The following is a 927,460-nucleotide window of genomic DNA, read 5'->3' as shown; positions in this document are numbered from 1 at the left end:
TGGTAGGTGAGGACAAGGGGAACCCTATCCCGAGAGGGGTGGCAGGCGGATGGGGTGAGGGCAGATGTGCGGGAAATGGGAGGGGTGCATTTGAGAGCAGAGTTGATGGTGGAAGAAGGGAAGCCCCTTTGTTTAAAAAAGGAAGACATCTCCTTTGTCCTGGAATGAAAAGCCTCATCCTGAGAGCAGATGCGGCGGAGACGGAGGAATTGTGAGAAGGGGATAGCATTTTTGCAAGAGACAAGGTGGGAAGAGGAATAGTTCAGGTAGCTGTGAGAGTCTGTAGGCTTATAGTAGATATCAGTAGATAAGCCGTCTCCAGAGATGGAGACAGAAAGATCAAGAAAGGGTAGGGAGGTGTCAGAAATGGACCAGGTAAATTTGAGGGCAGGGTGAAAGTTGGAGGCAAAGTTAATGAAGTCAACGAGCTCAGCATGCGTGCAAGAGGCAGCGCCAATGCAGTTGTCGATGTAGCGAAGGAAAAGAGAGGGACGGACACCTGTTATCATTTCGCATTTCCTCCTCCCCCACTACTTTCAAATCTCTTACTATCTTTCCTTTCAGTTAGTCCTGACGAAGGGTCTCGGCCCGAAACGTCGACAGTGCTTCTCCCTATAGATGCTGCCTGGTCTGCTGTGTTCCACCAGCATTTTGTGTGTATTGTTTGAATTTCCAGCATCTGCGGATTTCCTCATGTTTTCTCTTTAAATTAGTGAGAGAATTGACTTTTGTCATCTCACAAAGCAATCCCAATGAACTGAATGATTCTGACCAGAGTCCAGGAGTAATATGGCCTAACTGATCCAGCTGACAAATTGCCTACATAAGGTAGCCTGCATTTGTGTCATACCTTTTTAAACTTTTCCTATCCATGTACTTCTCCAAATGTCTTTTAAACATCATTATTTAATTAGGCACTTTAACATGGTCATCCCACTGCACCAGTTCTAAAGAAGAATCGCTGAAGTAGTGGTTCCCGGCCTGGGGTCCACAGACTCCTCGGTTAATGGTGAGGGTCCATGGCATTAAAAAGGTTGGGAACCCCTGAAGTAAAGAAAGGTGACAAGCCCTGCCATCAGTTGCTTAGAGTGCTGGTTAAACTCTGCATCTAGGCACATTAGCTGTACCAATGATCGTTTGAATCAGGAATTTAAAAGAAAATCTTGCCAATCCTGGAAATTTTATTTTTTTAGAGATTCCATGCAGAAACATGTCTAACAATCCCATGCTGCCCAAATGCACCCAAGTGACCAATTAACCTACTAACCTGTATGTCTTTTGAAAGAGGGAGGAAACCGGAGCACCTGGAGAAAATCCTGACAGTCATAGAGCCCCTTAAACACGGCGGTGGGAAATGAACACAGGTCACTGGGAAAATCCTGACAGTCATAGAGCCCCTTAAACACGGCGGTGGGAAATGAACACAGGTCACTGGGAAAATCCTGACAGTCATAGAGCCCCTTAAACACGGCGGTGGGAAATGAACACAGGTCACTGGGAAAATCCTGACAGTCATAGAGCCCCTTAAACACGGCGGTGGGAAATGAACACAGGTCACTGGGAAAATCCTGACAGTCATAGAGCCCCTGAAACACGGTGGCGGGAAATGAACACAGGTCACTGGCACAAAATCTGAAACAGAAACAAAAAATGCTGGAAAAAATATATCAGCACAGCAAGATGTACTTAAGGAAAAATAAACAGTCAACATTTTTCTGTCCGAGATCCTTCATATCTAACCTTCACAATTAAGTGAAAGAAATTATTCTATATTAGCTCTTTTCCATGTAGAAATGAATTGGCCCACTTCACTTGGCCAGGTTCACCAGTTATTTCTACCTTCACATGGTAATCATGAACTTCCAGCGGATCACAAGATCAGAAGATTGAAGCCATCGATCTCTCACGCACACAAACACATACACACACACACATACGCACACACACATACACACACACACATACATACATACACACACACACATACACACATACATACACACACATACACGCACACACACGTGCACACACACACACACACACATACATACATACACATGCACACACGCACAGACACACACATTCGCGCACACACACACACACACACACATGCGCACACACATACACACACACGCGCGCGCACGCACACACACACATGCACACAGACACACACGCGCGCACACACACACACACACACACGCACACACACACACACACATACATACACACGCACACACGCACAGACACACACATTCGCGCACACACACACACACACACACATGCGCACACACATACACACACACGCGCGCGCACGCACACACACACACACACACACACACACACACACACACACATACACACACACACACACACACACACACACACACACACACACGCACAAATCCTGCTGCAACAATTTAGGACCAACACCAATAAATATTTTCAAAGTACAAAGTTAATTTTCAGGAGAGAGATACCAGATTTACATAATATCAATTAAGGTGTTATACAACTCACTTGAACAAAGAGATCATAGTCAGTAATCTATGGTATTTAATTCAGTTTTGTATTACTTTTCCATTTTCCATTTCTACAATTTACATAAATAAGACAGTTACTATAATGCAGTAGGCAAACTAAAATTTCCATCTTCTCGATGACTCAGCTACTTTTGTTATAACTTAGCTTCAAAGTCCAGTGAGTCTGAATCAGTTTATCATGCAATTTTGCTGCTGCTGTCTTTTTTCACCAGAAAGGTGTTTTTTTTAATCTGCTTTGACCTATAGTTTGAGTAGCTTGAGCAAAGAGAGAGGGAATGTTCCATCAAGAGACTGAACGTTTTACTGAGAAATAGATGGAAAAGGTTGACCTAGAGTTATCCTGGCAGTTAGAACCAACAAAACCAGTGAGGAAAGTGACTTTAGAGCTGACTTTCAAACACCAAAGACAAGAAGACTATTAAACCATAAGCCATAAGCGCTGAGTTAAGCCGTTCAGCCCATCGAGTCTGCTCCACCACGCCATCATGGCTGAAAATGGATTTAAAAATGTTACCAGGTTAGGAGAAGAAAACTCTCAGATAGTACTTAAATACAAAGCAAATTTCTAAATGAAGTGCACTTTGTAATTCAACAAAAACTAGACTGAATACAGGAAAGATGTCAATAAGATTGAAAGAGCACAGAGAGCATTTATAAGGACGTTGCCAGGATTTGAGATCATGAGTAATAAGGAAAAGTTGATGGAGCTATACAAACTTATGAGGGGTATAAATAGGGTAAATGCAAGCAGGCTTTTTTTCACTGATGTTGGGTGAGACTAGAACTAAAAGTCATAGGTTAAGGGTGAAAGATAAAATATTTAAGGGAAACATAAGGGCAAATTCATCCACACTCAGAGAACGGTGAGAGTGAAACAAGCTGGCAGTTGAAGTGGTGGATGGGGGTTCAATTTCAGCAGTTAAGAGAGATTTGACAATAGACAATAGGTGCAGAAGTAGACCATTCGGCCCTTCGAGCCTGCACCGCCATTCTGAGATCATGGCTGATCATCTACTATCAATACCCGGTTCCTGCCTTGTCCCCATATCCCTTGATTCCCCTATCCATAAGATACCTATCTAGCTCCTTCTTGAAAGCATCCAGAGAATTGGCCTCCACTACCTTCCGAGGCAGTGCATTCCAGACCCCCACAACTCTCTGGGAGAAGAAGTTTTTCCTTAACTCTGTCCTAAATGACCTACCCCTTATTCTCAAACCATGCCCTCTGGTACTGGACTCTCCCAGCGTCTGGAACATATTTCCTGCCTCTATCTTGTCCAATCCCTTAATAATCTTATATGTTTCAGTCAGATCCCCTCTCAATCTCCTTAATTCCAGCATGTACAAGCCCAGTCTCTCTAACCTCTCTGCGTAAGACAGTCCAGACATCCCAGGAATTAACCTCGTGAATCTACACTGCACTTCCTCTACAACCAGGATGTCCTTCCTTAACCCTGGAGACCAAAACTGTACACAATACTCCAGGTGTGGTCTCACCAGGGCTCTGTACAAATGCAAGAGGATTTCCTTGCTCTTGTACTCAATTCCCTTTGTGATAAAGGCCAACATTCCATTAGCCTTCTTCACTGCCTGCTGCACTTGCTCATTCACCTTCAGTGACTGATGAACAAGGACTCCTAGATCTCTTTGTATTTCTCCCTTACCTAACTCTACACCGATCAGATAATAATCTGCCTTCCTGTTCTTACTCCCAAAGTGGATAACCTCACACTTATTCACATTAAACGTCATCTGCCAAGTATCTGCCCACTCACCCAGCCTATCCAAGTCACCCTGAATTCTCCTAACATCCTCATCACATGTCACACTGCCACCCAGCTTAGTATCATCAGCAAACTTGCTGATGTTATTCTCAATGCCGTCATCTAAATCGTTGACGTAAATTGTAAACAGCTGTGGTCCCAATACCGAGCCCTGTGGCACCCCACTAGTCACCACCTGCCATTCCGAGAAACACCCATTCACCGCTACCCTTTGGATAGGTACATGGATGGGAGGGGATGGAGGTCAATGGGACTAGGAAGAATAATAGATCAGCACAGACTAGATGGGCCAAAGGGGCTGTTGCTGTGCTGTTGTGTTGTATGAATCTATGATGCGTAAGCACAGTTAGGTGCAATGTAATGTGTGGGTAGTGAAGAATCAGGGCTGCAGTGGAGTAGTTTTGAATGGAGGGGGCAAAGATGCAAAATATGGTGCACCTGCAACAAGACTGAGGCAGGTTATGTTGAGGCAATAGAAGGAAGCAGGTTCGACAGATAAACGGGATATAAATCAGGAGCCTATGTTAAAGTCAGAGGATGGTGAGTTGCCAGCAGCCCAGATCAAAGAACAGCCCCTGGATACATCCAAGTCAAGTTACAAATAGGAATGCAAAAGAAACAAGAGGAAAGAAATAATGCTAAAATATTCATTGAATTCTTACTTTAACTTGGAGCAAAACTCAAATTCTCCTGACATTCTTTTTGATGTCTGTAACATCAGTTACAAATGCCCAATGCCAAGGCCAACAAGAACTGTTTAGAAGCTCACACTAATTGGATACTGATCAAGCAATAAGCCTCACTGAGATATACTTTCAACTTGCACTCAGTCACAAAAATGCAGTTCAGCTCTATAATAAATATTTCTCCAGTAAGCATTGATAAAACAATCCCAAGTAAGCATTGATAAAACATTAAAGTACGTCCCTCTTAAATTTCTCTCCAGCTATCCAGCAAAAAGGAAGTAACATTTGAATATTAGATTTGTTTTCGATCATTCAAGTGTGCTCATTTGCTTTCCACAGTTGTCATTTTTATAGTGTCATGGGAGAATTTGACCATCTCTGTCCAGCACCCTTAATAAATTCTTTAGTTTAACTAAATACTAAGCGAGCTTAAAATGGAATTAACCTTTTTTTAATTGGAATACATTCCATATCCTTTTAACTGCACACTTTTTTATGTTGAAGGGAAAAATCTTGATGACAGAGCTTGACAAAAATAATTGGAGGAACTGCCAAGTTAAAAGAGAGGGATTTGGCTTAATAACCATGGAGCATCGTTTTACAATGGCCAAGTCCCTCCAAATGTCAACTGTCTTGCATTTTCCACTTTCTGAAACAATGTCAGGAATTCGCAGCAATTATTTTTTCTCGAATCAGTCGTTAACAGAAATACTGTGCTAATGAGATCAATAACTGCAGCAGCAAAATATGGAAATACCGAGAGATTAAGCATCAGGAACAGCAAATTGCGAAGTGTCTGATCATTGCCTAAGACAATATCTCATGGCCTCTCACAGATCAGTGTAATTCATGATTCCAGGTTAAAAATATAGAAACAGAGGAGTCAAAATGCAAATATAATTAACTCTGCAGTGGCTCAATTAGTTTTTAGATTATGTTAATCTAAGTTCATTTTTGTATAAAGAACTCTTCACCAATAATTTCTAAGTTCATTCAAGTCGTCACCATAACTTTAGCACATTTATATTAAAATTGTCAAGCACCAATTAGGACGAGCCAGGATGAGGCAGAAGCTGTGGGCTAGCAAAGGCACTACTGGTTGACCCACTTGAATTAGGCCCAATACCTGTTACACAAGTGTGTGATCAAAACTGGAGCACGCAGTACTGGATTACCAAGGCATGCTCAGATGCATATGAGAACCTTAGGTGGGGTCAGGTGTGAGGAAGGTAGAGGTCGGGAAGATCTGTGGGAGTAGTGGGCACCAGAGGCTATGGTGTGTGTGGAGAGGATGGCAGTGGAAGAATGTGCATGTAAAACAAACAACCAGGCAAGTCCTATAATGATTCATGAAGATCAGGAGGACTTCCTCAACTCATTGGGGTGTCGGGTGGAAAAAGCACCTCTGTCTTTATGCGGAGTGGGGGGGGGGCTTAAGGATGGACTGCTGGAAGGTGAATGGCATCATCTCCTGCACCTTGGAAGGAGAAAATCTCACAGGAGTTTCAAGGATGTCCCTGGTCAAATTTATAGTGTGGCCTCAAAATGGTCACAAACACATTTAATTTTGGGGAGAAACAAAAACAATTTTCATTCAACATGTGGAAAAGGAGTCATCTGCAAGCAGTAATCAATAGAATTCCTAAAGAAACACATGACCAGGGCTGAGCAGTCGAATGACAAGATGTGAAGAAATGCCTTTTCGGGCTGAGCAGTGCTGCTTGAAGAAGAGCATAACTTTTAAACAGCGGAGGGAAGTCATTGAGATGAGCCGGCAAGTAGCAAAGGGAAAAATAGCAGCAAAGTGTGATGATATAATTTGAAGTTGCAGCAGGCAGAAGATTTGAGAATTCCAAAGCCCGACAGAGATCAGAGCTAAGCAGAAAAGTTGAGATTTGCGAATTGGGATAATACTTTCGGTCAATTACTACATGTCTGCTAGCCAAAGTATTTCAGTATTTTAACTGCTGTACTCCTCATTTCTCTGTACACGCTGGAAACAGTAACTTCCCTTGAAATTCTGCAAAAAACAGCTCTTTCCTCTTGCCCACTGCCTCCTTCATGATCTTCAGCAGAGCTTCTAAATGTTATCCAAAGCTTCCTCCACCACTTTTGCCATCCACGTTGCTGCTCAGTTTTAATTGCAAGTTATCTGAGTGCATCTCCTTCAAGAGGTAAGAAGCACTGCCTATTAATTACATCAGTGGTGGTGATATTTCTATCTCCCACAATAAGAAAGCATGAATAGTGCTGCCTTGAGTACCCATGAGTAATATTCTTAACTCACACATGCGAGTTTCACATGTATATGAAACTCTGAAGTTCAGTCCAGTCCTGTGAAATATTCCTCTACCAGGAAGGAGGTACAGAAGCCATGAGGCACATACCCAATGATTCAGACACATCCTCTCCCCCTCTGTCATCAGATCTCTGAATGGACATTGAACCCACGAACAATACCTCACTACCTTTTTTTTGCATTACTTACTTAATTTAACTACTATATATGATCAACAGACAAAGACCTTGACACAAAAAAGTCTTTTTCTGTTGATCAGTGTCAAAATAGCCCAACTAAATCCACTGTGATTCAATGTTGTAAAACAATCAAACATGAAAACTCCAAGGGTGGTGAATACTTTTTGTAGGCACTGGAAGTTTACTTACTGTAATTCACAGTTTTTATTGTTATGTGTTGTATTGTACTGCTGCCATATAACAACAAATTTCACGACTTATGCTGATGATATTAAACCTGGTTCTGATTCTGAATTTACTCCAGTGCTCCAATTAGCACATCCAAAGTAGTTATAGTTTCCACTTTAAATAGCCAGTATGCAATGTTGGCATTCATTTCTAGAAGTATAGAATATATAGTATAGAAGTAAAGGCAGGGATGTGATGTTGAGGCTCTATAAGATACTTGTGAGACCACACTTGGAGTATTGTGTGTAGTTTTGGGCTCCTTATTTTAGAAAGGATATTCTGACATTGGAGAGGCTTCAGAGAAGATTCATGAGAATGATTTCAGGAATGAAAGGGTTACCGTATGAAGAATGTCTGGCAGCTCTTGGACTGTATTCCCTGGAGTTCAGGAGAATGAGGGGTGATCTTATCGAAACATTCCAAATGTTAAAAGGCCTGAACAAGTTAGATATGGCAAAGTTATTTTCCATGGTAGGGGATTCTAGGACAAGAGGGCATGACTTCAGGATTGAAGGACGTCCATTTAGGACAGAGATGCAGAGAAATTACTTTAGTCAGAGGGTGGTAAATCTGTGGAATTTGTTGCCACAAGTGGCTGTGGAGGCCAAGTCATTGGGGGCATTTAAGGCAGAGATAGCCAAGGCATCAGAGGGTATGGGGAGAAGGCAGGGGAGTGTGGATGATTGGAAGAAATAGATCAGCCCGTGATTATTGAATGGCGGAGCAGACTCAATGGACTGAATGGCCTACTTCTGCTCCTATATCTTATGGTCTTATTTTTGTGGTTTGGTGCAAACACAATGCTATAAGAAAGGCTATTAGCACAGTTTCTGGACAAGTTGCAAAATCATAGATTATATTGAGAACTAGTGTGCGCACACATGTGCGCCCACACACACACACACACACACACACACACACACACACACACACACACACACACACACACACACACACACACACACACACACACACACACACACACACACACACACACACACACTATACACTATGAATAGTACACATAAACTTTATTCTCCTTGGCATAATTTACAATGGGAATCAGGGAATCAGTCCAGGACCAGGAGTTATTGAAACAGCAAAAGCAAAGCAGGACTGTTCTTGTTCCTATCATAACTCCTGCAGAAACTTCAGTGTTTCCTTAAATTCCAAATATATTGGTAGAAACTAAACAGTTCAGTAGCAATTTATCCACTGAATTTCTCTCTATATTTTTAGCGTGATCTGTCATTTTCTCCATCCATATCAAAATTGATTTCTAATACTTGAAAATTTTAGGAAAATTGTTTTTAAGTACATTTAAAAATGTATAGCATTTTTAACTGAAATGGAAGGTAAAGAACATAAGCTAGAGAAAGCAACAAGTACTGAATCATAGTTTAGAGTTGGGCAAGTGATAAATCAGCAAATGATGCTGAAAATCATTTGAGAATTCTGAATGTCAACAGTCAGTGTCAGAAGTATCAGTTTGATATATCCATCAACTTGATACCTTGAAAATGTCCGGAATATGAGGCTTGTGTTTCACCTCTAACTTTTTAAATTAAAGATCTGGTAAGATGGCGGCATGCTCCGAGGCAGCAGCCTCAATGGGGGCAACCAAAGGTGTTGCTGTCTTTTTAAAACATCTTTTTTTATGATCGCAAGACATTATCAGTGCTGCCCTCCAGTTTTCACTCAGTTGAAGAAAAGCTAGATTGCATTTGCCTACAGACTGCTGCAGGCTTGCTTTTGTCGATATCATCCATGGACTCAGAGACATGAGCTGTATTATATTTTTCTTGTGTGACTGTATGTTTAACTGCTATTTTATATGTGGTACATGTGCTGTGTGTGAATGTCGGTATTGCGTTTTGCACCTTGGCCCCGGAGGAACACTGTTTCGTTTGGCTGCATTCATGGGTATTCATGTATTGTTGACTAACAATTAAACTTTAACTTGAACTTGGACATTGGTGCACCAACTTGCCCTGATCTTTGGTTTTGTGATGTCCCGTTAAGATCATAGAGTCATACAGTTCAGAAACAGGCCCTTCAGCCCATCATATCTATGCAAGCACAAAGCACTTATCTATGCTATTTGCCGACAATTGATCCATAGTCTTCTATGCCTTGGTGATTAAATACTCATCCAAATACTTCTTAAATGTAATGAGAATACTTACCTCGATCACCTCCTCAGATAGCATTCCAAATTTCAACAAATCTCTTGGTGTTGTTTTTTCCCTCAGATCTTCTGTGATCTTTATAGTATTGTACACTTCTATCAGGTCTTCAGCAAGGGAAGTAAACCCAGTGTATCTACTTTTTCCCTATAACTGAAACACTCCATCTTGGGCAACATCCTGGTGAATCTTCTCTGCACTCTATCCAGTGAAAATGCAGAGCTTTATATCTGTAATAATAATGCCCTCAAGCTAATTAGAAATTAGGAGTGCCACTGCCCATACATCTCTACAGCTCACCCATAAAGACATTTCTATATCTCCAAAGTTCGTGCTTTTGATCTGCCACTTCATTGACTTCTGCGTTTGACCTTAATTCCAAATAACTTTTTGAGATTGCTAACAAATTTTACAAAAACAATCTTGCCTGTTTAAAGGATAGAATTGCCTCACTTGGCTAAGTAGCAAATCATTTTAAAATAGACACATCTTGATAGATTTTACCGTATATAATCTACTTCTCCATTGTAAGCTCCCATTCTACTATCAAGAAAAGAAATTATTTATTTTGTTGTATTTTACTTTGCATGAATGACAACATCTTCTCCACTGAAATCATGTTATTAGCTGTTTATGAACTACTTCTTAAATTATCTCTAACAAAGGTACACATGGCAAACATTGATAGATAGCCAGATGGATGAAAGAGGACGTATCAAAGATGGAATGTGTTCTTGGTTAGAAAATTGAAGTGTCTCCCACAAACAATGGAATACAGATATAATTTTTAGTTGAGTTACTTTACATGGTTCAAAGTTCAAAGTAAACTTATTGTCAAAGTATGTATGTGTTATCATATACCATTCTAAGATTCATTTTCTTGTGGGCATTCACAGTAGAACAAAGAAACACTATAGAATCAATGAAAATCCACACACAAAGACGGACAAACAACCAATGTGCAAAGGAAGACAAACTGTGCAAATACAAAAAAACTAATAATAATTGTAATGATTACTAAGTAAATAATACTGAGAGCATGAGTTGCTGAGTCCTTAAAAGTGAGTCCATAGTTTGTGGAGTCAGTTCAGTGTTGAGGTGAATGAAGTTATCCACACTGGTTCAAGAGCTTAATGGCCATCCTGAACTTGGTGGTGTAGGGCCTAAGGCTTCTGTATCTCCTTCCTGAAGGCAGCAGCAAGAAGAGAGCCTGAATGGTGGTGGACCCTAATAATGGATGCTGCTTTCTAGTGGCAGCGTTCCATCGGCGCTCTATAAATGAGAAATTTAAGTAGGTCAGCTACTTAAATACTGTGGCTAGACAAAATCATCTGAGATTGGGTTTCCCATGGAGAGTGACTCACTTCCTGATCCCCCAAAGTATTTCCAACAGCTACAAGGCATGTCAGGAATGTGACAGAACCAATTGCCTGAATGAATGCAGCTCCAGAAGCCTGACCCTTATGCAGAAGAGATTGCAGCAACATTGCCAAACATGAGGCACCTGGAATCTCCACCTCCAAACATCATTGAATACTATGTAGCAATTAGATTGCCCTTCCTTCGTTGTTCCTGAATTAAAATCCCAGCAGTCCTTGCCTGGAGGCACAGTGAGAGTACCGACATCACAGCAACTACAGCAATTCAAGCAGATGGATGACCTTCTCAAGGGTAACTGAATTGTGCATTGAACTAGCCTTGTGCATCACTGCATAGAAGGATAGAGTTCAATGGGCTCTTCTTATTCTGTTTTTACTTGCATAATCACAAATGCAATTCTTTTATTAGGAATTGGAAAATTCAAAATGCATGCTAAGAAGAATTATTTTTAAAAATATATCATATGATCAAGGCAAAAACAGAAATGAGATGAAAATAGCTAAACATAAAAATCAGATTCTTGTGTAAGGTTTAATTTCAAAATCCACCAAATATTCTTATTTGCAGAACTTTTGATCAGACTCCAAGTTCTTGCATAGGAGTAGTTAGAATAACAAAAATGACAGTGATGCGGTAAATCGCACCATAGCCCCATTACTTTTCAAGTTTATTTTAGCCACAAATGGTAAAGTACACACTATTCACACTGAGCAGGCATAGTGGGTTTAATTGTATTTAGAAATCAATGCTATGACTATGTCTCATGACTTAAGGACTTACAATCACAGACATTTTTTTTAACCAATGACTACTTCCTTGAAAAAAAACTTACCCAGTTAATTTAGACTGCAAAATCTGTCTAATTCTTCACAGTCAAGGTTTCAAAATAATTATTTGCAAATGCCGAAGAAGACTGGAATTTAGTATATTATATTACAATATAAAGCAGACAGAATATAAAATGCATCTCTGATAGTATGCATTTCTGTATGGATACATGGTCCATTACCAAAATATTCTGGAAATACAAGGAAGCAGTCAGTGATTTCAGTTTCTTATGTTGAGGTAATGTACACAAGTGCTTCACTTATGATACAAGTTGTATACTCTATTTAGAATAATTGGTCAACTCCTACATATTTTTCTCAGCAGTAGAGCTGGTTGAGATGTCCCACTGTCATATAGTCTTTGCGAAGGGCTTTGCAATCAGAGCAGACAAGTGATAAATTGGAGAGCCTCTGAAAATGGACAGAGGGATTACTACGTTTGATTAACCCTCATCCATTGTTTTTGACACAGACTCCCAGAAGGCAACCCCACCAAGTTCTCCTTGGGCAATGGGTGCAGATGATCAGGGCAATTAATGCAAGAACCAAGAAGATAATGGTGTAATTGTTGGTAGAATTATGTATATTGACAAGGTGGTCTAAACACAACTTTGTTCTCAACATCAGCGGGACCAAGGAACTGACTGTGGATTTGAGGAAGGGGAAGTGAGACAAACAATGCACCAGCATTCATTCAAGAATCTGCCTTGGACCGGTGAGCAGGTTGAAGTTTCTGTGTGTCAGCGTCTTGGAAGAACTGTCTTTGGCCCAGAACATAGATGCATCCATGAAGAAGGCAAGCCAATGTCTTTAGTTTCTTAAAAATTTAAGTTGATATGGCATTTCATGAAACACTTTGACAACCTTCTACAGATATACACCATAGAGCTTTCTGCCAGGCTCTATCATGACCTAGTATGTAGGAGGCCACAGGGCTGGTTGATTCAGCCAGTTCGATCATGGGTATAGCCCTGCCACCATCTCAGGATAACTCAGGAAGTTGGGAACCATGTAGCTTGTACAATTTACGTCTTACCCTCTTTTATACTGCCATCAGGCAGGAGGTACAGGAGCCTAAAGACACACAACTCAATGTTCAACAATAGCTGCAATCAGGTTCTTCAATCAAGCTGAAAATTCTTAAAACAAACTTGGATTATATTGTATTGTTTAGTTTCTCTGAATCTTTCAAATTATGTAAACTAGCCATGGAAAAAACCGTTTGCAAAGATGACGGCAGAGTAGCAATGGCTGGAATTTCTGAAAGCAATTCGGAAGGCACAGGATATATACATCCCAAAGTGGAAGAAGAAGTGGAAGAAGTATTCTAAAGGGAAAATGACACAACCATGGAAAGAGCCAACATAAAAACCAAAGAGAGGGCATATAATAGAGCAAATATTAAAGGGAAGTTAGAGGATTGTGAAGCTTTCAAATACCAAAAGAAGACAAATTTTAAAAAGTCATTAAGAAGGTAAAGATGGAATATAATAGTAAGTGGGCCAATAATATTAAAGAGGATACCAGAAGTTTCTTCAGATACATAAAGTGTAAAAGAGAGGCAAGAGTGGATATTGGACTGCTGGAAAACGATGCTAGAGAGGTAGTAATGGGGGACAAGGAAATGGTGGATGAACTGAATAAGTATTTTGCATCAGTCTCCACTGTGGAAGACATTAGCAGTATGGTGGAGGTTCCAGGTGTCACTGGCCATCAAGTATGTGAAGTTATCATAACTAGGGAGAAGGTTCTTGGGAAATTGAAATGTCTGAAGGTAGCTAAATCACCTGTACCAGATAGTGTACACCCAGGTTTCTGAACGAAGTGGCTGAAGAGATTGTGGAGGCATTAGTAATGGTCTTTCAAGAATCACTAGATTCTGGAATGGTTCCAGAAGACTGGAAAATTGCCACTCCACTCTTCAAGAAGGAAGACGGGCAGAAGATAGGAAATTATAGGCCCGTTGGTCTGACTCCAGTGGTTGGAATCAATTGTTAGGGATGAGGTTTTGGGGTACTTGGAGGCACATGATAAAATAAGCAACAATCAGCATGGTTTCCTCAAGGGAAAATCTTGCCTGACAAATCTGTTGGAATTCTTGAAGAAATAGCAAGTAGGATAGACAAAGGAGAATCGATTGATGTTGTGAACTTGGATTTTCAGAAGGCCTTTGACAAGGTGCCACACTTGAGGCTGATGAACAAGCTATGAGCCCATAATAGTACAGAAAAGGTCCTGGCATGGATAAAGCGGTGGCTGATTGGCAGGATGCACAGAGTGGGAATGAAAGGAGCCTTTTCTGGTTGGCTGCTGGTGACTAGGGGGTCTGTGTTCGGTCCAATTATATGTCAAAGATTTGGATGCTGGAATTGATGGGTTTGTTGCAAAGTTTGTAGATGATACAAAGATAAGTGGAGGGGCAGGTAGTTTTGAGGAAATAGAGAGGCTACAGAAGGTCTTAGATTAGGAGAATGGATAAGGAAACAGCAAGTGGAATACAGTGTCAGAAAATGTATGGTCATGCACTTTGGTAGAAGAAATGAAAGAGTTGACGATACAAAAATCTGAAATGCAAAAGAACTTGGGAGGCCTTATGCAGGATTCCCTAAAGGTTAATTTGCAGCTTGAGTCTGTGGTGAGAAAGGCAAATGCAATGTTAACATTTCATTTCAAGAATATAAAAGCAAGGATATAATGTTGATGTTTTATAAAGCACTGGTGAGGCCTCACATGGAGTATTGTGAGCAGTTTGGGGCCCCTTATCTCTGAAAAGATATGCTGAAACTGGAGAGATTTCAAAGAAGGTTGATGAAAATGATTCCAGGATTGAATGGCTTGTCATATGAAGCATTTGATGGCTCTGGGCCTGTATGCACTAGAATTTAGAAGAATGAGGGGTGACCTCATTGATCCTATCGAAAAGGCCTTGATAGAATGGATGTGGAGAGAATGTTTCATATAGTGGGAGAATCTATGAACAGAGGACACAACCTCAGAATAGACAAGCGTCCTTTAAGGACAGAGATGAGGAGGAATTTCTTTAGCCAGAGAGTGGTGAATCTGTGGAATTCACTGCTACAGGCAACAGCTTAAGGCAGATGTTGATAGATTCTTGATTGATCAGGGCATGAAGAGATATGGGGTGGGTGGGGAAAGGCAGGAGATGGGGGCTGAGAGGAAAAATGATCAGCCGTGATGAAATAGTGGTGCAAACTTGATGGGCCAAATGGCCTAATTCTGCTCCTATATCTCATGGTCTTATTTATGATAAATATTTGGATCTTCTCATAATTTGCCATGTTGCTGCTGCGAATTTTTCATGGCATTTATATGACATAAATAAACTTGAACTTGAACTGGTTCCACAAAAGATTCCATGACCTCACCTGATTGGTCAAGGTCAGTGAACATTGATGTTCAAAACCCAAATATCACCAGCTATACCAGCGCGCTCAGACTGCTCTATGGACTAGACTAATTTCATTCACCTTCCAATACTTTCTATTCATCAGAACTCCTACGATAAAGTCACAGGGTCAACTTATGCTCACGTACTCAGCACTGCCACTTGCCCCATGCATGTTATAGCCTATAATGTGCACATTGTTGGCTATTCATCACTCATTGTTCCCCCTCCCACTTTGTTAAACAAGGTGGCATCTAAGAGGAGATGGCAGCAGTTATCCTGTAAAACTCTGAAGCAGGTTATTCACATGCGGAAGATGATACTGACCACCTCTGGAATGCCATTACTCAGGCAGAGGTCAGTAGCGAGGAGGAAGTGTTGGAAGATAATGGTAAGCATGTTTCTCGTCCTCCTTGCCAGAAGAGCAAGAGGTCAGCAACTCAGTGATAAATTATTTGACATAGAAGGTGGAGAATCTTATGCAAATCAGTGAACTGAAGCTGATGCAGGGTTTCAGGGTTTTGATGCAAAAAACTTGATAATTAACCCCCTCTCCTCCCCCCCCCCCCCCCCCAAGATGCTGTTCCACCCACTGAGTTCCAGCAGCTTGTTTGTTGCCGTCCAAGCTTGCCTGTCACCTGGCTTTGGAGCATACATTAGCTTGCGATATGCTCCTGAGCAGGCTATTTGTGACGCCTTTCAGTTGTTGTGATGGGTGGTCCTGGACTTGAAGCATTAACTCTTTCATTTAGTCCATCAGGCCCTTGCCAGCCCCAACAGAGCAATCCCTTCAACCCCTTTCCCTCTTTCTCTACTTCCCTATGCCCCTGTAACTCACATACCCATTATTTACATTAGTTAGTTAATCTACCAGCATCCTTTGAAGTGTGAGAGGAAACCAGAAAATCTAGCAGAAACCCATGTGGTCACAGGGGAATTCCAGACAGATATCACGTGAGCTGTGGAACAAACCTGTAGCAGTGGGTTACACCACTACCAATGTATATTTCTTCCTCTCCCCCATCAAAATTTGCATCTTCCAAAGAAGATGTAACCTCTAAACTGATTGCCTTGCAGTTATCTATGTTTAACTTCTTTTGCCAATTATTTCCTCATTCTGTAAGTTTAATAAGTGTCCTGTGATTTGTTCATTCCTCCCCAGTATTAACCAGTTTCCCAGTTTGGTGTCTTCTACAAATTTAGTTACTGTGTTTTTGATTTTAGATTCCAAAGACTTAATTTGTAAACAGCAGTGGTCCTAGCTAATAGCTACTCTTTGTTGTGCTTTGTCCTGAGGCCATCTAGCAATCTCTTTTCCCTTGACTCTGCATTCACTGACCTTTCTCATTAGTGTACCATTGGGCACATTATTGAATGCCTTTAGATACATTACATCTGCTGAAACAAAGTTGTATTTTTACCATCTCCCTATCATTGATTACTTCCTCTCTTACCTCCTCCAAAAATATTGATTAAATTTAGTCAAGCAAGGCTTTTCCTTTAAAAACCACGCTGAATCACTTTTATACTTCCCTATTCTGGATGTTCCATTATCTTGGTTGGCAGGGGTTCCATTAACTTTCCTACCACCAGAGCTAAACTAATGTATTCTATTCCCTTTGTTAAATATAGATTATGTTAGCTAACTGTCAGTCCTCGGGCATCTAACCTTTTCTTAATAAATTACAATGTGCAATAATGCTTTTGCTTTTTCTCCTTCGGATTATTTCAAATGGATGGATAGAATCCCTTGGGATGGTGTTTTATCCTCTGAGCTTCATTAAATTAGTTTATATATCCATTCTTCTTTTTATTACTATCTAGACCTATAATGTCAGGTCCACCTGTTCTCTCTCCCTGTTAGCACAGAGGCATAATAACATTGCTGATTTCTCCCTATTCTTGTCTGTATTATGTTCATCTGTGCCTTCACACCTACCCCTTAATGACTCAGACCTCATCCTCATTTTTGCTGATTGCTGTGCCTATATAACATATTTTGCCAAATAACTCGCTCCTTGTTTGCTTTCCTAATTTTGACATTATTTTCCTAATCCCTTTGCACTCCCTCTTGTTACGATCTTGTCTGCAATTTGCATATTATATTCCCCTTTCCTTACTGTCACTTGTGCCATTATGTCTTCATTTATGAATGGAGTTCCACGAGTCCTCTTTCTTTAACAGAATATATTTTCCCCTGCATTGCTACATATCGATTTACATGTTTCTCTTTGTTTTATATATCTGCCTATATTTTTATTGTTCATTTTATCTTCTGAAATTCTATTCTCAGATTCTCAATAATCAGCTTTTCTGAATTCAATTAGTCTCGCTGTTGTCATACATATGTCTTCTATTATCAACTTAAAGCATATTACATTATCATAATTACTGCCCTGATGTTCTCCTTTTTTAACTTTTATCATCTGTTCTAGCTCACTCCCTGTTTCAAGATCCAGTAGCAAATCCTGCTACAGCATTTTTCAGATATCGGATTAAAATGAGTACTGTTGCAATACAGGAAATTCATTCCCTTGTTCCCCGTATTTATTGTGTCAAATTAGAATAAGTAGCTGAAATCTCCATTATTACTAATCTATGTTTTATTTCACTAATTTGGCCCTATTTTCCCTCCTCTTCGTCTGGGTACTAACTAGGTACTGTACACACTATGTAAATAATCTTTTTTTATCTCCATTCAAATGGATTCCAGTTTTGTTGTTATTATAGAAGTATTTCACTTTCTTCTATCTCTAATATGTATCATCCATCAACACTCTCCCTTCCCAACTCCACCCCCACAAACCCCGCTTTCCTCATCTTTCCCTGTCTCTTTCTATTCTAAACATGTTATATCCTGCAATGGATCATTCTCATAGATGCTGCCTGACTAGCTGAGTTCTGCCCACATTTTGTGTGTGATGCTCAAAATATTCAGCATCTGCAGAATCTCTTGTATCAATGGATAATTCCTGGTTCCTCTGTAGTCATCGTTCAGTAATCCCTATGTCTGCTTTCTTGGATTACAAAATTGCATCTAGTTCTCTTGTGTTACTATGAGCACTGTGCAGGTTTTAATTCTTTTCTGATTGGTTTGCGTTTTATTTTAGGGATTTTTTATTTAATTTAGAGATACAGTATAGAACAATAAGCCACACTGCCCAGAACCCCAAATATTTAACCTCAGTTTAATAATGGGACGATTTACAATGACTAATTAAACTACTAATCTTTGGAATGTGGGAGGAGACCTGCACATTCATGGGGAGGAACGTACAAACTCCTTGCAGATGGTGTTAGAAATAAGCTCTGATGACTCAAGCTGCAACAGTGTCGAGCTAACCACATCCCTGTGAACCATTTAAATAACTACAGAGAATGATCACCAGCTCATAAAATCCCTTTACAACCTTCCCTTCCCATACTCCAAACTTCCATCTATTGCCAACTCTTTAATCTCTTCCAATTTTGGGCATTTTTCCACAGTTAATGGCTTCTCCTGTTTTCAGATACTGAAATTCACTGACCAGTTATCTACCCTAATGTTTTTCCTGTGCCTCAATGCCAAATATCATCTTGGGGCTCCTACAGAGCACCTTGGAAGATATTTTGTTGCTTTAAAAGATATTAGAAAATCTGGGTTGCTTCTCTTCAATAAAAATTCTCCAATACCATTCTTTTGATTGGATAATTACAAATACGATCTTGTTAACCTTGGCTGTATATAAAAATTCTTCTTTTCTTGTTCTATTGAAAGTAAAATTATGTAAGTTCATTTGTTCTGAGAAAATCAGCATTATCCACCCCCAAACAAATTCCTTTATAAGAGGCAGGAAGGTTAGAATCCTTTCCTGCCCGTGACCACATGTACGATGTGCTTTTATCAGCTTAGTCCAGATGATAAGTGAAGCAACATTCTGAGCTGTGCTGAGTTCTGTCTGTAGATCAAGCAGGCCAATAAATCATTTAGAAACTAGCAATGAAGTCAGGAATCATGTGGCATCTGTGATCATTCACTCTTCTGGCATGTAAGAATAAAAGAAGATAGGGAATGAGAGAATATTTAAATAGAAGAGAGGTATATTGTTCAATATTGGCCGCTATAACACAAGGTTGCCTAATCCAAATTATTGCTTATTCTTCAGTTACAGTATCTTTAAGATAACAATGATGAGAAGTATCAACCCATTTGACCCTTTAACACTTCTGTACTACATAGCCTTTAAATTGTATGTTCCTATTTTTCTTCATAAAAAATCTTGTGAGTGGATGATTACAAAAACAATTACTATGAATTTGCTCCTGAAAACCGTCTAGAAAATCAGTCAGATGTTTATGACGCATTTCACTTGTCTTTTTCTAGTAGTTGTAAGGATGAATTCCATCTGAATTATTTCCAATCTTTATTCTATGAATGATGATACTTACACATCTTTGTACCAAGGAACCAAAGCTTGGCTGAGCAGAAGTCAAATTCTCTGGTAACATTAAGCTTTCAACAAAAGTAAAAGTATATTTAAAATGTTCAGTTTTTGCTTCTTATTTCTCCCATTCTCTCTGCCATTCACAGCTAAGGCTTGGACTGTTTGTCTAAATGAAGCCGTAGTTATATTATAACTGAGTACTTAAATTTTAAACACTGAAAAGCACATTATTCATATATGATCTTTACAAGCACTTTTTTATGCAATTAGGAAGAAAAATGTAAGGCCTGAAAAATCATGAATTCGTTTGTATTCTTATAGTAAGAAAATTATTATTTTTAACCTTGGGACCCATCACAAACAGTATTTTCTAATTATGAAATATAAGCAGAATAGCAATATACAATGATAAATGTTGTAAGACTGAAAGATTTGACCTTTAAAAATAATTTAATTAGGAGAACATTGAAAGTATCTTTCGTAAACGTTTTGGTGCACAAACTGAATACTTCTAATTATTAATTATAAAGAGTAATAGAGTCATAGAGAAATACAACACAGAAACAGGCCCTTCGGCTGATCTAGTCCATGCCGAACTAGTTAAACTGCCCTGTCTTATTGACCTGACCTGAACCATAACCCTTCATACTCCTCCCATCCATGTACTTAACAAATTTCTCTTAAATGTTGAAATCAAAATTACATCCACCACTTGCGCTGGCCGCTCATTCCAACTCTCATCACCCTCTGAATGAAGAAGTTTCCTCTCATGTTACCCTTAAACATTTCACCTTTCACCCTTAACCCATGACCTCTAGTTGTAGTCTTGCCCACCCTCAATGGAAGGGCTCGCATTTGCCCTTTCTATACCCCTCATAATTTTATATACCTAAATCAGATCTCCCCTTAATCTTCTACATTCTAGGGAATAAGATTCTAACCTATTCAATCTTTCCATATAACTCAGGTCTTCCAGCCTTGGCAACATCCTTGTAAATTTTCTCTGTACTCTTTCAGTCTTATTTATATCTTTCCTGTAGGTTGGTGACAAAAACTGAACACATCTTCTTCAGCCATTCAGCCCTCCTAGGGCAAAGGCCACCAACAGAAGCTCCCCAGAGTCCTCTCTCTTGGGCCAGGATGTACCCTATTTTTTCATGACTTTTAATTCCCATACAGTTTCAGACTGCCTCCGCTCCTCATTTCAGACGGTCAAAATGGTGTGTAATATTCTATCTGTAACAAAAATAAAAAGGTCAGAATAATTTGCTTTAACTTGCAATTAAGTGACTTGAGATGCACCCCAATGTAGTAAACTCATATGTCTGCCATGTGATTATTTGGAAGTCCCAATGGTTTGGTGTGTGGCTGTCTAAGTAATGGTTGCTTTCTTTCAACCCACTGGGTTCCCATGCACCCATTAATCTTTACCCCAATTCCTTTGCTCACTTTAATCATACCAGGGTCACTGGAATCTTTTTTATGTTACTGTGCAACACGTAAAACATGGAATTAATAGTGTTTTGGGGGATTAATAGGAATAATATACTGCAGTCTGGAAAATCTGTTGCAACACATCCTGGAGGAACTGTGTGGGTCAGTCAGCATCTATGGAGGGAAATCGATGGTCAGTGTTCCATCTGGACTCTGCACTCTGGAGGGTAAGCCGAAGTTTTACTAAATGGAGGAGGGCATTGGGGAGAGGGTGAAGAAACCGATTTACTTAGTTTTCTAGAAAGAAATGGAGAGCCTCGATGCTTCCCTGATGGGGTATAGAAGTGTACAGGGACCAGGCATCTATGGAGAAAATAATGTAAACACGAGGACATCTGCAGATGCTGGAAATTCAAGCAACACACACAAAATGCTGGTGGAACGCAGCAGGCCAGGCAGCATCTATAGGAGGAAGCTCTGTCGATGTATTGGGCCGAGACCCTTCATCAGGACTAACTAAAGGAAAGATCTTTCCTTTTAGTTAGTCCTGATGAAGGTTCTCGGCCCAAAACATCGACAGAGCTTCCTCCTATAGATGCTGCCTGGCCTGCTGCGTTCCACCAGCATTTTGTGAGAAAATAATGTGTTTTCTGCCAGGGAGCTGATAGTTATTGAAATGGTGGAGAGCATGTAGATGTAACGGATGTAATTGGAAGGGACTGGACCATTGGTCAAGATGGATTCAAGAAATGAAGAGAGGAGTTTGGCAGGGCAGGACCAGGCACAAACAATGGACCACCAGGGCTGTTCGGTTTCTGAATATTTGGCTAGAATTGGAAACTGACAATGTAGGTTTGGGAAACAGTAAGTTTGGAGGGGGATCTCCAGAGATGATGAGGTCTCTGATGGAAAATATGCCAGTGCAGCACCACCACAGTCCCAACCATCCTGGATTACCAGATATTTACTGCCCATGGTTAGTTGAGTTATTAATAGTGATGGGATATCTTGAGTAAATGATTGACAATCACTTGAGATCTTTCTTCTCTTACATCTTTGCTAAAGCAACTAGTCACTAGTCTGTTCCAATTTCTATTTCCTTGCATTCATGTACAATCTACAATTATGTTGTAGGTAATCACACCTATCATTTCTAAATCAATCTATTTAATTTGTTCAATATTCTTTGCATGTTACAAATGCCCATCAAGTGATACCTAGTCCGTCAAGTGATGTTGTGTCACTGTATTACAAGCTATACTTTCCTTAGAGATGGGAGTTGTAAGTATAAGTCTGTAAATCTCCACCAGCCACATCTTTCTATTGCAAAGGTTTAAAGATTCATTTTATCATCAAAGTATGTACACAGAATACAACTCTGAGGTTCTTCTCCAGATCAGCATGAAATACAGAAAAACCATGGAAGTTATTGAAAAAGGAAGACTTCAACCCCTCTTCTCCACCCCCCGCACAAGAAAGAAAAAGAAACCAGTCTTGTAAACCACAAACCACCCTCCCAACCCCTCCCTCACACAAAAAAATAACAGATTACCCACCTGGAAAACAGCAGCTAGAATGCTAAACCCCCAGCCCCCTCTCATGTGAAAAAAAAGCAACAAAATCATCAAAATCTTATTTCCTGCTCATTCTTGTCGGTTGAATCTATAATCTAGTCAATTAAATTTACCTTTGATTTTAAGACTTTAATTTTCCTCAAGTACAACTATTTTAAGCAAATTATACAAAATGGATAGTCATTAACTGTTTTTTTCTAAATCTATAATGGCTGTTCTGAAAAGCTTTCAAGCATTTAGATACATTCCTCACTCCTCACCAGTGTTTGCTTAACTGGTCCATAATTTCCACTGATACTTTCTTGAACATTTACCTTCCATTTCCTAGACCCCTAGCTGATGAAAGTTAATGATAAAATTTCTGAATATATCAAGGCCTTGCCACTTTCAACACAGGTATTTATCAACTATCATCTGCGTTATCTTCAAATAACACAGCTGACTGAGTCCTACAATCATCTTTGAGCCAAAATGAATGGATGCAGAAAACACACACAGCCAGTTCATGATCCTCTGTAATAGTTCTATCACTTTGAACATACACTCAGACCTTATATTTTTCATTGTCTTCTATTTTAAAATATATCTTTGTTTGACCTTGAAATTATCTTTAACATTTGTATTCAACACCCTAATCTTACTTACAGGTCAATTTATCCAAACTGAAAGAGAGATCTCTGCTAGGATAACTAGTCAGTTATAACTTTTAATTTATTTTTCAGTTTTAGAGCAGTTTATCATCTCTCCATTGATCTATCCATCCATTCTAAATTACCTGCAAAATCTGAAACTCTGAAAAGAGGATTATTAAATTTCAATTGAGAGAACCAATGGAATACAAATGTAGCTGTATGATTACCAGAGTGTGTAATATATTTAATACAAAAGTGCTGTGTGCTGGAAAGGACAATGGTAGATGTTAAAGGGAAATCATGCAAAAAATGATACATAAAGGCTTGAAAAGGGCAGTGAAGTTAAAATAATCCAACTAAACTGTGGTAGAAACCACATTTTTTAGATCACCTGCAACCACAGATAGCTAATAAAAAAGACAGATCAAAACTAAATTAAAAGATTCCTCAAAGTGAAGGAGAATTCTCTCCCAAAAGGTAATTGATCTCGTTAAAAGTGATTACAGTTTTTGAAGGTAGTGACACCACGTCTGGTTCTAATCCCATATGATGCAATGGTTCAGTATACAACATGTGATCAGTAAAAAAGATGGTGCCTGGATTTTACTCAAAGTGAAATTTATAACTTTAATTTAAAATTTCAAATGGAGCATGGTATATTTTGTTTATATAATCATTAATGCAATCCCATAATTATATATTTAAGTGAGCTTAAAGATGGATTTTTTTCAATACATGTTGAAATCATATTTCTGAAATAATTAAAAATATGTTTTCAGTTATGAAGATCTGAACATCACAATATATTAGCACACTGTCTGTCCACCTCTGGAAATGGAGTTGTAATCCATTCCAAACTGAAAATAAAAAGCTCTTCTCTTTGCCTTGGATTCAAAGATAAAATAGATTTAAAATTCCCACCTTTTTAGATGGTTAAATCCTACATGTAATTTCACATGATATTTTCTTTGAGGGTGTCACTTATAGGCAAAATTAATGGTGCGGTGATTAAATACTTGACTTTAGGAAGGGGAATCATGTCTAATATGGGATCGCTCAGGTCACTGCTTTGCACTGCTTGCATATTATCATTTTCCTCTTCTTCTACACTCCAAGTTGTGAAATCAACAACAAAATAGAGGCATATCTTAGCGTGGCTAGCTTCTCGTATCCTTCTGTCTTTAATTCCAATCTCCATTCATCATCATTACTTGCACATGCGTCCTATTATCTTTGCTCATGAAATGTGCTCACTGAGGTTTTGTCTCTGAAGCCTTTAATTCATTTTACGTCTCTATTGATTAATGCTTTTCTGTGTCTGATGCTGAATGTTTGAAGCCCCTATTCTGTTGTTAACTGTCATTATCCTGCAAAAAAGAACTTTCAGGTTTTGTTCAGTGGCAGAACAAAGACATTACTTGAGCTTTCTTTTTTCCCCTCCAAATCAATAAATTTGAAATAGAGCACCGAGCAATGGGAATGATATAGACTCTATTTTTAATGAAACCATATAGAGTACTCAGCAGTTTAGATCTATATTTATGACTGTAGCAGCAACAGAAATCATTTTAAACAAGGTGCCCTCAATGACCTTTGAATGCAGCAGGAATGGTAGAGACCAGAAGAGGACAGATATGAGTCAGTCAGACAGGTCATAGAATGGCGGCTGGTAGAAGCAAATTCAACTGAAAATTAATAAAAAGTAATACTTTTACATATTTTGTTTCAAATATTTACGTTAAAGTGGCAGAATTTTCAGAGCATAAAACAAGGACAATTCTCTCCATGTGCAATAGGATTTTAATCCAAAATATTTCTAATTGATAATTCCCTTAATCACTATACCATATCTGGGCTAAGTCCACTAGACCTGAAAACATCTAACGTATGTCATAAGCGAGATTTCTTAAAATTGACACTATTGCTTGGCAATTTAAAAAGAATATTATAAAACTTCTGTATCAAAAAGATCAGAAAACTAACTTCTATTTTCAGATTTCTGTCCACACTCAGCCAACATCCCCCTAGTGCACTCCAATCTTTCAATCTTTCTACACATCCTCTAACTATCAGCTTCCACCTCCCCACTCTTTTCTCCCAGCTCCACCCACCTGACAGCTGATATTAAACTCCTATCCTTGTCTCTATGTGGTCAGGTCCCAGTGACCCTCTTAACAAGGTATATTATCTTCTCACTTTGCGGAAAAAAAGTAAACATCCTTCACAATTCTGACCAGTTGAGGAGTTCAGATCTATTCGATATTCTTTAACCAAAACATGGATTGCTTGGCTGAATATAACTTTATGGAAATTACGCTACTGCTCTACACAATTAAAGATAGTTCCTGTGTCTCATTCACACACTGCACAAGAAAGCAAACAATGAGGTCTCTACATTGTTGTGGAGAAAACTAATTACTGTGGTTTTGGAGTTGGGAGGAATTTGCAGATTCTTCCCACTCCAGATATAAATTATTATTCAATGGAGATATTTATCTTTAACCTTTTGCTGATGTCTAAAGGCTACTGAAGAATCTTCAGCAGGCAAACCTGAAATCCATCAAGCTCAGAGGTAACTAATTCTGTAAAATGACACCAGTCCGCTGAAGGAGCTTACAATTTGTTTTATAGAGCCATACATCATGAGCCTCAATTTTTTCAGTGCTCTTCTCAACTGTCCCCAATCCTTCATCTTCAGCCACCTTAAGTTCTTCAAAAACAGCTGTCTGCATCTAATTTTGCATCTGTTACTTTTGTTCATCATGACTCACATTCAATTCTAATTTCACTTAACTTCATTCCAAGCAAAACACACTAATTTCTACAAAGCATAATGTCCTAGAGCACTTCTTAATGGCAAGTACATCTAGGATGATGAAAACTGTATCAATAACTTGCTAAATGGATTCTCCTCGAGCATGGGAGTATGCCCCCATACTGGAGTCCAATTTAAAAAATTTTCATCCTAAATTATTAACTGTTTGGCTTATTTTAATAAGAGTTTTGCTGGTGCAAGCAGTTTCTTAAGTGAGCCAAGGTTGAAATTACTTTAATATCTAATGACCTACGAGGCATTTTTTTGCTCCAGATTCCAGCATTTGCAGTCTCCAAATGTCAATAATTCCTTTCCCCTTACAGATGCAGTTTGAACTACAGAGTTCCTCCAGCAAAATGCTTGGTGTACCTTTTGTTTTGGACAGTTATCAGGATGCCAAAGCATTGGGGGTGGGGGTCATACTTTTAGCCTACTGGGCACAAGCTGTTTTACTGATAAAATATTAAACTTGATCCTACTTTAAAGAATATAGAAAATATAGGGCAATATATATGTAGTGTATATTATAATGGTTGTGAGCAGTAATTGTTGATTGATAGCCGTTAACCATTTATGCAGAGTATTACAGTCTCTGAGCTGCAGTGATGTATATTGAATGTTCCAGAGGCAATCTGCGAAGATAACTTGTATACGCCAGACAGCCTTTTTTTTTAAAGTTCTTGTGTTTCAAGTGCATTAAGTTGTACTCTCTGTCATGGACATCCTGAAGGTTAAAAATTCACTGAGTATATATACTGTACAGTCAACCAATTTCTACCTACTCTTCAAGGTCCCATACAGTATATTAATAAAATGCTCTTAACTAAAGGATCTTTTATCCTTTGACAGGGAGTGATGTTTTAGAAGACCTAATAAATATTTTAATCTCGAACTCAGGCTGGCTGTCTAAAGCACTCCTGTAAATCCAATGAAGAATAATGGATTAAACTTAATGCAGAGAACATCTTGTCAATGAACTACCGATCAAGCCAACCATGGTTCTGAATTTAATAGCATCACTTTTCTTTATTTTGGAGTTCCAAAGTATCTGAACAAACCTGAAATCATGTCACAGGCTGCAGTGAGCATTCAGGGCAGAGTTTTCCCTGGACAAATAGAAAGAAGAAATGTGACTTAGAGACAATTATAAAATATTTAAAATGGATCTGAGGAGATGAAACACTACCGTTATTCTTCTGATGCAGAGTTCACTGTGTCAAGATGTTGATTTTGCCTCAATTATGGCAGAGAAGGAATTTCCTAATAGCAAAAGAAGCATTGTTTCCACTGATATGAATGTTAACAGATTTCAGAGGGAGAGGAAATTACTCAACAGTGGACCGATTGATCTGGACAATGAGAAAGATGGTTTATGTCTGTCTACTTTAGGAGCTTACCATCTGGCATTCCACGGTAAAATTTGATTGCAATGCATTAGAACTTTACAAACTGCGAAATCCAACCTAGCAGCTCTAGGAGGAACTAGAACTTATTAACTGACCAATGACAAGATACTGTTTGTTGCAATAATGGAATGACTGTAAGGTCATTTGATGGTAAAGACAAAGTTAACTTTAAGTTCTCGGAGAGTACTGGAACACATTTATATTTCCTCTATATAACCAAAGTATTAACGCCATGAAACATTAAAGCATGTAAAATATCATGTAGAGATTATGAGAAAGGACTTGTTGCAAAGTAAATCAAAATTTTCTGATAGAAATTGGACAGTTTTATTAAACCACTTTGCTTACATACTTTGAAGCTTTGAATCCCTGAACTATCCGTGCTGTCAACATCCTCCCAGCTGTTTGTGTCATCTCTAGGCAAGATATGACAAGTTTGATTAGTATGGCAGTATTTCCATCCCTATAAACAAACAGCTATGGCCATACAGGGTCCTCTTCCCTACAGGCTGAGTGGTGACTTACAAAATCATGAGAGACATTGTTAAGGAGGATGGACACGGTTTTTATTCTGAAGCTAAAGAGTCTAAAAATTAACAATTTGAGTTGAAGGTTAGAGGTTGGTAGGCATATGGAACCTGCTGGCAGAAAAAATGGTAGAGGCGTGTACAATCACAATATTTAAAGGACATTTAGACAAGTACATGATTAGGGAAGTTTAGAGGGATGTGATAGGGTGATACATGCAGGCAAATGATACTAGCTCAGGGAGGGTGCTTGTTCAGCACTTTCAAGTTGGGCCAAAGAGCCTGTTTCCATGCTGTATAAATTCTACCACTCCATGACACTAACATTAGAAGCCAGTGTTATTGTAGTTTTATAGAGGCAAGAAATAGGAGAGATCTTAATCCTAGGCACATGGTGGTGAAGTGATGCCTCTAGTTCTGCTTCCTCCAAGCTCCAGTGGCCTGGGTTTGATCTTGATAGCTGTCTGTGTAGGGTTTCTGCATTTTTCACAGGATTGTCTGGGTTCACTCAGATCATCATTTCCCAAATATGTGGGTTGTCAGATGTTGGCTACTGTATATTTCCCCCGTTATAGGTGGACACTAGAATTTAAGGGGCTTGAAGGAAATGGGTTACAGGGAAGGTTGATAGAGGATGTGATTGCTTCATGAATTGGTATAGACCATATATATCAAAATAATCTCCTTTTATCTTGGATAGAAATAGACTGAAAAGACAGCTATGTAGTTTGTAGAATCTTGCTGTGTTCAATTTTTTTGAGGTTCCTGAACAATTGATTAAGTTCTTCTCAAAGGCCGCGTGGTGACTCTAATTGAAAATGCTAATCAGATCCAAATACATCTTGTGTGCAATTACAACTTCAACTAGAAAAGAGAAATCATTGTGGTTTCCGGCCCAGGTAAAGAGGATTAGGAAGCTGAGTATGTCTTTGAAGTAGGTTTTGTTTCACTTTCTTTAAAGAACTCAAGTAAAGGAATGTCGTTCCTTGACACCAAAGCTCAAGTTTCTCCTACCCCAGAATTCCTACTCACTAACCATCCCAGAATGCCTTGCACATGAAGATGAACATGACAATTATCAAGAGGTTGTCAGCTGCTTGCCATCCATTCCATTAAAATTACAGCTGAACGGGAAACTATCTGAACCAAAAGTAATTAAAATCCTCCCAATGGATTTGGATAAGAATATACATTAATGTCCTTTCAGATGATGTTAAATATGATGCTCTCAAGCAAGATGTTTCACTTTTCAAGAGTAGCAAAAACAAATGCTTCAAGCATGAAGAGAAGAAAGTTCATCTTTTGGCTGATCAGCTAAAACAGCTGGTAAATGCAGAAAACTGCTTACAGAGATTGGAACAGCTGATAGGTCCTCGGGTATTAAAATTATTTCAACCTTGGCTCATTTAAGAAACAGCCTGCACCAGCAAAACTCATATTGGAAATAAGCCAGACAGTTATATACTCAAGGATCAAATATCAGTAGATTGGATTCTAACTTGGGGGCATATTCCCAACCTTGAAGATTATCTTCTTCTCAAGGTGTTTATACAATTCTCATCATCTTAGCACTACTTGTCGATATGTAAGTTCTCGCAGACGTTATGCTTTACAGAACTCGATGTATTCTGGTCGGTACAAAATGAAATGAGTAGTAAATGTAAGTCATGCAAACAGGGGAACAGATAAAGGATTAGGCTCAGTGCACCTAATAAAATGGCCACTGAGTTTATGTTCATGGTCTTCTGCTGCTGTAGCCCAACCACTTCAAGGTTCATCATGTGGTGTGGCTCAGTGAAGCTTTTTCACACACCACTGTTGTAATGTGTGGTTGTTTGATTTATTTCCCCCTTCCTGTCAGCTTGAAGCAGCCTGGCTATTCCCCTCTGACCTTTCTCATTACCAAGGAGTTTTTAATGGATGTTCTTTGGTTTTCGCACCATTCACTATAAACTCTAGAGCCTGCTGTGCATGGAGATCTGCACTTTCTGTGTTACTCAAACCACCCCGTCTGGCGCCAACAATCATTCCACTTTGGATCATATTTCTTCCCCATTCTGATGTTTGGCTCAACAACTGAATCTCTTAAACGTGTCTGCATGCTTTAATGCATTATGTTGCTGCCACCTGATTGGCTAATTAGGTATTTGCATTAATGAGCAGGTGTACCTAACAAAGTAGCTATTGATTATGTATGCCAGTAGATGCTTTTGAAGAGTTTAACTTTGCAGAAGGTGACAGATTTGGGACAGGTGAGAAGAGCACTGGAAATACTGAAGCTGTATGATTCAAGTGTACAGCAAGAGATGACCTGGATTCAGGTAGGGTTGAATGAACATATATGAACTTGAAATGGGCAGCAGTTGAAACAGAATGGATATGGACCATAAGACCAGAAGACATAGGAACCGATCAGGCCATTTGCCGATTGAGTCTGCTCTGCCATTCCATCAAGGCTGATTTATTATCCTTCTCATCGCCATACTCCCCATAACCTTTGACACACTTACCAATCAAGAACCTATCAATCTGCACTTTAAATACACCTAATGACTTGACTCCATGGCCACCTGTGGCATTAAATTCCACAGATTCAACACCCTCTGGCCAAAGAAATTAAGCCTTATCTCTGTTAGAAAGGGATGTTCCTGTATTCTGAGGCTGTGCCTCTGGTCCTAGACTCTCCCACTATAGGAAACATCCTCTCCACATCTAACTTATCTAGGCCTTCCAATATTCCATAGGTTTCAATGAGATTCCCCACCCCCCCCCCCCCTCTATTCTTATAAAATCCAGCGAGTACACTGCCTTCCCTTACTTTAAGCTCCCTAATCAAACTTGGTTCATTATACAACACCCAATCTAGAATTGTGGAATCAACCAAAAGCGGCTCTAAAAAGACATCTCATAGGCAATCTAAAAATATGCACTCTAAGGATCTAGCACCAACCTGACTTTCCCAAACTACCTACATATTGAGATACCCCATGACTATGATAACATTGCCTTTTTTGTATGCTTTTTCCAACTTGTAACTTGTATCTCTCATCCTGGCTACCATTTGCAGCCTGTATATAACGCCAGTCAGGGTCTTTTTACCCTTGCAGTTTCTTAACACTACCCACACAAATCCTACATCTTTGAATCTTATGTTACCCCTTTCTATTGATTTGATTTTACTTTTTACCAACAGAGCCACCCCTCCCCATCTGCCTACTTGCCTGTTGTTTAGATACAATATGTATCTTGGATGTTAAGCTACCAACTATGAACTTCTTTCAGGAATGACTCAGTAATGCCCACAACATCACACCTGCCAATATCTAACTATGCTGCATACAAGATCAACTTATTTCATATACTGCATGTATTTAAATATAACATCTTCAGTCCTATTTTCATCACCCTTTTCAATTTCGACCCTGTGTTACACTTCAACTCATCCCACTGACTGCAATTTTGCCCTATCATCTGCCTCTCCTCGCTCACAGCCTCTCTGCAAACTATATCTATTTGTAGACCAATTTGCCCATCCTCAGCCCTATATTCCGGTTCCCATCCCCTTGCCAAATTAGTTTAAACCCTCACTAACAGTTCAAGCAAACCTGCCATAAGGATATTTGTCCTCCTCGCGTTCAAGTGTAACTCATCCTTTTTGTACAGTCATCCCTTGCCCAGAGGAGGTTGCAATCTGAAATCCTGCAATCTGCACCAGTTCCTCAGCCATGCATTCATCTGCCAAATCATCCCATTCTTGCCCTCATTGGTGCACGGAAAAGGCAGTGTTATTCGATAGCCAATTCTGATCTGAATGTTTCGAGATTGCAAGCTGTTTGGTTCAGCTGAGACAGTTGCTGAGGGGATGGATGGAACTGGTGATCAGGGCTCAGAGAAAGTATTGGGGACAAAGACAAAGGCCTGTCTTTTTGCACTCTTTGACTGGACAAAATTGTATTTCTTTCAGTCACTCAGTCTGAAACTAAAGATGTGGCAGAGGAAACTTAGAACATAGAACAGTACAGTACAATGAATGCCCTTTAACACACAACATTGTGCTGACCGACAGTATATAAATCAACCTCAGGATCAATCTAATCCTTTCTTCCTACAAACAGTTCAAGCAAACCTGCCGTAAGGATATTGGTCCTCATCGGGTTCAGGTGTAGCCCTTCATTTTTCTTACATTCATGGTCTACTTAAGAGTCTCTTCAATGTTCCGATTGTATCAGCCTCTACCATCACTCCCCATAGTGCCTTCCAAGCACTCACCACTTTCTGCAGAAGAAATCTCCCTCTGATATCTCCCCTCAACTTTCCTCCACTCACTTTAAATGGATGTCTTCTGATATCGGACATCGCCACCCTGGGCTGTCCACTCTATCTATGCCTCACATAATCTATCATGTAGCTCCCACTTCTATCAAGTTGCCTCTCATCCTCATTTGCTTCAACGAGAAAACCTCTAGCTTGCTTAACCTTTCCTCATAAGACATGCTATCTCATCCAAGCAGCATTCTGGTAAATCTCTCTGCACCCTCTCTAAAGCTTCCATTTTCTTCCTACAATGAGGTAAGCAGAACTGAACACAATATTCCAGTGTGCTCTAATGAAAGATTTAGAGCTGATATATCAGACACTAGAGAAAGAATCAGGAGATCATGAGTCAGTCCTCTTCAGGGGGTTGGAGCTGGAGGCTTAAAATTCCTCGATGTTATCATACCAGAACATCTGTCCTGGGAGCTGAATGTAAGAAGGCATGACAGCGCCTGGATATTGTGCATTCCATCACAGGCAAAGGCCCTCCCCATGACTGAGCATATCTACAAGAAGCATTGTCACAAGAAAGCACCATTCATCAAAAAGGGCCCTCACCATCCAGGCTATCCCTTCTTCTCACTGCTGCCATCTGTAAGGATACAACTGGTACTACCTTAGGTCCCACATCACCAGGTTCAGGACCAGTTATTACCCTCCAATGATCAGGCTCCTCAACAGGTGGCTTACTTTACTCACTTCAACTCTGAACTTGTTCCACAACCTATGGATTCACTTTCAATGAGTCTACAACTCATGTTCTCAGTTCTTTTTATTTTTATTTATCTATCCGTCTCTCTCTCTCTCTGGGGTTTTGCTCAGATTGTCTTCTTTTGCACATTGAATGTTTGTCAGTCATTGTTTGTGCATAGCTTTTCATTGATTTAGATCTATTATGTTTAGTTGTTCTTCCGTGAATGCTAGAAAATGAATCTCAGAGTAGTGTACGGTGACATATCTGTGCAGTGCTTTGATAATAAATTTACATTGAACTTTGAATTTATAGAACTCCTACATTACGTTGCAGCTCTTGAACTCAATCCCCTGACTAATGAAGATCAACACACCACACACTTCCATCACCTTGTGTAGCAACTTTGATGTATCTCTGGACTTGGAATCCAAGATCCCTCTGTTCCTCCACACTGCTAAAAATCCTGCCATCGACCTTGTGCTCTGCCTTCGTTCAATTTTCCAGAGTGTATGAATTCATAATTTTCCTGAATGAACACCATCTGACACATCTCTGTCCAGCTCTGCATCCTGAAGGTTGTTATAGGTTCCATTGTAACCCATGATACCTTCCACACTATTGAAAACATCACCAATTTTTGTGTCATCTGCAAACTTACTGACTCATCCTTCCACTTCCTCATTGATGTCATATATAAAAATCAGAAAGAACAGGAGTCCAAGAACAGATCCTTGCGGAAACCACTAGTCACCGACTTCCAAATGGAATACACTCTACTTACCATTACGCTCTGCCTTGGTGTGGGCAAGCCAGTTTGAATCCACACAGCCAGGTTTCCATGGATCCCATGCTCCATGACTTTCTGGATGAGCTTACCACAGAGAATCCTGTCAGACGCCTGAGTAAAGTCCATATACACCACATCCACTGCTTTATCTTCATTAATTTGTTTCATCACCTCCTCGAAAAACTCAATCAGGATCATGAGGCACAAAGCCATAATAAAACTATGCTTCTTCAAACACTCATAAATTCTGTCTGTAAGAATCTTGTCCACTAGTTTTCCCACCACACATTGGTCTATAATTTCCACAGTATCCCGGTTACCTTTCCTGAACTATGGAACAACATTTGCCATCTTCCAAACTTCTGGTATTATTCCCATGGCCAGAGAGGGCACAAAGATCATCTCTTAGTTTGCTTTCCACAGTAATCTGGGGTACGTTCATCTGGCTCCAAGGACTTCTGTTTTTCAAAAGAAGGTTCAGTCACTTTGTATTTATGATAAGGTAGTAAATTGGTTTCAACATCAGCTTAAGTGGAATAAGCCAGAGAGTGGTAGTAGATGGATCCCTCACTGACTGGAGGCTTGTGACTAGTGGAGTGCCACAGAGATTAATGCTGGTTCTGTTGTTATTTTTCATCTATTTTATAATTTGGATGATAATGAGGTAAACAGGATCGAAAAACTTTTGTATGACATTCAGATTGGGGGTGTAGTGACCAGCGAGGAAAGCTGCACAGGTTGACTCTGTGGTTAAGAAGGCATATGGCACATTAGCCTTCATCAATCGTGGGATTGAGTTTAGGAGCCGAGAGCTAATGTTACAGATATAAAGGACCCTGGTCAGACCCCACTTGGAGTACTGTGCTCAGTTCTGGTCGCCTCACTTTGGGAAGGATGTGGAAACCATAGAAAGGGTGCAGAGGAAATTTACAAGGATGTTGCCTAGATTGGGGAGTATGCCTTATGAGAATAGGTTGAGTGAACTCAGCCTTTTCTCCTTGGAGCGAAGGAGAATGAGAGGTGACCTGATAGAGGTGTATAAAATGATGAGAGGCATTGATTGTGTGGATAGTCAGAGGCTTTCTCCCAGGGCTGGAATGGCTAACATGAGTGGGCACAGTTTTAAGGTGCTTGGAAGTAGGTACAGAGGAGACGTCAGGGGTACTTTTTTACGTGGAGAGTGGTGAGTGCGTGGAATGGGCTGCCAGCAATGGTGGTGGAGGTGGTTACAATAGGGTCTTTTAGGAGACTCCTGGATGGGTACATGGAGCTCAGAAAAATAGAGGGCTATGGGTAACCCTAGGTAATTTCTAAGGTAAAGACAAGTTCAACACAGCTCTGTGGGCCTCAGGACCTGCATTGTGTTGTAGGCTTTCTATGTTTCTATGTTTCAATCAAAGCTTGCAGCATGATCTGGACCAGCTGAAAAATAGCAAATGGAATTTAATGGAGACAATAGTGATGTGTTGCACTCTGTGAGGACAAAGATAGGACATGTACAGTGAACGGTAAGGCACTAGGATTGCAGTAGATCAGAGGGATCTGGGAATACAGATCCATAACTCCTTGAAAGTAGTGTTAAAGGTAGATAGGGCTGAAAAGAGAGCTTTACTCAGCGGATGCAATGAGTGTGGAACAATCTGCCAGCAGAATGGGGGTTCAAGTTTTAATTGCAACATTTGAGAGAAGTTTGGTGCACTGGCGTGATGGCTATGTTTCAGTCCTCCTTATCTAGCAGTCAATTGTCATCCATTTTATCTCCAAGGAAGCATTCCACCATCTTCTTGGGAGTAGTGGACATTACACCGCTTAATGCTTTTATAGTTGGGGATGCTAATGGGGATAAGCTCTCACTACTTATTAAATGCTCCCAATGACGTGCACCTCAAATAGCCTCTGACAACCAAGTCCATCTCCTGGTCTTCACAAATGGCTTAGCACATATGGCTTAGCTACTAAGCCTGGTGGAACCATTTCTATTGACAGGAGAAGGGGCAAAGGTAGGTTACTGGTGCCTTAAACCCAGTCGCTTTGGGTAGACAGGACTTGTTAGCCGTGGTTGGCAGCTCATCTAGGAGAAGGAAAACTGATTTCAACCTCTGCTGCCTTGTGGCTATCCCCACTCATTGGAAGGCTTTGGGAGTAAACCCATATGAAAAAGTCCAGAGCTGGAGTCCCTAAGATGTATTCAATGGTGATCCTGTGATGCTGTTGGTGCCAAACTGTATCAGTCTCTGCTGTTCCTTTGGACTTATCAGACATGTGAAGGTGGGGAGCTTGCTACATGGACAACAGCTTGTTCTCCATATTGTACTGCCCACGTTTAAAAATCAACACAGCTAGGACACAATACCCATGGTCAACTCTGACTGACGGTGGCCTCTGTAGCACATTCCACCTCTGGTCAATGTCAAGCAGGCACTGGAGGAGCTCAGCATTGTGATCAGCAATCATGAAAGAGTGCACCTTGATGTCTTCCCTGTTATTGCAGGGGATTTCAACCAGGCCAGCTTGCAGAAGTTTTTGAACAACTATGAAATGAAATGAAATGAAATATCTTTATTGTCATTGCATAGTACAACTTTCATGCACCAATACAGCAAAAAGGAGTTTGCAACTCTCATACTCAATGCTATAAAACAACAAATAAGATAAATAAACAATAAATAAAATCATGTAACCAGCCAGTACAAGCAACATCCAGCAGTACAAAAGCGCAACTCAGATGCATGACAGCCATAAAACCAGTATTAAAAGTAGCAATATAACAAATTTATGGATGATGCTTGATCAACTTATTAGCTGTGGATCCAGAGGAGTCAACACGCTTGACCACTTTATAACACTCTAAAGAACGTTTACCATGCTATTCCACGTCTGCACTTTGGAAAGTTCGATCACCTGGCTGCACTTTTACTCTCAGCACATAGACTGAGACTAAACACTGCAGCACCAGTGGTGAGGACCAAGAAGGAATGGTCAAGGGAGGTAGAAGAGTGCTTACAGGACTGCTTTGAGTTGGTGGACAGGAAAAGCTTCAGGAATTCATCTTCAGTTCTGAATGATTACACAACAATTGTCACCAACTTCATCAAAATCTGTGGATAAATGTGTAACTTCAAGAACATACTGGACATACCAAAACCAAAAGCCGTGGATGAACCAGGAAATTTATGGTCTGCTCAGGGCTAGATCTGTTGCATTCAAAACTAGTGATCTAGAGCTATACAAGAAGTCTATGTGCAACCTACAGAAGGATATTTTAAGAACAAAAAATAATTCTGATTGAATGAAGTTGGAGATAGAACCAGTTGCACATAATCTCTGGCAGAGTTTTTATGCCACTACTTCCTGCAAGGCAAAATCTAACATCATGAATGGCTGTGATTCTTCACTCCTAGATGAGCTAAATGCATGATTTATGCACAATTTCAAAAGGAGAATAAAACTAACTCAAACAAATCCTGCAGCATCTGGTGGCCCAATAATCTCTGTCTTGGAGGCCGACGTCAGAACACCTTTCATGAGATGAACCCTTGCAAGGCATCAGGCCCTGATGATGTACCTGGTAGGGCACTGAAAACCTGCATCAGTGAACTGGTAGGAGTCTTTCACTCCAGCAGTTGGAGGTTCCCACCTATTTCAATAAGGCAATTATCATACCACATTCCAGTATGGAGGGACCACTGCACAGGATCATAAAAAGCTGCATAAAATTGCAAACTTAGCTAGCTCCATTATGGGTACTAGCTTCCCATCATCGATTGCATCTTCAAAAGGCAATGCACCAAAAAGACGGCTTCCGTCATTAAAGACCCTCATCACCAAGGACGTGCCCTCTACTTATTGCTACCATCAAGAAGGAGGTGAAGACACACACTCAGTGTTTTAGTAACAGCTTCTTCTCTGCCACCATCAGATTTTTGAATGGACAATAAATCCATGTACACTATCTCAATACTGTTTTTTCTTTTTCTTGCTCTCTTTTTGCACTACTACCGTACTTAATTTAATTTAATGTTTTATATATATTTCTTTTTGCCATTTATAATTTTTATTATGCATAACAATATACTGCTTCACAAAAGAACATATTTCATAACAATAATACTTCATATATCTTTACCTTCCCCCCCAACTCCACTTTCTGTAGGGATTGCTCCCTTCGTGATTCCCTTGTCCATTCATCCCTCCCCACTAACCTCCCTCCAGGCACTTATCTTAGCAAGTGGCCAAAATGCTACAGCTGCCCATTCACCTCTTCCTTCATCTCCATTCAGGGCCCCAAGCAGTCCTTCCAGGTGAGGCAACACTTTACCTGTGAATCTGCTGGGGATGTCTATTATGTCCAGTGCTCCCAATGTGGCTTCCTCTACACTGGTGAGACCCGTCGTAAATTGGGGGACCACTTCATCGAGCACTTCTGCTCCATTCGCCAAAAACAGAAATTCCCGGTGGCCAAACATTTTGATTCCAATTCCCATTCCTGTTCCAACATGTTGGTCCATGGAGTCCTCATGTGCCAAGATAAGGCGACCCTCAGAGTGGAGGAGGAACACCTTATACCTGTCTGGGTAGCCTCCAGCCGCATGGCATGAATATCTATGTCTCCTTCTAGTAAAAAAGAAATCCCTTGCCCTTCCCTCTTCTTCTATTCCCCAATTTGGCCCCTTACCTCCTCTCACCTACCTATAACCTCCCCCTAGGTCCCCTCCTCCTTCCCTTTCTCCTATGGTCACTGTCCTTTCCTGTCAGATTCCTTCCTCTCCAGCCCTTTACCTTTCCGACCCACCCAGCTTTACCTACCACCTTCTAGCTATCCTCTTTCCCCTCCCCCCTCCCCCCACCTTTTTATTCTGGTGTCTTCCCCCTTTCCTTTCCAGTCCTGGAAAGGGTCTTGGCCCAAACGTTGACTGTTTATTCCTTTCCTTAGATGCTACCCGAACTGCTGAGTTTCTCCAGCATTTTGTTGCTTTGGATTTCCAGCTTCAGCAGAATTTCTCATGTTCATCATTGTAATTCTATCTCAGTTTTATTCTTGCCTTTGATTTTGCCAGATCTGCTGGGCGTTTCCTTGCATTTTTCTGTTTTACATGTCATTTTTTAAATTTTCTCTCTTGCACTCTCTAAATGCCCTCATAAATGACTTCAGATGGCTTATCACCATGGGAATCCTGGTCACACCCATCAGAGATATCCATTTATCCTATTCATCTCTCTCTCTCTTTGCAGTTTAACAAATTCTCCTTTTCTTGTTTTTAATGAGGAGTCTTTGACCTGAAACGTTCACTCTGTTTTACTTCACATTGCTAGTAGTGAATGAAGAAACTGCAAATGGAGGGCAATATCATTAAGAGTTTTCATCCTTCTCATATCACAATTCTATTGGGGAAAAGATAAGAAGAGTTGGACCTAAGAGAAGCTGCAAATCCATATGAAGGGCTGGAGAGTACTAGAACTGATACAATGCACATTGCTAGATAAGCTCATGAAATGGAGAAGAGTCCAAAGTGTCTGTCCAATGCCAAGGACTGACTTGACCTGACTAAAGGGCAGTTACGAGTATGATGCCAAAGGGATCACTATTAGGCCTCAGATATTTATAGTTTATGTTCATATTTTAGGTGAAAACAAATATTCGAGTCTGCATATAATCTAATGACAGATGCAAATGAGGCCTTGTTGGGAGAACAAAGAGCCTTGTAAGGAATATAGAGAGGTTGAGCAAAGGGATAAGATGGCAGATGGAGGATGATGTGGAAAATGTGAAGTTAATCACTTTGGTAAGAAAAATAGAAGACAGAATATTCATGGAACAATGACAAACTGGAATATGGGGTCTGGGACTCAATATTCTGTTTCATGAAATGCTCAAAATAAATACGCAAGTACAGGAAGAAATTAAGAGGTGAATGATTGGTGGCCATCATTATAATGAGATTTAAGTAAACAATACCTCACTGAAGAATACTTGAAGTATATGAATACTCCCTACCACCACCCAGGTTAAATTATGTAGCAGCACCAGTAACATTATAGTGTTTATTTTTATGTACTTTATGTTACAGTTTATGCACCTTATTATTTATTAATTTATTTGTGGTAATATTATTTTATGTGTTATGTGTGTAAGTTGTATGCACTGTGTTGTGCACCTTGCTGCGGAAGAATATTGTTTCATTTGGCTGTATACATGTGCACGTTGAATGATAATAATCTGAACTTGAACTTGAAAATAAGGAGATCTTTTGCAAATAAACAAAACTCTGGTGAGACCACATTTGGACTATGGTGTACGTGTTTGGTTTCAGCAGTTAAGGAAGGGTGTATTTGTCTTAGAGGCAGTACACAGTAGTTTCACTAGAGTGATTTATAGATGAGGGATTGACATGTAGATTGACAGTAAGGTTGACTAATAGAAATCAGAAGAAAGAGAGGTAATCTCATTGAGACATAAAAGATTCCAAGAGGGTCGAGGAATAGATGCTAACAAGATATTTTTACACCCACAGGAGAATTTTGAAATAGGGCATACTCTAATTATTGGACAGATATGAGGAGGAATGTCCTTTCTCAGTGTGTAGTGCATTTTAGAATATTCTTTTCTCCATGGATTGATCAAACTGAATGGGGAATGCAGACTCAAAAGTATTTCACAGCACAAAAGGCTCCATAACCTATCTTATCAAATCTCCTTTACATATTCACACACTCCTCCCATTTCTTACTTTATGTTCTTAAGTTATGTTACTGTTTTTGTTCAAAAATACAAGATTTGATGAGAGTGTCCTAGGATATAGATCAAAGACAGGTTAATGGAATTGATTGAATTCAATGCAGAACGGGCTGGTAGAGCTGAATAGAAACTTCTACTTTTAATAGACAATAGACAGTAGGTGCAGGAGTAGGCCCTTCGGCTCTTCTAGCCAGCACCGCCATTCACTGTGATCATGGCTGATCATACACACTCAGTACCCCGTTCCTGCTCTCTCCCCATATCCCTTGACCCCACTATCTATAAGAGCTCTATCTAACTCTCTCTTGAATGCATCCAGAGACTTGGACTCCACTGCCTTCTGGGGCAGAGCATTCCACATATCCACCACTCTCTGGGTGAAAAAGTTTTTCCGCATCTCTGTTCTAAACGGCCTACCCCTTATTCCTAAACTGTGGCCTCTAGTTCTGGACTCACCCATCAGCGGGAACATGCTTCCTGCCTCCAGTGTGTCCAATCCCTTAATAATCTTATATGTTTCAATCAGATCCCCTCTCATCCTTCTAAATTCCAGTGTATACAAGCCCAGTTGCTCCAATCTTTCAACATATGACAGTCCCGCCATTCCGGGAATTAACCTTGTGAGCCTACGCTGCACTCCCTCAATAGCAAGAATGTCCTTCCTCAAATTTGGAGACCAAAACTGCACACAATACTCCAGATGGGGTCTCACCAGGGCCCTGTGCAGCTGCAGAAGGACCTCTTTACTCCTATACTCAATTCCTCTTGTTATAAAGGCCAGCATGCCATTAGCTTTCTTCACTGCCTGCTGTACCTGCGTGCTTGCTTTCATTGACTGATGTACAAGAACACCTAGATCTCGTTGTACTTCCCCTTTTCCTAACTTGACTCAATTTAGATAGTAATCTGCCTTCCTGTTCTTGCCACCAAAGTGGATAACCTCACATTTATCCACATTAAACTGCATCTGCCATACATTTGCCCACTCACCCAACCTGTCCAAGTCACCCTGCATTCTCATAACATCTTCCTGACATTTCACACTGCCACCCAGCTTTGTGTCATCAGCAAATTTGCTAATGTTACTTTTAATCCCTTCATCTAAATCATTAATGTACGTTTGTAAACAGCTGCGGTCCCAGCACCGAACCTAGCGGTACCCCACTGGTCACAGCCTGCCATTCCGAAAGGGACCTGTTAATCGCTACTCTTTGTTTCCTGTCAGCCAGCCAATTTTCAATCCATGTCAGTACTCTGCCCCCAATACCATGTGCCCTAATTTTGCCCACTAATCTCCTATGTGGGACTTTATCAAAAGCTTTCTGGAAGTCCAGGTACATTACATCCACTGGCTCTCCCCTGTCCATTTTCATAGTTACATCCTCAAAAAACTCCAGAAGGTTATTCAAGCATGATTTTCCCTTCATAAATCCATGCTGACTCGGACTGATCCTTCTACTGCTGTCCAAATGTGTTGTAATTTCCTCTTTTATAATTGACTCCAGCATCTTTCCCACCACTGACGTCAGGCTAACCGGTCTATAATTCTCTGTTTTCTCTCTCCCTCCTTTCTTGAAAAGTGGGACAACATTAGCCACACTCCAATCAGCAGGAACTGTTCCTGAATCTATAGAACATTGGAAAATGATTACCAATGCGTCCACGATTTCTAGAGCCACCTCTTTAAGTACCCTGGGATGCAGACCATCAGAGGTTCAGAAATGTAGTCAATATTTCTATTGCTGCTGCCTTCTTGGAAAGTTTTGAAGCATGCAATTCAAAATTATACAAATTCTGAAATAAAATATATGACTCAAATTAATTCCAAATATTCAGAACAGTATTTCAACTTTAATGTAATAAGATGTGCAAAATTCACTTTAAGGAAAAAGAAGACCATATTTAAAATTACACTTTCTTCTATTCTTTTCCCCAATTGTACATTAATGAAAATATACAAAACATGTATGTTTAATTGAGAGAAAACTTCAAAAATAATGAGAGCCTAATTAAGACTTTCCAAAAGTGTAAAAATAACAGTGACATCCAACTGTGATACGCTTTAGGCAATCAACAATCTAATCAACATACACCTCTTAAAATAGTTGCCATTAATCTGATCTATTCTCATTTATGTTGCTCCTTTAATCAGAACAATTACCTATAAATCATTGAGACAGCTCTAACCTCATTTTAAAAAAGAAATTTAATCTTTGTATGGTATTGACTAATTAACCCACCAATATGCAAAGATAACTTCCTTCTTTAAGATTCATAAAACTCATTCCAATGATTTCACAAAGAAAATGCTTTTTTGATTCAATATGAACCAGATTAATTAATCCTTTAAAAGTAAAGTTTTCCTGGATTGCAACTTTTAAATAAGATTTTCACTGATGTCTATGATGGCAATATCATCCAATGACTAAATTTCCTGCAAAGTTTAATTTTTTTCTACTTTAACATAAATACCAAATTAAAGTTAGAAGTATCACAGCTTCCAACAGAGAAATTGATTGCACTGTATTTTCATCAAACAGTAGCTCATTGTGAGCCTCTGATTCACTGTATGACTGTGTAGGATGGTTCCCTGCCCTTTGAGAAGGTCATTCCAGCTAGAGGACATAGTCCTTCTGTTCACAAAGGTGGTGGCATTGGGTGAAGGGGCTGGTTAAGTTGGTGGAAAACATAGATTTAAAAATATTTCAGGTACACTTGTTCTCAAAATGTTTTGGTTTTGATTTGTTCAGTCTTCATAATGATTTTTTTTTAATCAGAAGGAAAATCAGCATGAAAATGTAACGTATAGTCAAGCCAATATCAGGTAAGTTAAGGACAAGTTTTATTTAAATATTAATGGTAGATTGATCACAGGAATTCATGAAATTGCTTTTCAGGGGGAAGAGTTGTGAAGGCTTCTAATTGACTTAACCTTAAAAACGGCTCAAAATTCTTCAATCAGTTACATTGTGAGCTTTCAGTGAACATCCAACATTAGTCAACTATAGGCAATGCTGTTAGAACCATAGAACACTACAGCACAGAAAACAGGCCATTTGGCCCTTCTGGTCTGTGCCGAAACTTTATTCCACTAGTCCCATTGGCCTGCACCCAGTCCATAACCCTCCAGACCTCTCCCATCCAAGTATCTATCCAATTTATTCCTAAAAATTAAGAGTGAGCCCGCATTTACCATGTCAGATGGCTGCTCATTCCACACTCCCACCAGTCTCTAAGTGAAGAAGTTCCCCCTAATGTTCCCCCTAAATCTTTCCCCTTTCAGCCTAAGGCCATGTCTTCTCCTATTCATCTCTCCTACTCTAAGTGAAAAGAGTCTACTCGCATTTACTCTGTCTGTACCCCTCATAATTTTGTAAACCTCTATCAAATCTCCCCTCATTCTTTTACGCTCCAAGGAATAAATTCCTAACCTGTTCAATCTTTCCCTGTAACTCAACTCCTGAAGACCTGGCAACATCCTAATAAATCTTCTCTGCACTCTTTCAATTTTACTGATATCCTTCCTATGGTTAGGTGACCAGAACTGCACACAACTTTCCAAGTTTGGCCTCACCAAGTCTTATACAACTTCACCATAACATCCCAACTCCTATACACAATACTTTGATTTATGAATACCAGGATGCCAAAAGCCTTCTTTACAACCCTGTCTACCTGTGACACCACTTTCAGGGAATTATGTTATCTGAACTCCCAGATCCCTTTGTTCCTCCGCACTCCTCAGTGTCCTACCATTTACTGTGTATGTCCTACCTTGACTTGTCCTTCCAAAATGCAACAAGGTGCAAGATGGATATATTTCAAAACAAAGAAATACTCCAATGGCAAAATAGTACAACCGTGGCTGATAACGGAAGTCAAAGCTAATGTAAGAGCAAAAGGAAGGGCACACAACAAAGCAAAAATTAGTGGGAAGAGAGAGGATTGGGAAGCTTTTAAAAACCTACAGAGAGCAACTAAAGGAATCATTAAGAGGGAAAAAATGAAATATGAAAGCAAGCTACCAAAAAGTATCAAGATGGAAGTAAAAGGCTTTTACAAGTATTTAAAAAATAAGAGAAAGATGAGAGTGGATATAGGACTGATAGAAAATGAGGCTGGAGAAATAATAACGAGGGCAAGGAGATGGAAGATGAAATAAATGAGTATTTCGCATCAGTCTTCATCGTGGAAGACACTAGCAGAGTGCCAGGTGTTGAAGTGAGTGCAATTACTATTACAAGGGAGAAGATGCTCAAACAGTTGAAAGACCTAAAGGTAGATATGTCACCCGGACCAGATGAACTGCACTCCAGGGTTCTGAAAGAGTGCAGGCATTAATAATGATCTTTCAAGAATCATTGGACTCTGGCATGGCCCTGGAGGATTGGAAAATTGCAAATGTCACTCTAATATTTAAGAAAATGAGGAGGCAGCAGAATGGAAATTATAGACCATGTAGCCTGACCTCAATGATTGGGAAGATGGTGGAGGCAATTAAGGATGAGGTTATGGAGTACTTGGTGACACAGGGCAAGATAGGACAAAGTCAGCATGGTTTCCTTGGGGGAAAATCTTGCCTGACAATCCTGTTGGAATTCTTTGAGGAGATTACAGGTAGGATAAAAAGGATGCAGTGGATTTTGTATATTTGGATTTTCAGAAGGCCTTTGAAGGTTCCACACATGAGGCTGCTTACCAAATTAAGACGCCATGGTATTGCAGGAAAGTTACTGGCATGGCCAGAGCATTGGCTGATTGGTAAAAGGCAGTGAGTGGGAATAAAAGGGTCCTTTTCTGGTTGGCTGCCAGCGACTACTGGTGTTCCACAGGGGGTGGCATTGGGATTACTTTTTATGCTGTATATCAATGATTTAGATGATGGAATTGATGGCTTTGTTGCCAAGTTTGCAGATGATATGAAGGTAGGTGGAGGGGCAGGTAGTATTGAGGAAACAAGAAGGCTGCAGGAAGACTTGGACAGATTAGGAGAATGGGCAAGAAAGTAGCAAATGAAATACAATGTTGGAAAATACATGGTCATACACTTTGGTAGTAGAAATAAATGTGCAGACTATTTTCTAAACAGGGAGGAAATCCAAATATCTGAGATATAAAAGGACTTGGGAGCCCTTGTGCAGAACAGCCTAAAGGTAAACTTGGAGGTTGCGTCAGTGGTGAGGAAGGCAAATGCAATTGTAACCCTCAGATTCGGCTGGCGGTGTCAGTCTATTGAAGATAGTCTCTGGCCCCACCCATCGTGTGAAATCTGAGGTGCGAAACATTTTGTTTGTGTGGATGCTGTGTGATGTGTTACCTGCTACAGATCAGTACCATTAAGTAACAGACAGTACACCACATGCAATTAAACAATTTAGCTTTATAATTCTTAATTTGACTAGAGGGTTAGTAAAGAAAAACAAAAAGAAAAGTGTCCACTTTAATGAAACATTCCTAATTTGCACATTTCCCTTGCAGTGGTCTCCCATCAATTTTCCCCGGACTTTGTCAACTCCTGACCCCACTCCAAGTCCACTCCTTTCAGGGATCTTCTCTCTTCATCTTCCACTGAACAAAAGCCCCAGATCACTTCATTCTCAGGCACACAACAAGAAAATCACTCCCTTCATTGGACGGTGCACATTCCAAAGCCCCTGTTATCTCCAGTCATAACGCAAACACCGCGGCTACAGAAAACCCATTATATTAGCAGTGCTTCTTTCCCAGGGATTTACACTCTCCCCCCACCAAATTTAGTCATGTCCTCATGACGTTGAGATAATTCACCAACCTTCCTTGCAAAGCACAAAGTGCATACCAGGTGTAAAAGGCAGTGGCATAGCTCCCCAAAGCGGTAGGGGCCACATTGTGATCCCCCGGTGCTACGTAGACCAGCCTATCCGGTGGCCTACTGATTCTTTGAGACCTCTGTACCCCCTCATCTGCTTCTTCATGTTCCGACTCTAGTGGGGGTACTTCGGATCTACCTAGCGAGGTCTCACTCAGTCTATCACTTGTGTCCTCCTGTAACTCGGACCCTCTGTCCCTTGGCTGAGCGCCACTTCATCCCATGCAGGGTCCTGCTGAAACCCAGGCTGTCCACAGCATCCCACCCCAATTTCACCTGACTCAACCTGAGAAGGGTTAGGAAACTCTTCCTCAATCAGTGGGGAGTTAGCAAAAGGGAGCACATAGCACCCCCCATTTCTTCATCCTCCGAATCAGTATCTAATTTGGGGCGGAGGCCGGTCTAATCTCTCCTGTTGTTGGTTCTTCAGTCACTCCGTGTCACTGCAGAGTCCTCTTACTAGGTGTAGGCTCCAGGTTGGGCTCTGGGTCAACCCACACCTCTTGTCCCAGAGGAGAAGGTGGTTCTGATGGAGAATCTTAACAGGCCCATTCCCATCCTCTGGTTTCACCCGGAAAACTGGTATGTTCAGCATCTGACTCTGCACTACACAGGGCGTAGCTGCCCAGCGGTCAGCCAACTCATGCTTCCCGGGTAGCCCCAAATTCCTTACGAGGACTTGGTCTCCCAGCATGAGTTGGGAGAACTTAACATTTTGATCACCTGGTACCTGGTAGCTTCATTTTAGGTACAGTTGTAGCAGTGGACAAGATGTCCAAGATGTTGACTCCACCTGCTCTTCTTGCTGATCTCTAAGGTTCTGAGCATGTCTAGCAAGGTCTGATTAAACCTCTCGAACTGGGGATCGCTTTGCGGGTGATAAGGAGTAGTCCTTGACTTCTCGAATCTGAGCATGCTCAGTAACTCATGTATGAGCCTACTCTCGAAATCCCGTCCCTGATCACTATGTATCTGCCTGGGGAGGCATAGTAAATGAAATGCTTCTCCCATAACATTATGGCCACCATAGATGCCCTTTGATCCTTGGAAACGCTTGCGGATATCCGGTGTAGTGATCCGTGATGACTAAGACATTCGCCATGTTTCTGGTATCTGGCTCTATTGACAGGAAATCCATGCACACCAGGTCCAGAGAACCCCGCACTCTCAAAGTGGGACAACAGAGCTGCCCACGTAGGTAGCATCTTCCTCCATATGCATTGAGAGCATGACTTGCAGTATTAGAATAGAAACATAGAAAACCTACAGCACAATACAAGCCCTTCAGCCCACAAAGCTGTGCCAAACATGTCCTTACCTTAGAAATTACCTAGTGTTACTCATAGCACTCTATTTTTCTAAGTTCCATGTACCTATCCAGGAGTCTCTTAAAAGACCCTATCGTATCTGCCTCCACCACCATCGCTGGAAGCCCATTCCACACATTCACCACTCTCTGCGTAAAAAACTTACCCCGACATCTCTTCTGTACCTACTTCCAAGCGCCTCAAAACTGTGCCCTCTCATGCTAGCCATTTCAGCGCTGGGAAAAAGCCTCTGAATACCCACATGATCAATGCCTCTCATCATCTTATACACCTCTGTCAGGTTACCTCTCATCCTCCATCGCTCCAAGGAGAAAAGGCCAAGTTCACTCAACCTATCCTCATAAGGCATATTCTGCAATCCAGGCAAGATCCATGTAAATCTCCTCTGCACCCTTTCTATGGATTCCACATCCTTCCTGTAGTGAGGCGACCAGAACTGAGCACAGTACTCCAACTGGGGTCTGACCAGGGTACCATATATCTGCAACATTACCTCTCGGCTCCTAAACTCAATCCCACGATTGATGAAGGCCAATGTACCATATGCCTTCTTAACCACTGAGTCAACCTGTGCAGCAGCTTTGAATGTCCTATGGACTCGGACCCCAAGATCCTTCTTATCCTCCACACTGCCAAGAGTCTTACCATTAATACTATATTCTGACATCATATTTGACGTACCAGAATTAACCACCTCACACTTATCTGGGTTAAACTCCATCTGCCACTTCTCAGCCCAGTTTTGCATCCTATCAATGTCCCACTGTAACCTCTGACAGCCCTCCACACTATCCACAACACCCCCAACCTTTGTGTCATCAGCAAATTTACTAACCCATCCCTCCACTTCCTCATCCAGGTCATTTATAAAAATCATGAAGAGTAGGGGACCCAGAACAGATCCCTGAGGCACTCCACTGGTTATGAACCTCCATGCAGAATATGACCCGTCTACAACCACTCTTTGCCTTCTGTGGGCAAGCCAGTTCTGGATCCACAAAGCCATGTCCCCTTGGATCCTATGCCTCCTTACTTTCTCAATAAGCCTTGCATGGGGTACCTTATCAAATGCCTTGCTGAAATCCATATACACTACTTCCACCGCTCTTCCTTCATCAATGTGTTTAGTCACATGCTCAAAAAATTCAATCAGGTTCATAAGGCACAACCTGCCCTTGACAAAGCCATGCTGGCTATTCCTAATCATTATGCTTCTCCAAATGTTCATAGATCCTGCCTCCTAGGATCTTTTCCATCAATTTATCAACCACTGAAGTAAGACTCACTGGTCTATAATTTCCTGGGCTATCTCTACTCCCTTTCTTGAATAAGGAAACAACATCTGCAACCCTCCAATCCTCTGGAACCTCTACCATCCCCATTGATGATGCAAAGATCATCACCAAAGACTCAGCAATCTCCACCCTCCCCACCCATAGTAGCCTGGGGTACATCTCATCTGGTCCTGGTGACTTATCCAACTTGATGCTTTCCAAAAGCTCCAGCACATCCTCTTTCTTAATATCTACATGCTCAAGCTTTTCAGTCCGCTGTAAGTTTTCCCTACAATTGGCAAGAAAACTGAAGCAAAGTATTCATTAAGTACCTCTGCTATCTCCTCTGGTTCCATACACACTTTTCCACTGTCACCCTTGATTGGTCCTAATCTCTCCCTCTTCTTCTTGCTCTTCACATACTTGTAGAATGCCTTGCAGTTTTCCTTAAACCTGTCCGCCAAGGCCTTGTCATGGCCACTTCTGGCTCTCCTAATTTCATTCTTAAGCTCCTTCCTGCTAGCCTTTTAATCTTCTAGCCACTGGGGTACTCTCTAGCATCTGACTCTTGCCCTTCCCTCTCCTGACTGTTACCCACTTATCTGTCTCCCAAGGCCACGGTGTGACTACCTGTCTGTAATTCCTATTTGCCACCTCCTCGCTCTCCCTGACCAGGTCCCTAAGGAGCTGTAGCTCGATGCACCTGGCACAGATGTGGTTGTCCGGGAGGCTGGAGTCTCTTGGACTTCCCACATTTGACACCAAGCACAGAACACTGGCCTCACACACATACCTCCTGTCTGTATTCTACATAAGTAACCTACCTCATCTCGACCCGTTATCACTTAAGCCCCATTGAGCCAAAGCCCTCCTACTCTGTCTCCCACTCCTCCAGCACGTGCTCTATGAACCTGTCTCCTTTTAAACTCTTCTCGCTGTTCTAACTGGCTGACGTCCACGCGCTTGTGCAGTCGTGCCTCGATCAAACCACTGAAGAAATAACCATTTCCTTTTAAACTCTTCTCGCTGTTTTAACTATTCTTTGACCTCTGGTTTCATTTCGGACCAATAAAAACGATCTCTGAGCAGTCCACAAGTCTTTTCGACCCCCAAATGTCCAGAATCATCATGCAGTGACTTCAACACAACCTTCCAATAATTCTCAGGCAGAACCAGCTGGGAATGTCGAGGTTGGTCCAGAAGTGACATGACCTGGTGTAGGATCTGGTTCCTCAACTCCAATCTGGGCCATTCTCTCGGTAATGGAGGCACCACAGCCTGTTTCATCTTCTCTGCTTGAGCCATGTCTCCCTTTTAGCATGACACCAGCTGCTAGCAGCCCTCCACATTGTCTGTCCCCTTAGAGGATCTGCCTCATATGGGGGCGTCACACCCACTGATAACAACCAATTCTCAACTCTGCCACAATCTGCTCCCCGGGACCACTCCCCAGGACAGACTATCCGTGGTCACTTCCAGTGTGGCGCATGGCCAAGTGGATAAGGCATCAGTCTAGTGAACTGAAGGTCGCTAGTTCGAGCCTCAGCTGAGGCAACGTGTTGTGTCCTTGAGCAAGGCACTTAACCACACATTGCTCTGCGACGATACCAGGTGCCAAGCCTTATGAGTCCTAATGCCCTTCCCTTGGTGGTGTGGAGAGGAGAGACTTGCAGCTTGGGCAACTGCAGGTTTTCTATACAACCTTGCCCAGGCCTCAGTCATCATCGAAAATCGATGGACAGCCAAAGAAGGTCACTTCCATGCAGCGGACCACTACTGACGACTGTACCCTGTTGATGGAGGCCTCCCGTGCCTCTCATACTTCTCTGATAAGCTCAACAAACAAGGGAGGGGGCGTGTCTTTCAGGACATTCAGAGACCCCAAGTGATTGGTCCTGGGACTGGGTGCTCTTTGCTATCTGGTTCATTCCAGCCACCCGAATGGCCCCTCTGCGCTGCGAGCAATTTAGCTGCCTCTCTAGCCAAGAGATGTAGGCAGAAAGCTTCTCCCCCTTCTCCTGATGCATGTTCTGAAACCGGTCTTGAGCCACATTGGGCTTCCTGTCACGCCAAATGCATTTTCCAGTGTCCCATGTAAACAGCAGCAGCAGCAGTGACAAGAGGGTACTGGGACTTTACAGCTCTCACAGCCCACCCCCTCAAACTCTCAACCAATTGGTGTTGTTTTACGTCATTGGAGCACTGCCACTCATCTAACAACTGAGAAGTATGCTCCACCCAAGTCTCATACTCCTCTTCCCCTTTAGGGGTGGGCTTTTATCCTGAGTATAGGCGGAGCGTTCCATAGCTGGGAATTCGGACCTGGCCATTTTTCCATTTATTCGCCAGAGAAGTAAGGGTGGATACTGTCAGAATTCTCACACTTCACTGGGGGATGGGGACTCATTAGGCATTCCAAATCAGACCACTCATTCCCCTCCGTAAGCAGAAATGAGAGAATCCTATCTTTGCAGTCTCTGACTCCAACTACGGGAGACTTGACTTGCAATTTGGCCCACTCTGTTACACACTTCTCCTCCTGGAAAGTATGGACAATCCACAGCACCCCCCTCCACGTCTCCTGGGGCCCCAGTAGTACCAGGCAATTCCACTGCCATTATGTCAGCGCTATCCTGAACTAAAACAAAGTCTGTGCCCGCCATTTTATCAAATCTCTGTCCCACAATTGTAACTTTGCCTACACCTTTAACAGTACATAAAAGTCAAATTAACAATACATCGGGAGTATGAATATCTAACCCACTCAACATGCATGCATTCGTTTCCGGTAACCCTGTGGATGCATACCACCACTCAACCCCGGCAGTATCTATACTCACGTATCATAATCGCTTTACTGGACAATAGTTTAGCAGAGACTTAAGCGCACAACCCACTGGTTCAATGCTCAGAGCAATCACACAACATTCAACATAATCCCAGACGAGCCCCCACAATTGTAACCCTCAGGTTCGGCTGGTGGCATTAGTCTAGGGAAGACAGTCTCTGGCCCCACCAAACGTGTGAAATCTGAGATGCAAAACCTCTTGTTTGTGTGGATGCTGTGTGATGTACCACGAAATAACAGACTGTACACCATATGCAATTAAACAATTTAGCTTTTTAATTCTTAATTTGACTAGAGGATTAGTAAAGAAAAACAAAAAGAAAAGGGTCCATTTTAATGAAACAGTCTAATGTACATTGTGGAGCTCATGATTTTCCTTCTAGTGGTCCTCTATTGATTCCCATTCCCCCTCCCCCTCCACCCGGGTTTCATCAACTCCCAGCCCCACTCCAAGTCCACTCCTTTCAGGGATCTTCTCTCTTCATCTTCCACTGAACAAAAGACCCAGATCAATTCATTCTCAGGCACTCCCTTCATTGGATGGCACACATTCCAAAGCCCCCATTATCTCCAGTCATAACCCAAACACTGTGGCTGCAGAAAACCCATTATATTAGCAATGCTTCTACAGAGAAAAAAAAACTTTCCCAGGGCATTGCACAATGTTAGCATTAATTTCAAGAGATCTAAAATATAAGAGCAGGGATGTGATGCTAAGGCTTTATAATGACTGGGGGCGGTCTCACCTTGAGTATTGTGAACAGATTTGGGCTCCTTATCTAAGAAGAGATGTGCTGCCATTGGAGAGTATTCAGAGGAGGTTCATCAGGATGAATCTGGGAACAAAAGGGTTATCATATGAGGAATGTTTGATGGCTCCAGGTCTGTACTTGCTGGAATTTAGAAGGATGGGGTGATCTCATTGAAACCTTTCAAATGTTGGAAGGCCTAGACAGAGTAGATGTGGAAAGGATGTTTCCCATGGTAGGAGAGTCTATGACAAGAGGGCACAGCCTCAGGATAGAGGGGTGCCCATTTAAAACGGAGATGTGAAAAAATTTTCTTTAGCCAGAGGACGGTTTATTTGTGGAATTTGTTACCAGAGGCAGCTGCAGGTCAGGTTGCAGGTGTATTTAAGGTGGAAATTGATGGGTTCTTGATTGGCCACAACATCAAATGTTATGAGGAGAAGGGTGGGGAGTGGGGCTGAGGAGGGGGAGAAAAGGATCAGCCAGGATTGAATGGCAGAGCAGATTCAATGGGCCAAATGGCCTAATTCCGCTCCTATGTTTTATGGTCTTATGAAATACAACTGGATCTAAGATTAGATTTTTGCTATAAGCTAGAGAATGTACAATTCAAACTGCTTTGCATAGTTTTGAGAATCATAACCTGTTGAAGATTTTAAGAAAGTAGTGATACAGTGGTCTGTCTTATTATATGCTGCTTTACCTATCTAATTTTTGTCTTGTACCTTAAGCCATGAAGCTGGAGGAAAATGGATGTGGTTGAGAGTAGAGAGGATCAATGGAATTTTCTGTGTATCAGTGGATGGGGAACGATAGTGAGGAGGTGGGGGAATAGGAAGAGATTTGTACAAGCAGGAAGGAAGCTCCTGGGTGTCTGAGAAATGGGGAATTAGAATATCAGTTAGGGCAGAATCCCAAGCAGATATCACTGCAGCCTGCAGGGATGTTTCTGTGCTGAATACATATGCTACAAGTTGCTTTATTAGGTATTAAATATATTGCATTATTAGGTATTAGATATAAAGATGTTTTTGCTCTATCTTCATTCATCTCCCTTTACTTATTCCCCTCTAGACAGATCAATAATGAATAACTAGACAGCATGAAGCAATTATGTCACCTGGGCAACCCCGATCTTCACCCCATTGCAGGATTTCGTTTTGTTGTCCCCTTTTCTCGCCTGCTCCATAACCTCACACAAGCTTGTTTTCTCTCTTGTGCTGTCTTGTTGAATGCCAAGGGCCAGATCTACTGCATATTGTGAGCTTATTTCTAATTCACAGCCCCTGGCTTCTGTTTTTCAGAAGAAACATCTTCATCTTCAGAACACAGAGAGGGAAGAGTGGATGAAAAATGGATCAAGGCAAGTGGTAAAGTTCATCAGACGAGTAGCAGAAGTATTTCCAAAAGAAAATGGAAGACAGATCAGAGTAGACACTATAGGACTTGCTTTCATCAAATCTGAAGTCTTGATTTATTACAGAAAAACAGAAGTGTAAATTACAAGAGACAGAAAGAAAGAGCAAAATGCGAGTACTTACAAACATAAAAATTGAACATTGTACTTAATGTAAAAAGAACTATATGACTAAATGACACCACAGTTTTTGAGCTGATTATGGGTCTTTCTTTATAAGTAATACAAGCTACTGCAGTAATAAGATTCCAAATTGGTTAATAAATTTGCTATTTTCATTCTGTGAATAAAGAACAGCATGAAAGTTAGTTTAAGACAATGAGTTGCATCTTGTTGGGTGTGGCTGCAGTTCCTAAAGGAGCCACTAGAGTTCAGTCATTCCCATAGCAGCATGCTCTGCAGGCAGAAAATCCCCATTCAAACAAATGGAGTCTGTTGTATGCCAAGTATGAAATTAAAATGCAAAGTGCCAGAAACACTCAGTAGGTCACGCAGTGCCTGGAAACAAGACTGAGTGAACACTACAGCTCAAATCTCCTTCACCAGAAGTAGGAAAAGGGAAAATCAAATTAGTTTTAAATTGCAGAGACTAGGAAAGAGAATTGAACAAAAGGCTTGTTTAAGTCTTCAACTCTAACTTGTTTTCTCTTTTTCCACCTGTGATGAATGTTCTTTGATCTAATAATTTATACAAGCCATTTCATTTTAATACTAACTACCAGGAACAGTGAAGTGCAGTAATGGCAAAATGCAGGACTGGATGCGCCAGGACTGCTGTATCTGGTGGAAAGGAAGATCAAGCAGGTGCACTGCAGCTGCCAGATGCTAATACATATTTATGCATTAATGAAGGAAAATATTCCATTCTATATATCATTCAAAATGTTGAGGAAAATTACCCATTTCTGCATATTAAAGAAAAAAATTCTATTTCCAGCAGTTGCTTAACTTAATTTTTCTGATGAAAGGTAAAATGCCATAACACACATAACACATGTAAATAACGTAAGTGTTATACAGTCTGTCACACATGGAGTCATAGAGCAATACAGCACTGATACAGGCTCTTTGCCCAATGAGTCAGAGGCTGACCACAGTGCCCACCCAACTAGTCCCAATTTCCTGCATTTAGCTCATCCCCCTCTAAGTCCCACCTCTCCTAACCTAGTGCTTCTTGAATTATACCATTGTACCTACTTCAATCAGGCAGCTCATTCCATATACTTACTGTTATATTTTATAAATCCAAAACATAAAAGTAATTGAACGTGTATGTTTTATTTTTACTTTTAACGAGGCACACACACACACACACACACACACACACACACACACACACACACACACACACACACACACACACACACACACACACACACACACACACACACACACACACACTGTGGTGGTGTGATGATGATGTATGCCATTTACTTACTTTTACATAAAACCCATGCTTAATTATATAAACAAAGAATGCTTGATCAAACAATATATTTACAATATTACTCAAATATTACTGAAATATTAAATGCATAACATTCCTCCCTGTTTAGCTATTTACCCATAAAATACATTCACTATATATTATTATATGGGTAAATAGCCCCACTGCCTTGTGGGAAGCCTCGAGAGTGACAAAGGATACGGGACTAAACCCAGACAGCAAATCCGGAGTGGAGCCCCTAAGGCAGCTGGACATCACTGGACATCCTTCCGACAGCTCCTGCAGCCAAGCTGGTGCCAAACATATTGTTTCTTAAGCTTTCCTTTGGATTACACTGGTGAGGCCGAGAGGGGGATCTTGACAACTGGGCATCTCACCCAGGCTTCTGATGATGATCATCATCACCCATTGTCCTTCAAGACAGACAGATGCCAACCAGCCCACCATCCACAGATGTCCCATTAAGACCTAAAGTTTGATCGCTGTGGAGGGTTTCTTAGTCTGGTGAGAAAATGTCTTTCCTGACCCGGTGGGGGGGGGGGGGGGGGTCACTCTGCTTGGCAGGCGAGACTTGTGGCTGTGAAGCAGTCTCAGGTTTTGGAGCCTCCTCTGTGCTGGTTGTAGGACTTGACTCTGGGACTGCAGGAAATGGTTCCGATCGTTCCGGACACCTTTCTTTTCTAACAATTGACTCTGTTCCCCTCAGCTTATTGACATGTTGTCTCCAGGTGACATCAGATGCAATCTCCACTGTGTAGGAGAGTGGTCCAGTTCTCTCCTTAATCTTTCCCAGTCCACACTTTTGATCACCTCTGTAATCCCTCACCAGGACTGCTTGTCCAGGTGTGAAACATTGAACCTCCATGTTTGAGGAGACCTCAATTTGTTTCAGCTGTTTGTCATAGAAACATAGAAACATAGAAAACCTACAGCACAATACAGGCCCTTCGGCCCACAAAGCAGTGCCGAACATGTCCTTACCTTAGAAATTACCTACTTAGATAACCCATAACTAGGGTTATCCATAGCCCTCTATTTTTCTGAGCTCCATGTACCTGTCCAGGAGTCTCTTAAAAGACCCTACCGTATCCGCCTCCACAACCGTTGCTGGCAGCCCATTCCATGCACTCATCATTCTCTGTGTAGAAAACTTACTCCTGATTTCTCCTCTGTACCTACTTCCAAGCACCTTAAAACTGTGCCCTTTCGTGCTAACCATATCAGCCCTGGGAAAAAGCCTTTGACTATCCACACAATCAATGCCTCTCATCATCTTATACACCTCTATCAGGTCATCTCTCATCCTCCATCACTCCAAGGAAACAAGGCTGAGTTCACTCAACCTATTCTCATAAGGCATGCTCCCCAATCCAGGCAACATCATTATAAATCTCCTCTGCCATCTTTCTATGGTTCCCACATCCTTCCTGTAGTGAGGCGACCAGAACTGAGCATAATACTCCAAGTGGGGTCTGACCAGGGTCCTATATAGCTGCAACATTACCTCTTGGCTCCTAAACTCAATCCCATGATTGATGAAGGCCAATAAACTGTATGCTTTCTTAACCACACAGTCAACCCACGCAGCAGCTTTGAGTGTCCTATGGACTCAGATCCCAAGTACCTTCTGATCCTCCACACTGCCAAGAGTCTTACCATTAATACTATATTCTGACATCATATTTGACCTACCAAAATGAAACACCTCACGCTTATCTGTGTTGAACTCCATCTGCCACTTCTCTGTCCAGTTTTGCATTCTATCAATGTCCCACTGTAACCTCTGACAGCCCTCCACACTATCCACAACATCTCCAACCTTTGTGTCATTAGCAAATTTACTATCCCATCCCTCCACTTCCTCATCCAGGTCATTTATAAAAATCACGAAGAGTAGGGGTCCCAGAACAGATCCCTGAGACACACCACTGGACACCAAACTCCATGCAGAATATGACCCATCTACAACCACTCTTTGCCTTCTGTGGACAAGCCAGTTCTGGATCCACAAAGCAATGTCCCCTTGGATCCCATGCCTCCTTACTTTCTCAATAACCCTTGCAGGGGTACATTGTCAAATGCCTTGCCTAAATCCATATACACTACATCTACTGCTCTATGTTCATCAATGTGTTTAGTCACATCCTCAAAACATTCAATCAGGCTCGTAAGGCATGACTTGCCTTTTACAAAGCCATGCTGACTATTCCTAATCATATTATGCCTCTCCAAATGTTCATAAATCCTGCCTGCCAGGATCTTCTCCATCAACTTAACAACCACTGAAGTAAGACGCACTGGCCTATAGTTTCCTGGGCTATCTCTGCTTCCTTTCTTGAATAATAGAAAAACATCTGCAACCCTCCAGTCCTCTGGAACCTCTCCCATCCCCATTGATGATGCAAAGATCATCGCCAGAGGCTCAGCAATCTACTCCCTCGCCTCCCACAGTAGCCTGGGGTACATCTCAACTTGATGCTTTCCAAAAATTCCAGCACATCCTCTTTCTTAATATTTACATGCTCAAGCTTTTCAGCCCACTGTCTTTCCTACAATCGCCAAGAATACTGAAGCAAAGTATTCATTCAGTACCTCTGCTATCTCCTCCGGTTCCATACACACTTTTCCACTGTCACACTTGATTGGTCCTATTCTCTCACGGCTATCCTCTTGCACTTCACATACTTGTAGAATACCTTGGGGCTTTCCTTAATACTGTCCACCAAGGCCTGCTCATGCCCTCTTCTGGCTCTCCTAATTTCTTTCTTAAGTTCCTTCCTGCTAGCTTTATAATCTTCTAGATCTCTATCATTGCCTAGTTTTTTGAACCTTTCGTAAGCTCTTCTTTTCTTTTTGACTAGATTTACAATTGCCTTTGTACACCACCATTCCTGTACCCTACTGTCCTTTCCCTATCTCATTGGAATGTGCACATGCAGAACTCCATGCAAATATCCCCTGAACATTTGCCACATTTCTTCCATACGTTTCCCTGTGAACATCTGTTTGAAATTTATGCTTCCAAGTTCTTGCCTGATAGCCTCATACTTCCCCTTACTCCAATTAAATGATTTCCTAACTTGTCTGTTCTTATCCCTCTCCAAACTCCTGTTTGTCCTGCCAACTCCTTCTGAGATTGGGTTTGAGAAGATGGAAGCGTGAACGCAGAGGACAAGCCAGGAACAGCATAGCTGGTGAGTTGTTGTGAAGTGTGTTGCATTGTGATTTGCAAGAAGTAAATTAGCGAGCTTCTGATTCATTGTTGGTGTCGTGTATTCTGCTGACATTATTCACAGTCTGCTCTTTAGCCTCTGGACGAACCTTTCTGCCAAGTCATTTGTAGGTAGGCTGTATGGTGCAAATGTAATATGTCTTATTCCATTCATTTTCAGTAATGACTGAAACCATTCCACAACAAACTGTGGTCCATTGTTGCTTACTAAATGTTCTGGAACACCAGTCCTTGAGAAGAGGCTTCTCAACACATCAGCAGTATACGAGGCTGTAGTGGGGGCTATTGGGAACACTTCTGGCCACTTTGTAGCTGTATCCACTATTCCCAAGAAATTTATGCCCATGAGTGGTCCATCAAACTCCACTTGATTCCTCTGCCAGGGCAATGCAGACCATTCCTAGGGATGAGAGACTCTGCTCTTGGCATCTTCTGGATGTGTTGACATCCCAAACAGTGCATGGCAAACTGTTTGATCTGCTGATCTTTCTCAGGCCACCAAACAAAGCTTCAGGCAACTTTTCATTTTGATCGTGGTTAGACGATTGGCATGTAGATCTTCCAACAGTTTAGCTTTCTGCGACTCTCAATCTCCACGTAAGGCAACCCTCATCAAGGGCAAGTTCATCCCGGTGCTGGTAAAACTGGGGTAACTGGAACCTCTGCTGCACATTCCAGCCATTTTGTGTGGCCGTGTAGACCTGAGGCACCATGGGGTCTTTTCTGGTAAAAGGAGACAGTTGATTTGTGTTAGGGAGAATACGTCAAGAGAAGAGTCCTCCTTTGTTAAGCGGGAAAATCCATCAGCATTTCCATGATTAGTTGTTCTCCTGAATTTGATCTTCTAATTGTGTCCTACGAGAAACAGAGCCCTTCTCTGTATTTGTGCTGCTGTTCTTAGTGGAACGCCCTTCCATGTTTGGAAATTGACACTAGTGGTTGACGATCAGAAATGAGGGTAAACCCTTTCCAATGCAAGTACCGATTGAAATGCTTTACACCCCAAACCTGACTCAAGGCCTCTCTGTCAATCTGTGTGTAATATTTGTCTGCAGTAGTGATGCAAAGGCAATGGAGTGTTTACTTTCATTACTCATAACTTGTGACATGACTCTACCTATACCATAAGGCGAGGCAAACTTCACTTGACGATGTGAATCATAATGTGAGAGTACAGTGTCACCATTTCCTTTGTCTTGGCAAGTAACCTCACACTTCTTTACCAATGCCATTTCTTCCCGATCTGTAGTAATGAGTTCAAGGGGAGGAGCACAGTAACCAGGTTTGGCAGGAACCTGTTATATACTGGATGAAAAGGGCCGCAACTGTGACGTGCCCTTTGGCCTTGGGGCATCCACCACTGCTTGAATTTTCTCATCACACTTAATTGATGCTTGGTTTAAATAATTCATACATGTTTCATCATGCCCTCTGCATGAAATCTTCTAATCTTTTTAACATCTCTTGACATTTTGGAGATGCTCCTAGTTATCCTTACCAGTAAAAATGATGCCATCCAAGTAACACTGAGCGCCTGGCCCATAGCTTTCTGGCAGAGTGCAGGTGCAAAGGCTACTCCAAAAATAAGCCTAATATAGCAATAAACCAATTTGTGAGTGTTTATGGTGAGAAACACTTTGGACTCTTCTTTCATCTCCATCTGTAGGTATGCCTTAGCCAAGTCCACCTTTTCTCCAGAAAGATTTGCAAAGTTATCTTCTATCCTGGGCAGAGGGTATTGAACTACTTTCACTCCTAAGCTGATGGGGACCTTAAAATCACCACAGTTCCTGTCAGACCCATTCTTCTTCACTACTGGGACCACTAGCATTGACCATGGGCTCCACTCAACCTTGGAAAGGATTCCTTCAGCTTCAGTACAATCTAGCTCACTGGCTACTTTATTATGGATGGTATAAGGAACTGAACAGGCTTTGTAAAACTTGGGTGTGGCATTTTATTTAACACTTTTTTATCCTTGAGCACTGCTGCGGCATCATCCAAAACCTTTCTTAATTCACTTTCAGTTGACTCTATAGCAGGGGATGTGGCATGCAAATGGTGGATGGATTTCCAATAAAATTGCAGTTGTCTCAGCCACTCATGCCCCCACAATTCTGGCCCTTCTGTTTTCACCGTGTACAAGCTCAATATGGATTGTTGTTAGTTCTATTTCACTGTTATGAATGCCAGTCCCACCAGAGTTACCTTTCTCCAGTGTAAGTTGTTAGTTGGATATTGCAGGCTTCAGTTCAGTATCTTTGAAATGCCGTTCAAGCTCATTTTGTGGAATGACTGAAACAGCCGAGTCAGTGGCTAATTCCATTTTAATTAATTTGCTCGTCACTTCTGGTGTAAGCCATATTGCTTGTCTTAGTTTTCACTTTATAAATCTTACTGCTGCTCAGTCCTATGTCACTCTGATCATTATGATATTTTTCATAATCATCATACGGATTAATGCTTTCTTTGGAACTACAACCTGACTTTATTATCTTCTTCTCCTCCCTGTACAGTCTCTTTGTATGTGTCTTATTTTGTTACATTTTGTTACAAGTTTCACTTTTAAACTTGCATTGGTCTGGTGTATGAGAGCCCCTGCTACAATGGTAACATAATTTGTTTGGCCAGGCTGGTTTCTGTTTAGACTTGCAATTTTGTCCACCCTCACTTTCATTCCTGACTGCAACTCAATTGCGTCTCCGTCACTGTTTCCATTGATGTAGTGTTTTCAATTGTTCTTTTAAATGTGAGTTTAGGTAGGTGCCATTTTTGAATGCTTTCTTGTAAGATTCCACAAACTAAATGACCTCACAGTGCATTATTGAGCCCAACACTGAACTGACAATGCTCAGGCAATCTCTTCAATTCATGTAAGCTGAAATGGACTCCCCTTCCTCTTGATTCCACTTATGAAACTTTAAGCACTCTGCAACCAACAATGGTTTCAGTTCTAAGTGTTCCTACATTACTTTCATAATATCAGAAAAACTCCTTTTGGCTGGTTTGGTTGGAGCTCTGAAACTTCAAAGGAAACCACATGCTCTTCCACCAATGGCACTCAGCAAAACCGGCATTTGTTTCTCATTGGCTATTTAATTTGCTTGAAAATCCTGCTCAATTTGCTCTCTATACATATTCAATCAATGTGCAATCAAACATGTCAATCTTTCTGATGTAGCCAAATATTTCTTCTCTTTTTTATTTACAATTATTATCACCCAGTTTATGAACCCATGAGTTTGTCCATTTTCTGCCTTTTTTGAAATTGGAAGTCTTGCTGCATTTTTTTAAAAACTCAAACGTCTTGGGTTAGGTAGTCATCATCATCGCTACTGTCATATTTTGTAACTCCAAAGCATAAAACTAATTGAAAGAAAATGACAGGAGCCTGGGAGAATGTGTACATTTCAATTTTACTTTTAGTGAGGTGCGCAAATTACATGATGGTGTGATAAGACCATAAGGTATAGGAGTAGAATTAGGCCATCTGGCCCATCGTGTCTGCTCTACCATTTCATCATGGCTAACCTGATTTTCCTTTCAGCCCCAATCTTCTACCTTCCCCCCATATCCCTTCATGCTCTGACCAATCCAGAATTAATCAACCTCTGCCTTAAATATACATAAAGACTTGGCCTATATAGCTGCCTGTGGCAAAGAATTCCAGGGATTCATTATTCTCTGGCTAAAGAAGTTTCTCCTCATCTCTGTTCTAAAAGGAAACACATCTATTCTAAGACTGTGTCCTCTGGTCTTAGATTCTTCCACCATAAGAAACATTATCTCCGCATCCACTCTATCAAGGCAGTTCACCATTCAATAGGTTTCAATGAGGGTCACCCCTCATTCTTATGAATTCCAGTAAATACAGGCTCAAAGCCATCAAATGGTCTTCATTTAATCCTGGAATCAATTTCATGAACCTCCTTTGAACACTCTCCAGTTTCAGCTCACCCTTTCCAAGATAAGGGGTCCAAAACTGCTTACAATACTCCAAGTGAGGCTCAACCAATGGTTTATAAAGTCTCAACATTACACGCTTGCTTTTATATTCTACTCCTCTTGAAATGAATGCCAACATCACATTTGCCAATGTATGCCATTCACATACTTTTACGTACAACCTGTAATGAATTATTTAAACAAACTAAGAAAGCTTAATCAAACAATTTAGTTACAATATTGCTCAAATGCTACGGCAATATTAAATATACAATACTTACCACATGGAACCACATGAGCATTATGCCAATCCGCCAGCACCATCCCCCTTTCTAATGACATTTGAAATATTTCTGTCAGAGCCCCTGCTATTTCTGCACTAACTTCCCTCAAGGTCCTAGGGAATATCCTGTCAGGACCCAGAGACTTATCCATTTTTCTATTCTTTAAAAACGCCAGTACTTCCTCTTCTTTAATTATCATAGTTTCTATAACTACCCTATTTGTTTCCCTTACCTTACACAATTCAATATCCTTCTCCTTAGTGAATACTGAAGAAAAGAAATTGTTCAAAATCTCCCCCATCTCTTTTGGCTCCACACATAGCTGTCCACTCTGATTCTCTAAGGGACCAATTTTATCCCTCACTATCCTTTTGCTATTAACATAACTGTAGAAACCCTTTGGATTTATTTTCACCTTACTTGCCAAAGCAACTTCACTTCTTCTTTTAGCTTTTCTATTTTCTTAAGATTCTTTTTACATTCTTTATATTCCTTGAGCACCTCATTTACTCTATGCTGCTTATATTTATTGTAGATCTCTCTCTTTTTCCGAACCAAGTTTCCAATATCCATTGAAAACCATGGCTCTCTCAAACTTTTAACCTTTCCTTTCAACCTAACAGGAACATAACGATTCTGTACCCTCAAAATTTCACCTTTAAATGACCTCCATTTCTCTATTACATCCTTCCCATAAAACAAATTGTCCCAATCTACTCCTTCTAAATCCTTTCACATCTGTTCAAAGTTAGCCTTTCTCCAATCAAAAATCTCAACCCTGGGTCCAGTCCTATCCTTCTTCCATAATTATATTGAAACTAATGGCATTGTGATCACTGGACCTGAAGTGCTCCTGAACACATACCTCCATCACCTGACCTATCTCATTCCCTAACAGGAGATCTAACACTGCCCCTTCTCTAGTTGGTACCTCTATGTATTGCTGCAAAAAAACTATCCTGCATACATTTTATAAACTTCAAGCCAACCAGCCCTTTTACAGAATGGGCTTCCCAATCTATGTGTGGAAAAAGTAAAATCTCCCACAATCACAACAAATATCTGCTATCTCCTTACAAATTTGTTCCTCCAATTCTCTCTCCCCATTAGGTGGTCTATAATACACCCCTATAAGTGTTACTACACCTTTCCCATTCTTCAATTCCACCCAAATATTCTCCCTAGACGAGCCGTCTAACCTATTCTGCCAAAGCACTGCTGTAATATTTTCTCTGACAAGCAATGCAACACCTCCCCCTCTTGCTCCTCCGATTCTATCACACCTGAAGCAACGAAATCCAGGAATAATTAGTTGCCAATCACATCCCTCCTGCAACCATGTTTTACTAATAACAGCATCATATTTCCAGGTATCAATCCATGCTCTAAGCTCATCCACCTTTCTTACAATGCTCCTAGCATTAAAATAAATGCATTTAAGAAATTCTCCACCTCATACTCTTCATTTATTCCTAACGGTGCAAAGAAATTTACTATCTTCTTTTTCTTCCTTCTCCTCTACATCTTTGGTCTGAGCGCTCCCCTTCTCTATCACCTGCCTATCCTCCCTCACACACTGTCTACAAGCTTTCTCTATTTGTGAACTAACCTCCTCTCTCCTAGTCTCTTCAATTTGATTCCCACCCACCAACCATTCTAGTTTAAAGTCTCCCCCAGTAGCCTTAGCAAATCTCCCTGCCAGGATATTGGTCCCCCTAGGATTCACATGTCACACCTGAACCAAATGAGGTCTCAATGATCCAGAAACTTGAATCCCTGCTCCTTGCTCCAATCTCTCAGCCATGCATTTATCCTCCCCCTCATTCCATTCCTACTCTCACTGTCGCACGGCACAGGCAGTAATCCTGAGATACTACCTTTGCGGTCCTTCTTCTCAACTCCCTTCCTAATTCCCTATATTCTCCTTTCAGGACCTCTTCCCTTTTCCTGCCTATGTCATTGGTACCTATATGTACCATGACCTCTGGGTCCTCATCCTCCCACTTCAGGATATCTTGGATGTGATCAGAAACATCACGGACCCTGGTACCAGGGAGGCAAACTACCATCCGGGTCTCCTGACTGTGTCCACAGAATCACCTATCTGACCCCCTAACTATCGAGTCCCCTATTACTACTGCCTTCCTCTTCCTTTCCCTACCCTTCTGAGCTACAGGGCCGGACTCTGTACCGGAGACACGGCCACTGCTGCTTCCCCCAGGTTGGCTGTCCCCCCCCCCCCCCCAACAATACTCAAACAGGAGTACTTATTATCTTTCTCACCGGGACAAATTTATCCCTAATATCCTGCAAGAGATCCCTAAACAACAACCACATGTCCATAGTACATTTCCCTGCAAAAACATCATCCCAATTCACACCTGAATTCTAAGGAAGGTAGAGGGATATGAACATGGTGTAAGTAGGAGGGATTAATGTGTGAGTGTTTTTGATTTGTTTTTTTAGCTGGTTTGGCACAACATTATGGGTTGAACAGCCTGTTCCAGTGCTTACTCTTCTATGTTCTATGCTTCTCATTCTCATATGCTACCAGGTATATCTAGTCTGGCTCCCTAATCCTCTCAGCATTCTTGCATATTTTCTCTGCACTCTTTCTAGTTTAACCATGCCTTTCTTATAAGAGGGTGACGAAAACAGTACACCGTACTCCAAGTCCCCACCAATGGCTTATAGAGGAAGACCCTTCTGAAGAGTCTTCGACCCAAATGTTTATTCATTTCCATAGATGCTGCCAGACCTACTGAGTTACTTCAGCATTTTGTATGGCATACTCTATGCCATATTCAACAAATTCTTAGTGAGATCAGTATAAATTTATATTTGCAATTCTCATAAGACTACAAAGAGGCTCTGCTTCATCTTGGAACCATGTCTGATTTTTTAAAAAGCTTATTACCACAATTTTATATAGCTATCAGATGGTAGTAATGTATTAAATATAAAAGAGTGTTAAGTGTTGTTGAATACAGAAAATTCCCATAAATCTGAGTGTCAAATTTAAACTACTTTAACATAAAGTATTGTGTGATCAGTATAAAATTTCAGCACACGTCTAATCCAATGTCTGCAAGATACTTCAGCTGGTGAACCACTGGCACCTTAGGAGGTCAAACGTAAGGGGAAAGTACTTAGTTAATGGCAGGACCCTTGAAATACAGAAGGATTTTGTGGTACAGGTCCACAACTTCCTAAAAGTAGCAACACAGGTAGATAGAGCGGTAAAGAAAGTATATGGGATGCTTGTCTTAATCTCTAGGGAAATGGAGTATAAGAGTCAAGAAGTCATATTGCAGTTGTATAAAGTTTTGGTTAAAGCTGCACTTGGAGTATTGCTGCTAGTTCTGGCCACCCCATTACAGGAAGGATATGGAGGCTTTGGAGAGGGTTCAGATGAGTTTTATCTGGATTAGAAGCTATTAGCTGTAAGAAGACAATGGACAAACTTGGATTGTTTTCTCTGGACTGGTAGAGGCTGAATGGAGTGCGTGGTGAGGTGGAACTTAAAGAGGAAATGCAAGTATGTTTTTTATACATAGAGTGGTGAACACTTGAAATCCATCACAAGGCTGGGTAGTGGAAGCAGTTATGATATAATGGTATTCAAGATGTTTTTATATATTCATAAGAATATGCAAGGAATGGGGGAATATGGATCATTTGCATGCAACAGGGTTTTATTTGATTGGCATCATGCTTGGCACAGACAACATGGACCGAATTGTGAAGTACTGTTCTGTGTTCTATTCATATTTAAGAGGCATTTAGATATGTTCTCAAATGTACAAAGCATGGAAGAAGACAGAACTAATGCAAACAAATGGGATTAATGTAGATGGACAGTGGTAAGTTGTAGGTCTTGTTTCTGTGTTGTATGACTCTGTTTGCCAGGCATATGTTTCTCGCAACAATCCTACACTTCCTACCCCACATATGATCTCATTGTAGATCAATGAGTTACACAGGTTTGCGATGTTACCATATATAGTCTGCAATTTCAGTTCAGTCAAGCTTATAGTTAACTACTCCTCAGTTAACTAACAGCTCTCTCAAAACCTTAACCTATTGTCTTATTGAAAACTATTGCTGTCTTCTGTACATGGAGAAGTTCTCCAACATCTCCTTGGTTGACTTGATTGTTTAGTACAGTTCAGCAAGATATGAGACTTCTAAAATTTTTTTCTTTTCATTTATTATTGATAACCGACAGCAGAGTGAAAATTCCTCCCTCTGATGCTTCCACATATCTGGCAAGCTGCCCAGCGAAGGTCAGTATTGTACGAAGTCTGGCACTTATGGTAACTTTGCCAAAGGCTGTCTGGTACCTGATCACTTGGCCATTAGCACATTGTTCAAACAATTGAATTTAAAATCTGAATCTGTTAAGCCACGTTTAAAGTTGATATAACATTTTGTTTTTAGCTTTTAGATACTGTAAAGAGCTGATGATTGACTTCATGAAGAGAGAACCAGAGGAGGAGCCAGTCCTCCTCAGGGATCAGAGGTGGAGAAGGTCAGCAACTTTAAATTCCTTGGTGTTATCATTTCAGAGGACTTGTCCTGGACCCAACAAGTAAGTGCAATTATGAAGAAAGCATGGCATGCCTCAAATTCCTTAGAAGTTGGCAAAGATTTGGCATGACATCTAAAACTTTGGCAAATCTCTATGTTGAAGAATATATTGACTGGTTGCATCACAGCCTAGTATGGAAACACCAATGCATTTGAATAGAAAATGCTACAAAAAGGTAGTGAATATGGTCCAGTCCATCATGGGAGAACCCCTCCCCACCATTGAGCATATCTATACAGAGCATTGTCACAGAAAAGCAGCATCCATCATGAGCGTTCCCCACCACCCAGGTATGACACTGGTGTCATCAGAGAGAAGGTGCAGGAGCCTCAGGACTCACAGCAACAGGTTCAGGAACAGTTATTACCTCTCAACCATCAGGTTCTTGAACCAGTGGGGATAACTTCACTTGCCCCATCACTCTACTGTTCCCACAAGCTACGGACTTACCTTCATGGCCTCTTTATGTAATGTTCTTGATATTTATTGCTTGCTTATTTATTTGCTTGTTTGTTTATTTATTATTTTTATAATTATTTATTTTTCTTTTGTATCTGCACAGTTTGTTGTCTTTTGCACATTGGTTGTTTGTCTGCCCTGTTGGGTGCGGTCTTTCATTGATTCTATTGTGTTTCTTCTATTTACTGTGTTGCTCACAAGAAAATGAATCTCAGGGTGGGAAAAGGTGGCATATATGTACGTACTTTAATAATAAATTTATTTTGAACTTTGAACGGTATTAAACTTTCTTGTCTTAGGAGTTGTTCTTTCTTTCAACAAAATATGGCTTGCCACTTTCTATGAGTTCTTGGTAATTTATCTCAGGGATATCTCTGAGCTACTCATAGGTATGCAATGTGATTGTTCTGTATCTTGGCAGCATCCATAATCTGGATCTTCTTGGAGTCATTATTGCTGCATTTCTGTTGGATGCTGTAACATTATTTACAGAACTGCCAAGTGGGAAAATATTTATTTTAAGCTGAAAATCTAAGAGTTGTGGATTGGAACTGATTGCAACTAAAATAGATCCAATAAAAAGGAATGAAGCAATTATTCTTGGAACAAGAGCAGGTAACTCTGTGTGTTTACATCAAGTAAAGACTTTAAAAGGACCATGTTTCTTATTTTTCTCCAGCATCTTGCATAATGAAACATTCTGTTTTTAGGTCACAAGAAAACTGTAGAAATTTCAAGAAATATGATAGTTTTATATAGATTCAAATGCTCTGTTTATCAGTGAAACTAAAATCGATTTTAGTAGGTTGTTACAATTAAAAGAAGAAAAAGAAAGTAAGTAGCAAGAATTCCATTTGAATTAGGGATTTTTCAATTCGAAAAAGTGAACAAGTAACTTCATTAATTAGAGAAATATTTTCAATTAAGTAAAAGCATATTTTCATTTTTGTTACATTTGACAATATTCACAGATGCTCCACTGGATACTATCTTGAGAAAGAATGAACAAAATAAATTAGGGCTTTGCATATTTTATTTTCTTCAATTTTAATTTCCAATTGACACACATCTGGCATATCTTACATCTTTGCCATAAAACAGCGTTACAATAGCTCAAGGATTTCTTATATCCAAAATATTTCACTGTGATTTCCAGATGAAATGAAATTGGTTTCCAGATGCTTGCTTCCCTCCCCCAATTCTAGACTAAAAACTCATAATATTGCTCACACGAGATGTACAACTTAATAGTTACGCAGTCAGACTTTTTCCATAGTTTTAATTGTTTAAATACAAACAGCAAGTAAAGAGTTCAGTGCTAAAATTTACTATTACAGTGTGGATGATAAATCAATAATCACAGCAATAAATAATGATGTTTCTGGTGCAAAGTGCTAATACAAAGAATCCAATTTCTTTCTTAAATAAACTGCATGACTGCAATTTCCAAGAAAACTACATTCCTGTTACATGCCTCTTAGCCCTACCAACATAGTATGTACATCTATGACTTCTGACGAAACAGTCACCAATTATACAAAAGAAAAGAAAAGATGAGGTGATTTTTAATCCCCGTGTGTATGTATTTAATTAGAATTATATGCCAGAAATATCTTTACTAGAGTAAAATTTTTGCTCTGGAAACAATTGTGGATTTCCAATTGTGGAAACATGGTACATTTATTCTCGTGCTTACTAGGAAAGCTGGAAATGTAATTTTAAGCTAGAGAGCCAAGATCTCACAATATTTATCTCAATGAAATAAATGTTAACAGGGTACAGAAATCAAACTGTGTTTGTAAATTGTCAGCACAGTACAGAATGTGGATCTCATTGCCACACTGTAAAATTATTAGCCAAGTTAATTTTGTTCATGGTGCTAATAAATATCCAGTACTTTCTATCAAGATTGATTAGTTTTAGCTTATGTCTAAAATGATGGATCAACAGATTGAGTGCAATGGCTCAGAAACATATGCCTTGGGTATTTTATTTCCATCAAAGATATTAAAGTAATACTTATTAAAAGTATTCTTTCATAGCTGGATACAACCTGAAAAGACAAATGTAGTTTTTCTTTTTAAATGGCCTTCTCTTAGCATGAATTATTTGAACAACTGCACATGTTCTGTAACTTGTCCTTGACACATTTTTGTAAATAAAATTAGATAGTAACATTAATTATTCAACATATTGTTAATCATCTGTCTTTCATCAATGATTTATAAATTAATATGGTATTTCTTTGATAAAGCTGGTGATCAGTGAAGAAAGAAAACAAAATTACTGTGATTGCTTTCACATGAAAATAATACAATGCACAACTATTGCTGGATGTAATGCAATGTATAATGGAGGGCAAAACAGAGGGTATTACATTCCAACACCTATACCTGGGCTGTTGACTGTAGCACTTGTGCTCTCAGCTGGAACTGCCAATCACTCTTCACCCTCCCTTAGCATGTGATTAGTATCTGTTCTGATGTTCATAGTGCCACCGGTTGAAATCTATGTTAAAAGCTACGATACTGCCTGAAGCCATGCCTGTTATCAGTGTCCTGAAACAGAAATACAAAAATTTCATCATCAGAATTAGATATTTGTGTACCACTTTGTTCATATACAAACTTGCTCAAATTCTTTCAAATAGAACATGGTATTTACAATGTGAAATTGAAATACTTTAAATCAAATTTCAAAATTCATTTGTTTTATTTCAGTAAGTTACCTATAAATGTAATAATTTTATTGTATGGCTCAAGTTCTTCTGATAACTCAGTGAATATTTGGTACTAGATACAGCTAAACCTCTTCTTATCCCCCAACCCCGCTATACATATGCACAAAAAGACATACTTATACACAATTCTGGAGCTGAACAAGGTGCCAAACACTCAAAAATTAAAAATTGTATATTAATGAAGAAGAATAAAAACATACATAGCTTCAGGATAATGATGATTGCAAAAGGCTTATATAAATTAATAAATGTTAAAATGGTATATCTGCAATATTTTTAGACTTATGAAAATGTTTTGCTGCATTTTTTAAGTACTCGGGAAAATAATTTTGCTTATTCGGGTATATCATTGAGTGTGTCATGCACCCGGGTTATTTTGTATACAGTGTAAAGACAGTTGTCTTTCAATATGGATGAATACAATCATAATATGTAGCCAAGAGTCAGCCATCTGATTCTACTCTTAGCAAGGTTTATATGGGACAAGCTGAGATAAGCAACTTGTTCAGCATGGACTAGTTGGGCCAAAGCCCTGTTTCCATCCTGTATAACTCAATGACTCTGAAAATCTAAATGCACTACATGCACTGGTTCTCTCACATCTTTTCTGCCAGTCACATTTTCAGCAAATTCAAGTGGGTTAGTCAAACATGATTTCGCTTTTAAAACTTTAATCCTATTATTCTTTACTAGTTGTTGGGCTTCTTTGCATAATATCTTCTATTTTGGAAACTGCAATCATTACAGATAAACTCTGATTTGAATTTCTCAGCTGACAGTATTTAGCCACACAGCTGATTCCAAATGAGCTGGCTCTTAAAGACGTAGGCATGTAACATCAACAACTCTCTTTCAGCTGCTGAAGAGCGCTGTCAACTTGCACCACTGATTCCTGGGAGGTATATCCTCTAATGAAGAATTACCTACAGTGACTCGGACAGGGGATAGTTAGGATACCGTTATAAGAAGCAAGTTTGCAGGTATTGACGACCACTGTCATAAAAACTAAGTGCCTTAAGTTGAGTCCTTGGAGCTTAATTTATTTCTAGTTTACATTCACAATCTTTGCACGTTAATAATTAAGGACTCACTGAAAGAAAAACTCGTTTATTTTGTTAACTCTTACAATGACTGCATCATAGATATATGGCCACAGATTGAAATCTTGCACATACTCAAAATGTTTGATATCCTCAGCTAATTCCAGCCTATCCTGAAAATACTTGGGTTTTGTAAACATGTTTACAAATGTTTACATGTCAACCAACCCCAACTCATTGGCTTCAGCGTGAAATCATCTCTCTGATACAGCACAAATTGTACTTTCAAATATATCCAGAAATCAAAAATAAAACATAATGCAGGAAATATCTAGCAGTTCAGTCACTATTTGTGGAAAAAGAGAGTCAATCTGTCAGGTTGATGATCTATCAGAACTCTCACATCACTGTTCATATAAAAGACCATCAATGTGAAACATTAATTCTGCTTCTCTCTGCCTTGCCTGTTGAGTATATCTGGCATACATTTGTTTTATTTCAGGTTCCATTATCAGCAGCTTTTAGTTTTTCAGCATTCAGAAACTAATATTTGTAACGAAGATGAAATACAGTGAGAGCAGGCTCACTGCAGCTGAAGCATGCTGGGTAATGCTTGATATAATCTACAATATTTTCAGGACAACAATCATGCACTTTTATATATACTTTTCAGGATTTTTCCAGAGCTATAAACCATAGGCACAACCATGGAGCCAGTGCAAAACTAGAAGAACATTTCTAGCTTGGAAATAGTTTGCTCATCATGCCTTCCAGGTAATGGCAATGCAGAATGAACACGGAAACTGAAGGAGCAGGTTTCTGCCTCAATTAAGACAAATCTTCAATCAGTCTTCCAGAAACTCTAAACCCTGAGCTATCAGCAGGCAGACTCCCAGGTACAGCAGCAAACTGTTCTGAAAAAGATTGATGCTTCTATCAGTTAACAGACAACTTTCCTCTAAGGACCAATTGCTGACTTTGGCAGGCTTCATGAGACTATGTTATTGGTTGTGTACTCCGGATAACACTTGTCCATGTATGCATGAGAGTCCTATGTATAAGAGCTGAGACCCTTTCCTCCCTAATGTAGCACATACTCTTAAGTACTGCTCTCACCAGCAGAACCAATCCTGTATGTCCAGACTGCAAGCACACCAGTAGGTACCTTGCAGTATGAAACCAGCTAATCAAGGGCAGGAAAGTACAATACTAGAGGGCATGGGTTTAAAGTGAGAGGGGGTAGATTTAGAAAGGACATGAGGGGGATTTTTTTCACACAATGAATAGTAGGCATGTGGAACAAGCTGTCAGAAAAACTGCAGTGGTTGGTGTTAGGGGATATTCTGGAGTTAGGGCACATAGTAAATATTAACTTCAGCAACCAATCTTTAGACCTGAATGTGGATTAAATTTAAAATGTAGCTCCAGACAATAGTTCCCTGAAGTTTCTAGTTAATTGAAAACCAGACAATGCTGATTAACATTCATTGTGGGTGTCTGGAGTATTGATGCCAAGAATGAAGTGTGAAAAGTATATGTAACTCAAACGAAGCACTGTAGATACATTGTAACTATAGAAATGTCCTTTGATCTTTAGCATATGTCATGTAATATTGTGTCAGATAGGCCTCTTCCTCCAAGAGTGTCTCATTGTGTTGAATAAAACACTTCTGTATCCACTAGCTTCAGTGTCTCTTCAGTGATTTTGTTCACAACAGTAGGCACAAGACCTCAGAGGAAAATGCAACAAATGCAGGCAAATGGGACTAGCTCAAGTAGAGAACTTATCAGCATGGATAAGATGGGCCAAAGGGCCTGTTTACATACTGTATAAATCTATGAGAAAAACCCTGAATAACATTTGCTGTCAAATTACTCAACATAAGCTGTATATGTGAATCCAACCTAGATTAGCTGAATATATCAAACATACGTAGCTATCATTTCAATGCATAAGATCAATGCCAATATTAGTGAATGAATTGACTCCTTGGATAACAATCATTGATCACTAAGAGAACAGCAATGTTACAAGGCTTTGTGAAGTAACTGGGTTAAAGGTTTGCACCAGAGAGATGAAAGACTCTTAACCCAGTTACTAATAATTTAAAGATCAACAATGCCTGCAACAAAATAAGATAATATTAGCAATACCAGCAGCTTTCTGCAAAATGTTTTGAATGCTTGTATTATTCCAGTCTAAAACATATATTGGTGTATGTAACAATCAATTTTCTCCAATGGGCTGTTGATAAACACTTGTAAGACTTATAAATGTGAAGGTATTCAGCCTCAAGATTAATTCAAGATGCAGTAGATGTTACGCCAAAAAGAGCAGCGCCTGTACAATAAAGATCAACAGGTTTTGCAAGGAAAGGAAAATTCTGCCTGACTAATCCTACTGCAATTTTTTGAGGAATTTACAAGTAGGATTTACAAAGGAGATGCAGTAGATGTGGTGTATTTGAATTTTCAGAAAGCCTTTGACAAGGTGCTACACATGAGGCTGTTTAGCAAGATAAGATCCCATGGAATTACAGGAAAGTTACTAGCAAGGGTGGAGCATTGGTTGATCAGCAGAAAACAGAGTGGGAATAAAGGGATCCTATTCTGGCTGGCTGCCGGTTACCAGTGGAGTTCCAGAGGGGTCAGTATTGGGTCCGCTGCTTTTTATGATGTATGTCAATGATTTGGACTATGGGATTAATGGATTTGTGGCTAAATTTGTGGATGATACAAAGATAGGTAGAAGAGTGGATAGTGTTGAGGAAACAGAGAGACTGAGATCGTTTAGGGGAGTGGGCAAAGAATTGCCAAATAAAATACAATGTTGGAAAGTGTATGGTCATGGGTCATGTACTGTGGCAGAAGAAATAAACAGGCAGACTATTATACAGATGGAGAGAAAATTCAAAATGCAGAGATGCAAAGGAAATTGGGAGTCCTTGTGCAGGATACCCTAAAGGTTAATCTCCAGGTTTAGTCGGTGGTAAATAAGGTGAAGGTAATGTTGGCATTCATTTCTAAAGGTATAGAATATAAGAACAGGGATGTGATGTTGAGGCTCTATAAGGCACTCATGAGACCACACTTGGAGTGTTGTGTGCAGTTTTGGGCTCCTTATTTTAGAAAGGATATATTGACTTTGGAGAGGGTTCAGAGAAGATTCATGAGAATGATTCTGGGAATGAAAGGGTTACCGTATGAGGAACATCTGGTAGCTCTTGGGCTGTATTCCTTGGAGTTCAGGAAATAGATAGATTCTTGATTAACCAGGGCATCAAAGGGCATGGGGAGAAGGCAGGGCAGTGGGAATGACTGGAAAATTGGATCAGCTCATGACTGAATGGCGAAGCAGACTCGATGGCCGAACAGCCTATATTTTTTGCTCTTATGGTTGTAAATATGCAAATCTGACATCACTAAATCCTAAATGTGCTGGATTATCAGAGCTTTACTATAATTTCTAATCTAGTCTCTATTAGTTAGATAAAGTAATCAAGGAGATAACATTGAGATACCTCCTCATTGTCAAGTTCAATTGTATAAATTACAGAAATAATATTGGCTTTATTGACAGAATTAAAACACATTAAAACCCAATGCCATTAGGCTTTACAATTCTACCGCCAGGACTTAAGAACTTTTTAAAAGCTATTATTAATGCTTTTTGAGATAGTGATTTAGATGCATATCATATTTTTTACTGAGTTAAGTATTGTATGTAATTAGTTTTGCTACAACAAGTGTATGGGACATTGGAAAAAAGTTGAATTTCCCCATGGGGATGAATAAAGTATCTATCTATCTATCTATCTATCATTCAATTCTAAACTGACATTTGGATTTTCTCTCATGCTTGGAATAATTTTGATCTTAGATCACATCTGGCAAGGGGTATTTGGTACTATCTTATTTTATAATGTAACATAGGTAACTATTTCAATTTTAGCAAAAGGTTATAAACAGCTCTGTTCATACATGACCTTGGTTACTTAATTCAAGAACTAAAAAATTCTGTCTTAATCCAGTGTTCAAGTGAGGAACCAAGCTTTAAGAGAGCTTTTTAATAACTTAAGCTACTTAAATATTTTAAATGGGGACTAGTGCAAATTAGATTATGTGTTTTAGAACTTTTTTCCTCCCCTCTTTTTTCAAAATTGTATTTCCTTTGTGACTATCTGGTCTTCTAACCCCAATAAGTACTGCCATTCAGGTCACAGTAGGAGATGTAACACCTGTCTTTTTATCTGTTCCCTGCCCGTCATCCAGGAACCAAACCATTCCTTCGTGGTGATGTGACAATTCATTTGCACTTTGCTCAGTTTAATGTATTATAGTTGGTGTTCATAATGTGATCTTTTCTATATTGGAGAAACTAAATGCCATGATTGCTTCAGAGATAATTTCCATTCTATTTGCAAGACCAACTCTGAGCTTTCAATTTCTTGACACACTAATTCTCCATCCCACTCCTGTTCTGAGTTCAATGACACCATACTTCACACCAACTAGAACAAACGTTAATTTGAAAAACAGCAGCTCATCTTTTATCTATATATATTGAACCATCAGGATTTAAGAATTAATGTCAGATCATCCCCTTGCTCCTTCTTTCAACCACATAGGTGGCTGCACATTTTTTTTTCAATTTGTTTATTTTCTCCCCCCTTAACAAAATGCTGATTTTTAAAGCAATGATACCTTGACAAATTTGGTCTGCATCCTATCACAACCATTCCTTCTATTTCTTCCATACTCCTTCCAGCAAATTGAAACATAATTGTCTTTTTACTTTTCCAATTCTGATGAAGGGCCCTTCATCCCTTTCTCTTTCATGGGAGATTACTTAACTTGAAGCCTGTTTTAAGCATTTTCTGTTTGTGTCGTAGGTGTTGCTCATTTATTCTTTTAATGTCCAATGACGATACAGAGCACTTGAATAGAGTTGATAAACTACCAGACTTTTGGAAAGATCCAACAACAATTTTGGAAAGAAAATCTGTCAGCCTAGTCCAGATATGAGCCTACACCCACTCAATGTGGCTGACTCTTAACTGCCTCCTCAGTTCAGGAATAATTAGGAACAGTAAATGAAAGCCAGCATTCCCAGTAATATATACATTCCATTAAAGAAAAACAAAAGCCTAGCAAAAAAGTAATATATTTATTTAATACTATTAATTAAAAATGGTTTGTGATACAAAGAAGAATGAATGCAAAACAACTTGTAAATGAACCCATTCAAATGAATGAGGGCACACTGCATACTGCAGCAATTTTCAGCAATAGAGCTGAAGGTGTTGATATGATGTATTCAGCACCTCAACTCAGTTCACAGACAAGAGAAAATCTGCAGATATTGGAGATCCAAGCAGCACGCACAAAATGCTCGAGGAACTTAGCAGGCCAGGCAGCATTTATGGAAAACAGCACTGTCGTAATTTTGGGGTGAGATCCTTCGGCAGGACTGGAGTAAAAAGCTGACGTGTAGATTTAAAAGGAGGGATAGGGGAGACAGAAACACAAAGTGATATGTGGAACCTGAAGGGGGAGGGATGAAGAGCTGGGAAGCTGACTGATGAATGAAATACAGGGCTCAGAAGGGGGTGTCTGATAGAAGAGGACAGAAGGCTATGGGAGAAAGTAAAGGGGGGGGGGGGAGAAGCACCAGAGAGAGGCGATGGGCAGGCAAGGAGATAAGGTAAATGAGGGAAAAGGGGATGGGGAATGGTGGGGGGGGGGCATTACCAGAAGTTTGAGAAATTGATGTTCATGACATCAGTTTGGAGGTGACCCAGATGGAATATAAGGTGTTGTTCCTCCAACCAAAGTGTGGCCTCATCATGACAGTGGAGGCCATGGATAGACATGTCAGAATGGGAATGGAAAGTGGAATTAAAATAGGTGGCCACTGGGCAATCCTGATTTTTCTTAGGTGTTCGGTGAAGCAGTCTCCCAATCTACGTCGGGTCTCACCAGTATACAGGAGCTACACTGGAGCTCCGGACACAGTATATGACCCGTACAGACTCACAAGTGAAGTGGCGCCTCACCTGGAAGGATTGTTTGGGGCCTCGAATGCTGGTGAGGGAGGAGGTGTAGGAGCAGGTGTAGCAATTGTTCTGCTTGCAAGGACATGTGTCAGAAAGGAGATCAGAGGGGAGGGATGAATGGACAAAGGTGCCATGTGTGAAGCGATCCCTGCGGAAAGCAGAAATTGGGGGGGATGAAAAGATGTGCTTGGTGATGAGATCCCGATGGGAGTTGGCAGATGCTGCAAAGAATTATGTGCTGGATGCAGAGGCTGGTGAGGTGGTAGGTGAAGACAAGAGGAACTCTATCCCTGGTAGGGTTACAGCAGGATGGGGTGAGAGCAGACGTACGTGAAATGGAGACGTGGTTGAGGGCAGTGTTGATGGTGGAGGAAGGGAAGCCACTTCCTTTGAAGGAGGAGGACATCTCCTTCATTCTGGAATGAAAAGCCTCATCCAGAGAGCAGATGTGGCTAAGACAGAGGAATTGAGAGAATGGCGTTTTTACAAATAATAAAATGGGAGGAGGTATCGTCCAGGTAGCTGTGAGAGACTGGGTTTTTTTTTTTTACAGACATCAGTAGATAAGCTGTCTCCAGAGATAGGGACAGAGAGTTCGAGGAAGGGGTGGGAGGTGTCGTAAATGGACCTGGTAAATTTGAGGACAGGGTGGAAGTTGGAGGCAAAGTGGATGAAGTTGATGAGTTCCGCATGGGTGCAGGAAGCAGCATCAATGCAATTGTCGATGTAGCGTAGGAAGATGGTCACCAGTATAGGCTTGGAACACATACTGTTCCACGTAGCCATCAAACAGACAGGCATAGCTAGGACCCCAGCTCAGCTGTTCAGTGAGGAGTCCAGAGGTCAGATGGAAGTACAATTTGCAGGTGTGGAAGTTGCCACAATCACTACAGCTGAGGAGGATAAAGTCCCGAGAAATCTGTGCCCTTTTCCATAGATTATTGTCTAGCAGTGAGAATGCTTCACCACAATGTTTCTGAACTACTCAGTATTCAAAATGTATTTAAACATATTCAGACTATTAAAACCATAAAATCAAAACTTGAAAAATAAGCATTGCGATTCAATTTACAAAAAAAAACCCTTAAAAACAATTATAATACTTAAATAGACTAAACTAACTCAAACTGTGAATTAATTACAAATTATGTTTGTCCCTCACAAATGTCTCTCCACAATGGATGGGGGACCCAGTATAGTAAAAATAAAATAAAAAATGCTGGTTGAATAGTCTATTTCAACAAACAAGCTTCCACCTCCCTCTCTCTGATAGAACCAATGCCTTTTCTGTTACTTAATCTTCCTTAGTCCCCATCCTATTACAGATATTCAATTTTTGTGGAGATCTCTAGCCCTAATGCCAGCATTGAGAAGCGCTGATGCCTGTTGTTTAAACAAACTTGCTTGTGAGTTTATTAAGTACTGTATACATAATTGACATGAATCAACATTTAGTTGAAAAAGGTAACAGCTACTATTCATTACATAATGTAATAATAACAGTCAAGGTTTATGATCAGGATGAAAATCACATAAGGAAAGGTTGCTGAGAAAATTTATTTTACATTGCCTATAAGAAGTATTCACCCCCTTAAAAGTTGTCACATGCTTTGTTGTTTTACAACTGTGGATTTAATTTGTTTTCTGATCAACAGAAAAAGACTCCTTCATGTCAAAATGAAAACAGATCTCTACAAAGTGATCTAAATTAATTACAAACATAAAACATAAAATAATTGACTGTAGAAGTATTCACCCCCTTTAATATGACACACTAAATTATCATTGGTACAGCCAATTGGATTTAGAAGTAACATAATTAGTTAAATGAAAATCTGTTCTTGGATACCTCAGTGCAGTCAAGGTGTTTCAATTGATTGTAGTGGTAAAAATACACAGGTCCAACTGCAGGTAAGTCAGTATCCTGGCAAAAACTACACCATGAAGACAAAAGAACATTCCAAGTAACTCCGTGAAAAGGTTTTTGAAAAGCGTAAGTTAGGAGATGGATACAAGAAAATTTCCAAGTCACTGGATATCCCTTGGAGTACAGTTAAGCCAATTATCAAGAAATGGAAAGAATACGTCACAGCTGTAAATCTGCCTAGAGCAGGTCGTCCTCAAAAACTGAGTGACTGTGCAAGAAGGGGACTAGGGAGGGAGGCCACCAAGAGACCTAAAATGACTCTGGAGGAGTTAGAAGCTTCAGTGGCTGAGATGGCAGAGACTGTGCATACAACAGTTGCCCAGGTGCTTCACCAGTTGAAACTTCATGGGAGAGTGGCAAAGAGAAAGCCACTGTTGAAAACAACTCAAATATCTCAGCTAGAGTTTGCCAGAAGGCATGAGGGAGACTCTGGAGTCAGCTGGAAGAATATTCTAGGTCTGATGAAACCAAATTTGAGCTTTTTGGCCATCAGACTGAACGCTATGTTTGGCATAAGCCAAACACTGCACATCATCAAAAACACAACATCTCTACTGTGAAGCATGGTGGTGGCTGCATCATGTTGTGGGGATGCTTCACTGCAGTAGGCCCTGGAAGACTTGTGGAGGTAGAGGGTAAAATGACTGCAGTAAAATTCAGGGAAACCCTGGAGGAAAACCTGATGAAGTCTGCAAGAGGACTTGGAAGAAGAGTCCAGACCTCAATCCAAATAAGAATTTGTGGCTGGACTTGGAAAAGGGTTGTTCAACCACAATCTCCATGCAATCTGACAGCTTGAACAGTTTTTTTAGAGAAGCATGGGGGAAAATTGTAGTTTCAAGATGTACACAGCTGATAAAGTCCGATCCACACAGGCTCAAGGCTGTAATTGCTGCCAAAGGTGCATCTACTAAATACTGACTTAAAGGGGGTGAATATTTATGCAATTAATTATTTTGTTGAATAACTGCAATGAATTTAGACCAACTTGTAGAAATCCTTTTTCACTTTCACACGAAAGTCTTTTCTGTTGATCAGTATCAAAAAAGCCAAATTAAACCCATTGTGATTCAATGTTGTAAAACAATAAAACATAACCATTTCCAAGAGGGGGTGAATACTTCTTATAGGCACTGTAACTTGAAAGCTTCAAGCAACACACACAAAATGTTAGTGGAACGTAGCAGGCCAGGCAGCATGTATCAGTCCTGACGAAGGGTCTCGGCCCGAAACGTCGACAGCGCTTCTCCCTATAGATGCTGCCTGGCCTGCTGTGTTCCACCAGCATTTTGTGTGTGTTGCTTGAATTTCCAGCATCTGCAGATTTCCTCGTGTTTGACTTGAAAGCTTCAATGATTTTTTTTCTGCAGACCAAAAGCAAGAACTTGTGTTCAAAGTACATTTTTCTGTGGAGACTATGCAGATTAGGAAGCATATAAAGACTGTTCAAAATACCTGCAGATAGGTAAGGCATTCAAGTTAATATAAATTTCATGGGGATGAAGAATACTCACAACTAAATTGGTTAATCAATGACTGGGACACTTATTCATTTGTTCTCAGTTCATTAATAACCTGAGTTAATTGAGATAATGGTGGGCAGGGTGCATTTGCCAATTTTTTGATTTTTACCTTAACCCAGGCAAGCAATGTCTGCAAGCTGTTTAAGGTAGACTGTACTAGTCTTGGTTTAGCTCCCTGATATGCTTAAGAAAGTTCAACAACAGTGAAAAAAAGGCAGCTCCTATTCATGCCTTATGTTAATATCTTCCAGTTCATTGTGAGGAAATCTGTAATGATTATATGTCTGTTTTTATTATTACTTTGTAGTTATTACAGTTACTTACAATTTCTTAATGAACTAATAAAATCAATCTATTCCTTGACCTATTGGGTAACCTGCAATTTTTTTTTGTAAATATAAACTATATATAAGAAGTGACAACTTTACTGCATACTTTGGAAGATCATCACTTTATAAGTTATGGTAATGATTACCTAAATTTTGTCTTGGGGCGTGAAAACATCTTTGGTATCTAAAACTGTGGCATAACAAAGTGTTTTATATCAAGGTTGTATTGTAATCTTTTTTCTCTTGTTCTATTAGCCTAATTCCTTGAAAATCTTTGTAGAACTATAAGTCTTTTTCATTGGTAAGATACCACTGAATCAATACAGCATGTTATCCATTGCTGTCATATCTTGCCTCTTATAGCATACCTGAAACTGTCCACAGTACTTACAACTGCTTTTGGAGACGTTTTTATTTAAGAATTATGTGATATGAATAAAAAATGTTAGAAATATTATTCTGCATTCTTATTTCATGGCTTCCATTACCTTTGATCATGAGAGAGGTCCATAGCCCTAATGCCAGCATCGCAACCTGGGTAAATATATAATTGTTTGAAGTCACAGGCTTGCCAGACTTCTACAACACCATTGTCACCGCCAGTTACCAGGTTCTGTCCATCGCTGCTGAGAAGTAAGGCCTATAGAAAAGAAAGCAAGCTTTGAGGAAATACATTGAGACAGTATAAGATTACTGAATGTCCTGTCCAGAATTCCTCAAGTTCACTGCTAAGTGACTGAAAAAATTAACAATAGTGATTCAAAGACATTTAGTTTATTTTGTTCTACAAACTGAGCACTTTATTACAATATCCTGCATTTTGCTGCCTGCCCTGAATGCTCAAGCTCCAGATCCATATGGCCAAGATCACCCTGGAGCCAAACAGTAAAAGAACTATGTGAGGCATTTGTCACAAATGGTGCAATTGAGACTTGTAAGCAGGCCAGAAGCCTTGTCCACAATACTCCTCTGCAAATCCTTAACAGAAGGGAAATCCATCCACGGATTCATTATCCCTGATTACTATCCATGTGTTTAATGATTTTGTTTGCTTCTGACTTTAAACAATAATATAATTTAAAAATAAAATAATTAAAATTATTAAAATGTTTCTGAACAAGTCTATAAACATGCTTGAAAATAGTTTTGTTTAAGTCATTAAAGCAAGCATATTATAATGATAACAAATGTAATTTACTTCCCTTCTTTGCATTTCTACATTGCCAATCAAATGACATGGCTCACGAATCCCGCACTGGATCCAGAAGGGCCCAGGACCAGAAAGCTGAATGCCCAATGTAAAATGCTGGGGAATTCTAACAAGCTCCTTTTCCATAGTACTCCATGCATTGTGAAGCAGAGAATGAAAGAGCTCAGCAAGCAAAATAAGGACCCCTGAATTCACTCAAGACTTACTTGGGTAAAATTTAGCCATTAGTATTTTCTTGGTGATTCTAAATTGCTTATTTACTCAGTATGTTATTAATTTTCTTGTAAGTACAAAACCAGACAAATAATCTGAGGTGACTGTAAGATCTGTACTCCATGTGGGTATGTTAATAATAAAAGCAGAATTGACAGAAGTTCAAACTTATACCAAACTCCTGTACCACACAGTATACACTGGTAATAACTAGCACCCCCAAAGTTCCCAGATTCACAACTGAAAAGGAAACTTGATCGTGTTAATAATTAAACACATTTACAAGAAATGTCTTGTAAAATAAAAACAATGGGATGCATGAAGAATCTACAGAGAAGTAATCTGAAAAAGATGGAAATGCAATATTTTGCTGCTTCCAATGCCACTTACTCTTGTTGAGTCATTGGTCTCCATCTGCCCTAACAGTTTGCCATTGATGCTAAAATTACAGAACCTTCCTCTTTCATAGTAGATGATGCAGTGGCCTTCACTGGATACAGAAATAAGTCGTGGGTAGACACAGTTTTCTGGGCCCTCCAAAGCCCTTAGAAGATCTCCTGTAATTGTATGCACCAGGCATGGGCCTTCTGGAAAAGAGCATGGACAAATTCAGAAAAAACCTCAAACTCCTGCTGGATAGGGCTGGATAGTCATTTCTACAGGTGAGTGGCACCTTATAATTCAACTATACTCAGAGGAAAATAGAGACTCACAAAAATAACAAAAAGTAGTATTATTTTTATTGTGGCGTGCCTGCTCACCTTTGGCTCCACTGATGACAAGTCCCAGTTCAGCACACACAGATACAGAAACTACTTCATGGTCATGACCAGTCAGTACAGCTCTGGGAGCAGGGTAATCACCTGAAAGTAAAAGTTAAATATAATGTACAACAAGAATATACTGCACTATATTGATTTAAAATAACTGTATTAAAATTGTTCAAATCTAATTTTAATTGTGAATACAATCAATTTACATAAGCAGAGTACAACTACAGCTATGGGGCACATTTAGCTCAAGTGACCAAGAATGAAATTCCACCTCTTAGGTACAGAACCAATTGGTTTCAAAAGGAATATCAATTAATTTTCTATTCCACTGATCGAAACATTGAGGTAACACACAACTGAAAGGGTTAAAATCTGTAACAAATGAACAACTAATACAGTATTCAAGAGAAAGAGTGATTACAATTCCACAACCAGCAAATCAGATCATGGGCTCCAGTTCTTCCAGATGTAGTTATGAGCAGCTAATGACAACAAAAGGCTCAAAGGACATTCTCATCCATAATGGGGCCAACAAGTTGCCTGGAAGTACTATATGGATGATCCAACATTGTTTCTTCACAAATTGCCATGGAAGTCAGTTGAAGGTCAATTTGATTCACTGCACGTGGAATCAAGAAAGGGCTTGGAGTAGTGGCTACAGCAAAGGAAATGGGAAAAGCCATCATGACAACTGAATAATTGTGCCTCAGAACCAGCGGCATTTCAAGCTGACTCTATTACAGTACAGTTACAACACCAGAATCTATTCTACAAAATGGAAAATTGCCCAGTATATCCCATCCACTAAAAGCAGGACAAATAAAATGTGGCTAATTACTATCCAATCACTCTTCTCTTGGGCATCAACAAGGTGCTGGAAGATGTCATTCATTGACTTTGCTAACAAATAACAATTCCTCATCAGTAATGTGCCCACTGATGCCCATACCTGGGGGCAAGGAAGGGTTAGAAGGGATAAGCTCCCACTACCTACTAAATGCTCCCAATGGCATTCATCTCAAATAGCCTGACAACAAAGACCAGCTCATGATGTTCATGTGTGGCTTAACTATTAGGCCCAGCGGAAACCATTTGTACTGACAGAAGAAGGGGCAAAGGCAGGTTACTGATGCCTTAAAACTAGTCACTTTAGGTGGATGGAGCTTGTCAGCTGTGATTGGCAGCTCATCTAAGAGAAGGAAACTCGGATCTCCACTTCCGCTGCGTTGCATCTATACCACTTATGGGGAAGGCTTCGGGAGCAAACGCCAAAGGAAAAGAATGGAGCTGGGGTTCCAAGGCAGACCTACATTGAGTTCAACACTGACTGGCAACTCCTGCAACATTGCGGGTGCCAAACTGCTGTTCCTTTGGATTTATCAGCTGCATGGAGTTGGGAGCCTGTTGCACGTGCAACAGTTTGCTCTCCACCGCCCAAGCTTGCATTTCATATGGACAGATAGGGCAAAACATCCATAGTCAACCTCGATCAACAGAGAGCCCCACAGATGCCCAATTTCGTTTCCAGACCTCATCACAATTTTGGTCCAAATGTAGAACAAAGAAAGTACTAGTGATGAGATGAGATTTACAGCCTCTAATATCAAGGCAGCATGTGGCAGAGTTTGATATCAAGGAGCCCAATTAAAATTAAAGTCAATAGGCATCAAAGGGAAATTAGCTCAGTGTTTAGAGTTATACATATACAAGGGTTGTGGTTGATGGAGGTCAATAATTCCACATTGAACATCAATGCAAGAGTTAAAAGCCAGCTTCAGCTTTAGTCAGTCAGCTTCAGCTTCTTCATCAATGAACTTCTTTCCATCATTTGGTCAGAAGTAAGGATGTCCACTGATTATTTCACAAAATACAGTTCTGTTTACAATTCCTCAGAAAGAGAAATTAAAACAGAAAAATTCTCTGCAGATCAGACGACAACTAAGTTGTTTTTGCTATTCAGCCTGCACTTGGTTCCATGATGCAGTGAAAAAAGTTGAAAAAAGACAGGCAGTCAGCAAAGATAAACCTCAGGCTTTGCCAGCAATTAAAGGAGCTGAATGCGTCTCAACGTCCTTAACCTTTGGCAATGTCCAAAAGCAATTTGAAATGTTTAAATATTGAAAATATTGGATGAATAAATGTAACACTTATAGCAATGAAAAATACTAAGGCAGGTTTAATTCATCTAAAGCTGCAAATTGTCTACCCATATACACTTGCTCCTTGTAGTCATTCCCTCCAATCAAATGAAAAAGCTCATTATTCCTGCAGCTGGTTTACCCTGATGCAGGCTCATCAGGGCTTTCCTCACTGCAACTACTCAGGACTGGAGGAAGTTTGCAGTCTCTCAGGATTTGGAGTACAGCCAGGAAGATATCAGCTAAGGTCAGCCAACAAATTTGGTGCTTCCTCACTCACATCAGGGTCCCAAATTACAATATCTGACATTTAAAAAGGAGGTTATTATGTAAATGGCAGCATTTCAGCAACAAACTACTGACATTTCACAGTTAGTAGGGACCCTTTAAAATTGATCACAAGTGATGCAGACTTATGATCATATTTCCATCTTTTGATATTAAGAGCCTTTTCTGGTGTGTTTTTTCATATATATTTACAGGTTTTTAAATCATTGGGAAAACTGGAATCATGAAAATCAAGACAAATTTGAGGCAGAGGTAAATTAATTATGTGTGCTGAAATATGAACTTCAACAGTAAGCAGAGATGAGAAACAACTGATTCTCTTGTGATCCTAAAACAACATGGGAAAACATAAGGAAACTACATAGAACATCAGCAAAGAAATGAACTTATTTCAATCAATCAGATATCAATAAGTGTGCAAGTTGAAGCAGGAAATATAGTGCCTATAAAAAGTATTCATTGCCTTTGGAAGTTTTCATGTTTTATTGTTTTACAACATTGAATCATGGTGGATTTAGTTTGACTTTTTTGACACTGATCAACAGAAAAAGACTCTTTCGTGTCAAAATGAAAACATCTCTACAAAGTAATCTTAATTACTTGCAAATATAAAACAAAAAACAACTGGTATTCCGCCCTTTCAAGTTGGTATTTACTAGATGCACCTTTGGCAACAAATATAGCCTTGAGTCTGTGTGGATAGGTCTCGATCAGCTTTGAACATCTGAACACTGCAATCTTTCCCCATTCTTCTTTACAAAACCTCTCAAGCTTTGTCAGGTTACATGGGGATCATGAGTGAATAGCTCTTTTCAAGTCCGGCCACAAATTCTCAACCAGATTGAGGTCTGGTCTCTGACTTGGCCACTCCAGGACATTAACTTTGTTGTTTTAAGCTATTCCTTTGGCTTTATGCTTGGAATCATTGTCTCTCCCAGGTTGCAGTTCTCTTGCAGACTGCATCAGGTTTTCCTCCAGGATTTCCCTGTATTTTGCTGCATTCATTTTACCCTCTACCTTCACAAGCCTGCTAGAGCCTGCTGCAGCGAAACATCCCCACAGCACGATGCAGCCACCACCATACTTCACGGTAGGGATGGTGTGTTTTTGATGATGTGCAGTGTTTGGCTTATGCCAAGGTGGTCTCCCTCACTAATTTCCTTTTTGCACAGTCACTCAACTTCTGAGGATGGCCTGTTCTAGGCAGATATACAGCTGTGCCATAATCTTTCCATTACTTGATGATGGACTAAACTGTACGCCAAGGAACAATCAGTGACTTGGAAATTTTCTTGTATCTATCTCCTGACTTATGCTTTTCAATAACCTTTTCATGGAGTTGCCTGGAGTGTTCTTTTGTCTTTATGGTGTAGTTTTTGCCAGGATACTGACTCACCAGCAGCTGGACCTTCCAGATACAGGTATATTTTTACTACAATCAATTGAAACACCTTGACTGTACATAGGTCTCCAAAAACAGATCTCCATTTAACTAATTATGTGAATTCTAAAACCAACTGGCTGCACCAGATTTAGTGTGCCATACTAAAGGGGGGGGGGGGAATACTTGAGCAATCAAGTATTTTGTTTTATATTTGTAAGCAATTTAGATTACTTTGCAGAGACCTGCTTTCACTTTGACACAAAAGTCTTTTTCTGTTGATTAGTGCCAAAAAAGTCAGATTAAATCCACTGTGATTCAATGCTGTAATACAATAAAACATGAAAACTTTCGGGTTGGTGCATGAATATATTTTATAGGCACTGTATTTGCAACATCTTGCAGTAGCAGCTCATCTAATATTACAAGTATTACTTTCTGATGTTCTCTATTCAATGAGAAGTGACTAAGTCTCATTGTCTCTTCCAGACACCATCAAGCAGAGTGAAACCATAGTTTTGCTTGATGCACTTGTAAATCTGTTTTAAAAAACTTGTGTCGTACCAAGGGAAAGCAGCACTGATTGCACACAGCTTTGTGAAGTAATTGGTGCATTTTTTGTCCAGCATGGAAGAGGAGGCAGTCCCACTAGCCTTCCACTGTTGTACACCCAAGGGTGTTGCAGCTCTAGAGAAGTAATGCCTCTGCTTCCATTTCATCCCAAGTTGAGCTTGCTAAAGCATTGCTTCATCAGCTGAGGAATGTCAAACAGAGTCCTCAGAAGCAAGTTTATTTGCTTATGTTTTCCCTGAATATAAGCATGAAGAGGTCAGGAGCTGGAACTTCTGCTGCTCTGCCATTCAATAAAATCATGGGTTATCTTCACCTCAGTGCCATTTTCCTGAACAGCATGGCTAACTCCTCTGCTGTTTTATGTTGTTACATTTTAGGAGACAACAGAATTAACTTGACTATTGTTATTAATGACTATTCTTTTTTCTTGTACTGCTGATTAATAGTTGTATTTACATCTAGTGCTGAGCTGTGAACTCACATATCTGAATAATCAGTCCAGGTCTCTGGGTTGTAGTCTGGAAACTCCTTCACTATAATGCTACTGTACCCTATTCAATGAAAGGGTAGGAACTAAAAACTGAAAGTGGGATAAAAAGGAAAGAAAACAACAGACTTTTAAAAAAGAATGCCGAAAATGAGTTAATAAATACTATATGAACTATATTTATCACTAGCTGCACAATGGAGTATACAACTTTATTCCGGATCACGACCTTCTCATCCACTCCCACCTCCCCTACTGTCCTACCGTGCAATGAAAACAAAAATGTACGAATGCATGCTCTTTGGAGGTGTCTAATGAGAAACGTCAGATGAAATCTCTCTAATCAATGGATCTTCAGGCTCTTGGGACAAAGTGTGAATTGAATTGATCCCTTCAAGAGAACAGCAGTCAAAGGCTGAATGTAATATATTGCAAAGAAATGCTCTGGAGGATTCTTGGCCAAGTGCAACACACCTGCCTGACAATAAAAGATTCAATCAGCTCCTTTTCTAACATAACATGTCAGAGTCTTGCAGCTCTTCAGTAGCGGCCAACAACTTCAATTAGAGAGTGTAAATTAATATTTATCACTTTTAAATTAGTTTTTTTTGTTGTGAATTATTCTGCATCAGATTAATGCATCTGTCTTCTATCTTCCCACAGTTCTATCACAGTTTCACCTTGAAAATTTATAGATGTTACACTCATTGACTATATCCTGCAGAATTTAAATATTAAATTTGTCAAGATGTGAAAATAACACAAGTTTTAGCTGAATTGTGAACTACTTGTTCATTGTGCACAGACATCTATATATATGTGTGTAGGTGTGTATATATATACATACACACGCACATATATCAAACATATTATTTCATCATTTTATTTTAAATTTTTCAATTTGTACTAATGTTTGTTTTGAGACTAGTTCAGTAACAATTATGTAAACATACTTTATAATAACCAGTGGAAAGCAATATCTGCATTTGCAACCAGATTACATTTTAACTCCAGATAACAAATATCCTTGCTAGGTCTCTTCTTCCAAACAGCTTTGACCAAGGAGTAAAAAAAATCTTGGTTCTTGTCACATAAAATGGGTAGATTTTGTCTCAGTTACATAATTGAAGCTTGATGTGTAATATACTATATATTCAAAATGAAGCTTCATCTCCTTTTGTCAATCAAACTAGGGAGGTAAAATGTGAAGAAGACCCTCTCTACATAATAACAACCTCCTTTGGTTATCTACCAGGTTGGGAAGTTAATACACATCCCTTTGAGTAAACCAGAAAGATTTACTGGCTCAGTTACTGTCATGAGATCTGCATTCATTTTTACAGGGAAATTGGTTTTATTTAAAAGTGAGGTTATTAAACTGAATGTCACACTGCTGAATAAATATACAGGTACTAAATAAATAAGGTTAGGCTTTATAGAATTGAATTACAATATTCAATTCTGCCAACACACATCAGCTTGTGTGATAACTCCGTAGGAATGCTCAGTTTCAAAGTAGCTCTAGATATATTATTAGTTTTATAACAGAAATGAAAGCTATCAACCTTCTTCATCTGCTTGCAAATGTTAACATGTACATGTGATGACAATGTGTTTGCTATCAACTTTTCTGACATTTTGCTTGCTGATCTCAAAACTGTTGGAAATCATATTAATAAACACGAGCTTATCTGATTGTTTAACACTTAAAGTGCATACTTAACACCTTTATTTGGGGGAAAAAAGAGCCAGTTATCTAGTTATGCTCCGAAAAAACCCTTTACATCATTGTGAACTACTGGTTCATTGTGCACAGACATCTAAGTTGTAGCATGCTATTACTTCTTCAATTGCTGAGAGGATTGCCTTCTTTTTTAAATACATTAAGGTATCATTTCAGCAAACTAAAATATAGATAAATTTCAGAAAAACTAAAATATCATATAAAGCAGTTCTTCTTATTCCTAAATACTATAGTATTATAAAGAAAAGCAAATCATTATAATTAAAGATCTCTAATAAATCACTGAAATTTTACAAGATGTTAGGCAATGTAGTTAACCTATAAACTGTTAATGAGGTAAATCAATTTTAAAAATAAAACAAATCTTTCCCACTGATTTTAGTTTGCCTTTATAGCCAGGTGTTGCACTAAATAAGATGCATTACTCCCATTATCCCAATTACGATCTTCAAAAAATCTCATTTCACAGATTGGAGGACTCAGTAAAACTGCAAATCTTAATTAATGCTCCAACACAACTGAAAATACATTACTTCAGTTCTAATGACTGAAACAGCTAATTATTGGTGTTGACATTTTAATTCCTAAACCATGTAGTTATTATTTTGGTTATAGAAGGCTTGACAAATAAGCACTGGATGTCTGCCACACTCAACTTTTTACACATCAAGGTATCAGGTGATACCTTCCACAGGCTACTTACTATTGTTAGGGTTGTCTCCAATGATGTGATGTCGGCCACTCCAGTACCATAACAGAAGTGTGGCATCACGAGAACCTGATACAATGTAACAATCACCACCAATATATGATTCAGATCTGGCCAAGCATGTAACCACATCCCAGTGTCCAAACACGATTTGTGTTAATTTTCCTAAAAATAATTACATTGTTTTAATGAAAGAGTTATGAAAGAATATTATATATATATACACACAAATTGACAATTCTTCTGTCTTTAACATTTTTCAGATATGTTACATGTTTTAAATTTTCTAATGATAAAAAGAAATTCTTCCAATAGGAGTTGTTCAGTAAAACCTTGAAGAAGTAAAACTAGTTGATACAGTGCAATAAATATATTAAAAAGAACAATGAGGGATGTTTTCTTTGTTATCCATGAATTGCATATAAACACTCAATCTCAATGAGACAAGACACCTATGTATCAACAAGCAGCATCCTTGTGACGAGAGGTGCAGCAATAATTTTATATTTCATTGAATGTTTTGATTTTAGTTGCAAGGCTGTGGGGAGGCATCAAATGCAGATGAGAGAGGAAAATTAAATATAGCATTAAAAGGGATCTGGTTATTTATTATATTCCAACCAGGAGGATCATTGACTTTTCTGTTGGGTCTCTTCATACATATAATTAAATAGTTTTCCTTTTAGGTGCTAATCTTTTGAGTTTTCTACATGTGGTGCAAGTTCATTCACACCTCCTTTTACGGTGCTTTAAAAATATATTAACTGATAAATAACTGAGTAAATCTTAATTCAAAAGTAATTACTTTGAGAATACCATCAATGCTGGTATCAATATCTAAATTTTAGATTTGAGTAACATGCTTACTGAAGAGCATAATGGTTAGACATATTTTATATTCTTTCCAACATGAGTGCATCACTGTAAGCCCCTATTTATTATATGTCCATAATAATTCTTGAAGATGTTCAGGCAAGCTGCCTCCTACAAGTGCTGCAGTAATTTTGTAGTGGTCTTTGATGCATTTCTAAGGCCAATTTAAAACCAACTACTTGTCAGTTTGGCCTGGAGACTCCATTCTGCAAAAAAAAATCTGCTGCTATTTTATCAATAAACTATCAACTGAGCAATTTTCATTTAGCTAATAGTCTAAAATAATAACCAGAGATGTCTCCTGAGTGAATTCCCATAGCTTAAAGAGACATAAATAAAAAGAGAAAAAGAATACACAGTACAATGTAAAGATTCAAAGACTCAATATTCAAATCCTGCACTTAAAGCACAACTTCTTTGTTATTAATATATGTTTAATATTACTAGTTGCTCTGAATTCAAACTATCATCCTTAACTTTAGTAATGGTTTTCTGTGGCTATGTAACATGTACCTGTTTCTGTTGAGTACACTCGAAAACTTTTGTCCCAGAATCCACAAACAAGTATGTAACGATTATCTGCTGTCACAACAAAGCAGTGGGCATTAATCTGAATGCTCTGATCTACAAGGTCTGTGATTTGCCTTTTGTTCACACCAGCATTATTGGCTGCAGGGAGACAAAGAGAAAAAAATGTTTGTGAAAGTAACAAAGCTTTATTTACTTTATTTAGAGATAAAGCACGGAATAGGCCCTTTCGGCCCACTGAGCTGTGCCACCAGCAACCCATTGATTTAACCCTAATCTGGTCACATGACAATTTACAATGATCAATTGACCTACTAACTGGTACTTTTTTGGATTATGGGAAGAAACTCATGCATCCCGCAGGGAGGATGTACAAACTCCTTACAGAGGATACTGGTATTGAACTCTGAACTCAGATGCCCCGATCTGTAATAACGTCGTACTAACTGCTATGCTACCATAATTTATTTGCTGGTCAAACAAACAATTTTCACCTCTTGCTATCTACTTAACCTGGACAATGGAGCTCTAACTATGAATTAGAAAGGTTAAGAAAGGCATTTTATCTGTATTCACAAACGGATGCACTGCTCAGTAAATGGAGTTCAGCTGCCTTCTATTTTGCACTTGTACCCCACTGAGGTTTTTCTTACATTCCTCAAAGAGATTTTAAAATCAACAAAGTCAGACACTCATGGTAGAAGAACAAAACAATTTGACATACAAGGCCAAACTCCTCAGCTTCTCTAATGAAAAATAGTCATTCCCCACATCTATAAGGCAATTTGATTTAGTAACCTCTCTACAGAACAATCACTTTGAGATCTAATGTAAACATGTCTTCTCCAAAGAAGAGCCTTGGGAGAGACAAATACGAAGTTAAAACCCAGTCACAGTATGTCATGACTGAATAATGGGTAACATTAGGAACCCTACTGAGGATGATCAAAGCTATTACATCATACTTAAGTTCCAAGACTTAACTTTCACTTTTCATTATGCTAGATCATGATTATTGGAAAAATATCAGAGCACATTTTGATCAAGTGTTACAGCCCCTTTTTGTTCACGCATGGGTCATGATTAGTTAGTGGCTCAGAACGGAGCTCCTGCTATTTAATTCATGCATTAATTGACATCAGGATGCGAGAACCATTTGACAAGTATCTCTATGTGGAAATAGATCCAATAGAGGCTCTGCAGTAGAGCAAACTTTTCTTCAGTTTTACTGTGTTGGGGATCAGAATGCCAGAGCTGACAGGAAATAGCAGTTGGAAACAGCAGCAGAGATCATTTCCTGCAGTGACACCACCAGGCATCAGTTCAGATGCTGGCATTGTAAAAACTGAAAGTCAAGATTGGACAAAGATGCTTAATGTGTTTCATGTTTCACGTGTAAACACTATACATACATGCACATGAAGTATGTATGCATGCCTAGATTACTTAACATTAACAGGTTGCAGTTAACCTAAAGTGCTTAGATTACCTAAAAAGGTGCAATCTGGAGAACTAGAATGAAGATTGCAATTGAAGTACATATATGGGAAGCTGGTGCGAATGCACATGGAAATATTTGTCGTATTACCTAGCCTACCTGTCAAAGTGTAAGAAATGCCAAGAAACATGGGAGTGTCCATGCCCAGCTCCTGACAGGAAGCCAGTATGGAAATGGTGTGAACTGCAGTGCCAAGTGGCATTGACTGTCATTCGACATAGCATTTGAAGGAAGTTTTTTTTGCATCGATTTCGGAAGAGACAACAGTCATCCAAAATCTTTGTGCTTTAGTGTCAACTCAGGAAGCACCAATCATAACTCTACTGCTGTCATCCAGGGTACAGACTTGTGTTTTGCAAGAGAAGCGAGGTGCCACTGGGGAACAGACTGCTGCCATCCAGTAGCAGATGTATGTGCTGGAACAACAGAGAGCTGACAACTAGGAGCTCAGAGCTGCCTTCAGGGAGCAGACAGCTGTCATGATAATCTGGATTGGTGCAGCTATGGAGACTTTGATGACAGCCACATGATCTAGATTTTAGTTGATACGCAGATTGTTGTATGTCAGAAATGGGAGAGTGCCACTGGTATTATAGAGTTAGAAGGTCCTGTCCTCTCTCAGTATGTCAGCATCTCTCTTCCCACCACTAGTTCTCATGTAATCCACTCACATGGTCCCCATAACTATCTGCTTCAGTCTACAACTCCTCGGACTGAGAGATTGCAGTCACCAGTCGACCATTCATGACCCTGAGCTGCTTATAAACATCCATCACAGCCAAGTGCAGACCACCCAAATAGAAGAGTGGAACCTTTCACAAGCCTGGCTGCAGCTACAATTGCACACTACAGAGAGGTATTCAGATGAGCAAACTCCAGTTGAACATTTTTCTATAAAGGGTAAACAAAGAATTTATTATAGAAAAGAACAGTACAGGCCCTACAGCCTATGGTGTTTTGCCAACCTCAAACTATTCCAAGGTCAATCTGTCCTTTCCCTCTCACATAGCCCTCCATGTTTCTTTCATCCATGAGCCTATGTAAGAGGCTCTTAAAAGGCCCTAATGCATCTGCCTCTATGACCATTCCTGGCAGTGCATTCAATGCACTTACCATTTCCTGTATAAAAAAAACCTAACTCTAATATCTCCCCTAGACTTTCCTCTAATCATCTCAAATTACGCCCTCTCATATTAGCCATTACCCATTTCAGACTTGGGAAAAATGCGCTGGCTGTCCAGTCTATCTATGCCCCTTATCTTATACAACTACATTAAGTCTCCTCTCTTTCTCCTTTGCTCCAAAGAGAAATGAACTAACTCACTCAAACTTTTCTCATAAGACATCTTCTCTAATCCAGACAACATCCTGGTAAATCTTTGAACTCTCTCTAAAGCTTTTACGTTGTGAAAGAGGGCTGTCACTGCCCTTGGGCAGCACTGCAATAATTTTACAACTTTGTAGTAACACACACAAACACATACAGGGAATAACAGCTAAGTTTATGAATACATAAATGTTTATTTGTTTTACATTTGCTGTTTGTTAAGTGCTCTATTGGTCTGTTTGTCTGTTCATTTGTTTGTGGTTTGGCAGTTCTGGGTACGTCTCAGTGAAAGCAAGGCACTGCTTTAAGGCAAGCATTATTTGTGAGTTTGCAGCAGGGACATTCTATGAGCTACTGGGGAGGAGGGCTAAAGGTACAAAATGGGCCTCGGTGTATTCTCCAGTGTGACTGGAGATAGACCCTAAATTGTGGTAGGTGCTTGTGAACTAAGTTGAGGAAGGAGGTGAATATTGATTGATCTGTGTAAATATTTATCTTGTATATCTGTGTAGGTTTATATTATATTGTTCCTTCCTGTACATATATTTTATGTGGACTTTGTGTGGGAAATTGGGAGCACTTAATAAAATGCCTGCTTTTATGGCAGATCAAGTTTTATTCAAGAGACCTAGAGCCTATGGAATGCCTTTACATTACACACATTCTTCCAATAATGAGGCAACCAGAACTGAACACAATAATTATATTTAGAGTTACAGTGCAGAACAGGTCCTTCTGGTCCAAAGAGCTGCACCACCCAGCAACCCACCTATTTAACCCTAGCCTAATCAGGGGACAATTTGCAATGACCAATTAACCTACTAACTGGTAGGACTTTAGACTGTGGGAGAAAACCGGAGCACCTGGAAGTCACAGGAAGGACATGAACTTTTTACAGAGGATGCTAGAATTGAACTCTGTATTCCGATACCTCAAGCTGTAATAGAATTGTGCTAACTGCTACGCTAGTGTGGCGCTCCACTGTAGTAGGATTATATGATCTGGCCTTAAGAAAGCACAGAATAGTTGAAGTAATTGCACACAATTTTGCCTGCTGAGCATACTGCCTGTGAGGAGTGGAGCATGAAACTACTCAGCATCAAGATGTGAGGTTCAAGACTGCAACCTGGCCAATGCAATGAATACAGATGATCACTGGCAACTGGCAGCATTTTTCCATATTTTGATAGACTGTTGGATCCTATGGTCTTACATCAATCTTGAGCCAGGCATTTTGGGGTGAGGTACTAAATGAATACTCCTTATCTGTATTCAGCTGATAAGAGTTTAAGGAGGGGGATATGGATAATATGGTGGAGAGGGTCAGTATTAAGGAGTTGGTGGTGTTAGGTGTCATGGGACACATAAGGATTGATAAATCCTTATGATTAGATGAGATCTATCCCACATTGCCATGGGAACCAAGGAAGGAGATTACAGAGAATTTTGCATCTTCATTAGCCAGAAGACTGCAAGGAAGTCATAGTTTTTTCCTTCATTTAAGCAGGGCAGCAAGAATAAGCCAGGTTACAGATGTTACAGGTCTTATATTGCTGGTGGGGAAATTATTAGAGAAAGTCCTAAGGGATATAATTTAGGGTCATTTAGAATAGCAGGGGCTAATCAGAAACATCAGCATGGCTTTTTGTGGGAGAAATCCTGCTTCTCTAATTAGTTTTTGAGATGGTAGCTAAGAAGACTGATGAAAGCAAGGCAGTAGACATTTTTCCTCATGATAGGCTAGTCCAGAAGGCTGAATCACAAAGGATCCAAGACAACCTGGCTACTTGGATCCAAAATTGCCTCAGTGACAGGAAGCAGAATGCAATGGTGAAAGGTTGTTTTCTTCGATCAAAAGTCTGTGACCAGTAAAGCTGAACAGGGATTGACGCTGGGACCCAGTAGATGTACATAAAATTAGAAGGGACATATATCAGGTAGATGGTCAGAAGTATATAATCATAGTAAGGGTATCAAAAACACGAGGCCCCAGGTTTTAGGTGAGAGCAAGGAGTTTTAAAGGAGATTTAAGACAATTTTTTTAACAGAGAGTGGTTGATGTCTAGAACTTGCTGCCAGAGTCAGATAAAATCACCAAGTTTAAAAGATATTTAGACAGGCACTTAATTAAACATGGCATGGAATAATACAGACCATATACAACAAACGGGATTAGTGTAAATGGGCAAAAAGGTTGGCATGGATGTGATAGACCAAAAGGCCTACTTCTGTGCTGTACAGATCTATGATTCAATGTTGGTGGTGATATAAGATGTCTCTCTCTTCCTTTATCTGTTTGTTTCCATGGAAATACCACTGGGGGGAAAACAGTATGCAATCTTATAAAGGGAGAGAGAGATGGAAGGCCCTGCCTGTGAAGATAGCAGTCTTCACAGATAGTTCCTCAACACTGTGTCATTCTTACAAGAGTACCAAGGGATGGTAGGAATTTGTACCAGATTTATAGCACAGCAGCACTATGTAATAATGATCGCTATTAGCATGAATTCCATTAGCTTTTTCATTCCTGAGAATGCATTTTGTGTGATATGTGAGATATTAATGTGTTATGCACTCTATTGCCAATCCATATCTCAAAGTGTCACTGGAGGGGGGAGGAGGAATTCTCATCCAGACACATCTTGCAAGGGTGCAATACTTAGTCATAAAGGACAACATGGTGTACTTCCACAATAGGTACAAAAATTCTTTCTCAGATCCTCTCCAGAATTGTCACTCCTTATCCTAAGTCTACGTAGTTTCAGATGTCACTGCTAAGGAGAAAATTTCTTACTATCTTTTCTATCTATACCCTAAAGAATTTTGTGCTTCTTTATCAGGTACACCCCCCCCCCCCCCACCAACCTCTTTATTCCAAATGGTGGCAACCAGAAATTCCCATTCCAATATGTCTATCCATGGCCTCCACCACTGTCGTGATGAGACCACACTTAGGTTGGAGGAGAAACACATTATATTCCGTTTGGGTAGCCTCTAACATGATGGTACGAACATCAATTTCTTGAATTTCCGGTAATGCTCCCATTACCCTCTCCATCATTTCCCATCCTCTTTTCCCTCTCTCACCTTATCTCCTTGTCCACCCATCGCCTCCCTCTGATGCTCCTCCCCCCTTTTCTTCCTTCCATGGTCTTTTATCTCTTTTACCAATTTACTTCCCAGCTCTTTACTTCATCACCTTCCACTTCAGGTTTCATCTATCACCTTGTGTTTCTCTCTCCCCTCCCTCCACCTTTTAAATTTACTCCTTAGCTTTTTTTCTACAGTCCTGCCAAAGAGTTTCAACCCAAAATATTGACTGTACTTGTTTCCTAAATGCTACCTGGCCTGCTGAGTTCTTCCAGCATTTTGTGTGTGTTGCAGTGAAATGCATCACTTCTATCTGCCATTGCTCTGTCTATCTTTGTCAACTGTTTGATATCATCCTATAGCCTAAGACCAATCTTCTCATTTGCAGTAACACCATCAATTTTTGTGTCTCCTGGGAACAATTCACAGCTCCAAGTTATTTGCAAATTGTTAGTGCAGGTAACAAACAATAAGGGTTCTAGAACCAACTCCTCATGGGCCTCAGGGCATCAAAACAACCCAGCACCATCATCCCTTGCCTTCTGTTATCAAGCCAGTTTTCGCTATAACTTGCAAACTTGTCTTGCATCCCATTAACACTAACCATTTGGACCAGTTTCACTTATGGGTCCTTGTCAAAGTTCTTACAGAAGCCTATGTAAACTACATCAACTACATTATCTCTTGTGTTAATGATCAACTAGACGGCCCTCATCAAAAAATTATAATTGATCAGATTAAATCTCTTACCAGCAAAGCATTGATGACTATCTCTGATTACCAAAGACCTCTGTAGCATACAGTTACAAATTTTCGGAACCCTCCCTAAACAGTCTGCAAATGTTATTGAAGTAGATGAGACTGAACTGTACCTTTATTCAAGAAGGATACAACGGATAATTACAGGCCTGTGAGTCTTAAGATCAGTGGTACAGAAATTATTGGAAAAGATTCTGATGAGGTATGATTAATCAACACTTGGAAAGGTAGGAGTTGTTAAAGTTAGCAAGATAAGAAGCTGAAGGTGAGATAGTACTGGGTTGTTTCAGTGACTAGAAGCTTTTGGCACAGAGATTCATGTACAATTCGAGTGCATAGATTTGTTTGAATTGCTAAAAAAAGACAGTCCTTTTAAAGAACCGCTGGTCACAAAGAGCATAATTTAATATCTGAAATTAAACTACAAAGATAAGGAATACTAAGATGAGTAATTTTATTGTTAAAACTCTGAATTAAAATTGTATGCTGAAATACTTTTGCTAAGCTTATCAAAAATATTGACAAAACTCTTTTCATTTTCTAGTCAATTTATTAAATTTTGCTGTTATGTCTTTAAGTTACTGCCTTTGCAAAAATTAAGAGAACAATCATAAAGTTACTGCCTTTGCAAAAGTTACTGCCTTTGCAAAAATTAAGAGAACAATCATAAAGATCTAATCTTAAATTGAAACACCATAATTAGCTACAATGGATTTACCAATCAATGGATCCATTTCAATTGGCAAATGATGGGCCTGTTCCAGAGAGTATCCTGGAGCTCCCCTAAGACCTGTAGAGAAATAATCAGAAGTGTCTTACAATGACTGAACTGACTTTATTAAGTTCTAAAATACAGTTGCCATTGCATTAGTAATATTATTAAAAGTAATTAACACAAAAATTGCATCTGGATGCAGATTTTAGAACTCGTGTTCTCAACTATTTCACCTTCTACTTCCAAGAGCATTCTTAAAGCATTTCTTTAGCCAAGCTCTCAGTCACATCACCTAATTAATATCTAATTCTTTGGCTACCTACATTTGTTTTCTTTTAAACCGCATCAAGCAATTCAGATTTTTTTCCTCTACATTACTATATAAGTGCCCATTGTATTTAAGGGTTTATTTAATTGACCAATGCAAATTTTGTTTCAGTGGGCTGAAGCACTCTCTAATATAACTTGTTTGTAACTGTGAACATGATGACATCCAGTTGTTTCGTTGACTGTCAGCACATTTTGGTGAAAAGGACCTCACAGAGCCCATAAATATGGAAACTATTTCACATGCAGACAAAACAACTTTTTTAAATATATCAAAGCACTAATTGGGAATTTCTCAGAACAAGGAGTAGATGGTTATCTTCATCACCTGTTGGTAATCTGACAATCATATGGAACGTTCTTTATTAAACTTGTCTGCTTTCCATTCACTGGAATCGATAGAATTACAATCTGACTCTCAGGATGCCTGCCAGGCAATAAAGATCAAATTTATTTCATAGTCCTTTACCCTTATTTACAGAATTTGGCCACTAGAATAATTGTGGCATTGAAATTAGTTTCACTTTTCTCGGGTCAGTGAACAGAATATTGAACTAAAAAGTATCTCCAGATCCCCCAGGATGAGAGCCTAAATGGGAATTAGAAAAAAATGGCAGAGAAACCACTCTCTTTTTTGTAACTTTTAAAAAGTTTTTCGCCTCAAATAATATAATTCACTTATAATTACATATACACTACTTCTCTATTTACTGATAATAAAAATAGCAAAGGATCTGGCTGATAAGAAAAACCAGGCAAAATTAGTTACAGCTTTGTATTTAAAGCCAATATATTACTAATAGTCCTTCTGAAATACCAACAGGTTTCAGACACATGTAATTAATAATTCACTGTTCATCAACTATTCAGGCTTTCAAGTTAATGCAGTATTTTATGAATTTGACATTATTTGGATCTTTGATAAATGTAAGTTTTACTTGCAGTATATTATTAGATTTCTTATTAAATATTTCTATTTAGCAAATGGCTTTGAAAATTAGCCTTAAAACTGTTAAGTGCTTAAAAAAATGCTGCAGCACCACAGGCAAATTTCACAAATAGGATAAAAAGTTTAACATTAATGAAATTGCATACCAGCTGTCACTTAGAAACTATATGTACTTTATAAGTTTACATACTCTACATGTTGCTACCTGAGTAGACTAAAATGATCAATATCTACTTATGATGAAAACTAAGTTCTGGAATGTACGGTGGCAAAAAGGAACAGTACATTTTTTTTAAACTATTGAAATAATTCAGTGAATTTATTGCTACTTAATCAAGTCATCTTCTAACTTAAAAGGGTAAAAGACATGAATTACTATTTGCAGGAACTATTAATAACAATTATAGCCTTCAGACATATTTGTGTGAAGCCTGGACAGGACAGTGTTGCTACTTTAAATGCTGTTTTAATGATAGTTTGAATATTAAAAAGGATGTATCACAGATTATCAAATAAATTAGTAACATTTTATTAAAATAAAACCAAGCCTACTGTAAAATTATACAAAAACAGCACACAGAACATATCATGTATTTTGTAATTGTCAATCCAAAGGTATAAATCAACAATACTGGAACAATGGCTTGCAGTCCATAACAACCCATACAAATGGTGGAAGACAGTAATAATCTCCTATCTCATCACGTATCTATTTTGCTACCCATTTAATAATTTATTCCACCCTGTGAAAACAGAAAATAATCAGGAAGTAATTGAGGAAGCTATACTCACTGCTATTTAAGAAAACATGAAAAATATATTTATCACATATATACTTACAAAATAAAGTTATTTCATATGTCAAATTCTAATAAAATGATAATTTGGAAAGTTCTGAATTCAGTGCTGATCAGAAATTTGTATCATACCAGTCTGGGGAACAAGATGTAGACACTCAACCACTGCGCAACCATAAAATCACTGTCATTTTTTTGTTATCCTTTGCACTGAATGTCAGGAATACTGAAAACAGCAGTGATAAAAACAAAATTTCACACCATGAATATTAAAAATATTCAAAGATAGTGTTTTCACTTACCTACTGTGTTATGCCACCTATTCACTGCGAACAGCCTGCTACAGGTCACAGTGACCACAGCAGGGGTGCTTAGGTGAGGCAGCGTGTTGGCTGCCACATGGGTAACAGGGGAGTTGGATGGAAATTTTAGCACCATTATGACATCTTGCTGCATCTGATCCTTAAACATGAGTGGGCTCTGTGGAAGGAAACACTGTTGAATAGAAACAAAGAGGAGAAAACAGAAGAGGCAAAAGGGAAACACAATTAATGTGAAGGTCTGGTAAAACAGGGAAAAAACAGTAGGTAAAGTATTTACATGCATCAGGATAACGTACTGCATTTTTGGTAAAACATCACCTAGATCTAAGTGGTTTAGAACAATAGGATAGGTATTAAGGGTCCATGTTGGGAATGGTTTTATGAGGTGGTGCAGAAGGAGTTTTAGGTAAAAGAAACATTCAATACAACCTTTTAAGTTAATTCTATTAACAAATAATAAAACAAAAGATAGATTTAAAATAAGATTTTGCATTTGACCAATACAGTTAAACGTCAAAAAATGGAAACTTGAAATAGAAAACAGAAGAAAATGTTAGAAACAATCAGCAGGTCAAGGAACCTCAATAAAAAATGAAATAGAGTTAATGTTTTAGGTGGAAGAGCCTTTGTCAGAAGAGGCCCTGTTCTGATGTACGGTCTTCAATTGGAAACTCTGTTTAACTCTGTTTCTCTTTTCACAGATGCTGCTATATCTGCTGAGTGTTTTTATCACTTTCTGTTCAATTTAGAGTTAAATGAATATTGTTTCAGTAAACCAGCTATGAAGATCATAATTATTTGATACGTAACAGTATTAAAATATATAATGCAATATAACTGTTTTCATGATAGTGAAGTTGCTATCACCTATACAAAGCCTGCAAATAGACATGTACTGCCAATTATTGTGAAACACGATGCTGCAAAATATCTACTTTCTTCCAAGTGCACTCTCAGCACAATTCTACTCTTAGGATGCTGGAGGAGCTCCAAATCAAGCAGTAAACTTTATACGTCTGGTCCTGGAAGCCAGAGATTGTGGAATTCCCTGTTGGGATGGGTGAAAGTTCCATTGAAGGTAACAGGCATGTGAGAAACCCTGGAGTTTGTGCTTCCTTTCATTTTCAGCAAGGTCAATGGCAAAATTCATATATGTATGCTCAATCAGGACATGCCATCAAATTTTATGGGCTTATAATGCTAACTCTTCAAAGTATATAATATAAAACTAAAGGCTCTCCAGAACTAAAGCCTTTTCCCAGATATACATCAGCCCTGCCATTGCCTCTCTCTCTTTCAACTTTGGCAAGACAATTTGGATCTTGTTGAAATTATTGCAGAAAAATAGCAGCTTCAGTTTGAGTTTTTTGAAATAATACTTTCATTACAATGATTGAAAAATGTAATATAATATCATCATGAGCATAGAGTATAGGCCCAAAATGATTTCAAAGGCAATTCTCCTCTACAGCAATCTACTCATTTATTATGCAGTAAAACTCTATTAATCTAACATGCTCAAGACTTTGGTGCTGGACTCACAGATTTTCCAAGCTATTGAATGTTATTTCAATTAATACTGTACACAACTATAATTTGCCTTATTTTTAAGATGTTAGTGCAATAATACATTCTCCAATAAACGTAATAAATTTAGAGGGAGGATTCTGATATGTTGAAGAGGGCACAGGAATCAGGCCCAGTGTGCCAGATGCTGAATCACCAGGATTTCAAATAATCAGCTGCTGGTTGTTTAAATCAGATGACCAGCAAGGACAAATGGTTTATCTGTATAGCTATATCCTCAAAAGGTATCAGTTGACATTTATGGCCACAAAGCAATAGGCACGCCTGGAAAGTGTAAACTCAATGTTCCCTTTAGGCACAGAAAGAGTCCTGATCTTCCTTGTCCAAAAGAATTAAAAAATTATTACCACTTATCTTTGAATTCTCTTCAGTCTATTTAAAACAAGCAAAACATAACTAAAGATCCCCAGCAAAGACCTTTTATTTTTAGCTGTGGTTCAATCTCTCATTAAAGAATGAGATTCTAGCTCCATTTATTTGAGATATGATTTTATATTTTAGTTGGTCAGATTTGGGTCCTAAACTATTGGGACCCATTTCTATCTTACATGCAAAAGAAGTTCCTATTCTAGTTTGTGTGCTAGTGAGGATAATCACAATTGTGTGTAACACACACAAAATGCTGGTGGAACGCAGCAGGCCAAGCAGCATCTATAGGAAGAAGCACTGTCGACGTTTCGGCCCGAGACCCTTAGTCAGGACTAACTGAAAGAAGAGATAGTAAGAGATTTGAAAGTGGGAGGGGGAGGGGTAAGTCCGAAATGATAGGAGAAGACGGGATGGGGAGGGATGAAGCTAAGAGCTGGAAAGTTGATTGGCAAAAGGGATACAGAGCTAGAGAAGGGAGAGAATCATCGGATGGGAGGCCTAGGGAGAAAGAAAGGGGGAGGGGAGCACCAGAGGGAGATGGAGAGCAGGCAAGGAGTGATTGTGAGAGGGACAGAGAGAGGAAAAAGAGAGAAAAAGAAAAAAAGGGGAAAAATAACTAACAAACAACCAGCCAAATACATAAATAAATAAGGGATGGGGTAGGGAGGAGGGGCATTAACAGAAGTTAGAGAAATCGATGTTCATGCCATCAGGTTGGCGGCTACCCAGCCGGTATGTAAGGTATTGTTCCTCCAACCTGAATGTGGTTTCATCTTGACAGTAGAGGAGGCCATGGATAGACATATCAGAATGGGAATGGGATGTGGAATTAAAATGTGTGCCCACTGGGAGATCCTGCTTCTTCTGGCGGACAGAGAATCGGTCCCATTCCCATTCCATCTGGACGATTTGTGGATGAGATCATGATTGGAGGTGTAGTGGACAGTGAGGAAGACTAACAGAGCTTGAAGAGGGATCTGGACCAGTTGGAAAAATGAGCTGAAAATGGCAGAAGAATTTAATGCAGAGAGTGGGAAGTGTTGCACTTCAGTAGGGTCATTCAGGGTAGATCTTACACAGTGAACGGTAGGGCACTAAAGAGTGCAGAAGAACAAAGGGATCTGGAAATATAGGTCCATAATTCATTGAAACTGTCGGCACAGGTATGTAGGGTTGTAAAGAAAGGCTTTGGCATATTAGCCTTCATAAATCAACGTATTGAGTACAGGAGATAGAATGTTATGTTGAAGCTGTATAAGATGTTGTTGAGGCCTATTTTGGAGTATTGTGAGCAGTTTTATTCACCTACCTACAGGAAAGATATAAATAAGATTAAAGGAGCACAGAGAAAATTTAAAAGTATGTTTCCAGAACTGGAGGACCTGAGTTATAAGCAAAGATTGAAGAGGTTAGGACTGTATTCCTTAGAACATAGGTGACTGAGAGGAGATTGAATAGAGGTATACAAAATTATGAGGGATATAGATAGGGTAAATGCAAGCAGACTTTTTTCACCGAGGTTGGATGGGACTATAATCGGAGGTCATGGGTTAAGATGGGTGAAAGATGAAAAGTTTAAGGGGAACAAGAGGGGAAACTTCTTCACTTGGAAGGTCATGAGTGTGTGGAACAAGCTGCCAGTGCATGTGGTGCATGCAAGCTTGGTTTCAATATTTGGATAGGTACATGGATGGTGGGGATATGGAGGGCTATGGTCTGGGTGCAGGTTGATAGGAGTAGGCAGTTTCAACTGTTCGGTACGGACTAGATGGGCTGAAGGACTTGTTTCTGTGCTGTATTTTTCTATGTCTCTTTGACTCTATTATGCTCACTGCCCTCTAAGGGTTCCTTTATCTTAACTCCCTCGCATAAATTCCAATTCATTGCACTACAACCAAATCCAGAATAGCTGATCCTAAGGGCTCAACCATGAGCTACTCTGAAAATCCATCACATAGGCATCCTACAAAGTTCTTCTCTTGAGATCCAGCAGCAACCTAATTTTCCCAATCTCTCTGCATATTGAAATCCCCCATGACTATCGTAACATTGACTTTTCGACATATTATCTATCTCCTGTTGTAATTTGCAGACCACATCTTTACTACTGTTCAGAGATCTGTATATAACTTCCATCAGGGGCTTTTTACCCTTGCATTTTCTTAGCTCTACCCATTATGATTCTACACCTTCCAATCCTATGTCACCTCTTTCTAATTATTTGATTTCATTTCTATCTATAGATCCTTAAAACAAATCTGAGAAACAGACATTTGCACTGTCACTTGAAATGAATGACATTTTTTGAATTCTTTCAGTATCGTCTTTTGTTTATTTTACATTTATTATTATCTTCATATTTTGTGCCATAATTTGATTGTACTGCTTGCATTACAGCAGTTAGGAGACCTTATTTAGTTCTTAAATTGTTTTTTTAAAAATTTATTATGCCTAGGCATAATCTGTTTTTTCAGATCTCTGAATTTTTAAAAATATCGATAATCCCAATTTTAGTTACTGTGCATTTGCCTATGCTTTCACTTTTGTCTATTTATTCTTTTTAATATCACCTCTATTATTGTGAGTCTTAAAGTACAGGTATTTATTTCTGTTACTTCAGGCTGTCAGTGACTGTTTAGCAGACACAGAAACTATATATTTTTCATCTTTTTGTACATAGTCCATCTCCAGTAATTCTCCTTTCCACTGCATCTCATTGTCTCTCAAGCCTATGATCAGAAGTTGCTTCCATCTACAGGTTATTATTTCCCTTACAAAATGTATTTGCCACCTCCATTTCCCAGTCACCCGTTTCAGTTTTACACAATCCGGCACTGCTCTGAACCAGGCTTGTGTAGTAGCCTTCATTGAATATTGCAGGGGAGAGATGGAGGTAAGGGTATGAGGAAGCTTCAAAGGGGGAAGAAAATGACAGTGTATATTTAGTAAGAGAAGTGTAGGTCTGAGAATACCTAGGTGAAATGAATGGAAAGGAAATCATATTAAATAAAACTTTGACACTACATACAAACTTATCTGCCCTAGTATCTTATGAGAAATTCAAATCTATAGTATGCTTTTATCAACTAAACTTATTGTTCTCTTAATGAATGAATTTATGACAACCGGATATGATTTTCAAGCGACTTTTTTCATTTTGTGCAAGTGTGCCATTCTCATCTACTGCAACCCAGCATTTTATTTTTGAATCAAGGTAGGTAGATTCGAAACACATAGTTTCTCACCAAGTGCATGGCAGAGCTTCGGGGTGGATGTGGCTCAATAAGCAACTGAGATGGCATTTGTCCAAGGTTCTGTATGTGTACCTCCATGGCCTGAGGGAAAAAAGAATGACTGTCATGATCAATATGCATCAAAGAGATGGGTCAATGCTCTTTTGACAATGCAAGCACATACTAGATTGGCTACGATTTCTGGAAGTTTATACAAATGTGCTCCTTTTGCAATCTGTAAAATTATGCTACTTGTTAGTTGTGGTCAATACACTTTTCCTGCAACATGCTGAGATTAATTCTTTCTTTACATTCGCATTAGGATTAATAGTTAAAATGTTAAATGGTGATGACATGCAGTAAAATTTCAAACTATTTAAATAGTAATGCTTTCGACCAAAATACCTTTACAAATTCTGATGTAAGGAGAAAGGTATAAGGATCTTTAATGAAATAAGATTCAGAGATCTTAAAAAAAAAGACAAAATAGTCACAAGCCAAGAGCAATAATCTTCTTGCAAAAATGCAATTCATGGTCAAGAAATCATTTAAATCCTCATTAAAAATAATTCTGACATCCAAAACAAAGTAGCTAACACCTCTATAGAGAAAAATATACATTCATTTATTTTTGATAACCAAAATGGCAAAGTTGCTCGTGTCACATTCTACATTAACACCTTATTTAAATAGATGTAGCACTCTAATTCTCACATGAAATAAACTGGTGATAAAAAAGAAAAGAATCTTGTGTAATTAATTATTACATAAACTACCAATTATCCCCTACTGTGGAAAATTGAGAAATAGCTGGTTTCACAGTGGAGACAAGTCAGTCAGCAGAGCACGGATGAAATGCCATGGACTGTCAAGTAAGAAGAAAATTCCTTCCAGCTATTTTTATTACCAAGAGGAGAGGTAGTCAGTAATTTGTTCATTTTGAATGGAAAGTCTGATCAGAGCAAATGGGATTAAAAAGCATTATAACCATAGAAACTCTGCAGGCTTTGACAAAACAGCACAACTAATACCAACAGCACAGTTCAATTTTAAATAAAGTTAAGTATTAAAAAGGAAACTGTAATTTCATCACGTCAATTATTTCTCTCAATTTGTTGAGGCTGTAATTAGTCCATCAAAGAGCTGAGAGTGCTGGGTCGATGGGGAAGAAGAGATATAAATTGTAATAACAAAGAACTAGACATGGATTCAATATAGATCCCATTACTGCAGGAATTACTGGATTCTCTTGAGAACAAAAGATTCTATACATTGCCACGAGTTAGCAGTATTCCTATACTAAAGACTTTGAATATCGTATCATTTGAGAATCCTCAAAACAAATCTGTAAATTGCAAAAATCTAGTTTCTGTTCAGCCAATGAGAAAATATCAATCATTTAGCCTGCTGCCAGAACCTGGTGTCCAGCATTTTAATACTTACTGAGGAGTGAAAATAAATATTGTGTGCACCATATGGTGAATACACTCTGTGGGAAACATGTTTTTGTTTCCTCTTTTATATCCAAACATAATGATTCAGTCTGGAAAGTGAAATATTGTTTTTTCAATTTGCCTCACCCTGTGGCAAGCCTGGCTTAGACAATGTGCAGATACATGTTTATAGAGAAAAATAACAATCATCCCAGCCTTTCCACTTACACATACTGAATAAGAGATGGTAGAAGCCAGGAGCAAAATCAAGCTGCGCAGGTCAATCAAGGGTGCTACAGAGAAATTTGAGTATCATTTGCAGATACTAATCTGAACCACTAGACAGACCTACGGTCTTCAATTGCACCCAGATTAGTATTTGTTGTGCAATATTTTTGATTTATTTCATGTAAGCATTTGCTAACCAGTATGTTCGGCCAAATCAAATTCTTGTGGGATAACATTACTGAGAATGTATTATAGTAATTTTGATGCATACATACATCACATGAATGCTGGGAAAACAAAGGGGCTACATCTTGCTGGATTATGTTATTGTTTCCAAATGGAACTGCTGTGTTTAGCTGTTCAACAGCAGTATATTCTGGACTTATACACATGTCCTGTCAAACATGAAAATAATTTATAGGACCAAATCTGTCAGTGTGCTTCAGCACTGGATTCTACATGGGATCAAGTGACAGAGCCCAGCCTTGCTAGTGTTTCCCACCAATACTTTGGGGAAATCACCTTTTCGATCCAGTGCCAGTTTACTCTCCATTGATTTCAAGAGGGATTGCAGAACTTTACATTAAGAGGAAAAGGGAAGGAGAGACAACTCTTTAAAAATAATTTTACAATAATTTATTGTATTTAATATGTTTGTCAACTAATTTTTTTTGTAAAAGTTTCAGAAAAGTTCTTCTTAATTATTTGATTCAAATTCAATTGTTCTAAGAAACTTCACAGTACATTTCTGAAATATTTAAACTATTAAAGTTCCTCATAGTTGTTAGGTTGCTGGATATTGAGATGCTTCAAGCCAAATAGGTTCAGAGATGGAGGACTACTGATAATATTTCTGGGCAGGCAGGCTGAGAATGTTATTTATGCATATACATCTATATCAGTATATCCTTTATATGGTATTTGTTTCAGTGGGTGAAATCCTCAATTATTAATTAATATATAATTTTAACTAGAAATTAGATTGTATATGGGTGTATTTTTCAGCATTAAGCAAGTGCAACATGAACAAAGTCCAATAAACAACCTTTTTCTGATTTTGACATCAGTTGGAAATTTCCACTGGAGTTATCAGTGACTGGCAAAATTTGGCAAGTAAGTACGGTATAATGCTGGAATTTATAAAACTAATCCCTTTGGCAGGAAAAATAAATAAAATTATCCTATCTGAATGAGAGAGAATTCAGGACTCAGAGCTTCAAAAGAAACTGACTCTCTTGTGCAGTAGTCATCAAAACTAGTATGTAGGTGCTGCAAGATACAAAAGTAGAAAATTATGCTTCAATTATATAGGGTTTGGTGAAAACACTTTTGAGTACTGTTACAGTATTGGTTTCCTTATTTATGAAAAGCAGTTCAGAGAAGGTTTACGAGACTGATATCTGGAGTGGTTTGAGTTGTATTAAGAGGAGAGGCTGGACAAGCTAGGCTTGTATTTACTGTAATACACTGCATTGGAAGGCTGAGAGATAACTTCACTGCAGTATTTAATTTATTTATCAATACAAGGAGCAGCAGGCCCTTCTATTTGTGTCGCCTCAGCAACCACCGTCAACCTCAGTTTAATCCTAACCTAATCATCGGACAATTAACAATGATCAATTAACCTACCCATTATATATTTGGAGCGTGGGAGGAAACTGGGGAACCTGGGAAAAACCCACGCATTCCACGGGGAGGGCGTACAGGCTCCTTACAGATGATGCTGGAATTGAATTCCGAACTCCAACACCCCAAAAGTAGGTAAGATCCTGAGGGGTTTGACAGGTTGGATGTTTCTTCTTGTGGAATAATCTAGAACAAGGAGTCACAGTCTAAGGATAAGGGGTCACCTATTTATGGCAGAAATTAGGTGAAAATTATTCTTTCAAAGGGTAAAAAGTCTTTCAAACTGCCTTCCTTAGAAGGTGCTGGATACAGAATCATTGCCTATTTATTACAAAAGTAGATAGATACTTACTAACAAAATACATAACATAGTACAGCACAGGGACCGTCTACTCAGCTCAATGCCGTCTGTGTTGAGCATTATGCTGAACCAAAATAATCCCATTTGGCCGCAGACAGTCCATAGACCTCTACTTCCTGCCTGTGCCCACTAGTATTTAACATTTTTACCCTGGGAAAAAAAAGACAATCTACCCTATCTCTATCTCTCATAATTGTATTTACTTCAATTAGGTTATCATCAGCCCCTGACATTCCAGAAAAAAACCCCAATTCATATAAATCAACTTTGTCCTCTAGCTAAGATTCTTTTAATCCAGGCAACATCCTGGTGAACTTCTTCTGCACCCTTTCTGCAAAGTAGCAACCAGAAATGCACACAATGCTCCAAATAGATAGATAGATAGATAGATACTTTATTCATCCCCATGGGGAAATTCAACTTTTTTTTTTCCAATGTCCCATACACTTGTTGTAGCAAAACTAATTACATACAATACTTAACTCAGTAAATGGCTAACCAAACTTTTATATAGCTGAAACATAACTTCTCAACTTCTATACTCAAAACCATGAAGGCCATAAACCTTCTTCATCACCTTAACTACTTGTGTTGCAATTTTCAGGGGGCCATACCTTTTCACCCCAAAATTACCTTGGGGTATGAGGAGAATGGGGCTGAGATGGAAAATAGATCAGCCACGATGAAATGGCAGAACAGACTCAATGGACCAAATCACCTCATTCTGCTCCTATCTCTTATGGTCTTATGATCTTATTCATAACTCTGACATCTGTAAACTTATAAATCAGATTATCCACATTTTTGTCCAAATCACAAACAACAGAAGGATTTAAACAACTCCCAGATGTCAAATATGAACCTACCTGGTAACAGCAGCTTCAAATCTACACTTTGCAGCTCCTGCCTAATACTGCTTAATTAAGTCTTTCCCAAATGTAGTACTTTGCCCTGAGGTCCAGTCCTATTCTTATTCGCAACCAACTTAAGATTTATAGTCTTATGATCATTGTTCCCAAAGTGCTCTTTCACTGAAACTCCAATCACCTGGCCAGGATAATTTCCCTATAAAATGTCTAGTGTGGCCCCTTTGCTGCTGGATTATCTATTTATTGTGTCAAGGGTTCCCTGGATGCTCCTAACAAATTCTGGCCCATCTAAGTCTCTGGTGCCAAGGTGGTCTCAGTTAATTTAGAGTCACCCACTTCAAATACCCTGTCAGTTTAACATCTTTCCATAGTCTGCATATGTGTCTGTTCCTCTTTCTCCCACTGGCTACTGGGAGGCCTATTGTGTAGCCCCAATGATGGAACCTTTCGGAGCTCTACCCATATTAACTCACTGGATGAACTGTCCAGATTATTGCATGTGTGTAATCAGTTGTCCAACTCCTTTTGACCAGATTCATTCAGCTCCACTGTCACAAGGATTGCTACAGAAAATCACTCCTACCAAATGCAAAAGCATATACAACAGTTCATCTCTGTGTGACAAGTGAACACACATCATAATACAATAGTCTCTGTTTTATTATATTGTATATTATTATTGCACATTGGTAAATTATTACTGTGTATATTATTCTTCTTCACTTTATTATTAGTTAAGTCTGCACACCGTTAAGTGTGTTTTTAAATATTGCTGCTGTAACAAAAGAATTTTGTACTTGGGATCAATTAAGTATTCGTTATTATTATTATTTTACATTCCTCTCCATCTCATATGTAGTATCTGAACCCTGAAACATTAGGCTGTCAGTCTTGTCCTTCTCCCTTTGCTTTGAAATTAATATACTTCATCCTGTTGCTCCAACATGTTCATTAACTTGGATTGCCTGAGCTTCCTTCCAGCCTTACACAACCTAACATTTACCATCCCTTCAATCCGTCCAATTGCTGACCTACCACTCTGTTTCTGATCCTCCTACCAGATTGGTTTAAACACTCCAGAATAGCACTAGGAAACCTGCCTGAGAGGATATTGATGCCCACCCAGAATAGGTTCAATCCATACTTCTTTGCATAGCTCCCAGATGCCGTGGAAAAGAGGCCAGTGATCCATTTACACAAAGTCCTCCCTCCTGTACCAGCAAGAGATTGAAAGGTTATCAATGCAATCAAATCAGCCATGATCTTATTAATTAGTAGATAAAGCTCATGAAATTGAGTGGACTATTCTGACTCCAAGTTCATAATTTTATTGTTTTCTGAATATTAGACAATATAAATGAAGGAAAATGGAAAATACAAAATAATGGATAATTGATCAAACTGTAGTATCACAATTTTTCATAGCATACTTTAGCAAAGTTTAAAACTTTTGGCAAAACAGCCCCTTTAAAATAGTTTACGCCAAAATTCAGCAGTGTTTCTAATAGGAATTCTGAAACACATATCGATTTCCTGGTGATCTTTTGTAAGTATTGGTATAGGTGCTGCATCAGCCACCAATGCTGTAAAGTGCCAGGAAACAATGTTTATTTACATAAAGCAACACCAATAATGATAATGACCCAAATATAAAAATAAAGACAAAGATTCTGATGAAGTGGGTGAAATCTGATAATAATAAAAAGTCCTTTGAAATCCATGCTTGAAATTGCCTGACAATTGAAAAACAGATTAGAAAATAGTAATTTAGATTTTATATGAAATTTCAATTTCAATAATTTTGTTGATTATATCAGTGCAATTTGCATGCAAAGCAAATTTTAAGTAATTGGTTAGGGAAAGAAAAAGAGTAATTTCCTTTAAAAAAATTATAGGTGATTCTAAAAGTAAGTTTGAGAGAGACTGGAAGTTTAGCTTTGTCTTGTAAGTGTCAATAATGGACCGCTGTGGTAAATTGACTACACATGTTTTACGTGGCACTTTGTTCTCATGAAGTAAAATCGTATTTTCACTGTACATAACAATAACTGAATAACTAAGCATAAATTGTGAATATGCATCTCAGTTCATCAACTTGCTATATACTACTATTCCTTATTTAAAATAAAATTTTAAAATGTTAGATACACACAACAGGTCAAGCAGCCTCTTGAACTTTGGCACAAAATAATATATTGGCACGTATTTCAGGATTAGAATATAAGTGTGAAGCCATCTGAATAATTTTTGTTCATTCTTTAGGTAATACAGTTTATTTACTATTTTAACTGAATTATATTCCATTCTCTCTATATTCGCACAATCACTTAACCTGCCTTTCTTCCTTGGAAGCCTCTCTGTATTCCCCTTACAACTCACACTGCCATTCAGCTTTGTATCATCAGCAAACATATTTAATCACTACACGTCTTTTTTAGTTTACTGGGTTTATTGGTTTATTATTGTCACATGTACTGTGATAGTGAAAAGTTTTTTTCACATGTCATGACACTATTATAGCTTGGAGTGTTCCAAAGTTCAAGTTTAATTCTGGTGCAGTTCTGTGAGGAGTCTCTGTATGTCCACAAGACCATAAAATATTAGAAAAGAATTAGGCCATTTGGCCCATCAGCCTGCTCTGCCATTTCATTAAGGCTAATCCAATTTTCCTCTCAGACCCAATCTCATGCCTTCTCCTGTCTTCCCCATGGAATGTGTGAGTTTTCCCTGGGTGCTCCAATTTCTTCCCACAATCCAAAGGTGTGCCAGGTAGGTTAACTGATCATTGCAAATTGTCCCGTGATTAGGTTGGGGCTAATTGGTGCTGTAAGGTTGCTGAGGTGGCGTAGCTCGAAGGGCCAGGAGGATGTACTCTGCGCCGCATCACTAAATAAAATAAAATAAAATGTCATCCAGCTTGATCGTGTCATACATAATTATATTGAGGCAGCGAAAAGAAAACACAATGCAGAATGCATTGTTGCAGTGAAAGATATAGTGTAGGGCAAGTAGCCAAATAAAGTGCAAGGACAACAACAAAATAGATTGGGAGATCAAGAGTTCATCTTTTTCTGTATGAAAGGTCCAAACAAATGCCTGATAACAGTGGGATAGAAGCTGTCCTTGAGTCTGATGGTTCGTGCTCTCAAATATTTGTATCTTCTGCCCAATGGGAGAGTGCAGAGGAGAGAAGACTGGGGTGGGAGTGGTCCTTGATGATATTAGTTGCTTTACTCTTATGTGTGCCTTGTGATCCCAGCAAGTGGGAGGAACTGTGTAGCACTCTCCTCCAATTTGTCTGCCCATAGAACTTCATCTTCATACCGATGTATGAAACTGGAGGAGATAGCAGAGGAACTTAATGAGTACTTTGCTTCAGTATTCACTATGGAAAAGGATCTTGGCGATTGTAGGGATGACTTACAGTGGACTGAAAAGCTTGAACATGTAGATATTAAGAAAGAGGATGCGCAGGAGCTTTTGGAAAGCATCAAGTTGGATAAGTCACCGGGACCGGATGAGATGTACCCCAGGCTACTGTGGGAGGCGAGGAAGGAGATCGCTGAGCCTCTGGAGATGATCATTGCATCATCAATGGGGTTGGGAGAGATTCCGGAGGATTGTAGGGTTGCGGATGTTGTTCTATTATTCAAGAAAGGGAGTAGAGACAGTCCAGGAAATTAAAGACCAGAGAGGCTTAGCTCAGTGGTTGGTAAGTTGATGGAGAAGATCCTGAGAGGCAGGATTTATGAACATTTGGAGAGACATAATATGATTAGGAGTAGTCAGCATGGCTTTGTGAGAGGCAGGTCGTGCCTTACGAGCCTGATTTAATTTTTTGAGGATGTGACTAAACACATTGATGAAGGAAGAGCAGTAGATGTAGTGTATATGGATTTCAGCAAGGCACTTGACAAGATACCACATGCAAGGCTTATTGAGAAAGTAAGGAGGCATGGGATCCAAGGGGACATTGCTTTGTGGATCCTGAACTGGCTTGCCCACAGAGGGCAAAGGGTGGTTGTAGATGGGTCATATTCTGCATGGAGGTCGGTGACCAGTGGAGTGCCTCAGGGATCTGTTCTGGGACCCCTGCTCTTCGTGATTTTTATAAATGACCTGGATGAGGAAGTGGAGGGATGGTAAGTTTGCCAATGACACAAAGGTTAGGGGTGTTGTGGATAGTGTGGAGGGCTATCAGAGGTTGCAGTGGGACATTGATAGGATGCAAAACTGGACTGAGAAGTAGCAGATGGAGTTCAATCCAGATAAGTGTGAGGTGGTTCATTCTGGTAGGTCAAATATGATGGTAGAATATAGTATTAATGGTAAGACTCTTGGCAGTGTGGAGGATCAGAGGGATCTTGGGGACTGAGTTCACAGGACACTCAAAGCTGCTGCGCAGGTTGACTCTGTGGTTAAGAAGGCATATGGTGCATTGGCCCCCATTTATCGTGGGATTGAGTTTAGGAGCCGAGAGGTAATGTTGCAGCTATATAGGACCCTGGTCAGACCCCACTTGGAGTACTGTGCTCAGTTCTGGTTGCCTCACTATAGGAAGGATGTGGTAACCATAGAAAGGGTGCAGAGGAGATTTACAAGGATGTTGCCTGGATTGGGGAGCATGCCTTATGAGAATAGGTTGAATGGGTTTGGCCTTTTCTCCTTGGAGCGATGGAGGATGAGAGGTGATCTGATAGAGGTGTATAAGATGATGAGAGGCATTGATTGTGTGGATAATCAGAGGCTTTTTCCCAGGGCTGGAATGGCTAGCATGAGAGGGCACAGTTTTAAGTTGTTAGGAAGTAGGTACAGAGGAGATGTCAGGGGTAAGTTTTTTACGCAGAGAGTGGTGAGTGCATGGAATGGGCTGCCAGCGATGGTGGTGGAGGTGGATATGATAGGGTCTTTTAAGAGATTCCTGGATAGGTACATGGCGCTCAGAAGAACAGAGGGCTATGGGTAACCCTAGCTAATTTTTAAGGTAAAGCTTTTTGGGCCGAAGGGCCTGTACTGTGCTGTAGGTTTTCTATGTTTCCATGCTTCAATGCATTTAATGTTGCCTTTTGATAGGTTGAGAAGATCAAGATCTCTGACAGCACAAAACTGTCTACCTGGTAAACTCTATGAGGCAGAATGCAGGAGTGTCCATATCAGGAGCCTTTCTCATGTGAACAATTCTGAGAGCTATCTAGCCTGCCCAATGTAGCCAGTTGAGTGTATCTTGTATATTGGGTATCCTCTATATGCACCTGGTACCAGGATTACTACTGCAAGCACCTCAAAGTACTGGGAAAATGTCACAGATGCTGCCTCTGCATCATGCTTCTTCTTTGGAAGAATAAATGCCCTCCTACAGCCACCAACATCACCCAAAGTCTCTGCATAAGATAACTCCTTATGGAATTAGGAATGATATATTTGCTGCATAAAGAACTAGTTTACAGACAGGAAAGAGAATAGGAATATATAGAGCATTTTCAGCAAGATGGGTTATTACTGGTGTGGTAATATGAGAATCATTGCTAGGTCCTCAACTAAATCCAATCCTCATTAATAATTTTGATGAAGGGATGGTGTCCAACAAATTAAATTGCTGAAGATGCAAATATTAATGGGTGGCAAAACACTGGCACTGTCAATAAAAGTCAAGACCACGTGGTGAAACTGTCATTTTTACTCTATGCTTTGTACCAGACAATGTATAGGTAAGGACTAATAAGCAAGCATGGGCTGTTGCTTATCTAAGGAGCTGTGAATGCAAAATAAACATGGTACAAACATCTTTACTTCTGACTTTAGGATGAAAGGAAAGTCACTAATGAAGCAACAAATGATTGGGCCTAGCAAACTACCCTGAAGAATTTTGGCATCAATGTCAAGGGGTTGATATTCAGTGGAATGACTGCTAAAGGGTCTTGACCTGAAATGTCAGCTGTATTCTTTTCCATAGATGCTGCCTGGCCTGCTCAGTTTCTCCAACATTTTGTGCGTATTGCTTGGATTTCCAGCATCTGTAGATTTTCTTTTGTTTCAACCCAATGCTAATATCTTTCCTGTAACGCCATGGGCTCTTATCTTGTTAAATAGCCTCATGTGTGGCACCTTGTCAAAGGCCTTTTGAAAATCCAAACAAACAACAACTGCTGACTCTCCTTTGTCTATCCCTGCCTGTATTTCCTTAAAGAATTCCAACAGATTTGTCAGGCAAGGTTTCCCTTTAATGAAACCATGCTGACTTTGGCCTATGTTATCATGTGTCTCCAAGTACCCCAAATCTCATTCTTAATAATAGACTCCAACATCTTTCCAACCACTGAAGTTGGGCTAATAGGCCTATAAGCTCCTTTCTTCTGCCTCCCTCCCTTCTTAAAGGGTGGAGTGACATTTGTAAGTTTCCAGTCCTACGGTACCATGCCAGAATCTAATGATTCTTGAAAGCTCATTACTAATGCCTTTATAATCTTTTCAACTATCTCTTTCAGAAATGTGGTGCATAGTCCATCAGGTCCAGGTAACTTATCTATCTTCAGACTTTTCAGTTCACAAGCACTTTCTCCTTTATATTAGTAACAACACTCCTGTCCCGACACTTACGCATTTCTGACATTCTGTAAGTGTCTTCCACAGTGGAGACTGACACAACATACTTATGAAGTTTGTCCACCATTTCTTTGCCCTCCATTACTGCCTCTCAGTGTCATTTTCCAGTGGTCCAATATCCACTATAATTTCTCTTTTACTCTTTATAAGTATATCTGAAAAAACCTTTTGTGTCCTCTTTTTTATTATTGGTGAGCTTACCTTCCTATTTAATCTTTTCTCTGTTCATGGCTTTTTTAATTGCCATCTGTTGATTCTTAAAAGCTTCCCAATCTTCTACCCTCCCACTAATTTTTGTAATATTAAGTACCCTCTTTTGCTTTTCTGTCTTTTCGACTTCCATTGTCAGCGACAGTTGCTTTCTTTGGGATGTATAATATCATTCTTGCACCTTCTGAATTTCCTCCAGAAACACCAGCCATTACTGTTCTTCCATCATCACTGCTACTGTCCCCTTCCAATCAACTTTGGCCACCTCTTCTCTCTCACCTCTGTAATTCCCTTTACTCCAGTGTTATACTGATACATCAAATTTTAGCTTCTCCTCATATGGCAGAGTGAATTCTCTCAAAATATGATCACTGACTTCTAAGGGTTCCTTTACCTTAAATCCCATAATCAAATCAGGGTCATTACATAACACCCAATACAGAACTGCCATTCCCCTTATGGATTCAAACACAAGCTGATCTAAAATGCTAACTCATAGACATTCTACAAATTCCCTCTCTTAGGTTCCAGCACCAACCTAATTTTCCCAATCTATCTTCATATTGAAATCCTCCATGATTATCACAACGTTGCCCTTTTTACATGCCTTTTCTATCTCTCTTTGTAATTTGTATCCCACATCCTAGCTAATGTTTGGAGGCCTATATATAATTTCCATCAGGGTCTTTCTACTCTTGCAGTTTCTTAACTCTACCCGCAAGCATTCTACAGCTTCTGATCCTAAGTCACGTCCTTCTAAGGATTAGATTTCATTTTTTACCAACATAGCCACCTCACCCCCCACCCCACCACCTACCTGCCTGTCCTTTCGAAACAATGTGTATCCTTGGATTATGATTTTTTTCCAGCCATGACTCAGAGGTGCCCACATCATATCTGAGAATCTCTAACTGCACTAGAGGATAATCTGCCTTATTCCAAATTCTGCATGCATTCAAATATAACACCTTCAATTCTGTATTCATCACCCTCTTTGATTTAGGCTCCCTGTTACACATTAACACATCTCATTGACTGCAATTTTGCCAGATCATCTGCCTGCCTTTCCTCAGAGTCTCACCACACACTACATTTTGTTGTATATCAACTGCCCCAACCTCAGTCCCATCACTCTGGTTCCCGTCCTCCTGCCAGATTTGTCTAAATCCTCCCCCACAGCTCTAGCAAACCTACCCGCAAGAATACGTTAAGGTGTACTCCTCCTTTTTGTCCAGGTCATACTTTCCTCAGAAGAGATCCCAATGATCCAGAAATCTGAAACCCTGCCCTCTGCAGTAATTCTTCAGCCAGTATTTCATTTGCCAAATCATCCTATTTACCCTCACTGGCACGTGGCTCAGGCAGCAACCCTGGAGATCCTGCTTTTTAGCTTTCTGCCTAACTCCTTATTTTCTCTCTTTTCCTACTTATGTTGTTGGTACCAACATGTAACACAACTTCCTGCCATTCTTCCTCTCTCGTTAGAATGATAGATAGATAGATAGATAGATAGATACTTTATTCATCCCCATGGGGAAATTCAACTTTTTTCCAATGTCCCATACACTTGTTGTAGCAAAACTAATTACATACAATACTTAACTCAGAAAAAAAATATGATATGCCATCTAAATCACCATCTCAAAAAGCATTAATAATAGCTTTAAAAAGTTCTTAAGTCCTGGCGGTAGAATTGTAAAGCCTAATGGCATTGGGGAGTATTGACCTCTTCATCCTGTCTGAGGAGCATTGCATCGATAGTAACCTGTCGCTGAAACTGCTTCTCTGTCTCTGGATGGTGCTATGTAGAGGATGTTCAGAGTTATCCATAATTGACCGTAGCCTACTCAGCGCCCTTCGCTCAGCTACCGATGTTAAACTCTCCAGTACTTTGCCCACGACAGAGCCCGCCTTCCTTACCAGCTTATTAAGACGTGAGGCGTCCCTCTTCTTAATGCTTCCTCCCCAACACGCCACCACAAAGAAGAGGGCGCTCTCCACAACTGACCTATAGAACATCTTCAGCATCTCACTACAGACATTGAATGACGCCAACCTTCTTAGGAAGTACAGTCGACTCTGTGCCTTCCTGCACAAGGCATCTGTGTTGGCAGTCCAGTCTAGCTTCTCGTCTAACTGTACTCCCAGATACTTGTAGGTCTTAACCTGCTCCACACATTCTCCATTAATGATCACTGGCTCCATATGAGGCCTAGATCTCCTAAAGTCCACCACCATCTCCTTGGTCTTGGTGATATTGAGACGCAGGTAGTTTGAGTTGCACCATATCACAAAGTCCTGTATCAGTTTCCTATACTCCTCCTCCTGTCCATTCCTGACACACCCCACTATGGCCGTGTCATCAGCGAACTTCTGCACATGGCAGGACTCTGAGTTATATTGGAAGTCTGATGTGTACAGGGTGAACAGGACCGGAGAGAGTACGGTTCCCTGCGGCGCCCCTGTGCTGCTGACCACCGTGTCAGACCTACAGTCTCCCAACCGCACATACTGAGGTCTATCTGTCAAGTAGTCCACTATCCAATCCACCATGTGAGAGTCTACTCCCATCTCCGTTAGTTTGTGCCTTAAGATCTTGGGCTGGATGGTGTTAAAGGCACTAGAGAAGTCAAGGAATGTAATCCTCACAGCACAACTGACCCCCTCTAGGTGAGAGAGTGATTTGTGCAGCAAATACGTGATAGCATCCTCCACTCCCACCTTCTCCTTATACGCAAACTGAAGAGGATCCTGGGCGTGCCTGGTTTGTGGCCTCAGATTCTGTATTATCAGCCGCTCCATGGTCTTCATCACGTGCGACGTCAAGGCAACAAGTCTGAAGTCATTCAACTCCTTTGGTTGTGGTTTCTTCGGTACCGGGACAATACAGGATGTTTTCCACTGTCTGGGTACTCTTCTCTGCTCCAGGCTCATGTTGAAGATGCGCTGTAGTGGTTCTCCCAGCTCAGTCGCACAGGCCCTCAGTAATCGTGGGGAAACTCCATCCGGTCCAGCCGCCTTGCTGGTACAGATCTTCCTCAGTTGACCTTCCACCTGTGCAGCCGTAATCCTGGGCGTGGGCAAGGTCTCCTGTGAGTGGCTATTCTCCTGTGAGGGAAGTAAGCCTGGTGTGGATTTCTGCAGTGAGGATGAGATTGAGCTGTCGAACCTGTTGAAGAAGTTGTTCAGCTGGTTCGCTTTCTCCACATCTCCACTTATGTTCGCCCTCCGCTTTGCACCGCATCCGGTGATGATCTTCATCCCATCCCACACCTCCTTCATGCTTTTTTTCTGCAGCTTTTGTTCTAGCTTCCTCCTATACTGCTCCTTTGCCCCCCTAAGAGTACAGATAAGAGTTCCTTCTGAACTCTTTTAAGCTCCAACCGATCACCATCTTTAAAGGCCCTCTTCTTCTGGTTTAGGAGGCCTTTGATGTGACTAGTGATCCAGGGCTTATTATTGGGATAGCAGCGAACAGTTCTAACAGGGACAACTGCATCCACACAAAAGTTAATATAGTCCGTTGTGCATTCAGTGACCTCCTCAACGCCCCCACAGAGCCCCCCTTGCAGTACATCCCAGTTAGTAGTACCGAAGCAGTCTCTCAGGGCCTGTTCAGCTTCAGGAGTCCACTTCCTAAAAGAGCGTGTGGTAGTGGGATGCCTCATCACAATTGATTTATATCTGGGCTGTAACAAAACCAGGTTGTGATCAGCTTTCCCCAATGAAGGCAGTGGGGATGCACTATATGCCTCCTCTACGTTTGCATACAGTAGGTCAATAGTCCTATTACCCCTGGTGTAGCAATCCACGTACTGGGAGAAAGCAGGTAGTGTCTTGTCCAAGGTCACATGGTTGAAGTCCCCTGTAATTATCACCAGTGCCTCAGGGTGCTGTGTCTGAAGCCTAGCAACAGCGGAGCTGATGACGTCACATGCTACCGTTGCGTCGGCACGCGGCGGGACGTACACATTCACCACAATGACGCTTGCGAATTCCTGAGGCAGGTAATATGGCCTCATACTCACGGCGATCAGCTCAATATCTCTTTCACAAACGGAGCCATGAATCTGCTCTGAGACATCCTGACCTCGGCAGCTGGGAAGGAACATACTTCCTTTCAAATGTCTCTTTCATGTTCCCAGAATCTTCTTTCTGCTCCTCTAACAAGGGAATCCCCTATTTCTACTGCACTCCTCTTCTCTCTCTCTTTCCCTTCTAAGCTACAGAGTCAGACTCAGTGCCAGAGACGTAGTCGCTGCAGTTCCCCCGTCGGTCGTCCCCCAACAGTACAGGAAAGTGGTATACTTAGTAGTGAGGGGAATGGCCACAGGGGTACTCTGTACTGGCTGCTAATTCCCTTTCCCTCTCCTGACAGTCACCCGGCTACCTGCCTCCTGCAACTTAGGTGTGACTACCTCCCTGCAGCTCTGATCCATCACCTCCTCATTTATCTGTAGGAGCCAAAGATCATCCAGCTGCAATGCTAGTTCCTTAACATGGTCTCTAAGGAGCTGCAGCTTGGTGTATTTCTTGCAGATGTAGGTTATCAGAGAAACTGGAGGTCTCCGAGAGTTCCTACATCTCACACAAAGAACATACCGCTACCTCCAAACCCATTCTTAGTGTACTAGCTATGTACTAACAGAAAAAAAATTACATGAAACTTAATTACTCAGAACCGCTGCTTGTTCTTGTCTAAGAACATAGAACATAGAACAGTACAGCACATTACTGGCCCTTTGGCCCACAATATTGTGCCGACCCTCAAACCCCGCCTCCCATATAACCCTCCCCCCCTTAAATTCCTCCATATACCTGTCTAGTAGTCTCTTAAACTTCACTAGTGTATCTCCCTCCACCACTGACTCAGGCAGTGTATTCCACATACCAACCACTCTCTGAGTGAAAAACCTTCCACTAATATCCCCCTTGAACTTCCCTCCCCTAACCTTAAAGCCACGTCCTCTTGTACTGAGCTGTGGTGCCCTGGGGAAGAGGCGCTGGCTGTCCACTCTGTCTATTCCTCTTAATATCTCATACACCTCTATCATGTCTCCTCTCATCCTCCTTCTCTCCAAAGAGTAAAGTCCTAGCTCCCTTAATCTCTGATCATAATGCATACTCTCTAAACCAGGCAGCATCCTGGTAAATCTCCTCTGTACCCTTTCCAATGCTTCCACATCCTTCCTATACTGAGGCGACCAGAACTGGACACAGTACTCCAAGTGTGGCCTAACCAGAATTTTATAGAGCTGCATCATTACATCACGTCTCTTAAACTCTATCCCTCGACTTATGAAAGCTAACACCCCATAAGCTTTCTTAACTACCCTATCTACCTGTGAGGCAACTTTCAGGGATCTGTGGACATGTACCCCTAGATCCCTCTGCTCCTCCACACTACCAAGTATCCTGCCATTTACTTTGTACTCTGCCTTGGAGTTTGTTCTTCCAAAGAGTACCACCTCACACTTCTCCAGGTTAAACATAGAAAATAGGTGCAGGAGTAGGCCATTCGGCCCTTCAAGCCTGCACCGCCATTCAGTATGATCATGGCTGATCATCCAACTCAGAACCCTGTACCTACTTTCTCTCCATACCCCGTGATCCCTTTAGCCACAAGGGCCATATCTAACTTCCTCTTAAATATAGCCAATGAACTGGCCTCAACTGTTTCCTGTGGCAGAGAATTCCACAGATTCACCACTCTCTGTGTGAAGAAGTTTTTCCTCATCTCGGTCCTAAAAGGCTTCCCCTTTATCCTTAAACTGTGACCCCTCGTTCTGGACTTCCCCAACATCGGAAACAATCTTTCTGCATCTAGCCTGTCCAATCCCTTTAGAATTTTATACGTTTCAACAAGATCCCCCCTCAATCTTCTAAATTCCAGTGAGTATAAGCCTAGTCGATCCAGTCTTTCTTCATATGAAAGTCCTGCCATCCCAGGAATCAATCTGGTAAACCTTCTTTGTACTCCTTCTATGGCAAGAATGTCTTTCCTCAGATTAGGGGGCCAAAACTGCACACAATACTCTAGGTGTGGTCTCACCAAGGCCTTGTACAACTGCAGTAGAACCTCCCTGCTCCTGTACTCAAATCCTTTTGCTATGAATGCCAACATACCATTTGCCTTTTTCACCGCCTGCTGTACCTGCATGCCCACCTTCAATGACTGGTGTACAATGACACCAAGGTCTCGTTGCACCTCCCCTTTTCCTAATCGGCCACCATTCAGATAATAATCTGTTTTCCTGTTCTTGCAACCAAAGTGGATAACCTCACATTTATCCACATTAAATTGCATCTGTCATGAATTTGCCCACTCACCTAACCTATCCAAGTCACCCTGCACCCTCTTAGCATCCACCTTACAGCTAACACCGCCGCCCAGCTTTGTGTCAACCGCAAACTTGGAGATGCTGCATTTAATTCCCTCGTCTAAATCATTAATATATATTGTAAACAACTGGGGTCCCAGCACTGAGCCTTGCGGTACCCCACTAGTCACTGCCTGCCATTCTGAAAAGGTCCCGTTTACTCCCACTCTTTGCTTCCTGTCTGCCAACCAATTCTCTATCCACATCAATACCATACCCCCAATACCATGTGCTTTAAGTTTGCATGCTAATCTACACTAATCACACTAATGGGTTGAAATCCATCTGCCACTTCTCAGCCCACTTCTGCATCCTATCAATGTCTCTCTGCAATCTTCGACAATCCTCTACACTATCTACAACACCACCAACCTTTGTGTCGTCTGCAAACTTGCCAACTCACCCTTCTACCCCCCACATCCAGGTCGTTAATAAAAATCATGAAAAGTAGGGGTCCCAGAACAGAACCTTGTGGGACACCACTAGTCACAACCCTCCAATCTGAATGTTCTCCCTCCACCACGACCCTCTGCCTTCTGCAGGCAAGCCAATTCTGAATCCACCTGGCCAAACTTCCCTGGATCCCATGCCTTCTGACTTTCTGAATAAGCCTACCGTGTGGAACCTTGTCAAATGCCTTACTAAAATCCATGTTGATCACATCCACTGCACTACCCTCAACTATATGCCTGGTCACCTCCTCAAAGAACTCTATCAGGCTTGTTAGGCACGATCTGCCCTTCACAAAACCATGCTGACTGTCCCTGATCAGACTATGATTCTCTAAATGCCCATAGATCCTATCTCTAAGAATCTTTTCCAACAGCTTTCCCACCACAGACATAAGGCTCACTGGTTTATAATTACCTGGACTATCCTTACTATCTTTTTTGAACAAGGGGACAACATTCGCCTCCCTCCAATTCTCTGGTACCATTCCCGTGGACAACGAGGACATAAAGATCCTAGCCAGAGGCTCAGCAATCTCTTCCCTTGCCTCGTGGAGCAGCCTGGGGAATATTCCGTCAGGCTCCAGGGACTTATCTGTCCTAATGTATTTTAACAACTCCAACATCTCCTCTCCCTTAATATCAACATGCTCCAGAACATCAACCTCACTCATATCGTCCTCACCGTCCGTCATCAAGTTCTCTCTCATTGGTGAATACCGCAGAGAAGTATTCATTGAGGACCTCGTTCAATTCCACAGCCTCCAGGAGCATCTTCCCAGTTTTATCTCTAAATGGTCCTACCTTCACTCCTGTCATCCTTTTGTTCTTCACATAATTGAAGAATGCCTTGGGGTTTTCCTTTATCCTACTCACCAAGGCCTTCTCGTGCCCCTTTCTTGCTCTTCTCAGCCCCTTCTTAAGCTCCTTTCTTGCTCCCCTATATTCCTCAATAGACCCATCTGATCCTTGCTTCCTAAACCTCATGTATGCTTCCTTCTTCCACCTGACTAGATTTTCCACCTCACTTGTCACCCATGGTTCCTTTACCCTACCATTCTTTATCTTCCTCACCGGGACAAATTTATCCCTAACATCCTGCAAGAGATCCTTAAACATCGACCACATGTCCATAGTACATTTCCCTGCAAAAAAATCATCCCAATTCACACCTGCAAGTTCTAGCCTTATAGCCTGATCATTTTAAAATGGCCCTCTCCAACAATGGCGCTTGCGGTGCTCCCCACCACAAGAAACTGAAAACACTGGAGTTCTTTTTAAATTCAACCTCTGTCACCAAAGAATGACCTCTGGTGCTGATTGTAGTCTGCTGAAAAGAGCCGTTATCACTAGAGCTCTTTTCAAACCTTGTGCTGCATCACCAATAAGCGACCTCTGTATTTTCTTTTAAGTATAAAAATAATATGTGATAGGAAAATGGAAATTGAAGACAAAACAGACATTTTGGTCATAATTTTATGCTTCAAAGTGGAACTTCAATGGAGTGACAGTTTCTTTTTCCCTGTTAGCTATAGTCTCCACCCATTTGTCTGGCTAGATAACTGTAGAAAGATGTATTGCAAACTCCTAGAAGAATGCCCATGAAGCCTATGTTCATCAGTGAGGAACCTCCAATAGTGCTGCTTCAAGATCTTAGGTTGTGATGAATATTCACTTTCCAGGGTCCAAGAAGCTTATAACTAACCTAACCTTTCTACAACAGCAGCATGACCTTTCCAAAGGGTCAGATTTGTTTGTGCCAAAGTCAAGTGTGTAACAAATGTTCCTTGCTCAACTTCTTGTTGGAAAGAAGAACCAGTCTTCATTTCTTCATGTACATTGCAAACAGTAGTCTGTTTGAAGTTAAAAGGACACCTAGGCTGGCTACTAAGAGATGTGTTTGCAAAGTGAAGTGACCATGAGTCTTCTTGTCTGCATTAGCCAAACAGAAGACAATGGGGCTATGTTAATTGGCCTACATAAAACCAGGCAAATACAGCTAAATTATATGCACTGTTTTCTCAGAATTCTTTAGACCATCTTTGCAAATTACTTTGTACCAGCAAAGGTTTCAGGAAAACATCACATGCAGATGATGTTATTTGGTAGAAAACAGTGTAAGTATTGGGAAGCATTGGCAATTGTTCGGGATGACAAGGAGAATAACAGAATGACAGGGTGACAGAAAGAATTAGAATTCATTCCTTAGCCTTTAGTTTCTGCGCTAGATAATTCATTTGTCTATAACTCATATTGATATTGGACTCATTATCCATTTCTCTTTGTAATTTATAATTTTGTTTATTATGTATTGCACTGTATTACTGCTGCAAAACAACAACTTTCATGGCATACTAGTCTTTGAAGAATAGGTAGATACAGTATAACCTCCCTATAGTGAGGCTACCCAGAGATACCTATATCGGATAGGGCTTAAAATCTCCTTTTGAGTTTAGGACATTGCGGACAGGGAACCCAATACCATCACAAGGGGTAAGTGTAGGCAAATGAGAAAAAAGTGGGCATGGTCACAATAGGCTAAAGGAAACATTTTCTGCTGTACAATTCTGACTCTAAGTTCATTAGAAGAAAAGCAGATGACTGATAGCTTCTTGAAGATGAGAGCAAAGCTAGAAAGTGGCTGCGATCCTTTTGTATGGAAAATTATTTACTGCCTACAACCACTTTCTACATAGAGGACTTCCAGTCAAGATGGTGCCAACGAACAATGATTCATCAGGCAACAGCTTTCAGACAGCAAATCTCTTCAATTATTCACTTCATCTACATCTTCTGCTTGTTCATTTTGTCTTGATTGTGTTACGGGAACTGTTGGAGCCCGCGATGTGCAGTTTGGAATTTGATCAAATGAACTAGTGTCTAGAAAGCTGCCTCGTGGAGAAGATCAGAGATGGGGTCCTGAAGAGGACCGAGAACATAAGTTGCCTTGTTGGGGTCATGAATGACTCCATCTCGAAGTAGCAAGGAAGACTGAAGCATCGAGATGAATATGGAGGAGGTCAGATATCGCTCTCAACAGAAGCCAGGGTGTCAGTAGTTGGGTTGGTGGCATTTGTGTTCAGAACCGGCATGGTGGATGCTCTTCATGGAAGGATGGAGTTTGTGCAGCAGCTCTTCTCAAAGGCAGATGGAAGGATGTTTTCGATATTCCAAGATTTATGTGTTTATTGGACTGTACCTATTGGTCTCCTTTGGTTTTCAGTGTTTTCTTTCTTGTTGCTGATTGGTGGTGGGTGATATGGTACTTTTTATGTGAGAGAGAAGTGGGGATTTGGGGTCTGATGTTAGTGTTTGTTAATGGTTTTCTATGTGGGCAAATTTGTTAGGTTTTGTGTGTGAAGAGAGGGGTTGGGGATTTTTATACTATTGTTGCTGTTTTTTTCTGCGAGGGAGGTGGCTGGGGATTTGATGTTAATAGACGCTTTTTTTTGCAAGGGGTCTTTGGGAGTGTGAGTTTTTTTGTGCAAGGGGGTTGGGGGTTTGTGAGCTTATGTTTCTTTTCCTTTCTCGTGTTAGCAGGGTGGGGAGTGGTGGCTTTCCTTTTCAACAATTCCTATGGTTTTTCATGGCTATCTGGAAAAGACTGAGTAGTTCTGTACATGCATACTTACAATAAAATGAACCTTTAAACCTTTGAGCAGCCCCAGGAGGTAGTAGTAAAGAAGAAATTCCCACACATTTACAGATAGCAAGAGGGAGTGTGATAGACATTAAAAGAGTTGACAACATGAAAGTAGAGCTTCTCCTATGTTTTCATTTATGAAGAACTAATAAACTATCTAATACACTAATACACTATCTAATGTTCCTTTACTACCATGTGACAGCACAGAGGGAGATTGCAGTTATTTTGTTGTTCAAACACTTGTCTTGGGAATATATTTCTGGCAATATATTCCCTACTATTTCAATTATACAAAGCATACATTACGTACATGTACTTGCATGTGTTGAAGCATTTTTGTGCATAAAGAAAGGATTCTAGTACCTTTCTTATGGTTTTAATGTTCTAAAATACTTCACAAACAATGAAATACAGCAGGCATTTTGAGCATAGTAGGCACCTGCAATGATGATCAAATAAATAATATTTTGGAAAAAGTTGATCATGGGATAAGTTTGTCAGAACACTGGGCATAGTTTCACTGCTCTACTACAAATTCATCCATTTTACCTTCATCTAAGAAGCTGTTACATTCTTGGTTTTGTGCCTCAACCAAACAGTGGCACTTCCAATTGTGTAACACTTCTCAAGACGTACAATGGAGAATTGGATCAGAACCCAGTAAGAAGGAGCCAGGCAATTAGATCAGAATTTTCCAGGATACTGTGTCACTTGAGATCCTTAGCTTATTTTTCATTTCCATTTTTAGGAAAATTCTAAACCCAAACCAAAACAAAATAGTCTCAGATTTGTTTTCACTTATAAAAATTATAATGAAAATCTCATTCTCTTTGTAACATACTCACGCTACAGAACACTGGCAGATCAAGACCTAGAACTGTTAATCATGGGATTCATGGTAGTAGTTCAAACATCTATTTCTTCAGGAGAAGGAAATTAAGTATAAGAAAGTTAATAGCATGTGATCAAATAAAAGAAGCTGGACAACCAAGGATTTATGTTCACTGTCTATGCAGCTGTCCATAGATTTCATTGCCCTACCCTCCCATCCAACAAAAATAATAGGGGCAGCTCAAGACTTTATTTTGCGGACATTAGAAAAAAATCTTTACAAATTAAGAAAAACTACATTACATGTGTAAAACAAAATAGCACTTATAGGACATAAATTTTAAATTTCAGTTTCTGATATTTCTAAAACCTGATAAGGTGGTTCAGTCCAGGTTTTATACATCTCCTTAACCTTTGCTATGTTATTATGTCACTTTAACCTGTCAATAAAAGACAAAACATAATGGTTTCAACAATGTTTTGCTTCAAAGGGTGGTTCCATTAACTTCCTAACAAAGAACAATCAAAAATTATCCTAACTACAAGGAGCAGATTTGAATAGTAACCAGTCTGGGGTGTGTAATTAGGACTCTTCAGTTAACTGCAGTAATAAAAACTTAATTTTCAACAAACTATGTTCTGACTAAATATTGAAATTATGTTTGTTATGGGAATGCTTAAACAAAAGTTATTAATGCTCATGTTGCATACAAAATGAAGACCAAAAGAAATTAGTTAGATAATGTAATTTATTCTTCTCTGCAGACTTTTGACTTGACCTCTGAGTCGTTTTTATTAATAATTCTCCATTGTATAGCATTGTATTTTTAGTTATTTTGTAACAGATGGTAAATATCTAGGGATGTCTCTAGCACAGTACCACAGCTCTACTGGTGCACTGTAGTTTCAAAGCATATTTCTCTTAAGCTTTGCATACCAGCTGGCGCATATTCATAATGTTCTGAATAAGTGTTAAAAACCCCTTAGTGGTTCTTTTGTTCATGGGGGAAAAAAACTGGCACAAGTAAATTGACAAAACTATTTTGAAGGCATATCACAAAATTATGGAAACAATGTGCATTGATTTAAAGAAACTCCAGGCATAATTTATTAGCCCCGTTAATTGACCTGTCAATTGGATATATTTATCTGTGGAAATCTTGCACGTGATATCACTCAGTACAAGTTTACTCAACAGCCCAAGTGTTTGAAAGGGTTTTTCTGGTGTCATATTACAGAGTTTGATGTAGTGAAATATTATACCATGACATTAGTGCAAATGATGAGTTTTGTCCTTCAGTGGCAGATTTGTTGCATATGTACATAGCTTTAAATGGTGCAAAATTACCAGTAAAGGATTTCACTGGGCCCATTAAAATCATGTTGTTTTGACCTTCAAATAGTTTTCTAAAAAGGAAATAAAATAAGAAAATAGGAGACTGTCATTTGAGGCTGCTCTTGTTTTACATGGGCATGTTTATGATTTTAAAATTATTTGCTATTGCTTTGTAGCTATTTTTTTCATCTTGCCCGTTTTCAACCACTTAAAGACAAGAAAAGATTTATGTACTTTGGCTTCAAGGGAAAAGAAGTTTGGAGAGAAATTCACTTAAAACAATTTAATAGAATTGCTCTTTTATAGCAACTAGTTATGCCAAAACAAATTCTTCAAACTGTATTAGATTTTATATGTTAAATATAATAAATACTCCACATTCATTCATGTTCCTAGTGTTTAGTAACTTGTTCCTAGTTGTCAAAATAAAAGCAAGAAGTTAATTGGCATACAGTGGAAAGTTCAATAGATTGATGAGTTTTTTTTCCCTACACATTACTTATATATACATATATATTTAAAGAATCATGCAATCAATCACCCTTCGATTTCTGATAAATTTACTGAGGTTTGAATACATATCCCTGTCCAAAAAGAACAATGTGTGTTACAGGTTGAAAATAAAATCAATGATCAGAAGAACTTTGAATATTCCATGAGAAATTGTGTTGAATTGAATATATACTTGAAAAACATTTTCTTGATTTCTATAAGGAAAGCAAATGAGCTAGGTCTAGTACAGAATTTTTTCTGAGAGTTTGTTTAGACATTCACATGTGATTGAATTATGTGCTGTTATATTTTATAATATTAATAAAAGATAAAAATATAACATCACAAATATAATCAATACAACTTACACCTCATAACTGTGATTTCATCTCAGCTGGTTAAACATATACCCTTCTGTATTCAATTCTAACAACTGCTTTTGAACATACTGTACATATTAACAGAGCTCTGTAGCCTAGTATTAATGGTAGCATTTCTATAAAGATTTCAAGATTGATATTTGGATCTGTTGTGGTTGTTAGGACTTACCTCTCTGAGACTTGAATCTGTGATACTATCTAGATTCACAGACCCCTCATATGTCAGGTAGTGGAAAACATTGAGAGCACGCACTGCCTCTGGGCCTCGCTGTTTGTATCCAAAAATAAGGTCAATCCACTGATGCAGTTGGCAAGAAACAAATTCACTTTCAAGGGCCTGCACAAAAACATTTGAAAATAATAAATCTACAGAGCCACATGCATGGTAAAAAATATATTAACTCTCCATTCTATAACGTTTGCTGTTTCTTTTGCTTCTTTCTGCTTCACATCACACTAAAAGAGGTATTTAATGTAGAATCAGAAATTTTATACTGAAATTCACCAAGCACTGTGTAATTTTTGATAAATTTGGTTGATGAAACCAAAAAACTGCATATTTAATAGAAAATGAATGCTAATGGTTTTCAAGTAAAAAATAAAAGCATATCATGGCATTTCTTCTAAGATATCCAAGCTCGTGTAAATGTTAAATATTATTGTAAGCAATATTTTGTATTTCTAAAAATGATATATTAACAATATTTAAATTATGTTAAAAATTTGTACCGCTATTTGAGCAATTTTTCAATATATATGGACAATAAGGGAATATTATTCCTTTCAGAAAATGAATGATAGATGTGTCTGAGCAGTCTGACCTCATACATTTTCATTTTCTCTACCTACCAAATAATTTAAGAATTAGAAAATACAAATCATCATAATGCACTCATCCTCAAGGTCAAGTCAGCATAGTTCACTGAATTATGCTGACATTTTTAGCTGCCATCATCATATTTAAGCGGCTCTCTCAAACTTACAACAATACATGGAGATGCACAGGATGAATATTATTAAACAAAGACAGCTAGCTGTCTGGTCATTGTTTTAAATCAAATTGAGGTATTCCAACCCAAATCAATGCTGTGTTGAATTCAGTGGATCAGTAAAAGGTAATGTTTTAAGAATACAGCCACATTCCTAAACACAAATCTAAGTATTTTTTTACAAAATATAAATAAGGCTTGAGGTATAATATCATCATTAAAATACTAGTCAAATAACAATTCAAGTGTTTGTTTTAATAGAAAATAGATATGGTATGTCAAATGGCAAATTTAAAAATTCAATAACATTTTCAACTGTTTTAAAAATAGTGTACAGATAGCATAGTTTAAGGACAAAATACATAATTTGGCAGTTTACAAACTATGCCGTAATCACTATTACAAATTACAAAGGAACAAAGGTTGAAGTGTCCTGTTTGCATGGTATAGGTGGAAACAGATCTCCATTTGGATTACCTGAACAGGAGGAAAAGAGAAATAGGAATGAAAAAAATGTTTTTATATATTGCCTTTCAGAAGCTCAGTGTAACACAGAGTGCAATTACTTTTGAGACCACTTATGTGTTATGGTAAGCAAATACTACAACTATATTTGCATATAGCAAAGAACAGTAAAATTTCAACCAACACACACAAAATGCTGGAGCAATTCAGCAGGTCAGGCAGCATCTATGGAAAAGAGTAAACAGTTGATGTTTTGGGCCGAGACCCTTCATCAGGACTGGAAAAAAGATGAGAAGTTAGAACAAGAAAGTGGTGGGAGTGGAAGAAATGTGAGGTGGTGGTTAAAAGTGAAACTGGGAGAGGGGGAGGAGTAAAGTAAAGAGCTGGGAAGCTGATAGGTGAAAGAGATAAAGAGATGTGATGGGCGAATCTGATAGGAGGGATAGAAGACCATGGGATAAAGGGATGGGCAAGAAGCAGCAGATTGATGTGATGTGCGGGATCGGAGACAAGATGAGAGAGAGAGAAATGGGAGTGGTGAAGGGGAGGGGGGCAATTACCAGAAGTTCGAGAAATCGATGTTCATGCCATCAGGATGGCGTAAGATTTTTTCCTGTTTTCATATTTCAGTTGAAGAAGAATTTTGGCCTAAAACTTACAGAGAGAACTGATAGAATCATTAGGAGAGAAAAGATGAAATATGAAAGCAAGCCAGCAAACAATATCAAAGCGGATAGTGAAAGCTTTTTCAAGTATGTAAAAAATAAAACAGAGATGAGAGACACAGTTAGAAAATGAAGCCAGAGACATAATAATGGGGGACAAGGAGATGGCAAATGAAAAAAAAAGAGTATTTTGTATCAGTCTTCACTGTAGAAGACACTAGCAGTGTACCAGATGTTGAAGGCTGTGAAGAAAGAGAAATGGGTGCAGTTACTATTACAAGAGAAAAGGTGCTCAAAAAGCTGAAAGACCTAAGGGTACATAAATCACCCAGAACCAGATGAACTGCACCCTAGGGTTCTGAGAGAGATAGCAGTAGAGATTGTGGAGGCAATAGTAATGATCTTTCAAAAATCATTGGACGTTGGCATGGTGCCAGAGAACTGGAAAATTGCAAATGTTACTCCACTCTTTAAGAAAGGAGGAAGACAGCCGAAAGGAAATCATAGATCAGCTGGCCTGATGTCAGTGGTTGGGAGATGTTGGAGTCAATTGTTAAGGATGAGGTTATGGAGTACTTGGTGACACAGGACAAGATAGGACAAAGTCAGCATGGTTTATTAAGGGGAAATCTTGCTTGGTGATCCTGTTGGAATTCTTTGAGGAGGTTACAAGTAGGACAGATAAAAGCGATGCAGTGGATGTTGTATACTTGGACTTTCAGAAGGCCTTTGACAAGGTGCCACACATGAGGCTGCTTACCAAATTAACTGCCCATGGTATTACAATAAATTTGCTGGCATGGTTAGAGCATTAGCTGATTGGTAGGAGGCAGTGAGTGGAAATAAAAAGATCCTTTTCTGGTTGGCTGTCAGTGACTAGTGGTGCTTTACAGGGGTTGGAATTGGGACCGCTTCTTTTTATGCTGTATTTCAATGATTTAAATGATGAAATAGATGCTTTGTTGCCAAGTTTGCAGATGATACGAAGATTGGTTGAGGGGTAGGTAGTGTTGAGGAAACAGGTAGGCTGCAGAAGGACTTGAGACAGATTAGGAGAATGGGCAAGAAAGTGGCAAATGAAATACAATGTTGGTCATGCACTTTGGTAGTAGAAACAAATGTGCAGATTATTTCTAAATGGGGAAACAATTCAAAAATCTGAGATGCAAAGGGACTTGGGAGCCTTTGTGCAAAACACCCTAAAGATTAACTTGCAGTTATGGTGGTGATGAAGGCAAATGCCATGTTAGCATTCATTTCAAGAAGTCTAGAAGAGCAGGGATATGACAATGAGGCTTTATAAGGCACTGGTGAGGCCTCACCTTGAGTATTGTGAACAGCTTTGGGCTCCTTATCTGAGAAAAGATGTGCTCACATTGGAGAGGGTTCAGAGGAGGTTCACAAGGATGATTCTGGGAATGAAAGGGTTATCATATAAGAAACATATGATGGCTCTGGGTCTGTACTCACTGGAATTTAGCAGGATAAGGGGGGGATCACATTGAAACATTTCGAATGTTGAAAGGCCTAGACAGAATAGATGTGGAAAGGATGTTTCCCATGGTGGGGGAGTCTAGGACAAGAGGGCACAGCCTCAGGATAGATGGGCATCTATTTAAAAACAGAGATATGGAGAAATTTCTTCAGCCAGAGGGTGATGAATTTATGGAATTTGTTATCACAGTCACTGGGTGCATTTAAGGCAGAGCTTGATAGACGCTTGATTGGATATGGCATCAAAGGTTATGGGGAGAAGGCTGGAGTGTGGGGCTGAGGAGGGAGAGAAAAGGATCAGCCATGATTGAATGGATGAGCAGACTTGATGGGCCAAATGGCCTAATTTTGCTCCTATGTCTTATGGTCTTATGGATAGAGGAAAAATTTCTCATCTCATTGATTTCACAATTAACTATAACCTCTAAAACAGTTTACATTTGTCTTGGAATGCATAAAGGTGGAAATTATTTCTATCAGGATGCTTCAGTTTGATATGGATGGGATTTTTAAAAATAAATAATGTAAATTGAAGTATATGTATCAACCTGCACACCAGGCATAACACCCTTGTGCTCTAATATTTCTTACACCTGCTTCAACAGCAATCTGAATTTCAGATTAACATCTCCTCTCCAGAAGGTAATCTTCCCTTAAAAGTTCAGTTGACAGCACTTTTGCTGTTGAGTTAGGAGGTTATGGCTGATCTCTTATTCTATCACCACTTTTCTGTCCTAAGCTTATATCCCACAATATTAAAAAAGTTCCAATGATATCTTGCTTGAACATGACCAGTAATTGAGCTTCCACAGTCCTTGTGCATACAGAATTCCACACACTCACACCATACAGGTGAAGAAATGTCTTCTCATCTACGTCCTGAATGGCTGACCTCTTATTTTGAAACTCTGATCCCTGATTTTAATCTCCTAGCCAGGGGAAACATCAGAACTACATCTGCCTTTTCAAGCCCCTCAAGCATTCTGTCTGGTTCAATGAGATAATTCTCATTTCTCAAGAGAGTCTAGGCTCACACTGCTTAATTTCTCCTCATTCTGCTCTATTTCTCATTTTCTTATTATCTTACCTCCAGCAAGTTTCCCACTGCATTGGAAGTAATCTACAGGACAAAAGGCAAACCATTTAAACTACTTTGTTTTCATTCCAAAACCAAAGCAAACCCAATTTCTGTCATTAAATTGTGGTATTCAATCAACATTTGCAACTGTACATATTCAATGACTGAATTCCACATCATGGTCAATTCATGCACTGTATGGGCTATACACTAAATGCTTACAATATAAAAATTCCCTCTATGAACTTGCCTCTGATATACTACTCTGACAATAAAGGTTCATAAATAGACCCTAGAAACTCTTCCACTATTTCTTAGGAGTCACCTCTGCACCAAAGCAGACAATAAATATGAAATTCACCATCATCTTCAATCCATCACCACAGCATTTGACTGCCTGAGGAAAATAGTGCATAAAGATCAACATCTCAAACTATTTACAAGCTGATAGCCTAGTAATCATCAGTGAACCATGACTTTCTCTGCAGTTTATTCACAGTAGGTACTTGAAAAGAGAGTAATCTGATACCAATGTTGTCTTCACAAAGTCAACCATATCCACTGGTAGGATAAAAAGAAACGTCAGCATCCTCTTCCAGGCCAACATCCCCAATATTAATAACCTAGTTACTCGGATTGTTCTGATGGGCTGGTATTGTCATTCTTCTGCATCACAGCTGACTGCTTCACTCTATTCTGATACAGAAAGAGATTACCAGTTGAATAGCAAAACAAATGTCCCCAAAGGCTCTTTATAAAACATGGGCTCCTGGGAATCATTGGTCGAATACCATTCAAATGGGAAAAAAAACTTTGTGAGATAGCATTGAGATTCCTGAATGCATTTGCCAGGAGCACAAAGAAGCATAGTGTAAAAGTGTACACCACCTCCCAAACTACCTATCAATCTGCCCCATAAAGTACCACCTGTTCTACATCAGACAGAGGCTAGAATACCACAGCACTTCAGAACCCATAGTGGTACCAAGGTAGCCTCAACCCTAATAACTGGCTAAGAAGAGCAATACCAATTTGTTTTAATGATATTAGTTGTGCATTTCCTACACTGCATTAGCTTTTTCACTTCAGAAGCTCTTCAATGTGTGTGAAGGGTTTCGGAATATGGAAAGATGATATTTGCCAAATTAATGCTATTTCTGCAATAAGTTATGTTTTTTTTTGTTGTGAAATAAAATTATCCTAATCTTGGTACTTCTGTAAAATACAAACATATTAGTATATCATTAATTACACAATTTATTCAGCATGCAGGGTGTTATAGTCTGTTGGAACCTTGGCACTTGGGTTGGAACATGCATCTCCCTTGCCTTGGTAACAGTGAAGACACCAAACCTGGGCACTATATACTTGTTAATTGGAAGTCTTTAGTGGAGACTGCTGTATTGTAATAAGTAACAGAAACATATTTTTAACTGCTTAATAACTACTTCATCTAGTTTGACAGTTCGAAGCACAGGTCAAATGTACTTTGACCTCACACTGGATGCAGCTGACCTAGCATCAAATCATGCAAAGAGGTTTATTATTTTACAATAGGCACTGATGTAATTCAGATAGGAATCTGAAGTGTGTGACTGGAACTCTTTGACCAAAATCAAAAGAAACAGCATTTTGTTTAAAAATACAAACGTACAATCAGTATATTAAATAAATAGTCGAATGCTGTATCACAAAATTATTATTTTTAATGATAAGTTAGAATGAATATGATTTGAAGAATAAACTCAAAAATTCCAGAATTCATTTTCTGTAGCTAACCTAAAATATACGTGTTGAATTTGTACTATTGAGCCTGCTAGGACTAAATGGTTGAGTGGTACAGCAGATGCACATCTGTGCAAGGCTTTTTAAAAGTGGTAAATTATGATTGATGAGCCCAACAATCAAGTAACATTATCAGGGATACTCGCTGCTTCAGTCCTTTGGTGACATCATCGGGGTCAGACAAAAATTATGTTAGCATTGAACACTTAGTTCTAATAAGGTTACATGAATAAAGCTCTGGGAAATGTCTAGAGCCCAATGCAGCCTGGTACAATGGTTACTTGCAGTTTATTCTATGACAAAGTCAATTTAGAAGAGCAGATTTCTCTCTTACCATTCTGTTAATACGAACAAAATCCTCTGGCTTCTTTGCCCATGGTGGAAGTTCAACATCAGAAACAACTGTTCCATCCTCTCGGATGCCAAGATTGTAATTATTACTGTTCACAAACATTTCAGGTAAATAGTAGAATTCTGGAATTAGCTCCTGGTTAAGAAAGAGACAAAAGAGAAATTGTTGAATAACAGATTTCACAATTTCTTCATGAGCATAAACCATTTCAAATATCACAATTATGTTTAGATACAAATGATCAGAGCATTAGGAGAACCTGACCATATTGAATAATATGTTAACAAATATACAGACCAAAAGAAATTGCCCAATCTGATGAACTGATTTGTACAACAAAATGTATTAAAGTGTCCAGCATTAAGAAAACGCCTCCACTTTCTGTAGCTCATCAATGTTTGAAGGAGCTTTTGGACTTCCCTCCTTTTGTTCTACTCCTCACTCCCCTCTTCTAATATTTATATAATATAGACTCAAATACTGGTGTATAAATATACCACTCTTATAGACTGGTACACTTTTTGACAATATCTACTCAATCATTCTTTTTATCTTTTTCTTACTTCTCCTCCAGTATTACCCTACTTGAATACTGCAGTTTGTGTTGACTCCTTCGATTGTAATGCCATGAGAAATTGATTAATATACTGTGCTATTCATAGTAATGATAATTAAATCTGGGTATGATTTCAGCATGCTGGTGGAAACTCAGGGTATTGGAGTTTTTAAGAGTTCAATTTTGGCATCCTCTATTAAAAAGTCTGTATGTTCTTCCTGTGTGCACATGGATTTCCCCTGGGTGGTTTCCTCCCACAGTCTTCCCATGTAGTAGGTTAATTGGTCACTGCAAATTGTCCTGTGATTAGCCTAGGATTAAATAGGTGGGTTGCTAGATGGTGTGACTCGTTGGGCTGGAAAGGCCTGTCCTGCACTGTATTCCTAAATAAATACATTAAAAATACCAATGTTTGACATGTAAGCAGGCCTCCTGTTCTAAAGTAAACCTCTTATTATGGATATCCTCTCTGTGCAGAAAACTCATCACATGCCAACAGGCATATATTCTCAAAATCTAAAAGGAGATTAAATTTAATTGTAAATTAGCAATATATTTTTACATTAAAACATTAAAAGGAAACTTGAAATTAGTATTTTGCATCACCAGTTTTGTGAATCAAAAGTTGTTATAAAAGCTCCCATACAATTACCAAAGAAATATTTACTGCAAAACTATTTGATCATTTAAATTTCTACTTCTAGCAGCACAGTAAACACACTATGCAATTCTTGAACTTATGAGCATTCAAAATACCATGAATTTAAAATAAATCATTCATTGTTCATAATCTACAAGACAATTGATATCAAATTTTCTGGTAAGTACAAAATTACTTTAAAATAAATGAGTTAGCATTGACTTTTGCCCATCAAATGTAAAGTTAACATTACCAGTATCACTGGTAGAGGATATAATAATTGTAATGTTGAGGTATATCACTTTACAGACTATAACGTGTACCACATTGTGTAGATCATGAAATGAAGATAACATGGTGTTTCAGAAGATAAAACAAAGAAGAGAATTAGAGAAAGGCCCCGTATCTAGATGCATAAGCCAACAACCTCATTGATGACAGAGTCCAGACCATGAGTGTGAAATAATCCGTAATTACCTTTATGCTGATGTGTTGAACAGATAATTCCTTTTGATCCCGCTATCACAGATGACAGCCATTATGATTCACTTCATATATCATGAAATTACTAAATGCACTGAATATAAGGGAAGCTATAAACTAATAAATAACAACCAACATTCACATAAGAACATAAGAACTGGGAGCAGGAACAGGTGGACTCATCTGAGTCCACAGGTCCATTCTTCCACTCAATAAGATTATGCCTAAACTTTCACCTCAACACCATTTGCCATCCTATTTTCCTATCCCTCAAGCAATCTATTCATCTGCTTTCATAGCCCTGCATGGGACACAAGTGCAAAGATTTATCACCCTTTGGGTGAAGAAATTTTGCTTCATCTCAATTCCAAATGGTCTACCCTTATTTTGAGCCACAACACTTAGCTCTAGATTCTTTAGGCATGGGAAATATCTTCCCATGGGCCTGTTAAAATATGAATGATATTACACGAGTTCTAAGAATGAACAATTCTTAAGAGTTATTAACGAATCAGTTTCTCTTGATAGGCAATAGCCATCACATGAGCATCAACATCATGAGGGGGAGAGAACGATGTGAGGTGGTTGGGTGTGGACGCATAACTATTAACCAAGAACTTAACTGAAATGTGTACAAGAGAAGTCCAGAGACCTGTCTCTCAACTCTTCAAACTCTTAATATTTTTCTATGATTTACAAGGTGCAGAAAAAACTGCAGACTTAATCTGCCATTCAATCTTAGCTGATTATTTTCCCTCTCAAGCGCATTCTCCTTCCTTTTCCCCATAATCTTTGGCAACCTTGCTAACAAAGAACAGATCAATTTCTGCTTTAAATATATCCAGTGACTCGGCCTCCTCAGCTGTCTGTGGCAATGAATTCCACAGATTCACTATTTTCTGGCTAAAAAAATTTCTCCTCATCTCTGTTCTAAAGAATATCCTTCTATTCCAATGCTGTGCCCTCTGGTCCTAGACTCTCCTACTATTGGTAACAACCTCTCCAAATTCATTCTTGGTAGGCCTTTCAATATATGGTAGGTTTCAATGAGATTCTACCCTCCTCCTCATTCTTTTAAACTCCTGTGAGTATAGGCCAGAGCCAGGAAACACTCATCATACATTAACCCCATCATTCCTAGGATCATTCTCGTAAACCTCTTTTCAGGCCCTCTCCAATGCCAGTAAATGCTTTTTTAGATATGGGACCCAAAACTTCTCTCAATACTTCAAATGTGGTCTCTTTCAGATCCCTGTGTGTAGTCCATCTAGTCCAGGTGACTATCTACCTTCAGTCCATTCAGCTTCCAAAGAACTTTCTCCTCAGTAGTAGTGACTACACTCACTTCTGCCTCAATCACTCACTCCTGACACTTTTGAATTTTTGGTATGTTGCTGGTGCATTCCACTGTGAATCCTGACACAAAATACTCTTTCAGTTGAACTGTTATTTCTGTGACTCTCATTACTACTTCTCCAGTGGCTTTATACAGTGGTCTGATGTCCACTCTTACTTCTCTTTTACTATTTACATATCTGAAAAATAACTTTTGTTATCCACTTTTATTAGCTAGCTTGACTTCATATTTCATCTTTTCCCTCCTTATTGCCTATTTTTAGTTAGATTCTGTCTGTTTTTAAAGGCTTCCCAATCCTCCAGCTTCTCACTAACTTTTGCTATATTGTATGCATTCTCTTTTAGCTCTTTCACAGCGCCCAGATGTGATCTTCTTCCAGCTACAAACCTGTGATGACCACGTTTTATCTGCCAATTTCTTACTGTGCTACAAAATCATCTATCTTATTGTGTGCATTCCAATATAACAGCTTCAGTCCTGGATTCACTACCCTTCTTCTGAATCTTATTTCCATGTTGCATGAAATTAAGTCTTATCACTTTCTAAATTATTTGACTTATTGTTCATTCTGGAGACTTCAGTAACCTCTCCTGCACTCTCCTTCACCTTTTACTTTATCCATAGTTTTCAAAGCTGCTGAACCCACCCCATGTTATTTAGTTAAAGTCCTATCAACAGCCTCAGTTATGCGATTTGCCAGCATGGTTCAAATGGAGCCTGTCATATCAGAACAGCTCCCTCCTTCTCCAATACTAGTACTAACGCCCACAAATCCAAAGACGTACCAGATAGGTTAACTGGTCATTATAAATTGTCCCACGATGAGGTTAGGGTTATGTTGGGATTCTCTGTGATTGCTGGGTGGTGTAGTTCAAAGGGCCAGAAGGGCCTATTCCACTCTGTATCTCTAAATAAATAAGATTCAAACCCATTTCTCCCCCATCAATCTTTAAGCCACACATTTCTCTGATCTTATTTTGTTCCGCATTTTAACTTAGTTCCTAGCTTCTCAAATTCCCTCAACAGAATGTCTTTCTTTGTTCTTCCTATGTTGTTGGTACCATATGGACCACAGCAACTGGGTCCTTCCCTTCCCACTCCAAATTGCTCTGCAGGTCAGACGAGGTGTCCCAAACCTGTGTACCAGGCAGGCAACACAGCCTCTGGGACTCTTGATCCTTGTAACAGACTATTATGTCTATTACTCTGATTATACTATTCCCAAAGTAACTGCATTTTTCTTTTTCTCCCCCACCCCTCAAATGGCTCCATGAACCATGGTGCTATGGTTTGATTGCTCATTCTTCCTATGGCCCCAACTCTCATCCTCACAAGGAGCATCAATCTCAGCCTTGTTGGGCAAGCTCAAGGGCTGAGTCTCTTCCAGCACTAACTTCTGGATCCCCAAACATGTCTCGCTCGCAATCACACCCTCTTATCCCCGGCCACAAACTGAATTTTAAGTAATTAATTTAATGGGACCCAGCGTCTAAGTAATTTTCACCCTCCCTGAAGTATCAGAGCTCAGATTCTAGGCCATCAACTTTGAAACTTATTTCCTTGAGCAAACAACACTATTGCAGATGTGGCCATCTGGAACCACCGTGGGGTCCACCAGCTTTCACATCATGCAGATACAACTCATCACCTGATCCTGCATCCCTATTTTATTTAATTTACTGCAATTTGGCATCTTTTTTAGTTAACTAACCTGTGCTTCTTTGCCAAAACCTCTCAGGTCAAAGCCTCTGACCACAAACTCCTATACTGGCCCACTCACAGAATGGCCACTCTAAAATGGCCTCCTGAACTTGGCTTCTGCCTCTTCTTGCTGAAGCCTCTTGAGTAAAAGCCATAATTCCCCATTCTATCACAATCCACTCCAACAATGGCCACTTTGCTTTACCTAACTTTTTATTGGTCCTTGCTAAGTAATAACCCAATTGAACACAAACTCAGCAGAAAGTCTGGACAAATCCCGCTTGCCTTTTAAATCTGGGGCTACTCATGACAAGTGGAAGAGGACTTAAAGATTCACAGACTAATACATAATACACAGACTTCAGCTGGACTGATCTTGATATGAGCCCCAGCCGTCTAGGCTAACTGGCTGAGAGGCATCAGAAGGCACACAGTGGACTGATGAGGTTGAGAATGCTAATATTTGGAAAGAGAACAGTAGCAAATAATTCTTCCTGTTCATGAGGGTTATACTTTCCAATCCTACTAACTAGAGGGCTATGTGGTAGGGAAATTCTAGGCAGTTTCTAGAGTAGGTTACATGGTTGGTACAACATTGTAGGCCAAAGGGCCTGTAATGTGTTGTAGATTTCTATGTTTCTGTGTTTAACTTCTTCGAAAACAGATCAATCAAATGACATTGCACTCTTAAAGTTATTTTGGTTTCCAGGACTACAGTCTGAACTTGCAGGTCTGAGCTTCCACATAACAACCATATGTTGGGTACCTTCTGCCTGTGTTATGGTGGTAACTGATATCTCAGCTATCAGACACTGGTGGATTAAACCTGTATATCTTAAAACAAAGCCAGCTGCCTTTATTATCAAGGAATGGATAAGTACTTGGCTCACTGAAAAGTCTTGTACAACACAGAGGCTGGACAGGTCTATGCCCTTTGACATTTCACACAGACCTTCAATCAAACCTGCCATTCATCCAGTATGCTTGGCTGTCAGACTTCATCCATGGGTTGGCCCTGTGAAGATGATGTCTGTGAGCTGCAGAAAACCACCAGAATATGCTGGCTTCAGTCTGCATTATCTTGATGTGAAGCAGCAGCTAAATGCATCTAAATCACTCACTAAATTATGTGAGTGGTTAAAAAAGTGATCTTTTTTGAGATGTATCTATCCTGTGCCTTCTGAATTGCTTCCAGAAATTCCAGCCATTGCTGCTCTGATGTCATCCCTGCTGGTGTTCCCTTCCTGATGCTTTTCTCTGATGCCTCTGTAATTCCCTTTCCTCCATTGTAATACTGATACATCTGACTTTAGTTTCTCTTTCTCAAATTGCAGGATGAACTCTATCATATTATGATCACTGGCCCCTAAGACTTCCTTTACCCTAAACTCTCTAATCAATTCCAGTTCATTGCACAACACCCAATCCAGATTAGCTGATCCCCTAGTGGGCTCAACCACAAACTGCTCTAAAAAGCCATCTTGTAGGCATTCTACAAATTCCCTCTCTTGGGATCAACACCACAAATTACCCCTCTTGGGATCCAGCACCAACCTGATTTTCCAAATCTATTTGCACATTGAAATCTCCCGTGACTATCGTAACATTGCCCTTTTCACATGCATTATCTATCTGCTGTTGTAATTTGTAGCCCACATCTTTGCCACTGTTCAGAGGTTTGTTATAACTCCGATCAGGGTCTTTTTACCCTTGTGCTTTCTTATCTCTACGCACAATTATTCTGCACCTTCCAATCTAATGTAACCTCTTTCTAAGGATTTGATTTCATTTTTTACCAACAGAGCCACACCATTGCCACTGCCTACCTGTCTGTCCTTTCAATACAATGCATTTAGCTTCCAGCCACAATCTTCTTTCACCAACAATTCAGAGATGTTCACATCATCATACATGCCAATCTGTAACTACGCTACTAGTTCATCTACCTTATTCCATTTACAGCATGCATTCAAATATAACACCTAATGCAACATTGTCCTTTTCATATGCCTTTTCTATCTCCCGTTGTAATTTGTAGCCCACATCCTGGCTACTGTTCAGAAACCTGTATGTAACTCTCAACAGGGTCTTTTTACCCTTGTAGTTTCTAACGTCTACCCACAAGGATTCTACATTTTCCTATCCTATGTCACCTCTTTCTAAGGATTTGGTTTAATTTCTTTATCAAAAGGACTGCCCCACCCACTCTGCCTATCTGCTTCGATACAATGTGTATCTTTGGATGTTCAGCTCCTAACTATGATCCTCTTATAGGAACAACTCAGTGATGCCCACAGCATCATAGCTGCCAATCTCTAACTGCGATTTTGTCCACCTGTTACACTGCAACTCCTCCTGCTGACAACAATTTTGCCCTATCATCTGCCTGACACTGTGGATCCAATCCAAGTCATTCCTGACCCTGGCACTTGGAAAGCAACTTGTCATCTGGGTGTCTCTCTCAGGTCCACAGAATGTCTGTTCCTCTGACACTAATGCACTCCTCTTCTTCCCCCCCTCCCCCCCACGCACCTTTCTCTTCTAAGCCTCAGAAACACACTTGTGCTAGAGATTAGATTGCTGCGGCTTCCGCCTGGCTGGTCAGTTCCCCCAACAGTATCCAAAGCGTTATAATTATTATTGAAGGGAACAACCCACAGGGGTATGCTGCACTGGCTATCATATCCCTTTCCCTCTCCTGACAGTCACTCAAGTACCTGCCTCCTACAATTAGGGATGACTACCTCTCTGTAGCTCCTGTCTATCACCTCCTCATTTTCCCGTATGAGTCAAGGGTGATTGCACTGCAGTTCCAGTTCCTTAACACAGTAGAACCTCTCATGTGCCTTAGAAGATGTCTCAAAGTGTTTTAGAGTGAATCAAGGATTTTTATAATCACTATAATGTGGGGGAGCTCCCATAAACAACAATATGGTAAAAGCCATTTGGACTATATTTTTATAATGCTAAGTGAAGCATAAAAAGCAACCAGTGCACTGGAGATAACTCACTTTCTCTTCTTTGGCACCATGACATGGAAACATTTAATTTATCTTAGAGCAGAAGAATTCCAAGCTCAGTGTTTCTTCTGAAAGGTGGAACCTTTGATAGCACAGCACTACTTCAGCATTGCAATGGATTGCCAGCAAGATTTTCAATATTCAAGTTTATTTATTAAGTGTATATTGAAACATACAGTGAAATGCGTCATTTGAGTTAACAACCAAAGCCCTCATGTAGCTGCACAATGCTTGGTAGAATGACATGGAACACAACAAAACAAGCCCCACTCCTCTCTCTCACCCATGCACATTTACTGTACCCTCTTCTAGCCCCTCTTCTTTGGCGTTCTGTGGCTCAGATTCGTACTTGGATTTGGACTCAGACACTGAGACATTGCAGAGATTCGCAGATCCAGGATTCTGGCCAACAGGCCTCAAATTTCAGAGTTCTGATTCAACCCCTGGGCTTTGATCTTTGGCATTGACCCAAGTATCCACCGATCATTAAACACCAGGTCTTGAACTACAAACCTGCCAATGAAGGACCCCAAACACTTGGCCTCGAACTCTGATCTCAATGTTTTGTGAACCCAGGAGTTCTTCCTGCCTACATAGAACTTGGACTCCAGAATCCATTACAACTCACTCACCCAGGGTGGGGGGTGCCGGGGGTACACCAGCATCCATCTACGCTGGTCTGATGGTCCAATATCTGACTGATCTGACTGGACATTCTGGCTTGGCCCGTGGTAGTCCCATGTCAATGTTGCTGGTCTTCAAACATGGTGCAAAAGTTTAAGACTCCAGCCTGTGCTCTAATTTCACATTTCCCCTGTCCCTAAACTCTAATGTGACCTGTAACATCCCTCTCTGTCCTCTAAACTATCCCTACAAACCCAAAATCCACTGAAAAGAAACACTAAAACTGAGCCATGACTTCAAAAGAGGTCACAGATCTGCGCCATCTTGAACAGATTTCATCTTCAAGTCTCAGAACTCTATGGCAAGGGTGTATGTAACTGGAGCATAGCTGAAAGCTTCAGGGTGTTAAAAGCCACTTTGATGTACATTGAAAAGTTGTAAAACTAGAAATTAGAGTTTACTTATTAACTGCAGCAACACAGAGAACTAAAACCTACAACAGTAATATGCTTTTTAACAAATCACATCATAATCCATTAATATACCATTTTGTTTATGCTCTTATTTGTCATAATTTAATTTGCTTGACTTTATACCATCTTCAGAAAAGTGCAGTAATCACCACTAAAACGATCATCCTGATTTCAATTAAACACATCTAAAATATAAACATACTGCAGTTTTCCTATACTAATATGCTAACAAGATCCAGCTTTAAAAAAATACAGCCCGAAGCCTCCAATTTCACAAATCCTAGCAACAGATTAAATTCACCAGATTACATCGTTACAAGCATTAAGGCACCAAAATGCGTAACATGATCAAAATGGATGACACTCTTCTTGAAATCTGATTCTACGTCGGCTGTTCTCGGGGCACGGGGATACAAAAACGTTTTAAAAAAGTCACTACAGTCACTAAAGTAACCAATTAAATTTGATACTTCAGTCCTCTAATGTGCCAGGAATATGATGTAAGAAAGGCTTTCTTAATTATTAGAAACAAAATAGCTTCCTCTAGCTTTCCTATAAAGAATCTATCACAATGAAAATATAGTTAGCTTAAATTAATCACATACGCTTTTTTTATTACCATTTAATGCACATTTTTCCTTCATATAACATTAGGTGATATTCAATAACATGTGAAATAAGCCAAAGCTTCAGGTCAGGCATACATTATGAATATTCTACTAACATAAGATTTTGTCTAACTAGGCTTAAGAACAGGGATGGTCAGGGAAAGGAATAGGACATATAATTACATTAAACAAATTAAATTTATGAGAAGTGTCAACAAAGAATATTTAGCTACACAAGTGACTTTAACTAATATTTAATATTATATTCTACTTTACCATAACACATTGCTATTATGGCTGTACAATGAAACAAAATCCTAAACATATGTTTCCACTTCTCTAATTTACTGCAAACTTTAAAAAATGCCATATTTTTCTAGCTTCTCTTCTCTTACAACCCATTAACTCTGGAAAATACCATTATGGACTGGCAAATCATTCAGAAACCCTCTCCATCAACTGTGTTAATTTCCACAGATTTAATGCATTTTGTGAAACTGGCAAAGCCAACAGAGGTTTTGACAACATAGCAGTTACCTTGAAAAGCTTTTTTTAAACTATAAAAGAAATGATGCCTGCATTGTGTTCCCTTGCTAGTTATTACATTTTTAAAAAATCAGTATGAAGCCAACTGGTCCAGCTAAGGTCTTTTCTGGGTGAATTGTTTCCTGAAAGGTCATCTTACTAACAGCCACTCTTTTCCCAGCTTGCACTCATTACCACAGGAGGAGACCAGGATTAATAAAGAAAGACTGTAAAACATAGACTCTTGCCCAATTTTGGGATCTGGAAGATCGTATTTCAAATAATTCTTTTGATCAGATTCCAGAATTACCTGTAATTTCAATCAATATAATCATAAAAACGTGTACACATATGTGCACTAAAATATTTATGTGCAATTGTTATTTTCACAATCCTTCCGAAATACACAAATAGGACAAACACATAAAGAACCATATTTAAGATGGATGCAGTGATATACAACATCACTGGACACAGGCAGCAAATGACAAGAAAAAGGCTTAAGGAACAAGCTGCATTTAAAATAAACTTGTCATTAATGGTTAATTAACTGCCTGAGGCAAGTTACCATTGGACTGAACTACAACAATATGACACATTGAGGACAAATGCCATTCCAGCTGTGTTTTGTTGCAATGGGAAAAAAATTAAATCAACACCAGCAGGACCATAATAATTTTATACTTTTCTTGTATGTAGTCCATATTTTAATGACATTTATATGGGGGCAGATTTTCCACTTAAAAGCTGTCAAATCTGCTCTGGCTTTAAAGTACTCAACTGTGGAAGCTTGGCACTCCAAAGCACAGACTTAAATGGAGTCTTCTGCTTCAGCTAAGTGGCAGCCCCTCTGCTACATGGGTGGGCTTCTCATTGAGTCCATTGGGGTGTACAGAGTTCCTTGGTTCCCAACTTACAGACTGGGAAATTTGCCTGCCAAAACTGTATTACTGAAACTGCATTTGCAGCAATTATGAAATGGCAAGTAGAATGTTTGATTAGGTTCAGATAATTTGCAGTTAAGTGTATTTAATTGCTCTCAAGCACATGGAATGATGGTTAGTACTTCCATTATTTACAGTTTAAACTAATTATTGAATGTTTGTCAGTCTTAGAGACATTCACTAATATTCAATGCCAGTTTTCACAATTACTGAACTTGGGATAATCGTCACCAACCATAACGCCTGGTGCAACGTTGGACCTTTAGCCTCCCCATGCAAGCCCGTGCCATGGAGCTCTCTGAAGTAAGTAACATAATTCAAGCGTAGGTGGCTGGTAGCACACCAGTCAGTAGAAGAGCAGGCTCATTTGTGATGACTTTGTTTTTACCTCAGGCTATACTAAAACTTTGGCATCCATAGCTAAGTAACTCTATTCAAAAGAAACAAATTTCAGCATGAGAGTACTATCACCTACATGTTGTCCTTCAAGGCACACATCACCCTAAGTTGAAAATATATTGTTGTTCCTTGTGCCATTGAGAGGCCAAATTACATTAGGTCTAACTAAGCTCCCCAGCAGATGATATTTCCAAGGTGAGATATCACAGTCTTTTTGATGCACTCGGATAAATAACAGATAAATAAATGGATAAAACGGATAAATAAAATTATAAGGTCATTTGGTGCTAATGACCTGTTGTGCAGAGTACAAAAGGATTGCTACATGGTGCATCAATTTGCTTTGGTCGTGGATAAGCTGCAACAATCTTCAGTAAAGCCCAGAGCCTGAGTCAACAGGTACTTCTGAATCCCAGGGCATGCCTTCCATAGTGACTCTGGAGCACAGAAAGGAAATATGGCACATTTGTGACTAGGACCTTTACCAGGGCTAATGTTTCAACTTTATGGGGTTACATAAAGTTGAAATGTTACTGCAGAGACTGAATTTCTAACCCACTAGCAATGTATTGCAGTTTTTAAAAGCAAAGAAGGGGAAAAGATCTACTAAAAATATCCAAATTAAGCTATTAAATACACTTCAGAACAATCAACATTAATTCAAAGCACATTTTGCAAAAGTGTATATTGCAATTCAAATAAAGCCTACTGAAGAAGTGAAGCTAATCTACAATGGTTTTGTATTTAAATAGAATCAGTAAAGACAATGTCTCTAGACTTCTACTTTCCTATTTTAGCAGCAAATCAGTCTGTTTAAGTTTGTGACCACTGCTAAGTTACAGTATAAAGGAAACAATAACACACTAAAGGATGTTGGCAGATTGCGTTTTCTTAGAGCATGCAGAATGTAAAAGGCATTTTAAGAGGCATTTAGACAAGCATGTGACCAGGCAAAGTATTCAAGTCCAGGTACGATTTCCAGAAAGCCATCTCATGGGCAAAGTGGCAATTCCTGAATAAACTTGAATCACTGAAAGATGCTCAACAAATATGGCAGGGCTTGAATGCTATTGTCTCTTACAAAGAGAAACCAAGCGAAGCAGGTGACAACAAGGCTTTACTTTCCAATGAGTTCAATGCCTCCTACACTCGCTTTGACCATCAAAACATGGAGGAACCTTCACAAGCACCCACAGCCTTCGATGACCCTGTGATTTCAGTCTAGAGGCCAATATGATAGCATACTTCAGAACGGTGGAATCACAAAAAGCATCCGGCCCAGATGGGGTACCTGGCCAAGTACTAAAGACGTGCTGATCAACTGGATGGAGTGTTCACCGATATCTTTAACCTCTCACTTCAGCAATCTGGGCTACCCATGTGCTTCAAACAGCCTTTAATTATACTGGTGCCTAAGAAGAATGTGGTAATCTGCCTCAATGACCATCATCCAGTAGCACTTACATCCAATATGATGAAGTGCTTTAGTGGTTATTGATGAAACATATCAAATCCTGCCTGAGAAACAACTTTGATCTGCTCCAATTTGCCTACTGGCACTACAGGTCTGAAACAGATGCCATTTCACTGACTCCTTACTCAACTATGGAACATCTGGACAGTAAAGATGCATACATCAGGATGTTCGTTATCAATTACAACTTGGTATTCAATACTAACATCCCCTCAAAACTAATCAGTAAGCTTTAAGACCTAGGCCTCAATAACTCATTTTGCAATTGGATCCTCAATTTCCTAGTCACCAACCCGTCAGATCAGAATGGCAACAACATGTACTCCACAATCTCCATCAGAATAGGTGATTCACAAGGATGTATGCTTAGCCCCCTGCTCTACTTGCTTGATACTTATGACTGTGAGGCTAAGCACAGCTCCAATGCCATATTTAAGTTTGCTGACAACACCACTGTCGTAGGCTGGATCAAAGGAGGTGATGAATCAGTATATAGAAGGGAGATTGAAAACCAGACTCAGTGATGCTACAAAAACCTCTCATTCAATGTCAACAAGACCAAGGTGCTGATTATTGACTTCGGGAGGGAGAAACCAGAGGTCCATGAGCCAGTTCTCATTGGGGAATTAGAGGCGGAGAAGGTCAGCAACTTTAAATTCCTCGGTGTTATCATTTCAGGGGACCTGTCCTGGGCCTAGCATGTAAGTACAATTATGCAGAAAGCATGGCTGCACCTCTGCTCCCTTTGAAGTTTTCAAAGATTTGGCATGGCATCTAAAACTTTGACAAACTTCTATAGATGTATAATGGAGAGTATATTGACTGGTTGCATCACAGCCTTGTTTGGAAACACCAAGGCCCATGAACAGGAAATCCTGGAAAAAATAGTGAATATGGCCCAGTCCATCACAGGTAAAGCCATTCCCATGACTGGGCACATCTACAAGGAGTTATGTTGCAGGAACGCAGTATCCATCATCAAGCAACCCCCCACCACCCAAGCCATGCTCTCTTCTCACTGCTGCCATCAGAACGAGGGCACAGTAGCCTCAAGACCCACAGCACCAGGTTTAGGACCAGTTATCTGTTATCAGTTATCATAATAGCCTCAACCATCAAACTCTTGAACCGGTGGGGATATCTTCACTCACTCTATCAGTGAACTTCACGCAGTAAATGAATTTTAGAGTTGTATATCATGACATGTACGTACTTTGGTAATAAATTTACTTTGCAACCGTCAGCACTGCAGGCCATACAGCCTGATCATTTGCTGTACAATTCTACAATCTAAAATGAGGAGCCATAACCTCATAAGAAATAGCAGTAGAAGAACATATTCAGACCATTAAACCTATTCCACCATTTCCTAAGACCCTGGTTAATCATCTACCTCATATTATTTTCCTGTCATCTCCTCATAAACCTTAGTTGCTATAATTTCCAAGAAAACAATCAATGAGTGAACCATCATAACCCTCCAGAGTGCCATAGACACACCACTTTGAGAGAATTGTTTGTCATTTCATTTCCAAATGGTTTATTTTACTACTTTGACCCCTTACTTTAGAAATCACTCAAGAGAAACATTCACTTCTTATCTACCTTTCCAGATCCAGAAATCTGCTGGTTCCATTAAGATCATCTCTCATTCTGTCAAACTTTCAAGTTTACCTCCTTGTATAACAGTCCCAAGAACTACTGTGATAAATCAAATCTTCACAATATTCCCTCTCTAGTTAGGACATTTTTTTTTAGGTACAGAAATCAAAACAGTACATAACAATCCAGGTGTGGCTTCATCTTAGCCCTACATAATTGCACTGAGTTTTTTACACTTGCACTCAGATCCACCATCTCAGTCTCTTAATTCCTCAGCCTTTTGAGCATCAGTGTTTCAGAATATCTCACTACTTAACAGATACTCAGCAATTCTGTCTATTTACTTATCATCTTTCCACACTCTACTTTATCAGAGTTGCTATTGCCTACTTAATTAGCTTGTGCATATCCCCTTGCAGCCTCATTGCATTATCGTAAGAACTCACTTTTCCACTTAGCTTTGTGTCAGCAGTAAAATGGGAAATACCATATTTGGTTCGCTAAACAAATCATTGATATGGATTGTGTACGGTTTGGGCTCAAATATTGATTACTGCAGCTCTCCATTCATCACAAACTGTTAATTTTCTTTTTAAAAATCTTTTTATTCTCTGCTTCCATTCTATGTTGGTATATTACTCTAGCCTCATGTATCCTAACCTAATTCACAAGCTTCCTGTGGGATGTTATCTTGATTCTTCTAAAAATTCTAACACAGCACATCCCTCATCTGCTGGACAGGATACCACCTCAAAAATCTCCAATAGATCAGTCAAGCCCGATTTCCATAAATCCATTGGAACTTTGCAGAAAGGTATTATTTTCTAAGGAAGTCATGAAACTTCCTGGAGTTAGTGGTTGTACATGGAGTATTATTTTTATTCAATGCTACACATTACCAAGTAACACAAAACCAAATTTCAAATGTGCTCTGGCAGTCCATTCTTAAGCACTATGTCCAATATTAGGGGTAAACAATATTAATATTTTCACTTACAACAAATACTAAAATGCAATAGGCATTAATGTATAAGCTCAAGTGTCATTAGGCAGAATGTGATGAAAATAATCTACTTGTTGTGTTTGCATCTATCTACACAAATGAACAAGAACATGTAACATAATAGCCTTAATATACTTAAAACATTCAGCATTTTACATACCTTCACATCTGAAGTGTCTCTTTGACAGTTCCTCCATGATTTTGCTACAGAAGAAAATGTTCGCTCTGGATAATCAAATTTTCCTTCATTTGCATTAAGGAAAAATGTGGTAAATGGCTCCTGAAAAAAGTTATATTTGTGTGAATTTAACTGGTACAGAACTGCTATATAAAGTCTGATCAATAAAATATTACTTCTGAGGCTGGAAGGAAGTCTTTGACATAGAAATAAATATAAATTACAGAATGACCATGATCATCTTTAATCATTTTCAAATATACTGGATATTCTATTTCCCTCATTACGTTATTTATATGCAATATCAAACAACTTTAATGATGACATGGTGCATAATAATATCAGCATATAACAACAAAAGACATGTATTTCATGGCTCAAATAGACAGAAAGAAGAATTCTGCGTAAAAGATCTCTCATCCATACATGCAAACAAATACAGAAGGTAGACATTCTTGAGTGAACCCTGCTCGAAATGTTCACACTTTTCACAAATTTATCCTTTTTGTATCCAGAAGGCTATTTTTGTTGGCCCAGAGAATCCAGAGCCAAAGGTAAATGGCAGCATGAGAGACAGACTACTACAATCTCTGTCTACAAAGTCTGGAAACTTCTCAGCTGAGCCATTTCTCAATATAATTCTGCCCTCAGCTGTGCCATTTGTCAAAACAGTCAGTTTCTCAATATTTCTTAAAATTTCTTGGTGTCTGCAGGGTACCCAAAGACCCAGGCAGGAGTAAAACTACAAATCTGATAATTACTGGCTATGAAAATTTTCACAAACTTAATAAAATCAGAAGGTTACATGTGTGCTTTTAAGTTTGATGTAAGAAAATGGGATATTTTCAAATCATGAGACATTGGCATTTATACTGGAAGTGATCTGCTGGGATAGCTTCATGAGTTGAGTTAGCGTCGGAGCCATGAAGAATTTAATAACTAGATTTGTAGATAACGTAAATTTAGGTAAGATATCAGACACATTTAAGGAACATTTTCATAGATTTCTACAAAGACAAATTCCAATGACAAATGTAAACTTCACAATAAGGATATAAAATTGACTTTCAGGCCGAGACACTTCATTAAGATTCATAAGGTCTCACTCAAAACTATGACTGTTTATTTCCCTTCACTGATGGTGCCTGACCTGTTGAGTTCCTACAGCATTCTGTGTGTATTGCTCAGGATTTCCAGAATTTGCAGAACCTCTTGTGTCCACAAGAAGAATAATTAATTAATTAAGGAAGTTAAATATAACATTGAATTGGTATATAATGTATCTCTAAATAAATAAATGAGTGGCTAACCAGAAGATCAGCAAATTTTCATAATCTGACAAGAATGATAAAGAAGGGAGTAAAGAGGAAGAAATGCTCATTGTGAGAGTAAAAAGCAAGAAATTTGAATACAAGCAAATGAAATGGAAGCGAGTAGCTGCGGTAAGCATTAATCTTGAGGATGAGAATGAGAAAATAATAATGGAAAATAAGGACAAAAAGAATTGACAATACATTTGAATAAATATATTATATCTGTCCATGTTCAATTAACTGGTTGCGTCCCAAAAACAGTAAAAACTTCAGAAACAAAGGATGTGAGGGAAATTGTTATCATTTCGAAAAAAATACTGGACAAATTAATGGACTAAAGCTCACAAGTCCCACAGTTTTAAGATACTAAGATCTTTTTAAAAAATGGTTGCAGGGAGAGTTGATGGCATGATTGTGATCTTTCAAAGTTCTCCTGGTTCTAGAATGGTCCTGGCAGAGTGGAAAATCACATACATGAGACTTTTTTTTCTGAAGGAAACAGGAACCTTATTGGTGAGTTAGTGCAGAAACCATTGCTATGAAAGTAGTAGCAAGTCAGTTAGCAAATCACAATGCAATTAGATAGGTTTTGTGAAAATAAAATAATATTTGACTATCTTGTTCGAGTTTTTGGGTAGGAGTATAGTTGGATTTCCTAAAAGCATTCTATGAGAACCATATACAGGACTACCACATAAGGTAAGAGTTCATGATTTTGGCAGCAGCATATTCAAACATGGATTAACTAACTACATCCAAACTATACCTTAATTCACATCCAAATGCAGTAAGACCTGGATAATATCAAGGTCTGGACTAATAGGTAGCAGTTTACATTCACACCACATAAGTGCTAGGCAATGATGATATCCAGCAAAAGAAAATATAGGTATCACCCCCTAACATCCAATGACAGCTTATCACCAAATCTCCCACTATCAATAACCATTGACCGGCAACTGAATTGGAGTAGCCATACACACAATATGGCTACGAGAGAAGGTCAATTCAGTAAGACAATTCAGAACTGTTTTGCTTACCGCAATTTCAAGAATTCAGGTTTGGCGATACCAGAAACAACTGGGAGTAAAAATTCAATGATTTCACTACGTCAACAAATTAGGACCTATGAAGAACTTGAAGGTATCAACAATCATATTGAACGTTATAATGAAAATGAAGATTTGGTGGATGAAATCATCAAAAGCATTGTGTGAAGGCCGTGCATTACAAGCCCTAGGTGTCTCTGCTGATTTTGTTCATTTACAGTCAATCAAAAAAACACAGCGGTGTACTCAGGATGAATTCTTCTGTTGATAACTATTAAGAACTAACACATTTTTATAGTACTGTAGAGCTATTAGCAGTGCTCTAATATGTTCTGTATTTCATTTAAATGCATAAATTGTTATTCAGTTAAATGGTAATTTGTCTTTTCTATGCTTTTTAAAAAACTACTTCAATGAAACTTCGGCTAATTGGGGCAGCCGCTTAAAAAGGCTAAAATGTACTGCTCCCGATGTGTCCCAATGAACCAGAATCTACTGTTTTCCGTCATTCAAAATCCTTGAACTCGCATCCTAGCAGTATTGTGGTATACCTAGACATCAAGAACTGCAGCGGTTCAAGAAGGCGGCTCTGGAAGATGAGGCATAAGATCTACAAACTTTGAAGTGACAGTGCACGAGCTGGAATGATCAATACAGATTTGTGCATAGAGGTCATGTCTGACAAATCTCTTGAGTTCTTTGAGGAGGTAACCAAGAGAATGGATGAGGGCAGGGCAGTGGATGTTGTCTATATGATAAGGTCCATTATGATAGGCTATCCTGGGAGGTTAGATAGCATGGGATCCAAGGGAAGATAGCAGATTGGATTCATAATTGGCTCAGTGGTAGGAAGCAGAGGATGATGGTCAAAAGTAATTTCTGAAACTGGACTGCTGTGTCTAGTGGTGTGCCACAGGGTTTGGTGCTGGGACCTTTGCAGTTTGTAATTTATTTAAAAGGTTTAGATGTGAAGTGTGCAAGGCATGATTAGTAAGCTCGTAGATGACACTAGAACAGGCAGTGCTATAGATAGTGTAAATGATTATTAAAAATTACTGGGGGATCTTGATCAGCTAGGTATGCCAGCTGAGAATTGGTAACTGACTTTCAATCCAGATAATTGTGAGGTATTTCAATCCAGGGTAGGACTTATACAATAAATGGTAGGAACAGAGAGATCCAGGAGTGCGTGTGCATTGTTCCATTGAAAGTGCCATCACAGGTATAGGGTAGTGACAAAGATATTTGGTACTACGCTGATGTTATTAGTCAGGGCACTGTGTATAAGAATAGGGAAGCTACATTGCAATTATATAAGACATTAGTGAAGTTGCATTTGGGAACATTGTGTACAGTTTTGATCACCCAGTTACAGGAAAAATATTATTAAATGAGAAAGAATGCATAAAAAGATATACCAGGATATAGGCTGGACTTGGGGGCCTGAGTTACAAGGAGGGATTGCATAAGCCATCTAATGGCATGCTGGCTTTTATAACAAGAGAAGTTGAGTATAGGAGTAAAGAGGTCCTTCTGCAGCTGTACAGGGCCCTAGTGAGACCACACCTGGAGTATTGTGTGCAGGTTTGGTCTCCAAATTTGAGGAAGGACATTCTTGCTATTGAGGGAGTGCAGCGTAGGTTCACAAGGTTAATTCCTGGAATGGCGGGACTGACATATGTTGAAAGATTGGAGCGACTGGGCTTGTATACACTGGAATTTAGAAGGATGAGAGGGGATCTGATTGAAACATATAAGATTATTAAGGGATTGGACACACTGGAGGCAGGAAGCATGTTCCCGCTGATGGGTGAGTTCAGAACTAGAGGCCGCAGTTTAAGAATAAGGGTTAGGCCATTTAGAACAGAGATGTGGAAAAACTTTTTCACCCAGAGAGTGGTGGATATGTGGAATGCTCTGCCCCAGAAGGCAGTGGAGGCCAAGTCTCTGGATGCATTCAAGAGAGAGTTATATAGAGCTCTTATAGATAGTGGGGTCAAGGGATATGGGGAGAGGGCAGGAACGGGGTAGTGATTGTGTATGATCAGCCATGATCACAGTGAATGGGGGTGCTGGCTATAAGGGCCGAATGGCCTACTCCTGCACCTACTGTCTGTTGTCTATTGCCTATTCCCTGGAATATAGGAGTTTGAGGAGTGATGTGATGGTGAAGTACACGAGATCACAAAGGACAGAGACAGTGAGTGCACGTAGACTTTTTTCACAAGGGATTGATGCTTGAACAAGAAGATATAGGTTTAAGATAAGAGGTGAGGGATTCAAAAGGGACTCATGCACTTCTTCTTGCAAAGTATGGGTGTGTATTTGGAATGCCTGCCAGAAATAATGGTTGAGATGAGCACATTAGCAACATTTAAAAGACATCTAGTTAAGGATGTAGATAGAAGATGTTTAAGGGCTATGGGGCAAACATAGGCAGATGGGACTTGCTTGCTGGGCCGCACAGTTGACATGGACGAGTTGTGCCAAAGGGCCTTTTTCCATGCTGTATGACTCTTATGATTTTATGACTTGGATGAATGGACTGAGTGCATTCTTTTTAAATTTGCTGATACAAAAAAAGTTGTGAGGAGAACAAGAAGAGTCTGCTTAAATGAGTGTGCATTACTGCAGTAGGTGGCGTATAACTGGGGAAATGTGATGTTATTCCCCTTAGCAGTAAGATAATAAAAGCAGAATGGTAAAATATAACTTAACAAAAGGATCTAGAAGCCCTTGCAGGAAAAAGAAAAGTTAAACAGTTAAAGCAAGTAATTAGGAAGGTCTTTTAGGAAGAGGGATGGAGTACAAAAATGGGTAACTGATGCTACAAATGTTCAGGATGTTGCAGAGGTTGTATGGTGAATAATACACATAATTTGATGATTGATAGGAGCATAGGGTGACAGTGGAAGATTGATTTTGGACTGGAGGCCTGTGACTAATGGTGTTCCCAAGGAATGGCGCCAGGCACATTTCTATTTGTTATCGATATGAATGGTTTGGATGAGAATGGATAAGGCATGGTTTGTAAGCATGCAGAGTCAGTGGTGTCGTAGACAGTGAAGATGGTTGTCAGGGACTCCAGAAAAATCTTGATCAGCTGCAAAAGTGGGACAGAGAACAGAAAATGAAGCTTAATATAGAACATAGTACAGCACAGTACAAGCCCTTCCGCTTATGATGTTGTACTGACCTTTTAACCTACTCTAAGATCAATCTAACCCTTCCCTCCCTCATAGCCCTCCACGAACCTACTGTGCTTTATTAAAAAAAAAGTTAACTATGACATTACCCTATATTTTCCTCCAATCACCAATGCCATTTTGCATTAGCCATTTCCAGCCTGGGGTGGGGGGGGAAGGTCTCTAGCTGTTGATCATAAGAGATGACGCCTCTTATCATCTTGTACACCTCTACTAAGTCACCTCTCACCCTCTTTCACTACACAGAGAAAAGCCCTTGCTCACTCAACCTACCTTCATAAGACATGCTCTCTAATCCTTAGGCAACACGAGTGAATCTGCAGATGCTGGAAATAAATAAAAAACACAAAATGCTGGCAGAACTCAACAGGCCAGACAGCATCTATGGGAGGAGGCAGTGACAACGTTTCGGGCCGAAACCTCCTGATGCAGTGTTTTGGCCCGAAACGTCGTCACTACCTCCTCCCATAGATGCTGTCTGGCCTGCTGAGTTCTGCCAGCATTTTGTGTTTTTTATTCTCTCTAATCCATGCAGCATCCTGGAAAAACTCTTCTGCACCCTCTCTAAAACTTACACACTCTTCTTATAATGAGGCAAACATAAGTAAACACAATGTTCCAACTGTGGTCTGACCGGAGTTTTATAGAGCTCACGGCTCTTGAACTTAATCCCCTAATAATGAAGGACAACACACTCCATTAACTTGCATGACAATTTTTAGGAATTTAAGAAATGGACTCAAGATCCCTCTTTTACTCCACACTGTTAAGAATCCTGCCATTAGTCTTATACTCTGTCTTCAAGTTTGATCTTCCAAAGTGTTATCACTTCAAATTTTTCAGCACAGCTCTACATTCTATCAATGTCCTGCTGTAACCTACACTGTCCACAACACCACCATAACTTCATGTCATCTACAAATTTACTTTCGTAACTTTCCACTTCCTCATCCAGTTCAGATGGGAATCTTGTTTGAGATGGATCAGTTGAGGTGAAGGGTTTGTTTCTGCTCTGCATGACTTTATGACTCCATAACATATGGTTTTAGTTGACTTATTTATTTACCTTCATCAGAGGCAAATTAGAAAACTTTCACAAGGTTGATTTTTGAAGTAGTTAGATGGGCTGGATGTGTTGTAACTGGAATGTTGGGTGGTAGTATTGAAACAAATAAGTTTCTGAGGGTCCTTATTGATTTATTTTGATTTATTTAGTGTTACAACACAGTGTGGACCTTTCGTGCCTTTGAGCCACACTGCCCCAGCAACCCCTGGCAAACCCGATTAACCCTAACCAGATCATGGGACAATTTAGAATGACCATTTTTTTAGCATGTCACACCAGACAGTCAGCCATTCTTGTCTGGCGCATGGTGTCAGGATTGGTCTCCTTTCGGATTAATCGGGTCACGATATGAACGTTCCTGACTCGACCCTAATGACCAAGTAATCTCCCCAGTATGTCTTTGGACTGTGGGAGGAAACTGGAACACTCGGAGAAAACAAACACATTTCACAGGGAGGACATACAGAGGCTCCTTACAGACGGTGTCAGAATTGAACTCCAAACTCTGATGCCTTGAGCTGTAATAGTGTTGTGCTAACTGCTACATTTCTGCAGTGACAGTGTTAGTTCTGGTGGGTGGGGATGTGGAGTAAAATTACCCATGTAACATAGATAATAGGAGGAAGGTCTTGGAAGGTAGTTAATCTTAGCAAATCCCTGACTGTGTGTTCACTGAATATATTCAAGGATGAGATAGGTAGATATTTGAACTATTGTGGGGGGTGGGGGTAGGGATGGTGATCAAGGATTTTGGGAAACAGACAGTAAAGTGCTGAGGTCAGCATCAAACCAGCCATGATCCTTTATAGTGGCAGAGGCAGCCCAAAGTGTCTACTTCTGCTTCAACTACTTGCATTGTTATGACATTCAGAAACATTTACAAAGATTTAATAAACAAAATTAAGCGTTAACATTTTAAAAGTGTTGAAATAAAGATTGTCAAAGCAAGCAAGTGGGCAATATCATCTCCTAGGAGTGGTGGGAGTTTTTAAGAGGGTAATAAGGGTAAAGGGAGAGGTGAGGGGACTCAGTAGCGAGTAGCTGAGGGAGTACTGGCTTAATTTTTAAAAATTAATTTTATCCAAAGTTCCCTGATTACAATCATCATGTAATCTCCTCGTCTCTTGCTAACCCACCATTCTCTTAGATTTTGATTGAGGTGCGCTGTATTTGTTGAAAAGCAATGTGATGCTTCTGTATTTGTAATATCATGAGAAATCTGGACTGAAGAAGTTCTGTTATTTCCAGGTCCAGCCCACACATTATTGCTGTTCACTCCTGTAGTACAGTGTCAGCCAGTATGATTCTATACTCTATTTGTGCAATGACGTGATTTCTGTGAATTAAGGTCTGGTGTTCAATGGAGTAAAGTTCAGAATCTGCTCTTTGAATGGTCTTGACCACATTTTTCGAGTCCATGACCCTAATGAGATACTGCTGCCCTACTTTATGTTCCTTTAGGCAGAGAGTCAGGTTTTGCCTGAGTATGATGATGACGTAACTTGCCCTTTGATCGCAGCACTTGCGGTTGGACTTAAAGCAATAGGCGATTGACCGTGGCCATTAATCCATGACAAAAATGGCAGAAGCAGACCAAATGAGAAAAGAGTATAGACAGCATAGTGTGAAGTATTTGAACGATCGTTATATAATAGCACCAAACAACCAACAGCTGCCAATGTGCCTGTTGTGTGAAATAGTTTTGTTTAAATGAGGTAATGAAACTATCCAGGCTCCTTGAACAATTGAAGAGAATACACTCTGATAAAGTAAACAAGAACTTGACATATTTCCAGTTATTTCATGAAAACTTTCAAAAATGGAAAACACTTCAAAACATGTTTGTCAGCTTTTCACAATAAAACAGTGATGGGTTATATGCTTCATACAACATATCATTGTTCATTGCTAAATCTGGAAAGCTCCATAATTGGAGAAGAATTGCACCTTTAATTATTTGGGCTGGTGACTTTTGCAAAACCATACTCAGAACCTCCCTTATTGTTCTAGTTCAAGGGAACTAGAAACAGATATGAAGGGGGACTCAACATTTTGGATTGTTGAGCAATTTTTCAAAAAGAAGAAGATTCCACTCAACGTTCTTGCTGTGCAATAGGTGAGGCACCATCAATGACAGAATGCCATTGTGGGGTTATTACTTTCTTGAAAAAAGCTGAAACTAACATATTTACCATTCACTGTGTAATTCACAGACAACATTTTGTTGCAAAGAACCTAAGTGATCGGCTGCACAAATCATTAAATGCTGTTATCATAGAGGTAAATAAAATCAAGTCCTATGCTCTCAATTCTTGACTATTTCAAGAGCTTTGTATTGAGAATGATGAACAATCTGAACACATGCTGTTGCACACGGAAGTCAGATGGCTCTCAAAAGGAAACTGCCTGAGATGCTTTTATGCTCTTTTTGAAATCATAATAAAGTTGTTTGAAGACTCAAATGCTTCATTCAGCAATCAACTCAAGAATATTAGGCAGAACATTACTTATTTGTTAGAATTATTCACAAAGTTTAATGAAGTAAGTCTTCAATTGCAAGGAAATGATGTGAATCTTGTCAGTTAAATCAAGTCATCTCCACATTTCTGTTCAAGTTAAATCTATTTATGTGCAACATTGGCCATTGCAACCTCTTCCAATTTCCGAGCCCCTCTGAGTTGGAAGAAAAAGAAAGAATACCAGATGATGATCTTCAAGTACACTGTGCCCATCTGAGTGAGCTGCAGAAAGACATGACTGAGAGATTTCAGGATCTTCTCTTGATCCAAATTCCAGATTGTGTAACATATCCATTCATGCATTTGTAATAAGGAATTAACAGGAAGGATGGAAGAAGAACTGATATTGCTATAAAATGATTTTTGAGCTGAAGTTATGATTCAAAATTTATCTCGACTTTCAGTTTGAGAAAGAAATCTCTGAACACTATCCTCCACTGTTGAAAAAGGTCAAAATGTTATTTATTGCCTTTCCAACAGCATATTTAGTGGAGTGCAGTTTCAGTGCAGTTTCCCAACTTCTTTCAAAGCAAAACTTTCAGGCTTCAAATTACTGAACATGGGGATCTGAGGCTCCTTCTGAGTGACAGCCTGATGTTGAGAAGCTGATATCACTGCACCAAATCTGTCCATCTCATTGAAAGGTGAAAAAGGTGAAGGAATAAATAGTTGGACTAGTAATGTATGCTCTAAAATTGTTGTTAAAAATTGTTTTTACTGTAATTACCTAAAGAAATTATTTTATTTGCAACTTGCTTTGTACTTGCTGTCCCTATTTTCTTTCACAGTGCATCGTAAATTAAAAATGTTTTATAGTTTTTATGCAATGTCTAAAAAAGGAGAGTGGGTGCTGGGGATGTGATCTGGGAGCCAAGGGTGCAGTAACCTGAAAATATTTAGGAACTACCGCTTTAAAGCAACAAATTAAAATTCTGGTCTTGATGCATCCTGATGTACTGCACTTTAAATATTGAGGAACCTCACCAACCTTCAGTTCTGCCAGTGATTTTTTTTTAATAAGAAGTACACTGCAGAGAAGAGCTGAAAAATCTCTAGTAAAATTCAGTCATTAACCTCTGGGCTTCCATATTCAAGCACGTCCTGAAATTTGCTGGCACTCATATTGAGAAATGTTGGTGAAAATCCAGCAAAATCTAGGTCAAGATGTTAAAATTGCATATAGAATTATAATTGTGAGTTTGCCATTGATAAGGTAAAGGTTAGACTAACTTCTTTTCACTTATCCAAGAAGTGAAATCCTGTAGTTAATTACTCTTGTTGATGGCCATTTCACATTGACATAAAATTTTCAGTGAATTATCTGAAGCAGATTCAGGCAATTTTCTTCTCCATATTTTAATAGTAGATACTCTTTGCATACTTTTGTTACTTCTTGTTCCCAAAGGAGCAGAGGAGGCTCAAAATTATAGAGTACTGGGATTTCCACAGTGAACAGAGATTAACTTATTACAACACCATAAATTTTATGCTATTATGAATGATCTTAGATTTGTCTACTACAAAATTTATGTTAGCCCAGCTGCTTAATTAGGCCTAAAGTTTATCAATGTACCATCTGGAGACATATATCTGGCATTTATCAGGCAATTAAAATAAAATTTTACACAAAGCAGTCTCCAACTCATCATCAGCCAAGATGAAGGAAGTTTACTGGTAATATATTAAAAGATCTGCAGTATATTTTCTCGGTGAAGGTTACAATTGATATAACTAATCCTCCAAGCCATTACTATTGCATTTTCAATAATTCATCCAACATAAAACAACAATAAGTAGCAACAGAAGAGGTTGAGAATGCACAAATGAAAGCTAAGGAATTCAACTTCAAAAACAACCACACAAATACACGAGGACTTACAATAAATCAAATGGGAGGGTAAACTAAGTGAAAATGGTTTTCACTTTTTGGACAGGTAAGGATACTTTTTAATATATGTATCCTAAATAAATCTGATATATAGATATTCCCAGAATGCATCAGTAGATTACATTTTCTTGAAGGAGAAAAGTCTATTACTTTATCCCATTGAGGTGTGTGTGTGTGTGCGCGCGCGCGCGTGTGTGAATGAATCCACGCACACGAGCTGCAGCATATTTTCCTAAAGAACCAAAAGGTGACTTAGTTGTCAAAAACTTCATCTGGGGCAAATTTCATATTTCAATGAATTTTATTACACACTACTCTAATTACAGCATGAACATTTTGCTTCATTACTGACTATGATTAAGAGAACCTGCAATTAGCATCAGCTGTAGTTCGGTCTTGATTTTGTTAAGTGGGGCTTACTACTGCATGCTGCTTAAGTATTTTTATATTATGTTATTATTTAGACCACAGCTGGAAATTTGGCTATATTGGTAAAGATTGTCCTAAATGGTAGCAAGGCTCAGGATGACACTAGGACCTGCTGTGACATTAATTTAGATAAGAGAGCAGGCTAAAACAAGCTTCACCCATAAAATTCTTAAAAACTCAAGAGTGACAGCTTTTGCCCCTCTTAAAGCTGGCAAAACTTTCTAATACTTCTGCATGTTGCTGTCATCCAGAAATAGGCTATTATAAATTAAATAACAATCGAAAAGTAACAGATTTAAAACCAGAAAACAGAGATTTCAGTAGACACAAGAGACTGTAGATGCTGAAATCTGGAACAACAATATAGGTAAAGGAATTTTGCAGGTCAAAATATTATCTATGGAAGGAAAGGAATTGTCCTCATGCAGTGTTTTGACCTGAAATGTCAACAATTCTTTTCCTCACAGAGAGGCTGCTTAGCTCACTAAGTTCCTCCAGGACATTGTCTGTTACCAAAGCCTTCAATGTGTTGGTGTTCAAGTGCTTGACTCTATCATTCTTAATATCTGCCTCCATCGCCCATTCAGGTAGTGTATTCCAAATTCCAACAATTGGCTGAGTGAAAAGGTTACTCTTCAAAACCCTTATCCCTTACCTAAACTAATGCCCACCATTTTAGATAGTCCTTCCATATGGAAATGTTTCATACAGTGTACCCTATCTATGCCCTTCAGTTTTGTATACCTCTATCAGATTCGCATCACCCCTCCCACCTACAGCACTTAAGACTCCTATGCTTCATGTAAATCAAGTCGGGTCTATCCAGCTTCTCCTCATAACTGAAACATTCTATCCCAGAAAACATCCTGGACAAACTCCTTTGCAATGTTCCAGTGTGATGAACCACACTGTGTGATGAACAAGGTTAACCACTGTTTTATGAAGTTGTACTTCAACTTCCCTGCTCTTGTATTCTATCCCCTGATGTCCTGGTCCAAGAAGACAAGTATCTTATATTAGTCCTCCCAAAGTGTATCCTGCACTTCTTACTAACTGATCAATATCACTGATCAACTGTCTGATTATCAGGTTATCAATGGCAGTGATTAAATATGGGGTTTCACTTCTTGGATAAATAAAAAGAAGTTAGTCTAACCTTTACTACATCAATGGCAAACTCACAATTATATTTCTCTGTTTTAACACCTTGACCTGGATGTTGCTGAATTTTTATGATTTAAAAATAAAGTAATGATAATAATCTGTAAAATCCTTCTGCAAAAATAATATTACCCTTCCAAATAAGGATGTTTAGGACAGGCTTTGTCAGTTAGATTATTTTTTCCTACAATAATCCTCTTATGTGGATGATTTTGCAGATAATGACTCTGATTTCATGGTTATAAGTCAGCAACAATTTACAACTTAGGAGGTAAGGAAGAGAGAGATATATATATATATATATCTAATGGACATACCAATTAGAACAAATTACAAACTCCCTTGGTCTACATTTTACCTTTTGCAGTTGCATCAGTTTTTAACTATTGCTGCAGGCACTCTGTAAATGAAGATACCCAGAACAAAATTAAACACATAACAACAATGATAAAACATGCCAAGGTATCAGCAAAGAAAAAGACCAGAGGTAATGGCGAGGAAAATTTAGGTGAGATAGAATGACTTAGTGTTGTGCAGAGAGGAAGTCAGAATATCAAGGACCGGTTTAGTGGAATAAAAACAAAACATTAGGGAGGAGAATGGAGTTCAGCAGATATTAGAGTGCACAAGAACTCCTGTGGCAAGAAAATGAAAGGCAAGAAATTTTCCTTTATTAGGAACAGATTTTTGTAAATTAAGGAAATCAAGGAAAATGGAATTAGTAAAAGAGTTCTGAGATAAAAGAATGCCCAAGATCATGCTGAATGTTAGCACATGCATGAAAAGCTGAATAGTCTACTCCTGTTGTATTTCTTACATTTGTAAGTTCAAACCAGGCAGGAAACACTAAATACACTAATATCATCTTTTGTATTCTTCAGTGAAGTCAATGGAGTGAATTTCAATGGAAGAGACCAATAATAAAATAACACAATTTGCTGTAGACCTAAGAATGAGCTCTGTGAACTAAGTGGTTGAGTGTCACAAGAGAGTTGGACCCATCCGACATATTTATCAAAAATGCTGCATAAGCAATGTCTTTAGTATTGTCAATGATTCTGCCCATCTGTCTAACAATCTCTTTGACCCCCTACCATCAGGCAGAAGATACAATAGATATTAGAGTTCACAAGAACTGTTAAGATGAGAAACAGCTTCTTCCATCAGGCCATGAGAATCCCTGCCACCACCCAAGTCTCATCACATAGGAAGTGTCAGTCATTTTGTCCTGTTTACTTTTTAACTTGTGTTGTAAATGCACCTTATTATTTGTTAATTTATTTGTGGTAATATTATATGTGTTGCATATGAGTTATACATACTGTTCTGTGCATGTTGGTCCGGTGGAACGTTGTTTTGTTTGGAGGTATACATGTATATGGTTGAATGACAATAAACTTGAACTTGATGTGTAAACTGTCATGAGAAGGAATTGGAGGGGGGAAGTGTCTTCATGAAGAGGAAAAGATGATTCAATTGTCTTAGAAAATAATGATGTAAGGAATTGGAGCTGAAGTAAGACAGTTGGTCCCTTGAGCTTGCTCCACCATTCAACAAGATCATGACTAACTTCAACTCCAATTTTCCTTCCTATCCCTATATCCCCAAAATTGATTAACTTCTATTTTTAATACAGCAGTTTGTAGCTGAAGAGATTTGTCATCCTAAATGGTCAATCTCTAACCTTGAGACTGTATTCCCTTGTTCTAGATTCCTTATCTAGGGCAAAAACTTCCCTCAATTCATTCTGTCAAGTCCTCTTAGCCTTTTTATATCTCAATGAGGTCATATTTCATTCTTCTAAACTTGCGGTCTAGCCTATACAATTACTTCTGGTATGGCAAACCTATGATTCCAGGTACCAGTCTGATGAACCTCTGCTTCAATCCCCCTAAGGCTGGATACATCAGTTTTTTATGAAAGAAAATCAAAATGTTATGTCACACTAATGATGTGGTTTCACCAAATCCCACATTATTGCAGAAATACAACTTTACTCTTGTACTTAAATCCTCTCATAATAAAGGCCAACCTACAATTTGCCTTTCAAATTCCTGCTGCATCAGTGGGTTAATTCTCAGGACACTCACATCTCTTTAAACTTCTACATCTCTCATGGTTTAAAAGTACTCAGCATTTCTGTTTCTACAAAAGTGGATAATCCCATATTTTCCACATTTTACTTCCTCTCCCATATTTTTGCCCACACTAAGGTTGTATATATTCACTGAAGCTTTTGCATTCTCATTCTCATCAATAAACTAAGAAATGTTACATTTGATTCCCTCAGCCAAGTCATTGATATTGATTGGGAATATTTGGAGCCCAAGTACAGATCAATAAAGCACAGCCTGCCAACCTGAGAAGAACGTAATTATTTTTATTCTTTGTATTTTATTTACTAAACAACTTTTAATATACAAGCATATTACGATCAAGTTCATGTCCCCTGACATTCGTTGAAATCCTACAAAAATCCTTATCAAAATCCTTCCACAAATTCAAGTACATCACCATCCCCACTGTTCCCCCTCATCTATTCTATTAGTTATTTTAGTAGAAGTTATGTTCATTAAAGTAAACAAATTTATCAACAGAAACATAAATGTTCTGCTTCTGTGTTTTACTTCATATTGGAAATTGCACACTCATAGCTCAATATTTTCCAACCATTAATTTGATCAATTTTGCTTAAATATTTTATGATTTAAGATCATAAAGAAGATAGGTAACAGGTTCTTGAAACTCATTATGCACTGAGATTCTTAAGAACTCCCAGAAAAAGACTGCTGGTTGCAGAATTTATACTCCTCACTGATGTGACAGTGGCATTCTAATGTTCGTAAGTCTTGATCTTATAAAACCACCAATACATTGTGAGTAATTCAATGAAAAAGCTAATAGCATTAGTGTTGGATTTGTTTTTATCTAGCTTGGGACAAAACAACATCAAGGTCTTACAAACAGTTTAATTTTTTAAAAAGTTTTTAAAAATATGTATGATTCATGAACTTCAAACCACTTAATTAAAATTCTTCAGTGAGACAATCTAATGAGATTTCAAAAATAAATAAATCTTCCAATCAATTGGGTATACTTATACATGTTTTAGAAATGTCAATGTAGGTAAAGCTTCAACGTTTATTTTATTTCTGACTCTTACCAATCTGCATTTTGTCATATAAAACTAATATTTGAGAAAGATAAATATGGACTGAAAGTAGGTTTTATTTTTATGTTAATCAGGTATTACTCTTTATTCACAAATTTCAGTTTTTTACTAAAGGGAAGAATTAATGAGAAATTGCAAGATAATCCAAGAATGTTCTGTAAAAATCATAAAATATCTATGTAGCAGTGCAACCTGAAGGTTATGTCATTGCTTAATCTGATTTTGTAATTTCATGTCAAACTGTGCAACCTAATCAGTTTTATTAGATATGGCTGACTGCCTGTCCAGACCTTTAATACAGTTACACTCAGTGTATCAATCTCATTTCTATCTTAATGGTATTAACTACAAATATCTGTTTAAAAATAAACTCTCATAGATTTTATCACAAAAGAGTTTTTGTAATGCTTCTGTGTATTGAAATTTAGGACTACTTTAACAATGTTTTAAAACATCAAAGGAATAAAATTGATATTGTGGATGTTGCTAATCCACTAGCTCATATTTCCCTTAAAGTTCAATGTAAGCTCTAAGGATTTCACGTACCAAGCAGGCATGTCTGTAAGTACTAAACACTGTAATAGTTACAAAAAGGATTGAGTGACAAGTTGCTGTGAATGTCAAATTATTGAAAAATGAATTTCTTCTCCATGAAGATGAAAATAATTAATATAAATGTCATGTTATTGAACTTAATTTATAATGGATTACTTCAATTGTTTGATCCTGTATGATGCCATCACAAACAATTAAAACCAAAAAAAGGAAATAACAACTTTTATAATAACCACTCAAATGAACAATGTTATAGATTAAATATTTGTAACAAAATTACAAGCAGTTTCATACATATTATATACCCCAGTTTGTACTTTGATAATATTTATAATCTGCAACACAATAAATTGTTTCTATAGTAGTGATAATATTTGGTCTTATACATTAATTCTTAGATTTAACAATAAAATGTGTTATTTGCTATTTTTGTCTAATTAATACATCTGCACAGAATATTCAAATTATCCATTCCAAATAATCAAAAGGTCATCAATATATGATTAAAACTATTAACAAGTGGTAAAATTAATAAACTAGTAACAAGTTAATAAGTGAAATTGGTAGGACTAACAAAACAAATTATGATTTAGAGACTTTTCTAGATTTTTCAGCATATCTGAATAAGGCATTTCCAAATACACATTGAGTTCCAGAAGAAATTAGCTGAGTGTATTGAGTTAGAGAAGTTAGACTGAATGGACTGCTTCCTCTATTGATTCAGATGATTTAAAATAAAATAAAATATGCAAAAAAGATACTTACAATTCTGACAAGCCAAGCTAATGTGGAAGTAGCTGTGGAATAATGGGTATTGTAATGATATGGTGGAACTTGATCATCCTCCCATGTCTCATAGCGTTCAGCATAGAAGACAGCACGCTTTGGGTTCAAAGATCCAATAGGCTGTCAGAGGAAAAATTACAGACAAGAAAAAGATAATGTTAGCTTTAAATATTATCTGGAAAAATAATACGCAGATTCTCTTAAACTGTCTGTTCTTCAATTATAGAAATAGATCCCAACAGTATTTTCTTTCAAATCACTAAAGTAGATTGGTAGTGTAGCAGTTAGCATAATGCTTTACAGCTTTAGTGATCTCGTTTCAATTCCACCATTGTCTGAAAGGAGTTTGTACATTACCCTTGTGAGTGCATGGGTTTCCTCCAGTGCTCTACTTTCCTCCCACATTACAAAGGTTTCAAGACTAGGAGCTTGTGGGCATGCTATGTTATCATGGAAACTTGGTGAGACTTGTGGGCTGCCCCCCTGCACATCCTTGGACTGTGCTGGCCATTGATGCAAATGATGCATTTCACTGTATGTTTGAAGCATATGTGACAAAAAAGCTAATTTTTAAGATCTTTATATATTTAAAGCATGGACTACCATAATTTCTACAGTCTTGATTGAAAAGCTACAGAACCTAGGGCTCTATACCTCCCTCTTCAACTGGATCCTCAGCTTCCTAATTGGAAGACTACAATCTGTGCAATTGGAAATAACATCTCCACCTCACTGGACCTTAACAATGGAACTCTACAGGAACGCATGCTTAGCCCACTGCTCTACCCTCTCTACACCCATGACTGTGTGGCGAAGCGTAGCTAAATGCCATCTATAAATTTGCTGATGATACAACCATTTTTGGCAGAATTTCAGCTGGTGATGAAAGGGTGTATAGAGTGAGATATACCAGTTACCTGAGTGGTGTTGCAGCAACAACCTTGCACTCAACATCAGTAGGACCAAAGAGCTGATTATGGACCTTAGGAAGGGTAAGATGAGGGAATACAAACCAATCCTCACAGAGGGATCAGAAGTGGAGAGAGTTCCTAGGCATCAATATCTGAGGACCTAACCTGGACACAACATATTGATGCAGCTACAAAGAAGACAAGACTGCAGCTATATTTCATTCGGAGTAGGAGGAGATTTGGTTTGTCAACTAAAACACTCGAAAACTTCTGCAGATGTACCACAGAGAGCATGCTGACTGGCTGCATCACCATCTGGAATGGGGGGGGGGGGGGGTTGTTAATGCAGAAAATTGAAATAAGTTTCAGAAACTTGTAAAATTAGTCAGTTCCATCATAGGTACTACCCTCCATAGTATCCAAGACATCTTCAGTGAGCGATGACTTAGGAAGATGGTGTCCATCACTAAGGATCCCCACTACCCAGGACATGCCCTCTTCATACTGTTACCATTGGGAAGGAGCTACAGAAGCTTGAAGGCACACATGCAGCGATTTAGGAACAGCTTTTTCCCCTCTGCCAACCGATTTCTACCTCACTACTTCTTTGTTTATGCTTTTTTGTACTACTTATTATAACTAAACTATTTAATAGGTATATATATATGTATGTGTATATATATATATATATATATATATATATATATATATATATATACATACACACATAAAAACAGTTAACATGACATATATATATATATATATGTCATGTTAACTGTTTTTTCCCTATATTTATCATGCATTTCATTGTGCTGCTGCTGTAAAGTTTACAAATTTCATGACATATGACAGTGATATTAAATCTGCTTCTGATCATCTTTGTTACTGCAAATCCATTAAGGATTCATTTTAGCCAAACTTCAAGAATAGTTTTGCAAGGTTATTGTTTCTTAATTGAAGAGATAAATAATGGCAGCATCTACATTGTGAAATGTTTTTGCTGTGATGGGCTCACTACTGACAAAGGCATTGAGAACAAATTAACAACTTCTCTGAATGAGCTAGAATGCAATTTACCAAATTTGATTCAACATGAATTGTTTTACGGTATATATATATATTTATATTTACATACTATTCTTTACATTTTCTCGAAAGCCATAAAAGTTCCAGAATGTTGTACGGCATATACTATTTTAACCACAAAGCTTGTAGAGAAAACTGTGTTCAAATATATAGAAGTAGATAGATTAATAATTAAATAATAATAGCTTGCTGCAAGACACAACCCTGGAAAATTCAGTTTTCCATACTTTCTTTAAACAAATAAATGTGAAATTTTGCCTCAACAACTAGTACTTGACATATTCAACATGCCGTTTTATCTGTATGGCCTGGGTTATATCCAGTACTTGACAACTAAATCCTGCAATGTAGAATTGTTAAACATGTCTGTTTTTCAGTGATGTCTCACGAATGAGAAACAACCCATCAAATACTGTGGATTTTAAGATAAAAATATCCTAAAGAAAGAAATATAAGGTGCTACATGACATACAGCAGTGTTGAATGGTTTTGTTAAAATTATATATTAAATACATTTAAGGACTCACATGTAATGAATCACTAAATATAATTAAAATGCTGTATCCTTCCACAAAATAGTTGATAAATGTAAGATTTGTATGTAGCATACTCTTCTAAAATGTGCTTAAAACTACTTCTTTATTTGATGCAACATTATTTTCAATGACATTTCATCCTTTTTAATGTTTTTCATTTTTGCTGAATTGATTTTTGCAGGTCCTAGTATTGTTTTTAAATAATACAAATGCAGAGTCCATTAAGTAAACAAGCTACCTTTAGTTATACTTTCAACCACAAACTAAATAAGTATATTTACATATTGAGGATATGTAGATTTAAAAGAAAACCAGAAATGGATCATTTATCAACAATCTTCCCAGCACACTGGTTGGTGTTTGATACTTTTCCCTAAATACTATTCAATTTGAAAATAACTCAAAGGAATTCGATTTTATTCAGTCTTAGAATGTGGTTCCATTGACAATATTAGCATTTAATATTGATTGCTAGTTTCTGTGAAAGTTGACGCTGTGGTTTTTGAAGCTGCATTTTATTCAGTTAAATGTGGAACTGTGGTAATTGGACATTAATGAGTAAGATGTAAGCATAGAATGAAAGGTGATCTCATTGACATATAGGCTCTGAAAGAGCTTGTTAGGGTACATGCTAAAAGGTTGTTCCCTTGGCTGGAGAGCTTACAGTTAGGGAATATGCTTGCAGGATAAGGGTTCTGATATTTAAGTGTGTCTACGCTGTATCTTCACTTACTGGGCTGCAAATCTATGGAAATCTTTACCCCAAATGCTCTGGCATTGGCATATTCAAGGCTAAGACTGACAGACTTTGGAGAATCAAGAGATGCAGTATGTGAATTAAACAGAGAAGTGGAGTTGAGGTAGTTGAACATTGTCAATGACAGAGAGGTCTTGTGGTTAAATCTCATTCTTGTTTCTCATATTCATCTTAGTTGCCAGTTTAAGCATTAAGTAGAATAACAATAGACTAGACCACTAGACTAACTGAATCTTTTGGCTCTCAGCAGAGAAATCCCTTCAGTCCCATTTCCACTCTTAGTTCCTGTAACCTAGTATCTTATACAGCTAAGCCTATGACTTTGATATGGCACTCAAGTCACATATACAACAAACCTAGCGAGGACAACTGATTGCCTATCCTATAGAACTGGTTGAGCGATCCCAAAAAAGACAGAATAACTTCAAGATTAATAGTTTTCTTTATTGATAGTTAATAACTGAAAGGAAGGATGTAAACACTTTATAGAGAGTGCAGAGGAGGTTTACCAGGATGCTGCCTGGATTAGAGAACAAGTCTTATGAGGATAGGTTGTGTGAGCTAGGACTTTTCTCATTGGAGCAAAGAAGGCTGACTGGATATTTGACAGAGTTGCATAATATTATAAGAGGCATTGATAGCATGAACAGCAGCACCCTATCCCAGGGCAGCAATGGTTAACCATTTAAAGTGAGTGGAGAAACGTTTAGGGGAGATGTCAGAGGTAGTTCTTTTTACACAAGGAGCGGAAGGTGCTTGGAATGCATTGGTAGGGGTCGTGGTGGAGCAGATACAAGAAGGATATTTAAGATTCTTTTAGATAGACACATGGAAAGGAAAAATGGAGAGTTATAGACTGATCATGGAGGGGGTTATACGGAGTTGGCAAACATCATGAGTTGAAGTACCCATACTGTTCTAGAAATCTAGAAATTCTCAAACTGAGATTCTGTAGATTGTTAGTTCATATCTTCTATCTGATTCCTAGATCCATAAATACAAATAATATTTTATGACAATCAGTGCTGTTACACTGAAGAAAAAACTCTTGTAAATGTTTGATCTTAGATTATAGTGTTTCCTGGTATGTATATGGTCAGACCAAGAAGTTAATTCTGCTATTAATCCTTTGAGTGCTTCACTGGTAATTCTATCAGAAATGAACATCAACTCTACAATTTCCATATATGTCAGCAGCAAATTTCTAATATTGAAAGTCCAAGAATTTCAAAAACACATCAGTTCAAATTGCCTAGAAATTTCGCAATAAGCAAACATGCAGATCTGTCACTGATATGAGAAATGGTCTTAACATTAACCATGAAAATAACCCAAAACAGCTAATTTACAACTACAGAAAATTATAAATGAAAAAATAGAATTATAGAACCATAGAAATATTATATAGAAAGGAAGCTTCTCAGTTCCTTGCTTCCATACCAGACAAAATAAGAGCTACTTAGGCTAATATTGCTTTCGGTTCTTCAGATTTACAAGTAATGACAATGGCTCAATAAAAAATCCTTTAAATGTAAATGTAATGAGTTCCATTAACTCATTAAAATATTTTCTCAACTCTTCTTTGATATTTCAATCAATGAACCAACATCTTGTGTCAGTCGATGATTTCACCCTGCTAAGACCTGCTCTAGATACATACACATCAGTTAAATTACCTTCCCCCTTGTAACAACATACTAAGCCTCGCCAGTCTTTCCTCTTAAAAAAATTACCTAGAACTTTGTGAATCTTGCCAGCATCCTTTCATGTGCAATAATATCATTTTTTCTAGTTTTGGTAATTGGAACTGAACATATTATTTCAGCTGAGAAATGACTAGTTTCTTGCACAGTTCAAGCATGACAATGTCCACTTGGCAGTCAGAGTATATATCCTATATCGCTTCTCAGGCATCGTACCTTTCTGTCCTGCAGCATTCAGTAGACTCCCAGATTTTCTTTGTTCCTCTGCAGTTTTTACTATTTATCATTTAATGAGTACTCCCTCCCCAACACAATGTCTGACCATTCTATAAACTGAATTCCATTTGCCACTAAATTAGTCCATCAACATCTTTCTGCAATTGACGACTTCCTCCCTCGCTATGAAGTACAGTGCCAAATTTGGTATCATCTGACAAATTCCATATTACATCCCCTATATTTTCCCAAACCACAGATAAAAAACAGGGAAAAAAGAGTAACACTGAACATCATTGAAGACCAAAATATTCAGCCTTCAGTCATTAAAATTTCCATCCATTTTCACCTACTGAGCCAATGCAAATTCAACTTGTCATTTTACCTTAGATCTCTTGGGATTTTACATCCCTGCTCAGTCTGTAGATTTCAAACTAAAGCTTTATCATAAACCTTCCTTAGAAACAGGAGGTAACTATTGCTTCTAATGAAATTTGAAAACCAGTAATAAAATATGTTTACAAAGCAATAAGGAAGTCCAGTCATAAGGGTTAAATGATTTAACACAGGTGTACAAAATTGCCAGAGCTAGCATTTTTAAGATGGTAATTAGCTTTGTCTTTGCTATCATTTTTTTGATTTATTAGTCTTTACTATAGAGACTTTTTGCATGCAAAAAAAGGCAGTGATTTAAAAAAAGGCAGTCCTTATAATTTTAATTAAGTAATGTGCAGTGACTATCTGTTGAGAGCTTGTCCTAATTATACAATAGATTTAATTCCTTGGAACTTTGTGAAAGAATTTTTTCTTCAAGGAGCCTAACTGGTTCTAATTTGCCAGTTATGTAGTATTTCCTTGTGCTCTTTGTAACTAAAGATGACTTGAAATTACATGTTTGAGTCAACAAATGACTGTGGGTTAATTTATAGGTGAATGATTATGCTAGCATCCGGGTTTACTGACATTCTGCCAGAAGAATATTCATCCTGAGGGTTTTGGTTGACTTTTCTTCCTTGACTTTTTAAAAAATCAGGTCATGGTTCATTGAAGACATTGCGCAAATTGTCCTGCAAAGTGCTACAGTGCAGGTATTTCCTCTAGGATCATTCATGGCAACCAACATATAAAAGGCAGCAACAGACAAAGGCTAAACAAAACTTGCTTTATATTATTTATGTTGCAGGTAAAAACTTGATATCTAATGAAAAGCTAGATGGGGCAAATAAAAAACAAGAACAAGTTGTTGGAACTTAAAACATTTACCTATGATGTTAATTTTAGCCTGGCTAGAGAAATAGCTGGCAATGGTGGGGTGTGGTAAACCATGTATATCTGTCTGGACATGCCCCTCTGCTGACTGCTCCTGTGGCTCCTCCCACAGACCCCTGGATAAGGGTGATTGTGTCTCTGCTCCTCCGACAGTCATCTGGCATGGACGTGCTCCATTTTACTGCTAATTAAAGCCTTTCAGTATTTACTCTACTTCCAGTCTTTTGGAGTTATTGATAGTGCATCATGGGGCAATTGTGTTTGAGAAAGAGGCCAGGGTCTTCTTGAGGACTGTTTGGTAGGAGAGGGAACTTTTAATGGTAGTGATAAGGGAAGCCATGAAAATATCTAAATAGAAGAGAGATACAATTTCCAAATTTGTCTTCCCTAAACAAGGCGCCACAATGAACGACAATACTTCTCCATAACAGCACAAGCAGCTGCACTATATGCTGAACATCATGTTTTAAAGATTTTTATTATTTAATTTTGTCTTATGAAATCATTGTTGAATATGATGCTTTTTGTTATGTTTGTACTGACCGAAAAATAAAATTTCATTCATTCACTCATTCATTCATTCATTCACTCATTCATTCATTCATATCCACTTACAGCACATCAACCACTCCTTGCCTTCCTTCTCCAACAGACATTTATCTTCTTCTTCAGAGTTTATCTTCTGATTTGCTGGCTCATTGTCTGAGCCAGAAACATTTTGGAATGTTGGATCAGCATGTTTACTTGCTACTTGGGACCCTCATGACCAGCTTAACTGTTAGCATATTTGAAGTCAACATTTGATTGGACATAGACTTGGAGGTAGGGAACAGTGCATGACACCCAGCAAAGTTGATGTTACTCAGAAAACATTGTGAACACTGCAATACTACAGTTTAATGGTGTTAAGACAGTGTTATTTGTTACCTTTGTGATATTTATTAAGGTTCCATAAACATTGTATACTTCAGTTGTGAGGTTTCCAGAACAGAACTGTAAAGATTACCCTCTGCAATGCTACATTTTGTCAGTTTCAACATGCAGTATTCGAACGATCTAAAAAACAAGATTTTGCAGCTGCTGATGCTCAGCCTTGTAGATGTGACCTAAGCAGATAGCTTCTGAGTCCTCAGTCCCAAGACCTCAGAGACTCCATCTTCCTCCCATCCTACCTTCCCTAGACACCCCAATCCTCCCCCACCTCTGACACCACCAACTCTCTTACTCCTTCTGATCCCAGCTCTAATCACTGCCATGTTCTTGCTATTCCCTCTAACCTTCCCCTCTTTGCGGCAGAGTAGTCTGTCTTCAGCAAGGACACTTTCATTGTCCTCTTTTGCTGACCTCAGTGAGATACAGATCCAGCACAATGCCAAGCTCTTCTTCTGTTGTCTTTGTTTCTCAGCTTACTTCTTTGGCAAGAATTTATCACTCTGCACTGATAACTCCTTTTTCCACCTCCAACCCTCCTGTTCTTCTTGGACTCTCTGCTCTGGTTTTCTGCCTGCTCTGTGTCTTTTCATTTCTAATTCTCAGCGAGACATCAAATAGCTTGACTTCAGCAGTCCTCTCCCCTCCTTGAACCTTATCTCCTCTGAACACACTGCCCTCCACTCTCATTGCACCAACCCCAACCTTATCATTAAGTCTGAAGACAGAGGAGGTGCAGTTGTAGTGTGGCGAACTGACCTCTGCCTTGCTGAGACCAGGTGTCAGCTCCCAGACACCTCCTCATACTTACCCTTTGAAAAGAACCCCACTCCAGACCATCAGGCCATTGTCTCCCACACCATCAGAAACCTCATCAACTCTGGAGATCTCCTATCCACTGCCACCAAACTCATGATTTGCTTAGCCTGCACTGTCATTTCTATCCCCTACCCAAGATCCACACAACTGACTGTCCGGTTAGGCCCATTGGCTCTGCCTCCTCCTGCCTTACTGAACTCATGTCCGCATAACTCAACTCTATTCAATCTCCCTTGGTTCAGTCCTTTCCCACCTATATCCTTGACACTTCTCATGCTCTCAATCTCCTCAACAGTTTCAACTCCCTGGACTTGACCACTGCATTTTCACTATAGATATCCAGTCCCCATCAAGAAGGCCTTAGAGCTCTCTGCTTCATTCTCGACAAAAGACTCAACCAATTTCCTCCACAATCACACTCCTTCTGGCAGAACTGGTCATCACCCTCAGCGATTTCTTCTTTGGCTCCTTCTGCTTTCTCCAACTCAAGGGGTAGCCATAGGTACCAGCACAGGCCCCTGCTATGCCTGCTTTTCATTGTCTATGTGGAATAGTTCATGTTCCAAACTCTCCCTGGTAATGCTCCCCAACTCTTTCTGTGCTACACTGATGACTGCATAGGTGCTGTTTCATGAACCCATATGAAGCTTGTCAATTTCATTAACCTCGCCTCTAACTTCCACCTTGCCTTTAAATTCTCTTGGACCATTTCTGACCCCTTTCTTGACCTTTCTGTCTCCATCTCTGGAGAAAAACTATCCACTAATATCTTTTATAAACTTAACGATTCCCATGGCTATCTTGACTATACTTCTTCACACCCTGTCTCCTGTAAGAATGCTACAGTATTCCCTTTTCTCAGCTCCTTCGTCTCCGCTGGATCCGTTCCTAGGATGAGGCTTTCCTTTCCAGAACATGTCCTCCTTTTTCACAGAACGGGGTTTTCCTTTCTCCACCATTGATGCTGCCCCCACTCCAATTTTCTCCATTTCCCGGACATCAGTGCTTACCCCATCTTCCCACTGCATTAACAGAGGTAGAGGTCCTCTTGTCCTCATCTACCACCCCAAGAGCATCCAACACATCATACTCTGTGCCTTCTGCCATGTTCAACAGGAACCTAACACCAAACCCATCCTTATTTCCCCTAAACTCTCTGCTTTCCACAGGGATCACTCCCTCTATGATTTCCTTGTCTATTCATCCCTCCTCACTAATCTCTCTTCTGGCACATATCCCTGCAGTGACAGAGATACCGCAACTGTGCATTCACCTCTGCCCTCACCTCCATTCAGGGCCTCAAACGTTTCTCCCAGGTGTGACAACACTTCACCTGCAAATCTGCTGGGATTGTCTATTGTATCTGGTGCTCCTGATGCAGTCTCTTCTACACTAGTGAAACTTTACGTAAATTGGGGGACTGCTTTGTCGAGCACCTCTTCTCCATCTGCCAAAAGTGGAATGTCCTGGTGGCCAACCATTTTAATTCCTATCCCAGTTCCCCTTCTGATGTGCGGTCCCTGGCCTCCTCTTCTGATACAATGAGGCCACTCACAGGGTGGAGGAGCAATACCTCATATTCCATCTAGGTAGCCTTAAAATTGATAGCATGAACATTGATTTCTCCTTCAGGTAATTTCTTTTCTTCTTTTTTTCTTTTACCCTCCCTTTCCCTCCTTCTATTCTCCACTCTGGCCTCTTACCTCTTCTCCTCACCTGCCTATCACCTCTCTCTAGTGCCCCTCCTTCATCCCTTTCTCCCATGGTCCAATCTCCTATCAGATTCCTTCTTCTCTAGCCCTTTATCTTTTCTACCCACCTGGCTTCACCTATCACCTTGTCCCCCTTCCCATCCCACCATCTTTTTATTCTGGCATCTTGCTCATCCCTTTCCAGTCCTGAAGAAGGGCCTTGACCCAAAACACTGATTGTTTATTCATTTCCATAGATGTTGCCTGATCTGTTGAGGTCCTCCAGTATTTTTTGTGTGTTGTTCTGAGCGCCAAGCTGTTTAAAAAAAAGGGGATCATCATCATGTGCAATGTCATGATTTTTATTGGCAAATTCTACAGAAGTAGTTTGCCAATGTCTTCTTCTGGGCGATGTCTTTAGAAGACGGGTGACCCTAGCCATTATTAATATTCTTCAGAGGTTCACACACAAAATGCTGGAGGAATTCAGCAGGCCAAGCAGCATCTATGGAAGAAAAGTACTGTCAATGTTTCACACCAAAACCTTTCTCTTGTTTACGATTGGACCCTTCCGAGATTGTTGGCCTGGTGTCAGTGGTCGCATATCCAGGACTTAGGCAATGCACCAGCTGCTTATACAACCATCCACCACCTGCTCCTGTGGCTTGATGTGACCCTGATTGAGGCTGGGGGGGGGGCTAACAAGGTGCTACACCTTGCCCAAGGGTGAACCTCAGGTTAACGGAGGGAAGGAGTACCTTACACCCTGTCACCCATAAAAAAGGGATATAGTTATTATTTTGTGAAAAAATAAGAATACCACTTTCCAAAATTATGGGATGAGATCATTGAATGTTAGGTGTGGCATACTATTGATGTCAATTGTGATGGTTTTATGCTGATGCCAGGAAATGAGAGCAATATTGCTCAACTCCATATTTTCAAATGCAGAATATTATTTTTTGTCCCTCCAGAGATGTGAGGGAATTTCTGAGACTCTTTCCTATATAAGGAGTAGATGAAACCAAAGCAACCATCTTTTCCCAGTATAAGCAAGATAAACATTTCAGAATAATAATTTGAATGAAAGAAGGCTACATAAAATTATACACGTATATTAAATTAATCTCAATGACTTGCAATGTGGGTTCCATGTCAAGCCTAATTAACATGGAAACTACCCAAAGAACTCTATTTAGGCTGGCTAAAACTATATGACTTTGCAACTTTAGGTTTATAATATGTGTGAAAATTAAGTAAAATTCATTTTCCAGTTCCTCATATATGAAACAAAATTATTACATTGTTGTTTTTGATTACTTGAAAAATGTGCTAATTTATACTGAACTGAGGGAGAGAGAGAAACATGTTTTAGAGAGAAAGAACATCAAACTGTATGCTGTCTGAATTACTTTTACATTAACTTAAAACATAGACTTTGGAGGAACCTAATGATATCATCAAAAGATTTCTATGGCCCAAATATCATGGATGGTAATCATTTTCAGGTTCAAAATGTGTGAAGATACTGAACAAGTATGCACTCCTTTTGCACCAGAAAAGCACTATCTGCCATACCAGCAGAGCCAGAAAAAGAGCTTTCCCTCCCCATGTCCGAATGAATCACAAGGTTCCTTTGCAAATGTGGAAAGCTAATGGTTGCTTGAAATTCACTTTGCTTAATTACTCTGCCTTGAAAGCAGCTGGGCAAATTGTTCTTTAAGTTACAATGTTTAAATCGTGCAGAAATAGACAAAACATCTGATAAAGTTTTCTATTACTGTAGGATCAAATGTTATTAAATTTTCTACATGAAAGTCAAATAGAACAGAACTGCTACTTCCCAGGTTTCTGTGTTACACAGCTTCAATTTTGCAGACTATATAGAGTAGGGCCTAAAACATAATATGAGACTACAATTGTACATCAAATTAAAACCACTTAATGTATACAATTAGTGAACAATCTTGAACTGGGTTAATAATACTATTTAGATCACCACATGTTGCTTTAAAAGGCAGCATTAAATTGATAAAAGCTTTAAGAGTTAAACAACATTCAGAAACAGTTTGATGACAGAGCACCTTTATTCAGTAATACAGTTGCTGTTTAGTGCACAATTTTCAGCACAAGCACACATACAGTATTTGGTGAGACTTGTGTGATTTACCCAATGAAACTGTGTAGTCCTCTGTGCACTGCACATGTTCACTAGAAGTAATACATTGCATAGTGCTAATTTAGTGGCAGCACTATGAAATAGCCATGTACTAAGCAAGTTAATCCGCGGTGTGAATCATACTCTACACCAGGAAAACAGCAACCCCTTTTCCATATGGATCTCACCACCACTTGTGTTATTCAAAGGAATCCTTTGCATGTTTGCTGGGAATGGAATAGATTTATAGCAAGTGTATAACCCCTATCACACAGAAGTAAGTGTTGAAAAGGATTTGGTATCACTACTATGCTAGGAAGAATAAGCCCAGGATCTGTATGCATTCTTATGCAAGTTACCAGTTGGATTTCCCAAAATTATTAACAATTCATGAAAGTAATGCTACTAATGGCTCAAGCACTTGTGGTCTTTATCTGCCTCTTCAAACTCCTCAGATGGTGTAGAACTTGTGTGAGGTAACCCTCTGTTGGGGTGACACCTGTGTTATCCTTAACTCCAGTCTCTCATTCCCAACGATTACCAAATATAGATTCCTTTACCGATTCCCATCAGCAAGTATGTAGAGTTCTAAAATCTGTGCAGGAATGCCAACGTGTCACTTTCTTTACTCTCTTACAACTAGGGTCTGGCCATGTGGAAGTTATTGGCCCTCTGTAAGAATTTAAAGGGCAATTTGGTGGTAAGTCAAGATGGGGAGAAGGAGGAGGAGGAAAAGTGACATATTAATAACCTATTTCACATGAAGAAAATTTTCAGAAGAAATAGTGAGACGTGGAAGAAGTGGATGGTAAATATTAACATGAGGAGGCACAGTAGCAAAGTAGTTAGCACAATGCTTTACAATACAAGCAACCTGGGTTCAATTCCTGCCGCTATCTGTAAGGAATTTCTATGTTTTCCCTCTGACCACGTGGGTTTCCTCTGGCTGCTCTGGTTTCCTCCCAAAGTCCAAAGACGTCCAAAGTCCAATTGGTCATTGTAAGTGGTCTGGTGATTAGGCTAGGATTAAATTGGGGGATTGCAGGGTGGCGTGGATAGAAGGGTTAGAAAGGCCTATTCCTTGTGTGTCTCAATAAATAAATATAAACAATGATCTTATTAATTGTAAACATTAACATAAATTATGATCCCTGAATATTGCAGTCCATGGACTCTGTGGAGGCCATGATGATCAATATTTCTCTGTTAGTGTGCTGGGAAAAGGGTTAAGTATTATTTGTCATCTCTTGCTATTCATGGAAAGTACGTGACACCTTGTTCTGTAAGCGAGCGGGGAGTGTGTTAATAAGTGCACTGCAACCTGCCTTAGCCAAACGTCTTCTGTGATTTAATAGTTGGAAGTATATATGAACTCTTAGATCTGTCTTAGAGCAGTATAAAGGATGTGCTAGGGCAAATGAATGTTGGAAGTTAGAAACAATGTATATTGTGAATGCTGGGGTACATAGGACAGAGCAGTGAGTCTAGTGGTGCAGATATTGAAACCTGAAATTTGAAGTTCTGAAACTTCTCCCAGCAACAAATTTAGGTCCTGTTCACTTCTTGCCATGGACATTTAATTCACATGGACTGCTGATGGGCATGGTGGACGACTCTTCTAGTTGTTGACTAATGTGTCCAAAATTGTGTCAGGAAATCTTTCTCTAAGCTCTAAAAAAGTTTCCAGTAACTTTTATGACTTCTTGTAACAGTTCCAGACAACAGGTTGCTGATTGCTTTAATCAGTACTAACTCAGCTGTGAAACAAACTTTTAAAATTAACTCTTATTGTAATGTGCAATGTACTTAAAAACAAATGATATTATTTGATATTACTTATTATTGTGTATGAAGACTATAATAATGAGTTGGAGCACAAATTTTAGATGCAATGTGTACTGATAAAACTGGCACAGGTGTCCTCATGCAATTTTTTCCCACTACCACACAATTTTGCCCTGTATTTTGCTCTTATGGTCTATACCCCTTGATTGAATTATAAACTTCTAACTCACTCCCCAAAATGTATTAGTCTACATTTAAACTGTGTTAAAAACACACACACACACACACAAACAAAGCTCTGCATTCAGTCATAGATAAACTGACTGGTTTTCTTAGTGTGTGAAATATTCACAGTAATCCCTAGGGCTTAACCTTACCAGACTTTTAGTATACTGTAAGGTCCTGATATACATTCTTTAAAGTGCAACATGATTTAACCCAAAAGGCTTTCTAATACTTTCTCAACTACTGTAAAATGATAAACATTCGTATTTCCAAGCTCTTTAGAGTCATGGGAAAAGGATGTTAGTACTAATGTACTGTTTCTTTAAAGACCCTCAGCTTATATTTACATATGATCTTGTTTTTTCAGATTTTGTGAACAAATAATATATTACAACTTTTAATAGTACCAACACCGCAAAGGAATTCCCACACTGTCATATTTTTCAAATAAAACTTGGAAATATTAAAAATATTTTATACTGGCTACACAAATGTCTGAGATTTAATAATACATAAAATACCATGTCAAGATTATGAATGTTTTCCACTTTGTCATTCAACAAAGACTATCATGGATTATTCTCTTTTACAGTAGGATGAGGATATAGACCCAAAAGATTCAAAACTCTAAACTAAAAAAAATTGTTAAATAAATATAGGATGGAGTTAAAAGATACTAGCTCAACAGGTCAAATCACCTGAATCATCTCAATTATTTCACTTTCTACTCAGATTATTGTCTGCCTACAAAGCCAGCTATTAACTGAAAATGTTGTTATACAACAAGTCATAACACATAGTATATACCTGATTACTAATGAATAGATTATTTGGCTACCTGAATCATCACTAGATCATCTTGTGACCTTAACCACAGCCTTCTGAGCTATGGGGAAAGTGAACTGAACTAAAACTTGTAATATGGATCAAATGAACCCAATGACCTTCTCACCTGCTATTTATTTATTTTTTGAGATACAGCACGGAACAGGCCCTTCCAGCCCTTTGAGCCATGCTGCCCCGTAACCCTCAATTTAACCCTAGCCTAATCACAGCACAATTTATAATGACCCATTAAACTACCAACTGATGTGTCTTTGGACTGTGGGAAGGAACCAAAGCACTCAGAGGAAACCCAAGGAGTCATGGGGAGAACGTATAAACTCTTTACAGATAACAGCAGGAATTGAACCCAGGTTGGTAGTACTGTAAAGAACTGTGCTGACCACTACTCTACCATGTCACCATGGTATGACTGCTTCTGGAAGTGACTATTTCCAAGTGAGCCCTCTACTCATTATCTCCTGTTTTGATTTGTTTATTTGATTAGCTAAAATGACATTCATTCACGGATTGTTAATTTGCTGTCAAACTAATTAAAGTATTCAATGTCAGGAAGTACTGGTTAATGACGGCCAAAGATTTAGGTATAAAATTGAAGAATGTAAGGAATCTAAAGGACTTTTGTTAAAGTTCAATAAAAGACAATCCATTAGTTCACAAGTTTCTGCACAAACCAATTAACTAAAGGTTTTTTTTGTAGATGCAGAAATAGTTCTGAAATTAAACGGTTAAATGATGTTACTCTCTCAGACTTTAAATGAGCTACATCTCCTTTCTAGAATGTGAACTGAAACTGGTGATTTGAAATAATGACAACAGATAAAAGCATTCCTGGCCTTCAGTCTCACAAAACAGAATTGCCAGTAAAACAGAGGGAATGAGACAGAAACAATGGTGCTGCTAAGCTCAGGGTGTTGTAAGAAATACAAAAAATTGCTCTTAATGCTGAATTCTATCTATTAAAAGAAAAGTTTACACTTTATGTTAATTGATATCAATGGGAAATAAGCTTTCCTAATTGCATTATTATTTATCATGACAAAGTTCTACACGTGTCATACGTGACATGCAAATTATATATTATTAATTAAAATAATAATAAAATTGAACTGAATAAATCAAATTAAAGCCACTAAATTTACAATTAATTAGCAACATTTCCCATTCAAAAGTAAAGCTACAAAACAGCAAACTTTCCATGCACTAGATTATAGTAAAGAGGAATTTTGTTTGGCGGAGCAATGTATTCAACAGAGTTTATAAACTATTAATAATTCTGCATCAAAATTCTTCAGAACCAATCATACAGGATACCTCTCAGGATTATAGAACCCTCACTAATGGAAATATGAATTTATGCAAATTCCATCATGAATTTAATTTTTTTTAAATGATAGGAATGTCAGTTACAAGAATACAAGCATCTTCAGGAGTTATGGAATAGGGGTAGAAACTGGTTAATTCAAAAGACAGTTAAACTTTAAAAAACTGTTAACAAGGAACCCCAGTAATCACAGACTATTGTCTGTTAAGAGCTTAAAGTGCCAGCGTTACATCAGGAGGCCATTTAAGAGATCAGCTTTGGAAACTTACACGGCAATCTCTTCTATTGACACTTGTAAAATAGCTTATCTAAAATGTAACATTCTCTGATACTCTAAAGTCATTGAAATTAGGCAATAAATCTGAGACATTCTGATTTTTTACCATTGTAATTATACATAGGGAATACAATCTTAGGGCATTGTGGAAACATGTAAAAACTGCGGAGCCTTGTTGGAGATTTTTGTATCATTGTTAACTATTGGAATCCAATGTACTGGAAGACTGGATGGTGACTTGAAGGAGGATCTAGGAAACTACAGGATGATGAGCCTAAGGTCAATGTTGGAAAAGTTACAGCAGGGGATTTCAGACACAGGATCTATATGCATATAAAGGCAAGGACTGATAGGGACAGTTGGCATGGCACTCTGTGTGGGAAATCATGTCTCATGACTTTGACAGTGTATTGAAGAGGTGAACAAGAGGATTGATGAGGGTAGAGCAGGAGACATTGTCTACATGTACTTCAGCAAGGTCTTAGACAAACTCCCACATGGTCAGCTGAACAGAAGATTAGATAACATGGGATCCAAAGTGAGTAAGCCAAATGGATGCAAAATTAGCTTGGTGGTAGGAGTCACAAGATCAAAGGGTGGAGAATTGCTTTTACACCACACGCTGCACCTGCAAAGCTAACAGTATTGTGAAGGACCCCATGCCCCCCTCACACAAACTCTTTTCCCTCCTGCCATCTGGCAAAAGGCACCAAAGCATTCGGGCACTCACGACCAGACCGTGCAACAGTTTCTTCCTCCAAGCCATCTGTCTCCTCAATACTCAAAGTCCAGACTGACATCGACATCATTTATTATTATATTGTAATTTGTCCTCTACTATGCCTATTGTCTTGTTTATATAATTATTGTACTGCCCTGCACTGTGCAGGTCCATAGGCTAGTGCAGTTTTTTATGTTGTTTTATGTAGTCTAGTGTAGCCTTGTGCTGTCTAGTGTAGTTTTGAGTTTCATGTAGTACCAGGGTCCTGGAGGAACATCGTTTCATTTTTACTGCGTACTATATGAGCAGTTTATGGTTGAAATGACAATAAGCTTGACTTGACTTAAGATTGGAGGCCTGTGACCAGCAGTGTGCCACAGGGATTGCTTCTAATTCCACTGCTGTTTGTCATCTACATTAGCATTTTGGATGAGAATGTAGCTGGCTTGGTTAGTAGGTGTAGAAAAGTATTAAGTATTGCTTTCTGGGAAGTTAACCCCAGGGCAGGACTTAGGCAGTAAATAGTTGTGGCTATATAGTGTTGTAGAACAGACAGACCTAAGAGTACAAGCACTATTGGCAATGCAAGTAGACAAGGTGGTAAAGAAGGCTTCAAATATCCTTGATTTTGTTGGTCAGAGCATGGAGTACAAGGGTTGGGACCTCAGTTAAAACTGTACAGTATGTTGGTAAGATAACACGAAGTATGGTGGTGCCTAGCAGTAGGAAGGATGTTATTAAGCTGGGTAAGCTACAGAATAAAACCACAAGGATGTTGACAGGGTTGGAGAGCTTGAGTTAGAAGGAGAGAATGGAAAGGCTGAGGATTCCCTCCTGCTTCCCAATTTTACTGTCTCCTTTTCCCTCTTCTGCTCCCCCCCTTCCTCTTTTTCTCCTCCTCATCTTCCATTTCTCTCTTCTTCTAGACATTGCCAACATAAGGACATACACGATGGCTGAAGTCATGGGTGGAAAGAAAGTACCCTTAATTGCAGCCTAGCCAATTGCTTTTAAGTGTTAACATAAATGTTCCTAAAATTGTGAATTTAATGTTTCAATTTAACAATCATTGGTTCATGATTTTTAAAGATCACTTTCAATATTTTTCAAAGATGAAAGTCAAATGACAACATGCCAGAAGTTCTTCACAATGTCTACTTTGCAATGTTCAGAGGTTGTGAAAGATATAAATTTAGGTTTGTTCTACCCAGAGATTATACAGGTCCTTCCAAAATTACAACACAGTTCCATTCATGTGCACTGTTTGTAACCCAAACAGTTCACAAATTGGAAAGAAGCCCACAAACTGAGTTCCCACACAGCTGAAGAGGTTGGCATTATAATCAGAGCAGATGCTGTTGCACTTTCCAAGAGTAAAGAAAGTTTTGGATACTATGAAGAGTAGTGCAACAAAGGAGAGAGTAGGTTCCAAAATTCGAAGTTCATCAGCACTGGAAAAAAATAAAACCTATATTGTATATGCAAAGGACTAGGAAGACCTCTAGATACATAGGCAGTCATTGATGGGAACAGATTATCATCTAGACCCAGATATAGTACCCAAAAAAGTTCAATGACTTTCAACAAATATTTCCCTTTCATGATTGATTACATTAAAAGTAGTCTACTTAGTTCTGCATAAAAATTCACTTCATCATCAGGAGTTATTGAGTTATATGATTCATTGCCCATGCAAGCTTAAAGCTGAGGTAGTGTCATCTAATAATGGATCACTGATGGATGATTTGACAATCTGATGCATGTACGGTACATGATAACAGTGCTGAGCACCTTGAGGAAGCCTATATATCTGCAAAAGCTGTGCTTCCTATGATCTGGAGCAAGAGAATAAGGTGGACAAACTGATGGCACAATTAGAGATTGGTCAGTATGACATTGTGTGGGTCAGTGTGGGCATCACTGAGTCGTGCCTGAAAGAAGGCCATAGTTGGGAGATAAAGGATACACTTTGTATTGAAAGGACAGGCAGGGAGACATAGGTGGTGGTGTGGCTCTGTTGGTAAGAGGTGGAATTACATCTTTAGAAAGAGGTGACATAGGGTCAGAGAATATTGAATCTTTGTGGATGGAGTTAAGAAATTGCAAGTGTAAAAAAAAACTGCAAGGGAATCATATATAGGCCTCCAAATAGTAGCCCAGATGTGGGGTTGAGATTGCAAAGGGAGCTGGAAAAGGTATATAATAAGGATAATGACCCAATTATAATGGGGGACTTCAATATGCAAGGAGATTGGGAAAAGCAGGTTGGTGTTGGATTGCAAGAGAGGGAATATGTTGAATACCTATAAGATGGCTTTCTAGAGTAGCTTAACTTGAGCCTACTCGAGGAAAGGCTATCTTAGACTGGATGTTGTGTAATAGCCCAGATTTATTAAGGAGCTTAACATAAAGAAACCCTTAGGGGATGGTGATCATAATATGATTAAATTCCTACTGGAATTTCAGACGATGCACAACTCACATGTATCAATATCACAATGGAATAAAGGGAATTACAGAGGCATGAGAGGGGAGCTTGCCTAGGTGGATTGGAGGAGGATAGTGGCAGAGATGACTGCAGACCAGAGATGGATGAAGTTTCTCGGAATAATTCGCAAGGCGCAAGATAGATATGTCTTACATAGGAAGAAGTTCTCAAATGGCAGGGGTAGGCAACCATGGCAGACAAGTGAAGTTAAGGTCTGCATAAAAGCCAAGGAAAGGGATTTAAGGTAGCAAAAGTGAGTGGGAAGTTGGATGATTGGAAAGCTTTTAAAATCCAACAAAAGAGAATTTAAAAAGCTATAAGAAGGGAAAAGATGAAATATGAGGGCAGATAAGCCAATAATATAAAGCAGGATACCAAAAGTTTTTTCAGTTATGTAAAGAGAAAAGGGGAGGTGAAAGTTGATATTAAACCACCTGAAAATGATACTGTGAGGTAGTAATGGGGGACAAAGAAATGGCAGATGAATTTAATAAGTACTTGGCATCAATCTTCACTGTGGAAGACATTAGCATTGTGCCAAAAGTCCATGAGTGTCAGGGAGCAGGAGCGAATGCCATTGCTACTACAAAGGAAAAAGTGCTCGGCAAACCCAAAGGTCTTAACCCTGGCCCAGATGGACTGCATCCCAGAGTCCTGAGAGAGGTTGCTGAAGAGATTACGGATGCATTGGTCATGATCTTTCAAGAATCGCATGATCCTGGCATGGTCCTGGAGGACTGGAAGATTCCAAATGTCACTCCATTCTTTAAGAAGGAAAGAAGGAAGGCTAAAAGAAGGAAATTATAGGCTTGTTAGCCTAACCTCAGTGGTTGGGAAAGTGTTGGGGTCTATTAATAAGGATAAGATTTCGAGGTATTTGGAGACTAATGATAAAATAAGTTAAAGTCAGTGTGGTTTCTGTAAAGGGAAATCTTGCCTGACAAATCTTCAAGGAACTAACAAGCAGGGTGGACAAAGGAGAGGCAATGGATGTCATTGTTTGATAAGGTGCCGCACATGAGGCTGCTTAACAAAATAAAATCCTGTGGTGTTACAGGAAAGATACTGGCATGGATAGTGGAATGGCTGACTGGCACGAGGCAGCGAGTGGGAATAAAAGGGTCCATTTCTGGTTGCCTGCCAGTGACTAGTGGTGTTCCTCAGGAGTCAGTATTGGAACCGCTACTTTTCACATTGTTTGTCAGTGATTTAGGTAATGGAATTATGGCAAAGTTTGCAGATGCTACGAAGTTCTGAGCAGCAACGCAATTGCAGGTAGGACTTATACAAATTGGAAGAATGGGCAAAAAAGTGGCAGATGAAATACAGTGTAGGGAAACATATGATAATGCATTTTGGTAAAAGTAATAATAGCGCAGACTATTATCTACGGAGAAGGTTCGAACATCAGAGGTGCAGAGGGACTTAGGAGTCCTCGTGCAAGAGTCCCAGAGGTTAATTTTCAGGTCGAGTCTGTGGTAAAGAAGGCAAACAGAATGTTGGCATTTATTTCAAGGGGAATAGAATATAAAAACAAGAAGAAAATGCTGAACCTTTATAAGACACGAGTCGGGCCACATTTAGAGTACTGTAGGCAGTTTTGGGCCCATATCACAGACAGGGTGTGTTGTCTTTGGAGAGAGTCCAGAGGAGGTTCACGAGGATGATTCTGAGAATAAAGGGGTTAACATATGAGGAGCATTTGGCATCTTTGGGCCTCTATCCACTGGAATTTAGAAGAATTCGTGGGGATCCCATTTAAACCTACTGAATGTTGAAAGGGTGGATGTGGAGGGAATGTTTCCTGTGGTGTGGGTGTTCAAAGCTAAAGGGCACAACCTGAAAATTGAGGGATGACCCTATAGAATAGAGGTAAGAAGACATTTTTTTAGTCACAGAGTAGTGAATCCATGAGATACTCTGCCACAGACTGCAGTGGAGGCCAAGTCTGTAGGTACAGTATATTTAAGGCAGATGTTGATCATTTCTTGATCAATCAGGGCATCAAAGGAGAAGGCAGGTTTATGGGGCTGAGTGGGATCTGGGATCAGCCATGATGGAATGGTGGCGCAGATTCGATGAGCTGAATGGCCTAATTCTGCCCCTATGTCTTCAGGCCACAGTTTAAGAATAAGTGGTAGGCCATTTAGAACAGAGTTGAGGAAAAACTTTTTCACCCAAAGAGTTGTGGATCTATGGAATGCTCTGCCTCAGAAAGCAGTGGAGGCCAATTCTCTGGATGCTTTCAAGAAAGAGTTAGATAGAGCTCTCAAAGATACCAGAGTAAAGGGATATGGGGAGAAGGCATGAACGGGGTACTGATTGTGGATGATCAGCCATTATCATATTGAATGGCGGTGCTGGCTCGAAGGGCCAAACGGCCTACTCCTGCACCTGTTGTTTATTGTCTTACAGTCTAAGAGAGTGAAAAGCACTTGGGTCTCAGTATAGATAATAACAGGTATTTTCATTACATCTCAATAGACAACATGTAGGAATTGTTGCATGTAGCTCCTATCCCAGTGTGTAATATGGTAGATGAAACTAACATTCCTTTTCATCTTCACAAACAAGAGAAAATCTGCACATGCTGGAAATCCAAGCAACACATACAAAATGCTAGAGGAACTCGACAGGGCAGGCAGCTTCTATGGGAAAGAGTACCGTTGACGTTTCAGGTTGAGACCCTTCAGCAGGATTGGGAAAAAAAAGATGAGCAGTTGAGTTAAAAGGTGGGGGGAGGGGAGGGAAAGAGATGAAACCAGGAGGAGGAGGGGTGAAGTAAAAAGCTGGGAAGTTGATTGGTAAAAGAGATACAGGGCTGGAGAAGGGGTGTCTGATAGGAGAGGCCGTGGAAGAAAGAAAAGATGGGGGAGGAGCACCAGAGAGAGGCGAGGGCAGGCAAGGAGATAAGGTGAGAGAGGGAAAGGGGGATGGGGAATGGTGAAGTGGGGGGGCCATTACCGCAAGTTCGAGAAATTGATGTTCATGCCTTCAGGTTGGAGGCTACCCAGATAAAATATAAGGTGGTGTTCCTCCAACCTGAGTGTGGCCTCCTCTATCCATGGAGGAGGCCATGGATAAACATATCGGAATGGGAATGAGAAGTGGAATTAAAATGGAAGATCCTGCTTTTTCTGGTGGAAGGAACATAGGTGCTTGGTGAAGCGGTCTCCCAATCTTCGTTGGGTCTCACCAACATACAGGAGGCCGCACCAGGAGCACTGGACACAGTATATGACCCCCCACAGACTCACAGGTGAAGTGTCGCCTCACTTAGAAGGACTGTTTAGGGCCCTGAATGGTAGTGAGGAAGGAGGTGTAGGGAAGGTATAGCATTTGTTCTGCTTGCAACGTTAAGTGCCAGGAGGGAGCTAGTGACCATACAGTCTGTGAAGCTGCTGCTATTTTATTAAAGTGACACATTTCATGCAATGTTGTACACTTCAGTTCAGGTGGTAGAACTGTCCTCTGTACACTCAAAGTGGGGAAGGTATCCTGCTGAGAACACTTTGTGTAGAAATTTGTGTTGCTCTGAACTTTCAATTTAGTTCCCAAGTGTGCTGCCTCTACTTTCTCAGAAGGCTAAAAAAATATGGAATATCCCTGTCAACATTTTCCAATTATTTTTATTGGGGCACCAGAGAAAGTATTCTATTAGGATGCATCATGGCTTGCTATGACAAGTACTCTGTCTGTGACTGCTGTTATGATCCCAGCCCCCTCCTTATTGAGAATCGCAAGATCGCTATTAATTCGGGTCTTGGACCCAGGAAATGAGAGAGAATCCTCAAGGTTTTGGAATGTGTCCTGGCCCCTCAGCAAGACAAAGCAATGGATTTGGCCATTGTTTCTTGGAGACACCTTTGTGGATTGCGATCCTATACTACGTGCCAGCTCTCAGGGCAACGTGGGCTGGGCTACGGGGAGAGATTGCATCATCCCAACCTGATTGACATCTGAGACCCCGTGAGTCCAGATGAAAAGAGGGGCTGTAGAGACAGCCCCTCAGACACACCAGAAGAGACGCTAGCGATCCCGTATAGCGGGCAGCCATTTGAAGGAAGCCACGTGTGTTCGGTTCCCAGGCCTGGGAGCTGGTGGCTGATACCACAGAAACGAGTTTCTGTAACTAACAACGGGGAACCAACTCCCCCGACACATTGGATTGGCCTCATCAAAAGACCCGGGCAAGTTTCTCTTATCACAAATCTCTCTCTCTCTCTCTCTCCAACAAGTGAAAACCCAGCGGTCCCCAAAGGCTAAAGCCTGCATGAACTTGAGAGACCTTTATATTTCCATCGGACAATATTTTTACCCCTAGACAAAATGATAGAGCTATTTCTTATGATGATTATTACTATACCAGCGCTTTAGATTGAGTATTGACGACGTATATTATCTGAATGTTTGTATTAACCTTATTTTTGTGCCCCTTTATAAATAAAAACTTTTAAAAATAGTACCATCAGACTTCAATGGACCTCTCTATCTTTGCTGGTAAGTGACCCAGTTACGGGGTTCGTAACACTGCACAAAACTGTGGAGAGTTGAGAACATGCAAGGGTAAGCACATTCCCCTCAAAGGACCCTGTCTATGCTTCTTGCTGCCTCAGTAAAGCAGACAGCTCAGCCTGTACATTCTCTCTTTTCCCCTCACCCTCAGGTAGTAGATAAAAAGCATGAAAGCATGTACCAGCAGATTGTACCTCTCTATTATGAGATAGTTAAGTAGATCACTAGTACAATAAGATGGACTCTTTACCTCACCATCTATAGTAAGTCATCATGATCTTGCACCTTATTATTACCGGCACTGCATTTTCTCTGCAGCTGTTACACTTTATTCTGCATTCTATTGTTGTTTTACTGCCTCAATGCACCGTGTAATAATTTGACCTCTATGAACAGTATGCAAGACAAGCTTTTCACTGTTCCTCGGTATATGTGGCAATAATTAACTAAATCCAATTCCAAGTGGAATGCTTACCGATCCCATGTGTATGATCAATTTACTTCTCCTGAAATTCATCTAATGAAAACTATAAAATCATAGTTATAGAGCCATTCAATACAGAAACTTCAGCCCACTGCATCCGTGCCACCCTTTTTTGCCAGCATTAGGAACATATCCTCTATGCCTTGCCTTTTTAAATACTTCTTCAACTCAGTGATTATATTTGAATCAATATCCTGCTCTGACATCATATTTCAGATAACAACCACTCCCGTATAAAAACCTTACCACCCAGATCTTCTCTAAAACTCCTTTCTCTCACCTTAAACCTATGTGCTCGTTTTTGAAACCAGTACCGAAGAGAAAATGATTCTTTTATTTGTTCTACCTATTCCTCTCATAATCTAATATACTCTTATCGGATCATCCCTCAGCCTCCATTGCGCCAGAGAAAACATGCCCAGCCTCTCCGATCTCTCCCCATAACTAAAGTCCTCCTCCCAAAAAAACTCAAATCATATTAGTAAGACAAGACTCCCTCTATAAAAAAAAACATGTTGACTATCCCTAATCTGTCCCTGCCTTTCCAAATGTACATAAATCCTAACTCAAGAATTTTCTTCAGTGATTTCTCTGTGGCTGATATAAGGCTGATGAGAGTGATAGGTGCCTCTGATACAGTGCTAGCGGGAGTGGTGGAAACAGATACAATAGTGGCACTTAAGAGACCCTTAGGCACGTGAATATGCAGAAAATTAGAGATCATGGATCATATACAGATTGAAGAGATTTAGTTTAATTTAGCAACTATCATGGGCTGAAAAGCCTTTGCTGTTCTATATTCTATGTAAGGTTTAGGAAACTGTGAAAAAGTAGGTGAAAACTTAAACAGGGAATCAGAAGAGATAAAATAGGCTATGAAGTGTCCCTGGTGAGTAGGATGGAGAAGAATCTCAAGGTATTGTACACAATCATTACAAACAAGAGGGTAAATAGGAAGAGGATAGGACAATTTAAGGATAAAGATATGAATTTATGCCTGGAGCCAGAGGAAATGGTTGAGGTACTAAACAAGTGCTTCACATTGATGCACACCAATCAGAAACACAAAGAGGAGACTGAGATCAAGGAGGACTATGTTGATATTCTAAGGCAAATTGATATAAAGAATGAGGAGGTGCTTGACCTCTTGAAAAACATTAAGGTGAATGGAATCTGAAAAACATTAAGGGCTTGATGGAATCTGTCCCATTATTGACAGATTGACAGAGGCAAGAGGGGAGAATGCTGGGCCTTGATAGGGATCTCCGTCTCCCCACAGGTGAGGCCCAGAGGACGAGAGAACAGCCAATTTAGTTCTGCTGTTTAAAAACAATAATAGTGATAAACCTGGACCCTGGACATTAAAGGGTAGTGAGCCTTACATTGATAGTAGGGAAATTATTAAAAAAGATTCTTACCAAGTACATGACTTTGTGTGGCAAAGATCATGTCTTACAAAATTCTTTGAACTTTTTGTGATGACAAAGGTGACTGACAAGGGGAAGGCAGTGGATGCTGTATACATGGGTTTTAGTAAAGCTTCAAACAAAGTCCCTCATGGTAGACTGGTCCAGAGGATTAAGGCCATGGAGATTTAGCAGACTGTTTTCAAAATTCGGTTAGCCATGGAAAACAAAGGGTAATGCTGGAGGTGTGTTCTTCTGTTTAGAGGTTTATGACCAGTGATATTCTTTATGAATTAATACTGGGACTTCTGTTTTAGATGAAGATATTGGTGTTGATGAGTAAGTTTGCTAAACATGGTGGATTCTGAATAGTAAGAAAGGTTATCAATGACTTAGCAGGATATTGACCAAATGGAAACGTGGTCAAGAAATGGCAGATAAAATTTACCCAGGATAAGTGTGAGGTGCACTTTGGGGGGCCAAATGTAGGAAGAATATATAGAGTAAATGTCAGGATACATTGGAACATTAACGTACAGAGGCACCTTGGAGTGCAAATCTATAGCCTCCTGAAAATGGCAACACAAGTAGACAGTGTGACAAAGAAGGAATATGGTATATTAGTCTTCAATGATTGTGGCATTGAAATGTCAGGAAGTTACATTGCAGATGTCTAAAACTTTGGTAAAGCCAGATTTGGCATACTGTGTATAGCTCTGATCACTGTGCTACAGGAAGCACATGCAGGTTTTTACATGGGTGCAGAACAAGTTCATCAGGATGTTGCCTGGGTTAGAGGATATTAGTTATATAGAAAGGTTGGACAAACTTAGATTATTTTCTCTGGAGTGTCAGAGGCTAAGAGTTGACCTGATAGAAGTATACAAAATTATGAGAGGCATAGACAGAATAGACAATCTAAGTAATTTTTTCCAGGATGGAAATATCATATTCTCAGGTGTAAAACTTTAAGGTGATAGGGGAAAGTTTAAATAATATTTACAAAGGCTTGTTTTTTCTTTCACATGGTAAGTTGTAGGTGTCTGAAACACGCTGCCAGTGAAATGGTGGAGGCTCATGTGATAGCAATGTTTACAAGGCATTTAGAAAGGCACATGTATAATCTTAATCTACATTAAGATATATGGACAAGCAGATAAGATTAGTCAAAATTAATTGGCACTGTCCCTATGGGTTGAAAGATCTGTTCCTGCGTTGTACTGTTCTACCTTCTATGGCAAAAGTCAGTTGAAATCAACTAGCAATTACCATGTAATTAGTTGATCACAATAGTTTAGGATTAGTGATTGAGGTGGACAGTTATGGTGGTAATCCTTCCTGGTCCTTAACCTGTGTTCAGCCAATTTCTTATGAGAAGTTGTAAGTGATCAAAAATCACTATGCTGGTAAAAGATAAGAATGGTAGGCTAAGGTTTCAATTGCACGTGCGTGATACCCCACTGAGTATTTGCCCACCATGCACATCATGGTTTGTATAATCTAGATACCATAGGTAGACATTTGCTACACATGTGCTATCACGATCACCAAGATGGTGTCTTTTGTATTCCACATTACAAACCTCTGCAAATGATGTGCAGAAAAATATGGAGCTATAACACTCTACAAATAGGTAATATTGATTCCATTCCACCACATATGCTATTGATTTTTGCCAATCAATGCCTTTATGCCTGGACATGAAAATTATACAGTTGCTGATTCACTTATGTTAAGCAAATTTCATATTGATACAGCCACCATCTATCATTATTAATTTTATTAGTCAAATGCTGAAAGCCCAATGTTCAGGAAGTGGATTAGAAAAATCTATTTGTGCCTGTTTTCAGGCTTTAACAGCACAAAATTGGATGGGAAATTGGATCAGGAAATTGAATGGGAAACTTCATGACACAACTCATTCTAATGCCAGTGTCATTTTCCTATCTAATTTTGATCATATGGTGATATCATCAAAACATGCTACATCTTTTGCATGCAAATGGCAGAAATTGGATCAAAAAGCTGAGATTATAGCATGTAACTAGTTTGCAACTAGTTCAGGAATTACATCATGGTGTGATTTAAAGTGACATTATCTATATATTTAATACAGCAATCCGCTGAGTTTTATTCAACTTAAAATGCCAGCTACCTGATGAGCAGAGCTTAATCACAGCTTCCTGCTGATCCCTGTTCTGATCATGTCACTTAGTCCCGGGCTCAGCTATTACACTATGCACTCTCTATCCCTTTTTGACTGCTTCAGGGATCAAGCCATGCACCACTGAAATCTTGCCTACTTCCCACCTGCATCAATGGTTTCCCTATATACAGTACCTCTCCATTTCTGCTAGTCTCTCATTATGTTGTCAACCCTCCTTAATAAACTCAACTACAGTGCATGGAGAGAATTTCTCCACATTGGTCAGCTCACCAAAGTAATTTCTGCTGCTAGCCTACAGAGTAACATGTGCAAATTGGGTTACTGACATCTCTTGAAGCATGCAGTTTATTCATCTTAAGTAAGGGTGCCCCAATTGAGCAAAAATTTTGATGGCTTCAGATTTTATAATAGTGCAAAATCAAGACACATTTAACATAGTTCTATTCATAAGCTGCCATGCTTATTTAGAAAAGGCCTCTAAAAGTTGGCTTTTGAATTAATACAAACAAAGGATATAATATTTCTGGCACAAATGTGCTCAATGGTATCAGCAAAATTAAAATAACCAGAGTAAGTTTCCCTCATCCAGTCAAAATGGACTGATTGCTTATGTTTTATTTAAAGCAATTCTACCCATATTTGCCAGTGTTATTTTGAAATTAGTCATGAAAAACATTCACAAGAGCTTTAGAGTTTAGGATCAACTTAATGAAATCCTTATGCCTTGGGTAATTTGAGGCAGAAATATAGAATCCCTTTCTACCCTACGGAGAAATGCTAAAGAAGCCTAGTTTCAGGACAAGCACTGTTGAAAGATACCTTTGAAAGGTCCCGGAAGTTGCCTGGTAGGGTCAAGTCCAGCTCTTCAGACTCATAGTTCGTAATAACCCAAGGAAACACTGGGTACTGGTTTAAATCATTGTATGTCCGTCCTAGCAAGGAAGAGAAAAAACCTTAGAAAACTGTAAAGAATGGTTGCTCACCAAAATCAAACATTTTAAAACATTATTTTTGTTGAACACTTTTTAAAAACTGTGTCATAAAATCAGTAGCAACACATACTTGCTCAGTGAACCAAAAGTTGCTTGAAATCTATCAGAAGGGGGAGAAAAATCATAAACTACTGTACAAGTACCTGTATTTAGTGAATGTATTCTCTTCAGAGCATTTCCTTGAATAGTTTGCTATAGGTCTACTACAGATTGAAGCACAGCTACAAACCACATGGGCCTGTTGGTTTTGCTGAGCATTCTTTGTGAACAAATAGCACTCATACTGTGTTGAGCTGAAAACTGAGAAATGACTGATCTATAGAGCTCTACCAATACCTTCATGCAACCTTCAGCAGACTTATATGATTATGGAAAATATTTCCTTACCTTTACAACAGTTACCATTTAGAATATAAGGTGATTGGTATATAACTGTATACTGACAGAAACCGAAGAGAAGTACAAATTTTTACAGATTTTTTTCTGTTTCAGCTGGTTTCTGGATCAAAAATCCAGTGCATGGGTGTTCTGAAATGCATGTCTGTGCAATGAGTTTGCAACAAAAGTACAAAAAATGAGACTGGCAACAAATTTTGCAATAATGTTATTGAACAGCTTTTGTATAATAGGTTTAGATGACCTTTATACATTTAGAACACTAAAAAGAAATTGCTGGTATGACAAAAATTAGAGCTGACATTGCCATCTATTACTTTTCTGCTATTTATTGATCTGCTAGTCAGAGGCTATTCTAAGGCTTGGTTTTTCTGAAATGTAACTTGTTGCCGACTGCATATAAAATAATATCCACAAAGAACTAATAGCTTCTGTGTTGTCAAGCATCAATTCAGAAGTGTCTAGCTATCATAAGGAGGTGTTATCACATTAAATCTCACATGGCAAACATGGAAAGTAAAAGCACCTTTGTTTCCTAATATTGTAAACATTTTACAGATTAACTAAAATGAGAACATATAAAAAAGGATAAATTATCAGAAGTATTTTAAAAAGATAATAAATTACATATTTAAAATCCATCATCCTTTGAAATATTTATGCAAGGGTGTTGAAGTTTGGATACAAAAAAGTATGTATATTTAGGGATAGAGACTTTGCCAGGGACCATATTTAGTGCACCATTAGAAAAGCATTTAGACTTGATGGTTCTGCATTTACGAATTAGACTATTGCATTTATAGATTGTGGACATTTTCAGACTTAAGATTTTTATATTCTGTGCTTGTCAATAGCCTGTTCCTTTTCTGTTTTGTTGTGCAAAAGGGTGGGGAGTGTTTGAGGGTTGATGCTCTGTTATGTTCTGTTAGTTTTTTGTCTGGGTACGGATTGTGTTTTGGGGAGGGTCAATGTTCCTATTCCATTTTGTGTGGTGGGAGGGAGGGTTTAGGGGTTGATGATCAGGACACTGTTCTTTTTTGTGCGGGGGGAGCAATGTTTCTCTCTGAACAACTTTCATGTCCTTTCTTTGTTTCATGGCTATCTGGAGAAGACAAATTTCAGAACTGTATATGGACACATGCTTTGATAATAAGTGAATCTTTGAACCTCTGAACTTCATACAATAAAGCACAACATGTTCAGAGTTTATTTCAGTAATATTAGTTCAATAGTAGTTAGGGATTTAGTTAATTACTTTTCCCCTTATTTGCTGCAAAAAGATACAGCATTCTCAGTGAAAGAATGCTGAATCACCAACAGTATCTTCAGGATTTGCATCATTAAATCAGGGTATGTGCTTAAAGCTTAACTTTCACAGAGCAATGACCACAAATGCTGTCCATAATTGTTTTCTCACCGTTAACAGAATAACATTGGAGTTTTAGGAGTATAAGTATACATGCAAAACTTCTATATTCATATAGATTAAAACTGATCCTATCATTCAATTAAGTTTAAATTTGTTTACCTTCTTGGATTTCAAGAAATATTTTTAATTCTACTTCTGCAATAAGACAAACAACTTGTAGACTAGAAGACATTGATGAAACACTGTGAATCAAACATATATTTAATGTACTTCAGCATAACATGTTTATAGTTGTTATTCCTCTGCTTGTCTGCTTCCCAATACTTAACAGACATTCTGTCATCTCCAGTTCATTAGGAAAGAATTTTTATGATTTTTTCCATGTAAGCAGATCAGGTTACATCTAATTAGATAGCAATAATAAGCACAGCACATGCTGCAACCAAACCTATACATAATTATTCAGTGTAAACTTCAATCACAAACATATCAAAAAATAAAATAGTGGAAAATGCATGCATTGTATGGAAACTCACAACATGTTCTGCCTTTGGTTTACCTTCTGATACAAAACAAATTCTCCTATTTTCATGTATATTTATGTTGCCTTCTATTAATCTGCCACAGCTCAAGATGTTATACTGAACAGAATGTTGTGCCATTCTTGAACTACTGTCTAGCTACTGCTGCCTTGAGTGACAAAGCACTAAAATTTCATTTTCTTGTTATTATTTCCAGACATACTCTGAAAATGGCTTGTAGACTCTAATAAAGCTTCAGTTTTAGACAAAGCTGTCAACAAAGAAATGGCAGAGTGAGGCCACAGAATAACCTTAGTAACAGTAACTGAATCTATAGTCACAATGCTAGGCTCTGTGCCTCCTGTTAAAAATTAATGGGATTGTTTCAGTATCCATCATGGCTCTATAGCAGACCCTGAGTGGATAAATGTAAACTATCAAGCCAAACCTTGATTAATAAACATGTAAAGAGGAGTCAATATCTGCAATGTACCTGCTACGGTGTTAAGGAACATCAAGTATTCAAAGTTTGAAATTTCCCGCCTTTGCCAGCGTTGTGTCATGTTGGATGATTTAAAAAGCTGACGAGGGCTGGCCAATGATATTCTCCTGTTAATTCCAAAAAATGAAAGGTTGTAATTGACTATACATATTTGATTTTATCCACAGTTATAATACCAATATGTACAAAAATGTTTTCATGTCATCTTATCTTTCGTACCAAAAAGACATCTGATAATTGCTCAGATTTGACATTACTTTTTATCATTTCCCTTTCATTCCTTTTACATACTAGCAACAGTGCCTTATTGAGAGACTAAAATTAGTCTTTCCTTCTCTTCACACATTTGTATCTGGACGTCCTTAAGCTTTTTAGAGAAAAGCATTAATATTTGCCATATATTTACTTCTTAAATCAATACAGGGCTGTTACAGCAAAGCTAACATCTAAACTGAGAAGTTGAAGTACACCCATTATATTCAAATATTTGAATTTGTCGTGGAAAATGAGATTATAAAGAAGTGTCACTGAACTCAATGAAAAAATCATGAAATGTATTGAAAGTTGCTAATCTGTTCAGTGTACTAATTCATAAGCCTTAAAGAGGATATTTGACAATTAATTTTAGAATTCTTTATTAATTTTTGAATAGTAATATTATGTAGGATTGAAATTACATTATCTGATAAATAGTTGATTTCTTCAGGTTAGTTGTGCCTTAAGAGATTCAAGAGAATTCACAAGATTTATTATTTAAAGGAAAATTGCCTGGCATCAGAGGCTCAGATCTTGATTGAATTTCATTCTCATGAGCTTTATGCTAGATTATTTCATAGAAATCATCCTAAAAGCCAATGTGATATAGCACGTTATCTAGCACTGTAAAAGAATTCTATTTTCAAAATGAATTAACATAATGACATAGCATCACAATTGATATAATATTATCATCATTAATTTCTGGGATGACTCATTTGAATCTAGATTATTAAATAGGTTTAGTGATAATAATTGGAAATAACTTGGTGATTCACAAAGTTTTAAAAATCAATATTGGTTTTGTTAACAAGTACAAAATGTCAGGACCCTATTGATTCATAACTACCACATCCATATCAGTTAAGATGCTGTGGGAATGTTTTCCCTGGAGAGGACATTGTGAAAAAGAAGACACAGTTTCAGATTAATGGGTTGTCCATTTAAAATGGGGAACGTTTCTCCCCTCAGTGATGAATCTTCGGAGTTCTCCATCCCAGGGAAATGTACTGACTGAGTCATTGAATATGTTCAAGGCTGAGATGGTTAAATTTTTTGGATTATAGAGGATTAAAAAGTTACAGGAATAAGGATTGGAATGGGGTGGGGATGGGAATTGAAGTTGAAGTCAATATCATATTAACCATGATCTTATTGAGAGTCAAAGCAGCCTGGAGGAAGTACATGGTCTCCTCTTGCTCTTATTTTTAATGTTTTTATATTTATTAAACCTGCAGGCTCTTTCTGACACCTAACTGGAAAGACTAGTTTTGGAATGAAAGTCCTAGATCATGCCAATTAAATAGTATTTTTTCTGCTGCATGCACAAGCACACTGAAGTAATTATTAAGATACCAGAACTATTTGACAATTTAATCAATAGTAAGTCCATCATTATAATTTGGTTAATTATTAGACCTGAAATATGTTCTGAAACCAATAAAAAACAACAGAAGGTCTTGCAGTTACTTAGTCTTGAAATAATGCATTTTATCTTAAAATTCTAACCCAGTTTATGTAAGGAAACACACTTGAAGAAATTATTTAAAGTTTAATCCAAATTTATTCCAACTATTTGCAAAGGTGCATTGACATCTTATGGGAGATAGAGTGAATCACAATTACTTTGATCAGCTTGTTAATCATAATAGCTATTAGGTTATAGCCATGTGAATACTTAAGCATGGTGCATTTGGTAAACAAACTTTGCTTACACTTCAATTAAACCAATCAACTGCTAAAATGTCCTAGCACAAGGTTAAATACTAAAATCATTGCTGGCAGTAAACAAAAGAAAATTTAAAACATGAGTTCCGCATATATTTGAAGAATTCCATTTCTTAATACTTTGAATTTTTGAGTAAAAGGGTAATAGTTAGAGAATATTAATTGAATATTCATCAGAATAGCCATTCTAAATATGGGCAGTTCATTCAGATCGGCATTTTTTTTGTTTTGAACTGGGCATCCATGTTGAATTATTGAAGCAACAACTTGCAGACAATAGTCAGCTTTTAAAGACAAAAAAAACAAGTTAAAGGCATATTAAAATTATGAATTTTCATCCAAGTAAAAACAAGATGAAAACATTTATCTTGCATAATGAATAATATTCCCAATTGTCCTTAGTTGATAATGATAAGAAGAACCAGCATTTTGTAATAGTGGACAACATATGCAAAATTACTTAAAAATCAACAAAACATGTTATGTCTTGCAGCTAAACCACTGATGGGCATGCATCTCAAAGGATGCTTAAAACACATAATAAATACACATATAACATCTAATGCCTGCATACTAGTAATAAATATACATCCATGTTCAAAACAAATTTGTTTCTAAATATAAATTTTGAAAAGAAATCTTCAATTTTATGGTCAAATATCTGCTTTTGATGATAACATCGCAAATATACCACTACTTTTGTGCATTTTAAATCTAATTCATGATTCAGGGCTATGGCATGGCTGGCAAGGTAAGAATATGTTTCCCACACCTCATTGCCTCTGAACAAAGTGGTTTGCTTAGCTATTTCAGTGGACCTTTAAGACTCATCTTCGCTGCTACAGGTCTGAAGTCACATGTAGGTGAGATTATTGATGAAGGGCAAATTTTCTCCCCTCGAGGACATCAGTGAACCACATGAAAATTTATGACAAAATTTATACTTTTGTGGTTAGAAATAGTAGTTGTTTTGCTTTAAATCCAGACTTTTTACTGAATTTAAATATCATAGCATTCTTTGGTGTGATGTGAACTCTGGGTTCCTAGTCCAGTAGCTTTAATTGCTGCCACCACACCTCATTCAACCCATACTATTATCTTATGTAAAATAGTGTAAAGAAGAGAGAATTTAATATTATATAAACTGTATAGGTACTGATTATAGATTTTGAAGACTGCTACCTAAATAAGAGATCAATGTAAAGAACCAGTGTAAATCAAAGATTTGCTTTAATGAGTACTAAAACTTTTTGCTTGATCCCAATGGTGATATAGCATATGGGGTTTCACCTTGGTTGTTTGTCCTAAATACACAAATATATTAACTGCTGCACATTGAATTCTACCTCAGAAATTCCACTGCCCTGACCTCAATTGAACAGCATTTCAAACATGGAGTTGAGCATATATATGCAAATATATATGAAAAGATGAATTTCTATTTGGTAATGTCTACCATTGCTTTCATGGAAGTGATATATAGAATTATGAAGCTCAGGCTATCATTTTTGTTAAAATATACAAAATTATTCCTTTCAAGTAAATACAGCAGGATATGAATCATAGTAGATGTGTCTTATTCTTTTCAAGTTCTAATAATGTTGTAAGATTATATTAAAGAATAATTTTAGAAATATAAATAGACTAGTTAATGTCTTGCAAATAATTATTGGCATAAACTCAAAGATTTATTATATGATGTATTATCAACTCCTGAGCTAAAATATCCATTTAGGGATACTACATTTGAGATGAAAAATTGAGAAGTGATGTAATATTTATTACCTGGCCTGTGGTAAACCATAACTGGTGCCAACTCCAACACGAGGTAAACTATATACAGCCTTCTTCACTGTAGCTTGGTCTGGGAAGTTAAACATAACAGATGCTGCAGAAGGGAAAAAGGAAATGTAAGTCTTAAAAGGGTTGATACAACAAAGAAATTACCTATTTCTCAAAAGCCAGGCAATTTTAAAACAGCACTATAAGATTGTATTTATATTAGTTTTCATCAGAAAACTAAATTTCTAATGGTACATACTTCTGTTGGCCATGAAGACTTCCAAAGCTGTGTTCTGGAGGAGATGGCGCCGTGAAAAAACAGCTCGTATTTCGCTGAACATCCATTTTCCATGTAAACCTTCTGTGTAAGCAAGGACCTAAAATTTGAAAGTACTTCCATTTTATTTAATTCAAGCTATCTACAGAATTCAAGATGCAAATATGAGAACGTTTTGTAAGTTTAAGTTCACATTTGTTCAATAAATAACATATTTCAGATGGGGAACAATATCAAACAGGTATTTTTCTATAATTTTTGAAATAACTTGAATATATTAAGACTTAAAGAGTTTCAAATAAATAAATAAATATAATCTTTACAATTAAGATCAATGTTTTCTCTTTAAAAATGAATTGTTACTTTTTTGCAATGGCTTGTGTATGCAGGAAGGTGCACTGTTATTTTTGATGGAAAGCTCCAATTCACAAGGAGAGTAATACTATTATGCCCATATTCACTGTTAAAATATTTTAATTAATGCTGATTACAAACAGACTGGTATTAAATATGTAGACTACTTGGTCAATCACATTTTTTCTTAAAATGTTTGCAGAAATGATTCAGAAATAATACCAAAATTCTCAAAGGGTTAATGAGGGGACATATTAGAATTTCGTCTCCGTTTTTTCCTGTTAAGAAAAATGTTCTAAGAATACCACAGAGGATTTAGTGATGTATTGAAAAAGATGAAAGAAGCCTATTCCTTTTTACAAAAGACCAATCAGAATTAAAAAGACACACTTTGCCATTTAAACAGATTGTTGCTCCCTTTCAGTTCTAAACGTAAGACCTTTTTAAAAGAGAAAACAAATGGCTATGGCTTTTAATGTTATTTGGTTACCAAATAAGCCTTAATTGTTACAATGATATAGGTTAAAAGCAGTTTGCCTTTGAAGAAAAAAAATTCAAGTGGACTCTAACTGACAAGTGAAAATAATCCTTTTCCATTCTCTACTTTCCCACCCTAACTTGCAAAGAAGGACCCAATTGACAGTTTTCTATGCATCTCAGGTCAGCTTCATGCTTTTCAAACTTAATCAAGGAGGTGTTAAAAAAAGATGAAAGTCCCCAAAGCTTCGCATATGGTAGAAGGCAGAGAAATGCTGGAAGTGAAGTGAGATGTTCCATAGGGGAAGGTTAAGGCTGATGCTAATGCTCATTTAAAATGGTGACAGTCAGTAGTACTGAAGCCTAGCTAGGCTGGTTTAATTTCTCTCTGGAATAGCTCTTTCCTGACCTTATGCAACACATCAAAGTCTCCTGAGCTCAATTAAAATTGGATTATGTTGAAATGCTCTATCTATGGGACTTTATGCTCACTAACACTTTTCTCTCCGTAATACCCTAGATGACAGTTACTCATCCCAATTTAAACAGTTGTCATAGAGACCATGAACTAAAGAAATGGCAGCCAACAATAAGGTGAAAGGTAAACTCCACAATCTCATGAATGAATAAAATACTCGATACCCCATCACAATAGACTCAACCACAGCAGCAGCTTGAATTTAGAATCAATGTCAATGCAGTGTATAAGGCGTGAGCTTCAGGGGAATATATGGAAAACATGTCAATAGATTTTAAAGTATTGCAAAGCCAAAATTGTTAAAACAACATGGCTTTGGTTAAAACCAACAAGGGGCCTTGCAGAGTTAGTTCGTAGTTACCATGATGAAGTGCAGCCCTTATTTTAGCCCAGCTGTAGAAAATGCCATCTAATGAATCTGTCTGGGACGGCTCTCCTTGTCCTGTCAGGCATGTCAGGAAATGACAAGCACTGGGGACAGGGCGCCTCCAGTCATAGACAGGCCTGCCAGCTGGAGACTTCAGCCTCAATCTAATCGCAACACCAGAAAATAACATTCACGTTTCAGCTTGTCAAGATGGTTTGGGAAGATGGCTGAAAAGCTTTTTGTTTCAATTACAGATGAAATTTGCACACAGTAATTAAAAGATACTACTAGCAGATGAGTTTCATGCTGTTTAATATAACCAAAAACACATGGCGTTAATGTAAATCAAAAAAAGACAACTAGCAATAAGGCCAAGACCATTCTTTCGTAGCCTATTTAAAAACACAGCTAACAGATTTGAAAATCATTTAAAAGTAGTGTATATATTGAAGTAACATTACAGTCATTATGAAAGGTAACACTGCCTGGATTACAACATTTTAAAGACAATGAATACAACTTTATCATTAAATTATAATCTACTCACTTCGTTGTAGCTTGTTCTTTGATTCATTTCATTCATCTAGGTGCAAGGCGAGTTTTGGCCTCCTGACCTCAATTTTTACTCAGAGAAACAAATTTCTTTTTTGCAAACTAACTCAATTTTTCACACGTCAACCTTTAGCCTAGCTTTAAAAAAAATTAACACACACAAAATACTGTAGGAACTCAGCAGGTCAGGCAGCATCTATGGAAATGAATAAACAAGTGACATTTCGGGCCGAGAGACCGGAATGTCAACTGTGTATTAATTTCTATTGATGCTGCCTGATCTGTTGAGTTCCTCCAGCATTTTGTGTGTGTTGTTTTGGATTTCCAGCATCTTGTGTTTAAAAAAAATCTCATTTTCATTCCATTACACACAAATATTTGCTACAGTTAGTTACTTAAGCTATTTGAGCTCATACAATCTATACCATGAACATTGTATCTTCAGCTCTGAAACTACATAACCATTAACACTACAGGCAGTACAGGTTACGAACAAGTTCCGTTCCTGAGTCCGTCTTTAAGTCAGATTTGCACGCAAGTCAGAACAGGTAGATCTGGTATTATTTAGCATCAGTTAGTCAAACGTTTGTCTTAGTATACAGTATATATTTTACCTTTCTATGCATATAAAACAGTTAAGAAATGTATGTATTTCAATAATTAAATCAGTGCATTGCTAGTAATAATTGTAGCTTTCATCGGGCAGGGCCTTTCACATGCTCCATTATTCTCACTTTATCCTTTATCCTTTAAAATTGTTCCAGTCGTAGACCGACTGTAGCTTAACGCTTTTCCAATGACTGATGGCGTTTCACTTCTTTCCGATCGCTTTATTATTTCCACTTTATTTTCAATCATGATCATTTTCCGTCAACAGAACAGAAACACTGCGGATTCAGCAGCAGCCACGGGCGCGAGTCCTGACCTGAGCTCCCCTGGGTCCTAAAGTCCACCTGCACTGAGACAGGTTAAATGGGACACCTGGGGGCAGTGCTGACTGGAAAAGGGGGGGGGGGGGGAGTTCAGGATGAACCTTGCTAAGAAAAATTTAAGCCAAATACAAAGTTACACACTCAACACAGTGTTAACGGCAACAACTTAAAATGGCGGACAGCGTCATGATCCAACTTAAAACGGCGGACGGTGTTCTCCTTCCTCCGTTTGTAAGTACAAGTTGTTCGTAAGTCGGACGTTCGTAACTCGGGGACTGTCTGTATTTGTTTTTGCTCCAGACAGATGTGATGTACTTTGTTTTATTTTAGAAATTAATCTGAAGTTTTGCATTCCTTTTAGTTCTACACTAAAATACTTAGATAAAATGCAGCTTTTATACTGTACCAATAGTCATTCAACAGTTAAGATGGTGTTTGTAATTCTACATGATTCTTAGTATTGAAAATGAACAGCAATCCAGCTTGGCAAATTAAACATAACCAGAAGTTTGCCTTTGGAAGACTTTCAGAGTATCATACTGCTCAGGGGTGTAGCTTTAAAGCAAAACTTTTGAAGTATTAGATTACATTTTTAATTCATATCTTCAGTGTGTCACAATATTCTATAGATAGACGGCAAGCAAAGTTGGCAATTCTGTGCTATTTCTACTATAACTGCTTTTACTAGATTATGTGAGTACATATGTATTAGTTACATTTTTTGTTATGAAAGTAAATTGAATTTTAATTGATATTTCTAAAACATCTATCTGGTCATTTTCCTCATTGCAATTTGTGTGATCTTGCTACATAAAAATTTTACCCAACTGTAACAGTTACTGCGCTCAAAAGAAAAATCAGTGGGTCTAATATAAAGGAATGAAAGATGGTATTTAATCCTAAATTCTTTTCTTTACATGGTCATTTAATTTAGGAACAGATAGGAAGGCAAACTTCATTCTGAAGCATCACAGTAATTATTTATCTACTGCAAGAAAAATTCACACTTCTTCATTGTTACCTCCCTGAACAAGAACAGTACTAGTTCAGAAGCTTAAAGAAAGCAAATCAGAGGGCAAGGATCACATATGGGCAGGGGGAAATATCAGGGGCAAGATGCAAAGTTAGATACAAAGCAAAGTGTTTAATTGGCTCAAAAGCCTACATTAAAAGGAAGATGTGGTTGGAAGGAAATAGCTGTAATACTGAAACCTTTGTGATTCTAGCTTATAAAGTTTTGAGCTTGCTTGAATTGGGATGGGAATAGTGCCACTGAATATATGATTTGTTTAAGAGCTGTTTTTGCAACTTGTAGCAGCAAGGCTAAAAAAAAACCTGAATATGAAGACAACAACAGAAGCAGGCACTGTACCAGGTAGTGGGTGCAAGGCAGCTCCTAAGGTAACTGCAGATGATGGAATTTTAATCTGGAGTATTCCAGAGCCAGAGACGCAGGCAGTTGATGGGACTGAACAGATATTGGACAAAGATGGTAAAAGATTAAAGTGGAAAAACTGAAGTAGGGAAACATAATGGCTGTTATAAGTAGGTTGAATCTTTTCTTTAATGATTGGTTGTTTGTGCTAAACTCAGACCAAACTAATTCTTCAATGTGGTTCAACTACCAATGCTTGAGGAAATGTACAGTATTAGATTACCACAATATTACATTATACAACCCATACTAATCGATTAGGCACAGATATTTTAAAAAATAGATTCTTGATTTCCCTGAAGAATTTCCAAAATTATTTTATAAATCAATACTGATATATGATATAAAACTACAGGTCTATTCAAATTGCACTTAAGTAATTCAAATGTCCCGCATGATCATAACACAGATGTCCAGCATATTTAGTGAACTGAAAATCAGTCCTAGGAGGACTTATCACAATGACTATATTTAACAAAGTTTTATGTTTAAGATGAACCTGACAGCAAATACTCCACTTTCATAATATCTTCCTTTAAAATAGTTTAAATTAGATGACACAATAGCTAGCAATTAAGTACAAATATTGCATGAAAGAAGATAGGTGATTTTTAAAAAATCATTAAATTCCATAATAAAAATAATTTCTAAATATATTTAGCAAGCTCATCAGCTTCTGCATGAAGATAAAACAGACTGAGATAATTCTGGGTAGGGATTCTCAGAATTCAATTTATATATGACCTATTTTCCATGTGCGGTTAAAATAAGTCAAATATTTACAACAGCAGCTTTTGAGTTGGATTGTTTTGCTTTATTATGTGAATTTTTTTAGAAAAATATGATGAAGAATTTTACTTCTGGCTCCAGTATTTTGTAGCATTCACATAAGCACAAGAGTAGGAGGAGGCTGTTAGACTGTTCCACTAATCAATATGCTCTGACCTTTGGCATTAACTGCATTTTCCTGTCCAATCTCCATAACCTTGATTCCCCTCTAATCCAAAAATCTATCTTTCTCACAATTAAATATGCTTACTGACACAACCTCCACAGCTTTCTGCTATAGAAAACTCAAAAGAATTAAAACAAATGGGGAGGCAAAATTGCTCCTCATCTCTGCCAGAAATGATGAACCCTCTATCCCAATAATGCCTCATAGTTCTGGAGCCACTGACTCACTATGAAGCCTTTACAGAATGTTACAATGAAATCAGCTTTCATTCTTCTAAACTCATAAATTCATATATTCTGTAGGGGTTGAGAGAGGCTTATCGAAAATCTTGTAAAACAACAGCTGCTGTGAAGAAATCTTGCTAGTTGCCTTCACATTTTGTTCTTTAGTATACAAAGGATGTGATAGGCATGCTTAGGGACTTAGTGGATTTGAGCTGAGAGGCAACTGAAACACGCCGTGTCAGTTTTCAACTCATTCTGCCAAGTGTGTTAAATGTGGCTCTGAGCATTTAAAGGACTGGAATTTCAGGAAAGCTCCAGTTTGCTGCACAAAGGGCTCATGAGCAATGAATGCTGCACCATCCCCCAATTAATCTTGTCTCTCTACCTTTGCTTTGCTTTCCCACTACGTGAAGGTAATAATGACACCCTCATCCATTATCCTTTTATCCTGTTATTCACGTGAAATTGCTTAATAACATGTTACAGATTTGTCTTCAGTCATATAATTCTTCCTGTCATTGGCAGTATATCATCCGCAAAACATATAGCCCTGTTTCCCAGTGTACACTTTGAAGATTATTGTCAGTGACACCTTCAGGATGCATTCACAATTTGGAGCATCATTTCCACCATAATATGGAATTACACTGACTTATCTGTCATTGCCAAAAGCACAACAAGCAATTCTGTGCTAATGCAAACGTAATACACATTTTCTCCATGCTGTTGGAACAAGGGCTCTTGTAAATTTATGCTAATGATGCCCTTTTGTATGGAAGCAGGTCCCATGAAGGACACTTTGGCAGCTGATAATCTGTATTTGAGTCTATTAGATAATTTGTATTTTATCCTCTTCTAATTATATAGTTTAAATCTTTTTATTGTTATTAATCCTAAATCATGAGCAAACCCTAGTTTTGTTGGAAATAGCACGGAAAACAGTAAATGAATAGTTTTTGGATTTCTGTTTTGAGAAATCCTAATTGCTCAATCATTTTTTAACTGTTCATGCTTTAACTGTTTAAAAATTTAGATAGTTTTTATCCTTCTTCAGATTACCATTGTTAAAACCAAAAGGCTTCCCTACCCAGTGGCATTCCAAGGGGACCTAGACACCCCAGTGTGCACACCAATCTGACAACACATGACAAGCTGGTCGGCGTGCAGTAATTTGACTAATTATACAGGATTAAAGCATATTAATGCAAGCTGTTTTCTCTAGGGTTAATGACCTACTGGCTGGGTTCATATGCCTGCAAGTCTGCAAGAAACTAAAAACACAAACCCAATTTCTGATTCTCGTCTTTTCGTATCAGCAAATGAGTACATCAAACTACCGAGCAGCAAAATGCTTGTGACATTGTGCCTCCTATTACCCTTGAAGGCTTTTCTAACTTTCTACTCTAGGGATCATGGGAAAGAAAATTAAAAGTTCTCTTTTTTCTGACTGCAGCAGACATTCAAAAACAATTCTACGTCAGCACAAAGATAACATGTTCGCTCCTAGTCAGTTTTTTTACCAACCAGCAACTGAATCAAATTCTCAGATTAAACCCACTTAAAAAGATAAGTGAGATTTTAAGGACTGGTAAATTAATGGATATATTTAACTAAGTTTGATTTAAGAAATGTCACTTAGTTATTTAATCAATTATTCAAACATATTTGTTTTTTCCGTGCTACAGCGAATAACATTTAAAATATGTAGGAAAAAAGAAGGAAAGTTCTTAACGTAAAATTTTAGTGAACCATCTTGATGAGAAGATAGGCTGGTTGAGTGATGTTGTGGAAAGGGAGAACAGCTTCAAGTTCCTGTGTGTCAATATCTCAGAAGATCTATCCTCGGTGCAACACATTGATGCATCATGAAGAAGGCATATTAGTGGTTCTACTTGATTTGGAGATTGAGAAAATTCGGTATGTCAGCAAAGACCTGCAAATTTCTAAAGATGTATAGTGGCATTTGACTAGTTGTAACACCACCTGGTATGAAGGCTCCAATTTGGAGAATTGTAAGAGACTGCAGAGAGTTGTAGACTCAACCAGCTCCATCATGGGCACAAATCTCCCTAACATTGAGGACATCTTCAAAAGGCGAAGCCTCAAGAAGATGACATTCAACATTAAAGACTCTCAATATCTGGGACTTGCCACCTTCTCATTACTACCAGCCTGAAAACCTACACTTAACACTTTAGGAACAGCTTCTTCTCCACCCTTAGATTTCTGAACAGTCCATAAACACTTCATCATAATTTCTCTGTTGTACTATTTCTCTATCTATCTATCTGTTTGTCTACCTACTTAATCTACCTACCCATCTATCTATTTAAATTTACAGTAATTTAATATTTTGCACTGTAATGTTGCGACAATATAACAAACTTCACACCATGTCAATGATAATAAACCTGACTGTGATATTTCAAGTCACCCTCAATTATTTCATAGAAGGATACATAAGGATGGATCTTACACTCAACATCCACAAAATAAAAATCCTCTATTAAATCTGCTTCTGTTGTACAACACCTACTCTCAAAAACAGAGATCTATGATGAGACCTTTGATAATACAGATCACTTCCCATATCTTGAAATGATACTTTCAGCAGAAGTGGATATCAATAATGAGATTAAACACCAACATTAATGCACTAGCATAGCTTTTGGCCCTTCAAGGAAAAGACATTAACCCTAAACTCAAGGATTACTAAATAGCAATGATTATTGTTCTCCTATGTACTTCTGAAACTGGACAAGGTACATTGGATGCTTTAAGGAACAGGAGACATATCATCTACAAACCCAACTCCCTGAGCAAGATCAGTGAACCAATGCCAGTGTCCTCTCCCATGCTATTATTTTCAACGTTGAGGCCTTAATTGAAATGAATTGGCTCCTACAAATTATTCACATGCTTGACACCAGGTTCCCAAAACAGGTATTCTGTTCCAAACTCAATCAAAGGAAGAAATTACCAAGTCAGCAGAGGAAAAAAATACAAGAAATTTTCAAAACCTTTAGAAAATTGCAACCTCCCCATTGACTCCTGGGAATCTTTAGAGAAGAAGAAACATTCAGGATGGTCCTAAGGGTTAATACTGATGACAATTGCTAGTGTGCATTCCCAGTAACTGTTACTTTTATTACTGGATGTATAACAGGTGACACTTACTTGATAAATTGTAGTAGAACTTACTCAATGCCTCAAGTCTATGAAAAAGTTTTTTTCCCCTCAATGTTGTCTTTGTTTTTGTTTTTATCCAAAAAATTAGATTGTATGATTTGCTATCATCTCTTTCTTGTGGCAAGACAAATTGTGCATTCTACTTACTTGCATCATCTACTAGAAGATGGCTTCAGCAAATTGATCTGCTTTTTCTCACTGGATGTTTCTCTGATAAGAAGGATTTCCAGCTGCAAGGAACACCCTCCACTAGAGGGCCTCAGCTGTATTATTTGTCCATAAATTGTAATCTGGATATTGGATAGAATAATGGAAACTTTCTAAAGTAGGTCTTTGAGCAGCCAACTCTATAATTTGTTTTAATTGCTGAATATGCAGAAACTGCACTGTGCCTGCTCTTAATGATTGTTAAGTATATTCCTTCAAAAAGCTTGTAATGCCCCAGTGATTTAATCTTGGAACACCATGGAATTTGATCTCATCAAAGCATACATCAAGAAAAATAGTTATTTCCACTTCTATAAACCTGTCCATTTCTCTCCTATCTCAGTGCCGTTAAAACCTTTATCCATGACTTGGTCCACCTACCCCACAATCAACATTCTAAAGCCTTATTAGACTTCAGATCTATGACTATATACTTGGTGTTGAAATCTCTGACTTTCTAAACACCATCTCAAGCTTCAAGATCCCACACACTCCTCAGTTCTCCATTTCTCTGAAGCAAAAATAGAAAATGTTGGAAATATTCTGCAGATCTGGCAGCATGAGAGGAGAGTTAATGTTTTATTCAAACATGACCATTGGACAATGATACCCTCAGCCTGCATTGAACACTGCTCTAACCACTGCTACTCCTTCCCCCTTCAAACTTTCCTTCCACCTTAATTAAGAATCAAGGATGCTTTATTAGATCTTAGTACAATATGTATGTTAATTTAATATTTTTCTAACTATGGCTTCTTGTACAATCCCAGTGATTCCAATGATCTTATTGTATCATTGGTAGCCTGATATTCAGTCACCTGGATTACATACTGTACATTTGAATTCACTCTAGAACACATTTTGCTGCTTTAGCTCATCTTTCTTATTTAAGCTTCCCCATAAAAAAATTCAATTTAACCATGCTTTCTACTACTAATCTCTCCTCTTGGACAAGTAGGATTTACAGCATTTAAACAAGCCATTTAGCCTGACAATCCACATCAACATTTATGCCCCACTTGGGCCTCCTTTTCAAAGTCTATCAATATAATCATCTTTCCCCTCCTCTCTCATAAGCGTGTCCAGCTTCCTCTTAGAGGCATCTACATTAGTCGCTTCAACCTACTCCTATGATAGCAAATTTTATATTCTTGCTATTCCTCACGTAAATAACTTTTTCCTGGATTCTCTTTATTACCTTTTGGTGACTTTCTTATAATTAGTGCATCTACAAATGTGAACATTCTCTGCATCTACCGTATAATCATTTTAGAAACTCGTATTAAGAGATAAGAGGAATAGAATAGTTTCTTTTGCCTCTGTGAAATCCTGCAGAATACTCTTTTTGAATAAATATAGAAATAAAACAAAGCACTTGATCTCTGTTACATCGCCATCAAGAATGCTTGCATATCATCCCCTATTTACACTTTAGCAAGTCCAGTCACCTGATTGTACTTCAACTCAAAGCATATAGAACTGCAGTATCAGTTTACAAGATATATATGGTCAAGGGAGACTGAAGAGCACTTACAGGACTGCTTTGAGTTGGTGGACTGGACCATATTCAGGGATTCATCTTCAGATCTGAATGAACATGTCACAGTCATCATGGACTTCATTAAATCCTGTGTGGATGGGTGTGTGTCTTTAAGAACATACCAATCATCCCCAATCAGATGCCCTTGATGAACCAGTGGATTCGCTATCAGTTGAGGGCCTTCAAGACCGGGATCCAGAAACCTACAAGGTATCTAGGTATGATCAATGGAAAGCCATCATGAGAGCAAAAAGGCAATTCAATGTGAAATTAGAAACGATCAGGTGGATGGCAGTTGCAACAGGATTTGCGTACTGTTATTTTCTATAAGGTGAAACTTAACAGCATAAATGTCAGAAATGTATTACTCAATACATTTTATGTATACCTTGAAAGGCACAATAAAATTACATCTGTGCAAATTCCCGATGTGATATCTTTCTCAGAGGCTGATTTCAGAACATCTTTCAAATGGGTGAATTTTTGCAAAGTGGTCAGGCTCTATCTGGCAGGGTACTGAAAATCTGGCTGTTTAAGCTTCAGAGAATGAAGATACTCAAGGACATCTTCAATCTCTCACTGCTGTCGTTGGAAGTTCCCACCTTTTTTAAAGGGCATCTATCATACTGGTGCACAAGAAGAACATGGTAAACTGCCTCATCTCAAATGTTATTGAGGAAACATTCAGGAGTGAGATAGTGTTGCAACAAGAACTTGTACTCAACAACAGCAAGAGCAGGGAGTCAGAGCACCACAACAAAGCTCATTGCGGGGTCAGTGTTGGAAAGCATAAGCAGCTTCAAATTCCTGGGTATCAACATCTCAGAGGAACTATCTTGGGCCAAGTGATATAATCATGAAGAAGATACGCCAGCAGCTATACTTCATGAGGCATTTGAGGATATTTGATCTGCAACCAACACTAGCAAATTTCTACAATCCACAGTGGAGGACATTCTAATTGGTTGAATCAAGTCAAGTCAAATCAAGTCACTTTTTACTGTCATTTCGACCATAACTGCTGGTACAGTACACAGTAAAAACGAGACAACGTTTCTCAGGACCATGGTGCTACATGAGACAGTACAAAAACTACACTGAACTACGTAAAAACAACACAGAAAAAAAAAACTACACTAGACTACAGACCTACCCAGGACTGCATAAAGTGCACAAAACAGTGCAAGCATTACAATAAATAATAGACAAGACAATAGGCACAGTAGAGGGCAGTAAGTTGGTGTCAGTCCAGTCTTCATATCACCACCTGATATGAAGGCTCCAACGTGCAGGACTGAAAGAGGCTGGAGAGGATTGAAGACTCAGCCAGCTCCATCACAGACAGACCACTTGCCACCATCAAGGATATCTTCAATAGGCAGTGCCTCAAGAAGGTGACATCCATCATTAAGGACTTCTACCATTTGGGACATGCTCTCTTCTCATTACTAACACCTGGGAAGAGGTACAGGCACCTGAAGATCTACACTTAATGTTTTAGGAAAACTTCTTCCTCTCCTCCTTCACATTTCTGCATGGTCTATCAACACTGCCTCACTATTCCTCTTTTGCACTAATTATTTTTGTTAAACATTTTGACAAACATTATATAGAATAAAATGTAATTGAATATACCAAATTATATAAATGTAATCATCATCAACAGGCATTTAGTAATCCTATAAGTAGGGCAAATTTTAAATGAGCTTTTAGAGGTATTCTGAAACATTCTATAGCACTAAACAGGCATATCTCAGTTGGTAGAATATTGCAGATTTTTGATGTGTAAAAGCAAAAGGCCGTATCACCAGTTCTTACCTGCTTGGCTCTAGGAACACTAAGCAAACCAGTATTTCAAGTCAAGTCAAGTCAACTTTTATTGTCATTTCGACCATAACTGCTGGTACAGTGCATAGTAAAAATGAGAGAACGTTTTTCAGGACCATGGTGTTACATGACACAGTACAAAAAACTAGACTGAACTACGTAATAAAAAAAACACAGATAAAGCTACACCAGACTACAGACCTACACTGGACTGCATAAAGTGCACAAAAACAGTGCAGGCATTACAATGGATAATGAACAGGACAGTAGGGGAAGGTGTCAGTCCAGGCTTCGGGTATTGAGGAGTCTGATAGCTTGGGGGAAAAAACTGTTACGTAGTCTGGTCGTGAGAGCCCGAATGTTTCGCAGCCTTTTCCCAGACGGCAGGAGGGAGAAGACATTGTATGAGGGGTGCATGGGGTCCTTCATAATGGGGTCCTTTGCCGATGCAGCGTGTAGTGTAAGTGTCCGTGATGGCAGGAAGAGAGACCCCGATGATCTTCTCAGCTGACCTCACTATCTGCTGCGGGGTCTTGCGATCCGAGATGGTACAATTTCTGAACCAGGTAGTGATGCAGTTGCTCAGGATGCTCTCAATACAACCCCTGTAGAATGTGATGAGGATGGGGGTGGGAGATGGACTTTCCTCAGCCTTCGCAAAAAGTAGAGACACTGCTGGGCTTTCTTTGCTATGGAGCTGGTGTTGAGGGACCAGGTGAAATTCTCCGTCAGGTGAACACCAAGAAATTTGGTGCTGTTTACGATCTCTACCGAGGAGCCGTCGATGTTCAGCGGGGAGTGGTCGCTCTGTGCCCTCCTGAAGTCAACAACCATCTCTTTTGTTTTGTTCACATTAAGAGACAGGTTGTTGGCTCTGCACCAGTCCATTAGCCGCTGCACCTCCTCTCTGTAAGCTGACTCGTCGTTCTTGCTGATGAGACCCACCACGGTCGCGTCATTGGTGAACTTGATGTTATGGTTCGAGCTGTGTGTTGCAGCACAATCGTGGATCAGCAGAGTGAACAGCAGTGGACTGAGCACGCAACCCTGGGGAGACCCTCGTGCTCAGTGTGATGGTGTTGGAGATACTGCTCCTGATCCAGACTGACTGAGGTCTTCCAGTCAGGAAGTCTAGGATCCAGTTGCAGAGGGAGGTGTTCAGGCCCAGTAGGCTCAGTTTTACAATCAGTTTCTGAGGGATGATTGTGTTGAATGCTGAACTGAAGTCTATGAACAGCATCCGAACGTATGTGTCTTTTTTGTCCAGGTGGGTTAGGGCCAGGTGGAGGGTGATGGCAATGGCGTCATCTGTTGAGCGGTTGAGATGGTATCCAAACTGCAGGGGGTCCAGTGAGGGGGCAGCAGAGTCTTGATATGCCTCATGATGAGCCTCTCGAAACACTTCATGATGATGGATATAAGTGCAACGGGACGGCAGTCATTTAGGCAGGACACTGAAGACTTCTTCGGCATGGGGACAATGGTGGCGGCCTTGAAGCACATTGGAATGGTGGCGCTGCTTAGGGAGATGTTGAAGTTGTCAGTGAGAACATCTGCTAGCTGGTCTGCACATCCACTGAGCACTCTACCAGGGATGTTGTCTGGTCCAGCAGCCTTCCGTGGGTTGACCCTGCACAGGGTTCTTCTCACGTCGGCCATGGAGAGACACAGTACCTGGTCATTTGTAGGAGGGGTGGACTTCCTCGCTGCCACATCATTTTCCACCTCAAACCAGGCATTGAAGTTATTCAGCGCATTTGGGAGGGAGGCATCACCTGCACAGTCAGGTGATGTTGTCTTGTAATTGGTGATGTCCTGGATGCCCTTCCACATGTGCCACGTGTCGCCGCTGTCCTGGAAGTGACTGTGGATTAGCTGGGCATGTGCACGCTTTGCCCCTCTGATGGCTCGGGACAGTTTAGCCCTTGCTGTTGTTAAAGCTGCCTTGTTTATAGATTTATATAAATAAATAATTTATATAAATTTATAGATTTGTTTATAGATTTGCAGATCGAAGATCATTATTCGTGATGTAAAAATAGCTATTTTGCATGCCATCAGCATGGAAAGCTCCCTTGGGTACCAGAATTACAAAAATAAAATTATCATATCCTTGGCCAGTCTGAAAGTGAATAGCTCCAGAATAGTACTTATCCAGAAGTTACCCAACGGATGCAATAGTCCATGTTTTTTGCAGACTGGGATGAGTACTACCAGTGTGCTACTCACCTTTGAAATAAATTCAAACTTCCTTGACTGCAATCCACCCAGTGGGAACTTCTGCCAATTATGAGGAAGAATCCTCCATGGCAAGGCAGAAGTCTCACCTTCAGTGATTTCTACTCATAAAAACATTGAGAACTGATAAAGCCTTGCCGATGAAATGTGTCTTTGTTGACTGTCAAATATTGATACTCAGCTGGTGCTTCTGTTGCAGGAGGAGGAGGAGAAGGGAGTTAGCAGAAGGGGAAGGAGTAACAATTAGGGAAATTTTCATTGTGGTACTGATAGAGTGCAACATTGTTCAAGCATCCAAACTTTGAATAAAATGCTAAACTGAGGGCATTTTGGGATTGATAAACAATGATGGAGTTACAACTAATTAATAACTCTAAAGTGAGATTAGAAATTACTTTCCCACGCAGTAACAGATTAATAGAAAAACTGTCAGAAATATGTTCCAGATTAACCTCTTCTGAGGGTTAAATATTTGCCAAGAATAGTTCTGAAATATAATCTTTACAAGTACATGGTTCCTGATTTGCTGAGAATTATACAAAAAATAGAAAATAAATATATTCCTTCTTAATTAAAAACATTATTTACACTTACAAAATGAATTATAATATTTTCATAAGGGTACTTTAGAGGAAGCTGTTGGAAACTTAATTGAATCTCAATTTGTATTTCATGTACATGGTTGTAATAAATATAGAGTGTACAGGTATACTGAGTAAGCAAACAATAATTAGCTTAAGTATATTTGTTCAGCATTCAGTAAGTAAACAATTTCAATTTTAAATATGAAGCAAATCAAAAGTACAATTTTAAATAAGTTCTGGTCAAAATTAAACAAATCCCTTCAATGCAGAGAACTAACAGAAGGCAATCTGATTAGAATTTTTGTATCCAAGATAATGAATGCTCAGGAGGGTTCTGACTGATTTGTGTAAAAGCAACATGCCACAAGAAAAGAATGGTTGTACAACTGGGCTTTTGCTTCTGATGTAACCCCAGGTTGCACCTGTAACCTCCCCACCCACTATTCTCCCCACAGTCCACACCCCCCCCCGCCATTTTACAAACAACTATATACCAGCTGATCTACAGCACTATAGCCCCATAATACAAGAAATATTTTTGCTAGCCTGCTGTGTCTCCCTCAGTTCAGTACTGCACCACATGGTAGATGACAGCTTTGAGTCTATCCCTTCCCATTATCCTCCCCCACACACAAAATATTCTAAAGCTAATGATGCAAACATGAAGCGTAAAGTCTCTTTAATTTGACCCTTGTTCAACTCCTAATTGGATTGCGGCTGAGCTGAAATATAAAACAGGCCTCGTTTATTCAACTGGGTTTTATAGACTGAGGAGCTAGACTATAAAAGGCTCTTGCTCTGGATATAGGCAACTTAAAGATCAAGCGATGAATTGCATCTGTCACTTAACTAAAATTTAATGAATTGCTTCCTTAAACAGGTAACTTTTCAAACAGTTTTCTCGTTGTGATAATCTTTAGAGTATGCTTGACCTAAATTTAATAAGATGCTATTACAGTGTAAGTACAGCTGTTGAAAAAAAGACTATTGAATGTTACTGTGTATTCAAGATGTTAATGATCCAAAAATGACTACTGCCACTGTTTCATTCTAGCTAAACAAAAGCTCAGGGCAGTGCTCCTTAGCACACTGTTTGAAGACAAACTGTCTGAAGCTGTAGCACTTACTTGCCTTTGTAAAATGCAAAAGGTCAAGGAGTTCTGTAAGAAATCTTTATTATTTTGATATAACTTTTATTTGGATGGGAAGAGTGGTTTCTGTTTCCATAAAATAGCTCCAATGCAGAAACAAGACTGTCTATATCATACAGACAGGTGTAAAACATGCAATAATTACAGAAGATGGAATTAGTTCATTGCCTGGAGGCAATAGAGAATGGTGAATTGACAAAAGAGAATGGCAAATAGGGAATGCAGACAAAAAAATGTTTGGATGTGTAAATTAGCAAGAAAAATGAGACAGAAAAGCAGCTTTTGCCCACCATTATTCATCACATGAGAACAGAGCAGCTGAACATGATCAAGAAGGCTTTGGTGCAGTGAAACAGGCATCAACACCGAAATGAAGCCAAGAATGGCAGCTCCGCACTCCCGAGTCAATCACTCATTATGTGGTGAAGTGCTCTTGAGAAGAGCCTCTTATACTTGACCTATCATATTACTTCTTCTGTAAACGCATAATCCCTGCTTATTAGGTGGTGTCAACACCAGCATTCATCCAATGTGGTCGTTCTTTTGTGTTTAGACACCTAAAATGCAGTGTCACTGTTGAAAAGCTAGCACCACTCAGGACATTGTTAAACATTCTGATTTTACCAGCATCAAATATATATCATTTTCAGCCTATGCACTCAAACAGTAACTATTCTACTAACTTACAATTATCTGTTGTGGATCTTTTATTTAGAACATAATTACACATAAATTAAACATAAATATAATGGCCTGAATTTTGTTGAGAAATTATGGGTGGAATTGCCTGGAGAAGAGAACAAAATTTAGGATATCTGCTGAACACAGATTTACTAGCCATTCTTTGCTGTGGATTCCTGACTACACAATGTAATTCACCAGACAGAGTTCAGCAGTGGAGCCCTAAGTTGTAGCAATACACCAACTACTCCATTCATTCGAATGTAAAGCAACAGATGCAAAGATGCGAAAAGATTTTTTTGAATGAAGTTTTAAATTATACTGATGTCCTTTGGTGTTTAGTGTTTTACCTTTCTTTAAAAACAGTTGTTAGAGACACTATTTTTTAAAAAAAACAAAAGGTTTGATGGGGATATAATTTAGCCACCTATTTGGTTTTGCGGGTGAGGGGAGGATTTGCAAAGTTCTGATTCTGAGGAACGCCCCACCATTAAGGATCAAGCGAGCACTTTGCAGTAAATTACATCAAAAGATTCACAAAGGTCAAATCTGAACATTTCTGTGGGACAGCTCTCACAACATTTCATTAGCATCAGCAAATTCTAATCCATTATAAAATCACAGAATTAGTCTGGTACAGAAGAATTTAAATCAGTTCAAATCCATAGCAACTATCTGTATTGAATTTTGTCAGTCTTCTTTCCCGTAGTCCTGCAAATTTATCTACTCTCACATGCCTACTCAATTCCTTTCTGAAAGTCCTCACTAATTCCAGTTTTCACCACCAGTTAAATTCAGTTTAGACAGTTAAAAACAAACTTCTTCACATTTCCACTGTGTTTTGCTCATCATACTGAACATGTCCCCAATGCTTGACCATCTGCTTACAGGAAAAACTTCTCTCAATTTACCTTAACCCATCATTACCTTATAGACTACTTCCAAGTAGTACTTCTACATTCTTTGCTCCAAGAAAAACAAACTAAGTTTCTTCAGCTTTTAGTTGATACCTATCATTCCTGAAAAGTTTTAATATTTTCTGCATTATTTCTAGTAACTTCAAGTGCAGTAACCAGAACTGAACATGACGCAGCAACTGTGGCAAGACCACTGTTTTATAAAATCTGAACATCATCTTTCTGTTATCTCTATTTATGAAGCTCAGATTCCCATAAACTTTACTAACAAGTTATTTAATATATCCTGTCATCTGCAAAGATTTATGTATTCATAAACCTAAACCTCTCTATTCTTCCAACTCTTTAGAACCTTGCTTTTTGCTGTACGTTGGACATGGAAGTGTTGATGTCTGCTTGTCCATGCAGAATCCGTAGCTACCTGCAGCACACAGAAGAACATTCCAGATTTCCATGCCTGCACACTGAAGCATGGAAATTTGCAACATGTTGGAGAACATCTTACTTTTCACCCTGTTCCCAGACTCACCCCCTTGAATCTGAAGGAAATTTGAAAGTTTCTGAGCGGAGTGCCCAGATATGCCATGTATCTCTTCTCTCATATTACACTAGCCTTATCTGTGCATCTAGCACAAGCCTATTTACCTAGAAGATATACTTTTATATCTTCTGGCTGGCAGGTTGTTACAAGGCATTAAGCAACAAGAGTTCATTATGGTCACAGTACTAGCACAGAGAGCAACTGCCAGCCAGGCACAGTCCTGGATTAACTGACCTAGTGTCTTTCTTTATTCTCTTTGCCGAAGTATACCACTTTAATTTTCTCTAAATTACATTTAATCTGTCATGTCTGATATGTTATTGATTTTAGAAAATAATATTAACATGGATTCAGCTAAAGCAAAATTGTAACATCTTAATGTTCTTATTTAGTTTTGCTAAGCACTCACATACAATGTAATTTGATGTTTGGCTTTTGCAACTGTAAGGAAAAGTTTTAAAAAAATGAGACAGCATAAATGACTAACATACTCTATACTCTTTTTTGTGCTATCATTCACTTCTGAAATGTGTTGGGTAGAACTAAATGATTTACTGTAGCTGTGACCAGACCAATGTTTTATAAGGTTCTAACATAACCACTCTATATTTTAGGCTCCATTTGTCATGGGAAGATCTTTGGCATTGGCTGCACCTTCCATGAAGAATATATTAAATACCTTGAGAGAGCCATATTGGATGGAGTGCCAACAAGTTTGTATATAATGATGGTTAGCCTTAAGATATTTTTAAATTTTTTTCAAATTTTATTTCCATTGCTGTTAAAATTTAATCCAAATTGTTTTATTGCTTTTGGGATGTGTGAAGTGAGATAGGTTCATGCCAGTAACTACTACTAAAATTATAATTATACCAAGAATATACTCAAACATATTCTTGGCATACTTTAAACTATATTAAATAAATGCCTAGAAACTGGATTGTTCCTAAATTGGAGTTATAAACGTGTGCTGCAATTAACTTGTGACTATTTGTACCAGTGCAGGTCGGATGTGGTATTCAAATGTTCTTAAAAAGTCTATTTGACAATGTTTCCATTCCTCCAGAAACACGTGGTTCACAACTACTGACTCAATACTGTAAACCTGCTGCCTCATTCAAGCACAAATTGATAAATTATCTCAATCACCCTAGTACTGGAACAGGATTACTTTGGTACTGTTAAAATTGGAGCAAGCTGGGGATTACAGAGAAGATAGAGGAGGAAATATTATTATCAATCTGCACAGATTGTGGTCTTCTGGTTAGGAAGTCGAGGATCCAATTGCAGAGGGAGGTACAGTTGCCCAGATCCTTGTAACTTAGATCTTAACTTTGATTTTATAAATGACGTTGAGAGAAATTGTCTCTTTCTCTGCAGAATTAAGGCTCAGAACAGATATGACTATATAAGAAATGGAAATAGAACTAATACTGGGGGACAGGGAGGGAAGGAATTCCATGAACTCATTAGATCTCATTTGAATTCTCACTCACACACCGACAAACAACACCCTTATCAGCAATCCATAAACATAGTTTTTTTTCAACTTGTACTCTAATACTCCATATGAGCTCAACCCTGTTCATAACAAATGAACAATAATAATTATGTCAATGAAGCAGTTCAATACAGAATCTGGTATGAAAACCATGCCAATCTGTAGGAAGGGGGCCTTTTGCTGATGGTCATTGGAGTCAGATTCAGAATAAGAACCAGGTTTATTATCACTGGCATGTGTCATGAAATTTGTTAATTTAGCAGCAGTAGTTCAATGCAATACAAAATACAGAAAAAGAATAAATAAATAATAATATATGTATAATGAATAGATAAAAAAATTGTGCAAAAACAGAAATAATATAAACTAAAAAGGTGAGGCAGTGTTCATGGGATCAATGTCCATTTAGGTATCAGATAGCAGAGGGGAAGAAGCAGTTCCTGAATCGCTGAGTCTGTGCCTTTGGGCATCTGTACCTCCTACCTGATGGTAACAGTGAGAAAAGGGCATGTCCTGGGTGTTGAGGGTCTTTAATAATGGAATCTGCCTTTCTGAGTCACTGCTCCTTGAAGATATCCTGGGTACTTTGTAGGCTGGTATCCAAGATGGAGCTGACTAAATTTACAACCCTCTGCAGCTTCTTTCGGTCCTGTGCAGTAGCCCCTCCATACCAGACAGTGATGCAGCCTGTCAGAATACTCTCCATGGTACATCTATAAAAGTTTTTGAGTGCTTTTGTTGACATACCAAATCTCTTCAAAGGCCTAATGAGACACAGATGCTGTCTTGCCTTCTTTGTAGTTGCATCGATATGTTGGGACCAGGTTAGGTCCTCAGAGATCTTGGCACCCAGGAACCTGAAACTGCACTCTCTCCACTTCTGATCCCTCTAGGAGGATTGGTATGTATTCCATCATCTTATCCTTCCTGAAGTCCACGATCAGCTCTTTCAAAAAGAGCTTACTGATGTTACGAACCCTGTAACTGGGTCACTTACCAGCAAAGATAGAGAGCTCCGTTGAAGTCTGATGGTACTATTTTAAAAAGTTTTTATTTATAAAGGGGAACAAAAGTAAGGTTAATACAAACATTCAGATAATATACGTCGTCAATACTCAATCTAAAGCGCGGGTATAGTAATAATCATCAATAAGAAGTAGCTCTATCATTTTGTCTAGGGGTAAAAATATTGTCCGATGGAAATATAAAAGTCTCTCAAGTTCATGCAGGCTTTAGCCTTTGGGGACCGCTGGGTTTTCACTTGTTGGAGAGAGAGAGAGATTTATGATAAGAGAAACTTGCCCGGGTCTGTTGATGAGGCCGATCCGATGTGTTGGGGGAGTTGGTTCCCCGTTGTTAGTTCAAGAAAGTCGTTTCTGTGGTATCAGCCACCGGCTCCCAGGCAACGGGAACCGCATGCACGTGGTTTTCTTCAAATGGCTACCCGCTATTACGGGATCGCTAGCGTCTCTTCTGGTGCGTCTGAGGGGCCGTCTCTACAGCCCCTCTTTTTATCTGGACTCATGGGGTCTCAGATGTCAATCAGGTTGGGATGATGCAATCTCTCTCCGTAGCCCAGCCCACGTTGCCCTGAGAGCTGGCACGTAGTATAGGATCGCAATCCACAAAGGTGTCTCCGAGAAACAATGGCCAAATCCGTTGCTTTGTCTTGCTGAGGGGCTAGGACACATTCCAAAACCTTGAGGATTCTCTCTCACTTCCTGGGTCCAAGACCCGAATTAATAGCAATCTTGCGATTCTCAAGAAGGAGGGGGCTGGGATCATAACACTGACAAAAGGTTGTTGCTGCAACACCATTCCACTAGTTGGCATATCTCGCTCCTGTTCGCCCTCTCATCTCCATCTGATATTCTACCAACAATGGTTGTATCATCAGCAAATTTATAGATGGTATTTATAGCCACACAATCATGGGTTTCGAGAGAGTAGAGCAGTGGGCTAAGCAAAAACCCCTGAGGTGCACCAGTGTTGATCATCAGAGAGGAGGAGATATTATCACCAATCTGAACAGATTGTGGTCTTCCGGTTAGGAAGTCAAGGATCCAATTGCAGAGGGAAGTACAGAGGCCCAGGTTCTGTAACTTCTCAATCAGGATTGTGGGAACGATGGTGTTAAATGTTGAGCTATAGTCGATGAACAACATCCTGGCAAAGGTGTTTGTCTTGTCCAGGTGGTCTAAGGCAGTGTGCAGAGCCATTGAGATTGTGTCTGCCGTTGACCTATAGGCAAATTGCAGTGGGTCCAGCTCCTTCCTGAGGCAGGAGTTCAGTTTAGTCATGGCCAACCTCTCAAAGCATTTCATCACTGTAGATGTGAATGCTACTGGGTGACACTTACCAGCTCACATTATTCTTCTCACATTGGACATCACCAATGCTAGACCTGAGAATGCCATGTATACCGAAAAATGCCAGTCCGCATGATCTTTAAAATCCTTCCTCTCCTCACAGTGATGAAATTTATATGGATATATTTTTAACTGCTAGGTGTGCCTCATGACAGCCATTTTATTTTCCTTTATCATTGCACAGTCTCAGGAGAAGCCACATATTCATCACTCTATCCTATCCTGTGGAAGGAATAACATTCTATAAGAGCTAAATATCATTAAATACCAGTTTTTGATACTGGCATAAGGGGATAAGCAGATTTTATCATGGTAGATACTTCATGTAGAGAGATACTTGACACAAGTGGCTGCAGTTATCCAAGATGGACTGAGAAACATGTGTGCCAGACTCCTGGAGGAGAAATGTACATCAGTCCTATCCTAGAGGGCTTAGGTCAGACCACAATAGGAGGGCATACATGGGTATGCAGATATATAAGATGATACATGTCTCACAACATGCAAATGATCTTGATGAGTGTGAGGATGTCCTTCTCCAACCTTGAGTTTATGTGAGCCCAGGTAATCCTTTCTGTATGGAAGTGATATGTACCTCATTGTCAGCTGGCATTAATAGTTCCATTGTTCAGGGCTTACAGAGCAGTTTTCAACCTCATTTGAGATGCAGATAGAAACTGTGCCAATCAGGGCTCTGATTGTTGTTGCACAACAGGAGGCTGCTAATTTTCAAGAAAAATGACAAATTGAACAGTGAGCAGTCTGACATCATATACAAGTTATTTATGTGCCATAGTATGGGTGCAGGGATATCAATGGTTGTGGAGAGTGTCTGCAGCAATGGGGAGCTAGAAAATGCAATTATTTGATGGTGTCAGCCTTTCTTCTCCCACGACTGGTTGTTTAGCAGTAGCTTCAGGTCCACCCTGTAGCTAGCTACCAAAGACTGCAGGTAGTCAGCAGGTGAATTCTCCATGACCAGCCATCTTCATGGTATCCATATGACTGCCTTCAGTCATTATCAATAAAAAGGAGTGGTTTTCAGCCAGCCTGACTATAACAGGGGGATCAGGAGTTTTGCAGAATAGAGGAATCAAATGAAGTTGAAAGGCTATCACCAGAAATAAACACAAGGATTTTAGAGAAAAACATTGTGAAGTAAGTAAGCTTTCTTTGATGGTAATTATCTGGTATTTATGTTCATTGAAATCCTTAAGTCATCCTACCCACACCACTTCAAGGTAATTGGCAGATAGAAAGACGGCGGAAGCTTTAATGAGATGAAACAATGAATGTTCTGATGGTTTTTCTGAGTAATCTTTATCTTTCACTTCCATATTGACCAATCAGTCCTTGGCCTTCTTCATTGCTACAGAAAAGCCTAATGAATATTGGAGAAGAACATTTCATATTCTGCTTGGTTAGCTTACAATCCAATGTAATGAACATTGAACTTCAAATTTCAGATAATACACATTCTGGTGTTTTCTCTCACAGGGTCTCACAGGTTGACTTTAGGTCTCTTTTCCCTCTGTTCACCTTTCCCATCATCCTGTTCCCTTCTAGTTCCATTGGACTGTTCCCGCTAAGTCGCGAGGATGGCAGCTATGTAGTATCTGAAATGCTCCCTTGCACATAGCCATCGTTGCCGCATGGCTGAAATTTTCTTTTATATAACTTTTTATTAAAGTGCCATGCACTTTTCAGGGTGCATAAAAATTTTCTGCTCAGAGCACACTACCTTCCCCCCCCCCCCCCCCCCACAACTTAGTATATCTTTTGCCTCCATAGGTGTTGTTTGACCCAATGAGTTCTTCTAGCAGAGTTTTTTTTTTGTTCCATGTTCTCTTCTGTCTTCTAAAAGGACTAGATATAGTAGACATGGAGAGGATGTCTTATAGCGAGGGAGTCTGGGACCAGAGGGCATAGCCTCTGAATAGAAGGTTGTCCCTTTAGAACAGAGATGAGGAGGAATTTCTTTAGCTAGAAGGTGGTGAATCTGTGAAATTTATTGCCACAGATGGTTGTGGAGACCAAGTCATTGGGTATATTTATAGCAGAGGTTTATACATTCTTACATTAGTAAAGGTGTCAAAGGTTATGGGGAGAAGGCAGGAGAATGGGGCTGAGAGGTATAATAATCAGACATGATGGAATGGTGGAGCAGACTCTATTGGATGACTGGCCATTTCTGTTCCTATGTCCTATGGTCTTCATACTAGTAGAAAGTTGATGGGATTGGATAGGCTGCCATGAGAATCCACTTTCATTATGCAAAACATACATATTTTCACCATCTTCCCAGTTAACAGATCACTTTGATTATGTACTATACGTTAATCATTGTAACCATTTCCTGGGAGTTTTTGTGGAATAATTATCCTTCTTCATTTTGTTTGCCGTGATGTGAATGAATGTAGACAAATGTCTTTTAAAAGTACACTGTAAAAATGCTGGGGGAGGTGAGTGGTTTAGTTTTCATTAATGTCATTCCTTGTAATGATGAAGGTAATTTTTTTTGCACTTACTTTATATAGCACATTTTTCACGCTATTTGATGTGGCAATGCTGATTTTTCAATGCCCAGGTTTAGGACATGATCTGATACTTCACTGCTCCACCCAAGAAAAGATCTCTCTGGAGTTAATACTGCACTCAAAAGATTTGTCAAGTTTCCCCTGTTGAGAATTAGCTGCAAGAGTCAAGATAGTCAAAGTTGATGACCGGAGTCATACATCAGATACTGAGATTTTTGAAGAAAAAAATCTTTGATAAGAATTCTGAATGAAACCAGTTGACTGAAATGACTGATTCCTCTGATTATGCAGTGGAATCCTCATGAACACAGTTGCTGATGATAAACTATCTCTATGGTGCCTTTCATAAAGTTACTAACATCAGAAATTTACTGTAAGTAAGTAATATTTCCTCTGTGGGGTTATCACTGTTTAAAGTCAAAGTTAAGTTTATTGTCACATGCAGAAGTACATTTAGGTACAGGTGTAATAAAAAACTTGCAGCAGAATCACAAGGAAAACATAAGTTAAACATAAATGATACATATATTTTACAAGGAAGCACAATTAGAATAAAAGATCCATTTCAGTGCTAAGTTGTCAAAGTGTTCATAGAGTTGCTAAGCAGTAGTGATTAGAGTTTTGACAACTGGCTCGAGAAAAGAAAGTAGTTAATCTTGAACATACTTCTGAAAAGCTCTTCAAAGACTTAACTATCATTTAATGGCAGATAATCCCCTACTATAGTTAGTTTTGTGGCTTTGTGCTAGGTTGTTACAGTTGTAACTACTGTATAAATAATGAAAAAGTAATGATAATTTAAAGAACCTCTGCTGTAGTTGAGGTGTCAAGTCCAAGGAATCACTTGTCCAGAAATCTTGGCTTTTGAACATCAAAACTAGTTTGTGTGAATAGTCTATCAATTACCCAGTTACTATCACTTTACACAGGCAGAACTCATGGAGCAAATGTCAAAGAGAAACTTCAGATGACAAGAATGGTTCTAAAAGAATATCTTGAAAGGCATTTCCTTCTCTGACTCAATCAATATGACAAATGACAGGCTGAATTTTACAAACTGAAATTTGTGTAGAATAACCAAATTTTCTCAATTTTTACCTGAAAACATCAAAATTCAATTGAACACTGTAAAAGAACAGTTGCTACAAAATCCCATTTCTATGCAAAAATATGGTTAAAAGAATGACATAAATGTGTGCTGTTAAAGAATGTCACTTCAATCTCGTTTTCCTAATTTTCTGGATAAACTTAGTTATTATTGGATATTTCTCATATTTGGCAAGTTTCCTGACAATTTATCAGTCCATTGGCTTTCCACTCTAAGTTAACCTTCACTACACTCATAATGAGCCCCATTCCCATTTATCTCTCTGTAACCTATTCTCAATCAACCACACACCCATATAGCTAACTTACAATAGCCAATTAATCTACCAACCAGCACAACTTAGTGATGTGGAATGAGACTGCAGAAATAGAGGGAAACTCATGTGGTGACTGTGAGTGTGCAAACTCTGCACAGACAGTACCCTGGGTCAGGATCTAACCTGGATCACCAGAACATTCCTGCTCAGTGCCATTGCTGTACCACTTCATTATCCCACTGTGCCATAACATCAAATTTGAACAACACAAACAACACTAAATCTATAAGACAATGTACACTTCTATCAATTTGGTAAACAATAATCCAAATTAACAGGGGACTTCTGTTGGTCAAGGTTGACCATGGACGATGCATCCCAGCTGTCTACGTGATAAGCAAGCCAGATAAATATGATATGGAGAGCAAGCTGTTGCCCATGTAGCAGGCTCCCACTCTCCACACAGCTGATGAATCCAAAGAAATGGTAGAAACCAATACAATTTGGCCCCAGCAGCATTGCAGGAGTTGCCATGAGCATTGAACTCAAATGACTGCCTTAGGACTCCAGCTCCAGATATTTCCTTGGGGTTTAATCCCAAAGCCTTCCCCATGAATGGGTATAGCTGCAAGGCAGTGGAGGTTTGAGACCAGAGTTTTTCTTCTCCTGGATGAGCTGCCAACCACAGCTGAGCAGCCCCATCTGCCAGATCAAAATTAAAAATAAGGAAACCTTGCAAATATTTAATGTTAATTCAACATAAAGGAAGATAATGCTACAAAGTTGAAGCATTAATCCAAACTTTCCATGTATAAAAATAATTGAGTTTTTGAGGAATTAATTTTTGAAAATATACTTAAAATCATATCTGTACAAAAATTAAATAAGGCTCACAGTGGATAACCTCTTGACATGCATATGTAAACTTCATTCAAATATCGAATTGGTATACAATATTCATTTGGCAATGGGTTTCATACAGTGAAAATATGAATCCAGGGCAATTTTGATTGGTATTATTTCTTCCAGGCTGAAAAAGTGAAAGTGCTAATTCAAAGAAAAACTGCACTTAGGAGGAGCTCGTATGGACCATCAGTTGTGTGCTGATCAAAATGAGTTACACAGACAAATTCCATGTTGCAACAATAGGTCCTAGACCCTGTTGGTCATGGTTATTTAGCTCTGCAAAAATTTTTTTTGAAATATGTTAATGGGTTTACATCATATTATTTTCTTTCCTGAATATCTATCTGGATGCATTCTGATACCGTAGTTTACTAAACTGCGAATGTTACCAACTGTAGATTTTGGCTAAACAACAACTATTCTCAACTATACTGATGTTGTTGTCCTTTGCAGTATAAACATGATTATTTCCAACTTAATATAATATTGTACTGAGGTTGAGGTATGCAAGATAACTATATTCAAAGAAACAGAACACTCTGCTCTGCACTACTGGTTCCAAAAAGGAAACAAGGAAGTATACATTAGGTGTATAGGTGAATAGTAGCTGAAGCTGGTCAGAAACTGCATAAATAAATCATTCCATTGAGAAACAATCACAGCGTCATTAGTCAGAATTACATAATAATATGCTCAACAGAATACACATGCACCAACTGGGAATGCTGCACAAAAGATCTGACAACTTATGAACTCCACCAAGCTCCAGAAGCAGTTCATAAAGCAACTGTCTAGTACATTCGGATTCATATTGTGACACTTAGTACAGAAGAATGACCAGATGACACAGATGGGACAAACTCAAGCAAAGAAAAGCCTCCTTTGTGTAAGTCCTGGACCTTATTCAAAACCCATTCAAGCAACAAATTGGGGAAATCTGTGCAAGTAACACTACATTTTGCTCTTTTGTTTGGAATCCCACGCCACCATTTGGCAAAGTACAAACACACACATTTTGCTTTGCTCATGAGATGCAGTTAAGCAACAAGAATATTTATGTCTATTTGGACTTTAAGATCCTAAATAGCCTTTTTTTTAAAACAAAATCTACATCCTTTGTTGCCTTCTAACCTCATCGCACATATGTTATGGGAATTAGAAAAATGTGGTTGCCCAATTGATATTAACTGTAATCTAGCAAACACTGGGTTATTTAATTCAGCAATGAAATAGTATATGAAATCTCTTTTCATCAGCAATGTGGATAATTCACTTTTAAAGAGCCCTTTTATGTCACTTAATGAACAAATCTGAAGTTTCGCCAGCTTGCTTGTTTTAAGGGTTAAGTCAGGAAAACAGCTAAAGTAATCACTGCAGTCACGCAACACCACAATCTGCATAGACTAAGGCATTTGTCATCATTAGCTTCAGTACTGACAGTTGGCACCCAGGGTGTCCCAGTGCTGTAGGAGTGGCAATAACAGATCTCTCATCAGAGTCCATCAGGGTTAGGCCTCATCATTATTTAATTTTATTATCTTTTTGGCAATGACACTTGATTGTAAGGTATCTAATCTTAATACTAATGGTAATTTTTTTTAAATCACCAAAAATGCCTTTTATAATATTTGTTAACATTGTGCTATTCCCAACAGACAATTCCAAAAAAGGATATAATCTCTACTACAAAGCATATATTATTATATACTTTTCTGGTATTCTAATCACATTCTTATTGTGCTCACAGAGTTCTAAGTATTTAATACCGCAATAAAAATCTAATAGCCTAAACTGTGCCATTTTAAATCTTGGTAGAATAATTATATGAAAGACACAAAGAAATTTATCAATGTCTGCTGAAAGCAATCTCCTGCCACTGAAAAACTAAACTATTTTAGTAATTTTCTGCATTATTATGTAAACTAGTTTTCTCAAATAAAATAAAATTGTGTTAATGTAAAATCTATGCAAATTCATGCAGTCATTTATCAGAAAAGCTGACAACCATTCCATATTGGTGGGGAAAAATCAAACAGCCTCAAGAATGGAGGCAATTAATTATTTTGTATTTTCTGTTCTTCTGTCCTGAGGCACAAAAGTTATCCATCCAGTTAAAAATGCGAGTAAAATAAAGAGATTTTTTTTCTTTTAAACACATATGGCTTTTGCTTGCAATAGTGATCACCACAAGGTCTACAGATGCCCATGGCTAAATTGTACACTGGCCGATGCACACAAGGGAAAACTCCATTAACAGAGTGTGGACAGAAAAAAAAACAAATGAAAGAATCAAATTTATATAAAAAGCAGCAGCTTTTTCTTCAAGGTATAGCTTGCACATAGTGTCCTGATATAGGGAATAAGACACTATTTTCAATTTCCATCTTCTCAGCTTGCTCACTCAACAAAAAGGGCACCAAATATTTAGAGCTCCAATTCTAGTCACAAGACTCAAAGAAGAAAAATAAATTTAAAGCAAACTTAAATACAGGTGTTCTCCAGATACTAGTAATTTAATATTGAGTTTTAAACAGCAATTTCTTAGAAAACATCTTATATCTAAGACCAAGAAATGTCAGTTAAGTTCAGAGAGGCATTCATTCAGCAGGAATATAGAACAGGCAGACACATCATATCAGCAAGCCTGGGTTTATTTTAAATGGATTATTTAAAAGCCTTTAGGGATGGGCTTAGATACAACCTCCTATATTGTGCTTATATTGTTACTTATCATTTATACAAAACCTTTCACAACCTTGGATATCCCAAACTGCTTCACAACCAATTAAATACTTTTGAAATGTAATCACTGATATAATACAGTGAGACAAAGTCATCAATTTATGCACAGCAAGGCATCATAAACAACAATTATAGAAAGCTAGATAATGAAGTTTTGGCTATGTTAATTGAGAAATAAATCTTGGTCAGAAATGCAGTTGAACATCTCTGTTCCAAAGTTTCCATTGGAAAGTTTACCTCTAAATTAAATATCATTTGAGATGGTATCTCCAATAGTGCAGCATTTGAGTACTTTAAGTCAAAATATTCAACTATACCTCAAATAGCATTATGATTTTGCTACACAATGAATATTTTCCCTTAGCAAAAGCAGAAACAAACATGATAATTATTGTTCGGCAAACTGAAACAAGCTCTGAAATATATTAATTTGCAAATTTTAATTTGGACCAAAAATGTGCTTTATAAGCCACTCAGTTGCTGGTTAAATGGGAACATAAATTATACTGCAAACCTATATAAAGCTACCTGTGAATTGTAATGACTGATGATATAATACACAGGGGTGCTAATATGCATATTACTGTGACAGGTGTAATTCACCACAAATATGAAAGTCTAACCTCATTCACAGTAGAATATGAGCACACCTTCCTGACATTAAGGAAAATTCCAGGAACGTAATCTTTTGGTCATATAAATAGGGAGAAATAGGAAAAGATAAATAATGTGCATTAAATAATATTTGTGGTTAACATGAACCAAATTCAGCTGTATTGCTGGAAAACCTGAAACTCACCAATGCAACACACACAAAATGCTGGAGGTCAGGCTGCATCTATGGAAAAAAGAACATTTGACATTTTGGGCCGAAATCCTGCTGAAAGGTTTCAGCAAGAAATGTCAACTGTACTTTTTTCCATAGATGCTGTCTGGCTTGCAGAGTTCCTCCAGCATTTTGTGTGTGTTGCTCGGATTTCCAGCATTTGCAGATTTTCCCTTAGTTGTGTTTTGACAAACCAATGCATATTAATTACATCCTTTTTATTCAACCTAGTAAGAAAACTGATCTGATATTGAGTGTTTTTGTTAAATAAGCATAGTATTACTCCTGTCTTCATAACAATATTTCAGTATTGCACTGTTACTTAATTTCAGTCAGCTAACAGAAAATGCTGATGAGCCAGAGCTGTGGTTTCACTATCACTGCTTCAGCTGTAATTCTCACTAACTGCTGGTCCCACTACTTTACTTCTTGAAAGTAAAGCTATTATAACCCTTTTTTTAAAAGGCTTTTTTCTCCACAGGTATTGTCCATCTCTGCTTTAAATCTGCTGAGATTCTGAATGTGTGGTCAGATTCTGCTCTAGCTCCAACTACAAGTCTGTAGATGACATCACCGTAGCGAGCTTTCTCTCAAATAATGATGAGCTAGAGTACAGGAAGAGATAGAGAGCCTAGTGACATGGTGTTATGAAAAACAATCTTTTTCTCAGTGTTTGCAATACAGAAGGACTGGGTATTGACTTCAGGGAGTGGGGGTGGAGCACATGCTTCCATTTACATCAATAGTGCAAGAGGACTGAGAGTTTCAACCCTAGGAATGAACATCATTCCTAAATCTGCGCTGGTTCAACCATTTTGATGCTATGGCCAAAAGAACACAGTAGTGCCTCTACTTCCTTGGGATGGTAAAGAAATTTGGCATGTTCTCTTCATCCTCACCAATTTTCTTCGATGAACCATAGAAAGCATTCTATCCATATGCATCAAGATGTGGTATGGCAACTGCTCTGTTTACAATCCAAGAAACTGCTTAGACTGTGGACACAGCTCAGCACGTCATGGAAATCAGTATCCCCTCTATGGACTCTGTCTACACTTCTCTGCCTCAGTAAATCATCGAGCACAATCAAAGATCCTACTCCCCCTGTATATTCTCAACTTCTCCCATCAGCAGAAAATACAAAGGCTGAAAATATGTACCACCACGTTCAAGGACAGCTTCTATAGTGCTGTTAATTATTTATTTTATTTTATTTTATTTAGTGATACAGTATAGAGTAGACCCTCCAGGCCTTTCAAGCCACACCACCCCAGCAACCGCTGATAAGCCTATTTAACCTGAACTTAATCACAGGACAATTTACAATGACCAATTCACCTACACGGTATGCCTTTGGATTGTGGAGGAAACCAGAGCACCTGAGGAAAACCCATGCATTCCATGGGGAGGGCATACAGATCCCATGCAGATGGTGCCGGAATTGAAATCCCAACTCTGGGACACCTGGAGCTGTAACTGTGTTGCACTAACCTCTATGATACCATGGTGCCCATTCTGCTATTAGTTTTAAGGCTAATGAATGGGTCCTTAGTATAATAAGATTGTCTCCTAATCTCACAGTCTACTTGGTTGTAACCTTGCATTTTACTGTCTACTTGCAGTGCACTTACTCTGTACTGTAATGCTTTATTATGCACTTTGCTATTGATTTACATTGTACTGCCTTAATACACTGTTGTAATGAATTAATCTGTAAGGATGGTACAAGTTTTCACTGTGCCTCAGTACATGTGACAACAATAAACCGCTTTACCACTTACCCATGTCAAAAGGCAACTGATAACTCCTTTCTATCCTCACCATTTCCAAATATTCCCTTTCATTTCCAAAGTCCCTCAAGATGTTTTGTCTTCTCCTAATTTTCTGGCTATTTTTCTAGAAAATCTTATGCACATACAAACCTACAATTAGTTTTCACCCATCTCAATATCTAAAATGCTCTTCTTATGGTCACTAATATACAAGATTTGGGTGTTACAGTAATCATCACTCAGGGTGACGGACAGCATCAGGCATACAGAGGACATCATACCTAAAAGTAAAAGTGGGGAAAAGCGAGAAGAGGCCCAGAAAGTACACTAATTCCACCAAGTAACTTTCATGAGATATTTCCCTTTATCCACCTCAGTGAGGAACAGTGCCAAGGTACTTGTGAGTCTGTGAGGTACCTTGAATCTTTTACCTATGTGCAACTATGACCAAAAATTACAGTAGAACTGCTTCTCTAGTGGACATTCTCTCCTCTTTAGAAGATCCTTCGGGACCCAAGATATTTTGCTTCCACTCTGTTTCTGTGAGTTCTAAGGTGGCTGATGAGGCTGTAGATCCCACACACGTCCCACATGGATGGAACAGGAGACACATGATGGTAGGTGGTGGCCAGTTTGTGAGTCAGTGTACTCCTTCTGCCATTTACATAGGATTTTGTGTGAAGTACAGACTTGAGGCTACGTGCCATCCTTAATACCACTCCTTCACTATGAGATACCTTAGATTCAGTCTTCCAATTCAGTACGGATGAAGCATTTTTAAGGGCATTCTTGAACCTTGTTTTACAATAATGGTGTATATCAAGCATTATGCATCTAGTTTACTCCAGGATGAGCTGGAAATGGCTGCAATCTATCCTAGTCCTTGTGTACTGATGGGAAAGAAAGGCCAGAGAAAGTCTCTGTTCCAAGACAACCACCAATATGTCCCATTCTCTCTTAAAGAAATGCAGCAAGTAGACTGAACATGCAGATTCCCAATTATGCCACTAGTCAATGATTCACTTAAATGTCATGTTGATGTGTGATTATGAACGTAGATGCAAGCATCAGTCAGAATCCATCCCTTTAGTCAGTGCTTACAGTGTCCTTAATATTTGAGTCCTGAAATAAAGCCACTGGGGCTAATGGGTGGCACAAACTGCTCACTAACCACTCGGCAACTCTGCACACAAGGGCAAGCAGTACATTTAATGAACGTTTTACTGCTCTCCACAATCTGATGGAACAAGTCATTGGCATCATCAGGCAATGGCTCTAATGCCTCAGTGGATCTGAAAGTGCCCCACATTACTCGACAGAATGGCTCCCAAGCTCCATCAGTCTGCAGGGAAGTATCTTAAAATCATGTTCACTTAGTTGCAAACATTTTCAAAAAGAATTCATCCACCTGTTCCATTTATAATGTACCTCTCCTTTAAGAAGGACAGGCAGGCTTTAAGCAATACAGGTCTGCACAAAATAGTGTTAGGTACTCAGGAAACTGGATGCCCTGCTGGGAGCCCTTGGGCAAACATAACATAGTTAATGTTGGCTGAATGCTGATGTTATGTTAATGGACAAGCAATACAAATTTGGCACACTGCCTGGACTGGGTTGAAATGGCATAGGCTAGTTGACCTCCAGCATTTTAAACATGGCTATCCAATTTAATCTCCTGATTGCCAATGATGCACTTAATGTAATTTCCTCCCTAAATATGAGTTCTTTTAAGATTCACCTTCCAACCTACTACTTCAACCAAATTCTAAATCATCTATCTAATTTTTCTTGATGTGTCTCATTGCATGTTTTATACTGTTCAGAAGAAGAGCTGTGAATGAATGTTTACAAGCAATATTTTCAAGCATTATTATTAAACTCATCAGAAGTTACTTATTTCAGTATAAGAACATGACAAGGCTTGATTATTGTCAAACAACACTGGCAATGAAAACTAACTTTTACAAATGAGTACTATTGTTCTTTTTGATAACTATTGTGGGAATTTTTAAAAAAGCAAATAAAATTTATTCTGTGGCTCTTTTTAGCTCTTTCCCTAAACTAAATCTTTCCTTCTCGCTATTTTCATTTCCAGGCCAGATTTGACATTAAACTTATCTGATATTTCAATACTAATCAGTAACAGTTTTGCAATATTATTGGCTAGGGCAATAGATAGTTACTTATCCTGTTAACTCAATTTCCAGATAAGAGGGTATTGTGCCTTTTCAATAGTGGACAGATAGTAAATTCTCATGTAACTGCATGGACAATGACAGTTGCCTTTACTCATCATCTATCAAAAACTCAGCTACTACACTTAACTTCTTAAATCTCTTCTTAAAATTAAGGGCTGTAAACACATGTCTCTGAATGCTTAGCTGAACCCATTTCCTGTACATTAAACTTCTCTAAATGTAACCTTAGGAATATAAAAATATTAAACCTCCTGAGCCTATTCCACTATTCGATGAGGTCATGGCTAATCTGTGAGCTAACTCAATAATCTTGACTTTGGCCCGCATCCCCCAAGGCCTTTGCTTAACAAAATGCTATCAATCTTCAATTTAAAATGTTGACCTGGCATTAAGTGCTCTTTGCAATAGAATGTTCCAAATGAATCCTACTATTTGTGTGTAGAAGTGCTTCCAAACTTAGCTCTTAAAAGGCCTGGATTTAATTTTCAATCTGTTCTTTAGTCCTAGATTTCCCAAGTACTGGTTTATTCCATCCTCACAGATCCTTTTAATGGACTACACCTTGATTGTGCATAGATTTTAAACAGCAGTAATTACCATACGTCTATGCAGAAACTGCCATATATACATGTGTGAAGTAAATATATTGGTTTGCTCTACCACTGAAGTCTAGTTCAACTCCAGCAGGAGAACCTGTTATTCTGAGCTCAGGGCAATATACCAGGGAAAATGCTCTCAGATCTTGTGTCAGCTAGGATGACTGAAAATCAAAGCCCCCATTGATTTAAATGGAGGCTAAAGGGCAAAAGATTAAAAGAAAAATGGGAAATTAGGTGCCATGTAGGAAAGAGATAGTATTAATATAATAACTAAATTTCTGTACTTTATTTCTGATTGGTGAATTACTTTAAGACAGCTTTCATCCATAGTATGCACATCCTGATCCATGTGTAAACTCCAGAATACTCCCCGTGTTCTGGATAATCATAGATACAGGAAATGCCAACAGATGAAAGAGCTCAAGATCGAGGTTTTGGAGGTTTGGCAACAGCTGTTGTTGATTATTTTACCTAGTAGCTTAAAAGAATGGAGGCACAGAAGGACTGAGTACAACCAGAGAAGGCAGGTAGTTCAGGAGATCTGTAAGGGCATCTTGCTGCTCCAGTAGTATTTATGCAAGAAGCATCAGGAACAAAGGTGATGAACTGAGAGCTTAGATACATACATGGAATTATGATGTAGTGGCCATTATGGAGACTTGGCTGGCACCAGGGCAGGAATGGATTCTCAATATTCCTGGATTTCAGTGATTTTAAAGGGATAGAGAGGGGGGGAAAGGGGAGGAGGGGTGGCATTACTAGTCAGGGATACTATTACAGCTGCAGAAAGGGTGGGTAACATAGCAGGATCCTCTTTTGAGTCAGTATGGCTGGAAGTCAGGAACAGGAAGGGAGCAGTTACTCTACTGGGGGTATTCTATAGGCCCCCTGGTAGCAGCAGAGATACCGAGGAGCAGATTGGGAGGCAGATTTTGGAAAGGTGCAAAAATAACAGGATTGTTATCATGGGTGACTTTAATTTCCCCAATATTGATTGGCACTTGATTAGTTCCAAGGGTTTAGATGGGGCAGAGTTTGTTAAGTGTGTCCAGGATGGATTCCTGTCACAGTATGTTGACAGGCTGACTGGGGGAATGCCATACTAGATCTAGTATTAGGTAATGAACTGGGTCGGGTCACAGATCTGCCAGTGGGTGAGCATCTGGGGGACAGTGATCACCGCTCCCTGGCCTTTAGCATTATTGTGGAAAAAGATAGAATCAGAGAGGACAGGAAAATTTTTAATTGGGGAAGGGCAAATTATGGGGCTATAAGGCTAGAACTGGCGGGTGTGAATTGTGATGATGTTTTTGCAGGGAAATGTACTATGGACATGTGGTCGATATTTAAGGATCTTTTGCAGGATGTTAGGGATAAATTTGTCCTGGTGAGGAAGATAAAGAATGGTAGGGTGAAGGAACCATAGGTGACAAGTGAAGTGGAAAATCTAGTCAGGTGGAAGAAGGCAGCATACATGAGGTTTAGGAAGCAAGGATCAGATGGGTCTATTGAGGAATATAGGGTAGCAAGAAAGGAGCTTAAGAAGGGGCTGAGAAGAGCAAGAAGGGGGCATGAGAAGGCCTTGGTGAGTAGGGTAAAGGAAAACCCCAAGGCCAACCTCAACCTCAATTATGTGAAGAACAAAAGGATGACAGGACTGAAGGTAGGACCAATTAGATATAAACGTGGGAAGATGTGCCTGGAGGCTGTGGAAGTGAGCGAGGTCCTCAATGAATACTTCTCTTCGGTATTCACCAATGAGAGGGAACTTGATGACGGTGAGGACAATATGAGTGAGGTTGATGTTCTGGAGCATGTTGATATTAAGGGAGAGGAGGTGTTGGAGTTGTTAAAATACATTAGGACAGATAAGTCCCCGAGGCGTGATGGAATATTCCCCCAGGCTGCTCCACTGAGGCAAGGAAAGAGATTGATGAGCCTCTGGCTAGGATCATTATGTTCTCGTTGTCCACAGGAATGGTACCGGAGGATTGGAGGGAGGCGAATGTCCCTTGTTCGAAAAAGGTAGTAGGGATAGTCCAGGTAATTATAGACCAGTGAGCCTTATGTCTGTGTAAGCTGTTGGAAAAGATTCTTAGGGATAGGATCTATGGGCATTTAGAGAATCATGGTCTGATCAGGGACAGTCAGCATGGCTTTGTGAAGGGCAGATCATGCCTAACAAGCCTGATAGAGTTCTTTGAGGAGGTGACCAGGCATACAGATGAGGGTAGTGCAGTGGTTGTGATCTACATGGATTTTAGTAAGGCATTTGACAAGGTTCCACACGGTAGGCTTATTCAGAAAGTCCGAAGGCATGGGATCCAGGGAAGTTTGGCCAAGTGGATTCAGAATTGGCTTGCCTGCAGAAGGCAGAGGGTTATGGTGGAGGGAGTACATTCAGATTGGAGGGTTGTGACTAGTGGTGTCCCGCAAGGATCTGTTCTGGGACGTCTACTTTTCGTGATTTTTATTAACAACCTGGATGTGGGGGTAGAAGGGTGGGTTGGCAAATTTGCAGACGACACAAAGGTTGGTGGTGTTGTAGATAGTGTAGAGGATTGTCAAAGATTGCAGAGAAACATTGATAGGATGCAGAAGTGGGCTGAGAAGTGGCAGATGGAGTTCAACCCGGAGAAGTGTGAGGTGGTACACTTTGGCAGGACAAACTCCAAGGCAGAGTACAAAGTAAATGGCAGGATACTTGGTAGTGTGGAGGAGCAGAGGGATCTGGGGGTACATGTCCACAGATCCCTGAAAGTTGCCTCACAGGTAGATAGGGTAGTTAAGAAAGCTTATGGGGTGTTAGCTTTCATAAGTCGAAGGATAGAGTTTAAGAGATGCGATGTAATGATGCAGCTCTACAAAACTCTAGTTAGGCCACACTTGGAGTACTGTGTCCAATTCTGGTCCCCTCAGTATAGGAAGGATGTGGAAGCATTGGAAAGGTTACAGAGGAGATTTACCAGGCTGCTGCCTGGTTTAGAGAGTATGGATTATGATCAGAGATTAAGGGAGCTAGGGCTTTACTCTTTGGAGAGAAGGAGGATGAGAAGAGACATGATAGAGGTGTAGAAGATATTAAGAGGAATAGACAGAGTGGACAGCCAGCGTCTCTTCCCCAGGGCACCACAGCTCAGTACAAGAGGACATGGCTTTAAGGTAAGGGGAGGGAAGTTCAAGGGGGATATTAGAGGAAGCTTTTTCACTCAGAGAGTGGTTGGTGTGTGGAATGCACTGCCTGAGTCAGTGGTGGAGGCAGACACACTTGCTGAGTAATGTCAGAGTTTAGCACCACTGGGAGGAAAGAAGAAAGGTCAAGAGAGCAAAACTGATATGATATTCTGTCATTAGAGAAACATGCAGATGCAATCATGTGGTGGCAGATACAATCTCTGGTTGTTATGTTCATTCCTTTGTTCCAGGGTTCATAATATCATCTCATAGTTGAAGAAAAATTTGGAAGGCAAGGGGAACAGACATAAGACTAGTTTTGTACAAGTTGGAAAATGGATGAGATCCTGTAAGAAAGAATAAGAAAACAGGTAATAAATTAAGAAGAGTAATCTAGATTCTTCTTGATTGAGTAAACAAGGGAGCATATTGAACATGACTGAATGTGTGGATAGATGGCGGAGGAGGGTTTTTGATTTCTGGGGCATAGGGAGTGATTTTGAGGAAGATGGGACCTTGACAGGCTAAATGATGTGCATGTCAATGGGGTCAGGACAGATAACGCATGGGCAGAGTTGTTAGTGTTAGATCTTGGCATATTTTTGGAAAGCTGTGTAAAGATATTTTAGACATCATTTGTTTAATAAGGAGCAGCACTCTTAGTCATTGAGATTTCAATGAAGATGGAAAAAAATGAACATAAATAGGAGAACACTGGAAATTTTTGTTAAAGAAATAATCACAGCTCTGAAAAATATTTTAGAAGAAATCATGACATAAGAGGGGTAACCACATTGTGCTACATGTAATATAAATTTACAAACAGTCCCAGGGAATTAGAAAAGCAAAAGCAACAGGGCAATCATGGTGGAGGATTTCAATTACCCTGATATTAACTGGGATGCATTCACTGTAACAGATATGCAGGGCAGAAAATCACTAAATTGCATTCTGCACAATTATTCTAACCAGCATTCAACAAACCCAACAAAAGGAAAGTGGTTACTATGAGGGAGACAGAGGAGAATACTTTACTGAAAGGTGAATAATTCAATGTTCATGTAGTCAGGTTACAGACTATCTAGGTGGAATATGAAGTGTTGTACCTCTAGTTTGCATTTAGCCTCACCGTGGCAGTACAGGAGGCTGGGGAGTGGAACTGGAAAGAGATTTAAAATAGCTAATCAAATGGGATCTTCAGAGGGACGGCAAATGGAGTGCAGATGTTTGATGGAATGATTGCCTAGTTTGTGCCTGGTCTGCTACATGAAGGTACTTCCATATTGTAATTAAGTAAGGAATTCCAGAATTTTGTAAATTCGGATTGTTGGAAAGCCAGATATTTCCTATGACTTGACAAGGAATGTGTAAGAAGTGGTGCTCTGATCTATGCATTTTATCATCTTGTACACCTCTATCAAATCACCTCTCATACTCCTTCATCCCAGCGAAAAGCTCTGCCTCACTCAACCTATCCTCATTATACATGCTCTCTCTAATCCAGAAGGCTTCCTGGTAAATCTCCTTTGCACCTTCTCTAAAGCTTCCACATCCTTCCTACAATGTGATCCTGAAGTTGCAACCTTGCTACTGATGATATTTCTTCCTCTCATTGTCACATTTAACTAGTAAATCATGGTTCATTACATGAGAATATTTAAGTTCAGTGTTCATAAGTTTGTAAGGAATACTTACAATTGAATATTATCATTAAAAATGTGCTCATGTTCCTCATTTTTGAGTATGTCAATAGAAATTATCAAGATCAAAGGAAGTTTTCTTGCAGTACATCAATCCTGAAAATACTGACCGCAGCCTACTGTACAACTTGAATGTAACTTAACACTCTACTCATTATTTGGAGGCGAGCCTTGCTTGTGAAGAGACATTGAATATTGTGCCCTACAGACAAATGAAGAAGTTTTCTGTGTCACTATGCAATCTGACAATGTCATAAAAATTCTGCTGCAGAAGACCTAGACAAAGTCTTCAATAGACCAAGCAACAGCCAAAGGTTAATTCACCAAAATGCTTTTTACCTTAAAAACTACCAGTTCATTAAAGCTCAAGAAAAATAGGGGAATCAGAAATCAACTGGCATAAGCCTTTTTGTAAAGCTTGTAAATTACCCTTCCAGACAAGAAATTTTCAAGCATTATGGCTCCAGATACTAATATCAATGCTTAAATATTCTGTGGTTTAGAAAATGACCAGAGCTACTAAGGCAGCACCCTGGGGAATGGTGGTATCTCAGTAAAGCATAATTCCATTTCCTTCCCCGGGTTGTCAATATTTATCCACCCATCTTAACACTATCAATGAGCTTGCCATTACCTTTCAATCACTCAGATCAGGCTTTTGCTATCCCCAACAACTTGGTACAGTCTGAAAGTCGGTCTTCTAGGCCCACACTTTCTTGAGGCATTGCTGACTGCAGGAAGACCCCAAAAGACTTCTAGCAGACATGCTCCAGTCACTGGGACAGTAAAGTATAATAGTCAAGGATAAGTAAAGCAAAAGAATGCATAAGAGTGATTTGGATGACTGCTGTACAAAATATAGTATATTGTATTGTGTATGAAACAAACACGAGGAAATCTGCAGATGTTGGAAATTCAAACAACACGCAAAATGCTGGTGGAACACAGCAGGCCAGGCAGCATCTATAGGAGAAACACTCCTCCCCTTACCCCATCCCTGACATATTTAGTTGTTTTTTTCTCTCTCTCTCCCCCCCATCACCCTGCCTGTTCTCCATCTCCCTCTGGTGCTCCCCTTTCCCCCTTTCTTTCTCCCGAGGCCTCCCGATTCATGATCCTTACCCTTCTCCAGCTCTGTATCACTTTCGCCAATCACCTTTCCAGCTCTCAGCTTCATCCCACCCCCTCCGGTCTTCTCCTATCATTTCGCATTTCCCCCTCCCCCCACTACTTTCAAATCTCTTAGTATCTCTCCTTTCAGTTAGTCCTGACGAAGGGTCTCGGCCCGAAACGTCAACAGTGCTTCTCCTATAGATGCTGCCTGGCCTGCTGTGTTCCACCAGCATTTTGTGTGTGTTGTTTATAATTTATGAAATTGTATTTAAGCTTTTTTATGTTTTTACGTTGTATTTTAGTCCTGTCTTCTGGCCGAATGACACTTCAGCATGTAGAATTATGTGGAAGCTTTCTATGCATGTGTTTATGGGCTGCAAACTGGAGTCATGAGTCATAATAGCAGAGAAAACCATTGATGGTCAGTATGCAGCACCCATTGACTAATGTGGTTAATATACATATGCATCAATAGACCACTGCAGAATAAGGCTACGTCCACACTACACGGGATAAATCTATAACCAAAGCTTTTTCTCTTTGTTTTTACCCTCTGTCCACACTGAAACAGCGTTTTCGTCCCCCGAAACTGGAGCTTTTCAGAACCGCTCTCCGAAGTATGTAATTTTGAAAACGCCGCTCGGGCAGATCAGTATGAACAGGGTAACTGGAGAAATCTGAAAATGCTGTCAGACGGCAGCGCGCCGTTTCATTGTTTTCTGGAACGCAACCCAACAATTTCAGAACAGACGGCAACGAAACTGAAGCCAGGAGAGTTAGAAATGTACTCACCAAATACTTTGACCCATAACTTACTGAATAAATAAGTATACTGTACTCACCTTGCCCTGATTTCTGTCCTTGCTTGTATGAAGGTGGTTTACCTATTTATGCAAGTACTTCTCTGACAGTAGATGTGTAACAGCCTAGTGTAGCATTGTATGGAAATACAAGATAATACTGATGCAGACATGTTTTATACATTTAACAAGGTGCTTTATTAATGCAACAGAGTTAGTCAGTTTTTCAATGTTCGTCATCAGCCGGTTCACACTGTCCGTGAACTCCATTCGCTCCAGTATTTGTTTCTTTTAGTTTTAAGTCCTCTGAGAGCCAGCAGCTGCCCATTGTTCAAATTTTTCTAGTCTGTAACTGCACAAACATGCACTTTCACGGAGAGATTCAACACCAAACATGTTGCTTGTTTTCGGTAGATGTGTCCTGTGCATGCGCAGTAGGAGGAGATTCGCTGAAATCTCCGTTTCAATGTGGATGGAGATATTTTTTAAAATGCCTATCGTTTTTACGCAAAACCAGCGTTTTCAAAATTATCCGGTCTAGTGTGGATGTAGCCTAAGACACCAAGTATTACCAGAATGCTGGGCACTGACCTCAAAGTCACAACACCTGTGGTCAGACGCTAAACTGATAGTAAGCATAATTAAATCCCTTTCAATTCCACTGCATAGAGAAATTGACATCCAGTGTCAGCAAAGCAATGTGCATTTACTCAACAGCTCCTTGAACTGTGAAGAAGCCAACAATCTTTGCAAACCCTATAAACCTAATAAGGAAATGCAATCAGCTCTTTATATGAAATATATATACATTCATAGGCACAGCACCTTCACAATTGCCAGTGTACTTATCCTACTCTGAAGGTGCAGTTGTGGCTATTGAAGTTGGCAGATTTCAGTAAGAATCTCAGGTAAGAGAACTGAGTAGATATTGCCTCCTCTCCAGAGACCTAAATTCACCAAACCTTTATTTTCCAGCAACTTGTCCAGCTTGCAAAGACTCTGCTCATAATCCCATTCATTTAGATTGCCCAAGGTTTGCTGGTGCACCCAAAACTGAAAACTACAGAATTATGCAGATCAGCAGAAATCCTCAGCTACTCACGTGTTTCATGGTGTTTAATTTTTGCCTACATTATGTGGTTAATAACGCATCTCAACAACCATCACAGCATTTCCTGCAGATTTGAAAATTTTAAACAAAATAACTAAAATACTAAAATGTAATAGCAGGAAGAAATTAAACACCATAAAACCTGTAAGTAGTTGAGGATCTCTGCTGGTGCTGGGGAAGAGGAGACAAGAGATGGAGGAGGAAGACAGGAAGCTTTACCATTGCTCAATACATGTGTACAAATTTAGCAGAGGGTGTTGTCTGGTACGATAATTTGCAAAAAAAAACCCTACTCTGATTACAAATTGATATAAACCCTGTATACTAGTGATGCCTTTACCAAATTATCTGGTGCACTTTATGTCACAAGTACAGCTTAAGCCACAGAACCAAATAAGAACCCCTAAGGGCAGTAATAGTGCATAAACAAGCTGCTCTGTCTAATTTCTAACTCAATTGGGTCATATTTTTAAAAGCTACATGAAAGATAATGGTTGGTTGATACATGATGTTTAAGAACGTCTTGACTGTCAATTCTACTTCAAGGAAAATGGAAATAGATAAATCCCCCGGGCCTGACATGATATTTCCTCAGACCTTGAGAGAGACTAGTGTAGAAATTGCAGGGGCCCTGGCAAAAATATTTAAAATGAACAGCCACAGGTGCAGTGCCAGAGAATTGGAGGATAGCTCATGTTGTTCTGTTGTTCAAGAAAGGCTTCAAGAGTAAACCAGGTAATTACAGGCTGGTGAGCCTAATATCAGTAGTCAGTAAATTATTGGAAGGCGTTCTGAGAGATCGGATATACAAGTATTTGGACAGCCAAGGGCTGATTAAGGATAGTCAGCATGGCTTTGTGCATGTCAGATCGTGTTTAATGAATCTTGTAGAGTTTTTTTGAGGAGGTTACCAAGAAAATAGATGAAGGAAAGGCTGTGGATGTTGTATACATAGACTTTAGTAAGGCATTTGACAAGGTCCCACATGGGAGGTTAGTTCAGAAGGTTCAGACATTAGGTATCCATGGAGAGGTTGCAAACTGGATTTGAAATTGGCTTTGTGGGAGAAGACAGAGAGTGGTAGTGGATCATTGCTTCATAGACTGGAGGCCTGTGACTAGTGGTGTGCCTCAGGGATCTGTGCTGGGACCATTGTTGTTTGTTGTCTATATCAATGATCTAGATGATGATGTAGTAAATTGGATCACGAAGTTTGCTGATGACACTAAGATTGGAGGCGTTGTGGACAGTGAGGAAGGCTTTCAAAGCTTGCAGAGGGATCTGGACCAACTGGAAAAATGGGCCAGAAAATGGCAGATGGAATTTAATGCAGATTAGTGTGAGGTGTTGCATTTTGAAAGGACAAATCAAGGTGGGACAAACACAGTAAATGGTAGGGCACTGAGGAGTGTGGAGGAACAAAGGGATCTGGGAGTTCAGATACATAATTCCCTGAAAGTGGTGTCACAGGTAGACAGGGTTGTAAAGAAGGCTTTTGGCATCCTGGCATTCATAAATCAAAGTACTGAGTATAGAAGTTGGGATGTTATGGTGAGGTTGTATAAGACATTGGTGAGGTCAAATTTGGAGTATTGTGCACAGTTCTGGTCACCTAACTATAGGATGGATATCAGTAAGATTGAAAGAGTGCAGAGAAGGTTTACTAGGATGTTGCCAGGTCTTCAGGAGTTGAGTTACAGGGAAAGATTGAACAGGTTAGGACTTCATTCCTTGGAGCATAGAAGAATGAGAGGGGATTTGATAGAGGTTTACAAAATTAAGGGGGAATAGACAGAGTAAATGCGAGTAGGCTCTTTCGACTTAGAATAGGAGAGATAAATACGAGAGGACATGGCTTTAGGGGGAACTTCTTCACTCAGAGAATGGTGTGAGTGTGAAATGAGCTGCCATCTGACGCGGTATATGTGGGCTCATTCTTAAGTTTTAAGAATAAATTGGATAGATACATGGATGGGAGAGGTCTGGAGGGTTACAGACTGGGTGCAGGTCAATGGGACTAGCAGAATAAAGTTTTGGCATAGACTAGAAGGGCCGAATGGTCTGTTTTCTGTGCTGTCGTGTTCTATGGTTCTAAGGTTCTAAACATTGTGCCAATTTGACAATCAAGATCAAGATTCAAGATTATTATTAACATGTACATTGAAACATGAAACCGACCAATGGGCTGTCAATCTGGTATGCTGGTTTTATATCGTGGTGCCAATAAAAATAAGGTATGCCACTGAACCAAAAAGAAAAAATGAAATTTTCAAGAAACTTGAAGTGGAAGATTGGTTCAGTTACAACATTGACATCTACTTTACAAATTTAAGTTATTAATACTTACAATACTTGTTAAAATGTATATATTTTATTATTGCATAAAACTCCTCTTATTAAACTTATGTAATGGATTAGAGATAATGATCTTTTTATTTAGCATAAGGCAGAAAGGTAGCGGCTAAGATAGTGAAGCATCATTTTGACTGTGGAATAAGGCAACAAGGGAATTCCTTGGAGGACCTCATTGCTTGAAATTAGAAAATGCATGGATTATGAAAGAATTACAAACTATTTAGAAATTCTTGACAAATAATAGACTGAAATATTATTCATAAAAAAGTTTGAGAAAGTAGGGATACTCAATGGACTTGAAACTTCCCGGTTAGGAAAGAAGATGACAATGAGTGCTGAAACTTGATCGTAACTTCAAGTTAACACATTTGCAATGTCCAAAATGTCAACTGTCATTTATTAATTGTGATTATGAATCCTCAACTGATGACAAAGCACAGTACCATGTTTTTAAGCCATCCTTATTTTTTATGAATATGCTGATTGCCATTGAGGAAAGACCCAGTATCTAAAACAGATGATCCTGAAACGGCACACAGTAATATAAGGCAGTCATAGGCCTGGATACAATAAACATTACGGGACCAAACAAAATTCTAGCTCTAGTACTGAAGGCCTGTGCTCCAGACCAGCTACATCTATGGCCAAACTGCTTCCAGAACTCACATCTACTGTACAATGTGCCCAGGTACTGTTCACAAAAAGAAGAACAAATCCAGCTAATCTAGCAAATTGACGAGAAAATCTGCAGAAGCCCATTTCATGCACTTCTGCCCTCACCCCATCCTCTCGCCACCCCACCAGGGATAGGGTTCTTCTTGTCCTCACCTGCCACCCCAGCAGCCACTGCAGCCATCACATAATTCTCCATAATTTCTGCCATCTCCAACAGGATCCCACCAAACACATTTTTCCCTCCACCTCACTTTCTGCTTTCCACTGGGATCGCTCATCCTGGGTGTCCATTCATTCCTCCCCATGAATCTCCCTCCTGGTACTTACCCTTGCAAGGTGAACAACTGCCATACCTGCCCCTACACCTCCTCCCTCACAACCATTCAGGGCCCCAAACAGTCCTTCCATGTGAGGCAACACTTCACCTCTGAGTCTGTTGGTGTCATCTACTGTATCTGATGCTCACTGTATGGTCTCCTGTACCTAACCCTAACCCTAATGGCTGCCCTTCAATCATGGCAGCATTTGACCAAGCTTAGCCTCAAAAGTTCTCTAAAGCTATTATCTATGGCATCAGAAGGAAAGGCTGTTGGAAACTCAACTTGCACAAAATTGTTGCACTTTTTTGACATCAAAAACACTGGTTCTATGGTAGCTTTGTAAGAGTACTTCAGAGCTGTGTTCCAAACCCAACCATCTTCAGCTGCAATAACTTTCCTCTCTTCAAAAAGTTGGGGGCAAGGAAGTATTTGCTGATGTCCAAATTCCGTCTCCTCAGCAAATGGAACAGCTCATCCTTGCATGCAGCAGGATTTTGACAACATTCAAGCATTGGCTGATATATGGCAAAAGTGTCAGACACTAACCATTTCCAACACGAGAGAGACTAACCACCTACCTTCACATGGCATTACTTTTGCTGAGTCCCCAACCACAACATCCTCGGGATCACCAGTGGCCAAAAACTCAGCTGAAACAGCCACAGGAATCTCATGGCTAGATGAACAAGTCAGAGCTGAGTATCTTGTGAAGAGTAACTCACATCCTGATGCTCCAAAGCCTTCCCATCAGGATATGGTGAAATATTCTTCAGATCAGTTAGGATGTAACGAATCTCAAGAAACTTGCTAGCAATCTGGACAAAGCAGCCTACTTGATTTACACCCCATCCATCGTCCCAAACATTTGTTCTTTTCAGCACTGATATATGCTGTCTGAAAAATGTACTGTGATTACTTCCCAATACCAATCATAGGAACACTACCACCTGCTGGATCTGAGTCACACTACCTTGACCAAGAAATATACTACAAACTCCTCATTGCTTAAGGGTCTAAATCCTGAAACTTCCTGCTTGATAGCACCATGAAATCCCTTCACCAAATGCAGTCATTTAAGAAGCTGCTCACCTTCACCTTCTCAAGGGAAATCAGAAAGAAGCAAGAGACACTTGCTATGCCAGAGATGCCCAGGCCCCCAAAAAAGTTAACCAATGCAGTAAATTGTATCTTGTTTAATCAAATCCAGTGTAAAATTCCAGACTTTCAAAGGACTTCATGGAATAGTATTTTAACCATTAAAAAGCACATGCTAAAGCTTTATTTTCTGCACGAATGTTAAAACTTGCAGATTCTAAAATCTTATCCAGATTTAAATGGATGGATATCTATCATACCAAGTCTATTTCAGTATTGTGATTCTTAAATATGCTCAATATGAAGATGAATATTAATATCAACCGAAGAGAAAATGGCATTCCACGCTGCTTCAAGGTACACGGATAATAAATGAATCTGATCATCTGCAGGCACAGATTCATTACTGGAGGTCAGTTCTATGATGTGACCACAAATGCTCAGTAATGCAGTATTTAACTTTAACAAATTCACTATGGCACTGAACCTTTATCACCTAGTACAGGTGTGGCAAATTAAGAGGTGCAAAACTCTAAAGTAATCACAGTCATTTTATGATATGGGAAGAAATGAACTGGATTGGTGAAAATGCTTAAAGAATTATCTACGGTAATATGGTCTGAGGAAAGACAATAAAAGTTAAAGAATGTCTGAACATATGCCTTGGTTTCAGTAGAAGGTAGTCAATAAATCTCTTTGTGTACTCGATTTCACTGTTATACTTATAGTCTTTCTTGTGTATACTGCCCATTTCCCTTTTTTTGATCTAGTGAAAAGAGTGTGAAATAAACAAGAGAATATCAAACCTTACTGCAAAAAATAGTATTTTACGTTATACTATGAAAATTCAAGCAAACAAGACATTTATAATGGTGTTCAATTCCTGCAAAGAGCAATTATTTACTCTGGATGTCAAGATGACAGAGATAACATACTATCAATGCACTGGAAAAAACTTAAACCCAGAAATTAAAGTAGTATTCATGTTCTCTGCAGCAGAACAGATAAGTAAGATTTGTTCATTATCCTATTTTTCCACTAGTAAATTGTGCAGATATCTTAAAAATGAAACATAAAAGTGAAATATCTTTCATGTAAACAATGTGAGCAAATGATCTGATAGAATTTCTTTTTACTGAGTGGAAAATTCCAGTTTATCGATTTCTTGTGATAAATGTCTGATAATCAAACGTCAAAGTAAATTTATTATTAAAGTGCATAAATGTTACCATATGCTACCGTGAGATTTATTTTCTTGCAGGCATTCATAATTGGACAACAAAGAAATATGACAGAATCAATAAAAACTACACATAAACAAAGACTGGCAAATAATCAATGTGCAAAAGAAGACAAACTGTACAAATACAAAAATAAATAAATAAATAATACTGAGAGCAAGAGTTATAGAGTCCTTGAAAGTGAGTGTTGAAACCAATTGAAAACCAATTGAAAGTGGTTTTGGAATTAGTTCAGTGTTGAGAAAAGTTATCTATGCCGGTTCAGGAGCCTGTTAGTTGAAGGTTATAATTGTTCCTAATCCTAGTGGTATGGGATCTAAAGCTTCTGTATCTCCTTCCCAATGGCAGCAGCAAGAAAACAGCATGCTCTGGGTGGTGAGGGGTCCTTGATTTTGTGTTTGATAGGCTCCCAAAAAATTTGACCAATTAAATAGTTTTGTGACTCTATAAGAAACATTTTGCCCTGGAACTATGTTGGTAATAATTGGCAGTCCTAAAAAAACAGCCAACGTTTACCAGTTTGCATGGAAGTTTAGGATTTGTGTATGTGCATGTACTGTATTGTGAAATGCAGAAGTCAAAAATTTCCAGACAATTTCAGAATGCCTATTCTGTCAGTTCAGTCTTACACTATACCTCTCAAGCAGACAGCTGTTCAGGTTACTGCATGCACAGAAGTCCCAGACTCGCTTCCACTTAAACCAGTAAATGGTTATTCAACATTTGCCAACAAAATGGATTCCTTTGCATTTATAATGGAGAATAAGTTCTTGAATTCCGTACCTGATTGGACTAAATTAAAGCCAATGGAAAGGGAAGTTGCATTCTTCCAAGAGCATTAAACTAACCAAAATATCTTGAAGTATTTACAAGTATTGTTAAATGTATTTAGCTAAGTTTTTTTTTAAATTATGATACTTAACTTTTAAAAATATATTGAAATCTTAACAGTTTTTAAATGTGTTTGAGCAAGAGAGGCAATCATTTATATTTTAACACATCCAGCTTTTTAAATACAAGTATATTGAATGCATTGACAGTTTCCACAACACTCCAGGTGGGTAGTTCCAAAGATTCACCACCCTCTGTATGAAGAAGTCAGCCTCAACAGCCTAATCCAAATATCCAAAATTGTGCTTAATACCCCAGGTTTACTCTCACCAAGACTTCCTCAAGAGACCTTCAGCATTACAAAAGTCAGTCTTCAGCCAATTTGATTCATTCCACATATTACTGAGAGCACTGGGTCGAGACAATGTTCCAGCTATAGGACTGAAGACCACACTCCAGAACCAGCCACATATCTTGCTAAGCTAATGCAATACGATTACAACTCTGACATCTACCCGGCAATGTGGAAAATTGCCCATGAATGCTCTGTTCACAAAAAGCAGGACAAATCCAAACTGCCAAACCAGTCTACTATCAATCATCAGCAAACTGATGGAAGCTGTCATCAACAATACTATCAGCAGTACTTGCTCACCAATAAACTATGCACCAATAAACTAGTTCAGTTTTGCCAGAATCACTCACTTCCTGGCTTGGTCCAAACAAGGACCAAAGAGCTGAATTCTTGAAGTAAAGCCAATATGATAGCACTTGATGTCGAGGCAGCATTTACTGTGGCATAAAGGTGACCAGGCAAAACTGAAATAATACAGAACCTGTGGCTGGAATTATATCTTGCACAAAGTAAGTTGGTCGAGATTGTCAAAGATCAATCATCACTAGCTTATGGCATCATTGCAGAGTTCTGCAAGGCAATACCTACCCATCAGCCATCATTACATGATTCATCCATGGCTTCCCTTCCTTAATAAGGTCAGAAATGTGAATATTTGCTGACAATTGCACAATGTTCAATTCCATTTCAAACTATTCACAACCCATGCTCGCATGAGTCAAAACTGAGGCAACATTCTGGCATACAATGATAAGTGGCAAATAAGAGTTTAAACTAGAATTGTTGGGGGTGGGAACTGAACTGAAGAGACTGGGGAAGAGGAGGTTAGCTCACAAATAGAGAAAACTTATAGACAGTGTGAGAGGGGGGACAGGCATAGAGAACTTTCTCTATGACAGGTGTTCCACCAGCATTTTGTGTGTGTTGCTTGAAACCCCAAGGTATTCTACAAGTATGTGAAAAACAAGAGGGTAAGATGTGAAATAATAGGACCCATCAAGTGTGACAGTGGGAAAGTGTGTATGGAACTGGAGGAAATAGCAGAAGCACTTTACTTCAGTATTCATTATGGAAAAGGATTTTAGTGATTGTAGTGATGACTTGCAGCAGATTGAAAAGCTTGAACATGTAGATATTAAGAAAGAGGATGTGCTGGAGCTTTTGGAAAGCATTAAGTTAGTTAAGTCACCGAGACTGGATGAAATGTACCCCAGGCTACTGTGGGAGGCGAGGGAGAAGATTGCTGAGCCTCTGGTGAAAAGGTGAAAGGTGCCGGAGAATTGGAGGGTTGCGGATGTTGTTCCTTTATTCATGAAAGGGAGTAGAGATAGCCCAGGAAATTATAGACCAGTGAGTCTTACCTCAGTGGTTGATAAGTTGATGGAGAAGATCCTGAGAGGTAGGATTTATGTACATTTAGAGAGGTATAATATGATTAGGAGTAGTCAGCATGGCTTTGTCAAGGGCAGGTCGTGCCTTACGAGCCTGATTGTATTTTTTGAGGATGTGACTAAACACATTGATGAAGGAAGAGCAGTAGATGTAGTGTATATGGATTTCAGCAAGGCATTTGATAAGGTACCCCATGCAAGGCTTATTGAAAAAGTAAGGAGGCATTAGCTCCAAGGAGACATTGCTTTGTGGATCCAGAACTGGCTTGCCCACAGAAGGCAAAGAGTGGTTGTCGAAGGGTCATATTCTGCATGGAGATCAGTGACCAGTGGTGTGCCTCAGGGATCTGTTCTGGGACCCCTACTCTTCATGATTTTTATAAATGACCTGGATGAGGAAGTGGAGGGATGGTTGAGTAATTTTGCTGATGACATAAAGGTTGGAGGTGTTGTGGATAGTGTGGAGGGCTGTCAGAGGTTACAGTGGGACATTGATTGGATGCAAAACTGGGCTAAGAAGTGGCAGATGGAGTTCAACCCAGATAAGTGTGAAGTGGTACATTTTGGTAGGTCAAATATGATGGCAAAATATAGTATTAATGGTAAGACTCTTTGGCAGTGTGGAGGATCAGAGGGATCTTGGGGTCCAAGTCCATAGGACGCTCAAAGCAGCTGCGCACATTGACTCTGTGGTTAAGAAGGCATATGGTATATTGGCCTTCATCAATCGTGGAATTGAATTTAGGAGCCGAGAGGTGATGTTGCAGCTATATAGGACCCTGGTCAGACCCCACTTGGAGTACTGTGCTCAGTTCTGGTCGCCTCACTGCAGGAAGGATGTGGAAGCCATAGAAAGGGTGCAGAGGAGATTTACAAGGACGTTGCCTGGATTGGGGAGCATGCCTTATGAGAATAGGTTGAGTGAATTTGGCCTTTTCTGCTTGGAGCGAAGGAGGATGAGAGGTGACCTGATAGAGGTGTATAAGATGATGAGAGGCATTGATCATGTGGATAGTCAGAGGCTTTTTTCCAGTGCTAAAATGGCTGCCACAAGAAGACACAGGTTTAAGATGCTGGAGAGTAGGTACAGAGATGTCAGCGGCAAGTTTTTTACTCAGCAAGTGGTGACTGCGTGAAATGGGCTGCCGGCAATGGTGGTGGAGGTGGATATGATAGGATCTTTTAAGAGACTTTTAGATAGGTACATGGAGCTTGGTAAAATAGAGGGCTATAGGTAAGCCTAGTAATTTCTAAGTTAGGGACATGTTCAGCAGAACTTTGTGGGCCAAAAGGCTTGAATTGTGCTGTAGATTTTCTATGTTTCTATGATATTTACTTCACAAAATGACCAAGTCCAGCTTGAAATGGTCTAACCACACATTCTGACATTCAGTTATATTAATACAGCCGAGTCCCCCACTTTTAACAACCCGTGGTCATGCCTGACCAAAATTTGAACTAGACCAGTCTCTTAAGTCTTGTGGCTACATAAACAGGTCAAAAGCTGAGAATCTTGCAGCGAAACTAAAGCCTTTCCATGATCTACAAGATATAATTAGAAGCTTGGATGAGTACAGCTCTTGCAAATCTCAAGAAGCTGGACATCCTTCAGAATAATGCAGTCTACTTGTTAGGCATCCTATCCACCCAGCTAAAGATTTATTTTTGACAACAGCCATGCAAAGTGGCTGTGGTATGTACCATCTTTAATTGCCTAGGCTTTTTCAAAACCAATCTCAGACCTCTCTAACACCAGGAGAACAAGCACAGCAAGTGCACGGGAACAATGCTGCTTCTAAGTTCAATATAATTTTGACTTGGAAATATATTGCTTTAAGTTCTGCAAATTCATCCCAAACAGCATTGAGGTAGTACGTTCACCAGAAGCACTGCAGTAGTTCAAGGTAGCAGCTCATCACCACCTTCTTTCTTGTATTAAAATCTTCTAGCAATAAAGACTAACATACCACTTGCCTTCCCAACTTTCTGCTGCACCACATGTTAGGTTTCAGTGACGAACCAATATACTAATGGAATCAATTATTCACACCTCAGTTTATTTACTAGCATTCTCATAATTTGGGTATTCTACCTTGCAGGAGTTAAAAATAAAACTTGAGTTAGTATGTATGAACAGTCTCTTTTTAAGAATTCACTGACTAATGTACCTCATGAAAATGGATTTGTCTCCTATGTTAAAATCAGATGCAAAGTAATATCTTATTCAGAAGTTTTGAATACAACCCCACAACCTACAAATGTCTTCACTACAACCTACCATGGATGTTCAAATTTGGTCCCTAATTCTTGTAATAAGCTTAAATATACATTCGTGTTCTTGGACCACAGAAGTACATAATATTGAATTATATTGTTTCATTTAAACAATAGTATGAAAGAATACTGTGGAAAATTTTCTGTCCAAATCTATTTTATGAAAACAAACGTATACAGTTGACATGCTATAAACGTTTAGACAATTAACACAGAACATAATCATGAATGTAAATTACCTCAAAACTATTACGAGATTGTTACAAGAACCTATCTCATTCTCTGATTTCCTTAAGGACAAGTTGTTATATGTGACTTTAGATCAATTTGTTAGCTGATCAGTTTAAGGATAGTTAGGGAGGGATATAGAATGCTTGCTTCCCACAATGACCAGATATCTGAAAATAATTAATTTAAATAAATCAACAGTAAGACATAATGCTATGTGCATTTAATATGATTTCGGTGAAAACATTCAATCTTAATTGTATCATTGAATCTAACAAGATATTGCAGGTTCAATTAATTGTTCTCCTGCAAATTGTAGGAATTCTTTAAAAATTCAATGGCAATTTATTTGTGACAGTTTCTGAAAATGTACTTGTATTGGAAGTGAATTGATTATTCCAGAAATCCAAATGTCAATCTTCCTTCTAAGTTGAAGAAAATTTACGCTGCCAAGATGTCATGTGCACATGATGACATGACATTACATACACATGAAGGGGGTTCTTCTTTCCAGAGCAGAAACTAAAAACAAATTATAAAAAATCTGTTTCTATTTCTTTCAATTGTCTTGCTCTGATTTGCCCCAGTAAATGAATCACGCAGTGCACACTGGCAATACAATTTGGAGCTTAAACTACTGACTCCTGGATTTGGACATATAGGTCAATATGTTCTTAAGTTTACCATGTTCACTTGGTACATTGAACTATTAGGAAAACTTGAAAATTAATCTGTTGTGAAGCTGAAGGTGGCTCGTAAAGGTCCCAAAGAATATAATGCCAAAGTTGTTACTGAACAACCATTAATAGTATCTCCTCTGCTGAAGTTTTTGAATCACAATATTTATTGTAAAAATGTAGATATTTTGGGGACTGCATTTTAAATTGCTATATTGTTCTTTTAAAAAAAGTCTCTAATAATATGGAGTTTTTTGTGTGGAAATATATTTTAAATGTGAGGATGCTAGAAATTACTCCAAATTAAGAAAGTGATCACATAAGGACTGAAAAAATGTACTATATGATAAAAATGCAAGGTTTCAAAGCTACAAATAAATAGTTCTCCCATCAACATCCCTCCAGACCCCCACCTACCACTGCTCACAAACATATGCTTGGGTTCTTCAGTTATTATTAAGTTGATGGGCATTTAGAACATAAAAGATAAATGAATTATATTTTCACATTTTCAGAAGGATTGAGTTGGTAAACCATTATTCAAATTAAACAACTTATTTGCTTAATTTTCATTTCATTAACCAAGGAATCCCTGATTAAATGCACAATACTAAAATTTGAACTGAAACTTTAAAAAAAACTTATATTGCTAAAAAATACTCTGTGGACTCATTTCTATATGAACCAGTACAAATTGAACAGATCTTCTGATGAACATAACTGGTAGCCAATTATACAACACTAGTGGAACAGTGCACTGATGGTCAGTGAACTACAAGGATTTGCAACCAATTGTTCATCATTATTTTTAATAATAGAGCATAAGAGTTAGTATACTGTTGTTCTTTTAAATTTAACCACCTTCCTTGGTGATTTACTGAAATTCAGGTTGTGACAGATTTAATCTGAAATTAATCCAAATATAATTCTGTAACTGGTGCCTGAAACAGTATTAATAATGCACCCTGCAAAATCCATACTTGGGCTGATAAAGTGAAATGAATCAAGAACTACTATTTTCAGACAATCACAAACCAGTTTTTTTTTCTCATGGCATCCCACAGCCAAAGAAAAGAATAAAATTTTGAAAAGTAAAAAGATGTACAATAAATTACCCAACCTAAAATATGAACTAAAGAGGGAAAGAGACTGAAAAAAGAAAATGGGGAGCAGGGAAAAGATAGAAATAAGTGAAAGGGAATGTGGAGAAGAAAATTTATTTTGTTCTGAATAGTTTTGTTACATCTTTTTGAACATAACATTGTGTATATTGAAAGTTTAAGGAATTACATTAGAGATTTAAATTTTTCTAAATCTGACAGCAATTATTACTAAACATGATAATAAATAGAGCATAGGCTAAAAGTTACTTTTTAAATGTAACTGAAGTTTTTTCTTAACCATTTGATTTATTTCCTTTGAACATTAACAGATAAGCTATATTTCTAGAAACAGAATGATGCACATTTTGATTTTGTGTGTGTGTATGTGTACAGGGGGAGGGGGTTGGCATGGGTAGGTAAAAGACTAGGACTACATAATCCAGTTACACAGGAAGCTGGTATACAGAATTTAAAATATATTGACTTTTAACCATCTAGTGCACCAGAACATCATGCTTTGTACTGGTTTTATATCATAACATTTTTTGCTTATGTCATGTTCAATGCAATTGTAGAATACCTGTCATGATGTCAGAATTTACAGTCATTTTACAAAAATGATACACATTATGTAAAAAGTTCCACTAGAAAGTCTAAAATTAACTGAAATATATTCTTAGTAGCTAATTCTTCTTTATTATTATTTAATAAGCTATTTGATTAAATTAGTAACAAACAACCAGGAGGCGTCATAAAATGACATTAATGTAGTTACCTCAATCGCAGGCATAGCTCCATATAACTTTATTTTCAAATATAACAGCTAAACCGAACATCCTCATTATCACCAGATTCCGAAAAACAGCCATTATTACCAATCAAGCACTAACATTCAACTTGAAATCAAAATGTAATTTTACTTTTAACCAGTCAACACTCGCACACATCCGAATTTATGTAAGAATTACTACGCGATTATATATATTTTAAATACCAACGGTAACTCCTATTCAAACGGTTGTTTACTAATCCAACAGACTGATAAAAAAAATGATTTTGATGAATATGAATACGATATACACCAATACTATGTAGTGTACAAGGCTGATGGAAAATAGTAAAAATGTTTTACAAATTGACCTTTGACCAGATCAAATGTTCCTGTTAACCAAGTTAATAAATCGAACTATGTTTATTCCTTCATTTAAACAGCTTCAACATCGACAACATTTTGCCAACAGCTCCGCCACTGGATTTCTTGAATTGATCTACAATTCATAAACCCAGCTCATTCTGCGATTCAATCTACAACAATCATAATGAATTATCAATATCTATCCATTTGCAATACTTCTCCCTACAAAACAGGTTGTTATCTTTGGTTTACAAACTGTGACATATCCAGTAATGCAACCCACTTTGTGGTGCATAATTATCTCCTTTTTATCACACCGCCAGCAGCCCCAGATTGAGAGCAATGACAGGCACGGTTTCGACGCACTAAACAGCAACTCTCCAATTGCAAGAGCTCCAGAAAATGGCATCGCTACGAACTAACCCGCCCCAAAAGCATCTGTAAATCCGAAAGCTATTATAATTTTACGAAAGCAAGTTTGGATAAATAATATGAATCAATCATTCAAAATAACCCATAAAATACAACCGATAGGCTTTAAAGTTAATTTTGTTATAAAGCGAGTTTTCGTACAGCGTTATCATTTATGCATTTTTAAGAATGTGCAATTTTCAGACCTTCAAAAACGGACTACAAAGTGAATATTTCGAAAACCCAATTTTGCTTGTTAAAATGTAATTTTTTTATTATTCTTTTAATGCAGTAGAATATTTCTGACTGTGAGGCCACTTCAAAAACAGCTATACTATACAGTTTAAACCCTTCTAAAACTGGATTTGAGCTGTTAATCTGACAATCAAATGAAGAGCCCCGATGAAACCACTCTTACTTCTATGAAAGTGACGAGAACCTACTGCCACAACAACCCATTAGCACCTGCCTATACAAACACAACACTTTCATAACTGTAAACACTGCCCTACCTAACAGAATGAGAGGGATAATAGATAAACTAACTATCAACAGCCGCATCTATTTATATATTACCAAATAGCTTCTTGCCTAATAATATCCACAACACAGACACAAAAATTCGAATATTCCTTTGACAATCCGATTGCGCTTTTTGAACACCCTCTTTGGGGCTCAGACACCCACTTTGAGTTCTTTATAAATGCTAGGATTAATTAGCTCTATTTAGTGGCAGGCAATGACGAGCCCAAGAGCGATTGGATACCGACGCCCGGCCCTGCCTTATATTTTACACTCCACAGAGCATCTATGCTCCTCCAAACTGATCAGCAGCTTTAGAAGCGCAGACTGGACTACAGTTGATCTGTTTCTTGACAAAAGAGAGAGATCGAGGAGAGAGAAAACAAACAAGTTTGGCTAGTGCTGCTACTGCGGTGACAGATTTGTACGCTATTGCTGCTGAACAAATTTCATGAGCCTGGTCGTTGGAGATTACGATTTGAAGCTTTTTTTTTGCGACGCCTTCTTTTACAGTTTTTTAAAAATTTCTATTTCTGAAGTTGGCGCCTGTTAAACCGGCCGCATTGGATCCGTCAGGGTACTGCGAGACTCCGGTGTACAACCCGGATCTCTGCCCAAATATGATTGCTGCACAAGCCAAACTAGTCTACCACCTGAACAAATACTATAATGAGAAGTGTCAAGCTCGAAAAGCTGCAATAGCCAAAACCATCAGGGAAGTGTGTAAAGTAGTGTCAGACGTACTCAAGGAAGTGGAAGTGCAGGAGCCACGGTTTATCAGCTCGCTGAACGAAATCGACAGTCGCTTTGAAGGATTGGAGGTAATTTCCCCTACCGAATTCGAGGTAGTCCTCTACTTGAACCAGATGGGTGTTTTCAACTTCGTGGATGATGGCTCCTTACCTGGCTGCGCCGTGCTGAAGCTAAGTGACGGTCGTAAAAGGAGCATGTCTCTGTGGGTGGAATTCATTACGGCTTCGGGATATCTCTCTGCACGTAAGATCCGCTCCAGGTTTCAGACACTGGTGGCTCAGGCCGTGGACAAATGTAGTTACCGGGACGTTGTGAAGATGGTGGCCGACACCAGCGAGGTGAAACTTCGGATCAGGGACCGCTACATAGTGCAGATCACCCCCGCTTTCAAATGCACTGGGATTTGGCCGAGGAGCGCGGCGCACTGGCCGCTGCCTCATATCCCATGGCCTGGGCCGAACAGGGTAGCGGAGGTCAAGGCCGAGGGGTTCAATTTACTCTCCAAAGAGTGTTACTCCCTTTCTGGCAAACAGAGCTCAGCCGAGAGCGATGCCTGGGTGTTACAGTTCGCCGAGGCCGAGAATAGGCTTCTATTAGGGGGCTGTCGGAAGAAATGCCTGTCTGTTCTCAAAACTTTGCGCGATCGACACCTTGAACTCCCCGGACAGCCTCTCAATAATTATCACATGAAAACACTCGTTTCCTATGAATGTGAGAAACATCCCAGAGAATCGGACTGGGACGAGTCGTGTTTGGGAGATCGCCTAAACGGGATTCTACTGCAGCTCATCTCCTGCCTTCAGTGCCGCAGATGTCCACATTATTTCTTACCCAATCTAGATTTATTTCAGGGCAAACCACATACCGCTTTGGAAAACGCAGCAAAACAAACCTGGCGTCTGGCGAGAGAGATACTTACTAATCCCAAAAGCTTGGAAAAACTTTGAAACTGAACATTTATATCCTTTAAACCGTGATTTCCATTTTATGACATTTAAATATCCGCGCATTTGTCGTTCAGTTGTGGCTATTGATGTTTTGTGTACCAGGAATTCCTAGGCGAACAAGCTGACTGATCCCATATTTTTGGATACGCTGGACTTTCTTTTTGCTAAAAGAAGATACTGCCATCAAGGTATTTGTAGATGATATTATTGAAGTTTATTGCTATCTGATGTGTCTAATGGAAAAGTTTACACCTTGGCGACAGTGATCGTTACAGATTTTGCTTGTTCATATCGTTATTACTCATTCCGTAATGACTTGAATTGTTATTTAAACTATATCCAGACGGATATATAAACGTCGCTTATACATAATGCTTGATTGTGGAAAACTGGAGAAAATATTGAAAAATATGCACTTGGAAAACACTGGATTAGAAAACTATGTGACTAAGAACATTTTGAAATTTCTGTTGCTGAAATATTTAATTTGAAATTAATAAATGAAACGATTAAAATCCTTACTGCCTGCAGTTTGCAATGAATTATTTAAATCACTTATTTCATAATTGCAGGAAAAGAATAAACATTTTGTTAACCCAAAATCTTTAGAAGTGTACGGATACAAAATTCAACATACTCCAAAATTACGGCATGCAGAAACCTACTATATTGTTCTGACTGAATTAATCTTTTTTGAAGTCGTTATTATAAAACAATTTAGTTTTAAAAGACACAAAGACATACGTAAACCAGACTGCGAATTCAAGTCTGCAATGTAAAAAAGAGAATACAGGAAATAATAAGTAGAATTTAGACTACAGCTTAACGTTTTCGGCTACGTATGTGCAAAGAATGTGAAATCCAGTTATGCATTAAGCTAATGTTTGCTGCAGCATAAAGTGTATGTTGCTAATTCCCTATATCAGTAACAGTAGCCAGTTTAATTGATTGTTTTAAAAATATACCCGGCTGATGGTAGATTATAATAAAAATACTTAGTACATTAAATATAGTACTCGTTGAGTAATTCAAAATAAGGCTTGGAAAACGTGAACGTGAAGGTAACTAAGAATGGTCAAATCCACCGATATTGTCGATAAATGTTAGAAAGCGAACTTAAAAGTTTTGGTTTAGTATAACTATACAATAAATTGCTACGGCAAAATTACTAGGAAATTGTTTAACGTCTTGAATATATTGTACATCTGCATTCAACGTATGAATTGCATTGTTTATCGTAATAACATATAATGTAAAGCGCACATGCAAGATAACTTGTTTCCTTTTTGATGTATTTTAATAAGGTCACTGGTAGATAAACTGTTACGAGTGTACGACAAGTAAAATAATGTTAATTTATCCTGATCACAATGCCTATACCTGCATATAAACACATCGGACATATAAAGAGAAAATGAATAACGGAATTGCTTTGACGCGCTTAGGAAAACATCAATGATTTAACATAACCAAAACAAAGCAACCTATCTTATACCTGCACCAGGACTTACTCCACTGCACTAAAACTTGTGTTTATAAAAGATTTCTGGAACTTGAACATCTGAATATATAATTTTAAAAATCAAAATTATGTATATTCCTCAGTTTTGTTTTGTTAATGCGATTATTAGTCGCTTGTGGAACCATAGAGGACATTAATCCTTCTCTTTCATTTTCTGGTATTAACCTAGGGAGTCACGTCCATATAACCAACTTTCTGAGCAAAATCCTATATTCTAACATAACTTTTGGTGCAGAAATATAACTTCGTGATATCAATACCTTAACTAAGGTAAATTAATTACGTTCTTAGCGGAAACCTCAACAAATCAACACAAAACATGATCTAATATTAAGGTTTTGCTTAATGTATCTGTTATAAAGAAATGAAAAAGAATAAGTAAACTCGTTGATAGATGTTAAAAGCTTCCAGGTTGTAGAGACTCAAACTTCCCTGTTTTATGTTACTACGTAAAATGTGTACGATGAATGTAATTCCTTGCAGACAAGCTTGGTTCTTTAATGTTTAGATTTTGATAAAATAGAAACACAGGTTATAAATATTTGAATGTGAAGGAATTTTACCAAATGTATGTGTCATAGACATAATCAAGGGATCGAACTGCATTAATGTAAACTTAAAAGGAAAAAAATAAAACCGAGATGAAAATAAAATGAAAAGAAACAGGTGTGTTAAAGTTCAGCATTAAGAACAAAATACATTATAGTTAACGTTTAATTATATTCTACCAATGTAAAACAGCAGAATTTGACAATTCGTTGAGAACATTACATCAAAATGTAAATCCGTAGCAAAATTCGAAAAGAACTACCCCTTTAAAAACATGTAGAACAGAATATTTGGCGAATATTGCAAAATTGTACAAGTTTGACCTGTAAGCACTGGAAGAGACTACTGGAAGCAATGAAATCTGGACCAAGGCCTAACCAACGTGATTTTATAAAGCTATTAACTCTTTTGTAAACCCGGATAGACTTGGGTTAAAGATCAAATCCCGTCTTTAGTTCTGCCAGTCTTATTCACTTAAGACTCATCAAAATGTATCGGCTACTTTAAATAAACGAGTCTCAAGAGATGTACAAATCAAATATTTTCTGACGTCTGTTTCGAGTACCCATGCAAAACTTCTAGAATATTTCACACAACGTTTAAACAGACGATAAACTGTGTTTATATCTAGTGAGGAAAGCTACACCTAACATGGCGCAATTTGTTGCCACTGATCCCAACAATTATAATAATTACATTCAAAAGCACCAACAGGATTGTTCCAACTGTAATTGTGCCTCCCTAAGAAAAGTTAGCTTAATCTAAAAGGTTAGTTTTAAGTAAGTGAACAATATGGTTGCAAGATGCTTATCAAATTAATTGCAGGAAAAACTTCCACTGGTTGGCTTGGGCCAATATATACCACACTGAAGGGATGGGAGTAAAATTGGGAAAGAGTTTTCACGCATCATACATTAAAATAATTTTGAGGACAGTACATAACGACTTCTTCAAATATGCAGGCTGTTTTCCTTCTTCGCTCCATCATTCAGTGTCGTAATTTTAATATTGCAAGTAATTAGGCAAGCACCTAATTTATTTTAAGCAAGTTATGAAAATATGTGTAAATGAAAGTCATTTACAGATTTTTTTCTGAATTCACTGAAAATAAATGACATTATGAATATCGGTAACCACGTGCTTAGTATTAAACGAACATGCGATTTCTCGGTGAGTTATATTACTGTCACATAAATGTTTAATAGCATATTCAAAATCGAGATGATAATTTTCCCGAAAAACGTCAGTATTTTAATTTTCTTGAAAAGCCCGTCTTTTCCATGTGACAACTATGTAACTTAAGTATTTACGTCCAGTGTTAGTTAAAATGATGAGGAAAACGAACAATAAATATGGCTTAACACAAGGCAAAATATATCAAATATTAAATAGTTTACCTTTGGGTCGATTTTTTTAAAGCCATGATCATCTTCGTCGACTTCGAAATAAATTTCTGTGGTAGTGATGGACAAGGTTCCTTTAGCAACTACGACTGGTGCTATTAACTGAGCAGGAGTACTTAAGACAACAGGGCCTGCAAGTAGAGATGTAAATCTTTTACTCTTATTATACCTTTTAGAGGGAATATGATTTCACATTGACCATTTAAAATGGGATAATTTAATATATTCTGTTTAAAACGATCAATTATAAACCTTCGCCATTATAAATCACAGGTCAATGCTCACACACGCAAGGGCTTTTGACATGCATGGTAATACCAATGGAAGTACAAAGATTTCAGAAATAATTTTGCTTTTGATAATTTTTGTGATCTTACTACGCGAAAGATTGCTATCTTTTTAGGCGATTCAGAGGAGCTATCCGAGCAAGATCCTGTAAATATAATCACTCCCATTCTGTGACGGCGTCGAATATTTAGTTTATTGTTCTGAGAAACCCGCGTGGAATACATTTACAGTGAAGTCGAGATATCAGGATTCAAAGAATTTTATGCGTCTCAAAATAATCAAAAAAACCACCACAGTTTTGTAAAGGCTTAATAGATGTTTTTATTGTTCAGAACGTGCTTAGTTGTGTATTCCGTAGTAGCTTTAAAATAGGATTTTTAACGCAATTATTTTGATTACTGTCAGCGGAACGGGAATATACATCGGGACTTTTTGCCCCACAATCAGTTTTAAACATTCGGCACATTTCTGATCTGAGTCAGCTGACCACAATCACGTGAAATGTCATCATCTCGATCTTGAGTTCTCACTTGTATCCATCACGTATACCCGAAACTAGCCAAACTAAAATCTTTAGGATTGGTATTTTCTATCGATCGCTACAGTGAACTGGTACTTCAATCTCTCATCAATCTTAATCTGCGTTGCTCCACCAGTTCTGTTCGATATTGTTTCAAGATTGCAAGTCGATTTGGTTTGTATTCCCAAGACTCATCTTTTCTGCTCAGAGAAAGCTTTGCGTGCGACTGTAGGCTTTATATCGTTTAGATATTTACTAATTTGGATCAGATAGTTAGAATTTGTCATTTTTTTTTAGGGAAGATGCTTTCCAAATCTCTGATTATACAGTAACCGCAGTCACTGAACACTTAAAGTGGACACAATCATTGTACTGTAGCCTGGAGGGAATCAGAAAAAAGAATGGGACAATACGAGGTTAATCCAGAACAGCCGAAAGAAAAGGATTACGTTTTAATCTCCCAAGGGATTGTGACTCCATAATTAGAATCCAATATTAAAATGTTTGCATAAAATGATAATCCAGTGTGCATATATTAAGAGGTCTCAATATTATCCATACTATTGGAGTTCCCGTTTAACAACTATCTATAAACATAAACGTAGTACTAAGTGTACTTTATTAGAATTCAGATGTAAATACTGGATAATGGCACCGACTCTGACCTTATTTTCCGGAAGGCTGAATCCTTCAAACGTGTATGGCAACTGCCTGAATGCAGCTGAGGCGACCTCGCAAACGTTTCTGCCTTTTCACACTGATAAAATTTACATTCCTTTTTTTGTTGTTGCATTTGAATTGTTTCAACATCGCATGTCTCAGATGGACACGTTGTTACTTGTACCATAATGAGGCGTTAAAAAACAGGCAGCTAACCCACCCTCATCATACGTATGAGAGCCTAATTGTTCCATGCAAGTTCGAAGGGACGAAAATTGATATACAGTTGTTATTGATATGTTAATCAATCACTTCAAACTGTCGTTCATATTAAAATTAATATTCGAATTTATATACACCTTGTAGTGTTTTTCCTTAATATGAAGGCGGTTGCAACGGAATAGGCAACAGCAGGGCTCCTAGGTTTGACGCTTGGCTGCTATCACGATTCACCATTTGCCAGCTGTTTAACTGGACCGAACTGGCAGATTTGAGGTGGACGGCATACAGATATAAGATAAAAGAGTAAATCTGGAGGGAAAGGTGGAAATCCTGAATTGGAGTTGATTTACCAAATTTAGTACCGGGGCGAGGTAAGGTAGAGAGCGCAAGAAAATATAGCTGTCTTGGAGAGATGAAGGGTTACGGAAAAGAGGGGCTTTGGCAGGATGAATAAAAAACACGGACTAACATCAAAACCTGGAGATCACTCAGGGTTCACATTAAATGGTTCAGGTCTACAGATGCAAAGGTATCCGAGAATTACAACATTCAATCGAATCCACCAGGTGTTTCACTGCACTCGTGATTTTTTCTAATTTTTATTTACAATGAGGAAAAGATCTGGACTACGTCTTTACCCAGAACCACAACCCAAAGGCAATGAGTGAAAAGGACAGAGTGGATAAGTGCAGTGACCTGATTCCGATTTCGTCAAAGCAACAGAATTATAATAAACAGTGATAGAGAGTCGGGTCTGGTTCAGACAGTAATAAATGCACAATAAGAGACAGTACAGCATAATAAGCATAAAATTATGAGCAAGTGGAGATCATTGAAAGGAAAGTTTCATTATGGAGTTGTTAATCCACTTCTAGAGTCAACAACCACGTCGCATCTCAGAGAGTGTTTTCGATTGTTGATCCTGTAAAATCAAAGGCACTGTGCCAATCAGTGGGAGGATCTATGAGTTCGGTAGATGGACAAGCGAAGTTTGGTACCGCAAGACCTCCACGCACACAAAAATACACTACATTTACCAAATTTACACTATAGACTATGTTCATGCGTTCTTTTGACTACACATTTCACAGAATGCAGTGCTCATTTTATATAAGTGAGGGGTTAGTCATATTTCTCAGCTGAAGTTTAATGCCATTTACATTTACAATGACTTCATCAAATAAACCAGTTCAACATTGAAGAAAATCTACATCATCGAACGATTATAAATACAACCCGGAAGACGTTAAATGATGTCAACCACCAACGTCCAAAAATTGCTAAAAGAATTTTTAACCATACTATATATTACATTATATTCTTTAACCACTGCCGGATGGTTGCTTTCAGAATTTCGGTGTAAAAAAAAACTCCTTAGAGGTTATTGATCACAAACTTGTGACATGCCTCTGGAAATAACGACAATCCTACAAAAAGGCGCTAGGGTAAAAGTGTGATCTGGGGAAAAATATAACTGCAACTTATGATCAAACCATAGTGGAAGCACAGACGATCTTTCTCACCCAAGGGAAAACAGAAGCTACAAAGTATCCATCCTGCCGTACGCGGAAGATGTATCTAAATATAAATGGGAACTTTTACACAAATACATTATTGCCTCAGTTTACTTAATCAATAAAGTGCATGTATTATTTTAGAAAATAACAAATAATTCTCAATCTAGTCAGTATAAATACTTATGTTCAATTTTATATCTTTAACGATGTAAATGCAGTGTGTTTGCTTCATAACTTGAATAGCTAGAAATATCACTTAATATCAGTTTTATAAACTAAAATGATTATCTAGATGCACGTGACAGATCTTGCTCCTCAAGTTCTGGGTTATGGATCCGAATGGTTTCGATAACGAGGAGGCAAAGTGGTAGCCAGATTCGCTGTGTTGAACTCTCCCTAAACTATGGACCTCCTGCACCATATATACAGTTTCGTTCCAGAGTGATTTTAAAGACAATATGCAATAAAGTTATGCGTCACTGCGCCCATCTTCATACTACAAAGGCAAATCCCTAGAAAAAGTGTTTGCCCTTCATATACTGGGAATTACCTGCTAAATTGTCGATCTCTTTCTCCTGCAGTAGGCTGACCGTATCGTCATCTCCTTCTAACATTAACTCGGTCTCCGTATTTTGATTTACAACTGTCTGGGCCCGGAAAGTTTTCTTCGACTTTATAATGTCCTCATCTGCAACTACAACAGAAATAAGGCAATGAAAAATTATTCAATTGCTTCCGGAAATACTGTATGTTAAGTTCCGCATTTAATAGCGATATTCCATAGAAGCAAACTTCTTTCTTCTTTTGGACAATGGTGCAGAGACAGGATGCTATACGCTCTTTTTCTGCGGAATGCGAACTCTACTATTGACACAAATATTTTGTTTCTGAATACAGGTTGCATATTAGAGCTTCAAACAGCAGGACATTTTTTCTATCCACAAAAAAATAGTTTAAGACGAAAATTTAGTTTCATGTATCCTGTGTTATAGTGCACTATGTGCGTCACATGTAGACTTACTTCACCCAGTTCACTCATTAAAGATAGTGGTAAAGATATGCTAATATTCCCAAACAAAATACGTATAAAATGCCTAGCAAAACGAAAGCATAGGTGACACCCATGTATTATTACATATTTTGCGCTCTTTTCTGGTATATTAAATAATTTTAGTATTATATAGAACTAAACCATTTTAAATATCACTTGGCGAGTTGGCTATCAATCACTGATCAAACATCTTTCTTTTTTATGAACATGTCATATCAAGTATAAACATAACCCAGACGAGGATATAGTAGTTAATGCCAGGGTCACAGATATCCATCGAGACCGCTCAAATATAAATTAAGCTTCAACGTGTCAATCACAATCCAAAGTAGAAGGCGATGAAAAGGGGGCTCCTGTTCTGAGGTCATGGTTAATATTTCAATATGATTGAATGCTCAGGAATTCCAAAAATAAAATGATGTGAATAATTAGTCTTGTCATTATGGCGAATGTTTCATGTTTTCACTGTCCTGCCCTGCTTACAATCCAACATTATTTTTACAATTATAGCACACCGCTACACCAAATTATTTTTGAGCTCCACCTTGTGGATAGAAATGTCTGGACTCCACAGCATAACTTATACTCGTTTTTACAGAAATAAGATATTTTATTTAATCTTTTCTCCATTTACTACTTTATAACAAATGAGAAAAGAAAATGCGTAGTTACGTGAAAGAAAAAAAGATTTATCACTATAGATGGAGATATGAACAAAACATAATTAGCTTTTTTGTTTTATTCTTATAGAGCTGCTTTGAAGCACGTGGATAATCGCTGAAAAATATCGTACATGATATTTTGTCTGCCAAAGATGAAACTGACCAGGCAACGTGGAAGCTAACGAAATGAAAGCCAATAATTCCGGGTTGTAGAACTTCACGTCATACACAAAACCCCCTCGAAGAATCCACTATTTCTTTCACATTTTCCTAGCAATGTTCAAAATGTTGCTGATAATGGTTTACAGCTATTTACTAAATATATCCATTATTGCCTTAGCAATTCCCGTTGATCAGAATGCAGCAAATAAAGGCATACAAAGATTTTATTTCTATCGGCAATGTTCTGGTTAAGTATGCGCAGTCCTTTCCCGTTTAAAACCTGGTTAGCGATATTAAACATTCTTCGTCATAAACGAAAGATGATCAATAAAGTAGATCTTTTTTACAGTTCATTTCAATACAATTTTTCCCAACAAATAATTAAAGGAATGGGATACAATTGCATCCAGAAGCGAGAATCCTCAACAGTTCTTTGCGTCTCTTGCTTCTCAATAACCGCTATATATTTTCCCGTCACTGGCTACTCCTTCCCTATTGTTATTTCCCCTTCAAATCCCCACTTTCTCTGGATCTGTATGCTTAGCGAGAAATTGTTATATCTTTACCCATTCCCGAAAATGCTGAAAAATAATTTATCTGGTTCTCCCACGCTACTGATGCTGGCCGAGCATCTGAGCAATTTCATGATTTTCTGTTACACTCGTGTCTGCAGTACTCGAGTTTGCTGTATTATATATTTTACACCGCACAATAATATTAAAATATTGATTATAGTCAAATAAAGTGCAATGATTTTTATACAATAATAACCTTCCGGATCCCCCGAGAGCAAACAGTCGTGCATATTGCAAGAAGGACTGTCATCAAAGGAGATCAAAAGGGCGAGAAAACAGAGGGCTATACTGAGCTAAAGTCCAGACAATGAAACCGAATCACAACTTTCAAAAAGGCGAAGTCCGGGCGATTTATCCAGTCTATGCTCTATTTGTCCATCCTCCCCCATCCGCTTTCTCACGCTTCCGCTTTTATTCCCCTCCCTCCTCCACACTTCTACTCTGGTACTCTTGCCGCCCAGTAGGATGCATGAATCCAGGGTCCTATGGCCGGAATCAGTGGGTCTGGTCAAAACGAGAACAGGGAGACAGGGAGGGATCCGATATGCAAAATAGCTTTGGGTTGTACGCTACCCATGTATGGCTTACTATTTGGGGGGGGGGGGAACCTGCAATTCCCCCTTTTTCAGCACCATTAATACATTAAAGAAGTATTGTTAATGTGTAACTGTTAATTTTGCATGTTAACAGCAATCCATTGACGTGTCTGCTACAAAAATCTCAAGGAACAATTCATTACCTGGAGTTAAGATTCCTTACACATCTTCATTGATTCCTTTTATGGGTCTCCAAGGTTGTGTTATGTCAATACATAACTTAAATAAATACCATAGTATTCCATAACATAAATACCAGTCCTAAAAGACTGTAGCGGGAATAATGCGTAATTATGTCGTAAATCCAACAATTACAAAATTGCCATTAAAATCAATGGGGAGCCTCACAGTGAAAGCGAACTTTGATCGATTTTAGTGTAGTTATGGATGGAAGTATACAAATCAATGTGAAAATCGGAATATATAGTTTACCTCCCGTTCTGCAAACCTAATTTTTAGAAATTAATGATGACAAGTAATAATGGTATAGGAATCTTACAGCGTACCTAGACAATGAGCTAAAATCATGTGGAATTCAGAGTATTTAAGTTCGCTTGCCTATATTTGCGATGCATTTTTAAAAACGAGTTTAAAAATTACTGAAATTAAAAGGACAATAATAGGACTTCGAACAATTATAATTTTTCATCCACGTGTTACATTCTAAATCTACTTCCCGCTTTGTTGCAGGAAAACTATTTTGAATGGTCTTATTAAAAATACTTTAATGATATTCTCAATCCAAATGAAGAACTATCATAACTATGCTTTCAGTAATTCCTTGTTATATCTTATTCAAAGAATTTCTAATCACTAAAAAACTAAACATTTCATGCTATTATATTTCCAGTGCCAGAATAGATCAGTTACTCATTTAACATCTATTTCTCTGCAATGGATAATGGGTAAATAGATAACTGATCTGCAATTGGAAATACGGAGTCATAATCATTTAAGGAAGTTTGCTTATAAAATGGCAGTTGCCTGTGAATTCCGTTAGACTCTTCTTGAGAGAGCCTCCATTAGCAAGGTTCACTGATGTCTAGGAAAGAAAAACTTACTTACTAATTATTACAGCTTCTGAGTTCTACAGTTTTCATGCAATCAGAAGTACACGTGTGACCCTCAGAGTAAGGTGTGCTGGACTTCAACACACATTGCAACCACATATAACAAAGTGATCCACCATGAAACAAGCCCATTACAAAAATGCATTGGTCTTTTTAAAGCTGCATTCTGTACTTTCTACATCATGTACTACTTTCTAAAAATTGCACCCTGAACTATTCAGATATTAAAATCAGATGATTTACCAAGTTACCAATTTGAAGTGCATAAAGCCAAATTTACTTTATCTGATTCCTCATGAAAGGTTATTTCACCTTCTCACATCACTCATAAGGCTATAGATCAAAACACCTCATGGGTTTTGCATAGTTTCTTTGACTTTTACTCTATTTACAAACCTAAGGATCGCAAATGTATTTTAAAAGATTTCTCCACTTGACATGCCATGCATATAGATCTCCACTCCTGCAGTTGTTATATGCTTTATTTACTTTGTATTGCCTTTTCATATTACCTCTATCAAAATAAATCATTTCCTACTTCCCATAGTCAAGTTTCCTTGCCAAATGTCTAGCCATTTTACCAGTTATGTCTTTGAGCCCTTTATAATCCAACCCCAAGTATACCATTTACAAAATTTTAAATTATGGCCTATTAATATAGATAACACATACAGATAACAGTAGCACTAACACAGAGGACTCAATTACTTATTTCTTGTCTGTCTCAAAAGCAATTGTTCCCTACTACCTTCTGCTTTCTTTTCCTTAGGCAAGTAGCCAGTTGCTTTAAATCTCAAATGGTTCAATTTTGCTAACACATCTATATGTGGTACTTTATCAAGCACCTTTTGAGAATCTCTGGTGCCTTTCCACCACTGCCCAGCTATGCAGGGCCAGTTTTGCCTTGTTGTATCTATATCTATTCAATGATAGATTACCATCAATGGTTTATTTTCCTAACTACCTCTGGTGCAATATCCTTAGTCACATTCTGTTTTCATCTATATACTTTTACTGTATACAGTTATTTGACAAGATAATTCCAAAACACAGTATCACTTCCCACACTTTATCTTTCTCTGAATAATTATTGAGAACTACCAATGGTCTCAATCATAAACTGAAATTCCTCTCATGTGTTCATACTTACTAGCATATAAATTAACATTATTGTTATCATGGTCATGGATACCAGTGATCAAAGGTATTTCCTGGGCCTATATTAGTTCAAGAAAATGTTCTCAAATGATTACTAGAATTGCTTAGGCTTTGCTCTGAAGAGTGGGAGCAGCTCTCTGGATCACAAAACAACTTACCTGGTTGTAAATAAAAACACAAAATGCTGGCAGAACTCAGCAGGTCAGACAGCATCTATGGGAGGAGGTAGTGATGACTTTTCGGGCCGAAACCCTTCATCAGGAGTCATCAGAAACGTCGTCACTACCTCCTCCCATAGATGCTGTCTGGCCTGCTGAGTTCTGCCAGCATTTTGTGTTTTTATTTATTTCCAGCATCTGTAGATTCACTCATGTTACCTGGTTGTAACAGTCTTTAACAATAATTCCATAATTGTCATTGTGGCACATTAAGAATCTATCAGTTAGTACAAATAAGGTTTACTAGAAGCAGAATATAGGATTACAGTGAATTTAAAGAGAATTAAGAAAAAGAGCATTGTACTTTAGTATTGAAGAAGAGTGAATAATTCACTAACTATAATGAGACTAATTAGCATTCTATGTACAAACTAATTCATGAATTAAATCATAGTAAACAAAGCTAATGTTAAAACTAGTGTTGTTAAAAATAACATCATTTAAAGTTTGAACTTAGATTTCACAAAATACACATCTAAAAGTACATATTTTTCTTTGTAATTATTCTATTATGTTATGTACCAAGCAGAATAAATGGCTATAAAGTCAAACAGCACAGAAACAGGTCCTTCAGCTTGCGTTGTTAATGTCGTCTATTAAGAACCCATCTAAATTAACTTGCAGGTTGAGTCAGTGGTGAGGAAGGCAAATACCATGTTAGCATTCATTTCAAGAGGTCTAGAATACAAGAGTAAGGATGTGATGCTGAGGCACTGGTGAGGCCTCACCTTGAGTACTGCGAACAGTTTTGGGCCCCTCATCTTAGAAAAGATGTGCTAGCATTGTAGAGGGTCCACAGGAGGTTCATAAGGATGATTCCAGGAATGAAAGGGTTATGACATGAGGAATGTTTGATGGCTCTGGGACTGTACTCGTTGGAATTCAGAAGGATGGCGGGGGGGGGGGGGGGGGGATCTCATTGAAACCTTTCGAATGTTGAAAGGCCTGGACAGAGTAGATGTGGAAAGGATGTTTCCCATGGTGGGAGAATCTAGGACAAGAGGATACAGCCTCAGGATAGAGGTGTGCCCCTTCAAAACAGAGACATGGAGAAATTTCTTTAGCCAAAGGGTGGTGAATTTGTGGAATACGTTGTCACATGCAGCTGTGGGGGCCAAGTCTCTGGGTGTATTTAAGGCAGAGATTGATAGGTTCTTGATTGGACATGGTATCAAAGGTTATGGGGAGAGGGCCAGGAACTGGGGTTGAGGAGGCAATAAAAAAAAGATCAGCCATGATTGAATGGTGCAGCAGCATCAATGGGCCAGATGGCCTAATTCTGCTTCTATGTCTTATGGTCTTAATTGATCACATTTGCCAGCACATGGTCCATTGTCTTTTATGCTGTATGCTCAAATAGATAGGTCTTCAAGATTGTGAGAATAACTCTCTCTACTACCTTCTCAGAGAGTGTTTCAAGATTGCAATCACTTTACTGTTTCAATCTCTTGTGCTCACCTTTCCTTACTCATAGCCTGCTGGGGAAGAACAAATAACATAAGAAACCAGTAATTCAACCATAGGAAAAACAGAAAAGCCTGGTAAAATTGCTCTACCCTTCCCCCCAAAGGAAAGAACCTACAACCATTTGATATAATCAAAACCTCAATTTCCATTCGTAATAATGTTGATTTATCTAAAAGTGCATCTTATTACTTTGTGAAGGACAGTAAAAAGACAGAATATGTTACTAACTCTGGAATGCTGAATCACACGCTGGGAAATATAACTTGCCTCACTTTCTTGTTACCTTGATCAACTATTCAAAGAAATTCTTAGAGATCATTTCTACAGTTCGATGGATTTGATCCGATGATCAGCCCTATTGTCTTTTCAAGAATCAGATATAAGCTGGCGCACAAAAAAAACTATTTCTGATATGATCTCTGTTTACATGGCCTAATTCATTATGTTATTTGAGAAATGATAAATAAACCAGCTCATTCTTTTAATTGAATGATTAGAAAATACTGAGGGATTGATATTTTTATGGATACTTAAAAGTAGCATCTTGTAAATTAAACTATGCAGCAATCAAAATGATGGTGCACACTTGTTTTGTCTCACAGTTCAATTGATGGAGCACAAAGTGAGTCATAGAAACAGTAGAATGGCATATATGATGTTAATGCTCCTTCAACATTTTACCATCACTAAATCATAATAGCTCTTCAAAGGTTAATATGAAGAGAGCAATATGTCCAACTAGTAAGAATTCCATACATGCATGCATCCACAAACTGACATTGCATTAATGATCAGCAATGGTTTCTCAAGAATATATCATCACCATGCAATGAACAGGTAATCTATTACATAGACTTCATAAATATACACATCCATGCATTGTTCTTAAGAATCATTTTACAATCAAAATTTAGAGACCACCAGTTCTCTAAATAAGAAGAATATTCATCACATCCAGCCAAACACTTGAGATAAGTATCAACTAAAGAAGGAATTTGATGAATGCCTTAATGTACTTTACTTAAGTAATTTATAATTAAGATCATAAGACCATAATTTATAGGAGCAGAATTGGGCCATTTGGCCCATCAAATCTGCTCCACCTTTTCAGCATGGCTGATCCAATTTTCGTCTCAGCCCTAATCTCCTACCTTCTCCTTGTATCCCTTCACATATGGACCAATTAAGAATCTATCAACCTCTGTCTTAAATATACATAAAGACTTGGCCTCTACAGCTGTCTGTGACAAGAAATTCCAGATTCACCACTCTCTGGCTAAAGAAATTCCTCCTCTTCTCCCTTCTAAAAGGACACCCTTTTATTCCGAGGCTGTGTCCTCTGGTCTTATACTCTCCCACCATAGGAAACATCCTCTCCCTATCCACTCTATCAAGGCCTTACAAAATTCGATAGGTTTCACTGAGGCCACCTCTCATTCTTTTGAATTCCAGTGAATACAGGCCCAGGGCCATCAAACACTCTCCACATGACAAACTAATCAATCCTGGAATCATTTTTGTGAACTTTCTTTGAACCCTCTCCAATTGGTGCAGGCTCGAAGGGCCGAATGGTCTACTTCTGCACCTATTGTCTATTGTCTATTGTTTCATCACATCCTTTCTAAGATAAGGCGCCCAAAACTACTCACAATACTCCAAGTGAAACCTCACCAGCACTTTATAAAGTCTCAACATTACATCCTTGCTTTTATATTCTAGTCCTCTTGAAATGAATGCCAACAATACATTTGCATTCCTCACCACCCACTCAACTTACAAATTAACCTTCAGGCATTCTTGCACAAGGACTCCCAACTCCCTTTACACCTCAGTTTTTTTGTATTTTCTCTCCATTTAGAAAATAGTCAACTCTTTTATGTCTTCTACCGAAGTTCATGACCACGCATTTCCTGACACTCTATTCCATCTGCCATTACTCTGCCCAGTCTCCTAATCTGTCTAAGTCCTTCGGTAGACTCTCTACTTCCTCAAAACTACTTGCCCCTCCACCTATCGCATACTGTCTGCAAACTTTGCAACAAAACTATCAATTCCATCATCCAAATCATTGACATATGACGTCTAAAGAATTGGTCCCCACACTGACCCCGTGGAATACCCTAGTTACCGGTAGCCATCCAGAAAAGGCTCGTTCCCACTCTTTGCCTCCTGGCAATCAACCACTGCTTTATTCATGCTAGAATATTTCCTCTAATGACATGGACTTGTAGCTTGTTAAGCATCCTCATGTGTGGCACCTTGTAAAGGGCTTTCTGAAAATCCAAGTACACAACATCAACTGATTCTCCTTTGTCTATCTTGCTTGTTATTTCTTCAAAGAATTCTAACAGATTTCTCAGGCAAGATTTTCCCTTGAAGAAACCATGCTGACTATGGCCTATTTGATCATGTGCCTCTAAGTACCCTGAGACCTCATCCTTAACAATTGACTCCAACATCTTCCCAACCATTGAAGTCAAACTAACTGGCCTATAGCTTCCTTTCTTCTGCCTATCTTTCCATTGAATAGTGGAGTGATATTTCCCAGTCTTCTGGAACCATTCCAGAATCTAGTGATTCTTTAAAGATCAGTACTATTGCCTCCACGATCTCTTTAGCAACCTCTTTCAGAACACTGGGTGAACATACCATTTGGTCCAACTGACTGATCTACCTTCAGACCTTTTAGTTTCCTAAGAACCTTCTCTCTAGTTATGGTAACTTCACACACTTCATGACTCCTGACATCTGGAACTTCGACCATACCGCTAGTGTCTTCCATTAGTGAAAACTGACACAAAATACTTATTCAATTCATTCGCCATTTCGTTTTCCCCTATTACTACCTCTCCAGCATCGTTTTATTGCCTCTCTTTTACACTTTATGTATATGAAGAAACTTTTGGTATCCTCTTTAATATTATTAGTTAGCTTACTTTTGCATTCCATCTTTATCTTCTTAATGACTTTCTTAGTTCCCTTCTTTTGTTTTTTAAAAGCTTCCCAATCCTAGTTTCCCTCTAATTTTTGCTCAATTATATGGCCCCTCTTTGGCTTTTATGTTGGCTTTGACTTCTCTTGTTAGCCACGGCCATATCATCTTTCTTTTGGAATACCTCTTCCTCTTTGGGATGATCTATCCTGTGCCTTCTGAATTGCTTCCCTGCTGTCATCCCTGCCAGTGTTCTTTTCCACTCAATTCTGGCCAATTCCTCTCTCATGCCTCTGTAATTCCCTTTACTCCACTGGCTTTAGCTTCTCCTTCTCAAATTTCAGGGTGAATTCAATCATATTATGATCACTTTCTCCAAAGGGTTCATTTACCTTAAGCTCTCTAAAATCAATTTTGGTTCATTGCATGATTTCCCAATCCCAAATAGCTGATCCCCTAATGGGCTCAACGGCAAGCCAGTCTAAAAAGCCACCAAAAAGGCATTCTAGAAATCCCCCCTCCTGGAATCCAGTACCAGCGTGATTTTCTCAATCTACCTGCATATTGAAGTCCCCCATGACTATTTTAAGATTGCCCTTTTGGTATGCATTTTCTATCTCCTTTTGTAATTTGTAGGCCACATCCTTACTACAGTTTGGGGCTCTGATAGAACTCCCATCAGAGCTATTTTACCCTTGCAGTTCCTTAACTCTACCAACAATGATTCAACATCTTCTGACCCTATGTCACCACTTTCTATTGACTTGATTTCATTGTTTACCAACAGAGTCACATCACCCTCCGAGTGGCCACAGGAGTACTCAGCACTGGCTCTTTAACCCCTTTTCCCTTCCTGACTGTCATCAAAAAATTACTTTTGTTTTATCTGCAAGAAAATCATCAATCTTTTTATCCTAGCAAAGAGAGAAAAAAGGTAAATCACACTAATCAAGCCTCTGATGAAAATAGATGATGTTTTCACACATCATTAGAATTTATAAACTCTTATTTACACTTAACATTTCTTTTTAAATAGCAGACCTTAAGTATTGTAACAACTGTTCTCGTTAAGCTGCACAGGTGTGCGGCCACTCAGTAATTAAATGCTCCTATGCGCATAGTCTTTGTCGCCTGTCAGCTGCAATTAGAGCAGCCAGAAAAAGTTCACAAAATGTGAAAGATTTTCTTTGTTGTACTGTACTTCATTATACCCTTCAATAAGTAAATAAATTCAAAAGTATGTGATTTTTCAATTTTCATTCTAAATATTCATAGAATACATATTACAAAAATATTCAGAAGTATCGTGCAGTTTTCAGGCTTTGTAAAAATATCCTGCTCGGAGCAATGGTTGGTCAGTGCAACTATATAAAAAAATAAGAGAGAACGTTGCTTGTAACATATCTATTTGGCAGTCTCATGCTGCATAAAATGCTTTGCCTTTTGTTCGTGTAATTTCCTCTCCACATCCCCAAGACAGTTTATAATGTTTCTGATTGCAGTCATTGCACTATCAATTTCTTCAAGTAGAGTTTAGGTTTCCATACAAATGATTTTCTTTATTCTTCATCTCAAGTTAAATAATTATTCAGAATTGCCTCAGAATAGCTCATGAACAGTGCTGCCAATCCATAATCTTTTCCAAATGTTTTAAGACAAGAAAATGACGTTTAAATCTATCATTAACATTTAAACTTGCTTCCACCACCTAAATTTTCTCATGGATAACATTCATGCTCTGATAGCTTGTTCAAGATTTTATGCTTAAGGTTTTTTTTTGCTATTTGGAAGAAGAGAAATACCACTGCAATGTTCACAGGAAGTTACCAACAACCTTAACAATTTTATGGAGCACAGATTATGCAATGTGCTCAAAGCCCTTTTGAGCATAAACCACAGTCAATATAACAGGAGTATGAATTTGACAGAAGTCAGAACTTTCATTGGAGCTCTCTATTTCTACTACAATTGAGGCTGAGGCCCTGGCCATCATACAATGGAAGGTGATTGTATGGGCAAGTATTAAAATGGAACTGGATGTAACTTTCATCACAATAAAAAGGATATACTTCAAGCTTTACTCAAATTTGGTACAAACTACCAGCTAGACACTCCCATGCCATTTGGCACTTCAGTGAACCTGATGAAGCATCAAGATTCTTACTGTGCATGTCCATCAATCTTTTCAGTAGGCGCCACCACAGTATTCTGAAATAAAACTCATGTGTTATCTTACCCTCTGATGTTACTCCTCCCTTGGCAGCAGGCAATTGTGCCCACTGACTCACCACGTGCAAAATTTTGCATTTAAACTATTTCTACAGTATCTGAGCCAGTAGTTGCTGGTGTCTGATTGAAATCCAACTTGATTTCTTTGTGTTACGGAAATTGGGTACTCCATACCACCTGTTCCATCAGTTTACTGGCTACACAGTTAAGGTGAAAACTAACTTATGCTTTTAAAGAATTAATCCACTAAAAAGAATGTTATGCTTCAATTTCCCTCATATGAACATAGTTAACCAGAGGCAGAGAGTACTCAGTCCCTCAAGCCATCCTTCAGCATTTAATAACATTCCTATCCATTTGCTATAATCTTTCATTTATTTGCTTATAAAGAATCCAGTTAATTCTGCCTGGCTGAATATTTTTTAAATATTCAGAAGATGTTACTTCCATTGCACTTTGAGAAAACAGTACCCCAAATACTCATAAACATAAGAGAAAAATGTTTCATCTCCACCTTAAATCAGCAACCCCTCAGTTTTAAACAGTAATCCCTAATTCCTGATGCTCCCATGAAAAGAAACATCCTCTCCACAATCACCATGTCAAAACCCCTCAGGATCTTAACTGATTCCATTGCACCTTCTCTTCTAAACTTCGTAAATGGAACAGACAGCCTGTAAAAACTACAATGCGTAGGAATGTCCACATACTTTTTTCTTCCTTGCTACAGCTCCTAACCTCTCAAATTCAAAAAGTAAATCTCCTTGGGACCCAGCTTGATTCCTTTCCATCACCATCCCTCACTTTAAGAATTTCTATAATTCCAATGCTCTGTTACATAGAAATTAGATCACATAATGCCTGAAGCATCCAATAACTCCATGTCTGATATGTACATCATGTCAAATTTATTACTGTGCCCTACAGTCATTAGGAGTATTTGAAAAAGCACTGGCTACATTGGAGTTAGCATGTTGCGCTATAGTATTTCATGAATGCAACAACTTGTTTATAAAGGGTGCTCCCCTCCCCCTTTCTTTTTCCCTAGGCCTCCCGTCCCCCAATCCTTTCCCTTCTCTAGCTCTGTATCCCTTTTGCCAATCAACTTTCTGGCTCTCAGCTTCACCCCACCCCCTCTGGTCTTCTCCTATCATTTTGCATTTCCCTCTCCCCCTCCTACTTTCAAATCTCTTACTATCTTTCCTTTCAGTTAGTCCTGACGAAGGGTCTCAGCCCGAAACGTCGACAGCGCTTCTCCCCATAGATGCTGCCTGGCCTGCTGCATTCTACCAGCATTTTGTGTGTGTTGCTTGAATTTTCAGCATCTGCAGATATCCTTGTGTTTGCCTTATCAAATCCTATCCTTCATTTGGCATTTGCAGGAAACTGATCAGTAGTTTCAGTCAATTAGGCACCTAATAGTCAAAATCCTTTAAATCTTCACTTAATGTATGAACCAAGAGACAATATTTTATTTTATGGAGCAGTTATTAATTGTTGTCCTTATCTATTAATCAGCAAACTAAAGGTGTTTTGTTTCCAGACGTACCAAACAAAATATACCTGCCATTTGGTAGACAGGAACATTTTTCAGTAGACAAACCCAGTACCTTGCCTGGAAAGGTAACATATATTAATGCTTTGAGCTAGCACTGTACATTAACCACAGTATTGGCATTAAATAGCACAGGAGCTAACAAATAAATGCTTATACTTTTTAAGATGGAGTGGTTAAAGACTGAAAAGGGTATCCAGCTGCAGTGTTTACTTTGATGTCCTCTCTGCAAAAATCACATTGCCCATTCCTAATCCCTTGTTCAGTCTCTGGGCCTAGCTTCTTTAATTGGTCACAGAACATAGAACAGTACAACTTTAGCCCACGATGTTGTGCCAGCCTTGTAACCTATTCCAAAACCAATCTAATGCTTCGCTCCACATTGTCATTTATTTTTCTTTCATCCATGTGTGTTGGGCACCGTGGTATTGTAGTGGTTAGCCTAATGCTATTAAGAGTTCCAGCAACCAGGTTTCAATTCTGCTACTGTCTAAGGAGTTGGTATGTTCTCCAACTGACCATATTTGTTCCCTCTGGGTACACCAGTTTCCTTCCACATGCAAAAGACATATGGGTGAGGGTCAGTAGGTTTGGGCATGCTATGTTAATGCCGGAAGCATGTCAACATTTGTGGGCTGCGCTCAGCACATCCTTGAAATGTGCTGTTTGTTGTTGACACAAGTGTCCCTAATGTATCCACCTCTAACACCATCCATGTATACACCACTCTCTGTGTAAAAAAAAAACATGCTTCTGACATATCCCCATATTTTCCTCCACTCACCTTAAAATTATCTTCTGCTCTGGGAGAAAGGCGCTAGCTTTCCATTCTCTTAGCATTTTATGCACTTCTTTCAAGTCACCTCCTTTGCTCCAAAAAGAAAAGCTCTAGCTTGTTCAACCTTTCCTTTTAAGATATGCTCTCTAATTTTGACAGCGTCCTGATAATTCTCTATTGGATCTTTTCTAAAGCTGCCACATCTTTCCTATAATAAGGTGATCAGAATTGAACACAACACTTCAAGTGTTGTCTAAGCAGAGTTTTATAGAACTGCAACATTACCTTGTGGCTCTTGAGCTCAATCCCCCGATGAATGAGGGCTAATACACCATACCACCCAACCATCCAATCAACTTGCATGGCAATGCTGAGGGATCTATGAACATGGCCCCCATGATCCCTCTATTCCTTTACACTGCTAAGAATCCTGTCATTAACCCTGAAATCTGTTTTCAAGTTTAACCTTCCAAAGGGCATCACCACATTTTTCCAGATTGAATTCTATCTGCCACTTCTCAGCCCAACTCTGCATCTTAACAATGTCCCACTGTAACCTAGGACAACCTTCTACACTACCCCCAACACCACCAATCTTTGTGTCATATGAAAACTTACTCGCCTACCCTTCCACTTCCTCACCTAAATCATTTATTAAAATCACAAAATCCTTATTGAAATTATTTTGACTATTCTCAACAATTGCAATCTTCCCTTTTTCATATCAATTGTTTTTCTACCATCATTTCAAATTCACTTTGCTAAACTAACACATATCGGAGATCTTTCACCATTAAGCAGATGTAAATTATCTCTTTTTACCTCATCACAACCTTTCATAATCCTAATGGCCATGGCACCCTCATTTTTGTTAATCCTGTGGGGAAAAAATCCTAACCACTCATGACTATCTTTATTTTGGAATCCTAGCATGAAGCAGAAATTAGATGGGAGTAAAATCTTCTTCTCTGATCACAAAACTAAATAACTTAAATATGCATTTCGGCAATAAACCTTGCAACTCCAGTTGAGGAGCACCTACTGGCCTTTCAAGACCTGAATTTCTGAAGAAATTATCTAAGCTATTTATGTTTCTTTGGAGATAACAATTTTGAGGGTAGCCAAAGAAAGAATGGGTCCCCTTTGGGACCAAAAAGGTATCTAAGTGTGGAGCCAGGGAATGTGGATATGGAATATACTTATGTGGATAACATGAGCAAGTCAGCATTGAGAAGGTGAAGCTGTTTGATGTCATGGTACACATTAGGATTGATAAATCCTTAAGGTGGGTTAATATCCATCCCAAGTTCCTCTGGGAAGTAAGAGAAGAAACAGCAGGTGCCCTCATGGCGAATTTTGCATCTCAGTTAGCCACATGTGAGGTGCCAAAAATCTGGAGGACAGCAAATGCTGTTCCTTTATTTAAGAAGGGCAGCAAGGAAGAGCCAAGTAAATGCAGGCTGTTAAGCCTTAAATGGCAGAGAAATTATTGGAGAACATTACAAGGGATAGAGGATTTATGTACATTTGAAAACAGTCAGCATGACTTTGTGTGGGGGAATACTGCCTCAATGATTTGACTGAGTTTTTAGAGGATGTAACTAAGACGACTGATGAGGTAAGGTTGTAGATGAAGTCTGTATAGATAGACTTTAGTGTCTCATGTTGTAGATTGGTCCAGAAGAACATGCAATCCAAGATGAGCTGGTAAACTGGATCCAAAATTGTTAGGGGGCAGAATGCAATGGTAACACAGATGTGGAAAACTTATTTGTAATTAGCAGTCACTGGTCAGGAGCAATTGAACATCTACATTACCTGCTCAGGCAGTTTACTGTTGTGTTCATCACAGCTGTCTATATCCCCGAGTATGAATACCAAGGACGCACTGAGAGTGCTTTACAGTATAATCTACAAAACAAGCATCCAGATAGTCTCTTCATAATTATTGCAGACTTCAGTCATGTTAACCTGCTGGACATTTTGCCCAAATAACACCATCATGTCACCATGGCCACTAGAGGAACAAGCAGACTCGACCATGTTTATATTCTTACAAAGCCGCCCCACATCTTCATCTTGGCCTCTCTGGCCACATCTACATAATGTTAATTCCAGTATACCAACCACTGCTGAACATGGAGAAACCAATTGAGAGGACCATCACTGTTTGGCCTAATGAGGACATCTCTATGCTTCAGGATGTTTTTAAATGGACTAACTGGCAGATGCTCTTGGTGGCCACCACAAGCGGAGTAGCCACAGACCTCAAAGAATATGCCTCATCTGTCACCGGCTACATCAGTAAGTGTGTAGATGACACTGATATCTCCAAAACAGTCATCTCACAGACCAACCAGAAGCCCTGATCGATGCATTCATAAAAATTGGCAGGTCTTGACAGAGAATGTCTAATTTCTTTAGCCTCCTAACAAAAAAGAGGCATGGAAACAGACCTTCTGGCCCAACTCATCTATGCCAACTGGGTTGCCTAGCGAGCTGGTCCCATCTGCTCATACTTGCCCCATATTTATGTAATTGTCTAGATGGCTTTTAAATGTTGCCAAAATGCCTATGTTAACCACTATTTCTGGCAGCTCATTCCAAATACACACCACCCATTGTATGACAAAACTGCCACGATGTCTCTTTTAAATCTCTCAACTCTATCTTAAAATTATATTATCTTGGCTTTAGCTCTAACTCCCTGGGGGAAAATATGTGCTTTCACTTTGTCAATGCCCCTCAGGATCTTATACAGTACTTCTATCAAGTCCCCCTTCAAGTTTCCATTCCAGGGAATAAAATCCTAGTTTACACAACCCCTCCTTGTAACTTAGGTCCCAAGTCCAGACATCTTGGTAAATCTTTTCTGCACTTATTCTGGTTTAGTAACATCTCTCCTATAACAAAAACTGTGCAGCCCAACCAATGTCTTATATAATTGCAACATAACTTTCCAACTCTTATACTACTTTTGTGATGCCACTTTCAGAGAACTATGCACTTACACCCGTAGGTCTCGTTCTTCCATAACGCTCCACAGAGCCCTATCGTTCACTATATAAGTCCAACCCTGGTACGATCTCTCCAAATACAGTATCTCACATTTAGCTGGATTGAAAGCCAGTTGGCAATCCTCAGCCTGCATATCCATCTGATCAAAATACTGTATATTTTCTCATAACTTTCCGCACTATCTAAACACCATCTACTTTAGGATCGTCCGCAAATTTCTTAACCATGCCTTAGTGAAGGTGGGCACAAAGGTCGACGTGGACATGATAATCCAAAGAGCCTGTTTGTATGCTCTGAAATTTTTTTGGAAGAAATTACTTTTAATACAGTATATCTATGCTTTTAAGGTTTTCTAATATTTTTCCTATGGAAAAAGAGTATTCTTTATTAAAGCACAGAAAACAAAAGTGGCTCCCATCCACTTACCTTGTTGGGCTAGGAAGTAAAGGGCCAATTGAATTAATCCTCTTCACCCAGAGATATTCAGCAAAACATGGCGAAGTCTCTGGGCAAGTTGATCTCAGAGGCCAGTCAGCCTCAGGCAGTATGTTGCAGAGGCCCAGCCCTCATAAAATTCTGACAACCTTTTGCTAGAAGGCAAAGCTGTGGGAAGAGCTTTGCATTCTGTGAAAGTTGGGTGTTGTTTTTCCAGTTTTTAAATGATTCTGATATTCAGAGATACTTGAAAATTCTTAAAATTTCTGAAAATAATTAAAAATATTGAAGATTTAAAGTAAAAGCATTATTAAATATTAAAACAATAACTAATTTAAAAACCTAATAAAATAAATTAAGAAAAACGTACACATAGGCCTGCTGAAGTGCTTTGGCCTGAAATTTCAACTGTTAATTAATTTCCATAGATGCTGCCTGACCTACTGAGTTCCTCGAGCATTTTGTGTGTTGCTCTCAATTTCCAAAATTTGCAAAATCTCTTATGTAAACGTTACCTTTTCCTTCCTAATATCCCTGCTGGGAATGAGCATTCAAAGTATCCCTGACACCCAAGGCATCTGCATAAGCCTGGGATTTATTTACCTGGAAGCCACTTAATGCTAGCAGTTCCCTTTGAAATATCGACCATGGGTAGTATGTTTCAGCCCATTAAAAATAGAAAATGCTAGAAACACACAGGCAGGATCTGTGACAAGAGCAACTTAACCTTCCAAATCAATAACTTCATTTGAAGTGGAAAATATTTTGAGCAGTGCAAAGGCAGGCAAAAGAACAAGAGATGAGATTTGCAATGTGATTGTTTATTTAGAGATTCAGCACGGCAATAGGCCTTACCAGCCCAACAAGTCCAAGCAGCCCAATTATACCCATGTGACTAATTAACCTAATAACCTGTACATCTTTGGAATGCGGGAGGAAAGCAGAGTACTCAGAAGAAACGTCACAAAGAGAACGTACAAAGTCTTTACAGACAGCGGCAGAAGTAAACCTGGGTTACTGGTGCTATAACAGCTTTACACTGCTACGCTACGGTGCTGTCCAATTCAAAAGTATGCCAGGAGAGAGTCAAAAACATGGATGGTGCCAGCTCCTCTGATTTCTTGACCAAAAGGTACTTCTGTAATTGCCAGCAATTACTCTTTGTGAGGTCCAAAGGTAACTGCTGTATGCAAAATTGATCTTTTGACTGGCCTGCTTACAAACCCCCTATGTCACAACTGCACATAAAGAGAATATTTAGCCCACAGGAACCATGCTTTTTTCTGGGATATTTTTTCCAGAATGTCAGGCAACATCTACAATAACTTACACCAAGTTAATTAGCTTACCTCACTTTGCATTGGGAGAGGCTACTGAGCACTATCTGAGATCTACTGTGCAATATGGTTGTGATTGATCTTTCACTGCAGTGTCATTTTCCTGCACCAACCCTTCTTACTAGCTCCCTTATTATCTAAACGTCTATTAATGCACTCCTGAATGTTCTCAGTGACTGAGCCTCCACATTTGAGTCTACCTTTGAAGGGATTGGCTTATAAAGAAACAGGCAGGTATATTCCAATGGGTAGTCCATTCAGATTTCAGATAACCCCCTTTTCCTGTACTCCTTTCCCACTCCTACCAGTTCATCCAGGGCTCCCTGTTCTGTACCTGACTCCTTCTGGCCATCACCACCTCCCCACACACTTGTTCCACCTATTACTTTTCAGCCTCTGTCTATCCCTCCCATTCACTTCTATATGCTGACAATCTTCCCTGTACTTTCTCAGTCCAGATACAAATCTCAATCTGAAATGTCTACTATCCCTTTGCCTCCAAAGATGTTGCTCCTGCTGGGCTCCTTTTGCTGCAGATTCCAGCACTTGCGGTCTTTTGTGTCTCAAGTGTATATTCATAATTGCTTAGTGAAATTTATTTTTGAGTCAAAAGCTACACAGACAAAATCTGGATGGACCTGGACCTCATTGCAACTTAGGTCCAAACATGAGCAAAAGCACTTAATTGTTTATTAGGCCAACTGCTAGTTATGTTCTTCATATTAAGGTGAATTGAATTAAACTGACTTTATTACTTACATCCTTCATATACATGAGGAGTAAAACTCTATATTACATCTCCGTCTAAATGTGCAATGTGTAATTGATAGTAATTTATAATAAATAGTATGTACAATAGGGCAGTAACAAGATGGTTAAATATGAACAGTCAATATAACATAGAAATACATCAGTCACTGAAGGTGAATGAGCAAGTGCAGCAGGCAGTGTAGAAGGCTAATAGAATGTTGGCCTTTATTACAAAGGGAATTGAGTACAAGAGCAAGGAAATCCTCTTGCATTTGTACAGAGCCCTGGTGAGACCACACCTGGAGTATTGTGTACAGTTTTGGTCTCCAGGGTTAAGGAAGGACATCCTGGCTGTACAGGAAGTGAAGCGTAGATTCACGAGGTTAATTCCTGGGATGTCCGGACTGTCTTACGCAGAGAGGTTAGAGAGACTGGACTTGTACACACTGGAATGAAGGAGATTGAGAGGGGATCTGATTGAAACATATAAGATTATTAAGGGATTGGACAAGATAGAGGCAGGAAATATGTTCCAGACGCTGGGCGAGTCCAGTACCAGAGGGCATGGTTTGAGAATAAGGGGTAGGTCATTTAGGACAGAGTTAAGGAAAAACTTCTTCTCCCAGAGAGTTGTGGGGGTCTGGAATGCACTGCCTCGGAAGGCAGTGGAGGCCAATTCTCTGGATGCTTTCAAGAAGGAGCTAGATAGGTATCTTATGGATAGGGGAATCAAGGGATATGGGGACAAGGCAGGAACCGGGTATTGATAGTAGATGATCAGCCATGATCTCAAAATGGCAGTGCAGGCTCGAAGGGCCGAATGGTCTACTTCTGCACCTATTGTCTGTTGTAAATACAGTTGTGTCAGCATAAATTAAGCCTGGTGGAAAAAGCTGTCCCGGAGCCCGTTGGTCCTGGCTTTTATGCTGCAGTACCTTTTCATGGATGGTAGCAGCTGGAACAGTTTGTGGTAGGGGTGAGTTGGGACCCAGTGCTCCTTCAGGCCCTTTTTACACACCTGTCTTTGTAGATGTTCTGAATAGTGGGAAGTTCACATCTACTGGTGCGCTGGGCTGTCCGCACCACTCTCTGCAGAGTCCTGAGACTGAGGGAAGTACAGTTCCCATACCAGGCAGAGATGCAGCCAGACAGGATGCTCTCAATTGTGCCCCTATAGAAAGGTCTTAGGATTTGGGGGCCCATACCAAACTTCTTCAACTGTCTGAGTTGAAAGAGGCGCTGTTGTGCCTTCTTCACCACACAGCCGATATGTACAGACCACGTGAGATCCTCGGTGTTATTTACGCTGAGGAACTTAAAGCTGTTCACCCTCTCAACCCCAGATCCACTGACATCAATAGGGACTAGCCTGTCTCCATTCCTCTTGTAGTCCATAACCAACTCCTTTGTTTTTGTGACATTGAGAGAGAGGTTTTTTTCTTGACACCACTGTGTCAGGGTGATGACTTCCTCTTTGTAGGCAGCCTCATTATTATTTGAGATTATGCCAATCAGTGTAGTGTCATCAGCAAATTTAATTAGCAGATTGGAACTGTGGGTGGCAACACAGTCATGTGTATACAGAGAGTAAGGAGGAGGCTTAGGACACAGCCCTGAGGGGCACCTGTATTGAGGGTCAGTGGGGGCAGAGGTGAGGGAGCCCACTCTTACCTCCTGCCAGCGATCTGACAGGAAGTCCAGGATCCAGCTACACAAGGTAAGGTGAAGGCCAAAGTCTCTATGCTTCCTGTTGAGCCTGGAGGGAACTATGGTGTTGAATGCTGAACTGTCGTCCAAGAACAGCATTCTCACCTAAGCATCCTTCTTCTCCAGATGTGTAAGGACAGTGTGTACAGCTGTGGCTTTTGCGTTGTCTGTTGATCGGCTTCTTAGGCTTTATGCAAAAGAAGCCTAAAAGAATTCAATTTTTAGAGTTCATGAAAACAGCTCATGTGGCTAGTGTCATATGTGACATAAAGGAAAATGGATAAGGTTGTTCGAGGCCAGTCATCTTATCCTAGAATAAAAATGCAGCAATTCCTTAGGGCAAAAAACTAAACCCAAATATCATATAGAACACTACAGCACAGTACAGGCCCTTCAGCCATCCATGTTGTGCTGACCCATATAATCCTTAAAAAAAGTACTAAACCCACACTACTCCATAACCCTCCATTTTTCTTTCATCCATGTGCCTGTCCAAGAGTCTCTTAAATACCCCTAATGTTTTACCCTCCACCACCATCCCTGGCAAGTCATTCCAGGCACTCACAACCCTCTGTGTAAAAAACTTACCCCTGATGTCTCCGCTAAACTTCCCTCCCTTAATTTTGTACATATGCCCTCTGGTGTTTGCTATTGGTGCCCTGGGAAATAGGTACTGACTATCCACCCTATCTATGCCTCTCATAATCTTGTAGACCTCTATTAAGTCTCCTCTCATTCTTCTACGCTCCAAAGAGAAAAGTCCCAGCTCTGCTAACTTAGTTTCATATGACTTGTTCTCCAATCCAGGCAACATCCTGGTAAATCTCCTCTGCACCTTCTCCATAGCTTCCACATCCTTCCTATAATGAAGTGACCAGAATTGAACACAATACTCTAAGTGCAGTCTCACCAGAGATTTGTAGAGTTGCAACATGACCTCTCTACTCTTGAATTCAATCCCTCTGTTAATAAAGCCTAGCATCCCATAGGCCTTCTTAACTACCCTATCAACCTGTGCAGCGATCTTGAGGGATGTATGGATTTGAACCCCAAGGTCCCTTTGTTCATCCACACTCTTAAGTAACTGACCATTAATCCTGTACTCAGTCTTGTCATCCTTCTGTTCTTCACATACACATAGAACGCCTTGGGGTTCTCCTTAATCCTACATACCAAGGCCTTCTCATGCCCCCTTCGAGCTCTCCTAAGTCCTTTCTTTAACTCGTTCCTGGCTACCCTATATTGCTCATAAGCCCCCCCTACTTCCTGCTTCTTATATCTAACATATGCTTCCTTTTTCCTCTTGACGAGTTGCCTCACATGTTTCGTCAGCCACGGTTCCCTTTTCCTACTATGTTTTCCTTGCCTCAGTGGGACAAACCTATCCTGAACCTAGCTCAAGTGGTCCCTAAACTTCTCCCACATTACTTCTGTGCTTTCCCCTTTGAACATCTGTTTCAAATTTACTCTCCCTAGTTCCTGCCTCATCCCTTCAAAGTTAGCCCTTCCCCAGTTAAGAGCTTTACCATTTTGTCTGATTTTATCCCTTTCCATAGCCATGCTGAAGCTAAGGGAATTGTGGTCACTCTCACCAAAATGCTCCCCCACCAAGTGGTCTGTCACCTGACCAGGTTCATTACCCAGAACTAGATCCAGTATAGCCTCTCCTCTCACTGGCTGGTCCACATACTGTGTCAGGAATCCTTCTTGAACACACCTGACAAATTCAGCCCCATCTATCCCCCTTGCACTCAGGAGATGCCAGTCAATATGAGGGAAGTTGAAATCACCCATAACTACTACCCTGTATTTCCTGCTCCATTCTAAAATCTGCCTGCTTATCTGCTCCTCGTTGTCCCGAGGGCTATTTGGGGGCCTATAGACTACTCCCAGCACAGTGATTGATCCCTTCCTATTTCTGACTTCCACCCAGACCAACTCCGTGGACACTTCCTCTGCAGCGTCCTCCCTTTCTATAGCTGTGATACTATCCCTGACCAACAATGCCACTTCCCCCACTTTTCTACCTCTCATCCTATTCCTTTTAAAACACCTGAACCCCGGGACCTGCATCATCTAATCTTGCCCTTCCTCCAACCAAGTTTCAGTAACAGCCACAGCATTGTAGTTCCACATACTAATCCATGCTCTAAGTTCATCCTCCTTATTCCTAATACTCTTAGCATTGAAATAGACACATTTCAACCCCTTTAACTGACTACAATTATGTTAGCTACAATTACACATTCACAGGTATTCTATCAAATTTTCACTTCATTCAAAAAAAAGTATATTGTAATTACTGGACATTGTTCAACTTCATTTGCATGAACAAAAGGCTGCATGCCTCCATGCAGCAGGAAAACCACATGTAGGTTTGGGCTGATATGTCACGAGAACAAGATGATATTGACTCCACACATCTGTCAAGCAACATCAACTCTCCATTAATACAGCAGCATCTCATCTCTCCCAATCAACATGTTGGGGATGATGAGTACTGACCAGATGCTCTGCTTGCACACTTAGTAGGACATGCAAGGAATCCCATGGAACAACATCCAGGATTGTTACATTCAACGACTAGAATAGCAGTAGTGCACATGAACGCAACAACTTCCCTTTTAAGCACAAGTTCTGATTCACACTGGCCTCCATTGTTCCTGCAATTCGAGGAAATATTGTGATTGTAATCAAAGCCTGCATCAATATTTAAAGAAAATGAGTGAAATTTATTTTGTAGCCTGGGGAAAAGTACACACTCAGGACAACAAATATTTCTTTGGGTTTTAATTCCTTTATCTGTTTTAGATGTTTTAGTGCCGGAAGAGGGTCTTAAAACAAATGAACGAATTTACAACCAGTTCCTGCCATTAAAATCTCAGTTTAACCTTCGATCCACACCCCTGTAGATCGACGGATTGCATATGCAGTATAAAGATAAAGTAAATGGCACGAAACTAATACGGTACTAATATGGTAGTGGCAATTCTACTTGGCCGGTAAAGAACTTCGCACAGGCCACACTATCCAGCACCGATGCCTTCACTCATGAAAAATTTTCCTCATCATGCTCAGTATCTCTGGGAGGAACTTAATCCCAAAGCCCCACCAGCTGCTTCTGCAACATCTGGTCTCCCGACTATCCCGCACGTGTGTAATTACATCACCGTCTCCACTTAAAGGCACAGACAACTATTCTAGCATTACCCAGCTGGATGCTTAAGTAAACTTTTAATGAAAATGACTAAGATTTGACGGTCAGCCGGTTACTTTTAAACAAAAATCAACATGTTCACGGAATATTTTTGCAGCAGCTGCAATGGAAATTCTATTAAAATGGAATAAAAACATAAAATGCTGGGAACACTCATCAGATCAAGCAGCATCTATAAAGAGAAAAAACAGGTCAAAGACCCTTAATCTGACATTAAAAATGGACTTTAAGCTTAGAGATCTATAAGTAGAAGTAGCAAATAATTAATTCCAAATCTGACTTTCCCTTTGCTGTGGCTAAGAATTCCTTTAAAGAGTTTTTCTGAAACACTGTGCTTCCCACTATTGATGTTTGATGATTTGTATAGTTGCTGTGGGGGTGGGGGGAAAGAAATCAGGAAGAAGCAGATTTGAGGGCATCAGGTTTGACTTTAACTTGCACTTACTCAAGAACTTCCTATGAAAACAGCTATGCCCATACTGAAGATTAATCAAAAATTAAATTAGAAGGGCTATGTGAATTTAGTTTTTCCATGGTGATTTTTAGTTCCAATTCAGATAGAGGCTTGAATATTATCCCCAAAAAGTAATTTATAACAGTAATCTACTAAATAAAAACACAAGAAAATGTGGAATATACTTTGTAGGTGAAGGAATACCAGTGAAGAGTAAAAAAAAATATTTAATGCCTCAGATTTAGAACTTTTCATCAGAACTGAATTGTTAACTCTGTTCTTCTTTCCACAGCTGAGGCCTAGTCTGCTGAAACTTTCCAAGTGCCTTTGTTTTAATTTGCATTTCCAGCATCAGGAGTTTTGATTTTCATCTTCTAATTATTAAGGTGTTTATACACTGGCCTTTAAAGTCCAATTCCAGAAGTCTGGTGCCTGTGATTTGTCCTACCTATCTACCTATTTATTGCAACTTACAGTAATTTTTATGTCTTGCACTGTCCTGCTGCTGCAAAACAAAGAATTTCACAACATACAGTCTGGGCACCACTGTATGGCGCATTTATGTCTGGGCATGCAAAAGTCTGGGCACCACTGGTCAAAATTTCTGTTGCTGTGAACAGCTAAGTGAGTAAAAGATGACCTGATTTCCAAAAGGCACAAAGTTAAAGATGACACATTTCTTTAATATTTTAAGCAAGATTACTTTTTTATTTCCATCTTTTACAGTTTCAAAATTACTAAAAAGGAAAAGGGCCCGAAGCAAAGGTTTGGGCAACAGCATGGTCAATACTTAGTAACGCCCCCTTTGGTAAGTATCACAGCTTGTAAACACTTTCTGTAGCCAGCTAAGTGTCTTTCAATTCTTGTTTGGGGGGATTTTTGCCCATTCTTCCTTGCAAAAGGCTTCTAGTTCTGTGGGATTCTTGGGCTGTCTTGCATGCACTGCTCATTTGAGGTCTATCCACAGATTTTTGTTGATGTTTAGGTTGGGAGACTGTGAGGGCCATAGCAAAACCCTCAGTTTGCACCTCTTGAGGTAGTCCATTATGGATTTTGAGGTGTGTTTAGGATCATTATCCTGTTGTAAAAGCCATCCTCTTTTCATCTTCAGCTTTTTTTACAGACGGTGTGATACTTGCTTCCAGAATTTGCTGGTATTTAAATGAATTCATTCTTTCCTCTACCACTGAAATGTTCCCTGTGCCTCTGGCTGCAACACAAGCCCAAAGCATGATCGATCCACCTCTGTGCTTAACAATTGGAGAGGTGTTCTTTTCATGAAATTCTGCACCCTTTTTTCTCCAAACCTTCCTTTGCTCATTGCAGTCAAAAAGTTCTATTTTAACTTCATCAGTCCACAGGACTTGTTTCCAAAATGCATCAGGCTTGCTTAGATGTTCCTTTGCAAACCTCTAACGCTGAAATTTGTGGTGAGGATGCAGGAAAGATTTTCTTCTGATGACTTTTCCATGAAGGTTATATTTGTGCAGGTGTCGCTGCACAGTAGAACTGTACACCACCACTCCAGAGTCTGCTAAATCTTCCTGAAGGTCTTTTGCAGTCAAATGGGGGTTTTGATTTGCCTTTCTAAAAATCCTATGAGCAGTTCTCTCGGAAAGTTTTCTTGGTCTTCCAGACTTCAACTTGACTTCCACCATTCCTGTTAACTGCCATTTCTTAATTACATTACGAACTGAGGAAACGGCTACCTGAAAATGCTTTGCTATCTTCTTATAGCCTTCTCCTGCTTTGTGGGCATCATTTATTTTAATTTTCAGAGTGCTAGGCAGCTGCTTAGAGGAGCTCATGGCTGTTGATTGTTGGGGCAAGGTTTGAGGAGTCAGGGTATTCATAAAGCTTTGAAATTTGCATCACCTGGCCTTTCTTAACGATGACTGTGAACAAACCATAGCCTTAACAAGCTAATTAAGGTCTGAGACCTTGGTAAAAGCTATCTGAGAGGTCAAATCTCCTGAGGTGCCCGAACTTTTGCACGGTGCTCCTTTCCTTTTTTTCACTCTAAAATAGTACAAAACAAAAATAATACACTAATATTGCTTAAAATGTTGAAAAGAATGTTTCATCTTTAACTTTATGGCTCTGGGAGATCAGTTCAGCTTCTAGTCACCTAACTATACACAGTAACAGAAATTTTGACCAGGGGTGCCCAAACTTTTGCATGCCACTGTACGTTACTGATAGCGGAGAGGCGGAGCGAAGTCAAGATGGCACTAAATAGCAACTCCTTTGGTTGCATCTTTGGGAGCAGCTCTTTTTCTAGCTTTGATATCCCTTTTTCCTTTCTCAAGGTTCTTTTGCGGGCCCTGACCTGGATTATGACTTTGGTTCTTTGCAGGGAATAGGACCTGCTCTCAGGGCCTCATGGTACAGAAGACGAGTGCACCCTCAGAGTTCTGGGTTTTCATGGCTATGGAGACAGGCTGATTCTAGGACAGTGCCCCTGACTGAAGCGTCGCAGGAGAAGACGGAACATCGGGAACAGTGGGTTAGTTGTCGGGGGAGCTGCGCCTTTATGGGGATGATCGAGCGCAGAGCTTGGAAAAAAAAGACGCAACAGACTTTAAACATTGATAGATAGATAGATAGATAGATAGATAGATAGATAGATACTTTATTCATCCCCATGGGGAAATCAGTGAGTTGTTTGTAATGTGTCCCCTGTCACTGTGGAACGGGGAGACCTCTTTTCCCTTATCAGGAAGGGGGAGGGAGAGAGGGGGGGGGGAGGGAGAGAGGGAGGGAGGGGGAGGGAGAGGGAGAGGGGGAGGGAGAGGGAGAGAGGGAGAGAGGGAGAGGGAGAGAGGGAGAGAGGGAGAGAGGGAGAGAGGGAGAGAGAGAGAGAGAGAGAGAGAGAGAGAGAGAGAGAGAGAGAGAGAGAGAGAGAGACACACACACACACACCCTGTGGTATGTCAAATTACCGGGTGAACAAGTAGGTTTTGGGGTACTGCAAGTCTGTGTCTTTATTGATGCTTGCTGCACGCTTGAGTGCTCGGTGGAGGGTGCTGATGCTTTTTTGCTGGTGGGATTGGAGGGGTGATGTTGCCTTCCTGATGCTTGTGTGTGGGAAGGGCTTCAGGGTTCTAACGTTTTAACTGTCATTCATTCTTTGGGGCACTCCTCTGTTTTTGTGGATGTTTGCAAAGAAAAAGAACTTCAGGATGTATATTGTGTACATTTCTCTGACATTAAATGTATCTATTGATAATAAACCTGATTCTGATAGTATTACTTTGGATGACAAGTCTGCTGCCAGTTTGTAGAAAATAAATTTAATAGCTTAAATGCAGAAGCATGGTTCTTATGCTTCATGTTTTGCAAATCTTACACAAAGAAAATATTATAGTTCTTTAGGTGTATGTAATAATGAAACCTGGTGTCTTTATTTTTCCTAGTTACACATATTTCAAGTTCAAATACTGCAACTAGTAGGATGCCACTTCATGAAATAATTATTGTCCTCCATCGATACAGCTGCTCACAATTTTATAATCCATTTATTAATTGAAATTTATTGCAAAGAATAATAGTTGGACATAGGCAGTCATTTTCAAACTTAAGTGATGACTTCTTATTTCATGAGGTCAAAATCTGGTGCTGCATTTCTTTTGAAAACATGAATTTGAGAATGTGAATTAAATTATACTAGTATATAAGCAAGAAGAGTTTAATGGCAGTGTAATACCAGTGTTTCTTGGTTATTCGTCCTGTAAGAGACTCTGATTACTTTACATTTGAAGCTATTGTAAAGCAAGACTGGATATCAAGGACACATGTAAGTAAAACACATAGTCACAGCTAAAGACTTGGATCAATATTAATGTAACTTTCATTTCATGCTTGCCCAACTCCAATAAGCTGACAATATACTCTGATTATGTGATGTGCCTCCAAGTAACAAAAAGGTTATTAGACTGCAGAAGTGAAAATGGAACGCAGTATTTTATTGACAGCTTCACTAATAGATTTTACTGACTTTAAGATTATCTAATGCAGGGGTCATATTGAACACAGCTATTCTAAAATACAAAATAAATATCAGTGTGAAAGAGTAGGATAAAAGCAAAATAATAAATTTCTTAATATGACTATTTTAAATATGATTAAAGTTCCAGTCAAAGGATTTCCCACATTGCTTATTTTGTGGACAGGTTAGAAAATATAACTAAATACTTTGACCAAAAGATCAGGAATTGGAAAATAAGAATGATAGCGAATTCCATGTAGAAATTGAATAAAAAGACACCAGGGATGCTGCAATGGAGTACAATGGTGAGACTACTGAACTCTCTGCCACCACCCAGATCTCATCACTTATGAAGCACCAGTAGCGTTATACTGTTTACTACTAACTTGTGTTGTAAAAGCATCTTATGTTAAACGTCAATTTTTTGAAATATATTTTCTTATTTGTGATAGTATTACTTTAAGTTTTGTGTGTGAGTTACATGTACTGTCTTGTGCACCTTAGACTGGAGGAACATCGTTTTTTTGGCAGAATACACATATACGATTGAATGACAGTAAACTTGAAGTTGAACTTGTACAATTGGAAGTGATTATTAGAAAATATGAGGTCTAATAAATGTTGACTAAAGAAAAGTGAAGAGTATGGACCATCAAAAATATCATTACCTTCATTCAGAAACACAGAATAATTACAGCACAGGATCAGTCTCATTCAATCTATCATGTTTTTGCAAGTCTCTACCAAAGCAACTCAATAGTTATACCAGACAAATGTTCCCTATTGCCTTGAAAATGCTTCTCAGTATATGTTTATCTGATTACATCTTAAAGGCATTATGAACCTGTCTACAGCAAAGCAGCAAACAACATATTCTAGATTCTAAACGCAAACTATGTTTAAAAAATTCTTCATGTCACTTCTAGTTCTCTTCTCCTTTATTTTTACACCCGTGACCTTTAGTCCTTAACTGCATCATCAAAGGGAACAATCTCCCACTAACCACTCTGTCCACACTCATCATCATTGTACCTATATATGCATCTCTCAAATCTCCCCTCAATGTTCTCTAAAGAAACCACAATACTTCAATTCAAGGCAAAGCAGAGTTTTATCAATTTCAGCTCTTTTACTTATTCCCTATATTAATCAGCTGATATAAAAATAACAGTAGATGTGGAAGAGAAAAAAAACATGGCAACATAATGGTAATTATCTTTTCAATTGCAAAACTTAAAAGATCCAAATCATTTTGACTCAGAAAACGATTTGAAAGTTTGATTATGATCACATGAATATTCACAGAAATAATATTTAAATGATGATAACATTAAACACTAACAGCTCATTTGACAAATATAATTTATGAAAACTTAATATCAGAATTTGATTAATACAGTGATACATCAAAACAATTTTCTTATCTGTAAGGCAGTTGTGGTTTTGGTTTGCAAAGCTTAATTTAAGTACAGTAGATCTAAGAGAACAAGTGAACAAAAATAGCACAGTTTTAATAAAGGAGATGGCATGTTTCAGGTGCTAAAGGAGTCATTTTTGGACTTTATTATAATCATTTGCATTAACATTGCTATTTCTAAAATATTTTCTTGCTTGCATTAATTTATTCTATAGAATAAAGTCCAAAAAACTATTTTCAAAAAGGTAACTATTTAACATATAAAAATAAGCATATAAAAGTGGATAAACAACAGGAAATAATATAGGAACAAATCTGGTACTGTATAATCACAAAAAGAATGAAAATATACACTACCAAAACATTCCTTCTAGTAAAGGATATAATTTTATAAGAAGACAACATTAATTTAAGATTATCAGTGTAAGAAACAATAATGTTATTGTGTTCTATGTGTAGCATATGAGATGAAATGTTTCATCTCATATACAGAACACTCATTTTGGAAAAATGCACTATAGGTTTTGAAGGGGAAGTGGATAAGTATTTCAAAACTAAACAGTAAAGAGAAGGAAATTAGTTAATTACAGTTCCTAAAAGTTGAATACCCCTACACTATAAATTCTATTATTTTATTCGATTGGAATATTGATACATAGGTAAAAATAAATGTTCATGCAATTATCATATTACATATACAGTATATTGCAAACAATTAGCAACTATTTAACTATATTTACTGATTCTGACAAAATTTAACTGAAACTCAATGCTATTCTGACAGCAGAGTCAAGTATGACATCTCTTCCATGGAAGTATCTAATGAAAAAAATAAGTGAAGCATTATAATCCTGTATCGTGACAACTATGGAAAGCAAAATATATTATATGACAAAATTCAACTACAATTGATTTATATTTGTTACAATTACACATCTTTGTGATATTTTTCAGAAATTAAAATCAAGTAAGAGACTTGAAAATACATTTTTGCCATTGAAATTGACAAAGGAATCAATAAATATGTGGAGATATGAAAATTATAAATAAAATTTTTGATTCAATAGTGCCATTCTTTTCTTAAAATAATTTGTAACAATGTAGCCTTCTGACCAGAGCATGCCAATCAGGAGAGAATTGTTAATCAGTCAGAGACAATTTTGGGAAAATTAGTGAAATAACTTCTTCTTAAAATGATGTACATCAGCATATACTCTGTTGAGATGAGTATATAGAACTAACTGCCAAAGGAAGTGGCTGAGGCAGATACAATAACAACATTTAATAGATACATGGACAGGTACATGGGTAGAAAAGGTTCAGAAGGAGGCGGCCACACTTGGACAGATGGGACCTGCTTGGATGGGCCTCTTGGTTTTTGTTGATGTGTTAGGCTGAAGGGCTTGTTTCTGTGCTATTCTATGATTTTATGTTTCTTTAAAAACAAACCTCTTCAGGAGTTATCTCTGATCCTCTCCTTTAGGAAAAAAACACAAATACAGTGGTTCCATAAGATGACACTACCTATTTCTTCAAAGATTAAGTAACATTAGGCTATTTAATGCGATGTCAAAAATATTCCAGCAGAGTATGGTATATGGTTGACATTGTTAGGTTTTTTAAGATTTTAAATATACATGATGCTGGCAGATTCATAAAGCTATTACTATATTTTATATAATCTGTGTAAACCAAAAAGCATCCTTTCACATATGGTGTTTATGACTTGTACAATTCACTCAGAGAAAGAGAAAATGTGTTCTGATTCAGTATGGTTCACTGAATCATAAGAACCAAATCTGAGGGGGAGTATGTTTTATGCTAACTTCAGTTACCGGTAATATATAGTTCAAATTATTTCAAAGTTTTGCAGAGCCAAATAACTTGCATACCTATTGAGACTTGCAAAGAAAGTAGTTAGGAATATATTATCATAGAGCAAACCAAAATTGAGAATTTACTATAGTATAATACAATAGTAACCTTTTTTTGCAACTGCACAAGATACCCCATAAGTTTAATATAACCATTTCTGTCAGAATGCATATGCTGAATGTGTATGCAATAATTCAATGAAGCAAAGATGATATGTAGGACTAATGCAGGAAAGATCTTAAATTAATTTCTTTTTTATGATCACAACAAAAACAGTATCTCATTTATTTTTGAGCAACTCATTTGTAAGCATATAAATAGATATATATTAATTAATTTCATATATACTAATTTTAATTCTCTTAATTATAAACATAAATAGAATAATGTACTTGGTTATAAATGTGTTTTTGCATGAACTTGACATAAAACATTCTTTGCTATTTAATTTTAATCTTCACTTCTTCAAAATGAAGTTCATATTTCTATGAAACAAAGAATACATTTGAAATTTCTAATTATCTATTATTTTTTATCATCCATGTCCATACACATTCATATATAAATTACTGAAGTTATTGATACTAATAATTAATATAAGCAGTTTATAACAGAATCGAGTAAGGATTTACTATGACATACACTTGCTTTCTGCCTTGGGGCATATTTAAAGAGAAGGAGTAGAATAAATCTTTTGGACACCTATTGAAAGTACCATTTCTTGATGTAAAAGCAAAGCATAGTTGCCAGAAATTAGGTGAATAATGAAGTATATGCCTTTTAACTGTTTAATTGATATAAAATTAAGTTAAAAAGTAACCAAACACTAAAAATATAAAATATCTTATTAGATATCATGATTTTATCACCATTCTTGGTATGCCACAAAGGGTTGTTACATTTCAAAGGTCAACATCAGCAATATCCTTATCACATTCTACAGGGGTTGTACTGAGAGCATCCTGAGCAGCTGCATCACTGCCCGATTTGGAAATTGCACCAACTCGGATTGCAAGACCCTGCAGCGAATAGTGAGGTCAGCTGAGAAGATCATTGGGGTCTCTCTTCCCGCCATTACAGACATTTACACCACACGCTGCATCCGCAAAGCAAACAGCATTATGAAGGAACCCACGCACCCCTCATGCAAACTCTTCTCCCTCCTGCCATCTTGCAAAAGGCACCGAAGCATTCGGGCTCTCACGACCAGACTGTGTAACAGTTTCTTTCCCCAAGCCATCAGACTTCTCAATAACCAGAGCCTAGACTCACACCAACCTACTGCCCTCTGCTGCGCCTATTGTCTTTATTGTACTGCCTATTATTTATTGTAATCCCTGCACTGTTCTGTGCACTTTATACAGTCCTGTGTAGGTCTGTAGTCTAGTGTAGTTTTTGTGTTGTTTTATGTAGTTTCAGTGTAGTTTTTGTATTGTTTCATGTAGCACCATGGTCCTGAAAAACATTGTCTCGTTTTTACTGTGTACTGTACCAGCAGTTATGGTTGAAATGACAATAAAAAGTGACTTGACTTGACTTGAACATGGTGTCTGGATCAGTGAAAAAATGCGAAGAAGGGAGAGATTAGGAGGACTGGCTTACAGGGTTATTGAAATGATATGCTTTCAGAAGGTACTTAAGTATTAAGGAACATTAATACATTACCTCAAGTCCACTTTCCTAATCAATCCCCGTACCCCTTGATTTTCTTTGTACACTTAATGGCTGAGCATTTACAGCATTTGGGGAGAGAATTCCAGATTCACAATTTTTTTTTAGAAATGTTCTCATCTCAGCTTCTGTTGGTCTGTTCTCATGTTTTGAGACTACGCCATCTAATTCAGCACTCTCTTGGCACAGTAAATAGCCTCTCAGGAACTACTCTTTCAATCCTTCTAAGATCCACATACATTCTGATAGACTTCTTCACATTCTTCTGAATTTCAGTGAGTATAGGACAACCCTATTCAATCTACCCTCGCAATGCATCCCGTCATATTGGAGTGAGTTAAGTGAATCTGTACATCATTGCCTTCAGGGCTAGCACACAGTTTGTTAGGAATTCAAAGCTACATAAACTTTAGGTATGCTCTCATCAAAGCCAGTACAATAGTAAATAACTTTTCCTTTTCTACTCCACACCTTTTACAATAAAGGCTAACATTTGCTATCCTTATTACTTGCTGGAACTATTTATCATACATAAACATGTCAAGAAGCTCCTGTGCAGTTACACTGATTTCTCACCAATTTACAAATATTCAGTTTTTTTAACATAACAAAAAACTTCATGGTTTCCTACATTTTACTGTACTCTAACTGATAACTTCTTAGCTATTGATGTGCCCCTGTGCAGCTGGTTTGTGTTCACCTCATGACTCAGTTCCCATCTGGCTCTGCATAATCAGCAAAATTTAATAAAAATATGCCTTTTCCATTTTCTAACTCATCACTGTGACTGAAAATAACTGGGATCCAAGTACAGAACGTCATGGCAGTTTTCCAACCTTGAGACCATTTCTATCCTTTAACAAATCCTCTTTCAGACCAATAGGTTAGCCTCAACTCCATGTCTCTTATTTTTAACATTAAGATTAAAAGTAAACTTCTTTATGGGACAACAGTGACACATCTTACCAGTGCATATGGTTAGCAGGCTGCAGCAATATGATTGAAAAAAGAATTAGTAAAGATCTTATATGAAGTAATTTACTACTTGTTTTCTTATAGACTTGAGAAATGAGATTTGGAACTGTGGGTGCTATGGTAGCACAGTGGTTAGTGTGCCACTATTTCAGTTCAAGATGTTGGGAGTTCTATCCAGCATCCTCTGTAAGGAGTCTCTGTATGTTCTCAGTACTGTGGTGCAGGGAAACATATAGTTGAGAGAGAAAAGTGGGATGTTGCTATATTAAGAAACAATATTAACAAGGGAATAATTATTGTTTTTGTAAACATGAGTGCAAAGGCGAAGTCTGTGTTGCCTACCAGGGTGTTAGTGTTAAAGGCATTTCTTGGGGCTTGAGAAGAACTTTACATGACAGGGACAAAATACAGATACTGTGATCACTATTCAAGATCATGTAATGTTATTTCCACTGCACAAGTGTAAAGGAGAACAAAATAATTGTTACTTCTGATCTGAAACCAAAAAAAAAACACAATAAAGAACATAATTATAACAAAAACAATAAATACAAATACATGAGATAGCTTATATACACAGACTGGTTGCATGTCCATAAAGTGATGCCAGATACAAAAGTGTTTGTACATAAGGTGACTGACAGGAAATGATGTAGTGGTGATTGGGGTGGGGGTGAAAGTTTTGATCAGCCTTATGTTGAGTCTGGTGGTCCTGCCATGGATGCTACGTAGCCTCCCCATTATAGAGCCTTCTTGTCACTCCAGTACATTTTCTGTACCATTGAAGTGATGCAGCTTGTTAGGATGCTCTCTATGTGCATCTGCAGAATGACATGAATTTAGATGTACAAAGTCCAGCTCACTTCAGCCTCCTCAGAAAGTAGAGGTATTGGTGAGCTTTCCTGATTGCATAGAATGTACTTTAGGACCAAGGGAGGTTGTGTAAGGTGCACTCCCAAAAGTTTGAAACTGCTCTCAGTTTCCACTGCTGTGCAGCCAATGTAAAGTGGGGTGTGAGTTCTGCTTAATTCAATAACCATCTCCTTTGGTACCAGGCCTCAAGGTCTTCCATCTCCTCTCAGTAGGCCCTCTCATCATTGTTGGTGTTGAACCCCACCACTGCTGTGTCATCGGCGAATTTGACAATGCAACTATTCGATTTTTTGGCCATGTAGTCATGTGAGAACAGACTATATAGCAGTGGGTTAAATATTGGGGGGCACTCATATTGAGGATGATAAAGAGGCAGAAGCAGCTGTGCATCCTGGCTATTTGAGATCTATTGTTTAGGATATCCAACACCCAGTTGCGCTGTGGTATATTTAGACCAAGGAACTGGAGTATGTTTGCCAAGGTCAGTAAAGAAAATAATGTAAAATACTGAACTGAAATCCAGAAACAGCATTCTGACATTAGTGTTTTCTAGGTGTGCTAGGGCCAGGTGCATGACAGATGCTATGGTGTGTATCGCATCCAGTGTGGCAGGAATGGAATTTTTGATATATGCCATTACCAGCCATTCAAAGTTCAAAGTAAGTTTATTGTCAAATTACATATACGTCACCATGTATAACACTGAGGATATATTATCACCAATTCACACAGATTGTGGTCTTCCAGTTAGAAAGTCGATGATCCAATTGCAGAGGGAGGTTCTGCAACTTCTCAATCAGGATTGTGGAAATGATTGTATTAAATGCTAAGCTATAGTCGATGAACAGCATCCTGATATAGGTGTTTGTGTTATCCAGGTGGTCTAAAGCCAGGTGGAGAGCCATTGAGATTGCGTCTGCCGTTGACCTATTGTGCCAATAGGCAAATTGCAATGGGTCCAGGTCCTTGCTGAGGCGGGAGTTCAATTTAGGCATGACAAACCTCTCAAAGCATTTCATCACTGTAACTGTGAGTGCTCTCGGGTGATAGTACTCAAGAGTTCTGAAAGAGGTGGCTGAAGAGATTGTGGAGGCATTAGTAATAATTTCTCAAGAATCACTAGATTCTGGAAGACCAGAAAATTGCAAATAATACAGCTTTGAGCAGCGGTCAATTTGGACATCAGAGATTTGGAGAGGAGGGGACTTCAATCAGGTCCTCTGCCTGAGGGTAAAAACCAGGAGCAGGTCACGGCAGTGTAATAGAACTTTGACCAGTGGCCATTCTGGATATTGAAAGTTTGGAGAGGAAGGGACTTCAATCAGGTCCACTGCCCGAGGACAAAAGGCAGGAGTATGTCACGGCAGAGCTTTGAATAGCAACCAATCGGCATTTGGGATTTATTAGTATGAGCAAATTAAAGGAAGGCAGGGGCAAGCACAGTGGCCATCATCTCAGTGGACATCTTCAGAGTGGTGATCTTGAGGCTTCATTGAAGAGAGGCTTTAGTCAGAGAAAGCAAAGGAAAGAAATGCATATGTTTTTTCCTTCTCTTCTTTTAAATTTGCGTAGCTTGAACAGTAGAGATGCCAGGTAGGATAGTGAAATGCTTCTTTTGTGGGATGTGTGAAGGCAGAGAAAACTGCAGTGTTCCTGAGGACTACAAATACGGGAAGTGCATCCAGCTGCAGCTTCTAACAAACCATGTTAAGGAGTTGGAAATGGAGAGATATATACACCTTTCTTCCTTCTTCTCTACCTTCTTCCTGATGGCAGCAGCAAGATGAGACATGTCCTGGGTGGTGAGGATCCCTGATGATGGATGCTCCTTTCCTACAACAGAGTTTTGTGTTCAGAGTACTTCACGATGACTAGCATCAGTACCACTGGGCAGTAGTCACCTCAGTGGTTGGGAAGATGTTGGAGTCGATTGTTAAGGATGTGGTTTCAGAGTACTTGGAGACACATGAAGAAATAAGCCATAGTCAGCATGATTTCCTCAAAGGAAAATCTTTTCTGACAAAACTCTTGGAATTCTTTGAAGAAATAACAAGTAGGATAGACAAAGGAGAATCGGTTGATGTTGTATACTTGGATTTTCAGAAGGCCTTTGGCAAGATGCCACACCATGAGGCTGCTTTACAAGCTACAAGCCTTTGGTATACCAGGAAAGATTCTAGCATGGATAAAGCAGTGGCTGATTGGCAGGAGGCAAAGAATGGGAATAAAGGGAGCCTTTTCTGGCTGGTTTCGTGTGACTAGTGGTGTTCCACAGGGTTCTGTGTTGGTACTGATTCTTTTTACATTATATGCCAATAATTAGGATGATGGAATTGATGGCTTTGTTGCAAAGTTTGCAGACAGTATAAAGATAGGTGGAGGGGCAGGTGTTTTGAGAGAGTAGAGAGGCTACAGAAGGACTTAGACAGGTTAGCAGAATGGGCAAAGAAATGGCAGATGGAATACAGTGTTGGAAAATGCATGCTCATGCACTGGTAGAAAAAATAAAAGGGTTGACTATTTTCTAAATGGAGAGAAAGTACAAAAGACTGAGGTGCAATGGGATTTGGAATACATTGTACAGGATTCCCTAAAGTTTGATTTGCAGGCTGATTCTGTGGTGAGGAAGACAAATGCAAAAGCATTGATTTCAAGAGGGCTAGAATATAAAAGCAAGGATGTAACTTTGAGACTTCATAAAGCACTGGTGAGGCCTTATGGAGTATAGTGAACAGGTTTGGGCCCCTTACAGAAAGGATGTGCTAAAACTGGAAAGGATTCAAAGGAGGTTCACAAAAATGATTCCAGGTTTCAATGGTTAGTCTTATGATGGGTGTTTGATGGCTCTGGGCCTATATTCACTCTAATTCAGAAGAATGAGAGGTGACCTCACTTGAAACCTATTGAATAGTGAAAGATGTTAATAGAATGGATAAAGAGAGGATGTTTTCTATGGTAGGAGAAACATAGAAATATAGAAAACCTACAGCACAATACAGGCCCTTTGGCCCACAAAGTTGTGCCAAACATGTCCCTACCTTAGAAATTACTGGGCTTACCTATAGCCCTCTATTCTTCTAAGCTCAATGTACCTATCCAAAAGTCTCTTAAAAGACCCTATTGTATCCACCTCCACCACCGTTGCCGGCAGCCCATTCCATGCACTCACCACTCACTGAGTAAAAAACTTACCCTGACATCTCCTTTGCACCTTCTCCCCAGCACCTTAAACCTGTGCCCTCTTGGGGCAAGCATTTCAGCCCTGGGAAAAAGCCTCTGACTATCCACATGATCAATGCCTCTCATTATCTTATACACCTCTATCAGGTCACCTTTCATCCTCCATCGTTCCAAAGAGAAAAGGCCGAGTTCACTCAACCTATTCTCATAAGGCATGCTCGCCAATCCAAGCAACGTCCTTGTAAATCTCCTCTGCACCCTTTCTATGGCTTCCACATCCTTCCTGTAGTGAGGCGACCAGAACCGAGCACAGTATTCCAAGTGTGGTCTGACCAGGGCCCTATATAGCTGCAACATTACCTCTCGGCTCCTAAATTCAATTCCATGATTGATGAAGGCCAATACACCGTATGCCTTCTTAACCACAGAGTCAACCTGCACAGCTGCTTTGAGCGTCCTATGGACTCAGAACCCAAGATCCCTCTGATCCTCCACACTGCCAAGAGCCTTACCATTAATACTATATTCTGCCATCATATTTGACCTGCCAAAATGAACCACTTCACACTTACCTGGGTTGAACTCCATCTGCCACTTCTCAGCCCGGTTTTGCATCCAATCGAAGTCCCACTATAATCTCAGACAGCCCTCCACACTATTCACAATACCTCCACCCTTTGTGTCATCAGCATAAGGGTCCCAGAACAGATCCCTGAGGCACTCCACTGGTGACCAACCTCCATGCAGAATATGACCTGTCTACAACCACTCTTTGCCTTCTGTGGACAAGTCAGTTCTGAATCCACAAAGCAATGTCCCCTTGGATCCAATGCCTCCTTACTTTCTCAATAAGCTTTGCATGGGGTGCCTTATCAAATGCTTTGCTGAAATCCATATACACTACATCTACAGCTCTTCCTTCATCAATGTGTTTAGTCACATCCTCAAAAAATTCAATCAGGCTCGTAAGGCACAACCTGCCCTTGACAAAGCCATGCTGACTATTCCTAATCATATTATACTTCTCCAAATGTTCATAAATCCTGCCTCTCAGGATCTTCTCCATCAATTTACCAACCACTGAGGTAAGATTCACTGGTCTATAATTTCCTGAGATATCTCTACTCCATTTCTTGAAAAAATGAACAACATCTGCAACTCTCCAATCCTCTGGAACCTCTCCCATCCCCATTGACATTGCAAAGATCATCGCCAGAGGCTTAGCAATCTCTTTCCTCGCCTCCCACAGTAGCCTGGGGTACATCTCATCCAGTCCCGGCAACTTATCCAACTTGATGCTTTCCAAAAGCTTCAGCACATCTTCTTTCTTAATATCTACATACTCAAGCTTTTCAGTCTGCTGCAAGTCATCACTGCTATCACCAAGAACCTTTTCCATAGTGAATACTTAAGTAAAGATTTCATTAAGAACCTCTGCCATTTCCTACGGTTCCATACATACTTTCCCACTGTCACACTTGATAGGTCCTATTCTTTCATATCTCGTCCTCTTGCTCTTCACAAACTTGTAGAATGCCTTGGGGTTTTCCTTAATCCTGCCCACCAAGGCCTTCTCATGGCCCCTTCTGGCTCTCCTAATTACCTTCTTAAGCACCTTCCTATTAGCCTTATAATCTTCTAGATCTCTAACATTACCTAGCTCTCTGAACCTTTTGTAAGCTTTTCTTTTCTTCTTGACTAGATTTATTACCGCTTTTGTACACCACGGTTCCTGTACCGTACTGTACCGTAACTTCCCCGTCTCCTTGGAATGTAGTTATGCAGATCTCCACACCACGGCGTCCACGTTTTCTGCAGCTGTGAAACTATCTCTGATCAACAGTGCCACTCCCCCACATCTTTTGCCTCCCTCCCTGTCCTTTCTGAAACATCTAAAACCCGGCACTTGAAGTAACCATTCCTGTCCCTGAGCCATCCAAGTCTCTGTAAAGGTCATCACATCATATCTCCAAGTACTGATCCACGCTCTAAGCTCATCCGCTTTGTTCACAATAGTCCTTGCATTAAAATAGATGCATCTCAAACCTTCGGTCTGAGCGCGTCCCTTCTCTAACACCTCCCTATCCTCCCTTTCGCACTGTCTACAAGCTTTCTCTATTTGTGAGCCAACCACCTCTTCCCCAGTCTCTTCAGTTCGGTTTCCACCCCCAACAATTCTAGTTTAAACCCTCCGCAGTAGCCTTAGCAAACCTCCCCACCAGGATATTGGCCCCCTGGGAGAGTCTAAGACCAGAGGACTCAGCTTCAGAATTGTGGGGTACCCTTTTAGAATGGAGATGAGGAGAAACTTCTTTAGCCAGAGAGTTGTGAATCTGCGGAATTCTTTGCCACAGGCAGCCTTGGAGGCCAAGTCTTTATGTTTATTTAAGGTAGAGATTGAATAGGTTCTTGATTGATCAGAGTATGACGGGATAAAAGGTGAAGCCAGGAGATTGGGGCTGAGAGGAAAATCAGATCAGCCATGATAAAATAGTGGAGCAAACTTGAAGGGCCAAATGGCCTAATTTTGCTCCTACATTGTTTATGGTCTTATTATTAACTGAGCAATTGGCATGGAAAAAATGGGTTTCAATTCATGGGCACTGGCATCAGGACGATGAAAAGAGGGAGCTAATGCACTGGGACATGTTTCACAGGATCAGCGCCCATGTGATTTGAATAACTGAGGCTGCAGGAAAGGCCTTAAACTAGTGGGGTGAGGAAGGGGGGGCAAATATATCTCATGAGAAAGAATTTAAGAAGTAAAAAGCAACAGTGTATTGAGAAATGTTTCCAATTTCTTGCATAATATATACAGTAACTTGGCCTTCACTACCTTCGACTGTATAAATTCTCTAGATACATTGGCCTCCAAAGGAATTTCTCCTGTACTCTGTACTTGTTTTGGGCGTTGACCCCTTTTCTGAACTTTCTTGTCATTGGGTTCATTCTCCCGGCACTTATCTCACAAGATTCTCTCTCATTGCTTTCCACTTGAGTGAATATAGGATAAACTGACCTAATTTATATTTCATACAACAGTCTTGCTATCCCAGGAATTAGTTCAGTAAGCCTTTTATTTAATGTACCTGGTTATCGAGTAAGGAGATCAAAACACCACATGGTCTCACAAAGGACCCAGCAAGACATCTTTGCTGCTTACTCTAATTCTCTTCAAACTATGCAAATCTGCCATTTGCCTTTCTAACTGCTTGCTGCATCTGAATGCTTGGTTTCAGCAATTGGTGCTTAAGACTTAGAAACATCACACAACTGGTAATTATGAACAATGTCAAAGCCTGAGATTTCTCATCACTGCACTTGGTTACTGTATATACCATATTCACAGTCACTCCCTCCATTCTCTGACCACTAATCAAATCTAAATAACAATGTAACCCAAGGGATATCAATGATAACTGGAACAAACTGAGAAACATTTCCTGATGCCATCACAAAGTGTAACGTACATCTAAACATACAGTGAAATTTGTAATTTACATCAATGGTCTTCTGCGTCTATCTTGAATCAAAAATCAATGTAATATTTTAATACATCCATAACACCATATAATAAATAATAATTCCATTTGTATTTTCCATTAAAGTTTATCTTTTTCACGATTGGAACATCCAGTTCTCAGAATGGGCCTTACCTTTGTCCCTCTTTGTTCACATCTCAGTGAGTTCCATGGACGCCACGACACCGAGCTCTTCTTCCATCACCTCCGCCTCCAAGCCCCTTCTCCCTTCTCCAACCCTCCTCCTCTTCATGGATACACTACTCTGGTTATCTACCTGTTGTGGATCTTTTCATCTTGAATTGCTGACGAGACATCAACCATCTCGACTTCGGCACTCCTCTCTCCTCCTCTTCTCGAACTTTATCCCCTCTGAACGCACTGCCCTTCACTCTCTCCGCACCAATCTCAGTTTCCCTCCACCACCACCCTCCTCCATGTAGCAGAATTGGTCCTCATGCTCAACAATTTTTCCTTTGGCTCCTCTCTCTTTCTCCAGACACAAGGAGTAGCCCTGGGCACCCGCATGGGCCCCAGGTATGCCTGCCTCTTCATTGGCTATTTTTCAAGCCTTAAATGGTAATACTCCTCAACTCTTCCTGTGCTACATTGATGACTACATTGGTGCTGCTTCATGCACCAATGCTGAGCTTGTCCACTTCATTAACTTTGCCTCTGACTTCCACTCTGTCCTTAAATTCATTTGGTGCATTTCTGACACCTCCCTCCCTTTTCTCGATGTCACTGTCTCCATCTCTGGAGACAAACTGTTGACCAACATCTTTCACAAACTTATTGATTCCCATGGTTATCTTGACTACACCTCTTCCCACCCTGTCTCCTGTAAAAATACTATTTCCCTTTCTCAGTTTCTTCATCGCTGCCACATCTATTACCAAGATGTGGCTTTCCTTTCAGGAACATCAGAGAGGTCACCCTCCTTCACACAACAGGGATTCCATTCGTTCACAATTGATGCTGCCATGACCTGTATCTCCTCCATTTCCCGAACATCAGTGTTCACCCCATCTTTCCACCGCCTTAACAGGGATAGAACTCCTCTTGTTGTTACCGACCATCTCATGAGCCTTTGTGTCCAACACATCATCCTTTGTAACTCAGGGATCCTACTACCAAACACATCTTTATCTCCTCTCTACTCCACTTCCTGCAGGGATCACATCCTCTGTGATTCCTTTGTCCATTTCCTGTAGCCCTCCCCATTAATTTCCAAACTGCCAAAGTGCTACATACACCTGCCCATTTACCTCCTTCCTCACCTCTATTCAAGGTCCAAATAGTTCTTCCAGGTGAGGCAACGAATCTGCTGAGTTGGTATATTTTGTCCAGTGCTCCCAGTGCAGTCTCCTCTACATTGGTGAGACCTGCCATAAATTGGGGGATTATTTTGTTGAGTTCCCCTGCTTGATCTGCCAAAAGTGGTACTTACTGGTGGCCAAACGTTTTAATTCTGATTCCTATTTTCCACCTGACATATCAGTCCGTGGCCTCCTCTTGTGCAAAGATGTAGTCACCCTCAGGGTGAAAGAGTGACACTTTATATTCCATCTCTGTAGCCTCCTACCTGATGGCATGAATATCAATTCCTCCTTCTAGTAAAAAAAAATCCGCCCTCCTCCCCTCTTCTTCTACTCTCCACTCTGGCCTTTTACCTCTTCTCACCTGCCAATCACCTCACCCTGGGTTTCCTCCCCTTTCCCTTTCTCTAATGGTCCACTCTCCTCTCCTATCAGGTTCCTTCTTCACCATCCTTTTATCTTTCCTACTCACTTGGCCTCACCTATCACCTTCTGGCTATCCTCCTTTCTCTGCCCACGGCTTTTTATTCTGGCACCTTCCCCCTTCCTTTCCCAGTCCTGAAGAAGGGGTCTGTTTATTCATTTCCATAGATGCAGCCTGACCTGCTGATTTCCTCCAGTATTTTGTGTGGGTTGCTTTAGATTTCCAGCATCTGCAGAATTTCTCATGTTTATCTTTCTTGTGCCTTTGCCTAATCTATTATTTTAATGCAATATTCCTTTGGGAACTACTTTCAATTAATAGTTGTTTCCTAGCCAAAAGGAAACTAAAACGGAACTGCTGGAATGGCTGTCAATCTTAGGATAAGATCATGGTGAAGGGAAGGTCAAGCAAGAGAGACACACATGAATCATATGCATTATTGGGCAGATGTGATAAAATTACAGAAAAAGGGAGATGGCCTAAGGATTAGATATAAGCCCCCAATGTTTTTTCCAAAACCCACTGGCCATAGGCTCTGTGAGAGCTAAACTCAGACTAGAAGCACCTTCTGTTCAAGTGACTGAAGCTCATACTTCAACCTTTTGTTGTAATTTCAAACAGAATTTTCTTGCAAGAGGAAGGAGTATTAGAAAGTGTGATGCAATGATATGCTTGCTGTAGTTGCATTCCTGGAAATGTATAAAGTATGAGACTATTAGAATACTGACTGTGGATGAGAATGGTGATAAATGTATTGGCAGGTGGAGCACTTAAGATGTTCCTTTTAAGCTTGACACATGTACAGACTGTAAACTACATGAGTGTTGAGACTAGGTCCTCAAGACATCACTTTAGACATTATTCTAACTGGCCAACAACTCCGACCAGTGCCTTCTTATTGTCCTTACATGCAAGATCTCCCTCCCTTCAGGGTCTCAAGGTCAATGTCAGTAAATTTGGTACCTGTTCATGCGCTCAGCTGTTTTTGTCAGTGCTCACCTAGTTGCACAATGACTGCTGGCAGTTTTGAGTTCAGTGATCATTTCACCTTTAAGAGCTACAGGCATAATGTGAATTAACAAAGATTAGTTTTAGCAGGTGCACAGGACTCACAAAATTATTTGTGCTTAGCACACACTAATAGGAAAAAGTGTGATTGGTATATCTCAAGTGCACATGTTTGTGCAGGAGGTGCACATATTAATACTAAAGATACAAGGACAAACCAGCAGGGCTATTTCTGGTCTCTACCTTCTGTTCTCTTTTTACCTGAAAATGGAATTATTCCTTATTTAAATTTAAAATTATCTTTATAATTCCTTTGACATTTTTCCTATCATATTTTATTTAACTTTTTTCATTTATTCAACAGAGCAAGGTGAACTCATGTTAATGCTAATGTATAGGCCAGCTTTGTCTCATCTCTTATATATTTCCATTTATTCACAAAACAATTGTGCTTATCAAAAGCCATATCTTTATAATGCACTCACATTCCTCATCAACATGGATTCAGCATTGTATTTGATACAAGAATGTTTCAAATCTTCAAGGTCATGTGTTTAGATGAATTGGTTGCTGCACAGACATATCTCTGAGGAGCACAGAAATTCTTCCATCTGCTTTCTTCAGCATACCTCATTATTTTCTGCCACAGAAATGACTGATTAACTTTGTCATTTGCTGCTGCATGTTGTTACTTTGCTTGGTCCACCAGGCCTTCAGTAGTATGATCAGAATCGTCACAATATGGGTTTTGACTGCAGCCAGAAGGACAAGCATTTAGAGCACGAGAAATGCAATTATACCTGACACTTATAAGAAATAATGGTAAAGTAGATCCAAACCAACTACTATTAATTGAACAACGGGATAATTTTTGGTCTTGAAATTGTTGAGGTGATACAGGTGAGAGGTGAACAGCCAGAAGGCAGTATACAGTGGACAATTAAACATTATTGTATATTCTAAACTGGCTTAAAGAGGACAACAGGCACACTATAATATAGCAGAAAGAGGACAAGATGAATACTATGAATGTCCCAAGATTTCCAGGTAAAGGTTAAAGAATAGAATGAGGACAATTTTCTGACTCTACACAAATGCAATTAAACTGGCTCTACTCCTTGACTTGAAAGTCTGTTTTCTTTTAAAAATTTATACTGATATTTTATTGAGAGATTCAGTGCTAGAAAGTGGACATTTCAGCATTAACAAGATTCAGAGCAAGCTCTTAATTAAAACCAAATAACTTATCTGGCAGAGCAAATTAACTTTTACAAGAATTGAATCCCATTGTTTTCAATCTTAATTACTGTGTGAGAATTAAAGCAATAAATTGGCTGTTAATTTCCACCTCATATCTTTTACACAACCGTATGATTTTGCATTCAATATATACTTTGCAGATGAATTCCTGCAAGACTCAAAGAATGTTCACTCTATCTGAATGATGAGTTACACAGCTGCTTTCCATTTCCACTTACCTGTGTACCCCTTTTGTAACCCAAAAAAATCCTGATGGTGCTGTGATTTTGAAATTAACTACTATTCAAACTTGATGGGGCGATGGCATCCACTAACACCAACAAAGGAATCAAATATTGAGCAGCTGAGAATTTACCAAATGAATATTATCAAAAACCTAGATGTAATATTTAAAGTTCACAGAGATAAGTAAGTGGGATTGCCAACAGAATGTATGTTTAATGAGATCAAGATGTTGTTCAGTAAAGAATATATCATTCATTCAAGATTCCTCTCTTCATATGAAAAATCATGTTCCTTAGATATTTCTCTTGGTATATATGTAGCACTGTTAAACTGTCTAAACATAAAGTTTAAAATTTAAATTAACATATCTGCACATAATTAATTCTAATCAAGATATATTTCATAGTCAATATATCTTATTCTGATACTTCTATTCCAACCACCATCACCCTCTATGCAGTTGAAGTGCAGTTTTAATTGAAGTGAAAAGATTTACTTATTAGTCTAAATATCACATTTTATTTTTCATTTGTAGCAACACAGATGCCATACTGTTTTTTGGTGATCATAAGTATGTTGTATTGCATAAACAACCAGGAAAAAAAATAGCTTGATTTATCGGAAAGACATATTCCATTCTTAACAATGCTTGTTTGCTGACATATTTCAAATGGCAGCCCTTTGCAATCAATTTGATTTGTATGATCCAACGTTAATTTTGTTTCAGAAACTTAACACCCAGGCTTATGCTAAATTTGATATTTCTGCCTGAGCAAGGACCTGGACTTGCTTCAATTTGCCTTTCATCATAACAAGTCTACAGTGAACCCAATCTCACTGGCTCTCCACTTGGCTTTGGCACACCAAGGCAACCACAATACATATGTCGTGCTGCTGTTCATCGATTATAGCACAGCATTCAACACCATCATCCCCTCAGTACTAATCAACAAGCTTCAGAACCTGGGCTTTGATACCTCTCTCTGCAAATACAAACATGTTTGTAGATCCTTGACTTTCTCATTGAGAGACCACAGTAAATGTAAATTGGACATAACATTTTCTCCTTGCTGACAATTAACAAAGTTGCACCTCATGGATGCATGTTCTATTCTCTCTATACACATAACCGTGTGGCTATGCACAGTTCTAACACTATCTACATATTCATCAATGACACCATTATAGTTGTCAGAATCTCAGATGGTGTCAAGGATGCAAATACAGTAGGAGCAAGATAGAATAATTGGTTAAGTGGTGTCGCAACAAAATCATTGCACTCAACATCAGCAAGACCAAGAAATAAATTGTGGACTTCAGAAGGAAGGGGATGCTGGGAGAACATACACCAGCCCTCATTGAGGAGTCAGCGATGCAAAGGGTGAGCAATTTCAAGTTCCTAGACTTCACCATATCAGAGCTCTAACCTGGACCCAATGCCAGCAGCTATTCTTCATTACCAGTTTCAGAAGATTGGTATGTCACAATGGACTCTTGATATTTTCAACATACGTACCATGGACAGCATTCTGACCGGTTGTATCACCTCCTGGTATGGAGGATCCTATGTGGAGAATTGAAGGAGACTGCAGATGGTTGTAGACTCAGCCAACTCCATGATGGGCATAAGTTACCACACCATCAAGAATATCTTCAAAAGGCAGTGACTCAATGTGGCATCCATCATTAAGAACCCTCAACCAGCTGAGACATGGTCTCTTCTCATTACTAATTTTATATGGGAGGTACAATGGAGTAAAGGGTACTATAGAGGCATGAGAGATGAGCTGACCAAAGCTGATCAGAAAGGGACACTAGCAAGGATGACAGAACAGTAGTAATGGATGGTGCTTCTGGGAATAGTTCAGAAAGCACAAGATAAATTTATCCCAAAGAAGAAGCATTCTAAAGGGAAGATGAGGCAACAATGGCTGACAAGTTACGTCGAAGCCAGCATAAAAGCAACAGAGAGGGCATACAATATAGAAAAAAAGTGGAAAACTAGAGGAATGGAAAGCTTTTAAAAACCAACAGAAGGCAACTAAAATCAGTATGGAGAGAAAATATTAAATATAAAGTTAAGCTAGCCAATAATATAAAAGAGGACACCAGTGTTTTTTCTGATATAAAGAAAAGGCAAGAGTGGTTATCAGACCACTGGAAAATGATGCTGGAGTGGTAGTAAAGGGGGACAAAGAAATAGTGAACAGACAGTCTTCACCAGCAATATGCCAGAAATTTAAGAGTGTCAAGACAGAGAAGTGAGTACAATCACTATTCCTAAGGAGAAGATGCCTGGGAAGCAGAAAAATCTGAACCTGGACCAGATGGAACACACCCTAGGGTTCTGAAAGAGGTAGCTGAAGAAATTGTGGAGGTATTAGTAATATCTTCCAATAATCAGTAGATTTGGGAATGGTTCTGGAGGACTGGAAAATTGCAAATGTCATTCCACGCTTTGAGAAGGGAGGGAGGCAAAATACAGGAAATTATTGTCCAGTTAGCCTGACTTCAGTGATTGGCAAGATGTTAGAGTCAATTATTAAGGATGAGATTTTAGAATATTTGGAGGCAATGACAGAATGGCTGAAATCAGTATGGTCTCCTTAAAGGGAAACCTTGCCTGATAAATCTGTAAGAATTCTTTGAGGAAATACCAGTCAGGATAGACAAAAGAGTCAATGGATGTTGCTTACTTGTATTTTCAGAAAGTTTTGACAAGGTGCTACACATGAGGTTGCTAAACTATATAAGAGCCTATAGATTACAGGAAAGATACTAGCATTGGATAGAAGATGGAAGGAGGTAAAGAGTGGGCGTAAGGGGGTCTTTTCTAGTTGCCTACCAGTGACTAGTGGTGTTCTTCAGGGGTCTGTATTAGAATTGCCTCTTTTCACATTATATGTCAATGATTTGTATGACAGAATTGATGGCTTTGTTGCCAAATTTGCGGATGATATAAAGATAAGTGGAGGGGTACATAGTGTTGTGAATGCAGGAAGTCTGCAGAAAAACTTAGACAAATTAGGAGAATTGGCAAAGAAATGGCATGTGGAATATAACATACAGAAGTGTCTGGTCTTGCACTTTGGTAGAAGACATAACATGCATTTACAACCCAAGTCAAAAAGTAAACAGCATAACACTCCTGGTGCTTCATGCATGATGAGATCTGGTTGGTGGCAAGGAGCTCATAGTCTTACAATCTGGGAGAAGAAGCTGTTTCCTATCCTAACAGTTCTTGTCCTAATGCTACAGTAGCTCCTGCCTGATGATAATGGGTCAAAGAGATGGTTGGATGGATGGGAGAGATCACTGACAATGCTAAGGACCCTGCATACACAACACTCCTGATAAATATCTCTGATGGATTGAAGAAAGACTCCGATGATCCTCTCAGCAGTCCTTGCAAATCTTTGTAGGACATATGGTCAGATACCTTACATTTCTTGTAGCAAATTGTAATGCAGCTGTCCCAGACACTCTCAATGGTGCTCCTGTAAAAGTTAGTTAGAATGGAGGGGCCTCACTTGCATGAATCTCCTCAGGAAGTAGTGACGCTCTTATGCTTTCTTGACCAAAGAGGTGCTGTTGAGGTACCAGGTTAGATCATGCATTACGTGTACTCACAGAAACTTAGTGTTCTTAACTCTCTCCTTAGATAACCTGTATACATGCAGTGAGCAGTGGTCAGCCTGCACTTCCCTAAAGTCCACTTTGAGACTCAAGTTGCAGTGCTTGCACCATTCTACCAGCTGCTCTATATCCTCTCTGTGCACCATCTCGTCACAGTTGTTGATGAGGTCAACTACCGTTGAGTCATCAGCAAGCCAGATGATAAGGTTTAAAGTGGATTGAACAATGCAGTCCTGTCAGCAAGGGGATGAGCATGCAGCCTTGGGGAGCCCTGTCAAGAACTCCAGGATCCAGTTGCAGAGAGGAGCTGAGACCTATCTAGTATAGTTGATCCACCATCTTCTGTGGGATGATCATATTAAATTTTGAGCTGAAGTCAATAAACAGCATCCTGACATATGAGGCACAATTTTCCAGTTGAGACAGGGCAGAGTGGAGTGCAGGGGCTATGGCAGCATCAGTGGACTGATTTAAGTGATAAGTGAACTGGAAAGTATCCAACGTAGCAGTAAGATGGAATTTAATGTGATCCATAGCCAGTCGCTCAGAGCACTTCATTATTTTTAAGGCTAGTGTCACAAGACAGTGGTCGTTAAGGCAGATTACTATCACTCTCTTGGGCACCAGAATGATGGTGCTGACTTGAAGCCTGAGGGGATAGTGGACTGTTCCAGAGAGACGTTGAAGATGGTTGTTAGAACCTTTGTTAACTAGGCCACAGAGTCATCAGCACCCATCTAATTACATTATCAGGCCACGCAGCTTTACGTGGGTTGCTACTGGATAGGGTCTTCCTCACATCAGCTGTGGCCAGAGAGAGGGTCTTTTCCCCGGAACATAATTCCGTACGTGAAACTGAGCATAAAGCAAATTCAGCCAATCAGGAAGAGAAGTATCTCTGTCATTGATGTGCAGGGTGGACTTGCAGTCCGTTATGATATGAATGTCCTGTCACATGTGCTTCAGGTCTCTGGTGTTACAGAAATGGCAGTATATTCTCTGTGAAAAATCCGGTTTTGACTTCCAAATAGCGCAGGAAAGCTGATTTCAGAGCTGTCTTATCCCCGATCTGAAGGTAACATCTCAATTTCTCAGCCATGCCCAAGCCTTAGCTGTCAGTAATGGTTTCCGATTTTGCCCTCACGTACGGTAGATATGTTTAATAACTGTGACATCCTCAATGCACTTCTCTATATAGCTAGTCACAAATCGCGCATATTCATCGATGTCAATCTGATAGCCACCTCCCTGAACATGAGTCCGTGTTTTCAAAACAGTCTCGCAATGCTGGGGTTGCTCCTACTGGTCAGATAAACTCCTTATAACTCGCTTAATCAGTGGCTGGTATACAAGAATTAGCAATAACAGATAAGTGACCATAAGACCAAATGATATAGGAGCAGAGGTAGGCCATTCAGCCCATTGAGTCTGCTCCACTATTCAATCATGGGCTGATTCAATTCTTCCAGTCATCCCCACTTCCCTGCTTTCACTCCATACCCTTTGATGCCCTGGCTAATTAAGAACCTATCTATCTCTGCCTTAAATACACCCAATGACTTGGCCTCCACAGTTGCTCGTGGCAAAAAATTCCAGATTTACCACCCTCTGACTAAAGTAATTTCTCCACATCTCAGTTCTAAAAGGACATCCTTCAATCCTGAAGTCGTGCCCTCTTGTCCTAGAATCCTCTACCATGGGAAATATCTTTGTCATATCTAATCTGTTCAGGCCTTTTAACATTCAGAATGTTTCTATGAGATCCCCCCTCATTCTCACAAACTCTAGGGAATACAGCCCAAGAGCTGCCAGACGGTCCTCATGCGGTAACCCTTTCATTCCTGGAATCATTCTTGTGAATCTTCTCTGAACCCTCTCCAACGTCAGTATATCCTTTCTAAAATAAGGAGCCCAAAACTGCACACAGTACTCCAAGTGTGGTCTCATGAGTGTCTTATAGAGCTGGAACATCACATCCCTACTCTTATATTCTATACCTCTAGAAATGAATGCCAACATTGCATTTGCCTTCTTCACAACTGACTCAACCTGGAGGTTAACCTTTAGGGTATCTTGCACAAGGACTCCCAAGTCCCTTTGCATCTCTGCATTTTGCATTCTCTCCCCACCTAAATAATAGTCTGCCTGTTTTATTTCTTCCACCAAAGTGCATGACTATACACTTTCCAGTACTGTATTCCATTTGCCACTTCTTTGCCCATTCCCCTATTCTATCTAAGTCTCTCCGCAGGCTCCCTGTTTCCTCAACACTACCCACTCCTCCACCTATCTTTGTATCATTGGCACATTTAGCCACAAATCCATTAATCCCATAGTCCAAATCATTGACATACATTGTAAAAAGCAGCGGTCCCAACACCAACCAGTTTGGAACTCCCCTGGTAACAAGCAGCCAGCCAGAGTAGGATCCCTTTATTCCCACTGTCTTGTTTTCTGCCAACCAGCCAATGCTCCACCCATGCTTGTAACTTCCCTGTAATTCCATGGGCTCTTATCTTGCTAAGCAGCCTCATGTATGGCACCTTATCAAAGGCCTTCTGAAAATTCAAGTACACTACGTCTACTGCATCTCCTTTGTCTATCCTGCTTGTAATTTCCTCAAAGAATTGTAGTAGGTTTGTCTGGCAGGATTTTCCTTTCAGGAAACCATGCTGACTTTGGCCTATCTTGTCATGTGCCACAAGTGGTCACTGAATTGGAGGTGAGGACTGGGATCAGCTTTGTATGCACCAGGAATAGCAGTCCAATGTGTTCTCATCTCTGGTAACTAAATCAACATGCTGATAGACTTCAGACAGAATTGCTTTTAAATTAGCATGGTTGACAATCGCAACCACTGGGACATGTGGTCTGTAATACCTTTCTAAAAACTTTCCTGCTGTTAAGTTTGGCTGACGAGCATGTAATTACTTCACATCTCTTCTCTATTCATAATAATTGTATAATAAACCATCATCTCCATATCAGACTAGAGTATGATTGCTAGTCTCTGTTATTTCTTTTCTTGCTCCTTTTAAAAATGTTACAATTATCAGAGATGGTTGAAACTTTTAAAAAACCTCACATACTTAGTGATGGAGCATGTTCACTAACAATCTTGCCTATCAAGGCATTCCAGGCAGTAGGGATTGTAGTCCTCAACAGTATTCCACTGAGGCCACACTATGCCTTGCTACCCAATTCCAGAATAAGGAAGCCAAGGATGATTGCCAGATCCTAACCTGGTGAGAGACCATAGAGCCATAGAACATTACAGCACAGTACAGGCCCTTCAGCCCTCCATGTTGTGCCGACCCATATAAACCTTAAAAAAAAGTACTAAACCCACACTACCCCATAACTCTCCATATTTCTTTCATCTATGTGACTGTCCAAGAGGCTCTTAAATATCCCTAATGTTTTAGCCTCCACCACCACCCCTGGCAAGTCATTCCAGGCACTCACAACCCTTTGTGTAAAAAACTTACCCCTGATGTCTCCCCTAAACTTCCCTCCCTTAATTTTGTACATATGCCCTCTGGTGTTTGCTATTGGTGCCCTGGGAAACAGGTACTGACTATCCACCCTGTCTATGCCTCTCATAATCCTTTAGACCTCTATCAAGTTCTAGACCTTTCATATTATTTCACATTTCATAAAGATTGAAACAGAATAGGCTGAAACACACTGTTCAAAAGTGCTGGTGTTCAATCCACCATGCATTTATTCATAACATTTTTTTGGGTGTATGTTTGTCCAAAACACATCCAACAGATTTCCCATCAGAAGTGCAGGTAAATTTTGGATCTGATTTCAAATGAACCACTGAGCGCTCTAAAAAAAAAAGGCGCTGCAGAGGCCGATTTCTCCCTTGTGCTTTTATTTTTAGTGTTAACTATGTAACATTGATGGTGATTAATGATCATTACTTTCAGGTGACAGCCCTCTAAACATGTGACTAACCACAGTAAAACTTAGTTAACCTGCCATGATTGGGTCTTGGGTGTTGGACTAGCAGATTTTCTGTATTATTAGATGTTCTCATATTAATATATCATACCTCACTTCCAAATCACTGTTTTTAGACATCACATTATAGAATGATGTGTTCCACATAACCTGCAAGTTTAAAAGAAGCTCAGAAAATAAGGTCAAAGTAAGTTTCAAAGGCATTTGGGAAATAGAAACGTGCAAGTTTAAAGGGAGCAGAGATACCTGATTGACCTGCATGAGGTGTTGAGCTAGCTAAAATGCATTCTTGAACATATAATGTAGATTTAAAGCATTAATTGGATTTAAATTATTTCATTAAATTAACATTATCTTGGATCTCTTAATCCTAATTCACAAGTTTAATGTAGGATTAACCTTCTTGCATTTGGATAACTACAATTTTTGTTCTTTTCTTTCGAAAAATGCAGTCACATCATAACACTATTCAAACTTCAGACCAAAAGTCTTCTTTTTTCCCCCTTTTATTTTTCCTAGAAAAAAAATACTATAAACTTTTTGCTATTTAAAATTGGTAACATTTATCAATTCATGTTATTGTTTAAAATTAAATTGCTTAACTCCCTGAAGCAAACTTGTAAGTTCACTAGCTAATAAAGAATTGAACAAAGAGGATTGTATATTTTACACACAAAGCAGCATAATATCAATGCTCCTACATCATAAACTGGGAGACGAATGTACACATCCCAACCTTATTAGGTATTTGTACTCAATTTTTCCCACAGATGGCGAACTGCTAATCTTGGCTGGTTCATCAGGCACAGCATGGAGTAGATTTGAATGGAGGTGGGGTGGTTCGTGTATTTGCGGCAGTGCTGGGAGGAAAAATCAGCATGAATTGATTGGTCTTCCAGTACACCCTTACCAGATGGTCACAGAACTGCACTAAATCTGTGCAGTAACAGAAAATATTTTTGAAATCACAGACTTGTTAAATAAAACATAAAGGGAGAAAATGAAGTTAATAAATTTTGTTTAAAAGAACAAATTATTCATAAGCAAATTTGTAAATAAAGAACAATGTCTTTAATGATGAATGTCTTTAATGCCTTTAATGTCCCTTCCTATAAAATGATCTACAAATTTTTCACACTTAATTGACCTTGAGCTTTTTTTTAAACCATTATTACACTTTAGTCAGGATTACTTAGAATTTCAACATCTCTTTTCCAGCGAAAATAATAAGTGGGAAGGAGTATAATTTAAAGATTCTATATATTCAGTTTAATCCACCCCATTCTAATGAAATGTTTATTCAGTTATTCATGCTATTGACAAGGCTCCAAATAAAGCAAATGAGGACCAATAGGTGTGGTCCATTCTTACAACCAGTTCGATGGCATAATTTTAAACTCACTTCTCCATGTCTTCACATTTAGGAGCAGCATCACAAGAAGAGGTGGCAAATGACCAGGGAAAAAGCCAAGTGGTAAAAGCTTCACACAGAATCACAGAATAATTATTATAAAATTATTGTTGGCATGAAAGGAGATCATCAACCAGAACTATCCTCTCAATTCCAATCATTTTCTCTTGCCCTGCATCACCGCAAAAATTCACTCTCATTTCCTTTCCAATTCTATTTGAATGTACTGTCTTAGTCTTCGACAGTACTGTCCTGTGGATATCCAGTAAGTGTGCTCTGGAAGTCCAACCCAAAGCAGAACCTTTGCTAATCTACAATGCTAGCACTGTACCTCACCATACTTTATGCTGTCTGGTAACTTAGCCAAGATTCCTATTTTCTAATCACAGGAAAGACTAAGTACAAACTTAAAACAAAGGCTAAGATTTAAACTTTCATCTTATGGTGATGATCATCTAATGTTATACTGCTTTTCCCTATGCGTGTGTGTGTGTGTGTATATATATATACATGTATATGTAAAAGGGGTGATAGCTAAGTTTGTGGCCTAAGGTAGAAGGAGTCAATTTTAGAAAATCTAGCACATTTATTTTTCAACATAGTCCACTCCTACATTTACACACTTAGTCCAGCGATTGTGGAACATACAGATCTTGGACCTCCAGAAAGTGTCCACAGATGGGTGATCGATAAGTTCGTGGCCTAAGGTAGGAGTTGAGTTATACAGCTCTTATTACATGCACATGTAGTTTATCTCTTTGAGCGTATGCAGAAAGTTTGAAGTTAATAACAGATCTCCTTCTACCTTAAGCCACAAACTTATCAATCACCACTGACCCCTCGTATATTATGACTCGTATATTATGAGCATTATATGGACAAAATTCTCTCTGTTCAATTTCGTCCCTCTTGGAAATGAACTTGAACTCCAGATTTTTACTACTCTTTGTCTAAAAGTTTGACACTGAGACATTCTTATATAATGGAAAATGGCTCTCCAGCCCAGTAAGTCTATGCCAACCATCAAACAACTGTTTATACTATTCCTACGTTCATTCTATGTTTTTTAAAATTCTGCACATACTCTTATCAATTTTCCCCACATTCCACCATTCACCAAATTAAGGGAAATCAATATTTCATATGCCACCATCAAATTCCATTCATTTAACGCCTGCTTCTTCACACTAAACAGAGATGGAAGCATTCTAATAAATATGTTTTGTTCTCACTAGATTCTTCACATTCTTTCAGAAGTTAAGTGACTTATATGAATTAAGAGGAACAGAAATGATTTTCCCAGCACTTCCCTTTCTCAACTGCCTCAAGAAACCTGCTTATGTCCAGACAGCAATTGCTCCACAGATTTCCAAATATAGCATTCTGTCAGAAATATCCCAATCCTATCTGTCAGATGTACTGAAGCAGATAGATCTCTGGGACTTGTCCTATCCTGCCATGAAATTAACAATACCTCAGTGTCCCCAAAATGTCCAATATTTTGTACATTTCCACATTTGCCCAACATGTCTATGCATTTGATTCAGTACAGCAAATGATTAAATTAATGAAAAAATAAAATGGATAGATATTTTTGTTTCTTAAAAAGTTTACATTTTATAATCTTTGATAGTAAGATTATTTGAGAGGTAGTTGTATTAGAAAAAGATGTGTTAAATATTCAAATTGTAAAATCAATAACAGTAATCTAGTACTGTACAAAAAATTTAAAAGACCTGAGTGAAAAATGGAGAAAAAATTACCAGTATCTTAACTTGATTCTATCTGGTGGTTGAAATGATCTCCAGTAGGGTTTGCTGAGTTGCAATGTGAATTAAAATGTTATTAAAAAAACAATGTAATAAAATTAGTTAGTTTATGCACCAATCTGAGTGATACATATAAATTGAGCTTTAGGATACTAAGCCTATACAAATTGCCAATTACTGTGAGTTTCACAAACAGCTAAAGTGTATTGCTAATAAAAAATTACAGTTTTTGTACAACACCTGCTTACAATTCATTATCAATTATATTCCAACATCAGGCATTGGTGAGCTAAACCAGATCCATTTCACATGGCAACCTAGAAACCTGAGCCCACACCTCAGCGAGTTCCGCATACGCCATGATGCCGAACTCTTCCTCTGCTGGCTCCATCTCCGAGCTTACTTCTTTGGCAAGGACTCTCCTACCCCCACCGATGACCCCTTCTCCCATCTTCAACCCTCCTCCTCTTCATGGACACCCCGCTCTAGTCTTCTGCCTGCTCTGGATCTCTTTATTGCTAATTGCCGACGGGACATCAACCGTCTTGATTTCACCACACTGTGTTCCAATTCCAACCTCTTTCTTTCCGAACGCTCTGCTCTACGATCCCTCTGCACCAATCCCAACCTCACTATAAAACCCGCTGATAAGGGGGGAGCTGTTGTAGTCTGGCGGACTGACCTCTACCTGGCCGAGGCACAGCGACAACTCGCTGATACCTCCTCTTATTTACCCCTTGATCATGACGCCATTAAGGAGCACCAGGCCACTGTCTCCTATACCATCACCAACCTTATCAGCTCTGGGGATCTCCCATCCACTGCCACCAACCTCATAGTTCCCACACCACGCATTTCCTGTTTCTACCTCCTACCCAAGATCCACAAACCTGCTTGTCCAGGTAGACCTATTGTCTCAGCTTGTTCCTGCCCCACCGAACTCATTTCTGCATACCTTGACACTGTCTTATCCCCCCTTGTTCAATCTCTTCCCACCTATATTCGTGACACGTCTCACGCTTTGAATTTTTTCAATGATTTTAAGTTCCCTGGCCCCCACCGCCTTATTTTCACCATGGATGTCCAGTCCCTATATACCTCCATCCCCCACCTGGACGGTCTCAAAGCTCTTCGCTTCTTTTTGGATTCCAGACCTAACCAATTCCCCTCTACCACCACTCTCCTCCGTCTAGCGGAATTAGTTCTTACTCTCAATAATTTCTCCTTCGGCTCCTCCCACTTCCTCCAAACCAAAGGTGTAGCCATGGGCACCTGCATAGGTCCCAGTTATACCTGCCTTTTTGTTGGCTTTGTGGAACAGTCCATGTTCCAAGTCTATACGGGTATCCACCCCCTCTTTTCCTTTGCTACATCGACGACTGCATTGGCGCAGCCTCCTGCATGCATGCTGAGCTCGTTGACTTCATTAACTTTGCCTCCAACTTTCACCCTGCCCTCAAATTTACCTGGTCTATTTCTGACACCTCCCTTCCCTTTCTTGATCTTTCTGTCTTCATCTCTGAAGACGGCCTATCTACTATAAGCCTTCAGACTCTCATAGCTACCTGGACTATTCCTCTTCCCACCCTGTCTCTTGCAAAAATGCTATCCCCTTCTCACAATTCCTCCGTCTCCACTGCATCTGCTCTTAGGATGAGGCTTTTCATTCCAGGTCGAAGGAGATGTCTTCCTTTTTTAAACAAAGGGGCATCCCTTCTTCCACCATTAACTCTGCTCTCAAACGCATCTCTCCCATTTCCCGCACATCTGCCCTCACCCCATCCGCACACCACCCCACTCGGGATAGGGTTCCCCTTGTCCTCACCTACCACTCCACCAGCCTCCAGGTCCAAGGTATAATTCTCCGTAACTTCCGCCACCTCCAACGGGATCCCACTACCAAGCACATCTTTCCCTCCCCCCCCTCTGCTTTCCGCAGGGATCGCTCCCTATGTGTGGTAAACTATGTATACCTGTCTGGACACGCCCCTCTGCTGACTGCTCCTGTGGCTCCTCCCACAGACCCCTGTATAAAGGTGATTGGGGCACTGCTCCTCCCTCAGTTTTCGACATGTTGTGCTCCCTTTTCGCTATTAATAAAAGCCTATCGTTCACTTCCAGTCTCCTAGAATTATTGATGGTGCATCACTATGTGACTCTCTTGTCCATTCATTCCCCCCATCCCTTCCCACCGATCTCCCTCCTTGCACTTATCCTTGCAAGCGGAACAAGTGTTACACCTGCCCTTACACTTCCTCCCTCACCACCATTCAGGGCCCCAGACAGTCCTTCCAAGTGAGGCGACACTTCACCTATGAGTCCGCTGGTGTGGTATACTGTATCCAGTGCTCCCGGTGTGGCCTTTTATATATTGGTGAGACCCAATGCAGACTGGGAGACTGTTTCGCTGAACACCTACGCGCTGTCCGCCAGAGAAAGCAGGATCTCCCAGTGGCCACACATTTTAATTCCACGTCCCATTCCCATTCTGATATGTCTATCCATGGCCTCCTCTACTATCAAGATGAAGCCACACTCAGGTTGGAGGAACAACTCCTTATATACCGGCTGGGTAGCCTCCAACCTGATGGCATGAACATTGACTTCTCTAACTTATGTTAATGCCCCTCCTCCCCTTCTTACCCCATCCCTGACATATTTAGTTGTTTGTTTTTTTCTCTCTCTCTCTGCCCATCATTCTGCCTGTTCTCCATCTCCCTCTGGTGCTCCCTTCCCCCTTTCTTTCTCCCTAGGCCTCCCGTCCCATGATCCTTTCCCTTCTCTAGCTCTGTATCCCTTTTGCCAATCACCTTTCTGGCTCTCAGCTTCACCCCACCCCTCCGGTCTTCTCCTATCATTTCGCATTTTCCCCTCCCCCTCCTACTTTCAAATCTCTTACTATCTTTCCTTTCAGTTAGTCCTGACAAAGGGTCTCGGCCCGAAACGTCGACAGCGCTTCTCCCTATAGATGCTGCCTGGCCTGCTGCGTTCCACCAGCATTTTGTGTGTGTTGCTAGAAAAACACAGCTCATTATTGATAATCATAATGCCCAAAATTGTAACATTACAGCTCTAGATTTTTTTACTGTCATACTGACCAACTTTAGTGCTTGTTTTCAACTCTCCTAAATGAGAAAAACTTAACTTTGAGCAACAACATATTCAAAATTCATAAATTTTAATATCTGAAATGGGACAACGATTATCACCATCTTTTGTAACATATCTGAACTGAATGAGATTAATTCTTTCTGGTCTAGACAAAGTAAAATTCAATAAGTGAGCAAGACAACCCCCAAAAAAGTACAAAATTAAAACAAAAATCAGATAATAGAGTTGAAAATCAATTCTTTGCTACTCTTTTAATTTTAGGAAAATCCATCGTGGGCTATACTGATCTGATTTTCAGAAGTGCATCTTGTAGACAAAATAACTGTAAGAGCAAAAGATCAGAAGACCATTAAGACACAGAAGCAGAATACGGCCATTTAGACAATCAAATCTGCTCTGCCATTCCAATATGGCTGATCCCAGATCCCACTCAGCCCCAAAGGCTTACCTTCTCACCATAATCTTTGATGTGCTGACTAATCAGGAAACGATGAATTGTTGCTTTAAATATACCCACAGTGTTGGCCTCCACAGCTGTCTGTGTCAGAGTATTCCACAGATACACTACTCTCTGGCTAAAAAGAATTCCTATCCTAAAGGGTTGCCCTTCAATCTTGAGGCTGTGCCCTTTAGTTCTGGACATGCCTACCATAGGAAAACTAGCCAAATAGAAAAGACCCCTTTATTATCACTTGCTGCCTCATGCTTGTCAGCCATTCCTCTATCCATGCCAGTATTTTGCCTTGGGATTTTATCTTGTTAAGTAGCCTCATATGTGGCAGCTTGTCAAATGCCTTCTGAAACTCCAAGTAAGTGATAACCACTCTCTCCTTTATCCAGCATGCTTGTTACCTCCTTGATGAACTCTAACAGATTTGTCAGGCAAGATTTCCCTTTACAGAAACCATGCTTACTTTTTCTTATTTTATCATTAGTCTCCAAGTACCCTGAACCCTCGTCCTTAATACTGGACTCCAACACTTCCCAACCACTGAGGATAGGCTAACATGCCTATAATTTCCTTCCTTCTGCCTTCCTCCCTTCTTAAAGAGTGGAATGACATTTGCAATTTTCCTGTCCTCAGGAACCATGCCAGAATCAAGGGATTGTTGAAAGATCATAAACAATGCATGTGCTATCTGTTAAGCAACCTCTTTCAGAACTCTGGGATGTAGTCCATCTAGTCCAAGTGACTTGTCCACCTTAAGACTGGCACTTTTTCCTTTTGTGATAGCAATGACACTGCTCTCTGACATTCACAGACCTCTGGCAGACTGCTAGTGTTTTCCTCAGTGAAGACTGGTGTAAAGTACTTATTAAGTTCATCTGCCATTTCTTTGTCCCCCACTACTACCTCACCAGCATCATTTTCCAGTGGTCCAATATCAACTCTCACCTCCCTATAATTTTTTATATAACTGCAAAAACTTTTAGTATCCTGTTTTATATTATTGGCTAGTTTGCTCTTACATTTCATCTTTTCCCTTCTTTTGGCTTTTTTAATTGCCTTTGTTGGATTTTAAAAACTTCCCTATCATCAAACTTTCCAGTCACTTTTGTTTCATTATATGCTCTTTCCTTGGCATTTATGAAGTCCTTAAGTTCCCTTGTCAGCCATGATTGCCTACCCCTGTCATATGAGAACTTCTTCTGTGGGACATATATCTATCCGTGCCTTATGAACTATTCCCAGAAACTTCAGCCACTTCTGCTCTGTCGTCATTCCCCTTCAATCCACCTGAACAAGCTCCTGCCTCATGCCTCTGTAATTCTCTTTATTCCATTGTAATACTAATACATCTGAGTTATGCTTCTCCCTCTCAAATTGCAGTATGAATTCAATCATATTATAATCACTGTCTCCTAAGGGTTACTTTACCTTAAGCTCCCTAATAAGATCTGGGTTATTTCCTTTCCCTGAGTAGGCTCAAACACAAGTTGCTCTAAAAATTCATTTTGTAGGCATTCAACAAATTTTCTCTCTTGCGATCCAACACCAACCTGATTTTCCGAATCCCCTTGCATATGGAAGTCACCCATTATAATTGTGACATTACCATTATTACATGCCTTTTCCAGTTTTCTCTGTAATCTCAACCATGCAGCAGGAGGCCAATATATGATTCCCATAATGTTTTTTCCCCTTGCAGTTTCTAACTCCACCCATAAAGTTTCAACATTTTATGTCACCTCTTTCTAAAGAAGTAATTCCATTTTTTGACAATAGTCACACCACCACCTATGCCTGTCTGTCTGTCCTTTTGATAAAAAGTATATCCTTTGTATAATTTTCCAATTATGACCTTCTTTCAGCCATGGCTCAGTGTCATACCGACCAATCTCTAATTGTGCCACGAGTTCATCCACCTTGTTCTGAACACTATGTCCATTTAAATACACCATCCTCAGTCCTGCATTCTTCGCCCTTTCTAATTTTGTCTCTGTGGTACAATTTAACTCTTTGTGCTGTATGCATTTGTACCCACTCATTGGCCTGTCCTTCCTTACATTCATATTACACCCATCATCTACTTGTAAACCTGTTGGCTCATCCTCAGCTCTATTGTACTGGTTCCCATCCCCCATAAGTTATAGACAGATAAGATATAGCAGCAGAATTAGGCCATTTGGTCCACTGAGTCTGCTCTGCCATTTCATCTTGGCTGATCCATTTCCCTCTCAACCCCAACCTCCTGCCTTCTTCCCGTACCCCTTTGTGCCCTGACTAATCAAAAATCTATCAGCCTCTGCCTTCAATATACCCAATCACTTGGCCTCCACAACCATCTGTGGCAATGAATTCCAAAGATTCACCACTCTCTGGCTAAAGAAATTCCTCCTCATAATTAAAAATATATTTTTAATGAGCAGGGAGCTGTTCTGAAACAAATATTAATCTTCATTAATTTGTAAATAGGGAAATTACAGCCAACTGTCAATTTGAAGGTTGCATCAACCATGCAGATATCAGCAAGTGTGTCTTGTTTGCATACTGCATTATATCCTTGGTATGAAATTTCCCTTCCGAATAAGATCTTTTAAGGTCAACCAATGAAATCTCAGTATTAAAGTACACTACAAATTGGCTATGTGCCTGTGATACTGCTGTAGCTAAGTTTTTCATTACACTTGTGCATATACAGTATTGTGCAAAAGTCTTAGGGACTATCTAAGACTTCCTAAGACTTTTGCACAGTACTGTAGTAATTTTATGAACTGCACTGTCCTGCTGCCACAAAAAAAATCATGACATATGTGAGTGATGATAAACCCGATTCTGATATGGTCTTTATTGTGGACTGAGAGTGGGAAGAGGGCAGGGAGAGGGGAATCATGATTGGGAAAACGGAAAGGAAGGAAGAGGGGAGGGGCAGGGAAGCATCAGAGAGACAATTCTCTGATAATCAATAAACTAATTGCTTGGAATTAAATTACCTTGCCTGGTGGCTCAGAGCTGGGTGTGTCTACACCTGAGCCACCCACCCCCCACCCTCACTGGTAGTCCTTCTCTGCCATGTGATCCACACCCTTCCCACAATGCTCCAATCTCACCATTCCCAACATCCTTTGTTCCCACCAGATTTACAAACTCGCTCTCTGCTCTAGTTGACAAATATAGTACTGTGCAAAAGTCCCAGGCAACCTAGCTATATATATATGTGTCTTAGACTTTTGCACAGTACTGTATGTACTTGCATATATGACTGTGAACTCAATTTTGACTTTGGTGTCCAACAGTTAATTCCTGAAAAAAGGTATATATTTAAATGATTAAACAAAGCAATTCTACAAACTTATTTATATGCCTGTCATAATTGATTGTATTTTCCTCTCAGAAGCTTCCCTGGAAAAAAATAAAATTGTGAACTAACCATAGTCTTCTGCAGATTTCAATAGGACTTCAGGATGTATGGATCCAAAGGGATTGCGTATGAACCTGCGCCTACGACGCAAGTCATCTTCCCAGTAGTCTAGGCGCCAAAAATCATGTTGCTGACTGTGAAAATACAGAAGAGATACTTATATTCACAATTCTGAAAATGATATTTAGAGTCAGCAGATCATAATCCAATATTCAAGTAAAAGAATGTTTTCTATTTAAAAATCAACTTTCTGCCACAAACAACAGTAAAACAGTATAGAAATGTAAGAACATTTTATCACTTGTATAGTAGAAAACTACAGTTGTAAATTTATAAATGACAATGCATCAATGGTTATTAGTGTCAATCCATGTAATTAACTGCTGCACTGCTTCCTCGTTATGATATATATTCAAACATCATTCATATAAAATTTGGACAAATTGGCTTTTTTGCATTTATTTCTGTTACAACAAATGATATAAACAAATTGAACTACCCTGAGTCATAATGCAGCACAAACTGCCATTGACATAAATCAGAGCAGGACCATTAACAAATACAGCATCAAATTACATTTATAAATGGCACAGCTTGCCCCCTTTACAGTGTTTTTAACAAGGCTTGTAAATCATGCAATTGGACCTCATAGCAAACAGCACGCTATTTAATGACTCTAGTCCCTCTGCAGACTGAACTTGGAACTATAAAATATTGCTTTACGTGAGGTTGTAGAACCATGATTAAAATAATGTGTTGAAATATTCATTGAAATAATTCTCACAGGCAAAAAGCAAACTAAGAAAATTGCAATTTTATTCATTATTAATAAAGCTGAATTAAAGCTCAAAAAGTTCTAGCATGTGGTAATTGTCTAGATAAATTATTATTACAACATTATTGAAGGCCTTGGACAATACTTCAAGCTTTCAATTAACCCATTCATATCCTGAGAAATTTTGTTCCAGAGAAGCAGATTGTATTTACTGAAAACATCCTATTACAAGAAATAGGTTTAATTCTGTAGGCACATAATATGCCTGCTGTGAGATCTAGACTCAAGTGCCATACATTTTTTATATTTTGTCTTATTGTAGTAATGATCCTGTAGCTGACTGGAAAGCAAAACTGAAAGCTATCTTCACATTTAACAATAATTCAAGTGGAATTAACAGCCTTAATTAGATATTGAAGCTAAACACTTCCAAAAAATAAAGTTACACTGCTGTGTGGGCACACATATGAAATTAGTGTGCTAGTAAAAATAGACAGTGGATCTTCACCAAATCACTCATCCATCTCTTCTTGCTTGACGATCAGCACCATGTGGGAAAAGGGTTGCACACTCAATCACTTGACCACAGAAGGACTCTCTGAGGATGATGATAACTCCACAAAAGGAAAAGCTGAAGAGGAATCTCTGTCAGTATAAGCTTACCTGTGTTTACAAATCACTTTTTACCAGATTTGCTCCAGAAATATTGGTAATCATTTCAGTATTCTCATATGCACTGAACCACAGTGAAAAGCTTCTGTTTGTATGTCGTGAGGCAGACAGAAATACATTGAATTTGTACAGTAACAGAATGAGTGTAATTATACAAATGAGTTATTTTATTTATTATGACCGGTGTGGAATAGGACCTTACAGCTTTTCAAGCCCCACCACCCAGCAACTCCTGATTTAATCCAACCGGAATGTCTTTGGACTGCGGGAGGAAACCAGAAGAAACCCATGTGGTTACGGGGAGAGCATACAAACTCCTTACATGCAGCAGCAGAAATTGAACCTGGGTCGCCTGTACCGTAAAGCATTGTGCTAACCACAATGCTACCGTGATGCCTCAAAAGCTGCAAGAACCATGATGTGGTAGACTGAGAAATTAAGAGTTCATCTTTATTGTATAAAGGTTTGATAACAGTGGGATAGAAGCCGTGCTTGAGCCTGCTTCTGTAATAATTAAGTGAATGGTGTTTTTTTTGGTTGATGAAGGAATGTTGACTCAAAAACATTCTATATACATTGCAATGAACCCTTTCTCCAACAATGGGTGTACAAATAGCAAATAAAATACAACATAGAAATCTCCATTTCAGGTGCAACCATCCAACCCACTAGTTTGCAGAAGGTTTACTCAATCTAGTCCCATCCTTCAACACTAGGTCTATTGCTCTGTAGTTATGGTTCTTTACATATATGTTTCAAAGTAAGAGGGGTTTGTGTCATCATCATCCTTTCAAGCGGTGAGTTCCAGGCCACTACCAGCCTTTGGGTGAAAATATGTTTCCTCATCTCTCCTCTAATCCTCCCACTGATCACGTTAAACTTTTTGTCCCTTAGTTTTTGACTCCGCTACTAAGAAGTTCAAGATTAATTGTCACGGGCCAAATGAAAGATGCTGGGAATCAGCATGTAGGAGGGATACTGAAAATCTGGCTGATGTCAGCAAGACCAAGGAGTTGATTATTAACTTCAGGAGGAAACTGGAGGTCAATGAGCCAGTCCTGGATTGAGGAGAATGCCTTATGAGAATAGGTTGAGTGAACTCGGTCTTTTCTCCTTGGAGCAGTGGAGGATAAGAGGTGACCTGATAGAGGTGTATAAGATAATGACAGGCATCGATCATGTGGATAATCACAGGCTTTTTCCCAGGGCTGAAGTGGCTAACATGAGAGGACACAATTTTAAGGTACTTGGAAGTAGGTACAGAGGAGATGTCAGGGGTGACTTTTTTACGCAGAGAGTGGTGAGTGCATGGAATGGGCTGCCAGTGGCAGCGGAAATGATCGGGTCTTTTAAAAGACTCCTGGATGGACATATGGAGCTTAGAAAAATAGAGAGCTATGGGTAAAGTCTAGGTAGTTCTAAGGTAGGGACATGTTTGGCATGTGGGCCGAAAGGCCTGTATTGTGCTAAGTTTTTCTATGTTTCTACTCCCACCATTGACCACATCAACACAGAATGCTGTTGTAAGAAAGCAGCATCCATCATCAAGGACACCCACGATCCAGGCCCATGCTCACTTCTCACTGTTGCCATCAGAAAGAAGGTACAGAAGCCTCAGGACTCATTACACCAGGTATGAGGAACAGTAATTACTCCTCAACAATCAGGCTCTTGAACCAGTGGGTATGACTTCACTTGCCCCATTGCTGAACTGTTCCCACAACCTATTGACTTACTTTCAAGGATTCTTCATCTCATGTTCTTGATATTTATTACTGATTTTTTTTTCTTTTGTATTTGCACAATTTGTTGTCTTTTGCTCATTGGTTGTTTGCCCTTCCTGCTAGATGTTTTCTTTCATTTGGATTCTATTATGGTTTTTGGATTTACTGAGTATGCACACAAGAAAATGAATGTCAGGGTTGCAGTCTGAGTGTTCAACAAGTGAACACTGGAGAACGGCATCAGTGGAAGGGGCCAACGCCCAGCACAGAATCCAGCAACACAGAGCCAGCTCTGGTGATTCCAACTCAGGTCGCTGCAACAGGTGACACCCAAGCATGAGGGCAATGTCCACGCAGCAACTCAGACAATGCAGTTCCCCCACCATCAGTCTCTCCAATGAACTACAGAATTAGACTCCCAGTATTTTACATTACCAAAGTCCAACAGGGTCTTGCAACAAAAAATGTCAAAGATAATCACAGCACTGTCTGTTGGATCTAGCGATGCCTCTGGTACATTCTTCCTTGGGTGGCTGAAGCAGATGCAACATGGTGCACAAGTCCAGCTCCATCGTTATCCAGCAACTCGCTAGTGGTATCAACCTGCAGTACTTGGTGTTCTTAATATCAAGTAGTGTCTTGTGAAACACATAAAGGATGAATAATTATACCCGTTTGGACCCAGAAAGGCTGCTGCATCCAAGTGTGATGCTGGAAAAAGGCCCTTTCTATTTACTCTGTCTTAGCCCCTCATAATTTTACTGACTTTAAGTCTCTAGTCAGTTTCAAAGAAAACAAATTTAGCTTAACAATACCTCTTCAGCTACAGTTTATCAGTCTTGAAGATACTGAATCTTTGTCTACTTTTTCTGTGTCCTCTTTAGGTCAATCATATCTTTCTCGTTATATCATGAGAAGAACTGTTCACAGAATTCAAGCTATGATTTAAGAAAAATATTGTATATAGTTCTATTATAACCTTCCTGCTATTGTATTCTATCCCTAATTTCATAAAGGAAAGAAGATAGCAGGTTATGAATCTGTAAAAATAAACATCAGGTTCCTCCACATCACCCAATATTCTTGCTTTTTGCATCTTTCCAATATATTATCATACTTCTCAGCACTTCCCTGCACAAAAGACTATCCACATATTTCCACAGTCTAAATCTTTCCTTCTTACAGTCAAATAGCCAATAATCTGTATCACTTGCATTCTTCTTTAATTTACCCCTTAAATCTGGCTCTAATTTAATGGAAATTACAAAAACACGGAAACTGGGTACTGTGCCCTATATAATTCCACTGCAAACAATCTTCTAGTTATAAAAACAACATTCATTAACCATTACACTTTTCCTCCTATAAGAGCAAATTTTTGATCCTGAATCCATTTCAGTAAATGCATACCTTTTATACAGACTTTATTCTAATCCTTCTCATTTATTAAAATTTGCTTACGAGTTTGCTCTTCTCACCTCCTCAAGAAGTTTGGAGGTAAATCCAGCAGTGTGATTGTGACATTTTTGGTCCTTAGATTCAACCCACATGGCCCCCATTTGATTTAAAAGGCAAAAACTGCAGATGCTGAAAATCTGAAATATAAACATAAAATGCAAGGGATACTCAAGTGGTCAGACAGTGTCTGAATGAAAAAGAAAACTGAGTTAATGTTTCAAGTCGGTGACCCTATAGCAGAACTGGAACAGTAAAAGAAAACTAGAAATTCTAAGTCGCAGAAAAGGGGAAGGTGGAGAAATGAAAGCGACTGTTAGTGATAAGGGCAGAAACCAAAGTTCTCCAGGTGACACAAGAGAAAAATAAAAGATCGCTGTTCACAACTATCATAGATTCATACAGCACAAGTGATGCCCTTCCTCCCAATTCAACCAAGATGATCAAGGTGCATTCTCGAATTGAGAGGGCATTGAATCCTAGTTCAGAACTTTTAGAATATTCCCAAATTGCTTTAACTGCCGTTTTCACAAATTGCTCAACATGAAGAATTACTGATTCATAATTTGAGTGAGGGCAATCAGGGGTTGTTCCCATGTGGCTGCACAAGGCATTGAGATTCAATGGTATTTGGAGTCATTGAGTTAGGACTACATGATTCAGGCTTCAGGTAAATGGATGACCACTAAGAAGTAAGGGGAATAGGCAGTCATACAATGTTCCCCTGCAGCTATTCCCCTTGGCAATGAGTATATCCCTTTGCATATTGCTGGGGTGGTAGGGGGAATGACCTATCAGGGCACACCAGCAACAGTCAGGTCAGTTGCACTGTAGCTAGATCTGAGGCTTATCAGAGAAGGGTAAAGTCAGGAAGGGCAATAGTGATAGGAGATCCCGGATGGGATAAGAGATCATGTGACCATGAAAGCCATTCCAGGATGGTGCGTTGCCTCCTGCATGCTAGGATCAAGGATCTCTCAGAGCACCTGTAAAATATTCTTTAGGGGGAGGATGAGCAGTCTGAGGCTGTGGACAACATTAGTAACAATTAAATAGGTAGAAAGGGAGGAGAGGTCCTGCACAGTGAGTACAGGGAGTTAAGCAAGAGGCTGAATAGTAGGACCTTGAATGCAGTAATCTCCGGATTATTCTTGGTGCCATGTGCTAGTTAAGGCAAGAAGAGAAAGACAGAACAGATGAATGTGTGGCTGAGGAACTGATGCAGGTGGCAGGGTTTCAGATTCTTAGATCATTGGAATGTTACCCTGGGGCAGGAGTAGCCTGCTCAAGAGGAATGGTCGCAGCTTAATTGGAAGGGATTTAATCTACTGGCATGGAGGTTCACTGGTGCTACTTGGAAAGATTTAAACTAGTTTGGCAGGAGGAAGGGACCAGAATACCTGATCAGAAAGTGAAGGAATTGAGAGGAAAGTAGATGTCAGGACTAGTGAGGACAAGGTGATAGACCTTTAATTTAAAAGCTTGGAGTATTATAGTGAGGGTGATGAATTCAGAGCATGGGTCAATACATGGGATCATAGAACTATGATGTTGAGGCCGCAGCCCAGTCTCTGATGAGAGAGGGATAGGAATGGATGCTAAATGCTTCAGGGTTTAGAAAAGTTAGAGAAGTTAAGGGAGAGAGTGTGTGTAGGGGGGAGGGGGGAGGGGGGAGGATAGATGCACTATTAATCTGGGACAATTTCACAGCTGTGTCTGAAGGTCTGTGAATGGTGATGTTCTGCACATGCTGGGATCTCTGCTGTTTTGAGATATTTATAAATAACCTAGAATGAAAATGTAGATTAGCAGGTTAGTAAGTTTGCAGAAGATATAGATTAGTGGTGGTGTGAATAGCATAAAAGATTGCCAAGGGATACAGTGGTATATAGATCAGTTACAGAGTAGGGTGGAAAAAAGCAGATGGGAGTTTTAACCCAGCCAAATGTGAAGTGTTGCACCTTGAGAGATCAGATATAAAGAGATAGTACAGTTAGTATCAATACCTTGAACATTGAAACATAGAAATACAGAAACCCTACAGCACAATACAGGCCCTTCAGCCCACAATGCTGTGCCAAACATGTACTTACTTTAGAAATTACCTAGGGTTATCCATAGCCCTCTATTTTTCTAAGCTCAATGTACCTATCCAAGAGTTCCTTAAAAGACCCTTCACCACAGTCATCGGCAGCCCATTTCACGTACTCACCACTCTCTGGATAAATTTTTTTTACCCCTGACATATCTACTGTACCTACTTCCAAGCACCTTAAATCTGTGCTCTCTCATGTTAGCCATTTCAGCCCTGAGAAAAATCCTCTGACTATCCACGTAATCAATGCCTCTCATGATCTTATACACCTCTGTCAGGTCACCTCTCATCCTCCATCACTCCAAGAAGAAAAGGCCAAGTTCACTCAACCTATTCTCACAAAGCATGCTCCCCAATCCAGGCAACATCCTTGTAAATCTCCTCTGCACCCTTTCTATAGTTTCCATATCATTCTTATAGTGAGGTGACCAGAAATGAGCACAATACTCCAAGTGTTTTTTATTGGAACCTTGCAGTTTCCCTGACTAGTATGTGATACTGGGTGTAACAGAGAGATTACTACTTTGGTTGTCCTGCTCCCTAATTCCCTATACTCACTACACAGGATCTCTTCCCCTTTCCTACCCATGTCATTGGTGCCAATATGAACCATGACCTCTGGCTGCTCACCTTCCGTCTTCAGAATGTTCCACACTATTGATGAGCAAAGGGATCTTGAGGTCCAAGTTCAAAGCTCCTTTGAAAGTGCTACTCTGGTTGATAGAATGGTAACTAAGGCATATAGCATGCTCAACTCTATTAGTCAAGGACCTGAGTTCAAGAGTTGGAAGTTAATGTTGCAGCTTTGTAAAATTCTGGTTAGACAGCCAATATCTTTTCTGCTCAGGGTTGAAATTTCTAATACCTGAGGGGTATTATTTAAATTCACAGGGGTTAAATTCAAAGGAGATGTGTGGAGCTAGATTTTTATATAAAGCGATGGGTGTCTGGTCTCTTAAAGTTGTTATAGCCAGGTAAGGTACTGGGGACAAGTTCCCACTACCTATCACGTTTCTAATGGTGTGTGTTTCAAAAAGCCTCTAACACCAAAGTCCAGCTCCTGGCCTTCATATTTGGCTTAATAAGCCTGGTGGAACCATTTCTTCTTACAGGAGGAGAAGCAAAGGTGGATTACTGGTGCCTTAAAACCAGTAGCTTTGGGCAGATGGAGCTCATCAGCCATGGTTGATGGCTCATCTAGGAGAAACTTCTGCTGCCTTGCAGATATACTCATTCGTGAGGAAGGCTTCACAGTAAACCCTGAGGAAAAAATCTGGAACTAGAATCCTAAGGCATTCCTATGTTGAGTTCAGCTTTGACTGGCAACTCCTGTGATACTGCTGGTGCAAAACTGAATCATTCTCTGCTGTTCCTTTCGATTCATTAGCTGAATGGAGAGGGGGAAGCTGCTACATGGGCAACAGCTTGCTCTCCATATTGTACTGCCTTGGCTTACATACTGTCTTGTGTATCATGTAGACAGCTAGGATGCAATATCCATGGTTGGAGGCAACCGTGGGCCCAATTAGGGTGCCTGGACTGCACTGCCTGGTGTGATGATAGAGGCAAATACCATAGGAATGTTCAAGAGGAGCTTAGTTACACAGATGAATGTGCAAAAAATGGAAGAACATAGGCAGAGTACAGGCAGGAGGGATTAGTTTAGCAGGCCATTTGATTATAATTTAATTTAATCAGAATCAGGTTTAATATGACTGGCACATAGAAACATAGAAAACCTACAGCACAATACAGGCTTTTCAGCCCACAAAGTTGTGCTAAGCATGTCCCTACCTTAGATATTACTAGGCGTACCTATAGCCCTCTATTTTTCTAAGCTCCATGTACCTATCCAAAAGTCTCTTAAAAGACCCTATCATATCCACTTCCACCACAGTTGCTGGCAGCCCATTCCATGCACTCACCACTCTCTGCGTAAAAAACTTACCCCTGGCATCTCCTTTGTGCTCCTACTCCCAGCACCTTAAACCTGTGTCCTCTTGTGGCAACCATTTCAGCCCTGGGAAAAAGCCTCTGACTATCCACACGATCAATACCTCTCATCATCTTATGCACCTCTATCAGGTCACGTCTTAACCTCCATTGCTCCAAGGAGAAAAGGCCAAGCTCACTCAACTTGTTTTCATAAGGCATGCTCCCCAATATGTCGTGAAATGTGTTGCTTTGCAGCAGCAGCACATTGGAATACATAATATTAAAACTATAAATTACAATAAGTATACTGTATATACTGTATATTATAACAATTATATCAAGTAAGTAGTGCAAAAAGAGCGGGAAAAATACCAAGGTAGTGTTCATGGGTTCATTGTCCATTCAGAAATAAGATGGCGGAGGGGAAGAAGCTGTTCCTGAAATGTTCAGTGTGTTGTTTTCAGGCTCCTGTACCTCCTCCTTGGTGGTAGAAATGAGAAGAGACCATGTCCTAAGTGATGGGTGGGGGTTTTTAATGATGGATGCCACCATTTTGAGGCATCACCTTTTGAAGGTGTCCTGGATGCTGGGGAGGCTAGTGCCCACGATGGAGCTGGCTGAATTTACAGTTTTCTGCAGCTTTTTCTGATCCTCTGTAGTGGCTCCTCCTTACCAGATGGTGATGCAACCGGTTAGAATGCTCTCCATGGTACTTCGGTAAAAATTTGTGTCTGGTGTCATACCAATTCTTCTCAAACTCCTAATGAAATATACTGTAGTTGCTATTGTGCCTTCTTTGTAATTGCATCTATATGTTGAGCCCAGGATAGATCCTCAGAGATGTTGACACCCAGGAATTTGAATCTGCTCACCCTTACCACTGCTGATCCCAATGAGGACCGATGTGGGTTCTCTCAGCTTACCCTTCATGAAGTCCACAATCAATTTCTTAATCTTATTGACATTGAACAAGGTCATTGCTGCAACACTACTCAACTAACTGATCTAGTTCACTCCTGTGTTCCTTATCAACATCTCAAATTCTGCCAACAATAGTTGTGTTGTCATCATATTTATAGATGGCATTTGAGCTGTGCCTAGCCACACAATTATGGGTGTAGAAAGAGTAGAGAGAGTAGAGTAGTGGGCATCATTGAGGATCACTAATGTTGATTGCCAGTGAGGAGAAAATGTTATTTCTAGTCTGCACAGACTATGGTCTCCCGGTGAGGATCCAGTTGCAGGGCTTCAGGATCCTGCAGGGCAAGAGGTACAGGGCTCCAGGATATGATGATGAATAGAACTAAGGGCATGATTGTGTTGAATGTTGAGCTGCATGTTGAATGCTAAACTGTAGTTAATAAACAGCAGCCTTACGTAGGAATCTATTACCCAGGTGATCAAATGCTGAGTGGAGAGCCAGTGAGATTGCATCTGCTATAGAGATGGCGAGGGTCATTACCTTTAAATTCCATGGTGTCATCATATCAGAGGATCTCTCCTGGACCGACACATAAGTGCTGTCACAAAGAAGGTACAACAGCACTACCATTTTCTTAGAAATTTGCATAGATTTGGCATGTCACCTAAAACTTTGACTATAGTGGATTGTGCCCTGACTGGTTGTATCACAGCATGGTATGGAATCACTAATGCTTATGAACGGAAAAGTGTACAAAAAGTAGTGGATACAGTCCAGTCTATCACAGACAAAACCCTCCCTATCAATCAGTACATTTACATGGTGTGCTGACCCAAGAAAGCATCAAGAACCCGACCATCCAGTCCATGCAATCTTCTTGCCACCATCATTGGGCAGGAGATACAGTTGCCTTAGATCCCACAGCAGTACATTCAGCAGCATATTACCCTACAACCATTAGGCTCCTGAATCAGTGTGGATAGCTTCACTCACCACAACTCTGAACGAATTCCACAACCTATGCTCACTTTCAAGGACTCTACAATTCATGTTCTCAGTATTATTTATTTATTTGCACAATTTGTCTTCTTGTGTATATTGGTTGTCTGGCAGTTTTGCTTATGTAAAGTTTTTTATAAATTCCATTGTATTTCTTTGTTTTCCTTTAATGTCTGCCAGGTAAATGAATCGCAAAGTAGTAGATGGTAACATATCAAGGAAGGGGGACTTCTTCACTCAGAGGGTGGTGAGAATGTGGAACGAGTTGCTAGCGGAACTGGAGGGTGTGGATTCAATTTCAAAATTTAAGAGAAATTTAGATAAGTAAATGGATGGGAGGGTTATGGAGGGATATAGTCTGGGTGTAGCTAGATGGTACTAGACACAATCATAGTTAGGCATAGGCTAGATGGGCTGAAGAGCCTGTTTCTGTGCTGTAATATTCTATGACTTCTATGATCAAGGATCAACTTTATTTGCTATATATATTTATAAGTACTAGGAATTTGCTGTGGTGTGTTGATCAGGTTGCAGCATACAACAGATACAACATTCAATAATTATAAAAAATAAAGAATTATATAAAAATAGAAATTAGAAATTAAAGTACAGATATGGAATACAATGTATATAAATACATAAATGCCAGAAGGTATAAACAATGTAAACAGCATTATAAAAAGTGGCTTAAAGTGTTTACCATAAAGTGACGGGGATAATAGTTAGAGGGGAGCTAACTAAATGTTTTATCAGATTAACTGCCTGAAGGGAGTAAACTTTTAAGATGGCATGAAGTTTTTGGTTTAACAGACTTATCACTTTCCAGAAGTGACCTTTTGGAAAAGGCAGTTTGCATGAGACTCTGGGAGATCCAGAGTCTCCCAGGGAACGGTGTCTGTGTGAAGTGCATCCAGCTGCAGCTCCTTGAAGACTGTGTTAGGTTACGGATCTGGAGCAGCAGGATGACCTTTGTCCTATATGGGAGAGTGAGGAAATAATCTATCAGAGTTACAGGGAAGTAGTCACCCTGAAGTTGCAGGAGGCAAGTAGCTGGGTGACTGACAGGAAAAATGTAAATGTTAGTAGGCAGTTAGTCCAGAGCACTCCTGTGGCCATCCCCCTCAAAAATAAGTATACAGTTTTGGATACTGTTGTGGGGGGGATGACCTCCTAGGGGAATGCCACAGAGACAAGGTTACTGGCACTGAACATGAGTCCATAGTGATGAAGGTAAAGAGGGAGAAGTGGGGAGCAGAAGTGATAGGGGATTCAATATTTAGAGAGGAACAGACAGGAGATTTTGTGGATGTGAACGGGCCACCCAGATGGTATGTTGCCTCCAAGATGCCAGGGTCAGGGACATCTCAGATCGTGTCCACAGCATTTTAGAGAGGGAGGGAGAGCAGCTAGATGTGTTGGTGCATATTGGTACCAATGGCATAGGAAGGAAAAACAATGAGGTCCTGAAGAGAGAATTTAGACAGCTAGGGAGAAAGCTGAAAAGCAGGACCTCCAGGATAATAATTTCTGGATTGCTACCTGTGCCAAGTGCATGTGACGGCAGAAACAGGATGATTTGGCAGATTAATGCACGGCTGAGAAGCTGGTGCACAGGGCAGGGCTTCGGGTTCTTGAATCATAGGGATTTCTATTGGGGGAGGTATGACCTGTACAAAAGGGACAGGTTGCACCTAAATCAGAGGGGGATCAATATTCTTGTAGGCATTTGTTAGAGCGGTGGGGAGAGTTTAAACTAATTTGGCAGCGGGGTAGGAAGTGGAATAAAGGGACTCAAGATAGGACGGATGGTAAAAAGGCAAAGATAACATGCAGTCAGACTGTCAAGAAGGGCAGGAAGATGGTAAGACAAAATTGCAGGCAGAAGGGTGAGTATCAGTGCATTAGGCATGCAAAATCAAAAGGGGTTGCAAATACAGCACTCAAGGTGTTGTATCTCAATGCAAGTATAAGAAATAAGGTGGATGATCTTGTTGCATTAATACAGATTGTCATGTATTATGTTGTGGCCATTACTGAATCATGATTGAAAGATGGTTTTAGTTGGGAACTGAATGTCTAAGATTACATTCAGCAGGAAATGGTACCACAGCATAAAAGCCAGGACCAACAGGCTCTGGGACAGCTTCTTCCACCAGACCATCAGACTGCTTAACTCATGCTGACACAACTCTATTTTTATGTTTTACTGACTACCCTGTTGTACATACTATATATTATAAATTACTATCAATTACACATTGCACATTTAGTCGGAGAGGTAACATAAAGATTTTTACTCCTCGTGTATATGAAGGACATAAGTAATGAAGTCAATTCAATTCAATACATGTTATATTGGAAGGATAGGAAGGTAGGCAGGGGAGTGGTATGGCTCTGCTGGCAAAGAATAGTGTCAACTCAGTGGAAAGATGGGACATAGGACTGAAAGATGTTGAATTCTTGTGGGTTGAGTTAAACAAATGCTAAGGGTAAAAGGATGCTGATGTCAGTTATATACAGGGCTCCCAACAGTAGCTGGGATGTGGACCATAAATTATAACAGGAAATAGAAAAGGCATGTGAAAAGGGCAATGTTATGATAGTCATGGGAGATTTCAACATGCAAGTCAATTGGGAAAATCAGGTTGGCAACGGATCGCAAGAGAATGAGTTTGTTGCATGCCTACAAAATGGCTTTTTAGAGTAGTTTGTTATTGAGCCTACTAGGCTGTCAGCTATATCGGATTGGGTGTTACGTAAATGAACAGGAGGTGATTAGGGAGCTTAAGGTAAAAGATCTCTTATAAGCCAGTGATCATTATATGACTGAGTTCAACTTGAAATTTTATAGAAGCAACTAAAGTCTGACATGGCAGTATTTCAGTAGAGTAAAGGAAATTATAGCTGTATGAGAGAGGAGTTGACCAAAGTAAATGGAAGGAGCTCCTGGCAGGGATGACAGCAAAGCAGCAATGGTGTGAGTTTCTGGGAAAAGTGAGGAAGGTACAGGATATATGCATTTCAAAAATGAACACTTTCAGAAGGCCTATGACAAGGTACCACACATGAGGCTGCTTACTAAGTTAAGAGCCCATGGTATTACAGGAAAGGTACTAACACAGTTAGAGCATTGGCTGATTGGTAGGAAGCAGCAAGTGGGAGTCTTTGAAGTCCTTTGAATGTTGAAAGGCCTAGACAAGGTAGATGTGGAAAGGATGTTTCCTAAAGTGGGGGGAGTCTAGGACAAGAAGAAGCAACCTCAGGATAGAGGGGTGTTCATTTAAAACAGAGATGTGGAGAAATTTCTTTAGCCAGAGGATGGTGAATTTATGGAATTTATGGAAGCCGCTGGGTGTATTAAGCCAGAATTGATAGATTCTTGATTGGACATGGCTTCGAAGTTATGGGGAGAAGGCCAGGAATGGGGTTGAGGAAAGGAGAAAAGGATCAGCCATGATTGAATGGCAGAGCAGACTCGATGGGCCAAATGGCCTAATTCTGCTCCTATGTTTTATGCTCTTACAGTCTAAGTCCTGCAGTGATGGTATTCTGAAATCAATGACCTTTTTGGATGACCTCACAGTTTCTTGTAGTTTTCACATATTGTGATAGGATGCTGCACCAAACGAGTCAGCAGTAACTGATGTGAGGATGCTCTCTATGATGGTAGTGTAGAGTTGCACCTGATAGTTCTGGGGAAGATAGAAATTTACCAATTGCCACACAAAGTACATCCTCTCCCGAGACTTTTTGTTAATGAAGGTTCTCTCACGTGACGTCCTTGCGAAATAATGCCGCCTAGGAACCTGCATATTGAAATGGTGCTAACTGTAGAGTTATAGATGATGAGTGGGTGGAGAGGAGACACAATTTTTCCTGAAGTTGATGTGCATCTCCACAGTTCTGAAGGCATTTAGGTCCAAGTTGTTGTGCTTGCACCAAAACACTAACTTGTTTACTTCCTGGTGATACTTATATTCAAAGATTCATTGTCTCTAGTGATAGTCTGATGACATTGGTGTCCAGAAACTTTATCAGTTTAGCTGATGAATCACTAGAGATGCAGTTACTGGTGTATGAGAAACTAGGAGAGGATACAGAACACATTCCTGTGGCACACCAGTACTGAGTGAGTGGGATATGGAGATGTGTTTGCCTAGTCTCACATCCTGTCTCCTGTCAGAGAAGACATTCGTGATCTACCTTCGGATGGGACACAGTATGTTAAGTTTGGAGAGTTTCACTTCAGAAGCACAGGGATGATGGTATTGGAGGAACTGAAATCAACAGAGAATCATGACATATGTACCAGAAGAGTTGAGGTACTATAACATTAAGTACATAAGTACTATGACACTAAATTTACTTTGACTTTGATTAGCTGGCATAGCTCTCAGCAATGAATCTGCAAACAGTTAATATATAACCAGCCCTTTTGACTATGCAAATTCATTCTCAGTGATGTTTGATATTTATTGACAGTACTTGGAGAGCTGTTTAATGAAAGTGATGACTATACAGTGATAATTTGAAAACAATGCTAAAGATTCTTCTGTTCTTGTCTCTGAATACGGGAGCAGGTCAGATCTACCAGAAATACCACACATGGAATATTGTGTGTCATTCAGGTCATTACACAATAGAAAAGATGTGATTGTGCTGAATCGCTGAATGTGATGTGATTGTGATCTTTGACAGTCTGTGCAGATTAGTGATAACATATCCTCTTCACTGATGATCAACACTGGCACACCTCAGGGGTGTGTACTTAGCCCACAGCTCTACTCTCTATATACACATGACTGTGTGGCTCGGCATAGCTCAAATACCATCTATAAATTTGCTGACAATACAACCATTGTTGGTACAATCTCAAGTGGTGACAAGAGGGCGTACAGGAGTGAGATATGCCAACTAGTGGAATGGTGTTGCAGCAACAACCTGGCACTCAACATCAGTAAGACAAAACAGCTGTTTGTGGACTTCAGGAAGGGTAAGATGAAGAAGCCCATACCAATACTCATAGAGGGATCAGAAGTGGAGAGAATGAGCAGTTTCAAATTCCTGGGTGTCAAGATCTCTGAGGATCTAACCTGGTCCTAACAGCTTCAAATTCCCAAGTGAGGTTCCAACATATCGATGTGGTTATAATGAAGGCAAGACAGCGGCTATACTTTATTAGGAATTTGAAGAGATTTGACATGTCAACAAATATACTCAAAAACTTCTATGGTTGTACTGTGGAGAGTATTCTGACAGGCTGCATCACTGTCTGGTATGGAGGAACTACTGCACAGGACTGAAAGAAGCTGCAGAAGGTCGTCAATCTAGTCAGCTCCATCTTGAGCACTAGCCTACAAAGTACCCAGGACATTTTTAGGGAGTGGTGTCTTAGAAAGGCAGTGTCCATTATTAAAGACCTCCAACACCCAGGGATGCCCTTGTCTCACTGTTACCATCAGGTAGGAGATACAGAAGCCTGAAGGCACACACTCAGCGATTCAGGAACAGCTTCTTCCCCTCTGCCATTCGATTCCTAAATGGACATTGAAGCTTTGGACACTACCTCACTTTTTTTTAATATACAGTATTTCTGTTTTTGCATATTTTTAAATAATCTATTCAATACACATAATTGATTTACTTGTTTATTTATTATGATGTTTTATTTTATTTATTTTTTTCTCTCTCTGCTAGATTATGTATTGCATTGAACTGCTGCTGCTAAGTTAACACATTTCACTTCACATGCCGGTGATAATAAACCTGATTCTAATTCTGATTCTGAATAGAGTGCAAAAGAGATTCACCAGGATATTGCCTAGATTGTAGCACATTAGGTATGGGAGATTAGAGAAACTAAACTTTACTTTCCTGGAATGAGGGAGAGCAATACATAAAATTACGACAGTTCAGTGCTAAAGTCATAAGGACCCTAGCTGTATGTATCTGAGACTATTGCATAGTACTGTATGTGCTAAAAGGTCAGCATGGATGTGATGGGCCCAAGGGCCTGTTTCTTTGCTGTAGAATTCTATGATTTTAATTCCATTCAGAAGCATATGTATATACTAGAAAATCTAGCTATCAAACTGGAACTGAAAAAAGTAATACATTTGTTATCTAAAGATCCGAAGCTCTCTAGTAAATATTACTTACAAATAAACAAAGGTACAAAAATTACTTCATTGATTTGTGACAAAGGAGACAAAACAATTCAGATATATTTTAATTACTGTAACAAAGGTGCAATTTTAAGTAAACCATGGTTAATTTTATTCCAAACATACACAATTTCTGCAAAATATTCATATGCAGCAGTTAAGGGAGGAGGGGGAGTTAAGTAAACATGTTCAGTTGTGGCCTGCCATAAAATTTTACAACACTGTAAAAGGCAGTAAAAATACTATATCAGTTGTGCTTTAGATTAAATCTGCTAATGATACAAACTTAAGAACCTTCACAATGTTGTCATGAACCTTACTATGCTCCTGCTGAGAAGTAAGCTACTGAGCCAGAAAACTATAAAAAATAACTAAATTATACATGGAGATGAAAGCCTTGCATTGAAGTCATTACTCTATGCTGTTCAAATAAGATTTGAAAGCTCTAAAATTCTAATGCTTTTGCCAAACTGACTTATTTCTGCATGCTCAAGAGTGTTTCAGATAAAAAAACATTGTCATTCTTCTCAAATACTTTGCTATATTAACATAAAATATTAGGTCTGGTTTCTGAAAGATTAGATACTATATGCTGAATGTTTGATTATGATAGAGCCCTGAAATATCACACACTTTATCATGTCTGTCTGCCTTTCATCTTTGATAATTATTTCTGAATATCTGTAATGACCCAAACAACGAATTCAAACCACAATAAATCTTTGGGCTATAACTCAGAATGGCAGACTATTCATCAGGAAGGCAATCTGTAGAAATAATTAGCTCTCCTGACTTTCACTTCCTACTTCCCAATTGTACACAATGACAAAAATATGGTGGTCAAGGTTTATACAAAGCAGGCTAAATTTATTATTCACATCTCCAATCAATCATCGCAAGGCGTACTTGAAAACCTAATTTACTGTTAAACATTGATAACCATGAACTGCCAGGACTGATTGTTGTTTTGTACATCTTCACCAACAATATATTGTGTAAAATTTTCACACTGATTATTTATATACTTTGAGATTTATGGAATAATTCACTTCCCTATGAAACTAGTCCAGTCTACCAAATTAAGTATTTAAGATTTTCATTTTTTAAAACTGGAAATAAAGGAAAGGTCTCCTGACATTGAAAATATTGCTCCAAATTGAATGAACAAATAGCATGCAAAGGATTTAGATTTTCTATGTGTTCATTAATAATTTGAATAATTTTAAAGTTTTTTTTATAAAAAGACAGAACACCTCCAAAAGAATGAAATTATCATACAATAGTTGGCTTATTGTGAAACATATAAGTGGAATGCTATCCTAATTTGCTTTATAATAGTGTATTTTTAGAAATGCTGATTTATAAAGGGAAAATAAATCAAACTATTGATTTTTATGGAGGAACCTCTGAAACTTCAAATCTAAAACTTCCTTTAGGCTATAATATTTCTTTATGCATTACAACAAAAATGAACTGAGAATGTGCAACTGCCTGGGGAATTATTTTTGCACAATTAAGGTCAAAGTTCTGTAATATCTCATATCAATTCACATCTTTCATCCAAATAAACTTTGAACTAATAAATCTTGAGGTTGACATAACCTATGCTACTTATCTTAATTTTCTACTATCCAAATACTATATTTGGTGGAAACCATTATTGGAGGTAAATTTGAATGATGAGATCATATAGCTAAAACTCAGAAACACAATAGACTGCATGTGCTGGAATATGGAGCAATAAACAATCAGCTGGAGGAACTGAAGCAGTCTTTTCAACCCAAAATGTCAACAATTCCTTGCTCTCCACAGATGCTGCCCAACCTGCAGAATTCCTCCAAAAGATTGTGTGTTGCTACAGCTAAAGCTCAATTGAGACTGAAAATCAAAGCAATTTTCACATCAGAACTAGAATCAGGTTTAATATCACAGGCATATGTCCCAAAATTTGTTAACTTTGCAGCAGTAGTACAATGCAAAACATGAAAAATACAGACAAAAATACTGAATTACAGTAAGAATATAGATGTATATTAAATAGTTAAGTTAAAATAAGAAGTACAAAAACAGAAATAAATTTAAAAAAAATTGTGAGGTAGTATTCACGGGTTCAATAAACAGTTAGAAATTGAATGGGGAAGAACCTGCTCCTGAATAGGTAAGTGTGTGCCTTCAGACTTCTGTATCTCCTTCTTGACAGTAACAGTGAGAAGAGGGCATGTCCTGGCTAGCTGGCATCCTTAATAATGGACGCTGCCTCTTTGAAGACGTCTTGGATAACATGGAGGTGAGTACCCATGATGGTGCTGACTAATTTTACAACTTTTTCAACCAAACTGAAAATACTTCTGAGCAGAAGCCTGGTATTCAATTTCAAGAGTTATTTCAATGCAACTGCAATGGAAGTCAACTTTTCCAGAATGAAATGCGATCATATCCAAGCACACCTAGGGTGATTTATCCCTGTGGGGATGATGCACCATCAATAACTCTCTCTGAGACGTGAAGTCGAGATATCGGCTTTTATTGACTGTAAGAAAGAACAAGCAGTAGTTGACCACCATACTACATCCTGGAGACTGAGGGCCAGCTCAGGCCTCAATCGCCTTTATACCGGGGTCTGTGGGAGGAGCCACAGGAGCAGTCAGCAGGGGGCGTGTCCAGACAGATATATGTAGTTCACCACAGGGGATCACGTTTCTGCTGTCAGACATGTATCTAAAGACATCATCCATCTTGTGATCAGGCAGATTGTACTTCAGTGCTTTTGTAGGTGAAATGCAATTTAGTTTTTTCAAAGTTTGATTGCTCTCTATCATTAACAAATAAATTGTGCAGTCATAATGCTATTTGCTTTGACAAGGAATATTTACTCTGATTCTCATTTGCAACTTCTGCAGTTGCTATAGAACACTCTGGAATTTGCCTGCTTATTTTTAAAAGTTGAGACCCTGAGACTTCTAAAGGGTTCCAATGCTATTTCAGAACAAATTTCTTCCAATATTTGTTTACATGATGCTCCTGCTGGTTCTCCTAGATCACTGGGATCTTTTTGTTTGTTAGATTACTGGGACCTCTTCTGGGGAAGGTATGACCTGAACAAAAAGGACAGGTTACACCAGAATCAGAGAACTAATTTGGCAGGGGCATGCAAACCAGTGATAGTGCTGAAGATGAGGTAGTTGGTTCATGAACAGAGGCAGGATGTAGTAAGACTGCTAGGAAGGGAGAGGCTGACGATGGGGCAAAATTGTAGTCAACAGTTACAAATCAAAAAACAAGGCAGACAAATCAAAAAACATGAATACGGGACTGAAGATATTATATTTGAATGTGTGCAGTATACAGAATTAGACAGATGAACTTGTAGCACAATTACAGATTAGCACATATGATGTTGTGAGCATCACTGAATCATGGCTGAAAGAAGATTATAGCTGGGAGCTTAACGACCAACTATACATTGTATCAAAAGGACAGGCAGGTAGGCACAGTGGGTGGTGTGGCTCGGTTGGCAAAAAATGAAATCAAATCATTTTAGGGTACTTGGAGACGAATGATAAAATTAAGTTAAAGTCAGCATGGTTTCTGTAAAGGGAAATCTTGCCTAACAAATCTGAGTAAGTAACAAGCAGGGTGGACAAAGGAGAGGCAGTGGATGCCATTTATTTTGACTGTCAGAAGGCAATTGATAAGTTGCCACACATGAAGCTGCTTAACAAGATAACATCCTACAGCATTACAGGAAAGATACTGGCATGGATAGAGGAATGGCTGACAGGCAGGAGGCAGTCAGTGGGAATAAAGGGGGCCATTGCTGGTCGGCTGCCAGTGATTAGTGGTGTTCCTCAGGAGTCAGTATTAGGAACGCTACTTTTCACACTGCTTGTCAATTATTTGGATAATGGAATTGATGGCTTTGTGGCAAAGTCTGCAGATGATACGAAGCTAGGTGGAGGAGTAGGTAGTGCTGAGGAAGCATTGCTGTTGCAGTGGGAATTAGACAAATTGGAAAAATAGGCAAAGAGCAAGCAGATGGATTATAGTGTCAGGAAATGTATAATAGTGCATTTTGCTAAAAGGAACAAAAGTGCAAAATGGGGAGAAGGTTCAAAAATCAGAGGTGCAGACAGACTTAGGAGTTCTTGTGCAAGACTCGCAGAAAGTTAATTTGCAGGTTGAGTCCGTGGTAAAGAAGACAAATGCAATGTTGGCATTTATTTCAAGGGGAATAGAATATAAAAGCAAAGAGATAATGCTGAGGCTTTATAAGACATTAGTCAGGCTGCACTTGGAATACTGTCAACAGCTTTGGGTCCCATGTTTTGGAAAGGATGTGTTGTCATTGGAGACGGTCCAGAGGAGGTTCACAAGGATGATTCCAGGAATGAAGAGGTTAACATATGAGGAGTGTCTGGCAGCTTTGGGCCTGTACTCATTGAATTTAGAAGAATGCGTGAGGATCTCATTGAAAGCCACCGAACGTTGAAAGGACTAAATAGGTTGGATATGGAAAGGATGTTTCCTATGGTGGGGATATCCAGAACTAGAGGGCAAAGCATCAAAATTAAGACATGACCTTTTAGAAAGAAAGTTACTTTTTTTTTAGCCAATGAGTGGTGAATCTGTGGAATGCTCTGTCACAGAATGTGGTGGAGGCCAAGTCTGTGGGTATATATAACGCAAAAATTTACAGTTTCCTGATCAGTCGGGCATCAAAGGATATGGTAAGAAAGTAGGTATTTGGGGTTGAGGGGAATTCAGGATCAGCCATAGCAGAGTGGTGGAACAGACTCAAAGGGCTGAATGGCCCAATTCTGCTCCGATGTCTTATGGTCTAAGTCATTAGAAAGAGGTGACATATGGTTGGAAGGTGCTGAATTGTTGTGGGTAGAGCTAAGGAACTGCAAGGGTAAAAAGAGCCTGATGGGAGTTATATACAGGCCCTCAAACAGTAAGTAACAAGCATGTGGTCTACAAATTACAAAGAGAGACAGAAAATGCATCCCCAAAAGGCAATGTTACAATAGTCATGGGGGATTTTAGGAAAATCAGGATTTTGGTGAATCCCGAGAGGATGAATTTCTAAAAGATTAGCTATTCTGGACTGGGCTTTATGCAATGAACCAGAATTGATTAGAGAGCTTAAGAGAAAGGAACACTCAGGGAAGAATGATCCTAGTATGACAGAAATCACCCTGCAATTTATGAAGACGAAGGTAAACTCAGATGTATCAGTATTACAGTGGAGTAAAGGTAAGTATGGAGGAACAAGAGAGGAGTTGGTCAAAATTGATTGGAAAAGAACACTGACAGGGCTGACAGGACAGCAGCAATGATTGGAATTTCTGGGAGAAATTCAGAAGGCACAGGACATATACATCCCAAAGAGGAAGAAGCATTCTATAGGCAGGATGATATAATAGTGGTTGACAAGAGAAGATAAAGACAAATAAAAACCAAAGAGAGGTAAAATTAGGGGGAGGCTAGAAGACTGGGAAGCATTTAAATACCAATAGAAGACAACTAAAAAAGTCATAAAGAAGGAAAAGATGGAATACGAAGGTAAGTTTGTCAAAAATATTAAAGAAGATGCCAAAAGTTTCTTCAGATACATAAAGTATAAAAGAGAGGTGAGCATAGATATAGGATCACTGGAAAATGATGCTGGAGAGGTAGTAAGGGGGGAATAAGGAAATGGTGGATAAACTGAATAAGCACTTTTTATCGGTCTTCACTGTGGAAGACGAGCAGTATGCTGGAAGTTTGAGAGCATCGTAGCAGAAATGCATGAATTTGCCATTAACAGGGAAACTGAAAAGTCCGATGTTAGGTAAGTCACCTCGATCAGATGTGCAATGATCCAGAGGTGATAAGAGAGCTTAAGGTTAAGGAACCCTTAAGGAATATTGATCACAATATGATTGAGTTCACTTTGAAATTTGAGAAGGAGAAACTAAATTCCAATTTCAGTGGAATGAAGGAAATTACAATGGCATAAGAGGGGAACTAGCCAAGGTTGACTGGAAAGGGATACTAGCAGGAAGGACAGCAGAGCAGCAATGGCTGGAAGTTCCGTGAAAAAGGAGGGAAGTGCAAGACAGATATATTCCAAATAAGAAGAAATTTTCGAATGGAAGTAAGACACTACCGTGACTGACAAGTGAATTCAGAGCCAAAGTAAAAGCAAAAGAGAGGGCATACAAGGAAGCCAAAGTTAGTGGGAAGATAGAAGATAGGGAAGCTTTTAAAAACTTGCAGAAGGAAAAGATGAATTATGAAAGGAAGCTGGGACTAATATCAAACAAGATACTAAAAGCTTTTTTAAATATATAAAGGGTAAAAGAGAGTTGAGAGGAGATATAGGACCAACAGAAAATAATGTTGGAGATATTGTAATGAGAGACGCAGAGATGGCAGAGGAACTGAATGTGTATTTTGCATCAGTGTGCACGATGGAAGACATCTGCAGTATACCAGACATTCAAGAGTGTCAGGAAAGTGAAGTACGTGCAGTGAAAATTACGACTGAGAAGGTACTCAAGAAGCTTAATGGTCTGAGGGTGGATAAATCTCCTGGACCTGATGGAATGCACCCTCAGGTTCTGAAAGAAGTAGCTGGAGAGATTGCAGAGGCATTAACAATATTCTTTCAAGAATCAATAGATTCTGGCATTGTACTGGATGACTGGAAAATTGCAAATGTTACTCTGCTACTTAAGAAAGGTGGGAGGCAGCAGAACGGAAACCATAGACCTGTTAGCCTGACACCAGTGGTTAGGAAGTTGTTGTAATCGATTGTTAGGGATGAGATTATGGAGTGCTTGGAGGCACATAACAAGATAGGCCAAAGCCAGCATGATATCCTGAAAGGAAAATCCTGCCTGACTAACCTACTGCAATTTTTTGTGGAAAGTACAAGCAGGGTAGACAAAGAAGATATAGTAGATGTGCTGTACTTGGAGTTTCAGAAGACCTTTGACAAGGTGCTGCACATGAGGCTGCTTAGCAAGGTAAGGGCCCATGGAATTACAGGGGAGTCACTAGCATGGAGGGCATATAGGCTGGTTGGCAGAGAACAGAAAGTGGGAATAAAGGGATCCTATTCCAGTTGGCTGCCGGTTATCAGTGGAGTCCCACAGGGGTTGGTGTTGGGAACACTGCTTTTTATGATGTACGAACCCCATTTCCAGAAAAGTTGGGATATTTTCCAAAATGCAATAAAAACAAAAATCTGTGATATGTTAATTCACGTGAACCTTTATTTAACTGACAAAAGTACGAAGAAAAGATTTTCAATAGTTTTACTGACCAACTTCATTGTATTTTGTAAATATACACAAATTTAGAATTTGATGGCTGCAACACACTCAACAAAAGTTGGGACAAAGGCATGTTTACCATTGTGTTACATCACCTTTCCTTTTAATAACACTTTTTAATCGTTTTGGAACTGAGGATACTAATTGTAGTAGATTTGCAATTGGAAATTTTGTCCATTCTTGCTTGATATAAGACTTCAGCTGCTTAACAGTCTGAGGTCTCCGTTGTCTGATTCTCCTCTTCATGATGCGCCATACATTTTCAATAGGAGATAGATCTGGACTGGCAGCAGGCCAGTCAAGCACATGCACTCTGTGTCTACAAAACCACGCTGTTGTAGCCCATGCAGAATGTGGTCTGGCATTGTCCTGCTGAAATAAGCATGGACGCCCTGGGAAGAGACGTCTCCTTGATGGCAACATACGTCTCTCTAAAATCCTAATATACGCCTCAGAGTCAATGGTACCTTCACATACATGCAACTCACCCATGCTGTGGGCACTGATGCACCCCCATACCATCACAGATGCTGGCTTTTGCACCTTTCGCTGATAACTATCAGGATGGTCGTTTTCATCTTTGGCACTAAGAACTCGACGCCCATTTTTTCCGAAAACTGGCTGAAATGTGGACTCATCTGACCACAGCACACTGTTCCACAGTCTTTCGGTCCATCTGAGATGAGCTCGGGCCCAGAGAACTCGCCAGCGTTTCTGCATAGAGTTGACGTACGGCTTCCTCCTTGCGTAATACAGTTTCAAGTTGCATTTCTGGATGCAGCGACGGACTGTGTTAAGTGACAATGGTTTTCCGAAGTACTCCCGAGCCCAGGTGGCTATAATTGTCACAGTAGCATGACGGTTTCTTAGGCAGTGCCGCCTGAGGGCTCGAAGATCACGTGCATTCAACAGTGGTTTCTGACCTTGCCCTTTACGCACTGAGATGTCTCTGAATTCTCTGAATCTTTTCACAATATTGTGTACTGTAGATATTGAAAGACCTAAATTCTCTGCAATCTTGCATTGGGAAATGTTCCTTTGGAACTGACTAACAATTCTCTCACGAATTTTGGCACAAAGGGGTGAGCCACGACCCATCCTTGCTTGCAAAGACTGAGCCTTTGATGGACGCTACTTTTATACCCAGTTATGATACCTCACCTGCTACCAATTAGCCTGTTTAATGTGGAGTCTTCCAAACCGGTGTTACTTGAATATTCTGTGCACTTTTCAATCTTATTTTAACTCTGTCCCAACTTTTGCTGAGTGTGTTGCAGCCATCAAATTCTAAATTTGTGTATATTTACAAAATACAATGAAGTTGGTCAGTAAAACTATTGAAAATCTTTTCTTTGTACATTTGTCAGTTAAATAAAGGTTCACGTGAATTAACATATCACAGATTTTTGTTTTTATTGCATTTTTGAAAATATTCTAACTTTTCTGGAAATGGGAAATGGGAAATCAATGTATTTCAATGATTTGGAGTAGGGGATTAATGGATCTGTGGCTAAATTTGCCTATGATACAAAGATAGGTGGAGGAGTGGGTAGTGTTGAGGAAATGGAAGGCCTGCAGGGAGACTTAGATAGTTTAGGGGAATGGGCAAAGAAGTGGCAAATGAAATACAATGTTGGAAAATGTATAGTCATGCACTTTGGTGGAAGAAATAAACAAGTAGATGTACAATGTACTGCATATCTTAATCAAAATGGCTTCTTTGTTTTGTTAAGAGTAGGAATGCATCTTTGTTATGATAAGTGCTTTCTCTCGCAGTTGTTTAGCTTTAGAATTGCTGATAACGGGATTGTATTCGTTTGTTAACCAATGGGGAATTGTTATTTTGTCTTGAGGGTCTGGGAGGGGGTTTTATCGTGGTCTTTTCAGGAGTCGGGAAGAAGACGCCGAAGAAGGTGGATGTGTGCAGCACTGCTCGGTTGACCACCAGGGTGGTCCCAGGTGCAAGGACGTGGAGGTTGGCAGAAAGTGACGAGGGGTCAAATGGTTCGATGGTTGAGCTCCAACGATGTGCACTAAATTGACTGAACTCTGATAAGTTGGCGCCTTTTACTTTATTTTCTTCCTTCATATATACTGTATTGTTAGTGCTCATTTAGTTCTAGTAAAATCTTTATATTCCATAATGGTATCTGGTGTGAGTTTGATATTGTGTGCGTGCGCCGCAGCATAAACTTGATTCCCACAGCACCCGCATGTACGGGAGGTGGGGTTGATGAGTGGCTGGATTTCCTTTTCCCCTAGACATATACCAGCCTGTTGGGTAAGTGTTACATAGACTATTAGTTAGATGGGGATAGAATTCAAAATACAGAGTTTTAAAGGGACTTGAGAGTCCTTGTACAGGATACCCTAAAGGTTAACCTCCAGGTTGAGTTGGTGCTGAAGAAGACCAATGCAATGTTGGCATTCATTTCTAGAGGAATATAAGAGCAGGGATGTGATGTTGAGGTTCTATAAATCACTCGTGATACCACACTTGGAGTACCGTGTGTAGTTTTGGGCTCATTATTTTAGAAAGGATATACTGACATTGAAGAAGGTTCAGAGAAGATTCACGAGAATGATTCTAGGAATGAAAGGGTTACTGTATGAGGACCGTCTGACAGCTTTTGAGCTGGATTCCCTGGAGTTCAGGAGAATGAGGGGGGATCTCACAGAAACATTCCGAATGTTAAAAGGCCTGAACAGATTATATATGGTAAAGTTATTACCCATGGTAGGGGAATCTAGGACAAGAGGGCATGACTTCAGGATTGAAGGACATCCATTTAGAACAGAGATGCGGTGAAATTACTTTAGTCAGAAGGTGGTAAATCTGTGGAATTTGTTGCCACGAGCAGCTGTGGAGGCCAAATCATCGGGTGTATTTAAGGTAGAGATAGATAGGTTCTTGATTAGCCAGGGCATCAAAGGGTATGGGGTGAAGGCAGGGGAGTGGGGATGACTGGAAGAATTGGATCAGACCATGATTGAATGGCGGAGCAGGCTCGATGGGACGAATGGCTTCTGCTCCTAGACCTTATGGTCTTATGGTCTGCACACCAGGGTTCTGAAGATTTAGGAGAGGCATTAGTTATGATCTTTCTAGAATCAACTGATCCTGGCATGGTTCTGGAGAAATGGAAATGGGTTTTGGGGTACTTGGAGGCAAATGATAAAACAGGCCATCCTCAGATTGGTTTCCTTCAGGGAAAATCTTGCCTGACAAATCTGTTGAAATTCTTTTGAAGAAATAACAAGTATGATAGACAAAGGAGAATCAGTGGATGTTGTGTAGTTGGATTTTTAGAAAGCCTTTGATAAGGTGCTACACATGAGGTTGTTTAATAAGTTAAGAGCCCATGTTATTACAGGAACGATACTAGCATGAATAAAGCAGTGGCTGATTGGCAAAGTGGGGATGAAGGATGTCTTTTCTGGGTGCCTGCTGATGACTACTGGTGTTCCACTAGGGTCTGTGTTGGGACCACTTCTTTTTACATTATAAGTCAATGGCTTGGATGATGGAATTGATGGCTTTGTGGCCAAGTTTGTAGACAATACGTAGATTTTTGGAGAGTTAGGTACTTTTCAGAAAGTGGAGAGGGTACGGAAGGACTTAGACAGATTAGGAGAATGGGCAAAGAAGTAGCTGATGGAATAGTGTTGGGAAGTGTATGGTCATGCACTTTAGTAGAAGAAATTCAAATGCAGACTATTTTCTAAATGGAGAGAAAATTCAAATATCTGAGGTGAAAAGAGTCTTTAGAGTCCTCGTGAAGGACTTTCTAACGGCTAATTTGCAGGTTGAGTCAGCAGTGAGGAAGGGAAATGCAATGTTAGCATTCATTTTGAGAAGACTAGAATAGAAAAGCAAGGATGTAATGTTGAGGCTTTATAAAGCACTGGTGAGGCCTCACAGAGTATTCTAAGCAGTTTTGGGCCCCTTATCTAGAAAGGGTGTGCTAACATTGTGGAAGGTTCAAAGGAGGTTCATGAAACTACTTCTGGGAATGAAAGGCTTGTCATATGAGGAGCATTTGGTGGCTCTGAGCCTCTACTCACTGGAATTCAGAAAAATGAGAGGTGACCTATCGAATGTTGAAAGGCCTCAACAGAGTCGAAGTGGAGAGGATGTTTCCTCAGATGGGAAGTCTAAGACCAGAGGATACAGCCTCAGAATAGAGAGGTGTCATTTTAGAATGGAGATGAGGAAGAATTCTTTAGCCAAAGAGTGGTGATTCTACGGAATTTGCTGTCACAGGAAACTGTGGAAGCCAAGTCATTGGGTATATTTAAGGCAAAAGTGAAGAGATTTTTAACTAGTCAGGGCATAAAAGGATACTGGGAGAAGGCAGAAAATTGGGGCTCAGAGGGGAAATGGATCAGCCATGATAAATGGCAGAGCAGACTAAATGGGCCAAATGGCCTAATTTTGTTGCCATAATTCATGATTTTATGGTCTAAAGCACAAGCATTGGAGGGAGCACCAGCATTGACAGACGTCCATACAAGGGAGGAATAGAAAGGCTCACTATTGGGTATTTTGTACTACTAGGATTTACAGGGCCCTACATTCCTATATCAATTTTTTTTCAAAATATTTATCAAAACCTTTGCAACAATCTTATGAAGCTTAAAGCCCAGGCTCACAATGCCAATCAAAGTCAACATCATTGCAATGCTAACTTACTACCTTCCAGATCACTCTGCTTACAGCAACATTACTGATGCTTTTAACACCAGGAAAAAAGGTGGCTTTTTATTTTGATTGAGAACACAAGACAAAGTTGGTAAACAGATTTATCAGTACTATAAGTTTGCTAAGTTTTATCCTTAGTTCATATCTGTGGATCCTGAGATCACGACAGAACCGGTACAGGGGGTTTCGGATTTGCGGATTATTGAGATTTCCTCTGAGAAAGGTATGACCCCAAGATCTATCTGTTCCTCCTGGAACTGGAACATTTGAAAAACAGTGGGATAGATCAGTACCTAGGGCTGGACAAGATATACCTGAGCTTACTATGGAAAAGCAAGGGTAGACATTGCTGCACCTTTGGATCTTTGCAACCTCGCTAGCCAGAAGAGTAATGTCAGACGATTTGTTCAAGAATAGGGACAACCCCTGGGAATTACAGACCAGATATGTCAGTTTCAGACAAACTATTGGAGAGGATTCCTAGAGACATGATTTATATGTATTTGGAGAAGCACAGTCTGATTATGGATAGTCAGCAAGGTTATTTGAGGGGCAGGTCATGCCTCATGAGCCTGATTGATTTCTGAGGAAGTGACAAAACAAATTACTGAAGATAGAGCAATGCATGTGGTGCATATGGACTTTAATAAGGTGTTTGACAAGGTTCCCCATGGTAGACATGTTCAGAAAGTTAGGGGGCATGCGATGAAGGGAAACATGGATGTGAGGATTCAGAACTTATTTGTCTGTAGAAGGCAGAGGGTGATAGTAGATGGAGCATATTCTGCCTGGAGGTCAGTGACCAGTGGTGTTCTGAAAGGATCTGTTTCGGGACCCCTGCTCTTTGTGATTTTTATAAATGACTTGATGAAGAAATGGAAGGGTATAGGGTATATTAATAATTTTGCAGATGAAACAAAGATTGGTGGTTTTCTGAAAAGTCAGCAGCTAAATGTCTGTCTGCAAGTCCAATGGAGGAGGCCTGGAGGCGGGGGGGGGGGGGGGTGTGTGTGTGTGTGAGTGAGATGAAAGGGGCTTTTTAATGTTGTAGTTTTGTTGCTGTTGTTCTGCTGAACATCATTGTGGGCATGCTATTTTGGCAGAGCAATGTGTGGCAACATTTGTGGGCTGCCCCCAGTGCATGCTTTGGTTGTGTTGGATGAGAATTTAAATGGTGCATTTCATAGTATGCTTCAATGGTATGATAGTACATCTCTGTGTTTACATTCTAGTCCTCTCAAAATGAATGCCAATATTACATTTGCCTTCCTTTACTACTGACACAGCCGAAAAATGAACCCTTAGGGAATCCTGCACTCAAATTCCAAGTCCCTTTGCAATTCCAATTTCTGAATTCACTCCTCATTTAGAAAATAGTCTACATCTTTATTCCTTCTAGCAACGTGCATGACCATATACTTCCCTACATAATATTCCAACTGCTACTCTTTGTCCATTTTCCTAATCTGTCCAGGTATTTCTGCAGACTCTCTGTTTCCCCAAACCCAGCTGCCCCTATCTTTGTATCATTCATAAACTTTACCACATAACTATTATTTCCATTATCTGGATGATCGACATATAACATGAAAAGTAGTGGCCCCCAATGTCAAATTCGGTGGAAAACCACTAGAAGCAAGCAAAAGCCCCCTTTATTCCCACTCTGCCTTCTACCAGTCAGCCAATCTTCTGTCCATGCTAGCATCTTTCCTAGAATATCATAGGCTCTTATCTTATCTTGTTTAGCCACCTCATGTGCGGCACCTTGTCAAATGTCTTCTGAAAATCTAGGTAAGCAACATTGATTGATTCTCCTTTGTCTATCCTGCCTGTTATTCCCTCAAAGAATTCCAATAGATCTGTCAGGCAAGATTTCCCTTTAAAGAAAGCATGCTGACTTTGGCCTATTTAATCATATGCCTCCAAGTAATCCGAAACTTCATACTAAATAATGGCTTCTAACATCTTGTCAGCTATGAAAATCATTGCAACCTGGCCTGTAATGGGCAGTTACTGACATGATTCTTAGCAGTGTGGAGGAACAGAAGGATTTTGGGGTTCATGTCCATTGATCCCTCATGCGTAGAAGTTGGTAGGGTTGTTAAAGAGGCATTCACTAGTCGGGGGTTAAAGTTCAAGACCCACAAAGTAGTGTTGTAGCTCAATAAATTTCTGGTTAGATCACACTTGGAATATTTGGAGAGAGTTTAGAAAAGCTTTATCAGGATTTTGCCAGTGTACCAGAAAAGGCTGGACAAACTTTTAATGCTGAGGGGAGATCTGAAAGAGGTTTATAAAATTATGAGAGGCATAGTAATCTTGACAGCTGATAACGTTCTTTTTCCCAAGGATGAAACATTTAATAACAGAGAGTACTCATTTATGTTGAGAGGGGGTAAGTTCGAAGGGTTTAATTGCGACGTCAGAAGAATCAGAATCAGGTTTATTATCATGGGCATGTGTCGTGAAATTTGCACTTGGCAGCATGTTCAATGCAATACATAGTATAGAAGAAGAAGAAAAATAATAAATCTATAAGTAAATCAATTTACAGCATATGGATATTGAATAGATTAAAATCGTGCAAAAACAGAAATAATTGTATATTAAATGAGTGAAGTGGTGTTCATGGGTTTAATGTCTATTTAGGTAAAGGATGGCAGAGGTAAAGAAGCTGTTCCTGAATCGCTGAGTGTGTGCCTTCAGGTTTCTGTACCTCCTACCTGATGGTAACAATGATAAAAGGGCATGCCCTGGGTGCTGGGGGTCCTTAATAATAGACATTGCCCTTCTGAGGCACTGCTCTCCTTGAAGAATTCCTGGGTACTTTGTAGGTTAGTACCCAAGATTGAGCCAATTAAATTTACTACCATCTGCAGCTTCTTTTGGTCCTGTGCAGTAGTCTCCCCATATCAGTCAGTGATGCAGCCTGTCAGAATGCTTTCCATTGTACATCATTAGAAGACTTTGAGTGTATTTGTTGACCTACCAAATCTCTTCAAACTCCTAATAAAGAATATTCACTGTCTTGCCTTCTTTATAACTGCACTGATAGGTTGGGACCAGGTTAGGTCCTCAGAGATCTTGACGCCCAGGAACTTGAAAATGCTCACTCTCTCCACTTCTGATTCCTCTTTTAGGATTGGTGTGTGTGTTCCTTCATCTTACCCTTTCTGAACTCCACAATCAGCTCTTTCGTCTTAATGACACTGAGTGCAAGGTTGTTCTTATAACACCATTCCATTAGGTGGCATATCTTGCTCCTGTACGCCCTCTCGTCTCCATCTGAGATGTGTGGGGCAAGTTTTTTTTACAGAAAGTGGTGTGTGTGTGGAATGTGCTGCTAGGGTGGTGATGCAGGCAAATATGAAAGAGAAGTTGATCAGACTCCTAGATAAGCAAATATCTGTGCAGGATTTGGAAAGATATGGATATTGCATATGAGAAGGGAATAGTTTATTTGAACATCTCATTACAAATTTAATTAGTTCAGTACAGTATCATGAGCCAAAGGGCCTGTTCCTGTGCTGTATTGTTCTGTGTCTTAAAGATATAAGTAATAACATTAATTCCAATAGAAAATTAACCATTATGTTATTCTTAAGCATAATGGGCAAATGTTGATTTGTCAAATTGAAATAAATTACTACTATAAGACCATAAGATATAGGAGCAGAAGTAGGCCATTTGGCCTATTGAGTCTGCTCCACCATTCAATCAAGGGCTGATTCAATTCTTCCAGCCATTCCCACTTCCCTGCCTTCACCACATACCCTTTGATGCCCTGGCTAATCAGGAACCTATCTATCTCTGCCTTAAATGCACCCAATGACTTGGCCTCCACAGCCGCTCGTGGCAACAAATTCCACAGATTTACCACCCTCTGACTAAAGTAATTTCTCCGCATCTCTGTTCTAAATGGACGTCCTTCAATCCTGAAGTCATGTCCTCTTGTCCTAGACTCCCCTACCATGGGTAATAACTTTACCATATCTAATCTGTTCAGGCCTTTTAACATTCAGAATGTTTCTATGAGATCCCCCCTCATTCTCACAAACTCTAGGGAATACAGCCCAAGAGCTGCCAGTCGGTCCTCATGCGGTAACCCTTTCATTCCTGGAATCATTCTTGTGAATATTCTCTGAACCCTCTCCAATGTCAGTTATATATTTTCTAAAATAAGGGGCCCAAAACTGCACACAATACTCCAAGTGTGGTCTCACAAGCGCCCTATAGAGCCTCAACATCAGATCCCTACTCTTCTATTCTATACCTCGAGAAATGAATGCCAACATTGCTTTTGCCTTCTTAAGCACTCAACCTGAGGTTAACCTTTAGGGTATCCTGCAAAAAGACTCTCAAGTCCCTTTGCATCTCTGCATTTTGAATTCTTTCCCCACCTAAATAATAGTTTGCCCATTTATTTCTTCCACCAAAGTGCATGAGCATACACTTTCCAACATTGTATTTCATTTGCCACTTCTTTGCCCATTCCCCTAAACTCTCCAAGTTTCTCTGCAGGCTCTCTGAGGCTCTCTGTTTCGTCAACACTACCCACTCCTCCACCTATCTTAGTATCATCGGCAAATTTAGCCACAAATCCATTAATCCAATATTCCAAATCATTGACATGCATCGTAAAAAGCCACGATCCTAGCACCAACCCCTGTGGAACTCCACTGATAACCAGCAGACAGCCAGAATAGGATCCCTTTATTCCAACTCTGTGTTTTCTGCCGACCAGCCTATGTTCCCCTCATGCTAGTAACTCCCCTGTATTTCCATGGGCTCTTATCTTGCTAAGCAGCCCCATGTGAGGCAGCTTGTCAAAGGCCTTCTGAAAATCCAAGTGCACCACATGTATTGCATCTCCTTTGTCTACCCTGCTTGTAATTTCTTCAAAGCGTTGCAGTAGTTTTGTCAGGCAGGATTTTCCTTTCAGGAAACCATGTTGACTTTGGCCTATCTAGTCATGTGCCTCCAGGTACTCCATAATCTCATCCCTAACAATTGATTCCAACAACTTCCTAACCACTGATGTCAGGCTAACAGGTCTATAATTTCCTTTCTGCTGCCTCCCATCCTTCTAAAATAGCAGAGTAACATTTGCAATTTTCCAGTCATCCAGTACAATGTCAGAATCTATTGATTCTTGAAAGATCATTGCCAATGCCTTTGTAGTCTCTCCAGCTACTTTCTTCAGAACCCAAGGGTGCATTCCATCAGGTCCGGGAGATTTATCCGCCCTCAGACCATTAAGCTACCTGAGCACCTTTTCAATCACAAATTTCACTACACATATTTCTCTTACCTGACACTCTTGAATGTCTAGTATGCTGCAGATGTCTTCCACTGTGAAGACTGATGCAAAATATGCATTCAGTTCCTCTGCCATCTCTCATTACAATATCTTCAGTGTCTTTTTCTACTGGTCCTGTATCTACCCTCAACTCCGTTTTACCCTTTATATACTTAAAAAAGCTTTTAATATCTTCTTTGATATTAGTCACCAGCTTCCATTCATAATTCATCTTTTCCTTCTTAGTTTTCTTCTGCAAGTTTTTAAAAGCTTCCCAATCCTCTATCTTCCCAAAAGCTTTGGCTTCCTTGTCTGCCCTCTCTTTTCCTTTTACTTTGGCTCTGACTTCACTTGTCAGCCACAGTAGTGTCCTTACTCCCTTTGAAAATTTCTTCTTATTTTTAACATATCTGTCTTGTACTTCCCTCATTTTTTGCAGAAACTCCAGCGATAGTTGCTCTGCTGTCCTTCCCGATGGTGTCTCTTTCCAGTCAACCTTGGCCAGTTCCTCGCTGATGCCATTGTAATTTTCTTTATTCCACTGAAATACTGACACATTGGAATTTAGTTTCTCCTTCTCAAATTTCAAAGAGAACTCGATCATATTGTGATCACTGTTACCCAAGGGTTCCTTAACCTTAAGCTCTCTTATCACCTATGAACCATCACAATTGATACCTCCAATTGCTTCTCAGGACAATGTCTTAAACAATGTCTTTTTGGCCATGCAATCTGCCTCAAAAAACCATCAGCACTGTGTTCTAGGTTAGCCAAAGGAAATGACGGTAATATTTCATGGCAGTCAAGCCTGTATTTAAAGTGATCTGCTAATGAATGATCTGCTAAGTTAGATATGGCCCTTGTGGCTAAAGGGATCAGGGGGTATGGAGAGAAAGCAGGTACAGGGTTCTGAGTTGGATGATCAGCCATGATTATACTGAATGGCAGTGCAGGCTCAAAGGGCCGAATGGCCTACTCCTGCACCTATTTTCTATGTTTCTATGAATCTGCTTCAGTAAAGGCACAGCCATCATTGACATTATAAATTTCTGACCTCTTTCTAACTGAACCTTGAGAACGATATGTCAATGAGAGTTAAGCCAATATGGTAATTCATAATTCACTAATTCTGAGTTTGATCATTGTAAGTATCCCATTCTAATGGTAAGGGTCTTTGTAAACAGATGACAAACTCAGTGGCATGGATCCTTCATCTATAATATCACAGAGCAGACAATTCATGACCATCGTAAAATACTCATTTTCCATTGGAGACAGAGGTCAATGTCTGTGAACTTAACTATCCTGTGACAGCCTCTCAGCAGGTGTGGTAGCAACCCAAAGGGCTCTGAAAATCCAGAAGAAATATAATAAGGGTACCTCTTCTGTGTGGTGCGGTATATCAAATTCAATTGTCATTCAACCATACACATGCATACAATCAAATCGAACACTATTTCTCCAAGACCACGGTACAAAACACAGTCACACACAGAATATTACACATATAGTAATAATAGCACTCACAGTCACAATAATATTAGCATAAGTCCCTGAGTGGCATGGCCTGAAGATTGATGGTGCATGGGATGTTGTCCTGGAACCACATTTGTGCAAGAACAAGTTCACTGGAGTTCCTCATGTCGCACTGTTAAGCCACAGACAAAGGCTTATCAGCTTGTCTTCCAGAAAGTGATCACTGGAGAGCAGCAGCAATGGGAGAACCAGCTTTCAGGTCAGCATGGAAGCTAGAATGCTCGCCGCTCACCTATTCTCTTCCACTCCTTCCCTGGGTGGCTGTAACAGGCGATGCCATAGTATGAGGGCCTGGTGCAGGCAACAATCAAAGGCATGCAACTCCCCTATCGTCAGTCTTTCCATTGAACCAATGAACAGGACTTAGAGTATTTCATATTACTCATGTCCAACAGGGTCTTGTGATCACAAGACTGTATTTCCATCTGCATCCTGAGCACCTTTTGATTCCAGTGAAGTGTGCTGTTAGTAATATGAATCTTCTAACGTACTAACAGATATACCATTCTTCTGTGAGAGGTTCTTCTCAATCAATTAAATAACCATTGCATATCAGTTACCTTGTGGCAAAGGGGACCATGCCCAACCCATCCAATAGACCTCTAAACATTATTTTCCCAGTTCAAAAGGTTCCAAAGTTTTAATTATGCTGTACCAACATAATACATAACCAGGTACATTCTGAGTGAAATAGTGACAGAAGCTATAATGTGTAAATATTTTTTAAGATGGAGGCAGTTTCACATTTAAATATCAATATGAACTGGAATTTTATTACTGTAGGAAAACTTGTGCGGGCGTTACAATCAAAGGTCTGTCATAAAGACTTAATTTAACAAATGCTAACTGTTTCAATATCTACCTCTCAATAACCTGCGTCGATTAAGATATTAAGTAGATTTTTCCTAATATCTATTCAATTTGGACCCAAGTTACAATTTCAAACTAAATATCAATTGTCAGAGTGTGCCAGTGATAGTGTCTGAAGGCTTTGGCTTAACAGGCTTTGGCGTGAACAGACAAAGGCACTGTTAAGAAGAGGCTAGACGTTTTATGTATAGAGTAGTCAGGATGGGATGCTCCTTCTGTCAGATATGGGAATTTGGGATACCTGATAGCTTCCCTGATGACTACATCTGCAGGAAGTACACACAACTTCAGCGCCTGACTGACCGGTCAGTGAGTTGAATGTACTCAAGATCATTCGGGAGGCTGAAGATATTACAGATGAGACTTTTAAAGAGGTGATCATACCCAGAATACAGGCTTTGGACAGTAGATTAGTGACCACCAAAAGAGATAAAGGGATTAAGAAGTCAGTGCAAGGTTCCCCTATGGCCATTCCCCTCAGCAACAAGTACATCCCTTTGGATACTGCTGGAATGATGACCCATTAGGTCATGGCAGTAGCTGCCAGGCTCATGACACTGTGGCTGGTTCTGAGGCTCAACAAAAAAAAGTAAAGTCAGGCAGTGAGGTAGCTACAGGGGACTCGGTAGTTACAGGGGACTTGATAGTTAGGAGACAGAAAGAAGGTTATTTGGCTGCAGGAGACACCATGATGATCTGTTGCCTCCTGGATGCTAGGGTCCATGATGTATTGGAACAACTGCAGAGTATTCTCAAAGAGGAGGGGAAACATACAGAGGTTATGCTGCATATTGGCACCACTGACATGGGCTAAAAAGGGAAAGAGATCCTATGCAATGAGTATATCAAGTTAGAAAAGAGGCTGAAGAGAATGACCTCCAGAGTTGTAATCTCCAGATTACTCTCTGTACACACTAGAGCAGTCAAGAATGGGATGAAAGCATGAATGAATGAATGACTGGCTATGGAGATGGTGCAGAGGATGGAGTTTCAAGTTCTTGGATCACTGGAACCTTTTTTGAGGAAGGGATGACCCGTACAAGAGGGATGGGTTGCACCTAAACTAGAGGGGAACCAATATCATGGCCAGTAGTATGCTGATGTTACTTGGAAGAGTTTAAACTAGTTTTTTAAAAAAAAATTTAATTGAATTTTCAAATAGGTTACAGAAAGAAAAAAAATTATCAACCCTTCCCCCCTCCCCTTAACCCCTCCCCCATAACATATCCCTATAGAAAAAAAAGAGAAGAAAAAAGAAAGAAAGAAAAAAAGAAAGGATGCCTGGATTTCGGAAGATCCCCACATGCTCCATGGAGTTCATAATAGCTTTAATATGTATATTAATATGTTGGTCAAGATTATGTCTTGACAGTATGACAAATACAATAAATGTTCAACTAAGATTAGTACAATATAACCTTTTACATCAAATATATATTACACCACAAAAAATAAATAGATTAAACTCAAATTTATCTGATCAATGTTTTCGATGTAATCAAGCAATTGATACTTTTTTTACACTCTACTTGGTCTTGTTTTAAAATTCAACCTTTTTGGACAAATTTAAGAGTTTCACTGGAACAAATTATTGGAATACAACTTCCACATAATCCAACATTATTTTTACTAGGCGATATTGAAGGGATAAAATCGAAATCCAAACTGAATAAATATCAGAAAGAATTCATAAAAATTGCATTGGCAGTAGCCAAAAAGGCTATTTCAGTTACTTGGAAATCGGATTCATACTTAAGTATAGATCGTTGGAAAAATAAAATTTTTAGCTGCATTCCACTTGAAAAAATTACTTATAATTTAAGAGATAAATATGAAATATTTCTGAAAATTTGGCGCCCTTATTTACAAAAAATAGGATTAAAAATATAGGTGCTCCGAAGATAAAATTATTGGTTATCTGGGGAAAGAAATAAATATACATATTAAACTAGTTTTGTAGGGGTCTGAGAACTGGAGCCCTTGCTGGGAAAAGTATTAAAAAGTAAAATCAAAGTAACAGGCATGATGGGTTGGATAGTTTGAAGTGTGTATATTTCAATGCGTCGAATATTATGGGTAAGGATAATGAACTTAGAGCCTGGATCAGTACATGGAACTACAACGTTGTAGTCCTTACTGAAACTTAATTGAGAGAGGCAAGATTGGATGACTAATGCATCAGGTTTTTGAAGCTTTAGAAAAGATAGAGGGGGAGATAAAGGGTGGGGGGTGGAAGTTGTACTACTAATCAGGGACAATATCACAGCTGCAGTCAAAGGAGACATAATGGAGGGGTCAAAAGCAGTCCATTTGGGTGGAACCTAGGAATAGGAAGGGTGCAATCATACTGATGAGATTGTGCCTCTGATAGTCACTGTGACATCAAGGAACAGATATGCAATCAGATTAAGGAAATATATAAAAATAATAGGGTCATTGTCATGGGGGACCTTCTTATTGTAAGGGGTTTCAATGGAGCTGAATTTGTTAAGTATATCCAGGAAAGTTTCTTAAATCAATATGTGGACAGTTCAACAAAAGGAGGGATTGTACTAGACCTAGTGTTGGGTAATAAGCCTGACCAGGTGTCTAACATTTCAGTGGATGAACAGTTGAGGAAGAGTGACCACAACTCCTTATCTTTCAAGATAGCTATTGATAAAGATCGGTATGGTTTAGCAAGAGAGTTTAAAATTGGTGTAGGGCAAATTATGAGGGCTTCAGGCAGGAACTAAAAAGTGATAATCGGAAACATCTTTTCTCTGGCAAGTCCATACCAGACATGTGAAGGGTGTTTAAAGATCAATGGCACAATTTTATGTTCCTGTTAGAAGGAAGGGCAACGATGGAAAGATAAGAAAACTTTGGATGTCCAGAGAGGTGATGAATTTAGTTAAGAAGAAAAAGGAAAGTATGTAAAACTTTGGAAGTCAGGATCAAGTGAAGCAGATGAGGAGTATAAAGAAGCCAAAGAAGGGAATTAGGAAAGCCAGGAGGGGCCGTGAAAAGAACTTAATGAGCGTTTCAGTATTTCATAAGAAAACAGATATGGAGGGCCAGCAGATCAGTATATCTGAGTATATAAATACATTAGGGCATTTAGAAGTCAAGGAGGGGGAAGTGTTGCGACTCCTAGAGTATTAAGGTGGTTAAGTCCTCAGGACGATGGGATTTATCCCAGATTATTGAGGGAGGCAAGAGACAACATTGCTGGGCCCTTGACTAGTATCTTTGTGTCCTCTCTAGCCACAAGCGAGGTCTGGGAGGACTGGCAAGTGGTTAATGTTGTACCTCTATTTAAGAAGGGAAAAAGGAAAAATCCTGGGAACTATAGACTGCTGAATCTCACATGACTTGTAGGAAAATTGCTGGAGAAAGTTTTTAGGAAATCTGTGGTTAAGAAAGCATATGGTGCATTGGCCGCCATCAATCATGGTATTGAGTTTAGGGGCAAGAGGTAATGTTGCAGCTATATAGGACCCTGGTCAGACCCCACTTGGGAGTACTGTGCTCAGTTCTGGTTGCCTCACTATAGGAAGGATGTGGAAACCATAGATAGGGTGCAGGGGAGATTTACAAGAATATTGCCTGGATTAGGGAGCATGCCTTATGAGAATAGGTTGACTGAACTTGGTCTTTTTTCCTTGGAACAACGGAGGATGAGAGGTGACCTGATAGAGGTGTATAAGATAATGAGAGGCATTGATCATGTGGATAGTCAGAGGATTTCTCCCAGGGATGAAATGGCTAGCATGAGAGGGCACAGTTTAAAGGTGCTTGGAAGTAGGTTCAGAGGAGATATCAGGGGTAAGTTTTTTACGCAGAGAATGGTGAGTGCGTGGAATGGGCTGCTGGCGATGGTGGTGGAGGCAGATAGGATAGGGTCTTATAAGAGATTCCTGGACAGGTACATGGAGTTCAGAAAAATAGAGGGCTATGGGTAACCCTAGGTAATTTCTCAGGTAAGGACATGTTCGGCAAAGCTTTGTGGGCTAAATGGCCTGTATTGTGCTGTAGGTTTTCTGTTTCTATGGATAGGATAAATGAGTATTTGGAAACTCATGGCCCAATTACAGAGAGTTAGCATGGCTTTTTGTGTGGCAGGTCGTGCCTTACCATCTTGAGTTTTTGACAAAGTTATGAGAGAGATTGATGAGAGTAGGGCAGTGGATGTTGTCTATGTGGATTTTAGTAAAGTGGTCAATTAAGTACTTCATGGGAGGCTAATCCATAAAATTGAAATGCATGGGATCCTCAGGGAATTGACTGTTTAGATTCAGAACTGGCTTGCACATAGAAGACAGAGGGTAGTGGCTGAAGGGACTTATTCATGCTGGAGATCTGTAACTAGTGGAGCTCTACAGGGATCTGTGCTGAGACCTCTGCTGTTTGTAATGTGTATACATGACCTGAATGAAAATGTAGATGGGTGGGTTAGTAAATTTGCAAATGATACCAAGATTGGTGGAGTTGCGGATAGTGTAGAAGACTGGCAAAGAATACAGCGCGATATAAACTAATTGCTGGTATGGGCAGAGAAATGGCAGCTGGGGTTTAACCCAGATAAATGTGAGGTATTGCATCTTGGAAGGGCAAATGCAGGCAAACAGCACACTGTTAAAGACAAGATGCTGAGCAGAGGTCATGGGATTCAAGTTCACAGCTCCTTGAAAGTGGCTACACAGGTTGTGGTAGGGCATTGAGGAATGCAGTGGAACAGAGAGATCTAGGAATAACAGTGCATAGTTCCCTGAAGGTGGAGTCTCATGTAGATAGGGTGGTGAAGAAGGCTTTTGGAACGCTGGCCTTTATAAATCAGAGCATTGAGTACAGAAGTTGGGATGTAATGTTAAAATTGTACAAGGCATTGGTAAGGCCAAATTTGGAATATTGTGTACAGTTCTGGTCACCGAATTATAGGAAAGATATCAATAAATTACAGAGAGTGCAGAGACGATTTACTAGGATGTTACCTGTGTTTCAGCACTTAAGTTACAGAGAAAGGTTGAACAAGTTAGGTCTCTATTCATTGGAGCGTAGAAGGTTGAGGGGGGATTTGATCGAGGTATTTAAAATGTTGAGAGGGATAGATAGAGTTGACGTGAATAGGCTGTTTCCATTGAGAGTAGGGGAGATTCAAACGAGAGGACATGATTTGAGAGTTAGGGGGCAAAAGTTTAAGGGAAACACGAGGGGGTATTTCTTTACTCAGAGAGTGATAGCTGTGTGGAATGAGCTTCCTGTAGAAGTAGTAGAGGCCAGTTCAGTTGTGTCATTTAAGGTAAAATTGGATAGGTATATGGATAGGAAAGGAGTGGAGGGTTATGGGCTGAGTGCGGGTAGGTGGGACTAGGTGAGATTAAGAGTTCGGCACGGACTAGGAGGGCCGGAATGGCCTGTTTCCGTGCTGTGATTGTTATATGGTTATATGATATGTTGGTTAAGAAGGCTTACGGAATGCTTGCTTTTATCACTCAAGGCTTTGAGTTCAAACGCCAGGAAGATATGTTTAATTTTTTAAGACATTGGGCCACATTTGGAGTACTGTATAAGTTCTGGTTGCTCCACTATAGGAAGGATGTTGATGCCTTGCAGACGGTGCAGAAGAGTTTCACCAAGATGCTGACTGGTTTAGAGGGCATGTGCTATCACAAAAGGCTGGATAAACTTGGGTTGTTTACTCTGGAGCATTGGAGTCTAGGGGAGATCTGACTGAAATTTACAAGATTAAGTGAGGCATATATGGAGTGGACAGAGAGTATCTGTTTCCCAGGTTGAAATCTCTAATATCAGAGGGTATGCATCGAATGAGGGAGGGGTAGGTTGGAGGGGGATGTGAGGGTTAAGCTTTTTTTACTCAGACAGTCATGAATCCCTGGAATGCATTGCCTGGTATAATGGTAGAGAAAAATGCATTAGAGGCTTTTGAGAGATGTTTGGATAGGTACATGGACATAAGGAGGTTGGAGGGATTAGTGTTTGGGTGATTTTGATTTGGCACAACACTGTGAGCTGAATGGCCTGTTCCTATGCTGTACTTCTCTATTCTCTAACTATTTTAATTATAAATCTATTTCTGTCATTAAAAGTATCTGTCATTGAAAAGTGTTCTCTTCCCATACGTTACAATTTTTAACCAAAATGATTGATATTCTCTGTCCACAGCGAACAGCGCACGTGACTTGTGGTGAGGGCTGGATACCATCACAGACTTCAAAGCCAAATGTGGTGCTGCCAAAATCACGGCCTCTCTTCCAGATGAGCTCAAATGCTATTATTCTCGGTTCGATGAAGCTAACTCTGAGCCTCTGAGGAAAGTCACCGCTACAACCTGCAACCTGGTCATCTCTGAGGCTGAGGAATGCAGATGCTTCCAACAACTGGACAGTCACAAGGCTGTAGGACAGGATGGCATCTCAGGGCGGGTACTCAGGATGTGCGCAGCACAAATGGCATATGAGTTTACAGATATTTTTAATCTCTCCCTCTCCCAGTGTAGAGTGCCCTCCTGCTTCAAATTATCCACCATTGTTCCTGTATTTAAAAAGGCATGTAACATGCCTGAACAACTGGTGTCCTGTTACACTCACCTCAATAATAAGCAAATACTTTGAGAGGCTGGGCAAGGATTACATCTGCAGCGTGCTACCACCCAAACTGGACCCCCTACAATTCGCCTACTGCCACAACCGATCAACAGACAATGCAATAGCCACTGCTCTACATACCGTCCTTACAGATCTGGAGAAGAAGGATGCTTGTGTGAGAATGCTGTTCTTGGACTACAGTTCAGCATTCAACATCATAGATCCATCCAGGATCGACAGGAAGCTCAGAGACTTCGGCCTTGACCCTGCCTTGTGCAGCTGGATCCTGGACTTCCTACCAAATCACCGGCAGGTGGTAAGAGTGGGCTCCCTCACCACCACCCCTTTAACTCTTAACACAGGAGCCCCTCAGGGCTGTGTACTAAATTCCTTCCTTCACTCTGTATACCCATGACTGTGTCGCTACCCACAGCTCTAATCTGCTAATTAAATTTGCTGACGACTACATTGATTGGCCTTACAAACAATAACGAGGTGGTCTACAGGCAAGAAGTCATCTCGCTGACACAGTGGTGTCAAGAAAACAACCTCTCCCTCAATGTCGCAAAAACAAAGGAGGTGGTTGTGGATTACAGGAAGAATGGAGACAGGCTAACCCCTATTGACATCAATGGATCTGGGAGGGTAAACAACTTTAAGTTCCTCAGCATCCACATCACTGAGGACTTCACGTGCACACTAGCTGTGTGGTGAAAAAGGTACCTCAGAGGAAGTTTAGTATGGGCCCCCAAATCCTAAGAACTTTCTTACAGGGGCACAATTGAGAGCATCCTGACTGGATGCATCACTGCCTGGTATAGGAACTGTAACTCCCTTAATCACAGGATTCTACAGAGTGGTGTGGACAGCCCAGCACATCTGTAGTTGTGAACTTCCCATGATTCAGAAGATTTACAAAGACAGGTGTGAGAAAAGGGCCTGAAGGATCATTGGGGACCCAAGTCACCCCAACCAAAATCTATTCCAGCTGCTACCATCCGGGAAGTGGTACCACAGCATAAAAGCCAGGACCAACAGGCTCCGGGACAGCTTCTTCTACCAGGCCAGCAGATTGATTAACACACTGATTTGAGTGTATTTCTATGTTACATTGACTGTTCTATTTATTATAAATTACTATGATTGCACATTTAGATGGAGACATAATGAAAAAAGCAGCTGTTTTGGTAGTCCACTGTCAGACATCCTGATGACATGGCCAGCCCATCTGGCTTGGGCTTTCTGTAGGAGGGTGTAGACACTATGGGTGCTAGCCCGCTCCAGGACCTCCATGTCTGAGACTTTGTGCTGCTATTGTACACGGAGAAGTCTGCGGAGGCAGCTCAAGTGGAAGTGGTTGAGCTGTTTAGCGTGTCTACTGTACACAGTCCAGGTCTTGCTGGCATAGAGGAGGGTGGTGAGAACCACTGCTCGGTAGACCTTCAGCTTGGTGGTAAGGCTGAGTCCTCTCCGCTCCCATACATTCACCATCATGCTATCATGGAACTGCCGAACAATCGTGATGAACCTGCTAGGGCAGCCAAACTTCTCCATTATCTTCCATAAGCCATCTCTGCTGACCGTATCAAATGCCTTGGTCAGATCGACGAAGGTCATAAAGAAGTCACTGTGCTGCTCTTGACATTTTTTCCGGAGTTGGCGAGCAGCAAATATCATTTCAACAGTTCCATGCTCTGCACGGAAGCCACACTGGCTTTCTGGGGGGAGACCTTGCTCAAGGTGTTGGAGAAGGCGATTAAGCAGGATGTGAGCCAAGATCTTCCCAGCTATGGACAGGAGGGAGATGCCTCGGTGATTGTCACAAGACTGGCGGTGGCCTTTCCTCTTGTAGATGTGGACTATGCTGGCATCTTTCAACTGTTGTGGGACCTTTCCTTCATTCCACATAGACTGGAAGAGCTCAGTCAGCTTCTGCATCATGAATGGGCCTCCTACTTTGTAGACTTCAGCAGGGATTGCATCTGATCCTGGGGAACCTCGGGGACTTTAACGCCAGAGTGGGGACAGATTACCAGACCTGGGAAGGGATTCTTGGAAGACATGGTATTGGCAAGTGTAACAGCAACGGCCTGCTGCTCCTCAAGACATGCGCTACGCATGACCTTGTCATCACCAACACCCTATTCCGCCTCCCCACCCATAACAAGACATCTTGGATGCATCCACACTCCAGGCACTGGCATCTGATCGACTATGTCATCACCAGAAAGAGGGACTAGCAAGACGTGAGAGTGACAAAGGCCATGTGTGGTGCCGACTGCTGGACGGATCATCGTCTCATAGTGTCCAAGTTTAAACTTCGCATCCTGTCTGTGAGAAAACCCCAAGGTCAGAAGACTGCAAAGAGGCTCAATGTCTCCAAGCTGAAGAGCAGTGTAGTTACAGATGAATTTCATGAAGACCTAGATAGCAGGCTGCTTGACACACCCCAGGATGACCACACCAGCAATGAAGAGCAGTGGACGGCTTTCAGAGATGTAGTCTACTCTACCGCTCTCGAACACCTCGGACCAGCAATCAGTAGACATCAAGACTGGTTTGATGAGAATGACGAGGAGATACAGGCACTGTTGTCAGAGAAACACCAACTGTTCAAAGCGCACCAGAATGATCCCACATCACAAGCAAAGATAGATGCCTTCGCCAGTGCAAGATGGAAAGTGCAGAAGAAACTCTGTGAGATGCAGGATGTCTGGTTCAGCATAAGGCCGATGAGATCCAGGGCTATGCAGACAGTCACGACACCAAACTTTTCTACGACGCTTTGAAGGCTATGTGTGGACCTCAGTCCTTTGGCTCCTCCTCCCCTCCTCAGTGCAGATGGGACTCGGCTGCTGACAGAGAAAAAGCAGATTTTGGAGAGATGGGCTGAACACTTCAACCAGGTCCTCAACCGCCCTGCTGAAATCAATGATGAGGCTATTGCTCACCTACCTCAGGTGGAGATCAACCTGGACCTTGACAACCTCCTCACAGAAGAAGTAGTCAGAAAAGCCATCAGGCAACTTTCTTGTAAGAAGTGATATATCAAATATGACTACAGCTTAAATGACCAGTGTCACTGCAGATTTAAGAATAAGTTGACTTCCATTAATTTGGTACCAGTTTAGTGAATGTGAGTTATATTAACTCTAATTTTATAACTGATAGTACAACGTTATTTATAAATAGTGACTAATTGTAGTGATACATAACAACAATTAACTAAATCTCATTTGGATTGAGAGTCACAATTGAAAAGAGCTTCTGTATAAAGCTTTATAATTTTGAGAAAGTAAAAGGTAAAATAATTCATTGAAATGGAAATTTACTTCAGAATTTGAAAAAAAAATCACATTTTATACAGACACTTTAGTTGAATTGATGACTGTGAAAACAGACTTTTATCTGGATAAAGGTACTAAAGGTATACAGCAGTTGCTAAATTTACTATAAGTAAGACACAAAGATAGGTTAGTAAAAAGTTGTGAAGTGGCAGTGGACAGCAGGACATTGGTAAAGCATATAAAATAAGTGACTGTAAATATCTTGTAAATGGAATACAAAATGGGTAAACATGAAATTGCGCAATGGCAGGAAAAAATGAAGAAGCATTTTATCTAAGTGGTGAGATTGTAGGGTCATGAGATGCAGAGGGATATAAGTGTCCTAGTTCTTCATCTGCAAATGGCTTGTAGGCAGCAAGTCATTAGAAAGCTAACAGAACGTGATTACTTACTGCAAGAGGAATTGAACACAGGAATAATACAGGGTGTGGCACTGGTGTGACTACAACTGATTTTATCCATGGTTCTCCAGTTTTATTCCTTATTTGAGGAAAAATGTTATTGGGTTAGATTAATTTACCACTGTTTACAAATAAAGGACTGTTAATTTAAGACAGAAATTAAACCTCTTTCTCAGAGACCCATGAGTCTTTGGAATTCTATTCTTCAAAGGGCAGTGGAAGCAGTGTGGATATGTTTATAACTAAGGTGAATAGATACTTGATAAGTATGCAGTGAAAGGCTAATGAGCGAAAAACATTAATGTTAGATTTGAAATTCCTATCAGTTCATCTTCAATATTATTAATGGAGGAGTTGAAAGTGCGGAGCCGTCGACTCCTGCTCCCATTTTGTAAATTCAAACCATGATATATACTAAATGTTCATTTTTTCCAGAGTATTCACCTGCCATCAAACATTACTCAACTGGAATTAATTATAAAACAGGTCAGGCAACACCCTGGAGAAATAAAATACGTGCTGCAGGTAGATAAACTCTCATTATAACTAGGAAAATGCAGATGGTGGAGATCTGAAACAAAGACAGAAAATGCTGATACTGATAGGAAGGAAAGGTTGCATCTGTGTGAAAAGAAATTATGTGGTTTCCCCGACAATGTTAGGGACTAATCTGTGGAATATCTTTGTTCAGTCTAGAACGATGACCACAAGTTTCCAGTAAATTGTCACTTTAATTCTCTATCCTCTTCCCACTCCCAATCCCCTTCAAACTCTGTTCTCTGTCTTCGGCCTCTTGCTCGTTACTGTCTAAACTTTTGAATATAAAAAATTACATTAAATGTCTGTAATGAATAATGTGGAAGCTGTTTAAAGACCAACTGAACAGAATACAAGACTGGTATGTTCCAGTAAAAACAAGGGACAACCATGGCTAGGTAAGGGAACCTTGGATTACATGAGTGATTGTGAATTTAGGCAAGAAAAAAAAGGAAGCACACTTAAGGATAAGGAAGCTAATACCAAACAGGGTCATTAAAGAATAAGGATCTCACATGGTCTGTGCATACTGTGTCAATGCCTCCAGTTGAACTCTGTCTTTTTATGTGTATTTCCCCTAGCTGTCAGACTGTGGTTTTGTATTGCTTGTGCTCCTGCTCTACTCTGGCCCCTGTATTACTGAGTACCCCCTCTCTCATTATTACCTGTATTGCTGCCACCTGTGTCTCATTGTGCTCCATTTATCATTTGCTTCTCTATTTATTGCTCAGTGTATTCCAGTCCTGTGTTTTCACCTGTTTGTTGCCAGATTGAGCCAGTGAATTTTCCTGAGCCTTTCCAGCATTTGTATCTGTACTTTGTCTGTCTGCATCTCGACTCTGCCTGTTTCCCAATTCTGGGTTTTGGATTTCTCTGGATGTTTTGACCTCTGTCTGAACTTTGACGCCGACTTTGTTTGCACCTCAGGATTGGTTACTCAATTAATATCACTCTGTGCACAGTACTGCGTCTGCAATTGGATTCCCTGCTCCAGTGTCCTGACAGTACAATCTGTCCAGAATGGATCCAGCAGACCCTGATCATCTGAGAACTGCCCTGGAAGAACAGGGAGTGATGCTGGGGAGACACCAGAACCAGCTGGACTTTGCGTTCAGGGCAGTGGAGTCACTTTCCGCCAATGTAGCCGATCTTGTGGCCCAGACTCAGTCACTCCAGCTGTCCTAGAGTGCCCATCAATGTTCTGCGACTGCATCTTCTGTCCTGCCCTCTACATTCTTGCATGCTCCTCCCATCCAAGAGCCCTGTCTGCTTCCTCCAGAAAAGTACTCAGGTGAGCCCGGTACCTACCCCCTCTTCTTTTCCAGTGCACCCTCATTTTTGAATTGCAACCAACAACCATTTCTGACTGATTGAGCCAAGATAGCCTATGTCATCACCCAACTGTCCGGTCAGGTGAGAAAATGGGGAACAGCTGTGTGGGAGGCAGGCTACCCTTTCTGCAGTAGTTTTCAGTTACTTTCTGAGGGGATGAGAAAAGTGTTTGATTGCTCCAAAGATGGGAGAGAGGCTGCCTGTGAAATGTTGCATATGCACCAGTGGTGCAGATCTGTTGTCAGATTATGCCATAGAGTTCCAGACCCTAGCCACCTCCAGCAGCTGGAACTTGGAGGCACATTATAACACCTTCCTGAATGACCTCTCCAAAGACATCAAAGATGAGCTGGTCACCCAGGACCTTCCTGCCACCTTTGAAGCCCTGGTGGATTTGGCCATATGTATTGATGTTCACCTTCAGCAGCACCGCAGAGGGAGATGTTCCAGAGGGTCCCTGGGGGAACTGGGTGAGTTCCAAGTTCCTTGCCAGTCTACATTTCCCTGCCGGTTGCCTCTTCTACAAATCCCGTTCCAGAGCCCAAAGCTATGCATGTTGACCATTCCTGCCTGACGCCAACTGAAAGACAAAGGAGAATCAGCACCCACTCCTGTCTGTACTGTGGCCAACCATTTCATTTGCACCTGCCCAGTGAAAGCCAAATGCTCACCAGTAGGACGAGGAGAATGGTGAACATGACCCCTGTCCTGCCCTGCTCAACACCACACATTCTCATACCTGCTTCTCTGGAGTGAGGTGTCCAATGCCATGCAGTGTCCGCCTTGGTTGATTCTGGTGCAGGGGGTGTTATATTGATTCTGGCTTGGCTGCCCAGCAGGGACTACCCATGTCTGCTCTCCAGTCACTATTAATGGCCAGAACCCCTCCATGTAGAGTCAGCAGCTACCCTGGGCTGAGTATGCCATAAACTCTCATCTGTCCTCATCCATTGGTTTGTCAGTTTTTGAGTGCTGCTTTGGCTACCAACCTCCACTGTTTCCTGCCCAGAAGGAGGAGGTTGGTGTTCCATCGGCCGAAGCATTCATCCGCCGTTGTCAGTGGATGTGGAGGCATACTTGCTCTGCCCTTCTCTGTGCCTCTGCCAGGATCAAGTGTCAAGCTGACCACCATCGCTTCAAGGCCCCACGTTACTGCCAGGGACAGCGTATGTGGCTTTCAACCTGAGACCTGCTGTTCAAGGTGGATTCCTGCAAGCTCACCCCTTGCTTCATTGGCCCCTTGCCCATTGCTAAAGTCATCAACCCTGCTGCCGACCATCTCAAGCTCCCCTCCACTCTCCGCCGCATTCATCCTACCTCCCACCTTCCATGCGTCCTGCATCAAGCCTTTCATGAGCCCTATGTCCTGTCCCCAAACCACCCCCCCCCCCACAGCTCATTGATGGTCTAGAGGCCTTCATGGTGCGTTGGCATTGACTGCTGGACGTTCATCACTGGGGCCATGGCCTCCAGTACTTTGTGGACTCGGAGGGTTACAGTCCTGATGAGAGGTGTTGGGTCCCTGCCTGTAACATCCTGAACCCCTCTCTCTATAGGGACTTTCATCGCCAGCACTCAGATCTACCAGGAGGCATCTGTGAGGGGGAGGGGGTACTGTCAGTACCTCCAGTTGAACTGTCTTTTTGTGTGTTTTCCCCCTAGCTGTCAGTCTGTGGTTTTGTATTGCTGTGTGCTCCTGTCCCTGCTCCTGCTCTACTCTGGCCCCTGTATTACTGAGTACTCCGTCTCTCAATATTACCTGTATTGCTGCCACCTGTGTCTCATTGTGCTTCACTTATCATTTGCCTCTCTGTTTATTGCTCAGTGTATTTCAGTCCTGTGTTTTCACCTGTTTGTTGCCAGATTGAGCCAGTGAACTTTCCTGAGCCTTTCCAGCATTTGTATCTGTACTTCATCTGTCTGAATATTGACTCCGCCTGTTTCCCGATTCTGGGTTTTGGATTTCTCTGGATGTTTTGATCTCTGCCTGAACCTTGACACTGACTTTGTTTACACCTCAGGATTGGTTACTCAATTAATATCATTGTGTGCACAGTACTGGGTCTGCAACTGGATCCCTGCTCCAGTGTCCTGATAACTGGCTGTGTGGTGAAAAAAGCACAACAACGCCTCTTTCACCTCAAATGGTTGAGGAAGTTTGGTATGGGCCCCCAAATCCTAAGAACTTTCAACAGGGGCACAATTGAGAGCATCCTGACTGGCTGCATCACTGCCTGGTATGGGAACTGAACTTCGTTCAATCGCAGAACTCTGCAGAGTGATGCACGCCGCCCAGTGCATCTGTAGATGTTAACTTCCTGCTATTCAGGACACTTGCAACAATAGGTGTGTAAAAAGGGTCCGAAGGATCATTGGGGATCCAGTCACCCCAATCACAAACTGTTCCAGCTGCTACCATCCAGGAAATGGTACACCCGTATAAAAGCCAGGACTAGCAGGCTCTGGGACAGCTTCTTCCACCAGGTCATCAGACTGATTAATTTCATGCTGATACAATTGTAGTTCTAAGTTATACTGACTGTCCTGTTGTACATACTATTTATTATAAACTACTATCAATTGCACATTTAGGTGGGAACATAATGTAAAGATTTTTACTGATATATATGAAGGATCTAAGTAATAAAGCCAATTCACTAAGGAAGCCAGAGAAGTATTCAAGAAAGCAAATTAGGAGAGCCAAGAGAAGTCATGAAAGGATCTTTAAAAAGTAGAATAAAAGAGAATTCAAAAGTATCCAGTATATACATCAAGAACAAGAGGAAAACAAGGAGGGGCTAGGACCTCTCAGAATAAAGGAAAGAACAAGTGGTTGGATGTGGAGTATGTAGGCAAGGTCTTAAATGAGTACTTAGTGTCAGTATTCACTAAAGGACATAAAGGATAGGAAGATCAGAGTGGAGTGTACTAACATGTTGGAGCATTTCAAGATAATGGATTTTAGTAACGCATATGACAAGGACCCTCATCGGAGGCTCTTCTAGAATACTGAGATGCGTGGGATCAATGATGAATTAGCCATTTGGATTCAGAACTGTCTTGCCCATAGAAAATAGAGGGTAGTGATCCATGACTAATGGTATTCCATAGGAATGCATATTGGGACCTCTGCTGTTTGTGACGTATTAAAATGTAGATGGGTAGGTTAGTAAGCATGCAGATGACATAATGAGTAGTGGCATTGTGGATAGTGTAAACTGTTGCCAAAGTGAGATATACCTCAGTTGCAGATGTGAGGAGAAATGGCAGATGAAGGATATTCTGGGCAAATATGAGGTGTTGCAGTTTTGGAATATCAAATGTATTGCATTTATTTCTTCAAAGTTCAAAGTAAATTCATCATATACTCTCCTGAGATTCATTTTCTTTCAGGTGTTCATATTAGTACAAAGAAATACAACACAATCAACAATGAGCTACACAAACTAACAAAAAACCAATGTGCAAATACAAATAAAACCCCCCAAATAATAATAAATAAATAAACAAACAATACATAAACATGAGTTATAGAGTCCTTGAAAGTGAGTCCATGGGTTATGTCAGTGATCATTTCAATATTGTGGTGAATGAAGTTATCCATATTGGTTCAGGAGCCTGATGTTTGAAGGGTAATAAGGACTGAAGGATAATCTGGTCACACTATGGTAGGAAGGATGAGGAGGCTATCAAGAGGATGCAGAAGAAGTTTACCAGGATGTTGCCTGGATTAGAAAGTATGTGCAATCAGGACATACTGAGCAAACTGGAGTGGTTTTCTCTGGAGTGGGGCAAGATGAGAGGAGGCCTGATAGAAATGTGTAATATTATGAGATGTTATAGAAAGACTGCTGGTATCTTTATTTCCAGTGTCTAATAATAGAGGGCATGTATTTAAGGCGGGAGGGGAAAAGTGGGACACATTTATCATAGAGAGAGTGATGGATGCCTGGAATACACTGTCAGGCTGATGATGGAGGCAGATACAATTGAAGTGTTTAAGAGGCTCTTAGAAAGACACGTGACTACACAGAGAATGGAAGGACATGGACTAGTAGGTTCAGGGAGTAGTGATAGAGTGTCATTAGCTTAATTAGTTTAACAGAACATTGTAGGCCAAAGGACCTGGTCATGTGTTGTACTATTCTATATTCTACAACAACCACTTAAGCTTTATGTATAAAAATGGGGGTGGTTGAAAAGGCCTACAGTATACAAATACATGATGAAAAGTACTCAGAATACTGTATGTAGCCTTTAAAGCTGAACTCTTATTTTAACAAAAAAATTCCTTCCAAATTGTAAAAATAGAATGAAGGAGCGGAATCAGAATGCAAAATAGAAAAATAATAAAAAGACAGAGTGAATGCATTGACTTGGAAAATAAAATGAATTCTCTATTTCTGAGAAGGACCCATCAGAGCTTGAGGAGGAGAGGATTTGTGGGCTTTTTCAGTTTTTTAAATGGCCAACCAATTGGGAGCGGAGGAGCTAAAGACAGCCGGTCAGCTAGCGCACTATAAAAGTTTCATCTAGCGAAGCAGCCATCGTTGGAGTGGACTGAGTCAGAGTGGGACGGCTTTGGCTCAACAGGCTTCGGCGTGAACAGGAAGAGGCGAGGGTAGGTTCCGGTAAGTTGTTGTAGTTGTTTTTCTCATTCAGTTTCTTTTTTAACTAGTAAGTTTAGAGAGAATGGCAGGCAGGATGTTGGAATGCTCCTCTTGCAGGATATGGGAAGTCAGGGAGACCTCCGGTGTCCCAGACAACGACAGCTGCAAGAAGTGCATCCAGCTGCAGCTCCTAACATACCACATTAGGGAACTGGAGCAGGAGCTGGATGACCTCCAGATCATTCGGGAGAATGAGGAGTTTACAGATAGTAGTTTCGGGGAGGTAGCTACGCCAAAGGTGCAGCACATAGGTAATTGGGTTAACGTCAGGCGAGGGAAGGGGAAAGGGCAGGCAAAGCAAGGTTCCCCTGTGGCCATTCCCTTCAACAACAAGTATACCAATTTGGATACTGTTGGTGGGCGGGGGGGGGGGATGACTTACCTGGGACAAGCTGCAGCAACTGGATCTCTGGCACTGAGTCTGGTTCTGCAGTGCAGAAGGGAGGGTAGAAGAGGAGAACAGTAGTGATAGGGGACTCGATAGTTAGAGGTACAAACAGGAGGTTCTGTGGTCGGGACAGAGACTCCTGGATGGTTTGTTGCCTCCCGGGTGCCAGGGTCAGGGATGTCTCTGATCACGTGCACGGCATTCTGAAGTGGGATGGTGAGCAGCCAGATGTCATGGTACACATTGGTACCAATGATGTAGGAAGAAAGAGTGAGGTGGTCCTGAAGAATGAGTATAGAGAGCTTGGTAGGAATTTAAAAAGCAGGACCTTGAGGGTAGTAATCTCAGGATTGCTACCTGTGCCACGTGCCAGTGAGGGTAGGTGTAGGATGCTTTTGGAGGATGAACACGTGGCTGAGGAACTGGTGTGGGGGCAGTGTTTCAGATTTTTGGATCATTGGGACCTCTTCTGGGGCAGATGGGACCTGTACAAGAGAGATGGCTTACACCTGAACTACAGGGCGACCAATATCCTTGCAGGGAGGTTTGCTAGTGCTATTGGGGAGGGTTTAAACTATATTTACAGGGGGATGGGAACCAGAATGCGAGAGCAGATAGTGGAGGGGGGTGAAAATAAATTATGTTAAAAGTTCATGCAAAGTCAGAAATAGAAGGGTTGTGTGTGGTGGTAATAATCTTCTGAGGTGTCTATTTCAATGCGAGGAGTATTGTGGGCAAGGTAGACAAGCTGAGGGTGTGGATTGACAAATGGAATTATGACATTATAGGCAGCCCCCAAGTTACAAATGTCTGATTATGGACAACTCGTACTCACGAACGGAGGAAAGAGAACGCCGTCTGCCATTTTAAGTCATTGCAGCTAACACTGTGTTGAGTGTGTAAATTTGTACTAGGCTTAAATACTTCTTAGCAAGATTCACCCTGAACACCACCCCCCCCACTTTCCAATCAGCACCGCCCCCACTTGTCCCATTTACCCTTTCTCAGTGTGGGTGGACTTTAGAACCCAGAGCAGCACAAGACCCACCGCTGGCGGCTGTAGCTGTATTTTTTTTAATTAAGTGCGATCATGAACAATAGCCAGATTAGAAATGCTGATCAAGTCAACTAGTTCCTAAAGAGAACTCTGTTAGGCCAATCAGACAGTTCACTGCTGCTCAGCGACAAAATATAAAATCCACAGTTTTCTGTTCCGTTGACGGAAAACCATTGCGGTGGAAATAATAAAGTGATTGGAAAAAGGAGAAACACCATCGGTCATTGGAAAAGCTTTAGGCTACAGTCGGTCAATGATCAGAACAACTTTAAAGGACACAGGTAAAGGATAAAGTGAGAATAATGGAGCATCTGAAAGGCCCTACCATGATGAAAGCTACACTTATTACTAAGCAACGCAGTGGTTTAATTATTGAAATACATATATTTCTTAAGTGTTTTATATGCATAGAAAGGTAAAATATATACTATATATTAAGACAAATGTTTAACTAACTGACACTAAATAATACCAGATGTACCTGTTCTGACTTGCGTACAAATCTGACTTAAAGATGGACTCAGGAACGGAGCTCGCTCGTAACCCAGGGACTGCCTGTATAGTCATTAATGAAACTTGGCCTCAGGAGGGGCAGGACTGGCAGCTTAATATTCCAGGGTTCCAATGTTTCAGATGTGATAGAGACAGAGGGATGAAGGGTGGGGGTGGGGGTGACATTGCTAGTCAGGGAAAATGTCCAGTGCTCAGACAGGACAGATTAGAGGGCTTGTCTACTGAGCCCATATGGGTGAAGCTGAGAAACAGAAAAGGTATGACCACATTAATGGGGTTGTATTATAGACCACCCAATAGACAACGAGAATTGGAGGAGCAAATCTGCAGAGAGATAGCAGACAACTGCAGGAAACAAAGTTGTGATAGTAGGGGAATTTAATTTTCCATATTGATTAGGACTCCCATACTGTTAAAGATCTAGACGGGTTAGAGTTTGTAAAATGTGTCCAGGAAAGTCTTCTAAATCAATATACAGGGGTACTGACTAGAGAGGATACAATATTAGATCTCCTATTAGGAGATGAGTTAGGACAAGTGACGAAAGTGTGTGTAGGGAAAATCTTTGGGTCTAGTGATCATAACGCCAGTAGTTTCAACTTGGTCATGGATAAAGATAGATCTGGTCCTCAGGTTGAGGTACTAAATTGGAAAAAGGCCAAATTTGAAGAAATGAGAAAGCATCTAAAAAGTGTGGACTGGGACAGGTTGTTCTCTGACAAGGATGTGGTAAGTGGGAGGCCTTCAAAGGAGAAATTTTGAGAGTGCAAGAGTTTGTATGTTCCTGTCAGGATTAAAGGCAAAGTGAATAAGAATAAGGAACCTTGGTTTTCGAGGGATATTGGAAATCTGATAAAGAAGAAGAGAGAGATGTATGACAAGTATAGGCAACAAGGAGCAAATAAGGTGCTTGAGGAGTATAAAAAGTGCAAGAAAATACCTAAGAAAGAAATCAGGAGGGCTAAAAGAATACATGAGGTTGCTTTGGCAGTCAAGGTAAAGGATAATCCTAAGAGCTTGTACAGGTATATTAAGAGCAAAAGGATACTAAGGGATAAAATTGGTCCTCTTGAAAATCAAAGTGGTCGGCTATGTATGGGACCAAAAGAAATGGGGGAGATCTTAAACTGGTTTTTTGCATCCGGATTTACTAAGGAAACTGGCAAGGAGACTATGGAAATAAGACAAACAAGTAGTGAGGTCATGGAACCCATACAGATTAAAGAGGATGAGTTGCTTGCTATCTAGAGGCAAATCAGAGTAGATAAATCCCCAGGACCTGACAGAGTATTCCCTCGGACCTTGAAGGAGATTAGTGTTGAAATTGCAGGGGCCCTGTATTTAAAACGTCGGTATCCACGGGTGAGGAGCTGGAGGATTGGAGGATAGTTCATGTTGTTCTGTTGTTTAAAAAAGGCTCTAAAAGTAATCCGTGAAATTATAGGTCGGGAAGTTTGACGTCAGTAGTAGGTAAATTACTGGAAGGAGTACCAAGAGTTATTTGGATAGACAGGGACTTATTAAGGAGAGTAAGCATGGCTTTGTGCGTGGTAGATCATGTTTAACCAATCTATTAGACTGTTTTGAGGAGGTTACCAGGAAATGGATGAAGGGAAGGCAGTGGATGTTGTCTACATGGACTTCAGTAAAGCCTTTGACAAGGTCCTGCATGGGAGGTTAGTTAGGAAGATTCAGTCGCTAGGTATACATGGTAAGGTAGTAAATTGGATTAGACATTGGCTCAATGGGAGAAGGCAGAGGATTGCTTCTCTGAGTGGAGGCCTGTGACCATTGGTGTGCCACAGGGATCAGTGCTGGGTCCATTGTTATTTGTCATCTATATCAATGATCTGAATGATAATTTGGTAAATTGGATCAGCAAATTTGCTGATGATACAAAGATTGGAGGTGTAGTGGACAGTGAGGAAGGTTTTCAAAGCTTGCACCAACTGGAAAAATGGGCTGACAAATGGCAGATGGAGTTTAATGCAGACAAGTGTGAGGTATTGCACTTTGGAAGGACAAACCAAGGTAGAACATACAAGGTAAATGGTAGGACACTGAGGAGTGCAGTAGAACAGAGGTATCTGGGAATACAGATACATAATTCCCTAAAAGTGGCATCACAGGTAGATAGGGTCGTAAAGAGAGCTTTTGGCACATTGACCTATATAAATCAAAGTATTGATTATAAGAGTTGGAATGTTATTGTGAGGTTGTATAAGGCATTAGTGAGGCCGAATTTGGAGTATTATGTGCAGTTTTGGTCACCGAATTATAGGAATGATATTAATAAGGTTGAAAGAGTGCAGAGAGGTTTACAAGGATGTTGCCAGGACTTGAGAAACTGAGTTACAGAGAAAGGTTGAATAGGTTAGGACTTTATTCCCTGGAGTGTAGAGGAATGAGGGGAGATTTGATAAAGGTGTATAAAATTATGAAGGTGTAGATAGAGTGAATGCAAGCAGGCTTTTTCCACTGAGGCTAGGGGAGGAAAAAAAACCCCAGAGGACATGGGTTAAGGGTGAAAAGGGAAAAAGTTTAAAGGGAACATTAGGGGGAGCTTCTTCACACAGAGAGTAGTGGGAGCATGGAATGAGCTGCCAGATGAAACGTTGAACGCAGGCTCACTTTTAACAGTTAAAAAAAACTTGGACAGGTACATGGATGAGAGAGGTATGGAGGGATATGGTCTAGGTGCAGGTCAGTGAGACTAGGCAGAAAAATGGTTCGGCACAGCCAAGAAGGGCCAAAAGGCCTGTTTCTGTACTGTAATTTTCTATGGTTCTGTCAATCTGTTAAATTGAAAAACTATCACTGGCCTAAATGCAGGGAGGGACAAAGGGCAATAAACAAAAGTAAGTAATAAGGCAACTGAGATAAACAAAAGCATTTTATTGTTTTACTATTATTCTATGTTGTCTTAATGATTTTTCTGCAATATTATTATTTCCAAAAGCCAAATGGGAATGAGAATAGAGACACCTTGGGGTCTAATTCCATAAAGTGACTAGCTGGGTAAATAGGTTGGTGTAAGGGGGGGCATGTGTTATATTAGGGAGTATTCTAGAGTTATGCAAATATAGCAGATATTAATTCAAACAACTTCAGTTTTTATTGTAAATCACAAGTAGTAAATAAAAGCTAAATTGACCAAGAGATTGCACATGCAGGGGCCAAATGTCAAAACAATGGATTTGTGTTAATTGGCTTGCATCAACCTAGGCAACATGGCTAAATTACTTGGATTATTTTGACTGAGTTCAAGTTTGCAGGCCAGTGAATGTGGTCACTTGGCATATCAAACATGGTCACAGGTATGGCTATCAATAATTTTTGTGTACTTACCATAATTGTGTACTGAGAAAGAGCCCTAGCAACATTAATTCTGTGAGTCTGGCTCTCTGTCATCAAAAGTTTTAAAATATTTGTGTTAGTTAGTTTCTCCCAAAGGCATTTGGACCTTCAAAGGTGTCTTATCAATTACAATGCTCCCAAATTAAATCTCAAAAGAACCATTTGTAAGTCAAAAGTACTGAAGTAAACAATGTCATTGTAATATGCAAATTGTAACAAATCGTCTACTGTTACCTTTGATATTAAGGGTGTAAAAATGTGGTGTACCTTTGGGTTTGTGAGCCTCTACCGAGAGTGTCTCAAGAATGATGTCAGCTTGTGCTGAATAAATAGTTCTATATCACCAGCTTTAGCGTCTCTCTGGTGATTTTGATCATGGTCACATTGTGGTATGCTTGTCCTCATAGTACAGGGCATAAAATTGGGAAGTTATGCAGAAATTTTATATAGTTTATCTTGATTTTGTAACTACAATATGTTACAACCAAAATTTCAAGATTTATGTGAAAGTTTTCACTTCGGGAATTTCTTTCAAAGAAAGACAAAACTGACATTCAAAGTTGAAAAATCAACAAATAGATTGTATTTTACTCCCATAGTTGATCTGATATATCCATACTTAATTGCAGTCACTTATTTATTTAAATCAATCCAAAAATGACCTGTGTCATAAAATCCCAGTACCTTGAAGTATAGTAATTATTACATCACTAGAGATGAAAATCAATTTTATTGGGAATGAAAAATAGGAGATTCTTCTCTTACTTATAGTAGCCTTATTTCTCCTTTCTGTTGAAGTTCAGGAATGTATATACAGTGTCCATAAAAAGCATAAACCCCCCCCCCCAGAAATTTTCAAGTTGTATTATTTTACACATTGAATTACAGTAGATCTAATTTGGCTTTTTTTGACACTGATCAACAGAAAAGACACTTTCGTATGAAAGTGAAAACAAATTTCAACAAATTGTCTAAAGTTATTATAATTGTTAAACACAAAATACCTTCAAAATCACTTTTGTAGGACTGGGGATTGGTTTGGTACCTATTATTAATCATATCTAAAATTCATGTCATGTAAATTCCACTGCCATACCTACAAGTTTCATAGATCAAAATCAATATATAAACAATTCCAAGTTCACTTCATTGCTTTCATTTCAATACAGTTCTTGCGCAAAAACTAGAGCATCACATCCTGAAAAAAAGAAAGTCATTCCTGATAGCTTCAAGTTTCCTATGTTTACATGGGCAAGCACATATCAGAGAAATTGCAGTCAAGATTTTTATTGTAATCATAATGAGCATTAATAACCACCATTACTTGCAGCTCAGTCATATTCATGTGGTCATTGTTATTTCTATTTAATAGAATTTATTCTTATATACTTCAGGAGAGACTGTTAACAGTTCAATTATTGATTGAAAAAATGATGACAAACAGCTCAGTTTCTCATGAGGGTATTGATCACCCATTTCAAAGTCTGAGTCAACTTTAAGGTACATTTTTAATGGACAATTAGCAATCCACCTTGTTGAGTTATCTATTCAAAGTTCAAATCTCAAAGTCAATTTATTATCAAAGTACATATATGTCACCATATATGACCCTAAGATTCATTTTCTCGCAGGCATTCTCAATAAATCCAATAACCATAAATAAATGAAAGACCGCACCAACAGAGGGTAACTAAGGATAGAATGGTTCAAAGTATACTTATTATTAAAATACATATATATCACCATATACAACCCTAAAATTCATTTATGGGCATATTCAATAAATCTATAGAATAATAACCATAACAGAATCTAACTAGGGTATTCTACTAGTGTGCAAAAACCAACAAATTATGCAAATACATAAAAAAAGAAAACATAATAAATAAATAAGCAATAAGTATCAAGAACATGAGATAGAGTCCTTGGAATTGAGTCTGTAGGTTGGGAACAGTTCAGTGATGGGGCAAGTGATGTTGAGTGAATTGATCCCTTCTGTTTCAAGAGCCTGATGGTTGTGAGGATATAAGCTGATTATATGCTGATTTGTCCTCACCTTTGATTTAAGATAGTGGTGTTGTCAGCAAATTTAAATATGGCATTGGAGCTGTGCTTAGCCATACAGTCATAAGTGTAAAGTGAATAGAACAGGAGGTTAAACACACAGCCTTGTGGTGCACCTATGATGATGGAGATCATGCAGGAGATGTTGCTGCCAGTCCAAACTGACTGGGATCTGCAAGTAAGGAAATCAAGGATTCAATTGCATAGGGAGGTATTGAGGCCAAGGTCTTGAAGCTTATTGATTAGTGTTGAGAGGATGATAGAATTGAATGCCGAGGTGTAATAGATAAAAAGCATCCTGATATATGCATCTTTGCCATCCACATGTTCCAGGGTTGAGTGAAGAGCAAATGAAATGGCATCTAATGATGACCTGTTGCGTCTGTAGGCAAATTAGAGCGGATCTAAGTCACTTCTCAGGCAGGAATTGATATGTTTCATCACCAACCTCTCAAAACACTTCATCACAGTGGATGTAAATGCCACTGGACGATAGCCATTGAGGCAGGTTACCATATTGAGGCAGGCTACCGCCAGGACTTAAGAACTTTTTAAAAGCTATTATTAATGCTTTTTGAGATAGTGATTTAGATGCATATCATATTTTTTTTACTGAGTTAAGTGTTGTATGTAATTAGTTTTGCTACAACAAGTGTATGGGACATTGGAAAAAAGTTGAATTTCCCCATGGGGATGAATAAAGTATCTATCTATCTATCTATTCTTCTTAGGCTCCGGTATAATTGAAGACTGCTTGAAGCAGGTGATACCTCAGACTGCCAAAGTGTGAGGTTAAATATGTCAGTGAACATTCCAACCAGTTGGTTAGCATAGTTTTTTAGTACTTGGCCAGGTACACCATCTAGGCTGAAAGCTTTCCATGGGTTCATTCCATTGAAGGATGCTCTCCCGTTGGCCTCAAAGACTGAAATCACAGAATCATCAGGGGCTGTGGGCTTGGAACTTCAATAGCTATTTTCTGAGAAATGGATGATCATGAATGATATATGGAAAAGCAGTTCCTCTAACCAATGACTTACAAGGGGATCTGGAGTTTGCTTTGGAAAGTATGTTTTCTCTAGTAGTCTCACAGGTGCAGAAAGCAATTTTTTGAGGATGCTGTGCTTTTCCTATTATTCTGCTATAAATTTATGGATGAACAGTGGAAAACTAGTAAAATGGTAACTCCTTCACAAGTTATACCAGCCAAGAGAAAATATACCAACAAATTACACAGATTTGGAAATACACCTCAAAGCGAAAGCATCTACTGAAATTTTCAACACAATATTTGTTCATAAATAAAAAAACAGGATTTAATTGAGAGACATTTCCTTGAGGGTGAAGTATATTTAACCATGTCAAACATTTCTTTAAATTTCAAGTTATAAGCAACAATATAAGCTACAAAGGTCGTCTGCCTCCATTTACTCGCCATGTGAAAAATCAATGTTATGAAACTAATATTTTATTTGTGTATAATTTTCTAATTATTTTGTATTTCTATCATAGGTTTTAATGTCTGCAGTTTGTATATTCAATCAATAATAAAAGTAAAATAAAACAAATTCAATATCATCAATCCGAGTTCAAAATTGTAATGTAAATTGGTAATCTTCCAAATAACTACCTCCACTTCTAGTTTAATAAAGGCTTGAGGTTGAAACTGCCCCTAGGCTGGACCTCTTGAGAGCAATTAATGGCAGCAAAGAGTAAAACACAGATTCCAGGAACATTTTATTCACTAGCCTTAGGAGAGTCAGGTATTAGCATGACCATTTTCATCAAAGGCATCTATAAATGAAGCTGCAACATAATTGTATGCTTGCAAGTCAGTTAACTAAATCAATAGTTTAGCGATTTGGGCACAGATTGAAGATTATAGGATATTACAATACAGGGAAGATGAAAGGTTCATTCCACTGGCAAGTAATTACGTTGCACAAGGTTGTTACCATTCATCATTGCTGAAAGATGACACTCACTGTTAGTCAAGGGAACTAGTTGCTCAAATGCTTCTATCCAGATCAATACCTGCTACACTTCTCTCTGGCAAGAGTAATTACACAATGAAAAACTTTGAGATCAATACAGTCAAGTTAACTTACTCTCTACAGCACATGTTACAATGTTGTGTGGTACAACATGCATCCATGAGTTTCATGGCAAAAAACCAAACTAAAAATTCAAGCTTTTCTCTGCCACTTATAAATCTCAGGGTTGTACAGTATATGGTGATATGTATGTACTTTGATCATAAACTTACTTTGAACTTCATTCACCTTTTGAAGTTGTTGATGCATTAGAAATGAATTGTACATATAACCCCAAGTTATTTAAAAGTACTGCACAAAAAAATCAAGCACAGCAACATAAATACATCTGTGAATAAGGGACTGCAGTAATTGCAAAAAAACTAAGAACAAGCTGTACAATTCAAGAACTGAACTTGGACCTGAACTTGCTGCATATGCAATATCAAATGCCAAAATACCAAGCAATATAAGTAACAGTGATCTTTGTTGAATTTGTACAAACTAAGCATTCACTATTAGAAGCACATATGTACTAACCGCTTTGCTTGGTAATACATTAAAATACAAAATGCTTGAAGTTTCATCTCTGGATCACATTGTATTTGAACCTTAGTTTCCATGAAATTCATACAGATTAATTTAAATGTCAATCATGGAAATCACTTCCTGATGTCTATGCTTAGACCTTTAACCCAATCTAATAGGTCAAGTAAGGTTAAAAGGACAAGAAAAAAATCACCGCTATAGGAGAAAAAAATGACATCCAATTTTCAAGCTGATCTATCAGTGGAAAGCTCAAATTGATAGTTTGTCCATTAGAGGTAGCAACTTGTCTAGAAAAGCTGTTAAAAAGCCCTTAGTTTTGATTTAGCAGCACAGATCAATACAAAACCATACTGTTTCAATTTTGCTAATATTGATTTTCTGATACTACTTCAATACAGAAGCATAAATCACTAAGGGTGCTTAAATATCTGATCCAATAATGGCAATTTTATAAACTACAAAATATTTCATATTTTGCAACAAAAATAGATTGATTAAACAAATTATAAGGGTTTAATAAATCTTATGATGGCAGACTTTAAGAATGTAAAAATGCTTCAGATTTTGCCCTTGAGATTATTCACATGGGAAACCACATTTCAAAGAAAACACAGTAACAACCTATTATGATATCAGAAATTTGACTGCTGAGATCAAAGAGTTTAAGGAATGATGAATCAGATAACAAGGTAAGCTTTTCTAATTTAAACATAAATTCACCTTGATTCATTTAGACAAACTTTGTCAGCAAGTGTAACATGAGATTGGGCTTTTCACTTGGTTATTTGTTTGGGAAAAAAAGAATTTCTGTTGTAGACTCATATCACTGTAACAGCAATACAGAAATAATTTCTGTTATTCTTTTGAATGATTACTAACAATGCCAAAATTAATTACCTTTTAGAAGGTGAATGTGAGCATCTCATATCATCTTGTGGCATACTTCCAAAGACAAGCATATGGCATGCTTAGGTATTTAAACATACATTCAGTGACCACTTTATTAGGTACACCTGTACACCTGCTCATTAATGCAAATATCTAATCAGCCAATCATGTGGCAGCAACTCAATGCATAAAAGCACACCGACAGGGTCCAGAGGTTCAGTTGTTGTTCTGAGTAAACAACAGAATGGGGAAGAAATGTAATCTAAGGTGCATTGCCCTCGGAATGATTGTTGGTGCCAGGTGTGGTGGTTTGAGTATCTGAGAAACTACTGATATCCTAAGATTTTCATGTACAATAACTTCCCGAGTTTACAGAGAATGGTATGAACAACAACAAAAAAAAAGTCAACAGCAGTTCTGTGGGCAAAAATGTCTTATTAACGAGAGAGTTCAGAGGAGAATGGACAAACTAGTTCAAGCTGACAGGAAGGTGGCAGTAACTCAAATAACCATGTGTTACATCAGTGGTGTGCAGAAGAGCATCTGTAAATGCACAACATGTTGCACCTTGAAGTGGATGGGCTACAGCAGCAGAAGACCGCATCAGGGTCCACTCCCGTAGATCACAGAACAGTACAGCACAGGAACAGGCCCTTCGGCCATAATGTCTGTACAGAAAATGATGCCAATTTAAACTAATCACATTTGCCTTCACATGATCTATATCCCTCCTTCCCCACTGCCCGCTGATGTGCTTGTCTAGAGCAACAGAGACAAAGTGCTGGAGGAATCTAGCAGCTCTGGTAACAGGAATAATCAGTTGACTCTTCGGGCTGAGACCCTTCATCAAAACTGGAAAGGAAGAGGAAAGATGCCAGAAATAGGTGGGGGAGGGGAAAGGAGTATAAGCTGGCAAGTGATAGGTGAACCAGGTGAGAAGGAAGATGGGTGAGTAGGGGAGAGGGGAGAAGGGAGAAGCAGGGGACAGGCAGAAGTGGTAGAGGGCTGAAGGAGGAAACTAATAGGAAAAGAGAGTGGACCATGGGAGAAAGAGAAGGAGGAGGGACACCAGAGAGAGGTGTTAGGAAGGTGAAGAGAAGGGGTAAGAGGTGAGTGGAAAAAGAGAGAGGGGATAGGTGGAGAAATTACTGTAAGTTAGAGAAACCAATAGAGAAAATTTGCAGGTTAAGCAGCATCTATGATGAGGAATAAACAGTCGACATTTTGGGCTGAGACCCATCATAATTTGGGGGGGGGGGGGGTGGTGTGTGTGTGTGTGTGTGTGTGTGTGTGTGTGTGTGTGTGTGTGTGTGTGTGTGTGTGTGTGTGTGTGTGTGTGTGTGTGTGTGTGTGTGTGTGTGTGTGTGTGTTTGTTTGTTTGTTTTGCTCTGGATTTCCAGTATCTGCAGAAATCTCTTGTCTTTGTCATGTGCATCTCCAAATGCTTCTTTAACTCTATTATCATTTCTGCTTCTGCCACTTTCCTCGGCAGTGGATTTCAGACATCGACCAATCTCTCCGCTTAAAAAAAAATTGCTTCATAAATCTCCTTTAAATATTTCCCCTCTCAACTTAAAGTTATGTCCTCTAGCATTCGATTTCCATCCTGAGAAAAAGAATCTTGACCATTTACCCTATCTATGTCTTCCATAATTTTATATACTTTTATCAAGTTGCCCTTCAGCCTCCAACACTGCATAGCTTATTCAATAATCTCTAACCCAGGCAACAACCTAGTACATCTCCTTCTCATTCTTTCTATAATGTTCAACTAGAATGTATGTGAAGAGGAAGAGGATAAGACGTGAGAAAGTAGGACCAATTAAGTGTAACAGTGGAAAATGTGTATGGAACCGGAGGAGATAGCAGATGTACTTAGGATGCAAAACTGGGCTGAGAAGTGGCAGAATTCAACCCAGATAATTGTGAGGTGGTTCATTTCGGTAGGTCAAATATGATGGCAGAATATAGTATTAATGGTAAGACTCTTGGCAGTGTGGAGAATCAGAGGGATCTTGGGGTCCGAGTCCATAGGACTCTCAAAGAAGCTGCATAGGTTGACTTTGGTTAAGAAGGCATACGGTGCATTGACCTTCATCAACAGTGGGACTGAGCTGAAGAGCCGAGAGATAATGTTACAGATATATAGGATTCTGGTCAGACCCCACTCGGAGTACTGTGCTCAGTTCTGGTCACCTCACTACAGGAAGGATGTGGAAACCATAGATAGGGTGCAGAGGAGATTTCCAAGGATGTTGCCTGGATTGGGGAGCATGCCTTATGGGATTAGGTTGAGTGAACTCAGCCTTTTCTCCTTGGAGTGGCGAAGGGTGAGAGATGACCTGATAGAGGTGTATAAGATGATAAGAGGCATTGATCATGTGGGTAGTCAGAGGCTTTTTCCCAGGGCTGAAATGGCTAACACATGAGGGCACAGTTTTAGGTGCTTGGAAGTTGGTACAGAGGAGATGTCAGGGGTAAGTTTTTTTACACAGAGAATGATGAGTGCGTGGAATGGGCTGCCAGCAACCGTGGTGGAGGTGGATGCGATAGGGTCTTTTAAGAGACTCCTGGATAGGTGTATGGAACTTAGAAAAATAGAGGACTATGGGTAACCCTAGGTAATTTCTAAAGTAAGTACATGTTCAGCACAGCATTGTGGACTGAAGGGCCTGTATTGTGCTGTAAGTTTTCTACGTTTCTAGAATGACACGCAATACTCCAAATGTGGTGCAACCAAAGTTTTATACACCTGCCACAATTTCCCTACTTTTATATTCAATTTACGACTGATTAAGGCAAACATGCTGTGTGTCTTCATTAACACTTTCAGGAAGTTATGGACTTGCACTCTAGATCTCGCTGTACACCAGTGCTCTTAAAGGTCCTGCCAGTTGCAATGTACTTTCCTCTTACATATGACTTCTCAAAGTGTAAAATCTCACACTTGTTCTGATCAAATTCCATCAGCAAATTCTGACTGATCTATATCCTGCTGAGTACTTTGAAAAGCTTCTTAACTATCCAGAACACCATCACTTTTTGTGTTATTTACCAACTTACTAATCAATCCATCTACATTCTCATCCAAATCATTTACATATATCACAAACAACAAAATTTCCAGCACTGATCCTTGCAGAACACCGCTGGTCACAGACTTCCAGTCAGAATTACATACCTCCACCACTATCTTCTGACTTCTATGCCTAAACTAATTGTAAATCGATTCTACCAAGTCTCCATGGATCCCATGTGCTTAAATTTTCTGAATCAGCCTACCATGAGGGACCTTGTTAAACATTTTACTGAAGTCTATGTATACACAAGCAATGCTCTACCATTATCTATGATCTTTGTCACCTCCTCAAAAACCTCAAGCCTCTCACATTCTTCATGCTGATTATCTCTACTAAGACCCATCCCTAAGAATCTTCTCCAGTAATTTCCTTATCGCTGATGTAAGGTTCACTGGCCTGTAATGTCCTAATTAGACTCTACTGCCATTCTTAAACAAAGGAATGACATTGGCTATATTTCACTCCTCTGTGACTTTGCCTATGACAAAAGAGGATACAAAGATCTGTCAACATGCCAACAACCTCCCCTCTTGCCTCTCTCGATAACCTGGAATAGGTCTTTTATTTCAAAGGGGCCCAACACCTCTTCTTTCTTGACATAAACATGTCCAAGAATATCAACATTACCCTCCCTGCTTGCTGATCACTATCCTCCACGTGCTTCTCTTTGGTGGATTCTTTTAGTACCTTACCCATGTCCTCTGGCTCCAGGCAAAAATTTCTTTCTTTGTCCTTGAAATGTCCTAAAACCTTCATAATCCTGACCGCAATTTACATACCACCAGCGGCGGACTGTAATCAGGCAATGCTGCATGATGCGACCTCCTAACAAGAAATAGTCCATCCCGAAGGATTTCAAATCATAGTCAGAGAGTTCAATCAGGCTTGATTGAAGAAAACCCCACCCAATTACCATCAGCATATAACAAAAGTCCCAACACACTAGATTACTGCTATAATATGATAAGAAATGCCTACTGTTCCATGACCAGACTACATTTCGGTAAATTGGATCACTTGGCTATCCTCCAAACTGTACACAGGCAGAGGCTGAAGAGCAAAACTCCAGATATTAGGACTACAGGGAGCTAGTTGCAGGAAGCAGAAGAACAGCTGCAGGATTGTTTTGAGTCACTGGACTGGGCCTTGTTCAAAGAGTCATCTGTGGATCTGAATGAATACACCAATGTTGTAACAGACTTTATTAAAACAGCTGCAGATCAGTGTGTCCCCACAAAATCAGTCTTCCCCAAACAGAAATCTTGAAATAACCATGAGATCCACAGTCTTCTAAGAGCCAGATCAAAGACATTCACGTGTGTGACCAAGAAAGTCTCACAGGATCCAGATACGATCTCCGGAAGGCCATCTCATCGGCGAAGTGCAAATTCTGGACTAAACTTGAATCAACAAAGGATGCTCAACAGGTGTAGCAGGGCTTGAATGCTATCACCTCTTATAAGGTTAAATTGTGACATAGGCAACAGCAAGGCTTCATTTCCAGATGAGCTCAATGCCTGCAGCTGATGCTTTGATCGGCAAAATATGCAGAACCATCATGAACTCCCACATCCTCCGATAATATTATGATTGAGTCTCTCAGTCATGCAAGCAGCCTTCCAGAGAATGAATCCACAAAAAGCATCCAGCCCAGATGGGGTATCTGTCCAAATACCAAAGAGCTATGATGATCAACTGGCTAGAATATTCACTGGGATCTTCAACCTGTCGCTTTGGCAGTGTGTGTGGTACCCACCTGGTTCAAGCAGGCTTCAATTATACTGATGCCCAATAAGACTGTAGTAACCTGCCACAATGACTATCGCCCTGCAAGCACTTACATCCATAATGATGAAGTGTTTTGAGTGATTGGTGATAAAACGTATCAACAACTGCCTGAGAAGTGACTTAGATTTGTTCCAGTTTGCCTACTGGAGCGACAAGTCCACAGCAGATGCCATCTCATTGGGTCTTCACTCAACACCAGAACATCTGGGCAGCAAAGATGCAAATATCAGGATGCTCTTTATTGACTCTACCTCGACATTCAATTCCACCATCTCCTCAAAACTAATCAATAAGACTCAAGTCCCTGGCTTCAATGCCTCATTGTAAAATTGGATACTGGACTTCCTCACTTGCAGACCACAGTCAGATTGGCAACATCTCCTCCATGATCTCCATCAGCATAGGTGCACCACAGGCTGTGTGCTTAGTCCCTTACTCTACTTGCTTTATACTTATGACTGTGTGGCTAAGCACAGCTCCAATGCTATATGCAAGTTGCTGACGCCACCACTGTTGTAGGCCAAATCAAAGGTGGTGATGAATCAGCAGATAGGAGGGAGACTGAAAATCTGACTGAGTGGTGCCATAACAACAACCTCTTACTCAATGTCAGCATTACCAAAGAGATGATTATAGAATTCAGGAGAAGGAAACCAGAGGTCCATAAGTCAGCCCTCATCAGACGATCAGAGTTGGAGAGAGTTAGTAACATTAAATTCCCGGTGTTATTATTTCAGAGGACCTGTCCTAGGCCCAGTGCATAAGTGCAACTATGAAGAAAGTACGGCAGTGCCTCTACTTGCTTAGGAGTTTGCAGAGATTTGGTATGACATCTAAAATTTTGACAAACTTCAGCAGATATTTAGTGGCGAGTATATTGACTGACTGCATCATAGCCTGGTTTGGAGTCATCAATGCCTTTGAATGGAAATTCCTCCAAAAAGTAGTGGATACAGCCCAGTCCATCACAAGTAAAACTCTCCTAACCACTGAATGAATCACTGTCCCAGGAAAGCAGCATCCAACATCAGGGACCCCCACCACACTGGACATGCTCTCTTCTTGCTGCTGCTGTCAAGAAGAAGGTACAGTAGCCTCAAGACTTACACCACCAGGTTCAGGAATAGTTACTACCCTGCAACCACCAGGCTCTTGAACCAAGGGGGATTCCTTCATTCAACTTTATTTGCCCATCACTGAAATGTTCCCACAACAAATTAACTCAATTTCAAGGACTCTGCATCTCATGTTCTCGATCTTTAATGCTTATTTATTTATTATTATTATTTCTTCTTTTTCTATTTGCACAGTTTTTTTGTCTTTTGCACACTAGTTGAATGTCCTAGTTGGACGGTCTTTCATTGATTCTGTTATGGCTATCAGTCTGTAGATTTACTGAATATATCTATAAGAAAATGAATTTCAGGGTAGTATATGATGTGTACTTTGATAATAAATTTGCTTTGATCTTTGAACCATTCTATCCTTAGTTACACTCTTATACATAAAGTGCTTATTAAATCTATTTGTAATGAAATATTTAGCTCACTATAATCAAGCACATATTACAATACTATTAAAATTCCTTATGTCATTTACTTAAACATAGCTTAAAAATTTTGGGAGTTATTGCCTTTTCCATCTGTTATTCTTCCAAAATCTCCTCCACTTATCTACGTCATATCCTGAAATACTTATCCTCTTGTACCTCTATCTTCATCAATACATTTGTTTCATATGGCAATCTAATCTGACCCTTAACTACCACCCAATCAAATTTTTAATTGAAATTTCATCTTTTGTCCAATATTTCCTTGCTAGTTTCTTCATTTTCATCCATCACAGACATCAGGTAATCTAAAAGTTTGAAATCCCACCCTGGATCTACTTAGTTACACTCGCATCTCAGTCAGCAGGTTGCAAATTCAAGTTATTACAGACACAGGCACTAAACTCTAGGGTGATACTCCAGTATTTAAGTTCTCTTTTTTGAATACAATACTGTTGCATCTACTCCTTCAACGTGATGTAAAATACATGTGGCACTCCTCTGAACAGCAACAAGGGAGTAAACATTTGAAGTTTTGGTCCAAGACCCTTCATCAGGCCTGGAAAAAATATTATAATGTAGAGGTAGAAGGAGGGGAGGAAGAAGTACAAGGTGGTAGGTGCTAGGTGAAACCAGGAGGGGGGACACAGAGGAAAAGCACTGAGAGAAGTTTTCACTGAACTCCCATCAAAGGGAAGATTTAAGCTTCCTGCTGAATGTACAGGAACCTTCCAATGAAGATGACTATCCAATCATGCGTGAAGAAGTTGAAGCCACAATACGATCACTGAAGCACAGAAAGTCAGCAGGAGTTGACAACATCCCTGCTGATATACATACTTACCACCATCTGCAATAAGATCTGTAAGGGCAGAAGCACCACTGAGCAGATTTTCAACCTCCACACCCTCTTTGAGAAACACCTTCAGCACCAGAGAGAGTTCCATGACGTCTTCACAGACTTCAAGAAGGCGTTTGACAGAGTCTGGCATGATGCCTTATGGGCCACCATGAAGAAATTCAACATGAGGCAGAGCTGAGTCATATAATCCATCAGCTTTACGCCAAGGCAACCAGTGCAGTATTCGCTCAAGGCACCATCGGGGAGTGGTTCCATACCTCTGTAGGAGTCCATCAGGGCTGCCTCCTCTCCCTCACTCTCTTCAACATCTTCCTGGAACGGATCATGAGTGTTGCCCTTGGAGATCATGTGGGTACAGTCAGCTTCAGAGGGAGGAACATCACAAACCTAAGATTTGCTGACGACATTGATGGACTTGCAGGAAAAGAGGACGAATTGGCCAACCTGGTCAGCCATCTTGACAGAGCCTCCACAAAGTTTGGAATAGAAGTAAGTGCCAAGAAAACCAAGCTCATGGCAAGTGCCTATGGTGCCATCACAACAGACATCCCAGTCCATGGTGAGAAACTTGAGACAGTGGGGGCAATCATCAGTGGTGAAGGATCAAGACCAGAAGTCCTGGCAAGAACTGCACAATGACTGCACTATCCAAACTCAAGACAATATGGAGGGGCAGCAACATCACCATGAAGTACAAGATCAGACTCCTGCATGCATTGGTATTCTCCATTTTCCTGTACGCATGCGAGACATGGACCCTCACAGCAGAGCTACTGAGGAAGATACAGGCATTGGAAATGAGATGCTATCGCAACATCTTGGTCATCTCATACTTGGACCACATCACAAACGAGCAGGTCCACAAGACCATCCAGCACCACAATGGCCCTCATGAAGACCTTCTCACAACGGTGAAGAAAAGAAAGCTGAGATGGTACGGCCACGTAACAAGATCCAGCGGACTTGCAAAGACCGTTCTACAAGGAACTGTGGAGGGGAAAAGAAGGAGAGGCAGACAGAGGAAAAGATGGATGGACAACATTAAAGAATGAACAGGGAAAACGTTTGCGGTGACCCAGGCCCTGGCACACAACCGTGACAGATGGAACAGACTGGTACAAAGCTTGTCATGATGGTGCCCCGATGAGTCCACCAGGAGTTAAGGGTGCAAGAAGAAGAAGAAGAGGGAGAGGAAGAAGTAGCACTGACACATGAAAATCTGCAGATGCTGAAAATCCAAGCAACACACCCAAAATGCTGGAGGAACTCAGCAAGTCATGCATCATCATCATCTATGGAAAAGATAACACTTCGGGCTGAGACTCTTCATCAGGATTGGAAATAAAGATGAGAAGTCAGAAAAATAAGGTGGGGGAATGGGAGGAAGATAAACAAGATGGTAAGTGATAGGTGAAGCCAGGATTGGGGGGGGGGGGCACCAATTTATCCCTCAATTACTGTCACTATTTTTTTGCCTGTATGAGAATTGGAACTTCAAGGCAGTCTACACATGCACTTCATCAACTGTAATGTGCTTTGAGATATTCAGGTGCTCTGAAAGACGCTGATTAAAGATAGATTCATTTTTGTTTCTATTCACAAATATATTGCTTTTGTCTCTGCTATATTGATGACAAATGAAGATCCTTGGGCTTAACTTCATCTCTGTTCTGATAACCCTAAATAATTTTTTCAAGGCATTCAACCATGTATTACTTCCTAGATTTTACTTCAGTTCTGCTATCAAAAGCAGCCTTCCAGACATTAGATTATAATTGACTGTATGTTTTCCTGATATCATAACCGTATGTGCTATATGTTCTATGTGCTGTGTGTCATGTGTGACTGTTAGTACAGTGCTTTGCACCTTGGTCCCACAGGAACGCTCTTTTGTCTGTATTCACGTGTACAGTTGAACAACAATTAAACTTAAACTTGAACTTAACCATTTAAAACCAGCATTCAAAACAAAGATTAACATCAAGGGTAATTAACCATTGTAGACAAAGTGGATAGATTTTTGGAATATCTTTTATATGTCCATTGTGTCTTTATAAGGAATTTCTTGTCTTATAAATTTCTTGAGAAACTTGCTTTGATCTTGAAATAACAATCAACATACTTTGAGAATCTTTAGTTTTATCTACTATCATACCATTAAAAGCTAATGTCACTCCTTTGCTACAAAAGCTAAAGTTCTGGTATACCTAACATTCAAAAATGATATTTGTGTGATGAAATCTGGAATGGGATATACCTTCAGGATGCTTAAGGGCTTTCATATTTTACAACAGAAGCAATAATGAAAAAGTTAATGTAGCATTGAATAAGAGTGAGTTGCTCAGCTGCAACAATACCTATTACTCTTTGAAAATGTGTCATTTTTCTTGCCTGGGCAGCTTTAATAATGTAAATTAAAACAGGAAGAATACAGACTTGTACAAAGAAGTTTAGATTGGTTTGAGAGCTATTTGTACAGATCACTGGTCAAATACCATAAGTCAGTTAAAACTGTATCTTTTTCTCCAATCCTTTTAACAATATGTTTCAGATACTCAGAATCAGAATCAGGAATATAATTCCTGGAAATGTGTGCGAAATTTGTTGTTTTGTGCCAACAGTACAGTGCAATACATAAAACATCGCTTTCAGCTATAATAATAAAAGATAATAACTTAACAGAAAAATAGTGAGGTAGTGTTCATAGACTGTTCAAAATCTAACAGGAGAGGTGAAGAAGCTGCTCTTAAAACACTGAGTGGGTCGTCAGGTTCCTGTATATCACACAAGAAACTGGTTTTATCTGAACCTGCAGTGTTACTATTTGACTTCAATATTTTGAAGTAGTGTTGCTTTTGAAAAAAAAATACCATTTTCCTGCCCACACAAAGTAGTGTGGCAAAGCCATAAAAACAATAAACAAATACTGTATACATACACAATTAAATAGCAGTATTTAGGGATATACACATTACAGACAGATCCATTACCTCCACGTGCGTTGCACAGAGCTGGTAGGTTTACATAATATATACTGTAGATGATGTAGGCTACATCTACAGACTAATGCAAATCAAAGGAATAGGGGCAAAAATAAGGAATAATATGATCACAAGTTGCGAAAGCAGCCAATTAAATTACAAATGTCCATTTTGTATTATTCAGGCTATTGCCAAAAGCAAAATTAGCTAAGTTCTTGAATCAAAATTAACCAAATTTATGAAGCCTGTAAGATGAAAGAAGCAGTGATTTTGTGGATATAAAACTGCCTAAGGGATAGAAAGAAGACAGTAGAGGTGAAGTTGTTTTTCAAACTGAGGGAACTGTATAATCATATTCTTCAGCTACAGTGTTGCAACCACTACTCTTCTAATGTAATGATCAAAGCTCAGGTATAGTCAACATGAAACTCAAAAGTTGTGAACAATAAAAATAATGAGTGACAGCTGGTGAAAATGGGCAGACACATGGTAGATGAAGTTTAATACAAATATAAGTGATTCATCTGGCAGGAAGAATGTAGAAAGAAAAAAAAAACAAAATCATGTCACAATGGTACGGGTGGCATGGTAGTGTAGTGGTTAACACAACACATTACAGTACAGGTGACCTGGGTTCAATTCCCACTGCTACCTGTAAGGAATTTGTACGTTCTCCCCATGACTCAGTGGGCTTCCTCTGGCTGATCCACTTTCCTCTCCCAGTCCAAAGACATATTGGTTAGTGGGCTAATAGTTATTTTTCGGCACAACTTTGTGGGCTGGAGGGCCTGTATTGTGCTGTAGGTTTTCTAATAAAGGGAATTATAAAAGCAGAGAGATACAGGTCCACACAGCTTTGACAGTGACAGGACAAATAGAAATATTTCCCGTAGAAACATAAGCAAATCCCTGGCTATATTAAGGTATTAAATTCAAAAGTGCAGATATTATCTTAAAAATCATTAACTTCCGGTTCTGCTACAACTCTAATACTGGACATCAAGTTGAGAAGGATGTCAAGACCTTGGAGGGGCTACAAAAGACATTTACAAGAATGATAGCAAAGATGGTGACCATCATCCTCTGATTCTATAATGAAATAATTGAAGTGATTAAAATTCACTAAATTCTAAGTAGCTACGAGAACAACATTCAATAAGATCACAAATGATCTTGCAGCAGTGCACAAACCTCTGCTTGATTAACGTATTGCCCTAATAACCTTTAATACGTTATCTAACAAAATGTTTGATTTATAATCACAAAATATGTCCTTTTAAATATGCTAATTTAACTTAAAACAAAATTGTAACTGTTTAAACAGAATATATTTGAATATTAAATTTCTTGACAGCACTGAATTGCTCTACTTTTATCTACATAGTTTGTTACTCTGCAGATACATTCAATTGTCAGTCTTCATGTTAATCCTTCAATGCAGGAAAAACTGTATAATGCGGTACTCTATCACAATTAAACCCTCAGAGTCTGATCAAACTCAAAGCAGACTAAGAGATTGACCAATTATGATTCAACATATAGTAAGTAGTTTTTTGGTTGAAGCAAATGACAATTTCTGTAGAATTATCAACTTTGGGGAAATACCCCAGGGAATATTGTAAGATTGAAGCAATGTCAAGGTCACAGATGAAACCAGCAGAAGTGACAGGAATACAAGCATTTTCTGTATATACCCAAGAGGTTTTACTTAGTTACTTAAAATGCCATAAACATAAATTGAGCTCCATCTCTACATTGCCTTGGTGACAGCTGGGTTAAAATTTCAGCATTGTGCAGCTAAGGAGTCTTTGAAAGCTAGCATGATGACTTTTATTATTGACAGAGGAAATTAATGTATCAGCAACCATAAATTTCATGAGATACTACAAGCCTTTGAGGACTAACTTTATCTCCACTAAATTTCCTTCCAACATTTTGAAGTAAAGCAAATGAATCATGTTGTGATGCATATCATATCCTACAAAACAAAAATCCAAAAGCATGTGGCAACATGTATTAAATGAGTAACAAACAAAAATAATTAGCAATTTCATTTCAGTAGTTTACATTTCATTTTTACAGAATCTATTTTTTTGTTCAAGGCTCTGTTTATATATTTCTAAGTCTTTAAGGGTAATTAATATGACAGGGATAAAGAAGGAGAGAACATTAATTTTAAAATGAAGACTAGGAAAGATTGAATGACACAAGAGGTGCTGGCTAAGAGGGTGGCGAAGTTACGTTGATTCCATATGATCTGTGTGGAGACTACGTAAAGAAGAGGACATTGAAAAGAAGATGAGAAAGAAATAAAAAAGAAAAAAAACTGATGCTGGAAATCTGAAATCAAAACACAGAAACTGTAAATATGCAGCTTTGACTGAGAGAGAAAAACTGAATTTAACACTACAGGTTGATATTGAAAACTGGCCAATGTTGATTAAAAACTAGAAAGACTTGTTATCTGAAATCGCTACATTAATTGTTACATCCTGAGGGTGTGCCTAGATGGAAAATGAAATGTTTGACGAGTTTAAGTTGGACTTCAAGGAAACCAAAGGTTACAATATTAGAGTGGGTGTGACATGGAAAACTGAAGTTGCATTGAAAGTCAAATTTCATTTAAGCAAAGTGGGGCAATAGAGGTATCTCTCACTCTGCAAATTAGAACCATGAAATTACATTACATTTTGACACTTTTACTGTGATTGGCATATGATCTTGTTTCATGATGATGGTCCTTGAATCCTTAAGACATCCAAAATCTGAAGACTGGTATCAAACAGTATTTGCTACCAGAATGCAGCAATCTCAATAAGAAAAGATTTTCTAAATTTTGGCACTTGTGAACTGCTGGACTAAAAGGAGAAAAATCATTAAGTTTTTGGAAGTTTGCCATGTCTATCAAAAACATACTATAGGGCTGCTTTGTACATATATTAGTTGAAACTGATGAAAAAGATATCTGCAAAGCACTGGTTGTACAGTACAATATTCTCTATTATGGCAAGAGTTCAAGGCTACTATATGAGCAGATACATTACCAAATCTTTTCTACAATGTGCAGCTACAACACAGATTCAATTCTCTATGAAATCTTTGCATGATAACATGCTTGATCAACAGATGCAGATTTTACTGTTTGCCATATAGAAACTAAGAGAACAGCCAGTTAAAATAATGAGAGTAATATCTGCTGGTATTGTGTTATTACTCTAATAACCTTCATTTTAACCTGCAAGTAAAAATGCTATCTGTTGGAAAGTGGCTGGTACCACTTTTAACTTCAATAGGTTTCAATTACACAATTAGCATCCATTTGTTATTTTAAACAAAGGCCTAAAAATAAAGCCATTGTGCTCTCTCAAAGTACATTATTATTAAAGTATGTATGCAGTATACAACATTAACATTTGTCTTCTTGCAAGCAGCCACAAAATAAAGAAACACCATAGAACCTATTTAAAGAAAAACCCCACACAACAAGAGTATCAAACATGCGAGAAAAGAACAAAAATGAACAAGTAACATAAAGAACATTAAATATCAAACCACAGAATCCCCAAAGTGAGTCCACAGACACAAGCCACCGAAGGCGAGTGAAGCTGGTCCAGGAGCCGATGGCCATGACCACAGCCACCGCCACCAAGTCAATGCTGTGTCAATGGCTACAGATTATAGCCGCAGATCCAGTTCTGCGCCAAAGCTATTTACTGAGGACATTAAATGTCAAACTACAGCCGAAAGTGAGTTAACATCCATGAGCCACTGAGGTGACCGAACATGGGACCCAAGAATCCTACACCATCTGCCTCAGCAGTAAGAGGGAGATGGGTCAAATGCAGGCAGAAGGCACTGAACTCCCATTTGGATTTCCACTCTTGTCCTTGATTTTAATTTTGCTCAACATTTCAAACAGTCCAGAGCAATGGAGCTGACCATGAATTTGTATTCTGCCATTAGGAATCGATGCAGCCATCACCAGGGATGCCGAATCCCAGAAGAGACTGCAGAAGAGCCAGATCGTTCATTCAGACAAAAAATACATTCTTAAAAGGGAAGTTATTCTCTGCAATCAATCGCAATTCAGAAGTAGTAGTAGTATATCTAGAAGGGGAGTATCCAGCAGTTTTGTAAGCTGTCTGCAGGATGTCACAAACATGTTAAATGAGCGTGCTGAATGAAAAATCTGAGAGGAGAGAATGAAAATGGGATGGTTAAATAAAACAAATGAGAAAGGGAGAGAGATGGATAAGAGTAGTTAAATTTTCTGAAATATGATTGTGTTTGAAAATGACGAAAAAGTTTGGAAGTATGGGTCCATATGAGGAAACGACAGAGCAATGGAGTTCATAAAATGAAAGATTTAGATACTTTGCACTGCCAAATCAAATTTCAGATGATATTCATGTTCCAACTTTTCTAACTGTGATGGGTGCAAAAACATTTAATTTATTACACAGTCTAGCACAGCCTCTAAGCCTGGCGATATGCATTATGAGGACATAGTTAAAGTCTTAAAGGACCACTATTTACCTAACCTTTGATTATTGTTGAGAGGTTTAGATTTCATAAAAGGAATCAAGAGGAAGGTGAATCTATTTCAGTTTCTGGTGGTGCTAAAGCAGTTGTCTGAACACTGTGATTTTGGGCAGTTGGTGTCAGAGACAATTTACAAGGAGAAATTGCAGCACCTCACCCAAGAAGGGGCAAGATTGACTTTAAAGGCTTACATTGGTGAGGTGAGTAGTATATGTTACAGTGGAGATTAATGAACAGAGAAAGAAACTTCCCACTGTACATTGTTAAAGGTAGTTATCCAGTGCTCCTGGGTGGCTCACGGTTGGAGGAGCTCAAGCTCAAATGGTTTGAAGTGCACTTGATTGGTGGGAGCACTGGTCTACAAGAAGTATTGAAGAAATAACCAGAAGTATTCAACAGAGAACTGGGCAGTATGAAAGGAATCACTGTTAAACTGGCTGTTAAGCCAGATATAATACCCAAATGCCTGAAGTACACCTTTTCCATATGTCCTTAATCTAAAGGGAGAGGCTGAATTAGAGACTGGTCCAAAGTAAGGTATGTGTAAGAAAATGGGCAACTCCAGTGATTCCTGTCCTAAAAAGGGATGGGTCTTTAAGGCTTTGTGGAGATTTCAAGGTAACCATTAATCCCATTCTTATGGCTAACCAATACCCTCTTTATCTCATTGATTACCTTTTTCGCAGGATTGGCCAGAGGACAGACATTTAGCAAGACTGGCTTCTGTTAAGCATACTTGCAGATGCATGTGAAGCCAGAGTTACCAAAACTGTTCACCATAGTGACTAACAAAGGAATGTTCAGGTACCAAAGGCTTCCACTTGGCATCACCTTGGCTCCCACCCTTTTTCAGCGAACAATGGACCAGATACTGAGCAAGTTGACGGATGCAATGCGACTTGGACAACTTGCTCATTATTGGGAAAAGTGACCATGAGCACCCACAAAACAAGCATGCTACATCATAAAGACTCTGGTAATAAGTGCTAAAGGTCCAGAAGGACAAATGTGAGTACGAACAATGCAATCGCCAAATCAGGGCTTCACAAGGCATCATCAAAAATGAAGGCAATCTTGGAGGTTCCATTCTTTCCATCATGGTGCTTATCGAGACTTGAACACAGCACAGCAACGCTTTGCTGCCTGCTTACATTCGGCCTTATCTGAGAAATTGGATAGTTGAGTCAACTGACTCTGAAGACTAGTGGTATGTGTTTTATATTTAGTTATTCCTTTCAGCCATAGTGTAGGCTTTGTTTTCCATTTGAGAGTTTTTGTTAACGGCCCTGTTTGGCCTAACATTTATTGTTATCTTTTCCCTCTAACTCTGTTTGCTTTATAGTCTGTGAACTATCAACCCGCTTCAGTGTCTCACTCCGCACTTGGGCCATATCTGAACCTGGTGACATCAAGGCCTGATGGCCGAGGATAAAAATAGTTCCTCAACCTGGCAGTATGGGGGAATGGGTCCTGAGGCTCCTGTAGCTTCTTTCTGATGGCAAAATGAGAAGACAGCTTGCCCTGGGTGGGGGTCCCTGATGATAGGTGCTGCTTTCCTGCAACAGTGTTACATGTACAATGTGGTCAATGGTGGAGTGGGCCATTTTCACTATTTATTGTAGGGTTTTCCATTCAAGGGCATTGGTGTTTCCACACCTGGCTGTGATTCCCAAACCAAACGCTGTGGATGAAACAGGAGGTACGTTGTTTGCTGAAGGCTAGATCTGTGACATTCAAGTCTGGCAACCCAGGCCTGTACCAGAAAACCAGGTATGATTTGCGGAGGGCTATTTCAAGGGTGAAGAGACAATTTTGAACAAGGTTGGAAGCTATATCAGATGCATGGCAACTCTGGCAGGGTCTGCAAGACATTACTTCCTACAAAGCGAAACCCAATAGTATGAATGGCAGCAATGCTTCACTACCAGATGAACTCAATGCCTTCTATGCACTTTTCAAAAGGGAGAACACAACTACAGCTGTGAAGATCCCTGCTGTATCTGATGACCATGTGATCTCTGTCTCAGAAGCTGATGTTAGACTCTTTAAAGAGAGTGAACCCTCACAAGGCAGAAGGTCCAGATGGAGTACCTGGTAAGGCTCTGAAAACCTGCGCCAAAAAAACAAGGGAGTATTCAGGGACATTTTCAACCTTTCACTGTTACAGGCAGAAGTTCCCACTTGCTTCAAAAAGGCAACAATTATACCAGTGCCTAAGAAGAATAATGCAGGCTGGCTTAATGACTATTGCCCGGTAGCACTCACGTTGACAGTGATGAAATGCTTTGAGAGGTTGGTTTTGACTAGACTGAACTCCTGCCTCAGCAAGGACCTGGACCTATTGCAATTTGCCTATTGCCACAATAGGTCAACGGCAGACGCAATCTCAATGGCTCTCCACACAGCTTTAGACCACCTAGACAACACAAACAGCCACATCAGGATACTGTTCATCGACTATAGCTCAGCATTTAATACTATCATTCCAAAAATCCTGATTAAGAAGTTGTAGAACCTGGGCCTCTGTACCTCCTTCTGCAACTGGATCCTCAACTTCCTAACCAGAAGACCACAGTCTATATGGATTGGTGATAACATATCCTCCTGACAATCAACACTGGCGCACCTCAGGGGTGTATGCTTAGCCCACTGCTCTACTCTCTACATACACATGACTGTATGACTAGGCATAGCTCAAATGCCATTTATAAATTTGCTGATGATACAAACATTATTGGTAGAATCTCAGGTGGTGACGAGAGGGTGTACAGTAGTGAGATATGCCAACTAGTGGAATGGTGCTGCAGCAACAACCTGGCACTCAACATCAGTATGATGAAAGAATTGATTGTAAGACGAAGGAACACATACCAATCCTCATAGAGGGATCAGAAGTGGAGAGAGTGAGCAGCTTCAAGTTCCTGAATGAGGTTCCAACATATCGATGTAGTTATAATGAAGGCAAGATAGTGGTTATACTTTACTGGGAGTTTGACGAGATTTGGCAACTCAACAGATACACTCAAAAACTTCTATGGTTGTACCGTGGAGGGCATTCTGACAGGCTGCATCACTGTCTGGTATGGAGGGGTTACTGCACAGGACCGAAAGAAGCTGCAGAAGGTTGTCAATCTAGTGAGCTCCATCTTGGGCACTAGTCTACAAAGTACTCAGGACATCTTTAGGAAGTGGTGTCTCAGAAATAGAGTCTATTATTAAGGACTTCTGGCACCCAGGGCATGCCCTTTTCTCACTGTTACCATCAGGTAGGAGATACAGAAGCCTTAAGGCACACACTCAGCAATTCAGGAACAGCTTCTTCCCCTCTGCCATCTGATTCTTAAATGGACAGTGAAGCTTTGGACAATACCTCACTTTTTAAAAAATATACTGTACATCTGTTTTTACACGTTTTTTAAAAAAATCCATTCAATATACGTAATTGATTTACTTGTTCATTTATTATTATTATGTTTTATTTTATTTATTATTACTTTTTTTCTCTTCTAGATTATGTATAGCATTGAACTGCTGCTACTAAGTTAACAAATTTCACGTCACATGCTGGTGATAATAAACCTGATTCTGATGCAGCCAGTCAATATACTCTCCTCTACACATCTATTGAAGTTTGACAAATTTCTAGATGTTATGCCAAGTCTTTGCAAACTCCAAAGTTAGTACAGGCACGGCTGTGCTTTCTTCTTAATTCCACTGATGTGCTGGGCCCAGGACAGGGCACTGAGGAATTTAAAGTTGCTGACCCTCTCCATCTTCAATCCCCCAATGAGGACTGGTTCATGGACCTCTGTTTTCCTTCTCCCAAAGTCTATAATCAGCTCCTTGGTGTCGCTGACATTGAGTGAGAGATCATTGTTATGACACCAATCAACCAGACTTTCAATAACCCTCCTATATGCTCATTCATCACCACTTTTGATTTGGCCTACGATAGTGGTGTTCTCAGCAAACTTAAATATGGCATTGATCATTAGCAACACTCCATTTGCTACAGACAATTGTTCCAAATATTCTTTTAAATATACCTTTTTTGAATTACAATCTGCATTGCAATCTGCAGTATGCAACTTGCCCCAAAGCTATGTACTTTTAAATCAACTTATAGTCTTCAGATCTCATGATCATCTAAAGTACTCAGCAGACCAGGCAGGTACAGCACCTTTAAGAAAGAAGGTTCATGGTTCTGGCCAGAAGCGAGGCAAGAGGGGGGACTACAAGCCAGGCTGAAACACAGATGGAAGAGGTTTCCTCTACCCAGTATCTTGTTGGCAAATGTGCAGTCGCTGGAGAACAAAATTGAGGACCTGAGAGCAAGATTGCTGTATTGGAGAGAAATGAGAGCCTATTCTATTCTATGCTTGATGGAAACATGGCTTTCTCCAAACATGCCAGACACAGTGATCAAACCCGAAGGCTTCTTGATATACAAAATAGACCGATTCAGAAAAGGCAAAAGGAGGAGGAATTTCATGATAAACTCTGGGTGGTGCTCCAATATGGTGGCTCTGTCAAACTTGTGTTCCCACGACTTTGAACACCTAATGGTCAAATGCTGTCTGTTCTATTTTCCTAGGGAGTTCTCAATCATGATCCTGACCGCAAGTTTACATAGCACCAGCGGCTAACTATAATCAAGCACTTGCGATACTACCTGATGCTGTCTCCAAACAAGAAAAAGCCCATCCTGACACATTTCAAATCATAGTTGGAGACTTCAGCCAGGTTTGTTTGAAAAAAACTCTGCCCCATTACCATCAGCATATAACCTGTACTAAGATAAGAATGCCTACCGTTGCATACTCAGATGCATTTTGGGAAATCTGATCACATGGCTGTCCTTCTCCTACCTGCATAGGTACAGAAGCTAAAGAGCAAAATACCACAGATTAGGACAACAAAGTTGTGGTCACGAGAGGCAGAGGACCAACCACAGGATTGCTTTGAGTCAGTGGACTGGGCCGTGTTCAAGGACTCATCCAGGAATCTGAATGAATTCACCATGATTGTAATGAACTTTCTACAAACAGCTGTAGATGAGTGTGTCCCCACAAAATCATTCAGCGTCTTCCCCAGTCAGAAGCCCTGGTTGAGCTTCGAAATCCAAAATCTGCTGAGAGCTAGGTCAGAGGCATTTAAGTCCAGTGACCAAGAAAGTTACAAGAGGTCCAGGTACAATCTCTGGAAAGCCATCTCACAGGTGGCGTGGTACTTCTGGACAAAACTTGAATCAATGATGGATATTCGACAGTTTTAGCAGGGCTTGAATATTATCACCTCTTACAAAGTTAAATCAAGTGACATAAGAGACAGCAGGGCTTTGCTTCCAGATGAGCTCTATGCCTTCTATGCTCATATTGACTGTCAAAATATGGAGGAACCATCACTAACTCCCACATCCCTCAATGATTCCATGATTTCAGTCTCTGAAGCTGATGTGCAAGCAGCCTTCATAAGGGTGAAACTACGAAAATCATCCGGCCCAACTGGGCTACTTGGCCAAATACCAAAGACCTGTGCTGATCAACTGGCTAATGTGTTCACTGAGACCCCAGTGGTCAAGAAGAACATGGTGACCTGTCTCAATGACTATCACCCAGTAGCACTTATATCCACAGTGATGAAGTGTTTTGAGAGGTTGATGATGAAACATATCAACTCCTGCCTGAGAAGCAAAATAGATTGTGCTAAATGAACAGAAAACCCAAGCAGAGAGTCATGACAAAGTACAGTACAGAACTTTCCCAGCAGCAGAGAGAGAACCTGCCTGGAACTACATCTCTGGATCAAAGTGGATACCGGAAATGGTGGTGGCACAAACTGGTCCTATACAACATATGGGGAAGGGATGATGATCAGCTGTTGTGCACTTCTGAGGCTACTGAAAACCAACAAAAAAATGACCAATCCAGATCCAGTTGAAGAAATGGGGCAGGGTTCAGAGACAGTGACTACAGAACCTCCGTAAAGATCAAATGGCACATCCAGTACTCCCCAATCAACTGTGCTTTCTGAGGTTCCCAGTACTGACAATGCAGTACCCAAGCTAAGTTCTATACATACCCCATCAACAGATAAAATGAATCTGATGTCATCCTCAGGTCATCAGTATTCTCACAGAAACAGGCAGCCTCCAGAAAGATTGAATCTCTGGTTTAGTGACTAATCCTCAGCGCATGGGGCAGAATAATTGGTTATGTCTGGGAATAAAGACAACCTACCCCCTTTCCCTAGTTTAGAAAATAAGTATTTATTGTTGTTGGTTAAATTGGATGATTACACCATTTAACGTTAATAGTTCAGCAGCTGGTCTATATAATGCATATGTACGTACATAAACCGGCGATGTATACTAGAGGAAGGTGAATGCTTTGAACTCTCCAGCATTAGTTGAGAGTATACATCAATGCTCCAAGTAGAATGTTTCAGTGTTTGTGTAGGTTTCATAAGAGCTATAGGAGTTTGTACTAGAGGCATCAAACAAGTATTTGCTATCACTGACCAATTTGTTGTCCACTGTGTACCTGCTCATCTCGCACGTGGATGTGCCGGCTACAATTCCGGCAAAGGACCTTTTACTTCAAACCAAATACATCTTCAAAGTCACGTTTAGGCAGCTCTATGCTACTTTTATGGTTAAGCTCCCTTGATGAACAGAAAGAATGCTTTATTTCCCATTTTCATTATACCTTTAGCATTCCAAAACACAATTTGAAGGGTAGAGGATGTTCCAGCGTATCATCCAAAATCCTTATTAAATCAACAATAATGGTGAGAGGATGTGGTTATTCACATTGCTGCTGTTTGTATGATAAAAATAGAAAATTCTGGAAACATTCAGCAGATCACAGAGCATATGTGGTATGAGAAACCTTTAATGTTAAAGACTCTAAACCTGCTTTACCTGATGAATGATTACAGCATATTCTGCTTATTTGAGATTTCCAGCATTCGCAACTTTTTTTGGTTTTCCTTTGCTTTTTGTAGAAATTTATTGATTTCAAAATGGCTGCTCTATTTATCCAGATAACAGCAATGACTGGATTGTGAAAGTAATCCATGCATACATTGATTGTATTCATGAGATCATGTAAAGTGTAATTAAATATGTCCACCTTTATTGTTTATTTTAAATTCCAGCTATCAACCTCTCTTTCCATTCAAAGGCTATCTAATTTACTCTTCCCTTTTAGTCCAGCTTCAATTTAAAGACTTAGTAGTGGAGCTAAGTGTTACCCAACTATTATTCATTAATTCATCTCTTAAGCTTGGTTACTAGAAGCAATCTCACTTAAGATTCAAAATGGTATGTCTTAAAAGCACACACTAAATTTTGATACATTAATTAGGTCAACAATCCAATCCATTAAATTATAGAGGCTTCTAAATCTCAAATACACTATAAGAGAATAATCTCCAGAGCCTCATGCCTTCAAAGAAAAACTGCCTTATCACTACTTTAATCAGTAATTAATTTAAACACCAGCTCCTCATTCTAGATTCTCTTTCATACATTAAAATAATATATCCTTTCCACAGCCATCCCATTAAAACCCATCATGATCTTTATATATGTCTCTGTTGTGAATGCCAGTAGATAGAAGTCCAGCCTATCAAACCTCTCCTCTACAACCTGGATAAATTACACTAGCTTTCTCTATTCACATGATGGATTTTCATGAACTGTATCCCCAGCACCAATCCAATGGTACCCCAAAAGTTATAGATCCCCAAACCAAAATGGACTCAGTTATTCTTGTTTACTAAACAATTCTCAATCCGCACTATATTACCCAAATGCTGTGTGCTTTACACAGTAACTGATGTCTTGTGAGGCATCTATCAAAAATCTGAACATTCAAACATACCACTTCCACCAGTTTGTCTTAATATATTTCACTAATAACATCTTGAACACATCAGTAAATATATCAAACATAATTTTGCATTCACAAATCAATGATGATAGCCAGAAGGTTGTGTGCATGTTTGGTGTATGTGGATGTTGAAAGGGTGAAGCATAGACACCTGTTGATTTCAATAGTTGAACAGACCTAGCTAAAATACTATTATGCTTTCAGACACAAATTAAAGTTCAGCTCTTTGTATTTAAAATGTTTAGCGTATGCTGTGAATGCTCTGCCAATTCTGCCAGATCTAATGTTCAGCAGGTGGCTATGCTTCACCCTCTCATTCTACACACGCTTTGATAATAGTCCTCCAACTGGCCCAGAAAATCGCTGTTGCCCCTTTTTATCACTAAATATGCATGACCTAATGCAAACCAATCATTATTTATGGTAAAGTGTCTGCTAAGAATTCTTCAGCTCTTTGCAACTCACTTACATTTTACCAGAGAGTCTGAAAGGATTTCAGGCAGTCAATGAGGTTGCTTTACTGATCTTACATCTATTCTGGATCGATAATATCATGCCCAGACAATTAGTATTTAAAGCTCAGGAAACCTGGATGCTGAATGGATACTCTTGGAAAGGTGGGTAACATATCTTTTGGCACCGGGAAGGTCATTTTGGAAGTTCTCACTATCAAACATGATTCCATTAAGAAAGAATTTGAAAATCAGTCATTTACTCAATTAGTCAACTATACCATTCATTCAGTTTACACTTTCCTAAAATGTGCTTGTGCTGACAAGGTTATTCTTTCCAGAAACAATCCTGTGGAAAGATTACTGGACTTAATAAGATCTGATGCACTGGCATCTGATCTCTAGATTTTCTGCAATTTTTTAGTGTAACATGTGGAGCAGAAATCAGAAATGTGCTGTTCTATGAGGAGGATGTTACACCATTACAAATATCACACAGACACCTACAACCGGACCAATTCCCTTATTGACAAAAGAGAAATCCTCTAACCTGAAAGAATTTCCATACACAAGTATATACACAATTTTTTTTACTACGTCCAGACAAATACCCTTGCCATCAGCTGGTGATCTTGGTCCTCCAGATGTGCTACACTTGGATTCTGTATTTCAGTATCTAGGTGTCTTGTTCCCTCTGCTTATTTCTATGACTGATGTCTTGAAAATCCCAACATCCTTTTATTTTTTGTTTATTGTAAAATATTGAGACAAATACTTGTGTGTTAGAAACACTAAAAGTATAAGTTGTTCACTCCAAAAATACAAACTCTGTCATGACTTAATCTTCAAATGCCATGGCAAAATATATATGGTAACATTATATAAGATTCTATTTTGTTGTATCATTAAGGACCATACACATAATTTAACTATAAGTAACGTTTGCATTTTTCCAATTAATTGAGACAATTTATCATAAGTTGAAGCATGAATTTAATATCACAGAATCATCTTAACTTTTTTTTTTGCAAATCCCATTTCCTGCAAATATTATTCAAGAAGATGGTAACAAGTGGGTGATTGTCCCTTGCCATATGTAGATGACATGTTGGTAATCAACCGAAAGAATATTTTAATTTTTTTTCCTCCAAGAGTAAGTATTTTGTTTCAACTTAACATCACCTACAGCTCTAGCAAGAAAGGAATTCAACAAAACAACCAATTACCTAACAAGTTTAAACTATCGACCCTTTATATGACATCAGATTGCTCTAAAGCTTAAGGAAGCTATGTGCTCTTGACGACCTGGGACAATATCTGATATCTAATTGAATATAATTATTTATTACCAAAGTTTTCCTATGCCCCAAGCTTGCTCATTATGTCCTTGTTGTTACATTACAGTCACTGTGCCAAAATGATGTGCAAGCACATGGAAACTAAACTGTATGAGAACACACCATTAGAGAATTCTCCTTACAATAGACTCTTAAAGAAGCGCATACAGATCAACTCCATGTTGTACACACAGCTCTAATATGACAATGCCCAAATGAATTTTCCACACTAAAGGCAACTTACCTCTGAGAAATAGTGCCCCAAGCACCATGCTTGTTTGTAAGAATGTTGAGAATTTTTTGCTTTAATTGATTAGCTGTAACATGATCACGGTGCTTTGCAGCACTAATGAGATGGTCACACATCTTCTCCTCCTCTTTTCTATCTGCTGTATATTGAGCACATTGGGACTGTTGGTGAAAAGTAAAAGGGTAGACTAAATGAATGCAGAAGTATATTATTGGCTTACTGTAAATTGTTGCAACAGCTTGAAAGTCTTTAGCACAGTCAACTGCATCAGAACAAATTCAATAACTGGAGTCCAAATTATATAAGAGCAGAATCAGATAAACATATACGTCTTAATTACTAATTCAAGATATAAAGCATGGCAACCTGACAAGTCAAATTGGTGATATATTACAGTTAATTTTGAAAAAATAAAAAGGATATCAATGATACATTTTTATCACCAAAAAAATTAAGCATTAAACAAAGGAAAGCATTAAAAATAATTTCTATTTCCCTAAGTACCAAAGGAAAATAAGTCTTCTAAATTGTAATGAACTTCCATAAAGTAACATAGAACTAAAACTAATTCTGTATCAATGATCTATAAATACTAATAATATTCTGAACAGTCCTAATGCCCTTTGGATTAATGCCACTCAATAATAATTTCACTTCTGAAGTGATGGCTGTTTTGTTTTCATTACATTGTGTGACACCAGTCTTGTGTATTACCTATACACCCCTTGTACAGTGGTGACCTGTACAAGATGGATGGGTTGCTCCTAAACTGGAGGGAAACCAATATCTTGACTAGGATGTTCGTTCGTACAACTCGGGAAGGCTTAAACTAGTGACTTCTTAGTTTAGGGAAGGCTTAGATGGGGCAGAATTTGTTAGGTGCATCCAGGAGGATTTCTTAATCAATATGTAGATAGTTCAACAAGAGGATGGGCTGTACTGGATTTGGGTAATGAGTCTGGCCAGATGGCCAAACTTTTAAGTGGGTAAGCAGTTAAGGAACAGTGACTACAATTCTTTAAGCTTTAAGATAGCTAAAGATAAGGATAAACCTGGGCTAGTATTTTACTGGAGCATGGCAAATTACAGGAGCATTAGGCAGGAACTAGGGAGAGTTAATTGGGACTGCTATTTATGGTCAAGTCCATATCCGACAAGTGGAGGGTGTTTAAATAAAAATTGCACAGAGTACAGGACATTTCCATTCTGGTCAGAAGGAAGGACAAGGATGGGAAGGTAAGTGAACTTTGGATGTCAAAGGAGGTGATGAATTTAGTCAAGAAGAGAAAGAAAAAGTATGCAAAGCTTCAGAAGCTAGAATCAAATAGTGTTCTGGAGAATTATGAAGAAACCAACAAAAAATTCAGTAAGGGATTTGGGAAAGCCAAGAGGGGGCATGAAAAGTCCTTGGCAAGTAGGATTAAAGGGAATGCTAAAGCATTCTATATATGCATCAGGAGCAAGAGAATAACTAGGGAGAGAATGGGACCACTCAAGGAAAAAGGGAGCAACATTTGCTTGGACACGAAGCATGTGGATAACCTCTTTAATGAGTACTTCATGTTTACCAAGGAAAAGGATGTGGAGGTAACGGAGATCAAAGCTGAGTATTAATATGCTGGGACATTTCAAAAAAGAGGAGGAGCTAGTGTTGAGTCTCCAAATGAGCATTAAGGTACACAAGTCCCCAGTTTATGAAGAGAGGCAAGTGAAGGAATTGCTGGGGTCTTTGTGTTCTCTCTAACCACAGGCAAGGTCCCGAAGGATGGCAAGAATCTAATGTTGTTCCATTGTTCAAGAAGGCAGCCAGGGATAACAGACAGACAGACATACATTATTGCAGTGTGGACATGGTAGAGGATTACAAATACCTGGGGATACAGATTGACAATAAACTGGTCTGGGCAAAGAACACTGAGGCTGCCTACAAGAAGGGTGAGAGCCGTCTCTACTTCCTGAGGAGACTAAGGTCCTTTAACATCTGCCGGACGATGCAGAGGATGTTCTATGAGTCTGTGGTGGCCAGTGCTATCATGATTGCTGTTGTGTGCTGGGGCAGCAGGCTGAGGGTAGCAGACACCAACAGAATCAACAAACTCATTTGTAAGGCCAGTGATGTTGTGGGGGTGGAACTGGACTCTCTGACGGTGGTGTCTGAAACGAGGATGCTGTCCAAGTTGCATGCCATCTTGGACAATGTCTCCCATCCACTCCATAATGTACTGGTTAGGCACAGGAGTACGTTCAGCCAGACTCATTCCACCGAGATGCAACACTGAGCGTCATAGGAAGTCATTCCTGCCTGTGGCCATCAAACTTTACAACTCCTCCCTCGGAGTGTCAGACACCCTGAGTCAAGAGGCTGGTCCTGGACTTATTTCCACTTGGAATAATTTACTTATTATTATTTAATTATTTATGGTTTTATATTGCTATATTTCTACACTATTCTTGGTTGGTGCGACTGTAACAAAACCCGAATTCCCAAACACACGAGAAAATATGGAGATGCTGGAAAAAATACTGGAGGAACTCCATGGTGAGGCTGTATAAGGCATTGGTGAGGCCGAATTTGCAGTACTGTGTGCAATTTTGATCACCGAATTACAGGAAGGATATTAATAAGGTTGAAACAGTGCAGAGAAGGTTTACAAGGATGTTGCTGGGACTTGAGAAACTGAGCTAAAGAGAAAGGTTGAATAGGTTAGGACTTTATTCCCTGGAGCGTAGAAGAATGAGGGGAGATTTGATAGAGGTATATAAAATTATGATGGGTATAGATAGAGTCAATGCAAGCAGGCTTTTTCCACTGAGGCTAGGGGAGAAAAAAAACCAGAGGACATGGGTTAAGGGTGAAGGGGGAAAAGTTTAAAGGGAATATTAGGGGGAGCTTCTTCACACAGAGAGTACAGGGAGTGTGGAATTAGCTGCCAGATGAACTGATAAATGCGGGCTCACTTTTAACATTTAAGAAAAACTTGGACAGGAACATGGATGAGAGGTGTATGGAGGGATATGGTCCAGGTGCAGGTCAGTGGGACTAGGCAGAAAAAAGGTTCGGCACAGCCAAGAAGAGCCAAAAGGCCTGTTTCTGTGCTGTAATAGAACATAGAATAGTACAGCACATTACAGGTCCTTCAGCCCACAATGTTATGCTGACCCTCAAACCCTGCCTCCCATATAACCCCCCACCTTAAATTCCTCCATATACCTGTCTAGTAGTCTCTTAAATTTCACTAGTGTATCTGCCTCCACCACTGACTCAGGCAGTGTATTCCACGCACCAACCACTCTCTGAGTGAAAAACCTTCCTCTAATATCCCCCTTGAACTTCCCTCCCCTTACCTTAAAGCCATGTCCTCTGTACTGAGCAATGGTGCCCTGGGGAAGAAGTGCTGGCTGTCCACTCTGTCTATTCCTCTTAATATCTTGTACACCTCTGTCATGTCTCCTCTCATCTTCCTTCTCTCCAAAGAGTAAAGCCCTAGCTCCCTTAACCTCTGATCATAATCCATACTCTCTAAACCAGGCAGCATCCTGGTAAATCTCCTCTGTACCGTTTCCAATGCTTTCACATCCTTCCTATACTGAGGCAACCAGAACTGGACACAGTACTCCAAGTGTGGCCTAACTAGAGTTTTATAGAGCTGCATCATTACATCGTGTCTCTTAAACTCTATCCTTCAACTTATGAAAACTAACACCCCATAAGCTTTCTTAACTACCCAATCAACCTGTGAGGCAACTTTCAGGGATCTGTGAATGTGTACCCCCAGATCCCTCTGCTCCTCCACACTATCAAGTATCCTGACATTTACTTTGTACTCTGCCTTGGAGTTTGTCCTTTCAAAGTGTACCACCTCACACTTCTCCAGGTTGAACTCCATCTGCCACTTCTCAGCCCACTTCTGCATCCTATCAATGTTTCTCTGAAATCTTCGACAATCCTCTGCACTATCTACAACACCACCAATCTTTGTGTCGTCTGCAAACTTGCCAACCCACCCTTCTACCCCCTCATCCAGGTCGTTAATAAAAATCACAAAAAATAGAGGTCCCAGAACAGATCCTTGTGGGACACCACTAGTCACAACCCTCCAATCTGAATGTACTCCCTCCACCACAACCCTCTGCCTTCTGCAGGCAAGCCAATTCTGAATCCACCTGGCCAAACTTCCCTGGATCCCATGCCTTCTGACTTTCTGAATAAGCCTTCCGTCTGGAACCTTGTCAAATGCCTTACTAGAATCCATGTAGATCACATCCACTGCACTACCCTCATCTATATGCCTGGTCACCTCCTCAAAGAACTCTATCAGGCTTGTTAGGCATGATTTGCCCTTCACAAAGCCATGCTGACTGCCCCTGATCATACCATGATTCTCTAAATGCCCATAGATCCTATCTCTAAGAATCTTTTCCAACAGCTTTCCCACCACAGATGTGAGACTCACTGGTCTATAATTACCTAGACTATCCTTACTACCTTTTTTGAACAAGGGGACAACATTCGCCTCCCTCCAATCCTCTGGTCCCATTCCCTAATGCTCTATGGTTCTAACTCAGCAGGCCAGGCAACACCTATGGAACACAGTATACTTGCCATTTCATCAGGACTAAAGAAAAAAAAAGAGATGAGGAGTCACCGAGTTAGAAGGTGGGGAGAGGGGAGGAAGAAACACAAGGTGATGGACAAGAGGGGGAGGTGTTAGATTGCTTGTCAGAGAAAATATTACAGCGGTGCTCTGGCAGGATAGATTAGAGGGCTCGTCTAGGGAGACTATTTGGGTGGAATTGAGGAATGGGAAAGGTGTAGTGACACTTATAGGGGTGTATTGTAGACCACCTAATGGGGAGCAAGAATTGGAGGAGCAAATTTGTAAGGAGATGGCAGATATTTGTAGTAAGCACAGGGTTGTGATTGTGGGAGATTTTAATTTTCCACACATAGACTGGGAAGCCCATAGTGTAAAAGGGCTGGATGGGTTGGAGTTTGTAAAGTGTGTGCAGGATAGTTTTTAGCAGCAATACATAGAGGTACTGACTAGAGAAGGGGCAGTGTTGGATCTCCTGTTAGGGAATGAGATAGGTCAGGTGACTGAGGTATGTGTTCAGGAGCACTTCGGGTCCAGTGATCACAATGCCATTAGTTTCAATATAATTGTGGAGAAAGATAGGACTGGACCCAAGGTTGAGATTTTTGATTGGAGAAAGGCCAACTTTGAGGAGATGCAAAAGGATTTACAAGGAGTGTATTGGGACAATTTGTTTTATGGGAAGGATGTAATAGAGCAATGGAGGTCATTTAAAGGTGAAATTTTGAGGTACAGAATCTTCATGTTCCTGTTAGGTTGAAAGGAAAGATTAAAAGTTTGAGGGAGCCATGGTTTTCAAGGGACATTGGAAACGTGGTTCAGAAAAAAAGAGATATCTACAATAAATATAAGCAGCATGGAGTAAATGAGGTGCTCGAGGAATATAAAGAATGTAAAAAGAATCTTAAGAAAGAAATTAGAAAAACTAAGATATGAGGTTGCTTTGGCAAGTAAGGTGAAAATAAATCCAAAGGGTTTTTACAGTTATATTAATAGCAAAAGGATAGTGAGGGATAAAATTGGTCCCTTAGAGAATCAGAGTGGACAGCTATGTGTGGAGCCAAAAGAGATGGGGGAGAGTTTGAAGAATTTCTTTTCTTCAGTATTCACTAAGGAGAAGGATATTGAATTGTGTAAGGTGTAAGGTAAGGGAAACAAGTAGGGAAGTTATGGAAACTATGATGATTAAAGAGGAGGAAGTACTGGCGCTTTTAAGGAATATAAAAGTGGATAAATCTCCGGGTCCTGACAGGATATTCCCTAGGAGAGGGAAGTTAGTGTAGAAATAGTAGGGGCTCTGACAGAAATATTTCAAATGTCATTAGAAAGGGGGATGGTGCCGGAGGATTGGCATATTGCTCATGTTGTTCCATTGTTTAAAAAGTGTTCTAAGAGTAAACCTAGCAATTATCAGCCTGTAAGTTTGACATCAGTGGTGGGTAAATTAATGGAAAGTATTCTTAGAGATGGTATATATAATTATCTGGATAGACAGGGTCTGATTAGGAACAGTTAACATGGATTTGTGCATGGAATGTCAGGTTTGACAAATCTTATTGAATTTTTTAAAGAGGTTACTAGGAAAGTTGATGAGGGTAAAGCAGTGGATGCTGTCTATATGGACTATAGTAAGGCCTTTGACAAGGTTCCACACAGGTTAGTTAGGAAGGCTCAATCGTTAGGTATTAATATTGAAGTAGTAAAATGGATTCAACAGTGGCTGGATGGGAGATGCCAGAGGGTAGTGGTGGATAACTGTTTGTCAGGTTGGAGGCCAGTGACTAGTGGTGTGCCTCAGGGATCTGTACTGGGTTCAATGTTGTTTGTCATATACATTAATGATCTGGATTGATGGGGTGGTAAATTGGATTAGTAAGTATGCAGATGATACTAAGATAGGTGGCGTTGTGGATAATGAAGTAGGTTTTCAAAGCTTGCAGAGAGATTTAGGCCAGTTAGAAGAGTGGGCTGAAAGGTGGCAGATGGAGTTTAATAAGTATGAGGTGCTACATTTTGGTAGGACTAATCAAAATAGGACATACATGGTAAATGGTAGGGCACTGAGGAATGCAGTTGAACAGAGTGATCTAGGAATGATGATGCATAGTTCCCTGAAGGTGGAATCTCATGTGGATAGGGTGGTGAAGAAAGCTTTTGGTATGCTGGCCTTTATAAATCAGAGCATTGAGTATAGGAGTTGGGGTGCAATGTTAAAATTGTACAAGGCATTGGTAAGGCCAAATTTGGAGTATTGTGTACAGTTCTGGTCACCGAATTATAGGAAAGATGTCAACAAAATAGACAGAGTACAGAGAAGATTTACCAGAATGTTACCTGGGTTTCAGCACCTGAGTTACAGAGAAAGGTTGAACAAGTTAGGTCTTTATTCTTTGCAGCGTAGAAGGTTGAGGGGGGACTTGATAGAGGTATTTAAAATTATGAGGGGGATAGATAGAGTTGACCTGGATAGGCTTTTTCCATTGAGAGTAGGGGAGATTCAAACAAGAGGATATGAGTTGAGAGTTAGGGGGCAAAAGTTTAGGGGTAACACGAGGGGGAACTTCTTTACTTAGAGTGGCAGCTGTGTGGAATGAGCTTCCAGGAGAAGTAGTAGAGGCAGGTTCGATATTGTCATTTAAAATAAAATTGGATAGGTATATGGACAGGAAAGGAATGGAGGGTTATGGGCTGAGTGCAGGTCAGTGGGACTAGATGAGAGTAAGCATTAGGCACAGACTAGAAGGGCCAAGATGGCCTGTTTCCATGCTGTAATTGTTATATGGTTATATATCAGTCCTCATAGAGGGATCATAGAGAGTGAGCAGCTTCAAGTTCCTCCATGTCAAGATCTCTGAGGATCTAACCTGGTCCCAACATATTGATGTAGTCATAAAGAAGGCAAGACAGCGGCCATACTTTATTAGGAGTTAGAAGCGATTTGGCATGTCAACAAGTACACTCAGAAACTTCTATTGTTATACCGTGGAGAGCATTCTGACAGGCTGCATCACTGTCTGGTATGGAGGGGCTACTGCACAGGACCAAAAGAAGCTGCAGAAGGTTGTAAATCTAGTCAGCTCCATCTTGGGCACTAGTCTACAAAGTGCCCAGGACATCTTTAGGGAGCAGTGTCTCAGAAAGGCAGCATGCATTATTAAAAACCTCCAGCACTCAGGGCATGCCCTTTTCTCACTGTTGCCATAAGGTAGGAGGTACAGACGCCTGAAGGCACACACTTAGCAATTCAGGAACAGCTTCTTCCCCTCTGCCATCCAATTCCCGAATGGACATTGAAGCTTTGGACACTACCTCATTTTTTAAAATATACAGTATTTCTGTTTTTCCACATTTTTTAATAATCTATTCAATATACGTAATTGATTTACTTGTTTATTTATCATTATGTTTTATTTTATTTATTATTATTATTTTTTCTCTCTGCTAGATTATGTATTCCATTGAACTGCCACTGCTAAGTTAACAAATTTAACGTCACATGCCCATGATATAAACCTGATTCTGATTCTAACTCATAAGACAAGGCAACTACTAGTAAACAGTTCTACAGACATTATGTATGCACTCAATTTAAAATCATATACACCCAATTTACACCTATTATATAATTTAAATTTTCTAAACTCTCACAGACCTATAAAGTGAAAATGAACTATATCATGAGGCTATGAATGGCTGGATTGTGCTGAATACCCCTTGTGGTTTTGGACATTTGGCCAGTGAAAGAAAATAGTTTTCCAGGAAGGGACTAGCTAAGATAGGCAACTTGGTCAGTATGGCTGAGTTGGACCAAGGAGTCTGCTTCTGTTATGTAAAACTACAACTGACAAGCATGAAGACTGAACTCATCCATTTTTTCTGATCCTGGAGTTCTTGTGAAATATAGCAGTAGAGCCCGGTCTTAGTGGAAGTTCACAGCATTACAGTGGGAAGTTGGCTCTTGGAAACTGTCAACTGAGACCTGATAGGATCACAGGTCTCCTTTCATAAAAATTGTTCAACAAAGATTTAGGAAGTAAAGGGAAAAGTTTAACTACTTAAGTTGAATTATATTATTATCTTTTTTTTAAAAGTGTTTTTCAACATCAGAGTCATTTAAAATTCAAATCATGCAGCTACTGTAGAAGAATATGCTCTGACTCTAGCTTTGTCACAATTAATGCTTACCAAGAGCATTTGGGGCTGTAACTTTAGTACTACACTATCAAGGCCATGTCACAATGGCATATTCTACTAGACTCAAGGGTGCAAACGACCAGTGTAAAACAAGCCCTCTAGATCTACACAAGGTACATGTGAGCATGTGAGGGGCCAAGGACAGTATCTGCACATGGGCTCCAGACAGGACAATCTGTCCCAATGTTTTCAAAGTATATATACATTAGTAAAACCACATGTGCAAGCATTATGAAATAAAATACAGCTTTAAAAAAAACTGCCTTGTCACCTGTTTATTTTCTAATATCCCACATCTTAGATGAATACATTTGTAAACTGTTTATTTCATTATTTACTGTAATTTAAAACTTCAGATTTTTTTTCATTTCCTTCATTGGTTGATTTTTGAGAAGAGAGGTAAAGGAAAACATTAAGAGAACAACAAGAAAAATTGTGCTGCATAACCCAAAACTGGCAGGTCATGGTGCAAACATGTTTATGCCTTAAGATATCAATCATTTATCTCAGATTGGAATGGATGAAGTTAAAATCAGCAATACATAAAACATCAACATCAACCTGGATGCAATTTTTTAAAGTTTATTCTTACATATTATAATTCTCATATCACTGGACACTTTTATGAAACTATGTTTATTGACTTTTGATATGCAAGCATGTTATTAATGAAAACATCTTAACTTAGGTTATGTATTAGGTAAGACAGGTTTGAGAAAGCATTGTTTAGGAATAATGTCCAGAATTTCATTTGTTAACAGACACCACAAGATAATTGAATCTGTCCATTTTATATCAAGTTCTGTCACTTCTTATAAGTCATAATTTTCTTTCCAAACAGATAATTCAAACTAATACTTTCACAAGTTAAAAACTGCCAAATTAATACATATCATTTCTGCTATTTGTACATTTGATGTTGCCAAAGTGTAACTTAGTACGGACTGATCTTAAGTAAATTTTATCTCTTCTAAAATCTTTCATCTAGCACCTAATTGTAAAGTTGCAGCAAACATCTTCAATTTGACAAGTGCAAACTGACAAATTTTTGACAAATGATGAAAAGGTTATGTTTATCTTTAGTGACAACTGCCATCTCTTAAGTTATGCACTTTATTGGTCAGGGAAAGCTCATAAGAACTAGGGCATCGAGCTGTAAGCTTAAGGTAGCTGTTGTGACCAGATAAGAATTTAATCAAAACTGACATGCCAAATTCTCCTTTCATCCACAAGGTTCATCTTTGGCATATTTTACAAACTAACATTAGAGTGGTTCAGAGATGAGCAAAAGGCTCCAATTTGTTAGGGCCTTTCCAGTCCATTGCAATTGCACAGTGTAATACTATATGTTACTAGACAATGCATTTGCTTATATTTAACTTTATAAATCAATGAAATCACTACTGTGGAATGAATAGCAGTGAAACACAATGGAATTCATTTTATTTTTGTTCAGGAAAAATTTTATTCTCAGGTTATGCACACTATGGTATTAATTCTTATTTGTGGCTTAATCTCTGCAAGCATGCTGCCATGTCAAATTACCATTATAATTTTATAACCATCATTCCAACATTTAGAAAATTTTCACTGGATTGGCATTCCAAATTGTTTATATTTTAAGCCTCATATATTTCATAAATTGATTTCACCTAAGTCTTTTCAGTTGGACTATCTCTACAAAAAATAATAAGAGGTATAGTAAATTAATTTACTTAAATGTGACCCTTTCAAGAAGAAAGCCTACAGCAGCCCTTTTAATGGTGAATTTCAATTTTAATTTATTTGCTTCTCTTCTCTTTTCCCAAAGGCACTGGCATCCTGCATGATAACATAGGGAAGGAAAAAACCAGAGGACATGGGTTAAGGGTGAAGGGGAAAAGTTTAAAGGGAACATTAGTGGGGCAGAGTGGTGGGAGTATGGAATGAGCTGCCAGATGAAGTGGTAAATGCAGGCTCACTTTTAACATTTAAGAAACACTTGGACAGGTACATGGATGAGAGGTGTATTGAGGGATATGGGCCGGGTGCAGGTCAGTGGGACTAGGCAGAAAAATGGTTCAGCACAGCCAAGAAGGGCCAAAAGGCCTGTTTCTGTGCTGTAATGTTCTATGGTTCTATAGTCCAGATTGGCCTTCAATACCTCAAACAAGTAGATACTACAATGCACGCAGATGCATTCAACAGAGTGCAACATTTCACAGTGTCAGAGAGATCATAGCTAACTATATGCATATTCAAATATGTTAACAATAATTTAATAAAAACAAAGTGGCTGGGTAATTTTCTCATTATAGCATTCTTAACTTTGAGTTAACCCAGTCAATTTTAGGAAATGAACAATGCTTCTTTTGGTTTGTACTTGCCCACTGCACAACTAGCTAAAATAATTCTTAAGATTTTATGGACTAAAATGTTGATTTTGATGAGGGAACTTGTACCTGTAGAAAATTCAATGGAGCTGTCAAATTCTCTGTTACTGCTAATTCAGTGTCCAAAAAAATACAAAACATTGTAAGAAAAAGTATATGCCAAAATCCTTTATTTTTGATTTACAGTAACTACTCTGTTCTGTTTGTCACAGTTCCAGCATGTTTCTTTTTATTTATCTCTCTCCTCTATTTCCACCTCTAGACTGTTTAGCTGGTATTGACAGATATCACCCAAGATCACCCAGCCAACACAAATCTGTCCATTCTGTTTTTCTCATAGTCTCCATTCTGGTACAGACATTTCCATTATTCCCATCCTCTTCTGTGAACATGTCTACTTTCTAAAAAGAGGTCATCAACCCGAAACATTGCTGTTTTTCTTTCTGTTGATACTGCCTGACCTGCTGAGTATATCTATCAATTTTTGTTTTTAATATAATTAATATAAATTTGTACAAGACAATTAAATAACTTCAAAAATGAAAGATAAATGATGAAAACTGAATTTGTCACTGTTTTTCATTGAGTTTCAATCAGTTTTTTAAATATGAAATTCAAATATCAGTCTTTAATGGTTCACAGCACAGATAAATCCATCTTCACAACATCCTTCAAACCAACTGTTGACATTACTGGTTCTTGAATTTAACTACCGGTACTCTATTGTTGATGACCATGTCTTCAGATGTTAAAGTCTTAAGCTATAAAAAAAGCTCTGTAAAACTCTACGTCCTTCTCCAAAGTGCTCCGTAAAATCTCTAATAAAGCTTTCTTATGCTGGCTTCTCCCCTCTTCTTTTCCAGTCCTGATAAAGGGTCTCGGCCCACAATGTGAACTGTTTATTTTCCTCCAGAGATGCTGTCTGACTGGATTTCCTTCAGTATATTGTAAATGTTGTAAAATATGTTTTGATTTAAAAGAACAATACATTATAGTGAACATGATTCTTTTGTGTTATTACATTGTTTAGACTACAACAATATTTGTATTTAAAATGCATGTTTACATGGACTGAGAAACAAGTAAATAACAATAATATTTCTTCTGTGATTGCTGTTGACTACCACTGCTATACATTCAAAGGCAGTTGGATGTGAACTATTGAAAAAATAAAGCTGTTTATATCTTTGAAATAATAGGAATTGCTCACAACCATTAATTGAAACAAGTTAAGATTTATCCTGCAAAAAGTAATTGAACCCTGAAAATTGTATAGCTGTTTTGGAAAGGTAACACTACACAAATTAATTTATATTGACCAATATTTTAAGGTAAGGTTTCAATTATTAACACATTTGGAAATTGTAAAACATTTAAAACATTTGTTACTTATGTTAAAGTATTTTTAGTGCCTTTGCTTTATTAGTTCAGTGACTGTTGACCTGAAGCAGAAAACTTACCTCGAATTCAGCATGCTTATGTACATCTTCTGCTCTCTGTCTGTTCAGAATAAACTCTGCCTCATTAGCCACTCTAACGATGTGGTCCTTCATTGCATGGCACAACAATCTTTTAAAAAAAGAGCATCATAAATCTTCCTTTTGTCTACTGCACTTTAAAAATTCTATGATGAATACAAACATATTCTGCACACCACTACATAAACCTCAATTGCTTCCACTGAAAAATTCATAAAACTCAGTACATTATTTAACACAATGCCAATCAATAGTTACAAGTGTCATTAAAGTAACTAAGCAAAGCATAAATAATCTTCAATTAAGTTTTGTGTATAATTTAGGTTTAATGATCAATGAATAACAATTTAGTCATTCATTAATAATTAAAAATTGTTTATCTCATTACCAATATGGTTTTAAACTACCATTTTACTGATGCAACAAGCACCAACATGAAAATGTAAGTAATATTTTTGGATGGACATATGAATAATTGATTTATGATATTACTTTGATGTAAATCAATAACAAACACAAAAAGTCCCAACTAATAGTCATATACACCAAACTCAGTAAAAAGTACAAACCAAAAAAAATTGAGTTTCCATAACCAGTAGGGAAACAGATGAACAGCAGTTTGTTGACATGCACCTGTAGAACCAGCAGGGATCATGACAATCAATTATAATGTTGAAGAAATCAGGCAAAACCAGTGTTAAATGTAGACAGGGAACCCCAGGAACAGATAGGAATGATAAAGGCCAGATACAATGGTTGATAATGGAGCTGAAAAGTGGGGGACATCCAATCTAAAGCCAACATGAAGATATCAGCAACCTTAAACTGTGCTGTACTGTTCTATATATGAAATATGGTGTGTCAACTGTTGAGTTTCACCTCCCTTATATACAAAACTTGTCTTATAGTACTTGTTAATTTTAGAGACTTCAATAATGTGGGAGCTCTCTCTTGCATATACTCAAATAAATATTTCATTGCATGAACACAATGAACTGGTGAGTGGTCTCTGTCTAACAAAACCTTAACTGTTAATTAACAAAAATCAATTTTGCTAATATGCAATGCATCATTTGCAAAGTCTCTTTTTTCCCCAACAATCTTGTAATAATCTTATTCTGATTTTATTCAGAGAAAACCAGTTCTGTGGAGATTATGTGTAATGTTACACACCATTAAATGTGCTTTGTTCTAATTACAGAGGTGCTTTTTCATTCCTGTAATGATCCTGTTTACAGCTACCAGCTATCCCACAGAGCACTTAAACCCCAGCACATTCATCAATAGTTCATGCCCTGCTAATTGGAGATAATTGTGCAATTAAATTCAACTCTTAACCTATGATAAATAAGACCTTAAGATATAGCAGCAGAATTAGGCCATTCAGCCCATTGGGTCTGCTCCACCATTTAATCATGGCTAATTTATTTTTCTTTCTAACTCTATTTTTGTGTCTTCTCTCCATAATCTTTGGTACCCTGTCAAGTTCCACTTTAAATATATCCAATGACTTGGCCTCCACAGCCGTCTGTGACCACCATCCTCTGGCTAAAGAAATTCTCATTTCTGTTCTAAAGGGATGTCCTTGTATTCTGATACTATGTCCTCTGGTCTTAGACTCAGCCACTTTTGAAAACATCCTCTCCATGGAAGGCCTTTATCTCGGCCTTTCAATATTTTCTAGTTTTCATTGAGACTCCCCTTCATTCTTCTTAACTCCATTGAGTACAAGCCCAAAGCCTTCAAACGTCACTCATATGTTAATCATTTCAATTCAGGGTATAATTCTCATGAACCTGCTCTGGACCCTCTCCAATGCTGCACATCCTTTCTAAGATATGGGCCCAAAACTGTCTACAATACTATAAATGCAGTCTGGCCAATGCCTTATAAAGCCTCAGCAGAACTTCCTTGCTTTCAGAATATCCAGCATTTAGAGATTTTCTTGGTGGTTAGAATTTTTAGCTATCCTTTCTTCAATCTATCCTAAAATATGAATACAGCAAAATATTATTCGAGCAAGTCATTTTAGAACACTAATCTTCAAAATATTAAATACAAAAATTTGACATTGATCAGTTGAATGAATCATGTCCCAATCAAGTTACATTAAAGATACAATATAACAGTTGTGTTTAATGATTCCTCTACCCTACAATGTCAGTAAGAACAGATTATCGTAGATTTATGAAATGTATATACAGAAATTTCAAATTTATGATTTTTCCTATTGGTTCTGGAAAAAAGCATTTAAAAAATCAAATGAATATTTTAGCAGTGTATATGATAATCCATATAATTTTTGTCTTGCCATTTCTCATGTCATTTATGAAGAAGCTCAATTCAAGACACATTCTAAGCAAAGGAAATATGTCATATCAGATCCACACAAAATCTTAGCCAACCCATACATAGCATAACCACATTAGTTATGACAACAGCATGCAGGACAGCAACTTGTGTCAAACTGATGTTGTTTTAATGTACTGAGGAATCTCAACAATAAAACATGCAATACATATTCCTTTAACAGATGGGGTAGCAGATGGGTTTACATGTTAAAATCCCTTTATCCTTCAAATGAAACTTCCCTGCTGTTTCATTAGTTGCTTGTAAGCAAACATATAAATATTGAATGCACAGTTCAGTGTTTTGTGGAAAATTAATATTGTCTTATGCTGATATATTTGCTAGGATATTGCTAATTAAATGTGGGTTATTTTAAACTCAATAATTGAACTATGTTTAATTCTGCCATAATGAAATTGGAATTAATCATCAGCAGATGGCTGAAGATAAAGATAATTCTCCCTATGAACACCATGTGTCCTTTATGGTTCCATATTTAGCAAAACAATAGCATAAAACTTTGTTACCTTCCTTCATTAATGAGTTCAATAAAGGCCAGTCCTGCATTCTTCTGAATAGAATTCTGCCATTCCTGAAAAAAAAACCAATAACAGTATTATTTCATCATGAGTACTCAAGTTGCAGAACATTATTTCACCTAAGGAGCCCATTGTATTTATGCCAGCCAAAAATGAATGTTAAATTAATTCCACTGCTCCAGCTCTTAGTTCAAAGGCTTGAAGTTTATTGTTCTTTCACTGTTGTTTATACAGCAAATTCCATGATATCAATAAACTGAAATTTATGTCAACACCCCTCGCACCCCCAAGCAGTTGTTGACCACTCTACAACAATCAATGAATCAGGACTCTCATAACTTTATACACCTTAGGAAACTTCGTGCTCAGTTTCTTTAACTCAAAGAAAACAAAATCTAAATCTGGCCAGTCCCTTGCACACTCTAGTTGTCCTAGCCATATTGCTATCTTCATAAATCACATCTATACCCTCTCTGTTATCACATCCTTCCTATGGTACTGTGAACAGATTATGCATAATCTCTTACTGTGGCTTTCCTGGTTTATAAAATTCTGGAGTATGATTTCCCTGCTCTGGTATGGTATGCTACAACCAAGAAAGGTAGGGGTTTTTTTTGCTGTTCTGACCATTTTATCTACCTGTCCTCCAAACTGCAGGGATCTATGGATATAGAATCCTTCTAGTCCTCCACAGTTCTTAGCCTATTGTTAAATGTGTAATCTGCTATCTCATTTTCCTTTCCCAAATGAATTACCTCATACCTCTCTGGATTGAATTTCATTTCCCATTTTTGTGGTTATTGAAATTCATCTTTCAATATTGATGAAGAATTTCATCTTCCATTTATCTACTACTTTCTTTCCCATTATCAACAATACTACCAGTGGTGATTTGGAAACTTTCTTAATTATGGATCCTACACCTAGACCGCATTGTTAATACTTACACATAATACAAAGGTGGAATACTAATGCATTCTCCAGTCACTAAATCTCCTGCCCAACATTATTGTTTTTTTTACTACAGAGCAAATTTAAAATCCAACTTGATATTTTTCTTGAATTTCAATAGTTTTTATTTCCACAATTCATCTATCATTTGAGACTTTGTCAAACACCTTGTTAAAAGCCATGTATACTACAATGCCTTGTAAAAGTGTTCAGCCCCAACCCTTTGTTCACATAAATAGGTATTACCATAAGGGATTTTGATCAATTTAACTGACATTTTTTTTGTGAATCATATGCTCCTTTTTTTCCACATTAGAAGCCCAAAACAGGGAAAATTGTAAACCATGAAAAACTAAACATTTAAAAACTGAAACACTGGCAGTTCAAAAGTAATAATCCCCCTTTGCTCAGTACTTAGTCGAACCACTATTACAGCCAGTATTCTTTTTGGATAATCTCTATCAGCTTTGCACACTGTGATGCAGCAAGGTTTGACTATTCATCCTTGTAAAATTGATCTAGCTGTACCAGATTTCTTGGGAAATGGCAATGCATCAGGTCTTGCCTGAGATATTTGATTGGGTTATATGCGACTGGGCCACTCAAGGACATCAACTTTTGTCATTTGAAGCCACTATAAATGTGCTTTGGGTCACTGTCCTGCTAGAAGATGAACTTTTTCCCCAGCTTAAGCTTCCTGGCAGAGACTAGCAGGTTTTTATCCAGGATCTTCTGTATTTAGCAGCATTCATCTTCTTATCAATCCTGACCAGATTTCCAGTCCCTGCTGCTGAAAAGCAACCTCAAAGCATAAGTGCTACCTCCACCATACTTTACAGTAGGGATGGTGTTACCTGCGTATACTTAGTATTATGCCACACGTACCACTTAGTGTTGAGGTCAAAAAGTTCCACTTTAGTCAAATGCAACCATAAGATCTTCTCTTCTAAGTGATACTTTGCGAAGTCCTTATGGGCAAAGGTATGCTTTTTATTTTAGCTAGGGCTTCTTCCTTGCCATTCTTCCATAAATACTATTTTTGACCAAGGCCTTAAAAATTGTGGAGCCATGAACTTCATTTACAGTTGCAGTCACTGACTTCCACAGTTCACCCAAAGTGACTGCTGACATTACAGTAGTCTCCCTTACAAGTGCCATCCAGCAACTAAGTTTAGAGGGGCGGGCTAACCTAGGCTGTGGTTTCATATTTTTTCCACTTTCTCAAGACAAACTCCAGTAAGCTCCGAGATGCCTTTGAGATAGTCTTGTACCGTTTCCCAGATTTGTGCTTCTCTTATTATCATTTCCTTGACTTGCCTTGCATGTTCCTTTGTTGTCATTTTAGTTTGAGCTATTGAAAATCTACCATACTGTTGGACCTTAAGAGAGCAGAGGTATTTATTCAGCTGATCTCCAATTTTCTTCATCAACATATTGGTTGAATTGGTAAGGTATTATATAGTATTGCACCTGATGAAAGTTTGTGTGGTAATTACAAAGGGGATGAATACTTTCTCAGCTTCACAATTTTGTTTTTTTAATTTTTAAAGAATTGTTGACAGGTTTTGGTATTTTTATTTTGATTTGACATGATGCACAACGTTTTGTAGTTTAGCTCAAAAATCCTACTTCAATATATTTTACATTTACAAAATGAGACAGTAAAATGTGAAAATAGTTGTGGGGACTGAATACTTTTTCAAGGCACTGTAAGTCAAATGTGCTGTTCTTACTGACACCTTAATGAATCCATGTTGAACATGATTAACCCATGTTTATTCACACTCCTTTCCATAAATTCTTCCAAACGTCCTTGCAACATTGATGTCTAACTAACCAGAGTTTGATTACTCAGTTTACGCTCTTCTCTTTTTAAGAAAAATGGTGCAAAGCTTCACAGTCTTACATAGGTTTTGAAATTAAATTGGTACCAGTTCCAATTACATTTAACAGAGGTAAGTAAAACTTAGTTCATAAAATTGACAGCTTTATTATTATATAATTGTCAACGTAATGTAGAAATAAAAAAACTTGGAAAAAATTGTATTTTATTACTGCTAATTGCTATCCCATGATTGTTCATTAAAGACAATGACCAAAAATGAGTCGCAGAAAGCAAAAAAGAAAATAGTATTTTGATCCAGGTAAATACCAACTATTTTGATCTAGTAAAATAGTTAATTTTAATATATGTATTTTGACCTTAGTCTGCTTAGGGAGAGTGAGCATGGCTTTGTGAGTGGCAGGTCATGTCTCACAAGCCTGACTGAATTTGCTGCGTGGGTGTCAAACACATCAATAGAGAGAGAGCAGTGTATAAGGATTTTAGTAAAGTGCTTCATAAAGTTCCCCATGCTCCAAAGCTGCCTCCAAAGCTCATTCTGGAGGCAGAAGCCAAGGGATCCAGGGAAACTTGGCTGTATGGATTCTGAATCAGCTTGGGCATAGTAGGCAGAATGTAGTTATAGATGGAGCATATATTGCCTGGATGTCAGTGAGTGACCAGTGGTGTTCAGCATGAATCAATTCTGCGACACCTGCTTTTTGTGATTTTATAACTGATTTGGATAAGGAAATTGAAAGATGGGTTAAGTTAGTTTACAGATGACAAGAAAGTGGTGGTGCTGGGGATAGTGTAGGTTGTTAAGGATGTTGATAGCTGGGCTGAGAAGTGAATCAGAATCAGGTTTATTATCATTGTTAAGTGTTGTGAAATTTGTTAACTTAGCAAAAGCAGTTCAATGCAATACATAATATAGAAGAAAAAATAACATAATAATAAATAAATTACAGTATACGTATACTGAATAGATTGAAAATCATGCAAAAAACAGAAATATATATTTAAAAAAGTGAGGTAGTGTTCACAGGTTAAATGTCCATTTAGGAATCAGATGGCAGAGGGGAAGAAGCTGTTCCTGAATCGCTGAGTGTGTGCCTTCAGGCTTCTGTACCTCCTATCCGATGATAACAGCGAGAAAAGGGCATGCCCTGGGTACTGGAGGTCCTTAATAATGGATGCTGTCTTTCTGAGACACTGCTCCTTGAAGATGTCCTGGGTACTTTGTAGGGTAGTAAATTTACAACACTCTGCAGCTTCTCTCGGTCCATGCAGTAGTCCACCATCCCCACTCCCATACCAGACAGTGAAGCAGCTTGTCAGAATGCTCTCCACGGTACAGCTATAGAAATTTTTGAGTGTATTTGTTGACATCCAAATATCTTCAAACTCCTATTGAAGTATAGTCGCTGTCTTGACTTCTTTATAACTGCATCAATATATTGGGAACTCATTAGGTCCTCAGAGAACTTGAAACTGCTTGCTCTCTCCACTTCTGATCCCTCTAAGAGGATTGGTATGTGTTCCTTCATCTTACGCTTCCTGAAGTCTGCAATCAGCTCTTTCGTCTTACTGATGTTGAGTCCAAATTTGCTGCTGTGACACCATTCCACTAGTTGGTATATCTCGCTCCTGTACGCCCTCTCGTCTCCATCTGAGATTCTACCAACAATAGTTGTATCATCAGCAAATTTATAGATGATATTTGAGCTATGCTTAGCCACAGTCATGGGTATACAGAGAGTAGAGCAATGAGCTATGCGCACACCCCTGAGGTGTACCAGTGTTGATCGTCAGCGAGGACGAATGTTATTACCAATCCGCACAGATTGCAGTCTTCCGGTTAGGAAGTCAAGGATCCAATTTCAGAGGGAGGTACAGAGGCCCAGGTTCTGTAACTTCTCAATCAGGATTGTGGGAATGATGGTAACTAATGCTGAGCTATAGTCGATGAACAGGATCCTGACATAGGTGGTCTAAGGCCATATGACGAGCCACTGAGATTGCATCTGCTATTGACTTATTCTGGCGATAGGCAAACTCCAGTGAGTCCAGGTCCTTGCTGAGGCAGGAGTTCAGTCTCAAACCATTTCATAACTGCAGATGTGCGTACTACCGGGTGATAGTCATTAAGGCAGCTCACATTATTCTTCTTAGGCACTGGCATAATTGTTGCCTTTTTGAAGCAAGTGGGAACTTCCACCCATAGCAGAGAGAGGTTGAAAATGTCTTGAATATTCCCACCAGTTGGTTGGCATAGGTGTTCATAGCCTTACTAGGTACTCATCAGGTCTTTCTGCTTTGCGAGGATTCACTCTCTTTAAAGACAGCCTAACATCGGCCTCTGAGATAGAGATCTCAAGGTCATCAGGTGCAGCAGGGTTCTTCACAACTTTAGTTATATTCTCCCTTCAAAGCATGCATAAAAGACAATGAGTTCATCTGGTAGTGAAGCATCGCTACCATTCATGCTATTGGATTTTGCTTTGTAGGAAGTAATGCCAGAGTTGTCGTACATCCAATGTTGCCTCAAACCTCAATGGAAATTTGTCTCTTCACCCTTGAAATGGCCCTTCACAAATCATACCTAGTTTTCTGGTACAGACCTGGGTCGCCAGATTTGAAAGCCACAGATCTAGCCTTGAGCAGACGACGTATCTCCTGGTTCATCCACAGCTTTTAGTTTGGCAATATACAATAAGTCTTTATAAGCACACACTCATTCACACAGGTTTTAACAAAGTTGATAACAACTGCAGCATACTCATCCAGATTCAAAGATGAATCCCTGAATACAGTCCAGTCCACCGATTCAGAGTTCAACCCAGAAAAGTGTGAAGCGATTCACTTTGGAAGGTCAAATTTGAAGACAGAATACAGGGTTAATGGCAGGATTCTTAGCAGTGCAGAGGAATAAAGGGATCTTGGGGTCCATATACATAGATCCCTCAAAGTGCCCAGGATTGCTAAGAAGGCGCATAGTGTATTGGCCTTCATTAGTTGGCAGATTTATTTCAAGAGCCACAATGTAATGATGCATCTCTATAAAGCCCTGGTTATACCACAGTTGGAATGTTATAGACAATAGATTATAGGTGCAGAAGTAGACCATTTGGCCCTTCGAGCCTGCACCGCCATTCTGAGATTATGGCTGATCATCTACTATCAATACCCGGTTCCTGCCTTGTCTCCATACCCCTTGATTCCCCTATCCATAAGATACCTATCTAGCTCTTTCTTGAATGCATCCAGAGAATTGGCCTCCACTGCCTTCCGAGGCAGTGCATTCCAGACCCCCACAACTCTCTGGGAGAAGAAGTTTTTCCTTGTTCTGTTAGTTATGGTTGCCTCTTTAGAGGAAGGATGTGGAAGCTTTAGCAAGGGTGCAGAAAAGATTTACCAGAAGGCTGCTGGACTGGAGAGCATGTCATATCAGGATGAGCGAGCCAGGGCTTTTCTCTTTGGAACTAAGGAGGATGAGAGGTTACTTGATAGAGGTGTATAAATGATAAGAGGTATAAATCAAGTGGATAGTCAGAAGCTTTTTTTCTTAGAACATTAATAGCTAATATGATTTTTAATTTATATTAGGAAAAGTACAGAGGGGATGTTAGAGTTAAGTGGAACATGCTGCCAGGTGTGGTGGTAGAGGCAGATACATAAGGGACATTCAAGAAACTCGTAGCTATCTAAGAACTCATGGGTAACAGAAAAACAAGGATCAGACTGATCTTAGTATAGGTTAAAAGGTCAGCACAACATCATGGTCTGAAGGGCCTATATGTGCTGTAATGTTCTATGTCCGATTATCATGGAGGGAGAGCTGAATCTGAAGAAAAAGTACAGAATTGTGGTGGGACACAGAACAATCATATGATCCTTCTGGCAGTTATCTTGAAGAAATTGCAGATTTTCCAAGATAAAATCATCTGACAATACTGAAGAAATGAAGAGATCAGGTAGTTAAGTTTTAAACCACTCCTCCAGACAATGTGGAAGTGGAATTGTGCTTGACCTTTAAAAATAAGGAGAGAAACTGTGATAATGGACCTCAGTTACAATCAAGGGAGATGCAATTCGGTTAGAAATGAGGATATTCTATGCTGGGAATTCCCGAAAAGATGGATAGACTTGATAGCAATTTCAAATTTACAATCTTTGTGGTGGTGAGTTTAAGGGAATTAGTGTGGGAGTGGCAATTTTTATATTTTTAAAAATTTATTTAGAGACACAGCATGAAACAGGCCCTTCCAGCCCAATGAGCCACACCACCCAGCAACCCATCCATTTAACACTAGCCTGATCACAGGACAATTTACTGTGACAAATTAACCTGCTGACTGGTACACCTTTGGACTGTGAGAGGAAACCGGTGCACCTGGAGGAAACCCATGCAGTTATAGGGAGAACTCCGAACTCTGGAACACCTTGAGCTGTATTAGCATCACACTAACCACTACATTAACGTGGCACCCAGAAATTCAGAAAATTTCTGGTGGATTAATTTGAGATGACTTGTATGGGTCTTTTTGGTTCAGATTTTTAAAAAATGTTGCTTATGCATGAAAAGTGCAAACCAAATTTTCAATTAAACTTAACAGTTTTCCAAGACTTAATGACAATCTACCTATTACATGCATAGTTGACATATCAAATTTTGCAACAAATGATCTTTGTGTTTATATTTTAGTGCATCTATTTAGACAGGTCTGCATTAATCTTTAGTGTTAATAGCTCTGGTCGCTGTGATCACTTTATTAATCATGAAAAAATATGAATATAATAAACAAGTTATCTTAATGTACAGACAAAGTGTCTTCATATCATTATGATAGATTCAATTTAATACTTTTTAAAATGCATTATACAATTTGTAGTATCCAGATCATACTATGTTCTTTGTAGCTTACAAAATGGGGCTGCAATAAACAATACTTACATTGAATAGTGTAATGAGTATAGTTAACATATGATCTGTCAAGGTTCAAGAACAATGAAGTATGTATGAATTTCTCAAAATTAGATCTGACACTTTTCTTTTTTTGTCAGTCTTTTTCATTTACAGATGTGGGCCATATAACCCCAAGTGACAGATCATAAGACTTTTTAAATTTAAAATGAAATACTCCAAACAGATAAATTTATGTTCTTTCATAATGTGTTGATAATCTGTTTCCAAGTAAAGTTCATTCATAAAGAATTTTATACTGGCTCTGAAAGTAGAGAATGCAATCAGTAACTGTGTTCAGATCTGTGCAAGAAAATGTCAATTCATCTCTGATCTGAACAGATTTAAACCTAAGCTGACAGAATATGGGATCATTGACTTCCACTTGTTTTTAGACTTTGAGGGTACTGCAATCTTCAAAATTCACTTGTGCCACAAATTTGTCTGAAATGTGAAATCATAGTGCTAAATTATTGTTTTTTTCTTAATACCAGCAATGCCATCTTTCAGCTTAGTGCTTCTGCCGATACACCCTTTAACCCCAGAAAGATAAATGGTCATTCAGCAGCATAAATGATACTTGATTCATCCAGTACTTCGATTATCATGGTTTCTTACTCAACAGATATTGCTCAAGTCTTTTTAACATTTTCTGTCTTTGACTAGATTTCCAGAGTCCATTGTATTTCACCTCCGCATTACTTTTAGGTTGATTTCTATTGAGCGTTGCTCTAATATGGCACCAAAAGATAATGCTACCAAGGGCAACATCCTTCAGACAGTTCATGAAACTGTTTCTTTCACGTGTTCTTTTCTTTCAAATTTGGTTTGGCTATAGTTGGAACCTGTGATCTACTTTTCAGTGCCTGTGATCTACATTGTGGGAGTGTGTTTTCAGGCCGATTGAGCGTTCTACCGCTTTGCTGTCTCCAAGGGTGCTCATGAGTCTTCGGGCAAAGCATATGGCCAGGAGGCCAAAAAGCCAGGAGATGGGGTACAAGCCTATGATCAACTCCATTTCTCACTGATTTCACCGTTTAAAGCATTGAGGAAGATTGAAATCATCGAGGAGAGTAAGGGGTGTGAGCAAGTGTTCAGCCGTCTACTGCCATTTGCTCGCTGCTGTTGGAGGAAGGTATCTGCATGTGATGGTCTTTCTCTTCCTCTCGCTCACTGCTCCCAAGTGAAGGTCCCTGTGTTCAGATGGTTTCTCTCTTTGTTGATGCTGTTAGAGGATGGTGCCAGAGTTCTGGGTCTGCAGTTTGTGGATTGGATTCTGTTGTTCACATTATGATGTGATTCTGATTTCTGGTCACTCCTCTTTTTGTTGCTACTTTGGGCGATTCTGAATCAGAGTGGCCTGCAGATAATGAACACTGAGCTGAACTAAAATATGCCTGGACTCTTTCAATTTTATATTCTGTGTCTTTTGCTCATTTTTTTTATTTGCACGGTTTGTTTTTTTTTGTACACGGAGGGAGTGGTTTTATGTTTTTCTTTGAACGGGGTACATGGTTTTACTTTGCTTCATGGCTGTCTGCGGGGAAGACAAATCTCAGGGTTGCATACTGCGTACATACTTCAATAATGTAGCTTGAATCTTTGAAGTGATCAAGCATTTGGTTCTTTTTAAAAATTGTTTCACAACAATTTGAAAGGAGTAGTGTGACCCATGCTAATGGAGCTTTAGTCTGAATTCAGCACGTGGATGCAAGTTATTTCCTCCCAGATATAGATGCATTAGTAAGGATTCCCCTTGGAATACAGATGAGAGAATAAAAAAAGTAAGGCATGCTGCTAAAACGAGAGAGTGGATTTCAATTTGATGGTGAACTTTTACATGAAAGTCAAAATAAAAACTGCAGATGCTGCAGATCTAAAAAAGAAAAAAAGTGTTGGAAACACTCAGCATTTAGGTAATATCTGTATGAACAGAGACATTTTTATCTTGAAGACCCTCCAACAGAACTGGAAAGGAGACAAAGGAAGCTTTTGGATCATTAGGACCTCTTCAGGGGAAGGTGGGACCTGTACAAGAGAGATGAGTTACACCTGCACTACAAGGGAACCAATATCCTTGCAGGGAGGTTTGCTAGTGCTATTGGGGAGGGTTTAAACTAGATTTGCAGGGGGATGGGAACCAGAATGCCAGAGCAGATAGTGGAGCGGGGGTGAAAATAAATGATGTTAAAAGTTCATGCAAAGTCAGAAATAGAAGGGTTGTGTGTGGTGGTAATAATCTTCTGAGGTGTCTACTTCAATGCGAGGAGTATTGTGGGGAAGGTAGATGAGCTGAGGCCATGGATTGACACATGGAATTATGACTTTATAGCCATTAGTGAAACTTGGCTACAGGAGGGGCAGGACTGGCAGCTTAATGTTCCAGCGTTCCGATGTTTCAGATGTGATAGAAGCAGAGGGATGAAGGGTGGGGGTGTGGCATTGCTAGTCAGGGAAAATGTTACAGCAGTGCTCAGGCAGGACACATTAGAGGGCTTGTCTACCGAGGCCATATGGGTGGAGCTGAGAAACAGGAAAGGTATGACCACATTAATGGGGTTGTATTATAGACCACCCAATAGTCAGTGAGAATTGGAGGAGCAAATCTGCAGAGAGATAGCAGACAACTGCAGGAAACATAAAAGTTGTGATAGTAGGGGATTTTAATTTTCCACATATTGATTGGGACTCCCATATTGTTAAAGGTCTAGAAGGGTTAGAGTTTATAAAATGTGTTCAGGAAAGTTTTCTAAATCAATATATAGAGGTACCAACTAGAGAGGATGCAATATTAGATCTCCTATTAGGAAACAAATTAGGAGAAGTGACAGAAGTGTGTGTAGGGGAACACTCTGGGTCTAGTGATCATAACGCCATTAGTTTCAACTTGGTCATGGATAAAGATAGATCTGGTCCTCGGGTTGAGGTACTAAACTGGAAAAAGGCCAAATTTGAAGAAATGAGAAAGCATCTAAAAAGCGTGGATTGGGACAGGTTGTTCTCTGGCAAGGATGTGATTGGTAAGTGGGAGTCCTTCAAAGGAGAAATTTTGAGAGTGCAGAGTTTGTATGTTCCTGTCAGGATTAAAGGCAAAGTGAATAAGAATAAGGAACCTTGGTTTTCGAGGGATATTAGAAATCTGATAAAGAAGAAGCGAGAGATGTATGACAGGTATAGGCAACAAGGAGCAAATAAGGTGCTTGAGGAGTATAAAAAGTGCAAGAAAATACTTAAGGAGGAAATCAGAAGGGCTACAAGAAGACATGAGATTGCTTTAGCAGTCAAGGTGAAGGATAATCCTAAGAGCTTCTACAGGTATATTAAGAGCAAAAGGATAGTAAGGGATAAAATTGGTCCTCTTGAAGATCAGAGTGGTCGGCTATGTATGGAACTAAAAGAAATGGGGAAGATCTCAAATGGGTTTTTTGCACCTATATTTACTAATGAAACTGGCAAGGAGTTTATGGAAGTAAGGCAAACAAATAGTGAGGTCATGGAACCTATACAGATTACAGAGGAGGAGGTACTTGCTGTCTTGAGGCAAATCAGAGTAGATAAATCCCCGAAACCTGACAGAGTATTCCCTTGGACCTTCAAGGTGACTAGTGTTGAAATTGCAGGGGCCCTGGCAGCTATATTTAAAACGTCGGTATCCACAGGTGAGGTGCTGTTGTTCCGTTGTTTAAAAAAGGCTCTAAAAGTAATCCGGGAAATTAAAGGCTGGTAAGTTTGATGTCAGTAGTAGGTAAATTATTGGAAGGAGTACTAAGAGAAAGGATCTACAAGTATTTGGATAGACAGGGACTTATTAGGGAGAGTAAGCATGGCATTGTGCGTGGTAGGTCATGTTTAGCCAATCTATTAGAGTTTTTCGAGGAGGTTACCAGGCAAGTGGATGAAGGGAAGGCAGTGGATGTTCTCTTATTGGACTTCAGTAAGCCCTTTGACAAGGTCCCGCATGGCAGGTTATTAGGAAGATTCAGTCGCTAGATATACATGGTGAGGTAGTAAATTGGATTAGACATTGGCTCAATGGGAAAAGCCAGAGAGTGGTAGTGGAGGCCTCTGACTAGTGGTGTGCCACAGGGATCAGTATTGGGTCCATTGTTATTTGTCATCTATACAAATGATCTGGATGATAATGTGGTAAATTGGATCAGCAAATTTGCTGATGATACAAAGATTGGAGGTGTAGTGAACAGTGAGGAAGGTTTCCAGAGCTTGCAGAGGGATCTGGACCAACTGGAAAAATGGGCTGACAAATGGCAGATGGAGTTTAATACAGGCAAGCGTGAGGTATTGCACTTTGGAAGGACAAACCAAGGTAGAACATACAAGGTAAATGGTAGGACACTGAGGAGTGCAGTAGAACAGAGGGATCTGGGAATACAGATACATAATTCCCTAAAAGTGGCGTCACAGGTAGATAGGGTCGTAAAGAGATCTTTTGACACATTGGCCTATATAAATCAAAGTACTGATTATAAGAGTTGGAATGTTATAGTGAGGTTGTATAAGGCATTAGTGAGGCCGAATTTGGAGTATTATGTGCAGTTTTGGTCACCGAATTACAGGAAGGATATTAATAAGGTTGAAAGAGTGCAGAGCAGGTTTACAAGGATGTTGCCCGGTCTTGAGAAACTGAGCTAAAGAGAAAGGTTGAATAGGTTAGGACTTTATTTCCTGGAGTGTAGAGGAATGAGGGGAGATTTGTTAGAGGTATATAAAATTATGATGGGTATAGATAGAGTGAATGCAAGCAGGCTTTTTCCACTGAGACTAGGGAAGAAAAAAAGGGACATGGGTTAAGGATGAAAAGGGAGAAGTTTAAAGGGAACATTAGGGGAGGCTTCTTTACACAGAGTAGTGGGAGTGTGGAATGAGCTGCCAGTTGAAGTGGTGAATGCAAGGTCACTTTTAACTCTTAAGAAAAACTTGGACAAGTACGTGGATGAGAGGGGTATGGAGGGATATGGTCTAAGTGCAGGTCAGTGGGACTAAGCAGAAAAATGGTTCGGCACGGCCAAGAAGGGCCAAAAGGCCTGTTTCTATGCTGTAATGTTATATAGTTCTAAGCTTATTAAGCTTCAGAGAGGGTAAGGACTGAGATATCTTTGATAGGTGAAAAATGAGGTGGATCAATGTGATAAATTGTAAACAAGGTTTTCTGGTCAATGTGCAAACAGAAGAAATATGAAAGTGGAAACATACACATAATAATGTAAGAATTATAGAAAAAGCCAGAGCAAGGAGAAATTCCAAACAAGTTAGGCTGGCTATATCCTCCACTCCTAAAGTAAAAAAGGAAGTAAGGAGGGATGGTGAAAAACAAAGAAGTCGAGCCAATATCACAGAAAGGCACTGATACAGACTGAAATGAATTAACCTTACACTGTGGAACTGCACTGTACTAGGCCTCATTGTAACAGTGCAGAAGGCCATAAGTCCGAGTGGGAATGGTAAGGAAAATTAAAGTTGCTTTTTGGACTGAGCACGGGTACCCTGCAAAGTTATCCCCAATTTGCAAGTGGAAGGTTTACTGAGCCTGACCTCTGGGCATTTGTTCTTTCTCTGCAGTTTTCAACTTTTACCTTTTTTTATCCATATTCCTACTCTTCAGCTCTCATTCCGTCATTTACAGTTTAACCCTATGGTGCAACCCACTTTTCCCTTATCAGGGACCTTTCCACCATCTTTCCTGCATTGTAACAACCCTCATCATCTCCTTCCCAGTCCTAACTGAAGGATCTTCAATTTGAAATATTTACTCTGTTGCTCTTCCCACAAATGTGATCTGATCTCCTGAGTATTTCCAGGATTTTCTATTTTTATTGTTAACTATTACATATCTGACTATTTAAATCATCTCACAGTCCACTGCTGTATAAAGTATATCACTGAATATCTCTATCTTTCATTTCCTCTTAACAATGACAACTCGACTGAAAGCATGATGGATATTCTAGAAGCAACCTACAATGTCAACAGCATCGAACAAAACAAAGGTTGACCACGGTGTAATAAGAATCCCGCTGGTGGGGGTGGTGGGGTTGTTGCTTTGCTGCTGCTTGTGTGTGGGAGGGGGAGCTGGGGGGCCTAGGGGTTCAAACGTTTTAACTGTCATTCATTCTCTGGGGCACTCCTGTGTTTTTGTGGATGCCTGCAAAGAAAAATAATTTCAGGATGTATATTGTATACATTTCTCTAACATTAAATGCACCTATTGAAACTTGTTGATACAACATGGTTGATTATTTAGTTGCACAACCTTCCATACCAACTCAGCATGCACATAAAGTAATGCCACATGAAATATGACAGAACAGACCATTGGCAAGCTGAAAGATCCTTTGCTATCTGAACTGTTCTGCTGAAGCAATTTTCTGCTCAGCTTAGTTCTAAATGATCTATTGTTTACTTTGAGATTGTGATTCCTGGTTCCAGATAGGTCAGCCAGGGAAAACTTCAAATAGGCTTCAGCCATATCAAGCTTCATAGGAATATTGGGTGCTTTTATAAGATCACCTGTCATTTTTCTAAGTTCTAGAGATCAAATAATGTCCTAATTTTCTGAATTTTAGAGTGTAGACCTGCTTTAATCCCTCCTCACTGGTTAACTCCCTTAGTCCAGGAATCAATTTGCTTAACTTTTGTTGCACTCTAATTTGCAAGCATTTCCTTCATTAGGTACAGAGACCAGAGCTATACACAATATTTCAGATATATAATTGCAGTAAGCTGGCTGTATTCTTGTACAATCTCCTTACAATAAGTGCTTCCTGTACCTGCATGTTAACTTTCACTGATTTGTGTACAAGACAACTTAAGTGACTTTGAACACTGATAGCTTTTAAATTTTAACTATTTAAAAAAAGCTTTACTTTTCAATTCATTCCACTTAAATTTATGTCCTTTGCCATACAACAAGATTATCCTCATCTTACTGAAATCAATCTTGAAACTGCTTCAGTATATGTCTCCAATGCATGTGGTCTAATTTTGTTCAATAATGTATAGGATAGCACTGAATGAATGTCTTCAGAAGACACAAAAAGTACCATATCCATTAGTTCACCCTATCTTGCTTGCTATAACCTTAAAAACCATAAGAGATTCACGCTTTTCATAAATCCTCACTTCTATATTAAATTATATTATTATTTCCTACAAGCAATGCAACAACTTCTTTATTTAAGATGACAGCACTTTCCTCAGTACTGACGTCAAGCTACAATGTTCAAGGTCCTAGGAGTGAATGTCATCAATAGTCTGTCCTCGTCCAACCACACAGAAGCTATGGCCAAAAAGCGTACAAGAGCCTCTACTTCCTAACAAATTTGGCATGACCCTTTGATTTTTATCAATTTTTATTGATGCACTATAGAAAATATCATATCTGGAAGCATCAAGAATTGTTATGGTAAATGCTTTGCCCATGACTGCAAGAAACTTCAGTCAATGGCACGGCTCACCAACTTCTACTCCATGTTAATGCTTCAGTAAAGCAGCCAGCATAACCAAAGACTCCAACCACCCTAAATATACTATCTCTTCCCCCTCCCAATGGGCAGGAGATAAAAAGGTTCGAAAGCATGTACCACCAGACTGTAGAACAGTTTCTATATTACTCCCTATTACTATTGACGGTGAGGACATGGATGTGGTGAGGACCAACAAGTGCATGGGGGTGCACCTGGATGACAGACTTGAGTGAAGCACCAACACAGAGGCTGTATACAAGAAGGGCCAGAGTCACCTCTACTTCCTAAGCAGACTGAAATCCTTTGGAGCATGCAGGCCTCTCCTTCACATGTTCCACCAGTTTGTTATTGCCTGTACAATCTTCTATGTGGTGGTAGTTTGGAACAATGGCATCAACATGGGTGATGACAACAGGCTCAATAAACTGAGTAGAAGGGCTGATTCTGTCATGGGAATCAAACTGGACCCATTAGAGGCTGTAGTAGAACAAAGGACCCTATGGAAAACCCTGGCAATTCTGGACAATATTTCCCTCCCTCTGCATCCCACCTCGGCTAAACAAGGAGGCACTTTTAGCAATAGACCAAGACAATTGTGCAGCTCCAAAGAGTGCATATGAGGTCATTCTTACCCTTGGCCATTAGGCTCTATAATGAATCAACCTACAGCCGGGGAAATAAGAACCCCGCAAACACGAGGACATCTGCAGATGCTGGTAATTCAAGCAACACACACAAAATGCTGGTGGAACACAGCAGGCTAGGCAGCATCTATTGGAAGAAGTACAGTTGACTTTTCAGGCCTAGACCCTTCGTCATAAACCCCTCGTTAGCCTGTTTGTGGTGACTTTTTTATTTTCTACTTTTCTTCTAATATTTATATCTGTGCGTTTGTAATGCTACTGTGACACTAAAACTTCCATTGGGATCAATAAAGTATCTATCTATCTATCCATCCCATAGTAATAAAGTACTGAATGGTCCCCTTGTACAATAAGATGGACTTCTGACTCAGAATCAAACTCATTATTGCCTTGTCATATATTGTCTTCTGCAGTATGTTTTTCTGTAACACTTTATTCTGCATATATTATTGCTTTTCACTTGTACTATCTCAAGGTACTGATATGATGAAATGAACTGTATGGATGGCATGCAAAACAAAGCCTTTCATTGTACATCAGTGCATGTGGTAACAACAAACAAATTTACAAACTTAAAGCACACAAAACACTGGAAGAACTCAGTAGGTCAGGCAGTATCTATGGAAGGAGTAAACAGTCGATATTTTGAGCTGAGACCTTTCTTCAAGGCTGAGAAGGAAGGGAGAAGATGCCTGAAGAAAAAGCTGGGGTGGAGGGAAAGAGGCTAACTGGAAAGTGATAGGTGAAGCCAGACGGGAAAAATCAAGACCTGGAGAAGAATCTGATAAGAGAGGAGAGTACACAATAGGAGTAAAGGAAGGAGAAGGGAACCCGGGGTAAGTAGTAGGCAGGTGAGAAGAAGTGAAAGGTCAGAGTGAACCATACAGCAAAGGGGGAGGGGAGTGAAATTTCTTCATCAGAGGGAGAAATTAATATTCATGGCATCAGGTTGGAGAATATCCAGACAGAATATAATGTGTTCTTCCTCCACCCTGAGGGTGGCCTTATCTTGGCACAAGGTGCAAAGGTATTCAAAGATGCAGTCCCCCTATTTACTCACCAATGTAAATCTAAAAAAAGATGGCTGGCATTGGAGAGGGTTCAGAAGAGGTGCACAAGGATGATTCTGGGACAGAAAGGGTTATCATACAAGGAACATTTGATTGCTCAGGGTCTGTACTCGCTGGAATTTAGAAGCATGACGGGGGATCTCATTGAAACCTTTCGAATGTTGAAAGGCCTAGACAGAGTAGATGTGGAAAGATGTTTCCCATGTTTCCCATGGTGGGGGAGTCTAGGGTAAGAGGGCACAGCCTCAGGATAGAGGGGAGAAATTTGTTTAGCCGGAGGTTGGTGAATTTGTGGATTTATTATCACAGGTAACTGTGGAGGCCAGGTCGATTGTCTGTCCTTGACTGGACGTGGCATCAAAGGTTATATAGAGATGGCTGCTGGAGAGTGGGGCTGAGGAGGGGAAAAAAGGATCAGTCATGACTCGATGGGCCAAATAGCTTAATTCTGGTCCTATGTCTTATGTCTTATGGGACTGGTGTGGAGAGAATGGACAGCAGTGCATTTCTAAGGGGTCAGGTTGGAGGTGAAAGAAGTGTTGAAATTGAAACTATTGATGTCTTGTCGGCAGATAGAGATAAAAAATTCCAGAGCAGACAGAGAACCAGAGTGGAGAATCCAAGAAGAGGAGGAAGGCTGGAGATAGGAGAAGGGGTCATCAATGTAGAGTATGTTATTCTTGTCACAGAAATGGGCTTGGAGGTGGAGGCAACGGAAGAAGAGCTCAACATCATGGTTTGTGTGGAACTCCCTTTGGTGCGAACAAATAGGGACAAAGATGAGGCCCTTACTGAGGTCAGCTCAGAGAGGGGAAGGTCAGAGGGAATAGTGAAGGCCCAGAATGGATGAGAGCCGGAATCAAAGGGGGAAAGAAAGCTGGTGTGTCAGAGGAGACAGGAGTGTTATGTTGTTCAGGGAAGGTATAATAGGAGGGAGATGGAGGCTCTGAGGAACCAAGAGCTGACAGTGGGGCCTGAGAGACATGGGATTTCAGAGTGGTGCTCAGGGAAAGGGGAGACTGGGGATCCAGTGGCAGGGCGTAATGTCTCAGTCTGGAGGTGCTGGTGGTCAAGTTTAATTTACCCATGTGAGAATGTCTTTTCTCTCAAAGGCATTTTTCTGTGGATACTGTCGAAGATCGATAACATTTTGTAAGATGACCACCAGTGGCCAAGTATCTATCTGCATAGTTTTTGAAAGTAGTAACCATGGAATGAACATCACTAGGACTGATAGATTTATTGGTTTTCTTGCCCATTAATTTCTCTATATTGATTTTCATTAATTAAGTTCCTTATTATATACCAATGGAAATCTTACTTAGATACTTGATTTGTCCTTCCACTTTTCTTAACAATTTCTAGGTCCTCTTTTGGAGAATTCTGAAAATTCCCCAATTTACAGACTTCTTAGCAATTTTATCAGTTTAGTGCCCGTTTACTGGTACTATCCTCAATAGCTTTATCTCCAGACTGCCTCCGAAATGTGATTTATTTCTACAGGGAGATGGGAAATCCTTCAAGCTTTTCTCCAACTTTATTCACCCAAGGCAACACTGGAGAAACTCAGCAGGACAGGCAACATCTGTGGAAAAGAGTTAACAGTTGATAATTTGAGCCAAGACCTTCATCAGGACTCAAGGACTTATCTACCTGTCTTCAAGGATGCACTCTTCTATGCTGTCCCATATCTTCAGATCAGATTTACTTCCTGCAAAACTACCAGCATTTATTTCAGCTACAATGTGCAACCCCATTTTTTATTAATGAGTCGGAATCTAACTTTAAGAGGGGCAGATTGGTTTAAACTGCTGATGCATTCAGCCTCTCAACAATGCTGGCTGGATATTAATTTTGGAAACAACAGTATGGAATCAGGATGAATTTATCATGTCGCCTATAACACAATCATACAAGTATATCACACATAACACAAATCTCTAATTATTTTGGGGCCTATCAATCTAGTATTGCACAAATCACATCTACCCAACTACTTTGGCATTGTGAAGGATCAAAATCCAAAACTATCTTATTGATTTTCTAGTTTTCTTTTCAAATCCTATTGGGATATTGGGACAAATTTTAGTTTATTGAGCTGTAGCTATAAAATGACTCCAAATATATGGAAAATAACTTTGTAATATGCTACATAAAAATACATCCCCAATGATTGAGAAAGTAAAGGCCCAGTCTTGTGCAGAACTCAACTAAAGAATGAAAGATCCTAAATTCAAATGCCAACAATGTTTGCTGATATTAGCAGAATAAATGAAATTGTTCTGTACCCTGGATTTCATGCAAACAAATGTTAGTCATATAAGACTCTTAGCTTTGACTGTTGACCACAGACTTCTCTTGTTACTCGACAAACTTAAGTTTCAATAGGTACATTGAATATATACAATATACATCCTGAAATCCCTTTTCTTTGCAAACATCTCTATATTAACTGTGGCTCAACATCTAACACTGGTACAAGACTCAAGTCATAGAACTAAACACTGTAATCTTGATGATCTTGCCTTTTAGATAAGATATCAGGTTAGGATCATGCTGTTCTCTGACGTGGATATAGAAGATTCCATGAAGAATATCAAGGAATTATTATCAGAGCATGGACCTATATTCATCCCTCTTTTAACACTGGAATGGCTATTTTTGAAAGCTTGCTGTGTGCAAAAACGATGTCACGTTGTTATATATTGTTTATAATATACTGAAAGCAATGTAAAAAGATACCTTATAAATGCACTGCATTTGTTTTGCTTGTTTCCATTTTAGCAAGTGACAAGTTTATACAGTCCAAATTTACAAAACAAAGTTTTCATATAAATTACATACTTCACTTTCCTTTCAAATTTGTAAGGACAAATAATCCATAATTTAATATTTTCAATTACTTATCTAAAATGTTTTAAGTGATTTTTTTTTGAAGCAATTTACTTAGATATGGGTTCTTTGTACAGGTTAAATAAACTTGAGTCTTTAAAAGTGATCTGAACACAAGTGGATTAATGGGAAAAGAATATTTGTTTTATTCTGTATCAAGTAGGTTGTAAAAAAGAAATATACTTTGCACTAAAGAATGAGAAGTCCCTTGGTCAGGAAACTTGATTGCAATTCCTCAGAGTCTGAAAGCTTGCCCATCTGAATTGAATTAGGCATGTTATGTACTTTCAGACATTTGCAATCTGAAACCTCATGTAAATTTAGAACATACCTTAGACTTGAGCCTCTGGCAACCAATGCTTTATACAGCAGCATATATTATAATAAAACTGACAATCTAAAGCTGTTAACATGCAATTTCTTGATGATTAAAAATGGCAAATTAACAAAACATGTAATATTTGGTTTCTGTAACAGAATTAACTTGTTTGAGCAACTGCATATTTCAATTAAACAAGTAAACTTCGTTGGTATGATAGTTATTTTTTTTAAATTAAACTGAGAAAAGACCACAAACCTAACACATGTTCCAAACAAATCCAAAATGAATAAATGAAAATGGTTTCTTACGTGACATAGCTTAATATTTATTTAACTTGCATTAATGCATTTGTAATTTTAGACTGCATACTCATCAGCAGATTTGTACCAAAAGGCCTTGTGAAGGACACAGGAAAAGAGCTCAAATTTCAAACTATTAGTCCTAATCAATATTTGAGGCAAAGTTTCATCTCTTGGGTCCTTAATGGTAGGAATTCCTGGAGCCAAGAAATGAATAAAGCTAGTCTCATGATTAGATGATGGAATCATTAGGATACACTATCCAGATGTTATGTTGCTTTCCGGTACAGTGCAGTCAAATGCAATAGCTGCAGATGGAAGCTTATCCAACACCAACTTGTTCCTAAAGTCTCACTTTAAAAACTATACAGGTCTGAATTTCTGCCATGTTGTGCTGCCAGACTGAAGCACAAAGAGTTTTTCTGTAAATTTGGACAAGACTTTGGGATCTCAAACTCCAAGAGCCCTGCAGTATTTTTTGTTGCCTTAATTCCACAGAGATTCATGCCAACAATTCTTCTCTCTGCTCAGCAATCACTCATACCATGGGAAAAGATTTTAAAAAAAGTTGACTTGCATCTAATGGCTTCCTTACGTGAATTAAGCTGATGAATACTGAAATGTATATTCAAGACCCGTATAACAACAGGTATGTGAAAGCATCTGGTACATTTATTCAATTTTGTAGAATAAGTTTGATCTTTTAACATCTTGTGAAGTGAAAACTGATATTTGAAACATTTGTTAAAGAATCAATTTGATGATTTATAGAAAAGTGAATCTACTTTTAACATTAAACAGAAAGTTATGAGAAATCTGAAATATGGATCTATGCAGTTAATATTTACTATTTTGTTCATTTATCGAAACTTATTCATGCAGACTCAACTTGTATGTGTGCAGTTTTGATATTGTGTGTAAGTATGTTTAGTACCAGGATATTGGGTGCATTTAAGTACATATTACAAATTATTTCAAGTTATACTGAAAAGCAAAAAGAAATTCACAAGGGCATAATATCTAATGCTAGGTTTTACAATAATAGTTGCACTCTGCTTCAATAATGCAGCTTCTCTGTTCTAAAAACAGAAATTGTTTTCACTACTGTAAGAAAATCAACAAGAGTACAGACATAATAATGTTACAGAAGGATTCTTAGAGACGCTATTATTTCACCTTTGAGATTTGGACTTCTTGTTGTTTTGTAATTGTTCTTTCTTGGAATTTTTTTTTTATAAATGACCTATGAATCCAATTGCTTTTTGCACTGTTTCAAAGGAAATCCATTATCTTGACAAACATATTGATACACATTTTAAAAATTAGATGTGAATGATATCAAAATAATCAAAACAATTAATTTCTGCATATATTTGGCAAGACTTATTAGAAGGTAAAATTAATTTGTTTATATAAGGGCTGTATTTGTATTTATTCACGATAGACAATCTAATGTACACTTGATAAGATTAAATACTCATATAGTCAACATACTGAAATTTATATATCAGCCTTTCAATTCAAGAATCTTATCAAAATATTACCAGATTTTAAGTGCCCTATAATTGTTTTTGAATAATATTTCCTTACATTGCATTAGATAAACTGCAATCAGAAAATGTGTGAAGAATAACAATAACCTCATTACAGAAAGTTACGTGTGACCATCCCTGTAGCACTATTAACAAAGCGAGTATTCTAGGGTAAGTTCCAGTGAAGATCAAATAAAAACCGAATTACTGAGATCCGCATAGCTCAGTGAAGAATTAAGTGTGTGATAGACCTTCTTGACTTCCAAAGCAAAAGACATTTTTTATAGTCTAAATCTCAATTGGTTGTAAAGGGCCTCCCAGAGACTTCATTAATCATCACGATCCAACATACAAGAGTGAGATTCAGATATTTACTCATGATCTAAAGCAGCAAAGAGGAACCTGAAAGAATAGTACATCCAGGAATAATCTAATAAATATTCATATCACAGGAGAGGAAATAAACAAAACCAGGAAAATTCAAAATTCATTTCTGCAATTAACCAATACTATAGAGTTTATCGAAGAAGTTATCAGAAAAGTTAATGAAGGCAAGGCAGTGAATGTTTTCTACATGGACTTTAGAAAGGCATTTGACAAGGTCCCGCATGGGAGGTTGGCCAGGAAGGTTTGAGTTTCAAGATGACGTAGTAAGTTGAGTTAGGCATTGCTTTTGTGGAAGAAGCCAGAGAGTGGTAGTAGAAGATTGTCTGATTGGAGGACTGGGTATAGTGGAGTGCCGCAGTGTCTTTTATTGCTTGCCATCTATATCAACCATTTAGATGATAGTGTGGTTAAATTGATCAGCCAATTTGGGGAAGACACCAAGATTGGGGGGGGGAGGTGTAGTGAATAGTGAGGAAAACTATCAGAGCTTGCAGCGGGACCTGAACAAACTAGAAAAATTAGCTGAAAAATGGCATATGGAATTTAATGCAGACAAAGGTGGGGTGTCACACTTCAGTCAGTTCAAACAGGTCTTACACAGTGAACTGTAGAGCACTGAGGACTGCAGTAGAACTAATGGATCTGGGAATACAGGTCCAGAATTCATTGAAAGTTGTTAGGGTCATAAAGAAAGCTTTTGGCACATTGGCCTTCATAAATCAAAGTACTGAGTAAAGGAGATGAGATGTTATGTTGAAGATGCTGATGGGGCCTAATTTGGAATATTGTGTGCAGTTTTGGCCACCTTCTTACAAGAAAGATCTAAATAAGGTTGGAAAAGTACAGAGAAAATTTACAAGATATGCCGGGATTAGAGCGGAGATTTGATAGAGATATACAAAATTATGAGGGGTATAGATAAGGTAAATGCAAGCAGGCTTTTTCCACTGTGAGACTACAACTAAAGGTCATTAGTTAAGGGTGAAAGGTGAAATGTTTAACGGGAACATGAGGAGAAACATCTTCACTCAGAGGGTCGTATGAGTGTTGAACGAGCTGCCAGTACAAACGGTGCATGTGAGCTCAATTTGAATGTTTAAGAGAAATTTCGATAGGAACATGGATGGGAGGTGTATGGTCCGGGTGCAAGTCAATGAGACTAGGTAGTTTCAATGGTTTGGCATGGACTACATGGGCTGAAGGGCCTGTTTAGGGGCTGTACTTTTCTATGACTCTGTGACACCATCCATTTTCTTTTAATTGGTCATCAATTACATAAATTACAATTCTTCAAATACCTGATCTAATTATTATCTCCATTTATATATTGGCAATTGCCCGAAGGGCTTATTCCATGCTGTATCTCAAACAAAAAATAAGTATTTCCATGTGATTTTTTTCATGTCTTAATGCAAAAATTTTGGAAGCATTACATCAAAATATCTTACCTGTGAACATAGTAACATAACCAGTTCTACAACAGAGGTACTAGACTTCATACACACCAGGCCTGCAAAAGATTACAAATACATTTATTTTGAGAATTATATAATAATTTGAAACAGCATTACTAGTGCCATATCTTGAAATATTATAGAGAATTACAATAGTCGCTAAATACAAAACTTTGGTTTATTATTTAATTGCTAAATATTGTCATTAGTTTAGGTGGTCATGATACCCACATTTTCCTAGAAGCTAAATAGCATTTAGATTATACCATGATCTATTCCATTTTTTAAAAAAATTGCAAGATAAAGTGAAGAACTGTAAATCTAGTGGAATGCATTATGTAATACAGTAAATATCTTTCTTTTCAGACATCTTGTCTTTTTATTGCTGTGCATAAAAATGACTGCATTGGTTCATATTTACCAGTAAACTATATTCACAATGCATCTTGAACCATAAGGACAAAAACTACTACTGTTTGTAATGATAAGTGTTATTCTGTTTCTGGAGTTTTCAGTGCAGAATAATTAAATACTACATCCATTGTTATTATCAATCTATTATCAAGTTGTACAAGATGTGGTGAGGCCTAATTTGGAGAATTGCGGTGTGGTTTTGGTCACCTACCAACAGGAAAGATGCAAATAAGGTTGAAAGAGTGCAGAGAAAATTTACAAGGATGTTTTCTTGTCTGGAGGACATGAGTTATAAGTTAAGATTGAATAGGTTAAAACTTTATTCCTTAGAACATAGGAAATTGTGGAGATTTGATAGAGGTATATAAAATTATGAACAGTTTAGACAGGGTAAATGCAAGCAGGCTTTCTCCACTGTGGTTGGGTGGGACTACAACTAGAGGTCATGGGTTAAGGAAGTAAATTTTTAACCCATGTTTGGATAGATACACGGATGCTTGGGTATGAAGGGCTATGGTCCTGGTGAAGGTAATTGGGAGTAGGCAGTTTAAATGGTTTTGGCAAGGACTAGATGGGCTGTAAGACCTGTTTCTATGCTATACTTTTCTATGACCACATATGGTATATTAAATTATCATGCAAACAGAATTTATCAGGCTACCTTATGCCTGGAATCCTAGCTTAGAGAGAAGACTATTCAAGTACTAAAGCTAGATCTCTGAAATTGTTTGCTGTTAATCTCCTTCACTCTGCTCTTAAAGTAAATCTTTTTAAAATATTTAAAGGCTCATTAAATAAATTATTTATCTATGAATCTAAATCACTTCCTGGTATAAAAATTCAGCTCTGAAACCTCATCTCAGTAATAACACTACTGTAATGGAATAACCTGGAATATGGATTGGATCTTGCAGACATGGCTGAAACAGCACTGTATATTGCTTACTCTGAAGCATGAGACTCACAGTGATACTGCAATTCCAAATTGTAATCAGGCTGAATTTGGTTAAATGACCTTTGTCATCCACCTCTGGTGATTAAATCAAAATGCTTAGCAACTAATTACAATTATGGTCTGAATTTTCACTAACAAAATTCAAGGAAATATACTGCAACACTTTAACTAAATTTTTTGAACCATTCACAGAAACTAAAAACATAGGAACTTATATAAAATTAATAAAAAGATTATTTCAAATATTAATATTTTTAAAAATATCTAAGATAATTACAATCCAAAAATCTTTTATTCCACAAGGTTAGTCTTGTGAACAAGGTCATATAGTTGGGATGATTTTCTAGAGCAATTAATGTTGAATTGAATTGAAATGAATTGACTTTATTTCTTACATCTTTCACAATTATGAGTAAAAATGTTTACGTTATGTCTCCATCTGAATATACAATCTGCAATTTATAGTAATTTGTAATAAATAGTATGTACAACATAACAGTTGAAGGATTAAACATCCAATAGGCTATTTTGGATCTAGTACTGCGTAATATGCAAGATTAATTAACCATTTCATAGTCAAGCATCATAGCACAGGAAATTTTCCAATTTGGCTTTGGGGTATCATTTTTGGGTTTGAAACTAATGTGGATGCATTGTATGTAATCTACAAAAAATTCCCTGGATTCCAGAGAGGTCCGGGGCTGAGAAAACTGCTGATGTGGACAATTATTGAAGAAAGAAGGGAGATAGTCAACAGGAAACTGGTGCTAACAAGACTAACACCAGAGAACATTAAAGAAAATCTGCAAATTCTGGAAAACTAAACACAAAATGCTGATATCTGAAGAAAGAGAAATGGAATTAACATTCCACACCTGAAAAAGGGTTCTTCTCTTTTCGTGACTGCAATCAAAGCTGCTAAGTGCATTCAGCACTTTTTGTAACCAGAAGATTCAATACATTTTGATTTCCAGAGAGTATTTAATAAAGTGTCACATAAAAGATGATGTATAAGAGTTGCCAAGATTGGGGCTAATTTACTGTCAGGGATAGAGGCATGGCTAACTCCAGCAAACAGAGTAAAACTGATCATTTTTGAATTGGCATTCAGTAACCATTGGGGTGCCACAACTGTTAATAATTTATAATAATGACTTGGATATAGTGACTGAGTATACTACAAACAAAATTGCTGACAATACAAGATAGGTTGATTAGCAATTGAGAGAAGGACATACAAAATCTCTAATGATGAACACCGAAAGATGCCAGATGCTGGTGTCTAAAATTAAGAGGATATTTCTGGTAAAACTTGTGGGGCAAGCAGCAACTGTGGAGGCCCTGCATCAAGATTGAGAAGAAAGAGGAGAGAATGAAACTATTTTGCCATGACAGAACAGTGGAAGTATAATATGTACTACCAATACTTCCTCTTCCATTTCAGTCTTGACATAGGATTCCAAACTAATTATGTTTATTTGCACTTTTTGCCTCCACAAAGTTGATTGATCCACTTCCATATTCCAGCTTTCTCTTTATTCACAAAAGTGTGTCGATGGGTTAACAGAGAAGACAATTAAGTTAGCAGATGTTCTATATTGTTTGAAATTGTGAATTTACCCCTCTTAGAAGGAAGAATAAATAGAATGAGATAACAAAGAATTGCAGCCTAAAGGCATCACAGGTTCCTAGTGTTTAAAATCATAGAACAATACAGGATGGATACAGGCCCTTCAGCCCAATGAATTGATGCCAACCAGAGTGGCCTCCCAATATCCTGTATTTGGCCCATATCCTTCACAGTCTGCCCCTCCAGGTACCTATCCAAGCGCTTCTTAAATGGTACTATTGTACCTGCCTCAACCACATTTTTTGACAGTCTGTCAGAAGTGGTTGAAACATAAAAAGGAAAAGAAAATAGGGAGGAAAAGAGAGAAGGTCCTGAAGAGAGAATATAACGAGTTTGGCAGGAAGCTGAAAAGCAGTACCACCAGGGAAGAAATCACTGGATTGCTGCCTATACCATGTGTTACGTACCCGTGACATGTGACAGTGGTACCCTTGTCACGTGACTGGGGTTGAAATTATACTGGACTTGAGGTAATGGTCTTGTGATGGTGGAGTGACGTCATTTTCCCGCCAGTAGAGGTCATGTGACAGTTTTTTTTTACAGGTTATAAAAGGAAGACCCACCCTGTGGGGAGGGGCAGTTCGTGGCTGGATTTGCCAAGTTGACTTCATGCCACTGCGTGATTTAATGTGATGACGCAGTTTAGTTGGAAAATGAAGTTTTATCTAATGCCTAAAGTTTAAAAGGTCATTGCCAGCAGTTTCTTTACTGTGGAGAGTGAAGATAAAAGTTCGGAAGTTAAAGATCGAGGAGAATCGATTTTCGACGGTGGAATGGTTTCGACCTTGTGTGATCCTCATTCGGAAGGATTTCGTTGACTGTTCTCGTGTTAATCTCTGCGGGAAAGCAGGAGATTGAGAATAGCGTGGAAGAAGAGGTCAGTGCCTTTAAACCGTTACGTTTCATAAAAATTCTACGTGGGAAGAGTTCGACGCCGGGGATCGAAGGACAACGACGTGGAAGAGAATTTAAATCGCCTTAAAAAAGTCTCTCCTTTTAAATGGACTGTGAGCATTTTGAACTTTCGGCATATCGCTTTAAGAACTGTTTGAGCTGCATCGCTTTAAGAACTGTTTGAGCTGCCGCACAGCAGCTGATTTCCGGTTATGTTAGTGTTTGTTTACTTTTGGGGGGTTTGTTTTCAGTGTTTAATAAACGTGTTATTTGTTATAAAACCCCTTGCCTAACTCACATATATTTATTGTTGCCTGAATACGTAACACATGTGCCAGTAAGGGTACAAATATGATGATTTGGCAGATGAATATGTGGCTGAGGAATTTATGCCGGGGTCAGGGCTTCAGAATTCTGGATTATTGACATCTCTTTAGGGAGGTTATGACTTGTACATAAAAATACAGATTATACCTGAACTTGAGGGGGACCAATATCTTTGCAGGCAGATTTGCTACTAGAGCTGTGGGCAGGGTTTAAACTAATTTGGCAAAGGGATGGGAACCGAATGATTGGGCCGATAATGGAACATTTGGTACACAACTAAATGAACTGTATATTGAGACTGTGGGGAAGGACAGGCAGATATGATATTTAGTGGTATGAATTAAAGTCTAACAGGGGTTCAAAATCAAAAAGGGTGATGAATAGAAGACTGAAGGTGTTATATTTGAATGCACACAGTATACAGAATAATGTAGATGACCTTGTAGCATATTTAGAGATTGGCAGGTTTGACATTATGGGCATCTCTGAGTCATGGCTTAAAGAAGATCATAGTTAGGAGTTTAACATCCAAGGATATACATTGTAACAAAAAGAAAGGCAGAGGGGTAGCTCTGTTGGTAAAAAATGAAATTAAATCCTTAGAAAGAGGAGACATATGATCAGAAGATGTAGAATTCATGTGGGTAGAGTTAAGAAACCGCAAGGGATGGGAATTATATACAGGCTTCTGAACAGTAGCCTAGATATGCGCTACATATTACAATGGGAGATGGATAAGCCATGTAAAAAGGGCAACATTGCAATAATCTTGGGGGACAGAATTCACCTTGCAGTTTGAGAAGCAGAAACTAAAAGTGGATGTTATCAGTATTACAGTGGAGTAAAGGGAATTACAGAGGCACTGGCCAAAGTTCACTGGAAGGGGACACAAGCAGAGATGATGGCAAAACAGCAATGGCTGGTGTTTCCAGGGAAATTTTTGAAGGCTCAGGAAAGATGTATCCCAAAGATGAAGAAGTATTCTAAAGGGAGGATGAGGCAACCGTGGCTGACAATAAAAAAAAGTCAAAGACAGTTTAAAACTAAAAGAGAGGGTGAACAATATTGCAAAAATTAGTGGGAAGGCAGAGGATTGGGAAGTTTTTAAAAACCAACAGGGGGAACTAAAAAAGAGAGCAAAGATGAAATATGAAGGTAAGCTAGCCGATAATATCAAAGTGGATACAAAAAGTTTTTTTCAGATACATTAAGAGTAAAAGAGAGATGAGGGTGGATATTGGATACTGGAAAATGATGCTGGACTGGTAATAATTGGGGACAAACAAATGGCGGATGAACTGAAAAAGTACTTTGCATCAGTCTTCACTGTGGAAGACACTAGCAAAATGCCAAAAATGCAAGTGTCAGGAGGCAGTAGTGAGTGTTTTGATATTACTAAGGAGAAGATGCTTAGTAGGATAAAAAGTCTAAAGGAACATAAGTCACCTAGACATGGTTATGCAGAGAAGGCAGGAGAATGGTGTTGAAAAGGAGAATAGATCAGCTATGATGGAATGGTGCAGCAGACTTGATGGGTCCAATGGCCTAATTCTGCTCTTATGTCTTATAGTCATATGGTCTAAAAAACCATATACAGCAAGCAACTTAGAAAGATTAATTGAATCTTGACATTTACTGCAATGGGTATGAAATATAACATTAGAGAAGATTTTGGAAAAGGGATCAAGTATAAAAGTAGAAAAGGTCTTGTGCATGAGAAATCATATATCAGAAATTTGATTGTTCCTTTTTAGAAGAGGTGGTCAAGAGGATTGACAAGAGTAAGTTGCTAAGCATTGTCTACATGGACGTTAACAAAATCTTCAACAAAATCCTGCATAGGATGCTGATCCAGAAAGTTAGAATACATTGGATTCAGGACAAGTTAGTAAAATATAAAACTGGCTCAATGATTGGAGAAGATGGTGGTAGTTGAGGAGATGAGTGTTAGATTGGAGGCCTGTGACTAGTCGTGTACAATAAGGATCAGTCCAGAATTCTCTGTTGTTTGTTATATGTACTGTATATTAAGATTTGGATGACAATGTGGATGACCTGGTTGGTACATTTGATGTCGGATCATGTCAAAATTGGTGATAAAATGAACAATAAAGAAAGTTATCAAATATTTCAGAGGATATAGATCAATGGGAAAATGCATTTTGGTAAGTTAAACTAGGTCAGTATTATGCACAGTAAGTGGCAGAGCCCTGGGAATTGTTGCTGAGCAGAAGGACCTGAGCAGAAGTACATCATTCCCTTGAAAATGGGGACACAAGTAGAGAGGGAGGCAATATAGCAAGTATGAGTATAAGAGTTGAAAAGTCATTATTGCAACTGTAGAAAATATTAGGAAGATCATACCGAGGCCATTGTGAGCAGTTCTGGTCACCACCCAATAGGAACGAAGTGATTAAGCCAGAGAGGGTGCAGAAAAGATTCACCAGGATATTATCTGGATTGGAGGACTCAAATTATCAGAAAAGATTAGGCGGGCTAAGTCACTGTTCCCTCTAAGCTGCGTGAATGCGTGGCTGTGCAGTGACTGAAATGCTCCCGAGCACGTAGCCTTTGGTGCTGAGCATCTGGAATTTTATCAATACTTAAACAGTTAAAAGAGCCGCACAATTTCAGGCCATGTAAAAAATGCCTGCTCAGAGCAACGGGCTGGGCCTACTTTTCTCTGAAATAAAGAAAGCTAAGAAGAGATATGACAGAGGTATATAACATTAACAGTGACATTGACTGGGCAGGGGTGTCTAAAGTAAGAAGGCATAGGGTTAAGGTGAGAGTGAGGAAGCTTAAAGGAGATCTAAGGAGCAAATCAAAGAGTTGGTATCTGGAATGAACTACCAGAGGAGATGGTGGAGTCTGGAACATGAACAATCTTAAGAAACATCCAGCCACTTGAAAGAGCGGACTATAGATAAATATGGAATTAATGTAGACAAATAGGACTAGAATAATCACGCACTTTAGTTGGCATAGGCCCCAGTTTCTGTGCTACATGGCTCTAGGTCCATCAAATTATATACAACAGTTAGATAGAGCTCTTAAAGATAGCGGAGTCAAGGGATACGGGAAGAAGGCAGGAACAGGATACTGATTGTGGATGATCAGCCATGATCACAGTGAATGGTGGTGCTGGCTCGAAGGGCCAAATGGCCTACTCCCGCACCTATTGTCTACTGAAACAGACTTTTCAGTCCAACTCACTAATACTGACAAACATGTCTCTCTAAGCTAACCCTATTTGCCTGTGTTACATCCATATACTTTTCAATATTTCAATCCAAATGCATTGTACTCATTGTAACTGTACCTTCATCTACCACCTTCTTTGCAAGCTCACTAAAAATATTCAGCACTTCCTGTGAAAATTTATCTTCTCAGTTTCCCTTTAAATCGTTCATATTCTACCCTAAACTGATATCCTCTAAGTTTGGATTCTTGAAAAAAAGACGGTAACTATATACATTATCTAAACCCCTCAAAACTGCATAATCTCTGTAAGATCACCACTCAGCCTCGTTTGCTCCAGGGAAAAGAGGCCCAGACCATCAATATAACTCAAGTTCTCCAGTCCAGGCTAATATTCTTATGAATCTTCTCTGAATATTCTCTTGCTTGATCACATCACATACTAATCCTTAGAGAGGGATCAGAAGCAAAGAGAGTGAACAGTTTCAAGTTCCTGGGTGTCAAGATCTCTGAGGATCTAACCTGCTCCCATATCGATCCAATTATAAAGAAGGCAAGACAGCAACTATACTTCAATAGGAGTTTGAAGAGATTTGGTACATAAACAAATACACTCTAAAACTTCCATGGATGTACCGTGGAGGGCATTCTGACAGGCTGCATCACTGTCTGGTGTGTGTGTGTGTGTGGGGGGGGGGGGGGGGGGACTGTGGGGCTACTGCACAGAACCGAAAGAAGTTGCAGAGGGTTGTAAATTTAGTCTGCTCCATCGTGGTGACTCACCTACAAAGTACCCAGGACATCTTCAAGGAGCAGTGTCTCAGAAAGGTAATGTCCATTATCAATAACCTCCAGCTCCCAGGGCATGCCCTTTTCTCACTGTTACCACCAGGTAGGAGATAAAGAAGTCTGAAGGCACACACTCAGCGGTTCAGGAACAGCTTCTTCCCCTCTGCCATCTGATTCCTAAATGGACATTGAACCCTTGAACAATACCTCACTTCTTTAATATATATTATTTCTGGTTTTTGCACAATTTAAAATCTATTCAATATACATATACTGTAACTGATTTACTTATTTACTTATTATGTTTTTCACTTCTACATTATGTATTGCATTGAACTGCTACTGCTAAGTTAACAAATTTCACGACACATGCCAGTGATACTAAACCTGATTCTGATTCATTTCCTAATTTTGATACATTGCTTAAGAAGACAAAGTGATTTTACAAAACCTAAGGATCTGTAATTAAATATGCAACTTCTCCAATTTAACCATGCTTTGGACCACTTTGAAGATTTTAAAGTGTCTGCTGTGCATTACTTTTTTTTTAATCACAGAGAAACAACTACAGGAACATTACATATCTGGATGATGGATAAGAGAAAGCGAGTTTGCTTCATGTGCAGAACAATATATTTATTTTGAAATTTTGTGTGGGTAGCTTGAATTATGAAACATTTCATAGCTCACTCACTGATTGTGCCACGTAGCTGACATTTCCTGGTTCAGTTATTTAGATATCTCAGAGGCCTTCTGTTGCAGGGAGCTGGCCAAAGTTGGTTGGAAGGGGACACTAGCAAGAATGACAGTAGAGCAGCAATGGCCAGAGCTTCTGTGGGTAATACATATACAGTAGTTCTAGCTTTTTTGCACATTTTAAAAATCTATTCAATATATGTATACTGTAATTGATTTAATTGTTTTTATAATTATTATTATTTTTATTTTACTTATTGTTTTCTCTTCTAGATTATTTATTGCACTGAACTGCTGCTGCTAAGTTAGCAAATTTCATGTCACATGCCGGTGATAATAAACCTGATTCTGATTTAGAAGTTGCAGGATCGATTCACCCCAAAGAAGCAGCAGCATTATAAAGGGAGGATGAGGCAACCTTGACTGACAAGGGAAGTCAAATATAGCATAAAAGCAAATAGAGGGCAGATAATACAGCAAATATTAGTGGGAAGCTTTTTAAAAAGCTACAGAAGGTAGCAACAAATAAGGAGAGAAAAGATGAAATATGAAGGTAACCTAGCCAATAAAACAAAAGAGGATACAAAAAGAAATAGGTCTTATAGAATAAAGGAAGAGGCAAGAGTGGGCATTGGACCGCTGGAAAATGACGTAGAGAGTAGTAATAGGGAAACTAAGAAATGGCAGACAAACCAAATAAGTATTCTACATCAGTATTCACCATGGAAGATACCAGCAACGTGACAGAAATGGACTGGTAGATAAGTCACTTGGAACAGATGGACTGCATACCAGGGTTTCAAAAGAGGTAGCTGAAGAGAATGTGGAGGCATTACTAGTTACCTTTAAAAATCACTAGGCTCCGGAATGGTTCAGGAAGAAAAAGAATCACAAGTATCCCTTCAATTTTTTAAGAAGGGAAGGAAGCAAAAGATAAGAAATTAAAGGCCAGTTAGCCTGACTTCAGTGGTTGACAAGAGACATTTATTAAGGATGGAGTTTTGGAATACTCAAAGGCACCAATAAAATAGGCCAGAGTCTTTCCTTAAGTGGAAATTTTGCCTAACAAATCTATTGGAACTTTTGGAGGAAATAACAGGCAGGATAGACAAAGGAGAGAAAGTAGATGCTCTCAAGGGTCTAGGCTATATACATATATGCTTTGCATGGCTGTATCTTAGTGATATTCTATATGTGCTTTCTATCTTGTATATGGGAGGACTAGGCCCCAAGCTGTGGGGTCGCTTGAGAGAGGCATTGGAGCCAGTGCACCTCACCGAGGGTGGTGTGGCACGGTATCCAGACTGGAGTCGGTGCCACACACCCCCTCCCTCCCACCCGTGTTCACTCAGCAGAAGGTCAACTGTAGATTGATGACACAAGTTTTGGACTCTTTTATTCTGTAATTGTGATACCATTTGTGCTTGCTATCTTGCGTGTGCTCTGTGCGACTGTTGGTACTGCGCTTTGCACCCTGACCCTGGAGTAACACTGCTTCATTATGTATGGCTCAATGATAGTTAAATTTGAATTGAACTGAATTAAGTTTACTCAGATTTTGAAAAGACCTTTGACAAGGTGCCACACGAGGCTGATATAAGCTAACGTCCACTATATAACAGAAGAGTTACCAGCATGGACAGAAGATTGGCTCACTGGCAAACAGCAAAGAATAGGCATAAAGGAGGCTTTTTCTGGTTGACTGCTGGTGTTCTGCAGGGGTAAGTGTTGGTTCTACTACTTTTCATGTTTTATATTAATGATTTGGATGACTAAGTTGAAGGCTTTGTGACCAGGTTTGTGGATGATACAGAGATAGGTAGTATTGAGGAAACAAGGGTCTGCAGAACGACTTGGACAGATTAGGAGAATGGAAAATGAATTGACAGATGAAATGTATGGTCATTCACTTTGGTAGAAGGAATAAAGGAACAACTATTTTCTAAATGGGGAGCAATTCCTGAAATCAGAGGTACAAAGCGACTTGGAAGTCCTAGTGCAGGATTTGCATGTTGAACTGGTAGTAAGGAAGGTAAAAGTATACTGTTAACATTCATTCATATAAAAATAAATATGTAATGCTTTATAAGATGTTGGCAATTGTGAGTATTGTGAGCAGTTCTGGGCCTTTTATGGGGTCAAACCATGGAAGGCTGCTGGACCAGACAACATCCCTGGTAGAGTGCTCAGTGGATGTGCAGACCAGCTAGCAGATGTTCTCACTGACATCTTCAGCATCTCCCTGAGCAGCGCCACCGTTCCAATGTGCTTCAAGGCCGCCACCATTGTCCCCGTGCCGAAGAAGTCTTCAGTGTCCTGCCTAAATGACTACCGTCCCGTTGCACTTACATCCATCATCATGAAGTGTTTTGAGAGGCTCGTCATGAGGCATATCAAGACCCTGCTGCCCCCCTCACTGGACCCCCGCAGTTTGCGTACCATCCCAACCACTCAACAGATGACGCCATTGCCACCACCCTCCACCTGGCCCTAGCCCACCTGGACAAAAAAGACACATACGTTCGGATGCTGTTCATATACTTCAGTTCAACATTCAACACAATCATCCCCCAGAAACTGACTGGAAAGCTGAGCCTACTGGGCCTGAACACCTCCCTCTGCAACTGGATCCTAGACTTTCTGACTGGGAGAGCTCAGTCAGTCCGGATCGGGAGCAGCATCTCCAACACCATCACACTGAGCACGGGGGCTCCCCAGGGTTGCGTGCTCAGTCCACTGCTGTTCACTCTGCTGACCCATGACTGTGCTGCAACACACAGCTTGAACTGCATCATCAAGTTCGCCGATGACACAACCATGGTGGGTCTCATCAGCAAGAACGACGAGTCAGCTTACAGAGAGGAGGTGCAGCGGCTAACAGACTGGTGCAGAGCCAACAACCTGTCTCTTAATGTGAACAAAACAAAAGAGATGGTTGTTGACTTCAGGAGGGCATGGAGCAACCACTCCCTGCTGAACATCGACGGCTCCTCGGTAGAGATAATTAAGAGCACCAAATTTCTTGGTGTTCACCTGGCGGAGAATCTCACCTGGTCCCTCAACACCAGTTCCATAGCAAAGAAAGCCCAGCAGCGTCTCTACTTTCTGCAAAGGCTGAGGAAAGTCCATTTCCCACCCCCCATCCTCATCACATTCTACAGGGGTTGTATTGAGAGCATCCTGAGCAGCTGCATCACTGCCTGGTTCAGAAATTGCGCCATCTCGGATCGCAAGACCCTGCAGCGGATAGTGAGGTCAGCTGAGAAGATCATCGGGGTCTCTCTTCCTGCCATCACGGACATTTACACTACACGCTGCATCCGCAAAGGAAACAGCATTATGAAGAACCCCATGCACCCCTCATACAATCTCTTCTCCCTCCTGCCGTCTGGGAAAAGGCTCCGAAGCATTCGGGCTCTCACGACCAGACTATGTAACAGTTTCTTCCCCCAAGCTATCAGACTCCTCAATACCCAGAGCCTGGACTGACACCTTGCCCTATTGTCCTGTTTATTATTTATTGTAATGCCTGCACTGTTAGGTCTGTAGTCTAGTGTAGTTTTCTCTGTGTTGTTTTTTTACGTAGTTCAGTCTAGTTTTTGTACTGTGTCATGTAATGCTATGGTCCTGAAAAACTTTGTCTCATTTTTACTATGTACTGTACCAGCAGTTATGGTCGAAATGACAAAAGAAGTGACTTGACTTGACTTGAAAAAGGAGAGAGTCAAAAGGAGGTTCAGGAGTATCATCCCAGGAATGAAAGGATTAATGTATGAGAAGTGATTAATGTATGAGAAGTTCATTGATAACGATGGGTCTATACTTAGTGGAGTTTTGAAGAATAGGAGGCATTTTCATTGAAAACTATTGAATATTGAAAGTCCAAGATGGCATAGCTCTCTGACTATTACAATGTTTCTTTAGAACAGAGATGAGGAGGAATTTCATCAGCCGGAGAACAGTGAATGTGTGGAATTTATTGCCACAGATGGCTGTAGAGAGTAAGTCTGAGTATATTTAGGTTATTGATTAGTAAGGACATCAAAAGTTACTGGAAGAAGGTAGAAGAATGGATTTGAGAGGGAGAATAAATCAGTCATGATGGAATGGCAGAGCAGACTCAGTGGGTTGAATGGCCTAATTCTACCACTATGTTTTATGATCTATTCATGTCACGCACATATCAACCTTCTGATATTTCAGTACAATAGCCGAGATGTAATGAAATTCTGTGTATTATAAGTACAATTGCATACTGTAGTATCAATGCTAGTTCACAAAAGAACTTCATATCATAACTCATAATGCAAATATAAGAGCAAATTATGGTAATACCAACTGAAAACAGAAAATACTGGAAATATTCAGTGGCTGAGGCAGCCTCTGGGGAGATAGAACATTTAAGGAACAGTAACCTTCAAAGCTCAGGAGTTAACAATAACTACTCACAAAGACTAATTGAAATTTTAACTCTATTAAGAATGCATAATATACATTATATTGAAACTTGTTTGTGCTGGTTTTTGACTATATATGCAATGAGAAAGTTGAATATATAAAGAAGAAAATGTAAAGCCAATATGTTGCCCATATAATTGTGCATGCAAAATCAGTCTCTGATTGTTGGTATTTTTAATATTTAAAATATCATTGCATTAGATTCTCACAAGTCAAAGAAAAGTGCCAATAAAGCCATCGTCATAAATTTGTTCAAAATAAATACCTTAATGTTTAGAACTGCAGATAAAATGTACCAAATTTTGTATTGAATTAAATAAAATACATGTATAAAAACATACACAAAGGAAACAAACCATTTTCACTTAATACAATATTTTAAAGAAGCAAATCATCAACACTCCATGAAAATTCATCATCTATTGAATCCTCCAAGTGAGCTGGAAACATCTGTAGAATAATGACAAAATCTGGTATGTAGTCTGCTAATTCTATGTTATAGCTGTTTAATTTTTTATAATTAGCCATTTCATCTAATTATATACATACTGAATATTCACCAGGATTTTGTCTTCTAACATTGAATAGGTACAGTTCAATGCTACCTTTGAACTATGCTCAAAAACTCAACAATGAATTTTATTTCAAGGAAACAACTTTTCAACTACTTTCAACCATATAGCAAAAAGTTATTTTCTGTAGCTGCCATTAAAAACTGAGTTGTGCTTCAAACTAATTGGTACACAGAACTTAAAAGATAAATGCCTTATTGATAGAGCACACTGAGCAGCTTTTCTGAAACTGTTCGCTATTATAATTGCAGCATTGACCAAATTTCTAAGGGCAATAATACAGGAAAGTCGAGGGAAGAAGGGGGAAGATGGCTGGAGAAACTGGGAGAGAAAGTGCGTGACCTTTCTAATCAGCAGTATAATAGATGGATAGTAATTACTTGAAATTGACCCTTGTTGGCATGAGACTATTTTGCAGCTGGTGCTCAATGTCTCTCATTTTTTTGTGCAGCATGATATGCTAATTATCTGTTGCATCTACTTTGTGTGATAAATTACTGCCTTCACAAATTAATCAATTACAAAATCCTTTACTAATTTCTTAGAATTTCTACATTGTGAAATCTAAAGTTTGTGTTTTAGTATTATTTTTAAGAAACTAGAATGCAGATGAGCAGAAATATAATGGTCAGTTTATGTTCAAGTTTTAGACCAAAATCCCGATTTATTTAGGTTTGCTCCGATAAATTTCAAATCAAGAAAGATTTGGCAAAGCTCCCAATGACTACCTAATCTACCTTTAATAAACTAAATGGGAAGTTAATTTTCTTTAAATTCCATTTTATTTCCTATTATTCATTTTAATGAGACATTCTGGTGCTGAACAAGCAAGTTCTTGGTTCTAGAACTGTAGGTCCACTTGAACCTTAATTCAATTGTGGTCTCAATAATTAATATAATAGAACTGAAAACTCAATTTATGTGGCCTTACAACCAATAGCTATAAAGTGTTTTAATTGTAACAGTCCATTTAGAATAAATAAAGCATAATTAAAATTAAAAATAATAAACCAAGCACAATTTCAGTCTTCATTTCAATATTGATGATTCAGAACAAAGGACAAAACTATTGAACATATTATATGTCATAAAAGACACAATATACTATCTATAGAAGCAATGATAATTTTTCGCTTTATGTTCTGTTAATTTTAAATTAAAAAATACTGATACTCTTTCCCATCTACAGTATGTTCAGACTACTGACGACATCATCTGCAGACTATCTAGCTTTCAGATTTATGTCAACAGTGGCCCATTCTATTTTTCAACTGCTTCTATCAGCTACTCTACTGACAGCACGGATTCTGCTTTGGCTGCTGAGAGTTACTGGTATCTTCTATTTTAATTTGTGGTACAGGCAGTCCCTGGGTTACGTACGAGTTCCATTCTTGAGTCCGTCTTTAAGTCAGATTTGTACGTAAGTCGGAACAAGTACATCCAGTATTATTTAGTGTCAGTTAGTCAAATGTTTGTCTTAGTATATAGTATATATTTTACCTTTCTATGCATTTAAAACACTTAAGAAACATATGTATTCCAATAATTAAACCACTGCATTGCTTAGTAATAATTGTAGCTTTCATCGGGGCAGGGCCTTTCACATGCTCCATTATTCTGACTTTATCCGTTATCCTTTAAAATTGTTCCAATCGTTGACTGACTGTAGCCTAACGCTTTTCCAATGACCGATGTTGTTTCACCTCTTTCCAAATGCTTTATTATTTCCACTTTATTTTCAATCGCGATCGTTTCCCGTCAATGGAACAGAAACACTGTGGGCAATGGGTCCCGATGTCCACTGGGTCCTAAGGACCACCGCATTGAGACAGGCTAAATGGGACAAGTGGGGGCTGTGCTAGGTTTGGGTATTTGATCCTCCACAATATTCCGCATGGGAATTTAAACTGGAGGTGGTAGGGTTTTTTTTTTACAAGGTCGAGTTGCAAGCTTGACATCAACCCGGTACGGATGGTACAGGAATCACTGGATCGACATCAACCCGGCATGGGATCGGTCTGTCACTGGATTGAACTCGGGAACTTCCGTTCTCGAACCTGGCGCTGATCTCACTGCACCACCAGCCAAGTGGAAGGGGGGGAGCGGGGTCAGGGTGAATCTTACTAGGAAAAATTTAAGCCAAATACAAAGTTAAACACCCAACACAGTCTCAATGGCAATGACTTAAAATGGCGGATGGCGTTCTCCTTCCTCGGTTCGTAAGTACGAGTTGTCTGTAAGTCGGACATTCGTAACTCGGGAACTACCGGTACTTTATTTTTATTTTCCATAAAATCTTAAACTCCTTGCCTGTGGTGACTGCACCAAGACTTTCAAAAATGTTGGATTTGTCTACCAGCTCATTCAAAGCGGAAAAACTATTTTGAACAAAAATGGCATCTTTCAGGGTTACACCAGTGACTCATTGTTATTTTTTGATATCTACACTTCATCTGGCAGAGTTACTCATTTTATTCTCTGCTATTGTTTTGAAGGAATTGACAATTGTGATATGTTCAGAAATTCTAGCAAGTCTATATAGATTCTGAGGTGATCATGATGATAATGTTTTTGTTGTTCTGGTGTGATATCTCCGAGAGATTTGCACTGAGGAATGGCGTTTACATTGAGGAAGTCATAGAAAGATCTATCCTGTGGTGTCTTCCACCACTTCAGAATGTGGGGATCAGAAGAACGTGATTTGGGGAATGATAAAGAAGCAGACTAAGAGATGTTTAGAGACAAGGAGAAAGGAAAGAAACTTTGATTGAAAGGATCAGAACCATTTTCTTTGTCAATGACCACATCACTACTTTTTTGTTATCAACTGGAGCTTTATTATAAAAATCAAAGGACCCCACTTTGATCAAATTCAGATATTGTGTACTTGATTCTCTCTATCAGTGAAAAATATGAAAATTGGCAACAATCCTATCAACTACTTCACAGCAAGACTACATGAACATCACATAAAGAAATTTTAATTCTACAGCACCTGTACCTTCGATCAACAACTCTTGGCCATGGCTGCCCAGGAGAGTTCTTGAAAGAAATGGAGCAAAATCCACAAAGATCTCACGCAACAGTGGAGCAACCTTTTCAAGGGCCCGTTCTAGTTTTGCTGTGATGCTGTTTAGAAATAAAAAAAAGTAGATATAAGAATGACAATATAATTTGTGACATACTATTCCTTTAATTTAATGGCACTAAGCACACCCAAGATTTAATGCCAGTATTCATGAATATCAGCCATCAACATATCTTTCCATTTCTTTTTCATTCATGTTTAGTTAACTGCAGATATACTATCAGGCTCAGCCAGTTCATATTGTTCACAAATTCATTCCTTTAGTTCATTTCAAATGGAAGGGATTTATACTTTATAGGTGCTAAATTATAACTTGAAACTTTCTTGCCCATTCAAATAATTTTAATCTATTGATAAAATTTTACTTTAAATACATTTCATTAATCAATGTGTATGTAGCCTGTTTAAAAACACACATTTGAATTTAAAAACTCCTTAATTTATTTTGTTTCTATCATTGAAATGCTGACTCAAGTGAGCCATGGATGATAGAAAAGATGGAGGGCTATGTAGGAGGGAAGAATCAGATAGATTGAGAGTGGTTTATAATATTGGCCAACATGTTGGCCTGAAGGGCCTGTACTTTACTTTAGTGTGCTGGAGAGTTCTATATTCTATATATTCTATTTAGGACTTCCAATAACTTCCTTATAGGATGAGTTCCAATAAATGAAATGCATTTCTGGGATTGTAAATTTTTTAATGAGATTGGTAAATTCAGGAATGTGATTACATTTTTGCTTAGTATTCACAACCCTTGTTGGCATTGTAGTTCAGTGAATATCAAGGGTAAAATGTTTTTTTTTACTCTTTGAGTGATCTATGGATGTGGACCCCAAGATTCCTTTGTTCCTCTATACTGCCAAGAATCTTGCCATTAACCCTGTATTATGCCTTTAAATTTGACACTTCACACTTTGCCAGGCTGACCTCCATCTGCCACTTCTCAGCCCATCACTGCATCTTGTCGATGTCTGGTTGCAACCTACAACAATCCTCGATGTTAATCACACAACACCAACCTTCGTATCAACCGTAAATTTACTAAATCATCTTTTAACTTCCTCATCCAAGTCATTTATGAAAGTCAGAATGAGCAGGGCTTCCAGAACAGATCCCATATGGAGCACCACTGGTCACCTACCTCCAGGCAGAATATATCAACTAACACCCTATGCTTTCTATGGGCAAGCCAATTCTGTATCTTCACAGCCATGTTCCTCTAGATCCCATGCCTCCTCGCTTTCTGAATGAGCATGGGGAACCTTATCAAGCTCCTTACTAAAATCCAGTTGCACCACATCCACCGTTCCACCATCATTACTGTGCTTTTTCACATTCTCAAAGAATTCATTCTGGCACATTCTGCCCCAAAGACATCTTTGGTTTTTGTCTAACTTTCTTTACAGTTTAGTTAGTCTAAGCAAAATGAATTCATGTGAATAGAAAAAAAAAGTTAACCTCAAATTCTCAGCTGAATCTTCTGGCATTGGAGCAACAGTCTGCACTGCTGGAAGATTCTTGCTGGTAGCACCATTCACAAAGCTGGAAGAGGAAGAGGAGGAAGAAGTGGAAGCAGCCTCTGCAGCACCTATATAAGACAGCATTCAAGAATGATGGATCAATTACACTGCAGTACATCAATGTATAGCCATGTAATTCAAGCACATTAACAGAAGGGTAAACTGAGTTTGGATGGTGTACTAATAAGTAAGTTGATATACAAGAAAAGATTAATCTTATTATTTGCTTCTATTTTTCCTGAGGTAACTGGACTAATATCTTACATTACACTCAACATCTCATTAGAAGCAACAACAATTTAATCAAAACTACTGAAATAACCCTAGCCTGGCCACTTTATATTTTTAATATATGATAAAAGGATAGACTTTCAAACTTCAACACAGCCTGTTGCAATTTACAATCAATAAAGCAATTATGAATTGGAGAAATCTTTAATGTAGGAAATGCAATGGTCAATTTACAAACAGCAACCTTTCACAAACAGCAAATTGATAATGATTAGATAACCTATTTTTCGTGACTTTTGTTAAATGGGTACCAATGTTCAGTTGCATTTGTTAATTTGCTTTTCTGCTAGCCTAGACATCTAGAACCTTCTAGATTTAAACATATCCATTCTCCCAGTTGTTGTCTCTTATTATATCTGTGCTAATGACAATGATTTCCAAGCACATGCTTCTAAGATATCCTTTTTTTGGAACAGTGCAGTTACTCTGTACCATTGCTGACAGAGCCATTAGCTATCATCTATTTCCTGCATTTTCTTCCCTCTTCCTGGGATGAGGAAGAATATCATTGGGGTATTCTTCCTTGGAGAACACCCCAATGTTCTCCCAGTCCAAAAAAAACAAATGCTCTCATATTTTACTCCATCATTACCTGCATTTAACAGATCACTCTTCTCAATTTATACCACCACCAAGGAGATCTGGTGATCATACACATCTTGTCCCTCCTTGCCTTTTCAGGATTCCAAATAAATGATTATTTTTGTAACTCTCCAATTCCCTTCTTATGGCATTTGACTACGCAGCTCTAGGAGATTCAATGCCTCTCTTTTACTTTACTTCTTTCCAATATACAAGGATACAAACAATATTTACATGTGAAGCATGGTTTTATTTGCCCTTTCTTCCAATCTAATGCATTGCAATTAATGGTCACAATGTAGTCTCCACACCTATGGAGACATCAAACACAGAATGGGAGCCCACTTGTAGAAAACCGCCACTGAGTCCGCAAAACGATCTTGAGTTTTCAATTGCATGACATTTGAATTCTCCATTGCACTACCTATTCCCATTCTAACCTATCTGGCTGTAGCATATTACACTGTTCTAATCAAGTCCAACACAAACATGAGGAGCCCTTCATGTTCTGTGGTCTTTTAGACTCAATAACAGATTTAGAACAAGACAGTGCAGGTGCAGATATAGTTTTTCTCTCCATAGCATATATCTGCGGGACTTTTCCACATTTTCCTTTTGGTTTCAGATCTTGCATTACATAAATTTTATGTTTCTTTCTCAGTTTACTCCATCTCTAAATTTTCCCAGTAAGCAGATAGCTGTTTCACAAATGAGCCCACTTGAGTAACTTTAGCCGCACCCTAACAAGATGGTAACTTCATCTTATTCATCACTCTCTTTTCTCTAACACAAAAGAAATGTGCTTTCCCAGTCTGATGAAGGGTCCCTGACTTCAAACATCAACTGATATTTCCACTGATATTGCCTGATCTACCAATGCTTTAGTATTTTGTTTTTGCATGTTCTGTCAGATTCTTTCCCAATAGTTCAGCCAATATTTCTAAGTAAATGCCTATTTATTGCATATATGTTTGTATTTGCTATCCTCAGGTAAGCTAAGAGTAAACAATCATAGATACAGAGATATCTAAGGCATTAAATAAATAATTTCAAAATCTGTATGCAAATAATAGATGGTCACTGAATCTGCAAGAGAATTCTTGACCAAGTTCTGAATCTGTTTCATAACGTAAACTCCAAGTAGTGTTTCACTGAAACCAGCTGCATCTGGTAACCACTTTAAGAAGATAAAAACATTATAAACATCAGTAGAAACACCAGAAAGTATCATCTTAGTAAACACAGGCTCCTTCCTCTGTAGGATCATGACATGTCATTAACATCTAATTTTGGGAAACAACAAAGATAGTCAACAGATAACCAGCAAATCATTGCATGCATCCTTGTGATGTGCAAGATTATTTGATTGGACAATTGGCTGAGACCATTCATTTGGACTGGAATGTCCAGATTCTCGGTTCAGGTAAAGAGTCTCAACTGTAGGTATGTTGACTGTCCATTTCCCTCCACGGATGCTGCCTGATCAACTGAGTACCTCCATCACCTCTCATGTTTCCTCTGATAAAAAAGCTTAGTTTGATATACTTGAAACGATAGGGACAAGGTAACATGAAAGAACATTTTGTAAAGATGTGCAACAAACACATAACACAATTAAGAGAAATTAGATCATTCTAATTCATTTTGATCATTCTTTCAATATTTAAAATACGATTTCATAAATATTATACTGAGTATGCAATATTAACTGCTTTGGAAATACTTCTGCTCACAATCAAAGCTATCCATTAAAGTTAATATGAAGAAAACAAAATTGTCTTGGTTCAGTGTATAATGTTATACATTGTGCACTGAGCCAAGGCAAATGTATGGTCATAACATTTCACAATAAACAAAATATCTATTTCAATTCCTGATTCAATTGTTTAATGAATTGCTCAACTTTTATAACTAGATCTTTGTTTACTGTACCTGTAGTATTTATCATACTTTTTGGTGTGGCTGCTGCAGGAGAAATTATATTCGTTGCACTCCCAGTGACAAGACTAGCAGAGCTAGAGCCACCAACCGTATTGATGGCCAGGCTTCCTGGTGGAGGTTTCTTTACTGGAACAACAACGCTCCTAATAAAACCAGGAAAAAAGTGTGTTAAATTTGCCATAGAATATAGCACAGCACAGTGCAGGCCCTTCAGCCTACATTGTTATGCTGACCTTTTAACTTATTCCACGATCAATCTAAGGTTTCTACGTAGCCCTCCATTTTTCTTTCATCCAGTTGTCTATCTATGAGTCTCTTAAATATCCCTAGTCTATATACCACCACTGGCTGTGCTTTCCATGCAGTTACCACTGACAATCCTCCCCCCCCCCCCACCCCTACACTTGTCTCCAATCGCCTTAAAATTATGTCCTCTCTTATTAGGCATTGCCACTCTGGGAAAAAGGTGCTGTTTATACACTTTATCTATGCCTCTCATCACCTTATACTACTCATTTATCATCCTTTCATGAAAATGCCAGTTTATCCTCTGCATCAAGCATCTGCAAATATTTACTTCTCTTTATAAGCATAACGAGAAATCCATTAGCTACAGATACCAATAGTATAAAGACCTAAAAGTCAATACCAGGTAACTACAAATAGAGGAAAAGGAATAGATGTACACCGTGAACATGTGATGCTTTTCTGGAAACAATGATACACATATACCAGGTAGCTTGTTCCTATGCAATATACAGTGAATATAAAAAGTGTTCAGCCCCTTTGGAAGTTTCCACGCTTTATTGTTTTATAACATAAAATCACAGTGGATTGAATTTGGCTTCTTTTGACACTGAACAACACAAAAAGACTCTGGGCCAGGTACTCTGTCCAGACTGGATGCTCTCTTTGGATTCACTGTCTTGAAAGCAGCCTGCACATCATATTCAGATAGTGAGACCAAAGGAACATTGGCAGACATGGGGCCGCATGATGGTTCCTCCCTGTTCTGGTGGTCAAAGCGAGCAGAGAAGGCATTGCGCTCATCTAGAAGCGAAGCTCTTCTATCCCCTATGTCACAAGATTTTGCATTGTAGGAGGTTATGGCATTCAAAACCTACCACGGGTAGGCTCCCTTGTTAATTCCAGTCTAGTCTGGAATCTCCACTTTGCCCCAGAGATGGTTTTCTGGAGATCATACCTGGACTTCTTGGAACATTATTGATCTCCCGACTTGAATGCCTTTGATCTGGCTAACAGGTTCCAGATTTCATTGTTCCTCTAGGGCTTCTGATTGGGGAAAACCCTGAATGATTTTGTGGGGATAGTCTCATCCACAGCTGTCTTAATGAAGTCTGTAACAACCCTGGTGTAGTCATTCAGGCCTCAGATGAGTTTGTGAACGTAGCCCAGTCCACCAAATCAAGGCAATCCTGTAACCATTTCTCAGCCTCCTGCAACCACCTCTTGGTTGCTTTGATCTCTGGAGCCTTGCTCTTTAGGCTCTGTCTGTATGCAGGTAGTAGGAGTGCAGCCAAATGATCTAACTTGTGAAAATGCAGTCTCAGAAAGGAACAATAGGCATTTCTTATCGTAGTTAACAGTGGCCTAGTGTTTTGGGACCTCTGGTGAAACAGGCTACATGGTGGTGATAAATGGGCAGGGTTTTCTTGAAACAGGCCATGGTTAAAGTTGCTGACTACAATTTGAAATGCTGTTTCTTGTTTACAGGCAGTATTATGCAGTTTCGTGAGTGCTTGCTTATAACTGGCCACTGGCAGTATGTAAACTGCAGTCAGGATCACAAATGAGAACTCTCAAGACAAATAGAATGGTCTATATTTAATACTTAGTTGTTCTAAGTCAGGGGAACAAGAAGTTGACATAAACCAGTGCCCGTGCACCAGCAAGAATTGACTTAAAACCATAAGAATCATTATGAATTGTTATTTGGTAAACAAGAATAGTCAGAATCAGAATCAGAATCGGAATCAGACTTTAATCGCCAAGTACCTATGCACATACAAGGAATTTACTTCCGGCAGATGTTGTCTCTCTGCTCATAACAATAATAATGATAAATATAAATGAAAATATAGATTATACATACAGGTAGTGCAATCCAAGTAATAGTTAGCCGACAGTTAACCGGCAGTTAACTGTTCAGCAAAGTGACCGCAGTAGGGAAAAAACTTCTCCAGTGCCTATTAGTCTTAGTCTGGAGGGATCTGAAGCGCCTACCAGACGGAAGCAGATCAAACAGTCCGTGCGCAGGATAGGAGTCCTTTATGATGTTCCCCGCCCTCTTCTTCAACCTGGAAGAGTACAGGTCCACAATAGAGGGCAGGGAGGCTCCAATGATGCGCTCGGCAGTCCTCACTGTGCGCTGTAGTCTGGTTCTATCCTGCTTGGTGGCGGCTCCAAACCACACAATGATGGAGGTGCACAGGACAGACTCAATGACTGCAGTGTAGAACTGCAGCAGCAATTCCTGAGGCAGACTGTATTTCCTCCATTATATCCAAATCAAAGGTGACGATTAATCAGCATATAGGAGGGAGATTAAAAATCTGGCTGAGTGGTCCCACAACAACTTCTCACTCAATGTCAGCAAGACTAAGGAGCTGACTATTGACCTCGGGATGAGGAAACCAGAGCTAATCCTCTTCAGGGAGATCAGAGGTAGCAAGGGTCAGCAACTTTAAAATCCTCAGCATTATCATTTCAGAGGATCTATTCTGGGCCCAGCATGCAAGTGCAATTACAAAGAAGGCACACCAGCAATTCTACTTTCTTATAAGTTTGCAAAGATTTAGCATGATATCTAAAACTTTGACAAACCTCTACAGATGTGTAGTGGTGAGTTTATTGACAGGTTGCATCATGACCTGGTAAGGAAACACCAACGCCCTTGAACAGAAAAGCCTACAAAAAGTAATGGATATGGCCTAGCCAATCATGCGTAAAGCCCTCCCCACCATTGAACACATCTATAGAAACTGCTACTGCAGGAGAGCAGTATCCATCATCAAGGATCCCCATCATGCAATTTATGCTCTCTTCTTGCGGCTGCCATCAGGAAGAAGGTACATGAGCCTCAAGATCACACACCAAGTTCAGCATTAGTTATTACTCCCCAACCACAGGCTCTTGAACCACCCGGCATAACCAATCTCCCCATCACTGAACTGTTCCCACAACCTATGGACTCACTTTCAAGGACTCTTTATCTCGTGTTGTCAATATTTATTGTTGATTTATTTATTATTACTTTCATTTTCCTCGTTTGTTCCAAGGTTGTCAAGCCGAGGAATAGTAGTGGGACAAGCTCCCACTACCTAAAAATGTTCCTCACGGCATGCACCTCAAATAGCCTCTGACAACCAAGTCCAACTCCTGGCCTTCTCATGTGGCTTAGCCTCTAAGCCTGATGGAACTGTTTCTACTGACAGGAGAAGGGGCGAAGGCGGGCCCTGGCACCTTAAAACCTATGCTTCGGGTAGATGGAGCTTGTCAGCCTGGGAAGGCAGTCCATCTAAGAGAGGGAAAACTCTGATTTCAAATCTCTGCTGCCTTGCACCCATACCCACTCATGGGAAAGGCTTCGGGAGTAAACCCTGAGGACAAATCTGGAGCTGGAGTCCCTAAGGCAGTCCGACGTTGCCTTCAACCTCGTTCTGACAACTCCTGTGATGACACTGGTGCCAAGGTGTATCGGCCCTTGCCCTTCCCTTGGACAACATCGGTGTCATGGAGAGGAGAAACTTGCTGCATGGGCAACTTCTGGTCTTCCATACAACCTTGCCTAGGCCTGCGCCCTGGAAATCATTCCAGGCACAGATCCATGGTCTCATGAGACTAACGGATGCCACCATTTGCACTACTTGCTGTCCTTTGTACATTGGTTGCTTGTCTGTCCTATTGGGTGTGGTCTTTCACTGATTCTTTTGTGTTTCTTAGATTTATCGTGCACGGCCTCATGAAAACGAATCTCAGGGTTACACATGTTTAACATGTATGTACTTCAAGAATAAATTCACTTTGGAATTTGAATATTAACTATAATGGTTCATTTGTGATATATAGGAGGCTCAGCTCATTCCAAGCAAACAACTGGGCAATAAGCAAAAACAGATGCTGCCACACCAGTACTAGGTATTTTTTTATAAATTGTGTTTAGCGGAGTTACCCAAGCAAAGAAAATTGACAGGAGCATCATCACATATGATATCATGCCATATGAGATTATGAAATAGATAACTAAAAACTTAGGCAAAGAGATAGAAAAGAAGAAAGCTGTATACTCAGGTGAAGACATTTACATTGAATAGGTTAGGACTGTATTCCTTAGAACATTGAAGATTGAGAGGAGATTTGATTAAGGTATACAAAATTATGAGTGGTATAGGTAGGGTAAATGCAAGCAGGCTTTTTCTACTGAGGTTGGGTGGGATCACAACTAGAGATCATGGGTTAAGGGTGAAAGGTGAGAAGTTTAAGGGGCACATAAGAGGAAACTTCTTCGCTCAGAGGGTCATGAGAGTCTGGAATGTGTTGCCAGAATGAGCACTGAATGCGAGTTCAATTTCAATGTTTAAGTTTGGATAGGTACATGGATAGTGGGGATATGGAGGGCTATGGTTCCAGTGTAGGTCAACGGGAGAAGGCAGTTTAAATTGTTCAGCAAGGATTAGACAGGGTAAAGGGCATGTATCTGTGCTTGTCTCTATGACTCCATGACTCTACATGGAAATTCAAAGTTTGGGGCCAACATTGCTAAAATGGTGATTTAATTAAAATTGGAGATGTACAAAATCTCAGATTTAAAACAATAAGTATAGGAGGATCAAAATGCTAAAGGAAATGAGACAACATAAGTAAGACCATGAAGGGAGATGAAAATCTAAGCAAATGCTTAATCAGGGGCCAAAGTAGGGCAGCAAGCACAAGATGACGTGAATATAATTTAAGACAGTCAAAAGAGCACTGAATGATCTCAGATACATAAAGGCAATGATAAGATTGGCCTATTAAAAATCACATGGAATAGTCTGTAATCAGTCTTTAGGAAGGACTTCAGCAAAAGATGCACTGGAGCAAGAGATACAAGTCTAGTTATTTTATAGAGATGGACATAGTTGGACAGACATGCTATAGATGTGTGGTGTAGATTCATCAAGGGATGAAATATGAAACTCAATCTGGTCCTTCTTACACAACCAACATACAGGGATAGAGTGAGAAGTGATCTACTAGGGAACACAGGTTGAGCATTGTATTATCAATATTTTGTTGCAGGAAAGTTCTGATTGTGATCATTAAGGATATCCATTACATCAAACATACAGATATTTCACTCAAGATTATAACTCAATGAACTAAACCCTCCAGCTCAAAAATTTAAACTAACTGCTTAAGAAGTTTTCTCTCTTTCACAAAGTTGTGACTTGAAGATATCAATGTGTGAAGCCTCTGTATTTTAAATGATTAAAAATCAATGGAAATCAAAGAAAATTTATTATCAAGGTACATATATGTCACCATTTACAACCATGACATTCATTTTCTTTTGGGAATACACAGTAAATCCAAGAATCAATAAAAGACCACACCCAACAGGATGGACAAACAATCAACGTGCAAAGGACAACAAACTGCAAATATGAAATATAAATAATAACAGTAATGATAAATAAAAAATAAGCATTAAATATCAAGAACATGAGATGAAGAATCCTTGAAAGTGAGTCCATAGGTTGTGAGAACAGTTCAGTGATAGGGAAGTGAAGTTGAGTGAAGATATCCTCACTGGTTCAAGAGCCTGATGGTTGAGGGGTAATAACTGTTATGGAACCTGGTACTGTGGGTCCTAAAGGTCCTGTACCTTCTTCCTGATGGCAGCAGCAAGAAAATAGCAAGATCTGCATGATCAGGGTCCTAGATGAAGGATGATGCTTTCCTGCAACAGCACTCCTAGTGGATGTGCCCAGTGGTGGGGAGGACTTTACCCATGATGGACTGAGCAATATTCACTACATTTTGTAGGAATTTCTGTTCAAGGGCATTAGTGTTTCCATACTTGATTGTTATGCAACCAGTCAATAAACTCTCCATACATCTACAGAAGTTAATCAAAGTTTTATATGTCATGCCAAAGCTTCGCTAATTTCTAAGAAACTAAAAGCACTGCTGTGCTTTCTTCGTAATTGTACTTGCACATTGGGCCCATGACAGATCTGAAATGTTAGCACCAAAGAATTTAAAGTTTTTGATCCTCTTCACTTCCGATCAACACTGGCTCATGAACCTCTGGTTTCCTCCTCCTAAAGTTAATAATCAGCTTCTTGGTATTGCTGACATTAAGAGACATTATTGTTAAGACATTACTCAGCTAGAATTTCATTCTCCCTCCTATACACCAAATGATTTTGGTCAAAATCAATGGTGTCGTCAGCAAACTTAAATATGGCATTGGTACTGTGCTTAGCCTCACAGTCATCAGTAGAAAGCATGTAGAGCAGGGAGCTACACAGACAGCTTAGTAGCGCACTTGTGTTATTGGAGATTGTGAAGGAGATGTTGTTGCCAATCTGAAGTGACTTTGGTCTGCAAGTGAGGGGGTGATAATGTTGAAAGCCAAGCTGTAGTCAATGAAGAGCATCCTAATGCATGCACCTTTGCTGTCCAGATGTTTCAGGGTTGAGAGAAGAGCTAATGACATGGCATCTGCTGTGGACCTGCTGTGCCCATGGGCAAATTGGAATGCATCAAAATCATTTCTGAGTCAGGAGTAGATATGTTTCGTCCAGCAACCTCTAAGTACTTCAGCACAGTGGATGTAAGTGTTATTGGACAATAGTCATTAAGGCAGAGTACCATATTCTTAGGCACTGGTACACTTAAAGCATGTTTGAAGCATAATGGTACCTCATACTGCCAAAGCAAGATGTTAAAGATATTGGTGAATACTCTAGCCATGTAACAATATCTCTTTCACAATCTCTATTTGCAGAAGTGCACCTCAAGGCTATATGCTTAGCCCCCTGCTCTAATCGGTTTATACTTATGACTGTGAAGCTAAACATAGCTCCAATGCCAATTCCAGTCAAGATGGCACCTGCGCACAAACTCCTTTGGTTACATCTTCTGAATAGATCATGAAACCATACTTTACTTCTTTTATATATGTTATGTTTGTTTTTCAACTTGAATGTGATTCTGGAACTGTTGGAGCCTGTGATTTGCTGCTTGGAGATCGTTTGGGTATTTCAGCGCTCTACAGTCTCCCAGAGAATTCTGGGAGACTGAGGCAGTATGCGCGAACACCATGATGAGAAGACTCCATTTCACCAATTAAAGCTTTCATTGGTCGCCGATCAATGCAACAGGGGAGATTGAAACATTAAGGCAAATGTGGAAAATGAGCACCGGCTGCCTGCCTTTTGATTGCTGGAGGATCACTCTGCTACAGAGAGGGGAGACTGCCTTTTGATCACTGGTGGGAACGCTCTGCTCCAGAGAAGGGAAGCTGTCTTCTGATCACTGGTGGAATCGCTCTGCCACAGAGGGGAGACTGCCTTTTGATCACTGGGGGATTGCTGTGCTGCGGAGAGGGGAGACTGCCTCTGTGCCAGGGAATGTTACCTGGGTACTCTGTGTCTTGGATATGCACTTGAACTATAGACTATTTTCAGTCTTATAGTTTTTGTATTATTCTGTGTTTTTCACCTGATCTTTCTCATTTTTTTTGTGCGCGGTGAGGGGGATTTAGGGGTCGATGTAGCTGTTCTGTTTTTGTTTGTTTCTTTTTGTGCAGGGAGCAGGGATTTGGGGGTTGATGATTGTACTGTCGTTCCTTTCTTTCTTGGTTTCGTGGCCATCTGGAGAAGAATTTCAGAGTTGTATACTTTGATAATAAATGAGCCTTTGAATTTTTGAACCTTTGAGCACTCAGCCAGTTACCCAATCTGGGCTGGATGCTTTTCATGGGTTCACACTCCTGAAGAATGCTCTCACATCAGCCTCAGAGACTGAAATCACAGGGTCACTGGGTGTCGTGGGAGTTAGTGAAGATCTCTCCACTTTTGATGGTCATATGAGCATAGAGACCGATGAATTCATCTGGAAGTGAAGCCCTGTCATCATCTATGTCGCTTGGTTTTATATTGTAAGAGGTAATAGCATTCAAGCCCTGCCACAGCTGTCATGCAACCCCAAGTGACTAAACTTTGGTCTGGAATTGCGACTTCACACGTGAAATGGCTTTCTGGAGATTGTATCTGGACTTCTTGTATCTTTCTTGGTCGCCAGACCTGAATGCTATTGATCTGGCCCTCAGCAGATTGCGGATCTCAGAGCCCATCCAGGGCTTCTGGCTGGGGAAGACTCTGAATGATTTGAACATTACTGTCTTAATAAACTATGTGACAACAGTGGTATATTCATTCACGTCCTCTGAGGAATCCTTGAACACAGCCCAGTCCGCAGTTGCTCCTCTATTTCCCGCAAACACCTCTTTGTTGTCTCTGTAGCTTTTCTCTTGAAGCTTTTGCCTGTACACAGGTAAGAGAAGGGCAGCCAAGTGATCAGATTTCCCACAATGTTTTCTAGGCATGGCATGGTAGACAATCCTAATTGTAGGATAGCACTGGTCTAGTATACACAAAGTACACTTCAGATGCTGTGGTGAAAGTAACATGTACAACAAGCTGGAGGAACTCAGCAGGTCGAGCAGCATCCGTGGATACGAGCAGTCAATGTTTCGGGCCGAGACCCTTCATCAGGACGAAGGACAGTCCTGACGAAGGATCTCGGCCCGAAACGACTGCTCATTTCCACGGATGCTGCCTGACCTGCTGAGTTCCTCCAGCTTGTTGTACGTGTTACTAGTCTAGTATGTTGGGACCCTGGTGCTGCAGTTATATGCTGCAGAGATTTCTTCAAACAAGCCTGATTGAAATCCTTAATTATAATTTGAAATGCATGTGGGTGGCAGTTTCTTGTTTCATGATGGCAGCATTCAATATCCTAAGTGCCTGCTTAATGATGTCTTTTGGTGGTATGTAAACTGCAGTCAGGATCATGGAGAACTTCTCTTGGTAAGGAGAATGGTTGACACTTAATCTTTGGATGTTCCAGGTCAGCAGTACAAGAGTGTGACAAGTCCAAAGCTGCTGCGTTCGAGCACCACAGAGAGTTTACCGTGAAACACAGACCCCCACCTTTTGCCTTCTCTGAATTAGCAGTTCGGTCAATCCTATGCATCAAGAAGCCCCTGGATCTGATTGCTGAATCCAATGTATTCAGAGTGAGCCATGTTTTCATGAAAGAGAGAATGTAGCAATTCCTCATTTCCTTCTGCAAGTGGAATCTTGCACTCAGGTCCTCAATCTTGTTCTCCAGCATTTGCTAACAAGATGCTGGGTAGAACTTCCATTGCTTGGCTTTCCAGCCTGGCTTGTAGTCCTCCTCTCCTCCCTCTCTTCAGGCAATGGTGATGTATCTTCATCCACCTAAAAGTGCCATACCTGCATGCTTAAGCGTTAAGTCTGCCATGTTCTTCAGGAAAATTACAGGCTGCTGATTGTAATGAGTATAATTCAGAAGAGGTATGTTTAGAAGTTCTGTAATCAGCCTGCAACATGTTGCCATGGTTCACCGGTGCCATCTTATTAATCATGGATAATCAAGGATATTCATTATCATGGATTATTTATCCACAACCAAGGACCACAAGAATATTGTCCTGAAGAAGGGTCTTAGCACAAAATGTTGACTGTTCAGTCATTTCCATAGACGCTGCCAGACATAGAAACATAGAAAATCTACAGCACATTACAGGCTCTTCGGCCCACAATGTTGTGCTGACCATGTAATCGACTCTAGAAGCTGCCTCAAATTTCCCTACTGCAAAGCCCTCTATTTTTCTAAGTTCCATGTACCTATATAAGAGGCTCTTAAAAGACCCTGTTGTATCCACCTCTACCACCTTTGCTGGCAATGCATTCCATGCACCCACCATTCCCTGTGTGAAATGCTGATCTCTGACATCCCCTCTGTACCTACTTCTAAGCACCTTAAAGCTATGCCCCCTCATGTTAGCAATTTCAGCCTTGGGAAAAGGCCTCTGGCTATCCACACAATCAATGCCTCTCATCAACTTATACACCTCTATCAGGTCACCTCTCATCCTCTGTCAATCTAAGCAGAAAAAACCAAGTTCACTCAACCCTCTCTCATAAGGCATGCTCTCCATTCCAGACAACATCCTTGTAAATCTCCTTTTCACTCTCACTATAGTATCCACATCCTTCCTGTAATCAGGTGACCAGAAATGAACACAGTACTCCAAGTGGGGTCTAAGGTCTTATGATTAACATTACCTCATGGCTCTTGAACTCAACCCTACGACTGATGAAGGCCAAGACACCATACACCTTCTTAACGACACTGTCAACCTGAGCAACAGCTGAGTATCCTATGGACATGGACCCCAAGATTTTGCTGATCCTCCACACTGCCAAAAGTCTTAACATTAATATTATATTCTGTCCTCAAATTTGATCTACCAAAATGAACCACTTCAAACTTATCTGAGTTGAACTCCATCTGCCACTTCTCAGCCCAGTTCTGCATTCTATCAATGTACATTACAACCTCTGACAACCCTCCAGACAACCCAGAACACCCCCAACTTTTGTATCATCAGCAAACTTCCTAACCCACCCTTCTACTTCCTCATCCAGGTCATTTATAAAAATCACAAAGTGGAGGGGTCCCAGAACAGATCCCTATTCCATGCAGAATACAAAGTATCCACAACCAGACTTTGCCTTCTGTCTCCTTGGATCCCATGCCTCATTACTTTTCGAATGAGCCTCACATGGGGAACCTTATCAAATGTTTACTGAAATTCATATACACTACATCCATTGCTCTACCTTCATCAATGTGTTTGTTACATCCTCAAAGAATTTAATCAGGTTCGTAATGCATGATCTGTCCTTGACAAAGCAATGCTGACTATCCCTAATCAGATTATGTCTCTTCAAACACTCATAAATCCTGCCTCTCAGGATCTTCTCCAACAACTTGCCCACCACTGAAGTAAGACTCACTGGTCTATAATTTCCTGGATTCCTGCTGAGTTCCTCCAGCATTTGTGGGAGTTGCTTTGGACTTCCAGAATCTGCAGAACTTCTCATGTTTAAGAGAATTAAGTGTCACTGTGAAAGCTTTACACTGTTCTTTTATATATACAGTATGCTTGACATGTGCTTCTTTCATGTGCAAGAGATAATACATGAAAAAAGCATGGCAAATTTGCATTAGTTGGCAGAGAAGTAATTTTTGATTGATGTATAAATTTTACTGAGTAGAAAAATCATTTTTCTGAAAGTAAATGCAACATAAAAACAGATGTGGCATTAGTACAGTTAATCATTAGAAAACACAATTCTACAAAAAGAAAATGAAGCGACATATAACAAGCTAACAACGTTTCATTGTAATACACATATGCAAAAACCATTCACTGTTACTAATCAGTTCACTAATTCAACCTATTGTTGCAGACTGGCTATCAAATGCCCGTGTGCACAAATACAATCAAAAGGAAAAAAGATTTGCAAATATGAAAAATATATTTCCTCGTTAAATAAAAAAATATTGTGGCAAATATGACTCTGGGTTTGCTAAGCATGAATCCACTTAAGGAAAACGTGATTTCATTGTTGATTCACCAATGAGTACCAAAACTACTTCTTTTCTTCTCCCCTCAAGAATTTGCATGCTATTGATTTGCATCAAATCAAGGATGAAAATGAAGTGAAAATACAAATGAAAATCTTTGCATTTTGGCGACATATAACATCTATATTCTAGATTAAATAATTGATACATGGAGCTGAAACTTTCAGATCTAACCGTTAAAGATCAAAGTGGGTTTATGTTCAAAACAGCTACTTGCACACATATTCCCAATATTTGCACCAGTCCCTTCAATTCATCTTTAATGACGTCTTGCACAAATTCAAATGTCTGATATATAGAGATGACATAGCATTTCTCTTAAAATCAGCGATTTTCACATCAGTCAGTTTTTCAAGTTGGGCAATATGCTTGCTTCTTCCATTTTCTTTTGTAATGCTCTTTGCTGGCTATAACCCTGACTACGAGGACTGGTTTATCTCTTTCATCAATTATACTGAATGAAAAACTGGAAGCAGACATGATGAGGCACTATTTCTCACTGGTAGCAAACCCATTTTTCAATGAAACTCCATTTGGAGTGGTGGGATAGGGGAGGGGATGGTGCTGGTATTGCAACCTACTCCTTACTAGTAAAAAAACCATTATGCCAGTCTTGATGAAGGGCCACTGCGTTCCTCCAGCATTTTGTGCATGGTTTTAGATTCAAACATTTGCAGTCTCGCTTGAGTATGCACATTATTCCTGCTACTAGCGGCATAAATGTTCTTAAAACGATCTTGGCTATGCACATCTGATTAACTTAATTTCAAAATTCGAGGAAGAATTGTAAAGTATAAGGGAGCAAGAATAACATAATTATTATTTTTTTAAAAAGCAACATTCAGTAAGCAGAAAATTACTACCTAATATCACATAAAAGGCTTGGAGTAGGTGAAAGACAATGGTAAAACCCTAATCAAGAGTGTTATTAAAGGAAAGTAGAGTTTGATAAGTCTATTTGAAATATTTGATGGCAGGAAGGGGGAGATTCAATGACAGACACATTTGTATTTTCAAAAATCATTTAATAAGGTGTCACATGAAAGGCTTTTGCTGTTCAAATTGAATAATATGGTTTCTTTAGATATATATAGAGAAAGAGTGTGGCTAATGCATGGGACCTCCAAAGAATGAGGCTCAGTAATTAGTAGGAGGAAGCAACAAAATACATTAATGCTATACTGTATTTTTTGTGTCAGGTCTCACTATGTAGGACAGTGTGAGTATCCAGAAGGTATGAGATCAGCAAGTTTCAAATAGCTTTGAAAAGCATGTAAAAATACTAATCATGAGGGATAAAGTTCAAAGTTCATTTATTATCAAAGTATGTAGAGTATACCACATGCAACCTTGAGGATCATCTTCTTACAGACAGCCACAAAACAAAGAAACACAATAGAATTCATTATAAAAACATACCACAAAGGCAGTCAAACATCAGATGTGCGAAAAGGAAAGAACATATCATGCTATAAACCTATAAAAATAACAAACAAATAATCCACAGAACATGAACTGCAGAGTCCCTGAAAATAAATCACAGCCACAGAGCCAGTTCAGTGCTGAGGCGAGTGCCGATGTTTGCAGAGTCAGTTCGATGCTAAGGAGAATAAAGACTGGTGAGCTGAACATAAGTTGATCCTTCGCCCTCAGCCTCGACGCTTTAATCTTTTTAAGATGGATAAGCGCTTAAATCAGCAAAACATCAGTTCATCATCCACTCTCGGGCCTGGGCCCCACCACTTCCACCTGGCCCTCACTGGTCTAAGTTTTTCAAAGCTTACTAAATTTCATGGTTGCGCCAGTGGATTAGGAAATTACAAAATGTGTTGCTTTTAATTTAATGGAGGAAGGTAAAAGGCAGAAGTCTTTGGGTTCAATTCTTCAATCTGAAAGTGGCAACACAGGTAGATAGGGTGGAGAAGAAGGCATGTAATATGCTTACCTTCATAGATTAGGGCACAGAATATACAAGTTAGGACATTATTTTGAAACCTTACAAGCACTTGGAGTATTATGTGAAGTCCTGGTTGCCGCACTACAAGAAGATGTGATCGGACTGGAGAGATTGAAGAGGAGATTCACTAGGATTAGAGGATTTTAATCTGGGGAGTCATTGGATAGGCTAGATTTGCTCCCAGGAGCAAAGGAGGCTGAAGGGTGACATGATAGAGGCATATAAAATTATAGGAAGAATAGATAGGGAAAATCGGTAGTCTTTATCCCATGCTAAGGTAATCTATTAACAGGTTTAAAAAGAGAGGAAAGAGTTTTATAAGGGATTTGAAGGGAATTTTCATTTACATATAGAAGGAGCTTAACATCTGAATCTCACAGGCAGAAGATATGGCTGAGTCAGGTACCATCATTATGCTTAAGAGGCATTTATTCATGCACTTAAATAGGTATAGAAGGATATAAGCCTAGCGAGAGCAAATCTGATACTGGAGATGGGTAAAATGGACAGCATAGGAATTTTAGTGCTGTACAACGTAGTTTAACATCCATTGTTGACAACATGCTAGAGTCAATGATGGAAGAAGAAGCACATAAATATTTTAGAAAAGTTTAATTTAATCAAACCTTGTCAACATGGTTTCATGAAAATCAAGTCAAGTTTAACAAGTTTAGACAATAGACAGTAGACAGTAGGTGCAGGAGTAGACAATTCGGCCCTTCTAGCCAGCACCACCATTCACTGTGATCATGGCTGATCATACACAATCAGTACCCCGTTCCTGCCCTCTCCCCAAATCCCTTGACCCTGCTATCTATGAGCTCTATCTAACTCTCTCTTGAATGCATCCAGAGACTTGGCCTCCACTGCCTTCTGGGGGAGAGCATTCCACATATCCACCACTCTCTGGATGCCATTTAGCATCTCTGTTCTAAATGGCCTACCCCTTATTCTTAAACTGTGGCCTCTAGTTCTGGACTCACCCATCAGCGGGAACATGCTTCCTGCCTCCAGTGTGTCCAATCCCTTAATAATCTTATATGTTTCAATCAGATCCCCTCTCATCCTTCTAAATTCCAGTGTATACAAGCCCAGTCGCTCCAATCTTTCAACATATGACAGTCCCGCCATTCCGGGAATTAACCTTGTGAACCTACGCTGTACTCCCTCAATAGCAATAATGTCCTTCCTCAAATTTGGAGACCAAAACTGCACACAATACTCCAGGTGGGGTCTCACCAGGGCCCTGTACAGCTGCAGAAGGACCTCTTTACTCCTATACTCAATTCCTCTTGTTATAAAAGCCAGCATGCCATTAGCTTCCTTCACTGCCTGCTTTACTTGAGTTACTTGATGATATAATATGCAAAACAGATGAAGTGGAACAGCAGATGTTGTGTATTTGGACTTCCTAAAGCCATTGACATGGTGTCACGTTAAAAATTAATGCACAAGTTAAGATTTCATGATATTGGATGAATTGTTAGCACAGGTTGAAAACTGGTTAACATAGAGAAAACAGTTAGAATAATTGAGCAACTCAGCAGGCAGCATCCATACAAAAAAAGTACAGTTAACGTTTCAGGTCAAGACCCTTCGCCAGGCCTAGAGAAAAAATTGTGAGTAGATTTAAAAGGTGTGGGGAAGGGAGAGAGAAACACAAGGTAATAGGTGAAACCAGGAGGGGTGAAGTATAGAGCTGGGAAGTTGATTGGTGAAGGAGATACAGGGCTGGAGAAGGGGGAGTCTGATAGGGAAGGACAAAAGACCAAAGAAGAAAGAAAAGGGGGGGGGGGGAGAGAGCACCAGAGAAAGGTGATGGGCAGGCAAGGAATAAAGGTGGAAGAGAGAAAAGGGGATGAGGAATGGTGGGGTGGGGGGCATTACCAGAAGTTCAAGAAATCGATGTTCATGCCATCAGATTGGAGGCTGCCCAGACGGAATACAAGGTGTTGCTCCTCCAACTGATGAATTGGAAGAATGGGCAAAAAAGTGGCAAATGGAATATAGTGTTGGGAAATGTATGATAATGAATCAGAGGTGCAGAGGGACTTAGGAGTCCTCATTCAAGACTCCCAGAAGGTTAATTTACAGGTTGAATCTGTGGTAAAGAAAGCAAATGCAATATTGGCATTTATTTCAATGGGAATAGAATATAAAAGCAAGGAGATAATGTTGAGGCTTTATTAGACACCAGCCAGGCCGTATTTGGAGCATTGTCAACAGTTTTGGGCCCCATATCTCAGAAAAGATGTGTTGTCACTGGAGAGAATCCAGAGGAGGTTCACGGGGATGATTCTGGGAATGAAGGGGTTAACATATGAGGAGCATTTGGCAGCTTTGGGCCTGTGCTCACTGGAATTTACAAGAATGTGGGGGGATCTCATTGAAACCTACTGAATGTTGAAAGGACTAGATAGGGTGGATGTGGAGAGGATGTTTCCTTTGCTGGGGGTATCCAGAACTAGAGGACACAGGCTCAGAATTGAGGGACATCCTTTTAGAACAGAGGCAAGCAGGATTTTTTTTAGCTAGAGAGTACTGAATCTGTGGGATACTCTGTCACAGACTGCAGTGGAGGTTAATTCTATGGTATATTTAAGGAGGAAGTTGGTAGTTTCCTGAACAGTCAGGACATCAAAGGATATGGTGAGAGGGTAGGTGTATGGGTTTGAGTGGGATCCAAGATCAGCCATGATGGAATGGCAGAGCACACTCAATGAGCTGAATGGCCTAATTCTACTCCTATGTCTAGTGGTCTTAACAAACAATACACTGGAGAAACAAGCAATATTTTTGGGAGAAAAGGAATGCAAGGATTCAACCTAACTTCAACAATTCCTGAGGACACTGGAACTCCACAACAGGATAAAGATATGTTGAGTCATTAAGTGAAAAACTTAGCAAAAGGACTTAATTTTGTAGGAAAGAATGAGGTCATGCACTTGAGGAAGAAGGATCAACTTGCAGGTTATTATCTAAGGGTTCTGAAAATGAGTAAAGAGCAGAAGTATCTAGGTGTACTTGTACATGAATCATAACAAAATAATAGGCAACTGCAAAATGTAGTTTAGCCTTTGAAATCAAATGGGTTGGAATTTAGAAATGGAGATGTTTTTGTTACAATACACAAGTTGTTGGTAATGTTGTATCTGAATTCCCTTACCCAAGAAAGAATATAATAGCATGAAAGACAGTGCAAAATATATTCACCAGGCTAATTCCTTGGATGAGAGGATCTCCCTTCCAAGAGAAGCTAAGCAGGTTGAGTCTGTATTCTGTGCAGTTACAAATAATGATGGATAATCTTATTGGAGTATATAAAATCCTAAGGGAGAATGACCAGGTAAACATTTAAGACATTTTGAAGAGTGAGACAATCTCTAAAAAATATACATAAAGTGTCAAGACAACAAAAGGGGCAGTTAAAACTGAGGTAGGCAGAAACTTCTTTTCACAGAGGGTTGAGAATCTCAAGAATTTTCTGCCTTAAGAATTGCCCAGGCTAGCTTTATAGAAGTATTTATGGTAGAGGCAGATAATTGTTTGAAAGGTTGGGGGATTCAGGGCTCTGGATATCTAGCACAGAAAGGGAGTTGAGGCCTGGGGTATATCAGCCATGATTATATGGAATGGCAGAGAAGGCCAGAGGGATCAAGTAGCCTATTACAGCTCCTATTTTCTTACATTCTTGTACATTTCATTTATTTGTGCTCTTCTAACCTGTAGAGTGACAGCTATTTAATACATCCACAACTAAATTAATGTTTTACATTCACAAGAACCATGAGTTTTGAGGACAAAGCAAGATGATGCCATTGTGTTTGACCAACCATGATTTAAATGAAGATTGGATAAAGCTTAAGTCATCATAGAAACTTAATTCTTTTTCTTCAGTTATTGAACACATAAACCAGAATTCAGTATAATATAATGTTAAGCAACACACATAAAATGATAGAGGAACTCAGCAGTTCAGACAGCATCCATGGAAAAGATTAAACAGTAGACATTTCGGGTGGAGACCCTTCTTCATGAAATAATGTTGCTTCCTGGTCTAAGTGAATGTGGATAAAGTAGATAGGTACTACAAATATAACTAAAATGCTTGGGGGCATGTAAATGACCCAAAAGTATGAGAAAGTAAATATCCTTTTATAAAAAATTAACTTACTTAAAGATTAATATGGCATGGTGGTTCTGTTTATTTACATCAGTTACTTTGCAGCGCATGGTAGCAAGATATGGGATCATGTTCATGTTCCTCCACATTTATTTAGTTATCATGAAAATGTATACAAATATACTGACCACAACTTGGAAAGAAAGCAAATACTGCCTTCTTTCATATAATTCTCAATAGTCTGTTTAAAATATCAATTAAAATATCTTCAGACTAACTGCCATTTTCAAATTGTGCAAGATGATGTTGACTCCGCATAAGTGAAAGTGATTAAAACGAAAAGAGAAAAAGAGGTGTTTACTTTCTGAAAATGCTTCATGTAAACCTAACTTTACACTGCTCCAGATCAAAAATGTTTTAAAATTTCCTTAGTGAAATACTGTACGTGTCTTATAAGAACATGCTGGTATTACAATATATGGAATGGAGTGTTTATAGCCAAACACTAGGAAAAATCATAGTTGCAGGTTTACGTGTGTACCCAATACATGGCAGTTCATTATCTCTAAATCTAATATTTCAAATATAGCAATTTCTGCACCAATGTGGGATTGTGAATCTATACGTGAGATTTCTTTTCAAACAATTACTTCAGTTTCTGAGAGCCTTGCTATTGCTTTTATTGGTGTTATTTGGCTTTGTTGCAATACATTAATATTGCAACATAATTCAGTTAAGCAATTTGTGAAATGTTACATTTTCAACTATGTGTTTCTTTAAAAGTAAAGATAATCTTAAAGTCCTGTTTCAAACAAATAAAAAAAACTAAATTAAAGCTTGGCGGATAAGTACAAAGGTCTACAATAAAATGTATTTTCTAAAGTTTTTTAAAGAAATAATTAAAAGTACCATCATGGGAATTTGGATTTTCATTGACTAGAAATCTGTTTAGTCTGTTCCTAACATAATTACATTTTCCTAAAGACAGATGAGGCAGCAGAAACCTAATATATTTAAAACTAATTGAAAAATTCAGTTGACCAGAAGCACAAGAGTGGGGTCTCTTAAAGGCCGTTCAAAGCTTCAGATTTTGAAGCAAAATTTTTGATGTTGTCACTCTCAATAGCCTGAATGCTTGACAGACAAACAGATCCTTCTGGCTTTCTGGCAGTTCATTTCATTGGCAGGTGGCAAACAATTAGACACACCAATTTGTGCCTCGTGATGACATTAAACCATGAAACAAAGTTGTATGTGGAGCTCAGTGATTTGTGTGAAAGCATTTCAAAAATAATACACTTTGCAGTGGCAACTCATTTCAGGCTGCCATCTCAAATTAGGTCTTTGAGCTGTGAAGATGACAGGCTTGGGCTATGTGATGCTGCTGTTCAATCTGCCTCTGAAGCCCCTGGAGATCTCTCCTCCTCCTACCAATATCATCTCATCACTCACATTCATAAATACTCTGGTGGATGAATAAATTAAAACAACATTGAGGCTCTTTACCTGTCAAAGGAATGAAACTGCATTGGAAGAATAGGTTGCGCTTCTCTTTTCACTGTAGGATCAGGATACAATACAGGTTCAGGACCGGATTCTGTATCTTCCATGGGTGCTGCAACTAGACTTTTTAAAATCTCCTTCACATTCATTCCTTTTCCTTGGCTTACACTTGATATGGATGAGGGGGGCTTTAGCACTTCAATTTGAGCATCAGCTAAACTTTCGTGCGATCTCTTTACTTCAGAGGACAAGGAAGATAGAAGTTCACTCATTGCATCTGATCTAGTAATTATTTCCAAATCAGAGCCATTCATAAGACCAGCTATTTGTTCTTCTCCAATGCCCGAATCACTATGTGGAATACAGCTATCAATCTGCATATCTTCAATTGGTGTCAGAATTTCTTTATCTTTGCTGTTCTCAGGAAAAGTAACAGGATTCTCTGCAATTGGAAACAAAAAGGACTAATCAATAGCAGATTCCAGAGCTGAATAAGGTAGCAGTCAAACCTATGATATTAACTTACAGGAAACTGCTTTTAAATATTAAATGTGCTTTTGAAAGAAAAAGTAGATTTACCCAAAGTATCAATGCTTGATACTCTTAACACAGCCCAACTTCTGAAGCCCATACAAAATGAAGGGCTAACTTGTAGAAATGTGTTATCCTAAAATGACTTTTTACATGACATTGCAGAACAAAATGCATAAAGTTTTAGTATTACAAATAAGCAAATCTTAACCTCTGGACAGAGTTCCTTTGTTGCATTTCTATGCAATTTTAATGCCAATCAGAGATATATAGTTCTTGAATACTAGAGGTAATGAAATCAGTAGATTTGCTTGAATTTGCAAAGCTGGTGGAAAAAGTGTACTTCTCTAAGGAGAAGTGACAGGCTTTACTGTCTTATAAATTGTCAAGTGCTAATGCTTAAGATAGGAAAGAATAATTAGGTTAATACTTTGCTAAAATTATTTCACAATTATAGCATCTAAGTAGACTTAATATTAACACATAAAATACAGGGATATTTCATATAATTAACTATTGCTATTACTAGAAGTCATATTTTAAATACAACCAGTAAAATGTGTCCTATCCATTTACTAAAGTGCCACTTTAAAACTAAGTTATAAAAATTAACAGCCTTTGAAATGGAAGAAACATATGCAGAAAATACAAAACCATTGTAAATAGTAGAGTATTGCAAATTTACTTCAATGTGAAAATGGGTAAAAAGATTTTGGGAACATTTAACCCATACAAAAAAAATGCTAATTTAGCAGCTCTTCAAATTAAGAATATTTAAATGTCATTTAACACAGGAAAGATCTGCATGCTATATACAAGACAATGTACTTTTCTTAAACAAAAATAACACAATATTTACATGCTTTTTCATCCAAAATTAGAATGTATTAAATTGATGGATATTAAATTTAACAATTTCTAATCTCAAGCTAGAAATTGCTTAATGATATGACATTAATGTATTAATCACATGAACATAAAAAACTTATAAAATGCTAAATCCATACTTTATCAATAAAAATGTATTGAAAATTATTGAAAATATATTTCTCGCAGCTTATTCTCAATTTCTATCAGAATGTGAACTTAAATTCTGAGCAATTATTCACATAGGTAAACTAAACAATTATTCTCAATTTTATCAAAAAAGCAGAATCATTTACAAGAATAGAGCCAAAAGACACAAAATTTTAAATTGTGTTTCTAAAATGTTAAATTGCGAACTTTAATTCAATTAAGCAGTATATAAAAGACTGTACAGCATGCTTTTTGTCTAGCTTTGTTATTGTATACTTTTCTATAGGACCTCATGAAAAAGGGAAATGCCAATTGTTTTGGTTCCATTAACACTCAGTGGCCACTTTATTAGGTACACTTACCTATCTACTCGTTAATGTAAATATCAAATCAACCATCCATATGGCAGCAACTCAATGCAATAAACATGCAGACATAAGGTTCAGTTGTTGTTCAGACCAAACATCAGAACAGGGAAGAAATGGAATCTAAATTACTTTGACTGTGGAATGATTGTTGCTGCCAGATGGGTGGTTTGAGTATCTCAGAAACTGATCTCCTGGGACTTTCACGCACAACAGTCTCTAGACTTTACAGAGGATGGTGCAAAAAAACAACAGCATTCAGTGAGCAGAAATTCTGTGGGCAAAAACACCTTGTTAATGAGAAAGGTCAGGGGAGAATAGCCAGACTGGTTCAAGCTGACAGGAAGGTAACAATAACTCAAATAACCATACATTACAAAAGTAGTGTGCAGAAGAACCCTTCTGAATGCATAACATATCGATCTTGAAGTGAATGAGCTACAGCAGCAGACAACCACACCAGGTTTCACTCCTGTGGCCAATTTATTATGTACAGGCCATTTGGCCCACAATTCTTGCTTAGATACCTCTTTATTAGCACCCTTTAAAGGTATTTCTGAGTCCAAACCTCAACACAAAATGATTAAATGGATATGACCAAAATTAGGCCAAACACAATCAAGCAGCAATTATTTTTGTCCACATGGTGTAGCATTTTGTGCACCATTCTTGGAGGCACTATATTAATATAATTCAAATGGATATTTAGATGAAACTGATTTAAGTCTTAGAGACTTAAATACACACAGAAATATTTATTGTTCTGACCAAATGATGATAGTAAATAAACATTCATCTCGAAAAACTTCCTGAGATACAGATGTGGTAATGATATAGTATGTTCAATACCATAAATTAGAAGAATCTGATATTTGAAGTGGAAAATTATAGCTTATTAAAAAACAAAATTAAAGTTAAAATAAAGTTTTGTTTACTGTTTAAATTCATATAAAAATTGAGAAATGGAATATTGATACTTTACAAGATTATTACTATGCGTGTCTTTTAAAGACTTAGATTTTAACATGCAACTCTGAAGCACTTATTTTAAAATATCTGGTAAATTGATTAAAAATCTGATGAGGTCAAACAAAAGCATTAGCTAAGCTTGAATTAAAATGATCTACAGCCATAATAATATATTCTCATGAACAGGACTCTCAAATTATAAAACATCTTATTATCACAGTTTTATAATGAGTGGAAATAGTGAGCAAATTCTGTTCAATTTTTATTAAGTATCACAAATAAACAGAGATTAAAAACCACTGATTCTGTTCTTAAAAATAGTCCCAAACTAACTTTCAATGAAATAATACCTAGTAAGTAACATGCTCATGAAAAATGCTAGGAGCTGCTGATATGAAGTTCATATGAAGTATCACCATATGAACATTTTTATAAATAATGAGAAACTTCTTTTTTTCTCTACACATGGGACAAACTGTCCGTTGCTGGGTGTGTTTGATTGTGAGTGTATTGGAAAAACCACAAAGGAAGATCGTTCTCATTGCCATTCTCTCTACTGCCTCTCAAATAGTTACTTAAAGAATTTTTTTTTGGCAAAGGGCATTAACATTTTGGTGTGGTGATGTTCAATGACTTTATAGTTAAAAGAGGTTCCTTTTCAAGAGCAAATAGTGGGTGGAGTGCAGAGGTGAGGGTTGCACTTACAGGGTCTTCATGTGCCTGTAGATTTAGCTTGAATTTCCCCTGATATAGCCAGACTTTTCTGCAAGTAGGGTAGACAGAAATTCAGCTCAGTGTAAAAAAATTATTTACACATTGAATATTTACACACCTCATACAGAGCCATATGAAAAAGTGGCCATCAAGAATAAGATGTTTGTGTACCTTTGCAGTGGTATCTTTTAAAACTCATCCAATTTTGAACCTTCAGATAAAGTGTATCATCACTTAGAATGCATAACCAAATATTTCCAATTACCAGATACCTGTACCAAGTTTGGTATATTGTATGACAAGGTACATCCAAGCATCGTGTGACCTATGTGAAGTACTTCAGTAAAGGCCACTAAATAATTCCACCTATGCACACAATATGTGAGAGGACTCAGTCTGCATTTTGTGTTCTTAAAAGCAAGAACATGATTGCTTAGTATGAAACAGTAATGACTGTATTATAATGTACCAGAATATTGACAGAAAATCTGTAAAATGTTACTACTACATAGAGAGTTATTAAATATAGTACTTGATTTGGTAAAATTAAGTTATATGGTATTAGATCCAGAGTCATTATCCAAATTGACTTTGGTAAAAAATAGTATACGACTTTACTATTAACAAAAATGTACAGAAAATGTATAGACGTTATCATAAATAACACAAATACCACAGATGCAAAAAGTACAAAACTTATAATGAAGAACACAGAACAGTACAGTACTGCAATGGCTCCTTCAGCCCACAATGTCGGTGTCGGGCATAACACGAAATTGAACTACTCCTTTCTGACTGCATATTCTACCTTGGAAATTTTTTTTAAAATTAACATGATCAGATACAGACAGAAACATTGGGTCATATTAAACACAAAGTACACTGCAGATTCTGTGGTCAAATCAACACGTACAACACACTGGAGGAACTCAGCAGGTCAGGCAGCGTCCTTGGAAACGAGCAGTCAATGTTTCGGGCCGAGACCCTTTGTCAGGGTCCCTCTGACAAAGGGTCTCAGCCCAAAATGTTGACTACTCGTTTCCACAGTTGCTGCCCAACCTGCTGAGTTTCTCCAGCGTGTCGTATGTGTTGATTGGGTCATATTAAGTTTGATTATAACAAAGTATTTTGTTTATCTTGCAAAATAAAAGCTTTTTAAATACCAAAAGACTATGTTTTGTTCAATTTGATATAATGTAACTTTATCAATTAAGATAATATCTTGCTTAAGAAGCTTTGTAGAAATAATATTAGCTAAATACTGATACTGTTAAATTTAAGTGATAAAGCTTGAAGGTCACCCAACTTGCAGAATGTTTCAAGCAATTATATTTACTTCATATCCACATTTTAAAAAGCAACAAAAATAACCAGAAACCTAGCTTCACTATTTCTGACCCTCTTAGTTATTAAGCTTATTAATTTCAAACAGTTTTCATCAGTTTTCTGTGATACTAGGTCAACTCACCATGCAAAATAAGGCTGCATGTTATCAGAACCAGAAACCTCTGGTTTTGGTTGCTTCATCAAGTTGCCAGATGTTTTTTAAAATAATTTCTATCAAATGAACTAATAAGATCACCACTAAGTTAGAGAAAAATATAAAGCACATCTGTCAGTAATATCAACTCTTCTTCAATAGCTTTATTTGTTATACCATTCACAAAAGTTTTATATAGCCATGATTTATGAAATGTGATACAGTAACTTACTGTCAGTTAAGTTCATTTAATATGGCAAGCAAATTGTACCTGCACCAATGGGCACATACAACAACTATATTACTAGGTATAATTTTTGAATAGGTTAACAATTGAGATTAATGTTTCATTTCTAAATGTAATAGCATACGAAGAAACAAAAGAGAATTATTGAAAAAAAGACTGAAAAACTACACAGCCATGTATCTGAGACTTCCAGCAGATTGTTGCAATCTGGACCAATTGTGTTTCACTTCTACAGCAAAATACCTTGCCAAATCATATTTAAAGATTATAAATCAAATGTTTTTGATACATAAAATCTCACTTTTTCGAACACATACCTAAAACAAACAAAGCCATGCGAAATGCAAAGTTGCAAAATATGTCTCAAACAATCCAACTTCATTGAGGAAAGATAAAATCTTTCAATACAAGGCACTAATGAAAATACATAATGTAAAAAACACTTGCAAAGTCAAACAATGTAGCAAATTAAACATCAAATAATAATAATAATTGAAAAGTATATTTTACTTAAACCATCCAGTTTCTGCAAAGCAATATCTAAATCATCATACTATAACATGTCATTTCTCTTATTAAGGAATACAGCTTAGAACAGCTTCCAATTAAATGTTGATGGATCCCAGGAGAGATATTGCTTATGAGTAGTATTTGGGTGGCAGACTTACTGGGAATTCCAACAAGTCACTCAATTGTTCTAGCAGGAAGCTCATTTACTGGACCAGACTTATTAACATATGACCAATGGGTAGGAAAGAATGGATCAAACCTTACTGGACCAGACCTCCTGTCTGAAAACATGCAATAACCCACATCAAAAGGCTTTTATTGATTTACACAGGCCACTGCATGGTTAGAAATTTAAATTAATCACTAACCCAAGGGCAGAAAAACTAAGTTTAGATCATAATCCAGTAGTCCTAAATTAGTGACAGTAAGGATGGGATCTAGTGTACACCATATGTAGATGCTATGTCAGGGAAATAAACTGCTATTTAAAATTATTGATACAAATGGAAACATTTTCTACTTCTCTTATGCAAATACCTTGGGAAAACAAGACACTTCGAAAATGAAACAAACGCAGCCCAATGTACATTAAGTAAAAGAGTTGGACTGTGTTTATTGCACAGCATAAAACTGATATATAAGAAATTATAGGGTATCTATAATTATAAATTGCTGAACCTCTGGCTAGGATCTTTATGTCCTCGTTATCCACGGGAATGGTACCAAAGGATTGGAGGGCGGCGAATGTTGTCCCCTTGTTCAAAAAAGGTAGTAGGGATAGTCCAGGTAATTATAGACCAGTGAGCCTTATGTCTGTGGTGGGAAAGCTGTTGGAAAAGATTCTTAGAGATAGGATCTATGGACATTTAGAGAATCATGGACTGATCAGGGACAGTCAGCATGGCTTTGTGAAGGGCAGATAGTGCCTAACAAGCCTGATAGAGTTCTTTGAGGAGGTGACCAGGCATATAGATGAGGGTAGTGCAGTGGATGTGATCTACATGGATTTTAGTAAAGCATTTGACAAGGTTCCACATGGTAGATTTATTCAGAAAGTCAGAAGGCATGGGATCCAGGTAAGTTTGGCCAGGTGGATTCAGAATTGGCTTGCCTGCAGAAGCCAGAGGGTCATGGTGGAGGGAGTACATTCAGATTGGAGGGTTGTGACTAGTGGTGTCCCACAAGGATCTGTTCTGGGACCTCTATTTTTTGTGATTTTTATTAACGACCTGGATGTGGGGGTAGAAAGGTGGGTTGGCAAGTTTGCAGACGACACAAAGGTTGGTGGTGTTGTAGATAGTGTAGAGGATTGTCGAAGATTGCAGAGAGACATTGATAGGATGCAGAAGTGGGCTGAGAAGTGGCAGATGGAGTTCAGCCCAGAGAAGTGTGAGGTGGTACACTTTGGAAGGACAAACTCCAAGACAGAGTGCAAAGTAAATGGCAGGATACTTGGCAGTGTGGAGGAGCAGAGGGATCTGGGGATACATGTCCACAGATCCCTGAAAGTTGCCTCACAGGTAGATAGGATAGTTAAGAAAGCTTATGGGGTGTTAGCTTTCATAAGTCGAGGGACAGAGTTTAAGAGTCGCATTGTAATGATGCAGCTCTATAAAACTCTAGTTAGGCCACACTTGGGAGTACTGTGTCCAGTTCTGGTCGCCTCACTATAGGAAGGATGTGGAAGCATTGGAAAGGGTACAGAAGAGATTTACCAGGATGCTGCTTGATTTAGAGAGTATGGATTATGATCAGAGATTAAGGGAGCTAGGGCTTTACTCTTTGGAGAGAAGGAGGACGAGAGGAGACATGATAGAGGTGTACAAGATATTAAGAGGAATAGACAGAGTGGGCAGCCAGCGCCTCTTCCCCAGGGCACCACTGCTCACTACAAGAGGACATGGCTTTAAGGTTAGGGGAGGGAAGTTCAAGGGGGGTATTAGTGGAAGGTTTTTCACTCAAGAGAGTGGTTGGTGCGTGGAATGCACTGCCTGAGTCAGTGGTAGAGGCAGATACACTAGTGAAGTTTAAGAGACTACTAGACAGGTATATAGAGGAATTTAAGGTGGGGGATTATATGGGAGGCAGGGTTTGAAGGTTCGGCACAACATTGTGGGTTGAAGGGCCTGTAATGTGCTGTACTATTCTATGTTCTATGTTCTATCTTTAAAGATACAGCTTAGAACATGCCGCACAATATTCAGTATGAAAGAAGTAAATTGTGCAGCAGTATTTCAGAAGCTGTGCTTATGTAATGTGAGACGAGGTTAAACATGCAACAACCATAATCAAAAAAGTAAAGTTCCTCCTCATCTCCATCCTAAATCTACTCTCCTGAATCTTGAGGCTACGTACCCTAATTCTAGTCTTACGTATCAGTGGAAACATCTTTCCTGCCTCTATCTTATCTATCCCTTTATAATTTTATATGTTTCTGTAAGATCTCCTCTCAATCTTATGAATTCCAGTGAGTACCGTCCCAGGTGTCTCAACCTCTCCTCATAGCCTAACCCCCTCATCTCTGGAATCAACCTGGTGAACCTCCTCTGCACTGCCTCCAAAGTCAGCATATACTTCAACAAGGAAAGGGGATCATAACTGCACACAGCACTCCAGGTGCAGCCTTACCAGTACCCTGTACAGTTGCAGCATAACCTCCCTGCTCTTAAATTCATTTCCTCTAGCAATGAAGGCCAACATTCCATTTGCCTTCTTAACAGCCTGCTGCAGCTGCAAACCAACCTTTTGTGATTCATGCACAAGCACTCCGAAGTCCCTCTGCACAGCAGCATGCTGCAATTTTTTACCATTTAAATAACCTGCTCTTTCATTTTTCCTTCCAAAGTGGATGACCTCGCATTTACCAACATTGTACTCCATCTGTCAGACCCTTGCCCACTCACTTTACCATTTTAGACTCTATGTATCTTCCACTCAATTTAGTATCATCAACAAACTTAGATATACTACTCAGCCCCCTCTTCCAGATCGTTTATGTATATCGTGAACAGTTGCATGCCCAGCACCGACCCCTACGGCACACCGCTCACCACTGACTGCCAACCAGAGTAACATTCATGTATCCCAAATCTCACTTTCTATTAATTAACCAATCCTCTATCCATGCTAATACATCACCCCCAACTCCATGCATCCTTATCTCATGGATAAATCTTTTATGAAGCACCTTATCAAATGTCTTCTCGAAATCCAAGTAACGTCCATCTGTTCCCCTCTATCCACTGCGCTCATTATATCCTCAAAGAACTCCAGTAAGTCTGTCAAACAGGACCCGCCTTTGCTGAATTCATGCTGTGTCTACCTGATGAATTGTATTATTTCCAGATACCTCGCTATTTCTTCTTTAATGATAGCTTCAAGCATTTTCACAACTACAAATATTAAACTAACTGGCCTTTAGCCAACATTCTTTTTTGAACACTGGTATGGCATTCGCTGTCTTCCAGTTTGCCGGGACCAGTCCAGAGCCACAGAATTTTGGTAAATTATCACCAAAGCCTCTACTATAACTTTTGCAATTTCTTTCAGTACCCTGAGATGCATTACATCAGGACTAGGGGATTTGGCTATCTTCAAGCCAACAAGTTTTCTCAGCATTACTTCTTTAGTGATAGCTATTGTATCGAGGTCCTCACCTCCCATCGTATCCATAACATCTCTCTTTAGCACATTAGACATATTTTCCACTGTGAAGACCGACACAAAATAGTTATTCAAAGTCTCTGCCATTTCCTCATCACCCAATATCAATTCCCCTTTCTCATCCTCCAAGGGACCTACATTCACTTTAGCCACCCTTTCCCACTTTATATAATTATCAAAAATTTAACTATCTGTTTTTATATTTTGTGCTAGTTTATTTTCATAATCTAGTTTTCCTATCTTTATTGTTCACCTAGTGCCTCTTGGTTGCTTTTTAAAGATTTCCCAATCTTCCATTTTTCCACTACCCTTGGTGACCTTGTCTGCACGAGCTTTTAGTTTGATGCCTTCTTTTATTTCCTTAGTTATCCAAGGCTGACTCTCCCCACCCTTACTGTCCTTGTTTTCAACTGGAATATATTTTTGTTGAGCACTGTGAAAAATCTCTTTGAAAGTCTTCCACTGTTCCTCAATCATCCCACCATATAGACCTGTGCTCCCAATATACACTAGTCAAATCCTCCCTCATCCCATTGTAGTCTTTAGGCATAATACACTGGTTTTATTTGAACTATAACACCCTCGATGTGTATGAGAAACTCAATAATACTGTGATCACTCTTTCCAAGAGGATCCCCAACTACAAGATCACTAATTTTACCTGTCTCATTACACAGGACCAGATCTAAAATCTAAACATTGACTTCAGACCCCATGAAGCTTCATGTTAAAACTCTGGAACCTGGGTCTTAGCACTCAGATCTGCAGCTGGATCTTCAACTTCCTCACAGACAGGACCCAGGCTGTAAAATTAGGGGACAAGCTCTCCTCTACAATCACTCTGCCCACTGGTGCCCCACAAGGCTGTGTACTCAGCCCCCTGTTGTACTCACTGTACACCCATGATTTGTGTAGCCAAGTTTCCATCGAACTCAATATACAAGTTTGCTTATGACACCACAATTGTAGGCCGTATCTTGGGTAATGATGAGTCTGAGGACAGAGTGGAAATTAAGAACCTGGTGGCATGGTGCGAAGACAATAACCTATCCCTCAATGTCAGCAAGACGAAGGAATTGGTTGTTGACTTCAGAAGGAGTAGCGGACCGCACGACCCCATCTACATCGGTGGTGCGCAGGTGGAACAGGTCAAAAGCTTTAAGTTCCTCAGGGTGAATATCACAAATGACCTGACTTGGTCTAACCAAGCAGAATCCACTGCCAAGAAGGCCCACCAGTGCCTTTACTTCCTGAGAAAGCTGAAGAAATTTGGCCTGTCCCCTAAAACCTTCACTAATTTTTATAGATGCACCGTAGAAAACATTCTTCTAGGGTGCATCACAAGCAGGTATGGAAGTTGTCCTGTCCAAGACAGGAAGAAGCTGCAGAAAATCGTGAACATAGCCTAGCACATCACACAAACCAATCTTCCATCCTTGGATGGCAAACATGAGGAAATCTGCAGATGCTGGAAATTCAAACAACACACACAAAATGCTGGTGGAACTCAGCAGGTCAGGCAGCATCTATAGGGAGAAGCGCTGTTGACGTTTCGGGCCGAGACCCAAAACGTCCTGACAAAAGGTCTCGGCCCGAAACGTCGACAGCACTTCTCCCTACAGATGCTGCCTGACCTGCTGCATTCCACCAGCATTTTGTGTGTGTTGTTTCCATTCTTGGACTCACTTTACACCTCACGCTGTCAGAGCAGTGCTGCCAGGATAATCAAGGACATGACCCACCCAGCCAACACACTTCTTGTCCCTCTTCCCTCTGGGAGAAGGTTCAGGAGCTTAAAGATTCGTACGACCAAATTTGGGAACAGCTTCTTTCCAACTGTGATAAGACTGCTGAACAGATCCTGATCCGGATCTGGGCCATACCTCCCAAATATGCAGACCTGACTTGCACTACCTTACTTTCCCTTTTCTATTTTCTAATTATGATTTATAATTTAAATTTTTATTATATTTACTTCGATTTGTACTTCAGGAAGTGCGAAGCGCAGAATCAAATATCGCTGTGATGATTGTACGCTCTAGTATCAATCGTTTGGTGACAATAAAGTAAAAACAGCCAAAAGAACTGCTGATTATTCTATCTAATTCTATCAAGTTCTATCTCCTTTACCATAGCATTGGAGAGGGATAGGAACAGACAAGATAGAGAGACATTTAATTGGAGTAAGGGGAAATATGAGGCCATCAGGCAGGAATTTGGAAGTATAAATTGGAAACAGATGTTCTCAGGGAAACGTACAGAAGAAATGTGGTAAATGTTCAAGGGATATTTGCATGGGGTTCTGAGTAGATACGTTCCAATGAGACAGGGAAAGGATGGTAAGGAACAGGAACCGTGATGTACAAAGGGGTCAAAAGGGGCCATGAGAAGGCCTTGGTGGAAAGGATTAAGAAAAACCCCAAGGCATTCTACAAGTATGTGAAGAGCAAGAGGATAAGATGTGAGAGAATAGGACCAATCAAGTGTGATAGTGGAAGTGTGTAAGGAACCGGAGGAGATGGCAGAGGCACTTAATGAATACTTTGCTTCAGTATTCACTATGGAAAAGGATCTTGACGGTTGTAGGGATGAATTGCAGCGGATTGAAATGCTTGAGCATGTAGATATTAAGGAAGAGGATGTGCTGGAGCTTTTGGAAAGAGCAACAAATTCGATAAGTCACAGGGACCGGATGGGATGTACCCCAGGCTACTGTGGGAAGCAAGGGAGGAAATTGCTGAGCCTCTAGTGATGATCTTTGCATCATCGATGAGGACAGGAGAGGTTCCAGAGGATTGGAGGGTTGCGAATGTTGTTCCCTTATTCAAGAAACGGAGTAGGGATAGACCAGGAAATTATAGACTAGTGAGTCTTACTTCAGTGGTAGGTAAGTTGATGGAGAAGATCCTGAGAGGTGAGATTTATGAACATTTGGAGAGGCATAATATGATTAGGAATAGTCAGCATGGCTTTGTCAAAAGGCAGGTCATGCCTTACAAACCTGACTGAACTTTTTGAGGATGTGACTAAACACATCGATGAAGGTAGAGCCGTAGGTGTAGTGTATATGGATTTTAGCAAGGCATTTGATAAGGTACCCCATACAAGGCATGCCTTATGAGAATAGGTTGAGTGAGCTCAGCCTTTTCTCCTTGGAGCGACAGAGGATGAGAGGTGACCTGATAGAGGTGTACAAGATAATGAGAGGCACTGATCGTGTGGATAGTCAAAGGCTTTTTCCCAGGGCTGAAATGGCTAGCATGAGAGGGCATAGTTTTAAGGTGCTTGAAAGTAGGTACAGAGGAGATGTCAGGGGTAAATTTTTTTTAAGCAGAGAGTGGTGAGTGCGTGGAATGGGCTGCCGGCGGCAGCGGAAACAATAGGGGATAGGTAGTTTAGGGGAATGGGCAAAGAAGTGACAAATGAAGTACAATGTTCGAAAGTGTATGGCCATGCACTTTGGTGGAAGAAATAAATGGGCAGACTACTATTTAGATGGGGAGAGAGTTCAAAAAGCGGAGATGCAAAGGGGATTGGGAGTCCTTGTGCACGATAGCCTAAAAGTTAACCTTCAGGTTGAGTCACTGTTGAAGAAGGCAAATACAATGTTGGCATTCATTTCTAGAAGTATAGAATACAAGAGCAGGGATGTGATGTTGAGGCAATATAAGGCTCTCATGAGTCCACACTTGGAGTATTGTGTGTAGTTCTGGGCTCCTTATTTTAGAAAGGATAGACTGACTTTGGAGAGGGTTCAGAGAAGATTCACAAGAATGATTCCAGGAATGGAAGGGTTATCGTATGAAGAACATCTGGCAGCTCTTGGGCTGCCCTGTATGCCCTGGAGTTCAGGAAAATGAGGGGTGATCTCATAGAGACATTCCTAATGTTAAAAGGCCTGAACAGATTAGATATGGTAAAGTTATTTCCCATGGTAGGGGAGTTTCAGGACAAGAGGGCACAACTTCAGGATTGAAGAACTTCCCTTTAGAACAGAGATGTGGAGAAATTACTTTAGTCAGAGGGTGGTAAGTCTGTGGAATTTGTTGCCACGATTGTAGAGGCCAAGTCATTGGGCGCATTTAAGGCAGAGATAGATAGGTTCTTGATTAAGCAGGGCATCAAAGGATATGGGGAGAAGGTAGGGGAGTGGGGATGAACGGAAGAATTGGATCAGCCCATGATTGAATGGTGGAGCAGACTCAATGGGTAGAATGGCCTGTTTCTGCTCCTATATCTTATGGTCTAGATACTGAAACTCCTTACCCAACAGCACAGTGGGAGAACAAAACTGCAACACTTCAAGAAGGCAACTCCCCACCTCCTTCTCTAAAGACAAATCAGACTGTAAAATTGTACTGACCTTTCCAGCAACATCAATATTCTGCAAAATGTTTTTTTTAAATATGATGGGTAATTTTACGACAGGAATCAAAGAAAATGTCTTTACGAAAGGGGGGATCAAGAGCTGGCACAAAAGCTAGAAAAACTGAGGACTGTTGACAGCAGATATAAGGGAATGCCAGAAAAATTAGATCAAATAGGCACTTGGAGAGCTTTTTGCATCAGTTTCAATCTTCAGCTTGCAAATTCAAAAACATTAATCAGATCTGTCACTTGTGTGGGCCAAACAAAAATGAGGCACAATGAATATTTTGAGAGCCTGTCAAGTATTGAATCAGATTTCTGTTAAGCAAATTCTTTAAGTCTCCTCTGCTTGTTATACCTTTGAATTTTGGTCCAGCAGATACATTTTAAGGATGGAAGAACATCATGTATTACGGAAGAAATGTAAATAATGTTCTATAAATTATGGTATATCAAGGAATAGAAATAAATATGTCAAAGTGAAAAAAGGAAATATGTTGATCTCTTTTCATTTATAAAGGAACATACGAATATCAAGATGAAAATCCATAAGAAGTCACATGTTTGAAATGCCAAAAATGTTCTATGGGATCTTTTAATGAACATTAAAGGTGCATAAAGGTGTATCATTAAAAAATATTAAGGCGGAGATGTCCCCAGGGCCTGATAGGAGATACCCTAAGTTACTGAGAGAGGCAAGGCTTGAGATTATAAGGGCATTGATCAATATCTTCTTGCCAGAAGACTGGCAAATACTAACATCATTCCATTATTTAGGCAGGAAGAGGGATAATCCTTAAAACAGTAGATCAGTGAGTTTCACATCTGTGGTACAGAAATTTCTAGAGAGGATTCCTAAGGATAAGAATAAAAGCAATTAGAAAACCATAACTTAATTAAGGACAGTCAGCATGACGTGTCTTACAATCTTGATTGAGGTTTTTGAGGAGCTGACAAAGGTGTTTGATGGGATGTATTCTGCCTGAATGTATATGACTAGTTGTGTACAACAGGGATTTATAATGGAACCTGTGCTGTTTGTGATTTTATAATTTGGATATAAATGTAGATATGTAGGTAAGTTTGCAGGTGATACAAAGGTTAGTGGTGAAGTTGTGGATAATGTAAAATAGTGGTCCCCAACCACCAGGCCATGGGCCAGTACTGGGCCACAAAGCATGTGCTGGCCATGAGGAAACGATATGATTTGTCGATATGAAGCGATATGAGTCAGCTGCACCTTTCCTCATTCCCTGTCATGCCCACTGTTGAACTTGAACGCACGTGAGGTCATTACGCAAGCGAAGTCGTTACCCACGTGAGGTCATCAGACGCCTAAACACAGTGATACCCAAGTGCCAGGGATCACTGGTTGGCCTCAGGTAAATGGCCGCCTCACACCTGGAGCATGCCTCCTGGTACTGGCCTGGAGCACGGATAGATGGGCGCCGCCTCTAAACTGGTTAGCACACTGGATGTTTGTGGGGAACCTGGTGCTAAAATATTTGCAGGCGACCTAATTCGGGCTCAGGGTTTCGTAAGTAGCAGAGCAGCTACCTCGCTGTGATCTACTGAAAGTCATCCCTCAAGCCAAACTTTTGTCAGCCGATAGATCCTACCTACCTACAAGGCGAGCGGGCGCGCACTCTGTTGCACTCCTTGCTTGGTCGGTCGGTCGCTCTCTCTGAACTGCGACCACCACGGCCCCGGTACAGGGACCTCCGGCCGTTACCTTGTCCTCTCACTGGTGTGTTGCAATAATTTTATATGTTCATATGAGGAAAATATGCACTGTGTGTTTAATATTAAATTTGTTAGATAAACCCTTTTAGAACGAAATTGAGTGTATTAGCCATTTATAAGTGACTTATCACCTATATTCTTGTCGTGATTAACACACCCACCCTCCCCCGTCGACTGGTCCACCATAATATTGTCAATATTAAACTGGTCTGCAGTGCAAAAAAGGTTGGTGACCCCTGATGTAAAGGACTACCAAAGGATACAGTGGGATATAAATCTGTTGCAGATTTAGGCAGAGAAATGGCAAATGGAGGCCAAACGAGAAGTGATGTGAAGCGTTGCACTTTGGAAAATCAAGTGTAATGAGTCAGTATACTATTAATCACAAGACCCTCAGCAGTGCTGATGCGCAGACAGATCAGGTGATCCAGGTCCAAAGCTCCCTGAAATTGGCTACAGGTTGATAGACTGGTAACTAAGACATATGGCATGCTTTATTCATCAAGAAACTGAGAACAAGAATCAGGAAGTTACACCCTATCCTCGTTATATGCGTCTTCAGACAATGCGGATTAACCTACTTCTACCAACTTCTCCTTATATACATCCAAAACTCACAGTTGTGTGAGGAGCACTGCTTTCCCGCCAATACAAGTCACGTGCGCACGCCTCACATTCTCACTGTTGCAATGAGAAGCACCACTTTCCTGCCAATACAAGTCATGAGCACACACCTTATAGTCTCACTCCTGCCAGTCTCGCACTGGTTTTGGCAGCGTATGGATGTGCGATCTTGCGCTCTTAAACTTTTGTTGTTTTTACCTACGGTGCAGTGACTGCATGCTTGAAATATATAACTATGCCTCCTAAGCATCCAATGCCAAGTCCTGGGCCATCAGCCAAGCAGCAGAGAACTGCTTTAACACTTAAAAAAAAGTTGGAAATTATAAACACAGCTCTGGGACGCTACTTCGGCCTGGGTGAGTCCACGATCAGAAACATAAAGAAAATGCTGAGAAAATAAGAAGTGCAGTGACTGATTCACCACAAGCGTCTTCAAAGATTGTTATCAAAGTGCGTAACCCGATTATGACAAAAATTGAGAAAATGTTGAGTTTGTACATTGAGCATGAAACAAAGAAAAAAAAACACTTAGTTCGGATTATCTGCATGTGAAAGCTTTGGAAATTTATGGTTGCCTTTGTTCAGGGGCTAGTGAGGAAGTGTCAAGTAATAATGTTAGCTTTAATGCAAGTAGGGGATGGTTTTCTAAGTTTGTTAATCGTCACAGGCTTCACAACTTAGCTGTGCGTGGTGAGAAAGTTATTGCTGACCACTACCCTGTGCAGTTGCGGGCTATGATAGCTGAGTTAGGCATCACACTAAAGCAGGTGTTTAATACAGACGAGACTGGGCTTTTTTGGAAGCATATGCCGAAACGCACTTACATAAGTAAGGATGAAAAAATTGCATCAGGTTTCAGGGCAGCAAAGGATAGATTGACTTTGCTTATGTGTTCCAATGCCGAAGGAGTCTGTTAGATGAAGCCTCTCTTAGCTTATCATTCACTAAACCCCCGTGCTCTTAAGGGTTGAGTACTTTACACCCTAGTATGTTAACTTTCTATGATTTATTACATTGAATATTACCTTAAATTGATGAACTATAATACGAATGTTGCCTTGTGGTACTGCTTTTGTGTCGTATTGGCATGAAAATGTGAATAAGTTACAGATAAAACATATTTAGGAAGCCTTTCAGAACGCATCCCTATTTTCTCCATTTAAATAATTATTCACATAATGCGTCGACTGTGAGGAACGTATCCCCTGCATATAACGTGGATAGGGTGAATGAAACTCCAGTTAGACTGCATCTGGAGTACTGCGTTCAGTTTCGGTCACCTTATTATAGCAAGGAAGTTAAAGATTTGGAAAGGATACAGGAAAACAACCAGGATGCTGCCTCAATTGGAGGACATCTGGTATAAAAAGAGGTTGGACAAATTTGGGTTGTTTTCTCTTGAGCGGCAGAGGAAGGGAGATCCTTTAGAGGTCTATAAGATTATGAGAGCCACAGCAGACAGCCAGTATCATTTTCGGGAAGAAATGTCTAAAACCAGAAGGCATGCATTTAAGGTGAGAGGGGCATGTCCAAAAGGAGATATGCAGGGCAAACTTTTGTTTTACACAGAATGATGGGTGCTTGGAATGCACTGCCTGGGTGGTGGTGGAGGCAAATACACTATTGGCATTCAAAAGGCTCCAAGATAGGCACATGAATGTGCATGAAGTAGAAAGATATGGACAAGGGATTAGTGTAGTTGGGCATTTGATTACAATTTAATTAGTCTGGCGCAATCTTTTGGCCCCAAGGGCCTATTCCTCTGCTGTATTGTTCTATGTTCTAGGTTCTAAAACAATCTCGTAAAAAAGATATTTAAATCAATATTGATTCTATAAGCACATCATCATTCTACAATTAAGGCTAGTCATATACATTTCACAAAGTTGTTCTTCGTTTTGGAATCTTTACCTGAGAAAATTGTAATGCCTACAATCAAAACAAAGACCTAAATTTACAACTCAGAGATCTGTGAGGTAATATTTTTTCCTCAGCTCATCTAGTACATTTCAATATCATGGGAACATGTGGCATACAAAATATACTACACTTGAGCCATTTGTACCTAAGTATTTATTATGCTAAAAGAGTAAGTTTTATATTTCCATTTTCAAGTTAACTGCATCTTTGGCCACAAGAGGGCATCAGAAAACTAATATTCAAGCTTAAAAACCTGACCAAAATTTGCATTTAATCGGAAATATTAATAAAGCTATCTAACCAAATAATATTTTTCTTTTTATATACATCACAATTATTCCTTCCATATGTTTAGTGTGAAAATAAAAGTGTATTTCTGACTTACAATGTTAATGATTTGATAAAATGTCAATAACAGACACACCATTCTCCAAAACTAGCACAAAAGCAAATATTAAAAACTGATAATAATAAATATTATATATCTTACTTGGAACTGCAGCGTGGCATCTGAGCAACAAAATACTTAAATTACATTGGACACTTTGAATTATAGTTCATAAGCTAATCTTTGTATGACATTGTGAAAAGCTAAGAAAGAAATTGCAGAGCCCCTATGCAGAGATATTTGTGTTATCAATAGCGATTTGTGAGACGCCAGAAGACTGGAGATAGCTAATGCTGTACCTAAATTTAAGAAAGCTGCAGGGAAAATCTGGGAATTACAATGTGCAAGTTATTAGTGGGGATTCTAAGGAACATATTCTGCATGTATTTGGAAAGGCAACAACTGATTAGGGATACTTAACATTGCTTTGTGTGTGGTAAGTTGAGTCTCTCAAACTTGGTTTATTTTTGAAGAGGTGACCAAGAAGACAAATGAGGGAAATCTAGTATACATGTCTACATGGACTTCAGCATGGCTTTTGATAGTCCAGGAAGTTAGATCACATGGAATCCAGGATGAGATGGCCAATCAGAATTTAAAAATTGGCATGACTATAGGTGGTAATGCAGGGTTGTTTTTTTTTTCTAGACTGGAATCCTGTGGCCAGCAGTGTGTTGCAAGGATCGGTGCTTTGGCAAACATAGTTATGCTAACTATTATAACAATCTATACTAATCTTATGTCTTCATTAATTCCATATCCCTCTATGCCTCATATATTCAAATACTTGCCCAGGTGTCTCTTTAATGCTGTTATTGTTCTGCCTCAAACATCTCTTCTGGTAGTCCATTCCAAATGACTAATCTTTGTGCAAATAATTTACCTTTTAGATCTGCTTTAAACCTCATCCTTCTCATGATACCCACTAGCTTTAGATACCTCCACATGCAAAATAGACTGGGTCTATTTACTCTGTCTATGCCTTACCTATTTGTATATACTTCTATAGTGTCACCTTTAAACTTCCTTTGCCCCAGGGAAAACAGAGGCAGCTTATCCAATCTCTACATGTTACTCCGGGCCTCCAATTCAGTAATCATCCTTGTGAATCTTTTCTGCACCCTCCCTAGCTTAATCACATCTTTCTGTACCGTGGCAACAAGTACTGCACACACTACTACAACTGCAACATGGCACCCCAATTCTTTCTTTCTTTCTTTTCAAATCTTTTTATTAGTTTTTAAAAAAAAACAGAAGAAAAATATTGTTACAAGACATTTGAGAGTACATAGTAGATTGATAAACATTCAAATATATATTGATCCATACATAGAATCTCTCAAACTCATATAATAATATAAATGATTAAGAGAAACCCCCCCCCAAAAAAAAAACAACAACTAAATAGAAAAAAACTAACCAACATGGGCAATCGCATAATGTTATATATATACAGTAGTGCCTATGACTCCCAACCTCCATCCACACAATTCAGGATAGTGACAATAAGGTTCAGGATCAGACCGTTTAATTCATATGAAAATGCTGAATAAATGGTCTCCAAGTTTCCTCAAATTTAACTGAAGAATCGAAAACCACACTTCTAATTTTTTCTAAACTTAAACAGGAAATAGTTTGGGAAAACCACTGAAATACTGTTGGAGGATTGGCTTCTTTCCAATTCAGTAAAATGGATCTTCTAGCCATTAGTGTAATAAATGCAATCATTCGTTGGAATGAAGCGGATAAACACTTATTATCTATCATTGGTAGGCCAAAAATTGCAGTAAAAGGATGTGGTTGGAGATTAATATTTAAAACTATTGAAATAATATTAAAAATATCTTTCCAATAGTTTTGTAAGCAAGGACAGGACCAAAACATATGAGTCAACGAAGCTATATCAGAATGACATCTATCACAGGTTGGATTAACATACGAGTAAAATCGAGCAAGTTTATCTTTAGACATATGAGCTCTGTGTACGACCTTAAATTGTATTAGAGTATGTTTAGCACATATAGAGGATGAGTTTACCAATAATAAAATTTTTTCCCATTGCTCAGTAGAAATGGGGCAATGCAGTTCTTCCTGCCATTCCTTCTTAATTTTTTCAGATATATCTGGTTGTAGATTCATAATCATATTATAAATGATAGCAACAAGACCCTTTTGACAAGGATTAAGAGCTAAAATTCTTTCTGTAATGTCCAATGGACATTCTTTCGAAAAAGACTTTAGTTCATTATATAAAAAATTTCTAACTTGTAGATATCTAAAAAAATGGATTTTAGATAAATTATATTTATTAGATAATTGTTCGAAGGACATAATGTTATCATCCAAAATCAGATCACGAAAACATGTTATACCTTTTGTTTTCCATAAATAAAAGGCTTGATCTATGGAAGATGGTCGAAAAAAGTAATTAGCTGTTATAGGACTTGACAGTATAAACTTATTCAAACCAAAAAATTTACGAAATTGAAACCAGATTCGTAATGTATACTTGACTATAGGATTAGTTATCTGTTTATTCATTTTAAATAACGAAAAAGGAAGTGAAGATCCTAAGATTGAAATCAATGAGAAATCTTGCACAGATTTACATTCCAAATTTACCCATTGTGGGCCAGCAACTGTAGTCGATTCTTGTGTCCAAAATATCAAATACCGTATATTAACTGCCCAATAGTAAAATCTTAAGTTTGGTAGAGCCAAACCGCCCTCCTTCTTAGGCTTCTGTAAATATTTTTTAGCTAACCTAGGATTTTTGTTCTGCCACAAATACGACGATATTTTAGAATCAACTGTATCAAAAAAAGATTTAGGAATAAAAATTGGTAATGCTTGAAATAGGTATAAAAATTTAGGTAGTATCATCATCTTAATGGCATTAATTCTACCTACCAAAGACATAGATAGTGGAGACCACCTATTAGCAAGTTGCTTAATTTGATCTATTAAAGGCAAAAAATTAGTTTTAAATAAATCTTTATGTTTTTTAGTAATTTTAATACCTAAATAAGTAAAATAGTCTGTAACAATTCTATATGGTACCCGATTATAAATTGGAGTATGCATATTTAATGGAAAAAGTTCACTCTTATTAAAATTCAATTTATACCCAGAGAAGTTACTAAATTGAGCAAGCAAAGAAGAAATAGCAGGAATAGATCTTTCAGGATCAGATATATATAATAACAAATCATCTGCATATAGTGATACCTTATACATCGTCTCCCCACGGGTAATACCTAAAATATTGGGTGATTCCCGAATAGCTATAGCCAAGGGTTCCAAAGCAATGTCAAATAATAAAGGGCTTAAAGGACAACCTTGCCTTGTACCCCGAAATAGCTGAAAAAAAGGGGATCTTTGATTATTAGTGAAAACCGAAGCTAAAGGTTTCTGATATATTAATTTAATCCATGATATAAATTTTGAACTAAAATTAAAATGTTGCAAAGTATTAAATAAATATGACCATTCGACTCTATCAAATGCTTTTTCGGCATCTAAGGAGATGACACATTCTGGGATTTTAGATGAAGAAGTATAAGCAATATTAATTAATTTTCTAATATTAAAAGATGAATAACGATTTTTAATAAATCCAGTCTGATCCTCAGAAATAATCCGAGGCAATATATTTTCTAATCTAATAGCCAAGATTTTACTAAAAATCTTAAAATCCATATTCAGCAAAGATATAGGCCGATAAGATGCACATTCAGTGGGATCTTTATCTTTTTTAAGAATTAAAGAAATAGAAGCTTCATAAAAAGATTGTGGTAGTTTACCTATACTTAATGCATCTTTAAAAATTTTACAAAGCCAAGGAGAAAGTATAGAAGAAAAGGATTTAAAAAATTCTGCAGAAAAACCATCTGGGCCCGAAGCTTTACCCGAGTTCATTAAGAAAATGGCCTTTTCTATTTCAGACTCCGTAATAGGTGTATCCAAAAATACACTATCCTCAGCAGTTACTTTTGGAATATTCAATTTCCTTAAAAATTCACTCATTATAGAAGAGTCTTTAGTACATTCTGATTGATATAAAGAATTATAAAAATCTTGAAAGGCTGTATTTATCTCTTTGTGATCAATCGTCAGAGTACCATCTTGTTTACGAATCTTAGTAATTTGTCGCTTATCCGAAACAATTTTCAATTGGTTAGCTAGTAATTTACCAGACTTATCTCCATATGTATAAAATTGAGCTTTCGATTTAATTAACTGACTTTCAATCGAAGAGGTTAATAATAAACTATGCTCCATTTGAAGTTCCACCCTTTCTTTATAAAGTTCTTTACTAGGGGTCAATGCATAAATCTTATCAATTGCCTTAATTTTATCAACTAATGTTGATATTTTAGAATTAGTTCGTTTCCTAACTCCGGCAGAATATGAAATAATCTGTCCACGAATATATGCCTTAAAAGTATCCCAGAGAGTTCCACTAGAGATGTCTGCTGTGGAATTTATTGAGAAAAACAAATCAATTTGCTGTTTAATAAAGTTAATAAAGTCAGAGTCCTGCAGTAAAACAGAATTAAACCTCCAACTTTTAGTACTAATATGTGAATCCGTCACCTTAATAGATAACTTCAAAGGTGCATGATCAGATATAACAATAGAGTCGTATTTGCAATCCATGACATCTGTAAGGAAGTGCTGATCAATGAAAAAGTAGTCAATCCTTGAGTAATTATGATGCACATGGGAAAAGTATGAGAACTCTTTATCATTAGGGTGTAGAAAACGCCAGATTTCACAGATAGCTGAATCAATCATAAAAGAATTAATAAGAGAAGCCGATTTGTTCGGAAAAGTTTGAATGGGTTTGGATCTATCCATCAAAGGGTTTAAACAACAATTAAAATCCCCGCCCATTATCAATCTGTATTGATTCAGATTAGGAAAGGATGTAAATAAACATTTAAAAAATTCAGGACAGTCAGTATTTGGAGCATAAACATTAACTAAAACAACTTTTTGATTAAAAAGCAACCCAGTAATAAGCAAAAATCTACCTTGCGGGTCTGAAATTGTTTCATAATGTATAAAAGCAGTTGATGAGTCTATAAAAATAGAAACACCTCTCACTTTGGCTTGCGAATTTGAGTGATACTGTTGGCCCTTCCAAAACCTAAACAACCTCTGACTATCCACCTTCCTAACATGAGTCTCTTGTACAAAAATAACATTCGCATTCATTCTATGGAATACTTTGAATACTTTTTTCCGTTTAATCGGATGATTTAAACCATTAGTATTCCAAGAAACAAAGTTAATAGTCTTATCCATATTGACAATACATATTACAGTTAACATATAGGTTTAAAAGAAAAGTGAACTCATGAACTCGGAAGGGGGAAATAAGTTCAAAGGGAAGCCGGAAGTCACAGCACCGCAGCCATTTTAGTAGTTTCATATAAGCCCATGAAGTAAAACTAAGCAAAAAGCAAGCAGAAAAAAGAAAAAAAAGAAAAATCTCCCTCCCACCACCCTCAAAACCCCAGGAAAAAAGCCAAACAGAGGCAAGCGAGCGATCTAATACTAAAATTACCCCCTTGTCTCAAGACGGCAACTCAGACGTAACAAAGTTAAAAAAAATACAAACAACCCACATTATAAAAAAAAGGGTTGATATAGGAAAAATTAAAATATAAAATTAGTGTTATAAATGTATATTATCAAAAGGGTTAAAAATTAAAACAATAAATGAAGGTTTAACACTTTCGAACAGATCAAAACAGTTATGACGCTACAGACACTGGAGTCTGTCGGGAAGAAGAAACGCCATTTTATTCTTCCAAATCTTAATATTCAAATGCTAAAAATATAAAAAAAGAGCGTATATCGATTAAAAAAAATAAAAAAAAAATAACCCTAATAGGTCATCTTCAACATTAATCGGTTAGTAATATATAAAAATATGAAATCGGAATAAACCCGGTAGAAAAAAGAGAGCTTTAATCGTATATAAGAAATACATATGAACCGTATCAAAAAAGAACCCAAACGTCAATCTATAACAGATTCAAATCTATAGGCTAGATTACATTGATCAGCCCGATCAAATGTCATTGTTCCAGGAAACCTTGAGCATCCGCTGGCGATTTAAACAGCCGAAAAGATCCATCTTGAAGGGTGACTCTCAGGTGTGCTGGAAACAGCAACGCTTGCTTGTAGCCTTTCTGGTGAAAATCCGACATAACCGATCTGAAAGCCAGCCTAGCCCGTAGTACTTCGGGGCTATAGTCCTCCAGAATGCGAAAATTAAAATTTTGATAAGTTATCATACCTTTTTTACGAGCCGCACGAATCAGTCGTTCTTTGATGTGAGGATAATGGATCCTGAGAATTATGTGCCGTGGTTTCAGACTTGAATCTGCCCGATATCTGGATACTCTGTGTGCCCGATCGATTAATGGGGGGTTATCCAGGACTTCTTCGCCCAGGACATCCACTAGAAATTTGGAGAAGAAAACGGTCAGATCACCGCTTTCAAATTTTTCCGGGATTCCAATTAACCGAAGATTTTGTCTTCGAGAACGATTTTCCAAATCAGTAATTTTAGCTTTATAGCGATCCATCTGTTGGATCGTCGAAGTTTGCTCTTCTTGCATTTTTTCGATTGTACGATCCTTCTTACGAGCAGCTTCTTCAAGAACCAAAATGCTTGCATGTTGTTCATTTGATTCCTGTGAAAGGGTCAGGAACTTATCTTCGAGTGATCTCAAACGATTGTCATAGTCTGAGAATCTTCCAAGTAATTTTTTCTCCAATTCATCAAATCTAGCGTCTATAAACTTCACAACAACTTCTAAAGTTAACGGTTCTCTCGTCTGTTTCGGTTCTTTTGCTTTAGACATTTCAACGAGTTGAGAGTAATTCAGATAGTTTTTAAAAAAAATTCTATATGTTTAGACCCCTTTAAAATAAGTTTAAGGGGTGTTTGTAGGTTAAAAAAAATGTAAAAGGTTTGGAGCAAAGCCTAGATGCGGTTTACTCCATGAGCGCCATCTTGAGACCTCGGCACCCCAATTCTTGTACCCTATACATTGGCAGATGAAGGCAAGCATGTCATATGCCATCTTCATCACCTGTTCACCTGTATTGCTACTTTCACAGAAATATGTGCTTAAGGTCTTGCTGTTCAACATCACTCGCCAGGGTTCTGCTATTCCACTGTATAAGCCTTGCACTGAATAATTCCAAAAATTACATGATTTTGCACTTCTCTGAATTAAATTCCACTTGCCATTGTGATCAATATCCCTTTGTTACCTTATACTATCTTGTAAGATCATAAGACATTGCAGCAGAATTAGACCATTCAACCCATCGAATCTGCTCTGCCATTCCATCAATTAATCAGGAGAAACTGAAATATCCAAAAATATGCCACAAGGGTCTAGGGTAACTTGGCTCCTCATGGCCTTGAAGCAATTTTCATGATGGCCCTTTCAACTGGCAAAGATATATGGCCAAAGTGAAGGATGAAATGAAGGAATACAATTTAAAATAAAAATTATAAATTTAAATTTAATAAGAAGAATTCATGTTGGACAAAAATGAAATCCATGCAAGTTACAATTCCTCAATAACTATTTAATAGTGATAATCAGTTATAAAAGTAGAAGTCATTTCTTTCAATGTCCAGGGTGTCTTTTTCAAACAGAGATTAGATTGTATTGTAAAATCACATGCTCAACATTCAAATTCAGAACCATACACTAGTTATCAACTAATTGTTGTACACACATCATAAAGTTTCAATTTAGTTTTCTCGCAGCCTGCCCTTGAAGGGATTGCTGAAGATCACCACAAATAACATCAATGTCCTTCTGTGGTGCAGGATAATAAAACTACTGTGGTCCAGATTTGCATTCCTTCAACTTAACTCTAAAATCCACAGCTTCTTCCTACCCACCATTACTAGAATTGTTTCACCAAATATAGTATAAAAATCCACTTTAATTGATTTTATTATCTACTACAAGCTAATCACTATTTGACAACTTGTGCTACAAATAAAATGAAGTTAATATTTGACAGCAGAATGAGATAGACACATCTTGATGCCTCATTATCTTGAAAGTCACATTACTCACTGCAGCCATTCTTCTCCACCCAGAATCAATACAACAGTCTTATTCTTCCTCTTCTTCTTTTTCAAAGTGATACCTGACCATCCCTGCTTTCCACTCACGATTAAAAAAAATATACAGGATGTACCTAATAAAGTGCCCACTGAGTGTATTTCTGTATACCCACGGTCTTCTACTGCTTAAGCCCATCCATTTCAAAGTTCAGCATAGTGGGCATTCAGAGATGCTCGTCAGCACACTATTGTTGTAATGCATGGTTATTTGAGTTTTTGTCACCTTCCTGCCTGTTTGAACCAGTCCAGCAATTCTCCTCTGGCCTCACTCATTAACAAAGCATTTTCACCCACAGAGCTGCTGCACTCTGGATGTTTTTAGTTTTTTGCACTATTCTCTGTAAACTCTAAGAGACTGCAGTGCGTGAAAATCCCAGGAGATCAGCAATTTCTGAAATACTCAAACCACCCCGTCTGGCACCAACAATCATTCCACAGTCAAAGTTACTTGGATCACATTTCATTCCCATTCTGATGTTTGGTCTGCTCAACAAATGAACCTCTTGACCATGTCTGCATGCCTTTATGTACTGAGTTCCTGCTAAATGATTGGCTGATTAGATATTTGCATTTTCAAGCAGGGGTACAGGTGTACTCAATAAAGTGGCCTTTCAGTGTATATTCCAAGTACTCACTATAATGTCAAACACAGCTCATTTGTTTTTGATTGCATTTTCCAGGTAGATTAAAATGACATTCACAATAAATAATTATATTGCTTTAAACTTCACAGTATTTGTGTTGTAAATTATTCCCAAAATGCTGTTAAAAGGTAAGAACTTATCATTATGCAAACTCACGTAATAGTGAAATTTTGGAATGATTTTTAAAACTAATTATACCAGCTTCAGAATCTATCAGCTAAAAGAGAAAAGGTCTGTCTGTGACCTTAATCATTAAACCAATATTCCTCTTATCCTTCTTGCTTGCCACCCATTAACAATGGCAAACTGTTTTTCAAAATATAGAATGTATTTTAAAGCTCTAACAAGCTCTACAACAATAATGTATTGAAGGACAGTAATCAGAATCTCCAAATTTATCTAAGCACAAAATGTCTGATAACCAGATCTCACTTATTCAAGCCAAACTATAATTATCACTGGTTTATAGGTAGGAACAGTTCTATTGGCTGTTACATGATGTGGCACCTAAACACTGCAACACAACTATTTCAAATTCAAAAGTTCACAGTATTTTTGTTGGGCAACTTCTTACCTATGATAGAAACCACCATCACAATTTTAACTTCAAATCCCCTAACCAATCCATGTACTGCCGAAGAACAAGCACAACTCCAAGATGATGCCCTGAAACTGGTCTTGGGCGCTGTTTTACGTCCAAATGATCAGACTTATCACAAAGAAGATTCAGATTGCTATTTGTTCTTTAGATCAGATAATTCTCTCCATATTATTGCACAAAATTAATTGTAACCACCAACTAAAATTTGATATTAAAATTTTACAGATTACCTTCATAAATGTTTCATAAATAAATAAGTAAAGAAGTTGTGCATAATGATTTGGCCCAGGCAAAACCACATTCAAAAACACAAGAGATTCTGCAGATGCTGAAAATTCAGAATACTACACACAAAACGCTGGAGGAACTCAACAGGTTCCTCATTATAGACAGAATCTGAGCAGTATGGTGAGGAATAAACTTTTGACATTTGGACCAAGGTTCTTCAACAGATCTATAGACATTGTCTGATCTTCAGTTGTTTAGAGGACCCAATTAATATAGAGCACAGATTATTGTAGTCTCTGCATTCCAATTCGGGTTGCACATTGGTGCAGCTAGAAGAGCTGCAACTTCACATCTCCAGTGACTCAGGCTCAATTGGTGCCGTGTGTGGAGTGTGTACATTTTCCTTGTGACCAAGTGGATTTTTTTCCAGGTGCTTCAGATTCTTCCCACTTCCCGAAGATGCAGGTAGATTAATTGGCTATTGTAAAATGCTTCTTGTATTTGGTTGGGGGGGGGGGGGGGCTGAAAGTTACAGGAAATGAGAACACAAGAAAATAGACTTAGTGTAAGATTAGAATAAATGGGTATGTAACGGCTGGCACTGAAGGGTCTATTTCCAGGACGTGTGTCTCAATGATGTGTGCAGAACTACAGATCGTGCTCATTTGTTGTGTTAGTGAGGCAGTTTTAAAAAGTTGGTGACTGGATCATGACACGTATTTTCTTCATGAAATGTGACCCTGAGGGTGCTATATGAAGGTGAAAAGCTGAGAAGGTGGCTATTGTCCTGGATGTTTAAAATACCCAATTAAATAATCAAATTTCTGAAAAGGTTGCTTTACCCATAAGACAAAATTTAGCACTTTTGCACTAGTAATAAAAGTAATTTCTAACTAACATATTTTTAAATAATCACAATTGAACTGTACTTTGATGGCCACTAAACCAATTTAAGCTGTAATCTATTTTTAAGAACTAATTTCAAATGTAGGATGGAAAATGTAGGAAACAAAATAAATGGAAGCTCAAAATACATACCTGTACTTGTTGGTGAATTTATTTCCTGCCGAATATTCCGACATGTCTGACTTCCAGACCTTGCAATTTCACGCTGTGGTTCCAGTATGTCTCTGTATTTTGAGACCATGAGCACAGAGATAAAGTATACAACAGCCAAAGCCAAAAACTGGGCTTGTTTACTGTCATCCTATTAAGAAAAAAATGTCAATAAATTTCAATTCAAATGGGGAAGGATTTAAAGCAGAAAGACAGACAGCTGTAGCAAATTGCAGTTTTACATTAGACAATTAAGGATTTTTAGAATTTAGGTCAGTAGCTGAATTAAAAAGCAGCCAAGTTAAAAAGGAATGCAAAGTGCAGAAATAGATAAATGAAATTATTCAATCAAACAAGTGGTCTTTTAACCAATGCCCAAATATCTAAAAATTGGGATTGGAAGCAAAACCATGTAATAATTAGAAACCTGTTAGTTGCCTTGACAGGACTGTAAATTGAATCATAAGCCAAGATTTTCAACAAGGATAAGAAAACTAAGGAAGATAATTGACTATATTAACAAAAGTACCACAATGGTAATAACATATTAGATGACATAAATGACGATAAAGGCTAAAGTGCAGATAATGTATTGTGACTATATTAGCATATACTCCAGATCGCCATGACTTATCACATATAGAATTATAAAGAGAAAAATTATAGAGATTTAAAATCAAATTAAAAGAGATGTTAACTTGGGCAAGTTTTAGAAAATAAATATCAGAGAAATATTGAGGATAAGGAATAATAATAAGGAATAAATGCATTTGCTCAGGTTACCCTTGTAAAACAAAGTGTGCTCAAATCACTGAATATCAGATTCAGGAATGTAATTTAGTCAATAAGGATGTGAAATGTGTTACTAATACATAGATTTAACATTCAGAAAAAGGAGAAATGTTTTAAGATATTGGGAACAACAGACATCCCCAATTAAAAATTCAATAACTTTATCTGACCAATTTGCTGGTATGAATGTTTTAAAAATTGTAACTAATGTATCTATTTTTTAAATTCATACCAGCAAATTGGTCAGATAAAGTTATTGAAATTGTTTTTTGAAAATGAAAAAGGGACAAACATACACAGAGAGATTGAATCTATAATCAGGAGCAGCATGCAACCATTGCAAACTTAAAAACATACATATTTTCAAACTTCCAGAGCTTGAATGTTTTTCTGAAAAGTTAATGTGATGCTACACTATTTAAATATAATCAACTGTCTCTGTAAGAATATGTAATTCTTATCATACCTTATTTGAGATACTACACTAGGGAATAAACAAGGGAAAATCTGTAGATGCTAAAAATCCAAGTAACGCACAAAAACCTAGAGGAACTCAGCAGGCCAGGCAGCATCTATGGAAAAGAGTACAGTCGAAGTTTCAGGCCGAAACCCTTCAGCAGGACTGGAGAAAAAAAGATGAGGAGTCAAAGTAAAAAGGTCGGGGAGGGGAGGGAGAAACACAAGATGATAGGTGAAACTTGGAGTCAGAGGGGTGAAGCAAAGAGTTGGGAGTTGATTGGTGAAAGAGATACAGGGCTAGAAAAAGGGGAATCTAATAGGAGATGACAGAAGGCCATGGAAGAAAGAAAAACCGGGGAGGAGCACCAAAGGAAGGTGATATGACCATAAGACCAAAGATACAGGAGCAAAAGTAGGCCATTTGGCCCATCAAGTCTGCTCTGCCATTCAATCATGGGCTGATCCAATTCTACCAGTCATCCCACTCCTCTGCCTTCTCCCCATATCCTTTAATGCCCTACCTAATCAAGAACCTATCTATCTCTGCTTTAAATGCGCCAAATGACCTGGCCTCCACAGCCGCTCTTAGCAACAAATTCTACAGATTTACCACCCTCTGAATAAAGCAATTTCTCTGCATCTCTGTTCCTTCAATCCTGAAGTCGTGCCCGCTTGCCCTGAAACTCCCCTACCAAGGAAAATAACTTTGCCATATCTAATCTGTGCAGGCCTTCTAACATTCAGAATGTTTGTATGAGATCACCCCTCATTCTCCTGAACTCCAGTGAACGCAACCCAGATGTTCCTCATACAGTAACCCTTTCATTCCTGGAATCATTCTTGTGAATCTTCTCTGAACCCTTTCCAATGTCAGTATATCCTTTCCATAATAAGGACACTAAAACTGCACACAATACTCCAAGTGTGGTCTTACGAGTGCCTTATAGAGACTCAACATCACATCCCTGCTCTTACATTCTATACCTCTAGAAATGAATGCTAACATTGCATTCTCCTTCTTAAGCACCAACTCAACCTGGAACTTAACCTTTAGGGTATCCTGCACAAGGACTCCGAAGTCCCTTTGCATCTCTGTATTTTGAATTCTCCCCATCTAAATAATAATCTGCCCATTTATTTCTTCCACCAAAGTGCATGACCATACACTTTCTGAAGTTGTATTTCATTTGCCACTTCTTTGCCCATTCCCCTCAACTATCTAATTCTCTCTACAGGCTCTCTGTTTCCTCAACACTCCTCCGCCTAACTTTGTATTTAGCCACAAATCCATTAATCTCATAGTCCAAATCACTGACATACATCATAAAAAGCAGCAGTCCCAACACTGACCCCTGTGGAACTCCACTGGTAAGTGGCAGCCAGCCAGAATAGGATCCCTTTATTCCCACTCTCTGTGTTCTGCCAATCAGCCAATGCTCCACACATGCTAGTAACTCCCCTGTAATTCCATGGGATCTTATCTTGCTAAGCAGCCTTAGGTGCTGCACCTAGTCAAAGACCTTCTGAAAATCCAACTACACCACATCTACTGCATCTCCTTTGTCTAACCTGTTTGTAATTTCCTCAAAAAATCACAGTAGGTTAGTCAGGCAGGATTTTCTTTTCAGGAAACCATGCTGGCTTTGGCCTATCTTGTCATGTGCCTCCAGGTATTCCGTAATCTCATCCCTAACAATCAATTCCAACAGCTTCCCAACCACTGATGTCAGGCTCACAGGTCTATAGTTTTCTTTCTGCTGCCTTCCACCCTTCTTAAATAGCGGAGTAACATTTGAAATCTTCCAGTCATCTGGTACAATGCCAGAAACTATTGGTTCTTAAAAGGTCATTGTTAATGCCTCCGTAATCTCTCCAGCTACTTCCTTCAGAACGCAAGGGTGCATTCCATCAGGTCCAGGAGATTTATCCACCCTCAGACAATTTAAGCTTCCTTCCTGAGCAACTTCTGTGTCATAATTTGCACTGCAAATACTTCACTTCCCTGACATTCTTGGATGTCCAGTATACTGTAGATGTCTTCTACTGTGAAGCCTGATGCAAAATAAGCATTCAGTTCCTCTGCCATCTCTGTGTCCCTCATTACAATATCTCCAGTGTCATTTTCTTTTGGTCCTACATCTACCCTCAACTCTCTTCTACTCTTTAAATACTTAAAAAACCTTCTGGAATCTTCTTTGATATTAGTTGCCAGCTTCTTTTCATAATCCATCTTTTCCTTCCTAATAATCTTAGTTTCCTTCTGTAAGTTTTTAAAAGCTTCCAAATCCTCTATCCTCCCACAAGCTTTGGTTTTCTTGTATGTCATCTCTTTTGCTTTTACTTTGGCTCTGACTTCACTTGTCAGCCATGGTAGTGTCCTTCTTTCATTTGAAAATTTCTTCTTATTTGGAATATATCTGTCTTGCACTTCCCTCATTTTTTGCAGAAACTCCAGCTATTGCTACTCTGCTGTCCTTCCTGCTAGTGTCTCTTTCCAGTCAACCTTGGCCAGTTCCCTTCTCAAGCCATTGTAATTTCCTTTATTCCACTGAAATACCAACACATTGGAACTTAGTTTCTGAAAAGCAGGCAAGAATATAAGGAGAGAGAGGGAAATAGGAATGGGTAACAGAGAAGGTGGAGGGGAATTACCCAAAGTCCAAGAAATTGATGTTCATGTCATCAGGATGCAGGCTACCTGGACGGAACATAAGGTGTTGCTCCTCCAACCTGAGTTTGGGCTCATCATGACAGTAGAAGAAGCCCTGGATGAACATGTCAGAAGGGAAATGGGAAGTGGAATTAAAATAGATAGCCACTGGGAGATCCTGCTTTTACTGGCAGACAGAGCATAGATGCTCAGTGAAGTGGTCTCCCAATCTATGTCAAGTCATACCAATACACAATAGGTCACACCGGGAGCACCGGAAACAATAGATGATACTGACAGACTCATAGGCCACCTGGAATGACTGTTTGGGACCCTGAATAGAGGTGAGGGAGGAGCTGTAGGGGCATATGTAGCACTTGCTCCACTTGCAAGGATAAGTGCCAGGAGGAAGATCAGTGGGGAGGGGTGAATGGACAAGGGAGTCGCGTAGGGAGCGATTCCTGTGGAAAGCAGAAAATGGGAGGTAGGGCAAGATGTGCTTAATGATGGGATTCCATTGGAGATGGCGGAAATTACAGAGAATTATATGCTGGACATGGAGGCCAGTGGCTTGGTAGGTGAGGACACGAGGAACCCTATCCCTGGTAGGGTGGTGTGGGGGGGGGGGGGGGGTAGGGTGCGGACAGACGTGCACGAAATGGAAGAGATGCAGTTGAAGGCAGCGTTAATGGTGGAGGAAGGGAAGCCCCTTTCTTTGAAGGAGGAGGACATCTCCTTCGTTTTGGAATGAGCAGAAGTGGTGGAGACGAAGGAATTGAGAGAAGAGGATGCCCCTTTCCTCCATCACCATTGCTGCCTCAACCTCTTACTGCATGCATAATCTGGTTTTTTTCTGCACATTGGGTATTTGACAATTTTTTAAATGTCTTTTGTTGGTTTTCTATGTTTTCTGGCTGCCTGTTAGAAGACGAATCCCAGGGTTATATATAGTGTCCATAATTTGATAATAAATGCACTTTGAATTTTTAAACTTTGAAGTTACAGAGAATGATGTGCTGGATATGGAGGCTTGTGGGGTGGTAGGTCAGGACAAGGGGAATCCTATCCCTATAATGATGGTGGGAAGATAAGGTGGCATGTTACCTGTGTTACGCCTGTGCCCCCTCCTTTTTGAGAATCGCAAGATCGCTATTAATTCAGGTCAGGAGACCCAGGAAATGAGAGAGAGAGAGACATTTGGAATGTTTTGGCCCCTCGGCGATACAAAGCTACGGGAAATGGCCATTGTCTCTTGGAGACGGAATTGTGTATTGAGTACGGTGCTATTTATTTGAAGCCCTCAAGGAATGACCAAAAGTGGGCTGGTTAAGGGAAGGCATCCCTCCACCCTGATTGACATCTGAGACCCTGTGAGTCAGGATAAAAGAGGGTCTGGGGGAACAGCCCCTTGAAACGCACCAGAAGACACGCTAGAAATCCTGTAACAGCGTAATAGCGAAAGCCGGTGGAAAGTCCACGTGCGTCCTTTTCCATTTGCCTCGGAATTGGTGGGCCTTGCCACGGAAGAACGGCTTTAGCTAACACAAAGGAGAAATCAGCCCCAACGACTCTCGAAGGATTGACATCATAAAAGGAATGGGCAAGTTTTAAACTCTCTCTCTTGACTCCAACCAAAGGCTGCAGCCTGCAGCTTGAATGAACTTGAGTGACTTTTATATTTCCATCGGACAATACATTATCCTCTAGACAACGATAGAGCTATTTCTTATTGATTATTATTATATCCGCGCTTTTAGATTTAGTATTGATGACGTATATTATCTGTATGTTTGCATCAATGTTATTTTTGTGTATTTTTATCAATAAATACTGTTAAAAATAGTACCATCAGACTTCAACGGACCTCTCTATCTTTGCTGGTAAGTGACCCAGTTACGGGATACGTAACACCTGCAAGTCTGAAAGGGTCATTTATTGCATCCAGTGTTCCTGCATGAGTGAGTCTGACGCACATTGTGTAACTGCTTTGTCAAACACCTTTGCTCAGTATGGCGCAAAAAGGCAGGATCACATGATGGCAACCATTTCAATCCAACTTCTAATTCTGACATGTCTCTCTATTGCATCTTCTACTCTCACGATAAGGCCAAATTGACGTTGGAAAAACAATACCTCATATTTTGTCTGGGTAGACTTCAAACTGATGACATGAACATCAATTTGTCTAATTTTCAGTAATTTTTATTTCAAATTCTGATTGCCCATTCACCTCCTCTCATCACCTACTATCTATCACCTCCTCCTTCACTTTCTTCCATCGTCCACTATTCTCTCCTATTAACTTCCTTCTTCTTCAGCCCTTTACCTTTCCCACCTACACCCTCCCAGCTTTGTGCTTCATCTCACTTCCTACACCTACCCACCCACCTACTGTCTCACATGGCCTCACCTATCACCTGCCAACTTGTACAGCTTCCCTTCTTACTTTGGCTTCTGCCATCTTACTTTACAGTCCTGATGAAGAGTCTCAGCCCAAGAAGGCGACTCTTTATTACGCTCCATAGATGCTGCCTGACTTGCAGAGTTCGCCCAGCATTTTATGTGTGTTGTTCTAGTTTAAATGTTTCTTTATCCACAAACATGTCTCTCTGTATAAATACAGGTTTCAGAGATACCACTAGGAGGAGCTTTTTTTGGAAATTAGGTCCTGCTTCAGAAAAGCAGAAAGATGATTGTTTCCTTGAAAGTAACTAGAAATTGTTATTAGAATATAGATCACTCAGTTCCCAAATGTATATAAAGAGATGAACATCGATCTTAATAGAATTTAAGGATTTTGTTGAATTGTTACAATCAATACATTTTTATCTTGCAGCATTGACCAAACTATTGTGCATTTCAAGAATTTCATCTGTTTCTCATCCAGTAATATATTTTGAATAATTACAGTGCAGATTACATCACAAGCAGAGCAGTTGTCCTACAAGCCATGATGCATCTGTACAGGGTGTTTTTATGGTGAATTACTAGAAACTGGTGAAAGACATTGGTGACTTGCCAAATTTCTTTTGTCTTCTGAGTAAGAAAAGACTCGATTGAGCTTCATTGGCCATGTTGTCAACATGGTTGGACCAGGACAGGCTACTGGTGTTGCTCAATCCTAGGAGCTTGGTGCTCTCGACTCTCTAATCAACATCTTGTTGTGCTCAGACATGACTGTCCTGGCTAGTCCCTGCTCACCCAGCTTGGAACACCTGGGTTATCCTCTTTGATACATAGTACTCAACAGTAGCTGATAAAGTTCATGACAGTGGTGACATAACCATCAAGGATAGCTCCTGCTATTTTGAACTTAGACCAGTCCATCATACATCAACAGGGAACACCAGCCCAGGTCACACTCTCTTCTTGCTGCTGCCATCAGAAAAAATTACAAGTGCCTCAAGACTCACACCAACAACAGTTATTACCCCACAACCATCAGGCTCTTGAACCAGAGGGGATAACTTCACTCACTCCATCACTGAACTGTTCTTACAACCTATGGAGTCACTTTTAAGGACCCTTCATCTCATGCTCTCGATATTTTTTGCTTATCATTCTATCTATCCATCTATTTATTTATTTATTCATTCATTCTTCTTTTTTTCTCCTTTTTGTATTTACACAGATTGTTGACTTTGCACATTGGTTGTTTATCCATCCTGCTGGGTGCAGTCCATAAGACACAGGAGCAGGATTAGGCCATTCAGCCCATCGAGTCTGCTCTGCCATTACATCATAGCTGATCCCAGATCCCACTCAACCCCAAACATCTGCCTTCTCACCATATCCTTTGATGCCCTGACCAATCAAGAAACGATCAAATTCCGCCTTAAATATACCCACTGAGTTGGCCTCCACCGGAGTCTGTGGCAGAGCATTCCACAGATTCACTACTCCCTGGCTAAAAAAAATCCTCCTTACCTCTATTCTAAAAGGTCACCCCTCAATTTTGAGGCTATGCCCTCTACTTCTGGATACTCCCACCATAGGAAACATCCGCTCTACATCTACCCTATCTAGTCCTTTCAACAACAGGTAGATTTAAATGAGATCCCCAGCATTCTTCTAAATTCCAGTGAGTACACACCCAAAGCTGCCAAATGCTCCTCATATGTTAACCACTTCATTCCCGGATTCATCCTCCTGAACCTCCTCTGGACTCTCTCCAATGACAACACCATAAAGGACCCAAAACTGTTGATAATACTCCAAGTGAAGCTTGATTAGTGTCTTATGCCATTGATGCTATGGTGTCTCTTGTATTTACTATGAATGCCCAAAAGAAAATGAATCTCAAGGTTGCATATGGTGACATTTATGCTCCTTGATAATAAAATTAAACTTTGAACTTTTGAACTATCTGAACAGTATGCTAAACAAGCCTCTCATCGTACCTCAGTACATGTAACAATTACAAACCAATTTACCATTACAGCAGTATAGATTATAAATAACAAACTAACACAAATTTACTGTGGAATAAAAAGATACAAGGTCAAACCAGATTAAGGAATTTAATACAATAAATGCCATATACCCAAATTTACTGGAAACCATAAATACCGATAAAAGTTTCACCACTTTAATTTGTTTGAAATTTACATTTATCAATTGCAATGCTGCAGTTTCTGGTCAAGGACATTTTTCTTTTGTCATAAAATACTAAAATATAATTGTTTTAAATCATCTAATAGCAAACCCAAAGATCACAAAATAAAAGTTTAAATTAATTACCACATCACGAAAGACAACAGCCCGCAAACGATTAATGTCCACATCTTGCAGTAATCGATCAGGATCTTTAATTGGAGAAAGGTTGCCAGTGACACTTTCGACTGCAGTCTGAAAAAAATGTGAACATCTTATTTAAAAACAGTTGGCAAATATTGTTTTCTCACTAGACACGCAAGAGACTGTGAATGCATTAACTTGGAGCAAAAAAATACACTGCTGGAGCAATTCAGCAGATTGAGCAGCATCCGAGGAGGCAAAGGAAGCTAAAGTTTTGAATTGAGGCCCTGCATCAAGACTGAGAGTTTATTGGGGAGAAACCCAGAATAAAGAGGTGAGAGGGATGGGATGTACCAGGAGCTGGTGGGCAATAAGTGGAACAGGTGAGAATGCTGAGCATTTGGAGCACAGAGGTCAAGCATGGAATACAGTGACAGAGGTAGAGACATATTAGGAGAGAGAAAAAAAGATGGATCCAGTGGGTAGAGGGGAACGTGGAGGTAGAGGCAGAGGCTGAAAGTTGTTAATTGAAATGCAAAAGGCTGCAGATGCTGAAATTTGATAAGGAATGATGGTGATAGGTGAAACATAAAGTGGGAATAATTTGCAAATGAAACTCATTAAAGAGATAGGAGATCTACTTGTGAGGAATGAGGTGGTAGAGGGGGACAATGGGTGGACCAGAGAGAACCAAGAGGAGGCAGTATCCCTGAAAGTGGAAAATTCAATGTTTGTACCATTGGATTGTAGAGTACCCAGATGGAAGATAAGGTGTTATTCTTCTCATTTAGGCCCCACAGTGGAAGTTTAGGATGGAGGCCAATGTGGAAATGGGCAGGATAGTTGAAATGGCACCCAACTGAGATGGCCATTGCAGACTGAGATTAGGTGTTCCACCAAATCGTCACCTGGTCGTCACATGGTCCTGCCTATGTATAGGAGACTAATTGACAGCAAAGTCTGTGGGCAAAGTTGGCAGAAGCATGTGAATCTTTCCTTGAACTGGCAAGGCTGTTTACATTCCTGGATGGTGGTGAGGGATGAGGCAGAGGGACAGAAGTTGCACTTCCTATGGTTGCAAGGGAAAAGTGCTGGTGAATAGGGATGGGTGGGTGTACAGGGATAAGCAAACCTGGGAATCACGGAAAGAGCAGACCCTATAGCAAATGTAAAAAGGTGAGAAGGGGAAGATGCGACTGATGGTGGAATGCCTTTGCACCTGGCAGAAGCTACGAAGGGTGTTTACTGCATGCAGAGTTTGGTAGGGTAAAATGCCAGGATGAAGGAAACTCAATCTCTTTTATTTCTTAGGAAGGAGCAAGGTGAGAGCAGTAATCTGGGAAATTGAGTAATTGCAACCGTTTTCAAACTTCTGAGGATGACACTAAGCAAGTATTTTTGGCAAACCTGGTCCTGGTGCAAACATTCGCTAATATTAATCAAGTATCATAAATTACGGTAGTCGTATTTCCAATGTTGAGGTCAACAGAATTAACTCTAATGGAAAACAGAGCTCAGTTAAGTGGGTCATTATCACATTGGCAATCAACTATTTACAATCTTCATTAATATATGGATAAAGGGACCAAACTGACTGAAGTTAGCTGATGATTTAAAGGTAAGTAAATTAGCAATATGAATGCAAGATATAAAGTGCCTACAAAGGATTATAGATAGGATAGGTGAGAGGGTTTTGAAGTTGCCAGAATGACTTTATGAAGAAAATGGGAGATTAACAACTTTAAAAGGAAGTTATTCAATAGAGTGAGGCTACAAAATAGAATTACCAATACCAAGAACCCCACTATCCAACTGTCATATATAAAACACAATCAAAAGTGTGAAGAAATTCCCTTTACAATTGGATAAGCAAAGCTCCAATAAAACTCAGGGTTGATATCATTCGTGAAAGAGTAATCCACTTCAAGAAGTGTAGACAATGGGAGGAGTACACAAAGTATCAGACAACCCATGCTCTTCAGTGAATTCTATATTGGACTCATCAACCATCTCAGAACACTCAAAAGTGGAGAGTGAGCAAGTCACCCTCAACCCTTTAAAGTTAGAGCTAACTCGGAGAAATGTTGATATATCGTGTTCAGAAATTGCCTATTGTTTAATCTGATAAGAAAGTAATGCTGAGTACAGGAAAGAGTATGCTTTAAAGAATTGGAAGGGGGATGATGTAAAATGTGAAGAGATTGTTGATCTGCCACATGCACATTTTAAAATTTAATAATGTGGTGCAATTTTTAGACCACGTTACCTGACTCTATATCAAAAATCACAAGTCATCTTTTTGAAACTAAATGAAGTATAAATTATGATGTGATACCTTGGATGTATTAGATCCAGTTACACTTTGAAGATTTTCTTGAATCTTATTGTTAGCTAGTGAAGTTTTAGACACCCTGTCCCTTTGTCTCTGTCGACATTCAAGACAATTTCTGACAGCAACACAGCAAACTGTAAGATAGAAAACATTAAAACAGTAATTTTTCTACTAACTTAATTTTAATTTATAATTCTAAAATAAACAGAATACAGAAAAAAACATATTGCTTACTGTGCTGTGCACTAATGCTACCAAAGTTTCAACAGTTGCAAAGAGAAAGATTCCAAATGTTAACCAAAAGTGAATTGCATTGATATCAGGAAGGGGGACAGTGCACATGCTCCTGTCTACATCAATGGTGTTGAGGTTGAGAGGACTGAGACCTTCAAGTTCCTGGAAATGAACATCACCAATAGCCTGTTCTGGTTCAACCACATACATGCCACAGCCAAGAATGCTCACTAATGCCTCTAGTTCCTCAGGAGGCTAATAAAATTTGCCACATGCCCATCAACACTTATCTATTTTTACTAACACACCATGTAAAGTGTCCTATCAGGATAGTATGGCAACCTATTTCCTAATTGGTGTGGCAACTGCTCTGCATGTGACCACAAGAACTGCAAAGAATTATGGACATAACACTATAGACTCTATCTTTATTTCTTGCAGCTTCTGTAAAACAGCCAGCAGACTCAAAGTCAAAATTCAAAGTACATTTATTATAAAAATATGTATGCTTTATACAACCTTGAAATTTGTCTCCTTACAGGCAGTCACAAAACAAAGAAACCCATAGAACACATTTTTAAAGACTGTCAGATACCTAATGGGCAGAAAAAAAAAGTGAACCACAGCAGATTCAGGAGCCCATTAGTTGCAGACCATAACCTCAGTTCAGTGGAGACATGAGTCAACCTTGCAGAGCTGTGTGCTGAACTGGCCCATTCCCCTCCTCTGGCCCCACCACCCTGACCTTTTCAAACTAGATTCTCTTTTCTGCCTTCTTCTATTGGGCAGAAGATGCAAAAGGTTGAAAACAGGTACCACCAGGATCAAGGGCAGCTTCTGTCCTCCTGTAGTAAGACTATTAAATGGTTTCCTAGTATGATAAGATGGAATCTTGATCTCACAATCTATATGACCTTGCATTTTATTGTTCACCTACACTGCACTTTCTCTGTAGCCATTGACATTATTCTTTATTGTTATTGCTTTACCTTGTCCTACCTCAGAGCACTGTGCAATGATTTGATCTGTATAAACAGTATGCAAGTGTAACGAAAATATTTTTAAATTTGATTGTGATTTTTTTCTGATTCATCCGAGGTATTCGCAAATATATTCGTAAACAAAGGAGTCACTTTATACATGTTAAACCACAAGAAATCACTTTATAAAAATTATATAAAACATGCAATCTAGAAAGAAAAACAAATGTTTAATGAGGTAGAAATACAGAAAACAAACTAGTACTTATCACTAAATAAGCTGATCTGCAAAATGTCAGGGGAAACCACAAATCCGACAAACTGTCACACACTCTCTCTTTCTCTCGATGTGCTTGTCACTTTTGAAGAGAAGATGCCCCCACGCACAAAACACAAAGGGTTTTTATACCCTTCAAAACCCCTTAGGCTAGTACTTTCCCATCATAAGATACAATTTGGTAACTGTTCATGCACAACGATCTCACATTCTCTAGACAAACATGTATTCATCATTATCTACTTTCAAGACTGTAGACTTGAACTCAAAGCATTCCCACTTCTAGATTAACACCATCTTGTCTTACAAACATCAAATTTACTTCAGCATATACCAAGGAGGAACCAAATGCAACTCTTTTCTTCCTGCAAGGCAAGCTTTTCATTGTATCTCAGAACATGTGACAATCAATGTACAGAATCTGGGAAGTAATGACTGGTGCAACATTCAGTTTTTAAATATCTGTTTCCAGAGTATTCATGGTCAGCAAGAATTATGCTGCACTAAGTGCTAGACACAGTGCAAGTGTGGAATGACTCACAGTCATTTCCATCTTTGAGCAACAGCCAATCAGCATTCGGGATTGATTAGCAAAACCATATTAAAGGAAGGCAAGTGCAAGCTGATTGGCCATCATTGGAGTTGTCAGAGTTATAGTGAAGAATTTTTTAGGCTTTAGCTCTTCAAGATTTCAGTGAGGGGAGTCTTCAGTGAGAGAAGGCAAAGGAATTGTAGGTAGAGTTTTCTCCCCCCACCCCTCCTGCAGTTTATTGTTCTTTCTTTCTATTTGCACCTTTGAAACAGTAGAGATGCCAGACGAGATTCTGGGATGTGGAAAGGCAGGGAGACCTCCAGTATCCCTGGTGAATGCACCTGCAAGAAGTGCACCCAGCTGCAGCTTTTAACACTCTGCATTAAGGAGATGGAGCTGGAACTGCATGAACTCCCGATCATTCGGGAGGCTAAGCGGGTGATAGATAGGACATAAAGAGAGGTAGTTACAGCCAAGCAGATGCAGGGCACAGGGAACTAGATGACAGTCAGGAAGGGAAAAGGGGTTAAACAGCCAGTGCAGAGAACCCTTGTGGCCAACCCCCTCAACAACAGATATACCACTGTGAATACTGTTGGGGGATGATGTGGCAGAGTAAAGTCACAGTGGTCAGGTTAATGACAGTGAGTCTGACTCTGTGACTCAAAACTGAAAGGGGAAGAACAGGCAAGATGAAGTGTTAAGAGATTCATTAGTTAAGGGAACAGAAAGGAGGTTCTGTGGACAAGAACGAGATTCCCGGATGTTATATTGCCTCCGAGGTGCTAAGGTCTGGGATATTTTGTATTGAGTTCTCAGCATTTTTAAGTGGGAGGGTGAACAGCCAGACGCCATGGTCCATGTAGGTACCAATGTCTTAGGTAGGGAGAGTGACGAGATTCTGCAAAGCGAGTTCAGGGAGTTAGGTGCTAAGTTCAAGGGCAGAACCTCCAGGGTTGTGATCTCAGGATTGCTACCAATGCCACCAGCTAGTGAGGACAAAAATAGGAAGATTATACAGTTTAACATGTGGCTAAAGAGTTGGTGAAAGAGGGAAGGCATAAGATTAATAGATCACTGTACTCTCTTCCAGTGAAGGTGGGAGCTGTATAGAAGAGAGTTTGTACTGGAATTGAAGGGTGCCTAATATTCTAGCCAGAAGATTTGTTAATGCTGCATGGTGGGTTTAAACTAGAGTTGCAGTGGAATGGAAAACAGTACCAGCACAGTTAGTGCCAAGGTTGTGGAGATATGTTGTTCAGACCTGACAAAGTCAGGAATCAAAAGGTTGAGCATGGTGCGACTAGTGTTCTGAGTGATGCACCATCAATAACTCATTCTGAGACGTAAAAGCGAGGTATCAGCTTTTACTGACTGGAAGAAGGAACGAGCAGTGAGTGACCACCATACTACATCCTGGAGACTGAGAGGCCGGGCTCAGACCTCCATCAACTTTATACAGGGGTCTGTGGGAGGAGCCACCGGAGCAGTCATCAGGGGGCGTGTCCAGACAGGTATATGTAGTTCACCACACTGAGCAGCATATATTTCAATGCAAGAAGTATCGTAGGAAAGGCAGATGAGCTCAGGGCATGGATCAACACCTGGAAGTATGATATTGTAGCCATCAGTGAGATTTGGTTGCAGGAGGGGCAGGACTGGCAGCTCAATATTCCAGGATTCTGTTGTTTTAGAGGTGACAGAGCAGGAGAGATTAAAGGAGGAGGGGTAGTGTTACTAGTCAGGGAAATTATCACGGCAATGCTCACTCAGGACAGACTGGGGAACTCATCTAGTGAGGCATTATAGCTGGAAATGAGAAACAAGGAAGGTATGACCACATTAATAAGACTATATTATAGACTACCCAGCTGTCCAAGGGATATAGAGGAACACATTTGTAGAGAAATCACAGACTGTTGCAAGTAACATAAGACTGTTATAGTAGGTGATTTTAACTTACACATTTTGACTGGGACTCTCATAAAGGACGAGATGGGAAATATGTCTGTCAAATAGGTTCAGGTAATTTTCCTTAATCAATACATATAAGTCCCAATGAGAGAGTGGACAATACTTGATTAGAGAATGAAACAGGGCAGGTGACACAAGGTTGTGTAGGGGAACACTTTGCATCTAGTGATCACAATGGCATTAGCTACAGAGTAAATGTGCAAAAAAAAAATAGGTCTGGTCCACAGGTTGAGATTCTAAATTGGAGAAAAGCCAAGTTTGATGGTATTAGAAAAGGTCTGGCAAGTGTAGATTGGGACAGGTTATCTTTTGGCAAAGGTGTACTTGGTAAGTGTGAGAGCTACAAAGCTGAAATTTGGAGAATACCAAGCTTGTATATGCCTGTCAGAATAAAAAGTAAAGATAACAGGTATAGGAAACATTGGTTTTTATGAGATATTGAGGTCCTGGTTAAAAGAAAAAAGGAGGTGCATAGCAGGTAGGACAAGTGAGTTGCTTATGGATTATAAGAAATGCAAGAGAGCACTTAAGAAAGCAATCAGGAGGGCTAAAAGAAGGCATTAAGTTTCCCTAGCAGATAAGGTGAAGGAGAATCCTAAGGAATTCTATAGCTATGTTAAGAGCTGAAGGATTGCAAGGGATTAAGTTGGTCCTCTAGAAGATAAAAATGGTAATCCTTATATGGAACCAAAAGAGATCTTAAATAATTTTGTTTTGCACATGCTAATTGCGCAGGAGATGGACACGATATCTATAGAAGTGAAGCTAAGTGGCATCAACTTCATGGACCCTATACAGATTACAGAGAAGGAGGTATTTGCAGTCCTGAGACAAATTAAGATGGATAAATCCCCAAGACCTAAGAAGGTGTTCCCTCAGACCCTATGACAGACAAATGCAGAAATAGCCAGGGCTCTAGCAGAGATATTTAAATCATCCTTAGTGACAGGTGAGGTACCAGAGGATTGAAGGTTAACCAATGTTGTTCTACTGTTTAAGAAAGACACTGCAAATAAATCAGGAAATTATAGGCCAATTGGCCTGACATCAGTAGTGTTCAAGTTATTGGAAGGTATTCTAAAGGAAATGCTGCTATGTTCATACATAAATGGCAACTCACCAAGCCTCAGGCACTGACGCATTAAGCCTCCTGATGACATATTCTTTTCTGCTTCAATCTCACTGAAATTGAGTGAGCTTGAGAAAACCAACACATCAACCATGGCCATTAGCCTATTTAAAAATGTTACTGCTGTCTCTGTTGACATGCCTTGGGTTGCCTCGATGTTTTCAAGTTCGGTCTTTCAAAAATAAAACAAGGAAAATAACCATGTTAGCTGAACACAAAATCTTCTCAGTTAAATTCTGCAGTTTACAAAGGAGAACTGAAAATGAATCTCAGAAAACTGTTTTAAAATAGTAGACAAAATTGCTAATGTTTCATAAAAGCAGCCCACTTCCAATATGATTAGCATCTTTTGATGCTGTCATAAATTATGATACTGAAGTACAAATGTCAAATTATTTATGCAATATAGCTATATATATGTATCATATATAATTTTAACTTACAAGTGATTTACCAGGGCTGTGAAGTCTCCCATTGTCCACAGGGGCTCTGGAATCCATAGTATTGGTCTTTTGAAGAAAGCAGCAATTTTTAATAAAATGTCAGACAAAGTGGGGATAATGGTGTTTATAATAAAACGTCCGTTACATAAACAGGAAGAATGAATGATACAGAAAAATCCTTTGCAGTGGGATACCTCAAAATTACATGTAACTTTTGACTGTAATTTGGATATTTATTTCTGATTGTTTCAAGTATCCCTTTAGACATACAAGTCTGTTCAGGATATCTTTTAAAAGTTCAAGCTGTTGAACTTAATTATAGAAAAGAAATATGCAAGGCATTCTGCACATCAAAAGACATTCAAAGTCAAGGAATATACTGCTGTATGTTTTTTCTGGAAAAATTAGTTATTAAGAATATGATAATATTGATTAAAATTGCCAATAACATACTTATTGAAGTATGGCAAATACTGCTATTTGTAGCAGTTCAAATAACTATCCTTTCCTTATTTTATGGGACAACGCTTCCTAAAATATGATAACACTTTAATAGCATAAAATTTAATTTTGAGCAATGGATTATCAATCATTATGTAAGCTAAACAGCACAGCATCCTTCTTACACACCACAAAGCCACTTTCTTTAATATACCGTATCTTTTCAGAATGAGGATGTCCTCTGTAACTCTCTCTGAGCTAACAATGATAGTGTACCATTTATGTGAATTCCTTTGATGAAAACACTTCCACAATATTACTAGGTTGGGAATTCCAGGATTTAGACTAAGTGTTAATTAAAAAAAAAATGATGATATATTTTCCAAGTCAGGATAATATGCAACTTGGACGGAAATTACTTAGATGTTGTTTCCATTCACCCACAACCTTTACTAGCAATAGTGAGCTTAAGAAAGGTTTTAAAGTAGCCTTGGTGCTCAACTGCAATAGACTTCACACACTGCAGCTGTTTTGACCGTACCACTGCAGTAACTGTTTTGAGCGTTATCACAAGATAACTCATTTGAATTCATCTTTTCTAATTTTTTTCCCGAGTAAATTTCCAGACATTTCCCACATTCCTGCTGGAACTTCAATGGAAATTACAAAGAAATTTCTGTAAAATACTAATGCCAATATCCACAGATTTTCATGATCTCATTATGCTGAAATTCAATGTTTGTCTCCCTTTTTCGTTGTTCTTTCTATGTGTATATTCTGCTTTCAAATTTGCAATCACATGAATCATTATTAAAGAACTATTAAATAATGCAGTTCTTGTCCTTATTAAATGATATATACTTACAAATATTAAGTGATAATAAACACATTTCCAACTCAACAGGAAGAAATACTGACCTTGGAACCCTGGGCGTGCAATAAGCAAAAATGCAACAAAAAGAAAAAGAGCAATAATTAATTTATTTTAAAACACTATTTCTAAAATAATATTTCTTAATAAATTCATTCAAAGTGCACCATAAGAAAATAGGAGCAGGAATACACTTCTCAGACCAGCATCCCTATTCCTCCATTTAATACAGTACATTACATATTTTAACACCATTTTCAAGCTCTTTAACCATAGAGTTGAGTAATTTTTGAGCTTAAGATATTATTTTCTTAAATGCTCACAACAACTTGGACACAGCAGTCCTATGTGGTAGCAAATTCCACAGGTTCACAACTCTCTCAGTTTTCTTCATCTCAGTCTTAAATGTTTTATCTCATGTCCCGAGATTATGACACCTCCATCTCAGAAAGGGATAACCTCTAACTCACACTCAATCTATCAAGCTGTGAAGGAATTCTTGAGTTGGTGATTAGATCCTCTTTCATAATGGAGCAGGATATGGTGGGTGTGACGGCAGAGCAGAGATGGCTATAGTTTCTGGGAATAATTCACAAGGCACAGAATAGATATCTCCCACAGAAGTAGCTGTTCTCAAATGGCAGGTGTAGGCAACCGTGGCTGACAAGGGAAGTTAAGAACTGCATAAAAGCCAAGGAAAGGGCATAAAAAGCAGCAAAAGTGAGTGGGAAGTTGGATGATTGGGAAGCTTTTAAAATCCAACAAAACACAGCTAAAAAAGCTATAAGAAAGGAAAAGATGAAATATGAGGGCAAACTAGTCGATAATATAAAGCAGGATACCAAAAGTTTTTCAGTTATATAAAGTGTAAAAGGGAGGTCAGAGTTGATATTGGACCACTGGAAAATAATGCTGGTGATGCTAGTCATGGGGGACAAAAAATTGCAAATGAATTTAATGGGTACTTTGCATCAGTCATCACTGTGAAAGATACTAGCAGTGTGCCAGAGATCCATGAGTGTAAGGGAGCAGAAACGAATGCCATTGCTATGATAAAGGAAAAAGTGCTAAGCAAACCCAAAGGTTTTAAGGTGAAAAAGCACCTGGACCAGATGGACTACATCCCAGAGTGCTGAGAGAGGTTGCTGAAGAGATAATTGATACATTGGTCATGATCTTTCAAGAATCACTTGATTCTGGCATGGTCCCAGAGGAATGAATGATTGCAAATGTCACTCCACTCTTTAAGAAGGGAGGAAGGCAAAGGAAAGGAAATTATAGGCCAGTTAGCTGAACCTCAGTAGTTGGGAAAGTGTTGGGAGTTTATTATTAAGCATGAGGTTTCAGGACACTTCAAGACTAATGATAAAATAAGTCAAAGTCAGCATATATTCTATAAGGGGAAATCTTGCCTGACAAATCTGTTAGAGTTCTTCAAGGAAGGAACAAGCCGGGTGGGCAAAGGAGAGGCAATGGATGACATTTACTTAGATTTACAAAATGCATTTGATAACGTGCACACGAGGCTGGTTAACAAGATAAAATCCTATGGCTTTACAGGAAATACTGGCATTGGTAGTGGAATGGGTGACAGGTAGAAGGCAGTAAGTGAGAATAACGGGGGCTTTTTCTGTTTGGCTGCCAGGGACTAGTGGCATTGTTCAGGGGTCAGTATTGGGAGCACTATTTTTCACATTGTTTGTCAATGATCTGGATAATGGAATTGATGGCTTTGTGGCAAAGTTTGCTGATGATACAAAGATAGATGGAGGGGAAGGTAGTGCTGAGGATGCAAGGCGATTGCAGCAGGGCTTAGACAAATTGGAAGAATGGGCAAAAGATTAGCAGAATGGAATGCAGTGTTGGGAAATGTACAATAATGCATTTTGGTAAAAGGAACAGTAGTGCAGACTATTATCTAAACTGGGAGAAGGTTCGAACATCAGAGGTACAGAGGGATTTAGGAGTCCTCATGCAAGATTCCCAGAAGGTTAATTTACAGGTTGTGTCTATGGTAAAGAAGGCAAATGCAATGTTGGCATTTACTTCAAGGGAAATGGAATATAAAAGTAAGGAGATAATGCTGAGACTTTATAAGATACTAGTCAGGCCACATTTGGAGTATTGTCCACCATTTTGGGCCCCATATCTCAGAAAGGATGTGTTGTCAATGGAGAGTCGAGAGGAGGTTCACAAGGATTATTTCGGGAATGAAGGGGTTAACATGTGAGGAGCGTTTTGCAACTGTGGGCTTATACTCCTGAAATTCTGAAGAATGCAGGGGGATCTCATTGAAATCTACTGAATGTTGAAAGGACTAGATAGGGTGGATGTGGAGAGGATGTTTCCTACAGTGGGAGTATCCAGAACTAGAGAGCATTGCCTCAAGATTGAGTGGTGACTTTTTAAAACAGAGGTAAGGAGAAATTTTTTTAGCCAAAGAGTAGTGAATTGTGGAATGCTCTGGCATATACTACAGTGGAGGCCAAGTCCAATAGTATTTTAAAGGCAGAAGTTGATTTTTCTGATCAGTCAGTGCATCAAAGGATACGGTGAGAAGGCAAGTGTATGGGATTGAGTGGGATCCAGGAGCAGCCATGATGTAATGGCAGAGCAGACTAGATGGGCTGAATGGCCTCACACTGCTCCCATATCTTATGGACTTATATATTTCTAAATGGTAGTAAATACAAACCTAGTCAATGTGACCCCTCCTCATTCTGCACATCACCCTTTAACAAATGCCTGATCACTTTGAAAATTAAAGTGTGGCTTTCTTTACCTGAGCTTCCAATAGATGCACTGAAACACAATTTACATGAAATAAAAACTGATGCATGTTCAATTTTACCTCAAAATTTGGGTAAATACATATAATCTAGTGTTACTTAAGTAGTTTTGTTTTACTGTTTATTTTTTGCATTTTGATGTCAAATATATTTCTCTTTGTCATCACCATTTTTGATGATGGCAGGGGAAGATGCTCTCAGTAAAAACAGTCCTGACTTCATAAAATAGGCATTTTGCTGGGAGCACCTTGTACAAGAAGTTGGAAGAGCAGCATTTTTACTGGATTAAATGCAAGCTCATATGTGAGTTCTTGACAATCTACACATTTGCTTCCTTGCCAAAGAGAGAAAAATTCACATGATACACAAATGATTAGTGTGCAGCCATGAAATTACTCTATGACTATAAGGTAGATAAAAGTCCGAATAGATCAATCAGGTTAACAAGTGAATAATTGTTTCTTAAAGGGGTTCAAGGGTTCATCGAGAAGCAATGAGAAGCAACATTACAGAAATATGCAAGAATTATAGTGTGGTGACATCAAGAAATGTCAATTACCTTAATATTGACAGAAATAATGCCAAGATGAAGAGCAAAGGGTGAAATCTCTGATCATTTCTGATACATTTCTGAAATGAGTTCAAGAGAGTTACATTTTTCTGTATATTACTCAGCCAATGAGTAGGGAGACATTGATAGATCTGCTTCTGGGAGTGGGGAGGATCAGCTGGACAGAGTCAGTGAAAATCCTGCAGTGACCATTGGATCTGAAAGTTTAGATAATAATAGAAATGGGATGCATAAATCTAAATAATTTCTAAATTAGAGGAGGACTAACTTTAATGGGATAATAAATAATTAGGCCAGGAAAAAGTGGAACCAAATATTCATATTAAAGTACAATCGGCCCTCCTTATCCGCAGGGAATTGGTTCCAGGACCCCTCGCGGATACCAAAATTCGCGGATGCTCAAGTCCCTTATTTAACCTATTCCGGTGCGGTGGTCTTTAGGACCCAGCAGAACCCCAGACTTTATTTAACAGATCTCAGTGTAGTGGACATTAGAACCTGGCGCAGCTCTGAATCCACAATGTTTCCTTTCATGAAAATAATCACGATTGAAAATAAGTTGGAAGTAATAAAGCGAACAGAAAGAGGTGAAACGCCATCGGTCCTTGGAAAAGTGTTAGGCTACAGCCGATCAACAATCAGAACAATTTTAATGGAGCATGTGAAAGGCTCTGCCCTGATGAAAGCTACAATTATTACTAAGCAACGCAGTGGTTTAATTATTGAAATACATATGTTTCTGAAGTTTTATATGCAGAGAAAGGTAAAATATATACTATATACTACGAAAAACATTTGACTAACTGACGCTAAATAATACCGGATGTACCTGTTCCAACTTCAAATCCGACTTAAAGACAGACTCAGGAATGGAACTCATTCATAGCCCGGGGACTGCCTGTACTTTTAAATCATCTCTAGATTACTTATAGTACCTAATATAATGTAAATTCTATGTAAATAATTGTTATACTGTATTGTTTAGGGAATAATGACAAGAAAAAATAAGTCTGTACATGCTCAAACAACGAGTGCTGGAGACAGAACTTCCGGGTTTTCCCAATCTGTGGTTGGTTGAATCCGCGCATATGGAATCCGCGGATAAGGAGGACCAATTGTAGATGTTTGTTACACCATTACCATTCTGCAGTCAACATTTTACCCCACACTCTGCTTTCTATCTTTAAACCATTTCCTGTCCATGCTATTACTATCTTTCAATTAAATTGGATTCATTTATGTTGAACAGCTATATGTGTGGAACTTCATCAATAGCCTTGTGAATCTCCGTGATGATATCTTTAATGTTCTATTCATCAGCCTTCTTAATTCTCTCATCAAAAATTTAATCAGTTCAGTCAACTGTGATATTTTCTTTTAAGAAATCTGTTCCACTGTTTTCATCAGCTCAAACCTTTCAGAACTTAACAATTAGATACCACTGGTAAAATAGGTAATGGAACAATGTTTGACTTTTAAAGAGCTTATGTTTCTAGTAAGGACTACATAATTGTCAATGAAGTGAACCAAAGGTCAGAGCTCCTCAAATGACAAAAGAGTTGGAAAACACATTCTAAGAAAAAAGATGCTTGACATATGTCAGGTGACTAACTCCAAAAAAGGCAGTCTGACTACAGTAAACTAAGAGGAAATGATACAGAAAGTAAAGTTTGAGTGTATGAAAAACAGTTAACATTAAAATCCAAATATTGCCAAAGGTATGTAAACAGTAAATAGGTAGTGGCTAATTAGAGACAAAGATGATTATTTAGACATTGTGGCAGAAAGCATAGCTGGAATTACAAATGAACACTTGAATCTTTCTTTATTAAGAGAGAGATTGGGAAATCACAGAAGGCAATGTAACAGAGATTATGAATGGTGTGAATATTGATAAAGATGAGATACCAGAGCAATTAGCTATCATGGGTCCTGATGGGTTGTATCTGAGGATGTGAACAGAGATTGTATAAGGCAGGGGTGGCCAAACCGCGGCTCTTTGGCATTCAATGTGTGGCTCATGGAAATATGTTGGTTGACCTCCTTTTTACTACATGCTGCCGTTGCGTAGAAATGAATGGGAAAGCATTTTGGTGATAAATAGAACCGCGGGAAATCCCTTGAGACTTAACTCCATCACTCAAGAGTTGCTGAAAATTGCTACCAGGTGCTGAAGACAGCTTGAAGACAGAGGCGTGAATTTCAAAATACATGACATATTTCTATGTCGTTGGGCGATGAAGGCAAAAGTAGCGCCGACATAGATCTACGGCGTTTGGCACTCAAAGTGTTAGTGAATCTAGGTCTGACCTCACTCATGTCATGTACATTAACACAGTGTAACACAGGACACTGAATTGTGCAGACCTAGTTGGTACACTGTGGATGCAAGTTTTGTTTACAAGTGTCTGTGAAAATTTTGTGAAGGAAGATGGCATCATCAAATTGTAAGAAACAAAAATATGAAGATGAAAACAGACATTTTAAGCCACAGTGGGAGGAAGATTTTGCATTCACCGTTAAAGCAGGTAAACCTTTATGTCTTATCTGCAATGTGTCACTCAGTCATTACAAAGCCAGTAATTTGAAACGCCATTATGAAACAAATCACAAACACTTTTTGGCTGATTATCCACGTAAATCTGAATTACGGAAAAACAAATTAACTGTGCTAAAATCATCTCTAAATAGCCAGCAGACACTGTTGACAACGTTCAGTAAGGAAGCTGATACAACGACTAAAGCTAGTTTTGTTACATCATGGAATATTGCTCATGCTAAACGCCCACGTTCTGATGGCGAATTTGTTAAGAAGAATATAGCTGAAGTTGTTGCAGTGTTAGATCCAAATAACACAAAACTTCAGTGACTAATAGCACAAACACCAGTTTCATGCCACACTACAGAGATGCGTATCTCCCAGATCAGTGCTGATGTTGCAGGCAAAATGTAAAATGCTGTAAAGAATTCCCTTGCATTCAGCTTAGCGCTTAATGAATCTACAGATATAGAAGAAAACCCACAACTGGCGGTATTTATTTGTTATGTTTCCTCTGATGTAACTGTGAAAGAAGAGATATTGGACTTGGTGGCATTAAAAGAAACAACTCGTGGTGTTGACATTAAAAATGCGCTCGACAGAGCCTTAACAAATGCTGATGTTCCACTGAATAAACTTGTCAGTGTTGCAACAGATGGAGCACCTGCAATGGTGGGGAAAAATGCAGGATTAATTGCACTTACAAAAAGTGATCCCAGCTTTCCAGAGTTTCTCCCTGTTCATTGCATTATTCATCGTGAACACCTGGCAGCCAGATACTTCAAGTATGAAAACGTTATGAAATCTGTTCTTGAAATTGTCAATTTCATACACTTAAATGGGAAGACCCATCGCCAGTTCAAAAATTTTATTGAAGAACTGGAGCTTGAAGATAAACCCAATGATGTCTCTTTCTACTGCATTGTGCGGTGGCTGTCAACCAGCAATGTCTTGAGTAGGTTTGTGGATTTGTTGGAACCTATTATAACTTTTCTTAAAATAAAGATCCTATCCTCAACTGGAAAATGATGAATGGATGCAAGATCTGATGCTCCTCACTGATATAATGAATCATCTAAAAACTCTCAACTTGGCACTCCAGGGGAAAGATAAGATTGTTTCTGATCTTACTCTGACCATTTTCCACTTTCAGAATAAAATAAAAAATTTTCAAAGAGACATATTATCAAGAAACTTCATTCAGTTTCCCAATCTCAGTAGGAAAGCAAATGCATTCCCTGATATTGACAGACAGACAGACAACCTTTATTGATCCCGAGGGAAACTGGGTTTCGTTACAGCCGCACCATCAAGAATAGTGAAGAAATATAGCAATATAAAACCATAAATAATTAAATAATAACAAGTTAATCATGCCAAGTGGAAAAATAAGTCCAGGACCAGCCTATTGGTTCAGGGTGTCTGACACTCCAAGGGAGGAGTTGTAAAGTTTGATGGCCACAGGTAGGAATGACTTCCTATGACGTTCAGTGTTACATCTCGGTGGAATGAGTCTCTGGCTGAATGTACTCCTGTGCCTAACCAGTACATTATGGAGTGGATGGGAGTCGTTGTCCAAGATGGCATGCAACTTGGACAGCATCGTCTTTTCAGACACCGCCATCAGAGAGTCCAGTTCCACCCCCACAACATCACTGGCCTTACAAATGAGTTTGCTGATTCTGTTGGTGTCTGCTACCCTCAGCTTGCTGCCCCAGCACACAACAGCAAACATGATATTGAAATAAAAGACCACAAACTGGAAGAATACAAAGATAAGTTACAAGGACTGCTTGATAATTTCCTAGCCAGGTTTGATGACTTGCAGAAGGTGAAGCCCTGCTTTGCCTTTCTTGTAAATCCATTCATGGTTGATGTGGTCAATGATGGTTGTCCAATTCTCAAACCTCTGGTTATAGAATCATCTGCTGTGGAAATGGAACTAATGGAATTACAGGAGGACCTGGTCTAAAGATGATTCATAAATCCCAGTCTACAATTGAGTTCTGGAAACAAGTTTCAGAAATAAAATATCCTGAACTGAAGAAAACCTGTGTGTGACTCATCTCAATTTTCAGCACAACATACTGCTGTGAATCACTGTACTCTGTATTGAAGTTTGTCAAGTCAAAGCATTGTGCAATCCTTACAAATCAACATCTGATGGAGCTAATTTGTGCAGCCTTAACAACATATCAGCCGGATTTTCAACAACTCACAGCCAAGATGGAGATCCATAAGATCTCTACTGGCAGTAAATAGCAGCTTTAATAGCCTGATAATTGTAGCATTGTCTGTTTATGTCATAAAAATATATGTACATTATGATTACTGAAACTAATACAAATTAACAGTTTAAAAAAACTACATGCATGAATAAATATTATTGCATACATGTATTTCTTAACATTTATATAAAATGTTTGTAACAAAATGTGTATGTAACAATAAAATTTGGTGTGTAAATTTTGTTCATGTTTTGCGGCTCTCAAACATCTGAAGTTAATCGTATGTGGCTCTTACATAAGTAAGTTTGGCCACCCCTGGTATAAGGGTTGGCTGTAATCTTCTATACTCCTACCTACAAGAGCCAGAAAATACCAAGTACTGCATTCCTGCATAAAACAAGTCTCAGGCTGGCATTTATTATACAAGAAGCTTTTATAAACAGTAGTCAGCAAAATAAGATTAATAGGCTCTTTGAAGTTTGATCTGATGAAAAGCAGCTAGAATAGATTTCTTAACGAAATCATATTTGACTGAACTGATTTAATTTGTTGATAGAATAAATGAAAAAACTGATGAAGGGAATATTATTGACATCATTTTCATTGATATTCAGAAGCTTTTAATAAAGTCCCACACAAATGGTTGTTCAGCAAAATCATCCTATTGGAACAGTAGTAAGATATTTGAAAAGTAGTAGCAGCACAAATAGGAAAATGGGCAGGAAGATGGGCAGCATAGTAGCATAGCAGTGAGCCTAACACTTTGCAGTGCCAGTTGTAAGATTGGGGTTCAATTCTCATTACTGTCTGTAAAGAGTCTGCATGCTCACCCCTCTGGGTGTTCCTGTTTCTTCCCACTTTACAAGGATATGTGTGTTAGAGTTAGTAAGTTTTGGTCATGCTATGCTGATCCCAGAAGTATAGTGACACTAATGGCCCCAAGCATATACTCAGACTGTGTTGGTCATTGGTCACTGTACATTTCAATGTTTCAATGTACTGTACATGTGACAAATAAAGATATTACTCATTCTATCAATGGCAGAAGCATAGTGTAGTGGTGAAAATTGAACTTTCTGTACTGGAAGATGATATATAGTGGCAAAACTATCATCTACCCTTATTTGGACCCACAATATCCTGGCCAGATTTCTACATCAGTAAGTCAGCTCCTCTTGAGATGCTACAAACTAATTATAGAAACCTCTCTGCCTCGGAAATCTATTTCCATAGCTCTTTCCTAAAAAAGAACAACCCTCCTTTCTTTCATAAACCTTTCACTCTATTCAACCAAATCCAACATGGCAGCAAAACCAATTCAAACATTTAATATCTAAAAAGGAGAGGAAGCATGAGGGTTCATTTCACCCATGACCCTTTTTCTTCTGCATTGCCAAAATTTACTCGTATCATTCCCTGGCATCTTTGTACTTAATACAAAACTTGACCAGTGTAAGGTATACTGCATATTTTCTAAACTTTTATCTCTTAAAATTAATAATTTTAAAAATTAAATCTCTTCAGAATTAAATGGGTGCCACTTTTCATTTGTGGCCATGATCTAAACTCAAACATTTCTGCCATGCCGCCAAAAACTGAAAAATATCCCTTTGTTTTTTAGGTTTTAATTTAAAAACCTGAGGCTGAATTATGAATTTGGATAGCTCCAATTTAAGTCTGCTCATTTTATATTTATGCTGGAATGATAACCTGGACTGAAAAGAAAGAAAGAAAGAAAGAAAGAAAGAAAGAGCGAGAGAGCGAGAGCGAGAGAGAGAGAGTGAGTCAGTCTTTATCTGCATGTTCTTATCATATGTATATTTCTGCACATTAAACCCTAAAACACCATGATTAAATTATAGGTCAGCCTAATGCTTAAAATATGACAAATATTTGATTTTAATCTCATTAGTTTAATAACATAAACTCTTGTATTACAATACAACATGGTGAAATATTTCACCAAGTTGCAGTATTTCAAAAAAATAACTGATTTATTTTCTGGTAAACAACACTGACAACATTATACTTAGTACTTACCGTGGGGGATGTGGCTGCTGATAACAAAGGCAAAATTCCACCACAAGCAATGATGATGTTGTCCACCATCTGGGAAATGAGATGAATTGTATTGTGCACAAAAATAATATTCTCATTGCTATTCACAAAATCCATCACCGACTTTGAAGTATGACTGTAACAACATAAATTATTGAGTTACTACTTCCCTGTTGTTCAAATGAAGTTGCAAAATCACATAAAAATACTGACATTGATTAGATTTAACAAGTAACTGAAATCAATAAAGAAAATTTATTGTTGACAATCTTGTATGAATTCAGATAGCTGTATTTTAGCCAATGGTCCCAAATGCAGTTTTGTAAAGTTTAAAAAAGGATCTGGAAGCTATCAATAAGAGTTCATCTACTTGTTCTGTCCCATCTTTGTCAGTATCCTTCTTAAGTTAACTTTACTACCGTTATGATTACTTTCTATTATGTTTAATGATAGCAATAAATCTGTCTAGCTTTTAAAGTATTAAAAATGCAAACAGACAAAAACAAACATTAAAGAAAAAAAAGGAGCTTGCTGAAGTTAATGAATTTTATAAATGTGTTTACATAAGCAGGTTGAGAAATTTTGTAGAGAAATTTGTAGAATAGAGGTTAATTTTAGAAAGTAATTGTCAAGTGTAGAGTGTTTATCAACCTGCAGGTGTGGATCACCTCATCATGATGCCCCACCTTCCTCCAAAACACTCTTTCACTTTCAGATTTTTCAGCTATGGATAATATTTTAATTGGTAGTATTTCTGATGTACATAAAGTAGGAAAATAACTAGTGATGTGTACTAACTTCACAGAGAGCTCCAGCAATAACAGTGAGCATGCATCGTGATTCCGTAATTCTTGACAGTTGCTAAACAGAACCAAATATGCTAAGTTTCAGCTAAATATGAATAATTTTATATTTCACATCAGGAAATAGAACTAAATAGAAATCTTTTGGAGAATTTCTACACCAACACACACAGAAGCCCAAGAAAAGATTTCACCTTCCAAGATAGGTTTAACAGCCAACTTCAGAAAATAGCTGCACTGGTCTTCTTTAGACTTTTTAAAAACATGAATACCCATCATATATATGTCAATCAATGCAACAAAGTACTGAATGCAAGTAAATAAAACATAAAAGTGCACAATATTTACACAACTTCTATAATTTGATCTGAATTGAGCAAGCAATATAATATAATTCCTGACCTTGCTTAACCTGGATAATAAGAACAGCTTAAGCATAGTTCGCGATGACTTCCAGTGCAAAAGACTAATCCACACTAAATACACTAAAGGCAGAGTACAAAGTAAATGGTAGGATACTTGGTAGTGTGGAGGAGCAGAGAGATCTGGGGATACATGTCCACAGATCCCTGAAAGTTGCCTCACAGGTAGATAGGGTAGTTAAGAAAGCTTATGGGGTGTTAGCTTTCATAAGTCGAAGGATAGAGTTTAAGAGACGCGATGTAATGATGCAGCTCTATAAAACTCTAGTTAGGCCACACTTGGAGTACTGTGTCCAGTTCTGGTCGTCTCAGTATAGGAAGGATGTGGAAGCATTGGAAAGGGTACAGAGGAGATTTACCAGGATGCTGCCTGGTTTAGAGAGTATGGATTATGATCAGAGATTAAGGGAGCTAGGGCTTTACTCTTTGGAGAGAAGGAGGATGAGAGGAGACATGATAGAGGTGTACAAGATATTAAGAGAAATAGACAGAGTGGACAGCCAGCGCCTCTTCCCCAGGGCACTACTGCTCAGTACAAGAGGACATGGCTTTAAGGTAAGGGGAGGGAAGTTCAAGGGGGATATTAGAAGAAGGTTTTTCACTCAGAGAGTGGCTGGTGCATGGAATGCACTGCCTGAGTCAGTGGTAGAGGCAGATACACTAGTGAAGTTTAAGAGACTACTGACAGGTATATGGAGGAATTTAAGGTGGGGGGTTATATGGGAGGCAGGGTTTGAGGGTCGGCACAACATTGTGGGCCGAAGGGCCTGTAACGTGCAGTACTATTCTATGTTCTACTTAGGAAGTGATGTGAATTGTACATGCTCAAAAAATACCTCCTCCTAATCACATCCCTGAACGAAATAAAAGATCCATATTTCTGGAATCCCACGGTTTTCAGGTAAAAAGCAGCAAGGTATTAGATACAAGGCAATGGTATACAGAGACCTTGACAATAAGTCCCTATAAGCAAGTTCAAATCCCATCACAACAATTTAACTACCCATAGTTTTGATATAAAAATCAAAATATTGTGCAAGTGATCATTAAAATACTGCATGATATCAAAGTCCATTAGTTTTAATGACATTTGAGGGAATTGCCACATAGCCTCCAGACCAACTAACATGCATGACTCTTAAAAATACTTTGAAATGCCCAGCATGGCAAACTATGCATGTTAGGGGTAACAAATGCTAGCCACACTTGCTAAGTCCTCATCCCATAAACAAAAAAGTAAATTCCAGAAGGCAAGGCAATTGGATAGTTAGTATTATTATTCATTATTGTTTTGGACTCAGGGCACTGCTCTCAAGGCGAGTGATGAGAGTCCATTATTAATTGCTCTAGCAAAGCTGGTGATTCTTGAACTGTGAGCGGTGGTCCTTCTGGTGATAGTCTCTTATAGTGATGTCAAGGAGGAAATATCAGGATGAAGATCGAACAAAACTGAAGGAAAGACAATATATTTCCAAGTCAGAAAGATGCGCAACGTGAACATGTATGTGGTATGAAGGAGCCTAAATAATTTACTAGAACATAAAAGAGTACAGCACAGGAACAGGCCCTTCAGCTCAGAAGGTTGTACCAAAATAATTTCTAATAATTAGAAGCCACTAAATTAGTCCCTTCTGCCTACTCAAGACCATTTCCCTCCTCTTTTTTTACATATTAAAGTGGCAATCTAAGAGCCTCTTAAATATCTCGAATTTATTTACCTCCACTACCACCCCTGGCAGTGTATTCCAAGTACTCGCCATTCTGCATGTAAAAAAAACTTGCCTTGCACATTTCCTCTCACTTGAAATAGATGCCCTGTAGTATTAGAGGTTTTGACCCTGGGAAAAATAAACTGGCTGTCTACTCAATCTATGCCCCCCCATAAACTTCAACATTTCTATCAGGTGTCTCTCCCAGCCTCTGCCACTCCAGAGAAACACTCCCCCCAAGTTTGTCCAACCTCCCCTTACTGTATGTGCCCTCTAATCCAAGCAGCACCCTGATTAATGTCTTCTGCATCTTCTTCAAAGCCTCAACATCCTGCCAATAATGGGGCAACATGAACTGAATGCAATACTCCAAAAGTAATTACCCAGAATTTTATAAAGATGCTTGTGTCATTCTACTGAACATTGTGGGAATACTGTTGGCACTGAAGTGTGTGGCCACACTTGTGGGCTGCCTCCCTGCATATTCCTGAGTTGCATTGGTTGTTAATGCAAGCAATGTATTTCATTGTATGTTTCAGTGTACATGTGATAAATAAATGAATCTCAAAGTTCAAAGTAAATTAATTACCAAGGTACACACATTACTGTGTAAAAAGTCTTAGGCACATATATATACCTACGCTGTCCAAGACTTTTGCACAGTACTGCAGTAGTTTTATGTATTGCATTGCACTACTGCAGCTGCAGCTTCAAAAAAAAACAAATTTCATGACATTTGTGAGTGATGTAAAAACCTGATTCTGATAATAGGTCTCTATTGTGAACCAACAGAGGGAAGAGGACAGGGAGTGGGGAATCATGATTGGGAAAAGAGGAAGGGAGTAGGAAACACCAGAGAGACATTTTGTGATGATCAATAAACTAATTGTTTGGAATCAAATAACATTGCTTGGTGTCTCAGGGCTGGGTGTGTCTGCACCCATGCCACCCCCTGCCCCAGGCACTCCTTCTCTGCCACCTGTCTCACAGCACTCCCACAGTACTCCAACCCTGCCATTCCCAACATCTTTGCTCCCACCAGATTTACAAACTCACTTTCCGCTCCATGTTGATAAATATAATATTGTGCAGAAGTCTTAGGCACCCTAGCTATATATATGTGCATAAGACATTTGCATAGTACTGTATTTGTCACCTTATATAACTTTGAAATTTATTTTCTTGGAGGCATTCACAGTAAATACATAGAAACACCACAGAATCAATGAAAACTAGCACACAAGATGGACAAACAACCAATGTGTGAACACCAAAGAAACATGATAATAATAAATAACCGAGCAATAAATATCGAGAACATGAGATGAAGAGTCCTGGTTCAAGAGCCTGATGGTGAGGAATAATAACTCTTCCTGACCCTGGTGGTATGGGTCCTGAGACTCCAATATCTCCTTCCTGACAGCAGCAGCAAGAAGACAGAATGGTTTTGATGGTGGGGATTCTTGATGATGGATGCCATTTTCCTGCGACACTGCACATTGTAAATACGGCATTGAGTTGTGCTTAGTGCCACAATCATAAGTATAAAGCTAATAGTGCAGGGAGTTAAGCACACAGCCTCATTGTGCATCTGTGCAGATGGTGATTGTGGGGGAGATGTTGTTGCCAATCCAAACTGACTGGGGTCTGTGAGTAAGGAAATTGAAGATCCAGTTGTACAAGGAGGTATTGAAGCCTATGTCTTGGAATTTATAGACTAGTTTTGAGGGGATGATAATACTGAGTGCAGTTGTAATCAATGAAGAACATCCTGATGTATGCATCTTCACTGTCCAGATGTTCCATGGTTGAGTGAAGCGTCAATGAAATGGAATCTGCTGTCGATCTTTTGTAACAGTATCAAACTGGAACAGATCCAAGTTGCTACTCAAGGAAGAGCTGATCTAGTCCGGGGTTCCCAAGTTGGGGTCCAGATTCATCAGTTAACGGTAGGGGATTCATGACATAAAGTTTACACGTACAAACACGCACACAGCCTCATTGTGCATCTGTGCAGATGGTGATTGTGGGGGAGATGTTGTTGCCAATCCAAACTGACTGGGGTCTGTGAGTAAGGAAATTGAAGATCCAGTTGTACAAGGAGGTATTGAAGCCTATGTCTTGGAATTTCATTGGAAATGTCTTGGAACTGATATTAGTCCTGACGAAGGGTCTCGGCCCGAAACGTTGACTGCTCATTTCAACGGATGCTGCCCAACCTGCTGAATTCATCCAGCTTGTTTGTACGTGTTGATCTGACCACAGCATCTGCAGTGTACTTTGTGATGACATAAAGTTTAATATCTCCTGATGTAAGTGCCACTGGACGATAGTCAAAAAGGCAGTTTACCACATTCTTCTTGGGCACTAGTATAATTAAAGACTGCTTGAAGCACATGGGTACTTCAGAATGCCGAAGCGAGACATTAAATATATCAGTTAGCACTCCAGCAAGTTGATCAGCATAGATCTTCAGTACTGAATCTGAATACCTTGCTGATACTTGAAGTCAATACCCTAACTAATAAAGGCAAGCATCCCATACAACTTCTTTACCATTTTATCAACTTATGTAGTCACTTTCAGCGTGTTATGATCTTGGACCCCAAGTTCATTCTGTACATCAACACTCTTGAGGCCATAAACATTATATTGTCATTTTCCATTTGATCTCCCAAAGTACAACACCTCAGAACTAGCTGGTTTAAACTCCACCTGCCATTTATTTGTCCATATATGTAGTTGATCTTTGCAGGTGCTCTGGCATTGAAGGGAATGAATGGTTTAGGTGATGGATAGAGCACCAGACAAGCTGGATGTTCTGAAATATATAATTTTCTTATAATTGATTTATATTATAGTATGGGTTATGACATTGATTTACTGCTAGGTGTACCACACTTCAACTGATAAATGCAAATTCTATGGTATCATTCTTGAAAATCTACAAATTCTTCTAATGGAAACCAACATCACAACACTTATTAGACACACTGTGTGCTTTTATTGTGATCAAATTGTCTGCATATTACTTAGACAACAGTATACTTCAAAAATTGTGTTGTTTTGCAGCACATTAAGAATGGCAAAAGTACAATAATTTTTCATTCATTTCTATGTTGTTACATTTATTGCTAAATACACACAAAAAAACTGTTTTATCACCTCCGCCAAACGTGTACATCCGTTTCCAATGCAAAGAGCAGATCTGTCAATAGGCGTTGATGCATCGTAGACCATTTAAATTCAGGGATGCGAAACATAGTGGTGCGTGGTCCTGGACTAAACTGCCGGCGCTGTTCCTCAGTCATTGGCATTCCTCGAAAACCCAGATCAACACGCAGATCTCTTTCTTGGGATCCACTTCCTCGCCCTTGAACAGCCTTTAAATGAAACAAGTATAATTGCTTTATAAACATTATCAGAGCTCTATATTTACTATCCATCTCCATAGACAATTAGTTTCAGAACACAAATACTCATAGCTGGTGTAATTTTTTATTTTGTATATACATGTAGTTGTGAAAAAAAAGTAAAGTGACCAGGAGGAATAACAGCTCATACTTTATTAGCATAAAAGTTTTCATTAAAACAAGAAAAAATGAAAGCCATAATCAGTACATATAGAAACCCAAAATTTTACACCTTATTCTCAGACCAGAAAGGATCTCTTTCTGCAATGGACAATTTATTCATTAGCAATTTAGTGATAAGCTTTTAGTTTGTAAGAAATGCGTTTGTATCTTAATCTGTTTTGTCGAGAAGTGGACCCATAACCTGAACTGAACCCTTCAGAAAAAAAACTAAAGTAGTCAAGTAAACTACTATTTAAATTATTGGTTAATACTGCTTAACTTTCCTACAGTGACAGTGTTGGAAGGTAACTTACAATAGATAAGGCTTACAATCCTGATTTAGTTTAGCATTCCAGAATATGAAACTCAATATTATCACAATCCTATTCATCTCATACTCGTAAATTCCTAGTTCCAGATAAGAAAAGAACAGCAAGAAATCATCTATTTATAAATATATTTTTAATGAAACTTTTAATGAATCATAATTAACTCCCACAATTAATGTGTTATTTAATGATCAATTATTATTATTTTGGATGACAATAATAAATTGTCTGAGAAAAAAATCCGTAGGTCAAGTTACTTCTGTGGAGGCAAAGAAGTAGTCAATTTTTCGCATCTTGATGCAGGTCTAGTTAAAAGAATTCCAGCAAAAATAGATATAAGACATATGCAAAGCACTGTGGAAGAAATTATTAGATAGTTTATGTCTAATCTTTGCTAGCTAACTGAATGAAATGATTATAACATGCATTGTCCAGTTAATGAATGTTACATGTACACCTCATATATTTAGTGTGTAAATTGTACAATATGTTCACACTTATTGACATAAACTTCCTACAATTCTAATTCCACAGGCACAAAACAAACCAAGCTAAACTGATGAGTTTGTTTCAAACACATGAGCATTTGTAATGACATCTATAACATATGTATTTAATGACATTTTAAAATCATACTGAAACCCATGCACCCTAAGATGTTCATAAATTCTGAAGAAAAATCTAGATTAACGAATACTCTGAAATCCCTTGCAGAATTCCTCTCCATTTAAATATATGGGAAGTGCCCCTGCCCACTTGCAACAGGATCTTCAGGTGGATTCAGCACTCTCTTCCATCAGACAGTGGCTGGCTGATCAGTAGTGAATCACTTACAACTGTGTTTGCATGCATGGAAACAAGGAATTTAATATTATTAATATGCTGACAATATGCTGACAACTAATGCTGACAAACAATAATTTCCTCACAGAACTGGGATTAATAAGCAAATGTTCTGTTAAGGTTGAGGTTATATACAACAATATTATAATACAACAACTTTACCCAATGTGATTACAAGCACAATGAGACAAAGAAATTTAGCTGTTACGTTTTCCAGTTTGTCACACAGATTATTATAGCATAGACAGGCTCTTCAGTCCACCAGATCCACACCAACCAAGATGCCTATCTAAACTAATCCCATTTGACTGTGTTTGGTGATATCCCTCTAAACTTCTATACGTCCAAATGTTTTTTGGATGTTGTAATTGTACCTGCATGAACCACTCTATATATCCAGCACCCTCTGTTTGAAAAATTACCCCTCAGATCTGTTTTAAATCTTTCCCTTTTCAAGTTAATCCTGTGCCCTCTAGTATTAGTCTCCCCTTCCCTGTGACAATCTACTTTATACAGCACCTATAAAAACTATTTACTCCCCGGCACCCACCCCCCCGGGAAGTTTTCATGTTTTATTGTTTTACAACATTGAATCACAGCAGATTTAATTTGGCTTTTTGACACTGATCAACAGAAAAAGACTCTTTTGCGTCAAAATGAAAACAGATCTCTACGAAGTGATTTAAACTAATTACAAATATAAAACAAAATAATTGATTGCATATGTATTCAACCCTTCATGTCAGTATTTAGTAGATGTAGCTTTGGTAGCAATTACAGCCTTGAGTCTATATGGAAAGGTCACTATCAGCTTTACACATCTGGACACTGCAATTTTTTCCCCATTCTTCTTTACAAAACTGCTCAAGCTCCGTCAGATAGCAGGGATGAGTGAACAGCCCTTTTCAAGTCTAACCACAAATTCTCAATTAGATTGAGGTCTGAACTTTGACTTGGCCACTCCAGGACATTAACTTTGTTGTTTCAAAGCCATTCCTGTGTAGCTTTGGCTTTATGCTTGGGGTCATTGTCTTGGTGGAAAACAAATCTTCTCCTAAGTCGTAGTTCTCTTGCAGACTGCATCAGTTTTACTCCAGGATTTCCCTGTATTTTGCTACATTCATTTTACCTTCTACCTTCACAAGCCTTCCAGAGCCTGCTGCAGTGAAGCATCCTTACAGCAAGATGCAGCCATCAATGGTTCACAGTAGGGATTATGTGCGAAGTTTGGCTTACACCAAACATAGCGTTTAGTCTGATGACCAAAAAACTCTATTTTGGTTTCATCAGACCATAGAACCTTCTTCCAGCTGACTTCAGAGTCTTCCACATTTCTTCCAGCAAACCTTAGCTGAGATTTCATGTGAGTTTTTTTTTCCAACAGTTACTGGTAAAGCACCTGGGGAACAGTTGTATGAGCAGTCTCTCCCATCTCAGCCACTGAAGCTTGTAACTCCCTCCAGAGTTGTCATAGGTCTCTTGGTGGCCTCTCTCACTAGTCCCCTTCTTGTACAGTCCTTCAGTTTTTGAGGACAGCTTGCTTTAGGCAGTTTTACATCTGTGCCATATTTTTCCACTTCTTGATGACTGACTTAACTGTACTCCAAAGGATATTCAGTGATTTGTAAATTTTCTTGTATCCATCTCCTGACTTCTGTTTTTCAATAACCTTTTTTGCAGAGTTGCTTGGAGTGTTCTTTTCTCTTCATGGTGTAGTTTTTGTCAGGATACTTTCTCACCAGCAGTTGGTCCTTCCAGATACTCGTATATTTGTACTACGGTCAATTGAAACACCTTGACTACACACAGGTTTCCAAAAACAGATCTCCATTTAACTAATTATGTGACTTCTGAAACCAATTGGCGGCACCAGTGATGACTTGGTGTGTAATGTTAAAGAGGAGGTGAATACTTATGCAATCAATTATTTTGTGTTTCATATTTGTAATTAACATTGATCATTTTGTAGAGATCTGTTTTCATTCTGACACAAAAGAGTCTTTTTCTGTTGATTAGAGTCAAGAAGGCCAAATTAAATCAACTGTGATTCAATGTTGTAAAACAATACAACATGAAAACATCTGCAGAGGGGGTTGAATACTTTTTATAGGGACTGTATATGGCCCACATAATTGCATTAACCTCTAAAAAACCACTTTTCAGCCTTTTTTGCTCCAATGAAAACAGACCCAGAAATCTGCCCTCATAAGTCAAGCCCTCAAGTTCAGCGAACATCTCTGAGAATCTCTTCTGCACGCGCTCTAGCTTAACTATACCCTTCTTACAACTGGTAATCAGAACCGCACACAATACTCGAAGAGTAGTCTTCAGTGTCTGGTACAATTCTAACATGGCAACCTCTGTACTCAATGCCAGACCACAGCAACAACATCATGTACACAAAAGATTCTGCAGATGTTGGAAGTTCAGAATAATATATACAAAATGCTGGAGGGACCCAGCACGACAGGCGGTATCTATGCAAAGGAATAAACAGTAGAGGTTTTTGGCCAAGACCTTTCATCAGGGCTGGGAAGGAAGGGGAAGGAAGCCAGGGTTAGAAGTTAGAGGGAGAGGAACGAGTACAAGTTAGAAGGTGATAGGTGAAGCCAGGTGGGGTGTGGGAGGGGGTAATGAAATGAGAAGCAGGGAGCCAATAGGTAGAAAAGGTAAAGGGCTGAAGAAGGAGGAACCTGTTAAGAGAGGAAAGTGCAACATGGGAAAAAGTAAAGGAGGAGGGCCCCTATGGGGAGGTGATAGGCAGGTGAAAAGAGGTAAGAGAGAAGCCAGAATAGGCTGAGAGACAGTGATGTGACATTTCTTCCTCTTCAAGGGAGGGCGATAGGTGGAGAAAGATAAACAGACAAGGGATTCACAGAGAGAACAATCCCTTTGGAAAGTGTTGAGTGAGGGGAAGACGGAGGTGGAGGTGAAGATGTGTTTGGAAGTAGGATCCTGCTGAAGATGATGGAAGTTGTGGAGAATGTTGTGCTGGATGCAGAGGTTCATGGGGTGGACAGTAAGGACAAGAGAAACTCCAGCCCTGTTAAGGTAGTGGGAAGACGGGGTGATGACTGATGTCTGTGAAATGGAGAAGATACAGTTGAGGGCAGCATTCATGGTGGAGCAAAGGCAAAAAGGAGGATATCTCTGATGTTCCAAAAAGTATAGCCTCATTCTGGGATACTAGAAAGGAACAGCTCATCCTGGGACATTCATGTGCTATTTTTTAAACCACCCTATGTACCCGTCTTTTCATTTTTAGGAAACTATGTATTTGTACTCCTCAGTTTCTTTGTTCAACAAAACTCCACAGCATGCTGCCATTCACTGTGTATGTCCTGGCCTGATTTAACTTCACAGAATGCATCACTCCGCAATTATCTAAGTTAAATTTTATCTGCCATTCCTTTGCCTACTTTCTTCCCCACTATCCGTAACACCGCCGATTTTGGTGTCATCTGCAAACTTACAAATCATACCACCTGCAATCTCAGCCAAATCATTAATATGTTTAACAAACAAGGGATTTGGCACCTATCTCTGTAGATTCCTGGGTTGTCCCTGCAGCCCTTCTTAAATTAAGGCAGAGCATTGACTATATTCTAGACTATGACACCTCGCCCATGGAAGTGTTCAGAACTTGTATGAAGGATAAATAATCTTTATGAAACCCCTTTTTACTGGGCGTCTCTGCAAATGCAGCTCATTAGCCCCTTGCCAACAGCTACTGGACTCTGCAGTGAGAAACCCACCTCTCTCAGGCTTCTTACGTCTAGTGTATGTGATTGCTCCCATCAAATCCATGAGGTTAGGATGTTTCGCCGTTCCAAACCCCAGTTTGTGTGAATGCTGTGTGATTTATTGCCCCCAGCTATTGCCTGTCAGCAATAAATAATAGATTGTACACTGCATACAATTCTAAAGTATATTTAAGAATGTTAACGTAAGCAACCAGTTATTAAAGGAATGAAAAAAAAACAGAAAAAGGGCCCCTTATACTTAAACAGTCACATGTGCACAGTTGAGCTCAAATCTTCCAGAAGCCGTTCTATGTACACGTTGCACCTTCCAAATGGCACTTGAAATCCATGACAAACAAATGGGATCTCCCACAGATATATTGGTCCATCCTTCTTGAAGCTATTCATCTGCACAAAGCACCTTGTGCAACAGGGACGACATCCTCAGCCATCTTCCCACCTGTCTTCTCCCAGCTCCCAAGAAAGGCTTTGACCCACACCTGTGTCCCTCACAAAAAAACTCTTCACCAGCATTCTCTAGAACCTTCTCCCAATTCCACCATCCCAATTAGCTGACACCACATTCTAAATATGAACAAGTCCCTTATCTCAGCTCAAACCCAAACAGGCTGAAAACAGAAGACTGTTTTTACAGAATTTCTAAAATGAAATACCTACAGCATAGCAGTAAAATTTTTAAGTAAGGTGTTACATTTATAACTATGTGCATTTATATGGCACCATTATGATAAAGTGCCTCAAAGTAATTCACAAATGAACAGAACGACACTAACTCATCTAAGGAGATATGACTGAACAGATAATTAAAAAGCTACATTTTAAGCAACATGTACAAACGTATAAAGGAGAAATCAGAGGTAGAGAGGAACAGTGTTTCAAGTAGGAAATTCTAGATTTTAGATCTCAATACAAGTCATAAAGGTAGATAAAAGCTGGGGATGTGCAAAAAACTAGAACCAGAAGAATATAGAGCTTTCAACGTTATGGAGTTTAATGTAGGGAACCGCATGATAAATGGAGGGATCCGAACCTCTGATGTATGTTTCATATCAAGGTACTGCTAATGCAGGTCAATAAAACTCAAAGTTCAAAGTAAATTTATTATCAATGTACATATATGTCACCATATACAAACCTTGAAATTCATTTTCTTGCAGGCATACTCAATAAATCCATAATAGAATAACAACCATGATAGAATCAGTGTAAGACCGTACCAACTTTGGCATTCAACCAGTGTGCAAATGACAACAAACTGTGCAAATACAAAAGAAATAATAATAATAATAATAAGTTGGTATGATCACATTTCAATGAAGGGGCAAATATAGTTGAGTGAAGTTATCCCCTTTAGTTCAAGAACTAAAGGTAGAGGGATAATAACTGTTCCTGAACCTGGTGGTGTGGATCCTAAGGTTCCTTTACCTTCTTCATGATGACAGCAGTGAGAAAAGAGCATGATCTGGGTGGTGGGGGGGGGGGGTCCCTGATGATGGATGCTACTTTCCTGCAACAAAGCTTTATGCAGACGTGTTTAAGGTGGGGAGGTGAGGACAGCTTTGTACTGGGCCATCTCCACTACTCTTTGTAGGATTTTCTGTTCTAGGGCATTAGTGCTTCCATACCTGGCTGTGATGCAGCCAGTCAATATACTCTCCATAACACACCAACAGAAGCTTCTCAATTTTTTAGGTATCATTTTCTAGGGGCGCTACGATGCTTTCCTCCTAAATGCACTTATGTGCTGGGCCCAGGACAGGTACTTCAAAATAAAACCACTGAGGAACTTAGAGTAGCTGACCCTCTCCACCTCTGATCCCCTGATCAGGACTGGCTCATGGACCTCTGGCTTCTTCCTCCTGAAGTCAATAATCAGCTCCTTGGACCTGCTGACATTGAGTGAGTTGTTGTGGTACCACTAGCCAGATTTTCAATCTGCCTCCCTTAAGTTGATTTGATCTACAACAGTGGTGTCATCAGCAAACTTGAAGATGGCATTGGAGCTGTGTTTAGCCACACAGTCATAAGTGTGAAGCAAATAGAGCAGGGGGCTATGCACGCAGCCCTGTGGTGCACCTGTGCTGATGGAGATCGTGGTGGAGATGTTACCAATCTGAATTGACTGGGGTCTGCAAATGAGGAAATTGAGGATCCAATTGCACGTGGGTATTGAGGCTAAGGTTTTGAAGCTTGTTGATAAATTTTGAGGGGATGATGGTATTGAATGCTGACCTTTAATCAATAAAGAATCCTTGCTGTCCAGATATCACAGGGTTGAGCTAAGAGCCAATGAAATGGCACCTATTGTTTGATACTATCACAACAGATCAACTGGAGCAGATCCAAGTTGCTCCTGGCAGGAGCTGATATGTTTCATCACCAACCTCTCAACACAGGCACTGAAGGCATTGAGTACATCTAGTAGTAAAAACCTGTTGTTGCATTTGTCACTCGATTTAACTTTATAAGAGGTGGTAATGCTTAAGCTCTGCCACAACTCGATTCAAGTTTAGTGCAGAATTGTCACTTCGCACATCAGACAGCTTTCTGGAAATCGTATCTGGACCTCTCATAATTGTTTTGGTTACCAGACCCAAATGCCTCTGATCTGGCCCTTAGCAGAAAGCAGATCTCATGGTTCATACATGGCTTCTGGTTGGTGAAGACTATGAATAATTTTGTGGGGACACACTCATCTACAACTGTTTTAATAAAAGTCCATGAGAACCATGGTGTATTCATTCAGCTCCTCAGATGAGTCCACCGACTCAAAGCAATCCTGCAGCTGATCCTCTGTCTCTCGTGACCACCTCTTTGATGCCCTAATCTTGGGCAATTTGCTCCTTGGCCTCTGCCTGTATGCAGGTACTCCGATGTGGCAGGTTTGTCAAACTCACAAGTAGAAGGACAGCCAAGTAATCAGCTTTACCGAAAGGCAGTCTGGGCATGGAACAGTATGCATTCCTTATCTTAGAATAACAGTGGTCTAGTGTGTTGGGACCTCTGGCTATATGCTGATGGTAATTGGATAGGGCTTTCTTCAAACAAGCCTGGTTGAAGCCTCTGACTATGATTTAAAATGCATCAGAATAGACTGTTTCTTGTTTGCAGACAGCGTCATGCAGTATCTCAAGTGCTTGATTATGGTGGTATGTAAACTGCAGTCAGGATTGTGGAGGAAAACTCCAGGTAATTAGAACGGATGGTAGGTTTGCGAGTTTGACAAACCTGCCACATCGGAGTACCACCAAGAGTTTATCATGAAACACACACCTCCACCTTTGCCTTTTCAGCAGTGCAGTCCACTCTGTAAATTACGAAGCCTTTGGGTCAGATTGCTGTATCTGGCATGTTGCAAGAAAGCTATGTCTTGCTCAAACATAGTACACAACTCATTTACCTCCAATACAGTAATCTTGCCCTCAGGTCCTCAGTTTTGTTCTCCAGTGACTGTATAACAAGATGCTGGATAGAGGGGGCCTCATCCTTCCGCGTTTCAGTCTCACTTGGAGTCCCCCCTTCTGCCTTGTTTCTGTTCACGGCGATGAACCTTCATTTGCTTAATGCTCCCGTACCTGCTTGGTCTGCCAAGGTCATCAGAACTTCATGAAATCTGTAGATCATTAAGTTGATTTAGAAGTACAACGTTTATCTTTACCAATTTTTATTTCTAAAGCTTTTTCGATTCATTAGATTCTATTATTTTGTCCTATCTATGGAAGGGCAAACATCCCAGACTAAATAAACTCATCTTCAAAAACCAAAAAGGGTAGGTGATACAGCCTTGCCCAATTTTCATTTATGTTACTGGGCAGCCAACATACGTTGTCTTATCTTTTGGTCTTACTTTTATAATCAGTCTGACTGCCCGATATGGGTGGCAATGGAGTTGAACTCTAATAAGAATCTCTCCATCTCCGCACTTCCTGCCGTTTACCTAAATCAATTGTTAATCCAGATATCAGACACACTGAGAATATGGGCTCAGTTCAGAAAATATAATGGGCTTCACGGTTTTTCTCTCTCTAGTCTAGGTTTTCTAGGTTAACCCGCTAGGTTTTCAAAACTTGCAGAGAGATTTAGGCCAGTTAGACGAGTGGGCTGAAAGATGGCAGATGGAATTTAATGCTGATAAGTGTGAGGTGCTACATTTTGGTAGGAATAATCAAAATAGGACATACATGGTAAATGGTAGGGCATAGAGGAATGCAGTAGAACAGAGTGATCTAGGAATAATGGTGCATAGTTCCCTGAAGGTGGGATCTCATGTGGATAGGGTGGTGAAGAAAGCTTTTGGTATGCTGGCCTTTATAAATCAGAGCATTGAGTATAGGAGTTGGGAAATAATGTTAAAATTGTACAAGGCATTGGTGAGGCCAAATTTGGAGTATTGTGTACAGTTCTGGTCACCAAATGATAGGAAAGATATCAACAAATTAGAGAGAGTACAGAGATTATTTACTAGAATGTTACCTGGGTTTCAGCACCTAAGTTACAGAGGAAGGCTGAACATGTTAGGTCTGTATTCTTTGAAGCGTAGAAGGTTGAGGGGGGACTTGATAGAGGTATTTAAAATTATGAGGGGTATAGATAGAGTTGACGTGAATAGGCTTTTTCCATTGAGAGTAGGGGAGATTCAAACAAGAGGACATGATTTGAGAGTTAAGGGGCAAAAGTTCAGGGGTAAAACGAGGGGGAACTTCTTTACTCAGAGAGTGGTAGCTGTGTGGAATGAGCTTCCAGTAGAAGTGGTAGAGGCAGGTTCGATTTTGTCATTTAAAAAAAAATTGGATAGGTATATGGACAGGAAAGGAATGGAGGGTTATGGGCTGAGTGCAGGTAGGTGGGACTAGGTGAGAGTAAGCATTCAGTACGGACTAGAAGGGCCGAGATGGCCTGTTTCTGTGCTGTAATTGTTATATGGTTATAGTTCTATTCTGCATAATCATCTTTTTCAGTCTTTTATGCAAGATTTAATATTTCTAGACTGGCACAGAAAGGGCATTAGGTGCTTTGAAGATCTTTTCATAGATAACCACTTTGCAACTTTTGAACAATTGTCTGTAAAGTTTGGCCTACCTAACACTCATTTCATTAGATATCTCCAAATTAGACATTTTATCAATCCTTTAATACCAAACTTTCCTGAGGTACCCGTTAAAAATGTTGTGGATTTGTTTCTTCATATGAATCCATTGGGTAAAGGTTTAATTTCTACTATTCGAGATACGTTAACGATGTTGAGGCAAGCCCCCTTTGACAAAATTAAAACTGACTAGGAGCATGATTTAAATTTTTCTTTGTCCGACGAAGTATGGGGTACAATTCTCAAGTCAGCTAATTCAACTTCTCGATGTGCTTGCCACTCCCTTTTACAGTTCAAGGTGATACACAAGTCTCATATGTCTAAAACTAAATTTTATTGCGGTTCTATCTTGATATTAGTCCCTGTTGCAATAAGTGTAAAGGGGGTGAGGCTTCTCTTATTCATATGTATTGGGCTTGTCCTAGCTTGGAGAAATTCTGGAGTGATTTTTTAAAAACTTTATCTCATATACTTAATTGCTATTTGGAACCTAACCCTCTGATTGCTCTTTTCAGTATTTCGGGAGAAGTTGACATGAATTTGACTCCGACTAAGCATCATACATTGTCTTTCACCTCTCTTTTGGCCAGACGTGCAGTCCTTCTTAGGTGAAGAGATGCTACCCCACCCAATCATGCTCAATGGCTCAGAGACATTATGTCCTGCTTAGACCTTGCCAAGATTCATTATTCACTTCTTAATTCAGACATAAAGTTCCAAAAGGTGTGGGGACCTTTTCTTGTATATTTTCATAATTCCCGTTTAGATTAAGAGTGCATCCCTTTTTTTTGTATTTAAATCCCTTATTTCCATCTTCTTGCAGTTAAGATTTATGGGTTTTTTTTAATGTGTAAACATATTATAGATTAGGTAGTATAGTAGGCAATATAACTTCTTTTTATAAATACAGCTCTGTGGTAATAAAGTTCTGGTTAATTTTTTTATATATCGTAAGGTTGGCTTGGAGTTGGGTAGTGGAAGGGTGGGGTGGTAACTAACTTTGTACAATTCTACTATGGGTGCTTTTCTTAATTGTTATTAACTGTACTTTTGATATGTTTGTTTTGCACTGTATAAACCTTTTTAACTTTTTTTATTTTGTCACATTGTAGAAACTCATAAAAAATTCATTTAAAAAGTACAACGTTTGAGGAGAAATTATATAGTGCAGATTGCAGTGAGAGTAATTCAAAAGATGTACAAGTATTGTGCGTAGCCAACAGATCATCACTGTGGTTCAGCAATGCCATCTTGTAAGCACAAAAATTGTGTTCAAGCAAGTTGTTTGATCAATTTTGTCATGGGCAGGTGAGTTTTGGATGAGCACATTTATATAGGCTACAGAGTGACTGAATTTGGTGGAAAGAATGCTCTGAATCTAATCTTAGTAGTAGATAACCAAAGTAGGGGCAGAAATAAACTATTCTGATTAATGTGAAAGATAAAATGAAGTTAGAAAAACCAGACATATTTGAAAAAAAAAATGCAGCGTCTTGGTAGTAAAGATACCTTCAGGGCTGAACCCAAGATTTAAAAATCTGAAATTTCCTATAAGATCTGAGAAAAAACAAGGCAAATAGTGCTGTCAACATAATAAAATTCAAAGCCATTCAGCTCCATTGTCTGCTCCATCATGGCTAACCTTTCAACCTGCTGCCACTAGATGGAGCTCTTGATATCACAGAAAGACCAGTGCCCATGGATTTATCAAAATTGGCACCCAAAGATATAGCAATTCTGTTTCATCTGTTTTGTACATCCTGGTTAAGTTATCTATTTTAAGATCTCAAGCAATAATCCAGAGATGTTAAAATCTCACCACATGGAGGAATTTAAATTTAGCTCATTAAGTAATCTGCAATTTAACAAAAAGCATAATACTATTAGATTGTCATAAAAACTCATCAAATTTTCTACTTCTCTTTGAGGTAGGCAATTTGTTTCTTTTACAGTCTGCCAAATAGACCTTTTGAATGTTCCAGTAAGTTACTTAACTGTATTGAAGCCATTATGTTAAAACAGAATAAAATACTCAGCAGACAACCTGCTATACAACTATTAAAATAATAATAAATACTTGCTTGACCCTGAGTGGGAAACTCTTTCATTACAGCAGCAACATTTAAAAACACACTTAACTGTATGTAGAGTTAATAATAAAATACAGAATAATAATATACCCAATAATAATGTATCAATGTGCAATAATAATGGACGAAATAATAAAGCAGAGCTGATGTACTATGATGTGTGTTCTCCTGTCGCACAGAGATGAACTGTTGTATATGCTTATTATATATGATACAAAGAATTTTCTGTAACAATCCTTGTGACAGAGCTGAATGAGTCTGTTCAAAAAGGTGTGCCACTGCTTATTCAGTGGGTCACAGAGAGGATGTACCTGATTGTCCATAATAGGTAACAGTTTGTTTAGTGACGTCCTCTCCAACACTAATTCAAGAGTCCGGGTTGTAGCCAAGAATGAATTCAGCCATTTTGATGAGTATATTTGGTCTTTTTGCATCACTAGAACCAATGCTACTCCCCAAACATAAAGCTGAAAAGACTGGACCCATTACAAAAGACTGGTAAAAGATCTCCAACAGCCTGCTGCATATATTGAAGGATCTCAGCTTCTTTAGGAGATTGAGTCTGCTAATCCCCTTTTTGTAAATTGTCATGGTGTTGGTTTTTTTAGTTAAATCTGTTGTCAAGGTGAACACCCAAGTATTTGTACTCCTCCAGCACCGCAACCTCTTCTCCCAAAATGTATATAGGACTCATCACAGTCCCCTTCCTCCTAAAACCAATCATCATCTCCCTGGTTTTGGCCACAGTCATGAGCAGCTGATTCCTCCTGCACCACTCCACAAACCTTCCCACCAGTCCTCTATACTCTGACTCCTGCCCATCCCTGATACACCCAACCATTAGATTCAGACACAAGTCAGGCAAAATTCTGGCAATCTTCAGAGTAGTCTTCAAGAGAATCTGAGAATTGCAAGTTCACATCCAAGCCACAGATTGCCCTGACTTGGAAACAAATAGGCATTCCTTCATTTGGTCTAAATCTTGAGATGGCGAGGTGGAGATACGTCTCAACCAAAGGTGGTTGAAGGCTCTCTTTACCTCCACTAACCTGCAGGTCACCCTCAAGCAAGGTGTAGCTTAATCCCGCTTGCTCCCCCACCCCTCCCATCAGAGTCACGTGGAGCCGTGGGAGCAGGTGTTAAATGGCCATATGAGTAGTTGGTACATATCACAAGTCTTGGTTATGCAACCAGTGACGTCAGGCAGACAATCTCTGAAGAGTATTGATAATAGCTGCGGTCACCCGTCTTGGTAAAAATACTGTCCAGAAGGTGGTAATGGCAAACCATTTCCGTAGAAAACATTGTCAAGAACAATCATGGTCATAGGAAGACCATGATCACCCAAGATATACAACACTGCCCATAACAGTCGAAACCTAGAATACTTTACCCAACAATATTATAGATTCATTTTCAAATTCTACAGCAGTTGGACATAGAAGTTCATCTGATCAAGGACAATTATGAATGGGGAATAAATTCTAGTGGGGAATGGGAATGGGGAATGCCAATGATATTCATACCCACTGCTTAAGTTAAAAACATACATTTTAATATTATAGGCATCAGCATTCGTTCAAATATTTTTTCTTAAGATCATTCTTTACCTTAGTTGAACCCTTGTTAGCGATCAATCATAAATTCTGTTTTCATGTTCAAAGTATTAAATTGGTTATGCTATGTATGTTTATTGACATACAACATGGAGTAGGAAACTCAGTCACAGGAAGAACATACAAACTTCTTACAGGCAATGATGGGAATTGAACCCGAGTCGCCTGTACTGTAAAGTGTTGTGCTAACCGTAACAGTTTAAAAATCGTATCAGTTCAAATTCATTTTTTAACTGAAATACGAGTATGCACTGGTGCCAATACAGAAGGGTCCATCTTGATTGGACTTTAGTCAGCAGCAACTCTAACTAAGTTTTGATTAATCTTGGATATCACAAAGTCATACAGCAAGAAAACAGATCCTTTGGTTCAACCGGTCCATGTTGTCCAAGACGACCATCTAAGCTAGTTCCATTTGTCAATGTTTGGCTCATTATCACCAAAACCTTTCCTATCCTTGTACCTCAAAAATCTGAATCAAGATTTATTATTATGTTGTCTAAATGCCTGTTAAATACTGTAAATTAAAATGGCACCAGAATAAAATTATTATGATTTTAAACATTGCAGCCCAATGGCAATAATTAGACATGAACACTATTGAACAGCACAGTGAATATGAGGAACAGACACAAAAACAGTTCTATAAAATAAAAAAGATGTTTTAATTATAAGAATAAAATTGTTATAAAACATATTTGCAAGTAATAAAACAGGAAAGCATAGTACCATTTTTAATCTTACTTGGGTTGTAGCAGTGGTTTGAATCTTCTTTATTTCCTTTCCTGTTTCTTTTCCATCATCTGATCTGTCAGTATCAGATATTGTGCTAGAAGCATCTAAGTTACCCACAGACTTTTTCAAAGACAGTTCCGAATCAATCGGTGTACCAATCATTTCAGCATAAACTTTTGGAACAATTCCTTCTGATTCAGTCAGAATACACATTTCTTCCAAATTTGTTGAGATTTTAAAATTCTTATCCTCAGTTATAGGTTTTGGACTAGTATTGTCTGAATTACTAGTCATATGAGCCAATAGCCCCAGGTCATCACTAGCGCTGGTATGTATTTGGTTCTCTGATACATTTGCAAGGGAAAGATTGTCAGCAGAGGGCAGGTCAGCCAAAAGCTTTTCTTGATGGTTTGTTGCTTTATCAAAAGTAAATGAGGTACAATTAATTGACTCATCATCTTTTTCATCTACTAAAGATATCAAAGGACCACTGTCCCTTTGTTCCCTTTGTTGTGTCATGGAGCTGCTACCAATATTGCTCTGAAGTTTCTCAACAGCAGAGGTATACACATTGTCCAGCAGTGATTCTACTTCTACCAGATTACAGCTCTCTGCAACTACCAATGTCTCAGGTGACAGATCCAGATCATCAAGCTTTACTTCAGTGGCATCTACCTTTTCAGCTTTGATATCCACCAAGAGATCATGAACCTCCACATGTACTCCAGTTGTGGGTCTGTCTGGACCACCTGCTCCATTACCAGATACCCTTGCTTCAACCAAGAGATTTTTAGAATCTGTGCTGACAGGATAGTCTGTTTCGCTCTCTGGGCTCTGTGTCTGGCAAACATCTTCAATTTCCCTGATTTCTATGCCTCCTTTAGATCCAACTGCTTGAGATGAAAGACCAGAGATTGTACTGACATTTCCTTTTTTCCCTTTTTTGATGTTTTCTTCTTCTTGTCTTTGATATTCTTCATACATCTTGGCCAAATATTCTTTGTGAGCTTCATAAGTGACCTTTGGAAAAATTAAGTCAATTACAATCAATAGCAGTCAAGGCATAACCAAGGATCAAAACTTTCAGGCATAGTTGAAACAAATCAAAAACAGAAATATTCTGCAGATGCTGGAAAATCAAAGTAACACACACAAAATGCTGGAGGAACTCAGCAGGTCAGGCAACATCTATGAAGAGGAATAAAAAGCTGCCATTTCAGGGCCAAAACCCTTTAAATGATTCAATTTGTTTGTAACTCAGTAAAACAACAATAAAATTCACAAAGTGAAGAAGGTTTTAGAAAATTACAGACAATAGGTGCAGAAGTAGGCCATTCGGCCCTTCGAGCCAGCACCGCCAATCAATGTGATCATGGCTGATCATCCACAATCAGTACCCCGTTCCTGCCTTCTCCCCATATCCCTTGACTCCGCTATCTTTAAAAGCTCTATCTAACTCTTTCTTGAAAGCATCCGGAGAATTGGCCTCCACTGCCTTCTGAGGCAGAGCATTCCATAGATCCACAACTCTCTAGGTGAAAAAGTTTTTCCTGAACTCTGTTCTAAATGGCCTACCCCTTAAACTGTGGCCTCTGGTTCTTGACTCCCCCAACATCAGGAACATGTTTCCTGCCTCTAACGTGTCCAATCCCTTAATAATCTTATATGTTTCAATCAGATCCCCTCTCATCCTTCTAAATTCCAGCGTATACAAGCCCAGTCGCTCCAATCTTTCAACATATGACAGTCCCGCCATCCCGGGAATTAACCTCGTGAACCTACACTGCATTCCCTCAAAAACTATCTGCAAAAACCATCTGGTAAATAATTTTAGTAGATCAAGCAATTTGGATGACAAATCATTGACTGGACTTTATTGAAACTGAGAGAATGGATTGCCTCTAGGAACTGGGATACTGTCCCCAAAAAAGAAATATGGCTGAGGGAACAGCAGGGCTGGCAGCTCAATGTTCCAGGATAGCAATGCTTTAGGCATGTCAGAAGAACCGGTAAGAGTTAAGGAAATGTGTTTTTTATGAGAACATAACAGCAATGGCTAGGGAAATTATCCCTGAGGGATCATCTAATGAGGAAGGAGGTAATTAAAGCCTTGAAGTGCATTAGGATTTTATTTATTTAAGCTTTCGAGCTGCGCCATGCAACAATCCCCCAATTTAATTCTAGCCTAATCAGAGGACAATTTACAGTGAACAATTAACCTACCAACCAGAACGTTTTTGGAATGCACGAGGAAACTGGAGTACCCAGAGGAAACCCACGCAATCACAGGTAGAATGTACAAACTCCTTATAATGTTACGAATGTGCCACAACTCTGAGGGGCCGAAGGGTACAAAGTAGCCCCCACCTTTTTGAGAATCACAAGATCGCTATTAATTCGGGTCTGGGACCCAGGAAATGAGAGAGAATCCACAAGGTTTGGAATGTGTATCCTGCCCTCAGCGATACAAAGCCACGGATAACGGTCATTGTCTCTTGGAGACGGAATTGTGTATTGAGTACTGTACTATTCATTGAAGCCCTCAGGAGGTGACCAGAGTGGGCCGGTTGAGGGATTGCATCATCCCAACCTGATTGACATCTGAGACCCCGTGAGTAAGGATAAAAGAGGGTCTGGGGAACAACCCCTTTAGACGCACCAGGAGAAACGCTAGAAATCCCGTGACAGCATTTAATAGTGACAGCATTTAATAGCGACAGCCGGTGGGGCTCGTGTGCGTCCTTTTCCCTTTGCCTAGGAATTGGCAGGCTTACCACGGAAGAACGGCTTAGCTAAAGAAGAGACCACACCAATGAAATTTCGAAGGATCGACATCATAAAAAGGAAAAGCTGGAAAGTTTCTAAAATCTCTCTCTTGACTCCAACCAAAGGCTGCAGCCTGAATGAACTGAGTGACTTTTATATTTCCATCGGACAATACATTATCCCCTAGACAACAATAGAGCTATTTCTTATTGATTATTATTATACCCACACGTTTAGATTTAGTATTGACGATGTATAGTATCTGTATATTTGCATTGATATTATTTTTGTGTATTTTTACCAATAAAACTGTTAAAAATAGTACCATCAGACTTCAACGGACCTCTCTATCTTTGCTGGTAAGTGACCCAGTTACGGGATTCGTAACAATAAGTAGCGGTGGAAAGATGGGCAAATCTCCAGGGCCTGATCAGCTGCACCCCCAGAACTAATAGGAGAGCAGAAAAGAAATCACAGAGGCCTTTGTAGAAATATTTACTCCACCATTAGCCCCTGGCAAAGACTGAAGGGTAGCTATTGGTGTTTTATTGTTCAAGATGGGTAGCAAGAACAAGCCAGGGAACTACAGACCAGTGGGCCTGACTTCAGCTATAAGGACATTATTGGAGAGAATTCTGAGAACAAGATGTATCATCACTTGGATGGTCCAGGCTTAACCAAGAATCATCAGTATGGTTTTGTGCATGGGAGGTCATGTCTGATAAATCTTCTGGAGTTTTTTGAAGAAATTACTAAGGGTTTGTGTATATAGACTTTAGTAAGGCTTTTGACAAGGTCCCACATGGCAGGCTGGCCTGGAAGGTTAGGTTGCATTGGAGTTAAGAGGAACTAGTGATAGGAAGCAAAGGCTGATGGCTGAAGGTTGATCTTCCAACTGGAAACCTATGACTAGTGGGTACTTTAGAGGTCAGTGTAATTCAATATTTATGTAAATGCTTTGGATATGAATGTGCATGGTATGAAGAGCAACTTTATTGACGGTACTAAATTACCAGGTCTTGTTGATTGTAGAACAGGTTACAACAAATTGCAAAGAGCTCTTGATGAGTTAGGAAGATGGGCTGAGGAATGATAAATGAGGTGATGCATTCTGTACAGTCCAACCAGGGCAGGATTGATACAGTGAACATTAGAGCACTGATGAGTGTTGTAGAACAGAGAAACCTGAGAGTACAAGTGCAGAGTTTGCTAAAAGTGGCCACACAAGTTGGCAGGTTGGTGAAGAAAGCATTTAGCATGCTGGCCTTCATCAGTCAGATATTGAGTTTAGGAGCAGGGACATTATGTTGCATTGAAATTCCAATCAGGAAGCATTCCAGCCCTGATAAGATTAACAAATACTGCAATTTTTAATTTGCAAATTACCATTTTCATTGCAATAACATTTTAAAAACTTTATTTCTAAATCCTTTCCTCACTTGCTGTACAATTCTAGAAAAGAATTAGCTATTTACTAATGTCACGCATATAGTAGATGTTAAAATTCAATCAATATATATCTTTATGTAACACCCCATTGATGTATTATCAATGACAGATCATCACATCTGGACTAATACCATAGGTGAAGAAAACGTCTCTAAAGCATGTCAAAGAGTGAATAAATCATCTTATATCACATTTTTAGTATTAAGAATTCATGTCCCGTTCTGACATTGTAGTTTTGGTCAGAATCATAAAACATGGAACAGTACAGCAGGAGGATAGGCCCCTCAGCCCATGATGTTTGTGTTGACCAAAATTCCAAATTAAATTAAATTTACCTGCCTGCATGTTATTTATATCCTTCCATTCCTACATTTTCATGTGCTTGTCCAAATGCCTCTTAAATGCCACTTTGGTCTCTGCTTATCCCATTACCCCTGGCAGCTTCTCCAGGCACCGATCACTGTGTAAAAGACATACACTCCAGATATCTCTTTTAAACTTTGCTCCTCTCACTTTAAAATTATGTCCTCTGCACTATTTTACATTTCTACCCTGGGGAAAAGATTCAGACATGTTCCTATATACATCTCACATAATGTTATAACTCCCTTGTCTTTTCATCTGACACACTCGAAAAAATAATCAATCTAAGTCTGTCCAATCTCTCCATATAATTGATAGTCTCGAATTCAAGCAACATCCTGGTGAACCTCTTCTGCAGTATCTCCAAAACCTCCACATCCTTCGAGTAATGCATGCTCGAAATGCATCCTAACTAAATTATTATACAGCTGCAGCATGACTTCTTGAATGTTATAATTAATGCCCTGATTAATAAAGGCAAGCATGCAATCTGCTTTCTCAACCACTTTATTTACTTGTGTTGCTGCTTTCAGGGAGCTAATTATTATCTTGGATTTCAAGATCCTTCTGTATATCAATGCTCTTAAGAGTCCTGCAATTTATTGTGCACATAGTGCACTTCAGGTCCCAGTGTGACCCCTGTAGAGCTCCAGCCAAATTAACACCCCTCCACCATTACACTATGTCTTCAGAGGCCAGGCCAATTTTGGATCCAATCTGTAAGTCTCCATATATCTCATGTATTTTAATCTTCTTGATCAGCTTACCATGAGGGACCTTGTCAAATGCCATGCTAAAGTTCAGCCTGGACAATATCCACAGTCCTGCTCTATTTTATTAACTCCTCAAAAATTCTTCACATTTTTAAAACATAGCTTGACCCTCACAAAGTCATGCTAAAATTTCCTAGATTATATCTGTTGCCCTTCTTAATCAAAGGAATAACATTGCCTATTCACCAATCCTCTGGGACCTTACCCGAAGCTAGAGAGGATACAAAGATCTTTGTCAAGGCTCCAGCAATCTCCCCTCACTAACCTGGGACAGGTCACATCAGACCCTAGGGACTTACCCACTTTTGTTTTTCAATCAATCCAGCTATTGATACGAAGTACTTGTTTCGTGCCTCAGCTACATCCTTTGGATCTGGGGATAATTCCTTCCTTTACCCTTGAGTGGTCCTATCTCATGTGCCCTTGCTTCCAATTTATGTATAAAATGCCTTTGAATTTTCTTAATCCTACTCACCTAGGACATGTCATGGCCCTTTTTGGTCCTCCTAATTGGCTGCCTGAGTTCTTTACTGCTTCCTTTATATTTCTTAAGGTCTATTCACCTTCTACAACCTTGTGTATACCTCCTTTTCCTTTATGACTAAATATACAATGTCTTTTGTCATTCCAAGTTCTGAAACTTTGTCTTTTCTCCTCACTGGACTATGCCAGTCCTGATTTCAAACTGCTAAACTTTTAAAGAATCCCACATCCTAGATGTGGACCTGTTGTGTAATAGTTGCTCCCAATACAGACTCCTCAACTTATCCTTACTAATATCATAAATTACTTTCCCCCAGTTTAGCAACCTCCTCAACCCTGAGGTGTAGACTTATCTTTATTCATAATTATCTTAAAACTTATGATCACTATTCCCAAAATGTTCTCCCACTGAAATCCGATCACCTGGTCACAAGGTCTAAATTTTACAGATGCAAAGAAGAAAAGTAAGAATGGGATAGGTTATTCTGTTATAATTATTTGCGTTTGTAAAATCGTGTTTACTTGGACCAATTCTATGAATTTTTAATTTGTTGATTCATTGTTAATAATTTTTGAATATTTCTGAATGCCATTCACTGACATTCAGAAGCAGTCTAAAAGGTTCACAACTTTGAGAGACAAAAAGCTGGGGGAATAGCTGACTATTTGGTTAAAGTTATATTGTAAGTAACGACCTCTGTAAAAGCAGTTCTGTGAGCAGAATTTTCTTCTGACTAATTGACCAAAGCCCTGGGACCATATAGAGCTTTCACAAAGAGCTCCAGGTTGCTCTCCACCGGCATGTTCAGCCTAATGGATCCAAATTAGTTTAAAGAAGAATGTTAATGCAGTGAAGGTGATTTGTGTTTTAATGAAAACAATGGTCAAGAAATAGGCGAGATAACGCATGTCTGCTGCTCTACAACTTTTAGTATTTAGCTGCTGATGATGATCATGACAATGAACTGCACTTAATAAAAAAATTAAACATTTTTTAAAAATTTACAAACAAATCACTTAAGTAACTATAGTAAAAGTTACCAGTGCACAAATCTTACCTTGGAATGTGCTATGGAGAGTGTATCAACCCAAACACGCCAACCTCCCCACTCATATTTAATTGCATGGTATAGAAGGATACGGAAAATGTTGTACACCATCTCTGAAATTTTCTGTTCATCCGAGCATTTTGGATTTATATATCCAAGAGAGAACATCCAGTCTTGCCAAACTGAACACTGCAAAAGGCATCTGAAAGAAAACATTGGCACATACAGAATAAACTGTTATCAAAACAAGTAGATTAATATAACATTACTGTCATCATCAACATGCTTAGCTGTTTATCTCAGACAAGCAAATAGGTTGTCAAATATACTAACTTTGCTTTTGAGACCGAACATGTCTGGCCAGTAAACAATTTTTTTTCAGAACAGCCTCAGCTATGTTTCAATTTTAATAAAGCATTGGAAAAAAAATCTTGCAAAATGTTAACTTAATTATACTGTTGAACCATCTATAAGATTGAAATAATGAACAGAAACATTACAAAGAAACTGTGAAGATATAAGTATAATTATTGTTTTTTGTGCTGTGCCCTGACCTAGTGATTTATAATGCTTTCTCTAAGACTGTAAAGTAATATGGCTGAAGTCTGGTTTTGCTAAAATGGAGTGGTCAGAGGCAAACTACACTCAGAAATAAATCAAGAAACAAAATTTCATAACATCTGGAGGGTTCCAGAAAACCACTGTATGTTTTCCATACTGACAGAAAATAGATCGTAATTTCTGCAATATGTCAATTGCAGTATTTTATGCAGTTCTGAAAATAGAGCAGAAAGGACATATAGATCAGAGCTGGAAAAGTGCTGAGAAAACAAATTGAAAGGTTAAGAAATCAGGAAATAAGCATGGAAGGACAAATGAAGCATAGGCATCTTCACATCCTGGACAAGATTAAAGGAGGATTTTTTAAAAATACAATAAAATCATTTAAGGTTCATCAGTTCACAATTTCTTTCAGAGCAATTTGATTTGGCACAGCGATGGAAGATCCTGAGCTGAACTGGATTCAGTTCCTGAGTGTGAAGAATTATTTTACTTCACAGGCTAGAATCAAAGCTTGTAACCAAAATATCTTAATATCTTATGAATTTTTCTTAGAAATTTCATGTTGTATGTTCTTCAAAGTTTTATTTCTATTCAGTATCAGTATTAACATGCATAATGTTATGACACAAAAGCAAACTATTTAACACAAATTGTCCACATCATTATTTAGTGCCCACCAGGAAATGATTACATATGCACCTAGGTGAACTCATGCATTGAAAAAATGCATTCAGAAATCAGAAATCATGACAGCTTTTCCAACATACCTTCTATTTTCCCGGCTATTACTAAACAGTTTTATCATATCTGATAAAAATAGTCGCCTAACTTCCATTAGTTCATTGCTTGGTGTTGAATTCTTCAACAAAGTAGCAACTACCTTGAGAATCACTAAAACAAAGACATTGTTAGTTTGGGACGTATATAATGCATGTATATAAATAAACAAGAAATAACTTACACATCGATTTGAAATGGGCAAGGTAACAGTAGAATATCTGCCCACAGATTTAGTATGCCCTATACAACACTAAAGCATTTGAAACAACTTTAAAATGGATCAGTGGATCATAGTGAAAATAGTGTTCCTTGTTAACCTCACTAAGAGAGATAATTTTCACATAAAGACATCTTTAAACACTGTTAGAAGTGCACTCTCAATTAACAGGTAGCAATACAGTACTGCCCATCATCAAGAATGGAAAAAATGACAGAATATAGAAATAACACCAAGTTTGCTACCATGAATTTGCTGCAGCAAAGGAAAACATTTTACAATTTCACCAGGACTTCCACTCCAGGCATCATCCTGTTGAACCACTTCTGCACCCTCTCCAAAGAATCCACATCTTTCCTATAGTGTGGCAACCAGAAATGGACAATATGGCAAAGCCAAAGTTTTATACAGCCTCAATACGACTTCTCAAATTTTATCTCAATATCCTGACTGATGAAGACAAACATATCAAACTCCTTCTTTACCACCCTATCCTCTTGTGCAGCCACTCTTATGGTGCAATGGATTTGCACTCTCTCTGTACATGCTTCCATTTGCGGTATCAATTCCTCTTGCATGTGACCTCCCAAAATACACCTCATACTTGTTCAGATTAAACTCCATTTGCTATTTCTCTGTCCAAGTTTCCAAGTATTATGCATTCTGCTGTATTATTTTACAACTTTCTTCACTAACCACACCACCACAAATTTCTGTGTCATCTGCAACCTTACTAATCAGATTTTCATCCAAATCATTTATATACAATATATTACAAACAAATAAATACCCAATATCGATTCTTTTAGAGCAGCACTGATCATAGAACTCAGGTCAGTAAAATACTTCCTATCACCTGTAACTATGGCAATTTTGTATCCAAATCAACAACTCACTGTTGATACCATGTGACTTAATCTTCTAGAACAGGCTACCATTAGGGATCAGGTCAAAAGCATTATAATGTCCACATTGGCAACAGCTACTGTTCCCCCCCCCCCCCCACCCTCACCAATCATCTTCATCACTATCTCAAAAAAGTCAAATTTGTGATGCAAGACCCAACTTGATGGAGTTTTTTGAGAATTGATGAGGATGGTAAAGGCAGGTATTGATTTTGTTGATACGTATTTTAGTAAGCATTTGACAAGGTCCCTGATTTGAGGCTCATCCAGAAGATTAAGGTGCATAGAATCAACAGGATTTTGGTTGTTTGATTCAGAATTAGTCTGATCATAGACAAGAGAAGATAGTGCCAATGAAACTTATTTTGGTTGCAGGTCTGTGTCTAGTGGTGTTCTGCAGGGATCTATACTGTTACCTTGAATTTTTTTGATATGCTTAAATAACCTGGATGAAAATACAGATAAGTATAAGTTTGCAGATGATACTATCATCACTGATTAACTGGATTCTGAAAACTTGCACTCATTCCTCAATTTCACTTTAATATACAGAGATTGGTGGTGGTGTTGAAAAATAGTGGTCTGCCAAAGGATACAGCCGGATATAGATCAGTTGCAGATATGACAGATGGAGTTTAACTGGGCCAAATATGAAGTATTGCATCTTGTGATATCACATGTAAAGAGACAGTGCATTGTTAATGGCAAGACAATTAACATTAAATGTGTCCTTTACTTTTAATCTCCCAATGCTAAGACCCTTGATAGAGTTGATGAGCTGAAAGATCTTGGGGTCCAACTTCATAGTTCCCTGAAAGCAGCTATGCAGATTGATGGGGTGCTAAAGGCAACATTTGGTACACTTGCCTTTATTAGTCTAGGAATTCACTTCAAGAATCAAGAACTTAGGATGCAATTTTATATAACTCTAGTTATGCCACATCTGGAATGTTACATTCAGTTCTACTCGCCTCATTATAGGAAAGATGTTGAGGCTTTGGAAACAGTGAAGAAGACTTTTATAAGGATGTTGCCTGTATTACAGGGCATGAGCTACAAGAAGAGATTGCACATACGGGTTGTTTTCTCTGGAGCAGTGGAGGCTGAGGGAGAATCTGACAGATATTTCCAAGATTATGACAGGCATAGATGGACAACCAGCATCTTTTTCCCAGTATTGAGATGTCTAATACCAAAGAGCATGCATTTAACTTGACAGAAGTTCAAAGTATTTGTGCAAGCAAAATTCTTTTAAAGAGTATTTTGGATGCCTGGAATGCGCTGCCTGGAGCTGTGGTGGAGGCAAATACAATAGAGATATTCAAGAGGCTCTGAGATATGCACATGAATGTGCAAGAAATGGAAGGATATTTTTGGATCCAACTGTTTAATTGATTTTTCTTTGCAGTTTAACAATAAATGATCTGCTTGTATGATTACTTATATATAATACAATTCCTAGCGGCTGCAGTGTGCATAACAGTTCAGTATGCCTATAATGATTATACAAAGTGTAATTCTGCAAGGCTTGGTACTGCATTAAGTGGCTAAATGTTTTTCTCATTGGTTAACTTTTTACTGCAGTATTGAATAAGTATTTTCTAATTGGCTGTCTGTTATCTATGGATTTTTTTCTTAACTCTACAGTATAAAAGTAGTTTTGTGCTAGACACCATCTTCTCTTTAGTTTCCCTTCTTCAAGTAGTAGACTTCTGCCTCTGTTTGTTTCAACTCCCCTTTGTTCCATCACTCTTAAATAAAATTATCATAAAGCAACAAATTTTATGCCTCATTCCTGACTTCTAAAACAGCCTTGATTTAAACATCAAAACCTGTCCTGATAGACACTGTATGTGCAGAGGGAACTGGTAGGCAGAAGGGATTGGTTTAATTGGGCATTTTGATTATTAATTTAATATGAATTAATTAATTCAGCACAACATTGTGGGCTGAAGGGCCATATCCACTGCTGTACTGTACATGTTGTATGTTAATGTTTTTCAAAGCACACAACACCACTGTTTTAATATCTTTGAGTGGACTTAACCTAACTTTTCCCTCCTGACATTGCTATTTCTAATACAAATATAAAATGCCATGAAATTCTCCTTAATCCACCCTGTGAAGGACATTTTATAGCTCCTTTAGTCTTCCTAATTCCTTGTTTACATTCTTTCTTGCTTCCTTTATATTTATCAAGGGCCTTGTCCGATAACTGCCTCCTAAACTTCATATATCCTTTTTTTTTTAAACACTAGAGATTCTGCAGATGCTGGAAATCCAGCAAAAAGCAGAAAATGCTGGAGAAACTCATCAGCTTGGGCAGTATCAATGGAAATGTACAAACAGTCAAAGTTTCAGGCTGAGACTCTCATCAGAACTAGAAAGAGAAGGGGAAAGAAGCCAGACTAAGAAGGTGCGCGGGGAAAGAGTACAAGCTAAAAGGTGATAATTGAAGACAGGTGGAGGGAGGGGGATAAGGCAAAAAGCTAGGAGGTGATAGGTGGAAAGGTAAAGGACTAGAAAAGAAGAAATCCGATGGGAAAGGAGAGTGGACCATGGAAGAAAGGAAATGAAGAGGGGGACGGGGGAGGGGATAGGCTCATGAGGGGAAAAGATAACAGGGTGCCAGAGTGCGAAATTAAAGGAGAGGGAAGGGGCAGGAGAGAAAGTTATTGGAGGTGGGAGAAATGGATGTTCATGCAATCAGGTTGGAGACTAGCCAGACAATATGAGATATTGTTCCTCTATCCTGAGAGTGGCCTCATTGTGGCAGTAGTGGAGGCCGTACACTGACATGTTGGAAAGGGAATGGGGACTGGAACCAAAATGTTTAGCCACTAGGAGGGAGCACTGGATACAATACATGACCCCCAACAGATTTGCTGATGAAGGGTTGCTTCACCTGGAAGGGTAGTATGGGGCCCTGAATGGAGGTGTGGGAGGAAGTAAATGGGCAGGCGTAGCACTTCTTCCACTTGCAGGGATAAGTACCAGGTGGAAAATTAGAGGGGAGGGATGAATGGACAAGGGTTGATGAAAGTAATGGACAAATATTTTTATTTTTGAGTACATGTCATCCAAAGTTCCTGAACCTGATCATTTTTAACATTAAATCTCACAGGAACATATTGGTCTGAACTCAAACCAGTTGGCGTTTAAAAGGCTCCCAAATGTCAGTTGTGGATTTATCACCAAACACTCAAATTTTCCTAGCTCCTGCCTAACATTATTGCAATCAGCCTTCCCTCAATTTAACACATTCACCCAAGAACCTGATAAATTTAAGGAATTAGTAACATTGTCACGAAGTGCCTCCTTACTGAAATTTTGATCACCTGGCCAGGCTCATTTCAAAGTATAATATCTAACATTGCCCCCCTCCCTTTGGTTGGACCGCCTACATATTGTTTCAAGAAATCCTGCTGGGTGATCTAGACATATTTTGCCCCATCTATACCTCTGGCACTTAGAGAATTCCAGTCAATATGGAGGATGTTAAAATCATTCACTACAACAATGTTGCTTTCACATCTTTCCTTGATCTGACTACTTATCTTTTTCTCTGTCTACTGCAGGCTATCAGAAAAACTTCAGTATAATCCCACCTGTATCTTCCTTATTCCTGAGTTCTACCCATATAGCACTGAACATAAAACATTGAAACGTACAGCACATTACAGGCCCTTCAGCCCACAATGTTGTGCTAACGATGTAACCTACTCTCGACACTGCTTAGAAAATCCCTAGCGCATAGCCCTCTATTTTTCTAAGCTCCATGTACCTGACTAAGAGGCTCTTAAAAGACCCAATTGTACCCATTTCCACCACCACCGCCAGGAGTGCATTCCACGCACCTACCACTCTCTGTGTGAAAAACTTAAGCCTGAAATCTCCTCAGTATCTATTTCTAATCGCCTTAAAACTATGTACCCTCCTGTTAGCCATTTCAGACCTGGGAAAAAGCCTCTGGCTATCCACACAATCATTATCCTCCATTATCTTATACACCTCTATCAGGTCACCTCTCATCCTCTGTCATTCCAAGGAGAAAAGGTCAAGTTCACTCAACCTATTCTCATAATGTACGCCCTCCAATGCAAGCAACATCCTTGTAAATCTCCACTGCACTCTCTCTATAGTATCCACATCCTTCCTGTAGTGAGGTGATCAGAACTGAAGACAGTACTCCAAGTGGGATCTGACCAAGGTCTCATGTAGCTGTCACATTACCTCGTGGCTTTGAACTCAATCCCTCAGTTGATGAATGCCAACACACCATACTTTCTTTTGTAAAAAAGCATCAGTAGATGAGCCCCCAAAGACATTCATAATATAATTGTCTCACATATTTTACATCCCCTCTTTATCACACCCAAAACATCTAAATCCTAGAACATTGCCAGTCTGCCCTTCTCTCAACCTACTTTCTGTAATGTATATATCACTGTAGTTCCATATACTAAGCCAGATTCACACTTCATCTGCTTTATTTGTTATACTCCTTGCACTGAAATAAACGTACTTATGACTGTTTATCCCTCCACATTTTATAATCCGGCCCTGCCTGATCTTCCCATCAGATTTACTTGTTTTAACCTCTACTCTCCTCAGCTCTGGCTTCCAGCCCCTGCTATACGCTGGTTTAAATCTTCCGAGTACCACGAGCAAACTACCCTACAAGGAAACTCCCTGCCCCTCCAACTGAGGTGCAACCCACCCTTCTTATAAAGGTCTCACCTGCCCTGGAAGTGAGCCCAATGATTGTGATATCTGAAGACCATAAAACATAGCAGCAAAATCAGGCATTCAGCCTATTGAGTTTGCTCTGCCATTCCATCTTGGCTGATTTATTATCCTTCTCAACACCATTCTCCTGTCTCTTCCACAAAATCTTTGATGCCCTGATTAATGAAGAATCTATCAACCTCCTCCTTAAATACACTACATCAAATGACTTGGAATGCACAACCACCTGTGATAATAAATTCCACAGATTCACCACTCTCTGACTCAAGAAGTGTTTCCTCATCTCTGCTCTAAATGGATGTCCCTCAATTCTGAGGCTGTGCCCTCTGGTCTAGGACTTGAACTAGGACTTACAAAATTTGATAGGTTTCAATGAGATCCTCCTTCATTCTTCTAATCTCCAATGAGTGCAAGCCCAGAACCATCAAATGCAACTAACACATTAACCCTTTCATTCCTGGGATCATTCTCGTAAACTTCCTCTGGACCCTCTCCAATGCTAGCATACATTTTCTTAGATAAGGGGCACAAAACTGCCCACAATACTCCAAGTGTAGTCTGACCAATACCTTATTAAGTCACCCTTACACCCTTGCTTTTATATTCTAGTCCTTTCAAAATTAATGCTAACATTGCATTTGCCTTCCTTACCACCGACTGAACCTGGAAATTAACCTACAGGGAACTCAGCATGAGGTTTCCCAAGTCCCTTTGCACCCCTGATTTTTGCATTTTCTCCCCATTTAGAAAATAGTCTGCCTTTATTCCTTCAGCATGACCATGCACTTCCCTACAATATACTCCATCTGCCACTTTATTGCCCATTTCCCCAATCTGTCAAAGTTCTTCTGCTGACACCCTGCTTCCTCAACACTACCTGCCCCTCCACATACCTTTGTATTGTCTGCAGGCTTGACCACAAAACTATCAATTCCTTTATCCGTGAAAAGATGTTCCCCATTACTACCGTTCCAGCAGCATTTTCCAGCAGTCCAATATCAAATCTCATCTCCCGTATACTCTATATATTTGAAAAATTATTGTCTTTTATATTATTGGCTAGCTTACCTTCATATTTCATATTTTCTTCCGTCATGGCATTTTTAGTTACCTTCTGCTGGTTTTTAAAAGCTTCACAATCCTCTGCTTTTTTCACTTTTATGCTTTTTTTTGCTTTTATGTTGTCATTAACTTCCCTCGTTAGCCACAGTCATCCTCCCTTTCGAATACATCATCTTTGGGATGTACCTTTCCTGCGCCTTCTAAACTTCCCCCAGAAACACCAGCCACTGCTGTTCTGCCATTATCCCTACTAGTGTCCACTTACAATCAACTTCAGCTAGCTCCTCTCTCATGCCTCTGTAATTCCTTTTACTCTACTGCAATGCTGATACATCTGGTTTTAGCTTCTCCTTCTCAAACTGCAGGGTGAATTCTATCATATTCTATAGTTGTACCGTGGAGAGCATTCTGACAGGCTGCATCACTGTCTGGTATGGAGGGGCTACTGCACAGGACCGAAAGAAGTTGCAGAAGGTTGTAAGTCTAGTCAGCTCCATCTTGGGTACTGGTCTACAAAGTACTCAGGACATCTTTTGGGAGCAGTGTCGCAGAAAGGCAGTGTCCATTATTAAAGACCTCCAGCACCCAGGGCATGCCCTTTTCTCACTGTTACCATCAGGTAGGAGATACAGAAGCCTGAAGGCACACACTCAGTGATCCAGGAACAGCTTCTCCCCCACTGCCATCCAATTCCTAAATGGACTTTGAAGCTTTGGGACACTATCTCACTTTTTAAAAAATATACAGTATTTGTTTTTGCACATTTTTTAATAATCTATTCAATATACATAATTGATTTACTTGTTTATTTATAATTTTATTTTATTTATTATTATTTTTCTCTCTCTCTCTGCTAGATTATGTATTGCACTGAACTGCTGCTGCTAAGTTAACAGATTTCACATCACATGCTGGTGATAGTAAACCTGATTCTGATATTACAATCAATACTTTTTAAGGGTTTCTGGACCTTAAATTCCCTAATCCAATCTGGGTCACTGCAGAATACCCAATCCAGAATTGCTGTTCCCTAATGGGCTCAACCATAAGCTGCTCTAAAATGCCATCTCATAGACATTCTACAAATTCCCTCTCTTAGGATCCAGCAACAACCTGATTTTCCCAATCTTTCTACCCTTGCAGTTTCTTAACTCTACCCACTCTTTTTAAGAGTTTGATTTAATTTTTTACCTAGAGTCATCCCACCCTCTCTACCAGTCTGCCTTTCCTTTCGATACAATATACATCTTTTTTTAGCCACGACTCAGAAATGCCAACATCAGTCAATCTCTAACTGCGCTACATGATCATCTATCTTATTTCATATACTGCGTGCATTCAAATATAACACTTTCAGTCCCGTATCCATCACCCTTTTTGATTTTTGCCCCCATTACACTGTAACTTATCTCACTAACAGTAATTTTTCCCTATCACCTGTCTTTCCTCACAGTCTCACTACACATGGCATACCAACTACCCCATCCTCAGCCCTATCACTCTAGCATCCCCATGCCAAATTACCCTCCCCAAAAGCCCTAGCAAACCTGCCTGAAAGGATATTGGTCCCCCTTGCTTCAGGTGTAACCCATCCTTTCTGCACAGGTCATACCTTCCTCAGAAGAGTTTCCAATGATCCAGAAATCTGAAACCCTGCCCCTGTACCTATTCTTCAGCCACACATTCATCTACCAAATCATCCTATTCTTAACCTCACTGGCATGTGGCACAGGCAGAAAACCAGGGATTACTACCCTGGAGGTCCTGCTTTTCAGCTTTCTCTCTAACTCCCTATATTCAGGATTGTCTCCCCTTTCCTACTACTGTGGTGCATATTGGTACTAACGACAACCTCCAGCTGTTACATCTCCTACACTATCTTTTTCGTTGTGTATTCATCTGTACTACCTTCCTATCTCTTGCCTTGCTAGCACTTTGCACAAGTTCTGATTTGTCACTTTCTACCTAACTCACTAAATTTTCTTTGCAGAACCTCAACCCTCTTCCTTCCAATCGTACCAAATATGGATTACATCCTCTGATGGCTCATCTTCCCCTTCTAATAACATATGTCTGGTCAGACAGCCTTGACTCTGGCACCAAGGAAACAACAGATCAAGCTGGAGTTTTAGGCACGGCCATAGCTAAGTTTCTCTATGCTCCTGGTAATAGAGTCTCTTATCACTACCTCTTGCTTACTCTTCAGCCTTCCCTGCCGTACAAGAGTAGTCATGGTGCCACTGATCTAGCTGCTGCTGTTGCATTCTCCTGAGAGACCATACCGCCCCAACAATATGCAAAGCAGTATAATTTGTCTGAGAGGGGAATAACCACAGGGGTCTCTTACACAACTACCTGCCACTCCTGGCAGTCATCCATGTAACTCCCACCTGAAACTCCTACCTATAACATTTCCAGTTTTCCATGTGCTCCTCAGTGAGTCTAACTGCCACTTCAACTGATCCATGCAGTCCAACAGAAGCTGTAGTTGAATACACTTCTAGCTGCATATATAGCCATCAAGGATACTTGACTTCTTCTTGATCTCCCACATCTTGCAATTTGAGATATTACCTCCTTAGAAGTCTTCCATTTTAACCAATTTCCTAGCTCCCTTCCAAGTATCTGTCAAAGCCACTTAATAGCTGGACAAAGGATCCTACAACAGATTGTACTCACTAATAAAAAGAAACATGCAGACTTACTTGGATTTTGAATTTTTACAGTTGAGTCTGGTTCCAGATGAGGCTTGTGAACAACTTGAGTGCACACCTGTTCAGTTAAAATCTATATAAAAACAAAATTGAACGACATGGACCTTAATCCTTCATATTATTGAGTAAAACTTCCTAGTTTCTAAGGATCTACCTTTTTTGTAAAGATGTTCTAAAATCAAAGTAGAGAATAGTTGTGAGAATTCTCACCATTATATTATGAAAACAATCTGACAGCACCTTAATCAACCTTAATGTAAAGTTAATGATGCTCTCAGTAATACAAATAGAAAAAGCTGGAAATACTCAGTAGGTCAGGCCACATCTGTAAAAGCAACAGTTAACATTTCAGGTCAAAGACCCTTCAACCTTCTGAAAGGTCTCCAAACTTAAAACGTTAACTTAGATTCTTTCCCCACAAATGAGGCCTCAACTGCTGAGTACTTTTTTACATTTTCTGTTTCTATTTTATATTCCCAGCATGTGCTATTTTTATATTTTTCACTCATTTGTTGTCAGAAATACTCTGACCTTCCACAAATGCTGTTGTAAAACATAATTAATTAACTGCAGGAGAATGAACTTGCACAATTGTCCACATATTCTGCACTAAAATGGCTAAAAAAAATGTTTAATCTGGTACATTCAGGAGAAAGGGAGCATTTGAACCTGGCACTAGGCTAGATGATGATACTTGAGTGTGGAGATATCACCTAACTGCATTTCAACGGTACAGCATCAGAACTTAGCAAAGCCTGAGAAGTGATATTAAAGGCAAGGTCATTTTAAAATTCAGTTAAGTTGAGCAGAGAGGATTTCAAGCAGCTTTGAAGGAATCTTTAAGTTACAGCTCCTGTGATTAAACAAGACCAGTTGCAGTTTCTCAGTTAATTTCATAATCAGCTAGAACTAATTACCTCATAATTACTGTCAGCTGAGGCCAGGACTATTAAAATTAGTTTTTCTATTATGCAAACAAAGCATGAATTTCAGAGTGCAAAAATCAGAATCTGCTATTTGTTGAGAATTATATATAAAAGCATCAACAGGACCAAACCAATTCAGAAGTGTGAAAAACAGGAAATAAAAATTGTGTTTTTTTTCCTGCATCTTATAAAGGACACTCAAAATGACAAACCAGAATAAAGTGCAATTAAGATTGGTATCTTATAACTGATTTATTAGCTAAGCAAAAGTCTAAATATTTAAATTTTTGAGTTGTGATCTTAATTACTAATTAAAACAGGGAAAAGAGCAGATGAAGTACTGTATTTTTTAACAAGTTGGACCTGATGGAGACCATGAGGTAAGGAAGAAATTGATTTCAATTTAGGGGCTCTGGCACCAGTACCAGGTAAAAAGGTCTAGGATAGGCATCACTTGAATTGTGTTGAGACCAGTATCTTAACACATTATCTAAGGCTTCAAATTAAATGGAATGCTCTCCACAGTACAACTATAGAAGTTTTTGAGTTTGTTGACATGCCAAATCTCTTCAAACCCCTATTTAGTACAGCTGCTGTCTTGCCTTCTATATGACTACATCAATGCAGACCAGGTTAGATCCTCAGAGATCTGACACCCAGGAACTTGAAGCTGCTCACTCTCTCCACTTCTGATCCCTCTATGAAGATTGGTATGTGCTCCTTCATCTTACCCTTCCTGAAGTCCACAATCAGCTGTCTCGTCTTACTGATGCTGAGTGCCAGGCTGTTGCTGTGGCACCATTCCACTAGATGGCATATCTCACACGTGTACGCCCTCTCATCACCATCTGAGATTCTACCAACAATGGTTGTATCATCAGCAAGTTTTTAGATGATATTTGAGCTATGCCTCGCCACGCAGTCATGTGTATACAGAGAGTAGAGCAATGAGCTAAGCACACACCTCTAAGGAGCGCCAGTGTTGATCGTCAGTGAAGATGATATGTTATCACCAATCCGCACAGAATGTGGTCTTCCCATTAGGATCCAATTACAGGGGGAGGTAGAGAAGCCCAGGTTCTGCAACTTCTCAATCAGGATTGTGGGAATGATAGTATTAAATGCTGAGCTATAGTCGATGAACAGCATCCTAACATAGGTGTTTGTGTTGTCTAGGTGGTCTAGAGCTATGTGAAGAGCCATGGAGATTGCGTCTGCCGTTGACCTATTGTAATGATGGGCAAATTGCAATGGATCCAGGTCCTTGCTGAGGCAGGAGTTCAGTCTAGTCATAACCAACCTCTCAAAGCTGTTGATGTGAGTGCTACTGGGCGATAGTTGTTAAGGCAGCCCACATTATTCTTCTTTGGCACTGGTATAATTGTTGCCTTTTTGAAGCAAGTGGGAATTTCTGCCGATCATCAAGTTCTTCATCTAAACCACCTGTTGTAATTGTTCGATTTCATTATGTGCATGTCAAAGAGCAACTTATTCGTGTGGCTCGGTTAGGGATGGTTAAATTTAAAGATTTCGAGTTTCGATTAGTGGAGGATTTTAGCCCAAAAGTAATGAAGGCAAGGCTTCTTTTTAAACTTCTGTTGTCCGAATGTTATGAGAAAAATCTAAAACCAGCGCTTTTATACCCTGCGAAGCTTAGAATCTCACCTCCAAATGCACCACGGCATGTTTTTCTCTCCACATCTGAAGCTCGAAGCTTTCTGGATGTGAATTATCCTACTGCTTTGGACTCTTGTTTCTAATATATGAGTGATTTTGATCGTTACAAGATAATTTTTGTTTCCAAAACCAGATTTTGTTTCTGGCTATTGGTGTAGGTTTATTCTATATTTTATATTCTAATTAAAGTTTCTTTCTTCGACGTACTAATCTTCTTATTTTACTTACTTTAACCACTGTACTTTATTTTTGGTCATTATTATCAACCCTTTGAAGGTGAATTTTTTTTAACGGTTTGATATATATCCTTTTCATTTTTTGTGTGACTAAGATGGCGGTTTCTTTTCTAAAATACTTCTTGCTTTTTTTTGATTTCGCCATTTTTTTTCTCTCGTCTTCTTCCTATAATGCATTTCTTATCACATTTTAACTTTTTTTTGTTTGGGTTTTAACCCGATTTATAAGTTGTTAGTGTTTATATTCTTTCTGTTTTTTTTACTAGCAATGATATTAAGAAGTTTGTTTTAGTATAGTGATAATTACTTTTTTGGAGTTTGGGTGGATCTTTTTTTCTCTCCTTTATATATTTGGAGTAGCCTTCTGCTGACACGGGGGTAGATTTAGTATCATTCTTTTTTTTCCCCAGCCTTCTCCAGGCTCGGGATGGGCTTTTTCTTCTTGGGTGGGGGTTTCTTTTCTAAATCTATTGTTCTTTTTACCAGTTTCTAGTTTTTTCATTTGGGCTGATTTTACACTACTAAAATGTCTGTGATGTCGTCACTTCCGGGTCCGCCCCTTATTTTTGTTCCTCTTCCGGGTGCATGAGTTCATAATTTGGTTAACTCTTTATATACCAAAGGGTTGATTTTAGAAATATGGCTCAGACCATTAATTTTGTCTCTTGGAATACTAATAGCTTAAACCATCCGATTAAACGGAAAAAGATTTCCAAAGTATTCCAAAGACTGAATGCACATATTATTTTTGTATAAGAAACTCATGTGAGGAAAGAGGACAATCAATGTTTTTTTAGGTTTTGGAGGGGTTAACAGTTCCATTCGAATTCGAATGCCAAAGTAAAGGGAGTTTCAATTTTTATTGACTCCTCTATTACATTTGTCCAACACAATATTATTTCAGATCCGAATGGTAGATTTTTGTTAATTACTGGGTTACTTTTTAATAAAAAGGTTGCTATGGTTAATGTTTATGCTCCAGATGTGGATTATCCCGATTTTTTTAAGTCCTTATTTACTTCTCTACCTAATCTAAATGAATATATGTTAATAATGGGTGGTGACTTTAATTGTTGTTTAAATCCTTTGCTGGACAGATCTATATCCACTCAGACTTTACCTAATAAGTCGGCCACTTACATTAATTCTTTTTTGACTAATAATGGAATTTTCGATATTTGGAGATATCATTTGGAGTTTTCATTTTTCTAGCATGTTTATCATTCTTACTCGAGAATTGATTAGTTTTTTATTGACTCTCATTTTATTCCATCTGTAATTGGTTGTAATTATGATATTATAGCCATCTCTGATCATGCTCCATTGAAACTTTCTATTAAATTTATGGATACAGCTTCTAGTGTTAGGTAGTGGCGATTTGATTCTACCTTACTGCAAGATCCGGATTTCATTAAATTTATGAAGGAACAGATCAATTTCTTCTTTTCAACTAATTCCACGGATGATATTTCTTGCGGAACACTTTGGGACACTTTTAAAGCATATATACGTGGACAGATTATCTCCTGTTCCGTTGGTTTGAGAAAACATATTAAGAAGGAAACTCTTTTATTGGTTGATAAAATTAAAGAAATTGACAAGAAATATTTGACTGCTCCTAGTAAGGAGCTTTACAAACAAAGGGTTGAACTTCAAATGGAACACAGTTTATTACTTACATCTTCGACTGAAAATCAATTAATGAAAACCAGATCTGATTTTTATATACATAGTGATAAATCGGGTAAACTGTTAGCTAGTCAATTGAAGAATGCTTTGGTTAAACGTCAAATTATTAAGATTCATCAACAGAATGGTGAATTGACAGTTAACCATGATGAGATAAACAAATCTTTTCAAGATTTTTATACCTCCCTGTATCATTCTGAATTCCCTCATGATCATAATACGATGTATGATTTTCTTGGGAAATTGAATTTTCCAAAATTATCATCAGATGATCTTTCAATATTAGAAACTCCTATTACGGATGCAGAAATTAAAGGGGTTATTTCCTCTATGAATTCTGAGAAAGCACCAGGTCCAGATGGGTATACAGTGGAATTTTTTAAGTGTTTTTCCTCTACTCTTTCTCCTTGGTTATGCATGGTTTTTGACGAAGCAATTAGATTGGGTAAACTGCCACAATCTTTTTATAGAGCTTCCATTTCTTTAATATTGAAAAAAGATAAAGACCCTACTGACTGTGCATCCTATAGACCAGGCATGGGCAAACTACGGCCCGGGGGCCATATGCGGCCCGTTAAGCTTTTTAATCCGGCCCGCAGAACTTGATGAAATTATATTAATAAACCTTGTTAACGTTTTTTTCCCCGCAATTCTGGCGTTTTCGCCACAACAAAACTAAATCCAGACTTTGATGCGCTGGCTAAAAAGGGAGACCAACAACACTGTTCCCACTAAAATTAAAAATAAGTTTCTTCGTTGTGTTATGTAAAAAATGCATTTGAAAATATTTTTTTCTATAAGCCTTACATGTTACATGTCATTTATGTTAAGTGATGGACATGAGTAGTGCGCAGGTGCACGTACGTTCTCAAAATAAAAAATGCGCTCCAGATCAAATAACGCGCTCCGCATACTGGCGCGCTGTCACTGTTCTGTCCTTGTGCTGGTCGTTGTTGAGTTTTGGCACAGGGGACAATTGAATAAGAAGGAGCAGGACAAGTAGACCTGCATCTCCTACCGTTTTTGAAATAAAGACAGTCAGGAGGAGAGTGATGATGATAATATCTTGAAGGATAACAGAATTTTCAGTGCTTTAAAATAATAACTGTTACTATTAAAAAAAGCAGTATTTTATTCATTTAATTTTCAGTGTTTTAAAAGTCATTTCAATAAATAGCTAAATACCATGGGACTTCAAAGACAGATATTTTGTTGTAATGCATTTGTTCATTTTCAATTGAAATTAAAGCACATGTTTTCTACATATCCCATGATATTTTATTTTCTCTTATGAGGTGTATTACCAAAACACTCCGTCCATCTGCTCCTGGTCCGGCCCCCCTGTCAAATTTTAGAACCCTTTGTGGCCCACAAGTCAAAAAGTTTGCCCACCCCTGCTATAGACCAATATCCTTATTAAATGTAGATTCCAAGACCTTTTCCAAGTTACTGGTGTCCAGGCTGAAGAAGGTATTACCTCAAATTATCTCAGAAGATCAAACTAGTTTTATTAAAAATCGCTATTCTTTTTTCAATATTAGGAGATTATTGAATATTGTTTATACTCCTTCACGTAGCACCTCAGAATGTGTCATTTCATTAGATGCAGAGAAAGCATTTGATAGAGTTGAATGGCCATACTTATTTACTGTGCTTGAGAAGTTTAATTTTAGTCCGACATTCATTTCCTGGATTAAACTGATATATCATACTCCAGTAGCCTCGGTTTTTACTAACAATCAAAGATCTCCCTTTTTTCGTTTATTTCGGGGTACTAGACAAGGCTGTCTTCTTAGTCCATTATTATTTGATATTGCTTTAGAACCTTTGGCAATTGCTATTAGAGAACCTCCAAACATTTTTGGCATTACTCGTGGGATGGATATACATAAGTTATCATTATACGCAGATGATTTATTATTATTTATTTCTGATCCTGAGAAATCCATTCCTGCAGTTATATCATTGTTGGCTCAATTTAGTAATTTTTCCAGGTATAAATTAAATCTTAATAAGAGTGAATTGTTTCCTTTAAATAGACAGGTTCCAATTTATGGAAATTTACCTTTTAAATTAGTTAATGACTCTTTTATATACTTAGGGATTAAAATTACAAAAAATTATAAGGAGTTATTTAAGGTTAATTTTTTACCCTTAACTGATCAGATTAAATGTTTGTTCACTAAATGGTCACCATTATCTTTATCTCTGATAGGTCGGATTAATGCTATTAAGATGATTATTTTACCCAAGTTTTTATATATATTTCAAGCAGTACCAATTTTTATTCCGAAATTTTTTTTGCTAATGTTGATTCAACAATTTCCTCATATACATGGCAGAATAAAAATCCTAGATTAGGTAAAAAATATTTACAGAAGGCAAGGAAGGAAGGTGGATTGGCATTGCTTAACTTTAGATTTTATTATTGGGTGGTTAATATCCAATATTTGATATGTTGGTTAAAGGATTGGGATTTATCTTTTAGCCCTCATTGGGTGAACCTGGAAACTAAATCTGTACAAGGATTTTCATTGGGTTCTATTTTAGGGTCTTCTCTTCCCTTTGCTCTTTCTAAATTGCAGAAACGAATTGACAATCCGATAGTTAAACATACTTGACATATATGGTTTCAATTTTGGAAATTTTTTGGGTTGAATCAGTTTGTTTTAACTATTCCTATTGTATCCAATTTCTTTTTTTATCCTTCTATTATAGACCAAGCTTATTCAGCTTGGAAGACTAAAGGATTACTACGATTTTCCGATTTATTTTTGGATAATTGTTTTATGTCTTTTGAACAATTATCTAATAAATATAATTTGCCTAGATTTCATTTTTTTAGATATTTACAGATTAGGAATTTCTTAAATACCGTACTTCCTACCTTTCCAAATCTTGAGTCTTCGGGTATTTTGGAGAATTTGTTAGAACTAAATCCTTCTCAGGAAGGTGTAATATCAAAACTCTACAATATAATTATGAAAATACGTTCAGAGCCCTTCTATAAGATTAAAAATGATTGGGAAAGAGAACTTAACCTTACTATCCCTATTGAGAATTGGGATAAAATTCTTCAATTAGTCAATTTATCATCTATATGTGCTAAACATTCATTAATACAGTTTAAAGTTGTGCACAGGGCTCATATGTCCAAGGATAAATTGGCTCGTTTTTATTCCTATATAAATCCTATTTGTGACAGATGTCATTCTGAGATAGCGTCTTTAACTCATATGTTTTTGGTCATGTCCGCTTTTGAAAAAATATTGGAAAGACATTTTTGATATTATTTCCACGGTATTGAACATTGATTTACAGCCTCATCCTATTACTGCAATTTTTGGTTTACCAATGATGGACTCAATCCATTTATCTTCTTCTGCTTGTCGAATGACTGCATTTCTTACATTAATGGCTAGAAGATCTATTTTGTTGAATTGGAAAGAAATTAATCCCCCTACCATATTTCATTGGCTTTCTCAAACTATGTTATGTCTAAATTTGGAATAAATTAGAAGTGTTGTGTTTGACCCTTCTATTAAATTTGAAAAGACTTGACCATTTATTCAATATTTTCATATGATGTAATGAGACCCTGTTCCAAACCTATTCGTTTTTCCAGTTTTGATTATACATATGTTGAGAGGATTGGAGTTGGCGACACTGATGATTTTGTATTTTTTTAATAGATATTATAAACAGCCCATTTATTTTTTTTATTTTTTTCTCTCTTTTTTATTCTTTTTTTCTCTTTATTAGTTATTAGGTTGTTAGATTAGTTTTTCTAGCATAATTTTTTTTTCTTTTTCTCTTTTTTGTTTTTTTTAATATATATTATGATATAACTTAGTTGTGCTTTGTTTATATGTTATTTGTAGCATTCATGATTTGGGAAGACTTAATTATATTGTAACTATTGCTTGTGTATCCTTTCATGTTCAGTATAAATTTGTAAGTTTGTAATCCCACTATCTATGTATTAATCTTATTATGTTGATATTAATAATAATAATAAAAAGATTGAAAAAGGGAATTTCTGCATGTAGCTGTGAGCGGTTGAAAATGTCCTTGAATACAATACTCCTGCTAGTTGGTTGGCACAGGTTTTCAGAGCCTTAGCGGGTAGCCCATCGGGACCTTCTGCCTTGCAGGGGTTCACTCTCTTTAAAGACAGCCTAATATCGGCCTCTGAGACGAAGATCACAGGGTCATCAGGTGCAGCAGGGATCTTCACAGCTGTAGTTGTGTTCCCCCTTTCAAAGCGGGCATAGAAAGCGTTGAGTTCATCTGGTAGTGAAGCACTGCTGCCATTCATGCTATTGGGTTTCACTTTGTCGGAAGTAATGTCTTGCAGTCCCTGCCAGAGCTGCCGTGTACCTGATATCGCCTCCAACCTCATTCGAAATTGTCTCATCACCCTTGAAATAGGCCCTCTTCAAATCATACCTGGTTTTCTGGTACAGGTCTGAGTCGTCAAGACTTGAATGCCACAATTCTAGCCTTCAGCAGACTACGTACCTCCTGGTTCATCCACGGCTTTTGGTGTGGGAATGTACAGTAAGTCTTTGTAGGCATACACTCATCCACACAGGTTTTAATGAAATCAGTAACAACTGCAGCATACTCATCCAGATTCAAAGATGAATTCCTGAATACAGTCCAGTCCACTGATTCAAAACAGTCCTGTAGGCGCTCCTGTGCTTCCCTTGTCCAAACTTTCTTGGTCCTCACTACTGGTGCTGCAGTCTTCAGTCTCTGCCTATACTCAGAGTGTAGAAGTACAGCTAGGTGATCAGACTTCCATATCATCGGTTCCTATCCTTGTTTATGATTGTGTTAAAAATCAAGGAGTTGAGGTCTCTATTTACAAAATGCTTGCTCACCAAGTAGTCTGTCACCTGACTAGATTCAATGCCTATTACTAGATCCAATATGACCTTTCCTCTGGTCAGCCTATCCACATGCTATGTCAGGAATCTTTCCTGGACACACTCAACAAATTATGCCCCCTCAAAACCTTTTGCACCAAGGAGGTGCTGATCAATATTAGGGAAGTTGAAAGCACCCTAGTCAACAACCATTTTATTTTTGCATTTTTTCATAATCTGCCTATTTATTTGCTCTTCCATGCCCCAGTGGTTATTGGGGAGTCTACAGAACACTCCTGATAAAGTGGTTGCTCCCATCCTGCTTCTGACCTCCATTGACTCAGCAGACAATCCCTCCACAACCTCCTTCCTTTCCTTAGCCATGATACTATCCCTGATTAGCAATGCTACATCCCTTCCCACCATCAATTTCATTTCCCATGTTATCCTTTTTGAAACATCTAAAGCCTACAACAGCAAGAAGCTAATCCTGTCCTTACAACAGCCAAGCCTCTGTAATCGCCCAAATTTTGTCATTCCTGTTCTGATCCATGCTGTAATTTCATCGCCCTTAATCTTAATACCTCTTGCATTTAAATAAACATATTTCAACTCATCTATCTGTCTGCATATATGCCCTATCCACTGTTTAACTTTCTTCATAGTCTTTCTGCACATGGCATTGACGTTTAGACCAACTGCTCCATCATCTGTCCTGACACTCTGGTTCCTACACTCCTGCCAACCTAGTTCAAGAGAAGAATCAGAATCAGGTTTCATATCACTGGCATATGTCATGAAATTTGTTAATTTTGCAGCAGCAGTATAATGAAATACATGATGAATAGAGAAAAAAAAGAATTACAGTAAATATATATGTACATTAAGTAGCTAAATTTAGATAGGTAGTGCCAAGGCAGAAATTAAAAAACATAGTTGAACTTTTTCCATTAAATATGCATACTTCAATTTATAATCAGGTACCATATAGAATTGTTACAGACTATTTTACTTATTTAGGTATTAAAATTACTAAAAAACATAAAGATTTATTTAAAACTAATTTTTTGCCTTTAATAGATCAAATTAAGCAACTTGCTAATAGGTGGTCCCCACTATCTTTGTCTTTGGTAGGTAGAATTAATGCCATTAAGATGATGATACTACCTAAATTTCTATATCTATTTCAAGCATTACCAATTTTTATTCCTAAATCTTTTTTTGATATAGTTGATTCTAAAATATCTTCGTATTTGTGGCAGAACAAAAATCCTAGGTTAGGTAAAAAATATTTACAGAAGCCTAAGAAGGAGGGCGGTTTGGCTCTACCAAATTTAAGATTTTACTATTGGGCAGTTAATATACGGTATTTGATATTTTGGATACAAGAATCAACTACAGTTGCTGGCCCACAATGGGTAAATTTGGAATGTAAATCTGTGCAAGATTTCTCATTGATCTCAATCTTAGGATCTTCACTTCCTTTTTCGTTATTCAAAACAAATAAACAGATAACTAATCCTATAGTCAAGTATACATTACGAATCTGGTTTCAATTTCGTAAATTTTTTGGTTTGAATAAGTTTATGCTGTCAAGTCCTATAACATCTAATTACTTTTTTCGACCATCATCTATAGATCAAGCCTTTTTTTTATGGAAAACAAAAGGTATAACATGTTTTCGTGATCTGTTTTTGGATGATAACATTATGTCCTTTGAACAGTTATCTAATAAATATAATTTATCTAAAACCCATTTTTTTAGATATCTACAAGTTAGAAATTTTTTATATAATGAACTAAAGTCTTTTTCGAAAGAATGTCCATTGGACATTACAGAAAGAATTTTAGCTCTTAATCCCTGTCAAAAGGGCTTAGTAGCTATCATTTATAATATGATTATGAATGTACAACCAGATATATCAGAAAAAATTAAGAAGGAATGGCAGGAAGAACTGCATTGCCCTATATCTATTGAGCAATGGGAAAAAATTTTATTATTGGTAAACTCATCCTCTATCTGTGCTAAACATGCTCTAATACAATTTAAGGTTGTACATAGAGCTCACATGTCTAAAGATAAACTTGCTCGATTTTATTCTTATGTTAATCCAACCTGTGATAGATGTCATTCTGATATAGCTTCGTTGACTCATATGTTTTGGTCTTGTCCTTGTTTACAAAACTATTGGAAAGATATTTTTAATATTATTTCAAGAGTCTTAAATATTAATCTCCAACCACATCCTTTTACCGCAATTTTTGGTCTACCAATGATAGATAATAAGTGTTTATCCGCTTCATCCCAACGAATGATTGCATTTGTTACACTAATGGCTAGAAGATCTATTTTACTGAATTGGAAAGAAATTAACCCTCCAACTGTATTTCAGTGGTTTTCTCAAACTATTTCCTGTTTGAGTTTAGAAAAAATTACCGTAGATTCCGGATTATAAGCCGCTACTTTTTTTCCCACATTTTGAACAGCTTTGAACTCTGCGGCCTATAATCCAGAGCGGCTAATACATGTTTTTTTTTTCATGCCGCCTCGTAAACATTTTGCCTCGTAACAGTAGACCAATAAAATTGATGAGTAGTTCACAGAGGTCCAATGAAATTGTACGATAAATCAAGCGCACTTTCACAATTAAATTATTGTAAATCAGTCATTTGTACTCACCCTCATCAACATGGAAAATACTCGAAGCAAGACCCGAGCGCGTCAGACCCGATTAGACCCGAGCGCATTGCGCAAGCGTCAGACCCGATTAGACCCGATCGCAATGCGCAAGCGTCAGACCCGATTAGATCCGAGCGCATTGCGCAAGCGTCAGACCCGATTAGACCCGATCGCATTGCGCAAGCGTGTCAGACCCGATTAGACCCGATCGCATTGCGCAAGCGTCAGATCCGATTAGACCCGATCGCATTGCGCAAGCGTGTCAGACCCGATTAGACCCGATCGCAATGTGCAAGCGTCAGACCCGATTAGACCCGATCGCAATGCGCAAGCGTCAGACCCGATTAGACCCGAGCGCATTGCGCAAGCGTCAGACCCGATTAGACCCGATCGCATTGCGCAAGCGTGTCAGACCCGATTAGACCCGATCGCAATGCGCAAGCGTCAGACCCGATTAGACCCGATCGCATTGCGCAAGCGTCAGACCCGATTAGACCCGATCGAAAACGCTGCTTTTAAGTTAAAGTCGATCAATAACTTTTCCTGGTAGGCTGCAATATATATATTTTTACCAGTCGCTAGGAGATATTGGAATGTTGTTCGTGCTGTTCAGTAAAAAAGTATATGCAACGTAATTTGTGTTACCGATACGTATGTATATTTAAAAGTAGCGGTGCGGCCTAAAATCCGGTGCGGCCTTTACAATTAAAAAATTGATTTTATTTCTAAAATTAGAGCCTGCGGCTAATAATCAGGTGCGCTCTGTAGTCCGGAATCTACGGTAGAAGTGTGGTTTTTGATTCTTCAGTTAAATTTGAGGAAACTTGGAGACCATTTATTCAACATTTTCATATGAATTAAATGGTCTGATCCTGAACCTTATTGCTACTATCCTGAATTGTGTGGATGGAGGTTGGGAGTCATTGGCACTACTGTATGTATTTAACATTATGCGATTGCCCATGTTGGTTAGTTTTTTTTTAGTTGTTGTTTTTTTTTTTGGGGGGGTTTTCTCTTTTTTTCTCTTAATTCCTTTACATTATACTATGAGTTTGAGAGACTCTATGTATTGATTAATACATATTTGATTGTTAATTAATCTATTATGTACTCTCAAATGTTTTGTACTAATATTTTTCTTATGTTTTTCTTAAAAATTAATAAAAAGATTTGAAAAGAAAAAACATAGTGAGGTTTTGTTCAACGTCCATTTAGAAATTGGGTGGCAGAGGAGAAGAAGCTGTTCCTGAATAGTAGAGAATGTGCCTTCAGGCTTTTGTATCTCCTTCATGATGGTAACAATGAGAAGAGGGTATGTCCTGGGTGGTGAGAGTCCCTGACAATGGAAGCTATTTTCTTGAGGCACCGCTCCTTGAAACTATCTTGGATACTAAGAAGACTAGTACCAATGATGGAGCTGACTTAATTTTACAACTCTAAGAGTATGACCTTACCCTTCTTCCACAGAAGAGATCTCAGTGACCCACAAGTCTGATACCTTTCCTGTTACGCCAATTCTTCAGCCAGCTATTCATCTGCCATATCTTCCTATTTTTACTCTCACTAGTGCCTGGCACAGGCAGCAATCCAGAGATGACTATACCTAACGTCCTGATTTTTAGCTTCCTAACTAGCTCCCTATATTGTCTTTAGGACCTCATCCTCTTCTTAGCTATGTTATTGGTACCGATGTGTGCCACAACTTCTGGCTGCTTTATTTGTCATATAGATTGAACAAATCAAACTGAACTGTATATAAATTTCTCTAAAGTGGCTGCAGTGATGATGAATGTATTAGTTGTGATATCCCAAATTTCTATGAGGCAACAGAGAAAGCAAGAACTTTATGCCTGCTCGCTAATCACCCGTTGTTGGGGAAAATGCTAAAAATCCAATATTAAGATAAAAGTGACATTTGGAAGATAATACAATTAAACAGAGTCAATGTGTTTTTGAAAATAATATTATTATTAAAATTATGAACTGAAATAACAAATATAAAAAATTTCAAAAAGATGGTGCGTGATTGGGAAATTTCACAGTGATTTTCATGATTATCAGATCAAATTCCGTAAGATACATCCAGAAATATTCAGGAAGCAAAACCTTTGTTGACCACTGTTATCATACAGAAACATTGTTGCAAGGGTAACAAGACTTCCCTACCTTTATATTTGATTCCCTTGCAACAGATGCCAAGATTCCACCTTGCTTCCTTATAACTTGCTCTACCAGCATGCTAATTTTGTTTTCCATGTATGAGTCCTCAATTACATAATCCCTTATCTTTTGCAGTAAGCTTCTACTGAGTACCTTTTTGAAATCCAAATATACTCAGGCCACTGGCTTCCCAATACCCTCAAATCACATTATTATCTGCAAGTTCAGTTTCATGAAATCATGTTCCTCCTTCCTTCAACTCAGCATTTTTCCAATGGCAGATGCTGTGCTTGGTGGCATAAAGTTTTTCCCTCAATACCAGATTTACATTTTTAAGTTTTTCTTTTTAGAATCTAAGAAACTTTGGAAGATCACAATGTATCCACTATCCCTACAGGCATATCCTTCAGAACCATAGAATGCAGTCCATCAGATTTGAAGGATTTGTTAGTGTGTAGTTTTATAAAATATTTAAGTTTTTGATACATCAGAGATGTCAGAGGTAGTTTTTGTTTTACTCAGAATATGTTAAGTATCTGGAATGCACTTCCAGGGGTGGGGGTTGAAGCTGCTACATTAGGGGCATTTAAGAGACTCATAGTTACAGTATTATATGTAGATATGGCATAGGCAGAACACTTACAAATCAAATCACAAATGTTTACTAACATGCATCTTAGCTTTACTGTAAGCAATGGATGAAAATAAATTAATTGTGTCTTAAAAATGTTATGACAGGTATCTATTTTTTTAAAAAGTGACAAAACCATCAAGTATTTGTTGTCCACTCTTGGTTGCTATTGCAATTATTTCAAAATCAGGTAGCATAAATGGCCACTTAGAATAATAAGCATCAATCACATGATCTTTACTGATCTGGATACAAGAGTGTCTAACATGTTAACCTATGAGTATAACCATAAAGCACAGCAGCACCTCTACTTTCTTAAGTTTGTGAAGATTTGACATGTCATTTAAAACTTTGACAGACTTCTATAAATGTGTGGTGGAGATGATATTGTATCACTACTTGTTATGAAAACTCCAATCACCTTGTACAGAAAACCCAATATAAATTCGTGGATACGTTTCAGTCATCACGGATAAAGTCCTCCGCACCATTGAGCACATCTACACAGAGCGCTGTCACAGGAAAGCATCATCCATCAGCAAGGACCCCTACCCACACAGTCATGCTCGCTTATCGCTGCTGCCATCAGGAAGGAGGTATAGGAGACAGAGGTCTCACACCAAGAGTTTTAGGAAGAGTTACTACTGGTCAACCATCAGGCTCTTGAACAGAGGGGATAACTTCACTCGGCACATCACTAAACTGTTGGCCACAACCGATGGACTCACTTTCAAGGATTCTTCATCTCATATTCTGGATATTTATTGCTTATTTATTATTATTATTTCTATTTTTAATATCAGCACAATTTATTGTCTTTTGCACATTGTTTGGCCTGTCAGGTGCAATCTTTCATTGATTCGCTTGTATTCTTGTATCTACTGTGATTCCACACAAGACAATGAATCTCAGGGTTGTGTATGATGACATGCATGTAGTTTAGTAATAAATTTACTTTGAACTAAAACAGAGCAAATTAAAGGAACAGGTTCTGTTCAGTGGAGACATGATCGGGTTATTATTAAAAAAATTCCAATAAATATGGATAATGGTACTGTGAAAAATACTTTGACCGTAACAACTTCACCTTATCTCTCTAGAGGATACATTCAAGCATACAATGAGGTCCTCAAGCAGTGAGAGTATTTAAAATTTTCATTATATGGAATAATACAGTAACAGCAAATTTAGTTTAAAATTATAATGTACAAACATGTACATCTCTGACACATTAGCAGTACTTTAAATAAGCTCTTGCTCTATGTCTTACCTCATACAGTGTGTTGTATGTTGTTACAGTAAGAGTATTGGTGTGAAGCATTAGTCTTTCTCCAAGCAAAGTAAATAGACTATGCGTGTGCATGATTTCCACTTTCCTTCTGAAAGAGTCACATTAGGGTTATTTATTATTACCAGACATGACAAAAGCAATAACAAAAAAAAGTGAAATGAAATTATATACTTCTGGAAGATGGTCTTATGTTGAAAGGAACAAACAGAATTGGTTTACATTTGCACTGCTAATTAATTCAAACTCCTGGCAATCCACAAAACAATAAGATAAAATGTATCTCTAAACCCAAAAACTGTAACACAAATGTTGCTATTGGTTTTGCAGTTTTGCTATCTTTGAACAGTTAGCAATTTGGAAAATTCAGCCCAAACTGGTATTCGCAATGCCCAAAGGACTGACTTTGACGGCACAAAACTACTGTGCCACGGCAAGGGCTTTTTGGACCGCCTGTAAAGGAAGTCATTGAAATAAAACTAGAAGAAATAAATTTTAACAAAGACGAAGGTCTCACTCTAAGTAAGAACTGGTACTTGATTATAAACAAGATGGGAGAATAGAAATTTGATTGGATGAGGACTACCAATCAGGAGGGATGGTCTACAAGTGTATAAATGCTACTGGTCTAGACATGCCCAGGCATCATCCCTGAAGAAGATGACAATCTCTCTGACACAGTGCTATTAAGAAAACAACATCTCCCTCAATTTCGCAAAAAAACAAAGGAGCTGGTTGAGGAGTATGGAGGAATGGATTTGGGCTAACCCCTATTGACTGCAATGGATCTGCAGTTGAGAGGGTAAGTAGCTTCAAGTTCTCGGCATCCACATCACCAAGGACCTCACATGGTCTGTACACACCAGCTGTATGGTTCAGCATTCAATACCATAGTTCCATCCGGGCTCGACAAGAAGCTCAGAGACCTTGGCCTTGACCCTGCCTTGTGCAGCTAGATCCTGGACTTCCTGTCAGATCGCCAGCAGGTTCTAAGAGTGGGCTCCCTCACCTCCAACCCTCTGATTCTCAATACAGGAGCCCCTCAGGGCTGCATACTGAGTCCTCTCCTTTACTCCCTGTACACCCATGACTGTTTCACCACCCACAGCTCCAATCTGCTAATTAAATTTGCTGACGACACTACACTGATTGGCCTATCTCAAACACTAACATGGTGGCCTACAGGGAAGAAGTCACCTCAGATGGTTGAGGAAGTTCAGTACGGGCCCTCAAATCCTAAGAACTTTCTACAGGGGTGCAACTGAAAGCATCCTGACTGCCTGCATCACTGCCTGGTATGGGAACTGTACCTTCCTTAATCGCAGGACTCTGCAGAGAGTGGTGTGGACAGCCCAGTCATCTGTAGTTATGAACTTCCTATGATTCACGGCATTTACAAGGACGAGTGTGTAAAAAGAGCCCATAGGATCATTGGACCCAAACCATCCCAACCACAATCTATTCCAGCTTCTACCATCTAGGAAGCGGTACCATAGCTCTGGGACAGCTTCTTCCACCAGGCCATCAGACTGATGAACTCATGCTAATTTGAGCATACTGTATTACATTGACTTATTTATTATAAATTATTATAAATTACTATGATTGCACATTGCACATTTAGATGGAGAGGTAACGTAAAGATTTTTACTCCTCATATATGTGAAGGACGTAAGAAATAAAGTCAATTCAATTCAATTCAAATATCACTTATAATCGATACCTGTACCCAGTCGGAAGCCCAAGAAGAGTTTATTCGTCATATACACTAGAAAAGCACTAGATCCTTTTTCAGGAATGACTGATCTCAGCTAAATGTGAAAAAACTGAGGTATGATATATTTGGGCTACAGGCAGAAATGAGATAATACTGTGACCAGTGTTATATTCAAGCGGAAATATCATAGAAATTTGAATCCAACCAAAATAAAATGGTAGAAAAATAACTGCTTGCAAATATCGACAGAAATCTTTGCAAAGATCAGAATATGAAGTTCAGAAAAAAATTCCATCAAAAATTAAATAGCAAGCTCCATATTAATATGAACTTGAGGTTTGCATAATTGTTAATATGTTTAATAACATTTTGCTAATAGTTTGGACTAGCTTTCTGAATTCAATGATAACTGCCTGCTTCCCAGTCCAGTGTACTTATCCTTCTCTACTCAATATCACTTCCTAACTACCTTGTCACCATTTGCTTAAATTTGTTTATTTTGAGATACAATGTGGAACAGGCAATTCTGGCCAAATGAACTGCACTGTCCAGCAACTCACTTTTTTAAACCCTAGCCTAACTACAGGACAATTTACAATGGCTAATTACTCTGCTAACCAGTACGTCTTTGGAATGTGGGATGAAACCAGAGCACCCAGAGGAAGCCCATGCATTCACATTCATGTTATACTCCCAGCCTAAACTCTACATTGCAGCTTCCACCACAGATCTACCCACATTTCTGATCCTGGGGCTCCCGACCACATCACCAATGCTGGCCAATCACTAGTTGTCAGCGTGATCTCAACCTCTGCAAATACAATTCACTGGAAACCAGAGGGGAGGACTCTGGAGGAGCACCTAATGTTTACCATAATTCCAATAATGCACAATTGACCTTAAGTACTTGGACAGTAAGTTAGGAATAATGAAGACTTAGAATAAACTAAAACATAGTATAAAAGCCTATTACTTTGTCTCAGTCAATTTTGCTAAAGATAAATGCCTCACATGTTTTTAACAGTACAAATGAAGTATGCAGGTTAAGAATATGAAAATTATAAGGTAATGATATTACTTCAAATAAATGAAAAAAACATTTAAATTTAATGTCACTAAACCTACTTGTGGCCTAGGTGCTTGAGGAAGTATCCCAGAACTTTTAGAGCTTGAACTCTGATACTTTCACTTTTGGAGGCCAGCAATTTGTAAATAACCCTGTAAGAGAAATAGTTATCAAATTAATTAACATTACAATGATTCATAAGATTGCTGACTCACATAATATTGTTTGGCAAAATACCAAAACCAGGATTATTTTCCATCTAACTCCAGAAGATTTAAATGTTTGCCTAAAATTAAGTGTATATATTAAAATACCTCTTAAAATCCTTGAAATGCAGCCATGCCATAAAAACCACAAGTATTAGATTCTACACTCAGTTCTTCTGGCAATTAGAATGTCAAAAACAAATCATGTTTAGAATTCCCTCTATCCAGATAGAGAAACTGAACAAAGCTATTAGCATGTAACAACACTTATGTTGCAATATGCCTCAGAAAAATACTGCATGGAATATTCAGCTGAATAATCTAAACATTCTGGTAACTTTACATTGCATAAAGCTCTTCCCACCCTTTTGTGCATGTCCATAGGCACTGAGAAGATAACATATCAGATTGCTTTAATAACTAAAAGGAACAGATGAGTATTTTACATTTAGATTGATATACTGTAACTAATGGTGTGCTACTGGGATCAATGCAGGATTCTCAACTACTTACAAAAGATATCAATAACCTAGATGAAGGACTAGAGTATACTTTAGGAAACACTAAAGGTGCAAAAATAGCTGGGAAAGTAAGTTGCAGGGTGACCACAAAGTCTGCAAAGCAATAATCTAGAATCTCCTACTCGCTGACAATAAACACTGGTGCACCTTAGGGGTGTGTATTTAGCCCACTGCTCTACTCTCCATATACCCATGTGTGGCTAGCATAGCTCAAATACTGTCTATAAATTTGCTGATATTACAACCATCGTTGGTAGAATCTCAGATGGTGATGAGGGAGCGTACAGCAGTGAGATATGCCAACTAGTGGAGTGGTGTCGCAGCAACAACCTGGCAGTCAACTCAAGACGGAAGAGCTGACTGTGGACTTCAGGAAGGGTAAGATGAAGGAACACATACCAATCCTCATAGAGGGATCAGAAGTGGAGATAGTGAGCAGTTTCAAGTTCCTGCGTGTCAAAAATCTCTGAGGATCTAACCTGGGCCCAACATTTCAATGCAGTTATAAAGGCAGCAAGATAGCACCTCTACTTCATTAGGATTCTGAAGAGATTTGGTATGTCACCAACACACTCAAAAACTTCTACTGATGTACCGTGGAGAACATTCTGATATTGTGCATTACTGTCTGCAATGGGGAACTGGGCGGTGGGGGGGGCGCTACTGCACAGGACTGAAAGAAGGTGCAGAGGGTTGTAAACTTAGTCAGCTCCATTTTGGGTACTAGCCTACAAAGCACCCAGGACATCTTCAAGGAACATTGGAACATTGGCTCAGAAAGGCAGTGTCCATTATTAAGGACCTCCAGCACCCAGGGCATGCCTTTTTCTCACTGTTGCCATCAGGTAGGAGGTACAGAAGCCTGAAGGCACACACTCAGTAATTCAGGAACAGCTTCTTCCCCTCTGCCATCCAATTCCTAAATGGACATTGAACCCTTGGACATTACTTCACATTTTTAATATATATTTTTTTTGTTTTTGCATGATTTTTAATCTATTCAATCAATATATGTATACTATATGTATGTATGTATGGCATCTATTAGTCTCGCGAGACCATGGATCTGCGCCTGGAAAGTCTTCTCCAGGGCGCAGGCCTGGGCAGTGTATACTGTAATTGATTTACTTATTTATTATTATTATTATTATTTTATTTCGTGTTTTTTTTCATCTATATTATGTATTGCATTGAACTGCTGCTACTAAGTTAACAAATTTCATGACACATGCCGGTGATAATAAACCTGATTCTGATTCTGAGAATCGGGTTTGTTATCACTGACACACAGTAGATGAAGTAAGATATGAGGCAAGGATTATTCACTTCCGTAAGAAGTAATGTAAAACATTTAAAAGAAGAACTGCTACAATATCCTACAGATCTGGGATCTAGGTATCATTTTTCATGAAACACAAAAGCTTAAGCATGCATGTAGAGCAAGTAATTAGGAAAGCAAATAGGATATAATCTTTTATTATAGGGGAAAAAGGGAAGGTGGATTACACAAGTAAGAACTCATGCTGTGGAGTTTGCGATTGAGGGGACAATTGCTTGTGGAGTTTAGCACCAGGGTCAAAAGGCAAGCAGAGACACAGAGACAAAGCAGAGACTTTCTGCAGAGCTTGAGATCATGGGGACAGTTGTCTACGGAGCTTAACAACAGATCTAAAAAATGAAAAGGACACGTTGGGACTTTCTGCAGAACTTATGATCATAGGACAGTTACTTGTGGAGGCAAGAAAAGGATGGTAGGATGAAGGAACCTTCATAAGAGAAGTGGAACATCTATTTAAGGGGAAGAAGGAAGCATACTTAAAGTTTAGGAAGCAAAGATCAGACAGGGCTCTAGAGAGCTATGAGATAGCCAGGAAGGAGCCTATTAATGAACATGGGAGAGCTTGAAGTGGACATGAAAAGGCCTTGACGAGTAGGATTAATGAAAACACCAAGGTATTCTAAATGTACATGAAGAAAAGAAGGGTGATTAGAGTGAGGGTAGGACTGATCAAGGATAAAAGAAGAAACTGATGCCTGGAATTAGAGGAGACAGAGGAAGTCTATAATGAATAATTTGCTTCAGTGTTGACCAGCGAGAGGGACCTTACTGAATGTGAGGACAGAGTGAAACAGAATGACATCCTGGAACATGTCAATGTTAAGGAAGAGAATGAGCTGGAAATTTTGAAAAACATTTGGATGGCAAGTCCCTGGGGCTGCATGGGATATACTCCAGGTTACTCCTAGAAATAAAGGAAGAAATTACTCCACCTCTGCTTATGATCTTTGCATCCTCATTGGCCATAGGAGTAGCACCAGTATAGATAGGAGGGTGTCAAAACAATTATTTCTTTAATCCAGGAAGGTAATAGGGACAGCCCTGAAAATTATAAATCAGTGAATCTTACATCAGTAGTAGGCAAAGTATTAGAGAGGATTCTTACAGACAGGATTTACAAGCATTTGTGAACCACAGTCTGATTAGTGATAGTCAGCATGGCTTTGTAAGGGACAGGTCATGCCTCATGAACCCAGCTACATTCTTTGAAGAGCAGACAAAACAAATTCATGAAGCATGTGCTGTATATGGAGTTTAGTAAGATGTTTGCTAAGGTTCCTCATGGCAGACTCATTCAGAAGGTCAGGAGGCATGGGATCCAGGGATACTTGGCTGCATGGATTCAAAGTTGGCTTCACCACAGAGGACAGAGAATGGTAGTAAATGGAGTGCATTCTGCATTAAAATCAGTAACCAGTGTTGCTCCACAAGGATCTGTTCTGCGGCCTCTAAATGATTTGGATTAGTAAATGGAAAAGTGGTTAGTGAGTTTGCAATGTTATGAAGGTTGGTGGTGCTGTATATAATGTAGAAAAGGTTGCCGTAGGTTACAACAGGACATTGATAGGATGCAGAGTTGTTGATTGGCCAAATCAATTCTATTAAAATGAATATTCTGCCTAAATTTTTATATTTATTTCAGGCCATACCTGTTTTTATTCCTAAACCCTTTTTTGATTCTTTGGATTCTATTATATCTTCTTATATAAGGAATAGTATAATTTCTCAATTAAGTAAAGTTCATCTTCAAAAAGCTAAAAAGACCGGAGGTTTAGCCTTACCCAATTTTAGGTTTTATTACTGGGCAGTCAATATACAGAATCTTACGTTTTAATCAAGAGGACTGTCCAGTCTGGGTTTCTTTAGAAGCTAACTCTGTTAATAAATGTTTTATCATTTCTCTTCTCGGATCCTCAATTCCTTTATCTTTAAATAATTTCACTGATAATTTTGTAGTTAAACACACTTTGAGGATTTGGGTACAATTTAGAAAATATTTTGGTTTATTGAGTTTTTCACTTTCCAGTCCCATTTTTTCTAACTATTTTTTAAACCTGCTATGTCTGATGTAGTTTTTAATGAGTGGAATAGATTGGGTATTAAACGTTTTCATGATTTGTTTGTTGGAGATAGTCTCTCTTCATTTGAACAACTGTCACTTAACTGTCTACCGAGAACTCACTTTTTTCGATATTTACAAATTAGAGACTTCTTGCATTCTCAAATACATACATTTCCTAAAAATCCAGATATAAATTTACTTGATATAATTTTTAATTTGAAATCCTTCTATAATGCATCTATATGTAATATTTATGGTATGTTGTTGGAATGAGAAATATTCCTTTAGATAAAATTAAAAATCTTTGGGAACAAGATTTACAGTTTTCAATTCTGAGGATACTTGGAATGAAATTTTTAAATTGGTTAATACCTCATCGCTATGTGTCCATCATTTCCTTCTACAGCTTAAAGTGGTTCATAGAGCCCATATGTCTAAAGATAAGCTGTCTGATTTTTTTCGGATATATCTCCCTATTGTGATAGATGTAATAATGGAGAAGCTTCACTAAGCCATATGTTTTGGACTTGTCAAGAGTCTTGAAGTATATTGGAAGTATTTCAAACTTTTTCGGTGCTTTTAAAAGTACATTTAAAACCTAATCCTTTGACTGCCTTATTTAGTATTGTTGGAGGAAATGATATTATTTTGGAGACACACGATTTACATATTTTGGCCTTTATTTCTCTTATAGCCAGGAGGGCATTGTTGCTTAAGTGCAAGGTTGTCACTCCACCTACTCATACTCATTGGTTACATGATGTTATGTCTTGCTTAAATTTAGAGAAGATTCGCAGTTCAATTTCTGACCCTAGACAAGATTTTTTAACATTGTGGGGACCTTTTTTTGAATTACTTTTAAAATCTTTGATTTGCTATTAAGCACAGATGTTGGCTAGTAATATGTTTGACTATATGTTAAGGATTTTTTCCCTTTTTTTTAAACCAAACAGCTTTTTTTTTCTGGTAGTGGGTTTAGATTTTTTGTATTATAAAATTATTTCTTTTCAATTTTATGTTTAAATTTAATCTATATGGATATGGAGTAATTACACTTCATCTGTGATTTCAACATATTGTAATCGATATATATTATATCTTATTGTACCCTGTATTCTTTTATGTTAGAAATTAATAAAAATATTGAAAAAGAAATATAGGATGCAAAGATGGGCTGAGAAGAAGCAGATGGAATTCAATCCAGAAAGTGTGAAGTGACACATTTTGGAAGGGCAAACATTAAGGCAGAATCCAGGGTTAATGGCAAAATTCCTAGCAGTATGGAGTAACAGAATGATCTTGGGATTTACATCTATAGATCCCTCAAAGCTCCGAGCAAGTTGATAGGACGGTTAAGAGGATTATGATATGATGGCCTTCATTAGTTAGAGAAATTGAGTTCTACAGTCGTGAGATAAGGTTGCAGCTCCATAAAACCCTGGATAGAACACAGTTGGAGTGTTATGATAAATTCTGGTCACTTCATTATAAGAAGGATGTGGAAGCTTTAGAGAGGGTGCAGAGGAGATTTACCAGAATGCTACCTGGATTAAGAGTACAGGAGAGGTTTAGGGAGCTAGAGTTTTTCATCTTTGGAAAGGAGGAGGATGAGAGGTGAATTGATAGAGGTGTACAAGCTGATAAGAAGCATAGATTGAGTGGAAAATGAGCAACGTTTTCCAGGGCAGGAATGGCTACTGCAGAAGAGCATAAATTTTAAGGTAATTGAAGGAAAGTATGGGGGCATGTCAAAGATGAGTTTTTTTTAAATATACAGAATGGTAGGTCTGTGGAACATGCTATCAGATGTAATGGTAGAGGTACATACATTAGGGACATGTAATACACTCTTAGATAGGCACATAGTTGAAAGGAAAATGGAGAGCTATGTGGGAGAGAAGAGTTAAACTAATCTTTGAGTAGGATAAAAAGCTCACGAAACATTGTGGCTAAAGGGCTGTATTGTGCTGTGTTCTTCTATGTGACATTTGTACAGTAGAGTGAAACTACACCTGGGATATTGCACACAGGTTTGGACTCCTGATTTAAGGAGTGGAATACTTGTACTGGAATCATCTCTGAGGAACCTACCTGGGTTAACTCCCAGGCTGAATGAATAGTGTGGTATGGCAAAACTGAGCAGCTTGGATTTATATTCTAGAGTTTACAAGAATAAAGCTCATACTGGAAGACAAGATTCAAAATAGGATTGACAGCATCAATGCTGAAATATTTCCCTTAAGGAAGATTGAGACCCAAAGGATAGTTTCATAACAAGGGTTTGCCCATTTAGGACAAAGATAAGGATGAAACTCATGCGATGGAAGTCATGAATCCTTTGAATTATTTAAACCAAGAGAACAGATTCAAAATTAAGAGAAACAGAATGTGGACTACTGATGTTCAGGGCTATGAGGAACAAACAAGTGGTATTGGTGCAATGAACTGATTGGCTGTGATCTTTCTGAATACTACAGCGCATCTTCAACATGAGCCTGGAGCAGAGAAGAGTACCCAGACAGTGGAAAACATCCTGTATTGTCCCGGTACCGAAGAAACCACAACCAAAGGAGTTGAATGACTTCAGACCTGTTGCCTTGACGTCGCACGTGATGAAGACCATGGAGCGGCTGATAATACAGAATCTGAGGCCACAAACCAGGCACGCCCAGGATCCTCTTCAGTTTGCGTATAAGGAGAAGGTGGGAGTGGAGGATGCTATCACGTATTTGCTGCACAAATCACTCTCTCACCTAGAGGGGGTCAGTTGTGCTGTGAGGATTACATTCCTTGACTTCTCTAGTGCCTTTAACACCATCCAGCCCAAGATCTTAAGGCACAAACTAACGGAGATGGGAGTAGACTCTCACATGGTGGATTGGATAGTGGACTACTTGACAGATAGACCTCAGAATGTGCGGTTGGGAGACTGTAGGTCTGACACGGTGGTCAGCAGCACAGGGGCGCCGCAGGGAACCGTACTCTCTCCGGTCCTGTTCACCCTGTACACATCAGACTTCCAATATAACTCGGAGTCCTGCCATGTGCAGAAGTTTGCTGATGACACGGCCATAGTGGGGTGTGTCAGGAATGGACAGGAGGAGGAGTATAGGAAACTGATACAGGACTTTGTGATATGGTGCAACTCAAACTACCTGCGTCTCAATATCACCAAGACCAAGGAGATGGTGGTGGACTTTAGGAGATCTAGGCCTCATATGGAGCCAGTGATCATTAATGGAGAATGTGTGGAGCAGGTTAAGACCTACAAGTATCTGGGAGTACAGTTAGACGAGAAGCTAGACTGGACTGCCAACACAGATGCCTTGTGCAGGAAGGCACAGAGTCGACTGTACTTCCTAAGAAGGTTGGCGTCATTCAATGTCTGTAGTGAGATGCTGAAGATGTTCTATAGGTCAGTTGTGGAGAGCGCCCTCTTCTTTGTGGTGGCGTGTTGGGGCCTCACGTCTTAAGAAGAGGGACGCCTCACGTCTTAATAAGCTGGTAAGGAAGGCGGGCTCTGTCGTGGGCAAAGTACTGGAGAGTTTAACATCGGTAGCTGAGCGAAGGGCGCTGAGTAGGCTACGGTCAATTATGGATAACTCTGAACATCCTCTACATAGCACCATTCAGAGACAGAGAAGCAGTTTCAGCGACAGGTTACTATCGATGCAATGCTCCTCAGACAGGATGAAGAGGTCAATACTCCCCAATGCCATTAGGCTTTACAATTCTACCGCCAGGACTTAAGAACTTTTTAAAAGCTATTATTAATGCTTTTTGAGATAGTGATTTAGATGCATATCATATTTTTTACTGAGTTAAGTATTGTATGTAATTAGTTTTGCTACAACAAGTGTATGGGACATTGGAAAAGAGTTGAATTTCCCCATGGGGATGAATAAAGTATCTATCTATCTATCTACTGGGACAAGCTTGAGGGACTAAATGTCCTATTTGTTTGTATTTCTTCTGTTCTTACATAGCTTTAACAATACATCTTTCCATTCCTTTCTCCCTTTTATTCAAAAAAATGTCCCTTAAGTTGGTCTATTTCAGTTACCTTATCAATTCCCTAGAACACCTTCCATATTTCTTCTGAATTACCTATTGCTTTCATTTGTGACTCACCGTATTCCATTTCGCTGATCAAAAGCAGGGATCATGGATGCAGGGTGCTCTGACATCAATGCAACTAGCAGTTGCAGAACATCATGAATATTTTCATCCTGTTTCAAGGTATAGATATCCAGTCAGAAAATCAGACAAAATAAAGTTCTTCAGTTTTCAGAGATTAGAATATATTAAAAACCTATCTGACCATAAAAAAGTAGTAGCTGATAATGTGTTGCTACAATGCACAGCATAGCCATAAATCAGTTCTAATATACTTGAATATTCAATACCATACTCATCAGTTTGATATTAGTACAATTTGAATTGTGTAAATATGCAATACTAAATTATGTTGCTTCTTCAGTGCTGCCCTTAATTATGGAACTCTATATATGTATCTTTTTAGAACTCTCTTGCATCCTCATTATACACTAAAATATCACAGTTTATTATGGTATGATTATGGATGCATTCACATTAAATAACATTACCCAATATTTTATATTGAGTGAAATTGGGCCTGAAAATTTAAACTGGGCAAGTAATCAAAATCTACTACTGATTCTATGGTCAATTAAATTCATTGGGATAAACTGCAACCAATTTACATACTGAATGAAGTTACGCAGTTGTTACCATGGATTCTTAATTCCTCCTCTCCTTACAGTAGTTTTACGGATGAATTTCATGTACTAATTTTAAATGATAACCTCTCATCCAGGAGCCTATTCAACAGCTTTGGCCATTTTATTATGAAAGGTATTATCTTCTGATTCCTTCCTTGCAATGATATCCCACTAAGCTATTCAACATTTGAAATGATTTTCATTCAATGAGCTAGTTTCATACAGGTGCCCCCCCACCCCCCGCCTTTACAAAGGTAGAGCATTCCTATGAAACTTTTCTTAAGCTGAAATGGCGTAAAGCGAAGAAATGGGAAAATGGGAAAAATTTTCGTAAAAGCGAAAATCCTCTTAGTAATGCGAAAAAAGGTTACTGATGTAGGTCTTTTGAAAAAGCAAAGTGGCGTAAAGCAAACCTGCAGAAAACGGGAGACACCTGTATAAGTAAAATACTTATGATGCTAGCTGAGGTGGAAAATTAAAGGACTCTAAAAAAAAAGGTATAAAACAGATTTTCAATGGAATACACCACAAATTTTGTAATTTAATATGATTTTATTTGAAGAGTTTCTTTTGGTTTGTTTAGCATTTACCTCATGCATAGTCAAAAGGTAGTTAAGAATACTCTGAAGTTCATCTTCCTTCACACCACGATCCTGTTCAAAAGAAAAGTTACACAGTTAATTTATATTTCAAGAATTTCAAGTTACCTATATACATCATTACATTAAGGTTGTCATGAATGACCAAATGTATGAAAGCAGGATTTATTGTAACAAATATACTTCAGGTACTTTAACTAAAAATACAACCATACAAAATTTCCAATGAATTTTGTTTCAAGAAAGTAACATGTTCTTGTTTCTGTAATCTACCAAAATTTACTAAAATGGGGAACAATTTTAATATTTCAATTCTTACCTTCAAAATTAATTGCTTCAAAAATAGCAGCATAAAAGCTCGTAATGAAATAATTTCTTTCTGCGATGGACGAGGACCATCTTGAAACAAAATAACATTTTTGGTTACCTTCAAAGCTCTACATGTAATTATAATAACATTCTTAAAACTTATAAATGGATCCTTATGAATATACTTTGGATTTTCTTTCAAAAACCGAATTGAATATAGACAGAAAATATAAATAAAACTGTACATGTTGGAACAATTAACAAATGATGATATTTAAAGTTTCTGCATTGCAAATGGATACAATCTTGACCAAGTTGCTTAGTTTTCTAAAATTATTATTATCCAATTATTTTAGCAGTTAGTTTGTATAAAATTTAAACATTATTAACATCTCAATGTGATATCTTCTGTTTTGGCAATGATATGGCAAGCAAATGATGCCCTCATAAATCTGCTCAGGTGTCACACATCCTTTCAGTTTCTCCTTGTCCTTTGATTTAAAAGGAACTGATGCAGGGGAATGGGAAAGTATGACCTGTACAAAAGGGATGAGCTACACCTGAACCCGAGGGGGACTATTATCCTTGTGAGTAGGTTCGCTAGAATTGTTTAAAATAATTTGGCAGGGAGAAGGAAAACTGAGTAATAGGGCTGAGAGTGGGACAATTGGAATGCAAGCAGAGGTAGTGTGTAGTGAGACTGTGAGGGAGGAAAGGCAGATGATAGAGAAAAGTTGCAGACAGTGGGATGGATAATGAAGAGACAAAAATTGAAAAGAGCTACGAGCACAAGAATGAAGGTGTTATATTTAAACACACGCAGTATATGGAATAAAGTAGATGATCTTGTAGTACAGTTAGAGATTGGCAGGTATGATGTTGGGCATGAATGAGTCATGGCTGGAAGAAGATTATAGTTGGGAGCTTAACATCTAAAGTTACACATTTTTCAAAAGGACAGGCAGCTAGTCAGGAGATGGGGTGGCTCTGTTACTAAAAAATGAAATCAAATTTTTAGAAAAAGGTGACATAGGTTCCGAAGATGTAGAAACCTTGTGGCTAGGGTTAAGGAACTGCAAGGGTAAAAAGACCCTGATGGAAGTTATATACAGGCTTTTAAGCAGGGTGTGGGATACAAAATACAATGTGAGATGAAAAATGCATGTTTTAATAGTCATTTCTATTCTTTTGTTTTATACTATTTCTGTTTTGCACTGTTTGAATGGAACTATTTAATATACATATATACTTACTGTAATTTATTTACTTATTTTTTAATCTGCATTATCACGTATTGCATTGTGCTGCTGCTGCTAAGTTAACAAATTTCATGACATATGCTGGTAATTCAACCTGATTCTGATTTTAGATTCCAAGAAACAGAATTTGTAGAATGCCTACAAGATAGGTTTTTAGAGCAGCTTGTGGTTGAGCCCACTAGCGCATCAGCTATTCTGGATTGGGTGTTGTGTAATGAACCAGATTTGATTAGCGAGCTTAAGGTAAAGGAACCTTTAGCAAGCAGTGATCATAATATGATAAAATTCACTATGCAATTTGAGATGGAGAAGATAAAGTCAAATGTATCAGTATTATGGTGGAGTAAAATGAATTACAGAGCTATGAAAGAGGAACTGGCTAAAGTTGATTGGAAGGGGAGACAAGCAGCGATGATGGTAGAGCAACAATGGCTGGAGTTTTTGCGAACAGGATGGATACATCTCAAAGAAGTATTGTAAGAGCAGGATGACACCATCATGACTGACAAAGGAAGTCAAAGCCAACATTAAAACAAAAGCAGAGGCATACAATAAATAGAGCAAATATTAAGGGGAAGTTAGAGGATTGGAAAACTTTTAAAAACCAACAAAAGGCAACTAAAAAAGCTATAAGGAGGGAAAAGATGAAATAGGAGTGTAAGCGACCTATAACATCAAAGAGGATACCAAAATTATAGCTAGGATGCCTAAGACTTTTGCACGGTACTGTATTTTCAAATGTGGAGCAAACAGCAAGTTCATAAATCTGATGGGAGCAAAGGATATTGGGAATAGCAGCAGTGGGGCACCATGGGAGGGATGTGCGCAACAGGTGGCAGAGAAGGAGTGCTAGGGATGGGGGGAGGTGGTCCTGTTGTAGACACACACAGCAACACAGCACTGACACGCCAGGCAAAATCATTTGCTTCCTAACAATTGGTTTATCAGTCATTACAGAACGTCCTTCTGGCGTTTCCCACTCTCTCTCCTCTCCCTGCATGCAGAGAATGCAAGTGATGTACTAAACGAGTACTTTGCTTCAGTATTTACCAATGAAAAAGCTATGGAGGACCAGGAGATCAATGCTGAGTGTATAAATACATTAGGGCGGTTAGAGGTCAAGGAGGAGGAAGTGTTGGACCCCCTAACAGGTATTAAGATGGATAAGTCCCCAGGGCCTGATCGGATTTATCCCAGGTTATTGAATAAGCCAAGAGATTTGCTTTTAGCTGCTTCAGCACAACACTGTGAGCCAAATGGCCTATTCCTATGCAGTATTCTTCTAGGTTTTCCCAACCATAATTTCCCGCTCCCTTTCCCACTTTCAGTCCACAATAACCATAAGACCATAAGATATAAGAGCAGAAGTAGGCCATTCAGCCCATCGAGTCTGCTCTACCATTCAATCATGGGCTGATCCAATTCTGCCAGTCATCCCCACTCCCCTGCCTTCTCCCCATACCCTTTGATGCCCTGGTTAATCAAGAAACTATCTATCTCTTCCATCAATACAACCAATGACTTGGCCTCCACAGCCACTCATGACAAATTCCAGATTACCAACCTCTGACTAAAGTAATTTCTCCACATTTCTGTTCTAAATGGATGTCCTTCAATCCTAAAGTTGTGCCCTCTGCCCTACCATGGGAAATAACTTTGCCATATCTAACCTGTGCAGGCCTTTTAACATTTGGAATGTTTCTATGAGATTACCCCTCGTTCTCACAAACTCCAGGGAACACAGCCCACGAGCTGCCAGACGTTCCTCATACGGTAACCCTTTCATTCCTGGAATCATTCTCGTGAATCTTCTCTGAACCCTCTCCAATGTCAGTGTATCCTTTCTAAAATAAGGAGCCCAAAACTGCACACAATACTCCAAGTGTGGTCTCTTGAGAGCCTTATACAGCCTCAACATTACATCCCTGCTCTTGTATTCTATACCTCTAGAAATGAATGTCAACATTCACCACTGACTCAACCTGCAGGTTATCTTTTAGGCTATCTTGAACAAGGACTCCCAAGTCCCTTTGCATCTCTGCATTTTGAATTCTCTCCCCATCTAAATAATACACTGCCCATTTATTTCTTCCACCAAAGTGCATGACCATACACTTTCCAACATTGTATTTCATTTGACACTTCATTGCCCATTCCCCTAAACTATCTAAGTCTCTCTGCAGGCACCCTGTTTCCTCAACACTACCTGCTCCTCCACCTATCTTTGTATTTTAGCCACAAATCCATTAATCCCATAGTCTAAATCATTGACATGCATCATAAAAAGCAGTGGTCAAAACAGCCCTGTGGAACTCCATTGGTAATCAGCAGCCAGCCAGAACAGGATCCCTTTACCCCCACTCTGTTTTCTGCTGATCAACCTATGCTCCACCGATGCTAGTAACTTCCTGTAATTCCATGGCCTCTCATCTTGCTAGGCAGCCTCATGTGTGGAACCTTGTCAAAGGCCTTCTAAAAGTCCAAGTACACCCACATCTACTGCATCTCCTTTGTCTACCCTGCTTGTTATTTCCTCAAAAAATTGCACTAGGTTTGTCAGCAGGATCTTCCTTTCAGGAAACCATGCTGACTTTAGCCTATCTTGTCATGTGCCTCCAGGTACTCCGTAATCTCATCCCTAACAATCGATTCCAACAAATTCCCCACCACTGATGTCAGGCTAACAGGTCTATAGTTTTCTTTCTGCTGCCTCCCACCCTCCTTAAATAGCGGAGTAACATCTGTAATTTTCCAGTCATTCGGTACAACGCCAGAATCTATCAATTCTTGAAATATCATTGTTATTGCCTCCACAGTCTCTCCAGCTATGTCCTTTAGAACCCTAGGGTGCATTCCATCAGGTCCAGGAGATTTATCCACCCTCAGACCATTAAGCTTCCTGAGCACCTTCTCAGTCTTAATTTTTACTTCCCTGACACTCTTAAACATCCGGTATACTACAGCTGTCTTCCACTGTGAAGACTGATGTTAAATACGCATTCAGTTCCTCTGACATCTCTGCATCCATCATTACAGTATCTCCAGCATCATTTTCTATTGGTCCCATATCTACCCTTGACTCTTTTACCCTTTATATGCTTAAAAAACTTCTAGTATTTTCTTTGAATTAGTCACCAGCTTCCTTTCATAATTCATCTTTTCCTTCCTAATGATCATCTTCATTTCCTTCTGCAAGTTTATAAAAGCTTCCCAATCCTCTATCTTCCCACTAGCTTTGGCTTCCTTGTATGCCCTCCCTTTTGCTTTTAATTTGGCTCTGACTTCACTTGTCAGCTACAATAGTGTCCTTCTTCCATTTGAAAATGTCTTCTTATTTAGAATATATCTGTCCTGCACTACACCATTTTTCGCAGAAACTCCAGCCTTTGTTGCTCTGTTTCAACTTTGGCCAGTTCCCCTCTTAAGCTATTGTAATTTCCTTTATTCCACTGAAATAGCAACACATTGGAATTTAGTTTCTCCTCAAATTTCAAAGTGAACGCAATCATATTGTGATCACTGTTCCCTAAGGGTTCCTTAACCTTAAGCTCTCTTATCTCCTCCAGATCATTGCACAACACCCAATCCAACACAGCTAATCTCCTCGTGGGCTCAACAACAAGCTGTTCTTAAAAATGGACAAGGAAGAGCCAGTGGATGTAGTGTACCTGGACTTCCAGAAAGCTTTTGATAAAGTCCCACATAGGAGATTAGTGGGCAAAATTAGGGCACATGGTATTGGGGACAGAGTACTGACATGGATTGAAAATTGGCTGGCTGACAGAAAACAAAGAGTAGCGATTAACTGGTCCCTTTCGGAATGGCAGGCTGTGACCAGTAGGTTACCGCAAGGTTTGGTGCTGGGACCGCAGTTGTTTACAATATACATAAATGATTTAGATGAAGGGATTAAAAGTAACATTAGCAAATTTGCCGATGACACAAAGCTGGGTAGCAGTGTGAAATGTCAGGAGGATGTTATGAGAATGCAGGGTGACTTGGACAGGTTGGGTGAGTGGGCAAATGTATGGCAGCTGCAGTTTAATGTGGATAAATGTGAGGTTATCCACATTGGTGGCAAGAACAGGAAGGCAGATTACTATCTAAATGGAGTCAAGTTAGGAAAAGGGGAAGTACAAGGAGATCTAGGTGTTCTTGTACATCAGTCAATGAAAGCAAGCATGCAGGTACAGCAGGCAGTGAAGAAAGCTAATGGCATGCTGGCCTTTATAACAAGAGGAATTGAGTATAGGAGTAAAGAGGTCCTTCTGCAGCTGTACAGGGCCCTGGTGAGACCCCACCTGGAGTATTGTGTGCAGTTTTGGTCTCCAAATTTGAGGAAGGACATTCTTGTATTAAGGGAGTGCAGCGTAGGTTCACAAGGTTAATTCCCGGAATGGCAGAACTGTCATATGTTGAAAGATTGGAGCGACTGGGCTTGTATACACTGGAATTTAGAAGAATGAGAGGGGATCTGATTGAAACATATAAGATTATTAATGGGCAAACACGAGGAAATCTGCAGATGCTGGAAATTCAAACAACAACACACAGAAAATGCTGGTGGAACACAGCAGAAGCACTTCTCCCTATAGATGCTGCCTGGCCTGCTGTGTTCCACCAGCATTTTGTGTGTGAGATTATTAAGGGATTCGACACGCATGAGGCAGGAAGCATGTTCCCGCTGATGGGTGAGTCCAGAACTAGAGGCCACAGTTTAAGAATAAGGGGTAGGCCATTTAGAACAGAGATGCGGAAAAAAAATTTCACCCAGAGAGTGGTGGATATGTGGAATGCTCTGCCCCAGAAGGCAGTGGAGGCCAAGTCTCTGGATGCATTTAAGAGAGAGTTAGATAGAGCTCTTATAGATAGCGGGGTCCAGGGATATGGGGAGAGAGCAGGAACGGGGTACTGAGAGTGTATGATCAGCCATGATCACAGTGAATGGCAGTGCTGGCTAGAATGGCCGAATGGCCTACTCCTGCACCTACTGTCTATTGTCTATTCTAAAAAAGCTATCCCACAGACTTTCTACAAATTCTCTCTCTTGAGAGAGACCCATTTCAGAATCAGGTTTGTCATCACTCACATATATAATGTCATTTGTTTTATTTTTGGAACAGCAGTATAGTACAATGCAAAAAATTACTACAGTACTATGCAAAAGTCTTAAGCAACTTAGCTATACATGACTAAGACTTTTGCACAGTACTATACAAAGAGTGAAAGAGGTGAAAGAGGCAGACTGCTGGAAAATTATGCTGGAGTGGTAGTAAATAGTTTGAACAATAGTAAATAGTAGTAAATATATACCGTAGATGTCGGATTATAAGCCACTACTTTTTTCCCACATTTTGAACAGCTTTGAACACTGCGGCCTTTACTACGATGCGGCTAATGCATGATTTTTTTTCATGCCGCCAAAAACATTTTGCCTCGTAACAGTAGACCAATAAAATTGATGAGTAGTTCACAGAGGTCCAATGAAATTGTACGATAAATCAAGCGCACTTTCACAATTAAATTATTGTAAATCAGTCATTTGTACTCACCCTCATCAACATGGAAAACACTCGAAGAAAAGCATTGTGCTGCCTTTATGGCAGTTATTTAGTTTATAATATTTTCGCTTAGTAATTCATTTGTTAGTATTTTCTAGTTGAATAAAGTATCTATCTATCTATTTGTTTTCTGTACATCCCGGGATACTGTGACATCACATCTGGTTTTGCCGCGTCTTGTGGGAAATACCGGTTTGCGATAAACGGGAAGGTGGGGGGGGGGGAGCACATTACCCGAGCGAAAACGCTGCTTTTAAGTTAAAGGCGATCAATAACTTTTCCTGGTAGGCTGCAGTATATATATTTTTTACCAGTCGTTAGGAGATATTGGAATGTTGTTCAGTAAAAAAGTATACGCAACGTAATTTGTGTGTTACCGATACGTATGTATATTTAAAAGTAGCCGCGTTACAGGCACGGTTCGAAAAAAAGCATTTGCAATATGTATTTGTTTATGTTACCATATGGATTTAATTAAAAGTTAAAAAAATCCTCACGTGTAATATCTTTCTGTGTAAATATCTCATATTACAACGTGGGACACCTGCGGCCGAAAATCTGGTGCGGCCTAAAATCCGGTGCGGCTTGTACAAGTACAAAATTGATTTTCTTTCTAAAATTAGAGCCAGCGGCTTTTAATCAGGTGCGCTCTGTAGTGCGAAATCTACGGTAGTTTGCATCCATCTTCACTATGGAATACTCTAGCAGTATGCAGGAAGTTTGAGAGTGCCAGGGGGCAGATGTGAGTGCAGTTGCTATTACAAAGGAGAAGGTGCTCAGGAAGCTGAAAGGTCTGAAAGTTGATAAGTTACCTGTACTAAATTGACTACACCCAAAAATTCTGGAAGAGGTAGCTGAAAAGATTGTGGAGGCATTAGTAATGATCTTTCAGGAATAAATAGATTATGGCATGGTTCCAGAGGACTGGAAAATTCTATTTGTCACTCTACTCTTTAAGAAGAAAAGAAGGCAGAAGAAAGGAAATTATAGGTCAGTTAGCCTAATCTCAGTAGTTGAGATGATGTTGGAGTCAATTGCTAAGGATGAGGTTTTGGGGTACTTGGAAGCACATGATAAAACAGGCCAAAATCAGCATGGTTTCTTGAAGGGAAAATCTTAACTGAGAAATCTGTTAGAATTCTTTGAAGAAATAAGAAGCAGGATAGACAAAGGAGAATCAGTAAATGTTGTTTACTTGGATTTTCAGAATACCATTGACAATAGAGGATTAGAAGATTAGCAGGAGGCAAAGAATTTGGATGACGTAAATAATGGCTTTGTGGCCAAGTTTGCCGATGATTCAAAGATAGGTGGAGGGGCAGATATGTTGAAGAAGCATAGACAGATTAAGAAAATGGGCAAAGAAGTTACAGATTGGATACCACGTCAGGAATGGTCATGCAGTTCTGGTAGAAGGAATAAAAGCATAGACTATTTTCTAAATAGAGAGAAAATTCAAAAACATGATGTGCAAAGGGATCTGGGGTCCTTGTGAAGGATTCGCCAAAGGTTAACTTTCAGGTTGAGTAGATGGTGAGGAATGCAAATGCAATGTTAGAATTAATTTTGAGTGGACTGGAATATAATAGCAAGGATGTAATTCTGAGACTTTATAAAGCCTCACTTGGAGTATTGTGAGAAGTTTTTGGCCCTTTATTTATGAAAGGATGTGCTGACATTGAAGAGGGTTCAGAGGAGGTGCACAAATTGATTCCAGGAATTAAAGGCTTATTGTATTAAGAGTCATTGTGGGCCTGTACTCGCTGGAATTTAGACGGATGGGGGGGGGGGGGTGGGATTTCATTGAAACTATCAAATATTGGAAAGCCTAAATACAGTAGATGTGAAGATGTTTCCTATAGTGGAGGAGACTAGGACCATAGGGTACAGACTCAGAATAGAGGGACGTCCATTTAGAATGGGAATGAGAAATTTCTTCAGGCAGAGGGTGATAAATCTGTGGAATTCATTGCACAAGCAGCTGTGGAGGCCAGGTTATTGAGAGTGTTTAAGATGGAGGTTGATAGGTTCGTGATTTGTCATGACGTGAAAGATTATGGAGAAAAGGCAGGAGAATGGGATTGAAAGGGAAATGAATCAGCAAATGGCAAAATGAATCAATCGGCTGAATGGTGTAATTATGCTCCTATGTCTTAAAGTGTTATGGGATGCCCTGTCATTTTATTTCTATACTGACATAAGGGACCAGATACACTTCTTATTTTTTAAAGTCAGTTTTACACTAACCACCATTTATTTGAATGGGATCACCCTCAAAATAAAAAGGTAACTGCTAGAAAGTGGCTTATTTATTTTTCTTCATTTTACTTTTACCTTTTAAATTGTTAATATTGCAATAACTTTGTTTTTATTTTTATTCTTCTTTAATTAAAACAATTTGAATTGTTTTTCAATATCTGTAACTACTAAAAATCATCAGGATGCATTGTCTGAAGCCCAGTGTCTGCAACATGTGACAGTTGTGGAATCCTGACCTCCAGTCAATGTGTCACATGGAACTGGAAACACTATTGTGCTGTTGGAAAAGTGTGAAGGGGGCAGACCAAGTCAAATATTATAAACGTGATTGTACAGATAACAGACTAAAATAAACTATGTCATCAACAGGATTCTGCACAATATAATTTCTTGTTTCTCCATATGAAGCAATAAACAATAGCCTTATCACAGTTTGTACCTAGTGATACAAACTAGGATCACTTTTTGAGCAAATTTCCAAATAGGCATTCAAGTCTTATAGCATTAAATTTCTATCAGAATTATACAAACATGGAATAAGTATATTAAACCACCAGAGGTAAGATTTCTAGTCATCAAATTGTCAAATACTTTTCATAAGAAACAGAACAAGAAACAGAAGCAGTCATCCTTTCCTATTAGGAAAGTCATCGAAAATAATCACTTTTTTAAAGTAACGACAGAAATAATGAAAATAATCGAGAGATCAGGCAACAACTGTGGAGAGAGAATCAGAATTAATGCCTTATCCAAATGACCTTTTTAGAACTGGGAAGAGTAAGTTTTACATTACAGAGAAAGTAGAGGTGGTGCACTGGGAGCAAAAAGATACAACGGGAGAGACTGTATGGTAAATGGAATGATGGCAGCTGAATGGGGGATAAGGGATATAAATATTCATTATCATACTTGTATATCTGGAGGAGGTGTGATAAAGGGAGTGAAAATGAGAGATACAAAACTGGAATGGCTGATTATTTTGGAAATTTGGAATGGTGATTTATTTCTACTCCTCCCAATTTACTACATTGCATCTGGTGCTCTACATGTGGTGTTCTCTACATTGGAAAAACTTAACATTAGATTAGATGACCAGTGGGTAGGGTTTCATGTTCTGCCAACAATGATAATCTCAAACTTCCAGTTCTCTATCTCCTCAATTCTCTGTACCACTGCATCTTTAACCACTCTATGTCAAACATCGTACAATATTGCAACAAAGTTCAACAGAAGATTGTCAAACAACACGATTTCCCACAAGGCATATCATAATCTACAAGATTCAACATCAGATTTGATAATCAGATAATCAGCCATTTTAATCTTGAATCTCACATTACTAACATTAGCTTTTTCTAACATTTATTAACTGTGGTGAACTACAGGGGGACACGCCCCCCCCCCCCCCCCCGCTGACTGCTCCTGTGGCTCCTCCCACGGACCCCGGTATAAAGGCGATTGGAGCCTGAGCCCCGGCCTCAGTCTCCAAGATGTAGTGTGGTGGTCAATTGCTGCTTGTTCTTTCTTCCAGCCAATAAAAGCCTGTATCTCGCCTCTCGTCTCCGAGAGTTATTGATGGTGCATCACTAACATTACTCACTTTACTAACATTAACTCCTTCCTCTTCTGACAAATTGAGATTTCATTGGTCTCTTCTACTATTCACCAATGTACACTATCTCCAGACATATCTAGCATCATTCACTGCCCAGCTAAATCATTCAAACACTCCTGGTCTTCATATCACACCATCCTTCTTGTTCCGACTGCAGTTTTCTCAGTTCCAATGAAAGGGTTAACTCTTTCTGTTCACAGATATTGTCTCACCCACTGAATATTTCCAATAATTTTTCATGTTTTCTTCAGATTTCCAGCATTTTGCTTTTGCCATGCTTTTTTTTAAAAGCTTGTTGAAAATAAAGTAAATTTACATTTAATAAAAACATATGAATACAGAGGCCTTTTGGTGAATGGAAACACCTTGCATGAAGTAAATAATTTGAGAAAGCGCAAGTAGTGCTTACATCTCTGGAAAAAGATATACTGAGGATTCTCCCATTTGCCTGTGGAATAGGTTGATTGAGTAAACTGTTAAAATTTAGTTCAGCAAATGTATAGATTATGAATACCCCACAAGACCACACCAGCATGGAATACTGTTCCTTTAGCTCTCACAGAGATGGCAGCACACTTGCCCAAAGATGCACAGAAATTTTAAAATTATGACCATATGTGTTTCTTAAGTGCAAACGAGAAAAATATGATCATGGAACATAGAACTTTGAACAGTACAGCGCAATACAGGCCTTTTGGCCCACTATGTTGTGCTGAACTTTTAACCTACTTCAAGTTCAATTTAACCATTCCCGCTCACGTTTTGTTTTGTTTGTTGTTCCTCTCCACACCTTTTGGCACATCAGGTGGCAACTTTGCCATTGTTTAGCATTTTTGTTGTTTTTTTATTAGGCAAAGTTGCTAGCTCAACACTCAACCCAACACAGATGCAAAGCATGTAAAAAGCCGGCCAAATCTGAACACGGAACCACTCACCTTAAAGTCTGGTGCAGATACCACTACACCACCAGCCAGCTAATTCAAAACTACATAGCCCTCCAATTTTCTTTCATCCATATGAAAATCTACGAACCTTTTCAATGTTTCCAATGTATCTGACTCTACTACCAGCCATGACGGTGCATTCCTGGTAAATCTTCTCTGCACCCTCTCTAAAGCCTCTATCCTTCCAATAATGAGATGACCAGAAGTTAACACAATGTTCCAAGTTTGGTCTAACCAAAGTTTAATAAAGCTGCAACATTACTCACAGCTCTTAAACTACCACCTTGTGTTTAAAAACAGCTTACCCACGGCATTATCCGACACTTTCCTAAAACCACCTTTAAATTATGCCATCTCATATTAGCCATTGCTACCCTGAAAAAAAGCACTGACTGTCCTTTATCATCTTGTATTTCTCTATAAAATCACCAATTATCCTCCCCTAACTTGCTCAACCATTACACAGAAGACAAGATCTCTAATTCAGGCAGCATCCTGGTAAATCTTCTCTGCACCCTCTCTAAAGCCTCTATCCTTTCAATAATGAGATGACCAGAAGTTAACACAATGTTCCAAGTTTGGTCTAACCAAAGTTTAATAAAGCTGCAACATTACTCACAGCTCTTAAACTCAGTCTCGCGACTAATGAAAACGACACCATACAGCTTCTTATCCACCCTATCAACTTGCACAGTAACTCTGAGGGATCTGTGGATGTGAATCTTTATGTTCCTCTACATTGCTAAGGACCCAGCCATTAACCTTATACTCTGCCTTTGAGTTTGACCTTCCAAAGTGAATCACATCACAGTTTTCCAAATTGAACGCCATCTACCATTTCTCAACCCAATTCTGCATCCTATCAATGTTCTGTTGTAGCCTACAACAACCTTGTACACCATTCACAAAACCACCAACCTAGAGTCATCTGCAAACTTACTAAGCCACCCTTCACTTTCTTATCTAAGGCATTTATAAAAATCTCAAAGAGCAGAGATCCCAGAACAGATCCCTGCAGAATATCACCAGTCACAAACCAGGCAGAATACAGCCAATCTACTACCAATCTCTGCCTTCTACGTGAAAGATAATTCTGAATTCACGCAGCCAAGATTTGATGAATGGACATGCCTCATGACTTTCTGAATGAGCCTACCATGGGAAACCTTATCGAATGCCTTATTAAAATGCATATACACCACATCCATGACTCTACCTTCATCAATTTGTTTTTGTCAATTTCTCAAAGAATTAAGTCAGGCTTGTGAGGCACAACTTGCCCCTCACAAAGCCATGCTGATTATTCTAATCAGACATTGCTTTTCCAAATACATGTAAATCCAGTCTGTAAGAATCCTCTCCAATACTTTTCCCACCACTGACAAAACACTCATTGGTCCATAATTCCCAAGACCATCCTCATTACTTTTCTTAAACAAAGGAATAACATTTGAAATGCTCTGATCTTCTAGGTACTACTCCTGTGCCCAGTAAGGGTGCAAAGACCATTGCCAAAGGTGCAACAATCTCTTCCCTCACTTCCTGGAGTAACCTGCGGTATAAGCCGTCAACCTCTTTCTTAACATCAACATGTTCCAACATTTTAGCCTATTCTACCTTGACCTTTAATGTGTCAAGGCCCCTCTCAATGGAAGCAAAGTATTCATTAAGGACCTCACTTACCTCCTCCAACTCCATGCATGCTTCCTCTTTTATCCCTGATTAGTCCTACCCTTGCTCGAGTTATCTTCTTGTTCTTCATGTACGTGTAGAACCAGTATCTTTCTTATGTCCCCTTCTAGCTCCCATAATTCCCTACATAAGCTCCCTCCTTGCTACCTTATAACTCTCAAGAGCAATGTCTGATCCTTGCTTCCTAAGCCTTAAATATGATTGGTGTTATCATGTCATAGTATCTTTCCTGGCATCAGCAAGTAAATACTATTTTAAAGAAGGCACAGGAGCCCCTCTACTTTCTCAGACATTTGCGCAGATAGTTCAAAGTACACTTATTATCAAAGTATGTGTAAATTATACAACCTTGACAACTGTCTGCTTACTGACAGCAGACCTGAAAGAACCTAATTTTAAAAAAACTGAAGACCAACACCCAAAGCGCAGAGAAAGCGAAAAAACACAAATCATACAAACACTAGAAGCAAGCAACAACATTCCAAACCAAATTGACTCCATAGCTCTGAATCCCCTGAGCATCTGGAGTAGGCCAATGTTTCAGTCTGATATGACATATTATCTAAAACTTTGACAAACTTCTATAGTTGTTGTCAAAGACCAGTTGCATCACAGCCTGGTATGGAAGCACCAATGCCCAGGAACAGGAAACCCTCAAAAAAGGTGAATACAGCCTAGGAAAAGCCCTCCCCACCAGTGAGCTCAACTACAAAAAGCATTGCCACAACAAAGCAGCACCCATCAAGGACCCTTACCATCCAGGCCATTCTCTCTTCCTGCTGCTGCAATCAGGATGGAGGTACAGGACTCTTAGGTCCCACGCCACCAGGTTCAGGAAAATTTACTACCCTTTAACCATCAGGCTCCTGAATCAGCATGGATAGCATCACTCACCTTAACACTGAACTGATCACTAAACAAACTATGGGCTCACTTTCAAGGATTCTACAACTGCTTTCAGTATAATTCGTTCACTTAATTTTTATTATTTTTTTGTATTTGCACAATTTGTCTTCTTTTGTACACTGGTTGCTTGTCAGTCGCTGTCTGTAGTTTTTCATTGGTTCTACTGTATTTCTTTGCTCTACTGTGAATGCCTAAGAAAAGGAATCTCAAGAGTAGGTGATATGTACGTACTTTGCTAATAAATTAACTTTCAGCTTTGAACTTGAACTTTCAATTAATTAGATGTTCCACTTCTCTTCTCAACCATGGTTTCTTTGTCCTGCAATCCTTTTCCTGCCTCAATGGAACAATGCTATCCAGAATCTCTCGCAAGTGCTCCTTAAATACATTTTAGTGATCACATTACATTCCCAAGTTTCTGCCTAATAGCTAACAAATAAACTATTTAATTAACAACCCCAATTAATTTCTTTCCCATACCTTCTGCACCTATCCCTGTCCAACGTTATGCTAAATATCAGGGTGTTTTGGTTGCTGTTTCTGAAATGCTCGCTCACTGAGCCAACTACACCTGACCAAATTCATTGCCTTGTGCCAGATGCAGTATGGCCTCTCATCTAGTCTCCCTATCCACATATCATGTCAGGAATCCTTCCTGGACAGAACAAATTCTGCCATATCTAAACCTTTTGCACTAAGGAATTTGAAAACAGCTATGACAACAACCTTATTATTTTTGCACCCTTTCAAAATTTGCCTCCCAATCCAATCCTCAGTGTCTCTGTTGCTACCTGGGGTCTATAGAATACTCCTAATAGAGTGATTGCCTCCTTCTTGTTTCTGTGTTCCACCTATACTGATACAATAAGATAAGATAAAACTTTATTTATCTGGAAGGAAATTATTGTTGCAAGGTTTCTCAATCATAAATATATACTTTAAAATACAAAATGTAAGCACTAAAGTATTAAAAAATACAAAATGTGTATTAAATAGTAGTAGTGCAAAATACAGATGTGCAATGAAACCATATACTTAAGGAGGAGTTGTAGTTTTATAGCAACAGGGACAAAGGATCTCCTGTGGTGTTCAGAGGTGCACCTCGGTGGAATCAGTCTGTTACTAAAGATTCTCCTCTGTTTGTCCAGATTGTCCATAAAGCTCTGTAGCTTTTGCAGTATCCCCCTCTCAGACACAACCACCAGGGAATCCAGTTCCATGCCCAGAACAGAATCAGCCTTCCTCATGAGCTTATTGATCTTCTTGGCATCAGCTACGCTCACCCTGCTGCCTCAGCAGGCTGCAGCGTAAAACAGAAAACTGCCACCACTGAGTTGTTGAACATCTGCAATTTAGTACTAAAGACACTGAATGACCGGAGCCTACTCAGGAAGTACAGCTGACTCTGTCCCTTCTTGTACAGAGCCTCTATTTTTAGTCCTGTCCAGTTTATTGTCCAGGTGAGGTCCCAGGCATTTGTAGTCCCTGACAACTTCCACATCCATTCCCTTCATGAAGATGGGAATCCAGGGTGTTTTCACCTTCCTGAAGTCCACCACCAACTCCTTAGTGACGTTGAGCTGCAGATGATTCAGCCCACACCATTCAACAAAGCTGTCCACCACTCTTCTGTACTCAGCCTCGTAAGCCCGACTGATACAGCCCACAACTGCCAAAACATCCGAAAATTTCTGCAGGTGGCAGGACTCTGAGTTGTATCTGAAGACCGAAGTGTAGACAGTGAAGAGGAAGGGAAAGAACAGTCCCAAGGTGCCCCTGTGCTGCTGACCACAGTATCTGATTCACAACTCTGCAATCTCACATACTGTGGCTGTCTGGACAGGTAGTCTGTCATCCAGGACATTAATGGAGCATCAACCTGCATCTCAATGAGCTTACTCCCTAGTAAAACAGGTCATATGATGTTAAAACCACTGGAGAAATCAAAGTACCTGAGTTTCACAGGCTCATCCAGATCAGTGTAAGTCCACTGAAGGAGAAAGATAATGGCATCCTCAACTCCAATATGCGGTTGGTAAGCAAAACTGTAGGGGGTCCAGTGATGGACTGACGATGGTCCAGAGGTGTGTCAGGACCAACAGAAATCCCACCACAATGTCTCGCCTTTCTGTAGCTATGATACTATTTCTGATTAACAAAGTCACTCTTCCACCTCTTTTACTTCTCTCCCTTACACTTTTGAAATATCTAAGAACACCCAGCAGCCATTCTGCTCTTCCGATAGCCAAGTCTCTGTATTGGCCACAACATCGTACCTCCAAGTACCGATCCAATCACCCTTGTTCTTGATACTTCTTGTATTAAAGTAAACATTTTTCAACTCATCAAACACACTTCTTGTGTGCCCCATCTACTGCCTATCCTCTGTCAGTCTTTATATATTGTATCTACCTTTACACCAAGTAATTCATCAACTGTTCACATCCTCCTGATAATCTATTTTAAACTCTCTCAACAGCTCTACAGATATGCTCAGAAGGACACAGATTCCTCTCAAATTCAGGTGTACCCCTACCCTTTTGTTTCAAGACATACCTTCCCCAGAAGAGATCTCAATGATCCACAACTCTAAAACCCTGCCCCCTGCACCATTTCTTCAACCACACATTCATCTGTCATATTATCCTCTTCTTCTCTTCACTGGTGTATGGAACAGGCAGTAATCCAGATATTACTACCCTTCATATCCTGATATTTAGTTTCCTATCCAGCTCTTCAGGACTTCATCCTTTTTCCTAGGTATGCCATGAGTACCAATATGTACCAACAATTTTAGCTGCTCTCCTTCCCTCTTAAGAATACTGAGATATATTTCTCTTGCTTCAGATTTTGCTCACGCATTTTTTAAATTCTGTTGTCCCTTTCAGGCTCAAGGAAAATGTCAATGGAAAGAGAGGTATGCCACTTTGACCACAATATCTTGACATTTGTGCAACCAATGCTCCAGTCCAGTGTTCCAGGGACCAGATACTGGACTTGTATACCAGTATACACACCTTGCAAAGGTAGGTTTTCTTCACGTCATTAGTAAGCCTTCAGAAGATATATGACTTTGCAGTATTTTCATTGAACTTTGAACCAACTTTTTACTTCTGGCTTCTTAAATTAAAATAATTAAAACTTATAATTTTTCTTCAACAGAAGAGTGTTTTGGAAGCTGATCCTCTAAGAAAGTCAAAAATTTTCTTGTTGAAATACATTGACAGAGTAAAAAAAAGTATAACTTAAGTACTTACTACACTAACTAATCACTCTAGAATTGATATCAATATAAAGCATTAACAGCAACTCTAAAATCAAACATGCGCTTATAAGTTAAGAGCTTATTAAAGCATACAGTCCATGAAAGCATCATTTAATGTTAACATAGAACACAAATTTACCTGAAAACTGCCCTACAAACCAGTATTAAAGCATTGTCTCATTGTCTAGAAATAAAATCTCACTCTAGGTTCCTGAATGCATTTATACCAGGGTCATCTGCTTACATATACAACAGATCTACCTAATGAAGCTTCAAAATAGCCATACCAATTGTTGATGACAAAATGGCAATGAGGCTAGCAGTGCTTGTGGTTATTTCGCATCAGGGAGGGAAATACTCTAGTTAGGAAAGAACAACTTGAATGTAATAGTATCTGAGACCTGAATGGCCATGACAACAAATAATGCATCTCCTTAACCTATCATATTGAAGGATAAGAGCAATATAAATTAGAGTGCCGAAACACATATATAAAGAAAAATTATTCATTAATGAGAGAAAAAGAAATAAAAGATAAAAAAGCTTAAAGAAGATTCCAATTTGGCATTTTTGTTAACATCAATAACAATTGATAACTTAAAACCTGAGCAATGCAGCACTGATACAAGAAGTCCATGCTGACCAAAGTGACCACCAGCTTGTCCTAATTTCCTGCATTCATCACATTACCCTCAGACTACCATTCTTCCATGTACCTATTCAAGTTTTTCTTAAGTGAGACATCTGTACCTGCCTCAACCACTGCTTCTGGCAGTTCGTTCCACTTACTCAACACCTCTACATTAAAAGGTTCCCTTTCAGGCCCCTTTGAAATCTTTCCCATCTCCTTCAATCTATGCCCCCCAGTTTTGGTCTTCCATACACTAGGGAAAAGACTGTCCATCCATCCTACCTCTCCCTCCCCTAATTTTAAGTATTTTTATGAAGTCTCCTCTCATTTTCAACATTCCAAGGAATAAAGACTTGGCATGGAGAATCTCCCCATATAACTCAGGCCCTCTATTCCTAGTAACATCTTTGTAAATATTTTCTGCACTTTTTCCAGTTTAACCACATCTTTCTTAGATCAGGGTGACCAAAACCATACACAGTATTCCAAGTGCACGATCAGCAGTAACAACAAAATGTTCTAACTCCTAAACTCAGTGCCCTGACTAATAAAAGCCAGCGTGCTAAATATTATTTTCACTATCCTTCCTACCTCTGCAACACTTTCAATAAATTATGCATCCCTCAATTCCATTACTCTCCATAGTGCCCCACCATTCACTGTATAATTCGTCCACCAGTTCTACTTTCCATATTGGATCACCTCACACTTGCAGTATCTGCATTGAAATCCAATGTCATTCCTCAGCCCACTTCTCTAACTGATCAAGAACCCCAGTAATAACCTTCACTATCAACAACCTTCAAGGATGGGACTGTTAATTTTCATTAATAGAGAAATTGTTTGTAATTGCATTGTTAACAAACTTTGTATTTGAAAATTTCAATCTTTATGGCAAATTTAGTTTGTATCAATCTCACACTCATAGTAATTTCATGACATTGATATATGATGGGGAAAATGGTGAGATGTGGTTTCACAAAATTAATCTCATTACAAGCAACTTTTGAGTACTAGCATTTCAAAACACCTGCTCCTTAACACAAGATAACATGCCATTTACATTTAAAATAAAACACTGTTGACAACAAAATCTAAACCATACATTTCTTGATGTAATGTCTGAGAGCATGAAATCTAAACCTTGAACATACCACATCAGATATTTGTGACTGTCAACCTGATATGCACAAACAGCTCCAGTGGCCACATTCTAAATGTGCTAAATATCTAGTTAATGCAAAAATACATGTGCATAAAGGTAGAGCACTGGATGTGGTGCATGTGGATTTAGGTAAGGCATTAAGGTGTTAGGGTTCACCTTGGCAGGCATATCTAGAAAGTCATGATGCATAGCATTCATGGAAACTTGGCTGTGTGGATTTAGAACTGGCTTGCCCAGAGAAAGCAAATGATGGTAGTAAATGGACCACATTCTGCCAGGAAGCCAGTGACCAGTGGTGTCCTGCAGAGATCTATTCTGGGACCCCAATTCATTGTGATTTTTATAAATGACTTAAATAAAGAAATGGAAGGGTGCATTAATAAGTTCGCAAATTACATGAGGTTGGTGGTGGTGTGAATAGTCGTAGAATGGGGTCATAGCTTTTAACAGGACATTGACAGAATGCAGAGTTGGACTGAAAAGTGAAAGATGGGGTTCAGTCTTGAAAAGTATGAGGTGATACACTTTGAAAGATGGAATTTGAAGGCTGAATGAGGTTAATAGCAGGATTCTTAGTAGTGTGGAAAAACAGTGATTTTGGGGTCCAAGTTCATAGATCCATCAAAATTGCCGTGCATGTTGATAAGAGGTCTATGGCGGGGGGAGGAGATAGAATACAAGGTTTGTGAGTTATTTTGCTGCCCTATTAAATTCTGCTTAGTCTACAATTCGAGTACTGTGTTCAGTTTTGGTTGCCTCATTATAGGAAGGATATGAAAGCTTTAAGTAGGTGCAAAGGAGATTTATCAGGGTGCTGCCTGGATTAGATAATATGCTTCATCAGGAGATGTTGAGTGAGCTAAGGCTTTTTTCTTCAGTGCAAAGGAAGATGAGAGTCAACTTGATAAACATGTAAGATTATGAGAGGCATTGATATAGTGGAGAGCCATTGCCTTTATCACAGGACACAATGGCCGATACCAAAGGACATCCATTTAAGGTGTGTGAAGGAAAGTTTTGGGAAGTAAGTGTTATTGCTTTTACAGAGAAAGTGGTATGTGCCTGAAATGCACTGCCAAGGATGGTGGTAGGGCCTGAAACAATAGGAACACTTAAGAGGCTCTTAGATAGGCACAGAGACGTAAGAAAATTGGAAGGTTATGAACTGTGTGCCCCAGCTGGCTGGTGGCGTAGTGGACTTCAGAGCGAAGGCTCCTGAGTTCAAATCCAGCTGGCCCCCTTGCACGCCTTCCATCCATGCTGGGTTGAGCACCGAGCTAGCAACTCAGCCTCGTAAAAATAAGAACGCCTGCTAAAAAAACGCCATCATGACAGTGTCCCCGTGACTCCACTCTGACTTAAGGGCTTTCTTTTTCTTCTATGAGCTGTGTGGGGAGGGAAGGGGATAGATTGATCTTGGAATAGATTTATATAGGTTGGCACAACATCATGTACCAACGGGCTCATTCTGTGTTGTATCGTTGTATGTATTTTGTTCTATCTGCTATTTTCTCACCAAAAATAACAAGAGCTACATTTCTTGGGTAAGTGATTTCAAACATTTATTGACAATTCTTCTGACATATTTCCATTTTCCCCATTCTGAAAATTGCTAATCCCAATCTTGATTTCCTTTTATCCCTTTTGTAGAACACCATTTTCCTCCACAATGTTCTACCAATATTTCCAATTTTAAACTTTAAGTTATAATCTTGCTATTTATGCATAATCTCTAAGTGGGCATTACTTCATCAAATTCATCTTACATTAAATATCATCAACTGTAGATCCATTCACAACTCCAACAAATCAGTAAAAAGCTACATGACAGGCTTCTCTCACTAGGTTACTTACTGCATTTCACAAAACCCCTTTCTTAGCTGAACATGCAACATAATAGTTAACATTCAAAACAACCTATCCTCAATCGGGTAAGAAAAAAGTTTACAACCGAATTCTCTTAAGATAAATTATAACAGTTAGTAGTCCAACAAACTTTGCTTATATATCTAGTTTTTGCATGAAGTGATGGCGTACTGAAGGTTCAAAAGCAGTCAAATATTGGATATTTTTAACAATTTTGTTATTTTTTTCCTTCATCCTTATTTACCACCCAGAAACAGAGAAGAATAAATAGCTTAAACCAATAGATAACAAAGGACCAGAAAGAACCACCACCTTGATGAATGTATATTCAAACCAATGCAAGATTAATTGGAGATGAGCAAAAATGATACAAGGATATATATCGTTTTCCTATGGGATTACAAAATATATTTTAAGTCGTCCATACCCCAACACATACTAGCTATAAAAATAAGCAGCAGAAAGAACAAGTTTACTCTTAATCCAGCACTGGCATGGACACAGTTACTGTTATTTTTCAATGCTCAAGATGCAATGATAGAAACTATAAAATTAGATTGAGCTACACTGCACATTATCACCATTATTTCTAATGAACTGTTGCAACTATTCCATGTATTACAATATACCTCACAGGTCTCATTTTAAAATCTAATCTATACATTTTTGCAATGTCAGCATAATCCTGACCAGTGATTTCTTACTTCCATTTGTATATCTGATGTTACATCTATATAGCCTATGCTGCTCCAGTTAAATTCAACACAAAATCAACAATGATGCCTCAATTTTCAATGTTCCAAAGCAGAGTGAGGGAATATAAAAACCAGACTGGTCTTCGATTCCAGATCACTACAAAGATATCTCACTAAAAATTGCATGCACGCACAGGTGAAGAAAGGACTCCCTTGGCAATGATGCCCCACAGTCGAATAGCCCACCGATACTCACCTTGTAGGCTTACACATGAAGAACAGACCCTTGGGTGAGGTACCGGAGGGCTGCTGGTGCCTGTGGAACCATACCCCAGCATGAGTCACCACCTTCAGGAGAGGAGAGAAGGGGAGAAAATTGGGAAAAAAAATTCTTTAGCTTTACTCCATGTCAACACTGGAAGAGTAAAGTCTCACCATGTGACAACTATGCACAAATAACAGGTAGTGCAAAAGCACAGATAGTGTCACCTCACGTTAGATGTCCTGAGCTTTTAGGTAAAATCCTGCCACTCGCTCAAGCCTACTTGCCACTGTAATAAGACTTTTCATCTTAAAATGATGATGGTAAAATACCTGTCTTCTATAGACAGTAGCAAAATGGTTTATGGTCAAGTGACAGATCTCCACTCCAGCAGATGATGAAGGCTGTGCTGCAGCTTTGTTACGTCAATTCAAAAAATATGCATTCAAATCTACTCTAAAACTGAATGCAAAATAAGTCTAGATAGACAATCACTGAAATTAAATTAAGACATTCCACCAAGCTATCTGCAATGACTTTGGAGGCCATTGTTGAGCGTCTAATAATCTACTATCAATACTTGAACGATGTGGCAAAAAATTAGTAGATCCATTTACCAATACTATTTATGTGCAGATCAAAAATTTACTTTTCATGCGCAAATTTACAGTTTTGCAAAATAATTTTCCATTAGCAAATACTCACTAAAACTGATCTTTGGCTTTCAGATCTAAATAATTAAGAAATTTCATTTTATTGACATACAGTGCAGAAAAGGTCCTTCTGGCCATTTAACCAGCACGGCACAGCTGCCCTCTGATTTTAATCCTAGCCTAACCATGGGACAATCTACAATGACCAATTAACCTACCAACTGATACATCTTTGGACTGTGGGAGGGAACTCGGAGCACCTGGAGAAAACCCACACAGTCACAGGGAGAACAAACAAACTCCTTACAGGCAGCGGCAGGAATTGAACCCAAATCGCTGATACAGTAAAGCATTGTGCTAGCCACTACACTACCATGCCATCCCAGATCCTGCCAGAACAAAAAGGATGGCCTGCGTGAATATTGTTGAGAAGTGTATTCAGATCTAAATAGTTAAGAAATGCTTCTAAGCTTACCAGAACAAAAAGTATAGCCTGCAGGAGTATTCTTGGGAAAGTTTATTCAAATAATGGTTCTCATTAACAGGACAGGTTAGTTCAAACATTGCACTACAGAGTGAAAAAAATGGTATGTCACCAATTTTAAAAGGGAATGTTACAATAAGAGGGAAATAAAAATGCACAAAAAAAACACACCATGACAGTTGTCACAGTAAAAGCATCAACATATTAAAATGCAGCAACACAGTGGGTTGCGGCAGGTGTAAATTGAGGAGAAGGAAGCTCAATGTTTAGGGATGACACTTTCATCAAGTAACAACAGCCAACCACTAATCAAATATCCTATGGACATAGCACAGTCAGAGCTTCATGGAAACAGTTAGGAAAAGCAATGCCAATTTACTTTAGTCTTCACTTACTTCAGTGGAATTTTATTCTAAACTCCACTGAGATCTTGAGACTCTGTATCAGATAATAATACCAGGTGGTATTGTACAAATATTAGAAACTGGGTATAGTGTTATATAAATATTACCTCACATGCTTGAAGTCCTACAGTTTATCCCCAGATATCTCAAAGAAGCAGTATTTCTATTTGGAGCAAATCCATTGGTTCAGTTAAGGTACAGGGGGCAACAAAGAAAATAGTTGAATTTACGCAAAGGTTCTCAAGAACCCAAATGATCAGCAGAAAAAAAAAATACAGCTTGAAATTCAGCAATGGGTAAAAACAGTTAAATTCATACAGAATGCTCAACAAGAGATAACTTACAATGCATTTCTTTTCTCTTTAAATAAAATGTTGCCTGCCCTCTCATCCCAAAAACATGAATTACCTGAACATAATTTACATTTAATGTTCTTATGCCAACTACCAGAAAATCACATGCAGGATCTTTGCGCCTCCACTTCCATATATTAATAAAGTTTCCACCAGCTTCAGATGAGCTTGCTTCTCTAATCTCAATGCCTACTCAAAACTTCCAACAATACACAGAATGAAGAGCGATCAGTTAGGCCTGATCCTTTATAAACTGTTTGCGCCATTGTGTCATTTACACTCTCCCAATAATAAATAACTAATAATAATATTTGAAATCTTTCTAGAATTCAACTAATTGACCAGAAATATTTTCAAGATCACATCACATATTATATTGTTGCCAACTCAAAACTAATCTACCATTATCTAAAACCAGTTATCAAAAGCTAACTTCATTCATCCCCAGGTTGTCAGACAATTTGTTAATTCAAGGATCAAACTACCAATTTGGCTTCAACAGCCCAGATAAATTCCCAAGCTCCTTTTTTATTGCAAGTAATACCATTCTCACTGTACTTATTTAACCTAATATCAATACTTCAAGTGATAATAAATCAATGCTGCAACAATCACCTATGCAGAGCCAAATGGAAACTGATAGCCATTGACACATTATTCAAAGCTGACCATGATCAGTTTTCTCATCTGTCTTCCTGAACAACAAGTTGTATTTTGTATGGTGCATTTAACATAAACAAGCTTCTCAAGGTGCTTTGTAGGAACACAGACGAACAACACATGACATCAAGCTGCCTAAGGAGATACAAGAACAGGTGATCAACAGAGTTCAAAGAGAGTTTTTAAGAATCAGCTTAGAAGAAAGAAAGGGGGATGTTTAAAAACCAGAAATCGGGCCATGGCAGATGAAGCTATGGTCGTTCACAATGGAATGATTAAAATGGAAGACATTTCGGAAGCCACAGTTGAAGAAATACATACTTTGGAGGATTGGAGGATGTTACAGAGATGGTATGATATTCAAAACAAGTTAAAACTGAGGTGCTGTCAGGAAGACATCCAATACAGGTCAAAGGGCAAGGTGTGAAACGAATCACACTGGGATAAAGTAATAGAGTTTTAGAAGTTGCAAAGAGGGAAAATGACCAAAAGAGCACTCAAATCACCAAGGCTAGGAGGTGACCAAAGCATGAATGAAGTTTCAATTAACGAAATAATCTAGAATTACGGAAATAATAGGAAATAAGCCATAGTTGGCATTTCTACTGCATTTTATATACCTTAGTTCAGCACAACATTGTGATTCTTATGTTCTATGTAAATTACTTTCCAGCTGGTAAGGATACCTGGAATCCCCTTCTCATCTTTAATTGTGAAACGGAGCGAGGGGAACAGAGTTGATTCCTGGCTTACTTATCCATATTTCAGAGTATCACAGTAGCAAATTAAGCCCCCATATTAACACGTTTTGAGGAATGTATCACGTGTCAACCAGATCTTTGAATATAATTTGCTAGAATACCAGTTAAAACAATTGCTGAAGCAATTAAAGTGACATTGAGCAAATTCAAATGCCTCAAACTGCCAACATTAAAATACAATAAGTAAAGCAAAACTTGTCTATTAACCATAACCTTTATAAAGAAGATTGATGTATTTCTTACCTTGGCCTTTGGAAGATATACCACTGCAATCAGATGGATTAATTACCCAGTAGTAATATTTGAGAGTATGCATTAGCTGCAGTACAGTGCCTACTCTACGGATAGTACTGTAGATAGTAGCCGTACCAATGAATTCAGCAGACAAATAAGTATATAGTGAAAGCTGTACCTGCAAGATAAATGTAAAAGTATCAATTGCTCAATCTGTTAAAAAGCATGCAATGAATACTTATTTATCTACTACGTTAACTCATGAATGCTGTAATACTAACAAATTTTATCATCAATGAGAATGATGCAACTGCAATTATAGGTCATTTAATTTTTTTGGTTGGGTAAAATTAAATACACTGGATAACAAAATTTTTCAGAAGTGTTTCATTCTCAGATTTTTTTTGTTTATGATAGACTGCTTGAAGCTGAACAGAAATATAATATCAGACTACTTGTATCACATAGGAATTTGGAGAAACAAGAAATTAGCTTTTACTGAATATGTGTTTATTGCACAACAGTGCTGACACTTAATTTAACTGAGCTAAAAATGTTTTGTTGATGATTTTCATTTGTACTCAATGTCTGAGGCTTCTCACTTGAATGTCCAACAATAATCAGGCGACACTGATGGATTCCAGTTGCCCTGATACCATTTCTCCATGAGGCAATGTCCTGGTGAAACCTTTCACCGTGTTCGTCACTGACAGCAGCAAGATTTGCAGGGAAGAAGATGCTTTAGTGACATGTTGCACTTTATGATTTTGTATGCTTGAAGCATGTTTTCAACCAGCTGCACATAGTTTGGTGCTCTGTAGCTACTAAGAAATTTTTCAAAAACATCCTTGAATGCCCTCCATGCAATTTTCTCTGGTCCCACTAGAAGTTCTTTGAATTGCCTGCCATTGATGACCTGTTTGATTTGTAGACCAACAAAAATGCCTTCCTTAATCTTGGTGTCAGTTATTCTGATGATTTAGGAATTGAAATATCAACTATAAGTGATATCAAAAAAATGGGGTATGACAGAGAAATTTCATAGCAATTTTTACACTCAGCAGCCTAAAGTACTCAGGAAGCAGAATCATTGTTGTCCAGTGCTTTTAATTAATGCTATCCTATAAATACAATGGTACATTATTGAGATAGAATATCTGAACATGTAATATTTGAAACGTTCAAAAATAGTTTCAAGATAGACAGATAAAAAGAAAAAGAACATTGAAACTTACATAAGAACAGAAATAGTAAAAAATATTTAGATCTGTCAGCAGTGGAGCAAATAAAATCAAACAAAAATGTTTTGGACATAAATCCTTCAGTGGCAAACTATTCATCCACTGATTTGAATAGGAAATCCCAACATAGAGCTGAGGATGAAAGATGCAAGATATTTTATTTTCTTATTTAATATCATTTCAATTGCTTCTATTTATTAGCTTTGTACACATTAATTAAACTCAGCTCTCTTAGTTCCAATAAACTTCTCCACTCTACTCTCATGTAAAATTTTTCAGTCCTGCCAATCTTGCAAATCTTCTCTAGATCCTCTTCAGTGCAGTGATAGCTGTAATTAAACTGTATTCAAACCATCACTACAATTCTATTTAAACATCTTTGTGCTAATGTTCTGTGCTGTAGGTAATAAAGGAAAGCACAGGCAAAGCTCTCCCTACCACTGAGTACATTTACATGGAGCGTTGCCACATGAAAGCAATGTCCATTATCAAGGATGCCCACCATCCAGGCCACAACACAACCATCCGCAAGTCCAGAGCTTTTGGCGATCAGCGTGTCCTGGGTTCAATGACAAGGACTGAGGCATGAGAGCTGAATCATAAGTTAGGAAGTCGAGGCACATCAGCAGAAACCAAGTCTGCGAATCTCTGAGTCCTCTGGGAAGGTCAAAGCTGTATTGCCTGTCAGCCAAGTCAGAGTCTGCTGGAGATAGAAGGCCTGTCCTGAGTCAAACAGCTACGTATGTGCATTGGTGAGAGGGGGAATTGAGGCTTACTTTGCTATTGTTTTGGTGCTGTTGTTGTATTCTGTGCTGTTCTGCAAAACTTTGTGAGTAAGATATGTTGGTGCCAGAATGTATGACAACACTTGCGTGCTGCCTCAGCATACCCTTAATTGTCTTGGTTGTTGATAGGAATGACACATTTCACTGTATGTTTCAATGTACACCTGATAAATTTGAATCTTGAATTGAGCAGAAGGTACAGGAGGCTTAGGTCCCATACCACCTGGCTCAGGGACAGTTATTACCCTAAAATCATCAGGCTCCAGAACCAATGTGGATAACTTCACTCATTTCAAATCGGAACTGATTCCATAACTTCTAGACTCACTTTCAACTCATGTTCTCAGGATTATTTTTTATTTGCACAATTTGTCTTTGCACATTGGCTTGTCAGACTTTATGTACATTTTTACATAAATTCAATTGTATTTCTTGATTTTCTTGTAAATGGCTCCAAGAAAATTAATCTCAAAGTAGTATATGGTGACATATACAGACTTCGATAGTAAAATTATTTTGACTTCCTTTACCACTCACTAACCTGTCCTACTAACATGAAGGATCTATGAATGTGAAATTCAGGATCCTTTCGTTCCTCCACACTGCGTAATACTATTTACTATGCATTCTCTTGCTTTCCTGCACCATCCAAATTGTAGTACTTCATCTTTCTCTAGATCAAAGTCCATTATTTTTCTGCTCAAATAACAAAACTAGCTCTATAGTCATACAGACAAAAGTTATGTTGCACACTATAAACCACAGGCCAATATTTTAATATCATTTGTAAAGTTCTTTATTTTGGATGTACATATAAGCCTAAAACATTAATATATATTAAGACAAGCAATGAACGAAGTACTGAGCCCTGTGGAATGCCACTTGTAACTCTCATTATGCTTTGTTTCTGGCAACCAAACAAATTTTAGTTCAATTATGTCACTCACCTTTGGATCCAGTAGGTGGCTACTTTCCTAACCAGCATGTCATGTGGGGTTTTGTCAAAAACTTTGCGAAAATCTACAATAAATCTTTCAAATGTACTGCCCTTGTTTGGTCTGCTTGTTACCTCCCGAGAAAGTTTGATCAAGTCACTCAGTCTTCACTATCCTTCAACAACACCATTTCAACAGTCACAAATTAATCTACATTTCCTGCATAAAAGTTTACAAATCCTTCATAACTGATTCCAATAATACCTCCATTGAAAATTACTTGACCTGCCATTACTTGTTTTATGAGTTCCTTGCTTTTCAAAGTAATGCTGCAATGTTAACAGTACTCTGGGATCAATCTCACTCTTCTCTATGGGAATATATTTCAGTGAATCCCTCAAACTCCTTCTTGAATGTTTCCCATTGCTTTTAAACTAGCTCATCTAAAAAGACAGAATCAAGTGTTTAAGCAGAAGATGTGCTGAGGGTGGAACTAAGGCAATATTGTGGAAAAAGAAATCTTCACGTTAATTTTCTTTTCTTTAATTAATTTGTAGAATTAACTACAACACACCTAAATTAGTCCAGAATCTCAAATAACATACCTTTTTTCCCATGCATTTTTGGTAGCTTGCCTGTGCTAGGAAGGCAGAATTTATTACTAATTCTAAACTACCTTTAAGAAAGTAATGTTAAGTCAGCTTCTGGCACTACTGCCATCCCACTAGTAAGGATATTCTCACAGTGCTGTTGAAAAAGTTGTTTCAGGCATCATCCCTGTAAATGATGGCCTTGCAATACATTTCTAATATAAAGTATGTCTCCAAGGGAAATTTGCAGGTAATGATTTTCTCATATTCCTACTCTCAAGTTTTTGTTGACTGTGGTTGTAGAGTTTGGAAACACTATGAGTTTATCCCGGGCAAGTAACTGCTGAACATTCTGTAGATTGTTCATGTTGCTGTAACTGTGTTTTAGTGATGCTGATAATGGATGTTTGAGTCAAAGATTGTACAAATCATGCAGACTGCTTTGTCCAGGATAATATTAAGCTTCTTGGAAGCTGCTGGAGTTGCACTCATCAGACAGATTAAGCATATGTTATTATACTTCCCACTACAGTGGTTGAAAGTCCTTGGAATGTCAGGAGATGAGTCACTCAAAGAGACCTAGTCTCTGACTAGTACTTGTCATTTTAGCAAGGAGGTAGCTAGCCCAATTGAGTTTCTGGTCAGGGACGTTCTGCAGTAATAGTGAGGAAAGTGGTGATGATAACTCCATTCAATCATAAGGTTTACTAGTTAAGACTTTTTTTCTTGCTGTAAATAGTCGTGGCCTAGGGATTTTATATTATTAGATAGATAGATAGATAGATAGATACTTTATTCATCCCCAAGGGGAAATTCAATGTTCCTCCAGTATGATATCACATAAACACAAGACAGACCAAGACTAACTGACCAAAAAAACCACATAATTATAACATACAGTTACAACAGTGCAAAGCAATACCATAATTTGATAAGAGCAGACCATGGGCACGGTAAAAAAAAGTCTCAAAGTCCCAGATAGCCCATCATCTCACGCAGATGGCAGAAGGAAGAAACCTCCAACGTGGCAAAACTTCCCGATGCAGCCTCTGGAAGCACCCGAGCACAGCCAACTGTGAGTCCGTCCGAAAACTTCCGACAACTTCGTGCCTCCGACCAGCCCTCCGACACCGAGCACCGAGCACCATCTCTGCCGAGTGCTTCAACCCCGGCTCCGGCCACCAAGCAACAGGCAAAGCCGAGGATTCGGGGCCTTCCTCTCTGGAGATCTCTCCGATCGCTCAGTAGCAGCGTCAGCAGCACAGGCATGTCAGAAGTTTCGCCAGATGTTCCTCCGTGCTTCACACATCCGTCTCAATCAAATCAGGATTGTGCACGGCCCCTACTTACAGATAACGGATATTCCTTACTGGAGTGGCCGCTGCGCCCTGCGTCGTCGCGCCGCCATCTTGATGTTACCTGAAAGTTGCTTATGTTTTGTTTCTGCAAGTGAGATACTTAAGTTTCCTGACAGGTTTTGAATAGAACTTATTATACAATCATCACTGAGCATCCCCACATTTGACCATATAATGGAAAAAAGGTCACTGAAGAAGCACTGCAGTAATATTTTATGACTGGTTGATCATCGGAACACCATTGCAAAGGTTTAATTTTGGTGATGGCTTATAATAAGCCCATATTCATGCTTAGAGACAAAGAAAAACAGATTAAATTGTTAACAATCCTCTGGAGAAAATGAACAAGTCGAACAAGTTTGATGTTGGAAGATTTTGACCTGAAACAATGACAATTCCTTTCCTTCTGCAGATACTGCTCAGCCTGCTGAATTCCCCCAGTACTGTGTTTGTGGCTCCAGGTTGAACTTCTGCCCTGAATGATCCCCACTAAATCCTGGAGATAATGTGCATTTTTCAATAATGCAATTAAACAGCCTTTCATCACCCACAAATGAAAATGAGTTTAAATCTCTTATCTTGCAAAGGAGTTGAAAGTAGGGCCAACACATGGATATTGTGCAGAAGAGCTGTGAAATAAAGACTGAAGGAAGCATTTCACACAATATGCATTTTTTCCCAAATGTACTAAAATCATACCTTTGCAGGAGTATGAATCCAGATAGCAGGATTAAACAGAATATGATCACACAACTGCTTTAATAAGGGTGCTCCATGAGTCAAACCATCCAGATATTTAGCAAAGGATAAAAATTGTTCAAGAACAGCACGTGTTATGTGGACTCTGGATGACTATCAGAGAAAAAAAATGAGAACATGTAAAATCACTTAAGCTTCTTTAAACGACGATGTTACAAATGCATATTCTACATAATCGTATTTTTTTAAATGTAGAATCCAATTTAATTCTGGGTAAACTGGGAATTTCAAACTACTGACACTTAGTTTAACAGATTGTGAAAAGTATCAGGTTAATTATCTTTTATATGTAAACCAGGTTCCTGCCTACAATATCCATTCTGAAGCAGGCCTTTGTCCTGAAATACCAACAATTCCCTTCCCACCATAGATGCCTACGTATCCTTGCATGGACAGATAACAACCAAGTGCAAGGAAGCAAAAGAAAAGTGGCTTAAGGACAAATGTGAGTTAATAGAACAATTGCAGAAGACCAACAACAACAAACGTATGCACAACGAGATCAAAGAGGTCACAAATCAGAAGAAAAGCGGGGCAACAACAGGATGTATAAAAGCAAAAGACGGATCTACAATTATGGAAAAAGGAAAAATAATACAAAGATGGTCAGAATACATCAAAGACCTATTACAATGACAAAGACCAAAAGGACAACTTTTATATTGGCAACAACGACGAGGGCCCAGCAATACTGAAAGAAGAAGTGGAACATGCTATGAAGTAAATGCAAAAGGGGAAGTCATCAGGACCAGATAACATTCCAGTTGAACTGTATGAAGCACTAGAAGAAATTAGCAATCTTATTGAATAGAATATACAACAGTGGCAAAGTACCAGAAGATCTTTTAAAGGCAGTATTCATTGCACTGCCAAAGAAACCAGGTGCAACAGTGTGTGGACAAACCAGAACAATTAGTTTAATGAGCCGCCTCACAAAAATTCTACTTAGAATCATCATGCTCAGAATAAGAAACAAAATTAAACCAGAGATCAGTGAAGAACAGTGCGGCTTTGTCGAAGGCAAGGGAACATCAAACGCAACTTATATTCTCAGGAATATTATTGAAAGGTCAATAGAAGTACAACAAGACCTATACTTGTTTCATTGACTACACAAAAGCCTTTGACACAGTGAAATACCAAGTCATCATGAAAATGCTTAAAGATATTAATATCGACGGAGAAGATCTAATTGGCAAGAAAGTGCAGCCATACAGATAGACAATGAAATTGGTGAATATCAGCCAATAAAGCGAGGAGTCAGACAGGGTTGTGTTCTATCACCAGACCTGCTCTCCCTGTATAGTGAAAACATCATGAGAACCATTTAAGACCTACCTGGAATAAGTATAGGAGGATACAATATCAACAACCTCTGCTATGCAGATAATACAGTACTGATAGCAAACAGTGAAGTAAATTTACAGAAACCAGTATCTACCATCAACACAGAGAGCGAAAGACTTGGCCAAACCTTAAACAAAAAGAAAACTGAAGTAATGGTAATATCAAAGAAACCTAATATCCCAAACTGTAGGATCATATTGGGAAATGAAATGCTGAAACAAGTTCACAACTTCAAGTACCTTGGATCATGGGTAACATGTGATGGCAAATGCAAAACAGACATAAAAGCAAGAATAGCAATGGCAAGAACAGCATTTACAGAAATGAGAAACATCCTAATGAACAAGAAAATGGCAATTGACATTCGCCTTAGAGCTCTTAGCTGCTACATTATTCTTATATTGATATATGGCTGCGAGTCATAGACCATGACAAATGCAATGGAAAAAAGAATCAATGCAGCAGAGATGTGGTTTCTCAGAAGAATGCTATGCATATCATATAGGGACAGGATAACCAATGAAGAAGTTCTACAGAGAACAAAAACAAAACGTATATTACTTAAAAAAATAAATCAAAAAACAGCAATCAAAGTTCTTTGGACACATCATGCAAAGATAGACATTAGAACATTTAGTTACAACTGGAAAGCTGGAAGGAAAAAGAAGCAGAGGCCGACAGAGAATGAAAATGATAGATGGATTAACATCATGGTTAGAAACGGGAGGCAACAACTACAATTCGGCGGGTCAGGGACCATAATGGATGGAGAGACACGATTGCCCACAATGGACGGCAAATCACCTGAACACAGCGTTGTTCTGCTCAACGCTGAGTTCTTCCAGCAGAATTTTTGCTGTTCCAGGAAACTAGAGGCATCAATTACACTGGAAGGAGGAGAGTTCTTCAAATTTCCACAAACCTTTCCATCAGTTAAGTTCAATTAACCCATTTAATTACCAAAGACTTTTCTACAAAAGTGAGTAAATACTTCATACTGGAGTGATTCATAATTATATACACCTGAACTAAATCTCCCTTCAGTATCCTTTGTTCCAGAGAAAATTACCGCAACTGAAATTCTATACCTCAGTAATATCCCCAAATATAACTGTACTCTTTCTCTCACTATCACACCTTTTCTAGTCTGGTGTCTAGAGTTATATGCAATACTCTAGCTGAAACAGTTATAGCTGTCAACTTTAATATTCTATCACTCTATCACTCAGTGATTAAAGAAGATATTCTATATATCATTTCATCCACCTGTTTTATAACTTTCAGTGATCAGAGCAGAGCTACATTCTTTAGTATTCTACCATTTATCATATATTCCCTTACTTTGTTCCCACCCTCACCAACCCTCAACCAAATACATTATCTTATACCTCACCTGAATGAAATCATTTGTCACATTTCTGCTGCACATAACTATTTTCTTAAATATCTTCCAGTAACATAGAAACTTTTCCCTCACTGTCATTGTTGATATGATCAACAATTCCCTTAATTTATAAATTCCTTAATTCCTTATTAATTCCTTAATAAATTCCTTAATTTATAAAACAAGGGGACTAATGTTGAAGTGTTTGGAACTCCATTGCAAAGACCCTTATGTGACTGAAATCCCAATTACTCTTCATTTAAATGCACCCAGCTATTTTGTTTTAATCCAGCCTATCCTTTTTTTGTATTTTAGTCTTCTCTCTTTTACTTGCCTCAAGAATCTGCCATGCTGCTCATTGTTCAACACTTTGCTAAAACTAATATGGACTAACAACAAATGTTCTTTCTTTGGGCATGTGTCAGCATGCCCAAAGCATAGAACATAGAACATATACAAGACAACATAGGAACAGTTCCTTTGGTCCATGATGTTGTGCCAAACTAAACAAATCCCTCTGCATATAAGATGTTCATATTCTTTCATCCTCTGCAAATTCATGTGAGCAGAGTTTTTTAAATGCCTCTTCTGTATTTGTCTTCACCACCACATTCCAGGCATCCACCATTCTGTGTAAAAAATTTGCTCACACCTCTCCTTTGAACTTACCACCTGTTATGTTAAATTTATGCCCTATAGTATTAGACGTTTTGACCCTGGGAAAGAAAGAAACTGGCTGTGTTCTCTATCTAAACATCAAAATATATTACAAACATCCTTCAGGTCACACTGCAGGCTTTACCACTCGAGAGAAAACAACCAAAGCTAGTCCAACATCCTACAGCATATGCACACTAATCCAGGGAGCACCTGGTAAACCTCTTCTGCAACCACTCCAAAAGCTCCACATTGTTCCTATAATGGAATGACCATAATTGAACACAATACTCCAGATGCAGCCTAACTAGAGTTTTATAAAGCTACAATATAACTTCCCGACTTTTGAACAGTATTCCGCCCCCCCTTGGAAGTTTTCAAATTTTAGCATTTTACAACACTGAATCAGAGGATTTAATTTGGCTTTTTTGACACTGAACAACAGAAAAGCCCCTTTCATGTCAAAGTGAAAATAAATTTCAACAATATGTTTAAAATTTGTTATAGTTATTAAATACAAAATAATTGATTGCATTACTTACCCCCTTCAAGTCAGTATCTAGTAAATGTGCCTTTGACAGCAATTATAGCCTTCAGTCTGTGTGGATAGGTCATTATCAGCTTTGCACATCTGGACACTTCAACTTCCCCCATTCTTCTTTACAAAACTGCTCAAACTCTGTTAGATTGCATGGGGATCATGAGTGAACAGCCCTTTTCAAGTCCAGCCACAAATTCTCAGTTGATTGAGATCTGGACTCTGACTTGACTATTCTAGGATATTAACATTGTTGCTTTTAAGCCATTCCTGTGTAGCTTTGGCTTTATGTTTAGGGTCATTGACTTGCTGGAAAATAAATTTTCTCCCAAGTTGCAGTTCTCCAGCAGGCTGCATCAGGTTTTCCTCCAGGAATTCCCTATGTTTTGCAGCATTTACTTTACCCTTTACCTTCACAAGCTTTCCAGGACCTAGTGCAGTGAAGCATCCCCACAGTATGATGCAGCCTCCACCATACTTCTCGGAAGGGATGGTGTGTTTTTAATGATGTGGGGTATTTGGCTTTTGCCAAACCTTGCCAAACTAAGCGCTTAGTCTGATTGCCAAAAAGCTAAGTTTTGATTGCATCAGACCACAGAACCTTCTTCCAGCTGACTTCAGTCTCCTCCATATGCCTTCTGGCAAATTCTAGCTGAGATTTCATGAGAGTTTTTTCTCCCCCATCTCCGCCACTGAAGCTTGTAACTCCTCCAGAGTTGTCATGGTCTCTTAGTGGCCTCCCTCACTAGTCCCCTTCTTGCATGGTCATTCAGCTTTGAGGACAGCCTGCTCTAGGCAGATTTACAACTGTGCCATGTTCATTTCATTTCTTATTGATTTGACTTAACTGTACTCCACTTTTTGCGGTGTTGCTTGAATGGTCTAATTTTTGCCAGGAGTTGGACCTTCCTCATACAGGGGTATTTTTACTACAACCAATTGAAACATTTTGACTGCATAAAGGCAATCACCTCAATAATAAACAAATGCTTTGAGAGGCTGGTCAAGGACTACATCTGCACTCACACTGCAGCCCCTACAATTCGCCTACTGACACAACCAATCAACAGATGAGATAATAGCCACAGCTCTACATATTGTTCTTACACAGCTGGAGAGAAAGGTTACTTATGTGAGAATGCTATTCTTGGACTACAGTTCAGCATTCAACACTATAATTACCTCCAGGCTTGACAGGAAGTTCAGCGACCTCGGTCTTCACCCTGCCTTGGGCAGCTGGATCCTGGACTTCCTGTCAGAATGCTGGCAAGTGGTAAGAATAGGCTCCCTCACCTCTGCCCCCCAAACATAGGAGCCCCTCAGGGCTATGTCCTAAGCACCCCTCTTTTACTCTTTGTACACCTCTGCTAATTCAATTTGCTGACGACACTACACTGATTGGCCTAAAGAAGAAATCATCACCCTGACATGGTACAGTCAAGAAAACAACCTTTCCCTCAATGTCGCAAAAACAAAGAAGCTGGTTGTAGACTATAGAAAAATGGAGACAGGCTCACCCCTATTGACATCAATAAATTTGGGGTTGAGAGGTTGAGCAGTTTCAAGTTCCTTAGTATACACATTACCGAGGACCTCACTTGGTCTGTACATACCGGCTTGTGGTGAAGAAAGCACAACAGCGCCTCATTCACCTCAGATGGCTGAATAAGTTTGGAATGAGTCCCCAAATCCTAAGGACTTTCTACAGAAGCACAATTGAGAGCATCCTGACTGGCTGCATCACTGCCTGGTATAGGAACTGTACTTCTCTCAATTGCAGGACTCTGCAGAGAGTGGTGCAGACAGCCCAGCGCACCTGTAGATGTGAACTTCCCACTATTCAGGACATTTAGAGCAACAGGTGCATAAAAAGGGCTTCAACAATCATTGGGGACCCGAGTCAACCCAGCCACAAATGTTCCAGCTGCTACCAACATGGAAATGGTATCGCAGCATAAAGGCCAGGACCAACAGGCTCTGGGACAGCTTCTTCCATGAGGCCATCAGACTGATTAATTCACGTTGACACAATGTATTTCTAGGCTATATTGACTGTTCTGTTGTATATGTTACTGTACATACTAACTATTACAAAGTACTATAGCTCACAAATTGCACATTCAGACAGAGACGTAATGTAAAAATTTTCACTCCTCATGTATGTGAAGCATCTAAGAAATAAAGTCAACTCGATTCAATTCATTTAAGTAAGTATGTGACTTCCAAGACCAAATTGGCTTCACCAGTGGTGTGTCATATTGAAGGGGGTGAATACTTATGCAATCAATTATTTTGTGATTTACATTTGTAATTTAGATCATTTTGTAGAGATCTGTTTTCACTTTGACACAGAAGCGTCTTTTTCTGTTTATCAGTGTCAAAAAAGCCATAATAAATCCAGTGCAATTCCATGTTGTAAAACAATAAAACTTGAAAACTTCCAAGGGGGGGTAAATACTTTTTATAGGCACTGATTATGCACTCTTTACCACCCTATAAACTTATGTTGGCACATGGCCAAGTGGTTAAGGCATTCGTCTAGTTATCTGAAGGTCGCTAGTTTGAGCCTTAGCTGAGGCAGTGTGTGTGTCCTTAAGCAAGGCACTTAACCACACATTAGTCTGCGACAACACTGGTGCCAAGCTGTATGGGTCCTAATGCCCTTCCCTTGAACAACATCAGTGGCGTGGAGAGGGGAGACTTGCAGTTTGGACAACTGTCGGTCTTCCATAAAAAAAAACCCTACCCAGGCTTGCGCCCTGGAAACTTAGCAAGGTGCAAATCCATGGTCTATCAAGATTAACGGAGGCCTACACGCACATAAACCTGTATAGCCACTTTCAAGGAGCTATAGAGTGATAACCCAAGATCATTCTTTGCATCAACACCACTTAACAGTTTTGCTATTATAGTGTCCCTATATATTTAATTTCCCAAAGTGCAACACCTCACATTTGGCCAAATTAAACTCCATTTGCCATTTCTCTGTCCACATCTGAAAATTAACTATACCTGCTTTATCCTTTGACAACATTATACATTATCCTCAATTCCATCCATCTACATTTTCATCCAGGTCATCATAAACAGCAGAATTCCCAGTACGGACCACAGGCCAAGAACCAGAGTAAGTCCCATCAATCACTACCCTCTCTCTTCTAATGTCAAGCCATTTCTGAATCAAAACAGCCATGCTTTGCGGATCCCATGCAGCTTAATCTTCTGTATGAGCCTCTTGTGAGGAAAGCAAAAGATTATAAAACCATAATATATGTACAATTAAATAAAATACAAGAAATATTTTAGGTCTGAAATAAAAATAGAAAGTACTAGAAATACTCAGAATTAAGTTACATTTATAGGATGGTCCTCAACCTTTCAAAAAACTGGAAATCATTACAGAACAGGCTTTAAGACATTTGTACATTTTCAGCTACATTATTAACTTAACATGTTGTATCTTTTTAAACTTACCTTTTCCAACAGGTAACCAATTACCAAGAATCCTTTCCCTCCCAACATTTGCTCTTGCATGGCAACTGAGCTCTTCAGCAGGTCAACCAGAAATGCCAAAAGGGTTGCACTACAGAAATATGCAAAAATTAGTCTGAAATAGTTCTTCTGCTCAGTCCTAAATGTATCTACATATGAACTTGCTTTCATATTATTGGCTTCAGAAAGTTAAAACCAATGAATTCTAAAGCAGGAAATTCAACACTGCAGTATTACTGCTATTATACTTGAATAACTTAATTTAAATCATTGGTACAGTTAAGTATGCAAGTCAAGAACTTGAGTATTAAAGAATCATAAATGAAGATGAATGTAAATCGTTACACAGCCTTTGGCAGGGAACTCAAGGACATTATTGGGAAAGTCCTTTCTTCAGCAAAAAAATTTTGACAATAAGATCAAAAAAGGGTAAAGGAATAAGTTAGTTACAACATACAAGAACATCGCAAGTTTCATTGTATTATGCTGACAACAATTACTAATATCAAATTTTCCTGTGGTACAAAGATCTTTTATCAACCAATGACACTGCAAACACAGCTCAAGATTTTCAGTGTGTCAATTTGGTTTACCTACATTCAAGATTTTAAACAACTGAGAAATGAGGTTAATATCAGGAAGCCGTGAAAGCGGAACATCAGACTGCTCAAAGAATTCCTATGCCTTACAATATTAACTTGAGTGACATAATTTCAAAATTCTGATGATAAGGTGTTCACAATACAGGGAGAAATCTTCACACATCTGGATTCACTCTGATTGCAGACTTAAAGAATTCAATTAACCCCAGCAATTAAATGGTAATTATTTCACAAATTACTGGACCACCATAATATTTGACATTGCCGTTTGAGCAGAGAAAATTCAATACTGATGAATATCTTATTTAAGAAAATACAACACATATCTGAAATAAACCAAAAACAAAAAGCACTAAAAATACTTACTTAGGCTTAATATATGGAGATGTCAAGAACCTGACATTAGAATTAGGAAAAAAAATACAGAACATGTTTTAAGACTGATTCCGAACCTGGGATCCACAAACCTTTCAGTTAATGGCAGCAGTCCATGGCATAAACAAGTTGGGAATCCCTGTTTTAAGAATTTCTACAATAAATAGTATGGTCATAATGCAATATCTGCAGAATATGTTATATCTACAGAAAGTTGCAAACAAGGCCAAATCCTGGACTCACATATGTTACAAACTTGCAGGGCACTGATTAAGGTAGTATTGTGGGGCTACTTCAGATCTCTGCTCTTGCACTCTACAATTGAGTAGTGTGCTATGTTAGGTTGGCCAGCCACCATACTAAACACAGTTAGGAAAACTTTTACATTGACCGAAAACCAAGACACCTAATGTTGTGAAGACATGATGTGAGGAATATCATCTAGATGGTGCAGCACACCATTAATGATCCACCTCTGCCTATCCACTAAGACACCTCTGACTTGCCAGCTTGCCACATGATGTCAAGAGACTCTTTTGATGTCAATATGCTTGCATATTTAATTTCAACAGTGATGACAAATGGAAAGGTGCCAAAACAAAATCCACCAAATGAAAAAGTAATTAATTCAGAACAGGAATGTTTCTTGATTTCACAAATCTCGAAGGAAATATCCACACAACAACTACTAGACAGGTATATGGAGGAATTTAAGGTGGGGGGTTATATGAGAGGCAGGGTTTAAGCGTCGGTACAACATTGTGGGCTGAAGGGCCTGTACTGCGCTGAACTATTCTATGTTCAATAACTTGAAATCGAACTCAAATCGAATTTAAATTCAAATCGAAGAGACAAATTAAACACTCCTCTGTCTGTAGAAGTGGCTACTTGGGTTAAACAATGACTATCATCATCCTACATTCAATACAAATCCAAAGAAGATACCTTTGTGATAAACTGCTTCTCTGAAAAGACTACAATTACTTGCAAAGCTAGTACCAATTTATAAACATTCATCCTGCCACATGCAATAGATTGATCCCACAGCACATAATCACATGGAGTTACATGAACCTTCCATACCCAGACAACCTGGTTGGAAAAGGTATTCTCTTACTCTTTTATTTCCTTATTCCAAGGGCGCAATTGCATATCAAGTAATTGTGCAGTGGAACGCTAAGACTTAGCACAAAAAAATTACGGCTCTGGCACTAACTGCAGTTTGTAACTAACTACAGGATAATCTGCAACAAAAGTGGCTTGCATTCCAGAATCCAAGGAAAAACAAGCTAAACACACAATTTATCTGTTGTGCCAACAGATATCAAAAGCTGTATCTCAAAACCCATATTGATTATTCCCAATCATATTCTTATATTCTAAGTGCCATAGTACCAGGTCTGTAAGATTAGATTCCAGAATACATTTCACTTTCCCTCTCTCCCTAGTTTATTGAATCACAAGGAAGAGAAGTATGTGCAGTGAAAATTATGACTGAGAAGGTGCTCAGGAAGTTTAATGGTCTGAGGGTGGATAATCTCCTGGACCTGATGGAATGCACCCTCAGGTTCTGAAGAAAGTAGCTGAAGAGATTGCGGAGGCATTAACAATGATCTTTCAAGAATCGATAGATTCTAGCATGGTACTAGATGACTGGAAAATTGTAAATGTTACTGCACTATTTGAGAAGGGTGGGAGGCAGCAGAAAGGAAACTATAGACCTGTTAGCCTGACATCAGTGGTTGGGAAGTTGTTGAAATCGATTGCTAAGGCGAAGATTACGGTGTACCTGGAGGCACGTGACAAGATAGGCCAAAGCCTGAAAGGAAAATACTGCCTGACTAACTTACTGCAGTTTTTTGAGGCAATTACAAGCAGGGCGAAAAGGAGATGCAGTAGATGTGGTCTACTTGGATTTTCAGAAGGCCTTTGACAAAGTGCCGCACATGAGGCTGTTTAGCAAGATAAGAGCCCATGGAATTACAGAGAAGTTACTAGCATAGGTGGAGCATTCGCTGATCAGCAGAAAACAGAGAATGGGAATAAAGGGATTTTATTCTGGTTGGCTGCCGCTTACCAGTGGAGTTCCACAGGGGTTGATGTTAGGACCACTGCTTTTTATGATTTATGTCAATGATGTGAACTACAGAATTAATGGATTTGTGGCTAAATTTGTCAATGATACAAAGATAGGTGGAGAAGTGGGTCATGTTGAAGAAACAGAGAGCCTGCAGAGAGAGTTAGATAGTTTAGAGGAATGGGCAAAGAAGTGGCAAATGAAATAAACAGGCAGACTACTATTTAGATGGGGAGTGAATTCAAAATGCAGAGATGCAAAGGGGATTGGGAGTCCTTGTTCAAGATAGCCTAAAAGATAACCTCCAGGTTGAGTCAGTGGTGAAGAAGGCAAATGCAATGTTGGCATTCATTTCTAGAGGTATAGAATACAAGAGCAGGGATGTGATGTTGAGGCTCTATAAGGCTCTCAAGAGACCATACTTGGAGTATTGTATGCAGTTTTGGGCTCCTTATTTTAGAAAGGATATACTAACATTGGAGAGGGTTCAGAGAAGATTCACAAGAATGATTCCAGGAATTAAAGGGTTATCATATTAAGAAAGTCTGACAGCCCTTGGGCTGTATTCCCTGGAGTTCAGGAGAATGAGAAGAAATCTCATAGAAACATTCCGAATGTTAAAAGGCCTGAACAGATTAGATATGGCAAAGTTATTTCCCATGGTAGCAGGGTCTACAACAAAAGGGCACAACTTCAGAATTGAAAGACGTCCATTTAGAACAGAGATGCGGAGAAATTACTTTAGTCAGAGGGTGGTAAATCTGCGGAATTTGTTGCCATGAGCAGCTGTGGAGGCCAAGTTATTGGGTGCATTTAAGGCAGAGATAGATAGGTTCCTGATTAGCCATGGTATCAAAGGGTATGGGGAGAAGGCAGGGGAGTGGGGATGACTGGAAGAATTGGATCAACCTATAATTGAATAGTGGAGCAGAGTCAATGGGCCAAATGGCCTACTTCTGCTCCTATATCTTATGGTCATATTGATGTGTTTTTCACCTTTCCATCCAAGAACTCTATTCTACAATCCATGAAGGGTTAAAATCAACGGAACAATGATTGCAATAGAGCTCATCTTGATTTCCCAGGATAGAGGTTATCTAATCTCACAGATTTATCAAAATTTAACTATCAAAATTGGCTTAGTACTTTATGAGCTCTTATTCCTTAAAATATTCTGAATCAATCCCTAGTTCTACACTTTTTTGTGACTTCTAAGATAACAAAAAATGTATTTATGTTTTTATCATTTTTGTGTTCTCCATGATTTGTTTCCCTTTGCTAATCGCTACACTTTACATACCTCTAGGCAATGTCACAATCAATTTTCACCTTTTAATTGTTTACTCTCATTATATCTTTCCTTCTCCATCAATTCTGTCACACTTCATAAATAAACAAAATCTTCAACAGTATTCATATTTTTGCTAATATTATCAATATCTCCTTTCAGACTACCTTTTAATTTTAACATAAGAAATAGGAGCAGCAGTAGGCTATCTGACCCATCGAGCCTGACCCACCATTCAATAAGATCATGGCTGATCTGTCCATAAATTCAGCTCCATCTACCTGCCTTTCCCCCATAACCCTTAATTCCCTTACTAAGTAAAAACCTATCTAACTGCATCTTAAATATATTTAGTGAAGAAGCCTCAACTGCTTCCCTGGGCAGAGAATTCCACAGATTCACCACTCTCTGGGAAAAGCAGTTTCTCCTCATCTCCGTCCTAAATCTCCTCCCCTGCATCTTGAGGCAATGTCCCCTAGTTCTAGTCTCACCTACCAATGGAAACAACTTTCCTACTATCTTATCTATCCCATTCAAAATCTTGCATGTTTCTATAAGATCCCCTCTCATTCTTCTGAACTCCAGAGAGTACAGTCCCAGGCGACTCAATCTCTCCTCATAGGTTAACCCCTTAATCCCTGGAATCAACCTGGTGAACCTCCTCTGTACTGCCTCCAAAGCCAGTATATCCTTCCTGAAGTATAGAGACCAGAACTGCACACAGTACTCCAGGTGCGGCCTCACCGGTACCCTGTACAGTTGCAGCATGACCTCCCTGCTCTTGAATTCAATCCCTCTAGCAATGAAGACCAACATTCCATTTGACTTCTTAATAACCTGTTGTACCTGCAAGCCAACTTTTTGCGATTCATGAACAAGCACTCCCAAGTCCCTCTGCACAACAGCATGCTGCAATCTTTCACCATTTAAGTAATAATCTGCTCTTTTATTATTCTTTCCAAAGTGGATGATTTTGCATTTACCATCATTGTATTCCATCTGCCAGACCTTCGCCCACTCACTTAACCAATCTATATCCCTCTGCAGGCTCTCCATATCCTCTGTACAATTTGCTTTTCCACACAGTTTAGTACCATCAGCAAATTTTACTACGCTACACTGAGTCCCCTTTTCCAAATCATCAATGTAAATGGTAAACAGCTGTCGGCCCAGCACCGATCCCTGCGGCACCCCACTCACTACTGACTGCCAACCAGAGAAACACTCATTTATACCAACTCTCTGCCTTCTATCAGTTAACCAATCCACTATCTATGCCAATACACTTCCTCCGACTCCATGCATCTATATCTTATTTATAAGTCTCTTGTGCAGCACCTTATCGAACGCCTTCTGGAAATCCAAGTATACAACATCCACCTGTTCCCCTCTATCCACTGCACTCATTATGTCCTCCGACAACTCCAGTAAGTTTGTCAAACAGGACCTGCCCTTTCTGAATCCATGCTGCGTCTGTCTAATGGAACCACTCCTTCTAAATGTTTCGCTATTTCTTCCTTAATGACAGCTTCAAGCATTTTCCCGACTACAGATGTTAAGCTAACTGGTTTATAGTTGCCCATCTTTTGCCTACACCCTTTTGTAAAAAGTGGCGTGACATTTGCTATCTTCCAAACCTGGACCTGCCCAGTCTAGAGAATTTTGGTAAATGATTACCAACGTGCCTACTATAACCTCCGCCAATTCCTTCAGTACCCTGGGATGCATCCCATCAGGACCAAAGGATTTATCCACTTCAGGCCCTCTAGTTTACTCATCACTATCTCTTTAGTGACAGTAATTTTATCTAGGTCCTCACCTCCTATTTCGTCCATAACATCCTTCTTTGGCAATTCTTTTTTCAATTAGACATGTCCTCCACAGTGAAGACCGACATAAAATAGTCAATCAATGCCTCAGCCATTTCCTTATCACCCAATATCAATTTCCCCTTATCGTCTTCCAAGGGACCTACGTTGACTTTAGCCACCCTCTTCCACTTTATATATTTATTTTAAAAATTGCTACCTGTTTTTATACTTCATGCTAATTTACTTTCATACTCTATCTTCCCTTTCCTTATTTCTTGTTTTGTTGTTCTCTGTTGCTTTTTAAAAGTTTTCCCAATCCTCCAGTCTCCCACTACTCTCTACGACTTTGTACACATGAGCTTTAAATTTGATACTATCTTTTATTTCCTTAGTTATTCAAGGCTGGCTCTCCCCACACTTACTGTCCTTACTTTTGACTGATATATACTTTTGTTCAGCACTGCAAAAAATCTCTTTTAAAGTATTCCACTATTCCTCAGCTGTCCCACCAAATAGCCTGTGCTCCCAATCCACATTAGCCAACTCCTTCCTCATCCCATTGTAGTCTCCCTTGTTCAAACATAATACACTAGTTTTAGATCTATTTCATCCTCCATCTGAATGCAAAATTCAATCATACTATGATCACTCTTTCCAAGAGGATCCCTGGCTACAAGATCGTTAATCTTACCTGTCTCATTGCACACGATTAGATCTAAGATAGTTTTTCCCTTGTAGATTCACTAACATGCTGCTCAAGAAAGCACTCTATGAAGTCCTCCTCAAGACTTCCTTGTCCAACCTGATTCACCCAATCTATGTGGAAGTTAAAATCCCCCATGGCAACTGCCATTCCGTTCTTACAAGCCTCAGTTATTTTTTGGTTAATCGCCTCTGCCACTGCAATAATTTATTAGGTGGCCTACAGACAACACCCACCAGTGATTTTTGTCCCTTTACTATTCTTAATCTCTACCAGAGGGATACAATATTCTGCTCCGTAGATTTTCTATCATCTCTCACAATTGCCCTGATCTCATCCTTAATCAAGAGTGCCACCCCATCTCCTCTGGCTTCCTGCCTATCTTTCCATATTACCTGATACTCTTGCATATTTAATTCCCAGTCATCTCCACCTTACAACCAGGTTTTTGCAATGGCCAATAAATCATAAACCTTGGTACTGATCTGTGCCACAAGTTCACTAACCTTGTTTCTAATATTATGGGCATTTTGATAAAGTGCCCTTATACTCATTGTCCATTTAGAATCTAGTGACCTATGCGATTTTTGCTTTTTACTTTTATACACTCTACTCTTACTTTTTTCTTCACTAAATCTAGCTTTGGTCTCTGCATCACTTCCCTCTTCTTTTCTGTGTGGGTTCCCATTCTCCTGCCATAATAGTTTAAAGCCTCCCCAACAGCACTAGCAAACAATCTCCCTAGAACATTGATCCCAGCCTTGCCCAGATGTACACCGTCTGGACGGTACTGGTCCCACCTCACCCAGAAGTGGTTCCAATGCCCCAAGAATCTGAAACCCTCCCTCCTGCACCACTGCTCAAGTCACACATCCATTCTAGCTATCCTGCTATTTCAACTCTGGCTAGCATGTGGCACTGGTAATAATCCTGAGATGATTACCTTTGAGGTCCTACTCTTTAATTTATCTCCTAGCTCCCTAAATTCAGCTTGTAGGACCTCATCCCACTTTCCTCCTATATCGTTAGTACCTACATGCACCACGACAGCTGGCTGCTCACCCTCCCCTTTCAGAATGCCCTGCAGCCTCTCCGAGACATCTCCAAACCTTGCACCCGGGAGGCAACACACCATATGGGAGTCCTGTTTGTGGCCACAGAAGCTCCTCTATTCCCCTTACCATGGAATCTCCTACCACAACAGCTCTGTCACTCTTTATCTTGCCCTCATGTGCAGCAGAGCCAGCCACGGTGCCATGATCCTGGCTACTGCTACCTCCACCTGATGAGCCAAATACGCCAACAGATTCCAAAGTGGTATAATCTGTTTTGGAGGGAGATGACCACAGGAGACTCCTTTACTACCTTCCTGCTACTACTCTTTGTGTTGGTCACCCATTTCATATCTTTCCTTAGATCCTTAAACTGCGGTGTGACCAACTCACTAAATGTGCTATCCACAACATTTTCAGCATCTCGGACACTACAAAGTGAGTCCATGCACAGCTCCAGTGCTGCCATGCGGTCTATCAGGAGCTGCAGCTGGACACACTTCCTACACACGTAGTCTTCAGGGATACTGTCAGCTTTCCTGAGTTCCCACATGTCACAGGAAGAGCATGGCATGGGTCTGAGCTCACCTGCCATGACAGAGCAACCGATGTTAGCGGGAGGACCACAGAAAAAAGGGAAGAGCCTGCTGGGGAAGTTGAAGACTGTTATCTGCAAGTCTCTGCGAATCAGTTCTTCGCCTCGACCCTTCTTCGCTGAAGCCCCTTTTGAGCCAAAGCCCTCTCACTCTGCTACACTCTCACTCCACTGCCTGCTCCAAACACTGCCCACTGTATATCGGTCTTCTTTTTAAACTCTTCCCGCTCTTTACTGGCTTATGTCACACGCCTGTGCAGTCTTGCTTCTCTTTATCCCAAGTAGTAAAATGCCTTCGCTCCGGAGACCCTTTCAACATTCCACTTGCAGCCTTTTTGCTTTGAATCTTTTGTTAGCCATTATTGCACTGTGTCCTAAAGTAACTCATTACAAAACCATTTTATTAATCCGCATAAATTATGGATTTTGTGTCTAAATGCTTGCCAGCACTAATCCAATAGGTCTAATAGCAGTCGTAGGATCAGGGCCAGTAGCTAAAATTGTCAAACAGACTGATGCAATGTTTCACCTATTCCATTAATAAACAGCATTACCTTAACACACTGTAGGACTGATATTTGATACACAAAAAAAAAACAAGCATTGGTGAAGAAAGGAGAGAAATTGATCGCTTTCACCAAATGAAGTTTGTAACAAAATTAGTAATGATGGAAAAGTGGGATGGGAGAAAAAAGGGCAGGATGAGGATGCCATTATCAATGGTTTCAGCATTGTCAGTAATTACACCACAGGAGCAACCTTCCCATCAGTCCATCGAGACTACATTACCGGTACACTGACACACCTCTCCCCCTCTGATTAGTAACACAAGTTCACATGGGCTGGGGAAAGAGTGGTGTTCTACTTAGTGATTTTCAGTGTACTTAGTTAATGGCCTTTGTACATAAATTGTGAGATGTAGGTATGAAACGGCAATACTGTTAAACGTAAACATAGTTAAGCATGTGTTAGATACTGAGCCCTAACAGTTAGAAATTAATTGTATCTGCTTAATGGAAACCCAGTGAGTTCAGCATTAGCTGAATCTAGTACTGTATTTAGCAGGATATGGATATGGGTACATATTCACTGATTTTGATGACTTGAGCTATTAAGCTTCTTCCAACATGGGCACAGTGGTTAGCACAATGCTTTTCCAGCACAGGGTGTCAGAGTTCAATCCTGGACTCTGTAATCTCTGTAAAGAGTCTCTGTACATCCTCTCCATGGAAAGTGTGAGTTTTCTCTGGTCTCCTCCCACAGTCCAAAGACATACCGGGTAGGTTAATTGGTCATTGTAAACTGTCCCGTGATTAGGTTAGGAGTAAATCAGGGTTGTCAAGGGTTGTTGGGTGGTGCAGCTTGAAGGGCTGGAAAGGCCAGTTCTGGGTGGGAGGAAGGGATGGATGGGTGGGTGGACAAACATTTTCTGTCCCAAGGGGGCATTTATCTGGCACTGGATCCTATAGTTAGCTGTTCCTCATGGCTTTTTCATCATCTACTTGGAGGGTATCATCCTCTCAAGGATACAGAACATTTCTTCTCATTTTCAATTTTCACTACCAAGACTCCAGTTTTGTGGCCAAATACTGTGCACACATTCTCTCCAATAACAAATCATTTCGCTCTTTTTTCCCCAAATACAAAGCAGTAACAGATTGTCTCAGCATTGCTACAACCACAATGCAACTCACCTATAAGTTGTTAACCTCTTGTACAGCCATTCAATGAATTGGACAATAAAGTCATTGTAATAGAAACTCCTTTTTCTTATTGGGCATCTCTGTAAATGCGGCTTGTTAGCCACTCGCTAACAGCATTTGGACATCACAGCGAGAGACCCACCTTTCTCAGGCTCCATATGGTTTGGGTGCATATAACATGGTCCCTTCAAACCTGTGAAGCTGGGATGTCTTGGCCACCCAAACCCCAGTTTGTGTGAATGCTGTATAACATATTGCCTCCCGCAATCACCCATCAGCAAGAAATAATGGATTGTATAGTGCATACAATTATAAAGAAAGTATATTTATGAACGCTAACCTAACCAAAGAGTTATTAAAGAAAAGAAAAAAAAACAAAAGGGGTCCATCATAATTAAACAGTCAAATTTGCACACAAGTTGGAGCTCATCTTAAGGTTGTCTGTAACTTTGCACGCTGGACCCTCAGTCTGTGTGAAAGCACACACCCCCTTCCAAATCTTGTTTGAAATCCATCTCGAACAAATGGGCTCTCCCACGAGAGTACTGGTCTTTCCTCCTTGAAGCCATTCATCTGCACAAAGCACCTTGTGCAACAGGGACGGCATTCTCATCCAGCTTCCATTCTGTCTTCTTCCAACTCCCACCAAAAAAGACCTCAACCTACACCAGGGTCCCTCACAAAACCCCTCTGCCCAGCATTCTCTAGAACTTTTTCCAATTCCTCCAACACACACAAAATGCTGGAGAAACTCAGCAGTCCAGGTATCATCTATGGAAAAGAAGTACAATCAACATTTTGGGCAGTGACTCTTCAGCAGGACTGGAGAAAAAAAGATGAGGAGTAGAGTTAAAAGGTGGGGGAGGGGAGAGGGAAATACAAGGTGATAGGTGAAACTGGGAGGGGGGTGAAGTGAAGAGCTAGGAAGTTGATTGGTGAAAGAGATACAGGGCTGGAGAAATGGGAATCTGATAGGTTAGATAAAAGGCCATGGAAGAAGGGAGGGGAGGAGCACCAGAGGGAGGTAATGGGCAGGCAAGGAGATAAGATGAGAGAGGTAAAAGGGGATTGGGACTGGTGAAGGAAAGGGAAGGAGGTATTACCAGAAGTTCACAAAGTCAATGTTCATGCTTTCAGGCTGGAGGTTACTCAGCCGGAATGCAAGCTGTTGTTTGTCCAACCTGTGTGGAGGAGGCCATGGGTTGACATATTCGATTGGGAAAGGGAAGGGGTATTAAAATGGATGGCCACTGGAAGATTCTGGTTCTTCTGGCAGATGGAGCAAAGGTGCTCAGCAAAACGGTCTCCTAATCTATGTCAAGTCTCACCAATAGACAGGAGGCCACAATGGGAGCACTGAACACAGTATATGACCCCAACAGATGCACAGGTGAAGTGTCACAACACCTGGAAGAACTGTTTGGGGCCCTGAACGGCAGAGAGGGAGAAGGTGTAGGGCAGGTGTAGCACTTGTTCTGCTTGCAAAGATAAGTGCCAAAAGCAAGATCAGTTTGGAGGGACGAATGAACAACAGAGTCACATAAGGAGTGATCCCTGCAGAAAGGAAAAGTGAGGGGAGGGGCAAGGAGGGAAAGATGTGCTTGTGGTGGGATCCTGTTGGAGATGACAGAAGTTCCGGAGAATTATGTACTGGACACAGAGGCTGGTAGGTGGCAGGTGAGGACAAGAGGAACCCTATCCCTGGTAGGGTGGTGGGAGAATGGGGTAAGAGCATGTGTTGATGGTGTAGGAAAGGAAGCCCCTTTCTTTGAAAAAGGAGGACATCTCCTTTGTCTGGAATGAGAAACCTCATCCTGAGAGCAGATCCGGCAGAGACGGTGGAATTGAGATAAGGGATTACATTTTTTACAAGTAACAGAGTGGGAAGAGGTATAGTCCATTTTAATTCCACTTTCCATTCCCATTCCAATATGGCAATCCATGGCCTTCTCTACTATTGTGATAAGCCCACACTCACGTTGCAAGAACAACACTTTGTATTATGTATGGGTAGCCTCCAACCTGTTGGCATGAACATTAATTTCTTGAAATTCCAGTAATGCCCCCGCCCTCTACTTCACCAGTCCCCACCCCCTTTTCACTCTCTCACCTTACCACTTGCCTGCCTATGGCCTCCCTCTGGTGTTCCTCCCCCTTTTTTCTTTATTCCATGGTGTTCTATCCTCACCTATCAGACTCCCCCTTCCCCAGCCCTGTGTCTCTTTCACCAATCAACTTCCCAGACTATTTCCTTCATCCCTACCCCTCCCAGTTTCACCTGTCACCTTGTGTTTCTCTCTCCCCTCCCATATCTCTTAAATCTACTCGTCATCTTTTGTTCTGCAGTCCCGTCAAAGGGTCTCAGCCCAAAACGTCAACTATACTTTTTTCCACAGATGCTAGATGGCCTTCTGAGTTCCTCTACCATTTTGTGTGTGCTGCTCGGATTTCTAGCAATTGCAGATTTCCCCTTGTTTGTGAACAAAGCCCCTTATCTCAGCTCAAACCCAAACAGGCTGAAAGCAAAACAAACTGCTCTCACGAACTGCTAAAATCAAATAACCATAGAATTGCAGTAAAAATCTTAACTAGGGTGTTACAAAATTAATGCAGCACTATGTTGACTTGCTCTCTTCACTTCATTGAACAAGCATGATGAAGTCTAACTAATTTTACCTTCCTGAAGTAAATATATATTAAGGACTGTTAGATTCCACTTATTTTTAAATATTTTAAGTGATTCTTATTGGCAACAACAGTACACTGCAGTACTGAGATACCAAATTCCCAGTGATGCTCAGTTTCAGTCCCACCAAGGCCAAATAACTTATTGCGGCATTGGCTCAATTATTATCACCTTGTCCTTACATGATGCAGGGTTTTGACCAAAAACATTGACAAATCCACTTCCCACCTCCATGACAGATAGTGCTCAACCTACTGAATTCCTCCAGCAGACTGCTGCTTCAGATTCCAGTGTTATGTCAGACAAACAGACAGACATACTTTATTGATCCCGAGGGAAATTGGGTTTTGTTACAGCCGCACTAACCAAGAATAGTGAAGAAATATAGCAATATAAAACCATAAATAATTAAATAATAAGTTAATCATGCCAAGTGGAAATAAATCCAGGACCAGCCTATTGGCACAGGGTGTCTGACACTCCGAGGGAGGAGTTGTAAAGTTTGATGGCCACAGGTAGGAGTGACTTCCTATGACATTCAGTGTTACATCTCGGTGGAATGAGTCTCTGGCTGAATGTACTCCTGTGCCTAACCAGTACATTATGGAGTGGATGGGAGTCATTGTCCAAGATGGCTGACAACTTGGACAGCATCCTCTTTTCAGACACCACCGTCAGAGAGTCTAGTTCCACCCCCACAACATCACCGGCCTTACAAATAAGTTTGTTGATTCTGTTGGTGTCTGCTACCCTCAGCCTGCTGCCCCAGCACACAACAGCAAACATGATAGCACTGGTCACCACAGACTCGTAGAACATCCTCAGCATCGTCCGACAGATGTTAAAGGACCTCAGTCTCCTCATGAAATAGAGACGGCACTGACCATTCCTGTAGACAGCCTCAGTGTTCTTTGACCAGTCCAGTTTATTGTCAATTCATATCCCCAGGTATTTGTAATCCTCCACCATGTCCACACTGACCCCTTGGATGGAAACAGGAATCACCGGTGCCTTAGCCCTCCTCAGGTCCACCACCAGCTCCTTAGTCTTTTTCACATTAAGCTGCAGGTGATTCTGCTCGCACCATGTGACAATGTTTCCCACCATAGCCCTGTACTCAGCCTCATCTCCCTTGCTGATGCATCCAACTATGGCACAGTCATCAGAAAACTTCTGAAGATGGCAAGACTCTGTGTTGTAGCTGAAGTCCAAAGTGTAGATGGTAAAGAGAAAGGGCGACAGGACAGTCCCCTGTGGAGCCCCAGTGTTGCTGACCATTCTGTCTGACACACAGTGTTGCAAGCGCACGTACTGTGGTCTGCCAGTCAGGTAATCAATAATCCATGACACCAGGGAAGCATCCACCTGCATCACTGTCAGCTTCTCACCCAGCAGAGCAGGGCAGATGGTGTTTGAACAATACAGTATGAATACATGCTATTCAGCTCTACAGTCCACGGCAACATGGTGCCCAACCTGTTAGTCCCAATTCACTGTATTGGACCCATATCCCTCTAAGCCCCACCCATCCATGTACCTGTTCAAATGCTCCTTAAATGACACTATTGTACCTGCCTTAACCATTTAGTCTAGCAGCTGATTCCGTATACTCACTGCCCTCTGTTGAAAAGGCTACTCCTCAGATCCCATTTATATCTTTCCCCTTTTACCATGAACCTACACCCCTCGTTTTGAACTCCCCCTACCCTAGGGAAAAGTCTATTTGTTGCTCCAGATTCCAGCACCTGCAGTCTTGTGTCTCAAAGGTAATACTTATTGGCTAGACATTAAAGTAGCACTTAACCAATTATAGCATTAAGAACCCGATGCAAAATTGACTTAGAGCCAATTCTGCACTGGCTAAAATTATTTCAAGGGCAAAGAAAGATTACTTTTATATCTGAAGTTCATTCATTTTTGAATACCATATTACTGCAAGAGCCAAATATAATGTCCTCAACCTAACTGCCCTCAGCAACTTCATGAATGATCATCCCTACACAAGACCAAAAGTTAAAATGTTAAGTTATAATTGGAGAGCTCACCTCCATATGCAATTCTTCAAATAGTAAAACAATTCATCCTGGCATACAACAAGATATGGAAAAAAGAGAAACACAGGAAATTGCAGATGTTAGAATCTGGAGCAATAAACAGGATGCTAGAAGAACTCCAGATAAGGAAGGGAAATGCACAGTCAACATTTCAAATCAAAACTTTGCAACTAGACTGAAGGATAGAGATCAGCGAACCAATATGAAAAGATTAAGGGAAGGGGTGGAATACATTGAAAATATAAGTACAAGCTGATAAAGGGCACATAATTTGTGGTACAAGCTATGAGAAATCCACCAGCTCCCTAACCATCACCCTTGACAGTCCACAACATTAACATAAATGTCTTTAAATCTCTTGCATCAACAGAAATTATACAAAACCAGCTATAAAATAATGGCTAAAAGATCAGGTTAGAGGATGGCAATCCTGCAGAAAGCTACCCATCTTCTGACTTTCATATTATTTATATTATATTACTATTATTTATAAGATAGATATTAAGAACGTGAATTAAGAGCATACTAGAAGAATAGGTGCACCTCAAAAATTTTACTCCAATGTGCAACATTTAGTCAATCCCACGATCTTCAGATCAGATCAAAGCTCCATAATCCTGTCACAATTCAACAATAATTGAAAAGTGGAGGAAAAGTGCAACAGCTCCAAGCATACCCCCATTCCCAAAGATAAAGGAGTCCTGTATTTGAGTGCCTAAAAGTCATAAAGCTGTCAATAAATACAGAGGACCTCAGTCTTCAGCAAAGTGCCTAAATCAACTTGACTGCAACTGAGGCAGGGACCCCATGAGTTTAACATGGCCATATATGCTAAGTGACGATGGCAGATGTTTCAGCTTCTGCAGGATTAGTCCACCTTGATTGGCCCCACACTCTCTCAACCACTCACAAATCCACCACAGATGATCAGGAGATTGCCTTGGCTTTTACTGAGTTTTTCATAAAACACAGAACAGTACAGCTCTGGACAGGCCATTTATCCCAGTATGTTGCACTGATCTTGATGCCAATTTGTACCAAATATCCTCCTCCTGTGTATCTATATTCTTTTCATATTCATGTATCAATCTAAAAGACTCAAACTCCACCAAACCAGCTGCTTCAACTACTGTTCCTGGTTATTCATTCTAAGCAACTACCACTCTGCAAAAAAAAATTAACATCTCCTTTATACTCCCCCAACATTAAAAACATTCCTTGCTCTAAACTCCCCTTCCCTCGGTGACTGAATGGGGCTAAAAAGATGAGCAGTAGTTGCCTAAGCAGCCTCCTTCTAGGACAGGTCAAACGAGCAGGCATTTAACAGCAAGAAAGTGAGAAGGATAGAGTGGACAGAGATTCAGATCATAGAAGGAGACATTGAAAGAGAAAGGCAAAGTGAAGAGGAAGAGCAAAGGGCAAAGAGCTAAACAGATACATGCAAAACTATGCATAAACAATAAGCACATTAAGTCCACCGCAGAGTGGAGACACATGAGACTATGAGACTGCATGCAGTCAATGTTTGTCAAATCTTCAAGTTTTGATACTGGGATTCCACCCAATATGTCAACAAACTTACCCTACCCTCAACCACCCCCCCAGCCCCCCCCCCATTGATGCTGCTTAACCCCAGCAGATTATTTGTCTACATCAGCATCTGGTCTCCAATTATCTTGGAACTTCCTTCTGCTAAACGAAGACCTTGTTCCACCAAGTCTATGTGGGAGTGGCTGTACCAACACCTCCACATTTGAAAAGAATTCAGAGAGAAAATTAATTTCAGAAAATTAATGTGGAAGAAATTTTTCATCAAATTCAAGATATTGTCTAAGAAGATATTGTCAATCAATATAATCTTATATCTTATATAGTTATCTTATATCCTACTTGTGTTCCTGTTTCTTATTTTAAAATCTGAATAGTTAGCTCTCTCTCTTTCCATAGGTCATTACCGATGTGAAATTTCCAGCATTCACTTACTTTACTTCCATATCTTCTCAGATATAACTTGTTGAGAAAATATTAGTCAATGTCCAGCCGGAGTCCTGCAGCATCTATAGGTACCCCAAGCCTGTTCATGCAATGTTAGAGAAATGGCACCTGGACAACGGAAAGGCAGGTAAAACGGAAGACACTACGTCTACTGTGACCATCAGAAAGGAAACATGTACTGATAAAAAATAAAAAAGTTGACCAAGCTATCACAAAATAAGTAAGACATACATTCTTGCCATGGCTGTATTGATTTCCTCTGGGTGCTCTGGTTCCCTCTCATTCTAAAGGTGTACAGGTTAGTAGGTTAATTGACCACATGGGTATAAATGGACAGCACGGGCTCGTTGGCATGAAAAGACGTGTTACCATGCTATATCTTTAAATAGAAATTTAAAAAATAATAATAAAGGCCTCTTGGAATCTCCAAAAGCACTGAAGCTGGAAAGATGTGCCTAGCAGTGCAGTGGAACTGCTAGAATTTATGAGTGATTGATTGTAGAAGCTATGAAGTTGTAGAAAATGTGAACAAAATTAATCCTATCTTGTTTTGGATGGGAAGAAGTGTGATGAGGGCAGAAATTAGGGAATGAGAGTAGATTTAGTTGAAAGCACCCAAATCTAAATGTTCCAGAGTTGTGGTTGATGCCAATATTATAAATGATTGCACGCCTTTCCATAAGTCAAAAGCCTTCAATCACCTGCACTGTAGTCATTGATCACGTTTTAAAATTCTTTTAACATGACTGAATATATCATATCAGGTATGGATATATATGCATTTTTGGATATTTTTAGTTTAAATTGTCATCAACAAGAGTATGATTGCAGAGAGAAAAGGTAAAGTAAGTGGGGCGAATAGTGTCACTCATATCACCTCTTTATTCACAAAAGATGAAAAAAAATCAATTACTTTTGTGGCTTACGGCTTTCCTCATATTCCTCAATTTCTTGTTGTATTTCCTTCTCGTTAATGCTTCCAAATTTGACATTTAAGAAATTATATCATTTATATTTTTCACAAAAAAGAATAACACATTTATGCACTTTTTTATGTTGAACTTACCAAACCGTAGTCTCTATTTGAGTGTCATTTGGCTGATGACAGTCCAACTGTGCAAAAAGTGGGAAAAGAACTTGAATCCCACCGACAGAATGGATTGCACTGTGGATTGAATGTGTCACAATTGCTTTGACATCCTACAGCAAAAAGAGCAAAAGAAAAAAAAACATAATTTTACTTAAAACGATTTCCATTTATATAAGAACTTTAACTTTACAAAATGGTCTTAAGGCACTGCATTTGAGTGTTATCAGACAAAAATTGGCACTAGGGTGCATAAAGATATATTAGAAACAATGACTAAAGAGTGCTTCAAAGGAAAAGAAAATGGAAAAGCAAATAAGTTAATGGAAGCAATTACAACACTACTCAACCCTGAACGCTTGGTTGTAGGCTTGCCCACAAATTAAATTCAGGCTTGGTCAACATTCTAATGAATACACTTTTAAAGGTTACAGATTTGAAGGAGATCAGACATAGAGAGGTAAAAACAAAGGAATATTTTTTTTAAAAAGATGTGATTTTTTAAAAATCAAAATGTTGCTGAATTAGAAGCTAATGTGATACAGCAAGTAAAGGATGGTGGTGCAGGCTCTTAAGGATCAACATATTCAATTTCCAAAGAGGCAGTTTCAAACACTGAATAGAACATACCTTATGTCATCAAGAGGACTAACTCAGAATATCCCTGTTTTTGATCAACCTCACTGGCTGGTAAAATATTCATTTTCTATTGCATTCTAACCTACTAAGGTTCGGTTTTGTAATAATTAAGTCTCTGAATTAGTCAACTGAAATTCAGATATTCTCAAGTTTATAAACAGAAAAAATAAATTCAATCAGGGAACACACACAAAATGCTGGAGGAACTCAGCAGGCCAGGAAGCATCTACAGAAACAACTGACATTTCGGGTCAGGACCCTGCATCAGGACTGGAAAGGAAGGGGAAGATACCAGAACATGGAGGTGAAGGGAGAAGGAGGGCCAGCTAGAAGGTGATAGGTGAAATGAGGTGGGGGGAAGGGGGAAATGAAGTAAGAAGCTGGGAGGTGATTGGTGGAAAAGGCAAAGGGCTGGAGAAGAAATCTGAGTGGAGAGTGGACTATGGGAGAAAGGGAAGGAAGAGGGGCATTAGGGGAGGTGATAAGCAGGTGAGGAGAAAAGTTAAGAGACTGGACTGGGGAATTGGAAGAACAGGGAAGGGGGAAGGTAAAAAAAAATACTGAAATAATAAATTGATGTTCATCTATCCAGTTGCAGGCTACCTAGATGGAATATGAGGTGTTACTCCTCCATCCTAAGAGTAGTGGAACAGGAATGGGGATTGGAATTAAAATGGTTGGCCACTGGGAAATTCCACTTTTTGCAGATGGAGCGAAAGTGCTCTACATAGCAGTCCCCCAATTTACATTGGGTTTCACCACTGTAGAGGAGGCTGCCTCTATAAAGTGGACAAGCTCAACAAATTTGCAAGTGAAGTGTTTCCTCATCCGGAGGAACTGTTTGTGGACTTCAATGGAAGTGAGGGAGGAGGTGAATGGGCTTGTGTAGCATCTCTGTCACTTGAAGGCACAGTAGGGAGGATGAAATGGAGAAGGGAATCAAGGAGGGACCAATCCTGTGGAAAACGAAGAGTAGGGGTAGGAAAAGATTCGTTTAGTGATAGAATCATGTTTAACATGGCAGTATTTACAAAGTATGATGTGTTCAACGCATTGGCTCATCGGGTGGTAGGTGAAGACAAGAAAACTTCTAGCCCTGTTAAGTCAGCGTGAAAATGGGGTGAGCATGGATGTCTGAGAAATGGAGGAAATGCTGATGAGGGCAGCATCAATGGTGGAGAAAGGAAACATCATCCTTTGAAGAAGAAACACATCTCTGATGTTCTGGAAAGGTAAGCGTCATCCTGGGAACAGATGCAGCAGAGACAAAGGAAATGAGAAAAGGGAAACAGCATCAAAAGTTACGGGGAGAAGGCCAGGGAGTGGAGCTGAGGAGGGGATAAAGGGATCAGCCGAATGGTCTAGTTCTGCTCCTATGTCTTATGGTCTTATGAAAATACATTTTTGCGGGAGACAGGGAGGGAAAAGGCATAGCCAAGAAAGCTGTGGAAATCAGTAGGCTTATAGAAGATATTGGTAAACAGTTTGTCTCCAGAGATGGAGACAGAAGATTGAGAAATGGAAGAGAGATGTCAGAAATGGATCAAGTGAATTAAAGGGCAGGGTAAAATTTAGAAACAAAATTGACAAGCTCATTGTGGGTAGTAGCACCAATGCAGTCAACAATGTAAGGCAGAAAGAATTGGGACACATTATCAGGGCTTGGAACATGGACTGTTCCACGTAGCCAACGAAACAGCAAGAATAACTGGGGCCCATGCCAGTGCCCATGGCTAAACTTTGAATTTTTGAGAAAGTGCAAGGAGCCAAAAGAGAAATTCTTGAGTGTGAAGACCAGTTCTGCCATAGGGAGGAGAGGGGTGGTAGAGGGGAATTGATTGGGTCTATTGTTGAGAAAGAAGCAGAGAGCTTTAAGGCCTTCTTGATGGGGAAAATAAGTGTACAGGGCCTGGAATCCACAGTGAACGTGAGGCAGTCAAGGCCAGAGAATTGAGAGATGTTGAAGAGATTGAGAGTATGTGAAATGCTGCTGCTATAGATAAGAAGGGAGTAAACCAAGGGAATAGAATGGAGTCAAGGTATGTGGACAGGAACTCAGTGGGGCAGCAGCAAGCAGAAGCAATAGGCCTCTCCAAATAGTCAGGTATGAATCTTGACTAGGAGGTGGAAACGAGCAGTGCGGAGTAAGGGAACTATGAAGTAGATGGCAGAGGATGCGAGATCTCCAGAGCTGACTAGGTTAGTGATGATACGAGACACAGTGGTCTGATGGTCGGAGTGGGGTCCTTTTCAAGGGATAAGTAAGAGGAGGTATCTGGCCTCAGCAAGGTAGAGGTCAGTCCACCACACTACAACAACACCATCACTGTCTGAGCCTTTGATCATGAGGTTGGTTTTAGTGCAGAGAGTGTGGAGGGTATTGCATTTAGAGGGGGTCGAGTTCTAACAGTAGGGAGGAGTGCTGAAGTTGAGCCAGTTGATGTCCCATTGGCAATTAGAGATGAAAGATCCAGAGTGGGGTGTCCAAGAAGCGGAGGAGGGTTGGAGATAGGAGGAGGGACCATCAGTGCAGGGTGGGGAATACTTGCCAATCAAGGAGTGTACTGCTCCATTCGTCTGGAGGAAATAAGGCCATGAGAAAGATTTCAACAACAGGTCAGCTAAGGCAGAATCAATATGAGGCAATCTTACAGAGATGGAAAAACATATCAGCAATGAAACAAGTGAGGAAAATAAATATTTCTATATTCACCAGGATCTCTACCTGGCCTTTGAAATTGTGCAAGTACTTAAGAATCAACACACTCAAATTCAACACATAAGATTAGTAAATCAAATAGAATACATCATGAGTCATTAATAGACTCTTTAGGAAGGACCTAACTTAGAAGATCCCTGTGTTTGATCTACCTCATTGGCTAGCAAAGTAGACATTTATTATTGTACCCTAACTCACTAAGGTTAGAGAATCTACAAAATGAAGGGATGTATCCAAGAAAGCACAACCTGGGCTAACAAACCTGACTGGTCAAAAAATCTGAAACGGAAACAACAATGAAGAATCCTTCTACACCTGTATGTGGCATATTCCTAAGTCTTTACTAAGGACTTGCATGACTGACAGTTGTGAAACCCAAGCTAAGACATGATGAAGGAAGCTCTGAACACCACCAGAGATGGAGGACCTTCATTGCTGCCCTAAACATAATGGGAAGTAGGTTTACACAATGTGGTAGAGACAAAGTAATCTGAACACAATTTAAAGATGACCAATTAAAACAATTCATTATTCCTTCAGAAATCCAAAAGTTACACCTCTTGCACCTACAAAAGCAATATACTGCTGTTATCAAGGTCATATTTTAGAAGATCTTACAGTTAAGTAATTCAAAAAAGCACAGAAAGATATAGATGAATACAATAAAAGATCTTAATGCAAACCTGCAACATTAGTGCATGTGGAGAATGTACAAAAATTGAAGGGTTTTCCTTTGGTGATGATTCAAGACAAAGCTGTGCATCGGTTGCTTTGGCATTATATGTGAAAGCAATACTGTTGGCCAGCTTCCCGTCATACAATACTTGCTTGTGATGTTCAGCAAGATGGATGTCACTCTCAGACTTAAATTTAAAAGTACTCTGAAAAACACCATATTGTTTTCCACATGTCAAATGTGCTACATTTAGACAGCAATGACTCACAATACTATACTTAATCTTTAACAGTGACCTCAAAACTATAATAATACACAAAAATAGTTATATACAATGTTTCACAAACTCACACAAAGTCATTAATGCAGGTATTTTTGAAAATTAGATCAAATGATGCATTCAAAATTAGGTACTACATTTGTAAAGAATATCTTATATTAACATTTCTGTAAAAATGTAAAATCACTCTCTTTTAAATACAGAAGCTTTAGTGTTACAGTGCTAGTATTTGAATGTGATGACAAAGAATTTACAATACTGTCTAAAATATGCAGTGGCTCATCACAGCTAATTTAACCATGATACCTGATAGAAAATATAATGAATTTCAAGTGTGCATACGATGAAATATTTCAAAGTGAAGCTGTCTTCCAAGTTCAAGAAACAAAGAAAAAGGACCAATTAAAATCTGTATCCAAAAGTAAATGCTTTTAACAATTATATAATTAATTATTTGTCAATTAATAATTCACTCAGAACTATAAAAGTTGTACCATTTGCATCAACAAAAGCAAAATGCCACACATGGTGGTAAACTATCACCAAAGTATTATATGTAAACTACCTTTTAGAACCATAGCTCTAAAAAGATCTTTCACTATTATCAGCTAACTATTATACTCCTGTGGGGAAAATACACGGCAAACCTCATTTCCATTTATTCAGTTTCTCTTCCCATCTTCCTCAATGTTCCTTACATGCATTTTTATCACATCTATCACCAATTTTTCTCTACTCCATTTCTGCATCTGTTTTCATTGATCATCAATATACACATCCATTTACTTAATCTGTTGACTACTTTTGTTCTTTAAAGACAGATGACCCACAGTAAGATTAGGAGCAGTGCCAAAATATGCTCTTCTCAAATCAGATGTGTTTCCTATCACCCATGTGAGGGTCTGAAGCCTCACCTATCCAATATCTGTAGACATTGTTAGAAGAAGCTAAGAGGAAATATATGGTGAAGACAAGCCAAATGTGGGTTTGAGAATAGGACAGGATAGAATGTGATCAGAACTGGCTGTAATTAAAAGAATGCAGTTCAGCCAGGACTAGAAATGGAGTCAAATTTTTAGATCAGTCTCAGTCAGATCCCTAAAGCTTCCACTGCTCCAAGGGAATCAAGCCCAGCATAGCCAGTCTCCTCTTAACTGAAATACTTCACCCCAGGCAATATCCCAGTGAACCTCCTTTGCAAAATTTCTTGTGATTTAGTAAATAGATTTAGGTGGTTCAGAACTGTAATGCAGAAAGCTGATAGAGAAAAAGTGTTATTCTGCTATCACAGTCCCTGAGAAAAATATCCAATTTGAAGAACTCCAACTAATATTGAGAACATAATCTCTCTAGAAAATGACATTTAGTTAATCTACTTCATAGTTATCACCCCAAAATTGTGCAGGTAATAGCTTTTCAAGTGCTCACCCATGTATTTTTTTAAATGCATAAAGTGAGTTTTATACACCTAATTTTAATTGAATAAACTATTTTTATTTTCAACTCCCCTCTAATCTATATAAAATTTAACTTAAATCTACATCTCCTAATTACTAGCCCCTCTGCTAAGTTAAACATCCCTTTGCTATTTACCAAGTCTAGGCCTCTCACACAATGTAAATCATCCCTCAATTTTCTTTACTCCAAAATTAGAAATCTTCAGTTAGATTGTCTTTCTTGTCAACTCCTAACTCCTCAGCCATGACAGCATCAATTTCACCTGTACCTGCTGTAGTATTATCAATTCCTTCCAGCAGTGTAGTTACCAGAACTGTAGAAATACTCCAGCCGTGGCCTAACTAATGTTTTATACAGATCTAGCATGAATAGTAAGACTTAGCTTTAATACGGGTAAAAATGACAGTTTCCTTTTATCTTCCTTGGTGTCGCAATTAGTAACACTGCAGAGGTTGGAACCAGACAGTGACTGCACTGTCAGAAATGCAAACCACAATTAAATATGACATCTGGCTGAGATGGCTCTTACGTATATTGACAGCAATCTGATTTAGTGCCAAAAAGGGATAGCAATAAAGTCACTGCCTACTAAATGAATTTGAAGCAGAGACCAAAGCCAGTAACTCTAGATTTGAAATATTTACACAGATGAAAGCTTTGTTCATCCAGTACAAAGTGTCAGATAAATAGCCCAATAGCTTAGAAACAGACAAGGGATGCAATGGTAATGTTAAAACAGAAAGTTAAAAATGCAGACACTGGAAATCTGAAATTAAACCAGAAAATAAGGGAAACCCTCAGCAGGTCAGGCAGCAACTGTGGCAAAAGAAACCAAGTGAACATTGCAGGACAATAATCCTCTTAATCAGGCTTCTTTATCATTCATTTGATGCTGCCTGATGTACTGGATGTTTCAAGTACTTTCTGTCCTTCTGTTGGATTATCTAGTTGCCATCTGATTACATGTGGAAAATTATACTTTTGGACACATTAGCCAAGAGCAGCATGGAATCAAAATAAGGGGAGGCTCAGAACAGCCCTTTGAGACAGTGGGGTCTAGCCGAGAAAATGCCACTATAATTCTATAACCTCAGCAGAATAGGTGAGACTAATACTAGGTGAGCATGTCCCATCCAGATTAATAAAAATGGAGAGGTAATTGTGCAATTATTTATGTCAAAGACTGCAGATAATTTAAGAAAAAAACAACAAACTCCATTGACAATGTGTATATGTGCATGAATAAGTTTAATGGAAATGATTATTTTTATTTCTTCTTCCCCTCCTTATCCTGCACCTTAGATGTCTTATCTAACATTTTATTTCAGAGTTTCAGTATCTGAAGTATTTTGCTTTATAAGCTTTGATTAAAATACAAAGCTCTGAAACAGGATCTATCAGTGTTTTGCTCTTTGTATAATGAAATCTGCATAATGCTTCTGGAATTGATACATAAGATTCACTGAATGAGTAGTTAAACTTGATTTGAAAGGTAATAAACCGTGTTAAGTGACCCCATGATAGTCACGTTCTTGTCAACACCTACTGGAAAGATATGCTTATGAATAATGCTGGAATCGGCAAGGCAAGGCACAGGACATAACCCAAGTAAATGTTAACTTCACAAAGCAGAATTAATTCAAGTAGGTGTTAAAATGATTTCATAAACATCTATGAATAAATTCACTTACATGCACACACACAAGGACAACCAATGCATTTGATCCACAGATTTTCTTTCAATAAGTCAAATCAGTCACTATAGCAAAGTTTATTTTAGCTTTAGCATTCTTCAGCAATGCAAGAAAATTCAGTCACTACCTATCTATTGGAAGCAGAATTACAAAAGGGGAATAAATTGAATTTAAGTAGAGAAAGATTTATACCAAAAGATGATAGTTCCCAAACCGTTTCACAGATCTGTCCGTGAGTTGATTTCAAAATAAGGGAGAAAACCAAAACAAGCAAGAGAAGAAAGAGGCCAAACCACAAAATTAATTTAACTTTAATATATGGAAAAATACCTTAAAATCACCATTATACTATTATCTTATGTATTAACATATGTGATAATTATATTTTTCTACTCCTCTGCTAAGGACTTCACAAATAATAAAAAAAAATATTGAAAGAATATGTAATTTGCAATCTATCTATTAAACAAAAAAAATTCTTTTGAGAGCTGAAAAAGAATTGTTCAGCAACTGATCTTGACAATCAGTATCAGTGAGTTGACATATCTCAATTCCTACACTAGATGGAGGCAAAACAATAAAAAATGCACATAACTAAAGAATGAAATACAATAGGTCTGTAATGGGTCCAAATTAAAATTGTTGCACAAGTTACAAAGTAATTGTAAGGTGTATAATGACAGTAATTTTGTTTATTTGACAAAAACTAAACATTTTCTTTGGTTATTGAATTTATTTTCCAGGTAAGAGAACTAGCTTACCACAGTGTGAAAAAAGTAATATTCCCAACACCAAGAATTTTAAAAAATCTTAGAATGTAGAATATTGTTCAGGCAACGCTGAAATGTCAAACACTATGTTGAAATAGTCTCTTAAATCATATCTTTTTTGCTTATTTTCATTAAATTGCTTGTGGCTTCTGAAAAACTGTGTTTAAAGAATGCAGTTTCATTTTAAAGTGAAGAAACCAGTGAGATAGGAATTTTCCTGTGAAAAAAATTAATAAAATATAAATTGTAGTTACAAAAACCTTAACACTAGGAACATGAAGAAACAGAGTGAAATGGTAATTATATTTATTCTAGCACAGGATGTTCTTGCTCTAAAAAATAACATATCCAGCATAAATTCATGTATTTCTAACTATTTAAAACCATGCCTCTGATTTGGGTATATTTTTAGATGATAAAAGGATTGGACTAAAGTACTAAACTCCAAACAGTGAGAGGCAAAAAAGAAAAGTCAGTTTGACGATATGGAATCATACATAATCAAATAGAACAAGCATTAAAAAATGATGCATTTAGTTATTCAATAAAATAAATCTAATGCAGTCTTCTTACATGTCATATCAAAGTTAAGAGATTACTAGAAAACGTTAAAATGAATTCTTATATGAATGGCAAGTTTTCAGAAATGCTGAAAGAACAATAAAAAATCCATGTTAATTCTGAACTTTATGTTTGAAGTGACAATAACTTATAACAAAGGAACTGCAACATTTAACAGCGTAAAATTAAAGGAACTCATACAGAAACCAATACTGGATTTAGTATTGGGGAATGAATTGGGTAAATGGAGCATTAATTTTCAGAGCTGCATTCTTATAAAGAGTAATCAAAATGTTTAATTAAAATATATAGAATATAACACTTGGTATATTCTGTCCAAGCAAAAGCATGACAATTCATGCAGCATGGTAGCACAGCAATTAGCATAAAGCTTTACAGCACCTGCTGTATGATCAGGGTTCCAGTCCCACCACTCTCTGTAAGGAGTTTGTATATTCTCCCCGCATGGATTTCCTCCAAGTGCTCCAGTTCTCTCCCACATTCCAAAGATGTACAAGTTAGGGTTAGTAAGTTGTGGGCATTCTATGTTGGTGGCAAAAACATGTCAACACATGCAGGCTGCCTCCAGCACATCCTCAAAGCAAACAATGCATTTCACAGGATGCTTCGATGTACAGGTGGTAATCAGTCTGTTCATAGCCATTAGCAATGTGATGAAGAACATCAAAGCTTCATCAAGTGGCACTGACAAACTAGTAACTGCTCACTGATGCACAAATTATACTTTGCCTGGACCATTCACTTCCATACATCATCACAGTTATTGCATTAAAGACCTTCCTTCCAACATCTTAATATTTGCTAATGACTACAAAATACTCAATTCAAGTCACAGCTTCTCAGCAAATGAAGCTGTTCATGTCTGCCCATAATAAGAACATAATCAATGTTCAGAGATGAATTAATAAATAGAAAGTAACACACACACCACAAAAATTTCAACCACCACTTCCATGAAAAGCTTCTACATCTTCAATATAAAAACTAATCACCAACCCTTAACATTGAATGGGTTTACCATTACTGAGTGCCCCGCCATCAACATTCTAGGTAACAACAATACCAAACAACAATCTAGGTAAACATGGTGGCTACAAAAGCAGGTCTTAGGCTAGGCAGTTTACAGTACATGACTCATCTTCTGCCATCTCAAAGTCTCTCGGTGATTTATAGGGCATAAGTCAGGAGTTCTCCACTTCAGAATCAGAATCACATTTAATAGCACTGAGATATGAAATTAGTTGCTCTGTAGTAGCACTATAATGCTATACATAAAAAATACTATAACTATAAATTAAATAAGTAGTGCAAAGAGTGCAAAATAGTTAGGTAGTGTTCATGGGTTTGTACGTTTTCCATTCAGAAATCTGATGGCTGAGGGGAAGAAGCTGTTCCCAAAGCATTGAGTGTGTGTCTTCAAGCTCCTGTACCTTCTCCTTGATGGTAGCAATGAGATGAGGGCATGTCCTGGGTGGATGGACGCTGCCTTTTAAGGTATCGCCTTTTGAAGATGTCCTCAATACTCAGCGAGTTGGTGCTCATGATGGAGCTGGCTGAGTATGCAACACTCTGCTGCATTTTCTGATCCTGTGCAGTGGCCCCTCCATACTTGAGGATGACACAACCACTTAGAATGCTCTGCACAATATATCTGTAGAAATGTGCATATCAAATACGCATATTTTGTGACATATCAAATCTTCTCAAACTCCTAATGAAATACAGACACTGACATATCTACTTTGTAATTACCCCGATCAATATGTTGGGCCCAGGATAGATCTTACACTCCTCTCTTATAGTGGGGCAGGAGCAGGTAGAAACAGTGCATCTATCTGGACAGTCAGGTTTGTGGATCTTGGGAAGGAGGTAGAAACAGGAGGTGCAGGGTAAGAGAACTATGAGGTTGGTGGCAGTGGATGTGAGATCCCCAGAGTCAAGGAGGTTGGTGATGGTGTGGAAGACAATGGCCTGATGTTCCTGAGTGGGGTCCTGTTCAAGGAGTAAGTAAGAGGAGTTGCCGTTTGGCCTCAGTAAGGTAGAGATCAGTCCATCAGACTACCACGGCATCACCCTTATCTGTGGTTTGATGGTGAGGTTGGGATTTGTGCAGAGAGAGTGGAGAGCAGCACATTCAGAGGGAGTGAGATTTGAACTGGAGAGAGGAGTGTTGAAGTCGAGACAGCTTATGTCTCATTTGCAGTGAGCAGTAAAAAAAAACACCCAGAACAGGCAGAAGACTAAAGTGAAGTGTCCTAGAAGAGGAAGAGGGTTGAAGATGGGGGAAGGGGGTCATCAGTGCAGGTTGGAGAGTCCTTGCCAAAAAATTAGGCACAGAGACAGAGGCAACAGAAGACAAGCTCGGTGTCATGGTGGGAACAGAATTCACTGTGGTGTGGACACAGGGAAAAAAAGTTGAGGCCCTTGCTGAGGACAGAATGTTCTACCTCAAAGAGGGAAGGTTGGAGGGAATTGTGAAGATCCAGCATGTATGAGAGCTGGAATCAGAGAGGGGCAGAGAGTGTGTAGTGTCTGAGGAGAGAGGAGAACTGGGGTGTTCAGGGAAGGTAGGGTAGGAGGAAGATGGAGGTTTTGAGGACCCAAGAGCTGATGGTGGGGCCTGAGAGGCACGAGATTGCAGGTTGGTGGTGGAGAAAAAAGGAAGACAGGGAGTCCAGCGGCAGTGCATAAAGTTTTGGCCTGGAGATGCTGTCGGTCAAGGTCCAGGCTGAAGCCAGAGTTAGAGATTGCACAATTAGCAGTTTGAAGGTATCCAGGATCATAGGGACTGACACTGACATCAGTGGGATCCAGGTTCTGACTCAGCTCAGAATCGCTAAAACCGGTGTTGGCAATGGTAATGTCACTGGTACAGAAGTGTCCAGAGCTGTCTGGTCTGGGGATGGATTTGGAAAGACTGGGTGCATCTGGGTGCATCTGATGGTATCGAGGTCCAAGCATGAGGCAGCAGTGATCACAGTCTGAGCGTGTCTGGGGCTAGGTCTTCACTTTGGAAACAACCAGCCTTCTGATTCTTGCTGGAGGCAAGAAAGGCAAAGAACTGGTGGTTGAAAGCATGGATCCAGGAGAGAACAAAATATCAGAGAGGTACATTGCAGGCAGAGGAGAGAGAATCCCAGAGCCATGATAACAACTGGGACAGGTCACCTGGTATTTCCTCATGGCAAAAGGGTGGCATTTAGGATATGGAGGGAGAAGCAGCAGGAGAAGCAGTCAATTGAATATGAAATTGGTGGGTCTGAAACAAGAAGCCTGAAAACGGACATGGAAGCCACGTGGCACAAGATGGTGGCGAAGACAAGTTCCCAGGAAGGATACATAGTTGAGACAGTGAGTCTGGGTGAGCGCATAGGTGAAGAGTCAGAAGGCAGCAGAGATCACAGAGAGGGAGCAGTGAGAGAGGGTTTCACTAAACTTCCGTCAAAGGAAAGATTTAAACTTCTTCAGGGTAGGTATCCCCTTGAAGAAACTTCAATGGAGTGATAAAGTACAAACACAAGAAAATCTTCAGATGCTGGAAATCCAAAGCAACACACAGGCAACATCTATGGAAAAGAGTAAGCAGTCAACGTTTTGGGCCAAGACCCTTCTACCTACACTGAGTAGGCCTCAAACTTCCAAATAAGACCCTTTACAATGCTCCTATAACCATTTTATGCACAGTAGTTGCAACAAACATTATCTGCCATTTTATGTCACTATTCAAACTGACTGTCTTCTGTTTGTTTGCATATGACATTTACATTAAGTACTGCAAAGAATTTAAGCCTAAGTCAAGTCACTTTTTATTGTCATTTCGACCATAACTGCTGGTACAATACACAGTAAAAACGAGACAATGTTTTTCAGGACCATGGTGCTACATGAAACAATACAAAAACTATACTGAACTACGTAAACACACAAAAAAACTAGACTACAGACCTACCCAGAACTGCATAAAGTGCACAAAACAGTGCAGGCATTATAATAAATAATAAACAAGACAATAGGCACATTAGAGGGCAGTAAGTTGGTGTCAGTTCAGACTCTGGGTATTGAGGAGTCTGATGGCTTGGGGGAAGACACTGTTACATAGTTTGGTCATGAGAGCCCAAATGCTTCAGTGCCTTTTCCCAGATGGCAGGAGGGAGAAGAGTTTGCATGAGGGGTGCGTGGGATCCTTTATGATGCTGCTTGCTTTGCGGATGCAGCATGTGGTGTAAGGTGTCTGCATCACAAAATTAATAATAACCCTCTGAGCCATATGCTTGCACCCTCACAACCTTGACAAATTTCCACAATGCAGAAAAGACAGCAAAATCTAGAGACACTTGGGTAAGTAAAAAAATACAAAAAAAAATTAAATGAAAGAGCGAAAAGAGCTTTCTTTAATAATTGTCAGGAATTTAGAAGATCAAGGTAATATAGAAAGGCTTGAGGAATGCTGAAAACAAAACAGAGAGGCAGCCTGTATGTGATTTTTGGCATAAAAGAAAACCCAGTGGTCATTCAGAGAATTCTAATCAGTCAAAGGAAGAATGGAGCAATTTACGGACTAAAGAGGAAACAGAACATGCAACAAAATTGGACATTCAAAAGTTATTTAAGCAGGTGTCAAACAAAAGTTTGTTACATTTAATAAAGTCAATCAAGATTTGGATAATTTATTATCTAAAATAGAAGATTTATTGAATTTTTTGAAGTAGTTACGAGGAATGTTGACGAGGGTAAGGCAGTGGATGTAGTCTATATGGACTTCAGCAAGGCCTTTGACAAAGTTCCACATGGAAAGTTAGTTAAGAAGGTTCAGTCGTTAGGTATTAATGCTGGAGTAATAAAATGGATTCAACAGTGGCTAGATGGGAGATGCCAGAGAGTAGTGGTGGATAATTGTTTATCGGGATGGAGGCCGGTGACTAGCGGGGTGCCTCAGGGATCTGTTTTGGGCCCAATGTTGTTTGTAATATACATAAATGATCTGGATGATGGGGTGGTAAATTGGATTAGTAAGTATGCTGATGATACTAAGGTAGGAGGTGTTGTGGATAATGAGGTGGGTTTTCAAAGCTTGCAGGGAGATTTATGCCGGTTAGAAGAATGGGCTGAACGTTGGCAGATGGAGTTTAATGCTGAGAAGTGTGAGGTTCTACATTTTGGCAGGAATAATCCAAATAGAACATACAGGGTAAATGGTAGGGCATTGAGGAATGCAGTGGAACAGAGAGATCTAGGAATAACAGTGCATAGTTCCCTGAAGGTGGAGTCTCATGTAGATAGGGTGGTGAAGAAGGCTTTTGGAACGCTGGCCTTTATAAATCAGAGCATTGAGTACAGAAGTTGGGATGTAATGTTAAAATTGTACAAGGCATTGGTAAGGCCAAATTTGGAATATTGTGTACAGTTCTGGTCACCGAATTATAGGAAAGATATCAATAAATTAGAGAGAGTGCAGAGACGATTTACTAGGATGTTACCTGGGTTTCAGCACTTAAGTTACAGAGAAAGGTTGAACAAGTTAGGTCTCTATTCATTGGAGCGTAGAAGGTTGAGGGGGGATTTGATCGAGGTATTTAAAATGTTGAGAGGGATAGATAGAGTTGACGTGAATAGGCTGTTTCCATTGAGAGTAGGGGAGATTCAAACGAGAGGACATGATTTGAGAGTTAGGGGGCAAAAGTTTAAGGGAAACACGAGGGGGTATTTCTTTACTCAGAGAGTGATAGCTGTGTGGAATGAGCTTCCTGTAGAAGTAGTAGAGGCCAGTTCAGTTGTGTCATTTAAGGTAAAATTGGATAGGTATATGGATAGGAAAGGAGTGGAGGGTTATGGGCTGAGTGCGGGTAGGTGGGACTAGGTGAGATTAAGAGTTCGGCACGGACTAGGAGGGCCGGAATGGCCTGTTTCCGTGCTGTGATTGTTATATGGTTATATGGTTATATGGTTATTAATTAAAGGACATGAAAAATACAAGAACAGGTCTTTGTCAAGCTGACAGATATTTAAATAACAGGGTGACACAAGAATCAGCACTGGCCCCTCAATGATTAATGCATCAGCAGGACAGGGAAATCTATAACCAGAGAATAGTTCAGGTACACTGAAGCTCTCCAGAAAGGCTTAAGCAGTATTGAAAGATCATGAGAGAAGCAAAGAGTCTACATGATGTGAAACATGAAAGAGCCTGAAGGTGCTAATTATACAATACTAAAGAAGAAAGCAAACTGTGAGTAGAACAGAGATTCAGGAAGAGAATGTGGTTAGGTTTAGGGAATGCATAGAGGAGTATAACGTGAGAATATAACGTTATTCAATTTGATAGAAAGATCAAAAAATGGATAACCAGCAAAATTTTATCTACAAAAGAATCTTATACACTCGTACATAGAAAAGATAAGGTTGCCAGATTCAACAAGCAGTTAGGAAGGCAAACAGCATGTTAGTCTTTAGTGCTAAATGAAATAGAGTAAGGGAATGAGGAAAACTCATTTGTAAACATAAATGTTAACATAAGCAGTACAAATTTTAGCTCCAAAACCAAGGAAAGAGATGCAAAATACATTTACTAGATTGATTCCAGGAGTATCAGGATTATTTTGTGAGCACTGATTGAGCTGGACTGATCAAAACCCATTAAGGTTTAAGAAAACAGAAGGTAATTTTATTAACACACAAGTTCCTGAAAGAGATTGAAAGAATGGACTTTGGCTAGTTATTTGCATTAGTGAAAAATGTTGCAACAGAGGTTCAGAGCAGAGTTGAGGTGATGCTATTGGAGGAGAAAAAGAACTGATGAAAACTTAAACACTAGATATTCTGCAGATACTGTAAATCCATAGTAACACACCATTAATACTATATTCTGCCATCATATTTGACCTACCAAACTGAACCACCTCACACATATCTGGGTTGAACTCCATCTGCCACTTCTCAGTCCAGTTTTGCATCCCATCAATGTCCCGCTGTAAACTCTGACAGCCCTTCACACCACTATACACAACACCTTCAACTTTGTGTCATCAGCAAATTTACTAACCCATCCCTCCACTTCTTCATCCAGATCATTTATTAAAATCACGAAGAGTAGGTGTCCCAGAACAAATCCCTGAGGCACACTACTGGTGTCCGACCTTCATGCAAAATATGACCCATCTATAACCACACTTTGCCTTCTGTATGCAAGCCAGTTCTGGATCCACAAAGCAATTTCCCCTTGGATCACATGCCTCCTTACTTACTCAATAAGCCTGGCATAGAGTACCTTGTCAAATGCCTTGCTGAAATCCATATACAGGTATCCTCCCCTTTACAAAGGTAGAGCGTTCTTATGAAACCTTTCTTAAACTGAAATGGCATAAAGCGAAGAACCATTAATTTATGTGGGAAAAATTTTCATAAAAGCGAAAATCCTCTTTGTAATGCGAAAACAGGTTACTGATGTAGGTCTTTTGTAAAAGGGAAGTGGTATAAAGCAAACATTCATAAGGCGGGGGACACCTGTACACTACATCTACTGCTCTACCTTCATCAATGTGTTTAGTCACATCCTCAAAAAAAACCAATCAGGCTCGTAAAGCATGACCTGCCTTTCACAAAGCCATACTAACTATTCCTAATCGTATTATGTCTCTCCAAATGTTCATAACTCCTGCCTCTCAGAATCTTCTCCATCAACTTACCAACCACTGAAGTAAGACTCACTGATCTATAATTTCTTGGTCTATCTTTACTCCCTTTGTTGAATTATGGAACAACCTGTGCAACCCGCCAGTCCTCCAGAACCTCTCCTGTCCCCATTGATGAAGCAAGATCATCGCTAGAGACTCAGCAATCTCCTCCCGCGCTTCCCACAGTAGCCTGGGGTACACCGCGTCCAGTCCCGGTGACTTATCCAACTTGATGCTTTCCAAAAGCTCCTGCACATCCTCTTTCTCAATATCTACATGCTCAAGATTTTCAGACTGCTTTAAGTCGTCCCTACAATCGCCAAGATCCTTTTCTGTAGTGAATACTGAAGCAAAGTACTCATTAACTACCTCTGCTATCTCCTCCAGTTCCATACATACTTTTCCACTGTCACACTTGATTGGTCCTATTCTCTCACGTCTTATCCTCTTGCTCTTCACATACTTGAAGAATACCTTGGGGTTTTCCTTAATCCTGTCTACCTAGGCCTTCTCATGGCCCCTTCTGTCTCTCCTAATTTTTTTCTTTCTTCAGCTCCTTCCTACTAGCCTTATAATCTTCTAGTTCTCTATCATTTCCTAGCTTTTTGAACCTTTTGTAAGCTCTTCTTTTCTTCTTGACTAGATTTATCACAGCCTTTGTACACCACAGTTCTTGTACCCTACCATCCTTTCCCTGGCTCATTAGAACGTACTTATGCAGAGCTCCACGCAAATATCCCCTGAACATTTCCTCGCAGTAGGATGCAGGCCCTGTTGCATCGAAATGCCCCGGGCCTCAGCCCCGCCGCCATGTTTTGGCTATACATGGCCCTTCCAAATTGGTCTAGTACTTAGATCGATCAAGCCTTGCTCCAAGCTTAGGTGGACGGGCTCCAAAACTCTTCCACTCCAACTTTTCTCCACTTTGTATACACCGATTCCATCTCCAACCACTTCTCCTCGAACATGCCTCGACCTCGCTTGCACCCACATGGTTCAACCCTCGAGTCAGCTTCATCTTCCCTCACCTTTTCATTGTTTGCTGTGATTGTTTACCATAAGTTTCTACAGAAAAAGTGTTACTAATAAAGTATTCAGCTGTAATTCTTGCGTTGCGAACTGCAGCACCATCTTAAACTGAAAGCTTTAAGTAGATCTGGCAACATCGTATAATGGTCTTTAATTGCACCAAGCTATCAAAAGGCTATTAAAGTGGTCCTTTACAGAACCCAAGATCAGTTACAAGGTCCAGTGAGAACCTGCTGAATACTGTGCCAGAAGGCAACCTTCACTGTAAGTTCATGAGGATAACAAAATCAGCAGGTAAGCAAAATGTAAATGCAGTCCTAGGAAAAGCACAATAAGAGGCAGAGGTAATTAACAATGATCTGACCAGATTTGCTCATCCACACTTTTTCTGAAACTTCAAGAGAGTAATATTATTGCATGCTCTAAATCTGCCTTTATCGTTCAAGTTTCCACAAAATTCCATCATGAAAGGGTTGTCTTTTCCTTTAGCAAGAATTGATTAGGATGGATGTTTATACAATATACCAAAAACTATGGATTTACATAATCCAGTACATAGAAACAAGTAGCCAGAGAACAGAATAAGGTGCAAGGCTTATTGAGAAAGTAAGGAGGCATGGGATCCAAGGGGAAATTGCTTTGTGTATCCAGAACTGGCTTGCCCACAGAAGGCAAAAAATGGTTGTAGACGGGTCATATTCTGCATGGAGGTCCGTTACCAGTGGTGTGTCCCAGGGATCTGCTCTGGGACCCTTACACTTCATGATTTTTATAAATGACCTGGATGAGGAAGTGGAGGGATGGGTTAGTAAATTTGCTGATGACACAAAGGTTGGGAGTGTTGTGGATAGTGTGGAGAGCTGTCAGAGGTTACAGCGGGACATTGATAGGAAGCAAAACTGGGCTGAGAAGTGGCAGATGGAGCTCAACCCCGATATGTGTGAAGTGGTTCATTTTGGTAGGTCAAAGATGATGGTAGAATATAGTATTAATGGTAAGACTCTTGGCAGTGTGGACGATCAGAGGGATCTTGGGGTCCGAGTCCATAAGGCGCTCAAAAAAGTTGCACAGGTTGACTCTGTGGTTAAAAAGGCATATGGTGTATTGGCCTTCATCAATTGTGGAACTGAATTTAGGAGCCAAGAGGTAATGTTGCAGCTATATAGGACCCTGGTCAGACCCCACTTGGAGTACTGTGCTCAGTTCTGGTCACCTCACTACAAGAAGGATGTGGAAACCATAGAAAGTGTGCAGAGGAGATTTACAATAATATTGCCTGGATTGGGGAGCATGCCTTATGAAAACAGGTTGAGTGAAATCGGCCTTTTCTCCTTGGAGCAACGGAGGATGAGAGGTGACCTGATAGATGTGTATAAGACGATGAGAGGCATTGATTGTGTGGATAGTCAGAGGCTTTTTCCCAGGGCTGAAATGGCTGCCACAAGAGGGCAAAGGTTTAAGGTGCTTGGGAATAGGTACAGAGGAGATGTCAGGGGTAAGTTTTTTTTTACGCAAAGAGTGGTGATTGCGTGGAATGGGCTGCCGGCAACAGTGGTGGAGGCGGATATGACAGGGTATTTTAAGAAACTTTTGGATAGGTACATGGAGCTTAGAAAAATAGAGGGCTAAGGGGAACCCAATAATTTCTAAGGTAGGGACATATTCGGCACAACTTTGTGAGCCGAAGGGCCTGTATTGTGCTGTAGGTTTTCTATGTTTCTATGACCTGGGTTAGTTCTGATAATGTAAAAAGGAAGAATTTCTTCACATCATTAGTGAAATGTGCAAAAATGAGTATTTTTGTGATAATGAATGAAAAAATGTTGCAACGACAATATAGAAAGTAATGGTAACTTTTAAATTCACACTACCTGAATTTAGATAGGATACCAATTCTTTCTCATCTGTATTTGTCTTTGGAACTTGTACCTTTATGTACATATTCAGAGTATTTATGTTTGTTCACATTACCTGTGAACAACACTGCATAAAACAAATTCTGAGAGTACCTTGTATCCAGGTCCCAACTGATGTATTGCAAATATTTGTGCTGGGTTAAGTGCTTCTGTAAATACATAGACTGCTCCAAGTTGACCACAAAATACTCTATTTGCATCTGCAGTTTCAGAAGATCCTAGAAAGCATTTGTCAAAGCTCTGCACGTAGAAAACAGATATCAAAATAATGGATGTTACACATTATAAGATCAGCACATTAGTCCTAAAATCTTAGTTTTTTAAGATTACATTCAGTAACGGTTAAACCAATTTAAAAACATTTTCCTGAAGAGTCAAACTTTGCAACTTAGAATCATATGGAATAAGCCCCTCCGAAGACTGGGCCTATGCTGCCTCACTGCCCAATTAATTCGCACACCCTGGTTCTTTTCAAAGCCGAGCATAGTTCTCCTTTACAAGACTATCTCACCTCCCTTTGAAAGTTAAGATATTTGAATCTGCTTCGATCAACTTTTTAAATTGAGTTGCAGTTTATTTTGAATTTTTTAGTATATTCCAGACCACAAATTCCTCTCAAAGTTCTCATATTTTCTGATTTTCTTTCATTTATCTTAAATCTGGGTGCACTGGTTATTGATGAATCTAGTGGAAATCGTTTTCCTACTTATTCTATTAAGTTCCCATTGATTGGATAGATTAGAATAATCCAAGGTATCTAACCTCACCATATAATTAAAAATGACTCAATTCCATTGCAACATTCACTAACGTCCTTTGGAAAGATTGACAGAACAACTAGCAACTCATTGCCAAGTTTATTGAAATAATATTTTAAAAATAAGGTATTTAAAACATGAAACAACTGCAAGCTGTCAATCCCCTTTAATCTTATATTGTATATGGTACTCCAGAAAAAGAAACAGCTTTTTAAGAGGGAAAAAGAGAGGGATCAGGTTTAGCATTATAAAATTGACATTGTTTGTTTTGAAAACATCAACACATGGCAAAGTAAAAATAACAGCTCCAGGATTTGCAGAAGTTATATAGCAGAACAAACAGCACTCAATCCCAGAACTGGCAATAGTATCCCGCAGTTAAGTTTAGAAATCCAAAAGTCACTCAAAGAATGCAACAGTGCAGTATGTAAATGCAAACAATATTGAATCAATAAGTTAATTATCATTGCTCACAAAATTGAATATGTTAAGCCCCTTAAATCTTTAACCTTAAGGTTATAAATTACTATTGAATTCTCTCTCTGGGACTGAAAAATTATTTCAAATATGCACTCTATTCTAAATCCACAAAACTTTAATATTTAAGGCAAAACCTATGTTTGTGACATTTCAAATTTAAATTTACTGTCATAAGTAATTGATGAATTATATTTTATTTTATAGATAAAAAGCATTAGTTTTTGATCTTTTGTTTGTAACAATTTTTCATCACAACCTACTTAATGGTATCATTGTTGATGGACTTCAAAGATCACCTCCAAATGGCACCTCATTGCAAACCACTTAAGTAAAAGGGAAAATCCATACTACAACACTAATTTAATTTTTCTCTGAAGCCATAATATGCTATTTACTTACTACTGATCAGGAAAAAATAGGCTGCATAAGACTGGTCTATCTTGATCCCTCATCCTCTCATCACCAATTTGCAAGTGACCCCAATATATTTAACCTGCCGTTTTCATTTTTTAGTACAACACTGAACTTACATCATTAGTGTTGACATGCCAAGCCATATCTCCGTAGGAAACTAGCTGACCATTGACATAACAACGGATCTCACTATTCCGCCAACGATTGTAGATGTGCACAATGCTAATCATGTACCACTGTAAAAGAAGAATATACACTAATTATATTTTATATGAAATCTCACAACTGCTCAATGCCAGATGTGGGACAATCTATTCATTGTAATTGGCATTAGTTAAATCAATCAGATAATAAAAATCAGACCTTTTTATCCTTTGTACTTTTATATGCCTTAACATAAACAAGCCATCAATACTCATTTTTAAGATTTATTTTATTTGATAGTAATTGTGCCCATCTATTTGAACAATACACAGCATTTTGCACAATTCCTACATAGTACAAGCAAAAATAACATTTTGACTATGATAGTTACATTCCAGAAAATGCTTTCTTTTATAGATAAAATCAAATTTTTATTACTGACTTACCTTTCTAGGTTGAAAATCATACTTAACACAATGCTGGAAGCCTTTTCCTTTTGATTTCAATGATGTCACTATCAAACAGTTTCCCACAAAATGTGCCGAATAGCCAACTCCTTTGCTTGTTCGAAAACTGCAAATTAAAACTCAAAACTGTATTTCTTCAGAAATTTACAGACAATAATGACTGGTAGTAAACTATGGTTCATTAATAATAAATAGATAAATACGAAAAAGAAATATGTTCTGTGCATTCTGATTTTTCAGTATAAACTTTGCATAAAAAGATTGATAGCAATCAGATATACAAGTTTATATAAAGCAACAGAAATAGTATATATCAGCAAACACGAGGAAATCTGCAGATGCTGGAAATTCAAGCAACACACACAAAACGCTGGTGGAAAGCAGCAGGCCAGGCAGCATCTATAGGAAGAAGCACTGTCGACGTTTCAGGCCAAGACCCTTCGTCAGGACTAACTGAAAGGAAAGATAGTAAGAGATTTGAAAGTAGGAGGGGGAGGGAGAAATGCGAAATGATAGGAGAAGACCAGAGGGAGTGGGGTGAAACTGAGAGCTGGAAAGGTGATTGGCAAAAGGGATACAGAGCTGGAGAAGGGAAAGGATCGTGGGACGGGAGGCCTAGGGAGAAAGAAAGGGGGAGGGGAGCACCAGAGGGAGATGGAGAACAGGCAGAGTGATGGGCAGAGGGAGATGGAAAACAGGCAGAGTGATGGGCCCATCACTCTGCCTGTTCTCCATCTCCCTCTGGTGCTCTCCTCCCCCTTCCTTTCTCCCAAGGCCTCCCATCCCACGATCCTTTCCCTTCTCCAGCTCTGTATCACTTTTGCCAATCACCTTTCCAGCTCTCAGTTTCACCCCACTCCCTCCGGTCTTCTCCTATCATTTCTCATTTCCTCCTCCCCCTCCTACTTTCAAATCTCTTAATATCTTTCCTTTCAGTTACTCCTGAAGAAGGGTCTTGGCCCAAAACGTCAACAGTGCTTCTCCCTATAGATGCTGCCTGGCCTGCTGCGTTCCACCAGAATTTTGTGTGTGTTGCTAGTATACATCAGATCAACATTCACCAACTCCAAAGGCCAGAAAACTTACCTATTATTCAAATAATATATTGAGACCCAAAACAACAAAATAGAAAAGGAGTTAATATATTCTCTAAAAATAGAAATGTGAATGTAATTTAGTTTTGATAATTTCAAAAGTTGGGCTCAATTTAAATCAATTTTTGCATAGTAGAATAATAGCCCCCAAATGAAAATTTTCTTCTGCAATCCAGAAATCACACCCTCTTTATAAGCACAGAACTTTCTATCTGCAGCAAACAGGCAGATAAAGAGGTTAAAGAGCATGACTCCAGAGATAAGTACGAAAAAGAAGCGGTCACGGGAGGCAGAGGTACGCCTACGGACTGCTTTCAGTCAGTGGTCTGGGCAATTCAAGAACTCAGAAGATCTGAACAATTACATCATGATTATCACAGACCTTATAAAAAGAGTCATAGACAAGTGTGTACCCACAATATCCTTCTGTCTTTCCTAACCAGAAGGCCTGAATGAACCATGAGATTCACAAACTGCTGTGGGCCAGATCGATGGGACTCAGGTCTGGCAACCAAGTTAAATACCAAATGTTCAGGTACGTTCTCTGGAAAACCAGCTCACATGTGAAGTGACAATTCCAAACCAAACCTGAATCACTAAAGGATGCTCAACAGCTGCAGAAGGGCTTGAATGATATCAACTCCAACAAAGTCAAACCAAGTAACACAGGTGACAAAAAGGCCTCACTCTCTGATGACCTCAATATGTTTTATGCTCACTTTAACCATCAAAACATGGAGGCACCTTCATGAACTCCCAGAGCCCTCGCTGATCCTGTGATTTCAGTCTCTGAGGTCAACATGAGAGCACCTTTAAGGAGAGTGAACTCACAGAAAGCATCTGCCCAGATGGGGTACCTGGCCAAGTACTAAAGACCTGTGCTGAGCAATTGGCTGAAATGTTCACCAATATCTTTAATCTCTTATTTTGGCAGTCTGAAATACTCACCTGCTTCAAGAAACCTTCAATTATACCGGTGCCTGAGAAGAACCTGGTAACCTGCTTCAATGACTATCATCCAGTAGCACTTATATCCACTGTGAAGAAGTGTTTTGAGAGGTTGGTGATGGAACATATCAATTCCTGCCTAAGTAACAACTTGAATCTGCTCCAATTTGCCTACTGGGACAACAGGTCACCAGCAAATGCTTTTTCATTGGCTCTTCACTCAATCCTGGAACATCAAGCATATATCAAGATGCTCTTCATTGACTACAAGCTCAGCATTCAAACTATTATCCCTTCAAAACTAATTAATAAGTTTCAAGACCTAAGCTTCAATACCTGCTTGTGTATCTGGATCCTCGATTTCCTCACTTGCAGACCCCATTGGTTGTATTGACAGCATAATCACCATCAGCACAGGTCCACACAAGGCTGTGTACTTAGCCCTCTGCTCTACTTGCTTTATGCTTATGACTGTGAGTCTAAGTACAGCTCCAATGCCATATTTAAGATTGCTAATGACATCACTGTCATTGGCCGAATCAAAGGTGAGAGATTGAAAATCTGGCTGTGTGGTGACCTAAAGGATTTGATTATTGACTTCAGGAGGAGTCCAGAAGTCCATGAGCCACTCCTCATTGGGAATCAGAGGTGGAGAGGGTCCTCAACTTTAAGTTCCTCAGTGTTTTAATTTCAGAGAATCTGTCCTGGGTCTAGCACATGTGCCATTACAGAGAAAGCATTGCAGCACCTTTACTTTCTTAGAAGTTTGCAAAGATTCTGCATGTCATCTAAAACTTTTGACAAACTTCTATAGATGGGTGGTGGGGAATATATGGACTGATTGCATCGTGGCCTGGTATGGAAACACCAAAGCCTTTGTTTGGAAAATCCTACAAAAGGTAGTGGATACAGCCCAGTCCACCACATGTAAAGCCATTCCCACCATTGAGTACATCTACATTCAGCACTGCTGCAGCAAAGCAGCAGCCATTATCAAGGACCCAAACCATCCAGCCCATGCTCTCTTCTCGCTTCTGCCACCAGGAAAAAGGTACAAGAGCCTCATGTATATTTCCCAGTGTAAGTGTTGGGAAACTTAAAGGTTCACACCTTGCCTCTGGACTCAACGAAACGCCCAAACATTCAGAAATGTTATGAATTTGCCAGAATGCAGCCTTGTTCACAGGTGAATCTTGAATTTATTGACACTCATACATAGAGAAGTCACATTCCAGGCAGAACTACAAGTCTATGCAAGCTTCACCCTACTTTGTCCACAAAGTGCAGAATCAATCAAATAGCAAATACCCCACCCAACAAACATCCCTCTTGCCCCGATGACAGGGTTAATAATGTAAAATGTATCAAACTCTTCTTCAAATACCAACACCAGAGGTTGCCTTGACCAGATTTTCACCAATCTGTTGAACATACTACGAGTGCTGCCAGTGATAAATACAAAAGATTCTGCAGAAGATGAAAAATCCATCTGTAGAATCCCTAAGGTAGTCATAGCTGAAGGGTAGTGGTGGGGACGAGCTCCCACTGCTAAACAAATGCTCTTCATGGCGTGCGTCTCAAACGGCCTCTGACAACCACGTCCAACACCTGGCCTTCACGTATGGCAGAATTCTTATGCACGGCGGAGTTGTTCTCACTGACAGGAGAAGGGGCAAAGGCAGGCCACTGGTGCCTTAAAATCAGTTACTCTGGGCAGATGGGGCTTGCTAACCATGGATGGTAGCTCATCTAGGAGAGGAAAACTCCGATTACAAACCTCTGCTGCCTTGCAGTTATATCCACTCATGGGAAAGGCTTCAAGAGTAAACCCCAAGGAAAAATCCAGAGTAAGAGTCCCAAAGGCGGCTGACTGCTTTACCCAGCACTGACACAGCAACTCCTGCGATGCTGCTGGCACCAAACTATATTGACTTTTGTTGTTCCTTTAGACCTGTCATCAGCATGAAGGGGGGGGTGGGGTCCCACTGCATGGGCAACAGACAGATCTCCTTATCAATTCTGCCCTGGCTTGCGCCCTGGAGAGGCCACTCCAGCTTCACTTTATAGCAATGGACAAACATGGGAAGCAGCAGTTATCGGTTATAAGTCATAATGCTTGATTGGCGTAGAGCATGGTGCCAGGGGTTACTTCCATCAGTGGGAGAGACCATCACGTTTCACTGGACAGCTACCGCCCACCTCAAACTGGGCAGCCCCCAGCCAATAAGGTGCTGTCCCGCCACAGTCAGTCTTCCTCATTGGGTTCATGGGGATAATGGATTATTCCACGAAGAGCTGACTGTAACTACTGCACCAGACAAGAAAGAAAACAAATCGACTAAGACAACTCCCCTCAAGTTGGGATGTTGGAATGTCCGCACAATGATGACTGGACTTGACCAAAACCTCGAGGATATCGAAGATGCATGAAAAACAGCTATTAGCAATGAGCTACTAAGGCTCAAGGTAGATATAGTTGCCCTACAAGAAACACGTTTGACAGATTCAGGTACAATGAAGGAAAGGGACTACACATTTTTCTGGCAGGGAAAGAACCAAGATGAGCCCCGTGAATACAGAGTGGGTTTTGCCATTAGGAACTCTTTGTTGCAAGTGGTGGAGCCACCAGAAAATAGATCAGAGCGACATATGACTCTCTGCCTACACACCAGTCATGGCCCAGTATCTCTCATCAGTGTGTATGCCCCTACCTTGAACATCACCTCTGCGGCAAAAGACATGTTCTACGACAAATTAGAAGCTGTTGCCAGGAATATTCCCAGTGATGAGCACTTCGTTCTACTTGGTGACTTCAACACCAGAGTGGGAGCTGATAACGATTCTGGCTGTCTTGTCTTGGCCACTTTGGAATTGGCAAAATAAATGACAATGGACAACGTCTCCTGGAGTTCTCTCCTATCACGGCCTGTGTGTAACTAACTCCTACTTTCTGATGAAATCACAGTACAAGGTCTCATCGCGACATCCACAGTCTAAACACTGGCACCAACTACACATGATCATCACCAGGGGCTCTTTCATCAACTCTGTATTAATCACCTGCTCATATCACAGTGCAGACTGCAATATGGATCATGCTTTAGTATGCTGCAAGATCAAACTACGTCTGAAGACAATCCACCACTCCAAACAAACTGGAAAACTTTGTATCAACAGAGATGAAACAGTCAGAAAAGGTTGACCAGTTTGCCAAGTCAGTACAGGATGCTATGACTACCTCCTCACAAGGAGATACTGCAACAGAACAATGGTCATACCTTCACGACACCATCTACGAATCAGCACTCTCTATCTTTTGAAGAAAGACCACAAAGACCAGTGATTGGTTTGAGGCAAAGTCCAACATCATGACTCCTGTCAGTGAAGCCAAGTGTGCAGCTCTCACAGAGTACAAGCGCTCACCATCCGACCAAACACTCCAGGCACTTCAAGCTGCTAGAAACAAAGTGCAACAGACTGCAAGGCAGTGTGCAAATGAGTACTGGCTCCAGCTCAGTGAGGACATTCAGACAGCAACTGTGATAGGCAACATCAGACTGATGTATGATGGTATCAAGAAGGCCCTTAGCCCATCATAGAGCAAGGCAGCACCCTGGAAATCATCCAGCGGTGAAATAATCACCGATAAAAGCAAACAGATGGAACACTGGGAATGATGGGATTCCTCCAGACCTGATCAAACACTGCAAGAACTCACTCCTCCAACCTTTACACAAGGTCCTGTCAGTGCTGGAAGGAAGGAGCGAAAACCACAGGATATGCGCGACTCCAAAATCATCACTTTGTACAAGAACCAGGGTGATAGGAGCGACTGCAACAACTACAGGGGTATCTTCCTCCTGAGTACTGTCGACAAAGTCTTTGCTTGTGTAGCTTTGGCACATCCACAAACTCTGGCAGAACGAGTCTACCCTGAGCCCCAATGTGGTTTTCACGCAAGGAGGTCAACTGTCGACATGATTTTCTCACTCCGTCAACTCCAGGAGAAGTGCAGGGAACAACAGAAACCCCTCTATGTCGCTTTCATCAACTTGACCAAGGCATTCGACCCTGTCAGCAGCGATGGGCTCTTTCGGATTCTCCTCAAGATCGGTTGTCTCTCGAAACTCCGAAGTATCATCAAGTCATTCCATGACGACATGAGGGCTATTGCTCAGTACGATGGCAGCTCATCAGAACTCTTCGCTATTCGTAGTGGAGTCAAACAAGGATGCGTGTTGGCCCCAACATTACTCGGCACCTTCTTCTCTATGCTATTGAAGCATGCGTTTTGGGACATCGACAGAAGAGCAATCCGTAACTGTCTGATGGGCAGCTGTTCAACCTTGCATGCCTGAGAGCAAGAACAAAGGTGCGAAAGATCTGTACATACGAAAGTACGTGACATGCTCTTTGCCGATGACGCTGCTATAACTTCGCACACCAAACAGCAACTACAAACTCTCATGGACTGCTTCTCTAAGGTATGCAAGGACTTTGGGCTTACCATCAGCCTTAAGAAAACAAATGTCCTTGCCCAGAACGTAGTGGAGACACTAGTCATTAACATCGACAATTACGATCTAGAAGTGGTCCACAAGTTCACATACTTGGGATCAACCATTAGTGATACCCTCTCCCTCAATGCTCAAATCAACAGGCGTACCAGCAAAGCAACATCGACCCTTGTTTGATTCTCCTCGCGGGTCTAGGAGAATCCGAAACTCGCTACAAAGATCAAGATTGCTTTGTACAATGCATTACCAGCATCCTCCTGTATGGTAGCGAGACTTGGACCATCTATTCCAAACAGGAGAGGAAACTCAGTAGTTTTCACCTGTGCAGCCTTCGCCGCATCCTCGGCATCACCTGGAGAGACAAAGTCGCAAACTCTGAGGTACCCTCCCACGCTGGACTTCCCACAATGTTCACGCTTTTAAGACAAGGCAGACTGTGCTGGCTGGGCCATGTCCGTTGTATGAAGGATGGTAGACTGCCAAAGGACATCCTCTATGGAGAACTAGCAGCAAGCAAGAGGAACGTTGGTAGACCCCAGCTTCGCTTCAAGGACCTCTGCAAGCGCGACATGAAAGCCTTAAAAATCAAGGGAGGATACAGCAGATGACTGCAACAAATAGCAAGATACTCTTCAGCAACACCTAGAGCAAGGTGAAAGAGTGATCCTGAGTTAGTTTGAGGAGCGGAGAGCTAAACGGAGAACACAGCGGACAACAGACAACAATTCCACGACGCCCTACACATACAGCAACTGTGGCAGAGCCTGCCGTTCCAGGGTCCGGCCTCAATAGCCACAGTCGATGCTGCTCGACAAACCAGTGACTCAGAGGCGCAGCACCCATGGTCGACCACGGCCGACGGAGGCCACACAAAATCCCTTGTGTTTATGAGCATCTACAAAACCTCTTGTGTTTATGATCTCCTGCTTCACTGCACAGTCTCTTTGAGGTACACCTACCCTGAAGATGTTTAAACTTCTCTTCAAAAGGAGTTCAATGAGACCCTCTCTCACTGCTCCCTGTGTGATCTCTGCTGCTCACTATTTGTTCACCCAAACTCACTACCACAGCCACATATCTTTCCTGGGAACTTGTCATCGAGCCATCTTGTTACTCTCCTCTCCTATTAGATCTCTTCTTCTCTAGCCCTTTACCTTTCCCACCTGTCACCTCCCAGCTTCTTACTTCGTCGCCCCTCCCTCACCCACCTGGTTTCATTAATCATCTTAAGTAAGAGTACAAAGAACAGAGCAGCACAGGAGCAAGCTCCTTGGCCCACAGTGTTGTGCCAAACCAGCTAAAAAGCAAATCAAAAATACCCAAGCTCTATTTCCTCCTACCTACACAATGTTCATACCCCATTATCTTCCTTACATCCATGTGCCTATCTAAATGTCTCTTTAAGAGCCTCCAACGTACTCACCTATACTACCATACAAGGCAGCACATTCCAGAAATTAATGACTTTCTTGAGTAAAAAAAACTTACCCTTCACTTCCTCTTTGAACATACCCCTTATCATATTCAACACATGCCCTTTGGTATTACACATTTCTACCCTGGGAAGCAGATACTCCCTGTCAACTCTATCTATGCTTCTCATAATCTTATAAATCTCTATCAGAACTCTCTGCAGCTTCTACCCTTTCAGGGTAAACAACCCATTTATCCAGCCTCTCATAATAGCACATTCCCTCTAAACCAGGCAACATCCTGGTAAACCTCCTCTGCATCCTCTCCAAAGCCTCAACATCTGTCCTATAACATGGCAACCAGAACTGTATGCAATATGCCAGATGTGGCAACATCAGAGTTTTATAAAATTGCACCATAACATCCTGACTTTTGAACTCGATGCCTCGACTAATAAAAGCAAGCATTCCTTAAGCCATCTTAACCGCTTTATCGACCTGTGTAGCCACATAAGGAGCTATGAACTTGGATCCAAGATCTCTCTGCTGGGCAACTCTGTTAAGGACCTTGCCCTTATTAGGGCACTGTCTCCTTGCATTTGCCCTACTAAGGTACAACACATAACATTTATCTCGGTTAAACTCCATCTGCCATTTCTCTGCCCATACCTGCAACTGATCTATATCATGCTGTATTCTTTGCCAGTCTTCTATATTGTGCACAACTCTACCAACCTTGGTATTATCTGCAAACTTACTAACCTACCCATCTACATTTTCATCCTTATTGCCTGTACTCCTTTCCTTCACCCCCCCCCCACCCCCAACTTCTTATTCTGGCTTCTACCCTCTTCCTTTCCCAATCCCAAGAAGGATCTAATCCCAGGAATAGATGCTGCCTAACCTGCTGAGTTCCTCCAGCATCTTGCAAGTGCTGCCAACGAGTTGTTATTCAGCCACTGAAATGCATGCAATTATATGAAGTCACCAACTAAACACAATGGTTTTGGAGACATCTATTCAAATTAAGTCAAATTTTGAACAATGCATTTGAGTCTTGATCATTATTTAACAACTTCCTTGGGAGTGATTTTTTTTTTGCAAGTTCAAGCTTTATTATGAGTGATTTATTTAAAAGGTTGTTTTCCTTCAACTCTGAGTTTTCTTTCTCTACTCTTTATTTCACATTGAGATTTGATGCTGAATTCTAACATGCTCTTCCTGGTTTAGACAATACCACAAAGGGATTCTTCATTTTAATAGGTTAAGCAAGCAAGCTATATGAACATTCTAGTCACCTCTATACCAGTGCAAAAGCTGAAGTGGGTAAAAATAAGTATAATGAATGGTTTTAGCCTTAGAGAAACACATCCAAACCAAAATCTCCAATAATTTAATATATAAATGTTCAATTTGGTCCAATATTGAAACACATAGATCAAAAGCTTTCCAGATTTGTTAGAATAGTGGTCATGAAACATTAACTGATTCTTGTCTTGTTAATCAAGGAATAGAATTTATAAAACCAAACAGATCTCACTAACGTGGACCAGATAATGATAAAACAGATTCTAAGACCCTTGGCAAAATCATCAAGGTGATAACCCTGTGATTAAAAATCTTGTTTATTGCTTGTCTGGATCTATATAAAAGCAGATTCTGCCTTTGAAATCGGTTTATCACTTAAATTACTATATTCAAGAAGATAAAATTGAAGGAAACAATTTAAAAAATCTTTTTCTGGCAATTTTATCTTACAAATAAAAACTGTAGACTATGCATAAAAAGAAAATAGTGCATAAATGTAGCAGTTCCACCTGTTTCAAAAAATACAGCACGAAGGAATTAGTTTATAAAGTATATTAGGTAGATCAAAAGAGAAACAAGATAAAAGAGTGAACCAATCCCAATTACTACCAAGAGATTAATGAAAACAGGTGGATATGAATTACAAAGGTTACCACATTTGAGAGAAGATTTTAAAAAAAACAAGATTTTTAAAAAAAACGAAAGCATGATACTGGAATATGTAATCTGCATGTAAATTTAGCATTCCTTATTTATTTCAAAACAATGTGATCTGCTGGGTATGCTGCAGAAAATGTGATGGTTGACCTATCACTTTGTTGCATTCATAATTCTACCTAGAAGCACATTTTGAACTTTATACATTTCCACTTAATTCTTCCTCATTTTCTTAAAATAAACTTTTCAGGTTTGACTATCAATACTGATTCAACCAAGCTCAATATTTTCTGACTCAAGAACCGCTTCTGAGGCATCTTGACCACTTTACAGTCTTTGTGTACTGACATATTTAAGTGTAATGATTTCTGTTCTCTCCCACCATTCCTTCCTATTCGCATTCCAATTGATCTTATTCACATTAAAACTTATAGAAAAATGGTTGAAATTCTCTTAATATGTTTTATTCAACATCCTGTCATAAGTTTATTTGAAACATGAGAAGTTATTAAATATATTAGCAACTCTTAGTTATTGTAATTATGCAGTCTTAGCTGCTTATCTAAATTCCTCTTCTTTTCATAATGTCAGTCCTGTAGAAGAGTGGTCCATTTTTATTAATTTGAAATGTTTATTTCTTTTCTTTACAGATGGCAATAAATACATTACTCCATAATTTTCTGGTTTGGTACTCTATTTTAATGACAGTCTCATTCTTTAGAACCACTATATGTTCAATATCCTGAGAACATGCTGATAAATTGTCCTTTGATTCAATTTAATTTTGAGAAAGCTCCATCTTGGGCACTAGCCTACAAAGTACCCAGGACATCTTCAAGGAGCAGTGTTTCAGAAAGGCAGCGTCCATTATTAAGAACCCCCAGCACCCAAGGGCATGCCCTTTTCTCACTGTTACCATCAGGTAGGAGGTACAGTACCCTGACAGCACACACTCAGCGATTCAGGAACAGCTTCTTCCCCTCTGCCATCCAATTCTTAAATGGACATTGAACCCATGAACACTACTTCACCTTTCTTTAATATCTATTATTTCTGTTTTTGCACGATTTTTATTCTATTCAATATACATATACTGTAATGGATTTACTTATTTATCTTTACTTTTTTTCTGTATTATGTACTGCGTTGAACTGCTGTTGCTAAATTAACAAATTTCACAGCGATAATAAACCTGATTCTGATCTGATGGTATGAGGTTATATTCTGGATTAAATCTACAGTATGAAATGAAGCTTATTTAATTGAGACAAAAGATATTTAATAGAGCAAAAGTTCTTCAATAGATCTAAAGTACTGCATATATCACAGGTATTAAAAATACTCAAATGGAAAGCACAGAGCCAACATGCAGCAATTTTTACAAACTGCTGATTTTACTGAAGAATTAGCTTCAATGTTGCATTACTAAATGTTGTATTCACTTGTATTACTAAATTCCCTAGTACAATAAAATAGACTCTTGACCTTGTAATTTACCTCGTTATGGTCTTGTACCTTATTGTCTACCTGCACTGCATTTTCACTGTAGCTGTTGCACTTTATTCTGTTATTGTTTTTCCTTGTACTACTTCAAGGCACTGTGTAAGGATTTAATCTGTATGAACAGTACGAAAGACAAATTCTTCACTGTACCTTGGTACATATGACAATAAATTCTAAATTCAAATTTCAGAGTAGAAAAGCCACAAAATTATGGGTTATTCCATTTGCATAAATTTATTAAAAGCATCCTTGGAAATATTGAGTAGCAATATGTACATACCAATAGAGATATGGCTTGTCCTTGTCCACGTTTATATTATTTAACGGATCCATGCGAAACCAGGTATTTAAGGTAAAGCCATTCTGATAAGGCCACTTAGCAATAGGAGGCAAAGCAATGGCCTGGGGAACAGTAAAAGATAACAAAGATCAGAATAAGTGGCAATTATTTTGAATCCTAGGATCCACTCATTTTGTGTTACCGCAGTGAAAAATTATTCCATTGCACAACAGTATGCTGCCCATCTGTAATCCTGACTGATCCAAGTCTGAATGCAGGGCTAACAACAGCCCAAATTATCTTGAAAAACATGAGCAATTTTATGTGTAGTTGCTGGCAATGCCCTCCTTGACTGTGAGGAAGTGTAGAACTGCAATGCAAACAAAGTCTTAAAAATGTCCTCAGCTTTTACCATTGATGTTTCACTCTGAATATGGATGTCATATGGATAATATGTGAGCAACAATGACAGCCTCAGAGTGGCATAGTCTATAGACCTAATCTTAGAACTACCTGATGGTTTTTACAAAACTCCCATCCAAGAATTTTAAATAATTTAATAGCAATTAAAAAGCATTAGATACATTGAATAATTATTGAAGCAATGAAAAATAATTTTTAAAAACTAAAAACATTGGCAAAAAAGGAAAAACCATTGTTTCCACTTTGCTTACCTTCCCCTACTAATCTACATGTCTAGGAATCATTTTCAGATGTCCACGATCACTGCATATTTGCCAGATCTGACCTGGGATTAGATCGCAAGTGGCAATACACCAGTTTAATGATGGGGTATCACAGCAATGCTGATCTCAATTCCAGTAATGGAGAAAAGTGAGATACAATGAACATTTGGTACTTAGGATGCCCTGAACTAATAGAATATTGCAGGATTTGTTAGGGAATAACTATCTACTGATAGTTCCAAATGCAGCAACATTCAGCCTATTATATTCCAACAGATAAATCATAACACTGGGGTGCTTAAAAACACAGATCCATTGCCATTCAATGAAAAGCTGCTGTTCAACTCTACAATCTATCCATCACTAACATTTCCAATTGGGTTTCAGCTGAAGAGTTCATACCCCATTCTTCCCTTTTCCTCCTTCCCAATTGAATCCTCTTCTTTCTCTTTCCCCTTCTCTTAAATCTTTTGAGACATAGTCGAAAGCTCTACCCCATTTTATATATTGTGATTCAAGAATTTCAAACATACTGCTGCACTCCGTCCAGGGAAGTTGAAAAAAGTATCTGGGCCTTGTCTTTGTGGCATCTGATTCAGAATTGACAGCAATTTAACTGCATGTCTTGGCTGTGGGGAAAAAAAGAAAAAAAAAACTTTCAACATTGATGTGCAAGATTAAGCACCAAAGACAATATTTCACCATATTAAGAGTAGTTTACATATTTTGGGAAAATGAGCTCAAAAAAAACACCATAAATAACATAGTAACTCAATAATATGTTAATGAAATAAAATGTCAGTAATTCACAATGAACTCTTTAGTCTCAATACTGCAACTTACCCAGAATCCATTTTCTCCACGAAGCATGCTGAAAAGCAGTTTGAGTTCCTTGACAGTGATACTGTAACTGGCTAGAACACCCAACATGTCAACCAGCAGATCTGCAAATAGTTTGCACAATGTAAATTCAGAACTCCAAACTGGTGCATTTTACAGTACAACACAAATTAGAAAGCAATATGGCTAAATAAACCAAAGGTGAGATATTGAATTATAAGTTCCAGGAATATGCAAAAGTTGAGCAGGTTCTGCCAGGTGATAGAAGCTACATTATCTACTGCACTCCTGTGAGGTACTATACATCATTCACATTCCTACACAATACAACGTGCACAAGAGTAATGTTTGACCATTTATTGGAATCAGATTCTGCTTCAATTAATAATCATTACAAAAAGAAATGTCTATTAGTTTCAATTAATTAAGTCTAAACTAAAATGAAAATCTAAGTTTTCTTGATGATCCAGCACCACACAGAAACATTAAATTCCAGCATTTGTTCACATCAACGATCTGGAAGAGGAGACTGAGTGTAGTGTATCTAAGTTTGCTGATGATACTAAATTGAGTGGAAAAGCAAATTGTGCAGAAGTTACGGAGAGTCTGAAGAAAGATATAGATAGGTTAAGTGAGTGGGCAAGGATCTGGCAGATGGAGTACAATGTTGGGAAATGCAAGGTTATCCACTTTGGAAGGAAAGATGAAAGAGCAGATTATTATTAAAATGTAAAAAATTGCAGCATGCTGCTGTGCAAAGGGATTCGGGAGTGTGTATGCATGAATCACAAAAGGTTGGCTTGCAGGTACAGCAGGTTATCAACAGCCAAATGGAATACTGGCCTTCATTGCTAGAGGAATTGAACTTAAGAGCAGGGAGGTTATGCTGCAACTGCATAAGGTCCTAGTGAGGCCACATCTGGAGTACTCTGTGCAGTTCTGGTCTCCTTACTTGAGGAAGGATATACAGGCTTTGGAGACGGTGCAGAGGAGGTTCACCAAGTTGATTCCAGAGATGAGGGGTTAGACTTTGAAGAGAGATTGAGTTGCCTGGGACGTACTCACTGGAATTCACAAGAATGAGAGAAGATCTTTTAGAAACATATAAAATTATGAAAGGGATAAATCAGATAGAGGCAGGAAAGTTGTTTCCACTGGTAGGTGAGACTAGAATTAGAGGACATAGCCTCAAGATGCGGAGAAGTAGATTTAGGGTGGAGATGAAGAGGAACTGCTTTTCCCAGAGAGTGGTGAATCTGTGGAATTTTCAACCCAATGAAGTAGTGGTTATAGTAGTGGCAGTAAATATATTTAAGACAGGGTTGGATAGATTTTTGTATGGTAGAAGAATTAAGAGTTATGGAAAAAAGCCAGGTAGGTGGAGATGAGTCCATGGCCAGATCAAACATGATCTTATTGAATGGCGAAGCAGGCTCGATGAGCCAGGTGGCCTACTCCTGCTCCTATTTCTTATGCTCTTATAAGTGATTATATCACACAAGTGATTTTGGATAGAAAGTAAATTAAACGGAAAACACATATTCAGAGACCATCCAGCACTAAATATATTCACATCACAACTATAATTCAAGTATCTTTGGAAGACAGTATAAACAAAAGGGCCCTGGGAATTGTTGTGAAACAAAAAGACCAAGGAATACAAGTACGAGGGGTGATTGATAAGTTCGTGGCCTAGGTAGAAGGAGTCAATTTTATTTTTTTATATATAATTTTCTACAAAACTACAATGAAGAAAAGAAAATCAATAATATATAAGGATCATTGCCATATAAACAAAAATAACAATAATACATGTCTTAACAAATGAGCAAGTCACCCATAGTAAAAAAGGAAAAAAATAGAGAAAAGAAGAAAAGCACCCAATCCATCACCTATCCAACTTCAAGCCAACCATTATACGAGATACACTTTTATTACCCCAGAACTACATATTGTAATAAAAAAGGGGTCAGCCTGCTACCTGATCAGAAAAAAACAAAAGTAAAAAAAAAGCTGGAAATGTAGGGTCTGATTATCAAGGGAAAAAAGAACAAACACCTGTCAATCTAGGTGAGAGTTTTGAAAATATTCGAGAAAAGATCCCCACACCCTATGGAACTTTATGTCCAAATTAGAAAGTGAGTAGTGAATCTTTTTGAGATCTAAACAAGACATAATATCCCTATGCCATTGAGCATGGGTAAGGGGAACTACATCTCTCCATTTAAGGAGTACTGCTCGTCTGGCTAGAAGAGAGGCAAAAGACAATGTTCGTTGTTTAGCCGGGGTCAAATGCTTGTCAGGGTCTCGAAGAATACCAAAAAGAGCGATCAAAGGATCAGGTTCCAAATGACAATTTAATATAGAAGATAGAATTTAAAAAACATCTTTCTAAAATTTTTCCAGAGTAGGACAGGCCCAATATAAATGGAAAAGGGAGGCCTCACCTCCTTTGCATTTGTCACACCAGGGACTAATATCAGGATAGAACTTCGCCAATTTGGTTTTGGACATATGAGCCCTGTGGACGACTTTAAACTGCAGGAGACAATGGCAAGCACATAAGGAGATTGAATTGACGGATTTAAGAATTGAATCCCAAACCTTGTCGGACAAAGAAAAACTTAAGTCATGCTCCCAAGCAGTTTTAATTTTATCACAAGGGGCTCGTCTGAGAATCATAAATTTAACACAAATAGTAGAGATTACGCCTTTGCCCAAGGGGTTCATCTGAAGAAACAAGTCTACAACATTTTTATCTGGTTGTTCAGGAAAATGTGGCATTAAAGGGCTAATAAAATGTCTAATTTGAAGGTATCTAAAAAAGTGAATATTCGGTAAATTAAACTTTATAGACATCTGTTCAAAAGACGCAAACCGATTGTCTATAAAAAGATCTTAAAAACGCCTGATACCTCTCCTACACCAGTCTTGTAATGTGGAATCCTGCATAGACGGTTGAAATAAATGATTGTATAGAATAGGCCTAGAGAGGGAAAAACTAAAAAGACCATGGTATTTTCTAAATTGAGCCCATATTCTCAGAGTATGCCTGATTACAGGATTAATAATAGATTTTGGCAATTGGCAAGGAAGGACAAATCCAATTAAAGCTGGAATAGATAATTTCTTATAAGCGTTTAATTCCATTGCCACCCATGTTGGACAAACAGACTGGTTATAAAAGTAGGACCAAAAGATAATATTACGAATATTGGCTGCCCAATAATATGAAGGAAAATTAGGTAACGCCAAGCCACCTTCTCTTTTAGGCTTTTGGAGATGAGCTTTATTGAGTCTGGGCTGTTTACCCTTCCATAGGTATGACGAGATAATAGAATTTAAAGAATCAGAAAAAACTTTAGGAATAAATATAGGTAAAGTTTGAAATAAGTATAAAAATTTAGGGAGAATATACATTTTAATTACATTAATTCGCCCAACTAAAGCCATGGACAGAGGTGACCACTGTGCTAATCTCTGTTTTGTAAAATTTAAAAGATTATTGAAATTCTCATCGAACAGTCGATTATAGTTCCTTGTTACAATAATACCAAGATAAGTAAAACAATTGTTGACTACTTTAAAAGGGAGATTGTGAAATTCTAATTCTTGTGCTTCCTTATTTATCGGAAAAAGTTCACTCTTATGTAGATTAAGTTTGTATCCGGATAGCTGACTAAATTTATTGAGAAGTGAAAACAACAAAGGTAAGGAGGTGGTCGGGTTTGATATAAAAAGTAACAAATCATCGACGTATAGAGAGACTTTGTGCTCAAAACCACCCCTCCAGATCTCAGTCAGTTCAGTACAACTACGAAAACCAATTGCCAATGGCTCGATAGCCGGATCAAATAACAGAGGAATTAAAGGGCATCCCTTTCGGGTGCCACGTTTAAGATCAAACGGTTGGGATTGCTGGGAATTAGTCAAACTGATGCAATTGGATGGGAATATAGTAACTTATCCACTTAATAAAATTATATACAAAATCAAATTTTTCTAAAACCGCAAATAAATAGTGCCACTCCACCCGATCAAACGCCTTTTCGGCATCAAGATAGATAACACATTCAGGGTTCCCTGATGAATATAGAATATTAAAAAGACGTCTAATATTGAAAAAGGGAAGGCGATTTTTAATAAAGCCAGATTGATCCTCAGAGATAATTAAGGGTAAAATAGTCTCCAGCCTACGGGCCAAAACTTCAGTTAAAATTTTAGCCTCTACATTTAATAGAGAAATCAGCCTGTATGAAGCACATTCTAATGGATCCTTGCCTTTTTTCGCTAAAAGAATGATACAAGCCTCATCAAATGATGCAGGCAATTTATTTTGTTTAAAAGAATCAGAAAAAACTAAACTAAGTTGGGATAAGAGCAATAAGGAAAATGATTTATAAAATTCTGTAGAGAACCCATCAGGACCAGGAGATTTACCAGGCTGCAAAGCAGAAATAGCAGAGGATATTTCCTCTAAGGATAATGGCTCATTCAATTTATGTTTAAGATCAGAAGGAAGTTTAGGAATATTTAAACTATCTAAAAATTGCATAACAGTAGTATTACCATTAAAGGATTCAGAGGTGTAAAGTTGAGAGTAAAAATTCCTGAATGTATCATTAATTTCAGACTGATCCACACTAATATTCCCATTATTCATTCGAATTTTAGTGATGTGTTGTTTTGCTTTAGAGCACCTAAGTTGGTTAACTAAGGACTTACCAGATTTATCCCCGTGAATATAGAACTTACTCCGACTGCCCAAAAGTTGGCGTTCAATTGGATAAGTAGAAATAAGATTAAATTTAGTTTGAAGTTCCATTCTTTTCTTATATAATTCCAGATCCTTGACCTGGGCGTATAATTGGTCTATAGCTTTAATCTGATTGATCAGTTCTAAACGTTCTTTGTGAGTCTTTCTTTTCAAATTTGCTGTGTAGGAAATTATTTGACCTCTTAGATATGCTTTCATTGAGTCCCAAACCACCTGACTAGAGGTTTCAGGTAGTGCATTAGTATTTAAAAAGAAAGTTACCTGATCCTCCATAAATTGTACAAAGTCGTTATCCAACAACAAGGTCGGATTAAAACGCCAGTGTTTATTTACTTGAGGGAGGTCAGGGAGAACTATGGACAATGTAAGTGGGGCATGATCTGAAATCAATATACTCTTATTGTCACAAGAACGGACGGATGGGATCAATTGATTATCAATTAAAAAATAGTCGATTCTAGTAAATGTATGGTGAACTTGTGAGAAAAAGGAGTAATCTCTTTCATGTGAATGCAAGAAATGTCAAATATCAGATATTCCGTAATCAGAAAGAAAAGTTTGAATAAATAAAGCAGATTTACTTAATTGTCTAGGGATAGAAGAAGATCTGTCCAAAACTGGATCCAGCCAACAGTTAAAGTCACCACCCAATATAAGAGAGTATGAACTTAGTTCTGGCAATGAATCAAAAAAATGGTCAAAAAACCCTACATCATCCGAGTTAGGAGCGTAAAGGTTGGCTAAGACCACCTGTGTATTATAAAGTTTCCCCGAAACGATAATAAAATTACCATTAGGATCAGATAACTTATTATGAAGCTCAAAAGAAACATTTTTGCTTATAAGAATTGAAACGCCCCTCGCCTTGGCTTGAAAAGTTGAATGAAAGTGTTGTCCTGCCCATTGTGCCATAAGATGAGAATTATCTGAGTGACGAATATGTGTTTCTTGTAAAAAGACTACCTCTGTTCTAAGCTGTTTAAGATGTGCGAACACTCTCCCCCTTTTAACCGGATGATTCAAACCCTTAACATTCCAGCTGACAAAGTCCAATGGTCTAACCACTGAACATAAGAAAAAAAAAGATAGCAGGCATTAAACTATAGCTGAAATTTATATGTAATTCTGGGGCAAAAGTATAGAAGAAAAAAAACAGGATAAAATTACATCCTGTATAGTACAAATATGTTAAAACTCCATATATAATATTAGCATTGGAGTTCTCACCCACACCCTCTAAACCTACAAGAAGAAAGCTGCAAATATAAAGCAGCAAGCGCTCCCAGAGAAAAACTAACCCCCTACATCCGTAACATCTTAATTAACTCCACTCCAACTGTGGATACAGTAATGGAAATAAACACCAAAAAGCTTTAAGAGTTACAAAGATTTACCTTAACAAGAAAAAACAATGCATTTCAAGTTTGTAAATCTTAAAGTATAATAATGGTCTAAAAAAAACTTTACCCCAACCTTCCCCTTCGAGTTGATAAACCGAAAAAAAGATAATCTATAAACTCATACAGAAAAAAAAACTTTAACGTCAAAATAAGTGATCCAACCGAATCATAAAAATAAGAAAAAAAACACAAATAGCATCTTGAAACACAGGAAAAAAACCACCAAAGAAAAATCCATTCGAGAGGAATTTGATCCAAACCCGAAACTGAGTTTAAAGGTACAGCATCAACTGCTTCTTAAGGTTAAAATAATCTAACCGGAGAGAAAAAAAAAATCATCACCTTTAAAGAACTAAAATTATGTAAGATAGAAACTAAAATTGAGAAAATGGAAAAAAAAACACTTCAATAGGACAATGCAACATAATTAAGCTACTAATTAAATAGATGCGACAACAGCTACATTTTAAATTTAAAAAAGAAAATATCAAGATTTGCAGAAATTGGAGACTGAAGTCTGAAAAGAAAAACAAAAAACCATTCAAGGACGTCGTCACTTCATGAATCGATATCAATTTTTTAATGCAACACCGACTCCATTTTCAAATAAAGTCTCCAAAGACCTTTAAGAGGTGTCTATGAAAAAGGCTGAAAAGAAAAAAAAATCATATCATATCGTATCTGAAGAACTTGAAGTAGCAGATAGGATATCAATGAAGGTCTGTCTTCTCTAAATTTCTAATGGATGTCTTGGGTCCAGAGGTACTGGACTCTCCCCCGGTAATCGATCGGGCACACCGTGTTTCCCGTTTTCGGTCTGATTCAAGTTTGAAACCACAACATGTAATTCTTCGGATCCATTACCCTCATACCAAAGAACGTTTGATTCGGGTGGCTCGAAAAAAGGGTATGATCTGCTATCAAGAGTTTAAATTTTGCATTCTGGAAGACTATAGCCCTGAAGTTTTAAGGGCTAGAATGGCTTTTAGATCGGTTATGTCGAAATTTCACCAGAAAGGCTGCAAGCAAGCGCTGTTATTTCCAGCACACTTGAGAGTCACTCTTGAGGACGGAACTTTTCGGCTGTTTAAATCTCCAGCGGATGCTCAAAGTTTTCTGGAACAATGACATTCTATCGGGCTGACTAATGTAATTTAGCCTATAGATTTGGATCTGTTACAGAATGATGTTTGGTCTTTTTTGGGTATGGCTTACATGTATTTCTTATATACGGTTAAAGCTTTTTTTTGCTCGGTTTATTTTGACTTTATTATTTTTCCATATTACTAATCTATTAGCGTTGAAAATAACTTATTAGGGGTTTTTTTCTCCTTTTTGCTTTTCTTTTTAAGCTGATATATGCTTTTTTATACTGTTAACATTTAAATATTAAGATTTTTTTTAAAAATAAAATGTCGTTTCTTCTTCCCGACAGACTTTAGTGCTTGGAACGTCATATCTGTTTTGATGTGTTTGAAAGTTTTAAACTTTCATTTAAAATACCAATCCAGTATTAGTCATTTATGGGTTTTATCGTTTTAATTCTTTTTTAACCCTTTTGTTTATATACATTTATAATACTAATTTTATATTTTAACTTTTGTTATACCAACCCTCTCTTATAATGTGGGTTGTTTGTATTTTTTTTAACTTTGTTGTGTCTGAGTTGCCGTCTTGAGACACGGGGGTAATTTTAGTATTAGATTGCTTGCTTGCCTCTTTTTGGCTTTTTTCCTGGGGTTTTGAGGGTGGAGGGAGGGGGATTTTTCTTTTTTCTTTTCTTTTTTGCCTGCTTTCTGCTTAGTTTTATTTCATGGGCTTATATGAAACTACAAAAATGGTCGCAGTGCCGTGACTTCCGGTTTCTCCTTGAACTTACTTCCTTCTTCCGGGTTCATGAGTTCACTTTTTTTTCAAACTTATGTGTTAATTGTAATAAATATTGTCAATATGGATAGGACTATTAACTTTGTTTCTTGGAATACTAATGGTTTAACTCATCCGATCAAATGGAAAAAAACATTCAAAGTATTCCATAGAATGAATGCTAATGTTATTTTTGTACAAGAGACTCATGTAAGGAAGGTGGATAGTCAACGGTTGTTTAGGTTTTGGAAGGACCAACAGTATAACTCAAATTCGCAAGCCAAAGTAAGAGGTGTTTCTATTTTTATAGATTCATCAACTTCTTTTATACATCATGAAACAATTTCAGATCCGCAAGGTAGATTTTTGCTTATTACTGGTCTACTTTTTAATCAAAAAGTTGTTTTAGTTAATGTTTATGCTCCAAATACTGATTGTCCTGAATTTTTTAAATGTTTATTTACATCCTTTCCTAATTTGAATCAATACAGATTGATAATGGGTGGGGATTTTAACTGTTGTTTAAACCCTTTGATGGATAGATCCAAGCCCGCCCAAACTCTTCCGAATAAATCGGCTTCTCTCATTAACTCTTTTATGATTGATTCAGCTATTTGTGAAATTTGGCGTTTTTTACACCCTAACGACAAAGAATTTTCATACTTTTCCCATGTTTACCATAATTACTCAAGAATTGATTACTTTTCATTGATCACCATTTACTTACAGATGTTATGGATTGTAAATATGACTCTATTACCATATCTGATCATGCACCTTTGAAGTTATCTATTAAGATGACGGATTCATATATTAATACTAAAGGTTGGAGGTTTAATCCTGTTTTATTGCAGGATCCTGACTTTGTCAACTTTATTAAACAGCAAATTGATGTGTTTTTCTCAACAAATTTTACACCAGAGATCTCTAGTGGAACTTTGTGGGATACTTTTAAGGCATATATTCGTGGACAGATTATTTCATATTCTGCTGGAGTTAGGAAACGAACTAATTCTAAAATATTAACACTAGTTGATAAAATCAAAGCAATTGACAAGATTTATTCAATGAACCCTAGCAAAGAACTTTATAAAGGAAGAGTGGAACTTCAAATGGAGCTTAGCTTACTATTATCCTCCTCGATTGAAAGTCAGTTAATTAAATCAAAAGCCCAATTCTATATATATGGAGATAAGTCTGGTAAATTACTAGCTAACCAATTGAAAATTGTTTCGGATAAACGACAGATTACTAGGATTCGTAAACAAGATGGTACTTTGACGATCGATCACAAAGAGATAAATAAAGCCTTTCAAGATTTTTATAATTCCTTATATCAATCAGAATGTACTAAGGACTCTTCTATAATAAATGAATTTTTAAGGAAATTGAATATCCCAAAAGTAACTGTTGAGGATAGCGTATTTTTAGATACACCTATTACGGAGTCTGAAATAGAAAAGGCTATTTTTTCAATGAATTCAGGTAAAGCTTCTGGTCCAGATGGTTTTTCTGCAGAATTTTAAAAATCTTTTTCTTCCATACTTTCTCCTTGGCTTTGTAAAATTTTTAAAGATGCATTAATTATAGGCAAATTACCACAATCTTTTTATGAAGCTTCTATTTCTTTAATTCTTAAAAAAGATAAAGACCCTACTGAATGTGCATCCTATCGGCCTATATCCTTGTTGAATACGGATTTTAAGATTTTTAGTAAAATTTTGGCTATTAGATTGGAAAATATATTACCTCGAATTATTTCTGAAGATCAGACTGGATTTATTAAAAATCGCTATTCATCTTTTAATATTAGAAAATTAATTAATATTATTTATACCTCTTCATCTAAAATGCCAGAATGTGTCATTTCTTTAGATGCCGAAAAAGCATTTGATAGAGTCGAATGGCCATATTTATTTAATACAATGCAACATTTTAATTTTAGTTCAAAATTTATTTCATGGATTAAATTAATATACCATAAACCCTTAGCTTCGGTTTTTACCAATAATCAAAGATCCCCTTTTTTTCAGCTATTTCGTGGTACAAGGCAAGGTTGTCCTTTAAGTCCGTTATTATTTGACATTGCTTTAGAACCCTTGGCTATAGCTATTCGTGAATCACCCAATATTTTTGGTATTACCCGTGGGGAGACAACGTATAAGGTATCATTATATGCGGACGACTTGTTATTATATATATCTGACCCTGAAAGATCTATTCCTGCTATTTCTTCTTTGCTCGCTCAATTTAGTAACTTTTCTGGTTATAAATTGAATTTTAATAAGAGTGAACTATTTCCATTAAATATGCATGTTCCAATTTATAATCATGTACCATATAGAATTGTTACAGATTATTTTACTTATTTAGGTATTAAAATTACTAAAAAAACATAAAGATTTATTTAAAATTAATTTTCTACCTTTAATCGATCAAATTAAGCAACTGGTTAATAGGTGGTCTCCATTATCTTTGTCTTTGGTAGGCAGAGTTAATGCCATTAAGATGATGATACTACCTAAATTTTTATATTTATTTCAAGCATTACCAATTTTTATTCCTAAATCTTTTTTTGATATGGTTGACTCTAAAATATCTTCTTATTTGTGGCAGAACAAAAATCCTAGACTAGGCAAAAAATATTTACAGAAGCCTAAGAAGGAGGGCGGCTTGGCTCTACCAAACTTAAGATTTTACTATTGGGCAGTTAATATACGGTATTTAATATTCTGGACACAAGAATTGACTACAGCTGCTTGCCCACAATGGGTAAATTTGGAATGTAAATCTGTGCAAGATTTTTCATTGATCTCAATCTTAGGATCTTCACTTCCTTTTTCATTATTCAAAATGAATAAACAGATAACTAATCCTATAGTCAAGTATACATTACGAATTTGGTTTCAATTTTGTAAATTTTTTGGCTTGAATAAGTTTATGCTGTCATGTCCTATAATATCTAACTACTTTTTTCGGCCTTCATCTATAGATCAAGCTTTTCTTTTATGGAAAACAAAAGGTATAACATGTTTTCGTGATCTGTTTTTGGATGATAACATTATGTCCTTTGAACAGCTATCTAATAAATATAATTTACCTAAAACCCATTTTTTTAGATATTTGCAAGTCAGAAATTTTCTGTATAATGAATTAAAGTCTTTTTCGAAAGAATGTCCATTGGACATTACAGAAAGAATTTTAGCCCTCAATCCTGGTCAAAAGGGTTTAGTAGCTATCATTTATAATATGATTATGAGTGTACAGCCAGATGTATCAGGAAAAATTAAGAAGGAATGGCAAGAAGAATTGCATTGTCCTATATCTACTAAGGAATGGGAAAAAATTTTATCATTGGTAAATTCGTCCTCTATTTGTGCTAAACATGCCCTAATACAATTTAAGGTTGTACATAGAGCTCACATGTCTAAAGATAAACTTGCTCGATTTTATTCTTATGTTAATTCAACCTGTGACAGATGTCATTCTGATGTTGCTTCATTGACTCATATGTTTTCGTCTTGTCCTTGTTTACAAAATTATTGGAAAGATATTTTAATATTATTTCAAGAGTTTTAAATATCAATCTCCAACCGCATCCTTTTACTGCAATTTTTGGTTTACCAATGATAGATAATAATCGTCTATCCGCTTCATCTCAATGAATGATTGCATTTGTTACATTAATGGCTAGAAGATCTATTTTACTGAATTGGAAAGAAATTAACCCTCCAACTGTATTTCAGTGGTTTTCTCAAACTATTTCTTGTCTGAGTTTAGAAAAAATTAGAAGTGTGGTTTTTGATTCTTCAGTTAAATTTGAGGAAACTTGGAGACCATTTATTCAACATTTTCATATGAGTTAAATGGTCTGATCCTAAACCTTACTGTTATTATCCTTAATTATTTGGATGGAGGTTCGGAGTTATCGGCACTACTGTATGTATTTAACATTATGCAATTGCCCATGTTGGTTAGTTTTTTTTTAAAGTTTTCTTTTAGTTTTTGTTGGGGTTTTTTTTCCCCTCTTTTTTGAGTCTTTTACATTAATACTATGAGTTTGGGAGGCCTTATATATTGATTATTACGTATCTGATTGTTTATTTAAACTATTAATTATGTACTCTCAAACGTTTTGTATTCATATTTCACTAATGTTTTTCTTAAAATTAATAAAAAGATTTAAAAAGAAAGAAAAATAAGGTCTGCGCCTCTGCAACCGAATCGAAACGTTTAAAATCGCCGTTCCTAAGCTTGATTCGGAGCCGGGCTGGATAGGTGAGAGACGGATGAAGTCCACAATCGTAGAGAACTTTCATTACTCCTCTGTATTCAGCACATTGACTCATAACTTGAGGTGCATAGTCCTCTACTAAACGGATAGCATGACCTTTATATTGAAGCGTTTTACGTCAGCGAGCTTCTTTAATTAGTAAATCCTTGATTTGGTAACGATGGAGGCAAATTATCACTGGACGTGGTCTCTGGCCATCCGCTGAGCGAGATGTAAAGATACGGTGCACTCGATCAATCTCTGGAGGACTGGAAAGTATTTCACTTCCAAAGATCTCACATAGAAAGTTTGAGAAAAATTCAACAGGAGATCCCCCTTCAACAGTCTCAGGCAAGCCGAGAATTCGAAGATTTTGGCGCCTACTCCTGCTTTCAAGGTCCATAACTTTAAGAGTTAACTTGCTATTATGTTCCTTTAGGGTAGAGCAAACTCTTTTCAGGTTGTTACAACGACGGTCTAGTTTCTCCGTGACTTCTTCAACATGTGATAAACGTTGAGCGTGATTCTCCAGTGTAGAGCTGATTTTATCCAGTTTCAGTTCCAACAAACTAAATTGAGAAAACATATCTTGTCGGGCTTGTTCTAACAGTGACACAATTTCACTCAAGGTTGCTTCCGATGGAGTGTCTTTTTTTGCCGATTTAGTAGGCTTAGATACACTCATTGTGCAGCCAGCATCTTCAATAGTGGGAGGAAGAGTAAGAAATAAATGCAGGTACATGAAATGGAGCAGAGCAATAGTTTTAGCGACTTAAGCTACTGCCATCTTAACTGGAAGTCGGAGTCAATTTTAGAAAACCTAGCACATTTATTTTTCAACACAGTCCCCTCCTACATTTACTCACTTAGTCCAGCAGTCGAGGAGCATACAGATCTTGAACCTCCAGAAAGTGTCCACAGCATGGGTGATTGATAAGTTCATGGCCTAAGGTAGAAGAAGGTGAGTTATACAGCTCTCGTTACATGCACATGCAGGACAACTCTGAGTGATTATGCAAAAAGTTTGTAGTTAATAACTCATCTTCTACCTTAGGCCACGAACTTATCAATCACCCCAATGAGTTATTAACTGATGAGTTATTAACTTCAAACTTTCTGCATAATCACTCAAAGAGTTGGCTTGCATGTGCATGTAATGAGAGGTGTACAACTCATGTCCTTCTACCTCAGGCCACAAACTTATCAATCACCCATCTGTGGGCATTTTCTGGAGGTCCAAGATCTGTATGCTCCATGACCACTGGACTAAGTGAGTAAATGTAGGAAGGGACTATGTTGAAAAATAAATGTGCTAGGTTTTCTCAATAGACTCCTTCTACCTTAGGCCACTAACTCATCAATCACCCCTCGTACATGGTTCCTTGAAAGTGTCATCACAGGTAGACAAAATGTGAAGGCAGCTTTTGGCATGCTGGCCTTCATCAATCAGGGATCTGAGTACAGAAATTGGGATGTTATGATGGAGTTATACAAGATACTGGAGTGACAGCATTCATCAATTTGCTTCCAATTATACTGCTACAAGAAAGATGGCATTAAATTGAAAGGGGTGCAGAAGAGATATTTGAAAATGTTGCTAGGACTCAAGGGACTAAATTATGCAAAGAGATTGAGTAGTCAGGTCTTTATTCACTAGAGAGTAGAAAATAAGGGGAAATCTTATGGAGATATACTGTATAAAATCAGGAAAGGCATAGACGGGGTCATGGAAACAAAATCTAGAGAACACAGGTTTAGGTTTTAGACTTAAGAGTAACCTGAAGAGCAGTGTGGTCAGTATATGAAATGACCACCAGAGGAAATAGTAGAGGCACATAAATTAACAACAGTTAAAGGCACTTGGACAGGTTTAGGGCTAGCAATACACAAAGCACTAGAGGACTTCAGTGGGTCAGGCAGCATCGATGGAAGGAAATTGACATTCAAGCTCAATTGATGCTACCTGAGCTGCTAAGTTTTTCCAGTGCTTTATGTGCTGCTCCAGATTCCAGCATCTATACTTCCTTATTTCTCTAGGTATATGGATAGGAAAGGTTCAGAAATAGATTTACTATCACTGGCACATGTCATGAAGCTTATTGTATTGCAGCAGTAGCACACTGCAATACGTAATAATAAAAACTATAAATTACAATAAGAGGCAGTGCGACAGACTTTATCATAAATCAGCAAGTTGTTTTGTTATGTCTTCCCTTTCGCTGTAAAAAGGGGACGCCTCTTTTCACCTTTATTAGGGAGAGATAGAGCCTGTGGCATGTCAAGTTGTCAGGTGAATGGTTAGTTTTTGATATATTGCAAATCGTAATTTTTTGGGGGGCTTTGCAATTGCTTAGTGAGTGGAGGGTGATGATTTTTTTTGCTAAAGTGAGTGAGTGAGGGGGTGGGTCGTTGCTTTCTGCTGCTTGTGTAGGAGGGGGCTTTGGGGTTCTAACATTTTTACTGTCACTTATTCTTTGGGGCATATTTCTGATTTCATGAATGTCTGTGAAGAACAAGAATATCAGGATGTACATGGTAAAGATTTCTCTGATATTGAATGAAACTATTGAACTATTAAACTATTTAAAAATAAATTAAATAAGTTGTGGAAAAAGAGAGAGAAAAATAATACTGAAGTAGTGTGCATAGGTTTATTGTCCATTCAGAAATCTGATGGCAGAGGAGAAGATGCTGTTCCTGAAACTCTGAGCATGTGTCTTCAAGCTCCTTGATGGTAGCAATAAGAAGAGGGCATGTCCTGGGTGTTTGGGATCTTTAATGATGGATGTCACCTTTTTTAGGGATATGAACGAAACATGTGCACATAGTACACTCTGATATGAGAATCTTGGTTAACTTGGACCAGTTGGGTTAAAGGGCTTTATGAATATGACGCAATTTTAAAAAGATCACAGGCACAAGTACCGAATCAAATGCGTAAATTCTGTTTTAGAGCAACTCAAACTGGTAAAATTCAACCACTAGGTTTTGCTTCTTACCACACTAACAAAATTATTTCTTTGCAGAAGGCAAGATATTCAATCAATTCCTACATACTCATTATTTTGCCATTTTCAGAAAAAAAAATTAATTTTGGGTTTTGAATGTCTTTGTTGATAAAACATAAAACTAGCTGATGAGGATAGCAGGTGATAGGGAAATGCTGGCCTAAACTAAGGGAGCTGAAGTATGAAACTGGAGAAGTTTTACTACAATGTTGTGAGATCACATCTAGCGTCCATGAACAGTTTGGCTCTTCTATTTAAAGATAGTTCTCAAAACCTTTGATTTGTTGTTAAAGGACAGATAGATAGATAGATAGATAGATAGATAGATACTTTATTCATCCCCATGGGGAAATTCAACATTTTTTCCAATGTCCCATACACTTGTTGTAGCAAAAACTCATTACATACAATACTTAACTCAGTAATAATATGATATGCATCTAAATCACTAACTCAAAAAGCATTAATAATAGCTTTAAAAAAAAAAAAAAAAGTTCTTAAGTCCTGGCAGTTGAATTGTAAAGCCTAATGGCATTGGGGAGTATTGACCTCTTCATCCTGTCTGAGGAGCATTGCATCGACAGTAACCTGTCGCTGAAACTGCTTCTCTGTCTCTGGATGGTGCTATGTAGAGGATGTTCAGGGTTTTCCATAATTGACCGTAGCCTACTCAGCGCCCTTCGCTCAGCTACCGATGTTAAACTCTCCAGTACTTTGCCCACGACAGAGCCCGCCTTCCTTATCAGCTTATTAAGACGTGAGGCGTCCTTCTTCTTAATGCTTCCTCCCCAACACGCCACCACAAAGAAGAGGGCGCTCTCAACAACTGACCTATAGAACATCTTCAGCATCTCACTGCAGACATTGAATGACGCCAACCTTCTAAGGAAGTACAGTCGACTCTGTGCCTTCCTGCACAAGGCATCTGTGTTGGCAGTCCAGTCTAGCTTCTCGTCCAACTGTACTCCCAGATACTTGTAGGTCTTAACCTGCTCCACACATTCTCCATTAATGATCACTGGCTCCATATGAGGCCTAGATCTTCTAAAGTCCACCACCATCTCCTTGGTCTTGGTGACATTGAGACGCAGGTAGTTTGAGTTGCACCATATCACAAAGTCCTGTATCAGTTTCCTATACTCCTCCTCCTGTCCATTCCTGACACACCCCACTATGGCCGTGTCATCAGCGAACTTCTGCACATGGCAGGACTCCGAGTTATATTGGAAGTCAGATGTGTACAGGGTGAACAGGACCGGAGAGAGTACGGTTCCCTGTGGCGCTCCTGTGCTGCTGACCACTGTGTCAGACCTACAGTCTCCCAACCGCACATACTGAGGTCTATCTGTCAAGTAGTCCACTATCCAATCCACCATGTGAGAGTCTACTCCCATCTCCATTAGTTTGTGCTTTAAGATCTTGGGCTGGATGGTGACTAATAATATATTTTATTATATGATAAAGGTTTTTTCCCCTTTTTTTCTTGCTTTTCCTAACAGCTCTGACTTTAGTAGTAGGTTTAGATTTTTTTTCTGTATAACAAAATTATTATATTTCAATATTACGATTTAATTTAATTTTTATGAATACAGAGTTTGTGATTGTAACTGTATTTTTAATACAATGTATTTGGTACTTTTTTTTACTTATTTATCTTTTTGTACTCTGTATTCTTTTATGCAGAAACTAATAAAAATATTGAAAGAGAAAGATATTTCAATGGCGGCAGTTCAGAGATGGTTCAGCACAATGATCCCAGATGAGGAGGAAAAGTTAAACAACGCGATTCTACTTAATGGAGAGTAAAACAACAAGATAAAACCTTATTGAAATCCATACAATTCTTCGGTGGCTAGACAAGATAAATGGGAGGAGGGTGTTTCCTCTCCTGAAAGCGTTCAGAACCAGGGGAAGAGTTTCAGTATAAGGAACAACTATTTTAGACAGAGATGAAGAAGAATCTCTTCCATTTAATGTAAATCTTTGGAGCTCTTTCCCACAGGAGTGTGGGGTAGAATCCTTCAACTTACTTAAAAATAAAACAGATTCCAAAATTCAATAATGATAGCAAGAATTATGGACAAGAGCAAGAAAGTGAACTTAATGAATATATAATCAACCATAATCCTACTCAATGGCAGAGTCAGTTCAACAAACTGGCCTATCCTGGTTCTCGGACTGTTAGGTGAAAATATATAATGAGGTATTGAAGACAACCCTTGAGTGGAAACTAGCAAAACACACTGAAGGAGAAATAAAAACAAAAAAGTGGAAAAGTGGGACTAAGAAAATTGGTATTAAGAAAGATTGGGTGGGGAGAAGGAAGAAGGGAGAGGAGAGAGGGGGCACAGAGAGAGTAAGAGAGACAGAGACAGAGATAAAGAGAGAATAATTGCTTCATTGTTGAGTTCTGACGAAAGGTCACACAGCTAAACATTTACTGTAATCTCCTTCACAGATGTTACCTGACATAAATATTTACAGCACTTTTATACTTTAATTGCAGATTTCTAGCAACTGTGTTATTTGATTTTTGATTATTTTATTGCCAAGATGCTTACAATGATACAGGAATACAAAATAGTTTCACAAAAAGGTATAGAGGAGGCCATTTGGTTCTTCAAATTCTTTCTGGCTCTATAAAATAGCAATGAAGATGCTGTCATTCTCCAGCCAATCAGGAAGGCATTGCCTGAGGTAGGGGAAAAGTGGAAGCTGATTCAGTAGCAGGGTTCAAAAGGGGACTAGATAACTACTTGAAATGGAAAGTATCCATGGCTGCAAGTGTTTGTCTATTTCCCTTTTGAACACCATGACCGAATCTACCTCACTTATACCCCAACCCCACTAATGTATTCTTGATTCCTAGTGGTTCATTTCCTAATCATTTTAAGAGTGCTCATCAGCTTTTTGAACCTTCCACCAAATCCATTATTTATATTTCAAAATTTTAAATAACTCTTATCACATCCTTTCTCAACCACAAAGATCAAAATCCTTGCCCCTCCAATCTATCTTCCAGCTGCTGACCTCCAACAATTAAATCACTTTAGTAAATCTCTTCTGCAGCAACATAAAGATGTTCACACATTTCTAACATTGAGATTATTCAGTTGTAACTGAGCTTGGGTTTTGTCAAGATTCCATGCAACTTCCTTGTCTCAAATAATGAAGTTTATTATTCCATACTAATTTTAAAACTGTTCTCAATATACCTCCACATGACAGACAAGCATGCTATTTGATATTAAGGAAATCAAGAAATATGATATCCATGGGAAGTGGCTCTCAAATAAAAGATCAACCATAATGTTAATAAATGGAAGAGTAGACCCATGGGAGTTAATAGTTTACTCTTGCATATCTTCTTAACCTGCCCTGCCATCTGCATTAAAAAGCAAGATATCACAGTCTCCAAACTGTATTCTACCAATGTACTTTGAAAAGTTTGTTAATTAAACATAAAATAATAACACAATTTTTTAAAAATGTCTTCACTATTAGAATCATACTTGACATACAGAATGCATACCTGCTATCATGTCATCCACTTTGCTCATCTTTATCAGTACTTGCTCAATAAGGCCAACCTCCGTGCTTGCTTGCAGGTTCCGTACACTCTTGCGTAGTATAGCTGTGAACATACTCCAAATCTCTGCTTGGCAGGTGACATCACAGTGTTCAAGAAGTTCAATCATGCATGCTATACTTTCTGCATCCTGAATAATGAAGTTAATTTCCAAATCAAACTCTCCACCAACCAGCTGCCATGACAAAAGAGAAAAGGTCAATAATTTTAATATTTTCATCTTTTTATATTTTACAGTCTCAAAATCTTAAATCATGCAGCAGTTCTAAATGTTTCAGGCCACAATATTCAAAAGTATTTTTTGCAAAAAACTACTTCAGCATTCAGCTCCACTGGTACAGTGTTTATCAAGAAAACTTGATTTTGTCCTTGATCTCCACCCCTATTCCAAATTAACTAATCAGGCACAGAAGCAATAGACACACTAAATTACAATTTGTGTTCCTGCCTTAGGGAGGACAATATTAGCTTCAGGTCCCATTCCTGAACAAAACCTACAGTAAGGATTGCTCAGTGCCTATAAACATTGGTGCTCAGTACTGATGATCCTCAAATAGCCTGTCAGCAGCAATAATGTAATGAAAACCATGTTCCAAACATTGGCAAGAATATTTATATTAAAAAGCAAAATACTGCTGAAATCTATTTTCAGGAAAAGGGTGAAGGTACATATGCAAGGATATAACAAATTCATATTAAAGCTTTTTATCAATAATAGGCGTCGTAAGTGTGAAATCTAATCAAAGCAAACTACAAAGAGATGAAGCACAAATGTCTTTTTGTAGACTACAAAAGCTATGATAGTTCATTATCAATGGCTAAAAATTAATGAATTAACACTGTTTGCAAGGTGGATTTTGGCTAATTAGGCCATCCGTTAATCGGGGCTGCTGCTTATTTGAGACAACTCTTAAAGAACAAAAGCTAATTGAGAAAGCAGCCAGGACAACCTTTACATATCTGAGACACTACGCCACTTAATCAAGAGACAAGACTGGTGCCAAACAGTTTTGCAATAGCGCCAGTCATGTGCACTTATATGGCTAACAGACATGAGGTATGCTTAGAGCAAACAATTTTTAAATGTCAGTTGCATGTGTTTGTGTTATGTTATCCATTTCAGCCAAAGACACCAATTCAAAATACAGTGATTTTTGATCATTTTGTTTTTGATTTTGACTTTAAAATATTTCAGATGCTTGCCAAGATTGCACGAAAAGATTTGTCGAAAAAAAATTACCCTACTAGACCAAACTAAAAGCCATCAACCTAACACCACTTGTCATCAACTGGCAGAGATAACTGGAATGCTGAAACCTACAATTACAAGCTTGACACATCAGTGGGATAAACTGCAACAAGAATGGGCATTACGTGAGGGACTACATGAAATATCCAAAAAACTAAAGAATGAAGGTAACAATCCAGATGTTGAAGAGGCTCTCAATCAATGGTTTTCCATTGTAACTGGTTGAGGTGTGCCAATGTTAAGAAACAACAGGCAATACAACACACATGCTGCAGGAACTCAGTAGGTCTGGCAAACTCTAGCTGAGATTTCATGTGAGTTTTTTTCAAAAATGGCTTTCTCTTTGCCACTCTCACATAAAGCTTTTGTTTTTAAGTTTTCTCATGATACAAAGATAAATGCAGAAGGAGATTGCAGAGAGCAGGGGCAGCAAACATTTTTGAAATTGGCAATAATCTAAAAAAAAATTCCCATGTCATAATAATTTTGAGTAGAGATTATAATTGAATGAATTATTAACAATAAGTATTGACTTCAAACAAAAAAAGATGTGTCCTGTTATTTTTATGCATATTCATTGTTTTACTATTAATAAAACAGAGACAAGATTGAAATAAATTAAGCATTTTAGAAACCTGTTCCAAAATTATTGATGTTCAAGCTTTATTTGTTAAATAATAACCTTGTTGACTTTTATTTTGAAATTCTGTTGGTTCACAACAGGAGGATAGCCATTTTTCTCTAAGTAGAGTTTTTCAGTCAGACTAAAGGTCATACACACAATCTTGCGACATGTTTCTTTTGCTTGTACCATCAAAATCATCACCTATAAGTGTTGTTTCAGTTTGTAGAGAAGATTGCTATCTGAGCAATATTTTGTGTTAATATTATGTAAAAGTTTATTCTTGATTATTAGTATAGTGCTTGACCAGCCTTGGTAATTTAAGGAACACTTACATAATATTAATCTTCTTGTATACCTTGAAACTTTGTTTATTATCACCAGCATGTGATGCGAATCAGGTTTATTAGGTATACTTATAACGTAGATAATTTTGTGTATAAAGTGAAATCAAGGGACATAGGTGACAACAATGCTATGCTTCCAGATGGGCTCAATGCCTCTTATGCTCGCCTGACTATCAAAACATAGAGGAATCACCACAAACTCCCACAGACCCTGATGACAATATAATTTCAGTCTTTGGGGCCAAAATGAGAACATCCTTCAAGAGGGTGAACCCACAGAAAGTATCAAGCCCAAACAGGATACCTAGCTGAGTCTTTAGCACTGGACAGGAGTATTCACTAAGACTTGGATCCAATTTGCTTATCAGCACAGCAGGCCCATAGTAAATACCATTTCATTCGCCCTTCACTCAACCCTAGAACATCTAGACAGCATAGATGCATACATCATGATGTTCTTCATTGAACAACTCAACATTCAAATCTATCATCCCCTCAAAACTAATCAGTAACTTCAAGACCTTGGCCTCAATACCTCCTTGTAGAATTGGATCTTCGATTTCCTCACTTGCAGAACCCAGTCTGTTCGGATTGACAACATCTCCTCCTCAATCTTTATCAGTGTAGATGCACCACAAGGTGTTTTTTTTTCCTTTTTTTTGTTGGCTGTCCCCCTTGGTGTGGTCTCTCACTGATACTATTAGGGTTATTGGATATTGAATATGCCCACAAGAAATTCAGTATCATGATTTCATGTGGTGACATATATACAAATGTTGTACATACATGTACTTTGATAATAAATTTACTTTGAACTTTTTTGGATATTTTACTTTTAAGTCTAGCTTAATATCCTAATTTCTTATGAATGTGCGACTTAATAGTCACAAGTTTGCTGATTTTGAAATGGCTACCTTGTGTTTGGAGCAAAAGTTGAGTGAATGTTGTGCTTATTACAGAGACCAGCGGATTGAGTTACACAAACCAACGCTACAGCCAGAGTGTGGCCCGAGATCCCGCAGGAGTTTGGGAGGTGATGCCGAGGCTGCAGGGCTGGAGTGAAAGTTAAGGCTAAGAGGAGAAAAAATAAACCCTGTACTCCTACGATCATCATGACAAACATGGGGTCCTGGGGAAACAAGACAGACGAGTTTGGTGCACTGATTAAGACACAGAGGGAATATTGGGAGTGCAATGTTTTTGTGCTTAACTGAGACCTGGCTACACGCTCATTCCCCAGATCATAGTGTTACCATACTTGGTTTCAAGAGCGTCCATGCGGACAGAGATGCATATTATTATTCTGTACATTATTATTGGTTAAGTCTGCACACTGCTAAGTGTATTTTTAAATGTTGCTGCTGTAACGAAAGAATTCCCCACTTGAAATAAATAAAGTACTTATTATTAAGTACTTACGGTATTTTTCTGGTTCTCTCTCAGTTTTATTCTAATTCTATTGTCTATACATATGCTGCCCAATAAAGCACCAAAAGCTTTGATGTGATGTCCTGACTCCCATGTTCAACTGAGTGCATTTGGGTTTACTGCTGAATTGTTTACTTCCTACTTCGCACACAAGGTCAGCAGGACAAATTAATACTAGCCTTTCAATAGACAATTGAGAAAAAATTTCTCAGCAGCATTGTTATTGTACCTCATATATAAAGAAATGCAAAAGTGAAATTATAAGCTTTGATGTACATTCATAAAAGATCAAGGAAAGGAAAATAAACAAGCTACTATCAATGAGGCTTCTGTTGCTGCAAAATGATGACAAATATTTCACATAGGGTTTCTATTTGGTTGTTTTGAGAGCTATGCACTTAGGTTCATTAGTAAGCCTACTCCTATATTTTTCTTGACCAAGTTCACAACTGAAAATAATAATACACATCAGAATGTCAATAAAAATACTGTTAATATTAGCATTGCAAGATTTTTCAGTTAAAAGTCTCAGAATCAAAATTCCAGAGTTTCAGAACTTCACTGTCCAGATTTTTATGCTTTGGTCCAGTCTCTGATTTCTTTCAATATTTTCTAGTTCATTTTTTAAATCAACAAAGCTTTGCCTCCGAATTGAACTACTTTGAAAATCAATCAACTGGACTTTAAAATTATCCAATTCAACCACTGCAACATTTCCAAATTTAGTTTGTCTAATGTTATACTATCTGCATATCTTATGATTTTCTAAAATTTCTTCAAAAACCCTGAACTTACTGAATCTTAAAAAAAATTGTTCAGCAGTTGAAATAATAATGTCCAAAACTTGCATTGGAAGGCTCTCTGTGTCTCTTTTCAGGAACCTCAAAATCTATCATGAATCCTTTCAGGTTTGGTAAATCCTTAAAAATGCATTTTGGCATAATGAATTGAGGCATTACACTCCCATACCAACAACATTTCTGCATGTGCCTTTTTCAGCATGCACACCATAGGTTCACTGTGCCTGGTAGAGCAGGCCTCAAGTAGATATAAGCAGTATAAATGAATGGGTAAGGACATCAAGTCATAGAGAAAATAGAAAGCTACATCACAGAAACCTGTCCTTTGGCCCATCAAGTCTGTGTCACACCATTTAAACTGCCTAGTCCCATAATCTGCACTCCAACCATAGCGCTCCATAGTCCTCCCATCCATGTACCTATCCAAACTTCATTTGAAATCAAAATTGTATCCACCACTTGTGCTAGCAACTCGTTTGACATTCTCCACACTCTGAGTGAAGAAGTTTCTTCTCATGTTTCTCCTAAACATTTCACCTTTCAGCCTTAACCCATGACCTCTAGTTGTAGCCTCAATCAAATAGTGGAAAAAACTTGCTTGCAATTACACTAACTGTATACCTCATCATTTTGTGTACCTCTAGCAAATCTCCTCTCAATCTTCCAAGTTTTAGGGAACAATCTTCTAATCTATTCAATATTTCCTTATAACTCAGGTCCTCCAGTCCTGGCAACATCCTTGTAAATTTTCTCTCTATTCTTTCAATCTATTTTAGATCTTATCTGTAGGTTGGTGACCAAAACAGCACACAATATGACAAATTAGGCTACACCAACATCTTAAACAACTTCAACATAACATCACAACTCCTGAAATCAATACTTTGATCTATGAAGGCCAATGTAACAAAAGCATTCTTAACAACCCTATCTACCTGTGATGCCACTTTCAATGAATTATGGACCAGTATTCCCAGATTCCTTTGTTCTACCGCACTTCCCAGTGCCTACTATTCACTGTGTAAGACCTACCATGGTTGGTATTCACAAAGTGCAACATCTCACACTCATTTGCATTATATTTCATCTGCCATTTTTCAGCCCATTATTCTAGCTGGTCCAAATCCCACTTCAAGCTTTCATCGTCTTCCTCGCTATCCACTACACCCCCAATCTTGGTGTCATCTGCAAATTTGCCGATCCAGTTAACAACATGATCATCCAGATCACTCATATACAGTAAATAACAGACAACGAACCTAGCACTGACTCCTGTTGCGCTCCAATAGTCACAGGCCTCCAGTCAGAGAGGCAACCATCTACTAATCACTCTCTAGCTTCTTCCACAAAGCCAATGTCTAATCCAATTTACCACCTCATCTTGAATACCAAGCAATTGAACCTTTTTGACCAACCTCTGATGCAGGACCTGGCCAGATGCCTTGCTGAAGTCCATGCAAACAACACCCACTCCTCAAAAAACTCTATAAGATTAGTTAGACATGACCTACCATGCACAAGGCCGTGCTGACTATCCCCAATCAATTGTTGTCTATCCAATATCTGGTCTATTAGAATCCCTACTTGTACATAGTTATTTCCTTTTGCTTGTTTTTTCTTTCCACTCTTTTCTATAAGTGTATACCCCAGATAAATACTTTGTGGAGATTTTGTGATATATATGATTATATGATATATATGTACAATGTCTGAAATACATCTTATGGAAATGTTTGTTTGATGAATGTCAATAAAAAAATAAATTACAAAAAAAAAGAATACCATCCATTGACCTTCCCACTATTCATGCTAGGCTCACTGGCCTATAACAACCATATAACAATTACAGCACGGAAACAGGCAATCTCAGCCCTTCTAGTCATTTCCTGGTTTATTCTAAAAGCCTTTCATAAACAGCAGAATAACATTAGCTAGCCTCCAATCCTCCAGTACCTCAGCTATCGCTAAGGATGCTTTAAATATTTTTTCATTGGACCCTGCAATTTCTCCATTTGCCTCCAACAGGGTGCAAGGGAACACCTTGTTAGGCCCTTGGGATTTATTCACCCTGATTTGCTTCAAGACAGCAAACACCTGCTCCTCTGAAATTTGTATAGGGCCTATGACTTCACTGCTGATTTGCATCTCTTCTACTGACGTTGTGTCTATCTTCTGAGTAAATACAGATGCAAAAATATCAATTTAAGATTTCTTTTGGCTCCATGTACAGATTAACATTCTGATCTTACAAAGGTCCAATTTTGTCCCTTGTAATTCTTTGGTTCTTAACATATCTGTAGAAGCCCTTAGGATTCTCCTTCACCTTGTCTGCTAGAGCAACCTCATATCTTCTTTTAACCCCCTTGATTTCTTTATCAAGTGCTCTCTTGCATTTCTTATATTCCTCAATTATTTCATTGTTCTTACCTGCCCAATCCTGCTATGCAGCCCCTTTTTTTTCTTAACAAGTATATAAGATGTTAAGAGGCATTGATCGTGTGGATAGCCAGAGGCTTTTTCCCAGGTACAGAGGAGATGTCGGGGTAAGTTTTTTACTCAGAGAGTGGTGAGTGCGTGGAATGGGCTGCCGGCAACAGTGGTGGAGGTGGATACGATAGGGTCTTTTAAGAAACTTTTAGATAGGTACATGGAGCTTAGTAAAATAGAGAGCTACAGGTAAGCCTAGTAATTTCTAAAGTAGGGACATGTTTGGCACAACTTTATGGGCCAAAGGACCTTACTGTGCTGTAGGTTTTCTATGTTTCTAATTGTCTCAATATCTCTCAAAAACCAAGGTTCTCTGAAACTGTTATCTTTGGCTTTTACTGTGCCAGGCACATACAAGCTTTATATTCTCAAATTTCACTTTGTAGGCCTCCCACTTACCAAGTACACCTTTGCCAGAAAGCGACCTGTCCCAATCCACACCCGGCAGAACCTTTCCAATACAAACATAGAATGTTGTACCAACCATGAAAGCTACTCTAGAAACTGCCTAGAATTTCCCTACCGCATACCATCTATTTTTCTAAGCTGCATGTGCTTATCTAAGAAAGATTTAAAAGACCCTATTGACCCTATTGTATCTGCCTCTACTACCTTTGCTGGCAGTGCATTCCACACACCCACCACTCTCTGTGTGAAAAACTTACCTCTGACATCCCCCTTGTACCTACTTCCAAGCACCATAAAACTATGCACCCTCGCATTAGCCATTTCAGCCCTGGGAAAAAACTTCTGGCGATCTACATGCTCAAAGAGGTTCATCATTTTATACACCTCTATCAGGTCACCTCTCATCCACTGTTGCTCCAAGGAGAAAAGGCCAAATTCACTCAACCTATTCTCATAAGGCATGCTCTCCATTCCAGGCAACATCCTTGTAAATCTCCTCTGCACTCTATCTACATCCTTTCTGTGGAGAGGTGACCACAGTACTCCAAGTGGGGTCTAACATTACCTCATTACCTCATGGCTCTTGAACTCAATCCCACAGTTGATGAAGGGCAACACACTTTACTCCTTCATAACAACATTGTCAATCTGTTCAAACACGAGGAAATCTGCAGATGCTGGAAATTCAAACAACACACACAAAATGCTGGTGGAACACAGAAGGCCAGGCAGCATCTATAAGGAGAAGCACTGTTGACGTTTCGGGCTGAGACCCTTCGTCAGGACTAACTGAAAGGAAAGATACTAAGAGATTTTAAAGTAGTGGGGGGAGGCAGAAATGCGAAATGATAGGAGAAGACCGGAGGAGGTGGGATGAAGCTAAGAGCTGGAAAGGTGATTGGCAAAAGTGATACAGAGCTGAAGAAGGGAAAGGATCATGGGACAGGAGGCCTCGGGAGAATGAAAGGGGGAGGGGGGAGCACCAGAGGGAGACGGAGAACAGGCAGAGTGATGGGCAGAGAGAGAGGAAAAAAACAAACAACTAAATATGTCAGGGATGGGGTAAGAAGGGGAGGAAGGGCATTAACGGAAGTTAGAGAAGTCAATGTTCATGCCATCAGGTTGGAGGCTACCCAGCCCATATATAAGGTGTTGTTCCTTCAACCTGAGTTTGGATTCATTTTGACAGTAGAGGAGGCCATGGATAGACATATCGGAATGGGAATGGGACATGGAATTAAAATGTGTGGCCACTTGGAGATCCTGTTTTCTCTGGCAGACCAAGCATAGGTGTTCAGCGAAACGGTCTCCCAGTCTGCGTCAGGTCTCACCAATATATAAAAGGCCACACTGGGAGCACCAGACACAGCATACCACACCAGCCGACTCACAGGTGAAGTGTCACTTCACCTGGAAGGACTGTCTGGGGCCCTGAATGGTGGTTAGGGAGGAAGTGTAAGGGCAGGTGTAGCATTTGTTCCGCTTACAAGGATAAGTGCCAGGAGGGAGATCGGTGGGAAGGGATGGGGGGGACAAGTGGACAAGGGAGTCGCGTAGGGAGCGATCCCTGCGGAAAGCAGAAAGGGGGGGAGGGAAAGATGTGCTTGGTAGTGGCGGAAGTTATGGAGAATTATATGATTATATGTTGGACCTGGAGGCTGGTGGAGTGGTAGGTGAGCACAAGGGGAACCCTATCACGAGTGGGGTGGCGGGCGGATGGGGTGAGGGCAGATGTGCGGGAAATGGGAGAGATGCGTTTGAGAGCAGAGTTGATGGTAGAAGAAGGGAAGCCCCTTTGTTTAAAAAAGGAAGACATCTCCTTCATCCTGGAATGAAAAGCCTCATCCTGAGAGCAGATGCGGCGGAGACAGAGGAGTTGTGAGAAGGGGATAGCATTTTTGCAAGAGACAGGGTGGGAAGAGGAATAGTCCAGGTAGCTGTGAGAGTCTGTAGGCTTACAGTAGATATCAGTAGATAAGCCGTCTCTAGAGATGGTGACAGAAAGATCAAGAAAGGGGAAGGAGGTGTCGGAAATGGACCAGGTAAATTTAAGGGCAGGGTGAAAGTTGGAGGCAAAGTTAATGAAGTCAATGAGCTCAGCATGCGTGCAGAAGGCAGCGCCAATGCAGTCGTCGATGTAGCGAAGGAAAAGAGGGGGACGGATACCCGTATAGACTTGGAACATGGACTGTTCCACAAAGCCAACAAAAAGGCAGGCATAACTAGGACCCATGCGGGTGCCCATGGCTACACCTTTGGTTTGGAGGAAGTGGGAGGAGCCAAAGGAGAAATTATTGAGAGTAAGAACTAATTCCACTAGACAGAGGAGAGTGGTGGTAGAGGGGAATTGGTTAGGTCTGGAATCCAAAAAGAAGCGAAGAGCTTTGAGACCGTCTGGGTAGGGGATGGAGGTATATAGGGACTGGACGTCCATGGTGAAAATAAGGCAGTGGGGGCCAGGGAACTTAAAATCATTGAAAAAATTCAAAGCGTGAGAAGTGTCACGAACATAGGTGGGAAGAGATTAAACAAGGGGGGATAAGACAGTGTCAAGGTATGCAGAAATGAGTTCGGTGGGGCAGGAGCAAGCTGAGACAATAGGTCTACCTGGACAGGCAGGTTTGTGGATCTTGGGTAGGAGGTAGAAACGGGAAATGCGGGGTGTGGGAACTATGAGGTTGGTGGCAGTGGATGGGAGATCCCCAAAGCTGATAAGGTTGGTGATGGTATAGGAGACAATGGCCTGGTGCTCCTTAGTGGGGTCATGATCAAGGGGTAAATAAGAGGAGGTATCAGAGAGTTCTCGCTGTGCCTCAGCCAGGTAGAGGTCAGTATGCCAGACAACAACAGCTCCCCCTTTATCAGTGGGTTTTATAGTAAGGTTGGGATTGGTGCAGCGGGAGCGGAGAGCAGAGCGTTCAGAAGGAGTTAGGTTGGAATTGGAACACGGTGCGGTAAAGTCGAGACGGTTGATGTCCCATCGGCAATTAGCAATAAAGAGATCCAGAGCAGGCAGAAGACCAGAGCGGGGTATCCATGAAGGGGAGGAGGGTTGAAGACGGGAGAAGGGGTCATCGGTGGGGGGAGGAGAGTCCTTGCCAAAGAAATAAGCTCGGAGACGGAGACGGCACAAGAAGAGTTCAGTGTCATGGCGTACGCGGAACTCGCTGAGGCGTGGGCGAAGGGGGACAAAGCTGAGGCCCTTACTGAGGACAGAGCGCTCTGCCTCAGAGAGTTGAAGGTCGGAGGGAATGGTAAAGACCCGGCACGGATGAGAGATGGGATCAGAGGGGGGAGGGAGGCTGGTAGTGTCAGTGGAGAGGGAAAGGTTGGGGTGAGAGGAAAATGGAGCCTCTGAGGGCCCAGGTGCTGATGATGGGATCTGAGGGAGAGGGGATTGCAGAGTGGTGGTGGGGGAAGGGGAGACAGGAGTCACAATCGCAGCATGTGAAGACCCAGCCTGGAGTTCAAGGCTGGAGTCGCAGTCGGTGATTGCACAATCGCTTTGAAGCTGTCCATGGTCGTCGGAACCCACATTGATGGTGCTGGAGTCCGGGTTTTCAATATGCCTGGGTTGTCGTTGTCAATCTGTTCAGCAGCTTTGACTGTCCTATGGACACGGACCCCAAGATTTCTCTGATTCTCCACACTGCCAGGAGTCTTACCATTAATATTATATTCTGTCTTCAAATTTGACCTATCAAAATGAACCACTTCAAAATTCAACCTATTTAGGTTGAACTCCATCTGCCACTTCTCAGCCCAGTTCTGCATCCTAGTGATGTCACAATATAACCTCTAACAACCTTCCAGACTATCCACAACGCACCTAACTTTTATGTCATCAGCAAACTTACTAACCCACCCTTCTAGCTCTTCATCCAGGTCATTTGTAAATATCACAAAGAGGAGGGGCCTCAGAACAAATCCCTGCATAACACCGCCGGTCACTGTTCTCCATGCAGAATATGAACCATCTACAACCCACCCTTTGCCTTCCGTGGGCAAGCCAATTCTGGATCCACAAAGCAAGGTCTCCTTGAATCCTAGGCCTTATGACTTTCTTAATGAGCCTCACATGGGGAACCTTATCAAATGCTGTACTGAAATCCATATACACTGCATCCACTGCTCTACCTTCATCAATGTGTTTTGTTACATCTACAAAGAATTCAATCAGGTTCGTAATGTATGACCTGCCCTTAACAAAGCCATGCTGACTATCCCCGATCAGATTATGTCTCTCTAAATGCTCGTTAATCCTGCCTCTCAGGATTTCTCCAACAACTTCCCCTCAATTAAACTGATTAAAATTAATACAATTAAAATTGGCCTTTCTCCAATTTAGAATCTCAACCAGAAGACCAGAACTATTCCTTTCCATAATTACCGTGAAGCTAATGGCATTATGATCACTAGATGCAGTGTTCCCCTACACAATCATCTGTCACCTGCACTTTCTCATTGCCTAATAGGAGATCAATAGCACATTCTCTCATTGTGGCTTCAATGTATGGATTAAGGAAACTTTCTTGAACACATTTGACAAACTCTATCCCATCTTGTCCTTTTATAGTATGGGAGTCCCAGTCAATATGTGAAAAGGTAAAATCACCACCACAATCTTACGTTTCTTCCAAGAGTCTGTGTATGATCATGTTTATGGGGTTATATTTTAGATCAGCCAACAGTCTCTACAAATTTGCTTCCTTAAGTCCCACAGACTGTTGGGTGGTCTATAATATAACCCTGTTAATATGATCATACATTTCTTATTCCCAAGTTCCACCCATAAAGCCTGAGTAGACATGGTCTCCAGTTTGAACTGACTAAACACTTTTGTGACATTTAATGACTAGTAATGCTAACCTTTAATTCCTCCCGCTTTATCAGGTCTAAAGCAAAATAACTCCACGATATTCAGCTGCCAGTCCTGACCCTCCTGCAACCATGTCTCACTAATGGCTACAATATCATAATTCCACATGTTGATCGAGGCCCTGATCTCATCTGTCTTTTCTACAATACTTCTTGTTTTGAAATATACGCAACTCAGAATATTAGTCCCACTATACTCAACCTTTTGTTTCCTAACTTTGTCTGACATCTTAACAACATCTGTCTGCAGAACCACTCAACTATTTGTTCTGGCACTCTGGTTCCCATCCCCTTGCAACTCTAAACACCACCCCTCCCATACAGTACTTGTAGACTACCCTGCTGAGATATTAGTCCTCCCAGTATTGGTGCTTCTGTACAGGTTCCACCTTCCCTGGAAAAGATTGCAATGATCCAAAAATTTAAAGTCCTCCTTCCTACTACTACTCTTTAACCATCTATTTCTGGCCACAATAGCACATGGCTGAAATCACAACCCTGGAAGTCTTGTGCTTCAACCTAGCACCTAACTCTCTAAATTCACTTTGCAAACCTCATCCCTCTTCCTACCTATGTCACTGGTACCCACAACTGCTGGCTGCTCACCCTCCCACTCCAGGCCGTCAGACTGCTTAACTCATACTTACACAAATGCATTTCTATGTTATATTGACTAGCCTGTTGTACATAATATTTATTATAAATTACTATATGAATTAGACAGAGACGTAACATGAAGATTTTTACTCGTCATGTACATGAAGGATGCAAGTAATAAAGTCAATTCAATTCAATAATGCTGAAGCCTCGATCCAAAATGTCTTGTACCCTATGCTCTTCACATTTTTGTAGAATGCCTTGAGGTTTTCCTTAATCCTGTCTGCCAAGGCCTTCTCATGGTCCATTCTTGAGCTCTTTCCTGCTAGCCTTATAATGTTCTAGCTCTCTATCGTTACCTAGCTTTTTGAACCTTTCATAAGCTCTTCTTTTCCTTTGACTATATTTACAACAGCCTTTGTACACCACCATTCCTTTACCCTACCATCCTTTCTCTGTGTCATTGGAACATACGTATACAGAACTCCACGCAAATATTCACTGACATTTGCCACATTTCTTTCGTACATTTTCCTGAGAACATGTTTCCAAGTTCCTGCCTGATAGCCTCATATTTCCCCTTACTCCAACTAAATGCTTTATTAACTTGTCTGTTCCTATCCCTCTCCAATACTATGGTAAAGGAGATAGAATTGTGATCACTATCTCCAAAATGCTCTCCCACTGAGAGATCTGACACCTGACCAGGTACATTTCCCAATACCAGATCAAGTACAGCCTCTCCTCTTGTAGGTTTATCTACATATTTTGTTAAGAAACCTTCTTGAACACACCTATCAAACTCCACCCCATCTAAAACACTTGCTCTAGAGACATGCCAATCAATATTTGGGAAATTAAAATCTCCCATAACGACAACCCTGTTATTACTACACCTTTGCAGACTCTGTCTTCCTATCTGCTCCTCAACATCCCTGTTACTATTGGGTGGTCTATAAAAAACACCCAGTTGAGTTATTGACCCCTTCCTGTTCTTAACTTCCACACACAGAGACTCCGTAAACAATCCCTCCATGTCTTCCAGAAGAAGTCTTCAGGAACACAAGAGATCTCTCTGCCTTACCATATCCCACTAGAGGAGCATTCAACTATCCTGTCTAGCATCCCTACTGCTCTAACTGTGCAATTTTAATGAAGGAAACAATCAATAAACTGAAAAATAATCTAGCTACAGCTTTTTGCTTATTGAAGAGACTCCTCGCTGAAGCCTCAAAGAGCTAAAGCTTCTAAAACCCCACTCTAACACTGTCCACTCACATAACAGCCACTCCAACAAAGGTCTCTCCACATACCCTGATTTATTTTAATTTGCTCTTCCTCATGAATCTCAATCTCTGATTCACCACTGTTCAAACGCCAAAACTCTTGTGAAGCACTGCTTGTTAAAGTTCACTCGTCAACCTGAATGAGTCACGTCTTCTCCCTCTGCTGATCTTTGATTTGCCACTGATCAAATACCATGCAATGTAATTTGGAAAAATTATCTCATTAAACACAAGTTGGAAAAATGAAATACCATCCACTTTGATGGGGGGAAAAAATCAAACAAGTGGAGGAGTTTTAAATGGTGAGATATTGAAAGATTTGCATCTGCTTTGTACTCAAATAAAAGCTTTCATGTATGTACAGTTAACAACTCTGAAGATACAATGTTCTTTATTGCAAGAAAATTAATTAAGTGACTAGGAAAGCTTTATGACTGGTTATCAAATCTATCCATACGATCCTTTGGCCTTAACCATCACGTGTTTACAGATACTATTGAAATGTTTCAACTGTAAACTCAACTGTCTTCTTCAGCTACAAGTTAGTAAAATGACATCCTCCTGCAGACACCTCCTTTTATACCCTCTTAAGTGAGCAGGGCATGAGCAGGACTTAATGCTCAAATTTGAATGGCTGGATCTGAGTTACCTGTTCCTGATTGGTTAGTTTGAATTGGCCTTGTCTGATTGGTCAATTTTTTAGGGCAAACCCTATTAATCTTGGGATTGCTGCCTGTGCAAGGCAACAGTAATGATAGGAATAAAATGAGATGGCAGTGACTGAAGAACTGGATTGGGGGCAGGGATTCAGATTTCTGAATAATTAGGACCTCTTCTGGGGCAGGTGGGACCTGTACAAAAGGGATGGGTTGAATCCCAGCAAGCTTTACTAGAGCTGTTGGGAGTGGTTTAAACTAATACGGCAGGGGGATGGGAACCAAAATGATAAAGCTGAGGATCAGCCAGCAGGTTTACAAGTAGGTGATTGGATGTAACGTGAATGTAAGAAAGGACAAGCTAATCACTGGGTCCAAATCAGACTGAGCAAAGAGTTAAATCGCACCACAGAGGAAAAACTCAAGCGCAAAGAATGCAAGACTGAAAGAAGGTGCTGCATTTAAATGCGCGTAGCAATCAGAATAAGGTGGACGAACTCATGCCTCAATTAGAGATTGGCTGGTATGATGTTATGGGCATTACTGAGTCATAGCTGAAAGGCGGCCATAGTTAGGAGTTTAACATCAAAGTAGATACATTGTATCGAAAGGACAGGCAGGAAGGCATAGGTGGTGGCGTGGCTCTCTTGGAATTACAGGTGGCCCCATTTTGCAAACATTCGCTTTACGACAGCTTGCCGTTACGAAAGACCTACATTAGTACCTGTTTTCACTAACCAAAGAGGATTTTCGCTTTTATGAAAAAAAGACACCCGCTTTATGTTTATCCCAAGAAAGACTACAATGACCGTGAAGCCTTGTGCGGGCAGTTGTGTGCGTATGCGTGTACATGCGTATACGTATATGTGCATACGCGTGTACGTACATATGCGAGTACATGCCAATTTTTTTTCTCCAGATCAACTTGGGCTCGCTGTCTTCCCAATTTTGATAAGTGAAACTGCACCGTACATACAATATTTCTACTTTATATAGGCTGTATATTTATCATATCATTCCTGCTTTTACTATATGTTTGTGTTGTTTTAGGTTTTATGTGTTATTTGGTATGATCTGGTAGGTTATTTTTTGGGTCTGGGAACAGTCAAAAAATTTTCCCATAATGGTAATTGCTTCTTCACTTTATGATATTTCGGCCTACAGTTTCATATGAACGCTCTACCTTTGGATAGCGGGGGAAACCTGTACATCTTTAGAAAGAAGTGACATAGGGTCAAAGAATGTTGAATCTTTGTGGGTAGAGTTAAGAATTTGCAAGGGTGAAAAAACTGCAAAGGAATCATATATAGGCCTCCAAATAGTAGCCAAGATGTGGGGTTGAGATTGCTAAAGGAGCTGGAAAAGGCATGTAATAAGGCAATTACACAATTGTAATGCAGAACTTCAATATGCAAGGGGATTGGGAAAATCAGGTTGGTGTCAGATCGCAAGAGAGGAAATTTGTTGAATGCCTACGAGATGGCTTCTTAGAGCAACTTATACTTGAGCCTACTCGGGAAAAACTCCATCTTAGATTAGGTGTTGTGTAATAACCAAGATCTTATTTGGGAGATTAATGTAAAGGAACCCTTAGAAGGCGGTGATTATAATATGGTTGATTTCATATTGCAATTTCAGAGGGAGAAGCATAACTCACTTGTATCAATATCAAAATGGAATAAAGGGAATTACAGAGGCATGAGAGAGGAGCTTGACCAGGTGGATTGGAGGGAGATACTGATGGGGATGACAGCAAAGCAGAGATGGCTGAAGTTTCTGAGGAATAGTTCACAATGTGCAGAATAGATATTGTTCTACAAAAGAAGTTCTCAAATGGTAAATGTAGGCAACTATGGCTGACAAGTTAAGGACTGCATAAAAGCAAAGGAAAGAGCATATAAGGTAGCAAATATGAGTGGAAAGTTGGATGATAGGGAAGCTTTTAAAATCCAACAAAACACAACTAGGAGAGCTATAAAAAGGGAAAAGATGAAATAGGAGTGCAAACTTGCCAGTCATATAAAGCAGGATACTAGAAGTTCTATCATTTATATAAAGAGTAAAAGGGAGGTGAGAGTTGCTATTGGACCATTGCAAAATGATGCCAGTAAGGTAGTAATGGGGAACAAAGAAATGGCAGATGAACTTAATGGGTCCTCATTGGAAGACACTAGCAGTGTGCCAGAGGTCCACGAGTGTCAAGCAGAAGTGAGTGCCTTTACTATTAAAAAGGGAAATGTGCTAAGCAAACCCAAAGGTTTTAAGGTGGATAAGTCACCTGGATCAGATAGACTACATCCCAGTGCTGAGAAAGGTTACTGAAGGGATAATGAATGCACTGGTCATGATCTTTCAAGAATCACTTTATTCATGCATGGTCCCAGAGGACTGGAAAATTGCAAAAGTCACGCCATTCTTTTAGAAGTGAGGAAGGCAAAAGAAATTATAGGCCATGTAGCCTAACCTCAGTGGTTGGGAAATGGTTGGGGTCTATTATTAAGGATGAGGTTCTGGGGTACTTGGAGATTAACAATACAATAAGTCAAAGTCAGCATGGTTTCTGTAAATGGAAATCTTGCCTGAAATCTGTTAAATTTCTTCCATAAGACATAGGAACAGAATTAGGATATTTGGCCCATCGAGTGAACTCCGTCATTCGATCATGACTGATCCTTTTTCCTCTCTTCAACCCCATTCCCTGGACTTCTCCCGATAACCTTTGATGCCGTGTCCAATCAAGAACCTATCAATCTCTGCTTTAAATACACCCAACGACCTGGGCTCCACACCGGCCTTTGGTAACAAATTCACCATCCTCTGGATAAAGTAATTTCTCTGCATCTCTGTTTTAAATGAACACCCCTCTATCCTGAGGCTGTGCCCTCTTGTTTTAGACTCCCCCACCATGGAAAACATTCTTTCCACATCTATTCTGTCTAAGCCTTTCAACATTCAAAAGGTTTCAATGAGATCCCCTCTCATACTTCTAAATTCCAGCGAGTACAGACCCAAAGCCTTATGATAACCCTTTCATTCCCGTAATCATCCTTGTGAACCGCCTCTGAACCCTCTCCAATACCAGCACATCTCTTCTCAGATGTGGAACCCAAAACTTTTCACAATACTCAAGGTGAGGCCTCACCAGTGCATTATAAAGCCTCAGCATCACATGCTGCTCTTCAAATGACTGCTAACATTACACTGGCCTTCCTCACCACTGACTCGACCTGCAAATTAATGTTTAGGGTGTTCTGCACAAGGACTCCCAAGACCCTTTGCATCTCATATTTTTGGATTTTCTCCCCATTTAGAAAATAATCCACACATTTATTTCTACTACAAAAGTGCATGACCATGTATTTTCCAACATTGTATTTCATTTGCCACTTTCTTGCCCATTCTCCTAATCTAAGTCCTTCTGCAGCCTACCTGTTTCCTTAACACTACCTGTCCTCCCATCAATTGAGGAAGGAACAAGCAGGGTGGACAAATGAGAGGCAGTGGATGTCATTTACTTGGATTTTCAGAAGGCATTTCATATGGTGCCACTCATGAGGCTGCTTCACAAGATAAAATCCTAAGGTATTACAGATGGATAGAGCAATGGCTGACAAGCAGAAGGCAGCGAGTAGGAATAAAAGGGGCATTTTCAGGTTGGCTAACGGTGACTTGTGGTGTTCCTCAGTATTGGGACCACTACTTTTCACATTGTTTGTCAGTGATTTGGATAATGGAATTGATGGCTTTGTGGCAAAGTTTGCAGATGATACAAGGTTAGGTGGAGGGGTAGGTATTGCTGAGGAAGCAATGCAATTGCAGCAGGACTTAGACAAATTGGAAGAATGGGCAAAAAAATGGCAGATGGAATATAGTGTTTGGAAAAGTATGATAATGCATTTTGGTAAAAGGGACAATAGTGCAGACTATTATCTAAATGGGAACAAGGCTCAAACTTCAGAGGTGCAGAGATGCTTAGGAGTCCTTGTGCAAAACTCCCAGAAGGTTGATTTACAGGGTGAGTAGAGAAGGCAAATGCAATGTTGGGATGTATTTCATGGGGAATAGAATATAAAAGCAAGGAAATAATGCTGAGCCTTTATAAAACGCTAGTCAGGCGCACTTTGAGTCTTGTCAACAGTTTTAGATCTCATATCTCTGAAAGGATGCGTTGACATTGGAGAGAGGCCAGAGGAGATTCACAAGGATGATTCTGGGAAAGAAAGGCTTAACATATGAGGAGTGTTTGGCAACTTTGGGTCCGTACTCACTGGAATTTAGAAGAATGCATGGGGATCTCATTGAAACCTACCAAATGTTGAAAGGACTGGATCAGGTAGATGGTGGGGGTATCCAGCACTAGAGGGAACAGCCTCAGAATTGAGGAGTGACCTTTTAGATCAGAGGTAATGAGGTTTTTTAATAGCCAGAGAGTATTAAATCTGTGGTATGCTCTGCCATAGACTGTAGTGAAGGCCAAGTCCATGGGTATATTTATGGCAGAAGTTGATTGTTTCCATTATGTTCTGCCATCCTGGTCTTCAATGGCCTTCCAGTCTAACCAATATATACTTTTTGACATGGTGATAGAGGTATGGAGTATATAATTCCCTGACACAGTTCCTTAGGTCTTCTAGGAGCCACTTTGGTTAGCCTTTTTCTAATTGTGTCCTCACTATTTTGCTATTAACTGGCCACCATATTTTTGGCAAATTCTTCTTAGCTTTTCAGTTGAGCTGCCACTGTCTGGCACAATAACCATCTGTATGGAGGGTTTGGGCTAAAGGACAACCTATCAGAACAAGGCCAATTTAAACTAACCAATCAGGAATAGGCAATTCAGACTCAGCCAGATTCAGGCTCAAGCATTAAGCCTCACCCACACTTTACTCACTCAAGAGGGTATATAAGGTGGTGTCTCTCAGGGAACTTGTCATTTGATCAACATGCTTGAGGAAAACAGTTGGGTTTACCACTGAAATGCTGCGATCAGTATTTATGAGAAGCTAGACTGGACTGCCAACACAGATGCCTTGTGCAGGAAGGCACAGAGTCGACTGTACTTCCTTAGAAGGTTGGCGTCATTCAATGTCTGTAGTGAGATGCTGAAGATGTTCTATAGGTCAGTTGTGGAGAGCGCCCTCTTCTTTGTGGTGGCGTGTTGGGGAGGAAGCATTAAGAAGAGGGACGCCTCACGTCTTAATAAGCTGGTAAGGAAGGCGGGCTCTGTCGTGGGCAAAGTACTGGAGAGTTTAACATCGGTAGCTGAGCGAAGGGCGCTGAGTAGGCTATGGTCAATTATGGAAAACTCTGAACATCCTCTACATAGCACCATCCAGAGACAGAGAAGCAGTTTCAGCGACAGGTTACTATCGATGCAATGCTCCTCAGACAGGATGAAGAGGTCAATACTCCCCAATGCCATTAGGCTTTACAATTCAACCGCCAGGACTTAAGAACTTTTTAAAAGCTATTATTAATGCTTTTTGAGATAGTGATTTAGATGCATATCATATTTTTTTACTGAGTTAAGTATTGTATGTAATTAGTTTTGCTACAACAAGTGTATGGGACATTGGAAAAAAGTTGAATTTCCCCATGGGGATGAATAAAGTATCTATCTATCTATCTATAAGTATGTGACTGTTCAGGCCAAAGAATAGTATGGATAAAATTAAATAAGAACAAAATTAAAGATGCCTTACTGAAATTTATTAAACGCGAAATCTTCTCCTGGAGTCACCACACCTAAAAAATACACACAGGTCTGACTTCACCGCCATTCTCCCCAATCAATAAGAGTACAACAAATTAGTACATTAATCCTATTACAAACCCATGAAAGTTCCGCGACATTGTTCTAGTCTAGTAAATACAGCCTGATAAGCCAGAACAGGTTAACGTTATGAAAGAGGATGTGCTAAATGTTCTGAAAAGCATTAGGATGTTAACATTAGTCCTTCCAGGTGAGGCAACACTTCATCTGCGAATCTGCTGGGGTCGTCTATTATGTCCAGTGCTCCTGATGAGGCCTCTTCTACATTGGTGAGAAATCGTAAACTGGAGTATCACTTCACTGAGCACCTGCATACCATCCACCGCCAGCGGGACTTCACAGTGGCCTAACATTTTAATTCCCATTCCAATTCTGACATATTGATCCATGGCCTCCTTTCGTGCCAAGATGAGGCGACCCTCAAGGTGGAGGAGAAATACCTTATAATCAGCCTGGATAGCCTCCAACCTGAAGGCATAAATATTGATTCTCCTTCTGGTTAACAAACCTTCCCCACCCCTCTCAATTCACCACACTGACCTTTACTTCTTCTCACCTGCCTTTTACTTCCCCGAGTCCCCTCCTCCTCCCCTCTTTCCTATTGTCCACTTTCCTCTATCAGATTCTTTCTGTTCCAGCCCTAGACCTTTCTCAACCACCTGGCTTCACCGATCACCTTCCAGCAAGCTTCTTTCCCCTCCTCCAATTCTTTTTTATTCTAGCATCCTCTTCCTTTGTTCTCAGTCCTCAAGAAAGGTCTTGGGCCAAAACATCAACTGTTTACTCTTCTCTATAGATGCTGCCTGACATGCTGAGCTTCGGATAGGTAAGTCACCAGGTTGCTAGGGTAAGCAAGGAAAGAGATTGCTGTGATTGATGTGAATTTTGCACTCTCACTGGCCAAAGGAGCAGCACCAGATGATCAAAGTTCAAAAGTTCAAGGTAAATTTATTATCAAAGTACATACATATCATCTTATACAACACTGAGATTAATTTCCTTACAGACATACTCAACAGAATAATGACCATAATAGAATCAATGAAAGACCGCATCAACTAGATATTCAACTAGTGTGCAAGACAGGAAACTGAGTAAATACAAAAATAAAAGACATCATAATAATTAAACAGATAGATAGATAGATAAATAAATAAGCAAGCAAGCGATAAGTATCAAGAATATGAGATTAAGTGTCCTTGAAAGTGAGTCCACAGGTTGTAGGAGTATTTCAATTATAAAGCAAGTGAAATTAGGTGAAGTTATCTTCTTTGGTTCAAGACCCTGATACTGGAGAGGTAATGACTGTTCCTGAACCTGGTGGTGTGAGTCCTGAGGCTTCCGTACCTTCTTGATTTGAGGGTGATTTGACAGTGATAAATATTATTTCTTTGTTAAGAAAGGGAGTAGGAATAACCCTAGAAATTACAGACCATTGAGTCTTACTTCAGTGGTGGGCTAAGTTATTGAAGATTCTTGGAGACAAGAAACCATAGTCTGATTAGGGATAGTCAGCACGACATCGTGTGGAGCAGATCATGTCTCACGAGCCTGATTGAATTCTTTGAGGATGTGACAAAGCACATTGATGAGGTTAGAGTAGTAGATGTAGTGTCTATGGATTTTAGGAAAGAGTTTGATAAGGTTCCCCATGGTGGATTTATTCATAAAGTCAGGAGACATGGGATCCAAGGAAAATTGGCTATGTCGATTCAGACTTGACTTGCCCACAGAAGGCAGAGTGTAAGCTGCCTGGAAGTCAGTGACCCATAGCGTTCTGCAGGGATCTGTTCTGGGACTTCTGCTCATTGTGGTTTTTATAAATGCCTTGAATGGGGAAATGGAAAACTGGGTTAGTAAATTTGCAGATAGCTTGAACGCTATTGTGGAAGGTTGCTGTAGGTTACAGCGGGACACTGACAGAATGCAGAGTCAAGCTGAGAAGTGCCAGATTCAGAGTTCAACCTAGAAAAGTGGGAAACATTCTACTTTGGAACATTGAATTTTAAGGCAAAATACAGGGCTAATGGCAGGATTCTTCTTAGCTGTCTGCAGGAACAGAGGGATCCTGTAGTCCACGTCCACAGATACCACAAAGCTGCTGCGCAAGATGATAGGTTTATTAAGATATCATGTGATATGTTGGCCTTCATTAGTCAGGAGACTGAGTTCAAGAGCCACAAACTAATGTTGCAGCTCAGTAAAACTCTGGTTAAACCATACAAAGTATTGTGCTCTGTTCTGGTTGCCTCACTATAGGAAAGATGAAGCAGCTATAGAAAAGATACAAAGGAGATTTACCAGGGTTCTGCCTGGATTAGAGAGTATGTCTTATAGGGATAGGTTGAATGAGCTAGGAATTTTTCTCTCTGGAGGAAAGGAGGATGAGAGGGGACTTGATAGGGGTGTATATGATGATAAGAGGCAGAGATCAAGCGGATAGCCTAAGACTGCTTCTTTTGACATTGCATGTCGATAATTTGGATCACAGAATTGATGGCTTTGTGGCCCAAGTTTATAGGCGATACGAAGATAGGTGGAGAAGCTGGTAGTATTGAGGAAGCAGGGAGTCTGCAGGAGGACTTGGGCAGATTAGGAGAAAGGGCAAAGAAATGGCAGATAGGATACAGAATCAAGAAGTGTACATTCATGCTCTTTGCAGAAGCAATAAAAGTGTAGACTATTTTCCAAATGGGGAGAAAATTCAAAAATTTGAGGGGCAAAGGGACTAAGTGTACTCATGCATGATTCCCTAAAGGTTATCTTGCAGGTTGAGTCGGTGGTGAGGAACGCAAGTGCAATATTAGGATTAATTTCGAGGAAACTAAAATATAAAAGGATGTAATAGAGCACTGGTAAGGCCTCACTTGGAATATTGTGAGCAGTTTTGAGCCATTTATTTAAGAAAGAATATGCTGACATTGGAGAAGGCTCAAAGGAGGTTTACAAGAATGATTCCATGAATGAAAAGCTTATCATATGAAGAGCGATTAATGGCTCTGGGCCTTTATTCGCTGGAGTTTAGAAAAACAAAGCTGGATCTCATTGAAACCTCTCTAATGTTCAAATACTTAGATAGACTGGATGGTGATAGATGTTTCCTAAGATGAGGGATGTCTAAGAGCAGAGGGCGCAGCCTCAGAATAGAGGAGTATCCATTTAGAATGGAACTGAGAAGGAATTTTTTTAGCCAGAGGATGGTGAATCTGTGGAATTCGTTGCCACGTGCAGCTGTGGAGGTCAGGACGTCGGGTGTATTTAAGGAAGAGGAGAGATGATAGGTTTCTCAATTAGTCAGGGTGTAAAGGTTATGGGGAGAAAGCAGGAGAATGGGGTTCAGAGGAAAATGGATCAGCCATGATGAAATGGCAGAGCCAAGTCAATGGGCTGAATAGCCTAATTCTGCTCCTATGTCTTATGGCATATATGTCAAACTCAAGGCCCGCGGGCCAAATCCGGCCCGCGGTGGAATTATCTTTGGCCCGCGAGATAATATCTAATTACTATTAAAGCTGGCCCCAGTAATCGAAGCGCCTATGGCATATGATATGGCTAATGCTGAGTTTATTCAGGTACCAGGTTTTCAGGGTTTTTAGTGTTTATTCGGCAGTCTTGTTCGGCAGTCTTCTTCATAAGAAACGGAATTTGTAAAGTGAAACACTTTGTAGTTATAGCAGAGACTGAGACACATGAGAGCAGGCTGAAAAAACGGAGGCAACGAAAGCTGCGTTCACACGCGTCCGACTGATCCAGCCCGCATGAAGCTGCATTTTGCTCAATCCGGCCCGTCACCTGAAATGAGTTTGACACCCCTGTTTTATGGTCTTATGAATGTGGAACAGATGGCAAAGGAGGAGTGCCAGGGGTAGGGGATGCCGTGGGTGCAGACACACCCAGCCCTGAGACACCAGTCAAGGCTATTTGATTCTAAACAATCGGTTTACTGATCATTACAGAATGTCTCTCTGGTGCTTCCAGCACCCTCCCCTCTTCTTTCTCCTTTATCCAGCAATAATTCTCTTCTCCCTGCGCTCTTTCCACTCTCAATCTACAATAGGGATCCGCATTAGAATTGGGTTTATCATCACTTACATACGTCTTGAAATATGCTTCTTTTGTGGTAGCAGAACATAAAATTACGGCAATACTGTACAAAAGTGTTAGGCACCCTCGCTACACTGTGCCTAGGACTTCTGCACAGTACTGTATATATACTGTACATCAGTGGTCCTCAACCACCGGGCCGCAAAGCATGTGCTGCCGGGCCGTGACAAAAGATATGATTTGGTTATATGAAACGATATGAGTCAGCTGCATTGTCACGCCCACTGTTAAACTTGAATGCACATGAAGTCATCAGTCGGTCATTAACCTACAACTACACAATGAGTAAAAAACAAACGTCGGTTGAGAGTTTCTTTGGAAGAGGTGGTAGGGGGCATAAAAGGCCTAACGATGATGATAATGCAGAGACAGCTGAGGCCGAGACTGCAAAAGAAAGCTTCCTTCAACAGAAAATATGACGAGTTGTACATAAAATATGGCTTTAATGCGACTGGTGACTCGCACGCTCCAAGCCCTCTGTGGGTGATATGTGGAGACAAGCTGTCTAATGAGGCAATAAAGCCCTCAAAACTGCTTCGGCACCTTGAGTCCAAGCACACTGCACTTAAAGACAAACCCGTTGAGTTTTCTGAGCGGAAAAAACATGAGCAAGAGGGACAGAAGCAAGTGCTGAGAGCCACCACCTCCACAAATGCTGCTGCTCTGTGAGCGTCGTACTTAGTGGCTAGCCGTATTGCTAAGGCTAAGAAGCCTTTCACTGTTGAAGAATTGATTCTGCCTGCTGCCAAGGACACGTGCCGTGAACTGTTGAGAGAAGGTACAGCTAACAAGATGGTACAGGTTTCTCTTTCAGCTACCACAGTTTCAAGGAGAATCGATGACATAGCGGAGGACGTCAAAGCACAACTGTTGGAACAGCTTAACGAGTCACTATGTGACGAGGAATGGATAGCAAAACTCGCTTATCGTTTATCTGTGTGACATCTTCAACCTGCTCAATCATCTCAATTTGTCACTTCAGGGGAGAATGACAACTGTCTTCAAGTTGGCAGATAAAGTGTCTGCTTTCAAGGCCAAACAAACTATGGGGATGGCAAGTGGACAGGGGCATATTTGACATGTTCTCAACATTAGCTGGGATTTTGGGAGAGATTGAGGCTGCACCTTCCTTCTCACAGCTGTTGGAAGATCACCTATCTTCGCTGTGGACTGAATTCGAGCGTTACTTCCCAAACACAAGTGACCCAGGACATGCAAAGGACATTTGTGAATGTCCCCGGTGAATCATCCATGTCAGCGCGGGAAGAATATCAACTCCTCGAGCTTGTAAATGACAGTGGGCTGAAAAGTATGTTTGACATAACATCTCTGCCGGCATTCTGGATCAAAGTCAAGACATCCTGAGATAGCCACGAAAGCACTGAAAACGTTGCTTCCATTTCCAACATCATATCTCTGCGACGCTGGGTTTTCTGCAATGAATGCAACAAAAACTAAATTGCAGAATAGACTGGACATAAGCAACCCCCTTTGAATATTGCTTTCTCCCATCACCCCTCAATGGGACCATCTTGTTGCAGGGAAACAAGCCCAGGGCTCCCACCGATTCAGCGATATTGGTGTGTTGCAATGATTTTATATGTTCATACGAGGAAAATATGCGCTGTGTGTTTAATGTCTAAACGTTACTTAAAATGTTATGATGCTATTGACTTATAAGTGACGTATAACTGACTGATCACTATATTCATGCGAGAAAAATACACGCCGTGTGTTTAATATTAAATTCATTACATAAATCCTTTAGAAACAAAACTGAGTGCATTAATCACTTGTAAGTGACTTATAGTTGACTTATCACCTATATTCCTGTCATGATTAACACCGCCCCCCCCCCCCCACCGTTGGCGGTCCGCAAGAATATTGCCAATATTAAACCAGTCTGCGGTGCAAAAAAGGTTGAGGACCCCTGCTGTACATAAATAAACTAAATTTAAAAAGAAATACATATATATTTCTTATTGTAAGTTAAGGCTTTTTATTATTAAACTTGATTCTGATTATGATAGTCAGGGTCAAGAATCATCACATTAGTCTTCAATAACTATCAAGGTGTGTTTGAAAAAAATATGGCAAAGTTTACCTCTCAACCCTCTATTAAGCCTTTGTAGTCCTGAGCAAGGGGAACCAGAACCAGCCAATCAAATCATTCCAAATTCTTCCTCCCCAACTCATCTTGCACATACCTACAGCATATATGCTAACAATTTTACTGCTGCCTCTCCTGAGGATGAACTTTTTATGATTGCACAATAAAGTAATACACTTCGCCGCTATATCTGTTTCTCTCAGCAATCTCCATTTTGAAAAGAAAAAAGTAAAAGCAGTAATGGAATAAACAAGGCAAGAATACAACTGGGTGACTAGATGGCTATTTTAGCCCTAAACATCAGGTTAAAGCCAATTGACATTAATTTTAAGCAGACTGCGGCCTGCAAATGATTACCTTTAAATCATTCAGCAGAAGCCATGAGGTAAACGATACTTAATTATGTTGGGGCAATAGATATCTTAACCCCATTGATGTCACCAAAACCTAGGTAGACATTGAAGAGAATGGGAATTACTAACTTGCACACCAGAGCAAATTACCACCCCAACAGCAAAGCAGCCTTAATGCAGGAAATGTGAAAGATCAGAATTTGAGTCAAAATTTTTGTTTGCAAAGCAGTGACAGAAATGGAAGCTTACTGATGTCTGTTATTGTGATTAATATGGTGTGATATTGGATAGGAAGGCTTAAGGCAAGTAAGTTCAAAGTATGTTTATTATCAAGATTTAGTATAAACTGCATACTATACAGAATACAACCTTGGAGATCCATCTTCTTGCAGACAGCCACAAAACAAAGCAACAATATAGAAACCAATTTATAACACTCAAGTATGAAAACAGTTTCTTTACTACATTGTTAAATACAATATGGCACCATTTTGTAAAATGTTTAACCTCATGCTTAAGATTATTTTTATATTTGTGATAAACTTGGTGATTTTGATGGAATAATTGTTTTTGAGTGATCTCTGACCAAACTAGTATCTATTTAATTTTCCCTCATTGCTACCTTTAACTACTTATATCAGTCTGCAGTGGATTAGGCATCCCAATTAGATGCCTAATCAGGTCAATTTCTGAACTGTTTTACTTAACACTCCATGACAGAAGCTATTCAGCTTCAGACTAAAAGGAAATGCTGATAAGAGTTGACACATCTAGGAAGGCTCTAAGAATAAATCAGTCATGGAAAATATTCTGAGGGATAAGATATATAAGTACTTGCAAAGACTGGACCTGACTAGAGATAATTAACATGGCTTTGTACATGGTACGTCATGTCTAACCAATCTTATTGAGATTTTCAAGGAGGCTACCAAGAAAGATGATGGAGGAAAGGCAGTGGACATTGTCTGCATGTACGTCAACAAAGCCTTTGACAAAGTCTCATGTGCAAAGCTGCTCCAGAAGTTTAAATCACATGGCATTCAAGATGAAGTAGTCATTCTAAATATCAAAAAAAAACTATAAAGGGCAGTAAGCAGTAAAAAAGAAATAAATCAAATCAATATTTGGTGTGACTGCCTTTTGCCTTTAAAACTGCATCAATTCATTTAGGTGCACTGTCCTGCATTTTTTTTTTATAAGAAAATCTGCTGATAGGTTGTTTCAAGCATCTTAAAGAACTTGCCACAGTTCTTCTGCAGACTTTGGCCGTCTCACGTGCTTCTGACTCTGAAGGTAATCCCAGACAACCTCAGAGATGTTGAAATCAGGGCTCTGTGGATGCCATACCATCTGTTGCAGAATTCCTTGTTGTTTTTTTCATTGAAAATAGTTCTACATGACCTTGGCCATGTATTTGGGATCATTGTCCCACTGCAGAATGAAGCTGTGACCGATCAGAAGCCTCCCTGAAAGTATTGCACTAAGAAGCGAGAATCTTAGAATCTTATACTTCTCAGCACTGAGGATTCCATTAATTTTGACCAGAAAAGCAGTCCTAAGCCTGCAGGAAACCTCCTCTGTGATTTACTACTGACTGTAGACACTCCCCCATACAGGGCTCTCCAGCTTTTCTATGGACAAACTGCCTCTTGTTTGAGCCATGAATTTCAAATACTGACTTTTCAATCCAGTGCACTTGCTGCAATTGTTCAGCACCCCAGTCCTTGTTTTTTTGTGTGTAGGTGAGTCTTCTGGCTTTTGTTTCCACTTCTAAGGAATGGCTTTTTGGTAGCAACTCTTCCATGAAGACCACTTCTGACAAGACTTCTCCAGACTGTAGAGGGGTGAACTTAGGTTCCAGTAGTTACTGTGAGTTCAGAGCTGATAGCAGTGCTGGATCTCTTCTGATTTAGAAGGAACGTCAGTCAGATATCTCTCTCATCTGCTGCAGAGAGTTTCCATGGCCAACCACATTTCTGGTCTTCAACCTTGCCACTTATTTGTGCTTCTTCAGAACAGCTTGAACAGCACATCTTGAAACCCTGCCGTAAAATTTGTGTTTTGGAAAGATCTTGCTGATGTAGAATGACCACCTTGTGTGTTGTTGCTATGCTCATTCTTGCCATGGTGTAACAACTGATGATTTGAAGGTTAAACTGTCACAGCTACCACACCCTCATCCTGAAAAGTGTTTTCTTTTTACTTAATACTTTCTTTACTCTCTGTAACAAAATACAAAAATGTCTCTGTAACATTTAATATTTTGGAAAATTAATGTTTGGAAATCTAAAATTTGCTCTTTTCTACTGACACACTAATGCAGAAGACAGAAAATAAACATCTAAAACAAAATTTATATTAAAAAGACTAGGGTATCTAAGATTTTTGCACAGTACTGTACATGATAACGAGGAAAACTGGATCTGCACGATTCCTAGTTACACGATTTAAAATCACACTAATGGATTTTAAAATAAATCCTCTAGAGTGATTTCATATTTTAAAAATATGGCAAGCCAGTTTCTAGAATATTTTTGCATAATAAAATAAGTAACATAGCAGAATAGACTGAAATTCAATAAAAGTTCTTGCCAAAACTTGACAATACAGTTATCATTAGAATGGTAAGAAGCTGTATTCTCGTTCTCTAACCGCTCCCCCCACCGCAGTTCAACAATTAGCTGGGGAACAAATACATTTTCAGACTAAAGGCATGAGAGTGATGTGAAGAACAGTTTTGTTTTGCAACTGAGAAATTAAGAACTGGAATTCATGTCTTTAAAAATGTTGGAGAATGTTGGAAACAAAATCAATGTCTTCAAAAGGGATTGGAGAGAATATTTTTCAGGAAAATATGAAAGAAGAAAGAAAATAGGATTGCTCCAGGAAGAGCTGACATGGGCTTGATAACAAAAATAATCTTCTGTGGTACAGGGATTCTTTGATTCCACACTATGTCACTTTTTACTTTTATGCTTTTCAGTAACTTGTATTACATTGGTAAATAATCGTACATCACTGTGTGCATATTACTTTAATTTTATCATATGCAAGCTATATCAAACAGAATTAAAGTATTTTTGAAAAGCACATGAACTTGAACACTCTTTTATTGTCTAAGATAGGATTTACATTCCACAGATTGACAGAGGATTTAGTATGTTTTCTTAAATGTGATTAAAAGCTTAAATAAAAAGTACCATTTAAGATTCTGAACAAATCTCTCACTATTTAGTCAAGAAATTATCCAAAGCATTTCTAGTAAGGATTATTCAAATAGTTCAAATTATTCAAAGCTCCTATTATGAAACCAGTATCAAATGAAAGATTGATTATATTTCTATGCAAGTCTTCAAGAAATGTGGCTATTTACATCGGATGTTGGCCAGTTATTACATAAAAATCTTAAGTTAACATGTAATATCTGACAATTTATTTCCATTAGATTCTACTTTAAAAGTTATATTTTAGTGATATTCTCTCCACAGACTCAGGAGCACCAAGTTTCTGGGAGTGCACATAACAGACAACCTCACATGGTCCTTCAATACCACCTCTTTAGTCAAGAAAGCACGAGTGAGGCTCCTCCCTCCTACTCTAAGCAATAAGAGGAGCACACTAAGGGTGTCCTGACCAGCTGCATCACTGTCAGGTATGAGCACTGCAAGGCATTTGACCACAAAACCCAACAAAGGATTGCAAGGACTGCTGAGAGGACCGTTAGGGTCTCTCTTCCACCCATCCAAGATATTTAATCGGGGGCAGCGTAGGCAGGGCCCTTAACATTGTCAAGGATCCCTTACTCTGCCCCGCAATCCCTTAACCCTCTACCAACAGACAGGAGCTAACGCAGCATTAGAGCAAGGACTGTTAAGATTGTAAACAGCTTCTTCCCCAGGTTGCGAAACTACTGAACTCCCTGCCAACACCCAGGTTTCATGACTTATGAAGCACCAGTAGCTTTATATTGTTTATTTTTAGCTTGTGTTGCAATTGTACCTTAGGCTAAATGTTAATCTTCTGCAATACAGTGGATTACATTTAATTATGCCATCAGTTAATTGTGGCAGCCGCTTATTTGAGACAACTCTTAAAGAGCAAAAAATAATTGAGAAAATAGACGGCATTCCCTTCATTTATTTAGGACACTATGCTACTTAATTGGGACAGGAGACTGTCACCAAAATGTTTCTAACTAGCATCAATTACATGCACTTGTGTGGCCATAAGACACTACACCATGATTACAGTGAATAGTTTTTAAATAGCGTCAGTTCTGCGTGTGTTTGTATTCAAAAAGCAGCAATTTCTGATAGTAGGTGAGAAATAAGTAGTAAATTCTAAACTGTTTTTCTCCCTGCAGTTTTATGCACTAGATCTTGGAGATACCAGAAACAGCCAGGAATAAAAATAAAACAATTTCACTACTTCAACAAGTAAGGAACTTATAATAATTTGAAGGTATCAACAATTACCTTGAATGTTACAATGAAAATGAAGATTTGGAGGATGCAGTCATCAAAAGCATTGTACGAGGTCAGTCTAGTATCAGCACTAGGTGTCTGGCACATGGCATAGAACATGGCAGCATACAGTCAATAACTATTAGGAACTAATTCAGTTTTATAGTACAATAGTAGTATTTGTAGTGTTCTAACTTGTTTTACTTACCTACATAAGTTGTAACACAGATGAATTGTAGTTTGTCTTTTTATACCTTTTTGGGGAAGCCCCTTAATTGGGCCAAAATATACTGGTGCTAATGCGTTCCAAATAACTGGAATCCACTGTATATTTTGTTAAGATATTTGTGGTAGTGTTACTTCATGTGTTGCTTGTTAAGGTATATGTACTGTATTGTGCACCTTAGTCCAGAGGAACATTGTTTTGTTTGGCAATATACATGTATACAAATGAATGACAATAAACTTGAACTTGAGCTTCCACTATCACTGGCAATTAATGGAACTATTTCAACACACAATAGGTTTACTAATATAATTTCCAATATATATGTGAATGTAAACAGACACAGTTAAATATTCAGTATATCAAACATAGAAAATAATGTACGTCTTTAAAATAGTTATTGATGTTTAAATTAATTATTCCATGTCTAGCCCTATGTAATCCTTAGTCCACACCTGGTCTATATTCTCACAGGAGACCAACTCATTGTAAATGAATTTTTAGTGACAAACATTTTAACTAAGCCCCTTTTGACATTGACCAAAAGTTTCACCATAACCTGAGGCACCATGGAACACTCCCAACAACAATATTTTTTTAACCTGCTAAATTTTAAATGCCAAAACAACATTGTTAGTAGCTGAGATGTGGATAATCTCCCCCCTATTAATACATCTCTATCCAAAATCTTCAAAACATACTGAAAAAAACATTGTTAACTAAATTATATATTTATAGAAGAAAATTATTTAAAACTTCAAGATAGCTATAAAAAAAGCAAGTGTGCATTTCAATCCTCCTTATCCTTGACTGCAGATCATGAAGCAAAGGAGACAGCAAGATTACTTTGACATAACACATGATTTTCACTATTTAAATATGCAAATCAATCAAGACTTGTGCCTTGATCTAATATGACATATTATAAATAAGATTAATATACCCATTCCTCTCCTTCCTTCTTATAGGGAGCTTAACATCCAACAATACACATCCTATCAAAAAAAAACACACAGCTGGGCAGAGGGAGTAGGGTGGCTTTGTTGGTTAAAAAAAATGATCAGATCAGATAATGTATTATCCTTTTGGATAGAGTTGAGAAACAAAGAATAAATAAAGACCCTAATGGGAGTTGTATACAGACTTTTGAACAGCAGCCAGGATTTGGGGTAGAAATTACAACTGCAGATAGAAAAGGTATGTAAAAAGGACAATATTACAATGGTCATGGGGAATTTCACTCTGCAGGTAGATTGGGGAAACCAGGTTGGTGCTGAATCCCAAGAGAAGGAATTTCTAGAATACTTATAATCTGCCTTTTTTAAAGTAGCATGTGGTTGAGCCTACTAGGGAAAAGACAATTCTGGATCGGGGGTATTGATTTCGGCCTGAAGCATCGACTGATTATTAATTTCCATACATGCTGTCTAACCTGTTAAGTTACTCTAGCATTTTGTGTGTGTTACTCTGGATTTGGTGTTACATGGCAAACCAGATTTGATTAGGGAGCTTAAGGTAAAGAAGCCCTTAGGAGAAAGTATTATATATGATGCAATTCACCTTGCAGTTTGAAAGAGAGAAGCTACTATCAGATATATCGTTTTACAGTTCAGTAAAGGAAACTACAGAAGCATGAGAAAGAGGTTTGCCAAAGTTGATTGGAAAGGGACACTAACAGGATGATAAAGCACCAACAGCTGGAGTTTCCACGTCCTTCCTATAGTGAGGCAATGAGAACTAAGCAGTGTACTCCAAGTGAGGTCTGACCAGGGTCCCATATAGCTGCAACATTACTTCTCAGCTTACCTAAACTCAATCCCACGATTGATGAAGGCCAATGCACCATATGCTTTCTTAACCACAGAGTCAAGCTATGCAGCAGCCTTGAGTGTCCTATGGACTCAGACCCCAAGATCCCTCTGATCCTCCCCACTGCCAACAGTCTTACCATTAATACTCTATACTGTCATCATATTTGACCTACCAAAATGAACCACCTCTCATTTAGCTGGGTTGAATTCCATCTGCCACTTCTCAGCCCATTTTTGCATCCTATCAATGTCCCACTGTAATCTCTGACAGCCCTCCACACTATCCACAACACCACCAACCTTTGTGTCATCCGCAAATGTACTAACTCATCCCTCCACTTCTTTATTCAGGGCATTTATAAAAATCACGAAGAGTAAGGGTACCAGAACAGATCTGAGGCACACCACTGGTGCCCGACCTCCATGCAGAATATGACCCCTCTACAACCACTCTTTACCTTCTGTGGGCAAGCTAGTTCTAGATCCAGAAAGCAATTATTACTTACATCCTTCACATACATGAGGAGTAAAAATCTTTACATTACATCTCCATCTAAATGTGCAACATGCAAATTATAGTAATTTGTACTAAATAGTATGTACAACAGGACAGTCAAGAGCAACTGGAGGAAACTCATGTGGTCACTGGGAGAACGTACAAACTCCATAAGCACCAACAGGAATTAACCCTGTCACTGGCACTGTAAAACAATGCGCTAACCATCATGCTATTGTGCCACCCCTATCTATCAGCATTTTACATTGTCCTTGCTACCAACAGTGTGACAGTGAATACTCAATCCTAGTGATTACGCAATTGTCCTACTTTGCAAAAAATAAAGACATTATGATCGATTTGAACAGCAGACATACACCACATTTAGAAACCAAGACTGAGACTGTGAGCTATGTGTGCTGGCAACGTGCCGATATAGTGCTAAATTAATATGCTATATTCGTGGTTGCCAACCCGGCGATCTCGATCAACTCGTCGATCTTTGAGACTTTCCCAGTAGATCCCGAAAAGAATGAAAAATAAATACACAAATACTATTGAGAGATTGGTTCCGGGTTGCGGGGTTTTCATTCCATTCTTTCTGCCCAGTGTGCATGCGCATAGGTCCCCCGGACTAAACAGTGTACTTCAGTGGTCCCCAACCACCAGGCCGCGAGGAAACAATATAAGTCAGTTGCACCTTTCCTCATTCCCTGTCACAGCCACTGCTGAACTTGAACCCATGTGAAGTCATCAGTTGCCTAAACGCGCGGCCAGCGGGAAGAGCCGATGCTACTGGCCCGGAGCGCAGCCGGTGGAAACCGCCAATGCTACTGGTCCAGAGCGCAGCCAGCGGGAAGTGCCGATGCTATGGCCCGGAGCACGGCTGGCGGGAAGTTCTTATGCTACTGGCTTGGAGTGTGGCCGGCGGGAAGTGCCAATGCTACTGGCCCGGAGCGCGGCCGGAGTGTGGACAGATGGGCACCGCCTCTGAACCTGTTTAGCACACCAAATGTTCGTGGCAGATCCGGTGCTAAAATATTTGCAGACGACCTAATTCAGTCTCAAGGTTTCATAAGTATCAGATCAGCTACCACGCTGAGATCTGCTGAAACAAATTTTTGTCGGCCGACAGATCCTACAAAGGGGAGGGGGGGCCTGTCACACTCCTCGCTCACTCGGTCACTCTCTCTGGACTGCAACCGCCGCGGCCCTGGCACGGGGACCTTCGGCCCTGACCTTGTCCTCTCACCCCACCCATGACCAGCCGCACCTGGCCAGGGCGTTTGGCGGCACACGGGCAGAGGATGGAGTTCGGGTGTGGAGGCTGTCTAATGCAGCAATGAAGCCCTCAAAACTGCTTCAGTACCTTGAGTCCAAGCACCCTGCACTTAAAGATGAACCCGTTGAGTTTTTTCCGCAGCTAAAGTGCCAAGAGCCGTGAAGGTCCTGTTTAACACCCCCCCCCCCACCGACCCCCCTCTGTCGGCCGGTCCGCAAGAATATTGTCAATATTAAACCGGTCCACTGTGCAAAAAAGGGTGGGTACCCCGGTGCTTATGCATTATTTCTATTTCCGGGTGGTGGGGTTTTACTTCCGGTCTTTTCTGCCCCAGTGCACATCTGTGTGACTAATCAATTTAGAGTCGATCTCGCCTTTCACTAAGGCCGAGGTAGTGGATCATGGGCTTAAAAAGGTTGGTGACCACTATGCTACATCAATCTTCATGGATAAGAGGATGATGCAAACATACCACAAATGATAAGAGGTTATATTAAGTGATCTGACATCTTGAAATGTGGATTCATCAGCAGGCCTAGATAAACTATATCCAATACTTCAAAAAGCAAACACGAGGAAATCTGCGGCCCGAAACGTCAACAGTGCTTCTCCCTATAGATGCTGCCTGGCCTGCTGTGTTCCACCAGCATTTTGTGTGTGTTGCTCCAATACTTTAAAAGGAGGAAAGAAAGAATTAGCCCAGGCTCTAGCTATGACTTCCTTCAAAAACACTGTATCTATAGGCATGGAGAATGGTAGACTGTTAATATGTTATCCTTGTTTCAGTAGAGAATGAGTACGCTATAAAATTACAGACCTAGTTAGCCCATCATTAGTGTTGAGTAAATTACTGGAAAATCAAGATAGACACAGGTTAATCATGGAGAAATCAGAGATCTATTTATTAAGGATAGGTTCCATCTAACAGTTGAATCTTTAAAGAGTTAAAAAAGGTCAAAATAAAATTGCATTTCATTTCACATAGATAATCAAGAGATACAATGCAGGGAAGTGGCATTGATGTCAAAGATCACTCATGATCTCATTAAACAGTAGAGCAAGCACAAGGGGTTGAATGACTTGCTCCTGCTTCCAATCTTTTACAAATTCCATGTGGCAAACTGTTAGGAATGTAAATCTCTAAATGAACCCAGAGAAATGGAAAGGGAAACTATAAAGTTGAACTGAAACCTGGCTCAGTGGCAAAAAAATATAATGGCCAGAGGAAACATAAAACTGAAAGGCTTCATGCAGCGAGGTTCATCAAGGCTTCCTTGCTTTTTTTAATAGCAAATATTATTGATGTTAAATTGAATGTGGAGGACAAGGTGACATGATTGTTATAAATTATATCATAATTACTAGCATGGCTTTAGCATAGAAACACAGTGGGGCAAGCCCACTAGTTAGCTCTGCTGCCTTGGACCAGGTTTGATCCTGATCTTCTCCCTGTGTCAGTGTAGACTTCCTCCAACACATGGAAAACATGGAAGTTGGTAGACAAAATGGCTACTATAAATTGCCTCTATTGTATGCAAATGAAAGAGAAAGGTGAGATGGGGTTGCAGGGTGGGGCGGAGTTGGTGGGATTGCAACATGAAGGTTGGGAATAATGGTAATAAATGACAGATGGTTGCAGTGGGCATGAGGGCAAGAAGGCTACTTCTATTCAATATGACTATAATTCTTGATCACTGGATTAACTAAATGCAGAAGAAAATGGCAAATAAACTCCATCAGCAGAAATGAAACAGTATTTTTGAGAAGGGCAAACTAGGCAAAGGAATACAAAATAGATGATAGAATACTATGTACAGAGAAGCAGAAAAAATTTGGAGTGGCTGTACATACAGATTAATATTAAAACAATTGTAATAGTGAACAAAAGAATTGTCTTTTCATGAAATTCACTTCAGCAGTAATGAATGAGGCTTAAGCTAATTGAATATTCAAGATTAGATTTTAAACAGTTAAAAGGGAAAGAGGAGGAAGGAATGTGCATATAGATCTATTTACTTACTTATCTACTGGGTATATACCAATATGGATTGGTTGGCAAAATATTCAAATGCTATTGTGCAACTTGTGTTCATGAAAGCAAGGGAATAATGCGGAAGTAACTTAAGTATTAAAATGAAAAACAATGTGGTGGCATTGTGGAAATGTTCAAATGTTGATCAATAATCAACAATGCTAACTTCGGAACCTCCAACATTAAATTGATCAGAATGGAATTGAGTTAGTTAATCAGAATGCAACAATAATTTGCTAGATTTGGTTTCCTATGAACAATTCTTTTTGAAACTGGTAACACAGCAGGCAGAAAACCGAATAGAATAAAATGATCAACAATCTTACACTGGCAAGGAAAATGAATTCTACAATGAATGATTTCAAAAAAGTTTGCTGCTTAAAACAGCAAGTGCTACCAAGGCTTTAACAATCTGATCATCATCACTAGGTCGCATCTGGAATTTCCAATTGGCAGACGATTTCCCTCCACGCCACTCTGTCCTGACACTTGTCCACAACATCACTAGTCTTGTCCAGCTTGGTCCAATCCTTGATGTTATCCAGCCATGTTGTTCTTTGCCTTCCTCTTCCTTTCTTTCCCTCCACCTTTCCATATAGCAAGTCCGACAAGATGTCATCTCTCCGTGTAACAGGTCCACAATAAGCAACTTTTAACTTCCAAATCTTCTCTAGCAATGTCCATGGTCTATTAACTTCGGACAAAACCCTCTCATTTGAAACTTTCTCTACCCAGCTAATCTTCAACATTCGTCGATAGCACCACATTTCAAAAGCACTAATTTGTTTCATGTCATCGTTCTTCAGGGTCCATGTTTCTGATCCATACCTCAGCACTGACCATACGTAACACTCGAGGAAGCGGATTCTACTTTGGATATCTACCTTCCGATTGCATAGTAGATCTTTCAGCTTCATGAACTGGGTCTCAGCCATACCTGTTCTCCTTCTGATCTCATCTTCACATCGCCCATCATCTGTCAGACAACTGCCAAGATATTCAAACTTACGCACCTGTTCAATGTCTTGTCCATTCACTTGTAACAATACCATCATGAATGAGTCTTTGGTGTTTATTATGCTTACCACCATCGATTTTGTTTTCTTTGGGTTGATTTTAAGTCTGTAGTCAAGGCTTTTCTCATTCACTTTATTCAGCATAATTTGCAGTTCGCTTTCGCTATCAGCTAACAAAGTGGTGTCATCCACATATCTTATGTCACCCACCTTCCAGCCTCCGACTGGAATCCCTGTCCCCTGATGGTCGCATTCCCAAAAAATCCATTCTCCGTAGAGGTTGAACAAATCCAGAGAGCCAGCACAGCTTTGCCTTACACCTCATTTAATACATGCCAATGGTGTTAGCTCATTTTCTACCCTGACCGCCGCTTTCTGATTCCAAATCAAGTTCATTATTATCTGCACATCCTCCCATCCCAGATCGTACTTGCTCAGCACCTCTATTACTTTCTCGTGTCTTACTTTATCAAAAGCCTTTTCATAATCAATAAAGCATAAATAGATGGTCTTTTGTGCCTCAAATATCTCAACAAATCATCTCAACAATCTGATACTAAATTATTTAATTACTGATTTCAAAATGCAGGTGAATTGGGAGAATCATGTTGGTGCTGGACCCCAGGATAGGGAGTTTGTAGAGTGCCTACAGGATGCATTCTTGGAACAGCTTGTACGGGAGCCGACCAGGGACAAGGCTATTCTGGATTTAGTCTTGTGTAATGAACAGGATTTGATAAGCGATCTGAAGTAAAGGAGCCATTAGGAGGTAGTGACCATAATATGATAAGTTTTTATCTGCAATTTGAGAAGGATAAGGGCAGATCGGAGGTGTCAGTGTTGCAGTTGAACAGGGGAGACTATGGAGCCATGAGGGAGGAGCTGGCCAAAGTTAACTGGATGGATATCCTAGCAGAAAAGACAGTGGAACAGCAATGGCAGATATTCTTGGGAATAATGCAAGGTGCAAAATCAGTTCATCCCCTGGAGAAGGAAGGATTCAAAGGGGGCAAAGGGGCCACAGTGGTTGACAAAGGAAGTCAGAGATTGCATAGCATTAAAAAAAAGGAAGTATGACAGAGCTAAGGTGAGTGGGAGGACAGATGATTGGGAAATTTTTAAGGAACAACAGAACTTAACTAAAAAGACAATACGGGGAGAAAAAATGAGGTACGAACGCAAGCTAGCCAGGAATATAAAGGAGGATAGCAAAAGCTTTTTCAGGTATGTGAAGAGAAAGAAGATAGTTAAGAACAATGTTGGGCCCTTGAAGAATGAATTGGGTGAAATTGTTATGGGTAACAGAGAAATGGCAGAAGAATTCAATAAGTACTTTAGATCTGTCTTCACTAGGGAAGAGACAAGCAATCTCCCAGATGTATGGATGGGCCAAGGACACAGGGTAACAGAGAAAACGAAACAGATTGACATTAGGAAGGAAACGGTGATGAGTAAACTGATAGGACTGAAGACTGACAAATCCCCAGGTCCAGATGGTCTGTATCCTAGGGTACTAAAGGAGGTGGCTCTGGAAATTGCAGATGCATTGGTAATCATTTTCCAATGTTCCTTAGATTCAGGATCAGTTCCTGAGGATTGGAGAATGGCTAATGTTATCCCACTTTTTAAGAAAGGAGGGAGGGAGAAAACAGAGAACTATCGTCCTGTCAGCCCAACATCAGTAGTGGGGAAGATGCTAGAGTCCATTATTAAAGATGAAACAGTGGCATATCTAGATAGCAGTGATAGGATTGGGCCGAGCCAGCATGGATTCACCAAGGGCAAATCATGCTCGACTAATCTATTGGAGTTTTTTGAGGATGTAACCAGGAAGTTAGACAAGGGAGATCCAGTGGATGTAGTGTACCTCGATTTTAAGAAGGCATTTGATAAGGTCCCACATAGGAGATTGGTGGGTAAAATCAGAGCTCATGGCATTGGGAGGAAGATATTGACATGGATAGAAAACTGGTTGGCAGATAGGAAGCAAAGGGTAACGGTGAATGGGTGTTTCTTGGAATGGCAGGTGGTGACTAGTGGGGTGCCAAAGGGCTCGGTATTGGGACCACAGCTGTTTATGATTTACATAAACAACTTAGATGACGGCATTGAGAATAACATCAGCAAGTTTGCTGATGATACTAAGCTGGGTGGCAGTGTGACATGTGATGAGGATGTTAGGAGAATTCAGGGTGACTTGGATAGGCTGAGTGAGTGGGCAGATACTTGGCAGATGACACTTAATGTGAATAAGTGTGAGGTTAACCACTTTGGGAGTAAGAACAGGAAGGCAGATTATTATCTGAACGGTGTAGAGTTAGGTAAGGGAGAAATACAAAGAGATCTAGGAGTCCTTGTTCATCAGTCACTGAAAGTGAATGAGCAAGTGCAGCAGGCAGTGAAGAAGGCTAATGGAATGTTGGCCTTTAATACAAAGGGAATTGAGTACAAGAGCAAGGATATTCTTTTGTATTTGTACAGGGCCCTGGTGAGACCACACCTGGAGTACTGTGTACAGTTTTGGTCTCCAGGGTTAAGGAAGGACATCCTGGCTATAGAGGAAGTGCAGCGTAGATTTACGAGGTTAATTCCTGGGATGTCCGGATTGTCTTACGCAGAGAGGTTAGAGAGACTGGGCTTGTACATGCTGGAATTAAGGAGATTGAGAGGGGATCTGATTGCAACATATAAGATTATTAAGGGATTGGACAAGATAGAGGCAGGAAATATGTTCCAGATGTTGGGAGAGTCCAGTACCAGAGGGCATGGTTTGAGAATAAGAGGTAGGTCATTTAGGACAGAGTTAAGGAAAAACTTCTTCTCCCAGAGAGTTGTGGGGGTCTGGAATGCACTGCCTCGGAAGACAGTGGAGGCCAATTCTCTGGATGCTTTCAAGAAGGAGCTAGATAGGTATCTTGTGGATAGGGGAATCAAGGGATATGGGGACAAGGCAGGAACCGGGTATTGATAGTAGATGATCAGCCATAATCTCAGAATGGCGGTGCAGGCTCGAAGGGCCGAATGGTCTACTTCTGGACCTATTGTCTATTGTCTATTTCAGATCACACTGCAGAGCACAGCAAAGAGAAAGAGGAAGAAACTTTGCTCTCTGTGAACTCTTTATGCACAGGGGTTCATTACAGCAGTCTGGCCACTAAATCCTGTTCCAAGATATGCTTAGTTGAATTGCATCCTAGACGGCAATAAGAGAATGATTTCAAGAACATGCTATGCTTGATAATGACAGCAACAGATTCTCAGCCTGTTCAGAGTTCTTTGATCTGTTTGGCATCCATGGCAATTCATCATCCTACATCTTGAAGACCTGTTAGTATAATGGAGACATCAGGTAGAAAAGCAACAAGGTTATTAGATTTAAGCATGGAATGATGGCATTGCTCTTACACTTCCAAAACTAATTGAGTGTAATGACATTCCAGACAATCATGAAGAAATACTGATTCCTGAGGCTGCTCTCTATCACACCCATGTCAAGTGTCTTGCCAAACAGATCCCACCTCTAGATGATAAAGCCCAAATACTACAGTTGCTTGGTAGAGATATCCTCACAGCATATAAGCTCAGGAAGCATATCAACAGTTCTGGCAATGCACCCTTCACACTCGAGGCTGGACCCAGAATGGGTCCTTGTTGATGATATGTGTTTAGGGAATATTCACAGGCCTACTGTTCACAGCTTTAAAACATTCTGGAGAACGGGAGGCCTCCACTGTTTAGCCCCCTACGCAAACCATGTTAATCTTAAAGAAAAGCAAAACTCCAGTTCACAGGCTCAACATGGTCTCTCGTAAACATCAGTATCAGCAGAACATCACAGAATAATATGCTTCCCAAGGAAGACATGGCAGACACTGGACATGGGCAGAGAAAAGAATTAGCTAAACACAACTTCTCTAGCTAATGCCCAATGCTTGGCAAAAACATAGGGCAAATACAGCGTATGGAGGAACATCTCCAAAGACAAGTGGATGTAGTCCTAGAAATGAAAATACACCTGGGCAGCCATCAAGAAGTGGAAGGTATGTAGATGAACAACTGTGTGATCAGATAGCAATGAACAGAGGGAGTGTGAGCACAGTACATGTGTGGAGTGTGTGGTTCCCAATGACCCAGCAGCCATACAAATTACAGTGAAGGGTACATCAAGTAAAAAGAAGGAAAAGGATGTAAAACCTGGTGTGAAAAAGCTAAAACAGAAGACTGATGCTTTAGCCCAATTTGATTTAAATAATTATGCAAGTGTTGTCATTATTGATGATCACTCAGCTGTAGCTGTGGAGGAGCAACAACTGTCTGTGTCAACTGTGAATGATGGCTTTACAGAAGTTATCTCAAAAAAAACACCATTTGGTTGCTTGAAGAGCAGCACTGGGAAAATGCGCAAATTTTGCAGGCACCTGGGAAAGCTCTGAATGAGAAGAATTGCACATCGTCATCCAAGTTTCCTTGGCATCCACATCACCAAGGATCTCTCGTGGTCTGTACACAACAGCTGTGTGGTGAACAAGGCACAACAGCGCCTCTTTCACCTCACATGGTTCAGCAAGTTTGGTATGGGCCCCCAAATCCTAAGGACTTTCTACAGGGGCACAATTGAGAGCATCCTGACTGGCTGCATCACTGCCTGGTATGGGAACTGTATCTCTCTTAATCGCAGGATTCTGCAGAGTGGTGCGGACAGCCCAGTATATCTGTAGTTGTGAACTTCTCATGATTCAGGAGATTTTAAAAAAAGGTGTGTAAAAAGGGCCCAAAAGATCACTGAGGACCTGAGTCACCCCCAATCACAATCTATTCCAGCTGCTACCAGCCAGGAAACACTACCATAGCATAAAAGCCAGGACCAGCAGACTCCAGGACAGCTTCTTCCACCAGGCCATCAGACTGATTAACTCACACTGATTTGAGTGCATTTCTATGTTGCATTGATTACTCTATTTATTATAAATTACTATGATTGCACATTGCACATATAGATGGAGATGTAATATAAAGATTTTTACTCCTCATGTATGTGAAAGATGTAAGAAATAAAGGCAAGTCAACTTAAATTTGAAATTCAGTTGGATGACGTGAGGAGAGCAGCCATTTTGTTTGGCAGATTGTTTCAGTTAGACTAAAGCACATTTACACAATCCTGTGCGTCTTTCCTTTGTTTGCACCATTGTAGTTCATTGCAAGTCTTCATGAAGAAAAATGCTATCTGACCAACATTTTGTGTTAATAATGCATAAACATTCATTCCCGATTATTGGTATACAGTATTTGACCAGCCTTAGTAATAATGAATGCATAGATGATATTAATCTTCTCGCAAACTTTAAAACTTTGCTTACTCGTGTTGTGTACAATTTTGGGTATCTTACATCTAAGTATAGCATCATACATTCCTAATTTCTTATGAATGTGTGACTTAATCATCCTAAATTAAGGTATTTTTCTGGTTCGTTCTCAATTTTACTCTTACTCAATTGAATCTGTGTGTCCTGCCCAAGTAACACTTGGAGCTTAGACAATACATCTTAACTCCTGTGTTCAGTTCAATGGAGCTTGCTTTACTGCTGAATTGTGTACTTCCTACTGCACTCAGGAAGGCAGTACAAGTGGTTAAAAAGAAATCAGCCTGCATCAAAGAGCTATGGATCTATGCCAACTCTTATTTCCTTCATATGTTTAATTTCCTTCATTCTATGTAATAAAAGAAACAATTTTCAAAATGTTAAATGATTAACATAATTCTGACTGCATTCTTAACTGAACATTGCTAGAGCAGAAGTGTTAGTGAAATGAAAACAGTTTATATTACACTACTCAATTTTATAAACTTGCAAAAGCTTATTAATTGATATTAATAGCAAGTTGGGTAGCAGGGTAAAGATATGCTTTTACATAAAGAGGTGTAAAGCACTCTTTCCCTCCACTAGCCTGCAGATCACCTTGGGTAAGATTAGCCCCACCCCCTCACCCCCAAAAACAGGGTTGTGTGAAACCATGGAGCACATGGCGGACTGTCGCTTGAGAAGCTGGTACATGTCATATGTCCTGGTTATTTGACCATGATGCCACACATACTATCTCTGAAGTTTATTGCTAATGGCTAGGGTAAACCATCTTGTAAAGACGATGCCCAGATGGCAGCGATAGCAATCCACTTCTGTAGAAAAATATGCCAAGAACAATCATGGTCATGGGATCATGATAGCCTACGTCACACAAAAAGGCACATAATGATGATGACAATAAATAGCAAGTAGGCACAAAGAGAAAATGAATTTAATGCTCTCTATTGAGAACAAAAATGAGTGAACGCATTTGAAATTATACTATAAGAATCTGGTTTATTATCACCGGCATGTGACATAAAATTTGTTAACTTAACAGCAGCAGTTCAATGCAATACATAAAATAGAAAAAATATAAAATAATAATAAGTAAATCTTATTCAGAATAATTTCTACAGTATATATATTCTGAATAGATTAAAAAATCCTGCAAAAAACAGAAATACTATATATTTTTTAAAAAGTGAGATGATGTCCAAAGGTTCAATGTCCATTTAGGAATCGGATGGCAGAGGGGAAAAAGATGTTCGTGAATTGCTGAGTGTGTGCCTTCAGGCTTCTGTACCTGATGCTAATAGTGGGAAAGGGCATGTCCTGGGTGCTGGATGTCCTTAATAATGGACATTGCCTTTCTGGGACACCACTCCTTGAAGATGTCCTGAGTACTTTGTAGGCTAGTACCCAAGATGAAGCTGACTAAATCTGCAACCCTCTGCAGCTTCTTTTAGTCCTGTGCAGTAGCCCCCTATACCAGACAGTGATACAGCCTATCAGAATGCTCTTCATGGTACATCTATAGAAGTTTTTGAGCGTACTTGTTGACATACCAAATCTCTTCGAATTCCTAATAAAGTATAGCCGCTGTCTTGCCTTCTTTATAACTGCATCGATATGTTGAGAACAGGTTAGATCCTCAGAGATCCTCACACCCAGAAACTTGAAACTGCTCACTTTCTCCACTTTTGATCCCTCTATGAGGATTGGTTGTGCTTCTTCATCTTACCCTTCCAGAAGTCCACAATCAGCTCTTTCATCTTACTGACATTGAGTGCCAGGTTGTTGCTGCAGCATGACTCCACCAGTTAGCACGTCTCACTCCTGTAACACCCACTCGTCACCACCTGTGAATCTACCAACAATGGCTGTATTGTCGACAAATTTATAGATGGTATTTGAGCTATGCCTAGCCACTCAGTCATGGGTATATAGAGAGCAGAGCAGTGGGCTATGCACACAACCCTGAGGTGTGCCAGTGTTGATCGTCAGCGAGGAGGAGATGTTATCTCCAATCCACACAGATTGTGGTCTTCCAGTTATGAAGTCGAGGATCCAACTGCAGAGCGAGGTACAGAGGCCCAGGTTCTGCAACTTCTCAATCAGGATTGTGGGAATGATAGTATTAAATGCTGAACTATAGTCGATGAACAGCATACTGACATAGGTGTTTGTGTTGTCCAGGTGGTCTAAAGCCATGTGGAGAGCCATTGAGATTGCAGCTGCCATTGACCTATTGTAGTGATAGGCAAATTGCAAAGATTCCAGGTCCTTGCTGAGGCAGGAGTTCAGTCTAGTCATGACCAAACTCTCAAAGCATTTCATCGCTGTAGATGTGAGTACTACTAGGCGATAGTCATTAAGGCAGTTCACATTATTCTTCTTAGGCACTGGTATAATTGGTGCCTTTTTGAAGCAAGTGAGAACTTCCACCCTTAGCAGTGAGTGCTTGAAAATGTCCTTGAATACTCCCACCAGTTGGTTGGCACAGATTTTCAGAGCCTTACCAGGTACTCCATCAGGACCTTCCGCTTTATGAGGGTTCACTTTCTTTAAAGACAGCCTAACATCAGCCTCTGAGACAGAGATCACAGGTTCATAAGGTGCAGCAGGGATCTTCACAGCCGTAGTTGCATTATCCCTTTCAAAGCGGGCATAGAAGGCGGTGCAACTCAAACTACCTGCGTCTCAATATCACCAAGACCAAGGAGATGGTGGTGGACTTTAGGAGATCTAGGCCTCATATGGAGCCAGTGATCATTAATGGAGAATGTGTGGAGCAGGTTAAGACCTACAAGTATCTGGGAGTACAGTTAGACGAGAAGCTAGACTGGACTGCCCACACAGATGCCTTGTGCAGGAAGGCACAGAGTCGACTGTACTTCCTTAGAAGGTTGGCGTCATTCAATGTTTGTAGTGAGATGCTGAAGATGTTCTATAGGTCAGTTGTGGAGAGCGCCCTCTTCTTTGTGGTGGCGTGTTGGGGAGGCAGCATTAAGAAGAGGGACGCCTCACATCTTAATAAGCTGGTAAGGAAGGCGGGCTCTGTCGTGGGCAAAGTACTGGAGAGTATAACATCGGTAGCAGAGCGAAGGGCGCTGATTAGGCTACGGTCAATCATGGAAAACCCTGAACATCCTCTACATAGTACCATCCAGAGACAGAGAAGCAGTTTCAGCGACAGGTTGCTATCGATGCAATGCTCCTCAGACAGGATGAAGAGATCAATACTCCCCAATGCCATTCGGCTTTACAATTCAACCGCCAGGAGTAAGATATGTTAAAGTGCCGGGGTTAGGACTCAATGTATTTAAGTAAACTACTTAAGAACTTTTTAAAAGCTATTTATTAATGCTTTTTGAGAGGGTGACTTTAGATGCATATCATATTTTTACTGAGTTAAGTATTCTATGTAATTAGTTTTTGCTACAATAAGTGTATGGGACATTGGAAAAAATGTTGAATTTCCCCATGGGGATGAATAAAGTATCTATCTAGTGAAGCATCTCTGCCATTCATGCTATTGGGTTTTGCTTTGTAGGAAGTAATGTCTTGAAAGCCCTGCCAGAGTTGTCATTCATCCAATGTCACCTCCAACCTCGTTCGAAATTGTCTCTTCACCCTTGAAACAGCCCCCCGCAAATCATACCTGGTTTTTTGGTTTAGGCCTGGATCGCCAGACGAGCTAGCCTTCATGTGTGGCTTAGCTACTAAGCCCAGCGGAACTGTTTCTACAGACAAGAGAAAGAGCAAAGGCTGCTTACTGGCACCTTAAAGCCAGTCATTTCAGGCAGATAGGGCTTGTCAGACGTGGTTGGCAACTCATCTAGGAGGAGGAAAATTCCTATCTCAAACCTCCACCACGTCCTTGCGGCTATACCCACTCATGGGTAAGGCTTCGGGAGTAAACCCCAAGGGAAAAATCTGGAGCAGGAGTCCCTAAGGCAGTCCCACATTGAGTTCAATATTGACTGGCAGCTCCTGCGATACTGCTGGTACCAAATTGTACCAGTCTCTGCCATTCCTTTCAGTTCATCAGTTGTGTGGAGAGGGGGAGCATGCTACATGGGCAACAGCTTGCTCTCCATATCACACTGCCCAGGCATGCATATCTAGACAGCTAGGATGCATGGTCAACTCTGAACGATGGAGACATCAGACTCAGATATTGTATATCCAAAGGTGCACAATTAACAAGAAACATAATGTCAACTTCTGCATTAAAGCAAGTTTAGTATGTTTCGTTCAAAATTACTAGAAAATTTATAAGAATTAAATTTTAAGCTTCCAGTTCAAAACTTGGTGGTTGTTTTGGGCCATGGTCAAAGATTTGTACATTACATCTCCTGGTCTTCTTCTCCAAGCTCAGATTGCAGATAGGCTGAAGGAAGGGCCTAATGATACAGATCTCGCACTTTGCCACTAAGACCATGTAATCCTAGGAATGCCCAACGATGGGCAACCTCAGGACATTATGTTCCAGGTTCCCCTTCATTGCTCCAAAAAAAGTTGCATTGAATGATATCTCCTTTACTGTCCTATCTCTGAAATTGTGTCAGATCAGAAGATAAACTGACAATACATATCTGGTTAAAGTTAAAAGTGACAACCTCCAGAAATTCTCATGATAATGTTTCACCTCAGGATCATTTGCAACACTATCTACAGGCAGTCCTTGGGTTACGTACGAGTTCCATTCCTGAGTCCGTCTTTAAGTCGAATTTGTACGTAAGTCGGAACAAGTACATCCGGTATTATTTAGCGTCAGTTAGTCAAACGTTTGTCTTAGTATATAGTATATATTTTACCTTTCTATGCATATAAAACACTTAAGAAACGTATGTATTCCAATAATTAAACCACTGCGTTGCTTAGTAATAATTGTAGCATTCATCGCGGCAGGGCCTTTCACATGCTCCATTATTCTCACTTTATCTGTTATCCTTTAAAATTGTTCCGATCATTGACTGACTGTAGACTAACGTTTTTCCAATGACCGATGGCGTTTCACCTATTTCCAAACGCTTTATTATTTCCACTTTATTTTCAATCGCGACCGCCTCCCGTCAATGGAACAGAAACACTGCAGGCGATGGGTCCCGAGCTCCGCCGGCTCCCAAGGTCCGCTGGGTCCTAAGGACCACCGCACTGAGACAGGTTAAATAGGACAAGTGGGGGCTGTGCTGAGTTTGGGTATTGATCATCCACAATATTCTGCGCGGGAATTTAAACTGCAGGCGGCAGTGTTTTTTTTTAAGAGGTCGAGTTGAGAGTTTGACATCAACCCGGCACGGATGCTACGGGAGTCACTGGATCTACATCAACCCAGCACGGGAGCGGTCTGTCACTGCATCGAACTCAGGAACCTCTGTTCTCGAGCCCAGCCGGAACGGGGGGTGGCAGGGTCAGGGTGAATCTTACTAAGAAAAATTTAAGTCAAATACAAAGTTAAACACTCAATACAGTGTCAACGGCAACGACTTAAAATGGCAGACGGCATCACGATCCGACTTAAAATGGCGGACGGTGTCGCGATCCGACTTAAAATGGCAGACGTCGTTCTCCTTCCTCGGTTTGTAAGTACAACTTGTCCGTAAGTCGGACATTTACCTGTACTTAATTGGAACAATAGACTGTTGCCTAACAGTTTCCAAAGAGTGTTATTTGCATGCACTTGTGTGGCCATTAGGCACTGTACTATGCTTAAAACAGTTTTTAAATAGTATCAGTTGCAGGTGTTTGAGTACAAAAAGCAGTGATTATTGTCACTGATAGTCAAGAAATAAGAAGTAAGGTAATTCAGAATGTTTTGCGATTTCAAGCATTCAGGCTTGGATATGCCAGAAATGGCCAGGAATTAAAATGAAACATTTTCACTACTTCAGTAACCACACGAAGTGCTGGAGGAACTCAGCAGGCTAGGCTGCATCTGCAGTAAACAGTTAAGATTTCAGGCTGAAACCCTTCATCAGGCCTGGACAATCATCTTGAATGTTACAATGAAAATGAAGTTGTGGAGGATACAATTGTCAAAAGTATTGTTTGAAAACAGTTCATTAGCTGCACTGGGTGTCTGTGCTGATTTTATTCATTTACTGCAGTGTACAGCAGCTTACACTGTGTAAATTCCTCCATCGACAACTATTAGGAACGAAGATACAGTTCTATACTGCTGTAGTAGTTTTGGTAGTTTTCTAATTTGTTCTGTATTTCATTTAAATACATAATTTGTTACTCAGTTAAACAGTTATACCGTTTTAACAATTTCAATGAAACTGGCTAAGTGGGGCAACCGCTTAATTGGGCTAAAATGGACTGTTCCCGATGTGTCCCAATTAACTGGAATCCACTGTATTTTGAAGGCTCTCAGGCTCAAAATATTCTGTAGTTTTACTTGCATTTGTTCAGTCCTGCATTCTTCGTCCTTTTGAATTTTGCCTCTGTGGTGCTATTTTACTCTTTGTTCTGTTTTCATTATGTTATGAGTGATGAACAGACCTGATGGACAATGGGGTGCAGAGTTAACCATTCCCAAACCCCCTCCTGAGAACTACGAACTATTGCTGTTGTTATGCTGCTCATGAGAGAGAGATAAAGCCCAGGCAAGAACATTTGATACAGATAAGAGGGGGAGAGAGACTATTGATTTACTGTATTATGACTCTTCCTGAATTATTTACTTTCTACTACAAGGACTGTACTTTGCTCGTTAACATTCCTCAGGAGATAGCAGGAGTGGCCTGATTTGATGAACATGGTCATTCAGAGTTGATGGATAGCTGAGACCCCGTGAGTGGGGATAAAAAGACAGGTCTGGAGAGACACCCTTCAGACACTCCAGTGGACACTGATTGAGTGTTGGGAACCCACAGAAAGGTGGGGGCTTTGAAGACTGAACCAGGAGATCGGTCAGTAAAGCTCACAGTGTTACAGCAGGGCCGGTGGGGACTTGTGTGTGTGTCCACTCATGCCAGAGTGACGAGTCCACCACAGAAGAATGGTCTAGCTGAAGACCAGAGGGGTCATAACTGAATGACCACAACGATACGACGGATTAAGACAGCCACAAAAAGGTTTGCCTGCCACAGCAGTTGCTGTTACATCTCGCTCGCTCTCTCTCCACAACGATTTCAATACAACAACCATAACTACATCAGCATTTATGAACTGAACTCTATACTTTCCTATGACAATTCATTTACCCCTAGACATCGATAGAGCTTGTTTATTATTGATTATTATTATTCCTACACTTTTAGGTTTATTACTGCTAACTTGTTTTATATGTATATTTGCATTTTTGATATTGTATTGTGTAGTTTAACTAATGAACACCTTTAGTTTGGTACCACCAGACTCCAACGGATTCTTTTTTCTCTGCTGGTCAGACACCCAGTTACGGGGTACGTAACAATTAGTACCCAATCATTGACTTGTCCTCCCTTACATTCATGTTACACCCACCACCTACTTGTAAACCCGCCAGCTCATCCTCAGCTCTGTCATACTGCTTCCCATACCCCTGCCATATTAACTTAAACTAGTGGTCACCAACCTTTTTAAGCCCAAGATCCCCTACCTCAGCCCTAGTGAAGGCGAGATCGACCCCAGATCGTTTAGTTACACGCATGCGCACCGAGGCAGAAAAGACTGGAAGTAAAACTCCGCAACCCGGAAGTAGAAATAATGTATAAACACTAGGGGTACCCACTCTTTTTTGCACCGCGGACCGGTTTAATATTGACAATATTCTTGCGGACTGGCCAACGGCAGTTGGGTGGGGGGGGAGGTGCTAAACATGACCGGAATACAGTGATACTCGAAGCAGGTTCCTTATGTCCAATTCCTCAATTTAGTTTTTGCGGCTCTCGGCACTTGCTCGGTGCTTGCTCACGTTTTTTTCCACTAAAAAAACTCAACGCATGTGTCTTTCAGTGCCGGATACTTGGACTCAAGGTACTGAAGCAGTTTTGAGGGCTTCATTGCCTCATTAGACAGCCTCCTGGTCCGAACTGCAGCTTACCGCCCGCCCACTGCCAGACGCTTTGGCCAGGTGTGGCTGGGCGTGGGTGGGGATGAGAGGACAAGGTCAGGGCCGGAGGTCCCCGTGCTGGGGTCACGGTGCTCGCAGTCCGGAGAGAGCGACCGACCAAGCGAGGAATGCGATAGGACACGTCCGCCACCCCCCTTGTAGGATCTATTGACCGACAAAAGTTTGTTTCAGTACATCGCAGCGCAATAGCTGCTCTGCTACTTAAGAAACCCTGATCCTGAATTAGGTCGTCTGCGAATATTTTAGCACCGGCTTCCCCACGAACATTTGGTGTGCTAAACAGGTTTAGAGGCGGCACCCATCTGTCTGCGCAACAGGTCAGTAGCAACAGCGCTTCCCGCCGCCCATGCGAGGCCACCAGTGATCCCTGGCACGAGGGTATCACTGCGTTTAGGCGACTGATGAACTCGCATGCGTTCAAGTTCAACAGTGGACGTGACAGGGAATGAGGAAAGGTGCAGCTGACTCATAACGTTTCCTCGCGGCCCAGTGGTTGGTGACCACTGAATTACACTGTGTAGTGTGGGAGAGCTACACACATGCACACTGGGCAGAAAGAACAGAACTAAAACCCCGCAACCCGGAAACAATCTCTCAACAGTATTTGTGTATTTTTTTTCTTTTTTTTTTCCCTCGGGATCTACTAGGAAAGTCTCAAAGATCGACCAGTCGATCACGACCGACAGGTTGGCGACCACTAGTTTAAACCATTTCCAACAGCTCTAGTAAACCAGCCCACAAGAATATTGGTCCCCCTTGGATTCAAGTGCAAACAGTCGCTTTTGTACAGGTCCCATCTGCCCCAGAAGAGGTCCCAATTATCCAGAAATCTGAATGCCTGCCACCTGCTCCAATTCTTCAGCCACACATTTATTCACCACCTCATTCTATTAATATCCTCACTGTCACGTGGCATAGGCAGCAATCCTGAGAGTACTACCCTTGAGGTCCTGCTTCTAAGCTTTCTTCCTTCATTCGTTTTTCAGTACCTTTTCCCTTTTTCTTCCTATGTCACTGGTACCAATATGTATCATGATTTCTGGATACTCACACTCCTTTTCAAGATACTGTGGACACGTCGAGAAACATCATGGACCATGGCACCAAGGAGGCAAACTACCATCTGTGTTTCCTTTTCACATCCACAGAATCACCTATCTGACCCCCTGACTATAGAATCCCCTTTTATTGCTGCCATCCTCTTCAGTTCCCTAGCCTTCTGAGCCATAAGGCCAGACTCAGTCCCAGAGGCACGACCACCGTTGCTTCACCCAGACAGATTTCCCCCACAACAGTACTTAAAATGGAGTACTTATTGTTGTGGGAGATGGCTACGAGGTGCTCTCCACTATCAAATGTTCTCCCTTCACTCCCTTGACAGTCACCCATGTATCTGTCTCCTGCAGCCTTGGGTGACTACTTCCTTGTAGCTCCTGTCTATCACTGCTTTATAACATCTGTTTATTTCAAGTACATTTCTAAGTAATAATTACATTTCATTAACAGCTGAAAAGTTGACCGCTTTTAATAAAGAATACCTATTTATCAAGATTTTTATGAATACAACCCAAGAACCAGATGATTTGGACATTCTACAAAATTAATTTCCTCTCACTTTATCCATGTCCTCTTAATGCTATATCTAAGCACTATCAATTTTGTTCTTTTATATACCCAGTGAATGAGCCTCCAGTTCTTTTTCTTAGAAAATTTCAATGATTCACTGTCCCTTGAATAAACACATTTTTTCTTATCCATCTTTAAATGTAGAATTTTGATGCAGTCACCCCAGATTACTTTGAACATGTCACTTGTAACTTTCAGAATAATAGTTTCACTTATGTGATTAGCAAGGAAAACTGATTAGTGATTCTAACATGAAGTTGAAGAAGAGATAAAGACTGTTTTGGAACTGACTTGAGGATTTAGGCTAGGAACTAGGTGTTTTGAGATGTGGAGCAGTTGCCAGGAAAGAGTAAGCAAAGGCTTCTTTCATAAGTAGTAAGTTAGCAATGATCTACCTGACAGGTTGTAGGGCATTAATGAAGAAAGGTCAACGAAACTAGTTAAGGTGGGTACCAAGATAGGAAGTTTAACAATTTAGTGGTAATATCATTAAGAAAGTAAATGGACACAATGGACTTAAAGGTCTTGATGGAATGGAGAGAAATGCACAAATTCAAAATTAATGTGTGATAGAAGGCGATCAAAAAAGTCAACCATTAACATACACTGAACCTCCAATGAGCAAATAAGATACAATTCACTAAACCATGTCATGCAATATTAAAATTGAAAATGACTATTGTTTTTTTTTTACCTAGCTCAACATTATTCTGAAATTTTTACATTTTTGATGATGCTTTCTTTATACTCACAGATGGTAAATTCTTTGCAGTTACCTCAAAACAGATGGCAGGGATCAACGGATCAATGGCTACATGTGATTTCATTATTACTATACATGTTTGCACACAACAGCAGTAATTCTCTAACTTATCTTGCTATTCCACCCTGTGCCTACTGAGAACAGTAAATAAGGCAGCACATACCAAAATTACAGGTCCATCAAAGCAACAAGTAGCCTGTCTTTACAGTTCCATCATTAAATAGCTCCAATTCTCAAGTTTTAAGATTATCTGAAACTCTTATTTTTAATGAACTTCTATTCATCGCTTTCAATTTGTTTGTCTCACCATGTACTCCAAGCTGTTACTGTCATTATAAAATGTTTGGATTAAAGATTTTATTTAAACTCATCAACATTTTATAAATTTGTCTCAATAATCTTACAGGAAATGCTGAGGTCCAATTATTTTCTTGATTTTTTTGTGAATAATCAAGATAAACACAATTTTATCATTTAAATTTTATCAAGCTCTTTCACATAAACCACCTAGAAAAGTACCGTAGATGTCGGATTATAAGCCGCTACTTTTTTCCCACATTTTGAACAGCTTTGAACACTGCGGCCTTTACTACGGTGCGGCTAATGCATGATTTTTTTTCATGCCGCCAAAAACATTTTGCCTCGTAACAGTAGACCAATAAAATTGATGAGTAGTTCACAGAGGTCCAATGAAATTGTACGATAAATCAAGCGCACTTTCACAATTAAATTATTGTAAATCAGTCATTTGTACTCACCCTCATCAACATGGAAAACACTCGAAGAAAAGCACTGTGCTGCCTTTATGGCAGTTATTTAGTTTATAATATTTTCGCTTAGTAATTCATTTGTTAGTTAAAGTTAGAAGTGTTTTAACTATATTTGTTTTCTGTACTACATCCCGGGATGCTATGACGTCACACCCGGTTTCGCCGCGTCTTGTGGGAAAATGCCGGTTTGCGATAAACGGGAAGGCGGGGGGGCGAGCGGCGGAGCCAAAACGCTGCTTTTAAGTTAAAGGCGATCAATAACTTTTCCTGGTAGGCTGCAGTATATATATTTTTTACCAGTCGTTAGGAGATATTGGAATGTTGTTCAGTAAAAAAGTATACGCAACGTATATTTAAAAGTAGCCGCGTTACAGGCACGGTTCGAAAAAAAGCATTTGCAATATGTATTTGTTTATGTTACCATATGGATTTAATTAAAAGTTAAAAAATCCTCACGTGTAATATCTTTCTGTGTAAATATCTCATATTACAACGTGGGACACCTGCGGCCGAAAATCCGGTGCGGCCGAAAATCCGGTGCGGCCTGTACAAGTACAAAATTGATTTTATTTCTAAAATTAGAGCCAGCGGCTTTTAATCAGGTGCGCTCTGTAGTCCGAAATCTACGGTAATACAATTTTAAAGCAGTATCTTGTTTTAAAGCAGCTGCAAACCAAGTAAACCAAGAAAAACCTCAAAATACAATTACATTTCTGGAAAGTCAGTGGTAAAATTTTTACTGAAAGGCTGTAATGCAAACTTCAGATTTTGAATATTCCAGTAAAAGTGTGAAACAGAATTAAGAGAGAAAGCCACAGAGCATAAGCAATAACATGATGTTAAATGAGATGATACAGACTGAAATGATGAAGGGATCATTTTTGGGGTTTCATATTACTTATAATTTTTGTATCAAGGAATGGCTGAACTTATAAATATTGAAGTCTATGAAATATCCAAGAACAAATAAATTTTGAATAAATGCAAACACAACCATGTTAAATAATATTTAATGTTTATCAAAATAACAGCACGAAAGAGATCCAACTAGCTTTCTAAATTAGCTTGTCCAAGTATTGTGGTGGCATCCGTCAGTCTCGAGAGACCATGAATCTGCGCCTGGAGTTTCCAGGGCAGGGCTGTATGGGAGACCAGCAGTTGCAGGCCTTCCCCTCTCCATGCCACCGATGTTGTCCAAGAGAAGGGCACTAGGACCCATGCAGCTTGGCACCGGTGACGTCGCAGAGCAATGTGTTGTTAAGTGCCTTGCTCAAGGACACAAACACGCTGCCTCAGCTGAGGCTCGAACCAGTGACCATCAGGTTACTAGTCTGATGCCTTGCCCACTAGGCCACGCGCCAACACAAGTATTGTATTGTAGAATGAGCAAAATGCTTAATTCCAATCCAAGAACATCAAAATTATAAGTCTCTGGATCTCATTCAAAAATAATCAGTCAGAAAGTGATCAATCAGATAACTTAAATTGTAGAGAAGGTGGGAAAGGGATGAACAGGACCTAACATCATGGCAAAGTATAAAAACTCAGTTCTTTACTAGTTCTGAAAAAGTTTTCAACCTGAAAAGATAACCACTTCTTTTTCTACAGATAACCTGGATGTGTTTACAGCATTTTCTGTTTTTACTTAAAACTCATATCTATATACTCAAAGTTCAGAATAAATTTGCTATCAAAGTACATATATGTCACCACATACATAAAGTTGAGTGAAATTATCCCCTTTGGTTCAAGAGCTTGAGGGGTAATAACTGTTCTTGAACCTCATGGTGTGAGCCCTGAGGCTCCTGTATTTTCTTCCTGATGGCAACAGCAAGAGAGCATGGCCAGAGTGGTGGGGGTCCCTGATGTTGGATGCTGCTTTCCTGCGACAGTGTTTCATGTAGATATGCCCAATAATGGGGAGAGTTATACCTGTGATGACTGGGCCATACCCAGGACTTGTAGGATTTTTCTTTCAAAGGCACTGGTGTTTCCGTACGAGGCTGTAATGCAGCCAGTCAATATACTCTCCACTACACAGCTCTACAAGTTTGTCAAAGTTTTAGATGTCATGCTGAATCTCGTCAAACTCCTAAGGATGTAGAGGCATTGCTGGGTTTTCTTCGTAATTGCACTTATGTGCTTGTCCCAGGATGCTCCTCTAAAATAATAACTTCAAGGAATTTAAAGTTGCTAACCCTCTCTACCTCTGATCCTCCAATGAGGACTGGCTCATGGACCTCTGGTTTCCTTCAGAAGTCAACATCAGCTCCTTAGTCTTGGTAACATTACATAAGAGGTTGTTGTTATGGCACCACTCAGCCAGATTTTCAGTCTCCCTGCTACAAACTGATTCATCACTATTTTTGATTTAACCTACAACAGTAGTGTCATTGGCAAACTTGAACATGGCATTGGAGCTGTGTTTAGCCGTGCAAGCATTAGTGTAAAGTGAGTAGTGCAGGAATCTAAGTACACATCCTTGTGGTGCACATATGCTGATGGAGATCACAGAGGAGATGTTGCCAATCCAAACTAACTGAGGTCTAGAAATGAGGAAATCCAGGATCCCATTGTACAAGGAGGTATTAAGGCCAAAGTCTAGGAGCTTATTGGTTAGCTTTCAGGGAATAATGGTATTGAATGCTGAGCTGAATTTGATTAAGAGCATCCTGATATATGCACCTTTGCAGTCCAGAGGTCCAGGGTTGAGTGAAGAGCTAATGAGATGGCATCTGCTGTGGACCTGTTGCTCTGGAAGGCAAATTGCAGAAGATCTAAGTCACTTCTCAGGAAGGAGTTGATATGTTTCATCACCAACTTCTCAAAACACTTCATTGTGGATGTAAGTACTACTGGGACATTACATTGAGACAGGTCATCATTTTCTTCTTGGGCACCAGTATAATTGAAACCTGCTTGAAGCGAGTATCTCAAACTGCCGAAGCAAGAGGTTAAAGATCTCAGTGAACACTCCAGCCAGTTATCAGCCCAGGTCTTTAGTACTTGGCCAGGTACCCCATCTGGGCTGGATGCTTTTTGTGGGTTCACCCTTCTGAAGGCTGCTTGCACACTGGCTTCAGACTAAAATCATGGCTTCATTGGGGGTTCTGGGAGTCTGTGATGGTTCCTCCATGTTTTAATGGTCAAAACAAGCATAGAGGGCATTGAGCTTATATGGAAACAAAACCCTGCTTTAGCATATGTCGCTGGATTTAATTTTATCGAGGTGATAGTATTCAAGCCGTGCCACAATTGTCGAACATCTTTCATTGATTCAAGTTTAGTCCATAATTACCACTTCATCCATGAGATGGCTTTCTAGAGATTGTACCTGGATCTCTTGAATGCCTCTGATCTGGCTCTCAGCAGATTGCAGACCTCATGGTTCATTCAGGGTTCAAAAACATACTCAAAAATATTTGTAATCTAAACAGTGTAACTTATATAATTAACTATATTTGGGGGGGTCAAAATTACTTGTAAGAATAACTATACTTGGCAACTTTCTCAAACAAACTTATTTCAGAAAAGAAACAGAAACCACTGAAGATTCTTTGCAACAGGTACTTTGGCCAAATTTAACGTCTGATTTTATTTTTGAATACTTAACTTACAGTAGCAGCATAAAAACCATATCCATAAATCTGACAGCATTCTGAATTTTCATTTCTCATCATTTTTTTAATTCCCAATATGGTAAGGCCCTTCAATATTCCCAATCCTATAGTCTTCCAGCCCCAGAATTTCATAGTTTTAATAGTTCCATCAATGGCAGTTGTATCTTCAACTGCCAAGGCACAAAGCTGTGGAGATCCCTCTCAAAACCTCTCTGCTTTCCCATATCTCTTTCCTCCAAGAAATTCCTTAAAACCTACCTTGGGCCAAACTTAACACGTCTCCAAATGATGTTTTGCAATAGGGCCAGATCAAAGTCTAACCTTCCCCTCCACGTCTGAAGGCCAGCAAAGTGGAGGTGTTCAGATGTCACCGGCAGACCAAGGAGAAAGCAGGGAGGTGTCCCCCTAAGGATCAGGGGTTCCCAACCTTTTATATGCCATGGAGCCTTACCATTAGCTGAAGGGTACATGGACCCCAGGCTGGGAAACCCTACAAGTCAGCGAAGAAACCCTACAAGAGTTCGATGTCTAGTATGGACATCGGTGAGTCCAGAGTTTGAGACCACTAGTTGGATGTGTTGATTGTTAAAACACACAACACATTTTATAGTATTTTTTGATGTACATCCTCCATGGACCACAACCTCGTAATGGTTTGAAGGTTTGCACGCCTCAGTGACCCAAAGAGCTATGCTAGCTGGTATCAGGCCTTATGATATGATCAGCCATGCCAAACAGGTCAAAGGGTAGAGGCTAGACTGAGAGTGGTCCATCAGTCCTCAAGGTTCGGAGGTTCAGCTCAGGGCTAACAACCCTAACTGGTCAAACAAAACTGTTACGGAAACAGCAATTAAGAATCTTTCTATACCTGTGTGCAACGGTATTCCTGAGTCTCCATCTGGAACTTGCATAACTGACAGTAGTGAAAACCGAGAGGAAGCTACTGGCACAATGAAAAAAAACCCTAAACACCTCCAAGACCAAGAACAAAACTGGTGGACCGAGAAGGAGGACCTTCATTGCTGCCATAAACTCCAACAGACATTACAGGCAGTAAGATTGATGTACATGTGGTAAATAAATCTGAAACTGAATGCGCCTGAAGATCGCATTAAGAATAAACAATGTCTTCTAAATTTCAGTATTTAACTTTCTTTCTACCTCTATCAGAACCAGCCACTTCCGCATTGGCCCAGTTTTTCTTTGTTTGTACAATATTATCCGCAGAGTATGACCCATATGCTTTGAAGTAGCAACTGCTAATTAACTGCTATATTTATACATTTGATCTAACCTTATCAGAGGTATTTTCCTTGTTCTACCTGGCCCTCCTCCACTTTCTATGCTACTGAAAACTAATTCATCTTCTTTCTTTCACAGACCTCAGACTTAAACTGCTTTCCTTTTCACAGATATTGCGTAGCCTTATAAATATTTCCAACATTGTCTGTTTATATTTCAGATCTCCAGTAACTGCAGTTTCTGTGTTAATTTTCAGTTATAAGCCTGTCAGCCTAACATCAGCAGTAGTCATTGAAAATAATTCTGAGGACAGGATTGATCTAAACTTAGAAAGGTGGGTAGATCAACAATCATCAATGAGGCTTTATTTGTAAGAGATCCAGTATAACAAATTTTAATATTTTGCATAATTAGCAAAATATACTGATGAGAGCAATACAATTAATAGCATCTGAACAGTCAAACAGTTAATGCCAATGGAATCCAAAACAAGTTAGCAATTTGGTTCCAAAATTGGTTTGGTAGTAGGAGACAGATGGTAGAGGGTTGTTCTGTGATTGGACACCAATGACCAATGGTGTACCTCAGGACTAGAGCTTGACATTCAGTGGGCATTGTGTCTATTAACAATTACTTTATAAATGTAGGAGGTATAAGTGCAAGTTTGCAAATGACAGATTGGTGGTGCTAATAGTGAGGAGGATAACCTAAGTTTATTATTCATCAATTGATAACATATATGGAGCCCGCGACTTGGAATTTAATTAGGATAAATAATGCACGAGGCACTTTAAGAGGACTATCAGTACCACATTGTAGCAGCTAAAAGATGAATTCTGATCTTTCAATCTACCTCGTCATAGTCCTTGCACTTCGCTTATCATCCTGTAGTGCACTGAACTTTCACTGCATTTTGTTTTCTTTTTACTGCTAAGATGTATTTATGGAATGATCTATCTGGATGGCAAACAAAAGCTTTTTATCTCAGTAAGCATGACAACAAAAAAAACACTAACAAATATCTATCTGTTCATCCCTTAGCCAAAGGACGGTTACTTTACCCATGTTTTATAATGAAATTATTTAATATAGTGATACATTAATAAGCACTTATTTACAGAAAACTATCTTCAGTAAGGGATCTCCATTAGGCTTGAAGTTTCAGAAAGCTTTAGGTCCTTTGGCAGCTGTTGCTGCTGTGGGTTTCGGATTAGAAACATAAAAGTATAGAAAGCCTATAGCACAATACAGGCCCTTTGGCCCACAAACCTGTGCCAAACATGTCCTTACTTAAGAAATTAGCTAGGGTTACCCATAGCCCTCTATTTTTCTAAGCTCCATGTACCTATCTAGGAGTCTCTCAAAAGACCTTATCATTTCCGCCTCCACCACCATCGCCAGCAACCCATTCCACACACTCACCACTCTCTGCGTAAAAAACTTACCCCTGACATCTCCTCTGTACCTACTTCCAAGCACCTTAAAACTGTGTCCTCTCATGCTAGCCATCTCAGCCCTGGGAAAAAGCCAGGGTAAAACAACACATTAATGGAAAGTTCAATTTAGAAACATTGTGGTGTATGAAGTGGTGCATAGTTTTTTTTAATCATTGAGGTATTATTAGGGTTGTGCAAACCAGTCCAAGAACTTGATAATTGTAGGAACCTGTTGCATTTAAGGCTTCTGTACCTCCTGCCTGATAGTAGCACTGAGAAGGCAGCATGGCCTGGATGGTAGGGTCCTGATGATTGATGCCATTTTCTTTAGGAAGCATCTCCTTGAGATGCTTTCTATCCCGTTTGATGGAAGAAGAGGGGTGGTGGTCAGCACTGGCTCAAAACTAAGTTGAGTCTGCCACATAAATATTGCAGCTAATAATGATTGAGTATTCTGTGATGAACCCACCCCCACCCCTAACATCCCAAAGTCTTCCAGCATTTACAAGGCACCAAATCTTATCTGGATAAATGTGGTGCTAACAACTCTAAAGAAGCTAAACATCATCCAGCATAAAGCAGCCTGTTTGGCTGGCATTACATCAACAATCCTAAGCATTCATTTCAATTGCCACTAGTGTGGTGTTTACCACCTACCTATTTGCTTTGACATCTCTGACGGCTCTTTCCGAGCCTGTGACCTCTATCATTAAACATGACAAAGGGAGCAAATTGCAATATTTTTCTTGACTTGAAAATATACTGCAGATCTTTTGTCTTTGGGTTTAAGTTATGGGGTCTCTTCCCCACCAGTACTATAAAAGTAACAGCAGTTAATGATCAGCAGTAATGCGGGAAAAATCCCTGGTCAGATACTGTTTTGGAAAAAAAATCTCTGAATAGTACGTTTTATACAATGTGTAATATATTATTTTATGTTAAATGTCACTGCCTTTAATGAAATAAATATAAAAATTATTTTAAAAATTGAGCAAAGGAATGTGTTCAGCTGTTCACTTACTACTGTACAATGTTTCAAAATTATCTGAAATACAGAGGTGTTCTTGATAAATAGAGTAACAGGTTGAACAAAGATTACTAGGATATGTGAACAATGCTGTGGTTGGCATTATTCTTCTTATGCCCTGTAAATGAAAATTATTTTAAAATTCATTATGTATTCTTTCCTGTTTCAGCTCAGGGTACTCACATATGTATTTGTAAACAAAGGAGATGACACACATGTTCAGGGTCACAAGAAAGCACTTTATATTAGAACTAACACAAATGTAATACAGAAAGAAAAAAAATCAGATCTCCATAGCAGTATAGAAATGAAAATAGAAACATAGAAACAGAAAACCTATAGCACAATACAGGCCCTTCAGCCCACAAAGCTGTGCCAAACATGTCCTTACCTTAGAAATTACCTAGGGTTACCCATAGCTCTCTATTTTTCTAAGCTCCATATACCTATCCAGAAGTCTCTTAAAAGATCCTATTGTAGCCACTCCACCACCGTCACCAGCAGCCCATTCAACGCACTCAGCACTCTCTACGTTAAAAAAAACTTAACCCTGACATCTCCTCTGTACCTACTTCCAAGCATCTTAAAACTGTGCCTTCTCGTGCTAGTCATTTCAGCCCTGGGAAATCCACACAATCAATGCCTCTCATCATCATATACACCTCTGTCAGGTCACCTCTCATCCTCCGTCGCTCCAAGGAAAAAGGCTGAGTTCACTCAACCTATTCTCAAAAGGTATGCTCCCCAATCTAGGCAACATCCTTGTAAATCTCCTCTGCACCCTTTCTATGGTTTCCACATCCTTCCTGCAGTGAAGCGAACAGAACTGAGCACAGTACTCCAAGTGGGGTTCGACCAGGGTCCTATGTAGCTGCAAAACTACCTCTCAGCTCTTAAACTCAATTAATTCTTGCCCTCCAGGTTTTAAAATGGACTGAAGTGCTTTGAAAGAAAACCATAATAGATGGAGGATCTGGCTTGGATAATCCCTTGATTGATGGGTAAGTTCAGAGGTTGTTGGAGGAGGGAGTTAATCAAAAGCAGTCTCCTTCGTAAGGTAGTAGCCATTCTTCGCTACTTTTTCATGGCTCGACAGGGAGAAGAAGTAGGAAATGTATATCAAACTACTACTCTTCCAGGACTAACTCTAATTCTACATTAGGTAACGCAGTACTCAACAGAAGTGCCCGCAACTTGGCCAATGGTGGGCTGCTGTCCTCATTGTTCACCAACTGCATTGCAAGCAACAAGACATTACCTTCTAGCATGTCACTGGAAACCACAGTCACCACCCAAGTCTAATGCTGATCCTGACTTTCATACATCTCACTCTCAGATCTGGGTGGTAATCCGCCAGTTTAATGGACTGTAATACATTGGTCGAAACAGTCTCTAATTGGGGGGAGTAGTTACTCGGTATTAACACAGATCTGGGTTCAAGTAGGCAGGACAACCCAACCTCCCAGATTTTGTGGGATCAAAGTCATATCAACCCTAGATGTACGGAGTCTGAGAAGGGTTAGCTTTCTCACCACTGAGTCTACTGCATCGCTAGACACCCAGTAAAAAGGGGTTTCATTAAATAAGTAATTTCCTAATTATTCCTGAGGAGTGCGATATCACCTACTTTGGGAACCACTGACTACAACAATAGGACTATTAGTATGTACAATGACATACATATGGGGGAACTCTAGGGAGTATTGAGGAATGAAGGGTCCTTATTATAGAGGTCCAAAGATTCTTGAAGATGATAAAGTCGCACACAGAATATATTCCATCATCAATCCAGTCGTTAATTGTTAGTGGGAGGTTATGGTGCAAGCTTATAAAGCATTGGTTAATGTCACAACTGGACTATTATGGAAAGCTCAGGTCACTGCAGAGCCAATCGCTCTGGAGGTGGTCTGCTCAGTCCATCATGGCAAAGCCATCCCAACTGTTGAGTACATTTAGGTGGAGCACAGCCACAAGAAAGCAGTATCCATTATCACAGACCACCAATATCAAGGCCACTCCTTCTCAGTAGTACCATCAGCCAGGAGGTACAGAAACCTTAGATTTCATACCACCAGGTTCTGGAACAGTTGTCATTCTACAACCATCAGCTGCTGAACTGATTCTACAACCTACAGACTCATTTTCAAGAGCTCATGTTCTCAGTATTATTTTTAATTTGCAGTTTGTCTTCCTTTTGCACACTGGTTGTTTGCCAGTCTTTCTTTGTTTGAATAGCTCATCATAAATTCTACTGTATTTCCTTTTCCTGTAAATGCCTACAAGAAGATGAATTTCAAGGTAGTATATGGTAATATACAGGACTGTGCATACTTAGAAACTTCTCATTTCATTATTTTTAAAAGCATCTTCACTTTACAGATTTGTTTTACAAGTGCCTAAGAATTATGCATAGCACCCTACATGGTTGGATAATAATAATATTTTGAATTTTGAGTATATTGCCTGGAATTCAGGTAACATTTCAGTTGAAGAGAATGAATAGGCAGGGTTTGTTTAGCTTGGAGCAGAGGAGGCTGAAGGGGAGAATCTATAGAAATTTATAAAATAACGAGGGTCATTTATAGGATAGATTTAGGAAATGTTTACCCTGTAGCAAGGATACCTAAAATTAAAAGCATAAGATTAGAGCATGGGGTCAAGTTAGAGGATCTACAAGAAGGAATATAACCAGCAAACTCAGAATGTATACAGTGGACTTACGCACTAAATGGAATACTAATTATCATTCATAACCATGTAGTTCAAAGTGAATTTATTATCAAAGTACATATATGTCACCATATACAACTCTGGGATTCATTTTCCTTGTGGGCAATCATAGCAAATAGAAGAAATACAGTGTTGCCCTTAAGGCATTTGTTTAGTTTATTATATTTTCGCTTTAGTAATTCATTTGTAATCATTTTCCAGTTAAAGGTTGTTGAAAATAAATTCGTTATCTGTGATATATCGCGGCATGCAATGACGTCACACCCAATTTCGCTGTGTCTTGTAGGAAAATACCGGTTTGGAGAAACGGGAAGGAGGGGGCTTGTGTGTGCAGGATCAGCGCGAGAGAAGTTTTCTTTCTACGCACTAGAAACATCATAGAAGCAACGCCGTAAGTTCATAAGATAATCGATATGTTGAAGTAAAAATGTTAACACGGATTCTGTTAAAAGTAATGACGGTTGATAAAGTTTATGTTCTTTGGTATTTAAAGAGTTGCGGATAGTTTGTGTTGAAGTGTATTTAAAGCCAGTTGATGGCATAGGTAAATTCTGACTGTATGTTGTACTTTAATGTAATATAGTTTGTTGTAGTTTTATTTTTCCAAGTATTTATGATGTAAATGTGTTGCCAAGAAGGAAACAAATACTGTATATATTTTGTATTGTTTTATCAACAGTTTTCACCACACGTTAATGTGGAAGAGTGAACAGTAAACGGTTAATCTTACTGGGATCGCGCCTCATTGACTCCGGTTTATACTTGGTGTTTAGTTCAGAGTTTTTACACCTGTGCGAGAACACTACAAATACAATAGAAGATAAACAACAACCTGCAAAAAAAACTGTAAATACAAAAGAAAGAAATAATAATAATAAACAAGCAATAATAATAAATATCAAGAATATGAGGAAGAGAGTCCTTAAAAGTGAATTCTGTTTAGTGGGAACAGTTTAGTAATGGGAGAATGAAGTTGAGTTAAGATGTCCCCTCTGGTTCAAGAGCCTGATGGCTGAGGGGTAATATCTGTTCCTGAACCTGGTGGTGTAGTCTTGAGGCTCTTAAACCTTCTTCCTGATGGCAGCAGTGACAAGAGAGCATGGCCTGGATGGTGGAAGTCCTCGATGATGGATGCTGCTTTCCTGCAATAGCGCTCTGTGTAGATGTGCTCAACGGCACAGAGGTCATTGCCCATGATGGATTGGACAGTATCCACTAAATTTTGTAAGCTTTTCCGTATAAAGGCATTGGTGTTTTCATACCAGGCCATGATGCAATCAGTCAATATACTCTCCACCATACATCTATTGAAGTTTGTCAAAGTTTTAGATGACATGCTGAATCTTCACAAACTTCTAAGAAAGTAGATGTGCCGCCATTTTTCCTTCATAATGGCATTTATGTGGTGGACCTAGGATAGATCCTCTGAAATGACATTATTGAGGAATTTAAAGTTGCTGACCCTCTCTACCTGATGAGATCCTGACTAGCTCATGGACCTCCAGTTTCCTCCTCTTGAAGTCAATAATCATCTCCTTGGTCCTGCTGACATTGAGTGAGAGACTGTTGTGGCACCACTTAGCCAGATTTTCAGTCTCCCTGCTATACGGTGATTCATCACCACCTTTGATTTGTCCAATGACAGTGGAGTCATCAGCAAACTTAAATATGGCATTGGAGCTGTGCTTCGTCTCAGTCACTAGTATAAAGCAAGTTGAGCAGGGGGATAAGCATGCAGCCTTGTGGTGCACCCATGATGAGGGAGATTGCGGAAGAGATGTTCTTGCTAATGCAAACTGACTAGGGTCTGCAAATAAGGAAATCAAGGATCCAGTTGCTTAAGGAGCTACTGAAGCCTAGGACTTGAAGCTCCTGGCTTAATTTTGAGGGGATGATGGTTATTGAATGCCAAACTGTAGTCAAAGAGCATCCTAATGTATGCAACTTCGCTGTCCAGATGGAGTGAAGAGCCTATGAAATGGTAGCTGCTGTTGACCTGTTATGACAGTAGACAATTTGGAGTGGATCCACATCATTTTCCAGGCAGGAGTTGATATGGGATTTCACCTTCCCATAGTTCCTCACAGGATTGACCAAGTTGACTTACAAGAAATCATGTATTACAGTAGATTGCCAAGTCAAGAAATGCACTAATGTTTAATTAAAACACAATCCAGAGAAGAAATAATCCAAGTCTCCATTGGAGCCACATGCAACAACTGCTCCTTCTGTGGGCAGTCCTCTCAGACTCAACAAAAAGGCATAATTTTAGTGGAAAGATTCTTTTTAAGCTCTCAAGGTTACTTGAGGTTGCCAAGGACATAGATGTGTGTTAAACCAACTACACAACATATGACAGTGATAATAAACCTGATTCTAGTAGAATTTAGAGACAAGTACACCACCAGTACACAAGAATATTTATTTTTAAAAGTCTTTTTTTTAAACCATTTTGGATGAGAAAACCTAGGATGATTATAATGTTTATTTACATTATAGATGCTATTTTAAGTTTTAATCACTTTTAAAGGTGACCAACTTTGGGGCCAATAGTGTCAACACTAATGAAATGGTAAACGAGGTTAGGATTATGTAATTCTACCACAGAAATATTTTGTGATCGATATAAAGAACTCACTAATTTATTGCTTTTTCATTAACTGAAAGTATATGTTGTTTAGAGTATATTGTGAGTTGAAAATTCCAAGTAGTGTCGAGATGCGGAATGTACTTTGATCTTCACATAGGCTTTGTAAAACAGAAAAGCACACATTCTTACTTCTACATATTCAAAAGAGCATGACAGCTCTCATGAGTGGTTGTGATGATGTTAATGTTGTCAACAGCAAGACATTACCACTCTGTCATCTATCTGGACATTGGTTAAGATTAAATTACTTAAAAGAAAAGCAGAACCATAAGATAAGCATATACATTTTAATATCTGGTGAGTTTTTTTTAAACACGACGATTAAGTGGATCTCCAACAAACGCTGCACAATCAACATCTTTAGAAGACGTCTAATGTTGTCTTGTTGAACAGAATTGTTGAGGATGACAGCAGTAACTGCAATGACGAGGATATAGTCAGGCTACGATGACCAATTCCAATGCAATCAATGCAGATCTTGTAGGTTAATGCAAAGATTCTAATGGAGGTACTGCTCGTTGATGAATGAAACTGATTAACAAGATATCCTGTGCACAGATCTAATAAAGCTACTATTCAAAGGGAGAGAAAAAATTGTGGTGTGTAGCTTTAGTCATGGATCACTAATCTATAGGCTAATTGAACAATATAGAGGGATAGTGTCCATTTGGAACAGAAACTTAGACTAAGCAGTCTAAGACAAAAGGAATTTATTTCAATCAGAGTGTAAGAAAGAGATTTGCAAGTCTCAAGTGTATATATAAAAATGCACAAGTTACTTAAGGTAAACAAGAATGTTAACAAGGTAGTTAATTGGAGGCCCAAAAAGACTAATACTCCAGATGATTTTTATAACTCTCAGTTTGAATATCATTAAAATCAGCTCAAATCTATCCAGTACTAGCTGTGAAACTTAGTGACAGTAAAAGTGATTGAAGTCCAGTAAGCCTTTGACACTTTTAAAGAAAGGGACACAGCTGCTTGTGTTTGGACAAGATTTTAAGGATTTTATTATTCTTTTCGGATTAAACATGGCATATCAGATAAAATAGACAAACAGCTCTTATTCACACATTTGAGGACTCTTAAATTGCACAATTTTGATTATTAGAAACATAACTATTAGCTCCATTTTGCTCAAGTTTTTTTAAACAAAGATCTTAACCAAAATATTAAGTGAAGCTATGACTATGAACAGTCTTCAAAAAGAATGTAGTGGCTATCCCCATATGGAATCAAATACAGCCATTTTACAAAACTCGATTTCAAAATTCAAGGACAAGAACTATTTCCCAGAACTTTCCTCCTCAAAACTCTGAGCAACAGTAAAATGCTTATGTTTGAATGCCAAGCAGAGATTGTTCCACGCACAAGTACACTGGAAGTAGTATAAAAGGGAAAAAATGCAGAAAAAAGTGTAACAGCTATAGAGAAGGCATAGAGTAGGTAAACAAATAAATCATAAGGGTCATGATTCCATAGGTTAAGAGATCACAAGTTCATCTTTAGGTTTAAAAGGTTTGCTCAACAACCTTATAAAGAAATTATCTTTAAACCTGATGATACGTGTTCTCAAGTACCTTTTGAATGACTGGGGTGGGCAGGGCCCTTGATTATGTTGGCTGCTTTCCAAAGGCAGTGAAAAATGTAGACAGAGTCAATGGAGGGGGAAGCCAGCTTTTGTGATAAATTGGATTCATAACTCAGCAATTTCTTGCTGTCTTGGGCAGATCAGTTGCCATATGAATCTGAGATACATCCAGGTGGGATGCTTTCTATGGTGCATCTGTAAAAGTTAGTAGAAGTCATTGGGATCACACCAAATTCCCTTAATCTTCTGAAGCAAAAGGGTAACTGGTATGCTTTCTTAGCCATAGCGCCCAAGTGGCTGAATGAGCATTACTCATTGCTGTTAGCTACACCTACGGAGCTAGAAGCTCTCAACATCACTCATACAGGTAGGGACAAGGACTCTTGCTTCCTGAAATCAACGCCCAGCTCGTTTGTTTTGCTCACACTGATGAAGAGGTTGCTGTCTCAACATCACACCAGTGGTGTTGTCAGCAAACCTAAATATGGTATCACAATTTTTTTCCTACATTGCCTCTTCTATAAATCCAGCCCAGTACAGTGCTGTCATCTGCAAACTTGAAAGTGGAGTTAGAGCCAATTTAGGATACACACACGTGCATAGAAAGTAAGGGGCTGAAGATCCAGCTTTGCGGAACACCAAAGTTGAGGATAATCATGAAGGAAATGTCACTACCTATCCTTATCAATTGTAGTCCATTATCTTTCTAAACCCTGAAAAAGCGTTAGACTCTGTAGAATACAAGCTCGTAATAAATACCTTGGGTCATATGGGATTGATAAGCATCTTACTGACCTTATTATTAACATGTACTCAAACTCAAACACAATAATTTAAGGTAATAAAGTTAAAACTGATAAAGCGGGATAAAGCATGGAGACCCACTTTCTCTTATTTTATCTAATATGGTCACAGGCATCATTTTCCTAAGGACGGGCAAGGTTTGTGCCAATCCAGTTTTTGCTTATGATAGAGCTCTTTTAAGTTTCTGTCACTAGTCAATAAACTTCAAGACCTTGGCCTCAATGCCTTCTTTTGCAATTGGATCCTCGACTTCCTCACTTGCAGACTCCAGTCAGTTCAGATTGGCAACAACATTGTCACAATCCCCATCAATACAGGTGTACCACAACATTGAGTGCTTAGCCCCCTGCTCTACTCACTTTATACTTATTACTGCGAGGCTAAGCAAAGCTGCAAAGCCATATTTAAGTTTGCTGATGACACCACTAGTGTTGGCAAAATCAAAGGTAGCAACAGGGGTGTCAAACTCATTTTAGGTCACGGGCCGGATTGAGCAAAATGCAGCTTCATGCGGGCCGGATCAGTCGGACGCGTGCGAACGCAGCTTTCGTTGCCTCCGTTTTTTCAGCCTGCTCTCATGTGTCTTAGTCTCTGCTATAACAACAAAGTGTTTCACTTTACAAATTCCGTTTCTTATGAAGAAGACTGCCGAATAAACACTAAAAACCCTGAAAACCTGGTACCTGAATAAGCTCAGCATTAGCCATATCATACACCATAGGCGCTTCGATTACTGGGGCCAGCTTTAATAGTAATTAGATATTATCTCGCGGGCCAAAGATAATTCCACCGCGGGCCGGATTTGGCCCGTGGGCCTTGAGTTTGACATATATGATATAGAAGGAAACATAAAACCTGGTTGAATGGTGCCTCAACAAAAGCCTTTCACTCAATGTCAGCAAGACCAAAGAGTTGATTAGTGACTTCGGAAGGAGGAAACCGGTGGTCCATGAAGGGATCAGAGATGGAGAGGATCAGAAACTTTAAATTCCTCGGTGTAATAATTTCAGAGGATCTGTCATGGATCCAGTATGTAAGTGCAATTATGAAGGAAGCACAGCAACACCTCTACTTCCTTAGAAGTTTGCGAAGATTTATCATATTTAAAACTTCTACAAACCTCTATAAATGTGTACTGTAATTAACTGCTTGCATCATGGCCTAGTATGGAAACATTAATGCCTTTGAACAGAAAATCCTACACAAAAATTAGTGGATATGGCCCAATCTATCATAGTAAAGCCCTCCCACCACTGAGCACATCTACACAGAGTGATATTGCTGGAAAGCAGCAACCATCATCAAGGATCCCCACCATCCAGGCCATGCTCTCTGCTCATATCTGCCATCATCAGGAAGGTGGTACAGGAGCCTCAGAATCCACACCAGCATGTTCAGGAACAGCTTTTACCAGTCAACCATCAGGTCCTTGAACCAGAAGGGACAACCTTACTTGTCCCATCACTGAAATTTTCCCCATAATCTATGGACTCATTTTCAAGGTCTCGTCATCTCATGTTCTCGATATTGATTTCTTTTTTTTCCTCTTTTGTATTAGCACAGTTTGTGATCTTGTGCACATTGGTTGTTTTGCTTATCCTGTTGGGTGCAATCTTTCATTGATTCTATTGTTTCTATTGTTTCTTAGATTTACTATGTGTGCCCACAAGAAAATGAATCTCAGGCTCATATATGGTGACACATGTACTTTGATAATAAATTTACTTTGAACTTTGATAGTTTATATTTTGTAGTTTGGTGAAATCTTTCTAGTTCCTTGAAATGCCTGCAATTGGCAACCCAGTGGTCTCTGCTACTTGGTAGGTCTAAGTTTGCTACCAGGACTGAAACCTTCATCTTCAAACACTTGTACTGTGCTTGCCCGAAACACCAACCAGCCTTTTTAAAGGAGTTCACGAAGTTCATTAATTTCAGCACTTATCAAAAGCCTTTCACAAAGGCCATTTGAAAACCATCACTAGAATATTAATACTTAAATAGTAATTGTGCCAATAATCCCTGTTCTTAATAAGCTATAATGTCATAACCTTCCCAGATAAGAAAGCAATGGTTTCAGGTATATGACCATTAAAAGATTTCTAATCAATCAATACACAATTTTTAAAAGTAAACATCTTCAATTTTCCACATCTTTAAAAAAAAGTCAGCATTGCAAAAAACATTTAAGAGCACTCGCCAATGCTAAATATTAAAGTAATAAATAAATTGTGGAGAAAAGCATAACATTTTGAACTTGGCTTTTTTTACTTTGACATTTTGTAAGAATGATACACTGCAGAATCCCACAGAGATGCCTTGTAAATCATTAAGACACACAAGTCAGAAGGATTAATTACAAATTTTTCAATCAATTCCAGCAGCAATACAAAACCACATACTAATGGCCACCTTATTAGCTATATCTATACATTAATGCAAATATCTAATCAGCCAATCATATGGCAGCAACGTAATACATAACAGCATGCAGACATGGTCAAGTGGTTCACCAGATTCAATAATTACCCTCAACCATCAGGCTCTTGAATAGAAGGGGATAATTACACTCACTTAAGGACTCTTATCTCATTATTTCATGCTTGTTATTTATTGCTTGTCCACTGATCCTGTTTACAGTTACTGTTCTATAGGTTTGCTAAGTATGCCTGCAGAAAAAGAATCTCAGGGTTTTATGTGGTGACATGAATATACTCTGATAATAAATTTTACTTTGACTTTAACAATGGTGCAAAAAGCAAAAAAATTCAGTGAGCAGCAGTTCTGTGGGCAAAAACACCATGCTAATGAGAGCAGTCAGGGGAGAATGGCTAAACTAGTACAAGCTGACAGTGCAAAATCAATTTATTACAAAAATACATATATATCTCCATGTACAACCCTGAGATTCATTTTCTTGTGGGCATAATCAATAAATCCAATAACCATAATAGAATCAATGGAAGACTGCACTAACTGAGAAGACAACCAGTGTGCAAAAGACAACAAATTGCAAATACAAAAAGGGATAGATAGATAGATAGATAGATAGATAGATAGATAGATAGATAGATAGATAGATAGATAGATAGATAGATAGATAGATAGATAGATAGATAGATAGATAGATAGATAGATAGATAAATAAATAAATAACAATGATAAATAAGTATGCAATAAATAGAGAACATGAGATGAAGAGTTATTGTGGGAACAGTTCAGTGATGAGGCAAGTGAAGTTGAGTGAATTTATCCCCTCTGGTTCAGCAGCCTGATGGTTGAGGGATAATAACTGTTCCTGAACCTGCTGTTAAGGAAGGTGGCAATAGCTCAAATAATCATCTGTTACAATAGTGATGTGTAGAAGAGCATCTCTAAACGCACAACACATCAAACCTCGAAGTGGATGGACTACAGCAGCAGAAGACCACAAACATACTCAGTGCCACTTACAAAAACAACAGAAAATCCCCAGATGCTAGAAATCCAAGCAACATACACAAAATGCTGGAGGAATTTTGCAGGACAGGCAGCATCTATGGAAAAAAGAGTACAGTCAACATTTCAGGCCGAGACCCTTCATCAGGACTGTATCAGTTACCTAACAAAGCAGCCACTGAGTGTACCTTAGTAGCAACTACAATAATTACCGTGGTGTGGTACAATGATGAAACAGTATTACTAGAGTGAGTGGCAAATTATTGGAGAGGATTCTTAGACAGGATTTACAAGATTTGGAGCATAGTTTGAATAGTGATAGTCAGCATGACTTTAGGTGTGGCAGGTTACGTCACACAAGCCTGAGTGAATTGTCTGAGGATGTCACAAAACACGTTGATGAAGGAGGAGCAGTGTGTCTGATAGATAGATAGATAGATAGATACTTTATTCATCCCCATAGGGAAATTCAACTTTTTTTCCAATGTCCCATACACTTGTTGTAGCAAAACTAATTACATACAATACTTAACTCAGTAAAAAATATGATATGCATCTAAATCACTATCTCAAAAAGCATTAATAATAGCTTTTAAAAAGTTCTTAAGTCCTGGCGGTAGAATTGTAAAGCCTAATGGCATTGGGGAGTATTGACCTCTTCATCCTGTCTGAGGAGCATTGCATCGATAGTAACCTGTCGCTGAAACTGCTTCTCTGTCTCTGGATGGTGCTATGTAGAGGATGTTCAGAGTTATCCATAATTGACCGTAGCCTACTCAGCGCCCTTCGCTCAGCTACCGATGTTAAACCCTCCAGTACTTTGCCCACGACAGAGCCCGCCTTCCTTACCAGCTTATTAAGACGTGAGGCGTCCCTCTTCTTAATGCTTCCTCTGGTTTATATGAATTTTAATAATCATCTGATAAGGTTCCCTATGGCAGGGTCATTTAGAAAGTCAGGAGGCATGGGATTCAGGATTCAGGATTCAGAATTGGCCTCCCCATAGAAGACACAGGGTGGTTATAGATGGAGAAAATTCTGTCTAAAGGTCAATGACCAGTGGTATTCTGCAGGCATCTATTGTGAAACTTCTTCTCTGTGATTTTCATAAATGACTTGGATGAAGAAGTGCAAGGGTGGGTTATTAAGTTTGCAGATGACACAAAGGATGTAGAAGGCTGTCATACATTAAAATGGGACACTGACATGATGCAGAGCTGGACTTTGAAATGGTAGACTGAGTTCAACCCAGAGAAATCTGAAGTAATTCATTTGGAAGGTCGAATTTGAAGGCAGAATACAGGGTTAATAGCATGATTCTTGGAAGTGTGACAGAATAGAGGGATTTGGGGGTCCACATCCATCGATCACTCTACGTTGCCGTGACATTTGGCAGGGTGGTTAAGAAGGCCTTCATGAGTCAGGGGTTTGAGTTCAAAAGCCACACGGCAATGTTCCAGCTCTATAAAACTCTGGTGACACCACTCTTTGAATATTGTGTTCAGTTCTGGTCACCTCATTTTAGAAAGGATGCAGAGAAGATTTACCAGGATGCTGTCTACATTAGAGACCATGTCATATGAGGACAGATTGAGCAAGCTAGGACTTTTCTCTCTGTAGCAAAGGACAATGAAAGCTGATTTGACAGAGGTGTGCAAGGTGGTAAGAAACATTATTCGGCCGGATAGCCGGAGACTTTTTCCCGGGTGGAAATGGCTAATGTGAGCAGGAATAATTTTAAAGTGATTGGGGGAAAAGTATAGTAGATATATCAGAGGTAAATTATTTACATGGAGTATGAATATATGGAAAGCCCTGCAGGATGGAGGAAGATACATTAGAGTCATTTAAGAAACTCTCAGACAGGAATATGGATGATATAAAAAATGGAGGGAGGACTAGGTTGGAGGAAAGTTTTGATTGATCTAAGAGCAGTTTAAAAGGTTGGCACAAAATCATGAGCCAACGGATCTGTACTGTGCTGTGATGTTCTAAAATCAATTAACTCCTCAGTAAGTAACAGATAAGCCATGGCATCTATGCCCCAACACTTTTACTTCTTTTCCCCTCTTCTGATGATTCCCATTTATTGTCCACTGCTCAAGGACTATTCAACAAAGGAAGTGAAAATTGATGCAGTTTCACTAAACAAGGAGTAGGTGGGAGGAAGCAACAGAGGACAAATTGGAGAAAGGAAAAAATTTTACCACCTGAATTTGACATGGGGTGTTGAGGAGACAACTCGGAGAGTCAGGAACCTAGGTAACAATTAGCAGTTTTGCAAGGGTTTAGGGGTTAGGGATGAAAACTCAAAAGTGGATATGCAATAACCATTACATCTAACATCAGGTTAAAAAAATAATAGCATGGAAATGTTTATAGCTTTGCTTTCCGCAGATCCAGCCTGTGATTTTATTACAGATTTTCAGTTTCAGCAACATTTAGCTTTTCTTAGCTTTTTAGTTTCAGGATTACTGCTTGTTCCATCAGAAGGACAGCAATGTTTCAGTGGAGATGAACTTTACCCAGATCATTCAAATCTAGCCCGGGGTGAACCGGACACCTATTGGATATGCACTATTATGAAACCAATGAAACTGCAATTATCAAAAGCTATGTAATCTCATTGAGTTTCCAGGTACTTGGCCCACTGGAATAATTATACGTCTATTATCTGAACATTCTGTACCATATTATACTAAAGTGATAACTTGCACAATTAAATTCCACTTTAAATAGTAACTGATGGATATTCACTGGCCATGCACAGGATGCTTGTTGCTATCCTCATCTTTATAGCACAGCAAAAAAAACTATCCAAGATTTAAATACCTCCCATTCCCTCCACCCACCATCACGCCATCTTTTTCCCTCTCTCGATCACCCACACATTTCTCTCACCAGTTCCCTCTTCACTTCATTGTTTTATCCATGGTCCACTGTCCTCTCCTGTCAGAATCCAACTTCCTTAGCCCTTTGTTATTTTCACCTATCACCTCACAGCTTCTTACATCATTACCACTCTCCACCTCCCTCAGCCCTATCATACTCCTCACCTGGATCCACCAGACACCTACCAGTTCTAGTTCCAATTGCTACTAGTGTAGTGTTTACCACCTACCTACTTGCTCTGGCTTCTCTGATGGTTCTTTCTGACCCTGTGACCTCTACCATGAAAATGGACAAAGGAAGCAAACTGCAATATTTTTTCTGACCTGAAAATATACTGCAGTTTTTTTGTCTTTGGGTCCAAGTCATGGGGTCCTTTCCCCACCGGTGCTGTGAGAGTAACAGCAGTTAATGATCAGCAGTAATAGGAGGAAAACCCTGATCAGATATTGTGTTTTGGGGGGGAAAAAAAACTTACTACTGTACCGGGGGGGGCAGGGTTGGGGAAGTGAGGAAGAGAAAGAAAATAGGCTACATGTGGGATTGTCAAATCTGTGGCCAAATCCAGTGTGGCTTGCTTAGTGAATGATAAGTATTTATAGGAGCTATGATGTTGGGGCCATTACAGACACTTGGATGGCTCAGGGGCAGGAATGGTTACAGCGAGTGCCAGGATTTAGATGTTTCAGAAAGGACAGGGAGGGAGGCAAAAGAGGTGGGAGCGTGGCACTGTTGACCAGAGATGAGTCACAGCTGCAGAAAAGGAGGAAGTCATTGAGAGATTGTCTATGGACTCTCTGTGGGTGCAAGTTAGGAAAAGGAAAGGGTCAATAACTCTACTGGGTGTCTTTTATAGACCACCCAATAGTAACAGGGAGGGATCAGGTAGGGAGACAGATTCTGGAAAGGTGTAGTAATAACAGGGTTGTCGTGGTGGGAGATTTTAATTTCCCAAATATTGATTTACACGTCCCTAGAGCTAGGGGTGCAGATGGGGTGGAGTTTTTTTTAGGTGTGTTCAGGAAGGTTTCTTGACACAATATGTAGATATGCCTACAAGAGGAGAGGCTATGTTTGATCTGGTATTGGGAAATGAATTTGGTCAGCTGTCAGATCTCTCAGTGGGAGAGCATTTTGGCAATAGTGATAACAATGCTATCTCCTTTACCGTAGCATTGGAGAGGGATAAGAGCAGAAAAGTTAGGAAAGCGATTAATTGGAATAAGGGGAAATATGAGGTTATCAAGCAGGAACCTGGAAGCATAAATTGGGAACAGATGTTCTCAGGGAAATGTATGGAGGAAATGTGGCAAATGTTATGGGGATATTTACATAGGTAAATATGCATAGGTACTTTCCAATGAGACAGGGAAACGATGGTAGGGTACATGAAACGTGGTGTACAATGGCTGTTGTAAATCTAATGAATAAGAAGAGCTTATGAAAAGTTCAAAAAACTAAGTAATGATAGAGATCTAGAAAATTATAAGGTTAGCAGGAAGGAGCTTAAGAAAGAAATTAGGAGAGCCAGAAGGGGCCATGAGAAGGCCTTTTGGCGGACAGGATTAAGGAAAACCCTAACACGTTCTACAAATATGTGAAGAGCAAGAGGATAAAACATGAGAGAATAGGATCAATCAAGTGTGACAGTGGAAAAGTGTGTACGAACAGGAGGAGATAGCAGAGGTACTTAATGAGTATTTTGCTTCAGTACTCAAGGGAAAAGGATCTTGGTGAATGTAGAGATGACTTACAGCAGACTAAAAAGCTTGAGCATGTATATATGAAGGAAGAGGATGCGTTGGAGCTTTTGGAAAGCATCAAGTTGGACAAGTCACCGGGACCAAACGAGATGTAACCCAGGCTACTGTGGGAGGCAAGGGAGGAGAATGCTGAGCCTCTGGCGATGATCTTTGCATCATCAATGGTGACAGGAGATGTTCCAGATGATTGGAGGGTTGCCGATGTTGTTCCATTATTCAAGAAAAGGAGTGGAGATAACTCAAGAAATTATAGGCCAGTGAGTCTTACTTCAATTGTTGATAAGTTGATGGAGAAGATCCTGATTTATGAACATTTGGAGAGGCATAATATGATTAGGAATAGTCAGCATGGTTTTCTCAAAGGCAGGTCATGCCTTATGAGCCTAATTGAATTTTTTGATGATGTGACTAACAACACTGATGAAGGTAGAGCAATAGATGTAGTGTATATGGATTTCAGCAAGGCATTTGACAAGGTACCCCATGCCAGGCATATCGAGAAAGTAAGGAGGCATGGGATCCAAGTGGACATTGCTTTGTGGATCTTGAACTGGCTTGCCCACAGAAGGCAAAGACTGGTTGTAGACGGGTCATACTCTGCATGGAGGTCAGTGACCGGTGGTGTGCCTCAGGGATCTGTTCTGGGACCCCTACTCTTCCAAGATTTTTTATAAATGACCTGGATGGGTTAGTAAATTTGCTGACGACACAAAGGTTGGAGGTGTTGTGGATAGTGTGGAGGGCTGTCAGAGGTTACAGCGGGACATTGATAGGATGCAAAACTGGGCTAAGAACTGGAAAATGGAGTTCAACCCAGCTATGTGTGTGGAGGTTCATTTCGGAAGGTCAAATATGATGGCAGAACATAGTATTAATGGTAAGACTCTTGGCAGTGTGGAGGATCAGAGGGATCTTGGGGTCCAAGTCCATAAAACACTCAAAGTACTGTGCACGTTAAGAAAGCATACGGTGCATTGGTCTTCATCAATCGTGGGATTGAGTTTATGATTGAGGTATTGTTGCATCTATATAGGACCCTGGTCAGACCCCACTTGGTGTACTGTGCTCAGTTCTGGTCGCCTCACTACAGGAAGGATGTGGAAACCATAGAAAGGGTGCAGAGGAGATTTACAAGGATGTTGCCTAGATTGGGGAGCATACCTTTTGAGAATAGGTTGAGTGAACTCAGCCTTTTTCCTTGGAGCGACGGAGGATGAGAGGTGACCTGACAGAGGTGTATATGATGATGAGAGGCATTGATTGTGTGGATTTCCCAGGGCTGAAATGACTAGCACGAGAAGGCACAGTTTTAAGATGCTTGGAAGTAGGTACAGAGGAGATGTCAGGGTTAAGTTTTTTTTAACGTAGAGAGTGCTGAGTGCGTTGAATGGGCTACTGGTGACGGTGGTGGAGTGGCTACAATAGGATCTTTTAAGAGACTTCTGGATAGGTATATGGAGCTTAGAAAAATAGAGAGCTATGGGTAACCCTAGGTAATTTCTAAGGTAAGGACATGTTTGGCACAGCTTTGTGGGCTGAAGGGCCTGTATTGTGCTATAGGTTTTCTGTTTCTATGTTTCTATTTTCATTTCTATACTGCTATGGAGATCTGATTTTTTTTCTTTCTGTATTACATTTGTGTTAGTTCTAATATAAAGTGCTTTCTTGTGACCCTGAACATGTGTGTCATCTCCTTTGTTTACAAATACATATGTGAGTACCCTGAGCTGAAACAGGAAAGAATACATAATGAATTTTAAAATAATTTTCATTTACAGGGCATAAGAAGAATAATGCCAACCACAGCATTGTTCACATATCCTAGTAATCTTTGTTCAACCTGTTACTCTATTTATCAAGAACGCCTCTGTATTTCAGATAATTTTGAAACATTGTACAGTAGTAAGTGAACAGCTGAACACATTCCTTTGCTCAATTTTTAAAATAATTTTTATATTTATTTCATTAAAGGCAGTGACATTTAACATAAAATAATATATTACACATTGTATAAAACGTACTATTCAGAGATTTTTTTTCCAAAACAGTATCTGACCAGGGATTTTTCCCGCATTACTGCTGATCATTAACTGCTGTTACTTTTATAGTACTGGTGGGGAAGAGACCCCATAACTTAAACCCAAAGACAAAAGATCTGCAGTATATTTTCAAGTCAAGAAAAATATTGCAATTTGCTCCCTTTGTCATGTTTAATGATAGAGGTCACAGGCTCGGAAAGAGCCGTCAGAGATGTCAAAGCAAATAGGTAGGTGGTAAACACCACACTAGTGGCAATTGAAATGAATGCTTAGGATTGTTGATGTAATGCCAGCCAAACAGGCTGCTTTATGCTGGATGATGTTTAGCTTCTTTAGAGTTGTTAGCACCACATTTATCCAGATAAGATTTGGTGCCTTGTAAATGCTGGAAGACTTTGGGATGTTAGGGGTGGGGGTGGGTTCATCACAGAATACTCAATCATTATTAGCTGCAATATTTATGTGGCAGACTCAACTTAGTTTTGAGCCAGTGCTGACCACCACCCCTCTTCTTCCATCAAACGGGATAGAAAGCATCTCAAGGAGATGCTTCCTAAAGAAAATGGCATCAATCATCAGGACCCTACCATCCAGGCCATGCTGCCTTCTCAGTGCTACTATCAGGCAGGAGGTACAGAAGCCTTAAATGCAACAGGTTCCTACAATTATCAAGTTCTTGGACTGGTTTGCACAACCCTAATAATACCTCAATGATTAAAAAAAACTATGCACCACTTCATACACCACAATGTTTCTAAATTGAACTTTTCATTAATGTGTTGTTTTACACAGTAATTTTCTTCACTGTCTTATTTACTTTATATCCAATTTACATATAATTTGCTGTGCTCTCTTAATAAATGTGCAAGTGGTGCTGCTGCAAGCAAGATTTTCAATGTACCAATAGCTCATTGCACTTGCACAAATGACAATAAAATCAACTTCTTGGTCAGTTTTCAAGCAATGGTTATGCCTAGGTATCTTAATTCCAACAAACTACCTACTTATTCATACATAATGTATAAAAATCCCCAATCCAATGAGATTATTACCTATTTAATGCTGAGGCACAAATAACTAATCTACATTCAGATATTAACCAAAGGCACTGGTTCACTTATTGAAATAATCATTTACCACAAATCATTTGATAAATTTGTAAATTAGAATTACTTGCCATGAATGATTTTAAACTCATTTGTGTTAAACCAATTTCCAAGACCTATTACTTTGGTCCATGTGAATCAGAAAACATGCAGGCTGTTGAGTGGCAAGTAACATTCATACCAGAAAAATGGCAAATAATCAACTTAAACAAGACAGTCGCTAACCATCACTTATCCTTAACATTCAATGATATTATTATTACTAAGACCCCCCCTTATTATCAATACCTAAAGGATATAAAACAATTATTTTTTTAAAAAACTGTACTGTAAAACCAATATAGCACAACATACAACACAATGAAGAATGTCCATACTTTACTGAAATGGTCAACAACGATTCCATATGAACTTTATAAAGCACTTTTGTGATACAATTGCTAGTTGGAACCTTAGCAAATATTTCTAAAAACTTTTCACTCGCTCGACCACATTCTGCTGGACCCGGCCTTCTCTCCTCCTCCCACTTAACTTTTCCAGAGGCAGAGAGCCAAATGGCCCAACCTTCAGCGAGTAAGCAAAGATATAGGGCCAAGGCAAGAATATCTTAAGCAGCATACTGCTGTGACCATGGCCTGATGACCTTTGAAAGCTCACCACATAGCCCAAACTACTTAAAATGCATTTTTAAATAGGATTGATTTAATCTTAAAATGCTAAAAGATATTTAAAATATTAAAGTAGAATAATTTGGAAGCTTATATTTCTTTGGGGTCATCAATTCAAAGAAATCAGGTCAGAGGGAGCAGCATCTAACCTCCAGCTTATTTCTGATTTCTGTTTTGCCTAACATAAATAGATGCTCAGTCACCAAGTTCTCCTGACACAGACCCCAGGAACCTTCATTGATCCTTCTGGTTCCAAGTACCTCTCTCGGTGTAGATTTCATCCACTAGGATTCCCAGGTAATGGTATTTAGTCTTCTAACACATTCCTGCCACAACAGCCACTAATTCTATAATGGATTATCAACGTAGAAGGACCAGAGCCATGCAGTGTTTGCATTTGGTTACATGCCATCATCTGCATGATATTGAAGTGGAAAATATTGGGATCTATGCTACTTCCTCTATATGGAAGTGCTACCAAAATAAACATACTTGCATTGCTGCTAATGTTTCCTGATCTAAAACTGAATTTACATAGATTTAGTAGTATGATGATCAGAAATATGAAGTGCTGAAATTAAATGGCATAATTCGCATAGATTTTGACAGCATTGAGTTTCAGAAGACATTGTGGGAATTAACAAAATATAAAAATAGTACAGGTTGAGCAAGCATAGAAGATAGCATCACAAGAAACCCTCTATGCAATAAAACAGAAGAACAGCTTTGAGGATGGCAAAAAACAGTAGAAAGACTAAGTAACAAATATAAACTAGTATTGCAACAACAGCCAAGATCATACTTGAAAACTACTGGAAAATAACTAACTAGTGACATCATAGCTAGGGTCTGGGAGGGGTCAGGAGGATAACAGGTAAATAGCTAGGGTACAAAATTAGCTACGTAGCATATATAAAGAAAGTAACATTTAAAATATGAAAAAAAAGCAAATCCCGCAGAAGTTCAAAGTCTGAAAATATGATGCAGTTCAAGCAGCAGTTCTGGTGAAAGAACAAGTTATTAACTCAGAAATTGCAGTCAGTGACAATGCCCAAGCTCCTTGGCCCATGAAAATCTAGATCTGGTACACATGTCACAAGTTAATTCTGAAAATATTAGTAGTACCACATAAAAAATTATTTACAACTCCAAAACTTGACCAACCCATGAAACAATAGTCTGACAGTTGGCTATATTACACCTCCTAGTTTAACGGACTATCAAAGCTAACAAAACACTAAATATTTCTAAAACTCACAAATACTTCACAAATATCAAACAAAAAAAATGAAGAGAAGCAAACCTAGTGAACACCTCCTGGTGAATTCACAAGCATCAGCATTGGACGAATTTTGCAGTTTTGTATTCCACCACTAGACTCAAGGAACACAATCAGCAAATCACCATTGAAAATCTGCCAGTGATTTTCAGACTTACTGGTTTTTATTCAATAAATGCTAGTGTTATGTATGGAACTGCCAGCATGTGCCTACAAAATCCAGTACATTATTTATAGTCATAGAAAAATGCTGCACAGATACAGGCCTTCAAGCTCAGCAAGTCCATGCTAATTACAGTGCTCCCCAGCCAGTCCCAATAACCTGCACTAAGACTCTCCCCTCCATATACCTACCCAAATGCTTCTTAAATTACACAATATACCTGCCTCAACCACTTCTGCTGGCAATTCATTCTATGTACTCATTACCGCTTGGGCTCCTTTTAATTTCCTCCTTTCTCACCCTCAACCTATCCCACCCCTGGTTTGGGCACCCCTACCATAAGGAAAAGTGCTATCACCCACCTTATCAACTCCTCTCATTATTTTAAATACGATGTCACCCCTCATTCTCTTAACTTCCAAGAAATAAAGACCTAGTCTGACCTACATCTCCCACAGTTTTGGTGTTCTAATCATGGCAACATCCTCGTATCTTCACTTCACTCCTTCGAATTTAATCACATCTTTCATATAACAATTATCTACTTAAACAATAAATAATTGAATAGAAACTAAGAAAAATATAAATAGGGAGCTATGGAAGATCTGAATAGAATTGGCAGAGAAGAATTTCTGGCAATTCAAGAAATATGTTCTACCTAGTCATGCATGTTACAAATCCATCTATCTAATTGCACTCAAAGAAGAGCATTAAGAATTTCCTCGATCATACGCTTCAGAGGTCAGAATATTTGCCACTTGAGTAGGAAGAAATATATAATGTAAGAATGCAACAAAAATTAATTTTCATACTGAACATCAAAAGGAGTCTCAACATTCCGACAAACTACAGCATTCTGTAATAAAGGCTTTGTAGAGAGAGCAAAGCAATGGTAGTGTTCTAATTTGTTCTGTATTTTATTTAAATACATAATTTATTAAACAGTTAAACACTACTTTTTTTTATATACCTTTTTAAACTATTTGTGTGGTGTTCTGCATAGGTACGTTCCAATGAGACAGGGAAAGGATGAGAGGGTACAGGAACCACGGTGTACAAAGACTGTAGAAAATCTAGTCAAGAAAAAAGCTTACAAAAGGTTCAAAAAACTAGATAATGATAGAGACCTACAAGAAGGCGCTTAAGTATGTAGGAGAGCAAGAAAGGGACATGAGAAGGCCTTGGCAAAATTAAGGTAACCCCAAGGCATTCAACAAGTATGTGAAGAGCAAGAGGATAACACGTGAGAGAATAGGACCAATCAAGTGTGACAGTGGAGAAGTGTGTATGGAGCCGGAGGATGTAGTTGAGGTACTTAATGAGTACTTTGCTTAAGTATTCACTACAGAAAAGGACCTTGTTGATTGTAGGATTGACTTACAGCGGACTGAAAAGCTTGAGCATACAGACGTTAAGAAAGATGATGTTCTGGAGCTTTTGGAAAGCATCTAGTTGGATAAGTTGGATTAGACTAGTTCCCTAGGCTACTGTGGGAGGTGAGGGAAGAGATTGTTAAGCCTCTGGCAATGATCTTTGCATCATCAATGGGAATAGGAGAGATTCCATAGGATTGGAGGGTTGCAGATGTTCTTCCCTTATTCAAGAAAGCGAATAGAGATAGTCCAGGAAATTATAGATCAGTGAGTCTTACTTCAGTGATTGATAAGTTGATGAAGAAAATCCTGACGGGCAGGATTTATAAACATTTGAAGAAGCATGGCTTTGTCAAAGGCAGGTCGTGCCTTACGAGCCTGACTGAATTTTTTGAGGATGTGACTAAACATACTGATGAAGGTAGAGCAACAGATGTAGTGCAAATGGATTTCAGCAAGGTATTTGATAAGGTACTCCATATAAGGCTTATTGAAAAAGTAAGGAGTCATGAGATCCAAGGGGATCTTGCTTTTGGCTTGCCCACAGAAGACCAAGTGTGGTTGTAGACGGGTCATATTCTGCATGGAGCTAGGTGACCAGTGGTGTACATCAGGGATCTGCTCCGGTACCTCTTTCTCTTCGTGATTTTTATAATTGACCTGCATGAGGAAGTGGAGGGATGGATTAGTAAATTTGCTGATGACACAAAGGTTGGGGTTGTTGTGGACAGTATGGAGGGCTGTCAGAGATTACAGCGGGTCATCAATAGGATGTAAAACTGGGCTGAGAACTGGCAGATGGAGTTCAACCCAGATAAGGGTGAGGTGGTTCATTTTGGTAGGTCAAATACAATGGCAGAATATAGTATAATGGTAAGACTCTTGGCAGTGTGGAGGATCAGAGGGATTTTGGGGTCTGAGTCTATAGAACACTGAAAGCTGCTGCGTAGGTTGACTGTGCGGTTAAGAAGGCATACGGTGTACTGGCCTTCAACTGTGGGATTGACTTCAAGAGGTAATGTCACAGATATACAGGACCTTAGCCAAACCCCACTTGGAGTACTGTGCTCAGTTCTGGTCACTTCACTACAGGAAGGATGTGGAAACCATAGGAAGGGTACAGAGGAGATTTACAAGGATGTTGCCTGGGTTGGGGAGCATGCCTTATAAGAATAGTTTGAGTGAACTTGGCCTTGGAGTGACAGAGGATGAGAGTTGACCTGATAGAGGTGTATAACATGATGAGAGGCATTGATCGTGTGGATAATCAGAGGCTTTTCCCAGGGTTGAAATGGCGAACATGAGACGGCACAGTTTTAAGGTGCTTGGAAGTAGGTATGGAGGAGATATCAGGGGCAAGTTTTTTTTTTACGCAGAGAGTGGTGAGTGCGTAGAATGGGCTGCAGGTGACAGTGGTAGAGGCAGATACAATATAGAGACTTTAAGAGACTCTTGGATAGGTACGTGGAGCTTAGAAAAATAGAAGGCTATAGGTAACACTATGTAATTTTTAAAGTAAGTACATACTCGGCACAGCATTGTGGGCCGAAGGGCCCATATTGTGCTGAAGATTTTCAATGTTCTATGTGTTTCCACGAAACTTCAGCCAATTGGGCCAGCTGCTTAAGTGGAACAAAATGCAAGGGTCCTGATGTGTCCCAGTTAACCGGAATCCACTGTATTAATGTCAGGATAAGGCCCAGCTATAGCGAGTGATGGACTTGCTAATATGCAGTTAGATAAATGAAAAAGAATAGGAGATTACAGATTCTGAGGGTATTGAAACCATTGCTTCACAAGATAAAACTCTAATAATGACTAGACTGTACAGTGAGAGACTGACAATTACAGCCCTCACAGGTAGGCTAACTAGTGATAGAATCATGGAGTATTAGAAAAGTACAGCACAGAAGCAGGCCCTTTGGCCCATCTAGTCTGTGCCAAACCAATTAAACTGCCTACTCCCATCAACCTGCACCAACCAGGAACACAGCCCTCCATACCCCTACCATTCATGTACGCATCCAAACTTCGCTTATACATTGCAATCAAGCTTGTATGCACCACTTGTACTGGCAGGTCATTCCACACTTTCACGACCGTCTGAGTGAACTATTCCCCTCATGTTCCCCTTAAACTTTTCACCTTTCACCCTTAATCCATAACCTCTGGTTGTAGTCCAACCACAGTGGAAAAAGCCTGTTTGCATTTATCCTATCTATAGCTCTCATAATTTTGAATACCTCTATCACACTCCTCTCAATCTGCTATATTCCAAGGAATATAGTCCTAATCTATTCAATCTTGCTTTATAACTCAGATCCTCCAGACCCAGCAACATCCTTGTAAATTTTCTCTGTACTTTCTTCAACCTTATTTACATCCTTCCTGTAGGTAAGTGGCAAAAGCTACACACAATACTCCAAAATAGGCCTTGCCAATGTCTTATACAGCTTCAACATAATATCCTATCTCCTGTACTCAATACTTTGATTTAAGGCCAATGTGCCAAAAGCTTTCTTAATAACCCTATCTACCTGTGACACCACTTCCAACAAATTATAGACCCGTATTCCCAGAACCCTTTGTTTTATCGCACTCCTCAGTGTCCTACTGTTCACTATGTAGAGTGCTTAGAGGATGTGCAGACCAGCAAGTAGATGTTCTCAATGATATCTTCAACATCTCCCTGAGCAGTGCCATCGTTCCAACGTGCTTCAAGGCTGCCACTATCATCCCCATGCCGAAGAAGTCTTCAGTGTCCTGCCTCAATGACTACCGTCCCATTACACTCACATCCATCATCATGAAGTGGTTCGAGAGGCTCGTCATAAGGCACATCAAGACCCTGCTGCCCCCCTCACTGGAACCCCTGCAGTTTGCGAACCATCCCAACTGCTCAACAGATGACGCCATTGCCATCACCCTCCACCTGGCCCTAACCCACCTGGACAAGAAAAGACACGTACATTTGAATGCTGTTCATAGACTTCAGTTCAGCATTCAACACAATCATCCCTCAGAAACTGATTGGAAAGCTGAGCCTACTGGGCCTGAACACCTCCCTATGCAACTGGGTAGTAGACTTCCTGACTGCGAGACCTCAGTCAGTCTAGATCGGAGGCAGCATCTTCAACACCATCACACTGAGCACGGGGGCCCCCCAGGGCTGTATGCTCAGTCCACTGCTGTTCACTCTGCTGACCCACGACTGTGCTGCAACACACAGCTCAAACTGCATCATCAAGTTCGCCAATGACACAACCGTGGTGGGTCTCATCAGCAAAAACGATGAGTCAGCATACAGAGAGGAGGTGCAGCAGCTAACGGACTGGTGCAAAGCCAACAACTTGTCTCTGAATGTGAACAAAACAAAAGAGATGGTTGTTGACTTCAGGAGAGCAAGGAGCGACCACTCCTCGCTAAGCATCAATGGCTCCTCAGTAGAGTTCGTTAAGAGCACCAAATTTCTTGGTGTTCACCTGGCGGAGAATCTCACCTGATCCCTCAACACCAGCTCCATAGCAGAGAAAAGTCCATCTCCCACCGCCCCCAATCCTCATCACATTCTACAGGAGTTGTACTGAGAGCATCCTGAGTAGCTGCATCACTGCCTGGTTCGGAAATTGCACTATCTCAGATCGCAAGACTCTGCAGCGGATAGTGAGGTCAGCTGAGAAGATTACCGGGGTCTCTCTTCCCGCCATTATGGAAATTTACACAACATGCTGCATCAGCAAATCAAACAGCATTATGAAGGACCCCACACACCCCTCATACAAACTCTTTTCCCTACTGCCATCTGGGAAAAGGCACCAAAGCATTCGGGCTCTCACAACCAGACTATGTAACAGTTTCTTCCCCCAGGCTATTAGACTCCTCAATACCCAGCGCCTGGACTAACACCAACTTACTGCCATTTACTTTGCCTATTGTCTTGTTTATTATTTATTGTATTGCTTGCACTGTTTTGTTCACTTTATGCAGTCCTGGGTAGGTCTGTAGTCTAGTGTAGTTTTTCTCTGTGTTGTTTTCACATAGTTCAGTGTAGTTTTTGTACTGGTTCATGTAGCACCATGGTCCTGAAAAACAGTCTTGTTTTTACTGTGTATTGTACCAGCAGTTATGGTCGAAATGACAATAAAAAGTGACTCGACTTGTAAAACCTACCTGGTTGGTCCTACTGAAATGCAAATCTTCACAGTTGTCTGCATTAAATTTCATCTGCCATTTTTCAGCCCATTTTTCCAGTTGATGTTGATCTCTCTGCAAGTCATAATAGCTTCCTCACTGTCTACTACACCCCCAACCTTGGTGTCATCCACAAATTTGCTGATCCAGTTAACCAGATTATCATCCAGATGAGTGATATAGATGACAAACAACGATGGACCTAGCACTGATCCATGGGGCGCTCCACAGGTTACAGGCCTTCATTCAGTGAGGCAACCATCTATTACCACTCTCTGGCTTCTCCCACAGAGCCAATGCCTAATCCAATTTATTACCTCATCTTGAATGCCAAGAGACTAAAGCTCCTGAGCAACCTCCCATGTGGGACCTTGTCAACTGCCTTACTAAAGTCCACATAGACAATATCCACTGCCTTGCCTTCATCGACTTTCCTGGTAACTTCCTTGAAAAACTCCATAAGATTGGTTACACATGATCTACCACACATGAAGCCATGCTGACTATCCTTAACCAGTCCATGTCTATCCAAATACTTGTATATCCGGTCCCTCAGAATACCTTCCAATAAGCTTTCCCACTACTGATGTCAGGTTCACCAGCCTATAGTTTCCTGGTTTATTTATAGAGCCTTTCTTGAACAGCAGAACAACAGTGTCTATCCTCCAATCCTCTGATACATCACCTTTTGTGGGAAGTGATTAAACCAAAGATTCATACCTTTATTTTTCTACCACCCACATGACAGAAGTTATTTTTTCTCTACGTACTCCGCATTCATTACTATATATTCCAAATATAAACAATGCAAATAACTAGTATTGGTAATTAATTGTATTCCCTAATACCCAGAATTTTATCACAGTTACTAAGAGGTACATGTATTCTCCCTAATTTGAAACTGATTTGACAGAGGTATGGACACCATAACAAAATATGAGACACGAGACACAGTCTGTAGGGACCTGAAGTGACAAATAACAAAGGACAGCTCAGAAACAGCAAGGACAAGACAACAAGAAACTGAGCAACATGGATGTGCAAATACTTATGCATTTGCTGGATTTTGGAGGAGGGTGTTGCTATTGACTGTGGTGCATGAAAATCCCAGGAGATCCTCAGTTTCTGAGATACTCAAACCACCCCACCTGGCACCAACAATCATTCCATGGTCAAAGTCACTTAGATCACATTTCTTCCTCATTCTGATGTTTGGTCTGAACAACATCTGAATCTCTTGATACTTTTATGCATTGAGTTGGTGCCTTATGAATGGCTGATATGCATTAATGAGCAGGTGTACAGGTGTACCTAATAAAGTGGTCACTAAATGTATAATAAATGTTGCAATGTTACACAGGCAGCATAAACATACATTAGGTAGCACAAAAAGTTGAAATAGCAATAATTCAGTGTTGCTACTTGTAGAATCTGAGGCTTGGAATACAAAAGGTAGTACATTAAGCTAAACTTTACAAATGATTAGGCAATGCTCAGCTGAAGATTTGCCTAATCCTGAAGACCACACTTTGGGAGGTACATTTATGTTTAGAGCAGACATTTATAAGACAATTTAACCACAGAATTAAGAGCAGAATTAGGCCATTCAGCCCATCATGTCTGCTCCACCATTCCATCACAGCTGATTTGTTTCCTATGATGGGAGAGTCTAAGACCAGAGGACACAGCCTCAAAATAGAGGGGCATCATTTTACAGTAGAGATGAAAAGGAATAAGGAATTTCTTTAGCCACAGTGGTGAATCTGTGGGATTCTTTGCCACTGCCAGCTATGGAGACCACCTTATGTATATTTAATACAGAGGGTGATAGACTACCTGTATTGATTGCTCAGGACATGAAGGGATATGGGGAGAAGGTAGGATTGGGACTAAGAGGAAAGTTGGATCATCTGAGATGAAATGGCAGAGCAGAACTTAATGGGCCAAATGGCCCCTATATTTTATGGCAGGGGTCACCAACCTTTTTTACACCACGGACCGGTTTAACATTGACAATATTCTTGTGGACCGGCTGACCGGGGGGATCGAGACCAGAATACAGCGATACTCAAAGGTGGTACCTTATGTCCAGTCTATTCCTCAATTTAGTTTTCATGGCTCTCAGCACTTGCTTCTGTCCCGCTTGCTCACGTTTCTTCCGCTCAGAAAACTCAACTGGTTTGTCTTTAAGTGCAGGGTGCTTGGACTCAAGGTACTGAAGCAGTTTTGAGGGCTTCGTTGCCTCATTAGACAGCCTCCCGCCCGCCTGCCGCTAGACGCCTTGGCCAGGTGTGGCTGGTCGTGGGTGGGGTGAGAGGACAAGGTAAGAGCCGGAGGTCCCTGTACCGGGGCCGCAGCGGTTGCAGTCCGGAGAGAGCGACCAACCGAGCGAGGAGTGCGACAGGGCGTGTGCCCACCCTCCTTGTAGATTCTATCGGCCGACAAAAGTTTGTCTCGAGGGATGACTTTCAGTAGATCGCAGTGAGGTAGCTGCTTTGCTACTTAAGAAACTCTGAGCCCAAATTAGGTTGTCTGTGAATATTTTAGCACCGCGTTCCCCACGAACATTCGGTGTGCTAAACAGGTTTAGAGGCGGCGCCCATCTGTCCACGCTCTAGGCCAGTAGCAACGGCACATCTCACCAGCAACACAAGGCGGTCGGTGACCCAAGGCCAACCAGTGATCCCTGACGCGAGAGTATCACTGCGTTTAGGCTACTGATGACCTCCCGTGGGTAATGACCGCGTGTGCGAAATCACCTCGCGTGCATTCAAGTTCAACAGTCGGGGAATGCAGAAAGGTGCAGTTGACTCATATCATTTCATATCGACAAATCACATTGTTTCCTCGTGGCCCGGTGGTTGGGGACCAATGTCTTATGGTCTTAAGGTAATCACCCTCAACTCCATTCTCCCCATAAGGTTTGACACCCTGACTAATCAAGAACCTAGCAAACTCCACTTTATTGTGAGGCTGTGTTTTCTGGTCCCAGACTCCCCAGCTATAGGAAACATCCTCTCCATATACAGTTTATCTAGGCCTTTGAATATTTGATAGGTTTCAATGAAAACACACCCCCCTCCACCCATCCCGCATTCCTAACACTAGAGAATAGAGGTCCAGAACTATGAAACGCTCATATGTTAACACAAATTTTCCTAGGATAACTCTCGTGAACCTCTGCTGGACCCACTCTAAAGCCAGCACATCCTTTCTTAGATAAGGCGTCCAAAACTGCTCACAATACTCTAAGTGTGGTCTGATTAACACCTTATAAAGCTTCAACTTTACATGTACAGGTTTCCCCTGCTATCAGAAAGTACAGCATTCCTATGAAACCTTTCATAAACCGAAATGGCGTAAAGCGAAGAAGCAATTACCATTAATTTATATGGGAAAATTTTTTGAGCATTCGCAGACCCAAAAAAAACCTACCAAATCATACCAGACAGCACATAAAACCTAAAATAACACTAACACATAGTAAAAGCAGGAATGATATGATAAATACACAGTCTATATAAAGTAAAAATAATGTATGTACAATGTAGTTTCACTTGCTAGAATCGAGAAGATTTAGCCAAAACCGATTTGTAGAAAAAAATCTACACGCATGCGCACACACCTGCCCGCGCAAGGCTTTACGGTCATGGTAGTCTTTCTTGGGGTAAACATAAGTTTAAAGCAGGCGCCCTTTTTGCGTAAAAGCAAAAATCCTCTTCGGATTTCTTTCAGTTAGCGAAAACAGATACTAATGTAGGTCTTTCGTAAAAGCGAAGTGGCGTAAACTGTCATAAAGCGGGAAACACCTGTACATCCTTGCTTTTATATTCTAATCCTCTCAAAAAAATGCTAACATTTAATTTGCCTTCCTTACCACCAACTCAAACTGCAAGTTAAGCTTTAAGAAATCCTGCATGAGGACTCCCAAGTCCCTTTGCACTTCTAATTTCTGAATTTGCTCTCCACTGGGAAATAGTCTACGCCTTTATTCTTTCTACCAAAGTGCATGACAATACACTTCTCTACACTGTATTAAACCTGGCATTTCTTTGCCCATTCTCCTAATCTCAATCGTTCTGCTGACTCCCTCCTTCCTCAACACTACCTGCCCCTTCATCTATCTTTGTATCGTTCACAAACTTAGTCAAACAAACATTAATTCCATCAACAAAATCATGATCATATAACATAAAAAGAAGCATTTCCAAGTGTGAAGTGTTGCATTTTGTGAAGACAAGCCAGGGTAGGACAACACAGTGATCGGTAGGGTACTGAGGAGTGCGGTAAAACAAAGGGATTTTGGCACATAGTATTGTGTGCAGTTCTGGTCACCTACCTGCAGAAATATATCAATAAGATTGAAAGAATACAGAGAAAGTTTACAAGAATGCTGCCAACTTGAAGATCTGAGTTATAAGAAAATGTTGAATTGTTAGGATATTAATCTCAGGAGAATGAAGGAAGTTTTGATGGAGGCATACAAAACTCCGAGGTATAAATAGGGTAAATATAAGCAGGCTTTTTCCACTGACGTTGGGTGAGACCAGAACTAGGGTCATAGGTTAAGAGTTAAAGGTGAAATATTCAAGGGGAACCTGAGGGGGAGCTTCTTCACTCAGAGGGTGGTGCCAGTGAAATGGTGGATATGGGTTCGGCGGCAACATTTAAGGGAAGATTAGATGAGTTTGTGATTGAGAAGGGTATGGAGATCTATAGTCTGAGTAGATGGGAGTAGACAACATTTCAGCATGGACTGGATAAGGCTAAAGGGTCTGTTTTTGAGCTGTAGTGCTCTATGATTCTAAAGTTAGTGTTTTCATCCAAAGAGACTACAGACAATGTAAAAAGGCAAGATTCCAAAACCAAACTCCATAATACACCACTTGTCATATCTTGCCAATCAGAAATTGATCTATTTACGCCTACTTCATTTCCTGTCAGTCAGCTGCTCTTGCATTATCACCAAAATATTACCTCCTGCACCTACAGCTTTTATTTTCTGCAATAATCTTTGATACAGCATTTATGTGATACACATAGCTAACCAACTTTCTTTTAAATGTTCTTATTTGACCTACCAGAAGAAGTGCTTGAGGCAATTACTTCCACATTTATATACTTGGTGTAAAAAAAAGTTGATCTTTAAGTTCATGTTAAATCTTTCTCCTCTCACCTTAAAATCTGCCTTCCTTTTATCAATTTGATGAACTCTAGGCAAAAGACTGAGTGCATTCAACCTATCTAAGCTCCTCATGATTGTATGCACCTCTGTAACATCACTTTTTAGTATCCTGCACCAAGGAAAACTTGTCTGTTAAACTCTCCCTATAACTCAGTCCCTCAAGTCTTCACAACATCTTTGCAAATCCTTCTTCATTCCTGCTGGCTTAATAACATCTTTCCCATGCAGGGTGATCAAAACAGAACACAACACTTCAACTGTGGTCTCACCAGCATTCTGCACAACTACACCATGGCCTTGCAACTTTTATACTCAATGCCCCAACTAAGTCCAGTGTGCCAAAAGCCTTCTTCACCACCCTGTCTACCTGAGACTCCACTTTCATGGAACCATGTACTTGACCTCCCACTGTTCTGCAACACCCCCAGGGCCCTACTGTTCAATGTGGAAGTCTTGCCTTGATTTAATTCTCCAAAATGTGATCATTTGGACTTAACTGAATTAAACACTATTCACCTTTCTTTGCCCACTTTCTCAACTGATCAAGATCCTCCTGTCATTTTTGATACCACCTACATTACATTCTGCAGTTATCTATAATGTCTTGTACATTCTTTTCCAAACCACTAACATAGATGCCAAACAACAACTGCCCACCACTGAACCCTAAGGTACAGTAGTTACAAGCCACCAATCAATAAAACAGTCTTTCATCATTACCATCTGCTTCCTACCATCAAGTCAATTGTAAATCCAACTGCCAGCTCCCCCTGGATATCATGCAATTTTAATTAATTTAAGCATTGTACATCACTTCTTCAAACAAGTCAAAGAAGTTTGTCAAACATTACTTACCTTCCAAAAAACTAAAATAACTTTGCCTATCTTTTAATTTTTCTCAGTGCCCTGCTCATAATGTCTTTAATAAGAAGCACTAACAACTCTTCAATGATAGATGAAACTATCTTGTTGTTTCTTGCCTTCTTTGTTCTTTTTGAATAAAAGGCATATTTGCTCTTTGTCAATCTAAAGCAGCCTTTTCTGGATATAGGGAATTACAGAAAATTACAACCGATATTTCATCTAACTCACTAACCTTATTTTTTGTTTTAAGTACGTTAGAATGAATTCCATCAGGGCCCAGAGATTTGTCAGCCTGCAGCTCAAAAATTTGATCAGAAACACTGCCCTGTCATTTATAATTTTCCCTGAGTTCCTTCCTCTGTTACAACTCCTAACTTACAACTATTTCTGGGATCCACTGATGTTTATTTCACCTGTCATCTCCAGGTTTTCAATTGCTAACTAGACTAACATTTAACAGATTTAACAAAATGTTAAACATTCTTTTTAAATGCAAATAGAACCTCTCACCTGTTTTTATATTTCAGGTTAGCTTTATCTTGCACTCCATTTTTTCTTCCCTGTTAATCCTTCAATCATTAATTGTCCCCCTCCCAACATTCTATTCAATCTTTAATCTGTCACCTGTCTGCACAAATATATACATACTTTTTAAATTATTCAACTTCTTTCAATTATCCACAAATGATGCATTTGCCTCTCAGATGTTATTCTTTCTCAAAAGAATTGTCTCTATTCCACATTTCCAAAAACAAACTCAATTTTTTCACCTGTGTGTCTCATCTGCCTGATCATTTACTTCAACTTGCCAGTTCATTTTAGCTAATTCTGCTTTCATGCCCTCTTTAAAATATGAATCTTGGACATTTTCCTCTCTCCCTGTAACTGAACACAAAATTCAAATCACATTGTGATAGAACAATAACTTACTTTTAATAGAAGTACTGGTAACTAGAGGATATTTAATAAAATTTGCAAAGAACAAGAAATGATACGAGGGAAAATACTTAGCATGTTGTTATGATTGGAAATGTGTTCCCTGAAATAGTGACAGGAGGAGATTCAGTACATTCCAAAAAAGGATAAATATTTAAAAGAGGAAAAATGCAGAGCTACATAAAAATTGCAAGAGTTGGAAAGACTTAATCACCTCATCCAATGCAGGGTTATTCCATGGTTTTATCAAGCCATGGAAAAGTAAGTTTGAAATTATTACTGAAAAATTGTTAATTATTCCTTTCAATAAAAGAACAAATTTGCCTTTTCTATGTAAGAACTTTGGAAACTTTTAAAGAATAACCTACAAAGAAATTAAGCTTTGAGTTTAACTCTTATGGAGAGCACTACACTGAAATCAATAGCAAACTAATCAATTTGTGGTTTCCAGGATGTTGGCGATCTCTTTCAATCACTATCTTCACAAGTGACAAGTTTCCGATTAATCTGAAGTGAACATTACAGCTATTTGTCAATTTCAAACGTGCAGCAAGTTTCCAAAATGTTAACAGGTACACGTACGCCTCAAAAAAACCACAATACGCTTTTAGAGCACCCCCTCTAAAGTCAAATAATGCAAATCTGATTCATTAGTCAAGACCTTTGGGACTCAAACTGCAACTTCTGAAGACAAACAACGACTATGATCGCTGGAGGACTGTGCCGATGTCTTACACCGCAAGGAAACTAGTTTAAAGAGAAAGCTCTTGGCTTTAAAAGGGTGTCACTCATGAAAGAAAATGTTGTTCTGTCTATCTACACGAACGTAGTCTGGCTGATCCAGATGTAAAAAAATCAATCTAAATCAAGGCATTATTTTTCAGATCCCGCTGTTTAGTAGCAAGAGTCTGCTGTTAACTTAGTGTCCGTCCTATTGCAGGTTTACGATCACGAATTAGGTACGACATAGATTTTTTTGCGCGCATATGGAATATGATTATTTAAAAATTACATCTTGACCTCTTTTAAACAGGTGCAACTGATGGCAAAAATGCCACATATAATTCCTTATTTTTACAACACCATTTCTTGAAACACAGCGACCAGCAAATCACGTCCACTCTTTGCTTTTATAAAAAGCGAGCCCCCACCCACCCCTTTACAGAACTCAAGGACACAGTTTTAGCAAACGTTTTCGTCCAACACTTTGAAAAGCTCACCAGGTTGAGCACAGTTTCTACGATGTCCCTGTTGCTGACCTCCCCGACTTGGATCAGACCGATGACAACGGCGAATTTCATCTTTATATTCCTGATGGGCACCGACGGGTTAATTCCGGAGATGGACACCATCGAACCCACCATCTCCGCCGCCGCTGGCTGTGGCTGTAGCTGCAGCTTGGGATCGAGCTCCAGACCGCCGCCTCCCGCTCCAACCGCAGCCGCAGGCTGTGCGTTTACCGGCTGCGCCGGCTTGTCGCTCGCCATGTCCTCCGACCCGAGCGATTCTGCTTCTCACATTCACCGGCACCGCCGTCACACAAATGATGGGGGCAGAATATTCTGGAAAAAAAAGCTCAGCACAATTCAACCCACACCAAAGGGGGGGGAAATTGATGGGAAAACAATAACTAGACAGTCCCTTTAATAATTACAGGACGTATCTGTTTCTCTATTTTTTGCTACCTTCCCTTATATTTTTATACGGATTGATTCAGTTCCGTTTGGCCACTGCTCACTGCTGCCACCGACTCTCCGAGCACTTTCTCCGCCATCTTCTGCCCCCTCGCTGCAGTCGGCTCTACTGCGCATGCGCACTGAGGGTCGGCTGGGTCCCGTTAGTCTCAGGTGTCCAGGTGACAAGTGCACATGCTGTAAGCTCAAACCAGTCAGCGGAAAAAATACTGGCTTGTTCCAAAAAAAGGGGGACAACAGCTGCTCCAACTATACCTATACCGCAAGCAGCAATGGTGCCGCTAGGGCATTCGTTTATTATACTTTGTTCAATCCTTGTTCATTTTGCCGTTCCATTAGCCGTTAAAGAGATGAAAATTAAGACAATAGTTCCAATTGATTATAACTGTAGCAGTATGATTATGATGCATACATCATTTTAAAACGATGCTTAAGAGGACTCTTCAGATTGAATATGATGCTGAATATGCAGGCCCACATACTACCTTACTGGAAATCTCTGCAATAGCGTAACAATTCCTGAAAGTAGTGGGTAGTAAGAGGATTGCTTGAAAACATATATAACATATATACAATAAGAACAGAATTTTATTGCCAAAAAAAACGAAACTTCTTAACGTTCTATGCAAGCGTTAAATTACAACGGCTCTTGATATTTTGTAAACATTTGGGCCCTTTCAAGTTGGGCAACATACCACAATTTATGTGTTATTTCATTACCTACTCACAGCCCACCCTACTCCTCTTTCAAAGTGTGGAACTCCATGATGCCCAAGTTTTTCTTTCAAGAATCCTAAGAATTTAAATTCTTATTTCATCCTGGGAAGCTAAATAACTACACAGAAGATCACCAAGATCACATTGATTCATTTTGACGTCCCCAAAGAGGGAACAGTCCACTTAGAATGTCACTTTATAGTGCTTCAAGATTTTGTTTTGATTAAGGAAAAGTCTCAGTATTCAACAACTCTTCAACCATTATCTTAAAGCAAATTAGTTGTTGAAAAAGGTTAGTTTTCCCCTTTTTTCCTTCTCATCATATCTGAGGGATAGCAGTAACTTCCGTGAGGGTCATTTCAGAAATCAACCACCGTAGTATATGTATTCTGGAAACTAAGTTGCCTTTTGGCATAAATTTTTAAATTTGATGCTCAGCTTTCATTTTCCTCTGTTTGAACAATTTTTAGGAAAATTGATTATCTGGCACACACAGCTGTACACCTTCACCAATTAAAATGCATACATCTAATCAACCAATCATGTGGCAGCAATTCAATACATAACGCATGCAGGCACGGTCTGTGTTCATGTCTAATGGATGTGATCGAAAGAGGCTATAAAGTATTGCAGACTCAGCCAGCTGTCATGAGAACAACCCTTCCCACCACTGAGGACATCTTAAAATGGAAGAAGGAAGCATCCATCATTAAGAACTCTCACCATCCAGGACATGCCCTCTTCTTATTGCTGTCATCAGGGAGGAAATACAGGGGACCTGAAAACCCCACTACCCCCCTTCAACATGGTTCACAATTCCTCCTTTGCACAATTTATTTATTGTAAATTTATATTAAATTTATGTTTTGCACTGTATTGAGGCCAAATAAAACAACACTTTCATGACATGTCAGTAATCATAAACCTGTTTCTGATTCTAGTTCAGAATTGTCAGGCACAAGAGCTGCTATAGCATAACTGTGGTAAAAAACATTTTGGTGAGTTGGTGTATTGCATCTTTTAGGTGACATGCACCGTGAACTTTTTAAATGGCAGTGGAGAAATGTGGGTAGAGCATCTAAAAATATTATGGAATTTCTTGGAAGTTGTTGACATCACACTCAATCATACAAATGGAGACAATTCCATTGCACATCTCATAGGTGCTGGAAAGGCTTTGGGAATTCATGCGATGAGCCTCTTCCCAAAGAATTTCACTCACTAGCTAATTTTATAGCCAGAGTATTTGTGTTGCAGATGCAGCTAGATTAATGGAAATCGCAGTATGTTGAGTATGTTGATACTATGGGGATTTAATGATAGTCTCACTCTTGAAGTTGTCATTGCACTGACTGAAAAAAGTGAAAAATTGAATTAGACTGGGGAAGTGAGGTCATGCACTGGAATAGGACAAAAAAGGCACAAAAAAAAATACAAATTTAGGAATCACAGAGATTATATTCATAAATCCCTGAAGGGAGCTTGACAAATACAGAAAATAGCTTGAAAGGCAAATGGGAAATTTGCCTTTATTGACCAAGGCATAGAATTTACAAGCAGAGAGATTATATGGGAATTGTATAAACCATTAGTTAGGTCACAAACAGAGAAGTGTGTATGTTTGTGGTCAGTAGAGCTGCATTTGTTCTTTATCACATATTTTCATTCACACACCACCTCCTCCCAACCAGAACAACAAAGTTCTTCTTGCCTTGATCATCAACTCAGTCGCTATATTGAATAGATCATTCCACATAATTTCCAACATGTCCAATTTGATATCATTACAGGAAACATAATCTCCTTTCCTCTTTTAATTGTTCCTTCTGTATTGCCTGGTCCTCTTTACCATCTCCAACATGATTCCACTTCTCACTCCACTGTGACTCCACTTCTAACAGCTCCTTCTGGTGAATTTGCAGGAGATATCACAGAACCATAGAACATTACAGCTCAGAAACAGGCCTTTTGGCCCTTCTTGGCTGTGCCGAACCATTTTTCTGCCTAGTCCCACTGACCTGCACCTGGGCCATATCCCTCCAAACCCCTCTCATCCATATACCTGTCCAAGTTTTTCTTAAATGTCAAAAGTGATCTGGGATTCACCACTTCATCTGGCAGCTCATTCCACACTCCCACCACTCTCTGCGTGAAGAAGCCCCTCCCCCAATGTTCCCTTTAAACTTTTCAACCTTCACCCTTAACCTATGACCTCTGGTTTTTTTCTCCCCTAGCCTCAGTGGAAAAAGCCTGCTTGCATTCACTCTATCTATACCCATCATAATTTTATATACCTCTATCAAATCACCCCTCATTCTCCTACGCTCCAGGGAATAAAGTCCTAACCTATTTAACCTTTCTCTGTAACTCAGTTTCTCAAGTCCCAGCAACATCCTTGTAAACCTTCTCTGCACTCTTTCAACCTTATTAATATCCTTTCTGTAATTAGGTAACCAAAACTGCACACTATACTCCAAATTCGGTCTCACCAATGTCTTATACAACCTTGCCATTACATTCCAAATCTTATACTCAGTACTTTGATTTATAAAGGCCAATGTACCAAAAGCATCTTTACGACCCTATCAACCTGTGATGCTACTTTTAGGGAATTATGTATCTGTACTCCCAGATCCCTTTGCTCTACAGCACTCCTCGGTGTCCTACCATTTACCTTGTATGTTCTACCTTGGTTTGACCTTTCGAAGTGCAATACCTCACACTTGTCCGCATTAAACTCCATCTGCCATTTTTCAGCTCATTCCTCCAACTGGTCCAAATCCCTCTGCAAGCTTTGAAAACCTTCCTCACTGTCCACTACACCTCCAATCTTTGTATCATCAGCAAATTTGCTGATCCAATTTGCCACATTATCCAATCGTAGTCATAGAACACTTCAGCACAGATACTGGACCTTTGAACTATCTAGTTTATGCCAAACCATTAATTTGCCTAGTCCAATTGAACTGTGCCTGCACCATAGACCTCTGTACCCCTCTCATACATGTATCTATCTATCCACCACTTCCACAGGAAGCTCATTCCTTGGTCTTATGACCCTCTGAGTGAAAATGTTCTTCCTTATTTTTCCTTTAAACATTTCACTTTTCACCCTTGACCTATTATGTCTAGTTATAGTTTCACCCATCCTCAATGGAAAAAAAAAGCCTGCTTGCAATTATAATATCTATATCCCTCATAATTTTCTATACCTCTATCAAATCTCCAATCAATTTTCTACACTCTAGGGAATAAAGTCCTAACCTATCCAAACTTACCCTATAACTCAGGTCTTTCAATCCCAACAACATCCTTGTAAATTTCATCTGCATTCTTTCAATTCATATTTACATAATTTCTCTAGGTAGGTGACCAAATCTGTACATAGTTCTCCAAATTAGGCTGCACCAACATCTTAAATAATTTCAACATAAGATCCCCACTCCTGCACTTAATACATTGATTTATGAAGGCCAATGTGCCATACGCTTTCTTCACAACCCTATCTACCTGTGATGCCACTTGCAAGGAATTATGGATCTCTATTCCCAAATTCCTCTGCTTCATTGAACTCCTCAATGCCCTACCACTCACTCTCTAAGACCTACCTGGGCTGGTCCTCCCACAGTGCAATACCTCACACTTGTCTGCATTAAATTCCATCTGCTATTTTTCAGCCCATTTTTCTAGCTGCCCCAGATTCTGCTATAAGCTTAGTTAGTCTTCTTTGTTGTCCACTACACCGCCAGTTTTGAGGTCATCAACAACTTTCCTCATCCAGTTTACCACATTATCATCCAGATCATTTATATAGATGACAAACAACAATGGACCCAGCACGTATACTTGTGGCACATGACTAGTCACAGGCCTCCAGTCAGAGAGACAACCATCAAAAACCCACTTTAGCTTCTTCCATGAATAATCCAAACCACTACATCACCTTGAGTGACTGAACCTTCTTGACTAAATTCCCATGCAGGATTTTGTCAAAGGGCTTGCTAAAGTGAATGCGGAGAACACCCACTGCCTTGCCTTTATCAACTTTCCTGGTAATTTCCTCAAAAAGCTCTACAGGATTGGTTAGACATGACTTACCACCCACAAAGCCATGTTGGCTATCCATAATCAGTCCCTGTCTATACAAATACTAACATACCTAATTTCTTAAAATACTTTCCAATAACTTTCCCACTACTGATGTAGGGTTCACTGGCCTATAGTTTCCTAGCTTATTCTTGGAGCCTTTCTTAAACAACAAATCAACCTTAGATATCTTCCAATTCTCTGGCTAAGGATGCTTTAAATATCTCTGCTAGGATCCATAGAATTGGCCTTTCTCCAATTTAGAATCTCTACCAGAGGGCCAGATCTATCCTTTTCCATAATTACCTTGAAACTAATGGCATTATGATCACCAGTTTGTGTTCCCCTCCACAAACTTTTTGTCGTCTTCCCTAATAGGAGATGTAGTATTACAATCCTTCCAGTTGAAACTTCTATGTATTGATTAAGGAAACAACTAGTTCAAACCATCCCCCCTCCCACTGTCCCCCTTTCCTGTGCAACACTAGGAAACCTTCCCATTCCTCCCCAGTTTAAATGCAAACCATTCTTATTCTACAGGTCCCACCTTCTCTGGAAGAGAACCCAATGATCCAAAAATGTGAAGGCCTCCCTCCTATACCAACTTCTTAGCCATGCTAAATTGTATGATCTTCCTATTTCTGTTCTCACTAGCATGTGGTATGGATAGCAATCCTGAGATTACAACCCTGGAGGTCCTGTCCTTTACATTAACACCAACTCCATAAACTCAGCTTGCAAGACCTCATCACTCATCTCCCTCATCTTGCTCATGTCATTCGTACCAATATGAACCATGACCTCTGGTTGTTCACTCTCCCACTTAAGAATGCTGCGTACTCGTTCTGAAATGACCCTGTTCTTGGAACCCCAGAGGCAACAAACAATCTGGGAATCTCATCCACAGAACCTCTTTTCTGTTCCTCTAACTGACAAATCTCCTATCACTACAGCTCGCCTCTTCTCCCTCCTTCCCTTTTGAGCCAGAGAGCCAGACTCAGTGTCAGAGACCTGGTCATTGACACTTCTCCTTGGCAAGTAGTCCTCCCCAACTGGATCCAAAGCAATATACTTATTATTGAGGGGGGATGGCCACAAGGGTACTGCACTGGCTGCCTATTCCCTTTCCCTCTCTTGATAGTCACCCAGGTACCTGTCTACAGCAACTTAGGGGAGGCTACCTCCCTGTAGCTTCTATCTATCACCTTTTCATTCTTCAGTATGAGCTGAAGGTCATCGAGCTGCAGCTCCAGCCCCTTAATACAGTCTCTAAAGAGCTCAGTACACGTCGTGCAAATGTAGTTATCAGGGAGACTGGAGGTCCACCATCTCACAGGAGGTTTGGCCAGCAGTTTTAGTTTAGGGAAAGCAGTCTCTGGCCTCACCAAAGGTGTGAAATCTGAGGTGCAAAACTTCTTGTTTGTGTGATCTGTTCTCCCGTTACAAATTAGTACCACAAGATAACAGAAAGTACACCATGTGCAATTAAATGATTTAGTTTTATAATTCTTAATTTGACTGAACAGTTAGTAAAGAAAAACAAAAAGAAAAGGGCCCATTTTAATGAAACAGTTTAATGTGCACTAGTTGGAGTTCACTGTTTCCCTTCCGTTGGTCCTCCATCGATTTCCCCGGGCTTCGTTGACTCCAGGCCCTACTCCAGGTCCACTCCGTCCTGGTGTCTATTCTGGCATCTTCTCTCTCCATCTTCCACCAAACAGAAGACTCAGATGTGGTAAATCATGTATATCTGTCTGGTCACGCCCCTCTGCTGACTTCTCCTGTGGCTCCTCCCACAGACCCCTGGATAAAGGTGATTGTGTCACTGCTCCTCCCACAGTCATCCAGCATGGACGTGCTCCATTTTACTGCTAATTAAAGCCTTTCAGTATTTACTCTACTTCCAGTCTTTTGAAGTTATTGATAGTGCATCACCAGATTACCTCGGTCTCAGGCACACAACAAGGAAAAACACTCCCTTCATTGGACGGCGCACATTCCAAAGCCCCCGTTATCTCTAGCCATAGTCCAAACACTGCTGCTACAGAAAAACCCATTACATTAGCAGTGAAACCTTCCCCAGGGTGTTACACAAGGAATGTACAACTATCTCTGGACCCATTCTCAGCACACTAGCTATGTACTAACAGAGAGAAAAAAACTGGAAACTTACTTAAAGCCTGTGTCTGTGCTTGCCCAACCCTTTTGAGCCAATGCTGGACCACTCTAACACTGCTCCACCCACACAAGTGGCTGTTTCAACAATGTAACAGTTCCTTGTCTCCTGCATTCCTATTATCCAGAGTCATAAGTGCTCCTACCAAGGAAACAGTAATTCACTTGTATTTCTTCCAATTCACTGTAATGCATTTGTTGATAATGTTGTGGTCTCCTCTCCATCAGTGAAACCAGAGGCAAATTTGGTGTAGGCTTTGCCAAACATCTGTTTGGATCCAAAAATGACCTCTCTACCCCTCTCTGCTTTTCGCAGGGATCATTCCCTCCACGACTGCCTGGTCCACATGTTCCTCCCCACAGATCTCCCACCTGGTACTTATCCCTGCAAGCGTAAGTTCTACACCTGTCCCTACACCTCCTCTCTTACCACCATTCAGGGCCCCAAACAGTCCTTTCAGGTGAGGCAACACTTCACTTGTGAGTCTGTTGGGGTAACCTATTGCATCCAGTGCTCCCGGTGTGGCCTCCTCTATATTGGCTAGACCCGACGCAGATTGGGGGACTGCTTTGTCGAGCACCTCCGCTCCGTCCGCCACAACAGACAGGATCTTCCGGTTGCCACCCACTTCAACTCTGCTTCACATTCCCAATCGGATATGTCCATACATGGCCTCCTCTACTGTCATGATGAGGCCAAACTCTGGTTGGAGGAGCAACACCTTATATAGTGTCTGGGTAGTCTCCAGCCCCTTGGTATGAACATTGAATTCTCCAACTTTGGTAATTCCTTCCCTCTCCCTTCCCCATCCCACTTTCACTCTGCCTCCTCTTCCAGCTGCCTATCACCTCTCTCATGATTCTACCTTCTTCTACTACCCATAGTGCTTACCCATTACATTCCTTCTTCACCGCTCCTGCCTATCCCCTCCCTGCTTCCCCTCCCCCACCCCTTGATCTTTCCTCTGATTGGTTTTTCATCTGGCACCTTCCACCCTCCCCCCACCTTCTTTATAGGGCCCCTACCCCCTCCTTCTTCAGTCCTTGGCCCAAAACATTGACTGCCCATTTCAACGGATGCTACCCAACCTGCTGAGTTCATCCAGCTTGTTTGTACGTGTTGATTTGACTTTTCTGTTGCTTGTCACTTTAATTATCTGCTCCACCCCCAATCAGTGTCCTTTGCTTCCTATGTTGTTCTATCAATCTTCAAGGCAAGTTCAAGGAACTAGAGCCTTTTCGTCCTACTTCATTTACAGAAGCTTTGAGATCCAATATTGCATTCAAACATTCCAGTTTTGAATCTTGCACTTCCAGATAAATATTTGCCTCTGCTAGAACTAGCTATTGCTTTGCAGTTGTGTAACATTAGTGTTATCACAGCACATCAATCCATCACTCAATGTTTTGCTGCCCACGTAAGATATTTACTGTTAGAGAAAATACCGATGGATATTTAAAGTGTTATGTTAGAGCCAAAGTTAACTCTGGCAACTTCAGAAAATGCAACCTTAAGTGATCCACTAGATCTACTTTGCAGTATATTCTTTCTTTTGGATTTTCATTTGGAGTCACACTTAGGATAAAGGTTCCCTAATGTATTCTGAAAAGTTATCTTCCATCTTTCATTAGATTTCCTAATGTTTCATGTAGCAAAGTGGACTTTTAATTTTTCTCTGATTACTTTAATCTTGTTCTTTGCTGAATCTTTTATCTTTTTCGCGAAAGTAAAGCTAAATTCCTTGATTCTGCTAGCATAGCGTTTTTCATGCCTATATTAATTAAACTCTCAAGCTACTTTCCAGCTCTTCAATGAGCTTCAATGAGAAAATCTCTGCTTTGGCCACTGTTCCTTCCTTAACATTTTATTTCCTTTCATTTGTGGTTGTGTCACTGTACACTTACAGTCTGTAAGTATATTACTTCAGCTGTCTGTTTCCTAAAGTAACTTAACAACAACCAGCTTCCGCTGTCCAGGTAATTCCAGATTTGTATAAATTGCTGAGTGTTGGCATGTCAATGTAGTTTGTAACTTAAAATCATTACGCAGTCTGAATTGAAAGACATCCTTATGACTGACCCAGAGCCTTTTTAAAATGGAATTAAGGTGTCTTAATTCAAGCATGGGAATTATTTATAAGTTCAAGCGATCCTGCAGAAGCTGAAAATCTTAAGCCGCACACACAAAGTACCGGAGGAATTCAGCAAGTCAGGCAGCTTCAATGAAAGGAAATAAACAGTTGACGTTTCGGCCGAGGGAAAGTTAAATAGATGCAAGGATAAATTGATGCCACTTACTATGGAGGAAAATATAACCAAGATCACAGCTGCTGACAATGAAGGACTGGGATGGGCATTGTATAGGTTGGAATCGTAGCAATGATTGGATGTTTGACTTCCGTGCCAGAGGAACTCAGAAGTCAAGCAGCATCTGTGGAGGAAAATAAACAGTCCAGACTCTTCATCAGGTACTTCCTGCTATGGGCCTTGTGCTGTGTATGACCCTGGTAGAGTGTTTTGTCCCTTGGCTCTGGAGAAACACTGTTTGGTTTGAATGTATTCATGTATGGTTGAAGGATAATTAAACAACGTGAGCTTGAACATTAAAGGAAGGGGCAAAAGGCAGAATAAAAACTGGGAACGGGGGGGCGGGGGGATGGAGGGAGTACAAAATGGCAGATGGTAAGTGAGACTAGGTGAGAGACAAGGTGGGTGGGATCCTGCTGTCTTCCTCCAGCATTTTGTGCATGTTGCTCAAGATTTCCAGCATCTGCAGAATTTTCTGTCCTCAGTTTTAAGGATAGTTGGTGGACTGATTAAGTCATGAAAAGGACAGGTGATAAATTACAGAAATAGAGTTCCAATTAATTGGAAATAGAGGCGGTCAGAGGCTGGAAAATAACTTGAAGTAGGACTTGCTCCCCCCCCCCCCCATTGATGTTGCGCTCACCTGGATCTCCCCACGTACGCCAAACATCCACGTTCACCCCATCTTACTGCCACCTTAAGAGTGATAGAGTCCCTCTTGTCCTTGCCTACCACCACATAAGCCTTCACATGAAACACATCATTCTCCACAACTTCTGCCATCTGTAAAGGGATCCTACCACCAAACACATCTTTACCCCTTCCCACTTTCTGCAGAGATCTCTCCCTCCGTGAATTCCTTGTCTATTCATCCCTCCCCTCTAATCTTCTTCCCGGCACTTATCGCTACAAGAGGCCAAAGTGCCACACCTGCCCCTTACCTCCTCCCCCACCTCCATTCAGGCCCCAGGCAGTCATTCCAGGTAAGCCAACACTGCACCTGTGAATCTGCTGTGGTTGTCTGTTGTGTCCAGTGCTCTTGATGTGGCCTCCACTGCATTGATGAGACCTGTTGTAAATTGGGGGAACATTTCGTCTGGCCAAAGCAGAACGTCCAGATGGCCAAGCATTTTAACTTTCATTCCCATTCTGATTTGATTTCTCCTTCCAGTTAACTCCCCCCCCCCCATTTCTCTAAACCTCTGACCCCTTACCTCTTCTTGCCTGCCTATCATCTCTCCTTGGGTCCTTTGGTCCCCTCCTCCTTCCCTTTCTCCTATTATCCACTCTCCTCTCCTATCAGATTCCTCCCTCTCCTGCCCTTTACATTCCCCCCACCTGGTTTGACTTATCACCTTCTCGCTACCCTCCTTCCCTCCCCCACCTTTTATTCTAGCATGTTTGCCCTTCCTTTCCAATCCTGAAGAAGGGTCTCGGTCCGAAACATCTGTTTCTTCATGGATGCTGCCTGACCTGCTGAGTTCCTCCGTCATCGTGTGTGGATTAACTTTAAGGAAGAGGTTGTATTGTCAAGAGATTTCTAAAAGCTGTCTTCACTATTACTAGGGACCTCAGACTCAGAATAATGTTTATTATTACTCTTTATATGACATGAAAATTGGTACAGTCCAAAGACAGTAAAAACTATAAATTTTTAAAAAATAGATCAAGAAGGGAATAATGACGTAGAGTTCATGAACCTTTCAGAAATCTGATGGCGGAGAGGAAGAAGCTGTTTCTAAATCGTTGAGTAGGGTTCTTCAAGATCCTGTACCTCCTCCTCGATGGTAGTAATGAGAGGAGGGTGTGACGTACATGGGAAGGGTCCTTTGTGATAGACGTCTCCTTCTTGAGGTATGGTATCTTGAAAATATCTTCGATGGTGTCCTCTGATTAATAGATTCCAGAATCTCTTCCAATTAATGTGTATTTTAAAATACACCACAAATGCAAAGGCAACATAAATGTACACTAATAGCATAACATTTGCTAAATAAAAGATGCTTTGAGCCAAAGCTCTACAGCATTACAGTACTTAGACAACCCAGAACAACAAAATAGTTTATATCAGCACATCATATCATGAATGACTGCACATCCACAATAATTAAATCAATTAAGTCAGAGAATTCCCTTTAACATCCCAGTTTTTTTTATCTTAAAGGTTGATTGCTATCAATGATTTTCCATAGCTTCCCTCTTTACCTCTCTTCAGCACACTAGCTATATACCGGGTGAGTAGGTATTAGAAAAACACCTTCCTTACCACGTAATGCATGGAAAATACAACACATTGATGTCATTCTGAGGGAAGCCTGAGCAAAACAAGCATGTCAAAACATGTAAAGCTTTCATATCAAGCTCCCGTAGCATTAATTATTGTGCTTACTGATGATCATCACATCTCGGTGTTGCTGATTGTCAGTACCTTTGGGCTAAGGATTGTGTATAAAATTATATTTATGTTTCTATTTTGAACTCAAAAGGCAAATTAATATATTCCTATAGTGGAAGATATCGCATATGACGAAGTTTCTATTGACCCAATTTTAGTCCAGACTGAGTATGTATACCACAACTAGAAAACACTGGGAAAGAAAACGGAAAATTTTTGAATGCAGAGGGTAGTCTATATTCAATGTGCAGTGAGATTTACAGAAATTAATCTCCTGCACTCAACTATTGTTTTCCTGGAAACCCGAAGAAGAGAAAGGAAAATAACTTTAGTGCAGAATGATTAAAACATTTTCTATGGTGCGATGCAGCCATTGTCAACCCGCAATATGGTGACGCCCCTTCAATTTGAATTCATACAAGATGAGACCTTGACGTTGATCACCAACTTCACGAACTTTCTGATGAACACAACAAATCTGATCATTTCATGTTTCATTTTTAAGGAGTCAAGCGGGCAGTGGTACTAAATACCTTGTGTTATCATATGAAGAACCTCAGCATTGCAGAACCAATACTCATATACATGATTGCCGTTCCCTTTGCGATGATCAGTCAGAGTCAATATTGCATTTTAAAATATCATATAACCGCTTTTTAAAGTAACAAAATAAGAAAATAAACAAAATTAACATTTCTAGTATGCAAGGCTCTAGGTAACGCATTGTATAAACTCTTTATTTTGCTATATTGTTTGCGAAATAATTTTGCTGAACACTTCTTCTTTCACCCATGAACTAAGTGCACCTCAATCTACACAAAAGGTCAGGAACATATATTCTGAGTCAAAGCTTCAAATTTGTTTTATCCATTGTATGCACAAAATTCAGCGAAAATGTTGCAATTGGATTTTAAATTTATAATCCTTGCATGTTCAAAATGCCTGTTAGTTGCAACAAGACATATTGGTATCAACTTACAGACAGAATGTCAAAGTTTGGAGGCTAGTATGGCTTTGAAGGATTTTGAAATTGCCCCCTCTTTAAATTAAGGCTTCGTTTCCTCCATAATTAAATAAGCTTGCTTCAGAAGATAGATCACACACAAAGAATTCGTCAAGGGTGAAAAATTGGCCAAATGTTCCATATGTGAGAAAAAAAAATTTTGTTTCTGTCAAATATGTTCCACAGCATAGTTAGCAGCATGAAAATAATGGTGCATGGCATAATTATTTGGTATGCTTGCCTTCATATGTGGAGGCACAGGGAATAAGAGTTGAGTTGCAGATGTACAAAACTTTGATTAGATTGTACTTACAGTATAGTACACAGTTCTGGTCGCCACTTTAAAAGAAGGATATGGGAGCAATAGAGTATGGATGATATTTTACTCGGATGTTGGATGGAACAGAGAGCTATAGTTAAAGGAGAGGAAGCCATGGATCAACATGTCAGAATGGGAATGGGAATCAGAATTCTTCAAATGTGTCTTATCAATTGTATGCACAAAATCAGCAAAAATATTCCAATCAGATTTTAAATTTATACTCTCGCATGCCTTCAGAATGCCTATTAGTTGCAGCAAGACATATTGACATCAAATTACAGACAGCATGTCAAAGTTTGGATGCTAGAATGGAGATGGCTACAATTTTGAAGCTGGCCTCTTTAACTTAAGGCCTTGTTTCCTCCTTAAGGAAAGAAGCTTGCTTCTGAAGATTAGATCACACACAAAGAATTCGTCAAGGGTGATCTTGGTAGATGGAGTGGAGGTGCTCAACGAAGCGGTCCCTCAATTTATGACGGTTCTCTCCAGTGTTGAGGAGGAGGCCACATCAGACCTCTTTCACACTGATGTAGCACTTCTGCTGCTCGCAGGGAGAAGTGCTGGGAGGGACGAATGGACAAAGGACAAGAGATGCTCATAGTCTTTTTCCCAGAGTAAGTGAATCCTGAAATACAGGGCATAGGTTTAGGGAAAAAAAACGTAAAGCAAGTATGAGTGGTACAGCTTTCACTCAGAAGGTGGCTATCCTGAACCAATTGTCAAAAGAGAGAATTGAGGTGGATATGATCACATACATTCAGACAGGCAAATGGATAAGAATAGAGGTTTAACGGCCTGACGCAGGCAAATAGGATTAGCATAGACGCACATTACAGTTGGCGTAAAGGTGGTGTTTTTGCGATATATTATTTTGTGACTCTATGGTCAAGAAGGGCAAGGATAAATAAGTGGCGAGAATTACATCCAGCCAAACTTGACACCAAGGAAAATTGGTGTAAAAACCATTCTAATCTAATTATGACCAATGCACTCATTAGTTAGTTGAACTGAACTAAGACTGTTGATACGAGGAAATCTGCAGATGCTGGAAGTTCAAACAACACACACAAAATGCTGGTGGAGCACAGCAGGCCAGGCAGCATCTATAGGGAGAAGCTCTGTTGACGTTTCGGGCTGAGACCCTTCATCAGGACTAACAGACTGTTGATAAGTTGCCGGAAATGCAGATCGTTAGGTTTGGTTTGGTTTTGAATGAAACGATTAGGTATCCTAACTTGGGGTCCATAGACCCTTGCTTAATGATATTGGTCTATAGCATAAAAAAGGTTGGGAACCCCTGCATGTTCTCCATGCTACATAAAATGAAGGCCTTTCAATCAAAACATAACAATAATGAACAGCAGCAATTATTGAACATGATTAGAAAACACTTAAATTCATTAATTAGTGCAATATCGCCCACAGCAGCTGCTCGTACATCATTTTCAACAAATAATGTCACCACACAAGAGGCAGGGCGAGGCTGGGGTTACGGAGTAGGGGTAAGTTGTGTTTACTAAAACTCTGAAGGAGCAAGAAACGACCTAGTCCTCCACACAAATTGCAGATATCATTCCTGTAGTGCAGTCAATAGTGCTAAATATGTAAAAGCCCCATGTCATCCATTGAATATCAACCACCTGAAAATAAATTATAAAGAATATTTCAAATAAGTCTATTAGACATTATGAGCACCTGCTGCAAATTGAGCCAAGTGGACTCCCAGCTAATCATTTCATCCTTCAGTAAAATAAAATATGAGGATGAGAAGAAATTCAAGCAAGTATTATATAAGTAGTTCAAGGAACACGGTCCATCAATGTGCACCGTTCACTTGGGATTTCTGGGCTACTTTAAAATTACTAGGCGCTGATGGTGAAACTAATATGTAAATATGGCTCATTGCACTACAGAATAGATTATGGATAATTGAACACAAGACTGTTCAAAATAAGCAAGAAGAATTGACTTTTTGATTAGAGCCTAACGCATTTTAATACGGTAAATAAAATGCAATATATTATGAACAATTAGAGCTGCGTGAACTGCTGCTGAACTGCTTCAGACTATGTAATACTGCTACGGAATAGAACAAGCTGGAAATGCTGGGCAGATTGACTAGCTTGACGTGCAAAGAGAAACACAGTTAATTCTTTAAAGCTGAGTTTTTTTCCCTCAGAACTGGAAAATAAACGTCAATAGTTGTTAAGCAAGCATAGACGTGGAGAACGTGGGAAAGTGGGATTTGTGTGTTTGGGTGTAAGAGAAACGCAGGGGTTTTGGAGAGGGTTGGGAATTTGGGGAATGTGCTAATGATTCTATGGGCGGAGAGAGGGGGAGCATGGAAATAATGACTTAATGACTGTCGCCCGGTAGCACTCACATCTACAGTGATGAAATGCTTTGACAGGTTGGTCATGACTAGACTGAACTCCTGCCTCAGTAAGAACCTGCGTCCATTACAATTTGCCTATTGCCACATTAGGTCAACAGCAGATGCAATCTCAATGGCTCTTCACACGGCTTTACACCACCTGGACAGCACAAACACCTATCTCAGGATGCTGTTCATTGACTATAACTCAGCATTTAATACTATCATTCCCACAATCCTGATTGAGTAGTTACAGAACCTGGGTCTTTGTACCTCCCTCTGCAATTGGATCCTCAACTTCCTGACTGGAAGACCACAATCTGTGGGGATTGGTGATAACATATCCTCCTCGCTGACGATCACTAGTGCGGGGCCTGTAGCATGTGTTATAAAGGGGCCCTAAATTTTAAAAAAGCACATAAGTATTAAAATATAAATTAAAAGTAATTCAATATTTTCATTTGCTATACAGCCAGATAATACGACAAATGTCTGACACTTCAGTAATAGTATTACGAATTTTGATCAGTCTCCATTTCTTCCACAAGGTGGGAATCGACACGTTTACTGCACAGAGTCTTGCCATCTTCAGAAGTTTTCTAATGACTCTGCCATAGTTGGATGCATCAGCAAGGGAGATGAGGCAGAGTACAGGGCTACGGTGGGGAACTTTGTCACATGGTTGAGCAGAATCAACTGCAGCTTAATGTGAAAAAGACTAAGGAGCTGGTGGTGGACCTGAGGAGGGCTAAGGCACCAGTGACCCTGTTTCTATCCAAGGGGTCAGTGTGGATATGGTGGAGGATTACAAATACCTGGGGATACGAATTGACAATAAACTGAACTGGTCAAAGAACACTGAGGCTGTCTACAAGAAGGGTCAGAGTCATCTCTACTTCCTAAGGAGACTGAGGTCCTTTAACATCTGTCGGACGATGCTGAGGATGTTCTACGAGTCTGTGGTGGCCAGTGCTATCATGTTTGCTGTTGTGTGCTGGGGCAGCAGGCTGAGGGTAGCAGACACCAACAGAATCAACAAACTCATTCGTAAGGCCAGTGATGTTGTGGGGGTGGAACTGGACTCTCTGACGGTGGTGTCTGAAAAGAGGATGCTGTCCAAGTTGCATGCCATCTTGGACAATGTCTCCCATCCACTTCATACTGGTTGTACTGGTTGTACTAGTTAGGCACAAGAGTACGTTCAGCCAGAGACTCATTCCACCAAGATGCAACACTGAGCGTCATAGGAAGTCATTCCTGCCTGTGGCCATCAAACTTTACAACTCCTCCCTCGTAGTGTCAGACACCCTGAGCCAATAGGCTGGTCCTGGACTTATTTCCACTTGGAATAATTTACCTATTATTATTTAATTATTTATGGTTTTATATTGCTATATTTCTATACTATTCTTGGTTGGTGCGACTGTAACGAAACCCAATTTCGCTCGGGATCAATAAAGTATGTCTGTCTGTAGCTTTGTTTTTGCGCATCGACAGTGAAGTTAAAGCCTGTCTATGTGAGGAACTTTCTTCATGTCGACATAATAGATTGCTTGCATTTTTCCAGTCATTAAACCCCTCTTCACTAAACTTTGATGAACATCCTGAAGTCATAACATTGAATGGGAAACAGAATAGGCTTCCTTTGCTTTCTGAATAGCATAACCAATTTCTTGCATGTTGCTTCTTTGTAGGTTTATGAACATATGTAAAATAAGACTTCTGACAGTGCCGGGGTTTCTTTTCATTGTCATACAATCACACGGATGAAGAGAAGTCACCCTCAGCATGTTGACATTCATCACTTCCCTTGGCTATCCAATATTCACGATCACAATCATCTAGATTGTTTGGCCATTCACCAACATCATTCGAGTACTTGTTCTTTGGCATTCAAATGTCAGCTGTTGTTGTATCATGCCTTCTGCTGCAGTAGTACTAGTTGTTCCTATATCTCCAGCTTCAGCCATTATAGCACCATCACCATCTCCATGAATATCAAAATATTCTGTCAACTTACGTGTTTTTGATATCACAAGTTGGTCTTTTCTTTCTTTTTCTTCCTTCACTTTACGTTTTGCACTTCCAGAAGCATAATGATGTCCAATATCTCTGGCTTTATTGCTCATTGCTATTTGAAATGGAAAAAAAATAATGAAATATGCACTTAAAAACTAGTAGTTTATGTCACAAAAGCTAAGTAGCGGTATGAACAAAGTGAACAATAACAAAGTTATGTGACTGTTGTGGCTATGAGTGTGTGTGGATCACATGCACTCAACAACCAGTTAGGAATAGTGTTCTGAAAATTATCTGTTTAGTACTTTATTGAAACTCATTTCAATTAGGAAATACAGGTTGAAATTCAAAGTCTAATCCGATCTTGTATGTTCCTGAGCTGGTTTGGACTAACTAAAGTCAGGAAAAAAATGAGGAATCATGAACTGGGTCATATAAAATGCTGAGTCACACATCCCTTGTCGCAGGCTCACCGTGCTGGTGTACCCTCCAGCGACGTAACAGTGCACGCTGCAGCGGCTTGGGGGCGTGGGAGATAGCACAAAGGTCACCACGACACAGTAAGGAGCCAACACATGCCTGCGCACACATACCATGCAGCATGCAGCTCCCCCGACATGAAAACAACAGCGCTGCCAGATCGTCGTGAGAATACGGTGAGATGCCAATTTCACCAGACTGCAGCTTGCAAGCATTTAGTGCGGGGCCCTCGAAAATGCGGGGCCTGTAGCATATGCTACTTTTGCTACCAGGTTAATCCGGCACTGCAGGGGTGTGTGCTTCGTCCACTGCTCTACTCTCTCTATATCCATGACTGCGTGGCTAGGCATAACTCAAATATCATTTATAAATTTGCTGATGATACAACCATTGTTGGTAGAATCTCAGATGGAGACGAGAGGGTGTACAGCAGCAAGATATACCAACTAGTGGAGTGGTATCGCAGCAACAACCTCGCACTCAACGTCAATAAGACGAAAGAGGTGATTGTGGACTTCAGGAAGGATAAGACGAAGGAACACATACCAATCCTCATAGAGGGATCAGAAGTGGAGAGAGTGAACAGTTTCAAATTCCTGGGTGTCAAGATCTCTGAGGACCTAACTAGGTCCCAATTTATCGATGCAGTTATAAAGAAGTCAAGACAGCAACTATACTTCAATAGGAGTTTGAAGAGATTTGGTATGTCAACAAATACACTCAAAAACATGCCTTTTTCTCACTGTTACCATCAGGTAGGCGGTACAGAAGCCTAAAGGTACACTCTCAGCAATTCAGGAACAGCTTCTTCCCCTCTGCCAACCGATTCCAAAATGGACATTGAATCTGTCAACACTAGTTCACTTTTAAAATATATATTATTTTTGTTTCTGCACAATTTTTAATCCATTCCGTCTACGTATACTGTGATTTATTTATTTATTATTTTTTTCTTTTTCTGTATTATGTATTGCATTGAACTGCTTCTGTGAAGTTATGACACACGTCAGTGATAATAAACCTGGTTCTGATTCTGACTGATAATCAGAGGGCAGAGTAGAAGGCAGGGAGTATTGGTGGAGGCAAAATATACAGTAGAGAAACATTAAAGAAATATGGGAAATGGGAAATATACTGTGATAGTGGAACCAACACAGAACTCAAGTCAAAAACAAGTGCGAGCTAGTACATGGAAGCGTGTTAATGAATGTGCCACAAGAAATACTGACATTTGGTTTGGGAAAGTGTTCATTTGTGACCTAGCCTGAGAAGTATAGAATAGAAAAAAAAAGCACAGTACAGGTTCTTTGGCCCACAATGTTGTGCTGACCCTTAAACCTTGCCTTGCATATAACCCTTCACCTTAAATTCCTCCATATACCTATCTAGTAGTCTCTTAAATTTCACTAGTGTATCTGCCTCCACCACTGACTCAGGCAGTGCATTCCACGCACCAACCACTCTCTGAGTGAAAAACCTTTCTCTAATATCCTCCTTGAACTTTCTACCCTTTACCTTAAAGCCATGTCCTCTTGTACTGAGCAATGGTGCCCCAGGGAAGAGGTGCTGGCTGTCCACTCTAACTATTCCTCTTAATATCTTGTATACTTCTATCATGTCTCCTCTCATCCTCCTTCTCTCCAAAGAGTAAAGCCCTAGCCCCCTTAATCTCTGATCATAATGCATACTCTCTAAACCAGGCAGCATCCTGGTGAATCTCCTCTATACCCTTTCCAATGCTTCCACATCCTTCCTATAGTGAGGTGACCAGAACTGGACACAGTACTCCAAGTATGGCTTAACCAGAGTTTCTTAGAGCTGCATCATTACCCTGCGACTTTTAAACTCTATCCCTTGACTTATGAAAGCTAACACCCCATAAGCTTTCTTATCTACCCTATCTACCTGTGAAGCAACTTTGGACATGTACCCCCAGATCCCTCTGCTCCTCCATAGTCCCAAGTATCCTTCCATTTACTTTGTACTCTGCCTTGGAGTTTGTCCTTCCAAAGTGTACCACCTCACACTTCACTGGATTGAACTCCATTTGCCACTTCTCAGCCCACTTCTGCATCCTATCAATGTCTCTCTGCAATCTTCAACAATTCTCAACACTATCCACAACACCACCAACAAACAAGTATCATTAAGCTAAAGATGACATTATTTCCACCCTGATAGAATCAACTTAGTCAAGGGAACTAGGGGCTGAGAAAAAATTGCTTTCTAAATCTTGGTTCTTTCTTTTATGGCTTCAATAAAATTTGAGACATAAAAGACTGTAGATGCTGGAATCTGATAAACTAATAATCTACAGGGGGAAACTCAGCTGGTCAAGCAACATATGTGGGAGGAAAATGTGTGTGTGTGTGTGTGTGTGTGTGTGTGTGTGTGTGTGTGTGTGTGTGTGTGTGTGTGTGTGTGTGTGTGTGTGTGTGTGTGTGTGTGTGTGTGTGTGTGTGTGTGTGTGTGTGTGTGTGTGTATCAATCTCTTATTCATCTGCTCACTCTTGCTACTGAGGCCCAATGGCAGCCCACCTCCCTACCAGGTACAACCAGCCTATCAGCTTACAACCCCGCTCCCTGCTCAGTACACCAATATCCTCGGAATCCTTTCTCAGCACTCCCCTTCTCCTCTTTATTGTGCATCTTCCTTCTCTATTCTCAGTCTTGATGCAGGGATTCGATTCCTCACGTCGACAATTCCTTTCTCCCATAGATGCTGCTTGGTCCACCGAGTTCCACCAACAAGCTGTTTGTTGCTCCATTAAAGTTAGTCTCTTTGTCAAGCATATCAGTCCATCCCTGTCCGGATTATAAAATGTGAATTGCATATTGGTTATGCTTCTGTATTTTTGACAATCAATCATTCCTGTAGAGTTTGATCCCAGAATACGGAACCGTAATGGAATCAGATCAAAAGAAGTCGTTATAGCAGCACGTAAAGGAAAGCTATTAGCGCAGCTATGTGAATTTAGTGCTAAACCTAACTGGAAGACTACAGTCTGTGCAGATTCGTGATATTTTCTCCTCGCTGACTATCAACACTGGCGCACCTCAGGAGTGTGTCCTTAGCCCACTGCTCTACTACCTCTATACCCACGACTGTGTGGCTAGGTATAGCTCAAACGCCATCCATAAATTTGCTGATGATATAACCATTGTTGGTAGAATCTTAGATGGAGATGACAGTGTGTACAGGAGCGAGATATACCAGCTAGTTGAGTGGTCTTTCTGCAACAACCTTGCACTCAATGTCAAGGAGATGAAAGAGCTGATTGAGGACTTCTGGAAGGGTAAGACGAGGGAACATGAACCAATCCTTGTAGAGGGATCAGCAGTGGAGAGAGTGAGCAATTTCAAGTTCCCGGGTGTCAAGATCTCTGATCTCATCCCAACATATCGATGGCAAGACAACAGCTATATTTCATTAGGAGTTTGAAGAGATTGATTTGTCACCTAAAACACTCAAAAACGTCCATAGATGTACCGTGGAGAGCATTCTGACAAGCTGTCAGTTAAGGGGGCTACTGCACAGGACCGAAAGAAGCTACAGAAAGTTGTAAAATTAGCCAGCACCATCTTGGTACTAGTCTCTGTAGTATCCAAGACATCTTCAAGGAGCGATGCCTCAGGAAGGTGATGCCGATTATTAAGGACCCCATCATCCAGGACATGCCTTCTTCTCATTGTTACCGTCAGGAAAAGTCTGAAAGCACACACTTCGCGCTTCAGGGCCAGCTACATCCCCTCTGCCATCCGATTCCTAAATGGACATTGAACCCATAAACAACACCTCATTTTTAAAATATTATTTGTTTTGCACTATTTTAATCTATTTATATAAATATATATAAAATTACAAGTGTCTACATATGTAATTGACTTTCTATATTATCATGTATTGCATTGAACTGCTGCTGCTAAGTTAACAAATTTCACGACGTATGTCGGTGATAGTAAACCTAATTCTGATTTTGAATCCAACAATGATTCGCCGACCACTCAGTATTCAAGGGCCATGTCGATCGGAGCAGCCACAATGCACTCAGGATTTCCATATCACATTTGCTTTTATTAAAGTATAGTGGAATTGGTGCCCTTCAGTATTCAGACAGGAAGATCAAAGGCACTATAGAGTCCTGAGAGGTATAGTTCTATATAGGGTACTCTCTTCTACCTGCACATGATCCATATCTCTTCAATCTCAGCATATTCATGTGCTATCCCAAACTCTTTCAACTCCTCTGTTATTTCTGTGCCCACAACCAATCCTGGCATCTCATTCCAGGTACCCACGAGTCCCCATGTATAAGGGTTGCCCCACACATCTCCTTTGAGCTTCACTACTTTCTCCTTAAAAGCATGATCTGTAGTATTAGACTTTTTCACCCTGGGGAAAAGATATTGGCTGTCTAACTATACCTCTCATAATTCTGTAAACCTCTATCAGGTCCGTTAGCTTCTACCACTCTGAGGAAAACAATTCTCATTTGTTCAACCTCTTCTTGTAGCATTTGTCTCTTAACCCAGGCAGCATTCTGATAAACCTCTTTCACACTTTCTCCAAAGCCTTCACATCCTTCCCATAAGACAGTGATCAGAATTGAATACAATATTCCAGACACCCCCACTTTAAAGAAGCTGTGAAATTGGACTCCAAGATCCCTCTGCACATCCACTCTGTTAAAGGTTCTACCATTAACGATGTACAGATCTTCCATAGTGCAACACCCTACACTTTCCCATTAAACTCCATCTGCAAGTTTTTCATCTGCAGTATATCTGTAATTGATCTACAGTATATCTTATTGTACTCGTTAATGATATTCTACGCTATCTACCAAACCAGCATCTTTGTGTCATCTGCAAACTTAGTAACCCAGGCACTTACAGTTTTAACTATCAGGTATTTACTGTATGTCACAAACAGCAGAGACCTCAGGACAGATTACTGTGGAAAATTCAACTAGAGTTAAGACCCGCTGGCCATTACCCTCTGTCTTCTATGAACAAACCAATACTAAATCCAAATGGCCAAGTCGCCGTAGGTCCAATGCATCTTAATCTTTTGTATGAGCCAAAGCAGAAAAAATCCACTGCTCTACCTTCACTGGTTACCATCATCACCTCTTTAAAAGTATCATAAGTTAGTTAGACATGACCTGTCCCACATAAGAACATGCAGACCATTCCTAATTGGGCCACACTTTCCCAAATACTTGTAAATTCTATCCCAAAGAAGGCTCTCCAATAGCTTTCCTACCACTGATGTCAAACTCACCAATTCATAATTTCCAGAATTATCTCTAATTTATTTTCTTGAACAAAAGAACAAAATTAGCCACTCAACATTTTTCAAGGACCTCAGCTGTTTAGAAGGTCTTGGTTGCAATCTCATTCTCTCTCTCTCTCTCTATCTCTCTGTCTCTCTGTTTATTCTAGCAGATCCAGGTTTCTTAATGTTCTTTAAGATTTCCAACACCACAGTTTTAGTTATTTTAAAGGTATATCATCAAATATTTACATACTCCACAATAATGTCACTATCTTTTATGTCCTTCTCCATGGTGAAGTTATACAGATGATTTATTGGTTTGTCTACATGCCTTAGGCTTTGACAGTCAATTAAATAAAACCTTTAATACCATACTGTAATAAATAAAATACACATTTCCACATCTTGAACAAACACGAAAATTCAAATTCAAGTAGAAATATTAAAGCCTAACCCTACAATATGCAAAACCTAATTTGGTTTTGAAAATGATAAGCTTAACTACCACAACAGTGTATGATGTATGCAGCAATGCAACTTTCAACCAATTGCAACAATAAATCTCCTCAACACAGCCACCATCTTTGAATTGGATTTCCTCCATGAAGAATTCAGGAAAGACAGACTCTAAAAATATCAATACATCATCAATATTTCCTATATGTTGGACACTGGCACGTAGGAGTCAACACAATTTTCTACACCATGTACACAAGTGAGTTAGTTCTTCTTTCTGAAGAAGATAATAGAATAATTGTTAGGAACTGATAAACATGATTTCCTTTGCTTATACCCTCAATCCTAAGGATGTGAACTACTGAATACAACTGTTTGGCCTTATTTCTCTCAAGTAGATTCAGCAATTTGGCAAATACTACAGCATACTATGAAGAAAATCAATAAATATTGAGTATGAAGGTTTCTTTGTGCACTGCCTCTGTTAAGCTTACGTCTCCCAATTGGTCAGTAAAGGCAGTTTTAAAATCTTCATCCTAAATTGAAGATCCTTTCTTTATTAGAACACCTTCTACCTTTTACCATTCCTTTCCCGTATCCTTTCCGAGGCCTGCAGGTCTTTGAGTTCTCTGAGCTCCTCTACTTTTGGGCTAACTTATTTTGATTGATTTTAATCAAGTAACTTTGGTGGTCATATTTCTGACTGCCCTTGGTTCTTACCTGTGGAATTTGTTCCTCAAGCCAATTCAAATTGAAGACAGTTTAAGCCAATTTTTTTCTTAAAGGTGAGCTAACTCTTCTATTCATTTTTGATAATCTGTAACCTGAAATCTTCTTTGACAAAATGATTTTTATTGATATTCATATTTTAAGTGCCTTGGGATGTTTTGCAATGTCAAGTGTGTTATTTAGATGCAAGCTACATTGTTGTTATGTTCCCTGTTTTGAATTCACTTTTCCCTCTGCCTTCCTTGAAAGGTATTTTGAAAAAAAAACAATCATTCATATGCAGAAGCAGGAGTAGGCCATCTGACCCATTGAGCCTGCTCCGCTATTCAATGATCTAGCCATGGACTCCACTGACCTGCTTTTTCTCTATAACCCTTAATTCTCCTGCTATGCAATAATATGTCTTAAAAAACATTTAATGAAGTAGCACCCACTGCTTCCATGGGTAGGGAATTCCACTAATTCACTACTCTCTGGGAAAAGCAGTTTCTCCTTATCTCTGCTCTAAATCTATTCCTCTGAATCTTGGCTTTGTCCCATAGATCTAGTTTCACTCAGCAGGGAAAACAATTTTCCTCTCTCTATCTTATGTATTCCTTTCATAATTTTTTTTATGTTTCTATAACATCCCCTCTTACTCTTCCAAATTCCAGCAGAAGTAAGTCTCAACAAGCAACTCAATCTCTCCTCACAGGTGAACCACCTCTCATTTCCGGAATTAACCTCATGAACCTCTTCTGCACCACTTCCTAATAATGTCCCCTCTAATTTGTAATGTGTGCGCAAAAATCTCCTGCTGTGTACTTTTTTGCCTAGTGACATCATCATGTGTGTAGTGAATTTTATATATAGGTGTATTCATTTTAACAGTTAGCAAAACACTGTCAATAAGGACTCTGAGGTTGGTTGTTTTCTCTCTCATTCATCTGCACTCTCACAAAACATACATAGCAGGTCTGTAGCAGGTAATGAAGGATTTTCTCGCCGGAGTTTTTGCACACCAACCATATGTGATTTGCTTGCTAATTTATGCTTTAAAGTGTCAAGTTTCCAAATATCACTCCACTTCTTTTCATTTGCAAATTCTCCAGCAAGTTTTGCATTGCGGCAATATATGCAGTTACACCAGTTTCTGTACTGCAAATAAGTATTTCTCGTAGCTGCACATTCCTGACTTCATGAGCTTGGGGTGTAGCAGTTTCTACTGTTTCATTAAGCCATTCCGTTTTAAATGAACTAGCAATTTTTTTGGACTTCACACTCTTTGCTTCTTTGGAATATGACATAGTGAATCAATAATTTCTTCAAAAAAATCACTATAAATAACCATATAACAGTATAAATATACATGATCACTCTTTCCAAGAGTGTGCTTACCGACAAGATTGTTAATTTTATCTGTCTCATTGAACCAGACCAGACATGTCAGTGATGCGGGAGATCGTGGAGTGAGTTGGCACATAAAGCTCTTCTGGAGTGGGTGATTGCTTAGATTAATAGTAACTATAGTTAATTAGCAAGAGCCTTAGACATATAACAAATGTAGACAGGATGGTAGTTCAGGCAGAGGAATGATTGTCCTGTGAGATGTGGAATTTCAGGGTACCTAATGGTCTCTCTGATGACTACGTCTGCAGGAAGTGCATCCAAGTTCAGCTCCTTGTTGACAAGGTCAAGGAACTAGAACTGGAGCTGGAGCACACAGGACCACTCAGGAGGCAAAAGACTTCATAGATGAGGCTTTTACTGAGGTGGTCACACCCAGAGTGCAGGCTTCAGATAGTAGATGGATGACCACCAGGAGAATAAGGGAAATAAGCAGTCACTGCACAGTTCCTTTGTGGTCTTTCGCCTCAGCAACAAGTATACCCCTTTTGATACTGCTGAGGGGGAGGCCTATTAGGGTACTGCAGTAGCAGCCAGGCCAGTGGCACTGTGGTCGGCTCTGAGGCTCAGCAGGGAAGGGTGAAGTCATGCAAAGCAGTACTGATAGGAGACCTGATAGCTCCCGGGATGTATCAGCCAGGAATAGGACGATAGTACAGGTGAACGTGTGGTGCAGGGTGTAGAGTTTCTGATTTCTGGATCATTGGGATCTCTTCTGGGGAAGGTATGACATGTAAAAAAAATGATGGGATACATGGGAACCCAAGGTTGGCCAATATCCTTGCAGGCAGGTTTACAAGAGCTGTTTGGAGGGTTTCAACAAAGATAGCAGGGGAATGAGAACCAGAGTGATAGGGCTAAGAATGGGGAATTTAGTAAACAAGTTGATGCTGTGTGTTTTCAGACTGTGAGGATGGACCGGCAGATGACAGGACAGAAGTGCAGTCAGTGGGATGAGGGGAAGTGTAATGTGGGGCAAAATCAAAAAGGGTGATGAATACAGGACTGAAGCTGTTATATCTGAATGCATGCAGTAAACGGAATAAGGTAAATAATCATGAGCTGCAGTTAGAGGTGGGCAGGAATGACGTGGGTATCACTGAGATATGACTGAAAGACGATTGTAGTTGGGAGCTTAACATCCAACGATCCATATTATATCGAAAGGAAGGCAGGAAGGCAAAGGGAGTCAGGCTGCTCTATTATTAAAAATTAAATCAAATCCTTAGAAAGAGATGACATGATGTAGAATTAATGAAGAGCAAAGGTAAAAAGATGGGAACTAAATACAAGCTTCTGAGCAGTAGCCAGGATGTAGGATACAAATTACAATGGGAGGTGTAAGTGTCATGTAAAATAGTTACGATAATCACGGGTGGATTTCAATATGCAGGTAGACTGGCAAAATCAAATTGGTTTTGGATCTCAAGAGAGTCTATGAGATGACTTTTTAGAGCTGCTTGTGTTTGAGCCTACTAGGAGAAAGGCAAATCTGGATTGGATGTTATGTAATGAACTAGACTTAAGGTAAAGGAACCCTTTGCAAGCAGTGATCATAACATAGTAGAATTTACTCTGCAACTTAAGAGAAAGCAGATAAAGTCAGGTGTATCAGTATTACAGTGAAGTAAAGAGAATTACAGAGGCATGAGAGAGGAGCTGGCCAAAGCTGATTGGTAGGGGACACTGGCAGGGATGAAGGCAGAATAGCAATGGCTGGAGTTTCTGGGGGCAATTTGGAAGGTGCAAGATAGATACATCACAAAGATGATGAAGTATTATAAAGGGAGGATGAGGCAACCATGGGTGGCAAGGGAAGTCAAATACAGCATAAAAGCAAAGGACAGGGCATATCATATATCATGAATTAATGGGAAATTAGAGTTTTGGGAAGCTTTAAAAAACCAACAGAAGGCAACTTAAAAAAAAGCATAAGGAGAGAAAACTTAAAATATGAAAGTAAGCTAACCAAAAATATCAAAGAGGATACCAAGGGATTTTTTTTCAGATATATAAAGAGTAATAGAGAGGTGATACTAGATATTGGACTGCTGGAAAATGACTTTGGAAAAATAGTAATAGATGACAAAGAAATGTTGGATGAACTCAATTAGTACTCTGCGTTAGTCTTCACTGTCTGGACAGTAGCAGCATGCTATCAGTTTGATAGCGTCAGGGAGCAGAAGTATTTAGTTGCTGTCAATAAGGAGAAGGTGCTTGGGAAGGTGAAAGTTCTGAAGTTAGGTAAGTCACCTGGATCAGATGGACTACAGTGTTCTGAAAGAGGTAGCTGAAGAGATTATGGAGTCATTAGGCATTCTGAACTGATTCCGGAGTAAATGCCACTTTACTTTTTAAGAAGGAGGAGAGACAAAAATCAGAATGTTATACACCAGTTAACTGAGCTTCAGTGTTTGGCAAGATGTTAAATTCCATTATTAAGGATGAGGTTTTGGGGTACTTGGAGATTTAGTTCACTTCCAATTATGCCATAGTTTTTAATAGCTCTTCCTTTACTATGTTTATTATATCCAACACTTGTGATGTTCCCCTTTAACTGAAGCATCAGTATTATCCTCCACTTTAGACAGGACAGCTGCAGAGTATACTTTAAGAGCAACACACACAAAATACTGGATTTCCAGCATCTGCAGATTTTCTCTTCTTTCTGATTGGATACATTAAGAGCTATGATTGAAGCATATCAGACCCGCTTCCACATTTGGATTACTTTTTTTTTTGTTGCTGAATGGGCTATACTTTTCCCCTAATTAGGTCTTCCTTTTTATGTACTTATAAATCATTGTTTTGGATTTTTTTCTATGACCTTTTATATCATCTGTTTGCTTTCATAATTCTTTTTGGTCCTTTGCTTTCTACACTCAAGAAGGTCTAAATATTAAATAAAAGTAAAATAGTGAAATGCCACAAAGGTTTATTAAGTTTGTTCAAATAAATTGTTGGTTTACAAATAAAGACATGCCTTTCACTGTTGACTAATACATATTCTAGACCATCGAGTGTGGATGAACTTGTGCCTACGAAGACTTACTGAACATTCCCAAACCAAAAGCTGTGGATGAACCAGGAGGTACATCATCTGCTGAAGGCTAGATCTGTGGCATTCAAGTCTGGCGACCCAGGTCTGTACCAAAAAACAAGGTATGATTTGTGAAGGCCATTTCAAGGGCGAAGAAATGATTTTGAATGAGGTTGGAGGCGACGTCGGATGTATGACAACTCTGGCAGTGTTTCCAAATCATTACTTCCTACAAAGTGAAACCCAATAGCATGAATAGCAGTGAGGTTTCACTACTAGATGAACTCAACACCTTCTTTGCCTACTTTGAAAGGGAGAATATAACTACACCTGTGAAGATCCCTGCTGCTCCTGATGTCCCTGTGATCTCCATCTCAGAGGCCGATATTAGGCTGTCTTTAAAGAGAGTGAACACTAGTAAAGTGGAAGGTCCTGATGGAGTACCTGGTAAGGCTCTGAAAACCTGTGCCAACCAACTGGCGGGAGTATTCAAGGACATTTTCAACCTCTCACTGCTACGGGTGGAAGTTCCCACTTGTTTCAAAAAAGCAACAATTATACCAGTGCCTAAGAATAATGTGAGCTGCCTTAATGACTATCGCCTGGTAGCACTCACATCTACAGTGATGAAATGCTTTGAGAGTTTGGTCATGACTAGACTGAACTCCTGCCTCAGCAAGGACCTGGACCCATTGCAATTTGCCTATCACCAAAATAGGTCAACAGCAGATGCAGTGTCAATAGCTCTTCACATGGCTTTAGATCACCTGGACAACACAAATACCTATGTCAGGATGCTGTTCATCGACTACAGCTCAGCTTTTAATATTATCATCCCCACAATCCTGATTGAGAAGTAACAGAATCTGTACCTCCATCTGCAAATGGATCCTCAATTTCCTAACTGGAAGACCACAATCTGTGCAGATTGGTGATAACATTTCCTGTCCACTGACGGTCAACACCGGTGCACCTCAGGGGTGTGTGCTTAGCTCACTGCTCTACTCTCTCTATACCCATATCTGTGTAGCTAGGCATAGCTCAAATCCCATCTATAAATTTACTGATGAAACAACCATTGTTGGTAGAATCTCGGGTGGAGACAAAAGGGCGTCCAGGAGCGAGATATGCCAACTAGTGGAGTGGTGTCGCAGCAACAACTTGGCACTCAACGTCAGTAAGATGAAAGAGTTGATTGTGGTCTTCTGGAAGGGTAAGAAGAAGGAACACATATCAATCCTCATAGAGGGATCAGAAGAGGAGAGAGTGAGCAGTTTCAAGTTCCTGGGTGTCAAGATCTCTGAGGACCTAACCTGGTCCCAACATATTAATGCAGTTATAAAGAAGGCAAGACAGCGACTATACTTCAATTGGAGTTTGAAGAGATTTGGTATGTCAACAAATACACTCACAGAACTTCTACAGATGCACTGTGGAGTGCAGTCTGACAGGCTGCATCACTGTCTGGTATGGAAGGGCTACTGCACAGGACCAAAAGAAGCTGCAGAGGTTTGTAAATTTAGTCAGCTCTATCTTGGGTACTAGCCTACCAAGTACCAGGACATCTTCAAGGAGTGGTGTCTCAGAAAGGCAGCGTCCATTATTAAGGACCTCCAGCATCCAGGTCATGACTTTTTCTCACTATTACCATCAGGTAGGAGGTACAGAAGCCTGAAGGCACACATTCAGCGATTCAAGAACAGTTTCTTCCCCTCTGCCATCCAATTCCTAAATGGTTATTGAACCCGTGAGCACTACTTCCCTTTTTTAATATATATTACTTCTGTTTTTCGCACAATTTTTAATCTACAGTGTATGTGTACTGTAATTTATTTACTTATGTATTATTATTACTATCATTTTTTTCTTCTTTTATATTATGTATTGCATTGAACTGCTGCTGCGTAATTTCATGACACATGCTGGTGATAATCAACCCGATTCTGATTCCATTGTTAATATTAACAAATTTTCCTATTGCACATTCAGTCAGTCTATGCCTCATGTGGTGGGTGTTACTTAACAACAATATGTTTGTTTAGTGCTTTGGCATTTACTTGAATTGCAAGCTTTTATTTAGGAAATTAAACTAATTTGTTTGAATATATTGCCATCTTCTCATTTGTGACTGACTGAATTAATGACTTTCACTGGTGCCAGAGTCAAAGTTGGATCACTTTTTGACCTTTACTGAGTCATTGCATTTCAGGTCAGACACCATGAACATTTCAGGAGCTGTTCATGGAAACATTAGATCATTCAATGAAGATGTTGTTTTCCCCTCACATATTGAAAAAATACCAGTTCTTTAGAAGAGTTACACAATTGGTGCCATTCAATTGCTATTAGGCTTTGGCCTTGAATGTCCCTCTTCAATAAATTGATCACATTTCTTTTCCTCATGTAAGCTTTAGCCCTTTTACTAATCCCTTCCCCCATAGCCAATTCTTTTGCTCAGAATCCTCTGGTTTTGAAAATACTTTTACCACCTTTCTTCGCTCAAGCCTTCTGTTAAACCACGCTGCTCCAAGGGGAATAATTCTGGTTTATGTTAGTCTGTGCACACCTGAAGTCCGCAGTAATTCTTGTAAGTAGCCTGCATCCTCTCTCAGGACTCACATTCTGTCTAGTAAATTGACAACAGTATTCAGAATGAGTTTTAATAATTATTATAGTTATTATAATGTTCTTTTTTTTTCCATTTGTTCTTTTATTGATAAAGATAAACATAGTAAATGAAAAGCAGCACGTACAAAATGCTGGAGAAACTCAGCAGGTTAGGCAACATCTGTGGAAATGAATGAACAGTCAATGTTTTGGGCCAAGACCCTTCTTCAGAACTGGAAAGGAAGTGGTAAGATGCCAGAATACAAAGGTAGGGCTGAGGGGAAGAAAGATGGCTAGAAGGTGATTAGTGAAGCCAGTCGTGGAGGAAAGGTAAAGGGATGGAGAGGATGGAATCTGATAGGAGAGGAGAGTGAAGCACAGGAGAAAGGGAAAGATGAGGGGGCCCAGGTAATAGGCAGGTGAGAAGCTGTTTTTTTAAACTTGCCATGACACCTTTAAATATTATAAATCTTTGTCCCTTCTATATGAGCAACTCTACTCTTATTCCTCTAACACAACAGTTACAAGAGGAACATTTAAAGGGACTAAGGTATGGAAAAGAAAATGTTAGACGGGGTCTAGGGACTGTTGGCTGTAGGCCTTTCTTATAATACAGTTATTATGATTCTTCAATTTTTCCTTTGTTCTTTTATTTATGAAAATAAAGATAACAAATGAAGCATTTTTAATAGTTTTTTTTAAGCTGTCCTTTCTTGTTTAATGATGAATATATATTCACTGATCTTTGCCCTGCTGTATGAACAACTGTACTCTTAGTCCTCTAATATTAGATTATGTATTGCATTGAACTGCTGCTGCTAAGTTAACAAATTTCACGACACATGCCGGTGATAATAAACCTGATTCTGATTCTGCAGTTATGACAGAAACATTTGAGGGCACTAAGGTACAGAAAAGAAAATTTAGACAGGGACCAGTGACTGTTGACTGCAGGCCTTTCTTGTTAGTGGTGCTAAGCCTTGAATGTCTAGGTGATGATTCTTTGAACTCCTGCCAACTGTTCAGCCGCAGGCAACTTCAATATTTTTGTCTGTTGTGTCTGTCATCACTGCTCATTTTCAACCTCAGAAGGTCGCTCACCAACAAAGGGCCCACTTTGTTATCCCCACCTCAAAATCATACAGGTTGCCCTTTCTCACCTGGATTTTAAGAAAATCTCGTTTCACAATATCAATTGACTCAATTTGACTTCAGTTTATCCACTGTTCTGTTTGTAATGGTGCTTTAATGACATGCAGATTTCCATGGAGACTCATGAGCTTGATACGATCAGGACTGTCTTCTTGGAGCAGGTATTTCTCCTTAGCCACTTGTGGTATTTGCACACTATACTCATGGACGTTGCATTGTAATCTGGTTTTGAAATTCAACTCCTTTGGAATCAATGGAAACAAATTTTGGAATTCGTGTCTCGATTGCACAGCTTCATCTCCCCCCCCCCCCCCCCCCCCCTCTGGTAAGCAACTGAGCAGGTAAATTTATGAAGAACAGATGACTGGCACAAAGATGGTACATTCTAAGAAAGTAGTCACTGATCCATAAGTGTTAATTGTACTTGAGAACACAAACTCTGTACATTAATTGTATGGAACGTTTCTTAATGCATGATGACAATAGTGTCCCTCTAGGACAGGGATTCCCAATCTTTTTAATGCCATGGACCCTTACCATTAACTGAGGGATCTGTGGACCCCAGGTTGGGAATCCCTTCTTTAGGTTGATTTTGGAGTAGGTAGCTTAGATACACAATTGTTCTGAAAAACAGTTTTAATGTGCTGTTATCAAATGACCTTAGGGAAGTGATAGATACATTCAGGCATCAGAACCTAGTTGCAAATAAACTGATTTTTCTGAGAGCCCAGTTGTAATCTCAGTGGAAGGAGGTAGAGTGCAAAACTATCAGTGCTTTGTGAATTAGAATCAGTAGGCAAAGTAGTTGTATCTGTTGCAAAAGATGAAGTCTTCTCTCAAATGACTGACAGTCAGAAACATACCTCTGAAAACAGAAGTGATGTTTCCCAGGTACAACTAATTCTTTTGGGATCGAAAGGTTTCCCTCAGCATGTTCTCATCCAAGTAGCTCCTCAACCTCATCCAAGTAGCAGTTCTTCTCCCTGCATTTCCATTGAGATTCCTAAAATGATCCCTTTCAAAAAGTTGGGTTGTTTTAAAACCTCTTAATGATTCAGAGCACACAATAACAGAAGATTCAAGATGAAAAGGTTCAGAAGCTGCTTCAAGAACAATATCCTCAAAATTATGTATTGCTTTACGTAAGAAGAGGACAATGGATGAAATACAATCCAGATGGTCATTTCTGAAACTTCATTTGTCACTGTTGGGGCTTGATGTAGCAGTATCCAGAGGACATGATCAAAAGTTTTGTGCTGAAGTGCAATTCAGATGGCTGAAGAAATCTGGGAGCAATAAAGAGTTAGGTAAAGTCAAATACAATGGGTAAAGGTTTTGCATCATTGCTTGTGAGCTAGGAAGAGCAAAAAGACTTTTGCCAGCCTCCACACTGCATCATTCCTCTAACAACCAGAAACTTCTACCTTGAAAGACCTCTAATAGATTTCAGCATGATTCTCTGATAGGTAGACTCATTCTTTCTGCTCACATTCTGATCATCTCTCCAACACTCCTGGCTTTCTGTCATCATACTAAAACTGAAGCAAGATTTTCAATATCTCCACAGAGGTCCACCTGGCCTCTGATCTTCTCCATGACCTTCAACACCAATTTCCAATCTCCACTGTCTCTTTTCCACTTGACAGTCAGCTAGCCTCTCATACAGTTGGCTGCGTATCAGGCGAAGGAGGAAAAGATGTGAAATAGGAGCAGGAGCAGCTCTATGTTCCAGTCTACCCTTGAAAACATCTGATCTCAGTGCTTATCAATAATCCACTTATCTTTGCCTCAAAAATATTCAAAGGCAATGCTTCCACCAGCATTTGAGAAAGAGAATTCCAAAGACACACAAACAAAAACAAAATCATTTTATTTTTGCATTAAACAGGTGAGCTTTTATTCTCTCACAAGAGAAATACTCTCACCACATCCATTCTTTTACAAAAATACAAAAGTACAACTTTAAATTGATTAGGAAGCTCTTGGTTTAAATGAACATGCACAAGATTATACACCTCCTTATTCCTCAGGACTAATACTGCAGATGCAATGTTTCTTTGGTGCTTCAAGCCTCGGTCATCACTGAAGTATACCACATGGCCACCCTATTAATAATCCGGCAGGATTCTAGCATCTAATGGTTGATGTGCTTTGAATACACCATGGCCAGGATATCGACCACAACAGATGCTACTTATTCTTAAAAGTGTCCTGGCAAGGAAATAACTGCAGCCATATGGATCCTTTCAATGACTGATTTTTTGAGGTGGCATGGAAAGAGGATTTATGAACTGTGTTTGTTGTTGAAACAGCGATCGGTTTGATTAAGAATTTCAGAAGAATGCAAATGACCAAATATTAGGTGTATGTGAAGAACAGCTGATGATCTGCCATATCTGCCTTTTTGCGAAGGCTGAAGAAAGTCCATCTCCCACCCCCCATCCTCATCACATTCTACAGGGGTTGTATTGAGAGCATCCTGAGCAACTGCATCACTGCCTGGTTCGGAAATTGTACCATCTCGGATCGAAAGACCCCACAGCAGATGGTGAGGTCAGTTGAGAAGATCATTGGGGTCTCTCTTCCCACCATCACGGACATTTACACTACACGCTGCATCCGCAAAGGAAACAGCATTATGAAGGACCCCATGCACCCGTCATACAATCTCTTCTCCCTCCTGCTGTCTGGGAAAAGGCTCCGAAGCATTCGGGCTCTTACGACCAGACTATATAGCAGTTACTTCCCCCAAGCTATCAGACTCCTCAATACCTGAAGTTTGGACTGACACCTTGCCCTACTGTCCTGTTTATTATTTATTGTAATGCCAGTACTGTTTTTGTGCACTTTATGCAGTCCAATGTAGGTCTGTAGTCTAGTATAGCTTTCTCTGGGTGTTTTTTTTTATTACATAGTTCAGTCTAGTTTTTGTACTGTGTCATGTAAACCATGGTCCTGAAAAACATTGTCTCATTTTTACTATGCACTGTACCAGCAGTTATGGTTGACATGACAATAAAAGTTGACTTGACGACTTGACTTGATATAGAGAAAACAACTATAAAATCAGAAAAAAATGATAATATGTTGTATTTGCTTCCAGTTAGTTAATATATCCTACATTGCAAACTTTAAATATACATCAAATGTTCTTAAGTGCCAATATATTGCATTGGTAAATTATGGGGTTATAAAAGGTCTCAGTCTGCATAAAAGGCCCTTCTTACAGTTATTTTTACTCTCTGATTCTTCTGCCTTTTGGCTTCCTTGGTTTGAACTACTTCAACAATTCCGGAGCCTGTTTTCGAGACGGAGATGAGAAATCCCATGTCTATAGATTTTTAGTCCTGGCAAAAAATAGTGGTTGATAATTTACTAACTGATGAGGGGAAGAGATTGGGTGAATGAGTGTCAAGGCTGATGCATTGTCTTTACCAAGTCGTGCCAAGTGAACAATGCAAGTTCTCAGCACTATTTATTTATTTATTTATTTATCTATCTATCTATTTATTTATTTATTCATTTATTCATTCATTCATTATCACTAATTTCCTTGAGTATTTGCGCAGTTTGTCAGTTTTCATTGTGATTTTATTGCACTTCTTTATTTTACAGTCAATGTCTGCAAGAAAATGAGTCTGGTGGCATATACATGTTTTCATTATAAATTTCTTTTTGAAATTTGAAAACAGACCTTTTAACCAAACCAGTTCAGACCACCAATCATGCTTCACAAAATTTTTACTGCTACTGAAGCATATTCACTGTTATAAAGACACAAAAAGATCTTCTCTGTCAGTACATTATTTCATATTCTCTTACAACATAGAAGGAGGCCATTGGGCTATTATGCCAACTGTCAGAGCATTAGTATCAACCCCATCTCCCTTTCAGATTTCTTGCTACCTCCTACACATGTCCATTAACTTCCTGTCCTGATTCATCCACAGTCACCTACATTAGGAGTAATTAACAGTGCCAATTAAACTACACGTTGAAGCAGGCAGGAGAATCCCCCATGGGCAAAGGGAGAATAGCTCCACGCAGACATCACTGGAGATCAAATGACCTGCATGTCACCACATTCAGGGGCAGCCTACCAGCAAGAACCATTGAATGCGGACAGCGCCTCACTGACAAAAAAATCTGGCACTGGTTTGGAAATCACGATTCAGGAGTTAATACCGTATAAGGTATTCTTGGACTGGAAGTACAATCTTGTGCCAAAGGCAAAAATGCCATCTGAATCACCTGAGGTCTAGCTCATGCTCTGTGTATTATTTGTTTACCCTTTTACTACTTGACTATTTGTCATCTTTTGCACATTAGATGCTCGTCAGTCTTTGTTGTGTGTGTTTTTTTGTGGATTCTGTTATGTCTCTTTGTTTAGTGGGTGGTCCCAAAAAAGATGAATCTCAAGGTTATGCCCTGTACCATCTCATGTACATGGATCTTAGGAAAATAGAGGGCTATGGGTAACCCTAGGTAATTTCTAAGGTAAGGACATGTAAGCACAGCTTTGTGGGCTGAAGGGCCTGTATTGTGCTGTAGGTTTTCTATGTTTCTACATTTCTGTTCTATGTTGTATATGATATACATATTTTGATTATAAATTTACTTTGAACTTAATTTGAACTTTGAAACTTGAAGTAAGCTTAAGTGTATTTTAAGCATCTTTTTTCCTTATGGCTGTTGTTAGTAATAATGTTTAATCCTTCAAACCAATTTCTCAAATCAGTCTGAAGATATACATTGGTAGCAAAATTACAGCACCTGTAATACTACAAAGGTGGAAAACACAGACAGAAATAATCAGTTAAAAGTTCCTGATAGGCTCGGCAGATTGCTCAAATTCTCATTGTATTGAAAACAAAAATTCTGTCCAATTAAGTATCAAGATTAATGGAATTGCATTGCTTTATGCCCATGGGTTTTAAGGCAAACAGAATCCTCAAATAGGACATAATTACCAAAATATCTACAGGGCATAATATTAATTCCATAATCATTACTCAGATACTTGGAAAACACTTGAAATAATTGTGCTATTTTATCTTTCAACATTATGACTCCTCCTGCAATTATACTATTCTATTTAATGTTACGTGACATCCAGTTTTTTTCACTATTGTTGCCTATCCTTATATTGAATGTTTTTAATAACTTTGAAAGCATTAGTTGATATGCTTATACTGCCTCTCACCTTTTAAGAGGGATTTAAGGTGGCACATTAATAACTTGTGTTTGCTAATTGTGTTACATACATTGACATTGTATATTTAAATTTGATGTAATACTTCAATTTGTTTCCTCAGCATTGCAGCTCACTGTATTGCATTAGTAATGTTGTGTATTGACTAATGAGTACAGCATTTCTTACGGCTGTTGTAAGTAATAATGTTTAATACAGGGAAGCCACAGCGACCAGGTCTTGGCATTGAGTCTGTCTCTGTGGCTTAGAAGGGAAGTGGCGTGAAGTGGAGTGTAATAGTGATAGGGGATTCCATAATTAGAGGAACAAAAGAGGTTCTGTGGCATGAAAGGGACATCCAGATGCTATGTTGCCTCCCAGGTATAAGGGTTGTCTCAGATTGGGTCCACAGCATTCAAAAGGGGTACGGTGAATAGCTGGAAGTCATGGTACATATTGGTACCAATGACATAGGGAGGAAAAGAGTGGAGTTCCTGAAGAGAGAATATTGGGAGTTATGTAGAAAGTTGAGAAACTGGACCTCAAGGGCAGTAATCTTGGATTGCTGTCTGTGTCAGGTTCCACTGAAGGTAAGAATAAGATAATCTGGCAGATGAATGCATACTCGAGGAATTGGTGTAGAGAGCAGAGTTTCAGATTTCTGGATCATTGGGATCTCTTCTGGGGAAGGTATAAACTGTACAAAAGGGATAGGTTATACCTAAACTTGATTGGGCCCAATATCCTTGTGGGCAGGTTTGCTAGAGCTGTTGGGGAATGTTAAAATTAATTTGGTACGGGGATGGGAACCAGAGTTGAAGATGGGGCAGTTGGTATACAACTAGGTGTAATGTGGAGAGAGACTGTGAGGGAGGACAAGCAAATGATAGGGCAAAATTGCAGTCAGTTGGATAAGTTGAAGTGTAAGAGGGGGCCAAAATTGATAAAGGTGATGAATACAAGATTGAAAGTGTTACATTTGGATGTAACGGAGTAAGGTGGATGATCTTGTAGCACAGTTAGTGATTGGCAGATATGATGTTGTGGGCATCACTGAGTTGTGGCTGAAAGAAGATCATAGATGGGAGCTTAACATCTAAGGATACACACTGTATCAAAGTTTCAAGCAGGTAGGCAGAGAACATGGGGTAGCTCTGTTGGTAAAAAAATGAAATTAAATCCTTAGATAGAGGTGACATGGGATTGGAAGATGTAGAGTTAAGAAGCTGCAAGGGTAAAAATCCCTGATGGGAGTTAAATGCAGGCCTCTGAACAGTAGACAGGATGTGGGCTACAAATTACAATGGGAGATAAAAAGGCATGTAAAAAATGAATGTTACGATAGCCGTGGGGGATTTCAATATGCAGGTAGATTGGGGAAATCAGGTTGGTGCTGGATCCCAAAAGAAGGAATTTATAGAATACTGACAATTTGGCTTTTCAGAATAGCTTGTGATTGAGCCCAGAAGAAGAAAGGCAATTCTGGATTGAGTTTTGTGTAATGAGCTATGTTTGATTAGGGAGCTTAAGCTGAAGGAGAGATTAGGAGATATTGATCACAATATGCTGGAATTCACTCTGCAGTTTGAGAAGGGGAAGCTAAAATTAGATGTATCAGTACAGTGGAGTAAAGGCAATTACAGAGGCATGAGGGAAGAGGTGGCTGAAGTTGATTGGAAGGGGACACGAGCGGGGATGATAGCTGAACAGCAATGGTTGGAGCTTCTGAGAGCAATTTGGACAAAGATACATCCCGAGGATGAAGAAGTATTCTAAAGGGAGGATGAGGCAACCATTGGTGGCAAGGGAAATCAAAGACAACATAAAGCAAAAGAGAGGGCATATAATATAGCAAAAATTAGTGGTTGGCAGGAGGCAAATAGTGGGAATAAAGGGGATCTCTTCAGTTTGGCTGCTGGTGACCAGTCATGTTCTGAAGGCATCACTGTTGGGACCGCTTCTTTTCATGTTATATATCAATTATTTTGATAAAGGAATTGATGGCTTTATGGCCAAGTTTGTGGATGATATGAAGATAGGTGGAGGGGCAGGTAATATTGAGGTAGTAGGTAGACTTTATTCATTTTATTCTTCTGTCTTCTCCCTTCCTTTCCACACCTGATGAAGGGTCTTGGCCCTAAAGATTGACTGTTTATTCATTTTCACAGATGCTGCCTGACCTGCTGACTTTCCTCCAGCTTTTTGTGTGTGTTGTTATAGTCTTATAGCATTTTATATTTCTTATTGAAAAATCAAAGTCAGCTGACTATTTTGTTGATGTGTTGTGAAAATGGCTTGACCTTATGCATTGTGGAGATGATTTGACAGTAATGTGTTGTCAAGATGTCTTCACTAAAATTGCAAGCATTTACACAAAGTTAATTATTCTCACCTTTTTATTCTTTCTTCCCGTTACAGCATTCTGTATGTTTTTCATTTGTTCTTAGCTTCCTCTAACACAAGCAATCTCAGGTGTTAACCACTTTCTTTCTTACGTCAGTCATGAAATGACCAAATGCCAGTCAATAACTCTGACTTCTGATTCTCTAGTCAAGCCTTCATTTATGGCATTCACATCATGCTTCACACCTTATCATGCTGAAACCCCTGACCCAGTGGGAGTCCTGCTGCCTCTGCCATAGTAAATCCAAGAAACATAATAGAATCAATGGATCATATCCAACAGTATGGACAAACAAACAATGTGCGAAAGTAACAAACTGTGCAGATACAAAAGAACAGAAAAATAATAAAAATAAATAAGAAATAACCATAGAGAACATGAGATGAAGTGTCCTTGGAAGTGAGTCCCTAGGCTGTGGGAAGAGTTCAGTGATGGGGAGAGTGAAGTTATCCCACTGGTTCAAGAGTCTGATGGTTGAGGGCCAATAACTGTTCTTGAACCAGATGGGATGGGTCCTGAGGCTCCTGTACCTTCTTCCTGATGGCAGTAGCAAGAAGAGAGCGCAGCCTCAGTGGTGGAGTCCTTGAGGATGGATGCTGCTTTCCAGCAAAAGCACTCCATGTAGATGTTCTCAGTGGTTGGGAGGGCTTTACCCATGATGGACTGGGCCATATCCACTACTTTTGTTGGATTTTACATTCATGGGAATTAGTGTTTCCATAACAGACTGTGATGCAACCAGTCAATATGCTCCCCATCAAACATCAGTAGAAGTCTGTCAAAGTTTTATCTGACATGCTGAATCTTCATAATCTCCTAAGGAAGTAGAGGCTCTGCTGTGCTTTCTTCATCATGGCAGTTATGTGCTGGGCCCAGGACAGATATGCTGAAATCATAGCTCTGAGGAATTTAAAGTTGCTGACCCCTTCCACCTCTGATCCCCTGATAAGGAACAGGTTATGGACCTCTACTTTCCTCCTCCTGAAGTCAATAATCATTTTCTTGGTCTTGCTGACATTGAGTGGAAGATTGTTTTTGAGGCACCAGTCAGCTGATTTTCAATCTTGCTCCTATGTGTTGATTCATCATCACCCTTGATCAGGCCAGTGGCAGTGGTGTCATCAGCAAACATAAATACAACACTGGAGCTGTGCTTAGCCTCGCAGTCATAAGTGTAAAGTGAATAGAGCAGGGGGCTAAGCACACAGCTTTGTGGTGCACCTGTGCTGATGGAGATTGTGAAGGAGATGGTGTTGCCAATCTGAACTGGCTGACGTGTGCAAGTGAGAAAATTGAAGTTAAGGATTCAATTGCACAAGGAGCTAAATTCTTCAACGTCATTGATTAGTTTTGAGGGGATGATAGTATTGAATGCTGAGCTGTAGTTGATAAAGAGCAAACTGATGTATGTATTTTTTCTGGCAACACGAGTGAATCTGCAGATGCTGGAAATAAATAAAAAACACAAAATGCTGGCAGAACTCAGCAGGCCAGACAGCATCTATGGGGGGAGGTAATAACGTCGTTATCCTCCTCCCATAGATGCTGCCTGGCCTGCTGAGTTTTGTCAGCATTTTGTGTTTTTTTATGTATTTTTGCTGTCCAGATGTTCCAGGATTGAGTAAAGAGCTAATGAGATGGCATCTGCTGTGGACCTATTGTGCTGGTAGGCAAATTGGAACAGATCCAAGTTATTTCTCGGGCAGGAGGTAATGTGTTTCATCACCAACCTCTCAAAGCACTTCATCACAGTGGATTTAAGTGCCACTGGACAATAGCCATTGAGGCAGGTTACCACATTCTTCTTGGGCATCAGTATAATTCAAGCCTACTTGAAACATGTGGTTATCTCAGACTCCCAAAGTGAGAGGTTAAATATATCAGTGAACACTCCAGCCAGCTGATGAGCACAGGTGTTTAGTACTTGGCCAGGTACCCCATCTGGGACGGATACTTTCCTTGGATTCACCCTCGTGAAGGATGCTCTTATGTTGGCATCAGAGAATGAAACCACAGAGTCATTGAGGGTTGTGTGAGAGTGTTTCCATGTTTTGATGGTCTAAGTGAGCATAAAAGGCATTGAGTTCATCTGGGTGGGAAGCCTTGTTGTTATGTCACTTGGTTTCATCTTGTAAGAGGTGATAGAACTCAAGCTCTACCACAGCTGTTGAGCATCCTTCAGTGATTCAAGTTTAGTCTGGAATTGCCACTTGGCATGTGAAATGGCTTTCTGGAGATTGTACCTGAACCTCTTATATCTCACTTGGTCACTAGACCTGAATTCCACCAATCAGACTCTGAGTAGATTGTGGATCCCTTGGTTCATCCAGTGCTTCTGATTAGGAATGATTTTGTTGGGACTTACTTGTCAATGGCTGTTTTTATAAGTCCGTGACAACCATGGTGTATTCATTCAGATCATGTCTTGAACATGGCGGCAACTGAAAGCAATCCTGTAGCCGTTCCTCTGCTTCCCATGACCACTTTCATTGTTGTCCTCATCTCTGGAGCCTTGCTCTTTAGCCTCTGCCTACAGGTAGAAGGACAGCCAAGGGATCATATTTCCCAAAATGCAATGTAGGAATGGAACAGTAGGCATTCAGTATCATGGTATAGCAGTGGTCGAATGTGTTGGGAACCATGGTATGCTGATGATAAAAAGGCAGAGATTTAGTCGAACAAGTCTGATTGAAGTCCCAGGATCCCAGGATTATGATTTGAAATGCATTGGAATGGACTGTTTCTTGTTTTTGTGATGGCACAAGCAATATTTTGAGTGCCTGATTAGCGTTGGCTTTCGGTGGTATGTAAACTGTTGTCAAAATCATAAACGGAAACTCTCTTGGTAAGTAGAACAGTCGGCACTTAATCTTTAGATGTTCCAAATTGGGGGAACAAAAATACAGCAAAACCACCATGTCCAAGCACCACAAAGAATTCATCATGAAATATAGACTCCCACTTTTTGCCTTTTCTGACTCTTCAGCCAGTCCTGTGTATCGAGAAGCTGTCAGGTCTTACCAACACATCCGGCATGTTCATAGTGAGCCACATCTCTGTGAAAGACAAAACACAGCAATTCCTCATTTCCCTTCAATACAGCAATCTTGCCCTTAGATCCTCAAACGTTCTCCAGCAATTGTACATTTGCTTACAAGATGCTGGCTAGAGGGAGTTTTTTTCCTCTGCATCTATGCCTAGCTTGGAGTACTCCTCTCCTTCCTTTCTTCTGACCGTGGTGATGTATCTTTGTCCGTTTAAAGGTGAAGTACCTTCACGCTTGAGAGTTATGTCCTTCATAAGATCATGAAATCACTAGTTAATTAAGATGGTTCAAAAGTACTTTGCTTCAAAGGAAATTATAGGCTGCAGATTACAGTGAGGGTAATTCAGAAGAGGTAAGTCAGAAGTTTTGTAAGCATCCTGAAACACATCACTGCGTTGCAACAGGCTCCATCTTAGGTAGGACAGAAATTATGAACACAACATGGATGATTATATAAATTTGGCTGAAGTTGCAGTGGAGGGTGTGATGCTCCACTGGAGATACAATCTTTTGGCTGAGATATTATGTGAAGTCATTCTTACAACGAAAGGAAATACTTGAATTTACGTGGTGTTCTTAATGTAGCAAAATGACCTTTGTGCATCAGAAACAGAATCAGAAGTGGTTTATTATCTCTGACATAGGTCATGAAAAGTGTTGCTTTGCAGTGGCAATGCAGTACAATACATAAAGTTATTATAAATTATAATATAAATAATATTGCAAAAAGAGAACAAAATGGTGAGGTAGTGTTCATGGGTTCATGGACTGTTCAGAAATCTGATGTCGGAGAGGAAGAAGCTGCTCCTAAAGCACTGAGCGTGTGTATTCAGCCTCCGGTACCTCCTTGCTGCTGGTAGTAATGAGAAGACTGTACGTCCCGGATGTGGTGGCACTAGGCATATTTTTGCGGCACTCAGGCAGGAGTTAATTCTAGCCATGACCAACTTCTCAAAGGACTTCATCCCATAAATATGAGGGCTGTAGCACAATAATCATTGAGGCAGCTTACACTGTTCCTTTTTTTCACCAGTATGACTGATGCTCTTTTGAAGAAGGCAGGAACCTCCGACAGCAGCAGTGAGTAATTGAAGATATCATTGAACACTCCAGCCAATTAGCTTGCACAGGCCTCAGTGCTCTGCCATATACAGATATCATAAGATATCCCAGGAATGTTATCAAATAAAATGCAACAAAAGCACATTGTCAGAGTTTAGCTACTAATAATCAGCATGTATTGGCACAAGAGTGTAGGATCTTAATATCACTTGTATCTAATTCTTAGAATGCCACTGTGCAAACTTTGAATGCAAATTGTCAGCAGATTCTGCCTTTATAATGCCAAAAGAAAACTCAAGACTTGGGCAACTAATTTATAAATGTGTAAATATAGAAATCACTTGGATCTGAATTTTGTTTTTTGCATTATATGTATATCACAAGAACAACAAAATTGTATTTATGGGCCTGGTGCTAGATGTCATGTTGTGTCCATGCACTGATCCACTATTGATGGTATTTCACAGATGCACCCCTTGGACCTTAAGCCAGGTCAGACCAGATGCATGATCTTAAACACTGTTGATTTAAATAAGGATTCTAAGCCTATGGATTAGGAGGCTAAGGGAAGATTTTGCTTAAATCCCTTTGCTTTAGTCTAATATTTTAAATTATGTTCAATATATTATTAGTTAATTAATTTCTAAAATGAAACAAAAATGTTATCTTAATTATTTAAATTATAATAACTTTCTGTCTCACTGCTTGCCCAAATCAATGACAGCTTTATCGAAAATTAATCTTTGCCTCAGTCAAAGTCTTTCTTAAGTCAGGCTTCTGCATTGCACTATTCTATACTCGACAGTGCATAGGTTCAGTAAGAAGGTCCACTGCAAATGACCTAGGCAAACACAGATGTGCAAAGGTTATGAGTGGCAGTTTCTGACTGCTTGTCTCATTTAGTGTCATATGTATCATTCAGCCCAATGTAATTAACTGAATATTGTATATAATTGTGTTGTATGGGGTGAAGGGTGTGGGATCGTTGCTATCAAAGCCAGCCCATTGCCTGTCTATAACTGCCCTATGCAGCATTCTTTGCTGGGCCACTTCAGAGGGCATTTAAGAATCAACCATATTGCTATGGGTCTAACAGCCAGATCAAAAAAGGATGGCAGATTTTCTCCCATGAAGGACAAGAGTGAACTAGATGGATTTCTTTCAGAGCAAGTGTGTAGAACAGAAGGCTGACATTTCTTTAAAAAGCAGCTAGTGTCTTATGCCAGCACTTGGTATCACACTGAAACCTCCTTTTATCTAAAAACAACTTTATCACAGCTTGAAATTTGATACTGCTGAACACGCCATCATTTATGGACCCTAATCTTACTTCTGGGAGATTCAGGGTTTTTTTTGCAGTAGTTCTTGGTCTTCCATTGGTTAGTGGCACAAGTTTTTAACTACTACCTGCACACAGAGCAGGATGGAAAGTACAATCCTCAAGGGGATCTAGGCAGTAGCATTCTGCATGATTTGAAAGCCTTCTATCCTCATGGCAGCTTATGCTGCCTTCTGGTATCCTCCAAGGGAGAAGATGAATTCAGCTACTCTGGAGTAGCCGCTGTGGTCATTGAATAGTTAACATAAGGAGGAAACAGGCTAATCCTTCTGTTCTAAAGAAGGATGTTGGCCTGAAACTTCAACTGTTTATTCCCCTCCATAGTTGTTGAGTTCCTCTAGTATTTTGTATATTGCTCTGGATTTCCAGTATCTGCATTCTCATCCGTTTAATCTTTATGATTTTAGCTCAGGGCACTAAGCTGAGGAATAATATTAAAATGTTACTTTGCTGCGAGCAAACACAAACCAATGACTGAGGCACAAGTTTTATACGTCCATTTGTTTTGTAGAATTGGAGATAATCAATTTCATTCTTTCAATGTTTTGTGCTTTAATGTTAATAGTAAATACAAATTGCCTGAATGGAATTGAAGCTGTCTGTATTACAAATAAAATATGCTTTAAAAAATTAAATTACCTTCAGAAACTTTTCAATGCTTGTGACTTTTGTGCCTCAGTACAAAACTTACATGCATGTTTTAAAAACTGCATTATCAACATATCTAGATATTATTTAATTGCACACTTCTTTTAATTAAAACAACTATAAATTATTTATGGAGTGCTATCTTCCACCTGCTGGCTGTACGTAAATTGAGAAAGACACCTGTAGACTACACCATTCGCTTTGGATAAAAGGTATTTGTGATATAATTTTGATATTTTGTTATACATTTTCACATGTGCATTTTTGGAAATTAACTATTGCAATTATTAAATAAAATTCATTGAAAGATGACTGTATTTTTCTATATGTACAAGAAACCTATGGTGAAGAAAAATGGAACATCCCATGAGCATTTAAATAGTTGATTTCTCTCCATTTTGTTGCTTGGTCACTATGGCTAGTTATATGAAACCTGTAGACAGTTACAAGGACAATGTTACCTGTTCTATCTGCCTACAGATATTTACCTACCCAGTGACTCTTAACTGTAATCACAGTTTCTGCCTAAAATGCATCCAAGATCATCTGAAGTACAAGTCATCAGGTGATAATTATACATGCCCAGAATGCCGTGTAGAGTTTGTAGAAAAGCCAAGGTTGCTTAAAAATCCCACACTAGTTGAAAAAGTCGAAAACCTGTCAAGATGCCAGGAAAAGAAAATTGTCTGTGACTACTGCTTTGAGGAACCTGTGCCTGCTGCAATGAGCTGTATTCAGTGTGAGACTTTCTATTGTGTGACACATCTTCGCCCACACAACGAACGAGCATCTCTAAAGGATCACATTTTGGTTGATCCCACAGAAGCTATATCTTTGAGGAAATGTGAAGAGCACAAAGAAGCTCTTAAGCTTTATTGCAAGCAAGATCATGCAAGCATTTGCAGTCTTTGCAGTATTATAGGGAAGCACAAAAGCCACTCGATCCTGACTATAGAAGAAGCAAAAACTGAAATCCAGGTGAGTGTGAAATAAGGTCACTTAAAAATAACTGCAATGGGCGCCCAAGTTAACTGTATATTATTTGTATTATACAAGATATATTTTGTCAGTTCTTTCCTGAGTAGATTTATATCTTATTGTTATACTTCATTTATATAAATGTTTTGGATCTGAACGCACAGGCTTGATCAGTAACTTTGTGAATGTCATGAAATTAGGAGGTCTTGTTGACAGTGAAGAAGGTTATCAGAGATTAGTGGCAAGTGGATTTAGATACAATTAAGTGTGAGGTGAGACAGTTTGGAAAATCAAACCAGCTTAGGATGGTGATGTTGGCCTTCATAAGTCAGCGCATTAAGTATAGGAATTAGGACATTATGTTGCAGTTGTGTCATTTATTGGTATTTGGAATATTGTGTACAGTTTCAGTTGCCGTGTTACAGAAGAGATGTGGTTAAACAGAAGAGAGTGCAGAAAAGACTTAAAAGGATGTTGCCAGGGTTAGAAGGCTTGAGTCATTGGGAAAGGTTGGCCAAGCTAAGTCTTTATTCCTAAGAATGCAGTCCTTATAGACACTGTATGTATGAGGCATAGACAAGGTGGATGCTAACAGATGGCGGTCAAGAAGTTGTTGAGTTGCAGTGTCCATTGAGGTCATGGCACAGGCGTTTGTCTTTAAGTTCATAGGCATGGTTTTGATGACAGAGAGTTGAGTCACTGTATGTTTTGATGTACATTTTCACTGTATGTTTCTTTTCCCCAAGCTAGGGGCATTGATTTAGGGTGAGAAGGGTTAATTTAGAATGGACCTGAAAGGCAAATTTCCATGCAGAGGGTGGTGTGTATATGGAACAAGCTCCCAGAAATGGTTGAGACAGGTACAATAGTATCATTTAAGAAGCACTTGGATAGGTACTATGAAGGAATGGCACTTGGAGGGATGTGGGCCAAAGGCAGGAAATTAAGACTAGCTGGGTGGGCATAGACTCGTTGGGTCAAGTGGTTTGTATTTGTCTGTATTGCTCTATGCTTAGGAAGTGGTACTGTTGTTTAAAATAAAGGTGAAAATTTCAGGTAACGTGTCCTTATTGATCTTAAAGTGCACAGTGGAGATAATATAAAAATAGCATCTGTATGGAATGAAAGGAATGAAAATTAATGAGAATTAATTTTCTCAGAAATGCATTTAGGGAAACTTGGCAGCTCACTGGAACTTAAATAGATAAATGATTTGGCAAGATTGAACTCAACCACCATATATTGTCAATTGTGAAAGGGGAAGTTGGGATGAGGTCAATTGTACCATGAGATTGCTGATAAAGACAGAGAAAAAGGCACCAGTTCCTAGGCTGTTGCTTTCAAAAGTGCCATGAAAATAAAAAAAAGATCCTGAGATTTCTGGGGTCTTCTTCAAATATGTAGAGTGTCTGCACTTATAGAAGATGTAAACAAAGCATTTTCATGGAAATCGGACAGGAATGGATATTTTAATAATTTTTCTAAAAGCCTGATATCACATAGCTATGCAGCAAAAAATAAGGTAATTTGGAGTTCCAAGAAATGTAATATTACTATCCAATTTTCAAATGAATACATTTCAATATATTCACCAGCCTAGATATTTCAGGAAGCATACATATAAACAGGAGTAAGACATACAAGTGTGCAATATTACCTAGATGGATAGGTAGTATGTTATACTGAATTTCAACCCTGATCATTCTACACTGAAGTTGCAAACTTGTATCAAATGAATAACTCGAAGATAGCACCGTCCTCAGTTATGTCATCAGTGTTGCCAAGATACTTGAAATGGTCAGATCTTTATAAATAGAATTTGGCCTACAGTCACTGGAACACTTACCACTATTCAATTAGATTATGGCACATCTGTATCTTAGCCACATTTACCTGACATTCTCTTTGAAGTTTATAATTTACAGCCCGAAGTCAAAAAAAATCTACCAGTCTCCCATAACTCTTCTGCTGGCTGAATGCTAGTTTTCTCCTATCCATTGTGTACAAAATTGCTTCTTGATACAACTCCAAAATTAGATCCTCTAGTTCTGAATTCTACTCACCAGAAGAAATTATCTATATACCCTTTTGAATCATTTTAACACAGTAGTCTGATTATTCCTGATCTTAACTTAACTCTTTTCATTCCAGTAAACAACACCCCATCCGGTATTCCCCACTCTAATCACTTGCCTCTTTTCACCTACCTATTACTTCCCCTTGAGTCCTCTCCTCCTTCCCTTTCTCCTATCTTTTCCAGTCCTTTACTTTGCCTACCTACCTGGCTTCACCTATCACTTTCCAGCTAGCTATGTTCTCCTCCTCACACCTTTTTATTTTGGCATATTCCCCCTTTCCTCTCAGTTCTGAAGAAGGGTCTCGGCCCACCTATTTACACTATTCATTTCCATAGATGCTGCTTGACCTGCTGAGTTCCTCCTGCGTCTGGGTTTCTAGCATTTGCAGACTTTCTCATGTTTATGATTAACTTTTTATGATCTTTTATAATGCTGTTGAAATCTTTTCCAAGGTTTGATGCTGAAAAATGAAATTAATACTCTATATTGGTATGGTCAAATTTCTGAACAATTGAATTTTTTACAAATACTTTGAACATAAATGACTACCCTTTTCTCAAGGTGTTCAAGTTGGAAAATAATGCCTGAAGTTGGTTAGAAAAGTAGTAAGCAAAGTAAAGAGAAAGCAGAAACAAAGCAGCAAATGAGATCAAAATACAGAAAGGAGTTCAAATTAGAAATGCAACATGTTATATCTAAACACTGCAGCATTTACAACACTATAGCATTTACAACACTGTGGATAAATTATGATGACACAAATAGAAGTAAATGGGTATAAACTAATTGCCATTATGGAAACAGTTGCCTGGTGACCAAAGCTGGGAAAATAGTTAACATTTAGGGAGGACAGGCAAATAGGTAAAAAAATAAGTAGTATAGTTCCATTGATAAAGGGTGAAATCAATTCAGTCATTAGAAACCATTTTATTTTAGCAGATTGTGATGCAGAATTCCACGCAAGTGGTTGGTTAACAAGATGAGAGCACACTTGGATGTGTTTATTTACTGACATGGAATGAGAATTATTGCACCAAAACAAAGAGTGGGAAAATAAGTCTTTCTCAGGTTGATAGGCTGTGATGAATGAGCACTACATGGATCAATGCTGAGCTCCAGATATTCACTATGAGTGTCAATGATTTATCTCAGTGGATCCAATGTCATATTTCAGAGTTTTCTAATGATACTAAACAATCTTAATTTGGAGCAGGATGTAAAGAGGTTTTATGGGCAAAGGGCAAAAATGTGGCTGGTGGAATATAATGTGGAAACGTGAGAGGCCATATACTTTTGTGCACAAAACAAAAAAACAGGAGATGACTTTACGTGACAAGATAATGTTGAAGTTCAAAGGGGCCAAGATGATTTTTACTAAAATCCAACTGGCATTTACCACAAGTGATTAGCAAAACAAGTAGCATGTTGGCCTTTATTAGAAGTGGATTTGTGTACAGAAGTAAAAATAGCTTACCTCAGTGAGAAATATTTATGCTTCTCAATTCCATTCATTTGAACCTTGATAAACAAGATCACCTCCTTTACACATAAAAGAGTTCTTTCTGCAGTTATATAGAGGCTTAGTAAGATTCACCTGGAGTATTGTGCTCCATTTGTTGTCTCTCTACAATGGACAGGTAAATATTTGCAATTCTGAGTCTGGAGGCTCAGTGTTTGAGTTCATTCAAAACATGGATCAATGGGTTCTGTATATTAAAGAAATCAAGGGATATAGGGTTACTGTAGAACCTGCAGTATAAGATCTGCCATGAGCTTGATGAATTGCAGAGCAGGCTTGAAGTTAATAAGCAAAGTTAGGGCACAGGAGCAGAAGACTAAAATAGTGGCATAGATTGAGAATTGTGTCCATGTGGATATCACTGTGAAAAAATAATTGTCCTTTGCACTGATGATCTAACTGTGAAGTTCTGACCTGTTCTACCTAGAATGCTGGCACGACATCAGTTGGTAGCCAGTAAGGGTTTTGAATAAGATATGATCATAGGTATATATGTACTGCACTTAATATTTTAAAGCTTAAAATACAACAGGTTGTACATGTGAAATATTCATGCTTCTCAACTCTATTCATTTCAACCTTGATGAAAAAGATTGATTTATTTAAAATATATAAAAGTCATCATATAATGCTCCATTGAAGTAATTTCATGTTTTTATTGTTCTTTCTTCTTCACATTTTTGCCAGATAACTATGTAAAGAGATAATTACAGATTGCATAAATCACCATAATCATTACAGCTAGTAAAACCACCAGCTACCTCTATTGTCCATATTTCATTGCAAAAGAAATTGTCCATATCAGACTCCTTCTCAAAGTGCACAATACTGGAAATGAGCTTGAGGTTGGTGGTTGAGTAGGATTTTTAACGAGGGTGACTTTAGTGTTTCTCAATGGGTCAGGTGGCGTCTGATATGGGAAATGGATAGTTGATGTTTCGACATTTTACCTGGACTCAGATGTCGCTGGATAATCTGTCTCCCAATATGGAGTTAAGATTATCAAGAAAGGGGAAAGAGGTTTCAAAGCTAGACAAAATTAATTTGAGAGTGGGGTGGATGTTTGTTTGCAAATTCTTCACACATGGAAGAAACAGCACCAATGCAGTTGCCAATACAATGGAAAAAGAATTGGGAACTGAGCTATTGTAGATTTGGAACGTGGATTGCTCCATGCCACCAGCAAAAAATCAGGCATAGCTGGAGCCCATGGCTACACCTTTAATTTGGAGAAAGCGTGAGCAAAGTAGGAAGTTGTTGAGAGTAAGCACAAGTGCTGCCAGATGGAGGAGGGTTTTGGGGGAGGGATTGGGTGTGTGTTCCAGAAGTGCCTCGACCTGACTGTCCATCTCCCTCCATAGATGCTGCCTGACTCAGTGCTTCTCCAGTGTTTTGTGTTGCTTCAGATTCCAGCATCCGCAGTCTCTTATGTCCTGACTTTAGATTAGTGATGGGCAATTAAATAACTAATGAGAAGAGAATGCTCTATAAGTACCTACTTTTTCAATGATGGCAATGGCTTACCTGTGAAGACAAAGATGAAAATATTTGTAGCTTCTTTCTAACAGAAGTGCAGAATAGGTGATTTATGTGAGTTTCTGTCTGAGATCAACACACATCAGGTCACAATATGGTCTTGAACATATTTGGTTCACCCCATCTAATGTTAAGAAATGGTTGAATGCATGGAAATTGGAAAAACTGGGACACAGCATTATCACAACTTTATTGCTTACGTCATGCTTCCGAATCAGCTGTCTCCAACCAAACAGTTGCAGTATTGATACAACTTCGGGATTACTTGACAATGTGAAAAATATTTGTGGTATTGTCAGTCCATTAAAATCAGGATAAATTCAATATGAATAATGGCTATTCAACAACCTGCACTCAATCAGTAACAAGGTAATGGAAAGATCCATACCTGGTACATTGACCTTTGCCTAAATAGTCATTTAGTTAGCTGCCTCTCAGCTGCTAATTAAAAATTAAAGGACCACTAACCTAGTCCAGACAGGTCCAGATCTACTTTTATGGTACTTTTTACCATGCTACTTTTATGGTGGACTCAACTAGGAGCTGACAAAGACTCAGTGGAGCAAATCAGAATTAGAATCTGAATCAGGTTTAATATCACTGGCATATGTCATGAAATATGTTGTTTGGAAGCAACAGTACATTACAATATGGAATAAAAAATTATATATTACAAGAAAATACATACATATATAAATATATTAATTTATATAAGTAATATAAAAAGCGAGCAAAAAAAAACAAGAATAGTGAGGGTTCATTATCCATTCAAAAATCTGAGGTCAGTGGAGAAGAAGCTGATCCTAAAATATTGAGTGTGTGTCTTCAGGCTCCTGTACCTCCTCCTTGATGGTAGCAATGAGAAGAGGGCATGTCCTGGGTGATGGAGTCCTTAATAATGGATGCTGCCTCTTTGAGGCATAGTCTTTTGAAGATGTCCTCAGTGTTAGGGTGGCTAGTGGTCATATGCAGTGGACCCTCCAGGCAACCAGCTAGAACGCTCTCCACAGTACATCTGTAGAAACTTGCGAGAGTCTTTGGTGACATACCAGGTCTCCTCAAATGAATGAAATCTAGCCACTGTTGTACCTTCTTTGTAATTGCTTCTTTATGTTGTGCCCAGGATAAGTCTTCAGAGATGATAACTCCAAGGAACTTGAAATTGCACAGCCTTTCCACTGCTAATCCCTCGATGAGGATTGGTGAGGATTTGATGCCACTCAAACAGCTGACATACTGTATCCCACTCCTCATCACCATCTGAATTGTTGCCAACAATAGTTATGTCATCAGCAAATTTATAGCTAGCGTTTGAGGTGTGCCTAGCCACAAAGTAGAGAGGATGTAGAGAGGGTAGAGCAGTGGGCTAAGCATATATCCTTGAGGTGCATCAGTGGTGATTGTCAGTGATCATGATCTCCTACTTTTATGCCGTACCAATTATAAGATCCTGTGATTTTATTTTCGAGTGAGTGACAGTTTTCATCTTTAACAAAATTAACATCTTTAAGCAATTTTATTAGTTACTTAGTTCCATTCCCCTTTTCCTTCCTTTTTTAAGTGCTTATCCAATAACTCCCTGAAGGCACTGATCGATGCTTCTACCACAACTCCCACAGACAGGGAATTCCAGATCATAATTACTTTCTGTCTTATAAAGAATCTTTCCTTCCATTTCCTTTTCTTTCACCCAAAGTTATTGCTGCTTCATACAAACAATCAATGTTCCTATTAACTTACTATCCTCTTACCCTCCTTCTCCATCTCATTTTGCAAACTGGGCTTGTTTTCCTGTCATCCCCTCCTCCTGATCATCCTGGAAGAAGCCTTCTATGTTAATAAAGCCGTAAAAGTTTTGATGAAGTTATATCACCTATTATTCAAAATCTAGCAAACAGGTGTACAGGAATTTTTTGCAGGGGTTGCTGAATCTCTGGAATGATCTAACCTGGAGGTTTGTGAAGGCAGGTCATTGGAATTCTTTTAAATGGAAATTGAAAACAGTTTTAAAAAGTCTGAGAATTGAGGGCTAAGGGGCACCAGAACAGATGAGAATAGGAGGGTTTGGACAGATCATCCATCATTATATTGATTAGTAAGTGAACCATGAGTGGCCTACTCCTGTTCTTATTTTCTTATGTTCATGTTTTAAATCCAGATAGGAAAGTAAATTTGGCTGGGCCATTACAACAGACAGGTAAGAAAGAGCTTGTGTAAATGAGTAATAGGCAGTGTTTATAACTATGGCAAGTAAGAAAGCTGAAATACTATCCCCTTTGAACAGATCTTTATGCAATTAAAGGTCCCTAAATTGTGCAGATAGATTTTTCTTCCTGGTAGGTTGTTTCTTGTGCATAGTTCAACTTCACTTGGCAGAACAAGTGTCAAATCAGCACTGCATGGTTTTTATTATTGCCAGAGGTCTCGCCTACACAGTGATGAGCTATATACACAGCTTATATGGAGCAGTTCAATTCAATCTGGCAAGCAGCTCAAAGTGCACTGCATTTGTGTTATTCCAATTGGTGAATTAAATTTCAGCAAATTGGCACCCACAGTGGTCAAGAAAAAGAGACGTACATATCATTATCATTTATCTCTTAATTCCAAGGAATCAGGTGAATTGATTTTTAAAATTTATTTTCAATTCCTCCTACTTTCATTCTCTTCAGACAAGCGTTATTTTTATTCTGAAGGATAGCTGACAACACCGGTAATGCTGAACAAGTTTCAGACAGCAAACAACATGGCATCGAATATTTGTCTTACGTTTATCTTTTGCTGCATGTACAAGAGATTCATTAAGACTTTGGAATTAATTCATATTTTTCTACTGAAATTGCCTTCCCCTCCTCCACTGTCAAGGCTTTGAAACAATTCAAGCCAGACAATATTCTTTCTCCATTCAATATAATCATATAATTGAGCATGATGAAAACTTAACTGACTGGAGATATTATAGAATGTAGTTTCCATAGCAGCTGAAGGAGCATGAACCAGGTTCTTATGACTACCCAAATCATCTTTTGAAAATCTCTTCTATGATTATTCACTTCATAAGGGCATCATTAAGAAGCAATTGCCCTTTGTTGAGACACAATACGATACTATACAGAGCTTGTATCAATATCAAGTTACTAATGAGTGTAGTCATTAATTTCCTTTGCTTTCTTATCAGTTGACTTTTACAGAAAACATGAAACAGCTTAATCTTAAGAGGACAAAAGCTGAAGAAGCCGTCGAACAACTGCGGGAATTGAATAGTCAGGTGCTAGTAAGTGTTTGGTTGAAAACTAATTTTATTGGTATATTTTATGAAATTTTAAAGTTTTTAAGACAAGGGTAAAAGCTAATTTGTTTTTACTGAATGAAGAAGCCTAATTTGTTTAAGATGTATATTTAAACATATAAGTAAGACAACATTAAAGGAACAAATTCAGTAGACAAGAAGTAACAAAGGCTGTGTACTATTGACTGTTAAGGAATTATTTGGGTGAAGTAGAAGATTAAGAAATCACTTTTGAGTCTTCAATCATGATGTGTTATACCGCTTTCAAGTATGGATAATATTTTATTATTAAACACTTAATTTCTTTAAAGAAGTGGAAAAGATGATATTGAATACTGCTCCAGAGAAGGACCATTGGAACATGGGGATGGGTAGTGCAAGCTGACAGAGTGGAAGTTTTGCCTGATTTCATTAATCGTGTCACACTAGTTAAGGTGACACAATATTCTGTCTGTTCTGACATTCTATGATAGAAGTGGAACCACAACGTCATTAAATTTAATTTAATCAATCCTAACACTGCATTCCCATGTGATGGATATTCACTGTCCAGGGCCCAGGTGTCCTTTTGTTGCCATGCTCAACTTTCCAACTCAGCAGATCCTCCTCTTGTTCTGAGTAAAATAAACTCCCAGGCAATATTCCTTGCTCAGCTTCTCATCATAAACAAGAACCAGACTTCAGTGCTTAATATAAACTGCATACGATAATCAGTCTGAAATTAAAAGGATAGCTTTGCAAACAAACGGCACTGTCTATAGAGCCAGGCTGTTGGCCCACAGCATGGGAGATGTGGTGCAAAACAATGGGATGATGTTAGTTGGGCCGGCATCAAACCAGACAACACTGGCTAAGTTATTTAGTTCAAGGAAGCACACAGATCTGACTGATACTATGACTGAGCACATCAAATAACTGATCTATCAATAGATGGAAGATTTGTGTACTCAGAGATTTAGCTTCACAGCATTCATTTTGAGTGTCTGAGATCTCTATCCCCAGAAGCTTTCAGAATATTTGTGTTAATTTCCCAGCAAGGTACTGTATTTGAAAAATATATGCATGTGAAGTCACCAAGTAGCAAAAAACAGTATAAATGTAAGAGAGCAGTCAGGCAGTTAGGAATAGTCAAGGAACAATAAGAAGAATGACAGAAAGTTGGAAGGACTAGAATCTATTCCTCTGCCTTTAGACAACTCGTTGTTATGTCTTTTTTGTTTATAGGAATTGTACCTATGTTTTGAAATTCCTTGTGTTTTAGAAATAATTTGTAATTTAGATAGATAGATACTTTATTCACCCCCATGGGGAAATTCAACATTTTTTCCAATGTCCCATACACTTATTGTAGCAAAACTAATTACATACAATACTTAACTCAGTAAAAATATGATATGCATCTAAAAACACCCTCTCAAAAAGCATTAATAATAGCTTTTAAAAAGTTCTTAAGTAGTTTACTTAAATACATTGAGTCCTAACCCCGGCATTTTAACATATCTTACTCCTGGCGGTTGAATTGTAAAGCCTAATGGCATTGGGGAGTATTGATCTCTTCATCCTGTCTGAGGAGCATTGCATCGATAGCAACTTGTTGCTGAAACTGCTTCTCTGTTTCTGGATGGTGCTATGTAGAGGATGTTCAGGGTTTTCCATAATTGACCATAGCCTACTCAGCGCCCTTCACTCTGCTACCGATGTTATACTCTCCAGTACTTTGCCCACGACAGAGCCCGCCTTCCTTACCAGCTTATTAAGACGTGAGGCGTCCCTCTTCTTAATGCTGCCTCCCCAACACGCCACCACAAAGAAGAGGGCGCTCTCCACAACTGATCTATAGAACATCTTCAGCATCTCACTACAAACATTGAATGACGCCAACCTTCTAAGGAAGTACAGTTGACTCTGTGCCTTCCTGCACAAGGCATCTGTGTTGGCAGTCCAGTCTAGCTTCTCGTCTAACTGTACTCCCAGATACTTGTAGGTCTTAACCTGCTCCACACATTCTCCATTAATGATCACTGGCTCCATATGAGGCCTAGATCTCCTAAAGTCCACCACCATCTCCTTGGTCTTGGTGATATTGAGACGCAAGTAGTTTGAGTTGCACCATATCACAAAGTCCTGTATCAGTTTCCTATACTCCTCCTCCTGTCCATTCCTGACACACCCCACTATGGCCGTGTCATCAGCGAACTTCTGTACATGGCAGGACTCCGAAAGTTTTAATAAGATAGAAATTCTCTGTATGTTTTAAATATGTTTGAAGAATCTAATCTTGGCATGATGGCACTATGGCAGCATGGTAGCGTAGTCGTTAGCACAACACTTTACAGTACCAGCAACCTGGGTTCAATTTCTGCTCCTTCCTGTAAGGAGCTTGTAAGTTTTCTCTGTGACTGAGTGGGTTTCATCTGGGTGTTTCAGTTTCTTCCCACAGTCCAAAGACATACCGGTTGGTAGGTTAATTTGTTATTGTAAGTTGTTCTGTGGTTGCGCTAGGATTAAATTGGGGGATTGCTGGTGCGGCTCAAAGGGCCAGGAGGGTCTGATCCACGTGGTATCTCAATAGATCAACAAATAAACAAATAAATAAATGTACTGTGTTTAAAACTATTTTGTTGGTTAGAAGTATCTCCTTTGTAGAGAGGGGATACCCACTGATCAAATAGTGCAGGAAAAACAGGGAAGTGATCTAGTGAGGGTACCCATGGCTTCCTCAATCAGATAAGGCTTAATTTCTTCACTTGAGTTCAGAACTTCACAGACAGCAAACCCGATACCATCACACTCATGGCAGGTCAATCACAATTTAGACACAATAATTTGGCATGATTTTAAATGTTGCTTATGTTTGTCTTGCAGTTTTAAAATAACCTAAATGACTATTGGAAATGTTCATAATTGTAACATGGAAGGGAAATCAAAGGGAAGTGAGTAAAACAGACCATTCTCTTTTTCACTGGACAGTTATTGTGAGTCAATAAGTGAAAGCTGCAAGTCCTCTTACATCCGAGACATCACCCAAAATTCTGTAGTGTAATTTCAACCACAAAGGTAAAGCTGCTTAAATTTTAAATGGTCAAAGTCAAATTAACCTCTGAATATTTAAATGTGCAACACACAGCAAGATTGGAGTAGACTTTTACAATTCACAGTTGGCAATAATGAATGAGAAGTGTTTAATTAATTATTTTTAATAATTTCTCTTTTCTTTATTTGATCCTAGCCAGAAAATTAGAACTTCAATCGGAAGGAACATTGCTTGAATAAAAGAAATATAAATATTTAAATCTGGAAATCTCTGAGAAAGAAATCTAAATTATTTTCCTTTCTGGGTTATTAATTCATGTAGGCAGCATATTCTGGGTATTTGGAAAAAGCTATACACCATTATAAAGAAATTAAAGCACTTGTTGAAGATGATGAGCAACAGACTTTGCGGTTCATTGAAGCTGATCGACAGGCTGCCACTCTGTACATCGAAACACAGACCAAAGACTGGTTGGAAGAGCTTGATGATATAAAAAGAATTATTCAGCACATAAATGTCATTTTAAATCAAGGTGATTCATTCAAGTTTCTAAAGGTAAATTATTCTTTTATAGAATCTGGAAGAATTGTTCATTTCAATGCTTTAATATCGAGATATAGATAATGTTCTTTTTCAGCAGATTTGTTGGAGAGAAAATTAAAACCTTCTTTGTTTTTTCTTGTAGGGAGCAAACTGCAATGAGTATCGGTAAGAAATTCATTTTGACAATTAGTTTTACGATGCACAATCCAAATTTCGTTTCTCAATCATGTATGACTTGCGTAGTAGAATGGTAAACTGTTTTATACTGTTAAGGTTCCTAAGTCAATCTCATCATGGTTCTGTTGACACTATTTTAGACACACTGTATTACATTGATATAGTTAGAATCATACAGGCACAAAAAGAAACTATTTGGCCAATTGTATCCACATCAGTTCTCAGCAGAGCAATCTTGTCAATCCCATTCCTCAGTTTGATCCATTTAACACTACAAGTTTATATCTGTCAAACTTCTATTCATTTTTTTCTGATATTATTGATCATTTCTCCTTTATCACTCACAGAGGCAGCTTATTACCACGGGCTGCACAAAATAAATTATTCTCTCTTTCACCCTGTACCCCCTGTCCAAAACTTTAGATCTGCATCCACTGGTCTTTGGATACCAAAGGTTATCTACCATTTCTAATCTTGTAATATTGTTGTTTACAGCTATCAAATGTTTCCTCCATTTGCTTTTCTCCACCAAACAAGCTAACTTCTCTACCCTATCCTTATAGCTAAAATCCCTTGCCCATGCATTCATTCTCATACTGTAAATCTCCCTTCATCCTTTCAAGCCTTTTCACATTCTTCCTAAAGAATTTGACCAAAACTAGACTGAGATTTCAACTAACAGCCTTATCAAACCTTTCTAAGAATTAGGCATTATTTTGCTGCTTTTTCACATGATCACTCTATTTATGAAGTCTATGAGCAACACAAGCTAAGAGTGGCAAAGGTTTATTAAACACAGCTGGTCTTTTGGAGGAGATGCATGTAGAATGAGCTGAATAAGGACAGAGGAATGAGTAAAGAAAATTCTGGAATTATCTGATTCAAAGCTCACCACAGATGCTGAGAGTGAAATGAAATGAAGGATACTGGTAACACTCAGCAGGTCACTGGAAAGGGAGTCAGTTAGCATGGCAGGTAAATGATCTTATATCTGAATTGTTTATACAGGTTAGTATCTGTCGTTGGTCAATGTTGAGTCTGATAATGTGTCTGGTTAAATGTTGAAATATCAAACCTTCTGAACAATTAGGCGTTACTTCACTGCTTTTTCACATAATCATTCTATTTATGAAGTCTCAACACAGATTTCAACAATTTGGATGCATAGGATCCAGAGAAGCTTGGCTGAGTGGATTAAGAACTGGCTTGATCACCAAAGTCAAAGGGTGATGCAAATGGAGTGTTTTCTACCCGGAGGTCAGTAACCAGTGGATTTCTGCATGGACCAGTTCTGGACACTGCTCTTTGTGATTTTTTTTTATATAAGTGACTTGGATGAGGAAGAGGAAGGGTGAGTTAGTAAGTTTGTAGATGACAAGAACGCCAGTGATGTTCTGGTTTGTGTAGAAGGTTGTCGTATATTACAACAGGATATTCACAGTTTGCAGAGCTGGGCTGAGAAGTGGCAGATGGAGTTCAATCCAGAAAAGTGTGAAGCAATATACCTTGGAAGGCAGAATACAGGGTTAATGGCAGGATTCTTAGCAGTGTGAAGGAACAGTGGTCTCTTGGTGTCTACATCGATAGATCCTCGTCGTTCTACGTAGGTGGTTAAGAAGGCATATGGTGTGCTAGCCTTCATTAGGCAAGATATTAAGTTCAGAGCAATGAGCTCTGCAGCTCTATAAAACTCTGATTAGACCACAGTTGGAGTATTTATGTTTGGTTTAGAGAGGGTGCAGAGTAGATTTACCAAGGTGCTGCTAAGATTGGAGAGCATATCTTATGAGAACAGATTGAACAAGCTGGAGATTTTCTTTTTGGAGCGAAGGAGGAAGAGTTGTCACTTGATAGAGGTGTACAAGATGATAAGAGACATAGTATGAGTGAACAGTCAGTGACATTTCCCAGGGTCGAGATGGCTAATACAAAGGGAAATAATTTTAAGGTGATTTGTGGAACTTATAGGGGCAACGTCAGAGGTAGGTTTGTTTTCACACAGCGTGGTGGCTGCATGGAACTCGCCAGCAGGGTGACAGAGCCAGATACCTCAGCGGCATTTTAAGAAACATTTAGATAGACACATGTTTCCTTATGTTTGTCATAGCCAGAGGAGGTAGTAGGGAAAAGTTCCCACTACTTATTAAATGTTCCCAATGATGTACATCTCAAATAGCCTCTGACTCCTGGCCTTCACATGTGGCTTAGATACTAAGTCCGGCAGAATAATTTCTACTGACAGGAGAAGCGGCAAAGGTAGGCTACTGGTGTCTTAAAATCAGTCACTTTTGGCAGATGGGGGTTCATTGGCCATGATTGGTTGCTCATCTAGGAGAAGGAAAACTCTGATTTCAAATCTCTGCTGCCTTGTGGCTATACCCATTCATAGGGAAGGCTTCGGGAGTAAACCCCGAGGAAAATTCCCGAGCTAGAGTCCCTAAAGCAGTCCTGGATTGAGCTGGCAACCCCTGCAATGCCACTGGTGCCAAACTGTACTGGGCTCCACTGTTCCTTTAGATTCATCAGCTGTGTAGAGAGGGGGAGTCTGCTGCATGGGCAGCAGCATGCTCTCCATTTTGTACTGCCCTGGTTTACATACTGGCTTGTGTATTAACTTCAACAGCTAGGACACGACATCCGTGCTTCGCTCCGACCAATTGAGGCCAAGAAAGAGGATGGAAGAAAAATGGAGGGCTCTGTGTGAGGGAGTGGTTAGATTGATCTTGAAGTAGATTAAAAGGTCAACACAACATCATGGGCTGTAGAGCCTGTACAGCAGAATTCAATACTTAATTTTTCTAATTTAAAAAGAATAACGTCAATTAAAACAATTTGTAAAAATTGCGAATAATTTAAGGCATTAAAAAAGCAGATGATAAAATAGGCTGAAGTCAGCATAATTTCCTTAAGGGGAGATCTTGCCTGACAATTCTCTTGGAATTCCTCGAGGAAGTAACAGGTTGGATAGAGAAAGGAGATGCAGTGGATGTTGTTTACTTGGACTTTCAAAAGATCTTTGATAAGGTGCTGCATGTGAGGTGGCTAAACAAGATGGGGGACCATGGAAGGTACTACCGTGGATAGATTGACAGACCAGCAGAAGACAAAGAGTGAGAATAAAGGGGCGGGGGTGAATTTTTTGGTTCACTGTCGGTGACTAGAGGTGTTCTGCAGAGTCAGAGTTGCATCTACTACTTTTCAGCGTACATGTTAATGATCTGGATGACGAGTTGCATTCTTTGTGGCTCGGTTTACAGATGATACAGAGGCAGGTGGAGAGGCAGGGAGTCTGAAGAAAGACTTTGACGGATTGGAAGAATGGAAAAGAAGCGGGAGATGAAATACTGTGTAGGAACTTCATGGTCATACTTTAAGGTAGAAAGAATAAAGATATAGACTATTTTCTAAATGGGGGATAATTCTGAAATTGGAGGTTGGAAGGAACTTGGGAGTTCTTGTTCAGCATTCCCTAAAGGTTAACTTACAGGTTGAGTCAGCAGCAAGTAAGGCAAATGTAATGTTAACATTAATTTTCAGGGGACTAGAATATAAAAGCAAGGTTGTAATACTTCATTAGTCAGCCTTTCTCAACATTTTTGGCCAGGAGGAACCCTTGAAACAATTTTCAGGTCTCAGGGAACCCCTATGTAAAAATTACAGTACATTAGTGTGATCAGTAAGTTGTAGATATAATGCTCTTTTGAGTAGAGAATGAATTTTTAGCCAACATTTCTTGAAAAAGGTAGTTAAGCTTAGCTTACCTTTCTTGAAATCAATCTCTTTCGTCCCCTGCATTAATTTTAAAACCTATGAAGCAAACATAATACATTTCTGTTAAAAAAGTGATTTAAGCCAAAGTGGGATTTGATTTTTCTGAAGGTAGTCTTGGTAGATTTAATTCAAGTAAAGGTTGTAAATTGATTTTAATTAATGCTATTTACAACCTGAAAATTTACTGACAATGTTGTATAGTAAAGTTACTAAACACCATAAGCGAAAACAATATGAATAAAAATATAGCTTAAGACACAATTTTATACAAGATTTTGAAAAAAAGTCTTCTTACTAAGTGACATTTTTGTAACATCATCAGAACTTTTTTTCATTTCATCTCTAAGAGTTTTTGACATCAGCACCTCTCTGGGAAGAAAGTAGTACTTTTTTTAACAAGAGAAACGAAACCCCTCATGGAGTCAACCATTGATGGGGTACCATCAGTACAAATGCCAACACAGTTCATCCACAACAGACATTTTGTTTCCAGATATGGACAAAACTTAAAATATATCTTGGTATTTGCTTGTTTTAGGCAGCTCTTTGCAACAGAAAAAGTTTTCTTGAATTTCACCATCATTTACAAATCTTACAAATGCTACAACATGTTATTTATTGGCGAAATCTGTTGACTCATCAACCTGGATAGAGAAACTGTTGTTTTTCAGTTTTTCACACAAAACCTCTTCAGCATCATGTGACATGTCATCATTACGTCAACTTTTCATACTATTTGAGAGTGAAACCTTTTCAATTTCTCGTACTGCAACTCGTCCTAGCATTTTTTACTCACTATAATTTTACATGCTGGCATTATTAGGTTCTCACCAACTGTGTGACTTTTCCTTTTCTGGGTAATAAATTCTGCTACTGAATAACTTGCTTCCTGGATTCTTTTACTGACTCCTACTTTATTAACAAAAGCTTTACTTTGTTTTGAGATTCCAATAGCCGTTTAAAATAATCAGCACTTTTACATGTCCTTTGGCTGTGATTTGTAGTTAAGTGTCTCTTCAGTTTTGCTGGAGCCATTGCTGCATTAGTATGTTGTTTGCCACAGACTAGGCACAGTGGAATTGGACGACTTGAATCACCAGACCATGATAAGTAGCTTGCATTGTGAAGATGGAGTTTTTTGTGTCTATTGTTGCACTAGTGCAGTGAATGACTCAGAAGATTGTAATTATTCATCATTAACCTAACAGAATTGTCTGTAGACTTAGACCTAGAATCCTCCTCTTCCATCTCACACCTCCTCTTCAAAAATCAACACATTGGACCATCAGACATGTCTGTAAAACACAGGGATTAATAAAATAAGTCACAACCCAAGCTGGTTGAGTCTATTCAATGCTCGGAAAATGCACTTCATGCTCCTCAACAACCCACTATTTTCCCCTCCAGACTCAACCAATTAAACATGGTTCTTCTGCACACTGCCATACTAGGTTGAGAGATCTCTAACGAGATTGCTAACGGGACTGCTTGGTTACTGCCTACTACTGAGAGTGCTAGCATCACGTGTTGTGCAAAGTTCAAAAAAAGAGATTTGTTTTTTTAAATCATGAACTCTCACAGAACCCCTAGCGACCTCCCGTGGAACCCTGGTTAAGAAACTGTCATAAAGTGTTGGTTGGACCACATTATGAATTGTGAGCAGTTTTGGGACCCATATCGCAGAAAGGATATCCTGGCTTTGGAGAGGATCCAGAAGAGCCTTGCAAGAATTATCTCGGGGATGAAGGAATGAATGTATGAGGAACATCTGATGGCTCTGGGCCTGTACAGTTTAGAAGGATGGGGGGGGGGGGGGGGATATATTGGGCATTGAAAGGCCTAGACAGAGTGAACATGAAGAGAATGTTATCGGCAGAGTCTAAAACTAGAGGGCACAGCCTCAGAAGAAAAAGACATCCCTGTAGAAAAGAAATAAGGAGAACATTCTTTAGCAAGATGGTGGTGAACCAGTGGAATTCAATGCTACAGTTAGCTGTGGAAGCCAAGTTATTGGGTGTACTTAAAGTGAAAGTTGATACATTCTTGATTAGTAAGGGTGTCAAAGGGATAGCTTAATTCTACTCTTATGTTTTATGGTCACAACCTTTACAATCCCCATTGAAATTAGTGTCAATGATCCTGCTCTAGGTCTAACAAGACACTGTACATAACATAAGAACAGATTTCATAAAATAAGTACCAAGAATTTGCTTTGCTGCTGGACACTCTTACAAAATTATTTCTTAGTTTTGTCCGATAAGATTGGGACTTGAAAATTTTCGATTCACTTTTGATTCACATTTGTATGGGAGCCTTGTACTGACCCTTAAGTGCTGATATACCAGTGTTTCCACAGGGAACTGCCAGCATTTACCAGGAAAATCCAGCGCAATATTTTAATTTAAGAGAAAAAAAACTTGTGGTTCTGACTCTTTGGGTAGCACATACTGAAGCTTTTCCTTCATTGTGAACACAAATTTACAATGACTGCCTACCAGAAATGTTAAGAAGCCATTCATCTTCACCCACTGCCAAGTCTATCAGGCTCATTCAAACATTGAAATCAAGGTCTAATATTAAAACCTTCAAAGCTAAGCATAAATGATGAACAAGGTGAGACACAGTTTTTATCAATACACTTTCTAAGAAATTAGCTTCACAAACCTTCACATGAAACAGTGAAGAAAAAGTCCAAGGCTAGACATACATCTGGAAAGGAAACTAGAGGATTTTCTTATAAGCCTATTAGAAGAGCTGTAAGCCTATAAATCTAATCTTAGACAAGAAAATGCAGCTGAGAGATTGTGCAGTTTTTAAACATCTCTATAAATATTAGATGACGAGTTGCTTTTCCAGATTAATTTAAGCAAAAAATTAAAAATTTGCCTGTTGAAACACAACAAATTAATCAAAAAACAAAATCATTAAGTGTGTGCCATTTTGATCCAGTCAACCACAAAAATAAATTAAATGATCTTTATGAATTTTTGTTGGTGGAAATGAGTACTTTTCATTTGGATGCAACATATTTCTCCCTTAAATGTAGCACCACTATAGTTTCAAGGCAAATCTCCCAAACCAACTATCACAAAATTTAAAAAATTAATATGTTAAGACTAAATTAAAATGATATGGTTTTACCAAAGCAAGAGCCTAATTGCATAAACATTTATTAATGAAATACTGATCTGTTGCTCTATTTAGCTCAGAAGCAACACCGCCGAATACTCTCAAAAGTAGGCCAATGGGAAGGCAGAAAGTAGGCCTTCTTTTACAGTAGTATTCACTAATGTCTTCCTATAACTGAACAGGTCTTGATTACCTATCCATGTTATTTTAAGTTAAAAACATGGAGAAAACGAACTACTTTACAATAGGCTTCTGAACGCATAGGGTTAAGGTATAGGGAAGGTATAGGTATTATCCCCAGTTGCAGAGTGAAAAGGAAAAGGATTCAGGAATGATCATGTGCTAAAATTCATCGGGTCAATGTGGAGCACTTTAATAAAATACATTTTCAGGTAGTATCCTCAGACAGCAGGGTTCACACTGTCTGGCTTCTGTCTGTCAGGGATAGAAATCTATTTGTGCATGGTTACACAAATGTGCCACACTCTCTCTTAGCTGTTAAATTTTTAATTGTATAGGCAAAGTGGATATCAGCATCAGTATAGTCCAATTCATGAATATTAATTGTAGAAATCCCACATGTATTCTTTAAACCTAGTTTGACTCTATACTGGGTGTACATGCCAGTATGGTATCAAACCGAAGTGGTCTGTGACTACCCCCTGCAGGAAGTCTCACTCCACTTTCTTGTCGAGACTGAGTGGGTTTGATTAGATTTACCTTATGACCTTAGTATGTTGTGAAGTGGAAACTGCTTCTGAACAAAAGCAAGGTTGTAATATGCTGAGACAAATTAGTCGATAGCCACATCTGGAACAAATCAGATGAAAATCAGGACAAATTTTTACTGGGATTGTTGAGAGTAATGGTAAGACTAATTTTAGACCATTGCAAATTAGTACATTTATCTAATCTCAGATAGGATATAGACCCACTAGAAACAGCACGAGGAAGTAATCAGGATAATTACAGATCCTAAGGTACAGACTCCATTCTTGGCATCTGGTTTAGAGATCATATATACTGTTAAATAAAGCTCCCGGCCTCCCCAGGATCCCTGACAATGGCCTTCAGAAGGGACGGCTCACATAAAAGTACAACAGGATGCAATCATCTGCAAAAAGGTCTTCTTGAGGCTGTGTGGTACTTTGATGCCTCTAAGCTTTTGTTTCGGTTTCCTTAATGATCTGGCATACCAGGGGCTCACTGGCTGCATGTGTGCTCCCCCCCCCCCCCTTTAGACTTTCTCCTGGTTTTGCAATAGATCTCCAATGATTCAGGAAACCAACATGTGAGGGAAATAAAAACAACTTTCATCGGGACAAACAATGTTGTATGAAGTGTTGTGTACTTTAAAGGAGTCAGCTAATTTTCCATACACAGATTAATAGAAGTTAGCTGGTAGCAATGGTGCATGGGGGGGGGGGGTCTGTATAATTGAACTCATAATCTATACACTCCAGATAGAAACTAGATGCATAAATATGGTAAGGTTGAAGAACTAAACAAAGTACAACTGCTGTATGAGACTGTTGCTACTTCAATGTAAAAGACACGACTTGACTAACAGGGTCCTCAATCCAGAATGGGTAATGATCAGCTACATGTCCATTCACAGATGAAGGCTTATTGTAAGCTTTTCATCATTAACAATCCTAACATATACCTGGTATGGAGCCTACACACTGGGTACTTGGCAAATTCACTGGAGTTCAATTTCTTACTGTGTTTGCTTTTGCTTATTTTTGCTTTAAAGTCTGTTCCTATCGTCACTGTTTTAACAGATATTATTTTCTTTGTAGCATTAATGCTCTGCTAAATAAACAAATGCCAGGCATTCATGAAACTGTGATTGATGATGGCAAACTTTCTTCTTTGATCAAGTCAATTGGCAAATTCGCGAACAGTTTGTCCAAGAATGACATTTCGGTCAGAAAAGCTCTCCTGGCATGTGAGTCTAAATATTTTCATTTACAACAGAGGAAAATACCTAATTCTTAAATAATTAAAAAATTACATTCCTATGATGTAATGTTAAAAGGAAGTGAAATGTAAATACAATAATGAAAAATCTATATATACATTCAAAGGTTTTTGGTCTAAATCTCGACCATCCAAAGACATGACTACTATACTTCATAAAACAAATGGCTCCTCCAGAAATATTTGCAAATGTTCACAAATTCAAAAATTTAATATGATAAAGGAAAGTATTATATAGTTTCATGATATCTACTTGTAAGACACAATATAGCTTCAAAATAGTATTTTAAAAATCACAATAGGCATGGGGGAAAAGCAATGTTTTCTGATTAGAATTTTTCTGTTATCCAAATACCTCTCCATCTCAAGAAATCTAGACTTATGATCTTTGATTGCATTTGATAATAAATGACACACACAAAAAGCTGGTGGAACGCAGCAGGTCAGGCAGCATCTATAAAGAGAAGCGCTGTCGACATTTCGGGCCGAGACCCTTCGTCAAGAGTCCTGATGAAGGGTCTCGGCCCAAAACGTTGACAGCGCTTCTCCCCATACATGCTGCCTGACCTGCTGCGTTCCACCAGCATTTTGTGTGTGTTGCTTGAATTTCCAGCATCTGCAGATTTCCTCGTGTTTGCCTGATAATAAATGAATTGACTTTGCTGAGAGTTAAGGTTCAACAGGTGGACAATGAGAATTCGTGCAGATAGAAAATTAATTTATATTTCAAAGTGTTCTTGTTTCAATTTAAACCTTTGACTATTGTACATTTCATAGTAAAGAAAAATTTCAGCAATAAATTACCAGTGCTGTAGGAATTCATCATTCGTCGCCTGCAACTGCTTTGCATTTTCATAAGACATTTGGAGATTTTACATCTCTATGCATCTAATAGTAGCACATTGCTTCATCAATGTTATAGATGGATCTCTTATCACATGTCAGCCCTTTACGTATGCTCTCAGATCTGTGCCAGTGACATTCACAGCTTGCTTGCTTGCAAGAGATATATATGCAATGACAAAGTGAGAACTGTATACGACTGTTCCCATTCTGCCCCTGGGAAGGTCCTGGTTCTTATTTCCCTCTGAGACTGAAATAACTAACTCCCCATCTACAAAGTAGTGATGGAATAGCACAGAGTGGGATACAACTCATGGCCCTCATCTTTGATTCATCAACTGACCCTGAACTGATATCATGTCTTGTATAAACAAGTAGTCTTGTTAACTCAAAAGCAAAAGCTGTACCCGATTTCTTAGGATACTCAGGAAGTTCAAGAGTTAGCCTAGCTTAATCCAGCACTTTCTCCATCAGAGGAATGGTCTTTGACCTGAAACATTAAATCATGTTTTCTATTCACAAATTTCCCAAATTTTAAAATTTTATTTAATCCACTTTCTTCCCTCTACCTCGATCTGTATGATCAGCTCATCTTGTTTTGATGCAGGCTCTCAGCCGATAAAGTTGACCATCTCTCTGCTTCACAGATGCTACTTGAGTCACTGAGTTATTCTAGCAGTTGTTTATTGATCCAGTTTATAGCATTTGGAGGCTCTTGTTTCTCCAATCAATTTGTCTGTTTGTACTCCATCATGGTGATTTCCTCCGTCCTCTCTCCTCTCACCATCATGGTGATTTCCTCCGTCCTCTCTCCTCTCACATTTATCAAAATATTTTTCACCTCCAAGCTCAGTTATGGTGGAAAAGTATTACACTTTGAAAATAGCAAAACTCCTTCAAAGTTCTGCTGTCTGCACTCTATTCATAACTAAGAACTGGATTCTCTGTAACACTTTCTAACCCTCCTTCACTCTTTGTGCTCAGTATAAGTTCCCAAACCTTATGTCAGTTGTCATCTTCCAAGGTCTTGTTATTTCCTGGATCTACAAATTTCTTTATTCTGAACTAGCTTCAGTGTAGCCCTGATTATAGCATCATATGACCTCCTTTGTGAAAGTTCTCATCTAACCTGCCCTTTGGCATCAGAGGCTTTAGTTATCATATCACCACTCTCTGGGGCTCTCTTCCTAAAGTGTAACTTTCACTTCTTCTGCAACAGTATCTTGTGGATTTTATTTATCATGTTTTCACTTATCATCCTTAACTTACCTTCCAGAATTGTTCAGTTTTTTGCCTTTTGAGCTTAATAAAGTTAAGACATTTTTGTAGAATGCAGTGAAGATCGGAACTGCATCATGCTATATTTGAATTGAAATATGATGAACAGGGATTATAGTATAATGTAGCGTTGAATATGTTTGTGTTTTTAGGGATTTAGTTTGGATAATTTTTTATTTTCTTCAAAATACAGATGCAACCACTATTACTTTTGACCCTGTGACTGCAAATGAAAATCTTATTCTCTCAGAAGACCGAACAGTCATACGCTACACGGATGAAATTATGAAGGCTCCATACAGCCCCAAACGATTTGATGATACTTTGTATGTGCTTGGCTCTCAGGGTTTTACTTTTGGTAATCATTATTGGGAAGTGGTAGTGAAAGGCAAGACTGATTGGGAGATAGGGGTTGCTTATTCATCTATACCGAGGAAAGGCAAATGTTGGTTGGGTCGAAACAATGTGTCCTGGGCTTTGGAATGCAGCAATGACCAATATACTGCATGGCACAATAACATACAATTAAAAGTTACTACCAACAGAAAACTGAACCGGGTTGGTGTTTATCTGAATTATACAGGGGGAATGCTTGTATTTTATGATACAGAGAAAATGGCTGTTTTAGTTTCCTTTTATCAAAGGTTTACAGAAGCACTTTACCCCATTCTAAATCCCTGCAACAACAAAGGAGGAAACTTTGCACCTCTTACTGTCCTACAATTGAAAGGAATCGGCCATATTTAGACAATAACTGGTGTTTCAAAAATTATATTACGTAATTTTTAAGCAAAAACAAAATACTTTAAATATGTTCATTTTAAACTAGTTTGGTGGGAGGATTGGTAGCAGAGTACCAGGTCAAAAAGTAGAGGGTTGGAGAGAAAGGTAGATGTCAGGACCCATATACACAGGCAGGAGCAAAGAATTAGATACACTAGGATGGAGTGCTTGAAACGTGTGTGATTTAATGCCAGGAGTATTATGGGTAAAGCTGATGAACTTAGAACATGGATTAGTACATGGAAATACGATATTGCGGCCATTACAGAGACTTAGTTTTGAGAGGGACAAGAATGAGTACTTAATGCCCAGGGGTTTGATGTTTTAGAAAAGATAGAGAGGTAGGTGTGTGTGTGTGTGTGTGTGTGTGTGTGTGTGTGTGTGTGTGTGTGTGTGTGTGTGTGTGTGTGTGTGTGTGTGTGTGTGTGTGTGTGTGTGTGTGTGTGTGTGTGTGTGTGTGTGTGTGGGACACTGGGGAATAGATGTGCAGGCACATTATGGAAAAGTGTAAAAGCAATAGCATTGTTGTCGTGGAAACTTCAACTTCCTTAACATAAACTGGGACCTTCTTAATGTAAGAGGTTTAGACGAGGTAGAATTTGTTAGGTGTATCCAAGAGAGCTTCTTCTATCAGTATGTAGATAATCCAACTGGATGAGGGGCTGTACTGGATTTGGTGTTGTGTAGTGAGTCAAGTGAGTCAGTGGGTGAGAAGTTAGAAGTCTGACCACAACTCCTTAAGTTTTAAGGTAGCTATAGATAATGTTAAGTATGGGCCTTGTTGGATTGTATTATTTGTCTTTGTAGGAAGATCCTAGGTAACAGTTAATTTTGGGCAAGTCCTCATCTGACATGTGGAGGGTGTTTAAAGGCCAACTGTACAGAGTACCCAATAGATATGTTTCAGTCAGAAGGTAGGATAGAATAACAAGATTTTTTTTAAACCGTGGATGTCAAGGGAGGATGAATTTAGTTAAGAAGATAAAGGAAAAGAATTTAAAGCTTAGGAAGCTAGAATCAAACAGAGTCCTTGAGATTTATAAAGAAACCAGAAAAGAACTCAAGAAATGAATTAGGAAAGCCAGGAGGGGCCACGAAAAGTCCTTGACAGGCATTTCGAAGTAAAAGAGAAGGTAGTATTAGGTCTCTCAAAGAGTACTAAGATGAATAAGTTCCCTGATCTTGCTGAGATATACCCCAGGTTATTGAGAGAGGTGAGTGAAGAGATTGCTGAGGCTTTGACCAATATCTGTCTGTCCTCTCTAGCCACAGGTGAGGTCCTGGGGGACTGGCAAATAGCTAAGGTTATATTGTTTAAGAAGGGAACCTGCAAACTATAGACTGGTGACGTCAAGTTCAGAGATAAGTTTTTCACACAGAGTGGTGGGTGCGTGGAATGCACTGCTAGTGAAGGTGGTAGAGGCAGATACAATAGGGTCTTTTAAGAGACTCTTAGATAGGTACATGGAGCTTAGAAAAACAGGGAAATTCTAGGCAGTTTCTAGACTAGGCTGCATGGTTAGCACAACGTTGTGGGCCGAAAGGCCTGTAATGAGTTGTCGATTTCTATGTTTCTAGAATGCTATTAATCCGCATATGGTGAAATCCCAAATATCTCACGTCAGCAGTAGGAAAGTTACTGGAGAGAATTTTTAGTGATAGGATTTATGAGATGTTTGGATTCAGAACTGGCTTGCTTGTAGATGACAAAAGGGTAGTGGTCGAGGGGACTTATTCCAGCTGGAGGTCTGTGATTCCGGGTGTTCTGCAGGGATCTGTAATGGGACATCTGTTGTTTGTGATAAATAGATAACTGACCTGAATGAAAATGTAGTTGGCTGGATAAGTAAGTTTGCAGATGATACAACGATTGGTGGTATTGTGGATAACGTAGATGACTGGCGAAGAATACAACAGGATATAGATCAGTTAGAGATATGGGTGGAAAAATGGCCGATGGAGTTTAACCAGGCCATATGTGATGTGTTGCACCTTGGTAGGTCAATTGCAAGGAGACAGTACATTGTTAAAGGGCAAAATTCTTAACAGCAGTAGCTCACAGCTTCCTAAAAGCAGCGACACAGGTTGATAAGGTGGCTACAAGGGCATATGTCATGTTCACCTTTATCAGTTGAGGCACTGAGTTCAACGGTCAGGAAGTTATGTTGCAGCTTTAGAAAACTCTGATCAGGCTGCATCTGGAGTATAGCACACAGTTCTAGTTGCCTGTTATAGGATCGATGTTGAGCCTTTGGAGAGGGTGCAGAAGAGTTTTACCAGAATGCTTCTTGGAATAGAGGAGGCTGGACAAACTTAGGTAGTTTTCTCTGGAGCAGCGGGGGCTGAGGGGAAATATGATAAAGGTCTATAAGATTATGAGAGGCATAGACAGACAGGCAGTATCTTTTTCCCAGGGTCGAAATGTCTAAAACTCGAAGGCATTCACTTAAGGTGGGGGGGGGGGGGGGGTGTATTTCAAAGGAGATGTGAATGGCAAGTTCTTTTACATCGAGTGGTGGGTGCCCAGAATGCACTTCCTGGGGTGATGGTAGAGGCACGTTAGGAACATTTAAGAGACATTTAGATTAGCATAATATCAATGTGAGGAAAATGAAAGGATATGGACAGTGTGTAGGCATAAGTGATTAGTTTAATTGTCCATTGATTATCAATTGATTTGGTTTGGAACAACATTTTGGGCCATAGATCCCGTTCCTGTGCTGTACTGCTCCATGTAACCTAATTCACTGGTATTGTTCGTTTTATGTTCTACATAATACATTAGCTCAGTGGAAAGTAAAGTAAGGCAGGGTACAAAGCAGGTCCCTGGAACCTAGCCTGTGAATTAGGTTAAAATTGTCCTCCCTATAATTCTGATTGCTTCACATTTGGTAATCTTAAGAACACTGGTATGTATTGTTTTATTGAGTTGTCATTCATGGATCCCTTCAATGATCTTAGGAAAACAGTAGCTAAACTAATCTCAAGATTAATATATGCAACCTTGAAAATATTGTTGCTGATATTATGATAAGAAAGTAATCAAACTTGTACACTCGTTCTATTAGATATATGGTTACTTTCTTTTAAAAGGATTAGCAGGATTTGAGGATAGAGCCTTGATATAGAAATAATGTCATTCAAATATGGTTCTGTTGATCTTTTAAATTTGAAAAAGGAACAATGCAGGAACCAATTAATTATTACCAGAAATAATCCCTGTTTATTTTGACCCTTCACTACAGCATAAGAGTCGATGCATTGAATGATTATTTCCATCAATTTTTCATTTCTTTTCAGCATTCTATTTGGCCAGAGGGCAAAGAGTCCACGTAGAACATAACTTTTCCCATTAGCTCATCCAAGTAGTCTTTCAGTGAGGCTTGATGTTGAGACCTGCATGCTCTTACATTGCTGAATGCAACGTAGCCAAGCCAGATTCCCTGACTTCAGATATTTGTGCATGAATCTAAAATCATCACTGGCTGATCAAAATAACAGATTTTCTTCCATAACAGACTATGCTGGGGTTAGTTAATCTGTTCTGACCACATACCAACTGAGGAAAATTAGAACACAACTCAAAGGGCAGAAAAATTCCAGGGCATTGTACCAAAGCTTCATACTTATGATCACGTGGCTAAGTACAGCTCCAATGCCATATTTAAGCTTGCTGATGACACCACTGTTGTTGGCTGATTCAAAGGCAGTGAGGAATCAGCATATAGGAGGGAAATTGAAACTCTCGTTGAGTGGTGCCAGAACAATACCACTCACTCAATACCAGCAAAACCAAAGAGATGATTGTCACCTTCAGGTGGAAGTAGCTGGAGGTCCATGTAGGGGAATGGAGGTGGAGAGGGACAGTAGCTTTAAAGTCCTTGGCATTGATATGTCAGAGGATCAGTCCTGAGACCAGCACCAGTCATCACTAGAAAGGACACGAGTGCCTCTACTTTTTAGAAGTCTGTGTATATTCAGAATGTTACCAAAAACTTCGACTAAACTTCCACTGCACATTGGAGAGTACCTGACTGCACCATGACCTGGTATGGAAACACCAATGTGCAGGAACAGAATAGGCGAAGCCCGCCCCACCATTGAGTATATTTACCTGGAGTGCTGCTACGTGAAAGCAGCATCCATCATCAAAAACCCTCATCATCCAGGCCATGTTCTCTTTTCGTTAGTACCATTGGGCAGGAAGTACAGAAGCCTTAGGTCCCACAGCACCAGACTCAGGAAAAGTTACCACCCTTCAACCAACAGGTTCCTGAAACAGTCTGGGTGACTTCCTTCACCACTTCTCTGAACTGACTACACCTTAAGATAGTTTTTGGTAGGGTAAATATACTTTGATTAATAAATCTATTTTCAACTTTGAATTATTATTTGTTTCAAGTGAAGTCGTTCAGCGCAGCAGAAATGTTTATAAAATATGCACTGAGTTTATTGTGTTTGACAATTTAGTGAAATTGGAGCTTTCAATCTCATAGGAATGAAATGTTTTTTACGTAATGTAAGCCACATTAAATTCTTTGTTATATTGAAACTAGCTATGTATGTTTATGCCAGCAGAATAAAGGACCAAGTTTACAGATGAGCAAATTATGAGTAATAGTGAATTTATTATAAACAGCTACTTACATAATAGTTCAATGGAAATAGCTCTGAGATAACCTGAAATAAACACATAAAAGTATAATTTAGAGCATTATTTCAGAATTTGTGATTTCTATTGGTGGTTGTGTAAAATATATTTTGATTTTTAAAATATATTTAACCATTAAAATAATCTTTCTACAATGAACAGCCTTTAATGGAATTTTTTCTTCAAATGGTGAATTCATATGGTCACCTGAAAAACAAAGGACTGGATATTAATTTGCACAGCACATTTTTGGTATTATAAAATCATTGGAAAAGCAAACATTTTCATGATTTAATTTGCAGAGTTGATTTAGGGGTCTCTGTACATATAGACATTCAGTGCATTGCACAGATGTCAATGTTGGAGTGCAATATTGCTCTTGAGCAACGTTGAGTGATTTCTGAATGGACATTGAAACCATGAACACTACCACAGAACTTGTGTATTTCTATTTTTACATTACTTATCGAATTTAACTATTCTGATCTCAATTAGTCTGGATTGGGAGCAGCATCTCCAACACCATCACACTGAGCACGGGGGCTCCCCAGGGTTGCGTGCTCAGTCCACTGCTGTTCACTCTGCTGACCCACGACTGTGCTGCAACACACAGCTCGAATCACATCAAGTTCGCCAATGACATGACCGTGGTGGGTCTCATCAGCAAGAACAACGAGTCAGATTGCAGAGAGGAGGTACAGCAGCTAACAGACTGGTGCAGAGCCAACAACTTGTCTCTGAATGTGAACAAAACAGAAGAGGTGGTTGTTGACTTCAGGAGGGCACGGAGCGACCACTCCCTGCTGAACATCGACGGCTCCTCGGTAGAGATCGTAAAGAGCACCAAATTCCTTGGTGTTCACCTGGCAGAGAATCTCACCTGGTCCCTCAACACCAGCTCCATAGCAAAGAAAGGCCAGCAGCGTCTCTACTTTCTGCAAAGGCAGAGAAAAGTCCATCTCCCACCCCCCCCAATCCTCATCACATTCTACAGGGGTTGTATTGAGAGCATCCTGAGCAGCTGCATCACTGCCTGGTTCGGAAATTGCACCATCTCAGATCGCAAGACCCTGCAGCGGATAGTGAGGTCAGCTGAGAAGATCATCGGGGTCTCTCTTCCTGCCATTACAGCCATTTATATTACACGCTGCATCCGCAAAGCAAACAGCATTATGAAGGACCCCACGCACCCTTCATACAAACTCTTCTCCCTCCTGCCATCTGGGAAAAGGCAGCAAAACATTCAGGCTGTCACGACCAGACTATGTAACAGTTTCTTCCCCTACGCTATCAGACTCCTCAATACCCAGAGCCTGGACTGACACCAACTTACTGCCCTCTACTGTGCCTATTGTCTTGTTTATTATTTATTGTAATCCCTGCACTGTTTTGTGCACTTTATGCAGTCCTGGGTAGGTCTGTAGTCTAGTGTAGTTTTTTTCTGTGTTGTTTTTATGTAGTTCAGTGTAGTTTTTGTACTGTTTCAGGTAGCACCGTGGTCCTGAAAATCATTGTCTCATTTTTACTGCGTACTGTACCAGCAGTTATGGTCAAAATGACAATAAAAAGTGACTTGACTTGACAGTATATATATATAAAAAGTTTACTGTAATTCACTGTTATTTCTGTGATAATGTATTGCATTGTACTGTTGCTGCAAAGACAACAAATTTCACAACATCTGCCGGTGATTCTGACTCTGACTGGGCAATAAGTAAACGAGGCAGAAAAGTGCTAAGCAACACATACAAAATGCTGGTGAGGCAGCATTGATGGAGAGTCAATGTTTTGGACCAAGACCATTCATCAGGACTGGAAAGGAAGGGGAAAGAAGCAAGAATAAGGAGGCTGGGGAGAGGGGAAGCAGTACAAGCTGGCAGACGATAGGTGAAACTGGGTGAGGAGGAAGATAAGTCGGTGAGGAAGGGGGAATTGCTGTGATGTTATCTTAAATGACTATCCTTACCAGAGCACTTGTTGGGAAGACCTTACTGAAAACAACCATGGGATTTTTCCCAATAGCCCAGATATTCAAGTAAAGGCTTACTTTTTTTAAGTTAGTACAGCCTCAATTCCATTGATGCTTATCCGAGATGCCACCATGATATCCAATTATCCATCGGAGATATGGGGTACTTCAGTCCTGGTCTGAGACCCATTACCTAGAACATAGAATATAGAACAGGACAGCACAAGTACAGGCCCATCAGCCCACAGCGTTTGTGCTGACCATGATGCAAATCTGAACTAATCCTATTTGCCTACATAAGGCCATTACCCCTTTACTCCCTGCCGGTTCATGTTTCTGTGTAAATGCCCCTTAAACATTGCTATAGTTTCAGTTTCTACCACCTCCCCAGATAGTGTGATCCAGGTACCTACGACCCTTCTGATAAAAATCTTGCCTTGTAAACCACCTTTAAACTTCCCTCCTCCCGTTTATGCTCCATGGTATTTGATACCAATTACACTCTGAGAATCAGAATCAGAATCACCGGCACGTGACGTGAGATTTGTTAACTTAGCAGCAGCAGTTCAATGCAATACATAATCTAGCAGAGAGAGAAAAAATAATAATAAATAAAATAAAACATAATAATAAATAAACAAGTAAATCAATTACGTATGTTAAATAGATTTTAAAATGTGCCAAAACAGAAATGCTGTATATTTTAAAAGTGAGGTAGCGCCCAAAACTTCAATGTCCATTTAGGAATCAGATGGCAGAGAGGAAGAAGCTGTTCCTGAATCTCTGAGTGTGTGCCTTCAGGCTCCTGTACCTCCTACCTGATGGTAACAGTGAGAAAAGGGCATGTCCTGGGTGCTGGAGGCCCTTAATAATGGACGATGCCTTTCTGAGGCAACGCCCCCTGAAGATGTCCTGGGTACTTTGTAGGCTAGTACCCAAGATGGAGCTGACTAGGTTTACAACCTTCTGCAGCTTCTTTCAGTCCTGTGCTGCAGTCCACCCATACCAGACAGTGATGCAGCCTGTCAGAATGCTCTCCACAGTACAACTATAGAGCTTTTTGAGTGTATTTGTTGACATACCAAATCTCTTCAAACTCCTAATAAAGTATAGCTGCTGTCTTGCCTTCTTTATAACTACATCGATACTTTGAAACCAGGTTAGATCCTCAGAGATCTTGACACCGAGGAACTTGAAGCTGCTCACTCTCTCCACTTCTGATCCCTCTATGAGGAATGGTATGTGTTCCTTCATCTTACCCTTCCTGAAGTCCACATTCAACTCTTTCGTCTTACTGATGTTGAGTGCCAGGTTGTTGCTGTGATACCACTCCACTAGTTGGCATATCTCACTCCTTTACACCCTCTTGTCGCCACCTGAGATTCTACCAACAATGATTGTATCATCAGCAAATTTATAGATGGTATTTGAGCTATGCCTTCCCACACAGTCATGGGTATAGAGAGAGTAGAGCAGTGGGCTAAGCACACACCCCTGAGGTGCACCAGTGTTGATCATCAGCAAGGAGGATATGTATCACTAATCTGCACAGACTATGGCCTTCTGGTTAGAAAGTCGAGTGTTCAATTACAGAGGGAGGTATAGAGGCCCTGGTTCTGCAAATTTTCAATCAGGATTGTGGGAATGATGGTATTCTGGGAAATGATGGCTATCTGGGAAAACACACTATCTGCCCTGTCCATTCCTCTCATAATTATATATACTTCCATCATGTCACCCTTCAACATCCAGCACTTCAGAGAAAACAATCCAAATTTGTCTGATCTCTCCTTATAACTGATAATATACCCCCATCCAGGCAACATCCCAGCGAAATCTTCTTCAAGGCCTCCAAATCCTTCCTTACTGCTGTGACCAGAAATGCACACAATGCTCCAAATATGGCCTAACTAAAGTTTTAGCGACAGCACAACTTGCCAACTTTTATACTCAGTGCCTCAACCGATGAATGCAAGTTTGTCACGTTATCAGTATACCATAGAGTTATTGCTCCTCAGAGTCCTGCCATATATTGTATACTTTCCTTTGCATTTGACCTCAAAATGCATCTCTTCACACTTGTTTTGGTTGTACTCCATCTGTCATTTCTCTCCTCAGATTTCCAACTGATCTACATTTTCCTGTAACCTTTGGTAATCTCTCTCGCATTGCACAGTTTCATGTCATCCGCAAACCACATTAAGAATATCTCTGAAAATTTCTTGCCTTGCTAGGCATTGCAATCATTATGTATTATTTTAAATACTTTGCAGTCACTACGTAAGGCTTCACTGAATTGTCGGGAATTGCACCCCTCTTTCACATGACTCTTCACATGAAAGGAAATTGCTGCCCTCGAGCTTTGATAGACACTGGAGCAGGAGCCATTTTCATCTGCATGTTTTCACAGAATCTCAGAGTAATGAGGCATTGAGGCTTTCTAAGACATTTGTCAGACTGTTCTTGGAGAACTGTGAGCGGTTTTAGCCCCTTGTCCAAGAAAAGATGTGCTGGCATTGCAGAGGGTGAGGAAGAGGTTCACAAGGATTATTTCAGGAATGAAAATGTTTATTTATAACGAGTGTTTGATAACTCTTTGCTTGTACTCGCTGGGGTTTAGAAGAATGAGGTGGGATCTCATTGAAATCTATTGAATATTGAAAATGGATGTGGAGTCAGATTTTTCCTATAGTGGGGGAGCATAGGGCTAGAGGGCACAACCTCAGAAAAGAGGGACATCCATTTAGAACAGAGATGAGGAAAATTTTCTTTAGACAAATGAGGAGGAACTTCTTAAGCCAGAGGATGGTGAATCTGTTGAATTCATTGTCACAGATGGCTGTGGAGGCCAAGTCATTGGGTATATTTCAAGATGAAGTTAATAGCTCTTGATTAGTCAGGGCATCAAAGGTTTTGGGGAGAAGGCAGGAGAATAGGTTGATTGGGATAACAATGCCTGAGCAGACTCGATGGGCCAAATGGTCTAATTCTACTCATATTTTATGGTCTTATGGTCTAATGTGGCAGTGAAGGAGTCCATTTTGTACAAAACAATTTCATCCGAAAGTACTGATACTAGCATTAAGAAGGAAATCGGGGCGGGGATGTAAAACAAGGCATGAGGTTGTTCTGTATAACAAGGTGAAGGGAAATCCCAAGGGCTTCTACATATATATTAAGAGCAAAAGAGCTCTTTGGTTGTCTGGAAGGTCAGAGTGGTCATCTATGCATGGTGCCAAAAGAGATGGAGGAAATCTTAGATGGATTTTTTTTGCAATTGTATTTACTTGGGAGATGGACACAGAGTCTATATAAGTGAGGCAAAGCAGGTCATAGACCATATACAGATTACAGAAGTGGAGGTGTTTGATGTGTTGAGACAAATTAGGGTGGCTATATCCCCAGGGCTGACATGGTGTTCCCTCAGACATTGTGGGATGCCAGTGCAGAAATTACAGGAGTCCAGGAGAGATATTTAAACTGTCCTTAGCCACAGGTGAGGTGGCAGGAGGTTGGAGGATAACTAATGTTGTTCCATTGGATAAGAAAGACTCTAAGAATGCCAGGAAATGATAGGCTGATGAGCCTGACATCAGCAGTGGGTAAGCTATTGGAAAGTATTCTAAGTGACTAGATTTATAAGTATTTGGATAGACAAGGACTGATTTGGGATGGTGAACATGTCTTTGTGTGTGGCAGGGCTTGTATAATCAATCTTATAGAGTTTGTCAAGGAAGTTAGCAGGAAAGTTGATGAAGGCAAATCAGTGGATGATGCCTTTGACATGAGAGGTTGGTGAAGAATGTTCAGTTGCTTGGCGTTCAAGATGATGTAGTAAATTCGATTAGGCATTGACTTTGTGGGAAAAGCTAGAGAGTGGTAGTAGATGGTTGCCTCTCTGACTGGAGGCCTGTGACTAGAGGTGTGCTGCAGGAATTAATGTTGGGCTCATTGTTTTGTTTTTGATATCAATGATCTGGATGATAATGTAGTAAACTAGATTAGTGACTTTGCGGATGACTCAAATATTGGGGGTATGGTGTGTGTTATGATGTGTGTATGTAATGGGCAGATTCAATTCCCTGTGTGCAATGTGGGCAGTTCGCTTGGAACTGGAGGTGACATTAAGGAGTTGGTCACACACTCTCGGGTTGAGCTGAAACCATGACTGGAGCATCCTGTCAATAAATATGTGTTAGTTTCACCCACGTACGTTATTCTTTTATCAAGAATCAACACAACATGGTGTCAGAAGTTTGTGTGCGGCCTAAACACGAAGCATAAATGAACTGCATGGCTGAGAAAATGATGCTATTTCCAGCGGGGAAAAAAGACTGTGCTAGAAACAAGTGAGGTTGGCAGCCAGCAAGGTGACACAGCACAATGTTCCAGAAGTTCCCCAAGAGATTAAGGTGAGAGATGCCGAAAATACCCAAAATGGATAACCTACAGAAAGTTCTGCAATAATTGTGGGAAGAGGAATCATTTTGCAAAGTGGAGCTACCAAGGAACATTGTACACTGATGCTGAGGAGATGGAGGAAATCTTTGTATATTCTGTACAGACTGTGGAATGGATCTTTCCAGTGACTGTGAATGAGACAGTAATTCCATTCAAGCTTGATGGCAGAGCCCAGGTCAATCTATTGTCTGAGGATGCTTTCAAGACTCTCAAAGCAAAAAGCAAGATTCACCCAGGGAAGTTAAAAGTGATAGGCTATAATGGAAAGAATATTCCAGTAAAAGGGGGCTGTATAGTGACCTTTAAGCAGAAGGGCCAGCAACAAAAGGCGCAGCTACTGATTTTTGTGAAATGAGTACAGCCAATATTAGGTCTGAGTGCCTGGGAAAAGCTCAAACCGATGGAAAGAATTTCCATAGTGGCACCACAGACCGAAGATGACCAGACTTCATGCATGGAAGCATATGCAGATGTCTGAGGAGTTCGGATATTCATCTGATGTAACTTGAGAAGTTCGTAACAGCATCCATGGGAATTCCAGAGAGGCTGCACAAGAGAAGCATGAGTCAATTTGCTCATTACAATTGAAGTTAATGTAAATATCTGTACTGGAAAGCATTATTGCTTTTTGCAGGATGATGAGGACATAGTATTGTGTTTGGTTTTTCTGTAAAGGGGGATGATGTGTTATTTCTTGTGTACATAATGGAGAACTTTATTTCCCAGTGCGCAATGCGGGGGGGGGGGGGTGGAGGGTTTCTCCGGAACTGGAGGTGGCGTTGGGGAACTGGTTACACACACTCAGGTTGAGCTGAAGCCATGACGGGAGAGTCGTGTAAATAAATATGTGTTAGTTTTTCCCACACAAGTTTGTCTTTTATCAAGAACAAATTTTGTGGCCTGGGGAAAAGTACACACTCGGGACAACAAATACTTTTTCGGGTTTTAATTCCTTTATCTGTTTTAGATGTTTAAGTGCCAGAAGAGGGTCTTTAAACAAAACGAATGACTTTAGAATCAGGTCTGCCGTTACAATCTCCATTTAACCTTCGATCCACACACTTGTGTGTCGACCAGTTGTGTATGCAGGACAAAAAAGTACAAAGAAAACCGCACAAAACTAAAAGAGTCCTGACGAAGGGTCTTGGCCCAAAACGTCAACAGCGCTTCTCCCTATAGATGCTGCCTGGCCTGCTGCGTTCCACCAGCATTTTGTGTGTGTTGTTTGAATTTCCAGCATCTGCAGATTTCCTCGTGTTTGCACAGTACTAATATGGGAGTGGCAATTCTGAAGAAACATAATACAAACAACATTAGAATCCCCCCAACCCTGTATCTTACACAGAGCAGCGAAAAATGTAACCAAATACACCTCATCTAAGATGTCTACTACTTTTTAGTACACACGTGCTGAACCCCCGAACGGAGACTAAACATTCACGTTATGCGGTCACATGCACAATCAGTCATGATACCATAAAGTTAGACAAAAGGTACACTTTGGCACAACTTTTACAAGATATTGCCTGGTAGTTAAATTACAGGAAGACTGACCTACTTGGCTGGTGAGGAACTTTGCAAGCCACACTAACCAGCGTCGAGTTCTTTACTCGTGAAAATCTAAAGCGGCCATATGTAAAACATGTCAAATTACCGATATTCTCCATTTGCCAACAAGCATAAACGAATTCACATGGATATTGTAAATGAATGCTCACCTTTCCTCACCAAGCCCAGTATCTCTGGGGGAACTTGATTCCAACTCCCCACCAGCTCCTTCAGCAGAAAACAAAATGGTCTCCCCACTATCCCGCACGTGCGTAATGACGTCACCATCTCCACTTAATGGCACAGACGACTATTCTAGCATTACCCAGATGGATGCCTGAGTACACTTTTTAACAATAATGAATAGCATTTGACGGTCACCCAGTTACACAAATATAACATAGTGGACAGCAAAGAAGGCTGTCAGAGTTTGTAGTGGGATCTGGAGTGATTGGAAAACTGGCTTGAAAAATAGCAGATGGGATTTACTGCAGACAAGTGAGAGGTGGTGCACTTTAGGAGGGTAAATCAAGGTAGGTCTTACACAGTGGGTGGTAGGTGGGCGGGGTATGGTGGGCAATGATCCAGTTGTAAGTAGATCGGACTAGTCAGATAAAAAATTCAGCACGGACGAGGTGGGCTGAAGGGCCTGTTTCTGTGCTGGGGCATTTAAGGCTACGTCCACACTAGACCGGATAATTTTGAAAATGCCAGTTTCGTGTAAAAACGATAGGCGTCCACACTAAGCGTTTTTTAAAAATCTCTATCCACATTGAAACGGAGATTTTGGCGAATCTCCTCCTCCTGCGCATGCGCAGGACACACCTACCGAAAATAAGCAACGTGTTTGGTGTCGAATCTCGCCGTAAAAGTGCGCGTTTGTGTAGTTACAGACTAGAAAAACTTAAAACGACGGACGGCTGTTGGCTTTCACGCAGGAAAACTTAAAAGTAAAAAAAAACAAATACTGGAGCCTACAGAGGCAACCGACAGGGAGTTCACAGTCAGATTGACCCGGCTGATGACGAACATTGAAGAACTGACTAACTCTGTTGCATTAATAAAGCACCTTGTTAAATGTATAAAACATGTCTGCATCAGTGTTATCTTGTATTTCCATACAATGTTACATTAGGCTGTTACACATCTATTGTCAGAGAAGTACTTGCATAAATAGGTAAACCACTTTCATACAAGCAAGAACAGAAAACAGGGCAAAGTGAGTATACTTATTTATTCAGTAAGTTATGGGTCAAAGTATTTGGTGAGTACATTTCTAACTCTTCTGGCGTCAGTTTCGTTGCTGTCTGTTCTGAAATTGTTAGGTTGTGTTCAAGAAAACAATGAAATATCGCTCAGCCGTCTGACAGTGTTTTCAGATTCCTCCAGTTACCCTGTCCACACTGATCCAGCCAATCCGGTGTTTTCAAAAATACACACTTTGGAGAGCGTTTCTGAAAAGCTCCGGTTTCATGGGACGAAAACACCATTTTAGTGTGGATGAAGGGTAAAAACGAAGAGGAAAAGCTTCAGTTACGGATTTATCCGGTCTAGAGTGGACGTAGCCTAAAACTCTATGACTCTATCCTCAGGAACGTCAACTGATCTTTGCTAGGTTGACATAAAGTGCTACAACTAGCTCGAGCATTCCAACTGAGAGCAAGAACATTTCATCAGCTTTTCAAATTCTGGTAGTAACCCTCCTTAAAAGACTTCTTGAAAGGTGATTGGACAGGGAGTGGGCTGAAATGGGCTGTGTGACTGAGTATATTCATTATAAAAGCACATACAAGAATAATGGACAACAGAAGGCTCACAGCACAGCATGGGTTGATACCCTGCAAGGAGGGAGTGAAGACAAAACAAAAATGCAATATGAACAAAAACTAAAACACACCCAGGATGCACATTAATATTAGATCAGTTGTTGAGAAACATACTTTGTGGAACCACACTGGTTGCAACATTATTATCCATTAGGTGCTCAAAGTGGAGTGGTT

The 927,460-nt window shown here is 39.2% G+C and overlaps 3 protein-coding genes and 2 long non-coding RNA genes across 9 annotated transcripts; 4 read left to right on the top strand and 1 right to left on the bottom strand.

Annotated features, from left to right (window-relative positions):
- Nucleotides 1–69,295: 69,295 nt before the first annotated feature.
- nbeaa (neurobeachin a) lies at nucleotides 69,296–841,770 on the bottom strand. Of its 4 annotated transcripts, XM_073043888.1 has the most exons (59): nucleotides 841,201–841,770; nucleotides 743,940–744,171; nucleotides 725,087–725,187; nucleotides 724,777–724,872; nucleotides 723,558–723,679; nucleotides 711,818–711,944; nucleotides 711,344–711,463; nucleotides 709,669–709,815; nucleotides 694,184–694,381; nucleotides 690,122–690,255; nucleotides 672,097–672,205; nucleotides 664,637–664,789; nucleotides 659,038–659,206; nucleotides 633,370–633,449; nucleotides 633,042–633,104; nucleotides 631,841–631,938; nucleotides 623,641–623,733; nucleotides 620,781–620,889; nucleotides 604,632–604,713; nucleotides 594,981–595,104; nucleotides 593,659–593,851; nucleotides 586,776–587,786; nucleotides 571,894–572,111; nucleotides 565,777–565,930; nucleotides 555,657–555,665; nucleotides 554,298–554,363; nucleotides 553,846–554,026; nucleotides 548,732–548,862; nucleotides 546,400–546,507; nucleotides 537,741–537,909; nucleotides 508,521–508,959; nucleotides 489,172–489,323; nucleotides 486,305–486,434; nucleotides 484,757–484,884; nucleotides 467,814–467,875; nucleotides 443,988–444,052; nucleotides 441,094–441,202; nucleotides 428,467–428,633; nucleotides 339,553–339,677; nucleotides 275,228–275,371; nucleotides 271,465–271,601; nucleotides 208,305–208,422; nucleotides 208,049–208,151; nucleotides 204,272–204,387; nucleotides 201,320–201,432; nucleotides 172,169–172,309; nucleotides 155,028–155,147; nucleotides 139,441–139,593; nucleotides 132,800–132,967; nucleotides 108,192–108,254; nucleotides 107,799–107,888; nucleotides 102,577–102,769; nucleotides 100,205–100,276; nucleotides 92,798–92,953; nucleotides 91,406–91,576; nucleotides 84,080–84,181; nucleotides 83,709–83,905; nucleotides 82,384–82,535; nucleotides 69,296–70,838 (listed from the first exon to the last, which is right to left on the bottom strand). In XM_073043888.1, the coding sequence occupies exons 1-59, from the start codon at nucleotides 841,465–841,467 to the stop codon at nucleotides 70,748–70,750; spliced, it is 8,841 nt and encodes a 2,946-aa protein (XP_072899989.1). In that variant the 5' UTR covers nucleotides 841,468–841,770; the 3' UTR covers nucleotides 69,296–70,747. The 4 variants fall into 4 exon arrangements, with proteins under 4 accessions (XP_072899989.1, XP_072899988.1, XP_072899985.1 ...); XM_073043887.1 differs by lacking the exons at nucleotides 108,192–108,254; nucleotides 554,298–554,363; XM_073043884.1 differs by lacking the exons at nucleotides 108,192–108,254; nucleotides 555,657–555,665; nucleotides 565,777–565,930; ... (21 more) ...; nucleotides 743,940–744,171; nucleotides 841,201–841,770 and having other exon boundaries at nucleotides 484,751–484,884; nucleotides 554,298–554,360.
- Nucleotides 224,426–257,482, top strand: LOC140726905 (uncharacterized). 2 transcript variants are annotated; one of them, XR_012098753.1, is made up of 3 exons: nucleotides 224,426–224,561; nucleotides 227,586–227,701; nucleotides 257,390–257,482. It is a non-coding gene; the product is annotated as an uncharacterized lncRNA (long non-coding RNA). The 2 variants fall into 2 exon arrangements; XR_012098752.1 differs by lacking the exon at nucleotides 257,390–257,482 and adding an exon at nucleotides 250,344–250,572.
- LOC140726903 (putative nucleotidyltransferase MAB21L1) lies at nucleotides 266,541–270,117 on the top strand. The gene has a single exon (XM_073043889.1). It carries the CDS (start codon nucleotides 266,917–266,919, stop codon nucleotides 267,994–267,996), a length of 1,080 nt encoding a protein of 359 aa, XP_072899990.1. The 5' UTR covers nucleotides 266,541–266,916; the 3' UTR covers nucleotides 267,997–270,117.
- Nucleotides 464,714–749,112, top strand: LOC140726904 (uncharacterized). Its single transcript, XR_012098751.1, has 4 exons — nucleotides 464,714–465,095; nucleotides 650,484–650,621; nucleotides 745,192–745,412; nucleotides 747,174–749,112. It is a non-coding gene; the product is annotated as an uncharacterized lncRNA (long non-coding RNA).
- A 46,534-nt stretch (nucleotides 841,771–888,304) lies between the features above and the next one.
- On the top strand, nucleotides 888,305–912,795 carry LOC140725969 (E3 ubiquitin-protein ligase TRIM62-like). The gene is made up of 6 exons (XM_073041880.1): nucleotides 888,305–888,868; nucleotides 897,180–897,275; nucleotides 900,646–900,879; nucleotides 901,010–901,032; nucleotides 909,747–909,895; nucleotides 912,242–912,795. Exons 1-6 carry the CDS (start codon nucleotides 888,305–888,307, stop codon nucleotides 912,793–912,795), a joined length of 1,620 nt encoding a protein of 539 aa, XP_072897981.1.
- The last annotated feature ends 14,665 nt before the right edge of the window (nucleotides 912,796–927,460 follow it).

This window comes from Hemitrygon akajei, chromosome 4 (assembly GCF_048418815.1).
Source record: "Hemitrygon akajei chromosome 4, sHemAka1.3, whole genome shotgun sequence".
Classification (NCBI taxonomy): Eukaryota; Metazoa; Chordata; class Chondrichthyes; order Myliobatiformes; family Dasyatidae; genus Hemitrygon; species Hemitrygon akajei.
The sequence above is the reverse complement of the archived record's forward strand: the minus strand, read 5'-3'. Positions and strand labels throughout refer to the sequence as shown.

What these genes read in the sequence shown, in the direction of transcription:
- LOC140726903 (XM_073043889.1), top strand. Translation starts at nt 266,917, where the DNA reads ATGATTGCTGCACAAGCCAAACTAGTCTACCACCTGAACAAATACTAT.
- LOC140725969 (XM_073041880.1), top strand. Translation starts at nt 888,305, where the DNA reads ATGGCTAGTTATATGAAACCTGTAGACAGTTACAAGGACAATGTTACC. An exon ending in AATTGAATAGTCAGGTGCTA is followed by an intron (nt 897,276 to 900,645) that starts GTAAGTGTTTGG and finishes TAATTCATGTAG; the next exon opens with GCAGCATATTCTGGGTATTT. An exon ending in ATTCATTCAAGTTTCTAAAG is followed by an intron (nt 900,880 to 901,009) that starts GTAAATTATTCT and finishes TTTTTCTTGTAG; the next exon opens with GGAGCAAACTGCAATGAGTA.
- nbeaa (XM_073043888.1), bottom strand. Translation starts at nt 841,467, where the DNA reads ATGGCGAGCGACAAGCCGGCGCAGCCGGTAAACGCACAGCCTGCGGCT. An exon ending in ACAGCCCTGGTAAATCACTT is followed by an intron (nt 554,027 to 554,297) that starts GTAAGTTAAAAT and finishes TATTTTTGAAAG; the next exon opens with ACCGAACTTGAAAACATCGA. An exon ending in TGGAGACAACCCTAACAATA is followed by an intron (nt 84,182 to 91,405) that starts GTAAGTAGCCTG and finishes TTTTACTTTCAG; the next exon opens with GTGATTACCCTGCTCCCAGA.